The sequence below is a fragment of the Plectropomus leopardus genome, chromosome 15 (assembly GCF_026936395.1).
Source record: "Plectropomus leopardus strain MGB_pleo_1.0 chromosome 15, ASM2693639v1, whole genome shotgun sequence".
Taxonomy (NCBI): Eukaryota; Metazoa; Chordata; class Actinopteri; order Perciformes; family Serranidae; genus Plectropomus; species Plectropomus leopardus.
The window spans coordinates 5,294,426-6,342,150 of record NC_142190.1 but is presented as its reverse complement, the minus strand read 5'-3'; the positions used below and the strand labels follow the sequence as shown (position 1 = coordinate 6,342,150).

Here is a 1,047,725-nt window from a genome sequence, read left to right as displayed (position 1 = left end):
GGTTCTGTTAAAAACATTTTCTGTTTCTCATAGACTTGTTTATCTGATCTCTTTTTGCAACCAGTGGAGTTGCCCCCCTGTTGGTGATTGGAAATAATGCAAGTTTAAAGCCCGATATACTCTGTGTGATTTTGGGCTATCCCAGATGAAAGACCAACGTTAAAGAAACGTGGCAGTATCTTTGGTTGTAGCTCTTTTTTCTTTTTTTTTGGCTTTTATTGCCTTTAATTGACAGGACAGCGTGAGTGTGAAAGGAGGAGAAAGAGAGGGGTTAATTGTCGGCCGTTGTCACAATCTTGTCACAATGAGATTCTGACAATGTCAGAAATTTGCGATGACCATCTCAGTCTGTGACTGCTGCTATGACCTTTTAACCAACCAATAGAAATGCAGCATGACAGAGACTGTCCTCAGCTGTTGTTCCTCGCTGTAGTGACGTCTCCTTCCTCGCCCTCTCTCACCGTATTGTGAGTTAAAAGGAGTTGGCAAACTTTTTATGAGACATTTCCAAAGCCTGTGTGAGTCTAAAATTTTAATGACCAAATGAGGAGGTTGTAAAAAGTGATGTGATTTCTGGGATAATACACATAAGTATGAATGATGGTTGGTCAGTGCCATTAAATGTCCATCTGACAGGGGAGGGTGGGAGGTAATGGAAGATCTGAGGAGATTAGATGGAGTGAAAAATGGGCTGTTACGAAGAATACAGTTACCATGTAAAGTAGAGGATTGACAAAGATGGATTTCCCATAGTTCCCTGCTGTCCAATATATCACCAGGGGCTGGCTTTGTCCTTCACTGTAAACTCTGATAAGTACAGTCTACCTCAAAGAGTTGCTAAAAACAGTTTTAGCAATGTCACTCAGCTCACATTGTATGCCATGAAAAACATCCATTCAGTTTAAGGTCCAGTGTGAAGGGTTTAGGGGAATATATTGACAGAAATTGAATATAATGTAACAAGTATGTTTTCTTCAGTGTATAATCACCTTAAAATAAGAATTACTGTGTTTTTGCGACCTTAGAATGGGATTATTTTTACATAGGAAGATGGGCTTCGTCCATGAAAATTGCCATTTTGCACCCCCATAGTTGCCCAGAACAGACGAACTGAACAGTGGCTCTTCAGCCATTTGCACGTTCGTGTTGGCCAACATAATTAGCACCCACTATGGGACAGGAGTATTTGAAAAACATAGAATCGCCCATATTTTTAAAACGTGAAACTACTTTATTCAGTGTTTTTTGTTGGTTTAATTCACCTGGTCTGTTTGTTGAACCCACACAGTTGTTATCCAAGCCAGACCTGAGCCCAAACCACGGTAGCAGTTCTGAGCCTGACCCTGATTAAAATCCCAAATATTTACTGTAAAAAAAGAGAGAATTGTTAACTAATTTAAAATAATAACTGAAGTCTGTAACACATAAATGAATTAAGTTTTTCAAATCAAGTTTTAAAGTTTGATTAACACAACAGTTTGGAAATCGAGTGGGGGAAAAGGTAAATTCATTTATGTGTTACCGATTGAAGTTGGTTAACAGTTCTCGTTTTTTCAGTGCATTATATATTAGGGCAAAACATAGTACAATTTTAAAATAAAACAATCATTAAAAGCTAAGGGCAGATGTATTTCTGCACACCACTTCTCTTCCTTATTTCAATAGTATCCTTCACAACAGGCTTCCAGAAAGGGCTGTGCCTCTCCGTACGTCTATGATCACCTCTCTCCGCTGCATGTTAACCGCATCTGTCCCACTGCTGGGGAGGCAGAGAGAAACACTGCCAGACAAGTTCTCTTGCAGCCTTAATCAGACGACTCTTAGACTCCTTTGCTGGGAGGTTAGTTTTGCATTTGCTTCCCAAAACCCATATTTAGACAAATTGTTTCCCAAAAAAGTTTTTTTTTTGTGAACAAATTATGATTTGATTTGACGTTATTAGTCTTTGCAGACTCAAATGATCTGTCTCAGGAATAACATTTGTGTGGTATCTAAGGTTTCTTGTGGTGGGAACCGCAGTGTGCTTTTGTTTCGTTTGCATGTTGGCTTTTTGAAGTTCTTGGAATCCATTTTTGCAGAAATAAACTTAATTTCATGTGTTTAGTTTTTCTTCCTCTTTTGTTTAATTTTGTGGTTTTGCTGCAAAGCATCATGCTTTTTTTAGTTTTTATCAAAAAGGCATTTAAGGTCAGTAATGTATCTTGTTCAAAACGGTAGTGGAACTGTTTTGTCGTAGAGTGGCAGCCACCCTGTGAGTTTTCCTTGTATCTTAACATCTCAGCTAATGTAATCTCATTAAAACCAGACGCAGCGGCTGCTGGCTTCCACCCAGCTGAGTCTGACTGTGCTGCAGGCGTATAAAGATGAGGGATGCTAGATTACAACAGCTGAACACACTGAGGCTGAAAAAACTTTCCGACGAACAGACAAGGCCGGGATAATCACATCTGTGGCTACTTCTATTTATTTAGCTATCCATCTTTGATAGCAGAACCGCGGCTTTGTTTTGACCAGAAGGAGTGGGAAAGCTTCTCTATCAAACACAACAGTTGCTCTCTAAACACAACCAATTAGGATGACGGATGACTTGCGCCTCGGCAAGCATCCCACGAGAGACATGAACATACAACTCGAATAACAACACAAACAAAGAAAAACAAAGAACAACATCAGAGAGCAAAGTGGAATATTTTTCATCCTGGGAATTTTGGCGCTTTGATTCCCTCCCCTCGGTCGATTGTTCTTTATCACGCCTGACACTCTGTTCTATTTGAGGAGATTTGTAGCGCAGGTTTTGATGCATAATGGATGGGGGCTGACTCGGAGCGGTGCCTTGTGGGAAGATGGAGGAGAGCTGGGGAGGGCGTGCCGCTGTTGCTGATTGCTTCTTATTGAGCCCAGGCGCCCTTGGGATCATCTTTATGAAGCGCTCAGCATCCAGAGGCACTGTACTGTGTCGGGCCTTATGCTATGACCTACATGAGTTACATGCAGTATTTCAGCACTTACTGTGTCCACAAAAGAGCTCTTTCCCCTGATTTACAATTCAGTAATGCACTTAACTTCACTGTCTTCCTGGGACACTAAAAGTCTCCTTGAAGAAATAAACCGAGTTGTAAACAATGTCGAGATGAGCTCCAGGAAAACGACCCTCTAGCTAAGTCTGCGCTGTAAAATCTAACAAGCTGATTTAACCCTTTTAAACGTGCGAAACGGTTTGTCTTCTTTCAAAACATGAGTAGAAAGAAATGAGCCACTTACCAAGATGTGACCCCAAAAAAGCAGGAAGTTGGTAAAAAAAACAAACAAGCAAGCAAAAAAACAGAAAATGACCTGAAAATAAGCAAGCTTATCTCTGCAAAAATTGATTCCAAGAATTTTAAAAAAAACAACAATAAAACCAAACAAAAACACAGTTTCCCACCACAAGAAACTTAAAATACCACACAAATGTAATTCCTGTGCCAGATCATTTGAGTCTGCAAAAGCTAATGACACCAAATTATACATTACAAGGCAAGTGGTTTTCAAGGTATTTTTGAAGTAAGATCAACTTGTCAGATTTTACAGTGTGTTAAGAAAACTCATTACTGAGAACTACTGAGCGTCACTGGTGAGAAATCTGTTTAATGAGCACTCTTTACCCTGAGGACAGAATAGCAGAGAGACACAGGAATCTGTGTTGTTTCAGCGATTTTCTATTTGTAGATTAATATTCTAGAGGTCAAATGATGATTAGAGGTTGTTGGGGGGTTTTAACCTCACAGGCAATTCCTCATTAACATTAATTTTAATGTTTCTGTTAAACTAATGATGTATGACAATAACACTCTACTTACACCCCACGGGCCAAATCTGGGTGCAGGGTGCCCCCTAACCATTTTCTAATTCACAATGAAAAAAAGTGATTCACACAGGGAATTGTTTTTGCACTTTTAATAAAAGTAAAGTGTCATAAAACTGAATCAAAATAGAGCTTGTTTATCAAAAAAGTGCCAGTGGAGGAGCCCAAGAAATGGCCCAGTTAAGCTCCTGATTTCCTTTAAATTGTAAAACATGCTGAAATGTCCTAAATCCTAGAAATGACCTTAAATCCAAGTCATGTGCTAAAATCCTAGAAACATTCTAAAATCCTAGAAATGTCCTAAAATTCAAAACTGGCCTTAAATCACCGAAACATCCTTAAATCCAAATGTCCTAAAATGCTAAAAATATCTTAAGAAACGTCCTGAAATCCGAAAACATTTCTAAAACCTTATAAGCCTGCTAAAATCGGAGAATTTTTTAAAGTCCTAGACACATGCATGGGGCTGTTGTCACTGGCCCCTGACCTCTTGTTATTTTGCAAAAGTGGCTGCACAGCAAAGCAGGTTGAGTATCCCTGATGCATGATATGTATATTCACTCAGGATGCATGCTAAAGTTTGAAACAAGAATTGGGTTAAAATGATCAGCGTTTCTTTGCTCTCCCTCCAGCTGTATCCTGTCTCATTTCTTTATCTTGTTTCCGTCTGCTTCCATTTTCTCCACTCAGTGGTGTCGTTGTCAGAGCTGCTGCAGCCTGCACAAATACGTTTGAGCCCTGGCTCTCTTAAAAAAGGGAGTTATGTTCGGTGATGACAAGAATTGATTTCCAATTTCCTCCACAATGACTGTATCATTTCCAGCGACTCAGGCAATTTGGCCTACATTACAGAGGCTGCCGGGGGCTGTAGATCAGGGTGACAGCTGTCTTCACCTGAGGCCCTGCTCCCTGAGATCAGAGAGAGAGAAATTTACGCAGTCTTTTCACTGATGCTGCCTCAAACAGAAATTGGTCCTGCCCTTTAGAAAATCCAAGATTTGAGCCCTTCTTGTGGACAAAAACAAATGTCCTTTTGTGTTTGTACTATGATCAGAATCTGTGACTGTAGAGGTCTGAGAGATGATGTTTTGCTTTAGCTTTTATATGATGTTTTCATTTTGCCTCCTTTAATACATTTCATGCTGAGATTCTGATGGTTTCACGTTACATTTGACATTTATATGCTTATCTGACAACACAGCAGTAGTCACTTACAGGGCTTGTTGAGGCGAAAGATGGAATAAACACCTCCAGACAAGTAAAAAAAAAATGTGTCCAAAACAGCTGCAAATATTGTTTGGGGGCACCTTACTGGGAAAGAATTATCCAGTATGGATTTGGGTAATGTTTGAACAGGCTGATCTCATCCGTAATGGCATGAAAGTGTGTAAATACCTTCTTGTTGGTATCCTGCAGATATCTGCAAGATGTTTAAGAATAGAAATGAGTTTAACAGCATGGGCCAGATGCATAAACTCTGAGTAGAGTCTTGACTGAGTAAAGAAATTTGATGAATAGAAATGTGACTTCTATTCATCAAATCTTTAAGGTTGGTTTCACATCAGGAACAGATCCAAGTATACTTGATCCCAAAGTCCAGTTCATTTTATTAGTGTGCTAAAAGTCAAAAGTATTTGTGTCATTCTTATGTGAGGACTCTCTTTATATCACTGAAATACTTCAACACATTTTTCATGAAGATGTTGTCTCAAAATGTGCTCTTTCAAACAGCTGAGCAGGAAGTCAACGATGCCAAGTCTTAATCAATAGGTCATTTTATCAGTATGGATACATGAGTTGAAGAGCTGCTCATATGTGTGTTTTTGAAACTTTCCCTCCACCTGCACTTGTTACAGAAAACTCATATCTAAAGCTTAGCTCACCTTTGCTTCACTGGGCCCCTGGGTTTTTGATAAAAGTTTTAGCAGAGAGGTTCTTATGCTGTATTGATTTGCTTTCTTGTTCAACCTTATCCATCCTCCACAGGCAGGAAAATAACTTCAGTCAAATCTAAAGGCAACATCACCTCTTCACCACTTCACAGAATTAGATAATCTAAAGAGCAGTGAGGGTTTTAAGCACATTGATCCTAGATTGGCAATTGACTTGCTGTTGTTGCAGAGCCAAAGGTGTTGCATCAGTGCTGCTTTTCACTGCTCCTCTCTGAGTTATTCAGCTCACATATAAGAAAAAGGTGGAAAAACTAAACTGGGATGTTTTGCTTGTTGGTCATGCTGTGTGTTATGGTCCTTCAATGGAGAATGGAGCTTTTGTTGTTTTTAGAGGATGTGATTGCGAAATTGTTGATTCTGTTTCTGAGAGTGCTCCATGGGGAGCAGTGACAGAATGATGGGCAGGTCCCGTGGCTGAGAGTGGGTGCGTATTTGGAGATTGTGGTGATGGAGGGGTTGTAGCGATCAACCACTCATCAACAATCAGCCTCCAGCTGTCAGCTCTCCACCAGCCTCCAACACTTTTGCCGGAAAATCTGCAAATGCCAAATTGTTAGGACAAAGGGCTCCATCAGTAAAACACAAAAACATCCACTGCATGGTTTTGTAGTTTTGTATCATTGAAAAAAAACAATCTTTGTTCACAGCCACTCAAAGGTTAGAGCAGTGACGCTCAACTTATGGTCTGTGGCCCCAAATAGGATGCCGGTTGCCCCCCCAGTCATTTTCTAATTCAGGAAACACAAAATGATTCACACTGGGAAATATTTAGGTGATTTTAGTATACTTAAGGTGCCAGAATACATAAAACAGCACCAGTATTGGAGGATCCCTGGCAACCCCGAACAGGAACCCAGCTAAGTATCTTATGTCCTGAAATCCTAGAAATGTCCTAAAATCCTAAAAACGTCCTAAAATCCCCAAAAACTTTAAAATCCTAGCAATGTCCTAAAATCCTAGGAATGCCCTAAAATCTTAGCATTGGCCTAAAATCCTAGAAACATCCTAAAATCTGAGAAACTTCTTAATATCCTAGAAATGTCCTAAAATCCTAGAGACATACTAAAATACAAGAATTGTCCTAAAAACCTATAAATGCACTTAAATCCCAGAAAATTCTTTAATACTTGAAACGTCCTAAAATCCTACAAAACATCCTAAAATCCTAGAAAAGTCTATATCCTAGAAATAAACTAAAATCCTAGAAACATCCTTAAATGTTAGAAACATCCTAAAATCCTGAATGTCCTAAAATTCAAGAAATGCCCTTAAATCGTAAAAACATTTAAAAAATTCGAGTAACATCCTAAAATCCTGGAAGTTTATGGGGGTGCTGTGACTTGTCCCTGGCCTCCTGTCATTTTGCAAAAGTGGCCCCCAAGCAAAGCTGAGTATCCCTGGGTTAGAGTTTGATGCACCCAACCATTTCCTAAAAGCAACAAACCCTTCACAAAAACAGCAAACGGACACAGATCACGCCACAGTGAGCACTGCAGAGGCCAGGCTGACCGTGCGCCCATTAGAAAGCCATCATCATTCAATTTACAACACACGTTACGTGTTAAATTGGGTCTCTATAAGGTGACAGTGGCTCCTATTAGACGTGGTGTGAGGATGGAGCTTTATCATAGTGCTGCTGCAGAGGGATAAGTGGGAGGCCATTTGTCAGCTGTAATGCATTGCTCACAGCAGTTGTAATCAAAGAGCACTTTGTCCTTTTGACGAATGGTCTGGTGGAGGGGGGTTCAGTGCTGAAATGCTTTGTGGCGGTGTTCGACGGCAATATGGAATTAGGCTTCGGTTACAGTGGATATACCTGTGAGGGTTGTTGTTTTTTGATTATTCTTAATTTTATAAGGACACAAAAAGGTTTTGCACCGTATCAGAGATGATGCTGCTGCTGAAGAAATAGAAACTTTTTTCGAATTTAAGACATAAGGGGACAGTTCAGCCAAAAATAAAAAAAACACATCTATTCCTCCCACCTATAGTGCTATTTATCAGTCTTTATTGATTAGGACTGTTTTCTTTCTACCAAGTTACAACCGCCAGTCATGTTGTGCAGAAAGAAGTTTGCATTTACTCCTGGAGGAGATGCTCATGGTTGTGACAGTGCGAGATGTAAACCTGAATGGCCAAAATGTCTGGTCAGTGGCCCGCCATGTCAAATATAGCGTGCTTGGTGACCCTCCTGCGACAGTTTTGGATGCCCAAGGTTGACATTTCACTTTGCCATCCTTACATGCATCATCTCTTTTCAAAATAAATTTCTGTTTTCACAGGAAATTAACAGTTTCTGCTTGTTAAATTGCATACTGTCTTTTTCAGAATAAACTTAAAATAAGTACATTTTTTACTTCTGTAATACAGCATCACTTGACACAAATCATTAGTGAAGTATGCAACACATATTAACACATTAGGCAGGTTTCCATTACAGGTTTTTGCAAAACCAAAGACACATTTTCGAAATTTCAACGAATCGCAATTGCAAGATGACTGCATTTCCATTGAGTGATGTTATGCGACTTCTCCTCTTGCGATGACATTTGAAGTAGCATGGCGATGGATGTTAAAAACTTTAGCAGGTTTATTTCTATTGCAGCCACCGCACTGGCTGGAGTTATTTCCAATCTAAGGTGACATAGGTGCGTTATGAGAATAGTTATGGAAAGGCAAGCCACTTAAACGTGGGAGCGGCCACATATGAGTGCAATAACACTTCTTGTTGTGCTTGCTGCGTCATGTCCAAAGGTGCCAGATCCTACTGACACTCTTTGTTGTACATTATGTGACCAATAAAAGTCAAAAAAGTGTTTCCATTGGAATTTTGTGGGGAAAAAAAGCCTTTTTCAAATCGCCTGAAATGCCACCTCATGTGAGCCTAAAAACTTTTTTGCGATAAATAGGAGTTTTTCGGGAAATTGGTATGTTTCCATTAGGTGTATTTTATAAACGTAATTTCAATTTGTGCAGTTTGAGGGTTAATGGAAACCCACCTATTGTCGTTACGTTTTTAGCTGCAATATCTTTACTATAAAGAAAGAAAAATCTATACGTTCTTTTCAGTATTTTGAGCATTACAGTGAATTTTCTCTCCACGCCTCTTCAGATATCCTTTTCTCCTAAAGGAGTCACTGCAGCAGATCAGTGCTTTTAGTCTTTGTACTTTTAAAGGCTTCACATGGAATTATAATGAGATGAGAGAGATTTGGTTCACCCCCCTGATGGATCACAAGGAGAATGTGATATAATTAAAACAATCCCAAGGTGGCTGTAGCCGTTTATAGGAAAATTCATTACCTCTTATTCAACTGGCAACGGGTTTACACGTCATTTTTGAGAAAATTACAGATATGCTTTAAATACTCAAGACATTTTGAGTTGAGGATGGTGCACTTCTTTTTCTTAAAGGTAGGATTTTCCTGAAAACACAGTGAATAGACTAAAATAATCCCTCTTAGTCATCACTTATGAGTTATGACCCACCAAATCTGCAAGAGTGCTTTGGCATGAAATAAGTGACGACCGAAGTGCTTAGATAAGAAACATAGTTTGATCTTAAGAGATGAAGTTAATTCTTAAAAAAAAATGGCTTATCAAACCATTTTTCCTCCTGCTCCCCCACAGACACTGGGCTCTCCATTAAATCCCCACTCAGCCATGTAATATTCCAAATAGCTGAAAATCTCCAATACTGTTGACTAATGAGTTGGCTAATCCGAAACATGCGGTAAATCAATGTAGAAACCAGTGTCTGGATGAATGGGAAGCGCTGCTCAGTGTCTATTTTCTGGTGGCCCAGCCCGTGATTAAACTGAGGGAGGCGAGGGGGAAAAAAATCAATAGTTGAATTCATCTCCCAGATCACAGGAATGTATTAACGTTGTTAAACACATTCCACTTAAGGCAGCAGATGAGCGCTTTTGAGACACATAAAATGAGTCATCGTTTAAACCATCTTTTGGTCTCCAGTAGCCATTAAAACGCTGCCAGACCGTCATTAAGCCACGTCTCATTTCTTGTCAAATGGTCGTGTCGATGGCACTGATTCATCGCCGCAAATGTCTCAAAGGCTCTCATATGATGGGAAAGCACCAAAGGGTCTCATCAATTTAAAGTAAGGTCTGTGTTGACCTTAACTTCCTCTGCCCCCCTCACACACACACGATTGCCTGCACACACTAAAACTGCAGCGCAGGGATCTTCAGCTTGCTTTACTTGGAGGCAACTTTTGCAAAATGACAAGAGGCCAGGGGCCAGTTGCAGCAGTCCCATAAATTTTTCTAGGATTTTAGGATTCTTCCAGTATTTTAGGACGTTTCTAGGATTTTAGGACATTTCTTAGATTTTAAGATGTTAATAGGATTTTAAGATGTGTCTAGAATTATAGTATAATCTTTGGATTTTAGGACATTTCTAGGATTTTAGAACAATAGGAGCTTAGCTGGGACCTCTGTTGAGAGTTGCAGGGGATCCTCCATTGGCACTTTTTTGATAAATAAGCTCAATTTTGATGTTGTTTTATACACTCTGGCACCTTATGTATACTAAGAGTACAAGAAAAAGTCAAAGTGTTAGTGGGGCCACCTGGCACCCTATTTGGGACAGATTTGGCCACTGCTGTGTCACTGCTGTAGAGGCACATTAGAACAAGCATTGTATACAGAGAACGCTTCAGGAGCTGCTTTCTCTAACTGCAAAGTTTAGCGGATGGTCTCATACTCAATGTGACCCTAAATGTTAACACTCACTGTACTATGATGTAATGCGAGGGAACCACTCTGCAGGATCATTTACCTACTTTTTGGCTGAGTGAAACCTGTCCTTGGCCACAGGGTGGTGATGTTTGCCTATGAATAATCTCTGTGATTACACATGATCAGTCTGTTCAGGTCAGTCATTACCTTCAGAATAAGCAAAGATGCTCTCATCAGAGGTGCCCAACATGTACGTTTGTTGCTGGAACCGCCATACACACTTGCACGTGCTGCCCTCTATGCATTGCAACAAGTCTTCGCCCATGTTTTGATGTGTCAATTAGTTGTAATTTGATTAAACATTTTAGGGATATTCACCATCACACTTACTGGTTATAATGAGAATCACTATTTTTTCTCACTCTGTGATCATGATTATCAGCCACAATTGACCTTTTTTGGATAAAATATTTATAATCTTTTTATGCATACAGAACAAACAATATGATCATGACACACTGCTGTTTTTCTTTATGTAATAAAAGGAAGACTTCAACCCCCCAAAAACTTTTTGTCTATCAATTGTACCCCTTTTCCACAAACATTTTAAATGAGGATAAACCTGTTTAAAATAGGCTATGGACTCCTTACCCATTGCCACAAGAGCAGAGCTGTGTACACAGATTTGCAGCAGACTAGTATGCCTTTCTGTGTAGGGTGTTTATTTTTTTTTGTTTTGCCATGTTTGCCACAACGGACAGGCTGAAAAACAGGTCAGTAAACAGTACAAAGCAGCTTGGATGGAGACCTGTGAAATGTATTATGGTTGTTACTTTTTAGAAGTTTTATCTCTTATTTAGTCTCTTTCAAAATTGGTGCAGACTAGTTTGGATTGATGTTTGAATGCTGCCTGGGTGTAGACTGACTATTTTGTGTTGGTGCGTCATTGCATCAGTAGAATAAGCGCATTATCTCAGGTGATCAATACCTCAGTCAATGGGATGGGCATGATTTTCTAGCATTTGAAATAAACACCCAATTGTAAACTTTTTCACACATAATCCAAGTCTCATTTATCCAGTTGCATGCTCAATACTTCCCAAACAGACCATCCTTCCTTACTAGAAATTGAATTAAAGGTGGATCTCTTCAAAACCAGTCTCCACTTGCAAAAACATTCATTTTAACCTGCAAAACACGGGAGCTGCTGGTCTACCATAGCCTTAATAAGTTAATTTGTTTGTATTATTGTGTGACTTAAAGCGCTCAGTCAAATTTGACTGGTGGTTGAGGCAACAGTATACGGTGCCAGCTGCTATTCTTACACACTGATGGCAGCTATTGGGTGCAATTTAGGGTTCACTATCTTGCCAAGGATACTTGACATGTTGACCGGAGGAAACGGGGATCTAACCGCCAGCCCTCTGATCAGCAGATTACCTGCTCTACCTCCTGAGCCACAGCCACTCTGTTGTGATGGATTACTTTTTGTAGCTAAGTGTGTATACTGCATGTGAAAAGCCTCAATATTTTCTTTCTCAGATTTGATTTTCTTAGTTTTAGCTGTGCTTTTGTTCCTAATTATTGTTCCCAAAACAGCAGAAACATTCATTTGTTCTTTTTTTTCTGGCTACGTCATTAATGAAAAGTTATTTTATACAGGACCAATTACAAGCTTGTTTGCCACTCAGACACTTAGGGACAGTAGAAAATTGTGGGAAAACCTCCTGGTTCAATGATAACTCGCTGACGGTGGCCACTGTCTCAGTACTCCCCATCTCTCTCCCGTCTCTTTGCTCAGCCGGTCTCCTAGTATCGCTGTCACATCGCATGCCAAACCACGCACTAAAAGCCTCCACTGAGCATGACAGCCCTACGCCCTGCAGTCTCCAGCCCCACCACTCTCGGGGATACGCCTTAATTGGCTCTTTTCTTGTGTGGCGATAGGTCCCCCTGTGCTCATAAGTCTTAAGTACAGTGAAGCATTAGCATTTGCTCATGCAAAGAGGGTTTCCTAAAGCTTTTCCCAAAGAAGTGTCACTGATCTTTCCCAGGGTTCAGTTCAAAGGGAAATGTCAGTGCCGACCAGATGGGCACAAATGAAGATCAGGCCTGCCAGAAGAGCTCTCTCTCAACCATCTGCACACAGACACATATGCACACACACTCTTTTTCCTCAGATCCAGCCATCATACTGTAACTCAGATCACTCATTAGTAAGCCTTAATGCACATTTCTCACCTCTTAGCAACCAGTAAAAAAGACCAAATGTGCAGCACTTAGCACAAAATAGATGCTTAGTGCCTTGTCGCACTGCAGAGAGTAAATATGCAGTGCTCCCATTGCAAAGCATTAAGATAAAGAGATTTTCTCTCAGAACAGTCGAGGTGGAGCTGCTGCCGCACTCGTCACCTTCTTTCACCTGCTTTCGTTTTTCTGTGCTGGTAGGCAGGGCTGGATGTTAAAACAATACTTATCTCTATATAATTTGATAAATCATTTATACAATCAAATCACCCAAGAAGGGGAGCAGTAATGCACCTAAAACGCCAGTTACCACCCGCCATTGGTCAGAATAAGTGGACTGAGCAGCAGCTGTAGGTGAAGAAGACGGCGAAACCGGGGACCAGCCAACTATTAATGTTACAACAAAACGTATAAAGTTATTTTTAGTAAATATGTATACTCCATTCAAAACCTGACTTTTGTAGTTTGCATATCAATTGCTAGTGACTCTTGTAATTTCTTTATTCAAAACATGAAGATAAATGTGAAGGAGGGAAAGTTGGACGACTAAGAACATCTTCTTTCTGCAGCAGAAAGCACCAGGAAATTTAAGACAAATAATGCCTAATGAAGCACCTCTTACGAGCATGCTCTATCCATAATTTAGTTTGACTTTTTGCATGATAAATGCAGTGACAGTGACGAGTTACTGTTAATTCTGCACTGTGTAGAGGGTTCATGTCGAAGAAGGAGGATGCTCATCTGATCGATGATGCAGATGTAGTCACACTGACATCTTTGCTATCTAAGCATGTTTTGTTTCTTAACAACAAGGACTACCATCTCCAGTAATAATGAAGCACTTGTTCCCTACTGTTTACAATATACCAAATCACTTCTCATGTTCCAGTAAGTTGGCTTTATAGACTCTGAGATTGTGAGAAAAAGAAATATCATATCGGAGCACACTTTGCTAAAAGAAGAAAACAGGACATATTGATCCAATTTAACAGTGGGTAACAGGATATTGTGTTTTGTTGAATTTGTGACTAGTGCCAAAAGCCCAGTAGCATTGTGTGCATCGATCTGTCTGGCTGTAAACGCACTTCAGAAACAGAACAGAGAGTTTGTGAATACATGACCTGGCAGATGGATACTTCTCATCAGCCTTGAAATGAAGACAGTTTGATTTAAGGCTCCTCCTCGTCGGATTTCAACAGTTTTACAGACCACTCGTAACTTTCTTTCTTTTCCCTCTGATTCAGCCTGTCTTTGCTTTCCAGTCTTTGAAATCTTACACTGTTGATTATGACAGTGGTACATTTGTTTTAAACAACTCTAATGGATCAGATAATATCTTTGTATCACCACATACATTTAATCCCTTCTCTGGGTCACATTTTGAAGCTGGTAAAGGGTCACGCGACACAGCCTCCATGATCTCCAGTCTTACTGCCCCGTTTCATCTGTATCCTTAAGCTTTCAGACAACTGGCATGAATTTGGGTGCATTCCTTTTTGGAGGAAAAAGTACAAACAGTTTGTGAGAACAGTCTGCACCTAGTTGGCGAGCATTTGAGTTTTGGCGTTAGTTCTTGTAGAAAATAGGCTTGTGTAGTATCTAATTTTTTATACCTTCATACCTTACTGAGATTTTATTTCACACAGTTAATGTGCTACTTACTTTCAGCTTTCCAGTACAATTAATGCACAGTAGAAACCAAAAAAAATGTTAAGAAAAGTAATACCGTCATACCTATTTTCCATACTATCCCTTTGAAACCTGGATCGACATCCATTTCTTGTGTTATGTTCGGACGACATTCACAAGCATTATATCTTTGAAAACATGGCTTAAAAGGCGGTGAGCAACTTGGCAATTTTCCTAATTATTTATTTATTTATTTTTACCAATTTGCTTTTCTTTGTGTGCTAATTTTAAAGGGAAATTTCTTGTATTTCTTTTTTTTTTTAATTCCTAATTTTGGGTAATTTATTGTGAAGTTGCTCATTGCCTTCCTTCTGTGTTTTTGAAATAAAAACCCCAATTTGCTGAGGTTTCAAGGGGTTATACAGAAAAATACTACTGTACACTTTTTTAAATGCAACATTTTCTCTCAGTCACAGAGGGCTGACGGGTGTTAACTTAGTGTTAACTTTTTATAAAACACACTTCATTCAAAAAACCTTAGTAGGAGCGAGTGAGGACAGGTCCCTCTTCCAGGGCGGACAGATGTGCAATAGATGTTGTAAAGAACAATAAAATGACTGTAGATGACAGAGTGAAAAACAGAGTAAACAACGATGAAATGGAACCATAAACATTTAACTTAATGCCTCATGGGGCGGAGGGCCAACTTGAAAGCATCACATGACACCAGGCTGCCATTCTGATGTGCAGTCCTTTAGTTTATTTACAGTTACTCCTCTGTTGCCTCAAAATGATTGGGCAATGAATGATTTATTGATGTTATAAATGTTACACGCATCGTGGCAGTCTGGCGTAGGAGAAGCGAGGCAGGAATGGAGGGCTTTTACAAGCTACAGAGGTTTCAACATCCTAATTAGAACCTCCTGTCGGGCCTCTTCTCGTTAACGCAGCCTTCCTTCCTTTAAGGGAAAACACTGCTTCCTCTCTCTTCTGGTCTCTCATCCTCTCTCTCCGCCATGCTGCGTCAGGAAGGTGTTGCGTAGGAAGATGTAGCAGCCGAGCGAGACATATAGCGAAAAGCAAGGATGTTGACACAGTCAGTTATCAAAGGAAGGCTTGTTGATTAGGCAGGAAACATGTCTCACCTTGTGAAGCATTACATTATTTATTTGAAGAAGCCTTTCTGTCTCTCAGAGAGAGCAGCGCTACATCACACTACCTCAGTTTGTGTCTTACCTGAATCATTGATAAGCAGTGGGGAAAAGCACAATGCTGCAAGCTTTGTCCCAAATAGTATTTTTTGAAGTCCACACTCTTGATAAGCGTCAGAAATTAAAGTGTTCTTCAAAAAGTAAAGCCCTTTTGAAACTGTTGTTTTGGAGAGATGACATTGATAATTCAGGAACTGGAATTCTTAAGATGATTTTGCTCAATAAGTCAACAAAAGTTACCTCTTTCACATTTTTTTTACATGTTAAACAAAATGGTTAGGGAGTGGATTTCATGAAATAATGAGGTTAAAAAGTTTTGCCTTACATTATATTGCTCAATGTAATTTGAATTTGCTGCATTCACATGCCTTTTTATAAGCATTTAAACCTTATAAGCATTATTAGATATTATGGAAAAACAAGGGGAAAAAGTCCAGAAAACTATATTTAAAAATACAGTTAAACTTATGTTACAGAGAGAAAACAGATTTTTTAAAAATATTTTTTTCAGCACCTTCTTAAGGTAATTTTATTTATTTTTTATAAAACTTGTTATTAATTTCTTGCAAATTTTTTCAGTCTTTTTTTTTCCAAGTTGCTCTTCTTCCCATGCTTTTGAAAGAATCAAAGCCAATTTGCACAGGTTTCAAGGGGTTAATCAACTGTCGATAAATTAGTCGTTAAGAATCTGATTGAATGTGTGAAATTTGGTTGATCAATTGATAGCCAATGCTCTGTCAGAGTTTATGGAATACGTTGCTTGAAACTTTAATTGAGGAAAAAAAAATTTAGTGGTTTTGTGTTGTCGTAGCAAAGTTTTATGTTGTTCTTTTTTTTTTTTTTTTTAATAAATAACGATTAATTGATAATAAATTTTACATACACTAGAAAAAAAAAACAACAACCATGGTGGACTACTGAAGGTTTTTGAGCATTTGAAAACAATTGCCCATTGTATCTCCCTTACTCCACTGCATCCATTATATTGAAGAGAAGGCAGACATGTCTACAGCCGATATCTCCAACACTCTGCAACTCACACCAGTTTGAATGTGTAATATATATAAGTGATGCTGATAAAGATAGAAAGATAGATAACACTCTAGCAACACAACATAAAATACACTATATGGGCAAAAGTATTGGGTCACATCTCTTAATCATTGAATTCAGGTGTTCCATTCAGTCCCATTGCCACAGGTGTATAAAATCTGGATGAATGAGCTAAAATTTCCACAAAATCTTGTAGAAAGCCTTCCCAGAGAAGTGGAAGCTGTTATAGCTGCAAAGGGCGAGGGGGGGACGACTCCATATTAATACCTGTGGGTTTAGGGTTGGATGAAAGGCTGTAGGTGTAATGTGTAGGTGGCTCAATACTTTTGTCCATATAGTGTATAGTATGTACATGTGCATATTTGTGTTTTGAGTGCCAAACCAGCATACAGACAGAACCTACAGACAGATAAATGAACTCACAGACTTACAGGCAGTGTTCATATTCTCTCCTCTTCAGATTTTGGAGCAGTGATTTGTGGAGTAGACTTGGGCTGATGTGGTCGGATGTCGTGATGGTGCACTGCTGATTGATGAGGACTCCAACCAGCTAGCTCTTCCTGCCTGCCTGTTTCCTGCTCAGGTCAGTACCAGTCCGCAGACAGAGGTGATTGATGTCGGGCCGATTGACTAAAGCCAGACAGACTTCTCCAGGTTTCCTAAAAGCAACTGTCCCACTTACTGTTGAGATTGAGGATGAAGTTACAGGGTGATATGTGTGATATTAGATTGTCAGTGGATTGTCTTTAAATAGGGTGAAACTTGACTCTGTGGCTTATTTATAACACATGACAAGGCATGTGAAACCGCAGCTGGATTCACCTTCACCAATGGTAGATAAATGGGATAGACAGCTTTTAGACTTCTTTCAGGTCTGTGTAGAGAATGAATCTACATGATCTGTGTGAATGCTTTAAAATACATTTCTGTCTGCAAACGTTATAGTCAAAGTTAAATATGTGTAAAAGCCTTATTGATGCAAATTTAAAATAACAAGAATCAGGTCAGAATACTTTTTTAGACATACTACAGTTACAGTTCTTTATTAATCTTGTGGTAACAGCGACAAAATCATTACAAATTATTCAGTGCTAGATTATTAGCCAAACTAATGACTTGGCTCTGCTGTTCATTTAGTTCGCCACTTTGCTCCAAAGTAAAATGTCTCCACAACTATTTTGAGTCTCTCGCAGGCCATGTTGTGGGATTTTTGCTGCCTAAAATGCCTGATTTCATGGCAGCTGTTTTAAAGTTTTTTTTGCTGCTAATCACAGCTTTTGTGCAGAGCATCGAGGAATTGTCTTGCTTGGTCTTTAGCAGTCATTTTTGTTGATAAATGTGAGATGTTCACGTTGAATATGTTTCTAACACAACCAGAGACAAGAAAGTTTTGAAGAATTTGGTGAAATCTTGGGTGCTGCTATGATTGTTTGAGCAAACAAGTAACTAATATGATTGGTCAAATTTGCTGAAAAGTTGTGTTGATTGGACAAAATTGCAAGGATGCGCAGAATTCATGGGGATTGGTTGACTATACCTTAATTAGGGGTTCAAGCCCGAAAGACTAAACACTCTATTGTTTTTACTTCCCTCCGAAATGTTTTCTCAATGTCCTGTGAGATGGCACATCAAAGACATGAAATTTTCACCAAAGGTTGGAAGCTGTGTGTAAATGCTGCTAAACAAATATGATGACAGTTATCCATATGGGGGCGCTTACAGCCTAAAAATTCAAATTTTAAAAGGCCACACCCCTCACACCATAAGTTCCATTGACTTGAAATTTGACACACGAGTGCAGCACAGTGCGCTCTACGAAAAACACACAGGAGCCATTATGGTCACTCTTTTGTAGGATATGTCCAAATAAGTGCCTTAAACATACCTTGAATGTTTCATTTTTATCAACCACTCGGGGGCACTACAATCTGAAATGGGTATAACACAAGTTAGACCATATATCAGACGATAAACTGCAAGGCAGAATATCAGTATGCATGTATATATGAGTGAGTCCAAATATGCAAATTATAGGAAAACATCAGCTTATGTTGTCATACTTATAGTGTGTGTCATCCAGTCTAGTTTGCCTAATTCTGTAAGCTTTAAAAATAAAACTAGTCCACAGTTTGCCAGTTAGTCCAACTTTTCATTTTTTTTTGTTTGGCACTGACTGAGATGGTTATGCAGCAAGCATGCATCTCTGCATTCTGCAAAATTATACCCATCTGAATAAAATACTACATTTTTTGGGAATCCCTAAGCCTCACAGCTGCAAGCCTGGCTTTACACTTTTAGTTCTCTTATGTTTCCATCTGCTGTGTGATAAATCCAGTTTCCATAGCTTCCAAAAACATACTTCGCTTGATTTTAATATAATTCCTGAACAAGTGACTTTGATTGTTGTTTCTGCCCATCAAACCTACTCATGTCGCCATGTACATTAGACATTTATGTGGTGTCTTTCTACATAAGGACAACAGTGTGTGTGATAGCGATGTGTGTGAGATGATGAGAGTGAGGGGAGAGTGTTTGGGAGCTGCCGATCAGACTGTCATTTACTGTTCAGCTCAGTGCCTGTCATCATTTTCAGCCTAATCATTTTCCCCTGGCAGCTGATTGCTTTTTATTACATGCACCACACTAATAATCCAGGAGAGAGCCTCCACACACACACACACACACACACACACACTACACCCACACTACACCACTAGCACACACAGCGTATCAAAGAAAGATGTCTGTTGACGTCTGACAGCTGTATTCGACTGAGGATCACTCCACCATGTTGAGTTTCTGCCAGAGGAAACTGAGAGAAAGTGTTTGATTTCTCATGCAGCGTCGGGAGGAGGGGAGGTTGGAGAGGGACAGCAGTGAAATTCATTAATTCCAGCGATTTGCCAGTCAAAGCTTTCTTTTTTTTTCAACCACACCGAACATAAACAAACACAATCATGTGCAAATGAGTCCAAATGAGATGTGACAGTTCTATTGGGCTTAATTTATTAGCAGTGATTATGCAGGCCTGCTTTCCACCGGCAGCCAGCAGAGACGACTGAGCGTAAATAAAAGAAATCAGAAGCTTTATGAAAAGTGGATATTATTAATAGTGATGGCTAAAGCTGCCGGCATGATGAGATTCATTTAAGCACTGATATGCTCAGCCTTTATGAAAGGAATTGTATTTTTTTGGCTTCTTGAGTGCTCAATCCATACGAGAAATGAGCCTTTCATGCCCCGCTCCAGGCTCTATTGTCACAGCAGGGGTTAAACGGACACTATGAATTTTTAATGCAGTATTTTTGGTTTCTACATAATAGCACGCAGTGTGATGTAAGCTTGATGGCAAGTCGGCAAAAATATTGTTAAGATTGTTGGTGCTTGACATGAATGACCTAAAGCCGATTATCTGAAGGCTTTACAGCGCTGCCCTCACAGCTTGTTTTCCCAAAGTAAGCACTTAAATACTCAAACTGAAGTGGTGTTCAAGTCGCAATCCTGTTAAACTGAATAACAGAAATGTAGGGGACACTAAAGATGTACAGACTGTATATTTAAACGTATGAAATAGCTTATATTGTCAGTAGTCAGGCAGTGAAGACTTAAGGGAAAGAACAACCTCTACCAAAAATATAAACAGGCTTGTCTGTTGAGTGCAGAGGTGGACAAAATGCACAACTCTCCTACTTGAGTCAAAGTATAGATACTCATCATAAAGCTTTGAAAAATATGCTGGCCTCTGGCCTTTGGTGGACACAGCCTCTTAGAAACGTTGATATTATACATATGAAAGATACAAATGTATTCATATTTTGCAGAAAGCCACATTCTTCGTCTGGTGACTGGACTGAGATAGAGTTTAGCTCAAATGACCGGCACATAGCAGAGGAAGTCTTTCCCCGAATATCAGTCGGCTACAAAGCATCTCTGGAAATATAGGCTTATTGTCATCAGGATGATAGTTAATGGGTTCCTATATGTCACAATACATTCAGCCTTCTCATACCGTGGACAACTGTTGAGAGGGATCGTGACTTTGCAGCAATGCACTGTAATTATGTATACATCTGACTAAAAATTGAGAGACTAGCCTCATTAGACTTGCAAATACATAGTATATATAACGCTTTTTATGTCACATAAATTGATTTTATCTGTCATGCAGACAATTTCTCATGATCCTTGTCATTTGTCCCGATTTTTGTCTTCAGGCTATGAACACATCTTCCTGTAATCTAATGATATGCACTTGGGTTTAATGTATGTTTGAAGTAAAGACAGACAGGCAAAGAGAAAAGAGGGCGAGGTGCGAGGTATCGATTTCACACTTTGATTACACTGTGCTGTCAGATTGCCGTTAATCATCTCGGGTAGTGTGGAGGAGCTGATTTCTTTCAGCATTATCACGGAGGGCTCACATAGAAAACTAGTCTGCAGTGTGACGTGGACGCAGATTGATGGTTGACTCCAACAAGCAGGCTGTTGAACCTGTTTTGGGAATAGAGTAGAAGAGAGAATTTTCATTTTAGCAGCACTGTGCTTAAGATCAATAATCACATTGCTTTTGATCAGCACATTACAGCTGACCAATCGACGGTGATAAAGCACTAAACCACAGAGTTTAAAAAGTCTCTATATTTTCATCATCATATAGTCATCTAAAATAATTGTCTTTTATCTCTCCAGGTTTGTTTGACAATGTGTTTAATTTGTCAGATTAGCATAATTTGCATGTTACACATGAAAACAAAAACATCGGTTGAAGAGGTTTAATTATGCGTGTGAAGATGCACCATAATTGCTGTAGCTTTGGTGTTACAGTAAACACAGTGTGTGTGTGCTTCTTTGTGTTTACACATCTGTTCTGACTGCACACTTTTAACCAGATTTCAGGACAACCACAGATGTGGAACAATCTTGGATTAGGAGCATGTCTGATCAACCTAAAACTTAATTTGTACACTATATTGTAATTAAAATGTTAGTTAAGATGCCTTTTTACATTGACAGTTTCATGAGTTTCCATACATTACACACATAGAAAAGGTTTCGCTGAGTTCACTTATCTTGTCAGTACTGCTCTAAACAGCTGTATAAGGTCTGCTGTGACTCTGGAGTAAACGTTACAAAGTATGAAAAGATCCTGATCGTGATTGGTGTCATCGAGTAACTCATTAGACCTGAGTTTGACCCACACCAGAGAAGTAAAGGCTGGTAGTTTTAGGCAGGGTCTAGAGCAGGGATACTAAGCTTGCTTTGCTCAGGGATCACTTTTACAAAATGACAGGTGCCCAGGGTCCAGTAGCAGTAGACCTGCACAGGGCAGGAGCAGTGTATGCAGTGGTGTTTCTAGGATTTGAGGACTTTCGGGGCTTAGCCTGGCCCTCTGCTGGGGGGGCATCCCCGACACTTTTAATTTAACTTTAATGTCGATTAGCTTTAATGTGGGAGATGGAAATGTCATTTTACAAGTTAAGGATAGAGTATAATTTCTTTATTGTCATTGTACTGGAGCATACTAAGCTTGGGGCATATATTATCATTTCAACCTTCATTGCACCAAAGTATATGGTGTATGATAGTATAAGTGTGTGGTACTCAACGTACTTTAAGCTTTTCAGACTTTTTATAGTAATATTCTCACACCTATTTCCCTTCACAGAAGACCTATTTTACTCCACAGAAACAAATAAAACTCACGCAAACTGTCTTTTTTTCCTCTTGCAAGTAATCTAGTTAGTAAGTAAAATTTTTTAACAATCATCTGTCCCAGTTTGGTCAAAATAAATCCTTAATTCACCAAGTAAAAACATGCTGTTATTCTCCACGGTCTCTGTCTGGCCGCCAGCTGTTTACAGTCCTGTAACTTCTCCCTTCACCACTAGGTGTCACTGTGTCTCTCAGCTCAGATGCCTGTCCTACCAATAGAGACCTGAGACTGAGCTCTGATGGTGCATGCTGTGCACTACATACAATGTGTTTAATAAAAAGAGGAGCGCCTGTATGTATGATGGCATTGAAAAACATGCCTTCAGGATTTCTGGATACCCTTTACTGTAATGCTGTGATACCGCCCAAGCCTAGTGTATAAAACAAAATTAAGGTGCACTACCTGGATTTGTTATATCTGAAACAGCTGTTATTGTCCGACTTGTTGAGTACAGCCTTCCTGAGCAAACCACACATATTTGTCCAGACCTCCCAGAGTGTGTGGTGGCTCTAGGTAGAAAAAAATGCATGTGACATGGTAGATAGATAAAAGGACCAGTTGGAGGGTCTTCGTTCAGTTTGCTAATAATTACCTTTTCTGAGCCTTTTGCAGCAGTTGAGTGATGAGCTTGTAGCCAAGGCCTTAAAACCCATTACATGTTCTGATTGTGTCAATCTAACGTGCTAATTGAATGCTATCCCTCAGCCACTTTTCATCAGTGAAGAGCCCATGCTGGTGAACTGATTTGGATATAATTTGCACAGCGAGAGCTTCAATCACAAGAGACAAACATTTTCCCTCTCATTAAAGAGCACATTAAAGATTATCTTCTCTAGTTGCCACAGTGACTCTATCTAATATGATTTGCTGGAAGTGTGCAGAGAACAATTTTCCTATGTGATCCAGCGAGACTTGTATTTTCTCTCCTCTCTTCTCTCGCCTCCTCTCTCTTCTGCAGTAAGTGAGTCTAAAGAGACCTCTTTGATCTTGTCTCATTGCTCTCAATACTCCAGACTGAATTTAAATCACAAGGCCGACTATTTTAAGAACAAAGCTGCCGTCGTGCTGAACAAGGGAAAAGAGGAGCTCACTTTTATTTGTCCCACTATCCTGTCAGAATGAAATTTGCTAGACAGTAGTGGAAGCTGTGCTTATTAGTGTGTCATTTGAATCCATCACACAACCGTATGAAAAAATGAACCTCGTGGGCATACGATGTGATGGCGATGCAGTGCTGTGGTGTGTTTGAGACTAATTGCAAAAATGTATCCGCATGTAGTGCTTTCAATTTCAACCATTTCAAGGCTTTGCAGGTAAATAATTTATGTCCGACCCCTCACAATAAAGACACATGTATACACGTTTATTTTGAGTTCAAAATGTTTTCATAACCTCTACATTTTGTAGAATTTTCTCACGCCATTAAGGAGCAGGTGATCATTTAACCTAAAGTTAAAACATTGTGAAAACATGCATTTTGACAACAGCAGTAATACACATTTGTATCCCACTGCACCGTTGACACCCATGGCTGGAGGTGTTATATTTTAGTGTTGTAGTGGCTGCCAATTGTCATGAACGCGATATCTTAAGAATGCCTCAGAGGATTTTTTTTCAAATTTGGCACCAACGTCCACTTGGACTCAAATATGAAGTGATTAAAATTTGGTGGTCAAAAGTCTCTGTGACCTTGTCTGTCTCATTCTCATGAATCTGCTATGTCAAGAACACCTTGAGCAAATTCCTTTAAATTTGGCACAAATGGCCCTTTTGACTCAGTGATGAACTAATTAGATTTCGGTGGTCAAAAGTCACAGTCACTGTGACCTTGTGTCGCTCTCATTCTCGTGAATGTGAATTTACTCAAATATGGCAAAACCGTCCACTTGGACTCAATGTTGAAGTGATTGGAATTTGGCAGTCAGAGGTCATGGTGACTTTTTCAGCTGTATCCTTGTACACACAATATCTCAAAAACACCTAAAGGGAATTTCTTCTTTGACTCAATTTTGAATTGATTAGATTTTGTTAATGTAAGGTCAAGGTCACTGTGATCTTGCTTACATTTCATTTTTGTGAACATATCTTAAGAGGGCCTTGAAGGAATTTCCCTTAAAAAAAACCTTTAAAATTCTCCTCTGGCCATTATTCAACACCATAACTCGGGAACAGAAGGGGAGACACCTGGTTGGATACTGAATTGACAGTCATCTTGGGTGTTCACCTTGAAACTGTAGTGATGGATAGTCTGTGCTACTGGGTTGAAGATGTTTGAGAAGCATCAGTGTTTTAGAATATGTATCTTCTTTGCAGCAACATCCAGATTTGGAGCATTGTCAACTTTCATGGCTACATACAAGTCTGGACAGACTAAGATGTAAACTGTAAACTACAACTTGACTGGTTCACATAAGCATACAACTGCAATGAGGTAATTCTAGTTCTATTCCTGCGTTTTGGAAATGTTTTAGTACCAGCCTTTCTTTTTTAGCAGCGGCTCATGGAAACAGAAGATTAAAATCCCAGACTGGCAAGAAGGGATCTTTGATATCCTTGTAGAGAATTTATTTTGGCTTAAGTTTGATACTACTTCTTGAACAGTTAATAGCTGGAGTCTCCATGCAGAGTTTCTTTCTTCCTACTCTGATGCTGTAGATGGTCATGGTCTTTGGGTTTTAAACAGGTGGAAAGTTTTTGCCTCCTTTGGGATTGCCCAAAACAAATCCATATAATATAAATGTATATATACATATCTGAGAATGGGAGTTTATTTATATGTGTTGCAGTTTGGTTAAATTTCCTTGAAGTAGTAGGTCACTTTGTGATTGTTTTCCTGTTTCTGTAATGGTTGAGCTGTGTGAGTGTCAGTGTTGTTATCAGCTCTACATGCATCACAAACACTGTCAGCATTTTAAAGTATTCTCTCCCTTCTCTTTTTTCTGCCTGTATGGAAAACATTTTCATGGCTGCCCTTTTCAAAAAAGCCGTCAAACATGCCACGAAAAAGGTCAGCTGGATCTGAAAAACATTAAAGATCTTCATTGCCTCTTTTCCGCCAGTATCCATCACCCAAAAAAGACACTGGTCTACTCCTCTCCACAGGTAAAAACTGCCTGCAGACCAGTTGTACAGTAAACTGCGATGGTTGTCTCTCCTCGCTGACAGATCCCTGACACATCTATTGCTTTTATTTTGCTGACTGACATGAAATCTTCTGGCAGTGTGTTCCTCACCGTAAACAAGGAGGGAAATGTGTCAAAGGTTGGTGCGATAGGGATTTAAGCTTGACAAGAGATCTAGGCTGAAAGCCACAAAAAGCCTCACTCATAAAAGGGCCAGGCTGCCTGTAGCAGGTGTTGAGCAAGGAAGACGCATGTAATGGCTCTTTGCTGATAGACAGACGCAGGGCTTCAATATCCACATCTAGATATTCTCACATGGGGGCAGTGTTGCACCACCTGTCACACTTCCTTCCTCAGTTCCCATCATCTCCTTCCTCCTCCTCCTCCTCCTCCTCCTCTTGCTGATGTGTTCTTCATCTACCTTTGCTGCAGAGGCATGCAGCAGGCATCCTCCACTCTCTTCATTTCCTGTTCTCATGTTGCATCTGATAAAACATGACCACAAAAGACACAACCAAAACCCACAGCCATCATCACTTGGAGAATCAAGAGGAAAGTGCCACTGAGCCAAATTATCCATGTCAGACACGAGATTCGACATGGATTAAGACTTTTTTTAGGAAGACGTATTGATGTAATTATGATTTTAGAAGATAAAATGTCAGCTACTGAGAAATCATTATAATCTGTTGGTTAGGGAAGGCAAGGGAAGGGGCACCCAGTAGCTCACTTGGTGGGGCAGGTGCCCGCATACTGGGACTTTCTCCTTGCTACAGCAGCCACAGGTTGACTCCAACCTACGTTCTTTTCATGCTTAAGCTGTCCGCTTTCCTATAAAATAAAGATAAAAGCCAGAAAATTAAAAAAAAAAAAGGCTGGGGAAAAATGTCCAGAGAACTATACTTATAACTGTCTTAATTCTATATAATAATAATGATAAAATAAAAAAATAGTAATGATTTTGATAATTATTATTATGATTGTAAAGCATTTTTACTAATCATCAGGCAATTTTCTATTACTTTTTTTAAAAAAACTAATTTCTTTCTAATTTCTGTGTCATTTAAAGTTGACTTCTTCCCATGTTTCTAAAAGAAATCATGCCAGCACGCCCAGGTTTGAAAGGATTAAAGTTTGTAAACTAAATAAGAACCAGTCTAAATTTAGTTTGAGGTGCTGCTTAAAAAATACTTTGAATAAACTTAAGAAAATTCTTATTGCTAAAAGACCTGCAGAACTCACTTTCCTGAAAATTGTTTACGCAAGTAAAAAGCTGCTTTTGGAGATTTTAGTCAGGGTTCAATTTCATGGTTTATGACTAGCACTGCGCGTCCACTGAGGAGAGACTCACCCGTCATGCATCCAGCGTCATTCGTAGTCTGGCCACATTCACTGGTAATATCGAGGGTAACAGTGGTGAAAGTGGAAAAAGTGGAAACGTGAAGCACAATGTAGAAACACTAGTAACAATGCAGTAACTTGCTTAATTTCATTATAGACCATGAACCTGATGCTCCAGTGCATGCCGGAAGGGCTCACTGCTAAATCCAACATGTTTTCATTTCCAGGTCATCAAATACCAACACTTTATCACGCCTCCGCAGTTTTTTGAATGGACGTACAAAGCACCCTTTAGTGTTTGTGTGAGACACACAGCTGTCTCCTTGATGAAACATGTTGTAACAACATGGTTAATGCTGTGAAATGGTTAGGTTTAGAAAGTTTTGGTTAAATTTAATTTATTTGTTTTGGGGTTACATTTAAAGGTAATATGAATATTTGACCTAAGCAGATGACCTACTAATACATTGTCATCCCAACTCGTCACATGGTGCCGCTCAGTGACCTCAGTAGCCTTCTGAGTTAGCTGTTTACGCTTCAGGATGCTTTTACGTTGATGTCAACAAATGCACGTTATGATGCAGCATAGTGATTATGCTTACACAACAGCACATTGCAACTAACGCGGACTGTCACAATGGTTGGGATTAGGCAACAAAGTCACGGACAGTTAGGTTTAGGCACATGAGGCACATGGTAAGATGTAGAAAAATCACAAACACACATCCACATGAGAGGCGAATTTCAGACTCCTGCACAAAAGACAGTTGTTTTTAGGACCTATCCATCTCCCCACCAACACGCCCTGTAAGTGCACTTGATTACTGGCCGTGTCGCTACCTGACACTGTTGTTCAGCATTTCATGCACATGCGAGTGGTTCCTACCAGCTACGTTCTCAAGTGACACCGCCAGTACCCGTTACATGTGGACACGCCCGGTGCCATCCAGCTGTCCACCAACATATAATAATAACGCCACTAGTTCTGTGAGAGCACATTCTCATCTGACGCTGTTCCAGAGCTACTTGACAAGTTTGGACAGTGAACTGACTGGACCTTATATAATTTATGTAATGTCTTGTAAAAATAAGTCAGTACAACTTGGTTATGTTAGAAAAAAGATAATAGGGTTATAGTTAGACTTAACGTGACATGAGTACATGGTACACATACTCAATTTGGGACACAAACAACAGTCCTGGTTAAAAGTCCTGTGTTTGTTTGACTTGTCCACCACACTCGTCAGTTGCTCTGAGAATCTGATATTGCCACAGATTAAGTTTACAGTGGAGTCAGTTGCCATTTAGGCATTTAAGGATGAGTTTAAGGCCTTAAACTCAATAAAAATGTCTAAATGCCTACATGGTCAGGCTCCTCAGGTGCGTGGTGACCTTGTGGTTCTACTTGGAGTCTCAGGCTCAGTGACACATGCAGCATGACTTTTTCATGAACATTGAGTATAAATTTTCATTGTGTTTTTTTCAAGCCAGCAGCATGAGACATGTTTTGGCGTTTCAGTTCTCTCACTCTCTCCTACGGCTCTCTGCCTCTCACTGACACACACACAAAAATCTGAGGTCTTGCAGAGCTCCAGACCACTACTTTTAATTTGCATTTTGCAACCATGGAGCACCACTATGACTTGCAAATACTATTAATATATGAACTAGAGAGCTGTTAGTTTGTTTCCAGCCTACAGTGAATAAATCACCATGTTTAATGACACCACTATAACAGTTTTACTTAAAAGCTGTAGAGGCAGTAGTGTGAGCAGGTGGGGTGTGTGTTTTTGTATCTGCAGAGCTCCGTTTGCAACTCTAGTGTAACATTTTGTGACGACAGAGCACTAGTGTGACTTGTAAATCTTTACAGTATATGAACTGGAGATTTCAGTATATTGTTATATATTGCATATCAGGATATATCTTAAAAATATTGGGATATTATTTTAGAGCCATAATGCCCAGCCCTATAGTAAAGTTTATCAAAAATATGTTGTAAATGTAGTAAAGCTCAATGACACAATATTTCTATTCTTGCAGGATACTTGAGCAAACAAACAGTAACCCTTCTGGACTTCCTTTAACATCTCTCCTCTCACTGTCTCCCCCACTTTCTTTCCTTCTCCTCATCCTTCATTGCGAGGTTAATAATGTTAATTATGGCTTTAATCGAAGCCAGATCGTCTGAAATCCCTCCAATTTAAAGCACAAACACCCCACACAGTGTCCCCTTGCACACGTCTATTCCACAGGTGGGTGAAAGGAGTGCAATCTGATTTGGTGTATCACAGCGGGCTACTTTTCTCCCTGCTTCACAATACCCACTGATTTGTGAGCTGATGCTGCTGTGACGTTCCCTTGGCAGTCTGAGGCATCTCTCCTCTCTATTTCTCTCTCTGCTTACTCACCCCCAGTTGGCAGAAGTCATCCGAGGACAACTGCAGAAGACGGCGGCGCATCGCTGCTGGGCGGGGTGTTGTTTGTTTCATTAAACATGACCCCAGTGCGCTGTGGAAGAGGCAGTTCATACTGACAGCACGTACATTTATTTTGGCGGTGCTGGAGGGAAAGAGACGCAAACAAATTGATTCTGAAGTAGCTTTAACAGCTGTGCATCTGGATCCTAATGAGAAATGGGTTGTTTGCTAAATAAGCTCAGCAGGAAATATTTCATGCTAAATATCTCTTTAAAGTCTTCTGCAGCCTGTGATGAATTTCCTCTTTAACACATGGTCATAATTTACATTTAGCCCGTGAAATATTTCTACAAGGGACACAGAGTTCTAGGATTTTTTTTTTTTTTTGCTCCACGTGATACTCCAAAGACACAGCATGAGGTTGTTGTATATAAACTCAGGCTGTGGTTAAATTGTGTCCGTCTGGACTGCAATGCAGCATCACCTTTAACCTCTCAAAGACATTCCCGAGGAAGAAAAGTCATTACAGAGCAGGATATTGGAACAGACCACTTCCAGCTGGCTCAGATGAAACTGATTAAGCCCAAACCACATCTTCTACATATTGACCAAAAACTTTTTGTGTTTGCTCCGATTTTTCACAGGTTTACATTGAATATTACGACTTTTCCCTCCTCGCGATTTAGTCAGCAAACATGGGAAAAAGGCAATTAGCATCTTGGTAAGAAATGCTCCACAAATTGCAAGAAATTAGTATAATTAGCAAATTCTTTTAAAAAGCTAGGAAAAAATGTTTAGGAAAAAGAAAAAAGCTAGTAATTAGCTGTAATTATCATGACCACATGTTAAAGATTATGTTACAAAATTTTATAATTTTTAAGTTTGTTTGTTCTTTCTTTCTTTCTGTCTGTCTTTCTTTCTTAAGTAATTTTCAGTAATTTTCTTGTAATTTCTACACATTTTTTTTGCGAGTTACATCATTATCTTGTTGCTAATTATTTTGAAAAGCTATGGAAAAATGTCTAGGGAAAAAAGCTAAAGAAAAATTATAGATTATAATCACATATTTGAAACTGTTACAAAATTGTTAAGCACTTTTCCTATGGTAATTTTCTTGTACTTTTTAAAGAAAGAAAAGAAAGTTTTTTAAAGAAATCGAGCCAATTTGCTCAGATTTCAAAGGGTTACTGCACTCAATAGAAACATATTTTATCTCATTTTGGTCGCAAAATGTATTTCTTTCTTATATGTACATATATATATATATATATATATATATGTGTGTGTGTGTGTGTGTTTGTATGTATGTATGTATGTATGTATGTATGTATATAATCAATATGGTCAACAGGACAAATCAACAAATGTTACCTGAGCTGAATTCTTTCCCTCCTGCTGGTTGGAAAAGTCTTCCCTCCTCGTGTTTGTTCTTTCTCTCAGTCTCTCTGTCTATACGAGCCTGGCTTGGGCTGCTGGATCACCAGGATGGATGGAGGGATTTAAAGTTAGGCCGACTCAAGAAAAGCCAAGATCAGGGAACTGGGGCTAAAATGAGGGCTTGGTTTAAAGGCTGTATATCCTGGCTGACAGAAAAGGAGTGAGAAACGGATAGCCTCTTACTCCCCGCTCTTCTTCTCATCTTTGTCTTCCTGCCACCAGTTCTTAATTCTTCTCTGTGGGAACCCCAACATTCCTGTGGCGGAAAGTCACTGCTGGATCCGATTTCCTACCAGTCTCTGCTGAGAGCACATACAGACACATGGAGATTGTTACCTATTCAAAAGTCCGTGTAATCCAACCAGTTTCCTTTAGGACATTTCCTCTCTGACCATAAAACACTGTTTATTTCAATCAAGATTCACTCTAACCGCTGCAGTGATTTCTGTAAACTAGATTAGCTCATGTGTATTTCGAGACAGATAAGTCATCACAGCCTCTCAGTGAGGAGCCTTCAGACATTGGGAGCTCTGAATGGAGAGTTTCATGTCCTGGATCATAATGAAACATAGCTGCGGATCACATTCAGCTAGAGTTGTGGGGGCGTTGCTCTGGTTGACCTGTTGAAGTGTCTTTGAGGAGGAGATTGAACTCTTGGCTTGTCCGTGATCTGACTAGATAATAGGATGCGCTGTGCTTTGGCCTGTGCAGTTTAGATACAGGAATAACTGCACACATTTATAAACTGTCTCCTGGAAAGCATTCATAGTGTTGCTCTTGGTTTTTCACAAGAAAAGTGACAGAAATAAATCAATAGAGCATTAAAAAAGAGCTAGAAAGAGAGAAGTTTGAACTGTATGGTTAAATGTGTGAGTGAGTGATGGCCATTTGTAGGAACCATTAAATGTGATTGCTTCTATAACTTTTGAGAACTGCAACAGTGACTATGTTTACATGTACAAAGTATTCTGTTTTTCTACCTTTATTCCAAAAACTATAATATTCCTGCCAAGCTGTTTTACTGGCTAATAAAAATGAATAATCCACTAATATTCCTTTTCCCATGCAGCTGTGCTGATTAATGTCTTTACGTGTTTATCACATAGAGCCCCACTTCAAAAAATCTGAACTATCTCTTTAAGGAGTCATCACATGCAGACACACCCCGCAGTCAACATGTCACACCTGTGCAGGAACAGCTAACTGATTGTATGTATCAAATAACAACTGGGTGTAATATGACAATGTTATTTGTCTAATCACAGAACCCCACACCAAATATGAGATCTCAAAACAACAGCTGTTTTATGTTTCAGGAGGGGGGATAATAACGGGCTTTGAGCTGCGGCGGGGATAAGGACTTTTTGTTTTTTATATGAGGTGTGTTTAATAGAACAGATGGACTTCTCTTGTCCTGAAGGAGGGAGAGGTCTGTTAGTTTTCATTTCCCCCTCTAATACTTTAATTAGAGAGGATTAAGTGAGCGGTAAGTGACCCGAGCAGGTGATCAAACACTGAACAGGGTAATAATAGTCGCACACATCAGACAGAGCTAAATGTGCAGGTTTTTCTCTGGAGTCACAGATAATGCTGTAAAATCACATTCATATGCAGGTCTGTACAAAAATGCGACTAAATGGCTTCATCTGCCATATTTGTAGAAATTTTCAAAGCAAAGACAAATGTCTTTTGTTTGCTGCATGTTCTTGTTGATTTCTGGGGCCAGAAAAATATAAACTCTACAAGTCTGAATTCACGTTCATAGAAGTCACACAGTAACACAAGCTAGCAAACTGTATGAAGAAGCACCAGACCAGCAGCTCCTGTGTTCAACGAGATATAATTACTGTTTTTTTCAATGGAGGCCACGTTTAGACGAGAACGACCTTACTGAAAACAGAAAAAAAAAAAATCCACGTTCAGATGATAACATTGTAAAACCGATCTCTTGTACACAGACAAACAACCGTAAACACTGTAGTATGCATGCCAGGCCACTAGTTGGCGGTGTAACTTTATAATGACACACCATAGAAAAAAATTACACACCTGTGCGAAGTCAGTGTTGTCGCTGTTTTCGCAGAATCCGCATATTGCCAGTTTACACGGTGACAGGAGGGGTTGCATTTTCAAAAGCAAGAACATTGTTTTGAAAGTTTGTTTTTTCAGACCCCCAAAATGCTGTTGTGTAAAGGAAAGGCCAAACCGCAACAAAAGTTTAATGTTTCTTGCAAGAAGTGTTGCCGTGTATATGGATCTGGGGTCTGGTGGCTTTGACAAGAGCATAGATGGGAACTGAAGCTGTAAATGGCGTTCCTGTTGAAACACACTCCAACTACAAGGTAAAGCAGTAAAAATACTCTCAATATAACACACAGCTACACTGATGTTAGTTCTTTTAGGTGGCTAAAATATGTTTATTGCTGACCCCCACCATCCAAATTGGGGGTGGGGCGACTGTGATCTGCTGTATGTAATACACTGACTATGGATTAGTAATTCATACAGCCTCCCTTCAAAAAGCCCAAACTATCCCTTTAAAGGCAGCTGATTGCATTTCTGCGACATCATCATGCATGACACTCTTCTCATTTCCAGTAGCAAAATATCATAAAGCAAGCATCACAAGATGTTTACACTGCATAAAATATTCATCTTAAATAATCATTTAGTCTCATATCTGCTCTTTTAAATTCTTTTTACAAAAATGAGTGAACCAAAATATTCCAAAGGAGTGTGATAATTGCACTTATTTCCACTGTAGTTTCAGTTGCTTCAAGGATTTTAATGATCTTGAGAAAAGATTAATATCACTTGACCCAAGAACATTCATGAAATGAGTTGATTTGTTTCGGAATAAAGTGGAATTATCTTGTCCCACTGGCAGTACTTGTTTCATGAAAAATAAGATTTTAATACCCAACACCGGAGAAAATAAGTTACTAAGATGGACCTTTTTTTTTTTGCAGTAAAATATATAGAAGTGACTGTTTGTCTCCATTTCTCTGCCTTCCTCTCGGGGTGTTTCCCTTGCACTCAATGCTTTCCTATCTCTGTCTGCACAGTGTTTTGTTCAGAGAGCCAATTTTCTCCAGGATATAGTGGCTTCAGGAGACCAAAGGAAACCTTTTCCCAAGCCTAATATCTCACACCTCCAGGGACCCCGAGTTTACATGTTGAAGCACCTCGATCTGAAAAACTCCCTGCAGGCTCTCGTTGGATCTCCCTAAGCCAGCACAGTCACGGCACACACACACCCTCACGTGCAAATTGCCTCCATGCATTTCAAAGTGTTATGAGATCAGTGATACTGACTTTGTAATGTGAGCGGAGGGGACAGAAATGTTTGAGAAATAATGAAATAATAAGGCGCTGGTGTCCGGTGTGTGTGGATTCAACATGTGTTGTAGTCTTTGCCTCCTCTGTCAGTGAACTAAACCCTCATAGATTAGCTCTTGTCATCGTTAAACATACACATCTAAACGGGAAGTGAACTCCAGACTCTCACACAGTGCACTTGTGCTGCTTGTATTATGTGGTTACTGGCAGTGTTAGTGCCGGATGCTGTCCTTTAGCGTTTCATGTGTACGTGACTGATCCTGTCCAGCTGTGCTCTCAAGTGACGCCGCCTGTGTGCGTTGCATGTGGACACGCCCGGTGCCATCCAGCCATCAGCCAGTGTATGATAACAACGCCAACAGTTCTGTCTAAGTACATTGTCATCTGACGCCATCCAGCCGTGCTGGTTGTACGTGGAAGGTGGCTGTTGGCTTGTATGCCGATAACACTAAAAGAGTGGTGCTATTTGACAAGTTGGAATGAAAACAGCTGGATATGTAGATATTAGAAATAATTTTCTTTAGAGAGACTTATTATTAGAATTTTGTTATTTTGTAGTTTATATTTATGAGTAACAGGATTTTTATTTGCTTTGGGTATGCCTTCCTTTAAGTGGTTACTATAAATTGTATTTACCGTAGTGTTTGCACTGTTTATGAAATTGACTGACCTTGTGAACTTATTGATTTGACCTGTTAAACCCACTTCAGTCAGTCAGAGTTAAAGGTGAAGAGAGTTTAAGGATGGATTTTTATTCAAGCCTTAAGCCATGGAAATGTGCAAAGGTGCACTGCAGTTTTGAAAAAGTGTTTTCAATGCAGCGGTCCTCTTCACACAACATGCACTTCTTTACAAATATAGTCGGCAGCTAATGTAATAGAATTGCCCTTCTATTTGAACAGTGGGTACTAAATCATCAGGAGAATTTTCCATGGCAACCATGCTGGTTAATGGTTGTGCTACGGCTTAATGATATGCCTGGTGAGAGAGAGGGAGAGAGATGATAATAGGAAAGTCTTATGAATAATCATTAGATTAATGTCATCCACATCAACTGCATGTCAATACGTGTGAAATTAAACTTGACGTTTCTTTTAGCAGCCATTAACAGTCGATCCAATTAGCCAATTGGACAGGGAAATGTCTCATTCTTAATTTGTTCGATTCCAAATCAATCTAATTATAAATCAGGAGGATGAAAAATGGGCGCATCAGACGGTACCTGCTGTTGTGTCATTGCCATAGCGGTAATGATGTAGTATTGTGAGTGTGTGTGAAGTGAGGACTGTTTCTGTCTGCGCTGCAGCGTCTCCATGTGTGCAGACTGCAGATATATCACGCTGTGATTTATGAGCGTGGTATATCTGCAGCAAGGACACTGCCTTCGTACATGGGGCGTCTGCTCTATCCACTGAGCCACCGGGCGCCCCTTCATGTCACAAACTTGCTGGTGTCCAGTAATGATCACCTGCTCTTTATCACTCCCTCACTCACTGTCTACTTTTCTCTCTGATAGCAGTGCTTTGTTTTTTTTTTTTGTTTTTTATGCCTCCACACTGGTGACAGCCGAGGCCGGAGGCATAATGTCTTTGGGTTGTCCGTACTTGCGTACGTATATCTGCCCATTTTCGGGCGATATCTCAAGAATGCCATGAGGGAATTTCTTCAGATTTAGCACAAACATTCACTTGTACTCAACGATGAATTGATTAGATTTTTGTGGTCACAGGTCAAATGTCAAGGTCATAGTAACCTTGTCTGTCTCATTCTTTTGAATGCAGTATCTCATGACCATCTTGAGCGAATTTCCTCAAATTTGGCACAAACACTGGAGTGCACTCAAGGATTAGATTTAGGTTGTTAAAGGTCAAGGTTACTGTAAATTTGCTTTTGTCTCATTCTTTAGAAAGCACTATCTTTAAAAAACCTTGAGGGAATTTCTGCAAACTTGACACAAACATTGACTTGGACTCAGGGACGAGCTGATTAGAAGTTGGTGTTTAAAGGTCAAGGTCACTGTAATGAAGCATCCATCTCATTGTTGTGAACGCAATATCTGAAGTGGTGACACTAATCTTAGCTGATCACCTTGAAATTGTTGTATAAATTTTCTCTGCTGCAGGGGGAACATAAATGCAACTTGACTGGCGTGCGGAAGCATATAACTGCACAGTTGTAATTCTGGTTTTAAATAGAACCACAAGAGTCCAAAAAGTTGCTTGATATGGCACGCAGTTGCATGAACTATGTACTGTCTAAAGGCAATGAAGAGATTCATACACTGAATTGTAGAGACGCTGCTGTCAAAATGGATATGAATTTTAATGACATCAGTTTAGTCTGTTCAATATTTGATGATTCTGCTCAGATTTCTCATGTTTGTTTTTTTTTATGTTTTTACAGCTTTACTTGGTGTTACAAAGGTTGCCGTCATGATACATAGCATGGATTTGCTCTCACTTAATGTCATCACACTTGACACACACACACACAAACACACACACTTGCTGCCGTTAATGAGCCTGTACTGCACTCAGTGTGAGTCTGGGTGAGAGCATTTAATAGATGAGAACAGGCTGTGCTGACACTGATGCCTGAGTTAACATTTCAGCGACACAGAAATGATCACTGTTGTCCACAATGTGGAAATAGAATTAGAAACGATTTAATCGATTAGTCAATTTATAGACACCTGTAACAGTTTCAATAATGTGTTAAGTCGAGCACAAATTTGAAGATAAATAAGTAAAATGTTGCTGGCTGCAACCTCTTAAATGTACGTTGTTGATTTTCTGCTTGTCTCCATCTTAATTAATCTTTATACATAATCTTGGAGAGTTTTGCTTGGGGCAGAGGGGATGTTTAGGCACTTGTTAGATGGAGTGAAGTTCTCCATAGTTCATCTATACATACTATCCACACTGTTTTGATACAAAGCTGGTTGAAAAGTATTGCTTTATTGACTATATACTGCTAGGTAGCTGGTCAGTGGGAAACGGATAAAAGTGAATGCAGCTCTTTCTGATTTTGGTGCTGTCACTTTATTGACTTCCTCTTCAGCAAATCCAAACTCAAGAATAAGTTTTAATGAGCATATAGGGGCATGTTTTCCATCATTTTTTCTATGCACAAAGTACATGCAAACTTACTAGAAGCAGAATATATAGTGTTAAAGTGTCTGTGTTGTTTATCAGCCTGCGTAACTCTCTATGACCAGTCACTCACTTCTAAGTGTCTCTAATAGAGAGAACACCACCGGGAGTTAGTGCCCTTCATTTGCACTCACTCTCTTACTTGCTGAGTGGGGTCAAAGGTCAAAACAACTTATATGCTCAGTCAACAAGTGCTGCCATCTGCCTGTTCATTAGCGCTGACCTTTCACTAGTTAAGTGGGGTCACCGAGGAGCAGAATAAGAGCAGTGCCCGTTCACAGTGTATAGACACATAATGGCCTGCCCTTAGTTGTGTGGGCTGGATGAGCTTTTAGCAATATATGTCCCTGTGTATTTCAGTGCAGTCATAACATTTAAAGGTCCAGTGTGTTGAATTAAAGGAGATATATTAGCACAAAAGGAATCTAATATAGTCAGTTTGATTTCTTTGGTGTTTAATGATCTCAAAATAAGAATTGTTTGTTTTTATACCTTAGAGTTAGCTGTTTATTTCTACTTCAGGAGTGGGTCCTTGTTTATCGAGATCACCACTTTGCACTGCCACGATTCTACAGTAGCCCAGAATGTCCAAACCAAACATTGACTTTAGATAGGGCCATTGATGTTTTTGCATCACTGTAGTTAGCAGCCCCTCCTTGACGAGCAGTGTCTGAAAAACAGCTTTTTTTTAACATGAAGCTGCTTTATTCAGTGTTTTTGCTGGTTTAATCACCTGGGCACTAGACTTCTGCGGATAAGTTGCCTCCAGGTAAAAATCTCTTAAGTCTGGATCACAAAAAAAGTGACAAACAGGCCGTTTGTGAAGTGCCAAACAGCGTAGAAGAAACACTTACTTGACTTACTTACTGACTTATTTAGTGTTTTTACCTGTTTTAATCACTGCATCAGTTTGATTTGGAGAGGAGGAGACCTGTGCTGATAATTCAGCACCCAGAACAATGACCACTGAAGAAATTCTAACCAGGAGAAATTTCAGCTTGTTACAGTCTGCACTCCTTACTGCTAGATGTCACCCTCTACATGGTGTATCCAACAAACCTCGGACTTTCACCCAGGAGCCTGTTGTTTGCTTCCAGTGTGAATGTAGAGCCAAGTCATCATGTTTTTTTCTAAACCTAACCATTTGCTTTTGTTGCCTAATCCTAACCATGAGCTTTTGTTGACATCCCGGTGTTGGTTGCAGCATCTCGGAACATTAACAGCAAACGCAGGAGGATACCTAGAGCATAATATGTAGACGTGAAAATCCACTGACAAAGCGGCAATATGTGACGACTTGAAATGAGAATGTTGGTCATTCTAGGTTAGCACAACATGAAATAATACAAAATTTGATAAAACAGACCCACGGTCTAATTATGTCTAAGAGGTTGCATATGTCAAAACGTGCATCTTTTGTACACGTGCACAGTTTTTGTACTTTTTTTTTGTAATGAGTGTGTGAGAAGCCAGTTACCAGATGACTACTAACAGCATATGTGTAGTCCTGCATATATACACACATGTACACAGAGAAACTAGACTTGTATTGCAGTCATAGTATTTAATTGTACCTTGTCTGAATTAATCCTCTATTACACACACACACACACACACACACACACACACACACACACACACACAGGATAGCTGTTACACTGGAAGAGATGAGGATTTGGCTGACAACAATTTACTGCTGATACAGAGAAAGGAGAGAAGAAGAGCAGTTGGCCCAGCGTAATGGCCTTCACCCGACCACCTGGCCTGATTTTAAAGAGTCACGCCGAGAGAGGGAGAGCGAGAAGGAGGGAGCGAGCGATATTTCCCAACCTGACCAGACATGACTGATAGGAGATGAAGATAGCGCTGATAGAGGGTAATGATTGTGATCTCTCTTTCTCTCTGTCTCGCAGAGCCCGGGTCTGGGTTAATGGGAGTCAGGTCATGGGGGTACAGGGCCTCAGTGTGATGGTCATCTGGTTATCTGGGCTGACTCGTTGTGGAATGAATGGATGCTGATAGTGTGGTCACCTACATCACTCTCTGGGGTGCAGGTGTCTGGATAGGTGGATGGTGGATTTGCAGCAAATACACCAAACAGGGATAAGGGTAGTGGAGGTGCTGCAGTTGCAATGAACTTCTATAGAATTTACAGCAATCATTGAACTCTGGTGGATAATTGCCTGTATACAAATAATGTATCTTACAAGTTTACAACTTTTTCCTCTTTACTTTCAGTACACTATAACACATTTTCTTGCAAAATCCAGGAACCCGTTGGCAGCTGTAGTTGCCAGCATCCTACAGTGTTTTACAGAGTCACTGACGTGAATTACTACTATATTGAAGAGTGTGCGGTTCACAGTGTAATGTTGGCACCAAAAAGCATCAAGATTTCAGTGTTTTACTGTATTCTGGAAAAACTGGATATTACTGTTAGAATATGACTATATTTTTACAGCAATTTTTTCACCTTTTTGTCACAGCATTGTCACTTCTATAGATTACTGTAATTAGTAGACTAATTATAGCTCCAAAAAGTATCAAGATTTATAGCGGATTTTGGAAACACTGTGCATTACTGTTCGGATTTGGCTGTATTTTTACAGCAGTTTTCATTAACAAATTTTCCCATAAAATTCAGGTTAACTACTGGCAGCTGCAATTGCCAGCATCCTACCAGTATTTCATAGTGCCAATGCCATAAATTACTTCAACAGTATATAACAGATACATTGGTTACAGTGTTCTACAATAGGAATTGAGGTTTGCAATCTGATATTGGCTAAAAAAAAAAAAAAAGATTTACAGTGTGTCACTTTGACTAATTATCTGTAATAAATTTTCTTAGCAATCCAACCATTAGTTGTTATTGTGGATATTTCAGATTGGACGTTCAGACCAATGTTGCCATTGATAGTCATGCCACTAGTTTGGCTAACTATAAACTGTTGTTGAATTTCAATAGGTCACTTAAAGTAATAGGAAATATTTCAACTAGGTTCTTACAATTTTAGATAAGGATACAGAGAACATATGTTGTGATTGCTTGACTGTAAGCACCACTGCTGAGACCAGATTCTCCAAGTAATGGTTAGTATTAGGGCGCTCAATAAGTGACCGGCTACTCACAAATTCTTGCTTAACCTTTTAAAAGATAATATTAACCTTTGAGCTGCAGATCATGTAAAGGATAAATGGTGATGGCCATGTTACTATTATGTAGGAAATGACTTGTTGAGCCTTGTATCATGTGACTATTGAGCCATTTAGAGGAAGAATAGATTGAAGAAATATGGTAAGGAGAATGATTACATTTACAGCTTTATACGGCGATTCAGTTAGAGAGCATGTAATATACTGTTATATAATACAAGCTACACATCCGCTGCAGTGAAGATATTCCTCTGTAATAGTATTGTCAGGAAATAAAATGTCTTCATAGGCTGAAGGAGCGCAGGTGTAAATGCAGTTAGCTCTTGGTTACACTGGTACCCAACCAGAAAATCAGCCCTCATTCTCACTGAGCGACACCAAAGCTCAGAGGCCGCGGTACTTCTGCACTTGTTCCACGCCAGCATGTTGAGCATTCCTCTCCTGTCTCATGTCATTAAGAAAACAATTACTCTGCTCCCCATACCTCTTCTGGAACCACTGGCAGCAGTCACAGCCTCCATATGGTGACACCGAACACTGTATATCACCCACACATTGAGTACATTTACGACATGCAAAGAATAGTCCGTTTTTTGCCCTTATTCTGAAAAAGACAATATTCCTACCAAGCTGTTTACATGTCTAATGAAAATAAATATTCCACTGGAATTCCATGCAGCCGTGCATACTCGAATTAATGTGCTGTAACATGATTTTTATGACTTCATAATATAGAAAAGTAGAATGGCGAGAGCAGTTTGTCATTGGCTTCTTTGCATTAAAATAGGATTATTTTATTTTTTTTTTTTTACAGTTTCCTACCGGTCATGGACTTGTTGGAGCATGTGACCTCAGGCTCTCTCTTTCATTCCTTCAACCGCCTTTTTCAAAAGGTTGGTGCTGTGATATTTGTGCATATCCAAATCACATAGGGTAATTCTTTAAAGCAGGTGTGTTTTTGCCAACCAGCCTTGCAAGCTGTTGGTGAGTCGGTTTGTGTATCCATGACAACGCACAGAGCTGAACGTAAACAGACAATAGGCTGTGTGTCGCAAACTGCAGTAAAAACCCCAAAATGAGACTCATATTCCAAACTGGTTGCATACATGCGCAAATAATGCTCCTAAAACCTGAATACCATAAATATCCCACATGTCTTAATTGGAAAATGCTACATTATGGCATTTTACATTGAATAAATGAGCTTAACAGCTAGTGGAAATTTTCTCTACTGATATGAAGCCAGGAACAGCAGCAAAATTTAACAAAGGTAACATGACAAAATTTATGTCAATTACAATCGACAAATCAATTGTCTTAGACTATACCCATTTTCTCAACAAATACAACATGCTAACGCAGTGTTGTTGCCATGAGGGGGTGTTGTTGGTCTGCAGTGGTGTTTGGATGGGTGGTGAGTATCACGTGGCATCCACGTGAATGCCAGGACCCGAGGTTTCCTGGTAAAGCATTGCATTGTGATGAGCTCATCAATGTTTTTATCTTCACCTGTCAGTGGTTTTAATGTTATGACTGATCGGTGTATATTTCTAATGTTTCTTTGCCTATGCGAGTTAATTATCTGAATGAAACAATATGCCAAGCAGTGGATGCTTTGTTGTAAATACTGCTATAATCTTCCCAGTGATTAACTTTGGCCCACCATATCATTATAGACGACAAATGGCACACGACCAAAAATTTGATTCCTGTTGAGCTGCCGTTCTCATGCTGGGAAAACTGAACTGGATCCCATCCATCAGTTCACACTGTGTCCTCTCATGGTGGGAGTTTTCAAATAACTCGCAGTCAAAAACACACAAGATTGACAGCGTTTTTTATCAAGTGAACTCACAGTATTATTTGCCAATAATGATGCTGTGTAGACAGTGTTTTGACATTTGAATACAAGCACCTGAAGCTTGGGAAATCATGGATTCAGCTCCAGAATTATAATTAAATCTGTGAGCCAAATGTCCGACTGCACGGCAGCTACTTTATCAACACGGCAGAGTAAGAAAAGGACAAAATGGGTGACCTTGCAATGCAATTATTTATCATGTTTTGTTGATATTAGTTTCGAGAAGCACCTTTTCAAACTACAAACAAAAGTGCTTGCCAGAATCTGACTCACAAGATGTGTAGTGCCAAGCTGAATAAGAACACCCACAGCTGAGATGGGAAACTCTGCCTGCAGCTCGTGGGATCCACAGAACTGAGTGAGTGTGCAGGTGTCAGAAAGCATCTTGCCCACATCACTAGCATGAAGTGTCACTTAAGTCTCCATATGAGGCAGAGTGAGCTCTGACTTACTGCTCAGAAAATCTCTGAATGGAGACCCGGTCCACTGAAGTTTACTCTCCGGTGATCAGGGAAGTAATGCCACTGCTCTTGCAGAGCAGTCATGTGTTTAACAGTTTTTCCTCCACTCCTCACTGTTGGAAAGTCCATTTTTCATGTCTTATGGAGAAACATGCCATCAACTCTAAAATCTAGCTTTCAGGATACAAGCAGAAGTGTGATTCAAGTATTGCAGTATGTGGCACACCTGCCCTAAAAAGGCAGCCGAGTTGACATTACATTTTCACGTTTCCTACGTGTCATATCAACGTTTTTGAGGTGATGTACTTACAAGCATAGCCAGAAAAAAGTGGGGTGTGTCACTGTCCTTGTTCTCAAAAAAGCACTAACCTCCTCTTTTAGCTCCCACATCATCCTCCACAACACCATTACCTCACAGTAAAAATGTGGATGCAGGTCACCTCCCCTTGCCTTCTGCATGAAATCCACCACCCTTACATCCAAATCCTCTCCTGTTTGCCTTCCAGTGCTTGTGTATGCAGAGTAAGTTGTGCGACTTTGACTACTGCCACTAAAAAGCCCGTTTTATTCCCGATCATGCTTTTAAGTCTTGGGTTCATCAATTCATACCTCCAGTGTCATTCTGTCACGTTTTGGAGTCTCAGCCATTTATCTAATGTTTTTCAGCTACCCTTCATTGAAGTAAAGTTTCTTTGCCTCGGCACTGCTGCAGGCTAACTGAATAAAAATGCCTTCAGGCAGCTCTTATTCCTTTCAACACAAGGGGAGTAGGACAGATACAGTTGAGTTCAGAGAGAATCACTGTAGTTTTCACAAAACATACAATGTGTAACTATAGCTGATAATTATTTTTTAATTGTAATATTCAGTGTTTTACCAATTCTGAGTAAATCAAATGAGTAAAATTCACATAAAAACCTGTATCCTCACTGATGCATCAACGTGATGCAGAGCTGATCTGTATAATCCAGTAGGCTTCGGAGCTGTGATGGTATTATGGTATAACAGGGTATTTAGAAATCCCGAAGGTATGTTTTTCAAGACCGTCATGAATACAGGTGCTCCAGTATGTAATAATTTTCTACGACAGTAACTTCACGTAAGTCTCAGCAAAGCTCCGCCCACAGTTTCACCCACAGTTTTTTTAAATGTTGCCTTTGTCGACAGCATAGAGGCAATACAGCAAATAGTATGCACCCTTTGCGTTGTGATACCGGGGTTGGCCTTAGTGTTGGTAAACTGCCACAGCTCCTCCTTATGTGAAAGCAAACTCATCTGCTGACAGTGACTTTATAGAGGGATTACCATGTTTGTGAATAAACATGTTTGTGTGGTGATCCGCAGGGCGCTGCTGCTAGCTGTGGACCTCTTCAACCCAGGAGTTGAGTTTTCTCATCCTTGCTGTTGGACTGCAGCCTTTACTTTCATCGAGATACCATGAAACACTGCTTCACTTCACTAAGGTAGGAAAACCATTTGCAATTTTGGATACTATGCATGTGTCGCATGTCCTTGACTTTTCTTTCTGCTCCTTTTTATTACAAATGCATTTCATTGAGACATCACCTTACATTTACACAGTATGTGCAATATAGTGTACAGCTAGCAAACATAATTTGACATGTTCAGCATCCGCAAGAATTCAAGTCTGTGACGTCCCTACAAAAGTACAGTTGGATACAAAATGACAGCAAAGTGTATTTCTAAGTAATGGTATATACATTATCAAAATATGGCAGGATAGGTTGTATCCGTGGTTCTGTTCAGTTTTGTTTGTATGCTTAGTGATTGCTCTCCTGCACATCTACATGCAGGTGATGTTTTGCAACTGCTGATTGCTACTTTCTCCTCCTACTCTGCTATCAACCTATGTGCAGTATTTGTATTGGTGTTAATCGTGAATGAAAGTTTAATAGGTATAATTGTCTAATGGTTACTGGGGCCGAAACATGGCTGTTATCTTGCATGAAGCCCTCTCACATAATCCTTTCTTGTTAATAATGGCTATATAGAAAAATTCAACATGGTTTTTGTCATACACACAGGACAAACAGATTTCATCTTCATCCAAAAAGTAGAGAAAGGTTTGCATTTGAGAGACAGATTGCTGCATTATTGTTTATATCACATTTACTGTTGACTGTAGACCTGTTTTACAGTTTATACTCCTGCCATATCTAACATCAAAGTCATGTATTGATAATCATTTGCTGATTAGCAGTAGGGGTGCCAACTTTCTGACATGGAAAATGGGAATGGGGCGTTGGACTACATGACTATATATTTCATGATTTTTCTGTTTTTCTGTAATCTTGGCTATTTTAGCAGACTACGCTTGTTGGTTGCCATTTTTTTTAAATCTTTGAACACTATCCTGGTGAATAAGTTTGAGTTGTGAAACATAACATGATAGACAGGCAGAGGGATGACACATCAGGTTCCTTTCTATCTAACGGAAAACAGTGTGTCTGGAAATCACAAGTGCAATAGCAATGGTCAGACAAAGCCTACACTGGTATTTTTGCTTAGTGTGATGTCATTTCTTCTTCATGTATCTTCAAATGCATCACATCCCTAAAAATCTGTACAACCTAAGCTAAAAGTTTATGTAAGTCAATAAACTAGAATAATTGATAAAAGTATTGATATTGTCATAAACTAAAAAAGATTCAAAAGTCTGATGTTTTTTCATCAGATTTTACCAAGTAAAAACACAAAACATAATGATCCAAAATATTTATAAACGTAGAAACCTAAACAAATATTTTCCGAACATTACATAAGTTATTTGAACTATGTACATTATTTAGTTTTTTTCTATCCTCATTTAATCGAGCAGTGTGCCAAGGCGCTTCCTCTTGAGCTGCTGTGTTTTGGTGCAGTTTTACACCTCATGTAACGTAGCGTAATGACATTAAAGACAGATGATGAACACTGGATTAAATAGTAAAACTAGGCAGCACTGATCAAATATAAAATCAAGATTTTTTTACTGCATTTCGTCCATTTCTCACCTCCAGTGTTTTCAGAAACATGTTTTAGTTCCTGTTAAACTGTAACACAGGATTGTTTGTTACGAGCAGCCTGCCATTGTGTCAAACAGACGAGGTTGCATTATGTCATCCACCAGCGGGAGTGGTTATTGGTTCAGTGTTGGGCAGTGCATTCTGGTAGTTGTAGGTTTTCTACCTCTAAAGCAAAAGAGTCCTTTTTCTCCGTTTTTGTCTGATCATGTTGCAACGTTTTCAAAAGTTTGCATCTTTCTGCTTCATAACCTAGTTTTATGAAACAAGACCATCTTTCCATCAGTTAAATACTTCTTCAAGTTACCACTTATCTGTTCAATATCTGATTCTTCTGCTGCTGCATATTATGTGGATTGTTGGCTTTAGATTTATCCATCACAGTCTACCAGATAGTGTATTCTCTGCAGTGTTTGGAGGTGTTTTGTTTGGGACTGACGGCACAGATCTGCATCAGGAGTCTGAAGGATGTTTATGTGGAATGACCTGGTGAGACACCAAATATCAACTCTGTTCATGCACATTATTAACATAGAAAATCTGTTCCAGATTGTTGGCTGACTGAAATGAGGCTTCTTAGATCCAGCAGGAAGTTATTTAGGTCAGTAGGATCGTCCATCCCCTGATTTTTCACAAAGAGGGACCATAGAGGCTGTTGGACGACTTCCATGTCCTTGAGATCACACCAATGAGAATATCCAAATTAAAGATAAAGGGTCGAGGTTGTAACTGTCAGTCAGATGGGTCAAGGACAACGGTTATCAGATTTTATATTTTTATATATATACTACAATCCTTCTTGAGATTCTGTAGATCATTTGACAAACCATTTCATTATTTTGAGCACTTTTTCTATTGGGATAATCAGAGCTAATCTGTTTTTTTATTGGATTTTTATTAAATACCATTAACAACTCACAGGAGTGCTATAGTCCTTGTATTTTTTTTTCTTGCATAATTAGAGAGCCTCGTTGAGGAAAACATGAATCCATAATAATGTAGACTCAGCTTGAAGAGGAGATATATTAATCACCAAATTAGGCGGATTTAATTAATACACTGTGTTCTGTTTGTTAGCTCAGTGAAGCTGGCATATACGCAGGGTTCCTACAAATGGATTTTAAGTGTGAAAAAAAAATTGACCTTTGAAGTTCTTAATAATTCTTCATCATAGCCTTGAAAGTAAATTACATTTTAATTTAAACTCCACTTTAAAAGTCATAACGCTGCAGATTATTTGTACTGGATGTGTATCTCTCTGTCTCAGGATCAGCAGTTTCCAAACATAGAGGACCCTTGGACTAAACAACAGTTTTTAAAATGAATTATTTCACCAGGATTTCTTGACGTGGTCGTGGGTATCAAATGAGGCCTCACTGATGCCTCATTTGGACTAATTATATGGTAGCGACACTGGTCGTTCTCTGTACGGGCCATGTTCATTTTAGTGACAAACATTGCAATGTTTGCATATCAGAAACTTAGATGAACAGAGAAGTCCATACGGCCAGGAACTCATTTTTCGCTGAGTGGTGCTGTGCAACATGTATGTCTGCGCATGACTATGTATGTGCATGTGCTGCTGATAGAGACCAACAAACAACAAAACGGTTTGATTTTACGTGAAACACTGGCAGCATTTCCAATGGGGGTGTTTTAATAATAAAGGCGTTGACATTATGTCCAGCAGCAATAGTGCCACCAGATCAGGATGTATTTTCATTTTTCATTGGTGGCCTTTTCTGAAGCCAAAATGGGATATTTTAACCATTACCAAGTGTTTTTATTCCTAAACATGACCACATGTTAACCACAGCATTGTTATTGGTGTTGTTGTGTTAGCTGGCAGACGGCTGGAGGGCAAAGGGCGCATCCACATGCAGTGCTCACGGCGACGTGACTTGTGCGCATGAAATACTGAAGGACAATATCAGGAATAGCGCTGCTGGTAACAAAGAGCGTAAGTGCGCTTATTGGGCGGTTAGATGGGGCTTTGGATGGGTCTCACAAACAACATAGCAGCAACATGTGACAAGTTGTGATGAGAATACCTTTTTTCTTTTTAATGCATCTCTGCCTAACAGCTTTGCAAACTATTGGCGAGTTAGTTTGTGTTGGCCGTATACATGTCCAAATAGTACTGGCATATCCCACGTCCTCATCCCAAAATGCGAAAATCAGAAAACAGCCGAATTTGGAAAATTTGGAATATGCTGTTTACATGAACTGCATCAAATTCATTATATTGTCATATTTGGAATAATAGGGGAATATTGGTGCGCATGTTACCATAGCCAATGTAAGACCGGGAGACGGCATCACTGTTTCCCTCTTTGACAAGAACTAAGGATGGTTGGTGGGGATCCATCTGTTGGAGCCGAGGGATCAGAGCTGCAGCTGGGCTCAGCAGCACACCAGCTCCCCTGCGACAGGCAGCATAATAGTGAAGCCAGTTAGCTTTCTCTCCTGGCTGGTTCCCCCGTCCCACTGGGTTTGTTCCAATGGGACAGGATGGGAGGGAGAGTTAGTCTCTAAGTGTGAGCAAGGGAATGAAGAGTTAGGAGTTTTCAGAGTCACTGTAGACCAGACCTCCTCTCATCTTGGGGTCTGGAGAAATGTTTCTGATTAGCAGGGAATAGAGCCGACTCTCTCTGGGTTGCAGCGTGCGCTCGGTATGCAGGGGAGGCTGTCGGCCCATTGAACTCGAGCTTACAGATGGCTGGCCCTGAGCTCTCTGCTGGGTCCTGGAGCTCCCTTTAACTGTGGTAGTTAATGAGCGGTCCTGTTGCCCCTGGTAATGTGCTGACCCAAGAACAAAGTTGATGGTAATTGGCTGACTCTGGAGTGCTTGTGCGCGAAATAGGATTTGATTCATAAATTGGCCTTTTGAAATTGACTTCACTGAAGTTTGTTTACAGGATTGCACAAATTAAGCCTAATGTTTTCTTGGTTTTGAAACTAACTATATTTGCAAAATGGGTCCAGATGAAGGGTAGGCATAAAGCAAGTATCATTAGCTGTAATAAAAATATCCCCACTTTGCTGAGCTTTCAAGAATTCAATTCCCACAGCACAAATGAAAAATTGAGTAATGCTTTCAACTCAATTATGGGCAGCATGCAAGCGTATCCCACAAGATTTTGGTAGCGTGATTCCTCGCAGACTTTAAGTCCTGCCATCAGCTTCACTGAGGAGAGCCATCCCACCTTGTTCTTGCCTCATTTTGACAGTAATGCCTTTCAGCGCCGGTGTCTACCCGTCTGCCTGTCACACTGGGTTGAGTCTGACCACGGAGCTGAGAGGATCTCTCTCTCTGCCAGGCATCATGGAGAGAGAGCCTCACTCTTATCCTCCAAAGGCTCATCAGATAAGAAGCGGGTAAAGGCACCAGAGAGTCGCTCCCCAGAGGAAAGGGATTTCGGTGTCTTTGTGCACTCTCTACTCTGCCGTCTCTCTTTCCTTTTTTTTCATTTTTTTGCTCTCTTTTCTCCTCTATGTGTGTCTCTCCAGCTGGCTGGGGGAGAATCCTATCCTCCCAGGGGCCTATGATGGAAGGAAATCTCAGTAGTTCAGAGTATAAACAGTCGCTGTTAACATTTGAGACTGTGGGGGTTTGGAGCTCATTGTGTACTGTATGCAAAGGAAATAGTTCCTAGCTAAACACTGTCTTCTCAACAGCCACTGATCGTAATTCAGTGATATTAGCGTGATCAAAAATAGCTGTGAAGCGCTCCACTGAAGTAGCAGTTTGCAGTTAAGAGAGTCCCAACAGTGAGCTACTTTCCATTAGTGCTGAACACCTGGGGATTTGCTGAGCATGTCTTAGAGTGTTTGTCGGTGTGTTTTACAGCAGAATTACCCTGATACATCCCCTACAAGCGTTTACCGTTTACTGTTAAGTGTTAGTTCCAGCATTTGGAGCTTTGACAGCTCTTTTCTGTTTTTTGTTCCTCTAAGATTTTGTATGTAACTTTTAGAAAAACCTTGTTTTTAGAAAGATAATCTTCACAAATGAACACTACTTTTAGGAATTTCAAAGCCTAAATGTTATTGCAGAAACACAATTTGCTCAAGTCCTTGAAAAAGAAGTATGTTACAATCCTTTCACCCATTGGCAATAAAAAAATTGCAATTCGTACATTTAAGCAGTATCTTTACATGGAGTTACATCGAATCCCTGATTTACGGGTAAATGTATTATCCAAATTTGTCTGGTGTTCTTTCTTTTTTTTGTTTGGTAAAGAGTAGCTGACAGCTAGAGAGATCCTAGTTGACAGCTTGGAGAGATGACAAACGGGGAGAAATTGTCCCATCGGGATGTCACAGGGAGGAAGAATAGCCCTGGAGTCTGCAGCCGCAGTGGTGAAAGATGACTCACAGTGAGAACATGCTGAACCAGACAACAGTGTGCTCATAATAACTAATGGGATGAGCAGGAAACTTAGCAGGCAGCTCCAGGTCCTCTCCTGGGGATCAGAGAAATGATCGACTCTAAAGGGGATAAAAATACACCTGATAAAGAGATGCTTGACAGTCCAGGGACCCTGCAGGGGACCTTGCATTGATTGCCTCTTGATTCAAGCCATGTCAGGTCTATTGTGTTTATAGAGTGCCTTAAACGAAACTGCTGCAGAGAAGAGGTGTAAGACCAGGCAGAAAAGGTTAACAAAAATGAAAGAGGTTCAGAAAGTGAATAGTGTCGAGAATGACAGTCTGGAGCTGAGAGTAAGTTGTTGAATGAGCTGGCCTTGAGTCTGGATGTTGATACCGTGACAGTGTCTGATTCAGTGTTTTAGGGCTTGGTACTTTACAATAAATGAAGTGACAAAGAGTTCTGCTTCCTGTGATGTGCTGGCGGACTAGTCAGGATATCAATACGCCTGTCAAGTAGGAGCATCTATTGACACTTAAATACAAGAGAGTCAGAGTGTAATTAATGAGTTGTGAAACTGGATTTATATCAACAAGTTGCACAACAGTTAGTTACGACCAAGCAATTTGATTGGTTGAGAGGCACACCATGAGTGTACAGTACATTACTGAGACTTTTAACTATGCATGTATTACTCGACTTTAAAGCTAAACAGCAAATCATAATCTGTTTTTGCTGTTAACTTACAAATGTGCTTATAGAAATGATATATATAAGTAATATCACACTCAAGGTCGCCCTGTATGTCATCACGGCTGTGATTATCTTTGGCACGAGGCCACAGGCCTTACTTGTTTTTGGGCTACTCCTACAAAAAGTAGTGAAGTCTTAACACAGCAACAAAAAGGAATAAACTGAGTAAAGCCTTGTATCTAGAACATGACAAGTAAGAAGGATTTAGATTCCACAATAAAATAAAACTAGTGTGTCTGCAGTGTGTCTCGTGAAATGCAGAAGAAAAGATTTAGCTCAGTGTGGTAGCAGACAGACACAACAAACAACTCAAAAGAAGAGGATACTTTAACTGTCATGTCTCTGCTAAAGGCAGGTGTACGAGATGTCTGCAGCTGCCTAGAATACACAAGTTTAGTTTGTCACACGTCAGAAAAGACATTTTTATTTTTGGACCATTGAAATGTGTTTTTGACATTGCGAATTAATTTAGTGGAGCTTTTTTTTATTTCTCTAAACAGCCAGACATTAAAATGCTGGCTTTCCTCCAAGAAAACCAGCCACAATTTGACACATTGTCAGTTTGTGGAGTCTCTCTTTTAATATTAGCTGTGCTCTCACTGTGATAGCAATCATTAAGAGATTAAAAAATGTTGTGGGTCTGGAAATGCTGCAGGGTGGGCTTTGCTTTTGTCAATTAGGCTGTGCATGGATGAAATGATAAGTAGAAAATTGCCAAATCAGCTACCACAAAACAACTGCTCGCCAAGCAGTTTTAATAAAAAATGGGGTGGAGGGAAAGTCATGTATACCTCAGGAAGAGTTATGCATGCAAAGTGTAAAGTGTCTATTGTTGAAAAAGAAGAAGGAAAATTGATGCTAACTAATAACAGATTACATAAGGATTCAGTCTCAAACAGCACCTGAAAAGTGTCAGTGACATTGTAGAAATAGTATAGCAGTGATAATCAACTTATGACCCACAGGCCAAATCTGGCCTCTCTATAGGGTGCTGGTTGGCTGGTTATTTTACAATGCATAAGATCCCCCACACACCCCCAACAGACGTCTTAACTAAGCCCCTGATGTCCTTTAAATCCTAAAAATGTCCTGAAACCCTAGAAATGTCCTAGAACCTGAGAAACGTCCTAAAATCTCAGAAGCATCCTAAAATCCTGCAAATGTCTCAAAACCCTAGAAATGACCTTTAATCAGAGAAATGTACTAAAATCCCTAAAAACATCCTAAAATCCAATAAATGTCCTATAGTCCCAGTACCCAGAAACTTTCGCAGAAATTTCATAAAATCATAAAAATGTCCTTAAATTCTACGAATGTCTTATATTCCCAGAAATGTCTTTAAGTCCTAAAAGCATCCTAAAATCCTAGAAATGTCCCAAAAAACAAGAAATATCCTAAAATCCTAGAAATGTCCTAAAATCCAAGAAATATCCTAAAGTCCTACAAATGTCCTAAAATCCTACAAATGTCCTAAATCATAGAAACTTCCTAAAACCCTCCTGTCATTTTGCATAAGTGCCCCCAAGCAAAGCTTATTAAGCATTCCTTGTAGTAGAGTATTGTCCGAAAAGCAAAAGACAGTGTATTGTAATTTCAGGTCACATGAGTATTGTCAGGAGTCATGTCACCCTTGTCCACATACACACAAAATGTATGTTAAGTTTAATTTTGTGGGCCCAAGCTGAAATGAGTCTGAACAGATGAGTGTCCAACCGAAGCAGGCTGGGAGTCTTAGTGTCGGAGCAACCTGGGAGTCTCTCCTCCATCTGCTCAGATCAGTCTCATTAAGTCGAACAAGTGGCCCACTGCTCCTCCACTCAGCGCGCTCTCTCTATCTCTCATAGCCTACTGCCGTCCTGGGGCAATGATTACATGAAGCCTAACCTTGTAGAAAATGACATTAGAGAATGCAGAACTATGGTAATGAGTCGGCCGCACGCTCCACTGGCTGTCAGTTAACCCTGGCCCTTATGAAAGCAAATGCTAATGTGTGCATTTGATGGTAGTGACTTAATGGTTTTCAAAACTTTTACTTCTTCATCTGTTGATTATGCATGGATTGTCAGACTTTATGCATGTGATTCACAGTCTGCACAAAGATAATGGACATAGCTACCATGACCTCACCCACTGGTTTGTGGACTCCTATTTTGAGTTTGGCATTTTGACCGCCGCCATTGGATTTAGTGGAGACAAAAGGGACTCGAGGTGACTATATTTGGATGAGAGGATGGAGCTGGAGAAAAGGCGTTTATCCTTATCAGAAACCATTTTCTCATATGGACTCGGGACACTGTCCAATAATCAGGTCCAGAGATTGGGCCTCAATCACTTCTTAAACTGTGCATACTAATGTTTTAGAAGAAATCTGGGATTCATCAGTATTTTCTTACCTCAATTTCAACAGCAAATTTAGAACTGCCTCAGACCATGTCTATGCACAATTGATAAAGGTTCGTCTGTCTTAGAAAATGTAAATACATACCTTTTAACTGATTGCGTGACATGTTAAAACTGGGCTTTAATAGAAAACACTGAAAACTGTTAATTAATTTTTAAATAAATATGAAAGTAACACCTTTTCATGCAACTAAATTATGAATTTAAAAAAAAATTAACTATGAAAATTGAGTGTCCCAGTTTTAGGCTACTTTATAGAAATTGTGCATATAAGCAAAACTCAGCTGGATGATGTATTTTATATCCGGTAAGTTCCACTGGCTCTCTGGCTGCCTTTTGCTCTCCTAATAAGTTTTCAGACACATATTTTAACGCCCTGTTTAGCTGTAACAGTGAGAGTTTGTGAACAGGAAGTCGGTGCTGTACTGCTTCCTGCACAGTGAAAACTGAGGTGGAAAAACCGGAGATGAAATGGTAAAACTAAGCAGTGCTGATCAAATATAAACCAAGATTCTGGTACTGCGCCACATATTTCTCTCCTGAAATGTTTTTCAGAATCATGTTTTAGGTTACTGTTTAACTGTAATACAAGATCACCGGTCACCGTTGTTTCACATGTACCAGTCCACATTATGTAACCCACTAGCGGGAGCGTATTGGTCTGGTGCGGCGCAATGCATTCTGGAAGTTGTAGGTTTTCTACCTCTTGAGCAAACATTCCCTTTCTCTGAGTTTTCTCTGGTCATGTAGCACCAATTTAAGTATTAAGTATTTGTGAATTCGCACTGCACAGATGGCTTCGTTTTAAGTGATGACTCTCTTTATGTCAGTGGAACACTTTTTGAAATAACAATTCTCATGTTGATTAAAAAAACTTGTTGCAGAGTTACAAATTAGTAGCATATAAATTGGTTGGATGTAGGTATGGAGCAAAAATAAGTCGTGTGAAAGATGGAGCCCTTCACAAAGCATGAAGGCAGGGGAACTGAGTGTAGAAACAGATGTTTGATTAAAGACAAAGTCAGGCATCAGACTAGGCTGTCTGTGTGATGTCGAGAGCGTTTGAAGAGGTCAGCTGCTGGCAGTGATATGGATGACGTCCGTAGTGAACTCTGAATAACAGCATGTTGGGATTATGCAAGCGTCTCCTCAAGGACGCCCCAGCAGGGTGGATGCTGATCCAGAGGAGGGAACCCTCCCGCTCAACATGTCTCCACCATACACTTTTTAGAGAGCTGGCTTTTTGGAAATCATTGAAAGTGAATGCAGTGTGTTGCAGGAATGGCAATAAGACAAGCTGCCTTTCTTCACAGCGGAGGACGGAGTCGGAGGAACTATTCTGAGCTCAGGCGTTTTCTTTATTCAGCATCTCAGTGGGGGTGAGAGTGAGGGGTGGACTGTTTCTGAATACTCAAACATAAAGACGAGTCAAAGAGAGTTAAAGAGAGAAGGCTGGTCATTGAAGATCAGAACTGAGTGCAACTCCTGAAGTTTCAAAACTAGCAATAACACAACACTTTATCTACCTGGTTAAGATAAAACTGCCAGGAAATGTTGTTTCTGATAAACAAACAATAGTACAGAGCTGGTTTAGCTTTTTTTTCTCCTGTTACACAGTATGTTGGAAAGTAAAGTTTCGAGTTATTGTTTAATAGTGAAATTTAGTGAGCGACATCACCAGAGCTCAGAAGGAGCAACGAGTGGACCTTTCACATACTTGTTCAGGGCCCGGGATATTGTCATGCTGCCTCGGTGTTCTGCACGTCTAGAGTAAGGTTAAGGAAAAGAAACATGGCGATGATGTTCCTTAAAATGACTCAGAGTTCCCATGGTCCCATTTGCATCTCCAGGGGAAAGAACTGAGGGACAGTCCAGGTTTTTGTGACTCATCTGTCACTTCAACCTAACTCCTGACAAGCATGCTCAGGACTAGAGCTCTGATTGTCAGTCTGAACCCAGTCTGAAAATAATCTTTATTTATTTAATTTTTATGAAACTGTATGCGAACTGTCTGGTGCTTAAATGGCACTTTGGCAGGAATTTAAATGGACTGAATCGAAGGAGAAAAATAGTGGGGAGAGAGATGAAAATTGATGGAACGATGGAGCATGTATAGAAGTGTTAGAAAGAGAAGGGAGGGCTGCAAGGTGACTTGTTGGCAATGTTTGCTTCTGCCCTCCCAGCAGCAGAGAGATGTGTGTAACATGCAGCAGAGAGTGTTAATCATCATGTGCACAACTAGATGCAGAAAGGGGCGCAGTCTGCTTTACCAACCCTGTCATGCACGAGATGACAGAAAGAAGAGAAGGAGAAGTGGTGCGAGGAAACATGCCAGCCCTTGGCTTGCAGTGTACACTCACCGGCCACTTTAATAGGTACACCTTACTAGTATCGGTTTTGACCTTCTTTTGCCTTCAGAACTGCCTTAATTCTTTGTATCATAGATTCAACAAAGTGCTGGAAACATTCCTCAGAGATTTTGGTCCATATTGACATGAAAGCATCATGCAGTTTGACTTTCAGCAGATCGTCTTGACCATGTCTATATGCCTAAATATGCTGAGTTGCTGCCATGTGCTTGGCTGATTAGATGTTTGCGTAAACAAACAGTTCAACACTTGTACCTAATAAAGTGGCCGTGTAGTGTTTGATTTAATTTTTAAAAAACATTTATTTTATAATATGTAAAATATGATATTTATTTAGATTATAGGCCTATTTTTACATTACAAATTTGGGTTTTTAATCAGGCTCAGGAACAAAACCATTGCCGTGGGTCAAGCTCAGGTAGGGCTCGGACAGAAACCGTGCAGGTTTATGTAGGGTCGGGCCCGAACAAAGCTCTACTCAGCACTGCACTCTTGTTTACTCCCATCAGAGCACTGATCATGTAATTGCAGTCTTTGAAAAGACACTGGATATGTACAAATTTAGGTTCATTACTTTTCGTAGGAAAACTTAGTTTGTGAGAACAGCCTGGAATTTATATGAAAATATCTTTTGCGGCTTACCTGGCAGGTACCCATCCTTATGCAGGACTTTGATCTTGGACCTTGAAGTTATTTACAAAACAACATTATACAGTTGTGTGTTTCTCAGAATTTACAAGAAACAGTTTTCAGACTGCAGCTTTGTAAGTTTGTGAATTGTTCAACTTCTGCAGAGGTTTAAACTCTACTGATTGCTTTTGTTTTGTTCTGTATGTGATGTAGAGGAGCTGCTGTTGATGTTGGATATTTATTATTAGTTGCCTTAATACAGAAGACATGGCTCTTTGCACTTGTTCCCCGAATAAACAGGCTGGCAGCAGAGTAGTTCAGTGCAGCTGTGTTGCTGTGCTTTTATGGCCAATGCGCGTTATGGGAACACCACCTGCACATTTGAGGGCACCTTCTGTCCCCTGCCTCACACTTTCTTGTGTGTCGTGTCTGCGGTAGAGCAATTTTCTAATCAAGGTTTAATTAGAGAGGGGAAGCTCAGCGTCTCCCCTCTTAATGATCGACAAAGCAGCTAAATTGTCGAGCCTGTGGAGTATCTAATGGGAAAAGTTGAGGGGCCCTGGGTGGCAATGCAGCCAATGAACCGACAGCATAGAAAGAAAGATCATGAATCTTCACTCTGAAGCAATTACAAAAGCTGCTGAAAGGACATTCTCTAACCATTCGTTATTTCATTTGGCTTTGTGGTAGATTGTTCTTACAGGCGCCCAAACCTCCTTGAAATGTGAAGTGGAAAATTCACAGAAGACAGGTTATAGATGGGAGAAAAAGGACTTGACGATCATTTACTTTTTGCTCGAGGAGCCACATGAAACGATGAGACAGATGTGGCTGAAGTGGGACTAATATTCGCTGAACGCCATTGCACTTTGGGTAATGCAAAGCAGCTTGACATTTAAGGAGCAGAGGCTGCATGTAATTGGAGCTGTGGCCTCTCGGTGGCTACTCTCCTCCCACTCTGTCAGGACAAAGCCAACAGGGCACCTCTCTGTGAAAAACACTGAGCCCGCTAAATGAACAGCTGAGAGCCAAGTCAGGGCAAACTGGTCACATCCACTATCTGTTTTTTAATGAAAGGAGAAGCAGGAGACTCTGACAATTTACACTGTCATTCAAAAGTTTAGAATTACCTTCTTCCTGTCAGTCATGTGTATTTCAGCAGAGAATAAAACAGTATAATTCTGAAATGTATTATTTACATTTGAAATAGTTTTGCCCCAAAATAATTGAATGATTCCATTTAGTCTGTGTTCCCACAGTGTTGCATGACATGGGAGTATACTGTTGTAACAATTTTTCCTCCAAATAACCTTTGATTTTGAATTTGTTTACAAGTGGAGAAAAATGTAAACGACCCAACTTGGCTTTAAATATTCAATTTGCCTCCTTAATAGCCTGTAGAAAAATTCTTCTTGTGTGGAAGTCTCCCTTCTCACCCTCATTTAAAACTTGGCTTAGCGATATTCTGTCTCTCCTAAAACTGAAAAAAAAAAAGTTTACACTCAGAGGTTGTTCTGCTGCTCCTTGATAAAAGGTAGTCATTTTAATTTGCTAATGGTCTTGTTTGCTTTTGTGGTTGTTTAGATGGTAAATTGTATTGGGTTGTATAAATAACTGAGATAGGATAGTTGTCCATATTATATATATATATATATATATATATATATATATATATATATATATATATATATATATACACATACATACATACATACATACATACATATATATATATATATATATATATATATATATATATATATATATATATATACACACACACACACACACACACATACATACATACATACATACATACATACATACATACATATATATATATAGGGGTAGGAATAAATAAGCGTGTACTTCTTCCTACTCCTTTTTGAACATTTGGTATTTAAGTTAAAGTGGGCAGAGTATTTGTCATTGAGATTCATGTATAGGTTTTGTATAGGCCTTCCGCCTTCCTTTTGGGGCTTGTTTGCTTTTATTTGTGTGTTTTGTTTTTTATTGTTTTGTTTTGTTTTTACATGCCACTGTCTGCTCATGAAAGAGGCTTGTGGAAATACAGTAGTTCCAGCAGCAGGCAGTTCTGCAATAGCGTTGTAAATAGCTGCGTATACAAGCACGCTTTTTCTCAATCTGACTGAAGATTTCGGGTCAATAGTTTACACTGGATGTCCTCTAATACAATGTGGTGTATACATGTCCTGATGCATGTAAATGAAGCAGCTGTGTGACATGCATAAAAATTATGAATGTAGTAACTTGACAGGGCTGCCAGCTCTCGTATTGACCATGAGACACACGCAGTTAACACTTTCACAAACTCACACGCCATGGCAATGAAAAATAAATAGCTGATAACTTCTGACAACAGCACCACGCTCTCTTCCTCTCCTATTTGCTGTTGTTTTGATGCTTTAATCAACCAACAGTGTGATACAAACTCTCCACTGTAATCTGCTTCTGCTTGGAAGTGGCCACTTTCTGGAAGTGGAGAAACATACGTTGTCATCGGTTTATGGAAAGGTTTAAATTACTCCTCTCAAACCAATTGAATTTTGATTCGGATCGGTCTTGTTTAATCTGATTGAGATGTTTATGTGGATCATGTTTAATCTGTTTGGGTCTTTAAACCTATTCTAATCAGATTAGTAGACTCTATGTAAACTTGCCTGCTGTGCATACTGCACATGTGCAAGCTGCAGCAGTTCAGCGAGGTAGCTGTCATGCACTGCTCACACAGGCAGCATGGCTCAGGGGTTACTTCTGTATGTGTCGCCGATTGGCCAATCGTTAACCCCCTCGCAGCGCTCAAAGGTTGTTTTTTACTTCAACCAAGAAACTTATCTCCCAATTCGAGATGAATCAGTCAACTCTGTGAAATGGACAGGTTCCAAGTTATGGACCCATGATCAAACGCTGTTGCTCAAAGGGTTTTTTTTGTTTCTTTTTGCATTTTCTGTGCAAGTCTGGTTGCACCATTGTATAGTGTTTTTTTCTCCATGTGCAAAACAAACCCATCATACAGGAGAGGACTCTCCACAATTTTTAAAAACCATTCAGACAGAAAGACTTGTCCTCTCAGCCAACTGATTGGACCCAATCAAGCTTTTGTGGCCAGGAGATTTCAAACTAATAAGTGGCAGTGTAAATAGACAGTTCTGTTTTGAGTTAGAGATGCAATTTAAACATCTTCTTTGTGGTGATGGAAGTCTGTAATGTTCATGGAGTTAGAAAGAATTATAGCCAGAGCATAGACTCATTCCTGATGTTTAATCTGCTTAAGACATGTCCTAAGACTTAGCTCCGTCCTGTCACTCCTAAACATTAAAAAAATGTAATTCCAATGGAATCATAAAAGAGCAATAAACTGACATTAAACAGCATATTCACATGTGATCCTGCTCGTAAAATTCTGCAGATTAATTGCCCCTCTCCCTGAGATGAAAGGCCAAGGGGCAAAAGAGGATTTACTGCCTTAATGACCTAAGTGACGTAACACTTACTGCCTGCAGGCTGCCACTGCCCGTATGTCATCTCTGAGGAGATGTGCCATCGCCAAGAGAGCTAAACAAGGACAAGATGTTGCATTTAAAAAACAGACACAGAGTGATAAAACCATATCTGTACTGCCAGAAGAGGCAGTTTTATCAAATATCATGGTAAGCTTAAAGCTTATTGAAGATAGAAACTCCATGAAATTATGATTAAATTATCCATTGAAATATTTTTAATTTGCTGATAAGTCAAAATCCAAGCTGTAATTTCAAGTTTAAACATCATCATCCACATTCTGTTGCTGGTAAACCATTTCAGCTCAATTGCCAGAAGAAATTTTAAATTTCTGCAAACCACAAATATGTTACATTTTAAAGTTTTATACGCATCATTTCAACATTTCTAAAGTGACGTGGTATATGAGCTGACTTTGTTATTGGTAAGTGGAGGAAATGCGGGATGGTATGTTGGTGAGATGGCAGCCAAACTGCAGAATGAAGTCTTCGAGTCATTGCTGTATTTCTAGCGGCCTTATGCCACCAAATGGAGGTTTTTCCACTGGGGATAATGCAACAAAAAGATTTTTTTTTACCAACTAATTGCTACATTTCCTGAAATTATAGTGCCAGAAAATGCAGTTTTCTTTAAAAATCAAGACATAGCTGCATTTGCAGTGGGAAAGTTATTTTTTTATCAAAGCAACAGTATCTCAAGCTGTGATTGTGCCACCAAAACCAGTTTTTTAAGCCCAACCATGATTTTTTCCTAACCATAACTGTTTTTTATACTTTAAAACCTAACCACATGTTAACCAGATTGTTGCTGATACATTAATGTACAGTTTCAGTGTAAAAAATGTTGTAATTTTAAAGAGTTTGTGTCCTGGCTTAAATTCCTTAAATTAAATACCTTAAATACCTTAAATTCTTATGTTGACTATGTTAACACTGTTATTACTGACACTGCTATAAAGCACTTTGGGTACCTTTTTGGTAATTGTAAAGTTGAATCATTACAAAATGACCTCAATTTGTCTCAACTTAAAATTTTAAGGCGGCCTGAACAATTACTTTTTACAGTGTGCATAATAACGTACAAATGCAATGTATCAGTAGTTTACAGAAATGTACAATGCCAACATTTATTTTGGCGACCTGTTTAACCATTTACTATATCTCAACATATAAAATATACCATTAGAAAAACATCATCCCATAATTATGCTATGTAAGTCTGCAAAATATGTTCAATACACCTGACTTTTTGGAATTAATTCCCTCTGTATTGTATGTTTATGTTTTCTGCAGAGTGTTGTTTTCATAGCTCAACATCTAAATTATTTATTGGAAGAAAGTTTCCATGGTTTTCTCTGCGAAGTATAAAATCCATGTGATCCTGTATCGCTTTCTGAGAAAGCTTCAGTTCCCGTGAATGCACAGGAGCAGCTCTGCTCACTGATGCTGTGTAAAACCGCTGCGTAAAATACACAGTCATTTCCTCTGACTGTCTGGGTTGAGGGTTATTTGAGTCCGTGACCCTGTAATTCCCCCTCTCGCTCTTGGAGCGGCCCACCCAATTACACTTTTACAGACTGCTCCAGACTCCCGTTGCTTGGCTCAATTCTTCTCAATTTTCCCCGTCTGTCAATATGAATTGAGATCTTGTGCAGATGGCCCCATTGTGGCAGTCAAAATGATATATTATATTCAACGAGTGTCATATCAAATTACCTGCAAGGAAACAGCTCATATAGCATGCCAGTGAAACGGTGACAGCGCCCAAAAGCTGTCACTGCGATGAGTCCAAAAGGAAACTGGTGGGAGAACCGAAGAACTCTGAGGACCTTAAGGTTCTTTGCAGACCAGTGACTCACCTTATGGCCCCCAAGACAAATCTGTCCCCCAATAGGGTGCCATGTGCCCCCCTTAACATTTTATAAGTCACAATAAAAAATAAAGAGACACACACAACTGTTTTTGTACTTTTAGTATAAACATCCTAAAAATTCTAGAAATGTCCTGAAACCATAGAAACATCTTAAAATCCTGAAAATGTCCTGAAACCCTAGAAACATCTTAAAATTCTAGAAATGTTTTAAAATCCTTGAAACATCTTAAAATCTAAGAACCATCTTAAAATCCTAGAAATGTACTGAAATCCTAGAAATGTCCCAAAATGCTGGAAATGTCCTTAAATCCTAGAAACATCTTGAAATCATAGAATTGTCCTGAAATGCTTGAATCGCACGGAAATCCTAGAACCGTCCTAAAATCCTTGAAACTAGAAAAAAACTAACATCTGAGGAATGTCCTACAATCCTAGAAATGTCTCAAAATCCTGAAATGTCTTAAAACCCAAGAAACTTTTTAAAATTTCAGAAATGTTCTGAAACCCTAGAAACATTTTAAAATCCAAGAAATGTCTTAAAATTTGTGAACTGTTCTAGAATCCTAGAAATGTCCTGAAATCCTAGAAACATCCTAAAATCCTATAAATGTTCTAAAATACTACAAATGGCTTAAAATCCTATTAACATGTACAGGGCTGCTGCAACTGGCCCCTGGCCTCCTGTCATTTTGCTAAAATTACCTCCAAGCAAAGCGAGTTGAGTGTCTCTGGTAAAGACTATAGAAATCTCTGTGCTGTGTAGCCTTCAGATTGCTACACCTCCTCACCATCAAATCAAATTGCTGCTGGCTAATAAATTAAAACAACAGGGGGTGTAGCCCCCCCAACCCTTCATGCCCAAATCAATAGTGTCCCCCCTTGGCTGACAGCTTAATCGCCTGTACTGCCTGACCCAACAAAATAAAAGCCTGTTGTGCTGGCCCAGCACTTTTTCTCCCCTCTCTCCCACTCTGACCTTGCTAAAGCCAATAAACTCCTCTACTACTCCTCCCAGCTCTCCCCCAGTGGTGTCTCGTTCAGAGGACAGACACCAGATAACACATGTAATAAGTGCGTCCGTCCCCTCCATCGATGGGAGTGCGTATCCAAAGTAGGTATTAATAAAGAATGAATGCTTGACCGAGGCAGGCCAATGATTTTGCTTGATACAGATATCGATAAGAAATTCAATAACGGCTGTTGTCAGTAGGAATCAGGCGCGGTATTGCCCCATTGTCTGCCTAAGATCCTCTGGCATGCTTTGGCTGATAGCAAGACAGAAGTGACCCCGGCGCAAAATCGATGCAGCCGCTGCGTTCTGAGAGCAAAGCTGTTTTTTCACTCGACTGCTTTTTTGGAAAACACAATCCAATCTGGCTTTATTGGTTTCACAGTAAGTGTTAAGGTGATTGCCGCTGATCTGGTGTGTTAGTTAATGGAGCTCTGAACTTCAGAGTTCAAGCTGAGATTTATGACTTTTACTCTGCTCACACTACAGTGAAGGTAATATATACACACACTGCATTTTTGTTGTAGTTGGTATGCCATGATCAGGTAACATAACATGAACATCTCTGCTCTTTTAAGCACTGCCATCTAGTTCACAGATATACACCCACCAGCTCCACGCACAGTAAATAAAGCATGTAACTTATCCTGCAACCCTGCGTCCTTACCTTTTTGGATTTTCTGCATCTTATACTGCTTAAAGGGATAGTTTGGGATTTTTGAAGCAAGGCTGTATCATATATTAAGATGGACAACATGACAGTACCCCCAAAGTGTAACTTTTCAATTTTGATCGCCCCCTGGTGTCTGTCTGCAGTATAGGTCATAAAGCCTCCATGTTAATGAATGGACATAGGCCAAACTAAAAACTCAAAGTACACACCAAATAAATTTTGCCCAAAGACAGTTTCTGTCACCGAAGGTAGCTTTCATCACCCCGATGTTTGTTCAAGTGATTGTTTTTATGATAAATTTGGTTTTAATGAGTTATTCAACTCTACAAAAAGGGGATTTTCCGTCATGATTGACACCTGTGACAGCCAATCCATGTGCTCACATTCAGTGGGGTTGCTTGCGATTGATCGGACGGGTGTTTTAGAGGGAAGGTACAAAGTAGATCTATTTGTCATTTTTTTAAACGTAGGATTAAGCTGATCTATACGGCCAATTGTTACGCATTTAATATTGGCATATCTGTCTTTCCAGGTTTGGCCAGAATTAGCTGCATTATTTTGCCACATTTGCTTTTGGAGTAAGCCAATCTGTACAGCCCATTGTTATGTATTTAATATTGAAATGCACACATATTTAAGGAGGCGTCCCTGAAACTCTGTAAGTGCGTCCTGATTCGCTGTGTTTGTTTAGGCGTCCCATGAGGGACTGTGAAGTGTGATGGATTAACATTGCTTGTGAATGCAGTTGGCACAGTCCAGAGATAAAAGTGCAGTCTGATAGAAGATGTTTACTCTCCCACGTCTGCCTGCCCGCCTCGCATACTTTTGGCTTGTTCTGCTCCAATTAATACCCCGCTAATTCCATAAATATAACAACAGCTTTAATTAGGCCTGCCTGTAATCTCAGCACCGTGAAACAGATTGCCACAGGTAAAGAAACACTCCATAGAAACAACACTACATCCGGCTGGGGGGAGGGGTGGTGGAGGTAGGAAATGAAATGGAGCGATAAAATTGAAATGTGATCCCAACGGAAATTAGCACGCTGAAAGATATTTATGATCCCATCACAGCTGGATTTTCTGTTTGTTTGTTCATTGTAATATTTTAGTTTTTAATTACTGCCACTGCTGACAATACCCCATTCAGGGATGTTTGGTGCACACATACTCAATCATATTAGCGCAGCAAGATGCATAGTATCTTATTAGTCAGGGTCTGACCAGAGATGTATTGAGGCGGCCTGTGCTGGGAGAGTGTACTGCCAGCAGAGAAGCATGCATAAACAGCCATAAAATGCTCGGTGCCAATACTTTTGCAAGTGGCCCTGAATTAATGAATAACTTTTCTGTTTATATTGCATATTACTTTCAATATCTTATAAGTTTGTAAAGTAATTATATATTTTCAAAAACCTTGAGACCAGCAGCTAGATGGAATGTAATCATCATTCGATTTATTATTCTTGTGATTTTCCTTTTAATACTAGATGTCTGGACAAGCTGTACTTATGCACTGTTTGTACGAAAACCTACAAAAGAAATGCAGCAGAGCTCGTATATAACCCAGAGTGGATAAAGGAGAAGCCCTCAAGAATTAATTCGAGTTACATGTTCTACTGCTTTCACATAATTGCATAGCCACTAACGATTTATGGTTAAATGGACTTGCACTTTCAAGTCTTCCAACTACTTGAAGTGCTAAAAAAATCATTATTTTATTGTGATGTTTCAGTACTAGGCCTTTTTCTTTTTTTAACCTGTTAAAGGTCTAGCACTGTAACATCACATTAAAATAATGATTTTTGCAAGTTAGACAGTGTGCAGAGTTTTTTCTCTGAGTTGCGTTCTGCCCGCCTCTCTCCTACACACCTGCTTGAAAATAGATGTGCACAGTTTTCTTCTTCCTTTCTTTTTTTTTTTTTGCAATAACTAACTGGAACCGCCAATCTCCTCATCAGTGAACAACCCACTCTTCCTCCTGAGCCACATCCACCCCACACCATGCAATTATTTATTTGAGAGAGAAATCATATCAGGCAAGTTATTATGCTCAAAAGAGATCTTTCACTCATTTCTAAAGACAAGAACACCTATTCTTGATTTTGGGTGATTATATACAAATGAAAACAATGTAACAGATATATCTTTATAATGATGTCCCGAAATATCTGTCCAAGTACTTTAAACACTTCAGAGACAATTACAACTATTAAACTCTCATAAGAGACTTTACAAACACCAATACAGTGTTGTCCTTAGTATCTTTTAATTCTGTATGTAATTATATGAATATTATATTTGCCTCTGTCGGTCTTGCCAACATTTGAAAATTAAAGGTAGCTCAGACACCAACATATTTATGTTTTAAAACAAACTTCTTTTTATTGTGCAGACCTGGCATAGAGGATCACAATGGAAATACGCCTGTGGGCTTTATTGTGTAATTTTATCCTCGGCGGTTGTAGATGTATGTGGGAACTGTCTTCAGATGAAGCGGTTTTATGTGTATTTTATGATTGTCAAATGAAATTCAGTAACTCTCTAGTTCCCATAGTCTCTTTCAAAAAGTGACTTAGACAAAAGAAAAAGTTTGAGAACAGAATGCCACGGCAGTTGTCTCGTTGGCCACTTAAACATGCACATTCATAACAGTGTTGTTCAAGCCAAGAGTTTCGGGACTTTGGTTCCAGGTTTTGAGTGGTTGTACATGCAGAAAACTCCATGATAAAAGGGCTTGTTGGTGCTGAGAGTGGGAGCTCAGCAGAGAGTAGGTGTCGTCCCTTGAATTAAGTGTAGTTATTCCAAATGGTCCTGGCAGATGGCCTTTAATGGACTGAAACATGCTGTGAAAACAAATTATTTGGCTCAACAAGAATTAACGCAACTGTTTGCATTAAGCTTCTTGAGATATGAGAAGTGCACTACATTGAGTTAGAGTATCAAGCTTTTCTTCCACAATCAAATGTATTTTTAAGCAGGAGTTACTTCATAATTGATAGAACAAACGCAAGTTTTGAAGTAAGAAAATGTCCTTTGCGTTGTATTTGTTTGGCCTACATATCGCTAACAGGTATGTCCAGGTATGTTATGTGTCCAGTGGAGGGGACTTGAAATCCTGAACTGAAGGAGGAGAGAAGTTAAATTTATCACATTTATTTCATTAGATTTCTACAGTTTAACTTTGTTTATAATAAATCGGCAAAGAAAATGTTTAAAATGCACACAGTATTAAGTTTTTTTCAGTTTTTCAACATTATTATGCCAACACAACTCCTCAAAATTTAGGAAATTTTTGTAGAAAATGACCCCAAAATTAACATAAAAATTGTTTAAAAAAAAGAAAAAAAGAATGGAGGAACAAGAAATTACCTGAAAATTAGGGAAAAAAGAAAAGAAAGATTTAAAAAAAGAAACAAGGAAATGACATAGAAAAGTTTTCAATGATAAGACTAGTTCAATAAAACAATTTAAATGTATAATTGCGATATTGAATATAGACTTTACCTAGCTTTTTAAAAAATAAAAAAAGGAAGACTGGATAGCTTAGAAAAAAGTATTGTTATTTATAATTGTGCTGTCAAAGTATAACTGAACATTACAGCACAGTTAAGTTCTCTTGATACTACCCACATTAAATGTCAAAAACCATTACAAGTCTCAAGTAGTTATTTTTGCAATTTATTCAAAATAACTAAATAAGATAAAGAAATTAGATAAGAAATGACAAAATATGTTTGTTGATGCAAAGCTCTGCAGCAGGACCTTCATTTAAAGTGAAAGATGTGTTACATACACGCACACCAATATTCGGGCTTTCGGAGCATATTTTGTCATGTATGCAGCCAGCTCGGACTAAGCGTCTCAGCTGGGTTTTTTTCACACAGTTTGTGACACATGGCTGTTTACAGTCAGCCCTGAGTGTTGTTATGGATAAGTTGGAAAAAAAACCCTAACAAATTGCCAGTATTTTGTAAGACTGTAAGATGGAGATGCTTGCAAAAGTCCCACATATCTGGTTGTAAGGAGGACAACAGCTGTTTTTAAACTTTATGAAAGCCTTGGATAACAACAGGTTTTTGGTTATGTGCAAATATAAAAATGCTGACCTTTTCAAGAAGGTGAAGGAAGGAAAGAGAGTGTCAAACAAGTCTGCCACTGCTAGGAAACTGAAAAAATCTTGCAAAGAAGCAAAATGACAAGGGGCTCCAGCTTCTCTACTTCTCATACTTTGACGTGATGAATGACATGTTAGGGAGTTTTAAAATGGGTTTGCCGAGCTGCATGTAAACAGGAGTGTTAGTGAAATATTCATTTTCATTTGTCATGTACAGGTTAGTAGTAGTAGTAGTAGTAGTTAGTAGTGAAATATTGAATATTTCTGAATAAGGGCAAAAATCGGACTATTTTGTGCATGTAAACAACAAAATGGAACATCCTGGATGGAGTAAACAAGGTGAGCAGTTATCCTGGAGCAACTGTGGTCCAAGAGTTTTCTACCATTTATGCTAAATTGCGAGGCATGAAATCCCCCCATGACTTTGGCTTCTTGCCTTTCAGAATCAACTTAATTGACTCCTGTTTGAGAACAATCCCTCTGTCAGACATACAGAATGCATGCCTTGTAGTCCCTCACAGATTCTCCCATGTGTTGCAGCCCAAAGATCTTACCATAAACTGCACATTGCATATTCATCAGTCAGACTTCGCCTCCACCTCGGGGATATCTTCTGAGTAAAATGCACTCTCTCCCTCTCTCCTCCCAGCTGGGATGCTCAGTCTTGCATTGGCTGGAAACACAAGGAGGATTTTCATGTGCATAACGCAGTGCCCCCCCTGCTCCCTGCATGTTAATTTGCCAAGGTCACAGAAAGTCTGTAGCGTGTGCTATTTTGATCCCGCAGTCCTCCAACAAGAATGACCATCCTTATTAGGGGAAGCACAGCTCTGGTGATCATGTGGTGATTAATATTCATAAGCAGGGAGGCAAGGAAGAGCCTCAACTTCCTACCAGCTATTTTACCTGATCCTACATGGGTTTTATGTAAATGCCTCTTCAGCTCTGTATACATTATTGAGATCAACGGGGGAAGTTTGAGGACATATGCTCACCCACAGATGTTGTTAAGGCTTTATGGGATGGTGCTTAAGGTCTTCGCTGTCACATTAGTTTTGCCTGCATGTAACAAGCTCTTCATATCCTTTAGTCTCCAGCTCAATAATCCTTAAATGATACTTCACTGTAAGGTCCAGGGAGTGGGATTTAGGGGCACATCACGGCAGGAATGGAATATCATACAGTTGTTTTCTTTGGTGTATAATCAGCTGAGTAGTCAAGTTTTTGTTATCTTAGATTGAGCTTGTTATGTCTGCATATGGAGTTGGTCCTTGTCTATGGAGATCCAGCCCATTCTCACTCCCAGTTATTCAAATATAACCACTTTGGCACGTTGCACCACGATCACATATGCAATGAGTGGAGTCAGTTTGTAACCCTGCAAGCAACTACAGAAATAAAAAGAGCTGGAAAGTCCCTATAGGGTGGGGTGAGGGGGGACTTTCACAAAACTGTCACCTGTGAGCCCTCTGTTTACTTCCTGTGTAAATTTTGTTGAGTCAAACCATGTTTTTTCTTTTTTCAAAACCTAACCCTCTGTCGCACAAGGAAATAAACAGCCCAATCTCATTCTGAAGTTGTCAAATACTGCTGCTTTATCAGTGATTTTGGCATCAGACACTGATGCCAAAAGCCACCTTTCACAGCAGTATGGTACACCACCACGCAGTGTCAGTTTGTAACGTGGCCGGACGGCACCTGGTGCAGCCATATGATATGTGGACAGGCACCGTGAGTTGATAACGCAGCTGGATGGAACCTGTCATGGCAGTATGATATGCCCCTGGATGCCATTAGGTTGAAATGCTCGCTTTAACAATGTAATTCAAGTAGCTGGAAGGTCCCCATAGGAGAGGTAGGAAGGTTGGGTCCAACAAACACCACAGACTTTCACCCTGGAGCCTGGTGTTTGCTTCTCATATGGATGTAAAGCCAAAACATTAGGTTTTTTTCTAATCCTAACCACGTGGCTTTGTTGACATCCCTGGGCTGGTAGCGACACCCTGGAATATCAATAGCAGACACAGGGGGATACTTAGAGTGTAATATGTAGACTCAAAAGTCTACTACCTAAGCAGCAAATTGTGATGACTTAAAAAGAGAACATGTTGAAATAAATCTATAGATGAAGTATTTTACCAGCGATGCAAGTGAATTTTGAAAAAGATATTATGCATGGAATAATAGAAACTGTACATTTCTTATGCAAACGGAAATGTGTATTTTGAAGACATGAATATAGCGAGTGTAAATTAACATGCCGTCCTTGAACACCCACACTTTGTTGCTATATTTATGGACTTTTCAGACCCTCTTGGTGGCTTCATTAATGAAAAGCAACAAACAACTGATTGAGCGACTTATGCAGATCGACAGGAAAAAAGAGATAAATATTTTGTCATTTATTTGCATGCATGCTGCGCAAAGTAGTCGCAGTCCACGGATGTTTTGCTATCAGTGCTGAGTCTCCCACGCTCCTCGCGGTGGGAGTTCAGTTGTGGTGAGTTTCTGTGGCTAAGGTGCAACTCCTGTTCTTTGCATTGAAAGTGCAAGAAAGTGTTGCACTGTAGTTTAAGCTCCATAGCTGTCATACCATTTAAATGTTTTGTTGAGGATTTTTCTGTTTAATCTGATTCGGCAAGGTTTAAACGTTTTCATTAGTCTGCATGATGTCACCAATATGCATATTTAATTGTTCTCACGCAAAACTGCTTTATTTAGTGTTTTTAGTGGTTGAAATCGCCGTATTTTGGAGAGGAGGAGACCTCTGTGGATGGTAAAAATTTCACGAACGTCTGGTTCTTCAGTTTATAGGAAAAAAAAGACGACAACACACCCTGCCCATCTGCAACGAGCTGAACAGCGTAAGAGAGATACTGATTTGTAAAGTGAAACCACTTTATTCAGTGTTTTTACTGGTTTTAATCGCTTGGTATGTTTGTTTTGGAGAGGAAGAGATCTCTGTGAGTATTTCCGCTTCGGTAAAAACCTCCTGAACAAGAAAAATGAAGGAATTTGAAGTTTTAGCTAAATCTCCCTAAATCTTACACACTGTTCCTTTAAGGAGGGTATTTTTTTTTCCTGAACTTGTGTGCTGCTGTTGAGTATTTGTCCCCCAACAACTCCCTGGTTTCTCTGACTCACTGCCTCTCTGTTGGAGCAGGCACTGAATAAACAGCAGCGATGCCAAAATAGTGGCTCATTCCAAAACAGTTTTAGTCAGTCGTATCTAATGTTGGAAAAAGAGAGCCTGATTAACAGTGACCACAGATTGCCAGGAGGCTTCTGTCAGAGGTGAAACTGTTTGAGGTTTGCATGTGACAGATTTTTTAAAAATTAAAGTGTGTCAAGGTTACTGAAGGTTTACAAATCATTAAACGAGTGTGTGTTGGCACAGGCGTTTTCAAATATTAACACACCATCGCAATAGCTATCTTAATTGCATGAAATGTCTCATGCTGGCTCTTAATAAGACATTCATATCTGAAATGGATGGTAATGGCCTCGGGGCAAGACGCTAAGAACCTGAACCTGTCAGCTGTTCATCTGTACAGAATGTCTGCATTATCTCCAATGATTCATAGCTTTTTTATTTCTGTAGCTTTTTGAAATGAAGTATGGCGTGGAATACATTTATTTTATTATAGTCTACACGTGTTCAAGGTGTTGATGTCCATTTGAGTTTGACCCATAATACCTGCGTACTACACTCTTAAATTACCCACTCTCTGTGAGGTATCTTCTCTGTAAACATTCCCCAGATGGCAGAGTGTGCGATGATATGATCAGAGCCTGAAGCAACTGTGCTCTATTTTCTTGTTCCTCTTTTTATACACTGACAAGAAGCTCATTAAGATAATTATTGGATGTCCTTGCAGCCCAACATTCATGCAACAGTTTGAATTCAGCGAGGGACATTTGTTGCATGTCACCCCCCATTCACTGTCAGCCTGCTAAATTTTTCAATGCTGGAGGTTTTACCAAAAGTCTTCCACGGTGATTTGTTTTTATCCATTCAGTCACTGATTGTTTCTGACTGATTTGTTGAGATGACAATATCAGGCGATTTAATATTTCCTCACAAAGCGTTTTCTTGCACGGTGAATGCATGCTTGGATGCATAAAAGGTGCAACTCCAGGGAATGCTTAGTAGTCCACATATTCTGACTCCAACAAGATGGCTGCATGGTAGCTCTTCCCAAATATGGGCAGCACTGCTCTGCAGACAGCACTGTACAGTGTAAAGCAGAGATCCAGAACAGGAACCTAACAGCACCTCACACCTGCACTGTCACACGTTCATATGCATCGTAAAGTTCAAGCCTCTTCTCCTTTCCTCTTTACCACCATCCAACACCAGCTACAGAAACCCCCAACATTTCCAAAAAAGACATACAAGCATACCTTTAGCCAAATTTAGTGGAGCTGACAGAGAAGCGACTGAAAACGTCAGCACATAAAGATAAAATCAAATTAAAAACAAAAATCAAGTTTGGATGCAGAAAACATTTTCCCTTGCACTTTATTTTCCAAACATGCAGTCCAGTTGCCAGAACAATATGTTAGCATTGTGTGTTTCTGCACATCACAACTTGTAAGCCTGTTGGTTGGAAAGGCATTTTTTCCCTTAAAAATCACAAAAATAAATCAAACTATTTATCATAGCCAAAAAAGAAAAATCCACAAAATTACACTATTTATCACAGCCAAAAACTGTCATAACAGAAATTTTCATTGATTTTCATATTTCTAGCTGTCCTTGAACAAATCATGTTTTATTATACAGGCTTCGGAGGCAAAGTTCCAAGCCCTTTCCAAAACTTTAAGGGTAAATTTAGATTTTTAAAACATTTCCAAGCCTCGAAATTGCTATCTGCATGCTTTAACAATATTGGATCAGATCTTATTGATCAGCACTGTATGCAAATCGGATGAACTAAGACTGGGTTCATTTACATCTGTTGTGTCAATACTAATACTTACATGTTTAGTGCATTACAATTCAATTTCTGTTCCATTTCTTTTCAAACCTTGAAGCTTTGGTCCACTAACAATGTTAGTGGTGCTTACACTTCTGCAAGTGCTTTAAAGACCTCAAGCTTGTAATTATTATGTTTTTCAAGTTATTCTGTGTGATACACTTTAGCTTGAAACATACAATCGGATCTTCAGTGCATGATGAGTCGTTCTGACCAGCCAGGATGCATAATATTCCCAGGTGCAAAGAGGGTCGCACATATGCAGCCTTGCTATCTGCAGAAGTTAAAGGTTTGACCGGGCACTGTTTACAGCGCATATTTATGCATCTCTGTTTAGATAAGCGTCACCCTGGTCCCCTCACCACCTCACCTCCGCTCATTCCCACCTACGTGTCCCATTGAGTCACCTTATTAAAATGCTGAAAGGGCCACAGGAACATGGCTCCACTCTGAGTATGCTCTGCATTAGACGCAGGCTTTGAATTCCATATGCAGCAGTGGGTCATCTCTTTTGTCGCGTTCCTTTGGGTATTAAGAAAAGAAATACAAAGAGATAGCGTTTGGCCTCCTCTCTGCGTAACAGCCTTCGCTTTCCACAGCGAAGCCTTTTATTTTCTCAGGGGTTTGATCCATTGTTAGCGCATTGTTGTCTGCTACACACTGGGGATGCCTTTATACTGATTTGCAATTGCAGAGTCATTTTCATGCTGGATGCTGTTTTTGTGAGTGTTGATGCTCGGGGCAAGAGCTTATTGGTTTTTGAGTTTCTACCCAAAACACTCCTGTAAATGGAGGGAATCATTTTTTTCACATTGTATGATCTAGGTTCAACAGTACACAAAGAAAGTTGTTTGAACACTATCAGTTAGATCCCTGGAATTCACTTTAGTTTGCACAGTATTTTCACTTTTCACTATCTGACTTAATCTCACCATAATTCAGTTAAATCTGTTTATGGTATGTGCTATAATGACACACTGAATGCAGTTTATTTATTTTGAATTTTGATAATCAGTTATGCAGAGTTTGTTTCTCCCCTACATGCTCTCGAATGAGAACATAGCTGCACCCGAAACTCCATACTAACATGCAGTGTTGTAGTAAAGACCACCTAAACCAAAACCAAGTCAAGACGGAGACCAGAGTGTACCGAGACTGAGATAAACTAGTTAAATACAGAGGACAGTGCTTTATCGAGCAAAGGTGGCATGGGATACTACACCAAGCTTTTGGATTTCTGAAAGTAATGCAGTATGATTTCACAAAAATTCAGAAGATTGTATTTATTTACACAAGGAAGAGTAGAACATTATATATGATATATCCTTTTGATGATATGAAGATATAAAATGCATTTTGATCAATTTAAGCAATTTTCTTGTAATTTATTTATTCAGGAGATAAATCATTATGTAGAGCTGCTGTTTTCATTAGATGATCTTTGAGTTTGTGTTGATTGTTGTGTGCTGTATTGTGGTTGTTGTACTGTGAGTATTAATGTTATGGGTGTGTATTTATGTTATCTTGTTAATGAAAATAATGGAGGATCTTAATAAACAAACAAATAAAGTCACGACTTCGACCAAGGCGGTGCAGGACCAAGTCAAGACAAAGACTTTGAGGGGTTGACTGTGCAGTAGCTGTAGTTAACTTCTTCAATATAGTTTCATTCTCAGTTCTGTGTACTTTGCAGGCTTTGGCAATGCAGTTGCCCGCTGACATCGGTCTGATTAGTTGCACCTGTATGCTCAGCTCATAGTTGGTTGCAATTTCAAGACTGTTTAGGGACCTCAATATGCAGAAATAGTCCAGTACAATAGGAAAATAACACATTTATAGTGCATGCGTACTATACGCGACTCCACATGACCAGAAATCTGCTCCCATTTATTTTTATTGGAAGCAACTGATTCCCAATACAAAGCATGCTGGGATACCTGCAATAATAATATGGGCATGTCTCTTAAAAGGACTATAAATGCACATATCTTGTTGTTAAGTCATTCTGAGTTGTAGCTCTATTTATCAGAGGGAGACTTTCAGGATATGACATGGCAATTACAGCTCAGTGTGTCTGACAGGATACTTGCTACTGTTTGACACAGAGGTTTTTGAATGATACATACAAACATATTGGGAATGTAGTGCACAGTATGTGATTGCAAACACACTGTCTTTGTTTCGCATTCATGGCTGTTTCTCTGAGAGATTGTCTTATACTCGGCGGTGTTACCTGGCTGAAGATGAGATTATATGAATTACAGAGAAATCCATGGATTTATGTCTCTCTTTCTCTACATCTCACCATCTTTTGTAACTCTTCTTAAGAAATCTTGAAAGTTAAGTGGCCGGGTGGCATTCGGCCCTGTGATTCAGAGGCAGCGACAGATGAGCGGTCATGCTGACATGTTTGGTCCATATCAGGAATCCTCTAACAAGACCTTTTCACTGTGCATCAGTGGTGTCAAAGTCAGAGCTCATTAGTTTGGATTATGGGGGCTCTGCCAGGGAACAAGTCCTTTTCTCTGATGTTATATGCCTGCAGATACAATACTAGAAATACCAGGGCTTATAATAAAGGCTCCCCAGTCAAGATGTGTTTTTCATCATAGTTTCCCATAGCATGAATCTGTTGAGTGCTTATTCAAGGCAAATCCTCAATTAAATAAGATCATTAACACGTTTACAGTCTGAAAATGTGCACAGATGCAAGAGTATAAACAGTGGAAAGACAAAGCATATTGGTTACTAATGTTAGCACTGTAATCAGTGAAGTGCTTTATGAGTATTATAAGCAGGATTAGCCAGAACAGATGGCTTGCACAAAAACTATCTGTGGTATAATATAGGTTTTTAATTTCAAAGTTGAGTGAACAGTTGCAGAGCTAAAAGTAAATCCATATGCCAAGAAAATCACCCTGATAGTTAAGAGTTTTCATTGTGGTGGTTCAATCTTTGGGAAAAACAGCGCAGTGTCATGATAAGTATACTGCAGGGCTCTCAGGCTGGCTTTTTTAATATTGTGGTTAGACACATTTCATTTGTTAAACTGTTTTTTTTTTCTGTCTTCTAATTTTGAAAGTGCACACAGAGGTCTAGATCAGGGCGAGCATAAACAATGAAAGTGAATCACAAATAAATTGGAAAAGTTGCAGAACTTTTCTCCAATATATTTATTAGGATTTTGAGAAAGAACTTTTTAGATTAGAGTTGAACAGCCGGATTGTTTTGAGGCTTTGTTGGTGATCGCCAAGGCTGGAGGCATTATGTTTTTGGGTTGTCCGTCTGTCGCAATAGCTCTTGAATACATTAAGTACAGTTCTTCAGATTTGGCACAAACATCCACTTTGACTCAACGATTAAGTTATTCTATTTTTGTGGTCAAAACTCAAGGTCACTGTGACCTTGCATCTGTCTCATTCCTGTGTATGCAATATCTCAAGAAGGCCTAAAGAGAATCCCTTCAAATTTGGCACAAACGTCTTTCTTGAGTCAAGCATGAATTGATTAGTATATGAAAATCAAAGGTTGAGGTCATTATGACCATTTCTGTCTAATTCTTGTTAACACGGTATCTCAAGACCACCTTGAAAATTTTTTTTTCAAATTTGGCACAAAATTCACTGTAACTCAATGATAAACTGATTAGATTTTGGTGGTCAAAGATCAAGGTCACTGTGACCTTGCATCTGTCTCAATCTTGTGAACACAATATCTCACAAACACCTTGAAGGAATCTCTGAGTTTGGCACAAATGTCTTTTTGGGGTCAAAGATTAACTGAGTAGAATTTGGTGGTCTAAAGTCAAGGTAACTGTGACCTTGAGTCCACTGCATTCTAATGAATGTGATATCTCAAGAACACCGAAAAAAATGTCTTAAAATTTGGCACAAATGTCCACTTTGACTCAATAATGAACTGATTAGATTTCTATGGTCAAAACTGAGGGTGACTGTGACCTTGCATCTTCTTCTCTAACTCAAGAAGGCCATGAGGGAATTTCTCCACATTTGGCACCAATGTCTTTTTTGAGTCAAGGATGGACTGAGTAGAATTTTGTGGTCAAAGGTCAGTTCACTGTGATCTTGAGTTTATCACATTCTTGTAAATATGATATTGCAAGATCATTGAGGATCTTTGAGAAAATGTTGTCAAATTTGGCACAAACGTTCACCTAGAAAAAACCAAGGTCACTGATCTTGCAAAATATGTTTTTGGCCGTTAAGAATGAATACACTAATTATGACAGTATTTGACACAAATTTGTAACTCAACGGTTTGATAAAGTGATGAGATTGTATATCGAAAAAGGTCAAGGGTCACCTTCACTTTGACATCATGATGTTCGGCATAAACACTGTTTTGTTACTCAGCACCATAAGCCAGGTTCAGAAAGGGAGATTTTTGGTCAGATACTGAATTGGTTATACTAATTTTGAAATTGTGCTGATTGTATAGATCCTGCATGTGGCATCAATTGTCACTCTAATTAATCAATTAATCTAACACATTTTTGATGTGATAAAATTGTGAGAAATATCATATTAGAGATTACAAGCAGCCGTAGACTCCTTTTAATCTCTGACAAAACAGACTGTTTGGCTGTTTAATTTTCCACTGCATCTCTACACTCAAGGTCTCATTTTTATCTGGGTTGCTACCAACAACATTTTCACACATTTTTTATGCTTTCTTTTAATGCTGAGCCCAGGGTTAAAAAATAATAATAAGTCTTGTCTCACTTCTCTCTTTATTCTCGAACAAAGAATTGCACACAACCCTCTAGGAAGTACAGTATGCTGCTTCATTAAACTTTTGAATATTATGCTGTTTAAAGTGTTCTGATGTGGCTTACTTCTGTTTTTGCTATAGGCCATGCTTTTTGTAACACACAGTAAAAAAACAGCACATGAACTCACACAAACACTTATGATGACAGCTATTATGATGGAAGAGCTTTCAGGCAGACTTAATGTGCTTTTATGACCCAACCTGTGACATCCAGTATGTCAACAGGTGATAGGCGCACATTACTTTGAGACGCAGACTGGTGAGGCAGCTGGCGAGGCCCCTTGGGTCTCACAGATCCACCTGGAATCTCTTTGGGGCTTTACCTGCTGTTCCCGTAGAGAAAGCAGAGCGATTCCACATATTGACTCGCAGTTGGCTTAGTGCAAAAGATCAAATTGCAGCTACAGTCTCAACGGGGCTGGCGCTTAATCATGTTCTTTAGTTGTGAGACACCTGAGGCCAGCTGACATGGGAGGTTTATATTTTTCAGCATAAACGTGTGTGTAGATGCAGCAGTGCAGAGTGAGAAATTAGAAAGGTTGTAAAGTTTTTTTGAACCTGCAGTCTTTACTTAAATTTTCCTCTAAATCTCCCATTGACAGCTCTGTTAAAGTGTATGACAAGTGCGGCATTGACCCAAGCCAATGCTTCTGACAGATGGCAGAACCTTGAAACACTTAAACACTGTGCAGCAATTCACAACCCAGTCACCAGAAAAGATGTTAACATCCCACAGAATGACATTTGTAGCCGTAGGTTGTTTTTTTTTTTTGGGAGGGGGGAGGATTATACAACGATTGGGCTCTATAAAACACCCCCTTTTGGTCAGTAAAAAGCAGCTGGAAAAGTAGTGGCCCATCATTCCGAAACACCCATGTTCCCTAAAAACCCTGGAAAAAATGTGAATGTATTGTGGTTGCTAAAATATATTCTTAAAAGGGGGCAAAAAAAACCCACTGGAAAAATAGCATCAGGGCTCTACAAAACACCCCCTTTGGTGACTAAACAGCTGCCAGAAAAACACCAGAATTGCTATAAAACGCCCCCGTTAGGTGCCTAAAAAATGTTGGAAAAACAGCAGCAGGTGTCTACAAAACACCCTGTTTGGCACCAAAAAAGTCGCCGTTTTCTAGCAGTATTGCTGCACAACACTCACATTTGGTGCCTAAAAAGCACCTGGACAAACTGGTCGCTAAAAAACAACAACAGAAAAGAAATGTTTGGTGTATAAAAAGCTGCTGGGAAAACAGTGGGTTGCTTAAATATTCAGTTTTGTTGTTTTGTTGCTCTTGAACAGAAATATAATATAGTCGTGATTTTAAGAAACATACAATGCATTTTCTTGTGGCGACTTGGCTGCTATTTAGTACTGAGGAGCACAGTAGAGGCTTCAGAGGGGCAAGTTTATTATTAATTTGATCTATCAAAGTGCTGGTATACAATAAAGACCTACTGTTTTGCACTTTGTAATGTTCTGGCACTCTGACAATTGGTTTCAGATACCCTAAAGCCAGTTTTACTCATGTTCATTCATTGCCTAAACAGCTGCAGCAGTGAGTTTCAATATTGTTACTGAATGGTTCATTCGCTTGCTTGTGCAGGGTACGTAGCACAAGATACCTGCAGACAGGCGCAACAAAACCCAAGACGGGGGAATAAAAATTGCTCCAATTCAGATTTTATAGAGCAGCTATTGTTTTGTATTGTATTCCATTATCGGGGGGGGCTTGCTTTAGTGGCTCAGTGACCACTGATTTTCTGCCACAGCCCATCACGTCCGATAGGCTCGGGCTCCCTCCTCCTCCCAGATAACGACAGAAAGCATTTCTCAGGGCTTTTAAACACTTCTTGGAGACTTATCTATGGCCTTGATGGCCTGTCCACACTAATCCATTTCAGCTGTGCACCTCCCTTATACCTCCTTATTGATAAAGTGGTACTATTTTATTAGACTTGAAGCTGGCAGAACAGCTCTTAAGGGAAATATCTTGTTTCTTCCTTTATATATATATATATATATATATATATATATATATATATATATATTCGAAATGGTTGAAGAGGGTATGAGGAAGCCATTTGAATTATATGAGCTTTCATTTTATAAACTCAACATCCTCCTCTCTAGTCGAGGCATATAGCGTTTTAATAGCCCCTAATAAAAATCTTGTTTAAGTTAATGTATCATTAAATTGAAATAGAATAGTTTATACACTGTCATTTTCTCTGTTGTGCTGAAAGAGCCCGAGCCACTATCAGATCCTCTGTGTGTGTGTGTGTGTGTGTGTGTGTGTGTGTGTGTGTGTGTGTGTGTGTGTGTGTGTGTGTGTGTGTGTGTGTGTAGGGTGGGTTTATTGACACTTAGCCAGAGAAGAGTAATTGGAGCTCTGAAGAGAAATGAGAGAGCGGGAGACGGAGAGATAGAGGGCGAAGTTAGGAAAGAGAGATGAGATAGAGGGTCTAATCTATGAGGTGTCAGCCCAATGCCAGATGAAATCCACCACTTCTTTGATGAGGAAAGGCCTTGAGGTGCAGATCTAATAGGCGGGATTGGGGAGAAGGATGGCTCCAATCTGCAGGTCAATCCTGCTCAGGGTTCCCCACCACTGAAAGGACAGATAGATTATTAGAGCTGGAGGCTCGGGAGAATCTTCTTGACTAAATTTAAAGTATCGCAAGCACTAATAGCTGAAAAAAGTGATTAAAACATAGTGCACGTGGCTATAAAGATTAATTCTGGAATATTGTATCATGCAGGCAAAAACTTCTAATCTCTTTGTCACCTGGGTGAGGTCACGGCAAGGGAAGAGATGGAGGATGGAGAGCATGTGCAGGGCCGGCAGTTGGCCACGTCCTTAAGGAGCTAATGCTGTTATCTCAGGGAGTGTACCTGTCACTAATCTGATTGTGGTCCTTTCATTCTCTCCATGGCAGATTGATGTTGAATAATCAAAGGTGGTGGTGCCCAGACAAAGCACAAGGCCACAGGGATTAGTTGCCGTCTAGGAGACATTGATTTGGTTTTAATGCCCACAAATATTGATGGACTGCAGAGCGAAGAGGCCCAAATACAAGACTCAGAGCATCTAGGCTACAAACCAGGGATGCTCAACTTGCTTTGCTTTGGGGCCACTTTCGCAAGATGACAGGAGGCCAGGGGCCCAGTTGCCCAGTTACCATATGTGTTTCGGGGATTTTAGGACATTTCTTGGATTTTAGGACATTTCTTGGATTTTAGGACATTTCTAGGTTCCACATAATGGTAACATAATAGCAAATTTAATTTCTGTAGCTGTCAACATAATGTAGCACTGTTGTGCGCTGATGTGTGACAATGTTGTGCTTGTGGTTTTTGCATGTTTGTAGGTTGAAAGGACATCTCTAGGATTTTAGGATGTTTTAAAGATTTTAGGATGCTTCAAAGATTTTACGATGATTCAAAGATTTTAGGACATTTCTAGGATTTTAGAACATTTCTAAGATTTTTAGACATTTCTAGGATTTCAGGATATTTTTCCGATTTTAGGACTTTTCTCAGATTTTAGGACATTTATAGGATTTTAGGACATTTCTCAGATTTTAGGACTTTTCTCAGATTTTAGGACATTTATAGGATTTTTAGGACATTTCTCATTTTTTTGGACATTTCTGGGATTTTTAGGACATTTCTAGGATTTTTGGACATTTCTTGCATTTGTCCACGATTCTAGGATTTAAGGACATTTTCGGATTTTAAGACCTTTCTATGAATGTTTTGTTTACGATTAATGTACATTTCTACATTTTTTCCCCGGGAACCATCTTTCCCTCGATGACTTCTAGCTAGCTGAAATTATATTTGAAAGAGTTTGAATCTCTAATGTTTAAAAAAATGCCAAGCAAATCTGGCGAGACTGTTTTTTAATTATGGGTCCTTTAAAAGTCACTGAGAAGTTTTAAACTGAATGCCAAGACTTTGTTTATTTAAATCAAACAAGACCCCCAAATTACCTAAAATCAAGATGTTGACTTAATTCCCTATTTACCATAAATGAGCCATTGCGACATGTGCGCCATCTGTTATCTGTGATGTCAACTACAAGAAAGATCACCAGAGCTATGAATCAAAAAAGTGTGTTATTACAGTTCCTATCAGATATGCATCTACTGTGTGTCTTGCTATTTCTAATTCCTGCTGATTGTGGGTGGCCCTGCCCGGCTCCAGAGGAGTTGGTGCGCTGCCATGTTTGCACACCAACTGGCAGCAAAGTAGGCATAGAGGGGCCAAAGATCTTTGATGATCAGTGGAGCAAAAAAAGCGAGTAAGCCCTCTGGAGGAATGGCTTTCATCCTTTCTCTCTGTATCTCTCTATCTCTATCATTCTCTGTCGTTATGATGATGCGTAGCAACCAGCAACACAGAATACACTGGATCATATGAGAGCTCTGAACTCAATTGCATGCCAAACAAAAGAGGTTTTGTATTCATTGCGTATAAGCAAGCTGCACATCAAAAGTACTCATTCAGATCATTCATTCGCACAATCTGCCCGCAGGCCGTGCCTCGTTGTGCTTGTTTATACACTACCTGTGTGTGCGGCCGTGTCTGTGAGGGCGATGCTGCATCTCAGCTCTTGTGTATGAAAAACAGCCGGCCCGCTCAGGGAAACTGGTGAGACATCAAATATGGGAGCGATGCAGGTCATTCCCAGGGAAAATCGAGAGGCTTGGATTTCTGTGTCCTTGAATCCCGGTATTCCTCTCGCGTCCTCCTACTCATCCCCAGAGTCAGTTCAACCCAGTTATCACACAATACACCCGCCTGGGAACGACGTGTTACAGAGCAAAGGGCCGTTAAACCTCAAAGGAAATTATTCATTACCGTGGATTTGCGTTACGTCAGGGATATGCAGCTTGCTTTGCTTGGGGCCACTTTTGCAAAATGCCAGGAGGCCAGGGGCCCGTCGCAGCAGGCCCATATATGGCTCCGAGATTTGAGGATATTTTTAGGATTGTACTACATATCTAGGACAGAAGATGGGTGGATTTTAGGACATTTCTGGGTTTTAAGAACATTTCTAGGATTTTAGGATTATTCTAGAACCTTTGGACATTTCGAGGATTCTATGACGTTTCTCAGATTTTAGAACATTTCCTGAATTTTAAAACATTTTTAAGATTTTAGGACATTTCTGGGATTTTAGGATGATTTTAGGACACCTTTAACATTTTAGGATTCTTTTGTGATTTCAGGAAATTTCGAGGATTTTTGGACATTTATCAGATTTTAGGACATTTTTAGGATTTTAGGACATTTCTAGGATTTGTGGGATTTAAGGATGTTTCTGGGATTATAGGATGCGTGTAAGGTTTCAGGATGTTTCTAGGTTTTGAGGACGTTTATTGGATTATAGCACCATTTTTATGATTAGGATTTCAGGACATCAGTAGGACTTCAGGACATTTCTAGAATTTTAGGGCATTAGAGGCTTTGCTAGGACATCTGTTGGGGGTGCAGTTGATCATGCAATGGCACTTTTTTTGATAAACAACCTCAATTCTATGCTGTTTTATGCACTCTGGCACCTTATGTATACTAAAAGTACAAAAACAACTCCCAGTATAAATCACTTTATTTTTTATGTGAATTAGAAAAAAGTTGGGCGACTACCCAGCATGCTATTGGGGGCCAGATTTGACCAGCAGGCCATAAACTGAGTTTCACTGCCTTGCGTTCTCTCCATGCAGGTATAATTGTGTTACACTGCAGCCTCAGTCGCTGTCTGGCCTGTACTGTGAACTGCCGGTCTGTCTCCTCTGGCGTCATCTCTCAGCTTCAATGATGAGCTGATTGAGTTGCAGCTGTAATGGCAGATGCCTGTCAGTCTCGCTGAGTCTGACGGATGGGGATTAGCTGCTCGGTCGACATGCGAGGAATTATATGAGCCCCTGATTTCATCCACCCAATAAACAAAGGGGTCAGTATAACTGAAAGTGACTGCTAAGAAATAAGCCACTAACTTGCACAGATGATTGGCAGTCAATGTAACAGAGAGGATTCACCCAATTGCAATTTTATATCTTACAGCAGCTGGCACAGAAATTTTCCATTTCATGAACTGTGGATCAGCATGTTCCTCTGGTTCCCTCAGTGGTAAATTTTTGAGCTGATGAGAGGAGATGAAGCAATGAAATACCTTGACTTGTTTTTCACTGTGATGTTATTAAATGTAAAACGGGTAACTTCAAGCACTTGTTAAATTGGCCTAAAACAGGGTGTCTGTAGGTATCACGCATTTAAATTTAATGCTTCTTAAGACCTTATCAAGATGATCTGTAACCAAAGTTAGGTAAGGAGTATATATACAGTCCTGTGCAGAGATTTTTAGGAATATGGTTATTATAGGGAGTCATGTTAACCTGCATTTGTCCAATATGCAGAAATAAAGTAAAAAAAGATAGCATTAGGTTCAGTGGAAGGTTAAAAGACTTTTAATATCAGAAACTTTCACATGCAAGAGCTTGACTTATTTTTACCAAAAGAAATAAAAAAAAAGATAAATTAAATTAGATCAACTACCTTAATACCTCACAAATTCAAATTTAAGAATATTTTATGACTTTTAAGACATAATATTTATAAAATTTGATCTCAGACTTGAGACCTTTTAGGGACCTGATTAAGGAGCCAGGGTGAATCTAACTTCTGCGTCGGCTTACAGAAAAACATCATCCCTTGTTTCTTTTCCTATAACCTTATTTACTTTCCTTGCCTAAACATATCAATTAACTTTACATTTGGTAGATAGCATGATGGTGTGCACCCTTGATTCTTTTTGTCAACCAAATCAAACCTAACCTAACAGTTAGGGGTGCAAATTTGATAGATATCATTTGGTCAGTTATTTGACGATATGTTGTAGATCAGAGGCATTAGAGAAACAGCCAGAAAAACAACGTAAAAAATAAAGGTTAAATTAATGGTTTTGTACCTTTAGAATACATACAGATGTTTACATGAAAGAACATTAAAATAGAGCTTATTTATCAAATAAAGTGCCAGTGGAGGATCACCCGCATCCTCCGACAGAGGTCCTAGCTAAGCCCCCAATGTCCTAAAATCCTAGAAATGTCTCAAAATCCAAGAAACATCCTAAAATCCTAGAAACTCCCTAAAATCACAGAATTGTCCTAAAAGCCTAGAAAAGTGCTAAAATTCTAGCAATCTATAAACATGTATGGGGTTGCTATGATTGGCCCCTGGCCCCCTGTCATTTTGCAAACGTGGCCTCCAAGCAGAGCAAGTTGAGTATCCCTGATCTAATAGCTGTTATGATATTTCACACTGAACTACAAATGTCAAGCTCATGGTAGCCTCAAAGGAAATGTCAGGGGATCCAAAGTTATTTGTATTCATCCTTTGGAGGCAATGAATGCGCATAAAAAATGACATAACAATTCATCACATCGTTGAAATACTTTAGTCTGGACCAAAGTGGTGCACTTTGTGGTCATAATCCCCAGGTGTAAATTGAAATGTATTCATCTTGAGTCTCCAAAAGTGATCCTTAAAGGTATTAAAGTACTCTTTTTGTTGTGAATCGAGTCGACTTTGAGCCACAGTTTTAAATACCGGAGCCTCCAATGGGACCCTGTGGTTCATCGTGACAGTTAACTTTGACTTAACTGGTGGGCCTCTTGTCGTCTCTCTGCTGAGGATGCCCTGAAATAATAAAAGCTTTATCTTACATCAAGGGGAAGAAAAAGCGCTCGCTGCACTGATACCGAATTTGTTTGAAGATAAAGTTTCCCTGCGGACCTCCGAACTGTAGGAACAGAAACATCCTTTCATTTTGGTTCAGAATGCTTTATGTCTTCTCTCTCCTCTTTTGGCAGGCTTGTTCATTTTGTTCCTAACAGATAAGAGGGCATTCATCTTTTGTCTTTGTAGAGTAATAAAATGATTAAGTCAATTAAAAGCCAGCCAAGTTTTGCTGCGTGGAAAAGCTTCTTTTTCATTAAATTATTGAGCGTTGGTGCTCTCTCTGACTCGCTCACACACACACTTTGTTCATGTAGCTGTATTCATTTGTCAGGTACAAAAGGACACTTGTGTCTTACACTAACGGATAAAAAGATACACATGGAAACAGTTACATATTCATCAGCAGCCCATTACAATCTTCAAAATGTAATATAGCATCACCAACAGCTACACCCCTGTGCGTGTTTCACTTGATGTTCAACTAGTCTAATGATTCTCAGCTTAAGGCCTGCGGGCAAAATCTTGGCCCTGATAAAGTGCTGCGGGCCCACCCACCATTTATTTAAAGTTCTTATTAAAGGCGATTCATACTGGGTATTGGTCTTGTACTTCTGGTAAAAATAAGTTGCCAGAGTGCATAAAAGAACATCAAAATAAAGCTTGTTTATCAAAATAAGTGCCAGTAGAGGATCTCAGCACCCCCGACAGACATCCTAGCTAAGCCATGAATGTCCTAAAATCCTAAAAAATGTGCTAAAATCTTAGATATTGTAGAAACATGTATGGGGCTCCTGTGACTGGCCCATTTTGCAGAAGTGGCCACCAAGCAAAGCCACTTGAGTGTAACTGAATTAGTGTCGTAGTCAAAATCAGTGCTGTTAATGTCAGCCCTAGAGAAAGGTCTGGAATCCGCGATTATCATTCTGCTTATACGGAAGAAAACTGCTTTGACTTTTTCTATTTCTTTCAAACAATCACAGTTGTCTGGGGTGGTGCTAAGCCCAGGATGCAGTGACCGTGCCCTTGCGAAATAGTGCCAGAGCAGAACTTGTTTTGGTGGTACGTTTGCATGTGGGTATTCGAGCATTGTCATTAAAATGGCTAACTATGCAAAAGAAAATACCACACCGACAAATGGCTCGACTGAGTCAAAAAAACTGTTAAATAAAGGACTACACAGGTACCAACAAGCTTACAGCGGTGATAAAAGCACAACACACACCAGCAGCATGCAGTGTCCGCCAGCTGATATGCTCCTACAGATGGGCTCCTCTGGCTTTGTTGTGACAGTAGCTGAGCTAAACAGCGGCAGTGACGGGGCGCTCAGTGGCTCAGTGTATAGAGCGAGCACCCCATGTACAGAGTTTGTGTCCTCGCCGCAGCAGCCGCGGGTTCGATTAGAGACTCGGCCCTTTGCTGCATGTCAACCCACCCCCTCTCTCCCCCTTCACACTTAAGCTCTCCTGTCAATTAAAGGCAAAAAAATAAATAAATGATATTAATCTTAAAGAAAATATACCTTTATCTGCAAAGTTCTGAGATTTTCAACTAAAAGCGCCAGGAGCGGCGGCACAAAAAAGACGCCAGTTGCAGTGCTTTTCCTTAAGGTGGCTGCATGCAGCTGCAGACGTCCGTCCCTCATAGGAAACGGGTGAAAAACGACGCTGAGAAAAAAAACGTTAGATGGACACGGTCTAGATAGTGGAAAGGAGTGAGAGCGCTGCTCTAAATAACAGCCACAGTCTACATCTGGTGGATCAGACTAATGTTCACTAGACACCAGAGAAACAAATAGGTTAAAAAAAAAAAAAAGAAGAGTGTTTCACTTGGAAAAGGTCATCATCACCTCATAACTATGTAAAGGCCTGCCATCCGGTTTGTCTGTCTGTCTGTCAGACAGGGTTCAATGACAGAGACCAGGCTATGAGCCATCACTCCAGCTGACAACAAAAACCATCTGTCCCCCTGCTCATCATTAACCCTGCTGGCTGTGTCCCGGCCGCTGTGCTGACATAGATAGAGGAGAGAGATGGATGAGGCTCCCTGCTGAAATAACTGGCAAAAACTTGATACACTCCGGCACAGACGGACGATTGCGTCATAGCCTGGCACATTTTGGTTGTAAACAGCAACAGAATGATTCTTGACATTTTCTTTTTTTTTTTTTTTCAAAGTGCTTTAGTGTTGCTGCCTGCAGAGAATATCTTCAGGCTGATATGGATATTTCTGTCAGGGAGGATGATGATTTCTCTTTCCAGAGTGTGCTGCGCTGCCAGCTGTACACAATGAAGTCATTCTAATAGCTTTCAGTACCATATGCTGAGATTACACGTTTGCACAATTGCACATTGTACAATAACGCAGCTATTATCTTTCATTATCCATAATCTATTGTAAGTCTAAATCTGATCTAAATCCTTATGCAGTTTATTTATATCTGCCAATTAATCTGGGAGCTTAACATCATTTTGCATCGAAATATGAATCCTGCAGCGTTAAGTTGTGTTGTTATCCAGTCCAACTAGACACAGATAAAAAAAAAAAGGAAAACAACTAAGACGATTGATTAACCAGGCCCACCCATTTTAATGTGATGTCAGCATTGAAACGGCATCATGTTAAACTCAAACAGTACGCAGCAAAGGAAAAAAAAAAGTCTAGATTGAAACATAAACAAGTGATGTAAAGATCATACACAAAACTTCAAAAATAGCAAAAAAACTGGTAACAAATACAAAAACAATAAAATTCTGAAAAAAACGGAATAGAAATAAAAACAAACAACAACAAGGAAGTGACCTATAAATGTGTTTTAAAAAAATATAATGTTACATTTTTGCTTTTTTTTTTTTTAGTCTACTAATTTCTTGCAGTTTCTGGAACATTTAGAATCAAGAGGCTTATTGTCTTTTTTTCCTCTTTTTATTTATTTATTTATTTATTTTAAAGAAATCTTAAGACTTGCCTGGTTTTCCTCTCCCGATGGTGTGCCCCTGCTAGGGAACATGAGTGTTGCATGAATGTTGTTTCTGAGGAAAATCCATGCTTGGTCTTTATCTATTTGTTGTTTCTTGTTGTTTCTTAGGATCCCCATTTGCTGTGGCACAGCTAAACATCCTGGGGTTCATGAAATGGCCTTGATAAGGAAAAGAGAGAAATGCAGATAAATTGGTTTTAGACACAAAGAAAGGATGCAGTGTTTGCTGTGAAGCTACACCTTGGTTTTAGAAACAGTGATAGATCATTTTAAATCATTCATCATCAGATAACGTCAGATGAAACAGCAGTTTCTTTACTCACTCGCATGGTTTTGACAATAAAACAGAGTACAGAGTACAGAGTACGCAGCCAGCTGAGGCAGATGTCAGAGAAAATGCCCTTGAAAAGAAAAACAGCACGGTTACAGTGGTTTCAACCGAATGATGAAAGTGCTCGATAAGAGATACGATCTGCCATTGAGAACATATTTCTCTCAAAAAGCTCTGCTGAAGCTGTACAATAAATGTCGTGACAGCATAGCAGCTGTGATTAAAGACATCCAGCATGTAGCCGCAGCCACAGATATATGTTCAAGCTGCGCCACGAGCCCCACATGAACTGACCCGGCTCCTCCCGATACAGAAAAAGCTCTGCCAATGTCTTGTGGGTTTTAAGTGTCAACTGGATAAATCCTGATGGATACGGTCAGGATTTTAAAACTCTCTGTAGCCAGTGAGAATCAGATCCTCATGTTTTTGTGTGTATACACCCACTGACACAATTCATCACCACAATCATAGAAATGCTGTTTTTTGCTTTTACAAGCATGCCTGCATACCTCTGGTGAATGAAGAACCCCAAAACAGGGAATCTGTGTTTAACAACTGCAAAACTATATTAAAACATTCGTTTACAAACTCTCACACATCTTGAGCAGTATAAACCAAGTTTCATTTATCCAGTTGTATGCTCAGTGCCCAACAGTCTTATCCAATGTTGTCACATGTTGTTGCTTTGTTCTCAGTAGACTTCCACGTCTATATATTATGCTCTAGATATTTTCCTGCATCTACTGTTGACATTGCAGAATGCTCCAACTAACGCCTGGATATCAACAAAAGCACACGGTTAGGATTAAGCTACAAAGGCAGGGGTGGTTAACCATCATGATTTGGCTCTACATTCAGATGGGATCCCTGGGATCCAGGGTTTGTTGGACCCATCCACCACCCCACCTGCTCTATAGTGGCCCTCCAGCTCCTTATATTACGCTGTTTTCGGCCACGTTATCAACTGATGCGGCCCGGCCGCGTATCATAACACCCCCAAAGATTCCATCCGGCTGTGTTACAAACTGTTGCAGTGTATCAAACTGTCACAAAAAGCAGCTTTTAGCATCGGCATCTCATGCTAAAATCACTGACGATGTGGCTGTATTTGACGATTTCAGAATGATAAAGGGCTGATACTTCCTAGACAGCCTTTTCCAACAGAGAATGCACCTAAAAGCGAAACTTATCTATGTTTATTTTCAAAGCCAGACTGCATTTACAAAAATAGTAATTTTACCTCGCAGAACATGGGAGCTGCTGGTCTACTTAGTTTGATTTGTGTGACTTTAGTGTTTTGAACATTTAGTTTTGATTTAGTAAAACACACAATATCACCAACAAACAACCGAAGCAGTGGTAGACCAGCAGCCTCTGTGTTCAGCAAGGTAAAATGACTGATTTTGTAAGTGGAGTCTGGCTTTGAAAATAAACAGATAAGTTTCACTTTAAGTTCAATTCCTCCGTCTGTTTAGGAGGGACTGAACATATGACTGGATAATTGAGACTTGGATTATACTTTATAAGTTGTGTGAGAGTTTGTAAACAGATGTTTTAATTTTTTTTTGTTGGACCCCTACGACTTCACGTCATGATGAATGGTCTCTGTTTTTGGATTCTTTATTCATCAGAGATGTGAAAAAAAGCAAATATTTCTTTACAAACTCAACATAAAACGAGGTGAGTAACTGATATACAAATGGTCATTTGGGGGTTGAAGTATTTCTTTAAGTTGGGATATTTAATCGAAGTTGGGAGAAAGAAAATAGTACGCTTAAGTCGTCTTAGACACACAAAATTAGCAAATCCACTTACACATCCAGAGTAGAGAGGTACATTTGTTTCTTCCATATTTATACAGTGTGTCTGTTTCTACACTGAATCTCTTTGGATGTCTCTCTCACTGCCTGGTCTTTATTTCTCGCCCACACTCTTTTTAAGTAGGAAACTTTACCTTGAGTGATGAGTTATTGATGTGCCGTGCTGATTCTGATTTTTTTTTTTTTTTGAGCTGGTGTAGAAATAGGCAGTGACAGGATCAACCGGCGCTGCCTGTCATGAAGAGTGCCTCTGATTTGGCCATCAGTGCCGTGAACAACCAGTGAAGCATTCTCATCATGTTTGCCTCTTGAACATATTAGCAGCACTTGGCAGAAGGGCATGAGAAATTGACTTGGCAGTAAGTGGGGTGAGGTGAAGTGTGTACGTGTGTGTGTAGAAAAGAATTGGAGACAGACGCAGAGTTATGTGTAAATTAGACTAAATTGTCAGAGTCACAAGAGGCTCAAGAATTTGCTATTGTAATAAACATAAAAAGCATTCCTTCCAAATGAAAGCCAGCATCTAATGTTGGTTAGAAAACACATTCCTCGGAGAACGTAGTTACACACTCTAATTGGCTCAATATAAATAGGAATGCAGAATGTCAGTTATAATTAATGCATTGATAATTACCATCTCACTCAGAAAGAGGTGTCTGGGCTTTTGCAATACAGCAACAAAGTGTGCCAGTGTATAATTCCATGCATCTGTTTATCATATTTAAACCATTGTCTTTAATTAGATGTTGTTTATTGCCTGTGCTCCGACAACGTGGCAAAGAAAATAGTAAAAGTGAAAAGAGAGCTCGCTTTTTCATGCTCACTCTGAGAACAGATTTAATAACACCCACACAAAGTTGCTAATAAATTAATGTGGCTCATTATTGGAATAGAAAACAGTGTGTGAACTTTTATTTTACAATTTGGTGTTTTGGATTTTTTCCAGCTCCTACTGTTGAAGATTAGGATCTGAGTGTTTGTTCGAGTTAGTGTTGCATTTCCCTGCAGTTGGCAAACGAGTGAATGACAGATCAAACAAATGCTCAAAGTGGATGCAGCAGAAGCTCCAATATCCTGTCTTGTGCTGATTGTAAAACTTACAATCAGACTTAAAAAGGAAGGGCATGTTGGAATTGTTTTTTCTTTCGTCAATAAGACTTTTATACATGGGTGTGATGCCTATGCATTTCAACTGTCTTCATGAGGGCATGTAAAAACAAGATAACTTTTGCAAAAACAGTGTGCCTTTTCAAAATAAATTTCTGAATCTTAATGGGACTATTCCCAGTTAAGTAAAATAAAATTTGTTATCGTTTGGAGCTCAAGCCCACGCTGATCCCATCTGGGATTTTTGCTCAGACTTCAGAAATCTTCCTCCAGAGTCAGTAAACATTTAAAGAAAGGCCGATTAGTACTCCTTGTTATGAATAAACTGATCTACAAGTGTTAAATCTGAGTGGTTCCCCCTTTAACCCTTTAAAACCTGGATCAACATCACTTTTTTGTGATGTGTTAAGGCTCCTTTCTCAAGTATTTAAACCTTAGGTGCATATTGGTTTCTTTTCTTCAGAAAACATGTGGGGAAAGGCAATGAGTTCCTTTACAATAAATGTCCTGCAAATTGGAAGAAATAAGTTAACTTAGAAAAAATATATTTAAAAAATTAAGAAATGCCCAGAAAGTTATATTAAAATTATCATAATCATATATTTCAAATTATTTTACAGGATTTTTCTCTATATTTTGGATAATTTTCTTGAAGTTTTTTTTCCAAATTACTTGATAATTTTAGTGCTATTTCTTTCTGAATTTCTCATTGCCATGTCCATAACAGAAATTAATCAACTTTACTCAGGTTTTGAAGGGTTAAAATGATAAAAATTAAGTACTGCTTCAGAGCACTGTGCTATCTAGTCAGCATCTTAGCAAATCACTGTAGTACTGCTGTCTAACCTCCGTATGAGTTAAGCAGTCAAATGACCGTCTTGTGAATAAGCAGAGATAAAAAATGAACCCAGGTGCACTCTTGTTCACTGTGTGCAGGCTGTAGTGGATGTCAGAGCCGTAGAGGCAACACCTTCAGCCCTTTGCAGGTTTGTCTGTTTGGCCCAGACTTCAGCCTCGAGCTGATCGGTGTAATGACCTCGGTTAGAAAGTGAAGCAGAAATCAATATGATGGCCCCAGGTGTTTATGATGTGTGGATGCACTCTCTGCCCTCTGATTTAGGGAGGCACGGACAGAATGAAAAAACTTGTGTTGTTCACTTTTACGATTGTATTTTTCCCAGTCTTCGAAGACTTAAATCTTCATGCGAACTGAACTCTGGTACAGTTTGTTTCCACAGTGCCTGAAAAAGTATTTTTGAACAAAACCTCAAAGTGAAAACAGTGGAGTTGAGCGGAGGATCTCAGGCAGACTCCCAATGACGAGTCTGCTGACTGTTCTCGACAAATACAAACAGAGTGAAGGGGTCAGCAGACTGTGGGTGGGAGACATTTATAGACAATACACTAACAGCGTTTTACTCAACTTCACAAAGCTCTTGTATTAACTGGTCATCTGTCTTCAGCTGCTTGGAAAGATTGGTCTGCCCTCTTTGCTTCTGAGCTGATAGGAAACTTCAGGTCCTGCCATCCATTGAAGGCAGAAAGATACTGTCCAGAGGGGTCAAATTCATTTTTGTTCATGTGTCACACACAGCTTGAACTAAAATGGGCTGGAAAAGAAGACTATTGCATAATGAACTATAGATAACAGCATCTCCAGATCTTTCCTTTTCTTTTAGTGTCAAAACACATGCTGAACAGCAAAGGTAGAAAGAAAGAAAGAAATGCAATTTCAGTGATATGTCTCAGTTTTTCCATGTTTAGCCATGCTACTACTCACTTGCACGTGCATTTTCCACATGCTGTTGATATTTCGGGATGCCGTTACCGACGCCAAGATGTCAACAAAAGCACATGGTGGGATTACACTACAAAAGATTGTGGTTAGGTTTTGGCAACAAAAGCAGATGCTTAGGTTTAGGCAACAAAGGCACAGATGGTTTGGTTTAGGCAAAAAGGGCACATGGTTAGGCGTAGAAAAAAATCCATTTCATTCAGATGGCCTCCCGGATGAAAGTCTGGAATTTGCTTGAGTTTCCAGCTGCTTATATTTAATTTTTACTGGCAGCGTTTCAATCTCTTTCAATCTCCCTTGGCGTAGCATGCTGACCAGACAGGTTCGGTTTGGCCACATTATCAACTGATGCCTTTCTTCTGTGTATCATGCTGCCGTGCAGTCCTGCTATCCTGCCATCCGACGGCATATCATAACACTATGAACAGTTCTGTACGGCTGTGTCCTCAGATGCCTGTCAGCTTCAGGATCCTACGCCAAAATCACTGCAAAAGCAGCGGTATTTGACAATTTCTGATCGACAACACACTGGCATTGTTCTATACATTTTCACCTATGTAGTAATGCACATCACCACTCCAAACTTTAGTGGAAGCAACTGAGGAAGCAAGTAAAGTTAGTCCCTGTTTTACAACCATTTACAAGTCCCAAGTTTTGGCAGTGCCTTAGCTATAGTTTTACACCAGTACAGATTTAAGATAGAAGTCTGATACAGATTCTTCTGTACTTAAGCTGCTGATTGACAATATTTTTCACAATGTTTAATATTTCATTATAATCACATTTAGTGCTCAATATTAGGTGTGCAAAGTGATCCAGTGGGCCAGATTTGACCCTTCAGCAAGCCAGTTCTGGCAGAAGGGCCTTATTTTTGACACCTATTCTCTGTACCATGTTTTGGTAAAATGCACCTTAACATACAATTACCACTGAACCACTGCAAAGAATCCTCATGCAACAGTTTGAATGTTATTTAACAAATTAGCCCCTCATAAATGATGTTACGTATTTAACGTTAAGTTATATAGTTAATGTTAAGGTTATGTAGGTAAGGTTTAGCAACAGAAATGTGACGATGAACCCTAAAATAAGTCACAGTTCACTTGTATTCACCTGGTCCTAAACACATGTCTCCTGATAGAAAGTCCTGTGTTTGTTTGACCCATCCACCATCCCAACCTGCCTCCTTGCATGGACTTTTGCTCCGTACACTACACTACTCATCCTTTACAGCACATTGGGAGTGTGATTACATCCTTCCTGATTACGTGGGTTATATACACATTACTGGCATGTGATTAGTACATACAAATTAAATTTTTGAATTTGAACCAGTTTCTGATCAAGCTGAACTGCAGACAGTCTGTAGCGATGATGTCATCCACAGACAAATGCAGCAGCTATTTCGTAGTCAGTAAGTAATGAAAGTCTCTCAAGTCAATATGACAGCATTGTGAATATTTTACTCAAATACAGTCACATCTTCTGATTCACTGCTGTAAGCCTTACTATAAAATGCAATTAATTTTATTGCAATAGAAATTTCCACAGTGCTACTGACTAATTCGTTTTTAAATGGGCCAACTTCATAAAGTGTCATCATGTGGCACCATTAATTCAGCTCTTGACAAACACAAAGTGTTTGTGGCTATTGACGTTATTGTCCAAAATCACGGAAATAGAACAACATTAATTTAGTTTTATGGTGAATGTTCTCTTTAAACTGTCCAGCATGGCAGCTACCAAGAAGGAAGAGTGATTAATGAAAGCAAGAGCTGGAACACCACCATATTACATCCTGCAGGGCTCTGTGTGTGTGTGTGTGTGTGTGTGTGTGTGTGTGTGTGTGTGTGTGTGTGTGTGTGTGTGTGTCTGTGTGTGTGTGTGTGTGTGTGTGTTATATTGCGCGATGGGGCTGGCAGGGATTTCACTCTCAATCAGCCCCATCTCAAAGTTCATGTCTACCTTGGTTGGTTCTGTGATCACTCAAGTAGAAATAAACGTGCGTTAAATTCAGTGCAGTGGTTTTTAGCGTGGTGCTACATGCAAACAATCTCATACATCATACATTCATAATAATCAACTTGTCATTCTTATTTTATCATCTTTGGCACATATGTGTGTTTGATTGTTCATTCTGTTTTAATATCTTTATGTGAAGCGTTTTGACTGTAGATAATTGCATTTAATATTAGTTTTACTAATAATAATTTGTACGTAGATACCGTATATTTTCCATATTGCAATCTCAATATAAGGGAAAATATTATTGATGTAATATTTATTTTAGCCATTTCACCCAGGCATACTGGAAACAAACACTTCACACACTATGCATAAGAAGATTTGTCCTTGGAAATATCTAGCAGACAGCAGATGGTTCAAGCAGCAAATCTAAAGCTTTGACATCAACACAGAACAAAACTCAATTTAAACAATATACTAGTTTCTTAGTTTAAAGGTGCAGTCAGCAATGTTAATATGGTACACTTTTTTTGTCAAATTTAACAAATATCTTCTCAAATTGCACAAGCTTCAAGCAACAGTCTGTGTGTGCATGCAAAAAAGTGGTTCATTCACAGCCTTGGCTCTGTAAATGGGAAACAAAGTGGCCACACTATGTTATTTCAGCCAATCAGCAACAGGACAGAGGCCATGGATTTATAAAGAGTAAGGCAGTGCGAGCAAGACAAACGATAAATATCAACCCAGTTTGCAGAGGAAAAAATGTTGGCATTGTACGTTTTCGCAAACCATGGATATGTTACATTTGTATGTTAATATGAAGGAAATACATTTAAATTCAGAAATTCAATAACACTGTGGTTAACGTGTGGTTAGGTTTAGGTACAAAAACTACTTTTTTATGGTTAAGAGAAGGTCATGTTATGGCTTTGAATATGTGGTTTTGGGGCAGGAAATGCAGTATTTCTTGATTAAAAACAAAAAACAAAAAAGATGCTTTTCATAACATTATCCCTACTGACAGTTCACTACAAAACACCCAAGTCTGGAGCCTAATGAGCCGTGAAAAACGGCGGATAGCTACAAAACAAATTAGGAACCTAAAAAGCAGATGGAAAAACACCAGCTAGTTGCTTCAAAACACAAGTTGTGAGCCTAAAGAAAAACAGTGGAAACACAGTAATTGATTCCAAAAAATCAGCTACATTTTGAGCCTGAAAAGTGGTTGGAAAAACACAGAGGGGTGGCTACAAAACATCTAAGTTTGGAGCCTAAAAAACCAATGAAAACACAGATTTTTCGTAAAAAAAAACCACCCACATTAGGAACCTAAAAAGCCAGTGAAAACACAGCAATGACTCACAAAAACACAGCTGTTATCGTTTTGTATTCGGGAACGGGCAGAAAATGTGGCATGAGTGAACGTGTATATTTGTTTGGGTGTTGAGTCCAACAATCTTTCTCCAGAATCGCTGACCATCCTTTAATTATTCGCTCAATTTGTGTCGATGTACTGCAAATACCAGGTTTAGCCATTTATCACCTTTTCTTCTCTTAAATGTTGAGATATGCGAAAAAAAAGAAAAAAGAAAAACAGGTTTAGTTTCTTTGTGCAGCTACTTACTTTGATTTGTTTGGTCGTGTTTCATTATTGTTACATAGACAAACTCCACTCCGCCACTCGCTCCCCGCGGTAATGTAACAATTGATGCAAATAATGCCTGTCCTCTGTCTGAACTTTTCCATGTGCACACAGTAGAAGATGTCAGTCATTCACGTAGTCTACAAAATTTGACACTCTGCAAGTAAGACATATAAAAACACTGCCGTTTCCCTCAGTAAGAAAAATCATATCCTGAGCCACAGTTGCATAATATGGCAAACAGACTGCAGGCTACATATTTACATAAACAGGGGTCATAAAACCAGCCCTCCCGAGTCATTTGTGCTCAGGGCAAAGTGCTCTCAAGGAAAGAGATTTATCTGGCTTCATTATGTTTGCATGGTGCGGCTGGTGCAGCCATCATTTCTATTGGACACTTTTCTGGCCCATTAAACCTCATTATATATTGATCCTGTTCCTCAGGATGATAATGTACCATTTATTTCCATCAGTTCCACTTCCACCTCTTTAGACTTTCATTGTTCATGAAGTGTCATTGAATGCCAGCAGAGATACACGCCGTTGTTTTTAGATTACGTGACAGGTGCCTTGCTCGTAAAAACAACACAACATGTTTTGGATCATTTTTGACGTGCAAATAAACGTCTGCAGAGAGTTTACGACCCATGACATTGTGCGTTTGTTGACTTTAACCTATCCAGCAGCCTTCTATAAACAGGCTTTAAAACTGAGCTAATACCTACACAATGCTGCCCATAAAGACGGTGTTTAGAGAGGACTTGTTTTGTTGGTTATCTGGTGCTCTCTGAGGAGGTTATTTAGTGTCGCTGGTGCCAAGCAGCAGGGCTTTAGACTACACTGGGGACTGTACTTTATATGTAAGGGGAGGGGCATGGCTGGAGTAGACTTCTTTTCTTTCTATCTTTCCTTTTTTTCCCCCTGTTTATCCTGACCTACCCCAAACCTAATATTTTCCCTTGAGTGACTGGGGGAAAATGCATGACACTCCCTTTACCATTTTTTTTCCCAGAAAAGCAAGAAGTCAAGCTATTTGAAGTTGTATGTCCCTCCCCTTATCCAATTTTTTATTTTAAATTACTTACTGTGTACTTATTTTGCCTCTCCTGTTTTGCACCCCCCCTCCATGAATGACAAATAGTCCCGTATCGTCGGACTTATTCTTCTTACGAGAACATACTCTGTGTTTTTCTACACATATTCTGTTTAATAGACATCTGCTGCACTGTTACCCTAATTGCACAATGTAATGTTTGTGTAAACACCTGAGCTGTTGATACAGTGATGTTGCTCATCTTTACCTACTGTTGATGAAGACGTTCAACATATTGTCACATTCTGCTCATACAGTATGTTCTCCCATCTGTAAGTTGGAAATTAAATTCTCAATACACATTTGCATATTTACGTTTGCACACCTTGCTGACCGGACATTAAACCCCCGTCCACCTGTAAAGATCCTCGGCACAGGCGTGAGCACTTCTATTTATTGAAGCAACTTTATTTATTGTCCTGCTATCTGCATCGCACTCTCTGCTTCTTGCCATCACTATCTACACCCCAGTCTTTGATTTATTTTATGTTCTTTTTTTCTGCACTTCAGCTGCTGCAGCCATGCAATTTCCCTGCGGGGATCATTAAAGTTTCATCTCATCTCATCTTACATAAACCTGTTTTTACCCCCCCCCACCCCACCACCACCTTTTCTAAATCGCCCACTGGATGTCCCTCACAAAACACTGCGTCATCAGTGTCCTTCCAGGGAAGCAACTTTTTAGGAAATCAGCAAGCCTGGCACACAGTTTGCATTTGCATTGAACCTAAATTTAATTTAATATAACCATATACAGTGGTTATTCTATGTGAAAAGGGCGGCTGTCTATCAGTGTTGATATGCTTAACTGTATGTTGAAGAGCTGTAGTATGCAGCAGCAGTATAATAACGGTGTATTCTATCACAGTAGAAATGCAGCAGTCAGTCATCAATATTTCAACACCTTATACAACAGCTTGTGTGATGTCCACTGAAAATTCACACACAGCAGTTCATATTAGGGACGTTGGTTTCAGTTAATTTTGCTTTAGACAGGCCGACACCCATTAACTAATAACTGACTGGTTTATTTTTATGCAAAGAAAGACATGAAATACAAGATACCTTTCCTTTATGACCTTATTTCCTTATATCCTTATTTAGCTTTAGCGCTGCATTTCAGATCACTGACCATTTAGAGGTGAAAAAAACTTAATAGTCTGCAATGCAAAAATCTTTATTTTTATTCATTTCTATTGGCTTTGCTGATAGAGAGCCGACCAGCCACATAACGTGGAAATACACCCAGTATCTGGTCTCCACTGGCTCTATGGCTGCTGTGCAATAGAGTATCCCAGGGATGATGTTTTTCTGTAGGCTGACATGGAAGTTAGCTTCCGCTTGGTTCCCTTGTCAAAAAACTTTTTCCATTGGATTTTGGATCATTGCAGAAAATAAGCTCAGTGGCAACAGTGGCTTACACGTTTTGTTTAGCAAAATAATCTCTACAAGTGAACATCACTTTTTGAATTTTTGAGGCCTAAATGTAATCACCAGAAGTAAAAAGCTGATGTTAGGATACAAGCAAAATGCACCATGGTTGCATACTAAGAGGCTGTAAAACCGTGTTTGGCGCTGCTCGGTATGATGACGTTTTGTAATCATATTAACCACTTTTTAGCAACTTCCTTTTTAGAGACACACAAGAGCTTTAAAGTTTGCCAGCATGGTATTTACTGACATATTTTATGTCAGTTTATGTTATTTTTTATATTATTATGACATAAAAAATGTGTAAGTCTCTTAAGCTTTTGTTAATCACAGACCTTATTTTAGACTTCCTCTACCAAAAACCTATTTTAAAAAAAACACTGACTTTGAGACAACGGTATCAGACGTGCTGAAATGCTAACTCATTTCTAGGTTTTAGTACTCATTACTGGGGCACTCTAAACGTGGATTATTCACAAATTACGTTGGAAAATGTATGAACAGTGCATACGAACAGCCTTAATATTTGAACAGTCTAGTTCTTTGTTTTCATTCATTATGTCGAGAGTCCTCTGATTTGCTTAAATACAGTCCTAAATGTTATTACAGTAAGACAGACTGTAAGATAAGCAGATTTCTATGGCTTGAGCTCTGCCCCAGTCGAACTAGCTGAGTAGTTTCCTTCTTGGCTGTCAGCTCACTTCACCCCCAGCCTTTGTTGCTGCATGATCAGCTGCCTCCGAAACAGTATGCACTGATTTTAGTGTGCATGGCAGGGGCACGAACACAGTGACAACCCCTCAGTGGCCGTTCTCGCTGTCACAGGGGTGAGGTCTCTGTCTGAGGCCACCTGGCTCCCCTCGGGGGACGTAATTTATGATGCTAATGAAATGTGAGCATGCATAGGCCATCGGAAAGCAAGTGATGAATCTCCTGCACCAGGCTTGTCATCCATCACAGAGCCCCCCCCACCTGCCTGCAGAAGCCTACAGGAAGCATGAGCCTGTTCTTCACTGATTAATGTTTAGACTGATGCACCTCCAAGATTATCTCTTTTGATCATGTCATCTCTTTGTTATTGCTGCTGCAGGCTTTCTCTGATTAGATCATGGACTCTATTTTCATACAAAGTCATCGTGAGAGATATTTGACTTTGCCTAAAGAGGAATTAAATCATCAAGCAGAATACCACATATACCACTGCACTGCAAGACTGTTCTGCAAACCAGATTTTTCTGCTGCCATTCCCTTGTTTAACCTCGCCAATTTTCCATTAGAGAAAAGTTAAGTCACATGCCAATTGTAGTAGATAAGTTGTATTGTTTAAATGCAGATTGGATCCATTTATTTCACTCAAAGGAGAAACATTTGAACAGACAGTGGGGATTTTTGTAATTACATTTATCTGAGAATGTCTGTTGCTTTGTAAACTGAAAAGTAATTTTGGTCAGCAGAGATTTGCAACCGCCGCTACAGCTGCTGAATTTAAACCTTCTTTTAGGCATGTTTATTAAAGCCCAGCAGTGTTTATCTGTGTGAAAGAAGTTTTACCCTCCAGAATGCCCACCTTAATAAAGGTGCTTCAAATATATGCAAATATATACCCCTCCTGTTCGCTCTGTCCTTCACTATCTTTCTTTGGATAAATTTCATTTTTCATGCAAGAAAAGGATATAAGCAGAGATTCCAGATCACTCAGTGGTGCAGGTTTTTTTTCTCTTCTCTCTATTATTTCTACCAGGGCTGCAACTAAACATTTTTATTATTAATATTTAGTGTGATTATTTTTTTGATAAGGAAGCTTTTATCTGTTTGTAAGTAAATAGTGAAAAATACCCATCACAGTTTCCTAGAGCACAAAGTGACATCTTCAAATTGCTTCTTTTTTGCCACATTAGAGGCAAAACTCTATGAGCAGCAATGCTGATCTCTTTGTTTTTAGGCTTGGGCAATAAGTCATATTACATACCTTCCTGAAATTTCAGTGGGGTTAATTGTGTATACTGCACGACTGCACTACTTACTTTCAGCTTTTTAGGCTAATAAATACACAATAAAAATCCATAAGATGTTAAGAAAAGTAAGAGTAAGATTATATGCTAGAATGCTCAAGATTAAAACACCTGGATGTAAATAGCTTCAAATACGTCCACATTGTCAGTGCTGTTATAATTCAAGTGTGAAGGCAAAAGCCACCTTCTCTCCACCTGGAACACAGCTGGACGGTGTCAGCTGAGAACGCAGTCGGACAAAATGACGCCGTTGTTATTATACACCAGTGGACGGCACCAGGCACATGCATATGAAAACGTTGCCAGTGAGGAGGTAATATAAGGAGCGCAAATGCGCGTATAGGGCAGAAGTGGAATGGTTGATGGTTTCTAAGAAACAACTGACTTTGATGCAGGAGTCGAATGTTTGCTTCCATCTTACTATGTGCCTCTTTTGCGTAAACCTAACCATTCGTCACTTTGTTGCCTAATCCTAACCATCGTGATGGTCTGCATTAGTCGCCATGTGCTCATGATGTTTAAACATAATGAAATGCTGCGTCATCCCACCATGTGCATTTCTCAACATCACCATAGTGACATCACAGTGTGAGCAGCTGATGCAGAACGATACCTAAAATATCATAAGCAGAAGCAGAAGGTCACTGACAAAGTGGCACCATGTGAAGAGTTGGGATGAGAACATGTTGAAATATTTTGCTATGGACATCTGGGAGCAAATAACATCTGCCATTATCAATAAAAACAAAAAATATTTTACTCAAATAACAGTCATGTTGATTTCTGGTAACAATCTTTACTGCAGCTGTGGTCCCTTTATGTTTGTTTTATATTTGCATTAACAAAAGATCAGTTAACGAACTGAAAATGAAATGAAAAGCAGATGAAGTCATGCAGATACTGAAGCACTGCTACCTGCTGAGCAAACTTAAACACTGTCAGCCTTTGCAAATGTGTCTTGTTTGCTGTATTAGGATCAGTGTTTCATAATTACATAGAATTGATAAACGAGTTAGACTAGTGTTCGTATATCCTTCTCCTCGCATCAGTGGTTACCAGAGCAGCTCTGTTCCCCCAACACACAGTGATCTCTGTAGTGAGTCTGCATAAAAGAACCCCGCCAAAAAGCCCTCCTCCTCCACTCCCACCCCATCCTCAGCCCGCACCCCTCCCCTCCCTGCCGCTGTCATCTCCAATAGCTTTCCACCTTGCCATGATGAAGTGTCGGGCTCTGCCCCCGTTGCCCTCCCCTCATGCATGCAGACTGGTGAGCCAGCAGAGAAGAGAAAACAGGCACAGCTGGTGTGAGACATGAGGCAACACTTTCTGCACCTACTACAGATGATGTGTTACCAGGCTCCACAGCATAAAAAGTAAACCACTTCTAAATTAATTAGCTGCAGTCAGAATGGTAATTAGTTTAAAAGTGCCAGGGATTTACTTTGTGTGAGATAAACGGGGAGAAAAAGGGGAGCAAGGAGGAAAACATGAAGAAACAGAGAGAGTTAAAAGAAGAGGAGTAGATGACAAGTACCTCAGCTAATTCCTCACTTCTCTCTCTGACGATGCAACACATCCTCCTGTGCGTCTTGTTGCAGCGCTGGCCCACTTATCACAGCTTTCTGATTTCACAAACCCCTGAATTCTTTGTACTTGCTTATCTATGCTAATATTGTTTCTCAAGATATAACGACCTTGAGGCTGACACTAATTAAAGAGAGTGAGAAGAAAATAAAACACTCTTTCTCTTGTAAACAAATTTTAATGAATTCCTGCGGAAATGAGACGTGAAGGGGATAAATCCCTCATCGTAAAGTACTCTAGATTTTGCTGTTCTTTGATTATCTTGTTTGTCGATAATGTAAGCATGCATAGTGTAAATTAACGCCCCTGATGCAGGGAGGAAAAAAATGAGCATGAGGTGTTTAGAGTTATGATGCTGCAGTTTAAATCACAGAAAGTTTAGATTTGACTATTTTTCTGTTTGTTTAACCTTGGGCTCTTTTGATATTTTTCAGCTGAATAACCCACCACTTGTTTGAATTGTGCTTGACATAAAGGCTGCATGTAAACAATATGTGAACTAACAAGCCGTGTTGACTGGGAGATTTAGATGTGTATTTTACCTCTGTGTTAGCGGCCTTGCAGTTGTCAGAGAAGGCTGTTTTCTCCCCTACAGCTCTCCCACCCGCTGGAGGGGCTCATGCTGTCTGTCAGGCACCGCTATTCATAAATGTGCATTTGTGCTGTGTGGGTGCTTACATAGAGATTTTACTCACAATGACATGTGGCATAACTCCATTTTACAGCAGTCAACTCCAGTCTGTCACCCCGTACAGAAGGAAATTGTAAATGTGAAAAGTATGGTCCTTGCTGACACATTCATAACCACTCCACATTTGAATAGTGGTTGCAAAACACATGATTTAACAGTTACATTACAGTTTATACAACCGGTTTTATTCCTATTCCCACCTTCCCCTGGGCCTGTTATTTTGTCAGCGGCCAAAGCTGTACAGTAATCATTGTAGTAACTTTAAATAAATGCATGTGTTGGGATTTTTTTAATGAAAAAAGTGCATGCCAATGCTTTTTGGTAATGGCTGTAGAAATGTATCCATATTCATCAAGACCATAGACCAAAGATACTCAACCCCAGCAGAGGTCCTAGCTAAGCCCCTAATGTCCTCCTCCTAAAATCCTAGAGATGTCCTAAAATCCTAGAAACATGTATGGGGCTGCTGCAGCTGGCCCCTGGCCATGGATGATGGACGTAGTCACCCTGATGTCACTCAGTGGACTCCCATTTTGAAACGCTGAAACTGACATTTCATCTATCACCTTTTTCGATTTTGGGAGCCTTAAGAGACAATATAAGAGACAATGGAAGATAGGTTAGAGCTCTAGAGGAGTGAGGGGTGGATCTGACTTAGACTGTGGTGAGGCCTTGCAGAAAACCTGTCACTCAAAGTGGCCACACCTTCAATTCTGTGTAAATTTTATCCTTGTTCAAATGTAAATGGGTTAGGTATTTAAAAATTCATTCCCCGTACATTTGTCAAAAATTAGCTATGGAGACCAAAGCTGTTTTTTATACCAGGTTCTAAACATGTTTATTTCTGCTTTTATGTTGGGCATTTTAACATGGAAGTCTGTGGGGACTTACTCACTTTTGGAGCCAGCCTCAAGTACACATCAGAGAAACTGTAGTTTTTTACGCTTCCAAGTCTCTCTATATATTTTTCAGCCTCATTTTCCTAACATAACTACGCCCATCAACTATCATCTTGCAGACAGAAGCACGCATCTACTGACAGCTCACCTAGTGCTGCTGAACTAACTAATGTTACAGCTCAGTTGAGGAGACAGTGTTAATGTTTACATCTTGCACTGTCCTAAGTATGAGTTTTTCGTACACAAATGGATGTATATGTCCTTTTAGCACTGAGAGATGAGGGTCTGTGAATGCAGTGCAGGCAAAATTCGTCATGAGCAGTTTTTATCCCTCAGGAGAAGTTTAAGTCATGGTGTGGATGATTGATCAGTTTTTGCAGTTAGAGCCGATCAGATTGATGGATGAGAGGAGAAGCAGAATGCAGAGCAAGTGAGTGCAAACTTTAGACCCGGCACAATGAACGCTTAAGTTTTACTTTCACTGCCCCTTGTTTTCTGCTGCTCCATTGGCGACGACTTTATGCTCAGAGCATGAAGAGTGTGATGCAATAAATAACTGCACAGTATATATATATATATATAATTTATTTATTTTTTAATAGTGCTAGAAAGTGTATTTGTGGTGGCAGATGTTTTGATTGTGGCAGCCAGCCACAAATCAGTGAATGCGTTCTGCTGACCTGCAGTGACCTCATTTGACTTGGCTGTTGTTGGCCAATCAGAGCTCAGTATTCTCATTTTTACCTTTGTTGACTACTTTTGCTGTCGAAACCTCATGACGCAGATTTTATCAATCCGCAATTGCAATCAAAAGAACTAATAACATTACTGTAGCACACAGCTAACATTCACCATGTCAAAATATTCTTCTTCACAGCTCATTTGCACTAATAGTTTACCATCATGCTCTGCGTTCTGTGTGGGGACTGTGCAACGGAAACAGGTCTATGTTGAGGTTCACACTACAAAGCTCAGGGGCTGTAATGCCACATTGCAGAGCACCTGCGTCCAGAAATCCACTCAAAGCTAAGCTGCGAGCCCTCATGTGGTCAGTGTGATTACACTAATACGATTAGCCCTTGCTTTTCTATCCTGTCTGCATTAGAATATTGGGTAGTTGAGTAGAGAGAAACATATTTTAGACCTTAGTGATTTAAGAGATTACCAGCTCCAGTCTGACTGGGAACCCCCTCTCACACACACACACACACACACACACACGAATACAAAATGCATACCAGTAAAATGTATTGAATGTGTAACCTTGATGAGAGAGGATGGGGATATCTTATCTTTCCATCAATCTATCATATCTTGGAAAGTAGTAATAAATATACCTCACAATTTCCTAGCGCTCAAATAGATTCACTAAAGTGTAAAATAAGACAAAGAACACCAACAAATATGCACATACAAGATGCTGGAACCATCAAATGTTTGACCTTTTTGCCCGGTCACCAGTAGAAAACGAAACTGTGACTATGTTACATTTCTACTTTTCAGACATGTCATATCAACATTTCTAAAGTGACACAGTATTTGAGCTGGCTGTACCATTTGGAGGTGGCGGGGATGGTGGATCATGTGTTACTTTGGCGAGACAGCTGCCAAGCCGTCTGAGACCAACAAAAAATAAAAGTGGTTGTTTTCTAACGGAGCATTGCTGTGTATTATTTGGCTTTCAGTTTCTATAGCTAATTTCCTTGTTAATGACAATTGTACGAGGGGTAAATTTTCATATAACTCACCCATTTAAATTTTATTAATACTTACAGTGAGTCTGTCCTCGGCTCCTCAGTCAGATCCATTCCTCACTCCTCCACAGCTCCAGCTTCTCACCCAAATATGGTCATTTCTGGCTCCCAAAAGCCAATACAGCAACGACCAGACTGCCGCACATAAGGCTTCAAAATCAGTCGACATACCAATGGGTGGCGTCAGGGTAGCAACATCTTATTTTTCCACTCTGTAGAGTTTAGCAGCTGCCTGTTGGCAGGTATAGTGCCACGAAAAGCAGTGCTGGGGTCCCTTAACCAGGTGTTCAAAGGGTTTTTTTGTGCCTAAACCTAACCGCACTTTAACCACAGTGTTGAGTTTCGAATTTGTCTGCTATATAATAATGTGCTTATGTAATATGTCCAAGGCTTGCAGAAACATGCAATTCTTACATTTTCTTTGTGGCAGCTGGGTTGCCAAATAGTTGCTAATAAATTTTCTGTATTTTGACTTATCAGTTAATTGACCAAATATTTCACTGCTGGAAACAAAGTCACAATTGCACAGTAAAAAAAAAAAACAAAACACATCAATATTGCTAAAAGTATTTTTGTGGGGGAATTTGTTTAATTAAACTGTACAGCATTACAGTTTGTTTTCTGCCTCTAAACATAATGTACAATACATAGAGACACGCCCCACCAGTCTGGGATGTTTAGCAGTACTGTATTCTCTCCTTTCACCCCTGCTGCCTTGAACCAGCTGAGTACAAAGCTGCTGATTATAGACTTGGGTTGTGGTTAAGAGGAAGTGACAGTGTGATGAGTTCTAGACAACACGCAGCATTCTGGGGTAATGCCTATATTTGTAGCCCAGCGGGCCGAGCCATAACACTTACCATTTAATAAGCAACAGCCTGCAGGGAGCCCTGGGCTTATTCATCCTCCACTAGCTTTCTGCTTAACACACGGCACTCTGCTGGGAGCAGGAGCAGACCAGTCGGCGGCGAGCTTCCCCTGGCCAAGCACACAATAACCACACTGAAGTGGCCGGGCAGCAGCATCTATGCTGTAGTTTATCTGTGTCTCCAGTCATGAGTGCCACATGTGTCTGGATTTTTTGACTCATGTTTTCTTGCACGATGAGTGCATCAGTGGTCACATTTACGTCTGCTGACCTGTCTGCTGGCCAGACTCCAGTTAGTTACTTACAGTGAGTTAAGCTGTTTACATGGACGTCTGAGCTCTGCCCTCTGTTTGCATGAATAAACTGACAGAGTGTGATATGTTGTGCACAAGGAGAGAACGTCCCATCTGCAGGAAAGTATTACATGGGAAAAGTGGCCACTTCAAAAATGAGCCGCATTCACACTGCCTATTCAAGGCAGGAATATCACGGCTTTATGCTGCCTTGCAGAAAGGGGGGGCAGAGTGGTCTAGCCCCAAAACGAAGTCTGTGTAAAATATAAAGCTGGAACCATGGGCGTCAAGGATGTGATGTTTTGACAACATATTTATGTGTGGGACCCAACACATCCCACAGATGGCAGCAGGAGGTTGTTGTTTGCATAATTATGTTTAAATTAATGTAAAACCATAACAGCTAGGACATTTATTCCCATACAGCAGAAAGCTAAGACTTTTGCTTCCCCATCATCACATCGTGACCTTAGGGTTACCTTAACATGGTGTGCAAATTTGGTATTTTGCTGTGATTAAACCGGCATTTACCTGTAATGTTTGCAGAACCCTGCAATTTAAAATGAAAACCATACCAGCTAGAACATTCATTCTTTGAAGAGAAAGAGCCACCTTATAACTAATGTTATGAGAGTGACTGCTTACCATGCTAATATTTATGTTATCATTATCCTTGCTAATGGTGTTAATCTTTACTAGAATGGCTGTTGTGTTAATGGATTTTACTCCAACTTTTAACCACCTCTCTGTTTTAGAAGGAAAGTTAATGGAAAAACAGAACTTAACACTGGCTGATTTCATGTTTTCAGCCTCTCCTGTATAATTTTGGCTTTATGCTTGGGCTCGCTGTCTTGCTGGAAAACTTTCTTGAATCCACCTGTGTTTCTTGCAGACTGCAATGAGGTGTCCTCCAGGATTTCCCTGTTTTTACCTGCTCTATATTAGCCTTCCAAGCCCTGCTGCAGAGAGGCACTCCCACAGCCTGATCAGACCATGCTTTCATAGGGACGGTGCGTTTATGATGATGTGCAGTGTAACATGGTGTTTGATGGTCAGAAAGCTCAGTTGGTCTGATCAGACCATAGAACTTCTTTCAGAGTCTCCCATGTGCCATCTGGCAAATTGAATCCCAGGTGTCATGTGAATGTTTGTGATTGACATCCTGTAAAGCTGCGACTGATGAATCACCAGGAAACAGTTGTTCGATAAACAGTATCTCCGATATCCGCCACTGAAGCCTGGAACTCCTTCAGAGTCGTCATATGTCTCTCAGTGGCCTCACTAGTCTCATTCTTGCACACTCACTCAGCTTTTGAGGACGGTCTGCTTGCATCTCTGTTGGTCAGATCACAAATCTGATTGCAATCCATCTGTGTGTTCTCAAGCTGTTTTCAGGGTCGGACTTCCTGCAGTCCAGAGGGAACTAAAGCAGCTAAAACTGGTTTGGTAAACCAATGCCAGAAAAAGAATAACTTTTGCACTTTATGATAGAAAGTTACAGTTTATCTATAATGCCAATTTTCATAGCGGCCACTGTAATTACACCGTCACGTCGAGCGCTGCAGCCCAAAAAGACTTTTTCCCATTGATTTACATGGCAAAAGCGATAAGTCTCTACAGCACCTGCTCTGTTAGCCGCACAGTACTGAAGTAACATCATCATCATCATCTCCAGATTATTGAACAGTTGAACAGTTTGGGCTTCATGCGCCAGTGAGCAACTCAAAGAAATGATTGTGGCCCTGCATTCAACACTCTATCCAGTTAGCTCAATACATCTACAGAGTGTAGCTTATCTGTTTCCATAAACTACTTCTTGACGTTAAGATTATGTAGGTCCATATGTCTGTTTTTGTCATATGAGACAAGACGATGTCTAGAGAATCAGGTCTGGACATTGTCTGGACTTTCCCTTTTCACATGTGGCATACAACAGGAGGTTTTCTGTTAGATGTGTTTCCACCTGCTGGAAATACTCTGTGGTTTTGGCAAGGGATGGCGCCTGAGATCAGGACATGATACGGGTTGTACCGTGGTCACATTGCCGGTTCTTAATTTGGTCTTAGAGAACAGACTCTCTTGCTGTTCCTTTAATTTGTCTATTATTTCCACTTCCGCCATGACCCAATCTTATCGACATTTTCATCTTTGCTGTCCTTGTGCAAATTACTTGTTTTCGCCCTCGGATGTTTTTCTTCCGCTGTGATTTAGCCCTCATGAACATCTTTAATGCGCCCACTCACTTCCTGTAAATTTTCCCGAATAATGATCTGCTCTAGTCATACATGGGCTCAACTGGACATTACTCAGACTTTTAGTAGGGAGTTGGCAGGATAAAGTTAGTTTAATATCCGATCCAACTGTTTCAGACAATCACATACAGCTTCTCTGATAAATGTCTATATACTTTGGGGTTTGCAGTGCATGTGTGAAAGGGACAAGAGCAGGGATTCATAACCTGCTTTGCTTGGGGGCCACTTTTACTAAATTACGCTTCTAGAATTTAATTTAATTTATTTCTAAGGCATTTCCTCAGATTTGCATGCATTCTGACACCTTATGTAAAAGTACAAAAACAATTCCCAGTGTGAATCACTTTATTGTTAGTGTGAATTTGAAAGTGTTTGGGGGTCTACCTAGCACCTTTTTGGGGCCAGATTTGACCTATGAGCCCTAAGTTGAGTATCACTGGACAAGAGAGATCGATGCATTGACACCTTTTCAACATCTGGCTAGAATGCATCTCAAACCACCTTTGTAGGCAGATTTCAGTCCATCTTCAATGCATTTACACTTAGTTTTTTGAGATCAGATAGCTATCCAATCCACCCAAGAAGTGTAAAGTGACTAATGGGTTAAGTCCTTGGATTTGAGGATGCCGCTGAGTTTTCCATGAGCACCAAATGTCAAAAGAATAAGATATCTGTTGCGCAGTAAGCTGTTCATTCTGAATTCCACATTTGACATTTACATGCACTGACACAGGCAGCGTCACTCAGGTAACTTGTTAAGATTCAGTGCATGAAAACATTATCTGTGTTGCTCTCGCTGTAGAAGTGATGGAATGAACAGTGAAGCTATTTTGGAAAACTTAATAGCTTTTCTTCATTCAGACCTCAAGATGTTTTCTTGGTTAAGCTGCCAGATGATCCTCCGTTTTTTGCCGATCAGTATTCATAGCAGAGCGTCACCCTGGGATTGTCTTCTAGTCAACACCCATTTTTCCTGCATTGATGTCTCATCTCTCCTGCTGTTGTCGCTTGATGCCCCCTGTCTCTTTCCTTCTATCCTCTGTTCTTTTGCCCCGGGCAACACCTCTCTCCTAAGACAGAGATGTGATGGGTAGTGCTTGTGCACAGAAGAGTGATGGAGCTTTTGCGGTGCAGCAGATGTGGAGTAAAAGCAGCTTGTCACACCAGGTACTTTTCCACTCTCTAACAGATGGCAGATTTGCTATCACAAGCCTGTGTCTTCATATCTGAAGGAGAGATGGCTCTTGTCAAACAGCCGGAAGAGGTGGCAGCATGCTATTGTCTCTTTTCTCATCGGTGATATGACAAGAAATCACATTTCACGGCATAATTGTAATCATCTGCTACAGAAGTACACGTATTGTACAGCATGCTGACAGAGCACAGACTGTCATCCCTTTATCCTGCCATTTATCCTCCTCTATTTTCTTTATTAAACTACACGGGTGGATAAATGCTTTCCACTTCCACCGAGGCTAAAACTTGTTATATAAAGGCTGTTCTTTTGCACTCTCCCTAAGGCCCATTTTCTCTTCTTTTCTGAGACTGCTAGCAAGGATAAAGCACTACTAGGAAAAATCCTGCACCACCATGACTTATGGGCCATAATCCTCCACTTAGGCATTGACAAGGCATCCCAAATACACAAAGCGTATCCCTCTTTCTGCACACACAATCTAAAAGGATGAAGAAAATGGGACTGAATTTCCTAATGCCTTTTATCCTCAGTTCTCTATCAAGTTCCCTTTTCCTCGACAGACCCTGGCAAGCCGTCCTGTTACATTTGTTGCTAGAATTAGATTAGCTCCTTATCAGATGAAGTGTGAGTCCCACTGAGTTTCGCCTTCCACTGAGCTGGTGTCAGGGTTGAGGCAGCAAGTCTTACGGCTACTAAAACATAACAGTGAAAGGTTAAACCTGGTCTTTCAGTGGAGGAGAAGGTGAAGTTAGGTCAACTATAGCAGTGATACTTACAACCTGCGAGTCAGATTTGGCAACTGATAGGGTGCAGGGTGGCCCCAACTATTTTTAAATTCACAATAGTACATAAAGTGATTCACACTGGGAATTGTTTTGCACTTTTAGTATAAATAAGGTGCCAGAGTGCATAAAAGAGCATCAAAATAAAGCTTGTTTATCCAAAAACAAGCGGCAGTGGAGGATCCTCCGCACCCCCTGACAGAGGTCCAAGCTAAGCCATGTATGTCCTAAAATCTGAGAAATGTCCTGAAATCCTCAAAGCATGCTAAAACTAGGAAAGTCATAAAATCCTAGAAACATGCTAAAATCCTTGACATGTTCTAAATTCCTAGAAAAATCCTAAAACTATTAGAAATATTCTACAATCCTAGAAGCATCCTTAATTCCTAGAAATGTCCTAAAATCCTAGAGGCATCCTAAAGAAAAGAAATTTCCTAAAATCAAAGAAATATCATAAAATCATACAAATGTGATCATTTGCTATATTACATCACCATTTTCACTGGAGATCTAAACAATAACATACATGGCCACAAACAAAGAATGCATTATAGTACACATTATCAACCAATAGTACCAAAAGCTGCACTTAAAATCTAGATGTGGTTGTCATATTTTTAAAAAGTCCTGACTTTTACATCTTAAGTTGTAGTGTAGTAGTTACAAAAATTATATGGAGGCAGTCAGTTACTGCCACGGTAGATTTTATCTAGCGGCGATAGTTTTGGCTCGCTAGGATCCTCACTGAGCGGCCGTTGGAGCAGCCAACCAAGTGCCTGACCGAGTGGCAGCGGACCTCATTGTCCAGCTTCACCCAGCGGCTCAGCAGAGCTTCATTGCTGCCCTCGAAGCTTTGTGGCTGTCTTCCAGGCTTCGGGGCACTTTGCAGCACTTCTTGAAACCTCTTGTCCTCATCCACATGCACTCCTGAGTGCCAAAATTTGGCACAAATGGATTTATCATAAAGCTGTACTCAGTAGTACAAACGTAATTTCGGTCCGTACCTTTAAAAGTACTGGGTTCTGTACCATACCCCTAGTATGGCTGAGCTCCATTTCAAATAAATCAATGTCACATCAGCACTTCAGTCAGGTTAGAGTAACTGAGGCTAAAGTTTCATTTTGATGTGTCCTTGCCCCAGAGGATCAGAGAGATTCTTGGCTCTTAAAGGTCTCGCTGAAGTCTTTTCTCTTGTACCCATGGATCACTGCCAAAATCTGCCTGAGCTGAGAGAGAAAGGAGCTAAAAAGAGGTATTGTCTGTGCAGACCCCTGATGGAGAGATACACTAGTTGTCTGTTACATTCAAAGACCCCGTGAAAAGACCAGAAAGGTGAAATACTCGGCTCTGATTATTCTGTATTGCCCCATTTTGACTTTGATAGATGAATTCTTTTTAAAACGGCAATGACACTTTCCACTTCACAGTACTATCCCCCTGACACTAGTTACTGCTGCTGTCACTGCGCTTCGCCAGAGGTCTGTGCTGGTGCTGTGCAACAGGGTGAAATCCTATCGCAGAGAGCCTGGCTGACATACATAGGAGGCTTTGCGTGGATTAGACAACCACAGAGCATCTCAGCGTTGTGACATCATTGGGTTTGTTTACACCAACAGGGTTTACCATAAATCTTTTGGCTAAAAGATCTTGAACCTTCGTCAATGCAACAAGATAATGGAGCCATTTAAGATGATAAAATATGGCCATTCATTCAGTGATTAATTCAGCATATTCACACAGAAAAGACTAAATTAGTTGATTAGTTATTGCACATCCATAAAATTGACTTACAAGAGATTAATTAAAACAAAATAGTGCTCAAAGTCAAAGAGGTAGAGCCTTTTATAACTTGACTTTTAGATGGAGTGGAGGATCCCCACACACCCCTTGATAGAGGTCTTAGCTAAGCCTCGAATGTCCTAAAATCTTAGAAATGTCATAAAAACCTAGGAACCTAAAATCTGAACCTAAACCCTAGAAACCTAAAATCCTAGAAACAACCTAAAATCAAAGGGACATCCAAAAATCCTAAATATCCCCCAAAATCCGAGAAAATTCCTCCAATCCGGGAAAGTCTTAAAATCCAAGGAATGTCCCAAAATAACAGAAATGTCTTTAAATCCCTGAAACATCCTAAAATCCTAAAAATGTCCTAAAATCCTTGAAATGCCCTTATAAACTAGAAACATCCTAAAATCTGAGAAATGTCCAAAAATTCTAAAAATGTCCTAAAATCTAAGAAAATGTCTGCAATCCTAGAACAATCCCAGATGTTAATTGTGAATTATCAGGGCTGTAAGTTTAGTGTTACAGAGATGATCTGAATGAAGATCTGAGTTAACTATGTTGTCTAAAGTGATGACATAAAACCAGGTCCCATGAGAACTGTCTCTTTTAATGAAATGTACTCTGTCACTAAAAGGAGTGTTTATTTTAGCAGTGGGATTATCTGGTGTTTACCCAGTGCTCAAAGGATAAGGATTCTCCAATCAGGATTAATGGCACCCAAAGTAAATTTAGATAGTCTCTATCAAACAATAAAACTCATAAAAATGAATGACTGTAATAAAGTTTAAAACTGAGCGTGAATGAGCAGTGCACTAAAATGTGGCCTCTCAAGTGGAAAGACAATGTCTGAAATGCAAACGCAGGAAAACCACTAAAAAAGCAAAGCTTTTATTTAAAGGAAAAATGTTTGTATTTGCTCCATGAATGATTTAGGTTTAGCCGTGCTTGTGGTAGACTGAAATAACTCAAAAACAATGATGAAGATTCATTTTTTTATGTATTCATGGTCCTCAGAGGATGACTATCACTGACTTTGATTAAATCCTGAGAACCTCTCTTGCTACTTTTTAGTTCTATGTTCTGTGTCTCGACAACTATTAGACTGGTTGCCATGACATTTGGCTCAGATAATGTATCCTTGGTGCCCAGAAGATTAACCCTGATGACTTTGGTGATCTCCTGATGTTTACTGTACCCCCCCAGTGGGTCAAAGTTTTAACTTTGACTGTAAAATCAACCTAAAAAATGATTGCTTTGTACATATCTGCAAACTATGTACCATTTGTTGATTATTTTGTTGGGGATTTGTTAGAACTTAGACAAATTTTTCATATTAGTCTATCATGGGGAAATTCAGTTCTTTCACTTCGCTGTTATTTTTTACAAATTACACACCCACAAAGGCCTAAAAAATGCACAAACAAGACCTAGACACATGAACTAATGGAGAGATGTCAGAGTAAGGGAGCTGCCAATGGACAGGCCACACTTTGGTTCGTATTCATACTAAGCTACTGACACCTGTTTCTCAACTGCACTGTGGTGAAAGTGTAGTTAGGTTTAGGCACAAATACTGGTTGGTTATGGTTAGTAAGAGATCATGTTTTGGTTTATAAAACCCACTTTTAGTGGCACAAAAGCCGCTGGAAAAGCAGGGATGGATCAGAGAGAAACACCCAGCCTCAGTGGCTCAAACGCTGCAGGAAAACTCTGCAGTGTGGATGGATACACTGTGAAGTTTCAGTGAAAAACACCCAGGTCTAATGCAAAAACACCATGGGGAAATGCCTCAATGTGCTGCTAAAACACCCTAGTTTCATTGGCGCAAAGGCTGTTGGGAAATGCCATGATGTGTCAGTAAAAAACGCCCAGGTTTGGTGCCACAAACACCACTGGGGAAATACCAGCGGTGGAATACTGGGGCTCTAAGCATCCATGTAAAGCCATAATTATCTTCATTATTAATTATTAAAAGGTTCAATCATTACTCATTTTGACAACACGTACAGAAAAATATATAAAATTCGATGAGGTGCTAGTAGTCTACACCCATTCACTTTGCGTTTCTAAGAGACACCAGCTATAACATGCAGGCAGAGCTACACACGTGAAGGCAGACGGACACACAAAAACACACACATACATGCCCTCAGTAGCTGATTAATAAGAGCACAGCCCAAGGCATTTACCACCACTCCATTATTCAGTTTGATTATCTGGAGGAAATGATAGAGTATTAGAGCTTTTAATGACTTTGGCATCCCCTCGTGTATTACTTGCTGATGAGGATGGGTTTAATCATTGTGCTGCGCTAACTTGGTCCAGAATCACAGCAGCATATTAATGCAATGTGTTGCAAACTATACACAAACACAGGTTAACGGGCCTCATAAGCAGAAAAAGAGCAACATGGGGACGCTAGCAAATTAAAATACATGATTAATAGGCCGATACTTCAGAGGAGCTGGGAGTTACTTCTATTGGACCTCTGACACTGCAAGGGTAAATAAGATAACAAATGCTGACAGTAGATGCGCACATCATTTCCATTTCCAAAGGTCTGACAGTTTATGTTATACACAAGAGTGTAAAAAACAACATGGCAGTCACTGAAACAAGATGAAACTGCGTTTTCTGTCTTGAAAAGGTTTTTCTTTGCTTTCTTTTTCTTTTTTCTCACAGTGCACATACTGTATAGTAACTTAAAGCTCTAACAGTGGTGAAATGATGATGTAATTAGAGAAAGAGACTACTGAAATTCAGTGCTCTCTCTGTCTAGTTTGATGTTACTGTACCTTGTGGCCCTGAAGATTTCACTAGGAGAGGGTTGTGTGTGATCATAAATGTGAATGTGGCTTTTTATCCTGATCTAAACAAGTAAAGTGATTGCCAGAAAAAATATGCTGGTGTAAGCAGCATGTTATTATGTTGTGGATATGCTACAATACAATTCTGTGGTGAAGGTGTGGTTAAGTTAAGGCATGAATATCACTTGGTTATGGTTAGGAAAAGATGATGTTTTGGCTTAAATGCTCAGTTTAGGGGGATAGAGTTAGGGTTAACCAAGTCTAAGTAAAAAAAACTGCTTTTCTTGGCAGTTTCCTTGCAGAAAATTGGTGACGATTTCTAAAAAAATACCCATGTTGGGTGCTTAACAAGCCACTAGAAAAACAGGTTGCTGCAAAACACCCATGTATGGTCTACTAAAATCAGCCTTCAAAACACAGACAGGATGCTACAAAACACCCTTGTTTGGTGTCTAAAAGCTGCTGGAAACACATGAACAGGTGGCTACAAAACACACTTGGTGCCTAAAAAGCAAGGGAAATCACCAACAGGTTACTGCAAAAGACCCAAATTTGGTGCCCAAAAGCTGCACCTTTGGGTTGATACAAAACACAGAGGTTTGGTGCTTAAAAAGCACTTGGAAACACACTGACGAGTCGCTACACAATTAGTGTCTAAAAAAAGCTTGTGGAATAACACAGGCAGGTTGCTATAAAACACCCAAATTTGGTGCCAAAAAGCCCTTTAAGACACACAGATGAGTCACTACAAAATACCCACAGTTGTGCGTATAAGCTGCTGGAAAAACACCAACTGGTGGCTTCAGAGCACTTACATTTGGTGCCTCAAAAGCAGATGAAAACAGTAATTCCTTGCCAAAAGATCTGGTTTTGTTGTCTGTTGGTTTCGAACGATGGTTGGCAGCTTAGCAATCATCAAACCATCCACTGTCCTCTATTTCCCAGTGACAAAATCAGCTCATATACTGCGTTACTTTAGAAACGTTGATCTGATACATATAAAACATTCAAATCTAATGTAATCATTGTTTGCATAAATGTACAATGCCAACATTTTCTGGCATCAGGGCTGAGACAAATCTCGGTGTCTGCATTTTTTGATGGAGTTTTGGACCTATTTTGCGATGTTTAACTACAGTACTTATTGCAGTCACAGTGGCTACAATACTTGCCAAAGTAAAGAACAGTAGCACTGTCAAATGTAATACTACAGTGATGTAGATACATTTATGTCTTATTTTAAATGCTGAATCATCTGAATTAAATGGGAGTGGAATTAATCATTTTTCAGCAGTTGGACATTTTAATAACCAAAAGTGTAATTCTGGTTATTACTTATATTGGTGCTATAAAAGCTATTACGAGCTCTCCTATTTGCTGAACCAATAAAAAAAGCAGCTTGTTGTAAAATCCTGATTAGAGGCCAAATCTGTAGAAAGAGACTTGTCGCCAGAATAATTACCACTAATGGGTGCAGGGTCGCAAAACCTGATGTAGAATTTCTGGGAAGACATGTACACAAATTTAAAATGTCCATTCATCTCACTTATATCCGAAATGTGTCTCTCCATCAGCCCTGTCTGACCTAAGTGGAAATCAGTCGTTATACTATACATATATGTATCCATTATTTAACCAGATAAAGACTCTGGCATGACCAAGAGGGCAGAATAAACATTGTTATAACAATAAACACTAACAATACAAACAGACAAATACAACTGTCACAAGTTAAAATACATAAACGGTTACAAGTAATATTTTCCAAAATGATTCAGGAAAAAAAGAGCTATCACGTTGACTAGGACGACAGTCATTTCTCTATCCTTTAAAACTGACCTAAATTTCTCCATAATCAGCTCTGACAGTTTTAGGTTCATACAGACAAATTGCTGCTTTCCCAGCAGATATTGTGTGTGGGTATAAGTGGGTATTTTATGCCAAAATATGATATTTTCCTAACATTAAGTGACTGTTTTTTTGGACCTTAACCATACTTAAACCATAGCGTTGTTGAAACATAAAGTTTCAACATATCTATTGCATAAAAGTAACTTGTACTTTTATGGATATTTTATTAATAATTTGTTACTTTTCCCAGTATTGAGCAAATTCAACTCAACACAGGCTATATATATGTTGTCAGATAGGTAAAGATGTTTCCTTGATTCTATTAACATGTTATTTGGCACTTAAATGCATTGAGCTCTCTGGGCCACCTTACAAATTGAACACATTTTCATTTGTTTTCAGTCACATGTTGTTACTCAAAAAGCTGATACACTCCAGGCTTGGGTGGTCTCGCAGTATTACCGCATACCAGGATATTTAGAAATCCTAAAGGTATGTTTATCATTACCGCCATACATACATCCAGACGTTTATTCTTAAATTAAACTCATTTTTCTGTAGTGCACAGCATGCACCACCGGAGCTCAGTATCTGGTCCTGATTGGTGGAACAAGCAGCTGAACTCAAAGGCAACGCAGAGGGAAAAAGTTACAGGACTGTAAACAGCCAGCGGCAGAGAGACACTGTGGGGAATAATGGCATGTTTTTTACATCCAAGTTGGTGAATTAAGGATTTATTTTGACAAAACCAGAGCTGCTGATTGTTGGAACGGTGGATTTACTGACTAGATTACTAGGAAGAGCGGCCAAGACTGTTTGGGTCAGTTTTGTTTTGTTTCTGTCCAGTTTGTTTGAAGTGTGTTTTATGATGATTTAACGAAGCAATTAAGCCCCGTCTGTATTCCATGACCGAAAGAAAGTTGAATTCAAAAGGTGTGAAATTGAATTTGTTTGTTTAATAAGGAAAATGGTGTGAAAAGGTCTGATAATATTACGTTTCTTAACATTTTGTAGGTTTCTATTGTGTATTTATTAGTTTAAAAAGCTGTACTAGTACTGAAAGTAAGTACTGCACTTGTTGTCGGGGGAAGGTGTTGGCGCTGCACTCTTATACCATCATATACTGTATATCCTGGTGAAATTTCAGGAAGATACGACACTCTAAGATAGAACTCATGACAAACGATTCGCTTTACATTTTATTTCCCCCTAGATACAATTCATAAATGCAATCAAACCCTGACACTCTGTGTTTTACACACTGGAAATAACACTGGTCCTACACTTACTGGGAGTATATGACTCTGGCTCTCTTATCAGGATCCAGCACATAAAACACACTCAGCAGTGAGGTGGCATCCCCTCGGGCGTGTCTGCCATCATCATAAACATATCTGAGCAGCAGCAGAATGATAATGAAGCCCCGTACTGTACGAACATATTGCGTCCTGCTCACTCTGCCTCAGGCTGTGAGGACGAGCAGCATGATCTCTGACTATAACAGTGATGGAAACCTGATATAATTGACTGAAGGATCATTTGATGGCCTGAATGTGACATTCATTTACACAGCCAAAGCAATACAGAAGGTCATTTTCAGTTCAGTCAGGAGGACGTGTCTGCGTGCTGACAGCAGAACCATGTGAGGTTAATCCCAGCGTCGCTCACCAGGACAGCGGGGCAGGAATTAATGTGACACTTAAATGACAGTGGTTTCCTAAAAAGAGGGGTGAGAATCAATTTTCAATATGCAGCAGCCTAGTCTGACCCACAATGGCAAGCAGCACCTCCTCCCCCACCCCTCCACACACACACACACACACTCACACACACACATGCTCCCAGCAGAGTGTGTTAAATCCAGTCCAAATGCGGGGCTTGAATAAATCTGCATTCAATTAACGGATTAGCCACTGTTTAAACATGGCTTCCTCTCTTTGCCACTAATCCGCCAAGTGGGTGTCTGTGAATGACACAACGCAGCGTTTCAATAATTCTCTATTTGAAATGGTTGGAAGATGACTTGAGGGAGGCGTCCCGTGTGTGTGAGGGGGGAGAAATGAAGATCTTCAGCAGTAATGTAATGAAGAAAAAAACAGGTGTAATGTTTTAGATATTCTGACAGGGGAGGAGGGAAACCCAAATGTGTTGAATTTGCAGGGTAATAAATCATTTTGGACAGCTTGGATGTGGGGAAAGAGCTGACTGAGACGCAGCAGCAATTACTGTGAATGTCAGAACACATACAGGTTATAAATAAGGATGTCAGGGTAATTTTTGGATTGTTTCATACTTGTTCCCTCATTATTTTCTCACACTGACACATTTTCTCCACTTCTCTCTGTACTTTCAGTCTCTTTCACATACACTTGAGCCATTTTGTCAGTTCCATTACAGATTTGCACACAATTTAAGCAATATTTTTTAAAATGTCTATAAAACACGATTGTTAAATGACTGTTTCCACTGAGTGATGTTATGCGACTTTTTCTCATGCGATAACATCCGATGAAGCATGGCAATGGATGTTCAAAACATCAGCAGGTTTATTTCTATTGCAGCCACCGCACTAGCCGTCATTATTTCCAATCGAGGTGTCGTAGGTGTGTTATGCGAGCGATAATGGAAAGGGAAGCCCATTATAGGTGGGAGCGGCCATGTATGAGGGATTTCTGGGAGGTGATAGTCCAATGTTTTACTGAGGAATTTTGGATTCAAAACTTCCGGATGATCCACTCAACCTCTTGTAGCACCTGCTGCATCATGCCTGAGGGAGCCACTTCCCACCGACAAGCGCATAGCCGTAGCTATTTATAGAATGTCTACCTGTGCAGAATACAAGGTAATGGCATATATCATGAAAAAAGGTGTTTCATTGCAGTTTTGCAAAATATGGCGTTTTAATCAAAAACATTTAGCAAGAAATTAATAAAAAATTAATGAAAATTGGCAAAAAATAAAGTATATACTGTATATACAGAGTTAGATTAAAAGGACAGAAAGCAGCAATTATTTTTATGAAAATGTGATGGACTTTATTGCAGAGAAAACACCTGTGGTGTGTGTGTGTGTGTGTGTGTGTGTGTGTGTGTGTGAGAGAGAGAGAGTGTATTGGAAAAGACTGTAATGTTGGAATCCTTTAATCACCATGCCAATATTAACGGAGCCCGCTGCTTTAGCCCGTCGCTACAACAGTACATCAGCTTTCCAGTAACAGCTAATTAATAGAGCTCCTATCTGCATCCCAGGATGGAGTTTAAAGTGTGTCACACTAAAATTATTTCTTCACTACGACACCCTACAGAGTGACACACTTAACACACACACATTCACATGGTCACACTTACAATAACACACATATGCACAAGGGATACATGATATGGAGTTTTTTCATTCAGTACCAATAACTGATGATTACCTGCTTTTCACGGCTGACACTGATAAGTTAAATGTAAATTACACATTTATGTATTTTAAAAAGAAGGTCATAACCTCTAGATTATGCGCCCCGAAGGTAAAAAAGGCTAAGACGTACCGGGCAAAGGTGGATGATTTATTATGCCATAGCCCTGACCTAACCAAGTGCAATTGACATCACTATTTTTAACATTTCTGACTCTTTATAAATATTCATTTTTTATTTAGTTTTGTATATCAGAACCCTTTGAAAACATACTTTGGCATTTCTAGAGCATTTTTCCTAAGATTTAACATTTGACATTAAATACTTTGATATAATAAGACATGTATGTGAAGAAGTAAATGAAGGAGGTGAGTCCTTCAGTACAAAATTCACATTTTGTGTTTCCCTTACATCAATGTAGTTATGACAGCCTGCCACAGTATCAACACTGACCTGCCAAATTTTGATTTCCCTTTTATCTTTTATTTACTCTTTAATATGGTTAACATTGTCAGGAAGGCAGCAACTGTGGGAACAGTCCTTTATCACTGCATCTGAGCAGTGTAATGGCAGCAGCAGAAAGGGATCAGACCCCCAGCAAATCGTGCTTTCTTCCTTGTCCAAAAACATGGGAAGAGAGCAACTGCCAACAACAAGAAATAACCCAAAAAATAGCAAGAAATTATAAAAATGAAAAATAAATAAATAAATAAATAACATAGAAGTGAAAGAGAAAGGAAAAAAAAGAAAAAGATCTCAAGGAACTTTTTTTCTCATTTTTGTAATAGAATCTTTATATATATGTATGTGTATGTATATGTATATATATATATATATGTATATATGTATGTATATATATATATATATATATATATATATATATATTTAAGAAAATTGTAAATATAACACATAACATCTAAAACCCTCAAGCTAATTTTCATAATTTTCAGATCATGTCTTTGTCACTTTTTATAACTTTTTGCAGTTTGCGGGACATTTTCTCAGGATGTGAAGGTTTCAGTGCTGTAGGGAAAAGCTTCTGATTGCAGCACAAGAAAACTGATGTTATCCAGGTTTTAAAGGATGAAGTCAATGAAAGCAGTTCGGCTTTGTCTTATCAGCTTCATCTATAGGCTGTAATTTCATTATTGGAAGAATATATATTTTTAAGGGATAGTCTATCTATATATTGTGCATCCCTAATATTAACACATCCCTAATATTAACACAGTGAGACACAACTATTGACAATTTCTCATGAACACATTTGACAGGCTAGCTTAAAAAAAAAACATTGAAACATACACTAAATGGACACACACACACACAAACGCACACACACAGATTCGGGCTGTCCTCGTTGAGAAGACAGATCTCTTGAGCTGTAGCCGACATCATGTACTTAGCGTGTCATACAGATGTCACAGCGATGCTGCTCAGACTGCCAGAGAGCGCAGTCAAGTATGAATGGCAGAGCCTGCAATGAATTCCTCCGTCTGCCACAGTCAGTGGACCGTCTCACGCCCCCACAACCCCCCCAATGAATTACTGAGATAAGTGGCTTTCACAGGCCTTGTACGCCACTTTTTGTGTGTGTGTGTGTGTGTGTGTGTGTGTATGTGTGTGTGTGTGGCTCCTCAGCTGGTACATTTCTACATCACACGCCTAGTGATAAAAGATGTCACCTCGTTAATTTTTAGCAAACATGAAAAACAAGAGAAACACCACATGATGTCGCGTAGAAATCTGTTTAATTTGTGTGTAAGAGACAGAATAACTGAGAAAGAAAGAGACAGGAAATTAGTAAAAGCCAAGAAACATTTTTCACCATTCCTAAGTGGTTTGAAGTTCTCTTGAGCACTTAAATTCAACACTGAAATTCATCTGTATTCAGATGAACCTATTAACTTATTCATGCTGTAGAGCTGCCACGAGGCGCTCTCTCATTTCCCTGGCATTTGCACGCCTCCTTCTTTAAAACACTATTTCAAATTCTGATAAATGAGTGCCCTAACAGTGCCAGACAAATTACTCTCAGACGACCCAGTGCAAAAACAAAATGATAACACAAATAATGCTTGAAGGAGGACAAAGAATGGTGTAAGCAGCAGGCTGAAGGTAGGAAAAACACCTCCCTCCCCGCTGTGGTTCTTGGCATGCAGACGAGTGCGGTGCAATGACACTGTAATAGGAGCTAATGAACCGTTCATCAAGGGAGATTATGTGCCGCCTCGACGTGGTGTAATATTGATGACAGAGGTGCAGGTAGCCACAACAATGCATCAGACCACCCATCACATCCTGCTACCCCCAGAGGCTGGAAGAAACCAATTAATTAGTGACTGTTAGTTCAATGGCAATTAGACTGCTTCTAAGCTCCACTCCACTCTGCCCCACTCGTTTTTACCTCTTGGTGTCTCTGTCCAAACCTCTGATGAGGAAAATGATCCCAGCTGAACCTAAATGAACTTCTCAGAAAAACAATGTAAGCATGAGCTGAAGCTCAAGAGTGTAAAACGTGGTGAGAGAAACAATGCGCAGTGATACATATCCCAAAGGAAAGGCCCTACACATCGAAATATGATGCTCTAGATTCCCCACCAGTGTCAGTATTGATGCTCAGGGAAGGTGTGTCAATTTAGGATCATTACATGCATTGTGTCTTTTCTAAATAAAATTCAGTTTTCACAGAAAATGTACAATTTCCAACCATTAAATGTATAGAACAGTGATACTCAAGAGGTGGTAGTTAAGCCCGTAATGTCCTGAAATGCTAGAAACATCCTAAAATCCAAAAAATGTCCTGAAGTCCTACAAATATATTAAAACCCTACAAATGTTATGAAATCCCAGAAATCTCCTTAAATCCTAGAGCTTCCTAAAATCCAAGAAACATCATAAAATCCCGGGAAATCCTGGCAATTTCCTAAAATCCTAGGCACATCCTAAAATCCCACACATATGTATGGGGCTGCTGTGATTGGCCCCTGGCCTCTTGTCATTTTGCAAAAATGGCCCCCAAGCAAAGCAAATTTAGGATCCCTGGCACACAGCCTCTCTTCAAAATAAACTTCAAACATTTACCTCCTTAGGATTAAGCAACAAAAGTAGGTGGATAGGTATGGAAACAAACATCATGGTTTGCTTTAAAAATGTTTGTTTTGGATCACCCAGTAGCTCAACTGGTATCGCCTGCCCCCAGTGGACAAATATGTCCTTGCAGCAGCCACCGCAGTTTTGTTTCCAACCAGCAGCTCTTTGCTTTCATGCAATAACTATCTTAAATAAAAAGGCAAAAACTAGTATGGTAACATCAGGTTACTTACTTCACATACATCATGTGACATATGGTACTCGCACACTATGTGTTTAAAAAAACTTGATTAACTTTTGGGTTTACACAGGACACAAACGGCGGTCTCTTAGGTGAAAGTCCGGAGTTTGTTTGATCCATCCACCTCCCCTCTTCCCTCCCAAACACTGTGCAGACTTCCTCTGTTGTAATAATACAGCATAGCATCAAAAATTGCCAATGCCTGGTGCGCCTCATACCACCGCTAAAAAATTAGGATGGAAGAGACCAAATAATTAGTGTCTATTAGTTTAATGGCAGTCTACACCACTAGTTTTTACATCTCGGTGCCTCTATCCAAAACTCCTACGAGGAAAATGATCCAAGCTGCACTTGAATGAAACTCTCTGAAAAATAATGTAAGCATGAGCTGAAATTTGAGAGCAGAAAACAGAGAGAGAGAGAAACTAGGTGAGACATATGGAAATGAGAGTGGATCTGTATTTAGGTTGGAAAGAGGCAAAGAAAGCTATTTAGTCATCTCTTGGCAGAGGTAAAGTGGAAATGATGCCGTGGAAGTTTGCTTTAACATTTCAACACATCACATAGAAATATCTGTGGCATAACATGATTAAATCCTACTGTTGCTGTCTTTTGTTGTAGGTTATAAAACCCATTCTGTGTTTATGCGAGCGATTACAGACGAGTACAGTGGTGACTTCCAAAAGAGCAGACAAAGAAGCGGCTCAAACAGATGGTGTCTTTTGTCAACAGGAACTGAGACTTGTCCCACCTTAACCTCAACCAGATCTGTGTAATGAGACACAGCAAGCGTTACAAATGTCAACAAGCTCTGTCTGTGAGCTCAATGAGTTCACTTTAGAATATATACATTATATAAATATATGATTTGGTGCTGGATATCTAAATCTGCTGGTACAGTCCCTACTGTGTATCACATTAGATAGATATTAGAGCTAATTAGTCCCAGACAGGGAGCTAGTTCATGTAAATAAAGGGAAGATGAGCAGCATAGATCTCATTATTTAACCCGTTTCCTTAACAACATAAGGTACTGACTCCAAAAAGTTATTTCTATCCTCAGTCTGAAAATCCAAAAATAGCTTCTTCATTTCATGCAAAATAATAATATCTATTAAAATCACACCACTGTTGTTAAAGGTGATTGAAAACAGACGGGTTAAATTCCTGAATGTGCTCCTATTAGTGTTTTAAAACACAACTATCTGTGAAAATCATAGATTGTATTAAATAATAGATGCAGCTACTGTGACATCATCCATTGGTTTGCAGACTCTTGTTTTGAAGCCTTTAGTTCGGCATTTTGGCTTTTGCCAGCTTGTTTTTACACCTCTGTGTCATCAGTGGCCGAGGCCAGAGATAATATGTTTTCAGTTTGTCTATCCCCTTCTGTTGAAAAGGATATTTCAAGAATGCCTGAAGGTAATGTCTTCAAATTTGGCACAAACATCCACTTGGAATCAAGAATGAACTGATTAAAATTTCACAAGAATTTATACCCCAATTATGACAAATTTTCATATAAATGTCGAATAAAATAAAATGATGATGTGCTGACATTTTACACCTAAAAGATAATCTTCACTCTGACATCATTATCTTCTGCAAAAACACTTCTGGCCATTAGTCAACATCATAACTCAGGAACAGAGGGGGAGACATTTGGTCAGATACTGAATTAGTGACACTGATCTTGAGTGCCCACCTTGAAACTGTGCTGATGGTTTATATCTTTTGTGCTGCCGGGGAGAACGATGTGTGTGAGTCATCCACACTTTCTGAAACATGGATGTAAACTGTAACTGCAACTTGACTGGTGTGTGAGGACATGCAATTGGGAGGTGGTGATTCTAGTTTTTTGAGCCAGAACTGAAAATAGTTGGACTAGAGTTGTAGTTGAGTAAGGTGTGAATGTGACTCACTGTGGTGGCCTGACAGACAGCCTATCACTCAAAGCGGCCTCACCCTTAAATATGTGTAAATTCAAGCTTAAAAAAGTGTTATATTGTGAGTTATATGAGTTATGAGTTTTATAAAAACTCACCCCATGTACAGTTGTCATGAATGTTGAAATTTGCTCTAGAGACCAAAACCATTTTGTTTTTGGTTTTTTTATTTTATTTTATTCTATTTTGTACCAGGCTTTTTAGTACCAGGGATTATGGGACTCCTCTAGAGTCAGCCTCAAGTGGCCATTTGAGGAACTGCATTTTTTGGCGCTGCTGTTAACTTCACTCTTCAGCCTCAGAGGTTGCTGCTTGTTGAAATTGTGCTAATTGTATAGATTTATTTTTTAAACATTATTTAGTGGATGAAGAAACATAAGTATGTGTATCAGTATAACAGAATGAGGTATACAAATAAACCGTCATAATACTTTGAATTACACTTTGTACAGAACCATACTTTTGCTGTTACATGTTAATTAATTAATCATAAGTGATATGTCCTTGAGAAAACGAAAAAATATGAACAAAAAGAGAAAAAAAACTAAAACAAATCTAAAAACTTAAAACAAAAAAAAACAACCCTAAAACAGTAGATTTGGGCTTGAAATGGTTTTTAACATATTATGTAGTTTTGAATCTACTTTATTTATCCTCTTCAAGTTGTGTGTGTTGCTTAGTTTTTACCATATAGATTTTTTTGTATTGCTGTGGAAAAGATGTGTGTGAAGCCAACAAAATACACTAAATACCTTTTAGTAAATTGCTTACCACATGTATTAAATGAGTCTGGACAGTAATGTAAACTTTGGCAGAGGTGTACAACTGCGAGGCGGTAGTTCTAGTTTAATCAAAATGACAATGCAACACCTTGTATTTGTATTTGTATAACACACACTCAACACTGTCTGCAGAGAGATGAAAGGACAAAATACTATTCCCATCAACATACTGAATGCACCTGATTTTACTCCCAAGGGCAGTGCAGTTGCATTCAAAGTTACATTTCAGCATGTTGGTGGTGATTGCTTTGTGCACAGATTATACAAACACAAACTAACAAAAACATCTCATCTCACTGTGCCTCACATTGGGGACATTGATGCAAATATATATCCTATGTTGACATTCATATGCATCACAGACATACTATATGTTGTCCATGCAATATTGGCTCTTGCCTCCATCATGCTGATACAGATCCTTCTTTGTGTCCGTGCCTGCTCCAGTAGCTTCTGAGTGCTGCAGATGGTCTATAATCTGTGGCCGTCCTGTCTGTGATGACTGAGTCACAGACCTGTTTGATCCGTCTCTCCCGTGGACGCAGTTTTCTCTTTGAGGCTCCATCAGCCCAGCCTCCTATCATCTGGTTGAGTCAGAGCTTGAAGGACTTCATTAATCCTCCACAGAGAGCTCCCAGGTGTTGGTTTCAACAGGAGGAGGTGAAACACAGGCTGTTCCTGGCACTGAGGGGAGATCTGTGTTTCACGGGTATCCAGAGAGCAAAGCGATGGAAATGCAGAGTAATGACCGCAGTCCACACAAGGTGGGAGAATATACATTTGATTTACTTTTGTGGAGACACCTGCTGCAGGACAGTAGTGTGGAAGGCTTTAAATCGTCTCAGATAAGCCACATTGATTATTCATTTTAGATCACAATCCCCGACCAGACAGGAAAGTTCTCCTTACCCTGACTGGCCTGCAGATACTGTAACACAGGCTGCACCATTTTGCCAGCTCAGCTATTAAATATTAAGAGGACTTCACATTAGGCAGCTGACCCTTTTAAGGTCATCTAAAACCAAAAAGTTTGCTCATCCAAAGTGAGAGTCACAGTGTGATGACTTAAGATATTCTTTAACAGTTGGTCCTTATAGTTCTGTGGACAGTGGATAGCAACAGTAAGGGCTAGTTCTGTTTGTATATAATTTGTCTGGTAAAGCAGTTTTAAGAGTTTTGTGCCATATTGTGCAATATTTTTGAAATGTTGATAAAACACAATTGCGAGATGACTGTTATTCCACTGACTGACGCTGTGTGACTTGTCTTGTCGTGTTTTGCAACTTTTCTGGCGATAACATTACAGGAAGCATTGCAATGAGGGTTTAAAGCATTAGCGGGTGTATTTCTATTGTAGCCACCACACTAGTCATCATTATGCGATGAGTTATGCGATGCAATATCACTTCTTGTAGCGCCTGCTGCGTCATGCTTGAGGGAGCCAGTTCCTGCCGATCAAGCGCACAGCCATAAAATAGAATAGAAATATGGCTTTTTCAAAACACCTGAAATACCACCTCATTTGAGCATAAAAACGTCTCTTGTAATAAATGAGTTTTTTCCATATTGACATGTTTCCATTAAGCGTACTATATATTCACAATTTCATTTTTGCACAATTTGAGGGTTAATGGAAACCCACCTGAAGAGTCCACACTCATTGTTACTTTGAGGCTAAACGTAGACGCAGCAGCAGCTTTAGAAATGCATTGTCATCGACATGCTAACATGCTCACAATGACAATAGCCCTTTTAAAACAGAGACCTGCTTCAGGGTCGCAACGAGGATCCTTTATCACTGTCGAGACATTTAGGGTTTTCCTCAGTCAATGTCTGCACCGGCTTGAAAAGACCAGAGGGCAAAAGAGGACGCATGGAACAATTTAAAGTCTTTCCTTCTCTTTTTGTCTTCATTCAGGACTTTCCACACAAGAGAATTCAAAATAATATTCAGTGGATCAGAGTGATAACCTCTAAAACATGAAAAGTCAGAATTAATAAACTAGTAATTAACATTTTTATGCTGGATTTAATTATTTCACTATTCCATCAGCATTTCATTATTTTTTTTCTATATTAAATCCAACAGCATAATAAATTACTTTACTTTTATTTCATATTTAATTATTCAATGCATTCATGTAATTGAAATGATAACATAAGTTATATACCATATTTACCAGAATCTATATAAATATATATATTATTATTATCTTCTAATTTCTGTCTGGACCAAAGTATTGGACCGACAGAGAGACATGCCACTAGTGTGGCATTTTAAAATGAGGCTTGTGATATCAGCAGATACATTTTAATCTCCCCAGAAAGTGTGTGACTAACAGAGATCTCCAAAGATAGAATCAGATCATTGTTTTGAATCGGGCAGCTCAGACGATCACCTCTATGCTTCTGCCACCTGTCGAATTCTGACTCTGCAATTTTTAATTCATAAGAGAACAATGAATGGAGGATATTGGCTGAGTCGACTTTCAGAAAGCTTTCATAGTGAAAAGGAGGAAGAAAAAATGGAAGAGGAAGAGAAAAGGAGAAAGGAGAGAAAGATATTGATTGCTTTTGTATTAACTCTGCTTCAGTTCTGCTATTTCAACAGAATTATTTGCCCAAAAAGAAAAGTAGCAGAAGAGAAACCATCTGTATTGATCTCTTGTCTGCACCACATGCACAGCTGGGTTTATTAGATCTATCACAATCTGCTGAGATATTAAAAGCAGCAGAGTGCAATAACCATAACGACGACCATATGAATGAATAATGGGGCGAGCGTTCATGTGGTTTGCCTGTATGTAACGACAAGATCCTCTTCATCCTGCAGACTCATTTGGCAGCATGCACACATGTCCCTTGTTATGACAGCGCTTTCATTTGTCTGTGTGTGTCTCAAGCTTTGTGTGTGTGTGTGTGTGTGTGTGTGTGTGTGTGCGTGTGTGTGTGTGTGTGTGTGTGTGTGTGTGTGTGTGCTGCTGTTTGAGCTGAGTGCCATCGTGATGTATCTGGGCCGGCTACCTGTCTGAGCGGCTGACAGGGGCGTTTTCTAATCTGACAGGTAATCTGCCCAGCAGACACAGTGACAAATGACTCCCAGTGACACCGTCCCAGCCCCCCTCTGCTCTCAGGCCGAGGCTGAAACAGTCACATGATCAAATCAGTCCTCAAGCACGCAAAAAATTAGCAGACACTTGATTGTATAACTAGGAAGCACGAGTGCACTTTGCAGCTCTGAAGGCCTATTTACTGTGTAGATAAACTCCCCTCCTGATAATAGCCTTATTAATGGAAGCAGGTAGACCCAATATGATTATATACAGTGTGTTTGATTTATATTGCGCAGGTCTCTTTAGAGAGAAGGAAGAAAGGAAAAAAAAATCTCTTGGGACATTTGATGTAATCTCTAATAGGATATTTACAGGCAGTACATTTATGAAATAAAACAGCTCAACAGGAGCCTGTTTCACTTGGGAGTTTATCCCAGTGTTTTCTTTCAATCCATCTTAATGAGGTCACTTCAGCTAGCTGTACAAGCTTTACTTATCCTGCTATAGTTTATTGTGAAACAATGATCTACCTCGGCTGTGTGACTGATGACCGAGACCTTAAGAAAACAAACAGCATATCCTCGCAGCGAAGACGGAGTACCTGTGAACAGTCTCGGTGGGACTCCTTTGGGAGAGGGGAAGCTATCTCATGTAAAGCAAATTGAACAAGGGAGCTAGATATTCTAAATTTACTCTGTAAAAGGTAAATTGCCCAAGGGGCAAGCGCTACCACAAGTTCATTCTCCCAATTATAAAGTGACTCACCAACAAAAACCTCCTGCAGTTTTTAGTTAAGGACTGCTTGAGGTAGCTTTGTAGTATTCTAAATATTGTGTTTTTTCTGCAACACCCGAGGGTTAAGCCAACATTTTGATGAATGACTATCTATATATATATATATCTATAATATCTATGCTGAGTTTTACTACTGTCTAGACCACTACAATCCTACAGATTAATGGACAAACTGTGAAGGACTAGCAGTGGGACTTTGGCACGCTAGTGCTGTTTTTTATGTAAAAAACTGGAGACCCTTATTGATGCTTTCTTTGCTTCAATATTACTTAACAAAGTCTGTGTGTCCACTTCCCTTTCAGCCCAGTTGCCGGTAACAAAAAATGTAGGTATTATCAACACGTTTTCACTTCGTCAAGCTATGATGCTTTAGGTCAGTGGTTCCCATCTGGTCCAGCCATGGGTCCCAGATTTCTACTTCGTCATTCATTCGAGGTCCACATATTAGGTATATAACCACATATACAATTTTATTTCACAAAATGTAAACAACATGTCGGCTTAGAACACAAATAAATAAAACATACTGGCACGTAAAGGCTGCTGGGCAGCGTTAGCTGGATGGAACCTCCCGCTATAATATGATATGTTGCCGGTTGGCCGGACAGCACCTGGCGTGGTAGTATCATACGCAGATGGGCAGCATCAGATGATAAACCCAGCCAAACAGAGCGTGTTACAGCCGTATGATACACTGCTGGACAGCGTCAGTTTCACCCAGGAGCCCGGTGTCTACTTCCTTTATGATTGTAGCGCCAAACCCTGTTTTTTTCTAAACCCAACCATGTGCTTTTGTTAACATTGGTTGCAGCATCCCTGAACATCAACAGCAACAGGAGGATACTTAGAGTGTAATATGTAGATGTAAAAGTCCACTGACAATGCTGTGATATGTGACAACCTGGGATGAGAACTTCTGTGGTTTGTAGAAATGTACAATGCCAACATTTATTCTGGCAATTCAGTTCCCCCTTCTCACTGTGTTGAATATAATACCAACAATATATCATCCAGTGAACAGTCTGCAGTCTGAAAGCACAATAAGCATGAGAGGAAAACAGTATGCTGCTGAATTGAGTCATGGAGTGTGTGATTGCTTCAATGCAAAGCAAAATGTCTCAGAAAATACTGTGAAATGGGCATCGACTTGAAGCACTGAATACATGTCGTGGACATGATTAATTCTGTGAATGTTACATGCCTTCTCCACAAACGCATAAATAACCATGGACACAATATTTTCATGGTTCATGAACACTGTTTGCTAGAGTCAGGTAACCCTTTCTACATTTATTATGTGCTTTACCTTTTGAAACAGCTAACATATGGCAACTTTGTTTATTGTAGGAGTCCCAGAATGTAGCAATTCCCATATAATTATCTGAGCAGTTTCACAAAACAGGGTAAAGGACTGCTTCCATAATCCATAATGAACTCCCATGGAGTCAAGGATGAAATTATTAGATTCTGGTGGTCAAAGATCATAAGTCAAGGTCACTGTGACCTTGCATCCATCTATTATTAGTATTTTATGAACACCTTTAAAGTTTCTTTTAATTTGGCAAAAACATCCACTTTGCATTAATGATGAACTGATTAGAATTTGGCGGTCAGCGATCTAGGTCACTGTGACCTCGTTCGTTGCACTCTCGTAAATGCAATATCTCAAGAACACCTTGGGATAATTTCTTGAAATTTGACACAAACATCCACTTTGGGTTAAGGATAAATTGATTCAAATTAAGTGGTTAAAGGTCACCTTGTCTGTCACATGCTTGTAAACATGATATTTTAAGAAGACCTCGAGTGAGTTTCTTCACCACCACCCATGACCATGCAGTCATTCAAAAACAGGGACTAATCTGATCTGATTGCTATGGTGGATGTGTTGTCAAACTGTATGACCTCTTCACAAATCTGGTGTGTTGTCAACTTTGAGAAATGTATGGCAGTTTATGTGAAGCAATCAGGATTCAGACTTTTTCCATGTGCATATCTTTGGTGCTTGGGTAAATGCTTCCATGCAGTATTCAAGTAAGACATTATGTTGATAGAACTACAGTAGGCTGATTTGTCTGTGTAAAAAATCCTTAAAATGGTTGCAGTGCACTGATTACATGATGCTACTCCAGTAGCTGAGAAAACATCATACAAGCAGAGAGAGCACAGAGAAATGCAACATAAAAAGCAATCTGTATTAGTCACAATAAATCAGACTTGAGCATTCAGCAGAGCTGCAGGCAGAATGGCAGTCTACAGTCTCTATTGTCAGGCCTCCTCCTCCTGCGGCTGCTGTATGTGTTTTATTGTGAAGCGACTGCCCAGACAGACAGGTTTAATCCATCAGTTCATTCATGAAGAAGCCATTACTAAATGTGGGCCTGCTGCAGCAGCTCTCTTCCCTCAATCTCCTCAGCTTTGCTCTGCACAGGCTTCTTGTTTCAGAGAAGGCTTCTCTGCTGTTCTCAGAGACATGGCATGAGCAAAATGCGACCGGTTGACTATCTGATCAAATATAGCAATGCACCCTTGGGCTGAATTAGCAGCCATAATTATAACAAAGAGCATACCCCAGTGTCATAAGTGTTTGGGCAGGATCAAGCCTGTCTTCTGAAGAAGAAGCCCTAAATATTTTTTCCTCCTATATTGGTTTTGTAAGATTGGTTATTTTCATTTACATATACGGCGAGAATATGCAAGCAAATGAGGCAGGGAAATTAGAAGAGAGGGAAGCCAAAGTGGTTCCAGGTGGTGCACTGTGATTTTAACAGGGGTGGAATAATTGGATCTATTATGAAATCATAAAAGATTCATTATAGCCGCTATGCAGGAAATGGGATGAGAGCGAGGCTGTTTGTTCTGTGTGGTATGGATGTGCAAATCAGGTGGCTCAGACTGGAGGGTGTGTAGCTCAAATGGAGGAGTGCTAAGTGGCTATGTGAAAGTTCATTTTTAGGGAAGCTGGTAAATAAAAGTATCGTCTGGCTTCATAACTCTCTCATTTCCATTATTGTTTTCTGCTATTTATGATGTTAATCTAAAGTTTACATGTGCTAGATTGGCAAAGAATTGATTATATCTGAATAGAAAAAGTCACATTCTGACAATCTCAAATCTACCTTTTTTTCTTGTGCCAACAATAGCTATGGCTGGAGGTGCTCTGTTTTCGGGTTGTCCATCCTATTCCCCTGAATGTAATATCTCAAGAGTGCTTTTAGGGGATTTCTTCAAATTTAACATAAATGTCCCCTTGGACTTAACAGTGAACCTATTATATTCTGGTGGTCAGAAGTCACGGTCACTGTGACGTCCATCCCATTCTCCTGAGCACAATATATAAAAAACCCCGCCTGAGGAGTCCCCGCGGGATTTTTCCTCTTAAATTTGACACAAACATCCACTTGGACTCAGCAATAAACTGATTTGAATTTGATGATTGAACGTCAAGGTCACTGTGACCTTGTCTGTCCCATTGTCGTGAATTATATATCTAAATAACGCCTTAGGTGAATTTCATAAAATTTGGCACGAACATCCACTTGGATTCATGATGATGATGAACTGATTGGAATTTGGTGGTCAAAGATCACCGTGACCTGGCAATATGTCAAGGCCTTTGGGGAATTCCCTTAAATTTGGCACAAACGTCCATTTGGACTCGAGTGAACTGATCAGAATTTGGTGGTCAAAAATTAAGGTCACTGCGAGTGCCCTCACAAAAAATGTTTTAACCATAACTCAAGATTCATATGCTCATTATGGCAAATTTTCACATGAATGTCTAACAGGATAAAATGATAACAGTGATGACATATTATATATATATATAAGGTCAAAGATCAACTTCACTGTGACTAATGTTGTGCACTTTCTGCACTTTTCTGACCACAATTCAATGTCATAAGTCAGGAACAGAATGGGGGACATTTGAATGCATACTAAAATTTTGAGGCTAATCTTTGGTGCCCACCTTGAAACTGTGCTGATTGCATCAATTTTGCAGAGGCATACAACGAAAAGCCAGTAATTCTAGTTCTTTTTTACTGATTACAGCCTTTTATTTGTTAGATAAAAATACTTTGGCTGCAAACGAAGCTAGAATGTGGGTCTAAACCAAGCAGTTGACATGAGCAAAGCTGTTTCCTAAATGTTATTCCAAAGGGGTGAAAAGAGCAAGAATGCAGGGCCTTTTTTGTAGGATGGAAATCTGCACTTGTCAGAGCTGTGCAAGCCTGCAGTACTTGTCTGAGTGGGGTCAGTGCTAGGGTCATCTGTATTGGGCATCTGCCTGATTCACTTGTCAAAATTACTTAGATGGACATATATTGGATGCCAGGTTCCTGTCGTCATTGAGACATTTTGAAAGGGGGAGAGAGATCAGCAGTTTTACAGGCTAGAAAAGACTTTTCTGTTAAAATGTAGAGCAAAAAATTAAAACCAAAGCAAAATCAGAACCCCACTTCAATATCCAGAAAGCTCCTTTGCTTTGGTTTGCCTCATTATGATTGGTTAGAATCACCAAATCTTCCTTCATTTCATAGTTACCAGTTGCTGAACACACACACTGAACAAGATTAGTCTAATATATGAATATCTAGCATCTGCGGATTGTGAAGAATTTATGAAACCTAATTAAGTCTTGTCGGTTTAATAGGCATGGGGTATGTTCATCATTAGGAGACTCATCACATATTAATTATCGACCTAATTGTGTGTCTTCCTTCCAGCTTTGGTCCAAAAAAAGCTTTTAAATAAAAAAAAAAAATGAACTGCATTGCTTTCATCCATGCAGTATGAAATGTCTTTAGGTTGCATGTTGAAATGACTGTTTTTATAATGGTGTACTGTACCTTAAGGCACCGTATATTAAGCTCTGCCTTGTTCCTGCTGACTGCAGCACTGAACCCTTCGGCACCTGCTTTCTGAATCATCAAGTAGTCGAGACACAAACAGGAAATGGAAGCAGTTTATGTACTATCTGTCCAGTATGTACAGTATTTATCATCTGCATAACACAATGGTACTTAATGTCTTTGAAGCTCTCGATTATTCCACCACTCTCGTCTGCAGTCTTTAATACCGTTTCTTTTTTTAACATTTACGTTACAAAGGTTTCTGCATGAACACAGTGCAACCCTCTTCATTGCGATGTTCGCAGTGTTTCATTTGACAACAGGCCAATAGCTGTGCTCGCACCGTGAAACAAACAAATGGTTATGAATAAAACTGCTGATCCCTGCAGAGGTGGGGGGTTGATGTGGGATATTGTTCATGTGAAACAGCCTTTAAATCTTGCCTTTAAGGCCAGTTAGAGCTGCACACATACGGGGGGCCCACACTCCCCTGTGGCTCATTGATTTCCCAAGTTCCCTTGAGCTAGGCTGCATTCAAAGTACCTCTTAAATATGTTGCTGAATTTCACAACAAGATGCTTCTTTCTGTAATCTCATTGCTGTGTGATTGTACCTCAGAAATATCTGATTTTGTCATCTTAAAAACAAAAAGGGCAAGATGTTATTTTAGAATGATTAAATCTTGATTTATTACCGAATCTAAGCAAGCACCATTTATTTAAGTATTCAGAGCACTTTTTCTGTTTTTTTAATCTCAAGACATTTTTGTATTGTTACAGTACATTTACAGAACCTAATGACCGTAAAACCACCCACTGAATGCACTGACTTGCTTGCAGAACCAAATAAAGCAAGTATACAAGTCATAACAGGTAATTCAGCTTTTTTTGTTGCTTGTTATGATGTTTTATTTAATACGAAATGATAACAATCATTCACAACAACAGGACTCACTACAAAATCTAAACAACTATCCACTTTAATTTGGACCAAAAATGCTGACTGCTTTTTTGACACTACATTCATCGATTCAACTTCTATTACACAGCATTGCCAGAAATGTGAAACCGCTTGACCTCCATACCTGTTTTTATTGATGCTCAGTTTGAGTATGTGTTAGAACACCACTCAACAAAAAAACTGCATGATCACAGTTTCCGGACTTTTGCATTTTAGAAAAGAAAAGAAAAATGATCTGCTGACTTCAAAGCAAATGTAGCAAGTGACGAGAGCCCTTGTAGAAATGTGGTTGAATCAGAAGTACAGTATTTGTCTTTCAAATGTAGCAGAGTTCAAGTAATGCGTTTCCAGAAAAAATAATATCTAAGTGCAGTCCAGATACTTTACTTACAAGTACAGCACTTAAGTAAATGCACTTCATTTCTGTCCACCACTGTCATGAATGAACAATATCTGACAAATATTGAAAGCAACTTTCTCAAAGTTAAGTGGCTGAAAAAACGGAGATTCCACTCTGAGGTTCATCTTGACTCGATTAGATTGCCACCACTATTATCCAGCAGGATTGTGTGTGCCAAACTTAAGCACCGGGAATTAAGTGGGTTAAAGTGTCCGTGCATTATGAGTGTAAAACGTCCTTCAGTGTGGAGGAAGAGCATTGCTACGTGACACCTTCCACAGGTTTCTTACAGAACAGACAAACTTTTAACATATGAAAGAAACAGCTGTTGTTTTTGCAGAGATGTGTATGAATCTGCATCGTTTTGTGGATGTTGATGTTGTCATGCTGCGATGTATCAAAGCAGGAGTCCCTCCAGCACTGGGACCATGTCGACGTACTGTTGTTGTGATATTCACACAACATTTGTTCTCTACCCTTCCATATCCTATTATTGCATGAGTTGCAGGACGACACATGAACCTGCAGCTCCGGCTCGATGGCACGCCGCATGATTTTACCACCTAATGTAAACAATAACTTTGATGTGGCGATGCAAGTATAAATAATACATTTCATGAATGAATGCGCAGAGGGATTGTGAAAGGTCAGGGAGAGTTTACACAGCAATATGTGGCAGATGGAGGGCAAAAAGCAAGAGTGAATAATTTAAAAGGGGAACTGACAGTGTAGTGACAGAAGGACAATTCAGAATTAATCCAGTTTACCCACCTCGTCTGCCAGCATATCTCACACGTCTTCAAGGACCCATGAGCAAAACTTGATTTGATTTAGCCTTCTGTCAACTTTGTTAAATTCAGTGTAGCTCAATATATATCAAACACGCAGCTGCTGATGTAGTGAATGGTTTGCATAATAGCTGCTTGGCAAGCCGCGCAGCGACGATAGCTAATGCGACATCAATAGCAGTGAATGTAATAATTGAACCGGCCTGCCATTGAGCTGGCAAACAGTTATCAGACAAGCACAATCACCACTTGATAGCAGAATTGTGACACCAAAATCCCCATTGATTTCTACCAACATACCATTCACACTGTAGCGCTGAGAAGGAACAGAGCTGTCTGTCATGCAGTCAAATCTATAGCAGCTCATCGATTCTCCTCACCAGCAGAGAGGCTGCACAACCGAGCTTCCTTTCTCCTTTCACATTCGACTAGATAACAAAAGCCCACCAATGCATTTAATATGCCAATCTCCTAAACCAGAGATGCCCAACCAGCTTTGCTTGGGAGCCACTTTTGCAAAATGATGCCATACCAGGATTTTAGGACATTTATCAGATTTTTAGGATGTTTCTAGGGTTTTAGGATGTTTCTAGGATTAGCATGTTTCTGGGATTAAGGACATTTTTAGGATTTCATCATATTTCTAGGATTTTACGATACTTCTTGGATTTCATCAAATTTTTAGGATTTTAGGATGTTTCTCTGATTTGAGAAACCTCTGGGGATATTAGGACATTTCTGGGGTTTTAGGACATTTTTAGGATTTCATCACATTCTTAGGATTTTAGGATACTTTTAGGATTTTAGGACATTACTAGAAATTTTAGTATGTTTCTCTGATTTAAGACACCTCTGAGGATATTAGGACATTTCTGGGATTTTAGGACATTTTTAGGATTTAAGGACGTTTCTGAGATTTGAGACGTTTCTGGGATTTTAGGATGTTTGTTGGATATTAGCATGTTTCAAGGTTTTAGGACATTTTTGGGGATTTTAGGACATTTGAAGGGTCTTAGGATGTTTGTACGATTGTAAGATGTTCCTAAGATTTTAAGACATGTCTAGGACTTAGGATGTTTATACAAATTTATCACTGGTCTTGTATTTTAGGACATTTCTAGGATTTTAGCACTGGTCTTGTATTTTAGGACATTTCTAGGATTTTAGCACATTTCTATGATTTTAGGAGGTTTCTGAGATTTGAGAGGGGAGTGGGAAGTCCTCGATTGGCACTTTTTTTTATAAACAAACTCTATTTTTTGTTTTATGCACTCTGGCACCTTGTGTAAACTAAAAGTACAAAAACAATTCACAGTGTGAATTTTATTGTGAATTAGAAAATGATTGGAGGGCCACCTGGCACCTTATTGTGGACCAGATTTGGCCCGTGGGCTGTAAATTTTCTATCACTGTCTTAATGTTAGCTCCCACTGTTCACTTTACTCCTTGTAACTGAAGAGAAAGCTTGTTTGTGTGTGTGTTACATGTCTACATGAGGTTGTACCGACATGTGTCCCTGTCTGTTTAAAGCCACGACAGCGCGCCTGTAACTCTGTTGAAGAATTCTGGACACATGTCAAGTCCTTTCATGTTTTATGAGGGTGACGGCCGAGGGCTTGTTCACAGTGTGAGCTAAAGGCACAACAAGGGCACCTGTCACTTGATAGCACACCTATTGTGCTTTCCTTTCTCCCAGCCATGTTTCAAAGAGAAGCCCTTAAGAGATGGAGGGAGAGGAGGAGGAGGAGGAGGAGGAGGAGGGAGGTGGCGGTGGCAGGATGGGTTGAGGGAAGAAAAGAGGAGCAGCCTTTCATCTCTTACCTCTGCTCGCTGCTACTTCAATAATGGCTAGAGCTAATAACTGACAGTAAAAGCGAGTGAGTGGCGGTATAATTCAGATCTACAGAGTTGAGGGAGTTTTAATGTTAAATGTTAAGATACCCTGATGAATGGCCTCTGGCATATCGTTTTTAAAGTGGATAGAGACATTTATACTCTACGATCAGTGGGCTGTGATTTTAAACCACCACATTTTCCTTAAAGGTTCAGTGTGTAGCATTTACAGGGATATTTTGGCAGAAATATAATATAGTATAGTATAGTTTAATAGAATAGAATAGAACAGATAACCAAACTCTGAATAGGGCCATTCAGATTTTTGCATTTTCACGTTGGCCACTGTTGTTATCAGCCCCTCCGCAGTAAAACATGAAATTGCTTTATTCAGTGTTTTTATCATTTTTTTGTTTAGTTGTTGTTTTTTATCACCTAGTCTGTTTATTTTGGAAAGAAAGAGACCTCTGTGGATAATTTGTCTCCCAGTAAAAACCTCCTTAATGTCTAGATCTTAAATTGCCAGAGAAAAAAAACTAGCACACATTAGCAGGTGCTACTGTAGCGGCTGTGTCCAACATGCCAAACAACATTGGAGAAACGCTGATTTCTAACATGAAATGGCTTTATTTAGTTCTTTTACTAGTTTAAATCACCGGGTTAGTTTATTCTGGAGAGGAAGAAACCTCAGCAGATAATTCGGCTCCTGGTAAAAAACCTCCTGAACATCTCCAAGATAAAGTGAGCACACATTAAGTTTTTAAAGACAATACGTGAGCACATTTGCCTATGGCGGACAGGCGAGCTGTCTGTGACATGTGGAACAGTGTTAATGAAACACTGATATGTAACCTGAATCTGTTTTATTCAATATTTTTACAGCTTTTGTATTTAGGGATGTCTGGCGTAAATGCCACATTGGCCTCTTGTTGTTACAAAACAACACAAAACTGCTGTTTGAAACGATCTTATTTGTTATTTATCCAGCATGAGAATGTGCAAACCTCACCTTTAATTTGACAGTGCTAATGAGAAAAACACATTCCCCTCTAATACAGTCGAATGTTTCACATTCAGCTCGGTAGGAGCAATTTGTTTCACCTCTCAGTTTGCATTTTTTGGTTCAATTAGAGGGCGAGAATATTGCAGCCTCGTGTGAGTGCCTGATAACTTCACATAGTTTAAATGATAGTTTACAAACACCAATAAACGAGCAGTGTGTGAGCTTGTAAAATGTGCTGTTTTGATGTAAGTTAGAACTAAACACACTTAATAAACTTAATTTGCCGCTGTGAAGTGACAATTATGCGGAAAATTGGAAATACTAAAACAACAAAGGCAGCAAAATTGGAGAATGTCAACAAACTGGCTTAGTAATATCTGCTAAGTAGGACTATCTGGCCTATGTTAGAGGCATGTGGCTAGTATGACTTAACTCCACAAAATGATTTAACAACAGAGGTCACCAACGATAATCTACATCTGTCTCAGAGTAACTGTCTGTCCCTCTCATGTTTTGCATCCTTCATCAGCCCGACAAAGCCTGTCTCACTTTTAGCTTATTGTCTCTTTTCATCTAAAAAGTGTTGCGTTTGGCAAAGTAATGCATTAACTGTAATCACATTACATTTGTCAGTAACGCTGTAATGTAAAGCGTTAGTGTTCTAAAGTCAGTAATCACATTACAGTTACTACTCAAACAAGTGTTACATGATTTACATGATTCTTCAATTATCTCCTCAGTAAGCGGATAGAAAAATAAAAAATACAACATGCCGACAACAGCGGCAGCGTCCAGTGTGCTCGTGGAGCGGCTTTTACTAACTCGGGGCAGATACAGCCATATATTGATTATGTTAAAGAAGCCTATAATTAAAGTGTACACAAGTATTGGATCAGGACTCGGTTTTAGTATACTCAATATTAAATGATTCGGATCTGGATTGGGGGCAAAAAATGTATTCTGGACATGCTTACATAATTATTTTGTGGTGACAATATAATCAGTATCTGAATTATGTTTAGAGATGTTTATTTAGTTTGAAACACTATATTTATGTACCACAAAAGCGCACTTTTGGCAAGGTTAGGGGAAGAGGATAATTTCAAATAAATGTTTATTATTGTTTATTAAAAGGAAATGATAAAAAATAAGGCATCAGTCACTATGAGTGGATAGTGTAACACAAAATTGCCTATTTTGGTAAAATACACACAAAATACATTGTCAGTTAACATTTTGCCAAGACTTGCCAGGTATGTTAATTAAATCCCTCTTTCTGTTAAAAGAAAACACACTTTTGTAGTAATACTATTCCCTCAAACTGGCGTTTGCTGTTTCAGATTAGTTGTATATGAACATAATTTCTTGGAGACAGCAAAGTCAGGATCGGATGATGAGAAATACTTTTAGAATTTACTGGCAAATTATTCTGACATTTCAATCACTCACAGATAGCTCCCAAAGACCGAGTACAGGCACGGTTCTGAAAAACACTACACCCACCCAGAAGCTCTGAGGCTGACTTGAGGGCAGAGGAACAGCATCTTATTCTTGAACATTCTCGCAAAGCCTGTGCAAATGAACCGGTCGACTCCTATCCTCCATTTCTGAGGGAGACTGAAAGCTCCTTCGGCGAAGACTGAACACTTATTAGGAAAAGAAATAGATGACATTGATAAGACATTTTTAAGAAGCACTCTAGGGGACTTTTAAAATCCCTTGACATGTGTTCTTGTTAGTGCATTAAACACTAACCGCTCTGCGTTATCTGGTCGCCAGAGAGAAACTGGGGGTGGAAGCTCATTTGCAGACTTTTCCAACCTAACAGTACATTACAGGCCCTGAAATATAATATGCAAGTGATGCAGCAGGCTCTTGTTTCTGCTGTGAATGCAGCTCCCTCCCAGTTGTAATTTAATCCAGAGCGCTTTAAAGCCTTTATTGCAAATCATCTGCTTAGCTATTAGGCCGGGTTGTAACTGTGGCATTTATGGTTCATAAACAGTGTTTTGCTTTCATACACTAATGATCATTATACACTGTTAAAACCAAGTGTCAGGACATGTTTTGGCACTGCAGAGCTGCAACAATAGATGTTATTTCAGCCTGGTTAGAAGTGGAAGGGTTGTCATGGAATAAAGATGAGACAGAAACACCACTTCACGCTTTGTCTCCACATAATAATTATTGTTTTTGTTGTTTATAGGCTTTAGGGGATTGCGATGCTTCACATCCAGACATATCATCTTGTCCAGGGATACTCAACTTGCTTTGCAGCATTTCTAGAATTTTGCTTCTCTCAGGTTTTATGGAATTGCTAGGATTTAAGGACATTTCTCAGATTGTAGGACATTTCAAGGATTTGGGGACCATTGTAAGATTTTCGGAAGTTTCAAGGATTTCAAGGATCAGGAGGTGTGTGGTTCCTCCACTCCACCCAAAAATCAAGTTATAACAGGCTCTTTAGGATGTTTCTAGGTTTTTAAGGCATTTTTCCAGGGTGTTTGGACGTTGTTTATGATTTAAGAATATTTGATGAATTTTAGTATGTTTCTAGGAATTTAAGACATTGATTGACACCTCAATTGAGTTTCCAAGTTACAGCCCATACCCGCCCCATTGCCTGTAATAGCCAACAAAAGTCTTTTTTCACTTCCTAGGTCCTACAACCAATCAATAGCCAGCAATTGGCCAGATGGCTTATGGGTCTTGTAGTCAATGACACTCTTAACCTCGAGAGTAATTTTGAACTCCTTACTGGCACCACAGACTGTTATACATGTACAGGAATGATTAATGAATGGCTCCTCTGTTGTATTGAAGGAAAACAGTCTTTCTTACAAATTTAGTCTTGATTTGTTTTCCACTCATATTCACACACTCAGTACATTGTTTTACCCTCCTTTTTTGAAAAGTGCAGAGACAAAACCTTAGAAAAACATGTAAAATCTTTATTTTTTTGTAAAATTGTTGTCTACTTTGATTTTTAACTATGTTGCGCTTTTCCAGCCAATACCTCCTAATTCTAGTCATCTGCAGCATATTTAAAACATAAATAAAGAAAAAATCTTGCAAAGATAAAAAAACGTTTTTATATCAGTGTGTTAAAATTGAATTTACTCACAGATCAATGACAGATACAAACAGTGATTCTGACTGTTGGGGAAAAAAATGTAAGAATTTTCCCATTAAATAAGACCATGCATGTACATGTACTATAAATGGATCAAGAACACCTTTAACTTTACTTTGCATATGCCTTAAATGGGCGTTTTGGGTGAATTTTGGTGAATTTAGGATGCTTTAGAGGTTGAAAGAGAGCAAATGGGCTCTTCAAGGCCTCTTTCAACCAGTGACGAGGGTTTATTTACAGTGACAGCGGCATGTTTGTCTTTCTCTCTCTCAGTTTCTCTCAGCTGTTCGTCGGGCTCGGTGCTCTGTTAGCTGGCTGCTGTGTTGTGGGGGGAAGCCTGGCGGCCCCAGGATCTGTGTGAAGCTTCACAGGCGTCGACAGGGAGCTCTGAGTGATCTCCTGGAAGAAGATTTAAACTCCGAGCTCTTTAATGTGTTTCTGGGGAGTCAAACAGGAAAGCAGGTGAGTACACAGACCCTATCATCTCCCCCCGGAGATGGTACGGATAGTGCCTGAAATATGAATAAATTAGGAGTGAGGTGCTGTGTTGATGCTCCAGGAGATAGCCTGGAAAAGTGGTGAAAAATTCTTGTGCAAATAGTTCCCTAAGGTGGGAGCCATGTGAGCAAAAGCTAACTATTCATCTTAGCACATTTAAGCAAGGCATGGTTGCAATTTTAGCCGAGGGGCGGTGTAGTGGTGATTTATTTTCATCTACTTCGCTTTGGGTTGTTTCTCCCACGCCTTTTCGCTCTTTTTCTTCAGGTAGATTGTACACCCAAAATATCCTGTGTCAATACAGGAGCTATGAAGTTAATGCAATAATGAACATTGCTCAGATGCCAAAAGAAAAGCTTGACACATCATCCATCTAGCAGAATAAAAGCCCAAGCGTCTCATTAAACGACAACCAAAATGCAAATAACCACAAGGCTGGAGACCTTATCAATAATTCATGAATTGTTCCCATAAGCAGCAACGAATCAATAATATTCCCCGTCCTCATGCTGATCTCAGGGAGCCGTGTGTTTCGACAGCGTGGTTAAACAACAGAGAAAAAAAAAACTTAACTCTGCTGTTAGGACAAGTGAAGGAACATGAATTAACCACAGTCTTCTTTTGCTGGTGTGACCCAAAGATCCCGCAGAGATCATTTAGATAAAATCGAGAACTGAAGAGAGATGAGGAGGGGGGGTAAAGACGTAATACGTAACGTTTCTAAATTATAATGTCTAAAAAAACAGGCCAATGTTATACATTTTTTGTAAAGTTTCCCATGGTTTGTGTCATCTGTCAGTAGGGTCATATCCCCTTTTTGCATGTGTCAAGAAGCTTTCATAAAGTGTCTTTTTGTACAGTCTTAAGCCACCTTTATACATTTTTAGATTTTTGTTGTTTGTAATTATATATTATAGGAATTTTAATGAGATGAAAATGACTACAGTAACAGTATTGCTCTTTGTTTTGTTGTTGTTTTGATTGAGAGACTTCTAGCTGCAGAAAATTACGTATTGTAGGTTTAAACTGAAGAACATCTAGAGCGCCCAATAGCTTACCTGGTAGAGCGGGCATCCACCAGAATTAACAGTTACCCTTATACTGTACATCCTTGTGTATCTCTGTCTACACTGTCGCTGTACGAGTGTCATCGTGCCCGTCATCATTCCCGCCAGCATCCTCTTCTCAAAGTCGGTAGCGTTTTGATTGAGATCAGCTTGCCCGGCAGTAACACCGCAGCCTAATATTAACAGGGTGATGCTGTCAGAGCCATATGCTTCAGATGCCTCAACTAGAGCTGTGCAGATGTTTAGTATGCATGAGCTCGCCGTGGAAGACTGATAGCCGTCTGCCTCAGGTCTTTTAGCTTTTACAGCCTCCTCCTCCTCTGTGTGTCCCTATCATCCCTAATGATTCACTCAGGACCTGATCTGAAAATCAAATCCCAATGCAAGGTTTGGAATATGCCATTAAACAAGCAACAACACATTATGCCCAGGGTCAGTCAAAGCCATTAGTGGAATTGGATCGGTTTTTAGGTTCATTACCTCTGTGTGAATTGGATGGCCTCTTTGGAACATTTCGTTCACCAGACTGGTCCTGTTCAGGCCAGGCAGCACAGGTGCTTTGCCCTGTTACATACATACTACGCTGCACAGATTATTTACTCTGAGCTGGCTAATTGATTGGAATAATCGTCTTCACTTCTCCAAAATATGAAAAACCTCAGAGGACTCAATTACTGCACATGACTACTTGGCAATGAAAATAGATTAAACAGCATCATTACAAATCTTCACATTAAGTCTAAAAGGCTGAAAATTGAACAGGGATATTTTTAAGTGATAGGCTCACAACATTATTATTTTCTTCCCGGCTGAGGCTGACGTCTCTAGATCGATGTGATATTTTTCAGATGTTTATAAGGAACTGTATCCACTAACTCAAACTAAATGACACTAAACAGACATGTTCAACATCCGTTATTGTATAAAGTGCCTCAGGGATGATGTTTTTTTTTGTAGGCCAACCCGGAAGTTAGCGTCACCCTGTTTCCCTCATCAAAAAGCATATTGGATTTTTCCATTGGATTCTGGATTATTGTGGAAAATTTGCCCTGTGGCAAACAAATATGTATGATGCTCTCACGTTTAATCGGCAAGATAATATCACACATGAAAACCTTTTAGGTTTTTTGAAGCCTTAATGCCATTACCAGAAGTAAAAAGCTAATGTTATAAATAAATGAACTACACAACTCCGAAGTTGTCAAACAGCCGCTTTTGCTGTGATTTTGGTGTAAGATCCTGATGTCAAAAGCCACCTTTTGTGGCTGTTTGATATGCTGTCAGGTGGTGTCGGCTTAGAGCGTGGCAGAACAGAACAGGTTGCTTCTGCATGATATGCTGCCAGATGGCTGGATGTCACCGGGCACAGCATCATGATACGCAGATGGGTACACAAAGGTCCCTATAGGAGAGGGGCAGTGGAGGATCCAACAAACCCTGAACTTTAATGCAGCAGTCTGGTGTTCACTTCACATATGAATGTGCTGGGTTTTTTCAACGCTTATACCTTAGCAATACCTTTGTATTTTAATCCCACCATGTGCTTTTGTAGGCATCCCTGCATTTGTTGCAGCATCTTGAAATGTCAACAGCAGACACAGAAGGATACCTAGAGCGTAATAAGTAGAGGTGGAAGTCCACTGACAAAGCGGCGATATGTGATGACTTGGTATGAGAGAAACTCACAGGTTTTGTTGAGCAAGATAATCTTCACAAGTGAGCACAACTTTTCGGAATTTTAAAGCCTAAATGCAATCGCCAGAAGTAAAATGCCAATGTTAGGCTATAAACCATCTACACTAGGATCGCATAACTTAACTTTGCCACCGCTACAAGGCTGTAAAGCTGTGTTCGGCACAGCTCGGCACTCGTTAAAATCACCTTTTTAACACACATAAAAGCTTCAAAGTTTGGGAATTTACTGATGTTATTTTATGTTGCAGAATATAACGTCTCTTAATCTTGCGTTAACAACAGACCTTATTTCAGGGATCTAACAAAAAATCATCCGAAACATCCACTGATTTTGAGACAAGTGGACTGGAGATGCTGGAATGCTAATAAATCTCCAGGTTTGAGGACTCATTACTGGGGTTCTCTCTTTATGTTACAGTCTTAAGAGTAGTGTCAGAGATCTCATCTAACTCTCGACAAAAAAGCAGATGTGTTTTTTTTTCCAAAATGTAAAACTATTCCTTTTATTTTTTACCCAGTCACTTCACCCATCACAGTGTATCCTGTGACTCCGCCAACAAAACATTATAACTGGTAGACGTTTGTGACATGAATGGTTTTGAGCTTTCAAGTCGATGAAGGCAATTTCACATTCTGCACATTGGTTCATAAAGCAGCTGTCAAGTGTGTGACTCACTCAGCTGAAAATTGGAAATGGTATTGCTCTTAAAGTGTAGTACTAATGTTATGAGTGCAAGAATCTCGAGTATTTCATCTTTTTTAAAACTGCCATTCAGGAGGAGAAATGCTGCAGCCCTCCCTCTCTGTCATGTCCTCGTGTTGCCTGACAGACATGGCAGTGCTTACATGTCTGTGTTCAGGGTGACAGTTCATGTCTCATGATACATCGTTGCAGTTACTGAAGTCTCTATAGACTGAAATTTATACATTCCCATAAACAAAGTGCATCATACGGAGAATCGCTGCTTAAATCTTGTACAGTGCATCGGAAAATGCATTTAATGACAGCAAGATATAACAGTTTTATGCAGCGAGAAAGCCATATCTCTAAAACAGCCATGTAACTGCAGAAAATGTAAAAAATACTGATGCTGCAAACCTTCTAGAGCTATATTCAAGCACATTCCTGCACTATTAAGTTGCTCAGACTGCTTGTTTCAGGCACATTGCATCATATGTGCTATATATCACACAGATAGTGTTGCTTCCTTTGTATCCTGTATGCTGTAGATCTGTGCACACTTCTGCTGTGAGAAGCAAGTAGTCAGAAAGTTGTGCAGACAGCCAAAAGCAAAACTCTACAACAGTTGGAGGGAACGATTGGTTCCCAACTGGAAAACAAGATTAGGATGTTACTCTGCAGCATTTTGCTCTTGACAAAAACCTCTGATAGGATCTAGTTAGATTGTATCCTGATGCAGGTTCCATTGTATTTTGGAAATCATCCCAAAGGACTTTCTTTTTTGCAATTTTTTTTCTTTTTTTTTCCTGACAAGATAGTGAGAGATGTGGATGCGGGCCCAGCCACACTATCTCATCACAGCAAATGTATGCAAAGCTATTCGTGTGCTGCAGCTCCACTGATCCATTCAGATACACAAGCGCTTGCAGACGAATCAGTCTCGAAATACCACATTGACATGCTTACATGAGATGTATATTGATTGCACTCGAGGGTCCGATGATTACGCTCTATAGTGTTAATTCTGTCAGGCATGCCATCAAGGGGATACACAAGCGTTCTGGGTTTAGTTGGCACTTTGAGATTGTCCTGGGATTTTTTTTTTTGTGCATTCAAGCAGAAAATAGTAATTACTTAGATGTGTGAAAAATAACAGAACACTATGTCAGCCGGATTGGGATCACAGCAGGAGATTTTACAGACAACTTGGCAACATGTGTACTGTTATTGTGATTTAGCTCAATGTGGAGAACAATAGACTCTGACTCAACATAATGAGATTTCTGTTGTCATTTTCTATGGTGTAAAAATTAATTTCTACCCCTCAGAAAAAATGCTGTAACACTTGGCTGCGTTTTTATGCCTCCACTCCAGTGTTGTCCATCCTAATGTGCACATCAGTCTACCTGTTCAACTGTCATGAGCGAGATATCTTAAGAATTCCTTGAGAGAAATCCTTCATATTTGGCAAAAAAATCAACTTTGACTTTGATTAGAAGAAGTTCACTGTGATCTTGCATCTGTCTCATTTTCGTGAATGCAATATTTAAAGATCGCCTTCAGGGAGTTTCTTTGGCACACACATCCACTTGGACTAGAAGATGAATTGAATTGGATTTGTTGGTCAAAGGTTAAGGTCACCCTGACCCCTTAAAAAATGTTTTGGGCCATAATTGAGGAATTCATACGCTAATTATTAGATTAGGGCAATATTACGGTAATACGGTATACCCGGGTAATTAGAAATACCAAAGGTATGTTTCACAGTAGCATCATAAATACAGGCACTCCTCTCTCTATTAAACTCTTCTTACGTAGTGCACAGCACGCACCACCAGAGCTCAGTCTCTGGTTTCTACTGGTGAAACCGGCAGCAGAGCTGAAAGAAACTGCGACAAGTGATGGTGGAGGGAGAAGTCACAGGACTGTAAATTGCTGGCGTTCAGCAGTGAGAGACTGGGTAAAAATGGCATGTTTTTTACACCTAACGTAGTGAATTAAGGATTTATTTCACCCAAACTGCAGCTGGTGATTGTTGGAACAGTGGACTTACTAACCATTATTGGCAAGAGTAGCCAAGATGGTTTGCTTGACTTTTATGTTGTTTCTGTTTGTATGTTGTTTATTTTATGTATGTATCAGTGCTGCACACTTATACCATATACCCCTGTGAAATTTCAGGGAAGTATGAAACATCACATACCGCCCAAGCCTACTAATTATGATAACAGTTCATACAAATGTCTAATAGCATTAATTATTTTTTCATATCCAAAAGGTCAAAGATCAACTTTACTGTGACATCATAATTTTCTGCAGTGTTCAACACTTGTAAACTGTAACTGCAGCTTGACTGGTTTGTGAAGGAGTACAGCCATGATGCATTCATTCAAGTTATTTATTTACTTCTTGATGAATGAACTCTAGGTTGTATAAAGCAGAATGAACATGAAAACATGAGCACAATTTAAAAAAGTAAACTTTGTGCAGACAGAGGTTCCTGGTAGGATTGTTTTTTTAAATCCATACGTTCTTTCAGTGATAAAACTGTTTTTGCATCAATTTTCTATGTTAGGTTTGCTGTGTTGGCCTCAACCTTTGTACCTCATACCTTTTGTATTAATATGTGGTAAAGTAAAGGGTTGGATTTTATGTATTATAGTGTACACTTACCAATATGGTGACCACAACTTTTTGTGGTGTCAGAAAAACATTTTTAACATTTTTAAGCTTTGTGCATTTTCCAACAGGGTTTTTAAAGAGTTTATTTAGCTTCAGAAGAAAGAGAATTTTCTCAACCCATGAAGAAGAATTAAAGCCTTGCAAGATGTGCAGTTCAGTCTGTGGCCACTGTGGCAAAATGTCTTAAAACTCCCTTTGATAATGCTGTTTTCTACGGCACCTCACTTCTCCCATCTCCTTTAACCACTCTATGTTGCAGAGTGCTGTTACACACAGACATTTTTCTTGTGGTTTGCTGCTCTGCAGGAAGCTAGATACAACGCCTTGAGATAAAACAATGTAATGAGTTATTATTGGTGTGTGTGTGCTGCTCAGCTGTATGCTAATCTCATCTTCTATCCACCTTACATCTTCTTTGATGGCTGACATTTATCTCTAGTTTATCTCTTGCTCTCGCAGCGCTTGTAGTATCCAGGGTCAACGTCTTCTTCATTTTTCCCTTGATGACGGGAAAGTGTGTTGTCAGCTTCACCAAAGAGGAGGTCACTACGCAGAATCGACAAGGCCAACAGCCACCTTTTCATTCAGCTCCCCGCAGGTTGTTGACATGAATCAGAGCGTGAGCTCAGCACAAAAGGACAGGCGCTACTTGACTCGCGGTTAGCTTGGCAGGGGCGTAAACAGTGGTGGTCCTTTTCTATTACTGCTCAGATGTGTAGTCAGAGGTGTTTCTGAAACTGTTTGACTGCCCCAATGACACGCTATGCAACACAGCATTGTCAAATAACTGGTTCCCTGTGAAGTGCATTAAAAAGAATCTGTTTCTACTTGTGTGTTGTGTTGAAATTCCCCTATTGTGCCTCGCAGAATGGATTTTTCATAAGCCTTCAATTCCCAAACAAAGCTCTTGCTTTGACAGCTCTAAAGATGCTATTCTTCTTGTTCCAAAGTGATGCAACATCGACCAACAATATGCACGAGCTTCGTTATACCAAGAAACCTGGCCTCCTTCCTGCTGCTTTGTTTCCTCCTCTGTCACTCCTCACCCCCCTCTCTCTCTCTCTCGGCTGCTATCTTCCCCCGACATAGCTCATTACATTAGCAGGGCCACGTACACACAGTATGCGCACACACACCTGGCTCACTATAGCTGTAGCGCTGTCACGCACAGGGGGGGGGCAAAGGTTTGACAGCAGACAGCGGGTTGTTGCTTAACAGACAAGCGGGGAAATGCATGACAGTGTAATTGCAATGAAGGGATAATTTGACAGCCGCTTGGTTATGATAGCTCACAATTCTCTTATTCTCCCTGAATCCGCACACAAACACAGACACACACACACACTGCATACAAACAAGGTGCAGAAGCCGAACACTTAACAGCATTATGCATGTTCTCACGGACTTAGTTTGAAGAATGTCTTCTTTTTTTTTTTTTTAAGTCAGTCATCACATTTCTGTGTTTAGCAGATTATAATCAGCATTAAGTCATTTCATCACAGGAGAACTTAATGCTTTTGTGCCATCATGGTAAATATTGTTTTCCAGAGAAAGATTTCAATTCTCATTTCATTGCAACTGACAGCGCAATTCATCACTCGCAGGTCTATGCCTTATTTAAACAATGCCAGTGCATCATTGCTCAAGGACTAAAAGAACGAGCACTGCACACCAGCCTAAACTGCCTACATTTCATCTTGTCCCTTTTTCCTCTCTCTTTCTTGAGCAAAACGAAGCCGCCTCGCTTGTGTTTCCGTCTACACCGGCTTCTGCTCTGCTCAAGGACACGGATGAAACTGAATAAAACATGACTGACATCTTGTCATCTCAGAGAGGACGGGCTGAGAATGGGAAGGGAAATAGAGAATCTCACCTCTGCTTATTTGTTAGTATGGACATACAGGCGAGGGAAAAATGTACATGTGTGCATAGAGGAAGCCTGAACCTATATTTCAGGCTGTACCACTGGAAATGATTTCAAGCTACAGTAAGCAGTAGATGTGATAGGGAGTGAAAAGAGTTCATTACACTTGTCTACCAGCTACCACTCTTCTTTTATCTCACTGATCAGTGGTTGCTTAAGCTTATACATTAAAACTGTAGATCCTCTGATTACTCAGGAAATTGCCCTGCCTTGTCGGGGCTCTGTTAATAGTAATGCCCGATGTCTTCGTAATCGCACTGTAATCTTCTTCTGATCTTAATCCAACACTGATCTTTTCCCTTGTTGATCATTCTTTTCTTTTTATCCCCAGCCCTTCCATTGCTGATTTCCTCTCAGCTCTTTGCTCACTTGTTTATTTTTTATTTTCTTTACATCATATCGATACATCAGCCAAAAATGCTTTCACACACACCATCCTGGTAATCTTCGTTGAAGTGGCATGATATATTGCTTCACACTGGGCCTTGTGGCATTGTCTCTGCAGCTGCAATCACACGGAGCTAAAGTTATAACCTGTGGGGAGGAAACACACTGCCTCAAAGATGTGTGCACATGTGCTTGGGGAAGTGGATACACAAGGTGGATGCATTGTTCTCACCAAATATAAGATTTATTAAAGTGTTTTGCCAATATAAAGAAGGCCATTACAGAAAACTAGGCCATCTCTGCAGTAGATAGACGCAAATACTTTTTAAAATTGGTGCTACATGACCAGAAAAAACAGGAAAATGGTATTTTTACTCAGAAGGTAGAAAACCTACAACTACCAGAATGCATAGCGCCTTACCAGACCAATAGATGCCCCTGCTGGTGGACGACATAATGTGGACTGATCTATATGAAACAATGGTGGCCTGCTGGATCTCATATTACAGTTAAACGGTAAGCTAAAACACGTTCCTGAAAATGTTTTAGGCAAGAAAAAGGCAACTCAGGGACAGTAGTTTGGTTTATATTTAATCAGCGCTGCTTAGTTTTACCGGCTGATCTACGTGTTTTGGCCTCTGTTTTCACTGTGCAGGAAGCAGTATGGCACCCACTTCCTGTTCACTAGCTTTTGCTACTACAGCAAAACAGAGTGTTAAAAATTGTCACTGAAAACATATTAGGAAAGAAGCTGGGTAGCAATATATGGTACTAAAAATGTTGAAAATGGTGCAGTGCAACCAATGCAAAGTTTAAGTAATGTTTTCAGCTGCAGGTTTTCCTTTAGTTCCCAAAATGTTAGGGTAACGTTCTCTGTAAACATAAAACAGTTTTTTTTCTTCTTTTTTGTTAACATATAACATTACATTACATTTTCCTTTTAAGAAATGGTCTGTAATCTCAGGCCTCAATAACATGTTCTGAATGTTGCTTTGAAAATGTTCTTCCTTTGTTCTCATATAACATTGTGGGAACGTTATAAAAGACCGTTCTGTGATCCTTAAAGCATCCTCACAATGTTGCCGTTATAACGTTACATTTTAGTCAACATTTAACCTTACAGGGACATTATTTGAAGTGTTAAACATCCTTAAAAGGTTCTTTGAACATTAGATTAAAATGTTTTTATTAAAACATTTTTGTAACTTGTAGGTAACGTTAGCCTTTGCTGTGGGAATGGTCCCTGTTAGCTGGGACACAAGTGAGGCAGATCAAGTTACATAGGTAAGGTTTAGGAAAGGAAACATGGTGACAATGTACCTTAAAATTAGTTACCTTCTCAGGTAGCTTCTCAGCAAAACCCACCCATGTCAGTATTTTGTGTTTCACATCAGGATGCAGTGACTGCACTGTAAAATCCTTCTTCTTTTTGCAAATGCTCACTGAAGCCATCAAGCCAAAGCATTTATTTAGTAAACAGAATTAGTGACTCATATTTCTTTTTTCTGTTTGTGTATCACTCACAGTATATAGGGAGATGCATAATATAAAATATGTTCTAATTATAAAGCTCTTGATGTAAATGATTAAATCATCCACTTTTCTGACTGCTTGGCTCTGAAATGTAATTTGCTCAGTTCGCTTTAACTCTCTCCAGCAGCTGTGCTGCTGACCTTACAAGTGAGTCGGAGGCATCTCTTAGACTAGAGCAATTAGAAGAACAGCAGGATATAGATTTCCATTGGCTCCGATAAATGTGGTTGGGAGAATTATAATGTGTGTGACTAATGGTATGCTCACAGTATTTAAGCATGGTTCTCATTAATATGTTAAGTAACCGGCGCTAGCTTTGTCTTCGGCACTCCTCCTGAGATCCATTGTTCAGTGCTGAGCTCAAATGGTTCGCCCTCCCTATTGTGCATATGGGTGGACATACCCATTGAGATTTCACACAGTTCAAATGACTTTTACATAGTGTTACAGGATATCAAATGGATACAGAACAGCCTCTCGGGCTGCAGGCTATTATACAATTTCCCCAGATAATATTCGGTCCAGTCACAAAGGTAAGAGAGCTGGATTTGGGACTGGGGGCGAGAGATTTGATGGAAGCTAGTAATCCTCACCATCATTCCTCAGTAAGTCTGAAACAGTGATAGTTTATGATGAATGGCTTATTGATAATGTCACACAGGGTTATTCATCCTCTTCAGGGCTGAGATCTGCACAGCTTAAGTCCTGAACTGCACCTTGAATCTGGCAGGCGAAAGACAACCTGCAGTATTTCTACTCTATTTGCCAGCTTGCACCACTTTGGTATCCATCTGTCACACGCAGTCTATCAATTTGTTTTGTAGGCTGCCATTCAGACTGCAGCGCCGTTTTCAGCCCTCCTGTCAAATAGTGTTTTAATGTAAGTGTCAAGACATAGTAGGCCGACTATAAATACTCTTAATGTATTCATTATACCATACAGACCCTTCAAAGCCTTCAGAAGTACTCCATTACCTCAGAGCCTGTGAGAGGCCTGCGTGTAAATACAAGCTGCGAGTGATCGCAACCTGCAAGCTCGAAGATAAAGAGCGCTAAGACATTTACTGTATACTTTACAGAAGATCTGAGGCATAATGCATGCATGTAAGAATATATGTCACAACTGCTTAATAGACCTTAACTTGCCTTATAACATAATATCACATTTGCCCCATGCAAATTCAAAATGCCAGACCTTGTGCTAAATGTTAACAGAATTCATTAAAAGTTTTGATTTTATTTCATTTATTTAACACATATTTAAAAACAACAATGTTGCAAACCCTGAAGGGGGCTCGACAAGTGAGGTTCCCCACGAAACTATCAATCAGTACATACAATGTCTTGACACTGAACAAAAACAATCATAAAATTGTTTTTAGGAAAAATAAAATAAAATTATAAATTAATTCAAATTTAAAAAATAAAATAAAATAAATATATATTGGCTATAATAAAAATATAAATAAGAAGGGACAGACAGATGAGGACAAAAATAATTTTGTAAAGAGAAGAAAAGGTAAACATGGAAAAACACACATCATGTTTGGCTTTTGTTATAGTAGGATATTTTTAATAGATTTTTTTATGCTAAAGGAGAAAGTTTAACCAGGTGGTGAGGAACTGAATTCCACATCTTGGAAGCTCTGTATGTGATACTAAATTGAGATGAAGTGGTTTGTGATGTGGGGGGCTGAAGCTTGAGTGCTTTTCGGGTGGAGTAAATATGAAATTGATTGATAAAGCGATGAAGAGATTATGAAAAAAGGGGGGAAGTGTTTCGTTTAAAGAACCATGTACAAGTTAAGCAACTTGGAAGTTCTTAATTTGATTGATATTAAGTATGCCAAGTTTGCGAAACTGAAGTAATGTATGACTTCTTGGACCTCTGGAGGAAATGATTAAATAATTCCAGCGTAGGTTTTTTCATGTGAAGCTTCGTCAGCACAGACTTCACTAAATGGGAAAAAAAACCCAAACACCTGCCACCATTATGCACAGCTGAAACAAAGCTTTTACTGTTTGTGTTTCTTTTCCGACTGAATTAATTAGTGCATTGTCAAAAGATGTCAAACTGTTTTCTTAAGAGCACAACTAATTAATTTATCATCTCAAGAAAAAAAAAGGTTTATTTTGATCACAGTGTTTTTGTGATAATTACAAGTTAGTGCTGGTAATTGTCCTGTTTACAGACCTGAAATAAAAGGGATCGCAGAAAGTGTCTGATAAAGGAAAGTGTTCAGATTTTTGCTAAGTTGAGGTTATATTACAGACGTAAGTTGCTTCCATAATTTGCTCACTAAACTAATCTATTCAGCATCACAGGAAAACTGATATCTTGAGATAACCTGTAATTATTTAGTGATCTCATGACGAGTCTAGCATGCAAATATGGCCAGGCGGTAATTATAGTATGTTTTGGGGGGGAGGTCAAGATTTTCAAATCAATGCAATCTTGTTCAGGCTTTTTCAAAAATTGGGGTTGCACATATAACTAAAAAATTGCAATGCTATGACAGGCACCCATGCAACCTCATCCAAAATAATTATTAACGAATGTTCATATTCATAAATAAACTTTAAAAAATTGTCATTAGAATTATCACTGCAGGTTCTGGTATTACTTAAGTTCTAGGTGTGGTTTGTCCAAGTGGTGTTGCCGTACCGCAGCAGAAGCCATCGAGTGCCCAAGGATGACGTTTTTCTTGAGGCCATCCCAGAAGCTATCGTCGCCCTGGTTTAACTTTAACTTTCAGGTTTTAGGAGTCATTACTGGGTAGTGTGCAGGGAAAACATTTATTTGCAGGCTGAGGTGGAAGTTAGCATTTTCTTGGTTCCCTCATGAAAAAGCTAATGCGATTTTTCCAGCGGATTTTCGATTCTTGCAGAACAAGCAGAAACAAGCTCAGTTTTAATACTTCAACATTTGGTTAGAAAGATAATCTTCGCAAATGAACACCACTTTTACATTTTTTGAAGCTTTAATGTAATCACCTTAAGTAAAAAGCTAATGTTAGGATTTAAACAAATTACACAGCGGTTGCATGACTAACATTGCCACAACTCTTATTTAGTCACTTAGCAACCGCTTCTCTTAAGATGCGTAAAAGCTTTAAATTTCTCAAGTGGTGTATTTACTGACATATTTTATGCTGTAGAACAAAACCTAAAAGTCTTTTAAGCTTGTGAACCTATTTGAGACATGTAACATTAAAAAAAAAACTCAAAAAACCCATTGACTTCCACATAGGGGAGATTCCTGGGACACTCTGAGGGTATTTAGCCTACGGTCAATATCAAACACTGTACTATATACTGTACTATTGCATTAATGTCCAATGTATTAAAAATCAGAAGACTAAAATGTAATGAGTGTTACGTAGACTAAATCACTGTCGATTATGATGGTTTTTGTAAAGTGTTAACTATGATAATGATAATATTATCCTAAATTCCATACATTATGTGCATTAGCTAGCAAACAGCCCATATATCCTGATATTCGACCTGCTATTTTTGTTTTAAGTTAGGATCCATTAATGTTCCCCTTATTTTTAGGAGAAACAAATATTTATAATGCCAACACTTCAGTCAGAACATGAATGAAAAATAACATTCACGTCAACATCTCGTCTCTCAGACCACCTGGTAGATTTGAGCCCCTAATGTTGACTCCATGGCTTTGAAATATGACCACCCTTCATTTACTTCTGAAAAGACTTGGAAGGTTTCCTCCTCTGACTGATGTTAAGGAGGAATCCACCCGAAACGGGACTCTTAATTCATTTTATTTGCCGCATGAATTTGATCTTTTGCCAGCAGCAGTGGGCATGTAAACAGATGTTTGTCAGATAAGCGTTCTTGCCCTTGAGATGTTGTTCTTTCACACATGCAACTGTTACTAATGTACTATCAGAAGAAACATTCCCAGGAAATAAAACTCTGTTTAGTTCAGTCGCTATCACAGAAATCTGATTTGTACCTATTGCGTATTCTCGTTTTGCTTGAGTGAGTGTCGCTGCCCCGCACCTTGTTTTCTCAAGTGGAGACCATTATCATGAGTGAACCACGAGCCGTACTGAGAAAAAGAAACTGCAGCTGCAACGTCAGCTGTTTTAACCTCGTTTGGTGCATTTGAGCAGATGACGCCACGCTTATGAGAGTAATTTTTCATCTGATTTGAGAATTCAACGATTGCTTCAGTGCAGAGAGGCTCTTTAGGCGTCGCAGTGTCGACCTAGCCAGCAAACACAAAACCTGTGAGCCGTGTACCAGTTCATCCACACAGACAGCAAGGTCAAAGAAACTTGACTCCCTCGCAGCATAGCTCTTAAAGTGACTCACCTTCAGAATAAACAACTCCTTTCTGCCTTGATGGATGAAAACAAGTATTTCCCAGCCAGGTTTTGTCATCTGTTCGCATGAGTTGATTTGATTGATTTGATGCCTGAAACCTTTAATATGTTAAAGTCAGGATAACATCATGATCCGTCAGATCGAATTCTGATTATTGAGACACACTCTGTTGATTGATGTGTATTTGTTGCTCCTTGAGCTTGAACTCTCCATGACTACTTCTTGTCTCTCCCACACAGCATGCTTGTGATGTTACTGTTTTTCTCTGCTCTGCTACTGCGCTCCCACTCTCATGAAGGATTTAACAGGATTTATGTTTCATGATGTCTTTAGCAAGTTTTCAGTAATCCTTTGTCAGTGCATCAGTCTGGAACAGTTTGAACAAATGTTCATGAAGTTAGAGTGGGAGAGTGGATCTGTCTGTGTGTATGTTTGGGTTTTATAAATATCCTCTGCTATACACAGTCAATCAGTCCTTTGTTTCGTCCTCCAACCCTTTACCATTTTGCCTTCTCTGCTGAAAAAACTGTTTGACCAGCTTAAGATGGTTAAGCTGATTGACCAGCTTGTTTGACCAGAATAAGGTATGTTTTTGCAGTTTTGATGGTTTAGCTGGTCATACCAGCTTGTGCTGGTCACACAAGATGGTTCATTCAATGAAGTTCCTGTAAAAATAGAATCCAGATCAATGTCCTCGAGTACGGAGAAATAATAATATCATGGGGGGAAAGTATGAAAAGCATAAGGCAAAAATCAGTTGAGTCTACTGTCATGGGATATGCATAAAGATAAATGTGTGCAGCGTGACAGGCTGGTCACACCAGCATGTCTGGCTGGTGGCCTATCCACCTAAACCATCAAAGACCAGCAAGAACTCGATCAGGATCATCTAAGACCGCCTTCAACCTGCTAAAACCAACTAAAACCAGCTACAGCATAAGCTGTTTTTTAGCTTGTGTTTTTTTCCAGCAGGTTTGTCAGATGATGATAAATAATTCTTTATCTCCATAATGCACCCATATTATATCTGGAAAATGATAGCTCCCCTTTAAACCTAACTCTAACCGGTGGCTTGTATCATTAGCATCATCTGACATCCATCCCACACGATCCAAATGTAATTTGTTTTGAAAAGAGAGGTCAGTCGTTTCATATTAGACAATTGACATTTAAAAACTTGGATTCAAATCAAAAAGGACCTATTATGCTTTTTCTTATTTTCTGTCACAATGTTACATTGTCAGATGTCCATATTTAACATTGCCAGTGGCCATGGCAGTGGACATTTTCGGTTTAGAAGCTTTTATTGGTGATTTTTCATGGAGGGAAATGTCTCTGTACTCTGTTACAATCATTACCCAGCTGCAAGTACACTGCTGCATGTAGCTACATGCTGTCAGGGAAAGATAACGGACAGCTACACGATAACATCATGAATGTGTAATGTTGGGCCTATGTTGTTCATTTATCCCATATTTCAGATAATTTTCCTGCTCGAATATACCAGGTTTTGACGATTGTTGTTTAGAAGGGTTTTTAAAAAAATGTTTTCACTGTAGAAAGTTCATCTATACTCTTTTACAGTCATCACCTGGCTGCAAGTACTCTGCTACATGCAGGTACATGCTAACATTAGGGAAACATGTAATGTTGGTTCCAGTGTTGTAAATTTCTTTGATTTCTTGGATTTCATTTTCCTGCCGTTACAGTTTTGGTTGAGGAGATTTTAGTTTAGAAGCTTATGTTGGTGATTTACATGACGAGAGTACCTCTGTACTCTGTTACAGTCATTCCCCGGCTGCACGCTGCTACATGCAGCTACATGGTATCATCAGCAAAACATGTAATCTTTGTTTCCAATGTTGATTATTTCTTAGCGATTTCAGATCATGTTCCTAACAGAACATGTTTGGTTGTGAAGATTTCAGTTTGGAAGCTTTTATCTGCGATTTCTCATGGTAGAAAGTGCTTCTATATTCTATTACAGTCGCTACAGGGCTGCAAGTACACTGCTACATGTAGCTACATGCTAACATCAGGGAAACATATCATCTTGGTTGCTGTTGTTGTTCATTTTTCGCCAATTTTGGATCATACTCCATCGTTGGTTGTGAAGATTTTAGTTTAGAAGCTTTTATTGGGGATTTACATAGCCGAAAGTGCCTCTATACAGTCATTACCCAGCTGCAAGTAGCCTACAATGGTAAATTAGCTGCATGCTGACGTTGAGGAAATGTGTAGCCAAACTTGGTTTCTGATGTTTTAAATTTCTTCTCGATTTCGGAACATATTCCCGCTGAAACATCTCCAGTTGTGACAATTTTGGTTTAGAAGCTTTTATTGGTAATTTTTAACAGTAGAAATGTCTCTGTATTCTGTCACAGACATCACCCAGCTGCAAGTACACTGCTACATGTAGCTACATGCTATCAGGGAAAGATACAGGCCTAATTTTGGTTATTTGTGTTGTTAAATTCTCCCCGATTTTGTTTCATATTCCTGCATGGAGCGTCATAGACAGAGGGTGGATACATGTGTTCCAGCACAGACAGTATGAGGAAAACAGTGTTTTTTAACATTAGCATTTAAACATGTTCCAGTCAAAAGCCGAAAAACAAGTAAGACCCTTAAAATCAGCAAAATAGGACCCCTTTAATTCTTTAGTCAGACAACTGCAAATTCCTCTGTCTCCCTCCGGCTGTGAGCCATTGGCATCCTGCAGCATCAGGAAGGAGCTGGAGTTGTAAATACATCACAGAGTTGTCATTTATCTCAATAATAAAAGAAAGTGTGCCTTGAGAGCTGCTCATCTAAACTGCAGCACGCAGCAAACCAGCTCCGTCAAGACAGAGATATTTTCAGCAGCTGGCATATGGAGGAGATCGAGGCTGTGGCAGGCTGAGCCGGTACAGATGGAGTTTCTCGTTGTTCCCCAAAAGCACACATTCTGCTCAGCCTCATGGGAATCTGAGTGGAGAGAAACGGCTTGGCTTGAAATAAAAGTTTTGCTGGAACTAAACAAGTGTCACGCTTAATAATCCGTTTTAAATTGTGGTGGTTTTAGTTACGGAGTGTGATTTGTGGAGATGAATCATTTTAATGACTCAGAATTGACAGGAAAATGTCAAAATCAACTTCAGTATTTAACACTACAGAAATTACTTTGGCAGTATTTGGCCTCTTGAGATGTGCATGTAGTTTTGTCCATTTGGACTAAAAATCAATTTGCTCATAATGTCAGATTGCCAAGGGCAGAAAGGCAAAACGGGAAGGCTTTCCTCTTAAATGTGCTCTGCATTTGCCCCTGCAACTGTCTGAAACAGGTAGTTATGATTACTGAAAAGTAAACCATATAATCAGCATGTTACAGCAGTGGTTCCTAACCTTTTTTGTCTGACGCAGCCACACAACCCTGTTAGATCACGTAGTACGCTTTCATCTTCACCGCTCAGATATTCTATGAACTTGATGTTATTAACAGCATTAGTCTAAATTACAATGGAGGTATTTACAATATTTATTTATTAGGCCAATTATAGCTAACTTTCAACCTTTTATTCATTACTTTTAGCAAACTGTTAACTTGCTTAGCTAACTTTTATAACCGTTTAACTGTTTTTCCATTAATTTTAGCTAACTATTACAGCTGTTTATAACTTTTAACATACTATTTCAGCCGTTTAAGTACTTTAGGCTACTTTTCTATTTTCACTATCTATCATTTTTAGCTATCTATTTTAACAGTTTAATCACTAGCCTACGTAGCTAACTATTTTAACGTTGTTTCCATTACTTTTAGCTTTCTATTTTAATGGTTTATCCATTATATTTAGCTTTAAAGAAATCGGCAGAAAAACATTTTGCACCGCAGAAATTTGAACTTTTTTGTCACTTTTTGCTTACTATGTTAAGCATTTGTTAAATTTCAAAGTTTCATCTGTTACATTTAGTTATCTTTTTAGTTTTTCTGTTTTTATTTTAGCTAAGTTGAGTTTATTAGTTGAGCTTTCCATCTATGCCAAAATAATTGCCGAAACTGCAGTAGGCTGCATTCTCAACATAAAGTGTTATTTGAGCAATTTGTGTTTTTTTTTTAATTCGCATAGTTCATTTACAGAAACTTATTCTAGTTTTAGTTTTGTGTATGTATAGCCTGTGCAGTAGGCATACCAGTTCAGTTTAAAAGTAAAGCTAAGTGTAAGGAGATGCACATTATCTTTAATGTTATCTTTTTATCTATTAAGAAACTTGACTTTATTGTGGATTGCACCATTTTTTATTATTTTTTTCACGAGGGGAATACCAAGTTTCTTCTATAAAGCAAATGTGTACCTGGAGTTTAAATTGGAGAAACTTTTTTTTTTCTTTATAGCTTAGTTTTTTTTCAGTATGAGAGATGTGTAGTACTGTATGTACCTGATGCTGTATGCTGAGCAGTACCACACTGGTCTGACCAACATTTCTGCATATTGCTCCTATTTAAATTGCTAATTCATTTTAAATATATATATATATATTTGGTGTCCTTTTGCTGACATACTGTATCATTCTGGCACCAAATAAAATCCTCAGAAGAAGAGTATACTGCAAAGAGATCATCCCTCTGATCCTCATAATCTGCCCAAATCCTTGGGAACAATGTCTCTCCATTATGGAAACAGAAAACATGAGCATTACAAGTTTTATCCCCGGGGAATCCCTGCTAGTCTGCGATATTCGTGGGACCACAGTTTCTGCATAGACTGTTGTTGTTGTTTTTTTAATCACCGATTACAGTTTCCATTTTTATGTTACATTGTGTGTTTATGGGCACTAATGAAACGCATGTTGTAAAATAACAGTCACCCCTGTGGTTCCTTTCTGATGACGCCAGCTCCTTCCATAATGGACCGCTCCAGTAGGTGGGCCAGTAAATTAATGACTGTAAAACGACTCATCTCCAATAACGCAAGCCGGCAACTCGTTGCAGTAGGAGAGAAATGAGAATCAAATGGAGTCATAGTGTATCCACCTCCCTTTTACTCGCTCCTTTTCCTGTCACTTTACCATCTCCACTCAACCATTGCTCCCCACAGGAAACCCCCACCTCAAAAGAAAAAAAAAATCATTTCTCATGTCATTTTGTCTTTTACCATCCACTTCATTTGGAGGCTTACAAATTCTATTAGGGTGATCTTGTGTGCATTGCACGGTTGCTGCAGGGGAGAGAGAGGGCTGCCTGGGAGGGGGGGGGCAAGCCCCTAATACTAATAAACGAGCTCGACTTTGCCTCCCCTGCCCTGCGAGATGGGAGGGAGCGGGGGCAGAGTAATTGGAAAATATCCCTGCCTCCCGTTCCAGAAAGACCCCCTCCCTACACAAAGACACACACACACACACACAGACACACACACCACCACCCTCTCTCCACGGCTTATCCAACCTCTATCTCTCCTGCAAGATATAATACACAGTCCCTGCTCTTCATTTTAAAGTTTAAAATGGAGAAAACAGCACAATTAGTGTGATTTTAATGCTCTGCTTCTGTATGCGGAGGAGGAGGAAGATGGTACACCAAGGTGAACAAAAGGACAGACGATATTATGTGAGGCTGTCTGTGACACGCAGAGGGCTGCTGTTTCCTCAAGTTGTAAGCATAACGAAAGAACGACTTTGTTGAGTCAAGTTTTTGTAGGAATTTTGTAATATGTAATTTATTTATTTAATGTACATTTGTCCACATTTAAACAAATGTAAATGCACCCCAGTTAGCTGGGGAGCTAGTTTTTATCGGTAGTGCCTTGCCTGATGTTAAAAGGTATCCTAAAATAATATTTTTTTTAAAAATCCAATTAAAAAATACCATGTGAAGATACAGTATGTAGTAACAACACAATCATCCACCTCCCCACCCACACATCTATACACAAGCAATCAGATCAGATGAGCAAGTTGGCAATCTTTGCTTTGCACAACATCTTTGCTGCACCAAAGTAAAGTTATCTCATGACTTTCATTTTATACACCTCCTAAAAATTGGGGCCATGATGTCAGCAACAACCAAACAAAAATCCAAAAAGCTATTTAAATCAAGAAACAAGAGGAATATTACCTTTCTGCAAGTAGTGATGGTAATGGAATAAAAATGAGTGTGTTGTTCATATTTACAGTGCAAGCTTCAGAAATAAGAACAGAAGGCAGAACAAGCGATCCATGTCCAAGGAATAATTTACACACCGGGCTGTGCGAAAGTGAGACTCTAGCTTTAATTTGTCGCCTCCATTATTCATGAATTTGACATTGTAACAGCAGAAATACTGTAACACATCCCCCGACCTCACAGTCCCTCCGCAGACCCTGCACGACTTCATTATGTTGGAAGTGAAACCACATGCTTCTTTAAGGCCTTGCTTGTACTTAACACGAGTAAAGCGCGCTGAAATCATTCTCTTTCATCTCAAGTGGCTGAACTTGATGTTGAACTTGTCGTCTCATGAATTAGTTAGAGCCGAATGTTTCTATAATTGAGCTGTAGATGTGCTGCTCAAATGGAGAGATTACTGTGTTTTGTTTGCGACGCACACATATCTGACAACATCGTTAGTTTAAGATACTGTTTGTGTTTTAGTAGGTCAGCTATCATGTTCAATATTCCATCTTGTCATTCAAGGAACCTATCAGCGGCGGTTTATTTTGGTTCCACACTGCTATAGGTAAACATAGCAGCATGTCGGCTCTGTGTTATTTTCTGTTTCCATCTCCTTTTTATATCTTTTGAATGAGATTACATTGGGAAGGGGCTTTGCTTTATTTGCACAGATGACAGATATGGAAAATTACTACTTCTCTGCGCCGGGAGGATAAGGAAAAAAAAGAATAACAGCTTAAGTGCATCAGCTCATCTACTTAAATAAAGAATACAGGAGTAAATGATCTCCTCTTAGAGCTGAAACATGCAGTAAAAGGTCATCCTTGGCATTTCAAATGAGGGGGAGTTCATAAAGAGACTGAATAACTGACATCAAACCCTGGCATGTATTTAAAACTGAACAATGTAGCTTTTGAACAGAGCACATTGACTACTCTTGTGCTACAGCTCAAAGACTGAAAAGACCTTGTAAGAGCCAACTCATAGATATTTGTTTGTTCACTTCTTAAATAGGCACTTTTCACAGCAGTTGTTCCGTCATGTTGTTTCTAAAAACATTAACGACGACTCAGTGCTATTCAAGTGCCTCAGTAAACCGTGACAGTGAGCCAGCATGCACAATAACAGTAATAATTTGTAATTCACACTTAAGCTTTTCCCAGTGGTGGAAGAACTACTTGCATCCAGAGAAAAATACCCTGTTACAAGTAAAAGTACAAAGGTATACAGTGCACAAGTAATGAATCCTAAAACCTCAGAAATCTGCTAACATTTAAGCACCTCTGGTTCTCTTGTCTGAAAATCAATCGTTTTTTGAATGGGTTTTCGGTTGGAAGCCTAAAATAAGGTCTGTGGTTAACTAAAGTTCAAGAGACTTTTATCTTTTGTTTTACGACATAAATTGGTCAGTGAATACCCCTCTCGTGAACTTTGGAGCTTTTATGTGTCTTAAAAAAAGCGGTTGCCATCAATTGACTGAATGAGACAATAAAACGTCATCATGCCAAGCCGTGTCGGACACGGCTTTACAGCCTCGTAGTGGTGGCGATGTTGGGTGCGTTCGCAAACCCTCGCTCTAAGTGCTTGAGCTCATTCTGGCTCAAACTGGACTGTTTGCAAATTTCGGAGCGCTGCTGGAATGTACCGTTTGATTATCTCGGAGTGACAGAGTTTACTTTGGGCACTCTGTCGGGGGAGACTGAGCAGCAGAGCGCTGAATGAAGCGAACGTGTGATTAACTTAACCATTAATTCATGTAGAAATAGGACGTTCCATTTATTTGAACAGGAGCTCTCATTTTAATGCAGACCGTCAGATTAGATTTACAAACGTACCTGTTAAATCATGCGACGGTGGTGTAGTTTTTTTTGTAGAATAACATTAGCCATTTTGGTAATAGCTTTTTCTGGTGATTGTATTTAGGCGTCAAAAATCCTAAAAGTGGTGTTCATTTGTGGAGATAATCATGCTGAACAAAATGTGTAAGTATCATAAACGTTTTTTTTTCCACAGAGCTTCTTTTCAACAGTAATCCAAATCGTTAGAAGTAAAATGATAACATAAAACTATAAACAAATTACACCACGGTCGCATGATTTAATTTAACCACCGTAAAGAATCTGTAAAAAAGTGTTCGGCTCTGCTCGGCACGGTCTGGCATAATGACGTTTTGTAGTCTCTTTGGCCATTGGTTATCAACTTTTTTAAAACATACTAAAGCTTCATAGTTCACAATTTTATGTCACTGACCTAATTGTAAAAATCTCTTAAGCTTGTTTTAACCACAGACCCTTTTTCAGGCATGTAATCAAAAACCTAATCAACAACCCCGCTGACTTTGAGTCGAGGGAACTAAAGGTGCAGCAATGCTGACGAATTTCTGGGTTTTAGGACTCATTAGGGATCTCTATACCACTAAGTACTTGCAAGTACTTGATGAGCTACTTTCCATCACATCATTTTTCCTGTTGCAATATGTCAAAATGTAGCTCATAATTAATCCCAAAGTCTGATGTGTCTTTGTATATGAAAATAATCTTAAGAAACATCCCGTCAAATTATGTTTTGTCCTCTTCATGCTGGTATCGTTGCAACAAGGCCTTTTTCCACATTCAAGTCAAACTGCATAGATGTTATCATATTGGCATCCCCATAGCAACTGGTGTCTGGTCACAAATAGCTTTAAACCTGGATTTAATCATCGTGCATAGTTATATTTTTAAATTAGCTTCCAGTCCTTGTTTCTCTGGTGGTAAATGGGAGTCTTAATCAAATAGTCAACAATGATTGATGGTGCGAGCCAGTGGAAGAACCATGAGCTTAGAGGATTTTGACAGGCTCCATACATTAAGACCAGTGAGGTTTCTCAGTCCGTGCTGTCATTATTATTACAGGTAGAATCCTCAGTCGTATTGATCTTGTACAATCAATCACTCTCATTCACATTACTGCTTTAAGGACAGTTTCATCTCTCCAGTGAAATCCCACATTATTCATTACATGCTGCTTCTTTCTGTAATCTGACAGTGGGGGTTTACATGGTGACACTATTCATTATTTGGGTCAGCTCTCGAACAGGACACACAATAGCAGTGACTATGCCATTTGCTTGTCATGTATTCACATGCATTTTAACCCTTAGAAACCTGCAACATTTTCTTGCGCTGCTTTCATAGTATTTAAACCTATGAAAAACTATACTTATTATTATGGCATATTTTGAATTATGTAATTATACTTCCTTACTTATGTCTTTTTTTTTTCTTTTTTCTTAAAACAAATTTTAAGGTAATTTTTCGTACTCATTTCTGGCTCATTCTGGTCATTTCTTCTTTTGTTGCTCATTGCCTTCTTACCACGTTCTGAAAGAAACCAAGCTAATTTGCTTAAGATTTTGATTCTTTTCAAAAACATGAGGAAAAAAGGCAACCTGCAACTTGGTAAGAAATGTTACACAAATTGAAAGAAAATTCAGGACATTATTTTTTAAAAGGCTAGGGAAAAATACCTAGTAAAAAGAAAAAAGCTGCTCTATTTATAATGACCATAATTGTATTTTAAAATTATGTTACAGAATTTTTCTCATTCTGAAGTACGTTTTAGGTCAATCCATTGTTTGCTTTTTACTTTAATGACAAAAATTCAGGTGATTTAGTTGTCATTTCTTCATTTCTTTCATTGCCTTCAAGAAATCAAGCCACTTTGCTCAGGTTTCAAAGGGTTAAGGGCATATTGCACTTGTATGTTAAACCTCCTGTTTTCACCAGTATACCTTTGATTCATAGCATCAACAAAACATATTTTCCCGTACAATAAAGAAAGAACAAAGTGAGTCTACCTGCGCGGCAACCAAAGGGGAGGGTCTAAGTACAGACTATTGTTCTGCACTCACAGTGCAAGTAATAAGGGCTATTATAGGGCTTGTAGGCAGACCTGTAGGGGGATGAAAATGAGCTCATTCTTGTATGGAGCTCTCTTTGTAGCTATAAGTACCCAGCAATTCAACTTGCATTATAGTGTGATTACATCCCACTCGAGTCTCTTCACAGACAAGTAGAGATAATAATGATGAAGATGAACACAAATAAGATAAAGGTAAAAGATGTTAACAGGCAGGTGTGAGATAGCATGGAGATGTGTGTATGTTTCTATTTTGCAGATTTGATTCTGTAATTACCACCATCTGCTGTCATGAGTAAAACGCTGAAGAGGAAGAGTGGGGAGCGAAGCGTCGACTTGGCAAATAAAGATAAAGAAGTAGTGTAACTGGAGACGTGCATTGAATTTCTTTCCACGTGACGTGACAGCAGTTGCAGAATGGTTGCCGTGTGATTGGCTTCTCTCAAAGGCTTCGTGTTAGTATGAGCTCCTTTCAGCTTGCATGGCATGTGAAAATACCTGTACTATGAAAAAATCTGTTAATCTTTATAAAAACTGATCAGATTTGTTGACGTATAGGAGGAACATATGTATTTTCTAGCACTGTTGCTTTTATTTTATATGTAGTATCTCTTTGTGGTCATCGTGTGTATCTTAGTGGTCGTTTTGTGTCTTTTTGGGGGGGGGGTTATGTGGCTTAGTAGTCATTTTGTGTCTTCTTGTGGTTGCTCTTTTTGTAAGAGTTTGAGGCTATTTGTTTTCATAATTTTGTGTCGCTTTGTAGTCCATTTGTGTCTCCTTGTGGTTGTTTTTTGTCTCTTTGTGGATGTTTTGCCCATTTTTGTAGTTAGTTTGTGTCCCTTTGCATCTCCTTGTGATATTTTTGTGTTTCTGTGTAGTTAATTTTAAGCCTCTTCCTGGTCGGTAGACTACTCGTTAAATTGAGTGACATTTTGCAAGTGAAGGCGAGGAGGACCCCTGACACTTTGTTGTGTTGTGAGCAGATGCCCTGGTTAGTGGTGCGTTTAATGACCTGATAGCTTCGCTGTCATTATTTCAAAGTGCTTGATGCAAAACCAGCTGCTGCCAGAAAATATGTTAGAATGATTTATTTCTCTTGTAGCCAAAACACAAGTCCTACTTTCAGTTTGATCAAATCCCCAGATCCAGGGTGTTGTGTGACAGCGAATGGAGTTGTGTCGGCAGAAAAAGTTAGGGCGAAGGTGTAATTAAAGCTGATTATGGAGAGGCAGAGGGGAGGATAGGGCAGCGCATTTGTCTTCCCCACCTAATGAGTGGTGGCTGGGAGAGCTGAATTAGCTGCCTCGCTGTCGTCTCTCCCGCTTCCATGCCACTTTGTCACAAGGACAGTCCTCCTGGAAGATGAGATGAGGTCAAGTGCATGTGTATCCCCTGGCATTATTCTTACAGGCCGGCGGGGTCCCTGTTCTAGTGAGCTGTGGGAATTGAGGCACTTTAGCGAGCTCTGAGCCACACCACTCAGCCTCTGCATCATTAAACCGGGCTAAAAATACACAGCCCACCCATGGTCTCCTGTTCACAGAGGACCAGTTCGCTGGCACGCCGAAGCAGTCGCTGAGAGGTGTGGCGCTGTCTTTTTTCACTCTCTCTTTAATTTTGTTCAGTGTTATGAGGCAATACAGCAACAGCACGGTAAACAAGACATTATTAAGTGCCCTTCTCTTTCACCCATTACTTCATACAATCAGTATTGATATCACCACTACCGTACAAATTCACACTGTTGTGTTCACAGTGTCGTTAATGCTCGTCCCATGGGCATTAATGGGCTTAGAAATCAATATGTGTTGGTGTAATACTGGTGTGACATCTGCTACAAGTCATCCACTCAGTACTGATGAAAGCCAGTTGTGTATATATAGTAAAACTACATATTAATGGCTGCAATTGGTTGTATTTTTATCTCCAATTAGTCTCACAATTATTTTTCTATCAAAGCCAGGGGAAGGCAGTTTTATTCAGCCTGTTCTCATTCTGAAGTCGTCAAATACCTCTGCTTTTACAGTGTCCCTGGTGTGAGATTGCAATGACAAAAGCCACCTTTTACGTTTGCATGATATGCTGTTAGATTGTGTTGGCTGAGAATACAGACAGACAGAGCCATTCGTGGCGTTTTTTTACACCGGCGGACAGCCAGGCGGCACCTGCCACGGCAGCATGATACACAGATGTTTAATTTAGTTTATTAGGATCCACATTAACTAACGCCCAAACATCAGCTAATCCTCCAAGGGTCTGACACATAAAACATAACAAACAATTATATACATTACATCATTCCAACATCACATTACACACAAAAAAAGTAGTAGAAAAAACTAATCACATATCAAATGTGAGACACGTCACACAACATCCACAAGCAAGATTGCATAAGTTACATCACGTAATTTACTGTTCACTCATGCAGTAAATTGAATCAAATACTCTTTCAATGTTTTCTTGAAAGTGACTCTGATATTTATTTTAATAACATTATTTAGTAAAGAGTTTCATCCTGTAATGACTCTGTAAATTACAGAAGATTTGAGGACATTTGTCCTCAGTCGAGGTGGTAATAGATATCCTGAACTGGCCTGTGTTGTCTGATACTACTGATGTATGTTACTTGATCAATAAAATAGTGATGCTTATTATTATTTAAGACATTCCCGAAAAGGTTCAGAAGACTATATTGCAATCTTTCCTCTCCAGGAAGTCATGAGCGATTGTGGTGCATCTGAGAAACATTTGTGCGCATTAAAGCATCTGGTTGGCGTCAGTTAAGAGCGCGGCCGGACAGAACCTGTCGTGTCCACATGAACGCATGGACGAGTGTGCAAAGTGTGGCCAAGCAGCTAACTTCTGGTTTAACGCTCTGCTAACTTAATTGTGGATAAAATTATCTAATTTTTGCAGCTCTTCTAGACTTAATAAATGTTATCAGACGAATGGATCAAATCCCAACAGTTAATCGAGTCATTTCACAGAGATTGTGATGCTCCAAAAAATGCATCCACTGATTAACAGATGTCTCTTTCTCAGTGCAAGTCAATGGGAAACAATCTTTTTGGGTAACAGCCATCAAGTGACAGTGTAATTACACAGTTTGGCCACTACAAAAATTGGCTTCAAAGCCCAGGACACTTTGTTGGTGCCTGAAACAACTGCCTACACTGCAAACCAACATAAAAAAGATAAAAATAAAAAGCTGACAGAAAAATTAAATAGAGTTTAACAGAGTTTTACAATCAACAGAAATGTGTCAATGTTGGCTAACTGTTTCAGGAATGAAGAGAACATTTTATATTTTCAAAATATTTTTTTCTTCTTATTTAGATTATCACCTACACCACCGTTAAGTCCAGGAAGTGTCAGGAAATCATGAAAAATGCTCGTGGTGTCAACTTCAATTTTTTTTAATGTCTGACCCCAACTCAAACTCGACTAATCAAGTGTCAAAACAGTTTTATTTTTATCAGCTAATTCATTTATTGACTAACAGTTCATGCATGCAAATGTGGAGATGTGCAAATTAACCACAAAGTGTACATATCATTAACTGTATTTGCATAACAATAGCGAGGGAATTGACACTCCAGCACTTATGGCTTTGTAGATATAATACCAGCCTTCAAATCGAGTGTGCTTTTCAAGAATGACACACAGTGCAATGCGTAAAATGACCTCTTCAAAGCAAGCTGTACAGCTCAGTGGCATGGTGTGAATACGTTTTATGCTGGCAAATGATTTTATGGATTTTGAGTAACTGCACTCTTACATAATCATGTTTCCCTCTCAAGGGCAACACCATATCAATGCAATAAATCATGCAGCAGTCATGCATCAGCTACAGAACACTTAGTTTACACTTATTTGTTGGCTCATATGTGAAGTATCAATCACTGTATTCAGCAAAAATGAGGCTTTTTCTTTGATATATGATTTCATTGGACAGTGCATGTGACATGTGTCACCCCACAGGTGGGTTTGAGTCAATAACACAACAAAGAGAACCTGCTTTCTCAGGTAAATCTTTAGAAAAAGGAATCTTTTAAAAAGCTGAAAATATGCTATGCTAATTTAGGGACCGTATCAGAGGAGGGGCTGGCTGAGAGGTGACTTTTTCATTAAAATCATGACCCTCCCAGAGCTACAAATATTTTTCCTCTAGCTTCCCTGAGTGACCGGGGGAAAATGCATGACCGTCCTTCCACCATAAATAACCATATTTCACAGTTTCTGGCTATGATTAGTGTTGTAATTTTTGGAGCTGTTTTTTTTTTTTTTTAAGAAAACATGCCTTTAAACAGTTTAAAACCTGAGCAATTTGGCTTAATTTCTTTCAAGATCAAGAAGAAGGCAATGAGCAACTTGAGAAGAAATGACCCAGAACTTTGCGAGAAATGTGTTTAAAGTACAAGAAAATTACCCCAAAATAGCACACAAAAATGAAGAAAAAAGAAAAGAAAAGGAAAAAAAAACAAGGAAATCACTTAAAAATATTTCTGTAACATAAATGGTTGTGTAAAGCATTTGAATGCAGCACAAGAACAGTTATCTCGATCCAGGTGTCAAAGAGTAAAACCACCTTGCGGGTTCAAGAGGATATTCAAAATAAACACAAAATAATACCATTTAAAGATGTATGCCCCTCCCTTAGCCAAAATAATAATAATATTTAAACAAAAAACATATTTCCCTCTGCAGTGCTTTGAAAATGATCTGAAGTGCCTTTCTCTGTATTGCACCACCTCCTCCCCTCTCATAACTAATGAACAGTCCCTTAGTGGACCCAAATCATGAGCCAAATTATGAGACACCTGAGTGAGCGTATAGCCCACAGACTCAGCTTAATTAATGATTTGGATAACAACAGACTGCGGTATGGTCCAGCCGTGGTGTCCAAATATCTCCTTTGTCATTAGTTCAAGGTCCACACCTAAAATAAAGTACGAGATATTTCATTTTATTTCACAAACTGAAAACAACACGTGGTCTGAGAACACAATGAAATAAAACATATTGCAAGAATATAGTGCAGTTACTTAAAAGTTGGTAAATTACTAGCGCTGCAACCAAAAAAACAAAGTGCACGTAATTGCTTTAAGGCCAGTGATGCTGCAAAGGTAGCTGCAGCTTTATAGGTGTTATTAGCATACTTTACATTTCCTGTTGTTAGTTTTGGTAATTAAGCCATTAAATGCATATTTTTACAAACAGCTGTTGTGTTCTAAGGGCATGCTTGTTATTTATGGTGGGGGGAGGTGCAAACAGGGAAGGCATGTATAATAATCTTTTAAGTGCAGTGGAGGGACTTGTGTTTTTTATTTTGGCTAAGGGGAGGGACATACTACTTCAAATTGTTGTGTTTTAGATTTATTTAAAATAACTGAACTTCAAGTCCCTATGATGGGTTTAAAAGGCATTTTTCTTTAAAAATATTCATAAAATCATAGTTATTTAATCATTTATCATATCACTGTAAAGCCCAATCCATCCTTGGCCATTTTTGTATTGTAAAATCCAAACAAATGTTACAAACTGTCAAAATGAAAATTGACTTATCGCTAAGCCCCGCCCTCCAAGGCCATGAGCCAATCACATGTCATGCAGCTAAACAATGCGCTTGGACATCCTGCTTGAAGACCTCCTTGGAAAAGCATCAGAAATTTTGATTTTTATGCCGTTTTATATAAACGTATGCATTTGTAACTTATCCCACTACCTAAACCTCACTGAACAGAGCAAAGTTTTGGATTAAGCTATATGGGAGCTCAATGTAAAGAAGATAAACAGGGATGTCTACATTTGTTCTAACATAAGGCAACAAAAATGTTTTGTGAAGTGACAAGTAAATACAGTATAACGTCATAAATTGGGGGCAACATTGTGTATAAGGTCACCTCACCTTACTGCAAACTTTGCCAAGTAACGTTAGCTTAAGTTAGCTAATAGCCGTTACCTTGCCGCTAGGTAACGTTGGCTCAAGTTAGCTAATAGCCGCTAACGTTAAGGCCGACTCCAGCTTCGTAACATTAGCTCTTCATGTCACCTGTTCAGCTTAGTCTCAGTATTTTTGTTCTTTTACGACTGGACACCAGTGCTAACTGTAGTAAAAGCTGATAATTAAAGCTTACCAAGCTGAAAACCGTTAACGTTAACTTAGCTGTAACATTACGAAGACAGCAAAGGCTAGCTAATAGTCTACTTGCTAGCACAGTCAACCAGTAAATGTTTAGTACCTCAAGTTTTATGTTATAGATGTATAACACAGTTCCCCAACATTAAGAAACTGACATATTTTGGGCAGTTTTTCTAATTTGCATACATTTGCATTATTGCATATATTGACAGAATTTCAGCAAATGCTTGGCCACTTTTTGGACATTTTCTGGGGTTCTTGCTGCTGCTGAATCCATTTCTGTTATTTTCAAATTCAAAATGGATTTTTTAATACCACAAATCTTCAGATATTAACTGCAGCCAGGCTGATTTTCTTTTTTTTAAAAAAATTAGATGTTTTAGAGAAACAAACAAACACAAAACATGCAAATCATACAATTTTCGAAATTGAAAATGGTACCCCAACACATTCATTTTTTCAGCTGATTGTTTTTCGTGATAACTCTTGCTCTTGTGCTGTTTGCTCATTGCAATGTCTCCATACCTAAAATTGGTGTAAATATAAAAAACATGGTTATTTACACTGCTTGAGGAGGGAGGGTCATGTTTTACCCCTCAGTCCCTCAGTCACCTCCAAGCCATTCCCCTTCTCTGACAAGTAACGTACAGTCCCTAAAAAAGCATAGCATATTTTGTATGTAAAACATTTACCTGAGGAAACAGGTTATCTTTGTTGTACTTTTATTAATTCAAACCCTGACAATTGCTTGCATCTTGGGGGTGACATGATGAAAAAAAAAAGTTACCTCTAAGCCACTCCCCTACTCTGGTAAATAACATACAGTCCCTAAATAATCCTTGCACATTTTTCGTGTATGTAAAAGATGCACCTGGGGAAGCTTGTTCTCATTGTTATGTTTTTATTGACTCAAACCCAATTACTTGCATCTGTGGGGTGACAATAATAAAAATACAAAAATAAATGAAACAAAGTCACACTTCAGCCACCCCCTCCTCTGATAAATAAAGTACAGTCCCTTACACAGCTATGTTATCACTACACACACAAACTTATCACTTTGTACACCTTGTATTCACAGTGATTGCTTTGTCATAAAATCTACAGCAAACAAAAAAAGGCATTTACATTTCATTCCTTGGGTATAAAAGGTGTTTGTTCTGCAATGTTCACGGGAACATCGAGTCCTCATTTCAAGTCGGAGCCGACTAAAACGTCCAGAGACAGCACTATTTGCGCCGAGGAGGAAGCGCGCAGCCTGTAAAGCGGCACTGCGGCATCGCCGTATCACTGCGCCCCGGTCCCCCTTCTCCGGGATCCTGAAGCTCGGATCTGGGGAGAGAGGAGGAGGAGATACCCTATGGTTTTCCGTTGCGGGATTTATTTTGCCAGCTCCAAACCTTCCCGTGCGTTATCTTTTCATAGTGACCGAAGGCCTGCAACTTGTCCGGACGGTCCCTCCTCACTCGCAAGGGTTTGCATTTCTTCGTTTTGCATGACGTGTCTTGGAGTAAAAAAAAAAAAAAGAGAGAGAGAGAGAAAGAGGAGAGAGAGAGAGAGAGGGTTGCTTTTGTTGTGTGTGTCTTACAGTGGAAAATGAAGCTTGGAGAGCCGGAGCAGGAGGCAGTGCCAGTCCGCTGCTGCTGTTGTGGGCTGGACTGGATTACAGAGCCTGAGATCTCTACTGACAGCACAGGCAGACAAAAAGGGACTGTGAGCGAAGACAAGGGAAAGAGTCTCTTACTGAGCTAGGGAAGCCAGGGCGAGTGCCAGAATACAGTTTGTACCCCAATAAGCGATTTTTGGGAGCTATTTGTGCAGTGAGTGTCATTAGATGAGTGTTGGCACGGGGCATCAGGTTAAAGGCATAGGTGGGAAAAAAGGACCGTTATCATAGTAAAGGTGGATTTACCTTTTTTTTTTTTTTTTGGAAGGCATCTGCATGGAAGGAATATTTCTGAATGGTTGCTGCATAGTTAAGCATGCTGGCTTGTTGGATGTGCCTTTGTTATGTGTCTATTCAATTTTATTTTATTTTTTGTAAATTGTGCATGTTTGAAACATTTGTGACTTTGCAGGGTGTAGCAGAGCATTTTTGGGGACTCCATGTATGCTGCAGAATCCAGATGAGCTGCCTTATATGACAACCTGTGTCCAAGGAGACAATGTAAAGTTGAAGATGGTGGTTGACTGTGGCATTTTGGTTTTTGTGTGCTGATGCAGAAAATGTGTGTTTGAAATGTCCACCAGCATTTTTTAAGGCATGGTGATCCAGAAAAAAAGGCTTTGTACGGTTGTTGATTCAGTTGTCTTCCACATGGAATACCATTTCTATGATGTAATGGATGAGAATTGATATTCTGGACACATAGAGGAGCCATATGTGTTTTTAGACTACAATGCCAGAGTGACTTTCAGTGGCTTTAGGCCTAGACTGTAGGCTATGCCTTGAGAACAATCCAGAATAAGACTGCAAGCTGTTGAATGTTGCATCCTAATATCATTAAACAGCCAGATGCCTTCAGTGTCAGACAGTGAAGGTATGCTACGCTAAGATTTATTGTCAAGTGCAGGATGGCATTATCAAAGAGTGTCGACATTTGTCTTGATTTCTTTACAGCGTGTGTAAAACCTCAAGGATATCTCCCTCTTCAATTAGACCTGCTTTCATTCATGAAAGAGAGAGAAAGGTTTTTTGATTTATGGAATGTGAGCAAGGTATTCAGTCCAAGGTGATATTTTAAAAGACAGTTGTCGAGATGAATTAGTTAATTTAGGGAGATTTTTGATGGATGTCTGCAATTCGAAATCGTTTTATTCAAGAAGAGCTTTCAAATATCCCATAGTTGATAGATAAAATACTGTACTATAGTCTATGTGACCTTCCTAAAAGACTTTAACAGGGTTCCCACGGTCATGGAAAACCTGGAAAAGTAATTGAGTTTCAAAATCTCAATTACCAGGTCTGGGAAAGTCATGGAGTTAGTCGAATCCTTGAAAAGTTTTAGAGAAGTCATTTATTTTCTGTAGCTGTTGAAGTAACGCAGCTCTGATAATTTGTGAAACATTTTGTTGGCCACATTTCTTCATTTTCTCCCCACGTTCCCTCTCTTGCTTCATGTATGCCAGCTAGCAAGAATTTTGTTTAAATAGAGTTTGAATCTGATGTGTTTGAATTAGGAAAAAAAAGATTATGACTGAGTGATTTTAACATGTAGGATCATGAACCCCAAAGTTTTCATACCTGTACATTGTTTACCTGTGTATTATTCTGTGTCACCTCTCTCAATTCTGCAGTTCTGTGGGGTTTGTGAATAGAGTGTAGGTGGATCTCTCTTGTGATTTTATTTAATTTTATTTTTTCTCAACAGCAGTTTGTGACTCACGGGGTGAATAATTGATATGTCGATCATATAAGAGCTGATCAGATCAGATTGATGGATGAGAGGAGCTTCGATTGAATGCAAACTTTTTGACCCAGCATAATGCACGGTTAAGTTTTACTTTCAATGCACCTGATGTTCTGCTGCTCCGTGTGTGCCCAGAATACGCTCTGCGAATGTGACGCAATCAGTAATCAATATTCAGAAAGCGCTCCTAATGACAATCCAGCTCCAAAAATAAAAAAATCTATGTGTGGCGGCAGGTGATTTAATTGTGGCAGGCTGCTAAAAGTAAATAAATGTTTCGGAAACCCCGCTATGCTATGCCCCATGATTACTTTTAAAATTAAACTGCATTTGTGCAACATATTCTGATCGAATGGGTTGTATGATATCCTCTAAAAATGCATGTACAACAGTTCGTATGATATATGAAATACAAATTCTGATATCATAAACATTATCAAAGTATATTTTATTGTCAATTCTGCTATATGTACAGGACATAGAAGGGATTGAAATGCCATTTCTCCCAGATCCCTGGTGTAAACATGCAAGAACAAAAACTAAAGAATAGAAAAAGTATAAATAGTAGGTAAGTACGAAATAAAAATAATAAAATTACAATTAAAATTTAAAGTATACAGCAGTAACTCCAAGTATAAATGTTAAGTGGGCGATTATTTTTATTTTTCTATAAATTACTGTTGTGCAAATGGGATGTTATGTCCCCATCATGCAGTTATATATTTAACATACAGCAATGAAGGTTAGGTTGAGGCAAAAAAAAGTTACTTTAGTCAGGTTTAGGACAGGAAACATGGTGATGGTGTACCTTAAAATCACTCAAAGTTCACATGTTTCCAAATAGCGTCTCTGGGGAAAGTCCAGATTTTTGTGACCCATTCACCACCTCAACCTTCCACCTTACAAGACCGCTTGGGACTGCTTCCTTGTTTGCTCCCGTCAGCACACTTGTCATGTGATTGCAGCCTTCCAAAAGACGTAGGATATGGAAGAATTAGGATGCTTTAGAAAAACAGTTTGTGAGAACAGCCTTGTTTTTTAGATGGAGCAGTATTTGTTCTACATGTCATGAATGGTCATTGAAATGTTATCTCTGAAAAGTCATGAGAAAGTTTTGAAATGTATTCCATTAAAATGTGTGGGAACCCTGCTTAAAGCTATTAGGCCTTACGTTTAATATTGAAGATGCTACGCTTTGCATAAAAATGAAACTGAATCTCTAAAGTTTTTATGAAATATGGATATAAATGCCACTAAAATGTGATGTGCCTTAACAAAAGTTTGTTCTAAATTAATGCAAACAAAACTCCAGCAAAAGTGGGAGGACATATTGTACTGACAGTTAATTGTTCTTAATACATTTGATTTAATTAAGGCTTTTTTTCAGGCTCAGGAGCAAGCAGTTTAACTATTTTAGAGGAACCAGTTTACTGTGTTACTGATACATTGCAACACTTAGTATTTGTGCTTGTACAGATACACACAGACTATGTATTCTACTTAAAACTAACAGTGAGTGTGCCAAAAACAACAACAAATCTACGTTGACACGCTTAAGACACCAAGTAGCAAAGTAAAAATCCTGGTACGTAATTAATTAAAGAAATTTAATCATTAAAAAGACAGTTTAGGTTACAAGCTTGGCAAAAGCTTCAGAGACATGAGTGAAAGAGCACTTACAACGCATAATCGTCTCATCTCAGAGCTTAATGACCTGGCAGTGAAAGAAAACACAGTATACTTAGCAGATGAGACTGTAGCCGCCCTAATAAAACATTCATCTTGTATTATGTAGAACGGCAACTGTGTAGTCCGCCGCACCTTTTGGGAAAATGGCTCATTGACTAAATGCACAGTTGAACTTGCTGAGTGTACAAATGCGTGCTCTCTCTCTCTCTCTGTCTCTATCTGGCAGGAGGGAGAGTTTGCTGACCTTGGGTAAGAGGTTCCTGGAGAAGAAAGATGTGGCGTCACCTGCTCAACTCACCGTGGCGGGACATGTTCACTGAGCAGATATTTGCTTTAACTTGAAAAGCTCTTCCTCTGGTGGAATTGACAGCTCGGTGATAAGGCGTTTAATAGATCATTTTACACCTCTGTTGAAGGATTTGATGGACTGCCTTTGGGGATCTTTGCTTGGAACCTAGCTTCAGCGACTCGTCTTGTAAAAACGTCATCTGTTGGATATTACGTTGTTACCTTGGATCTAATATATTTAAAACATTCACTTGGATATTTCGGAGATTTCCTCGGGGGTTTTCAGCGGAGGTCAAGCAGTGCCAGGCCTCTGAAGAGTTTGTTTCTCTGTAAGAGGCGGGTTTATCTGGATGTTTCCCATGAAGGACATGGATGGCCCTCGATCTAGCGGCCTCCGCAAGAAGAGGAAGTCAAGGTCAGTGAGGGATCGGGACAGGAGATCAAATGGGATACGGAACAACCACGTCAAGGGCTCCGTCTTTCGCTTCTCCTCTGACTCAGAGCGGGAGGGCGACAGGGAGCCCTCTTCATCCCGCCCTCGACCCCCTAGAAGAAAGCGAAAGGAGTCTACTTCTGCTGAAGAGGACATCATCGATGGCTTTTCCATCACTGGATTTGTCACCTTGGAGGCTCTGGAGGTGAGTAAACCCTTTAACCTTGTGTGTGTGTTGTGCAGGAGTCGAAACTCTCTTAACGCTGTGTAAAGATGTGTTTATTATGGTGCGGCTTTCCGACTGGGTCGGGCCAGTGCTTTGGCCGCTGCCTGCATATTTGGCTGTTTGTGTGAGCTGGAGTTGAACAGATGTAGCTTTAAAATGTAGCGCAGGAGCCAGAGATTACTATCTGTGTCACCGAGAGGCTGTTGTTGTTGTTGTTGTGTGTACCGCTCTGGATTTGTTTTCAACAAGAGTTTTTCAGCAAAGCCATACACCAGATGAGGGATGTTCAGCTGTGGTTGTAGTGGCTGTTGTGCTTTTGTACGCTTGAGAGTAAAAAAGCAATTTGATCTATGTTACAACAGTTTATTCAGAGTGGGAGTAATTTATTGTGCACGGGCTATCCATTTTCCTTGGACTGCAAACTGGGCACCGGCTGCTTTCCAACGATGGAGTTCTGAATTATGACTTACACGAGTGAGCATGTTATATATACACCCATATTTTTCTCTAACTTACAGATGGTTGACACATTTAAAGGAAAAGTGTCTTAGTTGTTGGGCCAACATGAGCTTTCAGAACAGCTTCAGTGCTCCTTGACATACAAGTTTTTGGAACCACTCTTCCCTTATATGGTGTTTGGATTGTGGTGGTGGAAAGCGCTGTCTGACACATCAGTCCAAACTCTCCCACAGGTGTTCATTAGGTGACTGCAAAGGCCAAAGCGTATGATTCACATCATTTTCCAACACCATTCAGAGAGCGCTGGGGCCGCTGCATTAGTGTGTTCTCCACTCATTTATTCAGGTGTTTCTTTTACATCTTCTCCTGTCTGTGTGTGTAAGTTTAAGGTATTCCACATGGGAAATGATAAGATTTTAATAATACTAATGCCATTTCTGATTCCCTTATCAATTCTTGAATATTATTTTCTGTGTGGGAAAAAAAAGAGTAGGTGTTTTGTGTTTTCAGCATTATGCAACAGTTCAATTATCTCTGAGTCCGAACGAAGTGTAAATGAAATTAGATCTGTACAGCATTCATTTTCTTTTAGTGTCCACCAAAACGTTTTTTCTCAGCTGAAATGCACAGCTGGTAGCGCTTGAGAACACTTAAGGTGCAGCGCTTTTTCAACCAAGACGCTTTGGTTGCATCTGGTTGCTATGATACGGAATATCCGTGGTAGTAAAAATATTGGCGCAAGGTAGAATACTTTCTTTGGATGAAGGGAAGGCTGAAAGATGTAGGGAAAGGATGGACTTATTAGTCTGTGTAAGTTCATGAGAGGTATATAATATATAATATATATACAGTATATGAATATATTTCTCCTCAGTGCATTGCCCCGGAGATGACATTTTTTCTGTAGGCTGACATGGAGGTTTGGAGGTTTGGAAGAATTGTAGTAAATATACCATTTGGCAAACAGACCTTTATAATATTTACAGGTTTTGTTCAGCATTCGTGGAAAACCCCTGCCAAAAAAACAGGCTATGCTCAGAGCAGAATAGTTGTTGTTGTTGTTGTTGTTGTTGTTGTTGTTGTTGTTGTTGTTGTGTCTTTCCCTTCGTATCATTCTGGTATCATTCTGAAGTTTTGAGTTTTATCTATGAATGTCTGTTGAAACCCTGCACTATGCTCTCAAAAAATACCTCAGATCAAATCGCTTTGATGCATTCGACCCCCTTGTCAGAGAAAACATCTGCTAAGCCGTGGCGCTAATGTGTTTATAACAGGATATTTACCCTTGGTAACAGACATGCTGCTTGGTTCAGAAGCAGTGGCAGTCATGCTCAGTGTCAGATACATTGCATTCCTGGAATTTAGGCACATATTGTGTAGAAAGGTGTTATAGCACTTTCTTGGTGTTAATTTAAATGGTAGTTTTACAGACATTTCAAGCAACTCTTTCTTTGTGAAATGAAGCCACTCTTAGAGACCATTTTTTCCTAACTGTCATGACTTCTCACAAGTTTCCAGCAGTGTGGATGCATGAGTTTGACATCATTGTTTTGCAATGCGAAACTGTCAGAGAAACATGCATGAATTATTAAAAGGAACCGATCAGATCGGAGGCAAAAGATTCCAGTGAATCAGAGAATCATCAGTGTAAGTGGTTGATGATTCCCAACTTTATTAGGTATTGTTAATTCGACATAAAGCATCACCAAACTGCAACTGTTGAATTTACATCAGATGTTTCAGCCCCCCATGTTCTAGCTTTTTAGTACTATTTTTACTCTGATCTTGTTTCAGCAGGATGTGAAAATAGTTTCTCAAGGTCAGACTCTGGATTGTCCTGAGATAACACAGCCTCACTTGCACTTTCTGATATATGCAGTGTGATAACAATCTCATGTTAGCTGGTGTGACCCATTACAAGGATACAGTAGCTCTTGTCCTCATTGTATCCCTTTATTAGCCAGATCAACACTTTTTGAGAGCCATATAATTACGAATTATAACTTTCTTCAGCAGTGTTGTGCCTGCACGTCCTTTCACCTCGTTTTGTGTGACCTTCTTTCTGTTGTTGTTTCCACTGTTTTTTCTGCGTCAGTCTGTGAAACCACTGCTAGTCACAGTTTGAGTGTCTAGTTTGATGACAACTCAGAAATCAAGCTTTAAAAGACATAATGATTTTTGATTATTTTCCTTTTTGATCTCTGTTGTTTGTCTAACTGCTGTCTTATCACCATTTCAGTTTCATAATCATAATCTCTATTTCAATCAAACTTAGTGGTACTTAATGGAGTTGCATGGGCATTGAGGTGTCATCACTTCATGGATCACATAGTTCTGCTTCTCTGTTTTTTAATTGATCTAATATTACAGAATAAAAAAAAAACTGTGTTTCTGACAGAATGAGAATCTCTGTGTGGCAGTAGCTGACGACGGGGGGGGCTCAGCAGCTCCTGGTTTGTTTATTTTTGTTTTTTTAATCTTTTGTTTGTGACTTTAGGCCCCAAGCAACAACCGGGGGGGGGGGGGGGGACAAGGCCCTTTTGAAACTGAATGAAATATTGTTACTATTATTATTGGAAATAAATGGCCTTTTTGAGGGGCTTAGGATGCTCAATAACCCATGAAACTTTGCACACTTATCATAACTTGCTCAGTTGGTAGGTTTTCTCTAGATGTACAAAAACTGGGAGGCACATTTAACATGCCAAGATGGGCAAAAAAGTCTCTTGGAGCCATACCCTGAACCCAACAGGAAGAAATAACTGTGCGATTTTGACCGACTTTTGGCCATTTGCAGGGGTCATTCTTTAATGCTGATAACTGATCAGTTGATCCAGTCAGAGCTGATAAGATCAATGAATGAGAGGAGAAGCACAGTGCAGAGTGAGTGAATGCAAACTTTTAGACCCAGCACAATGAACGGTTAAGTTAGACTATAACTGCACCTGCTGTTCTGCTGCTCCGTCTATGACAACAGTATGTTTTGCAGCCCGCAAGTTTGTATCAATAAATAACCGTGTGATATGTATATTTCAGTAGCAATAGAAAATCTATTTGTGGCGGCTGATGTTTTCATTATGGCTGCCTGAAACAAATAAATGGATGTGTGGGAAACCCTGTAAAATAAGTGCCACTCCCTGTCAGTACACATTTCACTGGCACTAAGACACTTTAATCAGTATTTCAGTTTCTTTGATCAAAACATATGTAAGATGTCTTATATGTTCTGTCAAGTTGTGAACATTTAATTAATTTAAATGAAAGTGGAAATGATGCTATTTCCACAGAAAGCCTGATTGTAACCGATTTAAAGTTACATTGCAGAAATTATTTTGGCACTTCATTACTCCTCACAGCCACCTTTTACTGGAGTCAACTAAATGAAAAAAATGCCTAATAAATCAAAATATATTGCAGTCTCAAATCACATTAATATCAAATCACTGTGTTTTAGAATGTGCTTCTTACAAAACAATCTTGTCACAGAGTGCTTTACTGAGTAATAAAAATGCACTGAGTTCATGTACGAGCAAGAGAAAAATAAATTAGACTTGTGTTTGTGTGCGAGTACACACAGGAGGGTTTTTGTGAGATTGTGACAGAAGTTATTAATACAGTATCATCTCACAGGGGAAGTGAAGGGAGATGGCAATATTGTATTGTATTACTTCTTACAGTTGTTGGTGAGCTTTAAATATCACAGTTTGTGTCCCGAATGTAATGACAGCATTAATAACAGAGGCTGGTGAGTCATATTTCTGTGCACACAGTAAAAGTAAGAACGTGTCCTCAAAGCTCCTTCCACCATGTAGAAAACGTCCTGATTCATGTGGTTCCAGAGTCCAAACTGTGCCATATGTTTCATTAATCTGCTGCTTATGTCCTCAATTAACTGATTCATTGTTTGGTCTAGAGAATGTCAGAAAATCATGAAAAATTCACACCTTTTTTTTTAACGAATACCCCAGAACCCAAAGATATTTAGTTTATAATGATATCACACGTGTAACTTTGCATAGTTTTCATATTACATATATTGTGTTACCTAATTCTGTTTGCCTCTGCAAAATTCCCTCTGGGCACATATAAAGTGTTTCGAATTTAAATTAATTCAACAGAGAATAGCAGAAAATTCTTACACTGGAGAAGCTGAAATCAAAGAATCAAATTTGGCATTTAAGCTTAAAAGATTACTTCTGCATTGAAAATCAGATCTCCAGACTCACTTTTTACACTTATGCTCCCAACTAATGATTTTAGGAGCAACAGGACAATATTTAGGAGTAAACAGACATGCAATGCAATACATTTTTACCCAGCTCAACTGTATTACAAATAAAAAACTTTGTTAACTTACCAATGTTTACACCTCAAGTATTTGGAAATGTAGTTAGATGCACAAATGTGGGACTTTAATTTTAATTTTAACAGTAAAAAAAGATTTTTTTTTTAAGATTGTAATTAATTACAATTTAATTATTGTCCTGTTTTTTCCCAGCACTCCAAAATAAAAAATATGTAATTTCCCTCACAGTTTTAGAGGTAATATCCAGTCCAAAATCCAGTCAATTGTATTTTAGGCTTGTATTTTATATTTAATCTCTGTTTAAACCTTATTTTGAAAAGTGGATGTCGTCACTGGCAGGCTGTTTCAGTGCATTTAACGTAAAGGGCCATGTTCGGGAGTTTGATCACGGATGTACCAATGGCAGCTAGTTTAATGCAAAAAATCTAGACACTAGACACTTGTAGTCAGGCTAGCCATTAACTGAAGCTGCTTGGTCAAATTTAGTAGCACTTCCTCCAAAAACAGCTGCAGCCTGGAGCCCTGTTGTAAATAGTTGCAGAGGAATTTTGTCATCAGTTAATCAACAAATAGTTTCATCTCAAAAGAGAGCAGCAGCACACATCCACTGCTCGTGAAGTCTTTATTCTGGCTTTTTTTCCGGTTTGACAGAAAAATGTGACAATGCAGAGAAATATCAAACAGTACTGTGAGATCCTAAAAGCTAAGAAGTCATCCTGTGACTGAAAGGTCAGTGGCTCAAATGTCTTGATTATTCGTGGAAATGTAGGCCTGGAATAAGAATGAGATCTCAGCCCAGTTACTCACTCTGAAGTGGCCCTTAGCGAGCCACTTGACCCCCCACTTACTTTCATTATAGCTGCTCACAGGCCAATGATAGGAGGCATAATTTTCTTGGCAGCTCTTCCATGTGACTGTAGAATAATGTCTGAGGGCTAATCAGGAACTTGCTGATACAGACAGAAATAAGTCTAAATTGGCATGTGTAATAAATGTTCAGTGGTTTTTAAAAAGAATCTTTTAATCACTGTTTTGTATTTTTATTGACTCTGAGATGGCCAGTATTTTTCAATGTCATCTGCATGATGTTTATTCTTAACTTTCAATGTAATGTGGACCTGAATTTTCTTCATGCTGCACTGTTTTACAACCCTTTCTTTGCAAAAAACTGTATGTAACGTATATGTGGAGCTATGCACAAGCATATCTCAGCACCAGTGGCTCTTTTTCTGTCTGGGTAAAGTTAAATTCTGATGAGGTCAGACCCCTGGAGGTATATGCTAGTGCTCTCCATCTGTCACCACAGTACTGGAGCAACACTGCTCCCAGGCCTGCTTTTCATGTGCATGCTGATATCTTAGCTTTGCATTTCTCTTTTGCAGTCTCAGGGCTGAAGCGTCCATGATGAGGCTCTTTAGATACTCAAGTAGCTTTTGTTAGACATTTCACACCATATTGTTGGTTTGATTACTGGGCTGCTTGTTGGGAGTGAACTTGCTCATGTTGGACTGTTGTGAAAGGGATAGTTCAGTTCTTTTGAAGGGGGGTTGTATGGGGTACTTATCTATTGTTAGTAGGCATGTGGGTATGTAATATTTCATACAGTCATACCATTCTGAAATTTTGCCAGGGTATACAGTTTATGAAGTTATATGTATGCGCACACACACACACACACACACACACACACACACACACACACACACACACACACACACACACACACACTCACACACGCACCGTGACAGCACTTACTTTCAGCTTTCCAGACTAATAAATACACAGTAGAAACGCACAAAATATTCTCACACAGATTTCCCTCATTTAACAGAGAAATGCAACTGTACACTTTAAATTAAACTTTCTCTCAGTCACAGAAGAAACCGACAAGGCTTAATTGCCTCCTTAACTGATCATAAAGCACACTTCATTCTGACTCAGCAGAAACAAAACTTGCTGAGACCATCTTGGTTACTCTTGCTAGTAATCCAGTTAGTAAGTCCACTGTTCCAACAATCACCAGCTCCAGTTTGGTCAAAATAAATACTCAATTTACAAAGTCAGATGTAAAGAAAAAAAGAGCCATTATTCCCCGCGGTCTCTCTGCCCCGTTGTTGGCCGCCGGCTATTTACAGTCCTGCAACTTTTCCCTCCACCAGTAGGTGTCGCTGTGTTTTTCAGTTCAGCTGCCTGTTCCACCAGTAGAGACTTAGCTCTGGTGGTGCGTGCTGTGCACTACATACACTAAGTTTAATAGAATGAGTGCATGATTGTGTCTCACTATTTTTCTCTATTGAGTCTGTCTAGTAAGAGACATATAAGGGCTCCATTTCCTGTTAGAAATTACTCTCTGACATTAACGTAAAGTTGTGACAATACTCTGAATATAGTGTACACTGATATCGATTTGTTTTAGGTGGCTAAAGTACATATTGTTGCTGACCCCCAGTCACAGCACCACATTGCTTAGCTTACATGTCGGAGTCCAGCCTGCTTCTCTAAAAAGTGTAGACAACCTTTTACTGTAGATAATAAACTGACTATGGATAAGTGCCTCATACAATCCCACTTCAAAAACTCTGAACTCTCCCTTTAAGAGCAGCTGGACAGGGAGTTGCTGCTGGAATAAAACTTTTCTGCTAGCTCGAGGTAGCCACTGACAAAGCATGTTACTGCTCGTTGGTGTTTCTGCATCAGACAATCCAAGTCTTAATAAAACAATAATTTGCTTTCCACTTATGCAGGATACAGGATGTGCCTCTAAAACACACACTGTGCAAGTTAATGATTGTGTAGCCCTTTCTAAAATCCCCATTCTTGGCTTAAATTTCCACAATTGTGACTAAAAAAAGCTTTCTGCCTGGATATCCTTTGAACTGTTGAGAACGTCTGAGCTCAGTAAGGCTTTGTATGGAATTGAATTGGAAGTGTGAACACAAAGCAATGCTACAGAATAAATGTTAAGCAGAAAATAAATAGACTATGTTTTTTTATGATCATAAGGCTGTTTTTTTTGTTGTCAGAGAAGGTATCAAGTGCAAGAAGTCGAGGTATAGCTCTGAGGCATTTTGAGGTTCTTTTATTGAGTGGAGAGACACTTTGTAGTTTCATGCTGTGTAGTTTTCTCTGGGTGCATGGGGAGTTCAAGTATAGCATATTTTATTGATACAGAGCAGATATGTATTTATTATAATCTTATTACTGTAATAATGTAGTGTTAAGGCGGAGGGCTGGGCAGTGTATCAATACTTTATTGATATTGTGATGTAAGATGCGATATCTAAGATTTTGGATAATGTAATATTAAAAAGTGTGTCTTTTTCTGGTTTTAAAGGCTGCATTACAGTAAAGTGATGTTATTTTCTGAAGTTACTAGACTGTTTTAGCTGTTCAATTATTTGCCTTTACCCCTTTAGCTATTATATTCAGATTTATTGGTGTTTTTATGCTCCGCGCAGGTAATACCCGTGGCCTTAGGCATTAGGTTTTTGGGTAGTCTGTCACATTCTCGTCTATGCCATACCTCTAAAATGTTGTGAGAGATTTTTTTCAAGTTTGGCGCAACTTTCTACTTGAACTCAAAGATGAACTGATCAGATTTTGGTGATCAAAGGTCAAGGTCAGTGTGACCTTGCATCTTTCTCATTCTCGTGAGATTGATATCTCAAGAACACTTCAAGGGGTTTTCTTCAAATTTGGCACAAATTCCCACTTTCAGTCAAGGATGAACTAATTAGAAGTTTGTTAAAGATCACTTTTAACCTTCTTCGTCTCATTCTCTTGATCGCAATATCGCAAGAATACCTTGAGGGAATTTCTTCAAATTTGGCTCAAATGTCCAGTTGGACCCAATACTAAACTGATAAGAATTTGGCTGTCAACAATCAAAGGTCAAAGTCACTGTGATCTAACAAACCTTTTTTTTTTTAACCAAATTGTACTAATTCAAACCCAAATTATGACGAATTTTTACACAAATGTCTGTGTAGTATGTGTCCAAAAGTTCAAAAGGGTGCCCACTGTGAAACCGTGCTTTCACTGATTGTCTGTGCCGCCAGGGGGAAGATCTTTGTGAAGAATCCATGTTTTCGTAGTCATAGATGTAAACTGCAACTTGACTTGTGCGAGGTGGCATACAACAGGGAGGCAGTAATTCTAATGAATGAAAAATATAATTTAGTAAGTAATTAGAAAGTACCAGGAGTAAGCCCTACAATATTACTGCAATATCGATTTAAAAAATATGATAATGTGTGAAAGTATGCCACAATGCCTGACAGACAGTTAACCATCTGCTCACTATTTAATAGTTTTTGTGTTTCAGTGTTTTGTTTTCAGCTCCGTGTGTTCATCCTCCCAAACCTGAACTCTTTCACTTTAAATTGAGCAAGACATTACAAAGATGTATAGAGGAGTGTTCACTCATTGCACTGACATCAAAGTACACAGCAGCAGCTGTCCTTTTGAAGGAGTTAGTTTGGAGAAAGAGGCCCGAGCTGCAACCTATTACAGCACTTGAAGAAATTACTAAATTATTGAGCGCCTTCTCTCCTAAAACCTTTGCTGTGTTTCACCCATTTCACTTGAAAGGTGTCCTTAACCTCAGCATTCCCCTACTGACCAAAATTGATCTGAACATGTTGCCTGAGTTAACTGCTCATTATTTCCCAACAGTTAGTAGTCTGTGAAGTCTGTATGTTTGAACAGTACACACGCATGCACAGATATCCGTTTCATGAAGGCGCCTTTCAGTATTTTATATTCTTTATTTTGTATTTGTAATTTTTTTTCGCATTTCACGTAAAGCGTCTTTGAGTACTTAGCACTGTACAGGTCCTATGGTCCTATCAATATTAATAACAATAATAATACTACTAATATTATTATTATTATTACAGATATATTCTCCTGATTTGCATCTAGATAATGCAGGCTCGATCAGACCTATCCAATCACAGCCTTTGGCTTTATAAGCTGCCTCGCCATAAGGTTAGACTTTCTTCTGTTTTTTTGTTGTTGTTGTTGTTTTTACTCTAATAACACCTCATCTCCATGCTCAGCAGGTTAACAGCAGTCTATTACGTGATTGACTGCCTGTGATAATACAATGAACAGCACAAAAGCAGCCCTGTGTAAATTAGTACATTTGCAGTGTCTGTTCTTCTCAAATTTTGCATTTAAAGGTCTGGAAAGACTTCTTAATTCACAATGCCCCGCAGAGCTCCTGCAGGTTCTGTTGTTCATCTAAACAATTTCCCCCTCTAACTTAATTTGTTACACACCATAAAAAACAGAAGACAATAGATTCACCTAATGCACAGTGTTCGGAGTGGCACTGGGCACATAACTGCATAACACCACATATGGGCGAGACTGGGAGAGCAGCCTAGTGTTGGGATAAACATGCAGAGCTGACACAAGCAGTTTGGTGCCTGCAGTGTCGAATAGTTCTTTTGTTTTTTACTCAAGAGATTAATTTAAAGAAAGATAAACAACAACATTGTAATTGTCATTATTTAATCCTTACAACTTATTAGTCACTTCTGATTTGTGCAAAAATGTTTGTATATTGCTGGGTACATTTTTCTCAGTGACTGCAGTTTATTTTAGTTTGATCAAGAGGATAATTTGTAACTATTATGGTTGCCACGTTTTGCCAAAATAGGACTCAAGTCATACCCTGTAAAGTGAATTTCTAGATTATCCGCAGCAGTGTATTTAACCGTATTCTTTAACAGTCAACATGGTGAGATTACTGAACAGGCCTACAGGCCCAGGGGAGCAAAGTGTGACTGCTAATGTCACTCAAATGAACATATACTGGCCTCAGAGATAAGAAATTACAATAACAAGACACAAAACAACAAAAATACTAATACACCTCAGCGAGACACAAACTGACCTCAAAGACACACTAAATGACTTCAAAGAGACATCAAATGACTACAAAAAGTAGAAAGGAGGAACAAAGAGACAAACAATGACTACAGAGGCACAGAACGACCAAAAAAAGACAAAAATGTTTCTAAAGAGACACAAAATGATCCTTAAGGGACATAAAATGACTTCAGAGAGACACGAAAATACAAAGAGATGTAAAACAAACAGAGAGGCAAAACTACCACAGAGTCTGTGTGTCTTGCTCCTATGTGGTGGGGCCCTTTACATATCTGTGCCCGGAGGCTTACTGTCATGGTCAAAGAGTTTATCCTTTAATATGTACTTCATTAGCTTCATCTAAGCAAGAGATATACAATTTCTAAAATGTCAAGTGTCAGTTTGCCCGGAAAAAAACCCAGTTACCTGAAATAATTCCTCCCTCTGCAGCCTAGCTAGAGAGAAAAAAAAGACCAAAAATATGTGCCAAACCAGTCTTTGGCTCTTGTAGACATGTTGCATCAGGTTGCACACCAGCACTGGATTTGACATGTCATGCCTAACTGCACCAAACAGCAGGCTGCTCGCTGCTGACCACCAGAGAGCGAGGAGATAGTCAATCGATTACAAAGAGCTTTAATGCCTTTCGCTGCAGGCAAAATGTCCATAACAAGGATATGTATAAACCATGTGTCTGCTGGAGGAGAAACGTTTTCATAAGAGCTGTGGAAATCCTCCGCCTGTGCTTTTCCTGCCATTTACATTTCATCTCAGCACCACTGTTGCACCACCAGGACCTTGTTGGTTCCAATTAAGTGGCAATTTCTATTTATGATTTCTGCTGCGCCCATCAGTTATTTAATTTTAGGCACTAGCTTCACACCCATCTGTCACACCCACACTGGCCTTGGAGATGTGACACATTGAAGTCAGGGCACGGTGGCACATCATGGATTAAGTTGAGTCATCAGTGCGCAGGGGTGGAGGGTGGAGGTGGCGTGGAGCGAGGAGTTCAACAAAATGATAATAGGTTCATTGATGAGTTGTCAGACCTTCAAATAACAAATAATGGCTGGCTAATTAATGGCTATTGACATTTAAAGTGGAGCAGGAGTTAAAGGACAGGTCTCGGGCCTTAGCTGAGAGGATCAACTGCAGTAATTATGTCAGCAAAGGGTATTCCTCTCATATATGGCCAAATGGAGATGATGAATTGCAGTTTAACAGTCTGGCATTTTTTCTCTTCTTGTGTGCCGTTCGTGGGATGATGCTGACGGCTTGCCAGCATTTCAAAAACAATTGATTTTCTTTGGCACAGCCTTCAGAAGTCTGCCTGGAGGAGGACTTGTAAGTGCAGGCAGAGAAGAACACATTGATTGGTACTTCATTGTGAGAAAGAGGCTAATGTGAAATCAAATGTATTGACAGCTTGTTTCCAAAAGACTTGGGGAAAAAAATGACATTTCAAACAATTAAGACACATAAGTATCAAGCCAGGTTTTCTAACAGCTTTGTTCCTGTGAGAATGCAGGTTGATGAACAAGGACGCCTTCGGAGAGCGCTTTACTAGTGCCATGCTGCCTTGACAGATATTTCTGTCAAGTGAATAATACAGTTTTTCCAGCCTTTTAATTAATTTTCCACCTTCCACACATGTATTTATTCCAGTCTCTTGGCAGCAATGGCCGATATTCATTTGGCTGCATTTTGGAGGTGTCAGAGAGTGATGTATGATATTCGTTAATATGCTGCGACAGCCCAGTGACTGACACATTATTGAAATAAGATGTCATCTCTGGATGTTAAAAAACCCATCCAGATTAGATAATCTCTCATTATTTTGGATTTCTGGGTGGATTGTAACAAACATGTCTACAGTAACATTTAGATACTCATCAAATTCAGTAATCATTTTTTTGTGCAGTCATCTGAGGAAGAAGAGGCCTTTCATTGGGACACAAACTGTTTAAAGCCTCACTGATCTCCTACCAGTTTACATTCAGAATCTTGCCCGTCTAATCTACATATTTCTAGGATTTTAGGATTTCAGTATGTTATGTTTCAAGATTGTATGTGTTTTTAACATTACAGGACATTTCTGGATAGGATGTTTTTTAGGGTTTTGAGATTATTCTAGGATTTCAGGACATTTCTTGGATTTTGGTACATTTCTAAAAATTTTAGGAAATTTCCAGAATTTTGAGAATATTTCCAGGATTTTAGGAAAATTCTAATATTTTAGGACACTTCTAGGATTTTCGGAATCCTTTTAGAATTTTAGGACATTAGGGGCTTAGCAAGGGCCTCTCTTGGGGGTTGCGGGGATCCTCCACTGGCAATTTTTGATAAACAAGCTCTGTTTTGCTGCTATTATGCACTTTGGTGCTGTATATATACTAAAAGTACAAGAAAAAGTCCCAGTGTGAATCACTTGATTTTTACCGTGGATTATAAAATGGTTGGGGAGCCACTCAGCACTCTATCACGGACCATATTTGGCCCACAGGGTATCACTGGGTTGGTCTATTTTGGATTAATTTGTAAAACTTACTTTGTCTGCATAGCAACACCATGCTTTTCAACACAGACATTATCTTTCCCAGCAGACTTGTCGTTTCTCTGCCTCAGTTGGTACTCTGACAGCCTTTCCATCTGTCACTAACGTGTCCAGGGTGATTGGACTGTAACTGCACAGAGCAACAGGCCATGAAATACAGGTGTAATCCACCTGTGAGGCCTGTAAGATCTTCATCAGCTCAAAGTAGGAGGCGAGTTGAGAGTCTTGTAGCGATTTTGATTTTTTTTTTTTTCCTACAGTACTTTAGTGGACATGTTAATTATTTATTTCATTTTATTGTATTTTATTTTATTTTATTTAAAAGGGACCATGTGCAGTTAAAAACATAAATGTTACCATTTGGTGCAGTGTCCCAGATTATATCTTAAAGCTAATTCGCATTTGCAGTCCCTCGGGAGGTCAGAACAAATACACAGCACAATGACATTATAATATCAAGTTGTACAAGAAGAAGAAGAAGAAGAAGAAAAGACATAAGACAAATAATACACACAATAGTACATGATATAAAGCGATGAAAAGAAGGCACAAGACATACAGTACAACATAAAACTACACAAAACAGCACATAACAAAACACAGAATAAAAAGCTACACACAAAAAGGCATCAGAAGTGTTTTTATGCACATACTCCAGCTCAGTTAATTAAAAAAACAGTATAAAATGAATGAATGACCTCTCTAACTGAAATGGATGTCAACTGTTAAACCACAAATATTGGCGATTGTATGCAGCTAAATGAGCCGTTCTTTGAATTTTCCTGTTGAAATGTAACCCAACTCCATCTCATTTAGACACAACTCAACATTATATTAAATGCAAAGTCCACAGAATTTGATTGATGCCATGATTCGCGGTTCAGCTCATAAGCACTTGAGTCATGTGCCCCAACGCCAATTCCCTCAGCTCACTCATTGTCGGAGAAACTGACACCGGTGTATTCGTATGAACTCAGGCAAAACAAATAGCTCTGCAGCAGGGCGAATGTGCAACAAGCAGCATCAATGTTTGGAGCTGACGTACAGGCAAAGGGAATGGGACTGTGGGACGCTGAAGTGAGGTGGAGGGATGATCAGGCTCTCCTCCAAACCATGTAAACATATTTTACGATGATATTCTCAGTTATTGTAGCAGTACTTTTGTAGCTGCAGTGAACTGTGTTGACTTTGCTGCTGTGGGATGTCCTATAAATATAGAGTGTGTTTTTTTACGATGCTGGCTTTAACAACTGTTTGGATTTCAGAGGCAGTTCATCTCTGAGAAGGATGCTATTCTTGTTTTTAAATTATTAAAATGTCAAATATGCACAAGAATATGGCATGGCAATATGTCCATCTTAAAGCAAGTTCAGTTTTACCTTAATGTTCTTTTTGCTGCATTGACAGCTGGATTAAACAGTTGAAACTGTCATGTGTTTTGTCCTGCTGTAGACAGTTTCTCTGAGGTAGGCTTGGGCAGTATCACGGTGTTACAGCATCCCAAAGGTATGTTTTTCAATACTGTCATAAATACATGCACTCCTCTTTCTATTAAATTGATTGTATGTAGTGCACAGCACGCACCACTAGAGCTGAGTCTGTGGTCTCTAATTGTGGAACAGGCAGCTGAGCTGAAAGACGCTGGGACACCTAGTGGTGGAGGGAGAAGTTACAGGACTGTAAACAGCCAGCAGGCAGAGAGAGACTTTGGGGAATAACGGCATGTTTTTTTTACATTTAACTTGGTAAATTACAGTTTTATTTCAACCAAACCACAGCTGGTGACTGTTGGAACAGTAGATTTACTAAATAGATTACTAGCAAGAGCAACCAAGATGGTTTGGGTGAGTTTTATTCTGTTCCTGTCAAGTTTTAATGACGTGTTTTATGCTGAGTTAACGAGGCAAGAAAGCTTCATCAGTCTTCTGTTACTGAAAGATGAATTCAAAAAGGTGTAAAGTCGTATTTCTCTATTTAATAAGGAAAATAGGTGAGGATATTACTTTTCATAGCATTTTGTGGCTTTCTGTTGTGTATTTATTAGTCTGAAAAGCTGAAAGTAAGTACCGCACTCGCTGTACGGGGTAGGAGTGAGTGCTGCACACCTATACGTCATATACTCCGGCGAAATTTCAGGAATGTGTGATTACATGAAATACTACATACCATCCAAGCCTACTCTGAAGTCCAAACAAACAGAAGGATATATTTGTTTACACACAGCGTGTGCAAGGGCTGAGTGCTGTTGTTGCAGAGATTTATGAATAACAACCAATACCAAGACAAGTCCTCCATCAGCTTATGTCTACATTAACGGCTAATCTTTGGCTAATGGCACACTCGGAGTGGCTGAAGAACATTGGATTAATGGTTCCACCTCTTTAAGACCTAAGTCTCCTTGACACTTGTTAATGTAACCACATCACTTTGTGTCTTCACCCAGCACAGAGGCGAATCACATCCTCATTCTCGTATAATTAACTCGCCTCGGTTAAGAAAAATACATTTCCCTGCCTGGTCTACGTGCCACCAGCTTGCTGAGCGAGAGCCATTTTCTCTTCCATTTCATGTCTGTTTTTATTCTGGCAGGTTCCAGTGACAGATGAGAGGGGAGGAAAAGATAAATGTTTGCGGAGACCGATTGTAAAATGCCATCTCTGAAGTAGAGCCGTGGCCAGAGTCGCACTCTCTTTTGTGTGTAATGGCCCCCATGATGATGCATTTGGACAGATTTTTTTTTTCTACTTGAGAGGAGACCCTTTTCATGCTTAACTGCACAGTGCATACTAATGTTGGTGCGGTTGGGAATGTGTATGTGTGTGTGTCTTTTGGGGCCTGTGGACTTACGGACACAGCCCTGTTGAGATCTCTACCTGCAGCTTTGAACCTTTGATCCCCCGTCTCTTCTCTGATCCTCCTTTCAAACCGAGCCAACCTACCCCTGTTTCCATTTCCATCTGCTTCCATTCCTGCTCTCCGATAAGCTTTGCTCAAAGACTGTGCTGCTTCAGTTCTTTTTTTAAAAGAATTGTTTGCACCAGCCTGAATGCCAGACCTTAATTTACAATCACATGCTTTTTGCAATATTTAGAAAATTGGCATATATCATAGAAGCTAATACCCAACAATTTGCTTTGCTCACAGCACCTTGGTTATGCCTGGGCTTGGCTGTGCAGTGCAGGATGCAGTTTCGTCTCTTCCAGGTCAAATGATATTGAAACACTAATTAAAGGCTCCATGGCTGTGTCTCAGTATGATGTCATCCCGCTGCCTTCGCCTGTGGAACTAACTGCTCTAGATGCTCAGTAGGAGGTTTTATGTGGACTGAAACTGCTTTAGATGAGAGTCACTCAGGTCCATTAGATACAGCCTTTCAGTTCGCCGTGTTATGTTCCCGCTCAGCATCCACTGTGAAAATGGTTTTGGGCCATTCGCTTTATGTTTGATCACTTTTGAAGCAGATGGAAACATTTTGCTTTTGGAAGTGGCATTGGATATTTTACCCAGCGGGAGTCGAGGCGTATAGTCCAGCCAGAACCTGTTTAATCCTTGTAGTCTCAGCGTTTACATCCATTAAATTAGGGGTTCCTAGCCCCTTTTTGTCAGACGTACCACCACAACCATGAACTCAAGTAACCCTTCATCTGCAGCCCCCATCGTTCCAGATGTCTTGATCTGAGTTTATTAGGACTAGATTTTGTTAAATACTATTCACTATATGAAGCAATACAGACCAAATCACAACTTTTGTTTACAGTTACTTTCAGGTAGAAAGTAGAAAATCCCCTCATCACGTATATATAACAAAATGGTACTGAGTAAACTCTGCATCAATTCGTTAGTTTTGCCCAGGGCCGGGCAGTATGGCTAAAAATGTTATCACGCTAAAAATTTTCATGTTGGTCAATAATAATAATAATTTTGGTTTAAACATTTTAACAATTGCCAAAAACCCCAAATTTCACAGAGCTGAGTTATATTCAAAATATTTTTGTTTTAGCTACAATGTAAGTATAATAAATCAAGAAAAAAAAAAAAAAACTCAACTGTGGTCACTATTTCTGTAAGTTTTACACCCACAGTCTGTACTTTCTGCCTTTTTCAATCAAAATGGTAAGAAAAGACAGACTTTGATAATGATATGAAGTAGTGATGAAACTCTATCTGATGTGACCACCAAAAGCGGGTATTTGAAATAAAACATGATCATTTTTGAACCATAACCAAGTGATTTTTGTGCCTTAACTTAACCACAGCTTCAGTGTATCCACTACATAATAAAGTACAAATGTAACTGTGGTTTGCAGAAATGTACAATTCAAACATTTAATCCAGTGATTGGATTGGCTAGAATATGTCCATTCAAAGAGACTATTAAAATGCCCACCACAGAGCCCCCGGGATGTTTTAGGTTTCAGGTAGGAAACAGCACCAGTGCTTGATTTGATCAACGATGATAGGCTGTGTAATGCACCCGTGTAGACATGCATGTTAAAGTCCTACAACAGCTTCAGTTAAAGCCTATCAAATGCATTTCCTATGATAGAGCATGAAGGTACAGACTATACCCAGTTTTAACGCTTACATGGCTGGAATATTAAACATCTGGGCTTAGGAGGAAGAAGTGAGGATGACAGTGGTGCTGTATTTGAAATGTATGAATCCTGTGACAAATGCTCTTCCTGGGAATTTCTGACAAGGTTTGGTGGAATAGTTTCCCGAGCTGCTGTGTGTTTATGTTGGATATGTGCAAGAGTGAAAATGCTTGTAGCTAATGGTTTAAGCCTGTCATTCATCACTTTATGTTATTCTGCATATGGGATAGTTTCTATTTATGTCTTCACTGAGGACAAATCCATAAATGCTGTATGCATGATGTCATGTTATGTTACTGCCAAAATGTGTGTACTTAAATACATTTGAGAGTTATTAAATCAATCCCGAGGCAGCATTAAAGCAAAGTGTTATTTACTTTGCCCTACTGGTTAGGAATGAAAAGCACGTGAGTGAATAATAGCACACAGATTTCAGCCTCATTTATACAAAGTCTTCTTCATTTAGTCTTTAGATAACAAAGTGTGCAGATTCTTCCTCTCTTTATGTTGACTTTGCTTCCATCAGTACAGGATTTACAGATGAAGTGCAGACTTTTATTCCATCAACCTGACAAATAGTTGAGTATACATTTCATTTACTTATATAAATACTTTGCCCACAGTGAGTTGAATTGGCAGTGCCTGCACTGCTGCATTGCTTATGTTCAGGACAATCAGTTCTATCCAACATTATCAAAATAAAACTCAAAAATGAACTTCCTAAGCAACCTTTTTAGGTATATCCTCTTAACCAATGGGAGTAAGATATTGCAGCCAAGTCAACAGAGGAAAATGTTGGCATTGTACATTTATGTACATGTTACATTTATAAGTCTCATACATGTTATATCAAAGTCATGTAATAGATAAGCTGTCTTTGTCATGTGGAGGTGGAGGGGATGGTGGATGCCAACCAAAAACAACAAGCAAGTCACTGGGTTCACACTGTATACAAAGATGGATGACGCCTCTCCACTTATCCCCACTGAACAGTAGTGAAGCCAAAATATCCTACATATGACTGCTGCCATCTTGCTCTGGTGGTGTCATTTGGAGTCTTTGCAGTAGCTATCTCCGCAGTATCATGTTTTCATAAGCACGTTAACCTCTGACACCTGAGGGGATTTGTTTGATTTCTTTAGAAAACAGGAGAAAAAAACATTAGAGGGCAATATGACAAGAAATGTCCTGCAAATTGGGAAAAAAAAGGTAAAAAGTCATTAAGAAATTACCTGAAAAATGAGCTATGTTACATGTTAATATGTTACAGAAAAAATTAGGTATAACATTCACTAATTTCTTGTGAATTTTTCAGCAATTTCTCATTAAGTTGCTTGTCACCTTCTTCCCATATATCTGAAAAATATCAAGCCAGTTTTCTCGGGTTTCAAGGGTTAAACGAAGGCCTGATTTTGTTAGAATACAAATTGTTTATTAAATGTATTGCTCAAATATCAAATTTTCTTGCTGCCATACTGGGCCGTGCTAGTTGTTTAAAAAGCTGTTATCAGAAAAACAATTAATTGACCATTAATTGTTGAAAAATTCATAATCCATCAGTTAAATTTCCTTGAAATGTGCATCATTTGTTTGACTGGAGAGTTTGTTTTGTGGGACTAATTGTGGATAATTGTGATTTAATCAATGTCTTCTGTGAATTAACCCAGTGTATGTTACTATGTGTGTGTGTGTGAGAGAATTTGGGAACAAGAGAGACTGTGTTAGAGAGATGGAAAATATACATCACTGTGTGTGTGAGAGAGAAAAAAAAGTGTGTGTTTGTGTGTGCAGCGGGGACGGCTACGCTCCAGAAAGCCAAATGGATCTGGAGCTCTCTTCCCCAAATGAAAACATCGGCTTGTATTGTTTTCACTAAGTGCTATTCGGCTCATGTGCCTTCTGCTGTAGGGAAAAGAGAAAAGAAAGCCAGATCCCACAACATCACATCCGCAAACAACACATCTTAAGAAGAAAGTCACCGTGGATAAGTGTTTGCCCAGGGAGGACTTTGCTTATGATTTCATTACAACAGCCACAGACGTGTTTGGTGGTGTCGTCTCTCTCTCTCACACACACACACACACACACACACACACAAAAAAAAAAACAGGAACACATTTGCATAATGTGAATTAGTGCCTTTACAAGTTGTCATTTGTCTGCTGTTTTGTTTTCTGATTAGACTCCCTATCTTTCTGTTGTTTATGTAGATAGAATGTGGTCTGCTTTACTTTTTCACTGTATTGACAATATTTTTTGACAGCAGCTTTTAGTTCTGATATTTTTCCAAGCAAATCACAGCTGCTGCTGCAGCTGGATGTGTACAGTAATGCAGTGTGTGACACTGTCTGTTTTATAGTAATAATATACTCTGTGAGGAAACTGTATAAGCTTAGACTGGCTGTCGCTTGAACTATTTTTGTTGAGAAAACCAACACGTTTTCAGCGGACTTTTGTGTCCACATATGAGGTATCCTCCTGCATCTGCAGATGATGATCTGGGTTGCTGCAACCAATGGGGATGTCACCCAAAACCATGGTTAGATTTAGAGAAAAACATCATGGTTTTGTCTCTAAATTCATACTGGAAACGAACACCAGGCTCTGTTGTGACAGTTCAGGGTTTGTCGGACCCCTTTTGCCCTATAGGGACCTTCCAGCCCTTTATATTATGTTGTTATTGGCAGTGCTTCAACCTGACGCCATCCAGCGGCGCATCAGATGACTGCGACAGGTTCCATCTGGCCGTGCAGCGCCGGAGCTTTATCATAACACCACAAAAGGCTCTGCTCATATTATACCACCACAGAAGGTGACTTTTGGCGCCAAAATCACTGAAAAAGTGGTGGCATTTGAAGACTTAAGAATTAGAACAGGCTTGTTATACATACCTGAGCAAACATGATATGTCAGTTCATAAAACAAGCAAGCTTTTTTCTGCTAAATGTGTGAGTCCTTTTGTGCCATTCTGTGTCCCCTCTCTAAATTCAGAGATTTTTGAGTGTCTGTGAAAGCAATATTATATACGAATATTATATCCTGTCAATATTCCCCTAAATCCTACACACTGGACCTTTTAAGACTCAGAAAAGAGACTGGGAAAAAGAGCTACTTAGAAAACAGAACAGCAGTTGAATCCTGGATAAATTACATTTCAGCATGGACTGGAATTACCATGATTGTTATGAAGAGTGTGCTGCTGGCACAAATGGAAATGTTTATGCTCAACTAGATAAGCTTGTGCTAATTAGTAAACATGAAAATGCAGCCAGCCAATTCAGTGATATTTCCCAGACTGTGAGAATATTTGATGAAAGCGTAATATTTCATTTCAGGTGAAGCTGGGTGTGTTCAGCAGGGAGTTGCTCTGGTCCAGGCATACTGAACTTTCTTTGCTTAGGGGCCACTTTTGCAAAGTGACAGGAGGCCAGGGGCCAGTTGCTGCAGCCCCATACATGTTTCTGTGATTTTTGGACATTTCTAGGATTTTAGGAAGCTTTTGGGACTTACCAACATTTTTAGGATTTAATGACATTTCTTGGATTTTTGGACGTTTGTCTGGTTTTAGGATGTTTCTAGAATTCCAGGACATTTCTAGGATTTTAGGACATTGAGGACTTAGCTAGAACATCTGTTTTGGGGTGTGGGGGATCCTCTATTGGCAGCTTGTTTGATAAACAAGCTCTTTTTTATGCCGTTTTATGCACTCTGGCATCTTATGTATATTAAAAGTACAAAAACAATTCCCAGTGTGAATCACTTTATTTTTAGTTGTGAATTAAAATATGGTTGGCAGGCCCCCTGGCAGCCCAGCAGGGGCCAGATTTGGTCTGTGGGCTGTAAGTTGAGTGTTACTGCTGTAGTCTGTCTTCTGCTGTGCTTCAGACTCACTGTTGTGTCCTGGCTGAGTCTCCTGACACTTCTCATTACAGCTGAGGCAGGTCAGGGGAGCAGGGCGATTGATGCTGTATGAACGACCCTCTGGGGCCACGGTGTATCGCTCACCTGAACCTGAACCACTTCCATCTATACGGCCTCAGTCCCCTGGTGGTGTGTTTTCATTAAACCTGTGCTTGAGTTTGGTAAACGGGAGCTTTACACAGGGACAAAAGGTACTCTTATGTAAATGTCAGCAGGGTCTTTGTTGCTTTAGCACATCCCAGGGTGTGTGTGAAGCGTACACACATGCTGGCACACATTAACAAACACACACACTCTGTAGCGAGGCAGGGTTTTAGGATGGATTTAGTTTTGCCAGCTAATAGGGTATCAACTGTACAGTACAAGCCGTGAGTGGAAGCAGCCCGTAGGCTATCCGCACAGGCCTTATCACTCAGCAAGCAGACCCCATGATAAGGTATTATGTTTTTCACAATAGTCTGCTGTGTTTTCTCCTGTTTGTGCAGTTTCCCCGTAGTGCACGCTGTAATAACCCAAGGCTGCCAATTACACAGACTGAGTGTGCTATCGGTGCTTAAGCCTCTTTCGTCATATCCACCGGGTTTGAAATGCCGGTGGTGATTCAGTAGTCAGGATGACAGTGAGTGATTTCCAGAAGCCTGGATGTCTGGGCCTACGCTGTTTCATTTACAAGCTTTCCACCCGGTGTGAATTTAAGAGCACAGTTATCCCGCGCCCTCTTCATTTATCTGCTCTGCAGGATCGTTCCTGGTTGAACTCTCTGATCCTCGCTGTGTATCAGAAGGCAGTTGTCTTCGCCACCGTATCGATCTTTCATTCAGACAAGTGAGGAGGATTTTGCCGGCATCTTAAGAAAAAAATACAGAATATTGTAATTCCTTTCATACTAGCTTCAGTATTACCTCTAAGGTTTTTTGTAATGTATTTTATGAAGGGCTCTAACTAACAATTATTTTCATTGCTGATAAATGTAAAGATTAGTTTCTTAATTAATCGATAAGTTACTTGTTATGTAAAATGTCAGAAAATGTCAAGTACTGTTTCTGAAAGCTCAAGATGACGTCCACAAATGTTTTGTTTTATCTGCAACCCACACGATATTTAGTTTAGAGAGAAGTAAAGAAGCTTAATCAGAGAATTTTGCCTTTTTTTCTTTAAAAAAAGAACTCAAACTGATTAATGAAGTATCAAATTAATTAGGGGACCAATTTAATAGCAGACCACAAATTGATTGCAGTTCTCATTATCTGTAAACACAAGCCAGTCAAAATACTGCAGACAACTAAAGAGGTTTATGGACGGTTTTATCTTTACACTTATGCACTTAAGTATTCAACAAACAAGTCATTGGGGCTTCAAATATTGATTATTTACATAGATTATTTTGCAGGTTATTTGCTGATTTAATAATTTGCTAAACTGCAGAAACTTGTGAAAAATGCCCATTTTTCCAAACCAAACCCATAGTGACATCTTTAAATGTTTTGTTTTGCCCAACCAACTGCATTATAAGTGCACATATGTAAACAAACCATGAGGGTATCAGCTGCGAGCGTGAGATCATTGGCTTCAGACACTAATTGGAAATGACAAATTAGCCAACAGCAAATATCATTCACTGTGGTTTCCGGCTTGGGTTCAGGTCATTGATTGATGCATATGTTTTTGGGTTGGCTGAGGTGGAATGGCTCTTATAACCGGTCGGGTTGGTGTGGGTTTTAAAAAAAACGTGAGAAGCAACACATTAATACACTGAGATTATTAATGACTAATCATCAGTAATGTGGATATAATGATTAGGTGGATAAAGGCAAAGAACAGAAAATTACATCACTTTCTTGTGATGCAGTTTTAAAACCTGGGTAACACTTCTATACTATTACAATATCCAAAATCTAAGACAATATCTAGTCTCATGTCACAATATCATTATAATATCAAGTGTCATTGTACTGTAAGTTTTGGAGGTACAACTGCCACTGGAATTGTGGCATTGGGTTCTTAAAAACAACCAGTTTTGTTGTTAGTTGGTCTCAAACAGTGGTTTGCAACTTTGCTTAGTCATCTCCGCCTAGTCATCCTGCCACCTTACATCCCCATCACCTCCCGATGACAAAATCAGCTCATATACATGCAGTCACAACTGCATCGCTTCAGAAACATCGATCTGATACAAGAAAAACGTACAAATCTCATGTATTTGTGGTTTTCTTGTGGTGGCTGGACTGACATGGCAGCATATGCTCATCACAAGTCGTCACATATCATCACCTTGTTATCCTCTTGCCTCTGCTGTTGACTTTTCGGGATGCTACAACCAACGCCAGAGTGTCAACAAAATGGTTTAGTTTGACCCAAGTTTAAGACAGGACACCGGACTCCAGGGTGGAAGTTCAGGGTTTGTTGGACCCATTCACCCCTCCAAACGCCCGCCCTATAGGAACCTTTGCGTTCTGTATATTACATTGTTACCTGTAGCGTTTCAACAGGTTCAATCCGGCTGCATTATCAACTGATGCACATATCCACGCTGCTCGGTAGCTTTTTGTGTTGGTGGCTTATGCCCAAATCAGTGACAAAGCGGCTGTATGAGGACTTTGAAATGAGAACGGGCTGAACATTATTTCAGCTGAGAAAATCTTATGATTATAAGAAAATGAACTGATATTTCAAGATTTTTAGTGAAATTGCCTAATGCCACATTGTTTTACATATAATGGTAAAAGATATTTTTCAGCTTACGTACCCAGAGAGTTGAGATCACATTTAAATATGTGCTAATTACAAAATTCAATGAGTCATTCTGATTGTGCCTTTATGTTGGAGAAATGCTTCTCTTCGGTAAAAGAGGGCGTTTTCGGGCAGTCGGTGAACAGACAGAAGGTTGATTTGATGTTCCTCCACCAGTAAACAACACACACACACTCACTGGTGATTTGTTGGCTGCCAGTCTTCCCCACTTTCAACAGGAGACAAAGCATCAGTTAAATGGATCAATCCACTCGGTTGTTCCAACTCCGGTGTTGTTTTAAGCTATTAATCCAGGCCTGTCTTTATGTTTCAGCCTCATTGGATTCAACAGACAGGGAAGCCTGCCCACAGCAGAGTACAACATTATTTGAGTTATTGTGTACACATCTTCGCAATCTCTTGTCAAGTAGAAATGAAAAATGTCTCGTGTGCAGCTGCAACTTTGACTCATATTTGTACATAATTCACATCAGCGTGTCAGTACTATTTATGAATATTTCCACCATACGCTTCCCTGCAAACTTGATATTTATGGCAGACTTGCTTTATGTTAAATATTTGACATCTTTCAAAAAAAAAAAAAGCGTGTGCTTAATCTGTGTCCCTGTAACTTCATGTTCCCTACCGAGTGGAAAGTGTTTGCTTCCCTGCCCTCCAGGCACTTGACATTAGATAAGGCAGCTGGCACAGCTCCACGTGCAGTGAAAGTGATTTACTGCTGGCTCTGCAGCCTGTAAAAAATTCGCAGTAGAGCACATATAGAGTACAGTGTCGGCATAAATGCACCGTTGCTCATCACGTCTCCCGCGGCCTGTACATTAGAATACAGTGTCACAGTGGAGTGCTTCTCTCTGTGGTGGCCCTGTTCTCAGTGCTGCACAAATGGTGGTGTAACCGCAGTGCTGGGAACAGGAGGGTTGGGTGGTGGTGTTGGTGGGGGCTCCAGCTTGTCAACAGCTCCTCAGTGTCTGCGGGGCCGTCGTCATCCGGACTCTCCCACAGGGCTCGGGCTTCAGCTCGGCACTGGAGACTCATGCTGTCTATCTTTGTGGCTGTCTATCTCGCTGCCACTCAACCATCTCTCTTCCTCCTCCTCCTCCTCCTCCGAGCTGCCTCTCCCCCAGAGGGACCCCTGTGAAATGAAGCATTGATTGCCCCTGTGCAGACGGAGCATAATACATAATGATATTGCTCGGCACTCCCCCCCTCATTCTTTCAAAGGTTAGATAAACCAATAGAAGTTATTTGGCTGATATTAGGCCATTTAGATTACTTTTGAAAATAACATTTGGATTCCTTGATTACGTGCAATCTTTGGTCTGTTCTCAAACTTTTTCCCAGCTGGCCACCAGACAGTCTGTCTGATTATGAGCGAGTCAAAGCAAAACAATGGCTCTGTACCAGGAATGCCTGTGATTGGCTGGCTGCAACTGCAGTGCACCCTTTCTTCTGGCCCCAGTAAACTGTAGCAAGCTCAAGCTGGGCTCTTCTGTTCTAGAGCTGTCACGTTTCCCCAAAAACAGATATTACATTAACTTTACATTACAAGTTATTTCATGCGTTTGGTGCTCAGAGCATTGTCCATGGCAACATACCAAAGGAATGACCCATCCTAATCCCATTATGAGTGGCTAGCACTTGTTACTTTCTTTGGTTGGATTGGCTAATTTTAGGCATGAGGAGTGGAACTGGTTCGGGCAGATTGACCAAAATGAAATTTCCAAATACTGAGTAACGAGGAACTGGAGGAAACACTGAAGGCACACACGAAGCCCAGCGTTGCTATCTCCAATCAGCACTGCTCGATTAGTTCCATTACAGATTAGAAAACTCCTGCTGCTGCTAATAAATTATTGAACATCTCTGTTTCTTGGTGTAGATTTAACCTCAGGCAATCATAGATAATCAACCTGATGGAGATTCGTGAAATGGAAACTGCGACCAATATTCACCACCATAAATGAAAATCTGATGAGATTTCTCAAAGCTAATTGTTGGATTTTCTAAACTGTAATTTTTCTTTTGTTAACCGTGACAAATTTTATAACCTGAAAACTCCTAAAAGCTGCCCAAGTGACCTGTTTTATTCTTTTATTTTAGCCATTTAAATAAAATCCTGGACTCGATTTCCTCCATAAATTTGGCAGAAAGCTCAGTTTTAAATCTGACATCTGAAGCATCAAAGGGAAGAAATATAAAATGTGCCTCCTAACAAGAAGTTTGTCACACCAGTCGTCGTTATCAGGATTAATTAGGTGTTTATATCTTCATAAGAATTGCTATTTTTTAGCATGTAATGAACTGTGAATGGTTGTGTCATTTGCGTCGCTGCCATAAGACTGGCGGCTAGTACCATCCAACAAGATAATGATCTTAATTATTGTATTTGCATCCAATTGTTGTTACAGTTCCATTTGCTATTCTGTTCATTAGAAGTGATTAACAGTTTGCTGTGGCATGCTGCTGAATGCCAGCCAACAGTTTGGTTAAATAGCTCGCTGCAGAGTGGTCCAGTGAGAGGGAATATAGCTCCCCAGGACATGTCTCCAAATTTGTTAATCGTATGCACTGTGGAAAGAAAAAACACACACACACCTACACACAGATTGCAAATACTCACATCAATTATTGCATGCTAAGTAAACAGTTTAGATAAGAAAATGTAATTATAACATTACAAATCGGCTTCATTTTTACTGACTACAGCACAGTAAGATTAGGTGCTTTGACATTAATGCCTAGTCTACATGGACACATATTGTTTCATTCATTTCAGTTTCAGAATTTCAGTCCACACACAATGTTATAAAAAAAAGTCTCCATACAACTGAAAATGTAAAAATACAATTTAAGCGCTGCCAAGCTCATGCCAAACCCACAGGCAACAATATAACTTTAACCCCTAAGCCACGCAAATAATAACAATAAAAAGATTTTGGCCAATCTACTGAAAAAGCTAAAAAAAAACCCCAAACTATTACTAGAAGGCTACCTGGAGCAGTACCTCTGTAGCACTTTCTGATGCATCTGTTCCTCAATGTAGTGGAAGAATAAGGGGCTTATCACACCGAGATGCGATGCTTGAAAAGCGTTGCCAGCTTTCTCTATGGCACAGCGCGCCTGTCAGGCGTTCTGCTCTTGCTGCTGCACAACGCGTTTATCTGGCGGCTTTTGGGCGTGCATGAAACTTTACAGCTCAAGATGCGGAGTCGCACCACGGGTCAATTTCACTTTTGGCCACACGTATGAAGCCCCGCTTCACATGCGTTTGCAGCTGTTTTTCCAGATTCACTTCCGTTTTTGGAGCAGTTGCACCTGGGGCGAGGCATCTTGCTGTGATCGGCCCCATTTTTGTTTAACATGTATAAAGTTAATTGCAGTGCATAAAATGCTGACTTATTTGCTATCCTCACAAAGGAGATCATGGCAAACAATATCAATGCAAGCCACATGGGTCCTGATGGGTCCTGATGGGTCCTGATGGGTCCTGATGGGTCCTGAAAAGCCTGAACTGTTGGGCTGAGTTTGGGCTGAAATTGTACGCTGATTGGCCGTGTCTGGGAGGCTCTGGGTTTTTTGTCTTTTCTTCTTTAAAAAACAAATCTAATAAATTAGAGGTTAGCACTGTACACTCTAATTAATTATGTTTATTTAAAAAGTAGAAATTATACATTCATCAACACCAGTTTTAGGATTTTTGAAGCCAAAATGCAATTGCCAGAAGTAAAACTTAATGTTAGGATAAAAAACATCTAAACAACCAATGTTCGACTTCTTCATCACCACCACAACAAGGCTGTAAGGCTCGTGTTGACCATATTCCTTATTTCAGGCATTTGACCAAAAACCCATTCAGAAACCCATTAACTTTGAGACAAGGGAACTGGGAGTCCTGAAATGCTTTAACTGTTTAAGGACTCATTTCTGCAGCACTCCATTAGAAGGGTTTGTGCATTACTGTGATAATGCATGAAGTGTGTTGTCTTGAAAGCTCACGAGGCAGAAGGGCTTTTATTTGGGAAATTAAAAGCCCTAATAAATGACAAATAGCTACAGCCTGTAACCAATATTTTTCCTTTTACCCAACACTAGTCTCACTGGTGGGACGTCTTTGTAAATATGTCAGTAATTAAATCAAAAGAACGTCTTTCCAACACATGCACTTGTGCAGTGATTCATAAATATAGAGCTCAATAATGCAACATATAACTTGGAACAGTGTGACTTTTTTACACTCCACATTTCCACGGAAGTAGGTGGCTGATGATTCATAGTTCCCGCAGTAAGAAAAATGGGCCAAAAATGAGTCAATTTCGAGTCTGTAAAAATCATTTCTTATACTATACATAGTATGTTTTATGTCAGCCATATGCACTTCACTGCCTTAAAGCGTTTTGAGTGTACTTATTTAGATCTGGAGTACACTCTGCTCCTGCGTTCTCCGAGGCAATATGAGCTACATCACAGGTTGAATTACATAAAGTAAACAAAAGTCTGAGTTACCAAATTAGCCCCAAGTCAACGTTCTGCAGTTTTTGTACTCTTTCAATAAGTCTGTGTGATGGTAGGAAGTTGAGTCTCAGGGCTGCGGCTACAGCAGTGAAAGTCAACCGTGCTTGTCCGCAGGCTGTGTAGCAGGAGCGTGATGATTTGAAGCATTATATTGAAGTTTTATAACTGACCCACAAGAGTCAGGACTTGACTTGAATAGCTGTTGAGCAAGGTTTCCTTTTCCTCCGGAGCATTTTGCTGCAACCACATCATACTTTTGGTTTGTGAGTGCATGAAAGTGCCGGTGGAATGGTTCAGGGAAGTGTTAAGAAAACAATCCAGCAAAACCTCAAATGGGTAAAGCTATAATTACTATATCATTATTCTCTTTCCCCACCATCTGTAAGCCAGAACCAGTGATATTCCAAGATCTTTTTGGAGCTGTTTTTTGGGCTGGAATCAACCAGGGAAAACACTTAACAGGGTTGTTTTTATATTATGAGAAAAATGTTTAGAAAGGTGAAAATATTTTTGCTTCCAAAAGGCTTAAAAAGTGTAAAGTATCCCTTCACAACAGATCTGTTTATTATTATCATTGTGCCTCTGTGCTGGCGATGGCTGAGGCTGAAGGCATTATGCTTTTTCAGGTTGCCTGTCTCATTCTTGTGAACGCGAATTCTCAACATTGCCTTGAGGGAATTTCTTCAATTTTTTTCACAAACGTCCACTTGGACTCAACAATGAACTGATCAGATTTTGGTGGTCATAGGTCCAATATCAAGGTCACTGTGGCTTTGTTTGTCTTACTGTTGTGAACGCAATGTCTCAAGAACACCTTGAAGGAATTTTTCAAAATTTGGCACAAATGTTCAGTTTGAGTCAAGGATGAACTGATTAGAGGTTAGGAGGTTATAGGTCAATAGGGTCACTGTGAATTAATATCGGTCTTATTCTGGTAATTGTGATATCTCAAGAAGGCCTAGAGGGAATTTTCTCAAATTTTGCACAAACATCTGCTTGGACTCAAGAATAAACTTTGTCTGTCTCCTTTTCAATGATGCGTATTGCACCTTGGGGGAATTTCTTCATATTTGGCACAAATGTCCACTATAAGTCAAGGATGACCTAATTAGACTTTGGTGGTCATAGGTCAAAATTGCATCTCTCTCATTCTGTTGAATGTGATATCTCAAGACGTCTAGGAGAGAATTTTCTCAAATTTGGCACAAACATCCATTTGGAGTCATAGATGAACTGATTAGAAACCATTGGTTGAGAGTCAAAGGTCAAGGTCACTGTGACCTCATGGAACATGTTTTATTTATATATATATATAAATTTGTATGCTGATTATGACAGAATTTCTACACAGATTTCTAATGAGATATAATGATGAATTGATGGCATTTTATATCCAGAAGCTATTAGTTAACACAGTAACTGAGGACATAACTCAGAAACTTTGATCCAATACTGAAATGACACCAGTCTTGGGTGCCCACCTTGAAACTGTGCTGAATGTACAAATCTTCTGTGCTGCCGGGGGAAAGATGTGAGAGGAGCATCAATGGGGGCATGCAGCCACGAGGCAGTAATTCTAGTTATTTAGGTAATGTGATTTAGTATGGACCCTTAAGTTATATAAACATGTCTTGATGTTACCACGAAGACCTCTGGTTTCAAACCGCTGTTGTTTTTGGAGCATCCCAGAGGCTTGGCGGGATTAGGTGCATACTGAGCAGCCATAAATTGTGGGTTCAAATCTGGCTGTGGGCGCATGTGTTAAGTTATCTCCTCCTTCCTGTCTTTACTCCGTGCATCATTAAAGCACAAATGTCTTTAAAACACCATTCAAAAGATCTTTTTGACACCAACTGTCCTCTCTAAGTTTATCTCAGCAAAACATACCTCTGCAGTGAAAAGGCAGACTTGATTTCAAACTGAAGGCCTTTTGTCTGCTTGGCAAGCTCGATAACTATCACACTACATAAACTAGCAAGCACTGAGTCACCCTCACCCTCCTCTTTGTCTGAAACTTAAGCCTCTGGTCCCGCTGTCAGCTGAGACTAAGGTTTGTACATTTGCATGCTGATTAGGACTGGGAGTGACTGAGGCTGAGGGTGGTGCACAAATGTGTGTGTGTCTGTGTGTGTGTGTGTGTGTGTGTGTGTGTGTGTGTGTGTGTGTGTGTGTGTGTGTGTGTGTGTGTGTGTGTGCATTTGTGTGTAGGGGGATTGTAATTGGGTGCGAGTGTTGGCCAGATTGAAAGCCCCACTGAGCAATTAGTTCAGCACTGAGTGGTACTGTTAGACAATTTTCATTAGCTGTCAAGGAATTCGGCGAGTGAGTAAGATCAAGTAACTTGTTTTTATTTAAAGCGACAGTCAATTATGAGCTAAAGAGCACACAGTTTATCTAAAGCTGAAAACAGTTACCAGTGTTATTGTTGGAAATTCACACAACCGGAAATGTTAGTGCAGATTGTGCTGATCCAGCACTAGGGCATATTAGTGGCTGGATGACTGTAACTCCAGAGCTGCATCGGTGGATTACAAGCTATGGCCCCATTTGCACTTTACTTTTACATTTATGCTGAGATGTGTCTACATTGAAATAGGTCAGAGGCTGGTGGTTAAGCACAGGAAGCTTTTTGGTAACTGGCTTAAATATAACTGTAGCTGATCCCCTCCAGTTTAACCACGGACACAAGGCATTTCTCTCATTTTACGGGCTTTTATTACACAAATATGTGGTCACACATGTTGTCTGTCATGCCGTGAGAACTAAAAACTCAAATCACAAGATAAGATGATCAACACAAAAAGTCTCATAGAAAATTCACAGCAGATGTTGCTACCTCATTAACATAAATAATAAGCTTGACGTAGAGAAAAAGAATAACTCCATACCTCAATGGCCTTGTCATTGGTTGTATGTTATGGTGGTTATCGCACTGCAACAGCCTCAGTTTTTAACTTATGTGCACTTGTTTAACGTGCTTCCCTTGGTGCTTCTATCATGCATTGTTTTCTCAACAGTCGCCAGAAAACATTTTTGGCATTGTACACTTCTATCACAGATACCTTGCGTTTCTAAATTATTACGTAGTCGATACCTTAAAACTAGATGTTTCAACAACACTGGTTTATATGTGATTTTGTGTAGGTTAAAAAAACCTGTTATGATTGAGAAAAGACCCTTTCTTGGCTTAAAATATCCAGTTTGAGTGGCACAAACCCAGCAGGCAGCAATATCTCAGCTACTGCTTTTTGTGTAGGGGTCGCCCGATACTGATTTTTCAGGGCCAATATCAATACCGATTATTAGACTGATAACCAATATTTGTTACTGATATGCAGTTACAATAAAGATGAAAATCTTTCTGTCAGTATTTAGAATTGGGAATTTAACAAACTTCAACACAAAACTTTGTTTAAATGCCAAATTTTGGTGTTTGTCTCAAACATTTGTCTGCAGTCGTCTGCAGACAAATTCAACTGATATCAAGATCATGTATAGCAGTTACAAGGCAAAATGTGCCCGTGTGTTCATCCACTGTAGAAAGCCATTAAAGGCTGAAATGGTGCTACAAAACAGTCACCTAAACACTTCCGTCTTTTTGGTGTGAAGCCATCGATGTGCTTCAGTGCGTCTCAGTTTAAACTGAAATCCACAAGAGTTTGTCCCTGTATTCAGCTCTCGTTGTAGCATTAAGCACAGAGCAAAGTGGTGGTGAGTGACATGGGGAGAGTGTTTCATATTTGAAGAGTCATATTGAAAGAGAACTCTTGAATGATTATGCTTAACAGAGCTTAACGTGAGAGGGTGAGCTGTGCAGACTTGTCGCTCTACAGGCGATCTGAGAGGAGGAATTATTTGCAGAGATTTTGAGCTTCTTTTCAAACCCTACATTCATTTACAGGACACACTGTGCGACGTCTCCAGACGCTGACGTGGACTAAAAGTCCTTTTGCAGCGTGTTTGTGTCTGTTGGTGCCTCTGTGGCTGCTTGCAAATTTGCCTGCATATTGTACAACTCTATATGTATGTACACACTTCCAGTTGATGCTGTGTGAATGTCAAATCCATCAAAGCAAGAGCCTGAAAGCCTGAGATGTTGAATGTGCTTCTTGTCATTGCCTGGTGTTTCATCTCTGGGTGTCAAGAAAGAGCTGCTTTGCAAGGGAAATTGGGTTTTGGCAGACAGATCTGTAAAATATAATCAGAGATGCCAGAGTTGGAGCTAGTTGGCTTGCCTACAGTCTGCCAGCCCACATTCTGTATGCTGTCACCATCATAAATATTTTGTATGCCTCGTACAATATTGAAGAAAGCAGTAGAAATACAGCCTATTGTCGTTTGTAGAGCTGAGAGTGTTATTACAGTCAAGCACAAATTACTACATGAGGTTACACTAACATTATGCCATGCTAAATGAATATTAAAGGAGAATGTGCAGCGGTTCATGAAAGTTTTAGCTTGACAAGTGCAAGGTTTTATGTGTAATTTAATCAGTATAAAGCAGTAAGCAGTGAAGTGAGATTCCACAAATTGATTTCAGGGTTATTACTTCTGTTAAAAACACAGTTTTAAAGAGGTTCATATCTCGTTTCCTGGACTTGCTATATCTTTTAACAATCTGCTTATAGAGCTTGGATCATGATTTAGCCTCTAATGCTGCTTCTCTGGAAGGCTAATGCTAGTTCATATGAGGTTAATGCCTTCATACACAGAACCTCTTGAGACTCCAGCGGTGTAATGATGTACCAGAGGACTGTGGAGCCTTTGTATTAAATTAGGCTGTTGGTCTATGGGAAAATGAAAATTTCTGCCATGTCTGCCCTAGATTAGTTCATGAGTTTATGTGAGTAGACCTGTCGTGTAGTTTTCGTGTCATTAGACTCTCAATAGACGAGTTGCCATTACAGATTTGCGCAAAACTTAAGCGATCTTTTCAAAATGTTGATAAATGATGTTATGCGACTTAACGTTTTGCAATAACATTCGAAGAAGCATTGCGATGGATGTTCAAAACATTAGCAGGTTTATTTCTATTGCAGCCACCGTACCAGCGGTCATTATTTCCAATCAAAGGCGGCATCTGTGTATTATGCGAGCGATAATGGAAAGGGAAGCCACTTATACGTGGGAGCGGCTACGTATGAGGGATTCAAAACATGATCCGCAATAACACCTCTCATAGCGCCTGCTGCATTAATCCTGAGGGAGCCAGTTCCAAATGGCATCATATGGCCTATATTATCCATTACAGTTTTGCAAAATATGGCTTTTTCTTTTATGAAATTAATGGTTGTGTTATAATTAATGTTTTGTTTTTTTTTAGTTGACATGTTTCCATTAGGTATATTTTATATTTGCAGTTTGTTTTTTTGTTTTTTTTGCGCAGTTTGAGGGTTAATGGAAACCCGCCTAACGTTAATATTTTATCATTTTCTGTAATGTTAAGCTGTTGTTCAGGATCATAAAAAGGACATGCATTGGTTGTTGTAATTTCTACAGGATATGATAAAATCGGCTCTAGGGCTGCCATTAACAATTACTTTCATTGATTGGTTAATTCTTTTCTTGATTCATTTATTTTTACATCAATAAAATATCAAAAAGTAGTCATCACAAGTTCCCAGGGCTCAAGGTTATATCATCCAATATTTCTTTCTGTCCAACCAAGTGTCCAAACTCCAAAAACATTCATTTTACAAAGATATAAAGCAGGGCGATACAACAGGTCCTCATATTGTGAAATCATTGAATGATCTGTATCTTGTGCTTGAAAAAGCACCGAAATGATAAATGGATCATCGAAATAGTGGCAGATGGGTTTTCTTTCATTGTTTCAGCTCATGTCTGTGTTTTTAAATTGAGTATATAGTAAATGTATGTAAATGTATGCTGTAACCGGGCACAGTCTATTTTTCCAGGACTTTACTGCACAAATTAGTATTTCTCCAAACAGTATTTAAATGTGAAAATGCTTCTTGAAGCCCCAGAATTTTGTCCATTTCTCCAGTATTGTCCAGTGGAGGATTAAAGCATTTCTTCATTGCCAGCAACCATGAGCAGCTTTTCTTCATTCCACTTGTGTCATTGTTTGTTCTAGCATGAGAGACATTTTTCTCTAAAATTGGGATGAGCCTCAGAAGCAGACAAGTAATCCCACCATGTCCAAGTCGTTAAGTTAGTTTTAAATGGTATTTAATTTTGGTGGAACATTTATACTTGATGAGCTCAGAGTAAAGAGATGGAGATGTTGACTCCCTTAAGTGATCATGCTGTCATTAAAAAAAGTGTTGTTATCTTTCCTACACTTTTTAACGAAGAGCAGTGTGTCACATTATAAAACTTTTTCCCCCTATGGTAGAGAATTTCAAAAACAGTTTTTACTTTTACCTATTGACAGTATTTGATCATGAGAACCAATTTAGCAGATGGTAGAGAGATTTATAAAACAAATCTGGAGGCATGCACACACAAAGGTGAAAAATGGTAAATAGTAACAGACTAGTTGGTTCCAGTTAGACTAACCTTTTCATGCCTCCGCACCAGTGATCGCCATGGCTGGAGGCGTTATGTTTTCAGGTCGTCCGTCTGTTTCATTCTCATGAATGTGATCTCAAGAACACAGTCACAGAATTTATTCAGATTTGGCACAAACATCCACTTGGACTCCACGTTAAACTGTTTAGAGTTTGGTGGTCAAAGATCAAGGTCATTGTAAGCTGATCTGTCCCATTCTCACGAACGCAACGCCTTGTTGGAATTTCTCGTCATTGAACTGATAAGATTTCGGTGGTCAAAGGTCACTGTGACATTGCGTTTGTTTAATTCTTGTGAACACAATATCCCAAAAAGCTGAGTAATTTCTTCAGATTTGGCAGGAACATCCACTTGGACATAATGATGATCTTGTTAGATTTTATTGATCAAAGGTCAAGGCTCTGTGGCCTTGAGGAAATTTCCTCAAATTTAGCACAAAGGTCCACTTGACTTAATGAACTGAGTGGCTTTTTGTAGAGGGAACCAGGGCAACACTAACCATTTTTAAAATAGTTTCAGACTTGAAAGCATTTTAAATTGGTCCCTTTGTACTTGCTGTAGGAATGTTATGGAGGGTATTTGAATAACATCAGCGGACAGGAAATAAACATCACTCTCAGCAACCGTTGCTATGGAGAAGATGCGTCAAGTTGTGTTTATGTTCTGTGGTAAAGCAATATTGCTTTAAAATATAGCAATATTATATTTAAGCCATATCGCCCAGCCCTAACTCCAAGGTGGTATTTCTAATTTAATTTTAGTCATTTTTTTATTTCTCCATGCCTTACTGAATCTCCTTTTTGTTTTGTATCTTTTCTTTCATCACTCATTTGAGGCTGGACGGCATGTTGTCACCTGCCAGACTCCTGTTTTAACCGGAGGCAGCCTTTCACGACTGTTAGCGTAATTAGATTGCTTCGAGACCAAGGTTGTAAACTAAATGAATGTCTGGCATTTTTTCTTTCCTTCCCCTAAATACATCTTTTAGCAACAGTAATTGATATTGATGCCTGCTGCAGGAAGTGCTCCTAAATCACAGCCAGACTTAGGGCACGGCTGTGGGTTTAGCAGTTCCAAATAGTGTGAGTTATGTGTGAATAAGTACCCTCCGTCTTTAATGATGTGTTGTTGCCTCGTGCTCCTGCTGGGGTGCTCTGACAGGCCTGATGGATGAAGTGGTCTTGATGTGCCCTCCTGCAATCACCTATGTGTGGTTTCAATCAATAGTTCATTAGAAATTCTGATCCCTCTGCAGCGGTGGAGGACTTTTGTTTTATTTGTGTTTGTTTCTTATGACTTGCTGCACATGTGTGCTTAATAGTGAACACATTATCAGTCAGGCGTATAAATGTGTATGTTTAAACATGTTTTCTGTTTGATTTCATCTTTTAAATTGGCTCAGTTGGCATGTTTTCTTTGTCGAGTAATGGTGTTATAAATCTCCTCTGTCTCCCTGAGCCGTCGGCGTACGTTCACTTCAATCCGGCGCTTAAATTGAGAGTGTTCTCTAAGTTACTCACTGTGAAGCATGCTCGGATTGTCGAGCTGTTTTTCACACACGGATTGCAAGTATGTGTTAATCAGTCTGCTCAGAGCCTGTGTTAAACAACACCCCCCCTCCTCCTGATTTGCCCTCCAAATGAATGGAAAGGCAAATTAATTTGTGCGCTCCGTTGCTTATGGTATCGACTTGTTTCCAGTTTGGCCCCGCCATTAGTGGCTGATAATTTGAGCGTGGGGGGGAGTCAGGAACCAGGACTCAGGCTGGTTCAGCGGATCTATCTCATCCTGCAGGTTCATGAGCTGGAGCATTAGTGAGGATCGTAAACTGTTGTACGTATAGACCGATTCACAATGTTTATTACAATTATTTCTGGGGAGAAAACCGCCGCATTACATACAAACGCACTGAGTAAACTCTGCTTAATTGACACGGTTTAAGTACACAGTACATTTAGAATATTTTTACCTTGCCCTACGACAGCCTTTACCGACAGGGATTTGAGGCCGTTACATTAAAAACACCAGACTCCACTCACATAAACAGTCATTTTACTCTACAGAACAGCGGAGTTGCTCGTCTACATCTGCCTCCATAAGCTATTGTGTAAAGTAAAGCAGAGCAAATGTTCAAAAATATAATGTACACTTAAACTGATACACTACACAGTACACTGCTTAGCTACTGCAAAAGGAAAAACCATGAGCTTCAAGTATAGAGTAGCAACTTATAGTTACATTTATACTTATAGTAAGTATAAATGGGAATTTAGCAATTATTTATATTATGGAATGAATGATTATTGTGCAAATGGGATGACTAGTGCAAATATAATAAATAGTTCAGATGTAATTAATAGTGCAATACAGCTTACAGATGTGTGAGTTAAAAAAAAGGGACAGGGACACAATCAAGGTGAAACAAATGGCAGGACTAAAAAAGCAATTCAGTTTATTGTTATAGTAGGCTACCAATAGTTTAATTTGTATTTTCAATATTAATAATTTATATTAGAAAAAATATTGATTCTTGGTGTACTTGCATTGAAACAATATTGCAATGCAAAATGTTGCAGTATTCTGCTATATTGATTTTTAACCCCTATCTCTAATTAGTAGGGCCTGTTTTTTGTATTTATGTTTAACTCATATGCCAAGATGCCAAGTCCATCAAATTACACTACATAGGCTTCAAAATATTTAAAACCACAGAATTGTATAATTCTTATATAATAACAAGAAAACCCATATGACTTTATTGCAATAATTGAGGATAAACAGTAAGATTCAGGTTGTTTTCTCATCTGTGTTTACAGTATCTGCATCATCAATCATGAGAAACACTCCAGATTTAAGGTTATTGTGGCTTGTTGAGTAACTAGAAACAAAAGCAATGTTCTCACACTAATAGGCTGAGGTTAATTAAATCACCTCTTTGTCAGCCCTCAGGTACTAATCTGCTCTTAATTGAACGGATTGTGGTAAATCAGGGGAAACGTGCCCCTTGAGCTCTGAATTACACAATCCTTCCTAATTGTGATTGGATTTAGCAAAGTAATTTAACTCTCTGTGGCTTGGTGGGGGTCAACTTAAGGAGAGGGAAAAAAGGCTTGGTGAGACATAAAGCTGATATAAGGTGAATGTTTACATGCCTCCACACTGGTGACAGCTGTGACTGCAGGCATTATGTTTACAAGTTGTCTGTCTGTCCATGACATCTCAGGAGCGCCTTGAAAGATTTTTCCCTAATTTAGCGCAAATGTCCTACCCGATTCAGTGATGAACTGATTAGATTTTGGTGGTCAAAGGTCAAGGTCACTGCGACCTAGTTCATCTAATTTTCATGAAAATGATATCTCAAGAACACCTTGAGGGAATTTAGAAAAAAATTGGCACAAATGTTCACTTGGACTCAACAATAAAGAGGCATGATTTTGGTAGACAAAGGTCAAGGTCACTGTGACCATGTCTGTCTTATTCTTGTGAGCATGATATCTCAATAACAATTTGAGGGAATCTGTTAAAGTTTGGCACAAACATCCACTTGGGCTCACTGATGAATTGATTTTGGTGGTCAAAGGTCAGGGTCACTGTGGCCCTGCATCCGTCTCATTCTTGTGAACATGTTATCTCGAGAACACCTTGAGGGAATTTCTTCAAACTTGGCAAAAACATTTGAGTGGGCTTAAGGATGACTATTTAGATTTTGCTGGTCAAAGGTCAAGGTCACACTGACCTTGCATTCGTCTCATTCATGTGAAAGCGATATCTCTAAAACACCTCAAGGGAATATCCTCAAATTTTACACAAATTGGTCAAGTGGACATAACAGAGTTGATTAGAATATGATGTTTAAAGATCAAGGTCACTGTGGCCTTGCATCTGTCTTATTTTCATGAACACAGTATCTGAAGATGGTCTCCTTAAATTTGGCACAATTGTCCACTTGTACTCAACAATGAAGAGGTATGATTTTGGTAGATTTAGGTCAAAGGTCAAGGTCACTGTGACTATGTCTGTCTCAGTCTTGTGGATGTGATATCTCAAGAACACCTTGAAGAAATTTGTTCAAATTTGGCAAAGATGTTGACTTGGACTCAACGATGACCTGATTAGAATTTGTTGATCAATGTCACCATGATCTTGCGTCTTCCTGTGAACACAATATCTCAAGGGATTGTCCTGAAATTTTGCGCAAACGTCCACTTGTACTCAAGAGTGAAGTGATTCAGTTTTGGTGGTCAAAGGTCACTGTGACTTCACAAAACATATATTTAGCTATAACTCAAAAAATAATGTGCTTATTTTAAATTTTCACACAAATGTCTAACAGGATTAAATGATAAAATAATTACATTTTGTAGCCTAATGGTCAAACGTCACTGTGACATCATAATGCTCTGCAGCATTACTCAGTTACTCAACATCAAATCTCAGGAACAAAAGGGAATACATTTCTTAAGATACTGAAGTGATGTGTGTGAAGCATCCGTGTCTTCCCACATGGATGTAAACTGTCAGTGCAACTTGACAGGTTTGCAGAGACATACGGCCTTGAGGCTGTAATTCTAGTTTTATGGAAGCAGCATTTTTTTATTAAATGACTCTGTCCTGGCTTGTGTGATTCCTGACAAGGTTCACAGTTTGCTAGTTGTCATGTCTATTTGAGTTGGTCGTGCTGAGGGGAGATTGTAGTGGGCTGTTTGACAGGATCCAGAGGGAGCAGAGGAAGGTAGGAATTGAGGCGAGGAGGAGGAGGATGGGGGGAGTTTGCTGTGGTAGCACATGACATTATTTGCTTTGTGGAAGGAGGCTCCCAGGAACACTCAGAGAGGAGAGGAGGGGAAGACTGATGTTTGTTTTCCTAAGAGGCTCTGTGTGTGGCTGAGAAGGCCCAGTCAGCAGAGAGGAGGAGATGGTGCACAGACAGACGGACGAACAGACAGACAGCGGGTGAACGGACCAAAGCGACGGGGAACGAAAGCAGAAACTGACTGACAAGCAAACATACAGAGAGCGAAAGGCAGACAAACTAACCAACACTCGTGACAATCAGTGGAGCTGCGGTCTCATCTCAGCACGCTCGGGCACGGTTGGTGAAGACGGACAGCTCATTCCCAGCGGCATCCACACTCTGACAAACACACGAATAGTTGGGCAGAGAAAAACGTGTCAGGTGCTTTTTCATCTCATCTGCAGAAACATAAAAAATGGCAGCTCACAATAATACAGTCTCCTATACCCCAAACCCTTAACCCAGAACCGCTGGAGCGAACTTACCACCTGCTGCTGCTTTTAAACAATTAGCTCTTAGCTTTGATATTCACATCTGCTTCTCTCTTACAGTAACATTACAAAGGTTTGAAGGTACTTGCAACATGTGGCGTTGAAAGCTTGATGATTCCTAACTTAATTGAGAAAACCCTATATATAGGGCTGGTTGATATGGAAAAATTTAAACATGATATTTTTGACCAAATACCTTGATTAAGTTATTGCAGCAGTATTTTGGGGTTGATGATTGGTGCTTTCACAAAATATTTACACAATGAGATTTTTGAAATACAGTCATCAGTGATGTGGGCATAATGACTAAGTGGGTAAAGGCAAATAACAAATAAGATCAGAAAATACTTTATTTTAAAGCCAGGAAAGACATCAACTCACATTCTCCAAAAGAAAAAGATACATATAGCCCTAATATAGACTCAGATTAAAAGTTAATGAAATTACTGAATGTCTCGCTAACTAAAAGTATCAAATCATTTTGTTATCGTCATTATAGGTAATTAAAATTCCCTTTCCCATCAGTAAAAATATTGTGATGTGAGACCCGTGTTGCCAGCTTGGTTACTTTCTTACTAGATTTAGCAACTTTTCAGACCCTCTTAGTGATTTGATTTCCTCAAAGCGAGTAGTGACAAATTTAGCTACTTATTCAGACGATCAGGAAAAAAAGGAAAAAAAATTGTAATTCATTCCTATAAGTCAGAGTAATCGCAGTCAGAGGCTCCTCCTCCATTAGCACACAGTCTCTCTCTGCTTTCTGCAGGAGATATAGCTGTTTTTATAGGAAAAGAGTCTGCAAGAGACTTTTTAATGACCAAACGAGAAACTAGGGCTGTAACCGAGCAGACTGTACGCAGCTCACTTCATTGGGATTTTGTAATCAGTTGGGGTCAAAGGAAAAAATAGCTTGAGTACATTTTCTCTCAGAGAAAAGGCAGTTGTGATTTTTTTTTTTTTAACCAAAGCTGATGACTAGTTGTTAAATGCTATGTTAACTAAAACAGCATTAGTCAATATAGTGGCTCTAAGTTGAAGGATTTCACCATCACAACCGTGTAATTAAACCTCTAGTGAAAAAATGACTGTTTTAAAATGGGCTGTGAGTTTTTAGCACGTTATCAGCTGGTTTTGATTAAAATTGTGGCTTACTTGCAAGTGGCAAGTCCCACATCATTGCATTTAAGCAAGAGAGTTCAGATTTCACGTACAATTTCACAAAATCAGTTTGTCATATCCATTTCCTTTTTCAGTTGACTTCTTTAAAATGTATCCTAGATATGGCATAATTATCCAGCATGTCCCATATTTTTTTCCCTTTAATTTTTAGTCATTGGTGAATTTATCCTCTATAATCCAACAAAGTTTCTAAAATTGTGTAGCTACCTGACTGAATTCTTAAGTGCTAGAACTGCTTGCACTGAATTGTGCTGCCTTATTGCGTTTTATGGCCTAAAACGTGAAGTGGTCGTGCACTCTCATACAGTGTGGAGGCACGCATGCGTGACTGCACACACACAGCTCGTGCATTGCTTTTAGGGAGAGAGCGGAGCACTCTCTGCAGTGGAGTCTTCCATGCTTTCCAGGTAATTGCAGTATCTGTTTCAACCGATGGGTAGTTATTTCTGAAAGGTGTGAATTGTATGCGCGCGTGCAGTTTGGCTTGTAAGGTTGACGGCAGCCCAAGCAGCTCGGCATGTGCCTCCGCCCCGCCGAGCTTTCATCACCCAGTGTCCAAGCATCCATCAGAGCGGGGATCCCTCTCTCCCACCTCCTCCCCCACGAGACAATCCCATCACATGGCCTCTGTCTTCACTGGGAGGGGAGGGAAAACACTGGCCCGCAAGTTGTTGGTGATAAACATGTATAATAGGCTGCATATTTTGTTGTGATTACACAGAAATTAGGGCACATATGGTTTTACTGTAATGATGTCTCGTACAGTAACAGATGGTTTACAGTATGACGTGCTTAATTCCAGCATATGTGTGTAGTCAGTTTGGGTCCTCCCATTTTAACTGGACAGCTTTTTTCTCTTGCCCAGACCTCCGTAAGGAATAGGGCAGGAATTAGCCCGTTGTATTTCCCTGTTTAATTCCTCTTCTAAAAAATGGGTCAGAGAAACTTTAAAGTGGAGAGATAGATATCCCTTTAAGGTACTACGCAACCATTTGGTAGAGCACATTGTCATATCTTAATGATCTTAAGATTTTAATATTGAACTCAACCTGAGTTAGCTTTCTCTACTATTCGGTTTAGGTATGTTATACTAAAAAAAATCCACTAGATGTTGCCGTGTCTTTTCAGTTAGCTTCAAAAGTTGTAGGATCACAATGGAAATAATCCTGTGGCTTTATGTGTAATTTAACACTTGCCAGTTGCAGATGTATGCGATAACTATCTTTGGATAAAGCGGTTTTATATGTACTTTATAATGATGATGCCAAATCTATCAATCTATCTATCTTTAGCCTCCTACCGGAATTAAGAAACAAAAAAGTCACTCCAGACGTGAGGGCCCGGTGTGGTGGGATTTCAAATAATCATATTTCTTTTACATATTAAAGTTTCAGACGTCTTTCTACAAAAACATAAACATGTAATAAGGATCAAATAAGCTTTTGAAAACATGCTCTACTAAATGGTTCTTTTGTCCCTTTATGGTGACATTAGTGAAGCTAAGATTTTATAGTTAAAATTGACTACAAAATAAAAAAAAATAAAAATAAACTTTGTATTTATTGTTGTTAAATGATACAGTTAATGATCTAAATTATTTTATGCTGAAATAATTTTGTGATTATGATTTTTTACTGTCTAAAAAAACCATGCTCAGCTAAAATGGTTGAGTTGTCAGTTTATTGTAAAGGTAGAGGTACTGAAGTAATACATTTACAATTTTTATGAATTATAAAAAGGATGAGAAGTTGTTGTTAATTCCGTATATTTAATGATAATTCCTTACATATTTGATTAAAAAACATATCTGTATCATTTCTCACCATTTCTTAGATATCCTCAAAGTACTGTAATAGTAATTTAATAGAATAAATGTGTGGAAATAATACTAGTACTGGTAATACTAGTAATTCCATGTTAACATATTGGTATACTAAGATATTACGAGCATTTTAACAATGCAGGGTTTGTAATTTAGATTGTTTTCTCATCTCAAGCATTTGGTAGAGGCCTATATTTTAACAACTAAAGTATATTTAAAAAAAACCCACATACACACACACGGATTTCTGCTATTATAGCCCCAAGGAAATATATTAAAATCCCATTGCTTTTTTTCTCAGCGAGGGCCGTAAGGGGATGTGATTTGTTGTAAGCATGCACTAGTGTCTGCTATGAGTGGAGGAGCCTAACCTCATTCATATGTGATCATAATGGCACCACTTTGCTGTATCGACTTTTTTTTCACCAATTTAAAATGGTGCAGCGTTTCCTCAAGGTCCCAGCGGAGGTCAGTTTGGACACTTAAGTCTTTATGAGGCCCCGCTGAGCTGCAGCAACACCAGCCGTGCTGGAACACACATCCATGATCTGATTTGCTTCCCTTGTTGTTTTCAGTAAATGGAAATTTTCACTCATATTTAAGACAATAAATGATGCCCTGACAAAACTAATAAGAGTCACTCGCTTTGGAGGGAGTTGGCAGCAGTGGCTTCACATGATTTACATAATCTGGGGTTTTGCTGGAAAAAAGCCACTGCATAGCAAACAAAACGGTGCTGTCAGTGGAGCATGAACACAAGTGGCTGGGAATGAGGCGAACTAACTGCTCTCCGCTGGCATGTTTTACCTTTCTCGTGAGTAATGGGATACAATGAAACAAAACTGTTTCTCAGCGGTCTCAGCTTCTATCGCTTTCTTTCCATAAGGGTCCGTAGGGTGCTGTTATTCCAGGGGAAGTCAGTTCTGTGCAGAGGCTTTACATGTTTGAAGATTAAAAGAGAAAACATATTGTTTTGTGTATTTCTTTTGGAGACCTTCTGTGGATCTATGGGGCAGAAAGTGCAGCAGGGCGAGGTACAAAAGGTCTGACGTCATATTGTGGGAGGCGAGGAAGACACAGATCTCTATATGAATATTTGGCTCCAGACAAGTTACATCACAGTCCAGTTCCCTTTCTAATGACTAAATTAACATCCATAAAAATATTCCATTTTTTGTCCTTTCCAAAACAGACGATATCAGTGTCAGCAAATTTCCAGTTCGTTTGTTTTTTTTTTAATCTTGTGTAATTTTGGCTTATTACACGTCCTAATGAGAAAAAGCTGGATTAGAAAAAAGGCCTATTTTGGAATATCCATATCACATTTGTAAAATTGTCTTATTTATCAGTCTTAAATCTGACGTACAGGAAAATGTGCCACCTTTACAAGCTTGACCTAAAGTAAAAGACAATTCTGTCATGTCTTTTCTTTCCCAAACTTTACTAATAAAATGTTTCCCATCTCTTCGCATTATAATGCAATAACAATGGGATGTCAGCAAGGGTTAAAACACGTAGCTCGGATTCAGCTGGTGTAAAGTAGACACTCCTAAAGCATATTGAACAAGTCGAGCTCAGACCAATAATCCACCAGAGGAACTCAAGCTGCATCGAGTTCATTAAGTTTATGGGGGATGGGATGTTCATTTTTATGATAATGATAATGTGGACTGGGACTATTGCTGGCAAGGAAATCAAATGTTTGATGTCATTTTTGATCTTTTGCAAAACTTGTTTTCATCTTTATAGATGTTTACATCTCTATCTGGTGATGGATGGAAAAATGTTTGCTTCTTTTGCTCTTAAGCTTCCCTTTACTTTTGTTTCATTTACATTACATCTCATTAGTTTTATTCTGCCTTTGGCTCTGTAACTGTCTCCTGAGACCTGAGCAAATTGGTTTGATTTATTTCAAATACATGGATAGAAGGCAATGAGCAACTTAACAAGAAATTACCCCAAATTAGCAAGAAATAAGTAAACAGTCACGAGACAAATAACTTAAATTATTTTAGAAGACTGAACGTTAGAATGAAGAATGAAAACAAGGAGTGACCTGAAAAAATAAAATAAATTAATAAATAAAATAACATAAAAAAATAAATACAAATAATAAATATCTTTCCTGTAATCTAATTTAAATAGGTAATTATAATAATTATTTATTTAGTTTTCTTGATCATTTTTACTAGCTATTCAATTATTTTCAAGTCCTTTTCTTGTCACCTTCTACAATTTTTTTTTTTCCTTTTTGTAGGACATTTCATGCCAAGTTGCTGATCCCCCCCTCCCCATTTTTGGAAGAAATCAAACAACTTTGCTCACATTTAAAGGTTTAAATGCACGTGAAAGGCGTCTGAAGGCGGCACAGATTCTACATATAAGAGTGTTAGGCTGTTTAAGGTGACAAAGACATCATCACTGACTGAGTGGCTCGTGGCCGTGCTGACTGTGTGTCTAACAGCAACACTGAGCTTTACGTCTCTTCAGCAGAGACAGTCCTGCAGTGTTGTCCTCAAGCACTCTGTTGAAATGTGGACTCTTGTCCTCCGGGGGACACACGCCCTCTCACTTGTGGTGTGAATAACACAGTTGGAGACAGAGCACTTCCCATATGGACTGTGATTTTTATTCCACAAACTGTGGGAATGCGGCAGAGTCGCTGTCACTATTAATAAATTCAGCCACAGGTTAAACTCAGGCCATATGCACAGGCTACTCTGAGTACATGTAGGATCACTGATTAGACTGGATTGACGTGTAATGTTTTCTAACTACAGAGTGTTGCTGCAGTTGTGTTGTGTTGTGATTCACTCATGCAATATGCTCACTGGGTCAAGGGGCGGGCGATATATACAGTCGATATACTCCATGTATCGCAGCGTCTTCCACATGAGACATACAGTATAAAATGATTATATTGCAAACATAAAGTATAAATTGTCAAGTCGTTCTTTTAAGCCTCCAGCATGAGACTCTCTTTGGCATTTCGGTTCTCTCCTGCTCTCCTAAGGCTCTCTGCCTCTCACAGAAATACACACACAGAGCAGGACAAACTGGGACTATTTAGTCTCATTTTGCGACCATTGAACACGACTGCAACTTGCTAATATATGAAGTTTTAGCTGTTAGTTTGTTTCTAGCTTAGAGTGAATAAAGCCTCGTCTAACTAAATGACTGGTGGTAGCAGGTGAGGCGAGTGTTTCTACTTCTACTTCCTCTTCTTCTTGAAAGTTGTATGTTTACTCTTGCTCCCGTGAGTGTTGTCATGACAGTATGGTGCGTTCAGAAGGCTTCGGTTGGAGTGACAAGTCTTGTAGTTTATGATCCACCATTTTTCCTCGTCGTAAGAAATCTCCAGAAGCCAGTCGGTTCGTTTATACTCTCACTCTTTTCAGAAGCGTTTAGGATTGTGAAAGTCGTGTAGTGTATCCCCTGCTTGACGGTAACACGAGATCGGGCTCGCTGTTGTTGTTTCACACGGAGCAGTCCACATTACGCCACCCACCAGCGGGAGTGTTTATTGGTCTAGTACAGCACACTGCATTCTGGTAGTTGTAGGTTTTCTACCTCTTGAGCAAAACAGGGTTCCCACGGATCCTTAAAAAGTATTAAAAGACATAAAATTAATTAATAAAAAAAAAGGACTTAATTGGTATTAAAATGTATTAAATACATATTCCAAAAGTCTTAAAAATGAAAAGACATTGGATGTGGGATTTTTTTAACTTTGCAGAATAATTGGTAAATTAAAAAAAAATTACAGAATGCTCCCCACTTTAACTGCATATGGTCATGTTTTTGTTTCTTTAATCTTGTTTTTTTGTAAATTTGGTCTTAAATTTCATTTTTAGCAGCATAAAAAGTTTGAAAAAGTCTTAAACCCCACTTGCCTTAATCTATAGGTGCTACACAAGTGTACCTTTTTAATTTTAAAAGTATTTGTGTCTTTTTACTGCACAGACGGCCCAATTTATGTGAGAGCTGTCTTCATATCATTAAAAACTGTCTTTAATGCATCTGTAAGTGCAATGATTTATGGCTGACTTATCAGATCATATACTTTATTTTGACTCTGGTAATAATCACATATGTTGCTTACGTTGGTCGCAGCTTGAATCATCTCATGGCTCTTAAAGTGAAATATTTATGTCAACAGTTTTGCTTTGGTAAGAAAAAAATTAGCTTTCTAGATGGAATTAAATTGCTGTGGACATCTGCCAACACACCAACACTCAACAGTCATTTTGGTAAAATTTGGCTGTCACAGGCCCCATTCAGATGCTGAAAGGCTTTGACTTCGCCTCTGTTTTTCGGCTGCTGTGTTCAGCCAGAGGGGCAGTGTTCGTGCCAGACAGCAAGCAGCTTACCACACTGTCCTTCCTCAGCATTCAGTCCACATGCTCTCAAGGACAGTGCCGCCTTGCCACCAGTACTAAGCTGTCTTTCTCTCTTTTTTCGACTTTTCTCTCTCGCCCGCTCCCTCTCTGTTACTGCTCCCATCAGGCAGTGTGCTGGCAGTGCAAACAAGCCGCTAAGATTATATTGCATTAATTGGCAGCACTGTGATCATTAAGAGCTCATAATCCCTGAGTAACTATTGCTTTTTATGATAAGCATTTGGTTTGCCTCATTACATTGCCGCTGTGTTTCTTCACATACCGCACAGATATGAAGATGTGTGCGTCCCTCTCAGTTTAATTATGCCTGCAAGGAGCACAGCGCTTCATGGGGCCATCCCAACTCTCTTACCATCGCTCATCTCAGTCTCTAAAGTTGTGAAGATGACTGCGTTCACACTGTGGCAGTGTATGTTACATGTTCATTGTTTTTAGACTGAAGTACTGCAAGTGGCTCAGTCTCTGACTCAGGGTGTTTTGACCACACAGAAGTTGGTTACAGAACTTTTCTCTGCAGCTGCTGAGGCAAAAACACACAATCTCGTCTTATCTTCTCCAATAAAAACTGTCCTCATTTACAGAAGATGCTGTAGTTTGAGAAAACAGGGACATTTGGATCAGCTAAGTCATTCATTTTTATTAAACTGGAGCAGAACTATCCCACGTCTGGATAGTAATCAGCCCTTATACTGACCTCAGGTGAAGGCCAAATGAGACTCATCCACATAAAATATTTTATTCATTTGAGATAATTATGATGCATAATACACAGTTTCTGTGGATCCTTAAAAACTCTTAAAAGGCATTGAATTTGTGATCATAAATAAGACTTAATTTTTATTAAAATGTCTGAAAACAATCATCCGAGAGTCTTAAAAATGCTGAGGCGTGGGAAGCAGGATTTGATTAATCTTTTTTGACGACATTACATTGTAAAATCTCACAAAACAAAGTAGAGTCTCTGTAGCATTAACGTCATGTCAGGATAACAGAACCAACAGCACTCATATTTTCACTACAGCAGGGATGCTTAGAGGAACAGAGGATCCACTGTCTGCTCGTAAGCTGTCCCTATACTTTGGATGACATCTGAAAGTTCAAATCCAATAAAAAATTTCTATTTAACTAAGATTTTGCATCATGGCTAAAACAAGGCAATACAGACAAGACCAAGCATATTTAATCCAAAATGTTTTTCAAACTGCATGATGGAAATCAAGGCAGTGCCCACATGTAGAGTGAGACACAAAATCACCAAGAAAAATTACCAACAAATGCCATGCACAGAACTTCCCAGTTCTGTTTTACCCTTGTAACATTTGGGCAACATTTTCCATAACCCACTGTAATGAGTGGCCATTAGTTTTCTCCTTTTAATTCAATAAGCAATACAGATTATCTTTAAGGATTATATTGAAGCAGAACCCTATAGGGTCCTTCCAGCTCCTTATATTACGTCATCCAGCGGCGTATCATATGGCCGCGAAAGGTTCTGTCTGGCTGCATTGTTTACTGACACCGCCTTCTGCTGCATCATACTGCCACACCAGGTGTCATCCATATCATAACATTTCAAAAGGTCTGTCCACCTGACTGCAGTACAAACTGACACCACCCGGCGGCGTATCATGCTGCCACCAAAGGTGGCTTTTAGCGTTGGCATGTTGCACCAAAATCACTGACGACTTTACACTGTTACACTTACAGCCTGATGTTCACTTGCAAAAAAAGGATCCCAATGAGTTTCATGCAGCGAGGTAACATAACATAGATTTTAAATTTGCTGCAAAGAGAGGACTGGCATCTAATCAGGATCCCTGACCCTCTAGTTATTTTGAAATGAATAGAATTTGGGTTCCCTTTCATAATTTTACCAGACTTCGAGACCTATTGTGACAAATGTTAGTGTCAGTATTGAATAAAGCTCGTTCCTGTAGTTCACAGCAAGTGTCGAAAAACCAAATTCACTTCCCAGTCTGACTCAGCCTGTGTGCCCTGTTTTAATGACTGTTTTTGGGAGATGGCCTGCCAGCTGAAGTTGCCATCAAGCTGCAGTGCCTTTTCTTTCTTCCTCCACACGCCGAATGCATTTCATACGGCAGCTGTGTTCCCTCTCATCGGTGACAAGGGGTCGTCCTGTTATGATGAAAACAGCTCAGCGGTGTGAGTCTCCTGTTTCTGTCTCACCCCGGGCTCTGTAACTCTTCTAAAGACACAAACAGCTCTTTCGCCTCATGGGGACATTTTAATGGCTGCAAACCACACATCCATCTCCTCCTACATGTCACCTTCAAATAGGCTGGGAGGGATTGGGGAAGGGGGGAGCATGAAGGGAGGGAGCTTGCTTGCTTTTGTGCGCGTGTGTGTTTCTGTGAGTGTGTGTAAAGGGGGAAACAGGGCCAGCCTTGGTAGATTTTTCATTCCTGAGCCCTTCACCCCTGGCAGTCACAACAGAGCGTTTCATCTTCCTCTTCATTCATCTTGGATACATAGAGCCACAAAGAGCAGGAAAGCATAAATAATGCACTTTATACCACCGGGCCCCTAGACGCTCTAACAATGCACATGGGCTATACAGTACATTCAGTTAATGATGCATCGGTGCTGTTTACAGCTGACCAGCATACATTTCTGTAAGGATACAAGATAAAGGCCCTCAGAGTGCTGTGTTTTAGAGTAGTGATACTCAATTTATGGCCCGCAGGCCAAATCTGTCCTCTGATAGGTTGCCTGGTGGCCCCCCAACCATTTTCTAATTCACTATAAAAATAAATTGACTTACACTGGGAATTGTTTTTGTACTTTAAGTATACATAAGGTGTCAGAGTGCATATAACAGCATCAAAATAGAGCTTGTTTATCAAAAAAAGTGCCAGTGGAGGATCCCCCGCAACCCCCAACAGAGGTCCTAGCTAAGCCCCTGATGTCCTAAAGTCCTAGAAACGTCCCGAAATCTTAGAAATATCCTGAAATCCTAGAAGTGACATGAAATCTTGAAACATACTACATACTAAAATCCGAAAAATGTCTTTAAATCCTAGAAACATCCAAAGTGCTAAAAACATCTTAAAGTCCTAGAAATGTCCCGAAATCTTAAAAACACCCTAAAACCCTAGAAATGTCCTAAAATCGCAGAAATGTCCTGAATTCTTGGAAACATCCTAAAATCCCAGGAACATTCTAACATTCTGGATACGTCCAAACTCCTAAAAACTTGCTAAAATCCTAGAAATGTCCTTAAATCCTAGAAACATCTTAAAATCTGTGAATTGTCCTCAAATCTTAGAAACGTCCTAATATCCTTAAACATCCTAAAATCCTAAAATGTCCTAAAATCTTGGAAACATATATGGGGCTGCTGCGGCTGGTTTCCTACTGGCTGCAAGCAATAATACAGTGTAATGATCCACTGCGGTACTTTGCCCACTGACCTCACATCAAATTTCATCACATCATTTGAGCTCATTTAAGCTAATTTGCCTCTATTTCTATCTTTAAATGGCACCCGCACACTCTGTGTTAATGTGGAATAAAAGCCAGCTTTGATCCTCAGGTGAAATTTTGGATGTAAGCAGCACTGAAGCACAATGTGGGAGGGATTGCCAGATGACGACTTTTGCAGCTTGAGAATTAATCAAGCTGCCAGTCGCTCAGCTGACAGCTTTATTGTGGGGGGAGAGCAGTGTTTGAGATCTGCTCGGATGACAGTGATAGAGACACACAGAGACAATTCAGAGAAAATATGGGGTGATAATAATAGTGGTTCAGCAGGGTGGAAGAGGCACAGGCACTATATTTTTGTTGACTCATTTTATTTGCACTTTGTGACTTGTCCTACTGTTTAAGCTGATACTTGAATGGCTCTATTGTATTTGACTGCGCTGGCATCATTTTTGAGTTACAGGCTGCATGTAGTTGATAAGAACATCAGGGCTTTGCAGAGACATTTCGAGGGGAAAGGTGCTCAAAGTTACAAAGGGGCACATGGACCAAAATGTTAAACCCCATACACCAACATAGGCCTAATTTAAAGCATAAGCTGTTCAATTACACCAATTCATGTTAAGACAGAATGAGAAATGTAACGTGTAATCTGACGATAAACTGTATCATACTGTATCATTGTCCCCCACCCTTATTAAATCAGAGGGCGACTATAAATATGAGAAAATTATGAATATTATGAAGTCATTTGAGCTGACTTTTTCAGAAACTGCACACTGAAATCACCTCAGATTCTGGATTGGTTAAAATTCATTTTGAACAGCACTATCTTGAAAATTTGGTCTCACTCTACTCATCTTATTCATCATTGTAAGTCACATCTATAATGTTTTATGACTGTTGATTTAGTGCATAAGTACACATGTGTTGATGAGTGTAGTCATAAAGCACTATAAATGCATTATAATACACTATGAATGCCTTTATAATGCATTATAGATGTGGTCTTCATAAGGAATGTTAATGAAAACAAACCTATATATTACAGATAACTGATCAGTTTAAATCAGAGGATATATGTTACCAACATAAGACATGACAACCTAGTCAGAAAACTATCTGCAACAAGCAGTGTTGGAAAAACAACTGCTTATTTTGGAGAGAAAACGATCTTTGCGAAGAATTGAGCTACTGGTACAAATGTCCTGGACGATAAACACCCAGTGAATTCTAACTGGGATAGATTTCAGCTGGTTGCAATCTTTAATTCTCACCACTTGGTGCCATTGGATCCCCCTAAATCTTACACACTGCTGCTTTGAGTCAGCATTTCATAATATAAGGTTTCATCAAACGTTTTGACACCAAAGAATAATTCTTGCAGCCTTCACCTGTGTCGAAGAACTTTTTAAATAAAGTGGACATCTGTAGTCATCCATCACTGCTAACAGCATTATTTTGTCAAACTGGGACCTAAAATTGTCTCTTATATCAGCTCAAAGCAGTTTTCAGAACTGGTTGGTGTTTTGTGAGAAATGATAACATCAGCAAAACATGTGAACCTGATCATCAGACTGTGATTAACTTGAGCTTTTCTGCGACAGAGAGACAAATGTATGATGGAAATGACACCTTTTACCAGCTAGTTTTTGTTTGTGAAACCTCCGTCCTCGCTCGTGCTTTATAGCTGTTACCCCTGTTCTAGTGTTTTGTCGAATGTAGCGAGCTCTCGCGGCCCCGCTTGCTGGCAGACGTTGTTCTGTGGTGGCGAGTGTTTGTGTTTACCTTGGCAGACAGCTCTCTGCTGCAGGCTGATGGGACACGACTGTCTGGATTTGCAGGAGGGCCTTCCATTTGTCTTCATCAGGGACTAAGCCCAGATAATGAGAAGGGATTGCTGCACAACTGATTAGTTGAATTAAAAGGGCAATATCATGTAATTAGAGAATTCACATCTGGTATTCTGGTGGCCTTGGACAGCCCAATGTGTATTTGCAGAAACAATAAGCTACAAAATAATAATCCAAACATTTATTGTGTTAGCGCTGACAGCGATAAACGCCGCCCGCTGAAGCCTAGGGAGTTATTTGATGGTTACAAGTGATATAATTGATTAAAATGATGTTACCTGTGATGCTTTTTTAAACCTTTGAAACCTGAATCAACATCACTTTATTTGTGCTGCATTCACACGCCGTTTACGTGTATTTAAACCTTATTTCAGGGGGAAAATGGCAATTAGCAACTTGTAAGGAAATGTCTCCCAAATTGTAAGAAATCAGTAGATTTAACAAAAAATGTTTTTTAAAAAGCTTGGGAAAAATTCCCATACTAGTTATTCAAAATTATCATAATTACACATTTGAAATGATTTCACAGAGTACCAAAGTACCTTTTTCAGGTTATTCCTTGTTTTGTGTGTGTGTGTGTGTGTGATATTTTTCTGCTTTCCTGTGTTTATTTCTGGGTTATTTTTTTTTTTTTTAATTTTTATGTTTTTGCTAATTTTCAGGTAATTTTACAAATTTCTCAGTAATTTCTGGGTCCTTTCTTCTTAAACTGCTTGTTGGCTTCTTCTCATGTTTTTGAAATAAATTAGGATAATATGGCCATGTTTCAAAGGTTTAATTGTATCATGCTTCAAGTCACTATATAATCATATATTGTTTTATTTTTGCTTTCCCCCAATGAGCAAATACAACCTGTATAATGAGAGATTATGTTAAAAATGAAGTGACTGTTGTATTAGAACAACACCTTGATTTGCAAACTAGGAGATGTCTTTGTATGCCCCCGTGTGTGGGAGTTGTAACTATTTCTATCTATTCCAATCAAATCTCTGCAGAGCGGTTCATTAGTGTGGCATCACAGATTAGAGATCCTCTTCTCATTACGACTCAACAAAGCAGTGGTAAACACTCAGCAAGAAAGACCTTCCAGAGTCCAAGGGAACAGGATAAGCACTTCAAAGACAGGACTTGGTGGTGGTTTTACTTTAAGACTCTCTCATGTAAAATGTCAGAAAACATAAAAGCTGATAAAAAAACATGATGCTGTGATTGATTGTAATTCAATCCGAAGACATACAGAGCTGAAACCACAGAGCAGCTGCGATTAATTCAAATCAAAAGGATGGATTGCGGTGACTTTTAACATAAAACTAATGACAGAATTACACCTTGTAGCCACTTATACCCCCTTTCCACCAAAATAAGCGTGTGTATTCAGTTTTTTTTTTGTTTTTCTGGTAAACTAGCTAACAAAAGGCTATAGACTTCTTTCCTATTGCAAATAGAGCAGAGTGTGTTCACAGCTCTGCAGCTGACACAGGAAGTGGGCCCCATACTGCTTCCTGCATAGTGAAAATGGAGGCTGGGAAATCGGAGCTCAAACAATAAAACTAAGCAGTGCTGATCAAATATAAACCAAAATTCTGTTACTGCGTTTCCCGCCTCAAATGTACTTAGAATCGTATGTTTTTAGCTTACAGTTTAGCCGCCGGCTGCCATCATTTCACGCGAACCACATTACGTCACCCACCAGCGGAAGTGTTTATTGGTCTGGTGTACATCGCATTGAATCCTGGTATTTGTAGCTTTTCTACCTGTTGAGCAAACGTTAATACCACAGTCATTTTTTCTGTTTTTTCTGCTCATGTAGCTCTAATTTCTAAAGTCTTTGCGTCTTTCTGTCGTAGAGATGGCCTAGTATTTTGTGCGTTCACTCTTTATATCAGTAAAATCCTCCTTCAAGGACAACAATGATAAGAACTGCAGCTGTAACCTTATGCTGTGTGATACTGAGCTCCGTAAATCTACCTGACTTTGTCTGCTTCGAAGTTTTTATGTAGCATCTCCTTTTTACCTAAGGCTGAGCACTCTCTTGCAGGAGTTCAGTGTTTTTTTAATAATGTCTCTTTGCACACCTACTTGAGAGCCCGTCAGCATACACAGTATCGTCATCCCTCTGCGAAGACCACGACCGGTTGACTGCACGGACACTAAAAGAAATACCAGGTTGTGAGGAGAAGTGTGCGTTTGTTCTGCCGCTCAATCCCTCTGAGAGCTGCTGCCAATGTGAATCATTCCCATTAAAACGTCCTCCTTTGTGTGTGTGTCGGCGGCTGAACTCTCCACTGTTCAGGTTCAAGAGATTTTACAGGCCCAGCTGGATGTAAATTGCACTCCGTTCCAAGACAAACACAGGTAATAAACTGGATCGAGGCGAAAGCAGAGACATGGTCTGTGTTGCTGTTCCCACCCACTTACTTTTGTGAGTGCTTTCCGTAGTGTTTGAGTGGGTTCAGATGATGGGTGATTCTCCAGTTAATCCACCCTTAAGACATCGATCAGTCCATCACAGGGCAGAGGGGAAATTATGACAGATGGAAATGACTGCTAGCTACATCTCTTCCTCTCTCTCTTTGTTTTCCTTCTCTCTGGTTCATTATTTTTCTCTCTTGTCTGCCTTTAGTAAAATCATTGATGCATTGTTGAGCCTGCACATTCGCTGATTGATTTCTCCCTCTGTTTTCAATCTGTCTGTCAGCCAAGCTTAGCGTTCCTGCTCCCCGATCCATACACTTGTTAAATTCCCACTCTCTGCCAGCTTATGAGGCCATTTTCTCTTTGTGCAGGAAATACGCTTCTGCCGAGGGAGTATTATTCAAATGCATCGATACTGTGTATCAACATTAGCTCTTCAAAAAGAACATGAGCTTCTGAAAGGCAGTACGGCCCTCGGTTTTTGGTAACTGGCTTGTTGTCTCGCTGAATCACTGAAGCTTGTTGTTACTTTCTATGTAAAAGAATATTTATAGTAGAAAACGGCTGAGAAGCAGAAAAAAAATCAATAATGCAAAATGGGAAAATGAGAAACAAAAGAACCACTCGCAGTGCAAACCTTTGTAGTTTCAGTCTTCCTTTTAATCACTTGAAGCTATGTTCTGATCTGCAACATAATCAGCAGCTGTTTGTGTTTTTTCGGAGAAGTATATTCTGAGCCGTCCTCGCCACAGAAGGACCCTGTTTACTGTCAGTGTCTATAAACAGTACCTCCTGTGTGCAGTTTGCATGCTCTCTCTGTTGCTTTGGTTTCTTCCGACAGTCAGAACACATGTCGGGGAATACACTAAATTTGTCAAAGGTATATTTGTGTCTTCTTCAGTGAAAATCATCAAAAACCAAAATAACGAGGAGAAGACTGTTACTGTTGCTCGGCTGTCTTTGAGGGTTGCCTGATTAGGAATGGGTGATATATCGAAAATACTCGATCACTACTAATGTATTGCAGCTTGTTCCACGTGAGAGATATAAAAATCAATATATCACAAACATCAAATATAAATTGTCACAGTGAGACTCACTTTAGCCAACATCGTTTTTTCAGGGCCAATACCAATACCGATTATTAGTAGTTAATGAGACCGATAACCAATATTTGGAAGTGATACGCATTAACAATAACATTTAAAATCTTACTATCAGTATTTAGAAATTGGAATATAACAAACTCAAAAAACACAAAACTTTGTTTAAATGGCCTTAGCAAATATTTAATCAAAACTGAAAAGCTCAACATCATATACAGCAAGTTCCCTGCAACTTTTTCTTTTATAAAGTCAAGTGAAAATTTAAATGAATGAACAAAAAAAAAAAAGCTCCCTGAGGCTTTACAAAGTAAAAATTCCTCCCACACTTTCTTTGCACTTATAAATTCATTAATTTTATCGGCGATCATTAAAATAATCTGTAAAATGCCAAATATTAGCCCTGATAATGAGCCAGGCTGATAATCTGTCCACCCCTACTGCGGACCGTGACTGTTCAGTTGCATTTTGCAACCACGAACCAGCATTGCTACCTGCAAATACTATTAATATATATATATATACGTGAGAGCTGTTACTTTATTTCCACTTTCAAATATTAAATCATCACTTTAAACAGCATCACAGTAACAGCCTAACTTAATGATGAGGCTCAACAACAACAAAAATTCACACAACGTTTTGCAATAAATCTTTTTGAGTTATGACAACTTCGAATTAAATCATGTGCAACAAACGCATTACATTAAGTTAGGGGATTTACATTTTCTTCAGGAACTAAATGTATTTTGATGAAGCACTTAATGATTTATATCATAAACGCAAGTTATTAACTAAGAAAATGTTCTTTTTGGTCACAGTTGTTTGGCCTGCAGGTCCCTAACACAACGTCTTAACTGTCCAGATTTGTCCAGGCATGTTAAGTGGTCAGAGAAGGGGGCTTAATGTCCTGAACTGCAGGTGGAGAAAAATTTAATTATCAAGCCAATTTCATTAGGTTAGTACAACTTGCATTTTGTATTTTAAAAAATAACTGAAATTTCAGTTTAAATTACACACTGTATTAGGTTGATGTAATTATCTAAATTTTGCATTTTGCAACACTCATCAAAATAATGTTAGCTTAAAAAATGTATCTAAATCCGTGTATTAGAATTTTTATCCTGCTTCTACACATTTAATTAGTTGGTGGTGATAGGTCTCCTGCATTAATTTTGAACTTCATCATAGCAGTATTTTATTAAACTTTATCATAACAGTGTTTTATTAACTTTATTATAACAGTGTTTTATTAACTTTATTATAACAGTGTTTGATTAAACTTTACGTGACAGTAGCTGGTACATTTATCTTTGTTGTAACTGAACTTTATTTAATAATTTTCTATTTTAGGAGTTCACATGAGTTAAGAGGAGATTTCAATACAGCCGCTTGGGTTGACCAGACACCATTCATCTGCTCACACTGCAATGCAAAGTTTCCCTTTATTTTCACTTCTTCTGTCTCGATCAGCAGGTTATGGAGCGCAGTGGTTCACTTTTACTGATGAGAAAGAATCATCGTTAATGAAAAAGAAATCACTGAACGGCTGATGACTCGGCAGTTCTTCAGAGCAGCCAGAGACACATTTGTGCTCAGCCTGCTTTGGTCATGTGTCCTTGAACCACCTCTGAATGTGATTTGAACAGTTGGATTGGACGCGTCCTCTGTGCCTGTCCTTCTCTCTTGGACTGCTCCCAGGCCTCTGTGGAGCTTTGGAGGAACTCACACAGATCTGCTTTGGTGTGTGTGGGCAGATGAGGCATGTGTGCTTTTTGTCAAACCCATTGTTTCACTCAACCTTACCGTGTACAGCTGTGTGCACTCAAACACACAAGTGGAGGGGACGCCATGTGCCAGGCACTGCAAAACTGCAGAGCTTAGCCTGGGACAGAGGCGGCAGGGTGTGTGTGTGTGTGTGTGTGTGTGTGTGTGTGTGTGTGTGTGTGTGTGTGTGTGTGTGTGTGTGTGTGTGTGTGTGTGTGTGTGCGTTTCCAGCCACCACTGTGCATCCTGTTATGTCTGACATGCAGGGACACTGTTTCGTCTTCCTTTTTCCTTCATGAAACACTTTGAGCGACTGGGCTTTCAAGTGTTTTGTGTTTCAAGAAGCTCCTACATCACATTTGTCTCCTCTCCAGTGTTCGCTGCCTTCACAGTCCTTTCGCTGGCTTTGATCTTCGCACGAAAGCCTCGTACTGTCTGTGTGTGTGCTGCTTTAAAGGCTCCATCATTCATCTGTCTACAATACCACGGCAGCAAACGCCTGGCTGCATACAAAGCACTTAGCTGGATATTTCAAATTCACTGTGCTTAGTTACACATGAAGTTCTGTCATTGAAGTGATGGGGTCGAGAAATACGCAGCACCGACTTTTCTTTTGTTTGAATTATCGGCCAGGTTATTCAAAACATGTTTCCTCAGCCGTGGACATGTTTGTGTGCAGTTTTATTCCCATAGTTATGTCTGCATGGCATGACTGGATCCAAACATCTTCTATGTTTTTTCATGTGTGGCTGTGTCCTTGCCTTTTGTCGAAACCTGCGGCAGTCATGATAAAACCAAACACACAGCAATACCAATTACATGCAAGTCAAATGCAGTTACTGCCACAATCAATGTTGCTGCAAATCATTGACATATCACAGGCTGTGGTAATTTAAAAAAATAAATGATGTAGGTTCAACCAAAAACATAAGATGCTGGTTAAATAAAAATAGAAAATCATATTGAAATACATGTAAGTAAATGTAGTTGCATCTTGTTACTATCCACCCATAGATATTATAATTCATCCTGTGAAGAAGATAATTGAGTTTACCAAATTTCAAGGTGGGTCAGCAAAGTCATTATGATTGATCCGCAGAGTCTGGATGGATATGCATAATTTCATAGAAATCAATAAACCAGTTGTTGAGATATTTCAATCTACAGCCATTCCTCTAACACGGCTAAGAATGAACCGATCTTGATTATGAGGCGTGATTCAGTTTAGGGTTTTATGCTTCACTGTTCAAGTAAATAAAAACTTGCTCTTGTGGTTGAGTTGAAGACATGTTGTCTGTCTCTGAGTCACTGTTGAGTCTTGTAAAAGAGGTGCAACCATGATTTAAATGGATCAGTCAGACTTTATGTGGAAGACATTGGTGCTTCAGTTTCGACAGCTTGCGTCTGGCTGTGTGCGTAAAGACCAGTATGTCAGGCGTATCTTGTTTTTATCTGTTCTTGTAAAAATGTCATGTGTTTTTTCCCTCCCCTGAGTCCACGAGCTCGTCTCTGTCAGCGCTGTAAGCAAAGCGAGGGTTCAAGTCGTGTTTCTCTCTGCCAAAGAAAACCTTTTGTTTCAACCTTTTCTACTACCCTGACCGTTGTTTTTTTCGACAGTGTTGACTGACGGACAGAAAATATGACACGACAAACTAAATCACACTGTGCACTTTTATCTGCTACTGATCTCATTAGTGTCTTTGCCCGTAAAATGTCAAGTGTCTGTTGAGGTGCTGACGGCTTCTGAGATGCATTGTTTGCTCCATTCGTCCTGCTTACACACACTTTGTTTTTCTCATATTAATGGTCTTACTCACCTGTTTCTCAGACTTTTTTTCTGCATTCAATCTTTTTCCAAAGCTGTGAACTTGAAGTGCAAATACCAGTGTTGGCATACACTTATCTTCTTTCCTTCAAGATTTCCTCACTCTTATCTCTCTCTGTTAAAGTGCTGCTTTCTGAAGCAAAAGAAGCTGCCCTTGCTTGGTTCCACACTGAGGATCTTTTGTGTACTTGCAGCAGTTCGGTGATAATCACTCGCTTCTGCTGTTTCTCCTCTCAGTCACACAGCCTGTCTTCTAGCTGCCACTTATCCTTCTCTTTTACCTTTTCCTGTTTCCTTCCTGTAGTTTCCTTCCCTCTCACTCAGCACACGCACTATCTGTGACTTCTCTGTGCGATGGGTGTCTGACAGGTGACAGGTGGCACAGATTTCACCCAGACAGGGTGTCACCACCGCAAAGTGCTTTTTCTCCCGGCTGATGTATGGGGAGGAATCAGTCCTTTGACAAGCCATTAGTTATGCTCAGACACAAAGCACTGACATCATCAGCTGCATGCAATTACTTTGATAATTTGATAACACCTAACTGTAGCGGAGGCAAGTTTATCCCCGGCTGACACGTCGTAGCTCTTCCAGCCTCTCGCTGGGTGCTGAAAGCTGTCATCTCTGTTTAGCGCTGACCTGGGGGGGAGCTTGACAGACAGGTGGAAGGGGGCAGAATGGACTGTCATAAGGGTCACAGAGCCCTGACGTACTTCGGTCGTGCAGCCTGTCCTCCCAGGGGACGTCCCCACCACAGAGAGAGAGCAGTGCTGCAGGGCAGCCTCGGATGTGCAACAGAGTGACAGCTCCTTAAAACGTCTCCGATTCCACTTCCCTGCAGACGGAGAGACACAACCCACAGGATATTGGTTGTAAAAAGCTGCAGAAACCATATTCCCTGCCAGTGTGCTGTATCTCAGGCCTGTAGTGCAGTGATACTCAATTTATGGCCCGCAGGCAATGTCTGGACCCAAATAGGGTGCCGGGTGGCCGTCCCAACCATTTTCTAATTCACAATAAAAAATAAAGTGATTCACACTGGGAATTGGTTTTGTACTTTTAGTACACGTAAGGTGCCAGAGTGAATAAAACAGCATCAAAATAGAGTGGGTTGTGTTTTTTTTTTTTTTTTTAAGTGCCAGCGGAGGATCACCCCACCCCCTGACAGAGGTCGTGCTAAGCTCCTAATGTCCTAAAATCCTAGAAATTTATAAAATCATAGAAGTGTGTTAAAATCCTACAAATGTCCCTAAAACCCAAGAAGTGTCCTCAAACGTCCCAAAACCCTTAAATGTCCTATAATCCTAGAAACATAATAAAAAAGTCCTAAAATCTCCAAAATGTCCTCAAATTCTTGAAACCTCCTCAAATCCTAAAAAATTCTTAAAATCATAAAAATGTCCTAAAGTCTGAGAAAATGCCTGAAGTCATAGAAAGGCCTCTATATCCTAGAAACATAACAAAATCCTAAAAATGCCCTAAAATCCTACAAAAGTCCTAAAATCCAAGAAATGTCCCCAAATTCTAGAAACGTCCTGAAATTGTCCTAAAACCCTATAAATTCCCTGAAATTCTATAAATTTCCTGAAATCCTAGCAATGTCCTTAAACCTGAGAAGCATCCTAAAATCCTTGAAATGTCCTGAAATCCTAGAAACATGTATCAGGCTGCTTCGACTGGCCCCTGGCTTCCTGTCATTTTGCAAAAGTGGCCCCCAAGCAAAGCCAGTTAAGTATAGCTGCTACAGTGCATTTTCCAGCAGTTTCTTGCAGGTATTACATGCTATCTTTTCCTTGGTGCTCAGCTTGCTGTATCCTGTGAGCCCATGAACATTAGTGCTTTGAGCTAAATCAAGCAGCCAGGCATGCATGGAAAAGCCAGGGGGAGGGCTGTGGCGAATGCACGCGGCCCTTTTGAGTGGTTACCTAGGAGCCCCTCCACTCCCCGACCCCACGATAATCCTCTGCGGCCTACTCGAGATAAAGATCAAGCCAATGTGACTCCATTGAAGATAAGAGCGATTGTGCTTCATTTTTCTTTTATTTGTGCTGTTTGTTCCAGCCTTTTAGTAACTGGATGTTTCCACAGAGGATGTTTTAAAGTATACAGAAAACGTTTGAAATGTCCTCCACAGGATGACCATGAGGGTATAAGTACTCGCCATTGAGCCAATTACCGGTAGGCTGGCTGTGCAGCTTTATGAGGGGTAAGCTAAAATACATATTTCATCCAGCAGAGATCTACACAGCCATTTTTATGCCTCCATGCCGGCAATAGCCAAGGTCGGAGGAATTATGTCTCCGAGTTTTTCATCTATATGGCTCATTCTTGTGAACGTGATGTCTCAAGAACGACTCAAGGGAATTTCTTCAAATTTAGCACTAATGTCCACTCGGACTCAAGGATGAATTGTTTAGATTTTGGTGGTCGTCGGTCAAAGGTCAAGATTACTGTGACCTTGTCTGTCTCGTTGTGAACGCTATGACCCTGTCTCCAGTATCCACACTATGCCGTAAATGTCTTCCTTAAGGTGTGCTTAGGGGCGTAAGTGCACAAAGGGCCAAAGCCGTTTCTGAGCAGAATTGGGACCGGTACGTACACCTCACATACCTACATCACTTCTGTTTCGATCACCCAGGAGACAAAACATGGCACTGGCTGCAGTTGTGCGGTTCGCATTACCGCTGCTAAAATTAGTCAGAAATCACCGTCAGCAGATTATCTGGAGAATCAGGAACCGCAGGAGAAGAGTGCTTCTAAACTGGATCCAAACATTGATGCTAATACCTAACCAATAGGTAAAAAAAACGGTATAATAATAAAATTATAATATGTATTAGTTCACAGACATATATAACTTCATTTTACGTTTTTCATCAAAAATAATTTTCACTTACACTTTAAAAGAAATTTCTTTTCCATTGCTCTGCTGTCAGATGTTGCTCTTCTCAGCTTCGCCAGCTTTTCTGTCTGATGTTACAGAAACAATTGTTTTATTTCCCCATTGGTAGCAGATTCAAATGTCTCAACACGACAGGGATTCTGGGTAATATCCTTGGGTGGAGTGTGGTCTGACGTGCACTTGCGAGGTGCATTAAAGGTGCATTAAGGGCACAAGGCGGCGGTCATGATCACCCCTGAAGAACAAAACTGGAGAACTGGGACACCATATGGTCTTGTATCCCTTGGCGAGAACAGGCATTTGAGGGGCATAAGGGTGCAAGTGCAGACATTGGGACACAATCTCATTAACACTTTGAATGAATTTCCTCAAATTTGGCACAAACGTTCACCTTGAATCAAGAATGAAGTGATTAGATGTTGGTGGTCAAAGGTCACTGTGACCTTGCATTTGTCTCATTCTTGTGATCTCAGTATCTGAAGATGGCCTTGAAGGAATTTCCTCAAATTAGTCACAAACGTCCACTTGGACTCAAGAATGGACTGAATAGATTCTGCTGGTCAAAAGTCAAAGATCAGGGTCATTGTGACCTCATAAAACATGTTTTTGGCCATAATTCAAGAATTCATACACTCTGTCACACAAAGGATATAGTGATGAAGTTGAGACATTTTATTTCCAAGAACTCAGAGGTCGACTGCAACATTGTAATGTTCTGCAAAAACAGTTTCCTGGCCATTATTCAACGTCATAAGTCAGGAACAGAGAGGGACACGTTTAGTCAGATACTGAATTTTTGACACTGATCTTGAAACTGTGCTGAACAGATCTTCTGTGGTGCCGGGGGGAAGATGTGTGTTAAACATCCATGTTTTCACAGACATGGATGTAAGCTGTTACTGCAGCTTGGCTGGTGTGTGCATTTGGGAGTTGGTGATTTCAGGTTTTCAACATGTAGCTGAAGACTCTTTCTAGTGGTGATACTATATGCTATATTAAGCTTTACTCTACATCAAACAGCCTTGAGAGAAAAAGTGATAACATTCTTGTGAAGCCAAAAGAACCAGGCTGTCTCTGTCTTTGTTCTTTTTTATTTGTCTTTTCATGTCTCTCACACACTCCGTCTCGCTCACCGTGTTTCTGGATGTTCTCCCAGACTGTGTCTGCCGTCTGTGTAGATATGAATATAATACACTCTCCTGACTCGGCAAAACCTGTCAAAGTAATTGATTTGCCTGATTAATGGCCAGGACAGGGGAAAGTGTGCCATGTAATAAAGAAACAGCAGAGTCGCATCAAGATATTTCCTCATCTGTAATTTTTCATTAGCCAGGCTAATTAAAAAGTAACTTTTTTGGTACCTGTTGTCGGAGAATATTAATTCCCAGGCTTTACACAGATGCTTCACTCTGTGGAGATTTTTCAGCTGCTCGTTCCTGAATCGAGCTGCTCTGAGTGTTTTGATTTTGATTTAATGAATGCTTAGCAGTGTGGAATAGATTGAACACTTAATTGCTGCATATATTTCTCTCCTGCTAAGAAAGACACAACATATCATGTGACATATCTATCTGTCAATATTCAGAAGCCTACATCTTGTGCTTTGGTAATTGCATTGTGCTGTGATGATGAAGGGAAAAAGGCTCGGCCTGAACGCAGTCCCGGGGGACTGGAACACAATGGCTGGCTGAGATAACATAATTATACAGACTGTTAACTAATGCTCACATCTGCTAACCTTAGCGGTGCTCCAGTGATTTATTTCTGTTGACATGTCTTCTGTTGTTAAGTGAGAGTGGGTGGGCTGAGTGAGCATGAAGGCAGACCTGAGAGCAGCTCCCATGTGAGCTTTAAAGGTGCAATCTGTGTTAAACACAACCTAAAGGACTAAAAGATGGCTGTTTGTGTTTCAGTTCATGTCGTGGAAAGTGCTGTGATATTTAAAGATCCGGTGTGTAGTATTTAGGGATGTGTACTAGCAAAAAAGGGATGTATGGTAATATAATATTTCCTTTAGTGTAAAGTCACCTGAAAATAAGAATGTATGTGTTTTTGTGCCACTAAATTCCCCTGAAATTTTACACACTGTTCCTTTAAATTAACATGACAACATGCTCAGGATGTCTATCCACAGCTACAGTATTCCCAGTAGGGCTCTTGTACTATTTGACTAAACCGCACATGCACTTTGGTTGGCCCCTGGCCCTTAAATCACTTTTAATAACAAAAGCCTCCACAACCTCCATCATGCTATAAGGTATCATTTGGGGGATAAGCTTCTTATCTTGCTTTTAGGCTTAGGCTGTTGTCACACGTAGGCTTTTCTAAATGAGCCAGAGAGAGGGCAGTGAGCAAACAAACTATGTTCTGTACCTTTATTCTTACAAAGAACTGCACGTCCCATCCCATCTCTCCCTGGGATTCATGCCCTTTATGGGTATTATGAGGGCATCATGAGGCATGAAGAGTATCTGCAGAAGGCACAGACAGATTGGTTTGTTATTGAATTTGAAAAGGCTTCTGATGAGCCGAATCTGACTAGTTTGACAGCAAATGTGGCCTTTGGGTTCATCTCAAACAAAGATCACAAAATATCAAGGTGTTAATCTTACTTTGAAATAAGTTATAATTTACCAATCAACATTTGTAAACTCAAACATGTCAGTGTCAAACGGAGCTCTTTAAATAGGCACTCCAGCAGTTTACATCACTCTTCTAAAAAACTGGAACTCACGAGAGACCGATTAAAACCAAAATATGTTGTTTTTGCATTTCTTTAGGCTTTTGGAGCATTAACTTGTTAATTACAGAGCTTTAGCGGTGCTAAGCTATTTTCATATTTATCATTCAGAAATGACAGTGGTAGCAATCTTTTCAACAAAATCTCAGTAAATATTCGGCAAATACTGCATATATTCTAAAATGCTGAACCATTCTTTTTACAGAAAATATATTTTTAATCCAGTTGACTTTGATTCTTTTTTAGCACTTCATTGACTTTTGTCAGTGTTCAACCATAACATTGCGTGCATTTTAAAACAGTTGATCCCCACTTTCATGCAAAACATCAGGATATTGCCTTGCACGGTCCTTCGTAGTAATCTTTGTTGGCAAAGGTGAGACATTTGTGTAGCACATTTTTTCACTTTGAAAACTAGAAATAAGGAATTGAGATTGGTGACGTAAAGGACTGCTATGATTGATCCAGCTACAAGTGTCTATGGAAATTCACTCGCTTTTTGTGGCGACCTCAAGTGGCCATTAGAGGAACTGCAGTTTTTGGCACTCACAGGCTGGATTGATTTTTCAGCCTTTGAGCTTGCCATATGCTTCAGCACAAACTGAGACAACCCAAAAATCCTTGAGTTATCAGCTGGAGACACACGGTGATTATATCACACAATTACAGCCTGCTGACAAGTGATTTTAAAGACAAAAGCAGGAAGTGAGTAATGTGTTTGAGCAGAAGTATGTGGGCGGGAGAACACCGCTGGTTGCTTGTTTTGTCAGATGCACAGAGCCAGCCTGAAATGACCATCCTTTGATATATGACTCACTTTCACCCACTCTCACTTTGACATGACCTCTAAACTCTTCTGTGGGCACTCGAGATCCAATTCATCTGATCTAATGATGATAGCAAGAGGAATCAAGTGCAGGTTTAGATTTTACAATAAAATTCATATTGTGGTTTCATGATTAAAATTCAAATGATGTAACCGTACATGGAAAACCTCAAGTATCTTCTGATGTCCTCTTTGTAATCCTCTCTGCCACCTTCAGAAGTCACATTTATTAGGATTAATTTGGAGAGAGTGGGCAGGATAGTGTGGTTGGTGAATACTGAGCGATTAGGGTGGATCATCATTTGAGAGCTTTGCATATTCATATCACTCTTGTAAACCTTGTCGAACAGCTGCAGTGCAGAGTGATTCTGATGAGCTATTGGTAATCAATAAACTTTATCAAAACAATAAAATCCTGGTTACTGTGTAATTAGATGTTGTGGGCCATTGCTTTATAGAGGGAGCTGCAGTTGTGCTGTAAACACTTTCCTTCAGATTTACTGTTTGAATGGCTTTTCTGATCTCTTCTCTTAATGGTTAAAGAGCAAATTCACCCTAAATCACTAATGTTAAGACAAAAAAGCCATCAGTAATGCATGCATCACCAATAGGGATGCCAGGGATGATTTTCTGTACCTCGACAAGGAAGTTAGCATAGCCCTGTATTCCTTATCAAAAAGCCTATGGGAAATTTCCATTTGATATGTGATCATCGCAGAAAATAAGCTCTGTGGCAAACAAGCATTTATGATACGTACATGTTTTGTTCAGCATGATAATCTTCACAAATGAACACCACTTTTAGGATTTTTTTGTCATCACTACTACGAGGCTGTAAAGCTGTGTTTCACGCGGCGTAATGACGTTCTCACTCTGAGCTCGTCCCTGCTCTGTCGGGGCCTTTCGTGTCATCCAATGACGTTTTAGGCATCCTTGTGCGTCGGCACGATGCCGTTATAGGAATGTCACAAAATGCACGTGGTGGGATGAGGCAGCCCGTCACCGTGATGTCAGTAAGTGCACGTGTGGTAGGGTGAAGTAGCAGCGACTGTCTTGATGGTTGCGATTAGGCACCCAAGTCACCGATGGGTAGGTTTAGGCACAAGATGCACATGGTAAGGTGTCGGAAAAAAACACACATCCACATGGGAAGCTAACTCCGAACTTCTGCACGAAAGTCGGTTGTTTGTTGGACCCACAGCCGCCCAACACATAAGCAAACGTGCGCTCCTTTCACAGATATTTCAGCCTTTAAACTCAGAGCAAATTGGTGCGATTTCTTTCAAACACATAAGAAAAAAGGTCATGAGCAGCTTGGTAAGCTAGCACAAAGCTAGGTTAAAATTATATTTATAAATATCATAATTACATTTTTAAAATTATGTTACAGAATTTTTATACATAAGTTCTTTCAACAGTGTTGCTAATCTTGCTATTTTTTGGGCTATTTCTTCTTTTGTTGCTCATTGCCTTCTTTACATGTTTTTGAAAGAAATTACAACTTTTTTTTCCAGGTTTCAAAGGGTTAACTGCTTATGAAAGATCGATCGATTAGGTCTAATGGTTGGTAAATGCAATTTTAGTGTGAATCAAAGGCTTCAATCATCTTTCTAGCTGAAATGTTCCTTTCTGATATTTGGGATATAAAAGTAACCTTTTAGCAGTTTGACACTGATCGTGTTATTGTATTGTAACTTTCGGCTCAGATCTGTCACCTATGAGACAATAATCATCACTTGCGTGACTTTTTCTGTGTTGGGTTTCACTTTTCAAGATGCCTGTGTTGCTCTCCAGACCGGGACATTTGTAAAATACCATCAGTGTCCAATAAACGCTGCCTCATCGGTGACACTGTTGGACAAACACTCGTCTGCGCTGATAAATCAAGGAGCTTGTCGGTTAATGTGGAAATGAAAGCACTCTAGTTGAGCTGTGTACAAACTGATTTGTGCACGCTCTTAATGACTCTGGCGCGCTCTCAACACAAAAGATGAAGCATATTATTATCAGTCTTGGATCACCAGATGCTTGCAATAAATGTTTTAATTGCCTGTTTGTGTATCCCCGCGTACCTTCATAGCCTCGGCTGCTCCTGTTACATCTGGCTCACAGTCAGACAAGTGCTTTTTTCAGAGGCCTCCCACTCTGCTGAGCTGTTTGCAGAAATAGATTTTTTCATTACGTCTTTGTCAGAAACCATCAGTGACAATGTATTATATTTTCACAGTTTGATTCTGGTGAAGTCTGATTTCTTTTATCCTGTTTTCATGATTTACACACATAGTTGTTACGTAGCAATGAGACAGCCGGTGTTGGATTATTCATATAGTGATATATTGTGATTTGTTCTGGGGGTTATATTTAATAGAGCTAATGAAGTGTGGCATAATGAGAGCAGCAGGATGAAAATTTAAAATACCTGAACACAGCCGGTCCAGAATAGAATTTAATTAAAGTAGCAGTGTAAGGTTAATTGAGGGAATCAATTAAAAAATTGTACTTCTGGCAAACTTAGCTGTGTGTGTGTGTGTGTGTGTGTGTGTGTGTGTGTGTGTGTGTGTGTGTGTGTGTGTGTGTGTGTGCACTTCATGCATACTTTTGTCTGAGTTATGAAGTCAGACATGTGAGTTGTGTACTGTCAGGTGCTGCTGTTGGCAAAGAAAAACCAAAATTCAGCTGCTTTTTAGAGACCTCACCAGTAGTGGGTACAGGTGCGTGCTCGATGCTTAAAGTCCGGGTAAAGTGATAATTAAAATGTGTTTTGAGTTTGTCACATCACAGAAAGATGTGATATTAAACACCGGACCAAATTTAAATGACCCCAAAAAATGCCAAGTATGTAAAAGAAGGTCTCAAAATCATGAAAAAATGCACAGTATTCTCTGATCTGAAACGCCGGGGGCGTGTCAGCTGGAGGCGCGGAGGCCACGCCCAATCGCAGGACTATGCTAATGATGCTTCTCAGCTGTGGTTTTAGGCCCGCCCCAAAAAAATCTGTTTTCACGGACATGGATGTGAACTATAAGTGCAACTTTACAGATTTGTGGAGGCATACAATCATGTGGTGGTAATTTTAGTTTTACCAAATGAAGGCTTCACGAAGAATTCTCCTCCCAGGTTTTGACTTGAACATAACAGAGTTTGTCTCTAGGCTCTCATATGAGCCCTGTGATGTATTTTGGCTTGAGAGCTCTGTGTAATCAGCTGACCTCCCGCTCATAACACCCTCACTGACGTGTCACCACTGAGCCAGCGCCATGCCTCTTATCCCATTCAACCAGAGAAGACAGACGCAATCCTTCGCCTTTTCTCATTTTCCACATTATCCTCATTCTATACAGAAACCTTATAATCCTGTAAGCCAGTCATCGCCTTCATTCAACTCATCTCATGCATCTCAACACCCACCCCCAAATCTCCTCTTGTACCTCTCTATACAGTGATTTCTGTGTGTGCGTACAGACACACTAGGTAGATTGAGGGATCAAGGGCTCCCACGGTCCTGGAAACCTAAAAAAAAAAATGGAATTTCTCAATCACATCTTCCAGGCCTTGAAAAGTCATGAAAGTAGAAAAAAATATTGAAAGTTTTTGGACAAGTCATGGGATTTTGTTGTGCGTAATGAAATTGTTACAGTGATCTTCCATGGATAGCCTTCCAGGTAATGTAACAAAATGACTGTATCAGCAGTGTGCTGTGTTTACTCCATCTGCTGTATATGCTCTCATGTTTTTCTCTTTAATTGCTAAAGTTAAAGCAAAGCTTAGCGTATCAAATGCCTTGCCAAGTATCCTTTACACGTGGCTTACAGTAAGTGCAACAATAGGCTGCAGAAGACAGTTGAGAACTTAAATGAATTGTTGCATAGAAACTGTAGTTGTTACACAAGCTCAGCCACAGCATAGCAACAGCTCTAAATCCTGGATAGTGCCTGGATTTCACTTGAATAATCCTGGAGGGAGTGCATCTGCAGTGTGAAACCAGCCGAGGAGGGCTGCGAGTGTATTCTGGCTCATCACCAGTGTGTCTTTTCTGGCACCATCTTCTCTCCTCCATTGTGGAGATGGCGAGCTTTCGCTGGGTTTCTAATTACCAGTGGAGGGGCAAGTCTACGGTCTCTTGTTACACTGTTAGCTTTAATGTCCGTAGGCTATAAATAGTGCAGGTGTCGGCTGGCTGGTGAGCAGCAGCCTCTGCTCACAGTCTTTATGGAGGCAGGAAATAGGGCTCTGCATGCACAAACAGTGTGCTCCATTGATTTGACTAAATGTTAACGGAGCTGAGGTAAGCTGTGTTTGTGCAATGCAGTTTCCTTATGGAGAGAACTGTATAGAGTCATTTTAATGCTTGGAGGAGATGAATTTTCTCCTCAAATAACCTCAAGACAGTAAATAAGGTGTGAAGTGTACGGCAAAATATTTGCATTTTGGATACTCACTGACTAAAGATGTTGCTTTTTTTATTTGATTAATATCATATTGATATCCTAAATATCCTTTTAAAAACGGGCCTCCGGCTAATAGCTGTGGGGCGTCATTGTTTGCATGGTTCTGTTTAAATAGGTCTAAAATAAGAACCAGGATAGCTTGAGCATTAATTCCTTATGCATATGAAAGCAAAGACCTGTTATCATGCCATTACCTTAGGTTACATTACGTGCTGTGCAAATGTGGTATTTTGCCATAATAATGCTGGTATTTTCCCGTAATGGCCGTGGGAGAAAGTTGTTTTCATAATCCTGTATATTTATTGATTTAAAAAAATAATTATAGCTAGAACATTCATTCGTTTACAGCAGACAGCTAAAGCTTTGCTCCTCCATGGCATCACATGATACCCTTAAGTGTGGTGCAAAAGTTGTATTCAAGGTAATTTCACAATTTTCCAGAAATATTCTCCTTCTAATGGCCGCTGGAGATTGTTGTTTGCTTAATCATGTATATAGTAATCTAAATTAAAAACCTAAATAACTAGAACACGTGTTTTTTACTCAGCAGAAAGCGTCTGTTTTCAGTTCATCATGTTGTACGCTGGTAATGATGTAACTGCGCTGCACTAACTGTGGTGCCAAGGAATGAATGATAAATCTGGCAGAATATCTGTGTACTCTGCTTATAAAAGTGATCATATCTCAAAAACTACATAATGCACATAGTTCAGATTACTTATGGAGTGTTTATAGATATTCAATATATGTATTTGCATACATACATTTGAAAATATTTTAAATTAATGTATTTTACATTTTATTTTTGTAAAATCTGATGGAAAAACATCAGATTTTTGTATTATTTTTTAATGACACAATTTGAATACTTTCACCAATTACCATGGTTAACTGACTATGTAACCTTTTAGCTTAGGTTGTGCAATTTTAGGGATATGAAGCATTTGAATATACGCAGAGAAATAACATCACAATAAGCACAAATAGCCTTGTAGGCCAGTTCAAAGGGTTAATGTGATGCTACTATGATGCTTGCTTTCAAAAAGATGTATTTACGTATGCATTTTTGGTGAAATATGTAAAATAATTATGAAATTTTCAGTGAAGTCATTTGTCTGAGTACTACATGAAAAAGACAAAGGGATGTGAAATGCCCTGCAGCACGCTCAAAGATGATATCTGAGCTGCTGTGTGATATGAACAATTGACAATTTCTTTCTGTTGGTTTTGAATGATGAAAAATGCATTTGTTTCGAACATGAGTTTGCAAGCCCCCATTGTCTCATCATCCACTCAGCCACTCATTTATTGCTGGTTTTGCTTTTTTATTGTAGCTGATAGATCATTATCTTGAGTGACCTGAGTCGCTACCAGAACCGCCTCGATGCTGCGCTGCACTTTTGAGACACTCGAGTTCATCTAAGGGAAGATCTGTATTCATCGCGGGCTGGAGCAACAAGTTCTCAGATACATAACGAAGGACTGAGTGAGCATCAGTGCAATTTAATGATCTTTTTTCTGTACCCAGTTGCTAAGCAACCTGCACTGTTCTGTCTGAAGCCACGGCGTCCCATAAGAAGCATCACGTCATTGGTCTGAGGAGTAGAGGAATGATAGCAGGGAATGCAAAGCAAAGGAGGTTTAGTCTCTTTTCCGCATGTTCACCCTCCTGAGGTGCCCACATGCTATGTTTTCAACAGCAACTCCGTATAAAACAAGTGTTTCAGTGTCACTAAAGGTGTGATAATACCAGTTAATCACCTCCTGCTTGGTGGTCGAAGCATGAAGATATGGCGGTGAGAGTAGTCGAGGCTGGAGCCCATTTTGTACGCCTGCTGGGCTAATCTTACAGCCATTCCTTGGCTGGAGAGCGCATGGAGGGGCTCTCTTTTGTCCACATGCCATTAACTGAATGCTGGTGTAGCATGGGGAAAAAAGAAGCAAATTAAACCAACTGCTATAAGTTTCTTCCTCTGAACACCACTGCTCAAGAGCCTGACAGCAGCCTGGTTTTGGCAGCGAGCAGGAGCACATTCAGGACAGGAAGGCTTCAGCATCAACCACTATTCACTCCCTCCCCGAGTCAATTTTCTGCTGTGAATCATAGAGGTGGAGGAGAAAAGAGAGAAATAAGAGGGAGCGGGAGCAGTTGCTACAAAGCCACAGCTTGAGCGAAATCAAGCATTTCTGTTTCCCTTCTCCCCAAATCCCAGGAGAGGGCTGCTTTTCCTTCTGCGGTTATTGTTCTGGCTCCACCGCACACAGAAATCACAGGAAACAAAGCTTTTTCGAAGACAACAGTGGACAACAAATGGGCTTGGTAAACTTCTGAGAGGACAGACATCACAATTGCACTTTTTGCCCGTTTAGGCAGCTGATGCTTTCTGTATGTGAATTCTCTGTTTTCCGTTAAATATTGCTACAGGATTCAAGCGGTCATTTCTGTGACCCTGTTTGGTCTTTAATGCTCCATATTCAATATAAATAGGATTTGTTTTTCAGTGATGTCTTTAGTGCATGCACCACTATTCACCTTTCAAATACACAGTATGCATGGGTGGTATGTAATATTTCATACCTTCATACCTTCCTGGAATTTCACCTTCCAGAGATTTAAGACCAATAAATGCCCAAAAGAAACCGAAAAATGTTAAGAAAAATATTCTCACACCTTGTTCCTTATAAAACAGAGAAATACAACCGTATGCCTTTTGAATTCAACTTTCTCTCGGCCACAGAAGACTGACGAGGCGAGACGAACAACAGGCACAGTGGAAGTGAAACTGAACTGTTCATTGTGCTGGATTTAAAGGTTTGCATTCACTCACTCTGCACTCTGCTTCTCCTCTCATCCATCGATCTGATTAGCTCTGGCCAGATCAACAGATCAGTTTTCCACACTCTTAAAACTGCTGCTTAGGGAGAAAAGAGCTCATGTTGAGTTCTGCTGGCGGTCATGGACCTGCCAAAATGTCCAAAATTAGAGAAGGGACACAGTATCATAATAAAAGGACACGCGTACAAAAAAGTTTGCTTCCCTAACACTGTCGTCAGCTACTGCCACACATAGATCCTACTTCTGTGGGAAACACTGGACTGTCCAGCCAGAGAGGAGATGATGTTGAGAGACAAAATGTTAATACACTCATCTCTTACATTCTCTGTGCTCCAAGCAATAGACGAGCAGCAGCGGGTGCTTTTTTGCCCTGAGTTTAACCTCTCAAGCTACATATGGTGTGCTGTCTTCTTTCAGGAGCTTCACGAGTCCCCCATGCAGCCTGAGAAAGCCTGCGGGCACCACTCAGGGTTGAAATAAGCACAGCCAGCATCTCGAGGTCCACTTCCTAGCTTTTTGCAGAGATTTGAACTGCAGCTCAGGGTTTTTGTTGGTGGATGTCAAATTCTTGACAAGAGCACAAAAACAGACACAGAGAGTGAGTTTCTATTTAGAATACTCCAGTGATGTGTCCCATTTTAATGTCTGATCCCCCGCAGCTACTTGATCAGTCGACAGAGTTTGTTTTGAAATAGATTTGTGTCTTGAGTATGCTGTGGTAGCAGGTCAAAAACCGGGGGAGGAGCAACGCTTTCCTGAGCATCTCCCCAGATTCAGAACGGATGTGAAAGCCTTGTTAAAGCATGTTAGTCATGCACCAGTTTATGGGCCCAATGTTGGTATCGGCAGATGTTTGCCTCGCTGACTGCCATCAGCCTGTCAGCAAATAAGATGATATTCACTGATGGCAGTTGCTGATGTTTTTCTGGTGTTTTACATTAATTTTGTGAAGTCTTTAAAACAAGGCTCGAGTCGAGTGTTGCCCTGTTGTCTCGGGGACACTTGGAAGACGTGGGACAAACAGAGATCTTTTCCAGCGCCCTGTTGGTTTTTTTTTGATAATGCTACATTGTGAATGAGTCTGTGTTGACATCGGCAGGAAGAGAGTTACTTAGTGTTGGAACAAACAGCTAATGGATGTTGCATTATGTTAAATTAAGATTTGTTCAAGCTCTATTTAGAAAAAAAAATGAATATTGAGAGAAGGTAAATTATAATGTCATAATGTGTTCAGTGTAATCCTGTAAAATGTATTTCTTTTAGACAAGAAACTTCAAGTACAGTATCAAAAAAGTATATTTTCACAGCAAAACAAAATATTGCATCGTGACTAATAATCTCGTATCGTGGGGTCTCTGGTGATTCCCACCCCGAGAAACAAACACATATACATGACATTTAACTCTTCAGAACCTGCATCTACATCAGTTTGGTTTGTTTTGTACAGATTCCTTTCGTAAGCTTTGAACCTATGAAAATGCGGAAAAGTAGTTTGATTTCTTTTGAAAATATGGTGAAAAGACAACGAGAAACTTGGGAAAAATTTCCAGAAAATTGCACACAAAAAAAATAAAAAATTAAAAAGGTGACAAAAAAATTAATTGAAAATTAGCTGTGGGCAAATTATAAAATATTATCCAAAAAAGGAAGAAATGTCCAGAAAACTATATTTATAATTATTATAATTCTGTTTTTAAAATTATGTTACAGAAAAAAATATTAAATTTTTAAAATATTTCTCACACTTTCTTTAGACCATTTTATTGTCTCTTTTTGTTTGTTGCTTTTCTTTCTTTCTATCTCTATTTCTTTCTTTCTTTCTCTCTTTCTTTGTTGCTTATTTTCAGGTATTTGCTTTGTAACTTTTTACTAATTTCTCACCTATTTTGGGGGCCATTTTTTTTGGTTGCTCATTGCCATCTTTCCATGTTTTTCAAAGAAATCAAGCCAAATTGCCAATTTTCCCGTTTCGAATGGTTAATATTCAAAACAAACTTTTTTTTATTGCAGTTCAGAAAACAAAAATATTTTAGCAGTTAAAGTTAAGCATGATTTTGCCTTTGACAAAATTGAGGACGTAATAGTGCACATTCTGCTCTCAGCATACCACCACAACACGCTTCATTAGATGCTGCCCTCGCTTGGTCATGCATGCCACTTGTTCCCTACTTGCAGCTCTTCGTCATCTTCCTTCCAGCTATTTGAGACTCTTTCTCTTCCCCTTCAAAAGCTTTTACTGGAGTTTTCAAGTGAGTCAGTTTCCACAGCTTCACTTCTCCTAAACACAGTTTTTGCACTGAGCAGATTTTTTGTCACCATATGGCAAGCTTGTCAATTTATAGTTAGTTGAAAACGAGCAGCATTCTGCGCGCTGTTTGTGTGTTTGGCATGCATGTGAGGGTGCCAGTGTTGCTGGCTGTGTCCTAAATCTGGTTACAAGCTTGGCACAAGATGCTTGTCTCTTGAAACATGTTTGACAGTAGTTGGATGCGGCACTTTGTAGGCAGTAAACTTGTCATGTGGGATTTATTACACTCTTACATATGTTGTTGCTGGTGGTGCGTCAGACGTGGTACTAGTTGCCCAGTGAGTTGCTTTCATAAAGTTGCCAGCTGATGTATGTGTGTTTAAGTACATCAATGAGAAATGTAAATCACTGGCGGAGGCTGGCTGGGCTGAGTTATTTCACTTAAATTGATATGTGTTTTAGTGTAGCAGAGTGCTATTGCCTCGGGGACAAGAACAATTTATCAAATTGTTGATGATAATATTTAATGCAGCTCAGCATATCTCTGCGATATACTTGTCTGGAGTAAATCTCCCTTTTTTCAGGATGCTCAGCAGTATTTTAGCACAGTTTCATGTGAGGTGGCAGCATGAGTTTCTCATCAAACAGAAATGGCTTTGCAAGCATCAAGGAAAATTACATCATGCTTGATGCTCAGCGTAGCTTTGGACATATTTAATGATGTGGAGTATTTCTTTTATATCAAGATTGGCTACAGCTTTTCTGATCTTCACGTTTTTTGGACAACTTATAGATGAAGAGTGTTATTCAGAAGTACATCACCAACCATGCCTGTTTATCCTGTGATACAGTTTGCAAAATCCAAATTGCAGTTTGCAGCTAACATTTCTGAGAGCAAGTATTGCTAACGCAGATGTTTCAAACCGTGAGGGCGAGTTGAAGGGGGTCACAGAGGAAGATTCATGAGGCAAAGATACTGCGTGATGTGAAATGGACAGATGTGTGACTGTGTTTTAAAATGACTCCAACACAGGCTGTAAAACACAGATCATGTCACAACTTTATCAGCTGATACTTTGTAGAAAAGATCCCTCAGAAAATCCCATAACATCATTATCAGTGACATGTTGCCTTAAATATTCACATTTCAATGTTGTGATTTAAATAGCTTTAATAAAATGTATTTGACAGCCCTTAATAGTACATTTTGTATAAAAATGTGTTCACACAGCTTACTTTTGTAAGAAGCATCTAATACTGTAAATGTTAACTTCAAATGTGTATATATTAAAGCATAGTTTTTGCAGTACTTTTTCTTGTATGAACGCAGTTACTTGTGGGGATTATAAATAACTCTAATTATGCCAGTCCATGAGATGATTTTTTTGTCTTTTAACAGGGAGTAAGTTGTCAGAGGCAGACAGCTACACAAATTGGCCCTCCCTGCAGAAAGTGAATTTTCTTTAGTAATAGTGAATGGCAGAATCCAATAACAGCTCTGACCGAGCGCAGTCACCGTAAGCAATCTGTGTGCCTGTTTAAGCAAATGGTTCATTTGCCTTTACATCTGTCAGCAATTAGGTGTAATTATTTAAGCCAACAGGGGCAGCTTCAAAGGGTGAAATCCATCCCACAATGCTGCCCGGGCCGGGATCGTTCTCAGCGCAACATTATTTTCCTCCTTGTTGTTTGTTCTCGTTTGATCAGCACAGTCTGCACTTCATTTCTCTCCGCAGTCTGCTTTGCTTTTTCAGGTTGTCACCGCATGGCTTGTGTGCATGTTATCTCGCTTTTGTTTGCTTTACACAGAAATCCGTTTATTCATATTCTTCTACACACAAGACACGACCTGCCAGCTAATGTCTGTGTCTGAAATAGTCTTCATAGGCTTAAAAAAAAAAAAAAAAAAAGAGCTCTCTTATTCAGTAACAGAGCGACACAAACATTGTTGGTTTACATCTTTCTGCGCCCATTAAAGGGCCACTCTGCCTGCTCTGCTTACTCAGTGATTAACATGAAAAAAGCCAGGCTGTATCTGCTGCTCATGTTTATTTAATCAGGGTAAATGTTGTGGGTTCTTGTGGCTCATGCTGAATGTGTTTGTTTTTCATTAAGTCCCGCTCTGTTGGCGTCTCCGCAGAAGGCCTGATTTCCCTCCTGTCACAATACATACTGAGGACACATATATATGCGTACACACACACATGCAGCATCACAAATGCACATGCATATGAATAAAGATCTGTTGACTTCAGTACTTTGTGAGATTTAAAAAAAATGATCATTTTTGCAGCAGTATTTTTCAGGAATAATTCCACCCTCTCACTCAGGACAGGCTTGTTGTTACATTTTCACTATAGAAATTGCATGTCAACAGTTTATCGGTTAACCGCTGAGAATATTTTTGATTTGTTACACCAGCCTATTCTCATTCAGAAGTTGTCAAATACTGTCACTTTGTCAGTGATTTCAGCATGAGATACAGACACCAATAGCCACCTTTCGAGGCGGTATGATGTGCTGCTGGGCAGCGTCACTTTGTAACGCAGCCGGTCAATACAAGTAGCTTTGTAGCAGAGTTCAGCCAATCATTGCATTATGGTGTGTTCACACCAAACATGATGCCAGCATTTTGCGCTGTGAGTTTACGTGCAAAGTCAATGCAAAGACACGACTAGATGCAAAGTCACGACGGGTGGCGCAATGGATGCATTAGATGCGGCGGAAGGGAAAATGCATAGTTCACGTCTGTCGCGCAAATTTAAATTTTTCAACTTGAGCGGGAATATTATGTGACGCTGTGTTGCGTTAGCTTACCAGCGTTAAGATCTAGTTGAGATTTTCCTGACGTTACTGAGATCCAGGATTGAAGGACCTTGATAGACTACAAGCGTAACATGGCGGCAGCTCTACGTGTAGCTGACATCAGCTTCCTCCGGACTTGTGTGGTGCCGGTGCAGAGCGGCTGAGGAACTGAGGAGACCAAAGGCAGTCGCCATGTTTCTACATGTTAACACGGCTGTCTGTCAGCAAAGCCAACAGAAAATAAAAGTCAAGACTTTTACAGTGCAAAATATTAATATTTCACCGCCTGTAAATAGACAGCACTTTGAAGTATATCTCTGAAGCTCACCAAAAGCTCTATTACCTCATTTCTTTTTTTTAAAATTTAAATATTACTGGTTTTGTTACAGATTAAGGGTTGCCAGCCTACTGAAAGCAAAATAAACTTCCCTACTATGGACATGACTGATTTCCATTGCGGCCACAGTGGAGCCATTTGATCACTGTCTTTGATACAATGCATGTGGCCCACGCAGCTTTGTTTTATTTGAGAAAAGCAGTCGTCGTTCTCCGAGGACGCCTGATAAGACTGGGTGATACAAACAGAACCAGGTTGCTGAGATCTGCCATTATCCCTGCTCCCCTCGCTCCCGGCTACCTTTCCAGAAAGAAAAAGAATCAGACACAACCAGGAAATCAGATCGCCATTCGCAGGATATCCCCTTGTCTTTTTTCATGCACCCTTTTGACTCTGATGGGAAAAAAAAGAAATGTCTGCTGTGATGAGATTAGTGCCAGGAAATTGGCTAGGTGTCTTTGTCTCTGTGTATGGGAGGAATATCTCCCACTGTGTGTGTGTGTGTTTCTCAAGTGGACACTATTTTGTCAGGCTTCGCTGTTGTGAGTCATCATGAGAAAGAAGGTGAACAAACCTCTTTTACATGGTTATGTCTGTCAGGGGAATAATTTACTGCCTGAAAACCTCTGCTCGCCTCAGAAAGCTCCCCCCTCGCCTGCATTATGCAGACATTTGCTCATCTGCTCCTGAAATTTTTCAGCAGCTCTGTATGTGTGTGCGTGTGTGTATTTTTGTTGTGAGCACCTGCATCTATTTTGAGACACTACAGAGGGTGGATAAACTCTCGGACTTTGGTTTCAAGAAGGAAGAAATCAGCCAGAGGGGGCTCCAGGTTTGAGTTTCCTGCCGTACATTACCAATCTAGCTCCTACTTTGCTGCATAGCGTGTAGATATGATTTGATAAATTTGCCCTCTCCAAATAATAATGAATAATTTTTCTCTATCGGCCAATTTTAGTGGCTCAGGCAAAGCAAGGCAGCCTGATTGAGGAAACAAAAATGTGTCTATTTCCAAAAGTAATTACTTTTATTTATATTGCTTTCTACCTACCGTATTTGTCAAATTCAGCAATACACCGCCAACCTATCCAGTGCACTCACGGTCATGGAAAACCTGGAAAAATCATAGAATTTCACAGTCTCATTTTCAGGCCTGGAAAAGCCATGGTATTAGTTAAAATCATTGAAAGTATTGGAAAAGTCATGGCATTTTGTTGTGTGTAATAAAATTAAGTAATTTTCCATGGATAACCTTTCAGTTAATTTGATGAAATGACAAATTTAATTTCTGTAGCTGACGAGGTAACGTAGCTCTAATGTGCATAGATGTGTGATGTTTTGTTTACGTCTCGTACGTTTCTTCATTTTCTCCTGCTCTGTCTCTACCTTGGTGTTTGCCTGTTTACTGACGTTATGCTTAAATACAGTTTGAATCTGGTATGTAAACAAAAAATGCCGGGCATGTGGGAGTTTTTTGTTGCGTTTTTTTTTTTTTCTAATTTATGGTTGCTTGAAAAGTCCTTGAAAAGTTTGGAGATGTTGTCTGTTAGAATGAGTGGGAGCCCTGTTTATCTTAAATAACAAGGGTGGTGAACGATTTATTTTGGGCTACATTTACTGATCCATAACTGCTTATAAACATAAAGGTGGTGCCCTTTTGAAGCAGGAAGTCAGACACGTTTTTGGATGGCAGGGCAGAGTTTAGATGCAGCAACATTCACTATAAAATGAGGACAATAACAGACATGATTAGGATGATTTTAGCGAAACAAGGCAAGGAGTCTAAAGCCAAGTCTGCAGCTCTTTGAGGTTGAAAATAAAAGTTCACACACTAGATTATGCTCCCATAAATATTTAATGTAATCATATGAAACCACTGGTGGTAATTATATTAAATATGTACAGGAGCATAATCTAGTATCATGTATTATATCTTGTCTAGCAACTTTTTTTGTCATCAGCATGTGCGTGCTTTTGTGAACTTTTTGTACTTTTACCTCAAAAACCAGAAATCTGAGCTGGGAATGACATCACACCTAATTTGACTGCGTTCAAGTGCATCAAGTCTGAATACCGAATACCAGCAGCAATACCAGGGTAACTAATGTCAGCAGTACCAGTGGACAACTACACATTTAGTGGTATTTTGTGGCCACAAGCAGCATGTTCACAGATGACTTCAGGGGGCGTACCAGCTGAAATTTTCGACACCATTAGTCAGTTTAGTCAGTTAGTTGTTCTGATACCATTATTGGAAATGCCTCCATCACTGCCTCAACATTTGCATCGGGTATCAAAGTCTGTGCACCGATCCGATACACGTAACATATGCTTATTACCTTTTAAGTAGTCTCACACCCAAATAACATTAGTTGTCCTGAAAATCCTTGTCTGTCATTTTAAAATGGAAGCCCACACAGCAGGTTGCACTGTGTAGCCACTGGCAACCATTGTTGTGAAGCGGCAAAGACTTTATCCCAAAATACTGTAACATAAGCTGTCTGCATGTATTTGTGCATGTTTTACAAAGAGTTTAACCCGAGCAAAGGCATACAACAATGACAGCAATCATTTTACAACCATACAGGTTCAGCAATATACAGATGATATATATCTATATTTTTAATTTAACACATTGGATGAGTTTTCTAGTATCAAAATTGGAAAAGGAAAAAATGATATCGGAACATCTCTGACAGGTATAATATTTATCATGTTCACCATTTAATTACGTGCATGAGTGTGCTAATATCTGCTAATTACAACAGTCGTGTGAATGCTGTTGAATAAGCGTTAACATTCATTAACTCTATAGCACAGCTGAGGCTGATGGTCATTAGTTTTTACTTGGGACATATTTGACCATAATGATGGTTCTAGATGAGACAATTATGGACCACCAAAGTGATTATAATTCATCCCGAGGGGAACACGAATGCCTAAATCCAATTTAAGCACAATGCATCCAACAGTTATCAAGTCATTTTATTAAAAACTACAAATATCATCCCCATAGAGGCCACAAAGGTGTCTAAAAAAAACTGAACACACGGTGAGTTTTAGTGCTTCCAGGAGATAGGGTCACACTCTGGTGAGAACTGCTGTTCTCGTCTTGATGTTATAATATTTTTAATTACTTCACATAAGAAAAAAATGGATAAAAGAACTAAAGCGATGGTGAGGCGTTTGAAGTGCACAAAGACTCTGGGAAAGTGATGATGGCTTTCATGTCCTCGCTCAAGGCTCGGCACAGCTGGAGTATGACACGATTATGTGTGGATGTGTGTGCTTGAACTGTATCCTATTTGTGCAGCGCAGCCGAAGAAGCTTGAAATCTCAAAATAAGAGTTACGCCAAGTTCTCTGAAGCATTGTGTTTAAAAAGTTGTTCCAGCTCGTTTGATGGCAGCCTTGAGACACAAGCTGTAGAATAAATACAGTTCACCTCCCTGAACTCGCTCTTCACTCTACATATCCAATAGCTGCAATTAAGCTGGAGTTCATTCAAATTTGCAGGCAAAGAGATCCTGCCTCAAGGATTCTCTCAAAGGCGTGCTCACTTATTTTAAAAAAATAGCTTTAAAATCATTGTTTTTGTTAAGTCTCAGCACAATTTAAATTGTATGTTCACCTTCGATTTTTCATGTATTTGCTGTTCCTATTAAAACAGCCCAAATGGGGTCAGAAGTCAACACTAAATGCTTAGTTCTATCACCTGCCCAAAATGAATACCATGGTTATGTTTTGTGTAAATTCTGTCTTCTGCCCTTTAATTTTTCATTCCTTTGTCTGTATTCAGGAGCTGCTGTCCTCTCAAGCAGCTCTCGGCTCTTTTCCTCTAGTGATGTCTGTGAGCTGCAGCTCGACTTTCTAGATAGACTGCTGAATTATTTTTTTTTAGGACCTTGCTCATTCCCTGCAACTATTTTCCTCTCACAACTCTTGTCTTGTTCTTGTAGAAAAGTAGTTCTACTTTGAGTTCTTGGTGTTTCTCTCTATCTCTTTGTCTCTTTGTTACTTAAGGAAGAGGCAGTTTTTCAACATGCATGAAGTGACGGCTCAGTGAAAAGACTGCTGAAGTGTATACAGTGTGTTTGTCCTGGTTGGTCAGTTTTCCTGCTGATGCCAGATGGACAAATGTGGGTCACTCATATTATAGTTATGCCTCCGCACCAAAGATAGCCTCGCTGGAGGCATTGTGTTTTTGGGTTGTTCGTCAGCTTCATTCTCATGAACACAATATCTCAAGAAGGCCTTGAGAGAGATTCCTCAGATTTGGCACAAATATCCACTTAGAGGCAAGAAAGGACTGAATAGATTTTACTGTACATACTTCAAAGGTCAAGGTCACCTTATTTGTCCCATTTTTGTGAACATGATTTCTTAAGAACACCATTAGAGAATTTGCTCAAATTTGGCACAAACGTTCACTTGGATTCAAGGATGGAATACTTGAATTTTGGTGGTCATATGTCAAAGGTCAAGGTCACCACGACCTTGTTTGTTTCATTTTTGTGAACATGATATCTCAAGAAGAACTTGAGGAAATCTTTCCAAATTTAGCCCAAACATTCACTTGTACTCAACAATGAATTGGTTAAATTTTGGTGTGCAAAGGTCAAGGTTACTTGTAATCTCTGTCCATCTCATTCCCGTGAATGTGATATTTCAAAAACATCTTGAGGGGCTTTCCTCAAATTTGACACATACACCCACTTAAACTGAATAATGAATTGGTTTGATTTTGGTGGTCAAAAGTCAAGGTCACCGTGACCTTGCATCTGTCTCATTCTTGCGAACATAATATTTTAAGCGAATATTGAGGGGATTTCTTCAAATTTGGCACAAATGTCCACTTTGAGTCTCCGATGAACTAATTAGAATTTGGTGGTCAAAGACAAAGTCACAGTGACCTTGTCCTTCTCATCCATGTGACCATAATACCTCTTGAGGGCCTTAAGGGAGTTTCCTTAAATTTGGCACAAACATCCACTTAGAGTCCAGAATGAACTGATTAGATTTGGTGGTCAAAGGTCAAAGTAACTGCGACCTTTACAAAAAAAATTGGGCCATAGTTAAAGAACCCAAATGCTAATTATGAAAAAATGTCTAATAAATTAATTTTGAAATGGCAGCCTTTTTTATCCAAAATGTTAAAACAAAGAGATCAGAAATATCAAAAAGGGGTCTAACAAACATGCAATTGGATACTAAGTGTGATCAAACTGTACTTTTTGTGTCTGACTTCAGGGCTGGATTGTTATTCCAGCTGTCTTTAATCTTAAGAAAACATTATGAGGAGAGCCATCTGGAACATAAAGCTGATGGTGACACAGTAGTTTGTTCCACTGAAACACAAGAATTGAATTAATCAAGTAATACAAGCTGTATTTTCCATGCATTATTGGGTCATCGCTTTATGTAATTTGTCCATGTGGCTCATAGCTTTTTATAGTAAATTCTTTGGAAACTCTGTATGAATCTATGGGCTCAAAGTACGAAGCTTAAATTCTGCTACATTTTCATCACTGTGTATAATGATCTTACTTGGCTACTTTTTTGGAATATTGGAGTAACAACCTCCACAGTGAAAGATATGTATAGATGTAGTAAATTAAAATATTAAATGCTGATATTTTGACTTTCTACACCACATTAAAATCTTCAGTTTGATGACAGATAGTTGCTTATTGCAAGGCTTGATGATATATAGTCTTTGAAAGATTTATTTTAGGGCTGCAACCAATGATTACTTTCATTAATCTGACAATTTTCTGCAAAATTATTAAATGTAGGAAACTGAAAAGAAAATCTCATCACAATTTCTCAGGGCCCAAGATGTATTTTGTTCTGTTTCTAAACAAAACGCAAAGAAAAATCACGTTTTTCATGTAATAATAGTCAGGTCAGTCAGTAATAGTTGGTGTATATAACTTAATTCGGTTGTCCTTTTCTCATTTGTAATGTAAATGTACAATTTCAGTTGGTCAAACATGTTTGCATGTATGCAAACACATAATGCACTGACTGGGTACAGATTCAGAGAAAGCAGCTCCCTTCAACTGTGTGACTGTGCCTAAGTGTATTCTTTTTATTTAAACAAGTATTTTCATTAAGTTTTTGGATGGACTGTAACAGGTGATCCAGTGCTGCGGATATCGGCCAATTAATCGTCTCCCATCTTTTTTACTGCTCTAATTTATGATTATTATATCAGCTTTTAAAAAATCTACTGCCGATCAACCTCTAGTTTGAACCATTAAATTACACTTAAAATAGTTCAACTGCTGTAATCACCTATCTGTAATTGGTTGCATCATTGCAAACAGCAGCATTGAATTACCCATCAATTTGTTACACCCGACACTTGGAGCTTGCTTAATGCTATTTCACACCTACTAAAAATGTGATAACTGGGTCAAGGACTCCCTGGAGAATGAGACACAATTCACTCCTCAGCTTAACTAGGTAGCTGAAGTTAATATGAGCTGTTGTCCCGGACTACCCCACAAGGAGAGATTGGACTTATCAGTCTTTATTAGCATTCATTAGGTTTCTTGTTATTGTTTACTTTGTCTGTTGTTGTGTGGAGATTTGGTACGTGTGCATGGATGTACTTTGAGCTTTGAATGCTGTGGTGCCGTGGGAAGCCAGCTTCGTTAAGCCTCCGGTGCGTCGAGTGCTCTCTCACCACGTCTCTCTGTTCCTGTTTGTGCCGCCATCCCTCCCTCTCTCTTTCCTTCTCTGCTGGGAGCCCAGTTTGTGTAAACCAATTAAATAGTTTCAGTAAGACAAGTTGATCAGACTCTTTGATCAGCGTCTTACAGGCTCGTCTGGTTGGTGGCTCAGATGCCAGCAAAGACCAGAGAAGGTCCAGTTTGTTTAATCTACTTCTGTAGACGTTGAGTTCAGAGTGTTCGTGCACTCGGAGGAGGGACAGCAAAGCTTCTTTCGGGTGGTGTTCAAACACAAGATTAAAGAAGAATTTCTCCAATATAAGGAGGGTTTCTCACATAAAACTGAGCCGTCTCTGCAGTAAAAAGACGCAAATACTTTTGAAATCGGTGCTACATGACCAGAGAAAAAGGAGTGTGGCATTGGATTTTGCTCAGAAATGAGAAAACCTACAACTACAAAACCAATAAACACTCCTGCTTTTGGGTGACTCAATGCGACCTTGCCTGTTTGACACAATGGTGGCCGGCCGGATCTCTATAACAGTCAAACTGTAAGCTAAAAGGTGTTTATGAAAACATTTGAGGTGAGAAATGGGCAGTGCAGTTGCAGAATTTTGACTTATATTTGATCAGCACTGCCTAATTTTTCGCTTTGATCAAATTCCAGTCTGAGTTTGAGAGAGAGAGGGGCAGATTTGTCTCTTCATATATACTCTTTGTGTTACTCTTTGCATTCGTGGTGGCGTCATGGTTGGTGGGCAATATGAAAATGCAAAAGTATAGCCTGTTGTTCCAGCAACAGAGAGCCAGAGAGAGAAACTCTGCCAAATGATGTAAATGACTTCATTTGGCAGAGTTTTGCCAGGGGAAGGAGGGATATGTAGGCACTGATGAGATGGAGTGAAGCCTGCCACACTTAATCTACACATAGTATCCACACTGTTTTGATATAAAGCTGATTAAAGTTTGGCGAAGTATCCATTTAAGGAGAGAGAAGAGAGAGAGAAAACAGCTAAGCCAAGCAGGATAAGAATGCATCAGATTAAATCAAAACTCTTAAAATGTGATGTTCGTACAAATTAAATTGAACAGGAGATTGTTTCATGGAGTCTCTTAAAAGCATCCCTAAATAAATCCCCCCCAAAAATTATGGGAAGTTTATGAATGTACAATAGTGTCAAAACAACAGTGTCACAACTTTGTCAACTGAAAGTTAGCAGGTGTTTTTTGTATTCAATGAACAGGAATAAAAGCAAGGAGACGAATGAAAGTAGCTGCAAGGATTATTGAACCCGCTGCTGGAATCATCCCTCACCACTGCTGTCATTACAATTCATCATCTTTATGTACTGATTCATTTCAGTTTATTATTTCCAGCCGTAATAAAAGCAGAGCTTTCCACTGCCTCATTCAGCCTCTCCTTGACTGTGAAAGTAGCATCGTAGACTATTCACATTTATCGTGAGCTCCAGATGAAGCACAGTCGATGTCCTGATGGCGCCTCTTCACAGTTCTGCTGTATATGAATAGTTGATGATGAATGTTCAGCAGAAAATAATACGCAACACACAATATTAGAATATTAATCTACTGCAGGCAGCTTCTGACATTTGAAAACTTACATTTTTGAAAGTCTCCCAATCCAGTTTGCAGGTAAATCTGGGTATCTGCTATAATAACACATCACCAGTGAAAATAGACCCCTCCAGATATTAGCTCTCACTCCACAGCAAAATCTGGAGACCAAAGTGTAGTAAAAAGTAAAGTACACTGTACAAAAAACGACTGCTCGACTTAAAACAGTTGCGGTCGACTGAGGGTCTCCGACTGATTATTCAAGCCTCCAACTTTCAATTGGCAGCCATACATAAAATATCATTTTAATAACAGGATGTAACGACCTAATTGATTATATCAGATGTGAAACAACAGTGTACAAACTTTGTAAAAACCCCAAATTAACTTCATTAAATTTCTTAATTAAAACCTCCCAGATTGTAACCTGTTGTGAATATACCTACAGACATGCATTGTCACTAAATGGCACAGTGTAATTACTTTGTACACTGCCAGACAATCACAGAAATGAAAGCTAGTGGAGACCGAGCCATATTGAGCAATTACTTTTTTTCAGTGTCATCCTTAGGCGCTGAAATAAGGAATTTGTCTTGCCATTGTTCAGCGGGCAGGCAACACATAATGTGCATAATTTATTCCAGGCAATCAGTCGGTTTGGAGGCTTAGAAGCATGCAGGAAGCTGGCACAATGGAGGCTCTCTCAGCCCCATCATAACTTTGTCACTTATTCTCTGCACTGACAATGCATGTCATGTTGCATTATTTGCCTTGGATGAGTGTGGGCGGGAAAGGCAAACAAGATTAGTTGATGCATGCACTTGTTTTTCTACGAGTGAATCGAGGCCTTTAGGAATGGTTTAGTGAGTCAGTGCCAGTAGCACACCCATCAAACTCGTCCTCCTGACAGCAGTGCATATCTGTAACACCGCCGATGTAATTCTCTGCAGGCACGCTAAGGTTGCTCCGAGGTGGTCCTTCAATGAGTAACTGCTGCTGCTTGAGATGTGTGGATTTTTTTTTTCTTCTCACTGGTATTTTGTGGAAAATCTGCCTTGATATCATTCCTCATACGTACTGTACACCAAATATGAGTCACGCTGTGGTTTCTGTGGGCTGTGGGATAAATCTTGGACTCAGGCAAGGTTTGTTGAGTCCAGCTCGAGTGCTGTTCAGCAAAATATAAACCAACCCTAAAGATGTCACTGCAGAGGTCCTACACTGCAAGTCCTGCATTCAACATTTTACTATGCCAAAAAATAAAAAATGAAAGCACTTATTTGGCAGCAGAAAAACACCCGTCAGAGTGATAATGTGATAAAAATTATTACCTTGAGCACATTACCATGTATACAGCATCGTCAGCCCATTCCCATCATGAAGTCATCAAGTACAGCTGCTTTGTCAGTGACTGGGTGCTAACACGCAGACGCCAAAAGCCACCTCCCGCGGTGTTTAGATATGCTGCCGGTCGCCACCCGGCGAAGCTGTATGATATGCGGCGAGGTGCATATCAGAGAAAACTGTCTTGATTTCAATCGAAATCATGGGAAGAAGGTAATGAGCAATGACAAAAGGATCCAAAAATGAGCAAGAAATTAATAAAAAGTATAACAAAATTACCTGAAAGTTAGTTAAAAAAAAAAAAAAAAAAAAGTTAAAAAAAACACACCAAACAAACAAGGAAAACAAGACTGGAAAAGGGGGCTTAGAAAATGATAATTTGATAACATACTTTTAAATATGCAATTCTGATAATTATAAATATAGTTTTTACTACCCTGGACATTTTTCCCCATTTTTAAAAATATTTTTCTAACTCCTCCTGTTGCTTGCAGTTTGTGGATTGCCTTTTTCCCATGTTTATTTATAATTTATAAATAAATCTCACCAAGTTGCTGAAGGTTCATAGGTTTTAATACTTGTGAAAGGTGTCTGAAAGCATCTTGAAAAGTGACTTCAAGTTTCAAAGAGTTAATTTAATTTAGCAAATTAATATTTGATATTGTTAATTATCATATGTATGGAGGATGCAGAAGAATACGATTAAAAAAAGAAATGTCAAAAATAGCTACTGGAAAAATATCAAGGGAGAGAGTTCAGCTCTGCATCATGATTAAAACAATAATAGTACACATGCACCCGGAGATTAAGTCCTTTAAGCTAACACACCGTACCAACAGTTTATCAAATATATTGGCCTTTAAAGTGTTCATGTATCATCGCTGCCAGTGCCACTAGATACTCATTGCCTCGTCCCTCCAGCCTTCCCGTTAAAATGTTGCAGAGTATCGACATGTCATTAGCTCAGCTGTGGCAGCTTTGCACCTTCCCCTTCAGCAGTCAGCCTCCACTCTGATGGCTGCTTCACAAGCTTAAATGTCTCCCCGGGGGTATTAACACCGATGGCTCTTTGGTCCACAATGGAGCAAAACAGGTCACCCCTTCAAATAACAGAACTGATTTGTTCCATAAGTTTTAGTGCAGACGGCTGTGATGCATTGCACAGTCTCTCAGCAGCAGATGAGTGCTTCTATTGATCAGCCCTGTCAAACTGTATAACCCCGCGTGTGGACCCTGCAATATTGGAGTTGTAGGTTATCGGTTTGTTTTCAGAGTCCAGTTTTCTTCATGAGAAGAGATGCCTTCTGATGTAGTTTTTATGTGTTGACGGGCAAACTGAACTTAAATGTTTTGAGGTTTCTTGCTGTGCTTCTGATGCTCTGTCTCCTGCTCAGAAACGTACCTTACAGGAAAACACAAGCTCAGTCGAATGTTTCTGCTCAGCTTAATCTTCGCCGCTTCCACTCAAGGCCAAGCTTGAATGTTGTTGAGTCTTGTAATGTGATGCAATTCATTTGATCTTGCTCCATTAAGCTTTTTTATATTACTTTAAATGTGAAACAACTTAAAGGTCATACTGCCATAAGCTTAAAAAAGGTAGCATGGCATATGTTAGACACACCATCAGACAACATAATGCACCTTTTATTGTGAAAAGTCACAGAAAATCATTAGCATACAGAAATATCTTTAATAAGGCAAAGCAAAGAGCACGAGCTACAGTATGTTACCCCTTTTACACTGCCTGTTCAAGGTGGGAATATGCTGAATCGTAGGAGAAGAGAAACGTCTTCATGAAACTCCAGCAAGTCCAGTTGCCTATGATGTAGCACACTGGAAATTTTCACCAACAAACCACCACCTCCTGCAGCATCACTGGTTTAAATCCAGCTGAGGTCCTAATTTGCTCACTTTATCGTCATTATTCAGAGAGGCACCTGGCTGCAGACACAATGGAGTAACCAATATAACAAAATTAATATTTCCAAATTCTTTTTTTCTCTCCATTTGAAGGCCAAGTACTGAGATCTCTCCTGCTCTTGTGTTTATTCCCGTTAGCCTCTCTACTGAGTACATTCAAATAAAACCAAATGGCAAATAAATAAATAAATAAATGTAACAAAGAACCACTTTCTGTGCTGCTGTTGTGAAGAGAATCTGAACTGTATCTAAAGCCTTTCTGCAACATTGCCCTGCAATTTGGAGCAAAATCACTGCACTGCTTACTGTCTGGAGATTTGCTATCTGTCAAAACAGGCATTTACGAGACGATATCCAACTCTTTTCTTTTCAAGCTCTCAAGTGTGCTAATGAGCAGGTTTTTATAAATGTAATGAAACATCGATTGGACTGTTGATGGGCAGCATGACTGCAGAATCCTCAAAGGTCAGCGGCACGGCTCATACGTGCTGCAGAAACACATAGCCCAAATGTTTGTTCTTTACTAATTTAAGCTTTCTCTTGTGCTTTTTTCCTCTGAAGAAGAACCTGACACTGAAGCCCCAGGAGTGCAGAGACAACCAGGCGGGGCCCCTGCATAAGAAAAAGGCCGCCAGGGTCCCCAACGGCTTGAGCCTGGAGCCCTGCAAGAACAATCACCACCACCAACAGCCTTCAGACCAGGAGAACAACCCCCGGCTGGCACACACACAAGGCAAGAGGAAGAAGAAACACCTGAACAAGAGACACACAATGGTGAGTTTGTGTCAAATGTAGCCGAGAACTACATTTTCGTAATGAGCTGTGAAACGTGTGGATACATTTTCTTTGATTTCCTGTCACTTCAGTTTATTTATGCTCAGAAAATGGAGAGAAAATGAGTGCTAATATAATGAGTGTGGTCATTTAAATATAGGAGCACTTTTCTCTGAAAGCAATTAGATATCTGGGCTCAGCGCAGCGTCTTGTATTACCTTATGCTTTTTCATAATGTTGGGAAGAAACCGTGCTGCTTTAATTGTGATATAAGTTGTTGACAAAGTGAGTTCAAGCTGTTTGAAGTAATGTTGCAGTTGATTTTTTGCTCTTGGCTCGGCGGTCGCTTTGTGTTGATGTGCATGTGTTGGTATATCCGATCTTCAGTTACAGCAGATATAAAACAGCTGTATCTTTTAATGCAAGCTTCTGCAGGGATGTTTTTGCAGTGCATTGTTTGGCACACAGGCTCTGGAGGTGAAATGGAAAGAGGCTAAAAAACAATATCCTACTGTAGCTGGTTTTGAGTAAATTGAGCATCCAGAAATGTGAGGGTTTCAAGGCTTTTCACTGGCTTCATGCTTACAGTTTCACACATTTTGTCAGAGCCCGGCCTTGATGCTTTTTTGACTGGATGAAAACTGTCAAAGCTACTTTATCTCTGGTTATTTTACTGGAAAAAAAGAAATGTGCTCAGCTGTAAATGTCTCATTACAGTTACAACAAAACTGAATGACCACCATAATAGTAGTTTTTTTGTTACTGTGGGGTTGTCATGTGGGCTGTGCAGTTTAGTATGTACTAAATATTGCATTGTATTTGCATGCACATTATATGATATATTAAAGTGTCTGCGTTTTCATGCTCAAATGAAGAAAAATACAGCTCACACATTGCAGGGTCCCAGTATTCCAGATTATTTAATGCACCAAGATAGTGACGTTTCGAGCGCAGGTTACACTGCACAGCACCATCCTTAGTGCACATGACTGCAGACACATGAGCAATCACACGATTAATATCCAACTCTTCTTTACCGCATCTCTACCCTGATCTGGCAAACTGTTTGCTATAATTGTTTGTGTGTGCAACGTATCTATGACAACACACAGAGCTGATTGTAAACAGACAATAGGCCGTGTGTTGCAAATCCCAGTTGAGATGCATATTAGGAATGCGCTGTATACGTCTCTAAAGAAAGCAGTAAAAACTCGAATAATACTGGCATATCTTAATTGGAAAATGCTACCCTGGAAAAAGGCCTAATTTGGAGTATCAAAATGGACTATGCTGTTTACATGACCCGTGTCAAATTAGAATATTGTCACATTCAGAAAAATAGTGGAACATTATTGTACAGATTTTTATAGAGCATGTCAATTGAACCAGTCCTGTAGAACAGTGTCACTGCAGCAGAAAGTAAACACCTCATCAGTGTTTACAGCTCTGGTGCTGGTTTAATGATAGGCGCTGGTTCTCCTGTTGGCTTTTTGAGTGAGTCAGTCTGACATTTCTCAAAAACAATATTTGTCGAACTCCGCAGAGGCTACAACTCACAAAAAAAAGAGTGTAAAGTGAAAAGCAGATCACAGAGACGGAAAATTATCTGGATGCATGTACATCAGACCTGTGATTAGTTATATAATGTTTAACTTGCACCGGTTGAATGAATAATGTCAAAATGCTCTGTTGGAGTGAAATATAGCCTCGAGTGTATGTGAATGTTGTTCGTGTATTGTTTGCCTCAACATATGTTTGTGTGTAGCAGGATGACAAGGTCACTAATGAATATGTATGCCACACTGATGCAGTGGTTTATCTCTACCAGCAAGGACTATATGTCACAGCACTGCTACTGTTTATACACACACACACACGTGCACACACACACACACCAACTGGGACTCTGAGGTTATGCTCTGCCATTTCTCTGGGAGAGGGTCGGTCTTCTTGAGCTGTATACTCAAGGACATGTTTATGTGGGTCGCTGCAGGACAAGCGGACATGAGGGAAAACAAAGACAGGTTACCAGGGACATTATTTGCTTAATGTACTGTTGACTCCACAGAGGTTTGTAGGAGCAGTAGTGTAATGGTACTGATTGTGGTTCCACCTCTGTCCTGTTGGTCAGAGATTTGTAGATAGTTCTGATTTTATCACTAAACAATCTGATTAGATGACTTTGTCACAGTTGGAAGATTAAATCTAAATATTGGCCAAAGTACCTGCCTACTTTAAAGGTCATGTGTGAAGGATTTAGTGGCATATAGCAGTGGAGATTGCAAATGGACTCTCAGTTAGGACTCCCTCAATGTTTATTGTTATAGACGTTTTAACCAAAATCAAAATTGTCCATGGAGGTCTTCTTTTCTTAAAAACAGACCAGGTGATTAAAATGGGTAAACACACTGAAAAAAGTAGTTTCGTGTTACAAATCAGTGCTCCTCCGACACTGTGTCAACCTTTTTTTTCAGATAACTTGAGATCCAGACGTTCAGGAGGTTTTTACCATGATCCGAAATATCTGCAGAGGTCTCCTTCTCCCCAAAAGAAACTGAGCTGGTGATGTACACTGTTAGAAACACTGGAAAAAAAGCAGTTTCACATTAAGAAATCAGTGTGTTTCCAATGCTGTTTGACTCTCTGTGGAGGGACTTATAACGACCGTGTCTGACGCAAAAATGCAAATGACCTTTTCTAGAGTCAGTGTTTGGTTTGTCCACACTGGGCTACTGTAGAAACATGGCGGTGCAACATGGCAATCTCCCCGCACAAGGACCTGCTACCAAATTAGACATAAGTATCTTATTCTAAGGTAATGAAAACACAATCATTAGAAAATATACTTCAGCAAATCAGCTGAAGTTTCAGGGTCATACTGGCGCTTCTCTTACAGATTTCAGTAAATATCAAACATTCTAGATATGATATTTTGTCACTACTGACAGGACACTAAGCTCATTCCCATTAAATCCTGTAAATGTGCTGTTTTGTATCAGGCGCTGTAGCAGTTGTGTGTGTGTGTTTGTGGCTGTCCTCCTCACATCTGCAGTCATTAGTTAGGTGGGTTTGTGTCTAACTGCTTTGAAAGGCTCCTATTTTTAACAAGTCAAACAACAGAGGATGTACAGTCTTTGTGTTACTGCAGTATACAGTAGCCTTTGCAGCAGACCTCTGTTGTGAGGGTCACCACTGCTGCGTGTGTGTCGTGTCTCTCCGTGTAGCGGCTAATGGACAGATGGTGCTACCTGCCAGCTTCAAGGTTGTCTTATTCTGCCGTGATGGCTCTGCATACACTACAGAAACTGACTGCATGAGGGCATGTGTATGTGAGACTGTGCGTTAGAAAATCCGTGTTCATCTGATTTCAGATGTGCCGTGTTGGCTTGACTGTGTGTGTGTTGGATACTCTGGCAGGGTGCTGCTGTGGTTGGCTGTGGTTGCGTGTTTCGGTCATGAGTGGCGATCAGGCTGTTGGCAGAGGGAGCCCAGCCCTGATCTCCCGCGCGCACACTCACAAATGCTCGCAGATGCATTCACGCACATGCGAGCTGACACATGCAAACGCCTTCACCACATTCTCACCCACTCTCTTTCTCACCTCGCTCACCTACTCACCCACATATGTGCTCACACACACGCACACACAAACAAACATTAACTCAGCATGCTTGTCATAACCCTCCACACACATCACAGGAGGCTAATTCACAGTAAAAATAAAGTGATTCACACTGGAATTGTTTTTATACTTTGAGTATTCATAAGGTACCAGAGTGCATGACCCAGCATCAAAATAGAGCTTTTTTTTTTGAAAAATACCCGTGGAGGATCCCCCTCACCTACCACAGAGATCCTAAGCCCTTGATGTCCTTGTGGATGATCCCAAAATTGTCCCAAAATCCTAGAAATATCCTAAAATCCTAAAAATGTCCTGAAGTAGTAGAAATGTCCTAGAATCCAAGAAAAGTCCCAGAGTCCTAGAAATGTCCCTAAATTCTAGAAACGACCTATTTCTAAGAAATGCCCATAATTTCTCAAAATGTCCTAAAGTCCGAAAATGTCCTAAAATCCTAAAAGCATCATAAAATCCTTGAAAAGCCCTTTAATCCTAAAAACATCCAAAAATCCTACAAATTTCGTTAAATAATAGAAATGCTCTAAAATCCTAAAAACATCGTAAAGTTGTTGAAATCTCAGAAAATCATAGAAAGTTATAAAAAAATCAGGGATATATCCTAAAAATGTCGAAAATGTTTTAAAAACGTCCTAAACTCCTAGATACCCGTGTGCGGCTGCTGTGACTGGCCCCTGACTTCCTGTCATTGAGCAAAAGTGGACCCCGAGCAGCGCAAGTTGAGTATTCCTGCTGTATTTGCTTAGTCACCAACTAGAGCCAAAAATTACAATGACTCTCTTTAATCTTGGTAATTATCGAAAATGATTTGAATGATTATGTTATTATAATAATCTAACATGTTTGACTCTAAGAGCAGCCGAAGCCCAGACTGTTAAACCTTCATTAATGAAAAATAGTTTTTGTTCCCTGGTGATGCAGATAGACCTATCAACCTTGGTGCTCAATAGCACCCTAATCTGTCACGCTTTATGACATCTGCTTAATTGAAAAGATCATCATCTGCGCCCTGCACCACCCCGTTTTGTCCTCTCTGCACAGAAACAAGCTGCAGAGTTATCCAGCAGAACTATTATCTTTTCTTTGGCTTCACTATAAATAAATGTTAAGGCATTGTCCTCCCACAAGGTTACATTTTAAATGTCAGAGGTCTGTCTCAAGGTTTAATTCTCCATTTAGAAACGCTGCCGTCTTGGTGAGAGAGCGCCCGTTATCAGCACTTTTTGTTCGCTCTGGCTTAAAAGCCGAACGAGAAAGAAAGCACGAGAGAGAGAAAGAATTTAGTGTTGAATAAAGCAAGAGGTGTTTTTCCCACTTTTTTTGTTTTGTTCCTCTTCCAGCCGAGCTCGCAGATTGCAGCAAATGTTTTCGATCTCTGGCACTGACCCAATGTACTGAACTATGAGATATTGTAAGCTCAAGGGGGGAAAATAGAGAAATGTTTATAAGCGCCTCTGACATATCGCCTCACAGTGAAAAAAGAGCCCAGAAAGAGGAAGCTCCAGCACAGATGGATGAGAGTTCAGTAGCAAGCCACAAATTATATGACTATGTCTAACTCTTTTCTCCTTTTATCATATTGGACGTTTAGACGATTTTTTTTTCCACCGGTGAACTGTCTTTAATTGGCACTCATGCCATAATGAACTCCTGATCCAGATTTTGAGAATTTAATTTTCTGCAGGGTCAAGATTATTAAACTACCCATTGCTCTCTGTGGTGAGTCAGCTCAGACAGTGTCTCTGTATGTGTGAAGAGAGGCTGATGCTATCCAGATAAACATATTATATTATGCATATATTGATATAAGCATGTAAAGACTGATTTAATATAAGCATTCTCTCTATGAGATGTATGAGATTTTTGTCAACAAGGTTATAACATCGACTGAAAAGAGACGGCAGTCAATAATAGATACAGGATGTGTGCACATCTATTTGTGCATTTGTGAAATTGATTGATGTAATATGAAGAATTTGCATGTACAAGATGCTCTTGAGAGATCTGATACAGTTTCTGACGCTTTCGCACCACCAGAGGCATTATGTTTTCAGGTTGTCCGTCCATCCGTCTCACTCGCATCACCGCGACATACCAAGAACAACTTGAAGGAATTTCCTGAAATTTGGCACAAATATCCACTTGGACTCAACAATGAACTGATTATACTTTGGGGGTCATAGGTAATGGGAAATTATCACAGCATCTTCATATCTGTGTCACTGTATGATTTTCACAGTAATTTATTGTGAAATATTACAGTAAAACCATGGAAATAATCACAGCATCTTCACAAGGGTATGATGTCCTTTTAGAAGTAATTTATTGTAAAATATTAGTTATATAATACAATAATAATAATGATAGAAAGTACTTATATAGCGTTTTTTCTAAGTACTCAAAGACGCTTTAAGTATTTAAAGATACTATTGTGTTGTAAAATATTACACCATAACATTTTAACATGACAGTATGACACTGGCTGGGCCAGTGATGATGCTGCGACTACAGGTCAAATACTTCTGTCATATCTCATGTTTCTAGCACTTTGTGCGTGTTTGTGTGTGTGTGTGTGTGTCTGTGTGTGTGTGTGTGTGTGTGTGTGGGTGTGTGTGTGTGTGTGTGTGTGTGTGTGTGGTGGGGGGTGTTGTTCTGTTCTGGTCAGACTCTGTTCAGCTCACTGATGTTAGATTGGTGGCCTGTGGTGTGTGCTGCTTTGTACAGTAGCTCTGGTGAACAGAGGGACGTGCTGTGAGGCCCATCTGCTCTCTGGCACCGGGGAAGTCAGGAGACGAGGAGTGGGGAAGGGGGGGCAAGAAGGAGGTCTCAGGTCGGACCTCCCCCCTCTGATCCCCCACATCTCTGTCCAAACACCTGCCTGTCTGTCTGCTTGTCCGTCTGGCTGTCTGTTTCTTTTTTTGTGTTTCTCAGACATTTGGGCAAAACTACTATAAAAAAAAAAATAAAAAATAATAATAATAATAATAATAATTTTTTACTTTATTATTATTTTTATTTTATTATATTGGACTGGAGTCACTCAGGAGAAAAAAAACTAAACTAAGCTAAACTGTATCTTGGTCCGTAAACAGTGTTCTTGTCACAGTTTTAGTCTAAATTCATGTGTGTGTCTTTTTCTGTGTTTTAAATGCACATTTTATGTTTAATGTTGAGCCTGTCTGAGTATTTCTGGGTAAAATATTGCACCATGTCTTTATGCTTGTGCTCCATTTCAGCATTCTCCAACATAATTAAATACTGGAAACATGCTTGGAAAAAGGACATGACAATTGGGACACAGTTCTACTAAAACTTATGCTACCACTATTTTTAACTTCTACTGTAACTCATGGGGCTGAATTAGGATCATGACCTCGATTTAGGTCTCTATGTAATCTCATTTCTATGTGACAACTGTCATGTTTGTATTAGCAGGGTGATCCTTTACATCAAACCAGACGCTCCCAGTTTTCCCCGAAGCTGCATCAACAAATGACAAGTGTGTGTTACTCCAACTAACAAGCTGTGCACAGAAAAAGAGGAGCAGGAAATGAATGTAATGAAAATAAATCTCACATGTGTAATATGACAACAGAAATATGTCAGAATCACGCAGTGATGGTGGAAAAAAGACAACAAGAAGAAAAACAACAAGAAAATGCATCCATCCCATTCTGAAAGAAAAGCCACTTGTAGTGCAAAAAGGTTTTGCATATACATGTTTGGATTAACGATGATGAGATAAAAGCTCCCAAATAACTTGGCAAGAAAATAAAATATTTAAAAAAGACAGTATGATGATGATACCTAGGGTTCCCACAGATCCTTTAAAAGTTTTATAAGGCATTACATTCATTCATTTAAAAATAATTTGTATTAAAATGTCTATAATTTTAAAAGTCTTAAAAAAAATGCTCTGACTTTGGAAGTGGGATATTTTTAATTTTTTTATTTATTTTAATTTTTTTTTTTAAATTGTGGAATCTCAAAATAATCAGTAATATCTGTTTTTAAAATAATTTACTGAAAACCTTTCGTAGTAATGTACCGTATATTTGCAAGCATAATGGATGCATATAAGTATGAGGACGATGCCGTGTCCGTTTGAAATAGACGGATCAGTTGTTGGGCATAAAAGGAGTATAACTGAGCACTAAGGCAACCAGAGCTTCATGAGTTTTATTGTAATATCCTTTGTTCTCTCGGTTTCCATAACATATATTTGTCTTAAATGGTCTCACAGATGTACATGGCAATGAAAAATAATATGTGATTAGTTTAATCTTTGTATAAGTACTTTGCACCATGATATCCTTGAGTAAACCTCTCCAGCACATTAAACGAACTGTGGATTAAGTGTGATCTGGCACCAGGCGCTGTCAGCTGGTTGTGGTGTTATATTGGCTCATTATAAGGCGCTATAGTGTAATAGGGATCACAGGCACTGTCGTTGGGCAGACCACCCTGGCATTACTGGTGGCGGCTCTTGGAACTGAGAGTGTCTTTTATGAGTCTTTTCTGTGTAATTCTCCGGAATAAAGAGGTATTACCTCACACATACAAATACAACACCACCGAGTCTCACATGTGGTGTTTATAGTTTCAACATTGCATTAGACCAGGGATACCCAACGTGCTTTGCTTAGGGGCCACTTTTGCAAGATGATAGGAGGCCAGGGGCCAGCCACAGCATTCCCATACATCGTTCAAATCTGATTTTAGTATGTTTCTTGGATTTTTGGACATTTCTTGGGTTTTAGGTCCTTTTAAGGACTTAAGGAAGTTTCTCAGGTTTTATTACGTTTCCAGCATGTTAGGACATTTCTAGGTTTTTAGAACATTTAAAGGATTTTAGGCCATTTCTAGGATTTTAGGATGTTTCTCTGGATTTAGGACGTTTCTAGGAGTAAGGATGATTCTCAGACTTAAACACTTTTCTAGTATTTTATTATGTTTCTGGGATATTAGGACATAGGATTTTAGGACGTTCCTAAGACTTCGGGACATTTCTCGGGTTTTATGACATTTCTTTTAGGACATTTCTGGGATTTCCGTATGTTTCTTGAATTTTAGGACATTTCTAGGATTTTAGGACTATTTTCTAGGTTTTTAAGACATTTCAAAGATTTTAGGTTTAAAAGATTTAGGCTTTCTAAGATTTAAAAACTCCACTGGCACTTTTTTTTCTGTTTTGATGCTGTTTTATGCACTCTAGGACCTCATATATACGAAAACCACAAACACAATTCCCAATGTTATTTACTGTATTTTTATTGCGGATTAGAAAATGGTTGGGGGAACACCCAGCACCCTATCAGGGGTCAGATTTGGCCTGTGGGTCATAAGTTGAGTATCACTGCAGTAGACAGACTCAAAGCCCATGTGAAGATGTGATATGGCACTGGTGTGCCGCTGGATATCTGCTGCGTAGGACCGACATGACATGAGTTTTTTTTATTAAAAAGATAAAGTAAAAGCCTGCCACCACTTTGCAGCTGTCCCCATTTGTCAGTCACACCTAAAACATGAAAAAAGATCTCTAGTCTTTGGTCTTGGCCCCAGCGGTGAGGAGTAATTACTGGGGAGACTGCTGAGCGGTGTCTAGCCCCGGGGTTTGAAGAAGCTTCCTTGAGAAGCTCTAACCAGGTCAGTCAGTCAACCGCAGGGCTCTGGCTTGTGGCCTCTGGCTCCCTGAATCATCTCACAGGGGAGATCCTCACTCCACCTGCCCTGATGGAAAAGCCCTGCCTTAGGCCTGCCAGAGGCCGTATTATCATTCTGCATCAGTCTCTTACCTGGACTGAACTCTCATTTCAACCTGCTGGTGGCCACATGTAATGAGATCAAGCTAAAAGCCGTAATGGCAGATCTCCCGCTCCGGTTATGTTGCGTGTGCGTGTAAATATTTGGACTGAAGCCCTGATTTTGTCAGGACGGTGGCACGCTTACATGCTTTTCAATCTGCAGTGAAACTGTAATATAATGTTCAGCTCTTACAGCTTGGCGGGTCACCCTTAATAAGCTTATCCGCTAAGCCAATAAGAGATTCGAAGAAAAGCAATGTCCTGATTGTCAGATAAGATGCTAAATCCATTCTGGTGGGGGCCGCGGTTGTGGGGATGATAATTGTTGCTGTCACAGTGGCGGTTTATAGCACTGGATCTAATCAAATCCAATCGTGACGGCTTGTTTTGTGGTCTTTGTGTCTTTGTGGCACACATGACAACAATCTATAAACATTTTAATCTGGGGGCTTGACAAGCTGCGTGTAATTAATGTGTGGCTGTGTTTTTACGGCACTATATTCATGGTAGCGCGGCACAAGTGTGTAGAACATGGGCGACAAGATGTTACTACGGCAACATGCATGTGTCATTTTCACCGCTGACCCCTGGATCTCTGCACAGCGTCACCGTGCACTTTGTTCTTTCATGGTGGAGTGTTGATCAGTAACGTATAAAAAAGTTTATTTTCTGCGCGCTCAGTTCGGATTTGAGTAGGCGCGTTTGCTCAACAGATGATGTGTGCTTTGTCTCGTACTGGCGCTTCACATCGGCGCTTTTAATAATTGCCATGGTATCGAACATATGATGAGACATACTGATTTTGAACTGCCTGTGGTAAAAATTAAGAAAAAAAGAGTCCATTGTTGATTAAAAGTTCAGTTTTCGTTGTCGCCTTTTCTCTCTCCAGCTTTTGTCTCTCGTCTCATCTCTCCCCTCTCGAGTTGAAATGCTTATTGATTCAATGTGTGGGCTGTGTGGTCAAATTTTCATTTGTTCTCGCAGGTCCCTGAATTCAGTGCAGGCACAACTCTTAATGAGTTTTACTTTTTTCCTCAGCAGCTGTTTGTTGAGTTTGAGTCGCAAGATGTAGAATTGAGGAGAAAAGCTGATCATCGCAAGAATTCAGTTTGCAGTCGGATCGATCAGAGCTGATCAGAGCTGATCAGATCAGTGGATTAGAGGAGCAGCTACTGCATGGGCGAGTGGGAGCAAACTTTCTTTGGTGGTTAGCGCGAGCACTGGACCGTAGGGTGCACGGTTTCATGAGAACTCAGCTGGTTTAATCTTAAGTGTAGATTGGAAAACTGTTCATATGATGCATCAATTATCACTCCATAAATGATGTTATAGTTACGTAATTAACATACCGTTGCTGGTTTCAAAAATGCATCTCCAGGAGAAAGTCTCATGGGAAAGTCAGTTTTTTTGGGACCTGGGAGTGATTCCTTGTTTACTCCCATCACCACATTGGTCACATGATTGCAGCCTTTCAAAATTTATGTACGAAGCGGGTGCATTACTTTTTTTAGGGAAAAAATACGAGCAGTTTGTGAGAAAAGTGTCATTAAACCCGCTATCAGAACGACAGATTTGATTGGCTGAGTAGCATCATGTGAGATTATTTAATGGTCTGTTGTCTGCTATACTAGTGATACAAATGCTTTGCCAGTTTAAATACTGAAGAAAAATGCTTCTTCAAGATTTATAACTCACACAATTTATCGTTTATAGGTTTGGGTTTGGACCCCCCAGGGCCTGGAGAGAGAGGCGGGTTAACAAGCGGCATGCATTTTTGTCAATTTGCTAACAAGAAGGATAGCGTGCCCTTTAAATCGCCTGCTGACTCTGATACTGTGTGTGATGTTGGTGCTGCCGGATCCTCTGACAACATGCGATGCTGAGCTTCCTCTAATGTATTACTTTTTTTTTCCTCTGTAACAGCGGGCCCCGTCCTGCTTGAGGCCCTCTGACAGCACATTCACACCCCCGCAACTCTTAACTACATGCATCCACCCGCCCCGTCTACATCTCTCACTGACGACTTGTGTGTTTACCATGTCCCCTCCGCCAACCGCCTGTCTTTAGCACGAGCCCCTGATGCTGTTTGACAAGTCTAGGCCAACATGTCTTTGAAAACGGTTTAATGTTTTTTTTCTCTCTCTCCCTGCTTGCCCTGCATTGAGAAAGCTTTTCTTTTGAAGTGTCACTTTTCTCTAAGGGAGGACAGGCAGGAGGAGGGCGGGGGGGTCGGACTACCCGCTCGTGTGGCTGTTAAACAGAGTTATTTCATTGCACTGGTGCAAACTGCTGTCGGGAGGCAGAGCAATGAAAAGAAAGACAGACAGCATCTGCTCTCACTGTCCAACCTGACACCGGCTCTCACTCTTGACAACCCTCATCGTCAATTTGTGAAAAATTAAGTGGCTGCACTTTAAACCAAAGTGTGTTGCCCCACCTAAAGCCCGGGCCCATCTCAGCTGTCAGTCAGCGCAGGGCAGTGGGCCGGAGGTGTTTGAAGGAGCTTTTATCATGACTGTCCAGCCCCTGTCACGGGCAGAGCACTCCAGCGCAGCAGTGAGACTCCGTCTAATCCAATCTGCCACCGTTTACAACACACAGACCCGCAGATGAACGCTCAAGATAGTTCAAGTCCATCTGGATTTGGAATTGTGTTTTCCCCCCTCTCTCCCTCTCAGCAGAGGTAGCATTACACTGTGTGGCTCCTTCTTTTCAGTTTCCTTTGGGTGAATGAAAACAGTTTTTCTTCTGTGTGTGTTTGTCCAAACTGCTTATACTTCATCACACTTTGCCTGTCCCTCTGTCCACTCTCAAAGTCCCACAAACATACTTTGGCCAGATTTGTGCTCAAGGAAAGACAGCGTCAGACAGCCGGTCTGGCAGTCCTGGTGGTTTTGCTTTGCAGGTGACGTAGAGATATATTTGCCCATAAAAACAATTAGTAAAGATTCTGTACAGCATTTGCTAAAATATTTATATGTTGTCACAACATGGATGAATTTAAACTTAGTTTAAATGAAAATAAGATGGAGGCCGTCTACTTGGCATAAATAGTTGTAAGAATTTGCACAACTAGTTTTGGATTTCTCCTCCATTCCACAACTTCATTTTTGTCGCTTGTTGAGAATTGCAGCCTTGCGTAGCTTTTTGCAGATTTAACCCTTCGGTTCTTTGGCCTTATTGGTGGATAAGTCCTAACATGATCATTTCAGCCATGTTTAAAGTCACCACATTATGGACCACCTGGGATGCAGCCACTCACCGGATATCCTCACACATACTAACTCATGCATGCACACATACTGTGTTGCTGCGCACTAATAGACTTTAATAAGGTGTATAATTGCCTGAACCTGCTTCTCCTGCTGCTCTTTGATGCAGCCTGCACGCTGCAGAGGCGATTGCTCTGTAAATATCAATTAGGCATATCCTAGATTTCACTAAAGCCTCGATACATAGAAAAGTGGTTTATATGTAGTTTATCATGTGTGTGGAAGTGGATGATGAGTGCCTGAAAAGAGCTTCATGCCTTTTCTCCTCCTGCCTGTCTTTGGCTACACTTTGTTGGCCCTTGTAAAAGAGGAGGTCAGGGAGCAGGTGCCGGCTGGGAAAGTGGAGTATTTATGGGAGCACCACCAAAGGCTTGTGAAGTGAAAGATTCCCATGTGGGGGCAACCCTGACTGCTAAAGTATCTCCAGTTTAAGAAAAGGATATAGTCAGGGCTGGTATTTACCCAGTGTGCGCCCCACACAACCACTTTGTTCCAGTTCTGCTGCATCCATGACCGCCTGCAGACCTTCTCCCCCACTAACTACGCCTGAGTGGTTTCTGAGATGTGAGTTAGCCTAACACACCTTTTTAGCTTTTTCAGTGCTGAAATAAATCCAGAGGGAGTTACATTAGCTTTTTTTGTCTTTCTGTCTTTCTCTCTTTAACTGGATCCCAGTTAAAGAGAGATTTTGTGAGCTCATTTTGTGAGCTTAGAATTGAATACGGAAAAGAAACAAAATTGTCATCCTTTTAGCAAAAAATAATGCATAAATATATTGATAAATTAAATTATATATAAATATATATATATATATATATATATATATATATATATATATATATATATATATATATATATATATATATATATATATATATATAAATTATATATTAATTATATATATATATTATATTATATTTTGCATTAATTTGAAAAGCAAAAAATTCAACTTTATAAAATTGAATTCAGTTTTCTGTTTTTCATTTTTGAAATTTTGATAATTGAACTGATAAGCCTTACACTGATTCACAGACCCCCATCGTTTTTCTCCATTTTTTAAAATTTGAGCACAAAATCGTAAATTGGAAAAACAAGTCGTTATCTATTTTCGTCATTTTGTTTTTGGAAATGAATATTGTACTGTTTGTACTTATTGTATTATGTGTGATGACACACACAAAAAAAAACAAACACACTGAAATAACCTAGCACTGAAAATATTTCCACAAACTATGCAATCAATAAAACTAACATTTCACCTAATATCTTTGGTGATAGTGTCATCATAACATTTTTGACAAAATTTGACAAAGCATAGGTAAATCTTTGCTTTACACTCAGCCAAACAGCTCACCTCCTTTACTCGATGTCCTCTCTGTACTCTCAGGAATGATTCTATGTATTTTGGAAGAGAATTTGCAGAAAGGCCCTAAAATCCTCTCAATCCAGCAAACGTGTGGTTTTAATTTTGAATATAGTGTTTTACCAATTTTACAAAATGTACCCAGTTATGACTTCTTGACTTCTGACAAGTACAGGTGTGGACTGAAATAAACATAAGAAGTAAAAGTAAATTTTCCTCCCCGGTGCTTCAGACGACACAGACTCCCACTCACTCAAGTCTCCATGAAATGTGTAACCAAAGTACTACAAGCAGTTTAATCATCCTTAAATAGTAAATGTTAGACGTGATTAAAGCCAGCAGAGGGCTTTAAAAAATAGTATTATGCTATTGGATCATATCCAGATATTACTAGTGGAAATTTAATGAGGGTTTTTTGGGTAAGATACAGTATAAAGCAAACATAAAAGCAATTTAGCAAGCTATTATTTTCCCTCTCTTTTCCTGGAACCTTTTTAAGATTCACTCGTCTCCTCTCTGCCCCAGTTTTGCACACTGCTCCTACTCTTGCCTTTAATGAACTAATTTTACTGGGCTGAACTCAGCTTTTGTTTGTCTCTACAGCTACAAAACTGCAGCTAATTGTCCTGTCTACCTGGATCAGCCTGTAATTGGTTTTTGAAAAATAAAACATGATAGCTAATTTTACTTCATTTAAGATCCCTACTGTTTGATGTGCAGCGTTTTTACATTTAGCTTACTGGGAAGACGAAAATAGCTAGCTCTTGGAGATATATGTGAGCAATCCTTTAAAACTCAATTATTTTAAATAGTTTAAATATCATTATGGGCCTCACATTGATTTGGACTAACCATGGGCTGTAAAGTCAATCCAATCACCAGAAAAATGTTATGTTTGCATGTTATTATGTAGCCACACAATACCGTGGTAAATAGCCTGTAATCTTACACAGAAATTACATAATAAATAATAATATAAATATTGGCATAACCTTAGCAGAAGCCCCCACTGTACACTGTTAGAAATATACAGAAACTGCTGTTTAAACCTAAATGATATCAGAGTCTATATAATATGCCATACACCAACACAAACCTTATTTACCAAGTAAGAGTATTTTATATTATAGATACAAATGACATGCAAAAGATCAATCTTTACTGATACGTCGGATTTTTGTGTTTGACGGGAAATTGGAAATTTGAAGTGAGTTTAGGATGTTCAGTGATAAAATGTTCTTCACATTTATGATTGAATTAAATGATTAAATCAGTCAATTAGAGTTCATTTGTTGAGCACATTTCATACAAACAAACTGTAACACAGCACACAAACACATGATTTAAAACAAGACTTTGATATTAAGTAAAGCACTAAAAAAAGGAGTTCTCATTAAACCAGAAAGTGAGGAAAAGCTTCCATAAGTGAGGAAACACAAGATGCAGGATAAAACCTATTAATAGATAAAACGGTAATAGCAATAAAAGATAAATTGGTAAAATACTCAAACTGTAAATAAGAGCTAAATGACATGATAACAGCACAAAGTAAAATAATAAATAAATATGTTAAAAGTTATCAAACGATACAGGAAGTAGTAAAACTGTGAAACAGGCTAAAATGAATAAATAAATAGTCAACAGATAAATAAAGTTCAGTTAAAAGCTAAAACAGTAGGTCTTGAGTGTAATTAAGCAGTGAACTTTTTTCAGTAGAATAATCATCTTTAATCAGTCTGATGCATTTCTCTCTCCATCTCTGCTGTACAAATTGGCACTGAAGAAACATAGTTTTGTCCATATTTTTTTAGAAATTAATTCCAACCAAAAGCACTTAAATGCATGACAAGTCCTATTTATGACTCCCCAACTCTGAAGTGGGAGCTGATGATGAGTACTTGAAGTCAGCATAAGTAGTCCTTCATCAGGCTGGAAATGAGCGCAAGGCTTTAATGACTATGGCAAGCTTTGGCTGCAGGGGGGCGGAAGAATATCTGAAAGCTCATATTTGCGTGTGTTGAGTCATTGCTGGAAAGTTCTTATCTCGTTTGGCTTTTCATCAGATCCACATTCCCTGACGGGGTAAAAAGAAATCAATTTCCCTCCATTCCCTTCCGCCTCATTTCCCCGCTTTTGATAACATAGTAGACCATATCCTCTTAGTAATTTGTCCATATAGTAGTTTCGTTATTCCCAGTGAATTGTCTCTAATTTTTGATTACTCTCAGTCCACTGGTGATGTAACTTAACTTAGCACCATGAAATTGAGTGTAATAATGGAGGATAATGTTCACAGGATGTCTGCTATGCTGTGTCTGATAAGGGCATCCTCACGACTATTGTATAATTACTACATGCCGTCTCCCAGCTAATTGTCTGTAATGTCATCCTTAGTTACCCTATAATCTGACAGTAGGTCATGTACCAAAGCAAAACCGCAAAAGCAGAGGCGGAGAATATACATAACTAACTGCTACCACACCACCAGCATATCTGTCTCTGTTGTTTTTTAATAAGTGGAAGGTTTATCTTTCTGGCGTCTTACAAAAGCGAAACCTCTGCAGAGCCCTGACTGCTTTGATTGAGGTAAAAGTATTTATCACGGCACACTGTGTCCAAATTAGGGCAGGGGCCGTTTGGTCAGGACTTTCTCAGTGATTACGTTCACATGCACAGAATAGTCCAATTTTTGCTCTTATTCCAGAAAAGACAATATTAGTACTAAGATGTTTGCATGTCTAATAAAAATGAGAATCAGAATAAGAAACACTTTATTGATCCCTGGGGGGAGATTGTGGTTTGTTACAGTTGCTCGGATGCCAGCATTGAGAATTATGGCAAGTAGAAATAAATAAAAGCACAAGTATATAAAATATTAATATAAAGATAAAAACACAGTTATAGTAAACAATTAGCATTAGTATGTGAATATTTAATAAGTATTTCAAGATAAAGTCTGTATAATATGCTGAGTACTTAAGTGTATAAAATATAAATGTAAAGATATACAGTAATAGACAAGTAGCACTAATATCTGAATATTTAAATTATAATATGGCTAATGTGTTGAGTATGTAAAACCTGCCGTATGCTACAATGCAATGTATAAAATTAGTATTTAAGTTCAAAATATAAATATATGTACAATGTCACAACAATGAACAGCAGAGATATAATAAGCAAAAGTAATAATAAGAATATTTACAATATATACAATATGTGCATCATGTTAAATATATTCGAAATACAAGAGTTGGAAGAATCTTGCACATTTGAGTAATTGCACAGAGGATTACTGTGGTTGAAATATTGCACTAAATATTGCAATTAAGGTAGTGATATAAAGAATTATTGCACCTTAAATTCTTAAAAGATGAATATTCCACTAACGCTCCTGTTTACATGCGGGGTGCATACTCTAATTAACGTGCCCTAATATGTCGTTTTTCATGTCAAAACATGGAAAAGTTCAACAGCTGGAGCCAGCTGTCACGCTGCTTTTTTGCATCAAAATAGGATTTTTTACACATTTTCCTACTGCTGGCGGACTTGTTTGACTCTCTCTTTCCTTCCTGCAGCTTCTTGAAAAGGTGAGCGCTGCAATAGTTACACATATCCATAAACCTGTTAATATAAAAGTCTTTTAAAATCTTTTAAAGCAAGTGTGTTTCGCCTTCTGACCAGAAATTCTGAGATTTTCTTTGACATTCATCTCTATCCTAGCTTTGCAAACTGTTGGCGAGTTGGTTTGTGTACAACGTATCCATGACAACACACAGCGCTGAAGCGCCGTGTGTCGCCAACTACGGTGAAAGCCCCAGTTGAGATGAATATTCCAAATTGGCTGTATACATGCTCAAAAAACCTGAATAATTGTGGCATATCCCACATGTCTTAATTAGAAAATGCTAAATTCGGAAAATGGCCTAATTCAGAAAGGAATATGCCGTTTAAAGGAGCGTATCAAATTCAGAATATTGTCATCTTCAGGATAATTGGGAAATACTGGTGTGCAGGTAACCATAGCCACCGTTTTCATATTTCAGGATCTTTCCCACCATATATCTCAAGTAGAGTTAACTTCGCCTCAGACACACATGCATACACACACATTTCATAAATGGGTAAATAGAGGTAGAGAGAAAGCAAACATCAGTGGAAGAGAGCCGCCTGGTTCGCTCATTTCACTAACAGCTTTACTTTAAATTGAGCTATCAACTCTGCAGCAATAGCTGTGAATAACAAACAGCGAGGGGACTGTTTTTACATAAAGTTTGCATCGGAAAACAGAGGGCTTGTTCTCAGTTTTAGTTTTCGTTGAGTATTAGCCAAAACACTAGATTTAGTGTGCTGACCCTGAAACACCATAAAACACAGCCAGTCTCACTGGGACCTTAAGTATAGGAGAATTAGTAACATGTCTTGGATAACAAATTCGCAATACGAGTGTTTAGACACGCAAAATCGAGCCTAACGTGACACAATTTGATAAAACACTTGCATAACCACCATGGCACAATTTAAAAAAAGTGCACCAAAATAACAAACATTACTGAAGGCAACAAATAACAGTAATTTAATTCAGACATCAACAATGGAAGGGTGATAATGGAGAATACTGACCCACTTTACACTTTGTTTAAATGGGTTTGTGTATTTTTTATGCAGAAATTTGACAAAAAGACCTCAACCTATTGCAACTTACCAGGTCACCCTGTCATGTAATCAGAGATTGGGTGCATAATGGTGCATTAAAAAAAGCAGTTTTTTAGCCCTCAGTGGACTTGCAAAGTAAATCAACAGATAAATGATGCATAAATAGCTTCTTCTGAAAATGTGCAAAGGATAAGAAGATAACAAACATCTATAAATATACATGTGACTTGTTTAGGACAACCAACTGTATCGGTAGGTGCTTGTACATAGAAACTGACAATGTTTGGAACAGAGTCTTACAAAATAAAAAACACGGACGGTCAGCGTCAGTGCACTTGTCACAGACATATGACACAGCGGTGCATGTTGTCAGGTTGTAACGCTGCCAGAAACGGACCGTGAAGGTCCCTGTAGGGTGAGCTGGAGGGGTGGTGGATGTGTCCAACAAACCCCCAACTTTCACCAAGGAAGCTTGTGTTTGCTTCCCATATGAATGCAGAACCAAACCATGATGTGTTTTTCTAAACCTTACCATGTTCTGTGGAAACACATGTTTTTGTTGACATGGGGGGCGTTGATTGGCGATCTGGAACATCACCAGCGGACGTTGCTGGATAGCGCATGTAGACGTGGAAGTCCACTGAGAAAGTGGCAATGTCTAATAACTTTGAAACTGTGTTTGAATTGATGTTTACGTACCTACAAAGGCATGCAGTCTGATCTGGACATATCGACAGACTGCCCTGCATTTTCTCTTGAGTGATGACCGTGGAACCATGGCAACAGCAGCATGGTAAAAAGAATAGATGGACAAAAAGAGCAGAGCCTGTTGTTTTCTCTGTTCCAATTTCATGGTAGAGCCGAACAAGCTGTTAGGACGCGGGGAGTTAAGCCAGATATGAGAGCCCAACATCTGTCAGATAACATCAGAACGCATTCTTTCCATTTCATTGCATTACATGCACTCAAAATGCAAACACCCTGCGGCAAGTTCCGATTATGCTGTTTTTTCACAGCTCATCTCACATTCACCACTGTCTGTGTGAACTCAGTGTCTCAGCTCCACTTGAATCCAGACGGATCTCGAGTAGGAAGGGGATAACAGTTATTGTCCCTTGACCTTGAGCTCAGCCTGGACTGCCTCGGCTGCTCTTTCATCTGATGAAGCCTCCGTCTTAACCAGATCTGTTTGGAAACTCCTCTTAACCTGGCGCACGGGCAGGGATCCAGGGCGAAAAAGAGGTATTGATCCTCTAACCTTACAGGCCACTGGATAGGAAGAAGTAGAGCTACAGATGAAAGTTACAATGTACTGTCAGAAAAACTGGATGTGCTTCAGACAGAGAAAAAAACACTCTTCGGGGTCTCACACTGCCAAACACAATCAATTTCTGATGTTCAGTGCATGAGTGAACGAGTTAGTGGTAAAGTGTTGTACACACACTGAATGCAAATGCCAAGATATTCTGGAAAATAAAAAGAGCCACATAGACAGTAAAAGGAAATAGTGAAAACTGTTCTGTCAGATTTGGCCCAGATGAGCAGATGGAGACAGTTTCTCTGAGAAACCCGCAGGGAAGGCCAGACTCCATCCTCCTCATCCCTCTCCCTGTCCTCTTGACAGTGCCAGCTCTTTGCCACCGCGGGCTGAGGAGGTGGCAGTCTCAGCCTGGTTTTCCTGTCGCCCCGGGGCAGCGAGAGAAAAATAGCCATCTGTGATTTACCCAGACTCTGGGCATCATCTGCCACGGGCAAGAGGACGGACAAGAAATCTTCACGAAAACATCTATACATCTTATGAGCGCTCAAAATCTCTGCTTGAGTTGACAAAGACGTCTATTGTCCTCTGTGTTTACACTGTCGGTATTTTGTAAAGAACAGTAAGTCTTGCAAGAGTTTGGCCTCATGCAAACTTAACCCTTTGAAACTTATTATACATCCTTTTCTCTTGTACTGCTTTCAGATGCCCTTTCACAAGTATTTAAACGTTTAAATCCCTATGCAAATTGGTACGATTTCTTTATTTTTTTCTTTCAAAAACATGGGGGAAAGGACAATGAGTAACTTGGTGCATGCATTTTTAAATTTTAAAAAGCTTGATAAAAATGTCTTGGTAAAAGATAAAAAGCAAGGGAAAAACTATATTTATAATTATCTGAGTTACATATTTAAAATTATTTTACACAAATTTTAAGCACTTTTTTCCAGGTAATTTCTTTGTGTGTTTGCTTTTTACTTTCTTTTTTTTTTCTTCACATTTTCAGGTAATTTTCTTATTACTTTTCTTTTTACTTATTTCTTGCAAATTTGGGGTAATTTCTTCTTTCATTGCTCGTTGTGTTCTCATGTTTTTGCAAAAAGACAAGCCAATTTGTACAAATTTCAAAGAGTTGAAGGAGCAGTGTATTTAGGATTTAGTGGCATCTAGGATGAGGATTGTAGAAACTTCTCCATGTTAGAATTTCTTCTTGGTTTATTGTTCAGGAAGTTTTTGTTGGGGAGACAAAATAATCTCAGAAGTCTCTCCTTTCCCAAAACAAACAGACCAGGTGATCAAAACCGGTAAAAGCAGTTTCTATACTAATCAGTGTTTCTCAGACGCTATTTAGCTCACTCTATTTTGAGTTGATTTTACAGTAAAGAAAACATACTCATTGTATTATATGCCATATATGTGGCAATATGTCCCACTAAATCCTTTAAGTACACTCTAAAGAGAGAAATTTGATGTATTTTTATGCAGAAGCCACCTCAGTTACCCTCCCATAAAGTTTCAGCTTCCCTTGAATGCATTTGTCAGGGAGCTTGACTTCATAATATTAAGTCGCCACGTGAAACACCATTATATGGTTTCTTGGAATAAACACAGCATGTCTAGACCGTGTCCCCTCCCAGACGCGGTCCTCGGTGGCTGCCAGGAAAGACAGAATAATTGAATCCTGAGCAGCAAAGAAAAACCGATGGCACTGTGCACCAACAATGGGTCTCTCTCTCTTTGTCTGGTATTTTTTAGACGGGTAAACTGGACTGAAGTTGTGTGGCGTGCCGGGGTGCTTTTGTGGTGTGCTGGCACCCTCTGCTGCTAGCGAAGGAGAATGCTTTCATGGAGGGATCTCATTTAAGCTCTCTTTACCGCCTGCTGCTCGGTCTGTGGTAGTTTCAAATCTTGCTTTGAAAACTCTCGTCTTTGCTAATTGGCCGCAATGTAGTTTAGCAGGGTTGATCTTTATCCAGCTCCACAGGGCAAAGGCAGCGTGACGGATTCATTGGTGAGACGCTGTAATGTGGAGAAGGGTCAGACAGGGACGACTGGCATGTGCCGCAATTTTGGAAAAAAATGAACCACAAATGTTGAATTTTTAAAGGCCATGCATAGAACAAAGTAGCATTTTTATTGAATTACACACATCTGGATTTTCATCCCTTTGAGTTTTTCGTGTGCTTCATTTAATGTAGGCACAGTGACACACACGCACACACAAACACACACACACACACATCCCCTGTCTCTCTTACTCTCTTATTACTGTCTATCTCAGAGCCAATTTGCTATAATGTTCTCTGATGCAGGGGAACTGGTTGGCGGTAATGAAGCTAAAATAAGTAGAGCTTATTATACAGTGGCACATTGGAACTATGCACGGCTCCCTCTATACACACACACACACACACACAGCAGTCATTTCTCCAGCAAAAATATGCCACTCTGCAGGGATCAACTTGCGGGGACACAGCCTTGTTAGTGTAGCAGGCTGCAGCGCCATGTGTACTGTATGTGTGGAGCCGAGGCTGTCTCTCCTGTGTAAAGCAGATATCTCATGTGTCTGAATGTCACACTTCAGAGCTAACTGGGTATAATGAGCAGAAAATGTTGCAGCGAAAAAACTAAATTCTTTTGATTGTCAGCGGTTGCAGGAATGCTCTTGTTGACACACAGTGTGGCGTCAGTAGATGTGTGCAAGATCTGAACACGTTTTACATCTTTGAATGATTTGTCATAATGACATATTTTAATATGAGGGAAGGATCTGATTGGTGAATTACGTTCTTTCAAGGGCAGCATTTTTTTAAATAATATGTAATTTAGTATAATTTCCAAAGTATGCAGTTTGTAAGTGAAACATGCAGAGGCTTCATTGGTTGCTGGCACCTTTTTAGCTCCTTTTAGTTCAGTTTATCAGAAGTATTTCATTCCTAAATCCTGGATTGATGCACAAGTTACACAAGATTGCAGAGCATTATCCCTGCAGATAGTATTGACAAGACATTCAGCAGTACTGTTGCCATGATATTGGACTTTCTAACTTTGATACAGTACCTTGAAAGATATTGACATTAAAGGCATACAAGTTCATTTTTTTTTACTAAATTTAACAAAGCTATAATATGACAACACTTTCTTTTCTTAGTAGCAGAGAACTGCAGAATGACTGTGGCAAACAATAACAATAGGAGAGAGTGACAAAATGCAGCTGGTAGTTGAGTATCGATACTGGAAATATTGAATTTTGTTTTGAAAAATTAAGTAAATTTATTATTATTATTATTATTATTATTATTATTATTATTATTATTATTATCATAATCATGGTTATCGAGGGCCTAATTTGGCCCACCAGCCATAAATGGAGTATCACTGTCTTCAGGAAAGCATCATAAAGCCTGTCAAAGGTGGATGAATTTTACAATTTTGCAAAAACTTTGTTAGATAAGAATAAATACGGCATGTTTTACATATATTTTATGTCTGCATCTGCCATAAGTTGTCCATCACAATAAGAGGTGGCATAACATCTTAATTCTACAGCAGAGACTTGATGTTCTCTGCAATTAGGTGGAAAAACATATGTGCGTATATCAGCATCGGTAATCAGCCAAAATGAGTCAGAAAATATTGAGATAAAGCTCAATTTTGTGCATCCCTTGTATTTCATAATATAAAGTGAAGTTCCCACTTACAATATAATGTCATTATATTTCATTAATATGAAGTCGTTTTGCCAAGAAACTTCAATGAAATTTCTGCCTTGTACAGTTGCACCTCTCTTGCAGTGTGATCTTTAGCTTCACTCTGTGCTACAACCACGATACAATATAATGCACTTACACCACAGCCCTCACATTGTAAAGGGTTAAGAGCAGCCATCATTATTTTTGAAATACAGATTCACCTTTGCACAGAAGGTGAGTTTCACACGAATCAATATGGCAGGCCTAATAGGATCTACCTTTATTCCTTTTAACTGTGCTTTACATCACTTTGATAGCCCCCCCTCCTAAAGCCGCCGTTAACCTTGATTCAAGTGTCTTTGGCTCGCTGCTGTTTCTTTGAGTTGACCTGCTAAGAGCCGTGGTGGAGACGGCTGCTTTGATGCCTTTATGCTGCATCTGCTGCTTCTCTGCCTCGCCTCCAGCTATACAATACACTCACACACAAGACTGTCAGAAGAGACGGTGGAGAGAAACAAGCCAAGCAGCGGGGAGGGTGTAATGTGTGTCAGGGAGCATGCAGAGCGCACATATGTGTGTGTTTTGTTGTTTTCTGGAAGTGAGTGATGTGAGAGCGAGAGGCCACGTACAGCAGATCCCTGTACCCCCTCCTCCCACCGCCACCCCGCCCCTGATGCATTTCCCCTGTCAATGCTACACATGTAGTTCACAGGTTACAATCAATAATTTGTACTTTCCACCCCTCTCAAAGAGCTGCGGCCTCAACCTCCACCAATCCACCGTAATGGCTGTTGCTAAGGAGCGTGGGTAATGGGATGCAGTCTATTTTTCAGGCATGTTTCAAAGTTTTTAATGGGGCCGCTCCCACATAAGAGCCCCTGTGTGGATTGTAGTAATGGGCAGCAGAATGAGCAGGCGTCCTCTTGGCACTCTGGAGTCATGAGTGTTATAGCGCCGAGGTCATTATCCTCTGGGGCTATGCTGACTTATCCTCTGTCACGGAGAAAAAAGACGGACAGAGAGGTCAACAAAATGGATTTTATTGCCCATACTTACAGAGCAAGAGAGGTGGTGTGGTATTTATCTCTGACCTGGCTGAGTCTGTGTTGCTACAGCTAGATGTCATTGTGACCTTTAAAGGTTACACATGTACACGTTTGTTCATGACATCATTGTCAAATTCGCTTTATATGCTGTAATTACCACAAATACAGAACGTGTTAGAATAAACTGGAAGTCTCTATCTTACACCAGCTGTAATGTTAATTATGTTGTAAAGACAGTATTTCTACCTCTTTACCTCCCTGGTATCAGAAAGAGTTTTCTTTGTATGAACCTGTTTTAAATGAGTTTTAGGGATGGTAGCAGATGGTTGGTCAATTTATGACTTTAGGCCAAACAGAAAAAACACAAATATTGGATTATTTGCCATGAAATTTAATACAGACATTCGTGTTTTCCTCAGGATGAGTTGTCATACCTTAAGTGACTTTTTCTTCAGCACCATCATCACGTCATAGTTTTTATTTGCCTCTGTCCCAGTGGCAGCTGTGTCCAGAGGCAATGCGTTTTTACGTATTTGCAGGAACACCGTGGGGAATTTCTGTAAATTTGGCACAAACATCCCAACATGTTCTCATCCCAAATCGTCACATGGTGCTGCTCTGTCAGTGACCCTCTGCGTCTATGACATTTTAGGTATCTCTGCATCAGCTGTTTACACACCAACATGCCATTACCATGATGACACAAATACACATACTGGGATGACGTCATGGTGGGTCCTAATATTTACACAACAGCACATGGCAACCAATGTGGACCGTCACAGTGGTTTGGATTAAGCAACAAACTCACGGATGTTTAGGTTTAGGCAAAAGAGGAACATTGTTAAGTGTAGAATACGGAGAGCAAACTCAGTTATTGTGGAACTCATCCACTTCCCGACCCACCTGCCCTGTAATCTCACGCTTTTTGTGAACACAATACCTCAAGGAAATCTTAAGGGAACTTTTTTAAAATTTTGCACGAATGTTCACATGGACTCAAAGAGAAACTCATTTGAATTTGGTGGTCAAAGGTCAAGGTCACTGTGACCTTGCATCCATCTCATTTTGCAAACTCAATATCTGTTGAGGAAGTTACCTCAAATTTGGCAAAGACGTCCACTTGGACTCAAGAATGAACTAATTAGAATCTGGTGGCTGAAGGTCAAAGGTCAAGGTCATGGTGACCTCATAAAACATGTTTTTGGACATTAGTCAAGAACCTTAAACTGTGCCGATCTTCTGTGCTGCCTGGGGAAGATGTGTATGAAGCATTTATGTTTTCAAATACGTGGATTTTAACTGTAACTGCAAAGGTACACAACTGTGTGGCAGTATATCTAGTGATAGTATACTTATAGTATTTATTTTATACATTCAATGCAAGGTATTTGTATTTGCAGCAGCAGCACTAGTTGGGCTTGATGAAAGACGTACATAAAGAAGGCCTGATTGTTGAGGACAACAGCTGCGATGTAGTAACAGTATGTGAACAGAAATCTCTGGTCAGTGCACCCAATTATCATTGTCTTTATTAATAAACAAAGTAATTGGGAGATAAAAAACCCTTCTGCTGGAGATTTCTCAACCATGATACAGCCAAGATCCCAGTTGGAGTTTAGAGTGCAGTAGGTCAAACTGAGTACAGAGAAATCTCTCTCTGGGATTGTTTGCTTGTTCATTACTTATCCCACCCACTCAAGCTTCTAATTATGATATTGCATTTTTATTTTTCTGTTCTTTGCTCCAGTAGATTTGTTCAACAGCTTGTGCTTAATCCCCCTGATATTTCTGTCTGGCTTCAAGAGACACACTTGCACATGAGGACACTCACTACAAACACACACACAGCGAGATGCACAACAATCAGGTGAGGATTTACAGAGATGGGTCATGCTCCAGTTGAATATTATGTAATTTAGTTACTGAAAGTCAGGCTGATATTGCTTTTTAATGGGAGCTTAAACTCTGGAAAGACATTGTTTGACTTTTGAATATTTTTTTAATGATTTAAAAAGGGTGATGTTAATGAGTTTTACACGTTTAGTGGTTGAGCTGTAGCTGACCCGAGTCCACTCTCTCCACGTCCTGTCTTCACTCAGCCAGTCACAGCTGGCTAAACACACTAGACTTAAGCACACATGTGGCTTCGCTCACACACTCTGCCCACCGGAGTTTGTTGTAGAGGAATTAAGCTGGAACATGTGACTGTCCATGTGTGTATGCAGGCGCCCACATAGACTGCCAGCCCAGTCGCCAGAAGAAAATGCTGGCATTTTATATTTCTGCAAACAGAGTAAAGTGATGTAGTATATGAGCTGATTTTGTCACTGGCAGGTCGAGGGGATTGTTGATGGTGTGACTATGAGGTGAAACGACTGCTAAGCTGCAGATCACTGTAGACCACTGTTGGAAATCAAAAAAACCATTTGTGGTTTAACAAGTCACTGCTGTGTTTCCAAACCTGTTGTTTTTTCCATCAGAGATAGTGGTGGGAAAAGTGGGGTTTTTTTTCTGTTGTTGTTGTTTTTTTAAAGATACCAAAACAAAGCTGCATTTCCAGGTGGAATAGTGGCAGGAAAAGAGTCGCACCAACGTGTAACAGATTGCATGAGAGTTTAAACATCTAATTTTTAACTGTTTGGAGCATTTTGACAAAAATAAATTTGATTGGAACCAGAAAGTTGGTTCCCAGCTGGAAGGAAAAAAGCAGGTTTTCATTGACCTTGATAACATCAGTGAGCGTGTCATATTGCAACGTATTCTCATTGAACGGGGCGTATGATGTCCTCAGAAAATGCACGCAACAGTTTGTTTGATATACAAATGACATCTCGTCCTTAGTGTACAGTTACAGAATTAACATACATTTATGGAGATTAGGTTTGGAAAAGAAACCTTGAAATGACTCAAAGTTTACTCAGACTTCACATTGTTTCGAACATGAAACTTAAGGGGAAAATCCAGATTTTTATGACCCATCCATCAACCATACCCGCGTCTTTACAACATAGATGTGTAGATATTTGGGTGGTCAGGATCCACTAGTATGCAAATACATGTGCATTGAAATGTTTCTGAAATGTAGAGGAAGTATGAAGTTGAATTAAATGAAGTTGCATGAAATTTAAAGCAGCAGAAAATGCAAATACTCAAGTAAAGTGCCAATATCTCAGAACTGTGCTAAAGTACTGACTTGAGTAAATGTATTTAGTTACACGCCATCACTGGATGGTCAAAAGTCGGAGCCTGCATGTCCTCTAGTCACTCAAATTAATTCAAACAAGTAACCAGGTGATTGCAGCTTTTCACAAAATATCTGCTATGTACAAATCGGGATCCTTTTTGTAGGAAAAACGTGCAAACAGTTTGTGAGAGCAGCCTGAGCGTGGACAGCTACAGATGGGACAGGCGACCTTGTCCATTGTTTCAATATGAAACAAAACCAACAAACTCATAATTGTAACAAGTGTTGTGATGTTGAAAGAGCTTGTTCTCTCCCACAAACTGATTCATTGTCTTTGTGATGGCACTCACTCCCGGGCAGAGCTATTTTCTTATCTTGTGTGGGTTCTGAAGTGAACGCTGGAATAATGCTGTTGACGTGGAATCCATGTTTCTGTGCTCTCTCTGCGGCTGCCAGCGGGTTCCCTTACTTATTTTCTGTTGACTCACTCTGTGATTTTCATCTCTGCCTTTCCTCCTTTCAAACTCCGCCCTCTCTGCATGTTTTTTCTGGTAATCATTCGGAAGTGTTGTTGTCCGGGGTGCACATGTAAAAGATTTCTGGAGATCCTGGCGAGCATCAGCCAACCCAGCAGCAGTCCAGCTATCCTGTCTTTGAACCTTTGCCTCACTCCCCCCATCTCGCCCTGTCCCAAGTCTCTCCTGTCTGTGAGCAATTAATCTGTGTTTATCTCCGTTTCCTGCCTTCATCTGATCCGTCCACCGGCCGATGCTGGGACAGCTGGGTCCTGTGGGCTGCTTCCCTCGTAGAACAGAGAGGGTGAATGCGTGCGAAGGCGTTTAGGCAGAGTGGAGGTGAACTGAAACATCATGGAGCTGGCATCGGCTCGTGCATCTGAAAGTCATTGCAACATGGAATCATTTCCCCTCCTATTTCTCTTGCGTATTTCTCTCTGGAGAGAAACCAGACCACTCCTCGACCAGACCACTGTCCAAATCGCCTGCTGACTTGTGTTTGGAAATGAGTTCCAAATGAAGTCCTGGCTCGGGACTCAGACAGACAGTATGTCCGTGTGTGTGTGCGTGCATGCATGTGTGTTAGGTGTGTGTATAAATCTGTATTTGCAGTGTGTTTTTTTGTATGCTGGCATCCACCTGTGCAGCAGTTATCTCTCTGGGTCTTTACAAGGTCATGGCTACGTGTAAACACACAACATCATGGCACTTAGCTCTTATAGACATTGAGTTTATACAAAACTCCTTACAAGCTCCTTACAATGTAAACCATAGAGCAGCATGCTTAACTTTATCACAGTTCAGCGGCGGCGTCCTCCCGTGACCGTGGTGTTGCTTTGGTTAGCTGGTGGGAACCAATGACACAAATACACATACAAGTTTTTTTTGAACCCTTTGAAACCTGAGTAAATTGTTTTGATGTTTTACAACACATGCCCCCAAAATTAAGTTAAAGAGTTACAAGAAAATCACCTGTGGTCGTGTCCGACCACGTTATCAACTGACACAACCCATCTGCGTATGATACTGTGCACCAGGTGCCGTCCAGCTGATTGGCGGCACGCTCTGCAAAAGGCTCCGTCTGACTGTGCTGCAAACTGACGTTGCCCGGTGCCATATTTTACCCCCGCGAAACGTGGCTTTTGGTGTTGGTATGTTATTGCAAAGAACAGGCTGGAATAGCAGGCAGTTTCTAGCCATGCTGGTGGTAAAGCTCAATATAAAAATGTTTGTAGGTCGTTCTGTTCACCGCTTGTCCAGATCAATATCTCAACAGCTCTTGTTCTTTTTACCTTCTATCTTTCCTTTCCGATCGTTTGTTTTCTTGTTGACATTGTTACATAATGCTCAACTGGTTTTACAGTTGGTAATAAAGAAGCGTTAAAACACTGGTATGCACAGATAATCAATTATTTTCCATATAAACCTTGAAAAATGGTATTACAAATGTCAAAGTGTCACATCTGCGTTCCTATTAAATAACACCACACAGATGTTTTTAAAAAGCGTAAACGTGTACTCCACATTTCCTCTTCTGCCAGTCAGCACAGTGCAGCCCTCCCAAAAGAGGAGATTCGGGTTATTACTACACCTCATGGACCTTAATATAAGTCGCTTCACCGCGCTACAGCAGAAGTCATTTGTGCCGAGGCAACCTGGCGCCATAATCCGCAGTATTAGCAGGAGGAGGAGGTGTGCGTATGAGGGGGGGCTAACGTGATTTCCTGGCTGTGGCCTAGATGAGACTCGGGCCTGTGTTATCTGGCCATCAGAAGGAGTCAGCTTCAACTCTAATATCTGTGTGTGTGTGTGTGTGTGTGTGTGTGTGTGTGTGTGTGTGTGTGTGTAGAGCAGGAAATGGCCTTTTGTGTTGCTGGCCAATACAGCCCGCGGACAGGAAGAGAGGAAACATGCGCTGTGTCGTGCCATGTCGGGCCACTGCCTCTTGGTGCGTGCAGCGGTATTGCAGAGAGAGGAGGAAGAGCTGCAGACAAAATCAGTTCTTGTGACTCCTTCCCTTCTTCACAAACCATTTTCACTCTACGTAAAGCTAATTGGGGTCTGACAAACTAAGAAATATTGCTCTCCCGTAGCCTTGTGCCTCTTCGCTTACCTTACATTAGATTTTGAAAGAGGCCCTTGTTGCATTTACCAGCACGGAGCGGTGTTTGCCCCCGAGAGCTGGAAGATTAAAGCAACCTCTAAGAGCATTTAAGGAAGTGGAGAGAAAGTGTTTCGCTGTTTTCTCCTTCGTACTTGCTCTTCTTTTTCATGCCAGCAGGTTTAATGGAAAATTGGAGCTCTTGGGGGGTTAAACATCTGGGCCGGTGGGACGAGAGAGAGGAGAAAGAACACAAACAAACAAACAGAAATTTTCTGTTTCACATGCCTACATGTGGCATCCACAAGGACACACGTGGACGAGCATCTACAACCACCAGTGTCAAGTGTGCATGTTCTTTTGCTTTCAATGGGCCAGCCATGAGTCGGTTTTTAAGGAGAAAACGTAAAGTACAAGCGGCTACGGCGATATGGAGAAAATTAGATATCACAATATTGTTGACCAAATACCTCGATATCGAAATTTTTACAATATTGTAGGGTTGACCATTGGTGCTTTCAAAAAATAATCACACAGTGAAATTTTTTTTGATAAATAATCATCAGTAAAGTGGATGTAATGACTAAGTCTGTGAAGGCAAATAATAGAACAGCTGTAACAGTCTGCCAGTTCAGAAAATTACATCAGCCCTTAAAACCAGGAAAAGGCACCAGTAACAATATTACTATACCCAAAATTTAAGACAATATCTAGTCTCATGTCACAATATCGATATAATATTGATATATTGCTCAGTCCTGCAAGAGGCCGTAAGCCGTAAGTTGAGTATTGCTGCTTTAGACTGACGAGTGTAACTGGGCAAAAATATCTTTAGTGGTTAACTGGTTAGCAGTAAACCGTTGAAATCCCTTGTGCAGACACAGGCATGTCCATATAAAACACACACACACACACACGCGCACATGCACAGACACAGAGTCGTGTCTGAACCCCCAGGAGGAGCAGTGCCTCCAGCGGGACAACGTCTGTGCAGGCAGGCAGCTCCAGGGCCCCTGTAAGCTTCTGAAGCTGCTTCTCTGTTTGGCCCTGTGGGAAGAAGGGATTCAACAAGGGAGGACTCAAAAGGAAACATTTCATCAAACCACACGCACCTTTGAAACATATCTTTGTTATGTACGTGTCCAAAAACTGGAGCAAGAAAACCCACTTCTTCCTCCTCAGCCCCTCCTGCCTGCGGATAAAACCATGCGGAAACAATGTTCCTTAACCTTGTGTTATTCCACTCTGCTGCCCCTCAACTGAATTGTTTTGATATGATCTCTTTGCACGTGATGTTTAATTGTTTAACTGGAGATCTAAAAGGATCCCAGGATGAACTTAAAATCTCCATGAAGGGTACATTTTAGCCTTTTATATGAATACTTACCTTGCTTTGCTTTTTCACTCTATATCAGGCCACTTTTGAAAAATGACAGGAGGCCAGGGGCCAGTCGCAGCAGCCCCATACATGTTAGGATCTTTGGACATTTGTACGGTTTTAGGGCATTTCTAGGATTTTCAGACATTTCTTGGTTTGTAAGACATGTCTAGGATTTTAGGAAATTTATAGGATTTTGGACGTTTCTTTTATTTTAGTACATATCAAGAATTTTAGAACATTTTTAGGATTTTAATAGATAACTAGGACTATGTTTCTTAGATTTTGGGATGTTTCTCAGATTTTTAGAACATTTCAAGCATTTTAGGACATTTTTAGGACATTTCTTGGATTTTAGGACATTTCTAGGATTTATGGACATTTCTTTATGTATTTTTTTTTAATACAAAACAACCTCTATTTTATTGCTGTTTTATGCACACTGGCGCCTGTATACTAAAAATACAAAAACATCTCTCATTGTGAATTACTCAGTTTTTACTGTGAATTTGAAAATGGTTGGGGGGCCATCCGGCACTCTATTCGGGGCCAGATTTTGCCTGCGGGCCGTAAGTTGAGTATCACTGCTTTAACACATTATCACCAGGGCAATGACGTCACTGTTCAGCCTTGTTAAAATCTCTGTGTTTTGTCTAAATACACACCAGGCAGTGAAATGATACCCTAAGCTTCTTTTTTCAGCTTTTTTGGATTCGGGCTCTTGCAGCTCTTGCAGCTCTGTTATCCGGGCACAGCGATGGCCATGAGGGACACGGCCAAGCGTAGGCATGTGTGGGAAGTGAGCAGGCAGGCAGGCTGTCACTTAGCATTACAGTACTACAGACTCCCCGTGGGTGACATGAGGAGAGCGAAAAGTGAGAAGACGAGAGAGAGAGAAGAGTGAGAAGGAGAAAACAGGAGTGGAGCAAACCATATACAGCAGCCCACACACCAAAACACAAACCGGGCCCCTAGCAACCCCAAGTCTAGGAAACCTGCTGTTTGTTTTTCTTTTGATTAGACCAACTGCTGAAGATAAGCGCTCCTGACAAGACTTCACTGCTGGCCTCTGAAAAGAGAATCTAAAGTGAAAGGATGCTAAGAGGTAGAGGGAAGGGTTAAAGACTCCTGGGGAGAGAAGACAAAAATAGTCGGTTCATAATGTTCATCTGGTGGGCTGCAGATCAGTAAATAAGACCTTTTTCTCTGTTCTTTACAACAGTTTCTCTGTCTATTCCAAAAAATCGGTATCTGTTTTGTTGAAACAGAAGAACGAACACGATCGTTGGGCGGCAATAATTCCAGGTTTAAAAACAAGCATGCAGCTTTAGTTGTGGTATACTATTACTTTTTGTTCTTCCTCTCCTGCATTGTTTTTTTTCAACCCCATATGCTGTTTCAAACAATTTTCACCTCTAGTAAGTTAGCCACAGGTAGTCAGAGTTGTGTGAATGTATTATCTAATTCTGGCATCAGCAGCTCTGCAGTGACACAAACAAAACACCATAACCATCTTTTCTACTTCAGCCGTCTGTGATTCTGCGTTTGGATTTAATTTGTTAGTGCCCATGACCTTTTCAGAAGTGTAGTACTTTTTAATGGTGTTCTTGTCAGGATTTTTTACATTATGACAGCGTGAAGCTGCTTTGCCACCACTGGGCAGCTGTGATTCAGGAGCTGGAGCAGGTCGTCCACTTATTGGAAGATCGGTGGTTTGATCCCCAGCTCCTCCAGTTGGCAAGTCGAAGTTTCAACATGTTCTCATCCCAAGTCATTACATGTTGCCGCTTTGTCAGTGGAATTTCACATCTTCATATTAGGTATCGTCCTGCGTCTGCTGTTGACGTTCCAGGATGCTGCAACCAGCATCATACCCTATATGGTAGCCTCAGCCATCAGTGTGTGAATGTGTGTGTGTGTGAATGTGTGTGTGAATGGGTGAATGAGACATGTCGTGTAAAAGTGCTTTGAGTGGTTGAACGACTAGAAAGGAACTATTCAAGTGCAGGTCTATTTTTTTATACTCTGCAAAGATGTAATACCAGAAGGATATTTTTTGTGAAATAATTTAGATGACTCCTCATTTCAAATTTACAAATTCACAATTCCTCATCCATTGCAGAGGCTTCAGAGCATGAAAACAAAAGTTCAGTTTAAAACTGTAGTGTTGCGTCTCTTGCAGCAAACTGAAACATTCCAATAAAAAACAATGCAGCCAGATTTTCGGTCACTCGCTCGCATTACGTTCAGTTAGGATACTGTGTTAGAGAAAATGAAACAAAAAAATAGAGTAATCCCTTCGAGTAATCTGTTTTTAAAAGTAATGACTGTATTCTGAAAACCAACAGTTGTAATTGAATACAGTTACTCATAACTCAGTTTCTTGTATTTTATGATTTCCCAACCTTGTCTTTTATGTATATGTATAAGTTTACCCCAGAGCTCATTTAGCAAACAATCTGTTGGTTAAGCCGACTTTTATAAGTATGACTTCAGTCAGAGAAGCAGCCGAGCCTAAACACAAGTTTCCCTTGTGCCTCTCAGTGATAATGGGTTCTGTCAGACTTTCTTCCTGCGCTGGCACAAAGCTCTGGGCACAAAGGTCTGGCCGAGGGAGGCTGTGTTTCCATGGATGCTAACACAGCCATTGGCACCACTGAGCCTGATTGCTTTTGTTTATAACCCGCTGCTGTCCTGTGATAGAGGGGTTGCCTCAGTGTAACTCGGGAGCTGCCAAATTTGGCTAAATCCTGCGGGATACAAGAGCCCGTTCGAGCTGGCCGACAGCTCAAGCAGTAGTCAAAGGTGACATAATTATATACACGGCGGTGTTGTGTGTACGGGATCTGGGTCCTGTGTGCCGCGGGGAGTGGCAGAATGTAAACATTATCTGGGTGGCCCAGTCTCTGCTCCGGCTGTGGCCTTTTTAGTCCTTAAGTCTTCGCTGTGGGCGACTGGCTTCTTAAAGGTCCGGATCATTATGTCAGTTTGCTGCCCTCTGCTGAACCTCTGAGTCCTCATGGCTGGCTTTCTTTACATACTCATTTAATTATCAAATCATTTCCTGACAATTTCTGCTCTGTATGTTTTAGCCAGAGTACGAAGGCAGATGTTAATGATAGTGTGCAAAAGTTGTGTTTTAAGTACAGCTTGTTTCACTGCCCCAAAATGGCCAAAAAGATCAACTCGTGCACTAAAATTGTGCCTTTTGTGATTACATGTTACAGATAAAAATTGGTTGACTCAGTTAACCCTTGAAAACCTGGAGTAACATGAATTTTCTTGCGTTGCTTTCAGATGTCTTTCAGACCCAGACCCAGAGAAAATTAGTGCGATTTCTTTCAAAAACATGGGGAAAAAGGCGATTCATCTTTCACAAATTGCAAGGAGAAATAGAAATAGATTTAGATTTTAGATTTTTTTTTTAAAAAATTTAAAAGCTAGGGAAAAATGACTTTATAACGATCATAATAACGTATGTAAATTATGTCATACAATCATTTTAATTTTTAAGCACTTTTCCCAGGTCTTTTTTTTTCTTTTTTCACTTTTACTTTTTTTTTAAAACTATTTTTGGATCATTTTTTCTTTCTTTGCTTGTCGCCTCCTTCACATGTTTTTGAAAAAATCAAGATCTTCTGTGATGCTGGGGGGAAGATTTGTGTGTGAAACATCCATGTTCTCACAGACATGGACGTAAACTGTAGTGCAACATGACAGGTGCATGCAGGCATACAGGCACGTGGCAGCAATTCTAGTGTTACACTACAATTTGTCAAAAAAAACACACATTTTTGTGTGGACCCATTCAAACGACCACCTGCTGGTCCAAAGGACTCTCACTGAAAACCTGTCATGTTCTGAGAATATGTCAAATTGATTCAAATTCCAGATTTGATCTTTAAAAGCTGAACTACAGTGGGCGTCATTTACTGAAACAGCCATTCCATAGCGCACTAACAATTTGCAACAGTTTTAAATATTTGAAGCTATCACGCAGAGTGGAGCTGTACCCGGTCTGATCTCGACATAACTGCATTTGACAGAGCATTTTCGAAGCACATTTGTTCAGCCGTCAGAGTTTATTTGGCTCGTGGGAACGCGGCGCCTTCGGGGTCAGACCAACATCAGGGGCTGCTGTCTGCAGAAATAATAAAGCAGACAGTGTTACTTTACAGAGGGCAGAGAAACACAAGATTGAAATAGATACAGAGGGAGGTTAAACGAGGTCAGACTGAAAGAGCTTAACGGTGCATGAAAGGGAGCAATGGGAAGCACTGGGGGGAGACATCGAGTGAGCAAAGGGCTAGAAAAAGGGAACATTTAAAAAAAAGAAGAGAGAGAGAACTGGAGCATGTATAGTTATCTAGAAAGTTAGGAGACGCAGAGAGGGAAAGGGTAGCGAGGGAGGCTTCAGTCTTTAGTCCACTCAGAAGGGAAACATTCTCCTCCGCTGGCATCTGCCACCACTGCTGAACACAGCTGAATCCCATCTGAGGAGCTGTTCTGTCAGCCCTCCAAGCCCACCACACACACACACACACACACACACACACACACACACACACCACACGACACCACGAAGACGAGGCAGTGAAAGAAGCAAGCTCACAGGCTTGAAGTCAGACACAGAGCGAGACAGAACAAGACCAGCAGGGAAAAGAAACATCTCAGTGTCACCGCACTGCAACATCAGTCTCTGGAGGAGACTTTAACTCGGCACACTGAATCAGTCAAACACACAGGACAGAAGGATGATCAAGTCCAGTTGGTTTTATGTCAAGTTCAAATACAACGACAAGGTAAGAACGTGGATTTTCTTTCTCCCTGGTCTGACTCGTCGGCTCATGGCAAATATCTAAACATATGATATTGATTGTCCATGAAAATGTTGAATTATTTAGCTATGCATGGATACCAGGCGTTCTTTATGTGGCTTTTTTAAATTCAAACTTTGTAGGATTGTTAAAAAAACTATCTAACTGTAAGGCAAAGCTGCTATTTTTAATACCACTTGTTAAACAGTGACAGCACTTAAAAATGATTGCTTATGACACTGCTTGCTAGAGTGAGAGCATCTCCTTGAAAATGTAATTAAAGCCATTTAGCTGCAACAATGTTTACACTGTTTTTTAAAGAGAGGTGCTGATTATTACACTCTAGTTGCTAAAGTGTGAGTGAGACTTTGGAGTCTCGAGAACATCCCAAAGAAATACTCTACCTGTAGCATGCATAGCATCAAAGATCCTGTGCTTGCAGCATTTAAAGGTCCAGTGTGTAGGATTAAGGAGGATACATTTGCAGAAATGGAATATAGGATTATAAGAATGTTTTCTTTTGTGTATAATAACTTGAAAATATGAATAGATGTGTTTCATTACCATAGAATGAGACATTTTTATCTACATAGGGGGCCCATTCACAATTAAAGCATTGGAAATACACTGATTTCTTAACATGAAACTGCTTTATTCAGTATTTTTATTGGTTTAAATCACCAAGTCTGTATGTTTTGAAGAGAAAAAGACAAGGTGAAAGGCACACGTTACACGGGCTGGGTTAGTGGCACTCTCAGATATGCTGAACAGCAGTGGAAAAAACATTGACTTGTAACATGAAAGTGTTTTATTCACTGCAATTACAGATTAAAGACAGAGTGGTAGTTTGTTTTGGCGAGGAAAATTAAATGACTAAAACCTCCCAAACAATTAATACAGAAGGAATTCTAACTGGGCAATGTTTCAGCTGGTTGCAGTGTGCATTTCTTAACACTAGATGGCACTAAATCCCCTTAAATCTAACACAGTGTTCCTTTAATGTGACGCTTTAAGTGATTTTTCTTTTCTTTGTGCATTAATAGCATGTTAAAAGTCAAAAGTAGGGCTCTACCTGACCCAGAATTATGCCAGTTGAATCAGATTCAGCAGTTCAATATGAATATTTGACAATTTGTTTTGTCTCCATATAAAGTTTCAAAGTTTGAATGGGCTCAGCAGGACATACAGTGTGACAGTGGCAAAAAATGTAATAAATATATATTTTTTTCTGTAACATAATTTTAAATGTATAATCGTAAGAATCATAGCTATAGCTTTCTAGTTTTTTTGGATAATAATTTATAATTTCCCCACAGCTGATTTACATGTTATCTTCTAGTCGGCTTTTACTTTTTTTTCCTTTTTTTTTTTTTTTTTTTTGCAGTTTTCTGAACAAGTCGCTCCTTGCCTTTTTCCTATGTTTTTTTCCTTTGTTCAAACCAATTTTCTCAGGTTCCATAGGTTTAAATGCTTATGAAATGCGTCTGAAAGTATTCTCTGTGGATTGAACATTATTATACTTTCCCAGTATTTATATACCACCTTTACCTCTTTTTTAAAAAATAAAATAAAATAAAAAAGACATGGAAATCTGACGTTTTACAATATGAGATCTTTAAGTCTGTCCTTCTCATAGTTGTACTGTTGTTGAAACCTTAATGATAAAGGCGTGAACTTATCTTGTGATCTAGTGCAGCTATAAAGTTTTAATGAAGTTAGTGATGCCACAGTCTGGACATTAGATCCTATAGCTTGTAAAATGGGACTGAGACGAGTCCTCTGTGACTCCTCAGTGTGTGAGTGGATGGCGTTACACTGTGAAAGCCAAGCTTTGGGTCAGCAGCTAGTACTTTCCCCAAATGTTCGCAGCTATGCTAATGAAAACAGCTAATGTTACAATTACCTTCAGTCAGTTAACCAGTTATTAAGCCAGCGGGGCAATCAATCAGCCAGACGTCAGCCACCAGTGACCATCCAGTCAGTCAGCTGGCCTCGCCTCTCTTTGTGTCATGACAATGGTTTTGGTGGTGACCCCTTATGCTGATCAAGTTCTCCACTTAGCATCAGGTGTCTGCACTGCAGGATCAATAAAGCTATCTCGTTACATAAAACAGGGCGAGGCAGAGCTCTGTTTACTGTGGTTTATACCGAACTTCTCTCGGTTTAGTTTGAACATTTGGTGCTATAAAAATGCAGAAGCAGCGCACATGTGTTGGACTGGCTTTGCCATCATCAGGCTTGTTATCGTGGATAAGTGAGTGTGTGCCAAGTGGCCTCATGGGAGCATCTGTTGGTGCCCGAAGTGCTCCGTTTCCATCTGGTCTGCCATTTTGTACTTTAGCAGTCTTGAGGTGGAGAAGGAAGAAGATGGCTGCTCTTTTTATGTCTATTTTAATAATTCCTCTTTAAAGCCTGTCAAATTATATCGGTCCACTGTGTGCCCAACTTTTTACCTATGAACACAAATATACTGAATATTAAAAAGTGACGAATTTCAACAAGGGAAATGTATAAACACTATGAACGACTTTGCACCAGTGATACTCAAATTATGACCCAAGGGCCGAATCTGGCCCCCAGCAGGGTGCTGGATGCCCCCCCAACCATTTTCTAATTCATTGTAAATGTAAAGTTTTATAAACTAGGAACTGTTTTTGTATTTTTTTTTATACGATGCTAGATCCAAAGATCTTAGAAGCGTCCTAAAGTCTTAGACATGTCCTAAAATCTTTCAAATGTCCTAAGATTGTAGAAATATCCAAAAATCTTGGAAAAACCTTGAAGTATCTTAAGATGATGGAAACATACAAAGATCTTGCAAACGTCTTAAGATGCTAGAAATGCCCTAAAATCCTGGAAATGTCGTAAAATCCCTGAAACATCCTAATAAATAACCTAAAATGTTTGAAGCATGTATGGGGCTGCTGTGAATGGCCCCTGGCCTCTGGTCATTTTGCAAAAGGGGCTACCAAGCAAAGCTAGTTGAGTATTCATGCTTTACACAGCTTTGTTTGTGTAGGATGTATTATTGTTTTCTACAAAACTTTTTTAGGTCACATCATTAAAGATAACTGGAACCATTACTGTGGTGTTGGTCAGCAGAGGATTGTTCTAAAATGCCAAAGAAAAAGGTGTCAGATCAAAAAGAAAAGCTGCCTTACAACTTGGCAAAGACAAGTTAAAGCAACCATGACAACAGCACGAGTGTTCGCTGGCAGTGTCTGGTGTAAAAGTGAATGAAGGTGCTGTGCTCCTTTTATTTCCACTCACTGCTAATGCCATTACATTTGGTCAAAGTTAAGTGAGAATTTCCACTTCACATTTTATCCAAAAAATAGGAGGATAATGGAGGGAACTGGAATGAAAAAAGGCAAGAGAAGATGGCTGGCTGATTTTTATTTCAGTAATATTGCTTTGCAAAGGAGTGCAGAAAGAAATAAGAGTTAAGCTGATTTGTTGCAAGCTTTGTTGAATCAGAAGCCCTTTTTTAACAGAGATCTTGCTAAAGTAAGTCCCTTCTTAATTCTTCCTCTGCATTTTCACCCGAAATCGAGCAACGACCATCCAGTGTGTTGTTTAGATAGCATGTTGGCATTGCAAATCGAAAAAAGGCATGATGTTTAACATAGCACCGTCAGCCTCTCGGGTGACATGAAACATACAAATCGGCAGTGCTTTATAAACACTAACAATGACATAACATGTCATTAACAATCATTTAATGTCCCGTTTATGTGGCAGCTGACCTCATCCTCTGCTCTGGCCTCTGGTTTTCTTTTTGGAAGTAGCCACTACCTGCTACTTGCTGCTTTTTGAATGTCTTGCTGTGTGTCACACCAGACGGTTCTCATTCTGAAGTTGTCAAATACCACCGCTTTGTCACTTATTTTGGTGCAAGATAGTGATGCCAAAATCCGTCTTTTGCAACAGTATAATATGCCGGCAGGCGATGTCAGTTTGTAACACGGCTGGACAGACCTTTTTACTGTGTTATGATATGCCACCGGTCAGCTCAATGGCACCTTGCAGTATGATACACGGATGCATAACACCAGTTGATAACGCAGCCAAACAGAGCCTGTTGTGGCAATATGACATGCCACTGCCCCAACATAATTTAAGTAGCTGGAAGATGCCCATGAGGCTGTTGGGAGGGGCGGTGAATGGGTCCAACAAACCTAGGACTTTCCACCAGAAGCCCCCTGTTCACTTCCTGTATGAATGCATGGGTTTTACAAAGTCTAACCATGTGCTTTTGTTGACATCAAGGCGTTGTTTGCAGCATCTCAGAACGTCAGTCGCAGATGCAGGTGGATACAAAGAGAGTGATATTTAAAAATAAAAGTGCACTTGCAAAGCAGCGATATGTGTCGACTTTGGATGAGAACATGTTGGTCACATGCATTACACGCGGTCAAAATGTCACACCTGTGTTTGTACAGGCACTGTTTTGATGCTTTTACTACCTCCTGTGGCGGCTTAAAGGCAAAACAACTCTGTTCCCCCATCCCTCAATTATATATTATATACAGAACGGTGAGGCAGCCAACAGCACGATATTCCTGCCTTGAACAGGCAGTGTTAAAGGGGATAGACATAAATCTGATTCGTACTGAATTGACTGCAGAAGCTCCAGACAATGTTTTTACTACAAAACTATGAAAAATTCAACAGCTTGATCAGCCAGCGCTGGATGTCTGGCCACACTGATCCTCTCTCCTAGGTGGCCTGGCTTTCCTAGACTTTTTTTTATTTTCCTCCGTGTCTGTGTTCCCAGTTAAAAGAAAGTGTAGACAAGAACAGGATGTGTGTGTCAATGCTTCTGGGGGTCAGGGGCAAAAGCTGAGTGTGTGTTGGAGGAGAAGAAGGGCACACGCAGCCATCGGCTTCTCCCGCTCCCAGCTGTCTTGCCTCAGGAGCAGCCAGCCTCCATGTGATTACGCATGATTGACAGGCACCCTTTCAGCAGCATGCCAATAGGAAGTGACCTTAAACAAGTGCTGCCATTTTTGACTGAGTGGCTGCCCCCCCCCCCACACACACACACCTCCCTCGCTCTCTGAAGAGAAAGGGTGAGAAGGGCACAGAGCATGGTGGCTTCTGGGTCAAGAACCCAGGGTCATCAGAGACTGGAGAAAGGGTAATTGCTACCCCTGTGTGTGGGCTGAAGTGAGAGGGTATGAGAGGGAGGCTGGAGGTGAGTTACATTCCTGTGAGTGGAACGAGAATACAACACTGAAGTCCTGCTCTGTGTGTCTGCTCGCAGCTCTTTGTCCTCTAAGCCGGTGCCAGGACCCCCCAGTGGGCCAACTCTGGGGCCGCAGACCCACAGAGGGCAAACAGCAACCTGACTCACACTGGACTAATTCAATTTAACACACACTGAGTGGCCTGTGATTGCTGTGTTAACTCTGGCCTCTCCCATGGCCAGATGGCTGCTCTTGAAGTGATACATTTACATTGTGGGTTTTTTGACTGATGCCTTTATGAGCTTACAGTGATGAAACATTATCGTGCAGATAGAAGGTTTGATTACAACTTTATTTTCTGTTGTTGTGTTACTAGTTCACACAGATGGTTACATTTGTTGTTTTACTGTATATGCAAGTCATGAGGGCTTTTATATAAATACATGCGCTCCTCTTTCTATTAAACTCATTGTATGTAGTGCACAGCATGCACCACCAGAGCTCAGTCTCTGGTAGAACAGGTAGCTGAGCTGAAAGACACTGTGACACCTAGTGATGGAAGGATAGGTTACAGGACTATAAACAGCCGACGGCCAGCAACAGCAGAGAGAGACTTTGGGAAGTAACAGATTTATTTTGACCAATCTAGAGCTTGATGCACTTGATAGATTCAATTTCTAGAATTAGTTTAGGGGGCAAAAGAAAGGGTTGTTTTCATGTCAAAATATTGATCTGAGGAATAACAAGTAACTGTCATTCAAATGATCTAGTTCCCCTTGTAGAGATAGAAAGTAGGAGAAAATGGAAATACTCAACTCTCTCAAAATTGTTCCAAAGAGGTGTACTTGAAGAGGGTGCTTTGCACCACTGAATACTTACAGATAGTTACAGCTAAGCCTTATAGCCAAACCTTTTGAGAGTCACATTTAAGCCTTGAGTGCCCTTTAGGAAATATTTGTCTCAGAGTGAACATTTGGCAGCAAGTGACTTTTTCTGTGGCTGACTTCTGTTGTTTATCATCTTGAGTCTGTATACAGTATACTGATGAAAATCTTTGTATATATAGACATACAGAAGAGTAATGTGTTTGGTAGATTCTTGGTGTTTCCCGCACACAGCACTATATTTATCTGCAAGTTGTATTTATTTTTTGGATCAGATTTCATCAGATTTTCTACAAAATGACACACTCCAGGCTCCTGCTATTACTTTAAACTCTTTAAACAAATTGTGGCTTTCTTAACGTTGGCAGATTTATTTGCCATAGATGTGGTTCAAGTCCATGGCAAATAAATCACAGCTTAGTTAAAACATGCCTCTGTTTCTCCACAATGTGAACCCTTATGCACAAACCACAGCTGCTCAGTATTTGTTGATGTAATGCTTTAAAGGTAGTACAAATAATCAACTGAAGAAATTACTATTCATTGAATTTACTAAAAGGCTAAATACTATAGATTATTTTTTGGGCATTTTGCCTTTATGTGATCATGACAGCTAAACAGAGTCCTTCGACCATGGACTGTATGAATAATGAGCACAGCTACCGTGACGTCAGCCTTTGGTTTGGGAACTGCCATTTTGTAGCCTCGAGTTCGGCATTTCTTCTGTCCCGATCTGACTCACAGACTGTAGCAACATCTCGCAGATAGCCTGTCACTCATATATGCGAAACTTTAAGCCTTAATACAATGAAAATTGGAGAGTTATAAAAAAGACTCACCTGTCGTACATTTGTCAGAATGTTGGAATAAGTCACAAAGACTAAAACCATTTTTGTACCAGGCTGTAAACATGTTTATTCCTGCTGTGAAGTTAGACATTTCAGCATGGGGGTCCATGGGGATTGAAGCCAGCCCCAAACTGCCACTAGATGAGCAGCGGTTTTTGGCACATCCACCACTGACTCCATTATTCAGCCCATGAGTTTGCTGCTTGACTTTCGTCATACAGACTGGAGGAGCTGGTGATCAAGTTCAAATCTCCTGATTAATAGACGATCCGCTCTACCTCCTTAGTCTCTGTATAAATCCTTTATATTGAGATATTCAAATACAGTTGGCTTTATTTTGCATATGATGAATAATGTACTTAATATTGATTAAACCCCAGGTCCCAAATGTGATACTAATGAGACCCAAGGAATCATATTTGGCTCTCTTCATGTTCCAACATGTTCTCATCCCAAGACATTGCACATCGTCGCTTTGTCAGTGGACTTTCATGTTTACATATTTTGCTCCAGGTATCCTCCTGCTTTCGCTGTTGATGTTTCGGGGTGCTGTGACCAATGCAGGGATGAAAACTAAAGCATATAGTTAGGTTTAGAAATGTCATTGTTTGGCCTTTCATTCATACAGGAAGCCAACAGTGGGCTCCCAGGTGAAAGCCCGGGGTTTGTTTGACCCATCCACCACCCTGTATTCCCTGTTCCTTCCAGCTCCTTATATCACTTTGTTACCGGTAGTGTTTCAACCTGATGGCGTCCAGCAACATATCATATAGCAGTGATTGGCTAACGGCGGCCGCGCTATCAACTGATGCCGCCTGGTGGCATATCAAACTGCCGCTAAAGGTGGCTTTTGGAGTCGGTGTTACGCTAAAAACAATGCCAAAGCAGCGGTATTTGACAGCTTTGGAAGGAGAACAGAGCATGTTCTCACAAAGTCAAGTCAATTGTATTTATAAAGCACATTATCACGTATCACAGTTTCCCTCAGAGGGCTTTACAACATATGGCTCTGTCTTTGGACACTCACAGTAGAAAGGGAAAAAAATCCCCCAAAAAAACTTTAACAAAGAAAAAAATGGTAGAGACCTCAGAAAGAGCAATTTCAAAAAGGGATCCCGGCATGCAAAGAACAATGAAATTACAGTGAATTACAAAATTATACATAGGAACAAGAGGGAGAGAGAGATGCACAGCAACAGTAATAACAATAGCATAACATATAACAATAGTAAGAGAAATATGAATATTGATAGTTGTAGTTTATGATAGTATGTATGTTACATATATATATATATATGTAACATATATGTATGTTATGTATGTATGTTATATGTAACAGGGGGGGTGTAGATTGATTGACTCTGTATTTACTGAGCCTTGGTTTGTTGAATTGTAGGGGGTGACTGAAATGACTATAATGACCGTGAAAACCAGAGAGTGGGGTGTGGGTTATCATTAAGGCGGTCTCTGATGATGCCACAGTACGTTGTATGAGAGACACATGGCATTGAAACCTCTCTTGGGTGGTATTCCCTGTTTCAAACATAAACTCAGGGAGAGGGTTGAAACCGATGCTATACATTCCTGCGGACCGACTGCTCAGGGAAACTCTTGAAGAACATAATCCTCTATTAGAGGCCTGTTGGGAGACTATTGTTGACTAGTTTGCCTCTCGGTTTGTATCTCGCCTCTAATTGTGTTTGCTGCTCCAGAAGGTCCCCCTTGTGTAACCGTCGCAATGGCAAAAGCAGTTTCCGTCCCATACCTTTTGATCTGCATGAAAGTTTTATCCCTCTGCCCATCCGTCCACGCCTCGAGGACTTTAATGAGAGTTTATTGGAACCATTTTAGCCAAGCCAGTTTAATTTATTTATGCTTAAAAGCTGCAGCGGTAAGAGGCTTATGGAACCGTTAACCCTGGCAATGCTTGTCGCAAAGCGGGCCCTGTCAGTTTTTTTTTCTCCCCCCAGAAAGGCTTGCTTACTTTACAGACACATTGAAATTCTAGGAGAGCGCTCCACAGCTTGCCGAAGGGATTACTGGTAAATCCCTGCAAACTCCAGATGTTTTCCCAGGCAGCACGCAGTGAGGAAACATCGCCCATCCCCTGTAAACATCTGTCAGACAAAAGCCTCCGCCACAGAGGAGACAACAGAAGCTTAGAGGGAGTAAAGTAGCTTGACTAGTCAGATTTTCACTCTGTTAGATCTGTTTGTTCATGAAGAGCTAAGTGGTTTTGTGGGGCGTCTTGTGTGCCTGCTTATGCTAAGCTTCAAAGTGGACGAGTGTACAGTCTAACTGAAATATTTGGCGGTTAAACAGATGAGGAAGCAGGCTTGTAATTTTGCCCATCTGATTTCCAAAGTATCTCTAAACCCGGAGCTTTCCTTGGCAGATCACCAACAGAGATCCTCAGACTTAGAAAAAAAGAGAAAGACTTTAGTTTTTACTTTGTTTTTCAGTGTACAGTTAGTGGTCATTGATGAGGTGGGTGTACTACTAGGTAGATGGATGGATTACAAAGGAGGAAGTTATACTTTTCTACATATTCCAGCAGCTTTTGGGCTAATAGGTGGGTAAATGGCCAGAAAAAGATGTCAGTATACCCTGCATACCTTCGTGTACCCTCTACTATAACACCGTGTACAGCAGTGCTACTTAAGTTGTGGCCTTCAGGCTGATTTGTTTCTCGAACCATTTTCTAATTTACAGTAAAAAAGACATTCTTGTTATGAACTTTTAGTATACAGAAAGTGCCAGAGTGCATAAAAAGCATCAAAATAGAGCTTGTTTATCAAAAAAATTGCAAGTGGAGGATCACCCCCACTCCCCAGCTAAAATGTCCTAAATGTCCTAAAATCCTGGAAACATCCAAAAAAAAAAAAAAATCCCCAAAATGTTTTAAAGTCCTAGAGACATCCTTAAATCCTAGAACCCTTCAAAAATCCCCCAAAACGTCCTCAGTTCCCAGAAATGTCCTAAATTCCCGGGAATGTCCTAAATTCTCAGAAATGTCCTAAAATCCTAGAAACATCCAAAATTTCTAAAAATGCCCTAAAATCCTACAAATATCCTAAAATCCCAGAAACACCCTAAATTCCTAAAAATGTCCTGAAATTTGAGGATTTTAGGAGTATCTCTTGTGTAAAGCATCATTCATGAAATTTTACTAAATTTAAAGAAGCATTGTGTAGGATGTAGTGATATCTAATGGTGAGGACTGGAGATTGCAACCAGCTGATGTTTCTCCCAGTTAGGATTCCTTCTGTGTTCAATATCCAGGGCTTTTTTTTTCTTTTTCTTTTTTTTTTATTAAGGAGCTGAATCATCTGCAGAGGTCTCTTCCTTTGTGTTTTTCCAGTGCTGACAAGTTGGAGACAGGCTGCTAGCTCAACACCTTACATGTGCTCGCCTTTGTTCTCTGGTAAGATTAAGACATTCAGGAGGTTTTAACCCGGAGCAGAACTATCCGCAAAGGTCTCTTCTTTTCCAATACAGACGAACCGGGTGAATAAAACCAGCAAAAAAAATCTAAATAAAGCAGTTTCATGTAAAAAAAATCAGTTTTCTAAACTTGTTTGTTGCAGAGGGGGCTGTTAACTACAATAGCCGACATGAAAATGCGAGAATAGATGGCCCTATCTAGAGCCAGTGTTTTGTTTGTCCTTTCTGGGCTACTGTAGAAACATGGTGGTGCAACATGGCGATCTCGGTAGACGAGAACCTGCTCCTTAAATAGATATTAACAGCTTATTCCAAGGTAACAAAAACACAGTGATTCTTATTTTCATGTGATTATACACTAAAGAAAGCATACTTCTACTACATTCAATTTCTGCCAACATGTCCCCCTACATCCTACACACTGGACCTTTAAATGGTTGTGGCTTTCCTGTGTTATGAGTCTGGTGACAGGCTTTGCTGTATCCTGTCTGAGAGTCGTGATAGTGCCAGTGAGCTCTGAAGTCAGGCGTGGTTGCTTTTCCTCTCTCTGTGCGTGTATGTGTGTGTCATGTAAGTGGCAGTTGCTGCTGGGTTCAGGCCCCAGGCAGGAGCTCATATCCCCCTGCCATGTTTGTGTTAATTTGCTGGATGTAAACACAGTGAGTGGGCTGTAACAAGGCAGCGCCTGCCTCTGCGTCTCTGGTCTCCAGCCTCCTCAGTGGAAGACAGGATGGAGAGAGGGAGCGGCTGACCAGTGTCTGGATCACTGAACAATTGCAGGCCAGAGAGAGAGCGGCAGAGAGAGCGAGCCCTCAGTGTAGCCACTAGGGACGGGCCTGACAGATGGATGGAGCGAATGACTGGATGCTTAGCCAACTGGAAACACAACTTTCACCCACACAGGCTGTATGCTTTTGCCTGTCGCCTTTTATCTCCATCTCTCATACACAACCTAAAGGGAGCAAAACAGGATGTGTGTTTCCATAACTCTGATATTATATATACAGTATATATATGCTGTAGGTGGTGCGTATAATATGCAGTATAACATAGGGTTATTCAACTAAAAATTATGCTACTGACTTCATAAAATCAGCTGCTGTAATCACAAGTTTTGCTCTTGCTGGTTGTATTTAGGTCGATTCGGCAGACTATCGCATTAATTTGTGTGCCAATATTGTATCGATACACGTATGCTGAGTATTGAGTTTTTCTCTACATGTATGTTTATTGGGTTGTCAATTCACAACATTAAACCATCTTTTATCTCACCGGATTTTGCATCATGAGAATACCAGCAGAGGTATTCTACTCACGATTATTTATAATATGCCTTCATACACAACTGCTGCTTGGAAATGGTGCAGTGCACCACTAAAAACACCCATATTTAGTAAAAAAGATGCCAAATCTCAAACACAGCTGGGAAATGCTGTGATGTGTTAGTAAACATCACCCAGATTTGGTAAGAAAACACCCGGCATCTGTGCCACAAACCCTGGTGGAAATTATGCAAAAGGTTGCCAAAATACAACCGGTTCTGTTGTATCTTGAGGGCCGTTTACACAGCAACAGTTCTTGCATGAAACATTGGAATTTTGTTGCCGTTTGGCCTTTTGTCCACACAAAAACCGTATTGAAAATGCAAACTTTTGAAACCAGGGTCCAGAGTGTAATCTTTTGACAACGCCTCCCCTTCTGTCGCCGGTAAACTGGCGATGTGAGGATCCTTTGAGAACGATGACGTCATGGACGCACTTTGCACATGCGTATGGTGTGTCATTACAAAGTTACACAGCCAGCACCTGGCCTGGCATGCATACTACTGCATTTTCAGTTGTTTTTGCGGAGCCATGAGGATCGTTTTCCTAATGTTATCATTGAAGCACAGATTTTTTTTAAAACACACAGGAAAGACTTTTCCGTTTTTAGTAGGGCCGTTCTCGTCTAAATGTGGCCTTGGTTTCAAACAGTGGTGTATAGCTTAGCTTGGCTTGCCTGGGTGACACAGCATCCACCATCCCCTTCACCTACTGATAAAGACGTCAGATTATATATTGGCACCTTAGAAATGTTAATATGCCATGTACAAATGTATCATATCCATGACTTGCAGAAACATACAATGGCATTATTTTCTCCTGGTGTCTGGGCTGAGATATGAGAGGGCTCTCCATCTCGTCTAACTCTCCACCAGAGAGTGACAACTTGTCAAAGAATTCCTTTAAGGTTCCCAAAATCATATTCATGGACTTGGAGCCTTTGTATTTTGTATTATGCATGTTATGAAAATATTTCCAAACTTCTGTTCTGCTGGATAGCAGAGATGTAATAAAGGTGTATAAGGAGCTGCAGAGCGAATGTGTGCCTCATTTTCTCCTCAGAGGAGTCCTCCCAGAGCTCATTAGCCCCAGTTAAATTCCCACTGGAATGCCGGATCCTGCCTGCCGTCTGCTGCCCGCTCCGTGAGCAGCTCTGGTTTCAGCCTGCTGGTTGACCGGGCACGGGGAGGGTTCCCATAGTTGAGCTGCATGGGCAGACCCTGGTACCCTGGCTCAAAGAGCCCTCTGTTGTGCCGTGCACACGCTCACATGCAGGGTAGTGTCGCTTCACAGGCACACACACACACACACACACACACACACACACACACACACACACACACAAGAGAGGCAGCCTGGCAATGTGAGCTATGGGAATGTCACAGATTTATGGAAGGATGGATCACATGCTCACAGACTGCTGGAGAGCAAAGTCCAACAATTGCTTTTTGTCTGAATGTAAACTTGTGTAACTGTCTGGCAATACCAGTCTTCGCTGGCGTCGTCCAAAGAAACAATCCTCTGCTTTTTCAGCAGCCTCCCTCTGAGTGAGGCCCCACTAAAAATCTTCCTGATTTTGCAGAATAGATCTACATGAAAACATGCGGACCCTCTCCCACATTCAGTGACGTCTAGAGCAGGGATACTCAACTTGCTTTGCTTGGGGGCCACTTATGCATGATGGCAGAAGGCCAGGGGCCAGTTGCCAGTTGCAGTAGCCCCATACATGTTTTTAAGTTTTTAGGACATTTTTAGGACTTTGGGGCATTTCTAGGATTTTAGCACATTTCTGGAATTTCAGGACATCTCTAGGGTTTTAGCAGGTTTAGAGGATTTTAGGACATTTTTTGAAGCTCAGGACAATTCTAGGATTTTAGGACATATCTAGGAGTTTTGCAAGTTTCTCTGATTTTGGGACGTTTCTAGTATTTTAGGACATTTCTGGGATTTTAGGATGTTTCTCGGATTTAAGGACATGTCTATGATTTTAGGACATTCATATGATTTTAGGACATTTCTAGGACTACAGGATGTTTTAGAATGTTATGATATTTCTAGGACTTCAGGGCTTTTCTAGGATTTTAGGATGTTTCAGAGATTTCAGGTCATTTCTAGGATTTGAGGATGATTGCAGGATTTTAGGACGTTTCTTTGATCTTAGAATAATGCTAGGAAATAGGGATTTATCTTGGATTTTAGCACGTTTCTTGGATTTTTGGACATTTCTTGGATTTTAGGATTTTAGGATGTTTCTAGGATTTCAAGGCATTTCTCAGATTTTAGGACATTTCTAGGGTTTTAGGGGATTTCACAGATTTAAGGACATTTCTAGGGTATTTGGATGTCTCTTGGATCTTAGGACGTTTTTAGGATTTTAGCACATTAGGGGGTTAGCTGGAACCTCTGTCTGGGGTTGCAGGGGATCCTCCACTGGCGCCTTTTTTGATAAACGTCTTTATTTAGATGCCGTTTCATGTACTCTGGCACCTTATGTATACTTAAAGTACAGGACACATGGGAAAAATCTGTTTATTACACACTATGTTCTACAAATGGCCAACAGTCTCTCACTGTGACCAACTAGCTTTCTCAGCGAAATCCACTCTACCCCAAGTTGGCTTTTTCCCTAAAAGTTTTATCCAGCGAGAGGAGGGAGGACGGAGTGTGAGGGAGAGCGGGCCAGAGGAGAGTGCATATCAAAGCGAAGCAGCCATCTGTCAGCACAGGCAGCAAACAGCTGGTGGAGGAGATGCAAGATGTCTGAACAAAGACTGACAAGATGGAAGATGACAGGAAACAGATTTCCCTCCCTTTTACCCCTCCTGCACGAGAAGAGGTTGACCATCGCAGTGCTGTGATGTCTCTCAGTCTCCAGATGCTGGCTCTCCTCTCCTCCTCACTCCTCTCATCTCCTCGCCTCTAATCTTCTCGCCTCGCTGTCCTCTCCACCTCCTCTCCTCTCCTCCCCCAGCAGAGTGACGGCCACCTTCTTTATTTTCCCCCAACTTGTTACCGCAGAGATTCTCCAGTCTGCTCCCTCGCCGCTTAATTTGTTCATTTGCATTTCTGTTGCGCTCGAGAACAGAGAATCTCTCATCTCTCACATGTAGGCAGAATTAAACTAGCTCTGCTGGAATTATCATGTAATAATTAATACATGATATGCTTTAATTATACTAATTATGATAGCATTTACTCAGTGAAGTTTTTTTGCTTTAAAATAGGATTTTTGTTGGACCTAAATATTACATTTTGTGAATTATTTAGCTCTAGTAATTGACCTGCTGCAGCTTAAGTAGATACACATCTCTCCGCTCATTTGCTCAGATAAATGAAGCGATGTGAGTTGTGTTAAGTAAATTTTTAGGAAATGAGCACGGGCCTTGTGTTAATTAGTGTTGCAGCGCATAAGCTGCCTCACATCAGGTCTCTCTCTACTTAGCACAGTCCATTCCCTCTTGTGCCTTTTCCCCCCTCGCACCGTTAATTTGAACAGAAAATGCAGTCTACTTCTAAATAGGGCAGCGGTGCACACTAGCCGCAATCATTAAGCCCATTTTCTGCCAGCTTAGAGCTGTTGAAATGTCTGTAATGGGGCGAAAGCGGGAGAGTTTTTGTCTCCTCTCTCTATCCACAGTGTAATGTGTAATGTGTGACATTGGCCAGTGTAATACTGTAATGGCCCTAATTGTCTAATCACGCTAATATGTGGCTGCTGCTCTTGGACATGACAAGGGCAAAGTGAGCTAATAAACAGTGATTACTGTCACTTGAAATCAGCACGTAGAAGAGGGGGGAAATTTTAGCTGCAGGGGGATTTTTTCCTGCGTTTCCCTCCTCTCGCCTGCTTTTTTGACAGACAGCGGAAGCATGGTGGCGGTGAAAGGTCAGCTTGTGGTTGCATGTGAGTGATGAAATGACAGAGAGAGAGAGAGAGAGAAAACGATGTCATGTCCAGATCTTGTCCCTTCGGTCGGTTAGATTGACAAGCTGTCAGTCTGGCCAGCTCGTACTCTGTGGAACAAAGAATCGACGAGGCAGAGCTTTCACTTTCCCCGACCATCTGCCTCTCCGTCTCTGCCTCTTCCTGCTTCTCTTCAGTGTACTCTGTTAGAGATGGAATTTGACATATCAGCTGATGCTGTCGAAAAAAGCGTTACAGTAAGGGCAAATGCCAGCACTTTCACTGTGACTTGATGTGCATCAGTCCACGCCATGAGGGTGGAAGTTAGTCCAGTGAAGGAGATGAGATGAAATTCAAAGTTAAGATATTAGAGTTGTAGTTGTTATGTAAGTTCACTGGTGGGAGAAAATTATTTGGATCCAGCCCTGGAATCGTTTTTATCTGCAGAAAAACAGAAAAAAAACAGATAGCTTGATCAAAAAGGAAAGAAAACTCTTTTCTTGCAGGAGAGCCGAGTTTGGATTAGGAGTTATGTTAGCCAGTTTGATAACTTTGTTGTCTTTATTACTTCAATTTTTTTTTTTTAATTTATCAAAGACGAGTCTTTTTAATTTGGCTTTCAAGTTGTGTTAACTTTACTGGAATCATTGTTTAAGTTTTGCTTTTTGTATAACCAAATATTGTGATTGTTTATCATCATCTGATCTTGTTTGCTAAGCACTTTGGGCTGTATGTTTGTATGAAATTTAGCAGATAAATAAGGCTTTTATTGCTGTTATTGTTATTAGGCATAACTTATTGAGATAAACAGCATTGTTTTCAAGGGGTCCTTAATGAAAACAATACAATATAAGCACAATTTGATAAAATATTCAACCAGAAACAAAATTCAAACAATTAAATGATACCAAACATAGTAAAAAAACAAAACAAAGCAAGCAAATGAACAAAAACAAACAAAAAAACAAAAAATAATAAGACATACAAATTGAGGAGAAAGTGCTCGAAACAGAGAATAAAACTGATTTTTCAATCATAGAGGAACATTTTTGTGTCATTAAATATTTTTACCATCCATCCAGAATGTTCAGAAAGCATTTCACTATTTCTTTTGCAATTTACAGGACATATCTTGCTAAATTGCTACTTCTATTTTTTACCCATGATTTCAAAAGAAATCAAACCAATTTTCTTAGGTTTCAGAGGTTTAAATGCTTGTGAAAGGCGTCTTAATGCAGCACAGATTTCCATCCAGGTCTTATTGAACAACATCATACCCGACAGATCCCTGGTGCATACAAGGTGATGACTCAGATGCTGGATTTCTTTCCCAAGTTGCCCAGAAGTCAATCATTGTAGTGTCAAATAGGTCCATTTAGTCAGGCTGTTCATAATGAAAACTGTAGGTTAAAAACTGGTATGTGACTTTTCATCTGGCTGGTGGTGAGGATGCAAAGTTCAGACAAGTTGCAATTGAAGATATCCACCTTAAAGTTTTGTTTCAGTCGCAGGCACACAATATTGCATGTTGAGAAGATGCCAGTCATGACTGACAGTCAGTGTTACAGTCATCCTTTCTTGTCACCGCAGCCGGACACAAGGACTCAGCTGGCAACAATCACTAAAAATGTCTCTCTTTACAGTTTGTTGTCTTGCGAGATAAACGTATTTGTTTCTGGGTGTTTGGAGTTGATGTTTTTTGTACAATCCCCAGGCTGTGAAGCCCTCATTTCACAGCTTCCCAGAGACCAGTTAACCCCTCGTTTCCTCCCTGGAGCATTCAGTAAGGACCACAGCAGTTGTGTGCGTGCATGCGTGCATGTGTGAATCTTTGCTGTATCTTCTGTGCAGCAGACTTTTTTCTACAGTGGTCGGGCACTCTGATAGCCTCCATTCATTATTCAGCTCTACTCCAGCTGCACCACACCCCCGAGCAGCACAGAAATAAAACAAGGTTAAGAATTGGCATGAAATGTGTCTCAGTGGATCAAGTGGTGGGGGAGGGCGGGTGGAGGTTTAGGAGACGGGGGAGGTATGGGCCTTTATCTGCGCGCCATCTTTTATTAATTGCCCTGGTGCTTAGACTGCGAGTTTCTCCGTGATCATTAATGCATGCGCGGAATAACGTATTTACATGTTCTCATGCATTATGCATGTGCAGGGAGGGGGCTACAGTGTTGTGGAGGACCCTCTGCCCACAGGTCCTGTGTTGTTTTTTTTCTGTGTGTGTGTGTGCTTGTCTGTGTGGGAGCTGATTTGCATTCAGCCATGCGGTGAAATCCACTTGCTACCAGACCCCTGGCTGCAGCAGGAAGGCGATGGAGCATCGGACAACAAACAATATTCCCCGCGCCTTCACACGGGCCGCTGAGGGTGCTGACTGTCTGACAGAGGCTGACAGGCCTCAGTGTCACTGAGAAGTTGTAACCAGATATGTTTGCTAAAGGAGCATGAGGTGGAAAGCAGTGAAACATTTAGTTTCTCTCTTTTGTTAAACTTCTCGCCCGTAATGCTGCCATAATCACACTCTTCCATTCACTCTTGCAAAGATTTGGAGTCACCAAAAAGTCAGCACCCTAGAGTGTAGGCAAAAAGAAAAAAGGCTAAAAGACATCAGTGACAGGATTGGGACACAATGGTGTTTGAAAGAATTCTGAAAGTCTGAATAAAACCTCTCTCTGTCTGTCTTGCTGGTATTTATTATGACTTATGATACTGGAATATGATTACAAATGATGCCATTCCCAGCTCTGATGTCTGAGTTAAAGGTCCAGTGTGTTGGATTTAGAGGAATATATTGGCAGAAATTGAATATAGCATAATAATGTTTTCTTTGGTGTATAATAATAGTGTTTTGTTACCTTATATGTATCATTTATATCCAGGAAGTGGGTCTAAACAGAGGAGACAGGGAAACCAAACACAGGCTCTAAACAGGGCCATTTGAGTTTGTGCATAACCCAGCATTTCTGGAAGCCCCCAATGATGAGAGAGTCGAAAAAACAGTTATTTTTCAAACTGCTTTATTCAGTGATTTTACCATTCGTTTTGGAAAATAATAGACCATTGTTAATAATTCAGCTCCTGATTAAAACCTCTTGAATGTCTCAATCTTTAAAGTAATCAGAGAAAAAAAGTCGAGCCTGTCTGTGATGAGCAGAACAGCTTCAGAAAATCACTGATGTGTAAAATGAAACTGCTTTATTCAGTGTTTTTACTGGTTTTAATTACCCGGTTCGTTTGTTTTGGAGAGGAGGAGACCTCTGCGGATAATCTGGCTCCCGGTTTAAACCTCATGAACATCTGGATCATAAGTCATCAGAGAGAAAAGTTGAGAAACAGGTTTTTATACTGACTTGTTATGTAAATCTACTTTATTCAGTGTATATATTGTTCTTTTGGAGAGAATGAGACCTCTGCAAATAACTTGGCTCCCAGTTGAAATCAGAAAAAAAGTAAAGCACATTTCAGCAGGTGCTGAGCTCGCAGCTCTTCTGCGACATGCCAAACAACATTGGACAAACTTCTTTGTAACATAAAACTGCTTTATTCAGTATTTTTACCTGTTCGAATCACCTTGTCCGTTTGTTTTGGAGAGGAAGAGACCCCTGCAGGTAATTCGGCTCCTGATAAAAACCTCCTGAACAATGAACACTGAAGGATTCAACTTGTTGCAGTCCTTGCTGCTAGATACAAAGAAACCCAACTAAATCTTGCACACTGCTTCTTTAGATAGAATGCAGCATTAAAACTCAAGTATTTTCTTGGTCTCTTGTTAAAAGCACTGCTGATCAAACAAGTCAAAGCTCGGCTCCCCGTTAGCCTTTTCACCTCACTGCTTAAAAATTGACTCGGTCAGACTTGTAATTCTTGTGTTTCCACAAACTGCAGCTCATGAAGACAACTCTCTGCCCCGGAGCTGCCCTCTTATTTATTTTGTGTATGTATTTCCTTGTTCCTCTGCTCCTGCTTCTTATTATCATAAGTCCAAACTCAGCAGGTCGCCCTGATATCGATCAGCGGCTGGCCCCGGCCGCTCTCGTTTAACTTGTTGTAAATGAGCACAGTGTGTCTCATTATTTTTTGTGCTGATTGCTGTGTGTTGTAATTTGTGCTTTGTAATTGTATCAGATAAGTGCTGGTGTGGTCGGTCGTTGTACTGCCTCCTTCCTTACATCAGAACCAAGCCTGCAGGATAATTAGAATTGATTTAGTTACAATTTAATTAATCACACTGTTAAATCTTTGGTACTTACTGCAGACTCACACTGTTAGCTTTGTGTGTGTGTGTCGTCAGGGTTATTAGTAGGCAGAAAAAATAAACCATTTACAGAAATGAACAGAGCTGCATAAATCAAAGCCATTTTTTTGTTTGTTTGTTTTTCATATTTTTTCTTATTGAGTGAGGGTCTGCAAACAGTACATTCAGTATTTCATATGTTGCATAATTTCTATAACATTTAATTTCTTCAAGAAATCAAATTTACTTATTTAACTCTGTTTGAATTGCTCATCCACAAGTACCCTACAGTCACACAGGAAATATTGCATCCCCACCCACACAAACATGTACATACTTTTCACACACACTCACACACAAATACAAACACACACAGCAAACAGCAGGACTTTTGCTATCCCCCTTTAATGCATGTGTGTGTTGTGTTAAGAGAGAGATATTTGAGAGCTGCATTTTCACTGCCAATTGCATTTTTTTTTTAGAATTGATTACTTTTTGGTACTGGGTGATTTGATTTTGACAAGCTTTTGATTAAAAATGCTTGTCTTTTGTTGCAGTAAGATGTCTTAATGTTGTCTGATTTCCATATTTTCCGGAAAGCAAAACTGGTTTTTGATTGTGATCAGGATCTATGCTTTTCATGACGAGATGATCAGATCTTGTTTCAATCGCTGAAACACAGAGATAGAGTTTGTAAAGACTGCAGAAATAATCTTTCCAAGTCTAATAAATGGACTTGAACGTGAATAAAAACACAAAGGAAAGATTTTTCTGTTTTAAGCAGGGCTGTTCTCATCTACACTCGGCCTCAGACTAAAATTAAGGTATAGGGGAGAGTCTCTGCAGAAAAATACACTGCCACACACTTCTAGTGGGCCATAAGTGATGATGTATGAGTCTATACAGCCTTTTTTTTTTCAAGAAAATCCTGCAAAGTGTATCTTTAGAGTGCAAGTCTTGGGAGTAATGAGGCGCTCTTTGGAAGTCTTTTCTAATTAACACTGCTGAAAATGCTGGAGACAAACGCTACAATTTGTGCAGTCTATGGACTGTACCTCCAGCATCAGGACACTATTAGTTTGACCTTTCTGACATTTTGCATTGTGTTGCCACCAGTGTTGGCAGTACAGGAATTTAAAACTACTCTTTTGTGCTTAATGAAGCCCCTTGACACACAGTAGAAACCTAAAATGGAAAAAAAAAAAAACATGGTGTATTTCTGTCTGTGCGAATTGCAGTTGCTGTTTCGTGTGATTTGATTGTCCGGGTGCCTCCTTGAATAGCTGCCCAGGCATGTATTACTGCGGCGCCGACAACGAGAGGACTGCCGCTGTTGTTGTTGTGTCTTCAGGTTTATTCATCCTGAAGAGTGTTGGAGTGTGTTGTTGTGTGTGCGTATCTCTTCGCCTCCTTCACAGCGCCGGAGAAAACAAAGGCGCCCTTGCTCTTGCAGGCCCTGATTGCAGTCATTAGGATGCACAGGCGCTCCCGGTGTGACGGTGCCTCTCCTCGAGGGGATTCAGCTCGCAAAGCGCCGCCGCTCGCCTGTTTTTAATAACAATCATCTAAAATCGCTGCAATTAGCCCGCAGCTACAAGGAGATGGAGAGCAGAAAGATGCTGGAGAGGGAGGAGGGAGGGAGGAAGCTCAGATTCAGTGAACCTTTCCAATGTCAGCTCCTCTTTCACATGGAAAATTCAACAGGGCCTTTGTGTTCATCAATTATTAGCCCTGAAAGTTAAAAAGATCCATTGTGTATTTTTAATCAGAGTTATATGGGGAATCTTTGAACTGACTCCCAGTCCCGCCTGGGGCTACAAACACAGTTACCTCTGCCAAGTCTGCAAGTCTGGTATAAGATGAGGTTGAGCGAGCGCTGACTCCTTTCAAAACTGTAGGTGTCGTCTTCAAGAAAAGTAGAAAAACAAAAAGAGAGTTTCTACAATCATGAGCTTAATGCAGTGTTTTCCTCGTCTAAAAACAGGATATGAAGTATTTAACATTTTATTTGGAGTCTGTGTGCTCGGCGATGCCCTTGACTCGCTGTCTTTGCCAGAAGCTAAACTGGCCGCACCATGTGGCAGAGGTTAATTTCCACTATCAGCCAAGGTCAGCTCCTCGATAAAGAATCTTAAAAAGCCTTTAAATACATTTTTTCCCTTTAAGATTAAAAAAAATATGCCAGTAAGGTGAGAGCATTTTTTTTTTTAGTGCAGAAGCATATGTGTTATTCTGTCCTTTTACCAAGATGAAAACGCTTTTTACTTGTCTTGCATTGGGAGAAAAAGTATTATAAGTAATGCAGCAGATCCAGAGATATGATTTTTTTTAATAATCCATGCATTGTTCTTAAGTATCCGGCGTTTACATTATCACGATGCAACTTGACTTAAGTCACTCGACTGTACAGATTCCAGCCAGTTCTCATTCTGAAGTCATCAAGTACCACCACTTTGTAAGTGCTTTTGTGGTAAGATCCGGATGCCAAAAGCCATCTTTTGCGTATGCATGATACACTGCAGAGGGCGTCAGCTGAGAACACAGTTGCAGTGTTATTATGCGCCCGTGGATGGCCGGATAACACCTGCCACATCCACGTGGCTTCACTTGAGAATTTTATTATTTGATATTATCCAAAAAACAGGCAGAAATGCCCTGAAAACTACATTTATATATAACTGTTGTTCGTTTTAATCTTCCTTTTGTTGCTTTCTTGCAATTTTTTGGGCCATCTCTTGAGTAGCTGATCGTCTCTTCTTCCCCTGCTTTTTGACAGAATAAATTTTCAAAGAGTTAAAGTGAGCTCTAAGGATTAAAAACAGTAAATATGAGATACTTAAAGAATATTGTAATAGATGACTTTAACTTCTAACAAAGTCATTTTCCGGTAAGATATAGGTAGGCTACTCTTACTCAGGTGTGGCTTTTAGGTATTTTACCACTGTTGATAAACACATTTTTGACGTTGATCCGTGACGTCACTTGACGTTACGTCCTCTGTTTGGGTAACGTCAAGGGTCCAGTTGCTTCCCCTTCTTAGTAGATGGTAGTCGGTATTTTTGTCTTTTTTTCGTAAACTCGCGAAAGTTATAATGTGTGGCTTCACTTAAACAAGTTGAAGGCACGGCTGAAGGAACACCTGCACACCGGGAAGAGCAAAAACGTGGACTGTGGAGTTAGACGTTTGTCATTTTTAACAGAGCTAGCTAGCCGTGCTAACGGCGCAAACTAACGGCTGCTTCGGCTCTGACCGACTTTATCCACCCGTTGACCACCGTGATACGTCCGCTAGGAAAGAGGACTATTTCGGGTGCTGTGTCCAGACATGACGTTAATAATATTGCCCAGACTAAATACAGATGTATTGATGAAGTCCGACGTTAGCGGTGCTTTTGAGCTTAAACGGCCCTTGAAGTCAGAGAAGAGCAGAGAGGCTGCGGTGGAGACAACAGCTGCTGTAAGTAAGTGCAGTTAAACCTTATTTAGTAAAAACTAATACTTTAACAGTACACCTGTCGTTAAAAACCTGGAAAAAGTCGTGTAATTTGCAAAAAGCAATTTCCAAGCCTGAGAAAGTTTTGGCAAAGTCGTGGAATTTTGTTTCACAACACATTATTTATTCAAAGACCATAAAAACATTTTCTGCTTTTACAGTTTCTGGCTGTGATAAATGGTGTAATTTTGGTGATGTTTTGGCTATGGTCATGGGTGTAATTTTGGGGGATTTTGATGGCTACTATAAATGCTCTAACACTTGCTGATTTATTTTGGTTATAATAAATGTTGTAAGTGTTGGAGATTTTTTTGGCTGTAATAATGGTCTAAGTCGGTGATTCTGTTGCTTATAAGAAACTGTGTGATTTTGGTAATTTCTTTGCTTATGATAAATTGTGTAGTTTTTGGCCATGATTAATGGTGTATTTTTTGGTATTTTTTAGCTATAACAAATGGTGTAATGGTATAAGCAGCACAGCATATCTCTCTCTCCTTTTTGATGTGTGCATGCAAGTTTCGGTATCCTCAGGTATTCCTGTTATAAACCTGTAGAAATGTACACCTATGTGACGCTTGCAGCTTGACAAAAAAACTATGTGAATGTGTGATAGTCATCGTAACATAACAGCCCGTCAAAATAAATGCAGCTGTGCGTGGCTGGGTCTGACGGCCGCACTGTGTGACACGCTAGATATTTATTGATTCAAGGGCACATTATTTTGTACTTGGCAACTGTTCAGATGTGTAATTTGTGGTTGATTTTATTTTGTTGTACTATTTATATTTTATACAGGATCCAAAACTCACTGAGTTCCTATTTCTGTAAAAGTTAGAACAGTTTTTAAAGTTAATGAAGAAATGAGAGATAATTTTTAAGTTTTTACCCAATGTTGAAGGCAAACTGTTTTTATGACATGTACAATTATAACACTTTAAAAAAAATATATATATTTATATATATATATTCATATTTTCTCGTCATCAAGTGTATTGTTATCACAAAAATGCCCTTAAATACTGTGATAGTATTGTAGGTTCATATGCCCACTCCTAGTTGCAACCAAACTGGCTCTATCGCACTGTCCCCTTGTTTCTCCAGTCCGAGAGATGGATTGAAAACCGTTGTGCTCAACCACTCCCTGACTGGTGTGAGGGGGAGAAAAGGCAAAAACACACAACAGACAGGAAAGGCAAACACCGCTGTAACACAAACACACATCTTTGTAGTGCCGTTTTCCCTTATTTTGGAAGATAAGAGGTTATAAATGTAAAAGTTCTGCTTAAAAGAAGTCCACTGCTGGAACACGCAAAGTAACAAACAAACATCACCAGTTGGCCGCAGGCTGTGGGTGAACTGAGTGAAATGGCTCCCACATACAGCAAGGTTAACCCTTTGAAACCTGGATCAACATCAGTTTTCTTGTGCTGCTTTCAGATGCCTTTCACGCATTTTAAGATTTTAAATGTAAGCAAATTGGTAACAATTAACAACTTGGCATGAGATGTCCTGCAAACTGTAAACTGAAAAAAAGGAAAACAATGAAAGGGAGAAAAATTGGAATAAATACATAAAAGTGACAAAAATGACCAAAAATGTCTTTAAAAAGACAGAGATTCATTAGAAAATTGTCAAATGAATAGGGAAAAAATGTATTTAGAATGAGACATGTAAAATGTGGTTACAGGAAAAAATTATTATTATTATAATTATTATTTATCATTTTTTTTTAGCGTTTTTTGTTGTTTATTTTGTTTTGTTTATTTTTGTTTTTGTTCAGATATTTTTCTTTTCCTTTGATACTAATTTAAGGTAATTTTTCTGGTTTCTGGTAACTTAATTTTTTGCTAGTTTTTGAGTAATTTTATGTTGAGTTGCTCATTGCCATCTGTCTGTGTTTTCGAAAGAAATCAGTGGATAAGTAGCAGTAAAAGACAGAAATAGAGGATAATGATGTTTGTTTTCAGCACTCTTTGTTTAGCTTCAAGCCTCATTGATTGAATCTTGTAAGGTGGAGTGCTGTGTGTGTCCACGCATGAAATTCAAAGTAGCTGTCTCTCATTACACACTATATATTTATTATCTAATGCTTGCACTTGGGTTTATTTTCCAGTCGTTTGTGCTGTCCTCCACTTTCCACTCATCCTTGTCATGTGTTGTCATGTAGCACCACCCACAGGTCATCAGGAGGGTGACAGGCTGGTGTGCTGCAGCTCTCCGTCAAGGAAGAAAGACGTTGGGGTCTGACTGAAGCCTCTGCTGTAGTTCTGGTTTCCTGCTGAAAAATCAGCTCTGAAGCCAAAAAATAAAGCAGAAAAATTCTCAGTCATGAACTGAGAGAGAAGTGCCCGCGTCATTGTTCCTACTTGTGGGACGGGGAAAGAAAGTGCAGCGTACACCAGAGAACCCGGCGCTCTCTCTCAGATTCAGTCTTTGTTCAGGCTGTGCTGAATTATTTACCCCCGTGTTTAAAAGATGGCCCGGGGGAATTTTGACATTAGCTCTTCGGAGCTTCAATCTTTCTGGCCTACAAAAGCTCTGCGTCTTTTCATGAAGCGCAGTGTATACAGACAATTGTAAATGAAGAGCTATCAGGAAAAAGATGAGGGGGGAGGGAAGTTTTGATAAAAGGCATTGTTGAAAGTCTTCTTTTAAAAGTGGTGGATGCTTGTTTTAGTCCTGTTCTTTGGCTCTCATTGTGCTCTCCTGTGAGACTGCAGGAAGCTTTCCCCCCCCCAACACTTCCTGGTACTTTTAAGAGTGTACCCAGCTTTGCATGTCATCTCTGCCTCGCTTCTCTTCTTCGTCTTTGGGATTGGAAATATAGTTCTCATTTGCATACACTGAGCTGCTCCATAATTTATAATACAAGTGCTTTTACACTGTTTGAAACAGTGATGCTGTCTGAGGGTGTTTTCACTTTGTTAAGGTGCAGCTGTTGTTTGTAGACACAAGTGAAGGTGATGTTTTTGTTAACCGACTTGATTCTGTTGGTAGTTTCTCACTAAAAGCTGTTTTGGGAATGAGATGTCTGCAGGTGCATGAGGCAGAGATGTGGACTCAAGTCGCAAATTTCATGACTTGAGCCTCGACTTGACAAAATTCAAGAAGACATGCATCTTGACTTGGACTTAATCACCAGTGACTCATGACTTCACTTGGATTTGAATCTTTTGACTAGAGAATACTTAATACCTTCCCCCAAAGATTATTTTAATAAATAGATTAAAATGTATTTTTAGTGTATTTTCACTGTTTACCTTTACAGCAGACAGTCTGTTTAAACAGAGAAGCTGTTAACAGTTTCAGTTCCCGATATATGCTCTCAAAGTCACTCCACTGAGAAAAACTGTAATTTTAGCTCACTGAACACAGACGCTGCTGGTCTACTGGTTCAATCAGTTTTGTGTTATTGTGTGACTTTAGTGAATCCCAGTGACCTTTTAAATGCCTTTTAACCTTTTAAAAGTCACACAACACAAACAATAGCGATACAGCGATATAATGGCTCAATTTTTCACATGGATATTACTGTTTGACATTGAAATAAAGCAGTGAAAATACCCTTAATATAGCATATACCTAAACTAAACTAATTTATAGATTTATATATTAGTATCCATCCACAGCAGTAGATTGCTCAGCTTTTATGTTGGACTCAAGCCTGCTCCTCTAAACTGCTGACTGACATCTGCTATATGTTATATACTGTGTATGGACTGTCTAAGTACCCCATACAAGCCCACTCAAAAAAATCTGAACTATCCCTTACTTTTTGACTTGTAAAACAATGACTTGGTGTCATTAGGAATCATTTATTATGGTACAAAATCTGACAGCCTTGACCGAGTTTTATGTTTATGCGCTTGTGATTGGGTGGAGAACTCACTGATGTTCTGACTTGTATGTCTTTGTCAATGTGATAGAAGCTTATCTAAGAAAATGTGGATTAGTTTACGAGGTTACATCAGCGTTATCACGGAGGCAGGTGAGCCTGTAGCAAAGCAGCGCGGGCCATAAGTCAGCCAACCCAAACTAAATTCCACGCTCTTATCAGTAACACTCACACCCCTTTCCAAACACCTAGTAACTTTGCTCTGTAGTCATTTTTAATCTTATCAGTCGACATGATGGACAAGGTCTTGTGAAGCAGGTTTCCCCCCTTTTTATTGCTCATTAGCCATAATTATGTGCGAGCTGCCTCTTTGGCCTGTTTTTTTTTTTTTTTTTTTGGCAGGGTAATTGATTGTGGCTGAAGAATATGTGTGCTGCAGCCAGCGCAAGCAAATCTGCACTGATGAGCCTATGATCCCTGGTTCCTGGGTTGTTTATGCAGCGCTCATGCCATCGGCGGCGAATGTAGTTCAAAGCCATTTGACACAAAAGCTGTCACAGTGGAAAGCCACAGAAATGCAAAGTCGAACTCCCACATCACTTCCTTCAGCATTTCTTTGATTAGACCTCAGTGGATTCTCGCGCTGCTTATATAAAGTCTTCATCTCATACTGGCCTATTTGAAATGATTACACCAGTTTTGTTCCAGAAAATGCCTGAAGTTTCAAGTGATAAACCTCAGGCTGAGAACCCAATTTTCCCCAGCAAACTCTGAAAGCCACAGGCAGACTTCCACTCCTGCAGCGCCTGCCTTTTAAATTGTGTTTTATTCATTTTTTGTGTGTGTGTGTGTGCTTTTCACCAAAATTGCCACACTGAGGGTTACAGAAATAATTTTCAGTGTTTCCTTGAGGGGGGGGCTATACTCCCATTTTTTTTTGACCAGGGGTGAGCACAAAAGGGAGACAAACGGCTCAGTATCAGCCGTGATTTCCTGAATAGCCCAGTGGGAGCGCGGGAAGTCGGGGTGCATGCAGCAGATCGGCGTTGCCCTGAAACAGCAGCCACGCTGTGAGGGAGATGGCTTTTCTCTGCGACAGTCCGACTGTGAGCCACGGGTCTGCAAATGAAACGGGGGGAGGAGGGGATGCAGCCTTTACAGATTCAAGGCCCCTGTTGCCTTAGCGGGCATGTCTGCTGCTGTGGCAAGGAAACAAAAAAAAGCAGCAATGGATAAACAGACAAAGAGCTGCAGATAATTCTGTTGAAAATACAGTGGCGCTATTTTCCTGCTGTTTGTGAATTCATCAGGCCCCACGCTGTGCCACTAGTGATTTCTAAATATATGCAGCTCATCTGATGTAGATGTGTAAACTCTGTGTAGGGTTATGGATGGCTGTGCAGACAGATTGTTTGCTCTGGGTTCTCTACGGTCCTGGTGGGTGGGATCTGCCAGCATACATTGTTTTCCACATGAGCTTTATTGAGTTCCCAATTACAATGCTGGTCCTCTTGTCTCGGGCTTGCTGCTGCAGCCGAACTGACCTTGCATTTTTTTTGCAGGGGAGCGCTGTTGTGTATTCAGGTCTGCAGGCCTGTTAGTGAGGCAGACAGTGAGGCAGACTTCTCTCAGGCCCTGCTCCTGCAAGACCCCTGCTTAACAGGCATCAGGCTTACATGCTTAATACTTGGGAGGGGAGAGCGGGCTTAGCTCTTAGCTCTCATCGCAGCTGACAGTGTATCAGGCACCCAGACGACGAGGCCGGACTCCTGCAGACTTATTAGCCCTGTCTGGACTGGCTTTCCCTCAGTCTGACACTAATGTTCGACGAGAGAAGTTACTTTGGAATTTAATGGAATGGGTGGAAATGAGCAGCACACGGACATCCGTGTGCTGCTGCTGCTGCTGCTGCTGGTTTTCTCCCACAGCTCGCCTGGCTGTCGGGGCACTTGCAGTAGGTGGAGCTCTTGTGTTGGATTTTGATGTTGCAGCTCGATTCACCTGCTCATGAAGGACACTGTGTGTGTCGGCGTGTGCGCACATCCCTTTCAAACATGCAAAAGATAGCATATAACAAGAGATTTACAAGCTCTCTGCATACACACACATGCCCAGTCATATAAACACATAAAACTCAGTGTAGACCTAATTGACAGCTCTTGATGGGCGGTACAGTGCTGCCAACTGTTCATGTTTACATTAGACCTATTAGAAATTGTAATGGGACTCTTATGTTTTCAGCTTGTGTGTACGTGAGTGTACACAAGCTTTATTTACCGCCCGCAACAACATGCTACCTTCCTGACACCTCTGTGCGCTGGAATAGACCCCCACAATTCCTCCCTGCTCTGCCTGTTTTCCCTCCCCCCTTCTCTCTCTCTCCCTCTCCTTCTCTCTCCCTCTCCTTCTCTCTCTCTCTCTCTCTCTCTCTTTTTCTCTCTCTCTCTCTTGTCCCCTTGCGCCATCTCCTCCCCACAATCTACCGCAGGCCCTCCATCTCTCCGGCCTGTCAGCGTGCTTTTTCATTTGGCTTGTTGCTACAGGGGGCTCGACGCTGGCAGATTACAACTCTGCAGCCAGTCATTTTCGATTTATCAGAGACCCCCCTCCTCCCTCAGCCAGCTACACTCACTACCTCGCCAGCATCAATCCAGACACATAGCAATTCCTCACCACTCCACCACCCAGCCCCCTGTTCCCTCCCACCTTCCATATCTTCCTCTTTCGATCAGCGCAGAAAATTTAGCTCGCAAGCCCCGAGACAAAAAAAAAAAAGAAATATTGTGGCAGTGGAAGCATTTAAGTTAGAGAGGCAGCTAGATCTGTATTATTACTTAGGCCTCTGTCACTGGTGATGACCCGGGAGAGTGGAGAATATCGATCGTGTGTCACTCAAGGCATTCAGCAGATTGCATTGACAAAGCTTGTCGGGGCCTTTAATAGCAAGGTTAGCAGCCTTGGCTGGGGCCCAGGAGAAAACTCTAACTGTGCCCTATTTCATGGTGGCTTTTAACCATTCCCTGGGTTCAGAGAGTGGATTGATAACAGTAAGGAAGTAATTTTACTCTCATAATTGCCTTCCTGTGGTTGACATTTGTGGCCCTCAGCGCCTGTAAAAGTGCCTTTCCAAGAACAGGAGAAAGAGGGGCCAGCATTGTCTGGCTGCTTTTTGTGACAGAAAATAGCTTTGCACGAACAAAGATGTGGTACACTTAACAAAACACGATAGAAAAAAAAGGAAGAAAAGAATCAAAAGGGGTGTACAAGTGTGATTTATGAGTTGAAGGAAGTCCATTACTCGCTAGAGGAAGCCCAGACCAAAACACAAACAGAGCGAGGGCATGGCTTGCAAAGAGGGTCACGGAGTAATTCTTTTGCCCTGCCAAGATCGCTGATAGCTGCTGAAAACACTACTTGTCAGAGGAAGGGAAAAAAATGGACACGATTTCGATCTCACTGTAATTCTCAACATAAATAAGAGCACTAAAGCACCTAAATAGTCTCTCTTTAAGCCAAGTGATGTGGAACTAGGCTGAATTGTAACAGGTCCCCTGTGTGTTGTAATATGCCTTACACACATGTGGGGAAGCTATTTCTTCAAGTGGCATAGTCATCGCTGGTCTGACGTGGCAGGTAGGTGTTCTCAGCACTGTGTGTGTCTAAATCATAACCCTGGAACTGATTTGACTTCCTTTGTTTCTACAGTAAAGCTGTGACATTGGATAAAGAAATCAGTGTTTGTTTTGGGTGATTGAAGTTCAGCGAAAATAAGATGACAATGTTCCAACTTGTGTAAAGGTGTTATTCATTGAACTACCATGAGTACGCGCCCTAGTTGCTGCTGCTGTACGTGCTGCTGGCTTTTCAACAACTTCCCAAACTTATTCTGACTTTTTAAGTGCCGTTGCGGAAATAGTTTTTTCAGCTGGACAGTTATAGTTGTCTCATAATTGTGCAAAGATCTTGATCATTGTTGAGGTCAGAGTGTATTTTCTGATGTCGTTTCTGTTCGCTCAGCTCTCCTCCAACCATTGCATATCTGAGTTTTCATTTGGCCCCTTAGTTTTGTTTAATTCAATATTAAAAAGTACAATTTTACATTTAATGCAATGAAATATTTCTGCCCTGACTGACTCTCTTAGATAAAATGGTTTACATGTGATTGTTAGGTGTTCCAACAACGGAGTGAAGGACTGAAAGATTACTTTCACATCAGGGTATCATGAGTTGTTAACCAGGAAAGATATCACCCAACCTTTCACCTTGTGAGAAATGTTATACAAGCCTTTTTGCTGGTGCATACAGTAGCACTCAGGGCCCTGTCTGTAAGGCTTAGTGATATGGTTTAAAATAATGTCATCATGTTTTTAGGCTATATCTGTCGATAAAGTCATTTCATACGTCGAATGTGGAACAAACAGCGATGCACTGAGTATATTCATATATTTACCCACCCCTGGTTCTGTGCCTGACCTTTCATATCCAAACCGTGTCTGAATGACAGAAGGTGCCCCTCTTTTGGGCACAAGCTCCTCCTCGTTTTGAGTAGGCCGGTAGGTGTCAGTGTCTTGTGCTGAATCGCCCACGTTCAGTATCGCTTTCCAGCTCCTCCATGCAAAATGAACGATATAGCATAATATGAAACAATAGACGCTTTTTTATCGTCAGACCATACATTTCGTCATATCACACAGCCTTATGTGTCTGTAATGATCAGTGTCATCTAGGCATTAGTGGTCTTTCATGCCCAGTTTTGAGCTAATAAGACAGTGAGGTTAATCTAGCTTGTTGCAGACAAGCTAGATAATGATTTCACATTGACTAAATAGATACACTGACAAGGAAAATGCAAGTCGGGCAACACCATAGCCTAGCCAACAGTCTTTGTGTTCTAGGTAAAGAAGAAAAAGGCTTGTAGTGTCTCACCATCAGTTGGTGCCATCTTAAAATAAAGTTAAGGTAGTGTATAGGCCTAGTTTATTCCAAATTCACTCCAAGGTCAAAATAATTGAATTAAGAGCATTTAGAAGTTGATCATTGAAGGTTGTTCATGTTGGTAGCTTTCTTTATAGAAAACACACAATTATGTTTTTTATTGTCTTTGACAGCACAGTTTATGTTATGATTATGCCATCTAAGTGCATGTTCCCATTACAGATGTAATTTCTGGCCAACTTGGTTGTTTTGGTAGGAAGATAGGAAAAAAATTCTCCACCACAATCCCAAGGTTACCCATTAGTTGTTAAGTTAATGTTCTTGCGACTGCTGTGTGGTTAAGTGCAAAGGAAGCGCAAACAACATGATTAAATAACGCAGTGGTCTGCAAAGACAAATTTATGTGTAAATAGGGACATATTACAATAATTAATATGATGTACAAACATTAGCAATTTCAACATGAGGTCGACATTCCAACATTCAGTTCCCATTTCCTTCCAATATTTGGTTTCTTTTTGCAATTTCACACATAGCACACTAACCGCTATGTGTATTGTATTTTTCGAGGTCAGTTATATCTCAAGTATAAATCTTGAGAACTCTTGAGCAGTTTTTATTCTTGCAAGTTGTCAAACAGTGGTAAAAACATACTTTGTAAGGGCCTTGACAAACCAGTCTGACAGCTGGCCATTGTTCAGCGTTTGGCCAGCAGTGAGCATCAGTTGCCCTAGTTTATGCAAAGTGTCCTGCACAGTTTGCAAGGTTTCTCACACAGTTGTTATTTGTGGTGGCCCGTTATGATTAAAACTTCTGCCACCATGTGTTAATTTTGCCTTTTTGTAGCTGGACCATTCATTAGGATCACTATTAGAATGTATATACTGTTCAGTTATTCATTACACAATACTCTAGTAGTGCAGAGCACACTCTGAGCACAGATGGAGCAGTTGAACGCTAGGCACAGTGAAAGTGAAACTTAACCATTGATTTCTCTGAGTCTAAAAGTTTTTCTGCATTCTCTCGTCTCTGTAGCAGCTCATACATCGATCTGACTTGATCTGCTGTGATCACATCGACAGATAAGTTATCCACACCACAACTCAAACTCCACAAACTGCTTCTGAGGAAAAAATGATTTCCCGCAAAAATTACCCACTAAAACATCCATACTTATAAAAGGGACACAGAATGATACAAATGACCCACACAATTGGTTGTGTTAGTGTTTTTTTCAACAACAGGTTGTGTTGTTAATGTGCTACCTGGCTAACTAGCATCTTTAACTTTTCCTGTCGGTCTTGCGGTTTCCCTTTTTGAATGATGAAAACAGACCTCTGTCACCTGCTGGTATGGAGAGTCATTTCTCTAAGTGCAGATGCAGAACGTATCTGCTAGTTGGTTGTTAGTTGTAGTCTCTGTGGTGCGTTTAAGTACAACCTTTTGGCTCAGACACAGGCGATGTGAGTTGACACACAGTCAGCCTTTGTCACCACCAGTTCTCTTATGTTAAGTGTGTCTTGGCCTTCACAATTGTACCTTACTGTTAACTGTTGTTTTTACGAAATTTTTTAAATATTTTTTCTTTTCCACAAATTTTCAAGTAACAGTTGCGTTAAAAGAAAAATTCAGAATTAACATTTACAACAATTAATAACATTTACAAACAGTTCTTACATTATGGGTTAGGTATCATAGAATATTTTCCCTTTCTAGGTTATATTAGGATGTTTCACATGTTTTCTGCTCATAATAATGATATTTCCAAAAACACACAAAGGCAGCACTGAAACAATGAGTGCGCTCTCTGTGAGCTCCCCAGTCTGTCTGCTGCCTACCAGCCCATTATGGGCAGCTGCATTTTTATGACCAGTCAGACGAAAGGGAGTCAAGTACATCGTCAATGTGGTTCCACTATAATGTTAATGGTCAATGTTCTGTCATCATCGTGGCTTTATGCACCATCTTGCATCAAAAACGTACAGTATGCTGTTGTATTACATGTGATTTACTTCCCGTCTCTGAAGTCCTGATTATTTCAATTACAATCATGTTGTTTGGCTGTATTCTTGTTGCCCTTGGCTTTCTGCTGTCTCCCATTACCAGTCTGTTACAACAGCCAGAGCAGATGTTTTCCAGCATACTCGTCACGAAGCAGGCAAACTCAGGCTGCTATTAATACGGTGGGAGCACAGCACTGTCTTGTTTTATGACTTGATGACGACAGATGTGAATTTCAGGAAGGTGGCTAAATGAGGACGTTTACAGCAGGGATTAGTGATAACAGCACCGGCCCCGGGCAGACACCCTGGGTCAGCCAAATAGGAAATGTATATCCTGCCATCAGATTTTACAGCCACCACTAATCCCCAGAATAGCAGGGCAGATGGAGCCAAATGCAGGTAAGGTGAGACACTATCGTGTTTGTCGGTTTACACCAGCACAGAAGACACAGCACAGTAGGCAGGGCTGCCTGTTAGCTAAATGATCATATCCACGTGCTGACCAGAGATCAGCTCATGACACCTTGACCTTTATGTTAACATCCACAGGGTTATTTATTACTGTAATTGGATGAGTGCTCACTGCAGATACACAGTGAAATAATAAGGATGAATGATAAGGAAATAATGACGGCTAGTGCGGTGTCTGCAATAGAAATAAGCCTGCTAATGTTTTGAACATACATCACCATGCTTCTTGAAATGTTAGTGTGAGAAGAGAAGTCGCATAACATCACTCAGTGGAAATGCAATCATCCTGCAATTGTGTTTTATCGACATTTTGAAAATACCGCTAAATTTTTGCACAAATCTGTAATGGAAACCCGCCTACTTTCAGCTGTGCTTTCCCTACTATGACAAGTCAAAGTGTCTGTTGTGAAAAAGGCCTATTGGTATTCATTGGTAAGGTGATAGATATAAGTGAATGATGTGTGTTAGCACATTTTTAGCTCATGTAACCTTTCAATGTTACCATACATACATTAGTGTCAGTGCAGCCTGTATTTTATTTGCTACAATTAACACTAACGTATGTTAAATTAAAAAGGAATCGCAGTTGTTATTGTGTGTGATGTTCAAGAGTGGATTGCCCGGATTGTTTATTGAGTGGCCTTTTCTCTTAAGGAATTGTGTAGAATGTCTCTTAATTAATCTTAATTAGCTTATATGTTTTCTAGCTTTATTTACTGTTTTACTTTCCCAGCCTGTAGTTCTTCCATGCCTCTAGGGTTTAGCATAATGACACAGCTTTGACCTATTTAGGTTGTCTTTGTTAAATAGCCACATTGACAAATGTTTGTATCTTCTCCAGCCTTCTTAAAAGCTCTGGTTATGCATTTTCCCTTTTCCTGCAGCCTCGTGTGCCATAGTGAGCACTCTGCTGATATTCCTGTAACATAAAAACAGCCCTCTTTCCCTAAACCAGAAGCATTTGTCTATCATATTACCACCACACATGAGCCACACACAAGGCTTGACCCAGTGTTAAGTGTCTGCGCTAAATTTCATTGCCTCCATCTACTGGAAGGCCTGCCAATATACTGGCAGTGAATTCCTGGAGGAAAATAAATGGCAATAAAAAAGAGAAATGATAGCCCCTGCAAGCCGATAGGAGAGGGCTCTTTCTCTGCTCTCTTTTTTTTTCCATACCTCTCTTTATTGAGGCTGCCCTGCTCGGGGAGCTGTGATTTGGCACACTGACTGTGGCTTTAGTTGGATGGGTCCCTGAAAGCCAATATTGAAGTAACGACTCAGTAGCACAGATTGAAGAGCTGGGGAATCATGTAATTAATTGCACGCAAATTTCTTTGATGAGTAGTTATGTGGTGATGAGCACTCAACCGGGCAGCTAGAGGGGTCTTTGTGACCTCCCCCCTAACCTCAGCGCCCTCCTCCCTCTGTATCCCAGTGCATTCTGGGAAGGATCCTAGTAGCAGTATTCTCTTGGTCTGCTTTCTATCTACCGTACACGGGGAGTGTTAGAGCTCAGGAAATTGGAGGTGCATAAAGTGGGCAGGAAGGTTATTTTACTGCCACGTGGGGCCACTATAACAAGATGTTCAGATATGATCTGAGAGAGTCGAGGTCTCCCGCTGCTCTTATATCCCCCCCTCCCCACCACCACACACTTTTTCTCCACCTGCTCAGTTCATTATTAAATCTGGGAATTGTCCCCATAACTCAATCCACCAGACTACAGCATTATATGACCATTTGTGAGAAGGGAGAAGGGTGATTGCGACGCAGGGCAGAGGATGGATGTTAAAAGCATATTGATTTGTCTGTAATGTCGTCATAGATCAGAGATTTATAGCAATATATAAATGCAGCCACAAGCTCTAGTAGCCTCCAGCCTGCGGTGGAGGAAATGGAGTCCTTAGGATGACTGATGAGATCAAGACAGTGCTCTCAACCACGCTTACCCCCCCTTCGCCCCCCCGTCCCCACCTCGAGCCTCCATTTCCCACTCCTCCTCCTCTCAGGATGCTCTCCCCCTGCGGCTGCTGTGACTAGTCCTTAGTGGCTTCATGTCTTTGCTTTGGCTTCACATTCCAGCACAGAGGCTAGTAAAGCCTCCTCCGTGGCCTGAGATTGGTCGGAGTGGGTGCATTCGGCCTCATTGATCTCTCCCCTGCTAGAAAAATGATGTCTGACAAGGTCGCCAGAGATCACTGCCGCTCAATGATGCTAGAGGATTGAAAGGAAATGGAGCTTCTCCATGGTTACATACCTAGGTACTAATAAAAACTGCTGCCATGGTCGACTGCAAGTGACATCTTATCCACAGGCAAACTGATGGTCTTTAGGATAAACATACCTAATATTTTTAATATGTCATTTAGTCACAGTGATGAAAGAAAACACAGCATCCATGCTTCAACTAGGGCTGGGCAATATGGCTTAAAAATGTTAAGCTTTCACAGTATTTTTAGCTATATCTTAATAACTGATATATATCTTGATGTTTTTAAAACTCGAAACTACTTTAGACTACTAAAATACAAAACTATTAAATGAACTACAGTTACAATGAAGTTAGTTTAAGTACTGCAATAATAAAGTTAAATAAAGCACTATTATATTAATGTCAAATAAAATAGCTACTGTAATATAATGAAGTTAAATAGTGCTGTTTTAAGAAGTTATATAAAGTACTGTGATATTAATGTTAAGAAACTACCTACTGTAATAAAATGAAGTTAAATTAAGCAGTGTTATTTGAATGTTACCTAAAGTAGCTACTGTAATGTAATGAAGATAAATACAGTGCAGTTATAGTAAAGTACTGGTATAATAAAGTTAAATAAAGTACTGGTATAATAAAGCTAAATAAAATACTGTCATAACAAAGTTAAATGAAGTACTGCTATAGCAACGTCAAATTAAGTAGTGTTATAATAAAGATAAGTATTGTTATAATTATATAAATCAAAGCACAACCACTGGTGCTTTTATTTTGAAGCACCCAAGTCACAATGGTGCTCCGTGGTTACAAAAAGCAACTAGTAGTGGCGTTCTGCAGCCCTCCAGATACACCTCGCCTGCTTACTTTATCTCTAAAGAGAAAGAGGTCTCAGTGGGTGAATAAATGTGTGTGACATGCAATGTTTGGGGTCTTTTTTTGTGTGTGTGTGTGTGTGTGTGTGTGTGTGTGTGAGAGAGAGAGAGAGAGGTCGAGAGCCATAGGAAAGAGTGAGAAAAAACAAATGCCAAAGCAAGTCTCATGCTGGTAGCTCAAAAAAATTACCGGGCATATATGGCATGGAGATATAGTCCTTGTATATGCCCCACATGGAACAAGCCACTATACATTGAGTATATTTTATAGTATATACACAGATAAAGAGGTAGTAAGGGTTATCCTCACACTGTATGCTCGGGACTTCGTGCCACACACAGAGCAATAACAGTAAACATATCTGGGGCAATGCAAGCCAAGCGTTGATCCTCAGTGACAGGCTGTGAGCGAGGGTGGCAGAGGGGGTTATGGGTGATGAGAAGGCCAGGCGGGGCTCCTGTCTGTGGCAGTTAAAGCAGCTGGGCCTCAGAGCCAAGCACAGGGTCAGAGCCCGGCCATGCTGGTGGGCTCACCCACGCAGCCACTGTCAGGAAAATGACGCAGGGCCCATTGTCGCCCCCTCTGAGTCCCTGACGAACTCCTCTTTTTACATAACAGTCTGGTCAGATAAAGCTGGCTGCGAGTTAAACAGGCATAACAGCTTCCAACTGCTGCTGTCGGCAAGCCCAAGGTGGTTTCACTGGATGGGCTCACTGTGAGGCTGATGTGATGTACAGGCTGGTATGGATGTAATTAGTGATGCTTAATGTGGTCTAATGTTTAGCAACGGCGTCTCCTAAGGCAATGCGAGAGCGCCTGTATAAAGTCGACAGAAATTCTTCAAGTTGTTCATTTTAACAGCTGAGTCGTGAAGCTCCCCAGCACTTTAATAGCCCTGGTATATAGACCTCTGAAGGTAGCATAAAGGAGATATTCAAAGTGTAGTCAGTAGAAACCGAGGGGATTTGACAGTGCCGCAGGAAATAGACAATTTATTATCAGCAACACAGCCTAGGTAGTGGATTATCTATAAAACTTTCATGGTCCTCCCTCAGTGGCAAGCAGCCATAAAACTTCCCAAATGAGGGACTTGTTAATTTACTTGTTAAAGCAAATTAAAAATTTATAAGCGCTTTTAGGTAAATGAGATCCTCTTTCATTGCTGCCCTAGTGGGATTCTCTCTGCCAGATCCTGAGAGGACAGGTTAGCTGTTCTGAAAGCCGCAGAAGAACAATAAAAGCCGTTAAATTGTTCCAGGTTTTATTACCGCCGAGCTCCGCAGCTGCTGTTGTGCGTAACTAAGGGAAACCAGGAGCTGATGGCTATCCCACTGAGGCCAGTACAGAAAACTGAGCCCAGTTCTCCCTCTGTCTTATTTTTTCCTCTTTGTGGGATGAGGGATGGGGGTTGGGGGTGGAGTTTGCAGGGGCAGGCCGGTTGTGTATGGCTCTGTTTAAAAAGGCCTTTGTGGTTTGAAATGTTCGCAGGCCTACTTTTGTGCTTGATTGCATCGAGTCTGTAGTGCAGCCCTTGAGAATAGGTCAATACACTTGTAAAATTCCACTATGGCAACGGTGAGCACTTTTCAGTAAGTGAGAAAATAATTGACTCCACATGTTCAAGACAATGTAGTAATGGCTATGTTAGTGTACTTTCCAGGGTGTTAAATGAGATATTTCATAATCTCTCTGATCTGGGAACGTACAGCAGTGTGTACCGTATACTCGGAGTCATGTTTTAGCGCCTACAGTACATAACACCATTACCTCTGTGCGGCCACCAGCAACAATGCTGAAATGAAAACGTTCCATATTGATTTAGCCTTTTTTAATGACATTTTTTGTATTATAAAGACAGGCATCCTGTGCTTTGGTCGACATAAGTATTTGTGCGGCGTACATGGCATTCAGCAGCACCTTTGGTATTTCATTCAGCAGCTCCAATAATGCTGCTGAGAGGTTATCTGTAGAGACACTTGTTTATTTCAGCTGGACCTTCAACAGACATGTTGAAAAGCAAGGTCCTCCTGCTATTAACACTGTGTGTGAGGAATAATTGAAATACAGCAGAGTGGAGTGTGTATTAGCGGATGTACTGTAAGTTCTACAAGAGGAACTTAGCTTTGGTCAAGGTTTGTCTAGAAATGGCAATCTTCTGACACGTTATTGGAAATCCATAGCACGGTGGATTCTGAAGAGGAATTCATTGACTGCTCATCTGCTTCTATATTATCAATTTACATTGGTATGGTATGGTACGAGAACCACTGGTGGTACGCGAGCCCCTTGTTCTTGGTACACAGAGTAATCTAAAAAATGTTTTTTAGAAATTTAATACATGAATTTAAATATATGTAATGCTATTGAAATCCCTGAAATGCAATTTAAACGAGTTTTTCCTTTCCTGTAATGTATTTTGTTTTAATATAGATAGATAGATAGATAGAAAGATAGATAGATAGATAGATATTTTGAATATGTAAAACAAAGAAAATGATAAAAATTACAAAACACAAATACAAAAAAACTCAACGAATTGATTCAAATAAGCAGCAAGAAATGCATCTTACATGTTTGAAAAGGAGCAGTATAATAAGTATAATAAGTAATAAGTATAAACTTATTATATCTTACCCCTTCTTAGCTTATCAATTAATTAATTTGTGAACTTCATCTCTAACATATGCACTTACATATTTACACACAGACTTACCGACATACAAACATACACACATATACATACATTCCATATACATATGTATATACATACACATTTATATGTATATATATGTCCCACTGAATTTACACACATATATACATACATGCATACGTTTAAACATATGTGCATGCACCTGCACACAGCCAAACACACAATATACAGTTTATAAACAGTGATTCAAGATGTACGTACCACGTGGATGTCATATCACCCTGCTATGTAGTCATGTTCCTTAATATAGCTCGCACACACGTTCATGATTAGTTCACAGCTAAGCTACGATGGTGAGATAGCAGGCACAGGTGAAATGAATATTTTAAAAACGTTGCATTCGTGGCTACAAATGATAGCTTTTAGGAAGAAAAGTGCCGATTAGAGGGAGAATACTTCGAGCAGCCCTGTTGAAACTGAAGTGGAAAACAATCAACTGAGCACAAGTGCTAGCTGCTTCTAAAGCAGCACCGGCTAAGTTTCTGTAGCACTTGATGAGTTGTGTTGAAGGTTTACATGCCAGTTATAGTGCTTATCCTTTATGCAGTCTGGATTTGAGTCAACAGTCAACAATAAAAATTCTGATTTTGAATAAGCCAGCCTCCTTCGTGAACTGTCCATAGCTGAACAGGGTGTGCTTACACTACTGTATTTTAATGTTTCTCAGATGCTTGTATACTGATTCATTTATTTTGTCTGTAATATTTCAGTTTTACAAAAACCAGCCCACCAAATCAAGACTTCAGTAAAATACAAGAAAGGCAAGCCATGTTTGTTTACTGGAAGACTTGGGATGTTAACTGGATGTCTAGCTTTGCACAAGATTACATGCTGCAAGGGCAGTATAATAATACTGTTGCAATTATGTTTAAAAAACTGACCAGCAGCAGTGGTGACACTTGACACACAGCTATCAAGTAAAAATTTAGATTCTCAGCAAAGTGTGCTTGTTGTGTCTCCACAGAAAATACAACACTTAAAATTATTTTTCACTGAGTTTTAAGTACCACTTGAAACTCAGACATTACTGACGCATTACATTGTTTGGGGTTGTTCAGTTGTCACCACTGGACTCCCCAAATAACGTATGGCATTAACAGTTTGAATAATTGCCATTAACTTGAGTACAAGCATTTATGTTTTTTACCATTTTTTTTAGAGAATGATTTATGCGAAATGTTAAATGGTTTCTCATACTTGCGGGCTGAACTGTTTCATGCTGTGGTTTCGGCGGCTCTCTTCCAAAGCCTCACGCTGACTGCTGATTGAAAACAGTTGTTGATTCTCTACTTCAGTAAATTCAGACTGGTAAGAGAGACGTGGAGAAAAAAAAAACTTTATCCCCTAACACAGAACAGATTGTAGGAAAACAAGACCTCACTGTGTGGAAATTAATGGCAGATGCACTTACTAGTAGTTTAAATGTTTCATTAGATGCTAATGTCTCACTGTGTCTTTAATTGTTGTGAAATTAGCCTCTGGAATATTAAAACCATCTGTCTGTTATCTTCCTGTAGGGCCAGTTCTTACCCAGGCTGCGCCGATACAGTAAGGTCATTAAATACATGCATCCGTATGCCTCAACCTGCGTCTTAATTAATGTCTTTATACAGTTGCATCGGTGCACACCAGTTTTGGGCATCTGTACAGTGAATTGCACTGGGTGTCATTACCGGATGTTTAAAACTTTAGCTAAGTTTAAAAGGCTATAAAAATACAGAATGACCTGCATGCAGTAAGAAGTTGAAGTGATCAGATCAGCATTGTTATTGCAGAGGTCACTGAGACGGCCCTCTGCACCCACACACATGGGTTTTTCATTTAGATTTATCATCAGACAGCAGGTCATTAAATACCAACTTCACTTTTTGATGGCACTGACCACCAGCATTCCCGCCATTTACTGAGGACATCCATTAATCATACCATAAAAAGCAATGAATCCATCATGTGCACCTCAGAAAGGGGAGAGAGGATGAAAAAAACTCCAAAAAAACACAATTCTCTGAAGTAATTTAAGGGAGCTCAAGGGGAAATTAAAGGGAACAAGCTGAGGGATACGTTTTCAAATAGCTGTGTAATCAGGTCCCGAGCTATGTAATAGCCCTGAAAGATGAGCCGCTCTTTATTGGAATGTCTTTATTAGACATGTTCTTCAGACGTTACACAGATTTAAATTTGTGCAAGATTTCTGATTTCATGGAGTACTTTCCCACTGATAAGCCAGGATACAGACGATGTGATTATATGGTTTCACCACTGCAGAATCAGTTTGATACCACGTTGATTAATAAAAGACAAATCTCTATATCTCTCCCACACTCCCCTGATTATATTCTTTATGAGCCTAGGTTTGGCTTTGGGCTGCGAATATGTGATGCAGGAGAAAGCAGCATTTTTTAGGTCTGTGTATACTTTTTGGTGCCTCTGCATTGGCAGTAGCCGTTGCTGGATGTTTTCTTGTTGTCCTGTGATATTTTAAGGATGTCTTTAGAGAATTTTTTTGAATATGACACAAACATCCACATGGATTTCAAAATGAAATTATTAGATTTTGGTGGTCATAGGTCAAAAGTCAAGGGCCTGTGACCTTGTCTATTTCATTCTCATGAACAGGAAATCTGAAGAACACACGTAGAGGATTTCTTTAAATTTGACACAAACATTCACTTGGACTCTAGAATTAATTGATTCGATTTTGGTGGTCAAAGGTCATTGTGACATTTCATCTGTCCACTTTTTTTCTAAACCCAATTTCTTAAGAACACCTCCAGGGAATTTCTTCAGATTTGGCACATTTTGTTCATTCTTGAATCCACTTGGACTCAAGAATGAACTGATTAAAATTTGGTGGTGAAAGGTTACTGTGACCGTGCATCCATATCACTCTTCTGAATGTGACATCTTAAAAAACACATTGAGGAAATGTATTCAAATTTGGCATAAACGTCCACTTGGGCTTAAGAATGAACTAAATAGTATTTAATTGTAAAAGGGTCAATTTAACTGTGACCTCACAAAACATCCAGCTCCGGATTCATACACTTATTAGGACAATATTTCACACAAATGTTTAATAGGTTAAAATGATGATGATATGAAGTGATGTGTAATATGTTGAAAAGGTCAATTGTGCTGTGACATTTTAATGATATGCAAAAACACATTTCTGGCCATGATTCAACATCATAACATATGAACAGGAGGGGGGACATTTGGTCAGATACTGAATTTTTGACACTCACACTCTTGAAACTGTGCTGGCTATATAGATCTTCTGTGCTGCTGAGGGGAAGATGCGTGTGAAGCATCCGTGTTTTCACAGACATGATTGTAAACTGTAATTGCAACTTGACTGGTTTTCGGAGGCATACAACCGTGAGGCGGAAATTCTAGTTTTTTTTGTGTTCACATTCATAAATGCATGAGTCTGCTAGCATGCGCTGCCCAGTGTTGTCAGCAGGGACACAGGGTGGTTAATAAATATTATAGGTCAACATGTTTTGATGAAGGAGCCACATACCGGGGTGTGAACAGTGTCCCTCGCCCTTTCTTCAAGGATCAGTTCACAGGGCCAGGGTGGATGAGATATTATTCCCCTTTTCTCTCTAAAAATATGTAAACTCCCCTCAGACAAACTGGCATTTACAAGAAAAAGACAGAAAATGTGCCTCGGTTTTTGTGGGAATAAAATGTGTTGGAGGTAATTAGTGCTATCACAGCGTAGGGCATTGTTGTGCATGTGTCTGTGCATGTGCCACATTTGGTTTCTGTGTGCTCTTGTGTCCGACCACATAGACACACACAGATATATGCACGCACATTCAAACACATGCACACATGGAGTCAAACAGGCCCATCAGGCATTCCCAGAGCTCGAACTCTCTTATCACGTTCAGCACTCTGGCAAATCCACCCGCCTTCCACCCATCATACAATTCTCTCAAGGAATAGGATACCTTTCACACCGCTAATGGCTACAGAAAAGGGAACATTTTCATTTTAATTATCTGCTCAACTCTTGGGTTCTTTTGGTATTCCCACACCTTGTGCCCTTTCATCACACTAAATGATGGCCGATACCTGAAAAGAGGAGGAGAGGTAAAAAAAAAACAAAAAAAACATATAGTGTAGCTCCATCCCCTTTCCTCCAGAGCAGGAGAGGGAGGGGAAAGGAGAGTGCCATCATTCTCTAGTCCAAGTCCTTTGTGTGTGCAGCGCCGCGCTCTGCTTTTCCTATTAGTTGGCAGAGCAGCCGTTTACTGCACTGTCCCATAAAGCCATCTTTTTATGTGCTTTGAAATGAAACCTGCAGCGTTTGTCTGGTCTGGAAGGAGCAGCATGGGAGCTTCAGAGGACATCAATCGCAGACTTGGACAGAAAGTACAGACCCCACCTCCTTCCACTCAGCTCCGCACTCCCAAGAATCTTTTATTGTTCCACAGATTCTGAAGGGCCTCAGATGCTCACGGATTGGCACGTCCTCCTCTTTATTCTTGTCATTTTGCTGCATCTCAAACAGAGTGTCTAGAGGATGACACTTGCTGAGCTCCTGCTGCCTCGGCATGTGGTGTCTGCTTGGAAAGGATAGTGGCTCCATTTGAAGGTTCTGGAGGGGTCTTTGTCCCTGTTCTCTATTCTGTGGGCTGAGAGGAGTTTCATACTGCGAGATCAGATGGCGTCTATCATTGGCAAGTGGAGAGATGGCCACTGAATAGGCTCAGAAACATGACAGATTTACAGAGACAGCGCCGCAGCTCCTGCCAGTTCTCACATATTCATGAGTCGATTTCTGTGGGATGCCTTCCCCCAGCCAGTGTTATCCATGTAAAGCCCTAAACTGCAGTGTTAACAGTTTTGCTTCATGTTGTTAACCCTTGGTCTCCCTGTGTGTTGTTTTTGGCAGCTGAAGCCGGGGCAGAACAACTGTAAGGACAGCGACAGCGAGAGTGTGAGCGGAGAGTCCAAGCCGTCCATCAGGAGCAGCTCCAGAGACAGACTGACAGATGTGAGTACATTAACACACGAGATCTCTGCTTGACAGCTTGTTACCACCAGTGGTGGTTTGAGGTTCTGTCACAGGGCCTATTCAACCTCTGTTCATAGTGAGTCATCTTCTAAAAAATTAATTCAAATTAAAACACATCTGAGATTAACACCAGTCCATAATGTTGTACAAAGTGCACTTCGCACATGGGTTTCACATTTCACATATAGACAAAAAAAGACAAAATGATGCAGACAATAATTGGAAACCCAAGTTTGAGCAAATTGTTTACTTAGCAACCTCTTCACAGATGATTTTCTGTTGACATGTGTTGGTCAAAGTCCCAATTTTTGGGTAAAACTAGTATATTAGAATTACTTAAAGGTGCCCTGTGGAGTTTTATCGTAAACAAACAAAAGTTCTGTTAACATTCATTAATAATCGTCAAACATGTTGTGTGCCTATTTCCAACAAGCATGATGAATGTATTCCCTTTCTCATAAAAAACTATTTGCAAAAGTGATTTTTGGTATTGCTGCTAGGGTTGGGTACTGTTTACATTTGAACTGATACCTATACTGGTTCCAGTACCTGTAATTTGGTTCTGGTACCCAACAATATGTTTTTTGGTTCTTTGCTTTCTCTGTGATAACAAAGACTTAAGTTTTGAACAAGCACTGGGAAGGTGATCCGAACTGCAGAGTTTAGTGGCTGACTTCTGGGTTTTGTGGCGCTTCTACCTCCTGTCATTAGTTAAATCGGGGGTTCTGCTGAACTCTATTGCAAATGTTGGAGCTCTGTGACTGGCTTTCAGGCTTTGGGGAGTTTCCCAGCTCTTCAGCCTCTTGTCCTGCATTCTCACCTAGATGCACTCTAAGGTACTGACATTTGGTACCAATCGATTTAACGTAAATCGTTACTTGGTAGTACCAGCGTACTTTGACTGGTTTCCCTTAAATGTACAAAGTTCTGTACCCAACCCTAATTGCTGCATGTCCTTGGTGCTTTTCCACCAACTGTCAATCAGCAACATAGTGTGACACCATTGGCAGGAATGTGTATTGCATTCCTACATGAGTATGCAGGTGCGCATTTCCTTTTATGTGTACACAGACAAACTAAAAATGCTTCATAGCGCTACAAAAGGTCAAAACCTTAACAGGGTACTTTTTAATAACTAGTTTGATAAAAAGACATTGGACATGAGAGCTTTGAAAGCTCCTGAGCAATGTTAAATGAACAAGCGACCAGTTTACATAACTGACTTATTATAGTTCAAACCATGTAACTTCTGGAAATTAGTGATATGTAAATGTTAAAGAGGAGGTTTTTAGCAGTAAAAGTTCCACTTTTTGTACAGGAAATACAGATTTACTAATTTAAAAGCAAATACATATTCTTGAATTAGTCATTCCTTGCATTACATGTGACACAACATTTGCAAGAAATAGTGTCTTTGGACAACAAGATACTTGTATACATGCAGCTTCTAGTCAAACTACTTGCCTAATCCTTACATGTAACAGTAAAAACTTTCCAGAGCTGTTCTGTACTCTAAACCTAGAGAATTAGGACGGTATTGTAAATCAGTGCATGTTCTTTGAGCACAAGTGTTTTGCATTCCACTACAGTTTTATTCAGGAATCACTATGTGTATGTGGCCTTGCAACTTAGGTATGTCACATACAAAAGGTAAGTTATGAATGTGATATAATCAATTGTGTCAAGATTTCTTTTGGTGTTGAACCAATAAACTTCAGCCTCTGCAGAGCACTTTGTGGTAAATCTTAAATGTCTTAAGTGCACTCTTCAGGTAAAGAGCACTATTTGCATCCTGTGCACACATGCACGTACACGCGCGCACACACACACACACACACTCACACACACACACACACACTCACACTCAAACTCTTTCAGATTCTCTTTATGACTGATAGAAAAAAAGACAGTACTTACCCAGGTCCTCGCTTCTTGCGGAGGAGCTGAAGGCAAGCATTAACTGACAGAAGAAAGAGCGGCTATGTGTCCCCGTGCCTTGTGACATATTCCAAGATGTAAAGCAAGAAGACTCGAGGGACCTTGCTGCCAGACACCCACCTCTGCTCTTTGATTTGTGTGGAGAATCTACAGTGTAGCAATCAGATATGGGGCCATAATTAAAGCTGTCAGTCGGGAAGCGAGCTAGTCTTCGAGAAAGACATGGCCGAACAACTGAAGCAAGACTGATTCTGCGTGTAGCTTTACGATGCTTGACTGGGCATGAAATGAAATAAGTAATTTGATGTTGACAACAGAAATTGAAATGATACTTGCTGATTTCTGTCTGACTGCACCGTGGTGGCTGTGCAGCAGTATACTGAGACAAATGTTGCTTAAACAATGAAGGTTTGACATTTAACCTATGGATGGAGGCTTTACTGTGACTGTCACAAAGAGTGACAAAAGCACTCAGTTTGCCATTTGTTGTGTCAGGATGTCTTATAACTAAAAGGTTAACAAAATACTACTACTTTCAGTTTCCGTTGAAGTAAAATATTTGCTACATTTTGTCGTGAACATGCTCCTGTTTTTGGATCAGGAGAAGATGGGGGAGAGATGAATTAATTTTTGCCTAATGATTTCCAAGCACACATTCTTTCCTATCTCTCTCCATATTGCTCTACTACAGCCCATAAACAGTGAAATGCAGTTTTATATGACCGGTGTCATTAGCTAGTGCTCAAAGTCTTATTTGATGAGTTACATCATGTTACGTTCTGGTCCTTCTACTCTCACTATCACTGTTACTTTACATAATTTTGAATTTTATGTGAAACCAGTCACTAAGATGATTATAACTTACAGCACCAGCTGATACTCTGAGTAACTTTACTTGGAACATTGTCTGAAATCCTAACTTACATCCATAATTTGTTCTGAGAATCTCAGGTTTCCTCGAGCAGACAATCTCCACTTTCCCCTCTGCCGACTTATTCTCAGGAAGCATCTATCGGTCTCTCTATAATCACTTCCACCTGAGCTGGCATTTCAGCCACTCAGTACACTCTGAAGGATAGAGAGAACAGCAGTCCAGGTTCCCCCTGATTCGTCTGGTCAAGACACCCCACAGGAGACTGAGCATGTCTTCAGAAGAGCTGCTGAAAGCTGGGCAGCATGAAGACAGACTTTTAGCCCCCCGTGTCACCTCAGATGGTCACACCGCTTCATCTGCGGTCCCCACAGGTTTCTGAACAAGTCTCCTTCAGCCATGCTGTAAAAACCCACTTCACACATTGCTAGAGGTGCAAGTTGTAGCTTTTGTAGCCGAGCTCTGTTCCCCTGACTGAAAGGAGGAGGAACAGGAAAATGGAGAGTGTATTAAAAAATAGTTTTGCTTGAAACTCTTTTTGTTTTGTTAAATTGGAGTGAATCTACTGTAAAATAGTTTTTTTCACAAGTTATTTTTGAAAGCCTTTAGTGCAGGGATACTTAACTTGCTTTGCTTGGGGGCCACTTTTGCATAATAACAATACTGAGACTGGCAGGGGCCATTCTCAGCAGCCCCATATATGTTTCTAGGACTTCAGGACATTTCTAGGACTTATAGATATTTCTAGGACTTCAGGACGCTTCTAGGATTTTAGGACAAATCTAGGATTTCAAAATGTTTCAAGGATTTTAGGACTTGTAGAACATTTCATTATTTTAGTGCATTTGTAAAATATTAAGACATTACTGGGATGTTGGGATATTCTACATTTTTAGGATGTTTCTAGGAAGTGAGGATATTTTAAGGATCTTTGGGTGTTTCTAGTATTTTAGAACACTTCTAGGGTTTTAGGTAATTAGGAACTCAGTGAGGACCTTTGTTGAAGGGTGCTTGGATCCTTGACTGGCATATTTTTGATACAAGGTTTATTTTGATGTTGTTTAATGCACTCTGGAACCTTCCGTATACTAAAATTACAATAACAATTTCCAGTGTGAATCACTTTATTTTCGTTGTGAATTAGAAAATGGTTGCGGAAGCACCAGGCATCCTATTGGGGGCCAGATTTGGCCCGTAGGCCGTAAGTTGAGTATCCTGCTGTAGCGATTTCTCGAGGGTTAATGTGCTTGCTTCACTCAAATGTTAAAACTATTTTGGTCGTAACACGGCTCAGTGCAGCTGGACTCCTCTTGTGGTTCAGCTGCACATAGATGCTCCCTCACAGCGCAAAAACAAAGAGAGAGCATCTAAGTCAGTTGTTAGTACCAGGGAGCAGTGTGAGACAGGAGCTAGCTTTGACCCGAACTGTTCATTAGACCCAACAGTTCGCTAATGGTATTTGCTGTAGCACTCCCTTCCCCTCACGGAGCGACCACGCTCCGATGAAGCAGATGAACTGAGTTTGCCGACCTGGCACTGGCTGGCAGGGAGATAGAGGCCAGAGGAGGTCAGGCCTGGCAGCCTCCTCTCTCCTGCTCGTCTTTCCCTCCACACTCCGTCCTGCCAGCTCATTAAGGCCTACAAATGGCACATCAGCTCGGCTGTGTTTGCCTCAACCCCAAACCCCGGCTAAATTGGCAGGCTTAGCCGCATTTGCTCTGAAGCGCCGGGTTCCCTTTTGGGTTTGTTTGAAGCCGACATGGCAGCCACCCCCCGCATCCCCCCACCACACCCCACCCTTTCAGTCTGGGTGGCAGGCATTCAGGCAGGCAGCAGTCCTGAGCTGAGGGAGTCTGCTGGATCAGGGAGGGCAGGGAGCTTGGGATGAATCACTCCCGTTTAGTCTCTGCGGCAAGGGGTGAAATGCCATCATTACCCAGCTGCCTATCAAATAAATTGGCAATTACGGGCCTGGGATTGCGAGTAAACAGCATGTTACTCCTTTTTTTTCCACCCAAGGCTCTTGATGAGAGGCGGGTGCATTAGAGAGAAGCTCCGGAGTACTGGGTCAGAGCCCGCCAGTCAGTGTTAGCCAGCCTGATGAGAGGCACAAGAGGCAGACTATAATGAATGCACCCCTATATTTCAGTGGCCATTTTTATCGGCAGCCCAAGCTTCCTGTTATTTTCTGCCTTAGCTTTCCTCCTGCATAAATTCTGCCTGTCAAATTGAAACATATGCAATGCTGTCCTATGCTTTTGGATAACACCTCTATCAGTGGTGTTATTCACATCATTTACTTGAGTAAAAGCACTAATACCACACTATAAAACTTTGTTACAAGTAAAAGTCATGCATTGAAAATTTTACTAAGTAAAGTAAGTATCTAGGAATAGAAGTCCTCAAAGTATTAAAAGTAAAAGTACCCAATGCAGAAAAATCTAAAAACTCAAAATGATTTTAAAGCAATAGAAAAAAATACCCCCAAAACTAAAAATTGTTAAAAAAAAATAAATAAATAAACAACACCCCAAAACCCTTAAAATAATTTTTTCATCATTTTAAACTCAAGTGATCACATAAATGAAGTGAGGTAAAAAGGTCATTTCAAAAGTGAGGTAATTTCAGAGTTTCCCTTTGAAATATAGTGGAGTAAACATATTAAGTGACATGAAAAGAACATACTCACTTATAGTGCAAATACCTCAAATTTGTACTTAGGTACAGTACTTAAGTAAATGTACTACTTGTGGAATACCCTCCTGTAACATAGGGTAATGATTTGTGTTGGCCCTGTCAGACAGGCTGTACCACTGTAATCAATACTAGCACTTTATTGGTGTTAGTCCAGACAGTTTTGCATGCTGGTTTTTCCGACTGAAACGAAAATGTGAAAATTGTGGGTTCCCGAAATCCATCCTCGTGTGTCCTGGCTCCTCTCACACGAGAAGGTTTTCTTGCGGTGAGGTCTTGGAAAGTTGTTTTGTAATGAAACATCTGGAAGTGATATTGTTAAAAGTCGGGCACATCGTCTTGCCATGCGTTTGAAGCGGTTTCAGCCCAAACACAGCTAAAGTCTCTCTTATGGCTAGTAAAACTGAACTCAGTTATTACTGGCTTTCCGCTGAAAACATGACAGCCTATTCAGAATCCTGTGTGCATGTGGTGAAACCATTTCAAATGCTCAAATTACAGCTTTTGGAAACAGATTAATGTCATAAAGTATATTTGTTGTTGTAAAAATCACTATTATGATTAAATCTGCTGGAGCATACAGAGACTGCGCATAACGTTTTGTCCTTGACCTCTTGAGTATAGTCTTTTCCGTATGCTTCTTGTCTGAACTGCATCTCACTGTCCAAGTGAACTGCTTATGTAATCCCACCTCCTCAGTACATTCTCCAATTATTTCCTGACACTCTGATGTAAATGAGGTCGCAGTCCCCCTACATGTCCAGATACGCTGGCCAATTTGCTCCGACACAGAACTTGTAATTGCTTGCATCAATTATCCTTCTCTTTCTCTCTCTGCCTCTCAATAATTTGAAATGTTTCCTATTAGAGACAAGCATTTAGATATGGAAGTAGGAATGTTGTACCTATAATTAGCTCATTATCATGGGATCGTACTCTTTGCAGAGGCCCCAGTGTGTGCACAGTGACAGTGTGAAATGAGCAGCAGATGCAGTGCAGGGATTACTCGACAGTCTTTGGCATTTAATGGCTTTTCAGCAGTCATGTAAATAAGTCATATTGAAAAACTAAAGACAATAGAAATACAGACACATTAGTTATTATCCTATCATGCCGTCCAGATATAAATAGTATGGCAAGAATCGCACCTATGCAAAAATACACATTGGTAGGTATCCTTCTGCATCTGTTGTTGACGTTCTATGTGTTAGCTCAGGAATTGCTAAATCCCCTTTCCTACATAACAAAAACCCACTATCACTTGCTAACATCTGGCTTTTTTATTTAATGGGAAAGGTTACCTTCTGGATTTACTTCGGAGACCAATGACACATGGACAACATCTGCATTCTAGCCTGTTTCCCAGCGATATGCAATGTTGTGCAGCCACAAAAATACAGTCCATCTCTGCCCAAGCAGCACATGAACATCATTCCAAGTTTAGTGTGCTCTGAATTTGAGAGAGATACTTAAAAAGTAACATATTTTTAAAAAAGAAGCAACCCCGACGTAACGTTTTCACTGGCCTCCATGCTGCTTTCTATGGTTTACTAACCTGTTTTCCAGCCTCTCTGTGACATCAAACATGAAACACCAAGAATAAAAACACACGCACTTGGAGGCATACTTATACCGGCTCTAGTCTATTGGCATTTGGAAAGGAGTCCATCGTCAATTTTTGGCAGCTTTTCCAGACATGCTCGAATGTTGGTGGATAAAGGATAACAGTGTGGTGAGCAGTTAAGTGATAGAGAGATTGTGCAGCCCTCATTTATATGCTGACTCTCTCAGCTGGCACTCAATTGTCAAAACTTCCCTCATTTAGACAAAAACTAAAAAGCAGAAGACTGCACACTCACACATGCACAACCACATATCCATCCAATATATGGATAAAACTTAGTCTTAGCTTTGGGAAAAAGGTCTATTTTAAAAGAGGTTAGAGTTGGGAGTGTAATAGCTGAAGGCAGTTTTACCAGCTTTTGATCTAATGCTTTGAACAATGACGAGGCCGGCTCAAGAACTCCTGAGGGATCAAATTGACTGGTAGAAGTTAAGGTACGTTTTAGCGCTAAAATCTCGAGATCATCCACTTCTGTGATTAAATATGAAATCATTTAAAGCACCAGGTTTTGACAGGATGACTCGCTCTTTGATTTATGCCATCTGGGGTTCGTATTAATTCATAAGGAACACCTGGAACAGATTGTAGAACATTTCTTTCCCCCACTGGCTTCCTAACTGTCTCTCAAGTCCTCTGTGCAAGACATCATGTCCACAATAAGAGCTTTCCGCCTTGTTTTTTCTCATTCATTATGCCAGGTTCTGCTGTTCGCTGCGTAGTCAGCTTGCCAGAGGATCCAGACACAAGATCACTTGAATTGCCTCCACCTTTGACTCTAAATCAACCTGATGAATAGGCTGTCTCCCAGGAAGTGGCCAGACATGCTTATTACCACCTCTGGCACTCCAAATCAAGCCCCCTTTTCTCTCGTCTCACTCGCTTTTATTTTTCTTTCCCAATTTCTCTCACATCGCCTGCAGTCGGGTTGTCAGGGACAGAGTGTGACACTTTGTGACATGGCAGTCGGGCGAAATTATGCTACGCCTCTGTCGCCCTGCCAGTACCCCAACAGCCGAATGTCCGTCAGGGGCCTGCGAGAGGTCCCGCTGGATGGCTTGTCTCTACAAGTGCTTGGGGCACGCCTGCCTCCCTGCCTGCGTTCGCAAGTGTTTAACTCAGACTCGGCTGCATCTCCTCTCCAGAAACATAATTAGGATGAGAGTAGCACAGTGTGATTGTGTGCAGTGACCTCTGAGCAGCCCTCAGGTTGAGAATACATGGCACTAGTTTATCTCCGCTAATTATTTACCACACCTAGAGGCCTTGAACACAAAACAAAAAACAAGGAATCAGAGGAGAGTTTTGACCTTTTATTGTTGTTGCGTTACTGCAGGGATACTTAACTTGCTTTTTTGGAGGGGGCACTTTTGCAAAATGAATGGAGGTCAGGGGCCAGTAGCAGCAGCCCCATACATGTTTGTAGGATTTTAGGGCATTTCCAGGACATTTCAGATTTTAGGAAGTGTCCAGGATTTCAGGACATTTCTAGGATTTTAGGACATTTCTAGGATTTTAGGACATTTCTGGACTTCAGGATGTTTCTAGGATTTCAGGACATTGTTAGGATTTTAGGTTGTTTTATTTTAGTATGTTTTTAGTATTTAAGAACATTTACAGGATTTTAGGACATTTCTAGGATTTCAGGACATTTCTAGGATTTCAGGACTTGTCTAAGATTTCAAGAAATTGGGGGCTTTGCTCGGACCTCTGTCAGGGGCTGTAGGTATTCTCCACTGGCACTCTTTTTGATGGCTGGGGGGGCGGGACAGCCAGCAGATTTGGTAAGTTGTGCATCATTGTGTGACTGTATATTAAGCAAAATAGGGCTCTTTAATTGTTGAAATTGATACAGAGCGAGGTTGGTGTGGTAAATACTGTTCAGGCTGATGCTGACTCAATGCAATCCCTCAGTGCTGTGGATGATAAATCTATTCTCATGGAAGATTAATGGACTGGAGAAGTGGTGTTGAATGTCATTGTTGAAGGTTGAAAGTATTGAGCGCCTGAATCCTATCCATATGTTTTCAGGAATGACATAAATAGGCTCAGCCGGAATCCATTTTGACTTATCAAGCTTAAACCAGTGCCAGAGCCACGCGATACTTGCCAAGTATTCAGGCTCTGAGGCTTCCAATAACAAATCCTATTCCACATAATTTCCACTGAAATTGGCCATGGCCGTGCGCTGCCGCCACCCTGTTTTTGCTTTTACCGTGCGTTCTGCAGCACTTGGCGACGCATTACTTCCGCATTCCCTGTAACCCAACCCCGTAGCCCCAATTTTTGATGTCATACGAGGCTCTAGTGAGGGAGTCTCTCTGCTCTTTGTTCCAGCCTTTTCAGCATGGAGGCTGTTCCGGTGGGGTAAGTTGAATAAGTGGAGCCCGGAGGAATCTCTACAAAGGTCTCACTCTGATTGGATGCATGCAGAGCCCAAGGAGAGAGCGCCGGTTGCCATAGCAATGAGAGCAATGTGGGAACTGGCTGCATGAAGGAGAAAAAGGGGAAGTGGTGCTTTCTTTTGTGATGGGAGGTCTTCATCGACTGACATTCCTCTTTATGGATACACACCAGCCCAACATGCACGTAAACACAAATACGCAAAGGCGCACAAACGCCGTTACATGCACCTTTTTACCCCCCAAGGAGAAGCCGAGCTAGAGTGCATACTTCAATCACAATGTCCTGGTAGGGGTGTACTCGGGCCCAAGCTGGGAGCCAGAGAAAACACAATCATACACACCGGGAGTCCAGAACCATCTCCCCTCATAAACATGATTACCGGCCATTCAATGCTACATATCGCTTTCCTCTCCTGAGTCAACAAATCATCTTTACCCTCTTTCCTGGCTCATCACAGCTTCTATAAACAAAGAAATTACGGAAATATCTCTCTATCTTTCTCTGTATCTTTGTTTTTGTTGCTTGCGTTCCCGTATGACTCGGAGCAGATATTCTAATTCTTTAACCCAAAGCATTCAGGCCGCATGAATATCCAAGGGGTGATGTAAACCTCTCCAAGGAGCATATGTTTGTGTTCATGTGTGTGTTTTATATACGTGAATCCCTAGTGTGTGTATGCTTATACCAGGGAGTTTAGCTGCGGGGTTTAGAGGCTGTGTGGGAGGGTTGAGTTGTGTGTGTATCTCCATCTGCGTGTTGTGTTGAATCTTGTCGAGTTTGTTTGAAGGGCATAAGGGGCTGAGGATGCTGTGTTGGGATTACACAGCAAGGCCTGCTGGTTCATGAACCCAGTCCGATCTGTCATGTCTATAGGCCGAACACAGTGGCTGGATATCTGTCTTCTCTCATGCTTGTGATCCCGCTGTTCTTGACATCTGAATCAAAATCAAATGGAATCATGAGGTATCTAGAGAATCCCAACCCTGCTGCTCTCCACAAACAATATCCCTGTTTGTGATGCAGCAGTGTGTGGGATCAAGACCCATGATCCACTTTCATCGCATGAGGCATTGTAGCTTTGTTGAGATGACATATCAGATGAGTTATCTGTCAACAATTTCCAAAACATCATCAACATCATAATTCTCCAATAATAATTTATCTTCTTCCTCAATCACGAATGAGTCCAAAAAACATGAAATTGGTCAGCACCTAAGCACCTCCAGTCCCCTTGTCTCAAAGTCTCAAAGCTTTCATAACTAAAATTTCTGGACTGTCCTAGACCAGGGGAATAACGTGTGAATTTCGAAAATGAAAATAGGCTTAGTTCCCCTTGAAGTTAACAACAGAAATTTTGTTTTTCCCCATTTTCAGGGTTCCCAATTTTTTCTAAAGGTGTAGACCACACCATGGAATGTTTACAATATGTGGTGTGAATTTTCTGCTTTACAGTTTGAAAAGTAAAAACCATAGGGCTTTAACTGTCATTGGATTTTATGGATGACCCTCTACCAAAGTTTTGGTTAACACCAGACTTTCGCGTTTTTGTTCCACAACATAAAATACGTCAGTAGATGCCCCATTTGTGAACTTTAAAGTTTTTATGTGTCTTAAAAAAGCTGTTGCTAACAAGTTGCTAAATGAGACTACAGAACATCATCATGCCAAACTACGCCAACCATGCTTTACAGCCTTGTCGTGGTGGCGAAGCAACCGTAATTTAGTTTGTGTATAGCTTTATTTAGCCTTTTACTTCTGGCGATTGTGTTGGGGCTCAAACATCCTAAAGTGGTGTTCATTTATTTAGATTATTTTATTTTGAACAAAATGTGCAAGTATCAACACTTACTTACCACAAAGCTTATTTTCTACAGTGATCGGAAATCCAATGGAAATAAACAAACCGAGAGGCTTTTTGAAGAGGGAAACCAAAAAAAAAAAAAAACCCATCATACCTCGGGCTCTCTTTTTACATACATTTGGGAGGCAGCTTATTAGACACTGAATATTATGCATATTACTAATACACCATAACTAGGACTTTAGTAATAAACATATAACTGAAGTTATTTTTGACATCAATACAAACTGAGCCTTATTAACTGCATAGAGGTAAGAATTTGGGTCAGAGCTGTTGCATGACATTGTTCAAGTGTACCCAATAAAGTGGCCACTGAACGCAGGTTGCAGGTTAAAAAACATGTACATGCAGACAAACACCAGACTTGGAAAAGCACTGTATTATAATTTTTGGCTTCAATGAAGACATTTTAGGAGATCAAAATAAAAGAAAACATTTGTTTGCCATGCTTTAACAAACTGATCTAAAAGAAAAAATAGATATTTAATTCTGTTGTTTCAGACTGATTGTCCTGCTCCAGATCCAACCCACCTTACAATAAGGTAATAGCGGTAAATACAGGATGGTAAAACTGCTTTCTTAAATGCCAAAGAACCTCAGCAGTTAAAACTTATGCTCTTTGGGTTCTTTATAACTACTTAAATATTAAATCACTGTGTTCACTTTTGTGTTGTGCTTTGAGTACAATGAGAAATACTGTAAACATAATAATGAGCATGGGAACAGAGAATTGTGTTACTAAGTGTCAACAGCAGTCGGGCTCACAATCTGAGAACATTTTGCTAACATTACATTTTGCATGGGCTTTGAATTGCGCCCGTGTTTTTCTTTTTGACAGACTACACTTTACAGCGCGGTGCATCAGAGCCATTCTTTTCCCTTGTGTTGAAGAAGGGCATGTTCTGTCTTATTCAAGGCCTGTGCGTCTGACAGGATTACTGTGAGGCATTGGATGTCACATCACTTCTATTTCAGAAGCCAGAGCAATTTCCCTTAAACCACAAGGCAACAGTGCCAACAATAAATAAATAAATAGATACTGTAGATGGACAGACAGACACATAGATATACCAAGAAAGACAGAGAGATAGTGCCCCTGGAATTACAGTTGCAGAAGATTATTCCAGAGACATTATTTCCCCGAAGTCGTGGGCTTAAGTCAAATTTGGAAGAGAAATGAAATTGCCAGCAGTGAAAAACCAGACTAGGTAGGAGTTCATGAGTAGAGAAATAACATTTTCATTTGTTTCTGCCCCAGTGGGAGACAAGCCGCCTTTCAGTAAATAGAGACAGCTATGAGAAATGATTTTTTTGGTCGGTGGGATATTGTTTTAACGTGCACTTATCCATCTGCAATCTAGATGTCAGGCCTCAGGAATCCACAGGATGGCCATTCGACTGTTGTCTTTATGACACACAAGTGTTGGCCTCGTCTGGCCTCCAATTGTCTCTGTTAGTGCCCCATTTCCAGTGGAGATTCGCTCCTATATGTGGTCTTTTTTAAATCCCTTTGTTAAGAGCAACCAGCTGCTGCTACTCTTTGGAATTCAGGCTTTTTATATTGAGCTTTTGCTGTGAATTGAAATGAAAAATTCAATCCTGGCTTCTGAGATTGTCATCTCCCCGTGCATGAGCCAGTCGAGGTGCACCGTACTGTATTGTTATTTGTTCCACTGCAATAATAATAAATCAAGTATGCTGTATTTTAGCAGAAATTGGCACATGGTATCGGTTTTAATAGATTTCTTTTTGTGCCATTGTGTTATCTTTTTGTTTAGTGTTTGGTTGTTTAGAGCCCAGTTTGCCTGAGGTAACGATGTGTCACAATCCTGTCTTCCTTTGTTTGCAGTGTCAAGATTTTCAAAACACACATGATGACATTACACATGATGTCTTTGTCTTTTCATATTGGGGATACTGTACTTTTGTGCATGTCTCACAATACCTACACCTACATAAATGGCGTGCTGTATCATTTAAATCAGTGATGCGCAACATATGGCCCATGGGCCAGTTCTGGCCCCCAATAGGATGCTGGGTGGACCCCCAACCATTTTCTAACTCACTATAAAAACATAGTGATTCACACTGGAAAATCTTACAAACATCATTAAATCCTAGAAATGTCCTAAAATCCTTCAAATGTCATAGAATTCTAGAAACATCCTAAAATTCTAGAAATGTCCTAAAATCCTAGAAAAATCCTTCAGTCCTTGACAGTTCCATAAATCCTAGTAGTGTCCAATAAGTGTTGTAATGTCCTAAAATCCTAGAAACATTCTAAATTCCTTGAAATGTTTTTAAATCCTAGAAACATGAATGGGGCTGTAGTGACCGGCCCCTGGCCTCCTGTCAATTTGCAACAGTGACCCAGAAGCAGAGCAAGTTTTTGATCCCTGGTCTAAGTGTTACCTGGTTTCGAAGAGATATTCGGATGATTATTTGGGGATTACTTTCACTTCCATAAACTGCAGACTTCTTTGAGATGTCTGATCAATTAATGTTTTTCTAGCTGCTCTCTATTGAAGTTATTTATATGTTGCATTGCAATTCCCGATTAATCTGCACGAGCAAAGCTTTGATCCGGCGCTGTCAGCAGTGATGTACTCCCAGGTGATTACGTCTACTTCCTGTCATCCACTATCAGCCGACACATAAAGCACTTGTCACATGGCCCATTCTGATTATGGTTGATATTGACACTGGAATTGAATAAATGCACACAATAAGAAGATTAGTGTTTCCCAAGAGGCGTGCGTCCCCCTGCTGCATTCATTCCTGATGAGGCGCGCCGAGCCTTTTGAGAGACTCGTTTCATACGGGCAAATCCCATCTCTGACTGCATAATGTGTAAATAGAAAAGAGCGATGAAGATTAATCTGCTGGCCATCTTAAATGGAACAGCAGTGGTCTCCCAGTGAAGCGGGGGTGAAATTGCACTTGGGCTTTTTTGTTGGAAAATGTTCTGCATAATCGCAGATTCGCTCCACTTTGCATTGCGTATGCATATCAGTCGACCCCTGCCATGACATATTGCAGATCCGTGCCCTCAAGAGTAGGATTTCTGCTCTAATAAAGTGACATGTCACAGAGGAGATTTGTCTCCATTTTCTCTTTAACATCATCTGCCATGATTGCTCCTCATGAGGAATTTGCAAAAAATAATTTCCCAAATCAGGAGACATTGCTTATGGAGCATTTTTGTTGTAGTTTTTAAAAATGAGTAAGGCTATAGTGCAAAAAAAGGTTCATTGCATTATATGCTTAATTTGTATTTTGTTGTGGGCTTTCGGCTGGTGTCAAAATTTTCAGATCGGTTTGATATTAAGCCAAACACCTGACTGAACCAATATACGGTATTATACCATTAGGTGTCAGACTTTACTCAGCAGCTGCTCCCAAGTTGAAAAGCTGATACCTTGTCCTAACAGCAAATGAGCATTAAACTATCACATCCCATAACATTGGAGCTTTCTGTCCACACTGAATCTAATAAGTATGCCCTTCTGTTATGCCTAATAAACAAATCATGTAAACTATAGCTTTGTACTCAAGAGCATACTGGAGACATAACCACTTAAAAGATGGATGACTACTTGCGATCTTCCTACATCTGTACTTTTTCTACTCCCATCCTGGGAGCATTGTGTCTGTCCATCCGTTACATTTCGTCACATCATTCTCGTGAACACAATATCTAGAGAACGCCTCAACAGATTATTATCAAATTTGCACAAATGCCAACTCGGACACAAATATTAAGTGATTAGATCTGCGTGGTCAGAGGTCAAGATCACTGTGACATGGTTTGTCTTATTTTAATAAACACAATATTATCACAAGAACATATTGAGGAAATTTCTTCAAATTTGGCAAAAAGTTCCACTTTGATCCAAAGATGACCTCACACATCATCAAAACGTCACATCTTTCTGGCTTTACATTTTAAACAGACTTCATTATCGCGCTGTTACTTTCTCCTGTCCCAGCACAGAGGCAAGACCACTGTGTCCCCCCTTTCTGCAAACAGACATATACAGATAGACAACATAACAGTGTGATTTTCCCACCTTGAAGAGACAATGTTAATGCAGCTATAATGACAAATGACGGTTCAGTTGGTTTGCATGAAATCTAGCTGTTTTAAGCTTGTGTACTGGAAAGGAGCTGCAAAGCCAGAAATGGATACAACTCCAGTGTGTACATGATATAGTCAATAGCTGTGCAGAAACCTACCACTGAGTTGAATGATGTGTGCGTCTAAGTTTTTCATGTCCCCCTTTGTTTTGAAAAGCCAGCCTTTATATTTGACAGCATAGTAGTTTGTGGTGTAAAATCTTCTGTAAACTAATTAGATGATTGGCTCTGACCTGTTTAAAGGGAGTCACATCAGCTGTGTCTGGGTAGTGGTGAGAGGTCAGAGGACAGTGCTGGGCCACATAGTACAGGGGATTGGATGGGATTAACCTTGGCCTGCCCCTTTGGCCCGGGGCCCAGAAGGCCCAGAAAGAGTGGAATTAGCCAAGCCAGGCTGGGCCATCTGATTCCAAGCCCTCATCCAATTACTGCCTTATCTGCTGGCCAAATGAGATCAATGCATGGAGGGCAGGGAGACCTGGCAGCCTGGTGAAGGTGCGATAATCAGCAGTAGGGAGCGCGGCACTTAACTCCCCTGTGTCCCTGAAAGAGCCAGAGCATGTGTTAGGAGCACCACTCACTGCCATTAGCTCTCGGTGCCTGCTGGAGCCTGACCTGCACTTTGCATGAGGACAACCTGCTGTAGAGCATTTATGCATCTTAGCTTTTTGTGTTCAAGTACTGCACTTAGGAAGATGAATAATGTGCATAATTACAGTTTTACCTCTTATCCTTGGTGAATCTACCCAGCAGATTACACCGGCTAAGAGGTAGTAGAGAGAAACAAAACGGTGTAATTGCTTTTTATATGTATTGCATATGAAAGGCACTTTTAAGCATTTTACAGTGGTTAAGAACAGCCCCGCACAGTTAATATAGTCCACTGTTAATTCTCCTGTCAATTAGGGGGAAAAACAAATGTTTGACGTTTAGAGGTGTAATTATGAAAATAATTAACCTCTGTGTGCCATAAAAGCAGACAATTTTGCTCTCTACCTGCACTTCTTGAAATGGAGTTGGCTGAATGAGATTCTGGTGTTTAAAGGAAGACCTCAGTTAAATGGATTTTTTTTTCTAATGTTAAATTATGTTTTATCCTGTTCTTATTCATGCCCCCACATTGAATAACTCCTGTTCATAAGAACTTCAATAAAATACTGTAGGCTGAATATTTCTAGACTTCACAAAATTACTTAATTCTCTTTTAAATATAAAAATGAATGCAGGGTTCGTACATTCATGAAAAACCTCTAAAGTCGTGGAATTTGCAAAAAGCAATTTCCAGGCCTGGAAAATATTTGGAAATCCAAATATACCCTGGAGTTTTGGAAATGACTGGAATTTTGTTTCACAAACCTGTACAGTAACACATGATGTGTTCAAGGACCATTGGAAATTTGAAAATCCAACAATAATTTCTGTTTTTACAGTTTCTGGCTGTGATAAAAAGGTTGTTTTGGGGTGATTTAAAAAAAAAAATCACCTTTTTCAAAATTGCTAAAAAAAGAAAATGTCTCCAAGTCCCTAAGTTATAATTAAATATTCAGTGCTTATCCTGTTTTTAATACATTCATTTTTTTAAATAGTGTTTATTTTAAAAAGCTTTTACATGTAATGACAAAGAACTGACTAGGAGTATTGATGGTCATTTCAGAGAATGTATGGTCTTTACACTTTGCCTCACAGTCATTGAAAATCATGGAAATCTTTTGGTAAAAATGTGTATGAACCCTGCTGGTGACAGACAGCTGCTATTAACCAAAACTTAACAATACAAAGCCTCAAAAGAGTGGATGTGTTTTAAAAATGCGTCATCAAAATGAAAGTTTTGCACAGAAAAAGTCTTTCCTGGCTGAGCCTTTATATGATATAAAGCTCTTCATATTTATTCCTGATATTTCTGCCATGCCAGTGATTGTATTGCACCACTGGTGTGTCCCTTAGCCATCTGGAAGACCGTTCTGTGCCCACAATATGGCCGGAGAGGGACCCATTCTGTTGAATTTATGCTCCGCTATTTCTTCTCATGCTTGTGTTCTGGGCACGAGTATCCATCGGAGAGCAATAGGAAGCCCTGAAAGAGTGTCTGTCCTCAGCTGTGGCCCTGCGATTGTACATCCACCGCTACCCTGCAGTCGCCCCCTCCCCTCCTCCCACCTGTCCCTGGCTGCTCCTCCTCTCCTCAGCCCCAGTTAGATTAAATTCCTCTTAAATTCACCACAGCAGGCCGGCCGCACAGGGAGAGCTGGCATCGCAGGGGCCCTCTGACAATCAGCACCCGGCTAGAAAGCACTAATGAGCGCTGGGAGGGGAGGAGAGGGCGTTGGCGGGTTGCACACAGACAGCAGCAGCGGTGGGTAGGATTGGAGGGGGGTTGTTAGGAAGGGAGGTAGCGGGCTGGCATGTTGCTGGGCTGGGTCCGGTTCAGCACTGACTAGATTAGCTTCCAGGGGGCAGAGCTGCAGTCAGTTTGGGAAAATATCACAGCCCATTAGTTAGGAGCAATGAAATGGAGTCAACTTCTGGGACTCCATTAGGCACGCTGCGCTTAGGCAGACAGCGTCCCTTGGTGTGATGTTGCTATTCTGGAAGGATTGAGCACAGAGATATAATTGGACTGGGGAAATCAAGCAAGTTTCAGTGGTCCTGGTGGAGCTCTCAGACAGAAAATGAGAACACAGGCCTTTGTATTTTCTCTCCCTCTCCCTGTTAGCTTTACAGCTTTTTGAAAAACAGGAGTGAAAAGGCAGCCAGTGTGCTTGGGTTTTTCTTTTCATTTTTATTTCTCTTCTCTCTCTCTTTCTCTCTCTGTCGTATTCGGTGTCTCTCTGTCTCCCCTCCTCCTTCTGTTTTTCTTATTGGATTTTACCATCTGCTTTAAATTCTTTTTTTTTTCATTTGCGGCTGTGGCTCTGGCTAACCCTAAGCTAAACAATATGCATTTATTCATCCGTTTCTCTAAGCATTGATGAGACTGAGGATTGCGCTTGATAATAAACATGGCTTAGTCTAACACAGGCTGCTTTCTAAGCCTCGCAAGGCTGTTTACTGCAGATCAGTGCCAGCTAACTCCTCTAGTTTGGAATACAACAACATGCCAATGCTCAAGTAAAGTGTACCATATCTTATCTCCTCCTCTTAAAATGCCCTTTCTCCAACAATGATGTCTAGCTGACATTTTGGGTCCTTATAGGCAGATGTAGATAGAGCGGACAGGCCTCAGTGCCTCACGTAATTGATGTGCAGTTTTTAGCACCAGCATGGGACGTCTCCATCCCTCCAATTTCTTGTGGGCATGCCTCACTTGGTTTGCCTAAAACGCTTGATGTGCTCTGTCCTAAATAAAGGACATTTTGCCAATTCTCCTAGTTAATATATTTCACAGTAGCAGTCCATCATACTGTTCTCATGCCTTCAGTTTAGTGGCCAGAGAGTAATTGGATTGAGTCTCTGCATTGATGGCTGTGCCTTTAACGCTCAAAGTCATGTTCACTGCTGTTTACGCAGAGAGTCAGTGACATGTATTATTACAGTAAGGGTAAAGAAATCTGGTGGTGTGTTAATATAGGGTATGACCGTTAAGTAAGCCATTTATGATGTACTTACCATAGCTTTTTTTTTAGGGATTGGTAAGAGATCAGTCAGGATCTATCCATTTAGTCTAATTTGTTTTGTGAGGGATTATTGGGTATAATTCTATTTAAGGGTCAGAAGGCAAAGTGATCATTGAGACAAGGAGACAGTTAGTCTGTGCAGCTTAAATACCTGTTTTTTTCGTTGTTGTGTTTTTTGTTTATATGCTGTCATGAACAAGATATCAGAAGAATGCTTTGAGGGGATTTCCTCAAATTTGGCAAAAACATTCACCCGGACCCATCAAATAAAATAAAATGATGACGTGATGATGACATGGTATGTCCAAAAGGTCAATGTCACTGTGATGTCATAATTTTCTGCAAAAAACATTTTTTTGGCCATTATTCAACACCACAGAAGAGAAGGGCAGACAGTTGTTCTCATACTGAATTGGTGACAATAATTTTGTATGTATATCTTAAAACTTTGATGAATGTGTAGATCTTCTTGGCTACATTTAAGTCTGGACAGACATGGTTGTAAACTGCAACTTTGCTGATTCATGGAGGCATACTGCCATAAGGCAGTAATTCCAGTTCTGCTCAACAGGTTTGAGACAAATCAAAGCTTGAAGTATTTAGAGGCAGAAACATGCTAATCTATGATTCACTGAGATACTGCTTGACAAAAGGAATGAGCTGCATCTGTCTTTGTCCTTTATATTCGTAGAATTATATGCCAATAGCAGGAGAGTGTTGACATTTGTGCACCTCCTGGGAACACATCACCATGAATGTTATCAGCACCTTAAAGACAGCCCTCAGCCTCCATACATCCCTGATAGGCACTCACAGCCCCTGCCTCAAAGGGCACACTCCACCTCAACCTTCCACCCCTGACCTGTCTGCCAGCCTAAAGAAAGGGCCCCTGACAGCTCCTTTGATGGTACGGGGGAGGTGGGGTTGGCTTGTAAAGAATAGGTGAAATGGAGGGTAAAAAGGGGGCCAGCCATTTGAAATGTCTGCACCGAGATCTAATCAGGTTGCAGCGGCTGTGCCCCTTTTTAAAGTAGCACCGTGGTGTTACAGCTAGCAGCCTCTCCTGAGTCCAGGCCTCACAGGGCGTCTCATGTCAGCTCTCCCTCCCCCTCCCTGAGTAACCCTCTGGAACACATCATCCACCTCCGTCCCAGCTCTGGATTTATCCCCCCCCCCTCCCTAAAGCTGCCTTGACAGGTTTGTTATCTGTTCACCCGGTCGGTGAGCCCTGGAGAGTCGCAGCACTGGCAGTTAGGAAGGGGAATGCTACAGGAGAAGCGGGGCAAGTAAATGTCAAGTGAACCGCCAAGGATGGATATTATAGCTTCTGGGGACCACAGTCAGAGAAAGAGAAAGACAGAGAGAGAGAGGGAGACACGGTCTGTCTTTTCTGTCTGTTTTACAGCCCACCACTCAAGATGGCAGCCTGTACTGAATTCCTCCTATTGATTTCCAGAAGATCTAGACTCTATTTATGTGCAAGTTACAATTGAAAGACTTCCACTGATTCACACTCTTTGTGACTTTGCATATGTTGACAGTTGGGACGATACCAATAAATCAACAGTAGATTAATATGTCATTACGAATTTAATCGAACATGTGAAATAGTGGTTGGAGCTGACATGCATTGACAATAAAAATGAAAAGATTTCTGGCAAAATTTGGAATATAACAAACTCCAACACAAAACTTTGTTTAAATGCTTTTAGAAAAGGTTTTATCACATGTGCTGTATTGTGTCATTTCAGTTTTGTAACTCATGCAGGGATATAGCTTACTTGCTAACATTTCCAGTCTAAGCTTTTCCATTTGCAGTCTTTTGGCAGGGTGCACAGTTTTGTACCAAGGGGTAACATGGCTTTTATTATAAAAAGGCACCAAAAATATTAATGTTTACTTTTGCCTCAGTAACATTTAAGTTAATTTGGAGAGTGTGCACACCACATGTTGGGTTTCCTACTTGGCCCCTGAACATTAAATAGACTGTATGTATTCCTACATTAATTTAAAACACACCTTCAGCAGTAAGGCTGCATGCAAAAACATTAACGCAAGCACAGATGATGTTAGACTAAAAGATTTTTTTCAAACTGTCTTATTATTAAAACAAAAACGCTGTTCCTATGACTCACATCCCCTTGAAATACCTAAACTCGATTTCATAATAAAAAACAGAACCCATTCTCTAACGTGAATCTCCTGAAAAATAGTCTCACATAGTACCAAGCTACATTTCTAATCAGTTTAACTCCAAACATCTGATTCACAGACAGCAGTCTTATTTCATGAGCCTGGAATCAGAAGGTTTATGTGTGGGTGGAGTGCAGCGCTCAGATATGAAGCATCAAAGATTTGATATATCAGCTGTGAAACTGTCGTGTACTTTCCATATTCTGGAATATTTTACCCCCCAAAATAACACAGCTCAAAGTGTAAAGCAACCTTAAAGGTTTCATATGAGGAAAAACAACAATTTTAATAAAAAGAAGTCAGATAGAAGAAGTCGATACAACTCTGATCTCACAATTTACCAATATCCGGTAAGGGTTTATTATATCCTATATTTCCCCTTTATTTGGATTCTTTTCTTGGTTCCATTAAAATGAAGACAACATGTTCATGAAATTGTCAGACAGCATTGTATTTATATGGGAATTTAAGACTTTCAGAATTTCTTTTTGCAAAACTGGGATCATCTTAGTTTTCATTACAGAATCGCAGTGTGTATTTTTTTGTTTCATTTTTGTGTTTTGTATGTGTGCTTATTACAAATCCATAGTTTGTGGTCTTTGATCTTAAATGATTTCTCTCTCAAATGATTGCTGATGCATTTTAATGCAATTTAGTAATTTTAAATTTATATTTTAGATCAGTAAACTCTTCAAGTATTGCCATCTTCCAGCACTCACAGCAGTGATATTAAATCTGTCCACCTCATTCCTTCACATCCTCATTTTGACCACGTAATCTTGTAGAGAGGAATCCTCTGATGTATTTTGGGAATGAGTTTTCTGTGCAACAGAGATTGGATTTTTTCCCCTTGATTAACTGAGTCGCTAATAAGTCTTGTCACAACAGTTTTCACCCTCTGGACTTGTAGTGGTATCTATCCTGGTGCCAGATCACCCGAGCTAATTTAAAGCCTCTATCTCGCATATTTGCCACTTGTATGTTTGTGATAAGTTTGTTTTGTTTCACACGTTTCCACACTAAATCTTTCACCTGTTAGTCTGCTCGTCCTTCCTCCATGCTTCAAGAGGAGAATAGGATCTAAATTGTGCGATAATTTTGCCAGCCTTAATTGCACGGCTCCAGTGAAAGCTTTGCCGCTCTCCCCAATCCTTTTAGAACTACTTAAACGTTCCGCTTGGGTGTGGATTAGTGGATAATGGGCCCAGCAGCAGGCCAGGTACAAGCTATTGAAGTGTTCCTGAGATAGCCTTGGTGGGCCCTTGGGGTAGAGGGGGAGGGTTCATTGTTGGTGTGACAGTTTGGCTGAGTGGATTACATGCAGTTTAGGGGACTGTATTGGATTGGGTCTGCGCCCAATTATCCTCTTGGATGGATTGCAAGTGAGTAACATCCTATCCCAATTTCCAGTGCACCAGGTGAAGCCTACAGGATCCTGCTGCGAGGTGTTCCCAGAAACTGAAACTCACTGAGCCCAAAGATAAGGTTGTCATATTCACAGCATGATGTGATAGCAAAAGTTCCACTACTTTTTAATAATTATAATTAATCATTATAATTGAAATACTTTTCCTCAGTATATTGCATATTGCAATCATGCCATGTTTTGGCAAATATATCTCAGCAGGTCATGTCTAAAGGCCTAGACAGACTGCATTAGTTATTATGTAGCCGTTACATTTGAACTTTTTGTGTCTTTATGTTTTGTTGCATTGTGGTTAATGTTTTGTTAGGTGTAGTCACAAGGACCACTTGATAATAGGAGGAGGAGAGTTAGGAGAGTTGCATTTTGAGAAATGTAGGATCAAGTGTTTTTGGAGCTCAACCCATTCTACGGACAGAAACTCAGGATATCTGTGCATACGCTGGGTTTAATTTTTACCATTCAGTTCTTTAATCTGTCTCCTGTGATTCTCCACCGTAATGAAAGTACAATTTTTAATGTCTGGACTACTCTTTAAAGAGTAATCTTGTTGTTAAGAGTGGGACACACCACATTTTTCTCCCTACATACTTATTCAGTTTAGTTCTGTAATAAAATCAGTGTCCTCTGGTGCTTATTTTTTTCCCCACTTTCAGCATCATGGAGTTAGAAATACATTATCCAAATAAAATTCAATTCTTTTCTCCTCAGTCTCCCTGTTTGTGCATAACTGCTAGGAGTTCATTCAGTTATCATGCTTGAGAATCTTAAATGCTGTTCTTGGAGAAAAAAAATTGCACGCGCTCCCCCCTCTCCAGAAATCTCTGCTTGGATAATGGATGTCTCATTTTTTACAATCAAATCAGGAGTTGTGCAGTAATTTGAGCCATTCCATGTGTCGCCGCTGTGTTGTGTGAATGCATTAAATATTATTTGCCATTCATTCATTATGAGATGGAAAAATTCAGTCTTGCCCATCATTCTTTGCAACTGAGGCTCACAGGGACTCACTGTTCCTCTCTCACTGGATTTGGTAAGAAATCTGTGAAATAGCTGCTTGACATTGCTAAGTCAAAAGACGAGTTCATGTGCTCGCTAAGAGATATGAGTGTGATTTGACTTTTGTCCGTATTCTTTTCCTTTACATGTCTTTTAATTCTGGCTATTAAAGATATACTATACAGGATTTTTCTCGGGGAAAAAAAATCCAAAACCTTTATATGCATTAAAGTAATCCTTCTCAATCATCACTTTTAACTCACAATGTCTGAATCTGAAGAGATTCTGCCCCCTGTATTTTTTTGTTATGCTTCCCTTAACTTATAGCTGTGTTCTTAGGCATTATGTTTTTCGGTTGTCCTTCTGCCTCATTCACATGAAAGTGATATCTCAATTATACTAGAAGGAATTTCTTCCACTTTGTCACAAACAACAACATGGACTCGACAATGAAATGATTAAATTATAGTTGTCAAAGGTCAAGGTTACTGCAACCTTGTTTATTTCATTTTTGTGAAAGTGATATCTCAAAAACACCTCAAGGGAATTTCTTCAAATTTGGCACAAACGTCCTCTTGAACCGGTTAGAAATTGGAAGTCAGAGGTCAAGGTCACGGTGACCTTGTGTGCAGCTCATTCTTGTGAATGCAATGTCTAAAGAACACCATGGAGAAGTTCCTTAAATTTGGCACAAACATGGACTCAGTGATGTGATGAACTGTGAACTGTGGTCAAAAGTCAGTGTCACTGGGAATTCACAAAACATGATTTTGGCCATAACTCTATATTTCGTACTCTAATTTTGACAATTTTCACACAAATGTCTGATAGGATAAAATGATAAAGTGATGACATTCTATATCCTAAATGTCAAAGGTCACCTTCACTTTGACATCTTAATGATATGCATAAACACCTTTCTGACCATTAGTCAACACCATAACAGAAAGGGAAACATTTGGTTAGATAGTGAATTGGTGATGCTAATCTTGAAACTGAAGATGGGCACGAAGCAGTCACATTTTAAAATTTGAAGCATCTTTGCAGAAACATCCATATTTGAAGCATTGTCAGCTGTCGTTATAAATGTGTGTCATGTCAGACATGGATATAAGCTATATATGCAACTTGATAGCCTAAGCGTACATCCACAAGCTGGTAATTCTAGTTTTCTTCTCAATTTGCTATGTTTGGGACATTCTTGGGTACAGCACACAGGTGATGTTGGGAGTCGATGAAGAGGTAGCAACCATGTTCCAAGAGGAAGCTATCAATAGTCCAGACACAGTGCCAAAAAACAGGGAATATAGCAAATCTGGGGTTGGCTTTCACTTTCCATGGCAATACTGTTCATCTTCCCTGCTCTCCTAGGATTTGCCTGCATAGTATACCTTCAAGGCTCTATTTGCCTAACATGAATTAAGAAGGGTGTTGGTATATTTGGATGTGTGTCCTTTCACCTAAATAGAAATAGTTTTGGTGGATTGTGCACTATTTGCAAAGACACATTTGACTACTAGTGGTATTTGCATTATTACAGCAGGTTCGTTTTAACAGCAAAGTAAAAGCGTCCATGTTTAGCTCCCCCTTACAGCTCCCACCTGACATTGACTTTCGTATGGGGAGCTGTCAGAGCCTGCTGTCGCATTTTTACATTCTTTTTTTACTTTTTTGCTGGATACTTGCAAGTGGATAGCAATGAGTCCCCTGGCTGTGCTCATCTGATTCCATCAGGAAGAGGAGAAAAGCACCACAGAGCCTTGGGAATATTGTGCCTGAAAATGGTAATTTGCCAGCTCGAGCAAATCCTAGGAGAGCAGGGAAGATGAAGAGTAGACAGATTTCACTTGCTTTATTTATTAAATTTGATAACCGGTACAGGCCTCCAGAGAGGCAAAAACATTCTGCTGCGTGTCATTTGGAGGGAAGTAGAGAATATGGTGGAGATCCGTCAAAGGCAGCCTCCCAATCATTCAGTCAGTCTGATGTTCGGCATCGCTGGGTCCGACAACCACCTTCATTTATGTGATGCTACTCTCATTCCCCTCAGACTGAAAACACTTCATTTAAAGGCTTAACATTTGGCTCCCTGGTAATTTTTTCTGTATTTTTTGTAGAAAGCTCATGGATGCCACTTGTGAACTCTGTCAACCAAACGTACCCAGTTAAAAATGGTAGAAACGGTCTATCCTGTAGATGTCATATTCTGAACTTTTAGTACAGCAGATGGAGATTTGTCATGGAGCCAAGTTTTGTCCACCTAATTTAGTTTTTGGTTTTGATTTTGGATCCTAAATGATCCTCGAGTTGTTCACTGTTTGGAAGACTTTACTCCTCCAGTTCTTTTTGATCTCTGTGTTAACTATCCCACGTTTGTTATGGTTGTACAGCTGTTTGTGCAGTACGTTCCTACAGGGATTGTGTATATATTGTGTGAACTCACAAGTATACAGTCAGAGTTTTTGGTTGTTGGAATGTGGATTAATGATTAATGTACATTGTTCCTTCTTAAATAAATTAATTATAAAATTACAAATTACAGAAACGAGTCGATAATTGGAAATGATTTGTATAGACCAGAAGCATTCCCATACTTGATGTCAGTGAGGGACATGACATTACTGCCGAGCATCCCCTGGGCTGGCCTTATGGTAAAGAGGAAGTACGCTAATTGATTAGCTGACAGGCACAGTTTGCTGTCAGGCAAGCAAAAAGGCTACCTCAGGTCTCCGCTCCCCCCCAGGCTATTATTTAATACATCTGTGTTGTTCTCAGTTTCCTCCCTTTGTCCAGGAAAAGCTCTCTGCCCTCTCAGTCCTCAGAGGGCTCCTCGGTGACACTTCACACAACTCAGAAAGGAGGTGGGGGGGGGGAACATAGCCACAAAGCCATACTTGAGAGGTATCACTTTGCAATCTTCCCGTCTCCCAGCTCTGGCGTCTCATTTGTTCTGTGTGCTGATGTGCATCAGGGCTCCAGGGCAAGGTGATAGTCTCCAGGGACGAGTTGCAAAGGAAAGTTACCTGAGGAGATAAGACGGTAAAGGGAAAGAGAGGGGGGAAGCAGGGAGATTCTTTTCTGCACGGTGGATCTTTGTGTTTCTGCAAAAACCAGGAGCAGCAGTTTAGCAGTACCCCTGCAGAAAGTTGACTGCAGAGCCAGAGGTCCTTGAATAGGTTGGCTTTGAATGGCTGGGGTCTTTTGAATGTGCTCTGCTTGAATAAGAGGTCTTTGACGAGCGAGGGCTTTGTGATTCTCCTGTGCTCAGCTGCTGTTATCAGCATGGCTGGCTCTATATGCTGGAGGAGTAACAGCTCCCGGTGCCAGTATTCTCTGATGGTTCTTGTTTATGTTTAGGCAAGGATATTGTTCATGTTGGAAAGGCTCATTAGGAAATGTTGTGCCTAAAAAGCTTTTACTTTCCAGTCGCAAAAGCAGTGAATAACCTGAACAGTGATTCTCAATTTATGGCCAATTCTGGCCAAATCCGAGAAATGTCCTGAAATCCTAGAAACATCCTTAAATCTTAGAAATATCTTAAAATCTTTGAAATGTCATAAAATCCTTGAAGATTAAGCTACTAAAGTCTAACAAATATCCTAAAATCCAACAAACACATAAGGGGCTGCTGTGACTGGCCCCTGGCTGCCTGTCATTTTGCAAAAATGGCCCTGAAGCAAAGCAAGTTGAGTATGCCTGTCTTACAAAATATGAAAAATCTCGCATAAAAGTATCATATTTTAAGCTGCGGCACCTTGACAAAAGAATATGTTTGACTGTACATACATAAAGGACAAAATGTCAGCACAGTAAGTGATTGACACACTGCACCTACAAGCAGTCGTAACATTTAATCCCTCCCGCTGAATTCCTGAGCCTCTTAATTCTTCAAAATATAGAAGCTCATATAGTTTTTGTAATTAACAAATCACAATTTAATCCGCAGTGCATGACAATTCAATTTGTTGATTGCCCCCCCTTTCCCTCCCTCCGCCCTCCTCTCTTCGTCTATTTAGGAGCGAAAAGGAAAGAAAAATAATCTCGTTGAATGTATTAATTCAACATGATGAATCCTGTATTCAAGTCAGTGGAGTGAATAATTAAAATTAGCTGATAAAACTTTCAGCAGAATTACTTTGCCGAAATTGCTGAACAGATGTGTCATTTTAATGAAAATCCACAGCCAAGCTCCTTTCCCCTTCCCCTCTGTCGGATAAAAATATTATTCCCATGGCACATTCTTAATTTGGTGGTAAATACACTCGCAGCCATCTCCGGAAGGGTGGGTGGGAGCGGGTGGAGAGAGAGGAAGAGCAACTTGTCACACTTAGTAACTTGATTTCTCCCCCTGCATGCAGTAACAGCTATCTACAGTAATTCACAGCACTCCATTGTTCCAGCAAGTCCCAAGGAGGACTTATTAAAATGCAATAATCTCCCTATTTAAACAGAAACAATAACCATTAGAATTCCCGCAGATCTAAAACAGAGCGTAAGCCCCCATCTGCTGTGAATGATTAGAGTCTTGACGAGGGAATTTAATTTGCAACATTCAAAGATGGGAATCTGAGCAGATCTCCCCTCCGAGGCTCTCACCCTCATACTCATTTGCCTCTCGCTTTATTTGTCTTTTTAATTATTTATTTAGCTGCCACTAACGTTGCTCTAGAGAGAGGCCATTGGATACATTCGAGCTAGACAACAACACACTTTACAGAGCTGCGGCCTGGTAGAAAAACTCCATTCAGTGTTTTGCTATGACATGCTGTGAATTTGGTGATACATTATTGTACACTCGGATGTACACGTATGACATGGGGCATAAGAGGAGCAGAAAAAGCACACTGTTGGTGGTGCAATATGACAAAAAATCAAGGGCTCAGCAAAAGCATTAAATTTTATCCTTTTGGAACTATGAATAGTATTATGTTTTGATTTTTTTTTCATCAAATCATAGTCATGGTGAGAATTTTGACCAGAATAAATACAAATTTGGTCTGCTGTAGGTGCTAGGGGAAACACAACAGGATGTATCTTCTGGGAACCATAAATGTCTGTTCAATTTTAATAGCCAATATCCAGCAGTTATTGAGATATATAGAAGTATGGAGCAATACATATTAGAATAAACATTTTTTTAAGCTTTTTACATGCCATAGAAAACATAACTAAACACCATTAAGTAAAATTAATCAAGTAAAACTGAAAATAAAATTATGACTGCAGCAACTTTGAGACTTTTGTTTGAGTCAACTTTAAGCATTCAAATATGAGGGCATTGTATGAATGCCACAAGGTTTCCTTCAGAAATCATACTGAATGGCTTTGTAAAAAAGGTTCAGACTATGTAAGTTGATCTTCTGCCCTTTCTCACTTAACCTGACTTACTTTATTTTCTGTTCAGTTCTGTTCAGTAATATTGACATTTGCTCACATCTATACAGACAGAAAAACCTGTGAAGAAAAGGATTATGTTCCTGCAAGATGAATAAAAAGTCTGCTGACAGCAAAACTGACTCACTAGTCACTCAGTGGTAGGGAAGCAAAAATGGCTCACTGGATTAAAACCCTGTTTGGGGAATTTCCCGCTAAGTCACAATTTAATTATGTTAATTTACTGTGGGAGTCATGGTCTGTCTGTTGAAGACAATTCATCATTCCAACATTAACCACTTCTCCACCAAATTGGCTCTTGCTCTTGAACCGGTTCTGTTAAGGATTCTTAGAACCTTGGTGCCTGATCTGACGGTTTCTCACTTGACTTATCCATAATCTCTTTCCAACCTGTGAATTATGTCACGCCCACTGATGCTGTTACGGTTCACACTACAGGTCAGAGAAAACCTGCTATTGTTTGGTTTGGAAAGTAAAATCCTCATAATTGTTCAAAATTATATGCGGGAACCGGGTCTGTGTTTATGGAAAAGGGGTAATAGTGACCCCAGCTCCATCCATCATCACAGTCTGTATTCAAGAAAGCAAATTCTTGATTTGGTTGGGCTGAAATTAGAAAAAGAAGCCAAGTGAAGAGAAGCTCCTATGTGACTTTTGATGAGCTATTAAATAGTTCAAGATTTGGTGAGCTTTGTGTTTCATTTCCAGACTTTTAAGGCCATCAAACACGCTCTCATCCCAAGTCGTGACATATTACCGCTTTGTTAGTGGACTTTTGTGTCTACATATTACCCTCTAGGTATTCTCCCACGTCTGCTGTTGGCAACAACAAACACCATGACGTCAGCTAAAGAAAGAAAACTTTAGTACTGGATAGCCCCTTGAAATGAACCATCTCATTTTAGAGGGGGTTCAACATATAACACATAGTAACTAAGGATTAGTTAGGATAACCCAACAAAAGCAAATGGTTAGTTTTAGAAAAAAAACATCATCGTTTGGCACTACATTCATACTGGAAGCGAACACCAGGCTCCTGGGTAAAAGTCCAGGTGTGTTGGACCCAATCACATCTCTCCTGCCCACATTATAGGGACCTTCCTGCTCCTAATATTACGTTATTACCAGCAGTGTTTCAACTTGAGGCTGTTCAAACATATATCATACTGGTTCTGTGTGGCTGTGTCACCAACTGATGCCTCCCATCCCCAAACTATACTGCTGTGCCAGGTGTCGTCTGCCCAAATTACGGCGTATCATTACACCTCGAAAGGTTTTATCCAGCCACGTCACAAGCTGACACTGCCTAAAATACTGACAAAGTGGCGGTATTTGACGATCTTGGAATAAGAATGGTCAAGACCATTGTGTCCTTGCTTGCTCTGAAAGTAAACACGGATCATTTTAAGCTTTTCTGAATTGGCTTTAGTTTTTTTAAGACTCATGGTAAACTCATAATGACCATTGTTCTTGTGAAAAGCAGGTACATTGAGTGAATGACAGTGTCAGTGACAGGTAGCACTAATTTCCACTATGTTCCACAGCCTGTCTCTGACCATACAGTTCCTTAATGATAATGGATCACTTCTCTTTGTTAGGCTTTAAGTCCACATTTTTCTCTATAATCAGCAGTTGTGCAGAGTCTCTGAGCACCCATTTATGATTGTGCGACTTCAAAGCCAGCTCTCAAATCTTGATGATTCTTGCACAGGTGCACAGCTTGCTGGAGGTGCCGTGCTCCAGCACTCACTTTTGGATGGCAGTAGCATCAATCCATAGAGGCACAGCGGTTCTTCATCATTTCAAATGACTGCCAGAAAGGAGAGCTGCACCCTCCATACTGCACCTCAGCAGGCTAAAACGTAGCAGGTGCAATGCTAAATATATATTAAAAAGTGCCTTACTCTGCAAGTTGCTGTATTCCCGTGGGCTCCTCGCGCTACTGATCTCTCTGCCTGGTATCATCCATTTCTGGTTGCGAGTGTTCCGAGCGAATCCTAATTCCTGTCTCTGGTTCGCAGTGCGCCCTAGAGACTTCTGATAATGAGCTCGGAGGTTAAAAAAAGTGGAGTGCCAGTCCCAGAAGGTGTTGTTGAGTTATGGATGGTGGGGGGGAACCAGGGAGCCTCTGGAGACCCAGTTAGGGCCAAACCTTTGGCGGAAGGCATATTATTCCTCAATTTGAAAGGAAAGCTGTGCCATTTTGAATTGCAGCTAATTGGCACTCAATGGAGGAAGACTTCAGAGGGAAACCATTTTTTTCATGCATTAGTCCCAGCAAAAAGGTCCTTTAAATGTGCTATAAGCACCATAGCATTCAAAAGTTAATGACTAGATGTCCTTGACTGGGTTTATATCGCCATAACTCACATTGATGTAGAAATCTTTCTATATGTCTTATGAAAACATTAAAAATAGGCACTGACCTAAAGGTTAACTTCCAGTGATGTCAGCTTGTTAAACCTATTTGGATTATACCAAACTAGGTGCCCCTTTAATGTGCAGCTTGGGAAATATCACCCATGAACAATTCATTCTTAATATAAAACAAGGCATTTCCCTCTTGTTAACATCGTCTATTCACTTGGAGGTGCAGACAGTGAACTATAGTTTTAGTGCAAATCTTACACTGCTTCACATTATGTGTCACCACCTCTTGAATTTTTTTTGAGAGCAACATTATGTCCTATATGCCATTTTCATGGCCATGCCATTTTCCTTCGCCAAAATTTAGCCTAACTTCACAATTAACGTGTTAACGAAGGCAGGAATTCAGGACATGATCAATTATTTCTATTTCTGTGGAGACAGTGTGCTCGCATGGTGTTACGTATGAAAATACTATTTCAGCTGCATTTTCCTTTAACTGATTAGTTTTAGAAGGTAACTGTACTGAAACTCTATAATACTACAATAGAATACATAGAAAGTGTGTTTAGTTATGACATGACGTGACATAAACAGCACGCAGGCATCTCATTATTAGCTGATATACTTTTTTAGCATTAGTTTTCTCACAGCATGTTGGTCTGTAGCTCGACAGTAAATTCATTGTGTCACAGTCAAACATTGTGATTGGGTTCGACGCCCAGTCAGAGAAATTAGCAGGCTGTGGCACTGAAAGCCACATATGATGTACAGTTGAGAAAGTGGTATACAGTAATTGTGTGATGAGCCTGGATGTTAATAGTATCAAGGTTAAAGCTGTAATACCTTATTGAGAGTTGCATCAGCCGAGTAGTCTGGTGAAAGACTGTCTGGTGAAAGGCTATTGTTAATTCTGCATACGTAAACACTATACCTGCAGCTTAAACTTACAGTTTAAGCTGCATTTTGGCTTTATGGTAGTTTCGTAAAGTTTTTTATTTTCATATAAAGCAATAGCTCACAAAAGGCGGTGGTATGTTGTGATTAATATCACAGCTAAGGGCCCTTATTCGTGGAGGGCAACAAAGTTATAATTTAAACAATTTTTCATCAACATATTCACAAAGCATTGTCCTGACCAAGAAATTAGCCCTCCTAGCTGCCTGCACGTAGTGCAAGGCGGTTGCTATTAGAGCGAGCATGGAGCTCACACTGTAGCTAATGGCACTCCCTGAAGAAATATTATCAAATATTGGGGAAAATGAAACATTTTCACAGAGAAGCAGAGAGAATGGCCTGCAATATGCGTTTGAGTAATTTAAACAGGATGCCAACCTCACTAAATAGCAAAAACGGGTTAAAAAGATAAAGTTAGAAGCTAAAGTTTAACATACAGATCACAGTGTACAAGTGAAACACTGCATCACATCACCTGGCGATCAAGACAGTAGATTCTGAAAATATAGAGGAAATATAGGATAATTAGGGAAACTTAGTCTATATTCAACCAGCTGTGTGTCGCCATGTGTCACTGTAGTGTGTGTACAAAAGTTGTGTTTGGCTTCCCCACGTGCTAGAGTGCCCAGCCCGTCAGCCAAGGGGGGTACTTGGCACTGCTGGCGGCACAGGGGAAGCCAAACTACATTCAGCTACACACACTGCAGTGACACACGGCTACACACAGCTGGTTGACTATAGGCAAAGTTTCTGTGATTCCCTCCACTGTTCCTGTAAAGCAGGGTAGGTCTTCATTCACTGATATAATTAAAAAAGCAAAAGTAATGTCTAGATTCAGTAGGTTATTCCTTCAGTGGCTAAGTCAGCTGCCTATCTATCCCTACACTTCTCAGGGTTTGATTTTGGTTTTTGATGCGGGGAAGAAACATTTTTTTCCTTCCAACCTCCTCAGGTAATGAGTATCATTATTACACATGCCACAGGCATGATTTTAAGCCCGAAATCCACAAAACCAGCCAGAAAATGAAGAAAATCTTAAAGAAAATTTCATGGAAGTTTATATTGCACAACCATTTAGTTGTCGGACCCTCAGAGCTGGCCAATGCTACGCTGTGATTGGCCATTCTGCATTGTGGGGCGGAACTTAGCACATGGTCATTTTTCAGATGTAACTTCAGTTCACGCCTGAACCAACCCAAATTCAGGTGGGTAGTTTTGGGGGGATTTTTTTACCTGGAAATATGCTATTAAATCCCCTCTTCCATAGCAGGGCCACCACAGATGTCAAAGTCAACATTAAATGTTTATATTTTGCAGTAGTTTGCTAGTTAGCTAGCTAGTTTGTTGGGCTAACGTTTTCCCACCTCACGCAGAGTTTTTCGTGGGCAGAACTTTCATCTCCTTATATTTCATTTCAACTCGGTGAATTGGGCATATTCGCAGGTTAGGAAGTCATCACGACTGTAAACAGTTATTATATCACCATTAACAAACAGTCAGATTTATTTGACCTATTTGTTTTATAATTGAAAATGTTTCTTGTAGACATTGCACTCTACCCTCACATCTATGGATTTCATAAATGTTTTGCTGTAACAACAAAACCTAAGTTGGTCATTCTTCCTTTTATATAAATCATTGATACTTGGTTGCTTATTGATGTGCATATTATTAACACATTGATTCCTTATAGTGTTACAAAGCACATAAAAGCATTTTTTTCTACGTTCTGTTGTCTCCCAAAAGCCTCCTCGTTTTAAGCAGTCCAGAAAGAAAGTTTGTTTTTTCAGTGTTAGTCGATTTGGATTTTTGCAAAGTACCATTTAGTATGATATACTATCATATAGATTTATAGTTACCTTTGGACAGTCAGGTATCATGCAAGAAAAGCTTAATGTTTTAGATTTGGATGTGTTCCTGTACTCTGCTGCATCTTTCAGAGGGCTGGGATTTTTTTTTTTTTTATTTTTTTTTTTAGAAAATGTGGTTACCTAAATATTACACGGATTCCTTTGATGAATAATTCTTCTTGAATACCATCTTCTCCTTTAATGTTGCCTTTTCGTATTCTCCTCATCCTCTCCCTTTCAAGATGAGCAAGAACAACAGGCCCCCCAAATCAAATGGTTGCCATAATGGATAAATTGACTGACTGCAGCTAGTGCACCTCGACATTTCACTGCTCGGCTACAAAACAGTTTCACTTTGTTGACTTACCTCAGTTTTTTCTGCGGTTAATTAAAGGAGGAAGAAAATTGGAAGTGCTTTCTGTAAAGGTAATGTAGTGAAGCCCCGTGGTGGCTCTGCCTAATGAGGCTAATTATCCATCGTGGATGTCCAATCCAGACAGGCCTTTCTTTTGATTGCTTTGATTAATTACAACACACTCAGTGTTGCTCTTACAGCCTGTTAGAATGGCAGGAAATGAGAAGCTCTGCAGCTAACTGGTGAAGTGGCAAAGGACTTACAGCCGGGAGAATACTGAAGGATTACAGCAGAATCCTCTCCATCAGCTCCCGTGAATTTAGCACCATTTATTTGGGTAGTCACATCACTTTATCACGTTAGTTTACATATTACGCCCTTATCATAACCTCATTATTTACGTTATCCCCACGGGGAGTATGTTTGCCTGCAAAGTTTGTCTATTTACATACGCCTGACTAAAAAATGGCACACATTTCTTTTACCCAAAAAAATTGCTGACACATAGTTCATTCAAAATTGTATCTGCAAAAAGAGATAGTTCAAATTTTTTCAAGTGGGTTAGTGTACGGTATTCGTCCATAGTCTATTTTAGGTGGTTAAAATTTAATTAAAACATTAAATTGTGGGCCCCATTCACAGCAGTACATTTAGCTAGTTTGTTACATTAATGCTGCATTCAAGTAATGTTGGAAGGTCGTAGTCTCTGAGTTGTGAAGTCGTTTTTCCAACTTTGTCGTTTTCATGTGCTTTGAGATTGTAAAGTGGGAAAAACATGAAAGCAACATAGAAGATCGGTTCCATTTTAATGCTAAGAGCATTTAAACAAGAGGTTGATAGCTGTTTCCAGTTTATTTATATTACATTTTAGGCATTATATTTGTATATATTTTTATATTTATAATTGTATTTAGTCTAGATCATTCTGCATGGACAGCAGTGGACATTAATACCTTATTAAACTTAACAAATGATCCAACATTGATGTTTAATAGCCTACATGAATTAATAGAAAAATTTCTGACCATTGACCAAACATTGACTTTTGCCCGCCATGTTTATGTATTTATGATGTCAAGTCGGAAACTCATGTTGATAAATAACATTATCAGTGTTAGTATACTTGCCTGACACACTTTATAGTTAAAAGGTTGTTTGCTTGCTACAGCTAATAGATGTATATAAATGATGGCTACTAGGAATAAAAGAAGGAAATGTGTAATTTTTTACCGTCAATTGTTGACACTGTTTCCATGCTTTCCACAGTTTCTGCTGCCCTGAAAAGTCATGTAAACGTCACAACTTGGGTATCATCGAACTTCCCAATTTCTCACTCGTAATTACAACTTTTGACGGCCGTTCATGTGCTCTTTGCTTTTAACTCATACAGCATTTCCGAGGAGCACGTGAAGATAGCTTCTGTGTTGGACTCCATCTACTGTAGGTAACACACTGACTATGGATAGTTAACTCATACAACCCTAGTTTGAAAAATCTGAACTATCCCTTTAATACTCAGTTGCCAGTGACAGTTTTCTACCAGCTGACTTGTTTTTATCTTGATGAGCTCTCGTGCATCTTGTGTGTCGTGTGAGTTCTTGAGTGGCACTGTAAGATGAAATCTGTCATGGCGTTTCTTTAGGCTGAGGTTTTTTTCCACGTCACAGAGGAAGGTAGTGTTAGGTTCCTGGGTCATTAGCTGTGCTGGTGTTAGTACAGGCTCCCATCACTCCCCCTGGCTGAGCCCAGCAGCACGCATCGCATTACAGCTGGCACGTCACTCTCAGCTGCATAAATCTGTGCTTTGTTACACTCCCATGCTCCAACTTGGAGAGCCGTGAGTAATGGGATTGTTATAGTGCCTGGCCACCTTTCTGATTTTCAGGAAAGCTATTTTGAGCTCCCCGGGCAAGCATTTAGCTGAATATGACCGGTTAGGACAATTTTCTTTTTGCTGCTTTGGTCATTTTTTGAACAACTAATGTATGCATATTACAGTGTGATTATATGTGCTTGGTAAATGCAGTTATATTATAAATGTATGAAGGTATGAACTCTCAAAAAGAAATCCACTTCTGCAAGATGCAACTGGCCTTAATAGAAACGACAGAGAACAGTATTATTTCCGATCACAGAACAGATTATAAATCCATTTATTCCCTATGTGGATAGCTGGTCAAATGATTTTACAGTGAATTGTGCATTCATTAAAAGGGATAGTTTTATGAGGTACTTATCCATAATAAGTGTATTATGCACAGTAGATGGCAGTCGGTACGCCCCCAGTTAGGAGAAGCAGACTGGAGTCCGACACGGAGGCTAAGCAATGTGCTGCTGTGGATCGGGTCAGCAACAGAAAGTCCTACCTACAAAATCAATGTCAGCTTAAGTGTTTGCAATATTGGGAGTATTTTCACCTGTTTACCTTTCCGACAGACAACCTGTTCTGATGGGGAAGTTGTTATCGGCTTCAGTTCCGCATCTATGCTCTCGTCAAAGCCACCAGACTCTAGTCCTCCAAAAGCAGTAACTTAAGCTTTCTGAACACAGGAGCTGCTGGTCCACTGCTGCCTTGATCAGGTGGTTAATTTGTGTTATTGTGTGACTTCAGTTAAGTTAGTGGAGTGAGATGCCTGGTCAGGCAGGTACGTTGTCGTTAATCCCCTAATATCATTGTTTACATATGACATGAGCTCTGTCTGTTGACCCTTCTCCAAAAATCCAAAATATTTCCACACAGCTGATTTATTACTGATTAAATAGTGTTATCCTTATCGTCTTTCTCTTGGCTGCTTGCCATCTGCCTGCCACTGTTTCACAGTGACACAGTATTTAAAAGTAAAGGTGTATCCTAAAGATGATGATATGGACCAATGTTTTCACTTTGCATCATCAAAGTGCATTATTGAATCGACGTATCAATCCAGATCAACGTTGCTAAGCTTCCGTGTCAGCCTGCTTCTCCAAGCTGGGGGTGTGGCGAATGACATCTACTGCTCATAATATGTCTGTTGACCCCATACAACCCCATAAAAAAAAAAATCCAAACTAACCCTTTAAACTCCATGTAGCAGGAAGTAGCAGAACATCCGTCAAGATTTATGCTCTTGAGGAATAGGTTGTCTCCACGGCAGTTTGGCTGCAGTACAGTGTGGAAAATGATAATGAAGAAAGGCAAGTGAGGGGAAAAAAAATCTTGACCTGAATTTTGTTGGTTTTGTGACAATGAGAAAGATAAGTGGTTGTGACAGTTGTGAATGATGTTCTGCCACGGGCCTGTGAGCTCTGCTGTGGCTAAATTGACACCGTTGTCAAACACACTTTTCACGATGCCCAAACCTCCCGTGAACCATCTAATGCGGCAAATGGGAACTCTAATTCTTCATTAACTCAGAGGAAAAGGGAGATTTGGTCATGTAATTTTCTCCTCACTGGGTGTTTTAAAGATTCCAATAACCGAGCGTTTACAGTTGACTGAGCGAGAATTGCTCCTCCCCTCCAACCCCTCCTCGTCCTCGACCCCCTCTTCTTCTCCACTTTTTACAGCGTCGACACGCCGGCTGTGAAACCTAGTGATGCTTATAGCCAGACTTATTGCCATGGTTATCTTTAATGACTTTGAAATGTATTGGCCTCGTTAATAAGCGGTGAGGTTATCAATTCCTCTAATTAGGCTGCATGCTCCCCGAAGAAATTTCACATTAAAGAGCCAAAAGATGAGTCGGAGGCGAGGGACGCTCTCTGGCAAGAGGTGGGGGGAGTTACGGAGTGGGGCGGTACGTGGCGGTGAGCTAAAACTCAAAGTCTTACCCCATCTGAGAGGATTAGCATTAAATCATTGTAACCCCACAACCACCTAGCTCCTAATACAACACCCCCACCCCAACCCTCGCTGCCACCACCGCTGCACCTTCCTCCTCTCCCCTTGAAGACGACTGTTTCACTTACACATTATAGCTATCAGCGGGTACGTGTGTGTGTGTGTGTGTGTGTGCAGGAGGGGTAATCACAGCCGGGCAGGGCTGGGTGGCGGTAATGGGACATGAGCACTGCTGAGGTGTGTAATACGATCAGGAGTTACTGTCACAGAGCACTGATGTGCATATCTCAGGCTGACATGTTGAGGCCGCAGCGAGGCCATTTGGGTAAGCTTTATGTGGCGTTCCAGGGGAGCTTCAGTCAGCTGCCAGCAAAGAATATTGGCCTTTTAGATGAAATGGATGCCTGCCTTCTGTCTTTGTCGCTTCTCAGAGTCTGTGCGCTGGGCAGCTCTGAAATAATCGAATTTACAGCGTATATGCAAAGCTTAGGGTGACAGAGCTGTTATTTAAATAGGAGAGAGGGTAAAACAGAGTGATCCTGTGTCATTAGCATGTATTTTACCTCCAAATTATATTTCCACACTCAACTGTAACACGAGACCAGGAAAACTCATCCCTGACTCCATAGAGCAGGAATACTCGCCTTGCTGTTCTTGGGGGCCATTTTTGCAAAATGACAGGAGACCAGGGGCCAGTTGCAGCAGCCCCATACATGTTTCTAGGATTTTAGGACATTCCTCGGACGTTGGGACATTTCTAGGATTTTAGGATGTTCCTAGGATTTCAGGACATGTCTAGGATTGTAGGACATATTTTGGATTTTAGGATGATTCTAGGATTTTAGGACATTTCTCAGATTCTTAGACATTTCAAGGATTTTAGGACGTTCATTGGGTTTTTGGATGTTTCTACGATTTTAGGACATTCACAGTTGTTGGACTTTTCTAGGATTCTAGGATGTTTCCAGGATTTCAAGACTTTTCTATGCTTTTAGTATGTTTTAAAGATTTAAGGACATTTCTATGATTTTGTGACAATTTTAGGATTTTGGGATGTTTATAAGATTCAAGAACATTTCTAGGATTTTAAGACATTACAGTTGTAAGTTTTTGAGATCCATCTTTCAATGTTCTCCCAAGTCTAATTTTTCTACAATACCAAAAGACATGTATGAGAGAGTCTCCGTGAGTACATTTTAAACATATATCTGAGGTGCCAGTGAATGTATTATTTTATCCCCTTTATAATATATTCTTGACATTTACTTAGCTGAATTAAACACAAATTTTCATTCCTTCTATTGCATCTACTATACTAAGATCTTCACTCCATTTGTCCTTTATGTTTTGTAGCAGACCTTCAATGCTCTCAGCTTTAGTCAGAATATTTTATGCCTATCTACCTAGATCTCAGTCGATATTCTGTTTCTAAGAAGTTTTCTCTTCTGACATTAACGCTTTCATCCTGACCTACTCCACATAATGTGTTTATGTATGTGCATCTACAAAATGTGCAGACACGTGTGTCACTGTCCACGCACACGTGTGAAAATAGAGATTAGCTATAAATGGCTGTGATTTATTTGTGCTGCGGCTCCAGCAGCCAGCCTGCAAATTTATAGCCAAACGTCACTTTTACATGATGGGTTTGTAACAAATATCTGCTGCATATTGTTAAATTAATCTTCCATTTAAAATTAATGGAGTTAGACTCCCTAGGTTCAATGTAATTTGGTGTTCACGGGCAGCACGTAACGCGGTGTGAATACAGAATGAGTTGAGGCCAAACGGCCTAATCTTCCATCACCTTGAACCTGAGAGGAGAGGACGCCTCATCCAGCAGTGGCTAATGAGATTGTGCTCACCTCCCGGGAGAAAGAGAGACAGGGAGGTAGGAAGGGCTTGGTGGGAGGGAAGGAGGAGGGTTAGAAAGATGGAGGAAAGGAGGATGGATGTGTTGAAGCAGGCCATGGCGGGAAAACTGCAAACAGGATATGAGGTGAAAGAGTGATGGTCCAGACGCTGGAAGAGGAAAAAGGATGGTGGGAGATATATAGAGCAGGTGCCTGATAGCAGCTTGTAGTTTTCCACCATGTCTTGCCACTTGTCTTATTTTCTTCAACTCTAAGTCGTGCTCTGGCTGATGTATGTATGAGAGAGCTGGGGCATGTTGAGATGAAATGAATTCTATATCATTATTTCACAATCCTCACCCGGCCATGACAAAGACAGAGGACATATTTCACTGCTAAGGATGCACCACTCAGCGGGGGTGTCTGTCTCTCCATAATTCATAAAATGAGAAAAAGGTTCCCCTGTGCAAGCCAGGCCATATTATTGTCAAAGAAACCACAGGGAATAGCTCTCTGCTTCCACAAACAGTGTTCTCTGCGTGTCTGCTGCTACGTATAGGCTCATATTCCTGTTACAATAGAACCAAGCAGCTCATGTCTGCACTCGTTATGTTTAACCCTTTGAAACCAAAGCATCATGGCTTGATTACTTTCCAAAACATGGGAAGAAGGCAGTGAGCAATAAAAGAAGAAATTACCCAAAAATTTGCAAGAATGTTTTTTTAAAAAACAAGAAAATTATCTGGAAAAAATGCAAACAAAAATGTATATAAGAATTTTAAAAAATAATTAAAAATGTTTATTTATGATAATTATAACAGTTTTCCTAGCTTTTGTCTTTTTCCCTGAGATTTTTTTCCCCATGTTATAATTTTTTTTCTAAATTTACTAATTTCATCCAATTTGTGTAACATTTCTCACCAAGTTGCTCATTGCCTGTTTCTGTGTGTTTCTGAAAGGTTTAAATAACTACGTAAGGTTTAAACAACTATGTAAGGTGTCTGAAAGCGACAAAAGAAAAGCGATGTTGAGCCAGGTTAAAAGGGTTAAGCAGAAGTCATTGTAATAAAATATTTTTTCCTGCAGTGTAAAATCTGAAATGAAATGTGCATACACAGCAAAGCTCTGTAATCCTGCTGTGAATACAGTTCTATTGACTGTCTTTGCATTGCCCTCAAGCAGACGGTGATAGCAGTGAAAGCCAGCCCTGGACTGAGCTCTGCCAGCATTTAGGGCTCATATTGTTGGTTTTGGACAGGGATGTAACTGTCCTGGCCAACAAGGTGGATTAGCAGCTCTGCCCTGTACAGCGCGGTGCTCCAGCCCAAGACTGTCCCACTGCAAACACCATGACATTCACAACAGAGACGTCACATCCATCTGTAGTGCAAAGGTGGAAAGTGAAATTCCTTTTCTGAATTAGGATTAGAATTTGGGAGACTAGTGTAGTCACTGATCAAACAAAGTCTGATTAAGGTGCATTTAATAGTAAGACCGGACCTGCTTTTTTGGTTGTTTTTAGCCCTTTAAATACAGGATTTGGAGATGGATATTATAGTTTGATGCTAACAAGATCTTTGCATACATTTCTAGAATATCCCCACGAGTTATGTCACAGAAATCAAAATTTAACAACTTCATTTTGTTCTGTTTTCATTGGCATCATCTTGAATGTACAGTGCTCGGAGAGACAATTCCAATCGATGCAACTATGCCAGATATATCGTTTACAGTGTCTGTTAATACCTCTGATGGCCATCTGGTGGAGATCTAATCACTTTTCTTGGTTTCTTCTTATTTTGCTTTGTTCAGGATGTTTCTGGGCACAGCTTACATGTGAGGTAGGGAATTTATGGAAGACTCATCCAAGAGGAAACTACAAAAGCTGAGGACACGGCAACAAAAAAAAAGCAAATATTGTCTAACGCAAAGCTTGTTCCAAAACGAGAGTGAATGTGGAGTTGGCTTTCACTTTCACTTTAGCTGGCGATGCTGTTTACAAACAGTAACCAACGATTCCTGCATGGAATACCTTTAATCCATCACTGTGTAGCTCAATATGTCATTTTTTATAGTTTATATTTATAGTTTATAGTTTTGTGAAACTGATCAGCATCAGTGTTTTTTAATGCAGCTGATATTCACAAGCTTCCATACATTGATAGGCATAAGATAGTGTAAATGTAATTAGTTCTGGACCAATGCTCATGCTGTTTACCTGCCTCTACCCCTGTTTTTAATCACCTGACTAATTACATACTAATAACATTATTAATCTCTGCTACATGCCTTCCTTCACTCATCATTATTACATTTTCATGAGTTTATTGATTAGCTCTTTCTCTTAATCACCCACTCCCACCCCCGTTTCATCACACCCTTAGGACTTTGTCCTTTCACTCCCTTTGCATGTTTCTAATTTTTCTTGACTGGTACATACTAATTTACACACCTACGCGCTCATTTGTTTGTCCATTCGTGTATTGATTCCATTGATCCCCTCAGTTGATCCTCTCATTCTCTTCATGCCCACACAAAATCAATGCACCTTTATATTTGCTGTTGTTATTTGCTAAGCAGCATGTAAACAGCGTAAAGATGTTCGATTTCATCAAAAACATGGATGCTGTCAGGCCTTTTGCCATTATTTAAGGTTACACAGTCCTTTTTAGTGTCATGGCAACCAATGATGGTGTCTTTTTTTGCCTTCTCTTGTCAATTTGTCACCATGATTTTCCCTGCCTCCGAGCAGCCACTTGGCTCAGTTTCATACCTGTCCCATTTGAGCAATGGTGTGCCTCACTGTCTCTCTCCTCTGGGGTTTACATATCGATGGTTCGGGCACCAAGCATGCAGCCACTGAGGATTGATCAGGAAATAAGTTGCTGTCGACCAGCTTTAAAAAAAGATTAGAGATTTGTCTGTAAAAATGGTCCGGCACGCTTCACTCTGATAATCATAGCTCCCCTGCCTGCGCTCGCTCTTCCTCCCTAGACCAAAATGTATCGAGTGGGCTGTGGGGTTATAAAGTTCCAGCTGGCAACATTTGTTTAATTACTTAAATCCATTCGATCAAAGCTTTTCAGGCAATTATGTCGGTGCTTTCAAGGCCCTAACACGGCGATAAATGGATTAATTCAGCTGGACTCATGCTCAGCAAACATTCCCCTTTACAGGGTCAAATAGGGGTCAGTAACAAGTGAGCTCAGTGCGGGGGCGTTGTATGGAATTTATGAGTAAACGTGCATTGTGAACATAGACTGTGCATCAGTCCCAGGCATTAAGAGAGGATGGCAACGTTGAGGTTCAGGTTGCAGTGGGGTCAACATTGAGAATGGAGATCAGTAACGTTTACCTAAAAGCATTTAAACCATATCCTGCCGTCTCTTAGAGCCAATGACAGATCAGGGAGACAAAAATAAAGAGGAAGCTGCAGAGTGGTGCAGGAAGTAGTCTCTCTCATGAAACAAAGGCTCCACTCCACGTCAGACAAGCTCCATTAGGTTGTTTGTATGATCAGTAATTGAGAAGGGCGTAATGCTCAGATTAGGGGTGGGTGATATATCGAATAGACTCAGTGTATTGCGGCTTGTTCCACGTGCAATATATAAAATAACTATCGTAAACATCAAGTATAAATTGTGATGTAATTGTTATAAATGTTTTTATTAGCCATTGGAGTTTGGATACCCTCACTCTCTTCTAAGGCTCTCTCTAACACATACAGACACACACAGCAGGGCTTGTACAGAGCTCCAGTCCGTGACTATTTAGTCACATTTTACTACCATGGAGCACTATTGAAGTTTGCAAATCCTATTAATAAATTAACTGGAGAGCTGTTAGTTAGTTTCCAGCTTACAGTAAATAAATCTTTAAGTTTAACGGTGCTGGGGTAACAGTCTAACGTAATGAGTGGTAGTGGCAGTAGTGTGAGTAGATGAGGCTTTGTGTTTTTCTATCTGCAAAACTCCTATTGTAACCATCGGTACTTTATTAAACTTCCTTATAACCATATTTTATTAAATGTGATAACAGTAGTGTATCCAACTTTATTATATGACAGTAGCTACTTTATTTAACTTTATTGTAACTGTAGTTCATTCAATAATTTTGTATTTTAGTAGCTAACATTTGTTTAAAGGACATTTTATAATACCAAGATATATATTGTGTATAGCGTTATAGCCTTAAAATATTGTGATATTATTTAAAGCCATATTGCCCAGCCCTAGCTCGGATGCTTGATAGCAGAAATAGAAGCCTAACAAACATCTTTCTTTACTGTGTGTATACGTGTGTGTTGGTGGATGGGATGTGCATATGAATATGTGGAAGTAGAGGACAACAGGGAGCAGGTGGAAGTTAGAGGCAGCTGCTTTGTGTTTTATGGCCCAGGGCCACAGAGACAACTGTGATGTTCTTCAAAGTGGGAACTTCTTGAAGGCTAGTATGAATACTCCTGGGTAGTCCTGTCATAGAGAGCATCGAACTTAAAAGAAAGATGGTAAGGTCACTGGTCTTTCAAATGCCTTGTAGCATGTTTGGATGAAATATAGTAGAAACATGAAAGTGTAGAAGCAAGAAATGAAATGGCCATAATTATCAAAATGAAACACATCAGAAAACTGGGTGACTTGAGCTAGGCCTCGGCAGTATTTAATATTTCATACCTTTGTGAAATTTCATTGGGGTACACGGCATATGACATATAAATGCTAACATCTCTACCCTGACAGCAAGTATGCTACTTACTTTCAGCTGTTCAGGCTAATAAATACACAATAGAAACCCAAAGAATTTTAAGAAAAGTAATATTCTCACACCTATTTTCCTTATTAAACAGAGAAATACAACTGTACTACTGAAATACAAATTACAAATACAAAATAAACTCATCCAAACTGTCTCAGTTATTGCTAGTAATCTAGTTAGTAAGTTGTCACATCTGCTAAATAAAATGCTGACATCATTAGTCAATGCAAGTGGTGTTGTTGCAGTGTTCATATAACTGTTGTGTTAGTGGGTTTGTCTTGTAGTGGTGGTGGACGTGGTTTTGTAGGGGGTTTGTCGTGTAGGCTTTAAACAAAATGTGGCTGCAACTATACATGTTTCTCTTTCAGGCTTCAGATAGAACCATTTGGTTAAATTGGTCATGGGACATCAGTAGGGCTGGGGCGACGCGTCGATGTGAGCATGTTATCAAATGAGAGCGTGCACACTGTGTGTGTCTCAGCTGTGTGTCAGCTGCAGCACATCTAGAGAAACAGTGGCTCGCCGTTATTTTACACGTGACGCTCACGTTTGTTGACTCTATACCACTTTATACTGCAGTTTAAAGTCTCTATCTTTCACAGAGATGAGGAAATACAAAGATGTTTGTTTTACCTCAACTTCCTTGCCTCCCTTTCAAAACAAAAGCTATCTGACTGTGTCTCTGTGGACAGAATACCATCCGCTGCTGATACAAAGCATTTTATTTTGAAACATTTACCGGACAGGGTTGTCAGCTGTGCAGGAGCTTGTATAACTTCATAAATGAGTGAAATATGTGCTTATAAATATTAAAATACAGAACTCATATCAGCAGGCAGCAGTATGCCTTAAGGCCCAGTTAAGGCTGGACTATTTTGATGCAGAAACAATGTACTAGTTATAAATATTTCTGTTAGAGAAAGTTATAGTGTTATTCAGATTGCATTAATTTTACTGTAAGATGTTTTTTTGGACTGCCAGATTTGAGGTTTGTTACTGTAACAAAGAGTAACTGTTCTGTTACTTCTCCTAAAAGTGACTTGAATTTTACATTGTTTTATTTATTTTGCTGTTGGATTGCTAAATGTAGATTGCACTATTTTACACAATTACACAATTTGTTGTTATATTAATCAAGTAATAAAAAAAAAAATAGTTAGATCAATAAAAAAAATCAATGGATTATTCGATTAATCGAAAAAATAATCAATAGATTAATCGATAAAAAAATCATTGTTAGGTGCAGCCCCCTGTATTTCCATTTCAAGCTCAGAGAAGTTTCTCTTCTTGGCCATATTACACCTCTCTGTGTGGTGAAATCTCGTGGCAAGGCCTCAGAATATATTGTGATAGGATATTTAAAATGACGATTGGTTGCAGCAGCCACATTTATCAACATCTAATCATTCATATGCTGTGAAAAAAGAACATTTCATAAATCATACGCGAACCCTATCATTGGATGATTTCTGTGCTTGGATCTGGGCTGGTTTATACGTTAGACTGATAAATGAGGGCCAATGTGTATCAGCATGCAACATTTGATGTACAGTATATTTGTAGTTTTATACGTCAGAACACTCTGTCATGGCATTGCAGTTATTCTAATTCATACTCTACATATAAAACCAGGATAGCTAAATTCATCAAAGATTCATTAAAGGTATGGGAGCACAATTTTTACTTAAGGTGGTGTGAGAAAGAAAGACACAATGAAATCCTCGATTCGTGGGTGTTTTCCTCAGCATTGTTGCTTTTGATCTCTTAGCATCTTGTCTTTGCAATTTCAGCTTAATGAGTGCAGAAACAATTGTTGTGTTGCCGCTCTCCTTGTTCAAGAGCATTAAAAAATCTCTTTATACAGGTGAAATATTGCGAAATCATGCATTTGTGCAGAGAAATTGCCTTTAAATCATGCACTGAGTTCCGAGATTGTGATGAAGGTTTCAGGACTTGAGCAAATCCCTGCAGTGGACAGTTTCCCACTTCCTCTCCACATTACCTTGCAAAACTGTCCAGCTTTGCAATAAAACATTTTCAGTGCTATTGTATTTATTTGAAGAGTAAAATTTTATCAGCAAGCATCATGAGGCAGCTGTAAACACAGCCTCGCAATAAAGCGAAACAATAGTGCAGGGGGAATGGCAATGTCGCATAGAGAATGAATCTTCATCTGTTTTTCTACTGACAGATGTTTGCTATAACTTTTACAGTTGAAAACATCTGACTTGAGGGGAAAACAAAACCACATAAAGTTATGATATAATTCTTTTTAACAACAACTATCTTGTGCCCATCTGACAGACGACAGGTGAGGTATAAACTGAGGGACAGTGTAAAGTATAGCATGGCATCAATCTATTCAATCTGCTGATTACAGTGAGTGTGATTACATGGACATGAGTAAGCCGTTTATGACAATTATAGCAGTTCTAAACATATACAGAATACAGTGTTTACATGAGCTCAGAGGAATTCATATTCACTGTATACACAAAAAATGGTAGTAACCTGGTTACTGATTACTGCAGTCTTTTGGTGCAGGTGTCTGTGATGTTTGGCAATGAGAGATTTGAGTGACAGGAAATATTAAACACAACACTTTACATTTACTACCACTAGACAATATAACCACTAATTTATTCTCAGCTCCAGTCTTCCAGTCGCTTACAGCTGTCTGCTCTGAGTACATCCACCATCTCTCTTTTTCATCAACCACACACACTAAGCACTAAGCTAATAGTTAAACATCATTCCTGAAAGGAGCTATGCTATTCTTTTAACACTCACACACTGTTTCCAGCCTGCTACTGTCACCATGTAAGACAGGCAGTGGATAAAGCAAAAATGTTCTCATCCCAAGTTGTCACAATTCGTCACCTTGTCAGTGGACTTTCAGGTCACTCCTCTGCAGATCATACTCCCACTTCAGGGGCCATCTGGTTGACTGGTGGTGTATCAAACAGTTGCCACAGGTTTCGTCCAGCTTTGTTATCAACTGACACCACCAGCGGTGTATCATAGCGCCGTGAAAGCTGTCGGTACCTTACACTAAAATCCCTGACATAGTGGCAGTAAGTGAGATTTTGGAACGAGAACAAGCTGGGTAATGAGGGCCAATGTTTCTGGCTGATCCAGTGTAATCAGCAAATATCCGAGCCAAAACATCTTCTTCTGTGTGCTGGTCATTTCAGCTAATCTCTGTAAGTCCATAGGTCTGCAGATGCATTCAAAAAAAAAAAAAAATCTATTATGAAGCCAACTCGTCGTTGACAATATCCAGTGGGTTCCGAAATTGCATTTTGGCCAGTGTGTTCCGCCTTTCCACACAGACTGTTTGTTTATCCGGTGTCTAAATGTTATAGGGTTATATAATTATACATACATATAGTCATATATATAAACTGAGAGAGAGAGAGGGCTTGCTTTCATGTAAACTCACTCAGTCTATAATACAAGGGGTTAAACTATAGCTTTAGCAAAACGTAAATTGCTCAGTCAGTGAAGTTGTGGCAGTTGGTCCTTAAATTATCACTTTGTGTATCTCGTAATAAATCAGTTGTCATAGAACTTGATGTCCAGTTGTCATTGAGTACAATATTTCATGAGGCCGCCTCTCAGAGTTACAGGCGGCCTGAATGCAGCCTGAATCACTGACCCTAAGACAGACCTGTGTTTTAGTATGCAAATGTCCTGAAGAAATATATGGTTGTAGTGCTGTATAGTTTGGCAGTAGGTGTTGTTTCTTGTTTGACTGACAGCTTTGAAATTTGAGTATGTTGGGTTTTTCTTTGAGTTGTGTTTGAAGTGTCTTTTGAAATATTCAAAGACAGCCTCAGAGTTCAAGCTTAAAGCTGCTAACTAGCTTAAAGAAGCTTTGTTCACACAGTACTCTTGATACTGCTGAGTAGTAAGTCAACATTAGGTATTGTTTTCAAATTTCTCAAGAATACTGTTGACGGGGAATAGGCCATGTGTTTGGGATTCCTGCTGGAGGCTGATGCAGTTTAAAATTGACAAAAGGAAATGTTGCCTTGTCTTTTTGCTTCATGAAGACGTCACTTTTTGTCGACTCTTAAAACAATTTTGGAAACAACTCTTAACCCTGTTTTCCTCCACAAGGCTTTAACCTACCTCCTATACCTCTTCTTCCTGAACATCACCTTTGACTCCTTCTCCCCCTTACATCCCTACAGCCCAAGGCTCAACCCAAGGCTGTTAAAACACAGCGTGAGTGGCACATAGCCTGATACAAGACTAAAAACTGAATCACTGCTAGGTCTGTTCTGAATGATGAGGGGAGTTGATACAACAGTACTTGTGTTTACGTCTCACAGTGGGCCTTGTAGCACAGGTTTTGCATAATGTAAATAGTTTATTTTATCCAATATTAATAACATCTTCCAATTCCCCCCAGGTTAACACCATCAGCTCTTTCAGTACTGCTGCTGTTGTTAGCACTGTTCGTGCTGTTAGCACCGGTAGCTGCTAACTGCTTGGCCACCTCCATGTTGAGAACCGTGAGCAGAAATCTCGGTTCACACTCTAAATCACTGCTGTAATTAAAACAATAGCTTTGTTTACTGCTCAATAGACATAGGAATAAGAATTCATGAAGCTCAAAATCTCTGCCACCAGCAACAGCAGTATCTGATTCAGAGGATGAAGACGTCAGCTCCTCAATATCCTCCATGGACACAGATTTCCTCTCAAAGGCCTTCCTAGTGCACATGGGGACAGATGAATTATTATATCACCATCTCCTATCAAATTTTACCTCATTCATTTTTCTCAACTGCTCACTCCATCTCTTTCTTTTCCAAGCCTCACAACTTTTGATTTAATGACCTGCTTAATGATCAGCTTGGGGGAGTTTCCAGAGACTAAGTGCAGATTCACATTTTAAAATGCAGGCTTAGCAGTGGCAATCTCCGCTGCCAAGAATGGATTTTCCCTGGTGCCCTGATGGTGAAGTAGTTAAGCTGCTCGTTGTAGCCCATCCAAGTCTTTATGCTCAGCTCTGTATTTCTCTTTCTGTCTTTCACTCTGCACTAAAAATGCCAAGAGAGGAATTGCCAAGCTTTGTGTCCTATCACGATGAAGACACGACTATTCTTATTATCTTAAATCTCTCCTTTTAGCTAAAGTGGAAATCTTTGAATTCTGTTGATTATAAGAATGCATATTATTGAATGTCTTATTAAAACCAGTGGAGCTCCTGGAGAAGCGGTGAGAAAATATAAATGAGCACGGTCTTGAACACATGCTGAATGTAAACTCCCCATAGAGGAAGCGGGTGTTGCATTGCATAGTGTGAAGAAATTCTCCTCAGTTTACATTGGGATCAAAAGAAACAGGAGGAAAGGGGCCTTGAAACATTTATGAGTTGTGACGGATCTGACCTGGGGGAAAACATCCTTGAACTGATTGTAGAAGTTGGAGTGGATCTGCCGGGTCCCGAGATGCTTGGAAAGGCTGCGATTAGACCAGGAGCCTCAGTGGTTTTCTTAATTTATACCCCTTGCTGCTGACGCATACTTCTGTCCGGTGGAAAATACTGCAGCCTCCCCTAGTGAATAGCTTGCAGGTGACAAATAGCTCCTGCTTCACACTCCATTTGGTCCGAGGCAGCTCACACCCTCCTCCCTGTCTTCCCTGCTTCCATCCTTGAGCCTCCCGTCATACTCGGCCCCTCCTGTTTCCTCTCCAGGCACTGACCTTTCAGATGATGCCTTTCCCGGCCTCCCTGGCCAGTAGCTCCCCTGGGAGCTATAATGGACTCAGTGTTAATTGCCTGTTGAAGGACAGAGGCAGTTCTGCACAGGCTGATTGCAGACTCCCTTGAGAGTACAGCTGTCTGTTTGTCTGATTGTTGTTCTAATGCTGCACGGCTGGAAAATTTACCCAGCATGTGCCTGCGCATATGTAGACAGACACAGTGCACATAATACACACAGATTACTTGCAGTTTTGACATTTTTGCATTTCATGTCACCATTTTTGTGTGGAAAGAGACATGAAATTGGTCTGGTGGTGCAACACAGTGTAACTTTATGATGTCTCACCCATGAGAACTGAATTTTTATGCCGATGGCATTTTGTTTTCCAGTTGTCCATCTTTCCCATTGTCGTGAACCCAATATTTCATTACTCTTCATCACTCCTCCAGGGAATTTTTTATCAAATTTAGTACGAATGACCATTTGGACTTGGCGCTGAACTGATTAGATTTTGGTGGACATATGTCAAAGGTCAAGGTCACTGTAACCTGGTCTGAGTGATTCTAATGAACGCGATATCTCAAGAACACCTCGAGATTTTTTCAAATTTGGCACAAACAACCACTTTGTGCCAAGGATAACCATTAGCTTTGGGTAGTCAAAGGTCAAGGTCAACATGATCTTACATTTGTCTCACTCTTATGAATGTGATATCTCAAGAAGGCCTCAAGGGAATATGGCACAAATGTCCACTTGGACTCACGAATGAACAGATACGACTTTGTTGGTTGAAGGTTGAAGTTCACTGTGACCTCACAACATGTGTTGTTTAGTTCAGTTCAGTTTAGTTATATACTAAATTAAACTTCTATACTTATGTATAGAAAGGACATAAAATGAAAATTGAAAATTCAAACATTGTGCAGAGAGAGAGAGGTTAGAAGCCAAAACTAACTTATGGTGATGCCTCCCTCTTAAATAACTATAATCATTTATAAAAAGAATAAAATAAACACTTTCACAATTTCACAAAATTCCAATGCAAAGCAGTAATTCAGCATTGATAGAAATGTACAAATTACAAAAATATTGTATTTACAGTGAAATGCATTACATTTTTGGCCATAACTGTATGGATAAAACAATGAAGTGATGACATCTATCTATCTATCTATCTATCTATGTATCATCTATCTATGCTATTATTCAACATAACTCAGGAACAGAAGGAGAAACATTTGGTCAGATACTGAATTTTTGACACTAATCTTGAAACTGTGCTGATTCTATAGATCTTGTGTGCCTCCTTGGGGAAGATGTGTGTGTGAAGTGTCCGTGTTTTCACAGACATGGATGCAAACTGTAAGTGTAACTAAACAGCTTTTCGGAGGCATACAACCGCAAGGCTGTACTTTTTAGTTCATCTCTCTGCATTTCAGTGGATATTGAGACACTTGTTTCAGCCTCATACGCTTGCCGGTACATGCCCCCACAAAGTGGCATTGAACTTGGTTCACATCAACTTGGCCTCCCCCTGTGGCCTGGATGTCAGCCTAATTCATAGCCACAGACAAGAGCCAGAGAGGAGAGATTTATCACCCACTCCCTGGATTATTTTTTTTTCTTTTATTCAGGGGAATTGAGCTGGATGTAAGGTTAACTCCTTCAGCCCTCTGATTTTTGAGGGTCATTGAATAATTCTTGTCTACTGTGCTGCCATTTCCATGGATACAGCCTCTTTTGTACTGAATCCCGCACACATAGTTGAAAGGATAAAAGGCAAAGATAGAGGAATGAGTAAAAGCCATACCACTTCCAGACTAATAGGCCAGTTTGGGGTATCAGCCCCATCATTCTCTGTTTATTAGCATGCCTCAATATACTGCCTGACCTTTGACTTCAGGTCTCCTGTCAGTCTGAAGGAGAAAACAGGATCGAGCTATGAGCTTTTAAGAAAATATCAGAAGGAGCGACCAGGTGAAAACTCACCACTCCTCACCCCCACAGCCTGCATGGCCCATGGCTGGACCTTGATCTCAGCGGTTTGAAGTTGAAAGTAGGTCCCATGGCCCTGGCGGCCAGAGAGTGATTCCTGCTAGATAAGGACCGCCCCACCCCCCTTTCATCCCCTGTTCATCTCTGAGCTGTGCTGTCACGGTGAGGCTGATTCGCATGAACAGCCTGCCTCCTGGGCAGACCGGGCCAGGAGACGGCCGTGCTGGGGATTTATTTTGACATGCTGCCGAATTCCCGCTAGCCATCAATGTGGAATTTCTCAAGAATTCTGAGAACTGAATATTGGCCATGACAGCCATAAATGTTTTGCCACGGCCATGAAGCAAATGATAGTGTACGCTTTGCCTTTGATACACTACATATTCTCAATTTTAACTGATATCCAGTTGTCAGATGGGCCAAATATTTGGCCCATTTGACATGGGCAGGCAAGACACCATTGTGTCTAAAAAAATATAATATAGGAAATCTTATGGCAATGCATATTTATTTATTGAATTAATGATGGGCTAAAAGGCTAAAATTTATATTTTTTTTCCTCCTAATTTTCCAGGCTTTCTCCAAGTAATTGGCTAACTTATGTTTGTGTGTCTGTTTATTTCTCAGTCAATTGATCATACATTTCTCTCTTCACTAATTCTGTATTTCCTATTTGTTTCCGTCCATGCATTTTTCATTATGGCCTCCACCCACCATCATAATTTTCAATATGTGTATCTTTTCTGGGGAGAGTGGAAGTAAGTGCCTAAAAATGAGCTCGAGTCAACTGGAGATGCTTAATGTTTTCAAAATCCGTTTTGGTTAAGTGGACATGATAAATCATTTCCATTACACACATGACTAATTTTTTTTAATTTAGCCAGGGATTCAATTATCTGGTGTCTGATGGGAGGACTGGGGGAGGAAGAGAGGTCCACCATGCTACATACAGCAGCGTAATCACATTAAAAAGCCATGAAGGGGCCCTTGTTAAGACCAAGAAATCACCTTGAGTTAAGAAAAGAATAATTTGAGACATCATAGACCTCATGGGTAAACACAGACTCCGGCTCGAAGACCCGTTTAGATTTAAAGCTTAATGACTCATAGCATTTTATTGTCGAAAAAATTATTTGCAGTTAAACCATGGACATGGAGAATATTCTGTGATTGGCCGGAGGGTGTGGCTTATTTTCAGTAAACTGAACAGCTATGATGCAGCAGTCTCTATGTTGGCAATAGCCTACTATAGAGCAGTGAAACTCAAGTTATACGAGGCATAATGAAAATAAATGATTTAATTTTCACTTTTCTTTGGGAGGGATTTTGAATGTAAATCTGGTGCCATATTGCATAAAAACCCGTTAAAATAGAGCTGATTTATTATAAAAAATATCAGGCTGCAAACCCTAGCCCATTCACATATTGAAGCCGTCAAATATCGCCGTTTTGTCAGTGATAGAGTTACCAACGCCAAAAGTCGCCCTGCGCAGCGGAACGATAGGCTGCTGGGCAGCATCAGTTTGTAATGTGGCAGCAAGGAATCTGTCGTTGCCGTGTGAAATTCTGTCAGTAAGCGGGATGCCCCCTGGCGTGGTAGTGTGATACGCGGACAGGTGGCGTCAGTTGGCTCATCCTACCCATGAGCTTTTGTTTAGGTGTGGAATTGGTTGTGATGTCCCTGAACGTCAACAGCAGACTCAGGAGGATACTTAAAACGTAATATGTTGATGTGGAAGTCTACTGACAAAGCAGCAGTATTTGAAAGCTTTGTGTGAGAGCGTGTAGACATAATGCAAAAAACTGTTAGAAATAACATACAACTTTGGAATATCTTTCTGCCCGTTCTTAGAAATATGTGTAAAATGGTAACAACAAACAGTTTGTGTCAGTACAGCAATACGTTACTGCTGTTGTCATACAGGTTGTTTTCAAAACTCACATGTACTGTGGTGAATCTTGAGTATTCGTGCGTCACGCACCATTCATTTCACTTTATACTTTCATTCAACAACCCTCATAAAAAAAGTCTCATCTTACTGTTGTGTTGTGGTCAAAGCAGAAGTTAGACTCAATCCTAGTACAGAGTAATGTCAAGATCTGCTTTGAAACAAAAAAATTCAAAATGCTTTCAAGAACAGCTAGTGATGTTAAAATGATGGTGTTTGGGGGTTTTTTTTTGCCCTTTTATTTGCTTTGTAGTGATATGCAGCCCTTGCTTTGCCTGAAATGCCAACAGATCTGCTTGCTATGTTAAGTAGAGTGGTTAAGAAGCTGTTTATTTATCTGCAAGTAAAAAGCTGCGACATTCACAGAGAAATGTTTTGGTCATTTTTAGCATGGTTGGTTAAATATGTTCTGGACCTTTAATTGTATTGATGCATTTTCTATATTAATAGAATTTTTTTAATTTGAAGGCTCGTTTTTCTGTTTTTCGGAATACTTACTTTGTATTTTCTCCTACTCTATACATGCTTACATGTCGTACTCACAATCCGTCATCCTTTGTGTGAGGCGACTACCAAGGAATCAACATTGTGGTGGTAGCAAAAGGCAGATTTGAAAGGAAAATTTGATTTGTTCTCCAGTGACTGCATGCTTCAGGCTCTCACAATTCTCTCCCTCCTGCTCACAAGGCAAATTGCGGTAACGGTTGTCGATCAGGAGAAAGCGGAGCAGAGGTTGAGGAGGGTGACGGGTTTTTGTCTTCAATCAGCATTACCACGCCTGTTTAGTTTTTTGTTAAAGCAATGGAATCCATCAGCAGCCTCCCATAAGAACTGTAAGAAAGCTAATAGCAGGTGGCGGTAGATGTGAAATGGGCCTTTGGACTGAGCAGCCATGGAGAGGATAATGCAGCCATTCAGGCTCTCTCTAGCAGGGGCCCCCTTTGTGCCCAGAGCTGACATGCTACTTCACTGGGGCTCCTGAAAAGGTCCATTTTGTTCAATTTGTCTAAAAGCCGCTGACTTATGTGACAATTTAAAGACTTTGGATGTTAAAGTTTCCTTAACCCACCGACACCTGAATGGCTCTTTTGTACTGCCCTGTGATCTGTCCGTCATTCTCATATGGTCTGACAAAAAAGAAGAGAGTTGAAAGCTGGAGAGGGAGGGCACCCTGGCGGGGGCTCCTCACAAGTGACCAGGGCACTCTGAAGAGGCCCAGATGACTTTAATTCAGCAGAAAGCGAGAAAACTAGAGGAGGGGAGAATGTTGGATTAGGTTCCCAGTTATTGCCCGCAAATGTGTCCATTTCCACATGAGGTATGCATTATTCAGTAGCACTGATCGACTCGACTGACTCCACAAGCGAGCCAAATGTGACTCTTGGCTTAGCTGGACTTTTTACGGTTTACAGGAAAGCATGGTCTGATCCCTGACAAGGCTGACAAGTGTCTCAGAGCCCTATTACATATGTACATGTACTGATCAGATGAGATGGGCATGGTGAGAATTTACAACGGAAGATGATCACATTGTGACTCGAGGGTCATAATGCAACTCATTCTGGTACAATTTGATTACAATATTTGTCAAAACATACTCCTTCACAGCCCTAGAATATAATTTAACATCACATTATGGCAAGTATGTATGTTTTGTTTTGACCTTGGGGGCAGGGGAGGGGAACATATGAAACAGGGAGTTTAAGAGGTCCTTTGCCAGCAAATCCCAAGCATCAAACACTTAATATCCTGCATTTTGGTGAATTTTTATGCACCAATTTGTGCCTTTTATGCATCAAATTATGGTGTAAATGTATTTATTTTATGCCTTTCTGCTGGTGATAGCTGTGGCCAGAGACATTTTGGTTTCAGGTTGTCCGTCAATCTGTCCATCCCATTCTCCTGAACACTTGGATACATTGATGAATGCAATATTTTGAAAAATGCCAAGAAGGCATTTTTCCAGTATGGCACAAAAATCCACTTTAAGTCACAGATGAACTGATTAGAAACCTTGCATCCGTCTAATTCTCGTGAATATATTGTATCTCAAAAAGGCCTTGAGGGAATTTCCTCACATGTGGCTCATAAGTCCACTTGGACTTGGAATAAACTGGTTAGAATTTGCTGATTAAAAGTCAAGAACCACAGTTACCTCACAAAACATGTTTTTGGCCAAAGCTCAGGAATTCATACACTAATGATGACAAAACTTCAAGCAAATATCTAAAAGGATAAAATGATGAAGCGCTGACATTTTATATCCAAACGTTCAAAGATCAGCTTCAATGTAACATCATAATGTTCTGCTAAAACACTTTTCTGGCCATTACTCAACATCGTATCTCAGAAACAGAAGGGAAGACATTTTCTCAGATACTGAATTAGTGACACTAATTTTCGGGTGCCAACCTTAAAAATCCTATAGCCAGACTTATGTCCAAACATAAACAAACATGAAAGCTTTATTCTTTTCAAATGATGGATGTAAACAGAACCAGTAATGTTCCCACAGGTGACATTATGCTATAATTCTGTGCCCAGCATTAAAATTGAGATTAGTCTTCTCCCCCTCCTTCGCCATTCTCAAAACAATGAGACAGTCAATAACGGTTATTGAGGAGCGTCCCTGCTCATTCAAGCATCCTGACATGGATACAGCCACCTCACACACATGAAATGTAGATCATCTCCACAGAGCCTTGTCCCTCTCACTTGCTTTGATTCATTATAACTAGCTAACCATAGAAGTGTCCCTGATGCACATGCAGAACAAGAGTCACACAATGGAGGTGCAGTGAACTGTTAAAAGCTATTATGTCTGAAATGAAATGAGCACCGAGTCAAGGTAAGGCAGTATACTGTGAAACAATGTAGGGAGTTCAAGGTTTAAATAATGCCCAGCACCCAGGGGCAATTTTTATGGAAGATTTAAAATGCCAAAATATTAACAAATCAAACAATAAAATACACATTTTATAAATGTTATTTAAATCAAAGTTGTTTAAAGCAAAACACAATGTAAGTTATGTATTGCATTTCAGTGTTGTCTAGCAGAGGGCAGTGTAGTCATGAAGGTGTGCAAGGAACTTTTTCTTTTTATGCCCTCACGTCAGTGAAAGCCATGGACAGGGAAATTATGTTTACAGGTTGTGCATCCATTGGTTCCATTCTCGTGAACCTGATATCTCACGAAAGCCTTGAGAGAATTTACTCAAATTTGGCGCAAACATCCACTTTAGTCAAAGGTCAAGGTTGCTATGACCTCGTCTGTCTCGTTCTTATAAACACAATATCTCAAGAAAACCTTTAGGGTCTTTTTTCAAATTTGGCACAAACATTCTCCTGGACTCAACAGTGAACTGGTAAGATTTTGGTGGTCAAAGGTCCCTGTGACCTTGCATCCATCTCATTCTTTTGAATGCAAAATCTGAATAAGGCCTTGAGGAAGTTTCCTCAGATTTTGCTAGTGTTATTATCCATAACACCAGTGTATGGATGTATTTAACTGATTATTAAGATGGAGAAGGTTATTATCTTTTTTCCTGGCTTGACTTTACAGTGCCACAATCACTGCTACTTCACATCTCCGGCTAGCCGTGCTTTACTGCTATCAGAGGAATATTTCAGTACAGCCAAATGGAAAAGTAAAATTGTCCCCATTAGAAATCTAACAATTAGGTGTGTTATAATGTCATATATTAGGAAGAATTACCATAGCTGTCTCGTTTCAAATGATGGATCAGGTTCGTCAGTGCAGCAGCACGTCTCTGTGAGCGATTTCTAATAGATTTTTAGGAAACAGTGCAAGTGTATTACTTCAGGAGGTTGGGAAACTTGCAAAAAGAATTTACACTCTTCATAGGCAGTAATGTCCACTGAGATAGTACGAATATCTAACACATGCAGGTTGATGAGAGAAGCGTACACTTTGATTGTTAATTTTCTTCTGTAATTTTCTATGTGAATGAAGTTAAACCTGCCAAAAAAAGAAAAGCCTAATTTTAAATTTAAATCCAGAGTTTTGCTCATATTTGATTTAGAAAGCGCGAGAAGACATACTGCTAATCAAAGTTTTACTATCTCACTAACATATCAACATGGTTGCACACATGTTGATACATGTAAACACTTTTTCACCCTATAATTGTCATGTAAACAAGACTTTTTTTATGTCTATAAAAAGGAATCACTCAATAATACAAATGTGGCTCACAACTTCCAATTTTGTCTCCAAGAGAGGGTGTAAATATGACCGTTACCATAGCAACCAATGTTGTAGAGGCCGGAAATTACGTTTGTTTTCATTGTAATATGGTTCAAATGAAGAAAAAAAAATGGATGACTCAGTTTTTCAACTTTGTTAATGGCAAAAGTGATACGTTGCTGATGATTACCTACATATGGTGCTTTATGCTTAAGCTTACGACCTTCTAGATAACATTTCTGATCTACTTCGTTTTCTTGTGAGTTTTTGTTTTACTTCTCCCCTTAATGTCCTAATGTTTTTGGGACATTTTCTGGCCTTTGTTTTTCCTAATTTGATCAACTGGATGGGCTGTAAATAGTGCAAATCATAGGCATCTGTGCAGTTTTGGTAGTCTTTGCTTCCAGTGTGTATGACATCATTTGCAAAGAAGCTATTGACCCAGAGCTGCATCTGGTAGTCTGTTGTAAATTGTTGTGTAACCTAAGCTATCGTACGCTATTTTATTGAGTTTTCTTTTAGAGAAATGCTCTGAGTGAATTTGAATTCCCCCTGGTAAACACTTATGCAGTGTACAGACTATGTCTAAAGATTTTATTGTGAAAGGTAAGAACGAGAAGAGCAGATTTTTTATGCATTGCCTTGAAAGGAGTAGTAGTTTGCAGCCTTGGTTTAGGCTGCAGTGCTTCAATATTGTTATATAGTTATAAGTATAGGCGCAAAGTGATTGTTTGATGCCTTTATTCATGATGCAAAAGCTCAGAAAAAAAGGACCTTGCAGCGACAAAAAATTACATCACTTTTTAGCAACCATATATTTGTGCTCTGCTCATGCTGACCTGCTCAGTCCATTCTCATTCTGAAGTCTTTAGATACCGACGCCAAAAGCCACTTTTTGCGGTGATTTGATACACAGCCTGGCGGGGCCTTAACGGGGCTGGATGGAAACTTCTGTGGCCTTGTGATACATCGCTGGATGGCACCTGTCGCGGCAGTATGATACACAGATGGACGAGGTCAGGTTGAAACACAGCCGGTAACAACTTCAAGAGCTGGTATGGCAGTAGGGGTGGTGGATGGGTCCAAAAACCCTGGACTTTCACCTGGGAGCCTGTCGTTCACCTCCCTTATGAATGTACAGCCAAACCATGATGTTATTTTCTAAACTGAACAATGTGCCTTTGTTGCCAAATCCTAACCACATGCTTGTGTTAACATCCTGGCGTAGGTTGCTGTGTCCCGGGACATCAGCAGCAGAAGCAGGAGGATACCTTGAACATATTATGTAGACATGGAAGTCCACTTACAAAGCAGTGATATGTGACAACTTGGAATGAGAGCATGTTTGTAAAATATATTGATTTACACTTTGATTGGACTGAAAAAAAAGCCCTGTTGTGTAAATGCCTTTAATTTATGTGTGGAAATGTTAAGTTCACCTGAAAGGGTTAACTGGCAGACACAAGCCTAGCTTGCTCTCTGGATGTCCTGATTCATCTCAGAGGCTGAATATTTCATGTGGTAATTAAAATTTGTAGGTCAAGTCTCCTATGACACCTATTGCTATTGATATAGGGGGGAAAGCAGCAGTGCCTCTCTTTAATGCGCCTCCTTCACCCAGCCGAGATTTAAAGGATGAAGGGTGACATTTTCCCCCGTTCTGTAAATTAATGCAATTGATCTGTCTAACAAGAACAAAGTTAGGTTTCCAAATACTGCATGATAAAGAGATTAAGCCTTTAAATGGCTTTTCAAAGGCAATCTTTATTGCAAGACCTAAAGTAAGGGCATTGAACTTTCAATTAGAATTTCTAATAGGCTATTGACTGGAATGTATTAAATGTTGCTACACAGCTATATAGATCCTAAGAGGGGATTTTTCTCGATCCAGGGTACATGACCCCAAAATCCCTCTGAGTGAGGTACACAAACATCCAGCACAGTCACCTGATGTGTGTTGAGATTGAGTTGAACATGTGTTTTCTCTCTGCGAGTTCACATGGTTCTTATTGTAATTGCTAGATGTGAAGGTGTTTACTTTAAACAGCCTTACGTTGGCCCACCTTTGTAATCTATGGTAATTTCAGCAAAGCCGTTTGATCCTTGTATCCTTTTATTTGTGGTCAGGATTTTTTTTAACCCCGTGTCAGCTTAGTTCAGTCTTTTCCTTGGCTAAGCTTTGATGTCGCTCCAAGACCTTTTGTTAGTCTTAATTTCCAAGGTTCTTCGTATCCAAAGCACATGAGCTGTTTCTAATTTTCTGTGATTGATCTCGAGCTCTAAATCTGCTTTAATTGCCTCTAATGCCACATTAACTGTTGTCAAAATATTTTTACTTGTCATCCTAATTCCGCATGCTACTCCCAGAACAGCATGGTCAAGGAACATTACATCTGTTTTTCATTGTCTCCGCATCCCGTTCTTCTGCGCCTCTCACTTTTTCCATCTAATTTTCTCTGTCTTTGTTTTTTTATTCCCAGCCTCTCTTTTTCTCTCTGCTAACGTCGTAGCTGCAGGTGATTATAAGCTTCGAGAAAGCTGCATCAGGATACAATTTGTCAGGGCCTAACAGCCCATTCTGTTCTGAGGGGGTTAACATTCTGTTTGTGTTACAGTGCATTCAAACTCTAATTAAAACAACATTACATTCCCCATCTGCCAATCTCCCATAATCTTCTTTAATTGCTGTAATTAAACTATATTTACATGTGCAAAATACTTGTAATTTAGCAAATTGCACTCTACACTCTGCACATTTAATCAGTGGCGCTGCAGTGGAATGGAGTGATTTCAGTGTTTTGATTTCAGCGGTGGGCTGGTTCTGACGGGGTAAGTGGACCTCTGCCTGAGGTCTCGCCGAGGTTAGGAAAACAAGCCATCGCAGAAGTATTGTCATTGGGCTCTGATTGCAGCTCGTGTGGCTAATTATAAGCTTGAGCTGCCTGGTGAAGCCAGGCAGAGCTTAGGTATTTGTGTGAGTTTGTATGTACAGTGCGCGTGTTCCAACAAGCCTGCGTGGCCTAGTGTACTCCGTTAGTAGTTCGCTGCTGCTTACCTCGAGATTGACACCAACCACCCCCTTTCATTTATTCAGAATGCAAAGTGAATTCGCTGAGGTGTGTTTGCCACCCAAACAGAGAGATGTGGTGGTAAATACCTGGGAATTAAACCTGCAGCTGGCTAAGCAACTGCTGCTGTAATGAAAACGTCAAGGACTGGCTCGGGCTGGAGAGGAACAGCATGCTTGCTTTCAGATTAATGGTATTAGATAGGGATTAATCTAGAGAAGGGAATTTGTCAAGCTGTAGCTTTATATTAGCATCACTAATAAGCTAGCATTATGACACCCCACACGGTGACGCCATATTTCAAAGACTTCCTCGTGGTTCATTCAGTCGTCACCGCTGAGGCCTCAAGCTGTCACTTTTACAAGCTGATGTTTATCCTCAGTGTTAAGGGTTCACACACATTTTTACCAATAAATTTCTATGATTTTTTTGCAACTTCAAGGCAAATTTTCAAGACCATACATTCTCTGTAACGACCATAGGTACTCTCGGTTCTTTTTCATTGCTATGTAATAGCTTTTTTAAATATATATTACTTGAAAAAAATAAAGAATTCAGAACAGAATTAGAACTGAATAATTAATTGAATTTGATTTAACTTAAAGAAAACATTTCAGTCTTTTTTGTCCTTAAATTTTTTTGGGCAATATTTAAATAAAACATTTTTGGTCAATTATTTTTTTTTGGAAAAATGTTAAGTGAATTTTGAAGAAAACATTTTGTCAAACATTTTGGTGGGCTGGCCTGCAGGTTTAGAAGGCGTGTTTTATTTAAAAATCACCAAAAATTCCACCATTTATCACAGCCAGACACTGTAAAGTAGAAATTATTGTTGGATTTTTAGTTTTCCGTCCTTTCCATTCAGTTCTTGAATACATAATTAATTATGTTACTTAAAATGTTTTGGAGACAAAATTCCATGACTTTTACAAATATTTCGGGGTATATTTAGTGTCCCAAAATGTTTCCAGGCCTGGCAGTTTCTATTTGCGAATTCCATGACTTTTCCAGCTTTTTCATGACTGTACAAGCCCTGAGTGTTTGTCGTTGGTCCTACAGTAAGTGCAGTGATTAGAAAAGTCTCAGCCTGTCAGTCAGGTCAGTGTGGCGGTCGTCTCTGAAAGGGGTCCCTGGCTCTACTGTTGCAGAGCAACCAGCATCAGCCGTGTCCTCTTGGCCTAATTACATTCCTTTGTGCCTGGATGAGAAAAGCCCCAATCAGGCCAGATGGAAGCAGATGTAACAGCTCAGCAGTTTGGAGTCAGGGGTCCTGCCCTGGACGACCTCCCCCTCCCACCTTCAGGCACTGACAGGTGGAGGCAGACCTGGCAGAAAGAAGCGGCGCTGAGGTAATTGGCATGCTTTTGCGAGAGTTTCCCCCGTCCTGCTCGAGCTGCTTATTAACTTCATGCCAGCAGTATGCACATCATTAGGACATACCACAGAGGAAAAGCTGGAGAACTGAAGGGAGATTTTGCAGAAGGGAACTATCTGTACCCAAACACAGAGCTTAGATTTAATGCTCTCTTGATTTCAATGAAAACTCTTCTCCGGGTAGTCGTCGTAATAGATGTTTCCCCTGTTCTCCTAACTGAGGTTTTAATTGCTCATCCTATTATCGCTGCTTTTTGACTGACGCACAAATGATGGTTTCATCTGCTCGGTTTGGATATAAAAGGTGTCTGCAGCTCTCTGAGTTAGAGAAGATGTTTTAAAGGAGAGTCAAAGTAGCCGGCGGGTACTGCAACGCAAATGATGTTATAAGATGGACACAGCCCCAAATCCTCATTAGCTGACACATAGTTCCTCTTAATTAGTTTCCATTCACTGTAATTAGCATGGATGAGGCTAATCATCTGATGTGAAAGCAATCTAACGCTTGGGATACAACGTCCTTGGCCTCACTTTCATGTCAGGTTCACAGACATTTCTTTCTTCAGGTGCTGTTTCATAAAGTTTTTGTGAATAAAAGCCAGCATTTGTCAGCTTTTAATTTTCAAAGGTGATGTTTTATGTCTCAAACAATAAACTACTGTATACCTAGCTACAAATACACATGGAAAAAGACTGTTTGCCTTGCATGAAACTTTGGCAAATTGGCTTGATTTATTTTAAATACATGAAGAAGGCAAGAAAAAATTACCCAAAAATTATCAAAAAGTAGTTGTTAAAAAGTACTAGAAAATTTATAAAATAACTAACTACAGTAATAATAATAATAATAATAAATCAGATCCTAATGTTCTGCTGTGCTGTCTCTGTCCAAAATGTGATGTAAATAATCAAACAATATATATATTCTCCTGAGAGCTCCTGAGAACCAGTCCAACTCCAAAAATCTGTCCGCCACAAATAAATGAATGTGTGGGAAACCCTGGCAAGTTTTTACCAGGAGCCAAATTATCTGCAGAGGAGTCTTCCTGTGTAAAATAACAGGACTCGTTGATTTAAACTGTCAAAACGCTGAATAAAGCAGTTTTACATTAAAAATCTGTTTTTTTTTCCAATGCTGTTCAGCTCATTGTGAAGGGGCTGCTTACTAAAGTGGCTGAAGTGTAATCACAAATGGCCCTAACTAGAGCCAGTGTTTGGTTTGTCCATTCTGGGCTACTGTAGAAACATGGCGGTGCAACATGGCGATCTCCATAGATGAGGACCCACTGCCTGTGTTGATAGAAATGGTTTGTTCTAACATAACAAAAACACTACAATTCTTATTTTAGATGATAATACACTAAAGAAAACATACTTTGTTATACATCATATCCCATTTCTGCCAATATATCCCCCTGAATCCGACACACTGGACCTCTAAACAAAATGTGTCTTTGTGACAGGGTTTGAAGGAAAGCCAATCTATTTTTGATAGAGCTCATATTTTGACAATAAAAATTTCAAGGCCTTACATGAATAAGAGAAGAAAAAGGGTATATTGCATTGACGTTCCTGTGATGTCTGAAGCTGTTGTCCCAGATCAAACGTGTGTGTTGTATAACACAATGGAGCAGGACCATGAGTAGAACAAAAGCGAGTGATTGAGGATTGCATTGTTGGAAGCACCTTCTGCAGCGGGATGATTGATACTCTCTCTCTGCCTGTCAAGCTCTTGAGAGAGATATTCCTCCCACTAATGTTGCGTCTGCTGCCAATCATCCTTTGTCTTCCAGTGGTTACCGAGCTACAAGCTTTCAGCTCTGCCATTTCTCCTCGACATGTCTTTGTTTTAAAAGCGCACGTGACTTTTTTATTTATACAAACTGTTAGACAGCTGAATCGAGGATCATGCGGTTGACTGTTATACTGGGTGGGGTTACACAGGATATGAGCTTTTGATTTGATTTTCTGCCTTGTGGATTATAGTCTTCTGCTATCTGTGTCTTTATTGATACCAAATCCCGCAAGAGATCTCCACAGATCTTAAATGTGTATCCACTCACCACAAAATGTCCTTGCACCTAATCTTTTGGCCGCAGACGAAAGGATGTGAGCACTGGCCAATCCAGGATAGTGGAGTCTGATTTTCCCAGAGTGCCGAGGGCACGTCCTCCCTTGCTCGGCCCCTCAGAGCTGCAGACTCTCCGCTGATCTAAAGCAGAACCCTGTTTATCCGCTCCACTCCATCTTATTATGACAGTGATTGTTTAAGACTGAGAAGATCTGGATGGGCCCGCAGTAAATTAGATGTGTGTAGACCAAACAGTATCGCATTTCTGGCATTTTAACATCTTTCTGTCATTCTCTGTCTCTTATTATTTCTTTCCTAATATGCTTTCGCTTTCCCGCAGGCTGGATCTTTTTTCTGAAATGGAGTGTTTGGCATGAACTTTTGCCATATGCCTGTAGATTTGCCAAAAAAATATTCAGAGCAGCTCTTTTCTTGCGCCAAGTATTTGGCCATCTGCTTAAGTCTTTAACCAGCAGCATCCAGGGACTTCATCAAGCTTGAACTGTGAAGTCAAATGGTTTTCTTCAGCTCCCAAATCAAGCTAGGCACTGCTGTGCAGATTTACTGCACTGGCAATTCAAAGCAATCACACATATATTTTATAACGCAGTACATAGTTGCATTTATGGGATTTGCACTTAATGACAGCCAGGTTTCCCCAGAGCTGGTTTTATGTGGTTAAATGACTTTATAGTTAAATTAGACAAAGTAGTCTCTTTTGAATCCCTCTAAATCACTTTTTAAAATAACATTTGGCAGACAGGAAGTCTGTTTGTGTTAGTTTGATGGTAAGTGTTAAGTATCTGCAAATGGGGGTGCAGACAAAAAGCTGAAACAGCTGCAGCAGTCATTTCCCACAGACACCTTCAGCAGTTCTGACTTTACCTCGAGTTTCCACGGGCCACACTGCCACTTGCAGACTGAGGATTTTAAAGCAGGGGGACACTGAAGAATGTGCTGCTCGTCAAACTGGCAAAGGAGAGGAGATAGCTTTTCTATGGGGGTGGGGTTCATTATGCGGTGCACAGGACACCATTATTAGCCCCATTACACACACTGACAGCCGCACATTCATTCTCCTATACCTGCTTTTTAAAGCCACCCATAAATAATGAGGGCTGCAGCTCTCTTCGTCTTGGAGGAAGGGAAAAAGGTCATTATAGACCAGGCCTCCATTTGTCAAAATTATTTGATAATCTCAGGTCACAAGGAGGGTTTTTGCTTTCGCTAATTGCAGATCGGACCACTGAACATAAATTTCCATTAGCAGTCATTTGTTACTCTCTGCAGATTCTGACCTTATCTGCTCTTTGTTTTGTCGTTAATGACAGATGCTGACAAGTGGAGACAAAAAAAATGCATGTTGCGTTAAAGTAAACTGATGACAACAGAAATTTACGCCTTGCTATAATAATACAGATTGTTCCATGTAGATCATGTAGATACTCAACTTGTGACCCACGGGCCAAATCTGGCCTCAGATAGTGTGCCAGGTGGCCCACAAACTGCTTTGTAATTCACAATAAAAACAAAGTGATTCACACTGTGAATTGTTTTTGTACTTTTAGTATAAATAAGGTGCCAAAGTGCATAAAACAACATCAAAATAGAGCTTTTTTTTATGAAAAAAGTGCCACTGGAAAATCTCCTGCACCCCATAATAGAGTTCCTAGCTAAACCCCTAATGTCCTAAAATTATAGAAACATCTTAAAAGTCGACAAAATCTGAGAACTGTCCTAAGATTCTAGAAATGTCCTAAAATCTGAAACATATCCTAAAATTCTAGAAATGCCCGAAAATCTTAGAAATGCCTTAAAATCCTAGAAGAGTCCTAAAATCAGAGACAGTAAAATCCTAGAATCATCCTGAAGTCCTGGAAACATCCTAAAATTCTAGAAACATGTGTGTGGCTGTTGTGACTGGCCCCTGGCCTCCTGTCATTTTGCAAAATTGGCCCCTGAGCAAAGCAAGTTGAGTGCTGTTGCTATAGATTTTTACACTCGTGGTGTTCAGACTGAAGCGACGTCGGTGTGGATTTGCTGCCACTCCGTTGTGATGTAGAGGTCACAGTGCTCTCCTGGTTAAATGTGCTCTGACTGGTAATCGGTGGAGCTGTGCAGTATAATTACCCCGGCTTTTATCAGAATGACCTCTCTGACAAACTTCCCTGGTGGAAGGAGACACCTGAGAGCTTCCACACTTCCTATCTGCCCTTGTTTTATCGAAAAGGCCCCGCCTGAATGGATAATAGAGCCCCTGTTCTCCCAACAGACGGATAATGGAGGGTGGAGTGGTCCTCTTTGGCAGACTACTGCCTCTTCTCTGCACTAGAGAAACCAATACCAGGCCTATCGGCTGATATATGACACTAATACACAGGCTGACTGGGGCCCTAAACAGAAAAGAGGGATTGTTCCAACTTTCGACTGGCTGTAGGATCCATGACTCACAGGTACCGCACTGTCTGGCCCCTGAGACCACTCTAATTGCTTTACATCTGTACAAAGGTTTCTTGTAATCGGGCCTTCTGCCTCCATTTGTCTTCCTTTCAGTCTCCTAGTGAAGGCCTTAATTGGTCTTAGCGGGGCTTTTTTTCCAGTTAGCTCCTGGGCCTGAGCTAGTGGAAGACTTTACCTCCGGGGGGCAGTGGGCTTTGCTGGCTGCTAGTGGTTTGGGAGGTTGCAGAAGAGAGGAAGTCAATACTTCTTTTACCTTTAACACTATAATTAATGTTCTCCTGACAAGCAGTTTTTCCCCCGTAGCTTCACATGGGGGGGTTGAGCTCCTGGGATCCTCACAAGAATCAAGACTTGTACAGCTTTGTGAGAAAACCTCCCGTGTAGTCTCTGGTGGCCAATCGACATTTGCTGAAGATCCAGTTCTTTTTTTTTTTCCTTTTTTGTGATTGTTAGTTCATGTTTTTCTGCCTGTGTCTCTGTGGCAGAGAGCTCATCTACTTTCTGTATATCTGTGTTTTGCCTGTAAGTCTCTCCAGATGTTGATAGATATATTTCAAAGAAATAAACAAAGGCAGCCCCATACACATTTCTAGGATTTTAGGACAATTCTATCATTTTGGGACGTTTATAGGATTTCAGGACATTTCAAGGATTTTAGGACATTTCTAGTATTTAGGACAATTCAAGGAATTGAGGACAATTCCAGGATTCTAGGACATTTCTAGGATTTTAAGACATTCCTAGGATTTCGGGATGTTTCTAGGATTTTAGGACATTTCTAGAATTTTTGGACATCTCCAGAATTTTAGGACATTTCTATGATTTTAGGACATTTGTAGGATTTTAGGGCATCTCTTAGATTTTAGGACACTTCTATGATTTGGGGATGTTTCTAAGATTTTGGGACATTTCTAGGACTTTGGAGTGTTTGTAGGATTTTAGAACATTAGGAGCTTAGCTAAGACCTCTGTTGGTGCGGGCGGTCTTCCACTGGCACATTTTTGGTAAACAACAAATATTTTGATGCTGTTTTGTGCATTCTGGCACCTGATGTATGCCAAAACTACAAAAACAATTACCAGTATGAATCACTTTATTTTCACTGTGAATTAGAAAATGGCTGGGGGCCGCCCTGTTGGGGGCCAGAGTTGGCCCACAGGCCATGAGTTGAGTATTACTCAGTAAACTGCAGCTTCAAGTGCTGCTGTTACAAAATCATTAATTTTCCAAATATTACATGTGCTTTTGTTCTGAGCTTTTGTTATTTTAAAACTTCTTATGAGTATTTTCTTGGTTGTCATCTGTGCAGACGGTCCAAAACATATTATGTAATAGTCTCACATTATGTGCCATAGTCTTTCAGTTTATGTAGCAACTTTTGTCATCAGTATGTTTCACACGTAACCTGCTGAGTGTGAATTTTCAGATTTGGGCCAGATTGTTTGACCTGATTTGTCCTGTAAAGTTTATATAATTTTATTCATTGCTGGAAGTGAGGCAGGTCTACAGAAAATATGTTGCCTTAAAATAAGATAAGCGAGGTTGTTTTTGGTGTTTTTTACATTGATGACCCAGAAAGTGTTTTTTTTTTTCCTCCATAACTTTGCCCATGTACTTTATCACTTTTACATAACTTGCAAAAAATGAAAATATTACAAGACACCAGAATGAATGTAATCCAAGGTAACAGGTAACAAAAACACAATAATTCTTATTTTTAGATTATTATACTCCTATGAAGACATCGTTATTATATTATGTTCCATTTCTGCCAATACATCCCCCTAAATCCTGCACACTGGACCTTTAACAATATCATGGTTACTCCAGTTTCAAAATGAAGATGACTAAAATAACACACTAAGGCTGCTTACAGTTGCAAAAATTAAAGTATTGCCTTACTCGGGGTGTGAGTGATTTATTAGAGTGCATGTAAACATGCCGAATATGTTTGGAGCATGTCAGTTAGTCATCAAGTTCCACCCATCTCTATTTTCTTTCATTAAACTACTCAAGAGTGTTTACTAGTAGTGAAGTGCTGCTGTAAGCCGCGGCAGATTCCCAGAGCGTAATGTGACCTGCCTCACTTTATCTGACTAGACCCTGTTCACACTTGTTTCGCCCAGAGATAACATCTCATGTACACTGCTCCACAAACCACATTTCACATCTTTAATTTAAGATAACATGACATATTCTTGGCTCTGTGCTTGCATTCACCTTGTAACACAAGTTTATATACAATACACCCCTTAAGCTATCTGATCTCCATAATATTATATACTCGTGTATTATACTTGCTTCAATCTATAGAGTTTCCTTATGTTCAGCTTCTGGGAATGTTGGCTTTTTTCCTTTTGTAAAACCATCTTCATGCAGCTGCATCGGCGATATCCAAGGCCGGAGGAATTATATTTTCGGGTTGTCTGTACGTACGTCTGTTAATTAAATCTGTCCCATTCTCATGATGATGTACTTACTAGAATTTGATGGTCAGAGGTTAAAGGTCACTGACTTTGTACTGTATTTGTGAATTCAATACGTTAAGAAAGCCTGCAGGGAGATTCCTTAAATTTGGCACAAACATCGACTTGGATTCAAGTATAAACTAATTAGAGTTTGGTGTTGAAAGGTCAGAAAAAATTGTATGCTAAATATGACAAAATTTCACACAAATGTCTAATAGACAGGGTTGCCGCGGTCATGGAAAACCTGGAAAAGTCATGGAATTTCACAATCATATTTTCCAGGCCTAAAACCTAATGGAATTAGCAAAAATCATTAAAAGCTTTGGAAAAGTCATGGGATTTGGTTGTGTAATGACAATGTTACAGTATTCCTCTAGTTCTTCTTCCTTGTATTGTAGCAGATTTATTTTCTGTAGCAGTCGATGTAACGTTGCTCTAATATGCGTCATTGTTTGACAATGGTTTGTTTAAAATCACGTACGTCATTAACAGAGTTTGATTCTGATATGTCTAAAAAAGAATTGCAAGTGGTTCAAGAAAAAATATATTTTGATTATGAGTTCTTGAAAAGTCATGGAAAACTTTTGAAATAGAAATTTTGACCCTGAAAATGTGTGGGAGCCCTGAATGGGGTATAATCATAAAGTGATGACATTTTTTTATTTAAAACATAAAGGTCAAAAAACACTTTTCTGACCTTTATTCAACATCATATCTCAGGAACAGAGGGGGAAACATTTGGTCAGATACTGAATTTTTGACACTTTGATTGTATAGATCTTCTGTGTTGCCAGGCGATGGTGTGTGTAAAACATCCATATTTTCACAGACATGGATGCAAACTGTAAGTGCAACTTAACTGGTGTGCTGAAACATATAGCTGTGAGGTGGTAATTCTAGTTTAAAAATATTTTATTTACCAAAACAGTTTTTTGGCTGCAGATCTTCTTGTCTGACATGAAATGTTGGATATATTCTGCTGCTATTTCTGCCTTTGGACTTTCCAGAGTCTGTACTTTTCAGTTAGCTGTAGATTTTAGATCTTAGAATTACTAGCTACTTTTTCTCTGTGTGATTTAGTAAGTAAAGGACTGTCCGGGCTCATCAGGAGTGTGTGGATGGGGAGTTCTGTGTTGTGAGCTCTCCTCTGCTGAGGTTCTGCTCCGCTGTGCTCCCTGCATTTCCTGCTGACTGACTGATATGGAGCTCTGCTGCCAGGGCTTAAATAGCAGCTGTAAGCGTCCAGCTGCTCCCTGCCACGCTCCACTTCTCCCCCAGATGGCTCTGAGACGTTCCAGCAGCCCTCCGGAGGAGCGCTCATGAGAAAAGTGTTATGGAGTGGCTCTCTGAAACACCAGGGAGCATCCTTCACCACACCACAGCCACCCTCCTCCTTTCTCCAACCCCCGGGCCCAACGCCCAAATCATGGGAGGGCGGCTTGTGCAGCCTCGTTTGCCAACTAACCGACGGGAGGCAGCACAGATGGTGGTGTCCGCAGCGTAGGCCAGCATGCAGCAGGGCCTGTGGGGGGGGGTCCTGGAGAGAGCACATGCCATGCCTGGCCTGGGATGCCACTGATATCCCTCAGGAGGAGCTCCCACTGGCCCTCAGCAGACGACCAACAAGAGTCTGGCACACTCCACTCAGTTTCGAGATGGTGTAGTGAAATGTTTTTCTTTACCCACATGGGCGTCTTTGATAAGTGGGTTGTTTCAGAGCGCTGCCAACCCAAGAGAGACTGTGTTGGCTAGAAACGAGCGCATTCAAAGTCATTGTAATTTTCCTTGAACACTCAGCGTTAATATATGATGTCAGCTGTAGTGCTCCAGGGCAACAGTCTCTTACTTTGGCGGTGTGTTAAAGTGATGAATGGTCCATCAACTTCACACCAGTGAAGCGAACCGCAGGGTTCACTTCAACCATGACATTGCCCACAGAGATAATATCACGTTTAACATATCCTGCTCCCACACTATGAGGAAAATATACTTTAAATGTATGTGGAGGAGATATTGACCACGAGTGGTGCTGTAGAGCTGTGATTTAATAAGCGCAGTCTCACAGTTTATGCTGATAAAGGGAAGCACAATATTAGAGTTTTGCTGATATCAGACATTCCAGTATTTTCTGACTCAGTTTGGCTAATTATGATCTATACACATATGTTTTTACACCTAATTGCAAAGATCATCAAGTCTCTCCTGTAGCAGAATTAACATATTACACCTACTCTAATTGTAATTGCCCACAGGTGGCACATGCATTAAATATAATGCTTTTCAAAATATACACATTCATTGGGCAAAACAATCAAACTACATTAACCTAGGTAACTTGTAAACCATGCCATATTTATTAATATGTAACACATTTTAACAAAAAATTCATCCCACTTTAACAGGCTTGGATGATGCTCTCCCTGAGACAGTCCTGAAAATAGCCAAAACCAGGGCCAATTTCACTTATTTCAACTAATTAAAGTTGCATAATTAAAGCATCATCTTGTCAACCTGTAATATTGGCAGACAGATTCATTAAATGCTTTTATTTCATTTTAAAGCCATTATCTGCTAATACTGATATTATCGCTTATGCTGACTACAGAAGACAATAACAATATGTAAAAGTAAAATGTAGCAAAGTGCCAGCAATAGAAGAGAATATGAATAATGCAGATTTCACACATTGAAATTGGCTGTTTGGAAATGTTTTTATTGAGTTCCCACTTTCATGACATTTGTGGAGGAGTCATTATTTTTTCCTGGCGTGGAAATGGTTTTAAATGAACAGAATATATTGCAAAAGTTTTTAATATACATTGTTTAGGCTAGTGTTTAAAATATGTCAGTAAAGATCCAAAATATGTCAAATATTACACAAAATACTTTACTAGAATTACAAATTTATAATCTAACTCTGTTCTGTTACCTTTTAAAAGTCATTTGTATCATGTGATATACGTAGACCAGACCAACATTGCGCCTTTGCCGAGGCCGCGCCCCCTAAAGAAAAAGAAGCCCGTTCTCATTCCAAAGTTGTCAAATACTGCCTCTATGGCAGTGATTTTGGTGTAAGACATGCCGCCAGGCAGCCAGGCAGCAGTATGATACACTGCTGGATGACGTTAGGTTGAAACGTTGACTTGGTCCAACATACTGTGGACTTTCACCCGTGAGACTGGCGTTGGCTTCCTGTATGAATGTAGAGCCAAACCATGATGTTTTTTCTCATCCTAATCTTGAGCTTTTGTTGCCTAAACCTAACCATGTGCTTTTGTTGACCTGTGGTTGTTGTGTCCCAGAACGTCAACAGCGGATACTCAGAGTGTAATATGTAGACATGAAAGTCCACTGACAAAGCAAGAATATGTGATGATTTGGGATGAGAACATGTTGCTGAGCCTCTCCCCTGCTATCCTCTCTTTCTACCTTGTTTGTAACCATCTCTTCACTGTCTGGCCAGAGGGAAGGGGAGTAGTCTTATGGATGGATGCAGGACTGCTATAGCTCCCAGCAGGGGAGGGGGTCCTCGCTCTGCTGACCTCACTGTTATCCTTGTCGTGACAGGAAACATACATCATAGTGGGGCCTCTAATGTGAAACACATTTTGCCACAACTTGATCAAAGTCAGGCTGCGTGGACAACAAAGTGCCCTGTAATGCCATATTTTGACCATATAATTGGAGAGTAATTATGGCTGACAAAACACTCCAGTGAGTTTCTCTCTCTCTCTCTCTCTCTCTCCCTCTCCCCCTCTCTCCCTCTCTCCCTCTCTCTCAGTGTCTAGGGCTGTAAGAAAGCCCAGAGAGGGCTTGTCATAAACTTTGTGGGATACTGTGTGCTGAGTTGGCTTGAAAGCTCTTGAGTGGAGCTGAGGGTAGGTCAGTTTTTATTGGAGCACGATCGCTTATTCAGAGACACTGTAACAACACACGAGGGTAGCAGTAACCAGTGGCCTAGAAAAACACCAGCGCACCACATGACAGCTGACCCTTGCTCACTTACAAAAAAGCCATGTGCTCCAACTCTTTCAGCTTCAGATCAAGTCTATCCTCTGGTTGATGCTAACACGGTCTAAATTATGGCGATAAGCTTAGTTCTACTTTTGTCGAGTTTCACAGCTCCCATTACAAAGCATTTTTTTAAGTTCTGTAAACGACATTCGGAACATTAATATAGGAGCAAGCAGAACCTTAGGCGCTCATACGGGAAACTGAAACTGTCTTTTACTTGCAAATATCTGCAAACATCCTCTCTCATTCATCGATGTGATCAGCTGTGGACGTATCAACACATCAATTATCCACCCCAAGAGTGACATTTAGCTGCGAAGGATATTAAAAACAATTCCACCTACTGCGCTGCATTCACGGACCTGCACAAAACGTCGGATATTAGAAGTGACACCATAGTACCCCCCAGTAGTCTGCTACTGCCACACATACACTGGCAATCTGTGAGAAACGCATATGTTGTGTAAAGATATTGTTAAGTAATGGCAACCTTTCAGAGGCCTTTCACATGTATTTAAACCTTTGAACCCCGAGCAAATTGGTGTGATTAATTTCAAAAACATGGAGAAGAGACAATGTGCAACTTCGTGCTAAATGTTTAAATTCATTTTAAAATGCTAGAGAAAAATGTCTAGGAAAAAAAAGAAAAAAGATTGGGAGAAAAAATATATATTTATCATATTTACATATTTGAAATTGTGTCACAAAGTTTTATATTTTTGAGCATTTTTTCCAGGTCATTAATTTTTTTTTAACTTTAGTTACTTACTTTCGGGTAATTTTCTTGCACTTTTTTATTAATTTGTTGCTCATTTTGGGTGTTACGTCTTCTTTCCCTGCCGATTGCGTTCTTCCTATATTTTTGAGAGAAATTAAGCCAGTTTGCTCGGTAAAAGTCATGCTACCTGTGTGTGTGTTGTAATCTGGGCATCTTTTTTTTTTAAAAAAAGATATCTTTTAGTATATAAATGACAAAATCCAGTTATTCTTTCCTCTCATTCCTTCATTTGTTCCTCCTTCCTCACTTCACTCCCTGTTTTGTAGTAAGTAATGAGAATGCTTTGGGGAAATAGAGTGGAGTAAAAGTGACAGTGGACAGAAATATAAAAACTCAATTGAAGTACAGACATTCCCAAGAAATACTAACGGACTTTATCGAGGTATTTTTACTTTGTTACAGTAAACCACTGCCGAAGGATATCGTGTTGTCAGATATTTGTGTGAGTGTTGTCAGTGTAGTGCACAAATTAGCAATGATTCCATGAAAAGAAAAGGAAAAAAGAACCTTTGACAAAGTTAGAAATGTGGATTTGATGCAGATGTTGCTGTTTTGTTGTGTTGCACATTGTACTGGTTGTCCCAGATTGCTGGGCAAACATTTTTATCCACGGGCTGTCTTTCATTCTGAAGTCCACCCCCCCTCCCCCTTGCTGAGGGCAGTCAATATGAACATAGAGCCTAGAGGCCTGAGCTCTGTGGTATTCTGCTGCACAGAAATCAAACCAAAAACACATGAAACACTGCACAACATTACAGCCTGACAAAAGTCTGGAAACTCTGTGAGAGCGCAGCTCCAAAATCAAAGTTCCACATCACCACTCACAGTTTGACCTCATGTTTGCATCCTGCTAATGGTTTCAAGGAGCAAAACAGGCTGTCTCGAGTGAAAACCCTCAACATTACATTCCTTTTAATGCACTTATTTTTGGTCAGCTAAATAGCCGACCCTAACCCCAAACCCAAACCCAAGAATACTAAACCTGCTTTGTTTGGGGGCCACTTTGGCAAAATGACAGGAGGCCAGGGGCCAGTCGCAGCATCCCAATACATGTTTTTAAAATGTTAGGACATTTCTAGGATTTTAGGGCATTTATAGGTTTTAAGGACACTTCTTGGCTTTTAGGACATTTCTCTGATTTAAGGAAATTTGGAGGATTTTTGGACATTTCTAGGTTTTCTCTTCATTTCTAGAATTTTAGGACATTTGTAGGATTTTAGGACATTTGTCGGATTTTAGGGCATTGCTAGGATTTTAAGAAATCTCCAGGATTTTAGGACATTACTTGGATTTAAGGACATTTCTAAGATTGAAGGAAATTTCTAGGATATTAGGTCGTTTCTAGGTTTTCACAGCATTTCTATTATTTTAGGACATTTATTGGATTTAAGGACATGTCTTGGAATTAGGATTTTTTCCATGATTTTTGGAGGTTTCTTGAATTTCACAATATTTATGGGATTTTAGAACATTTCTTGGATTTAAGGAAATTTTTAGGATTTTAGGAGGTTTTTAGGGATTAAGAACATTTCTTGGATTTAAGGACATTTTTAGGCTTTTAGGACGTTTCTGGGATTTTAGGACATTTCTAGGATTTGGGGATATTAGTGGCTTGTGTAGGACCTCTCTCAGAGGTTGCGGGGGATCCTCTACTGGCACCTTTCTATGATAAACAACTTTGATTTTGATGTTGTTTTATGCACTCTAGCACTGTGAATCACTGTGCATTTTTATTGTGAAAAATGGTTGGGGGGGCCATCAGGCACCCTTTCAGGGGCCAGATTTGACCGTTGGGCCATAAGTTGAGTATCCCTGTCCTAACACTGACTGTACACTTGAGCTTAGTCCTGTGATAATGTGGTATGATCCAGACTGTTGGAATTATTTTGAAAACTAGCATAATCATGAAGCCTTTGTTCCCTTGTCTCTGGCTTCAGGCTGTACCTGTATGTCTTTCAGTGGAGCGCTGGACCAGTATGAACCATGACTGTGCTGCTGGTATTGTGGGAGGTGGTGGATGTCAGATGGCTGGTCCGTGGCTTCCAGCCTGCTATCGTGCTCTACCACTTAGCATGCTAATTAATCCCAACCAAAGGGCTGCGTCAGTCACCCCACGCTCCGCCAGGGACGCTCCCACTGGGCTCATCCTGCTTTAATTGAGCACGTTTTTCAGAAGCCCGCTGTCCCTGGGATTACATTAGATCCCTCTAATTCACCCAGCCTGCCACCGGCGTGGGCAAAATGAACAAGAGAGGGAGGGAGCGAGATGAGAGGTAGAGCTGGGAAATGTATAAATAAACCAAACAAACAAACAAAAAAAACAGACTGAGTGTTTATTAACACCCCTGGGATGAAAAAGGAGGTGAGTGCAGGAAATCATTAGCGCAGGAGAGTCAAACTAGGCTCGTTTGATCTCGCTGATGGAGGAGCAAATGTAATTTAGCGCGCTGCAAGTAATTTGTTTTAGCAGTTAGCATGGGTTCCTTTTAATTTCATTTTGCCTTGCATCAGTCTTTCAAATTAAATATTTTTATTTTGTACAAAGCGGATCTTTGTGAGCCTGGCGGCTCAAAGACCAGCCCTCAACAACAACTAATGTTTATTCATCTGCGCTTGTTTGCATGTGTGGTAGACACAATCTTGACAGGAGTGTGCAGTGTCGGCTTTTATTTGAGTACTTTCTGTATAATGAGGCAACTCAGATGTACACTGCGACAGCTAGCAAATCATAGTAGGAGAATAACAAAGTGTTTTTGTCACTGCAGCTCTAATTATTTGGAAGACTGCGCTGAAGCGGCTGCATCTGTTTTGGTGTCTCACCTTATGTCCTCGTTCTACTGAAAGTTGTTGACTGTGCAATCTGTTTATGAAATCAAGACACCATTTTCAAACTAAACAGCTCCAGCATTCACTGGAATTATAATTTGTAAACTAAATAACCTGTCAGACTAGCTGCAGGACGTGGCTTCCCACATATTAGCTCACATAACTGATTTACAGATATCATGTTTAAAGGGATACTTTGCTAATTTTCTGCCAGCTTGTATCGAAACAGTGTGGGTAGTATGTGTAAATGCACTGTGGTAAACTTCCCTTCATCTTCCCTTCTCCGGCAGTGAAACTGTGTTGGCTGAGTAAAAAGCTGATCTAGAGACTTACCCGCCCCTCTCTCTCTTTCTTGGATCAAAATCTGATCAAATGGGAAAATTAGGTAGTGCTGATCAGGGTTCCCACAGCTATGGAAAATCTGATAAATCGCAGAATTTCACAGTCTGAAAAAGTCATGGAATTAGTAAAAAAAGTGAACATTTTGCAAAGGTAATTGAATTTTGCTGTGTGTAACAAAAGTAAGTGTTACAGTAATCTTCCATGTAATGTAACATAACAGAAAATTAATTTTCTTTAAGTTAGCTGTTGACTTAACGTAGCTCTAATATGTGTTAACATGGCAGCATGATATACCGCCTCAGTATCGACATTGCATTGTGCAATAGTCGCGTTAAAGGACGTGCAACGTTGTGCAAATTAACTCAAACAACTTATCTGTTCTACAGCACAAAACTCTTACCGCTCTTATTTTTCTTAAGTAATACCAGCCAAGACTTCCCCTTTAAGATAGGCTAGGTGTATAGGTGATGTGATGTGGCTGTGTTTGTAATGGGAAGTGAGACTCTCCTGAATATGTGTTTGTGTAGAAAAGTACCATAACTGGGCCGGCAGGTAATGCAGACACCGTGAAGTGCATGTTTTTCCAAAATGGAAGTTTTGGTCAAAAGTTTTTAAATTTTGTCCATGAAAATGTTTGGGAACCTTGGCTGATCAAAAATACATAAGACTATGGTACTACACTGCCTTTGACCTAAATGTTCTCAGAAATGTATTTTAATGCCCCGTTTTGCCGTAATGACAAGTTTGTAAGCAGGAAGTGGGCACCATACCATTCCTTCACATTGAAAACTGAGGCTAAAAAAATCAATAAAACGGTAAAACTAAGCAACGCTGATCAAATATAAACCAAGACTCTGTCACTGTGTTGCATATTTATTGCTTCAAATGTTTTCAGAAGCATGTATTAGCTTTCAGTTTAACTGAAATACAAGATCCAGCCACCATTGCGTCAGAGAGATGAGGCCACATTATGTCACGGGCAGCAGCAGTGTTTATTGGTCTGATACAGCGCAGTGCATTCTGGTAGTTGCAGATTTTCTACGTATTGAGCAAAAATGTCCTGTTTTCTCTGGTCATGTGGCACCAATTTTAAAAGTATTTTTGTTTCTCTACTGCAGAGATGGTCTAGTTTTTTGTGGAGACCCTTTTTATATCTGTGAAATACTTCTTTAATTCAGTTACGACCTCACATCTTCGGGATGTGGCCTAGTGTAAGAGCAAAAGTGGACAGTTTATCTCGGCCTGTCAGGGTGTTGCCACTTAATTGCTGCTCCCACCCGTGACACAGAGGAGACCCTCCTGTGCATTGGGGTCGGCTAGTCTCCGCTCGGGTGAGTGGGGAAGAGAGAGGAGTCTTATCAGCAGGTGATGCCAGGGACGCTGTTGCTCTGAGGCACCTTATCAGGCCCGTGTTCACACCGTGTGGAACCTGAGCGCCTGCTCTTGCTGGCAGCAGAGATGTAAGATGCCCACCTCTGCTAATGGAGAAGCAGAGACATGAACTGGGTGGATCGTTTTGACGATGAGGTGCGATCTGTGGAAATGTGGGCAGCCATTTTGGATGCACGGAAAGCTTTTAATCTTGGTGATATCATGCAGAGTCAAATGCTACTTTATAGATATTTTAAAGCACATATACACAACTTACACTCCAATAGGGTGCTGCCCCCCGCAACCATTTCTAATTCACAATAAAAATAAAGTGATTCACACTGGGAGTTGTTTTTGTACTTTAGTATACATAAGGCGCCAGAATGCCTAAAACAGCATCAAAATAGAGGTTGTTTATCAAAAAAAATACCAGTAGAGGACCTAGCTAAGCCCCTAATGTCCTGAAACCCTGGAAATGTCCTCTAATTTCACAAATGCTCTGAAATCTTAGAAACGTCTTAAAATCAGCAAAATGCCCTAAAATCCTAGATATGTCCTGACATTTGAGAATTCTCGCAATGTACTTAAAATCCTAGAATTTTCCGAAAATCCTAGAAAAATCCTATAAATCCTTGAAATGTCCCAAAATCCTAGAAATGTCCTGAAATCTTAGAAATGTTCTAAATTCTTACAAACGTATACAAACATATACGTACAACGTATACAATACGAGAAACGTCCTAAAATCCTAGAAACACTAATGGGGCTGCTGCAACTGGCCCCTGGCCTCCTGTCATTTTGCAAAAGTGGCCCCCAAGCAAAGCAAGTTGAGTATCCCTGGTTTCAAGTGAACTCCTGGAAAATGAAAATATTGCACTTGTTTCAGGATGTGTTTGTTTGTAAATCACGCAGTAGTAAATCTGCTTTGTACTTCATATTTATTGGAAAATAACGGAGTTCTTTAAGTGATTTCAGAGCGTTCCAATGCGCTGCATTTGTAGCTGCCATTACAGACTGATAAGCAACGTGTGCTCTGATGTGTGAGCACTGAGGGAACTCAGCATCTCAGCTGTGTCCCTGGCAGAGCCGGCAGGGGTTGTTAGCATTGACAGTGCCGGCCTTTATGCATGAGACTTCCAGGCAGATTGTTGGCAGAGCTCGGCACTTTCTCTCAGACGGGCGTCAGCTGGCTACAAGCCTTCTCCCCTCCTCCTCCTCCTCCTCCACCACCTTGCTCTCCTTCTCATCATGGCAGAGCCAGAGAAAAAGCTTTATGGAGCCCCATAATGATACGTGGCGAATGTGCAGCACCGGGGTGATTGTTAACGGCGGCAGCTGTGCAGATAGCCTGGATGATGGAAAATCAGTGGGACCTCATTTTGGTTTGCCAGTATGAATATTAATGGCTCGTTTCCAGGCCATGGCTAATGATGAGGAAAATTCCCTAATAAAAACTTGATGTGATGGGCAACGACCCGCGGGGTCACTGGAGACAGTCAAAGTTAATAGTGTGCCATCAGGTGTGAGGAGTTAAGTGATTAGAGGCACACAACCTAATCCTGATGTTTTTCTCCCCCCTCAGCTACGAGTCAGTGTGGAGGGGAGGAGTGGGAGGTGAGGGGAGCGGAGGAGGTTTATATCTCTTGACAACAGAGGGTTGCTGCCTGTTGTTAAACATGCAAACCATGAATGTCACAGGTAATATTAGAGGCGGCAGATGGAGATTATTTTCTATATAGCTGCTCCATTGTGCGTTTTATTATCACATAAGCATATATTTGGTATTTTTTTATTGTATATAACAACAAATATAATAGTGTCAGGACAAGTATTAAATATCATTAGATAGCTTTGTTGAATACTCAGTTCTGATTGGTCAGTTACATCATTCTGCAGTCTGCTATAGACTGACTCACTGTGACATCGCAGTCAAAACTCACATCAGGGTAAAGCAGTGGCTACTGTTGAGATTCGACCAAGGTTTATTTCCGTTGTGATTTTCAGCTGTAACTGTGACATATAACAATATAGAGTAAAACACTGGTCCGATCTTTCTGACGTTTCTGTTGTGCTTATTTTAGGAAAATAATGCATTAATAAACCAAATTTACCGGCACAGAAGCTACGCAATGTATTGCTGTGGACGATGGCTGCAGGAAAGCGAATTTTAGGCACCTAAAAAAATCTATATATAATGGAATGTATATATACATATATATAACCTTAATTTTCAGGTTATTTTCTTGTCACCATTTGCCAAATTATTGCAATTTGCTCATTGCCTCTTCCCATGTTTTTGAAGTGAATTTAACCTTTTTGCTCTTTTCAAATGTATAAATACCTAAAAAAGCATATAAAAAAGCATCTAAATGCAGCATAAGAATAAACTGATGCCCATCCAGGTTGCAGAGGGTTAAAGAATAAAATAAACCAAGAGTATGAATCTCTGCAGGCATTCAGTTCCAGCTTGTGGTGTATGACATGCTTCAACGCTCAGTGCAACAGACACATTACAGTCAATACCAAAAAGTATTAAGGTACAATTGTACATTTTTACTGTTCCAACAATTTGGGGGTGAAAACAGGGAAAAATGTGCCTAATCAGTTTGGTAATTCACGTAAAACTCAAAAACTACATTACTTGCCCACTTCCTTTTCTCCAGTAATCCAGTTTGTTTTTACGATTAACAGGAAATTCAGCTTTTTTAGGAGCATTCCACAAATTGATTGTTTACGTGTGCGGCCAGATTGCTGTAATGAAGATGCCAAATCACATCATTGTTAATGTGTAGCATGTGGGGTACTTAAAATACACACCAAGAGGACTCGTCTCTGGGGAGTCGCCGTAACTGCACAAACAATGCAGTTTGATGTATGTAATTATCTCAGAATCCTTCTATTAATCTTTGATTAATGCAGCATCTGCTTTGTGCCTCCGTCCCCTCTTGGCTTATGGAAACAGAGAGTGGAGTTGGGGTGAGGCAAGGTGTGTGTTTGTGGGTGTTTGTGTATGCGCCCACACTTGCAGCTGTGTCTTATGTTTTTTTCATTTCTATCAGATAACCAGTAAACACTTCCCACCCCCAGGCGCCTGTAGCCGGGAGAACGGCGTTGAGATGAATCTAGAAGGAGAGATACTGAACTTGCTTGTGTAACAAATGGATTTTTAAGAAAGCAAAGTGCTGCACCTCTCTGTTCCTTCCTTCCTACCCTGGTCCTTGTCAGGTGTGTGTGTGTTGGGTGGGTGGATGGGACTGATCAACAGAGAGGTTTACCCTGCGGCAACATCTGTTTCTGCCAAGCATCACTTCAGTTGTGAACCGCCACATCTCCGGTTGAGGTAGATGTCCTACCTTCCTCCACACTCGAACAGAAACAGACACACATGCACCGCTTGTTCTCAACACATCTTTTCATCCCAGGCTTCCAGAAGTGTGTGAATGTCTCTGTGTATCTGCGTTTCAGACTCTGCTCCTTTTCTCTGCTCACACCTCAACATGGAGTCTCTCTGCAGACATGGCACGGCCAATTTTGTGTCATTGGTGCTGCTATACAGTCTTTTCATGATGCTGCGATATTTCTATCACAATCATAGATAAAAATGTACGATAAATCCCCTCTTAATGAAGCCAAAATATCCCGAATACATCTGCTGCTATCTTGCGCTGGTGATGTCATTTGGAGCCATAGTCTGCACCGTACCTATCTCCACAGTATCAAATTTCACGCATATACACCCGACTTTGCTGTAAGGAAAAAACAGTATTTCATTTCTGTCAGTGTCCTGTACATATGGCAGAATTGACCATAAAGTTGACTTTGACTTTGACTTTAAGACTGTCATCATGCCGAGCAGTGCCAAACACGACTTTACAGCCTTGTTGTGGTGCAACATTAAATCATGCAAAGCCAAACATTACCTTTTTGGTGCTTGTTAGTGAAGAAACATGCAAATATCTTAACCAGAGCCTATTTCGTGCCATAATCCGAAATCCAGTTGAATAAATTGCATAGGCTTTTCCACGTGAGAACCTTTGATACTTACTTCTGTGCCAGCCTAAAGAAAAAAATCTATTCTGTGGGAAAAACTGAATGTGCATAATAATAACCTCTGAAACTGTGACAGCGTCACAACTATTTTTGCAATTTCCATTTGCCTCCATAATTAAAAAAAAACATCAAAAAATCACCTATAAGCATCACAACATGCATAACAAAAACCTATAGAAAAGCTGCCCTGAAATCAGGCCACAACAATCCCCAAAACAGCCTTTTGTAATCCTGGAGGGCTAAATATAATGAAAATCATCCGTTAGCAATATAGAATTAATAACAAGAAGGTTTCGAAAATTCTCTCAAATATTCTTTCAGTAAGTTTTCGCCCCGTCCAGCGAAATAAAACCTAAAAAGAATGTACTCCAGAGTATTGAAACCAGAGGTCACAGACTATAAACTTCTTATTATTTTATGGAAGGCTTCATTTTTCTGCCCTGCTCTCCGTCGGCCCTCCTTTAGCTCCACTGCCCCAGTGAGTGGAATCCAGAGTTTGCGGTCAAATTGAATATCTACTGGATAAAGTTTTACATTTGAAGGGAAATTGCATTCAGATGTTGGCCCGGCTGCATTTGGCCAGTGCTGCACATGTGGATCAGACCTGGTTATATGAGTCCAGACAGAAGTCTGGTCCTCCCTGACGAAACATTCTTGGCTAATGAAAGAGGCGTTTGCCTTATGTGACTATATAGACTGACTCAAACACTCACGCTGGGCTGTTTTCTTTTCATGGTGATTTTTTTGAGGTCTTCTTTTTCCTACCGCACTTCTATATGACAGTTCGACATCAAGCAGATGCTGTGGAAATTAGATGTTGGATGTCATCGCCACAGAGCCTGCTTATTTTAATGATCTGTCCCAGTCAGGCATGTCATGTTGAATTTCCCTCCACTCGATGAACTTTTAGGTGTATTTGCTTAAATGTCTTTTATGGATACCTTTTTTATGAAATGCGTGTCTGCTGGTCTTGTTTCTAGTTTATTTTAGGTATAGGTTTCATCAGTGTGAAGTCACTTGTGTGAAGGCGCAGTGTATATTCGGGTTGCTGCATTTCATTTACATTGGCAGTCGGAGCTGAGAATGATGTTACATCCAAGTTCACCATAATTAATGACTCATTACACATGTTGGTCTAAAGGTGAATAGGAGCTAGCTAGCTAGTAGCACTGCTCATTCTGGGATACCCGCTAGTAACACCGTCCTGACCAAACAGAGTTTCTGTGCAAACATGGAGCCTATCCTCTGGTAACCCACTACTTTACCACATTGAGTAAGCAGCTCAATTTTGAGCTTGTAAACCCCTTCAGCTTTGTTGACTGTGTAATCACTGTGAGCTCAGTTACCAACATTAGCAGTGTCAGCACGGCTAGTGGTGCTGACATAGTTAACAGTGCCAAAGGGATTGTGTGGTGAAAATAAAGCCACTCACTCACAAGGACCAGAGGGTGGTAACAGCAGTGCAGCAATGCAGCAATGCCTTCTGCCCTGAAATATCCTTAAATCCTAGAAACATACTAAAATCCAAGAAATGTCCTCAAATGTCCAAAAATCCTTGAAACGACTAAAGTCAGAGAAACTTTCTAAAATCTGCAGTAATACCCTTTGCCACCAGGACAGCGTTAGTAGCTGATTGCCACTTGAGTGGTGCTGTGAGCTAGCTAACATTAGCTCTTTTTTGTTGTGCATTAGCAGCAGAGGAACCAGTGGAGACCGAAGGCCATGCTGTGTTCGGCATTTTTATGGATGTCGGCCATCCCTATTGGCAAGTAATCGATTAACATTTGCAGATCCAGCAGTCATGTTGGTGTTTCTGGTACAGTTCAACTAACTGGACCATATCTGCATCTCCATTCAACCATACAAGATTATTCCTTTTTTTCTGAAAAGTCTAAATTTGATGTAGCCAAGTCAGTTTCTTTTTTTATTATTTTTTTTTATTTCTGTGTTATAAGAAAGTAATTTGCTAGCGTATTGTGACGGGGCCTGCTGCTCCAGCTTCGTGTGCCAAAGCAGGTGCTGTGTAGCAAACCCTGAGCTCATCAGTCTCCTCCTGCCCGGCTCTATTTGTTGTTCCTCAATTCACAGTGGCGGGACTGGCAGACTGTGTAATGTGTGGGTGAGAAACAGAGAGGGATACGGGAGGTGTGAGTGGGGGATTTGAGAATAAGCATGGCACAGATCCCCATTTCGCCATGCTGGTCTTCCTCTATTCCCCATGAATAATGTGGCACAGCCCCCCACCCAGTGGTAGGCCAGGCATGCCGCCATATCAAGCCGTGGTGGAGAGTGACGCGTCCAGCTTGGCGAGTCTGTGCTCAACCACATTCTAGCCCTGCAAACCTCCACCCCCATCCCCCATCCCCAACCTGCAGAGAGAAGCACTGGGCTCCAAGATGGCAATCAAGGCTTGATTTGCCAACACATTTCCAATGATTAAAATGTAATTAGCACAAGCGAGCACCTCCTCCCCAGCTAATTTCCACGCACGCTGTGACAGGCAGGCGGTCGGCGGCACCCAGGCCCCAGCAGCAGATGGAGGAGGATGCAGCGGGAGGGGAGAAAACCATTTTGCCATGTGACTGTTTGCATCAGAAAACCATCAGGACGTGCAGCTATATCAGGAAGGAGCTGTTAGGAGGAGGGAATGAGGAGCCCTCAACGACAGCACATCAAATTGGCACTGTCATAGCTGACCCTGGCAATGGCTGCCATCCTTCATGCTGTCTTTCCAGCTCCCAGGCATGCAGGCTGGTTGGCTCCTTCCCTGGGCTTTAACCCCTTCAGCCATACTGCAGGACAACCTGGCTCAGGCTGATAAACAGACACCATCCTCTGTGCAACGGGGCGCTTTAATGAAACCCGTATCAGCCATAATTAATTCTAAGGTCATGGATAGCAACCAGCATAACCGCAGGCTAATGTCACTCATGGGGGCGACAGTACGGATCCATCACAGATCCAGACTTAAGAGGATGCCATTCTAGAAAATATGAGATTACAGAAGTGATACTAAACGTAAGGTCTGTGGGCCAATTCTGGCCCTTTACAGGGTGCTGGGTAGCCCCCGAACTTTTTTCCAATTCAAAGTGAAAATAAAGTGATTCACACCGGGAATTGTTTTTGCTCTTATAGTATACATATAGTACCAGAGTGCATAAAACATTACCAAGATGTAGCTTGTTTATCAAACAAAAAGTGCCAGTGGAGGATCCCCTGCACTCAGAAATCCTAGCTAAGCCCTATTTTCCCAAAATCCTAGAAATGTCCAAAACTATAGAAACGTCCTGAAATCCTAAAAACGTCATAGAATCTTAGAAATGTGCTAAAATCCAAGAAATGTCCCGCAGTCCTAGAAATATCCCAAAATCTTAGAAACATTCTAAAATCTGCAAAAAAATCAGATAAATATTTTAAAATCCGCCTTTGTCATTTTGCAAAAGTTGCTCTCAGAGCAAAGCAGGTTGAGTATCCCTGGATTACAGACAACTTGCAGAGACAGCAGATATGAAATTAAAATAAGCCTGTTAAACACACTCTGTTTGCATTCACAATTATCAGTTATGCATGTCATTTTTTCTTGATTGACTTCACATCTGTTGTGGATTTCCAGAATTGAAAAGGGAACATAACATACTTGCCTTGCACGCATCTCTTTGTGATGTGGGTACCTCTTTAGCACAGACATTTTTCTGTGGGCAGCTCCAGCAGGAGACTTTGGTGAGCCCTGCTGCTACGGACGATAGCATAGCGGCATCATTTAGCATTCGGCTCCTTATGTTCCCCTCGTACTGGGCCAGTATTACTCTCAGCTGGAGAGGATTTAGGACAAGAATAATTTACTCCTACTTTCAGACCAATATAAACAAAGGCTCGATGCTTGGACAGAGAGCAGGGAAATTTGTAAGAGCACTCAGCCAAAAGAGAGGCCCGCGTGAGAGCAGAGGGGCAATCAGAAGTGCTCCGGATACAAGCCAACATCAACAGCTCTTAGAGCTGACGCTAATGTTTGACATTCCTGCGTTACTTAAACTTAACACTGGGGTCTAGCTGTACAGTATAATGCCGGGGCCTGTGTAAATAGCAGTGGGCCTGTGTAGAGTATCACTTTCCTTTGTCAGCCCCCTCCCAGGACTAATGGTTTCCTTATTGTACATGAATGTTGCTTTGAATAAGACCCATTTCCTACCGCCTGTCAGAGAGCGAACTCCACTGATCTCAATGGCACCATTGTTGTTGTGTTTTTTCTCTTTTCGGTATAATCCTTTCATTTTCGTCAGTCGTTTTAAACCTCTGACATATGTCTTTTCATTAGACGAGGCTTCCCAGAATTGGTATAAAGTGTTTTTGACATTACAGTTAACCATAGCTCTGCAGATTTATATACTCACCCGTCAGTAGCAATAACGGGATTTTTGAGTCTCCCAAAACAAATCCTCAGTTATTAATGATGAGGTGTACCAATCAGTCATGACATTTCCAAGTGCAAAGCCGAGTCTTTCTCGCTTTCCAATGCAAGAATCAGTTAATATGAAAAAATTCCAGATATGCAGGGATTCTTCTCCCCCGCCTCTGGATGCTTTTTGCACGAGGCAACGCATTAGTTCACTATGATCACTTATCAGTGAGTGGCAGCTCTGACTTGTTTGTATGCCTGAGATGTGTTTTTTATCTTTTAGAGATGTTATTATTTGTTACTTTTTGCTCTACACTCGAGCAGCGAGTTCAAGGGAGCTTTGGCGTCTGCACCGTAAGGACGATCAAATTGCCTGCCCTCGCCTGTCAGGCCTGATCTCAGGATTTTTTACTTTGCTCATTATAAAGGTATTTCCATTTTATTAAGTTTTCCCTTTTTTTCCACCCTTTGTCGCTGTGGGAAATTTGCATACCTCTATTCCTGGGGAAAAAAAAATAATGACAGCAATTTCTTTTCTTTTCTCTCTCCCACTAGCCGTGTGAGTGCTTCGTTTAGTGGCACCTGCGAAAGCGACAGGCGCAGGGATGAGAAGTGAAAGAGAGCAGTTGATTAAATCATCATCAAGTCGCAGCACAGAAAGTCAATTCTGCTTGCCGTCTACAATGATATCCTTTTATCTTAAAGTAATGAGCTATGGCACTTTTGCATCGGGTAATACGATGAGTTCCATTAGCATGTTCCATTTGCTTCACAAGCAAGGGCAAGTCATTCCAGCCGGCTTCTATCTTGGCAATCAAAGCAATTGGCTGCACAGCCAGGGAACAGGGAAAGGAGGGAGAGCGAGGAGAAAAAAAAAAGGGAACACGAGAAAGAAAGGCTGGTAGTGTTTTTTCATGGATCACAACACAGTGCAGAAACTCAAATGATGTCCATTATTTGAACCCGTCGCATGCCTGTGTTCCCGGGTGTGTGGTGCGCGCAGGCAGAGAAGCAGCTAATGAGTGCTCGGTCACATTACTGTTGTCACATTCTGAGAGGCCTGAATACATGGAAGCAGTTGAGATGGCTAATACCGCTCATCAAATCTTGTCTGCTACTGCATTAGTCAGTCCTGCGCGGGAGGCCACATAAGAGAGAGCGATACGTGGCCGACACGCCTATTTATTCACAAGCTGGAATTGATGTGCACAAATGCACGCAGTGCGCCGCTTTTTGTATTACACAGACATTCACGTGTAATCAGAATCTGCACTCGTCTTTCATTATTCGTATTTATTCTTCCAGCTGACAGTCTATGGGGGCTGCTGGCTCTCTGCACACTGTATTAAAATGGGGGATGGAATGTTGTGGGTGGCAGAGGAAGAGAGTGAGAGAGAAATGGAGAGCAAGGAAACGTCTGAGGAGTGTTTGCCCAGTGCGTTTATTGCCTCTGCATAATTTATGAGCTGCTGGAGCTGACCATCATGGCAGTGTGCCGCGGGCGGCCCCTGGGGCCGTGTGGGACAGGCCTGTAAATTGGATGCTATGCTCCTGCTGAGCTCGCAAGGCCCCTTTTTACCGTCCAGCCTCAGAGACAGAGCAGCCACGAGCCCAGCCAGCTACCTTTGAGCTCTGCAGGGCCCCAGATCAGCAAAAAACAAGAGATGGAAGCAAAAAAAAAAGATAGGAAAAAAAAAAAACGGCAGGGCCTTCTGTCGCTCACTCCCTGGGCTGTCAATCATTTCACCCCCTTCCTTCACTCCCTCCCGACTTTAATCGACACCCACCAACCCCTCCCTGCACCCCCCTACACACACACAAACACACACACACACAGTGCCAACCCCTGCCCATATTCCCCCCCAGTGCCTTCTTCATTACCGACTCCAGTGCTTCTCTGCACCTCAGCCATATGCACGACGTTGAGGGCCGCCAGTCACCCAGCATCACACTAATTAGTTGATAAAGAATTAAGTGGACCTTGAAATTGAAATTGGAAAGAAAAAATGAAATCCAACCACTTTTTCCTCCCTCCATTACAAAGTTTCCTTCCTCTTCTTGTCATTTCTCCATTCCCAGCCTCGAGCAGGAACACACGTCATGGAATTATAATTCACTTGCTGTTTTTGAGATTCCAGCTCCGTCTGAATCTCGCATAGGTTTCAATGTTAACGAGGGCACGGCGGCTTGTGAGAAATTAGCTTTGTTTGGCATTCCTGTGCTCGTGTCGACTAATGAAGTGATCTGATGATACTCTGAATATGAGTGTGTGATAAGCTCGTCATTGAAGAGCTGATGAAATGTGCCATTTGAAAAAATGATTATGAAACTCACGTGTGTTGAAAATGAATCCAAGCTGCTATAAAACAAGAATTTAAACATATTGTTCCTCATTCTCACCTTTGCCTTTCTTTGTTTTTTGCAGTGTGACACCGAGAGTGACCAAGAAGACAAGGTAAGCCTGTCGTTTTTCATATAAATGTGCTTTGATCATTTCAGGCGTCTGTTATCGGGTTTCAATAAGATTCAAATATTAGACTTTCTTTAAGGCAGAGAATTTAATGTAATTAGAATTAAACATCCTGTTAATAACTATGAGAAAGCCTTAATTAGCTGCGCATTAATTATAAATGACTTAATGATGTGCAAAATCTAAATCGAACTGTTCTGGGTTTTTAGGATTTAGATGATTTTTAAATGAGACTGCTGTGACAGCCAGGGCTCAGGGTGCAGGCTTCCTTCTGCTTAAAGCACTGAAAAGCATATCCAAGTATTAAGTACAGTGCTTGTGTTTGCTATGGCAGTTATACTTTGTGCCATATCTGTCCATCTGTGTATCTTCCTCTCTGTCTGTCTGTTTTCAAGACACATTCTTTTGCTAATTGGAAGTGACACACTTTCTTATGAATCCCTCAAGCTTATTTCTGTCCCTATGGTCTCAATCAACATCTCCTGCTGTCAACATCTATAGCATCTTCCTGTGATGTCATACCGTCTTATATTTGCTGAGAGGTTCATGGTTTTGTTGTGTCATCATTGCAATTTTACAAAAATACTGTATACTTTAAAAAAAAGAAAACATTTCTTGGAAAACACATCCAACAACAACAGTCAACTAACAAGTTTTAAAGACGAGAAAAATAAAGAATGTTTTTGCTCGTTTTGTAGAGCCAATGGTTTGGCCTGATGGTGGTGTTACGAAAAAGATCGCTGAATTCAGGAAGTTTTTTCAGTCTAGAGCAGAGTCTTTGCAGAAAATGTATTGTGTATGAGTAATGTACCAGCAACAATAATGTTTATTAGTATATATGTACAGATAGATACTTTTATTTGTCCCCTTGCGGAAATTGGTTTGCAGCAATAGTCACTTGACATTTCATACATCGACAAAATTGAACACATCAGGAGATGTACCACACACTTAGATTGTACCTTCAGTAGGAATTTGAGAAAAGACAGAAGTAGACGTTTTACTACACAAGCTGGACATACTGCTTATTGTTTAATTTAAAGCTTGTGGGATAAAGGACAGTTTGGATCTGTTTTTTGTAAAAAGAGGCGTGCAATAACGTCGTCCAGATGGGAGCACGTTAAATGAGGAGGCCAGTGGATGGCTCTCTTAACCCATGATGTCTGCCTTGTTGATAACTATATGATAAATTAATTTCCTGTTTTCAACCTTTCCATGTTTGCTGTAAGATTGTAAGATTTTGTAGGAACTTGGTGCTTTTGGGGGGTTATAATCAGATTTTTCTTATGCTCTTTAACACCTTATTTATATTCAGTACAATTAAGTACAAAAAACCTCCTCAGTGTGAATCTATTTATTTTCATTGTAAATTAGAAAATCGTTGGTGGGCCACCTGGCATCCTATCACAGGCCAGATTTGGCCCATGGGCCGCAAATTGAGTGTTACAGCATTACAGTATGAAGATTTGAAAGTTGAGAGTTTGATTGTGAAGCTTGAGGGAAGGTTATTGTGTCACCTAGATTAATAGTTCTTGTCGTCTTGGGACTTTAAAAGCACAAACTAGATTTCACACCAATCAGAAGATAAGGGTTGGAGAGTCATTAGCAAAACAAAATTACACACATAGTTGTAAATGCATAGCATCGACTTCTTTGGAGTGTAGTTGTAGAAATACAATAAATCAACACAAAATGATTACAAGGTTAACAAGCTAAAGAGAGCGGAGATTAGGAGAGTTTCAGGTTTTATGCTGCATAAGTTTTCAGCTTTCTCTTAAAGATGTCAGTAAGTTTAGGCTGGTTCAGCCCAACAAGTTATTTGCCCCTCTATTGCTATCAGATCTGTCTCTATCAAATTCTTGAACTAGATAGCAACGCAAATAGATGTATAAAACATAATGGCGTGTTATGTATCTACATTGTTTGCTGGTCTTAAAAACTTCAGTTGTACCTTTTCAATAATAATCCACATTTTGTCAAAACAAAATGAATGAAATACAATATCAAAGTGCTTGTGATTCAGTGCAGCTCCATTTGTAATATCCAGGTATTCACAGTTTACCTCACAGACATTAAGAACAGCCATATCATCCACTGACTTCTAAGCAGAGATCTAGATCCACTCTAATGATTTAGTAATGCCATTTGCTTGTGGTGTTTAGACTGTGCAGCAAATTGAGTCATTACTCAGTGTTGTCGATTTAAATTGCTCCTGTCTCGGTGGCAATTCCTTTTTGTTTCAGGAAAGAGAGAGAGCATGGTAAGCTGTAATCCCCCCAGTGACTGTATTAATTCACCCTGGCTCACGTTACGCTCCTGATGAACAGCGCAGACTACACCTTCCTGTCATTGATTAATTGTGTGTTAAAGTAACAGAGGAGTGAATTAGTAAATAGGGGACCCCTATGACAGGGGCTGACTCATGTGTTCCTCCTCAATGCGAGGGAGTAATTGGAGCACCCACTCAACACTTTTACCCCCTCCTCAGTCCACGTCACCTCTGCCACTATCTGCACCTGCCAGGCGCCGGCACGCTACACCCACTGCCACTGTTGTCATTTGCATTCTGTGGGCGACACGGCCTACTTTACAACACGGCAGCAGAGAAGGACGCGGGAGAGCAGAGTCGTTTTAATGGGTCAAATGTATTCAGATGAGGACAAACGTGGCTTATTTAGTTTCCCTTCAAAAGCAGGAAATGGAAAAAGTGTTCCCAGGAGAAATCATGTTCTGCCTGGTGTAGAAGGCCTCCGCCGTGTCGGCGGGAGCTGCCAGACTCTGATAAGAGACAGCTATTCGCATCTCAGAATATTTGCGCACACAATCCTGCTGGTGTGTTTGTGTGTGAGTGTGTGTGTGTGTGTCTGCATGTGTTGGAAACTGTCAGAGCATTTGCTCATTATAAAGTGACCTGTAGGATGGGCCCCCTCCAACATGACATGTTAATGGCATAGTGGGAGACAGGTAGGAGGCAGGCGCACTGCAGTCACCCATCACACAACACTGGTATTATTAGCTCTATATGCGTTATCATTAGCATCTCTGCTAAGGCCCCCATTACCACCGGTCTTTCTTTCTCTCTGCCTGTATCATGCAGTCCAATCAGAGCTCAGATTATGGGAAAGGTGAATATTTCTGCTTAACGTTTGCTAAACCGTTTGTGACAAAATGTGACAGAAATAAGACCCTGATTTATAAAAAATTGGTTAACTTTGTTGTCAACTTAATGCTTTATACATAGGAGTTGTTTGTAAATATACACTCATTCTAAATTTGTCGCCTGCAACATCTATTTGGAATATTTCACAAATAAACAGGTTAATTGATAACAGGTGATAAACAGTACAACACACTCACATCCCAAATCATCAAACATCGCTGCTTTGCAGTGGACTTCCACACCTGCATATTACGCTTTAGTCATCTTTCTGTGTCTGCTGTTCATGTTACCGCTATGACATGTCAACAAAAGCACATGGTGGGATTATGCTGCACATGGTGTTGTTTCTGCAACAAAAGCACATCGCAACCAACGCCGGGATGCACATGATGGCTCAGATGGTTAGATTCACATTCAGACAGGAAACGAACCACAGACTCCCAAATGAAAGTCAGCTGTTTGCGGGACCCATCCACCTCCCCTTCCGCCAGGCCTATAGGTCCACTCGTGCACTTTATATTACGGCGTTACTGGCAACGTTTCAACCTGACGCTGTCCTGACGCAGTCCATGGGCACGCAACAGATTCTCTTCGGCCAGAGTATAATAACAGCGCAACAGTGTTCTGTCCAGCCGCGTCCTCAGCTGACGCCATCCAGCGACATTTATTGCTCACACAAAAGGTGCCTTTGGGGTCCGTGCACTGAAGCCTAAATTACAAACAAAGCGACAATGTTTTATAAGTGTAGAATGAGAAGAGGCTGGCATAGTGTACCTTCACGACTCTACCCTCTACCATATCAACAACATCCAGAAACGCAGTTGACGTGCACAAGCTCGACAGAAATGGACAAAGTGTAAAAGTGTGCTGTGGTCTGAAGAGTCCATACTTCAAATTGTTTTTGGAAATCATAGATGTCATTTCTTTCAGGCTAGAGAGAATAAAAAGGACCATCCAGATTGTAAACAATGCAAAGTTCCAAAGCTAGCATCTGTGATGGTGTGCTTCCAACCTTTTTGGAATCAGGGTTGTATTTCTGTTTACATGTTCAATATGTGATAATTAACACAGTTGATATTGTGTCTTAGTGACTCTCTACATGCCTGGTTCCTCATCTACAAAAACCCCACAGAAACTGTAGTCACTGTTTAGAGCTCATTTCATTCTCATTATGTTGTGAGTGTAAAATGGGATGATTTGCATTCTTTTCATCCTATACTGTACACGGGGCCACTCAGGAATCATGTGGTCTCTAAACTGGCAGTGGGATGCAAGCAAAACGCCTGTAGAGTGGCCAGAAACCTCTCAGAGCTTTTTCTGGCGAGGATGTCCACGTTTGTCTGTCGCTGTCATGTGGCTTGGCCAATCTTCCACTCCTGAAACCAAGACAGTCAGCAAAATGTGCTTGTTCACTCAGCCTCTCCACACTCTGTCCTTTTGGTGGATCCAGGCAGGATCAGGTGGTCATTTTTATTAGGTCTAGGCTGGGCCGCCGTGTTCATTTGGAGCAGCTTGTTCCCAGTTACAATGCTCGGCTTTGCTGGCAGGCGAGTACACTGAAAAGAGCTCCATGGCCACAGGTGTGTTTCATGTGCATCCACCAAAGTCCCAGCCGCATTGCCTTGTTTCATGGTGTAGTTAACACCAACAGGTTTTCCACCATCTGAGACCTTTTAGGGGGCCTGTGAAAATCCCCTTAGCCTCAACATGTGTATGATTCAGAGCACTGAAAAACCTCTCTTAAACTATTGGGGGGTAAAGTAGCACACGTCAAATACTTCATGAAATGCACCCTGCCTCTTAAATTTAACTTTTTATGCCTCTGCACCAGCAATAGCCTGGGCCAGAGGCATTATGTATGCGTGTTATCCGTGCGTACGTACATCTGATAGCCCATTCTCGTGAACACGTTATCTTAAGAACACCTTGAGGGAATTGGACTCAAGATGAACTGATTAGATTTTGGTGGTCAAAAGTCAATGGTAAAGGTCACTGTGACCTTGCATTTGTCTCATTCTTGTGAAAGAAATATCTCAAGAACATCTTTCAGGAATTTATTTAAATTTGAGACAAATGTTTCAGTGGGTGCAAGGATAAACTGATTAGATTTTGGTAGTCAAAGGCCAAGGTCACTGTTACATTGCATCTGTCTCAGTCTCATAAATTTGTGTCTTAACCCCTTGAGTGAATTTCTTCAGACTTGGCACAAACATTTGAGTAGGCTCATGGATGAATTGATTAGTTTTTGGTGGTCAAAGGTTAAATGATATCTCAAGAACACCTTTAAGGAATTTCTTCAAATTTGACGCAAAATTTCACTTGGACTAAACAATGAGCTCATTAGAATATGGTTTTCAAAGGTCAAGGTACTGTGCATCCGTCTCATTTTCACGAAAGCAATATCTGACGATGGTCTTATGGAGGTTTCCTCAAATTTGGAATAAATAGACTCAATAATGAACTGACTAGAATCTAGTGTTCGAAGGTCAAAGGTCAAGGTCACCTGACCTCATAACACATGTTTTCTGGTGTTACTCAAGATTTTTTGGATTAAAATTTCACACAAATGTCTCATTGAATACAATAATGAAGATGTGATATTTTATACCCAATAGGTCAGTGGTCAACTGTGACATCATAATGTCCTACAAAACACTTTTTTGGCCGTTATTAAGCATCATAACTCCAGAACAGAAGGGCGACATTTGGCCAGATACTGAAGTGGTGATTAATCTTGAAACTGTGCTGATTATATAGATTTTCTGTGTGTGAAGCATTCACCGTGTTTTCATACATATGAGTATAAACGGCAACTTTTTCTGTGTGCGGAGGCAGACAGCTACGTGGGGCTATTTCTAGTTCTTTTCAAGCAACGTATGCACCGAAACTTTCACTTAACATTAATCTCCTCTGGTTAGAATCTAACAGTGGCATATTTCTGCACCTTGTCTTTGTAATATTGTCAAGAGCTCTCAGGTACTCACTCTGTCTGGACTTGCTAATGCTTAAGTGATTTTTTTTGCTTGTAAAGTGGCGCCTTGAAACTGCCAGTCAAACAGTTTAGTATGAATATCTTGTAGCACTCAAGTGCTCTCTCCATCTTAACTGTTCATCAGTCGTGTTACTTGGGCCTTTTTTGAAGACAATGACTCCAAGCTGTAATCTGCAGGACTTTATCACTCTGTCGCCTTTTTTATTTCTCTTTCCCTCGCCTCTGGGCTTTTTTTTATAGAGACCACACCTTTCCTAAGTGTTATTTACTCGCTCTATCAGCAGCCGAAAGCTGTAAATGCCATTTTGAAAATGCTTTGCGTCTTATTAATGGCCATGCAACGGAGTGCTGTAATTTGCTGTGCTTTGCTCTTATTGGAGGCGAGGGATCTAAATGGGTGCTTTAGAGTAGCCTAGAGAACCTGTTTGTCCTTGACATAAAATAAAGATCTGAACTGGTAATATATTTGCTGTTTCTCTTCCTTTATTGTTTTGCTGTGTTTGCCCTGAGGCAATTACAGCAGAAGAGTCGAGTTTCTCAATCACTCGGCAGCACTGTACATAAAACCATTTTATATCCCCTTCCTCCCCCCCGAAAACCCTCCCTCTTTCCACCGCAGTGGGAAGGATGAGTAATAAAAAGGAGAGAGCAACTTGTCAGCGTTAAAAGATTATGTGTTTTGCCCCCTCCAAAGGAAGAGAGTAGTGTTTACAGGCTTGAGTGGGTGCTCGCTAGGCCGAGGCTGAGGCTGATTGCACTAGAGTACCCTGTCAGCCAGTGATTTGTCATGTACTTTATCATCCTTGTCACTCTGCAGAGCGTTGTCATAGGTAACGTCTCCGCCTGCCCCCTCCCCCCTCTGTGCTTTGTACCCAGTCAGTGTAGGAAATTTGTATTTACTTTGGGGGAGTGTAATTTGTTCCTCATGGATAATATGACCCTTAGCGGAGCCGGATCACGGGTTAGTTGAAGTGATATTTTCCGGTAATGGTAGTCGTACATCATGGCTGTCAGGCCGGGTTAGGAGGCGAGCACATTACAGCTCCATTTTAGCACTGCAGGCATCTGGGATTATTTTCCATAACCAAGTATGACATGACCGCTCTGCGGAGTGCATTAAATTTTTACTAGCTTTTTTCCCTCCCCCGGCAACTTCTGTGGCTTTTCCCCCGGTCTGGGTCTCGGGGCTGCCACAGTGATGGATACCCCCGGAGTCCCAGTAGCCCTGGCCAAGGTTAGCGGGTGTCACAGACCTACACCGCTCCCCTCCATCCAATAACCGGCAAATCCCTGCTCCCTCTGAGGCGCGTGCACACAGGCCCAGAGCTCGCCACTGCAGCCGACCTCAAGCCTCGCCAAGCCTCCACCAGCACTCAAACAGAGACACAAAGAAAAGGAACAAGTATATTTCACTTTTAAGGCCCTGATACACCAAGCCGATGGTGGGCGTCAGTTGACCTCGCGGGTGTGGTGTGTCCCGCACTGTTGGCCCTCGCCTTCTTTCTTTCCACCAATTCAGCATGTTGAATCAGCGGTGGTGGAGCCTGTCAATTAATGAACTCACCCTGTTTGGTCTTTCAGCTCAGTGCACAAAAAGAGAAACAAAACTGAGGAATGTAAACAAACGACTAAAGTCAAGAAGGAATGAGGTTGAAACAAACTGATACATTTGTTTGTTTGTTTATTAAGATCCCCATCAGCTTTCACATTGCGGTATCTTTTCTTCCTGAGGTCTACACAGTTACATGGTAACAATACAAATTCATGCTACTCAATATACCAATAACTCTTCAAAATACACATCTACTATAAATATGACAATAATATTTGACAAAATTCACATAACACAAAGAAAATAGACTAGCTTATACTAAATCCATAATGATCTAACAGATAAATATCATTGTGTAATATACAACAGAATGCCCAGGAAATATTTAGACAGTTTCTCTTTAAGTAATGCTCTTTTAGCAGTTTTTTAAAACCAGTTCTGCTATTATATGATGATATGATTATGACGTACTGAATTTTGGACCCCAGGAAGATTACCTAATGGTGATCCTTTAAATGAATAGATAAATAAATAAAAGGTGTGTTTTTCAATTTTAAATAGTAACATTACATATGTATGAAGACAGAAAACAGGTTACTCGCCCATCTGTTAAATGGTTATGTCTCTGGTCTGATCTCGTATGCACAGCTGATAGCTTTGTGGTTTGTTTACATGAAGGAACAGAAGTGCATATTTAATGGATTCAGTGTGGACAGAGAGCTACAGTGTTACATGATGCTATGTAATAGTTGGATATTTGTTCTCTGTTGGGACATGGTGTCATTATGCTCCACTGTGGAGCAGCTGCTGAGTCAAGTGTGACACCTGGTGAAATTTGGTAAACTGGTCTGGTCTTTGGCTTAATCTGAAACCGGTTTTAAATTTTTCACACTGGCCCAACCCTGACGTAAAACCACCGTACCGTCACAGCAATAAATATAGATCATCTTACACATGGTGGAGCTCATGATGGCAAACAGCATGGCGATCCACAGCTGTTGATTTCTTCCTTTCCTGTTCCTTCCTACTCTCCTCTTTTCTCCCCCTGTCTGATTCCTCTCTCCTTGGCAGCAAGGTCAGCAGTGTAAATGCCACCTCTTGCCATTGACAAATGGTCGCCCCCCTGTCTGATAATCAGTTGGGTCTCAGAGGTGGACGAGCAGGCGGAGCTCATTAGGGTGCCACAGATGAGAAATTAATGTGGAGATTCCAGGCCTGGCAGAGAGCCGTGCTGATGGGCCTTGGGTGGGGGGAGGGGGTGTAGATGGGGCTGGGTGGATGGATAGACCCTGTCTGATGGATGACCAGGTCAGCAGGCAGCAACACTCCCCAGACAGTCCCACACATACACAAACACACACACACCCACACGCCTGTCCTCCCCCTGTATCCTCCCCTTCTCCTTCCCCCCTTCTCCCAGCCTCCCTTGTAGTGCGGCTCATCCCACCCCTCCACCCAGCAGTACAGTAATGACACTGTGGAGTGTAAGGCCACAGGAGAGAAGGTCAGAGGAGAGACATTTCACCCTTTGGCTGACACACTGGTAATTAAATGGAAGCAGACTAATTGACACAAATTTCCACATCCCTTTTTTCATCTGCAATAAGATGGTGACGCGAGGTGAAAATGTCAGCCTGTCAATGCACCTCACAGGTTATTTATATTGCCTGTTTGTGATGTTCTCCTGCCAACAGATTGCATCGTGTTTTGTCTTAATTTACACTTGTTATACCAGTGCGGGTATTGTGCCCTTACGTGTTGATATGTTACATGTGATGTGGTTTATATTTAGACTTCTCAAGCTTAAGTGTTGAGGTGGAATTTGCCTAAACTTTTGAATATCCCTTCAAAAGCTGGATATCTCTCTTGCAAATATACCGCTCTTAAGTCAACAAACCTTCAGAAACACAACGTTTATTGTAAACAAAGCAACACTTGATCAAATTTGACTGAGCATTAAGCTCTTTTACAGTTTACAGCAATCTTTTAATTTTTGACTAAACCTGGTCGCGAAGGCCCTGCAACAGCAGCACTTGCCATGTTAAGTTAGAACCTGTCTGGCTGCGGCAGTGCTGTGTGTGTAATAGTGCGTCAGTGAGCACGAGAGGAAGGCACTGTTGGTGTAGGTACTGTTGCAAATGAGTAACGTATCTAATTATAATTTTTAGTATCCAAGTAGCAGTTTTTTTGACAACCCTAAGTTTAGGCAGCGTAACCAGTGTTGCATCGGAGAGGACTTGAAGAGCCGTGGTTTTGAGCTCAAAGTGAGCAGGATGGCTCATCGTTGGGGCTCTGACCCTCCTCCATCCTCCTCTACTTTCACTGTGACCCATTTACAGTAGCTATAGCTCCATCTTGCAACCTCTCATTGTCCCAGCAGGTAATTCCTCATTCTGTCACAGCACATCTCCACTTGCTGACACTCACAGCTTCAGATGTGCACAGTAATCAACATGCCATTAATGTTGTGTTTGAACCATATGTTGTCTGTCCAAGTCTTTATAGTTTACAATATTTAAATGGAAAAAGCGAAATGACAGAAAGGCCCTGTCATGTCAAAAACTGGAGACTGATTCATATTGCTGGGGGAGCAATATGAATCTGTGATGAATCTGGATCTATGATAACAACCTCAGATTTGTCTGAGTTTAACTGCAGATAGTTTGGCACCATCCATGTATTGATATCCGCAATGCACATGTCTTGATTAATGGACTGGTGGTTTAGTGTCAAAGTAAAGATATAATCGTGTGTCATTGGCATAGAAATATATGATGTAGCTTGTAAACTGAAAATAGAAAGGGCCCAAGAACAGATCCCGGTAGAGCACCAAATTTTGGTGGAACTGAAACTGATTGATTCCAAATGTTCATTCATTACCTTTCCGAAAAACAGGAACAGAACCAATCTAAAATCAAACCTGAGATGCAATTTCTAAGATTTTTAATTATAATACTTGGCCCAGCCGTGTCAATAGCTACAGACAAATCCAGCGGGAGTGTTGCAGTGTTTTGACCACAGTCAGCTGCTAAGAGGTAATTTAAAGGTAATTTAAAAAACCCTAAGGGATGAGGTTTCTGCTGTAAACTGCCCCAAAATTTGACTGAAACTTATCAAAGAGACCATTAACTGTCATAAATGAAATTATTTTCTCTGTGAAGGGCATGGGACTTTGCCTGTAGGCATGTGACAATATGAAATAGTGAAATGAGGTCTTAAAAGCTTTCGAAAGTTTTTGTAATTGTAGTTTTGAATCAGTTGATTAAAGCTCCCCAGCTTTCTGATCCACTTTGCATCCTAGTATCACCACATTTCACTACGAAGAATGATCAGATTAGCGTTTGTACTGATGTTCAGCATCCAGTTTATATAGCCAGTTTTTATAGCCCTAATATGTTACAAAACTAATGAAGAAAGAAAGAAATCACATTAATAGTATGTGTAAATAAACATCAAATAATGACATAAATAATAACTTTAGCAGTTAAAAAAATAAGAGTGGAGGATCATTATGAATGTATAACTTTTTTTTCCCCTCATAATTTTAGATTGACAGTTTCCATGGAACACTAAACCCACTATTTACATAACTGCTAACAATTGGTATTCAATCTGCATGTAGAAACGGTGTTAGTCGGATAAGATATCTGCAGTTTAAAAAGGCATCTTATGCTCTGTATTTATCAGATTTGCCTGCTGATACGAGACCTTTCCCAGGCGCTTGGGGAATGTGTAAACTGTAACTCTGGTATGTTAAATCTGTTACATATTTGTTTAATGGTCAAAAGAAGCCAAGTTGTTAAACCTGTGTTTGAAGTATTTGGACCCATGCTGATTACATTGACACAGCAGTGCTGTGATTATTTTTCTTGTAAATGTGCAGACACTCAAACCACCTTTATTCAAAAGGAAGTAGAATGCAATCTCAAACTTTTTTTTTCCCGCATCCACAAAAAAGCATTGCTATTGCTTTTTAGATTACCTTCTGATGCTTTCTGATAGCTTTCAGCGCGGCAGTTCTGATGTTGAGACAGGATTGTAGAAGGTTGACTCTTACCTTGAGACGTGATATTATACAAGCTTTAATGTGTTGCACTTGTCTCTAGAGTGCTCAACCTCGCCATTCATTTATGGCTAACAATAAAAAGTAATAATGCACACGTTTGAATAGGACAAGGTTGCCAAGTCCTTGAAATTGAATGGGGGGAAAAAAACAGTTGCAGCAGTGAATCATGTTTCAAAGGCAATGATTCAATTCCCAGCGCAAGCTGAGAACACAGGGAATGGAAAATAATTCAATCAGCAACAAAAACCATAAATATGCTGTTTGAGTGAGATGCTCGCTCCTGTGGAAAAAAAAAATCCATTTCCATCTTTCCTGACCTGGAAAAGAAAAATGTCTCAGGCAAATTGTGTACATATATCAAAGACTTTATGAGATCGGCCACATACAGAGAGGCTTTGGAGCGGAAACAAAACCACAGTTAAAGAAATGTTAAGTCCTGTTTATAAGAAGTAAGAGCAGAATGTGGCAGATATTTTCCACTGTTGAAGCTGTGCACACATGATATAACGCCTCTTGCAGTGAGACTCCTTTACTAATAGGATGTTGGAAACATGGCATATTATTCTTGGTAACTGATTGAACTATTTTCATAGCCATCTGTTTGGCACATCATTAGCTCTCCCCATATTTCTAATAATGTCACTAATGTTGTTTTAGCACCACTGCTAAAATTGGTGGATGCTCTACGCCAAGAAAAACACCCATGCTGGCAAACATGTTGAGTCAAACTAAGTGACATATATTTTTTTACACGATTGATGAACGAGATAATGAACTTACTCCACGTGGTGTCGTTTGTCAGGTGCAATGACAAAGCAGAGGGCTGCTGGGTAGTGTACCGTGGTGTTCTGTGTGTGTAGAACCCTCTGGGTCATGTTAGGCCGATGGATTTGTGGCCGATCAAGAGTGAGCAGCGCCCGGGCTCCTCGGGTGTCTGTCCTCATCTCTATTTATGAGGCAGTGTTGCCAGTTACCGGTCTTTAATAATGCATGGAGTAAGACCTTGGGTTCAGACCAGTGTCTCTGGAAACAGGCCGCTTATGAAAAAGAAATTGGTTGTTGTTATGCAGAAAGCCCTTTGCAGCGCCTATCTCTTTTCTCTCACGCGCTCTCTCTTCATCCCTCACTGTCTCTCTATCTGCCCTCTCTCCCTGCTGAGAGTGAGTTCTCCGACACGCCAAGGTTAAACTTTCTCGCTGCGCTCGGCGGATGTCAGTCAAGGCCCGGCTCACCTGCACATAAGCCCCCCCAGCAACTGGGCCAGTGACTCTCACACAAACCCTCTGCCCCCTCATTGCCCTTTTGTCAAGCCAATGATTTCTGCAGGCAACTTGCTTCAGAATTGACTGGCTCCTGGCTCTCTGTCTTTCCACTCTCCGCAGCAACCTCAGCTCACCCACAGAAAAACGGCTTTATCCCTGCAGCCAAGGCAGCATTTCTATATCTGCGATTTGTCAGATGGCAGAAGCAAACCCAGTGTACTCAACACCAAGACTGTAAATGAAATTATCAGGGACTGTTATGCCATCTTTGGCAAGAATATTGTAGTAAAAGTGAGATTTCTAACTACAAATACGTAAAAATCTTCCTTCAGAAAACTTGTTAAATTAGGTAAGATTTTTGAAGCCATTGAGCTCTTTTGCAGAAATGGTTTGTAATGGTTTGTGGTATTTGTTCGTTAAATATACAAAGACAAATATCATTAGTCTTTTCAGCATAGGGTTGTGCTGTTAATGTGCTGACTGACTAAGTAGCATCTTCAATCCGTCCTGTCTGTCTTCCGCCACATATTTGCTGTGGAGTTATTTCATCTCATGTGGGCGTAAACGTTGGCTGTAGTCTTTGCGGGGTGTTCATGTGCAACCTTTTGGCCGAGACACAGGCGACAAGAAGTGATGCAGCGGTCGGCTTTCTTCTCCACTAGTTCCTTGATGTTGTATTGGTGTGTCTGGGCCTCCAGACATAACAAGAAGGATAAGATAATCCTTAATTAGTGTCACAATGGGGAAATATTACAGTAGTGAAGGGATATCAAAGCAAGGTGTGTACAAGATAAATAAAGCAAAAAGAACAATATAAATAGTATAACAAGATGCAAAAAAAATATTAACACCATGGCACATGGATTATTGCACACTGTGATAAATTCACATTATGATAATAAAACAGCATGTTGTTAAAGTAAAATTACACAGACCCAAGTCCATTTAGGTGTGTGGTCTGCTGGGAGCAGTGTTGGATATATGTGAAGAGCAGTATGTGAGGATATTTGTGCCGTTTTGTAACGTTTTCTTTATTGTTATTCAAAAAACATCTGAAAAGGACTCTGATATGCAAAGGCTCATAGCAATTTATTGATTTATTTGTGATGCTCTTCACTTTGTAAATACGAACTTTTTGACATTTGTACATTTTTATCAATTTTCCTCAGCTTAGCCTTGAAATTTTAACCAATTATACCATCTATATTTTTATCTTCTCCTTTTTGTGAGTGATGTTAGCTATGTAAAAGGGGATGTATCTCCAGTAACCATTTTTGGCTTCTAACCTCTCCAGCACAATGTTTAAACTTTTGTATTTTATTTTTCTGTCTTCTCTATACATACAGTATGTGTGTGTAAATAAACAAATCTAAATGTCGATCAAGTTTCAGACTGGCTAGAATAGTCTTAAGGTCCTTTGACTTGCGGTATTTGTAGTCATGGATAGAAGATGAATTATTATACACCACAGAAATGTATAATAACTGCTGTAGAGGACCAGATTCTCAATCTCCCGCTGCGTAAGCCACCAGAGGCAGTGAGTCACTTCAGAAGAGGATGTTAAATGAGGGAAATGGAGAAGAGGCTTGTCAGGAAGGCAACGCTGTCCCAGCATGCATGGCGGCAGCCACAAACAATCCTAATGACATCAGGGGCTCTGAGGAGGGGCTGTACGTTGCTGGCTCTTGGGCTCAGGCCGGTCCCCTTCCCCCCTTACATACTTCCCTTGTAACTGCCGCCACCACCACACTGCTTGTTAGAGGCAGTGTAATTAGGTGGCTGAGCTTGTTGCAAGTAGCCCAGGTCACAGAGGCATGTCCAACCCTTGTCCTGATTGCTCCTTGGGGAATTATTGACAAAACACAAGGAGCATTGCATGTTGGGCTCTAATTATGTGTACAAGACATAGACGGCCCCGGGGAAATTAAATGAAATTCCCCAGCTTGATGGGTCCTCCACACTCATGGGATCCATTCTGTTTCTTATTAAGCTCAGCCATTGTCTGGCTTTATGAGGCTGCTGTGTGGAGCTAGGCACCGGCTAAATGCTTTTAAGTGTCTTTCTTTTCACAGTGGCAATACATCAATGACTCATGGTGGAAAATTGCCTGTCGATTGTGATCTACACTGAAAAGAGTGTAAGCAGTAACGCAGCAAATATATTTAACTAATGCTCTCTAATATTTTAAACATAGGGTGCCAAATGGAACACCTGCATGGTGTTTCAATGTGTAATCAGTTTCTTGTCAGCGCAGCTCCGTCTGGACACATCCAAACACCTCTGCTCTAATTCCCCCGGCCCAGATACTGGACAGCAATTGATAGTCTCCTGCTTGTGCAAATGAAGTGATAAGGGGTCTCACCCAGATTACACAAGGCCTAAGTGGCGCTGAGAAAGCTTATGGAGATGAATGAATTCATGAGGCCGCCTGACAGATTCTTAAGAAGCAATGTAATAAGGGATAAATCAAACGGCTACCATTTTGCCTCTGAATGATTTCAAATTAAAGCAGAGGGAGATGGCAGACCTCCCGGGAGCAGCTGAACTTAAGTATAGAACTGTGGCTGACCCTTATGTATATTTCCCTATCATTAGAACACCCTAATGGCTAATGTACGAAAAGGCTGCATAAGCAGTAAATACTCCATTCCTTTTGATTCAGCACAGTGGGACGTTCGCTGTCTTTGAATTTCCAGACTGTGGGGGCAGACCCAGTCCTAGAGGTCTGCTCACTGATCATTTTTACCCCCATTAATAATTGAGCATATTATGTTGTAAAACGGTGGATCATCCAGGACTATTTTAAAAAAATCAGTTATTTCTAGTGGTAATAGCTGTAACTATGCCTTGCTCTTATGTGAAAAATGATTGAGTCTTGACTACTACACTATTACCCTTTTATCACCAAAATTAGCACAGATTTGAGGGGTTTTTAAACATGGGAAAAACTTGTTAAAAATGGATAATTAATTTATTTTATGTTGCCAGTAGTCCAAAGCTGTGTACATGGCTCAGTAGCAGTATGCCTCTCTGTTTTTTTGCTTGTTTTTCTGGAGTGTTAGGCGTTGTATTCTGTTATTTGGAATCATCAGTCAGTTTCAGTATCACTAAAGTTTGGTGTTCCACAGGGATGCAATTTTGGGCCCTTATTGTTTTCAATTTACATGCTACCACCACTGCCAGCATGTCCATATAGGCAAACTAGGCAGCATCTTAGGGCAGCATTTTTCCAAGGGCAGCAAAATGTTTGCCAGCTATTCATAAGTAAAATCATGCGGTAACATGTTAACCGCAGTAACCTCAGGCTCCATGCATACCAGGCTGCGCCTTCTGTAAGCAGAGCTAGAGCTCATCAATAAAATGAAATAAAATTTTAAAGTAAAATTACCTGAAAATTAGCAGAAGAGGAGAAGTAGCAAACCCCCATTTTTCAAATCAATTTGCTCGGGTGTCAAATGGTTAAATACAAGAATTGTGCAGCTCCAGTGTGTTTTGGTGGCTTTTTTGTTCAGTGGAAAAGTGGCTTATGTAAGCCGGTTAGAAAATAGCATTACAAGAACAAAGTGAATGGCACACAGACAAATGTCAAGGCTACCAGTAGCATTTTCAGTGCATCATTATATGGCTCTATACATGGCCCCAGCAAGTAGCACACAATTAGGTCACATCTTCCACTGCAATACTCTGGAGCCCACTGTTGCCCACTGTGATTATCCTTCATTGATTGCACATATGAAAGTTTGTACAAGCAGACAGCGAAGCATCAGGCCTTTATGAAACTAGTATCATACGTGGAAATGTCAGGTCACCTCATTGATATGACCCGCATCACAACAACGCATAGCTCTCTGGTCAATTAAGCATGGGCACAGCGAGCATCATATCAGCCCAGTCCAACCAGTCCCACATGCCCCGTGGCTACACAGACAGCCAGCTCACTCGTACAGTGAGCACACACACTCCGAAAATGTTACCAAGTCCAGGCATTCGGAGAATAATTGGCAGAAGATGCAGATGCGCTGCCTGCCATGCTCCGAGGCCAAAGAAAAGAATATGATGTGTTTCGAATGGCAAGTGGAGGTGAGTCATACTGTTACTGCTGGCCGTAATGATATTTCTGCTTGGCACAGCAACACAACCGAGAGAGGGAGACGGAAAGAATGTCAGCGTGCACACTAATGCGGAGGATGGCATTTGGTGTTAGCTGTCATGTGTCCACTATAGTTTTTATTTTCATGGTGTTAATCAGTACCAGGCGTCGTGTCTATCCTCCCTTTACTTAACCCTTTGAAACCTGGAGCGACATCACTTTTCTCATGCTGCTTTCAGATGCCTTTCACAGTTATTTAACCCTTTAAACAAAGACCTCATTGGTGCAATTTCTTGCAAAGACATTCAAAAATAAGACATGCACATCCCGTAGTGGGTGCTGGATCCAAGATAAACCAAAATGTGAAAAGATAGAGGTACACACATCAAGGAGCTCGCCTTAAAGGATTTTATTCTGCCAAATAAGTGACGTTTGGAGCCAAAATGCTCTTCCTGAGACTCATCACTTAAGTCTGAGGAAGAGCGTTTTGGCTCGAAACGTCACTGCTGAATAAAATCCTTTAAGGCGAGCTCCCCGGTGTGTGGACCTCTATCTTTTTGCAATTTCTTTCAAAAACATGGAGAAAAAGGCAATTAACAACTGAAGAAATGTTCCACAAATTGCAAGATCTTAGTAGATTTGGATATTTTTATTTATGTATTTTTTTAAGCCTGCGAAAATAAGGAAAAAAATAAAAAGCTACGGAGAGAATTTATGTATTGTTAATTATCATATTTACATATTTTAAATGATGTTACAGAATTATTCTCACTTAAAGCATCTTTTCTAGTTTGTTTCCTTTTTTTATTAATTTATTTTTTCAATCTAATTTCCAGGTTATATTCTTGTACATTTTTATAATATCTTTTGGGGTTATATCTTCTTTTTTTGCTCATTGTCAGAGCGTTAACCCTTTGAAACCTGAGCAAACTGGCTTGATTTCTTTCAAAAACAACGTAAGCATTGAGATATGAGAACATTTTGAAAAAATTGAAAAAAAGAAAAGAAAAAAGGTTAATTAATATTTTTTTTAAAGGTAAAATAAATAAAAAATAGAGAGAGAGTAATTATTTAGCCATACTTTTAAAAGAAACAAAACTAGTTTGTTCAAGTTTTAAAGGTTTAAATGCATGTATAAGGCGTCTGAACACAGCACAAGAAAACTGATTTCGCTCTGGGTTTCAAAGGGTTAATCCACCTCCTCATCTTCATACATGTCATGATAAGCGCACATGTGCATGCTCACAGTCATACTGTTCTAAATAACAAAGCAAAAAGACATGTGCCCTTTGGGTGGTGAGATAGCTCATTACCTATGAGCGACCTTCCATCTGCACTCATGGCTGCTCTGGGAGCCATTATGATTATGATGGAAATCTCACAAGCCATTACTGGGAGACAGCACAGGGCTCACTGCAGACACACTAATGGACTCATTTGTAATTGGGAGAGAGGGAAATGACTCTGTGAGCTAGCAGTGGCTTTGTTTGATGGAGTATGGAGGAGCGCATACTCGATTTGACAAATGAAACGGGGTTAGTTGTCTATGTGAACTGAACTGCTGCACTTCCTTGATCACTGCGCACACATATGCAAACATTATCCTCTCCTTCTTGTGTCCGGTAACTCCCAGGAGCCCGCTCATTTTCTGTTTAGGTGGGAGGGGGTGGCCTTTAGGGTTTGACGATCGATCTTTAAGACCCACAGGACATGTAGGAAGTTATGGAAGAATACATTTCTTCGAGGTGATAATAGTGTTGAATTGACTGGTTGGCGTTTGACACAGAAATGTGTCACCTCCTAAATCTTCAGATTAAAGGGATAGTTTGGATTTTTTGTAACTGTGATTTTATCAAGTACCTACCCATAGTCAGTCTGTCAGTATGCACCCAGTTTGAAGATCATATCTTCTCTAATTTCCTGCCTCTTTACATAAATTAAACCTTGTTCTCATGAACTTCTATAGGTCCTCTTGTTACTGTTTCCATTTTCTCTCTAAGCAGTTAGATACAAAACAATATTTTATGATTTTTGCGGTTATTTCTGAAAACATTTTGCTCAAATGATTTCTTGGCATACTCTGTATTACCAGCCCAGCACCAATTTTAAAAGAGGCTTTTTTCTTAGTTTTTAAAGCATTTATTGTTACTGTTGTAAACACATGTTGAACTAATGTCTTACCACAATGGCACTTGGTGGTTATCCTAATCCTCCTGGAATTGGGGCATAACCAGCAAATCATAATCAACGTGCAGAGCAATGCTGTGGGCACAATGCAAATAGGAGACAAGGAAATCTCAGTTAATTAGAATAATGAGAAATGGGAAATAAACCTCAGCAGTTTACTTCCCAGATGTTGCTGAAATAAACTGAGGGGAAGAGATAAGTTATGGGGTGAAGACCGCTCAACAGTGTCTCTGTAAACAGTGAGAGTGGATCAATATGGATTTCATTTATGAGCACAACCAATAAAATAAACAAGTATTTCCGAGGCCTCCACTTGTGCATCTTGTTCGCTCTTCACTTGCTGTGGGATCAGTTTCACTGTTAAAGGGATAGCTGTTGTTTTTGTTTTAAGTACGGTTGTATGAGGTACTTATCCATAGTTAGTATGCGGGTCTCCATTCCAGAAAACTTAAGCAATATTTTATGTATGTTGATAAAACACCTTCTGGCTGTGTTTTCACCTGACACCATCTAGCAGCATTTCTTGCACATGCGAAAGGTGGCTTTTGGCGTTGCATTCTTATGCCAAAAGCACTGTCAATGCCGCACTATCTTACAAATTACGAATGAGAGCGGTCTTGATTAGCATGTTGTATTTGTGGGGGAAACATGTTTAGCAAAAGAAGACCACTTTGGCCATGAACCTTGCGAGTTAGAATGGAGCTAAATCTTTCTATTAAGCCATGTTTTATGTGTGTTAGTTGAATCAGTCAAACTTTACTGCACTTCACAGAAACTTTGCACAGTGGCATAGAAACCCCATCGTCAACTAATTTATTGGAGGTGAAACTGCAGAGCAACACAGACACACCACTGCATACGTAGGCTATCTGCTCACCACTGTGTAGACTACTTTCCATTAAACCTTCTGCTAAAGCTAACATCCAGCTGTTGACCGGACGCTCCAAATCCACAGCAAAAACATCAACGCTTCCTTATCCTTCAGAGGAAAAGCACCACGGGTTCCTCTTTGATTCATTTCGTTATAACAATACTTTATTTAACTCGACTATGACAGTATTTTATTTAACTTTCTAACTTTATTGTAACAGTAGTTTATGTAGCTTTATTTTATGGCAATAGCTACTTTATTTGTCACTGTAGTTAATTTTTAGTATGAGCTACAGTTATTTTAGTAGTTGTCAGTAGTTTGGAGGGGATTTCAAAATAACGAGATATATATTGTGTATCGGGATATAGCCTAAATATATTGTGATATTAATTTAAAGCTGTACCACCCAGCCCTGCCCACAGTGATACAAAGCTGGTTGAAAACTGCAAAAGTATCTGTGTAAAAAAAGGCAAGCGACAAATGGATGACTCACCATTTTTTAACACGAGCTAGAATGTCTTTTTACGGTGGCATCGACTGATTGTTTAACAAGAAGGAAAAGGTAAGCTGCTGCATAATTCATTCAACTGTGCATGTCAGTCTGTCTGTGTTGTTAGTCCACACCCTACCTATTAAACCAACAGGACATTTAACTGCATGTTTATACAAGGAAGCTCCCTCAGCAGGAGCCTGACAGCGACGAATCAGAGAGAGAGATAGGAAGGAGGTTGTTGGGGGTGGGGGTGGTGGTGGGGCTAATAAGATTGCCCTGACCTGGGTGATTTATAGATTCATTTGTGTGCTTGTTTAGGAACCTGATCTGCATTATTCATGTCCACTGAGGACATTAGCTGGTTAACCCCTGCTCAGGTTAGGCCACATTATTTTAATGGCCATTGCAAGGGCTGGCCTCTCAGCCCCATTGTTAGAGTGAAAGAGGGAGAGGAGGAGCAAGAGGGAGGAAGAGGCAGCTCATTTATTCCAACCAAAGAGCTATCTCCCATACACAGAGAACAGGTGGGGCCGGGGCATTATTATTCAATTACATCCTGGTAACGGTAAACAATGCGGCGTGCTTTAATGCTCACTAGAGAAGGATAATTGGTAACCAAACGCCTGGCGACGTTTGACTGCCACACCTTCCATTATTTATGCCACACGACACCTGTCATGCATATGGTGCAACCGTGGCGTCCCATGTTTTTCCTGTGCATGTAATTACTATTCATGTCTGTAATGATCATGCCTTGTAGCCATAAAATAGACTGCAGCGGGTTTGACACGAGGCCACATTTGTCATCATCTCTGTAGGTTGATGTGACAGTTATTAGTGACATGCCAGTCTCCTCACATGAAGCTACCACAGGAAAAAGCATCAGATATAACATCACAGCGTCGTATTAATTTTGATGTCATGTGCCTTTCAGCTTTGGTCTTTCTGGGTTAACTCTTTTTGTTCTGGACAACGTTTTTGTCCTCTTCTTTAGGCAATATTTATTTAAAAGAAATTTGAGGACTACTACTTCTGGGGCATTGAAAGTTAGGGACATCAGTTTTGATTAATTTTGCTTTCCAAAGGCAGTAATTTGTAAGAAATAATAGACGTTAAAAAAATATAAGGTGGCCTTTCCTTTTAGTCTGCCGCTCCATTGCTCCAGAGTTGTATATTTCTTGCCTCAAATGTTTTTAGCAACATGTTTTAGCACACTGTTTAACTATAATACGAGAGCGCCGGCCACCACTCTGTCACATGGACCAGTCCAGATTATGTCACCCCCCAGCAGAAGTGTTTATTGGTCTGATCAAATGCGTAGCATTGTAGCATTCTATGTATCTTTACACATTTGTCCGTCCATCTATCATCTATCTTTATTTCCAGTCATTTTTATGCCATGATGAAAATCAGTGGAGTCTAAAAACCAAGCGAAATGACTCATTTCACTATCTAGATTTAAGCCATCCAGTTTAATAACATTTGAAAAGTCTAAAACAGCTGCAAGATAAATTATTTAGACTGCCATTCAAGCTAGCAAAGCGCTAAACTGGTAGTCAGTCGCTCCACCGGTGGAAGTTACCCGTACTCGGCCGCCGTATGTCTCTACTGCACAAGCTTCACAGGCCTGTAGATTCAGGTATTCTATACCTGCAAAAATAGCTTTATTGACTTCATGTGCCATGAGCTGCTCTCATAGGAAAGAACGACCCATCATCTCTATGGCTATATCCACACTTTCTTAATACATCCATAAATGTGATATCCATATGTGTGATATATGAGGAAATAAATGAAAAGATTTCTCCCTCTACATGTATATAACGGCTGCACAGACCTCAGCCATAACAAAGCTGCTTCTGTTTAAGGTATATTACTACGCCCTCCACCGTCTCTTCGTTTACTGTTGTGTAAATCTTTTGACTACACCCTCTAGTGCCATCTATTGGTTGTGTTTATGCCAACATAAAGGCATGGCAGTGCGAAGGCAATGACGTGTACAACTGTTGAAATGGGCGCATTTGTTCTCGTACATAAGGGAGTATAAATGAGCCTTAAGTAGAACAGTTTCCTTGCAACCGATAGATGCCTTAAAATGGTGTATAGGCAGGTCCCTTGTTGTACTGTTATCGATGTTCTACCTTTTCTTTCACTGCTGTAATATTCAAATAATATCACTGAGGGACATATGGGAGCCTATGCTGTGATATTTGTGAAATATCCTTCCATGTATCATAGGATCACTTTACTGTTACAAATGACACAGACAACACACCCCAGTTTAAGGAAGGAGATATCATAGTTTTCCCTCCATCTTCCCGATGAGGATGATCCACATCTTTCTGAGCTCTTTTCTCTCCCCTCTCTCTGGGGAGAATGCCATCATGCATGAAGAAAGACACGGAGAGCGGCAGCAGCATATGTCTGCCGTGGTGGATGCGGCGCTGACAGGCCGGGCTTATCGTCTCTGCAGCTCTTCACTACAAGCGTGATTACCGCTGACAGCTCTGACTGCTGATAAAAGCGGGAACATTAAAGAAAACAGAAGAGCCGCGAAGTCGACGCACCACTGTTTCTTCTCATCAAGCCTCTGCCCGCCGCCGCCTCTTCCCAAACACCACCTCCACCAGCGCTCCAGCAGCTCCCTCTCTATTCCTCGCCTTCCTAGTACCCCACGCCAGGGTGTCAGAGCTGTCGAGAGCGGGAAGTGACATCACAAGAATTTGCCAGCAGTCTCGAGGCTCATCATGTCAGCGGCAGCCTGTCTTGTGTCAGGCTTCCCCCAGGCAAGCTGTGATCCAGCCCTCGTCTCCGCACATCAAGACTCCGCGCCGAGGAGGGGAGGGAAGAAGGGAGAGAAAAAATTAACAGAATGTTTTTCCATCTTGTTAACTGACAGCATCGTTTGTTAGAGCGCTGTCTCAGCAAGCGGAGTACGTGGAAGGCGTTCAGATTGGCACAGGGAAGAATTGGCAAGTGAAAGCATGGTGAATTATTGAGTTTGGATGAGGTGTCAGAGCTACCGCGTTGCTTTGCGTGGGTTTTCCAGAATGCGTCTGAGGTGTGATGGGAGAACAAGTGTGGAGAAGTGCTTGATTAAAAAGCTGCGAAGAATACGGGGCATCGCTTTCTTGGGCTGGTCAGATTATTTGTGTTTGTGCGTCTGTATATGTGTGCATACTGTATATAATTACTTTGAACATCCAAGTTGAAGAAAATAGAACAAAAGCTGTGCCTCGTTTCTTCCAGAACTACTTTCGAGTCTGCCACAGTGAGACACCGCTTCACGAGTCATGGAAAATCTGCTCTATCTCCTGGGTAAATCTCCATCTCCCAGATCTGGCCCTCTGTCAGCTCATTTGGACAGAGAGAGGGGCTGCCTCGGCAAAGAATGCTTTTGATTCTCTTTTCATTTATTTGAACTGATCTGCTGTGATTAAGAGCTCCGTGTCTCATTATTCTCTTTTGGAGAGGAGCAGGGCATTGCCTTTTGCCAAAATATTTGAGTGATTAGGGCCCAGGCACGGGCCATGCCAAAGCGACGGGAAGCATTCACTCTGCTTATTAGATTCACTTAAATGCTGTTGTAAATCATCGCTGCCAGTGCACGCTGCCAGGCCCAGGCTCTAGTTCGAGAAGCTTCCGTTGCCAATGCCAGAGCACAGTGTAGAGCCACTAGAGGCAGCTGAGGCTGTTGGTCCGCGCCGCTGTTTGTTTTACTTCGACTTCTTTATACAGCAAAATGCTTGTTTGACCAGTTTTGGATCCATTTCGCAGATGAAAATGCAATTAATCAAGCAGCTGTGAGTCGCGGATGAGTTTGAGAAAGCTGATCCTGTTGAATAGAAACCACCAGACAGCAGCTGGAGATGATTTCTGTCTCCGAGCTGTAATTTCTTAAGACATGAGCAATGATGACTTCAACTTGAAGGCACGGAAACATTTATTAATACCAGGGCGCTGTTGTTAAGCCCATCCAGATCTGTCATTTAAGTAACAATTGAGTTGTTCAGCGTGAATGTGGCAGATCATCGCCTGCGTGATTGTGGCCCTGATGCTGATTGAGCGCGATTAGCACTAGAGTTAAACCTGAGTGTTATTGCATTGTTCTGTTAAATTTAAGATTGCCGAGTGAGAGAAAAGCAGGGGAAAAAAACAGCAGCTTGCTGAGCACTCAAGGAAAAATACCAGCTTTGGTCTTTCAAAATACCCCTGGAAGCTCAATCAGGCCTTCAATTTAAGGCACATTGTCAGGAAGCAAATGCAACAAATCAGAACATATTGTTCCTCAGGGGGTGTAATAAGAGCCTTTCAGCCATGAGCTCCACTGCTCTCTTCATGCCCTCTTGGTGACAAACTGACTCCGCCACTTTTTATGCCTCCACACTGCTGATAGCCGAGATCGTAGCCATTATGTTCTTGGGTTGTCCGGCTCATTTTTGTGAACATGATATCACCTTGAGGTAATTTCTTCAAATTTGGAAAAGCATCCACTTTGAGTATCAGATGAACTGATTAGACTTTGGATGTCATAGGTCAAAGGTCAAGATCACTGTGAACTCGTCTGTCTCACTCTTGTGAATGTGACATTTCAAGAACGCACTGAGGCCATTTCCTCAAATTTAGTACAAACATCCACTTTGAGTCGCAGATTTTTGTTGTCATTTTTCAAATGTCAAGGTCACTGTAACCTTGCCTCAATCTCATTCTCGTAAACCAGATATAACACCTTAAGGGAATTTCTTCAAATTTGGCACATACTTCGAGTTTAAGGAATAGATGAAGTGATAAGGATTTGGTTGTCCAAGGTCAAGGACACCATGACACTGTGTCGCACATTATTATACACGACACATTATCTTATTTATTTATTTGAAGGCAATAAGGGAATGTCCTCAAATTTGGCACAAACGTCCACAATAATGTACTGATTAGATTTTGGAGGTCAAAGATCAAGGTCACTATCACTCTAACCTTATCTGACTCACTCTTGTGAGTGTGATATCTCAAGTATCTTCTGAGGGGATTTCTTCAAATATGGCACGAACATCCACTACAAGTCACAGATTACTGATCAGACTTCACCTGTCATAGGTCAAAGGTCAAGGTCACTGAGAGCTTGCATCCATCTCATTTTCTTGAGTGCAATATCTCAAAAGCACCTTGAGTGAATTTCTCCAAATTTGGGACGAACGTCAACAATGACTCAACTATGAACTGATTAGCACTTGGTGGTCAAATGTCAAGATCACAGTCACTTTGAGAAAAAAAAATGTGATGCCATAACTGGTTATGACAGAATTTACACAAATGTGTAATAGGGTATAATTATGAATTGATGATATCATATATTCAAAAGGTCAAAAGCCACCTTCACTGTGATATCATACTTCTGGTCAGATACTGAAATGCTGACACTATTCTTGGGTGCCCACCTTGAAACTGTGCTGATTGTACAGTACAGATCTTCTGCGCTGTCGTGAGCAAGCTGTGTTGAAGTATTTACATTTTCACAAACATGGATGAAAACTGTAAGTTCTACTTGTCTGGTGGGTTGAGGCATACCACTGTAAAGTGGTGATTCTGACTTGTTCATATTAGCCCAGTCAATTATTAACAGCCATCCGGGGTGATATGGCATTCCTTGTTTGTCATTTGGTGACTTCTTTCACAAATAACATGAAGGATGTGCTACCTGCCGAAAGGTAAAGGTCAATGTGTGAGGACAGGAGAAGCATAGGGGGGATTTCCTCAGCCCTGAATGGCCTATAAACACTCACCACTGGGTTTGGCTCCAGCGCAGCTTGCTTTTCAATAAATGCTGCGGTGCAAAGGAGGACAGATGAGGATCATGAGGTGTGACTGGGGCTGGGGAGGTGGGGGTAGAGGAGAAAGAAGAGGAGGGAAGGGGACAGGCAATTTAACAGCGGCTGTGACTCTGGAGGGGGGGGTGTATGGCGCCCAGCCAGCGGAGCAGTGGAAAACAGTGGTCCAGAGTAATGATCCACAGCCTGATCGTTATGGCCCCCACAGAAAGGATGGGCACAAGGCGCAGTTCCCTGGAAATCAATTCCCAGGAAGCGCATGAGTACTAGCTGTAAATCATGGCGCTATGGAAGGATGGATGGAAGGCACTGGGGATGAATGGAAAAGGTGGTTGTGGGAGAGTAGAATGGGTAGACGGGGAGCTTTTTCAGGGTGGATAGATAGAGCATGAAGGGGGAACTCTTTCGATCATAAACCCTGAAGGCAAAAATTACTCGTGCACCGTGCCCCCCCCCCCCCAGCAAAAGCAAACCAATGATGTAGCTGTTCCAGCCTCCTGCCCCTCAGCCACCCCTCTGCTTGATGGCTCCATTGCAGGTTGAGGTTTAGAGAAGTGTTCTCAAATTGATTTATATCCCTCAGAAGAGTCCCATCAATCCTAATATGAAACTAATGAAATCATTGGGTGTTGAGGGGAGAGGTGTAGGTGTGCGTGCAGGCATGTGTGGGTGTATGTGTTTGTGGTGGGGGTAGAAGTCACTTTAGAAACATATCATGATAAAGAAGGCATTGATCAAGAGGAGTCCAATGATGACAAATGCCAGAGCTCTTGAGATAAACAGCCTGAAGCAACAGTAATGTAATTCAGTGCTATCAGCCAGCGTGTCCTCAAGGCGGCCTTGAATGAAAGCCTCATGTGCCTTTCACTTGGTCGATAGGTTTACTTTAATTGTAATAAATGCTTCATTTTGCACTTTTATTGAAATGTTTCAAAGGACCATACCAATGCTTTTGCATGTTTTTGTTCATCAACCATACATTTTGTGAGCTATAAATCATACAAAGTCTACTCAGAACCCTTTGAGGCCCAGATATGTGGTGACAAAGGCCGACCGTCGAGTCGCCTCATCACTTGTGTCTTGGCCATAAAGTTGAGAATCAAACAAAAGATCTGCACGCTATATTAAAAGCTTCCAGTAAATTTTAATTGTGCAGCGTTTGCTTATAACAGAGATCTTTTGCTATTTTCAAATCATCATCACATAGCAGAGCAAGCAGTACAAAGACACAACCACATTCATCTCTCAGGCTTGTGACTTTTTATTGCTTTGCTCTGCTTGCAGATCTTAAGTTATCCTTCCTAACTGATCCTTACTTATTGTGGCCATGAAGTTGCACTTGAATACACTACAGCCAACTGCAAACATGCAAGAGGGGGAATAACTCCCCTTACCAGCGGTAGTCTGTGTTTGTCAATGTCAGTGGAGAAACAGCATGGTCATTTCACAGGGGTCCCTTGACCTCTGACCTAAAGCTATCTGAATGAAAATGGCTTTTGCTGGTAACCAAAAGTCTCCCCTTTACAGACATGCCCATTTTACGCTAGTGCCATGCAGTTTTTTACTGTCATTTGATTCCTAATCAAGACAGTTTGGTAAGAATTACTTTTCCTTGTAAGTGTGGACTTCAAAACTGTTCTATAATGCAAAATAGTGGATCTTAAAACGTGATTAAAAAATTAGATTAATCACGATTACCTAATGAAATTCTATGATTGATCACGATGTAGAAAATTAATCATTTGACAGCCTATCTTAAAGTGAATCTTCTTGATTATATCAATATTCATCTCAGGAGACTTTAAACATACTGTTTTGTGATAATACGAATTAATTTAACTTTATTATTTGTCCCAGAGGGCAATATGTGTTGCAGCCAGTGTAAAAACACATAAAAGCACAAACAATATGACAAAGAAACATACAACAGTTGATATTCATCTGTACACAGAGTGACTTGCACCAGAGCAGATTAATAATAAGTGTCCACCTTATCTTCACAGGGCCTATAATAATTCAGTGAGCGTTCAATATGACAAGCACATAACCATTTCCAGTGTAGTGTAAAACACCATCAACAGGTCACTACGGTTACGATAATGCAGAATCAGAACCGGCACTGTATGCTGCAATACTGCTCACATGAACAGTACGTACTGTTACTGTCACTCTTTCACCATCATCATCATCATCATCATCATCACTACTATAACAGTTACAATATGTGTAGCTACTGTCACCCAACCCACGTCATTAACATCAACATCATCAATACTACGAGTACAATATGTACTTTTACTATCACCCTATCATTATCAGTATAAGTGAAATATATGTACTGTTACTATCACCTTATCATCATCATCATCATCATCATCATCATCATCATCAGTACAAGTACACTATGTACTGTTACTATCACTCCATCATCATTATCATCAACATCATCATACTATTATACAACATGTGCTTCAGAAATTCTCTTATTTGTTTAAAAGAGGTCTGTGAAGACCACTTCTTATTATTTTTACTATTAGGCGTTTTCTGCGTTAAGATTCTTCCCTTCGTCCTTTGGGATGGACAAAAAAAAAAACAACATATGGAAATATCCTTATCAAATTGTAAGTTATGGGTACATTTAGAGTAGAAATTCACCACTACAATATTTTTTTGTATGTGTGTGTTTGGAATATAATATTGAGGTCAGCAAGATATTCGAGGTCATATCCATATACAGTATCATACAATAAGTTGATTACATAATTATCATGACATGTAAACCCCCCGTATGTGTCTGGGTATTGGGCTCTGCACTTGTTCAGAATATTTGGCACAATAAATGTCAGTAACAAAAACGTGTTCCCCAGTAGAGACTGGGTCTAAGAGTCTCTATTAAATCGAATAGAGACTATAACTCGAACACACATATTGCAGGCGATAAAAGTGTTGCACTGATAATTAATCAGGCCACGACTTAATGTTTCATCTCCTCCTGCCTATAAGCCGAGGCTCCCGCTGCTTTCCAGACTGTGGCGGAGCCGTATCAGTTTCAGCAATAACAAATGAAACCATCCCCCTTCTCCTATTTTTTTTTTCTCTCCCACCGTCGTTCTCTTCACTTCATTATGCAGGCAGCCTGACGCTGTTTGACAGAATGTGCTATCTGCAACCCCCAGCTGCAGTCCCCCTCTCACTATCGTCGCATCGCTGGCAGCTTAACCCCACTGCTGCCTGCCACAGTGAAGCAGGGAGGAAATGATGATGCTGCTGTCTGAGGAGGGAGAGGGAGGAAGGAGAGCTAGACCCCGAAGCATCTATGTGGATGTCGGTGTTTTGGCATCACAAGTGTTTTGCTGTGTGGCAGGGTTTTGGCACAGCTGCCTTTCAGGTGCTGCACAGTCTGTAGAATTAACTCTCACCGTTTTACATTGTACTGTTAGCTTTAAAGGGAGCACATTAACCTAGAAATGGCCTTATCCTTAGTTTTGATGATCTAGTATGCAATTATTCTTCTCTAGTTAATCATGTAGCATTATTTATTTGACCTTATATCAACAATGGACTAATACAGGTATCGTAATTGACTTCTTAGAGGGACAGCGGCATCAGCTGAATGAAAAACCTTGTTTCTGACATCAAATCAAACATGATCGCCTTTTGACTGATCTTCATGCCCTTACTTTTTGCTGCACTACATATTATTCCCTACTTCCTGTATTGGCACTGACGTGAAAGTACATCATATATGAAAGAGTCATCCAAGGCAGGGATACTCAACCTGCTTTGCTTGGAGGCCACTTTTGCAAAATGACGGGAGGCCAGGGCGCAGTCACAGTGACCCCATATATGTTTCTAGGATTTTAGGATGTTTGTAGGATTTTCAGATATTTTGTTTTAAGACATTATTCAGATTTCAGGATATTTCTAGGATTTTAGTTCATTTTGAGGAACTTACGATGTTTCTAGGGTTTTAAATGCTTTGAGAATTTTACGATGTTTTTAGAATACTAGGATGTTCCTCAGGTTTTGGGGACATTTTTAGGATTTTAGGACATTTCTGGGATTTTAAGATGTTCCTAGGATTTTTGACATTTTAGCTAGGACCTCCATTGGCACTGTTTTTGATAAACAAGCTTTATTTTGATGCTGTTTTAGGCACCCTGGCCCTGACCCTGTGTGTACTAAAAGTACAATCCCCATTATGTATCACTTTATTTTTTATTGCGAATTAGAAAATGATTTGGGGCCCAGATTTGGCCCACGACTGTAAGTTGTATGTTGTGGAAACATCATGCTCGCTGCCAACTCTCTGGTCTCCACTGGTTAGCTAACATTAGCCTTGGCTGCACTTCACTGTGAGTCCGGTCTAAGTTAGCTAGCGGTGCCGCTCATTCGCGATTGCCACTAACGCTGTCTCAGTGATGAGACTGATTCTGTAAGACACGGTGACCACGCTCTAGTCTCCTGCAGGTCACCCTGCTGAGTAAGCAAAGGTGAACATTAACTGATTCATTGCTCAGTATAGTTGTGACCACATGAAAGAGGTGACTGATGGGAATAATGGTAACTTGTTAAGGAAAACAGTGTTATCCCCTCTTGACTTAGTAGCATGTTATTAATCAGCTGCATTAAAGGTTTTGTGACTGTCAGCACATCTAATGAACTACAACTAGAATTCATTTTCTCATCACCTGCATCATGGATTGTTGCAATTTAACGGTTTAATAACCTCCCTTATACACAGTACCTTACAAACAGTGCACAGATAGATTTTATATTCTTAAATTTAGGCCGTTTTCTTTCCCTGAACTCCATTTCAAGTACAAATACATGAAAGAATGATTTCGTCTTGAGATAAATGTGTTTTTCCACAATATCTCTTTCTTTTTCTCTTTAAAGCGTCTTATTTTCATGGGCTGTAAGTGGTTTTGTTTTATGTATGGTGGGGTGGAATTCATGCATAAGAAAAAGCTCTCAGAGGCTTTTATGTTTCCTGCGTGTTCGATATCCAAGGCTGCGATTAAGATGCAGTCGCTCTCATCGAGAACCTTGATAGTGTTAATTTCATCATTTGCACTTAAGACTGTCTATCATCACCTTGCACCATATATCAATTAACATACACCGTTTGCTGATGTTAATGATTAAGAAAGTTGCAGGCGCTGATTAAAATATTTCCCCTTGATTAGTGAACGGTAAAAACTTACGCAGGCCGTAGCTGATGAATCCTGCAATCAGACGCTGACAGAGGAGGAGTGAGAGAAAAGGAGAGAAAACAGAAGGAGGGAGAGGGAAAAAAAGAGCACGAGCCACAAAACTGAAGGTTTGGAGTCCATAATTAGGCAGCAGTTTTTCCTTTCTAACCATTTTCCCAAAAGAGAAGAAGCCTGACTACTTAATTGGAGGAATCAAATTTAGTCAAGCGCCCCGTCGGCTCAAACCTACATCATTAAAGTTGCCAGCTAACAAACATCAAACACGAGGCAGCATTAATGAAGCAGATGTATTAATTTTCCATTTATGAGCAGCTAAGCAACTCACTGCCGCTCCCCGCACCCCCCCCCCCTCTCCGCTCCCTTTCTCCCTCTCTTTCTCTGACAGCACTATTAATGATCTTTAATGCCCCACAGGCAGTAATAGGCCCCACTGGGAGAGCCGAAACACTGCGATTTGTATTGAGGATTTAGACATAACGGGGGAAAGGGAAAAGAGTGAGATCTTGGGGACAGCTCTGAGGCGCTTGATCAGGCCCAGGCCTCACAGGGGCGGCTGCTGCTCCAGAATAATAAATGACAGCTTCGCGATTAAATCAAACCTTCTGCTCAAAAGGGCCACAGCGGCTGATTGTCACTAACAATCGAGCTGCTTTTTTAAACACCTCTGGGAAAAGAAATCAAAAGCAGACAGCATGAAAAAAAAACTTCAACGGCAGTTTGGTTCTCAACACCTGACAGTTAACACGCACTGGGAGAGACAGACCAGAGCCAAGTCCAGGGAATGAAGACCTGTCACTGGTTAATCTCACACCATTATGCCACCACCCAAAATGCACCAGCCGGCACCTATGATTCCACATCATGCATCATTAGCACTGTGCATATGACAGAGTTCAAACAGGTTTTTACATTTCCATGACTTACAGAGGCGAATTTTAAAGCCCATACATTCTCTGAACCGCCATACTGCTCATCAGTTATTTTTCACGACTATATAATAGCAATTTCAAAACAAATTAATTCAGAACAGGATTAGCAGTGACTCTTTACATATAATTTAGGGGCTGTTCGTTATTTATGAAAAAGGAAAGGGAATGAAGCAAAATGGGTAAGGCATGTCAAATAATTTTTAAGCCCTAGAAAGGGAATTATCTTTTTTAATTTGGCTTTAGAGGAGGGGCGTACAACTTTAAATGGCTGTATTTTGTATTTATTTTACTGCTGATATTTTTAAGAAAACATGCCAACCAAACTCGTGGGCCCCGAATTAAGAAGGCATGTTTTCTTAAAAAAAAAAAATTGGCTATTTTTTTGTTCTTTAAAAGTGTTTGGCCATTTTTAAAGAGAAGATTTGGCCAAAACTTTTCGTCATGTAAAAAAAAGGATTTCTGAATTTTTTTTTCTCTAAACTTTTTTGATGATTTAAAATACATTTTTTTAAAAACAGCCTTTCTAACCCACAGACCTGCTGGAGTGGAAGGCATGTTTATTTAAAAATCACCAAAAATGACACCATCTATCACAACCAGAAACTGTATAAACAGGAATTATTGTTGTATTTTCAAATTTTGTAAGAACAAGTCATGTGTTATACAGGTTTGTGAAAAAAAATTCTGTGACTTTTCTAAAACTTTTTGGGAATATTTAGTTTTCCAAAACTTTTCAGGGCCTAGAAATCGCTAACATGCGAATTCCATGGCTTTTCCAGGCTTTTCATGACTGTACCCTGATATGATACAAATACAGTCTAAATGGCTATTTGTTTAGGATTTGCATCACAATATCACATCTTTTATTAGATATTCATCTTTTCAAGCATTGCATTTAATGACAGTAAATAAAAGCCAACAGTTGTAGTCTCCACCCAATAAAATGTTAAAATACTGACAGCAGCTCCACAATACGCTCCCCTGACATAAAAAGACAGAAACAATAAAAGTTACAAATGCCAGACCTTTGTTGACATGTCCCCTGCACTACATGCGCACATCTAATTATCTGGAGCAGAGGATAACCCAGATAAATAAGCCTGCACCGGCATTAACCTACAAATTAGATATGCTACGCTTTCCAGACCTGAAGCTTTCCGAGGCTCGCCCTTAAAGCTGTTTGTTTGTTTCTTCATTAAGCTCATTTACAGCTCTCTGGAGACGGATCTGGATGCTATCTTGTTACAAGTATTTGTTTGTGAGAGAGACAAAATGCTGATGAACTCAGCCGGCGTATAGTGTATACACTCAGCTGTATAGAGCCCGGTATGTAAACCACAGCCCCGTCTCGCTGTGTTTATATTGGAGGGTTAAATCTGTAACTGCTGCGCATATTGTTAACCATTTATGCATGTTGGTCAATAGATTAATCCTGCTATCCTTTTGCTGGGGAAACATAGTGCTTACTGCTCACCATAGATTTAAAATAATATCTTGATACTGGATGCCAAGATGGCGCCTGTATATTCAAATGAAGGTCTTCGCCTGGCGCATACAGCAAAATGATTTTAGCTACCCGGTTTACTTCCACGGTATGAAACCACTGATTATGCGCAGTAGTGAGTACCTCAAAGTTAATATCGCTTTTCATTAGGTATTTACACAATTTTGTCCACCATGGTTAAACTTTATGTGTTGGTTCTGTTTAGCCAGTAATTGGGGTTATCTTTACCAAGAGGTCGCTACTTTACTACCAGTTATCCTCCGCCTTATTGGCCATTTTGTCTCCTTGATGTGATGTCATCAGAGATAGATGGCGACACCTCCAACCACAGAGTAACGACCCACTCGTGTTAAGACTACCGTCAGCCCATTTGACCATCTTCTCCGTTCTTTGAATTATTCAGTACATCAATACTGGCAGCCTGCGCTCTATAGGAGCGTGTTGGCTCGGGGCAAGGTATATGCAGGTCGGCAGGCAGGGGAGAGCATTAGAGGACTGGGCCTCAGGCTCTGCAGGCCTGGGACTAATGATAATAGTCACTCTTGAACAACCGGCCAGCTAAGCACTTTATTCTCTCTCCCCCCCCTTTTCCTTCTGATCCTTTCACATACCTGGCCCATCCTCTGCTTCGGATAACAAAGGTGAAATGTAGTTGAATCAGAATATATGCACGCATACTCGTGCTCCCAGCTTTGAATTTTATTGTAGGAATAATCTAAAGTGCTACACTGTGGCAGAGGTAATAGCTGGGTTGTGCAGTTTGAAATATCATAATAAAAATGACAAAATTCAATGAAACATCCTCAATTGTGCAAAAACGTTTTTATGCTCGCTTTTGTTTCTGACTTAGCAACATTTATCTCACAAGGCTGATCAGCGGTTTCTGCTTTCAGCATATTTTCATGCGTTAGAGTTGTAACCTGAGTTTGTAATTTGTGCTTTCTTATGCAGATGATAAAATAAAAGCACGGAAGCTCTGTAGGTGCAAGCCAAGAGGGCAACACACTTTATTTTCCACAACAGCAGCTTCTCCCTTTACCATTTTATCTTCCATAATCAAAGCGAACAACATAGCTTACAAAATCATCGCATTATTTGCAGTCTTCTTCAAACAGCATGAAACATGACCAACATTTTCTGACGGGAAAGAACAAAAACTTGCTCAGTTGAACGATCCTGAATCCCTTAATTACTGTTGGACAAGCTTGACATATAGACACAACCCGGTGAAACAAAACATTCTAATTTTAAGTTGTGTCCATATTACGTATCCTCCTGCATCTGCTGTTGATGTTGCGGGACGCCACAACCAACCAACGCCGCATGTCAACAAAAGCACGGCCGCATACGGCTGCAAACGGTTCTGTCCAGCCGCTTTACAAGCTGACGTCCCCCAGCGGCGTATCGTTACGCTGTGAAAGGTGGCTTTTGGCATCAGTATCCGTACGTTGAAATCACTGACAAAGCAGCATAATTTGATGACTTTCAAATAAAAATGTGCTGGATAGTCACAAAGTCTGAAATGAATTTTTATTATTTTTTACATAAAGGGAGTATAAATGAGCCTTAATTTGCATTTCTTTTGTGCTACATTTCAAAGGTTTGCTCAAATTTTGCTTTACAATTTAATGGAAGTGTGGCTAATGACTGTATAATATTTGATATTTGTATAAATTCTGCTTTGGCTGTTAAAGATCTACTGATGCAGCACAGTGACTTAATGACACAAATAGTTTTGGGGCCGCTGTAACAGTCTGTGCTTCTTGAGAGATAGTTATTTTGTTGATTTCTAATAAAAGTATCTTGTCATTTTGTGTTTGTTAGGGTTGATTTAGAGAACATTATACCTGATGCTGTGGTCATTGATGGTAAGTGGCCATCAAAAAGATAACTTTGGTAGCAATGATTGCCAAGTTGATGCAACCAGAGAGCACCTGCACCATCCTTTTGTTCAGTGAACATTTGATCTCTTGCATGATAATAATTCCTTGCATATTATTTGTAGTTGCGGCAGTTCCCTGTGTGCTGCATGTGGTGTAAAAGGAAAAGGTACAACCCTGTTTAAACTGTGATTTCTTGCTGATGCATAACCAACATCTATTATCAATGTAAATGAGCCGCCAACTTTCCTATTTAAATCGGAACAAAGTGGAAAGTGCGCTCGCAGGCATGCTGAGGGAAGACGGAGGGAGCAAAGAGGGAAATGAGAGCTGCACACAAACAAGCCATTATTAAACACATTTCTTCTTTAAGCTGCTTTCTGAGGAGCATCAAGCCTAGAGCACTTTAACTTGCCAAAAACAAGCTCTTTTTTTGTGCTTTGAAATCAGGAGGTAAGATCAACGCAGGATAAAAAGCTCAACACACAGGAAAGCAGAAGGACGCTTTATTTGTTTACCATGCAGCAGGCCGAGGGCGATAGTCAGACTTCTCTTCATCCACAGGAGAGCTCCTGCTTGGCGGCAGCGCCGATGCAGCACATTGCCTCCCACCAGCATCGCACACAGCGCCATCTGCTAGGACCTGTTGGCTTGTTTGTTTTCCAGAGCAAACAGCAAATCACTTCTTTCCTGTTCCTGCTTTTTACCATATGCCACTGCCTGTGTATCAGAGCGAGGCATGTATATTAATGAAGTTAATCAAAGACGCGCACACAAGCACATCTGCCAGGGGAATTTTCAAATGATCACACCCGCCAGTTGATTCATCACGTCACCACCCTCACTTGTCACCGTGGCCACCTTTCGCTGTAGGTGAGTTAGTTATGAACGGCAGTTATATCATCTGTATAAAGTGGTTGGACTGAAGCAGAAATGACCATTTTTTAAGATTATTCTTAATATTCTAAAGCAGTGACACTCAATTTATGGCCTGTGGGGCAAATCTAAGATCCTAATGTTCTAAAATCTGAGAAATTACCTAAAATCTCAAAAATATCCTAAAATCCTAGAAATGTCGTTGAATCTGAGAAATATCTTAAAAATCGTATAAACGTCCTAAAATTGGAGAAACGTCCTAAAATCTTAGAAAAAGAAACGCCCTGAGAAACGTCCTAAAATAAGAGAAATGTCCTGAAATCCTCGAAATGTCCTAAAATCTGGGACACGTCCTAAAATGCTAGAAACGTCCTAAAATCCGAGAAATGTCCTAAAATCCTAGAAACACGTATGGGACTACTGCGAATGCAAAATTGTCCCCAAGCAAAGCACGTATCCCTGGTCTGAAATGTATTATAAAAAAATCCTAAAAGATCCTGGTGCTTATTGTTACATGCTCCTATTATGTCCCCATCATTGCCACTTAGTCGTGTGTAAACATACTGGAGCTTAACTAATTAGCATGCTGTATCTATGCAGTAAATACAGCTGCAGATGTGAACATATGCTCACAGTGATCTGCATCACAACAGCAGGCACTGCCTAAAAACCTGACTTTCAGGTAATTTAGATAACATTTGAAAAGTCTTGCTGGAGTATCGCAGTACATTAAGACGCCCTAAAAACGCAGTGTCATCGCAATTAGTGGTTCTGTTAAGCGACAGGAACAAGTAATGCATCCCTGTGCAGATGGCAAATGATCCTGCTGCCAGGCCGCTAAAACCCTCTGAGCCCGTCAGGTGCACACAGTGGGCCGTTGTTTCTAAAATATTGACCTAAACTTTGCATTTTACAGGGTTTGTATTGATGCGGAACTAGTCTCTGCTGTGTTTATTTGGTGTCTTTTCTGTAAAAGGTGTTGTTTTTCATATTAACTGTTGCAGTAGAAACATGTAGAGACTTGTTTCCTGAATTTAATTCGTCAACGTTAATAATCTGGATTTATTTCATATTAGAAATGCTCCATTCACTGTTAAACAGTCAAAACCTCCAAACCCACACAAGAAATTCCTCCTCTTCTGCTAATATGAACTCATTATATGCAGGTTGCTTGGATCTTTCTTAAGTTTTTGTCTTTGACTGAGCATAGTAACTGTGGTCAGCATGCATTCATGTCGGTTACAAAGGATTTCAAGGGTTTTCAGTTGCCTCAGTTACTTGGCTCAGCCTAGTTGCCACAAGAAAATGCTGGCATTGTACATTTCTGCAAACCACGGATACGTTGCATTTGCACATTTTGTGCACATCATATCAACGTTTCTGAAGTGACTTAGTTTGTATTACATGAACATAAGATGACTTGCCTTCAGGTGGTTGAGGTGGCATTTCCAGCCATGATTGTGCCACCAAAGGGGGCTTTCTATTGGTGAAATTTCTAGCTGGGTTAATGTCACCAAAAGCAGTTGTTTTTCAGAGAGACGTGGCAGCATTTTTAGACATGATTGTGGCACCAAGACAAGGTCTTTTAAGCCAAAACATGATCTTTTCCTAACCTTAACCGAGGAGTTTTTGCGCCTAAGCGTAACCACACATTAACCAAAGCGTTGTTGAAATGTAAAGAAACTTAAAGTTTCAATATATAAGGCTTTTTTTGTGTTTGTAGTCTTAATTTGTTTGAATTGTTTGTGTTTTTCTTGTGCTGCTGGTGAAGAGTAACCTTACTGAATTTCATTGTTTTTTAACAATGACTGTAAAGCTCTGATCTTTTCTACTGTCAGTCAGCAGCATTACCTATGGTCTAATTTTTGTGTGTAGGGCTATAGTGTTTAAGCATTTCTGTCATTTTGGCCTGGGATGATATGCAAATTTCATGTTACGATTATTCTGGCCAAGATAATTCACAATATTACTCTAAAAAATCATCAAAATATGCTTAAAACTATTAAAATGGCACTAAAACATAATGGAATCACTTTACCCTACGTTTTTTTAAGAAACAAAAAATATATAAACAGAAAAGAATTTTAATGCATTTAATGCACATTTTTTAGTGAACATCCTTTATAATGAAAAATAAACAATCTATCTTAAAAAGCCAGGCTTTTTAAAGATTTAAAATGGCACCTTATCTTTTTTAAAGACTATTTTTGGGCTTTAATGGACAGGACAGTTTAAACGTGAAAAGGGGAGAGAGAGATGGGACGACATGCAGCAAAGGGTTGAGGGCAGAATTGAACCCGCGGCTGCTGCTGCAAGGATACAACCCCTGTATATGGAGTGCCACTCTATCCACTGAGCCACCAGGCGCCCCAGCATCTTATCTTTTGATATGATATACGTCAGTGCTTGATGAAGATCTTTTGCAATTTTGATTTTGGTATAGCATGTTTTTGCAGTCTTTTTTTTATTGTTGGTTCCCAGCAGTCTCAAATCTCAGTGCGTTTATGATATACAGTATCTAACATTTGCAAGCAATGTGCAGATGCATTAATGTACAATAAAATCATATATCGATCCATTCATACGATCAGAGCTGCTGCCTTTTCCACCGTGTTCAGTACACATTCTGTACTGATCACAAGCCCAATCTCTCAAATAGGTCTGTTTTTACTGGATTCATCGTTAGCACCAGGCAACAAACAGCAATATAAGAACTGAAATGACAAAATTAGAAACAAAGGGCCCTTACAAAAGAGATTGTCACTCTCAAATCACAATAGAAACCAAAGCTGTGTTCTTTTAACATTATAGAGGTTTTTTGAGCAGATTTTAATTATCGCTATTATTCATGAAAAGAGGCTTGTCCCTTAAATTACTAATTGAAAGTGACAGTGGAAAAGACAACTGCTCCTTTCAGTCTATTAAGTCCTAGTCACTCTCACTTCAGTAAGTACCGTGCGTCAATATTACTATACAACTGCACCGCGTGTGTTGATTTGTTCCTACTTAGTGCATAATTACACTTGTGGGTTTGCTGAGAGGAACTTAATTTGATTGTTCTGCCTGTCACTCAGTATCAAGAAAGACAAATATGAAATGACGTGTCTGAGGTTGTTTGATTATTGGCTTTGCTTGGACATAATTGAGGACATATTTTTGTGAAACTCAGAAGCGTTGTGGCTTTCGCTCCTTACCTTGCCAGCCTCTCAACCGCAGTGTTACTGTAATGCATCTTTAATAGCGCAAGTGCTTTGTTTTTGGAGCTTGTTTTGTTTTCATGTGGCTTCTGGGTTTTTTTTCCGGAGCTATCAGACAAGGCGTTCCTGTCCTGTCTGGTCCAATAAAGGCTGCTCAAATACAGACACAGATTCCAAGGGCTTATGGGCCGGTGCTGGACCCACGTGTCTGCGCCTCAGGCTGTGTCATGCATGATTGCCTACATGATGCCTACAGGAGTTTTTAGAAAGACGAGGCATCAAAGCACAATACAACAATCCAGCATGGCTTAACCCCACACCCAGGTAGATCTGAGGCATGAGAGGAAGAACGCTCTGTCTCAAGGTCCCCTCCTGGGTCCTTGCTGATGAGTCAGTCGAAGGGTTGGCAGGTTTCCAGGAGCCAATTTTACCACCCCTCAAGCCTCCGAAAAACACAAACTGATCTCCTCCCACCACTGAGGTTGGCTCCGGGCAGAAGTGTAGCTGAAGGCAATGCCCTGATCAAGCATGGTAGTGGTCTCACATCCCCCGCTCAGACAGGGATATACTGTGGGCTGCACACTGCAGTCTGGGAGCCACTGACCTTTTGTTAACTTGACTGACGGGTTTATACTTTCTCGACACAATATAATTGCAGACAACTCCATCGTATACGCTCAGAAACGCGGTGGAGAAGTGTTTCTTTGCCCAAAGTTACTCAGAGTATACTTACTGTTTGACACGTGTAACATGCATCATGTAGGTGTGCAGACATCGATCAGTCACTCAAGAGTTTTTCATCCCAGTGGGTTAAACTGAGGGTTTATTTAAAGCCTGTCTTCTTGTCTGATCACTCATCTTAACCTTGTCCACAGATTGTGAGTGTGTGTGCCTTTCGGAAACGGCCATTTTCGGCAGCCTGACAAACATGTTTTAGAGGGATACTGTGCCAATTTTTAACCAGCTTTGTATCAGAACAGTGTGCAAAGTACCAACTGGTCCAGATAGGGGGTCCAGATTCTGTCCTAAGCCATTAGTTCAAGGTCCAAATATAAGAAACATACCCATATATTCAGTTGTATTTCACAAAACATAAACAACAATTGGTCTTAGAACATAATGAAATCAAACATATTGCAAGAATAAAGTGCAGTTACTTAAAACTTAGTAAATAAATACTGCAACCAAAAAATTGCTTATGGAACAGTAACAAAAAAAGATTGTAGCAGTACAGCAGGAAACTGCAGTTCAAAATAAAAGCCCTCTGCCACAATTTTAAAACAAAGTGTGATTTTTACGAACTTGACATGTTCAGGAGTCACTTTCAGTACATTCAGAATGTTCCCACGACCCACCAGTTGGGAACCACTGGCGTAATATGCGTAAATTAACTGTGGTAAACTTACGTCCACCTAATCATTGCCTAGATACCCAACACCACCACCAAATCTATGTCATTCAGTGGCTCATCGGCTCTTGGAGCTTTGGTCAAGCTACAGGCTGAATATTTGCATGTTTGTATTGCCCGCCAACCCTGCCGGCGCCGCCACCACAAAGACTATACAGCTAATCATTTTGCCGTAATGGCGAGTTCATGAACAGGAAGTGTGTGTCATATTGCCTCCAGCACAGTTAAAACTGAGGCTGAATAAACAGATATCAAAAGGTAAAACTAAGCAGCGCTGATCAAATACTGCATTGCCTATTTCTTGCCTTAAATGTTTTCAGTAACCAGGGTTACCATAAATTTTCATGGATTCAATTTCCAAGCTTTTCCATGACTTTTCAATGAATCATAATAATTTTTTTTCTTCTCCTCTTTGCCCAATGTTTTTCAAACATTTTAGAATCAAACATATTTGCAGCTAGTGGGCATACAAAAAGGGAGTGACAGAACGTGGGGTAGAAATTAAGAAACACATGAGATGGTAAGCAAAACGTCACACATGACAGTTACGGTACGTCGACATCAGAAACGAAGACAGAAAAGAAATTGCTGATATGTTGCATCACGTGGAAGGTTATCCACAAAAGATTACTGCAACAAAACTTTCCCAAATCTTTCAATTTTGACATGACTTTACCAGGCTTGGACGATGTGATTGTGAAACTTCTATTTCCAGGTTTTCCATGACCGTGGGAACCCTGAGAAACATTTTTTAGCTCACCATTTAATTGTAACATGACAGCCGGCTGGCCACCAGTGTGTGGAATGGATGAGGCCGCATTACATCACCCACATGCAGGAGTGTTGGTCCAATGCACTCTGGTAGTTGTAGGTTTTCTGTCTTTTGGGAACATTTCTTTTTTCTCTGGTTATGTAGCAAAAATTTAAAAAGTATGAGGGCAAGCTTATTCACAGCAGATAAACACACAGTGTGCAGTGTTGGTTAAATCCCATTCCACTCCAGTCTGACCCATATGAGCGAACCCATTTGATGGAAAGCCTTTAGGCTGTCAGGAGGAGATAGATAACCCCCCCACCCTTGCCCTCACACCATCACCCCAGTGCTGACCTCCGCCTCCGCCAGCATCTCAGCCCGCTTGTCTGCAGGCGAGGCCACTTGGTGAACCAGGCTGCATGGTGAAACCCGAGGCCAAGGGTCACTGTCAGCCAGACCAGCAGACTGGTTTACTACACACCTGCTGTCAGGACCCCGCAGCATTTGGTTTGCACCACATTACCAACCCTAGCCACCAGCTATCGCTGCAACAAAAGAAGGGCATGTATCACTAGAGAGCTGACAAAACTGGCTGTTATGTTGAATTATATAATTTGCATTTAAATTTTCAATGATTTTGCAGTTTTAAAATGAGAAAAAATACCATAAAACACTTGATCTAATTCACAGAATAATTCTTTGTCATATCAATGAAAGCTTCTTTTTGTTTTCTTACATTCAGCCAGTCTTGCTTACATATCAAATTTGTTGTTGTGAATTTGGCTTATCAAGTGACAGGGCAGTGCATCATACTGCCCCGAAAGTTGGCCTTTGGCGCCAGTATCTTCAGGGGATTTCACACTGCTGCACCGTAACTCACCGCCTCCAGTCATTTCAATGAGGGAAAGCAGTTTTGAAGCAATGAGCAACTAAAGAAATGGCCCAAAAATTAGCAAGATATTAGTCAAAAGAAATTAGCCCAGAAAAAAAGCCCAAAAATGAAAAAAAGGAAATTAAGCAAAAAGAAATAATACTTTTACTCATTGCCTTTTCCCGTGTTTTAAGAAACTACACCATTTTAAGGTTTGATTACCTGTAAAAGGTGTCTTAACACTGCACAAGAAAACTACTGTCGATACAAGTTTCAAAGGGTTTAAACCAAATTTGCACAGACAGCAGTTCTGCTTATTGACTGATGTTTATGAAAGCTAAAGGTTGCTACGTTGTGAGTTTTAGAAAGAGTTGTGCTTCATCGACGCTGAATGCTTTTAGTTTACAACCTGCCCGAGTCTTTTATAAGCATATTGTTTCAGGAAATTAACTTGAGGCTCTTCTTAACACTGTGGTAAAGGCTCATTAAACAACCCAGATGGTGCTTTCTGGTGGCGTTCTAATAATAGCACGGTGTTTTAGTTATGATCACCCCGAAGGCCTCGGCGCCTCTCCTCCACATCTTCCCTCTGTCACACACACTCACACTCACACCCTCCGCCCCCTGCTTTGACAGGATGAGTGGAACAATAACCACGCGCCAGCTGATGCATGATCCATGGGTTTGACCCGCTGACCCCGAAACACATTGTTACGGCCTGTTTACATTGTGCAAATTGACAAATGTTTTCATGAGGCCTTTTAACTGGCTCCCAACTTGTTCCTGACATGCCCGCTTCATCATCTCGCTCTCTCTCACTTCCTCTGTAATCAGTTCATCCTTTTTTTAAATACGTTGTTGGCTGGAGATAGGACTACGGATGAAGACAAGGAGGAAATGTAGGCAGCGGAAAGAGCACATTTGTATTCTGCCCGTGTTCTTAGACATTAGGAGGGCATCAAGGTGCAAATATGAGTCAGACAGCTCTCATAATGAAAGAATCGAGATGCATTATGAAATAAGTGGAAGTGACCAATGAAGAGAGACGCGCCACTGGCTGCTTTGAATTCCAATTACAGAGAGCGATGGAGGGAGAGGTGCCTTTTAATGTCTCTTGAGGTGTTACGGGGCGCGGATATGGAGACCGTGCCTCACATAAAGGTCAGTGTGGCAGAGGTTGACAGGTCATGGAAAATGGACTTAAGCCTCTCCACTACATCAAAATGAGGAGGCGAACCTGCCACTTCTCTTTTTTTCAATCATGCCTTTTATTGTTTCCATAAGAAAAGAGTGCTTACAGCAACCATGACAAATAGAGTTACATATGCATTTAAAAACAAATGCCAAGATAGTAAAAGTATATTGGAGAACAAATGAATCATATACAAGAGAGAAAATACAAGTCAGAACTTGAATGACCAGATACATCTCAGCAACTTTATATATCCCTGTGATCCCACCTCCTCATTAGTTCACCTGATAGATACAATGCACACACTGTATGTACAAGGACACTTTAAGGCACATTTAATAAAGCATAAATAAAAGAAATTAAAATAGAAACAATAAAAAATAAAAATAAAATGTCTGAATAGAATAAAAAATTCAATTATTATTATTATTAGTAGTAGTAGTAGTATTGTTATTATTATTTTAAAAATAATTATATATATAATTTTAAGTAAACATAATTAAATACACATAAATCAGGATTAATAGTTAATAGGGCTGTCAGCATTAACACATTATTTGCAAAGCGATTATGATCCATATATACAGTGTTTTGTTTGATGTTCTCTCCTGAAGGGGGCTAAATAATGCTCCAAAGTTTGGCTAAATTTTGGTGATGGAAAAACAGCATGGCCATTTTACAGGGGTACCTTGACCTCTGACCTCAAGATGTATAAATGAAAATGGGTTCTTTGGGTACCCATGAGTCTCCCCTTTACAGACCACTTTATGCTAGTCCCATGCAGTTTTTAGCTGTTATTTGATTCCTAATCAAGACGATTAATTGCGATTACCCATTGAAATTCTGTGATTAATCACAGTTTTTCATTTGACGGCCCTAATAGTAATATTTACTGAAAGGCAGTTGGTTTCCTAGATATTTTTAAGTATCTCAACTTGTCAAATTTTACAGTGAACCTTCCACTTCTCAGATGGATGAGTACATACCAGCTATACCCCCTTTTTGTTTTCGTGCAGTGTCTCCACAGAGGGGTGGCAGGGGTGAAAGGGAGTGGCGAGGACCACTATTGAGGAGAGTGGATTATCTCATGAAGGGAAATCAATTAGAACGTTACGGTGGACTGTGAACATTTATCCATTTAGCTTGACCACTATTGAATTTCCATGATGGGCTTTGACTGTTCAGAGGGAGAGATCAGAGTTAATGGCGATTGTTCTGCACTCCTCCAAATGTATTATCTGCCGTATTCAATGAGAGACACTTCATCAAACCAGAGAGAGCCCTGCGGCCTATTGATAGATGAGCTTTGTGTGGGGTTTGAAGAAAAAAAGATGAGGCATGGGGGTTGAAGGCTGAGGAGAGAAATGGGAGGGAGTGTGTGGAGGCGAGGGCTGGGGGGGGAGGGGGGGGTGTCACAGATGTCCAGCCCTTTGAAAGAAAATTAAACAAGTACCTCATTAGCCAACGCTCCAGTGCTCCCTGGAGGTGGCCACTGAGCCAGGCTTTTTAATGAGCTGGGAACTTAAACGCTGCCAAAGTTTACCCCGGCCTTGCCTTTCTCTGTTAGGCCACTGGGAAGAGCCATGCCCTCCTTCTTTCGCCCCAGGTCCCCTCCACCTCCCCCCTTCTCACCCCGGCCCTCCTCTTCCATTGAGGGCCGCTCATGCAGAGGAGAGAGAGGCACCACGCTGATTCCCTGCCTTTCAGCTCCGGAGAGGGGGATAATGCTGTTTTTGTACCACGCATCCAGAGGAATTATGTGCGCTAATTTGATTAGGGGAAGATTTGATTAACTGGAAAATGAGGGCTTTGCTTAGACTTTCACACGCTTAATTTATCCCTTGCAAAGCAGACGCAACATTGTGTCATGAAACTCAGAAGGCATATGAGAAGCCCATTCACCAGCTAGATGGCCCTTTCAGACTCAACAATATCTAAGACTGCCACGGTTCAAATTGGGATAATCAGTTTAGAGCTTTTTGCCTGGCCTCAGAATACAAATTGCATTTGGCATTAACAGTGAAAAGGTTCAAAGGATAATGAGGTTAATGTAGCAGGGAATTGAGCTAAGGCAGAAAAAATTCAGAAGAAAATGCAAAACTAGTGGCATTGTTGCATGAGGTGGATTTTTTCCGCTCATGTTTGTGTGGTTCCTGCTGCAGTTGCTAGGATATTATGATAATGATTTGGCAGTACATGTCAATCAAAGATACAGTATGTCAGTGATATTCAGCTTACAGCCTGAGGGCTAAATCTGGCCCCTGATAGGGTGCTGGGTGCCCCCCCAACCATTTTCTAATTCATGATAAAAATAAAGTGATTGGCACTGGGGATTGTTTTTGTACTTTTAGTATACATTAGGTGGCAGAGTGCATAAAACAGCATCAAACTTGAGCTTGTTTGTCAAAAAAAAGTGCCAGTGGAGGATCCCCCGCACCCCTCGACAAAAATGTCCTAAAGTCTAACAAAAGTCCTGAAATCACAGAAACGTCTTAAAATCTCAGAGATGTTAAAATCCTAGAAATGTCCTAAAATCCTAGAAACGTACAAAAATCTGAGAAACGTGTTAAAATCCCAGAGACGTCCTAAAATCTGAGAAATGTCCTAAAGTTCTAGAAACATGTATGAGGCTGCTGCAACTGGCCTGCTGTCATTTTGCAAAAGTGCCCCCCAAAACAAATCTAGTTAAGTATTCCTGCAGTTTGTGAAACACAGTTAAAAGATACCAGAAGTCGCAGCAGCGTTACACATAAACACATATGCATTTACATTTCTGTGCAAAGCGAAAGAGCCATTATTCTACGATGCTTTGAATTCATTTAGCGGTTTTCGCTTGTCTCTATGATCCCTTTGTATACTCTGGAATAGCCACAGGGACCGAAGGAGCTGGATGCTTTGTTTTTGCTCCTTTTAACATGCAGCCATGAAGGTCATATTACTGCACCGTGATGATTACATTTGAATGAAAAGCGACTTCTTCTGGGAGAGAAGAGGGAAAAAAAAGAGCCACAGGCAGGCTTGATCTTTTTTCTGATCTAAAACCCTACACTCAGTGACCTTCCCCTCTTGTCTGGCTGGATCTGCGGTTGGCGGTTCTCTATTTTAAACAAATAGCTCTTTTATTTTACACAGGGATTACCTTTTAATAAGGGCTTAGCCACTCTCAGCACAACATCCCAGGCCCAGCGCTGGGCTGGCCGGCAGTAGCCCAGCCCATAATTATCCACAGCAAACTAAAGGCCCACGTTCCTTCAAGAGCCCATTCGAGCTGTGTGTCTGATTTTTTTTTCCCCCTTGTTTTTGTCATCTGTCACACCGCCAGTGTGGAAGCTTTGAATTGGGACATACTGGAAGCCAAGAATTTATCTAAAAAAAAAAAGAGCAGAGATGAGAGAGGGAGGGAGGCGGATAGAGAGATGGAAACAGAAATGTGGAAACCCAGACAGATGAGCTGTCTCCTGTTGGACTTCACTCCATCTTCCCCATCTGTTCACCCCAGTTTTAATTAAATCTACTGAGATGCGGATTTCTCCCTCTTGTGCCACCTATTTCCCTCCTCGTTCCCCTCTCCCTGCTTCGCTCCCATGCTGTACTTGAGTGCAGGTGGGTTGATGCCAACGTCCACTCATCTCCCCACCTCGCTGCCAGCTGCTAATGAGAGTGAGCCAGGGTGGCGCGAGGACGCTGCCAGCCATTATGAGCTGTTAATGAGGAGCATTGGAGAAAGGCCCTGGCCTAGGCCTGCTGCCATCAGCGACTGCAGCCTTCATCTCCTGCACATGGACGTACATACTGTACATATGCACGGTTCCCACACATTTAATAGACAATATTTCAAAACTTTTCATTGACTTTTCAAGGGCTCAGAATGGGTTTTTTTCTCACCCCGTTTGCCTGGTGTTTTTCAAACGTGTCAGATTCAAACTCTGTACAAACATGATTTCAGTGTCCCACATGATGTGTTCAAGAACTGTCCGAATCTTAAAACTTCAAGAACTGTCCGAATCTTAAAACAAAACAAAGCATGCCTTAATTTCTTACAAAAAAGAACCACCCAAAATTTTTAAAGAAATAAATATTGCAAAAATCACCTAAACATTATAAAGAAAACATGGCTTCCAAACGCATGTTCATATTTTTAAAAAAAGAAAAATATTAAGTAAAAAAAAAAACAAAAACACCAACATTCTTTTTTAAAAAGTGCTGAAATTTGCCATGGAGTTTTCTGTAAAAATTGCCAAAAATTAAAAAGGCCAAACATTTATAAGTTTTCTATGAAAATCTCCAAAATTTTAAAAAATGAACAAAAAGAGTTTTGCAATCCTTATGGCAGTAAAAAAAAAATACAGCTGTTTAAAGTTGTATGCTCCTCCTCTAAAGCTAAAAGTTCTAAAATAATTTGACATGCCTAGTCTCTCCCGTCATACATGAAGAAAGAGACGGAGCAAGGCTCGACATTGAAGGAACCCTGCATATACAAACATTACACTAACACACTAACAATGAAATTATGTTTTGTCCTAAATTAAATATGGCTGTTTTTTGACACCTCTGGAGACAGCATATTCACACTCCTCACAGCAGCATATTTTAATGAGCTATTTCCCAGGTGATGTGCTCATGTGTGGTTGGCTAACCTCGCACAACCTCGTGCAGGAGTCCTCTGTTCTTTGCCATTGACATGTCCCTGGCAGGCGACTCCCCTATTACCATAATGGCCTTCACGTCTAGTTCATTTCTCTCCGCCAGCCCCCTGTCAGCCATCACTGTGCGCTTCACCTGCACTTGGCTGAGAAAGAGGTGTCTGCTGAACCTGTTGGCCGTGCGACGGAAAGGGCAGGTTGCAGCAAAGCTGTGAGCACGTTCTCTCTTTCCAGGTTGGCACAAGCACCTGAAGCCTTGGCCTGCACTGGTGGTAACTGTAATACAAAGCCATAACTCCCAGTGGCTTCGAGAGAGGAAACACCAACCTGAGGGGTTCAGTGAGGGAGGCCTCCGCCTTCTTTGGCATAGTTCTGTCTGCTCACTGTAACCTCACCAAGGAAAATGACACTTTAAAGTGGGATTTATAGTTCTGTCTGCGTAGATATCTGCACACGGACACCGTAGCCTGACTTGCATCACCCCAGAAATATAACTAAATGTCATGGCGGCGCAGATATCCTGTTTATTTTTGTGAGCTGAAAACCATTTCCCTCAATTCAAACTTTGCTTTTGTTTCACAGATAAAAAAACAATACATTATGAAGGCGATTAAGCCTCCACAAAATAGCATTTTAAGTCTTGTGTGTGATTTAACCGCTCATTTAATTAGAGTAAAAGTCCACAAGCCACAAAGCCAATTTATGCAACGTAAAATGCCATAGGCTTATGCTAATAATGTTAGCATATTGTATACATGAATGAATACATGTCGCCATTACTGTGGTGGCATCTCCCTCCCTCCCGCGTGCAATTTTCTACTTTTAGCTTTACTTTTTGTGAACTAATCACATTTAATTAATGAAATAATCTTGAATACATATAAAACAACGTATTCGTATGTTAAATTTTTGACTAATATAACTGGTCTGTAATGTTTAAATGTAACTCTTTATTGACTGTGCTAGCTAACATTAGCTAGTACACTAACTTTATTACGTCATATTAGAATACTTCTTCACTTGATTATATGTAGAATGTAAATTTGAGTAACGTTAAGATCGTCATCCATATAAAGTGCCTTCATCAGTAACTAGGGGCCACTTTCGAACATCGTCAATCTGCTGTCACCATAACGTTATAGCGTTATTATTTAATACTGTCTCTATGGCTGTCACTGTCAGCAGGCAGCAGTCAGTTTCCAGTGAGGTAATGACGGCTCCGCTGGACCGCAGAACACACAAATTGGTCACTGGATTCGTCTGTATGTGGGGCAAACATGTCTTGTATAGTTGTGAATTCATTTGTTGTCATGTTTACTGTGTTCACTACATTAATCCATATGAACGACCCTCTCATGTGGTATTTATGACAATGTATGTGGAGATTTTCTGAAAGTTGTGACGTGTTTACTGACATTTTAAAAATATGGCACAGACCATTGACTCTATTTTTTCGGTGGGTGATAAGTTAATATATTATCATTTTAGTTGTACAGAGTTGGTCTTCATCGTTTTATAATACGTCTGAAGAAAATGTTGATATTCCCAACAGACTCATCTTTTTCCTCTGACACTATGCCTTTGCATCACATGACACGCTTGCTAGCTTGGTTAATTGTTGGCTATGGTGGCCTTTAAACAACAAGCATGTGGTGTACACGTTGTAACAATGAGCTCATGAGTTTGTTAGTGAACATTGTGAGGCATAATGTAGCTGAATTTGAAACGTTACCTTTGTTACATTATTCATGGCTTCATATCAGTAGAGGAAAACTCCGCTAGCCACCATGCTAATTTATGTAGTGTAAAATGTCATCAGGCTGTGCTAATAACGTTAGCATATGTAGGCCTATATGTATGACGAGGTGCGCCCGGTGGAATAACGAGCATTAACTTGACGTCCATGATCAGCTCTGGAGGCTGTGCTGCGGCCGTAACGTGCCTCTTACGGACCCGGTGGAATTTGAGGGTCAGCATGTGTAGTGTAAGACAATGATTTGTCAGTGAACCTTGTGAATTATAATTTAACCGAATTTTAAGCATGTTGCATGTTGTATTTGAGGGGAAAATGTGTCTAGCAAATGACAAGTGTTTAGCATTTGGGTCTTGTGAGTTATAAGGAAGCCAGTTTGTGCACTTGTGTTTGAAATTATCTCCATTACGCCATATTTAATAAGTGTTTTAGGTGTGTTTTGAATCAATCAAACTTTACAGGTTATTACAGAAACACACCTGCCGACTAGCGTTCTGAAGGTTTAACTGCAAAGTGACACAGACACACAACTGCTCAAGTGATACATGTATAAATATAAATGCTGTGTGTAGGCTCTGCGTAGAGCTGACGCACAACCATAAATCAGCCTTAAGACTGCCAGTGGTCTGACATTTCAGTTTGCCTCAGTATTTCAACAGCTATAAGAACTGTTTATGCCTTATTTTAGTTTGAGAATGCTCGCCTTTGCACCACTTTTTTTTGCTTCTGATAATAACGAATAACACTATTTTCACTCAGTAGAGTTTGGCCCCATCACCCACTCACCAGTGCAAACAAACATCCCTTGGCCTTGTACTTTCCACTTCGCTGCCTCGTTCTCCTACTGATATTATTTTCTCTTTTTGTCTCCTGTCTCACCTTTCACTGTGTATTTCTCATCCTCTCTGCCTCTGAAATGTAATCACCGGCCTTTTTCCTTTGCCTCCCCAGCCTACGCCAAACAGCCCTTGTGTGATGGAGAGGCTGACGCTCACTTAGCGCTGGAGTTCCTATCACTTCATTTGCATGGTGGCAAAGTGTGGCGGCACTTAAAGCTGTGTAAACACCTTAACAGCGTACCGTTAAGAGAAGGGCCGCAGTTTCAGCAGCACCTTGGGTTCAGAACAATCGCGTCACACCTCTCAAGCTGAGGCCACACTTTGAGAGAGCAAACACTGTCACACTATGTTGTGTTTCCAGACTAAGGGGCAAATTCACAAAGAATAGATTGCTGATAACACCATGAATTGCGCATCACTTGCAAACGCCATCTGGCCCGTCTAAAGGTCTGTTTCACAAAGATATTGTGCTAATGATATTACAAACATGGCCATGAAGTTTCGCAGCTAAGTGGGATGGAAATAGACTGTTTTTGCCGCAAGGCTCATTTAATTTTCATTGATTCTCAATTAATTTTCCTTCCTTTTTGTGTGAAAATTTACAAATGATTTTTTTGTATTTTATTTTTTCAAATTTTGGCAGATTTCTTGCTGTTTTTGGGGTCATTACTTCTAAGTTTCTCATTGTCTTCATTCCATGTTTTTTTTTTTTTAATCCAGCAAATTTTTCAGAGATTTTAGAGGGGTAAAACACATTTCTGAGAACATTTGTGGCAAGACATATGCAAAGCAGTGACAAAATCTTGGTTTATATTTCTTTATATAGCTGCTTAGTTTTACCATTTGAGCTCATCATTTTCAGCAGCCATTTCTACTGTGCAGGACGCAGTATGGCGCCCAATTCCTGTTTACAAACTCTCAACATTATGGCGAACGGGGCATTAAAATATGTTTCTGAAAACATTTAAAGTGACGAATACGCAGCACAGTAACATAATCTTGATTTATATTTAGAAAGCGTTGGCTAGGTTTACCATTTGATCAGATTTTGGTCAGCTGTATACTCTGTGTACACAGTGGTCGCAAGGTTGGCGGGCTACAAAAAGTGTACAAGTACAGTCTGTTGTTTGAGCAGCAGCCCAGAGGGCCTTTGACAAGTCATCTACACATACGACCCACATTGTTTTTGATACAAAGCCGGTTGAGTCACCCCTCACCCCAATATTTTGTGCATGTTTTCCGATAGTTTAGCTTGTAGTAGTAGTAGTTTTACTCTTGTCCCATTTAAAAAAAAAAACCAAACAAACATGGATGTAAACTTAAGAACATCAGCAGATTTTCCTGTTAAATAAACATGAAAACAACGTATATCTACTTTGGAGCAAAGCCTGCGTGCACCGTGCTCATACGGGCTGCACGCTGCATTCTTGTCACAACTGTTACGTCAGTTGGTGTCGAGGCTGATTTTTCCGTGGCGGTGATTAATATAGAGTCTGACACAACGGGGGGAGAGATACTTCACTGCAGTGACAATAAAACAAGTGTTTTCATCATTCCACAGACAGGCGCCCAGGGCCAAACAGCTTGCACGTCACATGATCACAGCAGAGAGATTACTGGCTGCGGTTGCCATAGTTCTCTCCGTAAACTCCACACTTGAGCAAAGTGTTGGGCTTGTAGGATATAATTAAGACGCTGACAGAAATAAGTGCTCGTCTTGTTAGTTTCAGCCGTGAACTGACAAGGAATGCAACAATTTATTCTTTGTATTTCGGCTCACTTTTTTTGCAGTGTTCTAGAAATGGAGGAATGTTAAGGAGATGAAAATCTCAATAACACAGTGTTAAGCATTCTTGGGAAATAAAAGACAAGTGGACGAGCATGCCAATGCGATCACTGCCTCTTTGATCTATCTGAAGGGAAGGATCGGCTGTGTTTATACTCAGGATGTCTTCAAACTTTGAGCTGCCTGGGCACTTTGCTTTGGGTGAATAGAAAGTTAAGGCCGACATTTTTTTTCATATGAAGGGAATCGTTCCGATGTTTACAGGCTCTGGACTGTCAAGGCCTTTCCACTTTCATTTCTCAATAGCGCTGTTAAGAGCTTTCTCTGTGAGAATAAAGGCAACAGCACTCTTGAATGAAAACATCTTTTGTTAAATTATTTTTTCTTTTCCTCGGGAGGATTTCTTATTTACCTCTTGGGTATGTCTACATGTGTTACAGTGAAAGCTAAAGAAAGGAAGGAGTATGCAAATACTGCCTCTGTAATAGTTTGCGATTATTCTGCGAGGGAGGAAATTAAAATAATGTAAACAGTGTCTGCAAGTGCGAAACACCGGGCTGTTACAACACGGTTAGACAGTTTACATTTGTTTGCCTCAGGGCTTGTATTTTCTAAAAAAACTGGGGAAAAAAAGCAGCACGTGTTTCAGAAGGAACATTTACATTCTGACATCCCACATAATTCAAGCCCCAAAAGTCTGTTTTCACTCACTGCTACACTGTAAAATGTGAGAAGTTGATCTTAAGTGTTCGCAGCTTTAGATGTTTATGAATCCATGATTAAGAAAATGCAAATATGACTGACTGGTTTGAAACCAGCAGAATACAGATATAAAGCACTGTAAACGGAGTAATTTGTTTAAACTTGTCATTTTTAATTTGCTATCAACTCAATAAAACTAAATTTAAAGTCAACCCAATAATTAGGTGTAAAGTAAACATAAACATTTCTTGTGCGGCACTCAGACGCCTTTATTTAAACCTTTGACCCCTTAGCTAACAGCAGGAAATTAGTAGTTTTAGAAAAAAAATCTAGGAGGAAAAAACACTATATATATATATATATATATATATATATATATATATATATATATATATATATATATATATATATATATATTACATTCTAATACCTTATCATATAGTTGAAAGTATTTTGTTATTAGTCTGAAATGTTATTATTGTTAATATTATTTTGTCCTTTTTTTAAAGTTTTTTTGTGTGTTTTTGAGTTAGAGGTTGTTTTCTTGGGGTTTTATTTGGGGAGGGGTTGTGTGCTTGCTTTCAGTTTGTTTTTTTAAAATACTTTTTACTAATATCTCGCTAAATTCAGACTCTTAGTTATATTTACTCACTGTTTTTACGGCAATCGGTTTCCCAGATTTTTTCATGTAAAATAAACTTGTCAGATTTTACAGTGATAGTTTTCATTATTTTTTTCCCTCTGGTGTCCGTTTCAAAGTGGATAACAGACAACAACAGCAGCATGAAGTCCAAACCGAGACCCTTTCAGCTTCAAAGCTTCCTCATGTCCAAAGGAGCTCAGACTTAAAGCCTCGGCGCTGCATCGAGGCTGCTTCCTTTCACACACGTTGGGAATCATTGATTCTTTCGTCGATTGTTCTAGTCTAGTCATTGGGAAAAGAAAAGCATTGCCTGTTCTGTCAGTGCAGCTGTGGATCTGTGGCTGTGTGCGTGTGTGTGTGCGTGTGTGTGTGCGTGTGTGTGTGCGTGTGTGTGTGCGTGTGTGTGTGCGTGCGTGCGTGCGTGCGTGCGTGCGTGCACTGCTCTGTGTAAATGAGTTCCAGCTAGATTTAGTGGAGGGTTTTACTTCTAGGCAAGGCTGAGCCCATGGCACAGCCAGAACAGGTTGAGTTTCAAAGGGGCTTATCAGGGGAATTAGGCAAGCCTTTGGAGTTTGAGCATAGCCTAATTCCTGGTGACCTTTCCCTGGCTCTGGTTTGACTTTTTGTGGTGATCAGCAAGTGCTCTAACAAGCTTTTCCGTCTGTGTGGCTGGGGATTACTGCGGAGCAGCCGTGCCCTCCCCTGCACTCACAAGAAGCCATCTGTGGCAGAGAGAGAGTAGGTGAGAGAGAGCGAGCGAGCAGAAGTAGGCAATAGCCTGAAGGGGCATTGTCATGCCTGTCTGTGTGTTGGTGAGGATTCTGCGCTTGTCACAGTCTCCTTTTGTGACAAATTGGTATGTTTTGTTCTGCCGTTTTAAACTGCCAGGCACTGGGAAGCCTTTCAGCCAATTATTCAAGCATTCATGGACATTTGATCATTTTTTTTTTTTTCCAAAGGGGAGTTTCTTACTTTGTTTACGTCTTTCTGGAATATCACCTTGATATTCATTTCACCTTTTCTCCGACGCAGAGGCTAGGATTAACATTGCTCACAGAGAGGGTTTAGTGGTGTCTGAGGTAAGAGTACACTTTCTTTCATCATTCTTTTAAGTCATCTTTCTCTGGATCTGCTTTGGCTCATACACTGTAAAATCTAACACGCTGATCATACATAAAATAACCTTGGAAACTGATTGCCCTGAAAAAGTAAAGAAAATACAACTATTTTTCTTAATGTACTGTATGTTTACTTTATATCTGAGTATTAAGTTTACCAAAAATTAAGCTGTATTTACTTAATTTTGTGAACTTATTGCAGCTTAAAAATGGCAAGTGAAATTACCTTGTTGCAACTTGAGTGAACTAAGTTAGTCTGACTTAACTTGATCATGACAAAGAGGATTTAGCCAATGATGAGGTGAGGAGATCTAAGAGTTTTCTTTTGTTTTGTTTAAATGTTTAAGAAAATACAAATGTGATTGATCTGTTTGCAACCGATACAGATATATAGCACACTAAACATGGTTTACTAAAATTACAAAGACTCTGAAAGATTGATTTAGTTAAACTTGTAATTTTTAAGTTTCAACAACTTCACAAAATTAAGTAAATATACGTAAACTTAACAATTAGATATTAAGTAAACATGGGGGGAAAAGGCAATGAACAACTTGGCAAGAAATTTCTGGCAAATTGCAAGAAATTAGTAGATTTAGAAAATTATTTTTAAAAAAGCTACGGAAAAACTACTTAAAAATATCATAATTTTATGTTTATATTCTCATAGAATTATTATTATTCATTTATTCAGCTTATTTTCATTTAATTGTCTTGTAATTATTACTAATTTCTTGCTGATTTCGTGCCCATTTCTTCTTAAGTTGCCTATGGCCTTCTTCCCATGTTTTATTCAATTAAGCCAGTTTTAGTTGTGTTTTTAGTTAAGACTAATATCTACATTTATTTACGCTGTTCAAGGCATTCGGCTTTCTCGATTTTTTTAAAATGTAAAATCAACCCGTCAGATTTTACAGTGAGGTGAGCATCAGGTGCAGAACCTTTTCCCCGATGGCTCTGTGAATCCAGCGTTTATCAGCTGCATCATTATTAAGTAACATTTGAATGTGGAGCAGACGACTATACGTACAGAGGAAGCATATGCGTTTAATCAGGCTCTATGTTTCCTTTTTGTGTTTCAATCCAGCGATATGCAAATGGGGTGTTATGTCATTTGATTGCATTCATTATACTTCCACAGATGATCTTTGTTCAGAAACCCCCGCTGTGTTAACAATTGAATTGATTGCATTTAATCAGAGCACTTCTGAATTAATTATAGAAACACAGAATGTCACATCACTTGTAATTAAACAGTAGATAGCTTGTTGACTAAATGAAAAAGATAACGGCGCTTATTTGACTCATTATACTAGTATGTGGAGCACTAGTGCATCAGCACTTCTCTGTAGGTCATGAGGAGTTTATAGAAAGTCAATTGTCAGTCTGCTTTTTCTGCTCTTGAAAACAGTGAATGTTTTACTGAGTCCTCGCAGAGAGCTGTCAGCTGTTGTTCTTGTCTAAAGAACAGAAGTCATGGATTCATTCACTGACTGAGATTTAGTGGCATGTGACCTGTGGAAGACTGTGGCTTTTATTGTAGTTTTATTCTTTTAACTTTTATGTCTTTATTCTGGATTGAAATATTGTCAGTATGGGGCAAAAATACACATAGGACTATATTTTCAATACAAATATATATTCTAAAATTCATATTTTTTCAGTGTTTTTCTTATATAGTGACCTTCTTGGATAAAATTTCTGTGACCAAATACATTTGATCACTACTTGATCATCTGAAACTGGAAAACGGTTTGAGGTTGGCTTCCTTGTTTTTCACTGCAGTATATAATATTTTGATTGTTATATCCTTTTTAAATGATCTGGGTAGTGAAAATGGTTTACTTTTGGCAAAATTTTAAATGGAACTTTAAAAAGCTAATATTTCTGTTTTTACAGTCTGGCTATGATAAATGGTATAATTTCATTTAAAAAAAATATACCTTTCAAACCTGCCAGCAGGTTGTGTGGTTCATAGAGTTTTGTTAGTATGAATGAATCGGTTTTTAATTTCACACAGTTAGATTATAATTGCATTACTTTATATGTGGTGGATGTTAACGTGCTAATGCTCTATAACTTGACATCTTACTGTGAGTTGTATAAAGTGTGGCCATCATCGTTTCGTCCTATGGAAAGACACATGTTGGATTCTGCTGACAGCTGTGCAGACACAACCACGAAAGTGACCAGTGAGAAGTTAACCCTTAACCATTTTAGTATAAATGACGTAGGCAGTTATGAAATCTAAACACAAGTGGTCAAATGGAGACACATGATTGACACACGTGTGAATGGCGATGTGTCAGGCCGTCCATTTGTGATCGGAGAACCTAAACGCATGTTTATACCAGGTGTGAGCAGTCTTGATGTGTGGAAATTGAAAATTTCTGACTTGTTATCCCAGAGCGGTAATATCAAAAACATCACTGTGCTGAACAGCAGTGCACTGAAAAATAACCAAAACACTGTTTGGTACAACTCTTGAACTAACAAGACCCCCACAAATGAAAATGATCACCAAAAACTAATATTAACATTGGCAAGTACATTCATTTTTTGTCAAGTTTTCAGTTTCTCTTTGAGTGACATTTGCTCCTTATTTGGGCTTTTGTGTAGCTGTAAGTGATAAGAACCTATGTTATGAAATTTCATGTTCCGTATTTCAGTTTGCAATAAAAAAAAAAGCATGCAATGTAAATTTTGACCTTTAAGCTTTCTGGCAGTGTTTTATACCCCAAAGCAACCATTAACAATTTCACCTCTCGTATTTATCACTACTTACCATCTTGAAAGATTTGCATAGCAAGTATTTTGGCTAATGTACAGCTCAAAGAGACTCCTCACCTGCTTCCAACCTCTCAGGCTGTTTTCATGCCTACAGCAAGGTTACAACCTTAAAGTAAGAGCTGCCTTAGTACAAAATCCAGGGCAAGTGTGTCCCAGAACCATGTGTATTAAGATATTAATGTTTTATATTTTTAAATAATGTAGTTAAAACATACCCGTTTGTGTCTGTCATTGGGTTTTGGCATCTTGGTGGATCAGTATCTTGGGAGGACAGCCCAAGTATTCTGTGCCCAGTGAGATAAGTAGGTGTTTCTGTGCCAGGACACACTGTTGGACAGGAGTACTCTGATTGTTTTGCTCGGGGGCCACTTTCGCAAAATGACAGGCCTGGGGCCAGTAGCAGCAGCCCCATACATGCTTTTAGAAATTTAGGACATTTCAAGGACTTTAGGACATTTCTAGGACTTTAGGATGTGTCTAAAATTTTAGGACATTTCTAGGACTGAAGGACATTTCTAGGATTTTAGTGGGTTTCTTGGATTTTAGGACATTTCTCAGATTTTAGCTTGTTTTTAAGGCTTAAGGACATTTCTTGGATTTGAGGATGTTTCCAGGACTTTCACATATTTCTAGGAATTTAGGACATTAGGGGCTTAGCTGGGACCTCTGTGGGAGGGTACGGGGGATCCTCTGCTTTTCTTTATAAACAAGTGTTATTTTGATGCAGTTTTATGCACTCTATGCACCTTATGTATACTAAAAATACAAAAACAATTCCCAGGGTGAATTACTTTATTTTTATTGTGAATTAGTACATTGTTGGGGGCCACCCAGCACCTTATCGGGGACCAGATTTTGCCCAGGGTCAGTAAGTTGAGTATTACCGTATAAGCGTTTTATCTTTTTGAATAATCTTGACTAAAACATACATTTTTGTGTCTGTCATTGGTTTTTCGGCATCTCGGTGGATCAATATCTCAAGATAATGGCCTGAGCAATGTGTGCCCAGTGCTGTAAGTAGGTGCTTCTATGCCAGGGCACAGTGTAGGAGCAGACTAAAACTGCTGTTGTATCCCTTTAAGAAACCTTCTCGGGTGCAAGGGTGGGGAGAGAAGAGCCTCATCATCATCATGCAGGAGTCATCTGGGTAGCCTCTCCTCCCTCTCTACTGCATTATCATAAAAAGTGATTTAGGACTGATTGATGCAAATGGCCCTCTGTTCTTTTCTATCATTAACGGGCCCTTCGCCGTGGCCACAGGCGGTGATTAAAGCTGTCATTTCCAGCTACTCATTAAAGGAGCGTGCAGGGCCATGGGAGGGATTCAGAAAGGGCTGGAGAGGGAGAGAGGGAGGGAGAGAGGGAGACAGACTAAAGAAGGAGGAGAATTGGGGCCATTTTCTTGCTGGAGAAGTGCTGTCTAGTGAAACTACCTTTCTAAAAAAATCGAGGCCCATGCAATGTTTTCATAATTGCTGCATTCCCCCGAGTCTGGCTTAGACAGAGGAAAAAATCTGTGGTCAAAATCCATTATAATAGCATCTTTTATGATTCCCCAAATGCTTTTTTAGTTTAGGCTGCCAGTGGGGTTGCTTATGAAAAAAAAGCAAGCAATAACAAGCGACAGTAGGGTTCAAATCGAAGTCACTTTACAGTTTGTATTAATTTTCACATTTTGTGTGGAACTAGGAAAAAGTTATGACGCACAGAGACAGTAAAAAAAATCAATATGACTCTGTTTTATATTTCTGCTTTGCTGCTGGCTATAAATCACAAACAATGCTCTCAAAGAAAGTGAAACTGTTGACAAAACAACCACAACAACCCCAGATACTGAAGTGTGTCTGCAGCCGCCCCATGACTCCTGGCAAAGACATTACTCCGTGTGGCTGGCACGCACATACACTCGAACGTGAATGTGAGTGTGTGTGTGTGCTACTTGCCGATAGGAACCTTATCTTCTCTAATGGGGGGGTTCTTGGCTGTGAGGCAGTGAGATGTGAAGCTCCAGCTGAGCTCTCCTCTGCAGGGGCCTGCAATACCGCCGTGTCCTGGGGACCTGCGCTAATGGCCTGGGGAGCCCTTACTGCTATTGTGCCCAGCAGGCCTACCCCCGTGCACCTCAAAAAACCCAAGTCTCCATCCGCCCCCCCCACATCTCCTTAATCTTTCAGTATGATTCAGTCTCCCTCAGATCACACACTGGGATTCTGGACGGGGGCTAGCATGGTTAATAGCGATGGAGCTGGGGGGAGCTGAGGATTGGGGCAGACAATGAGAGGAGGAAGATATGTTTTCTTAATGGCGAGACATCGGGATACTAGGCTCCAATCAGAGAGGTCCATTGATCGGGCATCTCACCCCAAGTCGTCACTTATCGCTGCTTCGTCAGAGGACTTTCACATCTACGTATTGCATCCTAGGTATCCTCCTGCGTCTGCTGTTGACATCCCAGGATGCTCCAGCCAATGGCAGGATGTCAACAACAGCACATGGTTAGGATTAAGCAACCCTTATACATTTGCAATATTATTTGAAAATCTAAATTCAGGGTAACATAAACTCTGTAACTCCTATGTTTAACTAAGTGGTGCAAAAGAGGGTATTTCAACATTATCTTTAAAAAAGAGCCATTTGTTTTCCACTTTGTCACACCTCCGTTGTCACTGTGCAGGAAGCAATATGACGCCAACTTCCTGTTCACAAACTCTCACCATAATGGCGAAACAGGGCATTAAAAATACATTTTTGGAACATTTTAGGAGAGGAACAGGCAGTGCAGTAACATAATACTGATTGATATTCCATCAGCACTGACTAGTTTTACTGTTTGGTCAGATTTCGGTCTGAGTTTGAGACAGAGAGAGAGAGAGGGACAGGACAGGTAAGTCTCCTGCCCTTTATACACTGTGTTCGCTGTGGCGGTGGTGGACAATACGAAAATGTGGAAGTACAGCCTGTAGTTAGAGTAACAACCCCAAAACTCTGCCAAAATGACATAAATTAAGATTACCATAGTTCATCTACACCAACTCCCCACATTGTTTTGATTCAAAGCTGGTTTAAACTTGGCAAAGTGTCCCTTTAATGGAGACAAACTTTCAGTATGTGTGTCACATTGTGGGACGACTTACCTTTGGCCTCTCCCATAATGCCAGTAAAACCATCACTTTTCTCTCTATCAGGACAGAGTGGATGAGGGAGACAATATTGTGCAGGGGTCCTCGCACACTAACAGTGCGTCTCTCACGTGCTGATCTCTTGTGAGATACATTAGTAGCAATTAGTTGGCAGATGAAAGGCCATTAATTACTTGCCAAAGGCAAACAAGTCTAATTATTTAAAGGGAAATTACAAGTAATGTAAAGGCTTTTTGCATACCAATCTACTGTCTGAGTTGTTGTGCATATTGGTTTATTTTAAGATGACATCTTTCTCAGTGTTGCAAAGCACACAATACAGTGTTTTCTCCCCTCCTTCCTGAGGGTTTTTGACATTAATCATGTTTCATATCAAGGTCATATCGATGTACTGTACCTGTAATGAGTCGTGTTCTCCCCTAAGAGGAAATTAGCCATGTTCAGAGACACAAAAGCCCATACAATTGTGTCCCTAAATTGTGAAAAATTTTCTGGTCCTTTGGAGTAATACCATCTCCCACCTGTGTTTATTGCCCATTAAATCCAAATTTATTTTTATGTAAAATGGAGCCATAATTGCCTTTTTAAGAGCAATATGTAGGCACACATGCATCTGTGAAGGAAAACCACACCAGCATTGTCTATTGGGGGCCTAATGGTGCAATTAATTTTGTTCCGTCTGTTCTGGAGACTTTTAAGGAAAATGGATTTTTTTTCCTCCCCACTTGCTCTCTAAACTGGTTTTAATGAAGAAGATAAAGTGGTTCCTTGGGTGTCTCATAGGCTCCCAGCAGTCAGTTCATTTGACATTATTCTAGTGTGGCTGAAGCAGGCTGCGTCCTCCGTGGCTGCATGTTGACAAGCCAGCAGCTCCCTCGTAGGGCTGCTCTAATGAGGAACTATCTCAGTCCCAGGATTAGGGCCCACACCATGTAGGAGCCATTACACAGTCAGCACTGGTAAGGACAGAACCAGGAATCCATCCTCCATTTGCAGCCTTAACCCCACCTTAACATGGATTATGTCACATGTCAAGTCATGCCACACTGCTGTTCCAACCTTATCTGCAGCAGGCTTAAACCCTCAAGGTGCCCAGACAGCTGAGAGTGGCATTATAACTCTCCAGAATATGCCTGCAGGGCCCCAACTCTCCAGGGAGGGTCTGCCTGCACACTGTGGTGCCCACTGAGAGGAGGGGCTGACAGGGTCTTTATGACTAGACAGTCTCCCGAAGGACCACTCAGGAATAAATTAGCATGGCCACAACCCTTCTGGCATAATGTGTTTGGACATGAGGGAGGCGGCCCCGCCCCTTACTCCTCCCAGAGGACGAGTGTGCTCAGTGCTCAACCTTATCTTTGTTGAGTATTAAAATACATGATTGCACCTCTGGGGCATGCACAAAATCTGTCCTTTGTGTGCATTCATCTCGCTGTCCAGCCGGTAATCATAGATCGTAAATCAGGGATACTCAGCTTGTTTTGCTTGGAGGCCACTTTTGCAAAATGACAGCAGGCCAGGGGCCAGTTGCAGCAGCCCTATGCACGTTTCTTATTTTCGAACATTTCTCCGAATGTAGGACATTTCTAGGATTTAGGACATTTATAGGATTTTTGAATGCTTCTATGATTTTAGGACATTCCTAGGATTTTAAGACATTTTTAGAATTTTGGGTCATTTCATGGATTTTAGGACATTCCTAGGATTTTAGGACAGTAGTGGCTTAGCTAGGACCTCTGTTGGAGGATGCATGGATCATCCACTGGTACTAATTTTAACTAAATATTTTTTATGCTGTTTAATGCACTCTTACACCTTGTGTATACTATGGTACAAAAACAATTCCCAGTGTGAATCACTTTATTTTTATTGTGAATTAGATAACAGTCAGAGGGCCACCTGGATTGGGGGCCAGATGTGGTCCACGGGCCGTGAGTCGAGTATCACTGTCATAAACTCTGCTGCTGAACTGTTACAAAGCATATCATGTGCAAGTTAAATCATACTAATTGATATTGTGAAGTTTTTCGTATTGTCTTCAGAGCCGTTTTCCTGCTGTTTGTTTAGTGGCTGAATGTGATCCAAAGGAGAAAGGGAGGAATGGAGCATGAGAGCAAGAGTGGCTTAGTGTAAGATGTTAAATCCCCGGCTAAAATACATAGCCCTCAGGTGGTGCAGCTTCTTAACCTCAGCCTGCTTGGTCTGATAAGGGTGTTTCTTTGTTGTTGGCTGGAGAGTAATGCAGACTAGCTAAAGGCTATTAAACCGAGCTTTGCCTGAGTGTTGCTAATCAGTAGATTTCATCACCCTGTTGTGTATTCAGAGCAGAAACAGTCTGAATCGTGTTCAAATAAACCAATAAATAGATGGTTTTGTTTGTGTAATACCCCATAGTAGCTACCTGAAGGTACTCAGTCAATACAAATCCCCTCCCAGGATGACACTGTCTGTGACCTCCACCCAATATTAAGGAAAGTGTTTCACAGGAATTCGCTATGGTCTGTTCCAGCTGTTTTTATGTAAGTTGAACTCCCAGCTGGCAATGATTACCACTGTGGACCGTGCCCGGAGCTTCGCCGACAGTCCCTTTTTGATTAGCAATTATCCTGAAAAAAGGCGAGGGGAAACTCAGGCGCTCAGGAGAACATGCCTCCGACCTGTTTTTCCATTGAGTAAAGTTCTGTCAGGGCAGGCAAAGGTTGCTGCGGTTCACCGGGGTCCACAGCACCACTTGGCTTTGATTCCCCCATGCCGCCCAGATGTTGGGATCTGGCTCTGCACTGTTCCATATGGTTCCACTTACTCTCCGGGGGAGGAAAATAAATGGTTTGTTTTTCTATTGTGGTCTCACTCATTACGCACTTATAAAACCAGCTTTTGAAGATTAGAAACTTGTGCCTGCGTTGAGCCAGATATAAGCTGGCATGTTAGCATGGAATGTGAGGCTTTTCCTTTTAAGCTCATAGTATTTTCCTGAGTTCAGTTTTATACTAACAGGATCACAGATTAGTACCAGTGTAGAACATCAGCCATTCATTTTGCTTGTAGTTTTAGCTGTGTCTGGTTTGCTTTGTGTGTTCCCAACCTTGGGATGTTGAATATTTCAAACCCTGCAGCTTATATCCTTTGCCACATACGTTCCTAAAAACCGCATATATAAATACACACTGGGGATGATTTTGCAATAAATGTTGACTGACCAGATACTGCTGAGGGATGTGATGACCTGACTTAGCTTTACAGCTCAGGTGGGCAGAAATTAGGCTCGGGCGTAATCACAGTGTTATGGTATACCAGGGTATTTAGAAGTCCTAAAGATATGTTTTTCAATACAGTCATGAATATTAAACTCATTGTATGTAGTGCAAAGCACGCACCACCAGAGCTCAGTCTCTGGTCTCTACTGGTGGAACAGGCAGCTGAGCTCAAACACACAGTGACACCTTGTGTTGGAGGGAGAAATTACAGGACTGTAAACAGCTGGCGGCCAGAAGGGAAAAAGGAAGACTGTGGAGAATAAATGCATGTTTTTTTACGTCTAACTTGGTGAATTAAGGATTTATTTCATCAAAACCGCAGCTGGAGATTGTTGGAACAGTGGATTTACTAACTAGATTACCAGCAAGAGTAACCAGAATAGTTTGGGTGAGTTTTGTTTCAGTCGAGTTTGAATGAAGTGTGCTTTATGATGAGTTAACTAAGCAAGTAAGCTTAGACAGTCTTCCGTGACCGAGAGAAAGTTGAATTCAAAAGGTGTACAGTACAATTGTATTTCTTTGTTTAATATGGAAAATATATGTGTGAATATTACTTTTCTTAACAATTTGTGGCTTTCTATTGTGTATTTATAAGTCTGAAAATCTGTAGTAGTACAGATAGCGCACTCACCAGTCTGACTTAACTTGATCATGACAAAGAAGATTTTAGCAACAATGAAGTTAGTAGATATACAAGATCTTTTGTGTTAACATGTTTAAGAATATACAAATATGATTGACTTGGATGCAACTGGCAGAATACAGATATTTAGCACAGTGTACTTGGTTTACTGAAGTTGCTTAAACGTAGAAATATTGATTTAGTTAAACTTTTCATTTTTAAGTTGCAGCAACTTCACAAAATTGAGCAAATACACTTAAACTTTAAGTAAACTGAACAATTGGATATAAAGTAGTCACAAAATAAGATTAATAGTCATATTTACTTACATTTTTCAAGCAATCTGTCTCCTAAATTTTTTTTAAGTGAAATCAACTTGACAGATTTTACAGTGTTTAAAAGCTACTTTGGGTCAATTAAACTTTAAGTTTTTAAGAAAGAAATGTTTTTAGATGCTGAATTCTGATATACATTTCTAGATTTAGATAGAAACTTTTCTGCCTCCATCTTTTTACTTTTCCATTATAAATATTGATACTACAAGATTAGATCTCAAACTACCGGAAACACAGCAGACCTTAGCATGCTCAATTGACCCACGTGACCCCATCCAGGCTTATCTCCTGCTGGCCCAGTGAAAGAATTTTCATCTCTGTGTTTTACTTCCGAACACCTGCTTTCAACTGCTTTTGACTGACAACAACTCTGTTTTGCTCTGCCAGTCCACAACAACTCGATCTGCAGTCCCTCTGAGCACTTAGGGAAGTGTTCGTTCTGCTGAGTAGCAGGTGTTCCCAGCCTTGTCTGCCCTGACCTTTCAAGGGTTAGTCGTCTGTCAGTGGGTGTCAGGTCTATAAGTAAGACTCAGGTCACCCTCCTTACCGAGAGGTCACACAGCATAGACGCTATGAAAGGAAGCGAGGGGCTAAAGATGAGAGAAAACTGACTAGAGAAACCCTCCCCTTTAGAAACAGACCCTCTTGAGATTTCTTACCTTGGACTTTTTTCTTTCAGGTCTTGAACAATGAGAGCACATCTGGCTGTTTCTCTTCGGTTTTGTCACAGTTGTCCTTCACTCTTGAAAGACATCGCCTGGGAGAAAAACAGAAGCAAGACAGCCAGTGTTATTCTTCACTCACTTTGGCTGCTTTAACAAAGGAGTCTTTGGAATGTGGATATTTCCTGGAGTACTGCTGGAGGCAATGTTGTGCAGATCAATATAACGTTACATCGGTGCACAATCTTTCAGTGTTTAAAGGGACAGTTCACCCTAAAATCAAAAAAACATATTTTTCCTCTTAATGTAGTGCTATGTATCAGTCTAGAGTGTTTTGTTGTTTGTTGCCAGGTTTTGGAGATGGCCGCTGTAGAGATGTCTGCCTTCTCTCCAGTATAATAGAACTAGATTGCACTCAGCTTCTGGTGCTCAAAGCACCAAAAACCTTTGAAAACAGCAAAGTCTTAACAGAAATGATGACCTTGTTTCCCAAGATGATCCAAAGACCTTGTTATGAGCAGTTTCACGTAGGCACTATTTTCCTTATACCAAACTACACTCTCTACACAGAAGGAAGGGTACATCTACTCCGAGAGGTTCGTGCTCATAACAGCACAAGATTTGAACATTAATGGCATCCTCCTTGACTGAGCTTTAAAGAGTAAGTAAGATCCCAAACCTCTTTATGTATATATATATATATATATATATATATGTGTGTGTATGTATGTATATGTATGTATATATATGGGTATATAGTAGTTCTATTTATCGATTTGGGTCCCACTCTTGACATTTGAGTGCAAAGTATTAAAATTCTACATATTGTGTTGTTGAAACCTGGCTATTGCAACTGAATTTTGCTATTGGCTGATCCTGGTAGCAGGAGCCTGCTGTAATCACCAACTGACTACTTTGTGTGTGTGCAGGGGGCAGGGAGGTACTGTGGATGGAGAGGCAGCACGATTGGTTGACTGGGCGTGTCTTAGCCCCCTTGCCAGCCCTGCTCATTTTTTAGCCTTTTTTGGCACATTACAGAGAGAAGGCACTGAAGCCAAAAGTGTTGGGTTAGTAACTCTTTAACATTAGCTAGCTCTGGGCTGCAAGCATTATCAAACTATTACAAACTTTCCTTCTGTGCGATGGTATGGTTGACAGGTGTGGTTCGGTAAAAGGAAAAATTTCCTACATGAAACTGCTCGCAACAAGGTCTGTTGATTTAGTAACCGGGTCATGATTTCTGGAAAGAGACATTGCTGTTGAGTTTTTCAAATGTGCTTTGAAATTGAGTGCCATGTAGATCTGTTATATTGGAGAGAAGGCCGATATCTCGAACACTCAGCAACTCACACCAAAACAATCTAAAGTGATATATAGCACTACGAGTAGGAGGAAAGATATCTAATTTTTATTCTGGGGTGAACTGCCCCTTTAAAGTGACATTTAATGGAATCCCGATAATGTTATAGATCCGCTTCTCATGACTCTGGCATTAGATACAGATGACAAGATAACAGTACGGTGTCAAGAACGTGTTAGCATTTTTTTTTTTGCTCTGTAAAAATCTATTATTTTTAGACCCCAGTTCTTTGATGGACTCCTTTCAGCCAAATTGACGCCTCCTCTTTCAAATTAGAGTGTCTTGTCAGAAGCACAGAGAGGAGGATAGATGCAGCCTATCTTCATTAAACGTTCTTTAATTGGCTTTGTAAGAAATAATCTTCCCATCTCTCTGAGCTCCTCAGTTGGCAGACAGGCTGCATAACAGCACGGCTCATCTGTCAAAACGTCAGCCGGATCTCAAAAATGAAAGCGACACATGCCAGCAAGTTGTTCAACACTGTGTACAAACACTCCAGATCACACTGCAGTAGAAAGGCCTGTCATCGTCCCGTTTCAAGGAAATTAGATTTTAGGTAAACACAACTGCCATGTGCAGCATTCTCGGAAAAGTTTTTTTTTTTTCTTCTTGGCTCGTAATCTTTAAAGGACCCCGAGCTCTGAATATAGGCACGTTTCCATTCATCACATGGCTCACCTGCTATTGTTAGTGAAACACTGACAGAATCCGCAAATTCTGAAGGCCCTGGAGCGCTTGTGTTGTCAAATTGAAACGTAGGGAGGCAGAATTGCTGCCCACCTGCGTAGCTCAAACAGCGCTCCAGGGTCTTGCCTTGATGTGTGATAGAAGTGAGGAACCAAACAAAACATACAGCGTGCCCTCCTCTGATTAGCAGACAGCGGCGTGATCTTCCATGTCCTTCACTGAAGCTTTATGCAGTGACAAGCGCACACTGAGGCCCCAGTAAAATAACAATGAGCGCCTTGCCAGCTTGTCAGTCTATTTGCTCCATTTCCTGTCTCACGCCATTCTCCGTCTCTCTAGGCCGAGCTGTATCCCGGAGCTTAATAGACTGTAGAGGTCTCAATTGAAAATGTGAATGTGCCCATCAGAATGCGTAACCTTGTTCGCCCTAGGTATTTAACACGGGACATCTGAAGGCGATGGCTTGACCGAGGCATGTCAGAGACAAATGAAAAGCTATTACTGGAGACATGCCTTTGTGTGTGTGTGTGTGTGTGTGTGTGTATTGATGCATATGTGTGTTGATGCCTCCCAGCCATCCCTCCAACTCCCTCAATTTCCAGCCAGTGCATCAGTCCAAGCAGGAGTGACATGCGATGGCATTCTTTGTTTATCTACTCCAGGGCCACGCTCTTCGTGTCTCTTTGTGTCGCTGTCACCGCGGCAGTGAGCACTGGAGGACGGATGGAAACACGGTAATAACAGTGGAGACGTGTTTGTTTGTCAAGACAGCTCTGGCTCTCTAGACGAGGGCATTGCTGGATTCATGAAACATGACAGCTGTTTAGATAGGGAGGAAAATAGAGAATCAGTCTTCAACGTTACTCCTTAAGAACTCGACACTTCATACTTTGTTATGCCATTTCAGTGTAAAATTCATGTATTGTGTACATGTAAAGTCTTGACTGCGGCAAGGTGCTGCTAGTAAAAGCGGCAAGGTGCTGCTAGTAAAAGCCCTCCCTATGAATGTAGTGCAATCTAAAATCATTAGCACCTCCTGACCTTTAGTATCAACATCAGTTTCCTTGTACCGTGTTCAGACGCAGTTCACAAGCAATTTGACACTTCAAAACCCAAACAAATTGGGTTTTTTTTAATAACATGGGAAAAAAGGCAATGACAAACTTGTCAAGTGTCCCACAGATGCAAGACATTAGTAAAAATGGAAAAAGAAAATTACCTTAAAAAAAATAGGGAAAAGTGGTCTTAAAACTATATCTATAATTATAATAAACTCATATTTAATAATATAAGGAGCATGAGACTAGGCTGGAGGGGAGGTTAATGGGTCAAACTACCCTGGACTTTGAAGCGGGAGTCCGGTGTTTGCCTCCTGTCTGAATGTGATGTTTTTTTCTACACATTACCACTTGCGTCCTTCCCCGTATCGTAGCCATCCATGCCAGCATGTGTGTTTTTGACCTCCTGGTGTTTGTTGTCATGTGCTGTTGTTGCCTAAACATAATCACGTAACGCATCATTCCACTATGTGCTTTCGTTGACATCACGGTTATGGCATCCTGGTATGTCAACAGCATACGCAGAATGATATCTAAGTTGTAATATGTAGACGCAGAAGTCCACTGACAAAGCAGCAACACGTGACGAGTTGGGATGAGAACGAGCTGTTGGTTCTGAATTTATGTTGAAGGAAACCAAACCTCCTCGCTTGCACACTATACATTTGCATGTCCTCCGCTGCAAACATCATTATCCATTTATGACCATGTCAAATAATGGATTTGTGTTAATGCATAAACATAAGAATTATCCATCAGGCATGCAGACTCATGAGGCCCGGGTGTGATTTATCATTAATCACCATGAATATGGCCTGGCTTTGCAAACGACGTCACACAGGGCTGTGCATGTCATTGCTGTTTCGGCTCCGCAGCTCTCCACATGCACAGTCACACAGGGGGCACCAGGCACTTTGCTTTTAATGAGGATAGCACTGAACACATGCGTTCCCCTGTCATTGCACTAAAGAGCTTGATTGCAGATGCCGACGCTTCCGATGACAAAAACGACATCTGTGAACATCTGCTTTGGAAATTGAAGCTGGCCTTGGAACGGAACATTGACTTTGTTTTCCGTCTTCGTGGACCAATTAGGGCTAACAGATTTACACAGCCGGATCAATGTGAAAACAATAACGGCATCGCTGTTATTCCTCTCGTTTGATAGCAGTGTGGCTCCATTGTGCCCATTAGCATTACAGAACAGCAAGCACCCTGACCTCCACAACATCTTCGCTCCATCTCATATCCATCCCAGGAGATGCTTTTTCCTTTAATCTAGAGAACACACAAGGCCATGCATGTGTGCGTGAGTGTGTGTGTGTGTGTGTGTGTGTGTGTGTTTGTGCGTGCATATCCCCTCCCTCGCTTCCTCCTCGCTGGCATCCTTGCTACAGTTAATTAACAGTTATTAGTGTTAGCGCAGAGCACCGGATAAGATGTCACAAATCATCAAGTCTCTAGGTGCAGTTCCAGCAATTAAGAGCTCTGTCACACCTTCCCTCTCCACAGTCATTTGGTACGCATCCAGGTTCCTTTTTAGACCTGAAAGCACTAATCAAATCATTTCTGCTCAGAGATTTTGTCGTCATTATTTCAAGCCCTAACGACATGAGATTCTCAACTCAGCGCCTCCCCCGGCCCCAAACTTCTGTCTGCAAAACAGTGTAAAGCTACACTTTTCTCTGCTGTTGACGGGAAATACTAGTTTGAAATTCTGTGCTTGTTCCTGAAAACAAAATGCTCTGTACATACCCAGCAGCAGAGGTATCCATGCTGTGAAATAATCTGTCTGTGCGATGAATGAATTTGCTCTTGTAGCACCCATGCAATAGCCCTTGTTTGTCTTTGTTTTGATTCACTTCGCTATTCTTCTTGGAAGCTGTAGTCTTTCGAACGGTTCCCTTTATGTATATGGCTCCATACATCCAACACCAGATCCCACAATTAGCAAACAATCCCCTTTCCCCTTTAGCAAGTCGAGCAAGCCAGTTGCCATGACAAAATGAGGCGTTATTTTCAGGTTTTCAAAAAGGAAAGAGAAGAAATAAATGAGAAACCACTAAAGCAAAGCACCAAACAAGGCCGAGAGGAACCATTTACAGGAACAAAAAATTATGTCCCTTAGCTAACTCTTCACAAGAAAAGGAAGCTCTCGTGCTGTTGTTGGTGCCAGGCGGCTTTGGAAAAGACATGCAGCATAGAAAATCCCTATGTTGTCAGTAACAACATCCTTAAAAGAGATAAATACATACCAGTTCCCATTGTGAAATTCTTGCCAGGGATGCCTTTTTAGCGAAACAACATCCTGAGCGGGCTGGCGTGCTACTACAGTTGCATGTGCGTGCAGACACAAACACACTCGAGTTACTTTTGTTCTTTTTTAGTGGTTTGCACCCTTGCCGTGACATCAATATAATCAAAGATTTGCATTGCTAATTGTAATAATAAAGTAAAAAAAAAAATTAGGTGGGTTTCAGTTAACCCTCAAATTGCACAAATTGAATTTGCCCTAATGAAAACAGGTCCTATTTGTTGCACAAATACTTTTAGACTCGCATGAGGTGGTATTTCAGGCGACTAAAAAAAGCTATATTTTGCCAAACTGCAAGTGCAACACTTTTTTTTTTTTGCTTTTGTAGGTCATATGATGCTATGACTATGTGCTTGTCAGTAGGAGCTGGCTCCCTCGGGGCATGATGCAGCAGGCACTACAAGAGGTGTTATTGTATCACATAACTCATCCCGAAGTTTTGAATTCCTCTGTGAAATCGTGGACTATTATCTCCCAGAAGTCCCTCATACATGGCCGCTTCCATGTATCTCTAGCAGGCTTTTTTATACCCACAGATTTAGATGTAAAGCTGTAAAGAGTATAGTGCCCAGTTAAGTGCCTGTGTTGTGAAAATTTGTGAAAGATGAGAGATAGAAAGATAAACTGCAGATTTGAATGCTGTCTGTGACTTCTCTGCTCTGATCAATCCGTCATCCCTCTAAATGGAAACTTAATTACATCCGTCTGAAGTAAAGGGACCTTCAGCTTGTGCTTTTTGTTGTTTGCTCTGTTATTTATTTCTCATATAAGCGGTGGCCTATTAATGCTCTTGGCCCAGATGTGTAAAGCAGTGGAGTGGTGCTCGACAGCGGCAGAGGGAAACCTTGCTGAATGAGCATACTTTGCTTGATAACCTAAATGTATTAGAATCAGTGCGGATGTTCTTCAGGACTTCTGTGTAGACTGAAGCCATTAAAACAACTGTTACTCTGCTTTACATGATGTAGCTGCACAGATTGACAGCCTCAGTTAAACGCTGCTAAACCTAACTCTTGTTTTTAGTCTTAATTAAGAATTTTTTGGAGCAGACCGTCTTCACAGTGATGTTTTAGATTTTCTTAACCTCAGTATCTGATACAGGATGTGAGCAAAGCATACAGTATAAGGCTGTATTGCAGCTACAGTAGGTTGTTTTGCAACACATTCTCACTCCCAACCCGACAAATACTAACGCTTGGTCAGTCACCGTAACGACATGTTCTCATCCCGAGTCATCACATATCGCTGCTTTGTCAGTATACTTTTGTGTCTACATTTTACACTCTAAGTATTCTCCTGCATCTGCTGTTGATGATTCAGGATAGCGCTAACATCACTGGGATGTCACCAACAGCGTCTGGTTAGGTTTAGGCAACAAAAGCATGTGGTTGGGTTTAGAAAAAAACAGAATGGTTTGGCTTGAAATGAGTACATTTGTTACTAACGTAATGTAACGTCACATGACGTATATCACTAACATAGTATGCTATATACACTAGCACACTATGTTGTTATTAAAATAATTTGATTAACTTTTAGTTTCACGTGGGAAAGGAGCAGCAGCCTTCCTGGGTGAAAGTGCAGAGTTTGTTTAACCTGTTTACCACAGATCCCGCCTACTATTTGTGGACTTTTCCGTCTTCATCCTATGGTAGTTGCTCAGAGCATAAAAATATGCTACAACCAGGGCGTTTTATACCACCGCTAATGGGTGCCTTGGTGTATCAGTGTCTGACACTGACCGAGTGACATTATTTAACAACTTGGGAGTGAGACCAGGTTGTGTTTAACGATCTATAACTGGTGAGTGTAAAATGGCTTTATATGAAGCTATGATAATGCCATTTAGTTTGAGCCCTTCTACTTGTGATATAGAGGTTATATGCGACACCTGCTCACCTGCTCAGCTTGTATCTTTAAAAATACTTGTAAAATTAGACAACACAATGCTTTACTCTTGAAACACTGTAAAGCAAAAATGAAATTATTATTTCAGAACCATTGGCATAGTCATACTTGTTTTTAGGCCTGTTCATTAAATGCCTTTCAAGTACCTAATCTATACACAGCTTCTGGTTGCAGCACATGTATAATTCATTTCTATTTAATTGCGGTGTGATAAAACATAGAATCAAAGTGATTAAAAAAAACAGTGTAATAAAAAAATACAGGGAGGGGGAAAAAACCCACAGAAGCTATGCAACTTGTTAATTTGTGCAGATGAGTTAATCCCACTGGGAATATAAAAACATTTCATCCCAAAACAAAACAAAATGAAGCAGAAAACAAAGAAACAATAAGATGACAAGCTAAGAAAACCGATTTACATAACCAAGCCTGAAACATGACAGAAATATTGTGGAGAACTGTGCGACAGTCTGAGTCTATAAAATGACAACAGGAATAGAAATCAAATATAATCACTGAACATAGTGGTGCTGGAAATGTAATTGTAGGGTAGGTTAGAATGATGAATTTACTACTGTAAGTCTGTCAACTAGAAGGTGTCATTATGTTACAATAGGAAAATTACAGGTATATCTAAAACCAGCATGCACAATAACAGAACTGGAACACAGCCATTATTGTTATTAGTTACACCTGCGTTTCGTAACTCAACAAGACAAGACCTGTTTTGCTCTCTTGTCATTCTGTCTGTACTCATTAAAGTAAAACTCTACAACTCACCATTTGTCACCAAATGAGGTCACACAATCGTGATTGAGCCAATAGATTAAAGTATTGCAATATTTCAGCCTATTCTTACCTAGAGTGGTTAAATACAGCTGCTTTTGCAGTGATTTTGATGAAGTACCGATGCCAAAAGGCACCTTTCACGGCGGTATGATATGCGGTCGGACAGCACCTGGCACGGCAGTATGATATGTAAGGTTTATTAACCCTTTGAAAGTTGCACTGACATCCGTTTCCTTGTGCTCGGTTTAGATACCTTTCATATATTTTAATCTTTGAACCTTGAGCAAATTGGTTTTATTTCTTTTGAAAACATGGGGAAGTAGTTGGCAACTTGGCAAGAAATGTCCCACAAATAGCAAAAAACTAAAGTAAAGTTAGAAGATTAATAAAAAGAAAAGCTAGTTGAAAATGCCCATGCAAATATATTTATAATAATCAATTATGTATTTTAAATAATGTAATTTTTTTTTTTGTTAAGGACCTTTTCTAGAGCATTGCTACTTTTTTTTAAACTTTACTTTTCATTTTTACGTAATTTTTTGGTTATTTTTTTTTTTTTACTCTCCTTTTTTTGCCAATTTTCAGGCCATTTTCCTGTACTTTTTGTACAGAATGTGTGCTATTTTGAGTGGTTATCTCTTGAGTTCAGTGCTTTCTTTCCATGTTTTTGAAAGAAATTAATCCAATTTGCTAAGGTTTCAAAAGGTTTAAGTGGCTACTCAAACTTAACTTATTTGATAAAAGTTTGTTCTTACGTTAGGATATTACCCCTTTTTGTATTTCCCGCCTCATCTGCCCCCAGCAGGAGTTTTAAGTTCCTCAGTGACATTCACGTGTACAAATATAATGAGTACACATCCATTTGCTCAGCAGTCAACGGACGCTGGAGGTCAAACATTTGATTTTGTTCGGGGCGCACTGCCAACTTTGTTCTTGGCTTTTCACGTGGGAGGCAGCCAGCATCCTTCTTGCTCCTCCACGTCCAAATTCCTCCTCCCCGGGGGCCGCCTCCTGTCAGGTGTCAGCCAAATAATCACAAGTTAACAGTTGTTAGAAATGACACGGGACCTGCCATCGATCAGCAGTCATGAATCATCAGCTTTGCGGAGAGAGACGGACAGACAGTGTCTGAGGAAGAAAAGAGAGGAGCGGGGGGTCATCGCTCAGAGCAGACAGGCTGCTGATGTGACTGGACCGGCCTGTTTGTATCTACCTGGTTTTCATTAAAGCTGAGATAAAGATGAGATCGGGGAAGTGCTGGAAACATCCGTCTTCAAGTTGTGTGTTTGTGTGTGTGTGTGTGTGTGTGTGTGTGTGGGTGGTTTCATACTGTGTGGTTTTATTAGCAACAATGATGGTTATCACTGAGAAGAGTGATATCAGGCCCTGCAGCTCCTGAGGGGCGTTATTACCTGGAGTGATCTGGTCTGAGGGGTCAGACTCGGACACACACAAAATAAGCTTTTAGCATCCTGGCTATGAAAAATGAGACAATACTGGCTGCATCTATACAAAGTAAGGCTTTATAAAATAGATTGTGTACCCATTGTGTAACCTATATACAATATACACGCGCTTTAGAATAAAATGCAATCCAGTACCGGGCTGTGCGTGTCTGCCTCTGCTGTGTAGAAATTTAAGAATGATTGTTCAGTGTGATCTCAACATATCACAGACCAGACATTTCTTTGTCAAAAATTGTCTTCGCTTTCTGCTTCACTTCCATCATTGTGTCTCATTGTGTGTGTGACACCAGAAGTTAAATGCTTCCTCTCAAAGTTTGCACACAATTAATGATATGAATATTAATAACCAGCAGTGGCAACTTCACAACGGCTGGTATTGTTTTCACGTTGTGAGCGTGTGTGTGTGTGTGTGTGTGTGCGTGCGTGCGTGCGTGCGTGCGTGTGTGTGTGTGTCTTATCATGGAAAAATATGGTCCTGGTCCTCAAATACTGCTGCTTTGTCAGTGATTTTGGTGTAAGATGCCAGCGCCACAGGGCGGCATCAGTTTGTAACTGAAACCTTTTGTGGTGTTATGATACACCGCTGCTTGGTTGGATGGCAGCTAGTGTGGCAGTAAGACACGCCACTGGACGGTGTCTGTTGGTGACTTCGCTGGACAGAGCCCATCAGGCCACATTATTCTGGACGGCACTCTGAAACAAGAAGAGTTTCTTGTATATAACGAGAGTTTGTACACGTAATAACATGAAAATATCTCATTAAAATGTGTAAAACATCTTATTTTGATATAACAAGATGGTATTTATCTTGGTAATATGTTAAACATTTCATGTTAAAATGTAATAATTAATAGTATTAAATGAGGAAATGGTGTACAGGGAAGGATCAATTAAGAAATCAGCTCATTGACATGATTTGATTATTTTAGTGTATCTTGTTATAACAATAAATTTTCTTGTTATAAATTTGTGCGACGTGTTAACAAAAAATATCTTCAATGTTGTTATATCAAGATTATAGCAAGAAACATTTTTTTACGTTATCACCTAATACTCGTCAGTTTGTTTTTTCTGGCAAGGCAGCAATACGCTTTCCTTAATATAGTATTTAGTATGTATTTGGTAACAATTGTGCACAAACACCCACAGGTGGTTTCACAAGTCCAGTCCAGTCCTGTCTGCCTGTCTCTTTGTCTGTCTGTCTGTCTGCCTGCCTGTCTGTCTGTGATGAAGGTCTCATCAGAGGGTTAGTCAGACACTGAGGGAGCGGTTTCATTTTCCCCTCATTACAGCCGGCACTGGAGAATCACCAAGCTTCAAAGCTGCTTGATTGCATTATCAAGCATTTGGTGTATCGCAGGCGTAATCTGCGCCATGTGACCGGGGAGCCAGGCCAGCGTTACAGCACTGGGCTGGATGGAGATGGAGGGAGAGCGGACCTGGATATCAGGCCTGGCATTGATTCGCTTGCTGTGCAGTTTTTGATGTGATTTGATAGATATACTGCATTGGAGATAGTTCTGACTGAGCGCTTTGCACGTGTTGCCAGTTTGTTGTACTGGTTTTGTAGATAAGCTGCTATTTGCTAAAATATTGCTAAAGAGATGTTACTGTTGTGCTTAAAGTCATAAGAGCCCGGCTGCTTGGCAATGGCAACATGGCTGCTACTGTTGATGTCCAAAAGCTGCTGAGGCTCTTCTCACGCAGCCAGACCTTTCTCCAAAGTGCTGTGTCAGTGTCAGAAAGGTGTGGAATCACCATATTACCATTCTGCTAAAGGGGGAAAAATGCTCTGGTTTGTTTTTGTTTTTCAAAATCAATCACAATCATTTTGGTCTTTGGACAAAAAGTGTAGTGGTAAAACAGACAGTGACAGGGCTAACTGTTAGCATCATACCAATTATTAATGCTAAACGCATTGATAATTGTCAAAAGAGTCGAGCTATTTCATTGACTGTTTAACAGCTCATTTATCTCACAGACCATTTAATAGCTTGTGACAAACGTAAACCAAGGTTTGCTGATGTGGCTGGGACAGGCCAAGATCACACACCTGTCGCAAAAAACATTGTATTCATTTATGTTTTTAACTGGAGTCATTTTGAAAGATGCAGCAAATCAACTCTGATCAGACAAAACAGGCATGCCTTTTTGCTCAATCCAAATATTTGTCAAACCTTGTCATTTTTAGTTTGTAGGTTGTCAGCTTGAAGGTTGTTGTTACTGTTTCCCGTAGCAAAGGGGATTTTGGAAATGGTAACACACACATGGCAGAAGTGGAGGAGAATGCTGGCCAAAATAGTCAGCCAATGACAGGTTTGTAGCCACTGTCTACATACGGTGAGTCAGACTACACAGAGGCGAACAATTTAGTGGGCTAGCGAGTGAGTCACATAATGCAGGAAATGCAAAGGTACATGGGGGAACTATTGCTGCATACAACTGAAATTACAACATATTGTCTCACCATCCACCAAAAAATGAATGTTCATGGCGTCCGCCTTACCTGAAAACATCATCATACACATCACAACAGAATGTCCTCCTTTAAAGTGATGAATAACTCTGCAGCTCTGTTCATGGACTTCTCTCTTAAACACAACCCCATTTGATTGTAGCATTAACTCTGTTCCCAAGTGGCATAAAATCAGTCCATGTAGGTTGTAGTGCAGGAATACTCAATTTGCTTTGCTTGAAGGCCACTTTTGTAAATGACGGGAGGCCAGGGGCCAGTCTCAGCAGCCACATTCACATTTCAAGGATTTTAGGACATTTCTGTGATTTTAGGAAATTTCTGAGATTTCAGGAAATTTCTTGGGCTTTAGGATGTTTCTAGGATTTTAGGACATTTGTCTGGTTTAAGAAAGTTTACAGGATTTTCGGAAAATTCTAGGATTTTGGGATGTTTCTTGGGTTGTAGGACAATCCCATGATATTAAGATTTTGCCTGAATTTTAGAGCATTTGTAGGATTTTAGGGTTTTTTTAGGATTTCTGGACAAAGTGGCTTAGCCAGGACCTCTGTCAGGATGTGTGGGAGAACCTCCACTGGCATTTTACAGTGAATTAGAAAAGGGTTTGGGGGCCAGATTTGGCCCGCAAACCGTAAGTTGAGCGTCACTGTTGCAGTGTGTCTGACACCGATGTTCTATCATTCCTATTGTGTAATGTAATTAGGTTACAGACAAGCATTGGTAAATAACTTTTCTCACTATTCAGAGTAATTGTTACGAGTCATCTAAAGAAAGACGGCGGTCTCATCCCATAGTTGCTGTATTTGTTATGTTGCTGCTTTCAAAGGTCAAACACTGGCAATCACTGTTTATCACTCCGACAATCATTATCAAGATCGGCCGCGGATAAAGAGCTATAAAAGAATTGTAATTATCACCATTTTAGAAACGGTAATTATGGGCATCATTAGCATCCATCATTATGTTTAAGTGGGGCCACGGTCCACTAAACGGCTGTTCATCCTGCACTTTTTATCTTCTCTCTTCATCGCTTTCTCCGCCGAGTGAGAAGAAAAATTAGAGAATGTTTTGGAATCAGTGCCAGCTTAAACAGGGGTGTCTCGTCTGCTTTTTCCCCCACAGTCCAACAGCTCTCCCTCATTCATTTTTAACCAGGTCTCACAAAAGGCTTCACCCCGCTGTGGTTCAAATCAGTTTGGAAAGAGATCACAGGTGTTGATAGCCAAATATGAGCAGTTTTCTTCCTCTGCCAAGTCTGAAAGTATGGACAGTATGTGAATTTGTCGAATACGGGTTGAAGGACAGTTCACAGCCTGTCTAAAGGAACAGAGGGAGCAGAGCTTTAGCTGAAATGAAAGAGAACTGAAGAAAGTAGGTTACATTTAACAATCCCCGCTGATAGACATCCACCTGGTATTCACACTTTTCAGAAGACATAGCACAGCTCCGACCACAAGCCGGCTAATGTTTGTATTCAGCAGTGTAACGGTGGAATCGTGCACGACGTCTCAACCACAGCTTTCCCGCGGATGAATTAGTAATGCTAAAAGATTCCATTTCGTCTATCTAAATGCTGTGTGCAGCGCTCAACCTGGTTAATATAAGGAGCCACTCAATTTTTCATGCCCACGCCAAGTGTAGCCTTCAATTTAACATGCGCTTTTAATCCTGGGAGTGCTAAATTGCTTTTTAATGTCGAGGTACATGGTGTTTTCAGAGTAACTCGTGAAAAATGCATCAGCAATATGCAGAGCAAATCAGATCCAGTGTTTTTTTTTTAGGCTAAAGGAACAAAGCAACACCACAGCAAAGAGGAGCGAAACCAATATGTTGTTTTGACACATCTGTCACCTCAGGGGCCTCAGGAGGACACCAGCGCAGGGAGTGATGTGTGTGTGTGTGTGTGTGTGTGTGTGTGTGTGCAATGGTGTGATTAATTGTGTATAACATGTGTGTATATTTTCAGCACTAGATCACCGCTGTATGTGATACTCAACTTACGGCCCGCAGGCCAAATCTGGCTCTGAATGGGGGTTGATTGGTGCCCCCAACCATTTTCTAATTCACAATAAAAATTAAGTGATTCACACTAGGAATTGTTCTTGTACTTTTAGTGTACATAACGTACCAGAGTGCATCAAACAGCATCAAAATAGAGCTTGTTTCCCGCAAATGTCCTAAAATCTTCTAAATATCCTTAAATCCTAGAAATGTCCTGAAACCCCAGAAACATCCTAAAATCCTACAAATGTCCTAAAATCCTAGAAACGTCCAAATACCCTAGAAATGTGCTCAAATCCTAGAAACATCCTCAACCTAGAAACGGACTCATACCCTAGAAATGTCCCAAAATTCTAGGAAAGGCTTGAAATCCTAGAAATGTCCTAAAATCCTACAAATGTACTCAAATCCTAGAACCATCCACAAATCATAGAAACATACTAAAATCCTACAAATGTCCTATATCCTAGGAACGTCTTGAAATCCTACAAATATCCTAAAATCCTACAAATGTCCAAAAATCTTTGAAATGTCCAAAAATCTTTGAAATGCCCTAAAATCCTAGATATGTCTTGAAATCCTAGAAATGTCCTTTACATACTACAAATGTCCTAAAATCCTGGAAATGTCCTTAAATCCTGGAAATGTCCTTAAATCCTGGAAATGTCCTTAAATCCTAGAAACATATACGGGGCTGCTGCGACTGGCCCCTGGTCCCCTGTCATTTCGCAGAAGTGGCCCCCGAGAAAGCAAGTAGCGTCTCCCTACTCTACATCATAAAAACTGCTGTTGGGTGTGTCATGTGTGTTTTGTACGCGTGCTCCTCCATGTGTAAAGTCAGTGTCAGGTGTTGTTGTTCCCGCACAGTAGTGGCTGACAGGTGTTTGCAGGCCTCTCCGGCCCTGTTAGCTTCCCATGCAGACCAGATGCCTTAGTGGAGCCGAGGCCCGGACTCTATCGAGCACGACTAAAAGACGATCCCTGACCACTCTGACCACTGTCCCTGGTCAGAGAGTCGGTGAACTCACTCCAAATGACTTCCTCAGGGTGAGAAAACCAACCAGTAGTGCGGTGTGTTTAAGTGCAACTTTTTCACCAAGAAATAGGCAACGCAACAGTCGCAGTCAATGTTCTTTGATGTCTGTTTGGTGTGTCTGGGCCTTTAAAACATGATTAAAACATGTTAGTGCGGATGCAGCCTGAAGCATTTTTGCTAAGTGTGTGGACCGCAGTATTGTTCATTCAGCACTTGATCAAACCAAATTAAAAACTTAATGACACAACTAGCTGTTTACCCCACATCAGTGGGGCCGGGCCAAACCACAGCCTCCTTTAGGGAATTGTGTGTGTGTGTGTGTGTGTGTGTGTGTGAGTACGTGTGTGTGTGTGTTTACCTGTGTACTCAGGCATGTGAGGAGAGGTCAAGCTGTGTGTGTGGTGCTGCAGCTTTCTCTCTGGATAAGCAATGCAGCCTATCCCTGTTGCCAGTGCAAATCCTCTTACAGGCTCTGTGTGTGTGTGTGTGTGTGTGTGTGTGTGTGTGTGTGTGTGTGTGTGTGTGTGTGTGTGTGTGTGTGTGTGTGTGTGTGTGTGTGTGTCAGGGAGAGAGAGTGAGACAGACAGCAGGCTGCCCCAGATCATCTTGTTGAAGCTTGGTGTTGGTAAACACAGTACATGATAAGCCTAGCTGAGACGGGCACTGATGATTGAGCTTAGCGCTGGCTGTTGCCTGGGTGGCCCTTAGCACTGATGGTCCCTCGACTGACATTAAGGCCCCAAACAAACATGCTGAAAGAAAACTGCAGATCTAAGCCCGCGTCACTCTTTCGTCACACACACACTGCCACTACTTTACGCTTCTCGCTTTAATCGCAAAAACAAACTCTTAAGGTGGATCATTTCGCACAATTACATAAACACAAACAACACACCTATTCACAAAGAATCACACACACTTCCAGACCTGCGCCCTGGGAGCCTGCGTCCACTCAAATAACCCCATGGTGAATGTGCCGCTGTCAGGCAGCCAGCAGGGCAGCCTCACAATGTGCACATTTAGGACCCAGAGCCTGACGGCGGCGTAGAGTTTGTGGAGGAAAGCGTGGAATGTGTCCCGCAGGCAGATGCAGGCCGCTCTCAAAGGCATCTCTATTACAAGCAGACAAGCGAGGCCTTATGTCATGGTCACCAGCCTCGGAGACACATTTCCAGACTTGTGCCCCGCGCCATGCCAGCACGCGCCCTCGTGGAAATCTACTGGCCCACGCTGCGCTCCACTTCACTGCTGAAAACACGTCGTTAGCATGTGCTGGTCTGATTATGGGATTGTGTGCTGCACAGGGTCCGTATGGTCATGAAAAATCTGGATTAGTCATGGAATTTGCACAAAGCAATTTCCAGGCCTTGAAATGTTTTTGTAAACCAAAAAATTTTGGAAAAGTCATGGACATTTTTTTTCACAAATAAGTATAATAACACATGATGTGTTGAGGGACTGTTGAAAATTTGAAAATGATCATTTCTGTTTTTACAGTTTCTGTAATTTAAAAAAAAAATAACAAATTGCTGAAAATCTTTAAAGACAAAAAAACAATGTTTTTTTTCTTTAAATATCAACTAAAATTTGAAAGGAAATCCTCCAATTTTTTCTTTAAAAACTGACAAAAATCTTTAAGTGAACGGTTTTTGTTAAAAAAAAAAAAAAACACCAACATTTTTGAAGGAAAAAAACCATCAACTTTTTTTCTTTTTTTTTTTAATTTTGAAAAAAAAAAATAAGAAAATGCCAGTTTTTTAAAGTCTGTAGTAAAATAAATAAAAAACATAAGTGCCTCCATAGTGCCTAAAAAATATTATATATGTTATGTTTGAATATTCGGTTTTAATCCTGTTCTGAATTTATTATTCTAAAAGTAATATATTTTTAAAAAGCTATTATATAGTAATGAAAAAGAACCGATAAGGATTCTAAAATGTGCCTTAGTCATGGAAGTTTATCGCTAAAAATGTGTACGAACTCTGACTGCAAGAGTGGAGTCCTAAGAGAGTTTCTTTGTGATGCCTTTGACGATAATGAACAGAAATAAGGGTGTGGCGAGCTGTGTTGTTCTTTCATTTGATATCATTGATCTGTTCCCGTGACATCTTGTAAAGTCTTCCATCAAACTTGGTTTAATCCAACTGAAGCTGGGTACCAGCAGCGTGATGTGGAGCCAAACATGACAGCTCCGCTCAGGTCTGTCTTCAGCCGGTGGCCTTTTATCGATAGTGACAGATAAAGAGCCCTGTGATCTTGTGAAGCACCAGGCACTAGCGTTGATTGCCATCCCCGCTGATAACACCGCATGCTAATCATTGTAAACATCATGTTGTGGCTTTGACACACTTAGGCTTATCTGTAATTGGTGTAATTGTTACTAGCGTTTAACGAGATCGTCTTCCAGATATGCCGAGTGCCAAAAGGGCCCGGGTATGGCTGAGGCTTCCTCAGATCTGCCTCGCTGATGGGGGCATTAGATCGACACTAACTCCTCGCTGTGCTATTAATGAAAGGCAGCCACGAGCCAGAGCGCAAATCTGATAAAAGGGGCTTGAGATGAGGGGGTCATGAAATATTTAAATATACAGGGCTTCAAAGCGGAAGAGGCCCTCCCGTTCTTGTCAACAGACAGACCCCCTGCAGCCCAGTCATGGCCCCAGTCTCTGGCCGTCAACCAGCTCCACATGTAGGTCACAAACCACCAGCTCACTTTTTCCGCTCTACGGGCCGCGCCAGGGGAAAGGAAGAGAATTCGCAGATGAAATTGCTCCTATCTCCAAACACACACACTCAACATGGACACACAGTCTTCCTCTTGTTCTCCCATGTTCTAGTGTTACACAGAGGGGGAGATGAGCAGCAGAGGGGCAGCAAAGGGGCAGCGAGGATTTCCCAGCGCTGATTCAGTGGACTCTGACATGTTAAAGCACTCCTCAGATCCTCTGCATTACACATGCTCATGCACAAAACCATCACAAACCACAACCAAAGGCCCATTTTACACTTTCCGTTCAAGGCAGAAATATCACGCTGTTACTCCACCTCACCCTACTTTATATTCTGTAGAGAGACAGAACCCTCTTTTACAGAGATTGTGGTATAGGGTCGCCGTCTCTAGAAGTGACGCATCAGCTTCTAGTGTAACATATAACATATGTGTCGGCAGCGCTTTCTAAACAAGGACAGTGGCATATAACAATTATTTAATGTCTCAGTTATTTGGTAGCTGATCTTGTCCTTTACTCGGAGGGTAAGGAGCTCCCAGACCTCATTGTCTTCCCAGTTTGTGGACGTTTATGGGTGCTGTTCTTCTTGTTGTTCCTCTTTGTTAGCTGCTTTTTACATCTGCTGTGGGTGTTCCTCATACCATAGGCCTCACGGGTGAAAGTCCGCCGTTTGTTGGACCCATCCATCACCCCTCCTGCCCATCCTACAAGGACCTTCCAGCTTTTTATATTACATCACCACCAGCAACCTGACGCCATCCAACAGCGTATCATACAGCAACACCAGGTGCCATCCAGCTGACCACGAGGGTTCTGTCGGGCTGTGTTACAAAGTGAAGCCACCTGGCAACATATCATATGATCATAAAATGTGGCTTTCGGGTTGGTGTCAGATGCCAAAATCACTGACATAGCAGAGGTATTTGACGACTTCTGAATGAGAAATGGCTAAAATGTCACAGTTAGATGTAAAAAACATGCTGTTATTCCCCGCGGTCTCTCCCTGCTGGCTGCTGGCTGTTTACAGTCCTGTAACCACCACTAGGTGTCGCAGTGTCTTTCAGCTCAGCTGCCTGTTGCACTAGTAGAGACCGGAGACTGAGCTTTGGTGGTGCATGCTGTGCACTACATACAATGAGTTTAATAGAAAGAGGGGCTTGAAAAACATACCCTCTGGATTTCTAAATACCCTTGAATACCAAATTACTGTGATACCACCTAAATGTAATGACATGGTTTATAAAGTGCTGCTGACATGTTTGTTATATGTCACATTAGAGACAGACACTGTTGTGTTGAACATCATGCCTGTTACGTCTCTTTTGCTTCCAGTATGCCGGCATGCTATCTAAGGGTTGTTTACACGGCAACAGTTCTTGTATGAAACGTTAAACTTTTGTTTAAGGCTTCATTCCTTTTTTAATGTTTTCTAACTTTTCGCGGCCCTATAGCGTGCTCTGTTGGTATAAAGGGCTTCAAAGATATTTGAAAGTACAGAGGGCTCCTGGCATTCAGGCTTTTGCAGCATATGATCCTCTTTTTGGGAACTCCTGAGGGAAACAGCACGGATCACCTGTCAACCAAAAAACAATCAGCATTCCATTTTCATTGAGATGGATCACAGACCATCTCCCTTTTCCTCATGTTCACCCTTTTTTTGTCTCAAAGGGGCCTAAACTGCCCATTTCTCTCCCTCCCATCGTCCGCCCCCCCAGCAGGGAGGCTACTGTAGACAGAACAACGACCTTATTTAGCTCAGGCCCTGCAAAATGCAATTAGAAACCCCTCAATGGCCAGCGGGGGCCCGGGATGAGATGGAGGGAGTGAGGAGGACAGCGACAGAAAGGGAAAAAGGGCTGGGGGGGCAGCGGGCTGAGACCTCCCTGCTGTCTGTCACCCTGCTGGCTTTTGATGTCCGTGGCCCATCTTGTGTCCCCCTAGAGAGCCTATCATCAGGGCCCCACTCTGGAGCTGTTGAGCACAGAGAGAGCCGTGGAGAGGCTTGTTTGAGTGGAGCGCGGGGGGTGCGGGTGGATGACTGGGGCTGTCTCCGTTGGTGCCTGACAGAATGGTCTTGACGGAGCGTTTCAGAGGCCTAATCCCTCCAACCATACTCCTCCAGCCGGGCGAATCGCTCGGGGGGTCTGCAGAGGGTCAGACGTGTTTTAATACAACGCCTTAGTGGTGATTTCCTCAGTGCTTTCCTGTAGTCATTCCTTTTTAAATAACACAGCAGGCTGTTTCTCTCCCCTCCTTTTTCTTCCCTGTTTGGCTCCATCCCCCTCTCCGTCTCGTCTGTCTCTCCCCGTCTCCTCCTGTTTTGTTTTCCTCTCCCGCTCTCTTCCTCTCTCCTCCTTTATCTCCCTGCCTCCCCTTGTCTCCTCTCTCCCATCGCGCCACCGAGAAGAAAGAAACAAAAAGGGAAAATATTATCCCTGCCAGCACAGTTGCTCTTGCTTAGTATTAAGTCGAGGCCTCATGGGGGGTTCCAGCACCGTGGTTCTTTGGTTGTAGATGTCTACTGGGTCTCCGCAAATATAAAGACATGCAGATTAGGGAGAAAAATTAAAGCTGGGGGTTTGTCATGCAGAGGGTTATCTGTTAGGAATGTTTTGTCTGTCTGGGATACGGCTCCACTGTAAAGCTTCAGAGAGAAAATTGGGGTCAAATTAAAAGAGGCTCATAATCCTTCTTTTTTTGTCATTGAGATCAAATGTCTCAACGGCTTGATGAGGTTATACTGAATAAGCTTATCAATGAATTTGTATGACAAGCAGCCCCGTGTTTACACTGACGTGATGTAGAGATGAAAGCTAACATCACAAACAAATAATCTCTTAAAATACAGCACATTAAAATTCAGATTTCCCTGCCTGGTTCAGGAGCGGAGACAGTTCATGTCCTCAGCCAATTTCATCTCTGTGTAAACACTGAATGACAGCGCTATAGATAAAGACACATATTTGTCCTTTTTAATATAATTTGGCTTTGGAATGAGTATTTATACTGACATTAAAGGACCAATGTGTAGGATGAAGGAAAAGTGCAATACATTATAATAATTATGTTTTGCTGAATGTATAATCACCTGAAAATAAGAATAATAGTTTTTTTGTTACCTTAGGATGAGCTGTTTATAGTGCGTCCTTGTCCATGAAGATCGCCATGTTGCACTGCCATGTTTCTATAGTAACCCAGAAGGGACAAATCAATCCCTCTAAATAGTCGATTTTTTTGTAGTTAGAGATGTAAATTTCCATTTCCTAAAATAGTGAAGACATCACCCGCCATACATTGCTTTACTCTGCCTCTGATTGGCTAACCCTGACATCCTTATCCTAACTAACGCAACCAATGGAGGCAACGAGTATTGGCCAATCAGATGAGGAGTATGGCGTGCAGTGTCAGAGTGTGATTGTAATTAAATTACAGTAATTAATCAGAATGTTGGTGATTACAAAGGGGTTACATATAAAAAAATCTACAAAAGTTTACATGTTGAATAAAACATTTATTATGTTGCTTTACATCTTTTTGCCAAGCAGGAATGCCTTCTTTTGGGATATTTTTGGGCAATACGAATCAGAAAAACAAAAAAAAAAAAATAGTTATGTAACCTCTTACTTTTTTAATAGGGTAACTAGTTATCTGTAACCTATTCTATTTCAAAAGAAGCTTATTTGTTTTTTTTACCTGTTTAAATCACTGGGTTTGTTTTGGAGAGGAGGAGACCTCTGCGAATAATTTGGCTCCGAGTAAAAACCTGTTGAACATCTGGATTAAAAGTTATCAGAGAAAAGGTGAGCACACATTAGCAGGTTCTGAGCGAATGGCCAGACTCCAACATGCCAAACAGTATTGAAGAAACACTGATTTTTAACTGGAAACTGCTTTATTTGTTTTTTTTACCAGTGTAATTTAGCAGGTCTATTTGTGGTGGAGGGAGGGGATCTCTGCGGAAAATTCAGCTCCAGCTAAACACCTACTAAACGTCAGGTTCTTGAGATATTGAAGAAAAAAGTGAGCACACATAGGCAGGTGCTGGGCTAATGGCCTGTTTTCAACATGCCAAACAGCACTGAAGGAACACTGACTTTTAATGTGAAACTGCTTTATTTGGTGGTTCTATGGTTGTTAATTACCGAGTCAATTTGTCGTGGGGAGGACAAGACCTCTCCGGATAATTCAGTTCATGGTAAAAACCTCCTGAACGTCTGGATCTTAAATTACCAGAGAAAAAAGGTGAGCACACGTTAATGGTGCTAGGTTACCGGCTCAACAGCATAGAGGAAATACTGATTTTGAACTTCTTTTTACTGTTTTTAATCACCTGGTCTGTTTGTTTTGGAGGGGAAGAGACCCTAGCAAAAATGTCCAAGACAATGAACACTGAAGGAATTTTAATCGAGAGAAATTTTAGCTCTTTTAAAATTTACAATCTTCACTGGTAGACACCACTAAACCTCCCTAAATCTTACACACAGCTCCTTTAAATGAAAATGTTAATGATAAATAAGGCCTAATATACATGATGATGATAATGTGTGTGTGCATGTGTGCGTGCGTGCGTGTGTGTGTGTGTGCATGTGTGCGTGCGTGCGTGCGTGTGCGTGTGTGTGTGTGTGTGTGTGTGTGTGTGTGTGCGCGCGCGTGTTTTGGGGCGGGTAGCACATATGCTCCTCTCTGTAAGAAGGGGAGGGAGTGATTGACTGGTCTGAAATTATCCACGGCATCGCAGCCCACAGCCCACATTCCACGACAATGTCTGTAATTTAAGAAAAAGGGTCTCCCATTTCGCTTGTGACTGGACAGAGTAGTGCTGAGTGTGTGTGTGTGTGTGTGTGTGTGTGTGAGAGAGAGTGTTGGAGGGGGGTTGCATTAGGGATGTAACTAAAGCATTTGAGGCAGGGAAGGTTAAACCAATTTTCTTGTCTGCATTGTTTTCCAAAGTGAGTCCCACGGCAGCGACATTAGACTGATGGCCAGTGAAGTCGGTTTGTTCCCGCTGACAGGCCGGTCCTTTCTGCGCCCGCAATGTCAACTGGATCTGATTATTGCCTACCAGATCCAGATAATGTCTGCCATTGATCAGGCCATTTATCTTGAACTCCTACGGCCCCGGCCTGCTTTCAGAGACCACAGGGAGATAAGCAGATACAGATAAGCAGATAACATAGTCTCCACAGGCTTTTAACAACCGGAAGAAATACTTTTCCGCTGCTTCCCCGGCTGACATATGATGTGAGTTTCATATCTCTCGGCTCAGGATGCTTTATTATAACAAAAAGGATCTGCTTTTAGAGGTATCGGATCAGATCAGACCAGACGCTTTTATCCCTGTGTCCGTCAATCTTGCTGAAAAAAATTTGCAAAGAAATGCAAAGTAGGGATTAATTTTTGTTATTTACAGGTTTAATATTGAAAAGCGTGTCTGTGACAACGCTGATGGAAATTCTCAAGTCCTTAAATCTCTCATTCTCTGTCAGGATGTTTGATTGATGCAGTTTAAGAGAAAAGACTGTCAGCTTTTCCAAAGGCTTTCTCCACTTTTGGCACGCTATGGTGTCCCAGTTTTTATAGCGTTTTTTAACGCCGGGGTACATTTGTCTTTGTCTGTGCGTGTGTGTTTGCATGCACAGCCGTGTGTCATCCCCACATTAATGCTAGCAATGAGTGACAGATTAATTTATGTCTGGCTACGTGTCTGAGGAATTGGGAAGAAAGGGCCTGTCAGTGCTGCTTGTCGGGAGGGGGTAGAGATTAGAGCCAGTTGTCATTGACAACCCAGTGCAGGCTCTGAGAGATAAGGTCGGATGTAATGACTGTACAAAATAAATAAATAAATAAAATTAATTTCAAAAAACATCCTCACTCCGCCCTCAAAAGGCTGGGAGAAGAGGAGATGTTGGCATTTCCAAGTGTGTGGGTTTATGTGTGCACAATTAGAAATATTTCACAGTTCTTAGATTGCGCCGCAACATTTGGACATTTCAGATTTTGAGCAGCAAGGAAGGTGTGATCTAATCCCACCCCCTCCTCTGAGAGAAGAGCAGGATTTATTTTTCAAAAATCCATGTAAAACAGGTTTTATTTATTTTGAACTGTGTGCAGTACATGTTTTTTAACAAGCAGTATTTTTTAAATTCCAATAGATTATTGTGTGTAAATATGCGGTGAAACATAATGAGCTTCAACTGTTTGCCTGCTTGTGATACACTGCCAGTTATTAAGTTTACTGTGTTTCCATGAATCAAAATCCCCACATGAAACTTGAATATTGATGAAATATGTATTGCTAAGTGGTTGATATATAGTCTTATTATTACTAAGTCTTTAAAGTGGAGTTTTAAGCTTAAATTTCACTGTGAAATTCTGTCTGCCTCTGGGTACAAAAAAATGAAGCCACGATTTACAAGGTAGGAACATTAGTGAACAGGCCCACCGGGCACAGATGAAGGGGCACATAGTGTCATGTCTCTGTAATTAACAAGTACTGACCATAAAGAGATCCAAAGGAACTGCAAGGAGCCACAAAATAACTTGGAAAAGGGGGGAAACAGCCACTCCCACCCTGTTTAGACCTGGCATCAATATGCGCCTCTGGTGATCTGACCACAACTGGACAGCACTTAATACAACGGCCACCAATGATCTGTTTCAGTCACTCAAACTATTTGCTGAGGTGGTCTGGGACACATTTGACCTGAGCTGTCCACTTGCATTTAAATCACAGTAAGGCATACTAAAACCAGGTCTAAAGCAGGTCTCAAAGATTCACAAAATGACCAAAAAAAGACACAAATTTAACCTCAAGAGACATAAAATAACTACAAAGAGACGCAAATCAACTAAAAAGAGTCATAAAATGACCAAAATAGACACAAATTACATAAAAGAGACATAAAATGACTACAGACATAAAAAACAACTATAAAGAGACACAAATGACAAAAAAGATGCATTAACACTACAAATAGATGCAAAACAAATTGACAAAAACAGGCTAAACAGCTATAAAGTGCGTGTCTTGTTTCTATGTAGCAGGTAGGGACTGGGGACGCATATCTGTGCAGAGGGACCCCTTGTCTTAAAATCCGCCCCCGTGTCAACCACTGCTCGACCAAAACGCCAACAGCAGGTGAAATAGTGTACGATTTACACTTGATTTATCTCTACATCTACTCTGTGGGTTGGCACAACATTTTGCACATTCGTGTTTCCCAGAAGAGGGATCCGAATGACTTTGGCTGATGTTTCATCTCTTCAGTTTTTTCCTCTTTCGCCTCCATGAGGTTAACATTTGTGGTTTAGAGTGAATTGCCATGATATTTGGTACATGCATTCATGTTCCTCTCAGTGCCCTGCAGTCCTTTGTCTAGCTAAGTATAGTTTCAATATTTTTATTCTCACAAAGCCGTTACTGAGGTGAAACTGTTGCTGAAATACTCACTCACTGACCGCTGTTCACCACTTCTGACGACTCTGTTCAGTGTCATTAAGAAAACTCTCTTTCCATTTCCTGGCCTCTGCATTCAATCCTAGTCTCAGTCGTAAATGGGGTTTTTTCGCCCCTGTAAAGCAAAGACCGGGCTCTGAGTCAACAGACAAACCTAATAAGAGCTTTTAACATATTACATTGCCGGCACTCATGTTACACTTATCAGTAATATTTTAAACGATGGTAGATTTGGCATAATGGCAGGAAGGCTCATAAAAGCGAGCCGGTCCCCTGTGATTGTAATCTAGGAGAGAGTTCCTGTAAAATTAAACCGCGGTTGCGGGGGGAGAGACAAACATGCCTCTGGTTGCTTTGAAGTGGAGAATCAGCGTCCAAAAAAGGAATAAAAGATGACAAAATGTCAGTGTGAGGCTGATGGTCTATAGACAGAACTTACGTGCCCAGACAGCAATTACTGAGATACATAGCATACATCAAGACATTGTGTTTGATCTCAGTGCCTCATTCTCTCGCATAGACGATGTTTTTCCACGTGAAACTGTGCACAGTTCTCATTTTTTATGTGTTCATCTCTGTCATCGTTTCATTTGAATTAAAAATAATGCGCAGCGAGAGATCTGGACGCCGATTGTTTGGCAGCATGGCTGTAATCACAGACTTGCGGTCGCTCTCAAATCTGATAATGACCATTTAAAATGGAGAACAGCGGCTCGTTCATCGCTTCTCTTGCACAGGCCCCCGTGAAAACGACTGGTAGCCATTTTCTGTCGATGGCAGTCGTATAAATACATATCTTGAAGCAAGCCATGTCATGCTTTTGAAGCCAAACCACGCTACGCTCTTGATGTTTCATCACAATCACCGCTTCAAACACAAGAATCCCTGTGATCTAATTACATGTAACCACAGTTGGTACATTTGCAACTAATTTTAGACTTGATTTACTGCGTTTCCGTTGTATGAACCGTGGTGCCGTACAGCTACATAATGTCGCTGGAGTTATCAAGATGTTTTCCCACAGCCTGCAAGCAACAGTATGCCAGAGGTTAATCACTTCATTAGTTTAAGTTGTTCAATGCACCAAACGTACAAGTGCATGCATGTCAGGAACCTCTAACATGATTGTGCAGGCTGCTCTTTCTCCCAGGCCCTTTGTGACCACAGCCTTTATCCTCTGTAACTGAACCAAGTGGCTGGACTTTAACTGGCCACCTGAGGCCAATTCCTCCCAGCCCTGATGGTACTTCACATTTCTATGTCTCTGCTCCAGCGACAGCAGTGGCCAGAGGCACCGTGTTTTCGGGTTGTCTTTCCGTCCGTCCATCCATCCCATTCTCATGAACTTGATATCTCAAGAGCACATAAAGAGCATTTCTTCAAATTTAGCGTAAACATTCACTGGGACTCAACCATAAAGTGATCAGTTTTTGGTGGTCAAGGGTCAAAGTCTTTGTCCTTTTTATTCTTGTGAACATGATCTCGAGAAGAAAATTTCTTCAAATTTGGCACAAACTTCCACTTGGACTCAAGGATGAACTGATTACATTTAATGTTCAAAGGTCACAGTGACCTCATTCCTCTCATTTTTGTGAACATGAGACCTCAAGAACACTTTGAGGGAATATCCTGAAATTTAGCACAAACATCACTTGGCCTTAACGATAAACTGATTAGATATTCATAGTTAAAGTTCAAAGATCACTGTGATCGTTAGTTTCATTCTAGTAAATACAATTTGTCAAGAACACATTTAGGAAATAACATCCAATTTGGCATAAACGTGGACTGGACTCATCTATGAAGTGATCTAATTTTGGTGGTGAAAGGTCAAGGTCACTGTGACCTCGACATTTTCATTCTTATGATCACGATATCTCAAGAATCCATATAGGGAATTTCTTCAAATTTGGCACAAACGTCCACGCAAACTGAAAAGATTTTGGTCATGAAAGGTCAAGGTCACTGTTACCTCATCCCACTTATTCTTACAAGTGCAATGTCTCAAAAACTCCTTGAGGGACTTTCTTCAAATTTGGCACAAACGTCCATTGGACTCAACGATACACATCAGATTTTAAAGGTAAAAGGTCATGGTTACTGAGAACTCATTAAACACGTTTTTGACCATAACTCAAGAACTTATATGATAATTGTGACAAAATTTGACACAAATGTCTCAGAGGATAAAATGATGACATGTTATATCCAAAAGGTCAAAGGATTATTCAACATCATAACCGACAAACAGGCGAGGACATTTGGTCAGATACTGAGAGACACTGTGCTGATTGTAGTGATCTTCTGTGCTGCCGATTTGATGTGTGTGAAGCGTTTACATTTTAGAATTTGTAGCTTCTTTGCAGCAACATCCATTATGTAAATCCTTGTCATGGCTAAATATGAGTCTGACCAGACATGCTTGTAAACTATAACTGCAACTTGACTGATCTGCAGAGGCATACAACCACAAGGCAGTAATTCTAGTTTTCTTTTGCGTGTCGAAAGCGTGTCCATGAACAGCTTTGCCCATTGTAACTCGATACGGATAAATCGTTTTCTGCTCAATGTAAACTTCTCAGTTTAACCACATTGAGCATCTGACTGCAGTTTGGATGAAAGTGCCTTTTTGTGTTGATGTATGAGGATTTTGTTTTTACCACTCTGAATCTCAGGCAACTGTATATCCCATTTCCCATGACTTCATGTTTGTATGGGCCGGTCCCAGCCAGCCAACGGACCCTCGCTCCCTCTGTTACCGAGGGACGGATTAGCATCTCAGCTATGAGCTAAGTCTGTTTTCTGCTCTGTGGTTGCTCAGGCTGAACTGGCAGGGAAAGACTTTGCAGTGTGACTCTATTGTACACCCATTGACCTCCCAGCCAGCGGGTTAATGCTCATTAGACGAGCTGTAGGATGTGAGGGTTTTGCACTATCAAGAGGATCTTCCAGGAATGTCCAGCGGGAAATCGGGATTTGTCTAATGTGAGGCAAAGAAGGATGAAGCGCTGTCGCTTCTCGGGTAAATGTTACTTTCAGGGCTGCAGTGTGAATCCTAACAGGATAGTGTCCTACTTTAAATCTGTGTGATCCCTTTTAAGTGACCAGTGTGTGGAATTTTGGGAGATATATTTGCAAAAATGGATTATTATGTAATAAGTATGTTTTCTTTAGTGTACAATCAGCTGAAAATCATTGTGCTTTTGTGACCTTAGAGTGAGCCATTTATATCTACATCGGGAGCGGGTCCTAGTATATGGAGATCAACATTTTGCACCACCATGAATCTGCAGTAGCCCAGAATGGTCAAACTATACACTGGCTCCAGATATGGCCATTTGTATTTTTGCGTTTTTGCATTTTTGCCTCGGTAAGTAAGAAGCCCAACTGCATGTTACACTGTTTGTAATGTGAAACTGCTTTATTCAGTGTTTCTAGGGGTTTAAATCACCAGATCCGTTTGTTTTGGAGAGAAAGCGGCCTTTGTGGATTATTCTGCTTCCCTTGAAAACGTCCTGAACATCTGGATCTTCAGTTATCAGAGAAAAATGTGACTTCACATTAGCATGTGTTCGACTAGCCGCCAGCAGCTACATGCCAAAGCGCATCAGAAAGACATCGTTTTTTAAGCTAAAGCTGCTTTATTCATTTTTTTGATCAGTTTTAATCACCGGGTCTGTTTGTTTTGGAAAGGAAGAGACCTCTAAGGATAATTAAGCTCACGGTAAAAACCTCCTGAATCAGAAATAGCAGAGCTCACATTAACTTATGAGAGAAAAGGGCTGAGCATGTCGTGGGCGAGCAGCCCGTCCCCGAGATGCCATGCCGCAGCAGAGATTCACTGATTTATAACGTGAAACTGCTTTATTCTGTGTTCATAGCTGTTTTTAATCACCTGGTTTGTTTGTTTTGGATAGGAAGAGACCTCTGTGGTCGGCTTAGGAGGTATGATGGTATACCAGAGTATCTGGAAATCCAGAAGTTATGTTTTTCAATTCCGTCATTAATACCTCTCTCTATTAAACTCATTGTATGTAGTGCACAGTACGCACCACCAGAGCTCTGTTTCTAATGGTAGTACACGGTAGTATGGTAGTACTGAAAGACACCATGATATCTGGTGTTGGAGGGAGAAGTTACAGGACTGTAAACAGCCGGCAGCCAGCAGAGAGAGAGACCGTGGGGAATAACAGCATGTTTTTTACATCAAACGTGGTGAATTAAAGATTTATTTTGACCATACCGGAGCTGGTGATTTAAGGAACAGTGGAAGTAATAACTACATACTAGCAAGAGCAACCAGGACAGTTTGGTTGAGTTTTATTTTGTGTCTGTCGAGTTTGAATGACGTTGTAGTTCTGTTTGATAAGGAAAATAGGTGTGATAGTCATTTTTATTAATTTAAAGTATTAAAGTATTTATTAATCTTAAAAGCTGAGAATCAGTAGCACACTCACCGTCAGAGGGGTTTGCGCTGCACACTTATGCCCTCATACACTGTACACCTCGATGAAATTTAAGTATGGTATGAAATATTACATACTTCCCAAGCCTATTCTGTGGCTAAGTCAGCTTCTGATAAAAATCTCCTAAATCGTGAAAATGAAGAAATTCTAGCCGTGAGAAGCTTTAGCTGGTTGCAATCTGCAATTCACTGCTAGACACCCCGAAAAAATCCCCCAAATTTTACACATTTCACCTTTAACTACTATGGCATCAGTATTGGGAAACGCCAGTACAGAGCGAGGGGCTGCCAGCTCCACAGGGCTGTTTTTTTGTGACCCTGGGTGGGAAAGCTTATAAAAAAAAATCCCTCCATGGCTTGGTGAAGTTATCGCAAAATTATAAACGTGGGGATTTATGTCTGCAGTGTCAGTGGTTTAGGTCTGTCAGGGTGGGCCAAAGAGAGCTCAAAGCTCAAATTGAAGGCTGAATGACCTGAAGTGTTTTTTATATTACCAGCTGACCTCCCCTCAGGCCAGTGGAGTGGGAGTTGATCCAACAGGAAGACCAGTGAGGAGGTGCACGCTGCCCATAAAGGAGCGTTTTGTTTTTCCTCCCCTCACGGTAGCAGCACCCTACTGGGGAATTCATTAGGGGCTGACATCATCTCACTCAGTACAGAGTGAAAGAAAGAATATCTTTCTGCCTCCGCTCTCCCCTCCCTCCCTCCTTTCTCTCTCTCTCTCCCTCACTCTCTCTCTGCCTCCTTATCTAGCTCTGGTGCGCGTCTGTCTCTCCTTTTGCGCGACATTTACGCAAAAGGTAAAAGTGTGCGCCTCTAAAATCGAGCTCCAAGCTTTCCAGCAGCCCCCATAAAACATGTTTATCTTTTGAATCCAAGTCCGCCTGGAAATCAGGAAGTGGGAGGACCCGAGCGTGAAGCCAGCAGCAGCAGCAGCACTCAGGCAGTCAGTCGCTGGATGAATGGGAGTTTGTCTGGCGCTTGATGGGGAGAGGCTCTTGTGTGCCCACGACCGGGATTCGTCGGAGAGAGCGCAGCAGCTCGGCTTTGCAGCTGAACACACAGCGACAGCGGGCTCGCACCTTGTGAAGTTTTGCTCACCGCTTGTGTGATTTGGCTCCGTGTGCGCAGAGGAAACTGGCCGTGCGCTTTGTTGGATTGGTTTGCTCCGTCGGACGCAGCCTCCTCTCTCTGCGCACCAACACAAACACCTCACGGATCCAGTTGGTTACCTCTCACGGATATTTCAGGAGAATCTACGTGAAAAAAATCACATTGTGTCGCGAGGAAAAGCAAAGATCAAGGGATTTTTCTTTCTCTCTCGTCGCCTCAGTGCTGTTGCAGAAGCTCTCCGTGGCGAGACACATGGCTCCCTTTGTCCAAAAGGCGCAGTAGCTTTGTGAACGGCTTTGGATTTTTTTTCTTCTCTTCTTGGAAAGGCTTCTTCTTCTCTCTACGCATGGCTGTCCTCAATTTAAACGGAGTAGACTTCGCCGCCTCTTGTGTGGATTATATTATTTGAAAAGCAGAATGTGAAACGAGGCCATATTTACCAGACCGAGAAAGTAATATCCTGACTTATTTGCCTTCTTGCTAACCTTGCCACATCAAAGGTATGCGCGCTGGCTCCGAGCCGCTTCTAATCTCAGATTTCATTGTGTGTGATATTGTGCAAAATGCTCTTTATAATAGGGACCGTTTTCATGCCGCCGCTTATGCTGTCATTTATTCTGCAGCTTTCATTGTTTACATTCTGTCAGTGTTGCATTAGTGAATAAATGCACGGTTCAAGACAAGGTTTTAACAATACAACGACAATAATGTAGCACTTTTCATTTTGATTTTGTTACTTGGCATCTCCTGCATCCTTAAAACCATAAGAATACATGCATAAGCTGTCACTGCACGATGTTTTAATACTCCTGTCTTTAATATAACCCTGCTGTCAAAGTGCAATGCATTAACATAGCATTTTGTTGCTCAGAATTTCAATAAATCCAAAGCGAGGACATCCATAAAGCCAGGTATCAGAAATTAATATTATTCAGAAACCTGTCAGTCTCCCCATGTGCAGCTCAGCGGGTGTTGTCCTGTTTCTCTTCTGTCCTTGCAACCTGTAGTTACTTTCTAATATGATAATCTTTCACCTACATGTCCTGGTTTACACATAATTAATCTGTGACTTGGTTTTTTCACCTATATAAGCCTTTTATTGTAATTCAGTTTTAAATCCCATCACTGCATATTTTATTCCCGCACAGTGATGCTGCCGGGAAGGTTTGAAGAAGGATGGAGGTATTTTGTCGCGGAGCAACAGTGCCACCAAGTGGCGTGAATGTGCACAGCCTCTTGTTTTGTTTCAGTCTAATACCAAATATTGGTTTTGATCATGATGCTCAGGTTACACAAATAATTGGGGACGTAATTTTGGGCATGACAGGATGCAGACACTTGATCTGCATTGGTTTATTTTGGATTACATTTGCTCCTGAAGATTGTTAAAATTGAAACCATAGATCAAGCACTAATGGTCAGAAATATGTTTTCCAACCACATCATAAATCTTCAGTATTACAGCTGACTTTAAATAACAGTTTGGGGACTTTTTTTTTTTTTTTTTTACATAATTCAGTTTTTTTATTGATTTTAAATCGATTGGCACATGACAGGTTAACATGTCAAATGAGACATTACATTGGCAACAATAATAAATAAATAAATAAATATAATGGCTACAGAATAATGGAGAGCCATACAAGAGAGGGCACAACAAAAGTCAAAATCCCCCTCCAAAAATGTAATTAATAATTGGAGATAAAACTGTAAAAATAAAACAAAAATTGAAAATTGCATTTATACAAATGATAATAATATAATAAAATAAAGAGAGAGAGACTGAACAATAGTCATATTTCAGGGTTTTCAGACAGTGTAATATAATTCCAAAAATCCCCCTCATTGGTGTCTGGCATGGTTTCAGTCAGTCATCCTGGCCAGCATGGATTGTACAAGGCCATTCTTTCGTTTCTGGGGGTTTGGTTTGTGAAAGTTTGGGAACTTAAGGAATAATTTACCATAACTCAATACTGTTCTTTCAGTCAGCAGGCGTTGCTCCACACTGTCCCCCAAAAATGCAATCCAACAGCATGTTTGGACATTTTGGTGGAAAATTACATTCTTCTAATTCCAGTCTCCTCTTTTCCAGGTCTCCGATGCCAGCTCCGAGAAATTTTTCAGCACAGCTGCAGTTAAAGGTACAGATGATTTTATTTTCTTTCTGCCTCGCTGCTGAAATGTTGTCAGTATGTTGGTGCAGGTGCCGTTCCGCTGGTGTTATTACCATGCTGAAATGGGAATGCAATGTGAGATGATTGTCATTTAAGATAATGCAACAGCAATAATGCATCATAGACATAAAGCTGATCTAATTTACCCAATGTAGACAGGAATGAAATACGGCGCTGCCGTTTTCAGATGTAAGATGAAAATCTCTCTGCAGATGAAATCATTAAAATGTGAAAACCTAAAAGGTCACTTTCATGAACGTAACGTGTGACACTTTGTTGCAAATGTGCTGAGGTGCAGCAGGAGTTGTCCTGCAGCCAGAGGAGGAGGATAATGCTGCTGGGAATGAAGTAAGGGCATCTGTTTATGGCCTCAGTGTGCCAACACCACATGTGACCTCATTATCAAGTCACTAATTTGCTGTTAAAAGCAGCCCCATTTTCTCCAGCTCGGGGATAATGGAGGTGCCCCGTGTGAATGGACATTCCTCTGTAATGGGGGGGAGTTACCACACAGGGCAGGAGGGAGGCTCCGAGACGAGGGCTATGACCCCTTCAGGGCTGTGGCAGGAACAGGGACGATTGCTGGAGATGGGTTCTTACACACACACACACACACACACACACACACACACACACACACACACACACACACTCCTCCTCTTCCTCGCACTTTCCGCCAAACACATTCCCACATTCTGGCCTTTGATTCCCTCCAGGGCTTGATTTGTGGCGTCCATTGGGGGGGCTCAATGGCCGTGCTTGACAGGGAGGTTTCCTTTTGAACGTGCTCCTCTGTGGACTGATTTGGTTCCCTTGAAAGGATTAAGGCCCCCTTTGTGCAGCCTAAATCAACAGAGGGCCCCCCTCTCTCCCCCTCTATGAAAGGACCTGACTGGGGAAACAGTACACAAAATACGCTTTCTCTCTGCTGCATGATAGTCCACTCTCTTGGCCCCTGTTCCCATTTAAATACCTCTTCTTTTCTTCCCTTTTACCATCTCCGTCCCCTCCTCCTCTCCTGCCATATGCTAATGTGTGCCGCCGCAAAGGCCAGTAAAGGCCAGTAAAAGAATCCAGGTGCAGGGAGAGCCAGGAGCTCTGGTATTTTTATGGAGGGTGGTGTTCAGATTAAAAGAGTCGGGTGAGTTTTTGTTGGAGGGGATTACTATTACTCTAATGCAACCAAACCCCGGTACAAGCTGCTCAGACAAATATGGCAAGAGAGGTTCGTTTGTGGGACGACAAGTGTCAATATTTGCCAATAGGCAGGTGCAGAAAGACTCCATTTGTTTGACTGTGCGTGCGATTTTTGTTGATACATATAAAGTGCTCATTGGGCTGTGAGGTTCAGCCTTGACAGGCCATGATGGCAAAAACAGCTCAGAAACAAAGCAAGGGCAAATATTTAAAATTGAGTTCTGCAATGGAGGAGAAGTTTTGGCTGCTGTAACCTTGATGCTGCAGAGCAACTTGCACATATGCATTTTTAGTTTGCACAGTGGTGTAAAAATGTGGCTTTACTCAAGATGCAGAAAAATGTCAGATAGGAATGCAACTAACGGTTAATTTATTGTCAAGTAAGCTGTGGATTATTTTCCTGGTTAATCATTTAATTGTTTGGTCTGTAAAGTGTCAGAGGAAAATTTTCAAAAAGTGTTTGCTAAAGTCTGAGGTGACATCCTCACATGCTTTCTATTGTCCAAAAGCAAAAGATATTCAATTTGTTGTCATAAAGGAACAAAGATACTTGAAAATATTCACATTTAAGAAGCTGGAAAATAATTTTTAAAAAATGAAAGTTGACAGTTATCATACCGTGAACATTTGCTTAGCTACGATACTGAAAGAAAATGCAAATGGAAGAGAATGCCAACTTAATTTTAGTTATTTTCAACAGGGACGGTTTTTACACATACTTGCGTTAACAAAGCGGTTTCAAGTTTCAGTTATGGTAATAAAACGTTTGTTCCACCAACAATAACCTCTCTGTTTTCAGTCCTGTAAAAGTCATTCTGACTGATAATAATAATAACTAATAATTTTCCCAAAGCCCCTCAAATGTTTTGTTTTGTTCACAACCCAAAGATAATCAATTTACTGAAACAGAGGAGCAAAGAAATGGAAAATATTCATATTTAACAAGCTGGAATCAGAGAATTGTTAAAGAAAAAAATTACTCAAACCCATCAGATTTGGTGGTGATTTATGTAAAAGCTGAAAACTAAATGATTATTTGCTGCTGCTCATATTAAAAAAGGCCAAATATCAAAATATTTTTTGCTGAAAAAAACAGAAATATACCAAATAGAGTTGCGTGGGTATGAGATTTTCACGTTATGATAAAGGTCTCAGAAAATATCCCGGTATTACAGAATTATCGTCATTATAATTATGAATAATTATCCTAATTATTTCGCAGGGACAGTTTAAACATTGCTGTAAATATGCCAGAATTAGCCAAGAGGCTAGTTTCCATCTGTAGTCCCTGGCCAAGTGTAAGTTTGGCAGCCTTAAACTAAGAAACCCTTTTAAGAACAATATTCATGATAAAAAGCTTTTCAATTAAGTCACAATCGGTTACAACAAAGATAAGCATTAATAAAAACAGAATAAACAGTAGTTCAAAAATAATAATAATAGTTCAGAAAAAGCATAAACAAACAGTGCAGAGCAACATAAGCAAAGGTGAGATTCTCCTTTCACCTGCTTTTTTTCAAATACTGTAGATAAGTAATGTGCATGGTATGATTAAAGTCAATTTTCATACCACCTTGAAACCGATCCACTGCTGCAACCCCAATACCAAAAAACTTGATATTTCTGTGAAAGAATGTATATTATTCTTGGCAAAAACACATTTCTGACTCAGTGCTATTATTATTAATAACATTGTGAGTGATTGTAGCAAAGGCAAGACACATGAATATACCTTAAAAACCAGCGGAGCCCCGAGAAGGCCATTGTGATTCAGCTGCTGATGTGTAGCTTCGGTAATGACTGACTGCTGGCTTTTATTCTCTGCCGCAAGACTGGAAATCAGCCCAGGGCAACCTCAGGTGTCTTTGAAGACTCAGTGCTGGTCCCTCATCTTTTAATCTCACAGCCCTCTCACCTACTCAGTAATTTCAGTGTATTTTTCATGCTCCACACAAAAGCCATTATGTTTTTTTTCCCGTCTCTGCCCGAGGCCTACACTGCATTTTAAAAAGAAAACCCAGCTGATGAGAACGTGGCTTTTGTGTTCTCAGACGTTGATTTGTTTTCCTCCCCTCTCGTGTCGGCGTCACCTCGGGGCCGTCGGTGTCAACGGTGCATAGTTGTCTAATGTGCAGCTTAAAGTCACCATCACTCTCTGCATGCCTCGCCGTTTTTCTCCCCGCTCGCTCCGAGTTCAGTTTACCCAGGAATGGATTTCATTAACTAAGAGTCATTAAATGTTAGCTCTAATTACCGCCGTTGTCGATGTGCCTGCAGGTGTCAGCCAGCTAACCTGATTCATTTGCTCAGCGGGAGAGTAAGCACCAGTCAGAAAGATGTGCTGGAGTCTATTTGCCACCAGTGAAATAAACAACTTTTCTAAAGTCTGCTTCCAAGGCGCCGTGGGTGGAAATCAGTAACCAAGCCTTATTAAGGCTGTGACTGCTGTCCAGGGAGTGGATTGAAGTGCCGGGCTGCACAGATACTGACGATGACAAAGCAGCACAGTGTGTCACCACAAAGGCCTGCAGACAGATCTATCAAATGATTAAAGCCGTGTCCCAGGGCAGTAATATCTTGTCACCCGGTTACATTCCCATCCTTTATGATATTGTCAATCCACAAGCCGTCCCAGAGACTCGGCTAAGTCATCGGAGAGCAAAGATTAAGCTCACTGCGCATTGTTTTGTTGAGCGTAGCCCCAGCAGCGAGATTAAGATAATGCTGCGTGACATTTTAAAAAGCTCTGCAGCGCCATTTATCAAGAGTAGGTTTGGAAATGTTCTCATCAGTGAGCTGTTGACAATAGAGGAACAATCTTAAAGGTCCAGTGTGTAGGACTGAGGGGATATATTGGCAGTACTGGAATACAATGTAGAAAGTTTTCTTTAGTGTATAATCACCTGGAAATAATAATTGTCTTTTTGTTACCTCGATGAGCCGTTTATATCTGCATCGAGAGCAGGTCCTCGTCCACAAGAACGCCATGTTGCTCCGCCATGTTTCTACAGTTGCCTAGAACGGACAAACCAAACACTGACTCTAGACAGAGCTGTTCATGTTTTGGTGCTGGCTACCGTAGTTAGCCCCTCCTCAGCGAGCCAAACTGCATTAGCAAAACACTTATTTTTCTCCTAAAAACTGCTTCATTCAGTGTTTCTACTGGTTTAAATCACCTGGTCTGTTTGTTTAAAGAAGGAAGACCCCTCCGTGTATAATTCAGCTGCCGGTTAAAACATCTGGGTCCTGAATTATCAAAAAAAATAGGGCACCACACATTATCTGGAGCTGAGCTGCACATCTGAAACAAGTAAAATAGCATTAGAGAAACTGCTTTATTTGGCGTTTTTAGTGGTTTATATCACCAGGTTTGTTTCTTTTGGAGAGTAAGGTAACTCTGCAGATAATTTGGCTCCTGATGAAAATCTCCTGAACATCTGGATTTTAAGTTATCAAAGAAAAAGAGGGTATCAAATATTAGCAGACGCTGCGCTGGCAGTGTCAAGCTGAACAGCATTAGAAAAACACACAACCTAAAACTGCTTTATTCTGTGTTGTAACCAGTTTAAATCCCCTAGTTTGTTTGTTTTGGAAAGGAAGAGACCTCCGCGGATAATTACGCTCCCGATAAAAACCTCCTGAACAGTAAACACTGAAGGAATCTTAACCAGGAGTTTAAGCACTCAGGAAGAATTTCAGCATGTTGCAAAATGCAATCCTCACCGCTAGATGCCTTTAAATCCTACAAACTGCTTCTTTAAATGATTTCTAATTGCCTTTTACCTGCATACACATTATCACAGTTACATTTTTACCACGGTCACAGTTAGAAAGGACTTCCTTGTGTGATTTTTCAGGCTAAGAGCGTAGCAAATGAGCACTTGAGATTTTTATTTGGTAGACATATTGGGGCGAAGCGAGTCCCTCGTGAGACATCTCCTGCAGCTGTGTCTGCGATGTGAGACCGAGTTCAGTACGGGGGTGAATTGAAGTGCACAGTGTAGTGATTCTCAATCCCCCAGCCCCCACCCAGCACAACGCTGATTTCACCATGCTTTACTGGAGTTAATGTGAAAATGAAGCGGTGCTACAGCGAGACCTGGGGCTGACGCCAGCGTGAAGAGCGCCGCCGGTGAAGTGTGTCGGGCTTGAGTGCGTCTGTCACCAGGGGAGAGAATAATGCGCGATGTGGAAGGTGTAATTTGAAGCGCTGATGGCATTGTTTAAAAAAATAGTGGAAAGAGAAAAGCGGAGGTGAACTTTTGTGGCAGATATCAGAGCTGAAGAGCTCCCCGGATTGTCATAGAGAGCTCTGCTGGCAGCAAAATTGCCTGTGAGCGTATTACTGCTGTGTGGGAGGGAGCCGAGGGCTTGTTTTTCTCTCCCTGCCTCATTCTCTCTCTGCTTCCTGAGAGCTGGACTGGTGATGGAGCTGTGTGTACTTCCAGGCTGTGGGCTGCCACCTGCTGTAATCTCAAGTGATATAGAGTGCAGCAATCACGCCACAAATCACCCGAGCAGCTCCCTAACTCATTCAGCGGACTGGAAAGAGAAGGTTGGCCTTTCACAGCGCCAGTGTTGGTTTACTGCCCCGGGCTCCCTGCGCTGCCCTCGTGCTGACCTCTGCCGTCTGTGTGGGTTTGTGTGTCAAGGAATCGGGGCTGCCTGTGGAACTTGACCTGATGCACTGTGGAAAGATGACCTGACTACCATTGGCCTTTCGTGCGTTTGGATGAACCGGCACAGTCAAGGACAGTCTTTTTTTCCCCGCCAGGGGCTGGGAGGTCACAGAGAGGTCGCTGCCCCCTCCCTCCGCTCAGAACTGCTGGAACAAAGCGCTGTTGTTTTGGCTCAAACACTTAATTCAAATCAAAATGCTGTTTTGATATTTAATAACTGTGTATGTTTTGAGAAATAAGACTGGGATTTGAAGGATTCAAGTCTGAATGATGCATCAGACTCCAGGCGTTTCCCCAGTGGTCCCCTGCTAGGAGCATCTAATGTATCTCTGAGGGGTAAAGGAAGCTCAATATCCTGTGCTGCTGCAAAGAGGGAAGGCCTGCCCTATTCTTCCTCTCCATGGCTGTAACTACAGACAGAAAGGCTGTAATTCATGACCATGAAAGGGGCCGCTCCAGCCATGCCTCATCTGCTGACACCGCCAAACAAAGGTTAACAAATCAAGGAGAGCACTGGCTGATTTACGGCCTCCCTGTTGCAAACAATGGCCCAGCCCCCAAGTCTATACCTCACATTTACTGAGTCTCTCAGCAGGCGGAGAAATATGGCAACATTTCCAGCTGTACATATTTCAAAATCACCAAATTTAAATACATCGATCACATTTGTCTCAGCTGCAATGGATTGGTTCTTCAGACAATTTAGTTTGGCTTTAAATGTGTCCTACGTAAAGCTAAACTTTTATAGACCTTTAGTTCATATATTTGCATATATTGAAGCTGACAGTACATCTATGAAGTATTACGTGAGACCGGCATTGGATAAAGTACCTGAAATCTATACTTGACTAAAAGTACAGATTTCTTACAAGAAAATGACTTTGGTAAAAGTCACCTAATAGAATATTAATTGTATTAAGGTCTTACAGTATCTTATAATTACTATACTTATGTATTGAAAGTAATTTTATGGTATTGAAAGTAAAAGTACAAGAATTATAATTCTGAGAATTATAAAGTTTATTTCTTGGTACCATATACCACCTGAAAAATTGAGTGTCCATTACACTTTTTCCTTCCCTCTCACTCCTTCATTCGTCCATCTGTCCCCTTCTCCTTTCCTCCCTTCAATCCCTATTCTGTAGTATGTAACTAAAATGCCTAGAGGAAATGAAGTGGACTAAAAGTGAAAGTTGACAAATTTATAAAAACACAAGTGAAATGCTTCAGCTGGTGGGCAGTGCTTCTTTTGGCTTTAAGTATACTGTTTAGCTCCAAAATTAGAAAATTTGTGACCCAGCCACAATATTAAAAAAAATTGCCAAAAACCAACCACTGCCTGGAGCAAACATTCTCGAGGCGGTGAATTTGGCAAAGTTTTTCTTTTTTAAAGAAACAATCTAGTGTTTCAAGACATTCAAGCCAAAATGAACCTCTGCTGGGAGCAAATTTTCTCATGTTACAGCTAAACGGTGTACCAAAATGTGTTTATAAAACATTTGGGTGAGAACAAAGCAATGCAGTGACAGAGTCTCAATTAGTATTTCATTGGTGCTACCTAGTTTGGCTGCAGCTCATAAACAGTGATTGATATGATTGACAGTTTTGTTAGGCTTCTTGGCTCTGATTAGTTATTCTCATTCATGTGTTGATATGGTGACAGTTTCAGCAAATATAACAAAAAAATAGTTTTATTAAACTTACCAACTACAGCTTTAAGACAAAATAGCCCAACATTAAAGACCTAACTCAATGATTCTGTGATAAAGAGTTTTGGTTGTCAGGTTTGGAGCCAACAAAGAGCACAGTCAGACCAATATGCATCCGGATTAGTATAATTTTTGCCTCAATTTGTGCCTTTTTTTTTGCCTTCCCAGTCACCTGCTCCAGTCATAGCATTTGCAATCAGGTCTAATTCTGGAATTTTTCTGGAATTTTCAGGTAAATACTGAATGTGAGACTGTGGGTCTAGTCGGTGCCCACTTGGTAGCAGTTTGTTGATTGAGGCTCAGTTTTAAGGAGATGTTGTGAATGGCTCTGTTGGTGCGCACACATACAGCAGTGTGGGCCGGTCTCCTGCCATCCACTCCGGCCACACAAAGAGGTCATTCAGAGTTTGTTCCCCCAGTCCCGAGGTTAGAGACTAAGTAAATCCATCCATCTTAATGCACTTATTTCAGCGCAGGGAGAGCTGAAGGGAGACTGTGTAAACACTCCTGTATCCGACATGCCACGCTAAACCCAAAGAGCCTGGAACCCATCAGGCCAAAATTAAAGGTCTACATCTCAAACACAAACATTTAAATGGGCTGCACTCCAGAGATCAAAGTGAAAGGCCTCAGTTTTCCTGCCGGCCCCCTTGTGTCTGCCACACTGAGAGATGTGGCGGTTTAGCAGCCAGTCAGGGTTGAATGGTGAGCAACTGTATACTGTACATGTCTGTTCCTCTCAAGTCTTGGAGGTAATGCGCTGTGGCGTATTTTTTGTTGGTCTAGGTAAAGTAGAAGAATTTATTTCAGCATGCTCAGTTTATTCAGATATCTGGCTTGGTTACTAAGACAATATTGGGGATTAAAATGAGAAAGACACAAGAATTCTTTGTCTTTGCTGATTTTAGCTTTTACTAAATACATCTTTATTGCATCTTCACACTGGTGACAGCTGTGGCCGTGTCCGTTTATACACCCCAGTCGTGTGCCCGCAATATCTCAAGAACATCCTGATGGAATTTCTTTAAATTTGGCACAAACGTCCACTTGGACTCAATGATAAACTGATTAGAAATTTAAAGGTAACTGTGACCTCATCCTTCTCATTTTTTAATGCAATATTTCAAGAGCACCTTGTGGGAATTTCCTCAGATGTGGCAAAAATGTCCACTTTGAGTCAAGGATGAATGGATTAGAAATTGGTGGTTGAAGTTCAAAGGTCAAAGTCACTGTGACACTGTAACCATGTCCTTCTTGGGGGAATTTTTTCAAATTTGGCGCAAACATTCACATGGAGTCACAGATGAATGATTTTAATTTATTGGTCAAAGGTCACTGTGATCTCACAAAACATATTTTTGGCCAAAACTCAAACTGCAACTTGACTGGTTTTTGGCATACAACTGCGAGGCAGCGATTCCAGTTCTCAAATGAAGGGTTGTGGCAAAGAAGGAGTCCCTGTAGGTGAACAGTCTTGATAAATGCACACGCTTTTCGAAAGCAGGCATCTTCTTTTTTTCTAAACTTTTTTTTGTCACTGTGTCCTTGACATTTGTTGACGATGGAGATGCAAGTCGATGGGTGGATGGAGGTGTTGAAAGGACCCGTCTCCTCCTCCCAGGAGAGCTCCTCCCCATCACCATCAGCAGCATCCACTGATCCAATGTGACACCAGCCACTCTCCTGCCAACTTTGCAGCATTAACAGGGTCAAAACACCACACTCTTACACACACACACACACACACACAAACACACACACCACTTATCAAGACCCAGCCATTCCCAGTGCACTGTTGGTGTGTTCAGGCCAATTATGCCTGTGTCAGTCTTTGGTCCCTGCGGTAGAGGTGACATTGCCAAAGAGGCAGAGAGAGCAGACCGCCTTAATGAGGCCTCATGGTGGCTTAGAAGTGTACGTGTGTGTGTGTGTGTGTGTGTGTGTGTATGCATAACAGCAGGAGTGCTGGTCTGGAATAATCCCCCCTTCTATCTCTGTCTTTTCCCTTCTCAAGGTCTTCCCCCTGCAGTCTTTTCCACATCGCCGCCTGTCCAAATCTCAGTGTTTTTAAGTAACCACCGCTGCTGCCTGATGATGTCATTGTGGCAAACAGATCTGGGTAATAACTTGAGGGGTCGTGTCCCAGAAATGCAGCATAGCAGCTTTGCAGACACATGCACTAAAAAGGCGATGGGATTAACACAGCGGATAAGATGTAACTGTTCGCTGTGAAACCATTCACCCCAGAGGTGTTGGTGTTTCTTTGAGCAGCATGAAGTAGGATTTGGTCATGAGCAAAGTTTATTGAACCACCCAGTTTGGATTATGTGGTCACGGAGAGTTTATCGGATAAAACAATGCCAGAGGGCCACCCATCAGGGGCGTAGGACCAAATTTTGGGGCCCTGTGCACTCGTTGGGCACCATGTTTCTCCTCTCTTGATCAATGTCTCTCTCAAACACTTTTTTTTGTAACAAAGTGTGTTTGCTTTCTTTCTTTTCTTTTTTTGGAACCCTGGCGTCCCTTATCTGAGGAAAGACATTAAAGTGTATGTTGTATGTTGGTGCTGCAGCAACAAAAACTTGCTTGCACCTTTTACACTGTCTGTTCATGGCGGGACTGTTGCACTGTTATTCTGCCTCGCTGTTCTATATAAAAAGTAATCTTGTAATATTATTATTATTATTATTATTATTATTATTATTATTATTATTATTATTATTGTTATTATTAACTTTATTCTCTGAATCTCTCTGTCTTTTAAAACTAATTTTCAGGTCATGCTCTATTCACCTTTTCCTGATTACTTTTTTAGTAATTAGCAATTTGTGAGACATCTCTTGCCAAGTTGGTCATTGACTTTTTGGCCACGTTTTCAAAAGAAATCAAACCGATTTGCACAAGTTTTAAAGGTTTAAATGTACTATGTGAAAGGTGTCTGAATAATGCACAAGAAAATAATGGTGTTCCAGTCTGTGAAGCATTAAAGAATTTGTTGGATTTCTCTGATACTGCAGGGTGTTCCTATTATAATCAAGATTTTTTTCCCCTGCATCAAATAAATGACCCCTGCTGTAATCCCCGACTGTCATTTCACGAATTCTGTAGAGCTCAGAGGCAGACTTTGTTTCAACACCGTCTTCTGCAGTGTTTTTGTTGTTGTTTTAAAGGGAAGAGGCCGGGAGAAGAAGCCTCTCTATTTCCCTTTCTACTCCTGCAGAACCAGAGGAGGGTCAGCACTGTGGAAGTGAAAGTGTAAACACAGCTTTTAACAGACCCAAAAAGCTGAGAGAGAGAGACAGAGCATGAGGACTCTGAGCAGGATTGATGATAGCAAGGCTTTAATTGCTCCCACAAGAAAAGAGGTTATCTTTTTGCCCCTCTCTCACCCGCTCTGATTCTCATAAATATGCAGGGTAGAAATAAAGCCCTGATGAGCCGCAGGGCAGATTAGAGAGGACTATAGAGCAGGATCCTGGTTTGTTAGCAGCCGTTTTCAGATCCCTTGCATGTGTTTCTGCTCTGCGCACACATTGCCTGGCTTTCATTTGTCTCAGCACATTTCCACAGGCTACTGACTACTTCTAGGAGCGTCGGGAAGTTTCTCTGGGGCTGTCAGACCTTTAGTGCAACATCGCCCCCTGGTGTCGGGTGTGATTACCAGATAGATTGAGAGAGGAGTCTGTGGAGAGGACATGGCGAACTCTTTGAAACTAGAGCAAATTGGCTTGATTTCTTTCAAAATCACACACATGAATGTGCCTCTGTGTCTTCTGGGGTTCTGCACATTGAAATGAAGTACAAATAAGAAATAAAAGTACAGTTAACTTAAGATATAACAAGAGAACAACACAAAATAACAACTGAAGATATAAAATAATCTGAATAGTAGAGTAAAACCTAAAGAAAATGATACAAAAATTTGCAAAAAGTTAGTAAAAAGATACAAGAAAATTACATGAAATTGCCCCCAAAAAAAGACAGGTCAGAAAAGCACTTGAAGAAGGCACTAAAATAAAATGAAAATAGTAAATATATAAAACTTGTAATGTAATCTCAGACTTCTCAGGCCATTGTTAATATGACCTTAATTATATGCCTTGGTATTTTTATTTTCATTAGCTTATCTTGAAATCCGCTGGCTTGGCACTCACTTTTACTCTTTGAAACCTGAGAAAAAAAGAGAATGAGTAACTGAACAAAAAAATTATCCAAAATTAGTTAAAATATCCAAGAAAATAACTTTCAATTAGCACTAAAAAGGAAAGAGAGGGGAAAGCAACAAAATAAAAATAAAATCCTAATTTTAAATACAGAATTATTGTAATTATATTATAGTTTTCTTGATTTTTTCTCCTAATTCACTGATGATTTTCTTACAGTTCTTTCTTTTTCTTAGTTAAATTTCAGACCAGTCTTCAATCCTTGGGTTCCTTCAATCCAACCAACTTGCTCACTTTTCAAAGGTTTAAATTATTTTTTAAAGTGTCTAGATGCAGCACAAGAAAACAGATGTCGATCGGGGTTTCAAAGGGTTAACTTGTAGGTGATGCGTGCCAGTGTGTTAAGTTTTATATGCTTCCTGGGAGGGAAATCTGATATAAACAAACACAATGTTCCATTTTATCTCAATTCTTTGGTGCATCATCTCTGGCTTTTGTCCACTGCACTCAGAGGCCTGCCCAAACCCATCAGCGTCCATCGGACTGTCTCCATCTGTTACAGATTAAGCTGCTCCTGGAGGGGGCGGCTTGAATTCGGGGCTCCAGCATCCCCCTTTTTATTCCACGTGTCAGGTTTTACTGTAAACACTGTTGTACAAAAACCAAAATCCCAGAAGGGATTTCTTTTTCAGACCTTTCAAGCCAAAAGCAAACGGGCCGTTTCGTTGGTATGGGCTGCGCGTCTGGTTTAGCTCTTAGCGTGCCGAGAGTCGGGGCTCTGCTGGGCCATTTAGAGGCAAAGCTGGGAAGCCGTGTTTGGAAGCTTTTTCCCTAAACCCTGCGCTCAGTTAGTGTGCACTGTGGTGTTGTGATGTATGAATCCCCTGGCCATGCCTGACACTAGCGAGCCTGTCTGAGCCCATGTCTTCGCCAAGTAGGAGGCCGCAGACAGAGGCCGCATTGTTCCCCTAAAGTAACCCAAGCTCAGGGCGGCTGCTGCCCAAAGGGGGATATCAAGTTGTTCTCTCCCCACCAACAACACAATCCGAGCTTAAGCTGAGGCTTGACGAGGGAGCAGAGAGGCAGCTGACTGTTTGGACGACGGCGCAGCTCAAATAAACAGCTCAAATCCCGACCAGCCTCCCTCCACACTAACCCTCCCTCGCCAAGTATTGCAGTCCCACAGCCCGTAGCTCATCACCCCGAAGCTTGCCAACAGCTCTCTGCTAATTTGTGGTGTTATTTTGAAAAGCATGTTGATGTGGCTGCGCTGAGGTTTCCTGAAAAAGAGGGCTGCGAGCACAGAGAGAAGAGGGTGAGGCCTGGTTACATCTCCCTGCTTTCCCTTTTGTGAGTGACCACATGAGCAGACCACACAGCATCTCCAGGCTGGAGGGAAGGAGGGATGAAGTGGAGAGGAGAGACGTCCATTAACAGCTTCGTCTCTGCCCCGGGTGTCCCGCTAATCCGGCTGCAGTGAAACCTGAGCGAGGGGGTAATGAGACGGCACTTGACACGCTCGCACACACATGCACGTAGACGCTTCGGCTGCTTCTGTAATGCCGCTGAAGATTTAAAAGAGAAAAGGCTACATGCAAATTGATACCTCACTGGATTTCAGACATTTGATCCATGCATTCAATCCCCTCCGGTTTTTCTCATAACACTCTGTGCAGGCTGTATTGCAGTGATACTCAATTTATGGCCACCTTGATGGGGCACTGGGTGGCTCCCCAACCATTCTCTGATTCACAATAAAAATAAACTGATTCACACTGGGAATTGTTTTTGTACATAAGGTGCCAGAGTGCATAAAACAGCATCAAAATGGAGCTTGTTAATCAGAAATCTGCCAGTGGACGATCTCCCGCAACCCCGACAGAGGTCCCAGATAAGCCTTGAATGCCCTAAAACCCTAGAAATGTCTTAAAATCCAAGAAATGTCCTAAAGTCTGTGAAATGTCCTGAAATCCTCAAATGTCTTAAAATCTCAGATATGCCCTAAAATCAGAGAAATTTCCGTAGGTCCTCATCTTAAAATCCTAGAAATGTTCTACAATCCTAGAAACATCTCAAAATCCTAGAAATGTTCTACAATCCTAGAAACATCTTAAATCCCTAAATACGTCCTAAAATCCCAGAAATGTCCTTAAATCCTAGAAAAATCCTAAAATCCTAGAAATGTCCTTAAATTGTAGAGACATCCTAAAATCCTAGAAACATGTATGGGGCTGCTGAGACTGACCCCTGGCCTCCTGTCAGTTTGCAAAAGCGGCCCCCAAGCAAAGCAGGTTGCGTCTCCCTGCTGTATTGGATCTGATCCGTGCTTGCTGCCTGTATGTGTGTGTTAAACCAGTTGGCCCCATTTGAAAGAGAGTGAAAGAGGCCCAGACTGATGACTCTCTGGGGACGGATTTCTCTTTTCAGCCCTCCATGCCTCTCTCCCCGGTGAAATCACGGCGGTGTCAGTGTGTCAGCTCGAGCTGTCACTCTCCTTATTGCTGCAATCCAGTTACTCTCACTCTGCCTCCTGGCTGAAGAGGAGGAGAGGGGGGAGCAGGAGCAGGAGAGGAAGAAAAAGCTTTTTTTCTGCACTTGACACAATGGGTGAGCAGAGCATCAACACCCCTTGATGCAATTGGAGAGTCAAAAAAAAGGACAGAGGCAGGGCTGTCTGTCACCTCAGAGAGGAGTCAGCTGTACAATTAGGAGAACCCCCCTGTGGGCTGGTTTGGTACAGTCCGCTGGGCTTGGCTGACAGGCTGACAGGGCTTCATGGAGGACAGGCCAACACTGAACAGAGCTGCACCTCAGCCAGAGCAGCACTGGACCTGTTGACTGGTAGAGTCTGTGTGTGTGTTTCTGTGTGAGCGAAGGTGTTTATGAGCGGGTGTGGGTTTTTACGAGCATGTGACTGTAATTGAGATTTAAGCACGTCTGTGTTTGAAGTTTGTTGGCTCAACAGGCGGATTGTCTATTGTTCCTCTGAGCTGCCACAGTGACTGACAAGAAACACATGTTGCAGTGCCAGCGTGTGTGCTGTGAAACGCTTGTGCTAAACTTTCCGTATTCTGAGATTCTGGGCTGTGACTCATTTAGTTTCGCTCTTCGTGTTAGTGATTTTACACATAATTTCAATTAACATTCTGCAGACACACATTGTACTGATTTTTATCACACATTAGCACAGATTTTTACACAGACATCACTGGCTGTGAAGAACACTGCAAAGTCCCTTTTTTAGGCCTCTTTTGCATTTTTACACAGGCCATCTATGCTGCTGTCAAAGCCACCAGAGTCCATTGACAAAAACAGCGATTTTAGTGGCTGAACACAGGAACTGCTGGTCTACCGCTGTCTCGATCAGTTAGTATTTTTTTGTGTTATTTTATGCCTTTGGTGAATCTGCATTAGCAGTCATATTTCTATTGCAGTGGACTCTATTTTGTGAAATTTGGATTTTCGAATTGCCTGCAATACCACCTCATGCGAGCATAAAAAACTTTTTGGCAATAAATAGGTGATTTTTTATTTAAATTGGCGGGTTATTTGAAACTTGCCTGATAAACTAAATATGAACCAAACAGCACCAGCTGTACCAAATCACACTAATAACTTGCACACAGTCCAAATTGCACATACAATATATTGCACATGACACATGTTGCTCACACTCTGCTGCTAAAAACATCATGGAACTATTGCACAATCTCTGCCATCTCTGTTTAAAAGTTTGATGTGATATCCACGCCGTTGTGCGTGACGTTAAGAAGGCACAGCGGTGACAGACTGAAGGTGCTGCTGAGAGTCCCACGATGCCTCACATGTCAGCAAGCGTCTCACTTCCTCTGCCAGCCATGAGACTTCTGAGTGTCTCTCTGGGGGAAAACACGCACACAAAGACTGAACAACACCTACGCCTTCTCACTCCTCACTAGTAGAGATATCAGGCCCTGTGAGAAGCCCCATCAGCCACCACACATGACATGTTTGAGGTCAAACGGTCTGGCTCGCTCCACAGCTGCCTTGTCTCTCGGTGTAGTTTTACACGGCTGTGACAGTGTGCGCTGACCAATTGCTGCGGCCTGGATGGGTCCTCATTACACGCTGCTGTTATTTCAAAGCCTCGGTGAGCCCGGGCATGACAGCCAAAGCCGCGGAGGATCTGTCAGCCGCGGGCAGCGAGTGTCCCCCTGAGGGCTGCCCTGCACAGGAGAAGCTTGGCCCTGTTGGCAGGCTTTCCACCCGCCCCTCCTGGTGGTCACCTGTGCAAGCACGCCCGTCATCGAGTCCCTGACCCCGCTCTTCTCCCATTACTGACATCACACCCTCAGGGATATATAAAGATTTCTCTAAATGCGAGCTGGAAATGTGACACCCCACTGATACATCCTCGTGCACGTGATAATACTTAGTTACAGAAGTATATTTTGGGGGTATCTATACTTTACTTGAGTCTTTTTATTTATGTTGACTTTTACTCCACTCTGACATGGACTCTTAAACCCCCTCTGTATCCCTGTACCTCATGGAAATCATGTTTTTATACATTATGTCAAACTGGTTTATGTTTGGACATTGTTTTAGCTCCACATTAAAACTATTCCACAGTTTATCTCCACAGATCGATAAACAGAAACTTCCGTCAGTCGTACGAACACTGAAAGTTTTGAAATAAAAATGTTCCCCTAAATTTTAACTCCCCTCTTGATCACTGAACAATTTACGAGTATTTCGTATTCATTTTTAACCTTAGACATTATTTGAGATGTTTAAAATTCCACTGTTCTTTAAAACCTTCAAGTTTTAAAATAGATCTTACTTTTCAAAGAGTAATGTGCACTCTGTTTTAAGGTGGTGCAGTCATTCTCAAAATTCTGAAAGCCTGCTTTTTAATTACATGCATTTACTTTATTACTTAAATACATTTAATATCTTTTGATACTTAAGCTCAGTAAATATCAGATACTTCTACTAAAGTCATTTTCTGATGAGAAATCTGTACTTTTACTCAAGTATGGCTTTCGGTACTTCATTCACCGCTGTGTGGGGGAAGACGTCCAAACATTTATGCCACGGGAGCTGTCTGTATTAGGCAGCAGATTTTCCACATGCTGGTGGGGTGAGTGCGAACCAGTTAAGAGCCATTACAGGAGCGGCTGTAATCAGAGCCACTGTGGGTGGAAGAGTGTTGTCGCTGCAGCTCTCTGTTAGTAAATGGCTTCATTATGAAGAGAGAGGGGAGGCAGTTCACATTGGCTTTACCAGACAGAGTATGAATGGAGCACGGATGGATACTAGCGAAGGTAGGAGACAGGACAAAGCGAGCGTCTTCTGCTCTCCTCTGTCACTCTTGCATTCCCGTGTTTCTCTCCTGCACTCTGTTGTACTGTAAACATGTGTAAGTGCTTGTTCTCAGCGGTCTGGCAGCCGTTCTTCGATGGCCTCGCATCTGTCAGAGAACTTTCAGTGGCTTACTCAGCCCAATTACCCCAGATTGGTACCATTTCACAGCGGATCACGGTCACAGACAGTCTGTCTTAGAAGAGGAGTCAGGGGTTTACGTCTCGGTTAACCGCGCACGCCACGCACCATGACATCACCACACACACGCACACACGCTATTTCTATTTACATGCGCACTTGCTTCGGCTTTGCAACTTGTAATGCAAAATTCATAAACCAAATGAGACAGGCATGAAATATAGATGTTAAAAGAGGCGGCTTAACAACTCCCCCCCGCCCCCCGCCCGCTTTTGGCCTTTTGCTCAATCACCGCTTGTTAAAGCAGCAGTTTGTGTTACTGTGAGGCGATATCAGCAGGCTGTGGTGTTCTCACTGAAACACTACACATGTCTCGCTCTCGCAGCCAGAATAGTTGGCCCGCTCACCCCCCTCCCCTCTCTCCCAGCATCTTTATTTCTGTTTAGCTTCCCACTCCCCTTCCCCAGCCACCCCTGGGAGTCCAGTGCTAATAAAACAGCTCCAGTCCAAGACCCTCCACACGGCGGGATGTCCAGGCTGTGTAACCAAACACCCCTCTGGGCTCGAGCTTTAGAGAGCTGCTGACATGACAGAGAGGCTGGGAGGGCCAGCAGGGGAGCGTCCATCATTGTCAGGCCCCAGCACCCTGAGCTCCCATCTGGGGCATGTCCAACACGCATGCCTGTGAGCTGTGAACTCATTGCTGCGAGGTGCTCCGACACTCTGGAGACACGAGAGGGTATCACAGAGTGTGGTGTTACTGCTCTTAGAGCAGCTAATGCTGTTAAAGTCTTCAGAGCTGAAAGAGGGAGGGATAAGGAGCTAATAGACTGGAGATTCTCTGGAGGCTTTGGCTATGAGATCAGGGAGAAAGCTTCCCCGGCTAAGGTTACCGACACAGGGTTTCAGCTTCTCTGTGAACTGATATCACAAGACCAAAGTGCAAGTCTTTGCTCTTCCACTCAGCAACATTTGTAAACATTTGGTTAGCCTGTAGCTTTTGGCAAAATAGGAATTAACAGCTTCCTCAGCAAGACTCCATATTGACAGTCATGCAAAGCCTATGTAGAGATGCATTATGGGGTGTTGTCCCTGCAGATGAAGCAATTAAATCTCTTTGGTTAAAGATTGGGCTGTACCTGACTCAGAATTTTAGCAGTCAAATCGGATTTGGCTGTTCAGTGACAGTGATATTCACGTTATATAGTAAACAATCTAACTTTTTTGCAGACACTAGAAGCCAGAGACTGTATCATATTAAGCTGCTGTGAGCCATAAATTCATTTAAGTAGAAGGTGTTTCCTCTCTCCTCCTCTGCCACTGCCTGCATGTCTGCAGCACTGTATCAAAGAGTAGTGTAAAAGTCAAAAGCGCTTACTCTGAAGCAAAATGGACCAAAATGTCCCCAGAAGTACACTGCACAGAAAAAAAAAAACGTTTGCTCGACTGGAAGCAATCTCAGTCAACTCAGCATCTCCAACTGATGATTCAAATCTCCGACTTTCAAGGGGAAGCCCTAGTTTGAGGTAAAGTTTGGTATTTTTTCAACCTGGAGCCTATTTTCCCATGTGTTTGTGTCCAAGTGACTTGTTATTACTTATAAAGACAATTTTCGAAACTGGTCCAGCACTGAGCAAGATGGCTGCAGTCTTAAGCGTAAACAGAGGCTGCAGTTTTACTGTTTGGGGCACATTTTCACTATTAACTACATCCTGTAAAAGTTCAGTTTGCCACTGACAGGCTTTGACAGGTTATTTTAAGTGTCTGCCATCTTATGGAAAGCAACCCTACAAAGATAGACATTTTTGTTGAAGAGTATAAACCTTTTTGTTTAACCAGAAACAGCCCCAAAGTAAATATTGCCAAACCCACCAGACTCCATTTAGATAAACAGTTATTTTATTGTCATATAACACGTTTCATTCAGTGTTGACAGAAACAAAATAAGACCCACAAAAACCATCTTATTTCATCGTTTCACTGTTCCAACAATCACCAACTCTGGTTTGGTTGAAATTAACCCTTAATTCGCCCAGTTAGATGTGAAAAAATGCTGACTCTATGCAAACTAAAATGACTGTTTATTTAAATGGAGTCTGGTAGATTTGACTATGGCAACTTCAGGGCTGTTTCTGGTGAAACAAAAAGGAATTAACATTTTCTAAAAAGTTTTATCTCTGTAGGGATGCTTTCCAAAAGTTGTGTGACACACTAGTAGTAAGAGTGACATAAACAAGTACTTTTAGTGAACGTAAATTGAGATTGCATAATTGCCCGTCGTTACATTGCAGCCTTTTTTGCTACTGCTGGCTGCAGCTCTCTGGCTCAACATTTAGCTAAAATGTTCTTCCCTTTAGTAATTTAAACTCAAAATATGGGAAAATAGGGTCCACAGCAAAGACAGACTCTCCTGAGTTTGTGAATATTGTGAATAGAATAGAATAGAATAGAATAGAATATTCCTTTATTGATCCCCCATTGGGGGAAATTTCAAATGTTACAGCAGCATGAAAAAGAGAAAGTGGAATGTAACAAAGAAAATAACAATAACACAATTTTACAATAACACAATTATACAATAACAAATAACAATAAATAAGTAATAAAATAAAATAAGTATGTACATAGAGGAAAAAGGTATGTACACATAATAAGTAAGTAATAGAATAAGTATGTACACAAAAGATGGATTTGAGAATAGAATTTACAAAAATTTGTTGTGCAAATTATTCAGCCAGTGATGCTGATGTTATAGAGTCTTATTGCAGATGGGATGAATGACCTGCGGTAGCGCTCCTTCTTGCAGGGTGGATGTCGCAGTCTGCTGCTGAAGGAGCTGCTTAAAGCCCCCACAGTCTCATGCAGTGGGTGAGAGGGGTTGTCCATGATGGATGTGAGCTTTGCTAACATCCTCCTCTCACCCACCTCCTCAATGGAGTCCAGGGAGCAGTCCAGGACAGAACCGGCCCTCCTGACCAGTCTGTTCAGTCTTCAGAAGATGTACCAAATAAACGAAGACGTTATTGCAAAGACACAAAAACACAGAGAAAAAAAGGAGTGTGTCATGAATTGGCTCGACGTGATTTCCACGAGGCTTTTATGAGCATGTGCAAGCGAGGACACGAGCTGTCAGAAAGGAGCGGCCTGCTGTTTATTGTTCTCGTCTGTGTGGGAGGGAGATCTGTTAAAGATGTCTGCCATTAATGCCACTGCAGGCTTCATTAAGAACAAATAAACAGCCTTGTCCCTCACCGAGGAGCTCTTTGGGGAACATATGCTGTCTCAACCACTCCTGAGGTCAGACCACTGTCAACACTTGCTGCTCAATTACAACTCTAATTTTGTTGTCAAACTAAATATGGAGATAGAAGAGGAGCGAGTTTGCAGTCTTCTTCTTTTTTATTATTTTTTTTCTCTGGGACTAAATGGTTTCCAGACTGAGGCCCGAGGCAAATTGTCTTTTAAAACATTCTGCATAACTGGGGACTGTGAATATTTTTGAGGGAGATTTTATTCCGCCAACTTCTGAGAGCCCGGCCCTGCGCAGAGAGAGATCCTGATTGTAATTAATGTTTACTGAGACATACCAATGCAAGATGGAATTTTCAATGAGGGCCACGATTCCTTGTTCAGCACAGCGTGCATTTTAATTGATTCAACTTGAGCAAACAGTCTGTCTCCCTCTGTTTATTTTTCTGTTTTCTGAGGAGAAGCAGGATGATGATGTGTGCGGAGGAAAGAGGACAAACTGAAGGGCAGAAAAGCTTAGCCCAGTGACGCTGATAGCGTGCAGAGTGGCCCCTAAACCATGATCTAATTCACGATGAAAATAAAGTGATTCGCACTGGGAATTGTTTTTGAACTGTAGTATGCATAAGGTGTTGTTTATCAAAAAAGTGCCGGTGGAGGATCCCCCAACAGACGTCCTAGCTAATCCCCAAATGTCCTCAAATCTATGAATATCCTAAAATCCTAGAAATTACCTGAAATACTTGAAATGTTCTGAAATCATACAAATCTTCCAAAATAATAGAAACATCCTAAAATCCTTGAAACACATATGGAGCTGCTGCAGCTGGCCCCTGGCCTCCTGTCATTTTGCAAAAGTGGCCCCCAGTCAGAGCAGTTTAGTATCCCTGGATTAGCATTATTAACCTGCAGCATGTCTGGCCTCAGCAGCGTGCACAGTTTTAGGATAAAGTTTTTGGACCAAATGAATGTGTTTATTATGATTCGCTGGTACAGTTTTCAGAAAATGTGTCGTGTCGGCTGGAGGTTGGTAAAACTGTTGCCTCTGAAGAGCGATGTGATGTGTGAGAGGTTTGGGCATGATTCTGCTTACAGCCGCACAACAGGGAGCTGGACGGAGAATACCAGACGGAGATAGAGGAACAGAGCGGCAGGGGCGACAGTTGAATAAACTTGGAAGGTCTCTGTCAGCGGTGACAGACAGCTCTGAGTTTTGGAGTTGTCAGTGCTCGTCCTTAGAAAGACTTTTTTTTTTTTTTAATTCCAGGCTGTTGATGCAGGGCTAACTGCCTGCAAGCTACATTCACACCAAGCTAAATGCTGCCAAGGTACAGCTTTCGTATTGCCAGATTTTATAAAGTAAGTGCCAAAATAGGCACTAACTTTATAAAATCCAACAGCCATACTTTTAATAATATATTATTTTGTTTATTTTATTACCTCTTCTGTTTATACGCTTTTTAAGCAGTCGCTCTATCACTTTGGTCCAGACTGTCAAAAACTATCAAATGTGGTGCAGAGATTCATGATTCCCAGCTGATACATCCTAATTATTATGATGACCTTCTGACTTCTGACTGTGAGGTTGCCGTTTGCCGTTTTGAGTAAATATTGCATTAATTAATTAATTACATCAACATCTTCATAACTATCTATACGTATCACCTTAACCCTTTGAAACCTGAGCAAATTAGCTTGATTTCTTTGAAAAACATGGATGGAAGGCAATAAGCAGTTTCACAAAAACTGACAAGAAATTAGTCAAAGTTACAAGAAAATTAGCTGAAATAAAAAAAAAAAAATGCAACAAAAAAAACCAAACAAACAAAAAAGATTTTTTAAAAGAATTAAAAACAGGAAATGACCTGCTAAAATTAAAAATAGATATAAATATCTAATAATCATATTAATTTAGTCCAGATGTTCATGTTCCCCTCAGGATGAATTGTAATAACTTTGTTTATCTCTTAACTTTTATCTAGTGACTAGTGAATTTTTGATTCATCCACTTCTTCTGTTTGTAATAAGAATGGCATTACAAACAACTTGTGTATATTTTTGTTGTTTTTTGTTGGTTTAATAACACGTAACATATACATAAGATGGTGAAAAGGGTAAACAACAACACCTGTGAAGCATGTCCATGTTAACACGCTGACATGTAGAAGAAAGCACCACTGTGTACAAGTACAGCCTCAGATGCTGTAAACAGTTACCAGAACAAACCTCAGTGACCCCTTGTGACCGTCTCCCTCCCCACCAGATAATAATAACCAGTGTTGCAGCATGTCGCCACCACATGACAGACCTGCAGTCAGCACCCAGAGGTTACCTGCCATTGCATCATCTGGTGCCCCTGAGTCCACAATACATCTCAGGCTGGCCTCCCTCCAGACCTGCTCCTCCCTCCCTGTTGGCACCTGTTTCCGAGACACTCTCAACAGTCGCACAGCTGTTGCAGCCTCCAATGCTCTCTCACTTTGACCGGCCTCTCTTTATGGCTGTCTGGTTGTTGTGAATAGAGACGTCAGCAGATGAAGTTGGGCTTTTGTTCTGGGCGCTGTTTGTTACTATGTTTGGGGCTGTTGTGTCTGTTTGCTAACAATAAGAGCACCGGCTCTGATGTGTTGGTGCATAAAAGATGAGAAGGCAGTGATCTGAAATTTTCACTCATCACAATTTTAAGTATTCATTTGTTGTTGTTGCCTCTTAAAGGCCCAATGTCCAAAATTTAGTGGCATCTAGTGGTAAGGATTGCAAATTGCAACCAGCTGCAACCTGCAAGAATTCCTTTAGTATTCATCGTTCATAAGGTTTTTACGGGAGCTGTATCATCCACACAGGCCTTTCCTCTCCAAAACAAACGGACTCTGAGATGAAAAACGGGTAAAACACTGAATTAAGGAGTATCATGTTACAAGTCAACGCAGGAATATGGACTTGTACAGAATATATATATATGAAGTGCAACGCCACTGCACAGGCTGTGAGCAGGCTCATCTCCTGCTGCTCAGCACATCGGTTTTTGATCAGTGCTGTATTCTGGTCGTTTGACCGGACAGCAGCTCCAGCAACAGTACGTTCAGCTCGACTCTCTATGAATTTCGCCTCTGCTCTCCCCTCACAGGTCTGACGCAGACACACTCGGTGTCAGAGGCTCAGCTGTCAGTCTCGTGGCTCCTGCTATGTGTTAGGTTGTTGGTTTTGTGTGACTGCAGCTATGCGACCCCAGCCTGGATGAAATCCCATAAATGAGTGTGAGGGCTTAGAGTGCGTCGGCCGCTATTTTGAGGAGGATGAGACGGAAGGGGTGACGGCAAGGGGTGCAGGCTCGGGATGTCGCGGAGGTCTCAGCAGCCATCAATTTGTCAGGTTGTCTCCGGGCCCGGGTGTAGGCTGTCATATCCACCCACACCAACATGAGAGAGAGAGATTAGCAAAGTGCTTTTGGCGCGAGTCGAGCTCTAATGTATTTTTCAGAAGGACAGGTGCTGGCCTGCCTGTCGCGCTTTTAAAAGATGATGTTGTTGGCCGCTTGTTTGTTAATCATTTATATGGGGCCAGGCTGTATCCAGGGATGACATTGAAATATAGTAATAGATCCCTTTATGTTGTGCAGTAATGACCTAACACCGTATTAAAGTTCCTAATGTTGTGCAGCTCGCTCTGCCAGGCCTCCTGTCACTCCCTCTGTGCATCGTAACGCAGAGCAAAGATTGGCAAACAGATTTCAGCCATTTGTCTTGACTGCACCAATCCAAATACCTTGCTGATGAAGGACCATTAACCAACCAGTACACAGGCATATTAACCCTGCAGACTCAATGTGATATTAGCGGCACATAAAAAACAATTCTTAAATACAGCTGTGTGGCACTAATGAGCTGTAGTCCACAGCAGGACACTAACAACAAAAATGAGATGAAAAACAAAATCAAAATGCAGCTGGTAACCCCTCTGAAACATGAGAAAACTGTCTTGAGGAATGACCCAAAAATTTGCAACTAATTAGTTAAAAGAACAAAAAAAAAGAAATAACCTGAAAAACCTCTAAAAATTATATATATATAGTAACATTCTGAATATATAATTATAATAGTCATAAATATAGTTTGTGTGCATTTCTCCCCTTTTTGGATACATTTCTAATATTTCCCTCCCCATATCCTTTTTTTTAACATTTATTTTCAGGTTATTTTTTTGTCACCTTTTACCAATTTTGTGCATTTTTACTCATTGCCTTTCCTCATGTTTTTGAAGAGAGTTAAACCTTTTTGCTCAGGTTTCAAAGGTGTTTGAAACGTGCCGACTGACATCCGCTATAGGTAATACATTGATTATGAAGAAGTCCCTCACACAGCCCCCCTTCAAAAATCAGAACTATCCCTTTAAGTCATCTCTTACGGCAGTTTTTAATAACATTTTTAAGGGGTGGAGGTTTTTCATCCACATTTTTATGTTATTACATTATATTCAGCTCTGCCAGATCAGAGTTGTAGCTAATGATGACATGCTGCGGCTTTAACCGTGTCAGGAGATAAAAATCAGGAGTGGTGTGTGTGTGTGAACAGTAGGAGACAGCTCGCCCTGCGATAATGAGTTATCCCCCTAAGCCCCTCGCTGGGTCCCCTGACATCCAGCCTTAATGAATGGCTTTCCTGCTCACACACACCCAGCTGACCCTCACAAAGCCCTCCCGTACCCCCTTCACCTCTTAAATCCGGCCTCTAGCTTTTGCCTCCCCGACTAACCCGCAGGCCTCATTCCCCGCTGTAATGCTCCACCGAGCAACGCGCACTAGTTAGAATACTCCTGAAACACGGAGAAACAGCAGGGCTCCACATTTTGAGTAACCCAAGAGGGAATCGCGCTTATTTGTTTCCAGGGATGAGGGAGACTGAGAAATGAACCCTCACGGGAGGGAAGCTGGCGTACACTCCTCTTCTCTTCTTCCCCGCTCCACCCGGCCCTGGAGTCTTCATTATGACCAGAATAGACACCCTCTTTTTAGCGTGTTAGCACAATCTCAAAACAAGCGGCGGACCTCAGGGACGGAGAGGTGCAGCGGGAGACTTGAGAATTGGGAATTTCTCATCTCCCCGTCTGCAGCAGGGAAGTTGTTTGCCAGCAGCTGTCTCTCTTGACCGGTAATAGCATTTGTAAGTGGAGAAGATTGACATGGGTGAGCGAGATGGATTTAAGGGCTGCTGGTTGTTCACTGATGCTCGTGCGTTAAGAACAGGGATGTTGTTTTGTGTGCAGACAGCCAAAGAAGAGATATCGTCTCTCTGTGAGGCTTCTCTGCATTATGAGGGGTCTTCTCTTGTTTGTTCTCACCCAAAGACACCTTACAGCGGGGACACTCAACTTTTGCAAAATGACAAGAAGCTAGGGGCCAGTCACAGCAGCCTCATACGAGTTTCGAGGAATTTTGGACAGTCCTAGGATTTTTCTAGGATTTAAAAATGTTTCAAAGATTTTAGGACTTTTCTAGGATTTCATAACATTTCTAGTATTTCTAGGAGTTTTTAAGGATTTCAGGGTGTTTCTAGGATTTAAGGAAGTTTGAAGGGTTTTAGGACATTTCTTGGACTTTAGGATGTTTACAGAATTTCAGGACATTCGGAGCTCAGCTAGGACTTCTGTTGGGGGTGCAGGGGATCCTCCACTGGCACTTTTCTTGATAAACAAGCTCTATTTTGATGCTGTTTTATGCGCTCTCTCACCTTACAAAAACTAAAAGAACAAAACAATTCCCAGTGTGAATCACTTTTTTTTATTGTGAATTAGAAAACGTTTGGAGCTGCCACCTGTCATCATATTTGGGGCCGGTTTTGGCCATAAGTTGAGTATCACTTTACAGAGACTATTGCAAAAACACTTAAACCTGGCAAAGTGTGCCTTTTGTCTCCTGACAGGCTGGCAGATGTCTCAGTAATCTCTCCCACACAGAGCAGGAGTCAGTAGCAGTTATTGTAGATATTGATTGTGATTTTGCACCAGGAATTACCTCCCCTGATCCTTAACGATGATATCACATGCACCCGGGGATGCTAATACCTCGCTTTGCATTTTAATGCTAATGGCCGAAGGTTTCCGTGGAGCTCCCAGTGGAGTTGGTCTGGAGGGAGTAGTGTGTCAAGGAGCTGGCAGTCGGCTGTGACAGGCTGCTGCTGCTGTCTCAGCCCAGGAGAACTGGGTCCCATCTACGCCTCTTTGGCAGGTAAAGGATTTAGCTGGCCTCCCTGTGGGAGAGGAGGAGCCCTCACTCCTGCCTCTAAACCCCCCTGAGGCCCGAGGAGAGTTAATTACAGTTTATGTATGCACTGTCATCCCCATGAGCCTCTTTGCCTCTGGAGCAGCCGAGCTGACTGCTGTCTGAGCACTTTGTTCTGCAGGCGGAGGTCCCTGCAGAGAAATACCCTGGATGGAGCTTATTAGCTATTGTTCTGTGTGACTTCAGCATTGTACAGTGGCTATTATTTATTCGCTGGATTAATTCACACTTTGCACAATGGAGTCCAATAAGGCTTCTAATGGCAGCTAATTGTTGGTTTTTGGCTATTACCGAAAGTAAAATTAATCCTCACCTTGTCAGACAGCAGGCTAAACTCCGCCCGTCCTTCTTGCTAAATGCAGACGTGAATTAATGAATAGAGTCTAATTATGCTGCAGTGGTTCAGTGTGTAGGATTTAGAAGCATCTATTGGCAGAAATGCCAAGTTACTTTAGAGTCAACCATTTATTTCTACATATGTAGCGCGTCCTTTTGCACAGAGTCCACCATGTTATACAGTAGCTCAGAGCGGACAAACCAAACACTGACTCTAAAAAACGCCATTCCTGTTATCACATTCTGTAGTTCTCCTACATGCTTGGCCCATGTCCTCACCGCTAGATGCCACTAAATACTTCATATTGGACCTTTAGCATGTGCTAACTGCATGTTCACATGGAGTAAAGAACAAACACAAGTGTTTCCAAAGATTCATATTATTTAAGAGTTATGGCAGTTTTTGTCCTCCTGACTTTGGGAAAAGTGACCTGACACTTGTGAAGCATCTGCAGCGATGTAAATGTTGTTTACTTCTTGTACTCTTCAGCTACAGTTTGTTTCTATCCATAATAGATGTCACTTGCAGGTACATGCAAAAGCCTCATTAACAAATCTGACCAGCATACATTTAATTTGTCCTGCAAATGTAGGTGCTGTCATGCAGTAGAAGAGAACCCACCTTGAAAGGAGATTTTTCTCTGCATAAGACACAAACTGATTTAGTATGAACAAGAAAAACACATTTCAGCTGTGTAGTTTGTCCCCGGGGACAGTGTTAAAGGCTGCGTGGAAGGGCTCAGGAGCTGGTGCTTGTGCTGGCACAGCTGCAAACCCCAGCAGGGTGCGTTGGTGTGAAAGAGATGAAAAAATGAGTGCCTCAGAGCAAACACACGAAGCAGAATGGCAGTTAGAAAGACAAAGGTCTCCTAAAAACTGCACATTATTACTGTTAGAGTCCGAGATGTTCAGCTGCAGCGTTTTTACCTGAGGAAAGGAGGTCAGTATGTTTATACACAGAACACCGTTGCTAGGCTTGGGTGGTTTATAATATTTTAAAGCCTCATACATTCCCGAAATTTCACCACGGTATACGGCGTATGACTGTATAATCAGGATTCCCACGGTCATGGAAAACCTGAAAAAGTCATGGAATTTCACAGTCCCAATTTCCAGGCCGTAATACCGTGAGACTGTCCAAACCTAATCTTTGCTCGACTTATGCGCACTGAAATCCATGTTGTTGTTGGCTGTCTGCAGGTTCTAATCCATAAAAATGTTTCTGTTGTTCAGACGGACCACCATCTCAGAAAATAAAGATGTTTTTTTTTCCTCTCTCTGTCTTTCACAGTTCCAGATTTTGGCATCCATGTGCTCTCCACCAATGGCAGCCAGGAGCCTCACGGCCCAGGCCTCCTCAAGGTGTCAGGCCTAGAGCGCAGTCAGGAGAGGAGCCAGGACACCTGCAGGGACCCTCAGCCCCCTGCACCCAGCACCCCCAGTCAGCCTCTGCCTCCCCAACCCCTCCCCGTGCCCCAGTCGCAACCCCAGCCGTCCGTCCCTCAGCCCCCGTCCCCTCATCGGACCCAGACAAACGGCCCCGCCCAGGCTCCGGCCTCCACACACCTGCCCCCACGCTCAGAGGCTCTCCCCAGGCCTCAGACGCCCGCAGCCCTGCCTCTCGCCCAGGGCCAAGAGCCCTCGCCGCCCCCCCCTCCCCGGCCCCAGCACCAGCCTGAACTGCTGTCCCATCCCCGGCCTCCGCCGACACCCAGCCTCCACCCGCACCCGCCATCGCCGGCCCTCCCGACCCATCACCCTCACCAACAGCACCCCAGTCAGGCAGGGCCGCACCGGCCCCCGTCACGCTGCCACCCCCGGCCACTTTCTGCCTACAACGGCCTCAACCTCAACGGTCACAGGTAAGAATAATCACAGACAGCCACACACGTCCGTTTAAAGGTGAAGTGTGTAAAATTTAGGGGGATTTAGCGTCGTCTAGTGGTGAATTGCAGTTGGCATACGCAAAAACCTGAATGACCATATTTGGAGTCAGTGTTTGATTTGACCGCTCCTGGCTATTGTAGAAACATGGCTGTGCAACATGTCGACATGTCGTATCCGATAAAAACATCTCATTTTAAGGTAAGGAGTACACTGATTCTTATGGTCAGGTGATTATGCACCAAAGAAAATGTACTTAATATATCATATTTTATTTCTGTCAGTGAACGCCCCTTTAATATAAAAAACTTTCACGTCTCTCATGTCCTCAGGCGCTCTGATGCAGAAAATTGCGTTCAGTGCAGTGCAGACAAAACCTCCATATTCACACACACTTGAAAATACTAGAATATCTCTTGAGCTGGAAGTACGCACGATGCCCGATCAGTATGTAAATTGCTATCAGGGAGAGCTTCAAGTTCCCGAGCCAAACAGAAGCACTGATTATTAACAACGGAATAAAAGGGCCAAATGCGCTTGAAGTGCCTGCGATTTATTAGCCGCCCACATCGTGACCGGGGCTCTGTTAGATTCCAGACCCCACCAGTTATACAGGCTGTATGTGCTATAGTGCAACCTTGAATTCAAGGAATCCATGCACAAACTGATTTGTGCTTGAGAACTGGAGGAAAGTTCGGATAATAGTCCTTGAAAACACAGTCAATATTTCAGAAGACCTTAAATTCAGGGTTCCCACGGTCAAGAAGAACCTGAAAGAGTCATGGAATTTCACAATCATGTTTTCCAGGCCTGGAAAAGTGAGTCAAAAGTGAGTGAGTCAAATTAATTGTATGTTTTGGAGAAGTCATTGAATTTTTTAACCCTTTGCAGATGGATTGATTTCTTTAAGAAGAGTAAAAAAAAAAGTAAAAAACAACAAACAAACAAGGAAAACATCTGAAAAAATCTGCTTAAAAAATAATAATTCTGTTACATAGATTTAAATATGTAATGATAATAATTATAAATATATATTTTTCAACATTATCCATTGTCCATGTAATGTAACATAATCGGTGGTGGAGGAAATACTCAGATCCTTAACTTAAGTAAAAGTACTAATACCACACTGAAAATATACAACTTACTTAAGTAAACATAAGTAATTATATTCAGGAAAAAGTACTTAAAATATTAAAACTAAAAGTAACTAATGCAGAAAAAAATTGACATAAACAGGAAACCCCTAAAATCTCAAAATTATAAAAAAGAGAAGAAAAAAAACCACCCCAAAACTCAAAATATAAAAAAGACACTGAAACTCAAAATTATTTTAAAAAATAATAATAATAATTAAAGAACACCTTAAAACTCAAAATGATTCTTTTTTAAAAAAGAGAAAAAATTATCCAACTCAAAGTCATAAATAAAGAGAAAAAAAAACACCCCAACACTTAAATGGTTTTAAAAAGTGAAATATTTAAATTTTCTGTGAATCAGCTGATTGATTAAACAACTAATTTTACAGTACTCGTTTAAACTTTTCATCATTTTTTCTAAAATGTTCTTATGATTCTTATGCAAAATTCTTACTTTATAAAGCAACAAAAGCTGTCAGATGTAATGAAGTAAAACGTACAGTCCTGTCTCTCCGTTCATGTGTGCCAGCTTTTGGAAATTATGTTTGAATCTGATATGTTTAAAAAAAATTCCAAGCAAGTTTGGCAAGAAAAAAAACATCATCTCGAAAAGTCATGAAAAATTTTAAATTTGTCCATGAAAATGTGTGAGAACACTGAATTTTCCCGAGTTATAAAGAAACCTTGGTGGAATTCTGCTTTAAAAGCACTATAATCACAGCCATTTGTCATATTTTAAAAAATAACAATGAAACCAGTGTGTTGTGTCCTCTATCTGCGGAGAGGCGCCGAGGCCTGTGAGGCTCTCTCCATTAATTTAAGACTCCAGGATAGCTCCTTCAGAATCCACTCAGTCCCAACAACAGCTCTGCCTCGCAGGCTCTCAGGATTTGGCTTTGCCTCCGTCTCCCTGTGCCAGGCCTGCCAGTCTGCCAGTGCGCCAACAGGGCCTGGCACCCGCTGCGAATAATCACGGCCGGGGCCCACAGCGAAGAGCGAGCGCTGCAAATGAGCTTTTAGGCTTAGCGCGCGGAGCTGTGGAGACGTAAGCTCTGTGACTGCCCCCGGGGAAAACCCACACACACTACAAAAGACTGTTTGCTTACACATGCACACACACCCTCTCTCCCTCTCATCCCATTTCCGATGCACATGTTCGCTACCTGGCTCTGGAGGAAGTGCCTTACAGAAGCTGTTCAAAGACAGATGCACGTTCTGTTCTGCTTGCCAGCGGTGGTTTATTTGCATCCGAGGGTGTTGTGAATGTGGTGTTTTTTCGCGGATCATGTTTGCCCTGGATTCTGTGAAGCACAAGGGAGAGGCAGGGAGGCGTTTATAAATGGAGGACAGTTGAGGTGTGAAAACACTGTGCTGGGAATTGAACGCCGGAGCAGATGGAGACGAGGGGATGTGGAGGAACAAGTGTTAATTCTGACTGATCACGCCTGGCTTAACCTAGCTGCTTCCTCCATCTTTTTTTTCTCTCTCTTTACAGCAGCAGCAGGAGCAGCACCCCAGGCACCAAGCCCCACGGGCCCCCTGCTCCCTCTCTGCACCTCCCCCACCACCCGCCTCCTCCTGCGGCAGCAGCAGCAGCCTCCACCTTCCCGCTGCCCTTGGCGGCGAACCAGAGCACCCCCCACAGCTTCCCCCCTGCCTTGCAGTCCTCGCCGCACCCACATCACCCCAATATGTTCGCTCCTCCAGCGGCCTTGCCTCCACCACCACCACTTACGTCTAGCACCCTGCCAGTACCCGGACATCCCGCTGCTGGGAGTGCCTACTCAGGTAAACCTCACAGGCAGACATCCGCACAGCGCCCCCAAGTGAAGTGGCAGAGGATTGCATGTTTAAATTACAAAATTTGTGAAATCTGGAGCTACATCACTCTTCCTGTCGTTCTTAACATACATAACATGACTTTTACAAAATTGTTATTATTTTGAAGCACTTTCTCCATCTAATTTTTGTTGCTTATTTGTTCATTTTTGTGTGTCTTACTAATTTTCTTGTACTTTTTACTTATTTTTTGGGTCTTTCCTTCTTTCATTACTCATTGCCTTTGACAGAAATAAAATCAATTTGCTTAGCTCTTTGATTTCTTTCAAAAAATGGGGGAAAAGTCAATGAGCAACTTGGGAAAAGATGTTATGCAAATTACAAGAAATTAGTAGATTTTAAAAATTATTTTTTATCCGACTCTTCGGTCTTAATCTGTGATTTTATTTCTCATGAAATTACGAGTTTAATCCCAGAATATTTTTTCTTTCTCTTAAATTTCCGAGTTTAATCTTGTAATGTTGCAACTTTTTTCTCATAGATTTACATCTCTTTTCATGACTTTTTTTCTCATTATCATACCAGAGATTTTGGTAGTTGTAGGTTTTCTACCTCTTGTTCAAAAGTGTCCTCTTTCTCTGTTGTCTCTGGTCATGTAGCACCAACGTCAAAGGTGTTTGCATCTCTCTTCTGCACAGACAACCTAATTTTATGCGAGGACTCTCTTTATATCTGTGAAATACTTCTTTAAGAGGCCTGAGCTCAAAGCTGTTTTCGCTGCACCAGGTCACCAGACGGCCAGTTTCACACCTGTACACGGACGTCTGCCAGTTGTTGCGTCAGGCTGCAGAGACACATGAGAAGTATCATTTCAGAGCGTTTAAATTGAAAGCGCTTGAGATGCAAAGACAGATGGACAGACAGAGCATTACCCCTGTAATTATTTAAAGAAACAAGCAGCCGAGTCCAAAATAATCCACATGTACTCCGTGCCCGGGGTTTTGTGTGTTTATAGTCGTGTGGACAGTTCAAGTTCACACTCTTTCTGTCATGCTGTGATTGATCGACTCTCAACACACCAGTAATATCCACGGGCGAGTCAGGCCACATTTCAGAAGCGATTACAGACCCGGTGCACATCTCCATGCAGCGCTGTCGAGGTAAATGTCAGGGTCAGCGTGTGCAGAGGGGAGGCTCACCTTCAGCAGTGTTCCCAGAACTTCCATTTTCACCTGGAATAGCGTTCATGTGCGGGAAATCAATTGAGTCAATACGGAACGGAGCGAGCTGGATTTCGCTCAAAAGATACTAATGAAATTTTTATGAAGAGAAAATTCCACCCCCACTCCGCCGACCCAATAAAGCTTGAAACGAATGCAGAAAATCTTGTAGCGAGTCACTGCGGAATAGGGAGGATAAGGTTACTCAGGAGGAGATATAATCTCTCAAGGCGTGTTTTGTTGAATTTAGAAGAAAAGCCAGCGATTACTTGAAATCCATTCTTTCTCCACAGGCTGTGCGGAGGTTATTAGAACAGCAGATGTTGTCTCCGAGGGGCTGCAGTGTATCAAATCACAGTATTTGACAGTTCCAGCAGTCAGACAGCTCTAATCATCTCGAGCCGCGTTGAAATTTAAAATGACATGCTGATAATCGCAGCCATTTCCTTTATGTTTTGGTTTTTTTTTTTTTTGTGACGTGGCTTCCCTTATTTGAAGACATGCTCTCACATTGGGCCCTCCAGGCGTCTCTGAGGGGCTCCCAGCAAATCGAGGAATACTTTAATTTCACTGTAATTAAATTAACTAGAAAACCTCTTAATTAGAGACATATAATAACAAGTGTAATTATGTTTTTTTTTCTTCTTTCAGGATTTAATTTAAAGGCAGTCTAGACAAAGTTTAATTTAGAAACAAATCCCACTACAAAATTCAAACCATATGGAGGTCTCTGGGAGAAAACCTTACACAATGGTGACCTTTAATGTGTTCTAGTTTTCTGTCCCCTCCTGAAGGAAATCATTTGAAGCTGACCTTATTGTCTTTAAGAGGCTGTGGCGCATTCATTGTTTCAGCTAGTGTGACGATATTGGTATCTTGAGACTAGACAATCAAGGGCACCCATAAAGTGCCCGGTATGAGTTCTAAAACCCGGAAATGAATTAGCATTTCAGCACCTCCGGTTCCCTCGTTTTTTAAGTCATTAGGTTTTTTTGAACGTGTTTTTGGTTAGAAGTCTGAAATAAGGTCTGTGGTTAACACAAGCTGAAGAGATGTTCATGTTTTTTATACGACATAAAATTTGTCAGTAAACATCCCACTCACTAACTTTGAGCTTTTATGTGTCTTAAAGAAGACGTTTATTAACAAGTGGCTAAATGAGACTACAGAACGTCATAAAGCTGAACCGCGCTGAACACGGCTTTACAGCCTTAATGCCGTGACACAACCGTAGTGTAGTTCGTTTATAGCCTAACTTTAGCTCTTTGCTACTGGCGATTGCATTAAGGCTTCAAAAGTCCTAAAAGTGTAATTAATTTATGAAGATTATCTTGGTGAACAAAATGTGTAAGTGTCATAAATGTTGGTTCACCACACAGATTACTTTCTGCATTGATTTAAAATTAAATAGATGAGATAGATAGATCCCATGGGAACCAGGGCAAAGTTAATTTCTGCGTTGGCCTCCTGAAAAACATAATTCCTGGGACACTATGTAAAATGTTGTATTTATATTAATGTGTATTGTCAGACATAACCAAAAAAAACCCAGTTAATTAACAAAAAACAATTTGGCGGCCCACCTGCAGGAGCTCTGAGTGCCCCCCAGGGACGCCCTATTGAAGGCTACGGGTTTTAAGTTAGCAGGAAATCAGCAAAAACAATTCCCACTGTAAATAACATTTTTATTTTGAATCAAAAACATGATTTGGACCATGGCCATAAATTCAACATCGCTCGGCCACGAAATTGTATTTAACCGTTCGGTACGAGACTTTCGGTTCGGTACGCATTAACAAAAGACCGATACCTTGAATTATCCTATTATGTTTAGAAAATGAAATATACAGCTGACACTGTGTTGAATGTGATGTTCTCGGTGTCACTGCGCTCAACGAGGGAGCCTGAAGGCAGCACACGTGACTGTCTGCGCCTCCTGTGGCTCCTCCCTCCTCCAAACCAAAACATTACGGTACAAACATACCGGAAGGCAGCTGTGCGAAGCTAACGCTAACCCGTCAGTTAGGTTAGTAACGCCAGTAACGGACTAGAAAGAAAATATCCTCTAATAATACAGCCACTGTGGTTACGCTGTGAAGTAAGCGATAACGAGAGAGTGGTGTATGAAAAAACAACACTACGCTAATGCACGAGCCGCCTCAATGCTAACAGCTACAGACTATTTAGCAGCTAAGTTAGCAACATGGTAACATACAAGACCCCAAGCCGCTCCGAGACTACAGACCCCCGTTAGCAGCTAAGCCAAAGCTCACTCAGTCTGTAGTTACACCACAGATTGTATATAAATATCATAAATCATTGTATACAGTCTGTGGTTACACTCCGAGTACACACTCAGACCTCTGGTTTAGCAGCTAACAGCAGCTAACGTGAGCACAAAGCCACCTCCGTTAGCAGTAACCGCCAGTGTTGAGTCGCAGTGTGTTCCTCCCTCGAGTAATGTAATAAAGTGCAGCGCCCCCTCAATGGTTATGTCTGGGATGACTAGGTGAGTACTTAGTACTTAACGTTTTCCCGATTAAAATTTTAAAGAAAGTACCTATATGATTGTTGTTGTTTTTTTTTTACAAAATAAAAATTTAAAAGTCTTGGTCCACATGCTCTGGAGGGACAGGAAGAATTGGTGATGTAAATCCTGTGGTTCACCACTGTTTGGGTGCATTGATCAAAGGTTTAGTGTTAAAATGACTGTATAAATAATAAAGATTATGTAATAAAAAATCAGAACGATTAGAAGACGGATTAATAAAAATATAACAAATATAAAGAAAAAGGTAAATAAAAATTTAACTAATTTTAAATGGTATTGTATGAGTGCTTCAAGTAAAAATAAGTGCTGTAATGATTAAAACACACTTGGGTTCTTAATAAAACTATAGAGTGATAAATGCTGTAAGTATCAAACCATTAAAATACAAGGATTTAGTTCAGATTTGGATAGGGGAAACGCATATCAACCTGGAAACAGTCTTTGACACAACTGCGGGCCGGGTAGCCGATTCAGCCAGAAAGACTAACATGTCACGGCTATTTTGCTCATGTTTATATGATCGTGGCATTTCAAAGACAAGTTTATCCATGTTTTTATTAGACTGAGAGTTTAGCATCTGATAAACTCGCCGCTCACTCTCAGCACTACACACTTAACACTCATATATTTTCAACAAGTCCATTGTCCAACATGTTACAAAAATTGTAAAAAAAAAAAAAAATTAATTATATTTATAATAATGTTATATTTAAAATTACGTTATAGAAAAAAATATAATAAAACATAAAGTCAATACTTTATTTAAAAATACTTTTTAAGTAAATTTTTTGTTTGTGCTTCTTTCAGGTAATTGTTTTGTAACTTTTTTACTATTTTTTTTGCTATTTTTTGGGCCATTTCTTGTTATATTGCTTGTTGCCTTTTTTCTATGTTTTTGAACTAAATCACAACAATTTGCTCAAGTTTTAAAGGATTAAAACTGATTGTTGTGGAATTTACAATGTAAACTGTACCGGCATAAGTGTATGCACATTAGAAAAATAATAACATTATAATATTATAATTCCTGAAATTCAGTTCTGACCGTCAGTTTTGGCCACCCCTATGTAAAATTTCTGGGGGCGCCACTGTCCTAATCCTCCCTTGTCTTTCTCTTTTGTTTCTCCAGAGCAAGACCTTCTGCGTCAGGAGCTCAACACCCGTTTCCTGGCCTCCCAGAGCGCCGACCGTGGTGCCTCGCTGGGCCCGCCGCCCTACCTGCGTACAGAGTTCCACCAGCACCAGCATCAGCACCAGCACCAGCATCAGCACCAACACACCCACCAGCACACCCACCAGCACACCTTCACGCCCTTCCCCCACGCCATCATGCCCACCCCAGCACCGCCCATGGTGCGTACCCCTGCCAGAAATGTGAGGATAAGTAGAACACACCTGTATTGGGTTGGGAAGGGTGGAGTGGTGGAAAAAAAGTTTTTATGTCTTTTGGTAATGAGTTTTACATGTGTAGAGGAGTGGGCGGGCTTGGCGCTGAGTGTTTTCACCTTGTGGTTACCAGAGTGAGGATTTTACACAGTTAGACATGTGTGTGAGCAGCACGCTGTGGGGACTTGTGGGTTTTCTGCGGCGTCCTTTCATTGATGACCATGTGTGTCTGTCCGTGCTACAATCACGCCTTTCTTCTCCCAGAAAGCCTTTCTAGTGTTTTCTCTGGCATACTCCGGGACTCCAGACTGGAGTCGCCGTTATTTTCTAAATTGGCAATAACTCGCCCAAAGCATGTTAACTTCAGAGCCAGCTTTCAGAACATAATACACTTAATTCATTCTGAATTTAATGACATCATTTGGTCCCGTTTGGGGGTTTTCATTACTGGCAAATGCCTCGTGTTTAAGAGCCCCGCTGTTTGTTGGGGGAGACCACAGGCAACGGGTGGCTGGACCTAAAACTCTCTCTCTCTCACACACACACACACACACACACACACACACACACACACATACATTCTTAACTGCCTGGCCCACAGAGGGTTCGCTTGGCTCTGATGATACCTCAAAGGCAGCATGGCGAGGCCTCTGACAGCTAATGAGGCCATAAAAAGGCTCTTTATGGCTGCAGTGTTTAGTCTTGACTGGGGAAATGTTCGCCTTGAGCCTGAGTTGCACCACTAAAAGGAGACCAAATGAGAGACAGAACCCACGCTAGTTTAAAAGGTCTTCAGATGATCACGGAAAGGGGAGGATGAAAACAGTCTGGTTTGGGAAGTGGTTGAACTTTGAATCTAAGTTGACATTTTGGATCTTGAATCATAGTGCCGATCTGTAAGCATGTTTTTAGCTCTAAATACACGTTGTGATGCATTTTGTGTTGGCCTGAAGTGACCCAAGCCCTTTGTACACAGAGATTGTGCTATAGGGCCGCTACGAAGTCCTTCATTTTTGTATATTTACAAAGAACCAAACTTCAGTTAGCAATCTGGCATCAAAGCTAAAGACGGGGTTCCCACACTTTTCATGGACTAAAGTTTACTTTCTTTTCATTACTTTGCGAGGACGTATAATTTCATTTCCATGACCACTGTGTACAACTTAGAGGAAAACTCCTACTCAGTGTGTTACTCGCAAAAATTATTTTAATGCAACATTTTGGTAGTCGACCTTCATCAGGCAAACAGATGTTTCTAAGTTGCGTTCTGCTCGCCCCTCTCAGATGAAACTTTGGAAATACATGTGCAAGGTTTTCCCTTGTTCATGACCCGTGTGTAACACAAACAATGCTCCATCTCAAAAATTCGTTACACTAGAGGTCAACACAACAGCGCTGACCTCTAGTGTAACACAAACACGTCAGCTGCACTTTATAAACAATAACAATCTGCATATCAATAACAATCATTTACCGTCACTGTTATATGGCAGTTGATCTTGTCCTGTGCTTGTAGAGTAAGGAGCCCATGAATTTCACTGTATTCCCAATTTTCGGAGATTTACGATCACTGTTTTGGTTTTTTCTTCGAGTTAGCTGCTAATTGATCATAATGCCTTTTAAATCTGCCACGTTGGGGCGCAAGAATAACATGCCATCAAAACGTCACACCTGTCTCGCCCATAATTCTGTCCTGCCAGTTGGCCCTTTTACATAGACATCGTTTCAGCGCTGGGATGGGACTTTTTTGTTTTTATTTTCTTGTTTGTGTGTGTCCTTTTAAAAAAAATCATTCTTTGCCTCATCATGAGTTACTTTTTATCCCTCAGCAGCAGGTTTTATCCAAAACAGTGAGGCAGCAGAACGGTGCAATATTCCCGCCTTGAACTGGCAGTGTAAAAGGGCTCCTGATAGAGGCCATTGTCCACCCTGTTACAGTATGCTTGTGTTTTTATCTGCATCCTTGAACTTAGCTCTGTTTCATTTCTCCTACAGTTTGAAAAATATCCGACAAAAGTTGACCCCTTCTACAGACACAGTGTGAGTTCCCGACTGCGTGCTATCTGCCTGCAGAGCAGTGTTGCTTGCCCATTATGCCATTTCAGCCCATGCGAGTTGGTGTTATAGCTTTGTGTGTGTGTGTGTGTGTGTGTGTGTGTGTGCGTGCTAGATGTATGATTTCCATGCAATCGCTCATCCGCTTCTTAATGGATACTGTAAGCATCCCTAGCTGTACCATTTCACCCTCGAGCCCCTGCAAATGTGATTAATGAAACAGCACAGGATTCTTACATCTCTGGGCACAAGATTTATTGTGCGTGCATGTCATGGTAAAATTGTTGTGCATAGAAATTAATACAGAAAGAGGCTGTAGCTGCATTACAATGCAGGCTGTCTTACTGCCAGAGGAATACTATATCTTTGTCTTGCTTACTGTTCTTCATTTGTATTTGTCTGCTAACAGCAGTGGCTTGCTCATGATTATTACTCACTAAAGGGGACTTATTTGAAATACTGGCCCACTGTTGCTCTGCACCATGTTTGCTGAAGCTTCCAGACACCTGCTGTGTGTGCCCGTACAAGTGTGAGGAAGCTGTAAGGAAGATTTTAATATCAAGAAAATCATGTATTTGTAGTCAGTCCCTGGGTCAAAGAGATGTTGCAGAATGCTGCTAGTTTTTAAGTGCTTCATTTTTAGTATTTCTTGGCTGCAGCAAATACCCCGAAGCCTTTTTCTTTCTCTAAAACACACTGATGTCTTAAAATGTGATGTCCAAGGAAACTGGAGTTGTATTTAAAACCTCACAGCACCCCCCCCACACCCGCCCCCTCTTCTTCTAACGTATCTAAATGGCCCAAATTTAAATAATTCTGTTGCACCATCCACGATAAAAGCAGTGCAAGAATGCAAGTTCAGAAACATGCAAAATGTTTTCTGCTTCTTATTAACTGAGGCTAATATGATTGACAAGAGCAATTATAGTGAGCGGTTGATTACATATGTTTCTCAGCGGGATAGTTCTGTGGAGGCCTTGAGCACTTGTTTAGTTTACGTGTGTTTTTCTTGTATTACAACATTCCACTTTTTAACATCAAAGGAGTGTTTTCCCTTATTTAAATCCAGCGGGAATAAGCAGAGAATATTTAATAAACTTGCTGTTTGTGAAACATGTAGGCAATCATTTAACTTTCCCCATCTATGCAATTTCTGAAAAAAGTTAAAATTCTATTAATGATAAAAACTTTATTTACGCAGCACCTTTCAGAACAACCGTTACAAAGCACTTTACATGCCAAAGCACATGAAAGACAGCAGAAAACAATCAAATACAAATTTACAGTCCGCAAATAAAAGAACAGGTGACATGGGAAACAGGTAAAAAAAATTAAGGAAAGTTAAGTGAATGCCGGACGGGGAGTGGGCTCCTTACTTTAAGCTTTTTCAGAATAATAAATACACAACAAAAACCCACAAAATGTTAAGAAAAGTAATATTCTCACACTTATTTCCTTTGTTATACAGAGAAATGCAACTGTGCACGTTTTGAATTCAACTGTCTCTCAGCCATGGAAGACTGACATTCAAATTCAACAAAATAAAACTCACCCAAACTGACCTGGTTACTCTTTTTAGTAATATACGTACCTAGTAAGTTCACTGTTCTAATAATAACCAGCTCCAGTTTGGCAAATAATAAAAAAAAAACCCTTGATTAACCAAGTTAAATGTAAAAAACATGCCGTTTTTACCCACGGTCTCTCTCTGCTGGCCGCTGGCTCTTTACAGTCCTGTAACTTATCCCTCCACCACTAGATGTCCTCGTGTTTTTCAGAATCAGCTACCTGATCTACCAGTAGAGATCAGAGACTGAGCTCTGGTATTGAAAAACATAATTTTGGAGTTTTGAAATACCCGGATATACCGTAATAGTGTACAGTTGTATTTCTCTGTGTAATAAGGAAAATAGGTGTGTGAATATAACTTTTCTTAACATTTTGTGGGTTTCTACTGTGTATTCATTAGTCTGAAAGGCTGAAAGTAAGTTGCACACTGGCAGTCTGAGGCTTACACTTACACTGTCATAAACCCTATACCCCAGTGAAATTTCAGGTATGAAATATGATGAAATATAAGTCAAAATCTTTTGTCTGGTGCTCATGGAAAATGGGAACCCACAGGATAAACAGGAAGGAAGTCCAGGCAGTTACGTGGCAAAATCATTTAAAAAGTTATCACTACCAGCCTTTGTCCCAAAGGGAGGAAATAATGATAAAATAAAAAACAGAGCCCTGTGGCACCACATATATCGCTGATGCTTGAGAGGAAGTAAGGCCATCAACAGCCACAACACATTTTCTGTTGGAGAAGTATGTGAGAATCATCGGAGGGCAGTCCCATAGACACCAACTCATGATCTGACTGTTGTGCTTTATCCGTCCCCATAACATGTTTGTTCCATCTCCACCGAATTATGAGGCTGTTGTGCTGCATCTCCCCGACAGAGCGAACCATCCTCACGCCTCCCCTTCCTCTTTTCTCTCCTCAGCTGTTCCACTCCTACCCACCGGCCATGTCTGGCCTTCCACCCGTCATACCCCCGACCGGGCCCTTCGGCTCGCTGCAGGGCGCCTTTCAGCCCAAGGTAAAACACACAGGGACACCACCACGATACACCCACCTTCTCTCACACACAGACGGACAAACTAAAAGTTATTTACAGAGAATTTTGTTTTTATCTGTATCTGATGCTCTCTAGACCTCGAATCCACTCGATGTGTCCTCAAGACCTGGAGGCGTCCCACATACGTTCTTACAGAAGGACCCCAGGGTAAGCAGACACTAACAGACAACACTCGCAGTGTAGAGCAGAGATACTCAACTTGGTTTGCTTGGGGGACAATTTTGCAAAATGACAGGAGGTGAGGGGGCAGTGGCAACAGCTCCAACATGTTTTTAGGATTTTAGGATGTTTCTAGGATTTCTGGACATGTCAAGGATTTGGGGACATTTCTAGGATTTTAAGATGTTTCTACGATTTAGCACATTTGTAGGATTTCAGGACATTTCTAGGATTTTAGAACGTGTCTAGGATTTTAGGATGTTCCCAGGGTTTTTGCATGATTGTAGGATATTTGTAGGATTTTAGGACGTTTCTAGGATTCTTTGGTCCAGGAGCCACGTGTTGAGCATCTTTAGATCCACTTTTTATGTTGTTTAAGTCTTTGAGTAATCTGATAGAGGTTTATTGACAGAGCAGTCTGCTCTCCTCTCAGCTGCTGTCCTCCTTAGTATGCAGAGGGTCACACAGAAGGAACCCATGTGTTAATTACACCTGAAAAGCTTCATTTTAAAGGGAACATTTTAACATTTTAATTTGGGTCATAATGAATGCCACACACAGAGACTAATTAGAAGTGATTTGATTGACAGCAAAATAACTCAACCCCTTTTATTCCATCTCCCTCCCGTAGCTAACGGATCCATTTCGGCCTGTTCTCAGGGTGAGTGCTTGCTCCCTCCAGCGTCTCAGTCTCTCGTAGACACACACGCATGCTCGCACACACACACGTGCACATACAATAATAACTATGATGCCTTTAAGGGTTTTTGCTAATAGAGTAGATAGTGCCTTTGATTAAATGAGTTCTGCACTTGGAGGTGGAGTGTACCAGTTTGTACCAAAACAAAGCCCCAGTTTGGACAGTACAGCCTCTGCATGTGGAAATGCTATTGACAGACTTTAAACACTGACATGAATTGCTTGACAGTCTTTCCTATTTGAAACGACCATTCAAATCACAGTTACAAGATGCCCTATCATTTACCATATCTTTAATATGTGATTAATTAGGTTTGATATGCATTGACATGATAGCACTATGTGTGCACTGAGTGTAATCGCCTAGTAGAATATTAAGCACCATATTATGAAACATCAGTGTGGATATTCCAAAGCTTTCAATTTATTGTAAATTACAGATTTAAAGATCTGGACACACACCACACAATTTACCGTTGCTTTTTAAAAAGTAAAGTTGACATCGTGTTTTTGTCTTGTTTTCGTAGAAACCAGGGAAGTGGTGTGCCATGCATGTTCATATCGCCTGGCAGATATACCACCACCAACAAAAAGTAAAGGTGAGGACTCATCTGACTCTCTCTCTGTGCCAAACCTAGTATTAACATGTAGAATAGTCCAAATGGCATACTCTAATATGTCTGAAAATTATAAAAAAAATATGTATGTCACCAAGTATGTCACCAAAAAATCATCAAAAATGTCAGTGCCCTATGTCATCCAACAGTAACCAAAAAGATTATACTGCAATATCTTATGCGATGATCATCAAAAATGTCATAGTATAGTATTTCAACAAAAAATTTCCAAAAACCAATAGTATAGTATGTTCATCCAAAAATGTCAAAGTATACTATGTTGTCCAAAAATGTAAAAATAGACATGTTTTTTTTGTCATCCTAGCATCATCAAACACGACATAGTAGAGTATGTTGACAAAAAATTGCAGTGTCATGGAATGTTGCAAAGACGCCCCAAAACACCATAATGTAGCAAGTAAAACAAATAAAAGAAAATGCAATACTAAAGTATGGCCAAAAATGTCAAAATATGACATGTCCCAAAATGACCTTAAAACAGCATGAAATAGTGTGGCAAGACACGCCATAGCATATGATGTTAAAAGAAATGGCCCAAAACACCATAACACCATAGCATGTTGAAAAAATGAGAAAGCTATGATATGGCCCAAGATGTCAAAATAAGACATGTCCTAGAAACATCTGAAAACCCCTCAAAACACCATTAAATCGTGTGCCAAGAAATAACTTAGCTTAGGATGTTAAAAAAAAACCGTTCCAAAACACCAAATAATCGACCAAAAATGCTAGGCTAAATTTGTAAAAATGTCAAGATATCACCCGTCTAAAAAACCGCTGAAAACTACTTTAAACTACATTAAATCACATACCGAAACACGCCATAGCAAAATATTTTGCAGAAAGGGCCAAAAACATAAAAAAAATTGCATATCCAAAAATCGACCAAAAAAGCAAGGCTATAGTATGGTAAAAATGTCAAAATAAAACCCATCCAAAAAACTGCTAAAAACTACTTTAATCCACATTAAGTAGCGTGCCGAAACATGCCATAGCAAAGGATTTTGCAAAATCAGCCAAAAACATGACAAAATTGCATGTCCAAAAGTTTACCAAAAAAGCAAGGCTATAGTATGGCAAAAATGTCAAAATAAGACCTGTCCAAAAAACTGCTAAAAACTACTTTAATCCACATTAAATAGCATGCCAAAACATGCCATAGCATCGGATTTTGCAAAAACGGCCAAAAATACAACAAAATTGAATGTCCAAAAATCGACCAAAACAGCAAGGCTATAGTATGGCAAAAATGTCAAAATATGACCTGTCCAAAAAACTGCTAAAAACTACTTTAAACCACATAAAATAGCGTGCAGAATCATGCCATAGCATCAGATTTTGAAAAAACGGCCAAAAATATAACAAAATTGAATGTCCAAAATTCGACCAAAAGAGCAAGGCTATAGTATGGCAAAATGTCAAAATATGACCCGTCCAAAAAACTGCTGAAAACTACTTTAATCCACTTTAAATAGCGTGCAGAATCATGCCATAGCATCGGATTTTGCAGAAACAGCCAAAAACATCTCAAAATTGCATGTTAAAAAATCGACCAAAAAAGCAAGGCTATAGTATGGCAAAAATGTCAAAATATGACCCATCCAAAAAACTGCTGAAAACTACTTTAAACCACATAAAATAGCGTGCTGAATCATGCCATAGCATCGGATTTCTCAAAAACAGCCAAAAAGGTAACAAAATTGAATGTCCAAAAATTTAACAAAAGAGCAAGGCGAAAAAGTCAAAATATGACCCGTCCAAAAAACTGCTAAAAACTATTTTAAACATCATAAAATAGCGTGCCGAAACACGCCATAGCAAAGGATTTTGCAAAAGCAGCCAAAAACGTAACAAAATTGCATGTCCAAAAGTTGACCAAAAAAAGCAAGGCTATAGTATGGCAAAAATGTCAAAATATGACCCGTCCAAAAAAGTGCTAAAAACTACTTTAAACCACATTAAATAGCGTGCAGAATGATGCCATAGCAATGGATTTTGCAGAAATGCCCATAAACATAACAAAAATGCATGTCCAAAAATCGACCAAAAAAGCAAGGCTATAGTATGGCAAAATGGCAAAATATGACCCATCCAAAAAACTGCTGAAAACTAATTTAATCCACTTTAAATAGCGTGCCGAAACACACCATAGCAAAGGATTTTGCAGAAATGCCCATAAACATAACAAAAATGCATGTCCAAAAATCGACCAAAAAAGCAAGGCTATAGTATGGCAAAAATGTCAAAATATGACCCGTCCAAAAAACTGCTGAAAACTACTTTAAACCACATTAAATAGCATGTAGAATCATGCCATAGCATCGGATTTTGCAAAAACGGCCAAAAATATAACAAAATTGAATGTCCGAAAATCGACCAAAAGAGCAAGGCTATAGTATGGCAAAATGTCAAAATATGACCCGTCCAAAAAACTGCTGAAAACTACTTTAATCCACTTTAAATAGCGTGCCGAAACACGCCATAGCAAAGGATTTTGCAGAAACGCCCAAAAACGTAACAAAATTGCATGTCCAAAAATCGACCAAAACAGCAAGGCTATAGTATGGCAAAGATGTCAAAATATGACCCGTCAAAACAAATGCTAAAAACTACTTTAAATGACTTTAAATAGCGTGCCGAAACACGCCATAGCATCGGATTTTTCAAAAATGGCCAAAAATATAACAAAAATGCATGTCCAAAAATCGACCAAAAGAGCAAGGCTATAGTATGGCAAAATGTCAAAATATGACCCGTCCAAAAAAGTGCTAAAAACTACTTTAAACTACATTAAATAGCATGCAGAATCATGCCATAGCAATGGATTTTGCAAAAACGGCCAAAAACATCACAAAATTGAATGTCCAAAAATCGACCAAAACAGCAAGGCTATAGTATGGCAAAAATGTCAAAATATGACCCGTCAAAAAAAGTGCTAAAAACTACTTTAAATGACATTAAATAGCGTGCCGAAACACGCCATAGCATCGGATTTTTCAAAAATGGCAAAAAAAACCAAAATTGAATGTCCAAAAATCGACCAAAAGAGCAAGGCTATATAGTATGGCAAAATCTCAAAATATGACCCGTCCAAAAAACTGCTGAAAACTACTTTAATCCACTTTAAATAGCGTGCCGAAACACGCCATAGCAAAGGATTTTGCAGAAACGCCCAAAAACGTAACAAAATTGCATGTCCAAAAATCGACCAAAACAGCAAGGCTATAGTATGGCAAAAATGTCAAAATATGACCCGTCCAAAGAAGTGCTAAAAACTACTTTAAACCACATAAAATAGCATGCAGAATCATGCCATAGCATTGGATTTTGCAAAAGCAGCCAAAAACATAGCAAAATTGCATGTCCAAAAGTTGACCAAAAAAGCAAGGCTATAGTATGGCAAAAATGTCAAAATATGACCCGTCCAAAATAGTGCTAAAAACTACTTTAAACTACATTAAATAGCGTGCAGAATCATGCCATAGCAATGGATTTTGCAAAAACGGCCAAAAACATCACAAAATTGAATGTCCAAAAATCGACCAAAACAGCAAGGCTATAGTATGGCAAAATGGCAAATAATGACCCATCCAAAAAACTGCTGAAAACTACTTTAAACTACATTAAATAGCGTGCAGAATCATGCCATAGCATCGGATTTTGCAAAAACTGCCAAAAACATAACAAAATTGAATGTCCAAAAATCGATAAAAAACAGCAAGGCTATAGTATGGCAAAAATGTCAAAATATGACCCGTCCAAAAAACTGCTGAAAACTACTTTAAATGACATTAAATAGAGTGCCGAAACACGCCATAGCAAAAGATTTTGCAAAAACAATAAAAACCTAACAAAATTGCATGTCCAAAAATCGACCAAAACAGCAAGGCTATAGTATGGCAAAGATGTCAAAATATGACCCGTCAAAACAAATGCTAAAAACTACTTTAAATGACTTTAAATAGCGTGCCGAAACACGCCATAGCATCGGATTTTTCAAAAATGGCCAAAAATATAACAAAAATGCATGTCCAAAAATCGACCAAAAGAGCAAGGCTATAGTATGGCAAAATGTCAAAATATGACCCGTCCAAAAAAGTGCTAAAAACTACTTTAAACTACATTAAATAGCATGCAGAATCATGCCATAGCAATGGATTTTGCAAAAGCATTAAAAACATCACAAAATTGAATGTCCAAAAATCGACCAAAACAGCAAGGCTATAGTATGGCAAAAATGTCAAAATATGACCCGTCAAAAAAAGTGCTAAAAACTACTTTAAATGACATTAAATAGCGTGCCGAAACACGCCATAGCATCGGATTTTTCAAAAATGGCCAAAAATATAACAAAATTGAATGTCCAAAAATCGACCAAAACAGCAAGGCTATAGTATGGCAAAATCTCAAAATATGACCCGTCCAAAACACTGCTGAAAACTACTTTAATCCACTTTAAATAGCGTGCCGAAACACGCCATAGCAAAGGATTTTGCAGAAACGCCCAAAAACGTAACAAAATTGCATGTCCAAAAATCGACCAAAACAGCAAGGCTATAGTATGGCAAAAATGTCAAAATATGACCCGTCCAAAGAAGTGCTAAAAACTACTTTAAACCACATAAAATAGCATGCAGAATCATGCCATAGCATTGGATTTTGCAAAAGCAGCCAAAAACATAGCAAAATTGCATGTCCAAAAGTTGACCAAAAAGCAAGGCTATAGTATGGCAAAAATGTCAAAATATGACCCGTCCAAAATAGTGCTAAAAACTACTTTAAACTACATTAAATAGCGTGCAGAATCATGCCATAGCAATGGATTTTGCAAAAACGGCCAAAAACATCACAAAATTGCGTGTCCAAAAATCGACCAAAACAGCAAGGCTATAGTATGGCAAAATGGCAAATAATGACCCATCCAAAAAACTGCTGAAAACTACTTTAAACTACATTAAATAGCGTGCAGAATCATGCCATAGCATCGGATTTTGCAAAAACAGCCAAAAACATGACAAAATTGAATGTCCAAAAATCGATAAAAAACAGCAAGGCTATAGTATGGCAAAAATGTCAAAATATGACCCGTCCAAAAAACTGCTAAAAACTACTTTAAATGACATTAAATAGCGTGCCGAAACACGCCATAGCAAAAGATTTTGCAAAAACAGCCAAAAACGTAACAAAATTGCATGTCCAAAAATCGACCAAAACAGCAAGGCTATAGTATGGCAAAGATGTCAAAATATGACCCGTCAAAACAAATGCTAAAAACTACTTTAAATGACTTTAAATAGCGTGCCGAAACACGCCATAGCATCGGATTTTTCAAAAATGGCCAAAAATATAACAAAAATGCATGTCCAAAAATCGACCAAAAGAGCAAGGCTATAGTATGGCAAAATGTCAAAATATGACCCGTCCAAAAAAGTGCTAAAAACTACTTTAAACTACATTAAATAGCATGCAGAATCATGCCATAGCAATGGATTTTGCAAAAACGGCCAAAAACATCACAAAATTGAATGTCCAAAAATCGACCAAAACAGCAAGGCTATAGTATGGCAAAATGGCAAATAATGACCCATCCAAAAAACTGCTGAAAACTACTTTAATCCACTTTAAATAGCGTGCCGAAACACGCCATAGCAAAGGATTTTGCAGAAACAGCCAAAAACGTAACAAAATTGCATGTCCAAAAATCGACCAAAACAGCAAGGCTATAGTATGGCAAAAATGTCAAAATATGACCCGTCCAAAATAGTGCTAAAAACTACTTTAAACTACATTAAATAGCATGCAGAATCATGCCATAGCATTGGATTTTGCAAAAACAGCCAAAAACATAACAAAATTGAATGTCCAAAAATCGATAAAAAACAGCAAGGCTATAGTATGGCAAAAATGTCAAAATATGACCCGTCCAAAAAAGTGCTAAAAACTACTTTAAATGACATTAAATAGCGTGCCGAAACACGCCATAGCAAAAGATTTTGCAAAAACAGCCAAAAACATCTCAAAATTGCATGTTAAAAAATCGACCAAAGAAGCAAGGCTATAGTATGGCAAAGATGTCAAAATATGACCCGTCAAAACAAATGCTAAAAACTACTTTAAATGACTTTAAATAGCGTGCCGAAACACGCCATAGCATCGGATTTTTCAAAAATGGCCAAAAATATAACAAAAATGCATGTCCAAAAATCGACCAAAAGAGCAAGGCTATAGTATGGCAAAATGTCAAAATATGACCCGTCCAAAAAAGTGCTAAAAACTACTTTAAACTACATTAAATAGCATGCAGAATCATGCCATAGCAATGGATTTTGCAAAAACGGCCAAAAACATCACAAAATTAAATGTCCAAAAATCGACCAAAACAGCAAGGCTATAGTATGGCAAAATGGCAAATAATGACCCATCCAAAAAACTGCTGAAAACTACTTTAATCCACTTTAAATAGCGTGCCGAAACACGCCATAGCAAAGGATTTTGCAGAAACAGCCAAAAACGTAACAAAATTGCATGTCCAAAAATCGACCAAAACAGCAAGGCTATAGTATGGCAAAAATGTCAAAATATGACCCGTCCAAAATAGTGCTAAAAACTACTTTAAACTACATTAAATAGCATGCAGAATCATGCCATAGCATTGGATTTTGCAAAAACAGCCAAAAACATAACAAAATTGAATGTCCAAAAATCGATAAAAAACAGCAAGGCTATAGTATGGCAAAAATGTCAAAATATGACCCGTCCAAAAAAGTGCTAAAAACTACTTTAAATGACATTAAATAGCGTGCCGAAACACGCCATAGCAAAAGATTTTGCAAAAACAGCCAAAAACATCTCAAAATTGCATGTTAAAAAATCGACCAAAGAAGCAAGGCTATAGTATGGCAAAAATGTCAAAATATGACCCGTCCAAAAAAGTGCTAAAAACTACTTTAAATGACATTAAATAGCGTGCCGAAACACGCCATAGCGATGGATTTTGCAAAAACGGCCAAAAACATCACAAAATTGAATGTCCAAAAATCGACCAAAACAGCAAGGCTATAGTATGGCAAAATGGCAAATAATGACCCATCCAAAAAACTGCTGAAAACTACTTTAATCCACTTTAAATAGCGTGCCGAAACACGCCATAGCAAAGGATTTTGCAGAAACGCCCAAAAACGTAACAAAATTGAATGTCCAAAAATCGACCAAAAGAGCAAGGCTATAGTATGGCAAAATGTCAAAATATGACCCGTCCAAAAAAGTGCTGAAAACTACTTTAATCCACTTTAAATAGCGTGCCGAAACACGCCACAGCAAAGGATTTTGCAGAAACGCCCAAAAACGTAACAAAATTGAATGTCCAAAAATCGACCAAAACAGCAAGGCTATAGTATGGCAAAAATGTCAAAATATGACCCGTCCAAAAAACTGCTGAAAACTACTTTAAACCACATAAAATAGCATGCAGAATCATGCCATAGCATTGGATTTTGCAAAAGCAATAAAAACATAGCAAAATTGCATGTCCAAAAGTTGACCAAAAAAGCAAGGCTATAGTATGGCAAAAATGTCAAAATATGACCCGTCCAAAATAGTGCTAAAAACTACTTTAAACTACATTAAATAGCGTGCAGAATCATGCCATAGCATCGGATTTTGCAAAACAATAAAAACATAACAAAATTGAATGTCCAAAAATCGACCAAAACAGCAAGGCTATAGTATGGCAAAAATGTCAAAATATGACCCGTCCAAAAAAGTGCTAAAAACTACTTTAAACTACATTAAATAGCATGCAGAATCATGCCATAGCAATGGATTTTGCAAAAACGGCCAAAAACATCACAAAATTGAATGTCCAAAAATCGACCAAAACAGCAAGGCTATAGTATGGCAAAAATGTTAAAATATGACCCGTCCAAAAAAGTGATAAAAACTACTTTAAATGACATTAAATAGCGTGCCGAAACACGCCATAGCAAAAGATTTTGCAAAAACAGCCAAAAACATCACGAAATTGCATGTTGAAAAATCAACTTAAAAAAGCAAGGCTATAGTATGGCAAAAATGTCAAAATATGACCCATCCAAAAAACTGCTGAAAACTACTTTAAACCACATAAAATAGCGTGCAGAATCATGCCATAGCATCGGATTTTGCAAAAACTGCCAAAAACATAACAAAATTGCATGTCCAAAAATCGACCAAAAAAGCAAGGCTATAGTATGGCAAAAATGTCAAAATATGACCCGTCCAAAAAACTGCTGAAAACTACTTAAATCCACTTTAAATAGCGTGCCAAAACACGCCATAGCAAAGGATTTTGCAGAAACGCCCAAAAACATAACAAAATTGAATGTCCAAAGATTGACTTAATAAAGCAAGGCTATAGTATGGCAAAATGGCAAATAATGACCCGTCCAAAAAACTGCTGAAAACTACTTTAATCCACTTTAAATAGCGTGCCGAAACACGCCATAGCAAAGGATTTTGCAGAAACGCCCAAAAACGTAACAAAATTGAATGTCCAAAAATCGACCAAAAGAGCAAGGCTATAGTATGGCAAAATGTCAAAATATGACCCGTCCAAAAAAGTGCTGAAAACTACTTTAATCCACTTTAAATAGCGTGCCGAAACACGCCATCGCAAAGGATTTTGCAGAAACAGCCAAAAACATCTCAAAATTGCATGTTAAAAAATCGACCAAAGAAGCAAGGCTATAGTATGGCAAAAATGTCAAAATATGACCCGTCCAAAAAACTGCTGAAAACTACTTTAAACCACATAAAATAGCATGCAGAATCATGCCATAGCATTGGATTTTGCAAAAGCAGCCAAAAACATAGCAAAATTGCATGTCCAAAAGTTGACCAAAAAAGCAAGGCTATAGTATGGCAAAAATGTCAAAATATGACCCGTCCAAAATAGTGCTAAAAACTACTTTAAACTACATTAAATAGCGTGCAGAATCATGCCATAGCATCGGATTTTGCAAAAACAGCCAAAAACATAACAAAATTGAATGTCCAAAAATCGACCAAAACAGCAAGGCTATAGTATGGCAAAAATGTCAAAATATGACCCGTCCAAAAAACTGCTAAAAACTACTTTAAACTACATTAAATAGCATGCAGAATCATGCCATAGCAATGGATTTTGCAAAAACGGCCAAAAACATCACAAAATTGAATGTCCAAAAATCGACCAAAACAGCAAGGCTATAGTATGGCAAAAATGTCAAAATATGACCCGTCCAAAAAAGTGATAAAAACTACTTTAAATGACATTAAATAGCGTGCCGAAACACGCCATAGCAAAAGATTTTGCAAAAACAGCCAAAAACATCACGAAATTGCATGTTGAAAAATCAACTTAAAAAAGCAAGGCTATAGTATGGCAAAAATGTCAAAATATGACCCATCCAAAAAACTGCTGAAAACTACTTTAAACCACATAAAATAGCGTGCAGAATCATGCCATAGCATCGGATTTTGCAAAAACTGCCAAAAACATAACAAAATTGCATGTCCAAAAATCGACCAAAAAAGCAAGGCTATAGTATGGCAAAAATGTCAAAATATGACCCGTCCAAAAAAGTGCTGAAAACTACTTAAATCCACTTTAAATAGCGTGCCAAAACACGCCATAGCAAAGGATTTTGCAGAAACGCCCAAAAACATAACAAAATTGAATGTCCAAAAATCGATCAAAACAGCAAGGCTATAGTATGGCAAAAATGTCAAAATATGACCCGTCCAAAAAAGTGCTAAAAACTACTTTTAATGACATTAAATAGCGTGCCGAAACATGCCATAGCAAAAGATTTTGCAAAAACAGCCAAAAACGTAACAAAATTGCATGTCCAAAAATCGACCAAAACAGCAAGGCTATAGTATGGCAAAAATGTCAAAATATGACCCGTCCAAAAAACTGCTAAAAACTACTTTAAACTACATTAAATAGCATGCAGAATCATGCCATAGCAATGGATTTTGCAAAAACGGCCAAAAACATCACAAAATTGAATGTCCAAAAATCGACCAAAACAGCAAGGCTATAGTATGGCAAAATGGCAAATAATGACCCGTCCAAAAAACTGCTGAAAACTACTTTAATCCACTTTAAATAGCGTGCCGAAACACGCCATAGCAAAGGATTTTGCAAAAACAGCCAAAAACATCACAAAATTGCATGTCCAAAAATCGACCAAAACAGCAAGGCTATAGTATGGCAAAAATGTCAAAATATGACCCGTCCAAAATAGTGCTAAAAACTACTTTAAACTACATTAAATAGCGTGCAGAATCATGCCATAGCATCGGATTTTGCAAAAACAGCCAAAAACATAACAAAATTGAATGTCCAAAAATCGACCAAAACAGCAAGGCTATAGTATGGCAAAATGGCAAATAATGACCCGTCCAAAAAACTGCTGAAAACTACTTTAATCCACTTTAAATAGCGTGCCGAAACACGCCATAGCAAAGGATTTTGCAGAAACAGCCAAAAACGTAACAAAATTGCATGTCCAAAAATCGACCAAAACAGCAAGGCTATAGTATGGCAAAAATGTCAAAATATGACCCGTCCAAAAAAGTGCTAAAAACTACTTTAAATGACATTAAATAGCGTGCCGAAACACGCCATAGCAAAAGATTTTGCAAAAACAGCCAAAAACATCACGAAATTGCATGTTGAAAAATCAACTTAAAAAAGCAAGGCTATAGTATGGCAAAAATGTCAAAATATGACCCATCCAAAAAACTGCTGAAAACTACTTTAAACCACATAAAATAGCGTGCAGAATCATGCCATAGCATCGGATTTTGCAAAAACAGCCAAAAACATAACAAAATTGCATGTCCAAAAATCGACCAAAACAGCAAGGCTATAGTATGGCAAAAATGTCAAAATATGACCCGTCCAAAAAAGTGCTGAAAACTACTTTAAACGACATTAAATAGCGTGCCAAAACATGCCATAGCAAAAGATTTTGCAAAAACAGCCAAAAACGTAACAAAATTGCATGTCCAAAAATCGACCAAAACAGCAAGGCTATAGTATGGCAAAAATGTCAAAATATGACCCGTCCAAAAAACTGCTAAAAACTACTTTAAACTACATTAAATAGCATGCAGAATCATGCCATAGCAATGGATTTTGCAAAAACGGCCAAAAACATCACAAAATTGAATGTCCAAAAATCGACCAAAACAGCAAGGCTATAGTATGGCAAAATGGCAAATAATGACCCGTCCAAAAAACTGCTGAAAACTACTTTAATCCACTTTAAATAGCGTGCCGAAACACGCCATAGCAAAGGATTTTGCAGAAACAGCCAAAAACGTAACAAAATTGCATGTCCAAAAATCGACCAAAACAGCAAGGCTATAGTATGGCAAAAATGTCAAAATATGACCCGTCCAAAAAAGTGCTAAAAACTACTTTAAATGACATTAAATAGCGTGCCGAAACACGCCATAGCAAAAGATTTTGCAAAAACAGCCAAAAACATCACGAAATTGCATGTTGAAAAATCAACTTAAAAAAGCAAGGCTATAGTATGGCAAAAATGTCAAAATATGACCCATCCAAAAAACTGCTGAAAACTACTTTAAACTACATAAAATAGCGTGCAGAATCATGCCATAGCATCGGATTTTGCAAAAACAGCCAAAAACATAACAAAATTGAATGTCCAAAAATCGATCAAAACAGCAAGGCTATAGTATGGCAAAAATGTCAAAATATGACCCGTCCAAAAAAGTGATAAAAACTACTTTAAATGACATTAAATAGCGTGCAGAATCATACCATAGCAAAAGATTTTGCAAAAACAGCCAAAAACATCACGAAATTGCATGTTGAAAAATCAACTTAAAAAAGCAAGGCTATAGTATGGCAAAAATGTCAAAATATGACCCGTCCAAAAAACTGCTAAAAACTACTTTAAACTACATTAAATAACATGCAGAATCATGCCATAGCAATGGATTTTGCAAAAACGGCCAAAAACATCACAAAATTGAATGTCCAAAAATCGACCAAAACAGCAAGGCTATAGTATGGCAAAAATGTCAAAATATGACCCGTCCAAAAAAGTGCTGAAAACTACTTTAAATGACATTAAATAGCGTGCCGAAACACGCCATAGCAAAAGATTTTGCAAAAACAGCCAAAAACGTAACAAAATTGCATGTCCAAAAATCGACCAAAACAGCAAGGCTATAGTATGGCAAAAATGTCAAAATATGACCCGTCAAAAAAAGTGCTAAAAACTACTTTAAATGACATTAAATAGCGTGCAGAAACACGCCATAGCATCGGATTTTTCAAAAATGGCCAAAAATATAACAAAATTGAATGTCCAAAAATCGACCAAAAGAGCAAGGCTATAGTATGGCAAAAATGTCAAAATATGACCCGTCCAAAAAAGTGATAAAAACTACTTTAAATGACATTAAATAGCGTGCAGAATCATACCATAGCAAAAGATTTTGCAAAAACAGCCAAAAACATCACGAAATTGCATGTTGAAAAATCAACTTAAAAAAGCAAGGCTATAGTATGGCAAAAATGTCAAAATATGACCCGTCCAAAAAACTGCTGAAAACTACTTAAATCCACTTTAAATAGCGTGCCAAAACACGCCATAGCAAAGGATTTTGCAGTAACGCCCAAACACATAACAAAATTGCATGTCCAAAAATCGACCAAAAAAGCAAGGCTATAGTATGGCAAAAATGTAAAAATATGACCCGTCCAAAAAACTGCTGAAAACTACTTTAAACCACATAAAATAGCGTGCAGAATCATGCCATAGCATCGGATTTTGCAAAAACAGCCAAAAACATAACAAAATTGCATGTCCAAAAATCGACCAAAACAGCAAGGCTATAGTATGGCAAAATGGCAAATAATGACCCGTCCAAAAAACTGCTGAAAATACTTTAATCCACTTTAAATAGCGTGCCGAAACACGCCATAGCAAAGGATTTTGCAGAAACAGCCAAAAACGTAACAAAATTGCATGTCCAAAAATCGACCAAAACAGCAAGGCTATAGTATGGCAAAAATGTCAAAATATGACCCGTCCAAAATAGTGCTAAAAACTACTTTAAACTACATTAAATAGCGTGCAGAATCATACCATAGCATCGGATTTTGCAAAAACAGCCAAAAACGTAACAAAATTGCATGTCCAAAAATCGACCAAAACAGCAAGGCTATAGCATGGCAAAAATGTCAAAATATGACCCGTCCAAAAAAGTGCTAAAAACTACTTTAAACTACATTAAATAGCATGCAGAATCATGCCATAGCAATGGATTTTGCAAAAACGGCCAAAAACATCACAAAATTGAATGTCCAAAAATCGACCAAAAGAGCAAGGCTATAGTATGGCAAAATGTCAAAATATGACCCGTCCAAAAAAGTGCTGAAAACTACTTTAATCCACTTTAAATAGCGTGCCGAAACACGCCATTGCAAAGGATTTTGCAAAAACAGCCAAAAACATCTCAAAATTGCATGTTAAAAAATCGACCAAAGAAGCAAGGCTATAGTATGGCAAAAATGTCAAAATATGACCCGTCCAAAAAACTGCTGAAAACTACTTTAAACCACATAAAATAGCATGCAGAATCATGCCATAACATTGGATTTTGCAAAAGCAGCCAAAAACATAGCAAAATTGCATGTCCAAAAGTTGACCAAAAAAGCAAGGCTATAGTATGGCAAAAATGTCGAAATATGACCCGTCCAAAATAGTGCTAAAAACTACTTTAAACTGCATTAAATAGCATGCAGAATCATGCCATAGCAATGGATTTTGCAAAAACAGCCAAAAACATCACAAAATTGAATGTCCAAAAATCGACCAAAACAGCAAGGCTATAGTATGGCAAAAATGTCAAAATATGACCCGTCCAAAAAAGTGCTAAAAACTACTTTAAATGACATTAAATAGCGTGCCGAAACACGCCATAGCAAAAGATTTTGCAAAAACAGCCAAAAACGTAACAAAATTGCATGTCCAAAAATTGACCAAAACAGCAAGGCTATAGTATGGCAAAAATGTCAAAATATGACCAAATCAAAAAAGTGCTAAAAACTACTTTAAATGACATTAAATAGCGTGCCGAAACACGCCATAGCATCGGATTTTTCAAAAATGGCCAAAAATATAACAAAATTGAATGTCCAAAAATCGACCAAAAGAGCAAGGCTATAGTATGGCAAAAATGTCAAAATATGACCCGTCCAAAAAAGTGATAAAAACTACTTTAAATGACATTAAATAGCGTGCAGAATCATACCATAGCAAAAGATTTTGCAAAAACAGCCAAAAACATCACGAAATTGCATGTTGAAAAATCAACTTAAAAAAGCAAGGCTATAGTATGGCAAAAATGTCAAAATATGACCCGTCCAAAAAACTGCTGAAAACTACTTAAATCCACTTTAAATAGCGTGCCAAAACACGCCATAGCAAAGGATTTTGCAGTAACGCCCAAAAACATAACAAAATTGCATGTCCAAAAATCGACCAAAAAAGCAAGGCTATAGTATGGCAAAAATGTCAAAATATGACCCGTCCAAAAAACTGCTGAAAACTACTTTAAACCACATAAAATAGCGTGCAGAATCATGCCATAGCATCGGATTTTGCAAAAACAGCCAAAAAGATAACAAAATTGAATGTCCAAAAATCGATCAAAACAGCAAGGCTATAGTATGGCAAAAATGTCAAAATATGACCCGTCCAAAAAAGTGCTAAAAACTACTTTAAATGACATTAAATAGCGTGCCGAAACACGCCATAGCAAAAGATTTTGCAAAAACAGCCAAAAACATCACGAAATTGCATGTTGAAAAATCAACTTAAAAAAGCAAGGCTATAGTATGGCAAAAATGTCAAAATATGACCCATCCAAAAAACTGCTGAAAACTACTTTAAACCACATAAAATAGCGTGCAGAATCATACCATAGCATTGGATTTTGCAAAAACAGCCAAAAACATAACAAAATTGAATGTCCAAAAATCGATCAAAACAGCAAGGCTATAGTATGGCAAAAATGTCAAAATATGACCCGTCCAAAAAAGTGCTAAAAACTACTTTAAATGACATTAAATAGCGTGCCAAAACACGCCATAGCAAAAGATTTTGCAGTAACGCCCAAAAACATAACAAAATTGCATGTCCAAAAATCGACCAAAAAAGCAAGGCTATAGTATGGCAAAAATGTCAAAATATGACCCGTCCAAAAAACTGCTGAAAACTACTTTAAACCACATAAAATAGCGTGCAGAATCATGCCATAGCATCGGATTTTGCAAAAACAGCCAAAAACATCACGAAATTGCATGTTGAAAAATCAACTTAAAAAAGCAAGGCTATAGTATGGCAAAAATGTCAAAATATGACCCATCCAAAAAACTGCTGAAAACTACTTTAAACCACATAAAATAGCGTGCAGAATCATGCCATAGCATCGGATTTTGCAAAAACAGCCAAAAACATAACAAAATTGAATGTCCAAAAATCGATCAAAACAGCAAGGCTATAGTATGGCAAAAATGTCAAAATATGACCCGTCCAAAAAAGTGCTAAAAACTACTTTAAATGACATTAAATAGCGTGCCAAAACACGCCATAGCAAAAGATTTTGCAAAAACAGCCAAAAACGTAACAAAATTGCATGTCCAAAAATCGACCAAAACAGCAAGGCTATAGTATGGCAAAAATGTCAAAATATGACCCGTCCAAAAAAGTGCTAAAAACTACTTTAAACTACATTAAATAGCATGCAGAATCATGCCATAGCAATGGATTTTGCAAAAGCATTAAAACATCCACAAAATTGAATGTCAAAAATCGACCAAAACAGCAAGGCTATAGTATGGCAAAATGGCAAATAATGACCCGTCCAAAAAACTGCTGAAAATACTTTAATCCACTTTAAATAGCGTGCCGAAACACGCCATAGCAAAGGATTTTGCAGAAACAATAAAAGCGTAACAAAATTGCATGTCCAAAAATCGACCAAAACAGCAAGGCTATAGTATGGCAAAAATGTCAAAATATGACCCGTCCAAAATAGTGCTAAAAACTACTTTAAACTACATTAAATAGCGTGCAGAATCATGCCATAGCATCGGATTTTGCAAAAACAGCCAAAAACGTAACAAAATTGAATGTCCAAAAATCGACCAAAACAGCAAGGCTATAGTATGGCAAAATGTCAAAATATGACCCGTCCAAAAAAGTGCTAAAAACTACTTTAAATGACATTAAATAGCATGCAGAATCATGCCATAGCAATGGATTTTGCAAAAACGGCCAAAAACATCACAAAATTGAATGTCCAAAAATCGACCAAAACAGCAAGGCTATAGTATGGCAAAAATGTCAAAATATGACCCGTCCAAAAAAGTGCTAAAAACTACTTTAAATGACATTAAATAGCGTGCCGAAACACGCCATAGCATCGGATTTTTCAAAAATGGCCAAAAATATAACAAATTGAATGTCCAAAAATCGACCAAAAGAGCAAGGCTATAGTATGGCAAAAATGTCAAAATATGACCGATCCAAAAACTGCTAGAAACTACTTTAAATGACATTAAATAGCATGCAGAATCATACCATAGCAAAAGATTTTGCAAAAACAGCCAAAAACATCACGAAATTGCATGTTGAAAAATCAACTTAAAAAAGCAAGGCTATAGTATGGCAAAAATGTCAAAATATGACCCGTCCAAAAAACTGCTAAAAACTACTTTAAACTACATTAAATAGCATGCAGAATCATGCCATAGCAATGGATTTTGCAAAAACAGCCAAAAACATCACAAAATTGAATGTCCAAAAATCGACCAAAACAGCAAGGCTATAGTATGGCAAAAATGTCAAAATATGACCCGTCCAAAAAAGTGCTAAAAACTACTTTAAATGACATTAAATAGCGTGCCGAAACACGCCATAGCAAAAGATTTTGCAAAAACAGCCAAAAACGTAACAAAATTGCATGTCCAAAAATTGACCAAAACAGCAAGGCTATAGTATGGCAAAAATGTCAAAATATGACCCGTCAAAAAAAAGTGCTAAAACTACTTTAAATGACATTAAATAAGCGTGCGAAACACACCATAACATTGGATTTTGCAAAAATGGCCAAAAATATAACAAAATTGAATGTCCAAAAATCGACCAAAAGAGCAAGGCTATAGTATGGCAAAAATGTCAAAATATGACCCGTCCAAAAAAGTGCTAAAAACTACTTTAAATGACATTAAATAGCATGCAGAATCATGCCATAGCAATGGATTTTGCAAAAACGGCCAAAAACATCACAAAATTGAATGTCCAAAAATCGACCAAAACAGCAAGGCTATAGTATGGCAAAAATGTCAAAATATGACCCGTCCAAAAAAGTGCTAAAAACTACTTTAAATGACATTAAATAGCGTGCCGAAACACGCCATAGCAAAAGATTTTGCAAAAACAGCCAAAAACGTAACAAAATTGCATGTCCAAAAATTGACCAAAACAGCAAGGCTATAGTATGGCAAAAATGTCAAAATATGACCGATCAAAAAAGTGCTAAAAACTACTTTAAATGACATTAAATAAGCGTGCGAAACACACCATAGCATCGGATTTTTCAAAATGGCCAAAAATATAACAAAATTGAATGTCAAAAATCGACCAAAAGAGCAAGGCTATAGTATGGCAAAATGTCAAAATATGACCCGTCCAAAAAAGTGCTAAAAACTACTTTAAATGACATTAAATAGCATGCAGAATCATGCCATAGCAATGGATTTTGCAAAAACGGCCAAAAACATCACAAAATTGAATGTCCAAAAATCGACCAAAACAGCAAGGCTATAGTATGGCAAAAATGTCAAAATATGACCCGTCCAAAAAAGTGCTAAAAACTACTTTAAATGACATTAAATAGCGTGCCGAAACACGCCATAGCATCGGATTTTTCAAAAATGGCCAAAAATATAACAAAATTGAATGTCCAAAAATCGACCAAAAGAGCAAGGCTATAGTATGGCAAAAATGTCAAAATATGACCCGTCCAAAAAACTGCTAGAAACTACTTTAAATGACATTAAATAGCATGCAGAATCATACCATAGCAAAAGATTTTGCAAAAACAGCCAAAAACATCACGAAATTGCATGTTGAAAAATCAACTTAAAAAAGCAAGGCTATAGTATGGCAAAAATGTCAAAATATGACCCGTCCAAAAAACTGCTAAAAACTACTTTAAACTACATTAAATAGCATGCAGAATCATGCCATAGCAATGGATTTTGCAAAAACAATAAAAACATCACAAAATTGAATGTCCAAAAATCGACCAAAACAGCAAGGCTATAGTATGGCAAAAATGTCAAAATATGACCCGTCCAAAAAAGTGCTAAAAACTACTTTAAATGACATTAAATAGCGTGCCGAAACACGCCATAGCAAAAGATTTTGCAAAAACAGCCAAAAACGTAACAAAATTGCATGTCCAAAAATTGACCAAAACAGCAAGGCTATAGTATGGCAAAAATGTCAAAATATGACCCGTCAAAAAAAAGTGCTAAAAACTACTTTAAATGACATTAAATAGCGTGCCGAAACACACCATAGCATCGGATTTTTCAAAAATGGCCAAAAATATAACAAAATTGAATGTCCAAAAATCGACCAAAAGAGCAAGGCTATAGTATGGCAAAAATGTCAAAATATGACCCGTCCAAAAAAGTGATAAAAACTACTTTAAATGACATTAAATAGCGTGCAGAATCATACCATAGCAAAAGATTTTGCAAAAACAGCCAAAAACATCACGAAATTGCATGTTGAAAAATCAACTTAAAAAAGCAAGGCTATAGTATGGCAAAAATGTCAAAATATGACCCGTCCAAAAAACTGCTGAAAACTACTTTAAACCACATTAAATAGCGTGCAGAATCATGCCATAGCATCGGATTTTGCAAAAACGGCCAAAAAGTTAACAAAATTGAATGTCCAAAAATCGACCAAAAGAGCAAGGCTATAGTATGGCAAAAATGTCAAAGTTTTACATTCCCTAAAAACAGCTGAAAACAGCATTAAATAGTTTGCCAACATATTTTCACGCTCATAAAAAGCTCCTTACAACATGGGATTCACATAAAAAAAAGATACAATCAACCTAAAACAGTTTAACAGTAGAATTTATTATGAACACGTTTTCATACAATTAACACAGGTGGATTCATCATTGTTTTGATTTTTGTAACACAATATTGTGGAGTTTTACATGTGTCTCTCTCTGTCGGTCTGTCGTCTTCCAGCAGCAGATGCAGGTTGACCCTCACAAGCTTGACTTTGGCCTCAAGCCAGAGTTCCTGAGTCGACCTCCGGGCCCCAGCCTCTTTGGTGCAATCCATCACCCCAACGACTTGGCACGACCCGCCACTCTCTTCTCTACTGCAGGTCAGTATGTCTCAAGGATCTGGAAAGAAAGATAAATAGATCGTTACATAGATTGGAGTTGGTCAGATCTTTCACATATTGTAAAACAGAAAAACAAAGAAAATTTGTACATACCTTATCAAACTACTTTCACATTTTTAATGATTTTTCACAACAACCTATACTATGGTGTGTTTTGGCATCTATTTTATGTCATTTAAAGTAGTTTTTAGCAGTTTTTTGGACCGGTTATATTTTCAACATTTTTGCCATACTATAGCCTTGCTTTTTTAAGTCAATTTTTCAACATGCAATTTTGTGATGTTTTTGGCTGTTTTTGCAAATTCCTTTGCTATGGCGTGTTTCGGCACTCTATTTAATGTGGATTAAAGTAGTTTCTAGCAGTTTTTTGGATGGGTCATATTTTGACATTTTTGCCATACTATAGCCTTGCTTTTTTGGTCGATTTTTGGACATGCAATTTTGCTATGTTTTTGGCCGTTTTTGCAAAATCCTTTGCTATGGCGTGTTTTGGCACACTATTTGATGTCATTTAAAGTAGTTTTTAGCAGTTTTTTGGATGGGTCATATTTTGACATTTTTGCCATACTATAGCCTTGCTTTTTTAAGTCAATTTTTGGACATTCAATTTTGCTATGTTTTTGGCCGTTTATGCAAAATCCTTTGCTATGGCGTGTTTCGGCACTCTATTTAATGTGGATTAAAGTAGTTTCTAGCAGTTTTTTGGACGGGTCATATTTTGACATTTTTGCCATACTATAGCCTTGCTTTTTTAAGTCGATTTTTCAACATGCAATTTCGTGATGTTTTTGGCGGTTTTTGCAAATTCCTTTGCTATGGCATGTTTCGGCACGCTATTTTATGTCATTTAAAGTAGTTTTTAGCAGTTTTTTGGACGGGTCATATTTTGACATTTTTGCCATACTATAGCCTTGCTTTTTTGGTCGATTTTTGGACATGCAATTTTGTGATGTTTTTTGGCCGTTTTTGCAAAATCCTTTGCTATGGCGTGTTTCTGCACGCTATTTAATGTGGATTAAAGTAGTTTCTAGCAGTTTTTTGGACGGGTCATATTTTGACATTTTTGCCATACTATAGCCTTGCTTTTTTGGTCAATTTTTGGACATTCAATTTTGCTATGTTTTTGGCCGTTTTTGCAAAATCCTTTGCTATGGCGTGTTTTGGCACACTATTTGATGTCATTTAAAGTAGTTTTTAGCAGTTTTTTGGACGGGTCATATTTTGACATTTTTGCCATACTATAGCCTTGCTTTTTTGGTCGATTTTTGGACATGCAATTTTGTGATGTTTTTGGCTGTTTTTGCAAATTCCTTTGCTATGGTGTGTTTCGGCACGCTATTTAATGTGGATTAAAGTAGTTTTTAGCAGTTTTTTGGACGGGTCATATTTTGACATTTTTGCCATACTATAGCCTTGCTTTTTTAAGTCGATTTTTGGACATTCAATTTTGTGATGTTTTTGGCCCTTTTTGCTAAATCCTTTGCTATGGCGTGTTTCTGCACGCTATTTTATGTCATTTAAAGTAGTTTTTAGCAGTTTTTTGGACGGGTCATATTTTGACATTTTTGCCATACTATAGCCTTGCTTTTTTGGTCAATTTTTGGACATTCAATTTTGCTATGTTTTTGGCCGTTTTTGCAAAATCCTTTGCTATGGCGTGTTTTGGCACGCTATTTTATGTCATTTAAAGTAGTTTTTAGCAGTTTTTTGGACGGGTCATATTTTGACATTTTTGCCATACTATAGCCTTGCTTTTTTGGTCGATTTTTGGACATGCAATTTTGTGATGTTTTTGGCTGTTTTTGCAAATTCCTTTGCTATGGCATGTTTCGGCACGCTATTTAATGTGGATTAAAGTAGCTTTTAGCAGTTTTTTGGACGGGTCATATTTTGACATTTTTGCCATACTATAGCCTTGCTTTTTTAAGTCAATTTTTGGACATTCAATTTTGCTATGTTTTTGGCCGTTTATGCAAAATCCTTTGCTATGGCGTGTTTCGGCACTCTATTTAATGTGGATTAAAGTAGTTTCTAGCAGTTTTTTGGACGGGTCATATTTTGACATTTTTGCCATACTATAGCCTTGCTTTTTTGGTCAATTTTTGGACATTCAATTTTGCTATGTTTTTGGCCGTTTTTGCAAAATCCTTTGCTATGGCGTGTTTTGGCACACTATTTGATGTCATTTAAAGTAGTTTTTCGCAGTTTTTTGGACGGGTCATATTTTGACATTTTTGCCATACTATAGCCTTGCTTTTTTGGTCGATTTTTGGACATGCAATTTTGTGATGTTTTTGGCTGTTTTTGCAAATTCCTTTGCTATGGCGTGTTTCGGCACGCTATTTAATGTGGATTAAAGTAGTTTCTAGCAGTTTTTTGGACGGGTCATATTTTGACATTTTTGCCATACTATAGCCTTGCTTTTTTGGTCGATTTTTGGACATGCAATTTTGCTATGTTTTTGGCCGTTTTTGCAAAATCCTTTGCTATGGCGTGTTTTGGCACACTATTTGATGTCATTTAAAGTAGTTTTTAGCAGTTTTTTGGATGGGTCATATTTTGACATTTTTGCCATACTATAGCCTTGCTTTTTTAAGTCAATTTTTGGACATTCAATTTTGCTATGTTTTTGGCCGTTTATGCAAAATCCTTTGCTATGGCGTGTTTCGGCACTCTATTTAATGTGGATTAAAGTAGTTTCTAGCAGTTTTTTGGACGGGTCATATTTTGACATTTTTGCCATACTATAGCCTTGCTTTTTTAAGTCGATTTTTCAACATGCAATTTCGTGATGTTTTTGGCGGTTTTTGCAAATTCCTTTGCTATGGCATGTTTCGGCACGCTATTTTATGTCATTTAAAGTAGTTTTTAGCAGTTTTTTGGACGGGTCATATTTTGACATTTTTGCCATACTATAGCCTTGCTTTTTTGGTCGATTTTTGGACATGCAATTTTGTGATGTTTTTTGGCCGTTTTTGCAAATTCCTTTGCTATGGCATGTTTCTGCACGCTATTTTATGTTATTTAAAGTAGTTTTTAGCAGTTTTTTGGACGGATCATATTTTGACATTTTTGCCATACTATAGCCTTGCTTTTTTGGTCAATTTTGGATATGCAATTTCGTGATGTTTTTGGCGGTTTTTGCAAATTCCTTTGCTATGGCATGTTTCGGCACGCTATTTAATGTGGATTAAAGTAGTTTCTAGCAGTTTTTTGGACGGGTCATATTTTGACATTTTTGCCATACTATAGCCTTGCTTTTTAAGTCAATTTTGGACATTCAATTTTGCTATGTTTTTGGGCGTTTATGCAAAATCCTTTGCTATGGCGTGTTTCGGCACTCTATTTAATGTGGATTAAAGTAGTTTCTAGCAGTTTTTGACGGGTCATATTTTGACATTTTGCCATACTATAGCCTTGCTTTTTTGGTCAATTTTTGGACATTCAATTTTGCTATGTTTTTGGCCGTTTTTGCAAAATCCTTTGCTATGGCGTGTTTTGGCACACTATTTGATGTCATTTAAAGTAGTTTTTCGCAGTTTTTTGGACGGGTCATATTTTGACATTTTTGCCATACTATAGCCTTGCTTTTTTGGTCGATTTTTGGACATGCAATTTTGTGATGTTTTTGGCTGTTTTTGCGAATTCCTTTGCTATGGCATGTTTCGGCACGCTATTTTATGTCATTTAAAGTAGTTTCTAGCAGTTTTTTGGACGGGTCATATTTTGACATTTTTGCCATACTATAGCCTTGCTTTTTTGGTCGATTTTTTGACATGCAATTTTGCTTTGTTTTTTACCGCTTTTTGCAAAATCCTTTGCTATGGCGTGTTTTGGCACACTATTTGATGTCATTTAAAGTAGTTTTAGCAGTTTTGGATGGGTCATATTTTGACATTTTTGCCATACTATAGCCTTGCTTTTTAAGTCAATTTTTGGACATTCAATTTTGCTATGTTTTTGGCCGTTTATGCAAAATCCTTTGCTATGGCGTGTTTCGGCACTCTATTTAATGTGGATTAAAGTAGTTTCTAGCAGTTTTTTGGACGGGTCATATTTTGACATTTTTGCCATACTATAGCCTTGCTTTTTAAGTCGATTTTCAACATGCAATTTCGTGATGTTTTTGGCGGTGTTTGCAAATTCCTTTGCTATGGCATGTTTCGCATTTATTTTATGTCATTTAAAGTAGTTTTAGCAGTTTTTGATTTGATCATATTTTGACATTTTTGCCATACTATAGCCTTGCTTTTTTGGTCGATTTTTGGACATGCAATTTTGTGATGTTTTTTGGCCGTTTTTGCAAAATCCTTTGCTATGGCGTGTTTCTGCACGCTATTTAATGTGGATTAAAGTAGTTTCTAGCAGTTTTTTGGACGGGTCATATTTTGACATTTTTGCCATACTATAGCCTTGCTTTTTTGGTCAATTTTGGACATTCAATTTTGCTATGTTTTTGGCGTTTTGCAAAATCCTTTGCTATGGCGTGTTTTGGCACACTATTTAATGTCATTTAAAGTAGTTTTTAGCAGTTTTTTGGACGGGTCATATTTTGACATTTTTGCCATACTATAGCCTTGCTTTTTTGGTCGATTTTTGGACATGCAATTTTGTGATGTTTTTGGCTGTTTTTGCGAATTCCTTTGCTATGGCATGTTTCGCACTCTATTTAATGTGGATTAAAGTAGTTTCTAGCAGTTTTTTGAATGGGTCATATTTTGACATTTTTGCCATACTATAGCCTTGCTTTTTTGGTCGATTTTTGGACATGCAATTTTGTGATGTTTTTGGCCGTTTTTGCATAATCCTTTTCTATGGCATGTTTTCGCACGCTATTTTATGTCATTTAAAGTAGTTTTTAGCAGTTTTTGGACGGATCATATTTTGACATTTTGCCATACTATAGCCTTGCTTTTTTGGTCGATTTTTGGACATGCAATTTCGTGATGTTTTTGGCGGTTTATGCAAATTCCTTTGCTATGGCATGTTTCGGCACGCTATTTTATGTCATTTAAAGTAGTTTTTAGCAGTTTTTTGGACGGGTCATATTTTGACATTTTTGCCATACTATAGCCTTGCTTTTTTGGTCGATTTTTGGACATTCAATTTTGTGATGTTTTTGGCCCTTTTTGCTAAATCCTTTGCTATGGCGTGTTTCTGCACGCTATTTTATGTCATTTAAAGTAGTTTTTAGCAGTTTTTTGAACGGGTCATATTTTGACATTTTTGCCATACTATAGCCTTGCTTTTTTAAGTCAATTTTTGGACATTCAATTTTGCTATGTTTTTGGCCCTTTTTGCAAAATCCTTTGCTATGGCGTGTTTCGGCACTCTATTTAATGTGGATTAAAGTAGTTTCTAGCAGTTTTTTGGATGGGTCATATTTTGACATTTTTGCCATACTATAGCCTTGCTTTTTTGGTCAATTTTTGGACATTCAATTTTGCTATGTTTTTGGCTTTTGCAAAATCCTTTGCTATGGCGTGTTTTGGCACACTATTTGATGTCATTTAAAGTAGTTTTAGCAGTTTTTTGGACGGGTCATATTTTGACATTTTTGCCATACTATAGCCTTGCTTTTTTAAGTCGATTTTTCAACATGCAATTTCGTGATGTTTTTGGCGGTTTTTGCAAATTCCTTTGCTATGGCATGTTTCGGCACGCTATTTAATGTGGATTAAAGTAGTTTCTAGCAGTTTTTTGGACGGGTCATATTTTGACATTTTTGCCATACTATAGCCTTGCTTTTTTAAGTCAATTTTTGGACATTCAATTTTGCTATGTTTTTGGCCGTTTATGCAAAATCCTTTGCTATGGCGTGTTTTGGCACACTATTTGATGTCATTTAAAGTAGTTTTTAACAGTTTTTGACGGGTCATATTTTGACATTTTGCCATACTATAGCCTTGCTTTTTAAGTCAATTTTGGACATTCAATTTTGCTATGTTTTTTGGCCGTTTATGCAAAATCCTTTGCTATGGCGTGTTTCGGCACTCTATTTAATGTGGATTAAAGTAGTTTCTAGCAGTTTTTTGGACGGGTCATATTTTGACATTTTTGCCATACTATAGCCTTGCTTTTTTGGTCAATTTTGGACATTCAATTTTGCTATGTTTTTGGCGTTTTGCAAAATCCTTTGCTATGGCGTGTTTTGGCACACTATTTGATGTCATTTAAAGTAGTTTTAGCAGTTTTTGATGGGTCATATTTTGACATTTTTGCCATACTATAGCCTTGCTTTTTTGGTCGATTTTTGGATATGCAATTTTGTGATGCTTTTGGCCCTTTTTGCAAAATCCTTTGCTATGGCGTGTTTTGGCACGCTATTTAATGTCATTTAAAGTAGTTTTTAGCAGTTTTTTGGACGGGTCATATTTTGACATTTTTGCCATACTATAGCCTTGCTTTTTTGGTCGATTTTTGGACATGCAATTTTGTGATGTTTTTGGCTGTTTTTGCGAATTTCTTTGCTATGGCATGTTTCGGCACGCTATTTGATGTCATTTAAAGTAGTTTTTAGCAGTTTTTTGGATGGGTCATATTTTGACATTTTTGCCATACTATAGCCTTGCTTTTTGGTCAATTTTGGACATTCAATTTTGCTATGTTTTTGGCCGTTTTTGCAAAATCCTTTGCTATGGCGTGTTTTGGCACGCTATTTTATGTCATTTAAAGTAGTTTTTAGCAGTTTTTTGGACGGGTCATATTTTGACATTTTTGCCATACTATAGCCTTGCTTTTTTGGTCGATTTTTGGACATGCAATTTCCATCCATCCATCCATCCATTTTCTTCCGCTTATCCGGGGTCGGTCGCGGGGGCAGCAGCCTAAGCAGGGAAACCCAGACTTCCCTCTCCCGGCCACTTCATCCAGCTCTTCCGGGGACCCGAGGCGTTCCCAGGCCAGCTGAGAGACGTAGTCTCTCCAGCGTGTCCTGGGTCTTCCCCGGGGCCTCCTACCGGTGGGACGTGCCCTGAACACCTCACCAGGGAGGCGTCCTGGAGGCATCCTAATTAGATGCCCGAGCCACCTCATCTGGCTCTTCTCAATGCGGAGGAGCAGCGGCTCTACTCCGAGCTCCTCCCGGATGACCGAGCTTCTCACCCTATCTCTAAGGGAGAGCCCAGCCACCCTACGGAGGAAACTCATTTCGGCCGCTTGTACCCGCGATCTAGTTCTTTCGGTCACTACCCAAAGCTCGTGACCATAGGTGAGGTAGGAGCGAAGATCGACTGGTAAATCGAGAGCTTTGCCTTTCGGCTCAGCTCCCTCTTCACCAAGACAGACCGGTGCAGAGTCCGCATTACTGCAGACGCCGCACCGATCCGCCTGTCGATCTCCCGTTCCATCCTTCCCTCACTCGTGAACAAGACCCCGAGGTACTTAAACTCCTCCACTTGGGGCAGGACTTCATCCCCGATCCGGAGGGGGCACGCCACCCTTTTCCGGCTGAGAACCATGGTCTCGGATTTGGAGGTGCTGATTTTCATTCCAGCCGCTTCACACTCGGCTGCGAACCGATCCAGTGAGAGCTGAAGGTCGCGGCCCGATGAAGCCAACAGGACCACATCATCTGCAAAGAGCAGAGACCTAATCCTGAGGTCACCAAACCGGACCCCCTCAACACCCTGGCTGCGCCTAGAAATTCTGTCCATAAAAGTTATGAACAGAATCGGTGACAAAGGGCAGCCCTGGCGGAGTCCAACCCTCACCGGAAACAAGTTCGACTTACTGCCGGCAATGCGGACCAAGCTCCGGCACCGGTCATACAGGGAACGGACTGCCCGTATCAGGGAGTCCGAAACCCCATATTCGGAGAACCCCCACAGGACTCCCGAGGGACACGGTCGAATGCCTTCTCCAAGTCCACAAAGCACATGTGGACTGGTTGGGCAAATTCCCAAGCACCCTCAAGGATCCTGCCAAGGGTCCAGAGCTGGTCCACAGTTCCACGACCGGGCGAAAACGCATTGCTCCTCCTGAATCCGGGTTCGACTATCCGGCGGACCCTCCTCTCTAGTACCCCCGAATAGACCTTACCAGGGAGGCTGAGGAGTGTGATCCCCCTGTAGTTGGAACACACCCTCCGGTCCCCCTTCTTGAAAAGAGGGACCACCACCCCAGTCTGCCAGTCCAAGGGCACTGCCCCCGATGTCCACGCAATGTTGCAGAGTCGTGTCAGCCACGACAGCCCCACAACATCCAGGGCCTTGAGGAACTCTGGGCGGACCTCGTCCACCCCCGGGGCCCTGCCACCGAGGAGCTTTTTGACCACCTCGGTAACCTCAGCCCCAGAGATAGAGGAGCCCACCCCCGGGTCCCCAGGCCCTGCTTCCCCAACGGAAGGCGTGTCGGTGGGATCGAGGAGGTCTTGAGTATTCCTTCCACCGATCCTAGCGTCCCGAGTCGAGGTCAGCAGTGCCCGTCGCCACCATACACAGTGTTGACGGAGCACTGCTTCCCCTCCTGAGGCGCCGGATGGTGGTCCAGAACCTCTTGAAGCCGTCCGGAAGTCGTTTTCCATGGCCTCGCGAACTCCTCCCATGCCGGTTTTCGCCTCGGCGACCGCCGCGCCGCCGCACTCCGCTTGGCCTGTCGGTACCTGTCTGCTGCCTCCGAGTCCCACAGGCCAAGAAGGCCCGATAGGACTCCTTCTTCAGCTTGACGGGCACCTTACCGCCGGTGTCCACCAGCGGGTTCGGGTGTTGCCGCCCCGACAGGCACCAACCACCTTACGGCCACAGCACCAGTCGGCCGCCTCAGCAATGGAGGCACGGAACACGGCCCACTCGGACTCAATGTCCCCAGCCTCCCCCGGGACATGGTCGAAGCTCTGCCAGACGTTCCCAGCAGACCCTCACTATGCGTTTGGGTCTGCCAGGTCTGACCGGCGTCCTCCCCCACCATCGGAGCCAACTCACCACCAGATGGTGATCGGTTGACAGCTCCGCCCCTCTCTTCACCCGAGTGTCCAAGACGGCCGCAAGTCCAACGATACGACTACAAAGTCGATCATTGAACTGCGGCCTAGGGTGTCCTGATGCCAAGTGCGCATATGGACACCCTTATGCTTGAACATGGTGTTCGTTATGGACAATCTGTGGCGAGCACAGAAGTCCAATAACAAAACACCACTCAGGTTCAGATCGGGGGGGCCATTCCTCTCGATCACGCCCCTCCAGGTCTCATTGACATGCAATTTAGTGATGTTTTTGGCCCTTTTTGCAAATTCCTTTGCTATGGTGTGTTTCGGCACGCTATTTAATGTGGATTAAAGTAGCTTTTAGCAGTTTTTTGGACGGGTCATATTTTGACATTTTTGCCATACTATAGCCTTGCTTTTTTAAGTCGATTTTTCAACATGCAATTTCGTGATGTTTTTGGCGGTTTTTGCAAATTCCTTTGCTATGGCATGTTTCGGCACGCTATTTTATGTCATTTAAAGTAGTTTTTAGCAGTTTTTTGGACGGGTCATATTTTGACATTTTTGCCATACTATAGCCTTGCTTTTTTGGTCGATTTTTGGATATGCAATTTTGTGATGTTTTTTGGCCGTTTTTGCAAAATCCTTTGCTATGGCGTGTTTTGGCACTCTATTTAATGTGGATTAAAGTAGTTTCTAGCAGTTTTTTGGACGGGTCATATTTTGACATTTTTGCCATACTATAGCCTTGCTTTTTTAAGTCAATTTTTGGACATTCAATTTTGCTATGTTTTTGGCCGTTTATGCAAAATCCTTTGCTATGGCGTGTTTTGGCACACTATTTGATGTCATTTAAAGTAGTTTTCAACAGTTTTTTGGACGGGTCATATTTTGACATTTTTGCCATACTATAGCCTTGCTTTTTTGGTCGATTTTTGGATATGCAATTTAGTGATGTTTTTGGCCCTTTTTGTAAAATCCTTTGCTATGGCGTGTTTCGGCACGATATTTTATGTCATTTAAAGTAGTTTTTAGCAGTTTTTTGGACGGGTCATATTTTGACATTTTTGCCATACTATAGCCTTGCTTTTTTGGTCGATTTTTGGATATGCAATTTAGTGATGTTTTTGGCCCTTTTTGTAAAATCCTTTGCTATGGCGTGTTTCGGCACTCTATTTAATGTGGATTAAAGTAGTTTCTAGCAGTTTTTTGGACGGGTCATATTTTGACATTTTTGCCATACTATAGCCTTGCTTTTTTAAGTCAATTTTTGGACATTCAATTTTGCTATGTTTTTGGCCGTTTATGCAAAATCCTTTGCTATGGCGTGTTTCGGCACTCTATTTAATGTGGATTAAAGTAGTTTCTAGCAGTTTTTTGGACGGGTCATATTTTGACATTTTTGCCATACTATAGCCTTGCTTTTTTGGTCGATTTTTGGATATGCAATTTAGTGATGTTTTTGGCCCTTTTTGTAAAATCCTTTGCTATGGCGTGTTTCGGCACGATATTTTATGTCATTTAAAGTAGTTTTCAACAGTTTTTTGGACGGGTCATATTTTGACATTTTTGCCATACTATAGCCTTGCTTTTTTGGTTGATTTTTGGATATGCAATTTTGTGATGCTTTTGGCCCTTTTTGCAAAATCCTTTGCTATGGCGTGTTTTGGCACGCTATTTAATGTGGATTAAAGTAGTTTTTAGCAGTTTTTTGGACGGGTCATATTTTGACATTTTTGCCATACTATAGCCTTGCTTTTTTGGTTGATTTTTCAGTCTCTTTTGCGACATGATTTATTAAGACGATTTTGGCTGTCTTTTCAAGTAGACATATTTTGGCGACATATTATACTATGACATTTTTGATAATTTTTTTGTTTACTTTTGGGTGACATACTATAGTATTTTTCACAACATGCTGACTACATAAATATTGTATTACTCTTTAAACTTTTATTGTTTTAACTGCAGTTTTTGTTAGTTGGGCTCTAATTTAAAGTTTTAGCATAAGGACTTAAAGATGAGATTGCTTGTTAACCTGTCAACAAATTTTTAACACTTACCTATCGTGACGTTGCAGTCAGCCATTGATGGATTCCTACTGTCTCTTCCCCTTTCAGGTCCCACGCATCCATCAGGAGGTCCTTTTGGTCATCCGCCCCACCATCCTGGAAACTTCCTCACCCCAGCGTCTCATTTAGGTAAAAAGACTCTTCAGTTTGGGTCTTCTCAGTCTCCATCTGAAATAGGAAAAAAAGATGTGATATGATATGTGATGTCTCTTTTCAGAACCTTTCAGTCGGCCTGCATCATTTGGAGGACTGGGATCCCTCAGTTCATCAGCCTTTGGGGGACTGGGCAATCCAGCACTAAGTGAGTTTCTACCTCATCCTATCACTGTCTGTATTTCCTATAATAATCCTTGTTGCTATGTGAAATGTGTCCAATCTTAAAGTTTTGTTTCTAATTTAGAGGTATTGCTCACTCATGCTGTAGAAGAACGTCAGAAATGGAATTTAAATACAGATATTCACCAGTGCAAGTTGTCAAGATACGCATTTAACTTGTGTCCTGCCGTGTTTTTCCACGTGTTGAATCCCTAACAGCGGCCAACTCAGTGTTCGGCCATAAAGATGGCCCCAACGCACAGCAGCACTTCAACAGCAGCAGTAACAGCAGCCACCAGGAGCCGTGGAACCGCCTGCACCGCACACCGCCCTCCTTCCCCACACCGCCACCCTGGCTGAAACCCGGAGACTCTGAGAGGAGCACATCGGCCAGCTCGCACGAGAGGGACCGAGACTCTGAGAAGCGGGACTCGCTGGTCAGTAAAGACGACAAAGACAGGTGGGTGTTGCCAAAAATGACTACTCTGATGACTAATGACATGAATAGATAAAAATATCTTTGGAGCAGATCTTTTGGCCTTCTTCAGGGTTCCTACTGGCAAGTTAAGAGTTAAAACTGTTATTTAATCACCACCTGAAATTTAGGTCAAATTTGAAATTGAAGACAATTGAAGCATTTTTACTGTTTACATACTGCATCACTCACCTTATTTATATCTATTCATTTATTCATTTATGTATGTAATAACCCAGTGTTTTATTTATTATAACGTTTTTATTTAATGATCAACGAGAGTACTTTATTTAAGTATTTTTCATGTACTAACTGGTCGGAATTACAATAAACAATCCTCAAATACTTTTACAACAACCAAATTAAAGAACAATTTTGCCCAAAAGTCTATTGTCACATGAAACATGAAATTTTTTGGGATTGAACTGCTTGGACTTCTGTCATGATGAGCTGCAGGAGCAGAATTTGGTGAATTATTTAACAAAAAAAGATGCTGCCAATTATGTTGAGATTTTACAATGCGATATAAAAAAAAGAGGGTTAACAAAATCCAATTTATTTGCCGGTATCTGAGCATTTTTTAATACTTCTGAAAGATTACTGTAAGTCATTTAAATAGAAATTAAGGCCTTATTTATAGATTTACGAATTAAAGGCTATTTAAGGCTTTTTAAGGATCTTTGAATCACTATTTCTGTGTATATTATGTTTTATCTAATTGTTTCAATTTGGAATAAGTGTTGAAAGATTAATTTCGCTCTTTGACAGACGCAGAGTTACTGATACTGATGGAGGTATTTTCTTTGTGCTTTTAGGGACTCTGTAGAAAAGCGTCATCCGAGCCATCCGTCCCCAATCCCCGTCAATCCCATCAGCCTTCTGGGCCACACCAGACCTCCAGAGCACCACAGGAACCACCTGCCCCCTTCTTCTGGAGAACCCCAGAGGGACAAGGAGAACAAGGCCAAAGACAGGGAGAGGGAGCACTCCGACTCTTGGAAAGACAACGGCACAGATGACCATAAGCTCAAAGACAACCAGCACAGCGACAAAGACACGCCCATCATCCACGACGGCCGAGTTTCAGAGGACAAAGTGTCCAACAGGGGGACACCGTCACCCTACATCCGGCAAACCAGCCTAGAACGTCCCAACGGCGGGTTGAGCCGGGAGGCCCTGGAGAAGAAGATAGATCTGCCGTACGAGCACCAGAAGAAGAACAGTGAGGTCAAAGTGAAGGAGGAGCGAAAGGAGGAGCAGGACGGAGCCGCAGAGAGGGCAAGCGAGCACCCGACGCAGGCTCCCTCCACGCCAAATCTCCACCCTCCCTCCTCCATGCCTCTGCCCATGAGCATGGCAGGCGTTCACTCCATCAACAGCATCAGCAGTTTGGAGAGGACTCGAGTGGTGGCGCCCTTCATGGGCATCAGCCCCATCCCGGGAGCCGACAGGTTCCCTTACCCTGCCTTCCACTGGGACCCGATGAGGGACCCCTACAGGGGCCTGGACATTCACAGACGGGACCCGTTGGCGAGGGACCTGCTGCTGAGGAACGACCCTCTGCACCGGCTGGCAGCGCCGCGCCTCTACGAGGCTGAGCGCTCCTACAGGGACCGTGAGCCTCATGACTTTAACCGTGACCACGTGCACCCTCTGGCGCTGGAGCAGAGGAGGGAGCAGGAGCGCGCACATCTGGAGGAGCGCGACCGCCTCAACATGCTCAGAGAGGACTACGAACACGGGCGCCTACACCCGGCAATGCACCACCCTGCCCTTGACGGACACCTCCCACACCCGGCCCCGGGCCTCATGGCGCCCGGGCTCCCGGGCATGCACTACTCAAGGGTCAGTCCCTCAGCTGCGGCAGCGGCCGCAGCAGCTGCCGCCGCCGCAGCCACCGCCCATCAGAACGGTATCCTGAACAAAACGCCACCCACCGCCTCTCTGAGTGCCCCGCCCCCGCTCATCCCCACGCTGGGCCCCCGCCCCGGCTCACCCAGACGGACTACTCCCCTGGCCACAGATATCAGAGACAGACCGGCTCACAAAGACATCGAGGCACGGTGAGCTGAGCCTCAGTGCCCCCGCAGCGCCGTGCCTCACTAACACTGAACTCACACCCAGCACTTAGCTTTGGGCAAAGCCAGACTGTAACATAGCTGTGAATAACTTATGTGGGCGCAGACGTTCCCGCAAAATGAATTGTTTTTGTATAAAACTAAAAAGAGACATTAATCATGGAACAAAAAAATCAACAACAAATTTTCAAAGATTTTTTTCGGGTTTGCTCCAGCTTTTTGTGTGCGTTCTTTCTCTTGTATTAAAGCGACGCGGAGTCAGACTGAACAATTTTTGGAATGTACAGGTACTTTAGCACTGACGGACAGCAAAGTGTGTAGATAACGTGTACAGTCGCTGTGCTCACTCTGTATGGATTAAAAATCATGGTACAAATATGCAAAAGGGTGTTTTGAAAGCTTTACTTTGAACACATGTAAATAGAGGAGTATTACAGCAGTGATTCAGAATGTGCTTTTTGCTATTTTCTTTTTTTGTTTTCTCGGTTGACGCAGCTGATTAGCATTGTACCAGAGACCCCATATTTCAACTATGCAACAAAATGTCTGGGCTCCCTTTCTGAAAGCTGGCCTTCTCACCACTACTGACTGTGTGACAATGAAAGGACGAACAGCTGTATTCTCTCCACAACTCAGACACTCACTCAGTGCGTTTACAGGGTGTCAAAAACGTCAAATTACTGTGTCAGTCCGACTAAAACTGGACTTTTAAAATACATGTAAACATGCTGGTCCAACTGAAATCATACTAAGCTGAATTTCTCTAAATTGGACTAACACAGCCAGATAATTCATCTGTTAACGGAGCGACTCCTTCATTACTGGAAATTATAATAATAACAATAGGGACCGTTCGTTATTTATGAGGGGGGAAAGGGTGCTGCTAAATGGGTAAGGCACTGAAAAAAAAGCACTGTTTTCTATTTTGACTTACGTGAGGGACACACAATTTTAAATGGTGTATTTCTGGTATTTGTTATTTATCTTCTCTAATAAATAAAGTACACAGGGTTCCTGCAGATTAATGCTAAGTAGATTTTTTTAATGTCTCATCAGTTTTTAATAGCCAAAATTAAAGGACACTTTTTTTGGGCCAAATTTTTTGTTACATTAAACACGACTTGTTTTCGTTCAGTGAAGAAGTTAAATTATCTACATCTAAAAGTGGAACACATGGAAGGCAATGCACAAAATAAAAGTATTAATTTGGTTCACGAACAGAGGTGGGAAATATAGAACATTTTTGGCTGTTTTTTGGGGGAATTTCGTTTTTCTCAATCAGCACACGAGATTCTACTGCGTGGATTCCCATCATGACAAATTCAAGAAAATTATTATTATTGTTATTAAATTATTTAACACAAAAAAGGTAGAAATTATTTTCATGTTTTACAATGCAACGTAAAAAATTAAACTCAAAAGTAAACTCCAAACTTACCATTTCTGAGCATTTTAAGACTTTTGAAAGATTGATTTAAGTCAATTAAACACCAAATAAAGCCTTATTTTCAAATTAATGAATTCAATGCTTTTTAAGACTTTTTAAGGATCTACAGGAACCCTGGTACAGTCCCTTAGGGTCAGATTTAGGTCAGAGTGTAGATGGGGCGTATTTTAGCCACCTAAAAAAAAAATAAATTAATATCAGTGTAAGAGTACACTATATTTGAGTATTTGTTCCTCTTAAACGTACACAATAGCTGATGGAGGCAGCGTTAGTGGATAAAATGACGTTTGTTTTTCAATAAAGTCCAGTATTTTTGATATAATGGCTTAAAGTCTGCGTCGGTAAGGGCTTCGTAACTGCAAGGTAAAGCGGTGAAAACACTACGTACATCGTGTAAACTTAAACTGAAATTTTCTTTTAGGTGGCTTAAAAATTATCAGTTAATGCAGAGTTTGCTCAGCGTTATTTGATTAGACGTATTCTATCCGAAACTTACTGTAAATAAACACTGTGATTCGGTCTATAGCGGCGGGGCCACGTACAGCCCGATATTATGTCAAACAGGCCAAAACCAGTAAAACCATCAGATATTTTACAGTTTAACAAACGCTGATACAGTAAAAATGTTTGATTTTCAGTAAAGGTATTGTTGGGGATTTTTTTATTGCGCTTTAAATTTTCAGATTTGAACTCATTTCAAGATAAATTTTATTTTGGAATATTTCTAAATTTTTATGATAAAATGGTTGAATTTTGTGTCTGTATACCAGTCCAAAGTCAAGAATTGATTATTTAATTTTTATTACCAGCAACCCAAAAAAATCAAAGAAAAAAGACATTTTACTCAAAATTTAGTGGTATTTACATCATAATTTGTGGGAGATAAAATCACTCGGGCTGTGGCTCGAGTATTAATGACTTCTTTGAAATTTGACATCAGATTTGAGAATCTGGCACCTTTACTTTAATTTACACAAAAGAGACGTTGATATTAAAAAGACAAATAAATCTGACTGACGAAGAGAGTTGTGACAGTTTGCACACAAAAAATTGGTAAACTTTTAGTGTATGTTTGACACCCCTGGTCTATAGTGGCGGAGTCGGACATAATTTAATCAATAACTCAATTCTAGCCCCGGTGCTTATGTACTGTGACAGCACAGAAGTCCAATTAAAGGCCTAACGGAGCTTAAACCGTAACTCGACTCAACTGTCCGTGTAAACGTACTGAGTGATCCACACAGCAATTTGGATTAATCAAAATGTTTTGAGATTATTTTTCAATTACGATCAATTGTGGTGACAATCCTAGTTGATGGAGGAATTGCATTTGAAGATGTTCGTCGTAAAAAAGCCAGCAGCACAAACTCATTTTCCTCGTCTCGGTCTCGTTTTGGGGAGAATGCAGCACATTAAACACCATGACAGCACATTTGCCCAATTGAAGGAGTGTAAAGTAAATGTTTTGGAAAATAGGTTCTGTTGGTCAAACAGTGTATTAAAGTGCTTTCCTGAGTTGTTGTACCTACAAAATCAAAAGACAAAAAAAGCAAGTCTAAACTATGGACAGTTTGTTTCTAATGAGCAGAGATCTATTTTAGTAGTCCACTGAAGGTTTAGTTGTGCGCTTCAAACTCTGTGATATCATGTCGTGCAGTGTTTTTTAATCCAACATAAAAATGTCCACCGGAGCCATAGTGGTTAGTCGATGCGTATTGCAAAAAGATTGTTAAATGAGATTTTTCTTTTTTTTTCTCTGTTTTTTTTGCTGTTAAACATGTACAGGGGAAAAAAGTGAAGTCTTTCTAGATCATGTACAAAAATGAGAAAAAATGAAGCGACTGAATCTTCAGCATGCTCCTCATTTAAACTTGTGTTATGTAAATTGTGCCATGTTATTAAAAAATGTGTACTAACTCTGTCTGCGGGGCTTTTATTCCTCCACCTACAGCCACACCCACTGAGCCCAGTAAACAGGCCATATTTCTTTTTGACACTCGCTTACACAGTTAATGACTTTCCACATTAGACTCCAGAGAGGACAAACGCTCACTCGCGTCACGAGTAATCTGGAGCGCTCCTGACGGTGGAGATATAAAGTGGATTTTGTCGCTTTAAGGAGTCACTTCTAATCATGTTTCTCCCAGAGCTAAGTGCTGTGGGAAAATCAAATATGACAATATCTTTGACCAAATGCCTCGACATTAGGGACGATAACAATTCATCAATGATTACTGAATCAGTTCAGTTCAGTTTTCAGTTCAGTTTTATTTATAAAGTCCATTATCAAAAAACACAGTTTGGCTTTACAGCATTCGACATCCCGCCGCCTTTAGACGCTCACATCTAAGGAAAAAGTCAAAATAAAAAAAACCTGTCATGGAGGGAAGAAAAAGAAGAATTAATCAAATATGTTAAATTTATCCAATTTATCGATAGGCTACACAATGCCGTCAAAGTATAAGCAATATGTTGCTGTGAGCTTTGATTTAGGAAAAATACTTTTGCAATTATTTGAAATAAGGAAGGTTTTTATGTGTTTTTAAAAAAAATAAAAATAATGATTAATTGATTGATAGTTGATTTTATCAATAAACAACTAAGTGCTTAAAAAAGCTAGGGAACACATTTTAAAAAACTTTGTTTTTAACTGTCATTATTATACATTTAAAATTATTTTACAGAATTATAATTTTATGATTAATAAAATAATGAATAATATAATAAGTGATTTAAAATGTTTTGCTTTTTAAGCACTTTTTCAGATGTTGTTTTTGTTTTTAATTTTGGTTTTATTTTATAATTTTTTAGGTAATTATATTTATTTGAATAATTTCTTGGCTAATTTCTTTTTAATTTACTCATTGCCTTTTTCCTACGTTTTTGAAGGAAATCAGGTCAATATGCTCAGATTTTAAAGAGTTAATTATCCGTAATTTGGATATAATGACTGTGGGGGAAGTCAAATAATAAAAGTTGAAGTATGAAAAAATTAAATCACTTTACTGTAACGCAGCCTGTAAAACCAGGAAAAGACACTTTGAATATCTTCTTAGATGATATCTATTCTCGTATCATGATATTGATATATCAGATATGTTGCTCAATCGTAGATTCAACATTCGCCTGAAGAGCCTAAATATAAAAAATGCCTCAGTTCTCCATCTCAGCTGCACCAGCAGGTGCCGACTTGCTAGAAAATTGCTTGGCAACGGTTAAAACCGCGGAAACATCATGCATCACACCACATCAGCTACCTGGACGACTGAGGGTTTGCGCTCGGTTCAATAACAGCGCTTTAAACATCAGCAGCCCTGACTGGTGAATCATAGCACGGCACTTGTGTATTCATCAGAGGATGCGAGAGTTATTGACATTCCCATTACACTGAATAACCGCAGCATCCATGCCCCCGCTCTGATTGATGTTTAGCACCGCGGCGCCCAGGTCACGCATCAATCAAACGCCCGCTCGATCCGTCACTGGTGGGAAATGTGGATTGCCTGTATTTCCTCCTGCCAAGTAAATGCCTCCTGCTCCAGGGACCAACACGAATTTTCCTTTCAGACCTGCATGAAGTGCTGTCAGGACAGTGAGACGCAGTTCGGGCTGAGGACCAGCAGAGGGCGCCACACTAACACACTCGCTCTCAGCCCTCAAGTGCTGCAAGAATATCGGCTGCAACCAGCGATTATTTTCAATGACGCTGCAACAATTTGCCAATTAATCAATTAGTTGAGACAGAAAATTAATCGGCGACAATTTTAATAATTAACTTTTTTTTTTACCCTTTGACACCCTCTTATTTTACAGAATATATCTTTAAAAAACATTTTCTCATTAGTTTTTTCTCTTATTATGAGCCTGAAATCTCCACTGCAGCAGCACTTACATGCACATAACTCTTCAGTTTTATTACTAAAGAGATTCTGAAAAATGTGACAGTACAATATGTCTAAAATGTCATAGTATAGATTATTAAAAAAAGAAAGAAAAAAAGTCATATTATGTCAAAAAATGTCACTGTATAGCATGTAAAAAAAAGACTGTCATAGTATAGCATGTTGAAAAAATGAAAAAAGTAACAGTATGTCAGAAAAAAATGAAAAAAAAACAAAAACAAATGTCATAGTGTAGCATGTCAAAAAAATGTTATAGAATTGCGTGTTGAATGTAAAAAAGTAGTGTAGTATGTCAAAAAATTGTTAGTATAGTGTGTGGAAAAAACAGCAAAGAAGTCAAAGTATAGTATATCCAAAAAAATGCCGTAGTAAAGTATGATTATTTTCTCAGTTAATCAATAAGTTGTTGGGTCTAAAATGTTTTAAAATGGTAAAAAAAAAAATCTCAGTCAATATTTCCCAAAGATGATGTCCAAAAGTGTCCTGTTTTGTCCATAAGACATTCAGTTTACTGTCGTACACTGTAAAAAATAAACTATTTGTTTTAACCTAAAGACTTCAGGTTTCCTTCTGTTTTTAGGTTGACTGGATTTGAGAAGACAAATGTAATCAAAGCAAAATTACTCAACTTGTTTTCTCAAATTCAGTCGACCTAAAATGTTAAAGCAGCCATGAAACTTGATTTTTGAAGTTAAACCAAATAGTTTATTTTCTATAGTGTAGAGGAGTAAATAAACCAGAAAATATTTACATTTAAGAGTCCGAAATCTGAGAATTTTTATTTTTTTTTCCCTCAAAAAAATAATAAAATGAATTGATTAGTCCGTCCAGTTGGCTGGCGATTAATTGGCTGGTTGATGACTAATTGATTAATTGTTGCAGCTGAACAGATCAGTTTTCTGTCCATCGACTAAACGATCACCTCATCGTTTCAGCGCTCATCTCTCTGAAAACTCGGACTCCTGACCGGTCGGACCTTCACCTGCATACAGGTGTGTCGTCAGCTGTTTCTGAGCCGAATCTCAGCACCGAGCAACAAAATCCTGAACTGTCTGAGTAAACTGCTTTTGGATGTTGCACAGAGAGACGGAGACGGAGACAGAGACGGAGACAGAGACGGAGACAGAGACAGAGCGAGGCTCCAGCAACGCGCACAGGCGCCCACAGGCCAAATCTGGCCCCTGATAAGGTGCCGGGCGGCCCCCAAACCGTTTTCTAATTCACAGTAAAAATAAAGTTATTCACACGAGTCATTGTTTTTGTACTTTCAGCAAACAAGAAGGTGCCAGAGCGAATAAAACAGCATCAAAATAGAGCTTGTTTATCAAAAAAGTGCCAGTGGAGGATCCGCAACCCCGGACAGAGGTCCGAACCGAGCCCCTAATGTTCTAAAATCCTAGAAACGTCTGAGAAACATCCTAACATCTTGGGAATGTCCAAAAATCCTAAAAATATCCTAATGTACTAGAAACGTCCTTAAATCCCAGACACATCCTAAAACCTGAGAAACGGCCTAAAATCCTAGAAACATCCTTAAAACCTAGAAATGTCCTACAATCTGAAAAACTTCCTAAAATCCTAGAAACAGCCTAAAATCCAGTTAACATCCTAGAAAGGTCTTAAGATCTTAGGAACGTCCTATAATCCTACAAAAATCCTACAGTCCTAGAAACATCCTGAAATCTGTGTCCAAAACGTCCTGAAAAATTGTCCTAGTTTTCAGGATTTGTCCTAAAATCTGACAAACATCCTGAAAAATCAAGTTTCATCCTAAAATCATCAAAATGTCCTGAAGTTTGAGAAAAGTCCTGAAATTACAGAAATGTGATAAAATCCTAAAACATCATGAAATACTGAAAAAATTCTAGAAATGTCCTAAAATCCTTAAAACGGGGCCACAGGGCCGCTGCGTCCGGCCCCCTGTCGTCCTGTACCAACAGATAGAAATTAAATAATTGTAAAATCCTCATTATTTTGGGGGCAGGGGGACGTTACCCAGCGTGCCGACACGCAGACGCTCCTGATTAATGAGCGCTGACAGGTGACGACGAACAGAGGACTGAGGAGGCGAAACAGTCGAAACACGATCAGTCAGTGATGGATGTTTCTCAGACGTTTATCTGCTCAACTTCCAACTCAGATGTCTCAATTTGCTGCAGCACGTCAAATAAACGGCTAAAAATAAAGTAATTCAACAGCCGATGTTTTTATTAGAGAATCAAACTTCTGTAATTTAATTTAGTAGGTAATATTTTTGGGATATTTCAGAATCTGTGCGCTGAAAAGGTAAAAATATACATTTTTATTAGCTGCCACATCAGCTTCAGGTGGAGGTGAACGAGTTTTTACTATAATGAAATAAAATTTTGATTTTATCTGTTAAGTTGTTATTATTTTACTCATTTACATAATTCTGTACTTTTATTAAAATGCTGCAAAAATGGATTTGAGATGAATTAATGAACACATTTTACTTTGTTTACTTTATTTTTTTACTTTATTATTTTACTTTACTACGTGGAGCTGTGATGAGAAAAAATAAAAATTTAGCTTATTTCCTTTGTTACTTTATTAAAAAGTAAATGAATAAACTGAGATGTTTTCATGCTCTGCAGAGAAATGAAACTGAAAAGCACAAACACTGGGTTGATTTTAATAACTTTAAAGTATTTGAAGTGTGCATCCACAGATGTTTGAGAGAAATAAAAAGATATTAAAATGTACTCAGAAATTAAATGTATCAGTTTTCGACTCAGACGCAGAACTTGTTAGCCACCGTTTCCTCTCTGATAATCCCATCATCAGATTGAGCTGTAAACTGTTAATTTTTGTCATTTACACTTAAATTACCTGAATTTTTAATCTTTTATCAAACTTGTTGCAGATTAACATTCAGTTGAATCATTTCAGCTTTTCTCTTTGATTAGAAGTGTTGACTTCAGTCATTAACTGCCAAACTTGGTGTGTTTTGGTGCTAAATAATAATGTGTGGGCCAAAACAGAAATCAGCTTCAATGTTTTGAAAGACAACACTTTCTTAACCCTTTGAAGTCTGAATCAGCACCAGTTTTCTTGCATACAGACGCCTGTGAGCCAATTCCTTTTCTTTTTTTCTTTTTTTTTTTCAAAATCATGACAAAAAAGGCAAATGACAATGACCAATCAGACAAGAAATGTCCCACAAACTGGAAAAATTAGTAAAAGGGGACAAGATTATGACCTGAAAAATAGTTTTAAAAAGGTGGAGGAATATTAGAAAATTACAGGAACCAGAAAACTATATCTGTAATTATTATTATTCTATATTTGAAATGATCTTACAAAACAAAAATACAATAAATGGATAAATAATCTTATTTTTTTATTATAATATAATATAATATAATATAATATAATATAATATAATATAATATAATATAATATAATATAATATAATAATAATAATAAAATAATTGTATTTTTAAAATATATGTGTGTGTCTGTTTTCTAAATTAGTTATTTTCAGGTAATTTTCTTGTAACTTTTTACTAATTTCTTGCACATTTTTGGGCCATGTCTTGTTCATTGCTTGTTCAAAACAAACTTATTTCTCGGGTTTTAAAGGGTTTGAAAGTCGATGAGTGAATATTTTGTTGTTTTTTAATAACTACGATGCTGTTAAACATCCATGACTTATTCGACACGCGCTCTCGTCACTGTCCCTCTGCTCGTGTAAGGAGCGTTTTTGGCCACACGGTGGCGCCAGTGTTCCCTCCTCCGCTGTGAGCTTTAACAGAAGAAGCAACAGAGCGAGTTTTTGGGAGGATGCTGTTCAGCAGGTAACACTGAGGCGCTGCCATCTCATCTGACTGAGAGGAGAACCAGTTTGGCAGGCTGACTTCCTGTGACCAGCGTCACATGCTCGCTGTTTACCTGGACTGAAAGGATCACACACACACACACTCACACACACACATGCTGTCAGACTGGATGAGCGCCTCCACGCTCGTTGGGCGTTTCGCTCTTTTGTTTGAGCTCAGCTCAGAAGGCAAATAAAGCCGCGGTCCTCCCTGTCAGCTGTCTGAACCCTGAAGTCTGGACTTCATCCCAACGCGGAGCATCATCTGCCTGATCGCGGCGGCGGCACACGACACCAGCAAACAACAACCTCCACGCTGCTGTAAACAAACCGTCTCTGGGAAATGATGACATGTCTGCGGGTTATGCAAAACATGGAGGATCCTCTGCCATAAATCAGCGATGCTCAACCGATGGCTCGCAGGCCAAATCTGGCCCTCGGCAGGCGGCCGGGTGGCCCTAACAAAACACACCAACTCACAATAAAAACAAAGTGATTCACACGGGGAATTGTTTTGTACTTTTAGGATACAGACGGAGCCAGAGTGCCTTATTCATAAAAAAGTCCCCGTGGAGGATCCGCCACACCCCCACCCGTCCTAAAATCTGAGAAATTTCCTTAAATCTGAGAAATGTCCCAAAATCTGGTATATGTCTTAAAGTCCTAGAGATGTCCTAAGTCTGAAAAATTCTAGAAACGTCCTAAATGCTCTACAATCCTAGAAATACCCAAAAGTTCTAGAAACGCCCTTAAATCATAGAAATGTCTTATAATCCTAGAAACATCATAAAGCCCTAGATTGTACTAATGTCCTAGAAATGTCCTAAAATACCACATATGTTCACCAGTCCTAGAAATGTCCTAAGATCTGAGAAATGTCCTAAAATCCTTGGAACATCCTTAAATCCTTGAAATGATCACCAAACCTAGAAACACCCAAAAATTCTAGAAATAGCCTAAATTCATAGAAATGTCTTATAATCCTAGAAACATCCTAAAGTCCTAGATTGTCCTAATGTCTGAGAAAAGTCCTAAAATCCTACAAAATGTCCTAAAATACCACAAATGTTCACCAATCCTTAAAATGTCCTAAGATCTGAGAAACGCCCTAAAATCCCAGAATCGTCCTAAAATCCTTAAAACAGCCTAAATCCTAAAAATGTCCTACAAGCCTAGAAATGTCCTAAAGTCCTAGAGATATCCTAAAATCCTAAAAATGACCTAAAACATCTTTAAAATCTGAGAAATGTCCTTAAATCCTAGAAACATCGTAAAAACGTTCTACAAACCTAGAAATACCCCAAAATTCTAGAAACATACTAGAGTCATGGATTGTCCTAATGTCCCAGAGATGTCCCAAATCCTAGAAATGTCCTAAAATCCTAAAAATGACCTAAAACATCTTTAAAATCTGAGAAATGTCCTTAAATCCTAGAAACATCGTAAAAACGTTCTACAAACCTAGAAATACCCCAAAATTCTAGAAACATACCAGAGTCATGGATTGTCCTAATGTCCCAGAGATGTCCCAAATCCTAGAAATGTCCTAAAATCCTAGAAATGTCCTAAAATCTAAGAAACGTCCTGCTACAAATGTCTTAAAATCCAAGAAATGTCCTTGAATCTTACAAATGTCCTCAGATTCTAAAAACGCGTATGGGGCTGCTGCGACTGGCCCCGGGCCTCTTGTCATTTTAGAAAATTGGCCCTCAAACAAAGCAAGTTCAGTATTCGTGCCGTAAAAGGACTCAGTCTACCTGCGAAACACCTTCAGAGACTCTTCGTCTTTACGAACACACTCTTCACGTCCCCCATCACTCTAATCTTACGTCGTAAAATGCGCTCTGACTCCGGCTAATACGCAAACCTTTTTTCTGGAAAAAAGCAATTATGTGGGAATGCTCACGGTCTTTTCTCCCTGCTGACAACAGCTCTACTCACATCCAAACAAACACACTCGGCTCCTAAAAATACTCGCCTGTTTAGAAATGGGAAAACGGGTAAAATTCCCCTGATGTTTCACCCTCCTGAGAAAAAAAAGCCTATAAACACGAGCCCACCAGCACGGCTGTCGGATCCTCTAGCGGGATTAAAACGATGCTCTCAAACCGAGTTCATTCATTCATCATTAGTCGAATCATCTCGTGTTGAATTCTGGAAAGGATGAGATCAAAAGAGCGAGAGCTGGCCTCAAAAAAAGAAACGCCGTGTTAGTCAGCGGATCCAGCCCTCCACTGAACCCTGGGAAATTAGCATAATAATCTTTCACACCGGCTGCTCGCCATGGTCAGAGACAGTCGGCTGCTCTGGCTGCTCTGTAGGAGAAGATGAGCGTTTTGTATCGTATTTGCTTAAACTGTTATGTAAACGTTTTCTGACGGCGGGCTCAAGCCGACTGCAGCTGTACGCCCCTTTCCAAAATACAGATGTTTCGCTGAATTTAAAGGATTCTTTTGATCCTCCCGACTGTTCACGCCCCACACACACACGCTGTTTGAGGTCACAGAAAATGCCTCAGGCTCGGCCATTTACGCCGAAAAACAGTATCATAATAAAAATGTTCATACTGGTCAACATCGATGAGCATCGACAGAAAGTTTAAAGGCTGATTTTTGCTCCTGAGTGAAAGCTGAAGTTGGTAAATTGACAGAATATTTCACAGATCTGAGGTAGAGTCAAAACTATTAAAATCACAATTATGTCGATAAATAGACAAAGAGCGGCTCGGCGGATAGAGCGGCTCGGCGGATAGAGCGGCTCGGCGGATAGAGCGGCTCGGCGCATAGAGCGGCTCGGCGCATAGAGCGGCTCGGCGGATAGAGCGGCCCGGCGGATAGAGCGGCTCGGCGCATAGAGCGGCTCGGCGCATAGAGCGGCTCGGCGCACAGAGCGGCTCGGCGGATAGAGCGGCTCGGCGCACAGAGCTGCTTGGCGGATAGAGCTGCTCGGCGCATAGAGCGGCTCGGCGGATACAGCGGCTCGGCGCATAGAGCGGCTCGGCGGATAGAGCAGCTCGGCGGATAGAGCGGCTCAGCGGATAGAGCGACGCCACATGTGCGAAGCCCTTGGCCAAAAATCCAACGTTGTGCATCCCCAATTATCATTATATCAGCGCCACAAACGGTCTTAACCTTTAGGAACTGTGAGGCGCATTTTACACACTTTTCATTCTTCTTTTTTTTTTATAATTTTGGCTGTGTTCATGTATACAGCATAGATTTTGGGAAGATTGTGTATTTTTGTTCAATTTTATAATTTCCAGCTCAGCTCCTACCATAAATCTAAAAAACACTGTAAACAAAAGTGTTAAATTCGCAGTTAATTGCAAAAATGTGCCACTGAATCCCATTCAAACTGCATTGATTTATTTCTGGGCGTCACTCTGGGCTTTTGCCTTGGAATTTGTTGTTTTTTTATTTTCTACCTTATTACACAAATTTAACTGTATTTGACATATGGAGAAAATACATGCTGTTTCCACAGTCACAATCAATGTTACTGCAAATCCTAGGCTGTGATTTTTTAAAATCTACTGTAGTATATTAAAAATATTTGTTTGTGTGTATTTGTATCTGAAAACATAGTGGCATCATGACAAAAACCTGGTATTGAAAGGTGTTAATTCTTAAAAATTAATGAATATTTGAAATCTATGATTAGGATTGATAATGGTTAAAAAAAATAACTCAATGAAAGTAAAAAATAATATTAATATGTATTAGAATTTTTAAAGCTTGATTTTGAAAACACATTTTGTGTACAGAGCGATACAAGAGTGTAATATTAAAGTGGGCCAAAAGGGTTAAAATGGCAATAATCTTGATTATTACAATTATTTCTGGGACAATATCGTCTCAGATCAGCAGATATTGCGACGGGCCTGCCTTAGACCCTCTGACTGATAAATTGCTGCACATGTGGAAAACTGGAGTGTCTGAAAAAGTCACAACACACATAAGAAGCTGGAAAAACATCACAGAAGCTGTGTGTCAACATACTGCTGAACACACACGGAGAGCGGAGAAACAGGCGCTGCCTCTCTGCAGCAACAATGTTCCCACAGCCGCGACCTTCAGAAGACCAGCGCGCTGCAGAAAAAACGGAGAGTAACTGTTGTTTATCACCACTGATTAAGGCGTTTCTGTTTAACAGCCCTCTGGAGTCCTTCAGACACGGTGCGTTTTACTACTCCTGCTTCTGTATTCTCGCTTCTCAAACAAGATAGTCAAGGTTCATCACGCCGACCCAGATACCGAATAACTAACCGTGAAAACAGCGCAACTTAATCCTAAAGGTTTCATTGTGTCTCGTTTTCAGCAGGACGACCTTCACGCCGCCGCTGCAGCCGGGCCTCATTAGACGTGAGATTCAGACAGATGAACTTTAATTATTGCGGTTGTTCTTCAGCTCACGGTGAGCGCATCGGTACGTGAATGCAGAGTACAGAGCTGATATTTGGTGTCTGACCTTCTTGTTCCCCAGAAGCACACATCAGCGCCCTCAGTGAAGGAAATCATTTCCCCACAGAAATGCATCAGATCAGGAGCACAACAGCAGCTGCTGAGTGGAGCCGTCTTTGTGAAAAAGTGGAAAACAAGCGGCCGTACCCCAAAACGGTACCTCAGACCAGAGACAACCAAGGTGGATGAGTTTAAACCTGCGACATTTTCACTGAGACCTGCAAAGAGGCCGCAGATGATAATTCGCTCATTTGTGGTCCCTTACAAAAAACTGAAATGAATGACACAGGCTGATGTAGCAGGCTGAGACAAGCCGACAGGTAATTACTAAATCACATGGCTCAGTTTTTTTAAGTGTAACAATGAACCAAAAACGCTCCACTAGCATCCAACTCAAATGAGATCCAGCTCAGAAATGTTGAGGACGAGAATATTTCACTCAAGTATGACAACTTGTAAAAAAAGTAAAAAGAAGGTTAGTTAAAATGAAATTGTAATATATCGTAATATACGCTATAGTAATACTCAACATATCTCACTGAATTTGAATTAACCTGCTTACTTATTAATTTAAACACATGCTCTAATTAACTAAACATGTATATACACCCACATACCCAAAATCAAATATCTACATTTTTTTCAGTGTTATTTACAGAAAAAAGAGGATGTTAAACTCAGAAAAAAGATCATTTTGTGCAACCAAATAAAAAAATAGTAACCTCGGTAACCTCTTCATCCTAAAATCATGTTTTCATACAGCTGGTTAAACTGGTTTATGTTTGGAAATTGTTTTAGCTCCACATTAAATCTGTTCCATGTAGGGCTGCACCTAATGATTATTTTTTTATCAACTATTTTTTCAATAAATTGATTAATCTATCAATTATTTTTTTATTGATCTGTTTTTTTTATTATTACTCGATTAATATAACAACAAATTTACCAAAAATAACATTTGAAAACTTGTCATACACTGCAGGGCATTATTCCCCAACAAAAAATATCCCAGTCTTAACTGGTAATCTGTGTTTTACAGTCTGATATAAAGTCTCTCCAAAATATAATTAATGCAATTGCTTGTTCCACTCAAGTAAAAGGAATGTAGTGTAATCTACATTTAGCAATCCAACAGCAAAATACATAAAACAATGTAAAATTCAAGTCACTTTTAGGAGAAGTAACAGAACAGTTACTCTTTGATACAGTAACAAACCTCAAATCTGGCAGTCCAAAAAAACATCTTACAGTAAAATTACTGCAATCTGAATAACACTATAACTTTCTCTAACAGAAATATTTATAACTAGTACATTGTTTCTGCATCAAAATAGTCCAGCCTTAACTGGGCCTTAAGGCATACTGCTGCCTGCTGATATGAGTTCTGTATTTTAATATTTATAAGCACATATTTCACTCATTTATGAAGTTATACAAGCTCCTGCACAGCTGACAACCCTGTCCGGTAAATGTTTCAAAATAAAATGCTTTGTATCAGCAGCATTCTGTCCACAGAGACACAGTCAGATAGCTTTTGTTTTGAAAGGGAGGCAAGGAAGTTGAGGTAAAACAAACATCTTTGTATTTCCTCATCTCTGTGACAGAGAGAGACTTTAAACTGCAGGATAAAGCGGTACAGAGTCAACAAACGTGAGCGTCACGCACAAAAACGTGCTGCAGCTGACACGCAGCTCAGGCGCGTGCGAACAGTGTGCGCGCGCTAACTTGATACACGAGCGCCGAAACAAAAAGCAACACGATCGGCGCTGCTCGCGCTGTCATGACACGCGCTGCATGAAACGGTGCGCACTTTACGTGAATCCATGTATTTATGCGTCGCCGCAGCCCGAGTTTCATCGATTGATAAACAAAAATGTTCCTGGTGGTACCAGCACTAAGTTATGAAATTAAAAATTCCCTTTAAATTTTAACAACCCCCCCCTCCCCCCAAAAAAACCTTTAACTTTTTTTTCATTTTTTTTCCTGGTAGTAGGTTATTTTTTAACATCATTTATGCCCTTTGAAATGCCACATCATCTTTACATTTTAATTTTGACTGTAAGAATAATGAGTTAGTGTAATCCAGATATCCGAAAAACACAAAGTGGTAAAACCATTTCTTGCAAAATCGGTCATTGCCTTTTTCCCTAATGTTTTTTTCTTTTCCATAAAATAAGCCACTTTCCAAGCCAGGTGAACAAAGGGTTAAACAGCATGCGAAAGGTGTCTGAAACCAGCACAACAAAACCGACATCTAGGTTTCAAAGGGTTAACTGCTGAATCGGAAGCTACCAATCGGAAGCGAACTTCAGAGTGGTAAACACAAAATAACAAACAGAAAATCATCCCTCAAGCAGAGACCCAGTTATCTAAAGATCACCTCAAACCAACAGCAACAACCAGAGAAAGTCACAGCTGCACACCCAAAACACAAAAACAACAACAACAACTACAAAACCACAGATCGCACACAGAAACAGAAACCACATATTCACAGTCTCAGAAACAACAGCATCATCCACAGCAGCGGTAATGTTAGCACACAGCAGCGACAAAACAGCCAAAAGTCATGTTAGCACAGCAGCAAATACTCACCAAAGTCTGAAGTGCAGTTTGAACCCGGAGAGTTGGTCCTTGTCCTCCATAGATGAGAAGTCCGATATTCAACTCCAAGAGAAGCATCTATTTATGGACGGATTAAAAAAACGCTGCCCTAAAAAAAGGCATAAAAATGATCATTTTTGTGTTTTTTAACACCACACAGTGTCGCTGAATATAGTGATCACTTTAACGGGATCAAAACTTCCCTGCTAAGTGCGGAGGTTACCTGCGCTCAGGTGCAGCCAAACACAGCTAGCGTGCTAGCAACGTTAGCTAGCCAAACACTGCCGTCGAACTTTTTACCGAAAAAACAAAAACATTTAACATCCATCGATCGTGAGATAGTTGGATTTTGTGCTAACTTTCTGTGACACACTTTCTGTCCGAAATCAGACCGTAAAAGACGCGTTTATTCAGAAATTACGGAGAAATTACGGAGCTATGACACAAGAGACATTTTAAAAACAGTCCTGAAATTCAAATGAAGGGACTTCCTGTTGACGCGCATACGTCACACTCACGCAAGGCTGCGCATGCGCCGTACCGCGCTATTGAAATTTAAACGGGATTTACTATAACAAATATTTTGACTGATATTATATTATAGTAGTAGGAAAGTAATACATTTGAATTGTATTTATTTATTTGAAGCGAAGGGAAAACGCACATTATCATAATTATATATTTCAGATTATTTTACAGAATTAATATTATTTTTAAACACTTTTATCAGCTCATTTCTTTGTTGCTCATTGCCTCCCTCTCATGTATTTGAAAGAAATCAAACCCCGAATTCAGACTTGTATAAGCTCAGTTTTTTGACATCTTGTTCTGTGTTAAAACAAAACACAAAGAAAACCTGTCCTCAAATATACAGAGATAAATCACAGTATGAGGTTTCACTGCTGAGGTTCAGACAGTTTTTTATTCAAGGACTTTTATCTTGTGAATTGCAGCTGAGAAAACTTGTGTTGTAAACTTACTGTGGGACAAGGTCATTTTTAGGATGACAAACATAAATCTCCTCTTAGGATCCACTGGAGGTCTCTTAAAAAACTGCAGTTTCCTCAGGTCCAAATTCATCACTGACAGAGCCTGACAAATCAACAGAAAAATGTCCACCACCAATTCATACACTATGAAGCCTTTAATATTTATTTCAGACACAATTTCTATAAAGTATATCAATGATCAATAATACTCAACTTACAGCCCACAGGCCAAATCTGCCCCCCCAAACATTTTCTTTTTTTACAATAAAAATAAAGGATTTCACACTAGGAATTGCCAGAATGCATAAATAGCATCATATAGACCTTGTTAAAAAATGTTGGTGCCACACCCCAAAACAGAGATTCCAGCTAAACCCCTAATGTCGTAAAGTTCTACAAACATTGTAAAAACCTAGAAATAATCCAAAATCCTAGAAATGTCCTAATATCCCAGCAATGTCCTAAAATGCTAAAAATGTTTTGAAATCCTATAAAATTCTTAAAATCCTAGAAATGTCCGAAACTTCTAGAAATGTCCTAAAATCCTACAAATGTTGTGAAAGCGTAGAAACGTTCTAACATCTTAGAAATGTCAAATTAGTATAATTAAAAGTGGCCCCCGAGCAAAGCAAGTTGAGTATCACAGATCTGGTCCTTTGAGTGCATGAGAAGCGTTTCTGTTGGCAATTATAGCAACAAATATCGATCTGTGGATTAATAAAACGCCACAAGTACTTTCAATGATGTCCTATAAAACGGTGTTAAACGTAGAAACGGAGTACATAGATGCTGTTGCCAAGCGTTTCTGCTCCATCCAAACTCCATCCGGAGCCTCGGTCTCATTTAACACCTGTGACAGCTGGAGTGCTGCGCGGAGGGGAGGTCTCAGTCTGTGAAGGTGGCCTGACGAACGTGTCCGGCATGAAGAAGAGACATTGTCTAATTGCCGAGCTGGAAATAGCCTGGAATGGGGGGTGGGGGTCGCTCTGCTCGTGCAGAAGGAGAACGGGATTGCCCCATCCTGTTAAATCACCACCCTGACCTTTGCCCTCGGTGTGGCCACTCAGGGTGACGCTCCTGCACACACGTATGAGCACACACATGGCGGAAAGACGCACATATCACTGACATCACTGGTAATAACAGAGATGACCCCAATCACCAGAGGGAGGAAAAAGGGAAACTGAGCCCCGTTCCTTTTGCCAAGGCTACATTTTATTGCCGGCCTCCATTGTGCCCTCCTGATGACACGGCATTGGAGGATGATCGCCGATAATAGAGTCCGGCCGAGGTGCAGATTAAAAGTACAAATCACATTGTAAACGACTGAGCCGAGCTGCACTGTGTCACCTCCATCTCGCTCTGCGGGGGCTTGTGCTCCCCCGGTTTCAATCTCTCATCTCGACTCGAGGAAGATAACAGAGCACAATGACGGGACGAAGGATCAGAGGAAGTGTGTGGAGCTACAGCACGCCACGGAGAGAGGAAATTAAACCAGGTGTCCTGCCTCTGAACCTCCTCGGGGGGGGCGCAGTCGGGGGAAAAGTGTGACTGATTACCCAGAGGGCCCTCAGAAAGCCTGGCGTCAAAAGTTTGTTTGCAATTTTTTTACATTAGTTATTTGGATAAAACTAAATTAAAACTGTCTCATAAAATCAGTTTAAACACTGAATTCTGTATAACATCACAGCATCACGGCGTTGTTAGCGCCATCTTGGAATGTAAACAGTAGACGCAGTAGCTGTGTCTCAATTCAGAGTCTGCATCCTTCGGAGGCTGCATTCGAAGGCCGATTACGTCACAGCGCTGTGCAAACGCTGTCCCATTTGGTCACGATTCGAAGGCTCCTCCTTACGCAGCTCTGTCATTTCTTTCCCCATGTACGAGAAAACAGGGTTTCAAAAAGGAAAAGGATAGAAAGGAAGCAAACTGAACCCGTTCTCGTTTTGAAAATAACGCTGCTTTGACAGTGGTTTCGGCGTAAGTCTGCGACGCCAAAAGCCATCTTTTGCACTCACATGAAACACCACTGTACGGCGTTGTATGAGAACACCGAGAGGTCCAGTCTCGGTAGGACGGCGTCAGGCTGAAAGCTGCCGGTTATGATGTAATATAAGGAGAATTAGGGCGCCTAAAAGGTGGGCGGGACCAAAAAACCTCGTATCCAGTGTTTGCCTCTCTTCCGAATGTTTTTTTTTTCCACCACCTTTCCCTGTGCCTGTTTTGCCTAATCCTAAACATATGTGCCAGCATGTGTGTCTGTTGACGTCCCGGTGTTGGTTGCCGTGTGCTTTTGTTGTCTGAACATGAACACGTGCAGCGTCAGCCCACCATGTGCATTTGGTAGCACCATCTCAAAACGTCAGCAGCAGATGCAGACGGATATCTAAAACATATTAAATATATGTGGAAGTCCACTGCAAAGCAGCAACATGTGACGAGTCGGGATGAGAACGCGTTTGAAAGATTCAAGAGGAAAATGGCGGGGGGCCCAGAATTTGGAGCTACACGCCTAAACCTCCATGTTTTCTCGCCTCTCTCCTCCAGCGACATAATGAAACAAGTCGAGGAGCAACTCTGGTGACGTTAATTTCCCCCACACGCGGGGTGTCTCCTGTGGTACGGAGCTAAGTGCTGCTCTCTCCTTCTCGCTTGCGCTACACGCAACGTTTCCACCAGTGAATAAAATGTCACATCCGCTGACGAGCGTCACCTCACCGAGCCACGAGGCTCAGTGCCACCAGAGAGAGCGGGATCTCGATCTAACATGATGTTCTCAGACTGAGTATAATCTCAGCATGCTGCTCCTCACTCCTCCCTGGGGCACGGAGGGGAAGGTCATCCATCAAAAGTCAGAGATTAGTCATAGAAATGTGAGCGTGGGGTCGGCATGGTGACCCAAAAGGATGCTGGGATGCAGTCGGCGTAGAGGTCAGACCTTAATAGATGACTCTGTATCGACCAAAGAGAAGGAGGTGGGGAGGACTGTCGGATGCTCTCCTCCTCCCAGACTGGGAGACGAGGAAGACTGACAAATGAGTGCAAAGCAGCTGGGTAAGCCTCCCGAGGACTCTGCAGGCGGAGCAGACGGAGGGGGATGATTGGCTCAGGTTTGGGCTCCCTCTCTCCGCCGCCGTCCCCAGCCGCGACGCGCAGGTTGTTCAAGGCGACATACGGTTGAGTGCCGTGAGTGTCTGCATGGTGACACATTGATGTTGTGCCTCTTCCTCCGATTCCTTTTCATTCCACATGGCACAATGACTGTGCATTTAAAGTTCAGACTGTCAGCTTTAATTTAACAGTCGTCTCAGACAGGCTGGTCGCGTTGCTCAAATAAAGCACATCATTTATTTACTGACTTCCCCTCCCACATGGGTGATATTAATATCATGAACATTAAAGGGCGACTTCACTTCAAATGTTTCCATGTTTTATGTCTCAGTGACTAATAAGAGGAACAATTTATTAAACTGGTCCAGTTCTGAGTGAAAGGGCTGCAGTAATGCAACCACACGCAATTTAAGTCCCTGAAAGTGTTTGTTTTTGCCACTAGGTGGGTTTCCATTACAGATTTGAGTAAAACTTAAGTGATATTTTCAAAAATGTCGAGAAAACACAATTGTGAGATGACTGCGTTTCCGCTGAGTGATGTTATGTGACTTCTTCTCGTGATAACATTACAAGAAGCACGGTGATGGATGTTTAAAACATTAGCAGGTTTATTTCTATTGCAGCAACCAAACTAGCTGTCATTATTTACAATCCAAGGCCACGTAGGCGTGTTATGGGAGCGATAATGGAAAGGCGAGCCATGTATGAAGGTTTCTGGGAGGTAATAGTCCACGATTTCACAGAAGAATTGTGGATTCAAAACTTTTGGATGATCCGCTCAACTTTTGAAGAGTTACATGCTGCAGTAACAGCTCTTGTAGCGCCTGCTGCATCATGAGGGAGCCAGCTCCTATCGACAAGCACACAGCCATAGCATCATGTGACTTATATAATAAAAAAAAGTTTCCATAGCAGTTTTGCAAAATGTGACTTTTTCACCTGAAATATCACCTCAGGAGAGCGTAAAAACCTTTTTGCGATAAATGCGTTTGTGTGCAATTTTTTTGTGACTTCGTTGTAGTAAATCCCCTCTTACTTGGGGTATTTTTTGTGAAATTGTTCATTGTCTGTCATGTTTTTGATTTAAAATTAAGCCAATTTGCTCAGGTTACAAAGGATTAAACAACTTGGATCTCTTAAAGGGTCGACATCTGTTGGGATTCTTCCATAATGTTGTCAGACACTTATATTAACGATCTGAGTCGGGTGTGAAAATGCATAATTGTCCTGAGAGGTTACATTGTTACCTGTTTCACTGCAGCTTTCTTGCTAAAAATTGAACCAATTTAAAAAATGTTGTTCCCATTAGTCACCTAGACACAAAAACATAAGAAAATAGTCTAGGTTTAAAAACACCAAAGTTACCCTTTACAGCATGCTGAATTCAAAACCCAAATGCAGAACTTCAGAGTTTTTTAAGGTTACTCTACACTCGACTCGACTGTACACTTGAACATAATCTGCATCCGTCTAAATACTACAGCGACTAAAACAAGAGGGACCAGGTCCAAAAATGGCTGCTCCTCAGTCAATTATCCGACGTAGCTGTAAAAGCTCACATTCACATCATAATCTGTGTCATTTTACATCCAGAGAGCTCAGAGCGTCGAGCCAAAATGTTAATGTACTGCTGTGCTGATGGAGCTCGCTCTTCATGCATATGCATACTCCCTCTTTCCTACCCAGAATTCCCCCTGCAACCCTCTCCACAACCTGACTGAGGTTTCTAAAAACGGCAGGAAGCTTAACGTCTGTGACAGCAGACGTCACGCCGGAGGAGAGCGACTTTGATGAGACCCGTGCTTTTGGAGGCCTCTTTTGTTAGCGAGGAGCGAATCACGCTTTACAAGATAAATCATCCCGCTAGCAGCCGGCTTAGACTGTGTACAACCAGATAAGGTTGCCAAGGAAACCCTCCTGGAGAACCAATGAGCTTTTTTTGCCATACCAACCTCCTTGATCTGCGCAAACAATTAATACCTTACCCAGGCAGCAGGGAGGGGGCCGGGGAAGTGGGAGGCAGGCACAAATCCCCAGGTGCTTAGCACAACAACACTCGCTCTCCTCAGCTCTGTGAATGAGGACATGTGAAAAAATAATGTCACAAATGGATATTTGGCTGGAAGACACTGAGGGATGATGTATGACTCATTGTGCATTAATTCAATGAGAACAGCCTTTAGTCCAGTTAAACTTAACTTATGGCCTGTGGGCGAAATCTGGCCCTCGATAGTGTGCCAGGTGGCCACCAACCATTTTGTAATGCACCATAAAAATAAAGTGATCCACACTGGGAATTGTTTTTGTACTTTTACAATACATTAAGTGGCAGAGTGTATAACACAGCATCAAAATAGAGCTTGTTTATAAAAAAAAGTGACAGTGGAGGATCCCCCACACCCCCAAACAGAGGTCTTACATAAGCCCCTAATGTCCTAAAATCCAAGAAATGTCCCAAAATCTGAGAAATGACCTAAAGTCCAACAAATGTCCTAAATCTTCAAAATGTCCTGAAATCTTAGAAACCTGCTAAAATACCAGAAATGTCCTAATCTCCTTGAAAATGTCCTAAAATCTGAGAAATGTCCTAAATTCCAAGAAATGTCCTAAAATCCTAGAAATGTCCTAAAATCTGAGAAATTAGCTAAAACCCTAGAAATTTCCTAAAATCCTGGAAATGTCCTGAAATCTTAGAAATATCTTTAAGTGGTAGAAATGTCCTAAAATCTTGGAAACATGTATGGAGATGCCGCTATTGGCCCCTGGCCTGCTTTTATTTTGGCCCCGAGCAAGCTGAGTATTTCAGCTTTGGTCCATAAATCTGATCTGCACGTGTTCAGCGTCTCACATCTCTAATGTCCTTTTAATGAATGTTTTGAATGCATGGCCATAAAATGCCATTATGTCTCGACACGTCCATTTGTAGGACATCTGTGATGGTGCAGGTATCACTGCATCTGGACATTAGGGAGCCCTGATGTGTAGAGCTGCAGGAGAGCCATTAGGACCCGCGAGGGACTTGGACGAGCTATAGATCAGTGCTCTGGGGCCCCTATTTATTACTGACATCCAATTACAGCAATGGACGTCCTCTTAGCGCTGCTACTAAGTGCTTTAGTCCTTTTATTGACTACCTGTCAGCAGCCTGCACACAGCGGAGCTATTGGCTAATAATCAGCTATCGATCGGTCCGCATGTCACCAGCATGTTGTTGAGTGTATAAAACCGAGATTTAGACTCAAGTCACAAATTTGACGACTTTTGACAAGAGCTGTAATGAATGAGTAATACTTCAGTACAGTTTTTTTAATGAGTGTATCTGTACTTTACTTGAGACAAATGAAGGGACGGGAGAAAAGAAAGACTTTAATTTCTTTAAGTTGGGAAAAATACCTGTTTGTTTTTTATATATTTAGGCTTAGTATTTAAGGTGTACGTAGTTTACCTTTTGCACGCTTGCTTTTTTATTTATTTATTTACATTGGATCCCCATTAGTTGTTACCATAGCAACAACTATTCTTCCTGGGGTCCACACAAACAAGACAAGACATACAAGATAAATCAAATATACATTAGTAATTAAAAACATAAAGAAAAAATATAATCACAACAAACCAGGAGCTAAAATAATAAAAAACAAAAAATAAGATATTCTCAGGATTTTTGTCATATTGTCAAGAATATCGTTAAACATCCTGAAACATTGCGATGTTATTTTACGGACATATCGCCGGAAGTGTGAGGTGGGCGACAGTGGTTAACATTGAAAGATGTAACAGCAACATGTGCGTCCTTCAGTCATTAACTTTCACACCATTCAGCATACTTAATTAGAAAGCTAATTTTGTACAACTTTGATTAGCGCTGGCTCGCAATGAAACTAATTACCCACCACATTAACTGAAGGGGGAAATTGGCTATAATTGAAAAAAGATGTTGTTGACACAAATGCTGCGGACAATACAGTGCAGCGCGGGGATCAGGATGAGTCAATAAGAAGCCTACAGGTCGCCGGTCGGGTCACAAACCTCTGCATGCTGACGCTGAATGGTGGAGAGACGGCAGGCGGCGATTGTGCCTGTCTGTTTAATTGATTAATTACAGTCATTAAGTGGTTAGAAAGTCACCTCACCTGGTGTAAAGGGGGAGGAATTCAGCGGCTGATTAAAATTAATCACAGTCAGAGAGCAGCAGGAAGCCGAGTCCCCCGGGAACACGCGCCACTGGAGACGAGACAAATTGAGTTTTTAGTCAAGCTGCTGCTTCTGTAAACAAATAAACAATCCCTTTTTCTTAATTTCATGGACTTTTATTATTCAAAAATACAGCACAAAAAGTACACACAAAAAAAAAGAAAAAAAAAAAGGTTTTCACACAGTGTGCAAACCTCAAAGGAGATCTCCATACAATATTAGTACGCTGATTTCATAGCTACAGTTAATATTGTTAGTAATTAATGAGCACGGAGAGAGACAGGAGCGGCTCCCTCTGAGCTCTACAGTTTGTCAGCAGGTGAAATTCTACAGGGGCCCGTCATGACAGCAAACTCCTTCATGTACAATACACAAGCTCCCACACACACACACACGCACACACACACACACACACACACGCGCACTGGTGTTTAACAGGAAGTGACAGATGTGATTTCTTTGTCCGGGCAGCCCCGGCTCGGTCTCACTTTCCTAGATGTTAGAAAATAGGTGCGACATCAAATCTACCAGGAGGCCGAGGTGTTGCTACGACCTCCGATCAGATCTCACACAAACACAAACAACAGAGCGCCCCAGGAATGAGTCCGAAAATGTGGAAATGACTTCGTATTTCAGCATCTCCGGTGTCCTCATCTCAAAGTCAATGAATTTTTTTTTTTTGGGTAAGATGCCCTAAAATAAGGTCACGCAAGCTAAAGAGACTTTAGCTTTTGTTCTACAACAAAAACAGTTTGATTAATACCCCACTGATGAACTAGGAAGCTTTTGTTTGTTGAGAAATCCAATCTGACGCTTTTTATCGTTTATCGTTTGAGGAAACAGCGTTCTAATCAGGGCTCCCTCACATTTTCACAGAAAATTTCAATACATTTCCATTATTTTTTAAGGACTTATGCTAAAAATTTCGTGTACGTGATCGTAAACAAAACATCTCACATCGACACGTTAGAGATGCGTTACATTGACAGCTACAGAAAATAAATTTGCCGTCGTTATTTTAGGTACCTTTGGAAGATTACGGTCACAATTTCTTCTCATACAACAGAATTCCATGACTTTTCCAAAACTCTCAGTGATTTTTACCAATAACATGACTTTTCCAGGCATGGAAAAATGTGACAGTGAAATTCCATGAACCCTGTCTATTTCTACATGAATTAACGAACAGTCAAAGTGAAGATGGATGACAGAAAATGGATAACCAAACGGTACATTTCAACAGCGCCCCCAATTTAATGGTCCAGTTTGCGCTCCGGCACTCAAAATGAGTGTTTCTGAACGCACCCAAAACATGTAGGTATCAAATATTTGTCTACGGAGCTTTTTTTATCTACAGTAATCCAAAATACCATGAAAAAATCCCATATGCTTTTAGACGAGGGCACCAGGGCGACGCTAACTTCCATTTGGCATACAGAAAAATGTCATCTGGGACACTCTATGCTGGAAATTTCCAATCATACCAGGGAGCATTTACACTGTACTGACACGACCTGCAGCGCCCCTCCTCTTCTGTTTTGACAGCACGGCAGAGCATCACATATACATACAAACATCATCTTTAAATCATTCAACTGTGTTGTGATTAGATACTTCGACAGGATATTTATACAAACAGCCAGAATCATTAGTGTTATTTCTTTAAAAAAAAAAAAAAAAAAAAGCACATCAATTTACGTCATCTTAAATAAAATAAAAAAAGTTTTGGAATACAAAATCAAAGCTTTAAGTCAATGATGAAAAATTTTGTTAAAGGGACAGTTCACACAAAAATATGGTTTTTTTTTTGTTTTTTTTACCTGTAGTGCTAATTATCAATCTAGATTTTATGGTGTGAGTTGCCAGATGTTGAGATATCGGCTGTACAGATGTCCAAAATGATAGCGCTAGATGCCACGTAGCTTGTGGTGCTTAAAGTGACAATCCCCCAGAAAACAAAACAAACAAAAAATATATATAAATATAGGGAATTCAAAAAAAAAAAAGAAAAAAAGAAATCAAATAATAAATATAGGGGAAAAAAATAAAAAAAAACTAGAAAAAAAATTCTTTTGGAAAAATTTAAAAATCATCATGGATCAATCACACAAACATTGCTCCACCTTAAAAAAAGCAGTACAATTTAAAAGTAGTTTTCCTCTTAAAATACATAAACATAACTGCAGGTTATTACTGGTAAACATGAAGACAGACGTGGAACACGAGGAGAAAACAGAAGCGTATGAAATGAAAAACCAAAGTGTCACACGCATCAACGCATATTAGAGCTACGTTACATCGACGGCTTCAGAAAATAATTTTGCAGTTATAGAGGATTACTGAAACACTGACTAACTTTTCCAACACTTTCAAGGATATTCCATAACTTTTCCAGGTCTGGTAAATGTGACTGTTAAATTCGATGACTTTTCAAGGTTTTCCATGACCGTGGCAACTCTGGTTCCTACATGAAACTGCTCACAACCAGGTCTGTGGATCATTTTGAGTAAGCAGGTCATGATTTCATGAAACTGACATCGTTTGAGTTTTTCAAATGTGTTTTTTTTCTGCTCTGAGTTTCTTTATGTTGGAGAGAAGGCAGACATCTCTGCGGCCGATAACTCACAACCAAATGTTATAAACAGCACTACAGGCGAGAGAAAAAATATGTATTTTTGGTTTTCTGCATGAACTGTCCCTTTAAGCTGTGGGGAGATTAGCATGAGTTGAGTGGGTGTGGGAAATCCTCGACTTGACCTGATCGAGGCAACAGAAAACAATCAATATTCACTGATTATGATTTTGATCTGGCGGCTGTGGGCTATGATTCGGGATGATGTCACAGCACACACTGGCGGACGTGCTACGACAAACCTCAACCGGGGAAACAAGGCACAATAGAAGTTATCAGAATCCAGCTGTGAGGGCTGAGCAGAGGTGCACTGAGGAGAGGTGTGTAAGGCTGCAATAAGGAAGAGAATAAGGCGTCGGAGAAAAACAAAACAAAACAAAAAACACTCCAAGTATTCGTACTGTTTTAGCAGACACAATGAGACGTTGGGTTTCTCAATGTTGGAAGAACGGCGTATTTTAAGAGCAGAATAACCCACAACCTGTGAGGTCTTAAGAGTAAATTTGTTGATGGTCGCTCGACATTTTTGAGAAGTCTCACCCGACAGAAATTAAAGAGCAGCACGATGTTTTTGTGAAGCATTTAAAGCAGTGTAAGTTTTCCTTGTGCTTCATTAAAAACTGCCTTTTACAGGTCTTTAAACCTTTGAATCCTGAGCAAAAAGGTAATTCTCTTCAAAAACATGGGAAAATGCAATGAGCAAATTTAAAGAAATTTGTAAAAGGTGGCAAGGACTTGAAAATTAATGTTAAAAAAAGGAGAGAAATACAGATTTTTTGTGTGTGGAAAAATGTCCAGAAACTATAAATATGATTGTTAGAATTATACATTCAAAACATGTTACAGAATATATAATATTTTTTCTATTTTTAGTACTTTTTCAGGTTATTTCCTTGTTTGTTTGCTTATTTTTGGGTAATTTTCTTGTAAATCTTTACTAATTTCTTCAGCCACTGTCCTGCTGCTTCTGACTTTGAATGCAGGTCGACATCAATCTGGATTGAAAACTCCTATCTCCACATCAACGGTCTGGAGCTGTCAATCGCACTGCACCACAAAACATGACGCCCACGACATGACAAAACTCTCCCGCTGTGGGACATAAAAAGAAAAGTGTCGAGCAAAACTTTTTTCTATCAAAAGTACATCATTTCTGTCGAGTGAGACTCATCCAGTGTTGAGTGCACGAGCATAAATTAGGCTTAAGACTGACTGAAAGAACATTTATAATATCCAGCACTGAGAGACGGCAGTGAACTTAAACTAAAGGTGGTTGTAAAGTGAAGAGAGAAGTATAATACAGCTTTCTAAGGCTTTTCTCATTTCTTCCTCTTTGTGTGCCAGACTTCACATTCTTCATTAAAAAGTCCAATTAACGCCACAGAGGGTTTCATATTGACCACAGAGAGAAGGTTAATCAAGATATTGGCTCCTCGTAATGCGACTGCAAATAAGGAGGATTACGTATGCTGGACATCTGAGCGGGAGCGGGGGACACAACAGATGATGAGTTAAGACTGTGTGTGTGTTTGGGGAGCGTTCTGGTGGTCACGGGGTGAGGGGCCTGCGGACAGTCAAACACAATCAAAGCTGATTGCTCGGTGAACCCTGATGTCCAGCTGCCCCCTTTATTTCCCCAATAACTCCTTTTTTTATTGTTTTTTTTTTGAGCTCGGTCAAAAAGCAATAATCCACCCAATCATGAGATGTTTTGGTCTGAACCTCCCCCTCACCACCAGCCAATCGTGTCCAATTTAACCCCCCCGCGCCCAAACCCAGACTGGACAACTCAAAGAGAGCTTCAACGGCAAACGGTTGACCTAAATAGACATTTTTCAGCCTGGTTGAAGGATGAATTAAAGTCTGTTTCTTCTAAAAAATCTGCCTTTCACCCCCCCCCCCCCAAAAAAATCTCATTTAACGATAAATTTATGGGATTAAAAATGTGCCTGACAAAAGATGATACTGTTATGTAGGCATCCAAAGACCATAAATGAACTATACATTTCCCAAACTCCCGTTCACAAACACACACTTATATTCACACACACACATACAGCTGCAGTTTTGTACATACATGCATGCATACAGCTGTACAGCGGGCCAACTACACTGTCAAACCTGACACGTTGATCTTACTTTAAAAAAATCTAGAAACCGGATTTTCTTCAAAACATTTTTTTAAAAAAGTAAATATGTCTTAAGTAAAGTAAGAGAAAGATTTAGTCGAAATATTTATTTTTCTTTTGAATGATTATTTCATAAGTGGATTTGTTATGATTGTTGTTGGTATGATTATTTCATTTTTTTCCACAAACACCGGCTTGTCTTGTCACTCTGCAGCAAAAATGTCCCTACTTACGACTGCTTGACTTGGAGTGATCTCAGTCGACTAAGGGGGTCCGACTGATAATTTGATCTCCAACTTTAAAGGGGCAGCACAAATAAAAAAACAACTTAAGGTAATTAGTTCCCTACATTTAAAAAAAAAAACTAAGATCAACTTCACATTTTACAGTGTACTGGCCTGGACTTGTTTTGTATCTCTACAGCGAGGGCCATCTATGTTTAAAAAACATGCATTCACTTATGTACAATATAATTTGTATATTGACCATTCCACGTTATATCCACACCAATTTTCAGTGAGAAAGTCCAGGAAGTAAAATTTTTTTTTTTTTTTGTTTTTTCGTATTTGATAAAAAGTCAATGTGCTCTGTTGTGATTCCAGTACAATATCTCTTCTCAGCACCACAGCAGAGCCAGGTCTTCATCAGAGGACAAAAATCCCGTTTGTACTTAACCAAGAGCTAAAAGTCGGGCGAGTCGGCACCACCCAGCTCTTGCTCCACCTTCATTGGCTTGTGTCCTCCGTTCCCTCCTCCTCCTTGTCCCTTCTCCAGAAGGGGACGGGCTAGACGATAGAGCCGTCCCTGTTTTGGGCAGGGATCATGACTGGGACGCCCCCCATGCGGCTGATGTTGGGGCCTGCCACCCTAGGAGCGTTGGGCGGGGGCAGAGGGGCGTGGCTCGGAGGCCTATCGTACTCCTCTGACGAGGGGATCTTGTCGTACTGCGGCTTCAGGGCGTACTCATGCAGGTTAGAGGGCGACATGGAGCCCAGGGACGAGCGCTGGCTGCCCACGGTGAAGCTGCGCGCCGTCGAGACGCGACTCTTAGGAGGCGGCACGTCCTCTCTGAGAGGAAACAGAGACGGCAGCGTGTTTAGACATTAAGGCGAGTTTATTTGTATAACACATTTCACCCTCAGGGTGATTCAAATGCTTTACATGAAACATCAAACACATCAATACAAAGTGCAAAAGAGACAAATTATAAAGGGACATGAAAATGGAGTTAAAACATTAAAGTCATTAAAGTAGCAGTGTGTAGGATTTAGTGATATGGTTTTAGAATAATCACAATATTTTCATGCTATATTGCGATACATGATTTATATCTTGATATTCTGAAGTCTCCTCTAATCTACTGTAAACTACTAAAATACAAAATTCACTTAAGTTGAAAATAAAATAGCTGCTGCCATGAAAAAAGTTACATGAACTTCTGTTATAATTAAATTTAATAAAATACTGCTATAATGTTTGATTGTTTCGGTGCCGTGCATTGTGTAGACGCCCCCTTAGGCCGCGGGGACGGTCACAAAGCGTTATCAGATGATGTAAACTAAATGAAAGATATAGAATTATATGAAACAATAGACATTTTTTATTGTCAGACAATATATTTTGTCATATCTACTCTCTCAGTACTGGACAAATTTTAAAAAATTGTGATCAAAAAAGAGAGTTCCAGAGTTTCCTTTTGAGAGTTGCAGCAGTTTTCTGGGAGTGTCGTCCAGATTTATGGCGCATAAAACTGAACGCTTCTGTTTACAAGATTCACTTTTATTAACTCACCTGAGAGTCAATTCAGAGAAACTGATTATGGAAAATGATTTTCTAAGGCGCTACAGACCATAATGAAGCTTGATGAGACACAGGTATAAAAGTCTGGCAGTTGTGGCCCACAGTGAGGAAAACAATGAATACTTAAGGAGTCTGCATGAGTCATTTCAGGAGCGAAACATGATTTGACTCAGTAAAGAGGGACAAATAATTGGAGCCGGCCCATTTGATTGGTCGGAGCAGTGTCTGCACCGCTCAGCCACGCTGACTGTGTAATAGCCTGTAGAGATTGAGCTGAGCAACCAAGTACAGCGATGCCCTCTACTCCCTCTGCCACCACATTAACAACTAATAAGCAGCAATAATCCAGTTAAATGCTCAATCAAACTGAGCCTGAGGGGCCAGAGCTTGTTTGGGCCGTAGCTTCATGCTGTGGTGTTTCAGCGAATGTGTGTGTCTGTGTAGACGAGACAGGACCAGCGGTCTAATCCTCTTTGTCCTACAGCGCGAGTGTCACATTGTGGTCTTAGACAGATTCAGTCCGCAGCAGAGTGATAGTAAGCCCAGGGGTTGTACTGAGCCCGTGGGCCGGATGGAGAGTTGGATGGCGAGGGGTGGGGGGGGGGTTAGGGTAGGAGGTTGTGGAGGGCGGGTGGAGGGGCAGCCTGCAGCAGACATGACACAGGATCCACAGAGCAAACAAAGCTTTCAAACTGATTACCACAGCTGTTTATTTGAGGAGGGGTAAAAAAAGAAAAACGCTGATGGAGAAAAACCATTTTCATGGTTGTTGGGGCTGTCGGAGACGTGTCGGTGTGTGCGCATGTGTGTGCCTGTGGATCTGAAATGACCATGGGTCATACGACATGGGGAGCTGAGAGTAATAATCACACGTAAAATGTGGCATTTTTTGGCGCCTACATTTTATCGAGCATTATAAAACCTGAGAAACATTTCTCATTATATGGCAAAGACTACACAGTGTCACAAAAGCCATCAAATGGGAGCTTCGGGTATCTCTGAGCCTGTTAACCCACGATATTAAAGAAGTATTTCACCGATATAAAGAAGGTACTCAAATAAAACTAGGCCGAATCTGCAGTAGAGAGACACAAATACTACTGGAAATGGCGCTACATGACCAGAGAAAACACAGGAAAAAGACACTTTTGCTTAAGAGGTAGATAGGGTTCCTACAGACAGGAACAAGGACTTTCAAGTACTTTTTTAACCACTTACTTTTATTTTCACTGATGAAATTGTTTTCAGAAGTGTTTAAATTTGTAAACGGAACCTAAAATTGCTAAGTGCTGACGCCGCTCTGTTTATACCTGGTATACACGTATGTTATTATCACGTGTAAACAGGGCCTGTGAGCCGAGGGCCGCTGATGTTTTACCTGATTTCGTTGCAGATCTCCTTCTCGTACTTCTTCCTGTGACGGGCGCGGCAGCAGCAGAAGAGGATGATGGCGATGATGATGAGGAACAGGAGAACAGCGATTATGGCTCCTGCGATGATGCCTGCAGTGTTTGGGGCTGAACAACACAAGGAGGGGGTGGTTTGGTTTGGTTAATGTAATTTGGGTAGCAATGATTTTAATATAAGTAACAGCTGCATATCATCATCATCATCATCATCATCAAAACATTGTTTATTCATTGAAAACTCACTGAGCACAAAGGTCTTTCACAACAGTACTGAATTCACATTCAGTGGGCTAGAAGGATGTATACTATATGATTGCAATCACAATAAAATGATGAAGAAGTCCATAAAAACAAATAATTAGCAGCAATGTCTGTCAAGGCTTATAAACAGCAATAAAACAATAAAAAGACAAAAAAGTAAATATACTAAATACTATACTAACTAATAAATAGAAAATGGGATGGTGCAATGATGTATTTATTTAAATCCTTTTTACACATAGCAAGATGTATCGAGTGGACTGAAATAGCAATTGATTTTACTATTATTTTAGTAGGCTACCAAAAGTTGAATTTGTAATATTTACAATTTATATAATAATTTTAAAAAATGAAGATAATTGGCATCCTTGTATTGATACAATATTGCCATGTAAAAATATTTTTCCCCCACCCCTGTAAATACATGGTGCAGGATTATTTTCTGGGGCAAAGTGGCGCTTTGACTGTAGCTTTTGGTGCTCATGATTCATAACAAGTGAGTAATTATTCCTCTTTTAGAATCTAGCACCTTTTTCTCAGCTTATCACACTGAAAATGGTTAAATATTTCTTAAGTACAATTACTAGTATCAGTTGAGAGATCCTTCTACCACTAAAACCCAAATTAAATTTTCAGCATCTGCACAGCCACAGGCTTCTGTCTGATGTAAATTTCATCATCTGCTGACTGCATGTGTGTATGCCGAGACCAGATCTAATGTAAACAGAGCTGTGGTCTGTTCTGGAGTATATCCGCCCCGAAGGACGATTCCGAAACAGACGCTGGGTCAAAGAGGAGTGTCGGGGAAAGAATGAGCACCTCTGGCACATTTTGTAGCTTATAAGCACATTAACAAAAAGTGGTCCTGCGCTGGATAAACAGTGCTCAAAAACGAGCGCAAACAAGGAATAAAAACAACTGATTAGAACAGAACAGGAGTAGGATTAGATAATCATTTTGTTTACTTCTGCTCCATTTCAGACATGAAATGTAACTCAATGTTGCTTATTGAAAATTTGTTTTATATGTTTACTATTATTGTTTTTTCTTCTTCTGCATAGTACTTGATTTATTTTCTTCTGTGTGGAATAAAGTATATTCAATTCAACTCAATACTTTTACTCATTTTCAAACAGCATTTTACAGTGAAAACTATCTCCATACACAGAGGAATTGCAGTAGTGTTTCATAATCCATCCATCCATATCGACACGCCTGAAAATAACCATCACATTAGCGTTCTCGTACACTGGGTATGCGTGTAAACAGGATACAGAGTGCAGTCAGAGTAGATTTTCAAACCGTTTTTAATAATCTTTTATCTTTGCACCTCTTGTCTTAACTTTTGCTATTTTTAATTATTATTTTCTAAAATAAATAAAAGTTAATTAATTTTACCTTTTATTTCGTATTGCTTTACTATTTTATTGTGAATCTGTATCCTTTATTGTGTTTCATGTTTTATTGCTTTTGAATTGAACTTTAGAGTTCCCGGTTGTATAAAATGTGCTATACAAATAAAGCTGTCTTGCCTGTATAAAGTACTTCAAACTGTACTGCAAAAATATAGGTTTACTAGACTTTTTTTATCAGCCAGCTGACCATCAGCCAGCAGAGCAACAGGTTTAAACATGAAACAGGCTGAATGCAGGTCGGTGCATCAAGGTGAAGTTAGTCGGGTACTCACGAGGCGTCACGCTGAGCTGTAGTATACATTCCTCAGTGCCAACGCGGTTGGTGGCGGTGCAGCGGTAGGTGCCAGATGCGCTGGCAGATGCGTTCCTCACGTTAATGGTGCCTGCCAGTGGATCTGCAGTGAGGGCAGAGAACACATCAATGAAGAGATGACAGTGTTAAACAGACAGAGAAGCTGTGTGTGGAACGTGGAGACGCATTTGTTTGGGTGTGAGAGGGTCCATTACCCATCACGGCGCTGCTGGGCAGCAGCTTGTTGTCGCTGGTCTTCTCCCAGCTGTACTGCAGGGGGTTGGTGCCCTCGTTAGATTTGCACCTCAGCACAATGTCTTTGCCTTCCTGCGTGGGGCCTTCGGCGTAGCACCTGGGCTTGGACGGCTTCACTGTGGAGAGAACAGAGGGAAGTGATTGAGAGAGGTGAAAAATAACAGACACGACCTGGTGGCCACATTAGCTTGAAACAAAACAGTCATCCCGCCTACAAAAGTGGTATTTTTCATGTTTTATGTTCCTGCACTTTAAGTCAAGATAGATTTAAGACTTTTCAAGACTTTTTTAATGCCACCCACAATTAAGTTTAAGGACAATTTTGCCCATGTGTTTATTGTGACATGGCTCTTTGTCCAGTGAAAAAGTTATCTACGTCAAATGTTGAAAAAAACGCTCCATTTTAGAGTGGAACACTTGCAACACAATGATTATATTATATTATCATTAAAGTATCTATTTGATTTACCAACAAAAGTGGGAAATGTCTGCAATTTTTGGCAGGTTTTCTGGGTGATTTTGTGTTTCTCGATCTGCGTGTGAGATTCCATTATTAAGAGATTATTTTGTGAGACTTTTAAATTGTGTAACAAAAAAAATGTTGCCAATTATTCATTTATATTTTTTACAATGCAAAGTCAGAAAACAACGATTCATAAAATCTCACTTCCCATGTCTGAGCATTTTTAAGACTTTGAAAGACTAACTTGAGCAAATTTTTAATACCAATTAAGGCCTTATTTTTAGATGAATGAACTCAATGCCTTTTAAGACTTTTCAAGGATCCGCGGGAACCGTGTGTGTGTGTGTTTTGTGTATTCCTAAAGTTCACCTCCTCCCTTGCTCATAGCAGCAGTCATCAGTTTAATGAGAGCAGTAATCAGAGTAATTGATACAGCTGCTGTCATTACAGGAGCTGTCACTCAGGATAATCGCAAGGAAGAGGGGAGCCGCTTGCCATTGGACACAAAAAACACACACGTAGCATTCAGGGTTAACCCTTTCAAACCTGGATCAACATCAGTTTTCTTGTGCTGTGCTCAGATGCCTTTTACAAACTGTTTAACCTTTGGAAACCAGAGCAAAATGGTTTGATTTCTTTTAAAACATGGGCTGAAAGGCAGTGAGCAACTTGTCTCACACATTGCAAGAAATTGGTAAAAGGTGACAGAAAAAAAAGACCTGAAAAGTAGTTATTTAAAAAGGGGAAAAAAACTAGGAAATATGTCCAGAAAACCATATTCATTGTTACTATTATATTAGAATATATTAAAAATGTCTAAATATATATTTTTTCAATTTTAAGCAATTATTTTAAAGATTGTTGATATTTAATAGGACAGCATTAGTGTAAAAGTGGGGAGAGAGAGGGGATGACATGCAGCAGGTTGGAATTGAACCTGCGGCTGCAGCAGCAAGGACACAGCCTCAGCACATGGGGCGCCAGCTCTACCAAGTGAACCACAGGACACTTTTTTGGGGGTCATTTTCTTATGTGTGAGTGTGTATGGTTGTTTTGTTTTTTTTAAATGTTTTTGTTTTTTTTTTTCAAGTTATTTCCTTGCAATTAAAAAAAACTAATTTCCTGCTCATTTTTGGCCCATGCCATGTTAAGATGCTCATTGCCTTCTCCCATATTTTTGCAAGAAATCAAACCAATTTGCTCTGGTTTCAAAGGGTTACGGATGGAGGCAAAGCTTTCTGTAATGAAGCCGAACACGAGCAAACACTCCTCGGTCAGTCGGGGAGAGTGCTGCTGGCAGGGGACGAGATGAGGGGATTCGAAAACAAACAGAGCTTCAAATTAAAAGCAGACCAATGAAACCCAGACGTGCAGTCAGCCAGGCGAGGAGGGGAAAAGGGAGGGGGGAAACAGAGAAAGAGAGGTTATGTTCCTGAGGCCACAATCCAAGTCCGTGCTGTGTGTTCGCTGACAGAAAACTGACATCACGGTGTGGTAATAATGGGTTCTGTAACAACAAAACCCCGCAGTGGGGCTCTCCAGATCTGAACCAGGTGTCAGGCGGGAGGGGGAAGCTTAGCAGGCATAACCGTGAGGATTAACAGTAGACTGACAGTACTGAGTGCTCCTACTAATCTAATAAACACACAGGGGGTCAGCACGGAGGGGGCAAAACAGAGAGCTGGGGAGAGCAAAAATTAAGCGAGCGCTGATGGACAGATGGTGGAGTGATGGGGGCCGAGGCCGCGCAGCTCCTAACTCACCGGCCTGCTCTTTGCTGCACCTACCCACACATCCACACAGTAAATGTCAGAGAGCTATGACATTTTGAATACATCTTTTAAAGGTGAAAGTCAACTCGACAGATCTGAGGGCTGTAACACACGGCTCCTCTTATTAGGACCGCTGTCCGATGAGCAGATTTATTTGTTTGAAAGATGAGGTCAAAGAGGAAGGTGACAGAGGCTGGAGGAGCACAGAGAGATAAAGGGCAGAGCGATACAGCTAACCTGGCGCTGTTAAACGAAACAATGAATTGAGATTTATGAGCCGCACAAGGCTATCCTGCGGACGAGATAAGAAGAGAGGAATTGCTAGATTGTGGTGCAGTTTGGAAGCGAACAACTTCAAGGAGTGACGACTGATTGTTGACTGATAAAGTGAAATAAAAGCGACTTGTGGGCTCTAAAGCCAGGCAGGAGGAATTATAGAGATTGGCTGTTGAGCTCTGCAGCGAGATGTGATGAGGATTGCCTGGTCAATCAGGAAAGCAATAGAGCTGTCCCTTGAAAGTCCTGGATTCAAATCATCTGTCGACTGAGATTGCTTCAAGACGAGCAGTCGTTTTTGTCTGTGCAGTGAATTTCTGAGGATGTTTTAGTCTACACATTTTGCTGCTGATTGAGTGGTCTTGACTTTCACACTACTCTTTGGTACAGAGAGCTGCGGACACACAGGCAGCGGCAGAGAGGAGGAAAGAGGAGTGACCTGCTTATGAGTCTTGAATTTCTGGCTAAGTCTCTGGCTTTGGTTTGATATCCAGTGTTGGCAAAAAATGTTTTGCACATTTTCGCTCCGTTGTAAGCGCAGATAGCTTGTTTACTATATTATGTGAATGCCGTTGTCCCACTGAACATCCTGCGGAGTCTGTTCAAATTTAAACTTTATATGGAAAACAAAACAAATCTTTGAAAATCCGCATTGAACAGCCAAATCCAACTTGACTGATATAATTCTGAGTCGGGTACAGCCCTAGAAAGCAGAGTGACATGATTGGCTGCAAACAGGGAATATTTGGTTAAAACAGATCAGTCTCACTGTTCATTGTTCAAGATTCAAGATTCAAGGTTTATTGTCATTCCAAAACATGAGGTTCACGAGAGAGAACAAAACTAAGTACTCAGGTCCCGGTAAGCAACAATAAAACAGGACACTAAAATATAAAACCAGCAGAAACAACAAATAAATGCAATAAAATAAAATAAAATTCTCTCTGTTAATGAAACTAAAATCCTGGCATTTGTTCCTGGTGTTCTTCACCAGGGTTTAGGAAAAAATAATTAACTGGAGTAACAGGTGAACTAGCTTTAAAAGTGACATGTTTTCTTTTTAAATGCAGCACAGAACTGATTTCTGTTGATGTGAAAAAGTGGTTCATGTGGATTTTAAAAAGTATGACAAATATTAGGAGAAGTACTCTAAGTGTTAAATATTTAAATTTTTATTTGGTGTGGTTGTAAGGTTAGAATGAGTGCTTAGGTGTGTTAGCCGGTCTGTCTGCCAGGCCAAAACATTCAACATAAAAGAAGCACTGCAAATATTAACATATTAAACTACAACAGTTTAAATGGTAAACATTATAACTGCTAAAGCATGTTTATGTTTCATGCCAAGCATGTCAAGTCAAGTCAGGTCAACTTTATTTATATAGCACGTTTAAAACAACCAGGTTGACCAAAGTGCTTTACAGGGCAGCATGTGCTGCTGTGCAGTTTCACAGAGCTGCTGACACAGCTGTAGACAGTTTGTGTTCTCAATATTACCTCATAACCATACCATTGTTAATACGTATGTATATTTTGGTCACTTGGATACATAAGTGTAACAAAAACATTGACTTGAAAGAAACAGTCAAATTCTATACCTGTAAAGGACACTGCAAACTGTACACCAAAGTACCATCAGGCAAAAGAGCAACAGGTTTAAATGTGAAACAGGCTGAATGAAGGTCAGCGCATCGAGGTGAAGTTAGCTGATGAAGTGAGATTTATGAGCTGTGAAAGGCTATCTTGAGGACGAGTTAAAAAAAAAAAAAGAGGGATTGCTAGATTGTGGTGTAGTCATGAGGCGCACAGCTTCAAGGAGTGATTGTTGAATGATAAAGTGAATTATAAGCGACTTGTGGGCTCTAAAGCCAGGCAGGAGGAATTAAAGAGATTGGCTGTTGAGCTCTGCACTGAAATGTGATGAGGAATGCAGGTCTGTGATTGGCTGTGGAGAGAAAAGGCGGGGTCTAGTTGGAAACAGTTGACATGCAGTGGCGGACCGCAGGTGGGTACTCTCCTCCTGTTAACTTCAATGTCCCGCTGCGACCAGAGGAGAATACACAACAAGTGACGCTACCTACTGTACACCATGTACTCTCAGCATGTGTGCACACCTGCATACGGCCGTGTATGTGACGTGCCGCAGCTCAGTATAAATTGTGTTTATGTTTGTGCACACATATGCACGCACGTCTCTCCTGTTCTTAAGACCGTCCTCCTTGTGACAAGATCGACCTGAAGGTAAAATGCAGAGCAGGCAAGATGTCCTCCCCTCTCCTTGTCAATGTTTCTTTGCTAAGAACACCCCTGCCCCTGGGGTCAATAGCTAGCAGCCTGTCAGCTTCTGTAGCCTCCAGCTATCTCTCTCTCTCTCTCTCTCTAATGCACACACATGCACACTACAGCTAAAGACGTCTGCATTATAACCATATTGAAAGTTGAATTTGCATTTTCATCAAGTAACTGATGCTGCTATTCACTGCAAGATATGATCAACAAATTTAGTCAAATTATATTATAACAATCAAAAGGAGGCACACAAGAACCAATAGAACTAACATCGAGAGAAGATACATCAATATATTAAAGTATTTCACCAATATAAAGAGGGTCTGCACAAACTAGGATGTCTGTGCAGTAGAAAGATGCAAATACTTTTGAAATTGGTGCTACATGACCAGAGAAAACAGAGAAATAGGACTGTGGCATTCACATTTGCTCAAGAGGTAGAAAACCTACAACTACCAGAATGCAGTGCACCATGCCAGACCAATACATGCACCTGCTGATAGGTGATGCAATGCAAACTGGTCTGTCTAGCATAAAGACAGCCGGTTATTAACAAACAATCTCATAGTGCAGTTTAAAAGTAAGCTAAAAGATGTTTCTCAAAATATTCGAGGATGAAAAATAAAACGCAGTAACAGAATCTTGGTTTATATTTGATCAGTGCTGCTTTGTTTTACTCCTACTCCCACTAGTACAGCTAAACAGGAAGTTAAAACATGTCTGTGCATAACATAATCTTGATTTATATTCAAACAGCACTGCCTAGTTTTACCGTTTGAGCAGATTTCGGTCTGAGTTTGAGAGAAAGGGGCAGCTTGGTCTCTTGATCCACTCTTACTCTCTTTGTGTCTGTGGTGGCGGGAAATATGAAAATGTGGAAGTACAGCTTGTAGTTCGAGCGACAGCACAAGAGTTGGGAGGAAAAATTAATACTGAATTCACATATCACATATCCCCGTGTGTCCATCTTCTCTCCCCTCATGCTTCAACTGTCACTTCAACCAGAGCAAGCACTCTGCATTGTGGTATTTTTTTACATCCACAAATATTTTGTTTTATTGCAACCAGACACAACAGAAGCATCTGAGCTAGACTAACAATGCAGTCCGTATTGAGCCTCGTTGCAACATATACTTTCAGTTTCTACTTGAGACAGGAGTGGTTAACTAGGCTGTTTGAGGACACATTTGAAAATAAACGTGAGAACAACTGATTATTCATCAAGCACGCCTCCTAACCTCACTTAAAGAGGAATGTGGACCTGTTGTAGGGAGGAGAGGCCGTCACAGAAAAATGTACAAATGTACAGTATGTATGATTCAGCGATGACTTCATCAGTGATTCGAGTTGCTTCTGATCCGATCGATTTCTATGGAAAACGACCTCCCTGGGGGTCTCTGTGAGTGGTTCTAGTGTCAGCTGCAGTAACAGTTAACGGTCAGATTATCCAGGGCCATTCATCTCTTTTATTATATAACTGCTTTGTGGCGTCACAATACAACGACTGAGAAACCGGTTTTGTTTTTCCAATAGCTCACGTCTGTCTGGTTGAGCTCGTTGTTGCGGTGCAGTCACTTCTGCACACATGATATCATGTCAACAAGAGCAGCAGCCATTTCCTGAAACCTGCTCTGTCTTTGGAGAGGAGAAACTGCTGTGATAACAGGCCTGCAATAACAGCACAATATGCAGCTTATCCACAACACAGACTAGCGCAGTCAGAGCATGTGGGTTGTTTTTCCCATATGCAAATACCAGGGCGGGTTTCGGGAGGCGATTCACTTTCGACATCATTTAGTCAGTTGACCGACCAGCAAGGCCACTCTGTGTGTCAGTGTATGTTTGCCTAGGGAGTAAATCATCTGACTTACACAACTCTGATGTGTCACCCATCTCACCGCGTGCAATAAAAAGTCAGCTGAGCGCAAGGACTCCATTTCTGAGGTTTGTCCACATTTTCCAAAAGACAAGGATTACATTGTGCACTTTGAAAATTATTTGTAATATTCCAGATTATTTGTTAAACCCACTGAAACCTGAGCAAATTGGCTTGATTTCATTCAAAAACATGGGAAGAAGGCAATAAGAACCAAAAAAAGAAATTATCCCTAAATTGGCAAGAAATTATTGAAAGGTACACAAAAATTACCACAAAATTAACAAAAAATTTAAATAATTGTTAATAAAATATATATATTAAAAAGACCCGAGAAAAGAGCTTAAAAATAATTATAATTCTGTAACATATTTTTAAATATGTAATTATGATATGTTTTTCCCTTACTTTTTTCTTTTTTTTCCCAAGACATTTCCCTCTAGCTTTCTGAAAATAATTTTCTATATCTACCAATTTCTTGCAATTTGTGGACCACTTCTTACAAAGTTGTCTGTTGCCTTTTTTCCCATATTTTTGAAAGATATAAACCAAACTGCTCAAGGTTTAAAAGTTTAAATAATTGTTCATGAAGATTATAACTAAACGTAGATACAGATATAAATTATAAATCATGAGCGCAATATTTAGCAAACCCCCCCCCCCCAAAAAAAAAACAGGATTATCATTTTAGACATAATCACAGAGCATCTAGGGCGAATTCAGAATTGTACCACAAAGGGCGCAATGCTCTACAGCCTCTAGGAAGGACACACACCCGATTTTAGAAGGGATTACATCAAAACAGCCGAGCAGGGCAAAGGCCGTGTGATTTGGTGCATTTCCGCTGTGTAGAGAGGGAATTTACCCTGTGAGGAAAAAAAAAGAGCCTAACACCAGAGTGTGTTCAGTGATTTGTTCCACTCACCCATGACAATCAGCAGCATCTTCCTGCTGCGGATACCGGGAGCCTTCTTCACTTTACACTGGTAGGTGCCCGAGTCCGATGACTTCAGCCCCATCAGGTTGATAGAGGCGTCGCCGCTCTTGGGGTCTAGTGAGTTGAAGTGGACTCGTCCCTTCATTGGGGCGTAGTAGTCTTCATACGGCCTGTCGCCTGAGAACATGATCACCTGGATGAGAAGAGAGAGAAGGAAAGAAAGTTTAAGATCTCTTTTTTTTAAACTTTGATGTTAATTGAGTTTTAGTTTGTATATACAACCACAAGTTCAATTAATATTAACTTATTACTTTCTTTCCACAATCAGAGAGATAGAAAAAAAGAAGCACTACAAACAAACAAAAAGTTAAAAACAGAACAGTCATGGTTACAGATGTCCATTTTCAAAGAAGGGCGTATATACAAATATCGAGCATCTTTAACTTTATACATCAGTAAGTCCAAAAGTATTTACCACTGTGTCATAGATTGTCAATTTCTTCAACTTGCTGTCAAAAACATTTTCTCCCAGTCCAAGCTGGTAGGACATTTTTTCCATGATGTAAATCATTCTTAGAATTTCTAATTAATTTGCTATAGTACAGAGTTCAGTCTTGAGAAGGACATAAGGTCACAGTGACATTGACCTTTTACTGTCAAATTCTAATCAGTTACTTGTTGAGTCTGAACATTTGTGCCAAATTTTAAAAAAAATCCCTTGAGGTGTTCTTGAGATATCACGTTGAAAAGTTTTGAGATAGTCGAGGTCAAGTGTGACCTTGACTTTTGACCTATGACCACCAAAATCTAATTAGTTCATTGCTAAGCCCAAGGGGATGTTTGTGCCAAATTTGATGAAATTCCCTCAAGGCGTTCTTGAAATGCGTGCGTTATCTGGCCATGGCTATCACCGCTGCAGAGGCATAAAAACCTCATGAAGAGATCCACCTGTGCTGCGTTTACACATCCGCATGAACTTCTGAATTCAGAGAGGAGACTCAGGATGATCACAAAAGGACACGCACGCACGCACGCACGCACGCACGCACGCACGCACGCACGCACGCACGCACGCACGCACGCACACACACACACACACACACACACAAAACAGAAAATAGAAAGCTTGCTGATCCAGCTAAAGCCACACATATATCCTAATTCTGTAAGAAAAAAATGGTATCTGACTATTAAAAATAAGCTGTTCTACAAAACAAAGGCCTTGAAATGACAGTTGTGTGCTTTCTGAAAGCTAAGGCCCTGCTCACTGGACCAACCAAAATTATATGGAAGAGAGAAAGCGCCCTCTCTTTTATCTGTGCAGTGCCCTTCAGCCTGGCAGCCGGTGCTGTTCTGCCCTTTCTGAGCTTAACAAGAATGAAGGTGGAACAAACAAAGCGACCACTGTGGAGCCAAATCAACACCTGCTGTGTCAACAAAGAGCAGTAGCCCCCGCTCCTGTCTGAACCCTCCTTCCCACACAGCCTGGGCTAAAAGCAGAGAGGAAATGCCTTGAAATAAAGGCCAGGTGGAGTCGACAAGCAACCTCGTAGTTAGTAGCTGTTGTGGTGGAGGAGGGGAAAAACAAAAAAGAAACAAGGAGGGCGAGAGAAAGGCAAACAACAATGAAAAGAGTTCTCATTCTCTTTCATAGACACTGGCATATTCTTCCTCATTTCCATGGAGACAGTCATCAACAGGCTTTTCTGTGCTGCGATGAATGCCAGGCGTATGCACAGCAATACCCCTGGGTGGGGAGGAGGAGAGAGGAAAAACTAAACATGGCAGGAGAAGAGGAAGAATAATGAACCCATCAGAGGAGGCAGAGCACTTAAAGGCAGCACGAGAGGAGCCAAACAAAGAGAGTCAGAGATGATGTGGTGCAGCAAGTTGCCTCTCAGCTACATTTCAAACTGGAAGCGAGTTCCTGAGGCAGCAAGGCAGGCATGCATGTTCATCTTGTACATATTAGCCATGTAAACAGGTAATGTGGTTAAAATTCCACCTGGCTCTCCGGGGAGGGAAACGTATCCCCCTAACTTCACCCTGGATCAGAACATCAGCAGTAATAACAGCAATATGCGAGATGAGACCACGGCGGAGAGGAAATTAAATTGCCCCGAGCTCAGCCAGACAAGAACTCTCACTTGAGCCCACTTCACAGGCACACAGATGGGAGTGCGTACACACATGCACACCTCTGGCAAAAAAAAAAATCTGAACTACACAATAACCTTGAGAATCATGATCCAATGAAAAAAATCCCATAAAGAGCCTGGGGAATAAAAATGAAAAGGGCAAATGACTAGACAAGCTGGCGGGGGCTGGAAAGGACAGCAGAGCTCCACCGTCTGCGTTTCATAACAGGTAGGACGTTCAATGATACAACCGCCACCTGGCCTGGCCATCCTCAGTGGACGGATCATGCTGCAGAGGTAACAGAGCCGTATTGGCCAGGCTTCATCACACACATGTGAAGATGAGGTCATTGTCATGTGATGCTCGCACAGGGAAGAGGAAGAGATCATTTGAGAGGCAAAGCAGGGATACCTGTGTACTCTAAACAACCTGCAGAGGCGTGGCGAGCGCAGCATCGTGTCTTTACACTCCCATTGAGGCTTTTAACTTCAGTGACTCCAAGTGCAGCTGTGTGCAGTCACAGAACAGCTCTGCTCCAAACTGCTTCACAAGGTTAAAGCAGAACCAGAGAATGGATCAAGTGTCCTTCAACACTGACGCTATAGAGCGTCAAATCTGATCCTCAGTTGGGTGCTGGGTGGCACCTAATGTCTAACTCCTAATTCACAATAAAATAATAAAAAAGTAATTCCCACTGTGAATTGCTTTTGTACTTTTAGTATACATAAGGTGCCAGAGTTCATAAAACAGCATCAAAATAAAGCTTGTTAATCAAAAAGGTGCCAGTGGAGGATCCACTGCCGCCCTCCCCCCAACAGAGATCCCAAGCTCCTAATGTCCTAAAATCTTAGAAATGTCCTGAAATCCTGGAATTGCCATAAATTCTAAAATTATAGTAATGTCCTTAAATCCTAGAATTTCCCTAAAATCAGAGAAAAATCCTAAAATCCTACAAACGCCCTGAAATCCTAGATACACGTGGAGCTGCTGCAGCTGGCCCCTCTCCTCCAGTCATTCTGCAAAAGTGGCCCCCAAGCAAAGCAAGTTGAGGATCCCCGCTACAGGAGAACTAACAAAATGTGGCCATTAGCATTCAAGATCATCACTGATATACAAACAAACAATGCAATTTTCACCAAACAGCGTCATGGCTTTACCTTCAAATCCGATGCTACTCAGTCAACATGCACAGATTCCTGTCACAACAAATTCAGCAAACAAAAGGCTCTGCTGCTGCTGCGCTCAAGGACAAAAGAGACAGTTTGTATGAAATTGGATAAAGCTATATATTTTGAATTTCCCGTGCAAATTCCTCTCCCATTCACATTCACTTTTCATAATTGTTTTCCTCATTGTTCTCACAGTGGTGGCAAAGGCTCAGGGCGCACCCTCCTTTCAGCTAATCTGTAGCCTGCCAATGAGAGCCAAATGCTAATGACTGTTACTGTAGGCATGCCTGGCATCTCTCATTCAAGCCCAACAAAGCAACATGCATTAGCTATGCTTCACCACCCTCAAAAAGACCCCGATGATATGTGGGATATGTCAGATGAAGGAGGCCATCACTCCCCACCGCACACTGGACTGAATAGTAATGCTGTAGAATTACCTCTGATTGCATCAATGCAAAGAAACTGGAGTATATAGGTCACTAATATATTGGCAAAAATATTAACCCTTTGAACCTGGAGCAACACCTTGTGCTGCATTCAGATGCCCATTTTTAAAGGATTTAAACCTTCAGACCATGGGCAAATTGGTGTGATTTCTTTCAAAACATAGAAAAAAAGGCAATGAGCAACTTGCTAAGAAATGTTTTAGAGATTCTACCTAGATTTTTTTTTAAAGAAAATTAAAAAATAAAAGTAAAACCTATATTTCTAATTATCATTATTACATATTTAAAATTATGTTACAGAATTTCTAATTTTAACTGCTTTTTCCAGGTCATTTACTTGTTTGTTTTTTTTTTCCATTCTTTTTTCAGCCCCATCAGGTTTCTGATTCTTCGTTTTTTTATTTTACTTTCTTTTCTATATATTTTTTTTTTTAAAAAGTTATTTATTTATTAAATAATTTTCTGCTAATTGTCTTGTTTTTTTTTAACTTTACTTTCTATTCCATTTTTTAAATGATCAGTTTATTATTCATATTTTTAAATGATTTTCAGGTAATTGTCCTGTACTTTTTACTCATTTCTTGCTTAGTTTTTTTTTTTTTTTTTGCTAATTTCTTTCTTCCCATGTTTCCGACAGGCCAAACTGCTCAGGTTTCAAATGGTTAAAGTAGATGGTTACTTTGCACATGCCCAGCACACATCCTATCTCCCTGCACACTAATACAGGGCTTCAAGTGTCCAGTTATACGACCTGGTGGACTGACCCTGTTCTCCACTTTAAAGTTTTATCCGATAGTGGCTGTTCCTTTAAGAGCGGCCTGGATTTGCTCATCTCCAGCCTCGTGAGCAAAGGTTCACCATGGTCTCTGAGCATCTGGGAGCCTCTGGCTATAAAGTTTAGCCATCATTCTTGTCTCCTTGCCTGACCTAGTAGCTTTGGTCCTTGCAGATCGGACTAATCCCATTTAACACTGTCACATATATTAAAGCAGGCCCCTTGGAGTTAATATGCTGCTAATTACAAAGAATTTTCTCTGACTTCATATTGGTTAAAGGCTATAAGAATTTGAGCGTGTGTATATAGGGAGCGAGAGCTGATAGGTCAAGGAGAACAAATGTGTTCGGAGAGAGATGTCTGGCCGTTTTAAATTCCTGCAAAGGTTTAGCAACATTAATTGGTTTGCAGATAGACCTCTGCACAATGGCAAGTGATAAAGAAAATAAACAGCGGAAACTGATGCAAGATGGGAGCATTCAATATATTTCTACAGCTGCATTCAGCAATGAAGAGAAGGAGGCACTATTAGGGAACCACCCATACTGAATTCTGTGCTCTCTTTTAGCATTATTTATGAAAAAAGTCAGAAAATTTAGAAAAATCTTCTAGTGTGTAGGATTTAGGAGATATACTGGCAGAAATCAAAGATCTAATATAATAAGTATGTTTTATTTGGTGTATAATCAACTGAAAAATAAAAAAACGATGGGTTTTCATTATCAGTCAGATCATATAATTGGATAAGAGGAGCAGCTGTCTGTGAGTAAATGCATACTTTTAGACCCTGCATAATTGACGGTTAATTTTTACTTTTCATGCATCCGATGGTCTGCTGCTTCATCTGTGCTGGGAGTGTACTCTGACAGTTTGATGCTCTTAATAACTGAACACATATATTCAAATAGCACTCCTAATGAAAGTTCCAAGAATAGAAAATCTATTTGTGGCGGTAGATGTTATAATCGTGGTGGCCAGCTACAAATAAATGTATGTGTGGAAAACCCTGGTCCTTGTCCACAGAGATTACAGTTTTGCACTGCTGTGTTTCTAACCAAAAACTGGATCTAGACAGGACCTTTCTCTTTTTCATGTTTTTGGATCACCTACCATAATGAGCAGCCCCCCTGCAACATGCCAAATATAATCCAAAAACTCTGATTTTTTTAAACGTGAAACCGCTTTAATCTGTGTTCTTACTGGTTTTACTCGCCTGGTCTATTTGTTTTGGAGATATTCTGCAAATAACTCAGCTCCCAGTGAAAAACTCCTAAACGTCTGGATCTTAAGGGAGCAGTTTGTATGACTTAGGGGGATTTGGTGGCATCTAGTTAAACCTCTCCTGGTTAGAATTCTCTCAGTGTTCATTGGTCAGGAGGTTTTTACTGTAGATGTCTCTTCTTTGAAACAAACGGACCAGTTTGACGTTACGTTACAAATCAGTGTTTCTCTGATGCTGTTTGGCATAACGGAGACGGGCTGCTAGCCCAGCACCTGTTTACATGCTCACTGTTTTTCTCTGATAATTTAAGATCCAAACATTCAGGAGGTTTAATCGGGAGCAGAATAATCCACAGAGGTCTCTTCCTCTCCAAAACAAATAGACTGATGTTGCTTGCTTGCTAATAGGCTTCTCATGTCCCTATTTAGAGTCAGTATTTTTGGTCCGTCAGTTCTGGGTTACTGTAGAAACATGATGGTGAACATGGCAGACTCCATAAACAAGGACCTGCTCCCTGTGTAAAACTAAACAGCTCATTCTCAGATAACAAAAAAACAGCAATTCTTTTTTTCAGGTGATTATAAACTAAAGAAAACACATACAGTATCTTATATCATATTCCTAATTCCACACACTTGATCTTAATTTATCAGAGAAAAACGTGAGCAAACACTTGCAGGTGTTGGGCTAGCGAGCCAAATGGCATCAGAAAACACTAATTTTTAACATTAAAGTGCTTTATTCTGTATTTTTACTGGTACCTGGTCCATTTGTTTTGGAGAGAAAGATAACTCTGTGGATAATTTGGCTCAAGGTAAAAACCTGAACAACAAACACTGAAGGAATCCCAACCTGGATTTCACACTTGGCACATGGGAGAAGTTTGCTATCTGCAAATCCTTACTGCTAGACGCCAATAAATCCTACACACTGCTTCTTTAATATTTCATTATATGCACCCTTGATATATAGAGAGTAACAGTAATGATAGACCGTTAAACTCCACGTCCCTTTTCTCCTCTACTCCAGTTAATGATTCAGAGAAAAATGAAGTAGGTCAAAAAAAAAAAAAAATAGATGGGGGTAATTGGTGTCTCTGTGATGGCACAAGTCCAGACTCTGAGAAAGCAGAAACCAGAAGCAGACGTACAGTGAGGACTGGTTGGGTCAGTGGACAGAGAAGACAGTGGGTGGACGACAGAGACAGAGAAACATGATGATAAGCCTGTGACCTATTTCTAACATTCAGGCCAAAAAAACCTAAAGCCACAGGATGCAGGGGAAAAACATAGTGTAGGAGAAGGATGAGAAGGCTTTGTGACAGGTGGGAGGTGGGAGAGAAGAGAGCCACAGGAGAGAATACCACCACTGTAACGATCTGTAGCAAGAATCTGTCTCTGTGGCTACGAAAACCCCGAGGGCATGAGGAGATCCTGTAGAGTTGTGTAGTCCTCTTTCCATGGCTGAGGGCCATGCTGGAAAGGGAAGACACTGTCTGAGATAAAGAGAGCTCCCACTGCTCCCTCCATGTGTCTGTGGGAACACTGCACACAACAAATGCTCAGCAGAAGCACACATGGCTCAAATTACATTAGTCTTGTATGCTGTATACTTCCTATTCTTCGTTGCAGGAGGAAATGCATAGCTAGAATAGAGCCTGTATTGCACAACATACAGCCCCAGGACAAATCTGGCTAATCCACCATAAAAAATAAAGTAATTCACACTGGCAATTTTTTTTGTACTTTAGGTATGCGTAAGGTGCCACAGTGCAGAAAACAGCATTGAAATAGAACTTGTTTATCACAAAAAGTGCCAACGAGGATCTCTTGCAGCCCCCGACATCGGTCCTAGCTAAGCCCCACATGTCCTAAAATCGTAGAAATATCCTAAAATCAGAGAAATGTCCTATATTACTGGAAATGTCCAAAAATCCTAGAAATGTCCTAGAATCTGAGAAATGTCCTTAAACCACGAAAACATCCTGAAATCTTATAAATGTCCTAAATTCCAAGAAATGTCCTAAAATACTAAAAGCATGTATGGGGCTGCTGCGACTGGCCCCTGGCCTTCTGTCATTTTGCAAAAGTGGCCCACAAGCAAAGCAAGTTGAGTATCTATGCTGTTTGCATTTCAACATTTTAAACCACAACAGAACAGTTATGAGCAAAACTACACACACTGCAAACAAATGAGGGACTTACATGAACTACATAAATAAAACACTTACTTCTGTTTTTGAGGTATTGAGGAGCATGTGAGAGAAACACTAAAGCTACATACAGAAGACCAGGTTGGAAAAGATCCCATCTCTACCTTCGCAAAAGGCAACAACAAAGCTCAACATCTCTGAACACAGAAAAAATAACTGTGCTAAATAAAAGTCGATCGCAGAGCAGATAACTGCCAAGTCTACTTTCATGTGCTTTCTTTGAAATAAAACTGTATTTTCAATGTTTGTGGGGAACATCTACACGTACCACTTTATCTTCTTTCTGGTTGTCAGAGGCCAACAAGCTCCATTCAATATCCAGCGGTCCAGAATCTTCAGGGGCGAGGCTGAACTGGCAGTCCAGCTTCACAGTCTGACCACTGGCCTTCTCTATGGATGTCGACCCCGTGGATGTAATCTCTAGACCTGCGGCAAAACCTGGACAGAGACACACAAAGGGGGGAAAATAAAGCACTGCAATATGCATCATAATAAGTGCAACACAGTTACTGCAGTGTTTATCAAACTAAGTTTAAGACTTTTTAACATCACATTAATGCAAGTCTATGCCTGTTTTTGAAACTGACACATTCCAACTTTGACATGACGAACGTCTTAGTTAATGTACAGCAGCAGTGACGGCGTTTGCTATAGATCTAATGGTGATGACTGAAACTCTATAAAAAGAGATGAACAGCCTCCTGCAGCACGATCTGCAGTCACAACAATTCCACTTTTTAAGCATTTAACATTTCCCAACAGCCTGCAATCAGCTACTAAAACATTTTATAACAGAAGTGCCTACAGCAGGCAAGAGAACATATTCAAGACTTTTTTAATTAAACTGAAGAGTTTTTAATGCCTTTAAACCAAAAGCATTTTTGAGGACACTGATCTAAATGCTTAATAAGACTTTAGAGATACTCTAAATTTAGACTTAGAGCCTCAGTGACCCTTAGTGAAGCTGAGAGCATCAGTATAGTTCTGTATAAAAGGTGCGATTGCAGAATGGGGAAGGACTGCAGGTCTGTGTAAAAGCCAGCAGGACAGGTGTGAAGTTTTAAAGCCATGTTACATGTGTGACCCATCTTGGGAGATTTAAAAAGCAGCAGCACTTAGCAGCTAACTCAAAGACGAAGAAGCATTGTCCACATATTGGAAAATCAATGAGATTTAGGGGCTCCTTACCAAGGCTATTCAAAAGAAGCTGGGACCTGATCTTTGACCTTATGGGTACGGTAACATTGATTGTCATTGTTATTTATAAAAATGCAGATGTATACATCATATGTCACACTAGAGGCCAACACTGTTGCGTTAAACATCATGCTCATCCCGCCTCTTTTGCTTCTGTGATGCTGGCATACTGTCTAAAAATAACACACTGGAGTGGCATAATGCTACCGTTTTGTCTAAAAATGCAAAGGCAGTGTAAAGGTGGGAATTCTTAGTGGCCCTATAGCACGATCTCTGTATAAAAACAGAAAGTGATTGGGACTTCAGGTTGCTGAACACAAGTTTTCATGCTTGAACAGGCTTGAAGACCTCACACAGTGCATCCTTCTAAAACACCAGCCTTGAACTATGAGAATCGCCGAATCTGCATGCACCAAAATGTTTCTGAATAAATCATTTTCAATTTAGGAGTGATGAAGTGTTATGAATTGCTGAAGTGTAGATAACTTTTCCTCTCTTATTCATCAGTGCAGCTCAGAATATGTAATAGGCGACATTTTTGAATATAAATAATAAAGTCGCTCTGTGACATAATGATGCACGCTATAACTTCTGTTAATTAGTCCATCATTATTATCACGCACAACATTTCTGGAACGATCTTATCGGGCATCAATTTTTCATCCATATCTCCATTTCTTCTCATGCAATTTAATGTCATTTTCATCTCTAGCTTTGGCAGCAGAAATGGCCTTACCTTTAAATGTTTTGAAGAGTATTTTTTAAAATTCCTAATAGTTTTATCATCCTGAAACCAAATGAGGAAAAGCTCTGTGGTAATGAGATCACACAACCACAGCCAAATTTGGGTTTTAACTTATTTTTTGGAGATAATGTTTATGTTTAACATTGTGCTAAATAACTAACAGAAGACCTAAGATTGTAAATTCATTTTCTGTGATAAAAACTTCTGTTGTTTGCATCAACTGAGCTGACGAAAACTGTTTGCTTTACAGAAACATTTTCAGTCAGCAGTCAAATGTTTTTATTCGGGCAACATGTCACTCATTAAATAAATATGGCTACATCTCATCTGAGAAGTAACTGTTAAAATATGCATAATGCAAATCACACAGTGGAAAGAAGACACTAATAGAGCAGAACACAGCTTAGCTGAAGGAATGGTGATAATAATAATAAAAAAAAGAGAAGCTGTGGTCCATCACCAAACTGGAGCAGACTCTTAAGCATTTATTCTTAGAACGAATAAACATAATTTCCTGGTGACATCAACTGGGTTAAGATTCTCCATTCAATAAGAGACTTAAGCCGCAGCAAGAACACAGTCCATAGAGAATGGAGTTGTCACATGCTGCCTCGACACATTAAAATCCTCCTGACAGCCTGCCACCTTACAGTCAGCGAGCGGGGCGGAGAACAGCTTTAAAAAAAAAAAAAAAAATCACCACAATATGTTACTGCTAAAAAGCACTGTAGATGTGTAACAAATACTTATCACGTCCCATAAATGACACGAAACATATGTAACTGAAATTTTCTGCTGATAATAGAGAGAATTCACTCCCATCAAAAACCATAGCATTTTTCTTTTCTACATCAGCATCTAATGTTGCTGTTTTAACACTCTCTGGCAGATGGAGACGACTCAAAGATAATTGGTGAAATAGCAGCCAAACCTGGCAACCGTAAACACTTTGTTAACCTCTTTTCTCTTCCTGGAAAGCTTTCTATTTTGATTACAAGGTTTCCATGAAAGTAAAACAAACAAGAGTACATACATCTACGCAGCCACAAAGGGATCTTAAAGTGCATAATGCATGTTGTGGCTTAGTGCAGATAATTTGTACTGAGGCTGTAATCACCCTGTAAACTACAAACAGTCCTCCACCCTGCCTACTCACAGCATGAGCAACGGCATCAAGTATGCAACCTAAATGTTCTTTCTGTAACTTTTTAACCGTAGGCTATTAACTGTATTCTTTTTATTGCCGATAGGTGAACAGATTGTAACCTAACTTAAAAACTGACACTTTCCTTGACTTTCTCCGTTGCGTCTAGAAACCTGCAAACTGACTTCCATGTAAAGGTCGTGGGCCAAATTTTTCTCATAAAATCCAAACGATGTGACGTCAGTTATATTCCCAACGGTTCATTTCCACTGCACAAAGAACCCGCTAAAACCCACTAATATCAGGCTTTTTAAAACAATGGCAAAGTGTAAAATCAGCATTTTGACCCACATCAAATGACTGTAGTAGTCACAGGTATTTATCGGCTCCCATTGGCATCAATGGAAAAAAAGGTGTGAACATGTTTATTATAGATCCTTGACCAGAGAGATGCAGTGATGTGCTGCCACTAATTAACTTTATTTTCCAGCATTATATCAACATGATGGCGGTCAGTCAGTCAGTCTCGTGTTTGTCGCTGTTTTGGCCGATGCTCAGGCGCTCACTCATGAGTACAGAAGCAACAGAATGCTGACTGCAGTCTCACTAATGGCCTCTGAGAGAGGTGTCACTTTAAAAAAATGATATGAGACAAAGAGGATGTTGCAAGCTGATTGTGTGAGGGAAGTTTCTAGCTCCGGGCCCTGAGGGTGTGACCTACAGGTTGACGTTCCTGCCGCATCTCATGTCCATCAGATCCATTTCGGCCTAAAACCGCACTTCCCTCTGCAGCAGACGACTGAATGAAAATACACCACAGAGGCTTACACACATAGAGAATGACAGTCTCAGTCACACCCACTATTGTTGAAGCCTGCAGCCTATCAGCACTTGATATGGTTGCAAAGCACAAGCATAGTTTTATTCCCTATCCGTCTGTGCTGCAGCTGGTCGTTTCAGCCCACAGATTTTGACAGACGCCCTTGATGGGAGTGATCCATCGCCTTCAGCCGAAGCAAGAGAAACAGGGCGCAATATAGAGAGAGCTGAGATACGTGTCTATCACTGTCAAAACGGATACAAAGCTTGGCATCTGCATGACAGAAAGCTGTGTCAATTCATCAAGCACTTATAGAATCCAGGGCATTTTTCAAAGTTGCTTAGAAAGGGGAGAAAATTGCAGTCTGTGAGGAAAAAGGAAGTATTCAGCTGGAACAGCTTATCAGAGGCTGGTTTCTCTGATGGGAACTGTCTGATGTACCTGTTAAATCGATGATGGACCTCTGAGGCCTTAAGGCAGCATTTGTTTAAATTACAGTTCAGCCAGAGGCCTCTTCCATTCAGCATCACACAAATGGGAAAAAGTGCCATTTCAGGATCTCATCCCTTCCACTAGAAAACAGATTTGTTTGCGTATAAACCTGCCTGTGTGCTGGCTCAGGTGACAGCAGTGTCAAGGCAAAGGAACATAGACACCATGAGCGTAAACTAAAGTTAATTCCACATTCAGACAGGAATCCATGAGCCTGTTTAATCTATCTGTATAAAGTGGTGCAGATGAACTGTTGCAAATGCAAATGAGATAATTAGGTTAGTTTATTTAAAGTCACAGTAATCCTGCCATTATAGCAAGGCAGGCAGATGTTCAAGGCCCTGATAATGAAAAACCATTTTATCATCTTTGTACTTTGAGTGATGGGATCCTACTTTTTTTCTTATATATGAGTAAAGTATTCAGATTTCCTCTTACAGTTTAAACAGTTTTGATAATCATATTTCTCAAGAGAGATTTCTGTGTTTGTGCTTTTCTCACTGGTCACATTACACCAGGCGCAGTGTATTCTGGTAGTTGTAGGTTTTCTAGATGCAAAAGCATCTTTTTTTCTTTTGTAGCACCAGTTTCAAAAGTATTTGTGTCTTTCTACAGCATCAACGGCCTAGTTTTATATGAGGGCCCTCTTTATGTCGGTGAAATACTTCTTTAAATCTGATCAAACCATGTCCATAAAGTCCTGGTGAGATAGATTAGCTCTTTAGAGTCTGAAAGTCATAACAAAAAAACAAAAAAGTGCTTCTTTCTTTCAAGACATAGTAAGCAGGATTTGTTGCTTACTGCTTGTAAATTTGACAAGAAAAAGGTGTTAGGTATTCATATTGAAACAGCGAAATCTGATTTGACTCATAGAAGCAAATTTCTGGCTCACTTGCAAAAAAATAAAAATAAAATTTACATTGAACTCTGAACTGGCAGGAAAATGACACCCGTCTCATTTTGGAATAACACAAATCAATCAAATCTCAAATCTTTATTTGTATGACACTTTTCATACAAAGAGTAACACAAAGTGCCTAACAGAGATTAAAAACAATAACAGAAATGAAAAACATCAAAGACAATCAACACAAATAACCCCGTAACCATGTGAAAGGCAGCTCACAGTGTTAATCAGTAACTATGAGCTATAAAAACACCTACTGTACCTGCTGTGTGTGTACCCAAGAGCATGTGACTCACAGCAGAAATGATCGTTACCGAGCTCAAAGTCTCGGTGAGAGAGCGCTCAATATAATTACTGGCTTATATAGGGTGACCGTCAGTCTTTATTTAGAGTAATGGCACCAGAGATGAAGTAAACCGGCCTTTTTCTTCCAAGGTGATATAATCGGCTGATTAGGGAGACCATCAATGCAGTCTGAAGAAAACTATGAAAAATAGACTTTTGTTAAGGGCAGTCAAGCATGTATACCAGACACACACAACTTCCTTGAGCTCAACGTGTGTAGTGAAAATGTCCTACTGCGTTTGTGTGTGTGTGTGTGTGTGTGTGTGTGTGTGTGTGTGTGTGTGTGTGTGTGTGTGTGTGTGTCGGCGTTGTAGGGGAGCCGAGCAGTGGGGGAGGAAACGCTGGCTAATTAAAAAGTCCATCTTAATAACTATTCATGGCTGCATGTGTCTCTGCGAGTGTCTCTTCCACACTATCTGACACAGCACATCCCAGCATGGTTACTGGGAGACTGGGAATGAACAAGAGGAATTTAGGGTGTCAGCGTGCTCCACCCAATACCCCCACTGCCATTCACTCACCCCCCTCCACCTCTCCGTCTATCCCTCCCTGCCTGTCCTCCTCTCCAACACACCCATGATTGTGGAGTCCCCTCGGCCGCCAATTCTCTGCGGCCCTGCTGATTGTAACCCCGCCACCCACCCCCTCCACCTTTGTCGGCATACAATGGGGAGCGAATCCTGTCTCCAGGCAACCAATCCCTCGGAGAAGGTTGCCGTGGCGCTTAAGAGAGAGAGAGAAAGAGGTAGACAGAGAGAGAGGGAGAAAGAGGTTAAGTAGGTGGAGACACTAGGGAGAGTTATGAAAAGGGAAGTTAACGGCGCTTCGCCATTAAAGAGCGTTTGTGGAAGTCAACAAAGTGCATCTCTAGTCTGTCACGGTGAGGCAACTTTATGAACAACCATGTAGTTTCATTACAAAGGAACATTGTAAACAGGCACAGTTTCACTAGAAGTTATTTTGCTGATTGAAACGATGAGCTACTGTAAAATTTCAATTAATAGCCCAAACATTATTTGCTGAAAGTTTCTCGGTGACGTATTCATGGATAACATTAACGCAAGTGTTTTGTATCTGAGGGCTTCGAGGCAGACATGGTGTTAAGCTGTGAGGGTAAGGAGCAGCTTCAGCAGACAACAATAAACCCTGAGACTCCTGACCCTTGTGCTACCAAGCTAAAGACCCTCAGAGCCTTAGCAGGGCCCACAGCGGATCATAAGCCTCTTTCTCTGCCCTTTGACCTCAAAGAGCATCCTCGGGAGTAAAGTCTGAAAAGCCAAGTCTTACCATGGTGAGATAAAGGTAACAGCAGCTATTTCAGGCTCACAACGCAACAACACCAATAACAAAAAGCTCGAGACGAATGACGCCGCAGTGGGATTTACTTGTGTTTACATTATTTAAGGTTTGCTTAACTCTTTAACACTTGAAACTGACATCCGCGCTCAGACGCATTTCACCAGGATTCACCAGGAAACCTCTGACACCTGAGATAATTAGTTTGATTTCTCTTAAAACATGGGAGGAGATGATGAGTGACTTGGCAAGAAATACACCGCAAATTGCTAAAACATTAGTAAAAGGGGACAAGTAAGTGATCTAAAAATTAGCTGGGGGACATTATTAGATATTATTTAAAAAAAAAAAAAAAACAGGGGAAAATGTCCAGAAAACCATGTTTAAAATTCTTATGATTATGTATTTGAAATCATCTTTTTTTCCCGTGTTTTTTAAATTTTTAAATGAAATCTGTTGTTGAACTTATGTGATAAAAAGGAGTGACATAAATAAAAAAAGTGAATGGGACAAATGCAATAGACTATTGCATCTATTTACTTATTTGTTTATATTGATTTTATTGATTTATTTATTGTTTTTTTCCCAATTCATTTTCTTGTAACTTTTTTAACCATTTCTTACTAATTCTTTGGGCCATTTCTTGCTACGTCGCTCATCGCCTTCTTCTTGTGTTTCTTAAAGATATCAAGCCAATTTGCTTCAGTTTTAAAGTAAGAACGCAGGTACTTATTTGGCTTATGTGGGCTTCTTTGGCAGTGAAAGCATTTGTTTAATTTTTCAGCCAAACTGCTACAAAAGATTGCAGGGAGAGATGGATCTAAGAATTAAGATTTGCAAGCATCATTTGCATCTTCTTCCTCATAAACAACACTGCAACACTTTTAATTTAGTGCTTCCCGAAAAAAAGAAAACCCATACAGAGTAAACAGTTCTTCATAACAAAGTGTTATTTTCAACCGAGTAAAAAGAAAGCGCCTTACTCATGAGAACAAACAAAAAGAAAACAGTGACAGAGTTTTTGAAAAGAGTGGCATGTTTTTCTGGATGAACAATGATGGTGGGATGAACATTTATAATAGTAAAAGTGCAGTCTGGGGGGCTCTAGTCTGGAGTGAGCAAATTAAACAGCACAGACGTTCTTCCCATCATAAAACAGTCAAGCCAATCCCCTGTGACTGCGCTGAGGAACATCAATTATTTCGGGCACAGCGGAGGATAACTCCATAACTTGGTCGCTGCTCAAAAAGAAGGCTCTGAATGCTCGCCCCAGTGCCCCGCTGGAACTATTCAATTTGAAGCAATGTGGGTGCCCCGGGAGCGAGCTTGGCTGTGGTTTATTTAGTGTTGCAGAGAGGGCCGGGACTGTTGAACCATACTGATTGTGCTGTAATGCAGCCTGAAAGCTCCACTTGCCACACAGAGCTGCCATCAATTCCTAGCGCAGATGACCTAGAGGCTGTTTTGACATAATTGAACATTAAATGATGAAGGGGTGACGAATGACAGGCACTTTACTCGACAGCCTGAGCATTTGACAGCTCTTAGACGAGCCTGCGAGGAATGTGGTTAACGCCACTGCTGTGAATGTCCACAGTAACCACTCATTAAATCGGGCAATTCTGTATCATATTTCATGTACATCAAATTAGATTTGTAATCCCACCATCAGGTTTGTAAGATGGGATGTCTCAATTAAGGCAATTGAGGTAATAAAGGACCTACAAGACGGCAGGAGGGGGAGAGGAAAGATACATTCCCAAAGGTTTTTTCCTTAAAGGGACATAGATATTTTTATCTTACCTGTAGTGCAATTTATCAGCCTAGATTGTTTTTAGTTTTAAGTCAAACTGGGCCACTCTTATGTGTAACTTTAAGCTTTCATAAAATGTTAATGGGTGATTTATGTGACCCCCACAAACAGATTAGCAGGAAAATTAGCTATAGACCAATACCATTGCTTTATACCAGGCTGTAGACATTATTATTGGAGCATTTTAACATGGGGGTCTTTGGGGATTGACTCACGAGCCTCAAGTGGCCATTGGAGGAGGTGCTGTTTAAGGCACATCAGCGTTGACTTAATTTCTTTTTTTGACTGTTTCATGTCAGAGCTATTATCTTTCTACTGTACTACACTCACCAAATGTATCACTGCACGGAAGGGCATGTGCATATACTGATAGCTCACCTAGCACCACTAAGCTGGCTAAAATTATGGCTCGGCCGAGGAAGACGCCATTAATCTTTATACCTTGCGCTGTCAAGAGCACAAACCTTTCTTCCACTGAGTAGATGCAAACTTCTTTCTGCGCAGTGATGCAGTTGGTGGATGCAGTTCAGTAGAAAGAAAATAGTTCTGTCATGAAACTGCTCACAACAAGGTCTGTGGATTATCTTGAGACCGGGTCGTGATTTCTGCAAAGATATTGAGTTTTTCAAATTTCATTTTTGGGGCTTTGAGCAACACAAGCTGAGAGCCGTCTAGTTCCATTAAATTGTAGCGAGGGCAGACATCTCTGACTGATTCCTCCAACACTCTGCAAATCACACCAAAACAAACTAGACTGATAAATAGCACCACAGGTAAAAGGAAAACATGTATTTTTGATTCTGGGGTGAACAGTCCCTTTAATGGTTGGACTCTCAGGTCATGGCCCCGGGATTTATACATCTTATTCACAGAATGCATTAGCATTTTACAAGGTGTAGGACAGTGCATTTAACAGATGCTGCTCTACGAACCGGTTTTCTACCATGAATTGCTCTAAAGCTGAACACAAACCACTAAAAGCAGCCCTGGCCAACAGTACATCCCTTCCCCCATCCCTGTGGGAAGAGGCAAATTTATCTTAAGAACCCTGAAGAGTCAGATAAGACCCCCTGGTGTCTCTGAGACCTGTGGAAACACACACACATACAAACAAAAGGCCTGTGTCCCTCGGGATTTGTTAAAGCCCAGGGACAGAGGGAGATGGTGACAATATGGGGGCTGGCTGTGCCGTAAAGCCGATAGGCAAGATGCCAGTCCAAGGAGCAGCACACAGATAGCCTGCTGATAACACCCTCACGGGAAATAACAAAAAAATGTGCCAACAGAGTCGCATGAGGAGGAAATTAAAACAGAAAAGAGGAACATGGATGTGCTGGATATGAAGCATTTTGGTGATACATGAGTGTGCCATGATTATAAAAATGCCTGTCTGTAGATGTGACACAGAGGAGACACAAACATGAAACAGCTGGAGTGTTTTCTTCAGTCAGAAGCCAGAGGAATAATTACAAAATCACATCCTTCTCACTTTGAAGGGGAAAAAAAAACAAAGCAATTCCCTGCCAGTAATTAGTGAACACGTGAAAGCAGTTTGCACGACTTGAGAAATGGTTCAAAACAGAAAGATGCCTCACAGACACACACATTTGTATCTCTGTTGCCACTTAATCATCATTACAGGAGGAGGAGGAGGAGGGGTGATGGATCAGTGAGAGGATTTAATCAATCATCAGCCGCTGTCTAATGGAGAAAGCGTATGCCAAAGTAAAAACAGACGGGTGAGACAGCAGTCAGGTATTTGTTGGCCCACCATACCTGCTATCAACATCAGATAGCATCCAAACATCTTCACTATTAGACTTTATCCTGCCTTTTTACATAAACATTAGTCCTGCTTTCAATTAGAGTCGACTCTGCTCACAAAAAGTGTTTATTCGCATGATATGCAGGAGAGGGATCAATGACAAACTGTAGCCACATGTTGCTGTTGTGATGAAATGCATGTGATCTCTTCCTAGGTGGTCTTGCAAATGAAGCCAAAATTGTGCATTTCATACAGTAGCATTTTCTATTTTTTCATCTTTTCAAGTAATGATGAGATCACTATCATATTAAGGCCTAGACACACCAAATCGACTTCAAAGAACATGTGGCAAAGAAGGCCATCTGTTGCACTGCCTCAAATCGCCTGTGTCTCAGCCAAAAAGTTGCACCTGAACACACCACAAAGACTACAGCCAACGGCCAACTAGTGCGTACATTCTGCACCTGTGTGACAGAAAATAACTTCATACCAGCAGGCAACAGTACTCTACAATCGTCACTCAAAAAGGGAAACTGTAAGAGCAAAAGGACGGATTTAAGACACTATTCAGAGAGTTGGCACAATAATAACACAACCCGATGTTAACAGAGCACACCAGGCAATTTGATAGAGCAAGGGGCATCCTGTGAGTACTGAAATTAAGTGTAACAGTACTGGGATTTTTAACTATGCAGGCATCACTCCATTTTACTTTAACTGTTACTTAAGTTAATCATTAATTCGCCTACATCAAGCATTGTTGAACAGACTTTGCACCACAAACAGAAAATTTTCCCATGAATAACATTTGAGTTAAATCATGACTGGTTGTAAATAAAAGGACAAAAGGAAGGAAAGAAAGCTGGACACTTCACTAAAAATCTCCAGGGCCCAGATGCATAAAATTCTTTGCAGATTCACAAATTAAACTGTGCCCGAGCAGTCGCCATTTTGCATGGCTCTGGATATATCACTCAGTTATCACATTTCTGCATATTGTTGTGGTGAAATCTAGATCGCCATTATTACCAAACTACAGAAGGATCAATGATTCATTCATAGGGCTTTTATGGAAACTAATTTTAAAAAATGCTCCACATTATAAAATGAAATTATCACCAACAGGAAAAAATGAAATGTATCACTCAATAATCTAATATTAACTTTATAAATGTGCCTTTGATTGGCATTTTACAGAACGCCATGCAGCCTACAAAAATAATAAAATTAGTGAAAATGCCAAATAACCATTAAACCTCTTAACTCATATTTTATCTCCTCCTATCTTCCTCCTTATCATTTCACCTGCAGTTATTTCAGCTAAAACTGTGTCTACACTTGCTCTAAAGAATGCGTGAGATGCGCACATTTCCCCTTTATATATACCAGATTATGTTTGGGAAAAGGCGTGGTTTTTGTGTGTATATATAGTTTATGCATCTGCCCCCAGGTGTGCTTACGTATATGAAATCAGAAGATGTCACAATGCAGTGTTTGATTAAGCTGTTAACTCATCAGCATCACATTAATGCCACCAAAGCGACTGTCAACAGACTCTTATTTCACTAGTTGCACAAAAAAATGAAAACATACAAATAAATCTAGGATACATAATGCACAGCAGCTGGCCTGTTGACATGTGAACGTAAACAGTGTAGCAAGCTAATGTGCAGGGTGCAGGGCTGTTGGTAAGCGACAGATGCTCATTGACGGTCCAACATCGACCACCGACCAGCGTCTGCTTGGTGTGTCAGGGTGCTTAGGGTCGAGCAGAAAGGGCAGATGATAACAGAATAGTGAAGTGACCTTTCAATAGGTAAGAGGTCTTTATTATCTTTTAAATTTTACCAAGTTTCAAATATGTTTTTTGAAATATATTTTTGATGAAATAAAAAAACAAAACAGGGCTGGGCAGGGCTGTGGAAACACGTCATGTTTTTTACAGGCATGCATTTGTATTCTCAGCCCCAAGCGGTTTAGTGTGAAGCAAAAGAATGAAAGCCAAATGTCTCAGTGGGGTGTATTCACAGGGCGTCTCTCCCTCCTGACACAGGAGTTTCTCCTAACTCGCTGAGGGGGAGGCAGCCATGCCGCTGCCTATCCTATCCCCCCCATCCCCCAAAACAAATAAAGTGTCTGATACAGACCAGGCCCCTGCCGGCGCCCCAGCCCGAGCCTTTGTCCGGGCCCCAGGGCACAATGCCAACTGTGATCAGGAGGCAGCATCGCTGATCACACACTGAGACACAAGCGCAGCAGAGTGCAGCTACTTCATTCAGACTGGTGATGGAGACGTGTTGGAGAGTCGATCCGGATCTTACAGAACATACGAAGTCAGATGCACATGTGCACTGCAAGAAAATGTGTGATCGTACAGAAGCAAGCAGTTGTGTAATGTTACAAAGTAATGATTTGTTACAGTACTTAAGAATCATTTTGAAGCATCTGTAACTTTTATTTTTCTGTCAAAATGTCACTTTTACTCCAATACATTTTCCCCAAGCATTAAAACAAAACCAAAAACACAAACACAAACAAGAAAATGACCTCAAAAAGTGCTGAAAAAAAAGTATTTATTTTTATATGACTTTTTCCTACAACATATATACATTTATTATAATCGCAAATATAGTTTTCCAGACATTTTCCCCTATTTTGGGGGAGGATCACTTGCTTGAATTCCCCATGTGTTTGAAAGAAATCAAAGCAATTTGTTCAGGTTTCAAAGGGTCAAATAGCTTGTGAAAGGCGTCTGACCGCACAAGAAAAATAATGTTGACCCAGATTTCAAAGGGTTAACAACAGCATTTATTTGAACTTTTACTTTCAATACTTGAGTACATTTAATATCTTAAAAATTAGGTTTGATGCTTGGGCGCAGTAAATATCATATACTTTAAGACTTTTACTCAAGTTATACTCTAACAGGTGACTTTAACTTCTACCAAAGTCAATTTCTAACAAAATATCAGTACTTTTACTGAAGTATTTCAGGTACTTTCCACCACTGGAAGGCATCAAAGGTTTCTCACGACTGCGTGTAATTATGTCAGAGAGGTGAACACATAAGAAGTCAGCTTAAAGCAACAGGGCGTGAATATGAAACTAGAACATTTCCCTTAAAACGGTGAATTTAGGGATTAGAAGTTCTTTCTGGACTTCCTAACAAGCCTGATGTTTAACGTCATTACTGTTGGAAGTGTACAAAAACTCCTCAGGAGGGGAAACAATGTAACATTTCTGGAATTTCCAGAGCTCAGCAGTTTCTGCTCAGTCTGAGGTGGGCTGACTGTTTCACTGCACCGTGCTCGCTGAAATAGAGGCCATGAGAATGAACAGGGCAGGTTTAGTCAGATTTGCCTTTCTCAGCGATAAGAAACGACTTCCTCATAGCATCTGAAACATATCACTGACTCTGGCATCTCTGACTCAGTCAACTGAAGACTTTTTTTCTTAACTTTTTTTTTAACAAAAGGTGCTTAGGTGGTAAATCTAGTCACACATACACAAACTGTATGAAAAGTAAACACCTATGGAGAGGTAAAGGCTCTTATGGCTCGCTGCCAAGCCACTAAAAGGATTAAGGTGTGAGGCCAGACTGCAGACAGAGGCAAGTATAACAGTATCAAGAATTTAAACACAAATGCCTCCCAATGAATTCCTGAGTTGAGTTCCTCCCTTTTCACTTTAGATAGGGTGCAGCATATTTTAAAAGTCTAACCACCACCACTTAAAAATGACTCACCAGACTCTACATAACATAAGAAAAATGAAAAATAAATGATGAAAAAGACATATTTCCCATGAATGAAGGTGTTTGCTACTTTACTTCTCACCTCTGTCAAGGCCTTTGCACACCAAGTTGGCATTTTTTATTTGAAATTGTCGTACGTCAGAAATAAATCTGATCTCATGTTGTGTAAATCGCATTTGTACAGTCACCTGTCATTAAAGCAAGTTTGATTTTCTGTCCTTTTTAGCACCTGTTAAAACACTAATGTTAGTTGTTTGACCAAAAGGCAGTGAAGAAAATGTAGCATAATCTGTCTTGTGTAACAAATCTAAAGCAAAAGTGTAACATGCATCCGACTTGAACAGCACTGGATGATACTCTCTCTGAGAAATCCTGACAATAGCCAAAATCAGAGCAAAGTTTTCCTATTTTAACTAATGAGTCTCATTAAAAGCATCATCTCATTGGCCGATCATATTGGCAGAATAAATCATTTTAGAATTGTTATCTGCTGATAACGATAACATATTGATATTAACATGCATCCCTAAAAAAAATGCATATGAAAAATAGCGACTTGGTGTGGAATGGACAGCTGACTCTGTTGGACACAGAAGCCCAACTGCCGCAGATTAAGATATATCATGTGCCATGGTAGGTTTACACAGTAACCTATTTTCCATGCAGTGCACAGGCATGTGTGTGGCTGTCAGCTAGATTGGCTGGGAGGCAGTCAATGAGTCTGCCTTGCTCACGCCGTCTCCTCCAGGCTCTGGTCTAAAATTAGGTCCCCCCCCTGAAGGACATGGTGGTCTTCTGGACATTAGTAGAAAACACACAGTCCTATATGGGTTTTATTCCCAGAGAGTGCCGTCAAATTCAATTCAAAACACTTTATTTAAAAGGCTGAAGGACCAACACGGCCTATTTCAGTGACAAGATATCTGATTGGCGCTGAAAGCTCCCTGAGGGCAAAAATGGTGTATTGACAAAGTACTTTGTAATAACTGCTCAAACATCAATTCCTTTTCAAATGCATTTATAACATCCCTCCTCTCTAAAGCCTCTCATCCTGTCCAAAGCACTCCCGTCCAGGCAGAATGAGGTCTTTGTGAAAGTGTAACAACACAGACAGTCCCTTCCTGTCCTCTGTGTGAAGGGACACACTACAGCAGGACATCAAGATAAGACTGCTGTTAAAAGATAACAAGACGGATAATCCTTTTTTCTTTCCTCTCTTTCTCTCTCTGTGCAGGCAGTGAAACAGGCCTGACGTTTCAAGGCTGGAGTCTCTTCCTCACTCGGAGGTTCTTGAAGGCAGGTGTAGTAAATGCACCTGAGTGTTGAGCCCTGTAGGAAGCTGCAGGCGAAGACTGTCAGTTGTTGTTACAGCTTAACCGAGACTGCTGGGTTTATTCATGCCTCCAGCTTGCACTCCCAGCCCAGACATGAGGGGAAAGCTCAAAACAACCACTCTAGTCTACACACCATGTTTAAATGACAAGATGCGATTGGGAATGTTAAAAATAACTCCGCTGCACTAGTTTTGCTATCATGCACAAGGAGGAAATCCAACACTATTCGTCATGACATATTGTAATGGTATTTTTTTTCTTCATGTTGTGTTCGTTAAAGGGATATTTCACATTTTCAACCATCTTTGTTTTAAAACAATGTGTAGCAGGGCACAGAGCACCTTTAACGGTGCTGCATTTAACGCTGTCTGTCTGCTTCTAAATTTATTTTTAAAAAAACAACAAATAAATCTACCTTCTACCTTGTAAACGCTAAAACACCGCTCCAAACACATCTGCACCAAGTGTGAAAGAGAGACTGAATAAGTAAGAGATAAATGAAGAGAAGAAACCACTGAGAAGTTTTCAAAGACTTCTGTTCCTGCTGCTGTCTGCTGTTTACCTGCCTGTGACGTCACACAGACACACCAACAAGACAACACACACATACACACACAAGTTCAGTGGCAGTGGGAATACAGCCAGTTGCTCATATTTAGTGGGTTTACCCGTGTTTAAAAAAACCATGTGCAAATGCGAATTTTGGTGGGAAAGAGGTATAACTTAATGAATAGTGTAGTGTGAGCAGGTGAGGTGTGTGTTTGTATTTACAGAGTTCTGATTGTCACTATATAGTCACAAATCAAATGTCAAATGTTTTCAGACTTGTTTTAGCTCACTGTTAAACTGTAGATTAACGAACGGCCGCCATTGTTTAACGAGGACCAGTCCACATTACGTCACCCACTAGCGGGCACGTAGCATTCTGGTAGTCATAGGTTTTCTACCTCATGAGCAAGAGTGTCCTTTTTCTCTGTCTTCTCTGGTAATGTAGAACCAATTTTAAAACTATTTGCATCTTTCTACCGCAGAGACGGCCTAGTTTATGTGAGGAGTGAAATACTTCTTTAACTGTGCATGAGATGAGGCTTGTCAGATGCATAAAGACGAGCAGAGTCTGGAACTGCGGAAATGCATGCAGTAAGCCCATTAAAGACAACGCTCAGATTCAAAGGGAATTTTTCAAGTTGTGTTTTGCACTGAAGCGAGTTTTTTTTATTTTGACCCTGATAAGACTTCATGGGCTTATTAGAGCTCAAATATCTGTGTATATACTAAAAAAAAAAAAAATCGAGTGCTGATCAAATTGGACACAAACGCCTTTAGAAAACATTAAGCACAGAGTACATTGACATATACGTTACTCCCCCATTAAATTGGACTTCAGAGCATGAAATTGCCTCTGAATTGAAGAGCAGAAGCTGTGCTATTTTGTAATGCGCAGCAGAGAAAAGCTGATGCTACGGATGCAATGTGGAGCCCAGCCACCCAAGTTCAGAGCTATTGCACATTAAACATCTTCCCTCATCTATTTCTAATGAAGACGGCGGTAAGAAACAAATTAACATGAGCTCTTTGTCAACAAGTTGTATTGCGATGTTTGTACAACCCTGTAATATTAAAATATATGTATAAGATTTCAGCCCTGGTTGATTTTTTCATACCCTTGGTTACCTTGGTAACAGCAAGTATGGTTCAACAATACTGCAGCTCTACAACGGAAGAAATTTATGACATAAAACTGTGCTTTGATACCATGCTGTGAGGTTTCCCTGTGAATAACTCTAAATCCAAATCTAGTGCAACAATGGCGGACTCCGCCACCACTAAAAAAAAATGACATTGTCCTCATGCCATCCACTTTGGCTTATGCCCACTAACTACCAGTTGGTACAGCTGGCTATAAAAAAAAAAAGCAAGCGTGGTCCTGATTGGTTCACACAGACCAAGTTAGCAAGCTCATGTGACTGACCTTGCAGCTATTTTATATAACATGACATAATGTGAATAGAGGTTGTGATTAAAACTTGCAGACATTTCCTTGTAAACATGATTGTCTGTAAATATGTCTCGCTCACGTCACACAGACTTTCATTGCTACTTCACAACATCATCGAAGTCTGACTTTTGCTTTTGTTTTAATTTGGAAACGGCAAAACTTCCAGACCATGGGTGTAAAACCTGCTGAGAAAGTACTGACCAAAATTGAGATTTTTGTTTTGTCTATTCTGTTTCCATTATCAGCTAAAACACTCGCAAATTGTTTTAAACTGTCTGCACAAAGAGGTTAACATGCTCCTTACCAGACTTAATATTTCTTTGTCTATTTATTTTTTCATTTATTGACGTAAAGGCACAGAGTCCTCAGATATCAATACTAAATGTAAATATATTAAACTAAACAATTTAAGTAAAAATGTCGATCATAATTGGTTTAAAAACGGGGTATGTTTTTCTATAAATCTGAAGGATTATAACTTTAAACTGTAAAGTGTTAACGTTCAAACAGTCACCATAAGCTTTGGTAAGTGAAATGAAATGCTATCTTTCCAGACAAACAAGAAAACCAAGTTTAGCCATGTTGTCAGTAGAAACATGACATCAGTAAAGGTAAAATATTTCTTTAATAACTAGCTGACGGGAGGAACGCCTATGATTTATATTGTACGACTCTTTATACTATGATCCTACCAAGATCTTGTTTGGTTTAAAATATGTGGCAAAAAGTAAAAATAAAAAAGCAGTTACAAACAGTTGCACACCTTAAAAAGATTCAGCAAGGTCGTCTGGCTGTTGAGTGTTTAGTCGCCGTAGTAAAGTGCTTTTGCCTGAAACCTGCCACACAAGCCAACTCCCCGATGGCTCTAATGACATCTAAAAAGGTCTGACCCCTGAGTAGTCTGGACAGGCAGCCAAATGCTGCTTATAGGGCATCCTGGATCAGTCCGACGAGTATATAATCTCAGGGAAAGTGACTGAGGCAAAGCACGATGACTGTTCACCTTAGGTGACTTCTACATGAAAATATAAACATCAGACTCCACGTTGGTAAAGATTGAATCGTGGGAAAATGGCATGACACTGAGCTGAAAAAGAAGTCCTTACAGTAAAGCCTCTTTCCCTCTGGACAAAAAAAAACCAAGCACCCACTAACATCTGGCCTTTGTCTTTAGAGAAACAGGTACAATCAGCATTAATTCCCACGAATAATGACTCACCATTTGTCACAAGTATTAATCAGCAGTGATGGATATATGAAAAGCAGGAAAGAGACAGATTTTTCCGCACCTTTTCCTGCTTGATGCAATGACGTGCCCTCACAAGTTCACACTGTCCGTCAGTCGTGGCTAGATGGTAACCCTAGATTTGAGAAACGAGATGCTTCCAACTATTCTCGTCAGTCTGTTTTATGGAGTGACAACACTGCAGTTAAGGTCTGGTTAGGTTTAGGCACAAAAAGCACTTGGTTGGGGCAGTGTCTGAAATTTACTTTTTGACTCAATGGCCAAGGGGGCTGGTAGATGAAAAAGTCTACCACATAGGGCTGGACGATGTGGCTTTAAAATATGATTGCGATATTTTAAGGCTATATCGTGATACACAATATATATCGCAATATTTTTAAATGTCCTTTAATCTAACGTTAACTACAAAACTAAAAATATTTTTTTTAATGAACTGCAGTTACAATTAAGCAAAAGTAGCTATTGTCACATAACAAAGCTGAATACACTGTTATAACATTCAATAAAATACGGTTATAAGGAAATTAAATGAAGTACTTCTATAATGAAATTTAAAAAGTATTGTTATAATTATACTTTTCTTTTCTCTTTTTATTTGACTTTTTTTTGCTAATTTTCAGGTAATTTTCTTGTAACTTTTTTTTCACTAATTTCTTGTTAATTTGCTCATTGCCTGCTTCCCATGTTTTTGAAAGAAATTAAGCCAGGTTTTAAAGAGTTAATCTAAAGCTGCAACCCTAATTGACAGAAGTTTCAGAGGTTTTGATCAACTTTCTAAATACGTTTCACAGGGTCTTACATTAATATCTGCTCACTTAGATCCAGGTCATGGGTGTCCAGCTAATTTTTCACACACTTTATCTTACAGCAGCGGGATTATCAGGGACTTTTCATGTCCAAACAAAATTCACATATCTTTTTGACAAGGTCTTTTAATCTCTTGGGATCTTACAGTACTAACCAACATGTTAATGGCTGATTAATAACAGAGAGACTTTTGAGTAGATAAAAATGCCGGGTGACATTGTCGGCTCTTTTTATGTCCACAGGTCATTAATCTACAGCTCGGGCTGTCGCTGATAAATCATCCCTTTGCTTTCCACAGATAGATGTCCTGTCACAGAGGGAGTAAATGTAGAGATGATGTTTACCTAAGAGTGAAAACAGTTGGATGCTGTGGGTGCCAGTTTGACTAGAGAAAGGGGTTAACTATTCTCCTTCCAATTATCAGCCCCTCAGAGAAAGACAGCAAGCCAGCCACGCAGCTCTGTGTGTACCCATGAATTAAACATGGGCTCCATTAAGACACTTAACAGCTGGTTCCTTGGGAACTTACCAGCAACAGCCGCAGCCTGGTCACCCCTGTGCGCCTGCTTATTAAAACAGCAGCACTTGTGATTAAGGTTGTGCAGTAATGTGCATTTTGACCATCATACACCAGCCAGTCGCAGAGCTATTTTCAGTTCAATCTCATCTCTCTGGAGAGCCACTGGGCCAGCTGCCGATTCCCTCGCATGGCGGCGAGATGCACTACAGTAATTAAATGTCTGGTTTGGCTTACTGACCTTGCTCTGGTTCAGGCGCTGAGCCTTTCTATACCCAACTGTAGCAGATGCCCCGGTCATCATACCTATAGATCCAACAGCGACCCAGGAGTAATAACTTCAGGAAAAGACCATTTTAATGAAAGTTAATGGGTGGAGGAGAGGAGAGGAGGTGGCAGACAGCCACAACCATTTTGGAAGCCTGGATGTAAAACCATAGTCAGTAAATGGAAGTCATCTGACTGTAGTGGAACTAAAATTTTATACTACAATATACATTTGGCACTCCACTCAAATTCAGTTTTCCTTAGGATTACTTCATGTGCCATTTTTACAGCTGTTCCCAACTGGTGGGATACGGTCCAAAAGTGGGTCACGGGTTCATTCTAAATGAACCGCAAATGTCTTCCAACATTTCAAGTTTGTAAAAAAATACACTTTATTTTGAATTTCTGGTACAGGGCTTTAATATTGCTACTAAGCTACTATCTTATTTATCCTGTTTCTTCTTATTAATTGGTCTATTATCTTGATGTGCCTTTGCAGGATTTTTGTCACTGATCTTGAAGCATTACTAATGTTGTAAGTTAGTGTGGCAAATTTACACAATGGACGTAGGTGACGACATGTTCTACTCTGTCTGCACCACTGCAATTATGAAGCAGAGTATGGATTTCAATAGCAGCTATTCTAAATAAGGGGTATATCATAGATACACACACACATGTGGGCGCACACACACTCAAACATTTTCTCGCTAGATCTAGCAACTTTTTTTGCAATGTCTTACAGTCCTACTCCTGTCACCAGGGGACTTTTAGTTTGTCTAGTAGACTAGTTTAAAAGTGACGCAACATTACTCATTATTATGATTCAGAGACTATTTAATTCTGATATATTCTATACAAATGTCCGTTCTTATAATCTTACATTTTCATTTTTTACCCCGATGTCATATGGCTGTATCTTTCTATTGTCTTTACTGCAATGACTCGATTCTCCCATGGGGAAAAAAAAATCATCTAATCTAATCTCATGTAATGCTCTTTCATGAAACCAAGTGTTTGTATTCATTCATATACAAAAACAGATTAGTGACTGTAGCAGAAATGCTATAGCTTGCACATACAACAGCTTCCCTTTTTTCATATCTTCCTACACTTGCAAACAAATCAAGAGCATCTAATAACACCCAACGACGAATTCGCAGAGAAATGGTGCTTGATGTCAGATAAAGGATGCACTGATGCTTCAACAGCTATACAGCTGCACAGTCTGTTTTGGTTACAACCTACATTACATTAAAACCTACATTTAATATTTGACCTCTTTACAGATTCCAAATTTTAAGGATATGCTTTGCAGTCTTTGGCTTCAGTTTAGCATCAGCTTCATTATGAGGCAACAAATGTCACAAGAAATTGGATTTTCTGGGTGTAATTCTGTGTTGCATTGTGTCAATACTCCCTTAATGCCTCTAACAAGATTCGGCCTGCATCATAACATTTCACCACACAACTGCTTTAATATAATTCTAAAATCTATAATAAAAGCAATCATAACCCTGTAAAAAATTGCTCGGATTTTGTGCATGGCAACAAGCATTTTTCATAACAAATCCCTTATTTTCTGTGGACAGGAGTTATTAGCATAACTATATAATTTGACATGATGATTAAACATCAGACTAAGACAGACAAAGACTGACTAGATATCAACACCACAGGGAGCAAAATAGAGTGGGACTGAACCAAGAGAGAGGCTTTCTACAGACAACACTTATTTGCCTTTTTCTCCATACACGCAGTCGACAATGTGTAATGTTTTTCAATGAGATAGAGGTGCTAAAAATGGCTCCTTCAACAGCTGCTTTACCCCCTCCTCCTTCCAAAATTCACCCCACCTTCTGCTTATGTCCCTTTTTTTCTGAGCCATAATATTTTTCAAGATTAGACACACAATTAACTCTAATGTTCTTAGCTGCGAGAGTGGGGGCTTACTGCTGGAGGACAAAATATAATCATCTTCCCACAACTCAGCTCTGTGTTAGACAATGCCTGGACATTAACTGATAATAATGTGACATGCACAATACACTATACAATGTTTATCTCCAAAATGATGAAGTCAGAAGTGGCAACAAAAGATTTGTTGTCAGAATAAATTGTCAGGTCTGTTTTTACACGATAAAGTGAGTTTCTTTCCCCTGTGTAGCCTAAAACTAAGCCCAATTCTTTAACATTGCAGAAAGGATAATCTAACAGTGGTTCAAGCGTGTATAGAGCTGAGCTGACACCTGCCTAGCAGGTAAGCAGGAGCAGAGTGCACACCAGCACCTGCAGATGCAGCACCCTGGGGACCTGCCTGCCACACTGAGTATCCTCACATTGACATGGCCAGCTCAGATGCCGTGAGAATATTATGCAAAAACAACCAGAATACATAGTCATAAGGGGGAGAAGCACAAGTGGAGTAATGCTTTACAGACCTGGATACTGGCTGAGGAATGTTGTGTAACTCCATATATCAGCCTCAATAGGCAAATGCCTCCATTCATGACAGAAAACACATAATGTGCCATTATAGCTACAGTCTGAGATGTTGAATCCAGAAGAGACCGTTTGAAAACTGTGACAATTACCATGAAAAAATGACTACAAAACATTTCTTTTCCCATAATTCTTGGCCGAACTTATAAAATTCTAGTCTTTAGTACAGCACCCACTTCATGTTCAAGGTATAGTGAATAGCGGTAATATTTTTTCCCCAGTGATTATACAGCATTTTGTAACAAAATCCTTCAAATCCCCTTCACTGCGTGGTGTGCAGCTTCCTCTCTGTTGTTTATTCACAGAAAAATGTATCCTGGCGATGTTCATTCGAGATATGAGCTACATGAAAACCCTTATTATCATCACGGTGAACAGCTTATTTGTCACAGGGCCCATTATTCCTCATTAGGAGGAAAGGGCGTTGTGGTCGCTGCAGCATCGGGCATCAAGTGGCTATGTGATGAATGTGCTTTGGGTGTGTTTATCGCCCGAACAGTGTGACACAGCGATGATGACCGATGGACTCAAGAGAGCGGGGAAAATCAGCACTGCAGTGACCTTGTTTTTACTGATAGGTTACATGGATAGCAGAGGAAATGTCTCTTGCTCAGTAAAATCTGTGTCCAACACGTACTTTGTGAATTTTAAACATTTTTACTCCTTGAAATTGTAAGTAAATTATGAAACAGTGTGTCCTGTGATTACTGACACTGGTAGACAAAAGGAGAATTCTCATTTGTAGCCCACAACTGCCAATTAATCAAGTTGGTTGAGAACACAGTCTCCATCTGACCTTTTAATGTTTTTGGAGACATGCTTGAAAACAAGAAGCCTTTAAAACACTCTTAAACATGTACTTGACGCCCAAATACACAACACTGTGCTGCAACACTAAGTTTAAAGCTACATGTCCTCTCCAGTTAATGGTCCACGTAGAGACACTTAAATTCACAGCACTGTTCTGGTATTTGACTGTAGAGCTAGTATTTTAAAGTAATACTTCACCTACAAAATGGACATTTATTTAACAATTGGTCGTTACCTTGAATTTGTGAAGCAAACTTTGTTTTACTTGCCTCAATAGAAAACCGCAAACACGTTGATTTATTGATTGATTGGGGGCCGTGTTAAATACCAGCAAACTATATGAAAACAAATTCAACTTGTGCAGTACAGTCCATATCTAATTTATCCAGTTGTATGGTCAGTACTCCCAAAACACATGAATATTTGCTAAAAAAAACAAAACAAAAACTTGTTATTGAAGGGAGCATATGTAAGTTTCACTTTCAGTTCAGTTTTAAATAGCAAATTTCAATAAGAATGCCTGTGTTTGACACATACTGAGCATACGACTTGATAAATGACACTTATACTGCATGAGTTGTGTGTGTTTCTAAACAGATGTTTTGATATAGTTTTGCTGTTGTTTAATGTGGTCATTAAACAACAGCTTTTTCATCATAGATTCAAGGCAACACAATGACATTGATTCACTAATGGTCCATTTTCAGGTGAAATATTCCTTTAAATGTGGTAAGGCCAATTGCAAGACCAAACTGTTGTTTCCCTCCAACAAAATCCTGTTTAGCTGAAATACTGGTTTGTGTTCAAACAGTATGTTTCACTTCTAAAATAAACAGTAAAAAGTGGGACTGAGCTGCTGACATCACACTAAATTTGACAGCATCCAGGGCTGACTTTTACAAAGTGGGAAACTACAAACACAGCAAGTGTGCTAGTCATGAACAGAGCTTTTTTAGTAATGAAACCTGTGACCCTAAAACTGCTGTAGTTAGTTAATGATCTGCTTATCTGCCTTGGTTCTTCTTGGGCACTACTGCAGATAATGATGTCAAGCAAGTGAACTAGGCTTCAACGTTTGAAGCTGCATACACAATAGCCCTATTTAAACAGAGATTCTGCAACACTGCTGTAAATAACATCCACCATTATGTCTGTTTTGCTTTTTACATCAAATCAAACAGTTCTGAAAGCAAATGAGGTTAAAAGTTATGAAAAAAACTTCACTGGCCCTTACAGGGAAACTGGTTTGCAGCCAGGATTTATACAGAAACATGCAAAACACTTAAAAATAATGGACAACAAAAACAAGTTAACAGAGCAGCAGGTTCAACAGCATCCAGGTCAAAGTAAAAGTAAACAATCTAAACTATCTGTGTCAATGAGCCGTGACGCAGTAAAACAGCGTAGACATCTGGTTTCAATATACACAAATGTCGATTCGCCACTGTTACTACTTCCACTGCCGTGTTTGTACATTTTATACAGGAAAGGCGGAATAATGGTGCAACATCCTTGCCTTGAACAAACTGTCTAATTCATTTTTATGCGTCGGATCTTTCTGCTTTCCAAACCATTTATACACTAAGAGTATCTCTTCAACTAAAGCTCCATGCTCACCACTTTGGTTAATAAATCCAACATTTGACAGGACTGTCATGCCTAGTTACCATTGCTAAATAATGGTTGTATAATTGCTATTTCAAGGGAAGGTAAATCATTGCTCTCTCAACACATATTGATGTCTCTAAATGTGCAACCCCAATGTTTTTTTCCCATGTTTGACAAATACATATAGTTTTGCCAATACCTGTTGTAGTATTAAAGTCTGACTATGCAATATAAACACATGCTCTCATTTACAAAACTATGTTGCAAATTGAATATCTTTGGGTTTCAGACACTTAATTGGATAAAACAAGCAAAACTGACCAAGCATACAATCTGACCAACACATCAGGGTCCCCGAGGTCCAACAGAAACACTACAGCGTGACCTTTATGAACTGATCAGCCACTAATTTGTGTTAGAGCTGCACTTAGAAAATTTAGCACATAATTTGCATCCCTCTGGGGACCCTGGTGCTCTCAGTAAGTCAATGCTGTGGCCAGCGTGGTTTAGGAGTTTTAAGACATACAAACTTGAAATACCTGTCAATGTAACATTGACTTTATGACCGAGGGGTTCACGTATAATCTCGCCAATATATCTTCACACAAGAATGCATTGGCAGCAGCCCAGAAGGCAGTTTTAGTCCCTACCTGTGAAAAAGGAATGAGCTCTGAATACAGAGTGGCTGCACGGCCATTAACAGGACTCAGAAACAAGCACCACTATTAATCATTTTCACTCATTCTCTGGCAGGCAGCAATTTGTTCATTCAGTAATTCGGGTATGAAATGGAGGGGGAAAAGTGGGAGGAGGTGAGGTAATGTGGCACAGTAAAGGTGGGATCAACGTTTCACGCTCTCATGTAAGTGAACAGGAATTGGCACAGGGCTTGTGCAGCACTGGCATGCTAAAATATTAACGTCCGAGACTGTGAATATTCATGCGCGGTTGTACCCATCGTCACATCGTGGAGGACAAAACCGTGTCCCCGGAGTGTAATCCGATTCCACATGTTCCTGCTTCATTTCCAAGGACAGTGGGCTCCGGGCAGAGTGGAAGGCTGCTTGCTTGGAGGTGAAGCGGCAACATGTTTCAGCCAACAGGAGGCAAGTGGTGGCGTTGGACTGCTGGGTCATGAAAAGTGAATGTGACCTCAAGTCATTACTGTCTGCGTGGGGCCAATGTCAATGGCTTAGGCTGTGGTGGTATTCATGCCTCCACCAGTGTTGGATGAAGTATTCAGATCCTTTACTTAAGTAAAAGTACTAATACCACCCTGTGAAAATACTGCATTGAAAATGGTACTTATGTAAAAGTAAGTAATTTTAATCAGGATAATTTACCTTAAATAAAAGAAGACATCCAAAAAAACTAAATAGTAATAGTTTCTTAAAAAGTCAAAAATGTCCCAAACCTTTCATATTATTAAAATAAAATAGAAAAAACACCCCAAAATTATTTTAAAAAAAGGGGGTAAACAAACAACCCCAAAACTCAAAATGATTTTTTTTAAAAGGAAAGAAAATCTAAATTTGGAAAAAAAATAGAAAAAAACATTCTAAAATCAATATTATAGAAAAGGGAAAAAAAACACACCCAGAATCAAAATTAATACGAAACAAAGAAGAAAAAAAAATACATTAAAAAAAATGTGCTGTCATCAGCTGTCAGTTAAATGTAGTGAAGTAAAAATTATAGTTTCCTTTTGAAATGTAGTGAAGTTAAAGCATTAAGTAACATGAAAATAAAATACTCTTATGTACAGTACTTGAGTAAATGTAGTTAGTTACATTCCGCCACTTCCTCCACCCATTCTCGCTGTTCTGCCCAAACACCTATCAATACACACACAGCTGGGTGACAATAGTTGTTCTCCTGCCAAGATTTTGCAATCAAGATATCCGATACATCTCCAACACCTATTGTGCAAAAAAAGCTGCTTATTTCTGCTGTAAAAGACAACCTAATACATGCAAGCGTGGGGGAGGGTAGTTTTGTAGAGCAACACACACACGTACACTCCCTGGATCTGCGTATCTGTTTTCAAAAAGGTAACCAAGCAACCAGCTCCTGGCCAGGGCCTTTGGTTGTACGCTTATCAGGTAACTGCGTTCTGTGCCTGCTCAGGGGTTCACTAGGTTTCTGTTTATCCTAGGTCAGTGGCTTCACTTTTGATACAGATAGCCAGAAGTGGAGGAAGCACAGGGATAGGTGCTGCAGCACGTGAGCAGAAACAATGGCTGTTCAGGTACTGGACTCTATACAGAGTAAGAATAGTTCAAAAGTGGTCTATTAATAACATGAAGACGTGGACCAACATGTAGGCAGGGCTAACCACAGCATTTAATGATTGACATAAGTATAGTGATTCTTGGTCAAGCTCTTGGTTTCCCTACACTTTCATTTATTTGTAGTGGGCCACCAAAATTAAAACATCTGCTGCCAAAAAAAAAGAAAGATTTTCTATCGAATATATTGCGACACACTCAGAGTGCAAGCCTACTGGTGCAGCAGAACACCAGGCCAAGTGGGAGCGAAGTTTTCATTGTGCTTGGTCTAAAGTTTGCATTCACTCACTCTGCACTCTGCTTCTCCTCTCATCCATCAATCTGACAACTCTAACAGGATCAGCTGATCAATTATCAGCACCACACTTTGCACTTTGTCTTGAAGATTTTTAAATGACCTGTTGCTAAAATGTGCTATATAAATAAAATTGCCTTGTCCTGCCTGACTGAGTCAGCCTTTGTCGGCAACTTTTTGGCCAATTCAGCATTTTGAGCTGGTGGCGAGGTCCGTAGGTAAGAGAAGTCATCCTGATTGGCAGTTCAGCTCAGTGCACGAAAAGAAAAACAGAAGTGAGGAAAGCAAACAAACAGCTAAAAGGGTGTGAGACAATTGAGAATAAACGTGCTAACTGGCTAGCTAGCATCTTGAATCCATCCTCCAGTCTTCTGTTTTCATTTTTTGAAGGACAGATTCGGACTACTGATGCCTGCTAGTATTTAGAGTTATTTCCTCTCATGCAGGCGCAGACATACATGCTTTTTGGCTTTTGGCTGTAGTCTTTTCAATGTGTTCAAGTGCAACTTTGTGGCCGTTACACAGGAAATGTAAGGCAATGCAACAGTCAGTCTTCACCACCACTAGTTTTTCTGTTGCCTTGGTTTGTCTGGGCCAGAACAATTGACACCAGGCTCACTGTAGCAATGAATGCACTGTCATATTATATAAATGTGCTGGTTAACTTTTTTTTCATTCAAATTAACTTTGAAAATATATTGAAAATCTTGTAAGCAGAACTCCTGTCATGTGTCAGCCTTTGCATGGTGCAGTGTTTAGTGTAACAGCATCTGATGTGATTGTTCAACGTAATAGCCAATCCCACAGGAGATGTTGTCACATCAAATAACATCACCACAAAGAATTACTAAAAGGGAGCCCCATCAAAGAAGCATTTTCACTCTGTGCACAAACACTCCCAGAAAGTCTTCTCCTTGCATTAAATTGTTTTGTTGACTTGTGATGTGAAGGCTGCATGAAGACTCTTGGCACTCTTACAAAAATCCTCAACACTGACCACAATTTCAAGGATTTCAGATCTCGATCTTACAGTTTAATTTCTGTTGTCAACATGCGGAGCCTCATGGACAAATAGGGCAAAGAAAATGGAGCAGAAAGACCCTATTTGTTATTTTGCCATTTAAGAGAGGCTGGCACATTACTGTGTATTACCAAGCCATGTTAAAAGAACGCTACGAGTCTGGCAGATACTGTTCTTGTCTGCTGAAGTGGAACAGCGCCCAAATGACAAGGCCGTGATGCCATTAAGATGGTAATGAGGCCAAACCAGTGTACAAAACAATGTGAATCAAGAGACAAAAGGAGGCTAAACAACACACTATAAACACCATATATTACTCTCAATGCCCCAGCTTTTACATGGAGGGATGTGCTGGATGATCCTAAACAAAGCACTTCTTCATTGCATACAGTTTCTCAACTAATCAGCACACAGGAATGTCTATGACTATGACCCTGACTATGGCTCTGCTGTGGCTTCCCATCAAGATCAACTGCAAAACATTTCGATATCCGCCCCGGTATGTTGATGAATGAAGACAACAGAGGATCCAGAAGCTGAAGTTTCATATCATTGTTTGGAGTGGGAGGAGTGAGCTGCTAGTTTCAATGTAAATTCCAAGAAAGCCACACCCAATCACACAAAATTAAGTTGAAACAATAAACAAAACAACAGTGGTAGATGAATACTCATATAAATTTCAGATTTATGACTATTAACCTTATAATCATATAGTTTTGAGGAACTCGTGTGAGCAGTGTTTATACATTTATTGCCTTCATTACGCACTAACAGCAATCAAAGTTATTTTTTTAAACAGGGAAATACAATTTTAGATTTTATTTTCTAATGATGAGTTATTTATTCATGGAAAATCTCATATTTCTTATTAGTTAAAGTCTGCTAATTTATTGCAATTTTTACTATTGGCAGATTTCTGCATTCAGATTCTTAGTCTATTTGAACAGACAAAAAAAAAAAAAAAATTAAGAATCCAAATCTTTTTTTGCATTAACATTTGCAACTACATTCTTCATGATGTGACAAAATTATTATTATTACAAAAATTATTAAAAAAAACATTTTAGTATTAATTTCAAAAACATACAATTGCAACAAAATAAGTGTTCTAGTTTTGCATGTCAGCGTAAATATAACAGCTTGCCTTTAAATATTCAATTTAAACAAAAATTTAACTCATGTCTTCAGTTTGTAAATAAGAACAGTAACTGGTAGCAAAGTTGCGCTCAGCCATACTTGTTGCTGCTGTGCGTCACACTGTGATGTGCACACATGCACATCAGTGCACATCAATGCACTCAAAACTTCATCCTTTATGCTCCTGGACTGACAAGTTTCTGGTTATGTTAATCTCTACACCATTTGCATTTTATTTTCTTTCGATATTTACCTCCCATTTGCATTTTAACTCATTTAGATATTTCTGGGTTTTTTAACCATATGTTTGCATTTTATATACATATCATATTTTGCAGCATTCCTATACCTTATTTCACATAGTTTGTGCTTTTTAGCACTTTATGTTTATATATGAATCTTCAATTTGTATTTTACATTATCCATAGCATAGTATTTATCACCCCTATACTGCTCCTATACACTTACAATTTATTACTTTATATTGCAATACCTGCACTGTAAACCCCTTAAAATATTCACTATCATCATAAGCAAATATATATATATATAGTAACAATAACATCTAATTGTGAATTTAATAATAATAAGTTATTTCAAGCCTCTTTTTTCTGGAGATTGTTTTGGAAAACAAACAGAAAACTAAACAGACTTAAAATATTGCTGCATATTGGACAACACAGATGCCAATACAAATACATCTGACAGGACAATATTGGCTGATAAAATCAGACAGATGATACAGTATATAAATCTGGCTCTGCATTAGTGGCAGCCAAACCAGAGTTAAAATCACTCACTTTACTTTATGTCCTATAGGGAAGTCCCAAGCCAAATCATCTCAAATTCATCTTTAAATCATTGATTAGAAGTTTGGACAAGGGAGAAGGTTTAAAAATAACTATTCTGCTCTCAGGTTTCACAGCCCCACTGTTATCTGCCCACCTACAGTATCAACAAACAACAAAAAACCCTCCCCTGGTATAGGACTACACTTTCATCAAACGGTTTAAATAAGTCAATGACACCAACATAAACAAAGCTGTCAATGAGAGCAAACATGTGGTTAAGTTACATGTGATAGCATGGGATTTTGGGCAGGGGAAGGGGGGTTTCAGCAGTCAGCACTGCTGGCAGATGGCAGACAAAAAAACACTTTGAAGTCCTGTAGCTACAGGTTTAAGAGCGGATCAAGCTATTGTGTTAACCAGCAGACATCACACGGAAATAACCAGAGTTTTGGCACCGACAAACATCCAAAAAAAGCACCTTTCAACTAATTTCACTGGAGACTTTAACCCCTTTAAACTTGCATTACTTGTAGTAATGGAAGCCTTTGGATTTTAAGCAAAATAGTGCAATTTAAAAAAAAAAAAAAACATGGGGGAGAAGGTGACGAGCAAATTGGTAAGAAATGTTAGACAAATTTCAAGAAATTAGTAGATTTAGAAAATTATTTTTTTAAAAACATAAGGAAAAACATCGAGGGAAGAAGAAATTAATTACATATTTAAAATTATGTTACAAAATTACTAGCCTATATTTTATTATTTTAAACATTTTTAGGCATGTATTTTTTTTGTTTTGTTTTTACAAATTTCTTGCTCATTTTTGGGTCATTCTTTTCTGCAGTAGCTTATTGCTTTAGTCCCACGTTTTTGAAAGAAATCAAGCCAATTTGCTCATGTTTTTAAGTGGTAAACACAACGTCAAACATTAAAATAACCATTTATTCAGTACAAATATTAACCCATAGGCAGCCATACCTGGTAAAATGTGGACCAAACCACTGTGTCTTTATCGTGTATGAAAAAGCAAACTTTGATTACCTGTTTCTTATTGCTGTTTCTGTCCTCCCTCGACAAAGTGTCTTTAAACAAAAGGCACGTTTTACATTATTATCTCGTATTAAAGTAGTTAAACTATTTTAGTTAAATTTGGTTTCGCCGGACGGTTGATGCGGGGAGCTAGCTAACTTAACTGACCTTGGGTCGGAGTTAGTTGGGGCAAATTTCAGAGTATTTAAACGTGATTTTGGTGTAACCACTGTAACAATTAAACGTTAACCACACTAACTTTAGATAACACATCACAAACTTAAGTTTTCTCCTTTTTTAACTGCTTAAAAACCGCAGTTTCGGCTGTCCGGAGTGCGTGTACGTTACTCGCAGCCGTTTGAAAAAACCCATCAGAATCAAAGTCGCTCGCGACAGTTGGTGTCAGTTAAACTTACCTGCCAACAGGCTGAGCAGCACACAGTGCACGCGGCCCGTCCACAGCTCCATCCCTGCTCCAGATAGTCCACGACCTGTACGGTGAAACTTGGTCCGAGAACTTGCGCCTGAGTTCGAGTGAAAAGCAGCAGTCCGGCTCGACCGAAGCATCCAAACTCCGCTCCTCCTCCTCCTCGGATCTCTGCAGGTGCACAGCGGAGCGCGCCGCAGGCTGTCACGTGACAACCGGCTCTGCAAACGAGGTCCAGTGTTGCCCTCTGCTGGAGCTTTGTTACAGTTTTCTCATATAAAGGCGCCACAAAGGAAACCTATTGATCTTCATCACCTACTTCAAAGGTCTTTTCTTACAAATGTGTTACTTTTTTATTGGTTTTGTACATTTTTTTTCCTTTTTCACAAGTTAGTGTTGGATGTAACTTTCCCTGGAAGCATCTTTTTAGCATCTTTTTTTGGGAGCGGCTGGATTCATCACCTGGAAAAGGAAGTGAAAGTATAAAACCTACAAGCAACTGCAACACATGAAGTGTTTTTCCAAATCACTGAGGGAAAACATTACCAAAATTGGAAGAAAGACAGAGTTTAATCTGAACTAGGGCTGCACGGTTTATTAAAATTTGATTTTTCTCCAAAGAATTTGCAATTTCCAAAAAAAATCAAATAAAATAATAACAATCATTTTGCACTCTTAGATGCCTAGAAAGGGCTTTTACTTATACTCTAAAGTCTCTTGTAACAAAAAAAAAGTCTCTTTTATTGTCTCTGAGTTTGGAACATTATGGTGTTGAACTTAAATGCTGCTGAATATTATGAATACAGATAAAGTTTCAGCTTTCGAATATAAAAAACACCAACACTGATCACGATATAACACACTTATCTTGAGTTCAGCGGCCGTAAAATAGTGGACGATTAATTTTTTAAAAATTCATAAATAAATCTTAGATTTTAGCACATTTCTAGGACTTTAGCACAGGATTTTTTAAAATAAATAATTTCTTATTTGATGCTATTTTATACAGGCACCTCATATATAATAAAAGTTTAAAAAAACAACAACGCGACATCCTATCGGGGCCAGATTTGGCCCACCAGCCATAAATTGGGTGGCCTATCTGCCATCAAATTTATCAAATTTGTGTTGCTCAAAGCAATTTAAGATTATGCTTGAAAAATGATTTGGGCGAATAAAGTCTGAACATTATCACTAAATTCATATAAAATGAGCTGAACGAAAACACACCAGTGACCTTTAAGGACCTTCAGGTGTTTACAGGGTTTACTGTTTATTTGGTTAATATTTATTTTTTCCTTATGTATCTTCTTTTTTTCTGTAAATAATGTTAAATTGTAGATTTTTGATTTTGGGTGTGTGGGTGTATATGTATGTTTAGTATAGTTTTAAATTTTTTAAGAAAGCCAGTTAATTGAAATGTAGTGACTTACAGAGAAGGAACGGGATGAAATAAGTTTGTACTTATTTTCACTCCTTTTCAAATATGTAAACCAAGTCATTTGTTTGATCGTTTCTTTTGTGATGTTTTTTATTGTCTGTAAATATTACTTTTTTGTCTGTCTGCTTATTTGTAAAATCATTTCTCTATTTTTTTTTACATGTGCAACATAAATTTTAAAAATACAAAAATAAATAAATCAAACCTCACTGTACTGTCGGCTAGCAAATAAAGTCAAATGGCAGAAGACAAAGAGAACTTCCCCACCAAACTCAAACCGCAACTCTTGCAGGATCCTTCAGTAAAACACCAAAACATCACGATGCGTGGAAACTCTGTTTAATAAAACTCCATAAAGTCTATACATCTGACAATTCAGCACTATGAATAAATAAAACATTTTATCACAAAGGACAAAGTAGGTGGCATTACATGAACGTCTCCTGTTGTAAAAAATACAGTACTTCAAAATGTGTAGTATTCCAATTTCAATATCTAATTTTAATACAAGTGATTTATTTAAAGTATAACAAAATTGTCTAAAGTGCAAAAACGATCAATATGTTATCTATAAAAAGTTCATGTGTTAAAAAAAAAAAAAAAATCAGTCATTTTAAAGTTGTCCTCAGCTTTAATGTCTAGTGTGAACGAGGAGCACCACGATTCCTAACTGTAACAATGTGCCACGTTTTGGGTTGTGTCCCAGTAACCGGGCCCGCCTCCGTAACCGGGACGCACCCACAGATTGGGCCGCGAGGCGTGGGGCGCTCTGCTGCGAGGCCTGAAGCCGTACTGAGGCCGCGGAAGGATGTGAACTTTCCCAGGAAGCATCTTTTTAGGGACCCACGTGGGAGCGGCTGGATTCATCGTCTGAAAAAGGAGGAAAAAGTATAAAACCAACTGCAGCAAGAATAATCCCAACACATGAATTAATCAAGTGTTTTCCCAAATCACGGAGGGAAAACATTACCAAAATTTGAAGAAAGTAAAGAATTTAATCTGAACTAAGGCTGCACGGTTTGTTAAAATTTGAGCCACAATTTTTCTCCAAAGAATTTGCAATTTCCAAAAAAATAAAATGAAATAATTTTGCACTCTTAGATGCCCAGAAAGGGCTTTAAACAGATGACTGGATTTATACTCTAAAGTCTCTTTTAACAAAAAAAAAAACACCTAAAGTCTCTTTTCTTGTCTCTGAGTTTAGGACATCATGGTGTTGAACTTAAATGCTGCTGAATATTATAAACAGAACTAAAGTTTCAGCTTTCGAATAAAAAACACACCTACACTGAGCACTATATGATGCATTTATCCTGAGTTCAGCGGCTGTAAAACAGTGGAAGTTTAATTTCCTATAAATTCTTCACAATAAATGTCTGACATTTAGTTATTGAATGCAGATTCCTGCAGTTTAAGGCAAGCTACATTCAAGACTTTTTTAAATGCTGCTTAAAATTAAATTTAAGACAAGTTTTACAATAACAAACATGAACTTAAAAACAAAATACCCCCAAAACAGTAAAGACATCAGTTACTTAGGGTTAGCGACTATTTTTCCCAAAAGTTTTTTGTGATATAAAACGTGAGGGTTTTTTTTGTCTCATGGCAGATGCGATGGTAGAAAAATCTGGCGTTTGTTGGCGAGTTTTCTTGGCAATTTTTGTATTGCTATTATCATATTAAGATTTTACACAGCTGAGAACCCAAAAAGGAGCCACCTGCCACCAAATCCTATCAATCTGAAAGCAAACATGAAATAAAAGAAGGCAGATATCTGAAAGTACGACAGCGATGCAGGAGAAAAACTAAACATCAAACCACAGATTATCAAATAAAAGTTAAACACACAGACACTTTTAAAACTCTGGGCTTAATAGCAACTGGGATTGTACCGCAGCAAATAAATCAACGCGTGAATGCATGAAGCAGTAAGAGCGTCGTCGGATAAAAATGAGATTGCAGACGGAAGAATCTAGACTGTGATTTTTCTCGATTGCAGCCTTGATCTGAACACTCTGGACAAACAAAGCAAAGCACAGCTACTTTACTCGTAACCGAAAACTGGTTATTATGGAGCAACTTTCTCCTCCAGACCTGCATGAAATATTCAGTAATGAGAATTGTAAAATGTATAATGCAATACCTGGTGAGAGCAGCGGCTGCTGGGGACGGTGAGCGGGGAGGCTCGCGTGCTCTCCTCGTCGGAGGAGGACCCTGAGTGGTAGTCTGATGTCACCCTCTCCAAAGCGCTGGTCACCTTCGCAACATCTTTGTCCTCCTCGTCGTCGTTAGAGAAACTGGCCACCGAGAAACAAGGATTTTGCTCTCCATACCTGATAATGTGAATGGAGGGAAAACAAACGTCGGTAGTTTTAAAGGGTGCAAAATTAAGATTTTTGTCCACCGATCAAATGGGTAGCGAATGTTAAAATTATACAAGCAACGCAACAGATTATCATTGTTTTTTTTTTTTATTGATTTTCCTGAAAAATACATCTGGAACAACATAATTAGCAGTTTGTTTTTCTGTTCAGGTCCAAGTTTAATGGGCATCAGTGGCTGCAGATATTAGTAAAACTTTTACAGCTTTTCGGACAATAATATAGGTTACTGGTTGCCTTTCTTACATTTCTAACACCAATTTTCAAAAGAGCTACGATTATTTTTTCCCTTTTTTAGTCCATTAATCTGTCTAGTACTTTCTTGATTTATTGATTGATTAGCTGTATGGTCTTTAAAATGTTAGAACATTGTGAAAAATGTCATCAGTCCAAAATTATGTTCTCAAACATCTTGCTTTGTCCACAAACAGGAATGTTTAATTTACTGTCACAGAGGAGTGAAGACACTAGAAAGTACTGATATTTAAAAAGCAGAGTTCAGAGGATTTTGATTGTTTTTCTTAAAAGGTACTCAAAGCAATTAATAAAATATCAAATTAGTTAGCTGTTAATGTAGTTTTTAAATAACTGAGTAATTGGTGCAGCTTTAATTTCCAAAAAGCCTACCTACCTAAGCCTAACTACAAACTTTTAAAAATCTTCTCAGCTTTTTACAGCAAATTCACTCAAAGTCTCACCTGCAGCAGACCTCCCCAGGGTCCACCCACAACGTGAGTTCACGGGACAGTCCCAGGTCACTGTACTGAACGCCGCTCTCCCGGCAGGCCCGAATGAGCTCTGGATCCTGCCTGTGGAACCGGTTTAATCGGATACACCTGCGAGCACACCAAAGGGGTTTCTGTTAAAACAGCTCTTTAATCGTCCATGTACACCAATCATTTATCCAGGAAAGCTGTGTGGAAATAATGGTTAGTAAAAAAGACCAAAATACTGAGAGCAGCACCTGTATGCCTGTCCTTTGCTGGGGTTTTCAGGGTACCAATGCCCCTTGAACTTCTCCTGCAGCGCCACAGCCAACCTCTCAACAAACAGGTCGATTTTGTCCGACTCCAACTTCTCCGCCTTTTTCACGAGCCTCTTCAGGAAAAACACCACAGCTGCTATTTCTCTCCTCATATTTCACATGTGTTTCATCACGTTCCTTCAGCCTCTGTAAGGAAATTAACTTTAGTCAGATGGGCGGCAAGAGTGGAAAAAAATACAAGCATTTCTGTGGTGAAATGTTATAAAAATGTCGGACGGGACAGATTGCTTTATGAGGTCAGAATCAGCAGGTTTAAATACGTTTACTTCCACTATTCAGAATTTCTTGCCAGATACAATATACCAAAGGATTTTTTTAAATAGTTTTTGGAACTATCCCATCTGGTCATCATATAAGCGACTCTTTCTGCTTATTTTCTCTTAAAAAAACACGAGGAAGAAAGTCAATGTGCAACTTTTTAAGAAATATCTCACAAATTGCAGGAAATTAGTAAAAGGTGACTGAAAGCTTAGGGGGTTTTTTTGGTTAAAAAAAAGGGGGGAAACAGAAAAAAATTGACAACTCTGATCACTGTTATTGAAATTATGTATTTAAAACTGTTACAGAAAAAAAAACTTTTTCTTTTTCATTTATCACCACTTTCTTGTGCTCATTTTCAGATAATTTTGTTGAATTTTTTTTGCTAATTTAATAGGTAATGTCTCATTACGTTGCTAATTTCCTTTTTTTGTGCATTAAAACAGACGAAACTGCTGAGGTTTCAAAGGGTTAAAACGCTGCAGCTAAGTTACAGAATAAAACTGACACTCTTGTTATTTTGGCATTTTTAAGTCTCGTTCATCAAAGTTAGCCAGCGTCCATTTGCGCCAGGAAACGACTGCTATTTCAGGGATTAGTGTTACTTTACATGCTGAATGCACAGCACAAAGACGGTTTGTTTTTATCTCCCGTTAACGGTCTGTTTGTGCCAGAAAGGCGGGCTGTGACGCACCAGTTCCGGTTATCCACGCCTCACCTCACTCCATAACATCCACTGTGCAGCGTGTTAGCTAGACAGGCTAACCGTGCTGGCATTGAGGTTTTCTGAATCTATCCTTAATTTAAAAAATCATTTAAACAAACTAAATGGTAAAAACAGACATTAAAAGCGTATTTAAGAGAACATAAAGGTGGTAGCTCCATGGCTAACACACTATGTTAGCGCTAACAGCCTCATGCTGCTAACAAACAAAGCTTTAAATATCGTGGAAAAAGTTCAAATTTACCGTAATAAATCGTGGTTTTTGACATGAAAATCACACTAAGAGACGCTTGTTTTACACGGTGAGACAGGATTGTGTATCTATGTGTATCTTTACTCACCTTTTCTTGTGATCTCCTCCAGCGTGCGGAATAAAATGAATGAAAGGGGAAGTTAGCCAACTGAAGAACCCTTGAGGGTCTGTCGTCAGCCACGCCCCTTTCAACACAGCGCCCGCCCACCAATCGTTCTAATTGGTTCCGGACAGAGCATATAGCGCGCTGATTGGTCGAGAATAATGTTCGTCATAAAATGAGTCATAGCGTCTCGTTACTGTTATGACTCATAGCGTCATGTGGCATGTGGCGGTTGTAACAACGATCAGTATCAATGATGTAATGTCATCATGAATAATGAAAAGTTACACTGTAACTTAATTGATGATATATTGTGGGAGGAAAGCATGGGAAACTTAATAAATAAGTTACATATTATATATATGTTAAAAGTTAACAGCGGATGACATGTTGCTATATTGGTGAAATCCACTAACGAAATGCAGGAAAGTCAGTTTGGTTTCTCCAAAATTAATAAAAAACAGTATGATACACACGTTATTTCCAATCGTATCTTGACCAAAGTGTTGAAAAAATATGTTCAAAGTTTTTTTTAACCTTGATAAATTAACTACATGTCATAATGTGCCTTTGCCTGATATCTACTTTTTACAATCCATTCCCATCAAGAATGAGCCAGTTTAGACTCAGTTGGTCAAAGATCTGGACTCAGGCAAAAAGTGTACCCAGTGTACCCATTATTTCCCGGAAATTACACCCGGCAGACTCATTTGTAGTTCAATTATTTGTCCACAAGGTGGCGCTCACCCTTCATCTCTCACAGCGCCACACGTGCAGCTGCATGTCTGCAGTCCTGTTATTATTCTGCTGTCCAACATTTCACTTCACTCAGTTCACAGTGTCAGTGGAAAAATGATGTAAACACACCTGGAGCTTTGGAAAAAATATTTTAAAATATGTTAAGCTTTATTTTTCACAATTAAGTTTTTCTTGAGCATAAGTTGCTGTAGTTGCTGGTCTTTTAAGTGAATTTGTACAGCTTAAGGCAAATCCGATGTCAGGCTTTTTAAGACGTTTTTGAGGTCATTTGGTGTGAAATTAAAGACCAACGTTACAGTAACCAAAATTGAAGAAAGTTAACTCACATCAATTACTTAGGGATGAATATTGTTTTTAATATAAAACATGTTTTTTTTTTTTTTAGTATTTTTTAATACTAGAGGCATTTGAATATTAATTCAAAAAAAGAATACAAATAAATTATTTATTTTAAAAAAAGACCTTACCTTAATTGGAAGGATTACCCCTTGAGATGGGGCCCTCATCACAGACAAACAATAAAAAACAAATGACAATACAATCAAATACAATACAAATTTGAACAATTATGGCCATATTTTTTTGATTAATGAGCTGAATGCTTTTTAAGACTTTTCAAGGATCCTCGTGAACCCCCGTTTTTAGTGGATTTTTGTATTTTGCATTTTTTTGGTCACTCCTGTGGAGAAGAAGCCATTAAGTGGCCACAGTCTTTTATAAAAATGTAAATATCCATCACACCACCTCTCTCGTCCCTGTGGGAAAAACGACAACATATAACAGTATGTAGTAAAAATAGTTTTATTGAAATATTTTACAAAAAAATACAAACCGTCACTTAAGCACAAATCACACAGCATGTTTAAGGTCCATGAACACACACAATAAATAGAGTCATCACACAACACAAATGCAGCCTTGTTCAACATCAGAAAACAAAAGTACGAAGAGTGGAGTCTGAGTAAAAGATAAAGAGACGACCAAATATCCAGGCGGCCTGTGTGTTAGCCAGGCGTGTTTCCACAGTGTACAAAAAGACACAGCATTCATCATTAAAACACAAATAAAAACAGAACAAGCTTGAATGACTTGCATTAAGGACCGATAATCTGAATAAGCTCAAACGCTCAAGCACACTGAATACATTTATCCAAACAAAACCGAGATAAAAGTTTAAAACGGAGCTAAAGTCTTAAAACCCTAAAATGGGGTCAAATACATTTAATCTCTTACAAAGAGAGAGCAAAAGAGATAGTGACAATGCTGTTTTTTTCTAAACATCAATCTGAATATAACCTTGTATTTCCCCAGCTGATTATACTCAGCAGCTGTGACCTCCGCTGAGGAATAGTCTTTTAGATATTTCCTATTTAATAAGGCGTCTGATTCTTTTCTCTTTCTTGCATAGGGTTCCTGAACAACAAATTAACCAAAGCTGCAGGCAGAACAAAACCAGGGACCTCCAGAGGCACGGTTAACTATCTTCTTTGTATTGCTGCGGCGTCAAAGGAGCGACACAGGTTAACACTGCGCATGAGCGAAAAATCAAAAAGATAAATAATTAAAATCGTAAAACACACGGCGCGTGAGAACAAATCATCCCAACAACTTTAGAGTAAAAATCGGTGGCTCGTTATTACACACTGAAGCAAACCGAGAAGCAAATACATTTGTAAGCAGTTTGGTATTGCATCATCCTCTGCTAACGGAGTCAAAAAAACAAAAACAAATACAGACTTTGGTTTGGCAGCTGGATTTTTTTTTCGACAGTTGAAACTCTTTCCATAGCCCTCGTTCAGCGTGTTGCCATTTGTGCTCGGCAGCTATAACAAACAGCTCTGTGCTAAACATCAAGTAAATCTCACCTGTAATAACAGTTACTATAATCCCAAAATTCAAAAACAAAACTATCACTTTAAGCCGCGGGTGCGTTAACGGATATTTGCGGTTGCTGTTTGCCAACCAGCTGTTACAAAGTATTCGTTCAGGGACACTCCCGAAATAATCTTCACCTTCACAAACAAAAACCTGCAAAGCTGGTAGAGCTGCACTTTCACTCTTTGATTTGTCGTCGTTGCTTCAGGGAGCTTTTGGGTGTTGTCTTGCACTTGCCCTTTTCAGATTACCAAATTATTTTCTTCACATATTTTAACACTTTAAAACCTGGGTGGACATCAGTCTTCTTGAACAGGATTTAAACCTTTGAAATGGGATTTATTAAAAAAAAAATTAATTAAAAAAAGGAAAAAAAGGCAATCAGCAACTAGGTATGAAATGTACAATAAGTTGTATTTGAAAAAATTAAAAGGTAATGAGAAAATGATCTAAAACTTAAAGTTTAAAAAAGGAAAAAAAATACAGTTACTTTAGAAAAGTATCAAATGACTCGGAAAGTCATTTATTTATAATCATTCTATATTTTAAATTAGATCATATAATAATAAGAATAATTATTATTATTATTAATTTATCGAGCAGCTCTTTAAGAGTGAGTAAAAGATAGTAAAAGAATATTATTATTATTATCTTATTTTACTTGTTTACTTGTTAAGTTGCTCATTGCCTTATTTCCATGTTTTTTTTGTTTTTGTTTTTAAATAAAGCCAATTTGCTCAGGTTTCAAAGGGTTAATGTGTTAATTATAATTATTTTTGTACCACTGAATCTTTCATAACCTGCCAAGTCAAATGAGGGCTGTTAGAAGGCAAGTTGAATATTATAATGCTATATTTCACATGTGCAGATGCAAGAAAAAGCGAACCCCTTGTTCATGCTTTAGATCAGAGCAGTACTCAAACACTCGTACTGGCAGTGCCTGATAGTATGAATGTGATCGTCCAGATAATCTGCATCAAGTATTTTGCACCAAACCATGTTATAAAATACTGACATGTGAAGGACTATCGAGTGGTGCTAAAACCCATCTTTAAATATCTGACATAATAAAAAAAAACTTAGAAAATATATCAACAGAAAATGAAAATGCTGAAAACTGAAATGTTTGACAGCAAACTAAAAAAAAACCCAAGAAAAAAAAACCCAATCATTTCGGTAAAAATAAGCAGACAAGCTGTTTTTGTGTCTGAACTGAAGAGATATTTCAGATGTTTTGAAGTGGAGTTGTGTGAGGTAATTATACACAGTCGGTGGATTACATACCGCAGATGTGAGTCGGCCCCAGTTTGGAGAAGCAGACTGGAGCACAGACACTAAGCAGCGTGCTGCTGTGGACGGCGACAGAGACAAAATGAATATTAATCATCTAAAAAAAGTCCCACCCAAAAACACGATCATCACTTTGAGTGTCAGCTGTGTGCAGAATATTTAAACCGCTTGCTGTCAGACGGGCGTTAATAGTTTCTGTTCTCTTCTCTGCTTTTGTTTCACCATTCAGTAATGCGAATCAGCCTCCCAGCCTTCCTTATTATATTTCATTTTTTACTGGTTACATATTATATTGTTTTTTTTACTGCTTTCTCGTTATTATATTGCTTTGCTTTTGTTTTTTACACTTCCTGATCTGTGTAGTATTTTATTTTTTACTGATACGTCCTTACCATTATTTTACCATGTGTGCGGTTTTTTTTTTACTGTTGCAAATCACCCTGCTGGGGGGTGAATAAATGATTATCATATATTATCTCCTCTTGTCAAAGTCACCAGACTTCATTGACAAAATCATGAATTTTAGCTCGCAGCAGCTGCTGGTCTACTGCTGCCTCACTAAGTTAGTTTGTGTTATTGTGTGACTTTGGTAAATCCGTTAAGCCTCCTACAGACGGTAAAATTTTAGCAATCTTACAAATTTAGTGCAGCTACACTGTGCGACACGGTCTGCATACAGACTGTACAGTGACAACACCTACTCAATCGCAGGCTATGACGCACGTTCATCAACGTCAGTCAGCAAGAACAAAATGCTGTTAGCGTGCGCCATTCGTCTACGCCGCTGTAGTGGCAAGCGAAAAATGCAAACAAACAATTGAGCCCTCGCTATAGTGGCATTTATGTGTGTCGAAAAACGTCTGAAGAAGAGGACGAGGAGAATATGGACACAGTCGGCGCTGGGGAAAAGAGGTCAACGTGGTGCGCCAATTTTGCAACGAGAGCTCGAAGTATTTATTAATCTCCACGAGCATTTAGCAGTGTGGTGCAGATCAGTGCACCATGTCCGGCTGCATGTCGGTCGATTGGTTAGTACGCGTGGGTCGTAAAACTGCTGTTTGACGAAAAGGTAAAAAAATGAAACTATTCTCCACATGGCGCACATTTAAACAGATTTTTGTAGGTGATGAAGTACATTTTGCTGCTGCCCCCGTCCACAGCTCTGCTTTCACGTTGGAGTCCAGCCTGCTTCATCAAACTGGGAGCGTGCCGACCGACATCTACGACATGTAATACACTGAATATGGACCCCTTAAAACCGAGCTTCAAAAGATCCGAACTCTCCCTTTAAGGTAAATATTAAAAGATGTTCTTTATGGATCATTTTTCAATAAAAACATGTTCTCAACGTGTACCGGGACTCTGAGCCCCGTTAAACATATTATTAACATGCTGGCTACATGATGGTGAGTGGAATTCAGGTCACATGCCAGCAATTTGGTTCAAACTGCAAACCACCATTAATCCTTGCATCATCACCGCAACCACGAGACCGCAGGCCGAGTCAAACCAGCCCTTAAAGCTGCTCTAAAGCAGATCTAACACCTCCACGCCACCATAGTGTCGGAAAGTCACTCAATATACATAAAGGCTTTTTAAGCCTCGCTGCGGGCAGCACTTTGAAGTGTTTGTCAGATTATTCCCAGCAGCGGAGACCACAAGCCCCACACTGCGCCTCACTCCACGGGGCCGCCGCCGCCGCTGCTGCTGCTGGCCTTGACCCCGGCGCGGCTGATCTGCAGCCACGGCAGTTTGGCACAGTTCTTAAAGAGCTGCTCGATAGCGATGTGACGCACGTGCAGCTCTGACGCCAAAGAGTCTTTTTCCTGCACGGCTACCGTCAGCTCCTCGAAGACCTCTGTGGAGAGACGGGCAAAAAAAGGGAGTCAGTGACTTCATTCACACTCGAGACCAACTGATACACAAACAGGTGAGATAAAGGAAATCTCTAAAACTGACAACCAAGGGGTCAAAGGGCAAAGACAACACGACGAAAAAATGCAACTGCTTAAGATAAACCTGTAAAAAAAGGAAAACAAAAATCTAACTTCAGTCAAGGATAACTTCAACACTTTAATCCTTCGAAACTTGGATCAACAGCACTTTTCTTGCACAGCTTCAGTTTTCTTGTACAGCATTTAAATCTTAGTATTTACACCTTTAAAATGGGGTTTCTTTCAATAACGTGGAAAAAAGGCAATCAGCAACTTGGTATGAAATGTAATTATCACTAACAATGTATATAATAAAATGACAAGACAATGACGTGAAACTGAGCTTAAAAAAGGAAAAAGAAAGAGAAATTTTCATTAGAAAATTATCAAATGACTAGGGAAAAAATCAAGAAATCTATGTTTCTAATTAATATATTTAAAATTAGACTTAATAATTATAATAACAATAATAATTATTATTGTAGTTCAGGTGCCTTTCACAAGCATTTTAACATTTGACCCCTGTTCCTGTCTTCTGAAAAAAGACAATAAGCAACTTGACAAAAATTAGTGGATTTACAGAATTATTTTAAAAAGTTAGGGGACAAATGTCCAGAAAAAGATATTCAAAATTGTATATTTATATTAATATTATATATTTAACACTTTGTAACAGAAGAATTACTTTTTAAGCCCCCTTCAAAGTAATTTCCTTGTTTTTTTGTGCGTGTCTTTTACTTTACTTTGTTTAATTTTCTTGTACTTTTTACTTCATTTCTTATTAAAACTGTCCATTGCGTTCTTTTGAGGTTTTTAAAGAAATCAAGCCGGTTTGCAGCATAACCTCCCCATCTGTTCTGAGTGAAATGATAAAATATGGCTGCCGACTCTGATCACTCACAACAGAAGATGAAAATATCAAGAAAGTTTAATGATGATTATGAGGGCATTAATTCAAAGAAGTGTGCCGAATCTCTGACGCCGACGTTCTGTCACGACCCTGCTACAGCAGCCCCCCTGTGGGTGCTCGAGCATGACGTAAACTGTAGACTCGAGATGAGATGTGTGTCGCGTCGCCTATACTGTGTGTAGCAAACAATCGGTCTAACTGATGAGGAACGCAGACAGGCAGAGTGTGCATGAGCGAGCACACAGCGCCCAATTCACCACAGCTGGTCACACGGGGGGATGACGTGGTGACTGGAGGAGCCTCCGGTCTTAATTAGACTCTGTGCTGTTGTTGTGTCTGGGTGTGTTATCAGTTAAAGCTTTTTTCCTGAGGGCACCGAGGATTTCATCTGGGGATTTATCATGGATGAGCGTTACAGATTGAAGGAGACACAAAAATGTTGAGATAAAAATGACAAACTGTTTAACTGTATCTCAAAAAGTTGTGTACAATCTACTGTGCTGCACAGTTGAAATCGCATTCACGTGCTCCACAGATGGTCCTTATTCCTGAGGTGGAAAGCTGTTCCTCCGAATTTAGTGTGTGAGCTTTTAAGTCATAATGTGACAACAATGTGGATTAGGGTTGGGCGATGAAATGATAACGATAATTATTTCAATATAATTTTCCTCGATAGTGAATAGGGCTGGGTGATGGAGCTTTAAAATAATACTGCAATATTCTTTTGGGATACACAAAACATATTTAAATATATTTAAATGTCCTTTAAACTAATGTTAACTGCTAAAATACGAAAAAATCGATTATTGAATGAACTGCAGTTACAATCAAGTTTCTGCCATAAAATTAAGTTACATAAGATACTGTTAAAGTGAAATCCAATAAAGTAAAGTGTAAAGTTAAAGTACTGTAGTAATAAGTTATATAAAGTATTGTTATGAAACTAAATAAATCGCAGTGGATCCCATCATGCTTTTGTTTCAAAGAGTCCGGCTCGTCTCAGGCCAAAGTTGATATTTTTGCTGTGAACTGAAGCTGTTAGCAGAAACTGAAACTGTAACTGTGGTATGAGGAGTCATCTACTTCGAATTTTTCTGATTATTCTGACACCACATTAATGCAGACTTCACACTCAATGCCAGACAACACAACACAAAAAAACACTTACTCTGAATCTGCATCAGCAGCTCGGTGTTCAGCTGATGAAGTTCGTCCAAACTCATTTTCGTCACTAGAAGAAAAAACAGAGTTTAGATCAGAGTGAGAGAGGCACCGATTTCAGAAGCATCTGTTCTTCAGACACAGTTATAATATTGTTTAAATGTTTTTTGTTGTGTTGCCTGCATGAATACAGCAGCTCATTAAATGGCTTTACTTGAATATAACAACCTGTTGTTGCCTCTGCTTTTCCGTTGTGCGCTTTCTTTTAAAAACAAGAGAAAAACTATACTTATACTTAATTACCATACTTTAATTAATTTAATTATTTTCAAGAATTATTTTAATTCAGGCACTTTTTCCAGGTCCATTCTGTTTTTCTTTTTATAAATTCTATTTTATCATTTTTTATTTTTTTGTATTTTATTATATTTATTATTATTATTATAATTATTATTATTTTAAACTAATTTTCAGGTAATTTTTTTCTAATTTCTTGCACATTTTTGCATTTTCTACTTATTGCCTTCTTCTCATGGTTTTGAAAGAAATCAAGCCATTTAGCTCAGGTTTCAGAGGGTTAACAGAAATACTATACAGTGAATCTGACTGCATTAAAACAGTTAAGGTGATCACAGAGAGCAGGAGAGGACTAAACAGAGGTTTAACAGGTCGCCACCCTCTCTCCCTCCCTGCCTCAAAATACAAAAAATAGTTTTGCTGCATCAGAAATAAATAAAATGCATCATTAAAGATGAATATTTAAGTCAATAGCCAATAAATGCAGGCATTTCTATACATTCACAAGTGAATTTCATGCTTCAGAGACGCAAGCTACTTTGGCAAAAATAGACCCGTTGCATAAAGACAGCAGAGTGTGGCAAAGAGCTGTGTGTGACTCTCTAGACACAGAGCTGGCACACACACGCACACAAGCACGCGCACGCGCGCGCACGCGCGCGCACACACACACACACTGGTTCGACTGGCAACAGATTGTCTCTCACGGAAAATAACTTGTGTAAGTTCTCTATGTCACAAACTGGGTGATGTGGCAAAGTATGCATGCTGGAAACTCATTTCTGTATAGTTTTTGATGACTAGTTTCTTTAATGATCACTTTTTTAGGAATACAAACTGCTAAAATTGCATTAGTTTCCTGTCCAACTGCAGGTTCAAGATATTCAAAGTGTTCTTAAGCTAACGCAGAGATATGCACACACATAAATGCAAACCGTGTACCTGTGAAACGCCTGTCATCTTTCATTTAAAAGCGCAGAATTTTAATTAGAGACCTATCGAAGGCTCTCTCACATTCCTGCGGTCTGTAGTCATAAGCAGCTTTAGCAACGACGAGACAAGAGAGAGCCAAGGACGAACTGTATCTTGAGGTTATAGGAAAAATAACTTCTCTCTGGAGACATCACAGCTGAGAGGAAGATGAAGGACAGAGCGAGAAAGAATGTACTTTCTGTTCCTGTGTTAACGTTTCGTCTGCTGCCTTTCAACTAATCAGAGCTCTGAGCTTTTAGAAAAGTACGGAGATCACACTGAACGCTGGAGTTCAGACAGAGAGCAGAGAGGCAGAGAACAGTGATGCATTCCTGTTGAAATGTTGTTTTCTTCAAACAACGAAAGAAAATCTTATCTTTTACTACTGCTTCAATTTCAAGATGAGCGAAAATAAACAAATGAATCCTTTAGAATGACTTTTTTGTGTCCTGTATGTACCGATCAGCCTGTCGAACATCCCAAATGCTCGAGAATCCCGACCTTTCGCACTCGCTGTTATCGTAGGGTGCTACCTAGCTTTCCTATACAAGTGGGATCAATGCATTAAAATCAATATTTTGTCTTAATTAATTTAAACTTATACTTGATAGCTAGTAATGCATTGCAGATCAGTTTGGGGAGCAGGGAACACTAGCTGTTGAACATGGATGTTTGGATAATTTTAAAAAAAGTCAATTCAGAACAGGGTTAGAACTAAATATTTAAATGTAATTTAGGGACTGTTCATTATTTATGAGAGGGGGATGTCAAATAATGTTTGAAGCACTTGGGAGGGACTTTTTTGTTTTTGCTTTAGGGGAGGGGCATACAACTTAAATCAGCTGCTTTGTGTTTATTTTACTGGCATTTTCTTCTAAAAAATTGGCAGTAAAAAGAAAACATACCTTCCTGCAGGTTTGAAAGAAGTGACTTTTAAAGAAATTTTTTTTTTTTAAATCTTAATTTGTTTTAGTGATTTAAAAAAAACATACATTAAGGCATGTTTTCTTTAAAAATATCTGACTTTTTTTAAAGGAAGGCTTGTGTTCATTAAAAATCACCAAAAAATACGCCATTTATCACAGACAGAAACTGTGAAAACAGAAATTATTTGGGATTTTCACATTTCTGACTTTCAGGTTATATTTAGTTTTCCAAAACTTTTCCATCCATGGAAGACGCTATTTGCAAATTCCATGACTTTTCCAGGTTTTTCGTTACCTAAGAACCCGGCTCGAGTCTGACTCAAGATGGAGTCATGTAACTCAAGTCCATCATTTAGGGTTCACTACATTTACATGTATCAACTCGAAGGAACTGCTGCTGTGAAAAGAACCGGTCTGCCTGTCACCGCTTCAATCACACTGATAAAACTTGACTCGAGTTAAAACTTGTCTGTGCTCACATTCTTCTCTGCTGTGGCCCTGGTGCCTGTGCTGCGTCTGTCCTCCTGCTGATAACTGGCTCCGGCTGTGCACACCTTTCCTGCCGTCACTGGACCAAACATCGGACTGTGACTCCTGCAGCAGCCCCAACTCCTCCGCCGTGTGGCACCCCAACATCCCCATGGTGTAATCCGGCAGCCCGGCTGCTTTGCCCGTGTCCCAGCACGGCGCGTAGCGGGGCACCTGGGCGTCCGACTGGGGCAGCAGCTTGCGGTCACTCTGCTGGCTGTAACAAAGGAGCTTGGCCCCTCGTCTGCTGGGGCCGTTGGAGGAGACAGAGTCTTTGTTCTGGGCGTACTGGATGATGCGGTTCAGTTTCTGGCTGAGGGCCAGCTTCATGCCCTCGTAGGCACTTCGGGAGACCTTGGAACGTGACAGCTTCTGGTTGGCGATGAGGTGGCATTTCTCAAAGCAGTCTCTGTGGCCGCGCAGGGACTTTGAGTGCAACAAGGTAGCAGAGGAGACACCTGCATTCACACAGACATAAAGCAGTGAGTCAGCAGGTACAATACAACTCACGGCTGCAGCCACCCAAACAAAAAACAGTGAAATTCAAGATGCAGAGCTCGTAACCCATTAAAAAAAAATACAGAAAATAGCTGTAACAAGAATTTAAACAGTGATTTCAACAGCTAGTGAGAAATACTGTACTGACCTATTGAACCTGTCACAGCAAATAAAAGTAAACTAGTATGAAAGCAAGCTAAAACTGGCAGATTGACCCGTCGTGATCTCTCTGTGAAAGCCGCTTAGCATGCAGTGGATTAGCCAGGGGAGCGCAGAGATAGCAGGATAATGGATTAACACAGTCTCAATGCAAACACATAAAGCATATTTGGAAAATTTTACCGGGCAACGAGATGGAGGAAAGTAGACCGCAGAGCGGTCCCTGTCCACATGAAGCAGAGGGGTAATTTCAGAAAGTCTCTATTTTGTCTTTTAAAGTTCAATGCAAGACTATAGTAGTCTGGTTTTATTATTTTAACTTGTGGTTTGGTTTGCTTTCATTTCATTTTCATTTATTGGTTTCAACTCAGGTGTGCTTTTACTTTAATTGGTTTATTTGTTATTTTATTTTGTTGAATTTACTCGTGTGTAATCATCTTTTAGTGATCTATTTGTTTTATTTTTATTCTGTTTTTAACTGTATTATTTATTTTAATTCATATGTATTATTCTGTTTTAATGGTCTATTCTGAATTCTAATTTTATTGAATTTTACCATGTTTTTAGTAGTTCTAACTCATGTCTTTGTATTTATTATCGGTTTATTCATCGTTAAAATTATTTTATGATTTTTTTTATTTAGTTAGTTTTAATGAATTTGATTCTTTTTATGGTGGGTTGCTGGCTTTGTTTGTGCCTGCAGTTTCTAGACTTCAGACTAGACTAATTAAAAAAATTGTAATTTAGATACAAAACATGGAAAAAATATGGTCTAAATTAAAAAATACCCAACTCACCCTTTAAGACTTGATTTGTACGATACGATACGATACGATACGATACGATATGATGCGGTACAGTACGGTAGGATGTGATGCAATGAGATACAATATGATACGATACAACTTTATTGTCACTTTACACTGCAATTAATTTTGTGTCTTCATTCAGGTCTGCTCAAGACCAACAGGACACGCCATAAAAACACAGCAAACAGACAAAGTACCTCTACAGGGAAAAAAGTAATGCTTCATGAATCCAATCAAAACAGGTCACAGTGTAACCATTTCAGCGGGCACAATGGAAATTAACACGAAGAAAGTGGACCAAAATTAAAATAACCTGAGTAAAATGGGCCACAGCTTTGATAAACAAAGGGAAGCTGAAGGTGAATGAGAACGAGAGCAAAAAACTGTGTGTGTGGTAGAGACGGCAGATGAAACTGAAGTGAGTGTGTGCTCCACAGGCGTTTGTGTGATGGCCTTCTTCTCACTGCCTGCATTTCTCAGCAGACAGACGTACGTGATGGAGCCCGAGGTGAGGAGATTAGTCACTGATGTCCATGTTGATTTAAGAGCTCACTTGGGTAGGTTTACCACACATGTCTCTTTCGGCAGACAGATGAGCACAAGAAACCACAGGGCATTACCACCACATCTCTGTCTCTCTCTCTCTCTCTCTCTCACACACACACACACACAAGTTTAGGTTTTGGTTTCCTTTATGCATCGCTCTGAAGACTAACTGGGGTCAGTAACTGATAATCTGTGGCTGACATGATCTAAATAGCACAGCAGTCTTTAAGATTCCATGATGATATAAAATTCATCTGACAAGTAACTTGCTGAAAACAGCCAGCAGTTTTTGCAAACTGTAAATGGACTACACTTGTATAGCACCTTTGTAGTCTTCCGTCCACTCATAGCGCTTTAAAACTACATGTCACATTCACCCATTCACACACACACTGTTGGCCAAAGCTACCGTTCAAGGTGCCACCTGCTACTCAGTAACCATTCATACACACTCAGTCCGATGGCGCACCATCAGGAGCAATTTGGGGTTTAATATCATGTCAAAGGATACTTCGACATGTTGACTGGAGGACCTGGGTATCAAACTGCCAACGTTTCGATTATCAGACAACCACCTCTATCTCTAAGCCACAGCTGCCCCACTACTACTAGTCAGAAACAAAAGAGAGCAGAACTGAAATTCACTTCAACACGTTTTGAAAAAGGAACATCAGTGGCTCCTTCCTGTTTTAAGCACCTTCTTTTTTTGTAAGGACAACTGTTTTGTGATATTTCTGTCTCATGTGATTTCCCTATATGTCTTTTGAAAACTTGCCTGCAGGATAAAAGCAAATACTCCATACCCAATGTGGGACAGTCAGCATTAGTGGATCTCATATACCTCAGTACATAGGAAGGTTTTAGACCATTACACAACCTGTGTGTGCAGAGGTCTATTCTTAGCTTCTGCATATCCGTGTTGTGACCTGAGTGCCTAGAAAGACAAATCTTTACAACAGTGAAGTCTTGTGAAGGAACTGCAGTACATATAGAGTTTAATGTGTCAAAATATTGCCTACTGAATGGCCAATGAATTTCCAGATGCTTTACTAATAGCTGCAGGACATTTCTGCCAATCTAACCGCCATGTTATAATCCGATCAGTCTCAGTCTTTGGACTACCACAAAAACACACAGACTACCACTTGCCTAGCAGGAAAATCATTGGCCAACAACCAGGCCAGTGCACCACCAGCCAAAGACGCTCCGGCTAAGCAGCTTAGCACTACTGTCTTTCATGGCTGCACACACAAGCACAAGCACACACACACGCACACACAGACTATTCACTGGAGGTGAATCAACATTGTTCAGCTGCAACAGCGAGAGACATTAAGCACAACAGCGCTTACGACCAATGGGCTTGTTTTTTCCTGCTCTTTTGTAAGGAATGAGTCAAGGTTAGTCTGTCATTCAGTGAAACATCTAGCAGGGACAAAACACGGACACATGCTTCAGTCCGATGAAAAAAGCCTGGTGTTATTCAGAGTTTTCAGTTCTAATCAGTTGTTGCAGAGAGCAGATATGAATGATCATAAAATACAAAAAGCAGGAGAGCCAGAGCCTTGATCAAATCAGAAATCAAGTGGTCCAGGTTTTTTAAACCAGAAAATAAAACCCTTGATGTGAAAACAATGTTAAAACTATGCTTACAAAAGTCTGATTTATCAAGGATTATCTTTGACTGTGTTTTATTTACAAATCAAAGCTGGCGCAGGCTGTTTTATTTTGGCGCCACCGGGCAAAAATGATAAACTTTGAACATATTGTAATCTAAGTTGACAGACAGAAAATTTGACTTCTGCACCTCCTCTTGGCTGTTTTCAGGCTTTAGAAAATCTACCCCATGACGAGAGACTTTGGCCAATCACAGTTCATTTCAGAGAGAGGGTGTTTCTATCCGCTGTTCTGCAGATGCAGATGTGCATACTCGTCGTCTTTTTCGCGGCGGCCTGTAGCGCCAGTCTGCCACTGTGCTGTTCTGTATATACAGTACGATCGTGGAAAGGGTGGACAGAGTTGTCTCGCCTCTGAGCCGTATCGAGGTTTGTGTAAAACATGAAGCTGGAAAGATGTGACCATGGATGGGAAGGTGTGATTACGAATTATGTTTGTGACTAGGGCTCGGCCGATATTGGTTTTTCAGGGCCAATACTGATTTTTAGTAGTTAATTAAACCACCACTTGCAAATGCCCGTGGTCATCTTTTGGTAGAGCTGTAGGAGGGCTGTTTCTTTTGCCTTTTCCAGTTTTCCCCCTTTAAGCTTTAAGTGAAGGGTTGAATTTCAGCTGAACTGAAACCAAAAAAAAATCATGAGCTTTTGGTCACAACGTACGGAAAAATTTAGAAACTAATGGAGCAGGACCAAGACTAAGAGGAAGAATGATGCCCGTTACATTCAAATAGTAAAGTAACCAAGGGAACGCTTCCAGCATGACCGCATGATAATCCTCAGGCTGATGACATTCCCGCTGTTTGATCCAGTCCTGCTCCCTATTTTGTGGCAATGGTTTGGCCCAAATTTAACTCAGACTTCCACTCTGCAGACTTGTGGTTGCCATCATGGAAAAAGATCTCTGCCTAAAAAGTTTCAATACACACAGACAAAATACAGAGACTCTTCTGTTTAACATTCAGGTGCAGTGAACAGGCTGACACAATTTACCCTGCCTGGAGCAACCTTCTGCAAACTTGTGGTTTTTCTCTGAACAGTTTGTGTATGCTCTGAGCAAAGACACTCAAGCCTTGACACACTTGTGTGGCTGAAAGTATTGGGACATGTGGGACAGAGGTCATTGGTGCTAAGGTGTCAAACAGAGCTGCATGGCACAGCTGAGAAGAACGTGCTGTCAGCAGCTGCACGGGCCAACGGGGACACCAACCGAGAGCTCACGTGGCCGAAATACTGACCTCAAACCACCTGTTAACCACAACAGATCTTCCACAACTGCACCTACAGACAAGTGGGGATATGACGATCCATCGATCTGGATTAATAAGTCTTTTCAACAATAAACAAAGCAATTTGATCAATGCAAAGTGAAAACATCGATCCACATCTTTGGGACACGCCTTTATGTTGAATTTTTTTGTCGTCAAAAAGTGTCATGCAAATAAGAAGAAGCCAAGAGAAAGATGATGAGGATAATGCTATTTACTGTGCAATAAATCAGCTGTGTAGAAATATTTTGGAATTTCGGAGAAAATAAGGGTCAACAGACGGAGCACATGTCATATGTAAACAATGCCGTTATGAGTTAAAATACAACATAACTGCCAGGAGGGACATCTCACTCCGCTAACCTCCCTCAGCAACATGAGCTGCTCTCTGACTGAAAAAACAAGCATGCAGTCTGAATCCATCCGTGTATTTCTGTCAAGAGATGCAGTGTTGTGAGTGAGAAAAGTATAAATAATAATAATGTCAATTTCTAAGCTATGAGAAGAAGAGATGATGATTATGTGATAATCCATGTTTTATGGCTGTTGGAAGAAGTTTGACTCCAGGACTTTAAACCAGATAGCCTGGACATGTTAGGAAAAAAGATCATGGTTTCAGTTAAAATGGAACGGTTTCGTCTAAAAAACTGCACTTGACCGGCTACAATTACTAATGTTATTGATGCTATGCTTTTATCTTTAATGGCTAAAATAAAAAAAGAGGAGGAAGCCTCTTCTGTAACTGTTTGTCTCAAATGATCAAATGATATTGTTTCATTTTGATTGCAGGCCCCCAAAATCAAATCATATTGAAATTGTGATATCATGATATCCTTTCTGATCGTGGATCATATCTTCATCCAAAGAATTAATTTTACATTGTATCAGGAAGAAACAGGTGATTTACACCACTATTATTAACCACCACAGGACTCCCATACAAGCACCTACAAACTAACCGCCACTACACAGTTGTAGGAAACCACATTTGTCAAAGTGAAACACAACAAAAGTTAGACCACCTGCAGCTTCAGCGTGGAAACCGCCCAAAGATAACTGAAACCTGAGACACCGCTCACACATGAACTTATTTCCACTAACAGTTTGATTTCAGAAGCACATGCTAGGAGACAACAGCAGAGAATTCAATGAATGATGGACTATTACAAAAGCCGAATGTGACAGTAACCAAAACAGTAACAGACATCCATCAGTGATTTGCCTTGCTCATATGTGATTTGCACAATATGCACCGAAAACGTGAGGAACAGTCAAATTTGGGTGAAGGCAGTTTGGCTGGAGGACAAGACACAGGCAACAAAGACTATAACTTACATTCATAAAATATCAAATGTGTTTAAAATAATCATAATTGCATTGAGCAGCTGGAGTGGGAACCCTAACACAACACACTATATAAAAACAAAAACTGATCTCAGATGTGTTTTTTGATATTTGATATTAATCCTGTAATTACAGAGCTCTCTATTTATATACTCTCATTTAATAGTGTCTCATTGGATTTACTAAATCAGTAGAAAAGGATATTCCCAAATTAATGAAAAATTACAACAAAAGGCAAGCATTACATAATTACAGACTTAGCGTACAAGTGATTGATCTAAAAATATAATTATTATAAATCAGGCTAATCCTGTCATAAAAAACATAATTAATGTTTCCACAGTGTCAGTCATCTTTTATGGAATTTAAGCAAAACACCACAGCCACTTATAAATTAACAGCTGGGGACAAAAGGGATGTTGACAGTGTTTCAATACTGACAACACTGACAAAAAATTATATTCGGACAGTAAATTTTCAACTTGATTTATTTATTTATTCATTGAGGAAAGCCCTCCTGGTGTGCAGTATAGTGACAATTATTCTTTTTTCAAGTAGAGCGGTCGAAGAAGGTCTACCACTATATTTGTCTTTGTTGGACAATATATTGTCCCCGATATTATAATAAACAAAAATACTGTGATTTTGAGATCATTTTATGCCACTGATATAACGATAACATTTTAGCATAATAATGCAAGTAGTCTTTCAAAGACCAATGAAATTTTAAATCTTAAAAATATTTAGACATTGCAATTGAAATATGAAAACATTTTATATTAACTTTTAATAATAAAATGCTAACATTTTTTAAAACTCATAAACACCTGATAATATATACAAAAAATATGTAAAATTACTATTATTATGTTTTAATTACTATTATTATCATATGATATATCAATAACAGGCCTAGACGTAAACTTTACTTTTTAAAGTCAAATTTCAAACCTGAGCTATGAGGATATTGTGACCTATCAGTCACAAAATAGAGTAGCCATCATAAGGCCTAACGTTGCAGGACTGCAGGATCTTGTATTAAGAATTTTAGGCTGTTGCAAAGGCTCTACTAATATGAAAATTGGCAAAAAAAAAAGAGCCTCTGATATCCAGTATCAGAGGATTCAATTTACTGCAAACTGCATCTGTCCACTGCTGGTTTCAATCGACAAGCCGGTTCATTAAAACAGACTCCAGTGAGTCACACATAAAACCAGAAAGAATATATTGATTATTCATTGAGACTACACTGTCTTGCAGGGTAGATACCACGAAACCTTTTGTAAACTGATACTGTAACAGAGATGCATGGCTACTTTTGCTGTGGGTGCACAATGTACATCACTACAATGTGGCAGAAGATAATTGTCTTTGTAGAAGTAGCTCTTGACATTGGTATCACAGTTGGTGGTTTAGAATATGTGAATAAGTTCGTTTAGAGCTTCACAAACCTGTGGTGAAAGAGACAATTATTTCAGTTGTACACATGAAAGAATCAACCCCATGAGACCGTTTATTTATACTTTCAGGTCCATTTAAGACAATAAACTGCGAAAAAGGGGCTATTTATTCAAACAGAATGATGGATTCACATGGAAAGCAGCCAATTTAACGCAGAGCGTTATCGTGCCAAATTAGAGGGCTCGGTAAGGTGGACCATGCAGTAGGTTCAGCAAATCTCTGGACCCCCACTGAATTCAAACATACATCCACCACAGGCAGAAACATAATTAGGCCTCTCTCCATCCAAGGGTGAAGAGTTCACCCACAATGAACGAGCTGTTTATAGAGCTACAATAGCCCCTGTAGAGCTGCAACCATTATCAGCACCGACTGCATCGTTCCAGCCGCTCGCTGTTGGAATTTTCTGTTTTTCTGACTCTAAACCCAGCTGGATGCTCTACCAGCCTCAGCACAAATTCCCTCTGTATTATGTAAGCAGATAAAGGAATGAAGGTGCTGGGCTTTAGCTGAAACCTGGCAGCTCAGCAGACATCTTGTCTGACAAGGAGCCAGAAAAGACCAAAAGACTGTGTGTGTGTGTGTGTAAGAGAGAGGTCTGAGGTTACAATGCTCACTTACTCTCCTCTCTAGTGTCAGATCTCTCAGGTGTTTACACTGCGCAGCTTGTCACATACAATAAGGCCTGTTCCAAAAACCCTGCCTGCTTTAAATTATGCTGCACTGAGCAATCAGATCCAAACAGTAAAGTCTTCTGAATATGATACTGTTATTGAAAATGTGTCAGCAGGAAAGACAGTGGTGGGAGCACCAAAGGTACAACACGTGGCAACTGTAAAAGCACACATCGAAGACTTCCTTGGGGCAGTCGGCCTTTTCCATTAAAGGCTCTAAAATGTGGAACACGCTAACCACCAAAATAAAATTAACACAAGATATTAAGATTTTTAATAAGTGTTGACAGTTGGCTTAAGCAAAATCAGAGATGTGAGCATTTTGTGTTGTAACAGTATGTAATATTGATATTTGTGTCTTTTTTATTTTTAATTTAACATCAGTTAGTACAGCCTGTTTGTAAAAGGTGCAAGTTGTACTATGTTAACTCGCATTGTCCCTATCAAATAAACTATATAAATCAAATAAATAAATACCAAATTTGGCAATTTTGGCGATTCTTATACTTAAAGAACTATTTTACTGATATGAGAGAGAGGGGCGGGTGAGTTCTGATCGGCTGTGTACTCTGAGTCTGTGGCAGCGACATGGTTGGTGGGTAATACGAAAATGTGGAAGTACAGCCTGTAGTTTGAGAGCAGCCCCAAGAACCAGCTAAACATCATCAAATTACATAAATCCACTGTGTGTATTAATTGATGAGGATTTCCCTGCCCACTGTAGTGAGTGAGGGGAATCAGCCACTCACAGACAGACTGAAGGGGAGCTGATCATTAGGTTAAAAACACAAACAGGCCTACAGTGGGATGTTTCTGTCATTTTAAACAGCTGTCTGTGCAGATTACACTTCACTTAACGTGACAGAAATAGAATCGGCCCAGATATAATCAGGCTCAACTTTTGAAGAGCAGCAACTCTCACTGCATGTCATGTGATGAGGAACATCCAATCACAGCTGACAAAAGTCTTTCCTTTTTTTCCACAAATATCATCCTATGATAAATGATTATATGAGGTTAATCATTTTAGTGCATGGCTACCCAAAGCTTTACAACTGTCCCACTAATAAAATAACAGCTTTGTTACCCAAACCGCAAGTTCGGAGTTGACCCTCTTCCAGATGTTTTTCTAAGTGTATATAAGGCCTTATTTATATACACTTAGAAAAACATCTGGAAGAGGGTCAACTCCGAACTTGCGGTTTGGGTAACAAGGCTGTGATGCTGAGTTGATTCTGATCACTTACCAACGACAGCAGAAAACTCCCCCTCCGCACCCTTAAAATTTGGCACAAGAGAAGCAGGCAGCTAAAGCCCAAATATGACTTTTCCACATCAGGTACAGTATGTGTGATTGCAAACTAACTTCCTACTGTCAGCTGAATGACACATCTGACAATCAATTAAAAATGTAACACATAAACGGTGCACATTCTGATTAGAAGATGTTTTTCAGCTATACAAGTTCGAAACTGCTTCTGTTCCTGCATCCGTGGCTGGGTGGGAAGTCTGACTTTCTTGGCAACTATCTTTTAATCTTTTTTTATCACAAGAAGGGATTTGGTGTCAGGTTACTCTGAGCAGTCAGGAAAGAAGCAATGATTATGAAAATTCCTGTTAAATATGGGAAATCATTTATCGTAAAACAGTGACATCACGCCCACAGAGGATTATCAGTAACTGGAGACTGGTTGAACAGGCTTTCGGCGTGGCAGTAGCTCTCTAGTTTTCCGCTGTACAGTGTTGATGCTCAAGGCTGCGTGACCATGTGTAGTACAGCACTCAGAAGGTGCAGAAAGCAAAAAGCAAAGGAAGGTCTAGAAGTAAGAAATGCCCAGTTAGGCAAAGGTTGAGCAATACATAAATAGACACAATTTCTATTCAGTACTTTCTGATAGAACCAGCACACACAGGCCAAAGCAGTTTCCTCAGGAAACAACTACTTGGAGCTACAACAAAGACTGCACTTCCTGAGCAGTCATCCCGCGCTGAACTGTGCGAACGCTTTTGCCACAAACAGCCTTGACATGTACGTTTGCACCTGGTGGTACTGGGGGCTGGAGGCTCGCTGACAAACAGCTCTGCACCCTGTGCCTCTTTGTAATCTAATGCAATCAAAAGAAGACAAATAGTTTCATTATTAATGGGTCTTCTTTGTGTTTAAGTTGATGTAAAGTACTGCATAATGTCAAATGTGACCCCTTATTCTGCTGGCAGCAGACAAGTCTGAACACCTCCATGTCAAACAAGTCTCCGAGCAGAGCTCAGGGAGGCTGTGTGTGGAAATTAATACTTTAGTGTAAGCAGTTATCTCATAAACGGCCTGCTCTCTGCTGTGACAAAGCTGTACCTTTAGAGTAGTAGCAGTAGACAGTTGTTGGTGAGCATCACTGCACCAACAATGTGTTCAAAATCATATAAAAAAGACTTTAAAATGGGACACTCCACTAATGACAGTTGTAAAGAGTAGTTTTTTGTTTTTTGTGACCATGAAGGAAGCAAAGTTTGAAAAATATCCCATAAACTGGGCATACAATGTACGATTTCAGACTGTTTCGTTCTTTTTTTTCCCTTTAATCTTTCAATCTTAATCTTGATCATTTTTTCCTTTATTTGACAGGACAGTGTGAGTGTGAAAGGGGAAAAAGAAGGGAAGCAAAGGGCAACAGGCTAGAAGTGAACCCACGGCCGCTGCCGCAAGGACATTTTGTGTACTGGGCGCCCGCTCTATGCACTAACCTACCGGGCGTCCCTGAGACCATTTCTGACACAACTCATTTTAGAGTGGGAACAAATTTGAGTGTTGCAAAGCGGTTTGCCAAATGTGTACAGGGCAGGTTTAGCTGCTGTTGGGCGTTTGGATGAATTTCTGAAAAGTAAGGGACGCAAATTCACACTGCGCAGCATGAATACGCATCTGCATGAGTTGAAATGTTTATATATTGAAATTCACCAGCATCACCTTGAATGAGAAATGGAGGACAAATTTATTGTGGCCCTCTGTTGGCATTCAGAGCTCCACAACTCAACATCAGTGCTATACAGGAAAAAAACACAACACGTCAATCCTGCTGGTTAAGTAGCTGAAGTAACTGCGTTCACCTGGGTGTTGTGTTCCCATCAATGCCAACTGGATGAGAAGTTATCAAGTTGCACTATGGTTAACATCACAGACCAAGAGTTTTTTCTTTTTTTTTAGGGTTTGTCCTGTATTAAGGATAAAGAAATATTATATTCTAGACATTCTTTAGGGAGATGACTCTTTCCAAAACCATTGTACGAAATTCACTTACTAATTTAATTCAAACTCAAACAAAGTTCATTTGGAGGGTATTAAAAACACAGGGCCTTCATGTATAACACAATTGTGATTTGCACATCCCAATACACTCTGGTTATATTCTTTTTTAAATAACACGCCATCCTACTTTTATTGCTTCTGCTAAATATTCATAACCAGAATACTGCACGAAGGCAATGAATATTTAGTAGCAGCAATTCACCCTTGAGATAGCATGATATGGTTTAGAACAGAAAGGCGCTGGGAGGGTGTGTTTGTGTGAGTAACAGGAGATAAAGACCATTTCTGTCTCCTTCATACACACTCTGTCTGCATGTTTGGACTTTTTGTTCTTTCTCATTTAACGAAGGATGGCACGGGATGAATGGGTGCAGTGGCTATTAAGTCTACATGAGCGGTCAGCGGGCACACGGCTCGGCCTTCCAATCAGCCGTGCCTGAAATGGCCACATGCAGCCTGGCAAGCTCCCCGCCTACCAATGAAACGCTCAGCTGCATCAGAAACACGTGCTTGTCTGCAAACACCCCCCCTCTTCTCCCCCAGACCCAATAGTTACATAACAGCCACTTCACTGCCACACACAGGCAACGTCTAAACCTGTACCCCCAAGAGCACGCAATGGTAGTGATACGGTTCGAGAAGTCCCGTCTGACTCAACCTGTACGTCGGCTTACGTAAACGCTCCACTGGACAACTTCCTTCTACCTGAGCATAGCATCCCGGCTGAAACGCATAACGGAGAACTGAGCCAGACAAGCGAAACCTTTCCCCTGCATTTTTGAAATGTCCAAATTCAAATAAGTTGGGTCTTGTTTGTGAAGCCATTCAGTGATTCATGTGTCCGAATAGAATTCTAGTAAGCAACAAAAGGAAAAATCTGAAGGTGACCCTGAAATGTGTACAGTTTTTGAAACATGCAACAGTATGCACTAGGGCTGCACCCAAATACTCGACAATTCAGATATTCATTCTCTGGGTATGTATTTGTTTTCTGATTTTGGGATTAGGGTTTTATTTTTTCAAGTCATAAATTTGTTGGACCTAGTATACAGTTTCTGCACTTTCGTTTTACAATGCTTAGTCAGGCCTTTTCTTGAATTCGGAGACTACTCCTATGAGCCTTCAGTGTTTACCACAGAATCCAGTACAGTAGTCTGATCCCAGTTTGCCCTGAATTCCCATTTGGTTGGCAAACTTTCAGTTGCTGCTGTTACGCAGGATAGTCGCAGGACTGCCAGTCAGCTCAACATCTGCAAAAACGATCCCAACAAACTCACACCGACAGCAAGAGCGCTGGACTCAGTCAATAAACCTGTTAATAACCGTTACATAATGTTGGCTGTGTGAGGCCAACAGTTTGCCCTGTCACTGTGTGTGTGCTGGCAGTAGTAATGTCTGTCCACACTGAATCCATTGAATATACAGTTCTGTAATGTTGAGTGCTCATGTAATTAAACTATGTAGGTTATCAGCTGTGTGTCCCAGTTCATCAGCTTACTGAGCGAATAATCTTCTTGCTGTCTCTCTGTCTTTCATAGGCTATTTTTTAAAACATAAAACACACATATTAAATTTTGATTCTTACTGGAAATGACATACAATATAACAAACAGCAAGTAGGTTGTTACAGGAAACTTTCAGTTCCGGTTTGCAGGTTTGCGCTTTGGGTTCAGGTCATTGATTAATGCATATGTGTATGGGTTTGACTCTCATAGCAGGCCAGGTTGGGTCGGGTTTTAAAAAAATGTTACCCATGCATCACTAGCAGGCGGACTTTAACCAACCAGCACAGGTTACACACTCCTACAGCAGTAGTCTCCAGCGACAGAGAGGAGGAGAGACCTCTGGTGCACTAGCTTGTCTCATTAAAAACACAAAACAAAGAGTTACAGAGTAGTGCAAAGAGGTGCTGACAGTAGCAATATGCTGCATGCAGCTCTACAAAAAATATGACCTTACCTATTTTAAATATTAGGATTCAAATAATGGCTGTTGATTACTACTGAAGCTCTGGAGCCCCCAAAATGGTAATCTGAGCAGCGGGAGCAAACAAGTACAACTAAGTAGTACTACATGCTACATATCACAACGATCAGTTGTCCACTGGGGCTGTTTGTTTTTAACAAGTACAAAATCTTATAATATCAGTTATAATTAGGCTTCTGACGTTACTGTACAAGCCAACAAACCCAGGCTGCACCCTTCTACTATATTTAGATTGTTATCCTGCAGAATGAGAATTAATGAGCTTCCAAGCACTCACTAACACAACTTTAAGTTAAGTATTATTCTTACAACGCTTGTATGAGACTGAAGACTCTATTACAGCACAGAAAGAGTAGAGTGATTAATCAATACCCCCACACTCAGTTCCATTATACCATAAGAGAGTAAACCCATAAATCTTTTATGCATATGCATTTTCTCCCCCTGTCAACAGAATGATATACCATCCTAGAGTCAGCTATATTACACCATTTTACAAGACATACACAATCAAACTGTGCAGACGTAAGCACACACGCTTCCTGCAGAACAGAGGATCTATGAGACGAGAGCCGAATGAGAGCCATCTCTAATCCCTTCCGATTTCTCATTCTTCTTCAAATAGGCCACTCATTAATTAAGAGATGAAAAAACTTCAAACACATGCTCTTGAGTTGGAGTGGCACATCAAACGGGAGAATCACAGTGGCCTGCTTCAGAGAGAGCTTTGGTCCGACAGGCCCATTACCCTGCACATATGTCTCATACATTGTTCCTGGAGAGGATAAAAGAAGCATTTGTGAAGGGCAATCATACGAGACGTCAATAAATCTGAAAGGTTCTGAGGCTGCATTGCAGCTCTTGGCTCACGGGCCTATTCGCTATGATGGGAACTGGTGATCAAAAAGATTCTGGATGTTTCTGCAAAAGACATTTATTGTGTGATACAAATGTTGGAGAGTCTTGGCAGCTAAAACTATTACTGATCTGACTCCCATCAGACAGACATCATGAAATGTATGTGTGATCAGGAGTGTAAAAGTCAAAAGGCCACTCTGTGGTTAAAAATAAAACGAAGCAGAGATGGAATATGATATAATAAGTATATTTTCTTGAGTGTATAATCACCAGGACAAAAATGACTGTTTTGTTATCATTACCTTAGAATGAGCAGTTCATACTTATATAGGGCGCGAATCATGGATTTACAGAGATCAAATGTTGCATCTTCTTTCTACAGTAGCCTCGAACTGTCAAACCAAACACTGGCTCCAGCTTTCATGTCAGCAACCATAAAGAGAAGACCAACTGCAACGAGCAGCATCGGAGTTACACTGTTTGTACATGAAAGTGCTTTATTCACTGTTTCTAGTGGTTTAAATCATCAAATCTATTAATTTTGGAAAGGAAGCGACCTTCATGGATAATTTGGCTTCTGGTGACGACACTAAATTCCCCTAAATTTTGCACACTTTACCTCTAAGGATCAACACATATTCTAACTTACAAGTGTCTTTGAAACATTAGTTTGCACAAATATATTAGCTCTATGTGAAGAGCTCTATTTTCCCTCAACATCTGTTTGTTTGCTTTTCACTCAAGTGAGCAAACACGCCCCCAGTCCCGTTTCTTACCTTCGATGCTGAGTTCAAAGCAGACATGGCAGAACGACATGGTCCCCGTTTCTGTCTCTAGCTTGCAGACACTGCAGATATTGTCATCATTCAGATCGATGTTCACAAACTGCTCCTCCTCGTTCATTGTGCTTCTGGGGGAAAACAACCCGAGAAAATGAGAACATGGATGAAGCCTGCACAACCACCATGCTCTCTTTTTGCTAATTAGGTCATATTTTCAAATAAACTTATTAAAAATTCATTTTTGGTAGTGTCAGTGGGGGAATATTTTTTTGGTTCACACTATTTTGGTACAGAATACAGTAAAAGAGGCAATGTCCTTTTTTACCATGTTTTCAGTCAGAGATATTATCAATAAATTATTACAGAAGCTGATAAAGAAATTGGTAGAGTTAATTGCTGACACAGCAGACGGAGCAGGACAGTCTCTCTATAATTACAACATGCTTTTAAATCCTATGATATTAAGCACAGTCTGAGTCAATATCAGTCCAAACATTTGCAGATATCTAGGGCTGAGTATCGTTTACAAAATTACAATTCAAAGACCAGTAACCCTTAAGTGATACCAATCCAAAACACCACTTCATTTGATGCCCTTTGTTTTCTGTCTACTTCAGTTGATAATCACGTGAATGGGAGCATTCAGTTGTGTACAATGCAACAGTAGATTTGAACATTTTGTGGCATCTTGGCATGCTGAACTGCTGTCAAATACACCGTGCTCGACAGACTGTATGACTAATTTTTAAGGTGGTGTATGTTATGAAGAAATAAACTTTCTGACTGCTTGCTTTTTTTTTATTAGCAGCATTTACCCATGCTTTTACTTTTAATATTTAAGTACATACAATATCATAAAATTACTTCTGATACTTAACTGAAAGTACGGTAAATATCAGAAACTTTTACCCAAGTAGTATTTTAACTGACGACTTTAACTTCTATCAAAGTCATTTTCTGGTAAGATATTTGTACTTTGTACCTGAATAATATTTTAAAAAGAAGGGGGATTTTTAAAAAACTATCCCAAAAAAATAGTCCAGAGGACTATATTTATGATTATAATAATTTCATATATAAAATGTAATAAAATATATTTATATCTTTTCTTTTAGGTCTTGGAGATTTTTTATAGTTATTTTCATTTTTTTTTTCAAATTCTTGGGTAGTGTCTTGTTAAGTTGCTTGTTGCCTTTGCCCTTGTTTTTGAAAGAAATCAAACTAATTTGCTCAGGTTTTAAAGGGTTAAGTATGGCTTTTAGACACTTCATCCACCACTGCTACTTTACTTTAGTCCTCAGGACGTGCTTTGTCTTCACTCCTCTAACTTGGTACTGCTTCTGCTGCACAGCAATTTCCTTCAGGATAAATAAAGTTATATCTTGTCCTACTTTATCAATCATACTAAAAAATATATTCAATGGTACTGATGCCCTTTGGGGATATTAATTCCACCATAACAACTTTGGGCAATGCTTTTCCACAAAATGAAAAGCAAAACTATCATTCATGTGATGTAATTCATGTGAAGAAAGACGTTTTTTTATGTACGACTAGGTTTCAAAAACAAAAACACCCTGACACTCTATCTTGTGACATGCTGCACATAATAATGTTACGGATGCTGCAGGTCATGAGTGCGGGTTATAACACTTCTGAGTCATATCGAGAGCTCTGTTTTCGAGAACAGGAAAGAGTCAGAGGCAGCAAAACGAAACAACAACATTTGACAGTTCCAGTCTTATTGCTAAGTTCACAGACATTGACACTCCCTGCTCCTTCTGTACACATAAAATATAAAATATTTCTCAGCTTTGTTTTTTTTATGTTACGTATCCAAAATATTTTGAACAGATCTTGAATCTCACCTATTTGAATCCTCTAACTCGGTTTACTCTTTTAACCTCAGGGATATTACTTGTTACAATGATAATCCAGACAATAGTGCTCTGGAGTATCTCATTAATGTTGTTATCCTAAAAGCCATATTATTTTATTCAGTAAAAGAAGCTCCCTACATGTTTATCTTTCCTCCTAGAATTGAAAGTTAATCTCAGATCACTCAGCTTACTACAAAACTAAAAACTTTTACTGATACTTTCACCTTCACTGTTGATTGAGGCCACTTTTAATCAAGTGTGGTTGTGTGCTGCTATAATGCCATATGTGCCTGTTTATGTATTTTTGTGTTTTGTGATGCCATCTGCAGACCAAATTTCCCCCTGAGGAACAATAAAAGCTCTGAACTGAACCATACTTTAAAATGCTTTTACTCCTGTTTATCTTTCCTTTTATACATATTTTTATTTATTTTCTATGTGGTTATTTATTGTCTGTTTACTTCATTTACTGTATATTCCTCATGCATATGTATTTCTCTCAGTTAGACCAGGCATATCAACAGCCATGGCCCTTGGACAGATTTTAAACAGCCCATGGCTTGTCTTACAGAATATACAATATGTGTCCCGCCACACAAAATGCGTTAATCAAGCAAGATCACTCCGCATTTTTACTTTTTTTCCCCCAACTCATGGCAGGACTATCATACAGTTGTAGACATGCACCAAGAAGGATCTAGTGTGTTTTTATAATGCAACGATAAACAAGCAAACAAATTAAGAACGAAAGAAGTGTAACAGCATCGACAGTGAGGGCCAATGAAAAGTTAAATACATTTACACTGGAATATGAGAAGTTGCATTTATCTAATCTGTATGTAATCATTGTTTTAGTGACCCACATAGTGTAAGAAGCAACTACATTTTTACACTAATCTAATCTAATCTAATCTGGCCCCCATTCAAACAAGTTTGGACATACCCGAGTTTGACTGTTGTTTGTTACCTGTGCTATTTCATTTACCAATGTTTTGTATATGTTCAGCTCGTCAATAAATAAGGATAAAAAGAAAAAGAGCTGACAGTTATTTAACCTGTTGAAACCTGGAGCGACATCACTTCCTTTGTGCTGCCTTCAGACAACTTTCACAAGTAACCTTTGAACCCTGAACACATTGGTGCGATTTCTTTCAAAAACATGGGAAAAAAGGCAATGAGCATCTTGGTAAGAAATATTTCACACATTGCAAGAAATTAGTAGACTTAAATTATTTTTTTTAAAAGCAAGGGAAAAATGTCTAGGGTAAAGGAAAAAAGCTAGGGAAAAAAAAAAATATATATATATATATATATATATATATATATATATATATATATATATATATATAATTTTTATCATTGTTAATTGTTTTCTTCAGTGTTTTTGAAAGAAATTAAGCCATTTTTCACAGGTTCCAAAGAGTTAAAAGCAAAAATTTTAAGGTCATCTAAGTTCATTGACTTGTATTAGAGAAACACATTGATTATAAGTTGAGCCAACTAAAAAAAACTTTTGATCAACGAGATATTTGAGCTATGTTATGTGGACTTAAATCATTTATTTAAAAGCAAAATATTTTATATTATCTAATTTGTAATAGTTAAATTATACATTTAAGTTTAATTTATTTAAATAGACTATATTTGGGCCATTTCCTCTGTTGCTTATTGCCTTCTTTCACTGTTTTAGGGAGAAATAAAGCCAATGTACTCAGGTTACGAAAAGTTAACTGTAATAAGGGTTTTATTATCCGTATTTACGAGCCCTAAAACAGAGTAATAATGTCCAGATTTCGTTAGCAATTGATAAGAGGACACTTCAACAGTGTTTATAAAGAGCAGCTAGTTAAAGCTAAAAACAGCTTTCAGAAATCATTTGAACTTTTCACTTAGTTAAAATTCACACACACAATAAACATCCACAAAATCGTATTTTTTCCTTGTCAACAGTTTAAATGTCTTAATATCTGAGAAACAGTAGTTCGGCTACAAATAAACTTAAGTACCCCGATTGTTTACACACATACCGTTAAACAAACGCCTGCTAACAAGAAGTTAAGCTAGCAGTAGCACCCTGGCATCCTCCGACTAACGTCTGATTCGTGACCGTTATTTCGCGTTGTTCAACAGCGAGGTAGACGACAAACTGAAGCCGCCGCCGGTATTTTTGGGACACCACTTTTTGAGAAACTCACCTTTACGTGAAAGAGTGTCTCCGGACAGGTATTCCTTTATGTGTGGACCCCTCGGTTCTCCTTTGCCTCAGCGGTGAGGACACAAACATCAGCGCGTCACGGCAAATCCTCAGCAGCTACAGGAACCTCTCTCCCCTCTCAGCGGAGCGAACCACTAGTTTACCCGAGGGGTGACAACAATCACAAATACTTTGATTATTGTCATTCTGCCCTTATTTACAACACAAACTACACATTTTAGTTCTTATAAAAAACAAACAAACATATAACTCCTCTATTAAAATAGATAACTTTCATTTACTTTTATTAAATAAGCCGTCGTTAACAGCAGCAGCCGTTAACACACCCCTACAGTTAAGTCAAGTTAAGGCGTCCTGGCGTCATCAAAACATTCCCACATAAGAAAAGAGGAATTTGGGGATTTGGTGTAATTATACACAGCAATAAATACAAAACAGTAATATTAAAACAGCTTCACCTTGTTAAATACATTAATTAAGGACATTTACCTGTATTTACGACGACTTTTCCATCATCATCAAGATATTCGGTTTTTATTCTCCTTCACATGAAGTCACACGTGGGGAATTCCCGCGAAAGACGGATAGGAAAAGCCATAAATAGCTTAATAGCAGTTACTGTTCAACTTATTTGGCGAACTGTATGTTCAGCTTTTATTTTTCTTTTCTTATTTTAACCAGTCGTGGAGTGTATTTCTAGTTGGATGAATGGATGAATGGATCAATATGCACAGGACCAGGGGTCATAAGTGGCAGGGGCTCCCTTGGTCTTCACTTGCAAAATGTCACTCAAATAAACATGTACTGATCCAACAGGCTCAAAATGACCACAAGAAACTGAAAATGACAACAATAATATGCAAAACAGCTGCAGAGACACAGGAACTCACAGCATCTAGGCTGCTAAAAGGGGAAAAGGCCATACATAGACACAAACGATCTAAAAAAGACTACAAAGAGACTCAAAACCAACTCAAGGACACTAAAAATGTCTACAAAGTGAAAAAAACCGCCTAAACAGAGATGCAAAACAATAACAAAGAGATTCAAAATGGCTACAAAGAGTCTCAAACTGAACACAAAGACATAACATGACTAGAAAGGGACACCAACAGTCCACAAGAAACAGAAAATTGATATAAAAAGATGCAAAACAGCTCCAGAGACACAGACACTTACAACAACTACTGAGAAGGGAAAAACAACAGCAAAGAGACACAAATTTACTATAAGAAATACCCAGAACAACTACAAGGGGACAATAAAGTCCACGAAGACACACTAAATTACGTTACAGAGATGCAATACAACTACAAAGAGGCTCAAAATGACCACAGAGAGACACTAATTAACAGCAGACATGCAAAACAGCTGCAGAGAGACTCTAACAACTACAAAAAGGGGCAAATCAACCACAGAGACACAAAATAAAAACAAAAAAAACATACTATGACAACAATAAGACATAAAAAAACACAAAGAGACACAAAAAAGACAACAAAGAGACAAAAATTGACAACAAAGAAATGCAAAACAGTTGTAGGGACTCAACAAATACGAAATGGACAAAACAACCATAGGAGGACACAGATTGACTACAAAGTGATGCAAAATAACCACAAATAAACACAAAGGTACAAAAAAGGGGCAATTTTAAAATGACTAAATGACAATAAGACTTAGATTCAGAGCCACAAAAGTACACCATTGGGTATGCAGCCTTGTCAGAGGTTGTCATCCATCCACTGATAATTTATTCTGTCCACATGACGCCACATAAAAAATGGCTCCCATTTAGTTATTTTCCAAATGTTATTTTCATCTGGCTGTTAATTTGGATTTTTTTGCATCATAAATAACAAAATGACCTTTTCTAATATTGGTGAAGGAGCAGTCTAATTAGGCCATGAATAAAATCTGCAAGGAAATGCCTCTGCATAATAATGAGCTGTGCTGATATCACATACAGTCCATTCAGGTTATCATTAAAACGACATGCATTTCTTTCAGCTACTGTGTAACTTCTGCACCGCCCTGGGGAGCTGTCATTTAAACTGTGCAGCCATAGCTGCTGTAATGGCGGGCTGTGTCAGTGGTATTTTATTCAGATTGCAGTTTAACTGTCCAGTTTATCCGGTGTGTGTCGTGAGCTGTTGTTTTTTAAAATGATCTAGCAGATGGTAATGTCACATAAGGTCACTCTGCATCTTAATGCATGCTAGACTTTCAGCATTATGCAATCAACACGGCACACCTCTCCCATGACAACCAAGAGCAGCAGCTCCTCTGAATGATTTTTACCTCATTAAAATATTTTCTTCAGGACAACCGCCAATAATAAACTCCTGCTGTAATTTTGTAAAAAGCAAAACATGAAAATCATCATAATTAAAAACAGCTTATTTAAATTTTTTTTTTTTTTTTTTTTTTAAAAAAGTACATTAAGAGGTAATCGTAATGCTGTGTACTGTGTTGGAACTTGACTCAGTTATGATCCTCACACAAACTTACAAAGAGTTTGCTCCATCTGCTGGCAAAAAAGCAGCAGTACAACTACAACCAAAACATTCCTTGTCCTTATTAAAGTGCATGAAAGTTAAGCCCCAGTTCAATGATGACAGACCTACAATAAACCTGGTTATATAGAAAAAAGCTTGTCAAAATGTTAATGAAATAGCTCCTTCTGTGTCAACCTTGACATGTCACCAACAAATACTATCTCCCATAAGGATAAATAGCTGCACAATACAGCTGTATCTTCCAAAAAGAGAGCAGAGGGCAGATGAAAATCATACAGGCAGGCTACTGGATCACATTGTAATGTATCTGTTTTGTGAAGCCTAAAAAGTCTGGCCCATCTGGCACCCTCCAGCTCTGCAACCACCTTCACTGTCAGTCTACACCACACAGTTACACAGAGGCCTTGTGTATGCAGGCTGCCAGAGTAAGCTCTTAAATAAATGCACAAAGTCCTTATAAATATGCAAAGGAGATCTTAACCGAAGCATGAAAACTCCATTCAGAAGTGTGACTACAAAAACACCCGCAAACAAAAAACTAATGCTGTTGTAAGCCCTACTGCCGTCCAAGTACAACATCACATGACCTGAGTGTGCTTCAGACTTAATTTGCATCACGATAGCGTCAATTTATTGCAGAGCAGGAATCAACGTGAGCCAAGACTGATGTCATCTGGAAACAGATTGGGACATGTCCCCGAGCTGCTCCTATAGCTCACAGTAGGGACCCGTGTTGACACAGTGGCAGTACGCTGGTTACTGTGTGGTGATATGAGCGTGTTTTCACGCTTCACAGATGCCTCCCCCCTCAGAGTGGACTTTACCCTCAGCACACTCTGTGATTATGATCTCAGACCTTCCCAGGAATCTACTTTTTCATCAAAATGTACTTTGAACAAACAACTTAGGTCACCAAGTAAAAAGCAAAACAAGTTAGTGATTGTTTTTTTTTTTTTTTTATTAAAAAAAAGGTTAAAAAATAGATGACCATGGGGTGTATAAACTCATTTCTCAGTTCTGTAATGTCAGTGATACTCAACTTGTGACCCGCGGACCAAATCTGGCCCCTGACAGGATGCCATGTGGCCCCTCAACCATTTTCTAATTCACAATAAAAAATAGTGAAAAGTGATTAACACAGGGAATTGTTTTGTACTTAGTATACATAAGATGTCAAAGTGCATAACAGCAACAGAGGTACTAGCTAAGCCCCTAATGAGCTAAAATCCTAGAAATGTCTGAAAATCAGAGAAATGTCCTAAAATCTGACAAGAATCCAAAATCCAAGAAACATCCTAAAACCCTAGAAACAGCTTAAAATCCAAGAAATGTCCTGAAATCCGACAAACACCCAGAAATGTCCTAAAACATTTCGTGACATTTCAGTGGTGTTTTCACCTCTGACTTAGTTAGCCGTAAATCTCCAGATTCATCACTGCTGAGTGCGCCCACATCCATGTTTTCACTCTGACTCTGCAGCTGCACGTTGCAGCTTGCCTGGACTCTGAAAAGACGCCGCCTCAGATCTTGTTCAGCGAGTTCTGTGAGGTTAACGTGAGGGTGAGTGGGGAGAAAAACAGCCCAGAGCGCTCTGCATGAGCTCTGCTCTCCCAACAACCAGTTAGAAAGTGCAGAACAGATGTTTGTTTTTAGATCATCTGCAGCTTAAATTGAGTGGAAAGGGATGGGGAGAAAAGAATAAATCATTTTTTCTAAGATATATTTTGATTTTTGTTCTATTTATACAGATTACAGCCATTAGCCCATTATTTCATCTACAGCTATATCTTGATAAGTGTCTTGCATCACGGCAGCATGCTCAGTGGGTTTATGAGCGCCTTGTTATTGGTCGGTCAGAGCAAGTGAGAGATATGACTCAGCCAAACTGAAAAGTCCCCTAGTTAAACAAAGGAGCAACCAGACACCTTGTCTGACAAGGAGGAAGTCTTGCAGTCATGGAGACACTCATTCATTACAAACACACACCTGTCCAAATAACTAGCTGAACAACAATTAATAAAAAACGGTGTCAATGTCAATTCTTTTTAGCAGCAATAAAGTGCCCCGGGATGCCGATTTTCTGTAGGCCGTTGCAGAAGTTAGCATCGCCCCCAGATTCCCTTGTCAAATGGCCTCTGAGATTTTTCCACTGGATTTCGAAATAAGCTCTCTGGAAAACACACCCTCTGCATACATTTTTCCAGCTTCTATCATCAAGCTGCCGTTATAAAGGCCCCTCGTCCAAGAAAAACAAATAATTTCAACTGCTATAAACATCTTAAATAAACGGTAATGATCCATACATCTACATAAACACTATGTCCCGTTGCACACAATAGTAAATTGCTATTTTTAGTCTGTCTAAATGATTTGCATTAGGTATTTATTCTCTATTTAGGAACACGTGCTGCATGTTTATTTGTTTTGCACTATATGTTGAGCTGAAGCTGAATCTAAATCAGAATTTGAATACTTACATATTTTGTTCAGCAAGATAATCTTCCCTAATGAAAACCACTTTTGGGATTCTTGAAGCCTAAATGCAGGTGCCAGAAGTAAAAATCTAATGTTAGGCTTTAGAGTGCTGCAATAATTAGTCCTAAAACCCACAAATTATTTAGCATTTTAGCACTTCTGGTTCATTTGTCTCAAAGTCATAAGGTGTTTTGAAAGGGTTTTTGGTTAGATTTCTGACCTGAGGTCTGTGGTTAACACAACCTGAAGAGACCTTCATGTTTTGTCCATTCTGGGCTACTGTAGAAACATGGCAGTGCAACATGGCAGCCTCTGTGGACGCTCCCTAAATGGACATAAACAACTCAATCTAAGGTAACAAAAACATGAAAGTTTTTTATCTTCAGGTGATTATGCACAAAAAACATGTATTTTGTTAAATTCCATGCACCTGTGCCTCTTTGTGTTGACAAATTTAACCAAATTGACAAAAACTAAACATTTCTTGTATATGTTTATTTTATTTTAGTCAATTTCAGTTTCATTTTCATCTGGTCTGTCTTTTATTTTCATCTCAGTGAACTAAAATGTTTTTTTCATACCTAACTTTAGTTTAGTTTTAATGACCTATAATAACCTTAGTAAGCCACACGACATCTTACTGTTGCTTAACACTGGAATTTAACTTTTCAGGGACACTAATGAACATCACTGCGTCACCTGTTTCACAACCTCTAATTACGTCGCTTGAGTTTGTGACACCAATTAAAGGCGTATGCTTTATCATAAGAAAAATTAAACTCCTGTTCAACTTATACACTAACATTTTCCTGCAAATTATCCTAAATATTGTGACCATTACACTCCAGACAGCAGACTGTATCCAGGCCTGAGGAAAAGAATATTTTGGACAGCAGGTTACGCTACATACGCTACAGGACGGAGAAGGCACCTGTCAGGCTGCTCCTGCGTATAATGGAGTCTGGTTTCCTGGTTTTTCTTCACGCAAGGCGTTATGACTAATGCAATGGCAGCGATTGACTTCATCTGTCTTTCATCAGGTTGTGATGAGCAGGCTGAACTCTGAACTCAAGAGAAATGAACAAGAAGAAAAGGACATGAGTCATTCTTCTATAAAGATACATTTAGCTCCCAGATTTACCTTGCACTAATCATATTTTCAAACTTTAAAACTGTTTGCCAAATAACTTTCTATTTGTCATTTTTTTTCATATTAAAATTACCAATAATGTTTTGAAAAAAAAGGTCCTTTAACCCTTTGAAACCCGAGCAAATTGGCTTGATTTCTTTCAAAAACATGGGAGGAAGGAAATGAGCAAGAAAAGAAGAAATTACCCCCAAATTAGCAAGAAATTAGTGATAAAACAAAACAAGAAAATTACCTTAAAATTAGGAAAACAAACAACAAAAAAAGAAATTAAAAAAAGTGCTTAAAACTATAATAACTCTGTAACATCATTTGAAATATGTAATCATGATGATAATAAAAAACAGTTCTCAAAAACATGAAAAGGCAATTAGCTATAAAAGAAGAGTCCCCTCAACAAAAACCACAACAAAAAAAGTAACAAAAAAAAGAAACCCCAAGGGAATTTATTAGTACAATTACAAAGTACAAGAAAATTCCCTGAAAAAAGAACAGAAACAAAAAACAAAAAAGTGCTTAAAAACTGTAATCATTTTGTAAAATAATTTTAAATATGTCATTATTATAGTTAAAAATGTTTTCTTCTCTAACTCCCCTTATTTCTTGTGATTTATAAAACATTTCTTACCAAGTTGCTCATTGCCTTTTCCCCCTCATGTTTTGAAGGAAATGCATTATTTGCTCAGGGTTCAAAGGTTTAAATACTTGTGAAAGGCGTCTGAAAGCAGCACAAGAAAAGAAAAGAGATGTCGCTCCAGGTTTTAAAGGGTTAAATTACCTTTTAGCTGGTTTATTGCAGTAGCCTAGAGTAGAAAAAAAACCTTAGTTACTGTACAGCCTGAACCCAACCTACCAGTCTGTTAAACATAACAGCAGTCCTGACAGGAGATAGAAGCTCAGATTAGGAAACAACACAACTATTGTCAAGCTGGAGCTGAGACGGATCACCAGGCAACAGACACGATACAACAGAGGCCTCAGATTATACACATCTCACCACTATAAAAACAGGACAATTACAACGACCAGCCTCCCGCACTCGAGCTTCTCAGATTACGAAAAGCCGAGCCCTCGAGGCGTCAGAGATGGCATGTTAGTTTTAGTGAGTGATGAAAAGCTGAGGTGGTCTAAGGAATTAGCCAACAGGGCTGGAGTTGCAGGTAGAAAACATCAGCAGCGCCCCTTCTCACTCATCCATCATCTCACAGCCTGTGATCCCCCTCAGGGGCAGTTCCCATGGTCTGTGCCAGCCTGAGCGTGCTCTGTGGGGTCTGGAAGAGCAGAGGCATAATCATAATACTACAGGTGAGGCTGCAGATGCAGACATGCCAACTGCCTGACATCCAGGCTGATAATTCACAGGTGGAGCAACGTCGAGAGACAAACTGACAGAAACAAGATGTTTTCTCCAACAAGACTTCAGTTACACCAAGTGTTGACAGAAAGTGTAATACTTTTACTTGTTTTGGAGAACCACTGTGACTTTAAATAATTTTAAAAAGAAAAAAACTGAGCATTTTTTGTGGTGAAGAGTATTGCTTTTCTAGTCCAAGTGATACATTAAAAGGGATGGTTCAGATTTTCACTTCAGGGGTTGTATGACGTCCTTAGTCATAGACAGTATATTACATATAGTAGATATCAGTCAGCATGCCCCCCAGTTTGGAGAAACAAGCTTGAGTCCAGCATGGAAAATAAGCAATGTGCTGCTGTGGACGGGGGTCAGCAACACAACGCATTTTCGCCACCTAAAAAAAGGCCCACCTATAATAATCAATATCAGTTTAAGTGCAGGCTGTATTGGAAATACTTTTACTGCTTTACGTTAACGACAAATTGTGGTTTCCAATGGGACAATAGAGCTGTTATATCGCACTCTCCAAACCAGACTCCATTGAGAAAAACAGTGATTTAATATCACTGAACACAGGAGCTGCTGCTGCTATGCTGCATCAAAGAGCTATTTTGTTTGTATTGTTGTGTGACTTTGGCATTTAAAAGGGTTAGATCAGATTCACCAAAGTCACACAATAACACAAAAAAACAACTGATCGAAGCAGTGGTAGACCAGCAGCTCCTGCGTTCAGTGGACTAAAATTTCTGTTTTTGTCAGTGGAGTTTGGTGGCTTTGATGAGAGCTCAGATGTAGAACTGAAAGCATCAAAAGCTTCCCTGTTCGCTGTCTGACGGAGAAGTAATGGTTATTTGTCTTAATTTATATTGATATTTTATGTCCTGCATCTTGCATTATTTGTCCTCGTTTTAATTTGATCATAACTCTTTCCTAGTTTTTGTGTTCAGTAGGTCTGTTTGGCTTTTTGTTATCATATTGCTTTTTTAGTATCCAGTTTCTGCTTTTGCTTTGCTTGTAAAAGCACTTAAACTCTGTGTTTAATAATAACTAAATTAATGGTGCTACATAAATATAGTTATTATTATTGTTATACATTTTTAGGTCATAAATGTGAAAAAAATAAACAAGGTCAAACCAAAGAAAAGGTTTAAAAGGTTTTAATGGATGATGCAGCACTGATATGTAACAGGTTCAGAACACTGAAGGTTTTTTTTAATAAATGTAGTGGCTCTGATGATCTACAGCATTCAACTAATAGGGGTCACGAACAAAGTTTGTGCCCTTTAAATAAAACTCACAGGCGTACCGTGGCACAGTGCAGTGCGTTGCAGCGCGGGGCGGCGCAGTGTGTTGCAGCGCGTTGCAGTGCGGCCGGGTGCAGTGCTGTTAAAGGTCACGGGGTTCCTAATTATAATTCTGATACTGGTGCTTGTTAGGTAAAAAAAAATGTGCTTGTTAAGTAAAAAAGTAAACAAAAATTTTGAACACAGTATTTATACTTTCTATTCACAGTGTACATATTTACATTAAAGCTTTTTTAGACCATTAGGTTAACACCTACAGCGCTAAAAGGGCTTTTAAGTCCAAAAAAAAGTTCGGTATGATCCCCTCGACTCTGAGGCACCAGTGGAGAATAAAAACTGAGGGCAGTTCTGTACAGGTTTGGCAGTGTCTTTGCTCTGGTTAGCAGGGTGCCGAGGCGCACTGTGAGCTGCTGGATCGTGGACAGTCTTTGTCGTTGTGCTCCGTCAATTTCAGAATGACGACTTTCCTCGGGAGCTGCCTCGCCTCCGCAGGCGCCGGCTGTTCAGCTGCTGGTTGCACCGAGCTCTCTAAGTCTTGGCAGTTTTGTGGCAGCAGCATGGTGATGATGTTCGAGTATCCGCCCTGCACCGCCAGGTGTAACGGGCTGAGCCCCTGTTCGTCTGACAGATGCACCACATCTGGACAGTGATGGAGCAGCTCTTTCAGGACTTCACAGTGTCCGTTCTCTGCCGCCAGGTGGCAGGGGGTGCGTAAGGCGTGGTTGGATCTGTAGGGGTCCGCCCCCTCTTCTATCAACATCTTGACTGTGGCCAGGTGGCCTCGCTGGGACGCCAGGTGGAGAGGAGTGAGTCCGTTGGCGTTCTGGACGTGGATATCCGCCTGGTGCTTGATGAAGAGGCGAGAGGTGCTGGTGTGACCTGTCTCCGCCGCCACGTGAAGGGGTGTGTTTAACCCAGCAGATGTCATATGAACATCCGCCCCTAGTTCAATCAGGATCCGTGCCACTCTGTACTGCCCCCTCTGGGAAGCCAGATGCAGCGGCGTGCGGCCATCTGTCGTCTGCCCGTCCACATCAGCGCCAGCCTGCTTTATGAGCAGCTTGACGATGCCGAGGTGGCCTTGCCAGGCTGCCAAGTGGAGCGCCGTCCAGTTGTCCTTCCCCTTGACTCGAACATCAGCACCACGGCTCAGCAGCACCCGGATTACGTTCTCCTGCCCGTGCTGGCATGCGACGTGAGCTGGCGTGCGTCCCTGGCCTTCGGTCTCATTGATGTTCGCCCCTTTGTCCAGCAGCAGACGTGTGATGGCCTCGTCCCCGTTCTGGGCAGCCCAGTGCAAAGCCGTGTACTGGTCCTCATCCTTGGCGTTGACGTTGGTGCTGCGCCGGCCGAGCAGAAGCTCCACCAGCGGCTTCAGGTGCCTCTCTGTGGCCAGGTGCAGAGGCGTGGAGCCACGGGCGTTTGCGAGGTTGGGATTGGCGTTGTTCAAGAGGAGGAACTTAACAGCCTCTTCATTGGCCAAGGTGATGGCGTGGTGAAGCAGACTGCCTCCTCCGTCCAGGAGAAGATCGACATCTTGAGGTTGGAGGATCTTCATGAGCTTGGCGGTGTCTTTGGTCCTGATGGCCTCACACAGCTTCCGCCTCTGGACCTCTGCAGAATCTGGTAAAGAGGACATGTATGAGTTTGCTGCTAAAATTCTTACATTTTTAGGTCTATAATAATTCCAGCTGCAGGTCTTTAATGAGCTCTCACCACAGGTGTTTTCTTTCTCAAAAGACAGCGTGATAGAGTCTTGGGAGGAGAACGCTGAATCAGCTGAGGAGATGCCAGAGAGCCTCTTGCAGGTGTTCTCTTTGCTGTGGCAGCTATCCTCCTTCACTCGATCGAAGCTCCTCGAGATCCCAGAATCCACCTGGCTCAACAGCTCTGACAGGCTGTAATCTTTTTCCGGCAACATGGCTGACTTTGGACGCACCGGCTTGTTGTCTTTGACCTGCAAAGCAAAAATCTAGATAAGCATATTTGGATAAGCCGGTCTTTGACACCGCACCATTACGTTTATACTCAGGTATGTAGCTGCCGCTGTTATACAAAGCTGCTTCCAGCACAATGGCGACTGAATGTTGACATTTTGATAATTTGCTGAATTTAGGTTTTTTTCATCCTCATTTTATGTCCTGCTGGCCAAATCTAGTCCCTGATATGGTGCCAGGTGGCCCCCAAACCATTTTTCATTTCACAAAAAAAAAAAAAAGAAACAGAGTGGGAATTGTTTTTATACTTTTAGTATACATAAGGTGCAAGAGTGAATAAAACAACATCAAAATAGAGCTTGTTTATCAAAAAAAATGCAAGTGGAGGATCCCCCGCACCCCCTAACAGAGGTCCAAGCTAATACCCTAATGTCCTAAAATCTGAGAAACATCCTAAAATCCCAGAAACTTCCTAAAACCCTTGGAATATCCCAAAATCCTACAAATGTCCTAAAATCCCATACACGTTCTAAAATCCTATAAATGTCCAAAAATCCTAGAAACTTCCCAAAATCCTGAGAATGTCCATAAATCCTAGAAATGCCCTGAAATCCTAGACACGTCCTAAAATCCTAAAAACTTCCTAAAATCCAAAAAACATCCTAAAATCCTGAGAATGTCCAAAAATCCTAGAAATGTCCTAAAATCCTAGATACATCCTAAAATCCTAGAAATGTCCTAAAATTCTGAAAACTTCTAAAACACGAAAAACTGGTGCTGCTGTGACTGGCCCCTGGCTCTTGTCTTTTGCAGAAGTGGCCCCCGCACAAAGCAGGTTAACTATCCCCGGCTGTCTGTCCTTTCAGACAGACATTGTTTGGTAACAGCTGTCACCTCTCATGAGCAGGTTGTTCGTTTCCAGTCACGTACGCAACAGTAACACCACGGAAATGACAAAGCAACTTTCAGGCTAAACAATCCCATCAGTCAACATTCCTCTTTTCTGATGCAAATGTTTTTCAGGATCAAACATTGACACAACGTATGACTTAAAAACTCATAAACATGTCTGCAGCCATTTAAAGACAAGCCTCCCGGTGTCTGGGTGTGTAGTTACACATTAATGGAGAGTGCAAACAGACAGTTTAAAAGCTACAAAGAAGAATGGCAGTCAAGTAAAGCAACAACAGCAACATAAAATAATCAACATTTAGGGGGATACGCACTAACCGGGGGTTCTGGGAGTCTTTGCCAAAAAAATATTAAGCATTAAGCATCAATAAATGCATCAATTTAAGGTGGAAATGTACTTCCTGATATAACCATGCATAGCTGTTTCTTCTTCCTGCCTTTTTATGGCAGATTGCAAACATCGTTCTGAGGTTGAATGCTTCCACCACACCTATTTTTCCGCAGGCAAAGTTACATCTATGAGTTGCATTCCAGCAGTTCACTGAAGTAAAAGCCGTACGTATACCCTGAATCCTTCCAAAAATCTACTCCTATGGTGTTTAAATTGCAAATATCTCTATTTCATGATCAGTTTGTATTTCTTTTATTAATATTACTTTTGCTTTTTTATTTTCTCTTCTTCTCTGTATATTTGTATATGAATATGCACTCACACCCTATTTTGTTTTATTTTGTGCATATTTGTTTAGCGATATCTCTTTTTAAACTGAAGGTTGACATGATCCACTGTGTTCCAATATCCTCCCAAAAAGCTTACAAAAACACACATCATTGAAACACGGGGCTCGTTCACCTAAAAGCAGTTCATATGTTGTCATGTTGTGCAGTGTTTTCCACAAAATCAGAATCTTTTATTTTTCTTGTTTTTGATTTTGGTCGTTTTGTTTATGTTTAAGTTTTTCTTCATTTGACAAATCCAAAATTTAAACAAAAACTTAAAAGACAAAAAAAATATATGAGTGGCATGTGCAGCAAACGTCTTGTTTTTTTTGTTTAAACTGTCTGCATGCATCCCTTTAAAAAAAACAACAAAAAAAACCCCCAAACATTTTATACCCTTTCTCTAAATTCAGACGTTTTTGCGGATCTTTAAACACAATACAGGAGAAACTTGTTATTTGTTTCCCTCAGCAGCCATTTGAGTCGTGGGGTGGATAACTGTTCAGTTGATCTGGTCAGAGTTGATCAGATTGATGGACGAGAGGAGAAGCAGAGTGCAAAGTGAGTGAATGCAAACTTTTACTCCCAGCACAAAAAACAGTTAAGTTTCACTGCACTTGACATTCTGCTACTCCATCTGTCACAATGCTCTAACAGTGTGATTTTTGTAAATAAACGCACAGTACATACTGTATATTTTTATTTATTTAAATAATGCTAGAAAATCTATTTGTGGTGGCAGATGTTTTAATTTTGGCGGTTGGCCACAAATAAATGAACGTGTAGGAAACCTTGTCGTACCTGGTCACTGGTGAGTGCGTTAGGAGACGTGGGCTCTGGCTCTGATGTCGATAAAGTTGGCGTTTTGGGCTCCTCTTGAGGTTTAGAGCAGAGCTCCTCAGCTTCAGATGTGATCTCTGTAAAGACAACAGCTCTGGGTCATGTTTCAGTCACAGCAGGGAAATACAAAAAGCAGAAGAAAAAAAAGGAAAAAAAAGGAAAAAGTGCAGTATTTACCCTGAAAGCTTGGTCTGGCGTTCGGGTTTGTGGCCCAGCAGCGCTGCATGAGGCTCAGGAAACCTGCACAGGCTGAAGGTCGACAGCGCGGCAGTGCTGCCAGGTCTGGACGCACCCCCTTCACCACCTTCACCATGATCTGAAGGATGTTATTCTCACCTACAGAGGAAAAAACAATGAGATACTACCAGTTAATTTAATCACAGTAGAATTACAAATGTACATTTATGCACATAAACCACATAGCCTGTGTTTAGTGTTTGGCTTAAAAAATCCCCCCCCCAAAAAAAAACAAGAATATTAAAAAGAAAAAAAAAATGCAACCACAAACACGCACACAAAAAAAAAAAAAAAAAAATCAGTATATCCATTAACCAAAAAATACATCCACAAATAAACACATAAAATACATGCCAAATTTTAAATTTACATGAAAATGAGTAAAAAACAAAAAACAAGGTAAAAAGAAACAAAAACAAATAACAAACAAACAAGAAAATGACCCCAAAATGTGCTGAAAATTTACATTTTTTTATTACTGTTACATAATTTTGAATATATAATTATAATAATAGAAATAAAGCTTTCTGGAAATTTTCTACCCCCCCCCAATTATTATTTTTTTTATAAATTAATTTTTAGGTCATTTTCTTGTTTCTTTTACTAATTTCTAGCAATTTGTGGAACATTTTTTGGCCAAGTTGCTTGTTGCCTTTTTCCTCATGTTTTCAAAAGAACTTAAACCAATCTGCTTGGGTCATAAAGGGTTAAACAGCTTGTAAAAGGCATCTGAACACAATACAAGAAAACTGAGGTCGATCCAGATTCCAAAGAGTTAACTATCGTATTTGTGTATATGTGTCAACTTTTTTTTAAAAAAACATTTGTTGGAAAAGCAATAAAAATATAACGAGTTGCTTTACTTTGATGAATTCATTAAAATAGTGACATTGCCTTTTAAACAGGGTAACTAGTAATCTGTCAGTTATTAAATTTCAAAAACAGCTTTTCCATTACTGCATATTTGTGGTGCAAATAAATCTGAATGGAGGCTTATTTTCTGATAAAAGACAAACACAAATGTCACCTGCTGCCGTACATAACAATATAATCTAAAGTGCTGGTAGGCACCAGTGGCTTTAAAGATAGTCTGCTATGTGCAGCTTTATCACCGTCTTCCCATGTGCTCAGATAAGAGCTGTTGTTTCCCATGGGAGAAGAAAAAGCTCTCAAGAGTTCTTGCTCCGGCCTCTTTGTATCCGACTGTGGGATCAGGTGAGTCAGTGATTCAGAACAAACAGGTAGAGGCCTTAATCACAGGTACTTCCCTCCTATTGTAGCCATAATACCCCTCGCAGGTGGAGGAGGAAGAAGGGAAGGGATGGTAACCAGGCCGTTTCTCGCTTTTTAATTATGTCTGGATCAACACAGGCGGTGCCAGTGCCAACCTGGAAACCCTCATCCACTCACCGAGTTTTAAAAAAGGAGCCAAATTCCTTGTAGTGAGCTGCTACCTGATATGCCTGGGAGAAAAACACACTGTGCTCGCCAGTCTAGCCCTGTCCAACTGCCTGCTCAGGAATTCACCGAGTAAACACATACAGTACACCACCTGTACACACACACGCACGCATGCAAACACACCTTGAAAGGCGTACACTCATGTTTAAGTATGTCTTTACGGGAAATTACAATCTGACAAGTTGATTTTACTTTTAAAAAAATGATTGCCACGAAAAATGTCAGTAATACAACTATTCTTCTTAATTTATGTTTATATGTAATCTTGTAAATGTAATTATATTGACCTAATTTTGTCAAGTTTCTGCTATTTAAAAATGACAAGTTTAATTAAAGCAATCATTTTCATCAATCATCGATCAGTTCGTTCATTCATTTATCCAAACTCACCTTGGTAAGGTTTCTTCTGTGTGAGAATCCCCCAGATGACGATGGAGAAGCTGGAATAGAGCAAAATGAAATTTAAAGATGTTAGTTAGAAAATATGAAACACAAATCTACTAAGAAATAAGCACGTTTCTCTATTTTAAGCTGAACTTGTTTATTGTTTGAAGTGGAAACAGACGAGTTTTTAGCTTTAACTTGTCATTATGAAGTAATGTTTGTCAGCGTTTGATTGGTTCCCTTCAGATTGCTCGAGGAATAAATCCTAAAACGCAGCAATGGGTTCGCATTTTAAAGACTTTTTAAATGTGCTTTTGTTTTGAATTTCAGGAGGTTTCTATAATTTTAGGACATTTCTAGGATTTTAGTACATTGATTGGATTTTAGTACATTGATTGGATTTTAGGATGGTTTTGAAGATTTCAGGCACTGCTATGATTTTAGGACATATTTTGGATTTTAGCATGTTTTGAGGATTTCAGACTTTTCCAGGATTCTCAGATGTTTCTAGGATTTCAGGACATTACTAGGATATTTCTCAGATTTTAGGACATTTTGAGGATTTCCAGGCATTTCTATAGGATTTTAGGAGGTTTTTGGATTTTAGGACATTTCTCAGATTTTGGCTCTGTTCTAGGATTTAAGGATGTTTCTCGGATTTCAGGACCTCTGCTGGGGGGTTTGGTGGATCCTCCAATGGCACTTTTTTTGATGAGCAAGCGCTATATTTATGGTGTTTTATGCACTCTGGCACCTTATGTATACTAAAAGTATAAAAAAATTGCCCCAGTGTGAAACATTTTATCTTTATTGTGAATTAGAAAATGGTTGGGAGGCCACTTGTTCCCGTATTTGAGACCAGAATTGGCCCACGGGCCATACGTTGAGTGTAACTGCACTACGGAGTAGAGTTGAAATGTTGTCTTTAAATCATCACCTACGACACTACTACTGTGCAAAGCAGTGCTGTAAAATTGTTAAATTAAGACAATAGAAGTGTGACTATGAGTGACACCTTTTCAGAGGGTGAAATTCATCCGTCTTTATTATGTTAAACAGGATACATTTGCCACCTAATCCATCTCCTACATGTGATGAATTACACTGACAGACTGAAAAAAACTAAATTAACACAAAAAGTTTACATGCAAACTGCTGAAAAAGTCCAACCTGTACACGTCGTGCTTGGTGTCCGACACTCTGTCCTTCTCAATGATGCTCTCAGGCGGCAGGTAGGCGATGGTGCCACAGAAGCCGTCTCTACTGATGTCATCCGCCCGTGACAGGCCATTCCAGCGGGCCAGGCCAAAATCAGATATCTGAGACAGAGAGAGATCAGATAAGACCCTCAAACATCCAACAATGCAATTTTTTCCCATCAAGCAGCGTGACACTGATGACTAACTTTGCCCGCTGATGCTGACAGGCGGCTAAGCTCCTATTATGAGCACTGAGTGGTATGATGAGGGCAGCGCAGCCATGTCCCAGCCTGCAGGAGAGGAGAGGCCCTTCACATTTGTGTTAAGAAGTGAACACGCCTACGCTCTTTCGTGCACAGAGGGAGCTTTAATAGGAGCTGAATTAATCCTGTCTGGACAAGCCCGGGTGAGGTGTTTACATCCACGTATTAAACTCCAGAAAAGACGGTTCCCACCCATCACCCTGAGTGCAGTTGAGCTGTTAAAAAGTTGGACAGAGGCTGGGAGACACCTGTCCGCCCAGAGCGTGTGCAGGGCTGTCACGTTAAAGTGGATGAAAGTTAATAGCAAACCAGCTCACGGCTTAAAACCTCCAAAACTGTGACTTTTAGCTTTGAAGCAGGAACAGCTGTGATTTAACCTCGTGTCAGGTGTGTCTCACAGCTACAGAAACAAATCATTGCACGTCACAGCACACCCAGTAATACATGATTTCAATCAGATTATTGATGAAGATTTCTAATGATTACGATATATTTTACATATTTTTAGAACCATAAAAACTCTCAGATTGCAGCTGGTGAAGTCTGGTGAGGCTTTTTGACATTTTTATGACATTTTTACATCTGAAAAACACTGACATGACAATGAAATGATCTATACCAGTGATACCAAACTAATGGCCTGTGGGCTAACTTTGGCCCCTGATAGGGTGCTGGGTGGCCCCCAAACCATTTTCTAATTCACAATAAAAATAAAGTGATTCATAGTAGGAATTGTTTTTTTACTTTGTGCATAAAACAGCATCAAAATAGAGCTTGTTTATAAAAAGAAGTGACAGTGAAGGATTCCCCACACCCCCGACCTAGTTAAGCCGCTGATGTCCTAAAATCCTGTAAATGTGCTGTAAACATTGTAAAATCTGAGAAAATCTTCAAAGTGTCCTGAAATCCTAGAAATGTCCTAAAAGCGTAGAAACGTCTTCAAATGCTAGAAACGTCCAAAATGTCCTAAAGTCCAAGAGACATGCATGGGGCTGCTGCGACTGGCCCCTGGCCTCCTGTCATTTTGCAAAAATGGCCCCTGAGCAAAGCATGTTGAGTATCCCTGATCTAAATCACATATTTAATCACAGATATGTGCACAACACTGGCTGATTAAGATTATCATCAAGACTTTGAATGTTTTCATTTAATTCAGGCTGTTAAAGTTGCCCTTAAAGGGACAGTTCACTCCAAAATCAAAAGTACATAGTTTTAGTGCTACCTGTAGAGCTATTTTTCATTTTAGATTGTTTGGTTTGAGTTGCAGAGTGTTGCAGATATCGCCTGCAGAGAGACCTGCTTCTCTCCACTATAACGGACCTAGGTGACACTCAGCATGTGGTGCTCAAAGCGCTAAAAATGAATTTGAAAAGCTCAACAGCAATGCCTCTTTCCAGAAATCATGAGCTGATTACTCAAGATAATCCACAGATCTTGTTGTGAGCAGTTTCATTCACAGAAACTACACCCATGAAACGCATCACCATGCAGAACAAAGAGCACATCTGTTAGCTCACCTCGCACCGCTGAGCTTGTTAAGGTTACAGCTCAACCAAGGAGGACGCCATTAATGTTTACATATTGTGCTCTTGCACAAGCCTCTTGTCCATGGGTAGATGCACACGTCCCTCTCGGGTGATTTAGGGTTGAGTACCAAACTCGGTACTTTTAAGGGCACCGACCAAATTACATCTATCCTACTGAGCACCAATTCACATTAAATCAATCAGTGCTGTATTTCAGTAGCGAGGGCGGCAGCTGGGAAGCCGCTCACCGAGCTCCACAGCCGACTTTGGTAAACTCACGGTGGAGGAAACAGCTTCACTGAGTCACCAGCTTCAGGACGGAGGCCTCTCAGCGAGCGGACACGACTACTATGAGCTACTATCTGGTCTGTTAGAGAAAGACTAGTATCCCTGCTGTTTGTGACTGCAATTTCAAAAGTACACACTTATCCATCCCTTTGTCAGGTGTGCCTAAACAGAAAGCGAGAGAGACGAGCAGGTAGAGGTATCAGATCAAATGTGAACCCAACCCTAGCAGTGATTCGGTTGGTGTAGAAAGAAAATAGTTCCTTCATGAAACTGCTCACAACAAGATCTGCGGATTATCTTGAGTAGAGTAAGAGACATTGTCGATAAAAGAGTTTTTCAAATTTATAATTATTATTATGATTATTATTTTTATGTTGCTTTGAGCACCACAAGCCGAGCGCCATCTCGTTCCTAATATTGGAGAGAAGACAGACGTCTCTACAGCTGGTTTATCCAACACAAAACAATCTAGATTCAAAAACGGCACAAGAGAAACAGTATATATTTTTGGTTTTGGGGTGAACTGTCCCTTTAAGAGGCCCTCACTTTGTAATGAACAGTCTCACCTTGACGTGATAGTGAGCGTCCAGCAGGATGTTGGCCGGCTTCAGGTCCAGGTGGAGCAGCGGCGGGTGCATGCAGTGCAGGAAGTTCATCCCCACCGCCGTCTCGTGGATGATGCGGAAGCGGAGCTCCCAGGGCAGCGGCTCGGTGGCCAGCAGCGTCTCCAGGGAGCCGGTCTCCATGTACTCCATGACGAGGCCCTGGGGGTCCTCGCAGATCCCGTAGACGGGCAGGATGTACCGGAACTTGGCCGCCTCCATCTTCTTCGCCTCCTCCAGCAGCTCTAAACGCTCCCTGTGATTTAGAAAAAAATACACATTATGTTTCAGTTACTTTTTATTAACATCAGAAAGTCTCTGTCAAAGTGACTAAGCTGCTTTAAAAAAAGTATTTAGTATAGCTTGTTTTTAACCCTTTAAAACCTGGAGTGACATCACTAAACAAAATTCTTGCGGTCTGTATTCAAACATTTTTTTAAATTTGAAGAAGAAAATTATGATTTAAGAGGATTATTCATTTTTGAAACATGCAAAGTGAGAAAGAATGTAAAATATAGATGTGCTTCAGTTTTTGGAGTCAAATTATGGCAGCGCTGAGGTGAAATTGTGTTTCTCTGTGTAAAGTTTTAAAATAGCCTTAAAATGAAAAGTAATTACAAATTATATAAAAAAAAAACATTATAGTGTTAAATAATTCAGGATTGATTATAGTGTGAAATAATAAGACGAATACAGTTTAGAAAAAAATGTCCCTCAAATTAAAAGAAATCCGTAAAAGGAAAAAAAGAGGGAGAGATAATTATTAGAATTAAAAATATACACTTCTAATTATCATTAAGATACATTTAAAATTGTTTTACAGAGAGAATATATTTAAAAAAAAATCTTAATTATTACCATTTGTTTATTCTTTATCTTTTTTTCTTTCACTTTTTTTTATAAGTTTGTAACTTTCTGTAACTATAAAAAAATTTCTTGCTCATTTTAGGGTCATTTCTTGTTAAGTTGCTCATTGCCAAATTTCTCAGGTTTCAAAGGGTTAAGTTCATGGTAATGGGGTAAAGGAAATGGAAAAGTTTGGAAAATTCACTGGTAGAAATATGCAGTAACCCTGAAGATATTTTTGTTACTTTCTTGATTCAGGAACGCTCAATCAGTGAACATTTAAGTGTGCTTGGTCCAAAAAAATCCTCCAAAATTCAGTAACCTTTTTTGAACCTGTAAGTGTAATGTGCACAATAAGGGTACAACTTTTAGTCAATTAATCAATTAGTAGAATGATAAAAAAAAAATTATATATATATATCTATATATATATATATTGATATATACATATAAAGCCAGCTATTTCGATGTTTAAACACAAAGATTTTCAGTTTACTTCAGGCTCCCTCCTGTTGAACATTTTAGTAACCTGATACATTTTGCACATAATAGAAGTTGTAGAAGAAAAGAAGAGTCTCCTCTTTCCCCGTCGCTCGTCTAATTCTGCCTGTGAAGCAAATTCCTGCAAATGTATCTTTCTCTCATCTGGCCTCATTAAGTGTTTGCATTCTTAAAGCAACCTTTGCTGCAGATGATATGAGCGCTAAGGTCATGAATGACCCGCACAGTTTGTGTTTGAGGTATGTCAGATAAAGAGAGCTGTGCAAAGGTTGAGCAACAGAGAACAAGAGCTCTGTTTAAGCCGACACGGCTCTCTGATGCATTCCAGGCTGCAGGGCTGGAACGTCCTCAAGGCCTTAAAAAAGCCTCCGGACAGTTAAGAGCACCAATCTGCACGCTGGGTCTGCACGGTGGTAAATGAATTATAGGCGTTTGCAGAGGTCACATACTCGAAGGTTCATGCTGGTAAACATTTTGCATAGTTTGGAGCTCAGTAATAAAATGCGTAATGTGCTGGAATTCAGGTTTAGACGGAAGTTCTGCCAAATATTACAGCTTAAAGGGCAAAGCATGACCTCAGAATCAATGTTTTATGAGAAGGTAGATGTGACAAATACCTGTGAGCCACTGGATGTGGAAGGACTGGTTAACCCTTAAAAACCTGGGCAACTTGGCTTGATTTCTTTCAAAAACACGGGAGGAAGGCAATGAGCAACAACAGAAAAAATGACCCCAAAATTTGCAAGAAATCAGTGAAAACTTCTAAAAATTACCTGAAAAAAACAAAGAAAGTAAAAACAACAACAAAGAAATTACCTGGAGAACATCCTTAAAAATGATAATATTTTGTAACATAATATCTGTAATTATGATAATATATATAGTTTGTTTCTTGCAGTTTGTGGAACATTTCTCACAAAGTTACTTTTTGCCTTTTCCCCATGTTTTTGGAGAAATCACACCAGTTTGCTCAGGGTTTACAATACAATCGTGGAAGCGGTTTATAAAATAATTTAAACCTTTTAAAAGCTGAGCAGACTGACTTGATTTCTTAAAAAAAATGTATGGAAAGATGAGCCAAGAATTTACAAGAAACTAGTAAAAAGTACAAAAAATTTCTCAAAAAAAATAGAAGTAAACAACAAAAACAAAAAAGAAAGTAAAAAACAAACGTATAAGGAAATGACCTGGAAAAAATATGTTCAAAAATTATAATAATTTTGCAAAATAATTTCAAAATATAGAATTATGATAATTATAAATACAGTTTACAGAACTCCCCGCCCCCAGAGATTTTTCCCTATCTTTTATTAAAATAATTTTCCAAATCCACTAATTTCTTATGATTTGTGAAACATGTCTCATTGCCTTTTCCCCATGTTTATACAAAGAATTTGCAAAGTTTTAATACTTCTAAAACGCATCTGAAAGCAGCACAGGAAAAGTGATGTTGCTCCAGGTTTCAAAGGGTCATTTAAAGACAATGTTTGCATTTTTTGAATGTAATTGCCCTTTATAGTCAAGTGAAGGGGCCCCCAAATCTGCCAGGCGGGAGTAACCAAACATGACATGGGAGAATGGGCGAGCACCTGTTTACTAAATCCTTCATCTAATCCAAAGTGCTCCTCGGCAGCTCCTCAGGACCAAACAATGTCCCTGCTTCAGCAGAGCGGTAAGACCGGTTTTACAGCTTCTCTTATTGTGTGTGCCACACAGCGGCGGCCCCGCAACAGCCACACAAAGGCGGCTTTGATGGATGTTATGTGAGGGTCAGCGAAGGCTGCAGTCGAAGGGCTGTTTGTGTTTTCTGGAGATGTTTGCAGATGATAACATCTTTGGTTCAGGTTCAGTGGATGCTTTAAGTTGCACCACAGGTTTGAGGGGATTACAACACGGGAGGTTCTTATGAGGTAATATTCAAAATGTGTGTGTCTGTGCAGCGTGTGCACACAGCCCAGAAGAGTGGAAACTTCCATCGCTGAAGGAGTCGAACCTTCACCTAAAGCTGAGTTTTCAAAAAATATACAAAACAGGGTTCAAACATATTTTTACCGATAAATTTCAATGACTTTGAGGTTCGGTTTGTTTCTTTTTTATTACTGTATGACAGCTTTTTTAAATACAGATTATTTTGAAAAATAATGAATTCAGAACAGGATTAGAATTGAATATTTGAATATCATTTGGTGTAAAAAGGGGGAGGCATGTCAAATGATTTCTTATGTTTTTTATTTTGGCTTTAGGGGAGAAGCATCCAGCTTTAAATGGCTGTATTTTGTATTTATTTCACTGCCAATTTTTAAGGAAAAAATAGCCTTCACCTGGATTTGGAAGGCATATTTTGGGCAGTTTTTAAAAAGTAAATTTTGTCGATTTTTTTTCTTCCAAAAAAAAATTGTGCTGATTTTTAAAGAAAAACTCAAAGCATCTTTTCTTAAAAAAAAAACAAAAAAAAAAACTTATCATTGGATTTTCAAATTTCCGACAGTGATGTAGTGGTGTTACTATACAGGTGCATTTAGTTTTCCAAAACTTTTCCAGGCCTGCAAATTGCTCTTTGCAAATTCTTTGACTTTTCTAGGGTTTTTCGTGACCGCACAAACGCTGACACACACCCATTTTTGACACAAGTGTTGTTAAACTCTAGCAGCACCTGGAGGGGAAAAAGACCACCCTGCTCAAGTACTGTACTTGAGTGTGAATCTGAGGTACTTGTACTTTACTGAAGTATTTTCTTTTCATGCTACTTTATACTTTTACTCCACAATATTTCAGAGGGAAATATTGTACTTTTTACTTCGCTGCATTTATCTGACAGTTTTATTTACTTCACATATTAAGAATATTACATGAAAAACATAAGAGCTAGTAAAATATGATGCTTTGTGATTAATTAAATTACCAAATAGATTGTACAAGTACAGCTCCACAAACTAGTTGATTAATCAGCTGATTGACAGAAAAATCTTTTTATTGTAAATAATTTTCAGTTTTGGCGGCGTTATTTTCAATTATGTTTATTTTGAGGTTTTTCTTGTATATTTTTCCCCTTCTTTTTTGGGTGATTTTTGGGGTGTTTTTTTTTTAACAAAAAATTAATTTCGGAGGTGCTTTTTCTTTTTTTTCATAATTTTGAAAAAAAAAATCCATCTTTTTTTTCCATCTTTTTTTAAAAAATAATTTTGACTTTGGAGGTTTTTTTTTCTTTTCCTGTAATTTTGAGGTTTGGGTGTTTTTTCTATTTTTTAAATAATTTGTTTGTGTGTGTGTGTTTGTCTATTTAAAAAAAATCTACTTTTAAGTTTTTTGGTTGTGTTCGTTTATTTTTTGGAAGGTTTTTCTGCATTATGTACTTTTACTTTTTTACTACTTTTACTTTAACACTTTAAGCACATTTTCCTGAATATACTTACTTTTACTTAAGTACCACCCTCAATGCATGACTTGTACTTGAACCAGCACATTTTCAGTGGGGTGCTATCAGTACTTTAGGATCTGAATACTAACAATCCAAAAGTGGCGTGCAGTTTGCTGCTCTCTGGCTGCACGTCCGTGTGCCCAGACTAGCAGCAGGTGAGTCATACATTTCAACCTTTCAAGGACTTTGGGGCACTGAATGACTTTTCACCGGCACAGTCATAACCTGAGCTTCTGTCTGTCTACGGTTTGGCAATAAACTGATCGAGCCATAAAGCTGACACCACACAGATTTGTAGATTTCACAAATACAGACTATCTGAGCTAAATCAACAAGAGCTTAAATGTTTCACTTTACATCATTTTACATAAAGACAATCCAGCTGTGACTCACTTTTCATCCATATGAAGGCAGGGAGGACACTTGATAGCCAGCCATGTTTTCCACTGTACATGCCGGACTTTGTATACTTGTCCAAATCCACCTGAGCCTATTTTCTCCCAGCAGCCAAACTCAGAGGAATCAAAGGTCCTTAACAGCCCCATATTCCCATGTGGAGAGTCCGGGACGTCCATATCCGTGTTGAGAAACCCACCAGCAGGGCAAACTCCTTTTTTTTTGTTCGTCTCCAAGGCACAATCTGATCAGCTGAACAGACACACTGAACTGCCAGCCTGCGAGCTCTTCCTTGTTTTTCCCCTTGTCTGGCTCAGAGTGGCCCCTCCCTCTCTTCAGGTGAAGGCAGAGGGGTTGGGCCTGCTGCTGCTCTGACGCCACTTCCTGTTTCTGAAACACAAATGGAAAGCTACACGAACAGGCCTCGAGGCTCCACGCCGCCGAGTTGTTTTGCCCCACAGTCCCAAGATTTCTCAGATTTCTGCAGTGAAAAGCAGAGAATAATCAGTGCAGGGAGCCGCGGTGCATGAACTCAGGAATGTGTCGTCTCATAAACACATCTTTTGTCCCACTGCGTCCAACTAAAGTCCCCCGAGCTCAGACGAGGACAAAAGGTGCGTTATGTGATAGTGACCAGATGCTTTGGGAATGTGTGGACTCATCTTCTCAGCAGAGATCATCACGTTCTTTCACCGCTGGGGATTGCTATCACATGGTTTCCAGTTAACCCTTTGAAATCTGCAAGCTAGCTTGATTACTTTTTTTAAAATGGGAAGAAGGAAATGGGCAAAAAATGATCCAAAAATGTATAAAAATCTGTAAAAAAAAAAAGTACAATTACCTGAAAATTAGTTTTACAAAAATGAAAATGGGAATGACCTGGAAAAAGTGCCAAAACCCCTTTGAAATCAAGCAAATTTGCTTGATTTCTTTCAAAACTATGGGATGAAGGCAATGACTAAGAAAGAAGGTTACCCAAAATTAGCAAGAGAAAAAACCCCGCAAAAAACAAGAAAATTACCCGAACATGAGGAAAACAAACAATAAAAAAAAACAGAACAAAAAAAAGAAATAAAGTAAAAAAATAAAATAAAAAAATAATTTTGTAACATAATTTTAAATATGTAACCATGATGTTTTAAATGTAGTTTAGGTGAGAAACATACAGTTTGAGAAGTTAGTATTTTATACTTGTTTTAAAAAAAAGGTCACACCCCTGTCACTCCTTCCTCTGATAAATAAAGTCCAGCTTCACAACACAGACGCAGACGCTAAGTAACGTACTGCTGTGGACAGGACCAGCAGAAAAACAAACTTCAGCCACCCAAAACATCAATTCCAGTGTAAGTGTTCACTACATTTGAATATTTGTTCTCTTTTGCTTAGATAACAGCTGATGGAGGCAGCGGCAGACCAGCAACTCAGTGGAGTTTTTTCAGATCTCCGTCAGTAAGGGCTGTCAAAGTAAAGTGGTTAAAATATTGTAAATGTAGCTTTGGCCACACTTTAACTGATTTTTTAGGTTGCTTGAATCTAATAAACGAAGGCAGAGTTTTCTCAGTGCTGTTTGATTATATAAATGTGACGCGGCAGTTTTCGACCCTGAAGTTACTTTAAATAAAGTTATGATTGTGATTTGATCAATATCAGACTGAATAATAAAATATGTCTATAGAAACTAGCTGAAAGGAGGCATATTTCCACCTGCTGTGGTGGAGGCAGACAAACTTCGGTCAATAAATCGATTCTCAGGTGTTTGTATACTGAGACAAGGACAGGAGTCCAGTTATGAATGATTTATTTACTGTCTCCCGCCGGAGGACGCAGCTTCATGTCTGTCCTCGTCTCTCTGAGCCCGAGAACTAAAACTACGTGAAACTGCATCTTTTGACCCTTTGAAACCTGGATCGACATCAGTTTTCCTGTGCTGCTTTCAGACGTTTTTCACAAGTATTTAGTTTAATCAAATAAACACAAAGTGACTCACTGACTGAGGCGGCGGGACATCAGCAGCTCCTGTGTCCAGTGAGGTAAAATTACTGCTTTTCTTTGTGGAGTTTGGCTTTGAGGATGTGAGACTGAAGCACACGCGTTACAGCTGTTTTCGGGCTCCTCTGATGCATCTTCTGCTCGGCCCTGTGCGTGATCCGGACATAAGAGAGGATAAATAAAAGTTAATGCACCTCTGCAAACATGGTCACAATTGTTTGCTTTCTTTTATCAGCAGCTGCTCTTTGTATTTACTCCACTTCACCGGCTCAACACATGATGTCATCACATCACCCCGCTCGCCAGACTGAAGCAGGAAACTGGACGGACGAGGTATAAAGACGAGACAAGTGTAAATATGTCACGAGGGAGGCTGCAAAGACAATACGCACATCTTATTCAGTCTGCTGTCACTGTTTGTCCCCTCGAGGCTGCGGCTCTGCAGACACACAGCGGTGAAAGTTGCCGGGCGGTGTGAACGAGAGCCCACCCCTCCTGTAAAGTGTTAATGTGTCCTCCGGGGCGACATCACGCCTCCTGATCATTAGCATCAAACTGGAGGTTTTTATTGGCGTGTTAATGAAATCAGCTCTTTTCATCCGATCTCATCAAAAACAGGAAAATAAATCAGGATCGTCCACTTTTTCACACTGCGAGAAAAAAAGGCTTCTTTTGTTCGGAGTTTGACTGAAAGCATCAGAGGAATGAAGATTAGTGGAAAAATTAAAAATAAATCCTCTCATAAACCAGGGACTCTCAACCTGCTCTGCTTGGGGGCCACTTTTACAAAATGACAGGAGGCCAGGGGCCAAACGCAGCAGCCACATACATGTTTCTAGGATTTTAGGATATTTTCTGAATTTCTACGTTGTTTCTTGCATTTTAGGACGTTTGTAGAATTTTGGAACATTTCTTGGATTTTAGGACATTATTCGTATTTTAGGACATTTCTAGGATTTAGGGACATTTCTTGGATTTTAGGAAATTTCTAAGATTTTTGGACTTTCTAGGATGTTGGGATATATCTCAGATTTTTTTTGACGTTTCTCTGATTTTAGGATGTTTCTAGGATTTTAGGATGTTAAGGATTTATCGGATCGTTCGTGTTTCTCTGATTTTTGGACTTTTACGTGGATTTTTGGACATTATTTGTATTTTAGGACCTTTCTAGGATTTAGGGACATTTCTTGGATTTCAGGACATTTCTAAGATTTTTGGACTTTCTAGGATTTTAGGACATTAAGGACTTATCAGATCATTGACGTTTCTCTGATTTTTGGACGTTTACATGGATTTTAGAACATTTCTATGATTTTTTGGGGATGTTTCTCAGATTTTATGACATTTCCAGGATTTTAAGACGTTTCTCAGATTTTAGGACCGCTGTCAGGGCTGCAGGGGATCCTCTGTGTTGATGCTGTTTTACGCACTCTGCCACTTCATGTATAACAAGAAGTACAAAAAAAAAAAATCACAGTGTAAATTTATTTTTATTTCCAATTAGAAAATAGTTGAGGGGCCACGTGGTACCCTCTCTGGGGCCTTAAGAAGATCTGGTGTCATAAACTGACCTTTACATGTAAAAACAAATCAACAAACCACGTCAGTATCTTTTAGGATGTTGAAAGCAGATCTCAGCTTGTGGCAGCTTGCAGCTCAGGTATGTGCTGGCATCTTTTTATAGTACAAACCCTTCCAGAGTATTTTGTTCTTCTCATCGTGTACATTGTTGCCTCGGGGCTTCGTTGAAGACGTGTGTGGCCATAAAAATGATTTAAAAAATGCAACGGCTGATGTTCTGTGAAAGCAGGATGTTATGATGTTTATCATCGTTCATTTCATGTACCGCTGACTCCCAAACGTTTCTGAGGACCTGGTTTTACTCTCTAGTGTTTGTTGACTGTTTTGAGTGTGAAAAAATGTGTGAAACTAAAAAACAAAAGTGTGAACACATTTGTGCTGTGAAAAGAAGGTGATGATGAAGATCAAATGGATCGCAGTTTCATTTGTCATCTCTGAGCAAAAAACTGTAATACTGTTACGTTTCACATATAAACTGAAGGTCTGCTGCAGCTCTCAGCTCTTTTAACTCTTTGACACCTGGATGGACATCGGTTTCCTGTGCTGCCTTTCACGAGCAATTACACCTCTGAATTCAGGAAAAACTGATTGATTTCTTTCGAAAAACACAGGGAAAAAAAAAACAAACTTGGCAAGAAATATTCCACAAAACACTAAAAATTAGTAAAAAGTAACAAAAAATAAACATTATATTACATTAAAAATATTATATTAAAACTAGGGAAAATTTTCAGGAAACTATATTTATAAATCTTTTAATTATATATTGGATTTTTTTTATTTATAACTTTCTTTTTTTTAAAATATTATTTGATTTTTTAAAAACTTTAAAAAAATGTATTTGCAGGTAAGTTTCTTGTAACATTTCACAAGTTTTTGCTTCTTTTGTTGGTAATTTTCTAATAACTGTTTACTCATCTCTTGCTAAGTTTTGGGCCATTTCTTGTTAGGTTGCTTGTCTCCATCTTCCGGTGTTTTTGAAAGAAATCAAGTGAATTTGCTCAGGTTTCAAAGGGTTAAGTGAAGGCTGAAGACTTTTCTCCTTCCTACTGCCTTTCATTTAGTGAAATATTTATTGATTTTTAATACTGCATTGTAACTTGTATTCTTTATTTTACACCTGTCTTTTTTTTTAGATTTTTATTGTCTATTCTCTGAGTCTTTCTTTGCTTTTAAATATCCTTTTTGATGTGTTTCTTTTGCACTTTGTCTCGTTCTTTTCACGTCTTATAGAGAACTTTGAATTTCCTTGTTGCGGAAATGTTAAATCATCTTGCCTTGCTTTATTGCCATCTACTGGAAGTTTCATATTAAAGCATTTAGCTCTGTGATTGGACCTGAGTGCTCAAACCGCATCAGAGACGTATATTTATAAAGATTAAGCTTATTTGACATTCTAAAAACCAGAGAGTCGTTACTAAATTTGGCACTATTGAAATTTAGTTTTTTGCCCTGTGGAGGTCGGTGCTGGGTTAAAACACCTCTCTCTGCTATCTCACACTGCCAGCTGTGTTTGAACTGTTTAACATCACACAATAATCTGAGATATGGAGAGTATGAAGGCTGAAAATGACCTGCGGCTCACTGTATTCCTGCTGATGCTTTTTTTGACAGTTCCAATAGTAAAAATGTTTCAGCAGCTTTGTATTTATAATAACTGTGGCTACATTTGTCTCTACATTCCTCCACGCGTCCATACGTTTATCTTTCAAAGTTTGTTCCGATCTCTGTGCGGCTCACAGAACCTAAAAGCGTCTTTTGTTGGTTAAAGCGGAAGATAAACAGACTTTAAATCCATTCAAGTCGACGTTTATATTTCTGATATTCATATTTCGGGTGACAAGAATCAATATCAAAACAGAGCAGCTGATAAGAAATACTTCTTTGAATGTTTGTCAGTGTTTTCAGTAGATGGAGAGCTCGGAGCCGGAGCCACTTCAAACATTTGTTTTTCAAAGGGAATCCAGCTGAAGTCTTTTATTGATGCCCATTTTTAAAAAAAATTACAACTTCAATGTTTTGTGGATTCCCGTTTTTATGAAAAAAATACAGTAAAGGCAACAGAGGATTAAATTAAGAGTTTTTTTCAGATAACCAAAAATGTAGAATACAAACTACAGTTTCTTGTTTTGCAAAAAATGTTTTTTTGTCATGTTGGAAGAGAAACATACCTGTGGGGATTTTTCTTTTGTTTTTCGGGAATAGGATGCTAAGAGGGAACAGGATTGGTTTTTCTTTTAAGAGCTTGAACTCTTCTTAATGGATGGATTACTGGCTACTGCTGGATCACCCGACTTTCACCTGCAAAATTTCAGACAAATTAACCTTCACCAACTGGAAAGAGATGCAAAAGAAGACCACAAAAAGATGCAAAGGAACTACAGATATAAAAAAAACAACAACATAGACACAAAATGGCCCAAAATAGTCATAAAATGGCCATAAAGAGATGAAAAGGTACTACAAAAAGACAAATATACTTTGAAGAGACAGAAAATGACCACATAAAGATAAAAAGGAACTACAAAAGACACAAAATGACCAAAAAGCACACAAATATACCTTGAAGAGGTAGAAAATAACCACAAAGACATGCAAAGGAACTATAGAGATAAAAAAACAACTACAAAGAGTCACAAAACAACCAACACAGACAAATAATTCCCTATTACTGCCACAAAATGACCACGAAGAGGTGAAAATTAACCACAAAAAGGTAAAAAATGACGAAAAAAGACACAATTACACTTTGAAAAGACACAAAATGACCACAAAGACATGAAAACCAGCTACAATAAGACCTGAAATGACCAAAAAATACACAAATATACCTTGAAGGGACAGAAAACGACCATAAATACATAGAAAGTAAGTGCAAAAATACATAAATAAACCTCAAAGAGACAGAAAATAACCACAGAGAGATGCAGCCAGCCATGGACCTCCACAAGCATCCTCACCTGCAAGATTTCGGCTCAAACCGTCTCGGCGAAGCTCGTCTGCACGCTCGTCGTCCTCACCAGGGTCTGGAGCTGACGGCATCTCGTGCGGTTGCGAGGTCGGTTGGATGTACTGCCAAATTCAGGGACACGACATTGGAGACAGATTACAGTCGAGAAATGAAACAGCTGGTGAATATTCGTGCGGTCAGCAAGCTAAAAACACGTTACCTCAAAACTTGGGACATCCGTGACGATGTGCTGTGTGATCAAACTGCACATTTGAGTAACTATGACAATCCAAGGACACACCTGTGCAGTTACGATGCTGTTAACCCTTTGAAACCTGGACCGACAACACGTTTCTTGTGCTGCGTTCTGACATTTTCACAAGTGTTTAAACTTTCAAACTGTGAGCAGACTCTCTTTTGAAAACATGGGAAAAAAGCAACATGGCAAGAAATGTTTCTCAAATTTTAGGAAATTAGTAGAATTGGAAAATTATACAAAACATAAAAAAAGCAAGGAAAAAATGTGCAAAATCTAAATTTAGAATTATTCCGATTATATGTTTAAAATTATTTTACTGGATGGTTATTACTATTTTAAAGAACTTTTCAGGTAATTTCCTTGTTTGTTGTGTTTATTTTTCTTTTTTTCTAACTTTCTTGTACTTTATTTTTGCTAATTTTCAGGGTTATTTCTTATTGTCTTTTACACTTTTTTTTAAATAGGCAAATTTGCCCAGGTGTCAAAGGGTAAATCAGCATCTCGATATGCCACATTTGTCAAGTGGATGGACAAAGTTCTCACAAACAGATAATTTAGCAACCAAAACTTAAAAGAAATGTATCTACTGAGTGCAAAAACATCTTAGAAAAGAAAAGAAAATAGGTGCAAAAGTGTTAAACGTTTGTTGAGTATATACGAAGATAAAAAAAAGGACAACCATTTCAAAGAGGTATTTTGTTTAAAAATAACAGTACAAAAACTCTTCCAGTATTTCTCCAAGACAGTTCAACAATAATTTCAGTTTACAGCATTCAAAAATAATATTTCATGAGTTTTTCACTTTTAGGAATTTTGCCAGCCATTACTGATTACATGACCTGGTAGATGTGTTTTCACTTAAACTGTCCACAAATGTGTCTTCATGTTGGTTCACTTCAATATTTCATCATTGGAGCAGCAGATTGATGCTGAAAACATGCACGATTTTAAAAAGCTGGTAAGGCATTTGAATAATCGACACGTTGCTTTGGTTTGAAATGTTCCAGAGGAGTGTCTGATTTTGGCTAAATGTACCATTTTTCTTTCTCTTTTTTAAATATTGTGTTAATTATTAACAGCCACTGTGTTTTGTCAGTATATAAAAAAGAAAACGTTACAGTTTCATTCACTTTTTTGGGGCTGGAGAGGCATCAGGGTGACAGTGATCGAAGCTTCGTACAGTCTGATAAAATCTACTCTAATATTTTACAGCGTCTGAGTGAGGCGGCCAGCACCTGCGCTCTCTAGTAGCTGAACATCTGCTGTGTGGAGCCGCTCTGCTGCTGCGGGGCGGGCGGCTGGCTCTGGACCGCCCGGCCCGGATCCGGACCCTGACTCTGGGCCTCCTGGCTCTCCCCCTGAGCGCCCTCCACCACGGGGGCCACCTGGCCGCCTTCAGCCGCCGATACGGGCCTCCAGGCCAGAGTCGGGGCCTCCAGCTGGTGGCTCATGGGGTTGACCAGAGTGGTGACGTTGATGAAGTGGGCGACCGACTGGGGCGCCGCGCCTCCGCCGGGACCCACCGTCTCCGGGACGAGTTCGGCCGGCCGGTTGTGGAGCATGGCGGAGCCGCTGACGGTGTCGAAGGTGACGGTGAGGATGGAGTTGTCCAGGGTGAGGGGCCGGTCGCTGGCGGTCAGGTGGCCCACGGCGACGGGCTGCAGGCTGGTGAACTGGGCGGGAGCGTGGCTGGTGATGGGAGTGACGGTGATGTTGGTCAGCCCCACCGAGCTGTTTGGGGAGGACGCTGACGGAGCGTTGGGGTCGGCCAAGACCACCACCTGAAAGACCGGCACCAGGTCACGTATTATATACTGTATATGTATCTATGTATCTATATATAGATAAAGATAGATATACATTTATAGATAGATGTATATATACAGATACATACACACATTTTAAATAAAAACAGTAAATACAGCTTCGTTTTTTACATTTCATACATTATAATGTAGCATAATTTATGCATTTTATATTTCCGCACACTTCATATATTTAGTATATTATTCATATTTTATATTTTTAAACATTTTACATTCTGGTGTTAACCACTGGAGCATTATGCACATTTATTTTATATTTTTACATACAACTTATTTTCAAACTTCATATTTCTACTTTATCTTAAGTCTCTGCTTTATTTCAAAGCGGCTGTAATGTATCACGACCTTACAGGGTCAATAAAGTCAGGGTCAATAAATTTTATTTGTTGCAGGAAGTGACCAGCTGCTGTCTCGGGCTTTTCCTTCCTGCGGTTTTTGAAACATGTTATCATGGCAGTAAAACCAGAACCTGCGTGAAAACCTCATGTACCTGCTGGATACTCTGCACGGCAGAGCTCGTCTCGGTCTCGTCGCCGACGATGACGGCGTTGAATTCCGCCATGGGCTCGTGCCTCTGCTCGGTGAAATCCACGTATTCGTCGGACTCGGAAAGCTCCGGCTCGGCCGGGACTCTCTGCTTCTTCTTGGGGTGTCGGGACGGTCGGCCGGGCCTCTCCTGAGGGAGGCCGTCTTTCTCCAGCGTCAGAGTCGGCTGAGGAGGGAAGTGAAACATATAATATACATAATGTCTTTCTGCAAACACGGGACGCAGGTAACACCAGGTGCAGGGGGAGTGTAAGAACAGCTGCTGTTACATGGATAATAATAATAATGATAATAATAATTCTTCAAACTCCAAATGAACTGTTTAACCGAACTGAAATCTGAGCAAATTGATTTGAGTTCTTCCTAAAACTTGGGGAGAAGGCAACAAAACATGGTCCAAAAAATAGCCAGAAATGAGTAAAAACTTTCAAGAAAATTATCTGAAAATAAGAAAAAAAAAGGAAAAAGTGAAAACAATAAAATAAAATAAAATAAAAATGACCCCCCAAAAGTGTTTCATGTATAAATCATGCATAATATTGCTTCTATAACATAATTTTAAATAGAAAATTATGATTATAAATGGGTTTTTTTTTAACTTTTTGATAACTTTCTAATTATCCCCCCGTCTTTCAAGTCATTTTTTTGTCACCTTTTATCACTTTTTTCACTAATTGCCTTTTTCCCCATTTTTTTTTTTTTTTTTTAAAGAAATCCAACCAATTTGCTCAGCTTTCAAAGGGTTAAATATCTTGTGAAAGTCTGAATGCAGCCTAAGAAAACTGATGCTGAACGTGGTCCTAAAGGGTTAAATAAAGTGATCTGATAAGATGTGTTTCCATTTTTCTGTATTTACATATAAATATACATTTAAAGGCACACGTTCAAATTGACTGACCCCTAAACCGTCCACCAAATCATCTGCAGGCTGCTGGAAGCATAAACGTTTCTGTCCCGCGACTCCACATCGCGGTCTGTCAGACAACGTTTCATAACGCGACTGTTTCAAACTCCAGCAGCAGTCTCGTAAGAACATAACACCAGCAGAGCGCGCACATTTTTTAAATTTATAAATGATGTCGTAGCGTGTCGTGTGTGGCGCACTACGTCCCTGATGTTACCCCTTCACCGAGACAAACATGCATAAAAAATGTATTTATTGCAACCAGAGAAAACTGATCAGATTACGTGTTTACACGGGTATTAGGTGCTAATATTTTCCTATTGAACGGATTATCAAAGGTTTAGCCCCCCATCTCAACCCGATCAGTTCGTTTTATTCTGATAATTAGTGTATTGTTATATGTATTATTATTATGTTATATATTTATTATTATATTAAGTTATATTATTATTGGATTATTTGTTCTATATTATATGTAGTTTTTGTATTATTAGATTATCAGTGTAAACACACCTCTGTCTGATTCATTTCTCAAACTGAGAACAAACAGGAACTCAATCAAACAGCAGGAGGAAGTTCAGAGTTTCAGGAACATGATATTTAGTGCCAGATATGAACATCCTTTTACACCTGATTTATTGATTCGATATGTAAATCACTGCACTGTGATGAAAGTGTAATCTAACCTGCACGATGCTGATGGACGAATCGTTGATTGTCGATGGTTCCTGAAGATCGTCAAACTCATCCATCCTGACAGACACCAGCTGCAGCACAAAGCAGGACAATTTACATGAAAAACCAGCGTTTAGGATTCAATAACAGAGACTTTTCCTGACGAGACTCGCCTCAGGGTGTTTGCGTCGCAGGTGTCTGTTCATGGAGGCGCGGGTGGACACTTTGGTCCCGCAGATGTGACACGACTGGGCCTCCACCTTCTCATGAGTGAGGTGGACGTGCTTCTGCAGCATGTACTCCGTCAGGTACTTCTTATCGCACGTCTCACACGTCCATGTCTTACCCACTGCAGAGAGAAAGAGGGAAACCGGGTCAGTCCTGCATTCGTGGGAGTTCATCACATTTACAGCTTTGACCTTAAAATTTGAACCCTGAAACCTGAGAAAACTTTAAAAAAAAACATGAGAAAAGACAATGACCAACTACGCAAAACATGTCCCACAAATTTCAAGAAATTTGTGAAAGGTGACACAAGAATTACCTCAAAATTCATTAAAAAAATTGGGTTGAAAAAACATTTTTAAAAATAGGGAAAATTGTCCAAAAAACGACGTATAATTACTATAATTTTATATGTTAAATTATGTCGGAGATAAAACAATTTTAACATATTTTTAAAAAAATGTTTTAGCACTATTTCAGTGATCTTTTTCTTTTTTTGTTTTTTAATTTTATTCTTTCTCTTATTTTCAGTTTATTTTCAGTGTTCAGAGGCCTTTCATGAGCAAATTTGTTTGATTTCTTTCAGAAACATCGGAAAAAAGGCACTGACCAACTTGGCAAGAAATGTCTCACAAATTGTGAGAAAATAGTAAAAGGTTGGAAGAAAATGACCTGAAAAAATAGTTTTTAAAAGGGAGGATTAACAGAAATTAAAAAGAAAAAGAATGGTTCAAAGTCCATAAAACTATTTTTATATTTATTATAATAATATATTTAAAATGTTACAAAACAAAAATGTATGTATAGATATTTTTTTTCCACATTTTCAGCACTTTTGTTCAGCTCATTTTCTTTTTTGCTCTCCTATTTTACATTTTTTGATTTTATTTTTAAAATATATATTTTTTGCTTTTTTCAGGTATTTTCTTCTAACACTTTCATTAATTTCTTGCTAATTTTTGGGCCATATCTTATTAAGTTGCTCATTGCCTTCTCCCATGTTTTTGAAAGAAATCAAAACAACTGGTTTAGATTTCAAGGACTTAACAGACTTTCTTTACAAAAAAATGGTTGAAAATGTAACAGAACGTAAATAAAAAAAACCTTTTGATTAAATAATGAAACCGATGAGTTATTTGAGGAGACTGATGTTCTCACGTCCGTAAAAATGAAGCTACATCAGCTCAGCAGAGCATCAGGCCTGGAAACTCAGGGAGCAAAGCCTAATACAAAAATGTACAACTTATACAACTTTTTACTAAAATTTTTCCAGTTTCAGGGCTCTGTACTTCACAAGCGTGGGAATTCAGATTTTTTTCATGCCAATTTTACCCCTCTGTTCCCATCCAATCCATCCTCCAGCCTTCAACTTTCAGTGTTTTACATCAAACATATACTTAAGTCTTTGAGCCGAGTTCTGCTGTGTTTTCACTCTGGCTGCATAAATCAGCCTGCAGAATCTGTTCTTGTCTGACCATAAACCACTCAGTGTGTTTGCCTCTGAGCGCAGCGGCATAAAAAGCCAAATTACAGGCTCCCACGTTCAGCTTTTAACCGTTGTGTAACAGTCAGTGTGCAGCACACGGAGACACTCGCCTGTGTGGATGAGCTTGTGTGTTTCCAGAGTCGTCCTCTCGCTGAACGTCTTTCCACACAGCTCGCACATGAAGTCCTTTATACCTGCGAGCAGAGAACACACAAACCGACGTTTAGAGTCAGAGTCAATCATTAGGAGCATGCAGCAACCACGTGTTTGTGTCTAACCTGGACAATATTTTCACGATTTTGTCTTAGTCACGAATGGGACTTTTTAATAGGTTAAACATTGAGTGAGAGTGCTGCAGCCAGCAGAGCTGAAACAGGCTGTTTCCACCGGGCACGTTCACACCCTCGATTTACATCCAGTACAAGTGCTCGTTTTTTGACAATTCGACAATTTCTAAAGAAAACAAAAATGATTTTTTTTCTTGTTACAGAAAAAAAAATGATTTTTTTCTTGCCACAGGAAAAAAAGGTGCTTTTCATTTTTATTTAAACACTTTTGGTGATTTTTAAAGAAAACTTTCAGTCCTGCGGGCTGCCTGTTTGAAAGGCATTCTTTCATAAAGTGACACTTTATCACAGTCAGAAACTGCAAAAACAGCAATTATCGTTGTATTTTTAAACTGGTACTTGTCACACCATGTCTTATTTAACAGGTTTGTGACACAAAATTCCATGACTGACCAAAACTTTCAGGGTAAATTTAGTTTTCCAAAACTTTTACAGGTCTGGAAATTTTTATTTGCAAATGTAACGTCTTTCCCAGGTTTCTCACGACCGCGTGAACCCTGACCTTTAAAAAAACGATTTATTCTGAAGCAAAGGTTTTTGTTTTCTTACACCTCTTATGAATCACTAACACACATTCTGACTCACCTGTGTGTCTCTTGTAGTGTTTCAGCATGTTGACTTTTTGGGCAAACTTGCGGTTACACTCCTTACACTCGTACTCTTTGATGCCCTTGTGAAGCTTCATGTGGTGCCGCAGAGCGTGTTTGGTCTTCATGCCTGCACGACAAAAGATCAGATGTCGTACGTGAATCATGTTTGTTTACACAGCGAGAGGTAAGTAACGAGGCGTCCGATGCAGCGGCGACGGCCTGACCTTTCCCGCACTCTGCACACAGGAAGTCCCGGATGTCATCGTGAACCCTGAGGTGCTCCTTCAGCATGTCCTTCCTCGCAAATGATTTGCCGCATTTATCGCAGCTGTGGCTCTTCACGCCTGGATCACCACACACACAGACACACACACACACACACAGACACACAAAAACACACACACACACACACACACAAACACACAGACACACGCACAGACACACACACACACACAGACACACACACAGACACACAAAAACACACACACACACACAAACACACACAGACACACGCACAGACACACACACACACACACACACACACAGACACACACACACACACACACACACACACACACACACACACACACACACACACACACACACACACACACACACACACACACACACACACACACACACACACAGACACACACAGACACACAAACACACACACACACACACGCACAGACACACACACACATTAAAATGTAAAAAAACACAAGAAAAAAAAGACTTTTTTGTCTCTGTGTGTAACTTAACCTTTTGAAACCTGCAAAAATCGACTTGAATTCTTTCGAAAACATTGGAAGAAGGCAATGAGCAACAAAAGAAAAAATGACCCAAAAATTAGGAAATAAATTAGTAAAAAAGTACAAGAAAAAATGGAAAGTAAAAAAAGGAAGAAATGCTTAAAAATTATAATAATTCTGTAAAATAATTTTACTTATGTAATAACAATAATTATAAAAAAAATTTTTCTAGATATTTTTCTCTGAACTGAACAGGAAGAAAAGGAAGGACTCATGTTTAAAGATACATCTTGCCCCCTGATTTACCTTACGCTCATCATATTTTCAAACTTTAAAACTGTTTGCCAAACAACTTTTCTGTACGTCTATTTGTTATATCAAAAAAGGTGCTTAACTGAGCAAATTGGTTTGATTTCTTTCAAAAATATGGGAGAAAAGCTATCAGTAAGGAAAGAAGTTACCCAAAATTACAAGAAAGAAACAAAAAAGTTACATTTAAATTAAATATAAAAAAAGGAAATACAGTAAAAAAGTAAATAAGAATTCTGTAACATAAAATTAAAATATATAAAATTATATTTCTTTTCTCAAAAAAGAGGAAATGGCAAAATAAATAAATACAATAAAACAAATACAATTTTTTAAAAAAGAGGCCGTAAAAATAGTTAGAAATAACAAAAACAAACTTTAAAAAAGGAAATTACTTGGAAAGGAGCCTAAAATGTATAATAATTTTGTAAAATAATTTGAAATATGTAATTATTATAGTTAATTTTTTGCCCCGAGATACATTTTCCCAGACATGTCTCCCTGGCTTTTTAATAGTAATTTTCTTTCTTACAGCTTGTAAAACATTTCTTACTAAGTTGCTCATTGCCTCGTGTCCCAAAATTTTGGAAGTAATTGCACGACTTTGCTCAGTGTTCAAAGGATTAAATAAATGTGAGAGGCGTCTAAAACAGCAAAATGAACATTAAATGTTTCAGCATCAGAACAGGCGACAAACGCTTCACCCAGCGCCCGCAGGCCGCCGCTCACCGGTGTGGATGATCTTGTGCCTCTCCAGGTTTCCAATACTGTTGAAGATTCGGCCACAGATTTCACACGGGTGGATGTACCTTTAGGACACACGAGTGGATGTGAAATTACTTCACACTGCGTGTTTTTCGTTTTTGGTTTTAAGTCTGAGAGAGAAACACGTGGCGTGTGTTTTTGTGTTTACTTCTGCACTGCAGGGTCGGGCAGCTGCTCTCTGTGGATGACCAGGTGAGCGTTGTACGTGGCCTTCAGCGCGAAGCGGCGATTGCAGATCCCGCAGCCGTAGCCTCTCTCCTTGTGCTGCTCCATGATGTGCTTCAGGTACTCTTTGCCTTTAGCAAACGACAGCTGGGAACACAGAGGGAGCGCACGAGTGCGTGACAGAAACACACGTGTGTGCAGGTTACAGGTTTTTATGACTTTTACTGACACGCTCATGAACACTCTGCTAAAGATCACCAGAAAAAACGTTTCATTTTCTAAAATCAACTCCCTGAAATGTTTAGATTTTATTACAAATGACCATAAAACTTCAGCTATTATTTGCTTAAATGATGAAATTTAACTGGCTTATATTTGGGACAGGTTTTTATTTCCTTTCATATAAATTTGCTCAGCTAAAATGGGAAATATGATCAAATGATTTATTTAACCCTTTCAAACCTGGGCTAATTGGCTTTTTTTCCCCAAAAACATGTGAAGAAGGTAAGGAGCGACAAAAGATGAAACGACTCAGGAGGAGAGCAAGAAATCTGTGAAAAGTGCAAAAACCAAAAACAAAACAAAAAAAAAGAAAAACAAAGTGAGAAATTACCTTAAATTAAGCTTAAATCTTATGATAATTCTGTTATTTTTTTTAAATATATAATCATCAATATAGCTCACTGGACATTTTTCCTTTGCTTTTTTAAAAATAGTCTCATCGTCTCTTTTTTGTGTCCCTCTCGTTTACTTTGACAGAAGTGTCGTCTCCTGTGTTGCTCGTGGTTTCAGTAAAATTAACTGAATGATTAAATTGTGGAGAATCTTACCAAGCTAATAACGTCTGTATGTCCATGTTGACAGAAGTTTAAACAAACGTAAATACATTTTTTGTTTGCGTAATCTAAGCAGCTAAATAACATTATCTCCAGTTTGGAGCCAACAACCAGATTTTATACATCCAAATATAAAATGAACTCCATGGTAACCGGCCTCTGATAGAGACAAGCCTTTATCTGTTGAAATGTGTCGTCACACCGGGTTTGTTGAAGGGACGGGCGTTTCATTGGGACTAGACTTTTATTTAAAGTCTTACTGTAATAAGAAAAATAACTCAGGTCTGTCAGCCCGTCGGGACTCACTTGGCATTTCTTGCAGTTGTACTTGTGGTGCTCGGGGTCGTCTTCCTCTTCGTCTTCGTCCGTGTCGTCGCTGTCGCCTGCTGAGATGCCGATCTTCTTGATGAAGCCTTCTCTCTCCTGCTCGTCCATTAAGGCTATATCCTGAAAACACACACGACCGTCTGTAATGATTCACCTCGCTGACCGCTGCTGTACGACCATGAATGCACGAATCTTTATTTCAAACATGCAAAAAACAACAAAACGAAACAGACAAAAGCAAACATGACCAAGTGCAACGAACAACAATGAACAAAAATACAAAGACAAAGAAGAGCACACTTAAATACCACACGCTGGAGAAGAAGAAGGAGGAAGAGTTTCCTGGATATTTTACAAACTGTGTCTTTTGTTGATTTTTAAATAAAATGCTGCTGAGTCTGAAAAGCTGCTTAACAGCGATAAAGTTGGCCTGAGATTGTCTTCTTTGTTTTTGGACACGTAAATGTCGTTCTGTTGCACTACATCTGTCACAGCGCCCCCTACAGTCTGACAGTAAAAACACAGACTGACGGAAAATTTCGTCCATGGCGGGGAAAGTGTTAAATGCGAGCGACAGTTAGAGAAATGTTTGCGTTCAGTGGAAACGCGTCTCCTCCGCACCATCTCACCTTGAAGTGAACGTGGATGTGATCTCGCAGGACGTCCACGCGGAAGAACTTGCGAGCGCAGATCTCACAGGTGTACTTCTTATCGCCGTGAGTCAGCAGGTGCTTGTTCATGTTGCTCCTGCAGGAGAACACCTGAGCGCGCACGCGCACACACACACACACACACACACACACACACACACAAACACACACACACACACACACACACACACACACACACACACACACACACACACACACACACACACACACGTATGTCACAGAAGGAGTGTTTCTGACTGGTGCATTGTTTCTTCAGGGACATGTCCTCGTCTCTTTGACCTCCTAAAGATGAGAATCGTTCTCACCTTGCCACAGATGGGACACGGCGACGGCTCCTTCCTGTACCTGGTCCCTTCTTCTCCGTTGGCCTCCAGCTCCTCTTTCTTCATGTGCTTTGGTCCTGCAAAGATGTCACGAGGTTTTTAGTTCAGTAAAAAACTTTAAGGTCCAACAGGAGAAATATCATCATCATCATCAACACAGTTTTATTTAAAACTCCAGAAATCAACTAAGGAAGCACCTCATTTGCACTATTACGCACACATATACACGCACACTTGTATATATTCGCTAAATTTGTTTAATTAGGGCTTGTATATAAGGAAATTTAAAGCTATATTTTTCTGTTTTTATTTTATTTTATTTAATTAATTTAATTTCCTGTACACTGAGAGCAAAGCTAACTGAAGTCTCGTTCCTTATCTGTTTAAAAAATACTTGGCCAGTAAAACTAATTCTGATTTTCAATGATGCCGACCAGGAACAAAGACATTAAAAAAAATCAAAAAGCAAACAAATAACAACAAAAAACAAACAAATAAAATCATACAAAACAACAAACAATAATAGCGATGCAAAAAGCTAAAAAATAATAATAAAAAAAGTTATGGTGTAGAAGCATCATTTAAAAACATTTACATCCAATTAAAACATGACCTGAAACACTGCATTTAAACAGCCATAACGGTGAACGAGATTATTATGCAGATTATTTCATGAATAAGTTGCACTGTAAGAGAAGAAGATTTTAACTATTTCAGTTCTGATTTGTTCTGGAAAAGTTTAGAGTTAAAAGGGAAGAAATATAGTGAGGGAGCCTCTTTTTTAAAGCTTTAGAGATAAATTAAAACCAGTCAGTGAAGATGGAGCTGTGAGGATCACTGGTTTCATCCAGTGACTTTAATGTCGAGGCAGCAGCTTTTTTTATAAATTTCCACAATCTTTCACAAATAAAAAAAATGATTCAACTGTTCCTTTTCTGTGTAAAAGAGGGAGAAAAGCTTATTTCTGTATAAAAAGCCAATTATTGATCTCAGTTTGTTCGTCAGGATGTCAAAATGGTTCCTAAAGTTAAGTTATGAGCAGACACTGTGGAGTATGGAGCCGAGAGACTAAAGGCACAGTTTGATGCAAGTCGGAGATAAAGTATTTAATTTCTGACTTTCGTATTTTTACGACCTCTCTGCAGAGTTTGATTCAGTCCCGTGCGTCTGATGGAAACTGACTTAGGTTGTTAACGCTGCATCTAAACACGACGTGAAGATTTCACACAAATCGACATTTTTTCCGACATCTCTCTTTCTGAAGTTCAACAAAAACAAAAACCCAAAAGCGACTGACCCACTCCGTGCCTCCTGTGGTGCTCCTGCATCACGTCTTTGCGGTAGAACATCTTGTTGCAGATTTCGCAGGAGTAGAGCTTCTCGCCGTGCTTCTTCTTGTGCTTGGAAAGGTTACTGTTGGTGGAGAAGAACCGCGAGCAGATGTCGCACTGGAACGTCTTGTCGTCTGGAGAGAAGACAGCGAGAACAGAAACAAGGTTCGAATTTTACTTTCAGTTACAATTTTGGCTCGCAAGGATTATAAAAACGAAATAATCGAGATGAAATTATTATTGTGCCGCATTCGTGCTCTAAATCCAGCACACTCCTTTCCTTTACAGCTGTGCCTCTGTTTGCAAACTTTCCCGCTAGATTTGGCGACTTTTTACGTCTTATCAATCAGTCAAATCTTTATTTATATAGCATCACTGAAACAAATCAAATGCAATTCAAAGCGCTTTACAGTTTGATTAAAGAACCAAAAACAACATAGAAAAATGAACAAAAATGGATCTTAATAAATAAAATAAATATAAACCATAAACATGTGATAGTAAGACAATAAAGAAAAGACAGACTCAAAAGACTTTTAGTTTACCTTTAAAATATTTCACAGAGCTTTTAAATGTACACTGCGTCTCTCTCTAATTGTACAAAGTTCTTAAATTTTGGAAAATCTGATCAGTATGGGATAATTAATGGTCTGTCTTGATTTATGTTCTGGACTATAAACTGCTGTCTATTAAAAAAGTTAGTGTCTTTATTTCCTAAAAAATCGACTGGTGACAAATTTAGCAACTTATTGAGAATACCAGAGAAAATATTTTCAAGTAAATTAAATTTCAATTTATTCCTAATCAGGATGCCCAGAGTAACTGCAGCACACAGTGTGGCCTGGCATTATAGCTTTAAAATAATATTGCAGTCTTTCAGGGTATTTTTTGAATATTCTTGATGATATGACAAAAAAATCTGAAAAATATTTTAATATTAATGTCAAGAACACACAACTGCAACAAAATAAGTGTTACAGCTTTATATGTCAGCATAAACAGGAAAGTTTGCCTTCAAATTTTTCAGTGCAGTTTTTGCTTTTTTTTGCTGGAAATGGTGTGACGTCATTATGTTAACAAACAGGAATATTGCCATTTTAAAAATATGAATTTTTCTTATCATATTAAAAATTACACCAGTATTAGTGTAAATGATATGATTTGGCACATTCCTAGTAAACCGTTTATATCATAGTTATATTTTTATTTTTATTTTTACATTATTATGTGAATTATGTTCAACTTCCAAGAAATCCCATTATTATAGACTTTTTTAAATTTAAAAAAAAAAAAAAAAGTTTCCATAAATGCATGATGAGGATCTGGGATTTTGATTTTCGAGCAGCCCTTGATGAAATCAATGAAATCGGACAGCACCAGAAACATTTTTCAAATGTGAAAATAGCAAAGACACTTTCTTATCAAACTAAATAATAAAAGAGGATCTGACCTGTTCGGCAGTTGTGGAACTTTAAGGCATTTTCCAGGCGGAAGGATTTCTCACACGTGTTGCATTTATATTTGTACTCCAGGTCAGGCTGCGGAGAGCACGTTAACAAAGAAGACGCGTTATGGGTGAAGTTAAAAAAAAAACCTGCGGCGCAGACAGACAGCGTGCAGAGCCACTCACCATGTTCTTGCTGTGCTTGTAAGAGATGTGCTGCTTCAGACTCTCTTTTCGGCTGAACAACTTGTCACATTCATCACATTTGAACAGCTTATCACCTTTAAGAACACACAAGAGGGAATTCTTTAATACTACACATCCACTAATTCTTAATTTTACTGAGTTATGTGTAAATCCAACACTTTGAGAGACAATGGGCCTCATCCAAGAAACCGTATTTAAACAAATTTTCTCTAATTCTTTGCTGATTTCTTCTTATTTTGTTAGTTCCCGCTGATTTTGGGGATCCATTTTCCTGTTTTTGCTTTTCTCTTTTTAGGTAAGAGAAAATGTTCTGAGTACTTGAGAGCACTTGTACCAAAATAACAGAAAAACATCTTCGTTTCATTTTCCAAAAATGGTTGTCCAACACAAAGAAAAACAAGTTTTATATTTGAGGAACATTTAAAGAATGCATGAATACCATTTAATCAAATTAAGGTGTTTTAGAGTAATTATAATGACTGCAGGATTACATTTCAGGGCTAAAGGGAAACTGCTTTAATTGGTGCATTCATCCCAATTACTGTGCCGGCCTCTTCTGACCAGTGCTGAATGTAATCAAGTACTTAAGTACAAATCTGAGGTTACTTTTACGTTACATGAGGCTCATTATCAGCCGCGTGACTCCTGACCTCCACGCACCGTGTGACCGGATGTGTCTGTTGAGGTTGCTGCTGTTCTGGAAGACCTTGTTGCAGAGGGAGCAGCGGTAAACCCTCTTGTGCTCTCTGGCTTTGTGTCTTTTGGGGACAGGCTGTCCGCCGTCTGCAGAGCTCAGCAGGCCGCCGCCGCTCTCCGCCGCCGCCTCTGAGGACGCCGGCTCTGCGCTCTCCGCCGACGGCTTCACATCTGCACACATCAGGAATGCTGCATTATTGTGACTGACCTGTTGAAGGTGCGGTCTACTGATTTTAGACGATGTTATTCGTATTTAGCGCTCACTGAGTGAATATCGGCCTTATGAAGTTACGGTGGACGGTTATTAATCTGCTCCTGTGGAGCCTGAATGTGCATAAAGTCGCTCTGTGTGCAGACTGATGTCAGCTGCTGTTTTTAAATCATATTGTTTGTGCTTTCTGTGTTTTTATTGTGTTTTTACACTTTGCTGCAACACAAACGACCTTCTGGGACAAATAATAACATTTAATTTAATTTAATTTAATCCAACGTCAACGATAAATCTACGATAAATGCAGCACCAGGTGCTAAAAACAGTCCTGGATTTCTGACGTCACGCAAAAGCGGACGCTGATAATCTGGCGACATCAAGGCAGATTTTAGAGCCAGACGCCGCAGCTGCTCTCCAACGACTGCAAGGCCCAGGGCATGATGGGAAACGCCCGGCTCTCAGCTGATTGGTTTAGATGTTGGCTCAACAACATGACGTTTCATTGAAACTTTTTTTATTTTTGTTGAATTTCAGAGATTTGGGATCTGTCAGGGGCCAGATTTGGCCCGCCGCTGCGAGTTCAGTATCACAGTTTTCGATTCTTCACAACAAAAACACGATATTAAGTGATGTGTGCATTTAAAAGAACTCCAGCTAAACTGTTAACACTTTCCACGCTGGATTTGATCTCACCTTTGTTTCTGCCTGCAGTCGCTGCAGCTCCGGGCCTGCGTCCCTTCGCTCTCCTCCCGCGGCCCTGCCCTCTCTTGGGGCCCGGCTGAGCTGCGGGGGGGTCGCCCTCCTCCTCATTGGGGCCCACCAGGCTCTCCTCTTGGGGCAGGAGCGGGTCGACCGGAGGCACCATCGCTGCCTTCGCCTCGTCGAGATGACTCAGCATGTTGCCTGTGATCAACAATAGGACGGAGGGGAATCAGAGCGTGTAACCATGACGCGGCGTTACCGCTGCTCAGCCCGACTCCTGCTGGACTCACTACGGAGAGAAACAGCTGACACAGACGTGACCCCAAACTTTCTCATGGTGAGAGAGGAGGACTTGCTGGGCCTGGAAGTGATCGTGAATGATCTCACCTGTGTTGTTTTCTGCAGCCACTGGGGACACGTGGGCTCCAGTTTTCTCCGAGCTCTCCGTCACCTCTGAATTAAAAGAGAGGAGAACGATGAAGCACAGCTGCCGCCTCAACGCGCTGAAACGGCGTCGGCGCTTTAGTGACAGATACCTGGTGGAGGTGCTGGCTGAAGCGGAGGCTTCAGCACCGGCTTCTCCATCTTCTTGGCATAGAAAGCTCCGTACCAGACCCTCAGCTCTGTTCCCGGGAGCACATCCTGCGAGACAAAACGCAGGGCCAAAAACAGTGATTTAATGATTATTAACCGGGATTTTTAAGAATGATTTTAACGGAAAAATATTACTTTCACATTGAAATCAACAGAGCACTGCTTCACTTTGTCAGGGATCCTACAGCTTAAAAAAGTGTTATTTAGAATCATTTTAAGGTGACTTTAAGGTGAATCTAAGAGCAATTTTATGGCAGCCAAAATAAAATAAAAAAATTAACATCAATTACTAAAGATTTTTTTTATTTTTCCTAAATATTTATTATAACATAAAACATTTTTGGTGACAACATTGCAAGACACTTTGGATATATTAGAATGATTTTGATTTAAAGTTAAACCAATTATTTTGAGCTATTATGCAATATCAGAAAAAAACAATTCATAAACATGCTGAAACACAGAAATTACATCCTGTGGCTATAAAACTGACTACAGAAACTACTGACTGCAGTTGAAGTCTGTTTTTTTAACGTTGTTGCCAAAACCCTGACAAAATGTTTAACCTGTCAGCGCAGTTTTTGTTTTGTTGTCAATTTGTTTTATTTATTGTTATTATTTTGATTGCGACTGTTCTGAATCCTCCTCAGATCTGTGAAATCTTCTGCTTTTTGGCAAATGTTGTCATAATCTGACAATTAATATTAGCTCAAACTACAATTAGCTGTATGATTTCTTCAATTCAAGAGCAAAAATCTGCCTTTAAACTTAAAAAAAATACAGATTTTTCATAGATAATTACTGATATCGACCAAAATGAAAATTTTATTGTGATAAAAGTCACATCGCCCAGTTCTCGGGAACATTAGCGACTTTATTCTTGGCCTTGATGCATTCATCGTTGTGCAGATTTTGGTGTTTTTTCAGGTGTTAGTTGCTTTGTGACGCAGAAACAAGTCTCATACTCTCTAAATCTTTGTGTATTTGTTCTCTCCTAAATCCCCAAAGCTCCCAAACAACAGATGATGAACGGATCATTTTCGTCTTATCGTCACAACATTCAGTAAAGTTTTTAACAGTCTACTGCAGGATGCACTCTGACAGCAGAGCAAATCTTCAAAAGTGGAGGCTGGGTGTTAATTTAGGAAGCATTTGATTTTATTTGCAGCAGATTTGGGGCGGATGATGTAATTTAAACGTCAATAACGCAGCTGATTACGTTCATGTAATTGTGGGAGGCCAAAATTGCGATCATGATTCATATTTGACTGATTCTGCAGCCGTTGCACGACTAAATTTATCCCTAAAATCTTGTACCAGCAGCAGGTTTAGGATCTACGCACCTGGGAGGTGTTGAAGTACACGTCGTCGTCCTGCTGGTACGCCGTCAGATTCTGGTGTCTGTGGTCGGTGGCCGGTCGCACCAGCATCATCCAGTTGCAGTCTTCTTCGCTGCTGGAGTCAAAACACACCACCACGGCGTCCCTCTGGAAGATCTGCACATTAAAGGATCGAGGGTTAATAAAAGCAGCTTCAGGGGTGTGTGCGCTTTGTGTAAACACGGTCGGGATTCTTCAGGCCGCACCTTCAGAGGAAACGCTCCTTCCTTCTCCAGGTGAGGGACCCTCTTAGCCTCAAAGGGTCCAAACCGGGTCCTCTTGACCAGCCGGCGCAGAACAAACACCCCCTCCTGTCCATCAGCCACCTGTCTGATCTCCAGGCTGTTTGGCAAAGACGACCTGATCCAGGACGAAAACAACTTAGGACAGTTTTTATGAAATAACACAAATACTGTTATTATGTTACTTCACTTAGTGTCGTGAAAATGAAACGACTTTCTATTTCTGTTGGCTTTTAAAAATAAAATGTGTGTAGTGACTTCATGTTAAATCCAGCACTCTTCATTTTGGAAAATATGACAAATGTTTATTCAAGTCATCGTTTTAATGATAAACTTGATTTTGATGAGTTATTCAGTTCTACAAAAAGGGGATTTCCGCCATGATTGACAGCTGTGACAGCCAATCAACGTGCTCGCATTCAACGGAGATGCTCGTGATTGGTCGGACGGTTGGATATCGCTACTGCGCAGAGTCCGGCTCCCAATGACATCACCACTGCAAGATGGCAGCGCCCGAATCTTGGATATTGTACCCTCACTTAAGCATAACGGGGTTAAGTGGGGGCCTGTCGTCCGTCTTTATATACAGGATCTTGGATATTGTAACCTCACTTAAGCATAACGGGGTTAAGTGGGGGCCTGTCGTCCGTCTTTATATACAGTCTACGTGCAGGAGACACCACAGCGGCTTCTGCGATGAATGCTCACGGACGGCCCATAATTGAGCGACGGCCGACCGTCAGTTTGGTGTGTCAGGGCAGATTTAAGCAAAAACTGCACGTGTTTGGGAAATGCTGAGCATACGACTGGATAAATGACACTTGGATCACACTGAGAGAGTTTGTAAACGCATGTTTGATGTAGTTTTTCACCGTGGAGGTGTGCAAGAAAAACAAAGCTTTCTTTATGAATTCAGCGTAACAAACGGTGAACTTTAATCTAAGTATTTCTTTAATTTCAATGGAAGTGCTCACTCACCGGGCCCGGCTGAGGACGAAGGAGTCCTGGACGGTCACCAGCGGTCCCAGCTCAGGACACTCGGAGTCATGGTACTGTCCACAGTCCTCACACCCTGTAATAGCAATAAATATCACCACTGAGCCAATGGGACTGTTTTAAGATGTTATAACTAATTGGAGGTGGAAGAAAAAAACAAAAAAACAAAATAAAGTCACAGCTAAGAAACCACCTCCTCTGAATAGTAGAGAACAGTCCCTTAGAGATTCATACTCACAGATGAACTCATCTGGCTCAGCCATTATGACAACCTACAAACAGAGGAAAATACAGTTATTTTCGTGTTATTAATGTAAAACAAAGAGCAGGAGAGGATGAAATGTTTCAGAAAAACTCACATTAATATGAAGGAACTACTTTTTAAGAGAGTGTAACTGAACTTCAAGCCTGCACATTTAGGCAGGGACTCTTCAGCTGCACTGACTGCATCAGCCCTCCCGGCTCAGCAGCGGTGCATCACAACAACATTATCTGCTTTTTTGGTATAATCGTTACAGTTGGCGCGTGCATATTAACGTGTGCAGTCCGGGCAGGAGATGGGATCCGGGATTTGAGTCGCTCCCAAACTCCAGCCGGGTTTTAACTCCGATCTGAGCGGCTCCTCTTCACTAAAATGTAACAAAGAACAGTCGGCATGGCGGATGGACCGGAGACGCAAACCACCAAACCGGAGTCGGTGGTGTTCAGCGGCGGGCAGAGAGCGGAGGAGGCGGCGGAAGAAACCCCGGAGCGGACCGGACAGACCGGCTGCAGCTCCGCTACAAAACTGCGTCAACGTCTTGGAGAAAAACGATGTGTATTTATGGGGAAACACGTTACCTTTTCTGCAAAAGACCCTTCATTTAGCGAATCCTGACTCCGGGTTCCAATCCGCTCCAGAAACGGCGCAGGACCGGAAACGAGCCGCGCGGAGTGCATTATGGGGAATGTAGGCTCTTCGGTAAACGCTATAAAGCCGCTCAATCAAGCACGAATTAGGCAATTATGAACTCAGTGGTGGTCGGTTGTAGCATGCCTGCCCCACCAACGCCAAACATTTCAGCTTTTTACGCCCAAATAAGCCTCACTTTGAGCAGCTATTGCCACTAAAGCAGAGATACTCAGCTTGCTTTGCTTGGGGGCCACAAAATGACAGGAGGCCTGGGGGCCAGTCGCAGCAGCCCTATATGTGTTTCTAGGATTTAAGGACATTTTTAGGATTTAAGATATTTCCAGAATTTCTAGATTTTTAGGATGTTTGTCAGATTTTAGTACCGTTTTAAGGCTTTAGGACCTTTCTCTAAGAGTTAAGAGATTTGTAGTACTTTAGCACATTTCCAGGACTTTAGGATGTTTCTAGGATTTTAGGACATTTGTGGAATTTTAGGACATATTCTAGGATTTTTAGGGCATTTCTAGGATTTTAGGACGTCTTAGATTTTACAGATTTTTGAACATTTCTAGAACTTTAAGACCTTTTCCAGATTTTAGGACGTTTTCACAAAATGCACTTGTTTATGAAAAGTTGGAAAAAAGCCCACCAACATCTCTTCCTACCCTCTTTTTTTATAATTCAATGCTTTTGGACCCGATGAACCCATAGGGAAATTCTTTTAAAACACTGGAAGACAGCAATGGGCAGGTTAACAGCACATGGCCCAAAATTAGCAAGATTTAAAACAAAAGAGAATTAAAAGAAAATTACCAGGAAAATAAAAATAAAAGCGTAAACACAGAAGGAAATTATCTAAAAAACTGCAGAAAAACAATCTGAAGAACAATTTTAAATATGACATTATTCTAATTATACTTTTCCTATGTATAATGCTCTAATAATTCTCCCCTCTTTTAAAAAAACTAATATTAAGTTAATTCTATCGTCATATCTAATTTCTTGCAATTTCGTGGAACATTTCTTACCAAGATGGTCAATGCCTTTCCCTTTTTTTTGGAAGAAATCAGCCAATTTTGCTCAAAGGCTCAAAAAAAAAGTTGAACCAGGTTTTAAAGGGTTAAGGATCCACTGAAACCCTGTGTAAGTTTTCTTTTGTTCTATGTTGTATGTAACTTTTGTTGATGCCCATTTTAGGAGACTCTTTAAAAAAAAGAAAAAGATTTTGAATCTCAAGAGCTTTGTCTGGTTTAAAAAAAGGCTAAATAAATAAAAACTAAAATTTCCTGCAGAATAAAAATGGTGTTGAACAGCATATCTGCATGTACATATTTACAGGTTACAGGAGCTCTGGGGAGAATTCACCGCAGCCCGGACATTCAAAGTGGCACCAGAATCGCAGTTATTCAATCAATATTTATTGCTGAAAATGAAATAACTCGATATGTGTATTAGTTACAATCCCTGCAGGGAAATAACTGACATTCTGCAACAACAGCTACGTCTGTTTCTGTGCACAGAGCAGATGCCATTAAAAAACAAAACAAAAATCATCAGGAAGCAGTTTATTAATCACATACAGCCGAGACTGCTCACTGGATGCATAACTGCAGCCGATGCTTGCAGGCTGCTTTAAGCGAGGGCTCGTTTCCCCCTCCCTTCCTCAAGAGTTTAAAGGTGATTCTACGTCTGAATCTCTGAATCTCTACCACATACTGTAAATACAGAGACACAAAGACAACCCACACTGTTTCTGCAGGACAGTGTCATGAACAGTGAGTGTTTTTAATCCTCAGATAGTCTAATAATGTAAACACTCAGTTAACAGATATGTTATGTGCATAGGCTTCTTGATTATGCTGATGGCGCAGGAGCGCGGTGGCGTCCTCGTCTCGCAGAGCCGTTTCCAACAGTTGGCCACAGGCCTCTGGTGCGATGGTGGAACCAAAAAGCCACGTCAAGTCCAGCCGTGACGTCAGAACAACCGTAAGGCAATCTGTTATTTCTGTCTGTCACAGCTGCATCCGAAACTTACTGAGGAAACAGTAGTTGACATGATGGACAGAGACATGTCTTCAACAAGCTGCTTACAAAAACAAAATACAATCATTAGCTGGATAAAAAAAAAAGAAGCAGCCAAACTATTTGGTTGCTCCTAAAGTAGGGATGTCCCGATAAGGTCTGGAGGATTGGTATCGAGTCCGATCAGTGTGTTTTTGAATTGATCAGGATTAGTTATTTGACCCCGCCTGACCCTCTGTTTACGTCCGCAGTCACACAGGCGTCGTAAACGCAGAGCACGATCTGTGGCAGATGTTCAGGTTTTAATGTAACACTGCTACTCAAACAAGTAGAAACTGTTTTTTTCATGTTCAGTTTAAGTTGCTGCACAACTTTAAGTGGAATTTAACTTTTTTCTTTATTCTTTATTTTTTAGTGAACTGGTTTTACTCTAATGGTGAAATAATCACTATTATGATGATTTTTACTTTACTTTTGTGACTGGGAATGTTAAAGTTAAGCTAAAACATTACTTTGAAATAAAATTGTGATTATATTACTCATTTATAGTGTTCTGTACATTTATTACAATGCTGCACTAAGTGGATTTGGATTTCTGAAGACACATTTTAATTTGTTTACTTTGTTATTTTGTTGAATAAACAAATGCTGCACTATGTGGAACTGAGAGCAATTTCTAAAGACAAATTTTACTTTATTTTGTTGAAAAAAATCCAAAAACAGCAACAAATGCTGCACTATGTGGATTGGAGAGCTATTTCTAAAGACGTATTTTACTTTGTTAGTTTGTTGAATAAACAAATGCTGCGCTAAGTTGATTTGTGGTAAGAGCCATCTAAAATATTTTGTTTACTTTGTTATTTTGTAAAATTAAAATAAAAAAAACTCAGTTTAGATGCTGAATTTTTGTCTTATGTAGCATTGCAGAGCTATTACACAGAAAGCATATACACTGGACTCATTTTAACAACTTTAAAGTACTTGAAGTGTGAATTGTGCAACCATATTATCAGTGTAAACACAAATATCGGATCAGGACTCTGTATCAACAAATACTCAAATGATTCGGATCGGGGGCGTAAAAACTTGATCGGGACATCCCTATCAAAAAGGTGTTCACACTTGTTCAAATCTTTTAAAAACAATAAAACATCCAATAAAAGGATAAATGCGACAAGTATGGCCGAGTGTAACGTCACAGTCCCTGGATAAAAGTTCGTTCAGTTCCCTTTTGACACATTAACAACCCTGCTGATAACAGTAGTGTACAGGAAGAATAGATTTTTTCTTTTAGGAAGACAAAGTTGCATATCGTTTGAAAACACTCACATATAGCTAAAGTTTCATTTTAGCCACCGTGCCTCTTTTTTTCCATTTGGAAGGGTGATAACATGTTGCATGATAAGTTTTATGGATAGATTTGTTTTACAGCTTTTTTTATGCACATTACATACAGCTGCTCTTGTTTTATGTTGAATAAAATCACAAGGATTCTAAATGAATTGATATAAATACCTCATTTCATAGTATTAGTGTCAAAAAGTAGTCGTATTACTTTCTCTCACCTGCACCGGTTGTGCAGAGAAAAAGATCATCTCCCTTTGTAAATGTTTTTAACAAGAATCTCTATCACAAGAGTAGCTCCCGTCATTGCACTTTAAATAAAGATACTACAACTGTGCAAATCATACAAACACCACTCTTCTCTTCATCTTTGGTCCTGTTGCTCCGCCGTAGGAAATGTACGGATTTACAGCAGGGAGAATTTACTCTTCAGCCTCAGCGTCAGTGAGGTTAAGAGCGACAGCCCACACCAGTCCCTTCTGTCGGGAAGAAGGCCACAAAAGCACTTAAAAGATTTCAAAAATGTTGCATAAAATTAGATAAAAAGAAACATGCAAAAATAATATCCTCTCAAATGCCATAAATCCCAGACAGGAGACCCTCATTCACACGAGCACACACTTGCTTTTGGTGGAGTATCTGCTTCTTAACGGAAGCAGAAAACGGCAGTTCAGAGAGGATATTTTTTTCCATCTGCACAGCTTTCCCATTCACAATGCAGGCGCCCCGGTATGCAGGCCGGGCGTTAGGGGGAGCAGGTTAGCCAGTGCAAGTCTGAGGTGGAGGTGGTGATGGTAGTTGTTGTAGGAGGGATTGAGGTGAGGAAGAGGAGGGCGGGGTCACGCATGTGGCTCCCCCGTGGAGGTAGAGCCGTTGGCTTTGCTCTTGTTCCTACTCTTGCGGTTGAGCATGCGGCTAAGCGTGGCTGTTCGGCTGGCCCGCTCCACTGCGGCCGGAGACTCCAGGTAAACCAGGTCATTGTGCGACTGGCTCATCCCCGGGTCCTTGCGCTGGTGACGCCGCCGGAAGAAGAGCCTGGCACTCTTCTGAAAGAAGCTGCCTGTGGAGGACAGGAAAAGGACAGGAGACATTCAGCGAGACACCCTGGGACAACGACTACGTCAACCACAGAGTGTATTTAAAGTTTGCATTTTTGGCATTTTGATATCTATATAATAATGTAACTGTAGACTGAACAGTAGTAGTAGTAATACCACACTGTAGGCCCAGTGGGAGGAATCCTGGGAAGTGAATATCTCATAATACTCAGTACTTTGTTAATATTGTGCAGCCACACTATGCTTCTATATAGCAACTATATGATCTGCTAATATCAAAGTGATTTTGCACAAAGTTAAAAATGAATCTGAGTCTGCAGGATGATATCTACTCTACTGACAGCTGGCAGCTACTACACATACTAGCGTCAGTATTAGGATACTACAAGTACCTCATGAGACAACTTACTCATCTGGACATAACGTGTGCTTAGCACTGCTTTCCTCTAAGATGACAGTGGTGATAGTTGACAAAAGAAAGGTTGAAACAGACGGAAAGAAAGAGAGAAAAGAACACAAGAACAGATGCATCACAGGGGAGCAACAGATGGCCACACGGAGAACAATTATCAAGTTCTGCCTTTAAAGCAACAGTTTTTAAAAGAGTTAAAGTGTCAATGATTTCAGGGATAATAAAGACCAGTTATGTGGTCGGGGCAGTCCGTGAGTCCTCCGTGACCTCTCACCTCTTCTCTTCTTGCAGCTCGCCTCAGACACACACATGGACAGTGACGAATGGTCCAGCTCCTCTCCGGTTTGGCTCTCCCAGTCCTCTGGAGGTCGGCCTATTCCACTGGGGCCCTCCTGGGGCTCGGACTCATCTGGAGGGCTACTGGCCCCCGTCGCGATCGCCGTGGTCACATCCTGAGTGGAGCTGCCCTCCGACATCGAGGCGTCCATCGCTGCAGCGTAGCCCGCCATCAGAGCCAGCTCATCATCCTGAGACAAGGGCGTCTGGGAAATAAAGCATATTTCCATTTTTAAGATCTAGTAAAGGGAGATTTCCTTTGGTTTAACATTTGCATAATGTTCATGCAAATGTTAAACCAATAATTACTGCGATACTGTGTGCAAATACTCAACTGAGCAATATTCTTAAGTATCCTACATTTTTCTAAACATATGATGCACATATTGTATATATTTCTTTTACTCATTTTACTATGTATTTATTGTGTTATACACTGTCGCATAATGCAAATTTTAAAATATTTCTAAACCTTTACATACTACTTTGTACAATGCAATGTAGCATGGGGCACATATTTCAATTTTTCTTAATTAGATAATTTTACACACTTTATATACTCAGCATGTTATGCATTTATTATTTAAATTCAGATTTTAGATTAGATTTTTTGTGTGAAATGCATTTACATATATGTTTTTTAATATTTCACTCTCGCACGTTCTAAAATTTCTATTTCTATTTAATTTTATATCTTTATTTGATTGTTATTTAATACTTTTAATTTCTGCTGCTGTTGCTCTCTCTGCTGGGCATCAGATCGACTGTATGAATCACAATGTCCCTGCGGGGATCAGTAAAGTATTTCTGATTCTGATGCAAATACTTCCTCAGGCATCATGAATGACCAACAGCTCTGAGGACCCGTGTTCACCTGTCCTTTCATGTAATTTCGGCAGGAGGACGGTGTTAGGATGAGGTAACATTACCAAGAATCGGATCTACGAAGGTGAAATAATAAAGTGAAACATTTTAATGCAGCAGGGAGGACTTCCTCTGGCGCCTGAGCTCGTCCTTACTTTGGCGATGCCGGAGATGATGATGGTGCTCTTCTTCACCGGGGACTTGAGCTTCTGCTTGGCCGACTGGTGGAGTTGCCTGATGGCGGCCTCGGCCACCGGGTCCGTGCCGTTGAGCATCAGCAGCTCGGTGTCAGAGGAGGACAGGGCCTTGCTGACTGTGGACCCCATCATAGACGCCTGCTCTGATACGCGGCGCTCCGATAGCTTGGGCTTGTTGGCCACCGCTTTTTGGGCGGGATCTGAGGGAGCGATGGAAAACATTCATTGTTTAGTTGTTATAGAGTTAGAAAAAATGACTGCAGTGTCAGCTGTGGCCCACTAAGAGGCATTTTTCTCAGCAGACTTTTGGACTCATTGGGAAAAGTGCAGCGTTTACTATTAATATTATCAGCGTCCTTGCTCGGTTAAAATGTCCCATAAATCCATTAATGTGTGACAGTTTACCAACACACACAACACCAGCAGCCTGAAGCTGAAGCAGCTAACTGGAAACCAACGAGTATTATTAGTGGTATTATATTATTTTCATCCGAGGTTTTCCTGCTGAGACATATATCATATATCGTGAAAAAGGCCTGACTGATGTCTAGAATGCTGTCATCACACTTACACCAAACTGCGTAACTTATTATCATGTAAATGTAGTATTTACACGATTTTAGAGATTGACACACATCCCACGCATCATCTGTACACTTTGCATTTTGCAAATGCCCATATGATGTCCAAGACCCACAGATGATTGTTTTGTATTTCTCTATTTAACATTTTTGTGTATCTTTTTTTAAATGTATTTTATGATTATTATTATTATTTTTACTAGTAGTAGTAGCAGTAGTAGTATTATTAGTATTAATATTAATGTATTATTATTTTATGAGTTCCTTTGTCAGGAAATAAAAAAATAAAAATTAACAATAACACGTTAAAAAATAAAAAAGGACAAAAAAATAAAAAAAATAAATATATAAAATAATATATTTTTAACTGTAGGTATAATGAAGTTTTAGATCGATATACAGAAACCTCGATTGACTCTATTTATAGTTTGCATTGTTTTGGTTGTAAAGGCATTTACACTGGGATAAGAAGACTCAAACTCGCTGCTCTGTGTGGCCGCGCCGTACCTATGTTGAGAGGCAGAGGTCGACCCGGCTTGCTCTTCACCGCGGTGACGGTGGTGACCACCGTGCCGCAGGGCATGACTGTACGGTCCATCTCCACTCTCTTGTTGGAGGCTGGGGTGGGAGGGTGCCAGGACCTCACCTCACTGGGCTCCAGGTAGGTAAACTGAAGGATGAAATTCCCCCAAAATTAATATTCTAACTTTGTGTAAATGAAAACATCAGATAGATTAAAAGAGCTGAACTACATCTGTTGATATTAAAGGAATAATTCACCCCCACACATGATGATTTGAATATCGATTACTCAGCCTGCGTTATGTTGAATTCATGAAGGAAACTTTGTTTTTCTTGCATGCTTCTACAGTCACAGACAAATCCAGAAATGGAAAAAAAAGATAAATTTAAGTATTAGGAGTTAACAACAGCAAAACTATATCAAAACATGTGTTTACAAACTCTTAAACAACAATATAATTTAAGTCTTATTTATCCACTCGTACGCTCAGTACCTCCCGAACAGACGGGTAACTGAACTGAAAGTGAAATTTATCTGTGATCTCTTCAAAACCAGACTCCACGGACAAATCAGTGATTTTACCTGAAACTAAACTAAGGAGCTGCTTGTCTCTCTCGCCTTAATCACTACTTTGTTTCTGTTTTGTTGTGACTTTGGGTTCGTTTGGATTGACCAAAGTCACACAATAACACAAACAAACAAACTGACTGAGGCAGTAAACAAGCAGCTCCTTTGTTCAGATAAAAAAACAGTTTTTGTCAATGACATCTGTTCTGCGGAGAGCACAGAAAGTTTCACTTTCAGTTCAGTTTCCCATCAGAGAGCGATCTCTGTCTGGAAAGTACTGAACATAACACTGTTATTATTGCCGTGCCTCTCTCCCCCTCTCTCTTTCTCTTCCCATTTTTGCCATGATTGTATGTCGTACACTGTAAAGCCCTCTGAGGCAAACCATGCTTTGTGATAATAGCCTCTATAAATAAAATTGACTTGACTTGACTTTTTTTTCCAGAGTTTGTAAACGGATGTTTTGATATTGTTTTGCTGTTGTTTAATGTGGTTTGATATGACTTCAGTGCAGCAAGAACTTTCTCCATTTTGGGATTCTTTGTTTACTGTAGGCATTTGAGAAAAAAAAAGTTTTCTTCACAAATGCACCATAATGAAGGGTGAGTGACTGATATACAAATAGTAATTTGGGGAGGGAAGTATTTCTTGGGGGTGAACGTGCGTGACGTCATCTTACATCAGTAGTAAGTGATCCGGTCACTTCGTCTTTGGTCATGAGTGCAAACGTTTGCTGTCCTTTGGGCTGCTTCTTTACAAGATCAAAAGGCACTGACACCTGACCAAGTAACGAATCTGAAAGACAGAAACACACCTGCTTTGGTCTGGTGGTACAAAAACATGAACAAAAAGAACGCATGATGAATAAAACACAAATATTAAAAGTCAGCCAGCGATTTTCTTACTCTCTTGAGGTTGTCCATCATTCATCAACTGAATATTGAGCTCTTTTGATCGTCCATTCAATTCACTGGGCAAAAGAAAGAAAAGGAAGAAAACATTACAGATGTTAATGGATTTCATTTTAAAAATCTGTGCAAAAAAAGTGATTGTTTAAGTCAGGGTTCTCACATATCGTCATGTTTCAAAACTTTTCCATGACTTTTTAAAGGACCTGAAATATTTTTTTCTTAGTATACTTGCCAAGAAAAAAAACATATAACATTCAAACTCTATTCAAACATGATTTGTTCCAGGACCGTGGGTAATTTAAAAATATATTATACATATTACATATAGCATACTTTTTTTTTTATTGAAAACATGGCTTTCAAAAATGTAAGAAAAAATGGAACAAAAAAGGCACATTTAAAAAGAAAATCTATAAAAATTGCCAAAAAATTGGAAGAAAAAAATAACAGCAAAAACAACAAACCAAGAAAAAGAAAGCACACTATCTTTAAGAAAAGAAATCAATAAAAATTGGCAAAAATTAAAAAAAGAACACAAGGGCTGCAAAATTAAAAAAGAAAAACATGCCGGTTTGGAGGGCACACAGAAAATGAAGAAACTTTTGAGATGAACAAAAACCATAACAAAACGTCAAACGCCTCTGCATATTAGAGCTACATTATGTCATTCGCTACAGAAAATAAATTTCCAGATTTTTCTCAAACTTAAAATCATTTGTACTAGTTTCATGATTTACAAAGGGCTGAAAAATGTGATTTTGAAATTCCTTGAATTTTTGGGGGTTTTCCATGACCTTGGAAACCCTGTTAAGTGCTCTATGGTAAAACTTACAAGATAAAGGGCTGGTCCCAGGCAGGATTGGTTGTGTTCTTCGAAACAGAAGTGTTGAACCTCTGCGGAGGATCGTCTAACTGCAGCACACACAGAGGATTCACGCTGCCTGCAGACACAGCAGAAAACAGTTGGCATCACACGAAAAAGACAAACTGTAATCTAAGATTCAACTGCATATTCATAAGAAAATCTTTTGACAGCTGATCACATAAAATGTGCATCTGCAAGATTCAATTTTGCCTCGGTCACTTCCTCTGATCCACTTTATTGTTCAAAGGGAGGTCAGTGTTCGTTGCAAATGTGATGAATTATTCAAAGGTTAGAGGAGACTCACAGTACTGATTCCTCAGCACATGTGATGAAGATTTTCTCATGGAGCACTCAGACTGAACCGGCCACAAACGAGGCTCCTCCAATACCGTAAAAGCATCGTGTCTTAATGAAAACGACATCAGCAAAACCCTCAAAGACGGAGCAACGAGAGTATCCTCTGCGGCAGCTCTGCCTCTGGCTGCTGGCCCACAGGAAGTCTCACAAGTGAAGCTGAGCTAACCGCCCGCACTTAAAGGACGGGAAATAGATAATGAAGTGTTGATCGCTGTGTCATGTCTCTGCTGTACGACATTAAGTGCTGTGCTGAATACTTAAAGAGGATGTCCACAGTCCTGAAAGCTGCTGAGTCATAGCTAGAGAATGACTCAACACAGACACGACCAAAACAAAGTTGTTGTGGTTGATATGAAGGTCTAAGATCGGACGATATCATCTGAAATGGAGAAGATATTTGGTCTAAAACTGGAGATGGACCCTGTGTCTCTCATACTGGGCCTCCCAAATCGTTGTTTAACATCACAACATAATAAGAGGCTCTACTGTATTCTTACTTATGCGGCGAGAAAGAATATTCTGTTACAATGGATAAATGACAGGGTACCAACCGTCAAAGGCTGGCAAGGAATAGTGTTCGATCTAGTGCCATTAGAATATCTTACATGCATATTACATTTGAGAACAGACCAATTCCATAAAGTTTGGGAACCCTATCTGAAGTATGTAGAGCCTGGTGTCTCTTGTATAATGTTGCAGGGATTTTCTTGAATGCTCATACTGTATTTATTTTTTTTATCTTTTTTTTTTACTGTAACCCTAATTATATAGATCTGAGCTGCTGGGTGTTGTTGTTGTTGCTGTTGTTGTTCTTTTATTATTTTTTATTTGTTCTGTTTGTCTGCTTGTTTTGTTTTTCATTCCCGTGGACCATATTATGTATCCACTCTTCTCTTGTGAAAATTAAAAATCAATAAAAATATTTAAAAAAAAAAAAAAAAAAGATCGGACGATATCAACAGCCTTTTAACTCATCTTGTTTTCATGCTTTTTCTGCTTTGTTCTCGCCCTGATCCGAAGACAATCTCAGTTTTGTGCACGTCTAAGCCAACACGCAGATTACCACCTTTGACAGCCAGCTAGCAAACAAATCGCTTCCTTGTTTTCTGGACTACAGTGTGTTGGCAAAATAAACAAGGGCAACTCCCTAAAATAGTTTCACTTGTACTATACGAGAAGAAAATGATCATCTTGATGTTGAGTAGCTATAACAGAGTGTTTGGTGCTTAATGATGCGAGGTTTTAAAATACGTTTTTTAAAATGAGGTTGAATAAATCCCTTTAATACAACACAGAATGACAGATTGGAGTATCATTTAAAAATTTACATACCAGTACCAATATCAGCCCTTAACCCTTCGAAACCTGGATCAACAACACTTTTCTTGAACTGCTTTCATATGCCTTTCACTAGTATTTAAACCTTTGAACCCTGAGCAAAATGGTTTGCTTTCATTATTAAAAAAGGCAATGAGCAGCTTGGTAAAATTGTAAGATTGTAATTTTAAAATGATTATTTGTTTTAGAAAATCTAGGGAAAAATGTCAACAGAACTATACATTTATAATCTGACATTTTAAATTATTTTACAGAATTATTGTGATTTTCGAAGCATTTTTTTAAAAATTTATTTATTTATCCCCCCCCCCATTTTTGTTGCTGTTTTGTTTTCTTTGTGTTGTGTTTTTATGTTGATTTCAGGTAATTTCTCGTACTTTTTCTTGTACTAATTTCGAGAGTATTCTATTATATGAATTAATGAACGGTTAGGTTAAGCACATTCACTGTGCTCTGTGCGATCTGAGAGTGTGGCGCTCTGAATGTTTGTTTCATCTCAGGTTACCGTGACGAACTTGCAGGTAAATATGGCCGATGGAAGGAGTTTATGTGGCTGCTACACAGACGACTCACACAGCTCATTATGTTTTTATCAGATCAGTCTTAAGCCAGTCAAGACTCGCTGTTCCTGTGGTTGATGCTCGATAATGCTGAGCGACACCACGATCAAATCAGAGGGCCGCTGTCTTTTTGTGTCAGTGTAGCTGTAAGCTTCTGACAGAAGATAAGATTGTAAAAAACCCACATTCAATAAAGAATTGTAAAATGTTTAAATTTTTTTAAAGTGATGACTGTAACCACAAGCTACAGACCGGTCTGAGGCCGGTTAATGAGCTCAGGGGAGACCGGAGACACGGTCTGCAGCTGTTTCATCAGACCTTTGGTAACTCTGAATTTCATAGGAGACAAACGTCAAACCTGCAGCATCCTCCTCCTGGTTCAGTGTCACCCGGATGTTTTTCACCAGCAGCTTCCAGTCGTGGGCGCGGGGGGGCTTTGGGGGTGAAACCACGTTGTTGCTTGCTTCCTGTTGGAGAAACCATAAAAAGATAATGAATCAACTGCTAATTTACTGGCAGCAATAATAAGAATAATCTTTATTTATATAACACTTTTCAATCTAAAGCACAAAGAGCTTGTCACAAAAATGCAAGTTTCATAAATAAACAAATAAAATATAGATGAAAATTAATTAGCCAAGTATTCTTTTCCCAAGCCTTTTCAGGTAAAAGTAGTGTTGTCAAAAAAATCACTATATTGATACATAGTGAAAAGAAAAGTCACCATTGTCATGTTATAGGCCTTATTATATTTAACTTTTAAAAGAAAAAAACAAAAAAAGTAATTATAGGTCCACAATGTCAATTTTTCCCAATGGAACTGAAAATGGCATTGAATATCTTTATTTTTCTAAGTTTTATATTGAAGTTAGAAATTATAGTATCATGACAACACTGAAGACACCCGAACCTTTCAGTAGTTCAGATTGATCATTAATCTCAGAGGCTACCTGCAGTGTGCTTATTGGAAATAATGAAGTATCAGAATTCAAAAGACATTTTTAGGAGAAAAAAACTCTACTAGCTTGTTTTGGCGTCAAATGTGCAGTCTGTGTGACAACGACAACATAACAATAGTTTGCACAGGAGCAGATTATGTGACTCAACCCTGCTGACAGAGAGTACTCTTGTCCAAAATTTGCATCAGATTTTCATTATGAAAATCGAGAATTTGCATCAGAGGTTGCAGTTTTTAAACACTCAAAATCAGAGCATGTGAATGTATCTAACTTTTCGAACATTTCCTTACTTCTTCAGTCTCACACAGTCAGACCTATTTCCATAGTGCTGTGTCAGCGCGCGAGAAAGTCTCAAAGCACACATTATTATTCTGCTATAGGGGAAAACAAACACTCTGGGTTGTTTGTACGTCTTAAAACCAACAATCATTTTAGGCGGTGCTACGCCCAGAAACGAGCGATGGTGATCTTGCAAAATAGTGTCAGAGGGTAACTTGTTTTGGAGGCACATTTGCACAAGGAGAAGAGTCATTAAAATGGCCCCGCAATAGAAAATACCACAAAAAATAAAATAAAAAAAAATGTATAAGACGTATGTTAACTACGTGAACAAATTTTAGTGATTAAAGGGATTTGGTTCCCTCGAGGTGAAGCCTGACTACACTTAAGCTCTGTAGGAGCTCACTGGCCTCATTAAAACCTCAGATAATTTGCTGTCTGTATGACGCGCTTGCAGAAAATGACTTGGATGATATCACAAAATTGATTGTGTGAACTGGAAAGGGGTTGGTGCACTGGTGACGTCAATGTTGCTGGTGCACGCTGCTGACTGGGTAAAAAGACGTGGCAAATAAACTCTGACTGACAGCGTCAGATAGCAGATCAGCATCGGGCACGAGTGTTGTTTTATTTGATCTAGATTTTTACCACAACTCACTGAAAGAGCAAAACAGGCATGCTTTATTGCACCGTGCACAATCTAAATGTTTTAGCATAGAGGTTATTGTTTCCCATATTGAAGGAGGAGAGAGTGCCGGCCTAAATAGTCAAAAAATGACAGGTTTATATCCACAGTCAATATCCGCTGTGACAGACGCCGTCCTCTTAAATGGGCAATTTTTTCCCCCATTTTCTATCTGGGAAGATTCAAAATATTTGGCAGGTAAGAAATTTAAAGAAGAGTCTGTTGTATGGCCCGACATTTGTTAGCATTTGCGACATTTATGACACGAAACATGAACGAATCAGGAACTCATGACGTTACATCATGTGATGGTCGGCCGGAGAGCGCATCAGTAAAGCTGTTTGTGAATGCATGTGTCAGTATAATAAACTCTTTATACATTAGTGCAGGCTTTAAATGAGCATGCGGTGACCATGATCACATGCTCGAAATACGAGTCTTTTACAGTTTTTATGGAGACACGGTCACTTAGTAGATTTAAGAGAAGAAGTTGTCATTTTAATTGAATCAAAGTGATGCTTGTCCATATTAACTGCCTTGTGAAACTTGGATATAAAATTATAAATTAAACCGGTAATATGTGTTTCTGGCCACTTGGCTGCAGAGAAAACACACAACATTAGGCTCTTTAGCTGCTAAATGCTGCACTAAGTTCACAAACTAGTCTATAACTGTTACGGTCTGCTGTTTGTACAGTTTTTTGGGCTTCGAGATCTTTTTCACTGAAAACAGCCTGCTGGGGGGAAAAAAAAAACATTTTAAAAGCAGTGAGAATGAACCAAAACAGTGAAGTTAAGGGACGGACAGCAAAACAATGACCTGAAACTCACGATAAAGCTCTTCAGAGTTTAGGGAGCACAATATCATTGTGACACATATTGTATATATCTTTATTGTTATTCTTGCTTATGTATATCTCAGCTGTTCATTGTTGAAGCATTGCATACATATTTGTATTTTTATATTGTGAACTAACATACTAGTTTTATGCATTGTATTGCAGCATAAGGCACAGTTTTATATTTTACACACTTTTATAATTTAAATATTTAAATATTAGTGCTAATTGTCTATTACTGTTTTTCTTTACATTCATATTTTTACACACATCCTTTGCATATTATATGTATCTTATTTTTTAAAGAGATTTACATCGTAGTGCTAATTGTTAACTATTACTGTAGTTCTATTTTTTTGTTTACATTTTTATATATTTCTGCTTGTGCTTTTTTCTACTTGTGATAATTCTCTATGCTGGCATCAAAACGACTGTAACGAACCACAATCTCCCCCCCGGGGTTCAATTAAGTATTTCTGATTCTTTTCATGTTGTCATTTAATACAATTTTATTATTAAAATATATGTCCTGGCATGACAGATCTACACACACACACACCTCTGCACAGCGTTGTTGTGCAGCAGCTCTTAAGAAGACACGATGCATCAGACATGACTCACCTTGACCTCTGAGGCCTGAGCAGGCCTGCAGCTCAGCAGCACAGAGGGACGCGTCGCACATAACAGCTGCCTCAGCTGCTCCTTTATGGCTGCAACGCTGGGAGTGTTGGCATTGACCTGACAGATCAGACAAAAAACACCTATAAAAAGCATACTGACTGTGCAGTATTAAACTAAAATCCTCCCTCGTAGGGCTGATATGGCTTTAAAATAATATCACATTATTTATCAGGCTTTATCACGAAACACGATATATATCTCGATATTTTGATATCTCCTCTAAACTACTGTAAACTGCTAAAATACAAAATTATTAAATAAACTAGTTAAACATAAAGTAGCCGCTGCCATAAAGTCACATAAAATACTGTTAAAATAAAGTTTAATAAAATACTCTTATAATTTTAAATAAAATAAAGTATAAAGATAAATAAAGTACTGTCATAGTAAAATTAAATCAAGAAAAAGCGAAAAGCGTTTTTTAGATGATGTAAATGAAATATTCAATATGGCATAATATGAAACCATGGATGTGTTTTTTAATCTGATGATATATTTCGTAATATCACACAGTGCTGCTCCCTTTTGAGGGAAAAAAAACATTTTTCACTTTTGTCATTTAAAATCTTGTTCATGATTAAAAAAACAAAAGTATGGATAGAAGTATTTGGATGAACTGACGAAATAGCTTCAGGATTTTCAAACCACTGACTGTTTTCTTCAAAGCTCCCATTTGCACGAGTTTACAAACATAACACTGAACAGAAATGCATTTTTATAAAGTGAGATTATTATAGACTCAAAGTCAGTTTATTCATTTCCTTTTGTTTCTGTGCACTGAAACATTTCTTCCTATGTTGGTGTGTTTGTTTTGGTGCATCAGCACTTACAGTGTACAGACAGCGGGTACATCTCATTATGTGCAGTCCCAAAATTACCTGGTTAAAAGCTGGCGTCACCTGCAGCTCCCCTGTCTCCAGGTGAGACACTCCCCAGCTCACCCTGACCATGTCTTCAGCTTCCTGCATCTGCAGATCGAGCTGAGGGACACGGAGGACAGAAATTCATGATGACACGCTGATCAGGGATCATACAGTGCTCTTCAGCTTCATTTAGAGTAAATCTACAGCAATATTTAAACACAGATTACATAAAACTGGCATTTAAATATGAGGAGTGAATCTCTGGATATCAACCAACATGTGAAACCCTGATTTTGAGGTTGCTGTTAAAGCTAAAGTGAAGGGAAACTAATCACAGGATTTTTGTGAGGTCTGAATGTTCTGTAAACAACAAACTGTTAAGTTCTTGGTGTTTCAGTTCCTCACTTGAAAATAAAGCAGTCTGTTTTTGTGGTTTATGTTGTTTGATGACTCAAATGTCCAAATATCGAACCATTACATTGTCACCACGGCAGCAGTTTTCACATAACAGACATCACGCATTAATTTGTTGAGAAACTTCATAGTCAATGATGAGCAATGTTAGGCTCATTAAAACTGAAGGCACTTTGTCGTATCTGAATACATTGTTCTATAAATGTACTCTCTAAACGACAATATCAAAACTCTCACACAACTCACACAGTACAATGCAAGTCTCATTTATCCAGTCGTACGCTCAGTGCTTCCCAAACACAGATATTTTTGCTATAAAACATTTGCATTGGAGTCTGACTTTGAAAAGAGCTTTAAATGTTAATCTTTTTAGCAAAAAATGCATGTGTACGTCAATATGTCTGTCGTTTTCTGTTGAGGAATGTGTAAAAACAACATTTCTTTACAAATTCAAGGTAACCCGGTATGACTAACGGATCTAAAAATGGTCCTTTTAGAAGAAGAATATGCCTTTAGTGGGTAAATTATTCCTTTAAGCAGTGAAGGTCAGTATGCATCAATGCATAGCTTATCAAAGAGAGGGTAAAAAATAAGCAGAGAGAATAGAAAGAGGCCAAAACAGACTGGGCCATCCTGTCCCAGCATGCCTGGATTCCAGTGAAGACTGAACAGCCGCCTCTGTGATGCCGAACAAAGGCCTCATCAGACAGCAATGAGGACGCTCAGATGGATCCAGAAGAACAATATCACACGCTGCATTGATAACATAGACAGCATTAACTGAAGGCTATAGCATAATAAAAAAACTCCATCCACGTGAACCGAAGAACAGGAATTATTTGCTTGTTAACCCTTTGAGCAACAGCTTCTTTACTGCTTTCAGACACCTTCCATAAGCATTTTAAACCTTTGAACCCTGAGCAAATAGTTTGAATTTTTTTCAAAAATATAGGAAAATAGGCAATGAGCAACATGGCAAGAAATGTTTCACAAATTGCAAGAAATAGGTAGGTTTAGAAAAAAAAAATAAGTTTGGGAAAAATGTCCAAAGAACCATATATCCATGATAATCCTAATTATATATTGTATTTTTTTTTTTTTACAGAAATTTAACACAATTAATTATGAAGCATATTTTTCAGATCTAGCTTTTTTTTTAAAAAATGTTTATTTCCCCATGTGAAAAAAGAAGAAGAAAGAAGCTAGGGAAAAACTACTTTTCTAATTATCAAAATTACATACTTAAAATAATTATTATCATTCTTCAGTACATTTTCTAAAACCTGTTTGTCTTCTTTTTTAAACTTGTTATTTTTCTTTTTTTGTTTGTTTTGTTTTAACTAATGGAAGGTAGAAGGTAGATTTATTGGTCAATTAAAAAAAGAAATTACACTTATCCTTGATCCTGCTACATCTTATAAGGCCATTTTCTTGTACTTTTTTTAAAAAATTAGTTTCTTGCAAATTTTAGGGTATTTTCTTCTTTTGTTCCCACGTTTTTGAAAGAAATCGAGCCAAACTGCTCAGGTTTCAAAGAGTTAAATACGTTACAGTGCACCTGACTAACTATGACAAGAGAGAGGAGCCTGTTGTTAAGTCAAACAACAGATATGTAAATGTGGTGTTACAGCACAGGGAGGACGTATGTCACATGCAACAGGCCATGTGGTGCAGCAGTGTTAAAAGAAACACTCAGCAGCAGCACACTGCTGGCTGTATCACTGTGTCCATGCAGTGGAAATGCGTGGGGCTTCTGGTCGACATATCCCAGCACTCCCAACACGACGCGCCCTGACCATTCTAGCAGTCAAAAGCTAACAAACGCTCCAGTGGACGGACGGAGACTTTTGAAAAGGCTCTCTGACTTTTCCAGACTGAGCCGAAACAATCAGAGTGAAAAGGAGAAAAGAGGCTTCCTTTCTGTTCCTGCCACAACAACTGATCCACAACCAAAACAAAGCCGGCCCCGAGTCTAATCCTGACTTCAGCTCTCAGGTTGTATTTATGGCACAATGAGTTCAGGAGAGGTGAGCACCTTATTGGATTAAAAATAGCCCTAATACAATTGGGTTAGCTTGCAGAGCCACTTGCATTCATACTTTGGTGAGGATTCAACACTGAAAGTAAGAACAGGGTCAAAGTTTACCACGGCTTAAAGGGATAGTTCTGGGAGTTTTTTTTGCGCGGGGTTGTTTGAGGTACTTATCCAGAGCTGGTATATTTCATGCAGTAGATGTCAGTCAGCACGCCTCCAGTTTGGAGAAGCATGCTGGAGTACGACAGCGGCTAAGCCATTCACTGCTTTTGATAGGTGTCAGCGACAAAATGTATTTTAAACACATAAAAGGAGTCTCAATTTTAAAAAAGAGAGATCAATATCAGTTTAAGTGTATGCTCTATTGAGAGTACTTTCACTTCTTCACTGACCCTTTGAAACCCGAGCAAACTGGCTTGGGTTTCTTTCAAAAACACAGGAAGAGGGTGACGAGCAACTTTACGAAAATTTCCAAATTATGATCAAGAAACAAACAAAAAAATTAAAAAATAGTTATAACTTACAAGAAAATAACCTGAAAATCAGCAAAAAAGTAAATAAACAAAAACAAGAAAATTACTTCAAGAGAGTGCTAAAATATTTTTTTCTTCTACGTAACATAATCTTCAATACATCATCAAGATAATGAAACATTTTACCTCTTTTTTTGATAATATCTAATTGTGTATATATATACACTTTACACACTTAACACATTTAGCACATTATCCATCCTATTTAAAAATTCACATATTAGTGCTGATTGTCTATTCCTGTATTTTCTTTTTTTTATATTTTTACGCACTTACATGCTCAGAATATTATGCATACTTTTATGTTTTTAAAAAACTGCATACTAGTGCTAATTGTTTACTATTACAGCATTGCTATTTTTATTTTTATTTTTTTATATACTTGTGCCAATTCTCTATGCTGGCATCAGAGTGACTGTAACAAAACACAATTTCCCCCGGGGATCAACAAAGTATTTCTGATTCTGTCTACGGATAAGCACACCGTAGAACGGCACTACCCTTTTCATATCCTAACACATCACCTTTGGCTCACTTCATTTTTGCCTGAAACGGAAACACTGTGAGTCAGTCATGGGAGCGTTTGACAGATAACTTAGCCCACTCAGATTTGGGCATGATAAATAAAATAAATCGCTGCAGATTTCCAGGTAAGAATACGGCAGCTGTTAGTCATTTGTATCATGACTTCAGAGTTGCATCACTCCTGTGTAGATTCCTGATAAATGTGATGTAGACAAAGTGGGCCAGCATTACTGGAAACGGGCTCGTCAGTTATTTTAATGAGGTCTTCTGGACATTTGCCAAACACAGAAAGATGCTCGAACCAATTAATCCAAGATTCCTGCCAGCAGTGAGCCAATACTGGGCAGCACATCATGTTCAATAAAATCTCCCATTAGACAAAACCACATTAACTTCCAAAGAATGAAACTCTGTTTTCAGACGTCTCTGTGTTAGAGGGATATTCACAAAAAGAAGAAAAACAAATGTTCACTTTCATGAAACTCATGACTTTAATAGATGCCTTAAGGACGACTAAAGAGCGTTTACCTGCAGCTCCAGTGGAGATATACACACTGTGTATTTACAAGGATCTGCTGTGGCCGTGGCTGTCGATGCTGCGCTGACAGAGAACTGGAGCTTCTCCCCAACAACACTGCAGCAGGCGGCCTGTTGGGAAGACAAAGTGAGGCATTAGTGTAATGTAAATATACTGCTGGAGCTCAAACTGTGACAGCATTTGCCAGTCCCTCCAGGATTTTACAGGCTTTTTTTGTGATTGTTTCTGCCTAAAATGCCTGATTTTATGACAGCTTTTCTAAAAAGTTGCGGGGCGAGTTGTGATATATATATATATATATATTTTAAAGATTATTATTTTTTGCCTTTATTGCTTTTAATCGATAGGACAGTGTGAGCGTGAAAGAGGTAGAGAGAGAGGGGGAGACATGCAGCAAAGGGCCGAGGCCGGACTTGAACCCACGGCCGCTGCGGCGAGGACGCAGCCTCTGCACATGGGGCGCCGCTCTATCCACTGAGCCACCAGGCGCCCTGAGTTGTGATATTTTTTAGACTTTTTTTTTTTTTTGCAATGAGGATGGCAAGAGCAAGTGAAAATTGCAAAAAAAAGTTGCAATTTATTTTTTGTAATAACTCAAAAAATTGAGGGCAGCCTATTCAAGAATATGGCAATAAATGACAAACCTTATGTTCTTTTCAGTATCCCATGACAAATAAAAATATCCACAAAAAAGCCACTGAACCAGTTAAAAAGATAAAGCACATAGAACCTCACTAATTAAACGAATCATCTCAGCAACTTCATCTGAACATGCTCATAAAACAGATTAGCTTTTCTTGACTAAAGACGTTCATGAAAATGTGAAACCTTGGATTGGTTGTTGCAGTAACTGGACAAATTTGCAAAACCACGCAGAATTCACAGGGAGTGGTTAATTTTGTGTGATTTGTTACAATCCCAACATCGTGAAATCCTAGAGTGACTGGTTTGTATGCCATTCACATGTACTATGAAATATAAAGGCAACTCAAATTGCAAGGGGAACTAAAATTTGTAATCAGCTTTAAGGAGCTGCATGTCTATCCATGAGCAGTGTTTGGGACTTTTAAAATATATAATTATTCCACCACAGATTACTGAATACATGCCCTAAAATTTAATTACTGCTGTATTTCATTAGATTGCTCAAACTAAGTAACGTATTTGAAATACTTACAATTAGTTTTGGAAAACTCATTTGAGTCTTATATTTCCAGGCTGTGCATCTCCTCTGTCATAATCACGTGGCAGGTGCACTGCACAAACCTGTTTTTAAACGTATTTAAGGGAAATGCATGCCTCATATGAATTGCACACAGTGTCCTGACAGCAAGTGAGCGTCACTCTGTGTACACTGAATCTGTTAAATGTGCATCTCTGTTGTTACATCATGTAAACAAACCACGTAGGCTTCCCATCAGCAGTGCGCTTGACTGAAGACATACCCAAATAACGAAGTATTTCACTGCTGGAAACATGGCTGTTTAATAAAACTAGGATAGGTGCAGTAGAAAGATGCATATACTTTAGAAATTTGTGCTACATGACGCGAAAGAAACATAGAAAAGGACATTTTTGCTCAAGAGGTAGAAAACCTACAACTGTGTGAGCTGAACTTTTTTTGGGCACTGTATTATAATATATTCCTGTTGCTCGCTTTGAAAGCACCGCAGTGGAGGAGGGCTAATTGATTCATGACAAATTAATATACAAATCCCCCCCTCAAAAAAGTTTCTGCTGAGGTAAATGACCATCGCTTACAAGCTGTAACAAATGTTACTGTCTGTTGGCTATACTTCTGTATTTTTGAGCGCATATCACGACATAAAACGTGTATTTTCTGCTTTAAAAAGTATCATTACAAGTGTGGGAGGATAACAAGTAGGTTACACACTCACCTTTTAAATGGTTATGTCTCCTGTCTGATCTCAAGCGCAAAGCTGATAGCTACGTGGTTTGCTTACATGAAGTAACAGAGGTGCATATTTAATGGCTTCAGTGTGGACACAGTACTCTGGTGTTACGTGATGCTACGTGATAGTTAGATGGTAGTTTTCTGTTGGCACACTGTGTCATTATGTTCCACTGAGGATTGAACACTGAGTCAAGTGGGACATCTGATAAAGTTTGGTAAATCAGTCCAGTCTGGTTTTTGGGCTTAATATCAAATCAGTTAGAAAATTTTCACACCAGCCCAACCCTAGGCATGAGTGAAAGAAAGTGGGAGGATTTGTTGATAATGCCTTTGTGCGTGTGTAGAGTACGCAAAAAACACACAGCACAATCAGACTGCAATAAAACCAGTATGATGTGCTGACAATACTGACTTTTGCTAAAACTGATGCAAAAGCAAAACATCTGCCTTAGATAAAGTCCAAAATGAAATGTGTGGAACATCTGTGCCAGCTTCCAAAGGCATTATCAGCAGATTCAATCATTTTTGAGAACAATAAATCACTTTCACTGCAATGGAATGCATCTGCAACAGAGAAAATTATCACACAATGGTACGGTGTCCTCTCTCTCGAAGCACATTTAATCATTCATTCTGACTTCAGTGGAAGATGTTTGGGTATCGGATCACTGTGAGGGGGAAACCTAAGCATAAACAAAGGTGCCGGTGCATTCCTGTCCGCCTGCTCCTCCTCAGAGCTGAGCTTGACAGCTATGTAAGCTTCTTAGAGCACACGCACACACATACACAGCGTGTGGGTAAAAATAAGCCTCTGTTCATTAAACCTCTCTGCGCTCAACAACAGAGCACCTGGTATTTTGCCCCATATCATGATGATCACAAAGAAAGGGCTGAGTTTGCATTGGGAGTACCGCAAAGCCAACCTGGCCGGCAACACAGCAAGCAATTTGTCCCTGTCTGACCTCTCTGGTGGCAGTTTGTTTTACACAGCAGGTTGGCACATTATCTGAATTACTGATAAAAGAAGTATCATCAAAGTGGTTCATGGGCTTTTTCGAGCAGACACATTCATTCGTAGCATCTTTTGATTTCTGTAATGAGCATGGGGACACATGAAAAAGTGCTAAGCTGATTAATTTGGCACATCTAAATTAATGGGGGAAATGTCTGCACCGAAGCTGGCAAATTGATGAGTCAGTGCTTGTCTACTGCAGGCTAAACTCCTGCAGAATAGCTCTCTCGCTGAATTAGAAGGGAGAATATTTGTTTTTGTCAGTAAAATACATAAGCAATAACAAATCTGTAAGTGTCTGCTGCTGTAACACAGATGAATGTGGAAGCTGTCGTGAAAAGCAATTATTTTTCAGTGGTTGGCAGGAGGACACGACACCGACAGGCACTCTATAACAGTGTAATTGATCCGGATATCTTACAGAAAAAGCCTTTCTGTACTAAAATACTTTATGGTCAGTGTACCTTGTTTCCAGCAGACTTCTGAAAGCTGGACACTTGGCTGAGCATGAGCTCCGATGCCTCAACATCATCGTCTTCAAATGTCAACAGAACCGGACTCTGGTGAGGAAGAGGACGGAAACGTTAAAACATCAGCCTATTACACAACTCACAGAGCAGTGACTTGATAATACTTTGGAAAAGGGGCGTGAGATGCGGATGGTTCAGGAGTGTTGCAAGAAGATGCGCATTTTACACTGCTAAGAAATGAAACCTAAAGATGTCAACTATCAAAAATTGTCTGTGGATGGAGTGAGATTTAATTAAAGTGGCTGGGTCTTCATATGCTGTCTATATGAGCTCACAGTTCAGGGATACTCAACTTGCTTTGCTTTGGCGAAGGGGCACTTTTGCAACATGACAGGAGGATTTTAGAATGTTTCTCGGATTTTAGGATATCTTTAGAATTCTAGAACATTTGGAGGATTTAGGGACACTTCAAGGATTTAACGACGTTTCTAGGATTTTAGGCATTTTTAAGATTTTAGAACATGCTTGGGCGTTTAGGGCATTACTAGGATTTTAGGACATTTCTAGGATTTTAGTACATTAAGGGCTTAGCTAGGACCTCTAGGGGTGCGGGAGATCCTCCACTGGCACTTTTTCTGATAAACATGCTCTATTTTGATGCTGTTTAGTGCACTTTGGCACTGGCTCACCTTATTTTTTTGTGAATTAGAAAATGGTTGGGGGGCCAGATTTGGCCGGCAGGCTGTAAGTTGAGCATCACTGTTATAAATGATCGGGGTGGAAATCCTCAGAGACTCCATGATACAATATTGTCACAATACTTAAGTCCTGATACAATATTATTGCGATTTTAAACATTTTACGCTATGCTAAGTAATGCTCTAAATTATATTGCGATATAACACCTTTCTTATTCAAATCATGCCCCCAAAGATAATTTTGTCAAGAAAGAAAATGTATTATTATAATTATATAAATATTGATTTATCTTAGCCTTTTTATTGCAGCAAAATGTAGCTAGTGGACTGAAAAAAGCAAATGATCATATCATTCTGGTAGGCAACCATTTTTAAAAAAAATTTTTTAACCCTTTGAAACCTGAGAAGATTGGTTTGATTTATTTTAAAAACATTGGGAGATGGCAACAAGCAACACAAGACATGGCCCAAAATGTTTTAAAAAAAAAAAGTAAAAACCTCACAAGACAATTGCCTGAAAATTAGTGTAAAATAACAACAAGAAAATGACCTTAAAAGTGCTGAAACTGACAACATGTATATATGTATTTAATATGATTATTACATTTTTTTCTGAAACAAAATTGTAAAGAATTATAAAGAAAAATATGATCATTATAAACACAGTTTTCTGGACAATTTCCTTGTTTTTTTGGATAATTTTCCAATAATCCTACCCTCTTTTTTAAAACTATAAAGTAATTTTCTTGTTACCTTTTTCTAATGTCTTGCAATTTGTGGGGCATTTCTTTCCGAGTTGATCATTGCCTTTTTCCCCATGTTTCTGGAGGAAATCAAAGCAATTTGCTCATGTTTCAAAGAGTCTGAACACAGCACAAGAATACTGATGTTATTCCAGGCTTCAGAGGGTTAATACTAATAATTTATATAAGAAAACTGATACTTGGCAATACAGTATTGTCACACAAGACAGTATCCTGATATTTTGCTGTATCGGTTTGACCCCCCACAGCTAATACAGGACTTTCTCCAGGTCATTTCACTTTATACAATACACTTTTTTACAATCTGCTGTCTTTATTGGAGTCACCTGCCCGCCACAGAGTACAGTGGTGCGTCGGTGGTCATGAGACTTACCCCACGCCTCCTGGACTGCTCATTCAGAGCCCTGCACCAAGCTCCTCTCCACTGACTTTTCCAGCTTTTCAGTGACAGCGCCCATCCCAGCAGAGCCGCGGCTTCCTCCTTCGCCGCATTGTCCTCTGCTTCTGCTGCTGATGTCTGCTTATTTCCTACAGCGGCTCGTTGTTGGAAATACTGCACGAAATACAGTATCACGGTGACCAGAGATGCCAAGAAAAGCGTGACCATGCACAGCCACTGCGGATCCTCCAAACCGAAATATGAACTTTCAAAGTCGGACATTCTTTGAAAGAAAAAAAAAACCCAAAACAATCACGCCTCCTCTGAGAAATATCCCGGCAACCTCATAATATTTGATCAAGGAACGGCGAAATCAATGAAAGCAATCTCCCGCAGCTGATAACAACACTGGTGTCAACCCCCAAAACAAATGAGCCGTGTTGCAGAGCTCCATTGCGGCTTTTAAACGGCATATGGACGTCCCAAACTACGCGTGCTGGTTATAAAGAGCTAGAACATCGTTACAGAGCTGAAGATGGTCAAATAAACCTGCAGGAAAAACTCCTCTCATTGGTTGTTAGCTTCGTTAGCTAATCTTCGCTTCGCTTAACTAGCTGTTCTTCATTAGCCACGGAGCCGCCAAAGTTTCCCGAAGAAAAGAGAGGAATTATTTCCAAAGTCTGCGGTGGAGCTCCACCACACGATGTCCAAATACTGAACAAGAGTCCCGGGACAACATCCTGAAACAGAGGAGAGCGGTTGCTGCCGCTGGAGTTGCTGGTTTGCGGCTCAGTCTGACTGGACAAACTTGTCGTTTCCAAACGGATATGTGGCACAAACTGTAACTCCCAGAGTGCACCGCGACAGCCAGCGAGAGTTTTTTTTTCCACAAACTTTATTGAACACAAACTCAATTACAAATACACACGCTGACAAAACAACAAACAAATAACAAATACATACAAAAAATATATGTATGTATATACATCACGTCTTTTGTCATATATATACAGTTAAGTGCAAAAAACAACCCCCCAACCCAATAAAACAGCTATTTTTATCCCTCAAAAAACATGCACTGTATTATTTTTGGGTGTCATTCTAAGCTTTTGCCTTGAAATTGGTCATTTTTACCTGATGACATAATTTTACCCTATGCGACATATGGACAAAATACATGCCATTTCCACTGGGTGCAGTGTCACAGTCAATGTTGCTGAAAATAACTGACATATCTCAGGCTGTGATAAAGATAATTTTTTTTTTTTAATCTAAAAATATGGTGGCATCATGACAAATACCTTAGATTTAAAGGATTACAATTCTGAAAATTAATGATTTTTTGATATTTATGAATACAACTTATGTTTGTTGAAAATATTAAATATAATAAAATAAAAATGAATAAATAAGAAATTATATATATAATTATATTAATGTAAAATATTTTTAAAACTTTATTTTGAAAAGGCATTTTCTACGCAGAGCGATACGAGTGTGTGTAACATCAAAACAGACAATATAAGTTAAAAAACCTGTACATTTCTGTGAGAATTTCGCTGTATTTTTGTTACAGCGTACATAAAATATACCTCGTTAAAAACACAAGACGTTAGAAAAACACGAATCAGGAGCGCTGTTTTGAGCCTCGCGGTTCGCCGTAGCGTGTCTTGTTGTCATCATTGCCTCATCTTCCCGTCCCGTTTGTAGCAAACATTAGCTTTAGCCTTAGCTTTTGTAACAATGTCTCCGTGGTCAGTTCGCACGCATTTAATCTGAAAGCAGGTTCACATTTACAATAACATTATTTTGTGTTTTATTATACTGTAATACGCAGTGTGGGATAGGCCCCGCCCTCCGCGGAGGTAAACAAAATATATCTTCGTCACTGATCGAGCTGCCACCATCACCCGAGCTGTCTACTGTTAATGGAAATAAACATCGTCTCGTCATGAATTGTCGATCAGAAGTCCTCGAAGTGACCGTGGAGGCGAGGCAGGTGGAAGAGGCCATGCTGTCTTTGCTGCACACCATCTTACTGCACCGCAGCACCGGGAAGTTTCACTACAAAAAGGAGGGCACCTACTCCATAGGTACCGTGGGGACACTGGACATCGACTGTGACTTCATCGATTTCACCTTCGTCAGGGTGTCCTCAGAGGAGCTGGACAGGGTCATCAGGAAAGCTGTGTCAGAGTTCAAGGTAACTGTGTGATTGTTGACTGTCATGCACATGCAGGCCTGTAATTTGACTAGTTTTACGACATGTTTTGGTTGGATAAGATCAGACTTTACTGTCTCCCTTGGGAGAAATTTGTCCAGGCTTACAGTTTAATAACGACGTACAGGGTAACCCCTGGATGTGTGCACCCCAAGTGTATTGCACAATACCCCAGACCCAAGTTTTTTAAAGTAATTGCACTTAAGTCCTATACACAATTACTGCACAAGTGCCCTACATGAGGTTAACCCTCTAAAATCACAACAAATGTGGATTTCTTTCAAAAACATGGTAGGAAGGTGATGAGTAACTTAACAACATATGGCCCCAAAATTAGCAAGAAATCAGCTAAAAGAAACAAAATTACTCAAAATTAATCAACACACACACAATTGTAGAATATAGTTTAAAGTATCATTTTCTGTCAATTGAGGCATTGAAAGGGTTAATGCATAAATGCCCAACATCAAGTTATTTCACAGATGCCCTACACCAGTGATACTCAACTTATGGCATGTGGGCCAAATCTGGCCCACAGTAGAGTGCCGAGTGGCCCCCTCAACCGTTTTTTAATTCACAAAGAAAATAAATTGATTCCTGCTGGGATTTTTTTCTCTGTGCCTTTAATGTAAATAAGGTGCATAAAAATACATAATAAAAAAGAACTTTTTATATATTAGAATAAAAGTGCCAGTCCAGGCTCAGCCCCGAATGTCCCAAAATCCTAGAAATGTCCTTGTGTACATTTAATCTGTGCAGTAGTGATCTGAATATAACAGTCAGGTTAGATAGTCACCGTGAGCTTTTGCAGAACATGCGGGCGTGGAGTAATTCTTGAACAGACATACTCAAAATGAAAAAAGAAAAATAATCAAAATGAATACCTGCTTGTATATTATTACCTCCCCATCAATAACAACTGTGCCGTGGTTACAGGATGCTTTGAGCAACTCTGGCAGCGACGGCATGGGCCAAATCTCCCTGGAGTTTTACCAGAAGAAGAAATCCCGCTGGCCTTTCTCCGATGAGTGCATTCCCTGGGAAGTGTGGAGCATCAAGGTCAACGTCGTCAACCTGGCCAACGAGCAGGAGAGGCAGATCTGCAGGGAGAAAGTGGGCGAGAAGCTGGGCGAGAAGGTCATCAATGTGGTGGAGGTCATAAACCGCCACGAGTACCTGCCAAAGATGCCCACCCAGTCTGAAGTGGACAATGTTTTTGACACCAGTCTCAAGGATGTGCAGCCGTACCTTTACAAAATCACGTACCAGATCACAGACTCTCTGGGCACCTCTGTAAGCACGACGATGAGGAGGCTTATCAAGGACACTCTGGCACTGTGAGGACAACACAGAGAGGAGAAAGATCTAGAAGATTTGATCCATAATTGTATATTTAGTCATAACTGACACCTGATTTAATGCTAAAACACACAATTTGACAACTGCACTGCTGCTACAATGAAGCCCACAATCAGGCATTTCTTTCATGTCTCTGCTGCGATTTTGGTATTGTTTGTACCTAATGATTCTTGATTGTGTAATGTCAATTTAACCCTTTAAAACCTGAGCAAATTGGCTTTATTTCTTCTAAAAACAAGGGAAGAAGGCAAGTGCAACAAAAGAATAAATTACTCCAACATTTAAAGAAACTGAAAGTACAAGAAAAAAGGAAAAAATAGAAAATTAATAATTAAAAAAAACAACAACAAGGAAATGACCTGGTAAAAGTGCTTAAAAATTCAAAAAAAATTTGTAACATAATGTTAAATATGATTACGATCCCTTCTTTTCTTTTTTTCCCAAAACTTTTTTCTTACCTTTTAAAATAATTTTCTACATCTATTAATTTCTCACAAGTTGTGAAATATTTTGATGAAGTCTTGTGTGTGTGTATGTGTTTTTTTTTAAGAAATTGCACCAATTTGCTTCAGGTTCAAAGGTTTAAATACTTGTGAAAAGCATCTAAAAGCGGCACAAGAAAAGTATGTCACTATAGGTTTCAAAGGGTTAAAAGATATTTTGCTTTTTAACTCTACTCTTTCCAAATCACCTTTATTTTCCACCATCTAGAAATGCAACTTCATTACAATAGCAAGTAACACTATATATAAGTTAAATTCTCAAAAAAAAGTTGTTTTGCAATAATTTCAAATGTAAATTACTGTTTATCTTTGACAATAAATGTTGTTCATTGCCACTGATGGTACTTTCAGTCTACATTCACAGCTCTTTCCGTCTAAACATTGATAAAAACAACTGATAGATGAAAACAACTGCTGGCAAAGGGAAACTCATAAAATAAGATGAAATCAGTTTTTTTTTCTTCATGCAAAAGATGTGGCGGAGTTTGCGAGCAGGTTTCCTCATCTGCGCGAAAACTTCCTCTCTGCGCACAGTTTGACGGAGTGTGTGACCTTACACACGGGTAGGACAGGATTTCCAGTTTGCCATTTTTCCAAATTAAAGCAAACACCTCCTAAGTTCAGTCCGGAGTTCCCAGCCAGAAGTGGTCACGGTGGCCCGCAGCTTGAAAAACATCCCCATGGCTCGGCGTCGTCTGCCAACAGGATAACGCGTGTGTCCGCTCTCACATGCTTTTACTCGCACAGGTAGAGGAATCGACAGTCACAGCGATGACACCAACAACTGGCTGTTCATTATCTGTGCGGGTGAGCAAAGGAAAGCTTATGCAACGCCTGTATGTGCAACACAAGGTCAAACACTCACAGTAGGTGAGGGGTTATAGATATTTGAGATTTTGGAACAAATGGCAAAAATGTTCTTTTACCCTAAATTACCTAAATTATTTCCAATCATGTCAATACTGCACAAAGACCCTCTTATATCTGCTTTGAAGTACTGAGGCACTATGCTATGGAAGACAAAATATGACTTAAGTTTCAATAAATAAACAATTGAATGTGTAAATAAATAAATAGTTATGCAAATAAATAATTATAGAAATAAATACATGTATATATAAATGCAGGAATATATATATGTGGAAATATGTAATTAAATGTACAAATAAATACAGAGAGAAAGATAAATAGGTTAATAAATAATGTCTAAATTAATACCTGAATAAATACATATGAAAACAAACATAAAAATAAATAATTAAATGTATGATTAAATACAGGAATAAATAAATACAGTAATGGATGAATGTATTAATAGGAGAAATAAAAGAATAATTAAATGTATAAATAGATACAGGAATAAATATGGAAACAATTAATTAAATGTGCAAATAAATACACAAATGGATAAATATGGAAATAAATAAATAGATAAACAAAAAAATAAAAAATAAATATGGAAATGAATATGAAAATATTAAATGTACAAACAGGACATAAAATATTTATTTCTACATTGTTGTACTACTTATACTCATTTCTGTATTTCTCTATCTGTACATTAGTGCAGTAGGAGGTCTTAATCTCTGCATTTCCTTTTTTATTTAATATTTTCTGTATCTATTTATACATTTTTAAAAATGACTTGTTACTTGTGTCATTTTCATCCTCCATAGTATGCTAAAGTAAAAATAGAGTTTACTGGCCAAGAAAACACAGTAAACCCAGAAAGTGGATATGGTCTGAGTAATGAAAATGTAACGAAATGCTTTCTGAGTGAGCTTTAAATGAGCTGTGGGCCACGGTATATTTGACTAAATAATTTAAATGCCACAAATGGTTGTATATATATACTCCATTGTTACTCTTTATTACAGAAATGAAGCACAAAAACTGTAGAAAAACCTAAACACAAAACAGCTGCAAGTTTCCAAAAAGCAACAATAATGCAACCAATGCTGATACAAATATTCATTATTGCAGTGAGAGCACAGGAATACTAAAAAGATAAAACTTTTTTGTTTACTAACAAAATCGGTACAAAATCGAGGATACAAACACTTCCATGTACACAAGTCTAATCATCTCTGTGAAACTTTCAGAAAGTCTTTATCACAAGAAATTAAGAGCACTATTATCAATACAGAATTTCCCCAAAGAATTTAACATCACAATGCAGCTCGCGTCGCTCATTTCGAGGAAAACAAAATTCCCATAGTCTCTGCGGAGCACTCTTTGAATGCAACATCTCCCAAATAGTAGCGATCATAATAATTTATGACGAAGGTCTAATCCATCAAGCCAAAGCAGAAGTATATACTTGTACAAGAATACAATTGTGAAACAACTGGAATACAATCAACACAATCTTTAATAATAGATCTTTAGGAAGCAGGAACACTTTCTCACCATTCGTAGAGTAAAAGATTTGCTTTCTCGTGCCTCCTTCCTCTTGAAAAGCCTGAGTCGTAAGTCATCTGTTGTGCTTTCATGTAAAATAATGTCAACACAATATTTTCAAAGTTGCATAAGGCCATCGAAGCATCGTAAAGCTTGGTTAATTACCACACTGGTGTTGCACTGGGGTGGTGGACTTCAGTGATTCATAAAATTATGACAATGTCTTATATGTAACACAATATTATCATCATATTTACCATTTCAGAATAAGTTGCGTTAATATAATGCCGTGTGCCTTCTTAAAAACATTCTTCTGAAAGCTTGGTTGCTATAAATATTCCTGGTTGATTTCTAACATACTTGAATGATTTTCTGTAGTATTTAGGATTCTGTCAAATCAACACAGCCCATTATTTTCACTGACAATATCATTACTAAGCTGATCTGAGCACCTTTCACATCTTTATTTCAGTGATTCTTCCTGATCATTTATCTGTGAAAAAAAAACAAAGTTTTCAAATCTCATGATTGATGACTGCACTGTCTCATTCATTTGTATGCAAAAAAACATAATTCACCAGGCTCGTAGTTAGGAAGATAAATTTAAACTACTGAATGAAGGCTGTAGGCAATAAATCCAGACTGCATACTGAAATGTTAGACTTAAAGCAGGTATCTGAGGTGTGTTTGTGATTCATCATACTGCAGGTCTTGTTCAATCAGCCCGTCACTCAAAATTAGGCAAAGACTAAAAATGAGAGATCTAATGCAAAGGAATGAAGAAGAAACAAAGCAATTAGGGGCCTATTTATCATCTATACCTCTGCTCAGTGAAATGATCCGAGCAACGATTTTGGGCGACCTCTAACTGAAACTGCTGAACAAAGTGCATATTGAAAACATTGTCGAGGCCACCAATATTATCTTAAGGGATGCCACTCACACCAAGAAACAGATCCGATACAAAAGCAAAAAAGCACTAATCTTAAATTCTCCTGCAGCCTCCAAAAGTTTGAAGCACTTTTTTCACACTTTGAGAAAACAATGTATATAGCTGTTGCTTTTAAAGGAGCAGTGTGCACAATTTAGGGGGATTTTGTGGCATCTAGTGATGCAGATTACAAACAGTTTAAACTTCTCCCGGTTAAAATTCCTTCAGTTTTTTGCTGCTTCTAAATGAGCCTGAAACAGCCGCCCACAGACGCCATGATAAATATGACCACCTTGGTGTATTATGTTGTACTCACTGTTTTTGTCTGATGATCCAACAAGCTTACGGTGTCAATTGATTTGTCAAAACGAAATAAAAAAAACAAAAACAAACATTCCCCTGAAATTATCGGGCCCCTAAGGGCTTCCGTAAATAAACTAATTCTTTAATGATAAAACTAAGATTTTAACAAACACACAGCAGTCGTAGACTGTATTATCTTGGCCCTTTTCCCTGCATGACTAATTTAGCACACCGGCCTTTAATGACAGGATCCTGAGATGCCAGGTCAGGTTACTCAAAAAAAGGGGAAATTATTAGGATTTGCTAGAAACTGCTCTGACAGTGTTTGTGTCTACAAAGGTCTCTTAAAGAAAAAATAAGACCAGGTCAATTAAACTGAAAAAAAGGAATAAAGGAGTTAAAAGTTAAAATGCTGTTTGACATGTTGGAGTGTCCTCAACATTTTTTCTAATGACTTAAGATCAAGACGTTCAGGAGGTTTTAACCAGGAGCCAAATTATCTGCAGAGGTCTCTTCCTCTCAAACAAAAAAAAGACCTAGTTATTAAAACCAGTAAAAACTCTTTTAAAGCAATTTCACTTTTTTTTTTTTTTTTGATGAAGCTGTTTGGCCTGTCAGAGATCGGCTGCTAGCACAGAATCTGCTTATTTTTTCTCACCTTTTTTCTCCAATAACTTCAAACCTTCAAAAAAAAAAAAACACTGAATAAAGAGGTTTTTACATTACAAATTAGTGTTTATAGTTGCTGTTTGGCATGCTGGAGATGGGCCTGCTAACAAATTTTTTCTTTGATAACTGAAAATCCAGACGTTTCAGGAGGCTGTCACCATGAGCCAAATTATCCACAGAGGTCTCTTCCTCTCCAAAACTGACAGGGGGATTTAAATCACTAAAAAACACAGTTTCATGAAAAACAAAAAAACATGGCGGTGCAACATGATAGACTCCGTGGGTGAGAACCCACTCCCTATGTCGCAAAAAACCCCCCAAAATTCTTATTTTCTGGAGATTTTACTCTCGAGAAAACATACTTACCCTATTCCCGCCAATATATCCCCCTAAAATCTTCACACTGGACCTTTAACTTCATTGTGGTACCACTGAAGTAACGAGATGCAACTCTATACCTTATTTTCTCAAAACACCAAGATAGATTAATACAGGTAGACAACTAAAAGAGGTTTAAAATAGATAAATGCTTGAAGTTCATTTTGAAAATAAACCAGTAATAATCATCTCTCTTTCACAGAGGAATCTAGCACTTGATTGCACATTCACGTTTTAATCTCTAATAAACACGGCCACTTCAATATATATGACATTGGAGGCAAGCAAATACGCTATACATTCAAAGTCTTCCGTTCATAGGCTGAGGTGTCTGATTCTAATATTAAATTGTCTCTTGAGAGAGAAATGCACTACTTTTTTGTGATGCTTACACGTGGCTGTGGCTCTGCTCGTGGCTCCAGAGACTGAAGGCCGTCTTGAAGGTCCTGTGACAGAGTTTACACATGTACTGCCTCTTAAACGTCAGCGCAGAGAGGGACGGCGCGTGGTAAAAGAGCGTGTCTGATTCCTGAGGGCCACCTGGGTTCTCCATGCTGTTTGACCTTGACAGAGGGCTGTGGCTGCTGGCTTGCCGCTCCAGTTCGGGCCTCTTCGTCTTGGATGAGCTACAGGGCTCTGGGCTGCTGGACTCCTCTGCGATTGTTGTGGCGGCTGGCGCAGTCTGGGTGGATTTGAGCACGGAGGCCTGCGGGGGAGGGCGCTCAGAGTTTTGAGGGGTCGTGGGAGGGGAGGGAGACAAAGGTGAGGGGTGTCTGTCGATCTCTTTGGCTCCAGGTTCGTTAGCGGTCGACATGTGAGACTGGAAGTGGCTCCAAAGGCGGAAGTTGGTCCTGAAGGCTTTGTTGCAGATGTGACAGATGAAAGGTTTAATGTGGCATAGCAGCTCCTGGTGGCGTTCCAGGTCTTTGCGAGAGCTGAAAAGGTTTCCGCATTTCTCGCATGGCCACACGCCGGGTTCCTCGGGCCCAGTTTTGGCAGCCTCTGTGTTTTCCATCTCACTCACAGCCTCCTCTAACGGCTCCTCTTTTACCACCAGCTTGCCATGATGGCCCATGCTCAGGTCCTCAGGCACATAGGAGGAGTCTTCTGAGTCGTACATGGGCGGACCTGAGGAGTCACTGTAGGCGATGTTCTCTCTTGAGCTCCCGGGTGCTAGAGGCTCATCGCTGTAATGCTCCTCCCCGAGCATCTCAGACGCCTCCTCGCTGTTCTCTTGCTGCTTCAGGTGCATCTGATCTTTCACCGTCATCATGTTGTGGTTGTGGACCTCCACCTGGTGGCGCCATATGCTGAAGGAGGACTTGAAGGTCCGCATGCATTCCAGGCACGTCAGTTTCTTGTATTTGCAATGCGCCTCGTGGTCCTTCTTGACCGTCGGACTTGAGAATCGGAGGCCGCAGTAGGGGCACACAGTTGCATGTCGGCAGCCCCGCTCGTGGTCGCCCTGCTCAAAGAGTGAAGAGAGCTTCATGTTGCAAAGTCTACAGGAGTAAACACCAGCATCTGCGTCCTTCTGTTGCGTATTCTCATCCTGCTCCTGGTAGACGATGCTCTCGTTCGTAGAGTCCTGGTCGGCCTTTTCAGCAGGATGCGTCCGTAAATGCTGCCTGTACTGCGACTGGAACACGAATACTTTCCCGCAGTACGGACATATGAAGCTGGGTCTTGATCTCTTTTTGGCGAGTGCAGGAGATTGCAAACCCTGCTTATTCCTCTTCAACTTCCACAGCAAGGCTTTCTTTATTTCCCTCTCTCGCACAATATCTATCAACTTCTTTTGAAATTTCTCATCCAGCACCGAGGAGCTGGAGGACGAGGCTGGGTTTTGTACTACACCATGCTGAGTTTGGCAGTGAGTCCACACTTTGAAGTTGGTATGGAAGCGCTTGTGGCAGATGTCGCAAGCATACGGCTTTTCGGGGTTGTGATACATATTTACATGGCGGTGCAGTCCGGCGCTGGACCGGAAAACCTTTAAACAGTTCCAGCATTTAAAAATCTTGTTCTGAGGTGGCTCCCCACTGTTTTCATTCGAGTCGCTGCTGGCACTCTGAGGTACTGTTTCTGACATGTCCTCATCACGTGAGAGGGTATGTTCTTTGAATATTTTGCTCTTCTTGAACGGGTACCGTCTGTTGTCTGGCCTGTCCTTTCTTTTCCCAAAAGAGCTAAAGTCCGGCCTTGAACCTTGGTCGTAATTTGTTTGCAAGTCTTTCAGATTGACTGGCAACGCATCTCCGACTGTGATTCGAATAATGTCCATGGGGTCAGCGAGCGGACTGCTTGGCTCAGCTTTCACACTGACTTCTCTCTCTACCTGAGTTTTTTCATCATACCTGCTGGGGTACTTTGACCTGAGAACCACGGGGGATGTTCTTTTTGAATTGCCGTTGTGAGCAGATGTCTCCGGCCCTTTTGATGCCATTTTAACGACCGACTGTTCGCGATTTTGCAGCTCCTTGAGTTCCAGCGTGGGCGAGAAGACTGGAACTGGGCTGTCCATGGATAATGATCTTCGGAGCAAGCTTTTTATGAGCGGCCCGCTCCTGTCAATGGTCTGGCTCGGCTCAGTCGCCTGACCCGGAAAGGGCACTTTGGTGTGATAGTGGGGGTCCTCGTTCTCCTCCTTCACGTCCTGGTCGGAGCCAGATTGCAGCCTGATGTGCTGCACTTCAGCATCACTGAAAGACACCGATGATGTCAGCTGGGGTCTAACAGACGTGACGTGCGATGAATTCCCTTTCAATATGGAGCTGTATGGATAGGTGGACTTCCTATCAGCAGCTTCACTCTGCTCCGATGATTTCCGGCTGATGGATTCTCTCACTGATTCATATGAGTTGTGTTGAGGCAGAGCCGACTCCCGAGTAGAGAGGGGAGATGACGATCTCGCTGATGTTTTTCTCTGATAACTTGAGCGAGAGGAATGGGTTGTGTCATTCCGGACCCGACGCACAATGACGCTCCTTGTCTGGACATCGTTTTCATCCCCTTCTGAGAACGAGAGCCTTTTTCTGGACACACAGTAGGATGCGTGCGGCCTTGTTGACACAATGTTGGTGAGGAAAGGGATTCCAAGGCTGTAGCCCAGCTCTTGAATGGCTGCCAGGCTGCCTTTATCGACAAAAAGTGAGGAGGAGTAAATGTAATTCAGAACTATCTCGAAGGCGTCAGGCTCGCAGAAGTCCAGGTTTACAACTCTCAGTGACTCTGTGTCCATCCGTGTGAACAGGGACTGGAAATACTCACTGGTGGCAGCCAGAACACTCTTATGGGCCTGGTACCTCTGGTCTGCCACCACCAGGACTACATCACACATCTGACCCCGCAGCCGCTGCTCGTTCAGAACACCCAACACTGACAGGGCATGGGAGGGATTGCTGTAATGCACGAGGCTCTCCATGGCTGAAAGACAAGACAAACAGGATTACATTTTAATGCAGGGATGTAAATATAAACGGTGATCATGAACCCTTTAGAGCCCGCTTTAATATTACACACACTCGTATCGCTCTGTGCACAAAATCAAGCTTTAAATATTGTACATTAAAATGATTTTCTACTTTCACTGAAATAACTTTTTAACTAACATCAGTCCTAATCATAAATATCAGATATTCATTAATTTTAAGACATTTAACCATTTCAATGTCAAGTTTTTGTCATGATGCCACTTAGATGAAAAAAAACCCACCAAAGAATTATTTTCAATATACAACAAGCAAAGTATATCTATATATTTCTATCATCACAGCCTGGGATATGTCAGTGACTTGCAGCAACACTGATTGTGACAGTACACAACAAGGAACCATTTTACTGTCTCATTTTTTAATGACTCAAGCATGTTTTTATCTGAATGTCAACTGTAGTAAAATTATATTACATGATTTTTTAAATCGAAAAACATGCTTCAATTATTCCTTTCATTATTGTATGCAGGCCCAACAACCTCTATCAAAAAGTTATGAGGCAGCATTACTATGTACTATGTTGACCTGGATGGGTAGAGGACAATGCTTACCGATATTTTAGTTAGAAACAATAAAGTTGAGGGGACTACAAATAGGATTTTTAAAAGTGACAGGATCATGGCTCCCTCATCCCAAGTGGCAATTACACCCCTGTCAGTATGCCTGGCTAAGCCTAATGCTGTCTATGACAGCAGCTCTGCAATGAATCATGAGCTCATTAAGGTTTTAATGAAGTTTTTTAAGCTGTTTTAGAGCAGTGTGGATCAACTCTGTGGTCATAACAGAGGCTGAAGTTTGTGTTGCTGCTAGAACATTAATGAAGGTAGCCACTAGTCCTTTTATTTCGTTCTTATTGTTGATTTTTGTTTTTATTATTTTCTTGACAGGACAGGTGGGATTTAGCCATTTCCAATGAGAACATATTAAGTAAAAGGCCCTGAGGACAATCATTCATGGGTTTAGGGGTTAATAGACAAACACCACATTCACCAGTCTATTTAAAGATAGTGATGCTGCCAAGAGGTCTTTAGTCTTTACATGCTTGTGTGTAAATTGTGTGTGCTTAAACTAATATTTACAATACACAAGCTGGGTCAGTGCCGTGGGAAGTGCAACATGTTGTAATTAGGAGGGCCCCCAAACTAAATCCAGTTTAGGGCCTTGAAAGTTGAGGGCTGGCCCTAACTAGGTTTACATACACTGGAGTGCATTTTCATTATCTGGTATATCTGCGTATAGATATGTGTGTGTGTATGTTTGTATGTCTGTGTGAGTAAATATGTAAGTGTATGTATATATGCTAGAGATGAAGTTCACAAATTAATTAACTGACTGGGTGATAGGGGTAGTAAATAATAAGTTTATGCTTCCTCTTACTCCTTTTTGAACATGTAAAATGCTATTTCTTGTTGCTTATTTGAATCTATTCATTTTTTTTGGCACGAATTATTAATTTTTATTGCTATTTTGCTTATTTTTTTTTTATCTTTTTCTGTGTGTTTTTTGTTTCACATGTTCAAAATATTTATATAAAAATAAAAATAAAATAGAATATTTGAACGCATATCAATCACTGACCACAAAGCAAGTATCACATTGTGTAAAAGACCTCACTGGAGTTACCTTAAAACAAGAGGACGTGCATCTACATCTTCTCAAACTGATGTCCATATTTATATTTTCCACAACCCTCGGTGCTCCTTAAAGGCGTTTATTTTGAAAACGGTGACCGGAAGGCATGTTACTGATGTTGGCACTTGCTATAATAAGCTCGTGGTCTCATTCATTCATCAAAAAAACAGCAACAGCTCGGTCGCCTCTTCATCAAAACTTGCAGTCCACGTTTAGCGAGCATTAGGTCGTGTCTATGAGGAAGTCGAGTGAGGCTTTTCGGCATGAGATCATGCACAGAGACGTGGCTCATGACACATAACTTCTCCCCACCGAAATGCCACTTTCAGTTTAGAAAATAGTCACGAGTTATGAGAATGGCTACAGCCGTTCCGCTTTGACGGTAAATGAAGAGGCGGAAAGTTGAGCGCGTATCAATGGACTCCAGCTCGGTAATCCCGGAATGAAAACACAGTCGGTGCAGACAGAAGCTGTTTGAGTGTCGGAGAGGGGGGAGTGAATTAGACCCCTTAACAGCCGCTGGAAGTGGTGTTTTTGTCCTAAATATCGGTTAAACCCGGTCTGACACGGTGTTGTTGTTGCCTGCTAAATAAAAGCTAGTGAGGTTTTACCAGCAGCACGAGCCCCCCTTTCGAGTTACGTCAGGGAGGAAAAGGGAAAAAAGCTTCACCTTAACCGCACTCTGCCAACTATGTTTCACCCTCCCGGTTAATTCTGCTTCCCGTTAAGTTTCCCGGTCTGTCTACACTTACCCTGCCCGTCGTGAACACGGTATTTCCTCCTCACGGCCGCGACTTTATTCAGTGTTGTGTGGATTTCTGCGCGCTGGTCGTGATTCCATCCATCTTGAATTTGACGTCATCCCACACCAGGGATGAGGTCATCGCAAAGAACGCTCGTCACGTGCACCGCGCTCTGATTGGCTTGTGAGGGAGCAGGGGGAGGGGCAAACGGAAGACTTGACACTGAAGCTAATTTAAAGAGATAGGTCATATTTTTCCATATTTGCTGTCACATTTTCACATTTTTTTGTGATGGCTGGAGGTTGCTGACTTAATTTACAGTCTGTATTGTATGAGAGCACTGTTATACATTGTTCTGACATGTATGAAAGGTGCTAAACAAGTAATAATAATAATAATAATAATAATAATAACAATAACAACAATAGTATAATAATAATTATTATTATTTTCGAGTAGTTTATTATTATTGTTGATAAACTTTGTTTAAAAAATGACCAATAAAGCATTTTGGTTTATTTTCACAGTTGTTGTGACTGCTGAAAGTTGCTAACTGAATTTAGGCAGCAGTTGGCTGGCTGTTTTTTTAAATTATTTTCAAGTTGTTTAAATTAAGTGGGCACGATAGTAAGTTTATAGCTCCTGGCTTCCTTTTAGGTCACATGTGTTCCAGTAAAAGTTAAGGGTGGGGAGAAGTTATTGTTTATTTACTTAAGTTTGATGTTAAAAAAAAAGCCCAAGACGTTTTCTCTTAAAGTGTATACATTTCAAATAGGCCTAACCAGCGCAATTTATGATCTAGCAAATCAAAATATATGATCATGTTGTTTTTAAAGGGGAACACCACCTGAAGTCAGAGTTCCAATTTCCAGGTCATAGGGTAATTTAATCAATATTTGTGAACATCAGCTTCTCTCTCAAAGGCAGAAATCGAGTCTCAAAGTTGTGATGTCATAAATTTTGTGGTCCCATTATTATTATTATTATTATTATTATTATTATTATTATTATATCAAATGTGAGATTTTACACTATACAGTATTTGGATTTGGGAGGAAGTTGTTCATTATTTCGCTAATATGTTTACCTTATACTAAAGAAATAACATGTATTAATTTTAGAAATGGATGTAGTTTCCCTATAACACCTGTTTCATGTATCTAACAAGAGAGTAGTTGTATCCAGTAGGTTTAAAGTGTGAGGTACAAATTTAAGATGCCTGTAACTGCACTCCCCCCTAACCCCAATGAAACCAATTAGGTCTGTGACTGAATGGATGTCACTATAGCATGGCAGTGGGTTTGTGTCATTACTGGCATTCAGTGGGGACTTGTTGCCATGTTTATTTGGCCTACAGGCCTGTTCTGGGAAAGCCTTGTCAGCTACAGTACCTGGCGACAGTCTCATGATCCAATCAGGTGGTTTGGCATTGAAGTTGAAAAACGTTCAGTCTGGCATCAAACCATTGAGCTGGTGTATTTTATTTTGTGATGTTAGTGTACTGAATGTATATTTTGACTTCAGTTTACTTGGTCTGCAGTTCTCGACATGCACACACTCCAGTGTGTCAGCATGTACCGAGTCATTATCACTTAATGACTGAGGGAAGTTTAATCAGGCACATTTTCACACCTCATTACTATAAAAGGCATTACATTAATCATTACATTTACAAAGACTTGTATAATTTTCTTCTACACAACATGAACCTATGTTCACATTCATAATGTCAACATAATGACAAAATCGTCTTTTTTAAAAACATATCTTAGATAGCCAAAGCACCCCAATGTCCCTTCATATAAAAAGCGAGAACACGTGTGGGGAAATTGCTGTACCTGACATTAATGGCTGACAGGCTGTTAATGCCAGCAGCATAGCAAGCACTGCCATGGTTACCTGTGTGCAAACCGAGTCATTAGGGACTTTGACTCCTCCCATCCTGCATCTCTTTCTCTCTGGCATCACAAACATGTTTACTGCCACCGCCAAAGTAAAATGACAACTTGTTCATTGTGCAAAAATAAAAGTGAGGCCTGCGGCTTCCCCTGTGAAAATCATATGAACTAAAGGCTTTTCTCTGTGTAACATACTGACTCACCATCTTGTCACGCTGCCATACTTCACAGAAATGCAAGGTATCAAAATTGTCTGAATTTTTTATATATCCTTGCAAAGATTAGTGTAATTTGACCACACTGACAAATCCAACTCCAAATATTCTTACCTGCCGGCTGTCGTGATTTTGTGGTCCATGAGGGACTGATGGTGCAACGAGGGGAGGAGAAAACACACAGCCACAGAGGATTTAGTCTTTGAGTACGCCCCGAACAGTGAGCATCTCAAAGAGAGACAAGCACGTACAATGTGGTCGTTAAATATAAATGGTTGAGATTCTGATCTGTGAAAAATGAGTTGGATGCTCTCCATCTGGGTGGCGACGGCCCTGCTGGCTCTCTGTAGGGGACAAAACACTGTGCATCAAGGTAGGCCTCGCTGCAGATTAACATGAAATTTGATGTATTGCCACAGCAGAATATTGGCATTTATGTGGATTTATAATTATTGCATTGCCTGCTTTTATTTGTTTTTAACATTTTTAATGTCATCGTTGATAGACGCGTATTATGTAGGGTGAAGTCAGGTAATTTGGGACATCAGGTAAAATGGGACAAAGACGGTTTTACATCTTGGGCTCTTTAAATATTAGCAGTCAGTCACCAAACATGCTCTTGAGTAGTTGCTGCAAATGTGCTTTACATAAAAAAAAATGTATTGGTCTGAGATAACTAACAAAAATGGTTGTCAGATGTTGCATTTTATCAACCATTTAAACCCTGGATTAACATCAGTTTTCTTGTGCTCCGTTCTGACACCTCTCACAGGCGTTTTTAATTATCAAATTAAGAAGTTGTCAAATAATTGGGGAAAAATATAAAGAAAACTATATTTCTATTTATAATGATTATATTTTTAAAATCAGACTATAGCAATATATATATTTATTTATATGTATTATTTTTCTGAGCACCTTTTCCTGGTCATTTCCTTTTTTTTATTCTTTTACTTTCTTGTTTTGCTTATTTCAGGTAATTTTCTTGTAACTTTTTTTTTAGTAATTTCTTGCTATTTTTGGGTTTTTTGTTGTTAAGTTGCTAAATGCCTTCTGTCCATGTCTTTGAAAGAAATCAAGCCAGTTTACATATGTAATGTATTCAGGTAAAATAGGACTGAAACTTGAGCTAAAATGGGACATTTTTCTAAATTGAAATCAGCATGTTTTTAAGTTTCCGGGTGCCATAAAATCATGAATTATACTGTTTTGTGCCATCTTGTAATATTGCAGATATTTTTAGTATTTTTGTCACTTAAAAAATATTTAAGATGATGTGATATAATACGATGCAATGCGGTGTGGCGCAGCGCAATATGATATGTTACAATATATGGTATGATACAATATACTTTATTGTCCCTATAGAGATGTTTGTCATGGACTCAGATGCTGCGCCCATAAATGCCTTTATCTTTACAATAACAGACCAAATTGCACATAAAAAATATTGCACATACATTGCACATAACATATATTGCACACACCCAGTGGTAAAATATCATGAAATATCATGATCATTTTGTATGTGCAGTTTGGATTATTTGCAATTTATTGGTGTTGTTTGATACAGTTGGTGCTGTTTTGTTCATATGTAGTTGGTTTTATTGTAACTGTAAAGGCATTTATGGGCACAGCATCTGAGACCAAGACAAATTTTCCTAGTGGGACAGTAAACTATATCGTATCGCATCGCATCGCATCGCATCGCATCGCATCGCATCGCATCGCATCGTATCATCTTAAATATTTTTGATGCAGTAAGTCCATGACAGCCACAATAGTCTACAATAACACACGTGCAAGCACACACACATGTCCATTGTAGACAATAAAGTACCAAGGAAACTGGCAGCGGGAGACATTTTTTAATGAATAGCCAAAGGTTACATGAATGATTTAATGAATAATGACTTAACTGATAAGTGGGTTTAATCATTAAGAAAAAAATGAACAAGCATGATTGTTCCATTTTACCTGAACATGTCATCAGAGTGAGGTAGGGGTTCTCGGTGTGTTTGATGTCCAAGTTTCTCAAATAATTAGCTTGGCAACTTATTTTTTTTAAATGGAAATATAGCAGAAACCTATAGCAAGCTTTGACAATAACACTTCAGTGTCTCACATTACCTGACTTCATCCTTAGTCAAAATCACAAAGCAATGTAAATTTGAAATGTAAATTCTAATGTCATTCTGCAGCCAGAGACTAATTACCATGGTAACCAAGAGTAAAATTGACAAGATGTATTTTATTCTAGGGAATAGCCTGTCTGCATCTGGCTACCATCTGCGCACTCACAATGAGAAGAGGAACGTGAGCGTCCTGGCGATGCACGCAGTCCCCTATTCTGTGACAAAGAAATGTGGCGACTGGCTCCTCACGAAGATGTGCACAGTCACTGTTTACCAGATGACCTATCAGACTGAGCTAAGGACAGTGATGGAGCAGGTGACCAGATGCCGTGACGGCTATGAACAAGTTGGTCGTTACTGCGCCCTGCGTGAGTGTCCCGCCCAGATATATTTATCATTTTGATTATAAAAAAAAGTATCAATTATTGTTCATGTTTCATTTTACAAGTGTGAAAATACATGACAACATCACACGCTGTAGACAGACTCAGCCTGACCTGCCAGCATGCTGTACTGTGTGCAAGACACCAGATGGAAGCACAGAAACTGCAGTGCTTCAAATATCTCGCCGCTAATATATGGCCTGTAACATGTTATTTCCTTTGAATGAAGCTGTAAACAGGAGTGTTGAGTTCACTGCCAAGCCAGGATCCTGTCCAACTGCAGATGGACTGCGTCCCAGATCTGAGGACTGTGTGGGGGACATGGACTGCCCAGGCTGGCAGAAATGCTGCCAGAGATCGGGTTGCTTTCTCTGCACTGATCCTGCAAGTTAGTTGCGCTAATTGTTTTTTTCTTTGTTTGTCATTCCAGTATGCAACTTGTATGGTTTCCTGGGTAAAGTCACATGCTCTTACGAATGGGTCACTGGTTTGTAGCCTCGCAGATTGGCCTAGTTTCAGACAGTTCATCAGAGGTGAAGGATTGTTTGTCATGGTCAAAGAACTGAAACTTCACATTAAGCTTTTGTAATCTTAACTGTGTAACCGTGGATTTAAGTTAGAGGCTGAAAGCTAAGCTAACACATGGTGTGACATGAGTCATAAAATTAGTGGTCTGACACAGTGATGTCAGTTACAGCATTATCTACAGTTTGCTAATGTATGCTAATAACCATCATATGTTCCCCGCTCATACCAGATCACGTAAACCCCCTAAATTAATTAAATCAACCCCTTTGAAACCTGAACGAACATCACTTTTCTTTTGCTGCTTTCAGATGCCTTTCACAAGTATTTTAACCTTTGAACCCTGGGAAAACTAGGTCAATCTCTTTCAGAAATATGGGGAAAAAGGCAATGAGCAAGTTGGTAAGAGATATTTTTCAAATAGCAAGAAATAAGTAGATTAAGAAAATTATTTTTGAAAAATATATTGGAAAAAAGAAAAAAAAAATGACAGAAAAACAAAATTACTATAATTTCTAAATATTTTATTTTATTTTTAAAAAAAATTGACTGTCTCTTACATTGTTTCTCTCCACTAATTGTGAAGTCATTTTCTTGTACCTTTTCCACAAAATTTTGGGGAATTTTTTAAAGCACAAGTTTTTTTGTTTGTTTTTTTTTTGCTTATTTTCAGTTACATTTAGTTTAACTTTTTTTCAATCTATTTTATTCTACCATTTCTCATTAAATTACTCATTACCCTCTTCCCATGTTTTTGAAAGAAACCAATTTGTATCAAAGGATGAAGGTTCTGGATGTCGAATACTGAACCTTTAATAGTTTAAGGTTCAGCTGCTGTCTCCACTCCAATAGTTTCTGTACAGCCCTTAAATACTGCTATTTATAAATGAGAAAAAACATGAGATTTCTTTGTGATTTGAGTGAACCGACCTATTTAAACCTTTCAGGCTCAGCAAAATATTCTGAGACTGGAGGATACCGTTTTAATGCGACAGTGACAGTGAAGACAGACTACCAGCAACTGATGTCCAATCGAGGAGGACATCTGAATCACTTAAGACTGCTACAAGCAATGGTACAACTAATACTGCTTCTACTGCAGTTTATTAAGACTCCTGCTGCTTATATAATGACACCATGTTGCCAAGACCAGTAGCCAGCTACCAGTACTTGCTCCAGTTATTCCAAGGCATCCACTTGTCTGTTTCTGAGTCATTTCTGATTTTTCTTTTTTAAAATGATTTTTGTGTCTCTGTCTCTAAAAGGTGACTGGAGCTCTGCAGTCTGATGTTTCAGTTTATTACCTCAGCTCACAGCCCGTGCATCCTTACAGAACTGCCACCTCACTTCTGATTGAATGCAACTTCACTCTTTCACTGCACAACATCACGTCAAAGCTGCATCTCCTCCTCAAACACATACAGGAGGTGTCGTCTGTAACTGTGGAGGGTGAGGACACACGCTTGTTCTGTACAGCAGCACTCACATCTTTTTTTTTTCTTCTTTAGAGAAATGACATTCTTGTAGAGTTTTGAGAATGATTCATGTTGCAGAGAACACGGTGTTCAGGAAAGAATGACTCAGTCGCACCACAGTTTCCTTCTCCCACCACTTCTATTTGAGTGACAGTCATCTGTGGGATGTTTCCTGCAATAGCGGAAAATAACACCAGAGCGAGCGCATACACACACTTGTGCATAACACACACACCCACGGATATTAATCATGAATCAGTCGCTCAAAGCACACAGTGACAAGCTCGCCATCAAGTACACACTCAAAACACACATCAAGTCGCCTTCAACATGTTCTTTTACAGATAATTAATGCCATGTGTACGCACAAATTTAATTCATCACTTTATGCCAGTGTGGTAGTGCATTTTTTAAATGGCAAGAATTTCTTAGCCTGTTAATTAAAGATACAAGAAGATACAGAAGTGACTTAAGTCCAACTTACACACTGTATCTCAAGTAACAGTATACATTATTTTATAACAAAATTTGCATCTGTAATTTCACAATTGTCTTTCCCTATATTTTATGATTTAGTTATCATTCATTTCTTTTTTCTTTTTTTAAATTATTATTTTATTTTGATGTCATATGTTAATTGTTGGGAACCCCTCCCAAAAGCTCTTGGTAGCTTATTTGGAGTGCCCCATTCACATGTTTCTTTTATTGTATTGTGGTTGCATTTTATTTTGTATCACTATTTCTTTGATGTGTGACTAAATGATGATGATGAAGTTTTTTCTTCAGTTTGCACATTACATATTATATTGCATACACAAGTTATTATAATTCCACTGAAATCTCTTCATATGTCTGTGTTTGTAACTGCAGATGTAGACGAGTGTGCACAGCCTTCTCTCCATCAGTGCTCACCTCATGCAGACTGTAACAACACAGAGGGCTCCTACCAGTGTGTCTGCCACCAGGGATACATTGACGTTGACCTCAGCAACCCTGGAGCCGATTGCACAGGTTAGACTTTGTGTGCATGTGTAACTTCAAATCTAAAAGAAGTGCATCTACTACATACAGTAATCTATAATTGATAGGAACAACAACACCTACAAAACTTTAACTTGTTTTTGTTTTTTACCTTATAAAAACTTCCCCTTGTATCATACATCTTGAATTACTTAGATACATCTTACTATGATATACATGTGTAAACTGTGCACTTTTAAATTTGTGCTTATACACACACCAAACACTTTCGTACTACCTTGCATATATTTAAAACAGAAATATAAGACATACAGCCAAAGAACCCCAGAAACTTCAGTTATCTATCTTGTGTTTAAATCACAGCAGAGTAACACTCAGCATCCACACTGACAGGGGAGTAAAAAAAAACCCCACAAGAATGTTTCATCAGACATCGAAATCTTGTGGTGTGATACGTATGACAAACACAGGAAATGATCCATCGCTTTGAAATGAAGTAGATGCACAATAAGAGGAGACAACATGGGCCAAAGTAGTTCCTCCAGTCAACTGAAGCTGCTCGAACCATCAAACTGTGGTCAGATTTGATTTGACAACATTCAGTTGTCACCACAAAGCTCACCTGGTGGCTGGGTGAACTGAGGACCCCTGATTTCTCATATTTTTAGACACAGAAGCTAAAACTTGCCTCCTTTTCATAAATGTCAGCCAGTGAAGAAAAGCATGCTGCAGTCTCTGCTGAGTTTCTAATCAATATTTTGCATTAGAGGCTTTGATTTCAACTTGTACTCTTTCTTCCCAGCCGACATCAGGGTGGCGACCACCACAGAGCCCCCTCTCACCGACCTTCCTCCCACCACAACCTGCCTCCCCGCTCCCAGCAGCACACAGGACTCTCTGGGCAAAAGCACCGTGGGTTTCTTCAGCTCCACAGAGACCAGCATGACTACAGCTCTGAGTAACACAAGTCCTGTCCCTTATAATTCATCACACGCTCCGCAGTGGACAACTTCTGCACCTTATAGCTCAACTGTAGAGTCACCTCTGCTGACAACCACATGCTGTAAGGAATATCTTAAAATCTGCACATCTTTATCTACAAGCTTTTTTTTGTCCACAGAAAATATTTGAACCTTTTTTTAAAGCAAATACTTGAGTTTATCAAAAGCTCAAAAATTTCTAAGGGTCAGGGCGAGCTCTGTAGATATTTAAATGTGGTGTATGTACTTTACATCCTTTGATCCAGTGTAAATTTTGGCTAACGTATCCTCGAACAACGGTTCGCACAATATCTAATGAATTAGCACGCCCACAAATTATGCTATGTGCTTAATATAAAGTTACGGAGGTTAGGTTAGGGAAAAGAAATATTGTGCTGACTTACTTTAAAATAACTCAAAGTGAGAGTCATTACATTAAATGAAATAATATTATTATTATTATTATTTTACCAGCAATGCAGTTTAAAATGATGAGTTAGTGATTCAGCTCCAACATACTTTGCAGCTTGTATATTGCCTGAGATGTTAAACTAAAGAACAAGTCGGTAAGAATTTTTCCACAAATTATTAAAAAACATCAGTAGATTTAGATATTTATTTTTAAAAAAATAGGGAAAAATGTCAAAGGAAAAAGGAAAAAATTCAGGTAAAACAATATTTATAATTACCATAATAGAAAATTTAAAATGATGTTATGGAATTGTTGTAAGTATTTTTAGAAGCAAGTTTTTACAAGTATTGTTTGACTTTAAAAAAAAAGTCTACTTTTTATGTCTTTATATGTTTGTTTTGTTTTTGCTTGTCTCTGTCTTTTTGGTTTTACATATTTTTCAGGTACTTTTTATTTGCAGGTGTTACTAATTGTTACTAATTTCTTGCTTATTTTGGGATAATTTCTTCTCATGTTGCACGTTGCTTTCTTCCTATGATTTTTAAAGAAATTAAGCCAAAATAGGTATCATAATTTGGAATCAGGGTGACAGCGAGTGCCCAGTAGCCCCAGCTTGTATTGACGTCAGAAAGACATTGGACTCTTATATTCTTTAGCTGATAGATATCTTCAAAGGAATCATTTGACATTTCGGAGAGTACGCTTATTTGCCCTTTTTGCTGCAAGTTAAATTCCCAGATAGATATCAAACTATTCATTTAACCACAATGAATAAACTATAACCATCAATGTATCCCCCTCACCACCTCCCAGCTCCTCCCAGCATCACCAGCGTGTGGTCGGCTAACGTCACTGGAACCTCCTTCTGTGTCTACTGGTCCAGCCAGTTTCAGACAAACCAGACTTACCAGGTTGTGTTGAGCAACAGGTCAGGGGTCATTCAGACTGTGGAAACCAGTCAGACCATGAAGGAGGTGAAGAATCTGCAGCCCGGGGAGCTGTACAACGTTACCGTCACGCCTCGCTCCTGTGGAGGCCAAGGAGTCGCCCTTCGTGTGTCGGTCAAGACTGGTGAGACCTGTGTGCAAAAATGATGATTCCTATGAGCTTTGACTTTTGGATATTTTTCAAGGTAATAAACAGTAGTGTCAATAACCTTTTAACACCTTGACTGACATCAGTTTTCTTGTGCGGCATTCTAACATTTAAACGTGTGAAAATGAAGAAACTTGGCGAGAAATGTCCCACAAACTGCAAAAAAAAAAGTGTAAAATGTGGCACAGAAATGACCTGAAAATAACTGGGAGGGATTATATATATATATATATATATATATATATATATATACACACACACACACACACACACACACGCACGCATATATATACACACACACACACACACACACACATATATACACACACACACACACACACACACACACACACACACACATATATATATATATATATTGCTCAGTTTTTAAATGGTTAAGCTGCAGTTTGTGCGTAAAATAATTGTGTAGTGTAGATGCAAACACTGATTACCTTGCAGTAATACAGTAAGTAAAGTGATAAAATTGTCCTAATGACTAAAGTGTGATGAAAAATAGAGATTACATTTTTGAGCATCAGGCCCAAGGCTGGTTAGAGGGGCTGACATTTAATTGCAGAAAATGTGTGTGTACCAACAACAAGTCTTTTCTTTGTAGATGCTCAGACTCTTGACGCCACAGTGCGACTTACCAACATTGAGTACACCGCTGATCTGCAGAACACCAGCAGCCAGGCCTACGAAAACCTCACTGAGAGTATTAGGGCGGAGGTAGGTGTGTTACGAGGATGATCCAGTGACAGCATGTGATCTCTATGACACCATCATTTTTCTGACTTTTGTGGCTGCTTACTTGTCATCAACAGATCTACCAGTCTCTGTCTCCGGAGATGAAGGCCTTGGTGGATTCAGGCCAGGTAAGAATCGAGATCAGAGGCTTCTCGCCGGGAAGCGTGGTGGTCAACTTCAAAATCATCTCCACTTTGAGTCACAGCCAAGACATCAGTAATGTGTCCACGGCCCTGCTGAACTCTTTGAAAACCAGCACCAAATTCACTGTGGATCAAAACAGCACAAGCACAAACGGTACGTCTCTATATATTGCAGGCTGGTACGTGCAAAACTTACAAATATTTCAAAGAACAGTCTTAATGTGCTAAAAGTAATTTTCATCAAAGTTAGATTTTAACGCCCAGACACAACAAACTGACATCAAAGAACTAGTGGTGATGAAAGCCGAGTGTTGTGTTGCCTCACATCACTTCTTTCTCTGCCAAAAAGTTGCACTTGAACATATCACAAAGACTACAGCCAAAGGCCAGCTAGCATGTACGCTCTGTGCCTGAATGGGAGGAAATAACTCTTCATACCAACAGACGGCTGTAGTCTGAATTGGTCATTTTAAAAACTGAACAACAGGACGAATGTAAGATACTAGTTAACCAGTTAGCACATTAACAACTCAACCAAATGTTGAAAGAACAATTGATATTTACTGTGTCCTAATGAACAAAAAAATCTTACCATATAAAACATGGATTTTAGTTGTTTATTTGTTTTCTTTTATTACTTTTGTGTCTTTTCTTGTGCACTGAGTTGAATTGTCAGTTGGAGTGATTCTACTCACTGCTGGGTCCAACGTCAGTTAACATGCTGAATTAGCCCAAAAAATGGCAAACAAGGACAATAAGTGCAAATGGTGATGGTCACACTGCAAAAACTAGGTCAACACACTTCAAATTATTATCAGAAAGCCTGGGTTACAAACTGCAGGTAGGAAGGTATACCAAGTGATGCAACTGAGTTGCATTGCAGCGTTTTTGGATCTTGAACCATACCAGGACATCAAAGATGTAGAGGAAGTATGAAAAAGCAATCAAGATATGTCGGGAAAAAAGTGTCAGATCAGATCAATGCGTTTATGGTTCAGCTGTAAAAACCTGAGGTACCATACTAAAGAACAATACAAGGCCTGACTTACTGAGCACAATATTTTTGCTTTTTGTAGATTTTAATGAATGTGCTTCAGGGGAAAATGACTGTTCACAGTGGGCTACTTGTACAAACACCTGGGCCTCCTACACATGTGTTTGTCTGGATGGATTTAAAGACAACAACCCAAACAGGCCTGGACGAGCCTGTCAAGGTACAGTGCAGTGTGGTAGTGGGAAAGATTATTATTAAATAGATTGTACTAACTAATGAAAGAATATACTTGCAGATTGTAACCAGAGTGTTTTATTTTGTGCAGCAAACACAACAACCACGACTGCCAAAACAACAACCATTGGTGTCTCTTCATTCACCACTGTTACCCCTGTTATCACTACTATGGTCCCAACAACCACCACTACTGCTCCAACTACCACCAATGCTGCCCGAACCACCATTGCTGCCACTGCAACCACTTCGACTGCTCCTGCAACCACCACCATGGGTACAACAGCCATCACCACTGCCCCTGCAACCACCACCAGTGCCGTTACAATCACCAAAACTGCCCTAACAACCGCCACTACTGCCCCAACCACCATTGCTGCCCCTGCAACCACTACCACTGATCCTGCAACCACCACCACTGCTGTTGCAATCGCCACAACTGCCCCAACAACCACCACTACTGCCCCAACCACCATTGCTGCCCTTGCAACTATCACCACTGCCCCTGCAACCACCATCACTGCTGTTGCAACCACCATTACTGCCCCAACCACCACCACTGCCCCTGCAACCACCATCACTGCTGTTGCAACCACCATTACTGCCCCAACCACCACCACTGCCATTGCAACCACCACCACTGCTGTTGCAACCACCACTATTACCCCCACAACCGCAAATATTGCCCCTTCAACCACCACCACTGCTGTTGCCAGCACCACTATTGGCCCTGCAACTACCACCACTTCCCTAACCACTGCTGCTGCCCCTGCAATCATCACTATTGCCCCTACAACCACCACCACTGCCCCTGAAACCCCCTCCACTGCTGTTGCAACCTTCACCACTGCCACTTCAATCACTACCAGTGCCCCATCAACCATTGCTGTCCCAGCAATCACCACTACTGCCCCTGCAACCTTCACTACTACCACTCCAACCACTACCAGTGCCCCAACCACCATTGCTCACCCTGCAACCAGCACTGCCCCCAAAACCACCACTACTGCCCTTGCAATCCCCACTACTGGCCCCACAACCACCACCACTGCCCCATCCACTATTGCTACCGTTGCAACCACCAATACTGCCCCTGCAACCACCACCACTTCTCCAACCACCGTTGCTGCCCCTGCAATCACCACCACTGCTGTTGCAACCATCACTACTGCCCCTACAACCACCTATATGGACCCCACATCCACCATCATCACAGTTCCTACCACCATTTCTATTGCCCTGAGAACTGTCACCACGGCCATCTCAGTTCAGTGCAGACTTGCTGCCACCACTGTGTCAGTTGCCAGGGATTTTCTTCTGAACAACAAGATCAGGGAGAGCACCCTATATTTAGGCTTGCCCGAATGTGGCGTCAATGGAGGCAATGCCACCCACGCCCAGCTAACGGTGGCCTGGAACGAGTGCGGCACTAGGCTTGTGCATGTGAGTTTTTGTTGCATTTGGGAAACGTTTGCATTTTCTTGTGCTCTCACATGTTTTGTAGACGCTGTGTTTGCCAGTGTAAGTGCGTTAAATCTGAAAATAACCCAAATTGCTTGCGACATCTGGTACTTTAGAATGAAACCTACTACACAACATCTGTAACCCTGTTCAACTCCATGGAAATATTCACATCACCCAATGGGACAATGGAGGTACCCAGAAAACGGCTGGAGATTCCCATCATGTGTTCCTACATGAAGAGCATGCTCATCTCTGCTGACTTTGGCAATATGGGGTACGCTTCATCTGCTCTCATAATTATCAGCATGTTGGTGAAAATTCTCAGTCCTATAAAAAGAAATGTCCCCAAATCCTAAAAATGTCCTGAAATCCTGCAAACTTGGTAAAATGTCCTATAATCCTGGAAATGTTTTAAAATCCTCGACACACCTTAAAATGTAAGAACTGTCCTTAAATCCTAGAAAAATCCAAGTTTAGTATTGAAATCCTAGGAACTTGGTATAATCCAAGAAATGTGCTGTAATGTACAATCCTAGACACATCCTAAAATTTGAGAAATGTCCAAAAATCCTAGAGACATGTATGGGGTGGCTGCAGCTGGTCTCCTGTCATGTTGTGGCCCCCAAGCAAAGCAGGTTAAATATCTCTGGTTTAAAGCCTTGACTGCCACAAGTCAGTGAGATCTGAAGAAGCCTCTTAGGTGAGAGATGAAACGTCTTCAAGAAACTCAAACAAGTTCAGTTGCCCACAATTTAGCAGCTATAATTATTGCAGCATACTTCACAGAGGAGCTTATTTACCACTTATTTGCTTTCTTGCAAAGTCAGATTATAAGACTGATACCACTCTTTTTTGGTAAATATGATACTGGAGCCAACAGAGTGTTATCTTAGCTTAGCATGAAGACTGGGAAAAAGGGAAATGGTTAACCTGGATCTGATTGAAGCTCACTAGTTGTTCACCAGTAAATTAGCATTTTTGCAGTGTGTTCCTGTTGCAGTTATTGCTGCATGTGTTATTTTCTCTCCCATTTTCAGATACGACATGATCCAAGATTTCATCATGGGCTCGGGGTCGTTCCAGGTGACAGTGCAGCTGATGAATGGCTCAATGCCTCTACCTCACAACTACAGCATGTCCTCTGATGAGGCCGTGGTGGTGGAGGTCAGCCTTAACACCTCCTCAGAGCAGGTTAAAGTGGTCATCAACAAATGCTGGGCCACTCCCACCCAAAACCCTGCAGACGCCAACAGCTACACCTTCCTGGACAACAGGTCTGCGTCTACCTGCAGCACTTTCAGCATTTCTATTTGTGTTACTATTTGAGCTGGCTACTGTTACTAATATGTGTGCTCTCTCATTTTAATTTCAGCTACTATTCGCCTGTTTTTAAAAGTTGTCATAAATTAAAAAAATAATAAAATTGGCAATTTTTTCTTTAACAATTGCCAGGAATGAAAAAAAATCACATATTTTTCTTTATAAACCTGCATTTTTTTTTGCCCCCAAAAATCTTTTTTTTTTTTTAAAAAGCCCCAAAAGTTCTAAGAAAAAAAAAGCCAAAAATATAACAAAATAAGGGCTGACAAGGCATCGACTGGTGTTGCAGAGAATGTATGATCTTGAAAGTTTGCCTCATGGAAAAGTATTGGTAAAAATGTGTATGGACCTTACATTTAAGAATCTGTTTAGAAACAGTTTATAACCATATCAGATGTAGACAAAGATTAAAAAAAGTAACTGCTGCAGTTCCCTGTCTCTGTCTCCACAGCTGTTCCCTGAACCAATACACCAAAGTGTTGATGAACGGGAACTCCAGCACATCACGCGTGTCTGTGCAGATATTCTCCTTCGTCAACCTGGATGTGGTCTATCTGCACTGCCAGGTCCAGATCTGCGTGGAGACTGGAGTGGATACCTGTGTGCCCGTGAGTACATCCTATTAAAAAAAAATCAGATGCAACTTGTTGCTTCAATAGTGTGGATGAATCTAAAATAACTAATCCATTACTCTGACTGAAGCATTCAAGCGTACATTAGGTGTTTCCCAATCTGGTCCCCATTTTCCCATGGTTTTGTGTCTAAATGCCTAATAAGAATACGTTTTTTTAAACTGGTCCAGTATTGAGTAAGAATGCTGCAGCTGGCAGCTGCACAACAGGCTGCAATGTAACCACTCAGAGCATGTGCACACCACAATTCATCTCCACTACAGGTGCTTATTTTCGCATCTGACAGGATCAGAATATAGAAATCACCATCGCCGAACCCACCAGATTCCCTTTAAATAAACAGTATTTTTAGTGTGTATAGAGCCAGCATGCTTTTAGATCAGACTGGGTAAATTAAGGGTTTATTTAAACCAAACTGGAATTGGTGATTGTTGGAACAGTGGAAAAATCAACTAGGATAGTTTTTGTGACTTTTTTTGTTTCTGTTGACATTAAATTAGTAATTATAAAATTACTGTTTATATTTATATTTATATTTATATGGAGTTTGGTGGCGACAGTAACTTCAGGGCTGTTTGTGGAAATCCCTTTAAAACCTGAGAAAACTGGCTTCAGTTCTTCATCAGTTCTTCATCAGTTTCTTCAGTATGTGGGGGAGGCAACAGGCAACTTAAAAAGCAATGGGCAAAAAAAATAGCAAGAAATTGATAAAAATGTACAAGAAAATTACCTTTAAATGAGCAACAAAAAACAAAATGACTGCGAGAAAGTACTAAAAAAGAAAGAATAAAAGAAAAAACCCAAAACAAAACAAAAAAGTTTATAGTTTAAGTTTATAAATAATTAGATATATATTTATCAAGATTTATAAAAACTGTTTTCTGTACATTTTACCCTAGTATTTTTATAACTTCTAATAATCTCCCCATTTTCTTTTAACTTTTTTTTTTTTCAATTTCTGACATTTACTTGCCAAGTTGCTGATTGCATTTTCATCCATGTTTTCAAAACAAATCAAACCAGTTTTCACAGGTTTCAATGCCTGTGAAAGGCATCTAAATCTGAATGCAGCACAAGAAATCTCCTGCCAATCCAGACATTAAAGGGTTAAACATAAAGGATCTTAATCTTAAACCAAAATCTTTGTATGTATCCTTTAATAGTCAGACACTTATTAAAACAACTTGAAGTACTTTTTTAGTGGTTGTAAAGTGATGGTGCAGTACTTGGAAACAAACAGATCCAGGTTGGAAAATACAAAGTTACCCTTTAGTTGTTAAAATTTTTATTTTGTAATTTTCTTGCAGGACTGTCAGCAAAGAACATCTCGGTCTTCAAACACAATTGGAACAGCTTTCGGTACTTACGGGCCTCTACATCGGTCAGATGACGGTGAGTACTTTTATGCAGAATAACTCTGGTTCTGCATTTTTCAGCTGCAGGCCTCTGCTGTGTTTAAAGTCAGAAATGGGATTTAGCTCCACCTGAAGCAACGATGACACTTCAGCTTCTACTCTGCTGCTGACGAGCTGACCAGCTTTAAAAGCACAGCAGCTGTGAAGGATTACGAATCCATTTTAAACTTGAGAGTCTCTTCATTTGAAAATTTGAAAAGCTCATCTAGTTGCTGAATTATGGCAGTGATGCTGCTCTCTCTGTTATCTGTCCGGTGGAGAGGAAGGTTTAAGTAGCTTGATGGAAAAACACACATTTCAAAAGGCCTGAAGGTGAATTTATTTTCACGATGGACTCCTGAGTTGAATTGAAAATTTTAGCCTTTTTTGCTGTAATAAGAGCCAGTACTTCACATTATTTATAATAATCTCTGCACTATTTTTAAAATTAGTTTTCATGTGCAGCATAAAGGCACCTTTTACAAGCATTTTAAGCTCTGAAACCTGAGAAAATTGGTTTGATTTCTTACAAAACAAAACAAAGCAAACAAAAAAACAAAAAAATAGTAAAAATATAATGAGTATATTGGCAAGAAATGTCTTGCAAACTGCAAATAAATAAATAAATAAATAAAATGAGACAAGAAAATTATCTAAAAAATTAAGATAGACTATTAGATATTATTAAAACAATAGGGGGAAATGTCTAGAAAGCTATATTAATAATTCTCTTAAATATTTTTTTAAAATATTTTTTTGTTTTTTTAGCACTTTCTTGGTCATTCTTTTTTTTTCTTTGACTTTTTTTTTCTTTACTGATTCCTTGCATCTTTTTGGTCCATTTCTTGTTCAGTTGCTGAAATCAAGGCAATTCGTTCAGTTTTTTAAGGGTTAAAAGCAGTGAATTTTAAATGCCATCTTCATACGAATTCTCACTTTTTAATTGATACACACTCTTGCAGACTCTTTCGAGGAGGAATACACCACTCTGCATATAGTTGGACTCTCCTGTCTGGGAATCGGCCTGTCGCTCTTCTTCATCGTTGGTTTCGTCTGCCTTTTCTACTACCAAAGGAACCGCATCGGAAACTACAACTTCAACACCAAACCCAAACAGGAGAACTTCACCTACCTTGTCTTTCACACATAAGGATACAAGAACATAAGTCCTTGCAGCAGCAGATAAAATGTAGTTGGCTGTTACAGTGCAGATACCACTGAGTGGCACTGCTGCACAACTCACACGTTACTTCTCTCTAAACACTGCAAATCTTTGCACATGAAGGACAGATTATATTTGTATTTCACCCACTCCCTTGACATATATTTAAGATATTAACGTAGTTTCACACTGAAATGGTAAACATAGAGATTACAAATGTGTCTTGAATGTTTAAAGAACAAATTGTTATAATTTATTGCACATTTGAGAAGTTAAATGTCGCAGTCTTGAAAGTTTTTAAAGGTCCAGTATGTGAGATTTAGGCAAAAATATTGGCAGCAAGGGAACAGAATATGTTAAGTATGTTTTGTGTATAATCACCTGAAAATATTCTCTTAAATCTTCTCTTTTAAAAATCTTAGACTGGGCCGTTTATATCTACATAGGGAGCGGGTCGGTGTCCATGTGAGATTGTAATGTTGCACCACCATGTTTCTACTGTCAAAACACTGACGCTAGACTGGGGCGTTTGTGTTTTTATGTTGGCCACCGTAGTTCACAACCCCTCCGTGACAAGAGCGCTGCATAAACCTAGATTTTTTTAAACGTGAAACTGCTTAATTTAATGTTTTTACTGGTTTAAATGACTGGCTATGAAACCTCTGTGGACAATAAAAACCTCCTGAAAGTTATCAGAGAAAGAAGGTGCTTGGGCTAACACTTAATCTGCAACTAGCCAAACAGCATAAGAGAAACGTTAATTTTTAACATGAAATGGCTTGATTCTGTGTTTTTTAAAGTTTATTCGCCTGGACTGTTTGTTTCGGAGAGGACAAAACCACTGTGGATAATTCGGCTCCCCAATAAAAACGTCCTGAACAATGAACACTAAAGGTATCCCAACCAAAAATTTACACCTGGCACACTGGAGAGATTTCAACTGGTTGTAATCTGCAAACCTCACTGCTAGATGCCACTAAATCCCCTTAAATCTCACACACAGGATCTTATAGATCAGATTGGTATGGATTGTCACATTGGTACTGAATGTTATGGCTACATTTTGCCTTCAGCTGAGACAAAGAAGCATGAGACAGCTGCAGAGAAAATGTAACCTGATATTATTGAAAATACCCACTAAGCACAGAGAATATTTTACTGCATCACGTTTACTTCACATTAACAATTGTAATGTAATGCACTAAACTAGATTGTATCGCAGATATTTATATAAATTATCATGCTGCTTCTAATGTACAGTGTGCAATACAGGTCAAGCACAATTATCACTTTATTTTGTTTTAGCTGCTATTTTTCTACAATAACACGTTTGTATTGTGCTGTACGTTACGCATGTTAAATATTTATTTTATTCTCACTTCTACAAACTCTCCTCCTGTGATTTAACAATAAACATGTCATGTATGAAAGTGGACATTTGCTAAAAAGACAATATTACTGAAGTGGAAAGACAATAATTGAATATGTCTATTTATTTTTAACATTTATATTTAAAAAGTAAATAATTAAGTATATATATAATATATATATTTATAGTTTATATGTATATATTCATATATATTTATTTTTGTCTCTCTTCATCACTCCCTAATCACACCTACCTATAAATAACTTCATTTTGTCTTATCTGTAATTAAGTTAATTTAAATGAAAGTAACTGTAAATTGTTAATAGTAGAATTATCCATTTTCTGCTTTTTTAAAAATGTATTAATTTTCATTTTAATTATTTTTATTCACCTTGTCAAGTTCTGTTCGTCAGCCTTTTTTATTTTTTCTGTCCTTGTGTGTGTGTTGCTTTTGTTCATTTGTTTTTGTATGAAAAATTGCCAATGTCTTAGTTTTGCACAAATTTTAAAAAAGGACAGAAAAAATGGAAGAAAGTTGACACTTGGGGGTGCTGCTGTCACAGTTTTCCAGCCTCAGAAAAACAAGGCAAGATGGCTTCTTGCATGCATCCAGATGACATGTATACACTGTTCACAGAGGACAACAAGAGATGTGAGATGACAAAAGAGAAAGTTGCCATCATAGCCAAAATTTTCGCCTTTTTTGGATTGAATAGATGTGATGGAGGGTCTCATATTACACTTTTAATCAGATTAGAGTTAAAAAAAAAAAAAAGACCATGAGTAAGTCTTTTTCAGTCAAAAGAGCTAAAGAGGAGGATCCTCACACACACACACACACACACGCACATCCCACAATTCCACGTTGTTGACTACAGGGTCATAAACGCAGCTCCTGGGTTGACAGCGAGGGGCTGAATACTAAACAGGAGATTTCTTTCTCTTTGAGAGGAGGTCCCTCGGGGTGTGTTGTGAAGGAGGCCTTACTACCATCTGGAGGGCTGCAAATGCTCCACCTACTCATTAACCCATTCAGCTTCACCGTCTGAGACCTGGCAACCCGTCTCTATGGCAACAGCCCAGTGCAGTGAGGGAGGGAGAGCAACAGTGATCAAAAGGGGAGGAGAGAAAGAGCCGGGAATCATTGTAGTTTAAAAGCATGAAATTGGATGAAATGTGCCTTTATTATTAATTCAAAACTGAATTCAGATTTTGCAAATTTCTGGGCCTCAGCTTTAAAATTTCCACATCCTCTTTTAATGAGAGTTTTGCTACTGTTTGGATCGCAGTTGTGCAGTTGTTTGATCATTTACAACCCTATTATGTTCTTAGAGAGCAGCTCAGCACCTGCACGAGCAGTGTAATGAATCGCTACAAAACACCCACATTTGGTGCCTAAAAAGCTGCTGGAAACGCAGTGTTAGGTTGCTACACATCACCCACGTTTTGTGTCAAAAAAGCAGCTGGAAATAAAGGGCGTGAACGCTGCAAAAGCCCCACATTTGGTGCCTAAAAAACACAGATGGAAAAACAGCAACAGGTTCATTCACATCACCCATGTTTGGTGCCTAAAAAGCTACAAAATACCCATTTTCTGTCCTAAAAAACCAATGAAAAATACGTAATGTAGTGATGATCACTACAAAAATCCATGTTGATAATGCAAAACAAAATACCCATGTTTGGCGCCTAAAAAGCAGCTGGAAAAACAGAAACAGAGTGCAAAATAAACCTTGTGTTCGATGCATAAAAAAACACTGATGGAAAAACAGTGATGTATCGTTTCAAGAAGCCACCGGAAAACAGAGATACAGTGTTTTCCGGTGCCTAAAAAGCATCTTTTTCAATATTATTTTGAAGTCTTTGGGTTTTAAAAAATAGCAATGTGCAGATGTTTTATCATTCATAACCATCTCACACACACAGAGGTCAAAACAATACAACATTGTTAAATACACAAAAACCCAAATGTCTAGGGAGTTATTCCAAAATGCAAACTAAAATGCATACAGTAAATGAGGCCTCGGGGATTAGACGGGTGCTCTGGAGGAGAAATGAGTTTTTTCCACTTTGTCCGTATATATTCCGGAAAGCTGCAGAGCCGCATCCCACGTAATTGCTGCAACATGATCCGTGTCTCCTCAGTCCTTCCTCTCTCCCTCCTCTCTTCCTCACATCCGTCTCACTCTGGTCATCCAGGTCACGGCGGCCTTGAGACTCATTCATCATGCTTTATGCTGTGTGTGTGTGTGTGTCTGTGTGTGTATGTGCGCAGGATGTCTAAAGGCTTTCACTCACACAGGTCATTACTAATTAAACATCTGTATTGTGTTTTTATAGAGCAGCTCGGGACCTTCCTCTCAGCACCTGCATGGGCAGTGTAATTAACTAATCCTCCAGAGTGAGCAGTGTAACCGTGCTGCCCAGGGACCGTTATGAATCAGTCATCTGCTATGTCAGTTTTAATAATGTATTTCAGTGGTGGAGTGTGATATTTACTCAAGCAGCAATAATTTAGTGCACATGATATGTAGACAGTGGGCAGCTATTTGTATTTTGTTAATAATTGGCATTTTTTACAGGAAGGTATGGGACTGTGCTGACAGCTTACTTCTTACACAATATTTTTTGTTAATACTTGCATACTTTTAGGTCACATTTAAATGGAAGACTTTTACTTGTATTTTTACAGTGTTGTTTTGCTATTTTTACTAATATGACCTCTACTGCAGATGTATTTGCTGTTGATGCAGGTCAGATCTGAAGTTGTATAACTAAAAATTAATTTGGTTGATGGGTCATACTTCACTTTATGCATCTGGAAAATGCATTAATAATGACAGAAATTAGGGCTTTTGGAATAGATGTTTCTCTTGCTAATGTGACGGTGTAGCTGTCACGTTTCAAGGTGGAGATTTTTATGGCATTAAGGTGATTAAAATAAAAGACTAAAACATGGGCAGGCTGCAAAACTGAGGGAGCAGGAAGAAGAGAAATGAAAAGGACAAAATCAAGGAACAAACAAAGAAAGAATCTGACAAAAACAACAGACACCAACTCAGACAGACAGGCAACAGACAAGTGGAGGACAAGGACTAAATACAGGAGGAGTGCAGGGTCACAATGGGGGACAGGTGACCACACGGCTGATGAGCAACAGCTGAAACAAATCAGAGCGGGCAGACGATCACTTAGGCGGGAAAACACACAAAGGCGGGAAATAAAACCAGACTTGAGGAGGAGTGAAGATACAAACAGGGTTCACATAGATTCTCAAAAAGTCTTACAAGGCACTGATATAAAAATGTCTTAACCCTTGGAAACCTAAACATATTGGTTTGAATTCATTCAAAAACATGGGGGGAAGCAACATACAGCTGAACAAGACGTGACCCAAAAAATTGCAAAAAAAATTAAAATAAATAAAAAATAATGAAAACATTACAAGAAAATAACCTGAAAAGAAGAAAATAAAATGAGTAAGAAATACCCTAAAAGTGCTGAAAAATGTAAATTATTGTAAATTATTATTATTTCAAGAATAAACTTCTGGACATTTTTTGTTTTTTGGGATATTTTTCTAATAACTATTTATTAGTGATTTCCTCAGTTTCAAGGGATCAAATAGTTTGTGAAAGGAGACTGAACAAAGTGTAAGAAAACTGATGGCAGTCCAGGTTTCAAAGGGTTAAATCAATTTTCCAAAAATGCTCAGACTGAGAAGTATAATTTCATATTTTTTTTCTGACTTTGCTCTGTAAAATCTTGAAATAATCTGTAACTTTAAAAATCCAAATGCCTTTGTATTAACATCACCAAAAGAAAAAAACTAAACATGTTTTAAGTTACGGTAGATGTGTAGAATATATATCCCTAAATAATCAATCGTTTTTTCTTTTTAAATTTTTTTTCTTTTTTTTAAAAAATTTTTATCAGTTTTTGCATCTGTAAAATGGGTATTCAATAAAAGTCTTGGTGACATTAAAAAAGTCTTAAAACGTCTAAAATCCCTTTTTCGGTAAACTGTACACCCTGCACAAAATAAAACAAGATAAACCATGACTGGAAAACAGAAAACCCAGAAAACAAAGTTCTCAAGATACCACAGAGACTAGAGACAAGAACCCAGGATCACGAGTCCACTGTGTTTGTAGAGTCCTCTTTGGGTTTGAATTATTTGTGAGTATTACATCAAGATGGCTGACTTGTTTGCTTGCTAAAGACTTCAGATTCTCCATGAACCCAGAAATCTTCAGCACCGATGCAGATGGTGACGAGACGCCGTATCTGAAGCTCATATTCTGTGTGTGCGCATCTTTGTGCCTGTTTGGGGCTGTGAGTATAATCATATAAATTGTCATTTGCAGTTCGCTGTGAAGCTAACAGCGATAATAAAGCCGGCTGAACAACGAGCAAATGAACTTTGACAAGGAAGCAGCTTCTCTGCACCCAAACCTGAAACCAGCTACGCAATCTTGTCTCATGTCCTGTTTTTTAATGTCTCGTTCCTTTTACGCACTGGGCTGAAAGACATAAATTAAATATGAGCACCTGCCTAAAAAGCCTTGCCAAAAATTGCTTCCCAAAATGCATCTTGTGCTTTTTAAGGAAAGTAGGCAAACCATTACTCGTACACTTCTGCTGTTGACTTCGGGGTGCAGACAGGCGTGCACGGTAACAGGTTCTGTCCTAGTTTTTGTGCAGCAGGTTGAACAAGCAGAGCTGTTTGACACTGGTGCAGCTCTGTAGTTATTTTACCTAATTTTTGATACAAAATATACAATGAAAATGTAATGAAGTGCTACAGCCAACAGCAGAATAAAATATTTGAGTTGTACAGAACATTTCTACAAACCGTGGATATCATACATTTGTAATTTACTAAACTAATTTACTAAACTATACTATAATAATAAACTATAATATACTACTGGAAACTCAATGTTGTAGTTAACTAGTGGTTAGGTTGAGGCACAAATACCAATTGGTTGTGGTTAGAAAAACATCATATTTTAGCTTAAAATACCCAGTTGGAAAAGCAGTGATGTCTCAGGTAAAAACAATGCTTTTCGTGCCACTATCCACAATTATCATTGTAGAGTATATTTCTGCAAACCAAAGATACATTATATTTGTAAATTATCATATACTGGATATGTCGAAACGTTTCAATGTGGTTAGCAATTGGTTAAGTTTACATAAAAAAAAAAAAAGTTTTTGGCTCGTTTCAGGCTTGTTTGTCTCAGAGTTGGGCTTCAAGCGTCTTCACGTGTTTTGGTACTGACAGAAATGTGTCTCTATCACAGTATTGAAGGATGTCAATTGCTATTTGGTCAGATTCATAATCTCGTTTGCGAGTATTTGATCAGATAGTTAAAGATTTAAATCAAAATACTGAACATTTGTGACCATTTCGTTCAGGCCAAATTCCTCTGTGGCTGCTTGTGTAAAGCATTTTTTTTTTTTTTTTTTTAATCCTGGAGCAGAAATTCAATTAAAAGAGTACTGTGGAAATGACATTGTTGGACTCGTGATGTACAGTTTAAACTACCCATTTTTTCTTACATAGTGCAGCAACTCCCAACGTCATCTTTTGTGAACCATAACATCGTAGTTTTGGTGACTAATCTTCAACAAACTTCCACCACAGCGTTGTTTCGAAAGTTTCAATCTATCTACTACAAAATAATGTACGAAATTAATATATCCGGGGCCTGCAAATACACACAATGCTGGCATTTTTTCTGGTGATTGTCCAAACAACCAATTAAAGTAACAATAGGCAATATACCTTTTTTCAAGTAGAGGGGGCTTAAAAGTTTTAAAATGTTGCTCTCTTCTGTTAATTAATCAATGTTTTGTAGAAAAGCATGTTTGAGTTGAAAATAAAGTATAAGTTTGAATAGATACCAAAAAACTCAGGTTTCCAGTTGGCACTATTGATTTTTTTCAAATGCCAAACTCTCAGTTAATCATCATTTTTAATGTTTTTCTTCCCTTTGTTATACACATAAACTTAATGAGCCCAGTGTCACATTGCAAATGTAGGAGTCCAGGGCTACATGCTGTACTCTTCATCACATCCAACACGTTCTCATCCCAAGTCGTCACATATTGCCTCTTTGCAGTGGACTTCCACGTCTACATGTTACGCTCTCTGTATCCTTCTGCGTCTGCTGTTCACATTGCAGGATGCCGCTACGATGATGTCAACAAAAGCACATGGTTAGGCAACAAAGGCATAAATGCTTAGTTTTAGGCAAAAGAGGCACATGGTAAGGTGAAGAAAAAGAAAAATCACATTCAGATGGGAAGCAAATGCCAGACTCCTGCATGAAAGTCCGGGGCTTGTTGGATCCTTATATTACATCATTACTGGCAGCATTTCAACCTGATGCCGCTTGTCTGCATATCATACTGCCACAGCAGGTGCCATCCATATGTTGAGCAGCACACCGTAAACGGTTCTGTTGGGCCACACTCTCAGCTGATGCTGTCCAGCAGTAAATCATGCGGACACGAGAGGTGGCTCTTGTTGTCGGGATCTTACCCTGAAATCACTGCAAAACCTGCTGTATTTGATGACTTTGGAATGAGAGCGGGCTGTCATTTCACACCACACAATGACCATACAACAAAAACTACAATACATTATGGCAATCTGCAATTTATGGTTGTTTTATTTACACTAAAACTGATCAATTTACAGTACATGTTTTAAATAATTGTTGTATAAGCACTTTATGGCGTGGTATTTCTAACGATGTTGACATAATACTTTTAAAAAGAAATTGCATGAAACCAGAAAATGATGTAGCACCGTTGCAATAATGCCATGGGTCAAACAGCTATGAGCTTAAGCTGTTTCAAACATGCGTGTTTCCAATGTGTGGGCCTCCTCGTGAATAGCAGATTTCTTTTTATTGGATTCACCTCTTTTCCTACTCCAACTTAGTTGCAAATACTAGATATTTACAGTACAGAGCAGCAGTCTCTGTATGAGGTGTATCTGCCTTCATCCTGACAGGCAGAACTACTCAGTCTGGTTCACATCTAGGGCAAAGCGTACGACTCCGCCGCTCCTCCGAGGCTCGGGTCTCTCCAGCAGTGGTGGTGGTGGTTCTCCTCCAGCAGCACCCTGGGAATGATGATGACTGGGTCGGAGAACCTCGTCCTTAGCATCTCTAGGAGGCAGCACATGATTATGATACCAGAGAAGAAGGAGACAGAAAGAGACACAGGATGAGGCATTTCTCTCAGGCGAACAAGTCATTGCGTATATTTGGGCTGAGCACCCTGTGACCGCTCATTTCAGATCAGAATATCAGAGCTCTGTTTTAAGGCTGAAAACTGCGACATCAGTTGCTTATATATTAGTATTACATAAAAATGCCTCACGGCAAACTTTATAAAAGCAAGTGACTTATTAGTGATGTAACATATACTGAAAAAAGACCATAAAATCCGTTGAGTCATGGGAAAACGCATATAAAGTAGCTTTCAATCTATTTCTAACAACACATTGGACAGCTTTGCATTTGGATCAATACAAGCTATTGGTTTCAGTCAATACTTTGACCCATTCAATTAGTCACAGTGACATTATGAACTACAGGGTGCCAATGGTGCAATGAGGGTCTCGGGGTGTTCTGTGAAAAAACAGCTACAGGATGCAGTTCACTTCAAATTCAAATCAAATTTCAGTGTAAATCAAATAGCAGTAAATCAGAGTGAAGATCATTAACATGCACTTACAATTTCCTTTGAACTGTGTGTTTCCAAAGCAGAGCCGCTTCCCTCATTCCATTCATACTTACCCCTCATCTTATATCCAAGCTAACACTCAAAGTCTAGACCAAATCATTAAGCACAACATCAGATTGCAGGTCCAACAGAAAACAGTGGCAGCATGCATTAAAAGACATATTTGGGAAAAAAAGAAAAACATTATAATGTAAACATAATCTGAAACTTTTTGTCAATGACAACAAGCTGAGATGCAACCCAATCACCAGAACTTTTTTTTTTTTTTTTGGCATTGCTCTTTTTTGCAAATCATGGATGTGTTATATGTTAGCATTTGTTAGTATATTTCAACAATAACATGATTAGGTTTAAGCACAATAAAAAGCTGCTGGAAAACAGTGAAGGGCGCTGCAAAACAACAACAACAACAACAAACAAAAAAAAAAACATGTTTGGTGCTGGAAAAATCAATTTGTACAATGGCAAAACGATTTGTTTGGTGCCTTAACAGTGTGACTGGTCACTTCAATAAACCCACACCGGGCGCCTAAAAATCAGCTAGAAAAAAAAGGATTTGTCACTACAAAACACTAAATTTTGATGCCTAAAAGTCGTCTGGAAAACAGTGACTGGTCGCTATGAAACACTGCTAAACAAACAGTGTCGGTTGCTACAAAACACCCATGTTTGCTCCCTAAAAAGTTACTGAAAAAAACAACAATGGGTCACTACAAAACAACTTGTTTGGTGCCTTCAATGCTGCGTAATAAACAGTGGCTGGTTGCTACAAAACACCCACATTTGGGTCTCAAAGCCACTGGAAAAACAGCAATGACTAAATCACAACCAGTTTTATAATGATACATATTTTTATGTTTGCATTAACATACAATGCCATAATTTTCCTCTGGGGACTGGGTTGGATGCAAAGTGCTACAGTTTATAACATGATTACATGGGTGATCTGCCTCATAAATGAATGTAATCTCCACTCTTTTGCCCAGGCGGATAATTCAACAGTCATGCAGTTTGTTGTAACCATGAAGAGTGGGTGCGATACAGCGGCCGAGGCTCAAGGATGGTTGGAGATGTTTGGGCTAAACCTGGGGCCTCCTTAAGAAATGGCACCTTAAGGAACCATACATGTATGTGGATGTGACAGCAGGCAGTCAGACAGCCCCATTCACCCTCCCCTAACTCTAGTGTCCATATGGAAGAGAAATATACAGAGCGGCTATGACCTGAGGAGTAGACCAGAGATAATGTGGTGAAACAAAACTGTGCCACTGTAATAGAAAACAAACGGAAACTCTATGAGCATGTATGAATGGGAATGAGTGGCATTTGTGGCTCGTGGTCTATTTCCTTTCACTGCTCTCGTGATCGATTACCTGGGATTGGGTAGTGCACAGCCCCACAGGTGTTGCTTTAGAGTCTGCACCCAGCCAATATCTCGGATTGGCTGGCAGAGTTGTATGTAGTGGTACTGTTTTAGCACAACCCTTCAAATGAATCAGAATGTCACTCATTAGCACACGACAAATTGGACACAGCATGAGAAAAAAACAATATGATCTCAGCATCATATCACACATTTGTGGGTGGATTTTTTTTTTTTTTGCATAAAAGAGCATCATTTGTACATTAACTAGAAGCCTAAGAAGCACATGACATCTTGTTCTGGAATGAGTGTCTGGACATCCTTCGACATGCATGTTGCTCTAAAAGTCGGATGAGTTCTTGGAATATATTTGAGACACGATGCAAAAATAATATATTCTTCAGTTCTCACGTGACGGCAACATGCAGGACCTGGAGAGGATGTCAGAGCTCATGCCAGAACGTGGCTGGATAAGCATAGAAAGAAGTTGTGAGAGCAAAAAAATTCTCTTCCATGTGGATTTATTCAATGTTGTCTATCTCACAAAGACAGACTGGGACAGGAGAAACTGGGACAGATACCTGCAACTGCTAATCTTTTTGAAAAAAAGCAAGAAGACACTGCTTTTTTCTGCTTTTTTGCATTTATTTGTAATGTTTCATTAAATATGAGCAAGCAGATAGAAACACAAGCACGTCACAGTCAATTTTTTTCTTTTTTTTTTGCCCAAGACATAACTTTCTTTACCATACTTTCTATCCTTATTTGCCTAATAATCACAAAGATAGCACAGGGTGCGTGTGGTGTGCTAACAACATTTATTGCCCCTACAAGCCCCCTCCCTCATGTTACATGACAAAGCATCCCCCAACCAAAGGCTGCAAAATGCTAACGAGACAGGCCCTCATCCCTGATGGGGCACGTGCTCAGCTCGGACAGACACGGTGGTTGTGGTGATGGTCTCGGACGCCACAGAATACAGAGATGGTGCAGCCGTCCAATCAGGATGGAGGATGCTGAGAAGCTAATGAGAACAGTGAGGTTGTGTGTGTGTCTGGAGCACAACGATGGGTCGACCCATGACAAGACTGTACAGTGCTCTTCTATTCCAAAAAACAAAGAAAAAATGATGTATCTATATATATGCTAGTAAAAGTAGCTGGATGCTTTGGACCGAGTGCAGACTCAGTCAACATGTTGCCCCGCTACAATATACTATGTTTATATACAACAGAGGTTATAATTAGTGTTAACAGATAAACAATTACAATACAACTTACTTCATGGTCCCCTTCAACACATCACACTAAGGAAATCTGGATTGAAAAGGACAGTTCACCCCAAAATAAACATAACAAAACTGCTTACCTGTAGTGCTTTTTATCAATCTAGATTGCTTTTGGTCTGAGTTGCCGCGTATATTTTACAAATATAATGGAACTAGATGGCACTCGGCTTGTGGTGCTCAAAGAGGTAAAAAAAAACCCATCTTGTAATAACTTGAAAGCGATGCAGTTTTCTGTAGGAACTATTTTCTTTCTACCTAACTCCAGATGCCCGCTGTATCAGCGCGCAGAGGGAAGCTTGCATCTACTGCTGGCTCATCTAGCACCACCAGGATGATATCATTAAAGCCTTGTTTCCTTTTATCTCTGTGTATGTATGAAACAAAAAGTCAATTTCCAATGTGTCTGTTTTTTTTGTGTAACAATTGTCTTGAGTACGTTGACAAAATGTAACTTTTGCAGCAGATATCAGACAGACCGAAAGCACTGTGTTACAGGAAGTTAGCATAAAATCTAAGCAGTCCGTCCAGGATTTTGCAGACTGTTTTTGTGATTGTTGTGGAATGAAATGCCTGTTTTGCGGTAGCCTTTCCTAAAATATTGTGATGCTAGTTGCAATATTTTAAGACGTGTTTTTCAATAAGAGCTCATGTTTTTTAAAATTACAATAAACATAGGCTGTACATTATGATATGATGCATTTTCAAAGCATTTTTTTGGCATAAAATAAAACAAATATTAAAAATAGCTCGTTCAAAGTTTTCTTTGCAATATGAATCAGACCCAGTCAGGAAGATTTAGAAAAGGTGAGGTCGACTGAGATGAAACGAGCTGACCTGATTAAAGGATTAAAGACAGAGATTGACAGGAAGAAAAGGTTAAGCTACGTAACAGACGAGGCAGACACAGACTAGAGCGAGACCACCGTGCACTTCACAGATTCACTGTTGGGGGGGGGGCAGCCCGGGATCCTGACCCCCAACAGCTTCAGCATCAGGTGAGACAGAGACACCGTGCACTTCACAGCTTCACTGTCAGGTGAGAGAGAGACCACTACTAACAGTTACTGTAAGTGTTACAGCAGTTACAGCAGTAGTACCATGATAAACAGAGAGAAAGAAAGGGGCGGAGCGGATCAATATGCTGTGTGCCGCCGTACATTAAACTAAGTCTAATTCGTAGTAAAGTTGTGGCGATTTGATAAAACTGCAAAGTTGTGAAGAATTCCTGGAGATTGGCTATATTTGCGTAAATTGTTTAGATTGCAACATTGCAAAATCTAGGAGAGACTGACTAATTAGGCCAATATCTCTACACTTTGCAACTAACACTAAAACAATCTAGAGTGATAATAGCACTATTGGCAATAGGAAAAAAACGACATATTTTTGATTTTGGGGTAAACTATCCCTTTAAGCCATAATTTAAAAACGGGTGGCTTTACAGCTTATTTTGGTTTGCTATAGATACCTCCTACACACAAACACAGCACCACCATGTTTAACTAGAGCAAAAGTAACTCCAGCGTTCAATCAGCAGTTTTAAAATAAACTACACCTCATCAAACCAACATACTTTTCATCCTTAGAGCAAAACAAGTAAAACATGGAATCAGAAACGTAGAGTAATGAATGTTGGGAGCCAAAACAGAAGCAGTTACACTTATCATCACATCACTGTGCCCTTATTGGGGTGCAAAACAACAAAAGATGAATACGAAATGCAGCATATAAAGAAAATGACATAAAACTTCTCATCCTTGCAAAAAATATTTCAGAAACGGCAGTGAATTGTTCAGGATTTATTTGGAATCTGTGCTTCATCCATACAGCTCAGTCTTAAAAGGTTATGCGAAAAGTGCTATTAAGCAGCAATATGAGCTGTCTGTCTGCTATCGTCCCATGGCAGCCTAATCATATTGGTTACGGTCACCCTTGGCAGAGTGCGTTTTTTAAAAAAAAAAGCCACGAGGAGGTGTGTGTTTGTGTGCTGCAATTGCATAACTGCTGTGAAGCTTTGCAGAGATCAGTCTTGTAAATAAAGACCACCCTGGAGGTGATTACAGTGAATTATGGCTATAGAGATTGACAGCTCTGCAGGCTGTGTGCTTTGGCAGACAGAATACAACCTGAACCACTCAACACAACATTTTCCAGCTCCGCTTCCCTCTCTGATTCTGAGAAATGTTGTTACTCTGATGTTAAATGTCATTACGGCTGCACGACAGTTTAGCGGGAATACTCATCTGCTATGCAAATGACTGGTGTTTAATGCATAATCAGTTTAGTGTGACCCAGATGGTTCGCTGGCAGCGAACTGGGTGTTACGAAATGACTAAAATACAACTGTATGAATGGGCTTCACGTGAAAGGAGCAAATGCTGGATGGGAGAACAAGGTGGTTATTTTATTTTATTTTTTAGCCTGGTGAGACCATCCTGATGACGTGTCTGGACTCCCTGCCACCACAAACAGTTTCCAGAAATAATCTGCACCGTAACTGACACCGTAAACAGACAATGAGGGAAGGTGTTGTAGTTGATGATGTAAAATGCAGACTTGCTAAACACTAATTTCGGCTCTTGAAGCAACAAGCGCAAACTCTAATGTTAGTAGAGTAAACCCAGCACTAACTGAAAAGGACGCACTTGCAGAGTTCCTTGAAGGAAAAGACTATTTTGCTCTTTTTCCAACTGGATTTGGCTAATTGGCTCTGATGGTGATGAAAATGTTCCCGGGTACAAACCCATGTTCACTGTTGTTTGGCCACTGATTGTACTAATCGAGGACTAAATGCGAGGGGCTGCAAAGCTGGGTATCACAGCCATGCAGCTCGGTGTTCACAATGCTTCAGACAGACAATAAGGATGCTGCCATCTGGTATTCACCAGAGGCAGCTAGCTGCTGAATGAGAAATGGCAAAAAATGCTGCCAGTGTATCTTAAAAAACCTTATTGTTGTCAGTGAGGTACACGCCACACACAAATGGTAGATATAAATACACTGTAATTTTTACATGTACTGTCTAACGTAACAATGTATTTGTGGAGTAGGGCTGTGGGTGCAGGAAAAGGGGGGACAAGACTTTTTGTTCCTGCACTTTCTGTGCGTACAAGAAGGTATCACAGGGTCTATTATCATCGACGAAGCGGTGCGACCAGGTCGCAGTCAGGTGTGCTCTGCCAAGTGTGTCAGCAGTGTGCCAAACACAATTTTAGTAGTTCTGGACATGAGGTGGGATCAGAAAGAACTGATATTGTAGGCGAGTGGATTAAAACCTCATGAAGCTTTCTGCATCATGAAGCGCTGGCAGTTTGGGAAACCCGCAGAGAATTTTGTTTTGGAGGAAACCAGTTGTTGTCAGACACTTTGGATGGGTTTGGGTTCAAAGCCCGAACAGTCTCTATCACATCATGTTGCTCATCAAAGTCAAACAATCTACCTGTGTTACCGAACAGTGTTTAGGATGGATTCACCAGGTGAAAGACTGACAGGAACAGCCAGACATGAGAGAGTCATTAGCACAAGGAGAAATTTTAAGAGATTTACAATTTTCTGTGGAGCTGTGTGAACTGATTCTTATGCATTGCGTCTCTAACACGCCTGTTGATGTGCAAAAGAAACTGTGTAGAATAATTCATCAAATGACTTATGATATGCACATTAGCACGTGGAGGTCTGCGGTTATTTGATGCTGAATGTATGAAATATGAGCAGCAGAATTGGCATGTGGAATTGTGGTTCAATAGTGCACACAAGCTGCTATAGCGATAACTACCAAACAGAAACCCAAACTCGGCGAGCCGATGTAGTCTCCACATGAGAAATGACATTTTTTTGTCCCTCTGGTGTTGGTGCTTTTGGCTTTGTTCAGACTGCCAGCCCATATCCGATTTTTGTCACATCCAGATTGTATCCAGATTGATTTAATGAAGTCTGAACAGCAAATAACCACGTGAAATCCGATTTTTCGGTCACTGGTTTGCAGATGTCGCCAAATCTCTCGATGCACGGTGGAGCCCCCCATGAGTGCAGCTCGAAACAACATAGTGTTTGGGGCAGCAGAGAGTCCAGACTGATACAGGGTGCATTTGTAAATCTAATCTGACGCACTGCAATAAAATTAGAGAGCTGTTCAAAGACACTGAGCGCTCTGTTTCTATATAAATGAATGAACGGTGTCGTTAATCAAACATTCTCAGAGAGCGACATGAACTGCTGAGCTCACATCATCCGGATGGTCTCACCAGACTAGTTTTTCTTTAGATGAACTAAAAACAACTGTGCGTAGCCTACATACAGGGTTAAAAATGAGACACTGACAAAAGCGTTGTGATATTGTCCGACAGACTCTGAGCCCGCCATGAACAGAGAGCCGCAGCAGAGATGACAGAGCAGGTACAAAACAAGCCATGGATCAGACGGATCAAGCGGGACATTTATCAAAGATTTTCAAGATGTTTTGTTAATTTGTGCAGAAATCCAAAGTGCCAATTTGATTATCTTTTCTGCAAAAAAAAAAAAAAAAAGTGGGGAAAAAAGCAAATCCTTGATAAAGTCAACAAAGCAATCTGCTCAGCCGATCAAAGCTTCAGGATTGCTTGTCGGTGGGCCCATGCAACGAGAGCCATTCATTGCATAGCCAGGCAGCTCGTAGCCATGGCAACCTGGAGATGGAGGCAAGCAGAGTGGGGGTGGTGGGTGGCATCAAATGGCGGAGGAGGAGGAGGACGCTCCCGCCCACTATAGCGGTCTTATATAGCGTGAGGTGGGAGGAGCAATGGCATGTCATGTCTAAGCCCCGTTATCTTATTGTAGCCAAGAGGTAGTGAAGGAGGACAGAGAAGAAGAAGGAGAGACTGAACAGAGAAGAGAAGAAGACTGGAGGGGGAAGGAAGGTGAGAATAAAGATGAGAACCTTAATTAATTTTGCAGCCTCTGTGTTTGTTTTCCCCCCGAAAACATAAGAAATGAAAGGAGAAGTAGTGCTAAATGATTTTTACTCTTTTGCCTCAGCCAGTTTGTTGTTCATCTCTTTACTTTTCTCCTTGTCCCCCACCGCTGGCCGGTTCTCGGGCTGGTTCTCCGAGGTCGTCTTCTTGGAGCCCTTCAGCGCGGCGCTCTGCTTATCTTTGGCTTTCTTCGCTGGCTTGCCCTGGCCTGCTGCTGCGGCTCCAGACTTTTTGGGTTTAGAGCGAGGGACACTACACCTGTCAACCTAAGGATGTCGGAAATGAGACTCCTGAGCTTTACTCTAAAAATTGTGTTGTGCAATGAGATGAGAATGGCAAGAATTTGATGTCACCATAGAAACAAACTAGGCCTCACCTGTTTGGTGGGGTCTATGTAAGGCTCGCTGTACAGGCTGCGTATCCTCCTCCTCTCCAGCGCCTTGTTATCAGCAGGCTGCAGTGGGGCTTGACCCTTGAAGGTGGCGCTGTAGCTGGTCTCTAGGCTCGTCTTCTCGTCTGGCGGCAGGTACTGGGACCTGGCCCGGATCATCTTGGCCGGCTTCACATCTCTGTACGCCTTGTACTCAGTTCTGTGTGAGAGAGAGAAAATACATAATGACTTTAATCACTTTATTTATGCAACAATTTACAATAGATGCATCAAACCCCCACCCATCCCCCAAAAAGAAGGAAAGAACAAAAAAAAAAGAAAATAAAATAACAACAAAACATCATACAACCCAGTGGCGATATGCATGAGTTGGGATGAGAATGTGTTGCTTTTGTGCGTCTTCATCATATCTTTTTAATATTTTGTGTGAAATCTTTTCTTTTGTTTTGTGGCTAATATCTGTGGTATAATTATGCAAATCAGTGATTATTTTGAGCCTCTACATTGTCTCTGGCGTGTATATATGTCTGTATTTTGTTGCCGACTGTCTAAAAAAACCTTCTTTGTTGGAGCATCATGAAAGAAAACCTTTTCAAAAATAGATATTTTAGACGGCATGACATGAGCTTTGTAATCTGTGTGTAGAGATGAAGTGGTGCATTACTCCTGTAGAGCCGAGCATGTCAGAGGTGCTGCAGGTGGGAGGAGGTCTGCACCGCAGCGTAGTGGTGTGATACTATGTAGTCCTCACACAGCAGTTCTGAAGAAGGTCAGCAGCGTGGTATTCACACAGAGCCGGCTGGCCTGCAGCATGTGCTCTATATCAGTCTCTCCACATTTATAGGCCTATGGATAAGTGTGCCACAGAGTGCAACCACAGCAGCTTAATACCAGCTGCATATTAATTTACTTTAATACATCACACTGCATCACTCTCTTGATATCTTGCACATTTTTAGTTTTCTCTGCAGTGTGCTTCACACAGCATCCATTTATTTCAAGCAAACTGACACTGCAGATACAGAAACTGTGTTAATCTGAAGTATTTCTGTTGTATGAGGGCAGCAGCTAACATTTTTTTTATTATTGGTTAATATGATGATTATTTTCTCATTTAAGCCTTTGAAATCTGAGCAAATTGGCTTGATTTCTTTCAAAAATATTGGAAGAAGGCAATGAGCAAAAAATAAATAAATAAATAAATGACCCAAAAATTATCATCAAATTAGTTTTTAAAAAAAGTACAAGAAAATCACATGAAAATTAGTTTAAAAAGAAAAATATAATAATTCTGTAAAATATTTTCAAAAATGTAATTGTTATTATTTTTTTTTCCTATGCTAATGTTGAGGTTTCAAAAAGTTAACGAACAAAAAACCCCATGCTCCCCCTAAATAAATTCACAGTAAAGTTCTTCAGTGTGCGGTAGTCGATTCTGTTTTTCACTTATAATTCTTAAAGTTTAGATTATTATTTCAAAACTCAAAATGATCTCACAATGAAGACCTGAACACATGTTTAAGCGCACAGCTTTCACTCTCTAAACGGCCTCGTTCTAAATTAGAAAATATGCAGTTAAAACACCCTGTTACAGTCTGCTGTGTCCTGATTACTTTGGACTGTTGGGAAGACTGGACTAAGTGTCTGTTTAAGACTCATTTAAGTTGCCTTCATTTGTTAGTCTGTCTTTTGGTGTTTTCTTGGTTTTTGGATGTCAGTTGACTGTCCCCCTCCCCCCATGTACTCATCTACACACCTGTCCCGCATCAGCCTCGTTTGTCCTTCCTGCTGCTCAGTTTCGGCTCCCTGCCCGCTCTCCTGCCTCTTCACCGTTTTCCCCTCACCCGAGCTTCTCTGCCCTTTTCCTCCACCTGCACTTCATCCACTCGTTAGACTACTTTGTATTTGAGTTCTGCTTTTCAGTCCAGTCTTTGCTGAATCTTTGATTTGATTGTGTGATGTTCAGTAGCTGTTTCTTAGAAATAAAAAGTAACTGAGTTCCTGTTGCCTGCCATCTTCAGCATATAAGTCCTCAAACCCACAAACAGAAAAATGTCCAGGCATTAAGGAGATAAAACAACACTGAATTTGTCAAAAAAACAGATGCCTATAAAGAATGTATAATTGCTGAAACAGCACAAACAGATATTTTCGTTAAAAAGTGACAGACTGCTCCACCCAAAGTGTGTGAAGGAGCGATTCTGCAGGTCCTCCCTTCCTGCTGCTGTCAGACTGGAGAACCAGTACTGCTCCCAGTAGACCACACACACCAACAGCACCTCAACTACTGTGCAATTTATCACAATGTGCAATTATTTTTCATGTGCAATTGGTGTGTATATTTATTCCACTGTTTCTTGTTTTTTTCTTTTTTTTTAGTATTTATACTATTCTTCTTGCTCTATTTCTATTTTTTGTTGCTCAATTCCTATTTGTAGTTTTGCATTTTGTTTTTTACTATTTATATTGTTCTTTTTGCTCTTTTTATCTTGCACATATTTTACTTTGATATCTCTCTGCTGCTCTAATAATGCAAATGTCCACACTGTGGGACTAATACAGGATTATCTGATCTTAAAAATATCAGTAAAACTCATCTCTGATGACATTCACAGAAAATGATCTGCTCAAAAATCAACACTCATTTACACAAACTTCTGCAATCACTTAGTTTACTTTTTGGATTAATTTGTGCAGTTTATCGATTATATTGTTATTGTTCTGCACGTTATATAATGTGAAATATCCATAAATGTGTGACCTAATCGTTAGGGTCGTTAGTTCACATAATGATAGAAAAAGGAAAAAACACCAAAATTTTCCCCAACAAAGACAATACAAAGTTTTGTAAACACAATGAAACAGGAAAACATTATCATTGTGAAAAATAGATAACTTTAAACTTGCCTTTGCTATAAAAGTTACTGTTTGAAGGGCTCGTTGGTCATCAGGTGAATAAAAAAGGAAAACTGTCACATGGGGAAGCTTCTGTTTGATTGCGAGCCAAAATTAACCTCAGATTTCTTTGTTTACTCCTGTTTTTACAGCCAGAAACAAGCAAGTAGCAGTTAAAATACAGCAAAAGCACATCAGCAAATTTGGCTCAAGTTCAACCTGACCCCTTCAAAACATTAAAATAATTGTTATGATGTCTTACTTCTCCTGCCACAGGATACAGTGATGCTGTAAAGCCAAAGGAAAACAGACAGTTCTCTGTTTTAGGCCCGTCAGATGACACCTATCTGTTGTCCCCTGTGGCTCCAGTACAGTCACAAACAAATAACTTTCCCTGACGCAGCACAATTCAGCTCGAGCGCAGTTGTAGCCAAGGTTCAGAGAAAAAGTCACGGATCCCTGGGGCAACACCACGGAGAGCGCATGCAAGAAAACACAAGGCCAGGAGGCTGTACCCGTGCCTCATTAGAACAATCTGTAACCCCGAGTCTTACCGAGACATCAAATCAATAACTGGCAGCTGTGGAAAACAGCCTCGGAGACCGTGTGATCCTGTTTATTGTAATGTATGTTTCAGCGACAGGCGCATTGATTTAACATCTTTTAATGTATTACGCTGAGACGAGGGCGATGAGAGTGAGCTGTGTGACTTTGGATCGCAGTGTGAACGTTTGGCTCCAGCATTTCCAGATGGAAATTTTAAACTACTTGAGGCTTTAAATTATAGTATGCAAATCAAGAGCATATAAGTTGAAATACTTAAGGGCTGAGGGTATGAAAGCACGGTGGCGATGGCTTCTCACTTTCTCCGTCATTTTAATTTCAACAGAAGAACAGCAGGAGTATATTGGGTTTTCTGGAAACGATAACGATTATTAGTAGTTAATGAGACTGATAACTGATATTTGGAACCAATATGCATTTATGATAAAAATGAAAATCTTTCTGTCAGTATTAAGAATTTGGGATAATTCGAAAATTTGAAAATTTTGATAAAAAATGAATAAATAAATATAGCTTCCTGAGGTTTTACAAAGTAAAAGTTCCTCCCATGCTGACACTTTATTTGCACTTTTTATTTAATTAATTTTGTCAGCGATCATTATAATAAAATGCTGATATTGACAATCAACAAGGTCGATAATCTGTCTACCCCAGCACACACACACACACACACACACACACACACACACACACACACACACACACACACACACACACACACACCTCTCACAATCACTGCACAATCTAAACCATCCTTGACCTTAAAGGGAAGGTGCACCACATTATGTAGCTTCTAATTTTTACTTAAAGGGGAGCATACAATATAATGTATGGATTTACCATTACTGAAATTAACTTATTAGCCTAAATAAATCAGAGAATAGAATAAGCTTATCTTCCAAATAATATAAATCTTATCTTACACTATGTTGCATGGAGGGTAGTATCTTTCCCATCATAGTCACAAACACTGATCATGTCTGGAAATTAATAAAAAAATGAGAAAAAATGGTCAAATTATGCTACATTATGGTACTTTTGGCTGTACTGATTGTACAAACGTAACGGCAATGCTGCCAGGCTCAGACCTCAAATGTCCTCGTGGTTGGTTGTCATGAGACAGCGTGTGGAAGTGAAACGATAAACATCAGGACTTCTGAGTCTCATACTTTTCTCAGGGGATTATTACTATTGTGTGATTTTTGTCCCACAGGGATAGTTCACATCTTTTGAAGTGAGGTTATATGAGGTACTTATCCATAGTCAGTAGGCGGGTTTCCATTAACTCTCAAACTGTAAAAATTGAAATTGTGAATATAAAACACGCCTGACGGAAACACATCAAATTAGTAAAAAACCCCCAATTATTGCAAATAAGTTTTTACGCTCACAAGAGGAGGTATTTAAGGCGATTCCAAAAAACCACGTTGTTGCTCACAAATGGCTAAATGAGACTGAGGAACATCATACATATCACATGTCACATATTACGTTATATCTATGTTATATCGATTATTTTTAGGCTTTAAAGACACTTAAAGTGGCGTCCTTTAATGAAGATTATCTTGCTGAACAAAACATGTAAGTACGAAATGTTTGTTTGCCGCAAAGCTTATAATGATCCAAAATACAATGGAAAAATCTCACAGGCTTTTTGACAAAGGATCCAGGGCGACTTTAGCTTTCAGGCTGGCATACAGAAAAACATCCTCCCTGGGTCTGGACAAGACTAATTAAACTAACGTAGACTAAGAATCACAACACAGCGGAGGCTGATCAGAGTCTCATAAACATATTAGACAAATTAAGATGTTGCTCTGATGATGATAAAGAGGAGAAGTAAAAGTTTCACAAAAGTTATTAAAATCCATAAACACATGGACTGCTTGCATGGCTGAAAATGTGAATTTAATGATAATTTATAAAGGTTACTCAGATATTTCATCTAACCTTTCTGAAACTGTCAGCAGAATATAAATAAGTGACATTTATAAATTAAAACAGATGTTCAGTTAACTATACGTTAAATCCCATTAATCTAAACTTTAATTAGCTATCAGGCGCTAACATTTAAGCTGTTCGTGTGTTAAACAAAACTGAGGCGTAAAAAGTCATTTTGCCATAATATGAAAAGTAAAGTATTTATGATAAAGGGGCGGGTGACGGTGACACGGTGACAGAGGAGACGTGGAAATCACACAGAGAGCGATTACATAACTCGACTGAAGTCCATTTTTAATGCTCGACTGGGCCAAGAAGCCACAATGCAAAGACAGGTTATACAACAAAGTCCAAGGCCAAGGCTCTGAAGACTCACATGACACTACAGTGTGTGTGTGTGTGTGTGTGTGAGAAAAAGACAGAGGCGGATTGTGAGTGCAGACAGGTTTGACAGTGAAACACCGGTCTGTACTGTGCAGTTGGTGCTATTCATGGACATATGACCGTGTACCAACAATAACGCCTGTGTCTCTGAGGTCACCGTGTACTTGGTACTTGTTTAAGTGTTTAAAAAGCCTCCTCGGTTCAGCGGGCGTCACGTCACAGAGTCGTATCTGTTACGTAAAGCTACTGGATATATCATGAGCGAGAAAACGGAACAGTGAGACGTTCACATGAGGCTGCTGTTCCCTTCAGCTCTGGAAATATTATCTCTCTGCTCAATATCTTGGGATGTAGTTAACCCTTAGGGACGCATTTTACGCGCTTTTCATTCTTCATTTTTTGATGATTTTGGCTATGTTCATGCATATTGCATACATTTTGGCAAGATTGTGTATTTTTGGTTAATCTTGGAATTTAAAGCTTAGCTCCTACATTAAATCTAAAAAACACTATGTAAACAAAATTGTTGCATTCATACTGTTAAGTGCAGAAAACAGTCTTAAGCTGCTGCCTTCTACGAGCTGTTTGAATCAAAGTCAAAAAGTTACGTCAATTCTGTGTTGTCATTGTTATAAAATAAAGAAAGAGCACAGCATCTCCCGGATTCGTAAAACAATACTTCAGAGATACTTATAAATAGTGATAAATTAAAAAATTATAACAGTAAAATAAAAAGCACATTACATCATTTAAGTAAATGAGAGAAAGCAGCTAAACTGGAACTCCTGAAAAGTGCAAATTCTGTCATTTGATTCCCAATCAAGACAATCTAAAAGAATTGCTTTACTTTGTCATACTTCAAAACTGTTTGAAATGCAATTCATAGCAAAAAAATATTAAAATTCAACGATTAATTAAAAAAAATTGTTTTAAAGCTCTGCTAAATACAAAACATACAATACTACAACAAACTTCTTCTGCAAATATAATCTTGGTATAGCCTGGGAACCAGATAAATCTGCAGAATCAGGTTTTATTTGCTCTGGCAGCTGCGTCTGGTCCCTCTCCAGTTCAAGATTTCCAGCCAACCAGGTTGGACCGGGTCTGTCACAGCCATTTATCTAATATGGGGTCAACTGAGACCATCAGAGCTTTAAAAATTTAAACCTGTCCTTAGACAGACGGTACAATTTTGAATAGCGCTGATTTATGCTTAAAAAAAGTATTTGATGCATCAAAAAACATCAGCTGTGTCATGCCATCACACTGCAGTCACAGCTTGACAAGTTTTCTTTGTTAAAAATAAAATCTCTCAACAAATTTCAAATAGGCTCCTCTCTTTTCTCTTAGTATTACTATCTTTTACTTCTGCGTCGTTTCCTGCTTTGTTATTTCGTAAGATGAGTCACTGCGTCTCGGGCAATGCTATCATACCGCCTGATATTTCTTGCTGTGTGACTAAAGCTGCTTTGGACGGCCGACCCTGCTGACCCGCTGTGGTGGACGGGATGTGCGGAGAGAGGCCTCGTCACTACGACCAAACACTGGCAACTGACAGGGGTGGAACGGCGCCAGGGTACAGCACTGCTGAGCTCCAGGCGACCCGGCTCTTACATGGCACAATCTGGACCGCTCTCCAAAGAGAGTGAGGAAAGAAAAGAATAAAGACAAAAGTCTGCAAATTTCTGCACTGTGGGATCAAACAGTTTTCTTGACACACAGTTACAGCTAACAGTATGTTGACAGTTTAGTGGTAGGCAGCATAAAAAAGCCAAATCTAATTTTCTCCAGTTAAAGATCATTATTGGGAAGATGCTGACATTCACTATTTAGGCTGAAGAGAACATCACTAGCTTTTCAGGTCCTGGACAAGTCAGAATTCAGAATTAAATGAAAAGTTCAAGGATCACCCAACACGCTCTCATCCGTCGCCACTTCGTCAGTAGACTTTTGTGTCTACATATTATACTCTTTTCGTCCTCCTGTGTCTGCTATTGACGTTTTGAGGTACCGCAGCCGACGCTGGATTTTCAACAAAAGCATAAGGTTAAGATTAGAAGAAAATATCATTGTTTGGTTCAACATTCATATGGGAAGTGAACACTGGCGTCACAGGTGAAAGACCAGGGTTTGCTGGACCCATTCATCTCCCCTCCCTCCCTCCTGCTCTATAGGGACCTTCCAGCTCCTTACATTATGTCCTTACCGGTAGCGTTTCAAACTGATGCCATCCATTGGTGTATCATACGGCCGCATCAGGTTACAAACTGAGACCGCCTGATGGTGCATCATACCGCTGTGAAATGTGGTTTTGGCGTCCATGTCTGAATGAGCTGCATTACCATATTTAGTACACTGCATCCTGAGAAAAACACGAATATCCGTCCCGAAGTTCATGGTAATCCAGCCAATAGCTGTTGAGGCATTTCACTAAATATCAGAAATGTCGGCAATAATCATGTTCATCCTAAGAATAAGCAATATAATTTATTTTGATACAAAATTTTCACCATTACTCATTAAAACAACAAAAATAATATCATATTGTCGCTTTGGTAAGATGAAGCCTGTTTCATAAAGAAAAACCCAAGCTCCTGAAAATGGCATCAGTCTTCTCTTTTTATGCAACCATTTAAAAAAAATCCAATCAAACAAAAAAAATCCAGCCAGCCGAACAACCTGAGAAATCTACTGAACAAAAACCAGAATCTAAAGGACGTCCATCTGTTGATTTGAATATAGCAGATTTGGGGAGGCCCCGTTCACTAAACCTTTTTGGGGACCCAGCTATTTCTGTGGGTGGTCAATCCATCAAGTTTTTAAATTAAAGGTTTAAAGACTAAAAGTTTTTTCAACCAAAAATTGAGGTCAAAGCAGATACTGACTGATTCTTTTGAGTATCTGTGACCACAAAAGGTTATTTCTGTGGCTGTAGTCATGTGAAATCCTCTTCTTTTCAATATAAAACACATTGCACATTTTAGTGGCCTTTAATTGTGAGGCACACCTGTGCAGTAATTATGCTGCTCAATCAGTGTCTTGATTTGCCACACGTGTCAGGTGAATGGATTATCTTGGAAAAGGAAACCTGCTCACACCGCTTTGTCAAATTTGCAACCAAAATTTGAGAGAAGAGAGAGCTGCAAAAAGGTCTTGAATCTTAAACCTGTGAAAAATGGGAGCAAAAACAAAGTGCTGCGTTTAAATTTTTGTTGAGGCTAAATCCTAATAACGTTATGTGTGTGACAAAACCCGCAAAACACTGCTGAGACTGTGCAGTTATTACTGCTGGTGACCGCAGTGATTCTGGCTCTAATCCTTCAACAGTGCTGGCCGGACAAACACTGAAGGACTGGTCTGCTTCTCTCACAGTATTCCAGCGAATCAATCTGCCCACACACACACACACACACACACACACACACACACACACACACACACACACACACACACACACACACACACACACACACAGTGCTGCAGCCTCACTTCCTCACAGTGTTTCTCGGTGTGTCAGCGGGTGTACAGCCTGGCTTCTGGTCAATACTCCCTCTTCCTCTGGGATCAGTTGGCTTCATCTCTAACTCACAGCCTCTCAGATTGTGGCTCAATGGAAACAGCTACACTGAGAGCTAGAACACTACATACAGTATCAACAGGGGATTGTCAGTGGGTACAAATGGTGGCTCCCACACACATCTTCCAAGCATTCTTTGCAGGAAAATTGCCGTGCCAAACCATAAATAACAGTTTCAGGAATGGCCCAAGGATCGTGCAGAAGAGCTCAAAGCACTGACCTGGCCGCACAGTTCCCATAGATCCAAAAACTGATCAAACATCCACAGTACATGGCAATACCCCAAATGTCCAGTGTTGATGCCTTCAGAGACCCCACTGTGGATCGGACTTGGATCTGAACTGTTGAGACATGGACACAGGATCCCTTGAGTAGTCCTGTGGTGTCTGGCACCTCTGGCAGCCTCTTTTCCACTGCACAGAAACCCTAAAACCTGATAACATTTTGATGCAATGGAAGGGTTAATTCACACCCAAGTCTGGCGTAAGATACTGACACCAAAAGCAACCTTTTGCAGTGGTATGATATTGTAATGTAATTTGTAACACGGCATCGTTGATAACACAACTAGACAGAATCGCTGCATCATGCATCATGATACACCGCTGGACGCTGTGTCATTTATCTCAGACACCGATGCCAAAAACCACCTTTCACATCAGCATTATATGCTACGAAAGGTGCCATCAGGCACAAATGCAGCTGGTAACAGGTTATATTTGAAGCTGGAAGGTCCTTATACGGCAAGCAGGAGGGGCCCAACAAATCCCGGACTTTCACCCAGAACCCTGGTGTTAGCTTCCCATATTATTGTAGCTTCTGATGACGTCTCGGCATTAGTTGCTATGTGCTTTTGTGGCTAAACTTAACCATGTGTATTTGTTGACATCCCGGTGTCATTAGTGGCATCCTGGAACGGCAACAGCAGACATTGAAGGATACCTTGAACATAATATGTAGATCCAAAAGTCCACTGACAAAGCAGCTATATGTGAAGACTTGGGATTAGAACATGTCGTTCCTGCAGCACAAAAACAACAAAAAAATAATTTTTTGTTGCATGCTTTAAAAAAATTTGCGGCCACAAAGTTCAGCTTTTCAGTTATTAATAATGATCAGAGTTTCATTTGAGCTGCAGGTTTAACTGGGTTACGGCATCTTATATAATTCATTCATATCCACAATCAAATCCAAAGACGTTTCCCTGTAAATTAACTGTAGTCAGATATGATGAATCCGATTAGATTGGTTACATAAGACCGACAGGTTTAACAGGCAGAACTCTGCACTGATGCAAAAGAATCCTGGATATCAGCTGACATTTTAGTACCACATTTTGACAATAAAATGGGTATTTTTTTTTAGGAAGCAGATCATTCAAAGTGTAGTTTTACTGCTAATGAGTTAGTTTGGGACCTGTGAGATAACAACATGCCGTTTTTTCAGAATGGGATGTTTCTGCATTCACTGCTTGTCTGTAGAAACATGAGGCTTTGCAGGCTCCCTAAGAGGATCATTTTTAAATCCAGCCGAATCCACTGGCCTCTTTACAGTGCACTGTCTGGTGCCAGGAGGGCTATGTAAACGTGACATAAAAGACAAAGTCGTTTCCACTTGATGGAGCATCCTCGTCTGGCAGAGGGAGGATTTAAAGTGCCCAGGTGAGAAACACAAGAGCACCGAATCAAAAGAAGAAGCTCTTGAGATTGTGCTGCAATACGTGACACAAATTAAATGAAAGATTCATGCCTCAGTCTCTCTCTTCCTTCTTGAACTCAATCAACCTGCACTACCTGCCACACTGTCGGCGATGAAACTCTCATTTGTCACTCTGTAATTTTGCTAACAATTCTTTACGCAATCTGCTCTTTGTGTGTCTTTTATTAGCCGCATCGCATGATGGAACAAATAACGCTGACAAGATAAAGAATGGCTTTTGTCTTTTACAGCAAAAGAAAACATTAACAAAGAGTCCAGCTGCAGCTGTTTGAGGCGTGCGACTTATTCTCATGCAAAAAATGGCATTTTGAACATAATGCAGCGAGTTGGCGGCGACATGAAGGCTGGGTGGAGCTTGTGACTGGGAGGCTGTTGAAAATGCTGCACCACTTAAGGCAGGAAAAGAAATAGTTAACACAGCGGTTGGCAGAAAAGAGCTATAGTTGCCTGTAGCATTTCTGAGGTGTGCTGCAGAAAAAGAGCCTTTGTGCTCTCTGTGGACGATTGAAAGTTTGTAACAACGTCAGAAAATAGAGCTTAGGGGAACTAGACTTCACGTGTAATTGGCCCGGTGCAAACCAACACAAAGCAATGGATGGCTGGCTTTGAATTAACAGTGAATGTGGCTCCCTATTAACAGTTGCTTCCTGCTACAAAGTCTGTACATGCACTGACTACATAGAGTTACTGATTGCTACAACCAGAAACAGGATCTTTAAAGATGTTGATATTTAAGAAATCTGGCATATCAGGCAATATTTTTTATTTGTATAAGCACATATCATTATAAAAAAAAACAACCAGGGCTGAATGATTTGAGGAAAAATGCAATTTTTGTGATTGCAAATTTGGCAACTCAATAGGCCATATTCAAAAAGCTTTCTCGTATAAAGAGTTCTATAATATTTTCTAAGAATTTCCTCTTTTAAACTTGTTCCTGCTTAAGGTAAAAGTCATTCCCAAACCGTCATAACCCTCAAGAGAACTCCTAAGGTGAAAAACTGTTAGGAGTATCGAGGAAGACTTTTTAGAGGCCTGAGAGTTTCTTAAGCAGAGAAGAAATTGGCATAAAAATCAAGAGGTTGGAGAAATTTTCTACAAATGCTGAATGACAGTGAGTAAATTAAACGTTACAGATGAGATGGTGCAGAGACAATGTGTGGTTGATTTCATTTGAGATGCGCTCACATCTCCAACCCCACAAACTAATGGTATAAAACTAGAAATAAAATGACCACAACATTAACATTTTTGGCATTGGAAAATTCAATAATGCACAATGTGTCAGTGAAAAACTCTAAGATTTGGTTCCATAAACACTGGTGGAAATGCCAAATTGCAAAATAACCACCAGTGTTGCTGTTTGTTGGTCTCAAACAGCGATCTCCTGAGGTCTGCAGCTTAGCAGCCTTAATATCATACCATCCATCTTCTCCTTCACCTCCTGATGACAAACTCTGCTCATACACTGCATCACTTTAGAAAAAATGATATGCTACGTCTGAAACACACAACTATAACGTATTTGTGATTTGCAGAAATGTACAATACAACATTTTCTTCTGCCATCTAGGCTGCAGAAGATCTGCATTGGATGTTTTGAAACAACCTCCCTTGGGATGAATACAAGGTACCACAAGGCTCTGTGCTGGGTCCTTCACTATTTACACTCTATATTATTAATATTATCATTGACTTACAATGTCCATTTTTATGCTGATGACACCATCTTGTATACATCAGACATATCTTCAGACATCTCTGAATGCTAACAAAATGTTTTTTATTCCTGTTTGCATCTTCCTGCCTTTCATACACTTGATACAACTAAAATTGTCAAATCTTATAAATGCACTTGGGATTTGGCTCACTCCTAAACCTCATGCTGAGCAACTTGCACAGACACAAAAGATAAAAATGAGTTTCAGTAATGGCCCTGACTGATTATGCATAAAAACGAAAAAGTGAAAGCAAGCCAAAAAATACCTTTACAAACATTTCTTTTCAGTGCATGTGTTATGTGTTAGTTTCTGTGTGTGTGTGCAATGTAACTGTGTGCACACATGGCATTACCCCACAGCTGACCTGCTTTAAATCTCCGCTGGCAGACCAAGACAGACAGTCGAATGGGCTTCTGCTTGTCACGGTGCAGCCATTTCATGCCGTGTGGGGGGAAAGTGCTCTGGGCTGTACCCTGCTGACTGCTCAACAATACAGACACAGCAGCACCAAACAGCTGTAAGACTCTCACTGACCTCACATAGTACTGTTCACCTCTGCCACACAAATCAAACTTCAGCCGGCGTTCCCCACTCAAATCTCCACTTTGTTACAGCACAGAATCAAAATATACTAATATGAATCCTTTTTGAAAATCTGTGAATCAAATGAAACATTTTACAGATTACAGCAGTGATACCCAAATTATGGCCCACAGGCCAAATCTGGTCTCTGATCTGGTGCCAGGTGGCCCCCAACAACTTTCAAATTCAAAATAAAAATAAAGACATTCACACTGGGAGTTGTTTTTGTACTTTCAGTACACATAAAGTGCCAGAGTGCTGAAAACAAAACATTAAAATAGATCTTTTTTTTATCAAAAAAATACTCGTGGGGGATCCCCCCGCATTCCCCACAGAGGTCCTATCTAAGCTCCTAATGTCCTAAAATCCAAAAAATGTCTTAAAATCCGAGAAATGTGCTGAAAACCCATAACATGATTAATTATGAGAAATGTCCTAAAATTTTAGAAACATAAGAAAATCCTAGAAACATCCTAAGTTCACAGAAACGTCCTAAAATTTTAGAAACATACAAAAATCTGAGAAACGTCCCGCAATCCAAGTACTGTCCTGAAAATCATAGAAATGTCCTAAAATCCTAGAGACATGTATGGGCTGCTGCGACAGGCCCCTGCCCTCCTTTCATTTTGCAGAAGTGGCCTCTAAGTAAAGTAAATCGAGTATCCCTGGATTACACTATTCGATATAAATACTGAGATATGGACAGTGAAAACTCTAAAAATCCACCAAAAGCCAGATTACAGCAGCAGCAACAAAATACAAACAAACACAAATATAAAGACTCATATATCACATCATCTCACACTCTCCCAACCAACAGCCTTCCCAGGACATTAATGCAACTGATAACATCAAAGCATATCCTCAAGAGACATGCGTACAGTCACTGCGACATGCGTGACTTGATGCTCATCCATCCACCACCAGTCCCTATCATCCTCTGGAACATTGCATAATCAGACAGAGATTAACCCCGCGGACCTAAACACCAACAGTCAACTCCACCTTGACCCTTTCTGTTTAATTTGATTACCTTCTGTGTGGAAAATAACAGCTCTATGATGTTTTTAAATGCTGCGTGGAGCTCTGAGTTACTTGTTTCTAGAGGCTTTCAATTAGTTTGTGGACAGCTGTTTCACCAAGTGATAAATTAGTCACCCTCAATTAAGTCCAACATAGTGGACAAATTCACATTTCTCAGGCCAGCGATGTAACAAACAACAAAGCTCTTGTCTTAAGTTGACCCTCATTTTTTAAGATTTTCTCCCTGGCAGGCGACTCTTGGTACAAGAGCAAATAATTAGTGGAATATTTGGTTAGCAAGATGCAACATTTTGCTAAGTTTGTCATAATTTTACAGGTTTGTCGTTTACTGTATACCTATGAAAAGTAATGCACTAGAATTTGCGTGTAATCATCAACCAGTAATTCCTTTTTAACCGATGTAATCATGAAGGCTGCAATTACGTGACAATTATGCTGACAGGGATAAAGAAGGAAGTAGTATAAAGAGCAAAAGTTACATAAAGAAGAAGGTTGGGGTATTAGATGGGTCAACAAACACAGGACTTTCGCCCTTAAGACAAGTGTTTGTTACCTCATCTATTTAACATTATGTTCAGACTGTTCTTACAAACTGTTTGTAAATTTATTTTTATTTTTTAAAGTAATGTACCCAAATTCTCACATACCCCAGTGTGCCAACAGGAGTAAACAAGGTCTCAAAAATCCAGATTTCCTCTAAAGATGCATGTTCAAAACTGTGTGAACTTTGAGTCATTTTATCATAGGTCTTTTACATGTTTCTTTTTCTAAACCTAACCACAGTGACTTTATTTGCTTAAACGTCCACAACTCTACGACGTAACTGTGCGTTAAGGAAGTAACATCATTTTTGTGGCACTAATACAAACTGTGCTTACATACAGAATGCAGAGTGAGTGAATGCAAACTTTTAGACTCAGCACAATAAATGGTTAAGTTTCACTTTAACTGCACCTGGTGCTCCTCTGCTCCATCAGTGACAACAGTACACTCGGTGCTCCTTCATAACAAAGGTCAAGTGCTGCCTAAAAGCAAACCGAAGCTTTAAACGTTCTCAGCTAATTGAGCTCAAAATTTCCAAGACGTATTAGTGTATTGGTATATTGTGGAATGTGTTTTTTAACATATGTGTTGTGGTATGCATATTGCAGTATGCGTATAGTTGTAAATGTTGTGATGAATACAGGCCTTTTGTGGTATATGTACTGTAGCACTGTATGTAAAATTACTCCCTATTAAATAAAATAAATTTAAATAAAAGTATGACATCTGCAGTATGATGACCCCTGTGACCCCTCGTGGAGGCCTGAGGCCTCTGTGGTGAGCAGTGATGACAGTGTATAAACTCACTTGTAGGAGCTGTCGGCTGTGATCTCCTGTTTGATCTGCCTGTTCAGGGCATCCGCCGCCGCCCTCCCTCTGCCCTCTCCCTCCACCTTCAGGACAACTTTCTTCTGCCCCTCTTGCTTACTGGACTTCTTTTTCCTCTCGTGGCCCTGCAGCAGGTCTTTCTCCTGCACCTTGTCGGCGATAGCGCTCTTCTCCACGCCACTGTCCGCATCCGCCAGCTGTTTGGCGTGCCTGGACCTGTCCGGGGCGCGCTCCTCACCAGGGGGCTGTTTGGGTATCCAGGGGTGGTCGTACCTTTTCGGGATGGGCCACGGTTTGTAGTCCTTCTGGTACTGGGTCTCGCTGTTGAACGGTGTTTCCGGTCCGTGGTACTCGTTCTTGGGTTTACAGCTCGGTTCGGGTCGCACCTTCCAGTGCTTAAAGTCCTCGCGCATCACCGAGCTGCACACGCGCTCCTCGGAGACGCACCTCCGCGGCGGCCGCGTCGCCGTGCGGGTGTCTGCGCGAGACGGCTGCGTTTCTATGGCGACCCGGGCCTGGGGAGGGTGGAGCGGCGGCTGCAGCTGGATGTGCTGCATCTCGGAGACGTCCGTGTACTTGGTGAAGACCAAAGGCACCGCAATGTCAGCCTTGTCCAGCTGGTTCCAGAAGCGGGCCATGCAGCACGCCCTGCTGATACAGGGCCACGCCATGCTGACCTGTACAGAGCTCCACTACAATGCAATTTGTCCAAAATAAGGGGTAAATGTGTCTCTGCACTCGGGAGTCCTGACAGGAGAAAAACAAGATGTCCGTGTGTCAGGCTGCACGGATGGCTCTGATGTTGTAGACGTTAGATTGGGTTATTCGGTAAATCCATTTTGCTTCTAAAATAAACAGATTTGAACTATTTTATTTTCAAAAAGCAACCGTGCAGATGTCTCCTCTGCTTCCCTCTGTGTCCGCTCTGTCCCGTGCGTCTTGCTACATCACTCCACGGCAGCGCACTGCAACGAAAAACAGCCCCGCCCGCCTGCTCAGCATCCCGGAGACAGAGCTGGAGTCACCGAGGAGGAAAATACGAGTCAAGTCAGAGCGGATAGCAACGAACTTCCGGCTTAAAATGCGGCGTAAAATGCATGATGATGCTTATTTTGAAATCGTGTATTGAAAAACGAGGCAAAATAAACGAAAACAAATCTAAAGACATACATACATACTGTTATATTATAGGTAAATTATCTTCACGTCGCGTATCTGCAGCCATAAACACCTAAATTTGCTGCCTTTATTATGAAATGTTGATATTCATTTCCTATAAGGCTGATAAACAAGGTGTGCTTGACGTAAAACATGCGTTTTTACGCACACGCACGCTGCGTAGTGGTACAGCAGAAACGACGCTTAGTCCTTCAGTCATCGTTTTCTGTCTGTCATCGTTTGACAAAATCTGATTACAAATCACAATTTAACAGTCATACAGGACCACAAGTATCACAGAGATCGTACTGAAGCAATAGCAATTCAGTTTTTGACGTTTTAAGGGGCAATAAAAAGAGGAATTATATAAACAAATTCAAATGAAACATTGCACCATCAATCAATGGTTAACTTAAAATGGGATTTAAAAAACATCATATATGCCAATAAGTACATCATGTAAAAATATATTAAAACTGGAATTTAAATGTATTTTAAAATAGAGTTTAACCCTTTGAGGCCTAAGCAAATGTGCTCGATTTCTGTCAAAAACATGGGAAAAAGGCAAAGAGCAACGAATGAGGAAAGGACCCAATGATGAGCAAGAAATTAGTTAAAAAGTCTAGGAAAATTATACGACAATTAGATAAAACAACAACAACAACAACAACAACAACAACAATAACAAAACAAAACAAGAAAACAAGCAAGAAAAAGAATGTAAAAAACAACATTAGGATAATAACTCAGAAAAAGTTCTTTGAATTATAATAATTCTGTAATATAATTTTAAATATGCAATGATTGTTTTCCCCACTATAATAATTTTATCACTCTACTCTCAGTCTCTTTTTCAATGATTTCTTGCAGTTTGTAGAAAATGTATTACCAAGCTGGGCAATGCCTTTTTTTTCCATGCTTTGTTTTCACACCAATTTTCTCTGGGTTCAAAGGTTTAAATGATTGTGAAAAGCGTCTGAAAGCAGCACAAGAAACGTGATGTTGCTCCAAGCTTCAAAGGGCTAAAAAAATGAGAAAAGCTCATGTCTGATGTATAAAAACACAGACAGCATGAAAGAAATATATTTCAGGAGGAAAAATAAAATTATTACAAAGAACAATTAAATATTGTGTTACTAGATAAATTAGTTAAAAGGACTCCTATTCATTATTGGACTTAATATAATTAATGAATAATTTAAAAACGTATGAATTATGGTAGCAATCTTATGTCAATTATGCAAAATACATCTTATTAAAGCCATAAAAATGTCCACTGCTACTGATTCATGCAAACTCTCCTTTGTGACAAAGACGTTGTTGGCGGGCTGAGCCAGCAAAGAGAACACATGAATAATGCCGACTCATTACACCCCCCGAGGGCCTGCTTCACATTGGACCACAATTCTTAAGACATCTGACAGACAAGCACATTATCTAAAATAGAGGTTTTAATAATGAAAGCTGGCAGCTCATTTTTAAGATGCAATAATTACCATTACTATGTTTTCATTTAATGTAAGTGCATTTATATTTGTTTGTGCATGCTTGCAGGTAAAACATTAACTGACTGAGTGAGCATTGGAGGTCAGCGTTAATGAGGTGATTAAGATAAGCCCTGGATAAATCAATAATTTATGAAGATGCAATCAAAGGGCAAAACTGAATGGAGTGGCAGTTATAGCTATTGGTCCCGGCAAATGTCAGTCTGATAAAAGCTAATGAGGGGAACAGATTGAAACATAAACAAAAGAAAAAAGAGAGAGATCGAGATCATGTAAGGTTTTTAAATTCCTCTGAGCATCTGTTGGTGTCGATTTATGAAGCAAGGCCTGAGGCTCCTCCATTATCTCCTGTCAGCTTTTTCCCTTCTTTATCAATACCTTGAATAACCTTTTAGTCCCAAACTTTACAAAACTACAAATTTCCTTCTTTAATGTCCTCACAAAGAAAAATCAATAGAAATTTATTCTCTTTGTATTTTTTTTTTATTTCCTTGGGGTCTAATAACAATAATCAGTAATTTGTTTGGTTTAAAAGACCCCATAGTTTTTTAAATACAGGCCTCTGCCACAGTTAAGATGATAAAATATGCTTGTAATATATTAGTATACCAACATACATCAATTTGTTACAATTGAATTAGCACTATAACCAGTACTAATATTATTTTCACATATTTATTCTAGATATTCACCAATAAAGTACTTTGAAAACACCTAAGAAATGTTGATAAATCATATGGATATAATCTTTTCAATCTTTAATAACATTAAATGTATGGTAATAGTTTAGAGTACATCATTTAAGAAGGGACAGTGAACATTATTAAAGGCACAAGGTATAAAAATGCCAGAATAAGCCAGGGGGCTATTTTTCATCTGTAGTCCCGAAGCCAAGGAGTTACGCAAGGCTTCCTAAAAAATAAATAAATAGAAGAACAAAGAAACAGGACATACAGTTAAGGAATAAATTAATGGATTTATAAAACAAGTGAATATTCATCCTTTTTTATTTAATAAAAAATGTAAATGTATTATCTTAGCATCACTACCTACTAATCATTATATAAATATAAATATAAATATAAATATAAATATAAATATAAATATAAATATAAATATAAATATAAATATATAATGGAATGATCATGAGATTTTTTCTATTTCTTAGCAAATATCCAATTTTATTTACTTTACTTTAGCTTCAAAAACGTAATCATAAATGGACAAATCAACGTTTGTTCGATCATGTTCTTTTTGATAAATTATTTGACTCTTATTCAATTTTAATTTTTTTGTATTTCAAGACCTGTGAAACTGTAACGTGTCAAAAAATATTCCTATCTTTGAAAACCCAACCACACAGAGCCATCATGCTTTTTATTTTATTTTATTTTATTTTTTTTAATTTTGTTGCTGACTTTCTGTAGGAGGCGAACTGACAAGGCAGATTATTTAAAGACACAGTGACATCTAGTGGATTCTTTTAGCGTAACATACCTAAACTGAATGGTAGATATAACTCAGTCAGGTTGATTTGAGTTTTTCAGATAGAAGTTATAGCGACTCAAAAATGTCCCCAACCAAACGTTTGAGCAGAGCATTAAAGGAAAAAAAAAAAAAAAATCAAACAGCACTCATAGTGATTTTTTAAAAAAGTGCCTCTACAAAGGACCTTTATCTCCCTCTGGACCCTGACGTTCAGTTACATGATTGCTTAAGCGGATGGGGCTGTTTATAACCACACCAATGTATCAGTCATGCTAACTAACCACTGACCGCGTTTCACGCAGCACAGGAAGTTAAAAGAAACCGAGCAACATAAAAAGCTCTTTGACTTTCCCCTCTAACACTTATTATAGTGGTTGTTCATGTGGATTCTCTCCACACACAGCTCTTTCCTCACGGGGTCAAAAGTCAGATGTGTGATTGACAAATCAAACCCCTCATTGAGTCTGCGAGATAAGGTGAGGTGATGGTGGAGAGGCGAGAACTTTGGACCCACTTCACTCGCTCCTCTTCTTTGCCACCGGCTGCAGCGCCTCGGTTCGTCTCTCTTCTTCAGTGGACAGCATGAAGATCGAGTTTGCCCCGTTGGAGACTCCCCTGCACCGGAGGCTGCAGACGGCCACGGTGCTGCAGTGGGTCTACTCCTTCCTCGGCCTGGGTGAGTGTGCACATGTGTGAGTTTACTGGAAACATTTGAAAATTATACTGATGGGCAAGGCAGTAGGGTATTTTTATGCATTTTGGGGGGGACATATTATAAGAAAGTGGTTTCCAAGGAAATTTTGAGCGCCAAACACATCATTTTTCTGCATTATTTTGATTTTTGATGCATAAGTTTAGGTATTTTCTGCATCAGTTCATGTGAAAATGCAGCCTACTTCCTGCTGTAAGTTGCTTCATCTTTTTTTCATTTTATGGCAGACTGCAACTACTGACTGTCAAAATAAAAGTCCTCTACTATTCCAATGTTTTCATTGAGGGAACAAATACTCATGCTCTAAATTTTTATGCCATGTGTCGATAGGATGGCAGACCACCTCACGAAGCACAAATCTACAGTTTGATTTTAAACAGGAGGCGTTCAAACATGTCGGCCTGACAGCTTGTAGGCGAAGTGTCAGTGAAAACTTCTGTAAAAATAGACATGAACTGTTGGACGGCCACACGAGGGAGCCAAAAGCAGTTCATGACATGAGCAGAGTGCAGTCTGCACACAAGGTTGCCCTCTCAACAGACTCAAGTTAAGCTGTATATATATCTTTAAAAGTTTCCTTTGTCTGCTTAATACTTGTTGTTGGGGCTCCTGGCCTCAATGCAAAACGTCAGATGTCAAATTGACTAAAAATGACCACAAGGAGACACAAAACCCACGAAAAGATGCATAAGGACTACACAGAGATGCAAAAACACCACAAAGTGTCTTACTCCTGTTTAGTAGAGATGGTGGGGCCTTTTGCATATCTGTGCCCTGGGGCCCATTGACTCATAATCCATCCATGTGTCCTGGATTTGTTTAGCTCTGGAAGACAGCTCTCACATATTGACAGTTTCTTTTGTCTGACAGATCTCTACAGCCCTGTCATGTTGCAAAATGATCAAAAACTGAATGTTATCAGTTTATTTATTTCAGTTTCCAACTTATACAGTTAGGTAATTATTATTTTTAAAGCAGTGACAAAACAAAGCAAGTTCTTCTTAGCTTGTTGCTAATTTACATTATTAATTATATTCTTTCTTTTGTTTTTTCATTATAAGAAACCCATTATCCTCTTGAGGGTCACAGGGGGGCTGGAGCCTTTCCCACATGACACTGGGTGAGATTTTTGGGTGGACCCCGGACAGGTCGTAAGACTATTGAAGGGTTGACACATAGAGACACACATCTACACCTACAGCAAATTTAGAGTCCCCAATTAACCTAAAAAAAACTCCACACAGACTGGCCTGAGCTGGCCTGCAGGTTTGAACCTGGAGTCATTTTGCTGGGAGGTGACAGAGCTAACCACTGTGCCAACGTGCCACTCTTTATTAGCTATATAAAAGTGGATAATGGGGTTTTTGGAGTGATTAAGCAGATGATGTTCAGGTGCTGCGATTGACTCCAGGCAGTGGGAGGTGTGTCCTGTGCTGTCAGCTAGTCATAGCTGGTAGTTTATTGATTGTTGTGACAATAAAGATACTTAAAAAAAATTTTCACAAGTATTTGTCTTCATAATATTTAACTGTTATTTAAAGGATATTTAGTAGCGAGGACTGTAGATTGCAACCAGCTGAAACTTTTCCAGGTAAGAATCCCCTTAGTGTTTATTGGTCAGGAGGTTTTAATGGAAACTGAATTATCTGCAGAGGTTTGTTCCTGTCCAGAACAAATGGACTCAGTGATTTAAACTGGTTAAAAAAAACACAGAATAAAGCATTTTCTTTGGTATTATTCTGATGTTTGTTTTGTCAGTTTCTTTCTTATTTGGGGTCATTTCTTAAGTCTTCTTTTCACGTTTCTGAAATAAACCAAGCCACTTTGTTTCAAAGGGTTAAATAAAAAGGTGTGGTGTTGTTTCTGAGAGAAAGTTTAGCAACTGAACACTGATGACTGTGTGCACCCGGAAAATTAGTGACACCCAAAATAAAAATGACAACTATGACATCATATTAAAGTGTACTGACATTATATGAGCACATTATGCGACAGCATGGATCTGCTACGACCACCAAACCTCCAGCATGCACTCTGAGTGAACTCAATACTGATGATGCAGAACTGATGGTTTTTACAAAATGTCTAATTGAGCCAAACACATGATCTCCTAGTAAACACACAGTATGTTTATGCGTCATGACAGATCAGCAGAACATTTCATACACTTGTTTACTGCACTGTTTGTTCTTGTTGCTAAAAAACTCATGACTCTCCTCTCTTCTCTCCTCAGCGCCCACGTGCATCTTCCTCTTCTTCTACCTGCTGTTCACTCGCTTCTGGCTCATCAGCGTGCTGTACGCCGTCTGGTGGTTCTTTGACTATGACACGCCGGCACGTGGAGGCCGCAGGGTGCCTTTTTTGTGTGGCCTCAAACTTTGGGATTATATGCGGGATTACTTCCCCATCAAGGTGAGAGAAAGCTTTTAGATAGTTGTTAAATGAGCAGTAAAAGTACTGTTTCCACTCTGTGTAAATACACTGTTACAAGGAAAAAGTCCTGCACTGAAAATGTTACTTAAGTAAAATCAGGAAAATGAACTTACAGTGACCAATGCAGAAAAATAAAAAAACGCAAAACAAAAAATAGAACACATAAAAAAACCCCTCAGAATTTGAAAAAACACTCAAAATTATTTAAACAAAAAAAAAGTCAAAATGATCTAAAATAGAAAAAAACAAATCTTCATAAATAAATATATCTATAAAAAAAAATAAAAAAAACCCACCCCAAAACTCAAAATTACAAAAAAGAAAAAAAAAAACAAACTCAAAGTTATGACAAAAAGGAGAAGAAAAAATCAAAATCAAAATCAAAATCATTAAAAAAAAAAAATAGAAAAATGCTTAAATTTTTATCAGAAAAAATTTAACTAAATCAACTGATTAATCAAATTGTTGCAGCAGTACTTATATAAACTCTTTGGTAATTTAATTTATAACAAAACATCATTTTTTTTATTATAAATTCTTATGTTTTTATGCAGATATCTTAATTTGTAAAGTAACCAAAACTGTCAGATAAATGTAGGGAAGTAAAAGTACAGTATTTAGTGGAGAAAAAGTATAAAGTGACATGAAGAAAAAATACTCAAGCAAAGAATAAGTACCTCAAACTCATACTTAAGTACAGACACATTTCACCACTGTGTACGAGGCCTACATGTCAGCCACTGTGTAAACTGTATGTGCACAGCATTAAGCAGACGGTCCCTGTGAGGTGTGGCGGCGTTTAGCAGGTCAGAGAAAAGGACATCAGAACATCTCGCTCTGTCACTTCAGTTTATCTAATCAATGATCTTCAGCTACATACCAACAGCCGCCGTTATCTTCGTCCTTGGCAGCAAATAAACCGCTGATGGATGAGGCCCACCGGTCCCCTACAGACATGTACAGTATATGTACACAAACCCAAAAAAGTCAGCCTTTTTGTGGTCTGATTAAACACAGAGTGTACTGCAGGGCATGTGTGTTTGACGAGAGTTACTGAGAGAAATTTCACTGTCAATACTGGACCAATTTTAGAGTAGTAAAATACTATACTGAAGGACATTAGAGCTCCCCAGTAATGAGTCTGTCGTCGTTTCCCAGTTGGGAAGTCGTTCCTCCGACTTTGTTGTGTTCATGTGCTTTTAGGTCGTAAAGTGGGAAAAACACGGAAACTATTTAATCTAAGTCACTCTACAGCAGTTAACATTAACACCATTTTACACATATTTAACACGTGAATTTATAGAATTTTTTTTTTTACCATTGACCAAAAATTAAATTAACAAAAAAATGAGGAAAAAAGCATCTTTAAAAACTATATTTATAAATCATTTAATCATACAGTATATTTAAAATTACATTAAAGAACAAAGAAAAGGTTCTAATCTTCTGTATATTTTTTTTGTAATTTTTTGTCAATTTTTGGGGAATTTCTTATTACATTTGTTGTCACCCTCTGTGGTTTGTGAAAGAAATCAAGCCAATTTGTTTAGATTTTTAAAGGGTAAAATACCTGTACCTTATTTATTTAATTTTTAATCTGTTTTTAATAACTTTATGAGCTTAAATAATTAATATAAATAATTAAGAAATGTGCACAATAAACACATCAATGAAACTGTAAGATTATTATCTAGCTTTCCGCTCAAAATGTCAAACTACTCATTCAAACTATTACTTTACGTAATAAGTGCCCCTCTAATGATTTTTCACATATTTCTTCACCAGACGTTACTGCAAACCGAAGACATTTCAGTGTTCACAGGCGCTGATAGTTTAAATACAAAAGGCCGTTATTACTCTGCAAAAATGATGACCAGTCTCTAACAGCCGTGCCTTGAAACTGTCTGAAAAATGAAAATAAATCACATAAATGACATGAACATGAAAGGAGGCTGGTCACTACTGGCTCCACAGACATTAAACCTCCGCGTCAGACACTGTGTGACATGACAAACACTCTCAAGTCACCCTGACTCCACCGAGACCTGACCACCGTCCTTTCCTGCAGCCTGTTGTGTCCCTCCTGTGGTCACACACAAGCACTGCATACACATGATATGAGGTACATTCCTACTTTTGATCATTCAGTCTAATATGAGTTTTGACTGCAGTGTTTGATGTTGGGTGTTCATTTTTTTAACCATGAAATATAATGACCTCCTCAGTGAAATTCACTGAAAACAGAACCCGTGTTGACAGCGTCCACCACCTTGCAGAGGTCTGCATCGTGCCCTGAGCCGTGACTTACACTATACTTTGGACTGTGCTGATAAGACAAGAGCTCAACAACAACATCAATACAAGTTCAACTGCATATTTTATTCAAACTTTTTTTTGTATTTCCAAGTTTTAACTGGGTCGCTTTTATGTTTGCACAGTTCAGCCTTCGCAGCCATAAATAATAACACACAGTAATCCATAATGTTCTGTCAAGTTGAACTATGTGAACTAGACAGATCCTGTTCATCTATGGGAGAGAGTACATTTTAGAAAAAGACCTTAAAAGACACACCTTGCTGATTTAAAAAAAAACAAAAAAAAACAGTTCTAAAAAATTTTGAAAAATATTGGGGAAAAAAGACAACAAAGGGAATATACAGTATATGAGCAACAACAAAAAATAAAAGCAGAATAATAAAAGCCAAGACAAGGGATGATAAGGCGATAACAGTAGTGAGAACTGTAAACACAGCACCATATAGTAATAAAAGTCAGGAGAAGACAGGTACAGAAGTGATAATCCTATAATAACAGGAACAATAAACTGTGCGAAATTAATAATGATAGCCTAATTCTGCCTTAAAACATAATTCAATATAATATTAAGTCTTTTAAAAATGATTTAAGAGATAATACAGACCAGTGTTAATAGTTTTGTATTTTTTTAATTATTTTTTTATTTTTGTTTTTAATTGTGGTTCTCAATTCAGTTTAGTTTCCAGAGTGAGTTTATTTGTTTTGGTTTAGTTTTATTATTATTATTTTTAATAGGTTACTTTTAATTTGGTTTTTAGTAGTTTCACTTAAAAAAGAATTAAGTTAAAAAACATAAAATTAAATAAGATAACATAAAATAAATAATAATAATTTGTTGACATCCCACTCCTAATAAACAAAATGCATTCCCTATATATTTCTCTTAAATTAAAATTAGTTTTGCAAAAAACAATATCATTCTGAGCTTTTATAATTTTTGCTTCATTTAGACAGCTGACAGAACACGTTTTGAGAGGGGTGACTTGCAAAGAGTCCCATGATTTATGACGCAGTAAATAAAGTCATTAATCGGAGTCTGTATAATAATAGCAGCTAAAGTGAAAGTTATTGGCTACTGAATCCGTCTCTGATTTGACATCTTGTGTAAACGTATATCAGACAAAAGAAAGCTGTCTTAACCTTTTAAGTAATTCCCAAGAACTCATAAAATGCCCCACTTTGCCCGGATCTCACATATCCATCTCAAAGTGAATCATCTCCAGCATCATCTGACTGTATGCCACATTAAGCCTGAAACAAGGAGTCAATGTGAGGGCGAAGAGAAGAGCAGTGTCCTGCAGAGAGCCTAATTAGTCTCATTGGTGTGTCTTTACCCACCGTTTCTAATAACACCATCATCAGCTCAGACCAAAAGCTCAGCAGCTGATGTGCACTCGCTTGCTTTTGGAGAATGACACAACAGATTTAAACAAAATGTACTCATCAACATGAGGATAAACGGAGTATGTTTGCCAAGTCAGGTTCATTTTAGAGCATATTTCACATGAGAGGCGTAGACTCAACGTGCTTAAAAAAGAAAAAAACAAATAGGCAAAAGCACATTTAATGAGAGCATATAATGTATTAAAAATATCCATTAACCACACACTGTAAACTAAATGCTTGGGGAAAAAAATATGTGTCCTCGGTGAGCATGTCAGCGAAGCAGGAAGGAGCTCTAAAATAAATTGTCTGTTTTAGTGGGAACCATTAAAGGAATCTTGAAATAGGAGTGAAATATTTAAACCTTTTGGTTTTAGTTGAGTCAAAGTCAAAGTCAAAGTCAGCTTTATTGTCAATTCTGCAGTATGTACAAGACAAACAGAGGATTGGAATTACGTTACTCTCAACTCTCTGTGACAGAGAGTAGACATAAATATATATATATTTAAAAAGAGATAAATAAAACTGTACAATTCAAACAATGACACAAAATAAAAAGTTGATACTTTCTTCCTGAGTGAGCTCGACTTTATTTAACCCCTGCTGGACCACTCTCAGTCCAGCAAAAAGTGCATGACAGTAATCTGGTCTAATGTGCTCTGTGATTGGTCACTTTGACAGTTCTTTTGTTTATAAACAGCTGCGGCCCTAATGATTAACCTTGTGAGCACGGGGCCATCGGCAGCAGCTACCTGCAATACAAACAGAGTGGAAACAAAACAACACGCCACCTTTGTGAAGATCTGCTGTCGAGTACTTCACTACAAACCTGTTTAGTCTTTTAGCGAATGGCTACAGGAAAATGTTTGACCAAAGCACTTCGTACTGAATCAGTGCTGGGGGAAATGTGTATTTTTATTAGATAGTCAGAGGTGGATGAAGTAGTCAGAACATTTACTTAAAGTACTACTACCACCCTGTGAAGCAAGTATAATCAGGAAAAAAATACTTACTGTATTAAAAGTAAAAGTAGGCAATGTAGAAGAATGTTATTTTAAAAACAAAACAAAAAACAACACAAGCTACAAATGTAAAATTACTTTTTGAAAAAAGAAAAAACACCACCTAACAAAAACAAATTATTTCAAATGATAGAAAAAAACACCCCCAAACTCAAACTTCCTTAGATAAAAGAATAAAAACATGAAAACTTTATTTAAAAAATGGAAAAAAAACCACCCCCAAACCCTAACCCCAACCCTAACCAGAAAAAACCCTCAAAAACTTAAACTTTCCTAAAAAATAGAAAACAACACCTGAAACTAGCATGAAAAGAAAATACTCTAAGTACCTCAAACTCATACATAAATTAAATACCTGAGTAGATGTACTTAGTGACTTTCCACTGCTGTAGATAACAGAAAAGAGGGACAAAAAAATCAAGAAAAAAGTACAAATAAAATCTGCCTGTTTGTCCCAGAGAAGATAACGGAGCTCCCAAATAATGGCTCAAATGTTACCGTAAGAAGAGTGGGGCCTTTAAATGCTAATCGCACACACGAATACAAACAGTGAGGAGAGCAGGTTTGTTTTGAGGACAATGCTGGCCATGTGCCGCAAAACAAACCACAACACATGACAAGCGACTTTTGACAGTGACCTTCGGTGCCTCCCACTATCTGCTCCCATCTGCTCTGGACCATAGTGGAGGCACGTAAACACTCTGCAGGTGAGATATCTTATCTGGTCGTTTACAGTTAATGAAGAACCATTATTTCTGACAATTTAGAGAAATATCACTCAATTTCCAAGGATTGATTACACACTCAAAGCTTGTCCAACACTGCCTGCCAAATAGAGAAATCCTCGAGTTAAATGTAAACATTTAAGCATCTCTGTGAACTTTCTGCCTCTGACAAACAACCCGAGAATGGCACTTTTCCAAGGCATTCGTGAGTCAGCAGATTTTGACTTTTAGATTGATTTGAAGAGCTGCCCCAGAGTCTAATCAGCTCCACAAGTTAACAAATAACTGTCCAATCAACACTCAGAATACTACAGAACAACCATAGAGACAGCTCAGATATCCTGAAGTGGGGTTGTAAGGTACTTCTCCATCGTCAGTGTTTTGCATGCTGTAGGTTAGCAGCTCAAATCGTCACATATTGCTGCTTTGTTTTGGTATCCTCCTGTGTCTACTGATGCCACAACCAACACCAGGATGTCAGCAAAAGCACATGGTTGGGTTTAAGCAACAAAATGCTGGTAATTAGGTTTTAAAAAACTTTAGTTGTTATTCTCATTTTATGCCTGTTAACATGCACTGTGTTTTTTTAATGCACTTCAGTTTTCACAGGAAATGTACAGATTCTGCTCATGAGATGCATACAGTCTTTTTCAAAATAAATGCACAACGTCACTAAAACAGCTTGTATTTACCTTTATTTTCCTGTGCAGCAAAAGGCACATGGTTAGGTTTAGATAAAAACTTCATTGTTCGGTTTAACATTCATATGGGAAGCATACACCGACCTCCCGCATGAAGGTCCAGGGTTTGTCGGGCCCATCGAACACCCCTTCCTCCTGCCCTTTGTGGACTCCGACGGCGTTACTGCTGTAAAAGGATGTTTTTTTTCGTCCATGTGTAAAGCGGAAATCACTGACCAAGCGGCAGTATTTCACGCTGAAAATGGAAATACATGAGTAAATGTCCAAGTTCCTAAAAATTGCAGGCAGGAGGGATGAGAGATGGTGTAGAGCGTCGACACTGGGATGCAGAAGCACATGTTTGGGTTACAGCCAGATAAGTCAACACAGTGCACCGTCAAGTGTTTAAGGAAGAATCAGATGACCCAACATAAATGTAATATTCAGCAAGGTTACCCTACATGATTTTAAATAAATGTACAGATTTTTTTACAAGATAGTGAAAGTACCAATTTTTCATAAACAAGAAAGTAAAAGTAAAAAATTGACTGGATTAACAGACAAGATACATTCATGACATGGCATATAGTATCCCTGTGATCCCGTCCCCACATTAGTTCACCTGCACAGAATAGATACTATATATATATATACAGTGTGTATAAGGTCACTTTAAGGCACATTTATCAAAGTGTAAATAAATAAAAAACAAGATGAATTAATTACTGTTTAAAATGTAATAATAATAATAATAATAATTAAATAGAAAAAATATAAATATTAAATTAAAATCTAAAATTAAATAAAAATATTAATATATATACAAAATTAAATAAATATACAAAAGATTCTTTTGTTTTCGTCTCCCAGTTGGTGAAGACAGCTGACCTCGATCCCAGGCACAATTACGTCCTCGGCTTCCATCCTCATGGCGTGCTGGTGGCAGGAGCCTTTACCAACTTCTGTACCTACGCTACAGGCTTCAGAGAGCTGTTTCCCGGCCTCACCAGCTACCTGCTCATGTTGCCCCTTTGGTTCAGAGCCCCATTTTTCAGAGACTACATCATGTGTGCAGGTACAAACCAGCCAAAATATGCTGTATTTAATGCCATCAAAGGTTTTATCTGACGTATTTATTTTGTGTTACAACACTACAGGTCTAATTCCTTCCGACAAAGAGAGCGCCACCTACGTACTCTCCAAAAAAGGTGGCGGTAACGCTGTGGTTATTGCAGTTGGAGGGGCCCCAGAGGCCCTCGATGCCCACCCCGGTACCTACAATGTGCTACTGGCTCAGAAGAAAGGCTTCATCAAAATTGCGCTGGAGCACGGGTAAGAGCAGGGAGCCCCGGGGGAATGAGAGGAGTTTTCTGTTAAATACCTCTAATTTTCCAAGGTCTCGTGGCTTGCAAAAGGATTGTGTCCATCTATTCATTTTAGGTTTATTTGAGCTTGACTGTGGCCTTTTGAAACAGAGACTTATTCATGGAATATCCCAGGGAAAGCACATTATGAGATCAATTTCGGATGAGACATAAAACACGAGGATTTCAAATGCAGACAATAATAATCAATTAAACAATATTTTCACTGAAATCTTTTTTTTAGTGCCCATCTGGTGCCGGTCTTCTCCTTTGGAGAAAATGAAGTGTTTGATCAAGTGGAAAATCAAAGAGGAACCTGGCTTCGCTGGACACAGGAGAGGCTCCAAAGCGTCATGGGTATCTCCCTGCCTCTGTTTCATGCCCGTGGTGTTTTCCAGTACTCCTTTGGTCTCATGCCTTACAGAAAACCAATCAATACAGTTGGTGAGTATTTCTCATCTATCAGTGTAAGAGCCACTTAATCACATAATGTGTACTTGGGAAAAATGTTAATGTCATGAAAAATATAGGTTTTGATGTTCAAGTTTTTACAGTTTCTGTATATTTTGAGTGGTGTGTAACAATAGACTAAACTTCAGTTATGTATATATATATATATATATATATATGCATTACTTATATTAATTCTGTTAGAATGCAGGCTGAGTTATGTACCACAGCCATTGTGCTGAAAAGCAGCTTACGAACGACAAAAGGGCAAAGGATGACGTCGTGCTGGAAGACGACAAGAAGTCTACTTAGATGCAGATTGATAAAAGTTTTTGACTGTGCTTTATTGTGTAGGAATGTGTTTGATCAGTAGTGGATCAGACGAAATGTGATTATTTTCCAAAATAAAAGTCGTTAAAGTTTTTCTCTGAAGGGTTTCTTTAAGCTAACTTTTCATCGTGACGGGGAGGGGATGGGGGACAACTAGGTGAGACGGCTGCCAAACTGAAGACCACTGTTTGAGAACAATTAACAACAACACCGGTTGCTTTTGGCAACTCTTTGCTGTGTTTATATCAAATGTTTGTTGCACTGAATCTGGATGGTCTTTGAGGTACATCATGCCTTTTCCCATTGGAGTCTGAGCCATTTAATTTTGGGTGTTTTTCTCCAGCCTGTGCTTCTGTGCCACCATGTGTGGTTATTTCAAGCCAAAACATGATCTTTTCATTGTAGCCACTAGACAATATTGTGTTTGCATCGTACGTCTCTGCAGTCCACAGATACACTTAATTTTCATGTTTCATATTTTGACATCAGCGTATGGACAGAAATGTGAATAGTGCGCCACCTCGGTATGATGCCAAGCTGCAGACCACTGCTCAGGTGCAAATAAACAACAACAACAGTTCATTTTTGGCGACCCTTTGTGGCGTTTCATATTGGCATTTGAGCCACCGTTTTTTTGTTTTCACTGACCCGGCCTGCTTTTTTCGTGCTTTTGTGACACCAAATGTGGGTGTTTTGAGCCAAAATATACAGTGGCCCGAGGGTCAAAACACTACAACATTTCAGAAAACAAAATAACATTTCAAAAATTTAACATTTCCCAAAACAAAACATTTAAAAAAAAAAAAAACAACATTTGGTGAGACTCAAATCACTGCCTGAAATGTACAGTGCCAACAGTTTTTCTGGTGACTGGGTTGTAAATGAATGATGGAGTGCATTAGACTTGTATGACAGAAAAAACCTCTGATCTATATCATCTATACGAATGTATTTCCCAACCAGCAGTTGATTTTGGCAAAGGCATGTAATGTAAATGCAGCCTATCACGTTTTAGATAAGCAGCCCTCAAATAGCATCAAACTGGGCATATTGTAAACTGTAAAGTACACTGACCTCACCTTGTCGCCTCTCTACAGTTGGACGGCCGATTAGGGTCGAGAGGAATCAGAAGCCAACGGCCGAGGAACTCGATGCCCTGCACCAGCGGTACATGGATGAACTCAGCAATCTGTTTGAGGAGCACAAAGGCAACTACGGCGTGGATAAAGACACACACCTGAACTTTGTCTGAACTGGACTGATAACGCTGTCGGTTTGAATGCATATTTATTTGTAAAGCTCGCCAGGCTCAGATATTTGTTTCAATTGCATCAGAAACGTGACTTTGCTCTGCAACCAGCCTGTTGATTAAAGATAAATAAACTGTTGTTGGTTCTGTAATAAGACACACTTCTGTATCTGTTTATATAAGGGACGATTCAATTACTCCATGAAAGAAAAGGAACCAGAATAGAGATACTCATCCATTACTGAGACCTGAGGCTGTTCACTCAGACTTCTGTGTGGGAAATCACTGCAGAACACCAGCAACACAAGTTTCCTCACCATCTCCCAGTGGTGGCATCTGTCTGGAGTTTTGGACTTTGTGCAAGACCTGACAACTTTCTCAAACAGAGTCATAGGTTGAATTCAGGTTGCAACATCATTTGGAGACGCTGTCATAAAATACCAATAATTTGGTATCTTTCCAAAGGCTATAAGCAGGGAAATAAAAATCTTTTATACACCACTCAACTGAATTTTATTTCTTTTGTTTCTATAATAAGCCGTGAGGACACTAAGAGAATAGTTTCACAATTTAATGCTGGAAGGTAACTAAGACATTGGTTTAACCCTTTGAAACAAGACCAAATTAGCTTTTTTTCTTTCCAAAATATGAGAATAACAGAGTTTGTAACTTAAGAAGAAATTAACCAAAAAAAAAAGCAAAAAAACCCCCAAAAGTTAAAGAGTTCCTTAAATTATAATAATTCTGTAAAAAAGATTTAAATATATAATTCTGATATGATAATTCTGATTATAGGTTTTTTGACATTTTCCCTGGCTTAAATTTTTTGAGCACCTCTTGCCAAGTTGTTCATTGACTTTTTCCCTTCTTTTTTTTTTAAAGCAAATTTTAAGCAATTTGTCCAGGATTTGAAGGTTTAAATAGTTGTGAAGGCATCTGAATGCTGCGCCACAAAAATGATGTTGATACAGGTTTCAAAGGGTTAGATACTGTACTTAAATATTCTTTTTTTAAGCACAATTTTAAGATACCTGAGCATTTCCATTTCCATTTTATGGGGGATGCATTGCACTTTTCACTGCACTACATTTATTTCACAGCTACAGTCACTACTTACTTTTCCATTGCTTACCAACATTTGGCTTGGGGCAGAAAAAGCAGTCATCCCTTATCACATTTCATGTCTTCCGGTCTTCCGAGACATTTTCCTTCTAAACTTCTGATGTGGTTTCTTTTCTGTAACTGCTTAAGGCCACACAAGGTCAAATTACCCCGTATTTAATTAAAAAAAACAAAAAAAACGGACAAAGATTAGAGAAGGAGCCATAAAATTAAAATTAATGCAAATTTGTGCTGCAGAGTTCACATCTGTTTTTCCTCTTTCTCTTCAATTAATTATGTCACAACCCTTCAGCTTTATCTTGTGACTTTTCAAAGGGGCTCTACGGGGACAACAAGAAAATGACTAAATGACATAAAAAGACACAAAACAATACAAAGAGATGCAAAACAGCTGCAAAGAGTCACAGAGAGATTTACAATGACTACAGAAAGGGACAAAACAAAAATGAGGTGCAAAATGACTAAAAAGACACAAAGCAACTACAAAGAAACTCATAATGACCACAAAGAGACAAAAAGGACAACAATAAAAGACAGAAATTTCAGCAAAGAGACACCAAATGTCTGTAAAGATGCCAGGCAACCACAGAGACACAAAATGACTACAAAGAGACACAGAATGACAACAGAGATGTAAAGCAACAACAAAGAGACTCCAATTGACCACAAAGAGACACAAAACCATTCAAAAAGATGTAAAACAGCTGCAAATTGACACAAAGAGACTCAAAATGAACAAAAAGAAACACAAAATGATGCACAAGAGACTTGAAATAAATACGATAGCACACAGCAACTCCAAAAAGACTCAAACTGACTGCAAAGAGACACAAAATATTTACAATGACACTCAAAATAAACACAAAGAGACTAAAATGACTGCAAGGAGACTCAAAATAACCACAAAGAGACAATAAATTGCTGGAAAATGACTTCAAAGAGACTCAAAATTACCACAAAGAGATGCAAAGCAACTGCAAAGAGACACAAAATGTCTACTAGGAAACACATAATGACTGCAAAGGGACAAGAGATGACTACAAGGACACTCAAAATGAATGCAAAAAGACTCCAGAGGACCACAAAAAGACACAAAGCAACTACAAAAAGACACTGTAGAGAGATGTGTAAGAAAAACAAAAAGACGCTAAACAACTATAAAGTGTGTGTCTTGCTCCTACGTAGGCACTGTTGTGGGGCCTTCTGCAAGTCTGGGCCCCGGGTCCTATTGTCTCATAATCAGCCATCATGCCTGTATGTTAAATGTGAAGTTAGAGACAGCAGACGATTAGGAGCATTAAGACCGAAAGCAGGTGAAAACATCCAGCCTTGAGGTCTTATTCAAATATAAGACCTCAAAGCTTTCAAATTCACATATTTTCTTAAATATTTATCTTTAAATTCATTTTATCGTATTAATCACCGATTGAGATGTGTATTCCTATTGAACATTATGTGAAATGAGTCTGCTGGACCTGCAGGTCAAACCTACTCAGTGATCATTGAAACGTGTCTCGTTTATTGTTTTATTAGTTCTAAATTCCACATTAAAATTGGAGCATCTGGTTTTGGATCAGGTTCCTGTGTGATAAGACTGTCGGTGAACTTTGACAGACAGACTTTCTAGATATGAGATGGCAGAGTTTTGATATTTCCAAATGAATTGACTGGCAGATTGGACAATGCCCCCCAGCCCTTTCAACACAGTCTGGACCAGATGTGTGCGTGTGTGTGTGTGCGTGTGTGTGCGTGTGTGTGTGTGTGTGTGTGTGTGTGGGGGGGGCTGATTAAAATGCTGACTAAAAGAAAAAAAACTTGTGTGCAAAAGGATGATGCAAAAGGGACACATCATTGGGCAAATATAACCAGTAAACCGGTGAACTTACTGTATTTATGTACATGATGCAGACATTTCGTCTATATCAAAAGATTGGCAAATTTTCTGTTAGACTGACAGTCTTAAATCATAATCAGAATAATTAGTTTCATTTCTTAACGTGTTGCGTAAGGTGGCCCTAGTGCCAGATTTTGCATCTGAACTAGGTACAGTAACAATAACTTTATTTTATTCATTTCTTTTCACATGATCAAATAGACTTTACTGGACCGCATCGACATACATAACTAACAAACATCTTTGCACATCTCTAGATAACAGAATTGACCAAAGAAAATGTATTTAATTAAATGTATTTATTTATTTAGCCTGAAGAAGACCCTGTTGGGTTGCAACACTGTATCTGTTGTACTTTATTAAATATGTTGAGCTGTACTCCAGTGTGCATGTATGTATTCTCTTTGTTACATTAATATGTTGTTTCGTGGCCTTAATAACAGGCTGGATGTGCACACAACTACTCTGTTGAGCTTTGTGTTTTCTGCTCTTTACAGCTGCATCTTTCCCCTAATCCACCTATCCGTGCCACTACGCATGTGTTTGTTGACGTTATGGCGTCGGCTGCCATGTGCTGTTGTTGCCTGAACGTTATCCCACCATGTGCTTGTGTTGGCACCCTGAAACATCAACAGCAGACGCAGAAGGATGCTTATAATGTAATATGTAGATGCTGGACACTGCAAAGTGGCAATATGTTACGACTTGGGATGAAAACATGTTGGACAGTCCCATTAAGGGCCCATTTTATTCATCTTTTCTACCCACATCAGCCCCACATACAATGTTGTCTGGACCCCAGAGTGACTACACTGTCTAAATTTATGCCCTGACCTCAACATTTTATATCCTGCAGAGCTGCAATCATAACACGACAAACTGATAGGAAATCAATACACCAGGCTTTGTGTTTTAGAGACAGTCATCAATACTAAGAACGTCATTATGATGGGGGAGTGTATTCATGTGTCACTCTGCTGTTTGGATAAACTGCTCCACAGTTGGTTCTTTATTGGGGTTAGGGGAGGTGAGGTCAGGTTAACAACATTATTGACTTATTTTTGAAGACAAGTGGTCAAGGTACAAATGAATCAAGGCCCTGTGCTCACAGAGAGCTTTGGGTCATATCTTATCTCGACTTCTTCTTCAAGGAAAACAAAATGTAAATGGAGTTCCACCTACAAGTCATGTACAACAGCGGCTTGATGTTTTCATTATTAATCACAGAGATAAACAAATGAGAAGTTACATTAGGACAAAAAAGACAAAGCATATTGAGTCTTTGAAACAAATAAAGAAAGAAGGCTGGTGTGATGATAAAGTCATATCTGTCGATGATCTGCTCCTCAGATACAGTATGATACACACAGCATGAGTTATATAAGAACATGTAACAGAAGAAACACGTGTGTGTGTGCAAGTTGGATTAATTGAGGTATTGCACAACACGAATCATTTAGGAACAGACAATACCGGGGGAATACTCAGCTTGTTTTGCACAGGGGCCACTTTTGCAAAATGACAGGTGGCCATTCAATAAATAAATAATAACAACATTTATCAGCATATAGAATAATCATCTCTGTCAAAAGGCAAATCCAGTAGCAGCAGCTCCTCACAGGTCAGGTGAGCGGGGGTGTTTCTAGGATTTGAGGACATTTGGGGTTTAATCTGGACCTCTGTTGGGGTATCCGGGACCACCATTGTCTTTTTTTTTTTTAAATAAACAAACTCTAGTTAACATTTTTATAGGCACCCTGGCACCTGATTGGCATTTAAAGTGAAAACAATAATAATTTATCAATTTCTTTTTTTTTTTTAAATTCCCACTGTGAATCTGTGAATTTACAAAATGATTGACTGGCCACCCAGCACCCTGCAGTGGGCCAGATTTGGCCCATGGGCCATAGTTTAGTTTCACTGGACTGGAATAAACTAAACTAGAACTAGACTCGACTGTAACATTTTACTTTATGACAAAAAAGTGGTCTATAAAAACCTCAGAAAAAAAAGTAAGGAGGCATAAATCAAATCAAATCAAATCAAATTTGTATGTCGCATGTTTAAAAAAATTATATATATATTTTTATATTTTAAATTTTAAAAAATCAGTAAAATCAATGCTGACCAGCACTTTGAATCGCCCTGTTATATGAAATGCACAATACAAATAAACCTGCTTTGCCTTACCTACAATAAAGATAAATGAATGAATAAATAAATGAATAAACAAATAAATAATAAAATTGCACAAAGGATATTAAACGTTGATTGCTAACAGCAGTGTAAAATTGAAGATTATATCACTGATGTCCTAACTGGTTAGACGTGTCATTTCTCAACAGCAGCCGCATGTCAAGGACTGTATGACTGATTTCAGCCAAAAGCAGTTATGATTCTTGGGTCTGCTCCCACCAGATATGCGCTATCAGCTCAACTTTTTGGGATGAACTTGATTAACTTGATACAAAGTGCAACATTTTTTCCAGTAGAGACTGGTTATAATATTTATTTTGATAAAGTGATAGGGGGCGAGGACATGGACTGGGGGATGTATTGGAGGTGTTAAATCGGCACCGGCCTCCTTCAGGAGTCAACGTGATTTCTGTTGATTTAACTTGACTGTTGAGCTGATGTGATCGACCTGATTTAAGACTTTAGGCCAAGTTAATGATATTAATCATAACCGATGGAAGAAAGCAACTAAGTACATTTTATTCAAGTGCAGCTGCACAGTTTGAGGTACCTGTCCTTGAATATTTCCATTTTTATACATTTCAAAGGGAAATATACTTTTCATTGCTGAATATTTATTTGACAGCTGTAACTGGCTTCAAATTAATTGTTAGAAATGTTAAATAAGTGATTTCTGACCATTTTGCTTGTGGTCCTGCACTAAAGGACCACAAGCAGCTTGCGGAGAACGTTCCCACAACATCGGCTAACGTTACTGACAAGTTGCAATAACGTTATAAAGAAAACGTTCTGATCTAATGCTCAAAGAACGTTTTAAAGATGTTTATCTTTTCAATTAATGTCCCTATAAGGTTAAATGCCAAGACCTGATGTTATAGCTGTAACATTGGGAGGATTTTTGGGTGATGCTCATAGAATGTTCTTTTTATAAAATGTTCCCACAATGTTACGTCAGAACAAAGAAAGAACATTTTCAAAGCAACATTCAGAACATCTTATTAAGGCCTGACATTACAGACCTTATTTTAATAAAAATGATTTTCATATGTTAACAATAAATGAATCAATAAATATAAATGTTAACATTTTAATATAATTCTAGGAACTAAAAGAAAACTTTCTGCTGAAAACGTTACTAAAACGTTGCATTAGTTGCATTGTGCCGTTCTCAGAACGTTTTCAGAACTAAAGATTGCCAGCTGGGATGTTTCAGATGTCTTGAGTTGTTCCACCAAAGAGAACAGATGATTTCACGTATATAGCTATCCAATATTAAATAAAACGCTTAATTGAAGTTTATATTTTCTCTGATAATACTTCTGTACTTTTGATTAAGAAGAATTTTAAATGCAAGACTTTCTTAACTGAGTTTTCCTCCACCACTGGATCTTCATGTAATTGCCAGCAGCAGTAGTCCTGTGTCCACCTTTCGCACGTCCCGGTTGGCGAATGTCTGTGGCGTGCCAGCTGGCAGACTCAGTCACTGTCAGAGGCCACAGAGAGCAGGACTTACCTGGAGGCTTGAACAGATGGCAGCCTCCTCAGACTTTCACAGTTCAGCCCAGAGCAGAAGTCACACGGGTCCGACTGACACATTTGGTGCCAGACAGTGTAACAAATGCAACATCTCTCCAGTGAATGCAAATAGTTTTGCAAGAGGTAATTTTGAATTAATCAGATAGCTTTGCTTTGATATATAGTAGCCAGCCAGACTGTCATTTGTCATATGTTTGCATTGGCTCAGCTTCTGACCATGTGAAACACAGTTTCATGAGTCAGTCAGGTTGGCAGCTGTAGTTTGTATTGTGTAAGGCTACAAACGCAGCCACCTCTTCATACTGTTCAAATATCATAAATCAACCCTTTGAGATGTGAGCAAATTGGCTTGATTTCTATCAAAACCATGGGAAGAAGGAACTTGCAATGAGCAAGAATTTAGCACAAGAAAACTTACCTGAAATTAGCAGAAAAAAAGAAAAAACAAATAAAAAAGGAAATGACTTAGAAAGTGTTTAAAAATAATAATTAAAAAAATATATGATTACTATAAACAAAACATTTTTTCCATGCTTATTTTTAATAATTTTCTAAATCTATTATTTTCTTGCAATATGCAGAACATTTCTTGCCAAGTTGCTCATTGCCTTTTTCCACTGTTTTTGAAAAAAATCAAATGTGCTCAGAGTTAAAAGGTTAAAAAACTCATGAAAGGCATCTTAACAAGCACAAGAAAAGGGATGTTAATCCTCGTTTCAGAGGGCTAAAGGAGCTGTGTGTGACATTAATATGGCAGCAAACCACTATTTGTTACATAAAGAGTTGTAATGGCGTCCTGAGAAGAGAATGAAGAAACTCTGTAATCACAGCGTCTCTGTTCACTGTCTTGGTAGATGGATGCATGTTAGTGCATGTGAGGTTGTCTACTCCACTCCAGTGTGTTATTTCACTGCTTAACAAGTGAGACGAGAGCCGTGAAAACTGTTTAAATGGAGTGTCATCTGTCGGCCAGCGTCAGCCACCACGTAATTGTCAGCTGACAAATAACGTCGGTCTACACATCAAAAGACATGGTTGTTTTTCAAGGCACGGACAGTAATATTTACAACATGATTTTCCGTAAGTCTCAATGACATCACTTCCCTGTCTTATCACTCCCCTTTGACGTGGACATCTTTCTATGACATGTGGTTGTGGTGGCATTAAATGGTGCTTTTACTGCTCAAATTTAGCTGCAGATCCGGCCAACATCATCCAGAGGCGTCATATATTGCCACTTTGTCAGTGGACTTTTGTGTCTACAGATTATGCACTATGTATCCACCTGTGTCTGCTGTTGACAATCTGGGAAGCTGCAACCAATGCCAAGACATTGACAAAAACATGGTTACGATTGGGCAACACCATCAGTCTGTAGCTCCCTGTGTTAAGTGCTTACCAGCAGCATTTAAACCTGACACTGTCCAGCTGCGTATGATATGGCCACGACAGGTTCCATCTGTCCACATTACCAACTGATGCCGTCTGTCCACGTATCATAATGCTGCGCCACATGCAGTCAGCTGGTGACAAACTCACCCTGCCCGGTGGCATATCATACTGCCGTGAAAAGTGGCTTTTGGAGTCTGTGTCTCATGCCAAAACAACTGAAAGAGCGGCAGTATTTGATGACTTCGGAATGAGAATGGGCTGATCTGATCTGCCGGCTATGAAAACGATAAAAACGATCACTGATTAAATAAATATATAAACAAAAAAGGGAAAAGTAAAAACAAAAAAACCCAAAAACAACAACCTGGGAAATGGCCTGAAAAAATGTTTAATTTTATATAAATTATTATGAGAATTATGAGTATAGTTTTCTGGACTTTTTTCCTGGATTTTTAAAGAATATTTAAAAAAAAAATTAAATTACAAATTTCTTGCAATTTTTGGGACATTTCTTGATAAGTTGCTCTTTGCCCTTTTCACATTTTTGAAAGAAATTGCACGAATTGGGGTGTAAAGGTTAAAAGAAAAACTGGTGAAAGGCGTCTGAGAGCAGCAAAACAAAAGTAATGTCAATTACTTTTGTTTTTAAAGGTTTAAATGTTTTCATAGCAGAGAAAGCTTGTACATACAATGGGCTACGCTTAATTTTAAATACATAAAATAATAAAAACGACGACAGTGACAGTCAAGTTTAGTTTAGTTTAGTTTTTTAAAACACATCTGTCTCATCCACCCCACAGATTCAGACTTAAACCTGCACGAGAGGTGAGGAAGGATCAATGGTCAGTCCAGGCTCGATGTTTTTCTCAGTTGACCCACGTGACCGCCCCAATAAATTCAGAGAGAGCGGCGCAGCGGCAACACTGATTCCCACCTGCAGGCGTGCGTGTAGCTGCACAGGGAGGACGCCTCCAGACTCCTCGGCACAGTATTAATAAAGTTTATTCTCTTGTCTCCGCGTGCGTGACTCCTCCCCGCGCTGATTAAATGCCCGCGCGGAGCTTCAGTCTGCGACAGTTGAAGGCAGCAGAGTCAGAGGAGCAGTAAGGTTGGACTTTCATCCTCCTAACAGCGAGCACACAGCTGAGGTTTTTGTCTCTCTCGGGCACCGTCTCCATCCACGAAGACTCAGCTATGAAGACCATTCTTGCTGCATACTCTGGCGTCCTCAAAGGTAAGACGGTCTCCGGCTGCAGAGGTGCAGCACACGCAAACAAACAGAGGTGGTCAAACAAATCTGGGACAGGAGTGACGAAGGACACGCCAGTTTTATTCTGCGTGCAGAACTTCGTAGCATCTGTTTAAGAAAGTGTCATCTAGCTGTCAAAACTCTGTTTAACCCCCTGAAACCTGAGGAGATGGGCTCTATTTGTTTGTTAAGTTACTTATTTTGGCAGAAGAAGAAATAGCCCATGAATATGGAAGAAATTTAAAAAGAAAGTGACCTGAAATTTAAAAATAAATAAAGAAAGAAATGACCTGAAAAAAGGGTTAAAAAATAATTCAAATGTTGTGTTTCATACTAAGGATAATTGTACATGTAGCTTTTTTCCCCTTGCTTTTTAGAAAGGAAAAAGAAAACAAAAAAAGGGATAAAAGTTAAAAAAGGACAAACGAGACTTGGAAAAAGTGCAACAAAAATTACAATAATTTTGAATATATATAATTTTAGTTCTAAATAAAGGTTTTTTGCTAGCTTTTCTAAATCGACTAATTTCTTTTATACCAACTTGCTCGTTGCGCTTTTTCTACGTGTTTTTGAAAGAAATCACACCAACTTGCCCAAGATTTTAAGCTTTTTTTGTCCATGCTTTTTAACCCAAATGCCTACTGCAGGAAGTGTGTGTAAAATAAGCGATTTGGATGAAATTTGCATTAAAAATGAGTTTTCCTGATACTTGTAGGAACTTTTCACACAATTCTGTCTGTATTATGTTTTTTTAATGAATCATAAATACTTAAAAGACTTCTTTTTTTGAGAAATGCAGTGTTTTTATCTTTATTTTTGTGTGTAATTGTTCTATTAGCTCCTTGGTTGGTTTAATTGTGAACTTTTAAATTCAGGATGCGGCTGTTAAGCAGAGAGTGAAGGCCCTGTGAATTTGACTTTTGTTAGGATCTTCATCAAGCCTCTTGAGATTTCTCTTTTAAAGTTTACCTATTAACCCTTTGAAACCTGGCAATGAGCAACAGAAGAGTAAATGACTCGAAGTCTTAGAAAAGTTATTTTAAACATTATAATAATTACATAAATAATTTTAAATATGTAAGTTATGACAATTATAATTTTTCCTTAGATATGTTCCCCCAGATTTTAAAAAAATAATAATTTTCTAAATGTACTTCTTTATTGCAATTTGTGGACCATTTCTTAACTTGCCATGGGGGAGAGGACAGTTTCTCGTTGCCTTTCCCCCATGTTTTTTTAAAGAAATCGAATGCTCAGGGTTCAAAGGTTTAAATACTTGTGAAAGGCCTCTGAAAGAAGCAAAGTGATGTCGCTCCAGTTTACAAAGGGTTAAATAATTAAACTTAAAAATGAACCATTTTATGTTTGTTTAGTTGTCTTCACATATATGAATATAATGAAATATAGGCCTTATTTTGAATTTTTTAAAAACCTCTACGCTCCTTAAAATCAAGAAGACCATGTGACCCCCCTTAAAGTTTTGGCGACCCCTAACGGGGCTCGGGACTCTCAGATTGGATACCAGTGTTTTAGGTGATACCAGAGGAGACTAAAAAGGCACAAATCTTCTACTACATATCATTTTTGTAGTGTTTTGCAGCCATTATTGCCACTGCTTGTACTGCTGCTGTACTCACAAATTCCTCGTTTTACATGCAACCAACTACCAAGGCAATTGTCTTGTTTTATTTTTGTTTTTGTTTTTCTACCATCTTTCTTTTTATTTTTTATTTATTTTAACTATTAATTCCTTGCTTATTTGGGGAAATGTCGTGAAGTTGCTCATTGCTTCACCCCATACTTTTGAAAGAGATTAGGTCACTTTGCTTTGTTCTCAAAGGGTTAATATCCTGAATGTACACGTCAGTATTATTATAAGATGGACATGGAAAAGGTGTGAACAGAAACAGGACGATCTCTGAGAGACACCTTTATCTGCAGGACAGTGTTTGTGCACCTCTCTGTCTGGGGACCAGTTTGATCTGGTTTAACAGATACTGAAAGTGAGCAGATTAAGCCATGAACTGGTCACTTTTTGCATTCCCAACTCACTCTCTGTCCCCCTCCATCGTCCACTGGCCCTGATTCAAGCAGTGATGGCCTTGAGGACGTCACAGCATCGTAGTGCTCAGGTATTACCAGCAGCAGCCTTGTGCTGGGTTATTTTCAGTGTGAGCAGATGGGATTAGGCGACAGTGTTTTCTCGGAGTAGATACCTTCTTCTTATTGGCTCTCTGTGGGACGAGCTTTGACTGGCTTCTGACGCTCTTAATGTGTCCGCCGTGCTCCCTCTTCACACACGGTCTCCTTACATGTAGCTGCATGGCGTCGCTCTCATGGGCTTTGGACGGAAAAGTGCCGGTGAGTCGCTGAGACTGAGCCGATGTAGGGCTGCTTGTTGTCAAACCTGAACTAGAACAGTATTACTACCAGGAAAGTGTTAAGCTTCTGTAACTGTGTCTTCAGTAATCCACCTTCATTGACTATTTTGATAAAACTCCTGTCATTGTCTCATGTTTTGTCTCCAGGCACGGGCTCCAGCATCCTCTCCGCCCTGCAGGACCTGTCCGTAACTTTTTGGCCCTGCAGATCCAAGATGGAGAAACACCTGCAGGTCATCTCGGTGCTGCAGTGGGTCATTAGCTTCTTAGCCATGGGTGAGTGAGTGTGTTTGTTTGTGTGTGTGTGTGGGGGGGGGCAATGTGCATTACACTCGAGCTGTAAGAAGGCAAAGAAACCGAGAAGATTTAGCCTGTAGGCCCATTAGCCTAATGGTAACGAGGTCAGGTCTCTGAGCTGAATACATGCTTGTTTCTGACTCCCTGATTAGACTATTACTGAGTATTTTAGCCCAGTTTTGTTATTTCTGTGCAAGTAATTAACTGTAGAGTCTCCCTTCTTCCTCCAGGGGCTGCCTGCACTGTCCTGCTCGTCTACATGTTCTGCACTGACTGCTGGCTTATTGCTGCCATTTACACTGCCTGGCTCATCATTGACTGGAACACCCCAAAACAAGGCAAGAAATCACTGTTGCATAGCCCGATTTTGACAACACAACAAGGCAACACTCAAGAATATAAATATAGAATAGAACATTTTGCATAAAATTATGGTAGAGGTACTCTAAAAAGTACGTTATCATGACAAATATGTACAGTATATCTGTTTCAGAATAAGAAAACTACAGTTTTGGGCAGATACGTGCAAACAGTTTTTGCAGGGAAGGGAAGTGTGCTGTAGAATTTTTTTAAAAATGGGTGTGATATATCAAAAGTTACTGTGTTTAGTGCAGGCAAGGAGAGAGAGAAGTTTATTTGCATGGCACATTTCAGCAACGGCAAAACATCCAAAGAAATAAATGCTAACATCTTGTAGACTAAATAACGAATTAATGGATAGTAAAACTAATATAATAGTTGCAGCTGTTTTGATGTGATGAAGCGATTTCTGATCTGTCATGTTCTCCTCAGGCGGCAGGAGGTCCTCTTGGGTGAGGAGCTGGACAGTGTGGACGTATTTCCGAGACTACTTCCCAGTCCGGGTAGGTAACTTTATCAGTTTCTTGGTGTACCGTTGCTAATTTTTCCAACCATGAAAACTCGACAACAGTGGAGGTATGGAGACGTCCATTTTCAACCAGTGAGGAAATGAACCTCACGTGTGCTGCTTTGTGCTGTTGTCACAGAAAAAATACAATTATAACTCTTACACTGAATTGTATGATTTAGCCAGTTAATTGATTTCCAGTCATACACAGGTCTGACATTATAGATAAGCTTATCAGGGGCGGTTCAGGTATCAGCTGTCGGCTCCGTGCTGTTCCTTTTCCCGTGTTGATTACGATGAGAGCTTGACGTTAGTATGGAGTTTTAGACTTTGTACTACCTGATAGGCCAAGGAGCAGTGCTGAGCTTGTTTTGTGCTCAGGTATTCCCTTCTGCATGTTCAGATGAGAAGACAACCCCAGTTCAGGGTGTGGGAGGTAGCGTTATCACAAACTGCCATGCGCACACACACACACACACACACACACACACACACACACACACACACACACACACACACACACACACACACACACACACACACACACACACACACACACACACACACACACACACACACACACTGCATACAGATGGATCCAGTGTACTTTAGCTGTCACTGAAGAAGTCAGAAATCAGGGGTGGAGTGTGTTACATTTCCTGCATGAATCACACAGTAATAATTGGATTTTACTGAATCATCATCTCCAGAAGTGCAAAATCAGCTGATTAAATGATAAGTATATTATATAGTATAGTATATATTTTTTTAAATTTTACTATTAGAAAATTACTATTTTTTTAACTAGTTTTTTTTTAACTAGAACTGATAAGGAGTATTGATAGTCGTTTCAGAGAACGTATGGTCTTGAAAATTGGCCTCATTGTCATGGAAAAGTCATGGAAATTTTTTAAATTTGGTTAAAAAAAGTGGATGAACCATGAAAAATATCAAACATCGTCTGGTTCCAGCTTCTCCTACAGGAGGATATGTTGCTTTTCTTTGATGCATATCATTTGAAACAGAAGATCTGTGGGTTGGACATTTTAATGATGGCCATTTAAGACCCAGAAATAATTTCATGAACATTTTTCAATACTTTGATATTTTATAGACACGATTGATTAATTGATTGTTGGTTGCATACCTAGTACTGCTAGACAGATACTGCTCGTGCAGTATCACTCTCACCCCTGTAAGCATTATCACGTGAAACAAGGTTAATCAATTTAAAAAGATAGAGGACTGAGTGATCAAATCTAACGTTTTCCTCTCTGTTGGTGATGAGCTTTTGTTTGCTCCTCACTCCTCAGAATGTTAATGAAATACAGTTTGTTTGATTTCATTGTTTCCTTAATTGTTGCATTACCAAAGAAAACACCAACAACTGACTGGTTTCGGTGTATTAAATCACCTCAGTATGAGGAGAAATGGTCTCTCTGCCCAGGTGTTGACGAGCTTATCCACTGTACAGAGTGAAAAAAGAAACGAGGGCTGTCAAACTCTACAGTGAGGAATTTGAGGACATACTCTTTGCAGCTGAACTTTGCTCATCTTATTGATCTGTACAGTGTGTTCTGTATGGTCATTTGTCTCGTTGGCTTGATGAGATCATTATTTTGTCACTCACTTGATGCCAGCTGACTATTACATTTCTCTTGTTTTAGTCTCAATATTGCCACAAGACATAAATTGCCCAATACTTTTTTTGCCCTTGTACAAAGTTTTAGCTTTCAGTCAAATGTTGAAATGTTGGTTATTAGCTACTGACATGAGTGAGTCTGTAGTTGAAAGGTTATCTCTTGCAATAGAGATTAATAATTCAGTCAAAGGGGAAATAAATGATACGCTCACTGTCCCATAGCTCAAAATAACCAGAATATCTGCAGAGGCATCAATTGATTGCAGGGCATATGTTCTCTATCTGTCATGAACATATGGCTATTATTTATGAGTTGGAAGCCAGCTGATCAAAGTCCAAACCAGCCTTATAATCAAAGTGAGGACTGTTAGAAGTGTGACTGTTAAATGAACCTCTGCAAGTCTGCCTCAACACTAGAAACAAAGACTCCTCTATAATATTATTGCTGTTATCATCCACTTAAACACAGACAGTGGTAAAATTTCAGTCTTAGCGTGACTGGATCTCAGTGCTGCATTCGACACAGTCGACCTCCAACATATGACTAGACTGACTGGAAAGAAAGGGTGGGACTTTCTGGGCACAGTGCGAAACTTGTCTGAATCCTACTTAAAAGACAGAGACCAGGTTGTGTCTGCAGGTGGTGACTCATCTGAGCTAAGCAGCATCTTCTGGGGCTGAAAATGATGCCAGGCTGAAGTGTCAAAAACTGCAGTTCCTTGAATGGCTATTTGAGGTTGGCTCCAAAAATGAGGCAATCCCCATAGCCCCCCATGCTAAAATGCCTAACTTTACAGCAGAAAGAAAACAAAAAAACTGTTATGGTCTCTGTAAGCAAATTTTTCAGTTTACAACAACTATAAGGGGGGTGATTTTTAATATAACTCACCTGTTAACATTTTATCAAGGCCCAAAGTTTTTTAAGGGCATGGCCACTTAAGTGACAGGCTGTCTGCTGATTGTGTCCTTGGCTCTCAACAGCTCCACCCTCTCGTCCAAATATGTTTGTACTCCAAAAATTCAAGATGGTGATGGCCAGAGGGCCAAACTCAAGGCTTCAGAACAATAAATGGGTGACACCACGGTGACTTCATCCGTTGTTTTGTAAAGTATATGATCTGAGAGAACAGAAATGTTATGTGGAGTTCCCCAAGGATCCATACTGGAGCCTCCTCTGTTTAACATCTACATGCTTTCAAAGGTTCATATATGGAAAACAACAAAATATGTTACCACAATTATGGAGACAAAACATAAATTTACATAACCATATCACCAGGGCACTATGGCCCAATGCAAGCACTAAATAAGCATATTAAACAAATCCAACAATTCGATGTGGCAAGATTTTCTTCAATTAAACAAAGACAAACTGAAGAAATTGTTTTTGGAGCCAAGGATAAACATCAAAAGTCAGCGCTCAGCTTCAATCAGCAATCAGGTCCAATAGCAGCTAGCTGAAAGGGAGCATATTGTCAGACATACTTCCATTAATAAATCCATTCTCCCCCAGTGCTTGTATACTGGGACAGGAACAGTAGTCCAATAAAATGGCCTGATTTAGCTTTAACAGCAAACTGTGGACGTAAACATACTGATGGACTCAAACCTGACTTTCAGTTGCCACATTAAGACAATTACAAAGTCACGTCTCCGTCGGTTTTTACTGTAATCCATTTACATCTGGCATGCCAGCCAGGTGGACTCCTGCCGAGATCCTGAATGTGATCGCCTTTGCTAATGTGGTTATGCAACTGTTGTGTTTGACTAGCTATGAAGGGAGCTCTGTGTACACAGTGTGATGAGTCTAAGCCCACAGTGCAGTGCAGAGCACAGTTAATGTTTTCTGTGCCATTCTGCTGTTTTACAAGTTCAACATGAAACCAAGGGGTTAAAATAATGCTGATCCTTTATAGTTCTACTGCCAATACAGTATACTTGTACAACACCTATATGTTGGCTCAATATTTTATGACTGTACTCATGTAGACTGAGGAGAGTTATGTCAAGTCTGAGCTGATAAGGATGTTCTAGTTCTACTTGAACATAAGTTGTGTCCCAAATTTACATACGTGCTAATTCCAAGCAGGTGTTGAGTATGTAGCATGTTGCCAAATACACACACATACATACAGTTAAAGGTGAAGCTGTACAAGCTACACATTATCACATGTACACTATGTGCCACAGGACAGTATACTAAACCTATTGACATAATAGATATGTCTATTAGTAGTCACAGTTATGCACCTTAAAAAACAAACCCATATTATTGACGCACACTTTTTAAAGTAGCAGATTGATACATTTCCATGGTGCGAGTATTGCATCAGTTTAGAGCTGCATCAGTTTGTTAAATAATTAACTAGATGGTTGATAGAAAACTGATTGGCAACCATATAGTTGACTTATATCACTTATGTAATAAATTTATATTGGTTCCAGCTTCTAAAATAAGAGCATTTGCATCTTGTCTGTTTTTAAAATTGAATCTAAATTGAATTTTTGGTCAGACAAAGGCAATGTGAGGGGTTACGGAAACTTTCACAAGCATTTTCACTATTGTTTTACATCTTACAGACCAAGCAATGAAAGATAAATCAATGAAGGTGAGAGATTATTACTAAAAAGAATAATTAGTTGCAGATAAGGTTGAGAAAAATTATTGGATGACATTGGTAACCAGTACAGATAATGTACTTTTTACAACTACAAGTATCATCTAAGTAAAATGTGTCAATATTTTATCATATAATAACAATAATAACAACAAAACAGTTTATTTTAATAGCACATCTCAAAAACAGTTACAGAGAACGTAACACAAAACAAAATGGATAACAATCAACCAGACAGGAACCAGTAAATCCCAAAGCATTAGATATGAATATACTTAAGTTCAGTGGTTCCTAACTGGTCCAGATTTCTCCTCAGTCATTAGCTCCATACATTATATAAACTACTACATATCCAATTTTATTTTAAAAAAGTAAACACGTTTGCTTAGAAAACAAAGAAATAAAACGTATTGCAAAAAGTAAACCAAAACACAACTTCAGAATAAAAGCTCTGTAGCAGAAATTCACTGTACTTCAAAATAAAGTGTGTTTTTTGCACAATCACAAGTCACTTGCAGTCCATTCAGAATGGACCTGTGACCCACTTTTGGACCTCGACCCACCATTTGGGAGCCAGTGTTCCAGGTGATAATGAGTATAATAAGTATTAACTATAGATCTTGCACACAGCTTCTGTTCTCAAGCCTTTTGGCCATCTTATAATGACATTTCACGCCTCCACAGTGAACTGTTTCCAGTCTCAGAGTGTGGTCCTCATATGGAAATCAGCCTAACACTGCTCCTCTTTGTGCTTTTATCCTCCAGCTAATTAAAACCCACAACCTGCTGCCCAGCCGGAACTACATCTTCGGCTACCACCCTCACGGCATCTTCTGTTTTGGTGCTTTCTGCAACTTTGGGACGGAGGCCACAGGCTTCTCTAAGAAATTCCCGGGAATCAAGCCCTCCCTGGCGACCCTGGCAGGAAACTTCCGCTTGCCTGTGCTGCGAGACTACCTCATGTCTGGGGGTGAGATGATTTGAGAGGCCGTGGAGTGTCGTTTGACTCCTTGCAAAGTTTGATAACTGTATCTGTGAGGCAGCAGACCTTTGTCCTGTTGCACAACAGAAATAGCTTCTGTTTACTTGGATCTGCTGATTTCACTTATTGATAGAGCTTTGTTCTGCTCTGAGGGGCTATTTGCGGTTCAGCTTTGCCCATAGATACTGTGCATACTCTTTTAGGGTACTATAGGTTATTGTACATGTTGTTTCAACATGCTTCATTGGTAAACATCCCTTGTAGAACTTTCTTTTTGACCAGTTTCTGTTGCAATGAAACCATCTTCTCTGCTAAATTTCTGGTGTTTTGAGACAATGTTTTTATTTTCAGCTCCAGAAGGTCAGATCTTGCACATGCTGAACAATGCAAAGCCAGAATTACACGATGCAACCACCATTTGACCAGATATAATTAGAAAAGAAAGATGTAAACATGCTTAACAATTGGGTGTATTTGCCTCTTGTGCACTTCTTCTTTACTGCAGTTTTTATAATCTTTTCATATTTTCCTTCCTCTCAGGTATCTGTCCAGTAAACAAGAACTCCATTGACTACCTGCTGTCACGAAATGGGACGGGAAATGCTGTGATCATCGTTGTCGGAGGAGCGGCGGAGTCTCTGCAGTGTGCACCGGGCATGAATTCTGTCACCTTGAAGAACCGAAAAGGCTTTGTGAGGCTGGCGTTACAGAAAGGGTGAGCCGGCTGCAGAAACACTCACAGACAAGGACACGTGCAGCTCCAGCGACCAAACAAAGCCTTGACCAAATCTGATTTGAACATGAAAATGTCATTCTCATTGCTGTGGTGACTCATTGGAATGAAAAAACCCAAGATTATTAATCACTGAAAGGTTGAAAATTACCTCACAGAGAATATCACCAAATCTTTTGTGAATGTGCATTGTTGTTCCTCATAAAGCCTGGAGCTGCTCGGGGCACGAAATGCCCTTTGAGAAGGGTCAGCCTGCGTGAGCTGGCATTGGGCTGCGCTCAGCCATGCATTAATCACTATAACAAACTATTATAAAGGGACGTGGACCCAGTTTGTCTAGTTAACCCAAACAAGCCTGAGTCCTCCTCTGTGGATTATCACAGAGACCACCTTGTCCAAAGAAGCTTAGAACTTGCTAGAAGAGACATGCAGTTACGCAGAACTTCATTCATAACAGCTAAGTCAGCATTCCAGCTGAAATAAGCCTCAAATGTGAATTAAGGTCACTTTGGCTTCATTTTCTTGAACTTTTACAGCTAAGTTTTGATGCTTATGAAATAGAAATTATGATGAACTCGATAATAACTGACACATATTTCTCAAAAAAGGGCTTAATTGCATGCATGTTGTCCAAAGTAGCTGCATGCTTTAAATGTAGTTTCTGCACCACAATGTTATATTCATTTTTTTGGGTCATTTTGTCTTTAATTCTGGTGAAAGACTGGATTCTTTCCTCTCATCAGGCCTTGAAAAAATATTCAAATGTAACAGTGTGAGAAGATAAAAATCACCCTTTGAAGTGCTCACAGAAATATGTTACCTTTGGTGAGGGTTCCTGAGTCTTTGTATTGTTTTAAACACTCACAAACCAAAAAATTGGGAATCACTGGTTTGGATGATGCTCTATGCAAGCAGCGGTTAATGAAAACGTTGAAAAAATATCCAGTAATGATATTAAACAGTAATAAAATTAAGAGTTAAAAACATTTTCTCGTTAAAAAAATGTCCCTTAAAATGTGTCTGCCTCAGGTCAAATGTTAAATTTCAAGCTTGACACCAGATCTAGGTAGAATTAATATTAATCTGGAACGTTTCCTGATTACATAAACACTTTCATAACTTAAGACAAAAGCTTGGCTGTTCACCCATAGTAACGTTATAGACCCACACAAACATGAGAAATGTCTGTGATTTTGCAACTGGAAACTACAACAGTCTGCCTACGTGCAAATGATCATGACCTGCTGATTCATGATGATCACGTTACAAATGTAAAGTCACAACAAATGCAACTTCCCTTTGGATGTAGTTAGCCTGTCAGTGATGTGCATGTTAAAATACAAATAATTTAGTACTGTATGATAGTTATCACAGATGTGCTATGCATTAACCCAGTTTTCTTGTACTGCATTCTGATGCCATCACAAGATTTTAAACCTTTGAAATGTTAGTCTGTTTGATTTCTGTTGAAAACAAACAAAAAAGAAGCATTTTATTTTATCTTTGTTTTATCACCTTTTTTCTGGTCATTTTCTGTTTTTTATTCTTTGGCTTTTCTTTCCATTTTTGTGCTAATTCCAGGTAATTTTCTTATAGACTTATTTATTTTATTTTACTTTTTTTGTTGCAAATTTCTAGCTAATTTTTGGGTCATTTCTTGTTCAATTACTCATTCCCTTTTTTTCATGTTTTTGTTAGAAGTCAAGCCAGTTTGCTCAGTGGATTTAAAGATATGCTTTTGACAATAAAATTACCAAGGCATATAATTTCAGTGATTTTTACAATGGCATGACAAGTTTTATGTTTATGCTGAAACGTATCTCTTGGCATTGTCGTACAGTGGAAGTGCTTTTGTAAATGTACATTTAGGGGACAGTTTTTGAATCCTCCTTTGTGTCTCCTCAGGTCTGACCTGGTTCCAGTGTATTCCTTCGGTGAGAACGATGCCTACAAACAGGTGATCTTCGAGGAGGGGTCATACTGGAGAAATATCCAAAAGAGGTTACAGAAGTTGTTAGGCTTCGCCCCGTGCCTTTTCCACGGATGTGGCCTCTTCTTCGGCAACTCCTGGGGCATTGTGCCTTATGGCAATCCCATCACCACCATAGGCAAGTTCTTGTCTGCTAATTTTTGGCGATTCAGAGAGGTAAACATTAGGGTTATCTTTACAAATGTCAACAATACTTTAGTACAGTACATCACAGGTAACAGATTAACAGAACAGACAAAGTCAGCATTTGCTTTGTCCCGCTTCCAGGGTCTATTAAAGGAATACTTCACCCACAAAATGATCATTTGTATATCAGTAAGTCAGCTGATATCACATGAAATTGGTAAAGAAAACCCTGTTTTTCTTGTTTGCTTCCACAGTGAATGAAGGAAATGGGACACATCAGCAAAACTATTTCAAAACATCAGTTTACAAACTCTTAACAACTCATGCAGTATAATCCATGTCTCATGTGTCCAGTCGTATGCTCAGTGCTTTCCAAAAACATGCATTTTCTTTAAAACCTTGCTATTTATAACGTATGAGTGGCACACCTGGAGAAGCGCGTGCATCTGAACTCTAGTTGTTCGTTCCATTGATCAGAGTTCAAATGCAAGCACTCGTCCAGGCGTGCTATGTGTCAATGTAAGACTGTTTATGCAAAAGTGTTTTAAGCCTTTGAAACCTGAGCGAATTGGTTCGATTTCTTTCAAGAACATTGGAAGAAGGCAATGAGCATTTAACAAGACATGATCCAAAAAAAAAGAAATTAGTAAAAAAGTTACAAGAAACTTACCTGGAAAAAAAAACAAAAGAAAAGTAAAAACCCCCAAAAACAAACAAAAAAATGATCCAAAAAGTACTGACATTTATTTAAAAAACATATTTTTAAGAGTAAACTTATATGAATTCTAAATATTGATTTCTGGACATTTTACTCTAGCTTTTTTTTATACCTTTATTTTTTTCAACTTAGGCAGACAAAATAATACCTTAAGAAAACTCTATAAATCTACTCTAATTATAAGAATTATGAATGTAGTTTTTGGACATTTTTTCCTACTGTTTTGTTAACAAGATTTTTGTCAGGTCATTTTTTGGTCTTATTTTACTACTTTATTTGTGTTTTACAAGAGATTTCTTGCCAACTTGCTCATTATGTTTGTCGCCATGCTTTTGAAATAAATCAAACAAATTGTCTTAGGTTTCAAAGGTTTAAATGATTGTGAAAGGCATCTGAACGCAGCACAGAAAATTGATTGTCAGTCCAGGTGTTTAATGGCTAATCCTTTCCTGTTTTGTTACAGTTGGGGAGCCAATAACCGTGCCAAAAATTGAGGACCCGACTGATGAGATGGTGGATCTGTACCATGGAATGTACATCAGGTCCCTGCAGTGCCTCTTTGACAAGTACAAGACCCGCTTCGGCCTGAAAGAGAGTGACGTCCTGTGCATCCAGTGAGAGGACAAGGGGGGCCCTGTCGAAGCTCTGAACTGTGACAGCATCCTCAGACCCCTCCGCCCCCTTCCCCACCCCATCCGAGTCCAATCTTGGTGCCCGATTTTGGATTATCTCTGGACTGCAAACTCTACACCAGCTGAAAGAAACCTTTGCTCTCTGCGTTGTTTCACACACAGGCGTACAGTTGTTCCCTCTCAGGAAAAGGCAGGGTTGAAGAATAGTCTCCTTGCTGCTGTAATCAGGTTAAACTGTCTTAGTTGGGTAAAGTTTGACCAAATCCTGCATCAAAATGTGCATTTCTATTTCCATTTTTCAGAAGGCATCAAGTTTGGGCTGTCTTTTCAGTGCAGAGGGGGTTAATGTCCACTAGATGGAGCCGGAAGGTAACATGCAGGACTTGGAAGTGCCAATGCTTTTTTCGCTGTCTTTTCACTCATGCAGCCATGTAATTCTTCTCTTCAGGATCCTATTATATGCTAAATGCACAAACAATGCAAATGGAAGATACCACTTCATTCTAATTGAGCCAAAGACCTCCGCTGCCCCAACACGTGCATGTATTTCTGCTGTACGAAAGCCCAAAGTGAAGGAATTCTGCAGGGTGGATTTATATTGTGAACGCACAGTACATGTGTGCCTGTGATTGTATGATGCCATAAAGTATTAATTGTATTCTGTAGCGAGGAATGAGCCTATTTTTTGCACTCGTCCCTCAATGAATATTTCTGATGCACTTTTTGTATTGCTGATTACCTTCTGAGGTTTTTGTGCCTTTGATGTGACAATTTTTTTTCCAAGACGGTCATCGTGCTGCTTGGCTTGATTTCCCTTTCTTGTCCTACCGGTGCCCTGGTCTGAATGGGTGTGTTTTGTCCATCCAACAAAAACTACTGTGATGTCTTGTATTGTCAAGTGAAGGTTTGGTGGGTGAAAATCCTAATGTGTGATTCCAGTGTACAGAGGATCTATATGTAATGGTGCCATGGGTGATAATTGAAAAGGAAGACTTTATACCGGCCTTACTACTGGTATTATGTTATGTTTAAGGGTGTCACTGGTACTTTTGTAAAATAAGAGTATGTAAGTATGGAATATATTCTGGGAATTATGAAAGTAAGTAACCCTGTTATGTTGATGAGCAGTAAATTATGAGATTGTCATTTGCAGAGCAGTTTTCCTCTGGTTTCACCATTGTGCCTTCTTATAAAGAGCAGTGAAAGCCATGTGCAATAAATTTGCAGGAAAAAAAACCCAGTGAGACCTGTCTATATGATGAATGGCATCACCTGTCTGCTGATATTTAAATTAAACTTTTGTATGTTTTCAGAAGGAGATGTGTGTTTTTGTGTCTTGTTTTTGGAAGGATTTACCCATCACTTAGATATATTTCTAATAAAGCATAATGTTCAAAATTTAGCCTTTATAATTTATTGTCAATATTAAACCCCTAACATAGAAATGCCCCATTAAGTAGCTAAAATGCTGTATATGATACAAAATTGCAAAAAAAAGAAAGAATTATTATTACTACTGTTGGTCGGTTTATATCATATATTATAAATATATTAAAAATGTATTATTATGCATGAATATTCAAAATGGTGTATTTATTCTTTTTGTTTTATTTTTATTTATTTTATTTATTTTGTTTTGCAGTTGGTCGAGTTGGAGCTAATGTAGTAAAGTATCACTTTGAGGTTGCAGGAAATCTAAATACTCAAAAATGCTTGAAAAAGACCAATTAAGATAAGAGAATGTTAAGTATGAAAAAAAAAGTAAAACTATAAAGGGTTTGTTTCAAATTCACAAGACAGAGTATTCCTTAAGGCGGAAAGCAAACAGATTTTGTTGAAAAGTTCAATGACCTTGTGCAAAAACAGCTCCTGCTTGTGGCTGATGCTGCCCTCTGATGGTTGCTTAATATTCTGCAGTCAGGGTGATAAAGACAAAATACGAAAGTCTTCATAGTTATATAAAAGAGTGGAAGAAGTTGGGAATCCAACAGTTGTTGAAGGTGAGGCACATTTATTGCAACATTAGCTATATTACAAAGCTGCTCAAGAGTTAGTGCATCACTAATAATAATCCAATAAAGCCTAATGTATAAAGGCTACAGTATAACACTAAAATTTGTCATTTTGCATTGAGAGATTTTTGGATACTTATACATTTTGTTGTTAATGGGCTATGTTTGTATTTTTATTTAAATATACATTTGAATGCAGACCTTTTATTTGTTATGCGGTATTTTCATTAAACATGCAACCGATATAGGGATATTAAAATAACATGTAATTGATATGGGAAAATTAAAATAACAGGTATTGTGAGAGTTAAGTGATCAAATAGCATTAAAATAAAAAGTTATGGTGTTTAATTTGCCTTATTGAACTAAATTTCAATAACTTTGTATCAACACAAAGTTTTTTATTGGTTGAAGATAAACAGTTTGTGCTAATTTAACACAGATCTGTGGGTTGCTGGAGTATTTTTTTTTAATTTTTTTTTTACACTTTTTACACTACATTTCCTTCCATGAAAAGTCTCAGTAGTTCCTCTGTTTCTGAGTTTAGGGGCCTCCAGTGTTGGAAAGGATACTTTTGAAATGTAATAGGGTAAAGATTATGAGGTAGCCCATTACATACATGTAACTAATTACTCACTAAAAACTGCTCCTAAGATATTTTTCTTCCCATATATTTAATGTTACTGTGGTTTTGTGCACAGAAAGTATTCCAAATAGAGAAAACAAACATTACTGAAGCTGCCCGATTAAGTAGCTTCATAATAATGTTTGTGCACTTGGAGATCAGTTTTATTCAACATAAACTTTTTATTGAAAATACTTGTTGTCATATGACCTCATTGTAATCACCAGCATTTTAATCAGTAATTGGAATTAAATTACATGTTTTCCTCAGTAACTGTAACTGATTATAACTAATTACAATTAATTATTCAACCAAAACTGCTCCTAAGATATTTTTCTTCCCATGTATTTAATGTTTCTGTGGTTTTGTGCACAGAAAGTATTCCAAATAGAGAAAACAAATAAGACATTAATGAAGCTGCCAGATTTAATGGCGTAATTATAATGTTTGTGCACTCGGAGCCCAGTGACAAAATGTTAAAGAGAACTTCTGGGATGTGCATTTGAATATTTATTTTGTCACTTTTTGCAGTAATGGATATTAGAGGTAAGAAACTGTCTGGGCGCCATAATTTAACTGTCACCTGCATGTCACGCTGTGCTGTGCAATTTCCTTATATTTTGCAGCTCTGACAGATTTCGACGGACACCCGCCTCATTCTGGCTGAAAAACAGATATTTCAGCCAATAGGAACACAGGTTTTCGGTATTAAGCGCCGCCTTTCTGTGACGGACGTCAGTTTGAGCCAATCAGAATCTTCGGCGTCGCGCCTCCCAACCGGAGACGGATTTCCGAACCAAGTGTAGCAAAATAGCCTGTACTTTGTTTACGTCCCGTTGGTTAGCTGACAGCTGTTGTAGCGCTTTACCCGCACAAACAACCGCGTCTGCGTGTCTCTGGTGGTCCCCCGGAGCTTTGTAAACTTTACGCCGACTGCTCTGGATGTCGTGGATGGGATGTTTTGTTGAATGACGGGGAGCCGCTAGATGCCGACGGGAGGATGAACTCCATCACCGGTCGGGTTCTCGCCATCCCCGCCGCCTCTGTCACCAACTCTGGAGCTTCATCCTCTCGAGCCTTACATGTGGAGCTCACATCCCAGCAGGTATACGCAAACCCTTTGAGACCACCTTAACGCAACGTCCTTTGAAATGACACGGAAAAACTTGGACTGCGGTGTGTTTTATGTTAGTTTACAGCGTCAGTTACAACTGCTGCCTGGAGAAACAGGCCTGTCAGGCTGGCTAGCTGCTAGCTTGCAGTTAGCTAGCTTACTCTAAAATAAAGGAGCTGGACTGACACCACAGGCACTCAGACTCCAGTTAGGACGGTGAAAGGCATTTTTGAGATCGGCTTTTTCAGTGTGTTGAGCTATTTTAGGGGTTTATGTGATTCTTCACGTTTAATTGTGCACGAAGCTAGCATGCCTCTGCTAATAGCAACTTAACTTGGCGTTATGTCAGCACGCAGGTGACAGCTCAGTTAAAGGGAGCAGTAGCATATGTAATCACTGGGATCCTACATTATCTTATACAGGTAGTTTAGCGGGGTTTGGAAAGTGTCAAGACTATGAACTAATTTAATATTTGCTCCTTTGGAAGCTCCAAAAATTATTATAGTCTCTTCACCATTTAGTAATCCATTCATTCATTCATTCATTCATTCATTCATTCATTTATTGTTTGTTGTTTATTCGAGGATCCCCATTAGAAGCACGTGAATGTGTCCCTAGTCTTCTTTGGTTCCTGCAAACTTAAATACAATACAAACATAAAATAAAGTACAGACAACTTAAGATATACAAAACAATCTCAATGCTAGACTCGAAAAAAAAATGTTAAAGTAGTCTTTGCAGTACAATTAGACATAGAAACAAAAAAGAAAAACACCTACAGACATGAAGTGATAATAAGACAATAATATGGCAAGCAGACTAAACAGATAAAGTCATCACTCAACAGATACATTCATGAAAGAAAACATTGAAATTCATTAAACAATTTAAGGATCCAAATAACAAAAAGCAATAACCATAAGTAAACTCAATTAGCACATACAATCAGTGTTGATCTTGTTGTTTGGCAAGATATGCTAGAGTGGATGGCAAACATCAAAACATTTATTTGGAAATGACATCTAATAAGTTGACAGTTAATTCAGTAGTGATTGGTCGTTACTTATGGGGGGTATTTAAAACTATTTTTTGAAGCACTTGGGAGGGGCTTATGCTTCATATTTTGACTAAGCAGAGGGGGTGTATACATTTAAATGGTTTTAATTTGTAATTTTATAACATTTTTAACCCTCTGAAACCTGGAGTGATAGAACTTTACTTGTGATGCTCTCAGATGTCTTTTACCCGTATTTAAGCCTTTGAACCTTTAGCAAATAGGTGTGATTTCTTTTGAAAACATTGGAAAAAGAGGCAATGAGCAACTTGGTAAGAAATTACTAGATGTCGAAAATTGTTATTGTTTTTTTAAAGCTAGGGAAAAATGTCAAGGTAATAAAGAAGAAAAGCTAGGGAAAAATGATATAATTATCATAATATATTTAATTATTTTACAGAATTATTATATATTTGTTTGCCTTTTTTACTCACTCTCTCCATGTTTTTTTTAAATAAATCAAATTAATTAACCCAGGTTTCAAAGTGTTAAAGAAAACATGCCTTCTTCAAAAATTGCAAAAATGATGCCATATATCATAGCCAGAAACTGTTGAAACAGAAATCATTATTGGATATCAAATTTCCATTGTTTCTGAGACAAATCGTGTGCAAGGTACACAAGTTTTGAAAATCTGTTTCGTGCATTTTCTGCCAGTCACTTACAGAGGCATTAGGAAAACAATTTGCAGCTTTAGGGAGGGTAAAAAAAAAAAACAAGTCACACCCCAGCCACCCCCTCCTTTGGTAAGTAAAGGGCAGTCCCTTAAGGCTACTGACCTCAGACTGCTTAATCTTCACAAACACCATCCCTGTCATTTTAATTTTAAATTCTTGTTGGATGTTGATTGTACTAAGAAACTGGCTGTTCAAGTTGTTGGATCCCTTTATTAGGCTGAGAATCACATTAATATTTTGCAGCTTTAAGAGCCAACACCTGATCTGCACACATTCAATGAGTCAAATATTTACTGTACATGCAGCTCAGACTTAATTCACCTACAAACCACATCAAGAGTCCAAATAGGCCCCGTCTGTAGTAGACAACCCTTGCAGTGTGTTGCTCCACAGTCACAGCAAAAGTGTGAAATAAGTTGGAGATCATCATTAGATAATGTGTTGAGTGTGGGTGTCAATTCAAACTGGGTCAGCGGTTTAGTTCAGAGAGAGTTAAGAGACTTTCTGTTGGTATTCTGATTTAAAAATAGACTACTTATATTTTTCAATAGCAATAGATAGCACTGCATAGCCTATCAATAGATAGGCTATGCAGTGCTGTCAGAGCATGTACAATATGTTGCGACAAAATGCATTTGGTATTCTTTGAGATAAGCAAAGTTTTTATGCTTTTTTCAAATAAAATTAATCGACTAATCAGTCTTTAATTTAAGCAATAATCGATTAAGGATAGTGGTTACGATTTGCAACCCTAGTACATACATAATAATCGTATACCAATATGATAGTTATATATATTGCTCAGCTCAACTTTGTTGCAGTGTTCTTTTATCAGAGGTAAACCTTCTGGCTTTCTGTTGGTTTTAAGTTGCTTTGACGAAAGCGTTAGTTTAATATAAAGTACAATTCTCTGTAGAGAGCTAGATTTTTAAATACTAAATAAATCAGTAATGATTATTACTAATGATTTCTAGTACTACTTTGATTAATAGTGCTTTTAGATTATGAGTTGTTTATTGCCTAATAATAAGGATTTTTACTCAAGCTAGCCGAGATTTCTCTCAGCAATAATTTAGGAATTACACAACCAAATATTTCACCACCACTGATTGAAATGTTGAAATTGACTGTAGCTCTAAAGACCATGTAGAATAAAGTGCTTTATCAGTATGTTTGCCTAAAGCAACAATGAACTTGTGACTCCCAGAGTTGCAAAAAGCTTACAGTGTCAGTGATTATGTGTACTATTTGTACTATACATTGTACCTTTTTGAGACCCTGTTTGATAAATTTGACAAAAAGACTTTTTTCTAGCCCTTTTAAGCTGTGCGGCTTGCACATATTTCAAGACTCTTTGGGATGATAATGATATCATACACCCAAGTTTATCCGGTTACCCGGTTTATCAGATACAGTAATCTGAAACAATAATATAACAATGAGAGTAGATCAAATATTAGAAACAGATACGAGCAGCACCACCAACTGCAGCCTGCAGAATACAGAGTTAAATCAACATCTGTCTCCAAGTTTCAACAAAAACTGAGATATAGGATTGATTGATTGAGGATTAATAAAACTTCAACTTTGATTAAACTTTATTAGTTTTAGTTAGCTTTTTGATTTTTTTTTAATCAGGGTATTGTGTCATATCACGTCTACTCGGATCATTTTGGGAATTCCCTACATGCAGCTATTCAAAGATATAGCTTTGATCTAGTTTCTCATGTCCGGTGTGTTAGAAACAGGGACGTCTGTATGTTCATGCACTACAGATGTTCAGCAGAGGCCTTGTGACCAGCTAATCACTTTGTCACAGTACTCACTTTGTTACATACCACCTCCATACTTTTTTGGGTCACATTATAACACGTGATGAACGAGCAGTGATCCTCACTTTGATCTGAGCTTACAGTCGATAAAAAGGGCTCCAGTGTGGTTTGATCGTGGCGAGCCAGACACACCAGTTTGTGCTCACAACCATTTGTCTCTGCCTGTGGTCCACATTATTCCATTCAGAAATTTGCAATCACATTTTTTTAAGGGGGGTTAAAAGTCCCTTGTGGAACAATCAGTGTTTTTGTGCATGAGACCCTTAATCTTATAGAGAATCGCATGACTTCGATTTAGTCTCAGTATGGCTGCAGGAGAGGCCGTGCCTGCTGGTCGACAGAGAAGTTGTGCTGTGGTGACGTGTTTGCCTGAAGCAGGAAATTGCCAAATGACATCTCTGTGTCTCTTGTGTGGAAGCAGATCTTTGAATTAATATGAATAAAAGAAGTATTTGGGATTCCCACAGAGCCTTTAAAAGTCTTAAAAGGCATTGAATTCATTGATCTAAAAATAAAGCCTTAATTTGTATTAAAATGTCTGAAATAACTTTATCTTAAAAATGCTCAGACATGAGCAGTTGGGTGTTATGAATCTTTTTTTCTGAGGTTGCATCATAAACTCTCAAAACTATGGTTATCTTGGGCCTTAGACCGCAGTTAGAGCACATTTTGTCATTTTACACACACTTACTTTGTGAATTGTTAGTTCACTAGTTTGGTTGGGTGCTGTTTAGTTGTATTTCTGGTTTTGTTCAGTTAGAGTAGTTAATTAGATTTGTTTTCATTTATTTATGGGATTTAATTAGAAAAGAAACAAACTCCAAGTTAGAGTCTCCCTTTGTTATAATTATTTGTTTATTTAACAGCACTCATTGGCCCTTTGTTTAACACCTAATTACTTTTTACAATAAATAACCTTCATTTTACTACATCTGGTTTCATTGTTGCTTCCTTTTTCCCCTCTCGAGCCGGGTCGTAGCAACATCTATTAAAAAACAAATTACAAAGTTACTCTTACATAAAAAAAACACCTATATTTCATTTCTAACCGACACACTCAGAGCAGAGGATGTGCTTTCTGCAAGCTAGCAGTGACTTTACACTGAACCTGACAAGTGCAGATTAGATGGAAATTGTCAATTTAACCAAGATTTCCTGGCATGGCTGAATCCAGTGCAGGCCAATGCATATGCAAAATGTTTTTCAGACTTTTTTTTTAAGATTAGTTTTTGGCTTTTTGGCTTTATTTGATCGAAAAGCTATAGTGTTATTTAGGGAAGTCAGTGAATGACATGCAGCAAAAAAATATAAATCAAATATTAGGCCTTAAAAATGATTAAAAAGCCTACAGTTTGAATTTGGGAGGTCTCAGTTCCCACAAATATTTTTTATCTTATTTCATTTAGTCATCCTTAAGTTTCTTTTTGTCAAATTGAGTCAAGCTCTGTTTCCTGAAAGTACATATTTTTGATGTTAAATATCTTTAAACCTGCCATTGAATCGAACACTGCCTTTTGCTTTATACTTGCACTTAACTGTTGGAAAAATTTAGATTAACTAAACTCACCCTCATAACAATATTTCTGCATAAAACCTACCTCTGCATGACAACATATACACTACTAACCTTTATACTTAACTGAAATGCTTGAATGAGAACAAGATGATCTCTCCAAAAATTACATTTGGTTTAAAATGATCTTGAAAAGGTCTTAAAAAGCATTAAAGTGAAGTGTCTGTTACCTGTAGACACCCTGTGTAAGAACCCTGACTTCACTGCTGGAAACATGGTCATTCATATGCAGTAGTGACACACAATTACTTACTACATGGGGGTCTTTTCAGTTGTTGGCTCATTGTGATTTTTAGATTCTGTGATGAATCAATTTTGAGCTAAAAATGCTAATAAGCTTCTCATGTGACTGTCATGACCAACCGTGCCTGCCGAGTTAACTGGCTGCTTTAATTCTACCATGAAGATGTCATGCCTCTATTATTTGAACTGCCGGCAGTTTGCAGACCATCGCAGCCGGCGGTGCCTCTCTGTGTGTGAGAAACAACAGCTATTTTAGGCTGATTAAATGTAGGACAATGTGGTGATTAATTGACCTCTGTGGGCATCACTTTTCACTTGTCCTGTTGTGTGTTCAGAACAACAGCCTAGATAGTATTTGCCTACGACCATCACATGATCAGAATGAAACTGAATACAACAGTCCTGATATTTGGTTATTGTTCTCACTCTGTTCTCACTCTCTCTCCACCTCTTGCTGTATTTTCTCTCCGCCAAACAGAGGCGATTGCGTCACCTCCGGAGCATTGCGGCCAGAAACATTGTCAACAAGAATGGTTCCCCACTGCTGGATACTTACTTCACCCTCCACCTCTGTATAGGAGAACGTATATCTAGAGGTCAGTGTTAACACACACTCAATCCACCGTGACTCTCCACAATGTGTTTACATGCACGAAATAGTCAGTTTTTTGCCCTTATTCTGAAAAGACAGCAGCCCTACTAATCTGTTTAAAATGAAAATAAATATTCCACTAACACTCCTGTATACATGCAGCCATGCATACTCCAATAAACGTGTGTCATTTTGCTTCTTTGCATCAATTGGATTTTTTTTTCACAGTTTCCTGCTGGACTCGTTGGACCATGCGAGCTCAGCCTCCCTCTTTTATCTCTTTAACCACCTTCTTGAAAGGTCGTTGCTGCGATATTTGCACATATCTTACAAAACCTGTTGATATCCAAGTCTTTCAAAATGTTTAAAAGCAGGTGTCTTTTCTACTGATCAAAAATTAGTTTTTTTTTTTTTTTTTTGCATGCATCTCTACCCCAACCATGCAAACTGTTTGAGAGTTGGTTTGTGTTCAGTGTATCCATGGCAACGTATAAAACTGGCAGTGTGTCGCAAGTTACAGTAAAACCCCCGATTGAGAAGCATATTGCAAGTTGGCTTTATCCATACTCAAATGATGCTCCTAAAAGCTGAATAATAGTGGCATACCCCACGTCTTAATCTGAAAATGCTAAATTTTGAAAATTATTTTTGACGCAAAATTTAGCATCTACAAACCCAAGATTTGCCTCCCTCAACTCATTATGTCATCAAATTTCGCTTCATGGAACCACCTCATGGACATTGAACCAGTGATAACCTTGGCTCTGTGGGAGTATTTATTTAAAGGTCATCCATTCGGAGGCTTTTTAAATGCACGGCTTCTGACTGTGAATCACAACATGCCCATAATCCAGTAAAGTCGCCGCGGTGTCTTTGCTGTGTGTCGAACTGATTCAATGCTAGATGATGTAATCACTGCAGTCTTGTATATTTTGAAACTGGTTTAAATGCACAAATTAAAACTGAGCTGAGCTTCTGTGAGTTGTGTTTTAGGGAAGATCCAACCCAGTTTGTTGTGCATAAGATATTTTTGCTTTCTTTTAATCAGCATTCTTTGATGTCTTTTTAGATTTTTACAAGAGTGAAGTCATACGAGACTCGCTGGTGAGTATACTTTTTAAACCTTTAATGGATCATGTCTGCCTCCTGGGGTAGCGTCAGGATGTTGTCATTGCCTGCAGTCTGCTGTGTGTTTAGTACTCAGGTCATTACCTGCAGTGACACAATGAACATTTATATCTGCTGCCTATCTGCCAGTCACACATTTTGCCACCTTGTAACAATTTGGTTTATACAGTGTAATTTAGACTTATTGAAGGAGCTGAGCTGGAAATTCCAAGATTAAACAAAAAAACACAATCTTGCCAAAATTTATGACGTGCATGAACACAGCCAAAATTATATATATAAAAAAAGAAGAGTGAAAAGCGTGTCAAATGCACGTAACAGTCCCTAAGGGTTAAAATGACAAATGTTTTTTGCTGCCCCCAGAACTCTGTCCCCTGTAGTATTAAAACTGCTGTTACCACCAGTAACCACGGGTGATGCAAAATCAACTAGGAATGAAATCTGATTTTCAGACACCAAAGCACAGTAGCATGCTTAAAAAAGTGCTTTGCTGTCTCAAATGTCAGACATGCATCGCCATGAATATGATATGTACTGCTTTGTTACGCAACGCTCTCTCTTGCTCTGTAAGCATCAGTCAGTTGTGTAAATGACCCGTGATTCTTTGGCTGTGCTTAGTCTTATTGGCGTGGCAGATGCAGCTCTGCACGAAGCTATAGAAGCAGCCAAGGAGAGCGAGCCATTACCGTTGGGCTCGCTGCCGAGTCATGAGCTGACCTAAGCTGCTTTCCAGGCATACTGTTCACTACCCTCGGCAGGCAGACTCCATAATGCACTGCAGGAGTCATGACTCCTGTCATCTCTCAGCCCAACTTCCTCCTGTTGTATTTAACATCCTTGCTGACATTCGTTCTCTAGTATCCTGTCTACTTCCGTCATCATTTGTTCAACGTTTCCTGTTGGACTTCCTGTGTTCGCTCTAACTGCTGTGCCTCTTTGCTTCCTCCGCTGACTCTCACTGGTTCTGTTTTTTTTTTTTTTTTACCCCGCCCTGTACTTCTGCTTTTGACATTCCTCTCCTGCCTGTCCTCGAAAGTGACCTTAAGAGCAGGAGACTTTCTCTCTGATGGAGGGAAATGGTACATAATTGAATGATGTAAATGGCTGCAGTTCTTTGTAGAGCCGGTACTCAGTGCTGTCAGTCTGGAAGTTCAAGAACAGAAAGCAAACTGTAGTATGGATCAGACTTTAAGGTTAATGTAGAACAGGATGATTCAATTACTTTACAGTGTATAGGGATCATATTATCAGCTACACATTTTTTATTTCAGATTTCTATCTTCTGCGTGCACAAGACATGCATGCCTCATCTAGCTTCAGTTTAATTATTTCTAAATCAGTTTCTAATCAGCTGCAGCTATTAATGTACTCTTACTACACTGATTATCCTCACCAAGTGACTTCAAATCCCCACGTGTGTGCTTGTGTTTGTCAGAATCCGACTTGGCGGAGCCTGGACTTTGGCATGCTGCCGGACCTCCTGGACACGTCAGTGTCTTGCTTCGTGGTGAGAATCTGGGGAGGACAAGAGGAACAGTACCAGCTCCTGATAGAATGGAAGGTCAATCTGGATGGCCTCAGATACACAGGACAGCAGGTCTGCAACCACATACTTAAACATGATAACAGTAACTTTATTTTTGTAATATGCATTTTTTTTCACAAGGATCCCTGTCTGGTGGAATATATACAGTTAGTGTTGAGAGCAAATCTATGAATACAGTTGTCATTTGTACACATAGTCTACAAGGCACATGCTGTATCTGATGATAAACTGAAGTACTTGGTTTAATATTAAAAATAAATCTTTCTCATTGGAACAGTGTGAAGGATTTAGTGGCATCTCGCGGTGAGGATTGCAGAATGCAACCAGCCGAAAATTAAACTTAGGTTTTCATTGTTCAGGAGGTTTTTGGTGGGAGCTGAATTATCCACAGAGGTCTAATCCTCCCCAAAACAAACGGATGAGGATATAAAATCAGTAAAAACACTGAATGAAGCAGTTTAGTCACTTTACATATCAGTGTTTCTCTGAAGCTGTTTGGCTTGTTGCAGACAGGCTGCAGAGTTCAATGGCCATTGCGAAAACACAAACACATGGCCTGGTAATGTTTATTCACCTTTTTATTCTGATAACTTACGATCCAGACATTAGGAAGGTTTTTTATCAGGAACCGATTTACATGAATGTTTACATAAGCTACTGGCTCTGTGTATTATTCTAATGTTTATGCAAACAAATGTGCTGCTAATTTTATTCGTGGTTTTCAATCCAACACTTGGTGATATTTCAGTGTATCACTAGCTTTTAGGCATTTTCAGCACATCTTAACAATACAGCGATTATACTGATTACTATAATGTCGCTGTGGGATTTTCATTATCATTTCATCTCTGACACTTAACTGAATGTGAGGTCACTGTGTTGTGATGATTGAACAGGTGCCCATCGCACATCGCAGCCCTGAATTGTGCACATTGAAACTGGTAAAATTGACCCGAAGAAATCACAAAATACATTGAAAGAAGTCAATGTTCTTGTCGTTCCTCCACAGCGAGACCACATTCAAAGCTCGTAAACAGATAGCACAGTCTCATGCACAGCCAGATGCCCGCTGTCCTTTGTTCTGTCGGTCTCAGTTCCCACAATAAGCCTCTCTTGCCTCTCTTTGTCCACAGATTCGATCCAGGAATCCGAATGAGATAATATTTGGATTGAATGATGGCTACTATGCAGCTGACTTTGATCATAAGGTACAGCCTTTTGTCTATTTCCAGAGCTTATGCATCATAATGGAATACCCAGTCCTGTCTCATTAGCTTTATTTGGACGCTGTTTGGCCACTGAAACAATCACATGTGGCTGTTGCAGGATCAGTCGGAGCGGAAGAAAAACAGTCTGCTTCAGGTCGATCAGAGTTCAGTCAGGAACTCCTACAGTGTGTTCTCCTTGCTCAGGTAAGAGTCGTGCCGTGTAGCAGTATTACATCATATCATCACATCATTAGGACTCCAGTTTAACCAAGTTTCTTTCATTATTACGATGCAGAAGCCTGTTCTCTCACTTGCAGAGAATGCCCTACAGTGTGTTTTATTTCAAACCACCACTAATAATCCTCAAATAGATCTTTTATTTTCTTTTTTGCTTAGTTGGTCACGTGACTACACTTCTGTCTATAATTAGGGCTTTCCCATTACCACTTTCTGGGCTTCAGAGCATAACATAAAATCCGAATGTCTAAATTCAAAACCGAATTCATATCCAATTAAAGAATACCCAAATAGTTGAATATTTGTGTCCAGACCTACCTAAAATATTAATTAAAAAAATAAAATAAATAATAATACACTTTATTTATAAAGTGCTTTTTGAAACAGCATTTCAAAGTGCTTTACATTGTTGAACCTGGATTAAAACAAGGTAGCAGTTCAGCAAATAAAATCAGCAATTTCAAGAAATATACAGAAACAACATCCCCAAAATACAAATAAAAACCATCAATGAAGCAGGTAAGTTAATTTGGCAACTATCTGCCCTGTAGATTGTACTGAGGTATATAAGATCAAACCAGCAGAATGATACAAAAATAAAAGAATACAACAACTGATGACAATTTAAGAAAGAAACAATAATAATAATCAAATAAAACATGTTTAGAATAAACAGTGTGCTAAAATTGATAAAAGGCTCTTTTGAAAGGATTTAAGAAGTGATTCAAAAGATATTATGTGTGTCTGCATGTCTGTCTTTGGCATTTGTATTCCAGCAGATGGTGCCACAGGAAAGCAGACATTTTGACCCATTATCAGGGCAGCTCTTCTGGGGCCTCATTACAGAAAAATATCCTAACTGCTTGTCCTTTCTTAAGTTTCAAGGACAGGAATAATCCCATGTTTTTTATTCCAGACGCAATTCCTAAACTTATGTCCTATCCTGCCTCAGACCTCCTGTCTTACCTTAACTGAAGGAATCCTGACTGTAACTGTATCTTTGATTCTTCAGCTGGCACTCATCCCGTCATGTCTGCATCTGTGTTTAAAACGTACATGAGACTGCAGGTATCTTTGATCAGATTTACCGGTGAGCTACTTAAGATGGACAAGCCATAATATCATCTGTTCTCACTTGTCACTGGCTAGATAGCTCGATATCCCGGACACAAATAGACAAATGTTCAGTTTTAGCTCTGAAGAATGAGGTCCACTAATCAAAGTTTTAAAAACAATATTATTAATAATTAATAGAATTTAAAAATAAGTCATTTTGGCAAATGATCTAGACCCATTACAGTGTCTGGGGAATTTACAGTGTCATCATACAGTTTGAACAGCTTTGTATTCATTATATTTCAGGGTTAATGTCCCCGGTCTTAATTGTCAATGCCATACAGACCTAACAACAGTGCTGCTGCCATGTTTAGCAGTTATTTTGAATTCAAGGAAGTGTCTATGCCATCTGAACTTCAGATTCCTAACTTGGGAACTCCCTAAGTTAAGGTTCTGTATTGACTAAATTCCCATCTTAAGATAATACAGGATTTCATTTCAAATGCAGAATGGGTTTTTTGATGTAATAATGTCTTATTTTATGCACTCTGGCACCTTATTGATATTCAAAATACAAAACAAAAAGTCCCAGTGTGGATCCGTTTATTTACACTGTGAATTAGAAAATGGTTAACAGGCCCTGCGGCACCCTATCAGGCCATAAGCTGAGTATCACTGGTCTATACTGTATTTGTTGGACATGGGAGAACAAATACTTTAAGCAGTCTATCCAAATTAGTGCATTTTATCATTGGGCCAGCGTCAGATTTGGGATTGTGATTAGAACCAAAGCTCTTGCGGTCAAAAATGGTTGCAGTACAGATTTTCACCACAGGAAGGAGACAGAGATTTGCAGAGGCGGTTGCCTGTTATAGGGGGAACCCTGGTGCAGTAATTAGGAACTCCAGATGACACAAGGCAGCCCCTGCATCTGTTGACAAACATGGCCTTGTTGTTCCACGTTTATATTTAAATGTGGTAGAATGTAAACACCACTTCCAGCTTCACCAGGGCTTCCCCAGAGGGAAACCCTGTGATCATAGTCTTATCACATAACAGCATAATTACTCCCAGTTTTTCACTAAGTAAATGTAAATCTGGAAAGTTCAACGTTTCCAAAATAAGATAAGGATCTGTCATTATGAGCATTATGAAGGCAACCGCCGACATTTTCCTACTATAAGAATTAAATAGGGGGCATAAATGCGTCACAGGCCTTTGCAGTATCAGGAAAAAGGAGTTATGCCAAATCCGGCTCAACCTAGGGAGCGCTCCCTCATCTCGAAGTGGTGGTGGTTTATGTTTATATGAGAGGATACCATTGCCTCCCCAGCAGCTCGCAGGAGAAAAAGCCCATTTTGAATCATAACTTTTATGACCTCTGCTCTCGCTTCTTTTATTATTGCAGCTTTTTTCTACATCCTCTTCTTCTATCCACACCCAGTGGGACTCTGTGGAGTTTAACACAGTTACATTGATCCCCCCTCTTCCCACACACTGGTCTGCCTGCAGCTCCTCACCCCTGTCAGAGTTTCTCCTTGGCTCTGTGCACTCATAAGCACATAGTTTATGATTATGCACTGTAGAATGATTCATCAGATACTGTACACTCCAACAGGGATTATCCCCCCACCCCCCATGGTACATAACCGTATATACCACTCAGTTTCTGACCCGCAGAGCTTTGCCTTTTTCAAAGTGTATTAACTTTCTCAGGCACTCAGGTGGAGTTTTGCTCCTGGAGCCGTGCTTCGTGCTGAAATCTCTGCTTGTGTTATTGGCTCTCTACACGTTTGCGTGCATTGATAAATGATATACAGCCACGTTTTTATGCTCGTGAAGCTACACCGTGCATGGACGTTTTATGCCTCCATGCCGGTGATAGCCCAGGCCGGAGGCATTATGTTTTCGGGTTGTTTGTCAGTCCATCAGGCACATTCTTGTCAAAATTTGATACAAACATTCACATGAATTCAACAATGAGCTGATTAGAGTTTGGTGGTCATAGGTCAAAGGTCAAGGTTCCTTTAACCTTGTCTGTCTAAATCTTGTGAACACAACATCTCAAGAAATCTTCGAGATCATGGTGACCTTGCATTCGTCTTATTCTTGTGAAAGTGATATTTCAAGAACAACACAAAGAAATTTCTTCAAATTTGACCCAAATGTTGACTGAGACTCAAGTTTGAACTGATTAGAATTTGGTGGTCATGGGTTAAAGTTCAAGGTCACTGTGACCTTGTCTGTCTGATTCTTGTGAACACAATATCTTAAGAAAATCTCAAGGAAACTTCTTTAGATTTAGCACAAACATTTGAAAGGACTCAATGATGAACTAATTAGATTTTGGTGGTCAAATGTCAAGGTCATGCTAACCTTACATTTGTCTCATTCATGTGAGCTATATCTCAAGAACATCTGAAGGGAGTTTCTTCAGATTTGACACAAACATTCACTTGGACTTTGTGTTCAAAGGTCACGGTCACTATGACCTTGCATCCATCTCATTTTTGTGAATGTAATATCTGAAGATGGCTTTGAGGGAGTTTCCTCAAATTTTGCACAAATGTCCAGTTGGACTCAAGAATGAACTGCTTAGAATATGGTGATCAAAAGACAAAAATCAAGGTCATGGTGACCTCATAAAAGGTTTTGGCCATAACTCAAGAATGCAACCCACCTTGAAAGTGTGCTGATTGTATAGCTCTTCTATGCTGCTGGGGGAAGATGTGTGTGAAGCATTCATGTTGTTACAGCTATGGATGTAAACTCTAAGAGTAACTTTACTGGTGCACAGAGGCACACAACTGCAAGGTTGTATCATGTAATTCGGTGGAAAGTAGTGTTCTCTATTGTGCCTCTTCCAGAGAATAAAGTCTTTTTAAAAAAGACTTTTTTTGATGCATGTCTGCAGGGGACACCCACAGTGACAAATATTCTCTCCCAACTCTCTCCACTCTTCCTTGGCCCAGTGCAAAGCGTCTTTCTCACTGTAGCGCTTTAATGGAAGAGGATGAGAGCTGCAGCTTTGCTGAGAACGCACTGTTCTTGATTAATGATGGCAATTTGTCAGCAGATTCACAGTCTGCTTTTCAGCCCGGCCCCGGCTGACAACACCCATCGTCTGTGTGAGTAACATGGCGATGTGGGCTAGCAAACACAACACGTCTCAGATGGAGAGATGAAGAGGGAGAGAACAGGTCATCAATCAGCAGAGTTTTGTCTCTTCCAGAGAGCCCAGGCTGTGGTAGAAGCTGAGCCACATCCTACACGGAGCTGGGCCTCTCTCTGGGTAGAAAGAAAGCCAAAGAGACAGTGACGAAGATGATCCAGCTGCTCAGCAAAGGCTTTTTTTGTAGACACTTTTAAAGGGAATCTTTGGTATTTTTGAACCTGGACCCAATTTTCCCATGCTTCCATGTCCAAGTGACTAATGAGGACGACACATTTTGAAATTGGTCCAGTTTCCTAAGAGCCACAGCAGCGAAGCAGGCTGCAGTGTAATCCCTCAGGGCAATTGTGCACGATCAAGTTGCGTACATGTAAAGTGTTGTAAATGTTTGTTTTTGCCACTGGCAGCCTCAGATTGTTATTTTCTGACAACATTACAGGAAAGAAACTACAGAGAAACAAAAAATGTTCCTTTCTGGAAAGAGTGATGGATTGGTTTACTGTTCCATTTTGTAATAGTAGGAGGTTATTGTTATGGTTTGATATGCTCTTGTATGTCACATTGAAGTGGTGCATAAGAGGAAGTACTTGAGTCAGTTCTGACTCACAGCTCTCTCAAAGAATTATGTACTTAGATTTTAAAAAGTGTTCATAATGGCAACAAAACCATCAGAGACGCTGAATGTGTTTTGTAACAGTGGCGCATGGTGCCACATGGTAAGCATCATTCTTAGGGGACAACTTTCACAACTTTCAACTTTCCCCCCCTCCCCCCATGATCAGAGCCATACGTTGCGTGTGCTTCGTGATTTGCTTTTGTATGCCCGTATGTCAAGTGAGCATGCATGTACAGTATGTGTCAACAGAAGCACAGTGATGGCGAAGCTCTGTGGGGGGTCTCCAATGCCCGAGAGGCTGCTGAGGTGATAATGCTTTCCCTGCAGGCCGACCGTAAGTGTACTCGACCGCTGGTTGGATGCTGTGGCCAAAGCTCACAGCCGTGGGGCGTTGTTGTGGTCCGGCAGCTGGATCGGCCTCTGCGGCTGACCCAGGGGTCTCAACAAGCAGCAGCAAGAGTACAGAAACAAACTGACTGCCTGAGCTGTAAATCACCATGGATTTATGGATGAGGATGCTCTTGTTTTGATTTCACACCTCTGGAGTGGACTTAGAATCAAAGCAACCCCCATATACATAATTTAAGAGGAGGTTTAAGGTTGTTTTTTTAGTTTAGGCAGTGGGCCTGCAGCAGCCCTTCTAGTATTTGCACAACTGTCTGACTTTTTTTTTTTTTACACATTTTTTCAATCTAATATTACATTCTCTCAAGGCTAAAACCTCAGACATGAATTTTCTGTCTTCCATTCTCACTACCTGTCCAGTTCTTCCTTGTTCTCTTATTTTTCCTCTCAGTCTCTCCAGCTTCTTTAGTGCTTGCCTTGCAGAGATGTCTGTTGTTATCTCGGCTCATTACTCCCACCTCTAAAATTATACCCCAAGTTAAAACTACTGAGCCTTAGCATCCCTTTGTGTTTTCTGGCTTCCAAAATACAAGACGGTAGGCTTTGACTAATACAAATTTATGAGATTTTTGTACATAAAACACAATTTGTAGAAAAGTCTTTTTATTGTGTAGTATTTGGCTTATTCCAGCAGGCAGCTTAAGTAAGCGTGACTAACAGTTTGAGATTTTTGGTGTAAGACAAAGGCACAAAGCTTAAACTCATGACCGGAGATCAAAACTTCCATAATTATCTGCAGAGTGTGTGACCCCATTTTGACCCTTTCTGGACCAAAAATATCTTAAGATCTTTTTGGCTTCCTTGCATCTCTGTTGTCATGTAACTTGGCTTATGGCAACCCAACAAACATAAGCATGGAGGAAAAGAAGTGTGTATGCAGGCTCGCTAAAGAAACTGCGGTCATCTTATCTTTCTTTCCGTGAAAGTGGAGACAATAGTGAAGTGAGGTGAATAGCACATGGTTGAATTTGTTGACATTCTTTGGCAATGAGATATAGCCGGGATTTAGACGTTTTCTTTGTGATTTTCCTACTGTGGCGCTGTCTGTTTTGTCAGTGGCAGAGGTGTGATAGTGGGACATTATACACAATTTGTTGTCACAAAATGTCTCTAAGCTTGTTTTGAATTGCCTAATTGGCTGCCCTGTTTGCTTAAAAAATGGCTGCTGGAAATGAATTCAGTGCAGTCATTAGTCCTTGGGCTTGTTTCCTCTGACCCAGCTTTGTTTGACAAGTGCTTTGGGCACACTTGCATGTGATGACAAGCTTGAAAACTATCCAGACCACATGATGTTCTGTGCATTTAAAATACTGCTTTGGTAAGGCAGAGCAGCCATTGTATTTGTCCATTAATTCACCCAATTTTATTGCAAATTTCTAAAAAAATAAAAAAAGGCACCATGTGTGCATTATTACCTGACTGCATTACAAGATGGTTTGCCTCCACCTCTGTCACTTCTTTTCTCTGTCACACCAAATGTTTTGGAGTTGAGTCAAAGTATTTTTTGGAACAAAAAGCACACCTGGCCTACTGTTGGTCAATGTCAGGCTGATCGTGAGCGTCTTTCCCCCCTAGTTTTTGGGGTGTGTCCTGCATCACTGGCACGGTCAAGTTACTTATACGTTAAGTGTAGTGTAGCAAACAAAAGACGGTGTGACAGAAACAAATTTGTAATTTTAAAAACGATGTACAATAATATCCGTACATCATTGATATCAGCTGATACTGGCTATAAAATGAATTATCGGAATTGGCCAACATGCTGGTTTTTGCCAATAACACAAATCACTATTTTCTTTTTTATTGACAGAGTGAACATGTACAAAACATCAACCCGAAGCTGAAGTATTGTATTGTTATTTTGGATATCTTAAAAAAAACCCAATATTGTGCATCCCTATACACTAGGTAAGACAGTTTTTTAGCCATTGAGCTCTTCAGCAAAAGTGGTCTGTAATTGTTTGTGTCATCGTTTGCTGGTGCACAGTAAATATCTTCTGTTCTTTCAATGCCGGATTGTGTTGTAAATGTGCAAATGTTGTTCATTACCTTTTTGAGTGACAAATACAGACTACCGCTGCCTGCTGGCATGGAGAGTTATTTCCTCTTATGCAGGAAATTTGTGCTAGCTGATTTTAGGCTGTTGTTTTTATGGTGTTTTCAAGTTCAACTTTTTGGCTGAGACACAGGCGACATGCGGCAACTCAACCGTCGTCCTGTCTCACTACTAAATTCTTTAATGTCAGTGTGGTGTGTCTGGGCCTCAAGGCCTCGAAAGATCGTCTGCACAGAAGAAAGACCAGAAGGTTTGACATGATCACCTGAAGCATAATATTAATAAGCATCTTGACATCCCTGTTTCAGAAACAGTGCTACATAAGGCCTAGTTAATGTTTTCACCTTAGTTTTTCTCAGAGCAACAACAGTTTATTCCCTGTTGTCTTCCTCAGATCCCAGGTCTCTCGCTGGCTTATCTTTGTGAGCCAGATGACACATCTGCATTTGCTGATTCCTTTTCAGCCCCTGATTGCAAAATTGCTGGACCATAACACGACGTGTAAACCACAGCAAATATTTATTTCAAGATAATCAGTAAAGGTAAATGAACAGAAAACAGGAGACCTGGATCAGAGAGGCTGCCAGGTCTGCTGCCCTCCAACTGCACTGAAAAGACTTTAGAATAGATGAAAGGTCGTCACTTTCATCCATTTTCATTTACGTGATTACCAGCAACAGGCTAGTGTTACTTTCATGTTGTGAGTCTGTGTGTGTGTGTGTGTGTGTGTGTGTGAGATCATTGCAAAATAAGGCCCTGTAAAAACCTATTGGAGCAGGAACTACCACAGAAATGGTCTGTGGACAGATTTGTCAATATGATAGCGTTACAACAGTGCAAGACGCAGTCACAAAACTTTACATGTGTGTGAGTTTGAAAGTTTGTGTGGTCCAAGCGAGGATGCTGGCGATAGCGAGGTAGGAAGTCGGTAAGGGGACCTTCGGTTTCCCACTTTCCGCCCCCAGCCTACATTCATTTTCAGTTGTGGACCGCCATCACAGCTGAGCCCATCACAGCTGAGCCCATCACAGGATGGTCTGTAGTTGTAAATCTTAACATTTTCCATATTAGCTTTTTATTTTTATTCTACCTAAAGCCTGCATACACTGTGTGATTTTGGGCTCTCCCAGATGAGAGATGACCACCATGAAAGAAACGTGGCGGTATCTTTGGTCGTTGCTGGGTCTTGCAATCAAAGACTCAAAGACAGCGTGTGATAAAGTACTGACAGTGTCAGAAATTTGGGATGACCATCAGTGCGACAACAGTGCTAAATGCTAGTAGATGCTAAAAGTTACTTTTGAGCTCTCGTTGCAAAATTGACTTGCTAGATTGGATTGATTATAAATGCCACCATAGCAAGGGCTTGATTCATTATTGTTTACATTTTGCTCTTACGACTACCAAGAAGTAGATGGATGACACACGCTGACTTATGTTCTCGCGTGTTGACATCGATGGATGTACGTCGTAGCTTGCAAATCAGGTGTTATCATCGTACGATGATAACACCTGATTTTAGTTTATTAGATCCATGTTTATTAGAGTTTATTAGATCCATGTCACAGAGTGTAGCTTGCACTAAACTTATAAAACTGCTAAACTCTCACAGTCTGTAGGAGACTTAAAAGCCCCAATTAAAGATTTTGTACAAGATGCCTTCTGTTTATCAAAAAATCTGGAAGTTTGAAAAGCACAAGTTTCATCTGACACCCCTGCAGGATCTAGTGGCACGGTCAAAGTAGAAATGTTATTGTTTTTCTGATGTTTATCTGCATCAAGGGTTGAGTGCACGCTCAGTCATAACTTCCTGCATATCCCCTGAGGCATAGTCGTAAGTTACCTCGAATGCCTCGGAAAAGGAAAGTTCTCATGGCTCGTGAGAAGGCGATGTCTGGGCAGTTGCCCACAAATTAAAATGCAGCCTCAGTGTGGGTTTACAGTGGGAACCCTCCCGTCACCAGTCGGTCTGAAGGTTGTGATGTAGCCTGATGGGCAGGTGTTAGGCCAAGACTCGGGGAATGATAAGGGGGCAGACATGCGTGAAAAGGAGAGGAGATAACTATTCTCACCCGGGGGAAAAGACCATATCAGATTCTCCCATCGCAATCACCTAAACAGATGAAACTGTCAAAACAGATTTACCCTGATGTTCCAGAGGACTATCTCCAACTGCTATCGCTGTCACCTGAGACAGATTAAAAATGTGGGCAGAAAATACGCAATGATTTTCCTGTAGGACTCCTCCCAAAAGCTCTATTTACAACGTCATACACACTTTTCTTTTTCCTTGGTTGGTTGCCAAGAAGAGGCAATAAGATCCAGAGGTGACTGTGTGAGTTTCATGACAAAAAAGCCCCCTAGGATTTGTAAAATGACCCCGCCAAGCTGGAAGCCTGTTTAAAGGAGCCTCTTACACTAAACCCACTCAAAAGGCTGTTTCTTGAAGAATCAAAGCAAATGCATACCTGAGGAAAACCCTCCTCACACCACCCTCATGACCCAAATCACAGTGTTAGGGCTACAAGGAGAGAAAGCAGGGTTCCTGTGGTTCCTTAAAAAGTCTCACAAGGCTTTGAATTTATTCATCTAAAAATAAGGCCTTAATTTGTATTAAGCATTTAAAAATCTGAGCAAATTGGCTTGATTTCTTACAGAACATGGGAAGAATGCATTGAGCAACAAAAGCAGAAATGACTGCAAAATGAGCAAGAAATCTGTAAAAAGTACAAAGACTTTGGATAGTTTTATGATAATATATGTTTAATATGTTCCATGTCTTCCACTCCATATAAGGGTCATTTTTCAACATTTGATGTAGATAATCTCCCTTTTTCACTGGACACAGAAAGTCATGTTTTATGTTACAATAAACATTTGGGCAAAATAAAAAAATGTTTAGTTTTGTTTATCAAAAAAATGTCTTAAACTGAATTCTGAGTGGCATTAAAAGCCTTAATCTACCTTGCCTTAAACTGCAGGAACCCTGAGAAAGAAAATGCTAACTCAAAGATTTAAACACATCTTTATTTGGGCTCCAAGTAGTTGAGACAATCTGTATCCATCAAGAAAAAAATGTTACCATAACTGTGCAGTCAAACTCTCATGGCACATGTATGGCATTGAGACATTTAGCAAGAAGTGAATGATTTAACACCACTTTGACAGGATGATTGCTAATTGCCAGTTCTCCCTTTTGTCTGTCTTCTGTAAGTCATTCCCAGTGTGTGGGATTGTTGTCTGTAGCTTATTGTCGAAGTCTCTTTAGGGAGAGTTTGTCTTTCTGTCTATGCGCTCTGGACTTGAAGAAAACATACTTGGAAGTTAATTGCCGCTGTGATTGATGGTCTAAATAATGCGCTGGCTTGTCATTTGTGTACCGATGTTGCTGTTCCCCATTTCAGTGATGACAGTGACGTGGCATTTGGAATTAGCCATCCATCTCTGTGGTTTCAATTAAACGTACAACATGTAATTTTCTGCCACTAGGGGTCTCTCAATCAAAATATGAACAATAGATGGAACAATGCCTTCATTGCAGTCAGTTTCTGCTGGTTAGTATTCCTTCAGTGTTTATCATTTAGGAGGTTTTTACAGAGAGCAGGACTATCTGGAGAGTTCTCCTCTCCAAAACAAATGAACCAGATGATTGAAACCAGTAAAAATGATGAATAAAGTAGTTCCACATTAAAAATGAGTGGTTTTCCAAAGCAGTTTGGCTTATTGTACAGCTTCTGCAGATATGTGCTCACCCTTTTTCTTGGCAAACTTAAAATGTGTGGTCTCCTTTTTTCTTTGATAACTTAAGAAGTTTGGGAGTTTTTTCCCAGGAGCCGAATTATCCACAAAGGTGTCCTCCTCTCCAACGCAAATGGACCTGGTAATTTAAAACGGTAAAAACACTGAATTGAACAGTTCAATGTTAAAAATCAGAGTTTCCTCCAAGCTGTTTGGCTCGATGTGGAGGGCCTGCCAGCCATCCCTCTGCAAATGTGCTTTTTTTTTCTTACAACTGATAACTTAAAATCCAGCCCAATCATCCACAGAAGTCTCCTGCTGTCAATAACATACAAGGGGGATGATTTTAATCAGTAAAAACACAGAACAAATCAGGTTCCTGTTAAAAATCAGCATTTTATCTCACAATGTTTAACATGATGCAGAGTGTGGCTGCTAACCCATTTCCTGCTCAACGTTTTTCTCTGATAACTGAAAATCCAGACGTTCAGAAGGTTTCTGCTGAAAGCTGAATTATCCACAGAGGTAGAAAAGAGCAGGTGATTTTTAACCAGTAAAAACACTGAATGAAGCAGTTTCATGTGAAAAATCAGTGTTTCTCTTACAGTGTTTGGCATGTCAGGCGCTGAAGCCGAGCTGCAGCTGAAGTTTGCTCAACTTGTGTAACTGAAGATACAGACTTTCAGTGACTAGAATCCAGTTAAAATATGTTGTAAAAAATGACCAAAATCTACAATATGTATTGCAAAAATGTGTCTAAACACATGTTAAAAAGTCAATTCATGACCACAACCCTGATGTATGGGTAAAGGGGATATGCTGCCACTGACAGGTGAAGGCCACTAAATAACACAGTCCTTGATTAAAATGACAGAATTCTGTTTTTGAAAATTTCTGGAAACATTTGTGATAATAAGTACACAACTTAACATACAGTTTAAGTCATTTTTTGACATTTTGATGAGAAAAACTTACATTTTATATCAGAAATTAGTTGGCTTTTTGACATTTGCTTTGGCTTCCTGGAACTGAGCGGTTCAGGTCAACCGGACAGCTTTTGATGTCATATTGTGGTTAGATCATTAGAAAATGCTGACTGATTGATTAAATTGTTGTTGTGATATCTGTGGTTTGTGGTATTTAAGAGTTTGATCAGTCTGGTCAAATGAACTGTGGACTTTTATCATGAGGAATGTTCTCAATAATGTTTTGTCTATTTTGTATTAATGTCAGAAGTGGTCATTAACTTTGGTTGGTTTATGAGACTCAGCATTCGGGCCGCAGCATTGAAGATTGACCCCAGTAAATCCGAAAAAGAAACAAGGAGGGACAACAAACCCACAGCACAATGACTCCTCCACATGGGGACAATCATGATTCTCATGATGCCCTGCAAACAGTCACTGTAAACATCCAAGCTAAATGGCATGAATTGCTGTTGTAGTCGTAACGCTGATGCAGCCAGTCAGTTTATTGGCCTCTTGGAAGCGCAGTTTCAACACGCGGTTGTAGTTGTGGTCCGGTGTGTGTCGTTACAAACATTGATCTGCATGGTGACTTTGTCTTCTCCTCCTCCGCCTGCAGGCTTCACACAGCCCAGAGAGCCATCAAGCAGACCCAAGTGACAGTGCAGAAGATTGGGAAGGAGATCGAGGAAAAGCTGAGGACGACGGCGACCTGCACAGAGCGGGTGAGCACGGTCACCTAACGGCAGCAAATATCAACGCATTAGCAAAGTCAGGGTTATTATAGTTCCCTTTTATTTTTATTTAATATTGTTCAGTGTAGTTTAACTGGTTTCCAGACATGGTTTGCTCTTTTCAGTTAATTTTTATTCTTTTTTTTTAATTATTTTTGTTTGTTTCAGTATTAGTTTTAGGTTTTATGCTTCTATGCTAGAGAATAATAAGTCATACCAACTATAATGTTGTTATTCATAATTGACTTAGATATAAATGTACATTTCACAGGATAAAAAGATTAAATTAACAAACAACATTTCTGTAAGGATACCATAAATATTAAGTACAAAATTAATGAATACTCTTATAAAAATATATTGAAAACTAATACAAAGAGTTTAAAAAAGAAAAAATATAGAACCAGTACAATAATAATAAAAAAAATATGTAGCACATGTAAAAACACAGTTTACAGAGCTTTTACAAACAACGCATAAGAGCCAGTAAACCCCAGATTCAAACTATTAACTCACTACTGACTAAACAACATTGTTTTCATCAGATTTTGTGATTGTAGATGTAAACATGAGAGGAATTTCTTGTTTTATGAAAATGCATTAAGATGAGGTTCAGTTTGATATTTGATATTTTCATGAACGTTCACCAGGGAGCAGTTATCGCCATCATCAGCAATAACAGGCTCATCGGCTTCTGCACAAACAACAAACACCAGACGTCCTGAGCTAAATACTCGTAAGCAGCGAGCAGAGAGACTTAAGAGCTTGTTTCGCCCCAAATCCCCAGGTGTAACTGTAATGTACAGTAATGTGAGATGTAATTATACCCTTTGGGGAGCTTTTGTATCTTTAACTGAGAAGTGGCGAGAGCAATATCCTGTCTGCTTATATGATAACGCTTTGACCAAAATCCCCTATTTATGTTTCCACCTCCTGTCATATCCTCCACTGGGATCCACAGCAAAAGCCAGAAGCATGTTTAACATTTTTGGAATTGGCAGCCACACAGCTGTGAAAACGGAGCGCTGATCCCAGGTTTGACATTGTGTTTATTGTAAACATTCGCTTCAAAAACATCCCGTCTCCTCTGCTGTTATAAAAGCCCCAAGGCAGTGACACTTTGGTGTTTCTATCTTCCCGAGGTAGACTTGCCTTTGGAAAAAAGAGTGCGGGTGGTATATTTTTGTGTCCACCTGTTGTTTCAAACATAGAAATGAAATAAATAATCAGGACACTGAGCTGTTTGTTATGGTCGTTTGACTAAAGTGAAAGGAAACAGCGATTCTTGGGGGACGTACACGTGTCTCACAATCACTACTTTGAGAACTTTTTGCTGTATTCTTACACCTATTTTCATCATTAAATAGAAAACGCAACCAAACATCAATCCAAGTTTCTCTCTTTCACCTCGGACTGGCATTAGCTGAATTGCTATGTTTATTTTCAGGAAGACGAGTAATTTCACCTAAATGGACACAAAATAAAACCCACCAAAACCGCCTTGGTTAGTTTTGTAAGTCATCTCATGAGTGAGTCCACTGTTAGAACAATCACTAGATCTGGTTTGGTTAAAAACTCTTGATTGATTAATTGAGTAAATGATTGATTGATTGATTTCTTTATTTCAGACATGTAAAATACAACAAAAACAGTTAAGGTTAAAAACAAACTAACAAAAGAAAAAGAAAATGAAAGGACATAATAATGCATGAAATTACATGTGCAATGAGCCACAAAGGAAGAAATTAAGTTACCCAAAACTTTGCCAAGAATTAGTAAAAACTAAAGAAAATTACATTATTGTAATAATAAGTAAAACCAACACCTACAAAATAACAAAAAACAAACAAAGAAGGAAATGACCTGCAAAAAGTGTTTAAAATTAGAATAATTCTGTAGTATGATTTTAAATGTTTTTATGAGGATAATGACAAAGTAAGTAAAAAAAAAAGAAGTTAAAAATAAATAAAAGTTCAACAACAGTGATTACACACAGTAAGCAAGTTTTAAAATGTGAGTTTTGAGGTAGGATTTGAAAATGGGGAGACAGTCGATGAATATGACAATTAGCATAAATATAGTTTTGCCCTTAGCTTTAAAAAATAATTTTCTAGCTCTCCTAATTTTCTTGGAATTTTTGGAACATTTCTTTACAAGTTGCTCAAAAACATGTCATGTTTTTGAAAGAAATCACATCGATTTGGGTTCAAAAGTTTCAGTACTTAGGAAAGGCGTCTGATAGCACAAGATAAGTGGTGTTGCTCCAGGTTTTAAAGGGTTAATGTCAAAAAAAGCTAAATATGTGCTACAGTAATATTTCAAAAGGTAACAGATTGCTTAATTGAAAATGTACTACTCCACTGCTCATTTAGTCATTGCTGCAAAACCTAATTTCAGCGAGTTGCCAGATACAACAGTTGCAATTGCAACACATAAAAATTGGCGCCGCTCTGACCGTCCTGCTACGTTGCTTTGAATAGGAATGTTTGTTCTGCTCTGACTCTATTTCTACGGTTTCAAATATACAGTAGAGTGTGTGTTTTATGTCCTTTTGCACAGATACCAAATTTAAAGCTTTTGAATGGCTCTTTAGAGTGCCTCTTCAGACAGCTGTTACAGCTGTTCCTCTCCATCATGTGCTCATCGGCTTTTGATATGGCTCATTGTTTTGTTCCTTTCCCCAGACCTTCACCCTACCTAAAGTAGCTCCACTATAGCCCTTTCAAGCCTTCCCGCAAAAACATTGAGGCTCCATTCTTCTGCCACAAAGGATCCCTTTCAAAAGCTCGTCTCTGATATTTCCCCCTCAGTGAAACATTCTTTAAAACCCTTTTCAGAGCTCACATCAGCTAATAAATCACATAATCCTCGTCCTCTACCTTTCCGTTCAGAAATCCCGGCGAGAGTGAGTGGAGCATTGTGTGGCTCTTCTGAGGGTCTCTTTGCCTTTGCAGAGCTGAGCACTATCCTTCTGTGCACGTCACAGTGAGCGCGGATCAAAGGGGGACAGGGTGAAGGCCACCAACCCCACAGCATGGCCCTCTCACCCTCTCACCCTCTCACCCTCTCACCCACACTCTGCCATTAAACTGCAGGGTTATAACGCCCCCCCCTCAATGCCTGCTGCTTATTTACTCAGCTGACCCGCTGCTGTTTGATGTTCAGTGGGAGTCAGATGGGCCCTGCTGATCGCTTACAGTCACACACACACACACACAGACATCAGGTTTCCCACAGTCATGGAAAACCTGGACAAGTCATGGATTTACATTCACATTTTCCAGGCCTGGAAAAGTCATTGAACTTGTAAAAATCATTGGAATTTTTAAAAAAAAAAGAATCATGGAAATGTCCTGTGTGCAGTAAATTAAATTATATTAATGTTGCATAACATTGAATTTCTTTAAAAAAAAATGCTGAAAATTTACGCTAAAAACATGAAACATGAAAAATTAAGAAAAAAGAAAAAATTATTTTGGCAATTATTTATAGAAAACATAAAGTTTTGGTGTTTTCTGTTTTTTTTCCTTTTTCTCCCCATTTTTATAGAAAACTTTGGAGATCACAATTTTTTTTTAAAAAGAAGAAAATTGCCATTTTTTTTCAAAGAAAAAACACCTTCCAAAACCATTTTCTTTGAAAAAAAATTGGCAATTTTCTTCTTTTTTAAAAAAAATTGTGATTTTTCTTTAAAACTGAAAGATTTTTGTTGTTGTTATTTGTTTTTTACCTTAATCATTTTTATTATTATTTTTAAAAGAAATATGTTAAGTTTAGGGTTAGGGTTGGAAGTCATGTTTTCTTAAGAAAAAAAAATCTTTCTTATAGAAAGCTTTAAAATCTAGGGCATATTTTTTTGTTTTTTGTTTTTTTTTCTGAAGTTTTTGAAAGGTATGCTGTTTATGCTGTCTAAAAATTGCCTAAATTACACCATTTATCACAGCCAGAAACTGTAAAAACAGAAATTATTGTTAGATTTTCACATTTCTGATGGTCCTTGAACACATTATGTGAGATGCTGAAATCATGTTTGAGCATTTATCAAGTATGAATATGAAATTTTTTAAAACAGGCTTAGTGAGAATAAAAATATTTACACTTTGTCAACAGTGTCGCTTAGTGAAAGTTTAGGAGGCTTTCTGTTCGTGCCAAAGCCAGTGGTGGTTAACATGCAAGCATCAGGGAGCGACACATCGGAGAGATGGAGGCTCTATCTCTCTGCGTCTGATTCCCCGCTCTGTTTTTGCTACAAAGCCCTCAGAAGTCTTCAAGAAGAAGCATATCTGTGTTTCCTCTGATCCAGGCCACGATGGCTATCTGAGTGTGTGATACCACAGTTCCCGCTCGCAAACTACAGGATGAATAACAAGGCTCGATCTCTGTGATCCTGCCAGCTCTCTCTCTCCCTCCCCACTCTTCATCCTCCGTGTCATTCTCTGTTGAATCTCCATCCACATAGTCCCAAGTCGTCGCCTCTTAAATCTCTTCGCATGTTTTGAAGTTGCCCTATCTGTTCATCCCGACTTATCATTTTTCATCGTATGTTTCTGTTAACCCCCACTCTCTCGCCTTCATCTACTGTACACCACATCCACATCCATCAGCCCATGAATCCTCACTGCTGGTCCTCATTAGATGGCGAGCCCACTGCAGGCTCCGCCTCCACCAGATAGAGACCTGAAGCCTGATGAAGGAACACTGAGAGGGCAAGATGTTGACTAATGACTGCACCGTGGTGCTGCTGCTGGCCACAGAATACGTGATGACAGAGACGCCAGTCATCGTAACCCTTTGAAACCTGGAAAAACATCACTTTCCTTGTGCTGCTTTCAGATGTTTTCTACAAGTATTTAAACCTCTGGACCCCGAGCAAATTGATGCGATTTCTTTCAAAAACATAGTAAAAATAGCACTAAGTAACTTGCAAAGAAATGTTCTACAAATTGCAAGAAAATTCTTAGATCTAGAATTTTAATTTTATTTTTAAAGCTAGGGAAAAACTATATTTAAAGCTAATTTTTATAATAAGATAATTAGGATTGGTGCAGTTTTCTTTCAAAAACATGGAAACATTGCAATGAGCACTTTGGTATTAAATGTTTCACAAACTGCAAGAAATTAGTCGATTTAAAAAGTTAGTAAAATAATCACTTAAGCACTGTTTGCTCCGCTTGATTAATAACATATGATTTCTGTCTTTGATAAACTGAATTTTGAATTGGGAAAAAACCAAACAGTTGTAGTGCTCCTTTTGCTCGTTGTGCTGTGATACCTGTTCCACTTATCTCGGGGTTCAGCGAGATGTTTTGAATTACCAAATCATTCGCCATCCTACTTGTCATTAGATGCTGACAGTAGATTCTTGATTATTGACGGCAAGAATTAGCCCAGTATATGTGCATTAAATCAACATGACATGGGATCAGCCTGCAAAAACATATCTTGTTTTTTGGGGAGCAATCAGGAATTTAGGGGTCTTTATAAAGGGCAATAAACACTAAAAATGGCTTTGACCACATAGTAAATATTTTTCTTTATCCTCTTTCTCTGTTTTCTCTCCCTATCATTCTCTGCTGTTTGCTGGGAGCAGAAGAAGGAGCGAGAGTGCATGCAGCTGCGTCTGGCTGTGCTGCGCAGTGAGCTGCAGCGGCAGAGGAAGGCACTTGGCAGAGAGATAGACCTGCGGCAGAAGGAGAGGGCGCAGCTTCACAAGAAAGGTGAGCCGAATAGGTGCAAACACAACACTTGGACTGATAATACCTGTTAATATCACACTGTAGGCGTCATTGCTGTCATCCCACCCTCCAAAAAAAGGAGGATGGAACAGAGGTTATAGAGTTATATTAAGTGCTTTGTTTATGTTTTTTTGCATATACAATATGATGAATGGTTATTCTTTGCTCAGTAAATAATTTACTTAGAACATAATTAGTTGTCTCCACTGTTGCAATCCAGAGTGATGCATCTTGTCACCATATTCTTGCATTTTCACAGAAACAACAAGTGGCATGCAGCCACAAGCTACTCAGCAACAATGTGTATTCAATACTCGAGTGAGGACCAAAAAACATTACAGCACAGTATTGCGATATTTTGTGTGGCACTGTTGTATCAATACACTAATGCCAAGCATAAATTTTTTTATCATATAAACGATTAATTTTACACATTTAAATATTTGATTGCCTATTAGAATAATAAAATCACTTGCTTCTCCAATTCACAAGATACATTTTGCTGCAATAAAAATTATTTTAAAAAGTATTTACCAAATATAAAGAGGGTCCTTACATAAAACTAGGCCACCTCTGCAGTAGAAACATTTTTTTGTATAGCACCTTTCATACATAAAATGCAGCTCAAAGTGCTTTACATGTGAGAGTGCTAAAACTTGAAACCTAACAATATTTATAAATATAAAATAAATAAATAAAATAAAAATGATAAATTTATTGCAAGCACATGTATACCATAACTCTCATAACTTCTGAAAATAAGTTGCAGAAAGGACAGAGGTGGAAAAGAAATGAAAGAAAAACAAATATAAAAAGAAATGTTAAACAACTAATGTCAAAACAGTAAAAGCAAACAAAAACCATAAAACAAGGTTTAAAGAAATAACAACCATAATATGTGATAAAAATAAATAGAGGGTGGTAAAAATTCAAGTATAGACTGGGAGATGCGCAGATACTTAGTACTTAGAAATTAGTGGTACGTGACCAGAAAAAAAACTGAAAAAAATGTAACCTGCCTCTTTTTATGAAGGTTAAAGGAGAGTTTGTCACAAAACAAAGAAGATGGATTGTGGCCGCAGATCAGATTATAAATTCAGTTATTAAAATGCTTGTAAAAATATATCTTACATTTTCTAGATTTACCATTTCATCACTTTGAGTAAATGATTTTATTGTACAGGAAACTCTCATTTTAAACACGTTGGTCTGGGTTTCATCGCTGTCTGACCACGTGCGTGCTGTATTACCTGTTCATTTGGCGTACAGTAAAGCACAGTAAAGAGTGTTGTCACATACAGGAAACCTCTGTCATGCTCCCAGTCAGAGGGTTGGAGTCACTCAACACACCCATATGTACCCAATAATGTACAGAATATAGAGCCATTCCTGTGGTTTTGCAGCCTGTGCCAGGCCGCCACGGCGACAGTGTTTGTGCAGTGGTGTCATTTAGTTAACCCTGTGAAGTCTGCAGCTCCTGATGTCTGAGAGCAGAGGAGGGTTTTACTGACGCCTGTTACTGTTCATAGCAAAATAAAAAAGGCAGTTTTAGTGAAGCTTGGGTTGTACACACACACACACACACACACACACACACACACACACACACACACACACACACACAAATCCAAACACGTATTAATATGTAACCACACTGTAAAATCTGACAAGTTGATTTTACTTAAGAAAAATCTAGGGAATAGATTGCCCTAAAAAATGTATGTAAATATAAATATTAATCTTAACTTATATTTACTTTATATCTAATTGTTGAGTTTACTTAAAATTTAGTAATATTTACTTGATTTTGTGAAATTGTTGCAACTTAAGTTAAATTAAATCAATCTTTTTAAGTTTTAGCAACTTAAGTAATCCAAGTTTACTGGGCTGTATGTATCTGTATTCTGCTGGTTGCAAACTAGTCAGTTATATTTGTGTTTTCTTAAACATGGTAAAAACAGAACTCTTAAATCTCTTAACTTCACCATTGACAAAAGCTTCTTTGTCACGATCCAGTTAAGTCAGACTAACAGGGTTTCCTGAAGAAAGAACAAGGTAATCTCCCATGTCATTTTTTAAGTTGCAACAACTTCATGAAATTAAGTTAATACAGATAAATTTTGTGTAAACTTATATAGTAAACATAAGTTAAGATTAAGCATTATATTGTTTCTTTTTTTCATTGATGCATCATGGATTATTTCAGAAGCTAAAAGTTTTGTTCTGTTTCCTCTGTTAAGTTTAAGTACAGTTTTTGGTTTTGCTGCTCAAATATCACATGATATCTGCTGCGATTACATTACTGCTCTGACTAGCAGAAAACCACTCGCTGCTCCAGTTTGCTGAATCCACCACGTAAACAGCAGTTAACAGCTGCAGGTGCACCTGGCTTTTTATGGGGAATAAGAGATGACACTCTGAATGATTTATTTTATGTCTAAAATAAACATGATGAATTAAAACTAGGATTTCCCCTTAAAAGTCTGAGATTGTAATCATCAGTTGGCGAGCCCTCAGTCGACTGAGATAGCTTCAAATCACGCTGTTACTGTTTTTTTTGTTTTTTTGCTAGTCTGTGTGCTGTGCACTGTGCTTCTGGGGGTGTTTTGGTCTCCCGACTTTGCTGTGGATTGACTGCTCTTGAGTTTCACAGTATTCTTTGATTGAAGCTCTGCACCTGTAGCAGCACAGGGGAGATACTTGGCACGAAGGAGGAGAGAGGCTGCTCCTCTGCTTAGAAGTGGTGAATTTACAGCTTATAGCAAGTTTTACGTTGCAGGCATGTGTTTGAGATTTAGTGTCGGCAAAGGATGTTGCACATTTGCAACCTGTTATTAGAAAAATTTAGCTTGTTTGCAATCCCATGTGAATGCTGGGGTCACACAGAACGTCCCGCTGAGCCCTTTCAGATTTTAAAACTTTGTCTGGAAAAGCCAAATCCGATTCATCTGACATAATTCTGACCCCTTGCGCGTCACTTTGCGCCCAGATTATCCACCATATAACCAGCAAGGTGGAGACACGCCCTAAATACACTCTTGCCATACACTTTGAAGCATGTGCTATAGATTGTTTAAAGAGGGCCCCTTGTGTCAGTAAAATCAGCTCATTTTTTGACCAAAGGGCAGCAGCGCCTCACTGAGCCACCAACCTGAGGAAGGGCTTGGTAATGATTAGCATGTAGTCTGCACACACATGCAGACACGCACAAAAAGACTCCACTAAGGAAGGTTCACGGAGAAGTTCTCTTTGTGCTGCAATTCAAAAAAAAAAAAAAAGGCCGTTAATCCTTTGCCTCTTTACCTGTCACCACGTCGTCTACAGCCAAAAGAACTCGCTGCTCTCCGGCTCTGCAGCTCATTGATGGCTTTTTTCCAGACTGGACAAGTGCTTATTAAGAAACAGAAGAAAAAATTCCTTCAGCTGGTTAAAGAGGGGAAAAGGTATTTTGGGATAAATTGAAATGCTGCTGCTGAATAGGGCTCGCTGAAAATCTTGTTGTATTTTCCCAGACTCATAACTCAAAAGCTAAAAGCCATATGCTGCCGGGCTCTGCTGTACTCCCAGCTTGTTGTTTAACTCTTCTAATCAGCCTGCACATTCTCATTTGTTTCACTATCGGAAAAAGGCCCTGCATTAATTACAGACAGGATACTCACGGAGTCAGGTGTTTACAGCATTTCATACAGCAGCTGATTTTGTGTCTGATTATATTTAGATTGGCACCAAAACGTGTTTGTTTCATCTGATCTCATCTTTCATTTCGGAGACACATGGTTTTATCAATGGAAGCTTAAATTTCATTTTGAAAGTTTCCTCTGGAGGCTTGTCTGTCAAAACACACACACATTTGAAGAAGCAAATTTAGTCCCATCCAGTCAAACAGATTACTCATCAGACAAGCTGGTTGCTAAGCTAAGGACTGATGATTTATTTACCTGTTAATCAGTCCCCCCAGGATTTTGCGGGCTGCTTTTGTAATTGCCTGAAATGCCTGATTTGATGATAGCTTTTCAAAAAAAATGTGTCCTAGTTGTGATAATTGAGGCAGTTTTAAGTATTTAAAAATGTAAAACTTCAACAAAAAAAAATACAATAACATAGCATGCACATGATGGTATGATACATTTTCAGAGCCAATATTGCCATAAAATACAACAGTATTAAAGAAAATGAGGTCCAAAGTTTTCTTTGTGGTACGTCAGAACCAGTCAGGAAGATTGAGCCATAGACACCATCTATGCCCAAAGACATGCAGGTCAGGTTAGTTGGTGACTAACCGTAGGTGTGAATGAGAGCGTGAATGGTTGTTTGTCTATATGTGTCAGCCCTGCGATAGTCTGGCGACTTGTCCAGGTTGTACCCCGCCTATCGCCCAATGACAGCTGGATATAGGCTTCACCCGACATTGAAATGGCTTGACTCAGTAATTAAACCCATTACTAAAGGTTTGGTAATGTTAGCTGTGTGATGCCAGCAGTTATCCCTGTCACTGCATGTGACTTTGGCCCAGGTACAGCAGTTGTCACATGATAAAGAAAGAGAGCGGGGGCAAGGAGGGGGTGAGTGGATCAATACACTGCAGGCGGCTTTACCAGAAAGGGATTTTACCCATTCTAAATAGTCCAATTTGTGGAAAGGTTGTGGTGATTGTACAAAATTGCATGATTGCGCAGAATTTGCCTTAATTGCTGCGATTGCTGCTATATGTAGCTGCTCTTGTACCTTTTTCTTTTGTTCTTAACTAAAGTTTTAAATCGAGTTTTTATAGGGTTGTGTTTAACAGGAAATTTCTAGATATACATCAATAGTTATTTTAATATATATATTGTTCTTTTCTGTTGCACTGCTGTGGACTGGAGTAACAGTATTTTACATTTTTTATGTATGCAGATACATAAGGAAAATGGCAAACTGAATGTTGAATCTTGCAACATGGCTGAAAACCTGGAGGGACTGATTAATGATCAATCTTGATTCAGTTAAAAGCGAGTGTTTCACTTGCTGGATTTTCACACATTCCAGCGCTTATTAGGCACAGCTTTCTTTTCAAGTTTTATTGACAGTTTAACAGGATGTGTAAGTACGTTGCTATGTTATATATCTCCAGAGGGCTTTCCACGTGGACTGTAAATCCCCATTCTTGGTCACGTTCTTTAGGATCTCATCCGTACCTGGCTGTGTGGTCTTATACAGTCATATAGTGCCCATTAGTGAGTAGCTCTTATCAACCTGTTATTCCCAGGAAACTGGCCTCTCTCAAAACAAGTGGCCCAGAAAACCCAAACATGCATTTGGGATTCTGCAGGTGTGTGCGTCGACATGTGAGCTGGCAGAGATGAAAGTTGGGCGTTCATGTTTTCGTGAAGTAACTACTAGAGTGTTGTTGCATACCTGCTGATGCCTCTTTGCCATCCTAGACAGTGTTAGCATGATAAGCACTGAAAAACATCAGCAGTCTGTATCGTCCTGATGACAGGTTAACGACTAGCTGTTCAGTGCCTGCTGATTTACAGTGAAATCATAGCAGCAGTGTAGACTTGAGAAAGGCTGGTGTTTTTCTTCTTCTCCTTGCAATGCACACGTACTCACGCTAAGTCCACTGCATGTCTTTCACACAATCCATAACTGAGGACATGTGGGCATGACCACAGTTTTTTCCCTCTTTTCGGCTGTGAATTTTAAAAATAAAAGCCTTTCTTTCCTCCCACCAGAATTAATGGGTTTGGTTTTGGTGGGGTCACACTCTTGTCACAATTTCCTCCAGTCTAATTTCCCTCCTTCCACCTTGAGCAGATGACATAAATCAGGTCCTTGAACGGCGTTTATTGTACTTAGTAACGGTAGTTATTCTCACGCTCTGTAACAGAGCCAGGGCTCCTGACCAATAAATTTCAGTGGTTGGGTTTCTTGAGTGTAAGGAGCACATTTTTGTGAAGGTATGGTGTGAGGAGGTATTTGTCACCTCAGAGAAAAGGTTTCATATTGAAGCTATCATCATTAGGGCTCCTTTAGCAGCAGCTTTACACATTCCCCTCAGCTGGCTGCCATTTTGACTGACGATAAGGGTTGACAGTTGGTGCAGTCTGACACTCTGTGTAATGACTCGCTAGGATGTGTTTCAAAGTTTTTCTTTTTTTGGGTTAACCCCCCCCGACATCCCCTTATGTTTCTGTGTCACGCCCAAATGTTTTTACTCATTTAACATGAAGAACTGAGGTTTAAAAACAAAGTCTCTTCTTTACTGTTGTTAAATGTATATTTTGTTACCGTATAATTATTTTGTTCTATCTCACGTTTTTGTCCAAATTTTTTTTTTCATATATTCGCATTCCATGATAACTTATTACCAGAGTTTACATGCACACTTTTTTTCAATCTGATTCAAGATTTCAGGTCAACTGTTTACATGGGATGTCTTCGATGCAGTGTTTACATACGCGGGTGCATGTAACTGCATGTAAACGCACTGTGTGAGTTGCGCAAAAATTATGAATATAGTAACTTGACAACTCTCTCATTGACCACGAGAAACATGCAATTGACACTTTTCACTCACTCTCATTCCACAAATGCATTCTCTCCCAGTGAAAAAGAAATAACAGATAACTTCTGACAGCAGCACCCGGGCAGGAGTGAATGAGTTACTATGGTTACAGGGCCGCTCGAGTCGCTGAGGCATCTTGTTTTTTAACTCTGGTTCCATTATACTGGAGAGAAGGGAGACACATCTACAGCTGATATCTTAAACATTCAGCAACTCAACCCAAAAGAAAAATATAAAAAAAAATATTTTGGGGTAACCTGTCCCTTTAATATCTTCACTGAGTTTCGTAAATGCAGTTTTCCCCAGACGTTAATATAGTTTATTCTTTTGAAATGGTTTCATTGTGCTTTTCAGCTCATTTCCTTATTAGTGGTACTTGGCGGTTGGAGTTGATGGTGTTCACGCTATATTTAAACCATTTTTATTTTCATCATTTTACAAGGCTCTGTTAAATGCTACATGGATGAAAGGTCACTTGATAATGATCTTGCAAAGTGAAACGTAACACCGCAATGCTTTTTAATACGCTGTTAGATCATTTATAGTTTTAACATAAACCAGATCACATGCGCCTTTAAAGATTCTGTGTGTGGGATTTCCTCATGAGCATTTTGCCCTCTAATTTATAACGATAAATGTTTCTCTAAAGCCTTGGTGATCAGCTGTATTTTGTTTAATTTGGATAAATATTCTTTTAATAAATCACACTGATGCTGACATGTATCAGAGCGGTACTTCTTCTGGTCCATATACACTCTGTTCTTATACAGAGGTCATGTTGGTCAGACCAGTTTGAACAAACCCTTAAACCAGCAAAATGATTACACATTCGGCAGCTTGAGTTCCTTCAGAATCCCACAAAGCCTTCTGTGTTTTGCCAGTGGACCTTATGGGGCTTTTCCATTGGCTTTTTTGGATGTTCTGAGCCAAACCAAACCATTTTACAAGGTTACATGCAACAAGTTGTACCGAGTTGTGCTGAAATTAAGCAGTTCCAAAATGCATCTCCAAGAGGCTTAGATGGACATTGTCAACAGTGTTCGTAATGCAGATGAAAAATTTGAGTGATGCATTTTTCATATGCATGCAAATACATTTATTCACTGTGCAGCTCAAAGGTCACTGGCAGCTACTAGCAGTTTTTAAGATGGAATATTTTCTTGCATGTTGCTCAGTGCACAAGCTCATGTAGTGAATCAATCAACACACTCTAAATGTCAATGTGACAACTTTGACCACTCCATTTGTTTTATTAGCTCTCTGGCAAGACATTTGCTGTAGTGATGCTTGGACGTTGAAATGCTGAAAAGTTCATACGAATTTCAACCTTATTATACAACTGCGAATATTTGGAGAAAAAAGTGGCGAGCTGTTGTTCCGGTGCAGTAATGCAGCACTACACCAGTGCTTCTGAGGCATTGAAACTGAAGGTGATTGGTATCTGGTGTATGTTTATGCAGTGCCAAGACAAAATTAAAAAACTCAAACAGTAAGAAAGCACCAGGGAGTCATAAGTTAAAGATGCGATATATTGAATATACTAGAAGTATTGCAGCTTATTCCATTTGCGATGTAAAGTTTGCAGTATATACATTTAGTATATACTGCAAACTTTGAGTATAAATTGTCAGGTTGTTTTAAGAAGCCACCGGTGTTTCTGTTCTCTCGCTCTATCCTGCAGTTCTCCGCCTCTGCAGACACACACACAGAGCAGAGCTTTTGCAGAGCTCCAAACTAAGTCATATTTTGTAATCATGGAGAACCACTGCAATTTAAAAATACTATTAATATATGAACTGCTGAGCTGTTAGTTTGTCTTCAGCTTACAGAGAATAAATCATCATGTTTAGCAGCACTACAATAACAGTTTAACTTAATGAGTAGTAGTGGCGGTAGTGTGAGGCGTGTGTTTGTCTCTGCAGAGCTCTGATCATGATTATTTAGTCACATTTTGCAGCCTCAGAGCACCAGTGCGACTTGCAAATGTTAATAATATTTGAATTGGAGAGCTGTAAGTTTGTTGCCCAGTCACAGTGAATGAATACCCATAGTAAAAGGTGCTGCGTTAAACTCCCTGAGATAAGCCAGGTCCTTCAAAACTAAAAGCACCATGGTCCTTTCCCTGCTCTGATTTATTTAATTCTAACAATACTTTTAAAAATTTCATTATAAAATAACTTCATCTCACTTCCTTAAGCCACATTTTATTAAGTGTTATTATAACAGTAGTGTATTCAACTTTATTATTTAGCTACTTTATTTAACTTTATTGTAACTGCAGTTCATTAATTTTTTTATTCATGGATATTTAAAAATATCGCAGTTTATATCATGCCTTAAGGTATTGCACTAATATTTGAAAGCCATATCGCCGAGCCCTACTTAAAACTGGTAGCTCTGTTGTATGGAAATGCAAATCCTTGCAATGCTCAGCTGCTGTGCTGAGTCAAGCCAAGAAAGCCAAGTGAGTACATGTGTATGGAAAGGCCCTTTACTCTACATTTTCTCATGTATATAATCAGAATGCTATAGTGAGCTCCCCAACTGATTTATCGTCACATAATAATTTTTCAGCATCGGTTTCACCAGCAGGTGGGACAGCCTTGTAGCATTGTGTAGCCAAACCACGTTTCGGATCCTAATCCCACCAGTCATCTTTGATATAGAAGTAAAAAAGTGTGTCGACACACAATTGGCCAGATTTCTGCATGTGTTCTGCCATGGTTTTTGCGGCAGTGTGTCTGTCCATACCGTGATACCGACTGGAACAGGTTAGACAGATAAAAGAATGAGAAGATAGATAGGACAGAGCTGGGCATTACATGAAAGCAAGAGTGCAATCCAGGCCCACGTAGTCAGTGTTAAAATATGTTTGATGTCATCCTCACAACAGGGGGGTGGCCTCTCTGATCTCTGTCTGACTCGATCTGTCTTCCCTGCTAATCTGATAGAGATACTCTGAGTACCTTTATTTTCTCCCTTCTTCCATCTCTGTCGACGTATCTCCTCTTCCACCCTTATGGTGTCATTTTGAGCAGCATGGATGTGAGGTGGAAATATGTGATAAAACCAGGTCTTGTGATCCATTTGATTACAAATGTGATTTCTTAATTGCTCAAAACTCACTTATCTGCCAGCTGCTGTCATTTGACCCGGTTAACTCAGGGTGGATTGAAAGCTCGACAAAAAGGGTGTCCCTTTTTTTTGCCGTTGTGGAGGATTTTCTTGTCTATTTTCAATAGAAGAATGCAGGTAAAAACAAGGGTAGGTTACTGAGAAGTAGAAAAAAAGTAAAAAAAAAAAAAAAAAGCCATCCCATTAACACTCTATGATGGACAGTTTAAAAAGAAATCAAAACAGATGCAGCACAACTACAGAGTTGTCTTTTTTTTTATGCTACACACTTTCTTGTCAAAACCTTCCACCTTCATTACCCACAATGCAAATCGATTGCAGACACTAGCCTTAGGCCTAGACGAGGAGTGGGCTACAGATGTCTGATAAGTCCACTTCTTTTTAACGCCACAATTTTCAGACTTAGAGCCCCAACTCACACTGACATCACCTGAAGCAATTTTGTAGACTTTATGCAGCTCTATCTGGAGCCACAAAAGGCTTTATGTGACTTTTTAAAATATGCAGTCGTACTCCCAAACACCTGTTAACAGACTTTGATGGTTCCTTAAGATCACCAACGTCCTCCCGCTCTTCCAGGTCAGGTCCAGTCTGAATAATATGTAGAGCAGTGATACTCAGCTTACTTGATAGTGATTCACACTGGCAGTTGTTTTTGTGCTTTGAGTATACATAAGGGACCAGAGTGCATAAAACAGCATCAAGATAGAGCTCATTTATTTAAAAAAGTGCCAGTGGTGGATCCACACACACCCCTGACAGAGGTCCTAAGCCCCTAATGTCATTAAATCCTAGAAATGCCCTTAAATCTAAGGAATGTCCTAAAATACTAGGAACATTGTAAAATCCCAGTAATGTCCGAAAACCCTAGAAATGTCCTGCACTCATGGAAATGTCCTAAAATTCTAGAAACGTCCTAAAGTCCTATAAACATCCTAAAATCTTAGAACTGTCCTCAAATCCTAGAAACATCAGAAAATCCAAGATACTTCCTCAAATTCTAGAAATGTCGTAAAATTCTGGAAATGTCCTAAAATCTTAGAAATGTCCCCAAATCCTTGAAATATCCTAAAATCCTAGAAACATGTTTGGGGCTGCTGTGACTGGCCCCCGGCCTCCTTTTCATTTATGTTGGCCCCAAACAAAGCAAGTTGAGTATCAGGGATGTCGACGCAGATGAAAGCTGTCATTTGACGGAGACACCTCTGTGGGTTCATCTTACTGCGGAGGCCCAGTGACTCGCCAACAAGGCCGAGCTCTTCCCCTCGTCATTAAGCGTGAGGCCAGCCACCTCGGGGAGAAACCTCATTACCGATGTTTATATTCACAGTGTGAGCAGAAAGCGTATGTGATTTTTGGCACGAGGACCTTGATTTCGTGGCTCTGCTCTCTCTTCACCACTGTGGTCTGATACGACAGCCACAGTCCTTTAGCTGTTGCACCTGATGGTCACTCTCACAATCCTCTAAGTCCCTTTAGAAAAAGCCAGGCAAATTCGTGCATGCTGAACAAAAAAAATTAAAACCCGGCACTTTTACGTTTGCTCCCATTTTTCACAGGTTGAAGTTAAAGAGCTTAGACTTCTTATGCACTCAGAAGATATATTTAACTTTCAAGTTTTGTTTACAAAGTTGTTGAAGTTAAAGTTGTGTGACACTGCATTAGGCAACTCTGATTTCTGATTCTTTTGGGTGTCTGTGACCAAAAAAATGCATTTTTGTAGCATGTCATTGTCATGTGAAATCCTATAAAAAATGAGAGTCCCAAGGCACACCTGTGTCACGATGCTGTTAAATCAGCATTTTGATATGTTCTACGTCAGATGGATGGATTACCTTAGAGAAAAAAAATGAGAGATATATCTGTTTAATGCAATAAAAAGTCTTAGATCTTTTACCTTAAACCTGTAAAAAAATGGAAGCAAAAACAAACGTGCCATTTAAATTTTCATTTGGTGTATAAAGCCTATTTACCCTCTACAATAATCCTATTTTTCTACATTTTTGGAGTGCACAAGAAGCACAAGAAACAATTGATGAAAACAATAAAATAAAACAGGCTAAAGCAGACAGTAAAACGATGAAAATAGACCAAATAATCAAATCACACAGAATTAAAACGATAACACAAACTAACAAATTATTCTGATTTAAAGGAAAATGAATTTAAAGCAGTCTTAAACAGGCAGGTCTTGGGATTTGAAAGTGGTCAGCATAGTTTCACGTCTTGGCTCTTCTGGCATACAGTTGTCCATATTCCTTTTCCTTTTTCAGCGTGAAATAAAGATAGAAAACTAAATGAATTTCTCTGTTTATTCTGGAGTGTGGGGGAAAAATATGTAGCAAACATGTGGTTTGGTTGTTCTGAATCACTGCGTTGTCTACCTATTTACCTATAATAGAGTTCATATGTAATAATTGCTACAAAACAGAATTCATCAGTCATGTCAAAATTAAATGATGTGCTAAAATTAAAGAATCATTTTGACAGATATGTTTTGATGTGCAATAAATGGCCATACCTCGTGTTTATTTAAACTATGTGGAACCATAAGTCATATCTGAAGCTGTATGAATACAGATTACAGAAATATTCGGTTAGAACCATAATTATACTTTGCTTCTTTTCTGGTTCTGCGCTGCACTGAGGTATTGTTAGCCTGCCAACGCTGCAGTTGCAAAACTTCCACAAGCTGTATCATCACCGTCCCTTATCTGTCAGACTTTATTTATTTGCCCGGCTCTGTATTTACAGACTTTGACAAATCCTGTAATTTGCATACACATGTTGTTTGGTTTTATGTGGTGTCAAAAGGAAATGGTTTTGGCCCTGATCAAAAGAGCTGTTTGATCTCGCTTAAGTTTAACAGTGGATGGCAGCCAACCAAACACAAGCCCACCTGGCTGTTCAGACGTCGCAGAACACCTAATAATTTACTTTTTTCTCTCTCTTTTTTGTCTCTGTCAGAGGAAGCGTTCTCCGCTCAGCACGAGAGTCTGAAGGAGGAGAAAGAGTCTTTAACCAAGCTGCAGAAGGAATGCACTGCTAAGAGGTATGTGTGAACCTGTAATTAGATATTGCTTTATGTCTGCGTACATTTTTTGAATTTATCCCCATCTGACATTACCCAGAGCCCACTAAATGATGTGACCTGACGTGTTGCTCAATCACATTGAATAGTGATGGGGCTACACCCCGCTCCCTGCCTCCCACCTTGCTCTTTCAAAACAAGGTGATGTTTTTGCGGCCGGCGCTGTCTATTTATGTGCTCTTAACGGAGAGTTTGCACATTGTGCTAAAAAGCCTGTTGGCCCGTGTTTGCCTTGGCCTGCGGGGAGACGTGTTCAGCGGGTGCCGACCCTGGATACAGCTTTGTTTGTTTGAGAAGAACCTGGCAGTCGCAGAGGGTAAACCAGGGCCCCAGGAAGGCCAGCAGGGGCCAAGAGACCCAGCAAACAGGAAATTAACCCCGACACTTGTACATCTGCCTAACATCCATTCTTTGGAAATATCTGTCGTTGATGTTTTTTCATGGAAATGTCTCTTTTTATTTAACTTTTTAAAAAAGAAGAAACTTGCATGGAAACTTTACGTTGAACATGCCCCTCCACATTCCTGTTTAATATTTCACGGCCGCTGTTAAACAGCTTATCTCACAAAATTGGGGTTAAAAGGGATCAGTGAGGGTTCCTTTAGTTATGGTGTTGTTAGTTAAAGCTGTAGTTGTTGCGTTTAGTGCACATTTTAAAAAACGTCGGTGCAAGAGCTCCGTTTGCTGTTCCGTCATAGTCTGTTTATTTTCACTGCTAACACACAAAAAAGATTTTACACTTGCTTCAGATTTGCTTCAAATTACATGCTGCATGAAAAAACTTTACCTTTTAAAATCCCAGTAGCTTATTTTTAAACCATCTCCTTTTTGGTCACCAGTGGTTGAAAGTAACTGAATAAATTTACTTAAGTTTTTTTTTTTAATTTTTGCAGATCCACCGAAGATTTATCCTGTAAACTCCTCACACAGTTTCATTTAGAAAATTGTTTGAGGTCAAAAGTGTAAAAAATTATCCAACTTATCACTGAAAAATTAAAACAAACTTTTAAGTCCAGCCAGGGGCCCCATTCTCTAATAGATGTATAAGTAGAAATTTCAATTGCCAGTTGCATGCAAGTATTTGCTTATGTATTGTTGTCATTATACATTTCAAATTATTTAGCAGATTTTTATCATTTGTCGTGATTTTTTTCAGGTTATTTCCTAGTTTTTCAGTGTTTTTTCCCTCTTATTTATTTGTTTGTTTGTTTTTCCTTCTAATTTCTGGTAATTTTCTTGTACTTTTTACTTTTTACTGATTTCTTGCATTTCTTGATTTCTTGGTTCAATTCCTTCTAAGCTGCCCATTGCCTACTCCCCAGGTTTCAAAGGGTTAAGATGGACAGTTGGGGATGCATGAGTTGCATGTTTTTGGAAAGTGGTTTGCGAAAGGCTGGCACGTTGGGCTTAACCAGTTAGATGAGGCAAAGCCTGCTGGGCAGATGAGTGAATTCAGATCAAACGATCATTAGACACCAATCTGTTTCCTCTTTCGTGAAGCAGCTGCACTCTGGAAAGGGAAATGATAAGAGACTGCTAACTGCAGGCAAAGCCAAATGGGAAATTCAAGTGGAAGGCAAGGAGCATGGATGGGAGGATGCATCACATTCAATAACCATTTTCCCCCCAAATCCCTTTTTATCTGCATGAAACGATGAGCTATTACCCACAAGTGGTGGTGTTAGTAATGCAGAGGACACACACCGTTCATACACAGCAGCCGATCATCTGTGATACCCAGACAGTCCTGGAAGAGTCGTGTTATATTTACTCTTTCAAACGCAGGGCTTTTTTAGTTGCAGAGATGTTGTAAATGTTTTACATTTAGAAAGGGTTTCACACAGCTTAATACTGGGCAGCTGGGCGGATCATGGAATTGGAAGATGGTGGCAGATTTAGGCCAGAGGCTCCGCTTCCCAACCAAACTCAGACCTCCCACCTCGTGCTACAGTCGTCCTCACTCCATCTCGGTTACATCGCCGAGCTCACAGAGCCCCGAGATGATGTTGGAGTGATAGATGTAGAAAAGGAGGCAGAGGAAGGTCGGATGGAAGCTCAATTGGCTGCACAAAGTGCAAAGTAGAAGTTGTAGGCAATAAACAAAGCCAGCTACAACTATAAAAGTAAATCAAATCCATTAAAAACTTACATAAAACAACCTCATAAAATAATGATTAAGATGAATAATAAACCAATAAAAATACAAAGGCTGGAATCAGAACTGCAAAAAAATGTTAAAATTAAATAAAATAATAATTCTAAAAGTAGACCATGTAAAGAGAATAATACATATGAATTAAAATAAATCAACAAACTAAAAATGGAATAAATAGACCAATAAAAGATGAAGAACACCTGAGTAAAACCAAAACAATAAAATAAAATAATAGATAAACCAGCCAAAGTGAAAGCACACCTAAGTTAAAACCAATAAAATAAATAAAATACAATAAAATAAATTAAAATAGTTGACTCAGACAACTGAAATGCGTGCCAATAAAGGAATGTCTTTAATTTAAAGGGCCACATACAGTATGTATACTACCTTCATACTTACCAGCTATGCTTAAAGATGAACAAGTCTTAAATATGTCTAAAATGTTTCTTGAAAATAAAGGCCTTAAAAAGCATTAAATTTAAGTGATTCATACCTGTAGACACCCTTTATTAGGTATTAGATATTAGGTATTTTATGTCAGTGATGGATGGCTTTTCACCCCGCCTTAAAATGTGGCCATTTGGATCAGGAATAAACAGTTTTTTGTATTGTTTTGGTCAGACAACACAGCGTCCAAACTACTTTTTCTGAAGTGTAAACTTACTCTTCCAACTTGTTTCACATATTGTTCTGGCTCTATGGCACCCCTAAAAACAATATACTATACACACACACTGTCACACAGTAATGCCTTACTCTGTACTTAACACTGTAAGACAAATATTAAGACTTCAGTACTTTTCACAGGCCATAACTGCCAAATGTCCCGCAGCCTGATCTTATAATGAGTTAACTTGCACAACCATAAATGACTGGAACGACTGGATATAAAATCACTAGTAATTTGACAGTTGAGTCATTTTCATTACAGTTAAATTGTACTTAATCGACTCACTGATGAGTCACTTAGCTCTCATCCACATAAGGACCAACCTGCGATTCCACATTATCGTGCTGCAAACTCTCCTCTCTGTTCGTCATAAATCATTTATATTCTCACCAGCTTTAATTACCTTTATGTCTCACAGTGGGTCCCTGTGGAGCTGTAACTAGCCTGGATAATTTCGGCCTCTCATCTCCACTTCCTCCTCTCTCTTCCAGCTGCACTCGTTCCCCTACGATCTCATCTCTGCTCTTTCTCTAGTCCTTCGTGCCACTCCCAGTGTCCTGCTTCTTCTTAGGTGTCCCTCTGCTAGCAGGTTACTCATTGTATCGTCGTTGTTTCTGGTTTTGTCTCCCCAGAGAGCAGTTCCTCAAGTCCAACGCTCAACTCACCTTCCGCTGTCGTCAGCTCCTCTCCGAGCTTTCCTACATCTACCCCATTGATGTGGTGAGTTGAACGTGACGGTCCGCTGCTGCACAACACATTGTTGACAAGCCAACTGCAAAGAATTATCTGGTTACAGAAACGCCGCTTTGATCAAGCAGAAACGGTGCCGATCATTATTTGTGCAACAGTTCCAATGTCTAATTCTGAATGTTATTGTTACTGCAGTGTCCTAGGAGATCATCCAAAGTCAACACTTTCTTTGTTAAACTTGCCTGATGAATATTACAGCCACCCTGTTTTCTAAAACATTTGGCGAAAAAAAAAACTCAAATTCTTCAAGGGGTCGTTCACAAGTTGTGCCTTAAAACGTATGAAAATCTCCAGCCGTGCCGCTTTTTTGCAAAGTGGCTGGAGGCTTAATGATTTTCGCATTGGCCATGCCACTCTCATAAACACAACATGCCTTTAGATCCTATATTATTTGGAACTTGCCATATGAAATGGGAGAATAAAACTAGAACATAAGTAAGAAAAACAACATCAGACATATTCAGAAGTGAATACTTATCAAATCCTACCCCCCCCAACTCTTTTAAAATTAATAAAATAATTAAAAAAAACAAATTATTATTATTATTTTAAACATGAATATTCCCAGTTTTTGACCCAGCATTTAGCAAACACACCTCAGATCAAATCAGGGAAGAATGAATCAGTAAAGACAAAACAAGAACTAATCAATGTAAGTGAACACACACATGCATGCACACACACACACACACACACACACACACACACACACACACACACACACACACACACACACACACACACACACACACACACACACACACACACACACACACACAAACAAAACAAAACAAACACATCAAAACAAAAACTTGCCAGCTCATATCCCTTCAATATGTTGTTACTAAAAATGTGTTTATTTAAATTTGTTAAACGTTCTACATGTTTTGATTTTCACTCCACAGCTGTTCCCTAAATTAACCCCTTTGACAGTAATGCAATCATTTTTAGCTTTGGTCCTCACTGATTGTTTTTCTGAACACACGAATCAGAAGATCAGATCAACAAAGGAGGGGACTTTTGGTCAGATACTGAACTGATGACACTTTTAATTGGTGTCCACTTTCAAACTGTGCCGATTGTATTGATCCTCTGCGCTGCGGCAGTGAAGATCTGTAAAGCATCCGTGATTTTAGAAACACTGTAAGAATCATCTGTTGTCATTGTTTGACACTGTAATTGCAGCCTGACAGATTCACAAAAGCAAACAACCAAAAAGTCAGAACTGTAGCTCCATCCTGTTGTGATGCGCCCAAAAAAACAGGCATGTTGAAACAATGAATCTCTGCACGCAAAAGACACAAAATGTGAATGCCCCCTAACACTGACACCACTTGACAATGATTAAATGATATAAAGCAAGTGTCTCTGTCCACGCCTACACATGGTTTGATCTTGTCTGGTTTCTGTGTCTGATTATTGTCTTTAATATGAAACCTCTTATTTAAATCCACAGGCCAATCAGTCAGATTATGTCATCTGCGGAGTGAAGCTGCCAAACTCTGAAGACTTTCAAGGTAATTTATTATGTGCCTGCTGCTGTGTTTGAGGGTTACAGGAGGATAAGCTGTGGTAAGGCATGCTGAACAAATGTTTCGCCTTTGCTTTAATGCTTGTGGTTGTATGTACATGTCAAATTTGAAGGCGGATGATCTCATCGATTCAGTATCTATGATATCATAAGTTTGGCTACTGTACACTGCAATTTGGCATTACTGTGCTAAGATATTACAGTCTTTAATGTACTTAAACAACATAATTTTATAATTACCAGTATGTCATCTTTATGCATAAAAGAGATAATGACATAATTGTATCATCATTAGTTTTACTAGCTGGGAACGGTTGACAATCCTCTTAACTCTGGCGGGTTCTTTACAATAGAAATCATAATTTCGACACACATAATGACTTGACGTGCCTCAGATGCCGTCTGTGGGATGAGTTGGCAATGTGAAAACTTTCCTGTGGCAGTCTTTGATTTCAAATTAACAGGCATGCACGTGCAAACCTTCCTGGGTGTGTTTTCATCATGTGTCTTCTTATTTTTATTATTTTTCTCCTCCTGACATTGTTTCATTTGCATCAGATGATTTCTCGTCCTCACAGTAAAAAAACTGGATTAATTTATGAAATTTGATTAAGTGTTTGAAAACAAGAAACCCAAACTCCCATTAACCTGTCAAATCCGTTACAAGGTCTGTTTGGACCTAATCATTTAAAAAAGTATATTTCCTCAACCCATTTTTGCCCGAGATGTTAGAGACCCGACCTAGTGCATGCTTGAGAGGAGAGAGACCCAAAACTTGGAACGGGTCTCAGGTCTATTATAGACACGATAGTATACCTGGCAATTAAAAGCACGACCATAATTGTCTTTTTACCGCTGAAAATGTTTTTAATATATACAAATTACTTACTGTTTATACGGTTAAACATTTTTTTGAATGTTTTATTTTATTGTTTTCAATTGTCACTTATTTTGTTGGTGTCCTAATGCAAACTGCTGTAACGCTCACATTGGTGCAGTTTTTTGTTTATAAACTAGGTATTAAGGCATGAGCAATTTGTTAAGAAATGTACCACAAACTGCCAAAAAATTAGTAGATTAAAAAAAAAAAAATTAAAGCAAGCTTTCAAATGTCAAGAGGAAAAAAAGAAAAAAACCCAATATTTATTATTACCATCAGAATTACATATTTAAAATTACATTACAGAATTTTTATAAATTTTAAGCACTTTTCCAGGTCACTTCCTTTTTTTTTTAAACTTGCTTTTCTTTTGTTAGAAACTAATTTTTGGGTAATTTTCTCACACATTTTACTAATTTCTAAGTTGTTTGTTCTTCCGTTGCTCATTCCCTTCCTTCCATTGTTTTGAAAGAAATTTGGGCAATTTACGCAGGTTTCAGAGTTAAAAGAGAAGGCAGACGGAGAAGGAACTAGGATGGTGTCCGTATTTTTTTGTTTTTTTGAACACTTAGCCTTTCTGAATTCTTGTTGGATGGTGAAGGAGTAGTTGTTACCACAGTCTTACAGAGTCTTGTCACAAGATGCTGTTGTTATGGCTTCCACAATAGCCACAATAACCACATGGTTTCATATCAAAGACCCAATATTGGGCAACACAACAGTGAAAAAAAAAAAAAAGAGCACTTTCAGCCACAAAGCCCTTGTTATCATGTTGGTGTGTGTAAGGGTCACGCTGTGTGTGTCGTGATGTATGAGGTTTGCTGTCGCAGCGAGGGAAACTCGGTGACTTCATGACCTCTCTGCAGCGCAGATGATCTGAAGGGGGAGCGGGTTAAATAGGTATTGAATGGTTAGCTTTGGTCTGCAGCATTTGTCTGACACTGAGAACACACTCGCCACTGTCCACTCAACATTCTCCAGCTCCCCTCGCCGCTCACAGCTGGTGAGACCCAGCGGGCCTCTGAACCCATAATTCAAAAATACCTCTCCCGATCTCCTCCGCTCCCCGCTGTCACACTCCACCTGCTAACATCTTTTAAGAGAGCAGTAAAGTGCACAGTAGTGACAGCCAGCCCGTTTGTGTTTGCAGCAATCACTTGTTCCCATAAGGTGGAGGCCTGTGTCTGCTTCTGCCTCCCAGTCCTGCATAGGTGGACACGTAGCAGTGAGTAAACAACCGAGCATGTGCTGTGGTAGAAGATCAAAAGCCTAACAGAGAACATCCTAATAAATTTATTGCTAACTACCTTTACTGTATGCCCTCCCTCCTGGTCAGGTGGCTTGTGGTTTGTGAAATGTAGAGAGGAGCTTTCATGCAATTCATGTAGCCATTAATATTCACCCTCTAACACAACAGCTGTGACCATTATGGCCAATCCCCACTGAAAGCGTTTTTAGAAGCGAATTTGACATCTCTCACTCGCATGTCTTATGGAACAGCTTCACTTCCACTTCCATCCAACAATGCGATGCATTGCGATGCGATACAACGCAACATGACACGACACGACAGGATGCGATATACTTTATTGTCCCTGTAAGGAAATTTGTCTTGGACTAGGATGCTGCCACCATAAATGCCTTCGCAGTCACAACAAAACAAACTACATATGAACTAAACAGCACCAGTTGCACCAAATCACACCAATAAGTTGCACATAATACAAATTGCTCATAAAAAATATTGTACATTGCACATAACACATATTGCATCTATTTTTCATTCCGGGTGCTTGTATACTGGGACAAGGACAGTTAAACGGACGATTAAATGGCCAAATCGAGCTATAATTGTAGCTCCATCTAACTCTGCATGGAAACGTACTGACTCTGGATCGGATGACAGGACGCTAACGTCTCACTTATTTCTCACTTCCAGTGGGGATTCCAGTAAGACATCTTGCAAAGGCAAGTCCAACATGCAGAGACCTTAAAAAGAGGATGGACCAGCATGCGTTTTACTCCTCCATTTTACCCCATCGCTCACCCCTGCTCTCATTAGTGTGAGGTCTGCCCCAGAAAAAGCCTGCTCAAGTCTGGAACTGTCTGCGTGGGCGCTGGGGTCAGTTTAAAAAGGCCTACAGGGGGAGGATGCTCCACATTAGAGACCAGGGTCAGGGTTAGTTAGAGTCCTAATCCTACCGGGGGTCAAAGAGGAACAGGGTGGCACTCTGCTGAGGCCCTTCAGTGTTTTACATTTAACTTGTCAGCTAAAGCCTGACAAGATATCAGCAGTCTCCTCTTGCACCCTAAGGTGTCCTTTAGTTGACCTGGTAATACTGTTAGTGCGCAGCATCATCTGAAAGCACCAGAGGACAGGAAGCTGTTTACTCCAGGTGCTTTTGGGGCGATGGGCGAGAAAATGCAGGAAACTTAATGATACAAAGCAGGCTCGCTGTGTTAAAAGACGCTCTGTGAGCCAAAGAGTCCACCAATCACTCTTGCCATAGTCTATTATTTCAACGCATTAAGATAAAAACCACGGTGATTTTAAGTCTTTGCCTGGAGCAGCGTCCTGCTGCTGTGTGAGAATGTGAAACCACTTAGTGCGTTGTCTTGAAACCATTTCTCGTACTTAAAGCGAGATGGTCTGCTGTCAGAAATGTTCACAAAGGCATCCAGTTTTCCACGCTAAAAGTTATTTGGGCTCAGAGGGGATACTTATACGTGATGCTTTTGCTTCTCAAGCACATAACTGAAAGAAATTGGGAATCCCACTGCAACCCAATGTTTTTTGGTACTCTGTGTGTCGTGCCACATTTTGTATCACTTTCAAAACACTTTCCCACATGAATGCAACTGCTCTTCTTCCTGTGAGTACTTGGTCGCCAAACTATCTTTGGTTGGATGTTTGTACATTTTTGTTTGGATTCGCAAGATGTGGACGCGGTTAATGTCAACACATTTGATTTTTCCGTGTAATGAGAGTGAAAGTCCAAACAAAATAGGCATTGCTGACTGTGTGCTTTGAAGTTCATTGTGTAGTAAAGTACTGACTTTCTGGTGATTAAAATGTTGTTTTCAGCTCAATTTGTGTTAGATTTTGGGTTTAGTGGCTTTGGTGTGTTGATGTAGATCACCGTAAAGCCCACTCATGGAATAATCCTGATGGTTTTTATCTAATATGTGATTACTTGAACCTATTTTTTACTTTGTGTCCTGCAGCAAAGGATGATGGGAGTGTGGCGGTCGCCCTGGGTTACACGTCGCACCTGGTCCTGATGATCTCGTGCTTCCTGCAGATCCCTCTTCGGTATCCGGTGATCCACAAGGGTTCACGCTCCTCCATCAAGGACACCATCACTGACAGACTCACTGAGAAGGAGAGAGAGTAAGTACACTTAAAACTTAAATTAGGACCCATTTAAGACTCTGTCTTACATCTGATGCAAAGCGGCTCGCAGCACAACAAAATGGTCATTGCTAGTTTTAGATAGATAAAGTCATTTTCACGGCCAGGTGGAGCTCCTCTTTCTTCCCTAAGCAGGTTATGAAGTTTGAGCCATGAAGTGGATTATTGATCAGCTGATTTGATCAGAGCTGTTCAGATTAATGCAGTAAAAAAGCACTTTTAAAGTTCAAAATCCTAATTTTTTTATTCCAGTGAAGACCTCAAGTGATGGGTCATAAACCTGACTAATTGTTGTTGTTAGATTGTATCTGATTGTGGTGAGTCAGGAAACAAGTTGTTTGTTTTTAGGATGAATAAAAAACACACTTTTCCACCATGCTCTCATGTAAACAGGGCTAAAGTGGGTAATTGACAGTTTATACAAACGTGTAAGGGGTTCAAACCGACTATTGCTGCAATGGTTTTGGCAGCTGTGATAGTTGTATTATTGTATGTAGAAATACAACAAAGTTAGATTGAATATAACTTAAAAAAGAACTTTTACACCACATTTTAATTTGAAGAAGTCTCTTTTACAAATTCAAACAATGTTCTCTGGCACTGACAAATCAATGACAGAGTTATGAAGTGACTGAACGTTTGATTTTTAACTGAAAAAAGTTACCTAAGTTAGAAGCAAAAAAATGCAAATAGTGCAGCACATCTTCTTATAAAAACACCTTCCTCTATGCGGGATGACATATGTAATACTTGTTACGTTTATACGTTGGAAAGCCATGGCATTTTGTTTTACAGCCCTGTGTTATAACACAATGTGTTCAGGGAAAATCAGAAATATGAAAATCCAACAATTTTGTCTGCATTTTCAGTTTCTGGCTGTGATAAATAGCATAATTTTGGTGATTAATATAGAAAACATGCCCGCAGGTTTGGAAGACATGTTTTCGTTAAACATTGGCAAAATTTTTAAAAGAAAACAAAAATCACCGAAATGTTTTCTCAAGAAATAGCCAAAAAAGAAAAAAAATTAGAATATCCAAAATATTTATCAGATAACATGCCCTCCTAACCCATGCGCATATTTTCTTAAAAATCAGCAGTAAAATAAATTCAAAACAAGTTGTATGCTTCCAAAATATTTGACAGCATTTGACAGAATTCATTGTTTTTAAAAGTAATATAAAAAACCTATTACGTGGTAATGAAAAAGAAATGATAAGGAGTATTGAAGGCCATTTATGACCTTTAAAATTTGCATCAAAGTCATGGAAAAATCATGGAAATTCACTGGGAAAAATGTGAATAAACCCTTTCTAGTGTGTTTTCTTCTATGAAATACTCATGTGCTACATTGCAGATAAATCCTTGAACATTATACCGTCTTTTGCCATAAAACACATCTCTCTCTGTTTTTAATACATACCTGCACAGCTTGAACAGGTGGTGCTGTGTCCTGCTGCTGTTTTGTTTTGCCCATGGTAACGAGTTCCCCTGATTTCACATGACTCGTGTTCAGTGAATCTACAATGAGGCTCTGCTGAGACTGTAAATCACAGTGCTCACTTTGTGCCAGTGTCACACCCTAAAGACTTTACGTCCTGTCTTCACAGCATTATATCATTTTTGTTGAATCAAAAGAAGTGAATCATAAACTGAGCACGTAACCTGACCTGGGGCTGTGTCAGGGTCGTGACACTGTAATTACAGCGAGGGACGATATAATGAAATTGTTATTTGTATTTGTTATGTTTGTGTAACTATGCATCAAGTCAGAATAAAAAAAAATCCCTGTTGCGTTCTGATAATTGCACGTTTGGGACTCACGTGCTCAGATATGCACCTTACATGCATTATTGAAATTCCTCAACAAGTGTGAGAGGGCGGAGAGCAGGAAGATTATGCTGTAATCAGCAGTGTTACTAATCGCCAGGGATGTGGGTGGATGTGATTGCTCCCTTTGTGTTTGAGTGTGTAGTCTGGAGAGGAGAATAAAAAGTACAGAGTCATGCTCGCACTCGTCAGCACTTACATCAGGGAGTCAACGCGCTGTGCTTGGGGGCCGTTTTTGAAAAATGACAGGAAACCAGGGGCCAGTCGCAGCAGCCCCATACACGTTTCTATGATTTTAGGACATTTCTCAGATTTTAGGATGCGTGGAGGGTTTTAGGATGATACTAGGATTGTAAGATGTTTTAGGATGTTTCTTGAATTTTAGGACATTTCTAGGATTTTAGGACAATTTTTGAATTTTAGGACATATCTTGCATTTTAGGATCTTTCTAGAATTTGAGGGTGTTTCTCAGATATTTCAAGGATTGTGGGACATTTCTTGGATTTTAGGACATTTCTAGTATTTTAAGACATTTCTTGGATTTTAAGGATGTTTCTACAGTTTTAGGACACATGAAGGATCTCAGGACATTTGTCATTTTTCGACTTTTCTGGATTTAATGACATTAGGGTCTTAGATGGGACATCTGTCATGGAGTGCGAGGGCTGGCACTTTTTTTTTTTAAATAAACAAGCTCTATTTTGATGCTTTTTTTTGCACTGTGGTACCTTATGTATACTAAAACTACAAAAACAATTCCATGTGTTAATCACGTGACTTTTATTATGAAATAGAAAATGGATGAGGGCCACATGGAGTAGATTGAAGATTTGTGGCTTTGTTGTGGTTAAACACATATCCATCTAAATAATTGTACAGATGAATAATTAAAAACTCAATTCTGAACGAAATAGATATGTAGGAGATTTTGACTTTGACAACCATTACAAAGCTCAGTCAGGCTGCTTAAACACACTCCGTCTGATCTGTGATTTGGATGAATTCACCCTTTGACTACAGATACTCATTTCCCTTAAATGATTGCCAAAATGGTCTTGCGTGTGTCTGTGCACCTTCCTATATTATGTGCCGGCAGGATGTTTAACCTGCCCTGCAGCCTCTCAGTGTGTTTCCCTGTCATTGCCGTGCAGGACGGGGTAGTTTGTGTGCAGTTCCCCCCTCTCCCCCTGTGCACATGGTCCATGTTAAGAGACATGAAACCGCTGAAGCCCCGGAACAATAACCTCTTTTCTTGGAGTTCACAGGTTCCTCTCGTCTTTAGCTGGCCTCCCTCGCCTGGCGTTCACATCCACCACCTCCACCAACAGTTTATTTTGTGTTTGAACCAAGCAGTGATGTGTAAATCCCACTTACATCCTTTTTCCCTTTAGCCGTGATAAAGAACACACACAAAAAAAAGAGAACTCATTTGCCTCAATACTTTGGGCGAACGACTATATGAGGCAGTGCTTGCTTTTTAATGGCCGGGCTCTGGTCTCAATCAGACACTGGACATCTGGATCACATCTCCCCAGTTCTCCCCCATGCAATCAGAAACACTGGAACCTGGCTCTCCACAGGACAAAATGTGGGCGCAACATGTCGTTAGAGTTCGCTGATTTCAGAGAACATCTCTGACAGGGAGGTGGATGATTTTGGGATCCCAAAAATGGCCAAATCATACAGAGTGCCACACCAGTCATATTCCACACCTTTACTTTCAAACATTCTTACTGGGTCACTTTCAAACGCTGGCCTGCTGGAGGAAAACATAGCTCAGATCCACACTTCTTTTCCTGTGGCAAAATATCAAACTATGAAATGAGGCAGCCATTATTCTACCTTTTTGGTAGAAAAGAATAAAGTGATATTAGCCAAACTCAACCTCAACCATCTGAAATCTGGATCCCCAGAGCACAAGATGTACTTTGATGAAACCTGGAGCGACATCACCTTTCTTGTACTGTTTTCAGATGCTTTTCACAAGTATTAAAACCTTTAAACCTTTAGCACATTGTTGTCATTTCTTTCAAAAACACGAGGAAAAAAGGCGATGAGCAACATTATAACAAAAACTGTTCCAAAAAGTGCAAAAAAAAAAAATACTGGATTTTAACTACTGTAGTGGAGTGAAGAGGCTACTTTGAGTACATTGCGGACGTGGAAAGTAAAGTATCATGAAGTAAATGACAAACCATGTGCCTCCACACTTTATGGGTGTCTGAGTGCTAACCAGCAGTGTGGTTCACATCCATGTAGAAATATGGATTTGTTTTCTATGCTTTTTTACTTTATTTTTGTTTGTTAATTAATATTAATGTAATATTTATTTATTATTATTATCTTATTTAGTGATTTATCATTCTATATATATATATATATATATATATATATATATATATATATATATGTGTGTATATGTGTATATGTATATGTATATATATGTATATATATGATATGATATGATGACCATAGGGGACATAGTTTAACTGAAAAAAGTTTTAAAAAATAATAAGGGAAAAAAAAGGAGAAAAAGATAAAAAGCTAAGGAAAATTACATATTTTATTGACATATATTGATATATATTTTATATAATCACATTTAAAATTATCTTATAGAATTATTATAGATTCTTAGCACTTTTTCCAAGTGTCCCTTTTTTGTTATTTATTCAACAAATTTTCTTGTAATTCTTTGTTATTTTTTTACTAATTTCTCACTTAATTTGGGGGTCTTTTTTCGCTTTTATTTCTCATTGCCTTCTTTCCACATTCTTGAAAGAAATCAAGACAATTTTCGCAGGTTTCAAAGGGTTAAGGACGCATGGAGCCGCCTAAAATCAGCACAGAGATTCATCACATTGCAAGAGCAGGGTTAGGACGATTACCTTAACAGGGGCCTACAGTGCAACATGCAACTAAAATACCATAAAGGTTCCTATGTGCCCGCCATTATAATGGACTGACTGCTTGCTAATCCTACCACGCTCTGAGAAACTGATCCCGTGCCACCTCACTTATCACCACTGGCTGCCTCTTTCCGACACTTTAATCACCCCTTTTTTGTACACTTTTAGAGCTCGCCTGGTTGCTTTCCGTCTCCCCACACATCATTTTTGGTGTGTGTCTGCTGCAGCCCGCGGGGACTCAGGGGTCATAAACATGTGAAGGGGGGGAGGGTGAAAGTTTGCCTGAGCGTTTGGCCCCATTCAGGGACACCTCAGGGCGATGCTGGATTGTTGTGCCTGTTGAGCGGCAACGAAAGCTCAAAGTTTATTTTTTGTCGCTGGACGCTGGTGTAAATATCCTGCATGGTAGGACAGGAAATGTGCAAAGAGACTCCTGGTGAGCTTCTCCAGCTGTTGTCATGACATAATCACCCACACAGAGAGATGGCCGATCAATCACGGCGTTGTCTGATTATGTCGTGCTCTTTCTCCCACACTTTCTCCGAGCTGTTCGTCTTCTTAAGTGTGATGCATGGGGATATGAAAGTGTCTTATCAACACATCACTCGCATGTGCCTCAAACAGGGATAAAAACAGGGTTTTTTAAATGAAATGTGTCATTTTTGATTTGGTTGGGTTTATTTTATTTTATTTTATTTTACTTTATATTATTTGATTTGATTCGATTTGATTTATTTTGAACATGTAAGAAAGAAAATAGAAAAGTCATTTTAAAAAACACTGCAGACAAACAAAAAAAGTAATATTTACAAAAAGCAAAAAATTGTCGACCACATTATGATGTTTTGCATACTCAAAAAAGAGAGAGAATAAGTACAAACTTATTTAACCCCACCCCTTCTTTATAAGTCATTGAATTTTGATTAACCAGCGTCCTCACACTCTCTCCTGCATTTCAGTTTAATGTCATTTTAAAAAAGTTACAAATTTCTTCTTCCACTGGAATTCAAAACCTTTATAGTATGGTGCAATTTTAATGTCAGGTTTTGTAATTTATATCAAAATGTTTTTTATTGTGTATTTAGGGATTTTTTGAAAAATATAAACATATGTGTATCAGCATAACCAAATTATGTTCTCAACCTGCATAATAATTTGCATTACACTTTGTACAAAACCAAACTTTTGCTGTTACACATCAATTGATGAACCATAAAATACTACTGCTACTAAAAATAATAATGATAATAATAATAACTAAATGTATGTAGCACCTTTAAAAAAGAGTTTACAAAGTGCTTTGACAAACTAACTTAAGTACTAATATTAGAATTAAATACGATTGATACAGAACAAAAGAATACATTAAAAAATAAATTAAAAGACAAACTAAAATAGATGAATTAAAATAGATGGCATCACATAAAAGCAAGTCGATAAAAATGAGATATGTCCTTAAAAAAGAGAAAAAGAAAAAGGTAAAGAAGAGGAGAATACTCTCTGAAATGAGTATCAAGTATGATATTTTTCTGAAGTTTTACTGCGTTCTGTAAGAGACTGCACTTTGTCTGGCATTGTAGAAGAATTCATTACTTGCGCAGTGTGATAAGCACATGTTTGGTGGTGGTTCAGCTGCATAGTTACTGTGTTCTTCATAGAGCCAGAGAGCTTAAATCAAACTGCAACAAATGGCTCATTATTTAGGTCTGTATGTCAACTACAAAGGCACTGTGGGACTGGACTGAATGTTTACTTGTCTTTTGAGGTTTTTTGCCAAATCACTCAAGGACAATGGCAGGAATGCTATGTTTATAATAGCTCCGAAGAAGACGAGGAGTCTCTTCTAGGTTGACAGGTTAGTTGCATAAGCAGCCCTTCATCTTGGAGCCCTGCTGTTGCGCGGCCTTTTCGAGCCGTCTTTTGTTCGTACTTCATTAAAAAGATAACTAGAAGCATCTGTGCTGAATGGCTTTCTGAAGGATGCTTTATGTTGAAGGGAATGAGGCAGCCAGCTGAGAACATCTATTAATATTGGATTCTTGGTCATAGATTGAGGGGAGAAAATGAGTCTGTTTTTGTTTTTTGATCAGTATTAGCTCTTGCTCTTTTTCAGGGGTCGACTGTTTTTCTGGACCGATACTGATTAATAACAGTTAATGAGACCGATAACTGATATTTGGAACCGATGTGCATTTACGATAAAATTAATATCTTTCTGGCAATATTTAGAATTTGGAGTTTAACAAACTCCAACACAAAACTTTGTTGAAATGCATTTATCAAAACAGAAACTTTCAACATCATACAGCAAGTTCCCAGCAACTTTTTTTTGTAAAATCAAGTGAAAATTTAAATAAAAATTGAATAAATAAAAATGACTCCCTGTATCGGCTGATACAGATTATTGGCAAAATGCCAGCTATTGGCTCCAGTAATCTGCCGGATTGATAATCTGATGAGCCCTACATTTTTGAGCCGTGCCAATGGGACGGCAATGTCTGTCGGTGTGTCCACCACCTTGGCACCAGATGTTGCACAGATGTTCATGATCTCCAGAAGATGAATCCTGTTTATTTTTGTGATCCCCTGTCTCGTCCTCTAGTGCTGCATTGAGAGTTTGTGGTTTCAACTTCTTTACAGCTACATTACATTGTCATAAAGAGCATATCTACCATCTAGCTGAATGCACTGCTGTGTGGACATACAGTCCCTCAGAGCTGCTCTCATGGCTGGTTTATATTCTTGTTAATGCAGCTATGATCATGGAAATTGGTGGTGACCAGAGACTGCCATGGGGTTGTTACATTAATCCTAAATAGGTGTTATAATCTCTTGATTTAGGGTCAGATAGCATGCCATTTTTTAAAGAGTGCATTTGGGATGATGTGATAGTCTGCTCTGGCTTACGTTTTTGGCTCGCGAACACTGCAGTATGTAGGATGCCGGTCAGATTGAGCTCCTCTTTTCCATTTCTGCTTGTGATTAAAACAATGGAAGAAAACAAAAGGAAAGTGAGTAAGAGGTTGGGAGTTGGGGTCAGCAGACCCCTGGATATTCTTAAAAGCTGTGATGAAAACCCAATATGACAGAGCGAGCAACCGCCACATCACTCAGGAGATGCTTTAACGGCGTAGACCAAGATGGCGAAACGGTTATATGGGGGTCCTAAGTGCAGCAGCGGTCATTAAAATAGCATTCACTGACAGATGCTCAGTGTAATCATTTCTCAAATATTGAAAATTACAGCTCACAGTGATTTATATACTAACCGCTGCCATTAGAGCCTTGACAGTTGCAAGGCAGGTGTTTTTTTTTAAAGCAGGCCCAGATGATTTATGGTCCCATGCCGTTTGAAATTGCACATTAAAGGCATTGTGAAACTCACAAGCACCCCCCACTCCCAACCCACCCACCATTAAAACAGGGGTGTACCGGCCAAGCTTCGTCTCCAACATGTGAGCCAGAACTGTTGTTTTGCAGATTTGGAGTATTAATTAGGATGTCTAAACAGGCAGGCCAACACATATGGAGACCTCAGCCTGTGTATACATTACTGCAGGTCAGCCAGTCACCAGGAGTCTTCCCGCCATATTCTCCTGAACCGCAGTAAAGCTGAGTGCGACCACCCACCTGCATAGCTGTGTTCTCTTTTATACTCCTACGCTTAATACAATGGAACTGGGGGGAAGACAGAGGAGTCCAGTATACTATAACATGCTTAAATACACATGCTCTCTAAAGTTTTCACTAGAAGCTCCCGCTGACATTGTGGCCCTCTCTAATTGAGTGCTTTTAACAAGGCTGCCTGTAAAAATGATGGTCATTTTGGGTCAAACTGGAATCACCGCCTCCTGGTTGTTTGCCTCCGCGAACCAGTCAAGTTGCGATGACAGTAGACAATACTTCAAATATATATGTTGCTGCATTCTCAAACTTGTTTCACGCACTTCTTCAACCTGACAGCACAGAGAACATTAGCACATGTATTCTTGAGTTATGGCAAAAAAAACACGTCTTTGGTGGTTGCATTGATCTTTGACCTTTTGACCACCAAATTCCAATTAGGTCACACTTGAATCCAAGTTTGTGCTGAATTTGAAAACATTCCCTCGAGGTGATATGTCACGCTCATGAGACAGACCAAAGGTCACAATGACCTTGACCTTGACCTTTGACCATCAAAATCTACTCAGTTGATTTGTGCCAAGTTTGAAGAAATACCATCAAGGTTTTCGTAAGATATTACGTTCAAATGACTGATAAAACAAAGTTGAAGTGATCAAGCACTTCTACCTTTCATCACCAATTTCTAATCAATTTACACTTGAGTATAAGTGGACATTTGTGCCATATTTGAGGAAATTCCCCTGAAGTTGTCTGTGAGAGATCAATGCATGAGAAAGAGATGCACTCAAGGTCATAGTAATCTTGACATTTGACCACCAAAAAATCGAATCAGTTCATTGTTCAGCCCAACTGGACATTTGTGCCAAATTTTAAGAAATTTCCTCGAGATATTGCGCTCACGAGACTGAGATGGACGAATGCACAGTGGCCTTGACCTTTTACAATTGACCGCAAAAATATAATCAGTTCATCCTTGAGTCCAGTTGTAAGTTTGTATTCAATTTGAAGAAATTCCCGTCATGTTTTTTTAAGATATTGTGCCCACATAAGTGAGACAGACAAGGTTACACTGACCTTGAACTTTGACCACCAAAATCAAATCAGTTCATCCATCCAAGTGGAGGTTCGTGCCAGATTTGAAAAAATTATCCTAAGATGTTCTCGAGAGGTTCACAAGAATCGGACGGATGGATGGACAGACAGCCCAAAAACATAATGACTCCGGCCATGGCTTTTGCCCTCTTGGAGGCAGAAAAACAAACTCCATTTTGGCTGTTTTTGTTGGTCCAGAAACAGTTTTAAAACAGATTGTATGTACAAAGCGAAATGCATAAACAAAGCTTTAACTAGAGACTTTTTGTTCACAGTAACTGCTCTCTTTGTACTCTGTTTAACCGGAGCGTATAAAAGACGTCATGTGCTGCTGACACCTGCTAAGAGGCCCCCCAGTGTTCAGACCGGGGAGACAGTGTAGACGGTGGTGGTGAATCACTGAGATGAAAGAAGCAAAAGTCAGCCTGCTATTAAAAGATCCCTCAGCAGGAATAAAAGAAAGGACAAGGGCTGTTTTAAAAAGAAATGGACAGGAAGAAAGAGCAAAGAACTTCCTATTACTTCATCTTATCATTGTAGCTGTGTGTTTATTGGTTGTTTCCTCCTTTTAACTAGAGTCCTTTCTTTATATATTTTGGTTGTCTGTGTCTAGACCCTACAGTTAAAGAGCTGGGGCGCACATACTCTCACTCATAAAGACAGGGAGGACTTTCCTGTGAGATGCGGCTTTTGTCTTTTTACAGTGTCAAGGCCCCACACTTATTAATTACATATTTTCGTGTCTACACACAAGGCCAGCGCTCGCACGTTAACTATCCTGTGGTGAAATGGCTCTGATGGGTAGATGGGACGGAAAGAAAAGACCATTTTTTTCTCAGAGAGAGGAGGGAAGAAAGTGACAGATTTACTCCTACGCTGAACCCACTGTCATGTCTTTGTCAGCTTTTTGTCCAGTGCACGCAGAGTTGAATATTAGCTAAATGAAAGCAGATTTCATGTTTCAGTAATCACTCTTATAAACGGACGCTCAGGCGAGCGGGTGTGTTGATTATGGGGCCTGTCATATTTGGTTTGCTGTGTTAGTTTCACGGACATGACCCTTCAACAGAGCTGCCACTGAGGGGAGCAGGAGAGGGATGTGCTGACGGAAGAAACGGCCTGATTAAGGAAAGTGAAGAAATATGAGGAGGACTGCTGAGATAGAGATGATTAAATTTGATTTATATGTACAACAAAATTAAACAAAAGGGCCGACAGTTGCGCACAAGGTGCGGGAGGCGAAGTAGGCATGAGCTCATTTAGAAACAACACAAAAACAAATTGTTGCAAGCCAGTGGAGAAGTGTGGCAAAGAGAATATTTATTCTCTATTTACCCACTTGCTTTTATCTTATTTTATTTGTATGTTTATATTTCTTAATGTTGACAACCCCCTATTCAGGTTAAATAATGTTTTAGTGAGAAAGAAACAATCTCCTCTGCAAATCGGCCTATATAAATTGGGTTTTGGTCGTGTTCTTCAGTTCGCCGTTGGAAACAAAAAGGCAACTGATAATCGTTTCATATTTATTCTTTCAGAATAAATCTTTAATATTTTTAAAATATGTCAACCCTAAGTCTGCTGTGATTCGTGGGTGCAACATTTTTCATATTCATTCTTTAATTTATATTATTTATTGGGTAAATAGAGAATAAATATCCTTCGTGCCATAGAAGCACAATTGGTGCCACATGGAGTGCTCCTCCAGCCTGTCTGAATCTGTCTGTCTGGTTTGTGTCTGTTTATTCTGGACCCTCCGTCCTAATGGACGGACAGGGTACTGATTCTGGACTGTATATTCCTCCAGGACTGTAATTTATTCCATCCTGTTTAGTGTAGAGTACTGCTTCAGTTTATGCTGCTGCTGCCGCTGGCTGAGTGATTAAAAATGGCGTTCTGTCCCCTCTTACTCTGCTTTTCCTTATTTCCCTCCAAGACACTTACATTTTTACTGTTGTAGTAGGAATGATAGGAATGGCTGTCTGTCCCTATAGTCTCAAGTGAGTTAGATGCAAACTGAAGTGACTTTTTTGACGGCAAAATGAATTCTCTGTGAGTGGTTTATGTTAATTTATGTGACTAGTGTTGATCGACGTGCTTATTTTAAGCACTTTCTTGGCATGGTTTCCTTTGAAAGGCGTTTTAATCTCAGTGGGACAAAGCTGGTCAGATTAGATAATGTATATAATAATAAAAATGTGCTCCCTAACTGAATCACATGCTGCTTCGGCGCCTCCTCCCTTCCCTCCGTCCTCAGACTTCCTCCCTCAATCCTCCCCACTGGAGTGTAATAATATATTTGACTTTACTGGACGTCCCCGGGAGGAATTCCTGGTGTTTGGTGAACCGGAGTCTCTCCAGTGTGATTTCAGACACAGTGGACAGCGGTCATTAATCACTTCACCGGGATGATGTGATGCTGTGCGTTCATGTGTTTGTGTGTGTTGGAAGTGGCAGTGTTTTTCCTTTTTGAGAGCGGTCATCAGCAAACAAGTCCTATCTGTTCGTGGGGAAGTGATATTAGGAATGCCAGCGGTACAACGGGAATGCCTGTTTTGTTGTTCTTCCTCTCTCTGTTAGTTATTTCCTAGTGCTGGGATATGACCTCCGGCATGTCGCTTTCTCCGTGGGGCCTGGGCTGCATGGCGGAGATGTGGAGGACCAGAAAGTGGCTGGCCGCATTACCCCGAGGCTACAGGGTCTCACTTTTTAGTCGCCAGCCTTAAGAAGCAACATCCTGTTAGAATTCATTCTAAGGGCTAGAATGACCTCCATCTGTTAAGGGTTTACTTCTTTGACTTCCCAGGTTGCCATGTAATGTGTGATTGAAGAGGTGTTTACAGTGACTACATGCACATGTACAAAATATTTCAGTTTATGTCCCTTTTCTAAAAAGACAGTATTCCTACTAAGCTGTTCACATGGCTAATAAAACAAATATTCCATTTGTTCAATTCCTTCTTAAAGGATAGGGACTGCTTTGTGTCTGTAGGTAAATCACATGTGGAGTTCCCCAAGGTTACATTCTGGGGCCTCTTCTGTTTAACATCTACATGCTTCCACAGGCTCAGATTACGGAAAATAACAAAATATGTTACCCTAGTTATGCAGATGTCACCCAGATATGCATTACCTTATCACCAGAGGACAATGGTCCAATCGAAGTTCTGACAGACTGCATACAAAGGAATGATTGGATGTGCCACAAATTTCTTATACTGAACAATAACAAAATGAAGCTACCCTTTCAGATGCCCTTTAACAGGCAATTTGACCCTTTGAACTCTAAGCAAATTGGTTTGATTTATTTTAAAAACATGGGGGTAAAAACAATGACCAACGTGGCAAGAAATGTCATACAAATTGCAAGAAATTAATTTTAAAAAAATCCTGAAAATTAGTTCAAAAAAAGAGAAGAGGATTATTAGAAAATTATCCTCCAAAATAGGGAAAATGTCAAGAAAACTATATTATTATTTATAATAATTCTATATTAAAATTACATTACGAAATATAATACAATATATAATACAAATACACATTCATGTTTTATTTTCAGCACTGTTTAGGTCATTCTCTAATCTCTTTTTTATCTTATTTTAAGGTAATTTTATTTTAACTTTTTGTTTCTTACATTTTTGGGGGGACATGTCTTGTTAAGTTGCTCATTGCCCTCTCCTTATGTTTCTGAAATAAATTAACCTAATTTGCTCAGGTTTCAAAGGGTTAATTGATAATGTTAAAAACCACAGACCAAGCCAGAAATCCTGGGGTAATCATGGACTAAGACCTGTGTTTTGATGCCGATGGTCACAAAGTCTGCCTACAATCAACTTAAGAACGTGTCAACAATAAAAGTATTTATCATAATGTTTCATAATGCCCAACAGCAGGTGCGTTTTTTGGGCTGCTCCCTGAAAGATTTGAATAGTCCAAAAGTTAACTGGATGTATTTGTAGCCATGTAAACGTAGTCAGTGAGCACAAGGTCAGGTTGTGTCTGAGATCTCCAGACGGACACAGATATGAGGAGAAGAAAACAGATGAAATAAAGCTCATGCTATCGAAGGCAAATGCTTTCACAGCTGAAATGCGGAAACGTGGGTGTTATCAACAATTTCAGAGCCTCAAGCTCTGAGTAAAGTCTGGCCTTCGAAACGTCAAAGCCACATCTGAATCAATACATCAACTTTCATGGTTAGACTGCTGTTAGCTTGATCTCAGTTGACGGTAGAGTCCAGTGAAGTGCCAGCGCAGAGGAAATGTATTTGCTGCTGTATTCTCACATTGCCTCAAGCACCTATAGGTCATAGTTAGAGAGGGGAAAGAGCCCCATATCTGCTCTGACACAGGATTAACAAAAGACCATGACCCAGTCCCCAGGGGGCGCGCACGCGCACACACACACACACGCACACACACACACGCGCACACACACACACACACACACACACACACACACACACACACACACACACACACACACACACACACACACACACACACAGCGGATTCATGCCGGATGCACACACTCACCATTTCACACTCTTACACACACACATGTGCAAAACATTCAACACATGTCGGCACATACAGTACCAGTACCGTACCGCACCTCAGAAGGCATCTGCTGCTTCTGGCAGTGCTGTCCCATAATAACAGAGCTGCATCTCTTATGGCATTGGTCACACTTATGGATGGATAAATTGAAAAAAAAAAAAATCATAGCTGTGTCCCATTTTAGAATTAGTTGTGAACCTCCCAATAAAGTCTTGATACCCCCTTTAGTTTTCCTATTAACCATCTTTTTGTGAGAATGTGGCGTCAGAATAAACACCCTTGTTTTACAGACCAGACTCCAGTAGCGAATGAAAACTCATAAAAGACAGGCGGCTCATTTAAGTGAGCATTTTTATTGTCATGCATGGAAGTTTCTGTCAAGGAGATGTATTGAGGTGCAGCTTCAAACATATTTCTATGTTGTTGTTGAGATGTGAGCGGTATGTATTACACATTACTCGTGACTTAACAAAAAGGAAGGCATTACATCATTGTTTTAATCCTTATAGGAAGTAAGATGTTAACTTTTTTACTTTATTTTTGTTTTTGTTTATTTTTTTATTCCACACAGGGTTGGTGCATTCATGAAAAAACAGGAAAAGTCATGGATTTGCAAATTGCATTTTCTAGGCCTGGAGAAGAAAATTAAATAATCCCTGTTTTGAAAAAGTCATGGAATTTTGTTTCACAAACTTGTATAATAACATGAGGTGTTCAAGGACTATCGAATATTTAAAAATCCAACAATAATCTCTGTTTTTACAGTTGACATTTACCAAGTTTCTTCTTTAATAATCATGTTTTCTTAACTACTGGCAGTAAATGACAAGCCTCCCCATTTTGCACCATGCCCTCCCCTCTCAAAAATAACAACAAACTTTTTTTAATATATATTTTAAAAAGCTGCTTTATAATAATGAAAAAAAGAACCGATAAGGAATATCAATGATCGTTTCAGAGGATATATGATTTTAGAAATTTGCCTCAAAGTCATGGAAACGTATTGGTAAAGATGTGTATGAACATTTTTTTAAGGTGTTACCTCTAACATTGGATGTCGGCCTCCGTCACATGACGTCAGACAGTAACACAAGCTTTACTTACCTTTAAATTGACATTTCCTCTGTGCGTTCTTCCACTTTGACGTGGACTTTTGGCAACAACAGAAAAACAACAGCTGTTTATGTGACTAACTGCATTTATGTTGCATCTGTGTGCATGTATATGCTCATGGCAGTGCCTAGCCTTGGTAACATCTCGTGTGTGTTGTTGAAATTTGGGTTCTGACAAATACCAGATGTCAATTTCATGTGCAGAAAGGAGCTAAGCAAATCCTCTAAAATGAAGACGTTTTTTTCCTACGCTTCTTAAAAAGCACTAGTTCAGTGTTTGGGTGAGAGGTTAAGAGCGGGATTAGGTTTAGGTTACTCTGAAGGTTAAGGTGAAGCATTCAGAGAAGGACTCGAGCCTGGGCTCAGATACCAATGTAGATAACAAAGGTCATCACAAATGTGTTGATGCAAACAGGTGTGTGTGTGTGTGTGTGTGTGTGTGTGTGTGTGTGTGTGTGTGTGTGTGTGTGTGTGTGTGTGTGTGTGTCCTTTGACAGAACAAATGGAGCTGCGTTCCTAAAATACGTTACCCTCCTCAGCGGGACATCAGCAGACATAAGTGCATAATGACAGGAAGGGATGAGTCCAGCCTTAAGTCCCCGATAGCAGAGAGAGTTTTCCCTCTTTAGATGTCAACCCCTCTCAACCGTCCCCAAAAACCCATCGTCCCCATTCTTCACGAGCACAGTCCTAACTGAGACATCTGACTGGCACCGAAGGGGCTTTCCCACCATACTGAAAGGAAAAGTTCTCTTTGGAAAGGCTGTTTGGACGCCTCCGCTCCTGTTTGATATTTCAGTTTAACAAGGTGCGGAGGTGGCAGCTGTGGGATGGGATCACAGACCCAGACCAAGCTTCATCAGCCATCTGCGAGTGTTACCGACTGTAAACCCTGCCGGCTTTGTGAACGGCCACTTTTAATAATGGGAAGAATTTATTGGCTGTTTCAGAGCCAAAGAGCAACAGTTGTCAGAATCTCTCAAAGTAGAATTAATAAGCAGTAAACCCCCTTTTAATCCCGCCATTCTTTACTGATATTTTCGCACTGACAGACCTACAGTGTGATATACAGAATGGATACAACACTGCTGTAAGCCTGATGGCGCTTAGGTGGCTTGTGAATGTTTTTTCGGAGTGTATATTAAGACGTTTCGTTTCTTGACTCTGTGATGATGGATCAGGTGGATTAAATCAGCTGCTCCTGTTTAACGCCATATTTGTATTTTTTCTCCTGTCTTTTACAGATTCCCTTTGTACCCCAGAGGAGAGCGCTTTCATTTTGAATATGGTGTCTACTTACTCAACAAGAACATCGCTCAGGTACGGACATGCTGCTAATGTGTCAATGGCAACTTTTTATGAGTTTGAGGATGTTAAAATGTTAAATTGGTTTAATTACACATAGCATGATTTTTATCTTACATTTTTGGGCCAAAATGTTGTCCTATAATGTTTTTGCACACGATGAATATGTAACATTTGCACATTTTATACGTATCAATGATTATAAATGAGTATATGAGCTGACTTTGTCATGTGGAGATGAGGGGGTGGTGTTGGATGGTAAGACGCCTGCCAAGCTGCAGAACAGTGTTCAAGACCAAGAAAAAACAAAGCCAACTGTGATTTAGCAAGTCATTGCTGTGTTTGTAGCGGCATTTTAGGCACCAAATGTGGGTGTTTTGTAGTGTCCTCTTGCAGTTTTCGCAATGACTTTGTAGGCTCTGAAAACAGTTGTTTTTCTTACTGAGACATCACTGCTTTTCCTGCTGGGATTGTGTTCCCGAAACTGTGTATTTCAAGGCAAAATATGATCTTTTCAACAAGCTTTGTATCATAACAACGTGGGTAGTATGCATCAGTGAACTGAGGTAGATTTCACTCCATTTAACCAGCAAAATAGCCCCAGATATTATTTTGGGTCAGCTGGTGGAGTTTAGCTGGCTTTCGGGCTGCTGCTCGAACTACAGGCTGCACTTCTACATTTTCAAAGACTATAGGAGTGCATGAAGAGACTCTAAAAATCAGATCAAACTGTACGTTAAAACTAGGCAGTGCTAATCGAAAATAACCAAGATTATGTCACTACACTGCCTATTTCTGGCTCTAAATGTCCTAAGAAGCATATTTTAGGGCCATGTTTAGCTGTAATAGCAAGAGCTAAAGAATACTTTTGGAAGCTGAAAAAACTGATCAAACGGTAAAACTAAGCAGCGCTGATCATAAATAAATCAAGATTCTGCATTTCATTTTCTTACCTCAAGAGTTTTCAGATACATGTTACTGTAGTACAAGATGGTCGCGTACCAGCCTTCATTTTGTCAAAAGGAAGAGTTCGTGTTGCGTCACCCACCAGTAGGAGCATTTAGTGGTCCAGTGCAATGCAGTGCATTTTGGTATTTGAAGGTTTTCTACGGCTTGAGCAAAAGCAACTGCCACAGTTATTTTCTCTGGTCTTGTAGCACCAATTTCAAAAGTATTTGCATCATTCTTCGGCATAGAAAGCCCAGTTTTATGAAAATACCCTCTTTGCAGCAGTGAAATGCGTCTTTTAGGTGCCTCTGAAGGAGCAGATAGTCACAACATATAATGGATCTGTGTGTGTCGGTGACATTTGGCACACATGTTGCATTAATGCTTTAAATTGGTTTCTCTTTCTCGCTCTCTCTCCATCACTCATAAACACAGATACCTCAGGGGAGGGTTGAACTCTTGACCTATCCCTGCTTATTAAAGTACACCTAATGTGTTGACCTGGGTTACTCCCACCATTCATCCCTCAGACATTTACCACTGGCTCCTAACAATTTGCATTCCATTCCCTGTTTTCCTCCTCATCCGGGCGGGAATGAAGGGCCTCTCCGCTGAAAAAGACCGGGCAATTAGCGCTAGCAGGTGGCTGACTTCAAACCGCTGCACTTTGGGAGGTTTTTCACTGTAATGCCAGACCACAAGCTGCTAGCCAGTATCCAAGTCTGCCATCTTCCCGCCAGAGTCCAAGAATAAGAAAATAAGCCCGATGAGAAAACATTTTAGACAGCAAATGAAAATAAGTGCTGTGTGAAACCACCAAAGGGAACGACGGAGCGGCCTGTTGTGTTTTGAGAAAGTGAATTGAATCCAAAATGGAAGCCATTACTGTATTTTACATGGTTAGCTCAGAAACGTCAAACTCTAATCTGACACTCATTCCATCAAGTCCAGTTAGTTTTGTTTGTGTAGCTCATATCAGAAATTTGCCTCAAGGGGCTTTAAAATCTGTACCACATACAAAACCTCTGTCCTTAAAGCCTTGCTCTGGATAGGGAACAACTCCCCCAAAAAACCTTTAATGGTTAAAAAAATGATGAAACCTCAGGAACAGCAACTGAGGAGGAATGTGGTCTTCCAGGACAGACAGCAACATAGGTCAGTCCAAGCACTCAAGGTCAGTTATTGAAATAATAGCTGGGCTGAACTACTCAAGCAGGATTGAATTTTATGTTATTATTAATATTATTAGTATTTATAATACTAATAATAATAATAATACTAATACTAACACTAATAATAATAATAATAATAATAATAATAATAATAATAATAGTTATTATTATTAAAAAAGGAAGAAGCATATGATTAGAAAATTAAAAGACAGTCAGTTATAAACAAAATATGTCAGTGAAGGTAAAACACACAGAGACCACTATGAGTGGTAGAAATGGGAGAGATGATGTGAAATAGCAAGAGTGACATTCATTTATTGACATTAATTAAATACACACTAAATTAATGTCAGCTGTTGTTTAAAAATCTTTACTGATCCCACATCTCTTGTTGCTTTTGGAAAGTTATTCCATAATTTTGAAGCATGTGTGCAGAGCATTGGTGTTAGGGATGTCAGTTTCAGTTTTGATAGGCTGATAATGAATAACAAAGTCATTAATCTTCAAAAAAAAAAAAAGGGTGGGCTCAAACTTTCCAAAGCCACTTTTTTGGGTTGGGACAGGGTTATTAGCTGTAATTGCCAAAAAAGCAACACTGCTAGCTGGTTAGCTCTTGTCAGACCCGGCTGGTGTGCAGTGCGGTAAACTAAGAGTTGCAAAATTAAACAATAGACTCACATGTGTAATTGGTTGTAAATATTCTTGGCGATTGACTGTTGACATCCCGAAGTAGCATGTATTTAAAAATCCAATAAAAGATCTTAGAGTGTGTGAGAGACTGTTGAAGGACAGAGTGGAGTGTAGCTAAAACCAGGGCAATATGCTCAAAAGCAAAACTCTGAGTAAGTTAAATTTCTTCTTTTTCTGTTTCTGTTTCGGAAGGCTAGTAAAAAGAGTATTGCTATAATCCTATCTATTTGATATAAAAGCATGAACACATTTTTCGGCATTTTTACAGGATAGCAATGGCCGTACATTGGCAATGTTCCTTCAGTGATAAATAGCTGTACTATAATAACTGTCCGGACCAAACACGTTTGATCTCACACGTGTGCAGTCATGCATTTGTACCATTGTGACTTATAACTGACACCTTTAAGACCTGGCACAAGCTTTGCAGTGAACCTCAAAGAAGAGTTTTTATACTCTTTAAACCATAAGATGAACGTATTGTGCTTTTGCATGACCTACATTTGAGTGTTCGGAGCTAACAAGTGATTTATAGATTAACTCTTTAAGACCCGAGCAAATTGTCCTGATGTCTTTTAAGAACACAAAAAGAATGCAATGAACAATTTTGCAAGAAATGACCCAAAAAATAGCAAGAAATTAGAAAAAGTTACAAGAACCTTACCTGAAAACTGGCAAACACAAGTAAAAAAAATCTAAAAAAGTGCTAAAATAATATAGAAATATATTTCTGTTGCATAATGTTGAATATATACTTATAATAAATATATATGCAGCAACAATTTTCTCTGTTTATTTTTTATTACATTTTTCTAATATTTTTTTCCCCTGTAACTTTGACTTGTTTCTTGCCATTTTTTTAAAATATATTTCTTGCCAAGTTGCACATTGCCTTTTTCATGTTTTAAGTGGGTTAAAAATAGATCTTTTAGCTTATGATGACTGTGTTATATAGATTACATTTTGTTTTGTTTCTTTACCTAAATATCCACAGTGTTCTGTGTTTATGCACCACAGAGAGAATCAGATCTAAATGTGCATGACACTATGTAATCTTTTTCACATGTAGAACATTTGGCATGCAGTCATCTCAATGCATATTCCTACCTTTCAACTCACATAACCCCCACCCATGATCCTTTTTATCAAAGCCACACATCATGATCTAAGCTTTCGCAGATTTCTGCCTCATGAATCTTAACCATGTGGTGCCATCAGATGTAGCGTTGCATGCTCACTCCTGCTGAAAGTTTAATTTGATTAATGATAGAAGGCACATGTAAGTGGCTTTAGGAGAAATATCCTTTATCTAAATCAGCTTCCCAGCAATGAAATCTATAATAATATTTTTGAATTTATGAAGTCGTAATGGTGCAGTGATGGAGAGATGTCTTTTCTGGTATTCAAGAGCAGAATGAATTCTCATATAAATGGTGCTTCAAAGGACTCTGGCCCGCTGAGGATAAAAATGAGATCCAGACTGCAGAGCCTTTTTACCTGTGTCCATGGACACCAGTGCAGAAAGATTCAAATGTAAGGTTTTGAAATCAGATGTAAAACGTTAGCTGAACCACAGGTGGGCACATTTGAAGAATGCATGTAAAAGAAATCTGTGGAATAATAGACTGAAAGAAGGCTTATTACGTTTTTCTATTGTTTTTGAATATGTGGAGGCTTGTTTCTGTAATCACATCGACTGAACCAAGATTATTTTATTTAACTAAAACTAAGCTAAAAACTAAAACTACCTGTGAAAAAACATTTTAGTTAACTGAAATAAAATGAAAGTAAAAACTAGACTTTCAACAATAAGAGAAAACTAACCAAAATGATATGGTATACTTACAAAATGTACTGAAATAAAATAAAAAATATACATCAAATGTCTTTAGTTTTAGTGTCGGTCACTTTGGTCAAATTTGCTGAAGACCTGAAACACGCTGGGCTTTTATTAATGTGCTAACTGGCTAACTAATGTCTTAAATCTGTCCTGTTGGTCCCCCAGTTTCCCTCTTTAAATGACGAATAAAGACCACTGTCGCCTGCTGGTACGTGCCAGTTAACTGCTGGCTGTAGTCTTTGCGATGTGTTCAAGTGCAGCTTTTTAGGTGTGACACAGGTGACATGAGGTCTTTGTCACCACTAGTTCTTTGATGCGTGTTTGGTTTTCTGGGCCTAAACTCGAGCGCACGGAAGAAAACAAATTGTCCATTGTGCTACTCGTCATGACGACCTTTGATGTAAGACCACCGAGAGAAAAACATGTATTTTTCTTGTTTTCTCTAAAGCTAACATGTTCTGCTTTTTAACTGCTGGGTAGAGCATCGGTATTTTTACTGGATGAAATTTCAGCTTCCACTCAAAGCCTTGTCTCATGCATACCATGTGTGCCTGACTCCGTCCACGTTAAGGATGAGTTATCAGGTTTACCTCAAAACAATATAACGGTGCCACATGAGTAGCCCGGCTCCATATGATAGTGATAATAGGCCATTGTTTTAAAACTGAAGCAGCGGTAAACATGTCACAGTCGATAAAAGAGAACCCGCTGCAAACTGAGCTTTCCCATCCCACTTTGGTCGCACATCTCGGTAAACTGTGTACTCCCGTGAGTCGGATCTCTGCGTTTCTTGGATCTCACGTCACACATGCGATGCTGGGAAAAGCATGAAGCAACAGAACTCTTTCATGCTAATTTCTCCTTGTAAATCTAATAAGGATCCTTTAACCTTGTCATTCTTATCAGTGAGATTTGGTTTCTCTCCTGCTCTGCTGTATGTTTCTTGTTAATTTATTGGAGCTTTTTTAAGGAAATGGTTGCTTTGCTGACCCCTACACACAGAGCCTGTATCTTTTACTGCTAATATGATTTATGAAGAGACTGCTTTTTTTGAATATTTTTTTCTCTGTGTCCTTCATGGCCGCCTTTTGTTGAGCCAGACGTGTTATGCAGCCATCGCACAGCTTGTCCGATGTCTGGCTCTGTGATACAAAGCAGAGGTCTGGTTTCACAGCAGGCCCGGCTGATTGTCCAACTGACTAGAGCCTGGGTGGGAGACATTAGCTGTCCATCTCTTATTAAATTGCCCTGTGTGGCTGGGTTTGAAAGTGATACAGGGAAGCTGGCGAAGGATCGGGCCGCAGCATGTCGACCTCGCTTTGATGTGGCAGAGGGAGAAGTTTGTTTTTGTGAGGCCTCGTGTCAGGAGGGGCAAGGCTTCGGTTGCTGCTAGGAACACCCTGGACATCAGGTGGTAACACGCTCTCATGTTGCCACGTCAGGTTAATTTGTTTGGCCAACAGAATAGAATGAAATAGAATAAAGTTTAAAATAAAAACAAAATATATAAAATATATAAAATATAATAAGATAAGATAAGACAAATTAAAATAAAATAAAATAATATATAAAATAAGATAAAATAAAATAATATATAAAATAAGATTAAATAAAATAATATATAAAATAAGATAAAACAAAATAAAATGAAATCAGTTAAATTTTGTGTCCACCAGGGTTTAAATTTGTCTTCAGCCCACTAAAACACAAAAGACAACACAAAAAGCAGACAAGCAGTTAGTAAACACATAAACAGGTCATTGGCAACACTAAACACATTATACCAGTTCATATGTGTCTATGGTTTAAAACTCATCAGTCACTTTGTTGAGAGGAGAGAAGTTAAAGAAGGCTTCATAGAAATTCAAAAAATACTGTTGCAATGTATAGAATTTGCCATATTTAATACTACAAAATATGCAGCACTTGGGTGACTTGTTTATGAGGAGATATTGTAATTTTTGTTAAAGGCACAGTGTACTGGATTTTAGGAGACATATTGGCAGAAATGAAAAAAGCGTGAGATTCATGACGTGTTCATTAATCCCAGAATTGTTTTCACCTGTGTTCTTTAATGATGAATCCCGCCTGAAGATGAATAAAAGTAGAGAGAAATAAAAATCTGAAGAGGAAGGAGCACCGGACTCTAATAAGAAAAGAAAAAAAACCCAGCTGTTCTGAAGTTGGGGTACTTCTGCAGAAATTGAACACCAAACAAGTTGTCATATGTTGTAGAGTCAGGAGAGTGTATGAAATGAAACAAAAAAGATGCATGAGATGCTAAAAAATGCATTTATCAACCACCCGACCCGCAAACCACAAAATTCATGCATTATAGTAGCACAGCTGGCAGGACTGAGGACAGAGACAGGCGCTGTGGCGCTGTCCAAGGAGCGCGTGTGTGTATTTAGAAAGAGACATAGAAAGAGGGAGAGAAGGTGAAGGGGGACAATTTTTAACAGTAATTCTGTAAGATATTAATAACTTACTCTGAAAGCTGCTTAGTGACTTTTTATCTCGTCTGTCTAAACTGCTCTTAATATTTTCTAGCCTGATCAATCACTAATTATTAGATGGCATTATTCACATCAACATAGCTGATTTGATCTGAAGTGTTGTTTAGTTTTAAGAAGCTATAATACCTTTTTAAAAATAATAAACATTGAATTAATTAACTAAAAATAAGGCCTTAATTTGTATTAAAATGACATCAATAATTCTTTCAAAAATCTTAAAAAATGCTCAGACATGGGAAGTAGGATTTTATTAGTTGTTTTTCTGACATTGCATTGTAAAATGTCAAAATAATTGGCAACATATATTTTCTGTAAATAACTGACCGAATTCCTCTTCTTAAACTCATCATGATGGGATTCCTGGCAGTGAGATCTCGCATGCAGAGTCCAAAACACGTAATCGCCAAGGCCAACAGCCTCCGGACATTTCCCTCCTTGATTGGTAAACCAAATAGATTATTGTAATATTATAGGTTCACTGTCTTCCATGTGTTCCACTCTAAACTGTTTTTATTAATGCATCTCATATATAATCAAGGTTTTACACTGGACAAAGGCAATGTCATTTTTTATGTTATAATAAACATTTGAGCAAAATTGCCCTTCAATTTTGGTTAAAATTGGTCTTAAATTTCATTCCAAGTGGCAATAAAAAGTCTAAAAGAATCTAAAATCTAAATTGCTTTAAGCTGTAGGAACCCTGTAATCACCTGGTCCATTTGTTTTGGAGAGGAAGGGATCTCATCGGATATTTCAGCTTCCAGAAAAAAAAAACTCTCCAGCAATTAACATCGAAGGAATTTTAACCTGGAGAAGTTTCAGCTGGTTGCAATCTGCAATCCTCACCACTAGATGTCACTATATCCCCCTAAATCGTACACACTGTTCCTTTAACATGCATATTTTCTCTTTGGTCCCAGTTGAACTGATACCAGATCTTGAATTAAAGAGAATGTGATTTTGTCTTGGCTGAGTTGTAAAATGAATGACATCTGGCCGCTGCTTTTCCTTTAAGTAGTTGGCCACAGGTATGTAGCTGGGCCTGAAGTGCCCATCCACAGGGGAGCACCACTGTTAAACCTGCCATTCCTCCATTCACAGAGACAAATTAGCCAAGTTAGTGTGGCTGACTCCAAAGGAAAACCAGCAGCCTTTTATCTGGAGGCGCGCCATGTGTTGCATTGACTGTGTTATACACTAGGCCGCGTTGTTGTGAAACAGGCATGTGGGGCTGATTAAATGACAACTGATGCTACACAAAATCTGTAGGTTCTTAGGAGGAGGGGTGGGCGCAACAATTAGTTCACAGTCACTAAGCTTAGCGTATCATATTTTGCGAGCCTCAGGCACAGGAAAGCTAGTTTTGGGAATTAAAACAAATCTGTTGTGGCCCAACCAGGTCACCTTTAGGTTCACCTTTTATTTTTGTCTACTGGGGAAAGTCGCCTGCAGTATCCCACCTTTCAAGTCTCTGGACAATTTCACACCATGACCTGCAGGCAGAGTGCCATTCTGGTGGTCTGAAGCATACGTCAGAGCGCCCGTGGCCCTTAAGAGTGGCAACTGTGGCTCCATAAAACACGGCTATGACTCACTGGGGGAGCCTACTGTGTTTAGTGGTTAGTGGAGGTGGCAGTAAGCGGAACAGGAGCTGGTTGGCTGGAGGTATTCATTTTGAAGCTATTTGGAAAGGTTGTAGGTGCTTCAGCAAGAATAACTTGTGCTAAAAAAGAACAAAAATAATCAGCAAGAGTTAGTTTGTCCTTGCAGTATTTTTGCAGTTGTACATTACTAAGAATTGACATGTATAAGGCAGATAAATCTAAGCTATGTAAATGAATACTGTGAATTAATTTTATTTTATCACATCCTGTCAGGCATTATGCTTTATCAACTCATTCTCCTCTGTAACAGTTTTGTGTCTGTAGGAAACAGGCAGCATTTTTGCATTACATTATTGTTAAACTGTGTTAAACATAATAAAAAGATATGTAGGGTTACATGAAGCAAATGGGCCTTCTCAAATTGTTGTGGTCACATGGTTTGATCCACAGGCACTAATCTCAGCCTTACAAAGACACCTGGTTTGGATATAATATAACAAGAGAAATAGTTTGTTTCCTCCGCTGACACCACTGAAACCGAAGTTTAAACACAAGTCTAACTGATCTGTAACTGAAAAATGAGCTGGCTGGAGAGCACAACTCTGTTTGCTGTTTTAAAAAGAAGGAATATGGAAACATACACTGTATGTGTCATTAGGTTTGGTGGGATGACTGCAAGCAAACCCAATCACCTCCTCTTGTCATTTTTTTTCTGGCTTACTCTTTTCTCATGCATTTCATCTTTGTTCATTTGACATATTCCAAAGTCAGCTCTTCACCTCTGTGACAAAGCTCATGGCCCCAGTCAAAAGAGATACGACGTAGTCTTGGCATAGCCCTTAGCGGCCATTAGCTCATGTGATTGTGCTTCGATAGAAACCATATGACCCTAGCAAAGACGTGCAAAAAGAGAACATTACACAGCTCCCCTCCACCTCATAACTCCCCTCCACCTCCGACCAAGTTGTCAAAACTGTTAAAGGTCCCCCATGAAAACTATCTCCACTTACAGTATTGCCTTATTTCCTTTCTTCTGTAATGTGAATGTTGGAGATGGTACCGGTTCTACCACTGGGTTTTGTGAATACAGTTGACTCCTTGTAGTGAAACAATGGGCGTATTTGCACATGAACTCAGTTTTTCCACAGTTGGCATTCCTGTGAGAAGTTGTGTGTTTACTCTGTCGATCCACAAGTCTGTGCATCAGAAATGGCTGTGCACAGTCAGTGATTGTGTAATAGTCCGATGTAGGATTTTGGCTTGGGCGGTATCACAGTAGAATGGTATTCCAGGGTATTTAGAGATCCTGAAGGAATGTTTTTCAGTACCATCATAAACACAGGTGCTGCTCTTTCTATTAAACCTATTGTGTGTAGTACACAGCATGCACCACCAGAGCTCAGTCTCCTTGAAAGACACTGTGACACCTAGTGGTGGAGGGAGAAGTTACAGATAGTTTGGACTGTAAACAGCCGGCGGCCAGCAGGAAGAGACAGACCGTGGGCAAGTTGCGGCGATGGGCGGTGATGTGTTTTATGATGGGCTAACGAGGCAAACCTCGTCAGTCTTCTGAGACCGAGAGAAAGTTGAATGTAAAAGGTTGTATTAGTTGTATTATTCTTCTGTTTGATAAGGAAAATGGGTGTGAGAATATTACTTGTAGTCACATTTTGTGGGTTTCCATTGTGTATTTATTAGCGCTGCACACTTAAACCGGCATATACCGTACACTCTGGTGAAATTTCAGGAAGGTATGAAATATTACATACTGCGCCAAGCCTACTTGGAACTGTTATGTTCAGTTCTGTGAGAACAGGTGTACAGTTATATGTCTCTGTTTAATAAAGAAAGCAGGTGTGAGAATATTACTTTTCTTGACATTTTGTGGCTTTCCATTGTGTATTTATTGGTCAGAGAAGCTGAAAGTCAGTAGCTGTCAAGAGGTAGGAGTGGTGGTGATGGTGTTGGGGTGTTGAACTTCTACTGTCCCATACCATATATCCTGCTGACAATTCAGGAAAATATGAAGGTATGAAATATTGTATACCCCCTTAGCCAAGTATGATATAAAAATATATGTACATCGTAAATGCAAATGACTCAACTTGTTATGTCATATTTTGCAAACTTTTCTTTAATTGTATTCATTTTTTTACACTATTATACCCAACAGGATTGAATGAGGTAGCTTAAATGTGTCAGAGCCCTTTTATGCTGAACCTACTTAAGAGTTCTTCAAGTGGGAAAAAAATAATAGCTGACAAGGATCCATTATTCGATGTCTCCCAGGAGAAAAGTTTGGCACTATCTGGTCTTTTTAGTTCACCTTTCACTCCTCCATTGCTTGAATTCCTTCGAATGAGAGCAGAAACTGGAGCTCAAGCCTACTTCCCAGCAAGATCTTTCTAAAAAATTGGAACATTTTTAGACAGAACTATTCCAGGTTTCCCTCAGAAGCCTGTTGGTCTTTCTCTCCTTGTCCAACTGAGGCTTGCGGTTCGTGACTCACTTCTCGGTACGTTCCAGAAAAAAAAAAAGGAAAGAAAAACAGGCGATTGCATCTCCACTGTCCACTGTCCAAACAGACTCCTCAATGTTCAGGAATCATAATGCAGCCCACTGTACGCTGTTTGTTTACCTGAACCCTGGACCACGGCTCCCCAGGCTCTGCCACCATCTCTTACTTCCAGACTGAGCCTGGAAGTAATCAGGGCCATTTCAGCTGCCTGCTGCCACTCATTGTCTTCATCCCTCCAGAACAGCCACATCCGTTTTCCATTTTACAGGGATTGATATGATAGAGCACATAATGGGCGGCACCAGGAAATGTAGTGCCAAGCCCACGTATTATACGTCACTTTGGTGCCTAACAGGAAGAAGGAAAGAAGGAATGAGGCATCGAGTGAAGTTTTCTTTTAGGCCAAACCATAAATGTGTCTGTTTTTGCTTTTGCACAGTGAAGAATAACCTGAATCTGTATGCCCCGAACGTCATTTCCCACATGGCCATATGCTGTACAAATGTTGGATAATCATCCCCTTCCATCTAATAGAGGATAAGTTATAGACCTGAAGTCTGACAATGTGGTTTGCATTTGATCGCTATTAAGGTGCCACTTTTAACAAGATCTCTGTACTCCGCTGACAGTAAAAAGCACTTCATTAGTGTACTTTATTTATCACATTTCGAGCAAGAGATTATTTTTTGACAGTTTATAAGTGGGTTGTATTGTGAGATTGTTAACAGCCTGACATGACCAGAGACAGTAGGCTGATGGCTGTCTGCTTTCTTCCTCCGGTGATTGATGCTAAGAGAGAGGAGGAAAGTTTCTGTTTTTTTTATGATGCTAGTCTTAAAGGAATACATCACTCACAAAGTGATCCTTTGTTTATCAGTTACTTGCCACATGTTATATTGAATATTTAAAGAAAATTTTGGTTTTCTTGCATACCACCAAAGTGAACAAAGAATCCAGAAACTGAGAAAATTCTTGGAGTCATGGGGGTGTCGGCCGCATATAACAACAGAAAAACTATGTTAAAGCATCAGTTTACAAACTCTCACACAACTATCTTTTTCCTTGGTGTCATGGTTTGGAAGTGGTGAGACCCAGCTGAACCTGGCATCCCTGTATAACCAGACAGTTCAATTCAAACAACTTTATTTCTCCCAAAGGCCAATTCAGTTTTAACAGTCTACACGCAAACATCCACCAACAGTTACAGCGTATAGCCAGTGTTATCTTAAATGAAGCCCTGCACCCTCTGCACTTTGAGTTTCAGCTTCTCCCCTCTGGGAAGAAGTTTTCAGTCCCAAGGTGTAAAACCAAGTGCTATAAAAACAGTTTTGTTCAAGCTGCCATCACACTGGTGAACAAGCTGTAGGAAAATTGCACAAAATCTCACATTGCATAAGATCCTTTTGGAGTCTGCATTTATGATTTATTTATTCATAGTTTTTAGATTGTTTTTATTTAAGATTTGGTTGTTTAGTTTAGTGTTTTTATTGGTATTTATTACATATTTAACATTTTGATTAGCACTGGGGCACTTTAATTCTTTTATCTTTCATCTTCTTGTCATGTTTTATCCTGTATGTTGTCTGTGGTGTCTGGAAACTGTTTTACATGGATGCCTTGCATACCAAATCTACCTACATACAGGTTTTAATAAAGTAACCAGTAACCAGACTTGTGCAGTATAATCCATTTTCATTTATTCAGTTGTATGCTCACTTCTTACCCAAACACAATAAAACCTTACTATTTAAAAACTGAACTCAAAGGGAAACTTATCTTTGCTCTCTTCAAAGCCGGACTCCAATGACAAAAACAGCAGTTTTTTTCTCACTGGACAAGGGGTTACTTGTCTATCTCTGTCTTGATCAATTATTTTGTGTGTTCTTGGGCGACTTTGGTGTTTTAAAGGTTTAGTTTGGATTTAGCAAAGTCACATATCAACAAAATAAACTAGCGATCAAAGCAGTGGTAGACAAGCAGCTCCTTTTTTTCAGCGAGACAGAATCACTTTGTTTGTCAGTAAGGTTGGGCTTCAAAGAGAGCATAGGTAAACTTGACTTCGTTCAGTTCCTTGTAAGAAAGGGTTGTCTACTTTGGAAGTACTGAGCATATGCTGGATAAATGAGACTTATTTTGCACAAGGTGGGTGAGAGATTGTAAGTGGATGTTTTGATATAATTTTGCTGTTGTTAAAACGCTGCCCTCTATTTTAGTGTTCTTCACAGAATGAGAATGTATGTGTAAGTTGACAATGATGTTAACCCTCACAGGGGCAGGGTGGATAATTGATATGTTGATCTGTTCACAGCTGATCAGATCACATCAATGAATGAGAGGAGCAGCAGTTTGTAAGTAAAGGCAAACTTTCAGATCCAGATCAATAACCAGTTATGTTTCACTTTTAATGGGCTTGACATTCTGCTCCGTCTATGCCTCAAGTGCGCTTTAAATAACCGTTAAATAAAACGGTATATATATTTTTTTTATTTTGCTCCAAAAATCTATGTTGTAACAAATAAATGTGTGGGAAATCCTGCTCCAGGTCATTAAGTTTTCGTCATGGGTTCAAAGTACCACAGAATATACAAATGGTCATTTTTCGGGTGAAGTATTCCTTTGAGATTAGATCAGTCAGAGGGTTGTAGCCTGAGGCCTACAGTTAACTCATTTGGATCATACATTTGTTGTACAAACACACTTAGTAGGGGTTTAACATTTGCATTACATAATGGAGTTTATTGGTGAATTATCTTCAAACATTTGAGTGTTTTTTATTCATTTGCCCGTTAACTGCAGTATATGTATGTATATGTCCTCAGATTTCAATAATAAGCAGAAAGTAGCTTTAACTACTGCTGCCCTAACTGCATGAACTGATAAATGTTTTGACTCATGAATCGGGAGCAACCTGTAGTTTATGTGTCTTGGCCCTGACTGAGCGAGAGATGTGTGAGGAGAAACTTGAACAGCTCCCTGTGCTGCTACCGGAAGACTACTGAGAAATTACATTTAGATAAGAAGTGTTTTTCTGCTCTGAAGAAACAGCTTGTTGGAAAAAGAAAAAGCTCTCAGCGGTTTAGTCGTCCTGTGGTTCTCTGAAAGTCCTTGTTCAAGCTACCTATTAACCAAACCCAGGCCTTAACGTACACTTCTTCTGTATGCCCATGGGTTTTCATAGTCTCGCTGTGTGGTCCCTGTTTTCCATCACAAACTTTTGTTGTTAGCTACAGCTCGCATCGAGTGCCACTCATTGGCCAGAGCGAGTTGTTGGTGGGACCCTTTTTTACAACCAGAAGTGGGAGAACCCTTTTCTATAAACAGATATTTTCCATACACTGCTGTATCAGGGAGATTGTGGAAAGGCGGTCGTGTGTCTGAGATGCTGTGCTTGCAAAGCCTGAACCGCTCTGCATGTCCTGTGTCTGATAAGAGTGGAAGCAACTGACGCTCCAGTCCTGACCGGTACAACGGAGAGAGTGGTCTTTGTCTGTCAGCTCGACGTCGGCCAGAAGTTGCGATTTATAAGCAGGTCTCAGACCGCAGTTGTAAGTGTATGTCACCGTCCTGTGGTTTCCAGCTTTGGGCGTATGTGAGCAGAGAGGCCGTCAGTGTGCTGCGATTATGCCTGAGCTCCAGGGTTTTATGGGAATTCCTCTGGACAGCCACCTATGACTTTATGAAACACTTAAATTCGTCTAATTGAATTTCCACATTTTGTGGTTGGTAGTTCCAGGTTTGTCCATCACCGCAAAGAGGTACCAGAGAAGCTAGTTCCACTAAATATAAGGATAAAAGTAAATGTTAATCCTCTGTCTGTGTGTGTGTGTGTGTGTGTGTGTGTGTGTGTCAGAGTGAGAGAATTTCATATGTGCCAAAGTATTCAGTTTTTGTTGGTTATTTAAGCCTTGACCAAATGTTTGGTGTCTCAGGGAAGTCAAGTCAAGCCACAATGTTATGTTATTTGCAGAGATTGATGGGGGCGAAGACGTCAGAGAACAGAAACGGACCCTTACTGATGATATGTTTTATTTCATAACATCAGAATAAATAGGTCGAGATCCAGAGATATTAAGTGGAAGTTTAATTTGCTTTCATGTATCGTCTTTTATAATCAATCAGCGTGCAATCGTGCTATGATCATCATCTCAGCATATCCTCTTCCCACAGGTCAGACTGTGGCTTTTAGTGGCTAAATGTTCTTAAAAAATGAGGGGTTTGCTGTGATTCTGGGTGTTTGGAAAGTGTTGGCTGCTCTGCTCCATCATTTACTTAATAGTGCGTCTGCAGTTTCCAGATGGTTTGAATTTGTAGCCGAGGCCTGTTTGTTTGGAGTCTGCTCTCCTGTTGTCTCGCTACATGCTACACAGAGGCCTCTGTGAAGTCCCTTCGCATGGAGATAACTCTCAGCTCCATGTTTCTATGGTAATATCTAAAAATATTGGCTTAGGTTGGAAGGAAACTAACTACTCAGTAGATAAAAGGAAAGAGAAAAGGGGAAAAAAAGGAAAGCTTTTGTCTTCACTGGAGGTCATATCGCCTCCTTTTGATCAGTTATGTCATTGTGTGTTGCATTTTTTTTGATCATTTGGTTTTCCTCTTGGTAAAGTTGACAGAAACTGGACCAAGGCACACAAACAAAAAATTCTCTCTGGTTGCGGGATGTTTTTGGCTGCCCATGCTTAGCTCCTGGGGCCCCCACCGACATGTCATAAGCACAGAGGGGCAGAGACCAAGTATATTTTATGTCAGCAAGTTTAGGAAAACTTGTTTTTCTTGTTAATTCATCAAACCCAGTGCGCTGTCATATGGGTGTTTGGGAGTAGAGGTATTTAATCATGAACGCAGGCCCTGCTGCGGCTCAATGACATTAAACAGCTCTCAGAATAAAACAATGCTGGCCTCGTCTGGTCAGTATTTGAAAAAATATCAGCCGTCCTGGCTCTGTGTTACTCCCTCTATCCCGTGCCGTTCCTGCTTCCATGTGGATTTCATTACAGCCCTTTGACTCTGGCCAGTCGGCAGCTTTTCATGTGAATTAACACAGCGGCTCTGGACCACAGAGTTCTTTCAGTGGCACTCATCATCGAGTTAAGAGAAGCAGCGTCTCTTTCCCTTAATTGGGGTTTATCAAGTTAATGTCCGCATTTGTCTCTTTCTCTGAATGTCAGTCGCTCCAACACTCCTCTCCATCAAATAACGTCTCACCTCATTAGCGTACTGTCTCTCTATCACCCCCTGATGTCATCCTCCATTACTCTGCCAGCAGAAGAGGTTATGGGTGGGGTGTCCTCGCTGTCATGTCATCATCCATGCCATCCAGCCACAGCTTTCTCTTTATTAATGAAGCGTCTGTGATGAGCCCGGGCCTGTTGTCCCTGAGGCCAAATAATCGTTTTACAGTTATTGGAGAAAGGGGGCTAAGTGGCTCATGAAAGCAGCTGTTAAATAAACACCAGCTCAAGTTAAAAAAGGAGGCTGCGAGGGGGTTTCTTTTTTCTTCTCCTTTGAAAATAATTAGTGAAAGCTGTTTCCTCTGAATAAGAATAACTTTTTTTTATTTCCAAGATATTAGCTGCTTGTCTTGAGACAAGGAACAAAATACATAACATGTACAGATACCTACAGTGTAGGCCTATATTATCCAAAAACATACAAGATCTAATATATAGATTTGTCCGTCAGTTTAATGTACATATTTAGTATCATCAGTGTTGTAGAAAGTTGCCTTAGGATTTTTTAGTTACATTTTAATGAGGCAGTTACAGAAATCTTTCACCCCCCCAAATGATCACTTAAATATATATCAATATACAGTATATATTATATCAATTAGCCAGTATAAGGTTGAAATTGTGAATAAAACTTGCACAATAATCCAAAGTACTGATAAAGGCAGCTGTAGACCATAAACAAAAAACAAGGTAAACTGAAGTCTGGCTTAGAAAGACTATAGATAAGTTTTACTTTTAGTTCAGGTCCCTGTCTGTTCTGGCTGTTTGAGAAGTGTTGAGCATTCAGCTGGATAAATTACACTGATTAATCTGCACAAGTTGTGTGAGTTTGTAAACAGATGTTTGAATGTGGACCCCTTTTGGATTCTTTGTTCACTGTGAGGCCATGTGAGAAAAACTCAGTATATCATGGGATCAGTAATTGATATACTAATGGTCATTTGTCGGTTTGAAGAATTCCTTTAATAGGAAAATCATTGCAGAGTGAAGTCAAAGTCACTGTGAGAAGGTTAGTTCCTCCAACACATGAGCTTATATCATAAATCTAGATTCAGTTTGATTGCATCTCAACTGTTTTGTTTGTTGTTGAGCCCCAGATAGTTACTCGGCCATTATGACGCCAAGCAGGCATCTCTAAAGTTTTAGTGGATAAATTATTGCCAATAGTGTTGTTGTCCCCATGGAAACAGACCCCTTTTTTAATGTTAAAACATGTCTCAGCCAAGTTGTTGGCTTGTGCTTTTCTGAGCAATTAGGATGCTGTCCACAGAAACTGCACCCTGCCTTAGCTACGTATGCATCCAACTACAAATATAAACACAAATGCTGTAATTATATTATGTCAGCTCATGTGTTTGGCTTTTATGTGTTCGGAGCCTTGGCCTCACAACCGTTATAACAGTCAGAGGGAGGCTGTTTGGTGCTGGAGCAAAGTTATACTTGAGAGGTGAATAGTATTGCTGTGAACCAAGCCATTAGAGAAGTTCACCTGTCAGCAGAAGAGTCAGAATTCATCTCCTGCATTCCTGTTGACAAGCTTTCTCCACATGACAACCTCAGGTAGTCTACACCTGTCGGCCAGCCTGTAGACCACAGAGTTACGATAAATAAATCCAACTGATGAGAGGAGCTGTGTCAACATTCAGTCTGTTCTCATTCAGTGGGGCATCAAATATGGCAGCTTTTTCAGAGGCTGTCGGCTGCACAAGGCCTCCTTTAGTGACTGCATTAGACATACCAGGCTTGGGCGGTATGTAATTTGTTATACCTTCATACTTTTCTGAAAGTTCAGCGAGTGCTGTTCTGTAACTTCTCCCTTCACCACCAGGTGTAGCTGTGTATTTCAGCTCAGCTGCTTGTTCCACCAGTACAGACTGGAGACTGAGCTATGGTGGTGCATGCTGTGCACCACATACTGAAAGTTTAATACAAATAGGAGGGCCTGTATTTATGATGGTATTGAAAAACATACCTTCAGGATTTTTAAATACTTTGGTATACTGTAATGACATAAACTGCCCAAGCTTAACTCCAGTTTAATCCCATTTGTGGCACTGAGTACATAGTACAAAGAGCGAAAAGCCTCAGCAGGGTGGGACAGAGGGTGGTGGATGGGTCAATCAAACACATACGTCACACGACCTACTTGTTAAATTTACTTATTTTAACACGAACATGATTTTTTTTTTTTTTTGTAACCTTACCACGTAATTTTGTTTCATAACCTGAAGTAGGGCGAGGGTTAGTTTTCTAGTTTTGCTAGTGAAAACTTGGTTTCCTGTGAACCAAAAGTTTATTTTAAAAAGTAACTATGCAGGTAAGGAATGGAGATTGACATGCCATCCCTGAGCACTCAAAACTGACGCAAATAAAGCGATATAGTCAGAAGTATATGGCCCCTGACCAAGCTGCTGTATCTGATGAGTTGGGATAGAGAACAAACAGTTGTTTTATTTTTTCAAGTTTTAACTTTATCAGTCTTACTTTTTAATGTTACTGACGACAGATGATTGATTCACTGTACCACAGCAAATTATTCTGAAGCTGCAAGTGTTTGTTTTATATGAATTGGCTGTTGCAGCAAGAGCCGATTGACCCTTATTTCACTCTAACCGTCAATTCAATTCAGCAGTGGCCTTCGTCCAGCTCATTAGAGAGTTAGAAACCACACAGTCAGCCTCACACTCTTTCCCCCCGTGCTGAATTAATGGAACAATCCACATAGTTGGCTACCAAATGTGTGGGGGAAAAAAACGTGACCACACAATAGCTGTTTGTTTCTTGTCCATCAGTCTGTTTCTGCCTCTCTCCTCAAGTCTTAATAGTATTTGGTTCCTTGAGAATTAGGGCACATTTTTATAATATCCAGCCATTTCTGTATTTATTTACTTACAATTTTAGGGTTGTTGCCATTTAACTGTTGGGGTTTTATGCAAATTTAAATGAAAGGTAATTTTTATATTAAAATATATAACAGTCTGTTTATTGTCTGGCTGTAGCACGTGGTGGCCGGCTGCAGCTGGAGAGGAAGTGTAGCAAATGAATCTAATCATTGTATCATAGGCAAACAAATTAAGAGCTGTGAGCTGTTATTATTAAGCATAAAGTTGAGCGGGTTGAACTCTGGACAGCACTTGGGTCTGAGGACATTGTGAGCTTGGATCCGCCAGTCTAATCACAGATTACACCTCTTTATCTGATTTAAAACAATGCAGCAAACGCTCCACGTGGGATTTCTGCCGCAGGTTTTGCTTTGCTCTCTCGGTAAGATCAAATACTGTATACAGTGAAATATCCCTGATTCTAATCAGCCATTCATTATGACAAAATCTGTCTTTATTGGACTATGACTGTTTCAATTCCAAACATTGCAGCCCCATTGGCAGTGCAAAAAAAAAAGTTTTAACATCTCAAACACTATGCAGGGTCACAGTTGAACAAACCCAGATGAGCAGAGAATGCTCCAGGCTCTCCAAAGTAAACCGGACACGGGCTATACTCCTCCCATACCGTGGCAGGTTTCAATTTGATACTTGGAGCCAATGAAAAAGAAAGCCAATGGTTCCTCTTTTCTCTTGTGTATTGTATGGGCATGCTGCTTTTTAATTTGTTTTCATTTCTCAAGAAATCATATTCATTGCGTCTCTATCTGCTGAACATACGCACTAGATTTTACTGCATAATTTGTTTACAGTCAAATTTGTAATTCAGAGTATGAGCTGTGTCATTATTATTTCCTTTTTGTAGGTAGGGTGACATCATAAAGTCAAGTAAATAGTGAAATAAGTCCACAAAAAGCATTATATCCCAGCTGGAAATGTCAGACATTAAGTTAATGTCATTTTGGAAAAGCCCAAATTTTCACAATTTTTGGTTTTGAGAAGGATCCAAACATCCACCAAAATAATCTAATTATGCAAAAAGAAAATTAATATATCCATCCATTTTAAAAACTGGACATTTTTAGGTTATTACAAATCTGGTGATGCTTTGTTCTACTTCAGGTAGGGGTATCTCAAATTTCAGTTGTCTCACTCTCTCTATTACAATTTACAGTGTAATTTCGCTTTTTAGGTTGACACAGTTTAGTCTTTAGCATAGTTAAGTGTAACTAACATTAATGTCAAGTGGTATTTACCTTTTATACCCTATTTCTAACAGCATGATGTTTACTGTCTAAAGCCCCTTTCCCATTGGACAAAAACACACTTATACCCACTAAGATCTGACTTTCACATATAACAGGAGGGTCACAATGATCATGCATGCTTGAGACAGATGACTCTGCAGTACGGGTATTTGTTGACTCCAGCTTTGATTGGCCGTGATGGAAATTCGACACCCGGGTAGACCCGATCATTTACGCGTGTTTGCCGTTGCGATGCAATGATGGGCCACCATAAAAAAACAGTTTGTCTCCACTTAAGTAGCACTCAAACAATGTTCAAAATTTAGTCAGCACCAAGTTTAGAAGAGAGACTGAATAAAAACAGATCTAAAAAAGAAGTAAACCCTGTAAAATTTCCACGTACCCCCATGCACTTTCTACTGTGCACTTTCTACTTGCATGGGAAAGCAGTCTATCACCTTTTTAAACATGTTTTCATGGGTTTAAAAACCTACATACACAACCTAATTTTGTTGGAAAAGGGTATGAAGTTCTCGTATAAGGGCCTGTGTTTCTTGGAAAGCTCACTGCAATCTCAAATCTATCCTTCAGGAGCTCAGGCATGGCTGATCTGTCAGCTTAATACTAGGATGCTTACTAATACTTAATATGTTCCTAACTTTATCCTGATGGCTCTGTCTGGCTCCCACACAAACACACATTTGCACAGGCTCACACGAAAGCAAAGTCTTACCAGGGTGCAGTATGTCCTGTGTGCATATATGTACATACAACAAATAAACGAACACTATATTGCATGAGATACGCTTGGCTAAATCCCTCACCATGTGGACATATGAGGAATCTCTCATTTTCCAAGTTATACTTTTATCCTCAGCAACCCAAATTCCCCCACAGAGCAGTTTGATGCCGCATATTTTATCCTGGTAGAATAGCAGCAGGATCTGGCTGGAAATCCCTTTGAACTCTGTAAAATATTGGAAGTCTGGGCTTTAATCTGGGGCTCTCTGGTTACTGTTTTGATAGGGCATGTAGTTGGCCAGTCGGTTGCACAAGTAGGCCAAACATGGTCATTTTACTGTCATCAAGGTTGTATTCACACTTGACAAATAGTTTCTATGAAGTGAGATGAAAGAGGTTTATAATGTTATTTGCCAGATGCAAATGTTTGCTATTTTAGGAATAGTGAGAAACAACCAAACTGAATCCCAGATAAGTTATTATTCATTCTTCATTTCTTTGTACGGCTCACTCACACTTTTGACTTGTTAAAATAACTGCAGACATTTGGAGTAAGTAGCTCTCGTCAACTTTGAAAGCATTACATTTGAAAGTTAGAGGCAGATGGGGAGGAATGTACACAGTGTGCCGGCCCAGGCTCTCCCCGTGACCTCCAGTCCAGTGGTAATGCTAATAGAAAATCTCAGTCGTAAAGCCATCCGCAAAATAAAGAGGAAACGAAAAAGAAAATAATATGCCCATTCACAAGGAGTGGAAGGGAGAGGAACTGTGGGCAATGTGAAGCCGGGATAGGCACCTGCCCACAAACCATATATTCATCCTCCTCTATTTTCCTAGGGGCCTTGTGGAAACACGACACACATATAAAAAAAGATTTCCCTTGTAAAATACCACAACACTTTTATTCCAAATAATAAAATGAGTGTGATCAGACTGGCTGAATTAAAATAATGTTTTAACGACTATGTTTGGCAGCTTTATTTAAAAGGCGCACTACAACCAGGGCGGAGTTTGTTGTGTTTGTTCAGAAACACTTTCCTTCCTGAAGGTATCTTTCCATGCTAAAAAGAAGACCATCCTCCATTTCCCTCCAGTCACCCATCATACATCTTGTGCCCTTCACTTGTTTGGCACCTTTCAGACCACACATATTTGTGGCTCACCTCAAGAACAAGCTCCGTATGCTTTGAATTTGAAACTACAAAGTAGCGAATTAGCATGTTCTCCAAGGTGTGCCTAATCCAGCACCAGGAGTCCTTTTCAGAGCTGCCATGGAGGATTGATGATGGTCCTGCATGCCTGTACTGCTAACAGGAGGTTGACTTCAGTGTTCACAGTGACTTCACAAACAGGGTCAGCCTGTAGGGGTGTAAGGTTACTTTAGGAGGATACTCAACTCATGGCCCATGGGCCAAACCTTGCCCCATGGAAGGGTGTCAGGTGGCCCCCCAAAACATTTTCACATTTTCACAACAATTCACAATAACAGTGATTACTCTGGAAATTGGTTTGTACTTTTTGTGTACATAACATGCCAGAGTGCATAAAACAGCATCAAAATATACGTAGCTTGCTTATTAAAAAAAAGTGCCAAAGGAGGATCCCACACCCCACCCCCGGCAGAGGTCCTAGCTAAGCCCCTAATGTCCTAAAATCCTAGAAACATCCTAAAATCCTAGAAATGTCCTAAAATCAGAAATATATCCTTCAATCCTAGAAACTTCCTACAATTCAAAAAAATGTACTAAAATCATAGTCGTCCTAAACACATAGAAATGTCCTAAAGTCCTAGAAATTTCCTAAAATCCTGGAAACATCCTAAAATCCTAGAAATATCCTAAAATCTGACAAATTTCCTGAAAATCCTAGATACATCGAAAGATCCTGAAAATGTCCTAAAATCCTGAAAAATCCTATGAATGTCCTAAATTCCTAGAAATGTCCGAAAATACTATAAATGTCATAAAATTCTAGACACCTCTTAAAATCCTATAAATACCCAAAAATTCTAGAAACGTCCTAAAATTCTAGAAATGCCCTAAAATTCTAGGGAAAAAAATCCTTGAAAAATCTTAAAAAACATCCCAAAGTCCTAGAAATGTCCTAAAATACTAGAAACATGTATAGGGCTGTGACTGGCCCCTGGCTTCCTGTCATTTTGCAAAAGTGGCCCCCAAAGCAGAGCAAGCTGAGTATCTCTGCTTTACAACAATAGCTTGTCTCTTGTGTGATACTGGTGCAGGTAATCAGCCCTGAGGACCAAAACGACCCTCATGGATGGCGGCTCTACCAACAGGTGTCACTGTAGCACACAGCACCCATTGGCCTCGCCTGCTGACCGGCCCGTGCTCAGACTAAATAACCACATCATGAAGGGATCTCATTAAGACTGTAGTCACCTCCCACCCTCCCTGCAGTGATTGGGGTCAGAGGAGACTAACATTGGTCTCTTGTCACCGGTGGTCTCCCTAACTGAATTTCCTATTCATCTCACACAACCTTTCCCGTAATTATGTAAATCTGTTGACTGAATTTGGCGGCAATACGATACTCAGCAAAATGTAACAACAAGTAATGCGACGGAAGAATCTGGCTTGAATTAGGGCCGCATTTGAATCGGACTCCGGCACAGAGAGTGCACGCACCTGTATTACATTACCACAGACACAATGGAGAGAGAGTAAAAAGCAAAGTTAAAGGATGTTAAATGAAGTGGAAGAACTTTGAGTATGCAATATTAAAAACTGTTTTATTACACGCTTGTTTGAAATGGCAACAGAGACAGGAAGTACAAAGAATATTACATTTCAGCTGTTGAGGAAGTGCTTGAACATATAGTAAGAGCTATGAAGTCAGGCAGTTCCCATGGACATGTGTGTGCTGAGTTTGCTTTGGTTCTTAAACATCTTTCAGTGATAAGTCCGCTGCTAAAGTCAATAACTTAGTCAAACACCATAATCTTAAACATACTGCTCCACTATCTGCTATCTAAAGGTCTGGAGGCGTGGATATGCTTTTAAAAGTGAAAGGCTTTAGCTCTTGCAAATCTTGAAAGGACTCTAAAATGTCAAAGTTGCATTGAGCCTGTAGCACAAAATCATCTTGGAGGTCGAGGTGGGAGCTATATCGTTTATACTCAGTGTATCGTAGCTTGTTCCACGTTGGAAGTATAAAATGACTATATTGCAGACATTAAGGATAAATTGTCAAATCTTTTTTTAAGCCACCTGTATGAGACTGGCTTTGTGGCTTTAGTTGTCTCACTCTCTCCTCGACTCTTTCCCTTTACAGCACGTTCTTATTCCGAAGTCATTAACTACTGCCGCTTTGCCAGTGATTTTGACATGAGATGCAGACACCTTAAGCAACCTATTACAGCGGTATGAAACACCAAGGCGTAAGTTTGTAATGTGGTCGGACAGAACCTTGTGTGGTGTCACGGTACGCCGCTGATCTGCTCGACAGCAAATGAGGAGGCAGTATGATTCGCAGTTGGACACCATCAGTTGAATTTAAATTTTAATTTTTTATTTAAGTTGATTTTATTAGTACACCAGATCGATAAAGAGTAGACAACAACAAACATAGCAAAAATTTTACAGGAGAGATTAAGAAACCCGAAGGGGCTCGTAAAACTTCTCCAGAATTTACAATCTATTCAAATACTGACGGTAATTCTGTCCCTAACATGACAACATAACAAACAAACAAGTAGTTGTAATAAGCATAAATGCAATAGACACATACACATTACACATTACCAGGACTAATACATTAACTATCAATAAGACGGCCAGAAGGAATCTGTCTTGGCCACATGATGCGCTATTGTACGGCGTCAGGTTGAAACACCAGCAGTAATGATGTTAAAAAAAAAAAGATTAAAAAGGAACTGCAAGGTTGCTATAGGGCAGGTGGGAGGGGTGATGGATTGGTCCAACAAACCCCAGACTTTTACCCAGGAGCCAGGTGTTTGGTCCCTGTATGAATGCAGAGCTAAACCTTTTTTCTCGTTTAAACCTAAACCGTACCCTGTGCCTTTGTAACTTAATTCTAATCATGTGCTTTCGTGATGTCCCGCAGTTAGTTGGAACGTCAACAGCTACTAGCTCGTAACTGCAGTTTATTGAATAGGTTTGTATTTTAGGAGTCTACAGAAATTTTAAGGAGATTTAAAAAATCACGATTAATATTGCGTATTGTGATATAGCCTATTAATATTGCAATATTCTTTTCAAGCTGTATTGCCCAGTCCTACTTGGAGGTTTTTAGCTGACCAGCAGTTTGACCAAATTTCAGGCCTGTAGAACGCTGTCTCAAACTTGAAAAAAAACAAAAACAAATGACACCTTTTTACTGGACTTTTAATTTTAGCCAAGACCATAGCCGCACAGTCAACATTAGGGGGATACCATCTACATTAAAGGGGAAGGGGTTTTGATTATAATGCAGCCAACTACAGAGATGTTGTTGACTTGTCTTTTAGGAAGCGGCTGTGTGTCCCATTGTTATACAGTCATTAATAGCCATATTAAAATAGTACTAGTTACTTTTAAAGTTTTTAGTCTTGCTTTAAACACTCAGGGTTTCTCAGCAGGAAAATGATCTGGGATTGCTAAAACCTTAACATGCTCTTTGTCTCTTTTTGTTAAATGTACTTCCAACATCCACTAAAACTCATATTTAAAAATATTTCTTTTTGAATTTAAATTCCATCCGACAAATTCGAGCAGGTGTTTGTTTTCTTGTCGGGATGGACTGTTGAATTAGTGTGAATGTAGCTGTAATTAATCTTTTTAGAAACCTGGACGGCTGACACCAGATATTATTTTTTATCACTTGGGTTGACACATTTCTGGAATTGACGGGAGCAGTTTATCAACTAGTCAACATTTACATAAAATCTGATAATGACTTGAAAGACTCGATCTGACTTCTGTCCAATCGGTACAAAATACTCATAGTTCTGCCAGTGGAATTTAATTTCACTGGTGGATTCTTCATGTTGGAGTATTTAATTTGAAATCGATTTATTTTTCAGTGTCTAGTTTAAAAGTTCCTATGGAGCCAATTGTCTTGGATGTCTACTTCCTCTGAACGTTTGAAAAAAATAGACTCGACGCACATAAGAAGTAATAATGTGATACCCTGCTGATCCTTCCTTTCTCTTTCTGTTGGCCCTTTTGGAACCTTCGAAGCCGAATGAACAATCGTTCCTCTAATGATTAAGCCGCTGCCTTGTTCGTTATAATGTGTCAGCATTTTAGCGTGCCATTTTTTGCCAAGTCTGAATCTATCGTAACTAAGTGGAAAGAAATTAAACAATAGCTGTAATCAAAATTTTGCATGGAAAATAAAGAAATACCTATGAGACAGCAATGATTCTTCACACGCTGAATATGTGGGAAGATATTTCTGTGGTAAGCAAACGCCTGTGGTGTTTATGAATCCAGATTCCCAGTTTGGCTTAAAGACCTGATGATGATGACCGTGGCGCGTATTCAAGGCCAGAAAACTGCTCCGAGTTTCAGGGAAGTGAATTTCTGTTGTGAGTGAATTATATGACTCTCCAGCCAGACTCAAACAACTTTTCAGCCCCGCTCTGTATATTTATTGAGACACATGAAAGGCTGCAGTGATTAATCAAGTTGGATTTCATATTCAGCGCCGCACCACATGATTGTTGAGGTTTTTTAGCCTCAATTGCACCGTGTGAGGTTTTACCTTCTGTTGTCCGAAGCAAATCTGCAAATGTAAAATCTAAAAACAGCAGGTCAGCGATTAACAAGAAGGGAAAGCTTTAAAAACACATCAAATGAAAACAGAAAGGAGCAATAACAATTAACATATTCTCACTCTCCTTTAAAACATCTCTCTTTCACTTTGTGTCACAGACTCCATCTGCAGCCACTTCGTCTCAGCCGTTTTGTATGCATGCTGGTCAACATTTCACTGTAACTTATTTAGTGGATGAGTGAAGGCTGTGCAGACAGAGCGAGTTTCGTTACGTGCCCACGATAAGCCAGATGAGCGGAAACATTGGAGCGCCACACTGTAGCAAACATGATCAACCATTTCAAATCCACCAGTGAGCTAGAAATGACCTCTTGCGGGGGGGGGGTCCTGTGTAAAATAAATCAAATAATGTGGTGATGAAAAAAAAAAACACACAAGGCAAAATACATCGAAAAGAATGCTGATAGGACCAGAGAGTACAAGCTTACACAATATTTCCACAGAGCCTTTTATACAGAAAAACTATGGACAACGTTAATAGTTGTGAGAGTATCACCCCCAAACATTGCAGCTTTGGCTACATGTGCTGAGATAAATGTTTCAGTATGTATGTAAGGTTTTAGCCTTTGTGTTAAAAATGGATGTTTGTGCAAATTGGTTCCTCGCATTTCTGTTACAGCTGCCAAAGATAAGACTGGTGCCAGTTAGGTTACTTTTGACATAACAAAGGTTACAGATTACTTGTTACCCTGTTTCAAATGTATTATGTAATGTATCTGTTTTAATTATTTTACCATTTATCTTTTTTTAATTTTAACCTTTATTTATACAAGTAATCTCATTGCGATTCTCAAGAGAAACATATTTCAGAAAACACACAATATAGCACCAGTTAGTTACAGACGGACAGATGTATCAATACCGGACACCCAACATTTAAGTGAAAGCGCTAAGTGAAAGCAGATTTTTAAAAAAAAGGGAACAGTGTGTGGAACATGTTTCCAAAGATGCTTTTTCCAGTGCCCTTAAAATAACTTCAAAATCCCCTTGTAGGATCAAGTTGGACAGTTTCAGATCCTGCTGTAGCGTGTTCCAGGTTGAATGTAGAATCTGTGGATAAATTTCACACATATCTTTTTTTCTTTCTTTTTTTTGGCCATCGCTCGTAGCTACAAACAATGCAAAGGGCAAAGTACAGTTCAAGTGAGATGTTCAAGAGCAGCTAGTAACCACGTAGTTTTCACTTTCTGGTTCAAGTGCAGGCTGAGAAATCAAAATATAGTTTTCTTCCCATGTTCAGAGTCAAGCATAGTTTTGTTATATTGTCGGTTTTGGTTTAAAGTAAATATACTGTATAATACAAAAACTTGTGAGGTCTGGCTTTACAGCTTGGCCACGAAAGATAACGCCATTGCTGCGCTGTGAGTCTTCTGGACGAGTCAAACTGTTTATTGAAACGTCAAAACAACAGATCTGACAGAAAATCTCTGTTTATGTGAATACAATGTTCTAATGTACGTTCTAACTAATCATATCAGCACACTGAGGTGAATAAGTTGTTTATTTCCTCAAAGCTGGACTTCGAAATGTTGGCAGATTTGTTGGCAAAGAGTTAAAAGGACCCCGAGCTTACGTGTGGCTCACAGAGCTGTAAACAACAACTTACGATAATTGGATCGATGTGCCACTGTGTGAGACTGTTGTACGAAAAACAAAGAGACATAACGAGACGATTAAAACAGGAACATGCGTACACAAATTTAATGACCGCTGTAATGGGAAGAGTAAAACTTCACCTGCTGCCCATGAGGAACGTTGGCGCTTGCAGCCGAGTGTGAAGGAATCATCTGCGGGCAAATTCTTGGCCGGAGTTAATAGCTCCTTCAGCTAATCATGAAAAAAACATGAACTTTGTGTGGGGGATGTGGTTTTCAGCAGCTCCATAGGACACCATAGATGCCCAAAAGCTGCTCTCACCAGCCAAGAAACTGTTGGTTATTGACCATTTTATTGCTTGTCTCACTTAAATTAGGTATATAAAATCTCTGAGTAATGCTCCATATACACTACCACCCATATCAGTACCCACAGAGGTGAATTCAGCATTAGCCTTTAGCATGGTGCATTAAAATCTAACACAGTTTTCACTATTTCATGAACTCATTAGAAAAATGTGTCAGAGTTTAAAAGTAAGTTAACTACAAAACGTTGTGCATGGTTTAACTTTCACAGACTAGTTATAAGGGTTGTGACTAACAGCTGTATTAACAATTAATTAATCTGTTGATTATTACTGCACTTAATCAAAAAGGCAAAAATGTATTATTTGCAGCATACAGAAAGATTGCTGGGGGCCCCCCAACCATTTTCAAATTCACAAAAAAAAAAAGTGATTCACTCTGAGTGCATAAAACAGCATCACAAAGTTTGTTTACCAAAAAAAAGTGGCAGTGGAGGATCACCCACACGTCCAGATAAAACATGCAAAATCCTTGAAATTTATTTAAATCAAAGAACTGTCCTAAAATCCCAGAATCATCCTAAAATCCAAGAAATGTCCTTAAACACCAGCAACATCCTAAAACCCTAGAAATGTCCTAAAATCATGAAACATGAATGGGGTTGCTGCAACTGACCTCCTGTCCTTTTTCAAAATTGGCCTCCAAGCAAAGCAAGTTGAGTATCCCTGACAAAGACCTAACTAATCGATAATTGAATTTGCTGCCAGCTATTTAAATTATCAATAAGTTATTGTTGCAGTCAGTTGATTGTGCAGTCTCACTCTGTTTGGCGTCCAGGTCACTGAAACACTCTCAGCTTCGGTTTAATAATTAACAGCCCAACTTGCAGACTTTATATTTCCTGGCAGAAGCGACAGGAACTGTTCCATTAAACGGTAACAAATTGGTCCTCACTAATGTTCATGATTTGTAGCAGGATATTTATTACGTCATGGTGTCATTCAGCCCTTATAATATTTGTTTTTACAGCTTATTATTTTTATTCACCGGTATGTAAGCTGTTAGTGAATCAGTCATCTTAACCAGGAGAGGCAGAGCTCTGAATTATTGTCGGTGGCAGGTTATCTCCCAAAGCTCTGGCTCTCTACATATGAGGTGAATGTATGGAGACTAATGTGTGCGTGGACCTCACGGTCTCAGCTGAAGTATCCGGTCCACAGTTTGACCAGAGGGATGCTGGAGGGAGGAACACCTGGTTAGCCCCTCTGTAACAGGCTGTCATAAGACCTAATGAGCTGCCTGATTATCTTCCCGGGGGAGTATGTAAAACCTATGTACTCTGTAAAATAACCATTTCTATTTTTACCCCAGTGGACAAAAGCCTGCTGATTATAAATCACGGGGTAATTGTCCATGATGCAGGTCAGACATGCACAGGATACTCCAGAGTTTGATTTGGAAACTTTTTAACCTCCTGACACACGAAACGCAACGCTCTTGATGAAAATATCCTGCGTCCCACATTTCCTCCGCTGCCCATCTCCAGTGACGATGGAAGGCCGCTTGTCAGACGATTCCTAATAGCACGCACCAGTTGAACTTTTCGGATGTCTGTGGCTCCGACAGTGATCTCACAGCATAAAAGGCGGGGAAGGGGGAGGCGTGCTTTGTTACCTGGGCCACCCTCCCACGCCACATCATCAGCAATCAACCTCAAAAATTCTCCGTAGCCCGCCCACATTCGCGGTCTGATGTGAGGGTGATTAGGACTGACAAACCCAGGGAAACAGTAATACGTGGCATAAGCCAGGCTGTGTTTGTTTAGCCTCTGTACAGAGCTCAGGGCAAACAAGCAGGTTTCACCAAATGATGGGTGGCATGTACTGTACACTGACTGGTTCCCGCCGGCTCTAGTCAGTTTGAGTGTGTTTATGTGTGGTCGTGGCTCCAGTGGATTGGCAGGCTGGGATTGTATACACTGCTGCATTCTTTTGGCTGTTACTTTATCTTTGAGATGGATGAGGATGAGTCCCCGAATTCTCAGATGTAACGGGTCAGTTGCACTCGTCCTCTAAACTCTCACACAGACTCTGACCAGCTCTTGCAGTCACACCATAGACTGTATAAAAATAATCCATGTAGCCACTGTGACGTCACCTGTTGGTTTGTGTACTCACTTTTCAGTTTGGCATTTTGGTTGTTGCTATTCGGGAATTTTAGAGCCAGAAGTGACGATGTTTGGACGAGAGGGTGGAGCTGACTGAGAGCAGCCGTGCCCTTAATTATGCTTAACTTTAAGCCTTTCTAAAGTGAAAACGGATGCGTTCTTTAAATAATCACCCTAGTTGCAGCTGTCATAGCTCAAATTAGCAATAGGGATCAAAACTGTTTTTTTTGTGCCAGACTGTAAACATTTTTATTTCTGCTGTATGGCAGTGGTACTCAACTTATGGTCCGTGGGCCAAATCAGGCCCCCCGATACAGTGCTGGGCCCCCCTCAATCATTTTCTAATTCATAATGAAAATAAAATGATTCACACTGGGAAATGATTTTGTACTTGTTAGTATATGTAAGGTGCCAGAGAGCATAAACAGCCTAAAAAAAGCATCCCCTGTGATAGGTCCTCGCTAAGCCCCTAATGTTCTAAAATCTTAGAAATGTCATAAAATCGTCGAAATATCCCAAAATCCTAGAAAGGTCCTACAATCCTAGAAATGTTCTAAAATCCTTGAAATGTCTAAGAGCTTGTTTATCAAAAAAGTGCCAGTGAAGGTTCCCCTGTGCCCCCCCAACAGAGGTCCTCGCTAAGCCCCTAATGTCTGAAAATCCTTGAAATGTCTTAAAATAGTAGAAATGTCCTAAAATTCTGGAAATGTCCTGAAATCGTCTGAAACGTCCTAAAACCCTAATATTATCCAGGTCTCCGAGAAATGTCCTAAGAAATTTCCTAAATTCTAGAAATGTCCTAATGTTCCATAAATGTTCCAAAATCTGCGAAATGTCCTAAAATCCGACAAATATCCTAAAAACCTAGAAACATCCTACATTCCTTGGAATTTCTCAAAATCTGAGAAATGTCTTAAAATCCTAGGAATGTCCTAGAATCCAAGAAATGTCCTAGAATCCAAGAAATGTCTTAAAATCTGAGAAATGTCCTAAACTTCTAGAGACATGTCTGGGGCTGCTGTCATTGGCCTTTGGCCTCCGGTCATTTTGCAAAAGTGGCCCCCAAACAAAACAAGTTGAGTATTCCTGTTTTGTGGGGATTGACTCACTTTGGAGCCAGCCTCAAGTGATCATAAGAGGAACTGCAGCTTTTGGACTTCAGCGTCGGCTTCATTTTTCCGTCCCGGTTGTTGCCGTTTGAGTCATGCCCACTGATTACCCACTGCACGCTCTGCGGAGTCCCCACAGCCCTCAGTGGGATTTTTTCGAATAGCTAAACAGGGAAGGGAGTGTCCAGACACAAAGGTGTGAGCAGCAGCGGGGAGACCTGGCCGGATCTGTTTCACTATGTCATCGTGTGAAAGACCCCCCTCCCTCCCGCCAGCTCCTCTCGCCTTTCAGCCGTCTTCAATGGGCCCTGGGAATTTCTCACCACGATCTGGTTAGCTCCATTACAAAAGAACCCCGTGGCCAGCAGCTCGAAGGCACTCCTCCGTACACACCGGCACAAGCACGCAAAAGACTCCACCGGCATTCATCACGATGATGTATGAAAGGGAAACTAGAAATGACAAGCTGTCTCAAGTGGACTGATTCTGAGCAATTTGTATGATCTGGTCTGGAGCTGTTGACATAGGAACACTCAGAGGTTGTTTCTCGTTGCCGTGTTTGTATAAAAATTTCTCCAAGATACTCATTTCACTGGCTTGTGGACTCAGAAATTTTCATTCCTGTCGTGTGTAACAGAAATCAAGCTGCAGTGTTTTTTACTCACCTTGATGACAACACATTGCCTCATATCGGTTACAGCATGCACCCAAAGACCAGTTTGGGTTTACAGACCAGAATCTAAACTTTACTCTTCAGCTGCTTGTTTCCATCCTACAGTCGAAGTCTTCATGGCGCCGACAACTGGAAATGACACCCAGCTTCATGTCGTTAAGCTGCCTCATACATTTCCCCCTCGTTTACAACCTTTTCTTTTCCCCCAGTGGAATACAACTCTATTTCATGGCCACTGTAGGTAAAATAAACATGCAATAAAAGTAAATAAAATAGTAAATTCATGAGGAAAAAAAAGAATTTACTGCCACTTTGATCTAAGAGAGTATCAGATATTTGCCCTTTTAATTTACCACTTTTATCTCAGAGAAAATCCTTTTTTTTTTACATTATTAACCACTTAAATCTCAATAGATATTAAAGTCTTCTTGTGAATTCACCTTTCTCAAGCATCCCATTTTTTTCACAGAAATTTACCACTTTATTCTCAAAGAATATTTGAGATTCTTTCATGTGGAGTACCCCTTTAATCTAAGACAATATTATGCAAATTTACCATTCAAATTTATGAAATTCAGGGTTTTTTCTCTGCATGTTACACCCCTCTGTTCCCAGCTCTGTACTTATTTTTATTTTTTAATCTACAATGGCCCTCATATGGTGTTGTAGATGACACAGCCAGGTCACTAATGTTTTTCTGCTTGTCTAAAGTCAGAGGAAAGAAGGGGAGGGGTTGATGTTTGCACATTTCGACAGCCAGCGTCCAGGATATATGCCTTCCCAGGACAAAGGCCATGAGCAACACACATATATACACATAGAGTGCACTCTGAGAAGAAACTTAATGCAGCTTCCACCAGGGAGGGCCAGACCAGTTTATGAATATTGATAGAGTCTGGCTGGAGGAGCGCTGGGTCAGCTGTAGGGCTGCAGCATTCACTCTTCAAACTGTCTGAATGTGTTTAACACATCTCATTACAAAGACAGTGTGAAGCAGCAGTCACCCCGTGCTGGCTGCCCTGCACCGCTGCCAACCAGACACTTAGCCTGAGTGTTGTTGGTGCCCAGTGGCAGAGATTTGGCAAACGCTTGAGTGAACATGCGTGCAGGTAGAGTTTCAGATTCTTCTGCTTTGGCTTGTCGGAGGCATATATTGAGAAGAATCTTGGACCGGCAGGTAACACCCTCCTATTTTTTAATCCCGAACAGCGAGCACAGTAGTAATGAAGTGCGCTCGGAGCAGCCCAGTGATGTCACCCATCACTCTCCTGTCTTCACCCATATCCAGTTTCTGTACGCTGCACGCTCGGCAAAATCTCCCAGCATTAGGAAAACAATAGGAGGCACGTATACAAATGCACACTCATGCTCTCTCTCTCCCGCACACTCTCAGACATACAGGCGTGTAATTTGACATAGGGCTCCTGTCAGACACGCAGTGTGGTTATTACACACACTTCAGAGCTCAGGCCGAGTAATGGAATTTATAGATAGCATTTTGTTACGCCTCCTGACCGAGAATCAAAGAGCGCATACAGTATATCCGACAAACCCTGTTTACCTCTGCTGAGGCCATAATATTTATACTTTGCTCATATCTGATTCACGATTTTTGATTCGTGCTTTCTAGACCGTAACCTTGAGATTTCCTCGAGATCCGGAACTTTTTTTAGCATGTGGCCACAGAAAAAGCAAGCCCCCCCTGCTCGACGCTGCTATGCTCTTTCTGTTTCTAAACTGGTGGTGTTATTGATCTTGGCCTACTGCTTTAAACCCAATTCCGTTCAGCTAGCCCTGTGGACAGCACCGCGCCGTCATTTGGTCAGACCCTGAGGTTTACTCTGAGCCATGAATGGATCTCTGTGTTGTTCTGCTCGGTTTCTGACCGCTCCATCACCATCTGGGCTCTCCAGGTGTCACCCCTCAATCTGAGCCTCTTTTGATAAAGTCATCCTCTGATACTGTCATGACTGTTGTTTCTGTGACTCCCCCTAACACACACGGACCTTTTGAGGCCAGAACGCACACAACATGTGCAAACACACTGGAACATTGATCACAGACATGTGAAGACTCTGGTGCATGTCACACACATACCATACCGTTCATACCACACAGTTGACACATTATTCTGGCAGCTGTTCAGACAGAAAGGGATTTGGCCATTTTATGTAGAAATTTGACACACATGCACATGTGGCCAGTGCGTACTTCTCCTGTGTCACCAATCCTGCCATTAATCAAGCTTTACAAGAGCTACTCTGTGTGGTTATATATGAGCCGCTGTAAAGAATTTCAAACCGGTTTGATATGCGGTCAATCACTGGACCACACTGATGTACCGAAATTTGCCACTAGGTGTCACATTGGGCTCAGCAGCTGCTCCCAGAATGACACCCTGTCCTAACAACAAGCTAGCGTCCAACTATCGCATTGTATCCACAGACTGTACAAATAATTTTGGCTGTCGCTTTCTTAGTTTTTAAGGGCCAGTAGTGACCATATTTAGATACATAAACATAACATAACGTATATCATTGGTTACATACTAAATAAAGTGTCCGTTTGAGTGACATTAATTGAAGAAAGTAAAATAAATATATAAGTGTTCCTACCCAAACATGTTATATGCACCTTCTTCCAACATTTATGTAATTTAAAAAAATGTTCCTAAACCTGATAAAAATTTCCCTTTGTTATCATTTAACTCTGTAGGTTTAAACAGGTTTTAAAGGGTTAATTGGAAGATCTGAATACTTCCTCCAACACTTCATATTCAAATACAGAGCTGTGTTGCCTTGGACATAGGTAGCTTTTGCAGACTACTTTTTAAGTTGCAGAAGGTGCCGTAATAACAAATGCCAGTTTGGCCGATTTGCATAAAATCAAACAGGGTTAAGCTTGTACACTGAAGGGTTCTCAATGAAACAGGTATTGATGTGACTTGGGGGCTGCTTATACCCTAAAAACCATTTGTCTGCAGCTAAACTGTTAAACAAAGAACCAAGAAATGTGACCTTTGCCCGCTCGGGCTCAAAGATTTATTCCTCCGTTATTCATTTATTATCATGTCACTCGTCCATCATGCGCTCATGTAGGAAGAAGCAGTTATCCCGGGTGTGTGATGTGTCAGAGTCATGTGCACTGCATATCCTTACCAGAAGAGTGTGTGTGTGTGTGTGTGTGTGTGTGTGTGTGTGTGTGTGTGTGTGTGTGTGAAAAGCAGAGTGGTTGCCGTGGCACCTGGGTGGAAACAAAACAGATGTCAGCTGGTGCAGGCAGTGTGTGTGACAGAGGGGCCTCAGAGATATACGCCGGACGTGCGGCATGATGCTCCTCTGCTGTTCGGTAATATAGGTTAAATAAACTCTCCCGGACAAGAGTTGGCTCGCCATGACATCGCTCAACTGTTAGAAGAGATATTTCTGGCCCCGGCGCTGGAGTTTCAAGGTGGCCTTGTTGATTTTATTTCACTGGATTTGATTCTATCACCATAAAATAAAGCGCTGTGGTTCAAGGGGGGGAACATTCAAGGCCAAATTTAGAAGTGGGTCTACTGAAAGGAGAGCGAGAGATCATGGAAGAATGTAATGGTGTTTCTGATGTGCTCTCTTAGCCCCATTTCGTCCAGATGTTTTAACAGAGAGTTTGGTTTTTCTTGCCACCCGCATCTCATCCCCCTGTCTTTCCACACACCTTACATATTAGCGCACACGCCTGTTATCAGGGAAGGATGCCCATTGTGTGTCCAGATGAGTAATGGTCTGATGGGGAGAGTAGAAAATGTGTCACGGTGAAAGAATGCAGACTTCAGACCTTTCCTGTAGGTGGTATTTCTTTCTTCTCCGGACGACATCCAAACATGGAGAGTGTGAATACGGCTCTAAGTGATCCGCAGCAGTGCGAGCTCGCCGCACGCTATATGTAGGGTTGCAGGATGTACGATGTGGTAGGTTGTTTGAGGTTAATGATACAGTATGTGTTCCCTTTTCTTGCAGCTGAGATATCAACATGGCCTGACCACCCCGGACCTGCAGCAGACACTACCCAACCTGAAGAACTTCCTGGAGCATGGCCTGCTGGTCCGATGGTGAGAATCACTCTAATATTTCTTCAGAGGTCAAACCAGATGACATATCTACATTTCAGAGTTCCCACAGTCATGGGAAACCTGGAAAAGTTCACAATCACATTTTCCAGGTCTGAAAATAGTAGTGGAATTATTATTATTATTATTATTATTAATAAAAATACTAAACTTATATTTATAGATTACTTTTTATACAAGCAGTGCAGCTCAAAGTGCTTCACAATAAAAAATGCAACAAAACAATATTAGACAATCAAAAGACAGCTGGTGATAAACAAGATATTAAAGGAAGAAGTAAAAATAATTTTTTTTAAAGTTTTGAAAAAGTTATGCAATTTGTCAATAAATTCTTCTGTAATCTTCCGAAGATAACCTTTCTCGTAACGAAACATACATACATACATACATTTTCACTCATCCAGGGACATGTCATGGAGGCAGCAGGCTGGGAATAACATAACAGCATATTTCATTTCATTTTCATTTTCTTGCTGTGTGCAGTCTCTCTCACCATGTTTGTTAGCTAAATTATGTTTAATAGAGTTTTTTAAAAAAATGCATGGCAAGTAGGGCAAGAAATGAAGTATAATGGGTCATTGAAAAGTCATGGAAAAGTTTTTTTTTAAAAAGGAACCCTGGTATTTACAGCAAGTTTGCTTCAATCGGATACAATGATCAGTTATCCTGTAAAATACTTTTTCACCAATCTATAATTTTTCTATTACTATTTCTTTTTTATGTTCCCCATTACTGCCATCAAAACAGAACATATTCCCTTTGTGGTCCAATTACCTGCGATATTTACAGACAACACAAAATCTAGAGATGCACAGATTCTGGGTCAGAACAAGTTTTACAGTACAATACAGTACAAGTTTTCAAAATAACACAGAAAGTCCTTGGATTTAACTCGCCTCTGTCAGTATGAATTCTGATAACAATTTTGCCAATACTGACGTTTTTTGTTGTTATTCTTCACCACTTTGTGCCAAGTAGACAAAGAAAACTGATGTGCCCTTGGTTACACTACCTCTAATTTCTCCTTCGAACTGCATTTATTCAAATTTTCTTGCCAACAACTACATTTTACAAGATCTCATTTGAGCACATCGTAATATCGTTATAATTTACCTTCGCCCGACAGCATCCCTTAAGTCAGGCTTACAGTCTCACATTTGGCGCTGCGGCTAACTGAGCTGTCCTCCCTCTCCATCTCTCTCCAAGTGTGTGTGCGGTCTTCATCCTCTGTTACATCCTCCTCCTCCTCCTCCTCCTCCTCCTCCTCAATATTATTATCTAACCTGTCAAAAGTAGGTTATTTGAGTTATGAAATGATACTGTGCACCTTTTTCCTATCTTTTATTCTGGATAAGAGCCCAACTGATCCTGGATTTTTATATATATGATGTAATTATTCCTCAGATGTGGTTATCAGATACTTGTAAAAAAGATACCGTAAAACTTCACTTAATAGCCTGGGCTATTATTTTCCTAAATCATTGAACTCAATTCTTTAATGTGTGCGAAAAAACACAGGAAATCAAACCTGTTCTGAAGATTTTAAGTCGTAAGAATGGTTGACACAACCCAAGGTTGTATTTATTTTCAAATGTGCAAAAATGTTACACAAAAAATACAGACTACGTGTGCAAAGGCCTTAAGGCCTTTAAATAAAAGTACCTCATACCTCAGCTTTGTAATGAGGTACCACATCATCAGTACCTCCACAATTTAAAAAAAGAGCAGTATCTGATGAGTTTTGCAGCAGCCACGTTGTCCCTGAGAAGTGGGACGCTTCGAGATCTGCCTCTCTCCCTCTGCAGGCGTATGGCCTGTGAGTAACCCTTCACTAAAACCTGAGAGTCGGTCTGTGTCAGACTTCAGCTCCACTGCCCTATAAAAGAGAAAGCTGTCTTTGATCTCCGCTCCTCTCCCAGGGTCAGCAAAGGGGAAAATGTGTATTACACACATTAATTGAATAATCTTTTGTTTTGAAAGGAAAGAAGCCATGAAAAGCCCGAGCTCTGAAATCAGCCCTCCACCTCCTCCTCGCCTTAATGGGAAGTGGAAGGGCCCAAAGATACTGTAGTTGAGATGAAAGCATGGGGCCGTTAACCCTGAAGCTGTGTGTGTGTGTGTGTGTGTGTGTGTGTGTGTGTGTGTGTGTGTGTGTGTGTGTGTGTGTGTGTGTGTGTGTGTGTGTGTGTGTGTGTGTGTGTGTGTGTGTACACATATGCAAGTTTTTAAAGATGTGGAAGTGGAAGTGTAACAGTCCTACAGTGGCATGCCACAGCCACACTCCATGTACGACAACGAGACCACAGGGACAGGAACAAAAGCCGCCCTGTCCTGACTCTGAAGTCTTCAGCTGAGAATCGAGAAACTGCGTTTCTCATCAACTCGAGCAGCTCTGAGCTTCAAAAACTAACATTTAGATCAGTCGTTCGCACTGTCACACGATACAGAGCGCTGCTACTACACTGATGATTTAGCCACACCTTAGGAGTAGCACAAGATTCAGGGAAGATTCATATTTGCTTTTTTGCACAGAGTTAGAAGATTGGTAAAAATCTCATCTCTGTACAGTAAATTTAAAGTAGCTGATTAACATAGTTTGCCTGGCTTCGTCTAAAAGTAAAATCAACACACAAATCTGTAAAACTTACTCATAAAACACCCTCAAAACTTGAGCAGAAACATTTGGGGCTGAAAAAAAGCAAACTCAGAGGTGCATAAACTGCTGTTCTTTAAATGGCCACTCGAGGCTGGTTCCAAAAGCCAGAAACCATTATAAATCCATTTATTAATATATATATATATTTTTTTAGGATCAAAGTAGTGCATAATTAAGGACACTGAGTGACAGGCTGTCTGCTGACAGTGTCTTCAGTCCATCCTTCATCACAGCACCAGCCCACAGCCCATATTATCACCTCTGGTTCCAAACACCCAACGCAGATTGAACATTTTTATTCTTTTGCATATTAAACAAATATTGCATAATGTGTAAATAAGTGAGCTTTAGCTTTCATCCCTTCTTTACAGAAATAGATTCTTTATTTATGCTAATAAGCTACTTTTAATTACCTTGCAACTTCTCAATACAGGATGGTAAAGCAGATTTTGTTTATTTATTCGTTGATGTATTCACAGAGTTATCAATATGCCCCTGTATTTGAAATACTACTACTAATAATAACAACAACTTTATTTATATAGCACTATTCATGCAAAAAAAGAGCAACATTACATGCTGAACATAAAAGAACCTAAAACATTTGTGATAGAAGAAAATAAACAAGATGATAAAAACAGAAGATAAAAAATAATAAAGCATAAAATAAAAATCAGTTAAAACAAGATAAAATAGCCATCTGTTGAAAACACATTTTAGGAGAAAGCAGCGGAAGAAAAAAAGTGTCTTAAGAGTTTTTGTTATTCAAGTTTTTAATAATCACACAGGCAAGCAAGATATACTGTAGCTCCCTCATGATACTATGAATAAAATATTAGGACGGAGCTATTTGCAAAATCCCAGAATTTACATTCTAAAAAGGTATGACAGGAAAATAATATCAGTCTTGATAAGGAAAAAAGTTTAAAAAGGGTTTAAAAAAATCAGCTCTGGTGGACGCTCCTGCAACCATTATGCCAGGTTCCTTTGAAACTTACGACATCTGTGGCGTTGTGTAACTACACCAGTGTAGTTATGATGCTGTTTGATATGAATCTTGACTGTCAGGCCGATGGGTTCTCTTGGAAAAAGAGATGTGCTCGCTTCCATGGATTTGAACTAAAATCTTAGAGAAACAAGTCTTTTGTGTGCTTAAAAAAGCCTTAAATCTTTAACTTAAACCTTCAAAAAAAAGGGTGCAAAACAGGTGTTCTACAAAAAATTGTACCCTTTTCTTAATTTAAAACCATGCACAGTGCATATTTCACCTTCAGCCAAGCTTAAAGCCTCCAGTGAGGATGAGGAGGTGACTGTTTTGCAATGGCCTGTAATAAGAAGGAAATGAATTGATTTTTCTTCACATGTTGTCCATATCAGTTCCAGTCTTCCTATCACCCTTGTTTGAAAAAACCTACATTCGGATCCAATTTCCAGTGCTGGGACTCAGCACACGAAATTTGCCAAGTCTGTCAGGTGGATTGATTATCCTCAAGAAGTGCTCACGAACACAGATTTTGATAAAGTTAAAACCAAAATTTGAGAGAAAAAAGTCTTTGGTGGGCATAAAAGCTTAAATTTCTAACTTAAACCTGCCAAAAATGTGAGCACAAACAAAAGTGTTGTGTTTAAATTTGTGTTAATTGTGTAAATCTGCCCTCCTCTCGTTGTACGACCATGCACTGTGCATATTTCATCTTTGGTCTAACTCCAGCACGGATGAGGAGGTTACTGTTTTGCAATGGCCTGCAATAAGAAGGAAATGCAGAGATTTTTCTTCACAAACTGTCCATATCAGTTCCAGTCTTTCTTTCGCCCTTGTTTGAAAAAGCCTACATTCAGATACAGTTTCCAGCGCTGGGACCCAACTCATGAAATATGGATGTATAAAAAAGCTGCATGGCAGCTGCAGATAATTATCTTATAGACTGTGAGAGAGAGACTAATCTGCTTCCTCCATCCCTCCTTGCCACCTCTTTCTTCCTTCCACGCATCCAAACAAGGATGATGTGATGAAGGATATGACCAAGGGCGCTGTTTCCAGAACACATTTGGAAATGGTTCCTCCCTCCATATAGAACTAATTCAGCATGCATCCAGGCTGCAGGGAGAGCCTTCCCCAAAGCGCCAAGACCCACACCATGGGAGCATAGCGTGTTCATCTTGGACGTTTTATACAGAGCGGATGGAAAAAGATGGAGGAAAATCTTAGTGTATGCAACAATAAAGAAAAAAAAAAAAGAGTTCTACAAAGTCATTTTTGTGCATTGAGCTTAATGATGCTCGCCTGGCGAGCTGCTGATCATATCTCTATATATTCCCAAACAGCACTGTCTCAGAAACACATCATAACATGTCATAACATATACAGGCCCGCTCTGGTGAAAAATGGCCAGTATAGTTTTTTTTTTTTTTTTTTAAACTTCGCTGAAGGATAAGAAACAGCGGAAAAATGGTGAATCTATTACCCAGAGGCGGACAGAGACAGTACCAGAAACCAATTCTTTGTAAACTATACAGTCTGCTGAGATCAAAGCAAACGCATTCAACATGCTGCCATTTGCCGCTCCACATCCGCTGAGGGCCTGGCAGAGGTTCACAGGGGCCTAATCCCGCTGCGGTGCCTGAAAGCAAAACTACGTACACGGAGGTTGGGGGGGGTAAGGTGTGGCAGAACTCTGGCCGGCAGATTCAACACTGCAGCTGCATGAATTGAACCTCCCCAAAGACCCCACAGTGAGCGCAAAGTTAGCAAAAGCACGGTAGTCCCGCTGAGTTACATGATGTACACAAAACAACATGATATTTAGACAGCTGCAGTCTCGTCAATGAGATTAAAGGATGTAATCTAAAATTTATACACCTAAAATAAGCATTTCCACGGTCCATTAAGCCGGACAGGTGCTCTATGGATTCACTGCATTTATAATAACGCATGATCCTCTGGAAGGATAAATCAGGGATATTTTATTTTTCCTTGTTCATGTGATATTCTGTTAAGGTACATTGGTTCTCCAAGCACCACTTCCTCCCTATCCATTGGGAATAATAATGCCATTTCCATACCATTTTTCTCCGTCTTCTGACCGTTATTCTAATCAACTACATGTTTATGTTTCATTTTTTAAAGGAAGTTACTACAACTTGATAGCTTTTGAGCTTTGAAATTCAGCTTTAAAATCTTCTAAAATTTGAAAAAAAGAAGAAAAGTCAAATATTATTAGACTCAAAATTAAGAGTATTTGGACTCATTCTTGACTCAAAACTCAAAACCATATTTGGACATGGTCTTGACATAAAATGGACCACAAGAGGACTTGGTCTTGACTTAGTGCTTGCAATATTTTAGTTCTCAATGTTAACTCCAAACATTTTGTGCTCATTTTATGCCTCAAAATTTGACCATGTTTTGGACTTTGGACTCACTGGAGATGGCCAGGACATTTACTTTAAAGGGGAGCATTATTTAACCCCCTTCTAGACAAGATATTATAGGATGGTTGGTGCCAATGAATTCCTTAGTTTTATATGATACCAATATCCTGACAGGGGATTTATGATTGGAATTAAAATAGTCATATTGTTATAAACCACATATTTACATTTGCATTTACATTTTCACATCAGTGTTGTGTTTTTGTTGTGAAAACGGTTGTATTACCTTTAATAAAAGATGTAAAGCATCTAATGCACCATTTAGCAGAATGGGGCGTTTATATTGTCAGCTTGTTGATCGTGTTGCGCATGCTGCGCTGTCTTCAGAGGCCAGACAGTCAAATAAGTCCTGCCCTGTCAAAGCAAAAAAAGAAAACTTAAGCTTCCACCATAGAGCATATCAAATTTATAGTAATGTTTTCTCTTTTAGTTTCATAGGGATTTCCCTAAACCACATCAAACAGCCAAATCTTATCTGCCATTGTTGGTTTTGGCCCAAAACTGTGTCTCCTTAGCAGGATTTGGATATGAGCAGGGGCATGTTGTGAAGCCTGTCGGGGGGATTGGACAGTGGAAAGGTCTGGCTTACTGAATTCCTGAGTCCGCCTGAAATATGCCAGGTTTGACATCAGCGGTGGAAAGGAAGAGAGCGTGCAAAAAGGAGTTAAGGCTATTTCTGGCTTGGCATGTCAGGTTTTCTGCTTGATGATTTAGGCAGAGGTCTCGAAGCAGCATTTACAGTGTGCAGTGAGGTTGTTGTCAGAGTGATGCAGCAGATTGAGGATCAGTGGCACTTATAGACTTAGTGTAGGTGGTAGCTACCGGTAAAGGGAATCTATCACTATACAGCTGTGAATGCTACATTAGGGATGAGCAACAGGCTGTTTTCCCATCAGTATGGTTTATCGAGCTGCTGCCATGAATTCACTTAGCTTGTCATGAAGCCTTAGACAAAGTCCAAACTGCACAGAAGCTTTGAAATCTGAGCCGTCTTTTGTAAAGTCCCATCCTTTTTTTACAGTTAAGGGGGGCAATTTACCCCAGTATGTAGGATATTTTAACCTTTTTCATTGTTTTTGTTATTGATACAGTTATTGTAATTGAGGTATCAGTAGTAATTGAAAGCAGCATTCCCTAAAGCTCAAGCGATTGCAGCAGAAAGTCTAAAACGTCAAAGCAAACATACTTATGAGATGAGGAATGCTGAAGACGTGCCCAATAACATCATTACATGCACAATAACAACTACTAGTGGACCGCGTCGTTTAACCCAATGCACATCAATTAATGTACGTGTCATGACTCAGGGATGCCTGGCAACATATCAGGAGTGAATATTAGATTTCTATTTTTTTTAACTAAGAGCCCACAGCCCTACAAGCAGCACTGTGAGTGGTGCTTTGAGTTAAATGCTGAGTTTAGCATACTTAAATGACAAAGCAAGGCAGGAAAGGTAACTTTATTTCTATAGCAAATTTCATTCAACAGGGCAATTCAGAGTGCTTAATAAAATGTAAAACGTAATAAGTTATACAGATATACAATAAAATAGTAAAGAGAAAAGATATACAGGGTAGAATTAATCACTAAATGATTTGAAATTTTTAAAAAAGTAATCACATTTCAAAATAGTATAAGTGCAGACAATAGCTGCAAAGAGAGAAAGATTATCTAAAATGATTTAAAATTGAGTTTAAAAATATGCTTATGATATCACTACTAACAAGCTAAAAAAGTATAATGTGTTCCATGTTTACCGTCGTAGTTTAGCGTGTAATTATGTACAGCTAATGGTAATATAATTCATTCTGCAAACAGTAAATCAAAAGTATAGGACACATTGAATTTTTACTGATAATGGCGCGAGATTAACAGTAGTGGGATTACGAAAGTCATCATGATTTATCCTCAGGGAGACATGAATATCACCTAAAATCACAGACGTAAACATTATGATGGCAGAAGAGGAAAACTTAGAGGTTTAAAGTCTTTGGAATTCATCCTCTTGAACCATAAACATCTGTACCAAATATTTTGCCAAAACATCTAGACACGGAGGTGTAACTGAAAAAGTGAAAACTTTGACCTGTTGGTGGCACTAGAGAGAAAAATCAGGACACCACCAAAGAAGTCGGATTCAGCCTGAGGGACACGTTAATGTCACATGTTAACCTCATGATGGCACTAAAGGAAAATCAGGAGGTTATAAAAAATCTTTAGGATTCGTCCTGTGAGGACCATGAGTAATAGTAATCAATCCAGAGTTGTTGAGACATTTCCATTTGGACCAAAGTGTTGGACCGTCTCACTGACATTGCAACCTCTAGAATTTCACTCCACTTCTTTTCAAAAAGCAGTTTCAGGACCACTTGTAAGAATGATTCATGCAAGACGGAAATTTCAGAATGGGAACACAGTAAATGTTTATTGGGAATAAGAAAAATCTCACGCATTGCACCGAGAATGTCAACAAGAGACAGTTAGCTCATGCAATGTGCAAGTATTTGGCCTGTACGAGCTCCAGCATTTCCAAACATCTTTAGGAAGTGTGTTTCAGCAGCTCTGTCTTCCCGGTAACCTTCACCAGCACACATGCTCACAGTGGCCGTACATGTGTAGCCTAATTGCCCACATTAAAAAACATGTCATCGATATAACAGTTAAAATGTTTCAAGAAAAAATGTTATGACTACCCAGAGGTTTGCTTGGCTGAAGTCCTCACCGACACACCCAGCCTCCTCTGTTACTCACACACCGCTGCACAATTTGACACAAATAATAGGACAAATGTAGGCCAAACATTTAAAAAAAAATGAGTGGAACAAAATAACACGGTCCAAATAGAAAATTCCTCATTATACCAAAGACTTGGTGTGATGACCATGTGATTTTATGCCAGTGTCAATAATACATTTGCTTGTGGCGTAGATGGCCAGAGAAAATCAGCCCGAATGGATTATATCAGAGAGCCAGCTGGAGGGAGGAATGGAAGAAAATGGCTGATAATAATTAAAATCAAAGCCATCTAATCAGCCGTTGCCGTAAGGACATCACTCGGTCAAGCTGAGGAACGTAGCAGTCACTTATTAGCTTCTTATAAATGATGCATGGAAACTTCAACTTTTTCGCTCAGTACCAGTTATCTCCGGTTTCCAAAACCTGTATTGTGTTTCAAAGAGTCTGAATCACATTTTCCACTTACTTAAATGATAATTGACTTCTCATGACATCTGTCTTTCTTCCTTTCCACCGAATCAGGTTTTGAATTTTTTTGGACCGGCGTCCAAAAGAGCCCATGACGGTTTCATTTGGAAAGTCACAGATACGTGTTTGAGATGGCAAATCATTCATTCATTCTTTTTCGTTTCATCTCCCCCAAAAATTAGGTGTTAAAGAGCACATTGTTTCCACTTTGCCTGAAAATACTTTGCTGTAGAACGAACCGTGCGCTCATTAGGGGGGCAGCCTGAAGCCGGTTGGATTAAATGATGTGTTTTGATGGACGTGCGCTGCCAAGTAAAGCACGGTCCATCTCCTGCTCTACCCACTAAATAAGAACACCCTTGCCGGATCAGGTCATTATCCTATACCTTTATTTTCTCAACCTCGACCTTGACCTTGACCATCAAACATTTACTTCTGCATGCCCCCAATTAGCTTAAATGTTATCCATCCGGTATTTACAGGTTGTTACCATAAGCGGTTACATACTGTACCTGCAGACTGTGGATGGTTCTCATTTACTGTATCACAGCCGCTTTGAAGTTTGATAAGTTTCTCTTAAAACTAGACAGGCTTCTCCAGTCTCTTCAGCAGAGTGTCCCTCCTGTGAACCCTGTCAGGACCACCTCGGCAGGGTGCTGGCATGGGTCAAGGTCAGGCCCCCTCTTTTTACAAGCTGTCTTGTGTTTGCGGTGGAACCGTCCATCAGACAGCGAGCTAGAACACAATAAATGCACACGTCCAGCGCCACTGTAACAAAGACGACTTCCTTGATAAGTGCAAAGCGACGGGGGAAAATTTACAAGGACGTCTATTACGGCTGCAACTGGAAAAGCAGAGATTTGTCCTCGACTCTCTCACAACCACATGTGAATCTCTGGAGAGCACAGGGAGGCCCGCTTCACCTCCGACCCCAACATTACAGTGCGTCAGCTCCTGACATAGCAGAATGGTCACGTTAAGCAGAGCGCTTAGTAGTCGAGCGATTTTGGCCCCGGCTATCGGAAGAGGCGACAAGGCCTCCATTTAAGTAAATTTATGGCTCCAGCGCTGGGGCCGGGCGAGGTGGCTCCAGATCCCGAGTCTGTTATCTGTTATGGAGGAAAACGTCTGACATACTTGGGGAGGACGCCTGCTGCTCCCAGTCAGAAGAACGTGGAGTCTCACAGGACGCACAAATGTTTTCTGAATGTTGTAAGGTGAAGTGATTTACAAACCCTGCAGCTGTCTTTGTCCTGGACCAGGAGAAAGGAGTTAGGTGGATGGGTGCTAATGAGATCAATGGAGAACCACGTCCAAAAGGAGCCTGGATGTCTCATTCGACCCCTCAGGACGTCCAGGATCTTGAGTTGGCTGTGGAGATTGTTGCTGACTCTAATAAATCGAAGACAGACTAAAGCCAGCTTTACGCCATTTCACTGTTGTAGCTCAAATTTTCAATGTTGGAATAAAATCATGAGTTTTACCTCAGCTGGTTTTTGCTCCTGCAATCTTGGTCGTTTGGTGTAATGCCTACCATACACTACAAGACTTTTTATAGATGACGGTGTCACACTCTCAAACATCTAAAGACAGTTTAGACAGTTTTTGCAAAGACTGGGGATCTTGCATGGTCAGTTTGCAAGACTACAACGAGATTCCTCTTGGGATAATTTCTGATCCTGCTAAAATATTTCCAGAGTTCCTGCAAATCCTTAAAAAGTCTCAGAATGCATTAAATTCATTAATTTAAAATTAAAGCCTTAAATGCTTTTAAAATGCCTTAAATCAATCTTTCAACAGTCTTAAAATGCTCAGACATGATAAGTAGGATTTTAAGAATTATTCTGGCTTTTTCTGAATGCTCAAAGTATTCAGAAATGTTTTTAAAAAGGCCATCAAATGTCTTTTGCATTAACATCTGCAAAAAGTCAAGTTTTATGTAGCAATAAATATTAAGACAAATTCTCCCTAACTATGAGTATTTTTTATTGTTTTTTTTTTATTAGTTGCAGTTCGTGACAATTAAAAATTCTCAGTCTTTGTAAAATCTTGTGTGTTTCTTTAAATTCACATTGTCTTTAGATGTGAGCGGGTGTCATACTGTAATCGTCAAAAAGTATTTTCAAACATTTCTTGAAGTCTTTGAGTAAATGGTAGATATAAGTCTTATCTTAAATATGAAACGGTGCATAGAAGCGGTTCAGTTGTCATTGCTTATTTATGTTCTTTCTCTTTGATTTCACAGTGACAGACACCATGTCTCCAGCTCCATCCCCGTGCCGACCAAGTCTCAGCTGGGTGTGTCCGCTGCCTCAGAGATAGGCTTCTCCTGCCACACCAGCTCCCCGGACCGAGGCCTGAGAAAAAGGGCGAGCTCGGAGGCCGATAAGTACAAACCAACTCCTCCGCCCAGTTACAGCACAGCCATGGGTGAAGAGCAGCCTCCGGTTGGCCTGGCTCCACCTTCACCTTCACCCAAACACCTGTCCTCCTCCCTGGATGCCGGCATGGCCTCACTCAACCTGACCAAGACTACAGAGTCCAATACGGAGCAGAAGGAAGAGAAGGAGGAGGTGGAGGAGACAGCGGTGGAGGTGGAGAGACGCAGAAGCACTGACAGGGAGACAGCGGTAGATAAAGAAGAAGAGACTGAGGAGCAGCTGCCCAGTAGCACCGTTGCACCCGACTCTTCGTCAGTTCAGGACGCTGGTGAGGAAACAGTGCCAGCGAGCCAGCACACAGGCGCCATGAACGGCTCCTTGGTGCCAGGACAGGCGCCGGTTAGCCTGGTCCCAGAGCTGCGCTGCTCTGTGGAGCAAGCGGAGGAGATCATGGGCACAGAGGCCACCGGGTTAGGCCTCGGGTTGGGGTTAGGGTTAGCAGATGAGGCCCGGATGGAGGACTACCGCTGCATCCCCGTGGACCACGCAGTCGCTGTGGAGTGTGACGAACAGGTACTGGGAGAGCTGGACGTCGCCGGCTTCGAGGAGTTCTCCAGGCGCATCTATGCACTAAATGAGAACATGTCCAGCTTCCGCAGACCGCGCAAGAACTCCGACAAGTGAGGCCGAGGACGTACGGAGAGAGGGAGGCATGAAGAAACTTGCACAGGGGGGTTTGGAGGAACACAAGGCAGGGACATGAGGACAAGGGTGGAGTCCCCACTCACTTATCGCAGCATCAAAGATCATAGGAGCTATTCTGGAATAACGACCAATTTGCACTTATTGTAAACATTTCCATAGTAATCGTTTAAATGTTAGAGAGCAGTTAGAAGTGCAAGTATTGGGACAGCAAGCTTTACTTTTTATTTTGAAGCCAACAGTAATATTTTTTTAAACAACGGATAAAACAAAGAAACATTCTTTCGTAATCAAACATTTTTAGTAATTTGGCCTTATGTGTTAACAATCGTCCTTATGAATTAGTGCATTTATTGTAGTTTTGTTCAGTAACGGGACCATTATTGTAAAATGGTCCTCCAATAACAGACCCAAACTTCTTGTCCAAAGCATCATGGTCTCTGTATTACGGATGGGCACGAGTGCTCAAGTGCACGATATGGACTAAGGATGATAGTCGTTTTGAATATAATCTAATACGTGAAATGTAATCGAATAGTAGCTAGATGATGCAGTGCCATCAGAGTATATGCAATATGTTTTTGTTAGCTTTGATTAAGGAAAAAATACATTTGCAATGATTTGAAATCAGCAAAGTTTTAATTTTTTTTTCAAATAATGATAAATCGATTGTTAATTTAACCAATAATCAGCTTACAATGTTGCAACCCTAATATGGACATCAGAATCCGTTCAACATATGGAGTAATATCCACCCAGCCTCTCACAACTGAACATGACTTTTTTTCTTAATATCTAAAATGTGTGAAATCTTATTTCATTGAAGAGCTGCGTGCGGTCTATTGTTCAGGGCCTCTTTGCCTCGTTGTCAATCTATTTATCATGAGACTACCGCTGCGGACACACACAAAAAATGACAAGGCTAATTGTTAACATCGCACGGCTAATGTTACCTAACGTTTATTGATGGGTTTTTCAACAAAGCCGAGCTCATTCAGTTTCAGTGTGAGTTTGTTTGGACCTTTAAAGGCTCGGTGTTGGATGTTAGCTGCTGCTGCTCTGTTAGCGCGTGCTAACAGGTCAGATGTTGCACTGAGCGGGAGAAGAGCGGCTCTGGACACAGTCCTTCAGCGCTGCATCTAACCAGCAGCAACAGAAAGCTTTCTGACTTTTCTTCTATTAATTTGCATTCATGGATTGATAGGCTTAGTGAAGCCTGGTTGTCCAATAATTCATTTTCGTTTCCATTCTTTCGTTAGATATTGTTTTTTTGCAAGTTCTCTATAATAATTTAATGTAAGTATTCAAAAATGGATCTGGCACCTGATTGCTACCTTTGTATAAAGTCCCAACCTCACCTGAGCGCTGTGAGGTCACACGCCCACAAAAAACAAGGAAGGAAATGAGGAAAAAACCAGGAGGAGGGCAGAGTTTATGCAGAAAAATGCTCGACCACACACTTGTAGTAGGTCATAAGTAACTTATCACTGCACATCAAGTTCCACATTACCAAGAAACGCTGCCGTTTGCCACTTTATTTATTTTTTTTTTTTTTGGACATTTAATGATAGACACACAAATTGAGAATTTTTGCAACTAAAAGTTTCATCAGTCTTCTGTCACTAAGCCTGCTGTCCCAGTACTTTACACCTCTGACTGTACAAGCAAACGCTTCCCGCGCCTTCATTCAGGGTGCATGATGGTGGGTGTGCGCGGGAGGGAGAAAGTGACGTGTATGCAAGTGTTTCGGAGCTTCACATCAGCATGCAACCGCAGTCACAGTTCGGTTTGACGTCATTCCGCCAATGACCTTTGGACACGGCAGGATGTTGCCGCCGCAGAGCGAGGTGGGAGCAGGAACCAGTAGCCCAATCGGAGGCTCCCTTATCTGTGTGACACACGGCATCCCCCGTCTCCCCCGACGACAGCTCGACCCACGCGGAGTCGAGCTTCTCCTTCAGGTCTTTTAGATTCGGATCAGGTGGCAGTTTGGAGCTTACAGCACATGGCAGGGATACGGTGCAATTGTTTTTCTGTCCATCTCCATGTCCTCTATTTTTTCCTCTTTTATTTTTAAATTTTTAACGTACCCCATCAATATTAACATCGATGTTAATGTTACGTCCACTGATTCTCATATTCAGTAGACCAAAAATTAAATTCTGTGTCTGTGTTCGGTTGAAATGTCTCACTCAGGCTCTACTGTAGGTGTCGATAGCAATCCCGTCGTGTGTGATTTTTGTCTCCATGTTCTGAATGCTTTCTTGCACTGGTATTCAATTATTTATGTCTCTCAACAATTGTGTGTGCTTTGTTTCAAAGGAATTTTATGTTCCCCACTCACATGGGATGTCGCTCATTAATATTGTTAAATGCTAGACTGATGTAACCAGTGTCTGGGTCCGATCGTGGACAGCTGCTTCGCATCGGCCGCCGTGACGCAGATAGACTCTCCACCGGCAGTCCACTTTGTGTTTCAGATCCAGTACTGTGGTTGCTGACTGTTGAGACATACTGTATTTAAAACTAAAAGACGAACCATGTATGATCATTTCCATAAAATGCTATACAGTTCAGTAAGTGACCATGTACAGATACTTTTGTATGGAGGGGTTTCTTTTTGTTATTAAAGACTTGCAGTCCAATGGCAATGTATGTATGTCGCCCCCCTTTAAAAGTGCTCTGCCTACATTTTTATCTGTGTGTTTAACCATTTGAATCCTGGGCAAATTTACCTGATTTCTTTCAAAAACATGCAAAAGATTGGCAAAAGAAAGTACAAGAAAACAAGTAGAAAAAGCACACACCAAAGAAAGTCAAAAAACCACCAACAAATAAATTTAAAAAATCAGAATTTAGTAAAAAATTGTAAAAAAAAAAATTGTGGAACATTTCTTACCAAGTTATTTATTGCCTTTTTTCCAATGTTTTTGAAAATAAACAAATAAATAAATTATACCAAAGTGCTCACGGTTCAAAAGGTTGAAGCATGGATGTTTCAAAAGACACGGATACAGTGCAATGTCTCTTTCCAGGTATCATGACCTGGTTATTCACGATAACCCACAGACCTTCTTATGAGCAGTTTCATGCAGGAACTATTTTCTCTCACCGAGCAGAAGGTAACAGAAGACCGACTTCTCAACGCTGATCTCTTCAACACTAAGCAACTCACACTTTGATAAACAGCATCACAGGTAAGAGGATTTTATTTCGGGTGAACTGTCCCTTTAGTCCAGTGATACTCAACTCGCTTTGCTTGGGGGGCTCTGTAGCAAAAGACGAGGGCGAGGGGCAGCAGCCCAGTACATGTTTCTAGGGTTTTTGGGCATTTCTAGGAATTTAAGATGTTTCTAGGATTTAAGGACATTGGAGGCTTAATTATGACCTCTGTCGGGTCTGCTGAGGATCCTCCCCTGGCCATTTTTTTTGACAAACAAGCTCTATTTTACCCCTCACTCTCCATATTCTTGAAATCCCCTAAAATAACTTCTTCAAAACTGCCGACAACAACTTACAAACTGTGTTCTTCCCCCATCCTGCATTATTCCCCATTTTCTGCATTATTTCGTCTTCTTCTTTATTTTGTTGTTGTTTTCTTTGCAAATCATCTTTGAGTATCTAGAAAAGGGCTGTATAAGGCCAATGTATTATTCTCATTATTATTATTATTCTCACTTATTTTAATTATTGTTATTATTTTGGTGCTGTCTTATGCACTCAGGTACCTTATATATGCTAAAAGTACAAAAACAATCCTCAGTGTGAATCATTTTATTTTTATGTTGACTATCACTGCTTTAATCCTTAGTGTGTCTAAGTACTTGTGCAAAACATCCCATCTGAAATATTTTACATTTCACTCTTTATTTTTTTTTTTTCAAATTTAACCTTTTTGTTCTTTTTTTCTCCTGAGTCTTTATTTAGGATTTAGAGACGTGCTGCATCCCTGCTCAATTTGAAAAATATTGTACTGACTTAAGACAAAGCTTTAGGTGCATCATGGGAATCATATGGTAAGGTAAACCCTGCTTTACTTTGATGACTTATAATTATTAATATCGTCCTAGCTAGCATCTGAGAGGAGTTACTGGTGTTTTTTTGTACTACTTTACGACTACTTTTTGTGCTACTTTATTTCAGTTTCACAGGCATTATTATTATTATTATTATTATTATGATATGACATTATTTTTGCTTTGAACTGCCACCAGAGTCACTTCAGGCAGATAGCCAGAGAAAGATAAATCTTTGTCCCTCGTCTGTCCGAAATATAATCACTGCAGACCTTCCATATATGTACAGATGTGATTCTACATTTGACAGCTCCTTCAGTGCTTTAAGTAAGCCTTTTTCTCATGGAATAAGTCCTTTTGCATTCCTCTACCTCATTTTGCACTTGTCTGAGTAAAAGCCAACCTTTCTGGTGGTATTACCGTGTCACCGTGTTGTCAGGGCTCCAGCTAATGTATCAATTTGTTCACATTAAGCACCGGAAAACAGTAACTTATAGCATTTGAAGTATGCTTGTAATTCACTTCGGTTTTATAAGGCAGATTACGGCTGGCTGCAATCAATATCTTTTATTTCTCATGGCAATAAAGCTTTTAGAATCAGCTGTTGGACTTCTCATAGTGGCTCCCATTAGGAATGTCAATAATGCAGATGATTGCTGAGTCTGTCTTTTCTGTTTCCAGATCCACATAAAGCAGTTTCCTGCTTCCATAAGCTCCGTGTGTCACTCTGCAGACTGTCTGCCCTCACAGCTAAGCCCCTACAGGTGTCTGCGGGCCTCAACGCTCGGCCTTCTGGGAATCACATTTCATCCAGTCAGAGACGGGACATTTGTGCCATCATGGACGGAAGACCATGCATGTGAGTGTCGTCGCACAGGTGCACAGCTTAAAACGTTTGATAGTTTGCAGGTTGTTATTGTAAAGTTTACGAGAAGCGATGCATTGAGAGTGAGAGTAAGCAGACCTTGTTTCCTTGCTCGCAAAGCCATCTTCATATTTTTGGGCTGAGTGCTCAGTTTAAAGAGTTCAGCACACTGCTGCAGTGTATA

General features: G+C 39.8%; 14 protein-coding genes and 2 long non-coding RNA genes across 33 annotated transcripts; 7 read left to right on the top strand and 9 right to left on the bottom strand.

The window, feature by feature from the left end:
• Nucleotides 1-176,228: 176,228 nt before the first annotated feature.
• Nucleotides 176,229-625,598, top strand: auts2a (activator of transcription and developmental regulator AUTS2 a). Of its 13 annotated transcripts, none has more exons than XM_088088966.1 (19): nt 176,229-176,584; nt 180,436-181,135; nt 272,981-273,190; nt 355,189-355,290; nt 445,934-445,963; nt 545,541-545,589; nt 574,008-574,578; nt 577,235-577,527; nt 582,419-582,663; nt 584,671-584,715; nt 587,223-587,318; nt 587,433-587,504; nt 588,148-588,177; nt 588,743-588,814; nt 608,205-608,346; nt 619,411-619,491; nt 619,580-619,663; nt 619,897-620,137; nt 620,968-625,598. In XM_088088966.1, the coding sequence occupies exons 2-19, from the start codon at nt 180,848-180,850 to the stop codon at nt 622,217-622,219; spliced, it is 3,903 nt and encodes a 1,300-aa protein (XP_087945092.1). In that variant the 5' UTR covers nt 176,229-176,584; nt 180,436-180,847; the 3' UTR covers nt 622,220-625,598. The 13 variants fall into 13 exon arrangements, with proteins under 13 accessions (XP_087945092.1, XP_087945093.1, XP_087945089.1 ...); XM_088088967.1 differs by having other exon boundaries at nt 272,978-273,190; nt 608,208-608,346; XM_088088963.1 differs by having other exon boundaries at nt 176,230-176,584; nt 619,885-620,137.
• A 132-nt stretch (nt 625,599-625,730) lies between these two features.
• LOC121952525 (uncharacterized) lies at nt 625,731-638,999 on the bottom strand. The gene is made up of 3 exons (XR_006106450.2): nt 638,705-638,999; nt 638,473-638,590; nt 625,731-626,051 (listed from the first exon to the last, which is right to left on the bottom strand). It is a non-coding gene; the product is annotated as an uncharacterized LOC121952525 (long non-coding RNA).
• On the top strand, nt 635,435-636,481 carry LOC148187210 (uncharacterized). Its single transcript, XR_015779015.1, has 3 exons — nt 635,435-635,592; nt 635,735-635,778; nt 635,900-636,481. It is a non-coding gene; the product is annotated as an uncharacterized LOC148187210 (long non-coding RNA).
• A 7,870-nt stretch (nt 639,000-646,869) lies between the features above and the next one.
• On the bottom strand, nt 646,870-705,080 carry cxadr (CXADR Ig-like cell adhesion molecule). The gene is made up of 7 exons (XM_042499269.2): nt 704,887-705,080; nt 672,813-672,982; nt 664,567-664,771; nt 656,929-657,084; nt 656,694-656,816; nt 654,715-654,853; nt 646,870-652,604 (listed from the first exon to the last, which is right to left on the bottom strand). Exons 1-7 carry the CDS (start codon nt 705,035-705,037, stop codon nt 652,322-652,324), a joined length of 1,227 nt encoding a protein of 408 aa, XP_042355203.2. The 5' UTR covers nt 705,038-705,080; the 3' UTR covers nt 646,870-652,321.
• A 1,581-nt stretch (nt 705,081-706,661) lies between these two features.
• On the bottom strand, nt 706,662-711,222 carry btg3 (BTG anti-proliferation factor 3). The gene is made up of 5 exons (XM_042499095.2): nt 711,088-711,222; nt 709,684-709,890; nt 709,418-709,555; nt 708,482-708,671; nt 706,662-707,208 (listed from the first exon to the last, which is right to left on the bottom strand). Exons 2-5 carry the CDS (start codon nt 709,854-709,856, stop codon nt 707,005-707,007), a joined length of 705 nt encoding a protein of 234 aa, XP_042355029.1. The 5' UTR covers nt 709,857-709,890; nt 711,088-711,222; the 3' UTR covers nt 706,662-707,004.
• A 1,424-nt stretch (nt 711,223-712,646) lies between these two features.
• Nucleotides 712,647-741,315, bottom strand: c15h21orf91 (chromosome 15 C21orf91 homolog). 2 transcript variants are annotated; one of them, XM_088088517.1, is made up of 5 exons: nt 741,189-741,315; nt 737,108-737,241; nt 721,706-722,212; nt 719,039-719,101; nt 712,647-716,884 (listed from the first exon to the last, which is right to left on the bottom strand). In XM_088088517.1, the coding sequence occupies exons 2-5, from the start codon at nt 737,232-737,234 to the stop codon at nt 716,703-716,705; spliced, it is 879 nt and encodes a 292-aa protein (XP_087944643.1). In that variant the 5' UTR covers nt 737,235-737,241; nt 741,189-741,315; the 3' UTR covers nt 712,647-716,702. The 2 variants fall into 2 exon arrangements, with proteins under 2 accessions (XP_087944643.1, XP_087944644.1); XM_088088518.1 differs by having other exon boundaries at nt 737,108-737,238; nt 741,189-741,284.
• An 8,529-nt stretch (nt 741,316-749,844) lies between these two features.
• ripk4 (receptor-interacting serine-threonine kinase 4) lies at nt 749,845-765,872 on the bottom strand. Its single transcript, XM_042499663.2, has 8 exons — nt 765,535-765,872; nt 760,341-760,632; nt 757,669-757,817; nt 756,505-756,554; nt 754,594-754,752; nt 754,378-754,493; nt 751,724-751,964; nt 749,845-751,630 (listed from the first exon to the last, which is right to left on the bottom strand). Exons 1-8 carry the CDS (start codon nt 765,714-765,716, stop codon nt 750,387-750,389), a joined length of 2,433 nt encoding a protein of 810 aa, XP_042355597.1. The 5' UTR covers nt 765,717-765,872; the 3' UTR covers nt 749,845-750,386.
• Nucleotides 765,873-772,993: 7,121 nt separating this feature from the next.
• On the bottom strand, nt 772,994-791,824 carry prdm15 (PR domain containing 15). Of its 2 annotated transcripts, none has more exons than XM_042500027.2 (24): nt 791,706-791,824; nt 791,104-791,137; nt 790,848-790,941; nt 789,834-789,987; nt 789,592-789,744; nt 788,191-788,296; nt 788,042-788,107; nt 787,646-787,855; nt 786,706-786,912; nt 786,025-786,119; nt 785,845-785,932; nt 784,361-784,528; nt 783,046-783,140; nt 782,699-782,830; nt 782,049-782,189; nt 780,890-781,053; nt 780,706-780,785; nt 779,140-779,259; nt 778,911-779,042; nt 778,089-778,172; nt 776,441-776,616; nt 776,279-776,359; nt 774,633-774,854; nt 772,994-774,097 (listed from the first exon to the last, which is right to left on the bottom strand). In XM_042500027.2, the coding sequence occupies exons 1-24, from the start codon at nt 791,802-791,804 to the stop codon at nt 773,561-773,563; spliced, it is 3,438 nt and encodes a 1,145-aa protein (XP_042355961.2). In that variant the 5' UTR covers nt 791,805-791,824; the 3' UTR covers nt 772,994-773,560. The 2 variants fall into 2 exon arrangements, with proteins under 2 accessions (XP_042355961.2, XP_087945040.1); XM_088088914.1 differs by lacking the exon at nt 791,706-791,824 and adding an exon at nt 791,225-791,695.
• A 1,329-nt stretch (nt 791,825-793,153) lies between these two features.
• Nucleotides 793,154-818,215, bottom strand: c2cd2 (C2 calcium dependent domain containing 2). 2 transcript variants are annotated; one of them, XM_088088915.1, is made up of 14 exons: nt 817,275-818,215; nt 815,434-815,529; nt 812,033-812,152; nt 808,013-808,114; nt 807,075-807,191; nt 804,051-804,159; nt 801,405-801,513; nt 800,567-800,631; nt 800,341-800,456; nt 799,079-799,241; nt 797,949-798,190; nt 796,868-797,135; nt 796,591-796,627; nt 795,954-796,183 (listed from the first exon to the last, which is right to left on the bottom strand). In XM_088088915.1, the coding sequence occupies exons 1-14, from the start codon at nt 817,560-817,562 to the stop codon at nt 796,099-796,101; spliced, it is 1,917 nt and encodes a 638-aa protein (XP_087945041.1). In that variant the 5' UTR covers nt 817,563-818,215; the 3' UTR covers nt 795,954-796,098. The 2 variants fall into 2 exon arrangements, with proteins under 2 accessions (XP_042355261.1, XP_087945041.1); XM_042499327.2 differs by lacking the exon at nt 796,591-796,627 and having other exon boundaries at nt 793,154-796,183; nt 817,275-818,158.
• A 731-nt stretch (nt 818,216-818,946) lies between these two features.
• On the top strand, nt 818,947-821,698 carry atg101 (autophagy related 101). The gene is made up of 2 exons (XM_042499454.2): nt 818,947-819,483; nt 820,438-821,698. Exons 1-2 carry the CDS (start codon nt 819,232-819,234, stop codon nt 820,840-820,842), a joined length of 657 nt encoding a protein of 218 aa, XP_042355388.1. The 5' UTR covers nt 818,947-819,231; the 3' UTR covers nt 820,843-821,698.
• A 1,505-nt stretch (nt 821,699-823,203) lies between these two features.
• zbtb21 (zinc finger and BTB domain containing 21) lies at nt 823,204-832,050 on the bottom strand. The gene is made up of 2 exons (XM_042499128.2): nt 831,923-832,050; nt 823,204-829,470 (listed from the first exon to the last, which is right to left on the bottom strand). The coding sequence occupies exon 2, from the start codon at nt 829,466-829,468 to the stop codon at nt 826,433-826,435; it is 3,036 nt and encodes a 1,011-aa protein (XP_042355062.2). The 5' UTR covers nt 829,469-829,470; nt 831,923-832,050; the 3' UTR covers nt 823,204-826,432.
• A 2,170-nt stretch (nt 832,051-834,220) lies between these two features.
• On the top strand, nt 834,221-851,557 carry umodl1 (uromodulin-like 1). The gene is made up of 17 exons (XM_042499642.2): nt 834,221-834,399; nt 836,287-836,529; nt 836,774-836,932; nt 838,017-838,144; nt 838,335-838,518; nt 839,415-839,555; nt 840,328-840,588; nt 841,731-841,988; nt 842,629-842,741; nt 842,837-843,056; nt 843,979-844,116; nt 844,222-845,573; nt 845,708-845,868; nt 846,632-846,868; nt 847,366-847,522; nt 848,854-848,938; nt 849,903-851,557. Exons 1-17 carry the CDS (start codon nt 834,324-834,326, stop codon nt 850,088-850,090), a joined length of 4,101 nt encoding a protein of 1,366 aa, XP_042355576.2. The 5' UTR covers nt 834,221-834,323; the 3' UTR covers nt 850,091-851,557.
• A 5,897-nt stretch (nt 851,558-857,454) lies between these two features.
• map6a (microtubule-associated protein 6a) lies at nt 857,455-884,042 on the bottom strand. Of its 3 annotated transcripts, none has more exons than XM_042499905.2 (5): nt 883,004-884,042; nt 867,212-867,425; nt 866,887-867,101; nt 860,609-860,719; nt 857,455-858,655 (listed from the first exon to the last, which is right to left on the bottom strand). In XM_042499905.2, the coding sequence occupies exons 1-5, from the start codon at nt 883,693-883,695 to the stop codon at nt 858,505-858,507; spliced, it is 1,383 nt and encodes a 460-aa protein (XP_042355839.1). In that variant the 5' UTR covers nt 883,696-884,042; the 3' UTR covers nt 857,455-858,504. The 3 variants fall into 3 exon arrangements, with proteins under 3 accessions (XP_042355839.1, XP_087944671.1, XP_087944670.1); XM_088088544.1 differs by having other exon boundaries at nt 858,513-860,503; XM_088088545.1 differs by lacking the exon at nt 860,609-860,719.
• Nucleotides 884,043-887,686: 3,644 nt separating this feature from the next.
• mogat2 (monoacylglycerol O-acyltransferase 2) lies at nt 887,687-900,340 on the top strand. Its single transcript, XM_042499787.2, has 6 exons — nt 887,687-887,851; nt 890,121-890,299; nt 897,317-897,521; nt 897,604-897,778; nt 898,055-898,254; nt 899,688-900,340. The coding sequence occupies exons 1-6, from the start codon at nt 887,758-887,760 to the stop codon at nt 899,840-899,842; spliced, it is 1,008 nt and encodes a 335-aa protein (XP_042355721.2). The 5' UTR covers nt 887,687-887,757; the 3' UTR covers nt 899,843-900,340.
• Nucleotides 900,341-908,903: 8,563 nt separating this feature from the next.
• Nucleotides 908,904-923,533, top strand: dgat2 (diacylglycerol O-acyltransferase 2). The gene is made up of 8 exons (XM_042499786.2): nt 908,904-909,213; nt 911,757-911,885; nt 912,137-912,244; nt 912,699-912,769; nt 917,800-918,004; nt 918,557-918,731; nt 920,655-920,857; nt 922,047-923,533. Exons 1-8 carry the CDS (start codon nt 909,174-909,176, stop codon nt 922,199-922,201), a joined length of 1,086 nt encoding a protein of 361 aa, XP_042355720.1. The 5' UTR covers nt 908,904-909,173; the 3' UTR covers nt 922,202-923,533.
• A 2,096-nt stretch (nt 923,534-925,629) lies between these two features.
• Nucleotides 925,630-1,045,315, top strand: uvrag (UV radiation resistance associated gene). The gene is made up of 15 exons (XM_042498843.2): nt 925,630-925,957; nt 931,824-931,941; nt 933,007-933,041; nt 934,501-934,662; nt 935,745-935,819; nt 935,938-936,023; nt 948,684-948,789; nt 954,389-954,515; nt 967,183-967,267; nt 970,767-970,854; nt 972,341-972,401; nt 976,521-976,686; nt 993,082-993,157; nt 1,030,176-1,030,267; nt 1,041,823-1,045,315. The coding sequence occupies exons 1-15, from the start codon at nt 925,853-925,855 to the stop codon at nt 1,042,640-1,042,642; spliced, it is 2,202 nt and encodes a 733-aa protein (XP_042354777.1). The 5' UTR covers nt 925,630-925,852; the 3' UTR covers nt 1,042,643-1,045,315.
• Nucleotides 1,045,316-1,047,725: the final 2,410 nt, after the last annotated feature.

Bases quoted from the DNA above. Each gene is read 5' to 3' on its own strand.
- auts2a (XM_088088962.1), top strand. From the start codon at position 180,848: ATGTTTCCCATGAAGGACATGGATGGCCCTCGATCTAGCGGCCTCCGC. The intron at 181,136-272,977 runs GTGAGTAAACCC...TTTCCTCTGAAG, and splicing joins TCACCTTGGAGGCTCTGGAG to AAGAACCTGACACTGAAGCC. The intron at 588,815-608,204 runs GTGAGGACTCAT...GTCGTCTTCCAG, and splicing joins ACCACCAACAAAAAGTAAAG to CAGCAGATGCAGGTTGACCC.
- cxadr (XM_042499269.2), bottom strand. From the start codon at position 705,037: ATGCTTCGGTCGAGCCGGACTGCTGCTTTTCACTCGAACTCAGGCGCA. The intron at 656,817-656,928 runs GTAATGGACCCT...CCCTCACTGCAG, and splicing joins GCCCAGCAGCGCCGTGATGG to ATCCACTGGCAGGCACCATT. The intron at 652,605-654,714 runs GTAAAACATCAG...GTTTCCTCTCAG, and splicing joins GAGATCTGCAACGAAATCAG to AGAGGACGTGCCGCCTCCTA.
- btg3 (XM_042499095.2), bottom strand. From the start codon at position 709,856: ATGAGGAGAGAAATAGCAGCTGTGGTGTTTTTCCTGAAGAGGCTCGTG. The intron at 709,556-709,683 runs GTGCTGCTCTCA...GTGTGCTCGCAG, and splicing joins AGCAAAGGACAGGCATACAG to GTGTATCCGATTAAACCGGT. The intron at 707,209-708,481 runs GTATTGCATTAT...CTCCTTTTTCAG, and splicing joins GCAGCCGCTGCTCTCACCAG to ACGATGAATCCAGCCGCTCC.
- c15h21orf91 (XM_088088517.1), bottom strand. From the start codon at position 737,234: ATGAACGAGGAGGAGCAGTTTGTGAACATCGATCTGAATGATGACAAT. The intron at 719,102-721,705 runs GTGAGCACAGAC...TTTTTCTTCTAG, and splicing joins GGGCCACAGCAGAGAAGAAT to TGACGAAAATGAGTTTGGAC. The intron at 716,885-719,038 runs GTAAGTGTTTTT...GTCTCTCCACAG, and splicing joins GCTGCTGATGCAGATTCAGA to AGGTCTTCGAGGAGCTGACG.
- ripk4 (XM_042499663.2), bottom strand. From the start codon at position 765,716: ATGGACGTCCCGGACTCTCCACATGGGAATATGGGGCTGTTAAGGACC. The intron at 751,965-754,377 runs GTACGACAAGGT...TTTGCTTTGCAG, and splicing joins ACGCACTCACCAGTGACCAG to GTCAAAGACAACAAGCCGGT. The intron at 751,631-751,723 runs GTGAGAGCTCAT...CCTCTTTACCAG, and splicing joins TGAGAAAGAAAACACCTGTG to ATTCTGCAGAGGTCCAGAGG.
- prdm15 (XM_042500027.2), bottom strand. From the start codon at position 791,804: ATGCACTCCGCGCGGCTCGTTTCCGGTCCTGCGCCGTTTCTGGAGCGG. The intron at 782,190-782,698 runs GTGAGATGGTGC...GTGTGTTTTCAG, and splicing joins ACATCCACGTTCACTTCAAG to GATATAGCCTTAATGGACGA. The intron at 780,786-780,889 runs GTAAACACAAAA...TGTGTCCTAAAG, and splicing joins CCCGACCCTGCAGTGCAGAA to GTACATCCACCCGTGTGAAA.
- c2cd2 (XM_042499327.2), bottom strand. From the start codon at position 817,562: ATGTCCGACTTTGAAAGTTCATATTTCGGTTTGGAGGATCCGCAGTGG. The intron at 800,457-800,566 runs GTAAGAAAATCG...TCTGTCTTTCAG, and splicing joins TGATGGACAACCTCAAGAGA to ATTCGTTACTTGGTCAGGTG. The intron at 796,184-796,867 runs GTGAGAGGTCAC...TGTCCTCCACAG, and splicing joins GAGCTGCAAGAAGAGAAGAG to GCAGCTTCTTTCAGAAGAGT.
- atg101 (XM_042499454.2), top strand. From the start codon at position 819,232: ATGAATTGTCGATCAGAAGTCCTCGAAGTGACCGTGGAGGCGAGGCAG. The intron at 819,484-820,437 runs GTAACTGTGTGA...CCGTGGTTACAG, and splicing joins AAGCTGTGTCAGAGTTCAAG to GATGCTTTGAGCAACTCTGG.
- zbtb21 (XM_042499128.2), bottom strand. From the start codon at position 829,468: ATGGAGAGCCTCGTGCATTACAGCAATCCCTCCCATGCCCTGTCAGTG.
- umodl1 (XM_042499642.2), top strand. From the start codon at position 834,324: ATGAGTTGGATGCTCTCCATCTGGGTGGCGACGGCCCTGCTGGCTCTC. The intron at 836,530-836,773 runs GTGAGTGTCCCG...CTTTGAATGAAG, and splicing joins TGGTCGTTACTGCGCCCTGC to CTGTAAACAGGAGTGTTGAG. The intron at 845,574-845,707 runs GTGAGTTTTTGT...CTGGTACTTTAG, and splicing joins GCGGCACTAGGCTTGTGCAT to AATGAAACCTACTACACAAC.
- map6a (XM_042499905.2), bottom strand. From the start codon at position 883,695: ATGGCGTGGCCCTGTATCAGCAGGGCGTGCTGCATGGCCCGCTTCTGG. The intron at 867,102-867,211 runs GTGAGGCCTAGT...CGACATCCTTAG, and splicing joins ACATAGACCCCACCAAACAG to GTTGACAGGTGTAGTGTCCC. The intron at 858,656-860,608 runs GTAATCGATCAC...GCTGCCTCCTAG, and splicing joins TGTGCACTACCCAATCCCAG to AGATGCTAAGGACGAGGTTC.
- mogat2 (XM_042499787.2), top strand. From the start codon at position 887,758: ATGAAGATCGAGTTTGCCCCGTTGGAGACTCCCCTGCACCGGAGGCTG. The intron at 887,852-890,120 runs GTGAGTGTGCAC...TTCTCTCCTCAG, and splicing joins CTACTCCTTCCTCGGCCTGG to CGCCCACGTGCATCTTCCTC. The intron at 898,255-899,687 runs GTGAGTATTTCT...GCCTCTCTACAG, and splicing joins AAAACCAATCAATACAGTTG to TTGGACGGCCGATTAGGGTC.
- dgat2 (XM_042499786.2), top strand. From the start codon at position 909,174: ATGAAGACCATTCTTGCTGCATACTCTGGCGTCCTCAAAG. The intron at 909,214-911,756 runs GTAAGACGGTCT...TTTTGTCTCCAG, and splicing joins ATACTCTGGCGTCCTCAAAG to GCACGGGCTCCAGCATCCTC. The intron at 918,005-918,556 runs GTGAGATGATTT...CCTTCCTCTCAG, and splicing joins AGACTACCTCATGTCTGGGG to GTATCTGTCCAGTAAACAAG.
- uvrag (XM_042498843.2), top strand. From the start codon at position 925,853: ATGAACTCCATCACCGGTCGGGTTCTCGCCATCCCCGCCGCCTCTGTC. The intron at 935,820-935,937 runs GTACAGCCTTTT...TGGCTGTTGCAG, and splicing joins CAGCTGACTTTGATCATAAG to GATCAGTCGGAGCGGAAGAA. The intron at 993,158-1,030,175 runs GTACGGACATGC...CTTTTCTTGCAG, and splicing joins TCAACAAGAACATCGCTCAG to CTGAGATATCAACATGGCCT.